This window comes from Chiloscyllium punctatum, chromosome 24 (genome assembly GCF_047496795.1).
Source record: "Chiloscyllium punctatum isolate Juve2018m chromosome 24, sChiPun1.3, whole genome shotgun sequence".
NCBI classification, from domain to species: Eukaryota; Metazoa; Chordata; class Chondrichthyes; order Orectolobiformes; family Hemiscylliidae; genus Chiloscyllium; species Chiloscyllium punctatum.
In genome coordinates this window covers 64394204-65547636 of record NC_092762.1, presented here as the reverse complement: position 1 = coordinate 65547636, position 1153433 = coordinate 64394204, and the positions used below count along the sequence as shown (strand labels likewise).

The 1153433-nt window shown below is 40.8% G+C and overlaps 5 protein-coding genes and 1 long non-coding RNA gene across 12 annotated transcripts; 3 read left to right on the top strand and 3 right to left on the bottom strand.

The window, feature by feature from the left end:
- Positions 1–39826: 39826 nt before the first annotated feature.
- Positions 39827–64922, bottom strand: mob3a (MOB kinase activator 3A). Of its 4 annotated transcripts, XM_072594052.1 has the most exons (5): positions 64847–64868; positions 53149–53256; positions 49962–50505; positions 48438–48640; positions 39827–40808 (listed from the first exon to the last, which is right to left on the bottom strand). In XM_072594052.1, the coding sequence occupies exons 3-5, from the start codon at positions 50377–50379 to the stop codon at positions 40779–40781; spliced, it is 651 nt and encodes a 216-aa protein (XP_072450153.1). In that variant the 5' UTR covers positions 50380–50505; positions 53149–53256; positions 64847–64868; the 3' UTR covers positions 39827–40778. The 4 variants fall into 4 exon arrangements, with proteins under 4 accessions (XP_072450153.1, XP_072450152.1, XP_072450154.1 ...); XM_072594051.1 differs by lacking the exon at positions 53149–53256 and having other exon boundaries at positions 64847–64922; XM_072594053.1 differs by lacking the exons at positions 53149–53256; positions 64847–64868 and adding an exon at positions 64786–64806.
- Positions 64923–74236: 9314 nt separating this feature from the next.
- fzr1a (fizzy/cell division cycle 20 related 1a) lies at positions 74237–114161 on the bottom strand. The gene is made up of 14 exons (XM_072594047.1): positions 113990–114161; positions 106035–106148; positions 100253–100378; positions 96254–96317; positions 93377–93504; positions 92901–92983; positions 92545–92728; positions 90086–90151; positions 88663–88765; positions 83646–83830; positions 82640–82873; positions 81333–81437; positions 79679–79771; positions 74237–75253 (listed from the first exon to the last, which is right to left on the bottom strand). The coding sequence occupies exons 2-14, from the start codon at positions 106101–106103 to the stop codon at positions 75212–75214; spliced, it is 1482 nt and encodes a 493-aa protein (XP_072450148.1). The 5' UTR covers positions 106104–106148; positions 113990–114161; the 3' UTR covers positions 74237–75211.
- Positions 114162–114421: 260 nt separating this feature from the next.
- Positions 114422–118164, top strand: LOC140494643 (uncharacterized). The gene is made up of 2 exons (XM_072594048.1): positions 114422–114637; positions 116897–118164. Exons 1-2 carry the CDS (start codon positions 114476–114478, stop codon positions 118010–118012), a joined length of 1278 nt encoding a protein of 425 aa, XP_072450149.1. The 5' UTR covers positions 114422–114475; the 3' UTR covers positions 118013–118164.
- Positions 118165–124338: 6174 nt separating this feature from the next.
- On the top strand, positions 124339–135366 carry dohh (deoxyhypusine hydroxylase/monooxygenase). The gene is made up of 4 exons (XM_072594049.1): positions 124339–124853; positions 125672–125748; positions 132117–132351; positions 134372–135366. The coding sequence occupies exons 1-4, from the start codon at positions 124580–124582 to the stop codon at positions 134707–134709; spliced, it is 924 nt and encodes a 307-aa protein (XP_072450150.1). The 5' UTR covers positions 124339–124579; the 3' UTR covers positions 134710–135366.
- Positions 135367–263637: 128271 nt separating this feature from the next.
- nfic (nuclear factor I/C) lies at positions 263638–1055703 on the bottom strand. 4 transcript variants are annotated; one of them, XM_072594043.1, is made up of 12 exons: positions 1055624–1055703; positions 700535–701066; positions 469429–469500; positions 449217–449291; positions 446120–446243; positions 441551–441675; positions 406289–406417; positions 402769–402956; positions 394855–395013; positions 372694–372868; positions 352306–352391; positions 263638–272193 (listed from the first exon to the last, which is right to left on the bottom strand). In XM_072594043.1, the coding sequence occupies exons 1-12, from the start codon at positions 1055696–1055698 to the stop codon at positions 272176–272178; spliced, it is 1758 nt and encodes a 585-aa protein (XP_072450144.1). In that variant the 5' UTR covers positions 1055699–1055703; the 3' UTR covers positions 263638–272175. The 4 variants fall into 4 exon arrangements, with proteins under 4 accessions (XP_072450144.1, XP_072450146.1, XP_072450145.1 ...); XM_072594045.1 differs by lacking the exon at positions 1055624–1055703 and adding an exon at positions 736338–736871; XM_072594044.1 differs by lacking the exon at positions 1055624–1055703 and adding an exon at positions 733658–734213.
- On the top strand, positions 589939–594469 carry LOC140494641 (uncharacterized). The gene is made up of 3 exons (XR_011964020.1): positions 589939–590021; positions 590254–590337; positions 594335–594469. It is a non-coding gene; the product is annotated as an uncharacterized lncRNA (long non-coding RNA).
- Positions 1055704–1153433: the final 97730 nt, after the last annotated feature.

Genomic DNA, 1153433 nt, shown 5'->3' with positions numbered 1-1153433 from the left:
GCATTTTCACTACTTGGAAGGAGTTTAAGAATTTGTTTCAATTTCTTTTGCTTAGATAATGAGCTTTTTAACATAGCCAGGAAGTAGTGTGGTCAACCTGAGAAGCCAGTGAGTAACTGCAACCAGTTAGTAAAAAGCCCCTTTTCACACAGTAAGATATACACAGCTGTGTACCCACCTTGGTTTTCACTCTGACAGGAAACGGTTTCATACAAACAAATGTGAAGCCAGCATTTGAAATCTTAACAATTCCAGGTCATTTAATTCAAGAATCTTTCTTCTGCCTATAAATCTCAAGGAGAATGTGGTGTGTATTGTTCAGTTATGTAGTCAAATTGTGCCCTTAAATCCCTGAGTGTTAAGATCAGCAGGCAGATCATCCACAAGTTACAAATTGGTGAGTCTCCTGTATTTTGCTTGTTTATTGTGATATTTTAATTTCCTTTCGCCTCCTGATAGAAAGGCCAACTTTCTTCTCTGGGTCCCTACTGTACTCCAACAGCTGCTGCATATCCATGTCCTGGCCCACATCTATTTCTTGACTGGAACTAGGGGGATATCAAAAAATAAAGCAAGGGCCTGAGGGACCTTCTGACTGTTACTGGAGAGACACAAAAATTATTGTCGGGGATGGAAACTAGGCCAGAATCTGCCAACAGCGTATTTGGAATGACTCAGGCCATTCCCATAACTGCTGCAGAGCTAGGAGTCAATGACAGATCCGGATGCACCAAGCTGTCTAGCATTGTGTCTTGGAAAGGCCACAGGAAAACAAACGGAAAATTCCGCATGAGACAAATAAAATAGAACATTCTGGAACATCTGCAAAGAGGACGAGAGTTAAGTACAGTCAGTTCTGCTATAACACAGTAGTTCCATTCTCGTGCAATCCCGTGTTATAAAAAAATCGTGTACGAGCAACATCATTTAAACTAATGCGACCAGAATCGCATTACAGCCAATACACGCTTTAAAACTTTGCACTTTAGAAGTAGTGTATCCAATTCGTCAATTGTGTTATAGTGAATTTGTGTTAACTAAACATGTGTTACAGCAGAATGGCCTGTACTTCAGTGCATGGTCTTCTGTCACAACCTGGAAAAGCTCAGGCTTGGAGGGCCGAAGGGCCTGTTCCTGGACTGTAAATTTTCTTTGTAATCATACCAGGTTTCACAGATGGAAGGGGGTGGGAAATGTGGGAGGAGAATAAAAAGAACGCAAGTGTGGGAGCTAACAGAATTAAATGACAAGAGAAATTATGGTGCAAGACAACCACGGATGGCAATGGGATAAGCAAAAAAGTGAAAGGTAGGTCAGATGAGAAGACACTTGAAACAGCAGAAACAGTTAAGTGGTGACAGTCTGAAATTATTGCACTCAACATTGAGTCCAAAGGATGTAAAGTCCCAATCAAAAGGTGAGATAAGGAGGCCATGTGACCCATCATATTTTTGTTAGCTCTCCAAATGAACAATTCACTTAGTGTTATTCTCCTGCCTTCAGATCTCAATAAGGTCAGCCACAGAGAGTATGAGTTCCTTGATTGGGGCTGTTAGCTTGTTCAATCAGGGAGGCCTGGCTGACAGCTATAAACAGGAGGGTTTACTCCGAGAGCTGGCTCTGAAGGAGTTGGATCAGTGTAAATGAAGGGTAATTTGGTGATGGGATATTGGCCTCTGTGGAGTTATTTCAGTGGCAGCAAGAGAAAAGCACACACCTGAATAAAGTTGCACGCAACAGTCACTTTTGAGTTAGAGTAAGAATTTCTAGTATCATGCCATTATTTGGGAAGTTTGACTCATTCAATCCTGCTGTCAAAGACTAGTATGTGGAAAGAATGCGTATTTTTTCTGGGCAAATGACATTGAGGTAGATGAAAAGCAATGAGTAATTCGCCTGACAGCTTGTGGACTCTGCAGCTTTTTCAGTTCTTAGGAGCCTAATTTTCCCTGAGGCACCAGATACCAAAACCTTCCAAGAGTTGACAGATTTAGTTAAGGAATAATACGTCCCGAAACCTCCTCTAATTCTGAGATGCTATAAGTTTTACACAGCAATTTGAGAACCAAGGGAATGTGTATCAGGATTTTTGACGAGGTTAAGATGACCAGCAGAGGCATGTGACTTTGGTTTAACCCTTTATGAGATGCTAGGAGAACTTTCGGTATGTGTGATTAATGATGCAACCATGCAAATCCATGCTAATAACTGAAGCCCAACTGGCTTTCAAGCAGGCACTACAACTGGCTTTATCCTTGGAAAATGCAGCAAGTGGAGCATCTGAATTGCACAGTATTCTGATGGAAGTGGACACCGTCACCAGTCTGACTGAACTTGGGGAACACTAATTACATAGCCTTACTCAGGACATATCCTGAATAAAAGGACTCTGGGTCAACCCACAGCAAAACCCCAAAACAAAGCCAAGCCTCAGTTAAATGGTCAAAATTTTCTTCAGGATCCGGGCCAGCGAGCCATTGTAGTTGCTGCCAGTACGTGGGTTCGAGACAGCAAGAGTCCCACTAGACCTAAATTGAGTAAGAGAACTCATAGGCCAGTATCCAGGAGAGTGCACACTCTGGAAAGCTCACCTACATCTGGTTTGGAACAGTTAAATTGCTTTGCAATATCCAAATCAGAACCAATCACAGATTGGACAGCATTGGTTGTACCGATTGTGAAGCCTGACTGGTCAGTTCACCTTCATGGGGATTTTAAAGAAACAGTAAACTGCTTCTCACAGCTGGATAAATATCTAATGCCTTGCACAGGGAATTTGTACGCAAAACTGGCAGGGGGATGTCCTTCACAAAGCTGGACATGAGCCATGTGGACTTGCATTTGCAGTTAGATGAGAATTCGCAGACGTATGCTAGAATTAATACCCACAAGGGTTTGTATCCACTGTTTACTAAGTTCCCAGATGTCCTATGGATCTGAAACATGGTTTCCTGGACATAAATAACCTCCATGTTCCTATATGCTTTGGAGACTTGGACAACCTACATAGACACTTCACAGCATAGGAGTGGCATGACCATTAGTGCATTCACAGGATCTTCTAACTGCAATGACAAGCAAGATGGTGCCACAGCAGCATCATCTCCCAAATCAAAATACCCAATTTCAAGGAGCTAATCACTAAACATCAGCAACACTGTCCTTTGTAAGTCTGTTGTGAATGAACCAAATGGAGAAGGTTGATTGCAGAGGGGAGTCAAGTACCTCAAGAGGCTTCATTAGGAGCATACTGAGTGAAACTGAGGTATCAAAAACAGGATACCAGCCTTCATCTATCCAACCCTCCAAGCAAAACTTGCTCCACATGACAGAGTCTACAGATTATGCATTTCAGCCACGTCAGAGAGATCAAACCAGAGTGGAAATGAGCCATCCTCAATTGAAGAATTGCCAAAGAAGAAGAAGACATCTCTTCTTGTCCCTGTAACCAGCTCAGAATTCCTGTTACTTTTTTAATTTCAATAGTGCAGAAAAAAACTTCTATCTAACCATGCAGACAGGTACATGGCAAAATATCCTGTTCCAGCAATTTCAGGTTGTTAACTTGTTTGAATGTTTTACTGTATTGGCTTGAGCTTTCAAATGAAAAATAGAGCTTATTGCATTTTACTTCCAGAATGACTAGTTTCTTCCTATCATTCTGATGTTGGGTGTTGTACAATGAGACTTGGACCAATATAAACAGACCACAGGGCAATCTACTTTTTTGTGCACCTTCATGAATTGCATGTTAGCTTGTGTGTTTGTTTTTGTTAGAGTTGCTCACTAAGCACAGTTAATTGTGCTGTGGGTGGGATAATGAACTGCATAAAATATACAGCGTAGCACAAAGATTAGAATAAAGCCCAACATTAAATCCACAACAGCGATGTCAGCAGGAAACAGTGCTATATGTACAATCGGTTCATGATAATGATCTCTCCAAAACAGGGTAAACGTTCATTATAATGCCATCGTTGGGAGCCAGACAGAACCCATATCATAATCACAAGGCACATTATTGACTGAAATGCACTCAATTGGGTGCATTTCAGGTTTCTAGGCCTGGATTGATGCCGACCCCCACTGTCTAGAGAAGTTTGAAACCAAAAAAATACTGTGCATTATTTCAAGTTATTGTCACCCCATTGATTTTGTTGGAAATGATTTTGGGTGTGCATCAGCAAAAACATTGCAGTACATTTTCAGATTCTGAGCATACCAACTCCCTAAGAAGACACTGCTTGTTTACATTTACAAACTGTGCAGCATAATGTGCAGCCTGAAATACTGGTAGATTATTCAGAACACTTATAGATTTCATATAGTGTGGAAGCAGGTCATTCAGCCCACTGAGTCCTCAGTAACCCTCCAAACTAACATTCCACTCAGATCCACCCTCTACCATATCCCTGTAACCCTGCATTCCCCAAAGTTAATCCTTCTAGCCTGCACATCCCTGGACACTATGGGCAATTTAGCATGGCCATACCACCACACCAGTACATCTTTGGACTGTGGGAGGATATTGAAGCACCCAGAGGAAACCCGCATAGACACAGGGAGAATGTGCAAACTCCACACAGAAGGAGTGCAGAGGGTGGAATCAAACCCTGGTCGCTGATGTTGTGAGGCAGCAGTGCTACCACTGAGCCCTTGTGCCACCCACGTTAAGACATCTTGTATAGACAGGTGAAGATTGACAGGTATGTCTCAAACCTTAGAGAATGTGGAACTCATTCTTTTACATTGGTGCTTTTCTAGTTTGCTTCAGGAAGGTGTTGTCATTGCAATGGCTCTCTGCTTTCTTAATGCTGAACCTGGCTCCCAAAGGCCCCACATAAAAATGAACAATGCAAGATCAAGGAGCCAAATGGCCTAGACTTGTTTCTTGCTTGTACATTTATATGAATTTTGATATGAAAATGTGTTGCTGGAAAAGCGCAGCAGGTCAGGCAGCATCCAAGGAGCAGGAGAATCGACGTTTCGGGCATGAGCCCTTCTTCAGGAATGAGGAAAGTGTGTCCAGCAGGCTAAGATAAAAGGTAGGGAGGAGTCCCTCCTCCCTACCTTTTATCTGAGCCTGCTGGACACACTTTCCTCATTCCTGAAGAAGGGCTCATGCCCAAAACGTCGATTCTCCTGCTCCTTGGATGCTGCCTGACCTGCTGCGCTTTTCCAGCAACACATTTTCAGCTCTGATCTCCAGCATCTGCAGTCCTCACTTTCTCCTATGAATTTTGATATAGTTTTCCTTGTTTTGGAAAAGTATTTCAGAAATTGAATTGGATTTCAATTTGAATTATTGTTAATTTAATCCTTACCATAAATGAAGTAACAGAAGTAACTACTGGATATATGCCTTTCACACACATCATTGCAGTGATGTAAGCTCACGACAGCAGTGCTGCCCATTGCTTGCCAAACTCTTCAGCAGTTTCAAAGTCAAATTTGCATGACAAACCAAATTGAAGAATGAGAGGGAGGATTTCCATTTAGATATACATGGGTCTGCAATTCCAATCTTTCCCACCTCAGAGCATGAATCTTGCAAGTTTGTTTATTAAACTTTGGAGAAATGATTCAGTTAATGTTGTTATTTTAGTGTGGATTTTACTTCTGGAGAAATTATGTTCACTTTTTCCAGTTGAGAGTTTTGATCAGAGTGATGGATGCATCTATTGGAAGTGCAAATAGAGCGAGATTTTAACTGATTCAGAACCATTCACTTGCACAAAATTAAAATCGGACCCATTATTGTTGAACTATATTACATTGGCCCTTCATCCAATCTACTGTTTCTTTTTAGAGATTCTGTGGATTATGTCATAAGCATGTGCAATCCATTTTGTGTCACTTGCATTTAACAGATCGCCAAGAGAGCATTGAGAATTAATGCCTAACTATAGTTAGCACTAACTGATCAGCAGATTGCTCGTCACAATTAAATATCTACTAATAGATTCTGTCAGTCTTTGTTTTCAATGGTTGATGTTAGAAATTAAAGGTCCTGGTGGTCCTCTGACTACCAACAATATTATGCATTGTCAGCAGCTGACAGGATTTGCATGATGCACAAACGAGACACAAATTGAAGGTTTCTGAGAGTAACCATGTAAAAGATTGAACAAATTCAATCAGCCAAGAAACATATGAAACAAATTGATAAACTGCAAGACATTCGTGTGGTTGGGGTTTAATAACCTGCCATCTTTTCAATTTTTGGTTAATTTTTCTTATTTTCTGCCTTGGGCATGTTTATCACCATCACTCATCCATTCTGATCACATGGTTGGGTGGGGGGGGGGTTGGAGTTGGTCATTATCAATGCTTATATAGAGTACACAGCCAGCTGTGACATTACTTTGTGGTTAGTCAGTAGAGCACATTATTATTCCACTGCCCACCTATTCCAAACACAATGCTGGCACATTACAAACTGCCGCAACAAAAAGACTTTGCTAAAAATTAACACTAATTCCAAGTCCTAGCAAGTCCCAAACTAACTGACCGGCTCCAACACCTTCACTGTGGCTATGAGTGAGGTTTTCAGTCATCATCTAAATCTATTTAGATTTATCCAGTTGATCCAAGTGCCTGATATATTTTTTGCACAACAAAGGTGAATATTTGGAATTTGCATAAGATATTAATGTTGGTGTCTTTATATTAGTGAAATATTTCAAGTATAAGCCTTTCAAGTAGGAATAAAGAGTTGCTTGCAGAGGTGCTTATTAATTACATTAACAAGAAATTGGAACCATGCAAATAAACTATCTATTCAAAAAAATTCTTTTGATCAGGTTTGCAAATATACAGATATAACTGGACGATGGTAGAAAAAGACTGTGAAGCTTGTTCTGCTCATTAGTTCACTCCTTTAATTTACATTTCAGAGAAGCAAACATCTGTGCAATTATGCAGCACTTCAATAGGATGTTAGTTTTGAGTATCGATATGAATGCAAATATTTTAAGTGAACAGGATAGAACTTACTAAAGGACTGGATTCAGCTACAGTTTCATATAAAATCTGCAAGGCGATTGGGTTAGGTGCCTCAGGTTTCCAGACATGATCAGTAAGGTGACACGAGTGACAGATGACACTGATCCATTCCACAAGCAGGCAGAGGATACAATTTCAGAGTGTCTGTTTGTGTTATGAAATGAGAGGATGAAGTGGAGTAAACTACACTGGCCCACATACTTTCACTTATGTCAGCAAATTAATGCATGAGAAACGTATTAGTATTTTGGTTTTGTTTATCACAAGAGCAATACCAAAAGCTTCTTGTATATGTACTACAGAGGCATGAGAAAGACATAAAGGAATAAATTCATAAGGTTAGCACTGCTACCTCACAGCACCAGGGACCCAGGTTCTATTCCAACCTTGGGTGACTGTCTGTGTGGAGTTTACACATTCTCCCAGTGTCTGCGTGGTTTCCTCCTACAGTCCAAAGATGTGCAGGTTAGGTGAATTGGCCATGGTAAATTGCCCAAAGTGTTCAGGGATGTATAGGCTACATGCATTAGTCAGATGTAAATATAAGGGGTCTGAGTGGGTTACTCTTCAGAGTGTCGGTGTGGACTTATTGGGCCGAAGGGCCTGTTTCCACACTGTAGGGATCCTATTCTAACTGATCCCAAAGGAAAGTTTGCAACTAGTCATACAAGGCCTCATCTGACAGATTATTACTCTCAGACATCCACTTTCTCTGACTTCCAATTGACATTGACCCAACAAGACTTTGATTTACAGAAACATTTTAGGCTGCCACCTGACTTAGTAATTGGCTCATACCCCAGAAAAATTAGGCAATTTAAAATTGCAATAGACTGGATCAAAATGGTTAGTTTATCTTCTCCATTTTAACTGCTCAGCCCCATTTTTAAAAATAATTCTTTTTGACTCACTATAAACAGAGTCGCTGAGCTTCTGCTGAATATTAATAGTCAAGGTGTTGAAGCAATAGGATAAGGTTTGTCAATACCGTTTCCTGTCACTGGACCCGAAACAGTAACTCTGCTTTCTCTCCACAGATGCTGCCAGACTGCTGAGTTATTCTGATTTCTGTTTTTGTTTCAGATTTCCAGCATCCGTAGTTTGTTGTTTTATTTCAAGGCTTGTCAATGATGTGTTTACATCAAGACTCTGCTGAGAAGAAAAAGTATCTGATATACAATATCCAACAAGGATGGAATTTTCCGACAAATAGTTATAAATTATTAATTCTGCACTCTGGATATGACTGTGCATCAACGATGTGTATACAGACAGTCAACATTTACAATGATAATTGCTGCAGCAAAAAGTTTATTCTCATCTACATAACATTGAAGCATAACCATATTTTTGAGAGAGAATGATTTAAGGGAACCAATTAATTTTGGAATTCAGAATTCAAACTTCTCAATAGAATAACTATCTGTGATCATAATTAAGAATCCATAATTCTCTATAAAATATGTCAGAATCCCTTAAAACTGAAAATAAAATCACCGTCCATTCCAAATTAAGCATGAAGTATTAATGTGAACAAGAAAGACTCCTTGAGATGTCTGAAAAGCAATTTTATTTTAATCACAAAAGACTTGTTTCACTCCAAAAGATAATTTGTTGCGGTTGTGTTGTAAAAAGCAGAATTCTTTCAGAATCCCCACAGTGTGGAAACACGCCATTCGGCTCAACAAGTCCACACCAACCCTCCAAAGAACATCCCACCCAGACCCATGCCCTACCCTCTCCCTGCAATCCTGCATTTCTCATGGTGTTGCAAATGCACTTAGCCGACACATCCTTGGACACAATGGGCAATTTAGCATGGCCAATTCACCTGACCTGCACACCTTTGGATTGTGGGAGGAAACCTGAGCACCAGGTAGAAACCCATGCAGACATGGGGAGAACATGCAACCCCTACACAGTCACCTGAGGTTGGAATCAAACTGGGTCCCTGGCACTGTGAGGCAGCAGTGCTAACCACTGAGCCACCATAAAGTCCCACATAGGAGGTTAGTGAGCAAAATTAGGGCGCATGTTATTGGGGGCAAAGTACTAGATTGGATTGAAAATTGGTTGGCTGATAGGAAACAAAGGGTAGTGATAAACGGCTCCATTTCGGAATGGCAGGCAGTGACCAGTGGGGTACCGCAGGGATCCGTACTGGGACCGCAGCTTTTTACAATATATGTAAATGATATAGAAGATGGTATCAGCAATAACATTAGCAAATTTGCTGATGATACAAAGCTGGGTGAAATGTGATGAGGATGTTAGGAGATTACAGGGTGACCTGGACAAGTTAGGTGAGTGGGCAGATGCATGGCAGATGCAGTTTAATGTGGATAAATGTATGGTTATCCACTTTGGTGGCAAGAACAGGAAGGCAGATTACTACCTCAATGGAATCAAGTTAGGTAAAGGGGCAGTACAGAGAGATCTGGGTGTACTTGTATACCAGTCAATGAAGGTAAGCATGCAGGTACAGCAGGTAGTGAAGAAGGCTAATAGCATGCTGGCCTTCATAACAAGTGGAATTGAGTATAGAAGCAAACAGGTGCTTCTGCAGCTGTACAGGGCCCTCGTGAGACCACACCTGGAGTACTGTGTGCAGTTCTGGTCTTCAAATTTGAGGAAAGACATTCTGGCTATTAAGGGAGTACAGCGTAGGTTCACAAGGTCAATTCCTGGAATGGTGGGATTACCCTACACTGAAAGACTGAAGCGACTGGGCTTGTATACCCTTGAGTTTAGAAGACTGAGAGGGGTTGAAAATGTGTTGCTGGAAAAGTGCAGCAGGTCAGGCAGCATCCAAGGAACAGGAGAATCGACGTTTCGGGCATCAACCCTTCTTCAGGGTCCTGAAGAAGGGCTGATGCCCGAAACGTCGATTCTCTTGTTCCTTGGATGCTGCCTGACCTGCTGCGCTTTTCCAGCAACACATTTTCAGCTCTGATCTCCAGCATCTGCAGTCCTCACTTTCTCCTCGAAGACTGAGGGGGGATCTGATTGAGACATATAAGATTATGAAAGGGTTGGACACTCTGGCAGCAGGAAACATGTTTCCGCTGATGGGTGAGTGCCGAACCAGAGGGGACACAGCTTAAAGATACGGGGTAGACCATTTAGGACAGAGATGAGGAGAAACTTCTTCACCCAGAGAGTGGTGGCTGTGTGGAATGCTCTGCCCCAGAGGGCAGTGGAGGCCCAGTCTCTGGATTCATTTAAGAAAGAGTTGGATAGAGCTCTCAAAGATAGTGGAATCAAGGGTTATGGAGATAAGGCAGGAAGAGGATACTGATTAGGAATGATCAGCCATGATCATATTGAATGGCAGTGCAGGCTCGAAGGGCAGAATGGCCTACTCCTGCACCTATTGTCTATTGTCTATTGTCATGCTTCCCAGCTCTAATACAAAGTGAAGGGATATCTATGAACACTGTAAACACCAGACATCCTGTTCACCACTAAGGGCTTTAACAAACTTCAAACATGAAATGCTGATATTTTCCTGACCTTATTGATAACAGTATAAATGAGCCACATTGTATCATCTCAATGATCAGCAATTTTCAATGTTCAAAGATGTGGTGCATCACCTTTCCTAACCCAACTTTATTATAGAGAAGGAGAAAGTGAGGGCTGCAGATGCTGTTTTGGACCTTCTATTATAGAGATGCCAGACCAATATTTTTTAAAATTCCAAAAACACTCAAAGTGATTCACTTTCATAAATTCTGTTAGACCACGATCAATGTTACATTTTTCTCATGCTGTTTGGTGGGGATTAGACATAAGTCCCAATATTCCAGTTGGACTAATATGAGATGGTATAGTCCCATGATACAACTTCATAGGGGCATGGATAGGATAAATAGACAAAGTCTTTTCCCCGGGGTGGAGGAGTCCAGAACTAGAGGGCGTAGGTTTAGCATGAGAGGGGAAAGATATAAAAGAAACCTAAGGAGCGACTTTTTCATTCAGAGGGTGGTACGTGTATGGAATGAGCTGCCAGTGGAAGTGGCGGAGGCTGGTACAATTGCAACATTTAAAAGGCATCTGGATGGGTATATGAATAGGAAGGGTTTGGAGGGATATGAACCAGGTGCTAGCCAGTGAGACTAGATTAGGTTGGGATATCTGATTGGACTGAAGGGTCTGTTTTCGTGCTGTATATCTCTATGACTCTTGACTCAAAATGGATCTTTGTCAGAATCAAATTTTGCAACAGGATTCCTTCCCTCTAGTTACAATCATAGGAAAGGCTTGGAAAAGGACCTTGCTCTGTACCCCTTAGTTGGAAAGTGTGAAATCTTATCAGGTAATGGCTCCTAAAGAGCTATGGTGCACCATAAATGCTATAAAGTGGAAACAATACAGTGTGTGAAAAATGACTAATTATTCACAGCGGATTCACGTGGTCATCAATGTTCCCTTTAATATCCTACAAATGCTGGAAATCAGATTTACGGTACAAAAAAGTTGCAAATTTCAGTTGTCGAATTGCAGTCAGTAATGAAAGTGTCTGTTGCTTTTGCATTACAAACCTTGGTGCAGCGATACTGCCACGAACTACTATCTGAAACATTTTCCAAAGCATTCTGAAGGCACTAGCTGGTGGTTTGTGCTTTAATCACATAGTGATTACAGTGCAAAAGGACGCCATTCAGCCCCTCATGTCTGCACTGGCTCCAGGCTTACAGGAGCATCACAGACAAGCCAAATCCTGTTCTTAACTGATGTCCAAACTATTTTCATAAGGGGGTATGTGATGATGATCAGCATTGTCAATCAGTCATAATTTTTTTTTCCTCATCTGATTTGTAGACGACAATGTGACTGTGACATTGCCTGAACTGAGACCAGTTAATTGATTCCAAAATAGGGATGAAAAATAGGAATTTTTTAAACAGTTCACTGTCACAATTAGCAACAAGACAGATGCAAACATTTTTCTTGCATGTAAGATTATTGTTCCAAGGTGAGATCTGAAATCATTGTTTGCTTTTGCAATTAACTTAAAACATTATATCATAGTTTACAACCTTGTGACAGAATCACATGTTAGCAATTTCAGACCTTTGTTTGTTGAAGGCTTTGGCTTGTAGTCTTGCCTTCCCCATTAGACGATCATACGAACCAAGAGCAGAAGTAGGCGATTAAACTCTTTGAGATTGCTCCACCACTTAATATGACAATCTCAGCCTTAACTCCACTTTCCTGCCTGCTCTACATAACCCTTCAACCCATTCTTAATTAAAGATCTGTCTATCTCCTCCTTAAAGTCATTCAGTGTCTTGACATCCACCACACTCTGGGATAAGGAATTCCACGACCCTTTGAAGGAAGTAATTTCTCCTCATTTTTGTTTTAAATCTAATACCCCTTGTCCTAAAACTATAACTTGAAACCTACAGTTATTTATTTTTCTGTTGAGGATACCTTTAGACGATGAGGAACAGTAAGGTATAAGCTAACCATAGTGCAGGATTGCTGCAAGAAGATCTTAAGATTTGTTTTGTATAACGTAAAGTTTCTGAAAGGGGTAATGTTGGATGCTGCATTAAGGTCCAGTCAAATTCATAATATCACAAGGAAAAGACAGAACAGCTTAGGATCTTGAAGAGAACTGTTCTGCCTCCCAGATCTCCTTATAATCTTAGTAACAATATATAACTTACAATGTAACTTGTACCTGATTGCTATCATGGAATTAACCAAATCTTGCTCAATACAAGAGCCTCTTCTTCAAAGTTTGGGAGAAGATTTGTAGCTCGGGTGCTCGTTGTTGTGGTTCTGTTCGCCGAGCTGGGAATTTGTCTAGCAAACGTTTCGTCCCCTGTCTAGGTGACATCCTCAGTGCTTGGGAGCCTCCTGTGAAGCGCTTCTGTGCTGTTTCCTCCGGCATTTATAGTGGCCTGTCTCTGCCGCTTCCGGTTGTCAGTTTGAGCTGTCCGCTGTAGTGGCCGGTATATTGGGTATATACCGGCCCAATATACCGGCCACTACAGCGGACAGCTCGAACTGACAACCGGAAGCGGTAGAGACAGGCCACTATAAATGCCGGAGGAAACAGCACAGAAGCGCTTCACAGGAGGCTCCCAAGCACTGAGGATGTCACCTAGACAGGGGACGAAACGTTTGCAAGACAAATTCCCAGCTCGGCGAACAGAATCACAACAGCCTCTTCTTGTTAACACTCACAGGTGGTTTTATCGTTCCACTATGAACCAAGTAGCCCTCAGACCTAGAGAAGGAAATAGGATGGTTACAGCAAACTAAGCAAACATGAGCCAGTAGGGATTGACATTACATACGACAACTAAAAATGAAATGCATTGTGGATACATTAGTGATATTTATCAGCCAACGTCCATATCATACTCTACAATTTTATGGGATTAGTGTAGGCTATAGCTCAGTGGTGAATTTCTTGCCTATAAAATGAGATCAGCCATGATTGTATTAAGTGGGGGAACGGCTGAATTGTCAACACCTGCTCTTGTTTCTTATCTTTCTCTTATAGAAGCCAGAACAACAAGTCAAAGCTTACATCAATCAAAAGTGTTAAATATACTTCATGTGTGATACTACAATTAGCTTATAAGGCATAAAATGTTGTGATCCCATTCCACAGATTTAAACACATAATCTAGATTAATAAAAAAAGCAAATTGAAGCAGAAAATACTAGAAAAACGGAAAAGGTCTGGCAACATCTGTGGAGAGAGAAACACTCAACAGAGTTGTTCCAAAGAAGCGTCAGATTGGTCTCAAAACATTAACTGTTTTGCTTTCTCCACAGATGCTGCCAGACCTGCTGAGTTTCTTCGGCTCCTTCTGGTTTTCATCGAGATTAGTGTTCCAGTGCAGTATCTGCTGTTCCACTGTATCTGCTGCCTTTTGGATGTAACATTAAACTGAGGCCCTACTATCCTTTCAGGTGAAAGTAAGAAAAGTGCCTGAGCACTATTTTAATAAGAGAATGAAGGTTCTCACTGAAGGTGGGAGAAAGCAGGATGTTCTGGCCAAAATTTATTCCTCAATCAACATCACATTTATATCAGGTTATCTAGTCATTTATACATTGCTGCTTGTGGGATCTCACTTTGCACAAATTGACATGCCTGTTTCTTACATTACAACAGTTCATGCATTTCACCGGCAGTAAAGCACTTTGAGATAGAGTCATAGAGTCATATAGCACGGAAACAGACCCTTTGGCCCAATCGGTCCATGCCAACCATAATCCCAAATTAAACTAGTCCTACCTGCCTGCACATAGCCCATATCTGTCTAAACCTTGCTTACTCATGTATTTATCCAAATACCTTTTAAACGTTGTAACTGTACCCACATCCACCATTTCTTCTGGATGTTCATTCTACACAAGGACCACTCTCCGTGGAAACAAGTTTGCCCCCATGTCCTTTCTAAACTTTTATCCTCTCACCCTAAAATCATGCCCCCTTCTCTTGAAATCTCCGACCCAAGGGAAAAGACACCTGATATTCACCTTATCTTATGATTTTATAAACTTCTATAATGTCACCCCTCAACCTCCTACACTCCAGTGAAAAAAGTCCCAGCCTATCCAGCCTCTCCCTATAACTCAAACCTTCTATTCCTGGCAACATCCAGGTAAATATTTTCTGAACCCTCTACAGCTTAATAATATCCTTCCTATAACAGGGCAGAACTGGACACATTACTCCAAAAGAGGCCTCACCAATGTCCTGTACAACCTAAATAGGCCTTTCCAACTCCTATACTCAAAGGTCTGAGCAATGAAAGCAAGGATACTAAACAGATACCCTGTGGTATTGAAAGATGCGATGTGAATGCAATTTTTTCTTACTTTCTTCAGTGCATACAATTTCATTTATAATCTTTCAATACAAACATATTTGTACTTTGAATGTATCACAGTAAGAATTCTAAAGCAGTTTATTTACTTTCTATGACAACTGGTGTATTAAATATATTTCAATGTGTTTGCTTATTTGATTGTTCTCTGTTAGAAGTGTTTTCACAAAGCTAGAACAACAAGCCAATGGAATACTTTACATAAGTAGTAATCAAGGCTGAACTATTACATGACTGAAAGGAAAAATAAAAAGAATAAAATGAAAGAGCAAGAAGATGGAATTAGTTTAGATAACTCTATTAAAATGTCACTGGTATGAGCATGATGACCTCCTATATATGGTAATTTCAAGAATAATGTTGATATAGGTTTTTGATCTGCTCCATTCTATTCTCGATTCTGAACTCTCAAGCCTAAGACCTTAGTCTTTTGCTCTTTTTCTCTCTCTCTCTCTCTTTCTCTCTCTCCCCCCACCAACTGCTCTGTATAGGATCCTGTCTCTCCTCCAATCTGTATCTCACCATCTCACTTTTGCTTTTTTTGTTCACTTGTACCAGTTCTAGGGAGCACTTGAAATGATATAAAGAACAATTCCTGATAGCTGAATGAGATTCTCCAATGAATATGTGATCCCCGCAGATGATAAGGTCCATCCAGTGGCATGCTGAGAAGACAATATAGTATCAACAATAACACAGATCCAACATTACCGGCAACATCATCTCAATGGGTAATGTTTTAGCAATTTTTGAGAATGTAATAGTTATGTTGCTACATTGATAATAGAAAGTGTTTCAATTCTGCCGTGAAAATTTTACTACAACTAAAAATTGAGGCTTTGACTTGTGTTTGTGAAACAACTGGGCTAATCTGTATCAGTCATGAACAATGAAGCAATAGACTTGTTGTAAGAATCAAAACTTTAGGGAAGTAATTATGTCGACCTTACCTAGGCTGACCTAGGTCCTCATGACTGCAGCTGCCTCATTGTCTGGCCTGGCAAGCTGCCCACTGGTTGTATCATCGATGCTGGAAGACTGGAGGTTGGCTAACATGGTACCATTATTTAAGAGAAGTGGTAAGGACAAGCCAGGGAACTATAGACTGGTGAGCCTGATGTTGGTGGTGGGCAAGTCATTGGAGGGAATCATAAGGGACAGGATTTACATGTATTTGGAAAGGCAAGGACTGATTAGGGATAGTCAACATGGCTTTGTGCGTGGGAAATCATGTCTCACAAACTTGATTGAGTTTTTTGAAGAAGTAACAAAGAGAATTGATGAGGGCAGAGCGGTGGACATGATCAATATGTACTTCAGTAAGGCATTCGACAAGGTTCCCCTTGGGTGACTGATTAGCAAGGTCAGATCTCGTGGAATACAGTGAGAACTAGCCATTTGGATACAGAACTTGCTCAAAGGTAGAATACAGAGGGCGGTAGTGGAGAGTCTCTTTGGGAGGTCATGTTGCGGCTGTACAGGATGTTGTTTAGACCACTTTTGGAATATTGCATGTAATTCTGGTCTCCTTTCTATTGGAAAGATGTTATGAAACTCGAAGGGGTTCAGATAAGATTAGCAATGATGTTGCCAGGGTTGGAAGATTTGAGCTATAGGGAGAGGTTGAATAGGCTGGGGCTGTTTTCCCTGGATGTTGAAGGCTGAGGGTGACCTCATAGAGATTTATAAAATCATGAAGGGCATGGATAGGATAAATAGATGAAGTCTTTTCCCTGGGGTGGGGGTGGGTGAGGGGTTTAGGGTGAAAGGGGAAAGAGGGTGGTGCTTGTATGGAATGAGCTGCCAGAGGAAATGGTGGAGGCTAGTACAATTGCAACATTTAAAAGGCATCTGAATGTGTATATGAATAGCAAGGGTTTAGAGGGATAAGGGCCAAATGCTGGCCAATGGGACTAGATTAGGTTTGGAAAACTGGTTGGCATGGATGAGTAGGAGCGAAGGGTCTGTTTCCTTGCTGTACATCTCTATGTCTGTATGACAATCAGGTCTCACCATTATTCTCCAAGGGCAACTGGGAAGAAGCAATAATTGTCAGATCTGGACACCATTATCTGACAGCAGACTGGGAAAATTGTCCTTCATTTGTCAAGACAACCACTAAAATTTACTTGGCTCTGCTATTGTAGGGTGATTGATAGAGAGATAAAGTGTGAGCACAAAGTTCAGCCAAACTTAATCAACCTACAGCTTTTGACACTAAATGTTTGTTACTGCAAGTGAGTCCATATCTAACTACTCTAACAGTTTAGCTATTGCATGACTTGCCTTTATGTCTGGAAAAAAGAATAGCAAGGTCATGCCAAGAAACATAAGTTCAAAGTCAGAAGACATGAAAACTTGATTAGTGGGAGACAGAGCTAAGCTAAAATTCTACGAAATCCAATCCTCACTGCTTTGAAAGTCTGATATCCCATGAAATTTAGGGCCATCTTTCATATTCGGGTTTTTTTGTGAAATTTTGAATAACCTACATTATGACCACAATAATGTTGTCATCTTAGTAGAAAGAGAAGTAGAAATTCCCCTTTTGTCAGATCTAGTTCTCAATCAGGCTTAACTACCACCTCTAGCAGTCTGAAAAAATCCTGAGTCATCACTGCTTCTGAACTTCGTTCTCAGGAAAAGCAGGGTACCTGGTTAGATTCCCAACAGTATGGATACAGGCACTTTGGCTCAACAAGTCTATACTGGCCCTCTGAAGAGTAATCAATCCAGACCCATTCCCCTGCATTTACCCCTGATTAATGCACCTAACACTATGGGCAATATAGCATGGCCAATCCACCTAACCTGCACATCTTTGGAGTGTGGGAGGAAACCGGAGCACCCAGAGGAAACCTATAAAGACACAAGGAGAATGTGCAAACTCCACGCAGATGGTCACCCGAGGCTGGAATCAAACCTGGGTTCCTGGTGCTGTGAGGCAGCAGTGCTAACCACTGAGCCCATGCTGTTCCTGGACAAAGAGGTTAGGAAAAAGGAACAAAAGAAATTTGATACCAGATCATTGCCTTGTTCCAGGACTGTCTAATGGGATAGATCGTGATCCATATTTGAAAATGGGCACAGATCAAAGTACTTAAAAGTAAGATGGGAGAAGACACTTCTGGACAACTTTCCATCTTTACTGTGCTTTACTGGCAGGATATTAATTTATGGCCTGCCTGAAATCACTGACAGTGAATCTTCCATTTGGGCTGCCCTCAGTTTGGAAGGTTTGAGGGGTCAGATAGCAAGGTAAAGGGAGGACGCTGATTTGCTGATGAATCTATATTGCAGTCATCAACTTCTTCCACCTCATCTATTGTCACTGGTCACAAATTCCAATCCTTAAATTGTGACTAGGTTGAATCACTACAATATTCTACCCCATGATCTTCAACAGAGACATTTATTTTAATTCTTCAGGAGAATCAAAACTGGACACTTCTTCTGTGATATTAATGACAGCTTACTATGGTTTTATAAAGATCCATCTTTTTAACTTTTAATGGTGTTATTGAACAATCTATTTTAAAGTAATAAATGCCTGGGTGAAATATTCCATCCAAGCATGTAAGAACATGTTAATCATTCATAACCGTCGTTAAAAATGTCATGTTTCTTCATGCATTTTAAGCGACATTCATCAAAAGCAAGTTCATATTGGACTTGAAACATTAACTCTGTTTTTCTCTCCACACATGCTTCCAAATCTGTGGAGTTTTTCCAGCATTACCTGTTTATAGTTAAGATTTCCAGCATTTGCAGTATACTTGCTTTTATATGCACCAACGCTTACCATCCGAAAACAGGTAACATTCTATAACTAAGCTGTATGACAATATCCAGGCCTACCAGCCACTACTATCTCTGTCAACCTTATTATGCTGCTTGTTGGACATCCAGTATCACAATGGCAGAAATTCCTTTCAATTAAACATTGGGAAGACCTTCTGGGCTTGCCACAAACACTGTTCTCTCGCCCCCACTCTAGCTCTCCTCCTTGACAACTGTCTGAGGATAAACAAGACTGTTCACAACCTCAGCAATCCATTTGATTTTGATTCTTCCAAATGTGCATCCTGCAGGATCTTCCTCTTTGATCCATGTGTCTACTTTGAGCCTCATTACAATCTCCTACTATAATTGCTTCAGTTTTACCGGATGATGGTGAGAACCCGGGCATATCTTGCAGGGGTCTGAACGAAGTGGGCAATGGCAAGATGTGTGATAGATTTCGGGCATAAAATCCAGCAAGGCACATCTTGCATTAAGATTGTCTCACCTCGTCTTTTATACTTTTCACAATCATTGTGGGGAGATTCTCGCCAAGTGGGCGGCACGGTGGCACAGTGGTTAGCACTGCTGCCTCACAGCGCTGGAGACCCGGGTTCAATTCCCGCCTCAGGCAACTGACTGTGTGGAGTTTGCACGTTCTCCCCGTGTCTGCGTGGGTTTCCTCCAGGTGCTCCGGTTTCCTCCCACAGTCCAAAGATGTGCAGGTCAGGTGAATTAGCCATACTAAATTGCCCGTAGTGTTAGGTAAAGGGTTGATGTAGATGTAGGGGTATGGGTGGGTACGCTTCAGCGGGGCGGTGTGGACTTGTTGGGCCGGAGGGCCTGTTTCCACACTGTAAGTAATCTAAGTAATCTAGCAGTGAGTTGCCAATTGATACCGATTAACACTTATAATGCTGCTTAATCATTATTTTCTGTTTAGCTTGCCTTCTCTTTAACTCTATGAAACTTGGTGTTGTCCTGCATTTTGGGTTTTGATTGCCTCTTTGCTTTCTCAATTTAAAAAAAAATTCATTGAGCTGGCTTTAGAACATGCAACAATTTTGAAAGGCATCAAAAGTATGACGATGTACAAAAATAACATTTCAAAACACCTCTTTACTGGAAAAACCTACAGGAATCTCAGCTCTCTTACAACACATCATTGGCAGTCGATAATGATTGCTCTGTTTTCATGTGCAAGCTTCAAATTCCTGACAATAGTTCAAAGTGAATTCTGCACAGCATTTATATATTTATAGTTTTAGCTTTACGTTGAATGTAATAAATCTGCCTGTTATTGGCTATCCCTTCATCCAAAACAAATGCTTTCAATCTGAATTGGTTGTGTAAAGGTTTCCAGTCAGTGCTTATGGTAAAGGCACCATAATATACAAGATGTTTTTAGCCGTCTGACCTGACGAAATGATATTATTTTCCAGCAATTTTGGACTATTGTGACATATGATGTAGCCAATAATTTGTAATAAGGAAGAGATATGTCATGAATTGTGAATTACTGCAAATTGTTGGATAATTTGCATTGCTCTGCCATTACACCTTGCAAAAACAAAAGTTCACTATCAATCTTCCCACTGGCAGTCATTAAGCATCAAGAAATCACCAATTTTCATCTTAAGTATGAATCAATCATTTTCCAGCTATTTAGAGCTTATAATTATGCTGTGACTGACATGATTTAAAAACTGCCTAACATTAGAGGTCTTGAAAAGTACAATCTGAAATTGTGTAGTCTGACTCCTGCAACTAGTAAATTGATTTTAGAGCGTCTTTACATTTCTATTTCAATTGTTGTCTTTCTCTTCCTGTCCCTTCATTGTGCTCTCTTATCCACTTCACTTCCTTTTTTCTTTTTATTGCTGTATTTAATTAGTTCCTCATTTATCCTATTCCCTTCTGTTTATTCTGTTTCCTTCTTCACTTTTTCTTTACTTGTTTAAAGAGATTGACCTGTGGACATGGTGTTCAGGACATCTCAGGTGATATTGGTGCTGCTGCCCCATTATTAAGTGGCAGAGCCAGCAACCTGCTGCATGAAAGCCATGGGAGCAGCAGGACAGGCTGAACCATCATTCATTGCGAGATGACCCATCTGAGTCATTTCTGGGTCAATATTTGGTTTGTTGTTCTAATTACAATTTTAGTCATGATTTGGAGCACCCACAACCATCTGATGAAGGAGCAGCGCTCCGAAAGTTAGTGCTTCCAATTAAACCTGTTGCATTATAACCTGGTGTTATGTGATTTTTTAACAATTTTAGTGGTTCATTTAGTTGCAAATTCATTTTTAATGAAGATTATCAAAATAAATTTAGAGAAGCAAAATATAAGTCAATAGTACACGAACAATGGCTGGGTTCCAAATCACAGCAACTACCTCATGATCATGAGTTGAGAATGGAAATGTTTACCTCAGTCCTTTTGCAGTCTTCTGGCAGAATTATTAAGATAGACAAGTCAGATGATGAAATATTGATTTAACATTTCTGTGCAAATACTGAATATGGCAAAGAACCTGATGATATTCATGAAAAGAGAAAATAAAAGTGACCTTGTCAGAGCAAATTCAACAAGACAAAATAAGTGCTGGCGAACTTGGAGGGGTTTAACAATTTAGGAATTAACTGAAAGGTGGTCCATACAGTTAAGCGTGCCTATTGATTTACGAGCTACTTCTGTATTCATGATAGTTAAGATATAAAAATTATGACAGTCCACTCCCAAAGACTCCCCACATTCACCTTTCATTCTTCAGACCTTCAGTTCTCTCTCCCTTCCAGAACCAGCCCTGCGGCAACTGCCCCACCCCCAAATTGATTGGTGCAGCTTTAAACAATTTTGAACTGGCCTACTTTATACAAGGAGTAATTCCTTGCTGAATATTCCTTTGTTAAACACTCCAAGCTAGGACCCTGGGGTCAGGGCCATTTGGAGCATTCTGAGAATATATAAGCACGCAAGAACCTGATAATAAATCTGAGGTGTCTGCCTCAGGCTAAGCATGGCGGACTGTTGCAAGGTCACCTTGGTATCGGAGGGATGCTATTAAACTGGAAAGGGTCCAGAAGAAATTTACAAGGATGTTGCCAGGACTCAAGGGTCTGAGTTACATGGAAAGGTTGGACAAACTAGGACTTTTTTCTTTAGAGCAAAGGAGACTGAGGGGGCATCTTATAGAAGTGTATAAGATCATGAGCGGCATGGATAGGCTGAATGCACTTTTTTCCCCCAGGTTGGGGAATCAAGGACCACAGGGCATCAGTTTAAGGTTAGAGGGGAAAGAATAAAAGGGAACCTGAGGGGCAAAGATTTTACACAGAGGGGGTATACATATGGAATAGCTGCTAGTGTAAGTGGTTGAGGTGGGTACATTAACGACATTTAAAACACATTTGGGCAAATACATGGATAGGAAAGGTTTAGAAGGTGGCTTGTGGACTGCACGGTGCCTCAGTGGTTAGCAATGTTGCCTCACAATTCCAGGGACCTGGGTTCGATTCCAGACCTGGGGTGACTGTCTGTGTGGAGTTTGTACAGTCTCCCCGTGTCTGCATGGGTTTCCTCTGGGTGCTTCAGTCTCTTCCTACAGTCCAAAGATGTGCAGGTAAGGTGAATTGGCCATGCTTAATTGCCCATAGTGTTCAGGGATGTAGGCTAGGTGCCAGTAGCGGAAGAAAAGGAGGGGAATGGTGCCAGTATAACTGCAGAAGTTGGACTGTTCCACATATCTGACAGTCCCCTTACTTGCATGAGAGGCTGAGTCATAGTTTGCTACTTCCAGTGGACCATGTATTATGTAGTATTATAAATTCTCCCCAATGCAGTGCCAAGCTATTCTGACTCTGCTGTAGTGAGTCAAGAAGTAAAAGTAGACAGAGCTGCTTATCAGAACAGTCACTCTGGTTGTGTCTGAAACCCATTTGTAGAAGATAACGCCAGCAATCCAGTCATTATTAAAAATGTCAGGGAGGGTGATCAATTTTCATCAGTCTGGGTAAGCCTTTGTTATATGACAGTGAACTGACAATTCCAAATGACATGTAATTTTCTAGAATAAGATAATTTTCATAATTATTCACTGGATGAAGAGTAGACTCGGATGGATATCAGTGCACATTTGGGAAGAGAAAATTGCATTTAAATAAAATTTAAAAACATGGGTGATTGATAGGGTGTAAGGCCAAAGAATGACAAAAATATTTCAAAGCTTTTGGAAGGAGTTAAACATATTCCTAATCATGAACAGTTTTTGTCAAATTTGAAACGGCAGGGAGAAAATAATGTAAGAAAAAAAAGTTTCAGCATTAAGTTTCAGAGAAATGCTGAAGTTCCCTAACTCCTGATGTTCATTAGGACGTTGAAGTATTGCTGCTGCTGCTGCTTCATGAGTTGGTTGTGACAACAGTATGGTGTGACCACCATTAATCAGTGTGTAACATGCCAGCAATTAGGGTAAAGCAAGTTTCAGAGCACAACTATATCTGCAACCGTCACAATGATCAAGATGTATGGCGACTGCAGGCATCTCTCCAGCATGAGGCATAACCTTATATCTAACCCTTCATCAACCTAGCCATTGTGTAGACTTAATTGTTGCCAAGTAAAAGCACCAGCACTTTCATTGACAGCACCTTGGCTGGTGCAGGCAGATTATGCCAGTTGTCACTTACTCCATATTGCTTCTTCCATGCAAAACACGTTATGATTAGATTTTCTCTGACATTGGTTAATGTTTCTGTAAATCCTCATTTTACTATTTGATATCACCACCCCAGCTTTAGCTAGTATGCAGAAGTGATTGGCCAAAGTTAAGTACACTTGCCTGTGCCTGCAAATGTAGCTGCGTGGGAAGTGGGCATAGTGTGGGCTTGTTCTGACTGAAGTTTCTTTGGTCACACCATGTATCTTCTTCCCATTAGCTCACAGGGGAATTCCCACTGGAAATCCATAAGTACCAGGAACAATGCTGGGTAGAAATAATAATGCAAATTGCCAGAAAGCCTCATAATGATGTAATTACTTGTAATAAAAGGTCAGTCCAAACTACCTTACAAATACATGCTTTTGTAATATTGTGCATTTTAAAGGTTCTGCTATGCCTAACAAACTGAATGCCTAAATATGAATTTCAACATTGATTCCGTGGAGTGTAAATTGGACACAGAGTGAAATAGGCCAAATGGAGTAGATTAAAATGAGGCTTGCACATTGTTTGCATCATGTTTCTTGCATACCCAAAGCTGTGTGCAACTGGTGTCTATACTCTAGATCTTTATTTTCAAATTTTAGACACAAACTACTACGTGTAAACTCAATTCTCAACAGCAATTTAAATTGTCACCAAAATAAGCAGAAAACATTGCTTCCATTATACTCTTTCTTGTACTCTGGAGCAAAAATAAGACCAAAATTAGCTCCTATATCTCTTCACACACAATACAATCTCGTGATTAGTATCTGAGAACCAAGATTAAGAAAGAAAGTGCACTTATGTCTCTCAATGTTTCAGACAGTTCACAACTTTTGCAGTATAGTCACTTCTATGAAAAATGGAACAACCTATTTGAATACAATCAAAAAGACCCAAATAGAAATAAAATAAACTGATGAATTACTCTGTTTTGGGGGCATTGTTTAAATAGCACAACATTAGTTTCATTATTCTTCCTAGAAAGGTAATTTTAGGCTTACACCCACCTGAACAGATAGATAGGACAACCAACAGTACTCTCTTGGCATTGTATATTTGGTATCAACATAGATTGTTTATCTAAATCCCTGGATGAGTTTGCATGAACCCACAATTTTCCGACCCTAAGGGAGAAGTGTTTCAACTAAATTACCGTAATCTTTAAAAGCACAGCAGAAATGTAACTACTTTCAGAGAAAATTTGTTTACTATAAGCATTATTAATAAATGCAAGCAGAATTTAATTGGTCCATTTAGATTGCATTCACACTATAATTGAAGCCTCAGAATGATTCTTACTTGAGTGCAAATGTGGAGGGCAATGGTAAACAATCTCCAAACTGAAACAAAACCACGTTGCACTTTAATTGTTGCAGCGTAATTGTGATGTCAAGTAGTTAATAATGTAGCATAAACTAAACATTGTTCAATGTACTCCTCCTTCCAGGCCTTATTTAATTTAGTTTATCCTGGAACACTGAGGAATACCTGGTTGATAATTTATTTTCACAAAGGAGAGTATAAATAACTATATAACTGATTGTAGATTAGCTGATTGTCAGTATCTCAACGTCAGGCAGGAGAGATCAGACTTAATCAAAATAAGGAGAAATGGATAATTGAAACAATCATGGAAGACTTATTATTTTTAATACTCTTAGCAAGTTCCAGAACAAGAGCTGGCTCATTACATCTCAGTGTTCACAGTCTGATCATTTGTGGTTCATTGTCTGTACTGCCTCCCTAACCACAATGCTTGTTCCAACTAAGGGAGGTTAAAACTCCCAAACATGTCAGTTGGAAACTGCAGTAACCAGATTTTTCTGCATCTGCTCAGGTTAAAAAATTCCCCAAGCACACGAACTGTCTGTCAATTGATCTCAGCCTAATGCAACCCCAGAGCAACATCGAAAAAAAACCTTATATTTTTAAAATAAATTTTGTAGATTGAACTGCACAAATCCAATTTAGTGAAGGTATTCAATGGCGTTTGATCATTTTAACACATATAAAAGATGAAATGGATGAACAGGTTTGGATGAATCTGTCTATATTGTCAACATGAGATGTGTCAGCTCCCTAAGCAAAGTAACAAAGAGCTTTAAGTTGCTGAAGTTCATCAGCACATGACAATAGGATCGTTTCCCATTGTTTTCAGTTGTCAGCTCATTTCCTTTTGGAGAAAACTGTAAAACCTGGAACCAGTCTGAACATGTCTCATATAGCTGAAAATGGCTCTGCAGTTCAAACCAAGACTGTCATTTTGAAGTTTTACTGGTTCTTCCCTCTGGCATGCCTGGACAGGATCAGTAAGGAGACATTGTTCTCAGGAGAATTTTGCAAGCAACCTGACTAACAACTTTCATTTTGTTGGCGAAGGAAATCTAGCAGCTCACCAACAGCCATAACATGCATGGATTCTTCAGTCACAACCCATGCACCCTACCCCTATAAGAACTAAGAACAGAATGGTGATCATCAAGGATAAAGAAACAGTCAGCATGTGTTGGAAGGAGCATTTTCATGAGCTCCTCATCTGAGCCTTCAGTCCTTGACATGAGTTCCCTTAACCTCAGCCCACAGAACACTACCCACCATCTTGTCAGCACAAACCCATCCCAACATGAGGTTGAAAAGGCCAACTGATTGACAGCTGAGAACAAACAGAATGGCCTGTGCAGACAGAGTCCCAGAAGAAATAGAAACAGTCTGAAGACCTTTTCCACATTTAACAAAGATCTATGCTGCTGATTGGACTTGTTTACTGCTGTATTTTATGTAATTCCATGTAATTTGAAGCAAATTTTGACAAAAAAAACAAACATTTCTGATGGTTACTGTCTCTGATATATGCTTTGGAAACCTAAACCTAGGCAGGGTATAAGTAATCCTTTTGAAACATACATTTGCTAAGTACTGGCAAAAAAAAACCTATTATAGAATCTCAGCTGAAGAACTGATTGTGTGGAAATATCTGCAGGTCAAAATCCTGGAATTCCCTACCTCACATCATTCTAGGTATACATTTACTGTAAGTCATAGAGGACTTCACTGTTTTTGGCAGCTCACTTTTCCTTCTTCCACTGATTTGAACATTCCAACAACACACCATTTCTCCTTTCTTATGAGTTAAAGCAGCATTGGAGACCAACCCTTGCCATTCCCTTGAATATTTGTTATTCCTCTGTAAGATCGCCTCACAGATACTTCCTTTCCAGGTTGAAAAAAAATCCAGCTTTAGCTTTTCCTCATAACTCAAAACCTGGGCTCGAAGAGAATCAAGTTTGAAAAGGAAAAAAAAAACTTGTATTTATGAAGCAGTTTTCATGACTTCAGGATGCTCCTAACTCCTTCACACCCAATGTAGTATCGAAAGAATCTCATAAATCGCAACATGACAAATGAATTAAAAAATAAATTTGCAGAGTTGGCTGTGAGATAAATGCTGACAAGCACACATGGAGTATCTGCCCCTTCTTTCAATAGTATCAAGGAATATTTTATATCCACCTGAAACAGCTGGCAGAACCTCATCTAATACTTCATTGGAGAGTCACTCCTTCTGGCAGTACATCATTTCCAAGCCACTAGTTTGAGCAGAACACTACAAAGGGATATTGATGGACTAGGTGAATGAGTAAAACTGAATGGGCTGATGAGGTTCAAAGTAAGCAAGTGTGAGGTTATTCATTTTGGACTGACAAAGGGTATTTTCTAGATGGTATTGTGTTAAATAAAATGGATGGTCAAAGAGACTTGGGTGTTCAGGCACATAGATCTTCAAAAAGCCACAAACAGGTATTGAAAATAATCAAAAAGGCTATTGAAATGCTGGTCTTTAGATCTCGAGGACTGGAGTAAAAGGATGCATGTTATTCCTGATAAAGAGTTTATGCCTGAAACATCAGCTTTCCTGCTCCCTGGAGGCTGCCTGACCTGTTGTGCTTTTCTGGTGCCACCCATTTTGGCTGCAGCTATAGAAAACCCTGGTTAGACCCCAGTTGGAGCAATGTGAGCAGATCTGGGCACTACATCTTAAGGAGGATATATTAGCCTTAGAGAGAGTAGAAGAATGATACCTGGACTTCAGGGGTTAAATTATACAATCAGATCTGTTCCTCTAGAATTTAGAATGTTAAAAGGTGATCTGATCAAAGTCTACAAGATATTAACAGGAAAGCGGTAGACCACTGGTTGGTGATTGTAGAACCAGGCAGGGGGATCTTAGTCTGAGAATTAAGGCTAGACCGTTCCAGAGAGATGCAAACAGTGATAGAAAAGAATTCTCTTCCATAAACAGCAGTTAATGCAAGGTTTGTTGTTTGTTTTCAGCCTGAGATAAATAAATGTTGTTAAGCAAAGGTATTAAAGGGAAATGGGCCAAAGGTGGACACTTGGAGTTAGGCCATCAGTCATGATTTTATTAAATGGTGGGAGGCTCAAAAGGCTGAATGGCCTAAAGTTCCTATATTCCTATTTCAAGAGTAGCAGCTAAGATAACGTGTTCAAGTCAATGGTTTAAGAAGGCAGCTCACCTGAACCTTCTTCAGGACAATTAAAGATGGACAAGAAATGCTGGCTTAGCCAGCAAGGCCCATAGCCAATGAACAAAGGAAAAATATAGTCCTCGAGTAGGATTCTCCCTCACCCAGCAGAACACCAGCCACCACTTCTGTAAGCCTCATTGTGAACATGTGTGTGTCAAGAAAATGGTGCAGGTTGTCAATTATTGTTTTAAATAGTTCATTGTAACATTGATAAATTTAGAAATATCAATAACCAGCTTCTATCTTAGGTTAAATCAGTACTCACAAATTAATTTACAAATATCAGCTAAATTAATCAGAATCATCCTCATGAGTTCCCGAGAGCCCAATGCTGTGCAGTGCAGTCACTGCTGTCAGCTGCTGCCTCCATGTTCGCTTTGGCTGTCATTAACCTACCCATACATTTCTTAAAAATCACATCCATGACAGAGACTGCTGGAAAAAAGCACCATCCTCAGATCCATGTTTTTGTACATAATATAACAATTTTATTAAAATCCATTCATGTACGAACACAGTTTAGATGGGGAAACTCCTGGTTATAACAGTTCAATTTCACTTCAAAAAGGTTGTCTGAGATTATTATCTGCAAGGAATGTCAGACACACTCAGAGGCAATGGTTCTGAGTCTGCATGTGGACAGATTTTCAATGTGCAGTCTTCTGCCTGTATATTGGAGAAGCTGCTGTGTGTGTATATGGCAGGTTTTCCTGTGACAAGCCAGGAGGCAGAGCTGGCCAATTTCTGAAAACTGTCCACCGCCAACAGTTCTTGCTTTTGAATGTTGGCGCATTTTATGTTAAATGCATTTATGCTGAAAGAGCAGCTTCAGAGCCAAGAGTGGTCCTGCAGAGCCAAGATCTACAAAGGCTCCTAAATCTCTCTTAACATTGTACAAGTGACATGAAAGTCATCTATTGAGCCTTTCTGTACACTTTCAAGTACCACTGTTCCCATGATGTGAACTCAGAGAAGTGTTTTGTGCAAATGAACCAGAGGGAATCCTTAATCAATTATTGCTATTTCAGAGGGCAGCCTTCATGTATCATTCTCACCTTCATATTTAATAATTGCACATCTCCAATTATGGCCCATAATGCCCAAGAATAAAGAAAAGACAAAGTTATCAGGATTGCAGAAGTGCACATTATTACCTTAAATCATTTACCTTGTTGCGAGGACTTTACAGATTCCTATTTCTGGTGCCAAACTCAAGAGATATCTAGAGAACTGCAAATCGAGTGCCAGTTGCAACAGCTCCAACATAGAAACACCATATGAAATTAAGGCTAAAGATGACAGCTTCCAGATCAGGATGGGAACTGAATTAGTAGAGTTCCATAGGAAACATAATATGCATTTAGAATTAAAAATCGCACAACACTAGGTTAAAGTCTAAGAGGTTTATTTGGGAGTACAAGCTTTCAGAGCGCTGGTCCTTCATTGGCAAATAAGCCTCTTGGATTATAATCTGGTGTTGTGTGATTTTTAACTTTGTCTACCCCAGTCCAACACCAGCACCTCCAAATCATGGCATTTAGAATTAGAGAACCATTTGAGTGGGAAGACATTTCTGTGTGTACAATTAAACAAAAGTTAGTTATCCATACATTGTGTATTTTAACAAATATGTTAGTGGTCGCTGTTGGGAAGATATTGAGAGACAGGATTTATTCATATTGGAAGTGAATGGACTTTTAGTAATAGGCAGCATGGGTGTGTGTGGAAGGTCATGTCTCAACAAATTGATTGAGTTTTTTGAGTGACAAGAATGATTGATGAGGATGTTGACTACATGGACTTTAGTAAGGCATTTGATAAGGTTTTTCATGGCAGGCTGGTACAGAGGGTAGAATCTCATGGGATCTGAGGTGAACTGGCTAGATGGATACAAAACTAGCTTGGTCATAGAAGACAGAGAGTAGTGGTAGAATAGTGCTTTTTGGAATGGAGATCTATAACTAGTAGTGTTCTGCAGGGATCTGTGCTGGGATCTTTATTGTTTGTAATATATGTATAAATGATTTGGATAGATGCAAGATTTTGGAAGATCAAATTCAGGTGTGAATTCAGGTGACAGAACCCTGAGAAGCATTAACATACAGATGGATCTGGGTGTACCAGATCAATGAAAGTGGAAGCACAGGTGGATAAGGTGGTCAAGAAGGCATATAGCAAGCTTGCCTTCATCGGCTGGGGCATCAAATATAAAAGTTGGCAGTTATGTTACAGCTGTATATAATGCTAGCTAGGCTACATTCAGAACATTGAGTGCCGTTCGGGTCGCACAGCAGATGTGGATGCTTTGGAGAGGATCAGAGATGGTTTGTCGGCATGGTGCCTGATCTGGAGGGTTTTAGTGATGAGAAGAGTTTGGATAAACTTGGATTGTTTTCACTGGAAAAACAAAGGTTGGGAGGCGACCTGATAGAGGTCAACAAAATTTTGAGAGACACAGGTGAATAGTAAGGCTTTTCCCCAGGGTAGAAAGGTCAACTACAAGAGGGCATAGATTCAAAGGTGAGAGGGGGCAAGTTAAAGGGAGAAGGGCAGGGAAATGTTTTCACACAGTGTGGTGGGTGCTTGGAATGCACTGTCATTGGAAGTAGTGGAAACAGGCATGTTAGCAATGTTTAAGGCATATCTTGATAGACACATGAACGTGAAGCAAACAAAGGGATAGACATTATGCATGGGCAATAAGTAGCAAGTCTGAATAGGGATTAGGAATCAGTGCAGGTTTAGTAGGCTGAGGGCATGTTCCTTTATTACTTTACTCCACTATTATTATTGTAGCTCTCCTAGAGAGTTGTTGGTATCTATAAGTTTGTTATCACATTTCAAGACAATGTACCTAAACATTCTAGTCTTTATTGCACCAAGATATCTCTGCAAATGTCCCTGTAATGGATATGACAGAGCTGAGTCAGTGCAGAAAGGTGCAAATTGATCACAATATTCCATAAGAAATAGGACCAGGTGTAGGCCTTCCAGTTCCTCAAGCCTGCTGTCATTTAGTATGATCACGGCTGACCTGATACTCATCAAGTCTATCGTCTTGTCCTTTCCCCATAAACCTTAATTGCCTTACTTGTCTTAAATTTGCAACCCTTAATTTTGAGTAGGAAAAAATGAGGACTGAAGATGCTGGAGATCAGAGCTGAAAATGTGTTGCCGGAAAAGCGCAGCAGGTCAGGCAGCATCCAAGGAGCAGGAGAATCGACGTTTCAGGCATAAGCCCTCCTTCAGAAATGAGGAAGGTGTGCCAAGCAGGCTAAGATAAAAGGTAGGGAGGAGGGACTTGGGGGAGAGGTGTTGGGAATGCGATAGGTGGAAGGAGGTTAAGGTGAGTGTGATAGGCCGGAGAAGGGGTGGGGGTGGAGAGGTCAGGAAGAAGATTGCAGGTCAAGAAGGCCGTGCTGAGTCTGAGGGTTGGGACTGAGATAAGGTGGGGGGAGGGGAAATGAGGAAACTGGAGAAATCTGCTTTCATCCCTTGTGGTTGGAGGTTTCCTAGGCAGAAGATGAGACGCTCTTCCTCCAGGCGTTGTGTTGCCATGGTCTGACGATGGAGGCAGCCAAGGACCTGCATGTCCTTGGCGGAGTGAGAGGGGGAGTTAAAGTTTTCAGCCACAGGGCGGTTGGGTTGGTGCAGGTGTCCCAGAGGTGTTCTCTGAAACGTTCCGCAAGTAGGCGGCCTGTCTCCCCCATGTAGAGGTGGCCACATCGGGTGCAGCGGATGCAGTAAATAATGTGTGTGGAGGTGCAGGTGAATTTGTGATGGGTATGGAAGGATCCCTTGGGGCATTGGAGGGAAGTGAGGGGGGAAGTGTGGGTGGAAGTTTTGCATTTCTTGCGGTTGCGGGGGAAGGTGCCGGGAGTGGAGGTTGGGTTGGTGGGGGTGTGGACCTGACGAGGGAGTCACGGAGGGAGTGGTCTTTCCGGAAAGCTGATAGGGGAGGGGGAGGGAAATATATCCTTGGTGGTGGGGTCTGTTTGGAGGTGGCGGAAATGACGAAGGATGATACAATGTATCTGGAGGTTGGTGGGGTGGTAGGTGAGGACCAGTGGGGTTCTGTCCTGGTGGCGATTGGAGGGGCGGGGGTTCAAGGGCGGAGGAGCGGGAAGTGGAGGAGATGCAGTGGAGAGCATCGTCAACCACATCTGAGGGGAAATTGTGGTCTTTGAAGAAGGAGGCCATCTGGATTGTTCAGTATTGGAATTGGAATCTGTCCTTGAACCACGCCCCTCCAATTGCCACCAGGACAGAACCCCACTGGTCCTCACCTACCACCCCAACCTCCAGATAAATCGTATCATCCTTCGTCACTTCCGCCACCTCCAAACAGACCCCACCCTTAATTTTGAGACTATGCCCTCTGGTCCTAGACTCTCCCATGAGGTGCAACATCCTTTCAGCATTTATTCTGTCAATGCTATATATGTTTCAGTGAGACCAATACACATTCTTCAAAACTCCAAAGAATAGAGAGCCAACGGGTTTAACCTTTACTCATAAGACAATCCCCCCTATACTAACTGCCTCCAATAAAATATCTTTCCTTAAATAAAGGGGCCAAAACTGCCGTCAGTACTCCAGATGTGGTCTCACCAGCTTCTTGTACATTTGCTGGTGATCTATCAGCAATAAAAACAAAATACTGCAAATGCTGAAAATCTGAAACAAACACAGAATACTGGAGAATATCAGCAGGTTTGGCAGCATCTGGGAAATAGAGTTAACATTTCAAGTCTGGTGTGACTGTTTTACAGAGTGATCTATCAATAGTCAGCCAGGAATGTATGGAGGTTGAAAAGCCAAATAATTCAACAGGATAATTTCACTTGTTAATACATACATTAATGCATTTTATCATACCTTTAAAATGCACTTCAGTAATACAGCAGTTAGTTCAGATCTTTGTATTAAATTTGCCCATTTTTCTCCTTGTTTACAAATTAATCATTAAGAGACCACAGAAGTTTGGCTGTGCGAGAATCAATGTCACCAATAAATATTTTACATTTAATTTCACAGTTATACAAGTGTACTTGAAATTAACAGGGCTGAACCGAAGAAAAAAATTGACAATGATCAAAACCAATTTTTGGAACACAAAAGTGAGTGAACTAATTAGAACAGTGATAACACCACTATATGTAACACATTAACTGTGCAGCCTCAAAATTGCTACAAAGTTTGAGAACACACATGACACCCTTAAACTTGCTTTGCTCACTTATGCATCTCATACAAGTTAGTGGATTGACTTCTGAGGCTTAGTGAAGGCAAGTTGCTCTCTAACTTGGGCAGAGTCATCTTCTTAACTCTCATTTCACTCAAAGAATTAAGGTAAATGCTACAATATTAACTGATAATTAAAACATTTTACTGTAACAATAATTGAAATATAAATCTAGATTCTATACTATTGAATGTTGTGATTGACTTTCCAGTTGACTTTAATTTAAATGTTTGGTTCTTCTATACCTTTTAGATTTTTCATTGTCTTAGTTTTTTGTATTGCATACTTGGAAGTCCAACTCTATACCCTCTGGTGGGAGAATGTATTACAGAAACATAGCCCAAATCCCCAAAAATTCCAGGTTATTAGAATGTGGCTTACACATTATAATACAAAAAGGCTTTCTGGAGGACAGAAATACACTCAGCTGGCACCTTTCATTTGGTGGAGACACAGAGCAATCCTTTACACACATGTAGCATCTTTAGGAATTATATTTCTTGAACTAAAGTTAAGGAATCATTCGAGAGGTACTCCTGATAAGGGTTCTCCCAAAATGGACTCAGATTAAAGTCCACCACAAACTTTCTAAATGCTGGCAGCAGGGAAACATAAATACGATCTAAAGTACTATTGTGTTTTGCATATGGAGCAAATAATGCATCATAAGCTGCTAGTCTGTAGTGTTTTCGGTTCCTGCTGGTTTGGAGTAGTGTAGTTCTGTTGTAGACCTAAGCATCATCAAGTGTTCCAGGTTGAAAGTGCAGTAAATTCATTGCTTGTTAAAAAATAACATAATCTGAAAATGAACCCTATGACCAATATGGAGTTTTATTTCGATAGCATTGTTCTATTAGCTGCATTTTACCAGAACTTTAGGCATGGGCTGGGAGGTGGAACAATGGTGCAGGAAGATGACAGGTGACCTGTGTATCATCATCATCCCATTGTTATGGCATTTTGTCAGTGGTCAGAAAAATCCCCTCCATTGGATGGTACCAGAGATTAAGTGGTTCAGAGTGGTTCATGGGGAGACTTAGTAAAGCCTGGCAGATTCCCAGTGGATAGCTGTGGTGGTGGGGAGGGGCTCGTTTTTTGATAATATGGGATTCCCCAATGGCATCAAGAATGATGTTACCTGCCTCTCTTAGGGACCTGCCCCTTCTCTCTCACAAAGACATTCCTACCTGAACCCACTTACTTGACTTTGAGGATGTACTATTATCAAGGTGTCTCCATTTTGCTGCTTCAGCCCCAACAGCAGCCACTTATTCAGCTGTCACCTAAGTGATCCTGGTGCCCACTTAAATGAGGTAAATCTTTCCACCCCACTTCAAGCACTGGTAGAATGTGAAACTTAATCCACAGATTTGAAATTTTCCGCTTCAGGTCAATGTTGAAGTCTTGTAAGATAGGCCCTCATCTAACTGAAGTGAAGTAATCATACTAAAACACATATTCCAAGTCTGTGAACATTGGATCTCATGACCAGTCAATAATGAGCATAAAACTATGCTTTCCAAATCTGAAGGAATGAGACTCCGTAGCTATAATATAGACAATTTTCAGTGTCAAAGAGGCTGTTCCCAGTAATGGACAATTATTACATCATTAAGAAGGTACTTACAATTTTGAATCACTGAAATTAAATATCTATGGCTTGTTTTTCCTGTATCGACTGTAGTTCAGCAACTTCATGATATTTAATGTTTAACAGTGGTAAGGTAGCTCATGAAATTTTATATCATGAAGCTGGTAAAGCTTCTTTGGCTCACTAAAGGCCTGTCAAGACAATGACTACCCCAATGATGCCTGCCTTCAGCTAGCAGAGCTGGAAATGTGTTGCTGGAAAAGCGCAGCAGGTCAGGCAGCATCCAAGGAACAGGAGAATCAACGTTTCGGGCATCAGCCCTTCTTCAGGAATGAGGAAAGTGTGTCCAGCAGGCTAAGATAAAAGGTAGGGAGGAGGGACTTGGGGGATGGGCGTTGGGAATGCGATAGGTGGAGGGAGGCCAAGGTGAGGGTGATAGGCTGGAGTGGGGTGGGGTCAGAGAGGTCAGGAAGAAGATTGCAGGTTAGGAAGGCGGTGCTGAGTTCGAGGGATTTGACTGAGACAAGGTGTGGGGAGGGGAAATGAGGAAACTGGAGAAATCTGAGTTCATCCCTTATGGTTGGAGGGTTCCCAGGCGGAAGATGAGGCGCTCTTCCTCCAACCGTCGTGTTGCCATGGTCTGGCGATGGAGGAGTCCAAGGACCTGCATGTCCTTGGTGGAGTGGGAGGGGGAGTTGAAGTGTTGGGCTACGGGGTGGTTGGGTTGGTTGGTCTAGGTGTCCCAGAGGTGTTCTCTGAAATATTCCGCAAGTAGGCAGCCTGTCTCCCCAATATAGAGGAGGCCACATCGGGTGCAGCGGATGCAATAGATGATGTGTGTGGAGGTGCAGGTGAATTTGTGACGGATATGGAAGTATCCCTTGGGGCCTAGGAGGGAGGTAAGGTGGGAGGTGTGGGCGCAAGTTTTGCATTTCTTGCGGTTGCAGGGGAAGGAAGGTGCTGGGAGTGGAGGTTGGGTTGGTGGGGGGTGTGCACCTGACGAGGGAGTCACGGAGGGTGTGGTCTTTTCGGAACGCTGATAGGGGAGGGGAGGGAAATATGTCCCTGGCGGTGGGGTCCATTTGGAGGTGGCGGAAATGACGGCGGATGATACATTGGACATGGAGGTTGGTGGGGTTGGAGGTGAGGACCAGTGGGGTTCTGTCCTGGTGGCGGTTGGAGGGGCGGGGCTCAAGGGCAGAAGCTCCCTTCAGCTACCAGACCCTACTTCCTTCACCAAGGTCAAGAAAATCAAACACAGATAACGTTTATCACTTATGGGATGTGGGAATATGCAAAAGGTATGCTTTAAACCTGCCTCTTTAAGTGTGAGACGTGCTGGAGAGAAGGGTAGTACTTGCAGTGAGATCAAGAGACAGACTGTGATCCATTCACCGGAGACTCAGTGACTGGTGAAAACTCCACTTTAACAGAAGGTCTTCTGAAAATTAACACACATTATAACTTATTTTCTAATTTTGATTCCCCCTTCTATTCTGTGGCAGGTTTTATAACTGCAAAAGAATTTCAAGGTACAAAATCTAGGAATGTAATTAATACTGAAGTTCACTGTTATTAATATTGAATGAATAGGTATATGGAATATATAGAATCACCATTGGCATGGTCTTGAACAGTGGCTTCCTCTCTCAGGTCTGGGGGAAACAGGGTGCTACTCTGCTGCATCACCCTGTCCACCAGGATCTCCAGGTCTCTGTTTGTAAACTGCAACACTAATTTCCATTTTCTGCCACAGTCAAGTTACTTGAAACAAAAAGGGCAGCCCCAGACTGAGTGCTTGATCAGGTGCATAATGCCTTTTTAAAGGTGCTGCTGGCTTTGGAAATCAAGCAGTGGCAAATACTTCCACCTATGGTCAGGCACCACTAGAGTTTAGGTGAGTTTGGAGCAATAACACAGGAAAATTGATGAGGCCTCATGAAAAGAAATCCTCCACAAAAGACGCTAAAAGAAATTACTTAGTTGATTTCTAGCAAGCTTTAGCCAACTCATATTCCACCATGTTCCATGCGCCATCTGCTGGAAAAATAAAAACTACAACAGAACGCTGGATTAATGTCAGTGGATTTGTTTTAAAAGGAAGAGGTGAAACTAGGATAGACGATAGAATCACAGAATGTGACAGCACTCATCAAGCCACTTGGCTCAACGAGCTGATACCTGCATTTCACGAGTCACTATATTTTTATTCATTGTTTTTCTCTCATTGTAACACTACAAGCGTTATACATATTCCAATATTAATAAGTTGGCCTTGGATTTCTCAACTGTGTTCCTCATTTGTGCATTAGTTGATCCAATAGGATTTCAGGCAGATAAGGAGGTCATGAGACTAAGCTTTATCTCGGGATTGGAATTATTGAACAATGAAAATTGCGGCATAGCATTTAACATCTCAATTTTACCACAAAACTGGTCATGAACATTTAGTGGAAGCCTTGAAATTAACAGCCCTCATTACTCCCATGAATAACTTCATTACGTCAATACAATTTTGTTGCATTTTTAAACTATCAATGGGAGGAGTATATGTCGCATAAGCTCTGCTGACTGGTACTTGATATTGAACGAGGTAAAAACAATGACTGCAGATGCTGGAAACCAGATTCTGGATTAGTGAACAGCCTAGTCAGTGATTCAAGAAGAGACCATTTGAGGCTATTCTGTGCCAAGTACAGTCGGAGTGTTCCTCGACATCTCATAAGAATCGAACTTCCCTTTCTATTGCCTGGAACTCTGATAGTATCCCTTCTCCTTCAATTCCTTTTTTACCCTCGAAATGCAGATGCTCCATGTTTCTGATTGGTGATGCACTTTCACTCAGCTTTTGCAGCTTATCCATTATATTTAGATAATGCCCGTATCAGAAAACAGACATCCAATCATGTCATAAGAGAAGCAGTGTATTTACTGTGTCCAAAGTGAGGAATTACATTAAAAAATTATTCCAAGAGATACTGAAAGAGCTGCAGATGCCACAGGTGCTGCCAGGCCTGCAGTGTAGTCGAACAGCTGAAGGGGCACAGCAGTGTGATAGTGAGAAAGGGATTGACTGAGTTAATGTCTGAGGGAGGCAAAGAACTTCTTCAAAGTCCTTTGAAGAGACTTTGCAGTGGTACAAACTTAGTTGGAGATTTTAAAAAACTGTAGATGTTGGAATCCAAATTAGACAAGCAGGAAACTAGAAGGACACAGATGATGTGACCAGTGGAGTGCCACAATGATCGGTGCTGGGCCCTTTACTTTTTGTCATTTACATAAATGATTTGGATGCGAGCATAAGAAGTACAGTTAGTAAGTTTGCAGAAGACACCAAAATTGGAGGTGCAATGGACAGCGAAGAGGGTTACCTCAGATTACAACAGGATCTGGACCAGATGGACTGAGAAGTGGCAGATGGAGTTTAATTCAGATAAATGCAAGGTGCTGCATTTTGGGAAAGCAAATCTTAGCAGGACTTAAACACTTAATGGTAAGGTCCTAGGGAGTGTTGCTGAAAAAAAAAAGAGACCTTGGAGTGCAAGTTCATAGCTCCTTGAAAGTGGAGTCGCAGGTAGATAGGATAGTGAAGGTGGTGTTTGGTATGCTTTCCTTTATTGGTCAGAGTATTGAGTACAGGAGTTGGGAGGTCATGTTGCGGCTGTACAGGACATTGGTTAGGCCACTGTTGAAATATTGCGTGCAATTCTGGTCTCCTTCCTATTGAAAAGATGTTGTGAAACTTGAAAGGGTTCAGAAAAGATTTACAAAGATGTTGCCAGGGTTGGAGGATTTGAGCTATAGGGAGAGGCTGAACAGGCTGAGGCTATTTTCCCTGGAGCGTTGGAGGCTGAGGGGAGACCTTATAGAGATTTACAAAATCATGAGGAGCATGGATAGGATAAATAGGCAAAGTATTTTCCCTGGGGTCAGGGAGTCCAGAACTAGAGGACATAGTTTTAGGGTGAAGGGGGAAAGATATAAAAGAGACCTAAGGGGCAACTTTTTCACGCAGAGGGTGGTACGTGTATGGAATGAGCTGCCAGAGGAAGTGGTGGATGCTGGTACAAGTGCAACATTTAAGATGTATTTGGTTGGGTATATGAATAGGAAGGGTTTGGAGGGATATGGGCCAGGTGCTGGCAGGTGGGACTAGATTGGATTGGGATATCTGGTCGGCATGGACGGGTTGGACCGAAGGATCTGTTTCCATGCTGCACATCCCTATGACTTGATGACTAGGCAGCATCAGGAGATGGAGAAGTCAATGTTTCAGGTGTAACACGTTTTCAGAGTTCACTTCCCTATTTCCTGGCTTGCTGTGTTCTCCAGCCTCCTGCTTGTTTACAACAGACCTGCTGAGCTTTTCCAGCTATTTCTGTTTTTGTTATCCCAAGAGACAGTTGGTTGCTGGAACCACATTGAGAATTGTTGTAAAGGTATAATAAAGCATAAATGTCTAGAATCACAGCACTTATTGCATTCCTTTGAATAAAGAAACATTTTCTTACAACTTGGTTTGGAATGAGGAATATTCATTGGAACGGATCCCTGGCAATTAACACAATGAACACTTAACATACTCCTGCCCCTAAATTCTATTTCCTACATATTTTACAAACAAAACAGCTGATGAAAGCCAGAGATTTTAACATAGTGCCACAGTCAAAGATGTGCAGGTTAATGTGAAGTGGCCATGCTAAATTGCCCATAGTGTTCAGAGATGTTCATTAGTTAGGTCCATTAGTTAGGGAAATGTAGAATAACAGAGGTAAGGGAATGGATCTGGGTGGGATACTCTTTGGAAGGTCGGTGTGGACTTGTTGGGCCAAATGGCCTGTTTCCACACTGTAGGGATTCTACAACTCTATGATAATCAAACCTATGTTATGGTTACTATTCTGTTGTGCACTCATTCTCACAAAAACAATGCATTCTTTTGAGTTCACTGTTAAAAAAACACCCTGGACAGAACACGCAACAGTTAGAATTGGAGGAAGAAAAAATTAAAATGCAAATGTTTTAACAACATGACATTAACCTAAAAAGAAACATCACTCAGAATTAAGAAGACTATTCAAATAATTCAGATAGTAAGAGATTTAATCACATCATGTAATGTATGAAGCCAAATAGATAAAATATAAGATATAAAATATAATAAATTTGACAAGAACTTCTTTACATCACAGGTGCCCCCAGGAACTATGGAAAACTATATTGTACTCTAGCATTATGAACAGTCAAACCTTAAACAAGCAATACTAGTTTAAAAAAGTATATCATTCATTTTTAAATAGCTTTTTAAAAAAAAATCCACTTTTTTGTTCAGTGATATTCTATGTACCATATCAGGACTACATTTACAGATGTTCTTGTTTGCAAGCCAGCATTATTGATTGATCTGTGATGGTACAATTCTTTTATAAAGAACTTTTGGGATTCCAACAATTGGGATTAAACCAATTGTTTAGGAAACTCACAGAAGTAAAATCTGCATGGAATATTACAAATAGCTTTTACAAAATTTTCTGGCACCAGCCAGAGCCTTTCATTACATCAGCAACATGAACTGTGCAAGTAAGTAAATTGAAATATTCATTTCTAAAAGGCATGGGAAAAAACTTGCATGATCTTGTTTCAATAGTGCCTGATCATACATTCAAATATGCTTTACTCAACTACAAAAAAACAATAAATCTTTATATCCTGCTGAATAATTAAAATAGAAAAGCTATAATTTTCTCCATTTTGTGCATTAATACAACTACAATATCATGCAACTCAGAGTAGTTGTAAAAGTTAAGCAATTAACTGCTCCAGGTAGGTGCTTCACCTTATAGAATTTTCCGCAAACATTATGGTTTTCTATATCAATAGAAAATTCCATGTTAGGAATTTGTATCGTTCACATTTCAACATCAGTAAATCATTATTTGAAACAGGAGAAAGTTTCTTTCAAGTGGTTTTTTTTGGTGTAAGAAAATCCATTTCAATAAGTGAACGAAACAGCTTCTTCTGGTCAGAAGGTCCTTTCTCAATGGCACATTTGCGTAGTCATCTCCTTCTGTTAAAGAAACAAATTTTTTTTTTAGTGGCAATGATAGCCTTGTAGCATTTACGCAAATCCTTTGGACCATGGAATATTTTCTAAAGACAGGAGTTGAATCACAGATTGTTTTTAGATATGTTGCCCTTAAAGGGCACAAAGGAAGAAACCATTACTATGGACAGAGAGTGAAACAATACAATTTGCTTTGGATTACTGTCATAAAGAGCTGGAACAGGCATAATGGGATAACTAACCATAAGACCAAAAGATAAAAAGAGCAGAATTAGACTATTCAGCCCATCATGTCTGCTCCACCATTCAATCATAACCGATATGTTTCTCAAGCTCATTCTCCTGACTTCTCCCCATAACCTTTGAAATCCTGTTACTAATCAAGAACCTATCTCTATTATAAATACACTAAATGACTTGACCACCACAGTCTTCTGTAGAAATGAGCTCTACAGATTAGCAACTATCTTGCTTAAGAAATTCCTCCTCCTCTCAGATGCACTGATTTGTCCCTTCACTGAGTCTATGCCTTCGGATCCTAGTCTCTCATACTAGTGGAAACATCCTCTCCATGTCCACTCTATTCAGGTCTCTCAGTATTGTATAAGTTTCATTCAGATCCTCCTCATCCTTCTAAACTGCATCAAGTACAGACGTAGAGTCCTCAATTGCTCATCCTCTGACAAGCACCTCATCCTCAAGATCATTCTTGTAAATATCCTCTGGACCCCTTTCATGACCAGCACATCCTTCCTTAGAGGAGAGGCCAAAAACTGCTCATAATATTCCAAATGCAGTCTGACCAGAGCCTGAGACAGTCTCAGCAGTACATTCCTACTCCTATAGTCTAGCCCTCTTGAAATGAATACTAATATTTCTTCTGCCTTCATAACTGACAACTTAACCTGTATGTTAACGTTAAGAGAATCCTGAACTAGGACTCAAATTTCTTCGTGCTTCAGATTTTCAAAGCCTTTTCCTATTTAGAAAAGAGTCTATGCCTTCAGTGTTCCCAGCAAAACGCATAACCTTATACTTTCTCACATTGTATTCCATGTGTCACATGTTTGCCCACTCTCCTAAGCTGCCCAAGTCCTTCTGCAGCCCAGTCCTTCCGCACCTCCTCAACACTACCTGTCCCTCCAACTATCTTTGTGTTAACTGCAAATTTAGCAACGATGCCCTCAGTTCCTTTGTCTAGTTCAGTAGTGTTTAACATGAATAGTTGCGGTTCCAATATTGACCCTTGTGGAACTCCACTAGTCACTGGCTGCTATCTTTAAAAAAACTCCTTTATGTCCACTGTTCGCCTTCTGCCAGTCAGCCAATCTTCTGTCCATGCCAGTACCTTGCCTCTAACATCATGGCATCTTATCAAAGGAAATCCAAATAGATGCCACTCACTTGCTCTCCTTTGACTATCTTGCTTATTACCTCCTCAAAGAATTCTAACAGATTTGTCAGGTATGATCTCCTTCTGATGAAGCCCTGCTGACTCAGCCCTATTTTACCATGCACTCCCAAGTATTCCACAATCTCATTCTTAATAATGGATTCTAAAATCTTACCAATGACCTATAATTTCCTGTCTATTGTCTCCCTCCCTTCTTAAATAGGGGTGCAACAAAAAACGTTTGAGTACTCTGGGACTCTCCCTGAAAGATCACCTCCCAATGCCATCATAATCTCCTCAGCCTTCTCCTTCAGAACCAGGTGGTGCAGTCCATCCAGTCTGGGTTATTTATCCACCTTCTGACCTTTTAGTTTCCCCAGCACTTTCTCCTTAATGATGGCCACTGAACTTAACCCTGCCCCTGACTTTCGAAGTTCTGGTATGTACTGGTGTCCTCCACCATGAAGACTGATGCAAAGAACCTATTCAGTTCCTCCGCCATTTTGTTGCTCCCCATTACTACTTCTTCAGTCTCATTTCTCAATGGGCCAATGTCTACTCCTGCCTCTCTCTTACCCTTTAGATATCTAAAAAACACCTCTTGCAATCTTCTTTTATACTACTTATCTGCATATTTAATCTTCTCCCCTCTATTGCTTTATTAGCTGTCCTAAGCTGGTTTTTAAAGGCTTCGCAATTCTCTGGCTTCCTATTAATCTTCACTATATTGTATGCCTTTTTATTTGCTTTTATGCTATATCTGATTTCCCTTGTTGTCCTCTCCTCAGTATTTTTCCTCTTTCCTTAGAATGAATTTCTGCTGTGCCTCCCAAATTACCTGCAGAAGCACCTGCTATTGCTGCTCCACGTCTTATCTGCTAGGCTCCACTTCTCAACAGCTCTGACCAGCTCCTCCCTGGTGTCTTTGTAGTTTCCTTTACTCAATCAGATTCAAGCTTGTCTCTCTCAAACTGCACTGTGAATTCTGTCATATTACGGTCACTGTCCCCTAGGAATTCTTTCACCTTAAACTCCCTAATCAGATCTACCTCATTACACAGCAATCACCAAATCCAGAATTACTTGTTCTCTCGTGGCTCCACCACATGTTGCTCCAAAAAAAATCTGACATTTCATGAATTCCTTTCCTTGGGATCCACCACCTATTGAAGTTTCTCATGATTATTGCAATAATGCCTTTCTTGCATATCTTTTCCTTCTCCCAATTTATTTTCTGCACTATATGAAGATTACAGCTAAGAGGCATGCACGTAATTTCCATTAGTGTCTTTTTTCCTTTGCAGTTCATCAACTCTACCCACACAGATCCCTTGCCTTCTGACTCTCTATCGCTTCTTACTATTAATTTAATCTCACTACTTATTAACAAGGCAACCTTGCCCTCTGCCCACCTGCCTGTCCTTTCAATTGGATGGGTATTTTTGGATATTTAGTTCCCAGGCCTGATCCCCTTGCATCCACAAATGGTCTAAAGGCAACTATGGTTCTTCAGTCAAAAAACAGAATTTAGATTTTCTCAATAATTTGTGAAATGCTCGTTCATATGATTTTGAACTTTGAAAATTAATCACAACAAAGAAAAATAATGTCGAAGCAGTAATTTCCAGAATTTTGTTTTGTTGATGTTAATAGAAAGTACAGAACCACATGCAGGAATTTTGGCTTTCCTTTTTGCTGCATGATTTAACCAATGAAATAAAATATAATAATTACAAGGTATGATTGCTGTGAAATTATCCACAGTACATCCTGGCTCATAGACTGTTATTAAAAGTTGTCAAATAAGACAAAAGGCACAGAATGACAGGCAGGAACACATGTGGACAGTTACAGACAACTTCAGTCAGCTGGCAAAAAGAAAACACCGTGTTACAGTTTTTACCTTAAGGTCAACTAATGTCAGTGGTGGGGGAAACTATCAGAAGCAAATCAGGGATAGAATTAATATGCATTAGGAGAGGCAGGGATTATGCTTATTACCTCCTCCAGGATACATGAACACCAACTAGCCACAAAAAGACATGACCCTCTCTCACTAGTATCCTCACATACGGATGAGGAAGGACACCACTTTGACTGGGACAACACATCCATCCTAGGACTAGCCAAACAAAGTCACACACAAGAATTCTGAGAAGCATGGCATTCCAACCAGAACTCTATCAACAAACACATCGAGTTAGACCCCATCTACCACCCCCTGAGAAAAGGAACAGGAAGTGACTTCACCACAGGAAATAACATCACTACAGGAAAAGACATCACCAACCCAAAGAAACCCAAACATATAAACAGGAAGCAGGAATTTTCAGCATGAGGTCAACTGAAGATGTTACCTAGTAAGGTAATGAAACGTCTGGAAATGAACCTTTCAGCTCAGCGAGCAAACCTACATCCAAAACCTCAACCTGAGCTACAAATCTTCTCAAAGCTCGCTAAGGCAGGGATTAATCAAGAACAGTCAACGTGGTTTTGTTAAAAGGCGGTCATATCGAACCAATGTGATTGACTTTTTCAAAGAGGTGACCAGGTGTTGATGAGGGCAATTCATTTGAATTTGATGTAGTCTACTTGGAATCCAGCAAGGCTTTTAATAAGGTCCCACATGGAAGAATTAGAGCAAGGATGAGAGCCCATGGGATCCAAGAATATTTTGATGCTGGATGGCAGGAGCCAAAGGGCGATGGTCAAGGGGTGTTTTTGTGCCTGGAAACCTATATCCACTAGAGTTCCACAGGGACCAATGTTGAGGTCCTTGCTGTTTGTGGCATCTCTCTTATAAACTCCTGTAAAAGTCAAACATTTTAGACTATTTTTAAGGTTAAATTTATGAGGTCAACTGTTACATGGATACTACTTTTGAAAGGCTGAAATTCACGCACAAGTTCCAACAGGTTTATTTGGAAGTACGAGCTTTCAGAGTGCTGCTCCTTCATCAGGTAACTAGTTGGACTATAACCTGGTGTTGTGTGATTTTTAACTTCGTCCACCCTAGTCCAACACTGCCACCTCCACGTCATTATAGAAGGATATAGACAAGTTGAACAGTGACAAATGGAATTCAATCTGAATAAATATGAGGTGATGCACTTTGGCAGAACAAATAAGGCATGATAAATAGTTGTACTCTAGGGAGAACCAAAGATCATAGGGACCTTAGTGCACACTTCTACCAATCTCTTAAGGTAACAGATCAGAAAAATAAAAATACTAAGAGGATAAATGGACATTTAAACTGAGGCATAGGATTTAAGAGCAGTGAGGACATGCGGGAATGTATAAACCGCTGGTTGGGCCACAGATACTGTATTCATTATAGGAGAGATGTGTTTCCATTGGAGAAGGTGCAAAGATTTACCAGGTTGTTTTCTGGGCTGGAGAGTTTTACTTACGAAGAGAAATTGAATAGACTGTAGTTGGCTTCCTTGGAATAGAAGACATGATTGAGAGGTATGAAATTATGTGGGGCATAGATAGGGTCAGCAGGAAGGAATCTTTCCCCTTGGTGAAGAGATCAATGACTAGAGTGCATTAGCTTAAGGTAAGGCACAGAAGGTTCAGAGGGAAATATATGTTAGGAAATATGTTTTCACTCGGAGGTTGTGGGAATCTAGAACTCACTGAATTTAAGACTGGTAAAGTCAGAAACCCTCATAACATTAAAGTAGTATTTAGCTGTGCACTTATGATGCCAAGGCATACAAAGCCTGGGCCAACCGTTAGAAAATGAGGCAGGAATAATTAGGTGGTTGCTTTTGATCAGCACAGAATTGATGGGGGAGGGGAGCTTTTTCTGTGATGTAGACCTCTAATACCCTTGATTTGGAACTGCATGCATTCATGTAGAACTCGGAGCTCAAAAACTGCATGAATTTATGTAAAACACCATTATCTCACTTTTTAAGATTAGAATCAATCTAAGCATCATGGCATAGACAGAGAACACAGGGGGCCAACACCTTCAACATATTGTCTAGCTATCACCATTGTTAACAGCTAACCCGAGAATGCAGCTTTTTAAAAAAAGTTTTGTGATTTACACATGAAAGAAGTGAAACTATCACTGTATTCTAACAGATGAAAGGCTTAACATAATTTTTCAATGTATAATTTCAGTTACATCACCCTGTAAATTTTTGCTATAAATTCTGTGTTAGGATTGAGCCCTCCACTATCACCTGATGAAGGAGCGTCGCTCTGAAAGCTAGTGTGCTTCTAATTAAACCTGTTCAACTATAACCTGGTGTTGTGAGATTTTTAACTCTAATACCATTATCAGCACCAAAGAAAGGAAATTGCAGAAGCAAGATGACGGTATTGTACAGCCATATATTACAGAAGAATTAACAAAACTTGAACAAGAAATATTTTAATCTACAGATTTTTGTGGCCATCTCACCATTGGGATTTTAATTAACATTTCTTTCATCATCTGCTACACAAAATATTCCCAGTAAAATAAATCTGAGAATAAGTCTTGGCCAGCAATTTACTGTTAACAAAACTTATAATTAGCTGATGAGATAAATGAGAAAATCTGTCATTTGGATCCGAACAACAAATTCTGAATTAAATATATACACTGATAATTTAAATCAATTCCATGGCTAATTCAGCTCCTGCAGAATCATTAATTTCTATATCACAATAGTAGAACTCCCGTGACAAAACACTAGCAGTAATCTGTGAAAAGGCATATCTTTAGCAGAAAGTATCATTTCTAAATTGAAATAATTAAAACTTCTTGCGCATTCCTTTTCTTTCAATGCTGAACTATCTATTGCTTATTCCCAGTATGTCCTTAATTTAAAATGTAATTATTGTGCTTGCGAATGTAATTCTGGAAAGCTTCCTATTTAATAAAAATACTTTGAAAATTATTAAAAAGCCCAATGAAACAATCCAAATCTCCAGTTAATCTGGTTTCATGCAGCATCATTTTATTGCTTCAAAATAATTATGGAAAGAGACTTGCAAGCCTATCATTTGATATATGGGGGTACTCACACATTATTTACAGCAAGTAACCCTCCTTAATATTTTATATCAACTTGCACCAATGTTTACTAACGGAACTGGCTTCAGTGACATTCAACAACTTAATCAGGAAAAATAACTTTAACAAATGTTAAGACATACTAGTTTTGCTTCTTCACGGGATTACAGAGAATCTGAAGTTCACAGAGACTATTCCACATAGTAAATCTATGTCAGTGTTTATCTTCTACATAAGTTTCTGCCCAATCTTATTTGAATTAACTCCATCAACATATATTCCTAATTCTATCTCTGTTGCATACATGTTTGGCTTCCCCTTAAATGTTTCCACCACAACAACTCATTATAGTAGCAAGTTTCACATTCTCCCAATCCTGGGGGTAAAGAAACTTCTCACAAATTCCCTCCTGGATTTACTAGTGACTCTTCAATGTTTATGGTTCCATGCATGTGATGAAATTCTGTTTAGTTGACAGTAATATGTTGTTGCACTGTGTTTTCAAAATGTTTTTAGAATGAATAAAATTCAGTGTTCCAGTCTTCCAGTATTTAGGAGTGAGTGCAATTGTAATTTGTCATGGAATTGAAAAGAGCCACTAAGCTACTTCAGAAACCTGGGTCTCCAACTGGTCGAACCAGTAACATACATTATGCACCAATGGTTTGGTTGGTGGTACCCTGTACATTTTATGCAAATATTTGCCGCTCACCATACATTTATAATGAGGTTCTAATTCTTGCCCTCTGACTCATTCAAACATGTCTAGTGATCAACACCAGTTTATAATTATGTAGTGCCCTCAACATAATATGTTCCAAGAGTGTTACCAAACAGAATTTGACACCAAGTCACATTTGGGGACATTAGGATAGATGGTTTCATGAAACCTAGATAAATGCAAACAAAAACCCCATCTGATAGATATTCAATAGTTCCAGCGCCTTTTTGACCAAAGGTTCAAATCTGTGCATGTTTAAAGATGAAAAAAAAAATTCCAAATTTGAAATCATTAATTTCTCAAAGTTAGTTAATCCAACCTTATCTTCCCACCAGCTTTAATGTTATAGTCTCATTTTTTTTACAGGAACCAAATTATTATATCCCATTATTAACCCCAATTAAAATTACAAAAAAAAGGCTAATAGAACAGAAAGCTCTACTCTCAAAAGAAATCTATCAAATAAACCTGATTGTTAAACTGAGCTGTAAAGCAACATACCAGTGGTAATAATTCTTTGTTGTCTATTAGATGGAACTCTGTAACAAAGTAGTAAAAATGCTTGTAACAAGTATTAACGTGCGCCTCTGCACCCATTAAGCTAATCCGGTCAAAGTGGTGGATGTAGACATGGACAAAAACACGGAAAAGGCGAGAGAGAATCTTCTTGCAAACTTGCAGGAAATTCCTAGGAAAGGGGGTACCTAAGAGAAAAAATATATATAATTTAACATTTTTGTTAGTGTTAAATGGTGTCAAAAGCTCAAAATTTCTTTGTGTAGACACGAACTTTACAGTATTTTTGAAGTTCATGATTATGAGTATTTAGTAAATAACAATTGGAAATAAAATGTTAAACCTGCACTTTTCAAAGTAAATTTGCTTGAACTACTCTGCATCAGATCAATCTCTCAGTATTACATAAAACAGAATATTTGTATTGCTGGATTCAAATCTTAAATCATAAGGAGGATTTTTTTAAAAATTAGTAATTTTTTAAAAAGTAATCAGTAACTGTACATATCCAATTTTGACTGTATGGAAATCTGGAACTGCAACCCCAAGTTGATAGTAAGTTTGTTGAAATTTTCAAAACAATTTTTTTTTGATAAGAATAAGGAAGATTGCAGAACCATGAGTTAAGAGGCAGATCAAATTGGACAATGGAATAGGCTTGAGGCTGAATGGTCTACTCTCGTCCCCTTGATTATGTTTTGCTACTATAGGTATTGTGCACTTCCAACATTTTATTTTGATTTGTCTCTATAGCTTACAGTCCACATACCATTTAGTATAGCAATAGATTAAACTCCAGTCTGACAAATGCAAAGTGATTTATCCCAAACGGTTTACAGGGCAGCCATCTTTTTTTAAAGTTACATTGGATTCAGCAGAGGAACCAAGCAATCAGAATCCCGAAAGTGCAGGAAGAGGCCATTTGGCCTGTGGAGTTTGCACCGATCCTTGGGACAGCATCCCACCCAGACCGACCCCTCCACATCCATTCTTGTAACCCTGCATGGGGTTTTTAACCATGGCTAATCTATCAAACCTGCATATCCCTAGACACTATGGGGCAACATTTAGCATGGTCAATCCACCTAAACTACATAACTTTGGACAGTGGGAGGAACCCGGAGTACACAGAGCGAATCATGCAGACACAGGGAGAACATGTAAACTCAGTATTGAAATGATGGCAAGTTGATCAACATTATTGAAATGTAAAACTTTCTTTCATCAGACATTGCTTCCTCAATTAACATGTAGCTTATAGCTGCCCCCTCTTTTGCCCTACTATCAATTCAGTTTTAAATGGAATCAACGACTTATGTGATGTAACGTGATTGAACCACTTGATTATCTAATCATTTACAAAATATATATCAAAAAAATGAAGCTTTTTCTAGCTTGTTGATAAAAGCTGTGGTTTAGTTAGTAGTTCAAAATGACATTTACTCAGAGAACACTGACAAGAACAAATGAAAAGCAAACTCAGTGGCAGTATTTGATGTTTCAGCTCACCAACATTGGTTGGAAAAATGCTTTCGTTGTTCACTTGGGTTTCAATCCAATCCATAAGGAGACTCATATATTGCGGTGCTGACAGTGCAGTAGGCTTTTTGTATTTATTCTCATCTTGCCATCTGTATTCATATCGAGGTCCTCCTGACATTATTGGGCATGTATCATTCGTACAGAATTCTGATACAGTTCCATAAATCAGATTAATACGGTTGAAAAAATCTACCACATGTACAGCTACCCAGTCATTGAGATCCTCGTTTGAAGGGAGCTGCACTGCCAATTTCAGATCTAATCCAGCATTCAGCGATGCTTGCGCCCTTTTGTGCAAATCAAACCTCTGCGTGCCTGGCTCAAATTTACGTTTTGGGCGAAAAGTCTTATCTTTATTGAACACCTGTTTCAAGGACACGGCCATAGTAAAGTATCTGTAAAAAGTATCAAGAACAAGTCTTCACAATAAGATTGGCACTCAAGATAATTGATGTTGCTTGCAAATCCAAAATTTGTTGTAAAGTTGTTTGCATTCAACAAGCCTTCAGTTCTGTGAAAAATATAGAAAACAAACTTAAGTCATCTTAGAATACTATAATTCTAATTTAATTTTATCCCAGTCAGTGACACGTTGAGAATTCAGATTGTAGTATTCTAATTTAGTCTTCATTTTTTAGCCCTTTCAGGACCTTCGAACAGAAGAACATACAAACCACACTAAAGAAATTATCGTCAGTGGACAAGTGTATATTACTTTTAAAAAATGATTTACTTGACAATATCACTGTAATAACATTAACGACAGAGCTGCTTCTAAATAAATCAAGGTACCCAGAGATTAGAACTTGTTTCATTACCAAGTTCTTAAACTGAACAAAAGCAAACAAGTAGACCACTGCACCTTCAAAATCAATTGGAGAGGACTTACCCTCACTGTTGGTACTTTGATGTGATTTCTCACTTGGAGCATAAAACTATACATAATGACAAAGGATTTAAAGATTACAGAATAACTGAGTTACTACAATGGAACTAGGCAATTTTCATGTCTTTTCTTCCATTTCATCTCATCTTTAGTGAATACTGGGTTCCAGTTCAGCAAATGATTTGAGTGGAAATTATACGAAGCATTAGTTAGACCACAATTTGAACACTGCCTCTGGTTTAGGGCATCGAATTTTCCTAACACTGTCATTTACAGCTTGGTTCTTGAAAATGTTGGATTAATCAGGCTTTTGAAACTTATTACAAATTATTTTAAAATATAAACAAAAAATGATTTACTGTATTCTTGAGGCGAGATGTTCATTTTACATATTATGGTACATTAGGTATTTAGTGATAACTACTGAAGAGTTAAATATGTAGAAGTAACAATTTTAAAGTTTTTTCTTCTGGCAGATTAATTTCTACTTTTACAAATATTATGTTACTTTTGATAACTTTGAGATATCTATTCCTTAAGCAGCAACTGGGTTCATTTTTGCACCTTTTATTTTCAGCCTATTGATTATGTAAAAAATCTTCACTAAATTACAAGCAAATCTTAAGAATATACATGTTTACTTAGCTTCAAAGCTTAATCCATTACAAAGTTCAACCCAGGATTTTTAAACTTGCCCTTATCTTGTAGTCAAACGAGAAATCACCCTTCCCCAGGCTATCAAGCTCTTTTTACTGGAAAAGCTAGGCTTTTGGTTAACAGCCAATAACAACTTTTTAGAGATGACAATAGTATTTCCACATTAGAAATGATGCAACAAGCACCTACCTTCTCATGCAAATAACTCACTTCCCCTATCACCAGCATTTTTACAACGAAATTTAAATGTGAAAACAGCATATTTATGTTTATCGTTTTTCTGAAGATTAACTTTATGTTCTGTTGTGTCCCTAAGTAGAAGTTCTAATAATAAAGGTCAATCAAAAGGATGGAGCAAATAGCTCATACACTATGCAACTGCTTTTGACAATAGTGTGTGGACTTCCTGGTTTCTCCATGCTTTATAACTCTGATTCTCTTACCTAATTATGAATGATGCAATATGGAGGCATGGAAAAACCCAGGTACCAGTTTAGCATATTAATCTGGGGAAGTTAGGGAAATTCCCAGTTGAATTGCTTCTGAGAAAATTTCAATTATTTTCTTAAGCAGGCTTAGAGTACACTCCCAACTGGTCTTTGTTGGCCGTATAAAATACTCAGCCCAATCACTAGGAGGAAACAGCACAAGTGTCTGACTACTTAGATTTACGGAATCATTTTTATATTGCGGACAGTTATAAAGAATACTTTAATCTAAATATTGTCTTAACAACCAATCATTTCATCTTGATCTACTTGCTAATGTATCAACAGCCTTGATATATTTAGACACTTGCTTGGTTACTGCCATGAGTGATTGGACAAGCTGAAGGAGCTATCAACTTAATGACTTCCCTCAGGGATCTGTTCTACCATCACTCCTTTTTAACCTATACATAAATGACCTAGCTGTGACCAGATTGTGGAGGCTACATCCAAGAAGTGACACTAATGACATAGAACTTACAGCGTAGTAATGCCCGAAATGGTGTCTTCAACCAAGTAGCACAAAGACTGTATACTGTACTATATTTTCCATTTGTGTAATGTTAGCGCTTCTCAAGTACTCAGTCTAAGTGGTCAAATTCTTCTGACCATCTACAAAAACAAACTGAAAACTGCAGAGAAAGCTAATCGTCAACCACAAAGTTCTCCTGAGAGCAAACGTCCCAACATTCACTTGTGCAGGTTGTTATTACGTTTTCACACTTTGATAGTGAACACAAAACTGTACATCCAGTGCATCTTGTGTCAGATATATCACGGTTGTCAGACTTTGCAGCAGCAAATATGAACCATGTTATTAGTCCAACCAACTGGTAACCAACACACTTTGCATTTGTGTTAACAAAATGTTTGAAGATGGCTGGAATGATATGCTAAGACCATATATGCTAAGCAAATCTTGGCAATAATCTAAGCAAGCGTATAGACACTAGAGTATAGGGATTTTCTTTAAATTACTGAGAATCTTTTCATGAATCATAAAAGAACTAGGATTCCCCACACTTCCTAAAAATATGAAATTGATACAAGTTTCACTTCACTGACAGGGCAACAAATTTCCGATCTCAGTAGAATCACACTTGCTGCAAACAGCACTACTTACATATCAGTGAAGGGAGACGAAAAAGGTGTAATCTCAACCAGATGGTTTTGTTTTATCTCTATTCTTATGAAGTAGGTCAAAGGTGAATCTGTAGCATTTGGTTGGCTACTGCAGTAAGAAAAACATAAAATCAATGGTATTGGAGAAAGGAATGAGTGTCAAGATATACAATTATTGTATATGTGCATGTAAAACAGAAATTTATATGCACGTGAGTGTGTATTTTTGGGGGGTGGTGGGGAGCGGGAGGGGCACACAGCGCAAAGCGCAACTTACACTTGGGTCATATCAGCATTCCAATAGAGCAACATCACTAAGTATGGTAAATCCAGCTCCTTGGTACTGCATTTTAACAGAAATTGCACCATTCCTCCAGTGCTGTGATAGTTAGTCCAAATGGTATAGTTAGCAAGTTTGCAGATGACGCCGAAATTGTGTAGTGGACAGCGAAGAAAATTACAACGGGATCTTGATTAGATGGGCTAATGGGCTGAGGAGTGGCACATGGAGTTTAATTCAGATAAATGTAAGGTGCTGCATTTTGGAAAAGAAAATCTTAGTAGGACTTATACGCTTAATGGTAAGGTCCGAAGGAGTGTTGCTAAACAAAGAGACCTTGGAGTGCAGGTTCATAGCTCCTTGAAAGTAGAGTCGCAGGTAGATAGGATAGTGCAGAGGCTTTTGGTATGCTTTCCTTTATTGATCAGAGTATTGAGTATAGGAGTTATGAGGTCATATTGCGGCTGTACAGGACACTGGTTAGGCCAATTTTGGAATATTGCATGCAATTCTGGTCTCCTTCCTATCGGAACGAAGTTGTGAAACTTGAAAGGGTTCAGAAAAGATTTACAAGAATGTTGCCAGGATTGGAGGATTTGCTCTATTAGGGGAGATTGAATAGGTTGGGGCTGTTTTCCCGGGAACATCAGAGGCTGAGGGGTGACCTTAAGGAGGTTTATAAAATGGACAGGGTAAATAGACAAAACCTTTTCCCTGGGATGGGGGAATCCAGAACTAGAGGGCATAGGTTTTGGGTGAAAGGGGAAAGATATAAAAGAGACCTAAGTGGTAGCTTTTTCATTCAGAGGGTGGTGCATGTGTGGAATGGGCTGCCAGAGGAAGTGGTAGAGACTAGTATAATTGCAACATTTAAAAAGGCATCTGGATGGGTATATGATTGGAAGGGTTTGGAGGGATACGGGCTGGGTGCCGGCAGGTGGGACTAGATTGTGTTGGGATATCCGGTTGGTATGGGCAAGTTGGACTGAAGAGTCTGTTTCTGTGCTGTACATCTCTATGACTCTAAATAATTACCGTTAGTTTAAACCAGGGATAGGCAATAGAAAGTAGAAACTTGCATTTATACTGTGCCTTTCAAAATCCCTGGATATGCTAAGCTGCTTTACATTCAATTAATTATTTTTAAGAATGCAGTCACTTTTGTAGTTTGATCAACAAGTAAGTGGACAGGCGATGTAAAATCAGCAGTGGTAGCAAGAACTGAAATCAGGAATAAAAGTTTCTATTTACCAACCAGATTAAGAATAACAAAGAAGATAAAAATGTGTTAAATGAATTAAAAACAGATTAAATTATTTATACACACTAACTGAACAAAAATGAGAACTTTAGTGGATAAAGGTTCTATAATACTGATCTTTATATAGTTGCTTTTGGGAAAATGGAAGGAAGTATCTTAAAAGTCGACAATGTAACATAGGAATATAAATGGTGTATAGGGGAATTCAGTTAATAATGAACTATAATAGCCATTATGCGCTTTATTAAACCAAGAATGATTGACAGACCAAGAGGTTGGGAAACAAAGATTAAAATGGAGTCCAAACAAGAAGTTCTGTTGCAGAGACCATCAACTAAAATGCAAAGGAGGATTGATCAAAACAGACAGCAAACATGGGTAATTAATTAAGAACTTTCTTCCAAAGTATAGATACTTTTAAATAAGACAGAATTATCTTATAAAGAAGTTAGAAGGAGTTGACAGCCCAAAGTTCTTTCTATGCCGGAAATACCAGTTAGTGGGAGGCAAACATTGTTTAAGAAAGGTGAAGGCTGAGTAAGATAGCAAGAGTAACAAAACTGAATTGCTACCCTTTGTGACATATGAACTGATTCTCTGTGCAAATAAAGCTTGCGCCTGACATTAAGCTATTGTGTGCTTAATTGACGTTTTTTTCTGTGAACCATAGATGGAAGGAGGTGTCCTGAATACAGGTAAAAATATTTTGTTTCAATTCTACCCAATTCCTCATTTGTCCTGTAGGTCATGGGTGAAAAGGACATGCTCACTCAAAGTCTAAACAAATCATTATTGTGAAAAAAATGAACTTAGGCACGCAACAGAACATAAAAACATTTTCTCCTGCAACTTGTTATGACTGCTGTTATAACGCAGTAAAGATGTCACAAAAGTGGTCAATAACCCCTTGTGACATCACAGCTCTAGGACACACTAGAAAACCTCCCAATGTAAATATCAGATAAAAGCATTTCCAAGTTTAACATAGTACAAACAACATTTCAATGAACCATAGTACAAAGTCAAGGATAGAACTTATCATTATTAAAACAAGGTCCTAAACTGAAAAAACCTGATCATCCCTTAAATCTGTTGAATGTCTGTACTCTTTTACAAAATTAGTATAATTGCCCAAGGAATGACAAAAGACCTCCCCCTGCAGTACAATCCAATTTTCTTATTTGCTCTCTGAAAGGCAGCCACGCATGCTGAGTTGTAGACAAATTAAGAATTCTCATAAAGGGACATTTATCAAGAAGGTCAATTATTATGGGGAAGGCAAAAATCTGTCTCCACCAAACATTCCATCATGAATGTTTCAGCTGAGGTTACTGGATTACAATCTGGATTGGAAACTGTAACTGATACGAACCTCTATAATAAAAAGTAAAACAGAATGGATGCTGGAAATTAAAGCTGAAAGTGCTAGAGGAACTTAGCAGGTCTGGCAGCATCTGTCGAAAAAGAAAGTGTCTCCAACACTTTCTGGCAGTATTATTATTCCCTTTCAAACCTGTGCAGCCAGAAATCAACTGGCGATTCCTAAGCACCCAAATGCTACAGCTTCATCATGAGTTCTGAACTGACAGCAATCTCTACAGTACACACAAGCATCAGGAGCAGTAGAAGACCATACAGCTCATGAAACCTGCTCTACCATTCAATATGAGCACAGCTGATGTTAGACTTCTACTTCACTTTCGTGCACACTTCCCATACATTGAACATTTTCTGAGACCAACATTCTGTATATCTCAGCCTTAAACATGTTCAATGATGAATCATCCACAACCTAAGGGTAGAGAATTCCAAAGATTCATTAGCTATTGAGTCAAGAAATTTATCATCTCAGCACGAAGTGATGCTAGCCCCCTGTGTTTTTGTCACCTAATAGAAACACCTCAACGTCTACCCTGCCAAGCTGTTTCAGAACCACGTATGTCTTTAAGTGCAGAAATCCGGAAATTTCTGTTAGTGAATCTACACCTTTCCAAAGGGTGCGTCGTTGACGTTCCCCGTCACATGGTAATCAATTATAAATTACTGAACCGAGAAGAATTTCCACTCGGGAGTCACAGTAAAAACCCTTGAAAAGTCACACTTCGTTTAACCATGTCTAATTGAGTTTTTAATGGGACGCTAAATTTATTATAACTGTTAAGTGGCCTCACTGGTCCTTTGCTGAAACACTAATTACTCCACAATTATTTGGAAATTCCACATAATTAAAAGTATTTGTTTGTGATATTTAGCTTCTATCTTTAGCTATGTATGACCTAATCATTTTTTCACTGTCTACAAAATTCAAAACTTTAAAGCAAAAGGGTCTAAAAGTGGTTTGCACTTCCTGGTTTGCCGTCCGGGAATATTTCAATCTGATTGGCTGCTCACCCAGCTTCATGATGTCATCGCTGACCATGAAAATCAGCCGTTATTTCTGCAACATTTCAGAAATTCTCTTTCATACCAAAACTCTGTACTAATCAAGGTATAAAACTGAGCCAAGTGACATAGAGATGTTCAGTGATAAGCAACTTAGATGCTATATTTTTGAATCTTTTCTCACAACCCTATACACAGAACTACATACAACCTGCAGACATGCAACAATATATTATTTCTCCATTGTCATTTATTAATCATAAAGAACGGAGTGGTAGCAGAGTAAGAGAGCTCACTGGTATGTTTTCCCTGCTGCATTGAAAATCTCTTTTAATTAAGTAGGTTTAATATTTAGGGTCAAAATTACTAAGAATCTGTTTGAATTTCCTCAATCTACATTTATGACACTTCCCTCTTACACACAGAACAATGGTCATATTCATCTATATTGCTAATTACCATATTTATTTCAAGAGGAAGTGAACAAGTAAGTAAGGGTGTCATGTTTCAGTTAAACAGGACATTGGTGAGATCACATCTCCAATAGTGTGTGGTGTATTCAGTCTCGTTATTTAAGAAAATTGGAGGCGGTTCAGAGGAGGTTTACGAGATTGATCCTTGGAATGAGCAGGTTCTCTTACAAGGAAAGGTTGTACAGACAGGACTCTTTCCATTGGAGTTTAAAAGAGCGAGGAGTGACTTGACTGTGGATTAGGCAGTCCCAAGATGTGAATGGGTTCTGTTCTTGAGTCCATTCATAAGTCAAATTTGTTTGCAAATTGAACACAATGTAGGTCAATGTAAAATAGCTGTTCGTAAGTATGGATCTTTAAAACTATACCCCTGTATGGGTTTGGAATTCATAAGTACGAGCCTTTATAAATTGGATGTTCGTTAAATCAAGGACCCCTGTACATAACATTGTGAATGACCTTGGTAAGGTTGAAGCGGAAGGAATGTCTTTTCTTGTGGAAAAGGCAAGAGCCGGAGACACTGTTTTAAAATCAGGTTAGCATTTTAGGACACAGATCAGGAGATTTCTTTTTTCTCTCAGCGAGTTGAGAGACTATGGAACTGTGCTTCAGAAGGTGGTGGAATCGATGTTATTGAATATTTTTAAGTAGGTAGGTAGGTTTGTTTTTTTGAATTGTACACGCCCAATACAACTAGATCAGCCATGATCCAATTGAATAGGGGCCAAATGGTTGTCTCCTGCTCCTAATTCATGTGTTAAAAGGTAGCCGCCCTATATAAGGAATTTTATTGTGTCGAAATCATTCAATTTATATCGTGATGCAGACTTGGCTGCATGGAACACACCATGTGCACAAAAGACCTAAAATAAGATAATGCATTGACAGCATGTCAGTTTTACTCATCTGCAATAAGCATCTGGACATAGTCATTTCTTAAAAATTAATATCAATATGTGTAAGATGCAAGTTAAATCACCAAAGACCCAGAGTATCATAGGGCTGCTCTCATTTAAAAAAAATCATTCATGGGATGTGGGTGTCACTGGCTAGGCCAGCATTTATTGTTCCATTTAATGCACAGAGAGCAGTTAAGAGCCAACTATAGGCCAGACCAGGAACAGACAACAGATTTCACAGAATTTCAACAGTGTGCAAGCAGGCTATTCTGCTCACCAAGTCCATACTTACCCTCCAAAATACACCCCACCCCTGTAACCCTGCATTTCCCATTGATAACCCTCCTTGCCTGCATATCCCTGGACACAATGGGCAATTCAGCATTGCCAATCCACATACTGTGCACACCTTTGGACTGTGAGAGGAAACCAGAGCACCTGGAGGGAACAAACACAGACAAAGAGAGAATGTGACAAACTCGCGCAGGCAGTCGCCCGAGGATGGAATCGAACCTTGTCCTTGCTGCTGAGAGGCAACAATGTTAACTGTTGCGCCACTGCCATCCTTTCCCTAAAGGACATTAGAGAACCAGATGGGTGTTTCCTGACAACTGGCAATGGTTATCATTAGACTCCTATTCCCAGATTATTCTTGAATTCAACTTCCACCTTTTGCTACAGCAGGATTTGAACCCAGGTCCCCACCATAGGACACACCAGATGGCCTCCTTCTTTAGAGACCACAATTTCCCTTCCCACGTGGTTAAAGATGCCCTCCAACGCATCTCGTCCACATCCCGCACCTCCGCCCTCAGACCCCACCCCTCCAACCGTAACAAGGACAGAACGCCCCTGGTGCTCACCTTCCACCCTACAAACCTTCGCATCAACCAAATCATCCACCGACATTTCCGCCACCTCCAAAAAGACCCCACCACCAGGGATATATTTCCCTCCCCACCCCTTTTCGCCTTCCGCAAACACCGTTCCCTCTCTGACTACCTGGTCAGGTCCACACCCCCCTACGACCCACCCTCCCATTCTGGCACTTTCCCCTGCCACCGCAGGAACTGTAAAACCTGTGCCCACACCTCCTCCCTCACCTCTATCCAAGGCCCTAAAGGAGCCTTCCACATCCATCAAAGTTTCACCTGCACATCCACCAATATCATTTATTGTATCCGTTGCTCCCGATGTGGTCTCCTCTACATTGGGGAGACTGGGCACCTCCTAGCAGAGCGCTTTAGGGAACATCTCCAAGACACCCGCACCAATCAACCAAACCGCCCCGTGGCCCAACATTTCAACTTCCCCTCCCACTCTGCCGAGGACATGGAGGTCCTGGGCCTCCTTCACCGCCGCTCCCTCACCACCAGACGCCTGGAGGAAGAACGCCTCATCTTCCACCTCGGAACACTTCAACCCCAGGGCATCAATGTGGACTTCAACAGCTTCCTCATTTCCCCTTCCCCCACCTCATCCTAGTTTCAAACTTCCAGCTCAGTTACTGTCTCCTTGACTTGTCCGACCTGCCTATCTTCTTTTCCACCTATCCACTCCACCCTCTCCTCCTTGACCTATCACCTTCATCTCCTCCCCCACTCACCCATTGTACTCTATGCTACTCTCTCCCCACCCCCACCCTCCTCTAGCTTATCTCTCCATGCTTCAGGCTCACTGCCTTTATTCCTGATGAAGGGCTTTTGCCCGAAACGTCGATTTCGCTGCTCGTTGGATGCTGCCTGAACTGCTGTGCTCTTCCAGCACCACTAATCCAGTATTTGGTTTTCAGTATCTGCAGTCATTGTTTTTACCTCTCTGGATTAATAGTCTAGTGATAATAACACAATGCTATCTTCTATCCTTAAAGAGAGATAACTGAAGGTCAAGGTGAGGGGAAAACTTGAGAAGGAAAGTCCTCATGGTAACATTAGCAAGTCTAGGATCTCAGCCCACATTGTTGACATCAGTCATCATTGCAAACCAGTTGTTCAGCCAACTGAGCTAACCAACCCAAGTAGAATACAAACAGGTGTATAACAAAGCAGGGTCTCTTGTGACAAAGTTGTAGAATCCCTCTTTCTTGGCCAGGAGGCCTGGCTTCAAGTCCCACCTGCTCAAGTGATGTGTCATATGTATAAACAAGTGATGAAAAATATCTATAACAAATGGGGCACAAAGAGGAAACTAACAGTCCTTAAGATCCAGTTTTAAAGCTCAACTGGTTATTGAATTACTTCCACACACAACCATTGTGCATGTTTCAACTTCTATAATCTGTTATGAGGTGAAATACAAAAGCGAGCACACAGTAAGATTAGATGGAACAGTAGGTTAGATAGTTACCTTTCGTTTAGAGTCACAGAGATGTACAGCATGGAAACAGACCCTTTGGTCCAACTCGTCCATGCCGACCCCAATATCTCAAACCAACGGTGGCACAGTGGTTAGCACTGCTGCCTCACAGCGCCAGGCACCCGGGTTCAATTCCCGCCTCAGGCGACTGACTGTGTGGAGTTTGCACGTTCTCCCCGTGTCTGCGTGGGTTTCCTCCGGGTGCTCCGGTTTCCTCCCACAATCCAAAGATGTGCAGGTCAGGTGAATTGGCCATCCTAAATTGTCCTTAGTGTAGGTAAGGGGTAGGGATATGGGTGGGTTGCGCTTCGGCGGGGCGGTGTGGACTTGTTGGGCCGAAGGGCCTGTTTCCACACTGTAAGTAATCTAATCTAATCAATCTAGTCCCACCTGCCAGCACCCAGCCCACATCCCTCCAAACCCTTCCTATTCATATACCCATCCAGATGCCTTTTAAATGTTGCAAGTGTACTAGCCTCCACCACTTCCTCTGGCAGCTCATTCCATACATGTACCACCCTCTGCATGAAAAAGTTGCCCCTTAGGTCTCTTTTACATCTTTCCCCTCTCACCCTAAACCTATGCCCTCTAGTTTGGATGCCCCACCCCAGGGAAAAGGCTTTGTCTATTTATCGTATCCACGCCCTTCATGATGTTATAAACCTCTATAAGGTCACCCCTCAGCCTCCAACACTCCCAGGAAAACAGCCTCAGCCTATTCAATCTCTCCCTATAGCTCAAATCCTCCACCGCTGGCAACATCCTTGTAAATCTTTTCTGAACTCTTTCCAGTTTCACAATATCCTTCTGATAGGAAGGAGACCAGAATTGCACACAATATTCCAAAAGTGGCCTATCCAATGTCCTGTAGAGCAACAACATGACCTCCCAACTCCTGCATTCAATACTCTGACCAATACAAGGAAAGTATACCAAATGCCTTCTTCACTGCAACTCTACTTTCAAGGAGCTATGAACTTGCACTCCAAGGTCTCTTTGTTCAGCAACACTCCCAAGGACTAACGAAACCAAATAAATAGAAGGAAAATATTCTCAACTGGTATCTAGCTACAATTTAGCACTAGCATAAGAAAGCAATGATCTTTATGTGATAAGCTATTTCATTACTGTTAATATTTTGTACTAACTTTATATTTAAAGCAATAAAGGGTAAATATTCAGCTAATTTAGATGGTATCATTACTGAAGTCCATGCAAAAGATCCAATTGATCAGTTATTATTCACTTCTGTCTAATCATCGGCTTGTGCTCGCTGCTTGTTTATTTTATCAGAAAACGTTTTTCAACAGTTCCATTGAATCCAGTGTATAAAAACTTCTATCCATTGGGATTTTGAAAATTTGAATCAGTCCTGATTCAGCCTTCTCAATTTGCATTTCACAGCAGAGCATTCAACTGGGTCCAATGATAATCATTTCATGTTTCTTCCAAACTCCTGCATTGCAAATTACTGTGGATTCCTATGGAGTGGCTCACAATCCATTAGAGATTAGTCCATCAACACACAACCTAATCTCTCCTGTCGCTTAAATCAAAGCCACAAGTCTAACTGGCAAATTAGTGAGGAGGTTATTCCTATGACAGACAGCCTCAGTTCAACCAAAATAGTTTACAGTATTTGCAAAGAGAAGTTGACTTATAATTAGGAGATGGTAGTAATTTAAAGTAAAAGTAGGGACTTTACATCCATAATTAAACATGTGACAGAGGTTGAGAAAACTCTGCAATGAGATTTTGATGCTGATGTCTACATGGCACTGCCACAGGTTGTACAAAGTCTCTGGCACTGTCCATGGGTTGAATATGCAGTCCCTGGAACTACCCACAGGTTAGTTATGGAGTAACAGGCACTGCCTACAAGGTTCATACACGATCCCTTGCACACATCACAGGTTTGTACGCCACTCCCTGACTGCCCACAGGGTTATACACACACACTGGCACTGCCACTGCCCATAGGTTTAACTACACACCCTGGCACTGTTCAGAGTTATACACAGACCCTGAGCCTGCCCACGGGGTTATACACGGCCCCTAGCACTGCCCATAGGGTTATACACAGCCCCTGGCACTGCCCCTATGGTTAGACACAGCCCCTGGCACTGCCTACAGGGTTATACACAGCCCCTGGCACTGCCTACAGGGTTATACACAGCCCCTGGCACTGCCTACAGGGTTATACACAAGCCCCTGGCACTGCCCACAGGGTTATACACAAGCCCCTGGCACTGCCCACAGGGTTATACACAGCCCCTGCGGTTATACACAGCCCCTGGCACTGCCCACAGGGTTATACACTGCCCCTGTGGTTATACACAAGCCCCTGGCACTGCCCACAGGGTTATATACAGCCCCTGCGGTTATACACAGCCCCTGTGGTTATAAACAGCCCCTGGCAATGCCCACAGGGTTATGCACAAGCCCCTGGCACTGCCCACAGGGTTATGCACAAGCCCCTGTGGTTATAAACAGCCCCTGGCACTGCCCACAGGGTTATGCACAAGCCCCTGGCACTGCCCACAGGGTTATGCACAAGCCCCTGTGGTTATAAACAGCCCCTGGCACTGCCCACAGGGTTATACACAAGCCCCTGGCACTGCCCACAGGGTTATGCACAAGCCCCTAGCACTGCCCACAGGGTTATGCACAAGCCCCTGTGGTTATAAACAGCCCCTGGCACTGCCCACAGGATTATACACAGCCCCTGGCACTGCCCACAGGGTTATACACAGCCCCTGGCACTGCCCACAGGGTTATACACAAGCCCCTGGCACTGCCCACAGGGTTATACACAAGCCCCTGGCACTGCCCACAGGGTTATACACAGCCCCTGGCACTGCCCACAGGGTTATACACAGCCCCTGGCACTGCCTACAGGGTTATACACAGCCCCTGTGGTTATAAACAGCCCCTGGCACTGCCCACAGGGTTATGCACAAGCCCCTGTGGTTATAAACAGCCCCTGGCACTGCCCACAGGGTTATGCACAAGCCCCTGGCACTGCCCACAGGGTTATACACAGCACCTGGCACTGCCCACAGAGTTATACACAAGCCCCTGGCACTGCCCACAGGGTTATACACAAGCCCCTGGCACTGCCCACAGGGTTATACACAAGCCCCTGGCACTGCCCACAGGGTTATACACAGCCCCTGGCACTGCCCCACAGGGTTATACACAGCCCCTGGCACTGCCCCACAGGGTTATACACAGCCCCTGGCACTGCCCACTGGGTTATACACAGCCCCTGTGGTTATACACAGCCCCTGGCACTGCCCACAGGGTTATACACAGCCCCTGGCACTGCCCACAGGGTTATACACAGCCCCTGGCACTGCCCACAGGGTTATACACTGCCCCTGTGGTTATACACAGCCCCTGGCACTGCCCACAGGGTTATACACAGCCCCTGGCACTGCCCACAGGGTTATACACAGCCCCTGTGGTTATACACAGCCCCTGGCACTGCCCACAGGGTTATACACAGCCCCTGTGGTTATACACAGCCCCTGTGGTTATACACAGCCCCTGGCACTGCCCACAGGGTTATACACTGCCCCTGTGGTTATACACAGCCCCTGGCACTGCCCACAGGGTTATACACAGCCCCTGTGGTTATACACAGGCCCTGGTCGTACCTGCAGGTTGATTGTTCAGTTTGACTAAGATGGAGGGAGGGAGGGACTGAGCGATGACAGGATGCACAACTTGTCTTAGTCACCTCAGGGTGGGGCAGCGCAGCTTGGATGGACGGAGCGAGATAGGAGGCGCCTGGTTACACCCTCCTCACCTGGAGCTTCTGCGAGCGTTAAGGAAAGCGGCCGGTTACCTGTGACCTGTCCCGGGGGGGCCGGGGGCCGGGGGCCGGTAACCGCCCTCCGAACTCCAGCCTTGACACTCCCGCCAGAAACCTCCCTCCCTCACTCCTCCTGTGATGTGGCGGAAAGCTGCTGCCACCACTTCTCACCTTCATGAATCCGACGCAACAAGTTGGAGTCACCCCCTTTAACCTTCTGTCCCTCACTCACCCTTCGTCCTGTTCCTCCTCATGGACACTCCAGCCGCACCGGGCTAGCCGCACTCGCTAATGCGCATGCGTCAGGCCCCGCTGAACGCAACGCCCCCTGGGACCTGTAGTCCTCTGGTGGGAGTCAACCAGTGATGAGCCCAGGGAAGGGTCAAGTATCCCAGAGTTAACCATCTGCAAGGGATAATTGAAGCACAGCATTATTCTCTCTACTTCTTTCCCCTAGGGTGAAGTTCCACTTCCTACAGAGATGCGTCATAATGTCTGAACAGATTGATGTAGAAATATCTGAAAGCAGAGCAACAACATGCTCAAGCCATCAGGTCTGCATCTTTTCCCCCTAACCAATTTTGCCTGGTTGCAGAAGAAGCTATGGAACATCTACCTAGCACAAGTAATTGAAACAATAAGACATTTTGAAGAAGTAATAGTATTTGAAAGAAAGGGGAATAAGACAATTAAGAAAAAAGTCTTCACAGTCTTTACAGATGAATAACTACGAGAAGTGTAGTCACTGTTATGTTGTAAGAAATGCAACAGCAAAATTTGTACACATCCACCAAAAAGCAGCAACATGTTTTTTTTTAAATTCTTTTTTTTTCTTTTTTTTTATGGTGTGTGTGTGTAGGTGTGAGACACAGTGAAAGACACAAGGTGCACAAATCTTTATTGAATTTCCACCACCAGGAAGATAGGAAAACACCCAAGTGGCCAGTGACAAGCACTGCCCTTCAAACCAAAGGGCAATGCTGTGTGATCAAAACAGTGATGGGGAGGGTAGGGATTAAATCAAAATAGAGTTGGACAGGGAAATAATGCACTCCACCCCCTGCGGCGCCCACCTCTCACTGAACAACTCCAGGGTGTTGGTGGACACCGCGTGCTCCTTCTCCAGAGACACCCGGGCTCTAACATAACCGCGGAAGAGGGGCAGGCAGTCGGCCCTAACGACCCCCTCCACGGCCCGCTGCCTGGACCTGTTGATGGCCAGTTTGGCCAGGCCCAGGAGCAGACCCACAAGGAGGTCCTCGGACCTGCCCTCCCTCCTTCGTACCGGGTGCCCGAAGATCAGGAGCGTGGGAGTGAAGTGCAACCAAAAGCAGAGGAGAAGGTTTTTAAGAAAATCAAAAAGGGAGTGCAAAAGCCCACACCCAATATATACATGGTCCACGGACTCCACAGCGCCACAGAACAAGCAGTTGGGCTGGGAGTCCGTGAACCACCGCAACCTGCGGTTGCAGGGGACTGCTGCGTGCAGCACCCTCCACCCCAGATCCCCGAGAGAAAGGGGGAGGACTCCCACGTAGAGAGACCTCCACTGGGGCTCTCCACCGCCCGGTGGCAAATGGGCACGCCAAGGCGTGCGACATGGTTTTATTTTTTTTTTTCTTATATATTTTATTTTTCCCTTAACCCCCACACTACCGCCTAAGTGTGGTAGTGCTTATTTTTTCCCCAGCACCCATGGTGTGTGTGCGCAGGTGTGAGACACAGTGAAAGGACACAAAGTGCACAAATCTTTATTCAATTTCCACCACCAGGAAGATATGAAAAACACCCGAGTGGCCAGTGACAAGCACTGCCCTTCAAACCACAGGGCAATGCTGTGTGAGCAAAACAGTGAAGGGGAGGGTAGGGACTAAATCAAAATAGAATTGGAGGGAGAAATGATGCACTCCACTCCCTGCGGCGCCCACCTCTCCCTGAACGACTCCAGGGTGTTGGTGGACACCGCGTGCTCCTTCTCCAAGGACACCCGGGCTCTAACGTAACCCCGGAAGAGGGGCAGGCAGTCGGCCCTAACGACCCCCTCCATGGCCCGCTGCCTGGACCTGTTGATGGCCAGTTTGGCCAGGCCCAGGAGCAGACCCACGAGGAGGTCCTCGGACCTGCCCTCCCTCCTCCGTACCGGGTGCCCGAAGATCAGGAGCGTGGGACTGAAGTGCAGCCAGAAACAGAGGAGAAGGTTTTTGAGGAAATCAAAAAGGGAGTGCAAACGCCCACACCCAATGTATACATGGTCCACGGACTCCACAGCACCACAGAACAAGCAGTTGGGCTGGGAGTCCGTGAACCACCGCAATCTGCGGTTGCAGGGGACTGCTGCGTGCAGCCCCCTCCACCCCAGATCCCCGAGAGAAAGGGGGAGGACTCCCGCGTAGAGAGACCTCCACTGGGGCTCTCCACCGCCCGGTGGCAAATGGGCACGCCAAGGCGTGCGACATGGTTTTATGCTGCTGACTAAAGGACTAATATTGGCTAAGATAATACCCCTGCTTTGATCCCCATTCATGGGAAATTAATGAAAAACTCAACATACTGAAAATTGGCAAATCCTGATGCTTTCATCCCAGAGCATCAGAAGAGATGGATGCATTGGTAATCATCTTCCAAAATTCTATAAATTCGGAAATGGAGTTTGGACGATAACAAATGTAACTCCATTCTTCACTAAAAGGAAAGCAAAAACAGGGATTTTCAGACTTATTGGCCTATTGTTAATAGTAGGGAAAATGCTGGAATCTATTATAAAGGATGTGATAACTGGAAAACAATGTAGGATTGGCACTCAGTATGGATTTCTGAAAAGGAAATCACATATGACAAACATGTTGGAGTTCTCTTAGGGGAATATAGGAGAAACTAGGAGAATATATGAGGAAAAACCAGTGGATGTGTTGTATTTCAATTTTTAGAAGGCTTTCAGTAAGGTCCCACACAAAGGTTGGTGAACAAAATGAGATCACAAATCAGGATTGGGATCATATACTGTATTGAGAATTGGTTAATAGACATAGAACAGAATAGGAACCAATGGGTGATTTCTAGATTGTCAGGTTGTGACAGAAAAATATTGCAAAGATCCCAGCTACTCAAAATCTATATCAGCATTTTGGATGTGAAAGACTAACATCTTTAATGTTTCCAAATTTGCTGATGACACAAAACTAGGTGGGAATGTCAATTTTGAAGATGAATGAGGCTACCAGGGGATTTACAGGCTGAGTAGGGAGGAAGATAACAAATGGAATACAATGTGTAAAAATGTGGTTATTAACTTGGTAGGGAATATGGAAATGAGAATTTTTTAAATGATTGAAGTTTACAAAATGTCGATGTCCAAAGGATAGTACTTGTTTACATAATAACTATCAAATTACAGAACATATAGAAATAGATTTTTTTAGATTCTAAAGGCATCAAGAGGTTTGGAAAGAATGTGGGAATATAGTATTGAAAAAAATGAATCAGCCATGTTCATACTGATTGGCAGATTAGACTCAAAGGACTGAAAGTTTCTCTGTTTCATGAGGCATTAAAAGTTAACATGCAAGACATTTCCTAGGCAAATACTATAGATATTATTTATTTCCATCTTCAACACCCAATCATGTCTGGTCCAAAAGCTTTTGAACTGCAGGAGCCTGAGTAGAATCCAGCTTTGGTTTCTTCATAATCCCTCCCACCTTGGTTATACTCTCTTCTGCCCTTTTCCATCAGGTAGAAGATATAAAAGTTTGAATATATGAACAAATAGATTCAAGAATAGCTTCTTCCCTGCTGTTGTCAGAGTTTTTAACAGACCTCTCACATTAATTCTGATATCTCACCCTCTGCACCTGTGATACTGTAGTCTGCATGCTGTTTAGCTATATTGATGCACTTTGTATCGTACAATCTGCCTGTATAGCATGCAAAGCAACACATTTCACTGTATCCCGGTATATGTGACAACAATAAATCAAATATTCATCGAAGGAAGGAAATGCTTGCCATATAGGGAGTGCAACAAAGGCTCATCGCGGGGATGGTAGGATGGTCCTATGAGGAGAGAAGGTCTGAGATTAGAAGAATGATATAATCGTATTGAAGAATATAAAATTCTTACAGGGTCGATATAGAAAGGATATTTCCTTGACTGGTGAAATATAGTTCAGTTCCATAGATTTTAGAGCACAGAAGGCTGAGGAAGGACCTGGTTGAGGTGTATTAGCAGCATGGACAGGATGACTAGGAAGCAGTTGTTCTCCTCAGTTGAAGGGTCAATAACAAGGGGTATTAGTTATAAGGTGAAAAGCAGGAAGTTCAGAGGGGATTTAAGGACAATTAAGGATTTCATCCAGAGTGGTGGTAGTAATCTGGAATGCCATCTGATCAATCAGAAGCTGCAGTTGGGATAGCCTGAAAAATCCATTAAGCAGGTCAGACACAGCACAATCATCTCCCCAACTTTGGTTACAATAATTTTGAGAAACGATGGACAAACATGTTGCATTGATATATTATTCATGTTAGTAATATTGCAAATTAAGTTGAAATTCACTAACTACTATTGTAAATTTATCTAACAGTATTTAAAACTCGATTGGATTCATAACTGATTTCACAGGTAGTAATTAGTGCATCTTTCAGTAAAACTCTCGTAGAACGTAGAATCCCTACAGTGTGGAAACAGACTAATAGGCCCAACAAGTCCACACTGACCCTCTGAGGAGTATCCCTACCCAATCGTACATTTAACCCTGACTAATGCACCAACACATCCTTGAACACTATGGGCAATTTAACATAGCCAATTCACCTAACCTGCACTTCTTTGGACCATGGGAGGGAACCTGTGTACGTGGAGGAATCCCCACGCAGACACGAGGAGTATATACAAACTCCACACAGTTCGTCACTCGAGGCTGGAATTGAACCTGGGTCCCTAGCTCTGTGAGGCAGCAGTGGTAAACACTAAGCCACCATGCCGCCCTCTCCAGAACATACTGCAAATTCAAAACTGTGAAGACTGGTGAATGCTGCTGGAATCTGGAACAAGACCTTCAACTGCAAGATTGTGACCTGTCACTGTAAAGAGAAAACATGAAACTTCCCAAAGCTGGTAACCTGCCTAGCTTCAGCTAGTTAAATGTTTGTTTGAGGAATTAAGTGTAATGATGGATTTCCTCTTGTGACAATGCTGTCACTTTAAAAAGCTTATTTTGTCCTTGGGATTTTTTTCAAGAGAGGTCATAAAGGCAGAAGTGCTGAAACATTTATTTTAACAATGGCAGGGGAGTGACCAGTTCTCCCAGTTCAGGATGTTTCTAGTTTGGTTCAGTTGTAACAGTGAAAAAGCTGCTGGGTTTAGCTAGAGCAGAGAAGCTCCTGCAGTCCAGAGAAGGGTTCCAAGCTTCAGCAGATGATTCTTGACTGCCTTTTCTCTCTGAAATCTCTCCTGCCTGTAAGAACCGGTGTTTGAATTTACCTTTAGCCCAGCGGTGTGTTTATTCGATGGTGCGGGATTGGAACAACTCCTTAGTTAAGTTGCTGTGTTGGATCAATTAAGTTTTCCAACAGTTGTTATTCGGTTTTCTTTTGTTTGTGTTTCAACTAGCATTTAAACAAACTCTGTTTTGCTTAAAGGTGAGTGGTTTGACCATCTACATCACACTTGGAATATCCACTTCACGTCTGCCTCTAAAATTTGCAAACGTTAGGGTCTGGGTTACATTCTTAAAATAGTTTGAGGGGGTCTGGCCTGGTCTAACACACTCTTGAATAGGAAATTAATAAATGACCACGTAAAATTTTTGGTTAAGGAGAGAATGGTCAGTCCACCAGAAGGCTATCCTTTTTATTGAATAGTGGATATGTTAAATTGATTGAAGTATATGGATGGTAAACGACTACACAATTCTTCTGAGAAATATAGTACCACCTCTTTACAAGATTTTAGAGTATGAGTACTGCTTGTGAAATGCAATTATTTTGAAAGTTCTGGTCTATTTTACTGATTTAACCAAGATCAACTTTCTTCATTCTCCATTACAGTTAAAGTTTGCATCAACTATCCCAGTCATTTCTCCTCATCTGTCCTCTGAAGTAGTCATCCTTTATGCCTGGTTATTGACCTCAAGTTGGTGCAAAAACTCATCCATCTTATATGTACAGAATTTCAGAAATCAGAAAACTTCACTGTTTTAAAGAAAAAGAGAGATTTAATTCAATGAGAAGGATGAAATACCCATGATTAACAAAGGTGGTACAGCATCCAATCAAAAACTAAAGCATATAAACAGGTGAAGCTAGTGACAGCCAGAGAACTGGGAATCTTGTAGGAAGAAGCAAGGTAAAGTTGTCATAGCCTTACCAGACAATAGGGTTGCTCGTTCATTAAAGAGATGACTAGCGGTGGTTTAACCTGAGAGTCACCATGCCTCAGGCGAGGGCAGAGGTTGAGAATGAGAATGAGAATGAGAATGAGAATCCTCATGGTAACCTTAGTGTGGAAACTGAACCCATGCTGTTGGCGTCACTCTACATTACAAACCAGTAGTTTAGCCAATTGAGCTAAACTAACCCCAGAAACATGTAGTGTATGGCAATAATGCAAATAAAAGAGGTTTAAAAAATAGTAGTAAATTGGTAGGAAATATAAAAACAAGAGCTGGAGTAGGGGGCAGAGTGTAATGTATCCAAATTTCCTGATGATCCAAAAAGAGTTGGGAGGACTTAAGAATTCTGAAAGGGGATATGGATTGAGTGAGTTGGCAAAAACTGGCAGATTAATGTAAGAAAATGTGAGGTTGTGCACTTTTAGCAAGAATCAAAATAATCAATTATTAAACAGAGACTTCATAAAAGTGCAGTACAGAGGAATTTGGTTGTTCTTGTGCATGAAACGAAAAGTTAGCACTTGAGTATAACAAATAACTAAAGTAAGTGGAATTCTGGCCATATTGCTAGTTGTTTAGAATTTAAAAATAGGGATGTCTTGTTAGAAATGTACACACCACAAGGCCTTGGAGCAGAAATAGGCAATTCGTCTAGCGTCTGCTCCATCATTTAATGAATTTCATGGCTGATGTGATAATCCTCAACTCCATTTTCCAGCCTTTTTCCCAAAACCCTTCAATCCCTTTGTGATTTAAAACATGACCAGCTAAACCTTGAATACACTTAACAACATAACCTCATCAGCCTTCTGCAGCAAAGAATTCCACAGATTCATGACACTCAGCAAAGAAGTTCCTTTCATCTCAGTTTTAAATGGATGATCCCTTACTTTGAGGTTATACTCTCTGATCCTACACTCTTCTACAAGGAGAAACAAGTGTTCTGCATCTACCTGGTCAAGCTCCTTTGGAATCTTATGTTTTAATAAAGATTTTGCTGAAGTTACACCTGGAGTAGTGTATACAGTTTTGGTCTCTGTGCTTAAAAATATACACTGGCATTAGCAGTCCAAAAATGATTTACAGGACTGATTCCTGGGATGAAAAAGTTGATTTATCAAGAACTACTAAATAGATAAGGCCTTTGTTCATTAAAGTTTAAAAGAATTAGTTGCTCAATTACTTTTGTGGATGGATGGCCCAAGTTAAATAATTTGTTTGCTTTCTGACCTTTGCTTATAAAACAAATCACCACAGGAGCATTATTCAACAGCCATGAAATGTGTCTGTACAGAACTTAGATTAAGATTTACTATGACAAATTCCTTCAGGACAGTCAATTAGAATTGCTCCTGGAATGCTCAACTTTTTCCTATTAAAAAATAAAAAAATACTCCAATTAATGAAGATCTGTGCTGATACCTAGATTAAAAAAGTGTTTTAGGAAAATGAAAATTGTTGACAGGATTAAATTTTGTCTTTCAAAACACAGCAGGCCAGGCAGCATCCGAGGAGCAGAAGAATCGACGTTTCAGGCATAAACCTTTCTTCTTATGCCCGAAACGTCGATTCTTCTGCTCCTCGGATGCTGCCTGGCCTGCTGTGTTTTTCCAGCACCACACTGTTCTTCTCACTGACTCATTTTTCATTCCCATATTTCCTTTATTGAACTATGAGATGCAACTTGAGTCTACAAAAAATGCACTAATCTCAGAATTGGTCAACCATTTGACTTTTTGAGAAAATATTCTTTCACATACTACATTACCATGATAATCTTTTAGTTTAAAATTAATCTTCAAGTGGTCCAGATAATCATGGAGGAGTGGCACATTGCTGTATCCCTGAAAAAATTAATAAAGCATTGCTTTTCACAGCTTTAGTCTTTCAAATAAAACACATCACTGAGAGGTCTTCTTTGTTTAATGCCTTTTAGGTTATGTTTTTAATAACTGTATAGCTTTTATAATAACCATATGCTAATATCCAATATATTAAACATCCTTTAATGATAGCTCACAAATTAATATATATTTTGATATTTGAATAAATAAACTTGTTATTAAGTCTTGGATATTTTGCACGGCAATTTATTTGGCAAATGGTAAACAGGCAGATATTGGAAGTTTAGTCAGCTAGGGTCGTACCACCACAGCTATGAAGCATTTACAATACATAAGCACATAAAACTTCCCAGTTCTCAGTAAGCACTATTTATTTGACTTTTGTAAATCTAACATGCCAGTTCTTTTCGGGGGGTGGAGGAAGGGTGCATTATGCTTTATGATAAGACAACTATGTATCATTGAAATCTTGTAATATTGTAATCAGGTATTCATCCATTGTTAAACAGTATATTTCATGTCTCTCTCAAAGAAGTCTTCTGTAATTCATAAAGTGGGAACAACACTTGAAAATGAAGTCTTTTACTGTCATGGTAACATCACTACACTATAACCTATACCAGGTAACATTGAAATTCACCATAGTTAAAAGGGAGAAATGACAATGAAAGAGAAGGGAACATTATTTAAGTTCATGTCCAACAACAGCTCTAAGGGTTCGGAAGACAGCTTAATGTAGTGTTCCTCTGACATTCATCAAATAGGTGAAAAGTCTAAACTGAAAATACTCAATCAATCGAATGCATTTCACTGTATATTCAGAAAAACTGCAAGTGTTTTCAAGACCTTTTTAAAATTATAAGCAAGTTTATTCTGCACAGCCATGATCACTGGAAAGAAAATCCATATTTGTATATTTAGATGGCTTGAATTAAAGGGGATCTATTCTATGTTGTCAAAGATAGATTTGAATGCAGGGGGGGAGATACATTACTTTCTACTGTCTGCTCTCAAACTTAGGCTTCATTTAGTGTAACCTGGTGTAAAGCAGGAAAATGATGAAAAACTTTAATCTCAGTATGAATTTTTAGTTAATAATTATGCAAAGATCCCAAATTTCTTTTCTTAAAATATGAATGAAGTCATTTATAAATATTGTGTAACTAATTTAGAACATGTGGTAAATATATTTGGACTTTTTCCTATTTTTAGTGAGAACACATATGACTTGCAAGATTACAGTGCAATTCCAGTATTCAAATATCCTTACATCAGCAAACTTGCAGATTTGTCATATTATATTTTGTTGTGTTATCCTGGCTGTTGTCTCAGTGCGTTGTACGAGGTGCAGATAATGAAGTTTCAAGTCACATTGTGCAACACCACTTTTACCATTTTAACAGCTTTACTCACTTCAATTGACCATCAGAATATTCATCCACATATACAAACAACTTCAAAAGGTACTCACTCACTATTACAGAACACAAAGCAGTTTTACAGCTCAACTGAAGATCACAGATGGTATTAAAAAAAGTGTACAAAAATTACAGTCTGAGTAATAATTGCCACTAATGGTTAAAAATTCAAGTGCTTTTGCCATCCATATTTGTACAGTTTGACAGAAAAGTATTTTCAACATTATAAGCAGCAAGACCTTTTAAACTCTGATACAATTGAAGTTCATGCCTCATTTGATATTTATATCTAGTATTAAGAATTTTTGCCAATCATAATTTTAAATAATATAACGATTGGTGCAGTTCAACATGATGTTAACCCATCAAAGGCAGTCATTTTAACTAAATACTTAAGGGAAGTAATCTTCCTGCTTAACAAATTTGAAAATCCTTGTAATACAGTTACAAAATATATATATATATATAATATAGGCACACAGGAAAGCCTATTATTCAGGGTTTCTTTTAAACATTACACTTATCTCCATAATCAAGTTTTCTTTAGCATTCTCACTGCATTTCTACAGAACTTTATATTCAATGTACATTTTTCAATACCAACAGAAAAATATTTACAGGTAGCACTGTGCATTTCATAGCTTGGCATTTCATTTCATCTGAAAGTTGCGGCTGGCATTTTATATAAACTGTACAAGCAAATTAGAATATCAGCACTTAACGAGACCTTAATTCAAAACCTTTGGCAGTCTTTTCAAACAGTTCTTTGTAAACAAACATAATTGAAAACATACTTTAAAAATTCAACCTGTTTGGAATGAGCAGCAAAATCTTTACAACATCCATCCAAATGAAAAAAATCAGTACCAGCATGATGCAAGTTTCTTGTATATTTATGGGACAGTTAGAATTTTCCCTATTTAACACAGTAATTTCTCAATCATCATCGTATTCTTGTGAAGAGATTCAGCACAGATATGGATTCCTGTAAATTAATTCAAAAGAAAACTTAAGTTTCTGCATTCATAAATGTTTTTACCCCAAGTTTTAATTAACTCCCTTTTATTAATATTCTATTGGTTTGATATTCAATGTGTCTTGGTAGAAAATGTAGTTCTTTGTAGACCAATTGTCAGTAGCATATTTGTTCAGTATAAACCATTACATTATTTTAGAATGATCATATTTTTCCTTTCTTCCTTTTCTCCTGCACACACATTCCATCTTATTATAAAGCATATCCCAATAATTTTGGAGAACTGTCATCACCAGTAAGCAGAGCGCCTGACTAACCAGATTTAATTGAAGACACGACTTAACAACATGAGAAGTTGGTAGCATGATGGCAATGTCACTGAACCAAAAACCCAGAGGCCAATACTCAGGTAACACACAGTTTAAATTTCACATAGGGGGATAGAGCAGATGAATGTATGGCTGAGGAGCTGGTGTATGGGAGAAGGATTCACATTTTTGGATCATTGGAATCTCTTTTGGGGTAAAAGTGACTTGTACAAGAAGGATGGATTGCACCTAAATTGGAAGGGGACTAATATACTGGCTGGGAAATTTGCTAGAACTGCTTGGGAGGACTTAAACTAGTAAGGTGGGGAGGTGGGACCCAGGGAGATAGTGAGGAAAGAGATCAATCTGAGACTGCTACAGTTGAGAACTGAAGTGAGTCAAACAGTCAGGGCAGGCAGGGACAATGTAGGACTAATAAATTAAACTGCATTTATTTCAATGCAAGGGGCCTAACAGGGAAGGCAGATGAACTCAGGGCATGGTTAGGAACATGGGACTGGGATATCTTGGCAATTACAGAAACATGGCTCAGGGATGAGCAGGACTGGCAGCTTAATGTTCCAGGATACAAATGCTATAGGAAGGATAGAAAGGCAGGCAAGACAGGAGGGGGAGCAGCATTTTTGATAAGGGATAGCATTACAGCTGTGCTGAGGGAGGATATTCCTGGCAATTATTCCAGGGAAGTTTATTTGGGTGGAACTGAGAATTAAGAAAGGGATGATAAACTTATTGGGATTGTATTATGGACCCCCCCAATAGTCAGAGGGAAATTGAGAAACAAACTTGTAAGGAGATTTCAGCTATCTGTAAGAATAATAGGGTTGTTATAGTAGGGGATTTTAACTTTCTAAACATCGACTGGGACTGTCATAGTATTAAAGGTTTAGATGGAGAGGAATTTCTTAAGTGTGTACAAGACAATTTTCTGATTCATTATGTGGATGTACCTACCAGAGAAGATGCAAAACTTGACCTACTCTTGGGAAATAAGGCAGGGCAGGTGACTGAGTTGTCAGTGGGGGAGCTCTTTGGGGCCAGCGACCATAATTCTATTCGTTTTAAAATAGTAATGGAAAAGGATAGACCAGATCTAAAAGTTGAAGTTCTAAATTGGAGAAAGGCCAATTTTGACGGTATTAGGCAAGAACTTTCGAAAGCTGATTGGAGGCAGATGCTCGCAGGAAAAGGGACAGCTGGAAAATGGGAAACCTTCAGAAATGAGATAACAAGAATCCAGAGAAAGTATATTCCTGTCAGGGTGAAAGGAAAGGCTGGTAGGTACAGGGAATACTGGATGACTAAAGAAATTGAGGGTTTGGTTAAGAAAATTAAGGAAGCATATGTCAGGTATAGACAAGATAGATCAAGTGAATCCTTAGAAGAGTATAAAGGAAGTAGGAGTATACTTAAGAGGGAAATCAGGAGGGCAAAAAGGGGACATGAAATATCTTTGGCAAATAGAATTAAGGAGAGTCCAAAGGGTTTTTACAAATATATTAAAGGACAAAAGGGTAACTAGAGAGATAATAGGGCCCCTCAAAGATCAGCAAGGTGGCCTTTGTGTGGAGCCACAGAAAATGGGGAAGATACTAAATGAATATTTTGCATCAGTATTTACTGTGGAAAAGGATATGGAAGATATAGACTGTAGGGAAATAGATGGTGACATCTTGCAAAATGTCCAGATTACAGAGGAGGAAGTGCTGGATGTCTTGAAACGGTTAAAGGTGGATAAATCCCCAGGACCTGATCAGGTGTACCCGAGAACTCTGTGGGGAAGCTAGAGAAGTGATTGCTGGGCCTCACACTGAGATATTTGTATCATCGATAGTCACAGGTGAGATGCCGGAAGACTGGAGGTTGGCAAATGTGGTGCCACTGTTTAAGAAGGGCGGTAAAGACAAGCCAGGGAACTATAGACCGGTGAGCCTGACCTTAGTAGTGGGCAAGTTGTTGGAGGGAATCCTGAGGGACAGGATGTACATGTATTTGGAAAGGCAAGGACTGATTCGGGATAGTCAACATGGCTTTGTGTGTGGGAAATCATGTCTCACAAACTTGATTGAGTTTTTTGAAGAAGTAACAAAGAGGATTGATGAGGGCAAAGCAGTAGATGTGATCTATATGGATGTCAGTAAGGTGTTTGACAAGGTTCCCCATGGGAGACTGATTAGCATGGAATAAAGGGAGAACTAGCCATTTGGATACAGAACTGGCTGAAAAGGTAGAAGACAGAGGGTAGTGGTGCAGGTTTGTTTTTCAGACTGGAGGCCTGTGACCAGTGGTGTGCCACAAGGATTGGTGCTGGGTCCTCTACTTTTCGTTATTTACATAAATGATTTGGACGCGAGCATAAGAGGTACATTTAGTAAGTTTGCAGATGACACCAAAATTGGAGGTGTAGTGCAGAGCGAAGAAGGTTACCTCAGATTACAACAGGATCTGGACCAGATGAGCCAATGGACTGAGAAGTGGCAGATGGAGTTTAATTCAGATAAATGTGAAGTGCTGCATTTTGGGAAAGCACAGCTTAGCAGGACTTGTACACTTAATGGTAAGGTCCTAGGGAATGTTGCTGAACTAAGAGACCTTGGAGTGCAGGCTCACAGCTCTTGAAAGTGGAGTCGCAGGTAGATAGGATAGTGAAGAAGGCGTTTGATATGCTTTCCTTTATCGGTCAGAGTATTGAGTACAGGAGTTGGGAGGTCATGTTGTGGCCATACAGGACATTCATTAGGCCACTGTTGGAATATTGCGGGCAATTTTGGTCTCCTTCCTGTCGGGAAAGATGTTGTGAAAGTTGAAAGGGTTCAGAAAAGATTTACAAGGATGTTGCCAGGGTTGGAGGATTTGAGTTATAGGGAGAGGCTGAACAGGCTGGGCCTGTTTTCCCTGGAGCGTCGGTGGCTGAGGGGAGACCTTATAGAGGTTTACAAAATTATAAGGGGCATGGATAGGATAATTAAACAAAGTCTTTTCCCTGGGGTCGGGGAGTCCAGAACTAGAGGGCATAGGTTTAGGGCGAAAGGGGAAAGATATAAGAGAGACCTAATGGGTAACCTTTTCACGCAGAGGGTGATACGTGTATGGAATGAACTGCCATAGGATGTGGTGGAGGCTGGTACAATTGTAACATTTAAAAGGCATTTGGATGGGTATATGAATAGGAAGGGTTTGGAGGGATAAGGGCCGGGTACTGGCAGGTGGGGCTAGATTGGGTTGGGATAGCTGGTCGGCATGGACAGGTTGGACCGAAGGGTCTGTTTCCATGCTGTACATCTCTATGACTCTAGTGGAATTCAAATTCAATTAATAAATCTGGAACATGAAGCAAGTCTCAGTATTGGTGCATAACCTTGAAAACATTGCTGATTGTCATAAAAAGCCAACTGCTTCATTAATGTTATTGAAGAAAATAATATTGTTGTTCTTACCTGGTTTGGTCTATATCTGACTCTAAATTCACAATAATGTTACTCTTAACTGCCCTCTGAAATGGCCTAGCATGCCACAAGGAGAACAAACACTAGTCTTGTCAGCAACCTTCATATTCCATGAAAGAACAAATCTACATGAGCCAAAAGTTTGTATTTATCCATTAGCCTATTAATTGTCATGAAGGTCCCAATGAGTAACTTCATCTTACATGGTGCATACTTTAAATCCCAATGTAGACAGGCTTCATGTTGTGGCTTATCGCAATGGAATCCACTTTGATATCACAATGACTAATAGATAAGAAGCAATTGCACCTAAAATGTCGCTCTGGACTCATGCACAAAGCAAAACAGATTATCTTCCCTTGCCTCTGAAAATGTTGCATTACATGGATTGATGGAGTTTTGACACATTGATGCAATACCGTGTTTTTTTTTCCAATTAATCACTCATCTAATTCTGTGGGAAACTCACAGGGAAACACAGTTGGAACAAATTATGTTTTATAATACCTTTAAGTGAAGGTGCAACAATCAACCAGATTGGTGACTCCTATACAGCATGATTTTATTATGAATCAAAAATACGATCTATTGATTCTTTAACAAAATCAAAGATTTCTGGTGCAGCTTTAATATCATTGCAGCTACCCAAGGTATCATACCTTAGTTGAACGAGTTTTACTAAACACATTCCAGAATCGGAGTGTTTCATCTCCAGCTCCAGTTACAATGGCTTCCCCATCTGGTGACATTGCCTGTAGATAAAAAAAAAATATGAGTTCTTTATAATGCTTGTGAAAGTAGTACATTTTTTTTGAAGCTTATAAAAAATATCTTGTTTCCACTATATCTGCATTTCCTTTTTTTGCCTTTTCTTCAATCTTCTCTTTCAGGCAAAAGGTAATGAGAGACTGATTTAATTGATATTACATAATAATGAGTTCAGTAAGGCAGAATACTTTCACCTACCTATTCAAATTCTACATTCACCTACATAACAGGTATGCATAAAAAAAGGTAAACACAGATACATCTTCTTTGAGGCTGTTATACTAATGATACCTATAAGAGAAATACATGTACACAAACTTTTTCAGTATGACTCTGACTATGTAATGACAGGCTGGTGCACTCCCACAACAGCTTCCTGTATATAGGTCAGCAAGCCTGGACAAATTGTTTGGTTTTATGTTGTGGTATTATTAGTAAACTACATGCTAGAGTTGAGCTAGGCTGCTCAATGCAGGCAACTCCCTAGTTCCCATATATAGACCCAGCATTCACCAAGTGTTAGTGTTTAGGACTGTAAAACAGAATTATGCACGTGGCAGTTCAAAACTGCATTTCAGAATGACCGGATACAGTGACATGAGCAATCACGTGTAGCAGTCTCTCTTGTTGGCCATTGTACACCCAGCAACATTCAGAAATGGAAAGATAAAATCTACCTGCAGACCGCCTCTTCCCCTAAAATCAGCCAAGATCTTCAGGCTTTGATGTTGATTTCTTGATTTTGCTGATATGCATAATGTATTCACAGCAAGGAAATACAAAATAGAGGAAAAGTTCCAGGGGAACTCTTCAGAATATTACAGAGTACTTGGAGATAGTTCTATAACTGACAATAGCTAAACAGTATTGATCTTGCTGGGAGAAATGAAATTTATTTGAGGCAATTTTTTTCTTAGTTCAAAAGTTGGTATACATTTTTCTTACATTCAAGTTCAATACTCTAGGATTAAAAATAATGCAGTACATTTGCATTGAAACGAGGGATCTGATTTCATGAGGGGTATCCAGCCTACACTGATCCTTGTAGAGTACATATGTTTTGAGGCTGCAGCTTTCATAGCAGACCGATATCATTATCAATGCCCACACATCATAGTTTAGATTAAGTAGATGGTAATAAATATGTAGGATTAGTTCATTGATTCGAGACACATCTAAACCCATTGTCTGGCATATCCTAAACTGCCCAGTCAAGGTCTTTGTCGAGCTGATGCCATTTCTATAATATTACGTGCAAACTAACTTACATTACCAAATAAAGTTGAAATTAATGGGATTAATTAATAAAGCTTTTGTCAACAATGGCTTAGAACAGATATCTTAACTAACAGTCAAAGGCTGCAAATACTTAATGTCAATATTAGCAAAGTCAAGAAAGCTTGTCCAAAATTATCCTGAGTCAATCAGCCTTGTAAGCTTTTTAGCACTGAATGCATACATAGTTGATTATAAAGTCAAAAACATTATTATTTTAATCTTTTGAGTTACACAATACAAATATGAAAACCATTATGACTAACTCACCAAATATAGCACTCTGTATGAATGCCCTGTCAGCTTGGCTACTTGTGTTAAAGATGGATATTTCCACACCAAGATTTGATTTTGTGAATAACCATGAGTACTCACCTACAAATAATAAACCTAATTTAGTGAAACTGATAAAAATGTACATAAAACCACTGTAGCACCACTTAAAAAAGTGCATTAATATTCCAATTGTACTCCAGTTATCATTGTAACATGTTACACAACAGCACCAATATTCATAACAATGTGTTACTCTTACATTTATTCTGGATTTCAACTGTTGCCCATTCCCAACAAGGTGCCTTTATCAACTGCCATAAAAATCTGCAAAATCTCTCAGTAATTATGTTCTCAATGAATGGAAAGTTTTCCCCAAGTACCAATTAAGTGAGATTGAGGAGAATATAATGATTTATTTGCTAAAACAATAGTCCAAATATTCTCATCATCATTGGTACAGACTTGACCAATAGTAATCCTCTTTAAAATTACTGCTCTCCTGTCGATAGCTTGTCTGGCCACAATTCCATCAAATAAAAACACTGAGAAATACACTGAGTGCGGGAGTAACATTATACATCAGTTTCTTACACAACTTACTCCCCAATTTCAGAAGTTAAAGGTCACCAAGACATTTTGAAAGTGACTGAAGAAAGCTGTGTGTGTACGATAAGGAGAATGGAGAGAAGGTGGCAGCAGTGAGGGAGGGAGTGTAGGAGCCAGGTAGATAGGGTAGATGGTTTTTGGCAGCAGCAGGGTCAATTGGGAGGCAGGTCAGTTCACCAACATTTTCTAGGTTAAGTTTGAGAGAGTCAGAACCCTCTGAATCCTCCAATGTTAAGGAGCTTTTTTATGTAGGGTTCTAGATGTAGAGGAATTGCTCATTGAAAGTTTAAATTTCCTAGGCTATTCTCGTGGAGGTAACTGTATCAGGAATTCTGCATGGTCCCAATGCGCATCTCCAGTCTACTCTACTCCATTGACCATATAACCATTGGAATAGCTAGACAATATTAAAACAATACTTGAAGAAAATGAAATAATCACTAAATCCAGATTAAAATATACTTTTATCAATTCTCAAATATGCCCATTATTGATATGACCAATATTAATTACCACCTGTTGGACTGACAACCAGAGTGGTTTATTAGCAAGCATTACCACCATTGGTTAAGCCAGAACAGATAAGGATTGCAAGTTCCATTCTCGAAAATAACAGTGGTGAACCTCTAGGGACTTTAAGACACTGCATTAGCTTTCCTTTAGAAATACTAAAAGCAAATAAACTTTTTACTTACTAGTTCATTTGCATGTTTGGACCAAGCAAGGTTGCACACCTGGGAACCTGTATCAATGCACTGCAAAGGCTGAGAGGTAAGAGTATTCCAGAACCGGATGCACCGATCAGCAGTTCCACCACCTGATGCAAGGAGACCATGCTGATGAGGGGACCAGGCAATAGCTTTCACTGCTGCAAGATGCTCTGTATACTGCTGTACTGGGCCTGAACTGGAATTGTTCCACACCAGTAGCTAAATAACAACAAGTTATATGTAAAATAATCAGATTTTGCAATATGAAGTACAAATATTTTGTCTTTAAATAATCTTTGATTCACTTAAATCTGAGGACTCAAAGAACAATAGAACAAAAAAAAGATAATTCAGTAAAACAAGTGACTACACAGTGAAGGCAGAAGTGATTCATTTTTAAAATCTTAAGTTCAAATGACTATTTTTTTTTAAAGTGAAGTGTAAAGACAAGGTGATACTAATTATGTACAAGAGTGAATATGTAGACAGTTGTTTAGCTTTCAGCAATGCTGCTCAAAAAAGCAGTTCCTGTAAGAAACTGTCTTACACTTGCTACTTCCTCACAGCAATGCAGTTGTGATCAGAGAAGAACTGACAAAGACAGAACACAAAATCAAATAAATATGCTGATAGTTTAATACCTAGCAACAAGTCAGATTACAGATGTTTTCCCAGTGCCCATTTTCTTCCTTATTCCTGTTCACTGTATTTCCCTAATGTTTCTAATTGAATTTCAGCATCTCATTCAAATGGCAGTTACTGATATACAAGCTGCAAAATATATCTCATTGGAAGAAACACAGCCAAGGATGTTCTTGTTCAAGAATTCCCTTTCTTACCGAAATTACTTTATAGGGATCAGGAATAGCGGCCCCATTTCCTCTTCTGGCACTAAACAGCACTGTACCCAACTGTAATGCCCTTACGGTTACTACAGCTTAGATCAGCTACTTAGTTTTCATCATGTTTTGGTCTTCATACATTTCATTACCTTGTTATCATTTCCTCCAGAGGCAAGAAGCTGGTGATCTGTCGACCATTTCAAACCACAAACTTCCTGTCTGTGACCCTGAAGTCGGCGCTCTGATTGCAAGGGTGGCGTACGGATATCTCTCTGAAGAATAAGACGGTCCCTACTTCCTGATGACAGTTGATCAGCATTCCATGCAAGGGCCCCTATAAGCACAAATCAACCTTAGACTGCGTATCAGGCCGAAAACATAAAAGAAAACTACTGACAACGTGTGTTTTGTTTTAAAGCTGCTTCAATTTGAATTGATTAGAAGACAATTTGCCTGCTGACAACAGATCAGCAAAAGTAAATACAAAGTTATTCTTTCATTTCCATCAAATATCAACCTTGCACTGAAAATATGGGATAGAACGTATAACAATAATGGCTTTAAAAACTGTGTTAAAAGAATTGCCACTTGGAAACATTTTATTTCAAGTTTGAAAATTTCTGACTTGTAGGTTTGGGTGCTATAAATACTTTGATAGGATAGGCTTTTTAAAAGGGTAAAGTTTTAAATAAAAAGGTAAAGATAGCAATTGTAATGGGACACCTAGCATTAGCATTCCTCTTTTCCGTTCTTGAATAAAAAGAAAATAAACCCTTTGTTCAACTTTGAGAAGGCAAGGTAGAAATGAAAGAAATACTATTTTGGTCTAAGGCCTGCAATTCACTCTAAATACTGTTAATTTATCAAAATGAAAAAGAGCTACTCTATAAAAACGTTTTCTGTTATAAACAGAGACATATAAATACTAGACTGTTGAACACTAATGAAAATTTTACCCATTGGTTTGCATTAAGCAGATGATTTTTCTGCCTATCACAATGGAATTTGCTCCTTGTCTTGTCAAATTATACTTCCTTTTGCCAATAATTATGAGAAATTTCTGTATTCAGTCTTCAGTAACTTAAGAAATCTGGTTTATCACCATGCTATATTTCATGGAGGTGGTCAACATTCAAATTTAGTGACAGATTATGCATTTATTTAAGCACTGACTGTCTGCAAATTAGGTTAAAGATTATTCTCTTTGTACTGATGGCATATGCAAGCTCACTGATGGGAACAGATAAATTCTCTCCAACTGATGTTTCACCAAGGAAAGCATTTGAGAGCAAGATATCAAATATCAGGTTGTAAGTTTGCTCACTAAGCTGGTAGATTTGTTCTCAGACGTTTTGTCACCATGCTAGGCATCATCATCAGTGAGCCTTCGATGAAGCGCTGGTGTTCTGTCATGTTCTATATTTGTGTGTCTTGGTCTGTTGTGGTGGATGATACCATTTCTGGTTCTTTTTCTGAGAGGTTGGTAAATGGGGTCCAAATTGATATGTTTGTTGATGGAGTTCTGCTTTGAATACCAGGCCTCTAGGAATTCCTGTGCATGTCTTTGTTTAGCCTGTCCCAGGATGGATGTATTGTCCCAGTCGAATGGTGTCCCTCTTCACCTGTGTCTTCTTGCAGACCAGCGTCTTCAGGAAAGCCACACACTGACCAGATACTCAACTTAAGGAGCAACTATCCCAGCACCCTCAAATGGAGCTGCATCAGGACATTATTTAAATGAGGCACAACACACTGCAGCACCTAGGAAGTAAGGGAACATAGAACATAGAACATGGAAGAATACAGCGCAGTACAGGCCCTTCGGCCCTCGATGTTGCGCCGATCAAAGCCCACCTAACCTACACTAACCCACTATCCTCCATATACCTATCCAATGCCCGCTTAAATACCCATAAAGAGGGAGAGTCCACTACTGCTACTGGCAGGGCATTCCATGAACTTACGACTCGCTGAGTGAAGAACCTACCCCTAACATCAGTCCTATATCTACCCCCCCTTAATTTAAAGCTATGCCCCCTTGTAATAGCTGACTCCATACGTGGAAAAAGGTTCTCACTGTCAACCCTATCTAACCCCCTAATCATCTTGTACACCTCTATCAAATCACCCCTAAACCTTCTTTTCTCCAAAGAAAACAACCCCAAGTGCCTCAGCCTTTCCTCATAGGATCTTCCTACCATACCAGGCAACATCCTGGTAAACTTCCTCTGCACCCGTTCCAGTGCCTCCACATCCTTCCTATAGTATGGCGACCAAAACTGCACACAATATTCCAGATGCGGCCGCACCAGAGTCTTATACAACTGCAGCATGACCTCAGGACTCCGGAACTCAATTCCTCTACCAATAAAAGCCAGTACGCCATATGCCTTCTTCACTGCACTATTTACCTGGGTGGCAACTTTTAGAGATCTGTGTACATGGACACCAAGATCCCTCTGCTCTTCCACACTACCAAGTAGTCTACCATTAGCCCAGTAATCCATCTTTTTATTACTCTTACCAAAGTGAATCACTTCACACTTAGCTACATTGAACTCCATTTGCCACCTTTCTGCCCAGCTCTGCAGCTTCTCTATATCCCGCTGTAACCTGCCATATCCTTCCTCACTGTCTACAACTCCTCCGACTTTCGTATCATCCGCAAACTTGCTCACCCAACCTTCTAACCCTTCCTCCAGGTCACTTATAAAAATGACAAACAGCAATGGTCCCAAAACAGATCCTTGCGGAACACCGCTAGTGACGGCACTCCAAGATGAACCTTTGCCATCAACTACTACCCTCTGTCTTCTTCCAGAGAGCCAATTCCTAATCCAAACCTCCAACTCACCCTCAATGCCATATCTCTGTATTTTCTGCAGTAGCCTACCATGGGGGACCTTATCAAACGCCTTACTAAAATCCATATATACCACATCTACCGCTTTCCCCTCATCTACCTCCTTCGTCACCTTCTCAAAGAATTCAATAAGGTTTGTGAGGCACGACCTGCCCTTCACAAAACCATGCTGACTATCCTTGATCACATCATTCTTATCCAGATGTGCATAAATCCTATCCCTTACAAAGCTAAGGAAAAACACCTATGCAATATATTCAGCAACAACAATAAGCGCAGTTAGTTAATTCCTATACCAGACCTAAACAAGAAGGCACAACACGCCCAGAAACTCTAGCCATACATTAAAGATATCTCAGATGATTATCAGACTATTCTGGCCCCTTGACATCACGGTAGTCCACAAACCTATGGCCACACAAACAGCTCCCGATAAATTTAAAGGACCCTGTACCAACAACCAGCAGAACGAACCTCATATGCAAAATAACCTGCATGGACTGCGCAAACATTACATCGCAGATTGGCAGGAAACTAGCCACCAGGATACATGAGCACCAACTAGGCACCAAAAGACATCATCAACTATCAGTAGTATCCATACACACAGACAAAAAGGGACACCAGTTCGACTGGGACAATACATCCATCCTGGGACAGGCTCAGCAAAGACATGCAGGGGAATTCCTAGAGGCCTGGCATTCAAACCGGAACATATTGAATTGGACCCCATATCCCAAACTCTCAGAAACAAAACCGGAAACGATATCACCCACCACAACGGACCAAGACACACAAATAGCAAGCAGGACAGAACACCAGCACTTTGTTGGAGGCTTACTGATGATGCTACCTAGCATGGTGACAAAACATCTGAGAACAAATCTACCAGCTGAGTGAGCAAACATACAACCTGATCCACAACCTGAGCTACAAATCTTCTCCAAAATCTCAAATATCTCAAGAAGTGAAGTATAAGTTTCTTCAACATAAGAAAGTATCTTAATTACTCAACATGAGTTCAGATTATTGCTAAAAATGTAGATTTTAGAGAAAGGTGGAGGAGTAGAGCAGTTTAGGAAGTGGTATACCCTAGCCAAAGATACAATTGCCAGAAGTAAGGTGAGAATATAGAAAAAGGCACAGCTACAAAAACAAATGACCGAAGTCAGTGAAAAAGAGAACTGGAAACTGGTAACTGGACTTGAAATGTTAACTCTTTGCTCTCCACAGATGCTGCGAGACTGAGTTTCTCCAGTAATTTCTGTTATTATGTGTTTCAGATCTTGAGTAGCTGCAGTTCTTTATTTTATTTTGTAACTTTGTTTAATGTTTAAATGCTGTTGTAATAAATAACAGTATCCCAGTCGCTTTCTTTATTGTCAGCTGTACCTGAATACTAATTTTTATGATTTACTAGAATACTTAAATCCCTCTGTACCTTGGATTTCCGCAGTTGTTATCCACTAAGACATTCTTCCTGCCTACTTCACATTTTCCCACATTAAACTCCATCTGCCAGATTTTTGCCCACTCATTCAACGTCTCTAAATCTTTCTGAAAACTTCTGATATTTTCTTCACGATATGCTTTTCCTATTATATTTATGCTGTTCCCAAATTCAGCTGCAATGCCTTTGCTCCTCATAACCACATTGGTGTAAATTGTAAAAAAGTTACCATCCTGGCATAGACCCCTGGAGGTCTCCACTCGTCACATCTGGCTAATTAGACAATGTCACATTGAGGCATACTACTTTCTGCCTTAAAGCCTAACGCTATCCATACTAATGTGTTATCCCTATGCCAATAGCTTTTACTTTCTGCAATAACCTTTGGTATGGTACCATACCTCATGTACTTTCTGGAACTCCAAATACAGTATGTCCACAATGTATGTTACTTCCCCAAAGAAGTTTAATAAATTGGTTATATCCAAGATTAAAAATGATTCCTGTCTGAGGAATCAAGGTTAAGTAGCATTCATTTTCAACAAAATTGGATATAATCCTTATCGGCCTTGTACATCCAATTTTAAAATAAATGCTCACCTTCATGTTTCTTATGTTGCAAAAGCTCTGAAGTATTGCATTATATATATGACAGTGAGGACATTATAAATATGGCAGTGAGATCATCATGGATTCTTAGGCAGAAAAGGGATGGAAGAAATCTTTTGGGGCATTAAAAAATGCCAATATCTGAAGAATATAAAACTGGCTGGAAAATATGATATTTTACTGAAAATGTGTGTTATCTTTGTGCTTCATATTATGAGGTTTAATTTGTTTTCCAACAACTTACCTACTCTAGCAGAGTGTCCTTCAAGTGTGGATAATTTTTTCCCTGCAGCTGTATCCCAGATCTGAACATATCCTTTGTGTGTTCCAACAGCTACCAGGTTTCCCTAGAAAACATTACATAACTATGATTTCTAACCTTTTTAATTTCTATCTGTACATGACAACTTTTATTGCCACCCATAATAGCTGAATAGTAAATCAAGACATTATAAAATTTATTTGTGCCTGACCTTTTCTAAAATTGTGGAGATAAAATTCCTATTTCTGAGCAATTTATGACCAAAGTGGCTTTGCTTTTACTATTCCCTAGCAAAGTTTAAGTATAATTTATAAAGAGAAGAATGTTATAGCTACCTTGATACCACATCACACTTGAAATTAAAACATACTTCTCATACCATCAAGTATAAATTATGGACACTTACCTACAATGGTATGGGAAACAGCAATATTGATATCAAAATATTTTGGTTTTTCATTATTTTCAGAAGAGAATGGTATACTCAGTGAATATCACAGGGTTTGTTAATAGCAAATCATCTCAATGTCCACATGCAACAATTTTTTATTAAGTTCCTTATTCTGTCCCTGAAGTTCAATATAATACTGAACAGAATTTATCCAGCGTGGATGTTCGGTTACCTGCTTAGGGTAATTCATAGCCCAAATAGTATCATTTAATATTTACTACTACATGTTCTGAAATGCTGAATGAAATAAAAGTCAGTACTACTTCCTAAATTTAGGCTCCTCTGAACTAATATTGCAAAACAAAATTGTTCTCTGAAGTGTCTAAAAGACAAACCATCATTCATTTATATGGTGTTGTTTATAACTTTAGAATGTCCCAATTATGCAGTCTTCAAGAGTGGCCAATGTTCAACAGAAAAACGTGGCAACTAATTTGTACAGAATAGTTCACACAAATGACTGTGGGATAAGTGAATAGTAAAATTTCCTTTCATTGCTTGAAGCACTAAGACCTAACACCAGGAGAAAAAACTCTGCTCTTTCTGAAGAGTGTTACTGGATCTTTTCCAAAAATAGTGAAAATACAGCTTTAATTATCTCAATCAATAATGACAACTTCAAAAGTGTAGCACTACTTTAGTGCAGCACTGAAATAACAGCTTCAATAACGTCTTCTATTAAGTGAATGGGTCTTAAACCTGTGACATTCACAATCAGAAGCATGTTACAATGGCTGATAAACCTTCCTTTCATATGTTACAAATTCACAACACATTTACAAGAATACGCAAAGTAACGGTGAAGTATACTGAATTTTGGAATTAAGATCATTTTTGCTTGTTGCAGTATTTCTTACACTGAACAAATTAATTAGGACTAAAACGGTTAAATGAAATAGGTGTACTTAAGACTTGAGCCTAGTTCTATTTTCACATCAAAAGAATGATATTTACTCTCTCTGACCAGCCAACTGATGTAACAGAATCTCCGTCAATAGAAAGGTCACACAACCTGATCACCTAAAAAAAAACACCACAGTTAGGATACACAATTTAAAAATATGTACACAACCAGAGCATTAAACTTTATTCTTAAAGCTGTGCTGAAAGCAAAAATCGCACAAAGGTACTTAAACAATTTATTCCAGACAATGATCTTTCTGATGCTGAGTTTTCAAATTACATATTTCATAATTAATATTAGATTAATACATTGAACTCTCTTTGTACATTTCAATATTCTAAGAGTGAGATCTCCCTTCTCTCAAAAGCACAGGCTTTGATTGATTTCCAGACTGTGAACACTGCACATATACAGAATTTAACAGTATTGTCAGCTACACAGAGCAAATATTTTTCCCTTTAGCATCTAGGAATTTCAGGGGGAAGTTTTAATTCAGTTACATTTTTATTGAGCTTTCTAATATGTAAAATATTCACATTTCATTTTAAAAGAAGCTTTTTCTTTACAGGAGCGTCAGACTGATTGAACACTTATTTTTACTATTTTGAAAGATAAAAACTTCAGTCATCATCTGGTTTCTCATTATAACTTGTTTCTTCAATAGAAGGCTACAGTACGTTGTTCTGACAATTAGCATGGCCTTTGATAATTCATGTTTAGTTAGAAAATGTGGGTTTGTAAATTTGAGAGGGTTCCCACATGCACAAATAATGGCTCAATCCAAAGTTACTCTTGGACTCTCTAAGGACAAATACCTTCCTCTTTACTTATTTAATGTTTATCAATGTATTTTCTTTGAAACGGTGTTGCAAATCAATTATGTGTACAACTGTGTATTGAAATTGACTGTTCTTAGAAGGTGCTGAGAACATTATGTAAAAAGACTAACAGTCTTCAGGTTCAGACGAAATTTATAAACTCAATTAAACTTAACATCTATCCTTTAGGATTGTGGTTAGTCGCGATTATACACCTTTGCAAATTTTAACTGTTAACCTACTTTTTGTTTGTCAGCTATATTTTCAAGGAAATAGCTGAAATGAATGAATGAAGAGGGCATATTCTTTCAGTCATTCTCATTTAAAAAATTCATTTAATGAAAAGCAATATCAATGAGATGATAGTTCATTAGTATTTGGAAGCTGAATATCCTTAAGACTGGAACACTGATGGACCAGAATACAATGGAATGACTTGCATAAGTGTGATGAGTATTATGTATTAAAAGGTAAGGTAAAGTCGACACAGTCTTATCAGACAGTAGGGCTGCTTTTTCATGATTAGTGATGGTTTAACCTCGGGCCACCATTCCTCAGTTGAGGGGAGAGGTTGAGGAGAATCCTTCATGGTAACCTCAGTTGGTGTGATACGCTGTTGGCATCACTCTGCATTGCAAACCAGTCAACCAGCCAACTGAGCTAAACTAACCCATGACGAATTATTTAGTGGGAACAGTCCAGAAAAGTCAAGAGATAGGCAAACTTCATAAAGACCTTTGCAACATGTTGCAAAATATAATTGGTGGAGCATGAAAATAATCATATGAACAAACAATTTCAAAAAATTGTGGACAATACATCCCAATCTAAGCAGTGACAGAATTTTGTTTTTAAAGTTTGAAACGAACTTTGCTACAATATTTACACAAGTAATAATGATGTAGAACTAATAATAAAATCAAGCCACCAAGAAAGTTTTCTACAAATAACAACAATGGAACAGAAATATGTGCTCTATTTTTCTAGAAAGATAAACTGGTATTCCAGTGCATGTGGAAGGCAGGTAAGCAGCATGAGAACCTCAAAGGTAATTGTTTTAATGCTTACTACAGCAATAACAAAAAAAAAATCACCATGACATACCATTCAGCACGTGATTTCTCAGAAATATTGATCAGGTTCAGCATCAGGGTTGTGAGGGAGCTGAATAAAAGCTTTTAAATTATAAAAACCCCATATGATTTGAACTAAAAATGTCTGTTATTTTAAATAACTGGTTTAGTCTTTCAATGATTAAATCATCATAGAAAACAGAAATCATAAAATCCCCACTGTGGAAGCAGGCCATTCGGCCATCGAGTGCACAATGACCGTCCAAAGAGCATCCCACCCAGACCAACCCCCTACCCTATAACCCTGCACATCCTACATTTCACCTACATATCCCTGGACACTGAGCAATTTAGCATTGACAATCCACCGAAATTGCACAAGTTTGGACTGTGGGAGGAAACCACAACACTCAGAGGAAATCCATGCAGAGATGGGAAGAATGTGCAGGCCCCACATAGACAGTTGCCAAAGGGTAGATTTCTGGCACTGTGAGGCAGCAGTGCTCACTATGGTCAACCAAATCGCCCAGTTATTAAAACATACATCTTGAGACAAACATGCAATAATTAGATTTTCATTAGATGTGGCCAGAAAGAGACTGGAATCCAAAGACTCACCTGGCTGGTACAAGCACTCCAAAGATAGACACACGTGCCAAGTCCAACACTTAATACATTTAGAGAAGACCAGTCCACTAAGTTTAAGTAAAAGTCATCCTGCAGTTCTGGTGCATCAAGAACTTTAAAGGGAATCTTTGAGATTTTTCTAGTTGGCTTTCTTGGTGACCGCAACAATTTTTGACTGTTTGAGATGGAAGAATACAAAATTAAATACCAACCCAAAATTGTTCTGCTCAGTTTTGGAAAAGGCAGAATTATTTAGCATATCACTGTTATAATTTTCTTGTGACCATTCATAAAAAAATTAGAAATATTAGAATTCTTATTACAAACAGCATGAGGTACAAGGCTACCTTTTATTACTAACAGGAGATAAGGAGTAAGGCGAAATGTCGTTTCCATCATCAGGACTTGCCCGTTTAGTGCTGAGCGAGTACTACAAAATAAAATCAACGATTAGATATGTTAAAAACATTTTTTAAAATTCCATCTGTGGAATCGGGGAACATAAAGTGTTTTCATGTATTCTTTAGCAAGAAAAAAATGACTCAAGATCTGAATTTACAATAAACCCAGATTTTCATTTCAGTGATGCGATCCAGTCAACTTTATTCTGTCAGTAGAATCATAAATGTAATTATGAACATAGACTTTATTCCCATTTATTTCCAGAACAAAAATAGCAGCAAATAATGTATATGAGAGTAAGGAGTGTAAAGTAAGCGTTAGTAAAGCACTGCACAAATTTATGGGACAAATTCCCTGCAGAACAGATTGTAAAACTTGTTATAAAAACAGATCAAATTGTTCAGTGATTAGAAATTCATACCTTAAATAAACTTTTCTTTTCAGGTGTTGATGGCTGCAATCTTCTGTCTTCAGTTTGAGGGTCTTGAACTTTTTCAATGCCTGCCCCAAGAAGCTCATTTTTAAGTAACGCAGAATAAGCAAGCCCATCTGTTAAAAAGGCCAAAGGGAAACACAGAAAAGCTTAAAATAAAACATAAGCTGAAGGAGGAACGCAGTTCTCACTTCAATCATTTAACCAGTCTTAATTAGTCAAAGTTTTATGATTCTACATTTTTCGATGCATGGTTAAATAACTTTAAAAGGCAGTGGGGTGATTTATCAACATTACTTATTAAGATTGACGTGCATAGTATCTTCCAGTACGGCAATATTTGTTAGTAGCAACTGATATATTAAATGATGTGACATCGAAGGCACAGTATTGCGGCAGTGAAGAACAGCAGTTTTTTTTTCTGATCAAATTAATTTACTTGAGATAGTATAAGCTTCATTTATCAAGTCTTGCATTTTGCCTACTGCTTTTATCCTTGTTCTAAAGACAGCTAAAATAAAAGCATAGGGCACTAAATGTGACCATTGATTAATCCACCAATAATTTAGGATGACAAAGTGCAACAGCTGTGCAATTGGATAGCAGATTGGGATATTACAAATGATATAATATTCTGAACTGTACCCAATCAGTCACATTATCATAGAGAAACCTATTTTGGCTCTGTGCTCTAATTTGCCTACAATTGTGTGAGAATTATCTTGAAAAAAGTTTAGTTTTGTACCTCCCTATCCTACACATTAGATTGTAAATTTTTTCATGGGATGTGGTCATTGCTGCCATTATTGCCCATCTCTTACAGTCCTCGACAGAATGGTGGTGAGGCAAATTATTCAACTGCTGCAGTCATTTGATACAAGCTTAGAACAATCGAGTGGGCAGTTAAGAATCAGACACCTTGCCTGTGAGTTATCTGCTGGTAATTCAGGTAATTATGGCAGAATCTTTTTTTCTATGAAGGACATTTGTAAACTAGTTGGGCGTTCAATGACAATTGAAGATAGTTCCATCCTCATGATTACTGAGGCGAATTTCATTAATTATTTGAATTAATTTATGAAATTTCAACTTCTACCCAGGATTTGAACCCTCGACTTCCAGCTTTATCCCTGTGATAGTTTTTATACAACAAAAGTCAAAAACTATTACATTAAAAAAGTGAATCTTCTGTGGTGTTTCTGCAATTAAATTAAGACAGCACACATCCATCAGATTGCATTAGTGATGCTGTTAAGAATGAAGATCAGAAGCTCCATCTAATGGTAGAAGTTTGCAGGTGAAAGTATGACTAGCCACTGGTCATACATGCACTAACATCCCACAGTCCAAAGCAGTAAGATGGTCTTGTATCCAAAGTCCCACAACCTGCAGAGAGTGTCACCATAGTCCACTTTGCTAGACCAACCAGAATGCAGCAACAGGTTGGTAAATGGCAGATCAATGCAGGAAGGCAACAGAGTTCTGTAACCCATGTTTTGAAGGTTTAGGCTATAGCCATACCTCAAGGGCAAAATTAGTGCATTGAAAGTAAAACAAAATTCAATCAAATAACAAAAGAAATGATTGGTGTTAGGTCTGCAGCTTTTACATTATGCACCTGTGTGCAATTATATACTAATAGCCAGGCTCCTCCGTGCCAAGATTCGGTCATTAAAGATACAAAGCTGTATCCTTGAAGTTCTGCATATCCAATCAGTGATATCTTCATTCTATTTGGGATGATGCAACCACATGGATCAGTCTCACACCTGGTATCTGCCTAGAAGGCTCAGTCAATGGTTTTGAATTGATTAACAACCAAATTTTGGATCTTATTGTAACGATTTCTATCCTGGCATAAATTCATCTTTCATAAAAACTCTAGTAAATGTAAGCTATATAATCCCTCCAGCCAACTTCACCATTCAATAGGATTGAGCTGATCTTTTTCTTCAACTCCTTCTTGCACTATTCCATCTCAAGTTTCAAATAAAATCGTATAATCTGGAATAGATATTGGCCAGGACACCGATGAATGTGCCTGCTCTTCTTCAGATAACCCCACTGGAACTTTTACGACAACTTTAGAGTACAGGCACACTGCAGTTTAATGCTTCTAACGACATTGCTAATAATCCAACCTTTTCAGTTCTACTTTGAAGCATCAGTCCAACTTATGAACCTGACTTAGTGTTCTACTCTACTGTCTTCATTCTTTTCAGGATGAAAAGCCTTTTTATGTTAATCTTAATTTTAAAGCATTACAATTTAATATTTTGCGCTTTTGGCTTTCAGACATTGAATGTTTTCCAAGAGCTGCGCTAGCAGAAATAAAGAAACTTTTAAAACACAAAGATTAGGAGTTATATACATGTGTTCTTTTTTCAAAATAATAAAGGACTGCAATGGACTACTTTATAAGCAGCGTGGTTCTTCAGAACTACCCATCCTGATGCCTGGGTATATGATTTCTTTTGTATTCCCCAATACCTTTGTGAACGTTGAGTGAAGGAGCAATGGCCACAATGTTGTGTCATTCATGCACCTATCTTAATTTGGACTATTCCAGTAGTTGGTCTCTGACTATTTCTCTAAAGTAGAGGGAGAAGGGTAGAGAATAGAGATGAACAAACAAAGCAACACCGGTTAACTCTGACCCCTGTAATTATTTTAAACTACATTACGTGCCCTAATTTTCAACTCAACAGTAAAGCAAATTAGTTCCCACACAATAATCGAATATTGTTTTGCATTTAGATTACTTTCATTTAGTTTGGACATATCTGAAAAACTGCCTCTTCATAAAATTTCAGTCTGCTTGACTTAAATAAGACATTGAGATAGCTAAAACTGTATGTACAGAACCTTTGCCACTGTCAGAGGTTGCATCTTTTGCTTTTCTGTTTTGGCTGGGTGACTTTTCATTCTCCTAGAACAGAGAAAGAATCAAAACGTTTATGTTCAGTTATATGCATTCAATGTTCAATTTATGCAGGTCATTTATGTAGCACCATCTGAGAATTGGTCAATAGATCTATTTATGAATATTTTCAGATAATTCTTTTTTGCCACAGACAAAATGCTCTTAATGCTAGTCCATTTTTCTCAAATGCAGATTATTAGTTTATGGATCTATGAACAAGATAGTTATTACTGTTAAATCATATATGCTGTACTTTTAAAATATTTTTGTATAGGATAGGAGTATTCCTGGTAAGGCCAGCATTTATTGCCCATCAACTGATTAACTGCCATCTACAATGGCATGGAGAGCCAAAGAGACATCCACGTTAAGGCGACATCTGGAATCACTTGTAGACTAGACAAAGTAACAATGACTGATTTCCTTCTCTCAAGATGATTAGTGAACCAGGTTAGCTTTTAATGACAATGGTCACTGTTAAACTAGCTTTTAATTAATCAGGCATGGTGGGACTGGAATCCATTCCTCCAGAACATTAGTCTGGGGCTCTGGATTACTCGTCCAATGACATCATCACAATGCCACTGCATCCTCTAATTTGAAAGAGTATAAAAGACTTGGGAAGATATGCTCATTTTCTTTTGAAAATAGCAACCATTTATTTCAACAGAAATAGAGATTCCCTTTTAAAAGTTCAGTGACAAGATTCAAGCCATATGTTTATTAGGTCAGTTAATTAATAGCTGACACTCCGCTAATGTCCAGGTTGTAGAACAGCTCTGTAAAAGTCTAGAAGTTTCAGCTTCAGACGGAGAAGAAATGACTTAGGAATGCAGCATTCCTCATCCCAAAACCCACAATTCAGGGAATAATACAATAGCTCCTAATAATTATTACTTGTAAATAGGTTGTCATTGTTCCAGAGGATAATAGGCTGCTTGAAAGAGAGAGAAATGAATGACAGTGAGTTTAATCTGATGCTCACTATGCCTGAGGGAAGGTGAAATTGAGAAGGGACCTTCTTGGTAACCTTAGCATGAACAGAAATTGGACTCATGATGGTGGCACATCACATTTAACAAAATAAACTATTACAAGACACTTTACAGAAGTATTAGTATATAAAAGTTGACAATGGATGCAAAGAGAAATTAAAGTCAAATGCTAAGTTAAAAAGGTAGATTTTAAATATTATTCCAAATAAGGAATGATGAAAACAGGTCTGCGAAATTCCAAATCTTTCCACTTTGAAGTCAGCGTCACCATGTTTAAGTGATTAAGGTTGGGGAAGCTCAGGAATCAGAATTGAAAGAATGCTGCTTGATGCAACAAAAATATTTTACTTGATGTGTTTGTTGACAGAATGTTAAACATACAGATCACAGATATAGCATCATTCTTCACTCTAATAGGACAGGATTTACTTGCAATGAGATTTGAGCTATTGAAAACCGGAAACATTTACTACTTAATAACTAGCAGCATGTTGACTAGTCAGATGATGGTTTATTGTTTATTATATAACTACATTAATATATAAACATAGTTTCTAACATATTTTATCAATCACGCTTTGCTACAAAGCTATCTTATGGAGAACACCAGTCAGTTAATGCCCACAGCTTACAAGCATTTTATAAATCATTGTATAAATAATAAACTTTGATTAAGCCAAAGACTACTTCTTTCACAGCAATTATATTTTGAAGCCTCAAAAGAGCAGAATATTATAACGTATGGTATACAAGATGTCTATCCTTAGTAATCTATTGCATTACATAAAATGTCAAATAAAAGTTCCACTAAGAACAAAAAGCTTCTGGAACACAAAAAAACTTGAGATAATGTAGCCCTCTATACAGGTTGTGGCACATTCTTACCTAGACAATCATGCATACAAACTACATTGAACATGGTCTTTTACCTTATTTATAAACATTTAAGGTTCAATACATGACTATGGAAGAAAAATGTTTCTTAGCAGAAGCAAATTTTGACAAAGAATAGTATTATTTAAATGGCTTGGAATTTATTCTGTTGAATGTTTCAGCCACATTTTTCTTAATCTGTCCTAATATTTCCATTTCTGCTCAGTGTTTACTCCAAACCAGTCCAAATAGAGAAGGGTGCTAACCTTTGATTCAGTGACAGCCACTCATTGGCAGATCTGCTGCAACTTTGGTTGAATGCTACTCTTTTTTGGATTAGTGGTGCTGGAAAAACACAGCAGTTCAGACAGCATCCGAGGAGCAGTAAAATCGACGTTTCAGGCAAAAGCCCTTCATCATGCTACTCTTTTGAGGCAAGGGATGAAGGACACAGTATCATCATTGGATTGCTAGAGGTCAGATGAGTCAGATGCAAGAGGACAGGGGTAGCTTGCACTCCTTCATGATGTTGGGTCTTACAACAGGTCACTGTTTTTAAACAAGGAATCCCACCTTTCCTCCACGAAGACCAAAAGCAAATCTGACAGGGATTGCTGGGCATCATTCAGCAACTATGGCAGACCGATGCAAGTCCTGTTAAATCCCTGAGCTATGAATAAATTCCAAGGATCACAGATAATTGGCTTTAATAAATAAACTTAATTGACATCCCTTCTTGCTTCTTACTCTATCTGAAACAATTTTGTTGGTGCTAGGAAACAACCTCAGGTACTACTGACAGAATCTACCTCACCCTGGCAACCAATACAGAGATATCTTTACATTCCATTCACTGCTTGGCAATTCCTAGTTAGTTTACTTCATTCACAAAGCAACTCTGGAAGAGCAAGCAGCACTATGTATCTCAAAAGCTTTTGTAAAAATCCAACACAAGCTATGGTAACCTGATATTCTATTTGAATATGTAGTAAGCTAACAACGAATTAGATTTTTTGATTTACAGTGTTTTGGTGGCACAATAAGGGCAAGTAATAAATGTAAACTTAATGTCAACTGAATATTGGCCCAGATCTTCCAGTCTCCAAATAGTTGGACAGCAGATGGTTATCCATGTTAAATTCCACCAGGCAAATTTTGGCCCATTCACTGAAGTAATTCATTTTCACTTGTAAAGTTGTTAATTCTTCATTGCAACTTACTATCCCACCTATTTTAGTGTCATCTGCAAATATGACTATAATACCTTCTGTCACTGCATCCAAGTTTTGAATATATATTTTAAATAGTTCAGGTCCAAGGAACTCTATGTTTCTCCACTAGTTACATCTTGCCAACCAGAAAAGACTTATCCCAACTCTCTGCTTTCTGACGAAATGTCTGACTCAGAATTAAAGTTGGAGACTTTGGAGTGTTCCGACTTGCTTACTTGGATAATTACCCAGATATTGTCAGACTGATCAGAACAACAAGTTTTAACTTGTTGATAATTAAACAACGGATTCTGGATCTCCATCTCAACCCCATCTCTGACACTCCAACTCAAGCTCACCATCCTACTCACTCAACCATCTCTCACTCTACCCCCATCTCAAATGAACCATCTTACTTGCTTATATACTTTCAACTACACATTGACTCATACATGTTCATTTTAATGAAATGGGAAGTTCTAGGTCATTTGAACTTTACTTCCCAGAATATGGCAATTATAGTCATGTAAGGGGTAGATCAGCATTGTTTCTGTGCAGATCCTCTGCAAGATTTCCTGTATAATGTGTCAGATGTGAAGAATTCTCCAATGGAAGAGTACTCATAAAATTTGGAGGAAAGTGAGTGGGTACTTTTGCTTGTTTGATCAGGGTCAATTAGGGTTTCTAATCCTAATTGGAAGATCTGGGACATTATATGGGCTACGTTGAATGAGGAACAATGGAAGAACATAAATCCACATATTAAAGCAACAATTCGATGCCATTCCAATCTAATTCTGAATGTCCAAATATTTTCTCAGCAACATGCTTGCATTATTGAATGTTTTCAACAATAACATACATTAATTCTGTGAAAGTTTATACTCCAATTTGCAGCTGCTCTTGAAGGGATAAACCGGTCTCCACTTTTACTTGGTGATGACACTGGTGAATTTGAAGGTGTTAATGTTCTTCTAACTTCTGATATCTGAACAAAATCCAGAAATAGAAAATGTTGTTAAATTAGTATTAAAAATAAAAAATCTGAAACAAAATTAGAGTACCCCCCAATTTATTTCACAGGAACTTCAGGACTCTCAGCATTAATTTCTTCTGTTTTAAAGTTGCTGGTGAACATAAAAATTAGATGTAGCAATTTGGCTCCTCAAACTTGCTCCTTCATTCAATATAATCATGGATGATTTGATTCTGGCTTCAATTTCACATTTGTACATGATTGCAATAGCCACTGACTTATAAATGATCATGGATTGAGTCAAAAGAGTCAGCATGGATCTATTGTTATGTAAACATTGTATATAATGAAGGGGTAACAGAGAGGGTTGATGAGGTGAAGGGAATTGATGTACCCAGTATACATGGACTACCAAAAAATGTTTGATACAGTGTCACACAACAGTGCTGTGAGGAATGTTATAGTTTACGAAATAAAAGGGGTAGTAACAAAATTGTTTGAGGGATAGGAAACAGAAGAATGGTTAGTGTTTTTCTTTGGGTGGTAAAGTTCGTAGTGGAGTTTCCCAGGTTCTGTATTAGAATATGTGTTTTTCCCAAAAATATAAATGATTTAGATCTTGACATGCAAGGGACAGTTTCAAAGTTTGTGGCAACATACAACTTGGCAATTGTACAAAGAGCACAAAGAGACAGCATTAAATAAAGGATACCAAACTAAAGTGTACAATAGAGCATAGACAGTGGGTGCATATGTACACAAGGAGAAAGCGAGGACTGCAGATACTAGAGATCAGAGTCGAGAGTGTGGTGCTGGAAAAGCACAGGCCAGGCAGCATCTGAGGAACAGGAGAATCAATGTCTCGGGCATAAGTCCGTGTTTCCAGCCACACACTCATTTATACACAAGTCATTAAAAGGTGACAGAATAGATAAACAAGACTGTTAACAAAAAATGCAAAATTCTAAGCTTCATAAACAGGAATGTATTTTACAGAAGAAGGGAGGCATGATGAACTTATAAAGCACGTTAGACCTCAGCTGTAGTAGTGTGTACAGTCTGGGTGCCCCACTATAGGAAGATTGTAAACGCAATAGAGTGCAGAAGAGGTTTACAAGAACAGTTCCTGGGATGACAATATTCAGTTTTGAGAGAAGACTGGTGAGGTTAGGACTGTTTTACTTGAAGAGGAAGAGGAGGTTAAGAGGAGATTTGATAAAAGTTTTCTAAAAACATGAGGGGTCTGGACAAAGTGGATAGGGAGAAACTATTCCCACTGAAATGGATCGATAACCAAAGGCCACCATTATAAAATGATTTGTGAAAAAAAGGTAGGTTAGCAAAACTTTCTACATAGAAAATAGTTAGAGCATGAACGTAGTGCCTGGAACTGTTGTAGTTTAATAATTAAATAGATCCAACGTGGAGGATTATGGGGGAAATGTTAAAATGATCAGGCAGTTGGCGCAGACATGATCGACTGAATGGTCTCTTTCAGGTCTGTAACAATGCTGTGACTCTGCTTTTTAAATATTTGTGCTGGTTTTTCATAAAGAGCTAACTGTAAGGTTATGTTTTCATGAGAGATTACTACTTACATTAAAAACCAATTAAGCTCTACGCCATTGTTTATTCCTTCTCCTAAGCACCTAGAATGCTAAAGGTCCTTAGCTTTTCACTAGCACCCAGAATGCTAAAGGTCCTCTTTTAAACAGCAAAGAGGGACAGGATAAATAATTTGTAAATATTGCCTGGTTGTTAAATACCACTTTATTACTTAACTCCTCAACGTGCTACATGGAAACTACTGTCATACAATGTTTTATCTCGTCAAGAATATCAAAGGAAGGTCCTATTACAAAGTAAGGTCCTATTGACCACATTGTTAAAGGTAGTCTTAAAAATAGGTCTACATATGTTAAGATAAACTAGGGATTCATTTTTTTTTATAAGTTGCCAGGAAAAAGTGCTTTGTACTCAAAAGATTCAAAACCCAATTTTTCAAATGCTGTTTGATGAGCCTTACCCCATATGTTAGCAAATATCAAACTGATTTTTAACAAAGGAACTTAGTAATAAGATCATCTTATCATAGGATAAATATTTAAGTACGAATGAGAATTATGGAAAATTGTTTACTACTTATTTAAATATATTCAATGGTACTTGGACTTGCAGGGTTTCTCTTCTGTTTTTATAATAGTACAGTGCACCTTTTATATATGACATGGAGTAGCTAACAGGCTGACTTGGAATGTGGTTCACTCCAGAAAAACATTTTGGAAAAGAATTTTGCTAGTGTGATACACCAGCAATCACCCTAGTTACAGTATTTTGGTTTTGTACAGCTCAAGGTATTCGAGTTGAAGTCACAATAGTTACCATTTTTGATTTACATTGGTACAGAGATTAGTGATAAGTGCTCATGTCTGCAGGAACGCAGTACATTGAGATGACTGCATACTTTTTGTCTTAAGAACTGTGGTCAAATTGTTAACCTAACTTCCAAATTATACAGTGAACTTCATTTACTGCACACCTACATGTATTGACTTTTATTGGCTGTAATAGATTGAATTTAATGCAATTTTATGAGAATCCCAGTTGCAACAATTAAATCTATTCCCAATTAATGATCAAAACCTAATTCTAAGTTGGACATCTAAGGTAAAGTCACTGTTCGTGTTCCTTTTTGTTTGCAGCTGTACTACTTCTCATTTTAGAATTCAATAATGCAGTCAGAAGATACTATAACCCAACAACACAGCGCAGAACTCCACATCACCTGCGCCATTTTGGTTACCTATTTTTCACTTTATAAATATACTAAAAGCCATAAGACTGACTCTCTACAATATTTCTCATGAAATATAAGGAACAGTCAAGAGAACTGGTTCACTTTTCAAACTTCTGGAAGAAGGTATTCACCCAGGAGAAGGATATAGACACTAGTGAGATTTGTTTGGAGCATGCTAATAGGCTAGGGTATTTTGAAAGCAAGAAAGAAGTGGCATTGGATCTCTTGGAGAGCATCAGGGTGGATTAGTTCCCAGGTTACTGGGAGAGGCAAGGGAGGAGGAGATTGCTGGGGCCTTGACCAAGAGTATCCTCATTAGCCACTGGAGAGTAGCTGATGTTATTCCTCTGTTCAAGAAGGAAACTAGGATAATCCAGGAAACTAAAGACTGATGAATCGCACATCGGTGGTTGGGAAGCTTCTGGGAGAGAATTCTTAGGGATAGAATTTATGCACATTCAGAAAAGCATGGCCTAATTAGGGATAGTCAGCATGGCTTTGTGCAGGAAAGGTCAAGTCTTACTAACTTGATTGAATTTGTCAAGGAGGTGACGAAGGTGATCGATGAGGTTAGAGCAGAAGATGTGTTTACATGGATTTCAGAAGGCCAGAAGATTAAGACGCATGGGATCCACGGCCACCTGACCGTGTAGATTCAGAATTGACTTGCCATAAAAAGCAGAGGGTAGTGGTGGAAGGGTGTTTTTCAGGTTGGAGGACCATGATTAGTGAGCCATGCAGGATCCGTCCTAGGACCTCTGCTGTTTGTGATATAAAACTTACTTATATGAAAATGTTTTTGGTTGGGTTGTAAGTTTGCAGACAATACAAAGATTCGTAGAATTGAGGATAGTGTAGAAGGTTTTCAAAGGTTATAGCAGGGTATAGACCAGTTGCAGATATGGACAGAGAAATGGCAGATCGAGCTTAATCCAGGTAGGTGTGAGGTGCTGCACTTTGAGATCAAATGTTAAGGAAAAAGTACAGTTAATGGCAGGACTCTGAACAGCATTGATGTACAGAAGGATTTTGGGGTTCAAGTCCATAGCTCCCTGAAAGAGGCCATGCAAGTAGATATGTGGTGAAATGCGGCACATGGCATGCCTGTCTTTCTTGGTTGGGGAATTGACGACAAGAGTCAGGATGCCATGCAGCTTTAGAAGACTGTATTCAGTTCTGGTCACCGTATTACAGGAAAGATGTAGAGGTTTTGAAGGTGCTGAAGAGGTTTACCAGGACACTGCCTGGATTAGAGGGCATGAGATATAAGGAGACGCTACAAAAACTCGGGTTGTTTTCTCTTGAACAACAGAAGCTAAGGAGAGACTTGACAGAAGTCTATAAAATTAGGATATGCGTAGACAGGGTTGACTGCCAGAATCCTTTTGCCCAGAGTTGAAATGTCCAATACTAGGGAGCATGCATTTAAGATGAGAGGGGGAAGTTCAAAGAAGATGTTTTAAGGGCAAATTTTATGACACAGATCGAGGTAGGAGTCTGGAACACAATGCCAGGGTGGTGGTTGAGGCAGATATAATAAGGACACTTAAGGGACTTTTAGATATCATATGAATATAAAAGAAATGGAGGGATATGGAACAAGGGTAGGTATAATGGAATAGTTTAATTTGGCATCATGTTTGACACCACATTGTGGGCTGAAGGCCCCATTCCCTGCTGCACTGTTTGATATTCTATGTTCTAAGTAGGCACAGTGGTTAGCACTGCTGCCTCACAGTGCAGGAGACCCGGGTTCAATTCCTGCCTTGGGCAACTGTCTGTGTGGAGTTTGCACATTCTCACTGTGTCTGCGTGGGTTTCCTCTCACAGTCCAAAGGTGTGCAGGTTAGGTGAATTGGCCATGCTAAATTGCTCGTAGTGTTAGGTGTAGGGGTCTGCATGGGTTGCTCTTCGGAGGGTCGGTATGGACTTGTTGGGTTGAAGGGCCTGCTTCCACGCTAAGTAATCTAATCTAGACAAACTGTCATTTATTTCCTAGTCACTTGGTCTTGAGAATTTGAACTCTTGCATCTTGCTTTACCGGCGATAAGTATTAAAGCCATTATAGATTAATGCCAAAAATGGATTGACTTATTTTTGTTCATATTATGCAGATGGGCATAAAGCAGTCTCTGTACTTTTCAAGAAAATAGTTTATCATTTATAAGCATCATTTACAGATAAGGCCAGCCTCACTTTAAACAAACGTATCTATAAAGTTGTTTGGGACAATACCATGTGGGTTTCACAGTGACATCAAACCAGTCAATTCAGATTGATAAGAAGATCTCTTATATAATATTGACCATTAATTCAATACTGTTGTCAGGAGTTTATTAAGTGCAATAAAAGACGTGTAAAATTATTACACTATATTTATCAAAAACAATCAGTAATATAATTGTAAATGTCATCATCCAAAATATGGGTTATATTTGGATTCAGTACTTGTATTGGAGCCAAATATGGAAGGAAGGAGTGATACTACGGGTGTGGGAAGCAGTGCGCATAGGTAAGGATGATGCCAACAATTTGCAATTCCTTGCTAAGCTTGATATGTTACTGTGAATGTACGTCAATGTGAGAGATTGAGGACTGAGAGCCCAGACATATGTGCATTTGCTGAGGTACAGGACAGCCAGAGTTCTCTTAACATTTTTCTGATGGAATTTTAGCATACCCAGTGAGAGGGGCAGTGATGAAGCTGAAAAATGTGTTGCTGGAAAAGCGCAGCAGGTCAGGCAGCATCCAAGGAGCAGGAGAATCAACGTTTCAGGCATAAGCCCTTCTTCAAGAGAGAGGCAGTGAGGCAAGAAAACAATAGTGAATCAAAGCACAATATGAAACCCAACAAGAAAAAGAAATACTCACACAAGGGACTTTGTTTTCATTCTGAACATTAATTTGTCGTAGAAGTCGTCGTTCATAATCCTGATCCATGGTAAGAGGAGTTGAATGTGATTAAGGCTTAAACAGGAGTCAGCACTGAAATCAGGCAAGAATCAACAATCAGTAAATGAAATCTACAATACTGTGCAATTTTTACACTAGTAGTCAGCGTGATAAATATACAAGACAGCAATTCACTGATTGTAATTCAAATAAATTTTGTTTGAATCAGAACTTTGACACACTAACTTTTTGGAAGTGTCAGCACAAAATGAGTGAGACTGCGTATTTTTTATTATCGCAGTGAGAAAGGAAGAGAGATCAGATAACATAACCAAAAGTCACTCTCCAAGGTCCATACTGGATTAAAAATGCTCCCAATGAAACTTGTCTTTGCTTTTTTTTTGGTGTTTTTGAAGAAAGACGTTATGATGCACTATCAAGCTGACCACTTATAACCACTGGCTTGCACTCGTAACATAACTTCGACGTGGAAAGCATTCAAAGGCATAGCGCAGGGGAGTGGTGGAAATCTAAATAGGAATTTAGAGAGAAACAAATATTGTGCTATGGAGAAGAGATTTGGGCACAACAATTGGTACAAGGAATCTATACCATTGCCCACTCAATGCCAGGAAAGGTTGGTATTGAGAAACCTTTTTCAAAAAACTGGGATTAAAGCACCTTGCAGGGATATTGGCTAGAGCTTAAAGCTTGATTTTCCATAAAGGTGTAAAATAAACTGTTAGCATTATTGGCATCACTAATTACGGTCACAGAGTGAGATATGGCAGCAAAAGAAAAATAATAATATTCAGACAAACCATTGTTCATAATTTGTTATTTTGTACTTCACAACAAAATTCCTGAATTTATCAGAAGAGCATTCAATGTACTTGTTAAGTGCAAAAGATAAAGCTGTACATTATGGTAGAACCCAGTTATTTTCAATTCACATATGAATCCAAGATTGAATACCAGAAGAATCTTCTTCATTGCTGCATTCCAGGCCACACACCAACCTAGCCTAAATAATTCAGTACAATACCAAGGAATTGTTGGACTTTCCAGTATTCTAATGAGATGTTAAATCTGAATGTTAAACTTTCTTCTGTTCAAGAGATCCCAGCACTGCGTAATTTAAGACCTACAGAGTTCTTCTGATATCCTAACTAAAATATATCCTTAATGCAGTAAGTTCAAGAAAAATTCAATGAAATGGTCTTTTTTTTTTGCAATTGTATCTACTTCATTAAAAGTGACAGTATTTTAAACAATAAATTTGATGGTTTTTGATGCTTTGGGAAACATGATGCTAAAAATTAGATCCTCTATATTGGAATCTTGTACAATTAAAATCAGTACCAATAAGTTTTAAAATCCAAAACTGCAGGCCTAGCCTGACCATGCTCCAGTCATTCTAAAACGCAAGAATGAACCATAAAATCTTCAAACACTGAACTCACCTCCCTATACCCTATAGTGAAAGCTCCTTTTCAACGTCTAACCTTTCTGCTCCATTCTGCTCTTCCAATTACTGCTTAACCATGTCTTTCATTGAAGACCATCACTTAACCTGCTTGAACTATCTTACCTTTCCTTCTGCTTTTGAAAGGCCAATTAAAGCACACTTCTGATTTATAATAACAAGCATTTTTAAATGTTTGAATTCCACAAAAGGCAATATATTATTTGATGAATTCAAATGGAATTCAAGGTTTGTCTCATTTGTGAGAAGACTATTCAACATGCAATGCAATAACAAACATCTATTCTGCAATGTAGTTGTTTCTCTGGAATAAATCCCCCACTATTCCTGTGCACAAATTATTTGAGAAAAAATATTTCTATTCCTAAAAATAACATACAACATTTTGTTCATACATTCCATAATGTGGATATTAGTGATACTGACGGAAAGCTGCATTAAACTCAGATAAAACATATAACAAGGAACAACTGGAAGGTAACAAATGAACTAGAACAGCAAATGTAATTCATAACTCCAGAAAAATAATTTCATTTTGAACTAACTGATAAAGCGGTTTCTATTTGATATTATATAATACAGCGTTTGAGTATCAAGCTTAAGCTTTTGGAAACATGAAGTGTCTCAACTAAAGATACATTACATGCTAATACACAACTGTGATATTGCTATTACAACTTGTAGAGCAACAACACTAACTGAAATTTGAGCTGCTTTGAAAGTTACTAAAGGTAATGCATCTGTATTACTGTTTAATCCACTCAGGGATGCAGTGTGTTTGTCTCCTACAGGGACAATAAGAAGTTGGTGGTAATTGATTGTTGATTAATCATAGCAATCTGTTATGATTCTAACATATAACCATTACAATAGAAGACAAATTAAATGGCCTTAGCAATTTCTATTTTCCTGCTTCATTGGAGTATAACAAGTGTAAAATGTTGATATTCTTAAAGATAGCTATTGGATAAAACAAGCTTGAGTTCTGAATTTACAAAACAAACTATGTCCTTTTAAATGGGAAATACATTAGGAGAGACCCTCTGAGTTGCATAACATTTAAGTGTTATTGAAAAATAGATGATATCAACCCGAACAAAGGAAAAGTTAGAATTAGGCATAGTTACACTGAATTGTTGGGAAGGCAATGGTACTATCATTGGACTATAAAGCTACAAACGCAAGCAATGACCCAGGTTCAAATGCCACCATTGCATGGAATTTGAATTCAATGAAAATCTGGAATGAAGAGCCTAATGATGATCATGAAATCATAGCTGATTGTGAGAAAAACCCATCTCATTCACTGATGACCTCCAGGGAAAACAAAAAAAATCTGCCTTTGTGACCGAAATGTAACTTCAAACCCATAATGTGGTTAACTCTTAACTGACCCTAGGCAATAAATGCTGGCCGAGCCAGTGACAGCCCATCCTGTAAATGAATAGGTGGTGTGCTTCACAGCAATGCAGTCCATGACAATCTTACTTCACCTTGTCCAAATTAGAAAAGTGCCTGCCTTTGAAAGGGCATTAATTTCAAATTTATCTGTAGAAGCAGTATATCTCAGATGAAGTTATTAATCTATCGAACAAGCTGCCTAGCATCACTTGGAAGACATTAGTATTATTTCATTACAAACAAATTAGGTAGGTTTACTTCAGTAAACAACTTTTTGGGATACAATGTGCACAAATTGTTTGAGATATAACATGTGACAAGTGTAGTCTATGGTTCTGAAATTACTGAGGTTTTTCCTCACAATTTGCAAACCAAGAGATTGATTATCAAAATTAATCAATTACTTAATCATAACACCATACAATTGCCCGGGTGATAGGAGTCAATCTGTATGAAAATGATCCTCCATCTCTAGCAATTCTTTTGTTTAAAAGTGATGGGCCAATGGTTGCAGCAATCGGTTGCTATGAGAGCAATCCACACTCTAAGGCACACTTTAGGCCTTCTACTTTCATCAACCTTTTTGATCATCATGTGGCTTGATGTCATATTTAGTTTCATAATTTTCTGCGAAGCACTCTTGGATGTTAACTTAAAGGCATGATATTTTAAAAAGTTCCTGTTGTTGTTACTAATTATTAAAATGCACTGGCTCTTTCCAAAGCACCTCTGATGGCAATACTACTTTCTCAAAATGATTGACTAGATTTTAAAATCAGGTTCCTACTGGTACAGAATATAATCATAAGAGATCTACAGCACATAAAAAGATCCGACAGCTCAGAGTCCACGCTGGTCACAAACAACCACCTAACTATCGATTCCCATTCTTCCAGCACTTAGCCCATAGTCATGTATACCTTGGCATCACAATTGCACGTTAAAATACTTAAATGTTTTGAGGATTTCTGTCTCCACCATCCTTAGAGGCAGTGAGTTTCAGATTCCCACCATCCTCCTCACATTCCCAGCCATGATCCTTTCATCAAGCAGAAACTTTTTTTCCTATCTATACTGTCTGAGCCCCTTCATAACTTTATACAATTCAATCATTTCCTTAGAAGGGACAACAACCCTAGTCTGTCCATAACAAAAACACTCAGCCCAGGATACATCCTAATAACTTTCCTAATAATGCAAGCTGAACAGCGCTACCATATATTTCCTTTAATATGTATTCCAAAATTGCATACAATAATCTAGCTGTGTCCTTAACAATGCTTTATACAGTGCCAGCATACTTTCCCTGCTCTTAAACTGTATGCCTCAACTAACAAAGACAAGTATCCCACTGGCCGCCTTGACCACTTTATCTGCCAGCCCTGATGCTTTAATGGACTGGAGTACAGAAGAACCTTGATTATCCGCATTTGGGACTACCTGAATAAGATTGCAAGACCCTGATGCTTGGCTAAACTGTGTTATCCAGCATTGAATTATCCAAACAAAATACTCCCCACCCATGATGTTCGGATAATTGAGGTTCCTCTGCACGTGCACACAAAAGGTCTCTCTGATCCTCAGTGCTTGCAGTTCATTCTGAATTCTCTGGTCTTGCTGGCCCTGCCCAAAATGCATCATGTCTCATTTACCTGCTTGGAATTCCATTTGCTACTGATCAGCCCATCTGACCAGCCTGTCTATGTTCTCCTGTAAACAGAGGCTGTTCTAGGTATTTACCACCCCACCAATTTTGGTATCATCTGCAAACTTACTGATCAATCATCTTGCATTCAAATCTAAAATTATTTATTTATGTAAACCACAGACAAAAGGGCCCCAATACTGACATATGTAGGACCCCACACGACACAGATCCTGTCAGTAAAACACTCCTGAATCATTAGCGTTTCCTGCCACTCAGCCAACTGTGGATCCAATTCACCAGATTTTCATCGATCCCATGGGCTCTTACCTTTGCTATGAGTCTCCCATGTGGGATCTTTATCAAAAGCCTGGCTGAGGTCCAAGTAGACTACATCAAAAGCATTGTCCTCATCTTCATGGTCACCTCTTCAAAGATGTCAATTAGGTTGTTAAGACATGACATTCTCTGAACAAAATAATGCTGATTAGATTAGATTACTTACAGTGTGGAAACAGGCCCTTCAGCCCAACAAGTCCACACCGATCCACTGACGCGCAACACACCCAAACCCATTCCTCTACATTTACCCCTTCACCTAACACTACGGGCAATTTAGCATGGCCAATTCACCTCACCTACACATTTTTGGATTGTGGGGGGAAACTGGAGCAACCGGAGGAAACCCACGCAGAATGTGCAAACTCCACACAGAGAGTCACCTGAGGCAGGAATTGAACCCGGGTCTCTGGCGCTGTGAGGCAAATCCCTTGTTCACCAAATCAAGATTAATTTTAACCCTTAGAATTGCTTCCAAGGGTTACCCCACCAACAAGGTTAAACTATCTAGCTTGTGGTTTTCAGGTTTATCCGCTCCTTCTTTCTTGAATAATGATATCACACCATCCTCAAGTCTTCTAGCACCTCCTGTGGGCAACAGGAATTGAAACTTTTTGAACATCTTAATATTTCCTCCCTTTCAGGTCGTAAATGTGCTCGCAGAGCCTGAAAATTTGTTCTCAGACATTTCGACACCAAGCTAGTAACATCATCAGTGAGCCTCCGTTGAAGCACTGGTATACTGTCCCATTTTCTATTTATGTGTCTTGGTCTGTTGTGGTCGATGGTCACTTCCATTCTTTTTCTGAGAGGTTGGCAAATTGGGTCCAAATTGATGTGTTCGTTGGTGGTGTTCCAGTTTGAATGCCAGTCCTCTAGGTGATCCCATGCATGTCTCTGGATGTGTTATACCTTCTTGTAAACATCTTGCAGATGATGACCAGACTACTCCAGCCCTTTGGCTTTGTGGTAGCCGCCAAACCTTCCAACACACAATCAACTCTTGATGGATCTAAAGTACTAACAGGGTAAAAACAATGACTGCAGATGCTGGAAACCAGATTCTGGATTAGTGGTGCTGGAAGAGCACAGCAGTTCAGGCAGCATCCGAGGAGCAATAAAATCGACCTCATGTACTAACAACCAACAGAACAAACGTCATATACAAAATATCCTGCAAGGACTGCAACAAACATTACACTGGATAGACTGGCAGGAAACTAGCCACCAGGAAGCACTAACACCAACTAGCTACCAAAAGACATGACCAACTATCACTAGCATCCTTACACACAGACAAAGAGGGACACCAGTTTGTCTGGGACAATACATCCATCCTGGGACAGGCTAAACAAAGACACACATGGGAATTCTGAGAGCCCTGGCATTCAAGCCAGAAGTCCATCAACAAACACATCTACTTGGACCCCATTTACCAAACTCTCAGAACCTCTCACAACCTGAACCATAACCTGAGCTACAAATCTTCACAAAAATCAATTTTCTCCTTTTCTTCGCTCAACAACCTGTAATTTCATCTGGGCCTGGATATTTGTCAAATTTATAAGGCTGCCAGACCACTCAGATCTTGCTGTGTCTCGATGTTAATTTGTTTAATTGTATCACAGATTTTCTCCTTCATTTCTATACTCATGTCGGCCCTCTCACTAGTCAACATCGACACAAACCATTCACTTACAATTCTACAAATATCCTCTGCTCCCAAGCACAAATTACCACAATGGTCTATAATGCACCCTATTTTTCCCCTTGTTACCCTTAAGGTACCTGCAAAAGAATTTAAGATTTACTTGGCAGTAGGTTTGCTCACTGAGCTTGAAGGTTTGTTTTCAGACACTTCGTCACCATACTAGGTAACATCATCAGTGAGAACCTCCGGTGAAGCACTGATGATATGTCCCACCTCTCTATGTACAGGTCTTGGTTTCTTAAGGTGAGTGCTGTAATTTCAGGTTCGTTTTTTTTCAAGGGAAGGTAGATAGGACCTAAATCAATGTGTCTATTGATGGAGTGCTGATTAGAATACCATGCCTCTAAGAATTCTCATGCATGAGAGAGAGAGGGGCAGGGAGATGGAACATAGCATCAGAAATCCTCACCTATTATGGTGACAAAACATCTGAAAACAAACCTTCGAACTCAGCGAGCAAACTTACAGACTTATCATCAACCGGAGTTACAAATCTTCTGAAAAATCATATACTTGACAGTATCCTTTCATGTCCACTTTTAGCTGTAATCTCCTTTTTATGTTCCATCTTGCTACTTCTATACTCCTCTAGGCCTTGTGCCATTTGAGCCCTTGATACCTGTCCCAACCCTCCCTTTTTCTCTTAACCCAATGCTATATATCCCTCAATATCTAGTGTCTGGCTTTCACCACCTGCAGTTTGCCTACTGCATGACGACTGACACAGTATTAACTTTCATTCATCGGTTCCAACATCTGCAGTTTAATTTTTCATCTTTAAAATAAGGCCTCATCTGCATATTAAGAAAGCAACACTACTAATGGCAGCACATTCCCTTGCCAATGATGATATCTTAATGCCACATAACTAAGTTCACTGATCAGTAGTCCCAATACTGGCGATGGGAAATCGAAAGGCACAAGCTGATTGTTGCATGTGTGTATAACAGTGGCACTGTAAGATTAGTTACTTTCATGCGGATGTGAAAAATGGTTGGGTCATCTTAAACATATGAATGAATCCAAGTTACGTCTGACATGTTTGAAAGAATTTAAAACATGAGAGACAGCGAGCACACAGAAGCATCGGCCAAGACACCAAAGCATAACACACCCTCATGTTTGCAGCGAAGCTACACTATTCTTCATCAAGGACAACCCCAAATCCAGCAAGAAGTGCCTTGCACAAGAGCTTAAAGAAAAAAAGGACTGAGATCAGCAGGATCTAGAAGAAACAAAGCCTCGAGCACTGACCATGAAGAAATGTGGCCATCGGGCACCTTCACGGAAAGGCAGCAACCGGCGTATTCCCCTCCACGCCCACAGTAACCCTCACTCCCCCTCTACCATACCTGCAATGGACGGTGGGAGAGGGCAACCTCCACAAAACGGCACGATGAAAACTCGCAGTCACATAACCATCCGTGTCACTGACTCCCGGTTGAAACATTCACCTCTCAGATCCCCCCCCCGCAGTCCCGACCGTGCACCCCTCTGCAGCCCGGACAATATGGCGACCGCACTTCCGGCGCCGGGCGACCGTTACCATTGTGACGTCACACGAATTCAAACCTCCACAGGAAGTGCGCTGTTGCCACGGCGACGCGGCGAGTCTCCATGGTTACGCGATCACAATAAACGATATTGGCAAAATAATATAACCAGCGCGCGGGTCCCGCGGCCCATATTTCTATATCCAGCTGTAATGAAGGGAATGTGGTTCCGATCCGGACTGGCCGAGGTGGGAGCGGGCTTTTCGTGTCCAGGTCCCGGGGCTAGCAGGAGGGGAGGGGGGGAGACATTCGGACGTGAACACTTCCCAGGTCAGTCAGTGAAACATGGCGGAGGAGACGGTGGTGCCCATGATGTTTTTATTCCTCTTTCTGTTAATGAAACGCCGCGCTGAGTTTGAGGGTGCGAGCATCGAGAGGAGGAACGACGCACAGAGGAGGCTGAGGCTGAGGCAGTATTTCCAACAGCGGCAGAGGAAGATGATTTTGGTACGGGGGAGGTTTGAAGTGGGGGGTGGGGTGGGTTGGGGGGAGGTGGTGGGATTGAAAACAACGACACAAAGGGCAACAGGGAAAAAGAACTTGGACTGGCGACCGCGCGTTTAATCCCAACGTTTAGAGCTTTTGTCCAGAGGACTCGAAAAATAAACAGAAGAGGAGCTATTTAAAGCGGCGATGTTTGTCCACACTCACTATCTTAACTCGTCCACAACTTGAATCCCGACAGGAGTTTGTAATCTCACTCAGACCTGCAATATCCGAACAAATGGTGTAAAGTGAATTTGGCGGGCAGATGAATTTTGCACTTTTGGATTCCGTTACTTAAGAGAGGAGAATCTCAACTGAAATTATTGATGAGATTAAAATAGTGTAAGGTATGAAACACATTTAGCCCTACTTTTGACATTCCGCAATACCCAATAAAATTGAGATTTAATCGTTGATTCCAGATCAGGAGGTATTTTTTTTGTTAAGACGGCGAGCTGTTTGGAGAACGTTAAGAGTACCTCTTCAGAAAGATATCATGGTAGCTTTTGAATAGGAATTCGATAATCATTCGAAATACAAACAGAAAATATGTGGGGTGAACAGAGGAGTGGGATTAGGGCTTCTTGAGCTGTAAAATTGCAGCATTCTTTCTCAAATGTCCATTTCTTGTTTGCGTTTATTCAGAAACTGCATGGACGGTGGCGAAAGAGTAGTTATATAAACCAACTAGCTATTCTCAATTACGATAGGATTTAAATTCATTCATTGCATGCTGACTGTAAGGGTCTTATTAAAATAATGCTTGTTTACTTGGGATGCTCTAAACTTCGGTTACTTTTGTTCCGTAAACTTGTTAAAACGTAGAGAATTTAGTGTTGCAGTTGGCTTTGATCTGATAACTAATTCTGACTTGTGAGTGCACTAATTTCCCTTCATCAGTGCAGACGTTCAGATGTAAAACCTAATCTGAATTTTAGCATTTATGGAAAGGAACTGAAAAGGAGTCTATTTTGCCAGACACAAAAATGTGATTTGAAACATGTCAAGTCATGAAGATGTACAGCACGGAAACAGACCCTTGGGTCCAACTCTTCCCTGCCAAGCAGCTATCCTAAATTACTCTAGTTCCATTTGCTAGCACTTGGCCATGTTCCTCCAAACCCTTTCTATTCATATACCCATTCAGCTGCCTTTTAAATGTTGTGATTTTCCCAGTATCCACAACTTCCTCTGGCAGCTCATACCTTTCACGCACCAGCTTCTACGTGAAAAAGTTGTCTCAGGTCCCTTTTAAATCTTTCCCCTCTCATCCTAAACCTATGCCCTCTAGTTCTGGACTTTCGCACCTTGAGGAAAATACCTTGTCTATTTAGCTTACCCCACGCCCCTCATGATTTTATAAACCTTTATAAGGTCACCCCTCAGCCTAAAAAAACAACTAATAGTTAAATTTTTTTTTGGATTGGAAAGTAATTGTGAATTTTGAAATAGTTAAACCCTAATATTTGTACCCTAAGCAAAATTTCAAAGGCCTATTTTGTATTTTTCCTTTAATCGTATTTGTGTTTTGATTGAGACACTTGAGATGGCGCCTGTGCCCGTATGAAATGACCATCCATACCTGATTGTAAATGTCTGAATGGAAGTTAATTAAATAGAATTCAGGTTAATTCTGTCAAAATTTGAGAAAAAACAAATTTACATTCAATTGCAAGCTTAAGACCTTACTGAAATTTATATACTTTGTGAGACACTGTTATGCTTCCTAAAGTGGTAAAATCTTATCATACTCCAATAGCCTCTTTCTTTCATTCCAACACACTTTGCTGTAATCAATACTTCTTTAAAAAACCCTACAAAATGTGGGTTCATCCATTCTGTGAATACACTCCTTGCTATGTAGTTTTATTATATGTTCTGGTGCATACAAGTTGTTTTAAATTAGCTTTGCTTGTTTCCCCTAGGTATAATAATTTAAAACCTCATTTCTAGTGACTTAAATAGGAAGTTAGTAAGATATTCATCCAAAAGAAATTTTTGGCAACAGTTGTGTTATCATTCCTGAAGTGTGTGTTTCTTTGTAAATGTCTGTCATGTTCGTACATATTACGATACCATCATATACCAGCAACCAGATGTTGGCTATAACAATGTATTTCCTTTATACTATAACTTTTAAATTAAGATATCTCAAGTTCAGCAGTTTCACTGGATAATTAAGCAGTGCAATTGTAATAATACTTTCTTTGATGTTTGCAGATGGTGATGGCACGCGGAGGTTGTAGGTGTAACTGTCGTACAAGAATCTGGTGTAAGCCAAGAACTTCAGACTGGTGGGAACGTGTGGTTATGAAGGACTTTCAGCCAAATGATTGGCTGGAAAATTTCAGAATGTCTAAGGAAACATTTTTTCATATTTGTAATAAGCTGAAACCCATGGTTTCTCGACGAAACACTCACCTTCGTCCTGCACTCCCCTTGGAAAAGAGAGTTGCAGTAGCATTTTGGCGACTTGCTACTAATGTAGAATATAGAATTATTAGTCATTTGTTTGGGATAGGTCGATCAACTGTCTGTAAATGCGTAAGAGAGGTTTGTCATGCTATTGTGTCTCTCTTAAAGCCTCTGTATCTCAAAATGCCCGCTAATCAAGAATATGAAACAATAGCTCAGATGTTTGGTCGAAAATGGGACTTTCCCCAATGTGTAGGTGCCATTGATAGTTGCCATATACCTATCATTGCCCCTCCACAGTATCACAAAGATTACCTAAACAAACAGGGGTGGCATTCAGTTGTGTTACAAGGTGTAGTTGATGACAGTGGGAAATTCTGGGATGTATGTACTGGATTTTCTGGGAGTTCTCTTGATACAAAAAATCTGAGGAATTCTGCTCTATGGAGAATGGCTACTGAAGGAAGGCTGTTCCCTGACTGCTCAAGAGATATTCTGAGAACGCCAGTGAAATACCTACTGATAGGCAGTTCTTCATATCCACTACAGGAGTGGCTCCTGAAGCCGTATTCTGAAACAGCAAAACTAACACAGCATCAACTTGTGTTTAACTACAGGTTAAGCCAAGCTCACACTGTGATAGACGAAGCATTTGGACGACTCAGAGCTCGTTGGCAATGTCTTCTCAAGAGGAATGACTGTAGCCTTGAACTTATTCCAACAATGATCACTGCCTGTTGCATTCTTCATAATATCTGTGAAAAGCATAATGATAGTTTTAATAATGACTGGAGGGGTGTTCTTGGGCAGGAGGAATTTCCTCAGCCAAAGCAAGTAATGTCAGATAATACAGTTGATAGGCAAGCCGAAGAAATTCGTCAGGTATTGTCTACATACTTTATAAGTCAAGGGGAGAGCTAAATGTTAGCTTGAGGTTGTCACAGTAGCAATTATGTAAATAATGTAAGATATATTTTAAATATGATTTTCATCATTGGTTAGGAATGTCTTGGTATTGTATACTGATATGCTGTAGCAATAAACCTGTAATGCTATTTCCTTTTTTATTGTAATCATGGTAAAATCAATTGTGATTTTTATAGTACTACTGTCAGCCTTCAGTAAGTTGGTTAAATGTAGAGCTGCTGAAGTCTGAATAGCTGTTGAGGTCTTGAAGAATATATTTTGTTTGTGTACTTGGTTCAAGGGTTTTCAGTCAAGCTCCGTTTAGCAAATATTTTCTGATACTTTAAACCAGTTTGTACAATTATTTGCAAAAGCCTTTAAACAGAAACTTAAAAATCAAAAGATAATGATCAACTTTTGTGCGGATAAAGTGAAAAATCAAAAATGCATAAGTAAATACCAAAGAAAAATATACTTAGCACAAAGGTTAGTTTAATACTTCAGATTAAAATCTTTAAAAGCCATCATTAAAGTACAGCAAAAAACCATATTAGAAAGACAAGACAGAAAAATTTGCAGAAAAGAATGAAAGACAAAAGTTTTCAGGAAGTAGTTTGTTGAAAGTAATCATCAAATTCCCAACTGTAACAAATATTTTTAATTTAAAAAGTATTTGCCAAGTTTGTGTATACTCATCTAATTACATGTGGATGATTTACCCTGACAGCATGTACTGAATTTAACAAGTAAGAGGTTAGTTTTATTGTGCAAAAATGCACCCAGGTAAAAATGTAAAAATATGTCCTGAATCTCATGACTTGCAAGAAAACGTATACACGTCAACCAAACATACAAAATAGAAAATACAGAACAAACGAGATTAAATTGGCTAAGTTAAAGATCAATAAGAATAAAATCGTAAGAATTCACTGGTTCTAAATGGCTATCTGCTCTGGCTGTAGCTGTCCAATGACTTTATTTCATGGCCAGCAGTTTCAGGTTGTGCATGATGTCTTTTTCTGAAAGTGCTGCTGGGGAAGGTGAAGTCTTCTTTTGAAAGTTCTCTGTCTGCTTGCAGGAAGACGGATGCAATCACACTCTGTAGATGGGGTTCAATGATTAAATGGAAGGTTCTAGCAGATGATGTGATGTCTGTCCAACTCCCAAATTCAGCAACCACAAAAAAGTTGTAATGTGACCTCTATCCGCATTTTATTTTTAGACATTCTAGTATACTGCCAAGATAATGTTTTTTGTCATTAGGGTGGCATGGTGACTCAGTGGTTAGCACTGCTGCCTCACAGCACCAAGGACCTGGGTTTGATTCGAGCCTCTGGCGACTGTGTGGAGTTTGCACATTGTCACCATGTTTACTCTGGGTGCTCTGGTTTCCTCCCATAATCCAAAGGTGTGCATGTTAGGTGAATTACCTGTGCTAAATTGCCCATAGCTTTGGGGATATGCAGGTTAAGTGCATTTGTCAGGGTAAATTTAGAGTAATAGGATAGGGGAATGGGTCTGGGTGGGTTACTCTTTGGGGGTTCGGTGTGGACTTGTTGGGCCAAATGGCCTGTTTCCACACTTCAGGGATTCTATGAAAAGAATTTCAGATGCTTGCCCCATGCTTTATTAACAGCAAGGCAATAAAGGCTCAGGTCTTCTGATTGCTGTGATGATGTTCAGTGTACATTGACATATCAAATATGGGATCTTGCAAAAGTGTGGGAGTACCATCTACTTGGGAATTTTGCAGGAAGCTTCAACTTCAAAATAAATAATTAATCTTTGAGAAATGTGAAAGACTCTGGCCCAAATTTTGACACTGCCCTTTTTCACTTACCATGTCCTAGAGTCCCAGGTTTCTGACTTGAATGTCTAGTTCTTGATAAACATGGTGCATACCATGGGAGCTTTCTGTGCCAGCACAGGATCATCTTTGGAAGACAAATCATACCCCCTTTTTACTGCAGTTACTGCCATACTTGAATGTGAAAGGTTCAAAGCCTATTTAAGAAGGTATGGAGAGAAGGTAAAAAAATGTGGTGCTGGAAAAACACAGCAGGCCAGGCAGCATCCGAGGAGCAGAGAATCGACGTTTCGGGCATAAGCCCTTCTTCAGGAATGCGGCTGGTGTGCCAAGTGGGCTGAGATAAAAGGTTGGAGGGGGTGAGGGGCGCTGGGAATACGATAGGTGGAAGGAGGTGAGGGTGATAGGCTGGAGAGAGGGTGGGGGCGGAGTGGTTGGGAAGAAGATTGTAGGTCAAGAGGGCGGTGCTGAATCCAGGGGTTGGGACTAAGTTAAGGTGGGGGGGAGGAAATGAAGCTGGAGAAATCTGCATTCATCCCGTGTGGTTGGAGGATTCCTAGGCGGAAGATGAGGCGCTCTTCCTCCAGGCGTCGTGTGGCCAGGGTCTGGCGATGAAGGAGGCCAAGGACCTGCATGTCTTTGGTGGAGCAGGAGGGGGAGTTAAAGTGTTCAGCCAAAGGGCAGTTGGGTTGGTTGGTCCAAATTCCCTCTGCCCTACTTTTTATCTCAGCCCGCTTGGCACACCAGCCTCATTCCTGAAGAAGGGCTTATGCCCGAAACGTCAATTCTCCTGCTCCTCGGATGCTGCCTGGCCTGCTGTGTTTTTCCAGCACCACATTTTTCAACTCTGGTCTCCAGCACTTTCTCCACGGAGAGAAGGTAAGTACTGTATATACTTGAGTAAAAGTTGATCTCATGTAAAAGTTGATCCCCTATTTTTGGCCAGAAAATCTGGAATTTTCCATATATCTTGTGTAAAAGTTGACCCTAGGTCTTCACAGATAACAGATCAACATTTGTAAAACAAGGTATTATCCTATACATAAATGTTACGAAGAGGAAATGAATTTTTTTCTCCTGCTATTATGTGTTTTGATGCATGATTCACACCAGATTCACGTGTGAATGTTTAAGACGCATCAGGTCAGAGTCAGGTGACAACCTCCCTTTGCGTGCAGCTCAGCTGAACTTAGTTCCTCTGTAGCATTTATGAAATACAGTCATATTACTGAAATTCGTTTTTTTATTTATTCATTTAGAAATCAGTTGGTTTAATTATATGGTATTTTGAACTGTAGCATGAATTTCAGCCCCTCAAAAGCAGTATCCATGTAATAGTCAACCACATAGATTTTAAACTTAAAAATTATTCTAAAAAATTAAACTATTACACGAATATATGTGGTATGTAAAAGGTTAGGATTAGTTAACTGGTTTAGGGGGTTGGCTGGAGTAAGTGGAGTAGGTTTATGATGGCGGTTAAGAGGGGGAAGACATAGGGAGGCGGTCAGGTGGGATTAGAGTGTCCAGTAAGTGGAAATGTGGGTGAAGGAATTGTGTAGCAAATGACAGTGAAAGGGTTGAGTTGGCCAGGGAGTGATGTAGGCGGTTTGGATTGGGAGATATAGATATGGCTGGGTGGGGAGCTTTGGGGGTGAAGTCAATTTAATAGTTAACCAGGAATTAGAGCTGGTTTTAATTCCACCCACATTTCCTAGGTAACTGTTAAGCTCCTGCACTTCCATGGAATGAAAGGTAGCTACATAAAGATACAAACTGATACCCAGTTTAATATTGTGTCAATGAGACTTTGTTTCTGTGACTTTTTTCAGTTTAAACTGCTTTTTAAAATCTGATACATGAGTACAACTAATGATATCAGTATTTGATATAGCACAACTTCAGGACACAGGATGTAAGATGTCAAGAAACTTTGCTCACGTCATACTAATTTTGAATTAAAATCAAAATAGGAGGCAGCTGAGAAGAGTGGCAGATGGTTCTTTGCAGAACATGTTTTAACTCCATGAGAATTTATTTTAAATGAGAATGTAACTACAGGATACTAATCTAGTTAAAAAGTAGAGGAGAGAAAATCAGATATATTAAGTTTGCAGAAGATAATGTGTTATAAAATGTAGTTAAATGATATACAAAAGTTTTTTTTAAAAAAAGCATTAGCTTGAAATTATGGTGATGGAATAACAAAAAGACCTATACATTTCAAAGACAGGAAGAGTACATGGGGAGAAACGTCATAAAACACAAATAGCATTCTAAAATTTATGTGGACTATTACATGTGAAAGCAAGAGAGTAATCTTAATTTAATTGGAAAACTCTCAAACCTGATACACAACTGCAAAAAAGCAGTCTTACAAGTTTGTGTGATTTAGACATAGACTATGTACAGCATACACTTCACATCCCTTGAGAAATATCACTAGCGATGTCTTTGTCAAATCCAGTAAATTAAATACACTAGCAGGGCAGGTCCTTTTAATATTAATATCCTCTTTCAGGCCAGCATACATATTATATGCCAATGGCTATCGTGGTCTGAAAACGTCTGCTTTAATCGGGTCATTTCATTGCTACGCCAGGGTTTGTAACAAAAAATACAGAAAATGCTTACAGACTTCTTGGAGAAAAAGCTGCATTTATCGTTGGCTGAGGATCTGAGTCTCCCACTTAGGAAGAGTTGTAGAAACTTTGTGCCTTCATATCTAAATAGCAACTATCCACCTCATATCCTGCATTGATACTGTTACATTGAAGCCCCTTGTTGATGATCTGCCCTGGTGATATAATTCTTACTGTCAATGCATGATCTCAGTCATGACCAACGGCTCTTCTATATCAACTGTTCAGGTCTCTGAAAAACTTGAAGGGAATTTCCTGACTTAAACCAGAACTTAATCCAGGTTGGGATATGGTCACCTCATGCTGGAACTCTCGCGTGTTAGGAGTAGCACCAGTTGCCGGGGAGCCAAGGTTTAAGAATTTGCCTCTGCACTGATATAGTTTTCAGGTTTTGGTGGTGGAGAGGGCTCACTCAGGCAACCAGGGTAATCAGATTCTGATGTGCAGGATGGTGGAAGAGGCTGGAGGATTCCACAACAACAATACATATATATTTTGATATTTATTTTAACATTTAGGTTTCTGGTTTTTGAGTCAAAATTGTTTTTTTCAGTTCAAAATTTATGATTAACTTGTAAGTATAGTATTTCTCTAGCCATTGTGATTTCTTTGAAAATAGCTTTTGAGGCCTAACTTCAGAATGACTGGGTTTCTGTCTAGAACTAATGGACTTTTATTCATTTTAGATTGCTTTACAACCTAGCAAGCTATGTAATTGAACCTCAAAGTTTGTTAGAGATTCCTGAAACTTTTTTTTAAACTTAAGGGGAACACCCATTATTTAGAGAGTGAAATTTATAAATACTTGGGAAGGTGGGGCGCAGTGGCAATGTCATTGGACGAACAGTTTCTACATATATTGTTATATTTATCCTCATTACAAAAAACAGTGGCTACATTTCAGAAATATTTATTGGCTGTGGACCATGTAGGGATGTCACAAAGATGAGGAAGACAGTATTTAGGTATTGTATGTGTCAAATTTCAATTTTTAAACTATGATGGTTTTCCTTTTTAATTTTTCAAAGCATGTGAGCGTCACTGACAAAGCCAGCATTTTTTGTACATCCCTAATTGCCCTCAAGGTGACGGTGAGCTGTCGCCTGAACAGTTGCTCCCCTCCTGATGTAAGTACGTTGTTGTGCTGTATGGGAGTCCCAGGATTTTGAACCAATGATCGTGAAGGAACAGTGTCATAGTTCCAAGTCATGATATTTACGTGCCTACCTCCCTTGTTCTTCTGGATGACTGGTAGACATATTTTGCAAAGACCAGTCTACTGATGACTGTACAGTAGTATAGTCCTCTAACCTATGTGACAACTATTACTCTAATCAATATGAAGGAAGCCTAATCTAGGGATCGTCCAAACTTTCGACGGACTGAATATTAGTCTGGAATGAAGAATAAGTGAGCAATAGTGTCCTGCCTTTTTCCACTATGCATGGAAGACTTAGACTGTATGTTAACATCACGCAAAGAAGCTTAACCAATTTTACTTGAGTTGCTTTGGAAGCTTATGAAGCTAAGCTGGGACAAAACACCAGTCATTGAGGGATATTTATGTGCCAGAGTGGAATCTCGTTCTACCCAGCCTTTAGGCTGCATTTTATAAATGAACACACTTCCACAAAATATTTTAATAAGCTTTTGTATGTACTGAATTTAAGATAATTTTCCCACGTGTCGGAGAACGTGCTTCAACGCCACACAAGGCACAGTAGTGATATAGCGCTAGTATCCCTGCTGTTAGACTAATACTGTTCACTGGAACAAGACCCACCCTCTGCAGAAGTGTGTAACAATGTATCTGAACAGGTTGATCAGAAAACGTAGGAAGAAATTACACCACGTCAGCTCGATGGAGTCATGTGAACTCGAAACGTTAGCTTGCTCTCTCTCCGTGGATGCTGCCTGACCCGCTGTGATTTGCAGCATATTTTCTCTTAAAAATCTTCAATTCTACCCACCAGTCCTGTACAATGGATTCACCCGGGGTCCCCCCGCCCATTCTACCCCCATGGGTTGGCCCAATGGGCCCCAGAGGATGATGGGTGATTTGGAGTCACGTGGTCGCCGGTGTCGGTCCTCCGGGTGTGAAAGGAGCTACAGTGGAGCCGCGGCCCGGTCACGATGCGGGACGACGAGGCGGTGGAGTCGATCGGGCGCATCTTGGTGGATGTGTCGAGGCCGCTGAAAGAGCGTTTCCGTGCGCTTTTCACCCTCCGGAACCTGGGCGGCCCGCTGGCTATCGAGTGGATCTCCAGGGGCTTCGGGGACGAGTCGGCGCTGCTGAAGCACGAGTTGGCCTACTGCCTGGGCCAGATGCAGGACCAGCGAGCTATCCCCATCCTGACCCGGGTGCTACAGGACCGCAGCGAGGAGCCTATGGTCAGACACGAAGCAGGTGATGCATCGGCCGCCAACCGACCTTAAAAGCGCCGAGAGGCTCGAAATAGACTATGCCAAAGCTGTGTCTACGATTCTGATATCAAGCCTAAATACTCGCAGTTGCAGGAAATGTGGAATTTTATTTTAAAAGGCGCTGGCAAAGATCTAGATGATGTTTATTAGAATTTAGAACAAGGCCAGCCAATAACTCACCTAATTTCCAGAGACAAGCTGTCATTTAAAAATATATTTTTATTGAGCTGTCATATTAAAGGGGCAGTAAACATGACGTTTTTCCCCAATTCTGTTCCAATTATTAAGCTTAGTTCAGGTATCATCTGTGAGAGAAACAGCATTGCTGTTAAGTAACTAATAAAATGGGAAATTCCAATATTTTTAATTAATATGTTATCTCTTTTGCTATTCACTTATGCTACCAGACCAGAGAGGTTCTGCAGTACTTTTTGTCTTTATTTCAATTCTGCAGCATCTGTAGTGTTTTGTTTTCTGTGCACAATATGATCTATTTTCTTAAACAGAATGTGTTAAGCTCAGGTCCTTTTTTTGGATATATAAATCCAGCTTTTAGTGGTTGAACATCTTTAAAGTCGCTTCACATTTGCACACATTTAACATTATGTAAGTTTGTGAATCATTTCCTAACAAAGACATCAATTTAAAAATGAACCCTGCAGGAAAATGCTGCAAATAGGGCTTCATGTAGATCTCTATCCCTTAGCTACGTTGATGTCTGCAGTTATTCAGCCAGTTCACAATCTGCTGCAATAGATAAATATCAGATCCATTTAATTGCATTTTATGCTGTTGTTTCAGGTGAAGCATTGGGAGCTATTGGAAAACCAGAGGTCCTTGAAACATTGAGGTATTACTCACATGATCCAGTAATAGAAGTAAGGATAATTTAATTTCATTTCTTAGAACTAATTAAAATGGTCTTGAGACACTATCATCTCTGTCTTATTTCTATCTCTGTATCATTACCCAACAGCATCCCTACCTCTTATCTGCCGCTGAAACTGCATCCTTGCTCCTCTTGGCTCCTGACTTGACTATTTCCACTCGCTTGTAGAGTCACAGAGACGTACAACACAGAAACAGACCCTTCTATCCAATTTGTCCATGCTGACTATATATTCTAAATTAATCTAGTTCTAGTTGCCAGCACTTGGCCCATATCCCTCCAAACCCTTCCTATTCATATACCCATCCAGATGTCTTTTAAATGGTGTCATTGTGCCAGCCTCCTCTACTTCCTCTGGCAACTCATTCCATGCACACAGTACCTGTTGCATAAAAAAGTTACCCCTGGTCCCTTTTTAAATCTTTCCTCTGTCACCCTAAACATACGCTCTTTAGTTCTGGCCTTCCCCAACCCAGGGAAAAGGCCTTGTCTATTTACCCTATCCAAACCCCTCATGATTTTTTAAACCTCTATAAGGTCACCCCTCCGTCTCCAATGTTCCAGGGAAAAAGAACCCCAGCCTAGTCAGCCTCTCCAACCCTGACACCATCCTTGTAAAACATTTCTGAACCCTCTCAAGTTTCACAACATCCTCACTATAGGAGGGGGACCAGAATTGCACGCAATATTCCAAAAGTGGTCGAACCAATGTCCTGTGCAGCCTCAACATGATCTTCCAACTCTGTACTCAACACTCTGACCAGTAAAGGAAAGCATAGCAAATGCCGCCTTCACTATCCTGTCTATCTGCGACTCTACTTTCAAGGAGCTATGATCCTGCACTTTGTTCAACAACACTCCCTAGGACCTTGCCATTAAGCGTATAAGTCCTGCCAAGATTTGCTTTCCCAAAATGCATCACTTCACATTTAAATAAATTAAACTCCATCTGGCACTACTCAGCCCATTGGCCCATCTGATCAAGATCCCATTGTAATTTGAGGTAACCTTCTTTGCTGTCCACTATACCTCCAATTTTGGTGTCATCTGCAAACTTACTAAGTTTGCCTCCTATGTTCATATCCAAATCATTTATATAAATGATGAAAAGTAGTGGCTCCAGCACTGATCCTTGTGGCACTCCACTGGTCACCCGCCTCCAGTCTGAAAAACAACTCTCCATCACTCTCTGTCTTCTGCCTTTGAGTCAGTTCTGTATCCAAATGGCTAGTTCTCCTTGTATTCCATGAGATCTAACCTTGCTAACCCGTCTCCCATGGGGGACCTTGTCGAACGCCTTACTGAAGTCCCTATAGATCACGTCTACCACTCTGCCCTTGTCAATCCTCTTTGTTACTTTTTAAAAAAATTCAAATCAAGTTTGTGAGAAATAATTTCTCATGCACAAAGCCATGTTGATTATCCCTAATCAGTCCTTGCTTTTCCAAATTCATGTAAATCCTGTCCCTCGGGATTCCCACCATCAACGTCCAGCTCATCTGGTGAGCCAGTGTTTTGATCTTTTTTTCTCCAGTTGTTGCATTGTCTTGGAACTTAAAAAACACAGTAATTACTGTTCCTGGAATTCGAAGAAATCACCTCCAACACCTCCTCACTATAGGATATAGTTTTACAAGATACCTCAAAATAAGAGAAGCTCTTGTAGCCACAATTTGTTCCTGTCCTCCATCTTCACTCCTGTTTACCTTTTTGCATTCTACTCTCCATAAGCTTGATGCTATCCAAAACTGACTGTGGCCTAACCTGCATAAAGTTCTGTATCCCCTTCACCCTATTTTTCATTTTAATAAAAGTGCAATGATCTAGCTGACGTTTATAACAATTTAGAACTAACTTGCCATTAACCCAGTTAATTTTGAGGGGCAAGCTGTCTTACTAAAGGGACAGAAGAGCTGGAATTTTTCCAATGATTTAAGCTTAGTTAAGGCATTATCTGTGAGAGAAACAGTCTGGCCATTAAATGGAAAAGTTGGCTCCCAATAAGTGAAGTAAAATCCTCTGTTCTCCCCTTTGGTCCCTTCAACCAACAAGGCATAAAACTTTAAACCTGTTCTCTTTCTACCTCTCATTTCTCCTTTAAAAGACTGTTTGCTTTTGCTCATCTATTCAGATGTCTCATTGTGCAACTTTCAAATTTATAGTGTTCGTGTACAGTATTTTGGAGTGTTTTATGTTTAAAGCACTATATAAATGCAAGTTGTTACACTCATTTTTCTCTCCTTTTTACTGGATTTCCAAAACTTGCTTCAAGATTATTTTAAATTATAAATTTCCCTCTAATATTTTTCCCTTTCGTGACATGTTTTTCTCTGCTCCTATTAGGCCTTTGTTCGTTTCTGGCAGAGGGTACATGGGGTAAAAATCTGATGTGAAATGGGTTTGAGGTAGGAGTATTCACTGGACATGAGACTCATTTGGTTCTCTACAAAAACTGCCAACCACTGTTCTAGATTACATCTATTGGAATTTAGAACAGGACCAGCCGGTAACCCAGTTAATTTCCTGTAGAAACTAGAAAAGAGGGGTAGAACGCTTCCGGTATTTCCCCAATGCATCTCCAGCTCTTAAGCTTTGAAAGATTGGCCACCTCTGATCTTGAAATGTCAGAAGATGCTAACAAAAGCAAACCAAGTCCAGGATTTATCAGAAAGGCAAATGGAAGCCTTTCAACAACAAAAGCAAAAAATTAGGAGATGAAAAATAATTAGATGAACATCTAATTTGTTAGAAGTTGGAAATCCAGAGTGGGAGAAACTAAGTGTAATATCAGTTTATATTAATCCATTGCTTTGGAGCCATTATAATGAAAAGGTTAAGTTGGAATTAAATAATCTTTATCATAATATCCTCCTGATTTCCCTATTTATCACTCCCCTTAAAAAGTATTACTTTGCTTAAATGATTCTACTTATAGGTGTACAACAGGCTTCCAAAGTGTGACAAAGATCTGCTAGTTTAACAGCTTTCTCCTTTGTTTGGGATTATGCTGAAAGTTATTGATTTCTGTCTCTATCTTCAGGTTACTGCAATGCATAATTTCCAAATAGATGTTCTACTGTGTTCAGGTTGGATGAGCCAAGGTAATGAAGGAACCTTCACAGTTGCCTTCAGATTGGAGTGAGAAATTCAAGTCTCCATTCTCTCTTCAGAATGCTATCTGACAACAGCAGTGTACAGATTTCAGTTTCCAGAAAAATCTTCATGATGAAATTCGATTTCAAATGTGTTTGTATCTGGTCTAAATGTGAAATGCAGTTACATCTCCAGAATTTGGGAAAGTTGTTACTTTACAAAATTATTTTTGTTGATCTATCCAAGGCAATGGTAGTAAGTTTCTTTAATAACAATGTGACTTTCAAAAATAAGTCTTAATTGGAAGATTTCCACAAGTTCTTTTGCAGTACTATCAGACAGTAAGAAATTGACATTTCTGTTCAACACCACAAGGTTTGGTGTATGACATTTTTAAGTATAAAAGCAAAGAGGTGCAGTTGTTTTATACAGCATTGGTTAGATTGGATTCCAAGTCTGCTTTGCTTTTCCAATTTTTTTATGGACAAGATCAAACCCCCTCAAAACATGTCAAGGACCCTAATTTTTTTTCTTATTTTAAAGACAAGTGCCAGTTGTTGCGTTCCAGATGCAATTTGATTGGTCATGCTACCAGGCTTGAAGCAAAACACATTTTATTCATATACTATAGTTAAAATGCAGACAAAATAAAAATATTGGCTTAACAGTTACCCTATTGAAATATTTTAAAGTAATAATCTACTTATTAACTGTTCTCATAAGCATACCCTTGGCAAAGGCAAATTCAATAAAATAGATGGTCTCGCATGTAATATTAGCAGCAGCAAGAGAACAAGAGGCTGTGCTGGCTTCCTGTCATAATCTAAAGATGTGCAGGATAGGTGGATTGTCCTTCTCAAATTGCCTGTAGTTTCAAGGGATGTGCAGGCTGGGTGGATTAGCCATGGGAAATGCAGGTTTATGGGAGTAAGGGGTGGGTTTGGATGGGATGCTATGTAGAGAGTCAATGTGGATTTGGCCAAATGGCCTGCTTCCACATGAAGGGGATTCTGTGATTCTAAGAGGTGTAGCAGTTGAGGTTGTGAAAGCTGCTACTGAAAGCTAAAACTAAAATCCTGTTTCTATGGGAGGTTGGCCCCACCCATTCAGGCTGCTTCTATTGTTCCAATGTTTATTAAAAGGTCCCTGTTTACTTTACTGGCTTGAAGCAAGAAGCAAACTGCTTGTCACCTCTGTCTCAACCTCTCTTTGCTTAAAAAAAAGGACAACCTGCATCTTTTAAAGCCATAGTATTGTCCCATATACTTAATGTTTATGGTGTTACGATCCATTTTGGAAAGTGTGCTGATTATCATTCCCTGTTACTCCTGAGGTCACCTCAAAAGTTTTAATCAAAGCAAGCAAAATACTTGATTTACGTGTTTGGAATCAAGTTAACAAGAACAGTTGCTTATTAAAAATAAGCAAATTCTAATTTCAGGTAAAGGTATGAAATATCAATGTATGGCTCTACTAGTTAAAACTTTTATCCCATTTACAACCCCGACACATTTATACAGACAGAAAAATCATTAATTTTGTGAATGGAGGGAAGCATTTCAATAACACCAGTTCATTGTTTGTTAAAATATACATTTTGGCATATCAGGACTTTCTATTCTTGGATTTCCTTTCTCCAGGTTCTTTCACTTCTTTATAGAAGACACAGGCTGATTGTAATACTAATTACAAAGTCTTTTACTGTTGGGGAAAATAAATCTTTTGCTGAATTGTTTAAAACAAAATAGGCAGGAGAGGAGACATTGAGCAATTAACTAGCTTTATCATGGCCATGGGGCATACGTCTTTGTTCGAAGAAGTCCCTGACACATTCTGATGAAGTGCAGGATATTAAAAGTTATATAGTATGTTCCAAATCCACTGCCCATTAATCACGCAACTTTGGGGCAGTTGTAAGATCTACCTACCTTGTCCAGACCTACATTTCTTAATGTCTACAAAACTGAATGTTATCTTATACCGCAGGTTTAGCTAGGCAGGATTATGAGCAAACTAAGACAACTTGCCCAGCATTAGCTCCAGTCGCATTATGTCTGGACAGTGTTGATGAGCAGATACAATAGCTCTTTGCAAAGAGAAGAATGGCTCCATGCAAAGAGAGGAATTTGTTTATCAGGTATCGGCACAACTGCAAGGTCAACCATCTCCTGCACGCATGGGGATAAAAGGCTTTTAGCAGGGCAGGCACTAAATGTAAAACAAAATGGTCTCCAGGCTTTATTATGTGACAAAAATGGCTGCCATGATTCTAATAATTCTCGCACACTTAATTACTGCCTACAGCAACCTCAGGTTTTTTTTTGAGAGATACACACCACCTGCCCTTCCAGTGGTCCAAAGACCTCTTGCTGTATCTTTCATACCCACAAGCTGTCCAAGAACCAATCTGATGTTGTCAAATTGACCTTTGGCATGCACAATTGGTCATGATCGAAGGAACCAATCAAACCAGTTGCTGGCTAAATGGTAGTCGTGTGTGCACACACTCTGATGCTAGTCTCTCAAACATCAATTTCCATTGCTTGAACAAAGCAGCAGTTTAAGCACAACACAATGAGTTTCAGTAACTTCTTAAATGTCAGCAATTTTTACCACAGACTTAAAAGTTTTTTTTCCATCTTAGTCCACAACTAAAAATACAAGAAATAAACTGACTGCCTTAACGATAGGAAAATTGTAGTTTAGATTCAGAAGGAGAAAATAGAATGAATGCAGACAATTAAGATGAGATTTGTGAAAACAAAGGCTGTGTTCACCACATAGAATGGGTTAGACCAGTTAACAGGTGTATTGTCATCAGCATTGAATTCAGTTGTTGAACCCATAGGATCTCAATCTTCAGATAATGTTGGAGGCTGAATGGAAAGTGAAAAAAATGAGTTTGTGTGTGAGCAAGGATACATAGCATGCAGAAATATACCTATGTAAATGTATATTCAATTTTCTGTCTAATTTTTAATTTTAAACAGTTTGTTTTTATTTTAGGAATGAGCAACTACAAAATCGTGGCCTCCAACATAATAGTTAAATATTGGGTTAACTGTTAACTACCCACTGCAGAAAATTATTGTCCTAACAGTAATATACCCAATCACTCATGAGGTTCTGGTGAAGCCAAGAAGACAGCGGTTTATGTTGGATTTTGGAGGCTCTGGTTTTGAATCCATTTTGGTAACTTCACAGTCTGGTTAGGTGGCTCTCCTATACTTTACTTTAATGGTTTATTTGTATTAAAATGTTTAGGTTTCTGAAACTTGCCAGCTGGCAGTTAAACGAATTGAATGGCTTCAGAACAACAAAGACCAGAATGAAAGCCAATACTGTTCAATTGATCCTGCTCCCCCAGCTCTGGAGAAAGATACGAAGAAATTAAGAGAAGCTCTCCTAGATGAATCCTTGCCCTTGTTCGACAGATACAGAGCAATGTTTGCCCTGCGGAATATTGGAAGTAAAGAAGCAGTCTTGGCATTAGGAGATGGTATGTATTTTATTGAGACTTTTACATTAGACAATTGATTACAGTAGAATTTGATTTCGGCACATCATAGTAAAATTATGAATTGTTTTTGAGCTTTTAAATCACAATGTTGTAAGTTCAACCCTCTTTCTTTATTAATACATGAGATGTAGCTGATGCTATTTAGGATAGAGAGCACATAGCCAGCCCTTTAACATGTGGGTGAACTACTATCTTGAACTACTGTAGACTTTGGTTTGTAGGTACGTCCACAATGCTTTTGAAAGGAAGTTCCAGTACTTTGAATCAGTGATCGTGAAGGAGCAGCAACATATGCTTTGGCAGACACCTTGGAGGTGATGGTATTCCCACCAATCTGTTCTTCTCCTTCCAGGTGATAATGGTTATGTATTAGGGCAGTGTCAAAGGAGTCTGGATTTGTTGCTCCAATGTATCTTTTAGAAGTACACAGTGCTCCCATTGTGCTTTGGCACTGGACGGAGTGAATGTTGAGGGTACTGAATAGAGTGCCATGCTGCTTGGTCCTGGGGTAGTGTTCAGCTGCTTCAGTGCTGTTCAAGTTGCTCTCCCCCAGATTAGGAAAGACAGTTCCATCGCACACAAGTTTCATGCCTTGTTGATAATAGACAGGCAGTGGTGTGAATTACCCAGAGGATTCCTTGCCCTTTACCCACTCTTGTAACCATAGCATTTATATCACAGACACAGTTCAATTTCTGGTAACTTTCCATGATGTTTGTGGATGATTCAATGACGGTAATACCATTGGAAGGACCCTTCCGGTTTCACTTGCATATACTAGGCGAAGCATATATTAATATTCCGTGTACTTAATTGCAGATAAGAGAAAAAGATGTGCACAATGCCTGTTCCATCTCAACAAAATAGATGACAGCCCTGACCAATGGGAGTCATCTCGCCTGGTTTAAAATTTAAACCAGCCCTGAATGTTAACTGATTCAGTATTAATGAGCGCATTCTCCATGGCAACAGCTCTACAGTCAGAGTTCACTTGCCAACCAATCAACAGTCTTCTCTCATGCAGTCTGTGTGTTGGTTTCTGGCTTGAATTTATATTCTTGTGAATTGTCGTGATGAATGTGAGATAAAAATCTTAAAACATGCTCAGGTTCTCTACTAACAAATAATTATTCAAAGTTTGTGAGAAGATTCGTAGCTCGGGTGCTCATTGTTGTAGTTGTGTTCGCCGAACTGGAAATTTGTGTTGCAGACGTTTTGTCCCCTGTCTAGGTGACATCCTCAGCGCTTGGGAGCCTCCTGTGAAGTGCTTCTGTGATCTTTCCTCCGGCATTTGTAGTGGTTTGAAGCTGCCACTTCCGGTTGTCAGTTCCAGCTGTCCGTTGCAGTGGTCGGTATATTGGGTCCAGATCAATGTGCTTATTGTTTGAATCTGTGGATGAGTGCCATGCCTCTAGGAATTCCCTGGCTGTTCTGTTTGGCTTGTCCTATAATAGTAATGTTGTCCCAGTCGAATTCATGTTGCTTGTCATCTGCATGTGTGGCTACTAAGGATAGCTGGTCATGTCGTTTCGTGGCTAGTTGGTGTTCATGGATGCGGATCGTTAGCTGTCTTCCTATTATAGGACAAGCTAAACCGAGAACAGCCAGGGAATTCCTAGAGGCATGGCACTCATCCACAGATTCAATCAATAAGCACATCGATCTGGACCCAATGCAACGGACAGCTGGAACTGACAACCGGAAGCGGCAGATTCAAACCACTACAAATACTGGAGGAAAGATCACAGAAGCGTTTCACAGGAGGCTCCCAAGCACTGAGGATGTCACCTAGACAAGGGACAAAACGTCTGCAACACAAATTCCCAGCTCGGCGAACAGAACCACAACAACAAATAATTATATTATCAGGAAATTGGCTTATAGCTTAATCAATAGATTTTCCAGTCTTAATTTTGCCAGATCTTTTCTAAGTATTTGTATTTGTTATTTTGATTTGCATTTGGGTGAAGATATCTCATTTTATGTATATTTCCCTCAGGTTTGCAGTGTGGAAGTGCCTTGTTTCGTCACGAAATTGGCTATGTCTTTGGCCAAATGCAGCATGATGCCAGTATTCCACAACTTATAACTGCATTGAAAAAACTGGATGAAAATCCCATGGTCCGTCACGAGTGCGCAGAAGCTTTAGGATCAATTGCCAAAGAACCATGTGTGGAAATATTGAAAGAATATCTACATGATGAAGAACGTGTTGTGAAGGAGAGTTGTGAGGTAGCACTGGACATGCTTGAATACGAAAATAGTCCAGAGTTTCAGTATGCAGATACGTTAATTAAATTGCAAAAAACGGAGTCTGGGAATGGGACATTGCCTTAATGGAGTTTCTTGAACTGTTGAAAGATTGTCAAAACTTGATGTTGAGTGCACTAATCACAGATGTTATAATTTTCTTCTGTGCTGAAGTACATTTTCTGATGCCACTTTCCCCTATGTTGTTTAATTCCAAGTAATGTAGAATATGTAATGAAATACATCATGTTTTATTTATTTTGTACATATGACAAGTTAATATTTAACAAAATGCTTGATTCAAGTTTAGTCTTCTAAAACATCACTTTGGATTTCATTTAATTATTATTACTTGCTAGCTTCAGGCTATTTAGGATGTCAAATCTTATCACACCAGTAATATTGTGTAAATTAGTAAGTGAACACCAGATTTGTCATGACTTGGTACGAGCATGATCCCTCCATCAGTTTAAAAATCTTTTTAAAAAGGATTTAACATCTTCAGTGCTGGAAATATTCAAGTTGGGATGGGCACTCACTGATTATTTTTTAAGATTTCTGCTTCTTTCAGATTTCAAACATTTATGGTATTTTTGTTTTGGTTTAAACTTAGTTAATCCAGTTGATTAGGGAACTACTATAAGTTACATGATTTTGACAATTAAATATTGTATGGCTGGGTTTGTTGAATATAAACTTGTCTTCCCTAAAGAAATTTAACAAAATAAACCAGTTGCTTTGTCATATGGTGTTTTATCTTGACTGTTTATAATTATTTTAAAATTGAATTTGCTTATATAGTGTATGCCCAGCTGACAGTCCACATGGTACAATGAAGTGCTAACATTTTAGAGCTGTGTTGCTGTTGTAGGAAGTTGGTATACAGGTCACGTCAATCACTTCCTCTGTGCTGGAACTATTCTATTGGCAGCCCTGGTTTCAGAAGAATAGCTTCCTGTGCCTTCAGTTGTTTTTGGCTTGCCCCATTATATTCAAATAATCACAGATGAGGGTATCTTTAATTAACCTCAGTCGTGTATATCGGCTAAACTGAGGAGCTGTTGTGATGCCTTGGATGTCTGAATTCAATCACATCTGTCTGTAATACCTTTTTTGAGATTATTTAGAAAGTATTCATATCTGTTAAACCCATATTTGATGGAAGTAGAATTTAGTGTGGCTTTTATGCATCAAATGTTTTTTGGGGTGAGTTAGTTGGTGGGCTTCAAAATATTCAGCAACCTTTCATTATGTGCTATAATTAAAAGCATTAAAGAGGCACTTTATATATGTAAAACACCTTAAATAAGGTGCTATTTTTGAAAAGGAAAATATAGCTGTTTTATTGTTTGAATAGTCATGTCATGATAATAAACTGGGCTGTTGATATTCAACTTCATCTGATTTCAATACCTGAAGCCTTCATAGACTAAAGTGCCTTAAAAAAGAGATTAATGCTGACCACAGATTGAAGCAACCTTTGTGAAATTGTAGGTATGAGACACCTCTCTGCATTAAATGTACCACTCCATCCAAAGATGGTGAATTCAGACAATCAAGTGAGCAAGAAGGTATTTATATCCTGTTTAATTCACACACATTCACATTGGGGAGATGAAAGCCTTGTTTTCCCCACCTTGGAAAACGGTGAGAAGTTTCAGGGATGTATAAATGGACTTGTACAAGCAGCTGCTTGGGGTAGCAGAGCAGTGACCAGAAAAAATGGATTCCAATTCCCCCCCCTCCCCCTACACCACCACCACCTACCCAATAGTTTATCTATCCTGACTTTTCAGTTAATATCTTGACTGATCAGATCACCCTTAACCTTTTTAAATTCTAGAGAAAACAGGCCTAATTTGTATAACCATTCCTCATGACTTGACGCCTGAAGGCCATCTATCATTCTTGTCAACCTATGTTGTACTTTCCTCCAAGATCAGTATATCTACCTGAAGATGCGGTGCACAGATCAGCTCACAGTACTCCCAAGTGGGGCCTAACCAAACAGGAGTTGAAAAGAGCGACCAATTTTCCCTCCTTACCTGATCATAACATCATTTAATAGTAAATATTTCTTTCAGCAATCATTTCAGTTTTCCTTCTTCCTCAGTCTTTTTTTCCCTTTCAGACACAAGCTTATTTTTTCATCAAAGCTATTGCAGAAACTACCTCCATCAGCAATTTTACCTCACTTATTTTGTCTAATAATATTGTAATAATATTGCCATAAAATAAAAAAATACTGTTGTAAAGAAACTTCTGACAACACAAGATTGTATTTCTTACCCACCCTTGACTAAGAGGAAATAAACTTGCTTTACTGGTTTTGGATTGTCACATGTAGCTAATGAGATTAACTGCAGTTATATTTACAGTAGCAATGCAGTGTTCTCCATAAAACACTAAACTTGTCAGCTCACCTCCCTGTACTCCATTTCAAAGTCCACTCGTGTTCCAGTTCTACACAACCTGCATTCTCCCTTGCAGGCCTACTGTGATCCTTCGGTTGGCTTCTGCTCCATTTCAAAGCAGTATATATGAGTTTTAAAATATGGCAAAGCAGCATTGTGGAAGATTTTCATTTAAAGCAGCAATAACAAAGTATGCACTATTTTTCTATCTGTACTGTAACATCTTTGACTTCAATGTTTTTATTATTTGCCCTTGTGTGTATTTATAATCATTATAAGTCATTAAGGTTTCAATCATACATCTGCATCTCAATTTTGATTAAGTTTGCTAATGTATGCATTGAACAATATTGGATGTAATTTTGCCTTTGATAGTCACTTCTGATCTCTCTGGATCAACTGCTTTTGACCACAATTCACTTGATGCAGTATTCAAAGTCTCAATTATTTTCAAAGTTTGTGAGAAGATTTGTAGCTCGGGTGCTCGTTGTGGTTCTGTTCGCTGAGCTGGGAATTTGTGTTGCAGACGTTTCATCCCCTGTATAGGTGTCATCCTCAGTGCTTGGGAGCCTCCCGTGAAGCGCTTCTGTGATCTTTCCCCCGGCATTTGTAGTGGCTTGAATCTGCCGCTTCTGGTTGTCAGTTCCAGCTGTCCATTGCAGTGGTCGGTATATTGGGTCCAGATCGATGTGATGATTGATTGAATCTGTGGATGAGTGCTATGCCTCTAGGAATTCCTAGAGGCATCGCACTCATCCACAGATTCATTCAATAAGCACAGCGATCTGGACCCAATATACCGACCACTGCAATGGACAGCTGGAACTGACAACCGGAAGCGGCAGATTCAAACCACTACAAATGCCGGAGGAAAGATCACAGAAGCGCTTCACGGGAGGCTCCCAAGCACTGAGGATGACACCTATACAGGGGACGAGATGTCTGCAACACAAATTCTCAATTATTTTATTCTAAACAACATAAAATTAACAATTATTCTGGGGTAATCAACTTTACTTTGAAATTTCCAAAGGGGTAATTTTTGTCCTTATTCAAAGTAACAGTTGTCTACAAAAATTGATACAATAACAGGAATACTGGTTTAAAAACTATTCTTTGTCAGTAAATTGTTCCAAAATCAGGCTGGTGTGTCAAATTACATAACAGCTGACCACATTCAATATTGTGAATTTTATGTGTGGCATTTAGGCTTCACAAGAGTCATTTCTCATTCCTTATCATCTCAATCTATCAACATATCCTTTTCTCCCTCATCTAGTTTTTAAAACACATTTAACTACTCTACTACCCAATGCCTCAACTACTCTTTAAAGAAACTCTTTGCAGCTGCTCAGCTCAGTCAGTAAAGGGTATATTTTTCTGTATTCCTTTTTGGTTAATTTATTGTATGTACCCAAGTAAGTTATATTGGACATGGCAAGCTCATGCTACCACAAAGTCCACCGCAGCACCTGCATTTCGCAGCTTTGAATTCCTAGAATCATGGAATCTCTACAGTGCAGAAAGAAGCCATTTGACCCATTGAGTCTGCACCGACCCTCTGTGCATTCCATCCGGTCCCCCATACTAGCCCTGTAACTCTGTACTTACCATGGCTAATACACAGAACATGCACATACCTGGACACTACAGGGCAATTTAGCACAGCCACTTTACCTAACTTGTGTATCTTCAGACTGTGGGAGGAAACTGGAGCACCCAATGGAAACCTACACAGAACGTGTCCATACACAGTCACCCAAGACTGGAATTATGCCTGGTACCTTGGTGCTATGAGACAGCAGTGCTAACCACTGTGTCACCAACAGCATCAATGAATAAATAGTGTTTTACTGAGCCACATAGATGAGCGTCTATATAATTCTTAACTACAAATGACCACCTTTCAGGTCAGAAGAAGATTAAAATTGAAAACCAAACCTTTTAGCACTAGTTGTCCATCATTTGGGAATTTAAGCAGCTGTACATGGTTATGGCATGCAATAACATAATGCAATTAGCATTGTAAAATTTAGTCTGACCATACTTATGTAAATGTAATCAAATATACAGTAAATGGGGAAAAATGAATGGACTTGTATTTGGATAATGAAGGACTTAATTAAATAAGGAAAGCTGCAAAATAAATTCATACATAAATAAATACATGATTTTGCCCCCCCCCAATTCTAGGTACACAGTGTCACTGTTCTATCTGCTTGTCATATGACTGCCATCAGGCTATATCACTTCCAGACAAAAAAAAGTGTACTGTTCTGCTATTTGGGCATTTTTCAACATGAAATGGCTATAATGTGATTGAAAAAATTAGACCATTATTTGTAGAATGCGAATGTTTGTTTACCTGTATTGGCTATAATCTGATTCCGGCCCCATTTGTTTAAATGGTGCTGCTATTATGTGATTTTCTTGTAACAGGGGATTGCAACAGATTGTACCTTGATTCCTTTGTGATACCTTTTTAACCTCTTAAGCTGTTAGGGAATATTCAATTAGATTTTAGATGGAGTTCGGACTTTGGCATTTATTAGCACAAGAATCCCTTAGAGATTTAAAGTTTGCACATTATCGGTTCAATTATTAGATGTGCCTTAAACTCAAAACCAACAATTTTAACTTTTGTATCCATTGATAGTTCATAGCCTACTTACAAAGATGAATACTTAACAGAATGGCATACACTATGTGCAGAATTTCTGTGAAGTATTTCTCTTACAGATCCTTCCAGAATTTGTCTTTAGTGTTTGCTACTGCTATAGATTTTGAGTTTCTGGGATTTCATATCCTTCTATTCAATGTATCAAAATTATATTTGCTAACCTTTGACTAAAATATTATAGTTAAAATGCAGATAGACTTCATTTCTGTGATTTCACACTATGGGTAAATTATGCAAACTAATTAGAGATGACTGGCAAATGAGTAGAAGTGTCTCATTAGTTTCTTTAAGAGCTTTCACCTATGAATCTATTTAATACCATTGTGGGAATGGAAACTGTGAAGGATTAAGAACAGCAGGGGATAAAGCACATGATTTATTAAAGCCTGAGAGAAGAATTGGCTGCAGCACAAGGTTTAATTTGCAGAATATGAATTTAACAATGCTACCTCTTTTGTAATTCACAAGACAGCTGGAAGGTGAAGTGATAGAAAATACATGAACATTTGTTCACACATAGATCACCAAAAATATGTCTAATATGCTAGATGCAGTAGAACACCCTTCGTCCACTGGAGAGGAGATTGTGTACAGGGATTATAAACCTCCTTCAAGAGATGCCATTCATCTTCCTAAACATGTTATATATTTATTCATGGCGGCTGTAATTGTTGTGGCCGTAGCATATGCTATTGTAGGACATCTTATCAAGGACTTGTTTCATGATTTTGCAGGTAAGTGTCATTTTAAGAATGCCTCTAATTGTAAACAATGAAATGAAGAGGCAGCTCAGGAATCTATGAGACGTTTTTCAAAATGTCATTTTAAATTTATCATGAGTAGAGCAGAGATGAAGAGCAGAAATCTGGAGAATTGTAAATGTCAGCCTACTGCCAATAGTGGGAAAACTTGCAGAGGTCATAACTGGGGACGAAATTAATTTTCATTTGGAAAACATGACAGTACAGATATGTTAAAGATAAATTGTGTCTAACAAATTTGATTGAGTTCTTTAATGAAATAACATAGCAAGTTGATGAAGGTAATAGCGAAACATTTCAGTTAATTTGAGAGGGGTGTAACAATAGGATTAAACATTAGGGAGGAAAGCAAGGTGCACAGATAGACAAAAAAAAAGTTCAGAAGTAGGAGGGATCAGAAGGGTTACACCCAAAACGTTGACTTCTCCATCTTTTGATGTTACCTGGCTTGCTGTGCTCTTCCAGCCTCCTGATTGTGTATCTTGGATTCCAGCATCTGCAGTTTTTTTGTTTCTAACCTGGAATCAGACAAGTGGCCAATGTGGGGCATTCTAAGGTTAGTTTGGAGAACGTTGGCATAAATGCATGTAATGTGATAAATAAATCTGGTGTGTTCCAGACAAAACTCACCATGTGAGGCTATAATATAGTGGCAACAGCAAAGATCAGGCTCAGAAGGAAGAATTGTGAATCTAATATTACAGGTTATAAGACATTTGTAAAAGAAACAAGGATGGAAAAAAAGAAAGTGACATTTTGATGCATAGATGGTGCAGGTGTGGGGGTAGGGGGTCAAGGACAACATTTAGTTGGTCCATATTAAGGAGCAATTGAAAGATTTATGTTTAGTATGGATGCTATGCACCACCACTTGAAGAAAGCAGAGGTGCAAATATATAGCCAAGGTACAGGAAAATGGGAGCACTACAGAATAATGTTTGTTGGGAATATTAATGATCCTAATATAGACTTGGAGGTGGTGGTGTCGTGATAACATCACTGGACTAGTAATCCAGAATTCCAGTCTAGTGTTCTGAGATCATGGGTTTGAATCCCAATCAAAGCAGTGTAATTTGAATAAATCTAGCCTAATGACAACCATATAACCACTGTCAATTGTCCTACAAACCCACTTTGTTCACTAATGTCCATTAGGGAAGGAAATCTGGCTGACATGTGACTCCAGCTCCACAACAGCATGCTTGACTCCTAACTGCCTTTTGGGAAATTAAGGATGGGTAACAAATGCTGGCCTGACTGACTAAAAGACAGTAGCAATGTAAAAGGTAAAGATGTAGAGATTTTCCTGAAATCATGTTTCTTGATCATTCCAATCCAATGATAGAGAAAGGAGTGCTGCATCTAGTTCTGGGAGAGTCAAGGGCCACAAGGTAGAATCCTAGAATAAAAGCTCCCACATTTAAAAAAGAGATTAAGTGGAATTTTTTTCTCTCAGAAGATAATGAATATGTGGATTTCTTTACTGTACAGGGTATCATGCTTGGGGTTGTTAAGTGTATTCAAGGCTAAGGTAGATATATTTTTAATCAGTGATGGAATCGAGGGTAGTGGGGAAAAGGCATGAAAGAGGTGCAAAGTGTTATTAGATCAGCCATGATCTTATTGAATGGTGGGACAGACTGGATGGGCTGAATGGCCCTATGTTCAATGGTCCAATCAAGGACAATCTATTGATTCAATAAATTTACTATAAAACAGTGATGGGGAAACCACTGTCATATTTAGACAACAACAGGATCAAATCAAGCAGTATTGTGATTGGCCTCTCCAGATTCTCGTCTAATTCTGTCATAAATCTTGCCATAGCCCATGTTGCCCAGACCTCTATTAGATGCCACCTTACATCATGAAGTAGAAAAAAGTCAGTTCTCAGTATATGGCTCATATTCTGCTAGACTGATGAATTGTTCAGGGTTTTGGTTCTTTGCTGATGTGGCATTCCTCTGGAGATATTACCTGTAGAAATTCAGAGGCTAGAATTGCTTACATAGATGGAAACACAGGTCAAGGCTCAACAAACTCAAAGCCTCGCTGTTGGATTTGGAGTGGACAGAAATAGAAAGAGACACTTTTCCATATTCCTTTTGTTTCATTCCGGTTAACAAGCAGTTTGCCCTGTTTTTACATACTTGCACTAAAGGTAGTTGCTGGCAGGTGACTGGCACTTAAAGTGCAAAGTCTTGGTCCCAAATAAGGCACCAGGGTAATTTGTGAAGTGGTTAGATTCACACACATCTGAACTGAAACATTTGTAACAAGATAGGTGTCAGTAGAATTAATTTATACAATGTCTAATAAACATTGAGTCAACATCAGAGAAGAATTCTCATTGTTTTTGAAGTTAATCCTTGATATTCATGAGTGTGAAAATCCACAGAGCCTTCAAAGTACAGGATATCTATTTGTAATTCACCTTGGGGCTTCCAGAAAGTTGCAAAATGCTCTGTTAGGCATGTTTGAAACCACAATGTCAACTTATAAAAGTTTAACAAATGAAACAAGCTGATGAACATTATTATTTGATATCGCACATTCTCATAACAATTGTTTATTGATAATACTATTGAGATGCACAGGCAATCGGCATTGTTAGATTAAGGACAACGATCACAGTGGCACTGTCCCTATCTCTGGGCCAGAAAATCAGTGAGTTTAATTCCCATCCGTCCTGGAGGTATGTCATATTACATCTGAAAAGGTTGATTTAAAATATATTTGAAGAGAATCATCTCGGACACCTGGGTAATACTTCGGAGGTAATAGTCAGGCTGCATCCTGTAAATAAACCTATTAAGAAAAATAATTGTGCATTTCACCATCTGGCTTGAATCCATGTAACAACAACTGTTCATCTTCTACCATAAAAATAAGTAACACCAAAGTATCTGATAAATTTTAAATCTACCTTTGTGTCAACAGATTGGATCCTTGGACCAAATCCTGATCAAGACGACTGGGATTATGAAATTACAGATGAAGAAATAGTTGACCGGGTTGAAGAAACAGAACTGGCTATAAAGGAAGACAAGATGGATGATATCAATGTGATGGTTGATGTGCCTAAAATCTGTGTGATATCAAGCCAAAGAAATTCCTTTGCCATCACATAATCACACAACGTATCTGAATACTTGGCAGGATAAGCAAAAAGATGTGTGACTTGCAACTTTAAGAAAAAAATGGAAACCATGGCTAAGAATGACAAAAATCTGTGAAAGGATTACTCCATTATTCATTCAATGTTGCTGTGGTTAAGTAGCATTTGTAGCCAGTGTGCCATTTTGGACAATTATTAAATCAAATGCTTTTGTGTTGGCTTATAAAATAAATGACCTTTTCTTAAAGTTCTTCTTTTCTTGATGACCTGCTGTTTTTGAAATGGAATGATTTAGAATATGGCCAATGATTATGACTTGACAAAATGGCAAGTTTTTTCTCTCCCTCCTGTTGAAGATTTTCAACAAACCCAGGTGGCACAGTGGTTAGCCCAGCTGCCTCAGTGCCAGGGATCCAGGTTTGATTCCAGCCTCGGGTGACTGTTTGTGAGGAGTTTGAATATTCTCCCTTTGCATGGGTTTCCCCACAATCCAAGTAAAAGTAGGTTACGTGTGTTGGCCATGCTAAATTGCCCACAGTGTCCAGCAATGTGCAGGCTGGGTGGATTAGTCAGGTGTAAATGTAGAGTAATAAGGTGAGGGAATGGGTCTGGCTATGTTACTCTTTGGAGGGTCAGTGTGGATTTATTGGGCCAAATGGCCTGTTTCCACATTGTAATTCCTGTAGGGATTCTATGAAATGCAGCTTTACAGGGTTAGAGTAGGTCTGGGTGGGATGCTCTTCAGAGGGTTGGTATGGAACTCAGTGGGCCGATTGGCCCTCTTCCACATTGTAATGATTCTATGAAACCCAAGGAGAAACAGATGCTACCTTTTCCCATAGATGTCTTTTTGCGCCTCCAAAGCACTAACTTGTTGATTCCCATTAATAGTCGAGTTTCAAATCTCCTGTCTAACAATGATTCCAGCTCAAGATGGTAAAATGTCTGGTTCAGATGCAAATAGAGGTTTATACAAAGGGCTTGATCTAGTTGGAGGCTTGTTCAAAGTTTTGCGATTTATTCCATCAGCAATGATTGTTAATTTTCTCAGGTGTAAAGCCTATCCAATCACTTTGCAGGAGCCAGTGACTGTCATTTTTGCCATCCAATTAATAATTCAGTGCTTTTTTTCAATGGCGACTCTTAAGGATGCTTCAGAACATGAGGACATCAGTACCAGAACTCCCACTGGGCTTCAATATCGAACAAATCCTCTTTTCTGATTTTTCAGTATGATAAGATTGGACTGTGTGAAATACTGCAAATGGCTATAAAATCATTCTGGAGAAATTAATTCTGCTATCATGCAGATCAATGACCTTTAAACCAGTTTCCTCTGCATTTTTATACAAATAATTACACATACATGTATATGTGCATGCAGCTCTTACATGTTTAGATGCAGTGCAGTCAGTACTTGTACCATCAGAATTGCCAATTTAGGTGCATTCATAAAACTCTGAGACATAGATGGAGGTTGTTTAATCTGTTGTGTCTATGCTATCTTTTAGAACATGCCATCCAATTAAAACTAAGAACTGCAGATGCTAGAAATCTGAAACAAAAACAGAAAATGCTGCAGAAGCTCAGGAGGTCTAGCAGCGTCAGTGGAGTAAGAATCAGAGTTAAAGTTTCTGGTCTAATATGACTCTTAAAGTCATAGAGTCGTAGAGACATACTGAATGGAAACAGATCCTTTGGTCCAACCAGTCCACGCCAACCATGTCCCCAAACTAAACTAGTCCCACCTGCCTGTGCTTGGCCTATATCCCTCCAAATCTTTTCTATTCATGTCTTTCAAACGTTGTAACTGTACATGCATTCTCCACATCCTCTTGCAATTCATTCCACACACAAACCACTGTGTAAAAAAATCGCTCCTCATGTCCTTTTTATATTTTTCTCCTCTCACCTTAATAATATGCCCCTAGTTTTCAACTCCCCCACCCTAGGAAAAGATCCTTGTCATTCACCTTATCTATGCCCTCCTGATCTCATAAACCTCAATAAGGTCACCCCTCAATCTCCTACGCTACAGTGAAAAATAGCCTTTCCAGTCTATTTTTATATCTCAAACCCTCCAGTATGGTAATTTTTTTATGAACCTTCTCCAGTTCAATAATATCGTTCCTATAACAGGGCAAACAGAGCTACACACAATACTCCGGAACAGGCCTTACCAATGTCGTGCACAACCTCAACATGACATCCTAACTCCTCTACTCAAAGGTCTGAGCAAGCATGCCAAATGCCTTCTTAACCACCCTATCTATCTGTGACATGAATTTCAAAGAATCTCTTACCTGACTCCTTAGGTCTCTCTGTTCTAAAATACTACCTAGGACCATACCATTGATAAGTCCTGTCCTTGTTTGTAATACCAAAATGCAATACCTCACATTTATCCAAATTAAACTCCATCTGCCACTCCTCGGCCCATTGATCCAATTGATCAAGATCTGTTTGTGATCTTTCATAACCTTCTTCACTGTCCACTATACCACCAGTTTTGTTGTCATCTTCAAACTTATGAACCATGCCCCTATATTCTCATCCAAATCATTTCTACAAATGACAAACAAAAGTGGATTCAGTACCAATCGTTGTGGAACACTACTGGTCACAGGCCTTCAATCTGAAAAACGAACCTTCACTACCACCCTTTGTTGCCTACTGTCAAGCCAATCTTCTATCCAACTGGCAAGCTCACCCTGAATACCAGGTGATCTAACATGTGGGACCTTGTTAAAGGCTTTACTGAAGTCCAAACAACAGTTTCCTCTGCTTTGCCTGCATCAATCTTTTTAGTTACTTTACTAAAAAGCCCAATCAAATTTGTGAACCATGATTTTCCTCACACAAAACCATGCTGACTATCCTTAATCAGTTTTTGCCTCTCCAAATGCATCTTTCAGAATTACCTCCAATAACTTACCTACCACTGATGTCAGATTCTCAAATGTACAGTTTCCAGACTTCTCCTTACAGCCTTTCTTAAACAATGGCACAACATTAGCTACCCTCCAGTCCTCCAGTACTGCATCCATATTTATAGATGATACAAATATTTCTGTTAGGGCCCCCCTCAATTTCCTCCCTAATTTCCCACAACATCCTGCAATACACTTGATCAAATCCTGGAGATTTATCTACACTTATGTTTTCTAAGACCTCCAGCACTTACTTTTCTATAATGTGAACTGTTCTCAAAATATCAGCCTTTATTTCCCTGTATTCTCTTGCCTCCATTTCTTTCTCAGCAGTAAAGTCTGATGCAAAATATTTATTTAATATCTCTCACATCTCCTGAGGTTCAACACAAAGATGACTTCATTGATTTTTACAGGGTCCTATTCTCTCTCTGGTTGTTCTCTTGCTCTTAATGTATTTGTAGAATCTTTTTGGATTATCTTTAACTTTACCTGCCAAGACTATCTCATATTCTCCACTTTGCCTTCCTGATTTCCTTCTTAAGAATGCCCCTAAACTCTTTATACTCTTCAGGAGATTCAGTTGATCTCAGTAGTCTATATCTAATATATGATTCTTTTTTCTTTTTGACTAGAGCCTCAATATCTTTATTCATCCATTGTTCCCTAATCTTACCAGCCTTGCCTTTCACTCCAGCAGGAACATAATGCCTCTGAACTTTTGTTATCACACTTTTCAAGGTCTTCCACTTGTCAGTCGCCCCTTTACTTGCAAATAGTTTATTCCAATCAACTTTTAAAAGTTCTTGTTTCATACTCTTAAAAGTTGCCTCACTCCAATTAAGAACTTTAAGTGTTATGAAAGACTTTTCCTTTTCCATAACTTTTAAAAACTAATAATATTATGATCACTAGTCCCAAAGTCTTCCCCTACTTACACTTATTTCCCAGACACCAATTTCCCAATTTCCATATTAATCAGAAGTCTCCAACATCTGAAGATATACCCCCATGGGCAGGGACCATCTGTATACCCCCATCCCCTGAGGTTGGCATCTGTCACATATTTGCCTCAGCACAACATCTCCAATTCATTATGGTAATGCACTTTTGAATGCACAGCACAACAGACTGAAGATGTCTCGGGACATGATCACAGAACTATGCCAACTGCTGGAGTGGAACCTGAAGGTGCAGGTGGCTTCCATTCCCCATCGTCATCAAGCAGACAGCTACACTACATTTTATGTAACTGGCTGCTTCAAAGAATTCGCATGAACTTATCATTCAATCTCATCTCTGTTTGAATGTTAGGTTTTCCAAACCTTGGAAAATTCAAATAGACAACATTAGGTTCAAATCATGATGGAAACTAATGAATTTTGCCTAATTTAGATAATTTAAACATCAAAAGCACTCTTTTCCTTTTGAGAGGTTGTTACTAACAAGCCTCCAAACCTATGGTCAAAAAGGAGTAACTGCTTTACTGTTTTAGAGTTTGTTACTTTAGCACCAATCTTCTCCCTGCAGCTGACATTCCACTACCCATCACGACCGGAAGTATGCGTATGTGTGTGTTTGAGGGAGTGGGTGTAAGGGAGTGGAAATACAAATTTCCCTACAATTTTATGATAATAAGAAGGCTCTCCTAGCCTGAAGACAGAACTATAGACTTATATTTCTGTGTTCCTACAAATTGGTTTGTTCACATTAAGCATCGTTCTGCCATAGCCCCACTCGGTTAAAATAGAGTCTTAAGTGACTGCATTCCTGTAATGAAGTCATATCTTATCTGGACTCTTTTCAATGTAAAATTACTGTGATCATAGATCACTTGTGGGATCATGCATCTTCAGAGCTGTAGATCTATTGTGATGGTACTCTGCCAGTATGGTCAAAGAAATCGCGACAAAAACACTCCTGAGGTTTTGGAACATGTCAAATTCAAATGAGATAACAGAAGAATTTAATTCCAGTTTGACAAGTTAACCACGTATTTCCACATAATAATAAAGAAAAATCTTCCTCCTCTCCTGCACTTTCAAAGCAAGTAAATCCTCGCTCAACAAAGGTTGGATGTAATCATCAATGCAACTCTCAATATTAACAATTCCAAACCATTAATATTAGAACCAGAGGTACAAGATACAATTGAAATTCTGAATCTATTCCCAATAAAACATGCATAGGTTATTCATTTGATGGTTATTTATATTGATTATGCAATGAAAAGTCTAAAGATTAATTATTCTAATCATTTTATTATTACTAATGATAATATTATAACTACCTGATTCAAGTTTGCAAATCAGAATTGACTTTCTACTGCAAAAAGACTATCAAAACCTCAGAATGTCACTTCATAATACGATTATTAGCAGTTCAAACTTCAAAGAAATAAACATCTCTCATCATGTACATTTAAATCCAAGTAAATTATCACTGTTCATTCATCAGGATTCAATAGTATTACCTTGCAAAATGTTTTATTAATGGCTATTTACTTTTGCATGATCATTTATGCTGGGAAAGGAAGATTCCCACTCAAAATATATGATACTTGTAGTTGACTCTTATGTATGAACTTCCAACATTATGATATGTTACATCAAAGGCAATAGTTACTCTTAAGCTGACATGTGGTACATACTAATGAATTTAAGGAGTCAATAGAAGGGGAGGCAGTGGTGTGGTGGCATTATCACTAGACTATTAACCTTGAAACTCAGTTCATTTTCTGTGGACCCAGGTTCCAACCCTGTCATGGCAGATGCTGGAATTTGAATTCAATAAAGAATCTGGAGTTAATGGTCTAGGGTTTTTATGTGGGTGTTTCACACTGGCCACCTAAAATAAATCTGAACATGAGTCCTCAGAGTAATCGTGGAGGTGTCTCCACAAAGCAATTTTTTATAATCCTGGTGAGTTCATTTTATGTTTGCTTCTAATGGGACTCTATATGAAAGCAAAACCAAGCCTGCCTGAAGAGACTGGCTTACCAGTTTCAATGTGAAGACAGGCCAGTGCACACATGCCTCTCTGCAGAAAGATGATGCAGGACCAAGGTAAATGTAAAATGCATCTCAAGGTGATCTGACAAATCCTTAGCGCATTATACAATGATGTTGATCTCACTTTATACCTTCATATCCTAAACATAAAGTTTCAGTCTCTACCATTAAAATTTCAAGCATTTTTTCAGAAGTCAATATCTTTTCAAATAACTGAGTAGTTGTAAACATTCATGAAATCTATTAGTGTAATGGCATATGACTAACTGAGGTATTGCCTACGTAACTCAGTACTTTGATCCTCCAGCTGCCATTAACTCAGATTATTGCAGTCAATTGTATTCATTTTCAAGCAGCTGAAGAAAATGGCTTTTCATTGCCGAGTCCTCATTGCTTTACTTTTAACTAATGTAGTAAATGCACAGGCTGGTAAGTGTTGTCTTATCATTTGTTTTTACACTCCACTTGAAAAAGAGGAAAAGATACAATATGAGATCTCAAACATCATGTTAGCTGCAATCCAACGTCTTTTAAAGTAAAACCAACTGTTGGCTTGGTCTAATCTGCTGCAGGCTGCTTTTCTCTAGTTTATTAAAATGAAAGATGGATTTGGGGATTGAATCTTGCTGAAACACTTCAGATGTCAGAACAATAAAAGGCTATTGTGTTGAACATTTGTACACTGGAGACGAACAAAGTTTACCCATTTCCACTCTATTTGCAGCGATACTGCTTGAAACTTTGTACCATCAATAATTGAGATAGCTTGCGGTACTTGTGTGTTTGTGTGTTATTAATGTCACAGTTTGTGTTTAGTCCGTTGATTGCTGCAAGGAAATAGGATCTTATCCTGATTGTGTTTGGTTATTATGGGTAGAATGTTTTTCATTTGCATTTAAAGTGTTTTGTCAAGTGAGATTCATGGCACTGGGTCCACTGCGCAACTTCTCTCATGCAAGCTTCCCCTCTTCACCTCATTAATTACATAACTGTGCTCTTGGGTGCCTTCTTTGGGCAAACAGTAGGAGAGGTGGAATCATTCACAACCGTTGGGATCTTTCACCTTTCTTGCCTCCGCTGCCATATTTAAAAATGAGTGTATACCATTTCGGATGTTGCGTGGTGAGAACTAATCCTCACACCGATGGCTATTACCTAACAAATACAAGAGGAAAGGAAAGGTTGCTCGCTGCTTTGTAAACAGGGACCTGGAAGTGTTAGTGAATAGGGTAATGGAGATAGGGCAGTCCTTTTTCTGGTTGAATACTGCAAGAGACCCTGCCAGCAGACCAGGCCAGGCTGGATACAGATTGTAGCCCAGGTTAATGTTGTGCCATGGGTGAAAGTGAATATCCAGCAGTGTCAAAGGAAGAGTAAAGATTGTCTGTGCTTCACAAAAGTAAGTGTTAACATAGTTTCTCTGCTGCCTCACACTCGCAGAGCCACCACTCACTCTACATCGACCCTTGTACACACATCTCACAAATACTCATGGATGACAACTTTGCATTCCATGTATGATATCTGTTCAATGGCTTTCATCCAACACATCTTTTCAAACTATTCGCTCTTCCTGCCCTCTGCACTTTCTCCTCACTCAGTGGGGACACCTCATCACATCTCCTGATTGGTTGTCACCACTAAGCCATCTTTCATTCACTTCCATTAAAATCCATCATTTGTTTTGTCTCTTTGCAGGAAATATTGTCCTCCCCCCCACCCAGACTGACAGCGCCTTGATTGACCCACCTGTAATCCCGAGACTACAGAACTGGCTGTGGCCCAATCCCTGAATTACAAGGGCATGGATCCTTAGGCTGTCGTAGGTACCTGAATGATAGTGACCAATCCCTTGTAGTGCAATTGGATGAGTCTCTTGACTGAACATGGAAGTGGCCCATTACTGACTGTAGTAACCATTTGCCCTATGGAACAATTCTCCTCTTCGACGTTCACAAATGGCATTTGCTTGAAGCACAAGCAAATTATTTGCCGCATGAATGGCTGGCACATGCTGTAGGGTCGGATGTTGTGATAGGTGACCGTGTAGCATACATAGAGTCATAGAGATGTACAGCATGGAAACAGACCCTTCAGTCCAACCTGTCCACGCCGACCAGATATCCCAATTCAATCTAATCCCACCTGCCAGCACCTGGCCCATATCCCTCCAAACCCTTCCTATTCATATACCCATCCAAATGCCTCTTAAATGTTGCAATTGTACCAGCCTCCACCACTTCCTCTGGCAGCTCATTCCATACACGTACCACCCTCTGCATGAAAGAGTTGCCCCTTAGGTCTCTTTTGCATCTTTCCCCTCTCACCCTAAACCTATGCCCTCTAGTTCTGGACTCCCCGATCCCAGGGAAAAGACTTTGTCTATTTATCCTATCCATGCCCCTCATAATTTTGTAAACCTCTATAAGGTCACCCCTCAGCCTCTGATGCTCCATGGAAAACAGCCCCAGCCTGTTCAGCCTCTCCCTGTAGCTCAAATCCTCCAACCCTGGCAACATCCTTGTAAATCTTTTCTGAACCCTTTCAAGTTTCACAACATCTTTCTGATAGGAAGGAGACCAGAATTGCACGTAATATTCCAACAGTGGCCTAACCAATGTCCTGTACAGCCGGAACATGACCTCCCAACTCCAGTACTCAATACTCTGACCAATAAAGGAAAGCATACGAAACGAGACATTGTTCTGAAGAAGCAGTTACATGGTGATTGCAAGCTGCTCTGATTTACATGTCAGAAATTTGTACCATCTGGTTTCTCAGTGAACGGGAAGAGAATTGGAAGGGGCATATGAATAAGTCTTTTGACGAAATGCAAATGCATGGAAATAAGATATTTACTGCTGGTTGACCAGATTCTGACATTGTCATTTATGGGTTGAGGGCAAGATCTGGAAAATGTTATCAATGCCAAGAATCCAATCTGTTCGTTCTCACCATATTTTCCCACATTTCCCATCATTATTTATGCTACACCAAGGTGGGGAAAATTCCATCCTTTGGGTATGCATATTTCATTATCTCTGTGTAGGTACAAAAATAATGGCTTATTGGAAAGGTATCCCCAGAAGAGAAGTTGTGATCCTGTGCTGAGTGGATCACATTATAGGTTAAGGGGACAATTGATATGAACGATCTGTTGTAAAGGTAATGGTTCTGAATAAGTTATTGTTCATGTTACACTCTGCTCTGATCTATTCAAATCATACAGTCTTTGTAGTAGCCATTTGAAGTATGCACATGTACCCAAAGGGAACAGATGCATCCTTTACAGCTCCTGAAATTCCTTTGTAATTATTCCTAGAAGGTTAATACAAACCATGCCTACCGCTATTATACAATAAAGTACCTTGTTATATATGCCTTACCACTCACAATTAGACACGTCCTAGATTCAGCAAGAGAAAGGAGGAACTACCCAAACCAGAATACCACATGGTGGCAGCACTGCAATCTGAAAAATTGATAGTGTTTGATTATACAAACACCTTCCTCTTACCTCACAAAGAGTGATCTTTAAAGCTATTGTCACTTTGCACTAGCTGTCAGTTTTCCCAAGGCTGGTTGGGCAAAACTATGGCTTGTTTTAGTCTTATTGCTTACTTTAGATTTAATCCTTCTCACCCAACTGTGGGACAATGGGCAGCAAATCTCTGCCACTGGGCCTGCTCTGTCACAATCTCTTCTGCTCCAGCCCAGGTGATGTCCTGTTCTTGAAGGACCTATTAAATGTACTTAGCAGGTCTTCTTTTCCTACATGGTGATACGCATTCAACTGTCATTCTGGTAGGGTGCTCATTTGGAAGTGAAGTCTGCGTCAATCACCTGATGAAGGAGCTCTGAAAGCTAGTGCTTCCAAATAAACCTGTTGGTCTATAACCTGGTGTTGTGTGATTTTTAACTTTGTACACCACAGTCCAACACTGGCGTCTCCAAAGCAATAAATGTTGGCTCTGGCAAGGTCAATTACAACCCATGAATAAAAAAAAGAGCAATTTGTAAAACTAATATTTATTATTTGGAATGTAACCCATCTGAACATAAAATTAACATGAAATTTGTTTCTTATTCCGGAGGTTGATCAATGTCAGCCATAATTGCATTTTATAAATATGCGTTGTAAATAGCAACAATTTTCTAATATCACAATCTTTCTCTTTCCATTTATGCTGATTAGCTATCCCAAATGGAAGAAGCTGGTAATGAACCAAAATAGAAAAATGCCATCTTTAAAGAAAACTTCTGAATGTTTTTTGGGAGCATACATAATTATGCTAATGATCCAATTATAATTTATCAACTACTATCGCTGGTAACTTAATGAAGCAAGAATAGATGAATGTTCTCGATTAAAATGGGCAAATTGGCTTACATCGATCGATGCTGATACCAATAGTGTTGCCTTCATAAAATCTGGAACCTAGAGGCCTCACTTTTAGTCTTGTAAATAATTTATGCGTGATGTTTTAGCCAAGGTAAAGTTGAATCATTCTATGTAATTAGTTTTATTTGGTTTATCACTGTATTTATTTTGTATTAATATTAACAGCTATATCTGTTCTGAGGCAAGAGGTAATATGAAGGAATAGTGCTGGTAAAGGGGTGTTAGTACAGGTTTCTCAATCTCAACAGTCTCTCAGCTCTCAGGCAATTCTAAAATGGAGTATAGAATTCCCGGTTACTTTCTCCATTGCAACATTGTGGCAAATTCAGAGTCAACTTGTCATACTTTTACCCCTTAATATAAAAGTTTGTAATTATTTGGAATTTGGCACTGCTGGGTTTGTCCTGATGCGCGCAAAGTGAAAAGTTTCAGCAACTTGTCTTCCTTTTAAGCAATTCTCTAGTTTACCACTACCTAGCTAAACCTAGCCAAATAACTTTGTTGTTTCCTCCATTATATACAAATCAATGGGCAAGGTCTGCATAAATAATAACCACCAGAAATACTTAACCTGCATACTGTATTTTTGGCCAATGACATGAACAAAGACAACACTTTTATCACTTGTACTTCTGTTCAGCAAGTGGTAGAAATGCAGTTAAACTACTATTTTTGTTCATAAGCAATAGCAACAAGAAGATTGAAATATTCAAATTAGTCAATGATCCATCTTGGCATCCTATTAAGATGTCCAAGTTCACAGATGCAAATGCCAGTCAGTTTGATTCTAACCATATGAGATAAAAAAAAATGGCTAAATGCATTGACCACAGCAAAAACTATGGGCCTGGCAATATTGCAGCTTTAGCACTGACAACCTGTGCTCCAATACTAGCCACACCTATAGCCACACTGTTTCAGTACAGCTAAAGCACACTTAGTATGTGATAATGTTGAATATTTATGTCCTGACAAGAAAATAAAGCAAGACAAAGCCAATCTGGTTGATATTGCTGCTTCATCAGTCTATTCTCAGAAAAGTGATAGAATGTATTACCAAAACTCAGCTTGGATTTCACCAAATACCCTCTCCTTCAGACACCATTTCAGCTTTGATCTAAACATGGACAAAAGAGCTGAATTCCAGAAGTGAGCTAAGAGTAACTGCCTTGTAATTAAAGCAGCATTTTACTGAGAGTGACATCAGAAAGTCCCAGCAAAATTGAAATCAATGGTAATACACCCTCACTGGCATCATACCTAGTACAAAGGAAGATGGTCATGGTTGTTGGAGGCCACTCATCACAACTGCAGACCTGGCAGCAGGAATTCCACATGGTAGATACTTTCCTAAACAACCTATTCAAAGCTGATATTACAGAAGTAGGGCTGGGACTTGAATCCATCTCTCCAAGACCAGAGGCAGGGACAGTATATTATGCCTTGAGAGCCCTAGCTCTTCAGGATAGCATCCCAGACCAAACCATCTTCAACTGCTTCTTCAATTATCTTCCATACATCCTAAGCTCAGCTGTAGGAATGCTTGCTAATGCCAGGCTGGTACACTCCAGAGCATTCACTCTCATTAGTCCACTCCAGTAAAGTTGAACTACACAGTGTCCAGGACATTCACAACTTCTCAAACACATCAGCAGTGTGTACCTTTCTACAGAAACATTGGAAAATGTTCAGGCACGGACCAATATGTGGCAAGTAATATTCCCTCCAAAATGGTTCCCGTCAATGAAATTCTCCAGCAAGAGAGAATATAAGCATCTCCCTTTTTTGTTCAATGGCATAAACATGGCTGAATTCCCCACTATCAACACCCTGGGTGATCAATATTAGTCAGAATTTTAGACGGAACAGTCGTTTAAATGTTATGGTTACATGAGCAGGTTGGAGAATTCTGTAGAATTCTAACACACTTCTTGACCCCACAAAAATCTGCCTCTGATCTCCAAAATCATGGTGTAAATGTCACTGGTACTAGTTATCTAGAGATTATTACCATCTGTATTCTGGGGATAAGAGCTTGAATCCCACTATGTCAGATAAATTTTAAAAAGCTCTCAAATGAGGAGCTAGTCTAATGGTGACCAGATAAAAGAAAATCTGCCATGTATTGCCTAAAGGTGTTAAAGCAACTTCCAACAAATTGGACTGTGATCACTTGTGACTACAAAGATAACCAAAGCCTGCTTAGTAACAACCTACTCTCTGCAGATTACATCTCAAACTGCAAACACATATTTTTGAAGCAGATAGGGCTAACGAGCTAGTTTCAATTTTATTGGAGTCGACTGATGAGAGTGAATACTCTGCAGTGCACCAACCTGGGTATGTGTTAGTATACAATGATACTCGTGGTCAAAGAACTATTCCCCCATTTATCCCTGTGTTACAGGTAAAAACCCTTCTGTAATGCCGAGTGCTGCATAATAGTTAAAAAAGAAATAGCATAACACCCTGAAAGCTGGAATTAAACCTGGGCCCAAAGGTATCAGAAATTCATTCAGTTTACAAAGCCAGGAATCTCAAACAGTGTCTGTTCAACTGTCAACTTCAACACTGCTGTTAACCATCCCTCATAAAGGCTACAACATTCAACTATCTGTTCTATCCAAACAATTCAGAGAATGATCCATATATATTTTAAAAGCCTTTTATCTTTTTGGACTTACCTGTTATTTCTAATCTGTGTGTATATTAGCATTACCATTTTTTTCTTATGTTTAGTAATTAAAAAAACTCACTTGCTTTGTTAAATCAAGAAAGCCTGATTAAACTGGCTAAAACATAAATTCTTTTGGGTCTGGGTGCAAAACATATAGAAGGCAAAGAAGTCTTTCTCAAGTAATTTTGTTGCAACCAGTTGAGGGGGTGGGTGAAGAAAGAAGGACAGCCAGTTCATCCTCCCTCCCCTGGGAGCTGAGCAGTTGGGCTATCCTTTTTGTTGCTGTAAGGAACTGGTAAACTTCTAGTCATCACAAAATCTGCAGTTAAATAGCTGAAATAAACAGAGAATGCTGAAAGGTACAGCAAGACTGCAGTCACCTTAAAGGAGAAAGAAAGTAGTTATCCTTTTGGGTGTAAATCTGAGCTTGAAAGCATCATGTGTCCTTTTTTCTTTCAAATCTGTTGCGCATTTCTCGTATTTTCAATTTTTATTTCAGATTTCCAAAATCTGTAGATATTTTCTTTTATCTTGAAACTCACACATAATCTCGCGCATATGGTTTGTCCTTATCTGCTTGAATTAGATCTGCACAGCTTGTATCATGTTACTTAACCAGGCAACATATACTCTATATGGTTTGAAGTATATAATGCACTAAAATGATATTCAACATAAGCTAAAACTATACGATTTCAAGTAGGAGTTGGATGTAGCACTTGGGGCTAAAAGGATCAAAAGATATGGGGGGCAGGCAGGAACAGGATATTGAGTAGGATGATCAACCATAGTCATAATAAATGATGGAGCAGACTTGAAGGGTTGAATGACTTACTCCTGCTCCTATTTTCTATGTATTGCCCAGATCCTTCATGAAGTGTTAATTGTTGTCTGATTGCCAAGCTTTCATCTGACTAACTGTTGCGTTGTTGGGTCCTTTGAGCCCAGTACTTGAAGAACTGTATTGTAGCACTGTAGTGTCTGGAGGAAGGCAAGACAGCCATCCCCCCTCTTACAGCACTAGCTGCTATTGTGCAACTTGAAAGATCCAAACAGAATTTTAAAGAATAGTAATTGGATGAATGAGTGAACGGGTAAGATGGTGGTACAGGGAGGTGGGTAAGTTAAGTGGGCAGGGTTTTAGATGGGTAAGGTGATGGGCAAGTAAGGTGACAATTGAGTGAAATGGGTAGTTGGGTCATCATATTGGGGCTAAAGGTCTGGTTGAGGGGAAAAGTTAAACAGAAAGCCTGGGGGTAATATCAACAAGGGAGAAATTAGTTTGGAACAGGGAGCTAAGAGGTCGGCAGTGATGTGTAGTTGAGGGGGTTTAGTCAGGGGATATACTCAAAGGTCAGGGAGGGCATAGTCATGGAGTCAAAGGGAAAATCGGGGGTCAGTGTAAGTGTTTTGGGGTCAGCTGTGTATTACTCAGGACTTAGACCAGGACATTTGTGTCTAACGCTAGCTGGTAACTGTTCAGGTAAGAATTGTCCTAAATCTCTGAGTCAGGAATGGAAACGTCTGGGATAGTTCCCATGGAGGCCAATGCATCAGAATTTCTCTGGCATCCCCAGACATATCTAGAGTCATGCGCCCAAGATTTAAGCTTTTGAGTGCAACAAGACAGAAAATGTAAAATTGAACATTTGTTTGTCAGGATATTTCTTACTCTATAAACAAGTATCTTAAACTATTTCTAACTTCTTCTTCTTTCAAAGGCGCAGCAAAAGCAACCACCAGCGGGGCCTGGCAGCCTTGGCTAATTGGACTCACTGCTGTCACTGTGTTCATTTTCATCGTCTTTGTCCTGTTGATAATGAACAGGATTTTTTGTACAAAGTAAGTCAGTGGAGCTATACCAAATATTTATGTCTTTTTATCAAATGTCAAAAATCAGTATGAATTGAAATGGAGATTTAGAGAGAGAAATTTACTGTCACATGTATTCAGTATAAAATATTGTGAAAACTGTGTACTGTCACTGTATATGAGTGCCATTTACGTTAACTTAGGGTAAAATAAAGAAAATATAACTTAAAAAGAGTTCAAACTTCCTTTGTGAGAAAAAAGGTAGTTATTTAAAAAGAACAGCTGACAAACTCTTGCTTCCTCAGCTTTTTGATGATGGAGATATTTTCAAAGCATGCTTTCAGCTGCTTGTTTTTAATTTTTACTAAGAGCTTTCTGCAATTTTACACATTCTGCATGCCCTTTCCTAATCTCAGTGATGTGTCCCATTTTTGTTTTCTCTTTGTTGCTCTTTCACAATACATTTGTTGCTTCCTAGCCTACATTTTATTCTTTCTAAATCTAATTTGACCATCTCTCCATTTAACTTATATGCCTGTGGCTCCCTTTTATGTAAGAGGTGCCTCTCAAAATTGAACCTGTGACATTTTGAATGACAGAATTCTACCTGTGACTCGTTATAAACAGAAACAATGAACTGTGGTAGGCAAATTGGGCAAATCATGTTTGCAAGAGAAGGTAAGGATAATGGCTGTGCTGTACCATTACTAGCACCTTAACCTCAATATATAAGAAGGTCATTGTGACAAAGAGAATCCAACCCACAACAGTTCATTTTTAAAAGCCACGATCATGAACTTGCACTGTTCATATCCTGCAGGTTGGGAAGGGTGACCCAAATCTAAGCATTGAATACATGTCCATGACAATAAAATATTTTCATGGATTCCAATATTGGTGGCTCAGTGGTTAGCACTGTTGCCTTATGGCAGTGGGGACCCGGGTTTGATTCTATCCTTGGGCAACTGTGTGTGGAGTTTGCACATTCTCCCCGTGTCTGCATGGATTTCTTCCCACAGTCTGAAAATGTGCAGATTAGGTGAATTGGCTGTGCAAAATTGTCCATAGTGTTCAGGGATGTGTAGGTTAGGTGCATTAAACAGAGGTAAGTATCAGGTAGGGGGAATGGGTTACTCTTTGGGGGGGGTCAGTGTGGACCTGTTGGGCTAAAGGGCCTGTTTCAACACTGAAAGATTAATCTTGTAGACGAACATCACTTTTTAAAATTCGGTTGATTAGGTCTGAATGGGCAATCTGCCTGAGATGCAAATGAAGATGTTCAATGTTAATACCTAAATGGACCTTCATTTCATAGAATCATAGAATCCCTACAGCATGGAAGCAGGTCATTTGGCCCATTGAGTTCACACCAACCTTCTGAAGAGCATTGCACCCAGATACAGCCCCCACTGTATCCCTGTAATCCTTCATTTCCCATAGATAGCCCATTTACTCTGCACATCTTTGCACTGTAGGAGGAAACCCATGCAGACACAGAGAGAATGTGCAAACGCCACACAGACAATTGCCCAAGACCTTGGTGCTGTGAGACAGCAGTGCTAACTACTGAGCCATCGTACATCCATTTAATAATAACAGCTTGGTTATAGTCTAGTAGTGGAAAAAATGATTATGAAAGCTGGTGGATTTTTGTAAAGATCCTACTGGATCAACAAGTCCTTCAGGAAAGAAATCTGCCCGGACCTCTTCTGACAAAAATGTGACTCCAATATCACAATGTTCCTTCATGCCTCCTAAAGTGTCCTGGTAAGTAAATCCATTGGAGAAAGAATTACAAGGTCAATGCGTCTTGGAGGCAAGCTGCTAATGCTGCTATATCCTGAGAGCAAAAGAAAATTAATGGTCGCAAGATCTGTGATACAGTCCTTAACAATGTATCCTAGACACTAGTAGAAGGACTGTTATGCTAGTATTGATCCAAGTGTTACTTTTTGTAGGAATAAGAATCAAGGGGACTCTGACAATAACCATTTTGGTGGTGATGAGTAAGTATTTCATTGTCATACAAACACTCATTTCTTTTCACAATTGTTATTTTGAGTGAACAATAATGATTTATTCAATTTCTACTATTTCTTGTAAAATCACAACAAAAATATAAATAAACTAAAGTTTTAGTTAAGCTATTGGTGTTTTATTGTGTTAAGAGACTTCTATATGCAATGCTAGACCAGTCAGAAATGCAATGTTTATACTCAGTATCATTCAAATGTGCTCTCACTCAAGAGGTGGTGCCATTTAATTTGCTCTCAAAGCCACGTTCCCCTTACTGAAGCTCACTAGATGGTGGCACAGGGTGGCAGAAGCAAATTAGTCACCCAAAGTTCAGGGCCCAATTCCATTCTCCACAACCATGCTGGAAATTAATAACAGTTTTTTCTGTAGTTTGGCAAATAATTGTCAAGGACTTGACTTTGGGCAGGATGTCAAGGGAAAGACATACAAACTAACCAACCATTTCTAGAAGGGATAGATAGCTCAAAAACTCCCGAAAACATATGAGATTGATCCTCAATAAATGATAGCCCCCAAACAGCAGGTCAATGATGATTAAATTGCTATCCACATCTACGGGGACAGGCTGATTGGAAGTGCATGAACGAAACTGATGGAAGAAAGGGTGCTGGTGAAGGACCGACAATGATGAGGTAATTCTGCAGTAACTCAGCTACCAGTGAAACTGATGATTAATCATCATAATCTGGATGGGTTAGGAGTCTTTATTGAGTACTGTAGGAATAACAAAAATCAGCTCACAGTCTGTAAGTGAGCAGGTTAGGTATTGTTAGTAAGTGTGCCTAGATGTAGCAAGACAGTGGAATGACGAGTTTTGTCATTTATTCTCCCCTAGAATTGTTACAAAATGGGACAAAATCTCAGTGTGGAATGGAGTCCTTCCCATTTCTATTCCCATAGTTAGCAATTCATACAACATAGGCCTTGACCTTGATTGAAATTTGGGATTAAAGTGTTCGATAGGAAGTTTAGTCTAATATCTGTTTCATTGTTTTTCGCTATTACCCAGGTAAATTGTATTAAATATTGGATGTAGGCTTGTTAATGCTGCCATATCCTGAGATTAAAAAAATCAATGGGTGTAAGATCTGCTGTATAATCCTTAATAATGTATTTAGACAGCATTGGAAGGACTGTTATGTTGTATTGACCCAAATGTTATTTTTTATAGGTGTGTGAAACAGGGCATTGAACTATTGCCTGAGGATAGGTAGGTGTTTCTTTATCATACAAGTAGATGTCTTTTTACAAATTGTTGCTATTTTGAGTGAACAATAATAATGTATGTAATTTCTAATACTCCTTTAAAATCACAGCAAAATATAAGTAAACTAAAATTTCAGTTGAGTTAATGTTATTTTATTGTATCAAAGAGACTTCTGGATGTAATGCTGGATCAGTCAGAAATGCAATGATTGCACTCAATACCCTTCAAATGTGCTCTCACTCAAGAGGTGGTGACATTTAATTTGCTCTTAAAGCCACGTTCTCCTTACTGAAGCTCACTGGATGTTGGCACAGGATGGCAGGAGCTAATTAGTCACCCAAATTTAAGGGCTCACCTTTATTCACCCACCCATACTAAAAAATAATAACATCTTTTCTGTAATCTGGAAAATCATTATCAATGTTTTGAATTTGCGTGGAAACTCAAAGGGAGGATATCCAAAAAAACTCAAGATTAACCAGCCATTTCTATGAAGGATTGATGGCTCAAAATCTCTAGAAAGCATAGGACATGTGAAATTGGTCCTCAATGTGTGATAGCCCAAGCAGCAGGTCAAATGTGCTCGCAATTGAGAAGGTTCTGGGGACAGGCTGATTTGAAGTTTGTGAACCAACCTGATGGAAGAAAGGATGTTGAAGAAGGGCCGACAAAGATGGGTTACTTGTGTTACAACTCAGCTACCAGTGAAGCCAATGATCAATCATCATTATCTGGCTGGGTTAGGAGCCTTTATTGAGTACTGTAATCATCAGCTCTCAGTCTGTAAGTGAGCAGGCGAGGTAATGTTAGTAAGTGTGCCTAGATGTAGTGAGAAAGCTGAGTGACAAGTTTTTCCATTTATCATTCCCTAGAATTGCTGCAAAATGGGACAAAATCTCAGTGCGGAATGGAGTCCTTCCCACTTCTATTCCCATAGTTAGCAATTCATATAACATAGGCCTTGATCTTGATCGAAACTTGGGATTAAAGTGTTCGATAGGAAATTTAGTCTAATATCTGCTTCATTGTGTTTAGCTATTCTCCAGGTAAATTGTATTTACTGTCGTTTGTAGGCTTGTTAATGCTGCCATATCCTGACAGCAAAAGAAATTTAATGGTCGCAAGATATGTGGTACAGTCCTTAACAAAGTACCCTAGACACTGAAGGATGGACTGTTATGTTAGTAATAAACCAAGTGTTACTTTTTGTAGGAATAAGAATCAAAAGGACTCTGACAGCAACCATTCTGGTGATGATGGGTAAGTGTTTCATTGTCATATAAGCATTTATGTCTTTTTGCAAATTGTTGTTATTTTGAGTGAACAATAAAGATTTTTTCAATTTCTACTATTTCTTCCAAAATCACAGCAAAAATGTAAGCAAACTAAAGTTTTAGTTGAGTTTATGTTGTTTTTTTGGATGACTGATACTGCTTCATGCAATGCTAGACCAGTCAGAAATGCAATGATTGCACTCAATCCCACTCAAAGGTGGTCTCACTCAAGAGGTGGTGACATTTAATTTGCTCTTAAGGCCACGTTCCCCTTACTGAAGCTCACTGGATGTTGGCACAGGATGGCAGAAGCTAATTAGTCACCCAAAATTCAGGGACTGCCTCTATTTCCCACACCATGCTGGTAATTAATTTTTCTTTCTCTGTAGTTTGGCAAATAATTGTCAAGGACTTGACTTTGGCAGGATGTCAAGGGGAGGACATACAAAAATAACTGAAGACTAACCAACCATTTCTAGAAGGGATAGATAGCTCAAAAACTCCAGAAAACATATGAAAATGAGATTGAACCTCAATATGTGATAGACCAAGCAGCAGGCCAATAGTGCTCCCAATTGGGATGATTCAATTCCTATCCACATCTATGGGGACTGGCTGATTTAAAGGTACGAACCAAAGTGATGGATGAAAGGATGTTAAAGAAGGGTCAATAATGATGAGGTATTTCTGCAGTAACTCAGCTACCAGTGAAACCAATGATTGATCATCATAATCTGAATGGGGTAGGAGCCTTTATTTAGTACTGTCAGACAAACAATCATCAGCTTGCTGTCTGTAAGTGAGCAGGCTAGGCAATATTACTAAGTCTGCCTAGATGTAGTGAGAGAATTGAGTGATGAGTTTTGTCATTTATCCTCCCCTAGAATTGCTGCAAAATGGGATAAAATCTCTTCGTGGAATGGAGTCCTTCCCACTTCTATTCCCATAGTTAGCAATTCATATAACATAGGCCTTGATCTTGATCGAAACTTGGGATTAATGTGTTCGATAGGAAATTTAGTCTAATATCTGCTTCATTGTGTTTAGCTATTCTCCAGGTAAATTGTATTTACTGTCGTTTGTAGGCTTGTTAATGCTGCCATATCCTGACAGCAAAAGAAATTTAATGGTCGCAAGATATGTGGTACAGTCCTTAACAAAGTACCCTAGACACTGAAGGATGGACTGTTATGTTAGTAATAAACCAAGTGTTACTTTTTATAGGAATAAGAATCAAAATGACTCTGACAGCAACCATTCTGGTGATGATGGGTAAGTGTTTCATTGTCATATAAGCATTTATGTCTTTTTACAAATTGTTGTTATTTTGAGTGAACAATAAAGATTTTTTCAATTTCTACTATTTCTTCCAAAATCACAGCAAAAATGTAAGCAAACTAAAGTTTTAGTTGAGTTTATGTTGTTTTTTTGGATGGCTGATACTGCTTCATGCAATGCTAGACCAGTCAGAAATGCAATGATTGCACTCAATCCCACTCAAAGGTGGTCTCACTCAAGAGGTGGTGACATTTAATTTGCTCTTAAGGCCATGTTCCCCTTACTGAAGCTCACTGGATGTTGGCACAGGATGGCAAAAGCTAATTAGTCACCCAAAATTCAGGGACTGCCTCTATTTCCCACACCATGCTGGTAATTAATTTTTCTTTCTCTGTAGTTTGGCAAATAATTGTCAAGGACTTGACTTTAGCAGGATGTCAAGGGGAGGACATACAAAAATAACTGAAGACTAACCAACCATTTCTAGAAGGGATAGATAGCTCAAAAACTCCAGAAAACATATGAAAATGAGATTGAACCTCAATATGTGATAGACCAAGCAGCAGGCCAATAGTGCTCCCAATTGGGATGATTCAATTCCTATCCACATCTATGGGGACTGGCTGATTTAAAGGTACGAACCAAAGTGATGGATGAAAGGATGTTAAAGAAGGGTCAACAATGATGAGGTATTTCTGCAGTAACTCAGCTACCAGTGAAACCAATGATTGATCATCATAATCTGGATGGGGTAGGAGCCTTTATTTAGTACTGTCAGACAAACAATCATCAGCTTGCAGTCTGTAGGTGAGCAAGCTAGGCAATATTACTAAGTCTGCCTAGATGTAGTGAGAGAATTGAGTGATGAGTTTTGTCATTTATCCTCCCCTAGAATTGCTGCAAAATGGGACGAAATCTCTTTGTGGAATGGAGTCCTTCCCACTTCTATTCCCATAGTTAGCAATTCATATAACATAGGCCTTGACCTTGATTGAAATTTGAGATCAAAGTGTTCAATAGGAAGTTTAGTCTGATATCAGTTCATTGTTTTTAGCTATTTTCCATATATATTGTATTCAATATTTCTTTTTTTTGGAATGTACAAAATAGTAGAAGTAGTAATAAGATAGAAATTACTGAACAGTTTGTGTGTACTGAAGGTGAAGCTAATTCTTTTCAATAAATACTCTAATCTCAGTGACGAAAACACTGAACTAAACCTGCTAATGCATTCACACCAGTACCTGTCTACATTCATGGGACACCACCAGCTGCAGGTTCTCCTCCAAGTCACACCAACAGCCACTTGACATTATATTGCTCTTCTTCACTGTCACTGGATCAAAGTCCTTTAGCTCCCTGCTCAGCAACATCATGGGTGGACCTACACCATGACAGCTGCAGCAATTCACCTTCTCAAGGACAATTAGGCTGGCAATTAGGAATCTGAGATTCAAAGTGTCTGTGACAACCTCCTTAATATCTTCTATTGCCTGCTGCAGCATTACACTGAATAAGGTGGTGAATTAGTTATGGATGAGCCCACATTTCTGCTTCATATTGGAGGTTTGGAAGGGATTCCAGAGGCTGACCTTGTGCTTGATTTGTCTGTACTAAGTTTTGTGAAACTATTTCAGTGTGGCAGGATGTAGGTGGGCAATTAAGTTTATTCAGGATTTTCCAAAGTCTGTTTATGCTCACAGTTTTGAATGCCTTGGTGTGGGCTGAGAAAGAGAGGTAAAACCCTTTTCTTGTATCTTTACATACCATGTCTGTGTTGCCTCTGCTTGCTCTGAAATTGCACTGGCTCTCTGGCAGATTTGTTTCTTCAATGGCAAGAACAGAAGTGTTCTAACCAGCAATTGAAGGGAGGGTGATTGTACGGTAGCAGATGCAATGTGACTTCCCCCTTTCCTTTTGTTCTGATGATAATAGCATCAGAAATACCCTGCGTAAATCTGTCCTGTTCCCAGCAGGCCTTAAAAAGTCACAGAAATGTCAAGTAGTGTTGGACATTCTTCAAGGTTTCAGGAAGAATTCCATCAAATTCGAGTGTTTTGTTGCTCTTTATCTGGTTGATAATGGTCACAGTTTCCTTGACCAATTTGGTTTGACTTGATATAGTTGATGATAGTATTATGCACTTGACACTGAAACATTCTGACCACTGATCCAGAACAGACTTCTTGTTGGTGTGTTTCAATTCTGTTGAAGGTGGTTTTGTTTTGATACTGTTATGACACACGGTACACCTTCCTGCTTAATGTAAACCAGAAACACTGAAAAGATTTATCCCCTGCAGTAATCTGTGAAAATTCAAGAGGCCAAGGGCTATGTAAAGTAAAAATTAACAACTTTATTTCTTAAGATATAACAGAGAATAATTAACTAACAACTATTTAAAACTCCTTCCTCTAACCTATCTTTTATCTTTCCCTTCTACAATGCTAATCTAATAAAACCTCCTCCTCCCCTGATTAAGATTTATCAAAAATTCAAAGTTTCAAAACCAGCTAACTGTTGAATCTTCTATTTGGATCTTTCTGTATCTTCTTTTCTTCTTCTTAGGGATTATGCTTCACAGGTCATAGATTGATAAAGGTACCTATAAGAGAGCTATTCTCTGAACAGTCTGCAGATGTCATTGGCTTGGCAGTTCTCCTCCAACTGTTCAGCTTTTCCCGTTCTTATACTCCCAAAACACCGATTGTATCATTGGCTTTTAAGGTTGTCAATATACTAAATTCAATCTTGATTGGAGTTTGGTATTTTTTGGGGTATAATTTAAACTGATTGGCCAAATTTGAATTTGTTTTTGTCATCTTCAGGCTACCCAGCTAATCTAGCTTTCGACCAAGTGTTATATTGTTACTTTATTCAGAACACTTGGTGCTGTCAGGTAGTTCTGCCAGCTTTAAACTCTCTTAAAGGTATAGTGCACCCACATCTTCATAACAATACACTAGTCTACATACAGATTTTAGTGTTTTCTTGAAGCTTTTTATGTCATCAGTATTAGTGTACAGATGAGGTTTTTCTCCAAGTGTGATCCACCAGTCATTTTGGATGTTCCTCAGTTTACATTAAAGTATGCTACACACCTGACAGTCAGCTATCTTTTTCTCTTGGCTAGTCAGCTGAACCTAGTGAATCTGATGAGTCGATTTCTTAACTGCCAGCACATTTTGGGCTTTATCATTTTCATCAAACCATGTCTTATTCTTCTTATTGCTGAGTCTATTGAACTTGTTGGACGTATTCCCAGAGTTCTTCTGGAGTGGAGTCAGCAGTGAGATCAGAGTGTTCCAGTCCATCGGTAAAGTTGTTTGATATCTATCTCATCAAAAGGAAGAAGGTAGCTTACATAAGGTGGAGGAAGCTAAGGTCAAGCTCATCTCTAGAGGATTACAGGCAGGCGAGGAAAGAGCTCAAAAATGGTCTGAGGAGAGCCAGGAGGGGTTACGAGAAAGGCTTGGCAGAACGGATTAGGGAGAACACAAAGGCATTTTACACTTATGTGAGGAATAAGAGAATGGTCAAAGAAAGAGTAGGGTCAATCAGGGATAGCATAGGGAACTTGTGGGTGGAGTCTGAGGAGGTAGGGGAAGCCCTAAATGAGTTTTTTGCTTCTGTCTTTATGAAAGAAACGAACTTTGTAGTGAATGAAGAGCAGGTGTGCATGCTGGAATGGATAGAGATAGAGAAAGCTGATGTGCTGAAAATTTTGTCAAACATTAGGTTTGACAAGTCACCAGGCCCAGATCAGATTTGTCCTCGGCTGCTTCGAGAAACGAGAAATGCAATTGTTTCGCCATTTGCAAAGATCTTTGCATCCTCGCTCTCCACTGGAGTCGTACCTGAGGACTGGAGAGAGGCAAATGTAATTCCTCTCTTCAAGAAAGGAAATAGGGAAATCCCCGGCAATTACAGACCAGTAAGTCTCACGTCTGTCGTCTGCAAGGTGTTATAAAGGATTCTGAGGGATAGGATTTATGACCATCTGGAAGAGCATGGCTTGATTAAATGCAGTCAACACAGCTTTGTGAGGGGCAGGTCATGCCTCACAAACCTTATCGAGTTCTTTGAGGATGTGACTAGAAAAGTTGATGAGAGTCAAGCTGTGGATGTGGTGTATATGAACTTCAGCAAGGCATTTGATAAGGTTCCCCATGGTTGTCTCATTCAGAAGGTCAGGAGGAATGGGATACAGGGGAACTTAGCTGTCTGAATACAGAGTTGGCTGTCCAACAGAAGACAGTGAGTGGTAGTAGAAGGAAAATATTCTGCCTGGAAGTCAATGGTGAGTGGTGTTCTACAGGGCTCTGTCCTTGGGCCTCTACTGTTTGTAATTTTTATGAATGACTTGGATGAGGGGATTGAAGGATGGGTTAGCAAGTTTGCAGATGACACAAAGGTTGGAGGTGTCGTTGACAGTGTAGAGGGCTGTTGGTTATGGTCAGCTTTTTTAACCATAGAATTGGATTTTCAGACCCTCTGCATTTGTTGCTCAGGTAAATACCAACAAAGTTCCAAGGTAACTATTGAATGAATCACATATATGTTATATTATTGTTAAAGTGAAAACATGAATAAAATTTGGTTTTCTAATTTTCATATATATTTTGATTATAGAACTGCAGCATCCAATGAATATTGCAACCCTGCAATCATTGAGAATGAGAAACGGGCAAACCTATAAAGTTCTCTGACTCGATGCTCAGGCATGACTTCAATTGTCTTCAACTGTCTTCAGTTTCCCACAAAATATAGAATTATTGCTTAGTTGCTGAAAGGTGTAATTCTCTGTAATAGAATGCTGATTATTCTTCTAATACAGAAGTGGAGACTAACAATAACCATGCCCTTCTCAATGGTAACTAGAGACGGACAATAAATACTGACCAGCCAGAAACATCCATGTTTGATGAGTGAATAAAACAAAAACATGATAAATAAATTGTAATCATTTTTGATGTTTTGCAACTTATGAAAATATAATTTGCTACACGTAAGGTATTAGTGCATTTTTCTTTGAGAATTGGTAAGTTCTTTATAAAAGATCACCAATAAATAATAATGGAAATCTTCTGATTTGTCATTTGAATCTGTATACTTCCAATGTGATGTCTGTTGAAATATTATACAGATGTGAATCTTTTATACATAACAATGAGTCCCAACGAGTTGGTGAATAAAACAGCTTACTTTCAAAAGGCTAACCTACTGGGAGCAGGATGACACAGTGATATAAATTTTCTGCTTCTGTTTTTAGGAAGGGTGATAACTCCACCTTTTAACATTATTATTGATAAAATCCTTCTACGTGGAACTGCCTATGTTTTTTATATTTGCCATTTTGGCATTATTGCTAATACAGAAATTTCACAGGTTGAGTTTTAAGTGCAGAATAATATAACATGAGAGAACAAAGCAATGTGACCCAGTCTTAACACAATCTCAAAATTGTGAAGGTGCTGAAGGGTGCCATTCTCCTGCCCTTTCCCTATAGCCCTGTATATTATTTCTATCTAAATAATCATCCAATATCCATTTGAATAACTCAGTTGAATCTGCCTTCATCATAGTTCCAGGCTGTGCATTCCAAACCCAAACCACTAGCTGTGTGCAGAGGTTATTTTCTCACATTGCATTTATTTCTTTTGCAAATCACTTTCAATCTGTGTTCTTTTATGAGCAAGAACAGTCTCTCCTTGTCTGCTCTGTCCAGAATTCTCATGAATTTGAAAACTTCAAACAAATCTTCTCCGCCTTTTCCTCTTCATGAAAGCAGCATGAAATTCTCCAATCGGCTTTTGTAATTAAAATTTCTCACCTATGGACTCATCTTGTAAACCTCTTCCACACTATTTTCAAAGCATTCACATCCTTCCTTTAGTGTGGTGCCAAAAGAACTGTGCAGAATACTTCAGCTGAGGTCTAACTACAGTCTTACATAGTTTCAGCATAATCTCTCTGCTCTTGTACTCTATGCTCCAATTAATAAAGTCCAGATATTGGATTCTTTATTTACCATGCTTGCCAGGTATCCTAAACAAATAAACCAGATCACTTTGCTGCTGTACAACTTTCAGAATAGTACCTATTATTTTATTTTGTCTTTTCAAGTTCTTTTGAGCAAAATATATCACCTCACATTTCTCCTCATTGAACTTTATCTACCACCTGTATGCCCACTCCAGCAACTTGTTAATATCCTTTTGCATTTCTATGCTGTTGTCTTCACAGTTTACAACTTTTCCAAAGTTTGTGTTGTCTACAAACTTTAGAATTATCCCCTGCAGTTCAAACCTAGATAATTTATTTATCAGGAGAAGCAAGAGTTTCAAATTCCTGTAGAGCCCCACTACAACTCTTCTTCCTGCCTGAAAACTATCCATTAACCATTACTCTCTGTTTCCTATTCATCCAATTCCATTACTACTGTCCTTTGTATTCCATAACCTATAATTTACTAATCCATTGTGTGGTACCTTTTACAAGTTCATATTTAACACATTAACAGCATTAATGCCTATTAAACATTTTTGTTATTTCTTCAAGGAACTCCAGCAAGTTAGCTCACACAATTTCAATCCATGTTGGCTCTCTCATTTGTCAATATGACTATTAGTCCTGAATTATTATTTCCAGAAATTCCATCATCACCGTTAAGCTGACAGCTCTGTAATTTATCCTTGCAAACTTGTTTTGAACAGGGGCATAATGTTTGCAATTTTCCAGTCCTCTGGCACCACCCCAATTACAGGGAGGACTGAAAGATTAAGGTCAATGCCTCCACATTTTCCATGATCACTTTCTTCAAAATCATTGGATGTATCTCATCTGATCCTGATGTCTTGTACAAAGTAGTACAACAGTTCTTCCTTATCAATGTTAAACCCTTCTGGAGACTGAGTTTCCTCTTCTGTCAACCTGACCTGGGTAACTGCTAATTCCTTGACAAAATATTAAATTGATACCTTAGTCATGCCTCTGTCTCCGTGTACAAATCTTAGTCCCTAATTGGCCGGACTCCTCCTGTCACCACCCCCCTACTATTATGTGCCTAAAGAAGAGTTTGGGATTCCCTTGCATGTCAGCTGACAGTCTCTTCCATGACCTTTCTTTGCTTCTGTTATTTGCTTAATCAACTCCCTATTGATTATTTTGTATTCAGATTGCTTCTTAATTGCATTTTCTATTTGCACCATTGTAAATACACCTCTTTACCTTAATTTCTAACTCCTTTTTCATCCAAGGAGTTCTGGATTTGTTTGTCTACCTTTCCCTTTGGAGAAATGTATTTGACTTTACCTGAAACAACTCTTGTTCAGCTATAGTTTTTCCCACCAACCTTTGGCAGCAAGTCTATCTAGTCCAGATCTGTTCTCCCCAGTTAGTTATTCTTAAGATGGATTGTCCAGCACCATTTTCCATTGGCTTCCTAAATCTTATTATAAATGATCATTATTCCCTACATGCTCATCTACTCCCCACTGACACTTGATCTGCGTAGCTCACCTTGTTCCAAGAACCAGATCTAGTGATGCCTCCTTTCCTGGTGTACTTGACACATACTGGTGTAGAAAATTCAATCTAAGGTTTTTTGTCGCTCACAAGCCGTAACACTACCACTGTCCCAGTCTAAACTCAGGTAATAAAGTTTCCCATTATAACGACTCAACAATTCTTACACCATTCTGTAATTTTCTTACAGGTCTGTTCCTTTATTTGTTTCCCACTAATTGTCTGTGGACTATACCAAACAATATAATGGCACCTGTCTTGTTCCTTAGCTATATTCAAACTGATTTTGCCCTTGAACCATCTGAGCCAATTGCTTTCTCCAGTACTATAATACTGTACTTAACTAAATCTGACAGTCCTCCTTATTTCTTCCTTTCCTATTTGTCTGAAAACCCTATAGCCCTACATTGAATATTAACACCTAGTGCCTTTTTTCATTGAATCAGGTCTCTGTCTTTGCCACAACATATCAACTATAATCCAAACATTCATACACATACAGTGTAGCCTTGATTTAGAATGTCTTAATTGCTCCCTTATTCTGACTTCACCTATTAACTTACCATTCCCTATGGTAGTGCTGTCTCTCAGTATTTTGTGCACCCTGGTATCACTCTCCAACATTCTCTCCTGGTTCCTGTGCTACTGCAGAATTTTTTAAAGCCACCCAAACAGCACAAGCATTTCCCTAACTAATGAGTTCTTTCTTTCTTTCTATTTCTCATCTATTCTTCTTCCTTCCTGGCTATTCAGCTGGTCCATCCATGGTGCAACTGATCTGAAGCTTTTTGCACTCCTCTAAGAATTTATATTTGTATTTGTACATCACCAGCGTTGGTAAAGAAAGTGAACTCTCAGGGGACTGCTTGAATCTCTTTGGCTGGTGGTCATCAGTTCCTTACCTGCCTGTATGCCTCTAACCTATGGCATGACCACTTTTCCAACTGTGCTATCTCCATAACTCTGGATAACTTGGTGGGTACACCATCATGAATCCAGCTGCTTCTCTTGTTGCAAGACCCAAAGCTCAAGCTTCTGCAGCTGGTGCGACTTCCTGCACTTGGCTTCATCAAGGTCAAGTGATGTGTGTACCATTTCCCTCATGGCCAAGCTGCCCTGCCGTGAATTAAGCTTAGTTTTGTAAACTTAAGTATAAGCTGAAGATCAATGATTAATGAACATGGTTATCCTGTGATATCGCTCTTTGGTTATGATTTTAAACTCAGCCCTGTGGTCAGCATTTCAACTTTTGGATGCTGATTAAATGTACCCAATCTCAATGATTTCCCTTACTCATTAAACTTGCAGTGATTCCACTCTGTACTTTGCACTTCTTTAATCTATACTATTCCGATTCAGGTGAGTCTACTATCTGGCAGTTACAAAAAATAGTTTAGAAAAGTTACTTCAAGTAGTTGATCTCACCTTCTCTCCAACAGAGAACTTGACTAGCTCCACGCAAGTCTTTAAGAAACTTAAAGCTTAAAAGCAGTGAATTTAAGATACCAGTTACAAGCAAGCAGTAGTAGGTTTATGACAGAGAAATTACCCCTCAAAAGTTAAAAATACAATTGGTTACCAAGTTTGAAGGAATTCCACTCTAAACCCACAGCACTGCAATAGAACCATGGCTGATTGCCTACTTCAAAACTTTTTAGCTATATCTCTATATCACCAATCCCCTAAATGTCTAAGGATTGCATGGAATGTGAATAATGTCTGGACATCCACAGCCCTCTGAAGTACCGAACTCTAAAGGTTCACAACTCTCAAGAAATTTCTCATCTCAGTTCTACCTTATTGAACCACTGTCAAAAGATTATGAATTGTAGTTCTCGACTTTCCAGCCAGGGGAATGGATGCTCAGCATTTACTCAATGAAGACCTCGACATATTTTACACTTTTCAAAGAGAACACCTCACTTTTTTAAACTCCAGAGAGTATAGATTGATCTTATTCAATCTGTCCTCATAGACCAACACTCTAACTCAAGATGATGTCATGAGGAACTTTGTTGTCTCTTCTCTAAGACAATTACATCCTTCCTTAGGGAAGTTATCCATAACTGTTCTCATTACTCTGGATGTGATCAGACAAAACTTCATACAACAACAGTATGATTTAATTACTTTTATATTTCAACCACCTCGCAATAAAGACTAACTTACCATTTATCTTCCTGGTTGCTTACTGTCGCTGCATGGTAACTTTCCCATAGTTAATGTACCAACCAGTCCCAGTGTTAACTACATTTTCACCTTTTTAAAAAATGCTACTTTTCCATTCTTCTCACCATATAAGAAAATGGTTGTGATTGTTGGAGGTCAGTCATTTCAGCTCCAGGACACCTCTGCAGGAGTTTCTCAGGGTGGTGTCCTAGGCCCAAACATCTTCAACAGCTTCATCAAAGATCTTCCCTCCATCATAAGGTCAGAAGTGGGAATGTTTGCCAATGATTGCACAATGTTCAGCACTATTCATGACTCCTCAGTTACTGAAGCAGTCCATGTTCAAATAAACAAGATTTCCTTCAAACTTGGTGACCAATTGTGTTTTTAAATTTTGAGGGGTAACTTCTCTTTCAGAAACAATATCCATGCTTGGGCTGACAAGTGGCAAGTAACATCTGTGCACACAAATACCAGGCAATATCCATTACCGAGAAGAGTCAATCTAACAATTACTTCTTTACATTCAGTGGTATCATCACTGCTGCATTCCTTTTTATTCAATCACGGGATGCAGGCTTCCTGTTGGCTAGGCCAACATTTATTGCCCACTCTAGTTGCCCAGAGAGCAGTTAGGCGTCAACCACATTGCACCCCAACTATCAACATCCTGGCAGTTACCATTGACCAGAAACTGAACTGGATGACCATATAAATACAGCAGCTACAAGAGCAGTTCAGAGGCTAAGAATACTTCTGTAAGTAATTCTTCTCCTGATTCTCCAAAGCTTGCCCACCATCTACAAGGCACAAGTCATAAGTGTAATGGAATGCTTCCCACTAACACAATAACACCAGCTTGACATCATCCAGGACAAAACAGCCCACTTGTTTGGCAAGACATACAGAAACACCCATTCCCTCCACCATCATTCCTCAGTACCAGCAGTGTGTACAATCTACAAGGTGCACAGCAGCACTTTGCGAAGACTCCTTAGACACACACCTTCCAAACCCATGACCACTTCCACCCAGAAGGACAAGGACAGCAGATACATGGAAACACCACCCCTTGCAGTTTCCCTTCCAAGCCAACCACCAACCTGACTTAGAAATATACTGCTGTTCCTTCACTGTCACTGGGTCAAAATCCTGGAATTCCTTCCCTAGGGACATTGTAGGTCAATCTACAGCATGTGGACTGCAGGACTTTAAGAAGGCAGCTCACCACCACCTTCTCAAGGGCAGCTAGGGATGGGCAATAAATGCTGACCCAGCATGCACTACCCATGTTGCATGAATGAATAAGAAAAGGATAATTTCACACTATTCTGCATTACACTCCATCTGTTGCTTTCTTGTCCAATTATATATGCTGGCTATTTTCCTTTGCATCTTTCTCATAGATTCTTTTACCATCTAACTTTGTATTTTTAATAAGTATGGTTACATTGCACTTTCATTAGAGTAGACAATTTAGCATCTCAAGCTAACTCTGCCATTTAATACGATCACAGCTGATCTCATCTCGGCCTCAACTCTACTTTCCTGCCTATTCCCCATAATCCTTGAACCATTATTAATTAAACATCAATCTCCTCCTTTAATTTGTTCTGTTCTGATCACTGGCATTTTGTTACCTTTTGGCTCCATTACTTTTTCAAGTACATCTTCCTTCCAAATATTAATCACATTCTAATGCTCCATCTGATTTGATTGTTGCTCTCCCAATATATGATTAATAACTTCTACTGAAAAGACAAACACTTGTTTAAAGTTCCTGCTGTTTCCTTAAGTCCCATATAACTAATCCTGTCTCTGCCTCTTAGAGTTCCATGTTCACGTTCACTGATCTCTCTCTCCCTTTATCTATAAGGACTTGTTGGGGGTCTGACAACATGTCTTTATATTTCTTCTCAGTTTACTCTCACTTTCTATTAAATCTCTTTTTTCCAATTTTTCCCCATTCTTTGCCAATTTCTAAAACCAACTTAATCCATTTTATTACGTTTTATTACATTTTTTGGTGACAGTGGAAACCCCATTTTCAGTTCAAGTACTATCTTTAACTTACGAGAAAAAGCAAAATACTGGAAATATTGCAAATATGAAATAAAAAACAGAAAATATGTAAAATATTTAGCAGATCTGGTAGTGTGCATGGAGAGAAAAACAGACTTCATATTTCAGGCCATTACCTCTTATTAGAACCTTCCCCGTTTCTAATTAAAGGTCATTGAACTCAAATGTTAACCCTATTTCTCTCTCTCTGTGGATACTACCAAACTTGTTGAGTATTTTCAGAATATTCTGTTTTGATTTCTATCTGAAATGTTTGTAGTTAGCCACTTCTGCTGGATATCTTTTCTTGTGGAGGTCATATTTTTCCCAGAAACATACTTGAGAATTTGAGAATGATTAATCATTTCTTTAAATGTTCACCATTGCTTATTTACTGTCACATCCTTCACTGTAATTTACTTTAGTCAACCCAAACTTCATACGACCTGTGGAATTGGCATTGTTTAAATTTAAGACCTCAGTTTTGAATTTAACAACATCAGTATTAAGTTCAATATGAAATTCTGTCATATCATGGTCAACCTTACCCAAGAGGATTTATTACTATAGATTACTAATTAATCCTGTATTATGTCATAACACAAGATTAAAACAATTAAACTGGTACCTTGACCTATTGTTCTAGAAATCTATTTCAGATCCATTCTCTGACTCATTATCCAAATTGTTTGTGCTAATTATTACAATATATATAAAGATTAAAGTCTCTCATGATAATTGTGGCCTTGTACAAGGGCCTTTAATTTCTGGGTTTATTTTCAGACAACATAACTTTGGTCTTGGGTACCTATGAATTTTTTCTACAAGCTGTTTTTGTTCTTTGTTTATCTCTACCCATATTCTTCTGGGTAAAGCATTTTGTTTTTCTCACTATTGCTACCCTTCCACCTTTTTCATTTTGCCTCTCTTTTCTAAATGGGGTTTGTCCTGGGATATCTGGTTTCGAACCTCAATCTCCCTGCAATCGTGCTATTAGACAAAACCCATTTATCTCTAGTTGTACCATTTTTCTTGTGGTGAATACATTTTTCATTCAAGTATAGCATCTTTGACTTTAACTTATTGCTATTTTTCCCTGATGTGACATTTATCAGTAATACCTTGTATCTTCATGAAGCTCTTTGTCTCTTCCTAACATGATGTAACAGCTATTCTCTTCCAGAAACTTGATTTTTTTCTTTACACTTCTCTTTACCCTTGCTTGGAACTTCCCCATTCCCCTTAGTTACCTGTGACTGTGCCAATTTGCCATTTCTCAATTGGATTAAAAATCATCTAACAAGATATAAGTGTCACCTATGTTTGTGACCCAGTAGCAGTGTAAATCCAAAGCTAACATGTTGCAATTGTGCAGACAAAATGATTATTGAACAGATGGTGTTCTGTCTGAGCTGATGCATGTGGTGCTGGAACACAGAGAGGCTCTTTTTAGATTGGCAGAGCCCAACATCACCAGGGCAAAGTGACAGCATGTCTGGCAGGAACTTACTAAATGTGTGAATGCTAAATCCCTGAAAGGAAAATACAGCTGCCCGAAGAAAGACGATCACTTACTAACTTAGCTACAGTATTCCTACTGGTTCCCAGACAAATTGACCTGGCAGGGCAGTCACAATGGGCACATCACTGAGGAGTGGATGAAAATGCCATCTGTATGTCATGGGACTCTAACTTGTATTTGATTAATAAGGCTCCTGCTAGAGTCCAACAGCAGGCACATTTGCTGCCAAAACTAGTGGTTTCCTGCCCCCAACGTTTCCTGAAAAACTCAGCAGCGTGATTAACCGTTTCTGTGTTTCAATGGATAGTAATACTGGCAACAAATCTCTTTAAAGGGGATGGTTGATCTCAAAGCTACCACCTTCACTGCCCCTGATTCCCACTTTACAAGAGTTAGCTAAAGGTCTTTCAAGATACTGTTCTCAACTCCACAATAAATATTTTGTGAAGTCCTCACTGCCTGGATGTTGTGAACACTTACCACAGGTATACAAAGCAGGCTCATGTGTATGCCATGTGCTGAGTACAGTATGCCTGTGGTAGTTATTTACAGCATCAAGGCAGCATAGATTTCAAATAACACACACACTGTCAAACTGATGAAACCTATTAATGCTTCCCGTTAGTCAAAAACAACTCACATTTCCAGCACTTGATTAACAGGAAAATGCCCCAGTAAACTTCAAAAGACCAAAAAAACCAAATGTACTATTAACTTAAAATGTGGATATTAGAAGAGGGTTTGAGAAGCTTGATTAAAGGAACGTCCTTTAATGGTGTTGGAACATTTTCCTATTTTAAATGAGTTCTGTAAATGCATGGTGTTGTTGCTGGGCAAGAGGGAGCTTTAACAGGACTGGTATCAAATTAGGTAAAGGGGCTGTTCAGAGAGATCTGGGTGTTCTTGTCCACCGGTCAATGAAGGCAAGCATGCAGGTACAGCAGGTCGTGAAGAAGGCTAATAGCATGCTGGCCTTCATAACAAGAGGAATTGAGTATAGAAGCAAAGAGGTGCTTCTGCAGCTGTACAGGGCCCTGGTGAGACCACACCTGGAGTACTGTGTACAGTTCTGGTCTCCAAATTTGAGGAAAGACATTCTAGCTATTGAGGGAGTGCAGCATAGGTTCACGAGGTCAATTCCTGGAATGGCAGGATTGCCTTACACGGAAAGACTGAAGCAACTGGGCTTGTATACCCTTGAGTTTAGAAGACTGAGAGGGGATCTGATTGAAATGTCTAGGATTATGAAAGGATTGGACACTCTGGCAGGAGGAAACATATTTCCGCTGATGGGGGAGTGCCGAATCAGAGGACACAACTTAAAAATACGGGGTAGACCATTTAGGACAGAGATGAGGAGAAACTACTTCACCCAGAGAGTGGTGGCTGTGTGGAATGCTCTGCCCCAGAGGGCAGTGGAGGCCCAGTCTCTGGATTCATTTAAGAAAGAAGTGGATAGAGCTCTTAAAGATAGTGGAGTCAAGGGTTATGGAGATAAGGCTGGAACAGGATACTGATTGGGAATGATCAGCCATGATCATATTGAATGGCGGTGCAGGCTCAAAGGGCTGAATGGCCTACTCCTGCATCTATTGTCTATTGTCTATTGTCTATTGACTGTTTGTTCATGACAGAAAGTGCTAGAAAATGCTTATTGCAGGCCAGGCGAAGTGGAAAGTGGAAACAGAGGTAACAATTCAGACTACTGTTCTAGAATGAGAAAACTTTAAGGGATGTAGCAGATTCTAAGCAAGCCGAGGGACAAAGAAAAGAGGGAGTTGGGGGAAGGAACGAAAGTTTTGTGTTAGGGTGAAAGGCAGGACAGTTTAAATGGATGGCAGCTTCATTATCACAATGCACTATTCCAAAAAAAGGGAGTAGTCATTAGGAACTGAAGTTGTTCAACTCAATGTTGAGTCCAGAATTCTGTAAAAGGCCTAAAAGGAAGATGAGGCACAGTTAGATGAACTTCCATTGAGCTTCATTCAAACAGTGTGGGAGGCTCCCTATCACTTTGCCCTACTTTTCTCATTTAATGTGAACCATTGTCATTAAGGTAAAAACAATAACTGCAGATGCTGGAAACCAAATTCTGGATTAGTGGTGCTGGAAGAGCACAGCAGTTCAGGCAGAATCCAACGAGCAGCGAAATCGACATTTCGGGCAAGAGCCCTTCATCCTGATGAAGGGCTCTTGCCCGAAACGTCGATTTCGCTACTCATTGGATGCTGCCTGAACCATTGTCATTTAGCCTTGTCTTTAATCTTTTTCTACTCTCCTCTACTTGACTTGCCTAAAATATGTATTTCTACTTTTCCCCGTTCTGACCCAGGAGGCTAACTGTTTTGAATTTAACAACATCAATATTAAATTCAATATGAAATTCTGTCATATTATGATCAACCTTACCCAGAAGGATCTATTACTAAATAATCCTGTATTATTTCATAACATCTGATTTAAAATAGGTAAACTGGTTATCTCTCTTCATAGATGCTGATTGACTTGTTATCGATTTTTAAAATTAGAAAAATAGAAATCTTGTGCTTTGCACTTTCACAAGACATCCCCCATGGTTCCCTAATGAGTTTGAAAACGCATGGTTTGATTCATTAAACAGCTACAGGTCGTTCTGCTACAACATGCGTTTCATTAACGCAAATTTGCTGTTATGCAGTTGACGAATTGGGGTCATTGTTTATAAAGCACGAACTTTTAAAATGTGTGTTGGATGTGATGTGATTGCATCGCCAACACTTTAAGCACTATTTCTAAAGCACAATTTTTCTATAATGCAGGATTGCACAAGAATGCGGCCATCTGTGTTGTAGAAGAACTACCTGTATATGCAACACAGATATCCTGACCTCTGACCTCCAGTGGGTGGGGCTTAAGCAGCTTCTTTGGAACCATTCCACAATCACAATTCAACATTTATAGGAACCACCAGCAGAGGTCAGCAAACATTTGTGTTTGGAGCAATAATTGCTCCGGTAGTGGTTCAAATATCAAGAATCAAACTTGCATAACCTAATATTATTAATGGAATTTTGAGATATCAATCCACTCAATATTACAGTCAGTATTTAACTCAATCCAGTTACAAGGTCAAGACAGTGACTTAAAAGGCCTTCCAACGATTTGAGAAACCCAATGAGATTATGCCAAGGTATTTCGAAACTGCAAAAAGCTTCTTCATCAGGAAATACCTCAATAGCTCTTAAAAATCTTGCAATTTCCTTACGCTACTTTTAACTATGACTGCTTTCATGCTAGGTGTGGACATGTTTTGTCAAGCTGAACTTTCATTCATGCATCCAGTCATCTTTCTGAGTCACATTTTCTGCCAACCATTTCTCCTTCTGAACTTGATACTCGAGGATGTTGATTGCCTCCTGTGATTCAATGAATACCAGTTGGCCAAGTCTAGATTTTCCCTTACACTGTGTGAACCCTTTCATTTTAAATAAATATACTGTTAAAGGATTACCTCTGGCATTAAATAAAAATCAATTGGCAAAAACAGAATAAGTGCTCTAAGCTACTAATAAACCAAATGCTTGACAGATCTCCCGAAGTCAGGCAATTTTCATAATGGCCTCATGACCCAAAAGGTTACCAAGCTGAGCAGCAGCTGACAGACCCGAATGAGGAATTAAATAAACATAAGATTTTGGCTGTTTTCAGGAAGGCCGTAAACCTTGAAGTAAAAGGCCTTCTTCTGAAAGTTTCAAATCTTTAAACTCAATCTGGAATGTTCTTTGGGTCTTGTAGGTTTAAAGGAAACAGGAAAAGGAATTTCAGATGCTGACACTGTCCTGTGCATTCAACCTCCATTTACGACATAGGGTTGTGACGAAATGGACAAGAGACAACTGTCTACCTGAGAGCTCATCTCCCATACAAGAAGTACTGCTTGAACAAGCTGGTGAAACAGAGGAAGTGGAATTCCCATTTATCAACAATATTCATAAATTCTTTGAACTTGCATTCATATTTTATAACTGTGTCCTCAAGAGTATTTTATATAAGGTTCTACTTTTGCCTGTTATCTTTTACATAGAGTAAAGTAAATCCTTTAATGACAGCATCTTTGTTCTATTTGTTAAATTACAATCGAGTTCATATTCAATATTATATAATATTAATTGTTTTTAATTATTCTTACATCTTCTTTGAACTACATAAAATATAATGTATAAGGATGCTCAAGTTTGCTATGACTCCTTACTGTTGATTTAACCTCCTTAGCTACAGGGAAACTAAATAAGCAGAGTACCATTCACCTGCATCACCTCCACAATTCACCCCACCCCAACCTGTAACCCTTGTGGAAGGACTTCTATCTGTGGGTCAAGCTGAAAAGGAAGTCAATCTACAATGCATACACAAAGATATTGGAGTTACTACACTTCATCAAATACTCTTACTAAAAAATTAATTAAAAGTTTCGAAAACGACACATATGTTCTTGAATGTTACAGCATTGAATGGACAAAAGCAAAGACTGCATGCTATTTTACTATGTTTACTGTTCATTGTACAGAGTCTCAAAGCTGTTTTTGGACTGCAGTAAAGGCGAATCACATTAGACGGTATAAATGGCTGATGTAAGCTTAGTGCTTGGATTAGACATGGAATCAGATGTCCACGAAATGGATGTACTGAATCAGGAAACCCTAATTACAGATTATAGATTGTACTTAGTTTGACTAACTAAATCTAATCTCCCGTTGGTCAAAAGTACAAAAATATCCATTATTTCAAACTATAATTCTGGAAAAGTCAAGGCGTGCTTTTCTCAGGCCAACACAGGTTTCATTAACAAGATGCTGCTTGTATCTTCACAGTCTATTGCAGTTTGCTGCATCACAGCAATTTGTACTTAAATAGCACCTTTAATTAAATTCTTTTCCCAAAGCATTTTATAGAAGCATACAATCTCCAAGATGTCCCAGAAGTTTATTTTTAAGTTTAGTTATACATTTTCTTTCATAGTAAAGCACATTTATTCTCCTGGTCCATTGTAATGGTTACACTGGTTTGTTGCCCAATCAAGAAAAAAACTTAATTGATACCTCATTTGGTAAAAATACTGCAGAGGCGTTTGAACAGCATAGACTAAGAAGGTCCCAACTTTACTTCAGGTTCCATGCTGAATTAGTTATTGTTATTTGGAACAGCTGTGAGGGCAGAAAATTAAGGATGTAAATGTCTCTCCCTGAACTGGGAAGGAAGGTATAAACTTCCAATATTCTTCACATTCTGTTAGTTATTCATCAATCTGGGTGAAAATTGTTGAATTACAAGCACTGAGTGAAGTCAGGTTTGAAGGGTGACAGTGGGCTACTGCTATTCATGAAACCACATTTTAACATCTATAAATGGAAAGCAAATATGAGAGGCACAAGCAAGTGAACACATTTAATACCTCTGCTCTCTAAATGTATAAGTAAACTTTGAAATTATAAATATTTAATGGAGTATCTCTAATAGATTTAGTCTCTCTCCTCAGAATTTGCCTTTATTGGGTGATTTAATCAAATGTAATTATTATTACAAATGCAAAAAACTGCAGATGCTGGAAAGCAGAAATATAACCAAACAATGCTGGAAGTGATGAACAGGTAAGGCAGCATCTGTAAGGCGGGAAAATGCACTTTTCCCACATCATAGATTTCAATTGTTAACTCAATTTCTTTCCCCACATACTCTGCCTGATATTGCATTTTTCCAGCAACTGCTCTATTTACTTGTAATTACAGTTAGTAATTTCAAAATGGTTGGCAATTTCAGGACTGTAAATCATTTCACAAGAACTTTTATTTCTGTAAAATAAACTTCTTTACTCTGGTAGGTGTGACGATACAGTGGCTTTAAGAGGTATATTTTTCCTGGTTTCATTTAGAGAGAGATTTGGGGTCAGGTAAAGAGCAGTCTATGAGAAGATAAACAACTTGTGAAGCATCGGTTTTGTTTTAAAAGCTGGAACAATAGAAGCAGCCTGAGTGGGTGTGTTCAAGCTCCCATCCACAGAACCAGGGATTTTAGTTTAGTTTCAGCAGTCGCTATTGGGGCTTTGAAGAAGTGCAAGTTACATTTTCCCTCTCTTAGTTACAGCCAAAAGCTGAGGGTTCTCTGTCTGCTATTGGAGTTGTATGTGAGATAATCTATTTTCTAAATTTGCCTTTTGTTCAAGAGTGTGTTTATGGGATGTTACTATATTGGAACAATTACTGTTTTGTGGTAAAATAATCTATTATTTTGTTAAACTGTCCAATAGTGTTAAGTTATTCCAAGTTCTTCTTTCTTTTGTTGTGTTTGAACTATACTGTTTGAATAAATTGTGTTTTGCTTAATGTAATTAGTTTGACCAATTGAGTTTCATCGGAATACAGTACCTCAATTTACTTTTAAAATAAGAAAATGTTAGGCCTAGGCTACCTTCTTAATATATGTTGAGGGGTTCTGGTCTGGTCTATAATATGGGGTATTTGAGAACTTGGTGCATTATTTCTGTCATAGACAAGCTTAATTTCATCCCAAGCTCACCAAAAATCAGTCATTAAACCATATGTATTTCTTAAGCATTGTTCTGGAGATATAGACATGAAAATTATCTGCCTCTGCTTCATTTCTTTGTTTACCACATTTTGCTCTTGATGAGTGAAGAGCTTTGAATTTGGTCGGGTATTAGTAGATGTTGAAAAAAGGCACAATGCATTCCCATTATTGAGGATAAAATTCCATGGTTCTCTAAGCACATTCCACTGAAGGTTAAATAAGGAATTCAAGAAAAATTTCCATTTTCTGCTCCTGGCTGTGTTGTTTTGTCTTAATTGAGACAGAACATTGAAACATCTTTCTTCTGGGAATTATATTTTACCACCTAATTTCTATGAATGCACTATAACCAGCAATGCTACAGGTCGAGTAATATAATACTCTCGATCATCCAATACACCCAGTAATCCAAAAGAACCAGTAATCCAATATATCCAGTAATCCAGTAGATTCTGCAATCCAATACACCCGTATTCTGCTAGACATTGTAACCCAATACACTCCGTAGGTCAATACATCCAGTAACGCAACTGTAATGTGCAGAGGCAGAAGATAGAGAGATCAAAATTGTTTTAAAAAAACTATATTATCTTGTTTTTTTTAAATGGACAACCAGACAAGATACCTGCTTCAGCTAGTTCGAACAAATGACACCATTAAAATCCATTATTGCTTGATTTAGTGCAGCTATCGGTCATAAAACACAATGGTTTCTGATGAATGTGCATCAAATCCAACTCTTAGCTGAGTGTCTCAACCTGAAGTCCAGTGACATTACTGAAAATGCTGGTTTGCTGAACCACTTTTAATTATACAGCTTTGACTTTTGTTAATTAGATTGCTTGTAACATAGAAGAGTAATCAGCTTAAGGCGAAGCCAATAATTCTTATCGCAATATCTCTCAAAATGCTGATTTCTGGCAAGAAACCTGTGTTAAACATGTATACTGAACTAATTCCCTGCTTACAACTATTGCATCTTCACCAACAGTTCAACTGTGTCTGACTTCCCACAAAAGAGACATCTATGCACAGCCAACTGGCCATTGAGTTACTGGACTCTAAGTCATGTGAACAAAATTTGCTATCTTGGTTTTAAATAATTTTTCGCTTTTAACCTCTTTCCTTTCTTGTTTCTTTCTTTCTTGATGCATGTGTGTATAAATATGCTTCACAAATCACTTCCACAGGTTTTGAATGCAGTAACAGCCCTATGTTCTGAATGAATGAATGAATGAATGATTTTTATGCCACATGTATTTGGGAAAATACAGTGAAGAATGTTTTGTTGCCACAATCCAGCGCCATTGTGGCTTACAAAATGAATAAAAAGAAATCACTTCAATTCAGCTTCACCTTCTGCTCAAGTTGACAGAAAAATAAACCAAAAAGAGAATACAAAGGCAGAAAAATAAAGAAATAGTATTCAACTTTACAGTCCTTTTAGTCAAGCACAGCTCTGGGTTTTCCCAAGGTTTCTGGGGTCTCTGCAAGGTCTTCGAGTCTCTGGGCTACAAAGAGTCCCCATTCTGTGTCAGTCAATCCCCCAGGAATCCCCTGTTCCTCTGCTGCTGCCTATGCCATGAACTCCACTCCAGCCTTTTCCACGATGCCACCTTTTTCACTACCAACAAGAAATTGAAGAAAAGAGAAAGAAAAAAAAAGATGAAAAGGAAAGAGAAAAAAAAAATGTGACTGACCAGGGGCAGGTGGATGAATGCACTTCATTTTAACCTAAATAATTTGCTGTGGGTCATCTTGAATTGGACTTTGTAAACGGTTTTTGGAGAAATTCATCATTACTTATGTTTCTAAAAATAAAAATGAATTGTAAAAAAAAATTAAATTTCCGTCATTATTTACAGGAGAGAAAAACATTAAAGTTTATTCAATTTACCTTTCCCGCACGATTGTGACATAGTCAACTCAGTATCCAATAGGCCTAGATGCAAGGACAGGAAGCGCTGTCTTATTATCCAATCCTGGTTATATTTTGCTTAACTCCTTTAAACTGTGAAATGCTGCACTGCTTGTACCCATGTACACAGCATGTTGGCAATAACTCAAGAAAGAAACATTTTTAAGAACAATGTCCTGAAATAACATTCCTGTCTTGTAGACTCAAGTTATAAGAAATTATGTTCAGTTGCAAGCATGGTAATTGGTTAAATCTGACGATTATGAACTGAGGCTAGTGATGGGATTGGAACTATGTATTATTGTTAGGACTCTCGCGGTTGCAGTGGTAGCATCCCTACCCTGGACCAGGAGGCCCAGGTTCAAGTCCCACCTGCTCCAGCTGTGTGTCATTGCATCTCTCTGAACAGGTATAAAAAATATAGATAGAGCTAATAGGTATCTCCAGATCCTTTCCTTCCCTAGCTGATTTAAAAAAGCGTGCCATTGTTACAGGTGCTTTTGTTGTTTAAAATTGCTTCCTGAAAACCAGAAAACATCTTTAATTTCTTTGAACAGTGTATTCTCATTTTGAGTGGGCAGAATTGAAACAAGTTGAATTGTGTTTGAGTTGTTAATTGTAGAATTACCACGGTCACATTTTCTATCAGAAATGTCTTAGAGATTGAAATGGGAGTGTGATGGGGAGATGTTCTACATTTTACTGAGCTGGAGGAAATGGAGAAGTGTTTGGGCACTGGAAAATGACGCAAGCAAAGTTACGAAGGAAAAAGAACCTATGGCATATCTTTGGGGAAGCTATGACTACAAGAGTGGGTCATAGGCTATGAATTCTGCAGAGACTGATTCACCTCTTTCTCCCCAATGGTTGTTCATCTTCCCAAAGGTACAAGTCAGGAATATGAACATGATGAATACCCTCCACTTGTCTGGATTGGAGCAGCTCCAACACTGAAAGAGTTCTGCCCATGACAACAGAGTCCACTTAATTCACAGGCATCCTTCACAGGCCATACAGCACCTTCAATGGTCACTTCATTCAGTCAGTGATGGCTGTGTCTATCACCTACAAGATGTACTGCAGCAGCTCACCAAGGCTCCTTCAATAGTACTTCCAAACACACAACATCTCCCACCCAGAAGGACAAGGGCAGTAGATGTTTGAGAACAGCACAACCTGCACGTTCCCTTTTGAGCCACACACCATTCTGAATTGTAAACATCCATCACTACTGCTGGGTCAAACTGCTGGAACTCCCTTTCTAATAGCACTATGGATGTACCTAGAGCACACAGACTGCAGTGGTTTGAGACGGCTGCTTACCACCACCTTCTCCAGGACAATTAGAAATCAGTAAGAAATGTTGACTGAGCCAGTGATGTCCACATCCCATGATCAAATATAAAAAACATAGTAAATGAAGAGACACAGAATAAGAAAGGATAAAAGGAACAGGGTAGCAAAAAAAGAGAGGTAAAAAGACTGAAGGGGAAAGAGAAGAGTTAAGTAAATGGAGTGAGGCAATTGTGGGAAGGTCAGAGAAACCTTTACAGACAAAAATAGAGAAGGAGATGGGACTAAAGTGATGGGGATAGGGAGCAGGATGGACAGTGGGAGCTACCGAGAACTGCAGGCTATCATTCCTCAACCCTCACCATTTTTTGTGTGGTCTGCTAATGGTCCCCTTTGCCATGATGCACATGTCACCTACCAATTCCCACTCAAACCAAAAAATATTTAAATCTATAGAGAAGCAAAAAAATGAAAAGGTGAAGTGGAATAAGATGTAATAAAAGACATATAATTTTTAAATATTTTTTTCAGTTTTGAAATTTGGATTCCAAAATAAAAGCAGATAGTTACCTCTGTGAAGGTTTTACTTTAAAGAAAACAGAGTGTCCTTCTGGTACAGTGATTAACTTCAGTATTTGTCAGAAAGCACTTCCTATGGTGTCACTGGCAAAATGCTTAGCCTGCCGGGCTTACAACAAATAGGGTAAACATTTATGATCATTAATTTTGTTTACAGTTCAGAAGAACCTAGGATTGAGCAAGTATGAAAATTATAATTTCAGAAGACACTAGGGTTGAGTTCAAAGAAAGTTTAGTTTCTCTCCTAAAAGGAGTTCAGGGAATCAATTACCTCAGCAAAATGTTAAAAATCACACAACACCAGGTTATAGTCCAACAGGTTTAATTGGAAGCACTAGCTTTCAGAGCGCTGTTCCTTCATCAGGTGATAGTGATATCACCTGATGCTGGAGCGTCGCTCCGAAAGCTAGTGTGCTTCCAATTAAACCTGTTGGACTATAACCTGGTGTTGTGTGATTTTTAACTTTGTACACCCCAGTCCAACACCGGCATCTCCAAATCATCTCAGCAAAATGGTTTAGTTGGTAAAGCTTCCAAACTAGAAATTTATAGATTATTAGAACTAAAGAAATATGAGTTTTCAAATTTATGAGAAGTTTATGTCAGCAGACTTAGAAAGGACTCATTCAATTGTCTCTACAATCTATGGCAACAAAACTGTGAGGAGTTAGTTAAGTAGAAACTTAAGAGTTGAGAGAGGTGAGTAATGTCTCTGGATTTGAACCTCTGTAAAGGATAATGTTGAGAAGCTGACAGAAACATTGTTTGCTGTGTGCTTTAAGATCATTCCAGTGATCTTCTATATTGAGGTAGCTGCTTTGTACTGATTTTGTTTGTTATTGAGAATCTGCTGTCTCATTTGAATACATTTCAACCACCAACCACAATGTTAACAAACTAAGCAAACAAATAAAAAAAGAAGGTTCATCAAGCTAGGTTTTATTCTGGGATCTGATTTCTCTAGTAGGACCATCAGGTGGGATTGTAACAAAAAGAGGATAGATGTCACAAAAGGAATTAGCACCAAGAAGATAAAAGGGTTAGACTAAAGAAAACACAAGTCCCTGACTTATTATAGTTAAACCTTTGGGTCACCTGCCTATTATTTTAAATATTTTAATAATTTCCAATTGATGATGATGTACATAGGACATTCTTGCTATTGAGGGAGTCCAACGAAGGTTCACCAGACTGATTCCCATGATGGCAGGACTGACATATGAGGAAAGATTGGACCGACTGGGCTTGAACTCACTGGAATTTAGAGGAACGAGGGGTATCTCATAGAAACATATAAAATCCTGATGGGACTGAACAAGCTAGATGCTGGAAAAGTGTCCCCAGTGTTGGGGAAGTCCAGACTACGGGTCACAGTCTAAAGGGTAAACCATTCAGGACTGAGATGAGGAAAAATTTCCTCAGTCAGAGATTCATGAACCTATGGAATTCTGTCCCACAGGAAGCTGTTGGGGGCCAGTTCATTAGATATATTCAAGAGGGAGCTAGATTTGGCCTTTGGACCTAAAGGGATCAAGGGGCATGGGAGAGGGCAGGAATGGGATATTGAGATCTGAATTAAAAACAGAACGTGCTGGAGAAACCTAGCAGGTCCTCCAGTATCTGTGAAGAGAGAAACAGGCTTAATGTTTCAAATCCAAATGAACTTTTCTTCAGAATTCCATTGGTTACTTTACAGCAGCTAACTTAGTTGATGATGTTTTGCAGCTTTCACCATTGCCTCTGAACATGTAAAAAAAGTTTACAAAGAAATGTAATGGATTTTTTATTGTTTTAATTAGGGTATTTTATGTCAATTGCATGTTTGAGTGAATCATTATGGTTTGCATAACAGTTGGAAGTGCACTAATTGTATGACCTAAAATTACATAGATTCGGAACACTTAATTTGTTGTTTGTTTTTTGTGAAAGGGCTTTTCAGCAATGTCTGTTTTATAAGATTTCAGAACCTTGGGAGATGAGAGACTCAGCAATCTTCTCGATGTTTTATACAGTTTGGAACAAGCTCCTTTTGATGGTTTTGTGTGGCGAAATTAACAACTCAGTGTGTTATGAAGGTATTGAGATCCAAAAGGTCACAACAATAACTTACATTTAAATATGCCAATAATTGCCTTAGGATGCTCCTAACCTCCTGCTATAATTTAGGCTGAACATTAACAGGAATTCTGGTGAAAGAACTGTTTACACCATGTCTCTCAGACCCTTACAATTGCCTGCTTTATAACAAGAGTAGGCATCATGGCTCAATGGCTAGCACTGCCGCCTCACAGTGCCTGAGCTCAACTCTATCCTTGGGTGACTGTCTGTGTGGAGTTTGCACATTCTCCTTGTGTCTGCGTGGGTTTCCTCTGCATGCTCTGGTTTCCTCCCACAGTGGAAAGGTGTGGAAGTTAGGTGGATTGGCTATGCTGAATTACTTATAGTGTCCAGAAATGTGCAGGCTAGGTGGATAAACCATGCAAATGTAGGGTTAAAGGATGGGGTGGGATGCTCTTTAGAAGGTTAGTGTGTACTCGATGGACTGAATGGCCTGCTTCACGCTGTAGGGACTTTATGCTTCTAGTGCATTGAACAGTCGGGATAAATTGAGTACAAAGTTTTGGGTGAAAAAATGAGGGTTCAAATGAAAGCTCTTGGATTACACTTTGGAAGGTGTGTAGAGGTGTGCATGAGAACCTGCCTCAACGTATGCAAGCGGGTGTTAAAGACTAAAGAATTTACAGAGCTAGGACCACCTGAAGCTCAGAAATGATTTGTATCAGTGGCAAGGACCCTGCAGAAACATACTGATCAAAACTCATGAAAACTCTCACCAGAAATGTGAAGCAAATATTTCTTCTACAGATGCTTAGGGCTCGATTGGGAATTTACAACACCTCATGAAATTTCTCATGAACATGCAGAATTGTTAACTCAGTTTCTCTGCACAGACACTGCCTGATATGTTAAATATCCCAACATTTTCACAATTTGTGCCAGAATTTTCTGTTGTTATTTTAAACCTTGAGCATTTGCATTTCTTGATTTTTCATTTCATGTTGACAATATGGAAATGATTCAGGGTTTTTAGGGATGTAGACTGATGATATTGTAACAGACTTCGCTTTTTTAAAAAAACTAGCTGTCAATGACATTTAAGCTTTTACATGATTATAATTGTTGCTGATGAAAGCAAATTTAGCTTAGAATTGTCAAACAGAAGTGGTTGAAATATGTCAGGGAAATATGATGGCTATAGTAGATGAGTTGATTGGGAAAATTACAGATAAAAAAAGCTGGAGAACATTGTATCATTTCATTGTAATAAAAGCAAAATACAGGGATGTAAAAATCTGAAATAAAAACAGAATGTGCTGGAGAAACTCAGCCGGTCTTGCAGCATCTGTGGAGAGAGAAACAGTTAATGTCTCAAATGCAAACTGACTTTTCTTCAGAATTCCAGTGTTTACTTTATAGCAGCTAACTTAGTTGTTGATGTTTTGCAGCTTTTACCATTGCCTCTGAACAAGTAAAAAAGCTGCAAAGTCAAATGTTTAATTACAAAATATAGTGGAATGAATGGAAAGCACAAATTTATAATTGACTACTTAATCAGTTATTCATAAGTAACAGGATATATCAAAGAACAATACTGTCAACATGTAAATAGTCATTTTCTGTTAAATAGACAATGTATTTGTTGCAAAATCATATTTAGCAATTATATTGCTATTTCTGTTCATTTACAATTTTTGTTCTCTGTCTTTGTTCTCTGCTCTTAGTGTGTTCCTGTCCTGCTGAAATAGTCTAGAAATTCACTCGCTGTTTCCGTAAGCTGCAAAGATTCATCCTTATGCAATTCCTGTGAGAATAGCATTTTTTCATTGTTAAAGGGTGTGTTAAGAAAAACAGAATAAGTTTTTGTACATTTAATGAACATGCATCAGCCATCATTGTGACTGTTGTGCTATGTGTGATTTGAACACTTGAGTGCCAGGGTGTCAGAAGACAGATATTTAAATTAATTCACAAGAAGTTAATGGACACTCAAACTAATATGTGCCTATGGCTCATTTTCACCAGTATCAGTTACAAGCCTTCAACAGAGGCCGTGTTTGGCCTGAACTACCAATCCCAGACCACAGAAAGCATGCCAAGTTTCTGTTATGAAGAGGAGATGAAAATCTTTTGCACAATTTCAGTTATTACAGCTGTTGGGGTGAAACCCAAAAGGCTAAGAACATTGAGTGGCAGAATGCCAGGAGAGAAGCGAATCATGACCTTTTACCCTGGTGTTATTGCAGCTGGTTTTGACTAACACAGGGATGATTCCTTTCTTAAATAAAGAACAAGAGACTTCTTTTTCCCACTGCCTCTGTTTATATACCGATTCAAGTCTGCTGTGTCTGAGAAAGGTAGCTAAATTATTATTTAAATAGTCAGAGTTTTTAACAAAGGAGTTAAAGGCATAGAATCTTTAGTTGCTCTGCTTTTGAGATTTTGTATCAATTGGATGCCATATTTCTGAAATGACAACAGTGACTACGTTACAGAAGCATTGAATTAGCTGCAAAGCCCTGCGGAACATTCAAAGGTCATTAAAGACACTCCATAAATAGACAATTTTCTCTTTGTAAATTTAAAATACAGGCAAGAATAACAGGATACCAAATTTTGAGGCATCAAACATTTTCAATCTATATCAATGAAGACACAGAATATGGTTGTTAAATTTGCTGATGACATAAAGATAGGTAGGAGAAAATGCTGTGAAGTGGACATAACGTGCCTCCAAAAAGCATATGTGAAATGAGTGAGAAGAAATTTTGCAGATGGAATATAATGCGGAATAAATTCTCTATTCTGTTAGGAAGAATAGAATAGCAGCATATTTTCTAAATAGCAAAAATTGCAGAACTCTTTGATATAGAAAGTTTCGGTGTCCTGGAATAGGGATTACGAAATGTTTGCATGCAAGTACAGCAAGAGATTTGGAAAGCAAATGGAAGGTTTCTGTTTATTGAAAGGAGAACGGAAAAGTTGGAAAGTTTTGCTATAGATGTATGGGGTGTTGGTGATACCACATCTGGTATCCAAAGAAATGTTTTCATTTCTTTACTTTAGAAAGGAAATAATTGCATTCAAAGCAGGACAGAGAAGGTTCATTTGACTGATGAAGGGGTAAATTCTTATGAGGAACGTTGCATAGATTGGAACTGTATCCACTGGTGTTTAGAAGAATGAAGCATATAATATCTGAAAGGGTCTTTGAGTTCCTGAGCAGATTTTTCCATTTCTTGGAGAAATAGAATAAAGTGACACAGTTTAAAAATAAGATGTCTCCCAGTTAAGGGAGGGGAAATTCTTTCGCTCAGAAGATGGTTAGTCAGTGGATTAAGTTGACCAAACAGCAGTGGAGGCAGAGTCATTGTCTATTTTAAAGGCACATCTACAGCTAATAATGTTAAAGATGAAGCATTGACCGTTGAAATACATACTTTTGTTTTATAAGGCAACATCTGGAAATATACTAGTGAGCTTTAGCTGCATCTTATTAGTTATTGGGTATTTCAAATCTAATGATTAGTGGCACAAGAAAGGAGATATTTTGTGTGGAACTATCTTAATACAATAGCATGAATTTTATGCCCCCAAGATAGCATGAATGAAGACAAAGAGATCAAAAAGGTGCAGAGCACAGGGATCTAGATATTCTTTTGCATGAAAGAGAAAACATTGGATGTAGGTGCAGCAATTAATTAAGAAGGAAAATGGAATTTTGACCTTTATTGCTAGAAGATTTGAGGTTAAAAGTAGCAGTTTTGTTCCAGTTGTTACAGGGTGTTTGTGAGGCCACAACTGGGGCAATGTACACAGTTTTGTCACCTTATTTTAGAAACGACATATTGGCTTTGGAGGCAATTCAAGACATTCACTAGATTGATGCCTGGAATGAAGGGGTTGACTTCCCAAGAACAGCTAAACCGATTAGGACTTTATTCATTACAGGGATGATCTTAATGAAACATACAATATTCTGAGAGAGGCTTGACAGGGTAGATGTTCAGGAGTGGTTTCCGCAAGTGGGGAATCTGGAACTACGGGATAGAGTAACAGGATAGAGAAACTCTTATTTAAAACTGAGATGTGAATGTATTACTTCTCGCAGAGGGCAGTGGGTTTCTGGAATTCTCTATCCCAGAGAGTTGTGGAGGCTAGATCACTGGAAAGATTTAAAGAGGAGGTAGATTATCTTTTAAAATATTGTGGAGTTGAGGGCAATAAGGATCTGGCAAAGAAGATGAGTTGAGGCCTGGAGTAGATCAACCATGAAATTGTTGAATGCCAGGCTAGCTTTGAGGAGCTGAACAGTCTACTTCTGTTCCTATTGCTTATATTATTGCTTATCGCTGAACTGTCAGGCTTGTGACTGTTTCAATGCAGTCAAACCTTCACTGTTTGATAGAAATCCCAGCCGTGGGAGTCAATAAGAAGCAGCATCTCCACTGCTGACCATGCCACTAGGAAGAGTGGCCACTGTTGGTTATGCACTGAGAATCTACTTTGGGATTAATGCTGGATTGCAGAACAAAGGTGAGAAGGGCAAGATGGGAGTTGCAGGAAGTGGGTCACTCGAAACAGGGTGACAGGATGCAGAGGCAAGAGGGGGAGGTTTGCAGGACCACTCACTCTCCTGATGTCAAGTACTGAGCAGCAAAGACCATTCCTACACTGTCTTCGGGTGGCCCAAGAAATTCACTGATCCTGCTAAATCCCTGAGCCACCACCAAATTCCAGTGGGCTCAGGGATAATTGACTTTGAGTCATTTATTAATGAAACAAATTTCCTTCCTGAGACTGCTAGATGGGATCCCCACGTCAGGCAATTCCCACTTCCAGATTAACTCAGAACAGTTTCATCATCACTGGGAATCTGATATGAGTACCCTCACCTGATTTTCCTGGCAGCCCCATTCTTTTTGACTCATGGGACATGGAATTTGCTAGCTGGCCAACAGTTTTAATGCCCTGCCCCTAGTTGCCCTGGAGAAGTGGTGTGAGCTGCCTTCTTAAACCACTGCAGTCCATGTGCTCAAGGCAAACCCACAATGTTGTTGAGGAGGGAATTCCAGGATTTTGAGCCACAAACACTGAAGGAATGGTAATATATTTCGAAGTCAGGATGGTGAGTGGTTTGAAGGGGAACTTACAGGTGATGGTGTTTCCATGTACTTGCTGTTCTTATCCTTCTAAATGGAAGTGAATATGAGTTTGAAATGTGCTGTTTGAGGAGCTTTGGTGAATTGAGTCCAATTCAGCAGCCTCCATTAAAGCTAGCCCATTCTCTTTTGTGTTTGTTATTAAAACATGAAATACTGATAAGGCTACACTTACTGTGCTGAAGTTCAAAATTATTAATCTGGTTGCATATACATTCTTTTTATTAAAACCATTGAAAATTCTATCATCATTCTCTTATTACCGAGGCTATAAAAAGTGTTAGTTATGGTCAAGCAAGCTATGTAATAAAAGCATACAATTTTATTTGCAGCCTAAGCTCTAAGTGATGTTGGAAAAGACCAAGATAGGAGTGTAACTCATAAATATTTGTTTTTGTTGAGAGTACAGGTAGATGATCCTTTATCCAAACTGTTCGGGACCAGCTGTTTTTCGGAATTCGGAATTTTTCGGTTTTCAGAATAAGTGACAGTTTAATGGTGAAATTTTTAAAAATCTTATCGGAGGAGCAGACTTCTAAGTAAGAATGTGCTTGGCTATGCCCTCTCATGTCGCATCTGAGTGACATGCATCGAGTGGGCATCGACTTGGGTTAACTGTTTGCTCACCGATCAACCTTGTTAATGAGAAAAGAACTTCACCAAAAAAACCTTCGGATTTCGGAGCTCTTTGGTTTTTGGATGTTCAGATAAAGGATCTTCCACCTGTATCTATTATTGTTGATTAAAATGGTAATTGATGGAAAATAAAGCCAGTGTTCTAAAGCTAAACCTGATAGGTAATGTTTCTATGTATTTATTGGCAGTAAATCACAATTTCGGAAGAACTAAACCAACAAGCTGTTAAAATGGTCACTGAGGGTCAGGTGCAGTTTGAGACTCTTAACTAAATTATCCAAGGTGGGTAACCCACTGTTATGAATGTTCACAATACATTGTTATTATTTTGAAACTTGAGTTTGAAAGTGGACAGAACCAAATATAGCTTTAAATTTGAAGGGCATAATTTTAATTTATTGTTGAGTTCTTAAGAAGTGCAAGCTACCTGGAAACGGGTTTACGTGTATTTAAGTAAGACATCTAAGAAACTCCTTGAGGTGAAATTATTTTACCGCTTTCGGAAGCAAAGAGTTAAAGAGACAAAAAAAATCATTGTCTAGGAACAGGGCGATAAGATGTAGGAAAACAGAAACAGAGGTTTTTTAGAAGAAGAAGAAGCACAGGAAATTAGAGACTGTACAGGTTTCTTTCAGGGGGTCAGTGAGAGAGAGGGGGACTGTATGAGCAGTATGTAGGTTATCAGCATGCAGGTTAGCAGTATGCAGGTTAGCAGTATGCAGAGCAGTAAGAACAGGAGAAACAAAGTCCTAAATGATTCAGTGTCACTAAGATGAAAACTCTAGAAGCAAAAAAGGCTGTCAAAGTTGATTTTAAGCTCCCCATAATAATAAAAAAACCAAATGAGTTGCGTAATCTTGCTTAAGAATTTTGGAAGATACATTGACTAAAGAAATCCAGCGAATTCAGAAGTTTGCTGGGAAAAACAAACCAAGACAGTCGTGCCCATGAAAAAGGACATCGATGTAAGCTGAGTGACCCTTCACTGAGATTTGAGCATCCGTAAAGTTGTTGTTGATGGCTGAATCTTCAGTTCCAATAATTTTACAAAGACTAGTATTTGTGAAGTATAATTAGTGTTTTAGTCCCTTTTCTGCACAATAAGCTCTTTTGATGTTCTTTTATTAAGAATACATGAGCAGCCATTTTTAAATATGTTCAGTGACTGATGCGCACAGTAAACAATTTGCAAAAATAAAAGTTACAGTCTACCAAAACAGGTTTCAAAACAAGCGAACTCATCCAGTATTACCATCATCAGCTGGGATCCTTATAAAGTGAACGTTCTTTTCAAGCTGCAAATTTGTGAATTTAAAAGAGATTTTTAGAAACAAGGATGGGGAGGTACTGAACATAAAAGCAGGAGAGTTGTAAAGTATACTTCAAAAGGCTTTGAATGTTGTGAAGGCTTTGCAGGAGTAGAAATATAACAGTAGATTCTTTGAAATATTTTATTAGAGCTAAACTGAGACATTTAATGATTAAATTGCAGGAAGAAATATAAATGGGATCTCATAAGGATGAGACATTTAAAGTGATTACACAGCATTTAGCATCAAATGTAGGAAAACCTGAAATTGATGTATCATCAATGAAAAGAAAATGAAACTTGATTTTGAAGAAAAGGAGAAATAAGCAAAATGGTTCGCATAGAAAATGAAAAGAAAATAAGACAGAAGCTGTACAGTGTGGAAAGAGACCATTTGTCCCATCGAGTCTGCACTGACCCTCTGAAAAGCATTCCACCAGCTTAAGTAAAAAGGACAAAGGGAAATAAAATAAGGCTAGATTAAGACAGTTAAACTAAGAGTTAAACAACCTGCTCAGAATTGAATTTGAACTAAAAACCAAGTGTTATTATTTAAAAGGTAAAGTGTAAATGAGGAAACTGAGACACCTCAAATATCAGCCAATAAGGAATGGTTAATAGCCCGTCAAGTTGTAGCTGTATCTGAGTATTGCAACAAACCTTTTATGAGTCACTTACAAAATTCCAAGGGTGAGTCATTTCAGTAATAGGGCATGGCATTTTTGTATTTTAATTGGCCTGGACTACACAGATATGGTTACATTTTGCCAGGCTTGCTGTACCTGTCAGGATTTGAAGGATCACAACCATCAATTAAACCTTTTCATTTCAATGCCAGCTTTCAAAAATTGCTTACCAATGTCTTAAAATATCATGGAGGACCCTTACCTAAAAGCAGTACTTTGACTCTATATCTTTTAACAAGCGTGGATACTGCAACAAGATTCTTTGAAGCAGTGTCATTGGGAAAAATTACAACAGAAATAGCAGTGTTGTTCATTCAATTTTATATGGAATATGGATTATCCTAGGGAATAAAATCAGATCAAGATCATAACTAAAACTTATTGCCAACAATGTTTTAGTGATTAGGATAAAGGAATTGCTTCTTATAGGTTAGATTAGATTAGATTAGCTACAGTGTAGAAACAGGCCATTCAGCCTAACAAGTCCACACCGACCCTCCGAAGAGTAACCACCCAGACCTATTTCCCCCTGACTAATGTAGCTAACACTATGGACAATTTATTTTCTCTTAAATTTTCTCACTGTATCTTAAACTTGCTACCTTAATTTCCCTCTGAGCCCTAGCAGCAAATATCAAAATTAATTTCCACTAAGCTGAGGCCAAAACACTGCAATGGTGACTAGAGGCCACTTTTCTACATGTGTTTCCTTTATGTCAACTGATGGATTCCAGACACAAGGCCACTTCATTCTCTTTGCCCTATACTCCAAGTCTTGTCATCTGCCACTGCACACCCAGGATCATCTTCAGCAAGGCCGATGCCCTCATCTGTGCCTTGGCACAGATGTCTGGCATAATGGAATCAGTTTTCAGCTTTTGACATTGTATAATGTTCTCTTCAGTATTGTTTGTTATTACTGGTGCCACTAATGAGTCCACAGATTCAGCCATTTTAAATAGATATTCAGGCATTAGATGGGAGGGTCGCTTTAACTCATTCATTTAAAGTTTATAAACCAGAATTCAGGGAATACGTTTTCCATCTGTGTGCCAAAATTCTGGAAAAACGAAATAAAGTGTGTTAAGTAAGCCAAAATTTAAAATGTCATCAAACAAGTAACATTAGAGCAAATAAAAGCTCAGCATTTTGTTGCTGGAGGGAAAGTGTCAGTGTTGATATCCGTACCTGAGCACTGATTAAAAACAAGACTCAATGGACCTTATTTAATTAGGAAACATTCAGTGATATGAATTATGTAGTGAATGTTTCAAACATGAGAAAAATCAGTGAACATGTCATATCAATATGCTGAATTGATGCTTTGACAGGGAGGATAGTTAGGAGAGAAATGTATTTACAGTGGAGAAAGAAGTAGGAAGTGTGAAATAAGAATATCAGAATGCTATAAGAATGCATAAGAAATTGAAAATTTTGAAGTTGATTCTATAGTAATCAGACTGGATAATGCAAAAATGTTTGGAAAGGTAGATGAAATGTAATGCTATTTCCCAGAAACTATCAAAGAGACTTATAAAGCTGTTACACACTCAAAAGTTGAGTTGTTTAAGTAATCCAGAAGAAATGTCTTTCACTATACATGATGCATTAACCACAAAAGCAACATCCTTACATACTCAATCCAGAGAGATTGGCTAAGTGACAGAGGATCAAAATCATGGCAGACAATCATTACATTGAATCATAATAGCTGGAGCTCATCCATTGCAATGTAACAAATACAGTCACATTGATTGTTTACAGATTATTGCAAAGTCAATACAGTAATGAAGGTGGATTCAGATCTGATTTCACAATTGGAGGATTGAGAGGAAAGGATAAGCATGGTTTATTACAAAATTTACTTTTTAATATTGGCAGGAATATTTCAGTGAAATAGCTGAATAAATATATGCTTTTGTAACATAGTTGGAATTCATCAATATAATGACATGTTGACAAGAATGAAATGACAGCAACTTTTCAACAATTAAATAACAAATTCACTGAAGGATTATGCAACTGCATTGTAAATGACTTGGTTGTGATCAGCCAAGAACGTTGACATCATTTGACTCAACTGTTCAATTAGTTACAAAGAGTCAATTTTATCCTAAATTTGTATACCAGCTGGGATTAGAACACCTCCCTTGGGTGGACAGGTTGAGCCAAAACTATCTGTGAAATTCACACTTTTTGTTGTCTATGAAATTACCAAAATGCAAAACCTATGTATTCCCAGACTGACTATCTCCAGACATGAAACTTACCAAAGAGAGCTGGTAAAGAAAAATACATATATGCGAATGACCTCTAACCATTCGCCTTGTGAAGTAATGGCCTCTAACTTTGAGTCAATTGTGTGGACAATAGAACTGCTGATTGTGTGGTCACATGACTGAAACTGACCTGAGATTACAAATCTTTATGAATCCAGGAAACAGAGAGAATCAAGTCAATCTGAAAATGAATAGAAGACCCGTGTATGAGCCTCTTTCTTTCCAGCTATTTTTACAAACTTAAACCTTGTCTGCTGCTCTTAACAATCCACATGAGACAGGCAAGGACATTCTTAAAGAACTCAATTGAGCAACTTATTTCCAGAATAGATAAATTATCCATCTATATCTTTAAACTGCTCCAATGTTGAAACAAGAAATACCAACAAACCCAGCATGGATTCACCCAATTCCTCAACCTACAGAGACTGTACTACTTCATTCATTCACTCTTCAGTGAACTTTAAAATGACGCTTCAATCCATTCTTTTACTTTGTAAATCACATTTTGTATATGTGAACCTAAGTCTGTACATATAAATGTTGGAACACTTATTATTTAACTTAGACCAGGTTAAGTACAATAAAAGGGATTGCAGGTTTCAGTTTATTAACATGTAAATCCCAGAACTGCCCAGGATTTACATATTAATGAACTGCAACCTGCAACCCATCCTAAAAAATGAAAGACTTAACAGCAATCTAGATTTGTTCAATATATTTTTTTAGTTGCATGATACTGTGATCTTTTGTTATAAATTCTGTGTCTGATGATCCTGCCTCACTAGTTACGTGATGATGGAGAAGCTCTCTGAAAGATGGTACTTCCAAATAAACCTGTTGGACTATAACCTGGTATTGTGTGATTTTTAACTTCGTCCAAATCAGTCCAACGTCGGCACTGCCACATCATATCTCAAACAACACCAGTAGGTGTCAGATTTACCTCAGTTGTAGAACTTAACTTTAACTTCAGAAGGTTGTGGTTTTCAGGCCTACTTCAAAACATGGAGCCTTCTATAGTATCAAGGGAGTGCTACACATTTGGATGGCTGTTTTGGATGAATTTTGGTACATCAAAATTCAGGTCAGAATGAAAGATCCCATAATAAATTCAAATGAGATAAAACATGGTGATCAGGTTAACAATATAAAGAATTTAATTAGTTTTTTGTCTTAATACTGTTTGGCAAATTGCTGTGTGTAAACTGACTACCTCATTACCCCAGAATACAACCATACCAGCAATTCTAAAAAGATTGATTAGATTTGGAAAGTGTTTGGAATGTCCTTACTTCATAAGTATGCTATATAAATGCATCATATATCATTGTATTGATTGGCATAAGTTGGGGGTTGTGAAAAGGTCAATGGTTATCATGCTTTTGGCTCTTTTATGGGAGTCCTTGGTAGATGAAGGATAAATTCAGTCATACCATAACCTCAACAGTCAGGGATCAACACAGAACTATGTCTAAAATTTATGGTAGAGAATTTTTTATTCTCACCGCCCACTTTCTTAATTCTTTTTTATCATTGTCTTAAACTTTGCCTCTTATTATTGTCTCTTTTGGTTCTAGACCTACATGGTTCTACCGCAACCTTAGTCTGAGGGCAACACTCCAGTCTCCTTCTTGGGGTTGACTGGAAAGCGGGAGAGTCCATTTAGTCAGATGGGAAGTTGTGAGGGGAAGGTCCTGTTGCCTTATTGAGTCTCCTCAGTGTAGTTCCATGGAGGCAAATTGAGACACTCAAATGCCACTTAAAGATCTCATTCCCATGCCATTGGTGTTTTAACAGCACTGGACAAAGGGACTGTCCAAGCTTGCTAACTGTACAACAGACCATTTTGGGGGTTGTTTCCAGTCTTGTAGGATCTCCCTTGTTCTCAGATACTTTGTCCCTGACTGAGGAACGGGCATCAGAAAGGGGCAGGGGCTGGAAGCCACACCTCTGCCCTTCTATCAAGCTGCTCTCTCACTTTCCTTGGGATATTCATCTTAGCCCAGTTACCTCTCTCGTAGGACTCTAGCAATGATCTCAGGTGTAGGCTCCAGAACCAGCAGTTGCTACTGTGTCAGGTGAAGCTGTTGGTACGAAAGATCTGCCATGTTTTAGTTGACCAGCAGCTCTCAGGGTTGGGATATCCTTCCAAAACTAGGTACATGGCAATTTAATATGATCAGTGGTGCCCAAGGCTCCCAGTACCCATTGGGCACTTGATTTCACTTGGGCTCCTGAATATCATGTCAGAAAGAGGGTCGTCAGTTTTTGTTGGCCACTATAATGCCTGCCCTCGATGGCAATGGGCAGATTATTGGTGAGTAGCTTGGTTTAATGACATGATCAATTACATGATTTTTGCAGTTGATTGAGGAGGAGTTAACAGCTGAGGGAAGGAATTGGCTGCATTAGACTTTGCTAAACTTGTGAATGAACATAACTTGGCCATTCTCCACACTGCCGGTTCTAGTTGAGCTGGAGGAACTTAGTTATGAAGTGGCTGGTTCAACTGTGGAGGTCTTCAGCATAACAGCAGGGACTTGGCAGGGACCATAGAATTCTTTGTGTGTTGTGAACTCAGTTACTTCTGAAGTGAAGGCGGGACATTTGAAAAAACGACTCGGTGAGCTCAATTGATTAAACAATTCAGGCTATAAATGTTTGGAAGCTTCTCAACTTTGTTCAGGTCCATTGGTCCACTAAAGTCAAGGATTAGGATGTTTATGATATTGCTTTCTGTTGGTGACTTGAATATTACCCAATGTCGTGGTAGAGCTACAGAACTTTGTTTTGATCCTTCTGATTTGAGACTGGATAGCCCAGTGCTGGTCCTTCATTATTGGTGCCTTATTCTAAGGTATATTAGGTCAGGTGCTCCTAACACCCACATGAAAACAAAGTTCATTGTCCAAATCTTCACAGGAGACTCTGAACAGATTTAAAAAGAAAACTTTGTTCTGTTGTCATTTTTAAGGATGCAAAGACTGGAAGTCAATGCCATTTCTGTTAATTCTCCATTGGATTAGAAGGAAAATTCAAATTTTAATTGATGTTGAAATAAAATTTTGTCCTGGGTGAACGACATTTGAAATTACAAAATATAAATTCTGGTAAGGGCATTTTGAGGAAACTTCAAAATATTTAAAACTGGATGTAAACCATATACAATCTGTACTTAAGTAAGATAGTGTGGCATATCAGAAAATATATTGGAAGGAGTTGGTATCAAATTAAAATTAAACAGAAGAGTGGGTTATATTAAGTTCTTGGAACTAAATAAAATGAAATGAAATGAAAATTCATATATTGTATTCAATTCATAAGAATCAATGTTTTTCAGAAAGTTAGCTATTGAAACCTTGTTCATGTGTTAAATGCTGTTAATGTCATGACTAAAGCAGGTTGAAAGATGAATATTCTGTAATGTGGTGGGAGAACTGCAAAACAATAGTCTTGGACACAGATCACTCGACTGTACTTCTGAATTTTCAGTGTTGGCTGTCACTCTGACCTCAGTTTAGTGAGGGAGTCATCTGGAATGCACAGTAATTTGTTATATGGCTTAGAATGAAAGGGCTCGTCACATAAAGATAATACTCTCTTTTGCAGATTTACATCAATGAAAATATCAAAGTACAATTAATCAGATTTTATGCAAACCCCAGCTTCTATTCACTGAACCTTTAAGGATCCACAAGCTTGACTATTCAAATGTTCAGTGAGGGGACTGTTTAAAATGCTTTTTATAATAAAATCCAGCATTACCAAAATAGTTTGCTGACGGTGGAGAATCAAGAACAAAGAGACTAAATGCCAAAATTAGAATTAGGCCATTCAGCTGTGGAATCAGTAAGCACTTTGCACTCAGGGTAGCAGAAATTGGGAACTGCCTCCACCGAAAGATTAAGGATGCATTTGGAGCTTCAATAGATTCTTATTGGGTAAATGTATCAAGATATGGAGGAAAGTCTGGTAAATGGACTATAGGATAGTCAATATCCTGTTCTGAACTGGACAGGCTCAAGGGGCACACTCCTGCTTTTTTTTAAAAATGTGTGCTGATGCAGTAAGTGCTATGTTTCTGAGTTTAAAGTTCAACCATATGTTGGCTGTGCTTTATCAGATTTAAGAATATGTGTAGCTGATGCTTGGTGCTTTAAATGGGAACAATTCTATTCCTTAACTCAGACCTCTTCCACCTACTGCTTCAGGTGTTATTTGGTTTCTTCTTGGAGTCCTTCTTGAGAACTCTCACTATGGCAAGCGACATGAGTACGACTGGCACAACACTACTATTATAGGACAAGCCAAACAGAGTACAGCCAGGGAATTCCTAGAGGCATTGCACTCATCCACAGATTCTATCAATAAGCACATCGACCTGGACCCAATATACCGGCCATTGCAGCGGACAGCTGGAACTGACAACCGGAAGCGGCAGGTACAAATCACTATAAATGCGTGAGGAAACATCACAGAAGCGCTTCACAGGAGGCTCCCAAGCACTGAGGATGTCACCTAGACAGGGGATGAAACGTCTGCAACACAAATTCCCAGCTCGGTGAACAGAACCACAACAACGAGTACCCGAGCTACACATCTTGTCCCAAACTTTGAATTATTCAACCTTTATTGAATGTAACAACAAAAATTACACTCCTCAAGTAAGCAAGTTAAGCCTCATAACCCAACTTAGTTATTACTAAATTAATGATGGAATTTAGCTACAACTTGAACTAATAGCATCTATCTCTGGTTATGTCTGATGTTCGATCCTTGTGTAGTATTGTTGCTCCGAGTTCTGTTGCTGAAGAATCTCCAGTTGAATTCTTACAGGATTTTCTGTTTTGTGAAGTTGTAATGTGACATTATTTATGAATCTATAACTTGTTTTCTTATTAAGAGTGAAAGCGAGCTTCTCTCAACCTAGCTTCTCTGTTTCTTGTTACATTTGGTGTTCGAAACACAGCCACAGTTCGAAACTCTTTAAATTTTTCTGCAGACAATCATTTGTTCATGTGGCAGAAGGCAGCCAGTTATTAAGCAGTTATTAAAACAGTTTGTTTATGTATCTTTGATTCTTTTTTCCCCAGGAATGGCCATGAACAGTTATTAAAGTTCTGAAGTTTACATTATCACAATTTTCTTTCATCAGGAGCTTTATAGTTTTATACATCCAACTTCCAACAAGATTTCTGTAAACCTGCGAAACTGAAACCCAAAAGCTATTTCAAAGTCCTGGAAAATCAATGTATAAGCTTCTAAACTGAAATTCTGATGCACATCTACTTATTTTCCTTCAAAACTCTCCTAATAAAAACAAAACCCCATAAAATCCCCATTGCAAAACAGGAACTTGCTCACTGTATTTTAAAAAAACAAACTGCAATGGCTTCAGAAATAGCTCGAAGTTAATCATTAAACCCCTTCACACACAGAAAAAGAAACATATGCCAATAGCTCTAATTCAAACTCTAAAATAAATTATATTACAATATATAGAAATCACACAGCTTACATCATACTTTCTTGTGAAGTGATTTGAAATGATTTGTTATGGTCAAGGTTAGTTGCAGTAGAACAAAGATTAATCTTGAAAGGAGTGTACAATAGAGCTGCAAAAATTCAAAATGGTAAAAATATTCATCTGTTACAACATATGTACAAAATAGGATCAGGGTAGATCATTCAGCCTATTGAAATTATTGGACCATTTGACAGAATGAAGGCTGACCTGATTGTAGCCTCATCTCTAGTTCTGTCTACTCCTTGTACTTTTAATTTTTCTACATCTGCTTTGAAAATATTCAATGTTGCTGCCCCCATTGATCCCAGTAAAAGAGAAATCTACAGATCCAAGATCCTCTAAGAGAAAAAAAACCTCCTCATTCCATCTTAAAAGCAATTCCCCCTATTTTTAAACCATATTCCTTTGTTCTCGACTCTCGCACAAATGGAAACACCTTTTCAGCATCAAACCTGTCAAGGCCACTCAGGATCTTGCATGTCTCATCACCTCTCATTTTTTCTAAACTCCAGTGATACAGGCCCAAGCTGTCTATTCATCCCTCATAAGATAACTCTTGTATTCCAGGGAAGAATAGAATAAATCTTCCCTGTACTTCTTCCAATGCATTTATATCCTTCCTTAAGTAAGGAGATCAAGATTTGACATGGAGTTTACTATTAGAAAAGAAATGTTATTGCTGTTCATGTCATAATAACAGTTCAGTACACTTTATGTTAATTAATTGCATTTTTAAGTAAAACAGAATTGATGGATGTTATGCAAAGACTGTGACGACTATCCCAGTTTGAATTACTCTCTGGTATCTGTGAAAATAACTGAAAATGCAGTGATTTCAGTGAGTAAGTTTCATGGAAACATAGTTTTATTCTACTGGATTTCAGAGCAAAGTAAGGTACATTGGATAGTTCTGCCATCAATGGTACCAGCCTCGTGAACCTCCAGTGCATTTCCTCTATGGCAAGTACATCGTTTCTTAGGTAGGGAGATCAAAACTGCATCAGTATTCTAGATATGGTCTCACCAAACCCTGTATAACTGCAGTAGGACAGCTTACTTCTAAACTCAAATCCTCTTGCAAGGAAAGCCAATAAATCATTTATCTTCCTAAGTGCTTGCTAGGAATGTCCACTCTCATTGACTTAAGTACAAGGACAACCAGATCCCTTTGTACATCCACATTTGCCAATAAATAACCATTTAAATAATAGTTACTGTTTTTCACACCAAAGTACGTAACTTCACATTTAGCCATGTTATACTCATCTGCCATGTACTTTACCACTCACTCGATTTGTCTAAATCACTTGCAAGCATCTTTGCGTCCTCCTCACAACTCACAATGGCACCCAGTTTTGGGTTGTCTTTAAACTTGAGAATGTTGCATTTGGTAACAGTTGGGAGTCAAACACTGATCCTTGCAATATCCCACTAGCAACTGGCCTCAAATTAGAAAAAGACTCATTTATTCCCACTCTCTGTTACCCATCTGTCAATGAATTTTCAATGCACGTCACTACATCACCCCCATTCCATGTGTTTTAACTTCATCCACTAAACTCTTTTAATAATTGTGCCCATTGTGATGGGAGTCTCTGCTTACAGCTCTGACTGCTTCCATACCAGCAGTGTAATTTTCTTTGAATATTGTAGTCAGAGATGTAAATATTTCAAGACTTATAGGGCAGCCAATCTAAAATGATGGATATCACACTTTAGATATCTACTGAATGTACAAACCTCACCTGTATCTAATTTGTACCGTATAAGCAAATGCAGTGCCATCAAATTTCTAGGCTACAAAGTTTAACATATACTACAGTTAAATGTCAGAGACCAAAGAGTACTTTAAGTGTGGGTACTCCAACTAAAGTGTATACTTTTGTTGCAAGATGTTATTTTTCTTAAGAACAAGAATCATAAAGGAATAAAAATACCTAGCAAACCATGAAAAGGATAGGCAGTTACACCTCAATAAATATTGATATATATGTTCCTACTCGTGTTTCATAATAGGCAAAACCATATGTACTGTGCAAATATAAAAGAAGTTGTAATCCCACCTAGTTGTTCTCACAATTCTTGTGCTCCAGCACTCATCAAGATTCTGCTTGTATTTACACATCTACTTTAAAGAAGAGAAGCTAAGTTATAACTAATTGTGCAATTCCTATAATATATCCCTAAGGGCAAAACTACTGGCCAATAGCCATGACTAATAACTCCCATCCACCCTTCACTCAAATCTGTGCCAAAGAAAATGCCATGTGAACTGTTTATAAAGCAATAATTCATCTAAATGCTTGATTTGCCTTGTTTTCAAATATTCAGCCTGACAAATGCTACCATTTTTCAAAATAAAATGAAATAATTGTCAAAGAAACCATGACTTTGTTCGTATATAATGAAAATACCTCTATAATGTATGTAGCCTCCAGTCAACTTACTTGATTTTAAAGCCAATTTGACTGTAGACCAATAATAATTAAAAATGTGCATTATTTGTATCTTAGTGCTTTTTCGTAAAAAATAATCATAAACTTAAATTACTGCACTTTTAGTTCAAATTCACTTTAAAGTCTGGAGCTAATTTCACATAATGTTTTCCATTTGACAGAACCATTTAGATTTGAAATGGTGGTTTAAGCTAATCTGTGTTTAGCTCATCTCAGCACTACTTTTCCCTAATGAAAAAGAAATGAAAGATTGCTACTCCTATTTTTGCATTGTACACAATTACTCATTTCTGCCAGTATCCATTTAATAAGAGCTTGGGCACTTTACGCCATGTTTTTAATATACATTTGTTACAATGGGCTCCATACAATTTTGTCCTTTAATTGAGATCATATTGCTGAAACATGTATGGGAAAGTCAGCTTATTTTTACATCTGGGATCCATTTGCATAACATTTTGTCCTCACCACCCACACAGCACACTGTAAATTATAGCACTGAGTTTATAAGTTTATTCCCGCTGCACAGGCAGCGTAAGGTTGCCATCTACTTTGATAGGAGGGAAAAGAGTATACGCAACCAGCAATGACTACATGACAATACCAGTCATATAGAACAGGAAAAGTGCTACACTGTTCTCAATTAGTAAGTTACCACCTTGATTGACATGTTTAGACTTTTTATGTGATCCACTGAGTGTGCAATACTCTTCACAGTTTTCAAACTATCGACCTTCTTTCTGTCTCATTGTATCTGTAAATACAGTTTTCAGTAAGTGTTCTGAAATTGTATTTTTGAATGCAAATAAGAATGTTGTTTATATCAAGCCTCTTAATTTTCAGGTATCTTGATTTTAATGAAAAATATTTGATAAAACATCTCAATAATGTTTTAAACATTGGACAACGTGGCAGTGGACAACAACAAGCTAACTCCAAGTGATGAGAATCATGTACACCCTTATGGTTTTGTAATGTGCACCTCTGTTGGTTGTAGGTTCAGTCCATGGGTTAGCATCATGCCTGGTTTAACTGGTCGGCCTGCCATAATACACACATGGAACATTAAGGAATCCAGCTCCTTCATGTATCATTGTTTTGCACAGAACATGTGAGATAATTCTGTCTGTGATGGACTGAGTGGCCACACCCATTAAAATGGCAGTGGCATGCATGATACTGGATGCTGTGATGACGATTCTAAAGATTTTCATGGCAATATGTCACTCAGATGACTGGCAATTTGGCTGCTGGGGCTATGCACCCCTGAGAAAGTAAGAGAGAGATGCTGCTGGGGAAGCATAAGGAAATGTTTCTTATGTTATCCTCAAGTGTTGGAAAATGGTTCTCTCTTTGAAGAAATGGAACTGTCGTGGTTTAAAGACCACGGAATAGTCAGAAGGTCTCTAAGTATTAGAAAAAAAAATGAATGGACTGCAGGTGCTGGAAATCTGATGCAAAAACAGAAATTGCTGGAAAATCTCAGCAGTCCTGGCAGTATCTGTGGACAGAAATCAGATTTAGCATTTCGGTCCCAGTGATCCTTCCTTAGACAATTTCTGTTTTTGTTATGTAAGCATTGGAAGTCAGTTTATCACAACTCAAGGGATTGACTGAAGCAACTTCGATAAGGGCACTGGAAGACTGACTTACACTGTGGCAGAGAAGGGAGCCCACTTAAAAAGCTGGATGGGGATTTGAACTTGATCTAAAAGGTGACATATAGAGCATAGTATAATGTACAACATCGGCAGATGGGGATTTTGCTTGAGCTAATCAGTCAATGGAGACAGAATCAGATTGTATTAATATTTTAAGAACTGGATGTGCTAATGAAACAAGATCAAGATGAAACCATATGCCCAACTGCCATTTACAGTCCAGCAGAAACATGCTCGAGTCTGGATACACAGTTATCTGTAAGTGTAAGTAATACTCAAACCTGTTAAGTAATGGAGAGGCAGAGGCCAAAGACTCAAGCTAATAGTCTGTGGACATGCATTCAAAACCTATCACAATAAATGGAGCTAAAACCTTATTTAGTGGCAACCACAAACTATTGTTGAATTAAATTATTGAATTTAATTGAATTAGCTTAAATGCCACATGTATTCAAACGAGTGCAGTGAGAAGCTTGCAAATTGTCACTTATGGCGTCTTATACCTTTACTTAGGTACAAAGATTCTTCAGTCCAAGTTCTAAGGAAAAGAAATTATAAAAATTAAAGAAATAAGAAGTCCAGCATTACAGATCATAAGAATAAATCAGAAAATAGAGAAATAAAATGTAAAAACTCATTGATGCATTAATGTTCTATTAGAAAGGAAAATCTGCCCTCTCAAATGGCCCAGCAAGCCACTCATAAGAACCTAAGAACTAGGAGCAGGAGTAGGCCATCTGACCCTTTGAGTCTGCTCCGCCATTCAATAAGATCGTGGCCTAAGCTCTACTTACCCGCTCGCTCACCATAACCTTAATTCCTTTCCTGTTCAATGAATTATCTACCTTAGCTTTAAAAATGTTTACTGAGGAAGTCTCAACCATTTAACTGGGTTGGGAATTCCATAGACTTACAACCCTATGGGTGAAGAAGTTCCTTCCCAATTCAGTCCTAAATCTATTCCCCCTCATGTTGAGGCTATGCCCTCTTGTTCTAGTTTTACCTGTCAGTGGATACATCCTCTTTGCTTCTATCTTATCTATTCCCTTCATAATTTTATATCTTTCTATAAGATCCCCCCTCATTCTTCTAAATTCTAATGAATATAATCCTAGTCTACTCTGTCTCTCCTTATAAGCCAACCCCTTCAACTCTGGAATCAATCTGGTGAACCTCCTCTACACTCCCTCAAGTGCCAGAACATCCTTTCCCAAGTAAGGAATCAAACCTGCATGGAGTACTCCAGGTTTGGCCTCACCAGCACCCTATACAGCTGCAATATAATCTCACTGCTTTTAAACTCAACCCCTTTAGCAATGAAGGACAAAATTCCATTTGCCTTCTTAATTACCTGCTGCACCTGCAGACCAACCTTCTGTGATTCATGCACAATAACACCCAGATCCCTCTGCACAGCAGCATTCTGCAATAGCTTACCATTCAAGTAACAGTTCTTTTTACTGTTGTTCCGACCAAAATGAATGACGTCACATCTATTAACATCGTACTTCATCTGTCAGACCTTTGCCCATTTTCATAAACTATGTCCCTTTGTAAAGTTTCACAGTCCTCTGTACACTTTGCTCTACCACTTGTCTTAGTATCATCCACAAACTTTGACACATTGCACATGATCCCCAACTCCAAATCATCCATGGAAATTGTGAATAATTGCAGTCCTAACACTGATCCCTGAGGCATACCACTACTTACTGATTGCCAACCAGAATAGCATTCATTTGTTTCCACTCTTTGCTTCCTGTTGATTAACCAATCCTCTATCCATGCTAATACATTGTCCATCATGTCTTGCACATTTATCTTATGCAACTTGTGTGGCACATTGTCGAATGCCTTTTGGAAATCCAGACACACCACATCTACTGGGTCCCCATTGTCCACTGTGTTCGTAATGTCTTCATAGAATTCCAAAGGATTAGTTAAGTATGACCTGCTCTTCATGAACCCATGTTGCATCTGCCCAATGGGACAATTTCTATCCAGATGCCTTGCTATTTCTTCCTTGATAATAGACTCAGCATTTTCCCCACTACAGAAGTTAAGCTAACTGGTCTACAATTCCACATCTTTTATCTACCTCCTTTTTTAAACAGTGGCATCACACTCAATTGTATCTAACTGCTACAAAGTTTGATAAAAGATCTGAAACCAGATAGACCATCTGGCACTGATCAAGGCACCAAAGGCAACAAGGGCAAATCCAACTCAGTTAACCTGGGAAAGCCCTCTTTTCTAACGTCAAGAGACTTGTAGCCAAATTGGGAGGGCTGTCTTGAAGACTAGTCAAGTAACAGCTTGACATAATCATTCTCACTGAATCATACCTCACAGACCATGTCTCAGATACCACCATCACCATCCATAGGTATGTTCTGTTCCACTGAGGACAGATCAAGTACATTGATGGCATATTGGTATACAGTTGGTAGGGAGTGACCCTGGGAGTCCTCAGTATTGGATCTGGACCAATAAATTCTCATGGTATCAGGGCAAACCGGGGTAAGGAAACCTTTTACTGATTATAATCTTTCCAATTAATGCATCAGTTCTCAGGTGGAACTTTAAAGTCCAGTACCAAGAATTTCTCAAAAGCACCATTACTAACTGAGCTGGCTGAGTCCTAAAGGACATAGCTGCCAGTTAGGGCATGTGGAGGTGTTGAGAGAACCAACAAGAGGGAGGAATATAGTTGACCTAGTGATCAAGAATTGACTGCAGTAGATGCATTTGTCCATGACAGTATCAATGAGAGTGCACAATCATTGTGGAGATGAAGTTCTTCCTTCACACTGAGGATATTTTCTATCACATTGTATGCGATCAACACCTTGTTGAATGGGATAGATTTCGAACAAATCTAGCAAATCAAGACTGGGTATTCATGAGGTACTATAGGCCATTAGAATGGTGCTGGAAAAGCACAGCAGGTCAGGCAGCATCCGAGGAGCAGGAAAATCAACATTTCGGGCAAAAGCCTTTCATCAGGAAGCCCTTCGGGCTTTTGCCCGAAATGTCGATTTTCCTGCTCCTCGGATGCTGCCTGACCTGCTGTGCTTTTCCAGCACCATTCTAATCTTGACTCTAATCTCCAGCATCTACAGTACCCACTTCCAACACTGTAGGCCATTAGCAGAATCAGAATTATATTCAGCCAGCATATCCCCAACTCAACCATTAATAGTGTCAAGAGGGGAGAAATGTTGCTATAAGGTGCCGTGCTACATCAATGTCACACCTACAGCATATTCCAACAGCTTTTACAGTAAATATTCCACATGTGTTTCAGCTAAATGGCCATGTCTTAATGTTGGGGAATCAGGGAGTCCTCTCACAATCACTCAAGGGCAGAATCCAATCTCAGTCCAGCAGTTTGGACACCTGGTCAGGTGCACACCCCCCCCAACGAACCACTTTTCCATTCTGGCACCCTCCCCTGTCACCGCAGGAATTGCAAAACCTTCACCCACACCTCCTCCCTCACCACCATCCAAGGCCCTTAAAGGAGGCTTCCACAACCATCAAAGTTTCACCTACACATCTACTAATGTCATTTATTGTATCCGTTGCTCCTGATGCGGTCTCCTTTACACTGGGGAGACTGGATGCCTCCTCACAGAGCGCTTCAGGGAACATCTCTGGTACACCCGCATCAATCAACCTCACTGTCCCAGTGCCCAACATTTCAACTCCCCCTCCCACTCTGCCGAGGACATGCTAGATTTGTTTGAAAACTATCCCATTCAACAAGGTGTTGATCGCATACAATGTGTTAGAAAATATCCTCAGTGTGAAGGAAGAACTTCATCTCCACAATGATTGTGCACTCTCATTGATACTTTCATGGACAAATGCATCTACTGCAGTCAATTCTTGATCACTAGGTCAACTATATTCCTCCCTCTTGTTGGTTCTTTCAATACCTCCACATGCCCTATCGGCCCTCCTCCACTGCCGCTCCCTCACCACCCGCCGCCTGGAGGAAGAACACCTCATCTTCCACTTCAGAACACTTCAACCCCAGGGCATCAATGTGGGTTTCACCAGTTTCCTCACTTCCCCTCTTCCCACCTTACTTCAGTTTCAACCTTCCAGCTCAGCACTGTCCTCACGACCTGTCCTACCTTCCAATCTCCCTTCCCACCTATCCGCTCTACCTTCACCTCTGACCTATCACCTCTATCCCCACCGCCATTCATCTATTATACTCTTTGCTACCTTCCCCCACTCTCCCCTCTGACCTATCACCTCCATTCCCATCCCCATTCACCTGTTGTACTCTTTGCTACCTTCTCCCCAGCTCCCCTCACCATTTACCTCTCCACCCTGGAGGCTTCCTGCCTCTATTCCTGGTGAAGGGCTTTTACCCGAAACGTCGATTTTCCTGCTCCTCGGATGCTGTCTGACCTGCTGTGCTTTTCCAGCACCACTTTGATCTAAACTCTGGCCATCTGAGGCAGTCTGGCTCAAGGGTTCTGTATCATTACAGTCTGCGCCACAGTCAGTCCTACAAGACCAGAGCAATCAATTGGCATTCATGCTAATCCAGGCATGGAGCTGAACAGTCAGGGGTCTGGTTATTCATCAATCAGGGCTGTCCATGTGAGTCAGTCAGGGGCTGGAGGTCCAATCAATTAAAGTCACTGGAGGTTATTAAGGTCACTGCTGTGGAAGAAAAGCTGAAGAAGTTATTTGAGGGGATTAGAGGCAGCATGCTGGACTGAAAAGGGGTCAATAATTGGGAAGCGGGGGGAAACTGAGCATATGCACTGTCATCTCCTACCCTTTATATGTTATTGTGCGAGGAAGGTGTTACTGGTGTCCCAACCATCCTGGCTTCAAAGGTGCCACAGCATAGCTCAATGGTTGACATAACTAAGCTGTAGGTACAGGGCTCAGGGGATAATATTGGTAGTTGAAGACTTAAATAAAAGTGTTAGGTGGGAGGATGTGGAAGTTCAGAACTGATGGGATTGACAGTGACTATAAGGAGAAATGGAACATGGAGGTCCAAGGATTAATGCACGTGGTGGGAGCGGGCATCCATGATTACCAGGCTGAGCCTGCAACTCACTCTGCCAAGTGCCACCATCCTCATCTGAATCGTAAGTGAAGATGAAAAGTGGCTTTGACTATAATTGGAGTGAGAGGAGTAAGTGTTCTTCAGTCAGAGTACACAATCTCTCCTCATGAATGATGTAAGGTTTTTCCAAGAGGCAATTACATTAATCAGGTATGAAAGCATCATATAATCACTGCAGATGACACTAAGATTAGTGGAGTAGCAGATAGTGAAGGGGACTGTCAGAGAATGCAGCAGAATATAGATAGATTGGAGAGTTGGGCAGAGAAAAGGCCGATGGAGTTCAATCCGGGCAAATGCGAGGTGATGCATTTTAGAAGATTCAATTCAAGACCGAACTATGTGATAAATGGAAGAGCCCTGGTGAAAATTGACGTGCAGAGATCTGGGTGTTCAGGTCCATTGTACCCTAAGGGTGACAACGCAGATTGATAGAGTGGTCAAGAATTCATGTGGCATGCTTTCCTTCATCAGACAGGGTATTGAGAACAAGAGTTGGCAGGTCATGTTACAGTTGTATAGGACTTTGGTTTGGCTGCATTGGAATACTGGGTACAGCTCTGGTCGCCACATTACCAAAAGGATGTGGATGCATTGGAGAGGGTGCATGGGAGGTTCACCAGGATGTTGCCTGGTATGGAGGATGTTAGCTATGAAGAGAGGTTGAGTAGATTAGGATTTTTATTTTCATTTGGAAGACGGAGGTTGGTGGGGGGGGGGGGGACCTGCTTGAGGTCTTCAAAATCATGAGAGGTATAGACAAGGTGGATAGCAAGAAATTTTTTTTCCAGAATGGGGGATTCAATTACTAGGGGTCACAAGTTCAAAGTGAGGGGGAAAAGTTTAATGGAGATATATGTGGAAAGTTCTTTACGCAGAGGGTGGTGGGTGCCTGGAACGCATTGCCAGCAGAGATGGTAGAGGCGGGCATGATGGTGTCATTTAAGAAGTAGCTAGACAGATACATGAATGGGCAGGGAGCAGAGGCATACAGATCTAGCTAGAGGACAGGTTTAGATAGAGGATCTGGATCAGCGCAGGCTTGGAAGGCTGAAGTGCCTGATCCTCTGCTGTACGTTTCTTTGTTCTTCATTATTCTTTGTACCCTGCATGTGAACTGTGGGGGACAGAAACCCTCTCACAAACATTTTTGATGATGTCATTGGTCATCACAAATTTATCACGGTAATCTCTGTGAAGCAGCATTAATCAAAGGCACCCTTCAAAGTGGCTCCTGTGGGCCACAACTTACAAAGACAATCCAAAGATTCGTAGAATGCACAAGGGCAGGGAGCTGAATTCCTCTCAACTTCTGCATATTTCCAAAATACTCATACACAATGTGGTTTTTTCTGATGTTGTGCAATGGGGAAAGTTTTCATTAATCCTACTGCAGTCACAATCTCCATTGTATTTACATGGCATGGCTTGTGTTGCATGCATCACTGTGTCAAAGACCCATGGAAAAGCGTCTTATAGCATGAAACTCACCTCTTGATCCTCAAAAGTTTGCCCACCATCTGCAAGGAATGTTAGGAATGTTCTGAAAAATACTCTCTACATCTGGATGTTTGAGGCTGCAATAACACTAAAAAAGCTCAACAACATCCACACATAGCTGCTTAGTTGATTGCAATATTCACTGCACTCACCCCTGATGCACATTGACAACAGAGCATACGATCTGCAAGATGAATTGCAACAATTCACCAAGAAAGCACCTTCTAAACCTACAATATCTATCATCTAGAAACAGAAGATCATCCAATAAATGGGAACACTACAAACTACACTTTTTGTTACCAAGCTTTACACCATCCTGTTTTGAAACAATATTACCTTCTCTTCATTGTTACTTGGTCAAAATCCTTGGACTCTCTTCCGAACAGCACAGGACTGTAGTAGTTCAAGAAGGTAGCTCACTAATACCTTCTTAGATAGAGGACCTGCGGTGGCATGGTGGCTCAGTGGCTAGCAATGCTACCTCACAGCACGAGGAACCCAGGTTCAATTCCTGCCTCAGGCAACTCTCTGTGTGGAGTTTGCACGTTCTCCCTGTGTCTGCATGGATTTTCTCTGGATGCTCCCACAATCCAAAGATGTGCAGTTCAGGTGAATATTCCATGCTAAATTGCCAATCGTATTAGGTGCATTAGTCAGGGATAAACGTAGGGGATGGGTTACTCTTTGGAGGGTCAGTGTAGACTTGTTGAACCGAAGGGCCTGTTTCCATACTGTAGGAAATCTAATCAATTCTCAAGGGCAGTACCTAGTCAGTGCCACATCAATCCCATAAATAATTTTTTTTAAATTTCAAAAATATACTTTATTCATAAAATTATTTTGATATCTATATAATTGGTCATGCCATTCTTATGCACACATTGCATTTCTTTACATACAGAGATTGGAATTAATCATTTATATATACAATTCTGTACATTGACCATCCAATATTTTGCTGGATGGCTTCAGCAGGACCCAATTTCTGAGTGGGTACCCTGTTAAGAAAGATGGGATTTTGTGTTACTTACCTATAAACAAGGAAAATGGCATGGCCGTTAACCTGGCAAACTTTTCTTCAACCACATGACAGTGATGCAAACTTGAAAACCACAGGAAAAGATCACAGACAGGATCAAAGCAGTGGAAAAGTTACATTTACACTGAGTTCTGGAAGAAAGACAATCAGAACGTTGGCAGCATCAGCCTATAAACAATTTTTAAAAGTGGGTGGCACGGTGGCACAGTGGTTAGCACTGGTGCCTCACAGTGCCAGTAGACTCGGGTTCAATTCCCGCCTCAGGCGACTGACTGCGTGGAGTTTGCACATTCTCCCCGTGTCTGCGTGAGTTTCCTCCGGGTGCTCCGGTTTCCTCCCACAGTCCAAAAATGTTAAGGTTAGGTGAATTGGCCATGTTAAATTGCCTGTAGTGTTAGGTGAAGGGGTAAATGTAGGGGAATGGGTCTGGGTGGGTTGTACTTCGGCGGGTTAGCGTGGACTCATTGGGCCGAAGGGCCTGTTTCCACACTGTAAGTAATCTTATCTAAGAACAGTAGCTGGTAAAAAATCAATCTTTTCGTACTTTTTGGTCCATATGTTAATCAGGATCTGTTCATGTAGCTAATGGAGAGAATTACAGAAATTATTGTGTGTGTGTGTGCGTGTGTGTGTGTGTGTTGAGGATGGTACTGTGACGGGCAAAGTTAAAGAAAAATCCAACTAAAGTATGCATTTGTTCAAGGTGGTAAACTACCAAGAAAGACTTGCCTTCAATAGCCCAGGAAGTACCAGGAGAACATAGGTCAGATCAAGACCTTTGGGTCCATCTAATCACATCATGGGATCCATCCTGATCCAGGCAAGGACGGAGATATATGATCAATTCCTACTCTGTAAGACAAAGAAGACCTACACAAATATTTTGTATCTGCTAACTTCTTAACATATCTGATGGTGAACCAATTGCATTTGGACCTGGCAGCACTTGCTGTCCAATTATTCCAAAATAAAACATGAAGCACAAAGCCAGTTAGGACTACAGTGCCAAACCATTTCTCAGAGTTTTCAGCGATTTACAATAAGCTTCTCGAGAAACAATGGAACATTTAGATGGTATGCGATCAACAATCAAATGCGAACTGTCTAACCTGCAGGTAGGATAGAAGGTCAGAGTCATACATCCTCACAAAGGGAACATTGTTACCGGTAAAGGTATCCAACATGAACAATTAGTGCCTGTTCCGATGAAGTTATAACACTGAATGAAGCATTGTGGAGGAACAGAAGAAAACTTTGGGAACTGTACAATACCAACCACATACTAAACACACAAATAAAAGATCAGATAATGAAGATGTGAAAGACTATGTGGACAATTATCAACACTATAAAAAAAACTGCAACTCTCCAACACACCAATGGGCCAAGAATAACCAAATGTGAAATCTGAATCCCCAGGTCACACCATCACAAGATTTGGAAGCATTGTGAAAAGACCTGTATGCTATACAGACTCTTTGATCTACTCAGAATGTTTTCAAATTTTCTTTCTCTGCATGTGTTTCCCCCGAGTGTATGTATTTTTAAATTGGAGAAAAGTGAGTACAATTGCTTTAAAAGCTGTGGATACACTAATAAACCAAGTAACCGCCTGACCAACTGCTATGTGCACTCCAGCAGAAACGAAATGGAGTCCAGCTACATACAGTTATGTGCAACTACAAGTTGTAGTCTGAGCTGTTAAATAAACCTCTAGGTGAGATTTTAGAGCAATCTGCAGTCACCCAACACTGCATGCCTGCCACCAAGTTATATTGGCACAGACTTAAAACCTACTCCATAGGATTTCAATCCAACAGTAAAAGGATATATTTTGACAGATATGGCTCTGTTTCAGATTTTGACCAACACAAAAATTTGAATTTCTTGGCTGGACACTCAAGCACTTCTTTCACAAGTGGACACTGATCTGAGCAGGATAAAGAATTTTACAACAGGATTTTGTGTTCCTGAGAGTTCTTGCATTGCAGCAGAATTTTAAACATAATTCTGATCCTATCACCTGCTGGATGTTTGTTCACTTTGAGTCCTAACACATCAAACAATTCGATCAACTCATGAAATCACTGGCATAACAGAGAGAAGCATGGCATGTCTCTTTTAAAAAATATTCAGCTGTTTCATAATATGCCTAGCTATTTGAGAATGTTCTGATTATGAGCCCATTCCTCAAATTTTTGAGATTTCCAACATAGCCAAGAGAGGACAATAACTATTGGATTCATGTTTCATCTTGAATTTTGTCAGTTCCACCCTCACAAATTTCCAGTGTGCTACCAAATCACCTTTATTAACCCAAGAATTTTTGCATATTATCAAATCATTTAAAATAATCATCTCAAACAGAAAAGAAAATACAAGAGTTTAGGCCTGCATAATTGCTGCCCTGTTTAATATTTTAACAAGTTGGCAGCACGGTGGCACAGTGGTTAGCACTGCTGCCTCACAGCGCCAGAGACCCGGGTTCAATTCCCACCTCAGGCGACTGACTGTGTGGAGTTTGCACATTCTCCCCGTGTCTGCGTGGGTTTCCTCCGGGTGCTCCGGTTTCCTCCCACAGTCCAAAGATGTGCAGGTCAGGTGGATTGGCCATGCTAAATTGCCCGTAGTGTTAGGTAAGGGGTAGATGTAGGGGTATGGGTGGGTTGCGCTTCGGTGGGGCGGTGTGGACTTGTTGGGCCGAAGGGCCTGTTTCCACACTGTAAGTAATCTAATCTAATCTTATAATAGTTATTACAGACTGGGAGATCATACCAATTGTAGGTGCTATTTCCTGAATTAGTCCTCAGAGAGAAAAGTATTCTTGAGGAATTTTCTCCATACATAAAGGGAAATACATGTCTGACATACTTGCTTCCTATTGTTTTCTTTTGTTATCACCAATGAACCAGAAAGACCATTAGCATAGGAATAGTGTGGAGTTTTGAAATTCCAGAGATTCACATGTCTGACCCTATCAGAATTCCCAAGATAGGGATTAACATTAGCTAACAGGCACTCACATCACTATCAGTTAAAGTAGTGGATCCACTATATGGAGGGGAGTATTGTCTGTTTGACTACAATTTCAACAATTTTCAAGAAGCATGACATTATTCAGAACAACTGATATCGACCACCCTCAACGTTCAGTCCCTTCATCACCAATGCACGGTAGCAGCACTGTGTACTATTTACTAGATACACTTCAGTAACTCACCAATACTTCTGTGGACGCACCTTCCAAACCTGCAATCATCTACCTTGTAGACCGCTAGAAGGACAAGAGAAGCCGATACATGAGAACACCACTAGCTATGAGTTCCCCTCCAAATCTCACATTATCCTGATTTGGAATAATGTTGCTGTTCCTTCTCTGTCACTGGTTCAAACTCCTAGACCTCTCTTCCTAATGGCATTGTGGTGTACCTAGACTTCAAGGACTGCGGCAATTCAGGTCAGCAGCTCACCACCATCTTTTCAAGTGCACTGAGAGATGGGAATAAACAACCAAAAAGAAAAGAATGTAAAGGAATAGACAGCAATAAGTTGTATAGCTGGTGAAAGAGGAGTTCTTCTAGGGAGATGTTTACAATCCAGCCAATGGTCTGTTAAGCTTATCACTCATAGAATTTTGAAAACAACTAGATACAATAATGTGGGTCTCTCCTCTTGTGGCTGATAAGATGTTGTGATAATCAGAGGTATGACTTACTTAGATTTCGTTAGGCATATATGACAGATGAAGCAAACTTTTTAACCTACTCAGTTGATAATTGTTTACTTGTTTATTTTTTCATTTATTTCCAAATATTTTTACATCAACTTAATAAATCACAGGAAGATTAACTGACAACTTCAGTTGTTACTCTGAAACAAAACTTGCTGTAAAATCTCAGCAGGTCTGGCAGCATCAATGGAGAGAAATCAGAGTTCACACATTGGGTCCAGTAACTCCTGTTGGTAGATAGGAAAAGGTTTTTTTTTGCAGAAGATAGGGTGGGAGGCGGGATGAGGGAGTAAACTATAGGTGGAGATAGAGCCCACAGAGAAAAGAATAGTTGGACAGACAAACGAGTGCATAATGGTCAGACTAGGAGAATGAATAGCTGCTAATGGGGACTATCAGTAGCTAACAATAGGTAGTGCGTAACCATGTGATAATATGGCCTGCTGTGTGGGTGATGGGGTAAAAACATGGAAGAAGGTGCCTCAAGCCCTAACATTGTTGAACTCGATATTGAGTCCAGAAGGCTGTAGAGTCCCCAAATAGAAAGTGAGATGCTGTTCTTCCAGCTTGTGCTGAGCTTTGCTGGAGAACTTCAGTAGGCCTAACACAGGGATGCTGGCCAGGGAACAGGGAGCTGTATTGAAGTAGAGGCCAACTGGAAGCTCAGGATCTTTTTTGTGAACAAAATGTAACTGGTCTGTGAAGTGATCACCCAGTCGATGTTTTGTCTCCCCAACATAGAGAAGACCAGACTGTGGGCAGCGAATGCAGTAGACTAGACTGAGTGAAGTTCAGGTAAAGTGCTGTTTCACCTAGAAGTTATGATTGGCCTTTGGACGCTGATTTCTGCCACCTTCAGCAGAGATATACCACCAGACACAAATCCCCCTTCCCTTCCCTCCCTTGTCAGCCTTCCACAAGGACTGTTCCCTCCAGGACACTGTGGTCCATTTCTCCTTCACTCCCAATCCCTACCTGCACCCACTTAGACCCCCAACCCCCACAGCCTCTGAGCACCTTTCCTTGCAAATGCAGATGGTGTAATACCTGACCGTTTACTTCTTCCCCCTTCAGTATCCAAGGGCCCAAACACACCTTCCAGGTCAGGCAGCACGATGGGGATTCTGAGAGTGCCCATGTTTAACTTCGACCTTTGCCAGCATAATGTCCCTGGCCAGTGAAAAATCTGCTCCGCAACATCTTGTGCCAAAAGCAAGCTTAATCTCATTTAGTTTGCATATAGAAATATGTGAATAAATCTTTGACAGAAAACTTTCATGTTACCAGATTTTTGTTCTGTTGTGCAATAAGATTGTTTGCTCTGAACAGATATTTTACTGAAAGAAAAATTCTAAATCGTTACTTTCCAAAGTCTCTGCACAGTAAGAGGTTTGTGGAGAGAACATGGTAAAACATGAAACCAAGTGGACTATTACAGATATAATTTGAAATGAAACTGCTTTGAGTGTGTATGAGAATAATATACTGTCTTTACTAACATCATTTTACTGAGCCACATGTGTTCATACTAAAGTCAATCCTAACATAAGTTTAATAGTAGATACACAGATAAAGCCTTTTCTAAGTATTCTGAAGGATATATTGTTTCAGTGCAGAAGAAGCTCTGACTGGTCTCTTTCTGTCAGCAATGTGTTCTAACTAAAATGATGTGGCAAGTTTTAATTCTTTCCAGAGCTGGCTTCAATCTTAAAAAAAACTTGAGAACTGAAACTCAAAATTAGGAAGCAGTGAATTACATGGCAAATTACAATGATTATTTCTGGGTAGAACAAAGATTTATGGGAATAGATTGGCAAAGCTGGGACTATTTTCCTTAGAAAAGACAAGTTTGAGAGCAAGTTTGACTAGGGTGTTCCAAATCGTTAGCTCTCGAGAGGGAGCAGAGGGGGTAAATGTTCTCATTAGAGTGAACGAGAGGACACTGGTTTCAGATAATTGGCAAAAGAAGCAAAGCAACATGAGAAAAAACTTTTTTTTTGCAGTGAGTGGTTAAGATTTGAATATACTGCATGCAATGCTGATCTCCGTCCTATTGGTAGGATGTTGTAAAACTTGAAAGGGTTCAGAAAAGATTTACAAGGATGTTGCCAATGTTGGAGGATTTGAGCTATAGGGAGAGGTTGACTAGGCTGGGGCTGTTTTCCCTGGAGCATCGGAGGCTGAGGTGTGACCTTGTGGAGATTTATAAAATCATGAGGTGCATGAATAGGATAGTTGGATAAGGTCTTTTCCCTGGAGTGGGCAAGTCCAGAGCTAGAGGGCATAGGTTTAGGGTGAGAGGGGAAAGATATAAAACAAACCTAAGGGGCAACTTTTTCACACAGAGGGTGGTGTGTGTATAGAGTGAGCTGCCAGAGGAAGTGGTGGAGGCTGGTACAATTACAGCATTTAAAAGGCACCTGAATGGGTATATGAATAGGAAGGGTTTTGAGGGATATGGGCCAAGTGCAGGCAAATGGGAGTAGATTCTGTTAGAATATCTGGTTGGCATGGGCAAGTTGACTCTGTGACTCACTGCCTGGTTGTGTGGCAGAGACAAATTCCATCATGGCTTTCAAAAGGGAATTTGGTAATTATCTGAAGAGAAAACAAACTGCAGGATGATATGGAAAAAACATGGGAGTGAATCTTTCTGAGTTGTGCTTGCAGAGAGTCAGCATAGAGGTGATGAGCCAAGTTGCTGCCTCTTGTGCTGTGATTATTACATAATTCCATACTAGCTCAATAATTGATAGAATAGACAATATTAGAAAGGTGAACATGAACTGAGGATAGTCTAAGAAATTATTCCTTGTTTCAATTATGTGACATCCAGGAGCTGCTAAAGAAGCATTTTTCTGTTGTCACCATCAACAAAACAAAAACATTTTACATTGTTATATTACTTTTCTCACATGGATAAATGTCTCTCAGTGCTTTACAGAATAATGGAAGCCTGGTCAGTGCTGGGCAGGAGTAATAAAAACATTTAGAGCTAACACCCATAGTGTTTTCTACTGCTACCAAATTACCATGCTCAATTATATTTTGATATTTATAACACTTAAACCTTTACTTCTCCAGCAGCACGATGGCTCAATGGTTAACACTGCTGCCTCACAATGCCAGGGACCTGGGTTTGATTCCAGCCTCAGGCAACTGTCTGTGTGGACTTTTCACATTCTCCCTACGTCTGCGTGGGTTTTCATCCACAGTCCAGCGATGTGCAGGTTAGGTGAATTGGCCATGCTAAATTGCCCATAGTGTTCAGGGATGTGTAGGTTAGGTACATTAATCAGGGTAAATATAGGGTAGGGGAATGGGTCTGGTGTGGGTTACTCTTTAGAGGGTCAGTGTGGACTTGTTGGGCAGGAGAGCCTGTTTTCACACTGTAGTGATTCTATAAAGTAGGATATTCAAATTAGATTTGTATCACATAATTACATTTGACCCTTTGGAAGTTATATGGTGATGCTCTTCACTTGGAGCATTGCTAATCCAAATGTATCAGTGAAATTATTATATTTTTGTTATATATTTGCAAATAACAACAAGCACATTTTCCATTCAATGAAGATGCAAGGGGTGACAAGTGATGACAAAAATATCATGTCCTTCAGATTATGATCACCATGGAACTAGGCAGAAGCATCAGCATGACAGTTTACCCAAAGCATTACCCGACGCATATTACCAATTAGGTTTCAAGTCTTCTCCAAATGATGAATGCTAACTTTCAAAACGTTTCATCTGTGCACAAAATACCGCTCTAATACAATTCAAGGATACTCACAATTCTGTCTTAAGATACTTGACTGCCTGTCAGATCTTGTAGAAGTTGTTAACAGGAACACGTGTTACGTCAGCTGATACATTGAAGAAAACCATCTGTCCTCTATACTTCATTTCTCCTCAGGTGCAATTATTTCTCATTTAAAGTAACAGCTCAGCGAAGAGCTTCCTTGTGGCAAATCCAACAAAACTGTTACTTGTCATCTAACAAACAATTGAAACAGTATGCGAAGCACTGCTGTTAATGATGCAGCATAATTAATTAATAATCTTTACAGTACCCACTAGTACAAGGAAGGGGCAGAGTTCATTATAAGATCCAAATTTTCAAGACAACACTTGTCTTTTAAAAATGAAGCATTTTTTAAGTTCCTGTGGAATAAATAGAACAACTGTATATACCTATTAAAGCCATGTTATGAACACAATGAAATAAATTTGAAGAAGTAACAAAGAGGATTGATGAGGGCAGAGCGGTAGACATGATCTATATGGACTTCAGTAAGGCATTTGACAAGGTTCCCTAAGGGAGACTGGTTAGCAAGGTTAAATCTCATGGAATACAGGGAGAACTAGCCATTTGGATACAGAACTGTCTCAAAGGTAGAAGACACAGGGTGGTGGTGGAGGGTTGTTTTCCAGACTGGAAGCCTGTGACCAGTGGAGTGTCACAAGGATCGGTGCTGGGTCCACTACTTTTTGTCATTTATATAATAGATTTGGATGTGAGCAAAAGAGGTACAGTTAGTAAGTTTGCAGATGACACCAAAATTGGAGGTGTAGTGGACAGCGAAGAAGGTTACCCAAGATTACAACGGGATCTTGATCAGATGGGCAAATGGACTGAGAAGTGGCAGATGGAGTTTAATTCAGATAAATCAGAGATGCTGCATTTTGGGAAAGCAAATCTTAGCAGGATTTATACACTTAATGGTAAGGTCCTCGGGAGTGTTGCTGAACAAAGAGACCTTGGGGTCCAGGTTCATAGCTCCTTGAAAGTAGAACCGGAGGTGGATAGGATAGTGAAGAAAGTGTATGGTATGCTTTCCTTTATTGGTCAGAGTATTGAGTACAGGAGTTAGGAGGTCATGTTGCGGCTGTACAGGACATTGGTTAGGCCACTGTTGGAATATTGCGTGTAATTCTGGTCTCCTTCCTCTCGGAAAGATGTTGTGAATCTTGAAAGAGTTCAGAAAAGATTAGCCAGGATGTTGCCATAGTTGGAGGATTTGAGCTGTAAGGAAAGGTTGAATAGGCTAGGACTGTTTTCCCTGGAACTTTGGAGGCTGAGGGGTGACCTTATAGAGGTTTATAAAATAATGAGGGGCATGATAGGGCAAATAGACAAAGTCTCTTCCCTAGGGTGGGGAAGTGCAGAACTAGAGGGCATAGGTTTAGATTGAGAGGGGAAAGATATAACAAGACCTAAGCGGTAATGTTTTCATGCAGAGGGTGGTATGTGTATAGAATGAGCTGCCAGAGGAAGTGGTGGAGGCTGGTACGATTGTAACATTTAAAAGGAATCTGGATGAGTATATGAATAGGAAGGGTTTGGAGGGATATGGGCCGGGTGCTGGCAGGTGGGACTAGATTGGGTTGGGATATCTGGTCGGCATGGACAGGTTGGACCGAAGGGTCTGTTTCCATGCTGTACATCTCTATGACTCTAAATTACTTTGGCTGTTCTTGTACAAATAAAATTAGAAGTTTAAAAATGGACATGATATTACAGGGAGTGCCCATTTGAACCAGTTTAGATGCAATTCCCATTGTTCTTTGCAAATAATATTTATTCTATACTCCTGCTGAAAAAAAATCATGCACTGGTCAAAATAGTGTAATCTATGGTTTGGCCTACGTGTGGGAATATAAGGCTTACCAAATTTATTTAATCTCTGCCTTTGGAATATGATTTGAACCACAGATGCATTCTTTGTTATTTTTCAATGCCACAGAGTATGGACATTTATTGAGGTCAATCTTGTGTATCAGTGTGCCTATAATTACTTCTCAATAATTGCACCATTCACCTCAACTTTTTGCCTTTTTCTCAATTCAATCTCAATGGCACAGTTAGCTTTCTGTTATTATGAAGACTGGAATAGAAAAAAAACTGCTAAGAGATTCACATTGTTTGTTAAACCATGCCATTTAAAACTGCATTCAAATATTTTGCATCAAAGAAGACAACAGGAATTTGGTTACTTACACGTTTGCACAGCATACAGAGCAAATCCTCTGCCACAGTCTCTCTGCTCATCTCCGAAACCTGAAAGGACACACATGGACATTCTCACTGGATAGCAATATTTCAATTCAGAAAAGGTTTTTTGAATTTAGAATAGAATAGAATCCCTACAGTGTGGAAACAGGCTATTTGTCCCAAAAAGTCCACATCGACCCTCAGAAGAGTAACCCACCAAAACCCAATCCCCTGTCCCTCTACATTTACCCCTGACTAATGCACCTAACCTACATATCCCTCAACATTCTGGGCAATTTCGCATGGCTGATTCACCTAAGCTGCACACCATTGGATTGTGGGAGGAAACCCATGCAGACACAGGGAGAACACTCAAACTCCACATAGATAGTTGCCTGAGGCACGAATTAAACCCAGGTCCTTGGTGCTCTGAGGCAGCAGTGTTAATCACTAAGCCACCATGTAATATGGAAAATAAAGAGCATGAAAGCAAGGGAAGGGTTAAAGCATGGAGACCATTACCAATCTGTTGCAAGGGGTCTGTGGAATGCAGAATGGGATAAGAATAGTGGAATGCTCTTACACCAATTAGCAGAGTAAGGTTGAGGCTGAAAGGTCACTATGGCGAGATGAGATAACAGAGTTAGTAAAGTTAGCCTCCCTTTTGAGTATCATTAATGACGAGATTGGGACTATAAATATTTGGGACATGGCATTAAGTATCTAATTCACAGTTAGTAGAATCAGCCTGCTTGAGACTATTGACATTAAATATCTAATCATGACATTAGGAAAATCTCAAGTAGGTTCTGGAATGAAAGACCATTGTTGCAAAAGCTGACACTACATATCTAACTGTGACATTACAATAACATTAAGTAGAATGTGGGAAAAACTATACTGGTACAACTAAAGAGATAATGGGGACTAACAACATTCATTTATTGTGTAGCTAGAGTGAGGTACTTTGATTAATATAGTTGGGCATGCTGAGAAGCTAACAGAAACATGATTAAAAATAGATTAAAAAAAACACGGATCCTGAGGTTTGTGGGCATTCAAGATTCTGCTTTCTGAGTGTCACGGGTTTTTTGTTTTTGCAAATAACAGACCTACTTCTTGAAGAACTCTGTGTCTCCTGGTGATTCTCTACATTTTCTCCAAACAGTAGCAATATTGCTAATGCTACCTTTATTATCCATCTCTAGTTCCTCTGATTATGTTTCACAGCTATTGTTTATACAGCAGAGTACTGCTTAGTATTGGGAGCTAAAGATATTCTTTAGGTCTAAACAAGGCATAGTGCCATGTTCTTTTTCATGAAAGGAAATAGTGAGCTTATTTGATTTGAAGTCACAAACCCTGAATTGTCAGCATTGTATTGTGGTCACTGCAAAATTGGACCCAATTGCCAGTTACTAGGCTCAGCATTAGACAGAGATACATACACAGAGCCAGAAGACTGTCATGGTTGTCAATACCAATCAGTATGAGAGGGGATGTGGAAGAAGTTGACATCTAACTGTGCAGTACATTGAGACATCAATTCCACACCTACAACATGTGCCAACTGCCTCAACTGCAAGCACAGTGCATGATTTTTCAACCAAATGGCCATGATTTATATTTTATAGGGAGCATTCCTCTGTCAGTCAAGGGAGACCTTCTGTCACTTAGGGAGTCCGGGTACTGTCTGTCAAGGGAAGGGTCCAACATGTTCCAGGGGTTGCGCCATTGTTAGTTAACTGCTTGGGACAATCATGGGAGTGAGCTATGGAGAGTCCTGTAGGGCCACTGCAAACATTCAGGTGAATCACTGATGCTTAGTCAGAGAGCCACAAGGGCAGCATTCCAGGTCCTGGCTACTTCTTTCCTTGGACTGTGTTTCAGGTTAAATTGGAGAGCAAACAATCCTGGGGTTCAGATGTTGAGCAGTGGAGAGGGCAATAGGGGTGCTGGGTCCATAGGGATGGTCTGCAACAATAAAGGGTGAGGGCACCAGGCCTGGGGAGAAGAGCAGAGACATGTAGAAGGTGAGGACAAGGATAGTGACAGTGAGAGGTTGAATGTCAAGGTATAACAGGAATAAGTAGTACAGATTGGGAGGACCTAGATGACTATGAGAGGGTGGCTATTGGCAGTGTCTACCACTGGTAGGGCACTCAGAAATATGGTGGATATCGTTACAACATAATGTGAACTCTCAGTAGTCAAAGAGGAAAACTGAAGGCAGCATTATGAGTTCTACCTATTCAGCTTACACACGGTGTGATATGGGTGGGGTGGGGGTGAGAGTCAAGAGTTTGGTGCCGGAAAAGCACAGCAGGTCAGGCAGCATCCATGGAGCAGAACAGTTGGCGTTTTGGGCAAAAGCCCTTCATCTTGAATGAGGCTGTGGGCTGAGGGGTGGTGAGATAAATTGGAGGGGGGTGGGGGTTGGGGGAAGATAGCTGAGACTGCGATAGGTAGATGGAGGTTGGGGTGATAGTGATAAGTCGGAGTGGAGGGTGGAGTGGATAGGTAGGAAGGAAGATGGACAGGTAGGACAGGTCATGAGGGTGGTGCTGAGTTGGAAGGTTGGATCTTGGATAAGGTGGTGGGGAGGGGAAATGAGGAAACTGGTGAAATTCCACATTGATGCCATGGGGTTGAAGGGACCCGAAGCGGAAGATGAGGCATTCTTCCTCCAGGTGTCGGGTGGTGAGGGAATGGCGATGGAGGAGGCCAGGACCTGCATGTCCTTGGTGGAGTGGGAGGGGAAGTTGAAATGTTCAGCTACGGGACAGTGGGGTTGGTTGGTTCGGGTGTCCCGGAGATGTTCTCTGAAACACTCTGCGAGTAGACGTCCTGTCTCCCCATTGTAGGGGAAACCGCATCGGGAGCAACGGATACAGTAAATGACATGTGTGGAAGTGCAGGTCAAATTTTGATTAATGTGGAAGGCTCCTTTCGGGCCTTGGACAGAGATGAGGGGGGAGGTGTGGGCGCAGGTTTTGCAATTCTTACGGCGACAGGAGAAGGTGCCTAGATGGGAGGGTGGGTTGATGGGGACCGTGGACCTAATGAGGGAGTTGTGAAGGCAATGATCTTTACAGAAATCAAATAGGAGTGGGGAGGTAAATATATCTCTGGTGGTAGAGTCCGTTTGTAGGTGATAGAAATGGCGGAGGATGATGTGATGTATCCGGAGGTTAGTGGGGTGGAAAGTGAGGACAGGACTGGGGGGGGGGTTCTGTCCTTGTTGTGGTTGGAGGGGTGGGATTCGAGGGCGAAGGTGCGGGAAGTGGGTGAGGTGCACTGGAGGGCATCATCAACCACGTGGAAAGGGCAATTGCGGTCTTTAAAGAAGGAGGCCATTTGGTGTGTTCAGTGGTAAAACTGGTTCTCCTGGGACCAGATGTGGCAGAGGTGGAGGAATTGAGAATAAGGGATAGTATTTTTACAGGAGGCAGGGTGGGAGGAGGTGCAGTCCAGGTAGCTGTGGGAGTTGGTGGGTTTGTAGAAGGGTAAGATAAAAGGGTATGTGCAGAGTCGGGGGATGGGATTAATCTGGTGACTTGGCCCAGACCAGCGCTCAGGGTGTCTGCCATAAGCTACATTCTCTGCTGTCACTTAGCTGATTACTCAAAGTGATCTGCAGCTGGAAAATATCTGGTACAATAAGCAGGTTGGGCAGAGTTAGAGTCAGTCTGATCCATATAGGCACAGACACCACTTCTACTGGACGGAGGACATTGAGAGGGCATAGGCATCAGTCACGTACTTCATTTATAACCATCTCATCAAGTATTTAACATGCATTTGGATCGAATGTATTTGGAGTTCAAATACAGATCACAGGGTGATGTTCACCAAGTAAGCCTTTGCAGCTTGCACACAGAGATCTCAATGAAGTGGAATTGATTGTCACTAATTTTCAAGGTGGGGTTATTTTGGCTGCAACCAACATAAAACCTGCGCCATTTCCAAAGGTGCAGTGGGACATGGAACCGATTCCCTCTCCACCTGCACTATGGGTGTAATGATAGATGCTGCTGCATGCAATGAGAACTTCCATGGCTGATTTGGGGTTGGGATGTGAAGGATTAAGAATACATGGAGCACTTACATAACATTGTTTACATTCCTGACTCTGCTCTAAGTAGGCATCTATTCCAAAGAGCCAGTGAACTCTGCACCAGGGTATAGCCTGTGTCATTGCTTGGAGTAGGGTGTGCTTCTAGGAGCTGCTGCTGTGCATGGACCCTGGAGGTCTATAGAACATAGAATGTTACAGTGCAGTACAGTCCCTTCAGCCCTCGATGTTGCATCAACTTGTGAAATCAATCTAAAGCCTCTAACCTACACTATTCCGTATGTTTATCCAATGACATTTAAATGCCCTTAATGTTGCCGATTGTTGCAGGCAGGACATTCCACGTCCTTACTACTCTCTGAGTAAAGAACCTACCTCTGACATCTGTCCTATATCTATCACCCCTCAATTTGAAGCTATGTCCCCTCGTGCTAGCCATCATCATCCCAGGAAAAAGGCTCTTACTGTCCACCCTATCTAATCCTCTGATCATCTTGTATGCCTCTATTAAGTCACCTCTCTAACGAAAACAGCCTCAAGTTCCTCAGCCTTTCCTCATAAGACCTTCCCTCCATACCAGGCAACATCCTGGTAAATCCCCTCTGAATCCTTTCCAATGCTTCCACATCCTTCTGATAATGCATTGACCAGAACTGTATGCAATACACCAAGTGCGGCCACACCAGAGTTTTGTACAGCTGCAACATGGCCTCGTGGCTTCGAAACTCAATCGCTCTACCAGTAAATGTTAACACACCATATACCTTTTTAACAACCCTATCAATCTGGATGACAACTTTCAGGAATCAATGCACATGGTCGCTGAGATCTCTCTGCTCATCCACACTATCAAGAATCTTACCATTAGCCCAGTATTCTGCATTGCTGTTGCTCCTTCCAAAATGAACTACCTCACACATTTTTGCGTTAAACTCCATTTGCCACCTCTCGGCCCAGCTCTGCAGCTTCTCTATGCTCATCTGTAACCTGCAACATCCTTCTGCATTGTCTACAATTCCACTGACTTTAGTGTCATCTGCAAATTTACTAACCCATCCTTTTATACCCTCATCCAAGTCATTTATAAAAATGACAAACAGCAGTTGCTTCAAAACAGATCCTTGTGGTACACTACTAGTAACTGAACTCCAGGATGAACATTCCTCATCAACCACCACCCTCCCTCTTCTTACAGCTAGTCTATTTCTGATCCGAACCATTAAATTACCCTCCATATTTTGTGCAGTCGCCTACTATGGGGAATTTTATCAAATGCTTTCCTGAAATCCATATACACCACATCAACGGCTTTACCCTCATCCACCTGTTTGGTCATCTTCTCAAAGAACTCAATAAGGTTTGTGAGGCACAATCTGCCATTCTCAAAACTGTGTGGACTCTCCCTAATCAACTTATTCCTTTCCAGATGATTATAAACCCTATCTCTTGTAACCCTTTCCAAAACTTCGCACACAACTGAAGTAAGGCTCACTGGTCAATAATTACCAGGGTTGTCTCTAGTCCCCTTCTTGAACAAGGGGACAACATTTGCTATCCTCCAGTCTTCTCACATTATTCCTGTAGACAATGACGACATAAAGATAAAAGTCAAAGACTCTTCAATCTACTCCTCACTTCCCAGAGAATCCTCAAAAAAATCCCATCTGGTCCAGGATACTTACCTATTTTCACACTTGCCAGAATTGCTATCACCTCCTCCTTATGAACTTCAAGCCTGTCTACTCTAATAGCCTGTATCTCACTATTCTTTTTCCTGTGTAGATACTGACAATAAATATTCATTTCGCACCTCTCTTATCTCTTCAAACTCCATGCACAACTGCCCACTACTATCCTTGACTGGTCCTAGTCTTATCCTGGTCATTCTTTTATTCCTGACATACCTATAGAAAGCTTTAGGGTTTTCCTTGATCCTACCTGCCAAAGACTACTTATGTCCCCTCCTGGCTCCTTTCACTCTCCCTTTAGATCCTTCCTGGCTAACTTGTCAAGCACCCTAAGTGAGCCTTCACATCTTATCTTTACATAAGCTTCCTTCTTTCTTTTGACAAGAGGTTCAACTTCTTTAGTAAACCACGGTTCCCTCACTCGACCACTACCTCCCTGCTCGACAGGTACATACATGTCATGGACATGCAGTAGCTGTTCCTTGAACAAGTTCCACATTCAATTGTGCCCATCTCCTGCAGTTTTCTTCCCCATCCTATGCATCCTAAATCTTGCCTTATTGCATCATAATTGCCTTTCTCCCAGCTATAACTCTTGACCTGCATTATATACCTATCCCTTTCCATCACTAAAGTAAATGGAACCGAATTGTGGTCACTATCACCAAAGTGTTCACCTACTTCCAAATGTAACACGTGGCCTGGTTCATTAGCCAGTATCAAATTCAACGTGGCCTTGCCTCTTGTTGGCCTGTCTACATACTGTGTCAGGAAACCCTCTTGCACACACTGGACAAAAACTGACCCATCTAAAGCACTTGATCCATAGCATTTCCAGTCAATATTTGGAAAGTTAAATCCTCCATAACAACTACCCTCTTGCTTTCTCTCCTATCCAGAACCATTTTTGCAAACCTTTCCTCTACATCTCTAGAACTATTCGGAGGCCTATAGAAAACTCCCAACAGGGTGACCTCTCTTTTCCTGTTTCTAACCTCAGCCCATGCTACCTCAGCAGACAAGTCCTCATCAAACGTCCTTTCTGCCATCGTAATACTGTCCTTGACCAACAATGTAACACTTCCCCCTCTTTTACCACCTTCCCTGATCTTACTGAAACATCTAAACCCCAGAAGCTGCAACAACCATTCCTGTCCCTGCTCTATCCATGTCTCCAAAATGGCCACAACATCGAAGTCCCAAGTACCAACCCATGCTTCAAGTTCACCCACCTTATTCCGGATACTCCTGGTGCTGAAGCAGACACATTTCAAACCACCTTCCTGCCTGCAGTTACACTCCTGTGACCTTGAAACTTTATTCATGACCTCACTACTTTCAACCTCCTGTACACTGGAGTGACAAATCAGGTTCCCATCCCTTTGCTGAATTAGTTAAAAAACCTCGTGAAGAGCGTTAGCAAATTTCCCCTGTGCAGAAGGAAGAAAAATGAGAGGTAATGTTCGTTAGCACCAACACTTCTCTGAGCTGAGAACCTGTGGGGAACAGGAGCAGTCTTTGGAGAAGGAAAATTATGACATTGGGAAGGAGTAAGCTGCTTCTGTGGATTACAGAGCTCAGCTCATCAGGTGCTGGAAGCCAGACAGAACTTCATTAACACCCAGCTCCAGCAGATGAGAGCTAGGTGCAGCAGACAATCATGGCAGACAAGTTGAGGGCACAAATGATCATATGGACTTGTTCTCATTGCTGTCACTGACACATGATTGAGAGAGGGGGAGGATTGACAGCTCAATGTTCTAGGATATAGAGTTTTCAAGCAAGGTTCGGAAAGAGGTAAAGGAGGAGAACATGTTGCAATATTGTTTAGGGAATCAATAACACCAATAAGGAGGGGTAGTATCTTTGAAAGCTCCTCAAATGAAGCCATATGAGCCAAATCTAAAAGCTAAACTGGAGGATTCATACTGCTGAGAGTGTACTGTCGGCCTCTACCGGTCTGGGAGAAATAGAAGAGCAGAGACACAGGCAAATTTCAGAGAAGTCCAAACATAATAGATCGAGATGGTGGGGGATTTCAACTTTCCCAACATTAACTGGGGTACTCATACTTTGAAAGTTTTGGAGGGTATGGAATTCTTAAAATGCATCATTCTAACTTTGACTATCAATGGGAAATGGCAGAGTGGCATGTTGAGAGGCTTAATGTGACTGGAAGCTTATGTCCAGAGGGGCTCTGCAGGGATCAGTGTTGGGTTGTTTGCTGTTTGTGATGTATATAAATGGTTTAAACCTGAAAGTATGGGGGGGGGGGGGCGGATTAATCAGTAAGTTTGTGGATGACACAAAAATTGCTGGGGTGGTGAAGAATGAGGAAGAAAGCCTTAGATTTCAAGAGGGTATAGACAAGCTGGTCAGATGAGCTGATCAGTGGCAAATGGAATTACATTCAAATAAGTTAGAGTTAGGGTTAGGGTAAAGGTTAGGGTTAGGGTTAGGGTTAGGGTTAGGGTAAGAGTTAAGGTATGATTAGGGTTAGGGTAGGGTTAGGATTAGGGCAAAGGTTAGGGTTAAGATTAGGGTAAGGGTTAGAGTATGATTAGGGTTAGGGTAAGGGTTAGGGTATGATTAGGGTCAGGGTATGATTAGGGTCAGGGTATGATTAGGGTTAGGGTATGATTAGGGTCAGGGTATGATTAGGGTAAGGGTATGATTAGGGTCAGGGTATGATTAGGGTCAGGGTATGATTAGGGTCAGAGTATGATTAGGGTTAGGGTATGATTAGGGTTAGAGTATGATTAGGGTTAGGGTATGATTAGGGTTAGGGTATGATTAGGGTCAGGGTATGATTAGGGTTAGGGTATGATTAGGGTCAGGGTATGATTAGGGTCAGGGTATGATTAGGGTTAGGGTATGATTAGGGTCAGGGTATGATTAGGGTTAGGGTATGATTAGGGTTAGGGTATGATTAGGGTCAGGGTATGATTAGGGTTAGGGTATGATTAGGGTTAGGGTATGATTAGGGTCAGGGTATGATTAGGGTTAGGGTATGATTAGGGTTAGGGTATGATTAGGGTCAGGGTATGATTAGGGTTAGGGTATGATTAGGGTTAGGGTATGATTAGGGTTAGGGTATGATTAGGGTCAGGGTATGATTAGGGTCAGGGTATGATTAGGGTCAGGGTATGATTAGGGTTAGGGTATGATTAGGGTCAGGGTATGATTAGGGTTAGGGTATGATTAGGGTTAGGGTAGGGTTAGCTTTAGGGTAAGGGTTAAGGTATGATTAGGGTTAGGGTAAGGGTTAAGGTATGATTAGGGTTAGGGTAGGGTTAGGATTAGGCTAATGGTAGGGTTAGAGGTGATGAATTTGGCAGGACAAACAAGGCAAGGGAATACATAACGGAAAGTATTGAGGATCAGAGGGATCTTGGTGTGGATGTGAACTGTGCCCTAAGGTAGCAGGACAGGTAGGAAGACATATGGGACATTTGCCTTCATTAGCTGGGCCATGGAGGTTAAGAACAGTGTGATTATGTTGGAATTGTATCAAGCGTTGGTTCGGTCACAGCTGGAGTATTGTGTGTGATTCTGGAATCTGCATTAACAGATGGATGTGATAGCATTGGGAATGTGCAAAGAAGACTTGCCAGGAAGCTGGCAGGTGGAAGAGTTTTAGTTACAAAGAGAAATTGAACAAACTGGGTGATTTTATTTGGAGCAGAGAAGACTGAAGGCAGACATGATGGAGCGATATCAAATTATGGTGGGTATAGATTGGGTAGACAGGATCACACTTTGGAGGGATCAACGACCAGAAGCATGGATTTAAGGGAAATGGCTGGAGGCTTAGAGGGGAGGTGAGGAAAGAATTCTCACCCAGAGGGTGGTGGGAATCTGGAGCTCACCCTGTAAGGGTGGTAGAGGGAGAAACCTTCAGAACATTTAGGAAGTCTGGATCGGCGGATCTGTTTCGTACTGTATGACTCAATGACACTATATGGTAAGACATACAATGGTATGGCCAAGTGCTGGGAAATGGCATTAAAATAGTAAGGTGATTGTTTTTGATTGGCACAGACTCAATGGGCTGAAGGGTCTTTTTCTGTGCTGTAGACTCTATGACTCTGTGATTCTTGTGGGAGACGAGATCAATTGGATTTATACACTGTGCTGCATGCTTTCAGGTTTTAAAATGTACCTTTTATTGTAGTTGTTGGGTTTAGAGTAACATTTCTTCTGGAAAATGAAATATCAGTGGTCTGTTAATACATGCTCAATTGTATGTTGACATTGTGTTTTTCCTGCTAAAGTAAAAGTCTTAAAAAGTGAAGTATTTGCCACTGATTTCTTTCACCAAGGGTTGGTTGTGGATTCCTTTATTTTCACATGCTTGGTATTCATAACAAAAAAAAGCAACAAAAAGAAATAAAAGCAACAAAATATTTTCTGAATTGGGTGATTCGGGGGGACAGTTGCTGGAGGTAGCAACTGAGGTGGTTTTGTTTTGTTCTAAATTTCCCCTGTAGGTGGTGGTGACTGAAAATCAGAAAGTAACCAGCCACATCACATGGAGGTGAGCGGTATTCTAATGCAATCTGCCCCCGTGGGCTTGGGCACATTGCTTTTGCCGTGTGCAAATTAGTTGTCACAATTTTTACTTGCCTACAAATGATTACGCTTCAAAAAATATACTTCATTAATTGTAAAATGCTTTGAGACAACCAGTGGCTGTAAAACAGGCCACATAAATGGAAGTCTTTCTTTTCATTTTTTTTTGGACAGAGCAATCATTGCATTTGAAAGAAAACATGCCAGGGAAATTCTTATCCAGTGCATTAAAGATATATACACAGTACAACATACTTATTGTGAGTTTCCTCAAAACTTTTTCACGTAATTACAATGCAATAATAACATATGCAATGAAGATAACAAGGAAGTTCATATGTTGGACAGTGCACATGGAGAGTTTGAATAGAAAAATCCCTTCATTATCAAGGCTTTGTGTTTAAAGCAGGATGCTTGAAGGTGCAGGTAACTGGATCATTCGAGTTCAGATCGGTCTAAATTGAACAGAGGGAAAAGTGAGTTGAGTATACATGTTTGACGATATACTTTCACATCTGAAGTTAGGGTTTGATTCCAATCCAAAGATACTGTAGAACTTTTCCCTCTCTGAGACATGTTAAAGACCAGAAGTGAAATTTATTTGAACAACTTTAAGGCACGGCCTGGTGGGATTAGAATTCACAGTATTAAGTGTTCTTAATATTTATGTTAATCAGCAGTGTAAAAAAACCCAGAACTGATGGAAAGTTATAAAACCATATTTTGGTGTTAAGCCTGTCAGAAACCATTACATCTACAGCATATTAGAGAAATCATAATATCTTCATGTAAGTGATGTACACTGTTAAATTATTCTGATAAAGTTAATAGCAGAATTAATCTAATAAAGCATAGCTCAAACTATGAAAATATAATGTGAAAATAAGTGTTAAACATCTGTGATTTAATTCCCTCTACGAATATATATGGGTTCAATTCGCTAAACACATAATTGCTCTAGGTTATTGAGCTGATAAAATCATACTGACGTGCCTACTTACCAAGATTGACACTCCTCCTTTCAATACTCTATAACTTTCATGTGAAAATTTGACAGAGAGTAATTTGCATTATTTTTCTATCAAACTATTATTCTCTCCCCCCACCCCCACCCCCCACCCCCACCACCCATGTAATGGAGCTGGTCTTATGCTGTTTTAACTCAGTGTCAACTTCATTGAGCTTCATGGATGATTTCTCTCCTTGAGGCCTATCAATATTTCTCACCATACCATCCCAAACTCATCTCATCAAACACCTACCATACACCTTTGGCTCCTCTCTCATTCAATGCCAGCCAGATTCTACCAGGTACCATAGGAGAAGAATGTGCCATTGCTGGGGTATCCTGGAATAGTCTGACATCTTTGAATCTCAGTTGAACACCCAGCCAAGCATTGGCAATGCACTGTTGCCCTTCACCAGTATGGTAATGGCACATCGTTGCCATGGCTGACATGCAGCTCCACTTTCTTGACCCTGTCACTGTTTAACCACTGGGTCACACAGCTTATCTATCATTAGCCACTTGCTACCCTCTCTAAGTCTCTGCTATTCTGTCTCTAGTGCCCCCTGTAAACCAACATCTTATCATTGTCCAGGGAGGGACCATAGCAGACAGGCAAGCACGTGGACAATTCCAAAGCTGAGCTTTTATTTCTAGTCAAAAATAAATAGAAACAAAACTAGTAGAGACATCCACAGTGCAAATGAAATGCTGGCATTGTGACTAATGTCTATTCTGCATTCTCCTGCACCATCTTTCCAGCCATACATTTATTTGAACTAACCTCTTATTTCTATACTCAGTAGCACATGGCACCAGACGTAATCTGGACATCATTTTCTTTTAGGTCCAATTTTTTAATCTACTTCCTACCTCCCAAATTCTGTTTGCAGGACCCTATCCCTTTTTTCTGCCCATCTTGCTGGTACCAATATTTCTATCTGTTGCCCTCCCCCTTTGGAATGCCCTGCAGTCGTTCAATAACAGACTTTTCCCTCCTATCAGTATAACTGTGCCATTCTTCTTCCTCTCCTCTTGTGCAGCAGATTCACCCATGGTGCCACGTAGTTGCCTCTCACTGCTTTCCCCTGAGTAGTCATCTTCCCCAAAAGTACCCAAACCAGGATGGCCATAGGGGATTCCTGCTCTACCTGCCTTCCTGTACTGTGCCTGGTGGTCAACCATGCACTTTCTGCCAGTTTGGTTTTTATCTGTGCTATTCATGACATACTCAGCATCATGGATTTCCACAGAGAACTCACCTATAACTCCAGCTTTGAAATGCTGTTCATCAGTAGCTGCAATGTGACACACATCCTGCATACGTGGCCACGACGGACAACTGAAGCTTCCATGCTTTGCCATATGGCACAGGAGGAGCATATCATGGCTGTGAACTCTGCTCCATGAACTCCCTTCAGTCCCTCAGTTGTACCCTTTTTATAAAAGAAAATTATGCTTCCAAATGCTTGCACAAGCGTATTTAATCTGAAAATGAATGAGAAAAAGTAAAAGAGAGAAATGCTCACCTATCAATTATTTACCCATGATGCCACACCGGTGTGTTCACTCAATATTGCAGGATGGTTATGATTATCTCCCAGGTCCTTTGCCTATAGTGGAGCAAGAACCAGTTCGTACAGGGCAAAATAGGTAGAAGGGCAGAAGAAAATGCAAACAAACAAACACCTCCTTCCGTACTTAGGTAATTCCCTACTGATCAAACTCAATCTTCAGCTGCATTAAAGTTCCCTCATTTAAACATTGCAGCTTCTACATAACTGGTTTAGTCCAGTCAGCCTGGTAACTATTGAGCTCATACAAAGAGAGTGAGGTCACCACACCTAAGCCTAAACTTCAATTAACAAAAGAAAATAAACTCACTCACTTGAACAGTACCTTCCAACTGCCTCTAATTACAAACCACATTAGAGTTAAATACAAAGTTAACACTTCACCTCCCCACTGACAAAACCCCAGAGGTTTGAGCTCAATCTTTGACTGCAATCATTTGTACATGTACAGTTTCAATGTTATCTAATCTGGCCTCCCATATGTCGGACCTCTAATTTTTCCCACTCAATTGATTTGGCCCTTGAGGTCCCTACTTCCTGATAGTGCAACTTTACAGATTGCCTTTTCAATTGAACGATCAACAACACTAAATTCATAGTTCTCTGAGATGACCTTAAGCTCTTCATCACACCTGAGCTGGTCATACTATTTTTGGAATTCAGTTCCTTTTAGGTTGCTCTTACATCAGTTCCCTAAATGCTTCCGGAGTTCTGTTTTCCTTCTTAGTATCAAAATAAAATGTCCATTTCAGCAAGAGTTTTGTCTGTTTATCCTCACATGAATTCTGTGTTCTGCAACAACCCTGCTGCAGTACAACAGGCAGAAACACGATGCTACTCCAATTAACTTTAATTCACTTTTTGTTTAGTTTTTGTCCTCAGCCAGGCTTTAATTTGTTCGAAGTGAGGTCATACCCATGAAATCCAATTATTGCTCATTTCCAAAGTTTCCTTTTGAGTTTCACGTTGGGTTTAAAGGGATATCTCACAAATACAAGTTCTTCAAAATATGCACAATTGAATATACTTTCCAAATAATTTTTCAACCTTCTCATCCAACAATTTTACTCTCTAGGTCTCTTGTTGATCTCACTAAGCCACACCCCAGCACTATAGAGACAAATGATTTGTTTGATTCCTTGGTTCTTCTCACATTGAATACTCTTGAAACTCTTCATGAGCAGAACTCTGCCATTTTATGAAGCAGGAGGAGGTACTCTAGCGAATAGAATAGGCCAGCAAGGTACAAAACTATCTGACTGTATCCTGCACAAGCAAGTCTGTAGCAGCACAGGTCAGTTAATGTATTTCAGAAAAGTGCTGAAGATGCAGGTTACCTTTACAAACAGTGTGATGTTCTTTGTGAAGACTGGTTGTCATTCCACTGGCAATAAAGCTCTGACTTTTGCTGTGACTTACCACAGCCCTTAATGTTTTGGGCATCAGATTCCTTCAAACCTCTACATTAGGGCTGCATAACATCAGCCACGAATCAGTCCCTTTTGCTGTCCACCTCTTGCAGGAGAGACTGCAGGTCTATGTGTGAATATTTCACAGCTCTTCTCTGAGATGCTACACTTTTACAGTGCCTGACTACTATCCAGTAAATGCTCATGGTCACTGTACCACAAGTGGCATTTCAGATGAGGTGGGAAATGCTCTGAATGAATCAAATGCAAACAAGTTGAGGAAAGAACCTCTGTTGTTCTTCCTTTATTGTCTCCAAGTGCTCTAACAAAGATGGCAGTCTTTACAGAGACTGAGTTAAAAATCACACAACACCAGGTTATAGTCCAACAGGTTTAATTGGAAGCACACTCGCTTTCGGAGCGTCGCTCCTTCACCAGGCGATAGTGGAGGGCTCAATCCTAACACACAGAATTTATAACAAAAATTTACAGTGTGATGTAACTGAAATTATACATTCAAAAATTGATTGTCTGTTAAGCCTTTCATCTGTTTGAATACCATGATAGTTTCACTTCTTTCATGTGTAAATCACAAAACCTTTTTTTAAAAAATTGTATTCTCAGGTTAGCTGTTAACAATGGTGATAGCTAGACAATATGTTGAAGGTGTTGGCCCCCTGTGTTCTCTGTCTATGCCGTGATGTTTAGATTGATTCTAATCTAAAAAATGAGATAATGGTGTTTTACATGAATTCATGCAGTTTTTGAGCTCAGAGTTCTACAAGAATGCATGTAGTTTTTGAGCTAAGTACAATGTAACCCTGCAAATACAAATTCACCCCACAAAATATATGTGTGCATGTGGGTCTTTGTCTGTCTGTGTGTGTGTGTCTGTGTGGATTGGGGGTTGTGAGTGTGAGAAAGTGTATGTGTGTGTGTAGTGAGTGTAGTGTCTTAAGTCTGTGAGGGGGTGCATGTGTGAGTGTGGGAGTGTGTGTGTCTGTAAGGGTGTGTGTGGGTGACTGTGTGTATATGTGTGTCCGCGTGTATGTGTGTATAGGAGTGCCTCTGTGTGTGTGTGTGTGTGTGTGTAAGAGTGTGTGTGTGTAGGAGTGTCTGTCTGTGTATATAGTGTAATTGTGGTCACCTGTAATGTGACATGAACCCAAGGTCCCAGTTGAGGCCCTCCCTACGGGTACCGAACTTAACTATCAGCCTCCGCTCGGCCACTTTTCGCTGCTGCCTGTCCCGAAGTCCGCCTTGGAGGATGGTCACCCGAAGGTCCGAGGTTGAGTCTCTCATTTACAGAGACTGTACTATATCTGCATTGAACTTTCCATGGATAATTACTGAAAATTCCATGAAGAATCACATTGTCTTATACAGATTGACTTATCCAGGAAACTGCAATGCACCTCCTTTTGCTGATGAACAGTGTCACTAATTGCATGGAAATTGATGGTTATGGAAGCGATGCAATAACATTTCGTGCCGTCACTTACAATGTTAGAATTTGCAAACGAGAGGTATCCACCATGCCCCTTCTTACAAAGTAAATTTGCCTTTAAAATTGTACACACAATAGGTTTTCATCTTCCATACGGCCTTGTTTACAGTATGAAAACTGTAAAAATTAAAATTACACTTGCTCTGATTTTGAATGCCCTCAATTTGAATGACCAGTGCTCCTGCAGACATAGGTGGAAGTTTAATTCTGATATAAAAAGAGGACAAACAATGCAGGTAAGATCCCAAAGCCACTTACATCTTCATTCAGGTTACTTCTATTCATTCTTATACACATCCAGAAATCTTGGACATCACAGGCCAAGATGTGGTATTCCATTAGTATTCCTTCAGAGTGTAATATGTCCCTAAATATCCCCCTGTGGAACATATCCTCTAGTTTATCATTAGAAGGGCACAGAGAGTAGCATTTCTAATTCTGTGGCAGGAGCTCTGAATCCAAGTCCACTCCGTGACTTGATAGCCACAGAAGATGCATTCCACAAGATGGATAAATAGGTTGATTTTCAAACATACAGACTCTTTCAATACACCTAGATAACAGCCAGTTAATAACGTGAAAGTCTCCTGATTGGGAAAAATCCCACATGTGGTAGCTACAATGCAACAATCTCCCTGCGTTAAAAGACTATTACCATGGGCTATACTCCTTGATAAGCATCCTCTGCATTTGGATGGACATAGGAACATGGGAAGTAAAGTAGGTCATTAAGCCCATCGAACTTGCCCTGCTATTCAATGTGATCATGGCCATTCAAAATTTTAATGCTGTTATCTATCCCATAATCCTTTACACCACTAGCAATCAGTAATATTTATATAAAACATTCTCAAACCTACAGCTCAACGAGCAAACCTACACCCTAAATTCTCAAAGACTAAGCTTTCACAGACATCTGTGGTAGAGAATTCCAAACATTCAGAAACCTCAGAGTAAAAAAAAAGTTCATTTTCTACCTAGGTGATCTCTCATTTTTAAGCTTTGCTGCTTGGTTCTAGACTCCAAAACCAGGGGAAACATCTTACTTGCATTTCCTGTATCTATCCCTTCAGATATTTTGTAAATTTCACCTTTCATTCTTGGAAACACGAGTGAATACAGGTCCAGTTTGTCCAATCTCTCTTAGAAAATCCCACCAAAACTACTAAAAGAAGAAGAATTGCCCTAATGTAGTATATCCTCCACTGTCCCCTTTGTGTGATATATCCTCCAGTATCCCTGTTGAATTGCATATCTTCTGATATTCCCCAACTGCGTTATATTTTCTACTATCCTCTTTGGTGTCATATATATTCTAAAATTCTCCTATCACAGTGTGGTATCCTCTAAAATCCTACCTATTTAACACATACTCTAAAATCCCCATAACCTCTAGAATCTTCCTTGTGTTGTACCTCCTGTAATACCTCCTGACTACACTTCAATATTTATTTATCCCTAGTGTATATATCCTCTAATATCCCCCTAGTACATTTCATTATCCCTCAAATGGTATTCAAAGTGGTTCTTGGCCACAGTAAGTAGAGGTTGGAAGTTGCAGCATTCTTATTTTCTGAAGTGCCTTTTCATTAAAGATTTCCATTATTTCTTGCTCTTACTGCTGTGAATACTACAAAAAACCTAATTGTTGGAGAAAACGACTGCTGTCTTTCACTCTCAATATTTCTGTTTCTCGCTAACACTCAGCCGACTTGCTAGATTTCCCACCAAATGGAATTGTGAGCTTTCACTAAACACTCCAGTTGTTTACCTCTCATGAGGCCTAGCTACATAGATTGACTGGGCTTCCTGCTGACCGATTTGTTTAAATGCTTTGTCCACTGCCTACCCAATCTCCACCACTAATTAAAAATCACCTCCATTCATTTACACCGCAATGCTTGAAGTTGACAAGTAATAAAACTGGAAATGATTATATTGCTAAAAAAGTTCAAAATCAGAATCAAGACACATTTCTTTACACCACTGGACCATCAAGCATTCAAGTGATTGCCTCATCACTGGACCATCAAAAATCTAACAATAATAGCACATCATTGAACAGGAAATGTATGTTCACTGAAATGTCATGGCCACAATGTTTGTAATCACCGGCAGCTCCGACTCTCTGCTTTCATGATAGTATTGTCGAGAAGAACATTAATCAGTGCAGTGCACTGCTGCTTTCTGAAGAGGTACAGGCACTACCAAATTCAAAATAATTTAACTGTGGCAAAAGATAAAAATGACAAAACAAATATTCAGTGACTTCTGTGACTTCAGACTATCATAATGCACTTCATAGAAGTGAAGTACTTTTGCAGGGTGGTCTTTGCCATAACGTAGGGAAAATCACATGTGCATGCAACAATGTTGTACAAATAGCAGTGAGATAGGCAATGAGCTAATCTGTTTTGGTGGAGTTTGTTGAGAGGTCGATATTGTCTATGTCTTCAAGTGGAGCTGTGGGTTCTTTTACATCTTCTGAATAGACATAGGAGCTTTGCTTAAGATGTCATTCAGAAGACTGCACCACCATCATTTCAGTTTCTCTCATTTCTGTGTGGCAGGGCCAGTTGAGGCTAAAGCCAAGAGGCTGCTTCTCTCTGTTCCCCCTGGGTGTAAACAGGCAGCAGTGGGTTTGTTCTCTCCCTTGCCTGACTTTCAATCCCTTCCTCACATTAATTTCCATTGAGACCATCCCTACAAGTCATGGGTTATGTGTGCTTCAGTTGTCAGAAAAACACAAAAAGTCCATTTGTGTTTTTGAAGCATTTCTCAAGCATACCAGTTTCATAACTCATTGAAAATCCGGTCATGGGAAATTAACTTTGGCTGAGGATACCTCAGCTGGACATTACCAGTGATCCAGGCACTGGCTTAATATTTCATTCATAATCTGGTTTGCAGTTGACTGATCAAATTCTCAGTGATGAAAAATAATCCTTAAAAAGCATGCAGTGACTAATGCTGCAGAGAGAAGCAAACCTTGGGAAAGGCAAGGATTAATTTTTTTTTCAAATATCAAGATAAATCATGTGCATAATTGCCCAAGAATTAAAAAAATACCAGAATTGGAATTGATATTGTTTATATAACTAACCCATGGAATGTGACAAATAAGTGTGGGAAATTGGCATCGTTGGTTAAAATAACAAATGTTGGACCATGTGCAATGGGACACCCTGAAATGATCAATCATTCCTGATGTTTATTATTCTGAGATTTTACTTGCTTAGTAATTTGGAATTATCACTTCCTATGGATGTGCTAACAAACTGCACTGGCAATTCTTATACAAGACTACAAGAAACAGAAAGGCTGCCAAAGGCTTTACAAGTCACTTGAGCAGAACAAGCTACTGTAAATGTCTGGAGCACCCTGCCTTCTAAGTGTCTTCACCCTTCATTTGCTTTGCTCTTTCAAATGCAGACAGAACATTAATAAATATTTAATTGCATTATGGTGAATGTTTAAACTGTGAATGAAAATGGGGGGAGGGGGTAACTTTGACCTGCTGATGAGAACTGGATGCAGTACACTTGTACGTACTGGTGCAGGTAGTCTGAAGGTTTGTATGAAATTGGGTCTTGGGCCTCACTAAAATCAGAATGGTGAGAAGCAGGCCCAATATGCATCCCCACGCACAGCAGATATGACTAGCATGAGCAGTCGTCAAGTCAACCTAGACCGGGGATTATGATGGCTGGCGAATTGGGAGAGCTCTCATGCTCCTCCTGGCTTCACAGAATACATGCCATTCAAAAATTGTTCCTTTCACAACTTGGCTTTCATTGGCAGTCTCTGGAGCAGCTATACAATCTTGCACCCAATGCCTGCATTGGGTGTTTGGTAGCTAACTTTGCAAAGGGAGCCTTCATCTATCATTAGTCTGCTCATTTATAAATTTGTTTAGGTATTTAATTGGTCATTAGTTTAGATATGGAAAAATTGCCTGTGTAGATTGGGGTACTGGCAGTCCCAAAATTAACGCTTGGTTCTTGTATTCTGCCTGGCTGCCCAATACATACCTGGCCACTATATAATACCACACTACCTTGCCTCCTGATATTCCTTTCCATCCCAGTCAAAGGAGAGAAAATTCAGGTCGATGCGTTACTGCCTTTTTTATGACCTCCCATTGCCACTGACCCATATTAAAGTTAACCTCAAATCTATCTCTTCATAATTTAAGATGAAAGGTACTTTCTTACTTGGTTGATTTTGTGGCTCTTTCACTTTTGAGTTAAAGATTTGCGCGTCCAAGCTCTACTCATTTGCTTGCCAAGATTTTACATGCAGTTAGGCTGACTGACCATTGCAATGCTGCAGATCAAGTGCTGGATTTTTAAAAAGTGTGTCCATTAGCTGAGGCATGAAACCAAATTCCTGTCTACTTGTCCCAGTGGCTCCGGTCAGCACTAAGGATCCCATTGTCATGGTTTGAAAGGAGATCTGTTCATATCCCTAAGGTGGTCTTGCTCAGTGAAAAAAAAACTTCGTGTTTGAATTCCTAGTAATGGATACTGAATTTTAAAATTATTCACTGTTGTGATTAGAATGTTTCTGAGCAACACAGTAAGGTGAGACAGAAATGTAAGCTTTTCTCTTTGGTTTTGTTTTCCATCAATAAGGCAGTTCACCCTTGCTTGCATGAAAGTAAGTTCTGCTCCTTAGTGCGATGACAGATCATACACAATTGATGCTGATTCACGTTCACTGTATCTCCCTAGATATATGTGACAATAAATCATTCATTCAAATCATTCAATATGCTGTACACTTCATTGCTGCACAAAACAGCAGGTCTATACAAGCAGACAAAATGCAGAACACTCAAATGCACACAATTTGCAGTCCAGCTTAAGAAAGGATTAAAATCAAAAGAGTCAGGAAAATGAAAACAATATCATTTCACCATCTCACTGTTGTATTAGGCAAGGACAGAACTGAAAATAGCGAGCACTGTTTCAGATAAATTTTTATTGATCAGAAGAGTACTTCAATGAAACAAAAAATACCAAATTGTTCCCCTTCATTGTGTACAATTTTACACATTTACAATATATTTACATTAAGGATTGGATCAATGACATCCATCTTTGTAACCTCTCTGAGAGAAAGTACATTTCTGGATGACCAAGTGTTCCTATCATTGTAAAGTTGAACAATTAACTAACTAAACTGTTACCTTATACATTATGAATGTAATTTAGTGGCTGTGCCATATCCATCCAAAACCGAAAATATTGTTGGATTGTCTGAAGAGTAATGTGTAGGGGACTCAATCAATGATAATGCTTAACAAGACCGAGTGTTACATTTGGATCAGTAGCATTGCTGGAGACAGCATTAGGGAGGTTGGTGGATCTACGAGTGGGACTCACGATGGCGATAGCCATTCTTTGCATGGCTATCTCAGTGCCCCATAGTGGGAAGGCAACTTGCAACAGGTTCCTCTACATGTTCCTGATGTGTCTGAACTGGTCCTATCATGATGTCACTCAGTCCCAGCAGTTGATTTAATGTTCTATTCGCAAATTTAAATCATCCAGTTTTATTCAAAGTTCTGTCACTCACTGATTACTCACCAAAATTAATGCTGAGAGGGGGTGCTCAGTATTAGTGTTCTGTAAACAGCCAGACAACAACTTACAATATCTGACTTAGTTCTGCTTTGGCTGAGCATCAAGTGCTGCATTTTGAGATCTCAGAGGATGCAGGAACTGCTGCCTAAGTGAGAGGGGCTGTAGTTGTCTCTTCATTTGCAGCATGGGGCTGTTTTGAGGGGGAAGCTCTGTAATGAGTTAGGAGTGTGAGGGTGCTACATTGAAGACTCTGCCCTCCAATGATTGGGTAGAAGCAGTTTTCATATTGCACCTGTCCCATGAGGTTCAACAGGGAATGGTCACAGACTGGTTCACCTTGTACAACCCGATCTGGAGCGTCATACCAGGGTGGGCTGAGTCCTGTGAGTGGCAATGAAGGTCCCTGGTGCTTTAACCACTTAAGTGCTCTGGTCCTTCCAGGTGGGAGCCTCTCGAACACATCTCACTAAACTGTTCATCAGTGTAATTGGGAAAGCTTACTATGATCATCAACCAGAACAGAACGACACCTTCTCTTTCAGGAAGGTCAAGGGAAGGATGAAAAAGATGAAAAGTTACATGGCTTTGTCAGAATGGTGGGATTCTGGAAGATACTTGGAGCTACTCATACAACTCGATTGTCGATTTTAGGAGCTGCAGGGATTACCATTCGATCCATGTGCAGTTGGTATGTGACATGCCAAGTATATCATATTGGCAAATGCTCAGTAACTAGCAGCTGCAATGATACTGATCCTGCACCAGTCAGCTCTACCCACCATCTTCTACTGAAGCCAGAAAATCGTTGTTTGGAGACAACCGTGACCCTTTCTACATGTGACAGATGACCATGCAGTTCTCCAGCTCACCACACAGGGAGAGTGTATGGAAGCCACAAATTAACTCAGAACATCATTGGGCAGCCAACTGGACAGCTGCTAGAAAATGCTCACGACTGTAACCACTCAGGGAGAGCCCTACTGGATATTCCAGAACACGATTCAAAGTTTTTGATGGTGTGCTGCAACCCCCATCACATTGTGATGACCTCAGTGCAGCCATTGCTTCAAGGGATCTGGAGGTCATCTTGAGAGGAGGACAGGGAGAAGGAGGATGAATGGGAAGCAAGGAAGAGATGCCCTGAACCCCTATGACTTGGCCAGGCTGTCAGAGAATGCAGCATCAGATTTTGTTTGCAGTGACTTAAAAATAGAGTGTTGAAAATTCTCAGCATGCCAGGCAGTAACTGGAAAGCAAAACACTATTATAGCTTTCAGGTCAGTGATGTTTTAATAGAATAGGCCCACCTGCGGATTTCACTTTGTGCCAGATGTCAGGCTGAGGGGGAGGATCACACAATTTCTAACTCATTAACTGAGGAGAATCAGAATCATTTAGAAGATTTGTAATTCCAAACCGATTGAGATGACCCACCACAGTGCCAACTACATCAAATTTGATATTTCATCGTTAAAATTCAAAGAGACAGGAACGGATGGGAGGGTGTTATGATATTAATGATTGCAGCATTTCCTTGGTTCATGGATAATCATTGCAAGATATTTTACTGTCGTGATGTTATGCCTTTAAGACGAGGAGTCCCAAAAATAGGTTCCCTGTGCTGTTATATTAGTCATCTGGAAACTACAATATAAAATGTCGAGATCACATTTCAAGCCTGATGCTGGTGTACAGCAGGAAAGTGATGTCATTTTTTTTCGCAACAAGATATTTTAATGAACTGAGGTCCAATGCTTTCATCCTGCTGACTTCAGCAAAATACAATCATTAGCCAAGTTCCACATGAACGTTAGTAAAATTGGCTCAAAGTTACGTTTAATTATTACTTTCATTGCAGACCTTTTAATTTATATTGATTCTGGTTTGAAAGGCCTAGCATAACTGAGTCCGACATGTCTTACACCATGTCTGCTTGCAGTATGATTATAAACACTGTCTTCAATTTATTTGATAAAAAATAAAATATTACATCCTTTTACAGTCCTGCAAATAACACTTTTTCTCAAGCAGATACATAATTATGCCTATAATTTTGTAATTCTTGTAAATGACAATATGGTTGCAATGTTTTGATCTGAAACATCTAATGTAAAATATATTGCTAGAAAATAAACTCTTAATACTGCCTTCTTCTTCTTTTTGGCTTTCCAGTGTGTACCAATCTCTGTAATGTGCTGGAGGGGTACAAAATCCACAACTGCCCTACCTAGGCACAGTGTACAATGTTTTAGAAGCAGTGCACGCCTCGTGATTGAGGTCAATGACAATGGCGAACAGATTACTCAATTTGTTCAATGTAGGTAACTGCCAATGAAAAGGATAGCCAATCCACACAGTGTGAGCTGTATATGCTGCTGTTTCACATATGACACCAATGTTATTTATTAACCCTAATCCTCACTTGCTTAGGCTGTAAACTTCCTAGCATCGGAAACTGAAAGATTATCAGGATTAAAGATATGAAGCCGGGTGATGGAAAACATTTTTGTTTATTATCCTGTAAAGGAAATTTAATGAAGGTGCACTGTTTAATCAGTCACTGTGGGTCAGGCAGAGATTGAGGTCAGGTTATATAAATTAACAATAAAACCTTCCAAGCTAAAATGTAAACATAAACACTTGTAAAATTTAACAGAGGCTGCACAAATATTGACAGTCTCCTGTCATGTTCAAAGTAAATTTAAGAACAGTTTAAATGGAAGAAGCTAACACAATTTGCATCAATACCTGGGCTTGACTAAACAATCAGAATTGTCAAGGGAATTCTTCAAGGGTTTGGTAAAGGTGTGGAGGCCTATCACCAACTATCACCAATATCCCCACCTTCACCCCCAAACATTAGCGCTTCCAGACAAAGAATCCTCTGGTGCATTCATTGTGGCACCAATCTCTTAAATCGAGATTTCACTTCGAATCTACTCAGAGATCCATTCCAAATACATGATTCTACTTGTATCCTGCTTCCTGACATCGATGCAACGTCACTAGTGTGAACTTGTATGTGCAGTTAACAGGTGGATATCTCCCAAACTCTGAGGGGAGGAGCATTTACAGAAATCCATGGAGGTGTCTATCAGACAAGGGAGTCCTGACATAGTAAGTCAATGCAGCCTCCCAGACCATTCTAAGGATTGGTCACAGTCAGAGGTCCAGTCAGGGTGATCTCAGTCAGTAATGTCTGTAGTGTGGGGAGCGTGTCACAGTCTGTGAGTACACAGCATCCAGTCCAGGTGATGGGGATAACATTGTTGGGGAGTTGTACAGCCCCCATTAAGGACACATTGCCAGGGGCTGTCTGGTTAGGGTCACACAAGGGGGTGGGAGGGTGTGGAAAAACAAAGAGGTGATTTGTTGCTATGGGAAACAGGCTTGGGGACCTATGCTTCGGGATGGGGTCTTCAAGTTGGGAGGAATTGAGAAACAGGCTACTAGACTACATGGGATTGAGGTTCTTAAGGAGGAGGTGTTAGAGATCCTGGAAAGTGTGAAAATAGATAAATCCCCTGTGCCAGATGTGATTTATCCTAGGATTCTCTGAGAAGCCATGGAGGAGATTGCTAAGCCTTTCGCTTTGACCATTATGTTGTCATTGTCTACAGAAATAGTACCAGAAGACTGAAGGATAGCAAATGTTTGTTCCCTTGTTCAAGAAGGGGAGTAGAGACAATCCTGGTAATTATAGACCAGTGAGCCTTATTTCAGTTGTGGGTAAAATGTTGGAAAAGGTTATAGGAGATACGATTTATAATTATCTGGAAAGGAATAAGTTATTTAGGGATAGTCTACACAGTTTTGTAGGTTGTGCCCCACAAATCCTATTGCGTTCTTTGAGAAGGTGACCAAACAGGTCGATGAGGGTAAAGCCATTGATGTGGTGTATATGGATTTCAGTAAGGCTTTTGATAAGGTTCCCCATGGTAGGCTACTGTACAAATACGGAGGCATGGGATTGAGGGCGATTTAGCTGTTTGGATCAGAAATTGGCTAGCTGAAAGAAGATGGAGGGTGGTGGTTGATGGGAAATGTTCATCCTGGAGTTCAGTTACTAGTGGTGCACTGCAAGGATCTGTTTTGGGGCCACTGCGGTTTGTCATTTTTATAAACGACCTAGATGACGGCGTAGAAGGGTGAAGAAATTTGTGGACGACACTAAGGTCGGTACAGTTGTGGATAGTGCCGAAGGATGTTGTAGATTACAGAGGGACATAGAGAAGCTGCAAAGCTGGGCTGAGAGGTGGTAAATGGAGTTTAATGCAGAAAAGTGTGAGGTGATTCACTTTGGAAGGAGTAACAGGAATAAAGAGTACTGGGCGAATGATAAGATTCTTGGTGGTGTAGATGAGCAGAGAGATCTCGTTGTCTATGTGCATAGATCCCTCAAAGTTGCCACCCAGGTTGATAGGGCTATTAAGACGGCATATTGTATGTTAGCTTTTATTAGTAGATGGATCGAGTTTCAGAACCAGGAGGTCATGTTGCGGCTGCGCAAAACTCTGATGTGGCCGCACTTGGAGTATTGCGTGCAGTTCTGGTCACCAAATTATAGGAAGGATGTGGAAGCTTTGGAAAGTGTTCAGAGGGGATTTACTCAGATGTTGCCTCATATGGAGGTAAGGTCTTAGAGGAAAGTTTGAGGGACTTGAAGCTGTTTTCATTAACAAGAGACAAGAAGGTTGAGAGGTGACTTAATTGAGACATATAATATAATCAGAAGGTTACATAAGGTGGGCAGTGAGAGCCTTTTTCCTCAGATGGTGATGGCTAGCAGAAGGGGGCATAGCTTCAAATTGAGGAGTGACAGATATAGTACAGATGTCAGAGGTTGTTTCTTTACTCAGAGAGTGGTAGGGGAGTGGAATGCACTACCTGCAACAGTTGTAGACTTGCCAACTTTATGGGCATTTAATTGGTCTTTGTATAGGCATATGGACAAGAATGGAGTAGTGCAGGATAGATGGGCTCCAGATTGGTTTCACAGGGCAGCGCAACATCCAGGGCTGAAGGGCCTGTACTGCGCTGTAATATTCTATGTTTCAATGAGGCTCTTCAGTCTCTCGAAATGTGGCACCATCTAACTCGTTTCTCTTGGTTCCCTCATGTTCTCTGAACCAACCTCAGTGGTACAGTCTAATTTATCTCAGTTTGTGAAGAAAAAAACTGATAGATGAGATGCAAGTGTGAGTCATCATTGGCCCCTATATTTGTGGGAGAGTAGGGTTGTTGTGAAATTGTTGTGAGCCCCACCACAGCTCACCATGCTGTAAAATCCATCAGATACATTTGCCACTACCAAATTTGCTCATCTATCAATTTGACAATAAGAAGAAATTGGTATAACAACTCTATTGGAAAACTGAACAGAATAATAGATTATTTAACTACAAAACAGTAACTAATCCAATGCAGTAATATCCCATAAGCACACCCTTAGCAAATGCATATTCAGTAAAATAGCATGTCTCACATCTAATTCTCCATTTCAGGAGGAAAAAATCAGGAGAAAACTCTGAGAGACAGAGTAGCACGGGAAGATAGACAATAGACAATAGGTGCAGGAGTAGGCCATTCTGTCCTTCGAGCCAGCACCACCATTCATTATGATCATGGCTGATCAGCCTCAATCAGTATCCTGTTCCTGCCTTATCCCTATAACCCTTGATTCCTCTATCCTTAAGAGCTCTATCCAACTCTTTCTGGACAGTATCCAGAGACTTGGCCTCCATAGCCTTCTGGGGCAGAGCATTCCATACACCCACCACTCTCTGGGTGAAGAAGTTTCTCCTCAACTCTGTTCTAAGTGGCCTACCCCTTATTTTTAAGCTGTGTCCTCTGGTTCAGGACTCACCCATCAGTGGAAACCTGCTTCCTGCCTCCAGAGTGTCCAATCCTTTAATAATCTTATACGTCTCAATCAGATCCCCTCTCAGCCTTCTAAACTTAAGGGTATACAAGCCCAGTCGCTCCAACCTTTCAGTGTAAGATAGTCTTGCCATTCCGGCAATTGACCTCGTGAACCTACGCTGCACTCCCTCAATAGCCAGAATGTCTTTCCTCAAATTTGGAGACCAAAACTGTGCACAATATTCCAGATGCGATCTCACCAGGGCCCTGTACAGCTGCAGAAGACATGCTTGCTTCTCTACTCAATTCCTCTTGTTATGAAGGCCAGCATGCTATTAGCTTTCTTCACTGCCTGCTGTACCTGCATGCTTACCTTCATTGACTGATGTACAAGAACACCTAGATCTCGTTGTACTGCCCCTTTACCTAACTTGATTCCATTTAGGTAGTAATCTGCCTTCCTGTTCTTGCCACCAAAGTGGATAACCACACATTCATCCACATTAAACTGTATCTGCCATTCATCCATCCACTCATCTAGCCTGTCCAGGTCACCCTGTATCCTGCTAACATCCTCCTCACATTTCACCCTGCCACCCAGCTTTGTGTCATCAGCAAATTTGCTAATATTACTTTTAATACCTTCATCTGTATCATTAATGTACATTGTAAAAAGCTGCGGTCCCATCACTGATCCCTGTGACACATCACTGGTTACTGCCTGCCATTCCGAAAGGGAGCCGTTTATCACTACTCTTTGTTTCCTGTCAGCCAATCAATTTTCAATTCATTTTGCCCCTAATACCATGTGCCCTGACTTTGCTCACTAACCTCCTATGTGGGACTTTATCAAAGGCTTTCTGAAAGTCCAGGTATGCTACATCCACTGGATCTCCCTTGTCCATCTTCAGAGTTACATCCTCAAAAAGTTTCAGAAGATTAGTCAAGCATAATTTCCCCTTCATAAATCCATGCTGACTCTGACCTATCCTGTTACTGCTATCCAGATGTGTTGTAATTTCGTCCTTTATAATAGACTCCAGCATTTTTCCCACCACTGAGGTCAGACTAACTGGCCTATAATTCTCTGTTTTCACTCTCCCTCCTTTCTTAAAAGGTGGGACAACATTAGCCACCCTCCAATCCGCAGGTACTGATCTTGAATCTATAGAATATTGGAAAATGATCAACAATGCATCCACAATTTCTAGAGCCACCTCCTTCAGTACCCTGGGATGCAGACCATCAGGTCCTGGGGACTTATCAGCCTTCAGACCTAACAGACTCTCCAACACCATTTCCTGGCTAATATAAATTCCCTGCAGTTCAGGTCCTTCAGCCACTATTTCATCTGGGAGATTGCTCGTGTCTTCCCCAGTGAAGACAGATCTAAAGTACCAATTCAACTCTTCTGCCATTTCTTTGTTCCCCGTAATAAATTCACCTGTTTCTGTCTACAAGGGCCCAATTTTAGTCTTAACCATTTTTTTTCTTTTCACATACCTAAAAAAGTCTTTACTATCCTCCCTTATACTTTTGGCCAGTTTACCTTCGTACCTTATTTTTTATTTGCGTATTTCCTTTTTAGTAATCCTCTGTTGTTCTTTAAAAGCTTCCCAGTCCTCCGATTTCCCACTTATCTTTGTTATGTTATACTTTTTCCCTTTTGTCTTTATATGGTCCTTAACTTCCCTTGTCAACCACGGCCATCCCGGCCTTCCTTTAGGATCTTTCTTCCTTTTTGGAATGAACTGATCCTGCATCTTCTGCATTACACCCAGAAATACCTACCATTGTTGCTCCACTGCCATCCCTGCTAGGGTATTGCACCATTGAACTTTGGCCAGCTCCTCCCTCATAGCTCCATAGTTCCCCTTATTCAACTGAAATATTCTCACTTCCGATTGTACCCTCTCCCTTTCAAACTGCAGATTAAAGCTTATTGTATTATGGTCACTACCTCCTCATGGCTCCTTTACTTCGAGGTCCCTGATCAAATCTGGTTCATTGCACAACACCAGATCCAGGATTGCCTTCTCCCTGGTTGGCTCCAGCACAAGCTGTTCTAAGAATCCATCTTGGAGGCACTCCACAAACCCCCTTTCTTGGCGTCCAGTACCATCCTGATTCTCCCGGTCTACCTGCATGTTGAAATCCCCCATAACAACTGTAGTAATATCTTTGCGACAGGCCAATTTCAGCTCCTTATTCAACTTACACACTACATCCAGGCTATTGTTTGGGGGCCTGTGGATAACTCCCATTAGGGTCTTTCTACCCTTAGAATTTCTCAGCTCTATCCATACTGACTCTACATCCCCTGATTCTAGGTCCCCCCGCGCAAGGGACTGAATATCATTCCTTACCAACAGGGCCACCCCACCCCCTCTGCCAGTCAGTCTGTCCTTACGATAGCACGTATAGCCTTGAATACTCATTTCCCAGGCCCTGTCCATTTGAAGCCATGTACAACAGCTTTGAAACCCAGCTTCAAGACCCCAGTAACTGCTACTGAAAAACTAAAATCCTGGTTCTGGGGGGAGCCTTGATTCCATCCATTCAGGCTCCTTCTGTTGTACCAACTTCAAAAAAATCCCAAGGCCGAACAATGATCAGCTCGGCACCTCTCCCTTAAAACCCTTCTTCAAAATGGGACAAAATGCACCTCTTAAAGCCATAGTATCATCACAAGGGTTCCCAGCTGACAAATGAGGTGCTCTTCTTTCAGTGCTGAGCTTTGCTGGAGCACTGCAACATGTTCATGACAGAGATATTGGTTAGGGATCATGATGGTGTGTTGAAGTGGCAGGCAACTGGAAGCTCAGGGTCTTGTTTTGGATAGATCAGAGGTGTTCTATGAAGCGGTCACCCAGTCTATGCCTTATTTCCCCAATGTAGAGGAGGCCACATTGTGAGGAGTGAATGCAGTAGACTAGATTGAGTGAAGTGCACATAAAGGTGTGTTTGTGCCCTTGGACACTGAGGAGGGAGGAAGTGAATGGGGCAGGTGCTGCAAGGTCCAAAGCTGTTCTCTTACCCAAGTCCATGTAACAGGAGGAGGGAGTGCATGGTAAACAATCCTGGAATTGTATGTAGGAACTCAGAGATAGGCTTCAGCCTGATCTCACCTTCCTCCACTATCATTTTCTTAGTCTTCCATGTCATTATTATTTATAGCTTCACCTCAATGCTGCTTGCATTCCTCACCAACCCCTTACTCTTGCATTCCTAATTCACTCACATGTCTCAGCAAAGGGGAAGAAGCTAGGAATGGGTGAATATTACCATTTAGGAGGAGTCTGGAGACAGGTTGCAGCCTTCTGCCTGTGTGGAATATCAGGCACATCTTCCCCTGCTACTCTGTCCCTTAGAGTTTTCGCCTGATGTTTTTCCTCCTGAACTAGAGAATTGGATGTGAACCATTCTACTTTACTGAATATGCCTTTGCCAAGCGTGTGTTATGGGATATTACTACATTGTATTAGTTACTGTTTAGTAGTTACATAACCTGTTATTCTGTTTAGTTTTCCAATAGAGTTGTTATTCCAATTTCTTCTTGTATTTGAACTGATAGTTGAGTAAATCTGGTAGTGGCAAATCTATCTGACGGATTTTACACCATGGTGATCTGTGGTGGGGATTAATTTCACAACAACCCCACTCTCCCAAAAATATAGGGGCCAATGATGACTCACACTTTCATCTCATCTATCAGCTTTTTTTTCACAAACTGAGATAAATTAGACTGTACCACTGAGGTTGGTTCAGAGAACATGAGGGAACCAAGAGAAATGAGTTAGAAGGTGCCACATTTCAAGAGACTGAAGAGCCTCATAGAAACATAGAATATTACAGGGTGGATGTGATCGGTACCTATGTAGCATGTCCTGAGATTTTGGCGCCTGGTGTTGGACATAGAGATATTTTGGAGCGAGCAGCAATCTCAAGCTGCCAGTAATCCACACTGACTTCCACGTCAACAATTCTAGCTTGCTCACAGTGGGTGATAGGACAGGAAGCTGCATATTAATTAACTAAGTGGTGCATTTAATAAGGTCGTTAACATGCAATAATTTTCCTCTTAATCAGCACCTCGCTGCTCCCTAGCAACCTAGGCAGTAATGTGACAGAGAGGATACCTTCTCTTTGGAGAATGTACAGCAAATAATTCCAGTGAGTTCATGGGACCTTTCAAAAGTTGTCACTGTGTTCTGTTCTGCCATATTGCTGCTCAGGCCATGAAGATAAAATCACCATTCAACCATTACACTATAACATCACCTGTCAGCTGATCCTGATCCTGGAGACATCCAGTCACAGTACAAAAGAAACTGTGTAAGCTCAAGGGAACCCAAACACAAGAAAACAACAGTACTTCAATTACCTCAAATGTAAAACTTGTCTTCTTCAAGATTCAGTGAAATGAATCAACCATTGGGTAAGGTCCAACTCCCTAAAGTCACAGCAGGCTGTTAATTCCTGAGCCACTTGTAAATCTGTAATAAATTTACTTGAAATTTGGCCACCACAGATTAAAAACAGAGTAATACACTACTTATTGCAACCAATTAGGGGCAGTAAAATCAGATCCACACTCAATTGAAAGTGAGAAGTTAAGGCCTCCACGTATATATAAGGCAGAGCATTTATGGAGATGCTGAATGAGGAACTCTGCAATGCCAGGGCAGCAGAGGTCCTGCTGTTGTATTTTATTTGTACATCACTGTTATCATCTTGTAAACTCCCACCTTGTCTTGTGGTAAAGTAACATCTCTACCTCTGAGGCAGAGGCTCTGGGTCAACATCCCACTTCAGGACTTGATAGTCAAGAAAGACGCGTCATAACTTGGCCAAGGGCAGGTGATAATGGAGGGAGCTATTCTCCACCAGCTCATGTGATAGAAAATGGTTGGAATCTCCAGCTTCAGGCTATAATATCCATGTACAGTAAAATGATTTTGGAGCAAACGCGTGTGTTGGTTTCAGTCAGGGGTTGGATGACTGGTGCCACAAACATAAAGTTTGATCCCTGTCCCCATCCTGAGATGGATTCAGGACCTGCTTCCTGACCCTATTCATGGGGAAGGTCACGGCACTATGGTACAGAGGCTACAAAAAAGATGGCCGCTGTCCCCCTTCTCTCCAGGTCATTAAATAAAGGGACAGTGACCTTACAAGGAGCGGCAAATGTGAATAAGTAGATACACATGCAAATACTCACTTCATCAATCCAACTCATTGGTACATTGGTCCAATATTGGGGTAGTCAGTGAGGTGGTGAACTCCACAATGAGAAGCAGCAGATAGTGGAGCAGGGACCTTTCTGTAATGTTGTTATGCAGTTAGATATGAGAACTACAGAAGCCCAGCAAGAAAAACTGCAGGTTCTAGTCTCTGCTTCCAGTCTCCAAGAGCCTGCTCTTGATAATGTGGCTGTGTCCTGCGACATTGCATCTGACCCTCATCGATTTGGGAGCAAGTTGGAGATTAAATGGCCAACCATACACACATGCAATCCAACTTGCACAAACTTATGGATCAAGTGGATTGAGGCTTTTTATCTTCTGTTGTCTGCGCTTCCTCAGACTAGTGCAATCAATGAGCAACAGCCACATGGGAGTGGAAAAGGCATGATGGGAGCAATACATGTCAACTGCTTTCAGGATGCCAGCACACTTACCTTCCGGCTAGTCTCACCCCATGTTACCCTGGTGCCAGCAATCAGCTGGACCAAGCATGCAGAGCACGAATTTCAGCAGTCTCCAGTCAGTCCCTCACAGGCACAAACCCCCAGGACAGAATAGTTATAACCATCTTAGAATCCTAAGGTAGGGAACAGCAGAATTCCAACTGCTTTGTTCAGTCCTCATAGGAATAAAGTAGTAAGCCTTCCTCAAAGAAGAAGAGTATTGATTGATCGTTAGGGTGAGAAATGATCGGCAGGTAATAGGTTTGGTATTAATCACCTTTATTACATTTTGGCTTTGATCCACAGTTTAATAGCAGTTTCAGGATCTGTATTGAAAGACTACCATTGATACACAAGCTGTTCAAATGGTTCTAAGGTTTTTAGATTAGATTAGATTAGATTAGATTAGATTAGATTAGATTACTTACAGTGTGGAAACAGGCCCTTCGGCCCAACAAGTCCACACCGCCCCGCCGAAGCGTAACCCACCCATACCCCTACATCTACATTTACATTTACCCCTTACCTAACACTATGGGCAATTTAGCCTGGCCAATTCACCTGGCCTGCACATCTTTGGACTGTGGGAGGAAACCGGAGCACCCGGAGGAAACCCACGCAGACACGGGGAGAACGTGCAAACTCCACACAGTCAGTCACCTGAGGCGGGAATTGAACCCGGGTCTCAGGCGCTGTGAGGCAGCAGTGCTAACCACTGTGCCACCGTGCCGCCCACGGTGGCACAGTGGGCGGCAAGGTTCTTTATTGCAGGAAGAAAAGGGTCAAACAGGGCTGTGTTTAAGTTCTCAGATTGGGTGCAATAAAATTAATGGAGTTGCTAATCCCTCATATTTAATGCTGCAAGTTGTTTATTCTTTGCTGCGGCTCATGGTCCTGATGTCATTCTCTGCAGGAGGGTGTCCGATGTTATTTTAATCAGTCCAGGAATTAAATGCCCCATGCCTCACACTGACTTTCCTTTTGAGGGGGTGCTTTCCTCAACCTGTAAATTGATGCCTATTCTGAATGTGCAGCTCAGTAGAAATCCATGTTGATGTATTCTTATCAAAATCCCCCATTTATTCATCTTAAGTGTTGTTCTGTCTGCTTCTTCTCATTGGCTGTTTGATCCAGCTGATAACTGATTTATGTGAACTCTGGCAAGAAGCATTCGCAACCAAAGCCATTCTACTCATGTTCCCTGGAAGGTGGAAAATATTCATATTATTCACATCTTAGTGCAAGAAAACTTTCTTAACATCTAAAGCCTGAGACATGTATTGGGTATCGCAGAGTAGAACATAGAACATAGAACATAGAACAATACAGCGCAGTACAGGCCCTTCGGCCCTCGATGTGGCGCCGATCAAAGCCCACCTAACCTACACTAACCCACTATCCTCCATATACCTATCCAATGCCCGCTTAAATACCCATAAAGAGGGAGAGTCCACTACTGCTACTGGCAGGGCATTCCATGATCCTACGACTCGCTGAGTGAAGAACCTACCCCTAACATCAGTCCTATATCTACCCCCCCTTAATTTAAAGCTATGCCCCCTTGTAATAGCTGACTCCATACGTGGAAAAAGGTTCTCACTGTCAACCCTATCTAACCCCCTAATCATCTTGTACACCTCTATCAAATCACCCCTAAACCTTCTTTTCTCCAAAGAAAACAACCCCAAGTGCCTCAGCCTTTCCTCATAGGATCTTCCTACCATACCAGGCAACATCCTGGTAAACTTCCTCTGCACCCGTTCCAGTGCCTCCACATCCTTCCTATAGTATGGCGACCAAAACTGCACACAATATTCCAGATGCGGCCGCACCAGAGTCTTATACAACTGCAGCATGACCTCAGGACTCCGGAACTCTATTCCTCTACCAATAAAAGCCAGTACGCTATAAGCCTTCTTCACTGCACTATTTACCTGGGTGGCAACTTTCAGAGATCTGTGTACATGGACACCAAGATCCCTCTGCTCTTCCACACTACCAAGTAGTCTACCATTAGCCCAGTAATCCATCTTTTTATTACTCTTACCAAAGTGAATCACTTCACACTTAGCTACATTGAACTCCATTTGCCACCTTTCTGCCCAGCTCTGCAGCTTCTCTATATCCCGCTGTAACCTGCCATATCCTTCCTCACTGTCTACAACTCCTCCGACTTTCGTATCATCCGCAAACTTGCTCACCCAACCTTCTAACCCTTCCTCCAGGTCATTTATAAAAATGACAAACAGCAATGGTCCCAAAACAGATCCTTGCGGAACACCACTAGTGACAGCACTCCAAGATGAACCTTTGCCATCAACTACTACCCTCTGTCTTCTTCCAGAGAGCCAATTCCTAATCCAAACCTCCAACTCACCCTCAATGCCATATCTCTGTATTTTCTGCAGTAGCCTACCATGGGGGACCTTATCAAACGCCTTACTAAAATCCATATATACCACATCTACCGCTTTCCCCTCATCTACCTCCTTCGTCACCTTCTCAAAGAATTCAATAAGGTTTGTGAGGCACGACCTGCCCTTCACAAAACCATGCTGACTATCCTTGATCACATCATTCTTATCCAGATGTGCATAAATCCTATCCCTTACAATTCTCTCTAAGACTTTGCCCACAACAGAAGTGAGACTCACTGGCCTATAGTTACTAGGATTATCCCTACTCCCCTTCTTGAACAAGGGAACCACGTTTGCTAGCCTCCAGTCCTCTGGCACTACTCCTGTAGACAAAGAGGACACAAAAATCAAGGCCAATGGCTCTGCAATCTCCTCCCTTGCTTCCCAGAGAATCCTAGGATAAATGCAATCAGGCCCAGGGGACTTATCTATTTTCACCCTTGCCAGAATTTCCAACACCTCTTCTCTACATATCTCAAAGCCATCCATTCTACTTATTCGTGCCTCAGTATTCATATCGACAACAATGTCCTGTTCCTGAGTACTGCCTCTGTATTTCAGTTGTCCAATTTTTGCTGCTTTGAGCTTTTTCTTCTCAGCTCTAAATATTCCTTACCCCAACCTTTGCAGGGTTTTAAAATTAAAATTAACTATATTGTTTCCTACTCTAGTTAATTTTATCCAAGATTCATGGAACTCCAACTCCTTCAGCTGTCTTTTTGTAAAATCCGCTTTGAGATTTTATGGGGGCACGGTGGCATAGTGGTTAGCACTGCTGCCTCACAGTGCCAGAGACCCGGGTTCAATTCCCACCTCAGGCGACTCTCTGTGTGGAGTTTGCACATTCTCCCCGTGTCTGTGTGGGTTTCCTCCCACAATCCAAAAGTGTGCAGGTTAGGTGAATTGGCTCTGCTAAATTGGCCGTAGTGTTAGGTAAAGGGGTATTCTGGGTGGGTTACGCTTCGGCGGGTCGGGTTGGGCTGAAGGGCCTGTTTCCAAACTGTAAGTAATCTAATCTAAAAAAACCTTCTCCTTCTTGTCACTTTTCAACCTGAGTGGTCCAATATTTCTCAAGAACCTATGAAAATAAGTTAAAGGTTTCACTGGTAGACTATTTCCTTACATAGTTGCTCAGCAAAGAAACACACCCTCTGCAAAAAATAAAGTTCTGAGAAATGCAGAGTGGTCACAACACTTCCCATGATGAAAAGCTTCAAAGAAAACACCAGAGTCAGAACTGTAGCATAGCTTGTTTATTTTTTTTTAACTTTTTTTGCATAGGGAAACATATTCACTTCCAGTAATTGTATGTAGTATGAGCAGCTGCTAACAGTAATGGCTGAATACAATTATAATCAAATGTCAAGCTGAGTTCACACCAGTTTAAAACGAGTGGTGATTTAGTTACGTATATACTGTACATCTGTGTACAAAAGCAGCAGGAAAGATGCTAGTCTTTGTACAAGTGTCCCTTTACATAATTAGCTAAAAATCAAAAGACAAGTACAATCAAAATAAATGATTATTTTTAGTTGTTGGAGTAGAACTGTGATCATGAAAGGTTTTATTTTGTCAGAAGTTTGCTTCAAGCAACTAAAGAGCCACAAGTTTGTCCTGGTGTGTAGTGTGTGTATGTCTGTGCAGCAAGCAAGCGGTTAACTACTGTGGTAACTACCGTAATATTCTAAAATATAATGAAAAACCCTCAGAAATAACACGGTGTCAACGTGTTCTCAGAGAAATATTCTCTTCTCAGAATATGTGCGATGTAATACATATGGAATTACAACAGTGATGTTCAAAGGACATTTGTCATAGAGCCTGTGCAACAAAGATTTTTAAAAAATGACAAACTGTGAAAACCAGGTCTTGCAAAGCAAAATTGAATCCAGCAGTCGATTATCAGGCACTGCATTTATTAAAAATGTTTTTGGTACTTTTCTGCTGGCTTGTTAAAATTGTTAGAAACAACTGCAGAGAATAATGCAACTGCTTATCAGATCATTGCCCTCTATACAACTATGATCAGCATCAAAGCTCAGATTTAGAAAAAAAGAGGAAGATGAATTTATTCCTCCTTCTTTGCTGCTGTCATGCTAATCAACAGATTACTCCCTATGGGCTATATGCAGAAAATATGCTGCATCGATGGATGTTTTGCCTATTTTCCTGCTATTTCATTCAGTAAAATTCAGTGCAGATGGATCAAAGCACGCGAAGCATAACCTTGCTTACATGGAGCTGCCTCATTTGGGTTCTGTAGATGGATTAAGGCTTTGAAACATATTTCCTTTGGTTACTGGCTTGCAATAAAATACAATAGTCATAGAGTCATACAGCATGGAAACAGACCCTTCGTTTCAACTAGGCCACGCTAACCATGTTCCTAAACTAAACCTGCCCCACCTGTCTGTGTTTGGCCCATATCCCTCCAAACCTGTCCTACACTTGTACTTAACCAAATGTCTTTTAAATGTTGTAGCTGTACCTTAGGTTTTTGATAGTGCACTGATTGAATTTTTATTTCTTCAAAATGAGCTTCACAATATTGAAATAATTAATATTTGTGTATATGCTTCTGTGCAGAAATAATCTTTTGAACATGCACCTCCACGAGATTGTATTGCAAGAACAAACAGATCTAGAATACTGGAAATACAATATACAATTTAAAGGAACAGTATTAATTATTAAATGTAATCAAAACTTTCTAATTTTTAAAAAGAAATCGCCTGACAAACTTGTGGTACAGAGTAAACAAATGTTACCCAGGAATTCAATAAGTATAAGATGATACGCTGTTTGTACAGGAGTCTCGAATTGTGCTGAGCAATTCCTATCATCAGTATTCTTCAATGTTTAACAAAATGATCTTCAAAGAAGGCCTGGGTGTGAAATTATCTTCAGTTCACAATGTTGTGAAAAAGAAGAATTAACCAATTTGCTTTGTATGAAATTTTTAATCATTGAATTCCGAGGACATTTGTTGCATTGCTGGGATATTTAACTGTTTCCATTAGTTTAATGGGATCAATGCTAGATCAATTATTTTTATTCCTGGCTGGCAGACTTCCCAATTTTTTTTTAACTGTACATTGTTGTATAGGAGCACAAGTGAACTACAGTGCTTCTTTTACTACCTAACTCTCTCGGCCTCCTCCTTTGCAGAGCTTAGTGCACACTAACAACAGTTAGTTTTGGGCTTTGGACTCTGAGAACTGAACTTTCCAATTAGAGAGATCTAGAATTTGGGACTGTATTCCTGACATTATGCGTACAGGGTTTGAATCAGTTAAGCACTGGAAAGTATTTGATTTTGTAAAATATAAAAGAATCTAACAATAGTTAATAATCTTCATGTCTAAAAAATGTAGATAGGGGTACAGTTAATAAAAGCAGGTTTTAGGAATAACATTATCTTGGTGGAGGTAATCTTAAAAGTTTAAAATGTACAGGGATGAATACTGGGCTCTGCAAAGTCCACATCACACAGAACCCAATTAACATTCACCTACCATGTAAACAAGGCTGAGGCCTTCTCAGCCTGATTGTCAGAGATGGAAAACTAAATTTCCAAACCAGCCTGAAAAATGCTTTGTGCATTAGCACATCAACAAGAACATTCACAAACTTTCTTGCAATTCAGAGTTTTGCACAGTCTGACTAAAATGCCTTTATAATGACAGTCAGTCAGGTGTCTCTTTAGCTGTCCTTGAGAACTCATGCGTTTCCTTTTCACTTACTGTCTTTCAAAGAGATTTCCAGAGACCCAGTTACAGATGTTTAGATGAGCTGTGTATGTGAAACAACAATACCAGTATATCTACTGCTTTCTACAAAATGTAATCTGGCTGCTTAACGTGTGTCATTGCGCATTGCTGCAAAGGAGCTGCACAACAGAAAAAAAATGGAAATTGTGATGGAATTTGCATATTCCCTTCAGGCTAACTGAAGCAACTGGCACATTTTGCAGGGGGTTAGATAAAACCTTAGAAAAAATATATCTGTGGTGTAGACCTAAGAATGGTGTTGGCTTTACTAACGCTGTGACTAATGGCAATGTCAATGGCAGCTTGTTCCGTTTCAGTCCCTGCCTCGAGTTATTGCAGAAACGGAAAAGGTGAAAGATGTGGAACAGTGCAAATTTGTCCAGGGTTTGAGAAGGGAAATAAATTTTGTCAGTTCCTGATTGGATGTCTTGACATCTAGTGCATGCTATCTTACAGCACAAGTTTTGCAGATCTTTACTGTGCAGACTGAATGGTGAGTTGAGCTGTTTGGATGCGTACACCCACTTTATCCTCGAGAGCATCACATCAGTGAAATCAAAACAGGAGTTGTTAGGGGACACCAATCACCTAGATCAGCAGTGCTCTTTGTTAGAGCAGGTGGTTTTAACACTCAGTGTTTGACAAAGCTCAGAATTTATTGGTATCTTCTGGAGGTTAAACTTTAAGAATCTTGGGGTTTCCCTTGATGAAAATTTTAGTTAGAAACTTCATTGAAAAAAATTTATTAATCACAGTGAACAAGACTGTATTTTGGACTTTAATTGAAAATTATATTATCTAGCAGTGCTTTATAGATCCACCAAAAATACATCAAGGGGATAATAAATTCAGTGAATTTCATTGAAAGTAAAAGTAATGTGCTTTTACACATTTCATTCAATTTTTACAAAAATGCTTTTCCAGCTGACAGGTAAATAAACCGAAACTTCAAAACTGGCAGGACTGAAAAATATCAATATCTGTCATTGTAAATTTTAGAAGTATGACTTGGAGAATGGAGACACATACTTCTTTCTGCTTAAGAGAAAGTGGAACGAGTTTTACGTGCATTGAATTAAGTGGCCTGTCAGTCAATTGTAAAATGGAATGTTACAGGAAAAGAAACACTGATGAGGTGACAGTAAAATTTAGAAGGTTCTATTAAATGCAGAAAGGTTGGATGGATCATGAAAATTCCTCAATTAAAGGGACAAAGATCTCCTCACTGTCTGCACTGCATATAACTGTGGCTGCAAAACTGCACTAGTGACAGTGTTCACCCTACATTTCCCAACAAAAGTTATCAGCCAACTCAGAACCCCTTTAGGAATAATAATAAGTCACATGTTTGACTGTGGCAGCATTCTATCCTGCTTGAGAGTCTGAACGATGGAAGAGAATTCACTAAAGGAATTCTTATACAAGGATTTCACGGAGCATGCAGTCAGCCATTGCCAAGGGTTGGAATACACATGTAAACAATGTTTTCTGTCCTGCCTTAAAAATAAACTAGCTACCAGCATTGCATTGTCCTTTGCACAAACAATACTGTACATTGCATACAACAATTTGTTGGGCTCCCTAGCCCTACAAAGAGTACACATAATCTGTTCTACTCCCACCAGTTTAGCACTTGAAAGTCTACAGACTTTTTTCTTTAAAACAGTCAAAGAGACTACAATGACAACACTCCTTCTCAAAATTCCAAGTGTTTCTTACAAGTTTGACATAATTACTCTTCATAAAATAAAGCATTTTTTCCATTTACAATGGCTCTTTTACACCAGAAGCCTATACTTTTAAAGTATAGGAATATGCAAAACCATAAAAATGAGGACATTACTGTATTTAAATACAATAAGGGTAACAGGAGAGTTTAACTCAAATCCAGTTCCCATGGAGGAAGAATACTCTACAAATGGTATATAATGCTGAACATTCTTAATAAGCCAGTGTAATGAAACTTTTTTTGTACTTTTCTCATTACAAAAGTCTTTGCCTTATAAAATAGGGTTGATTAAGTAAAACATACTTAATAAAACTATACAGCATACAAATTACACAGTCTGCAAAGAAGGCAGCTAATGTCCAAGACAAGGATGTGACAAGGATCAAACTTGCTGGCATTCCCCTATTTCTTGTACCCCTTGTGCAGCATCCCAGTTAGCATACCAAGTGTCAATTAAACACAAATTATTAAAGCTCGGAGACATTAGTAGGGTCTTAAAGCAGAGCTATATATGTCTTGGTTATCATTTTATCATTCCACCTTTGTGTAGATGGCAATTTTGTTGAACAATGTTACCATGCCAAATTGACACCCCACAACTATTGCTTTGTGTTATTCATTTGTTGATTCTTTATGTACAACTTTAATTCATGGTTTTTCATATTCGGACTAGAATAGAAGCTTCCCCTTAAAGTTCAGGCCAGTTGACAGTGTAGGCTGTGAAGCACTTAGGGCCTGGCTGAATAGTGCACATATCTATAGAAATGATGTGACCTATTTCCTTTTCGAACCAGATTCTGGTACAAAGGACAAAGAAGTTCTGCATACCAAGAGTTGTAATTGAGTCAACAATTTTTTTTTAAAAAGTAGCGCAAAGGAATCCTATCTTTAGTCAAAATTAGAGATTAATGCACTGTTGAAATCCAAATCTCTCGAAACAACATGCAAGAAAAACATTTACTTGATTGAAAACAGTTTGACAATTTACAACTTATAGAGGCTTGTACCACACTGGGTCAAAATGTTGGGCCCAGTGGATTTATTACATCAATTGCCTGATCAGCTGCCACTGTACTTTGCGAAATGGAGCCTGTCCAGTTTATTCTAATTAAGGAAATTATTATCTAGCATCCAATGCTTTAGCCACCAGGACACACAGGAAAATAAAACAAGACTAACCTTGTTTTTATAATGTGTTGCCAGTGTGGTGCTTCACAGCTGTACTGTAAATATACATTTCCCCCCTCCCCCCATTTTCAGCCTTCCCTAATCATGCATCAAGCATTACTTATAACAGGAGAAGGACCTATTTTTCTTTCTGTATAGAGAGCAGCACCAACTTTGGTCAATTAAAACAAAATTAATATTTAAAAAAAATAGAAAAGTATGATGTTGTAGTTATCAAGTGTGCTAACTCAAAATGATTAAACAAGCTAAATGCTCTATCACGATAGACAAGACTGGTATTGCATATTTTCCAAAGATTCAAAATAAAAGGAGCTGGAAGACGCAAGTAGGGAGAATTAAAAATGAAACACTTTCCATTAAAGTATTAGTGACAAATAACGTCCAAAAGCAATGTTCCTACATGACCGCAAGATGAATATATTCTATACGAAAGTCCACAGAATCACTGGAATACTGATAATTAGTGCTGTTACAATGTCCTATGAAGCAAAAATCATAAACCCTTACATTTTTACCAATGGCAACTTTTTTTTTTAATGACAAGCAACCATACATGCAGCCAAAAGATTGTGCAGTGATACCAAGGATTTTTTTAAACATTTTTTTCTCAAAGGCAAGGCACATAATGTGGTATAAAATTCCGTGCAAATTAGGAAAGGATTTTGTAGGGAAAAGAGTGAAGCCCGCACATAGTTGCCATGCACGTCAGAATTCAGCAATTCAGCTGATCTTTTTTTGCTGGATCACAAAGTTTACTATCAAAGCACCATGCATCACTCAGCACCTTTGATGAAAAATAACATGTCAATATAAATACGTTTAGAGTTTGCCTCACTGTTGCTGTTTACACTCTTGTGAGGTTTGGATGCCAGCATTTAGCTCAGGGAAGGCTGTACCTAACCAAGAAATATAAGCTTACATGGAGAGAAATTTGTTCAGATGCAGGCTACTTTTGTCAAAAGCATTCAGTTGTGAACAAAACTAAATTATGCCAAATATTGCTTTTGATATGTGTCAGTTTAACAAATGATATTATGTGCACAAGTGCTGTCTTTTTAATTTTATAAGAGTGCAGCTGGCTACCCTCTGGTTAAAAAAATAAAATAACAAGTAACATACTGACTAAGGCATTTGTGTTCACCTGTGAAAGGTGGGTGGGGGAGGGGGGGGGGAGGTTAGGGTGCACTTTTGTGCCACAGTCGCCTGGCGACAATTTTCCCCTGTTTACAGTCCTGGGGTACAAGGACAAGTTACAAAGAATCACTAAGATACAAATTTGCTTCCTTTCAATTGCACTTGCCTCTTAAATCTTTACAAAAGATTTTTTTTGTCTCTGCTTAAACAGGCAGTTAACCTGTTCCTTTAAAAACCACCACTATCTTTATTTCCCCAATTTAAAGTTGACTATTGATTGGACGTTACCTTCCCAAGAATCTTTTTGTAACCAAGTTAGACCTTGTTCAATTCTGCTGCTGTTCTTTTGTAAAATAAGCTACTGGCAGAAAGGTGTAATTACCTGGGGGGGTTGGGGGGGGGGTCTAAACACATTGTGTTTAACTTTACAATTAAAAAATACACAAAAATATTGATCTTGAAACAATTTTCTACCCTGCTCCCAAAATGTATTCCACTAAGCTAAAGATACTCTGAGTTTGCAGCTATTTGTATGTTTAATTGTGAAAATAAATGCAACCTGTAGCCAGGAGGGAAAGGTAAAGTATGTATGGTAGCGTGAGGCCTTGCACTTGCATTGCGTATGAAGAACTTCCCCACACTCAATCTGCAGCCACCCTTTGCCTCCCAACATTATCACCAAAAGCTAGGTATGTATTTTCTGGTCTATGTCATGCACTAGTGAAGAAGCGATAATAACTAAAACCAATAAATCTACTGCTCTGGTAGATGAGCATCTTCATCTGTGCTCTTAGCTACATGCAAAAACTAAGTAGGGTGGGAAAATTGTAATTGAGAAATAGTAAGCGATGTTACTGAATGGTTTGCTTTATGGTATGCTGTGGTTAAATAATTCTGAAAATGTGTTTAAAGTTTTAGGTAAATTAAATCATTTACTGACCAACCTGTGGTGCAGGATGTTTCTAACACCGAATATATTTAGTATCTTCTTTAGTTTATAAGCAATGGAAGAGAATTTGCTTCATGATGTTCCCAGTAATTGACAGGTTGAGACTAGGGAAATATCACCCTGATTAGTTTGAACTGCAATGTTGGTACCAAGGAACTGTCTAATTTTAAATATGCCAGTCCGAACAATTGTTTGATTTTTTTTTACCAATGCATTAAACACATTTATTTGTGTAGTAGAAAAATATTCTTTCTTATGTTTAGCTTGCCCAAATGTCTGAAACAGAAACAAGGAATATAACTTGACGCCAAGCTAATGAATTAGCCATATTGAAGTGATGGTCTCCAATGTGTAGGCTTCATTAGTGCATGTTTTTATGATGTTTAGAACTTTGCAATGAAGTTAGTAAACAAAAACTGTGCACATTGTTACAATCCAGAATGATTTCAATAAATGTGAAGAATTGTCCTAAACTGTGATAACTTTTAATTGACCTCAGGTATTCCAATGCACAGCTATACTCATTCTGTGCATTTCAGCACTTGAAGACTAGGTTTGGATGGCTTCTAAATGATTATGCACAATACTGCGCATCCATCCTTCGTGTAAGTAATGCTTCCTTTACTCTTTAAAAAGGAGAAATCAAAAGAAAACCATAATGTAACTTTAAATTATGTTCGACTAATGAAGATGAATTTTCCCACCCTTTCAAAAGCAGATTTAGTAAACTTTGTTCTGAAATTTTTTTTAAGAAGTATAAAGGCTTATTTGCATAAAACAGATGGGGAAACCTCAGGCTAAGCTTCAGCCAATGGAAGAAGTGAATTGCACCCATCTTCGGAACATGTTGGTAGGATGATAGTGTTTCTGACTTTTCATTTTCTTTTAAAGGCGAGTTGATAAATAGTCTTCTCCCTTGTTTCTCTCTGTTTTAAACTTGAAACCAAAGTTGACGCTCGACCATGTTTCTTGAAACATGATTAAATAGCTTCTGTAATACTTGAAAGGGAACTTCAACTATCCCAGATACCAGGACTGTGAAAAGAATAAAAATATAAACATTAGGAAGATCAATGACTGCTAAATAAAACTTAAAATACCAAAATAAATCATAAAGCACACACACACACCTCGAGGATGGAAAAAAAATTTCAACAATCAGGTCCTCAGTAAATGATCACTATGCCAATTTAATAACAGCTTGTAAGCAGCCTAATAATGGTTACCCTTCTCCAGCCAAAATATGTCACAAATTGCCAAAATTAGGCTGTGGACCTCATCTTAATAATTATGGCAAACTGTGGGTGCCTGGCATGGTTTGCAATTCTCCAGATGCATTGCTGGCAGAGGCCCCAAGATCGATCGTTCATCAGTGTGGGAGCAGGGAGGAGAATGGCGGCTGGCAGTAACAGATCAGCAGGGGTCCACAAGCATACTCTGTCCGAGTCCATATGAAGGTAAGTTTACAAACACTCCCTACTGCACAGACTATCTGCATCAGTATTTAGTATATAATACAGTCAGAAGCAGTGAGAACAATGGACAAACTGAAGGGTTAAGCCATCCTGCTGGCTTTAACTCTTGCACAATTCTAGCCCTTCAAGGGATCCTCTGTCCACCTATACCCTATAAATGAATTAAGAGAAACAGATACACTCCGGGTCCTAAGGACATATATGATCAATGTATCTCTTAGTTTCAGAGAAGGAAAATTAGCACGTAACAATGTTAAACTTGAACCAAGATTACTTGCTAGGTTCAGCAGAATACCACAAATTTGCTGTTTGTCTTTATTACTGCATTATTAAAAATTCTCTGTGAATAAATGTGTTTAACGACCCAACTTATAGTTTAAACCATAGCCTTTCAAATAAGGATGAGTGAAATATCTAGTGAGCAATTAAATTCCAAGGGTTTCTGTTAGTCATCTGATTCCTTGGCAAACCACAAATGCAACTATTCAGATATCCAAAACAGAAAAACCCAAGGAATTATGAATGCTGGAAATCAGGAAGAAAATCAGAAATTGCTGGAAAAAATGAGCATATCTGGCAGCAGAGTTAACATTCCAGATCCAGTTCTGAAGAAGGGTCACTGGATCTGAAACATTACCTCTGCTTTCTCTGCACAGATGCTGCCATACCTGCTGAGTTTTTCCAACAATTTCTGGTTTGTTATTCAGATATCTGCTGTGTGAAGGCACATCTGCTTAATAGGTAGTGAGGGTTTGCTGATAGAAATAGTCTATGCGTAAGAAAAATGAGGTAAAGATCGAAAAACATCACAAGCTTTACATGCTTGGGGGGAAGCTGACTAACCTAACTCACCATTTGGGACTGATTGATGGGGAGCTTTGAGATCTGAAATCATGTCGCTTTCGTTGGAAGTCAACCACTCATCAACTGGAACAACTATATCGCATTACACCTTGAGACACTCTCTTCAGTCTAATCATTTGGCAGGAACAGTATTTTTTCTCCTTTACTGTCATATTCATTTTTATATAAATATTAAAATAATTTGTATAATATAACCCTGGGAATTACTGTCAATGATGATATTGTGCAGATGTATGAAATGAAAGAAATAATTTGCATTTACATGTTCATATCAAATTCCTCTTTCTGTTGTTTTAGGGCATGCACTTTTGGGTCAATGCCATAGAAAGAGTGAAACGGAATATGTTATAAGTGCATTGCATCGTAAAATCACTAACAAACGTTTGCAGTAAATAAAAGCAGATTACTCAATATGCTGGAGATCTGGAATAAAAACAAAATTGCTGAAGAAACTCAGCAGGTCTGGCAGCATCTGCATTGAGAGAAACAGTTGATGCTTCAGAACAATTTGTACTTTATGGTTTCTATGTGAAATTCATTCTGAAATGCCAGCTTCCAATTTACAAGTTCCTTTGTGTAATGCTTAGTTGGCCTGTAGTAAGTATTGTTTTTATTGAAAAAAGAACCGAGTGAGAAGACTTTTACAATTTATTTTAAAATATGAAATATGCTGTTTCAAGTGATTTTTTTTCACTGCAGAAGCTGAATGTACTATGAATGGAATAAACAATGTAAACATTGTATGAAACACTCTCTAACAGTTGTATTTTTGCCTGTCCACTTCATCTTTCAACAGCTGCATGTTTGATTTCCAGGGAAATATTTTTCTTTGAATTTATGGATAGCTTCAAACTAATGATCTGAGCTTGTACAGTTCTCTGCATCACTGTTTATCTCCTTTTCAGAGTAAACCTAATGCATTTCAACACACTTGACAGATGGCACTGCCATCTGTCTGCCAATTGAGCAGCTTTGTTTCACTGCTGTAAGCAGGCAGCTGCACAGCAAGCAGTGCCAATTCCTGAATGTTTATTGTAGTGTGTCTAAACTCGGCAGCCCAAGGCCATTGGGAGGGAACACCATTAGCAGAATGCTGTCATCTAAGTGGCACACAGCATTCAACTACACAGAAGGCAATTAACATAGGTAAATCTGGAGATTACTTAACACGCATACAATAACCTTTGATCTCTAACTGAGTCTTCTGCACATATTATGGGCCAAGACAGAAAGCCTACAGCTCAAAGTTCATACCCTTGTTAAAATTAGCAATGTACAATATAGTGTTTCCATCGATTCATCTATTCCTTACCATTTATGTTCTTTATGTTACAGCAGTGACTCCAATTCAGATTGCTTCTATGGCTGCAAAGTGCTCTTTCAGGCTGGCATAGATTGACATGCTTACCCTCTTTACCTGAGAAATGCAACTAGAGTTTATCATGCACTCAGTCATGTGACCACAATGCCTGTCATTTGAAGGCCTGAAGAAAGTACAGAGAACTTACACTGGAATAGTACAGGTGACATGGAGGTGCCTGTGTTGGATTCGGGCAGACAAGGTCAGAAGTCACACGACACTAGGTTATAGTCCGACAGGTTTATTTGAAATCACAAACTTTCGGAGCACAATCATCAAAGGAATTGATGATTTCAAATATAACTTGATATCATGTTGACTTCTGACCTTGGAATAGTACAGGACTCAGAGATTTGAGTTAGGTGAAAGGACTAGAGAAACTGGCACTGTGCTGGGAACAGAGAAAATTAAGGTGAGATTTAACAGTGGTTTTCAAAATCATAGGAAGTCTTAAGTTTTGAGTAAGGAGAAAGTTTGGTTACAAGAGGACATAGATTTAAGATAATTGGCAAAAAAGACAGTGATGACATCAGCAAGAAAAAGATTTATGCGATGCATTGTTAAGAGCTGGAATGCACTGCTTGAAATGGTAATGGATGCAGAACTTTCAGAAGGGTGTTGGATAAAATACTTTAGAGAGGAAATATTTTCAGAGCTTTGGAAAAGAGCTGCCAGATCATATTAATGACCTAATCCCACCAGACTAGTATTCAACCGGTTATGGTGGGCTAATCACTATGTGGGCAGCGCAAAAGGCAAATCCTGGGCTTCTGGTGGGGGAATCCTTCATTCAGAGACACAAGATCTGACATTGGGAAATGGGTTGGGTGCTGTGACTCACCCCACTGTTGCTGTTCTGCCCACTGTCCCACTCTGTGACCTCCAACCCAACATCACCTACCTGAGGTTTGGAACCCCTCAGGTGAGTATAATACTGGCAGCTCCAAAGCTCTCCCACTGGCATTACTGAGCAAAGCATCATCTTCATTAGCTTCACAACACTCCCATCCTCCCCACCATGGTTGCTGTTTAATTTCTGGCTTTATTATGGAAAAGGTGGTTGACTCTTGAATGTCGTGTGGAAAATTCCTTGATGAGAGAGGGGTGGTAGGTTTGGATGAAGTTGGGAGGTCTTCAGAAGTTGGCACTGGGCATTATAAAGGATGCATTCTTCTGTATCATAGAGACATAGAGATGTACAGCATGGAAACAGACCCTTTGGTCCAACTCGTCCATGCTGACCAGATATCCCAACGCACTCTAGTCCCACCTGCCAGCACATGGCCCATATCCCTCCAAACCCTTCCTATTCATATACCCATCCAGATGCCTTTTACATGTTGCAATTGTACTAGCCTCTACCACTTCCTCTGGCAGCTCATTCCATACACATACCACCCTCTGCATGAAAAGGTTGCCCCTTAGCTGTCTTTTATATCTTTTCCCTCTCACCCTAAACCTATGCCCTATAGTTCTAGACTTGCCCACCCCAGGGAAAAGAACTTGTCTATTTATCCTATCCATGGCCCTCATGAGTTTATCCTTGCAAACCTTTTCTGAACCCTTTCAAGTTTCACAACATCCTTCCGACAGGAAGGAGACAAGAATAACACGCAATGTTCCAAAAGTGGTCTAACCAATGTACACTACAGCCGCAACACGGCCTGCCAACTCCTATATTCAATATTCTGAACAATAAAGGAAAGCATGCCAAATGCCTTCTTCACTATCCTATCTACCTGTGACTCTACTTTCAATTAGCAATGAATCTGCACTCCAAGGTCTCTTTGTTCAGCAACACTTGCTCACTTACGATTATAATCCTGCTAAATTTGCTTTCCTAAAATGCAGCACTTATCTGAATTAAATTCCATTTGCCATGCCTCAGCCCATTGGCCCACCTGATCAAGATCCCGTTGTAATCTGAGGGTTTGGATAATAATGTTACTTTCTCTCTGTTATAAGATGGTATTGCTGACCTTTCTTTGTATAGACATCAGCCAGGATCTGTGATCAGATTCTATTGCTGCACGAGTGTTTTTAACCTGTTTTTTGCTTCTGGCCTTGCATTCAGTGTAGAATTGTTTTCATGAAAATCTTATTAAATGATGACTATCAATAAATCTCCATGTTACCAAGGAAGCCAATATAATTTGGAATCACGGGTTCAGTTTGCCAACTCTGTGTTTCTTGGACATTTAAAATACAAAAGCATTTTGAAATAAGGTCTGCCTGTCTTTGGACTGTAGAATCCCTGTCTGAGTTAAGTTTTGTCAGCAAGTGAATTTGGCTCTGATTAGTTAACGTAATTGGACCAGAAAAATAATATACAGAATGTAAATCACAGGGAAACACTGTAATCACAATGCAGTAATCATCCTCATTCAAGTCACTGCCAGCCAATTATTTCTCCTACAGAATTTCCAAAGATTTTTTTTAATAGCATACACTGTTGTGGAAACGTGCTTGATGTGGATCATTGAATGTTATCATTTATTTTGACTGATTTGAACAAACACATTTGGCAGTCAAAAATAAACGCATCTCACGATTCTCTGCAAGAACTTTAACTCTATGTTTACTCGATTCACTCAATCAATTCATGAAGAAGCTGCCAAAAGAAACACAAGGTCAGTATGGGTAGGTTCAGCCTCTCATTCTTCCTATTACTCAGCCAAATTCAGAAAGTCGCTGGAGGAAATTCTGGTCACAAACCATTGTCTTATAAATTTGTAGAACATGTCCTCATAACGATCATTCTGTGACATAATGTCACAGGTTTGAAACGCAGTAATTTATTTTAAATGTCTAGATTAGAATGATGCTGGAAAAGCACAGCCAGTCAGGCAGCATCTGAGGAACAGGAAAATCGATGCTTTGGGCAAAAGCCCTTCATCAGGACTCCTGAAACGTCGATTTTCCTGCTCCTCAGATGCTGCCTGACCTGCTGTGCTTTTCCAGCACCACTCTAATCTAGAATCTGATTTCCAGCATCTGCAGTCCTCACTTTTGTCTAATTTATTTTAAATGGTCATCTAGGGCGCTGGGATCTTGAGGAAATGTATTTGACTTGGATTGGTCTCAAACGTCACATCTACACCTCGACATAACTTCTTCTGAAGGCTAAACTTTCCAATTGCCAAACTGGTGTCAAAATGAGATAGAAAGACAATATTTTGAAAAAAAAAGCACCAGATGGCATGGTGGTTCAGTGGTTAGCACTGCTGCCTCACAGTGCCAGGAACCCAGGTTCAATCCCAACCTTGGGTGACTGTGTGGAGTTGCACATTCTCCCCGTATCTGCATGGGTTTTTCTGCCGGTGCCTCTGTGTCCTCCCAAGGCCTAAAGATGTGCATGCCAGATTTATGGTAAATTGGTCATAGTGTCCAGGGATGTGTGGGCCCTGTGGCTTAGCCATCTGCAACAGTAGTAGATTTGCCAACTTTAAGGGCATTTAAATGGTCGTTGGATAGGCATATGGACGAGAATGGAATAGTGTAAGTTAGGTGGATTTCAGAATGGTTCCTCAGGTCGGTGCAACATCGAGGACCAAAGGGCCTATACTGCACTATAATGTTCTATGTTCTAAATGCAGAGTTATGGGGATTGTTCTGGGTAGGATGTTCTGATGTGCCAAAAAGCTTCTATCTGCAATGTAGGGACTCTATGTTTTCATAGTGCCTTATAGGACATTCCAAAGAACATTGCAACCAGCGAAATAATTGCTAAGTGCAGTCACTGCTGTAGATTACAGAGTTAAAAATCAGACAACACCAGGTTATAGTCCAACAGGTTTATTTGGAAGCACTAGCTTTTGGGGTGCTGCTCCTTCATCAGGTGGTTGACAACCACCTGATGAAGGAGCAGCGCTCCGAAAGTTAGTGCTTCCAAATAAACCTGTTGGACTATAACCTGGTGTTGTCTGATTTTTAACTTTGTACCCTCCAGTCCAACACTGGCACCTCCAAATCATGTAGATTACAGAGATCAAGTTCCCATAAAATGCAAGAAAGTAAATGTCACAATCAGGGAATGATACAGCTTAAAGGAGGCCATTCAACAAAACATGCTGCCTTTTGGCAATGCTTTATGATTAATCTCACATCCTGCTCTTTACCTGGAGGCCTGTAAATGACTTTTCTTCAAATAATTATCTAGTTCACATCTAAATACTCCTATTGAATTTGCTTCCTTCACTCTTTATGCTGTATATCCAAGCAGTTTGGCTCAGATCTCACCTGCCTGCATTAAAAAAAAAGTTTCTTCAAGTTACCTCTGACCCTTTCACTATTGGGCATTGTTTCTTTTTATCCTATCAAAAGCATTCATGATTTTGAACAGCTCCATCAAATCTCCTCTTAAAGTTCTCTGTTTCAAATGTCAGCATGGATTCATTGGAGGCAAATCATGCTTGGCTCACCTGATCAAGTTGCTTGATTTAGCAACAGAGGGAGTTGATTAGCCAATGTGGTTGATGATTTATATTTGGAATTTTAAAAGGCATTTGCCAAAATACCACAGAGTGAAAAGGTTGGCACCATTTAGCTTCATGGGATTGAAACATGGATTCAACATCAGCTGAGGGGCAGAAAGAAGGAATGAATTATGGCTTTTCAGACTACATAGAGGGATACAATGAGTTTCTTGGAGATTGGTACTAGGATTGTAGTGAGGTCAACCAGCTGGACAGGAGTGTCAAACATCCTGTTCATTTTGAGAACTGGCTCAGAGGGAGCTGGATCAGTGTCAAGGACTCTCCACATATAAGTAAATGATGACTTGGTGACGGGATATTGGCCTCTGTGGAGTTATTTCAAAGACTACTGCTCTTCGCTAAATATGTGACTAATAATTGCATATACGGAACATAATTTCAAAAGGATTCAAATGATACAAAACATTGAGATGTAATAGACAAAGAGGAGGACAATAACAAACTTCAGGAGAATAAATGCAAAAAAGCAGATGTCAGATAATACATAAAAGTCTATAATGTTACATTTTGGAATGAAGTGTGAGAACTGACAATATGAAGTAAATTGTACAATTTTCAAGGGTGTGCAGAAACATAAAGGTCTGGGATTAGATGTAATCATGACAAGACTTAACAGCAATCTAGGTTTGTTCAGTATATCATTTCAGCTGTATGACACTGTAATCTTTGCTATAAATTCTGTGTCTTGTGATCCTGCTCCATAGCTACCCGATGAAGGAGCAGTGCTCCGAAAGCTAGTGCCTCCAAATAAACCTCATGGAGTATTACCTGGTGTGTGTGATTTTTAACATTATATGAACATAAATGTTTGAAAGTGGGCTGACAAGTTAAGAGGACTGCTATAAAAAAAAGGATCCTCGGCTTTATTCATACAGGAAAATTCATACAGGAAAAGAATACAAAAGGAAATTATGCTAAATCTGTACGATACAGTGGGAAGGCATCAAATGGCATATTATGTTAAAAGTTGAGCACAGCTTCTTAAATCTCTCCACATAAGTGAAGTCCCTTGCCCCTAAAACCATTGGACTCTCTTCAAAAACTTGACATCTTTCCTAAAATGTGATGTTCAAAATTGAAAATCCTTCATGTAGGATCTAAGCACCATTTATAAATGTTTGGCATAACCTCCTGGCTTTTGTAATCTATCCTCTATCAATAAAATCAGGATCCCATTTATTGCTTTATGAACAGGCTTTTAAACCTTCACTGTCTGGTCGCACAATCAAAATGACAAATCTGTTGTCATTCTTCTTTTCTGAGTTTTGGTAATCAATTCTGTTCAATTTGTCTTCTAGTGCTTTGTGAGTAAACAAGGATTGCAACTGAGAGAGATCAAGAAAACTGACATCAGATTGGGTGGAAAATAGATGTGATTACTGACAGATGATGCAATCAGGACTGGTAGGGCCAAGTATGGCTCAGAGGAGGAGGAGGAGGAGGAGGAGGAGATAAATCAGAGGGAGATGACATCAAAGGTGAAGGGAAAGTAGGACTGAAGTCCGAATAAACTGAGTTAACGGTGAATGGAATTGACTGGCAACAATGTATAAAATACCAAACTACGAAATGAAATGCTAATGTTCATCAGCTCATATCTTCTACACCATTACCTGACGACAATATCAATAAATTGTCCCATTCTCCCTAAAAATGTCTCTAAGGGCAATTTTAACCTGCCTTTGTGGAAACCAGTCAGGTGGGAATTTAGAATGAACCAAGCACTTACCCATCAGTAACCCATTGTTTCCAATTCTATTTAGCTGGTGGCAAGGCTGGTGGCAAAAACAGAGTGCTTCTATGCATATGTACTTTAAGACCAGTTGGTGCCATTGAGACCTGCCTGCAGGTTGAACTGAAAGCCTGAGTTGGTAAAGTATCAGGAAATGACAGGAGGAGGAGAAGATAAAGTTGGAAAAGGTCCAAGGATGTTTTTCCTCAGTATTTCTCAAAAAAGGTTGTGTTCTGCAGCATTGTTAGAGACCTCAAATGACTGAAGAAACTAAAAATCTTAAAAATGTTGAAGCTTTGGCAGCGAAAGGGTGAATAACAGAGGACTCCACCAGTTAGCCTTCTTTGCAGGAGACTCTATGACTCTATATAGCACTTTCCCCGAAGATTTCTCTCACATACATGTTTTACTTAAGCCACCTCCCACTTAAATTTAGAGCAGCTTTATTATGGATTTTTACAGATCAATTATGGTCAGCCACAAGCCTGTAGCTTCTCCTGACTTTTAATTTTCTAGTTTTTGCTACATTATACTCCTCCTGAGAAGCACAAACACATTTTGAAGCTCTGGTAAAGTAAACCTGTTTCTATTCAGAAACGTAGCCACCATGATCAGAACCAGAGTTGGTGAATCTGAGAGCTCTTGCACATTTCCTGTCTACCTGAGACAACAGACATAAAATGGAAAAGAACATTTAAATTCAGGTTAAACCATAGTTTGATTTTAAAAAGGGTTTTGGATGGGAGCTGTGTTGGCTGTAAATTATACTGCTTCATCACAGAGGAAGTGGAACATGAGGAATGGAATGCTAGATTAAGGACTATAGATGTGGCAAGATAGTTCTTGGCTCAAGTTAAATATTAACCTCTGCTTCCCACCCCACTGAATGAGGAGGATTGAGCAACCTCAAAATGGTGAGGCCGCAGTTGATTGCCAAAAAACTTATGTGGCCTGAAACAACATGTGGCTCCGAAAGGAAACTTTAAAAGCTAACAAATATTTGGGAACAGGAGAATGCCTGAGGTGTCAGAGTTAAGTTATCAGAAGTCAAAAGTTTGCATAAGAAAAGGAACGATATGCTTAGCGATATAAAAAAACAACAGAAACAAAATGAAAGAACAGGACACAAAAGATATTTGTCTTTTGATGACGACAAGCCTGAAAAAGGAATTTACAGAATAAAAGTTGGCTGGAAACTAGTAACTCCAGTTAGAAAGTACATGAAAAAGTAAGTGATTTCCCCTTACAATATCCAAGAATATTATTTAATAAATGCATTTTTGTAAAAGAGCATATAAGTGCTCTATGCTACCTTGGGGGAGGGATACTACAACTATTTCTCTGAGTGTTACGTTTTTCAACTAAGGACTAATGAAATGTATCCAGTACACTTCAAGAACATCAGAATTCCTTGTGGTATGTCTGTGGGTGATATCAGGGAGATTAGGCGGTTGCAAGATACATTAAAGAAAAAAATCTAATCCCCTTCTACCAATCAGTATGTGGACGTACCTACAAGGGAAGGAGCAAAACTTGATGTAATTTTGGAAAATAAGGCAGGACAGGTGACTGAAGTGTCAGTGGGGGATCACTTTGGGGCCAGCGATCATACTTCTATTAGTTTTAAAATAGTGATGGAAAAAGATAGACCAGATCTAAAAGTTGAAGTTCTAAACTGGAGGAAGACTAATTTTGACGGTATTATACAAGAACTTTCAAAAGTATTGGGGGCAGATGTTCGCAGGTAAAGGGACGGCTGGAAAATGGGAAGCTTTCAGAAATGAGATAACAAGAGTCCAGAGACAGTGTTTTCCTGGGAGGGTGAAAGGAAAGGTTGGTAGGTATAGGGAAATCTCGTATGCTTTCCCCTATTGGTCAGAGCATTGACTATAGGAGTTGGGAGTTCATGTTGCGGCTGTACAGGACATTGGTTAGGCCATTTTTGGAATGTTGCGTGCAATTCTGGTCCCCTTTCTATTGGAAGGATGTTGTGAAACTTGAAAGGGTTCAGAAAAGATTTACAACAATGCTGCTGGGTTGGAGGATTTCAGCTATAGGGAGAGGCTGAAAAGGTTTGGACTGTTTTCCCTGGAGCGTCAGAGGCTGAAGGGTGATCATATGGAGATTTATAAAATCATGAGGGGCATGGATAAGATAAATAGACAAAATCTCTTCCCTGGAGTGGGGGCATCCAGAACTAGAGGGCATAGGTTTAGGATGAGAGCGGAAAGATATAAAAGAGACCTAAGGGGTAATTTCTTCACACAGAGGGTGGTGCGTGTATGGAATAAGCTGCCAAAGGAAGTGGTGGAGGCTGGTACAATCACAGCATTTAAAAGGCATCTGGATGGGTATATGAATAGGTAGGGTTTAGAGGGAAATCGGCTAAGTGATGGCAAATGGGACTAGTTAAGTAGGGATTTCTGGTCAGCATTGATGAGTTGGACCAAAGGTTCTGTTTCTGTGCTGTACGTCTCTATGACTCTAAAGAACGGATCCAACTCTGTCAACAATACCTAATGATATCAAAATGCATCAGTGAATTTTTGCTGAATTTAGTACTGTTGAAAGTCGAATGATTAGTCATACCTATAAAGTACACAAGGTGGCAGTGTTTTACATTTGTAAAATAAGTAACTATAAACATAGTTAAAGAGTGTTAATGCAAAACATTAAAGTGACATTTCAGACATTGGACCAATCAGAACAATTTGGAAAGCAAGCACTTTCTCCTAATGGAGTGTGCTGTTGAAGTGATGTTATATTTTATAGAAGAATAAACCTAGCTGTCTACATAATTGCTTCAGACGCTTTTATACAATTATACTCCAGTAAGGCAAAGTATTTTGATTCTGTAAATGCTGCATTTCACCATAGATTGAGACTATCCTCCTGAGAAATGCTGAGCATCACAAATAAAGGACTGTTATTCTTCAACTGACAGTGCTGATAATCTCAATGACAGAAAGTCATCACAGCTTCTTCAAATAAGGGCACTTAGGGTTTTTTTTTAACCTATGATGGATTATTAGATTGCTCCTGGCTGTTAACTTTGGCAGGGAATCTCAAGCCAACTAATACCGTATCTTATGCATATTTTATTCTTTAGTAAAACAGGATTATTTAGAACAACTGTTTGTCAGTCTTTAATGCTTTAGATCAATGCTAGAAGACTAAATAAGCAACAGTTCAATCAACCATTCCATATCTCACACCCAGGCAGTGGTGATGCACTGCTAAATTCCAAGTAGTCTACAATTGTGCTTTCCACTGCTTTTCGACTTTGTCTGATCACAGAGTTCACATTCACTACACAGACTGGCCTCTGCCATGTTGCAAACTTTCGATATGAAACCAATATAATTTTATTTTTCACACTCTTCCATCAAAGTATTACCTTCAAATATCCCATTACTGATACATCTGTCAGCACAAGCAGTGCAACTGGAGCAATGCAAATGATTCCCATCTGTGCTAAGGGGTTGGCAGCAATGGTAAATCTCGGTTAACTGTACAGAATAGCAGCAACTTCTGGGTCAGAACTCTCATTTATAACTTTTCAGTGTAGCTGGACAGCTGATGCACATAACTGAAAAGGTTGCCTTTTGGAACAGCACCTGTTTAACTACAATGATTGCTACACACAAAATAAATGGCAGTAAAGGTAATATCGGAGTACAATGTCTGTGGTTTCCTACTCAGTGCATTCTGAACCTTGGTCATGTCATCTGGCACCTTGTTGCACGGGGAGAGGAAGACGTGGATGGCCCGTCACCATAGCCCATGACAGCATAGCTGTCCAACATTCAACATGGAAAACTCAATGACAGCAAAAACTAAAGATCACTTTCCATTGGAGAAGTGGGAGGGCTGTATTAATGAACACATTAATAGACCATGTCTACTTTTGGTGTGGAAGGAGGCACTCAATGACAGGTACTAAAAGTGAACGAAGCTGCACAGTGTTTTATTCCTCTACCATTTTTTTGTGTAGTGATGAATCACTGGACCTATGATAGCAAGGCTGATTTCTAGTGGAATTCTGCATTGCATTTTGCTCAGTGTAGAATCAACTGTGGGTTTGCAGTCACATAGAGTCATAGAGATGTACAGCATAGAAACAGACCCTTTGGTCTAACCCGTCCATGCCGATCAGATGTCCCAACCCAATCTAGTCCCACCTGCCAGTACATGGCCCATATCCCTCCAAACCCTTCCTAGTCATATACCCATCCAACTGCTTCTTAAATGTGGCAATTGTACCAGCCTCCACCACTTCCTCTGGCAGCTCACTCCATACACGTACCACCCTCTGCATGAAAAGGTTGTCCCTTAGGTCTCTTTTATATCATTCCCCTCTCACCCTAAATCTATGCCCTCTAGTTCTGGACTCCCCAACCCCAGGGAAAAGACTTTTCCTATTTATCCTATCCATTCCCCCCATAATTTTGTGAACCTCTATAAGGTCACCCCTCAGCCTCTGATGCTCCAGGGAAAACAGCCCCAGCCTGTTCATCCTCTCCCTATAGCTCAAACCCTCCAACCCTGGCAACACCCTTGTAAATCTTTTCTGAACCCTTTCAAGTTTTACAACATCTTTCCGATAGGAAGGAGACCAGAATCGCACGCAATATTCCAACAATGGCCTAACCAATGTCCTGTACAGCTGCAACATGACCTCCCAACTCAGGGGACTCAATATTCTGACTAATAAAGAAAATCATACCAAACGCCTTCTTCACTATCCTATCTACCTGTGATTCCACTTTCAAGGAGTTATGAACCTGCACTCCAAGGTCTCTTTGTTCAGCAACACTCCTTAGGACCTTACCATTAAGTGTCTCAGACCTGCTAAGATTTGCTTTCCCAAAATGCAGCAGCTCGCATTTATCTGAATTAAACTCCATCTGCCACTTCTCAGCCCATTGGCCCATCTGGTCCAGATCCTGTTGTAATCTGACGTAACCCTCTTCACTGTCCACTACACCTCCAATTTTGGTGTCATCTGCAAACTTACTAACTGTACCTCTTATTTCGCATCCAAATCATTTATGTAAATGACAAAAAGTAGAGGACCCAGCATCGATCCTTGTGGCACTCCACTAGTCACAGGCCTCCAGTCTGAAAAACAATTCTCCACCACCACCCTCTGTCTTCTTCCTTTGAGCCAGTTCTGTATCCAAATGGCTAGTTCTCCCTTTATTCCATGAGATCTAACCTTGCTAATCAGTCTCCCGTGGGGAACCTTGTCGAACGCCTTACTGAAGTCCATATAGATCACATCTACTGCTTTGCCCTCATCAATCCTCTTTGTTACTTCTTCAAAAAACTCAATCAAGTTTGTGAGACATGATTTCCCATGCACAAAGCCATGTTGACTATCCTGAATCAGTCCTTGCCTTTCCAAATACATGTACATCCTGTCCCTCAGGATTCCCTCCAACAACTTGCCCACCACTGAGGTCAGGCTCACCGCTCTATAGTTCCCTGGCTTGTCTTTACCACCCTCCTTAAAGAGTAGCACCACGTTTGCCAACCTCCAGTCTTCTAGCACCTCACCTGTGACTATCGATGATATAAATATCTCAGCAAGAGGCCCAGCAATCACTTCTCTGGCTTCCCACAGAGTTCTAGGGTACACCTGATCAGGTCCTGGGGATTTATCCACCTTTACCCATTTCAAGACATCCAGCACTTCCTCCTCTGTAATCTGGACATTTTGCAAGATGTCACCATCTATTTCCCTACAGTCTATATCTTCTATATCCTTTTCTACAGTAAATACTGATGCAAAATATTCATTTAGTATCTCCCCCATTTGCTGTGGCTCCACACAAAGACCACCTTGCTGATCTTTGAGGGACCCTATTCTCTCCCTAGTTACCCTTTTGTCCTTAATATATTTGTAAAAACCCTTTGGATTCTCCTTAATTCTATTTGTCAACGCTATTTCATGTCCCCTTTTTGCCCTCCTGATTTCCTCTTAAGTATACTCCTACTTCCTTTATACTCCTCTAAGGATTCACTCGATCTATCCTGTCTATACCTGACATATGCTTCCCTCTTTTTCTTAACCAAACCCACAATTTCTTTAGTCATCCAGCATTCCCTATACTTACCAGCCTTTCCTTTCACCCTGACAGGAATATACTTTCTCTGGATTCTTGTTATCTAATTTCTGAAGGCTTCCCATTTTCCAACCATCCCTTTACCTGTGACATCTGCCTCCAATCTGCTTTCAAAAGTTCTTGCCTAATACTGTCAAAATTGGCCTTTTTCCAATTTAGAACTTCAACTTTTAGATCTGGTCTATCCTTTTCCATCATGATTTTAAAACAAATAGAATTATGGTCACTGGCCCCAAACTGCTCCCCCCACTGACACCTCAGACACCTACCCTGCCTTATTTCCCAAGAGTAGGTCAAGTTTTGCACCTTCTCTAGTAGGTACATCCACATACTGAATCAGAAAATTGTTTTGTACGATTTAAGAACTTCCTCTCCTTAACACTATGGCAGTCCCAGTCGATGTTTGGAAAGTTAAAATCCGCTACCATAACTACCTATGCAGGCCAGACTAGGTACAGTCAGCAGATTTTACAGAATTCCTATGATGTGGAAGCAGGCTATTTGGTCCTTTGAGTCCACATCGACCAAAGAGCATCCCAGTCTGACCCACCACTCTACCTTTTCCCTGGAATCCTGCATTTCCCATGGCTAATCCATTTAGCCTGGATACTATGGGCATTTTAGCATGGCTAATCTACCAACCTGCACATCTTTGCACTGTGAGAGGTAACCGGAGCAGCTGGAGGAAACTCATGCGGATAGGAAGAACGTGCAAATTCCATACAGACAGTCACCTGAGGTTGGAATTGAATCCAGGTCCCTCGTGCTGTGAGGTAACAGTGTTAACCACTGAGCCACTGTTCCACCCCATGTGATGGATATTGCAAGTTCTTAAATAATCACTGTTTGGAATATCCCACACATAAATACATAAAGGAAGTATAAATGCTAAAAGTTACTCAATTATCAGTAACTAATCCTGCAAAAATGAACATGGTCCCCTGAGATTTATCTTGCAAATTTACTACCCATTGTTGTAGGCAGTAAAATACCTAATCCAGAGAGAATATGCACTCAGTTAGGAAGGCAAATTCATTCTGCTATAAAGTATATTGAGGGCAGTCGTTGTTAATCTGTTAATGCATTGAAAAATTAAACATTAATAATATCTTTTATCCTGGCTCAATTCTACATCTGAGTTGGTGGACTGACTACTCCATATTCTCCTTGGTTCATTGTCAAATCTGATTCAAATCTGGGTGCTATTATTAAATCTTAATCCCAGATGAATGAGTTTGTGTCCCAGGCACTACATAGTTCCTTTGTACTCTAATCCTGTTGGCTAATTTAGACAACAGTGATGTAAATATAAATGAAACAGTGCGAATATTATTGGAAGGGATGTGCTGACATCCGCTTCACGTTGTGGTGTTTAGATGATTCCCTGGATAAAAATGTACAATATTTGGTGCCATTTTAAAATTTCTCTCAGTGGACTGTACACTCAGCCCATCATCTCCACAGTTGGCCTGTGTGAAACTACAGAAACATTAGCCAGCATAAAACAGTACTTCTGCTGCTGAATGTGGCTCTGCAAAATAAAATAGGTACCAAATTATTTTATAACTTCAAACAATGCAGAGACAATAGTAGTTTCCATTTGTGCAACAGGCTTTATCCACAGTGCTTCAAAGTGTCCGCTCCAAGCTTCAGGCTCTATTTGCTTTTCCCTGAGTCTGTTTCCAGGCTTAACCCATCAAGTATAGTGAGCATCAATAACAGACTCATTTAATCGAACAACTGAACAACACACCAATTTCCTCTTTAAATCTGGTGTTGGGTTAACAAATTCCACTAAGCAATCTCTAGAAAACCAATGAGCAAGGGTAGGGTTTACGTCCGAGCTATTAACAGAACACTCATATTTAATGGAACTGAATCCACATCGCTGATAATGAACGAAATGTGTAGACCAGAAAACAATGACACAAATGAAATTAACAAAATGAATTTGCCAACATGCCTCGGAAATATGCTGATAAAGGAACAATAAGTTTGAAAAGAAACAAATGGGTTGAATCCCTAATGGCAATTCCAAATTGTGAAAGTAAGCTCCATAGGCTGCAGCAGTATAAGGATGATATTAATTCTCGAGAGATTTTTAAAGGAATGGGAAGAAGTTTGGCTAAATTTATAAACAAAGTGCTGTATAAGGGGGTAAGGGTCTAAAGGGTTAATGTTAAGCAGTGCCTGAAGTATGACCTACGATGATTGTGTCATACACAGGCTAGTGTAAAGATCAGCATAGGACCTTGAATGGTCTTCTTCAGTTTCTGTAACAAAGTCTATAACATTAATGTAACTTATAGATACTTGCTATCATGGAATACACATCTTGTTTATGACAGGATCCTCTTGTCAGATGACTGAGTGGGTTTCCTCCAGCACACTTGTAAATCCCTACTTGGAAAGAGGATTTGCAGCAGATCTACCAGATAGCACAGACAACATGACGAGTCATGGTGAGGATTCATCTTACAACATGGTGACCAAGTGGCTGCCTCTGGCATTCAGGCAGCAGTGACAGTCTGAAGACTTCTTCAGAAACAACTTTAAGAAGGCTGCATGAGCAGGCAGTCAGCAGCTAGAAGGGTTGAACATCTGAGAACCTTAGAGTAGGGAATCTCATAGCGATATTCATCAAGGTACCCATGGTGAAAAGTATTTCATAGTTGGTAAGATGCACACAGCAGCAAGATTGGGCTTGGAGCTCAAAAGAGCTGGAACACTAGTCACACCAAGTCAGTTACAGATTGCATCGAGTGCCTATCATCTGTAGAAGTAATCCCAAAACAAAGCTCTGCTGGAGAGTGACTGGACATCAGAGGTTCTGTGAGTAAAGTATAAGTTCATACTGAGCAAAGACAAAAGCTTTAAGAATATGGCACAGCTTAGAGGTTGGGAAACCCTGAGCTCAGCTGGAGCATCACCATCACAGTGAACAGACACAATGAGGCATGGCCACAGTAGAGAAAGCAAGAGGTAGAGAAGCAATTCAGAACAAGATTGTCGACTCTGAAATGTTGTGAAGCCAGAGGCAACGCAATAAGAGGATCACTAAGAGCCTAAATAGACACAAAATACAAAGGAAAAATGAAGTTAGGAGACTTTTGAGACCACAGAAAAGGTAAGAAGTGTAACACTGATGAAAGCAGGAAGCATGAATTTAACCATGTCACAATCAGAACTCATCTAGGTGAAAACTCTGAAAGTATTGGGAATTATTATTTTGAGTTACAGGCAGCATGGATCATCCAAAAAAAGGACACTTAAAGATCAGGATTTATCTTTCAGAGTCACGGAGCGGGATTTATTTAGTAAAACTGCTAGGGAAATTGGAATAGTTTATTAACGCTGCAATTACCAGGATTCATCTGGAGAATCCCTGAAAAAAATGGGAATCATCCAATTTGATAGCAAAAACATTGGAAATGCTTCCAATACAGCAGTACACAGTAGCAGCATTGTGATACAGCAGAAGTAAAAGCTTTGAAGTAAGGAAAATAAACAATTACCTTAGAAAGAATTGCAGCATATATAATGCTGCCAGGTAGATTTCATTTCATAGATAGGCCTAATAGAACATAGAACTGGATATTTTGGAGAAAACCATTCTTAGAATGAGATACTCTATCAGAAGCTACATGAGTAAATTTATGAACAATTGGGCACAGAGCTGGTGACATTATAGCTCATGAAAATGTAAAAGGACAGATACTTTTGAATAAGTTTGAAAGCCTTTGACATTACTTTAACTTCAGAACAAAAAAAAACCTATTCCAAGATAATAATTAAAAGAAGAATTTGACATCCAGGGCAATCCAAAGATAATTTTATTAATGATCTGTACAAGTGGAAAATGTGATTATAAAGATTTAAAATCAGAATTCATAACAGACAAAATGATGAGTCTTTGTTGGATTTTATTGCAATCAAAGGAAGGCTGGCTATTGGGAAGTCATTCAGATGGTGAGTGAAGCAAAGTCTGGAAGCAGCACAGATCAATCGTAAGAATAGAAGGTCAACCCTATCACAGAAGATCAACAGAAACCATTCAGTTGTTATGGTATAAAACCCTTAACAACAGCCATAAGAAACTGGCACAGTGAATAGGATAGACACCAAATGTTAACAGTTGTGGAACAAGGAAACCTCACAGATTCACGGAGCAGGATTTATTCAATAAAACTGCAAAGTAAATTGGAATAGCTTATTAATGCTGCAATTACCAGGATTCATCCAGAGAATCCCTGAAAAAAAATGGCAGAAATAATGTCAGCTATAATAAGGAATGCTTTATCTGGAAATGAGTAGGTTTCTTTCAGGAAAATTGCCAATGTAGGACATAGTCAGAGAGCCACAAGAAGGCAAAAAGCTACTTGTGAAAAAAGGTTAATGAGGTAGAATAGGATATACTAGACAAAACAAAACAAAAGGTATACCAACGGGAAATAGGTGATTCAGACCTTTTTTTTTACGGGAAGTTATTTATGTCAATGGATTTTTCACAAATTTTAAACTTGATACAGAAGCATGTGTGACTGTTTTATGAGATACTGCACCATGGTTGAAGAAACATCATCGGGAACTAAAGTAGTGCAATTAAGGTGTAACACTTAAGATTAGAGGTATGCTACATGCAACTGAAAAAACAAAGGGTGTCAAACAGTAGTGATGTTATATATACTTCACAAAGAATTGTCATTCTTGAGCATGAAAGTGTGTTTTGACCTGAATCTTCTTCATATAGCTGAAAGAATCAAATTATTCAAGATCCCACCAGTTAAGGAACAGCTAGCCATGGAACAACAACTGAAGGAGCATTCAGTCAAGGACCAGCCAGTTGCAGAACAACCAGTCAAAGGGCAACTGGTAGAACATTTCATAGGGCTCTCAGACTCATGAATACCCAAACAGAAGACTGAACTAATTGTGTTAGTTATGTTGGCATTTGTTTCTTCTGCTAAGCAAGATGGAAACTTGTGACTAGAATGCTTTCCACTGCTTTCAATACTGAGAGTTTAAATTGAAAATATCTGCAAGTTCTGTAAGAAAACACAAGCAATCAGGTAGATAGGATAGTGAAGAAGGTGTTTGGTATACATTCCTTTATTGGTCAAAGTATTGAGTACAGGAGTTGAGAGGTCATGTTGCAGCTGTACAGGACATTGGTTAGGCCACTGTTGGAATATTGCATGCAATTCTGGTCTCCTTCCTATCGGAAAGATGTTGTGAAACTTGAAAGGGTTCAGAAAAGATTTACAAGGATGTTGCCAGGCTTGGAGAACTTGAGCTATAGGGAGAGGCTGAACAGGCTAGGGCTGTTTTCCCTGGAGCGTCGGAGGCTGAGGGGTGACCTTATAGAGGTTTATAAAATTATGAGGCGCATGGATAGGATAAATAGACAAAGTCTTTTCCCTGAGGGGGGGGGGGGGGGGGGGGGGGGGGGGGGGGGGCGCAGTACAGAACTAGAGGGCATGGGTTTAGGGTGAGAGGGGAAAGATATGAAAGAGACCTAAGGGGCAACTTCTTCACACAGAGGGTGGTACGTATATGGAATGAGCTGCCAGAGGAAGTGGTGGAGGCTAGTACAATTGCAACATTTAAAAGGCATCTCGATGGGTATATGAATAGGAAGGGTTTGGAGAGATATGCGCCAGGTGCTGGCAGGTGGGACTAGATTGGGTTGAGATATCTGGTCGGTATGGACAAGATGGATTGAAGGGCCTGTTTCTGTGCTGTACATCTCTATGACTATGAGATAGCCAATAAGTATTATCCAACTTGAGCCAAATGATGAATATAAAACTGATGTAATTCAGATCTCACCACAACCTAGTGAACAAATAGTTATAATAGATTTAAGACTGATGTCAGGCCTGACATGAGTAGAAAGATACAAGTCTAAACAGAGAATTTTCTCTCCTTAGTTTCCCGAGCACCAGTGACAGACATCATGCCACAAGCAAGAAGCACTACTCAATACTACAACTGAGGAAATAAGCATCAGCAGGGCTGAGGCTAAATTAAAACATCTAAAAAGAAATAAAGAGCGTATACATTTCAGCACAGATTTACCAATAGATGGAGAATAAAAATCTGACTTAGACTGAAGAGCATACAACACCATAGAAACTATGACTGAGACGGATGATCAATTCCACATATTCAGAACACAGTTGAGAAGATATTGTCTGGATATCCTGTTTATTGCAAGAATTGGAAGTGTCTGCTTCAACAGGGCAGCCATCCTCCATGAAGTAAATTCATGAGATTAATGCCCTCTAGATGTTACTTTGGAGCAAGTGGCTCTTTTAGCAGAAATGACATCCTCAGCAAAGGAAATCCAACAGATAAAACGTCCTCTAGTTTAATGCACTTTCACATTATCAGGAAAAGAACCAAAGCTAACAGGCTTCCACCCAGAGATCATCAATCTTCCAAGTCAGAAGAGAATGCACTTTGGGAGAATAGTGAAATCAGCAGATCTCTGTCACCAGGATCCAGGGAGGGCCTATGCTGGCTATTTAGGTGTCTGGCATTTAATACACTGAGATTTTTCCAAGAAGGAAACATAGGGGTCTTGCCAGCTTTCCAAATGACAGGTGAGGCCACCAGGATTAAATATTGTCCAATGTTTTCAGATATTCATCGGTTGATGAACTGAAGGACATTTTCAAATACTAAGTGGAAAATATAGGAATCTACCAAAAGTACGAAAAGGTGACAATGTTAAGAAGTGCACTGTGTGTGGCATTCCTCTGTAATATATTTCAAATGATGTCACTAAGGAATATAATACTTTTCTGTTAACATTATGCCACACTGTGCTGAAGTCATTCCAGAATATGTCAAAAGTCTTGGAACTTTCCCAAAAACTGCAAATAATCTCATAAAATTTCCTACATGAATATAGATAACTTAATAAAAATATTTTTAAAGAAAAGAATTCTGGACCATGGCCCAGAGTGCAAGACACCAAGGTTAAATGGATTAATGTGAAGATGAAGTAAGCTTAGAATGAAACCTGACCCAAGGTTCAAATAAACTTGAGATCTGCTGTTGTATGTTGTGACATTGACTGACCTTCTTAACCTGGCGACAGTCTCATAACTTAAATTTATACATATTCTAATTAGCTTTGCTTAAAATTACAAAGATATGAAATTTTCAATAATATGAAACATAAATGCTAAGAAATTCAGTAGGCCTAACAGGACTGTGGAAAGAGAAGCGGTGCTAATGTTTCAAAATGACTGCTCTTCATATCTGAAGGGTGCTGGAAAAGTAAAATATTTTGTATGATAGAAAAAGAAGGGGGCTGAGGAGCAGTAAAGAGAACAGAAGGTGTAGGCACCCGAGAGCAAAACAAAAAACATACTAATAATAGTTGAGAAGAAACATAGCTGAAGAGTGGGTGATACTGGGAGGTGTTAATAGAAGAAGATATATCAGCTCTCCTGATAGCAAAACCATGGAAACTATACAGTGGCGGGGTGGGGGGGGGGGGGGGGGGGGAGCTGAATTAAGATGGAGAACAGAGATCCTGATCTCATCCAGAATCTGAATAAATAAGTTTTCTTTTCAATTTCTATTCTTCTCTCACCTTTAGCTGATCAATCCCTGACTCCCTTTCCCTTCTTTGATTTCTTTCATTACGTTACTGCAACATTTCTCCATTTCTTGCGTAGGCAATGGCCTGTTAATCCAGAGACACAGGTAATCTCCTGGGATCTGGGTTTGAATCCTGCCACAGCAAATGGTGGAATTTGACTTCAATAATAATCTGGCAATAAAAGTTGAATGACAACAAATGCTGATTGTCATGAAACACCCATCTGCTCACTAAGTCCTTTAGGGAAATCCTTATCTGAGTCTGACCTATATGTGACTCCAGACCCAAATAATATTTTTGACTCTTAACTCCCCTCCAGGCAATTAGGGATGGGCAATAAAAGCACATCCCATGAATGAATAACAAAAAAGCTAGACTGTCCAATAATATCCATTTAAACCCACCAATTCCCACAACTATATTGACTACACTTCCACAAATCCTGCTTTCTGTTAGAACTCCACTAATTGTCCCTGTTTCTTATCCTCTGCTGCATCTGTTCCAATGATGCCACCTTCCACAGAGATGTTTCTGATGTCTCCCTTTTTCCTCATGGAATACCCCCTGCCATGACTGATGAAGCTCTCAGCTGTAACCAGCCCACTTCCCCTATTTCTGCCTTCACCATGCTCCTCTTCCTCCCATAATAATCGGAGGGTTTCCCTTATTCTCATTTCCCACCAGTTTCCGCATGCAAAGGATCAGTTTCCACCATTTCTGCCACATCTAGAAGTAAAGATATGTTCCCTTCCTCTCCCTGTCAGCAGTCGCAGGGAACTTTCCCTCTGTGTCACCCCAGTCTGCTCAGTTGTCGCTCACAACACAGCTTCATTTGCCCCGCCCTGCCCTCCACTCTACCCCAGTACCATGGCACCTTTCCATGCAGTCACAGAAGACGTAATATCTTGATCTCTTCCCTCCTCACTGTCTAAGGTCACAAACACAACTTCTGGGCAAAGCAACAATTTACTTGCACTTCTTTCAATCTAGTCTACTGTACTCTTTGCTCACAATGTGATGCTTTCTACATTGGCAAAAACAGCCGCAGACTGAACACTTTGCAGAATGTTTCCATTCTGTCTACAAGAAAAATCCTGCCTTCCAATCACTTACCATTTCAATAAGCCACTTAGCTCTCACACTATCATTTGTAACCCATGCGTACAGCTGTGTCCCAGTGAAACAAAACACAGGCTGGAGGAAAAGCACTGTTATTTCCAACTTAGACACTTCGCTGCCTTCAGGACTCAACTTTGAGTTCAACAACTTCAGACCATGAACTCTGTATTACATTTTGATTACTCTCCCACCTCACATAACCCAGCATATTGTCTGCATGGGTTTGCTCTCAATAGATTTGACCTATTTTCTGCTATTAACACCTGTTGTTCACAACCACTTTTCAACCATATCACCTCTCTACTATCATTAGCATTTCCATTGTGATTGGCTCTGAGGCACCTTCACCATCTATTCCACTTGCTTGTCCTCCTCCCTTTTTGTACTGCATAAACAAAACATTTTCTCTAGCCTCCTTCAGTTCTGTAAAAACCATACTGGACTCAAAATGTTAACTGTATGTTTCACCCCAGATGCTGCCAGACCTGCTGAGGTGTGCACTTTGTTTCTTTCGCAGTTTTTGTTTTTATTTCAAATTCCAGCATTCGCAGCACTTTGCTTTTATTTTAGTGGCAACGGTATTGACAATGCAACTCAAGATAATTTAGATTGTAGGTGTTGAAATGACCTCTTGCCTAGTTTGCAGGCAATTTATTAAACCAAGTGAGCTGTACGAAATAGCACTGTCACTTTCATGAGAAATGTATCAAATTTAAGCCATTTTGAGCCATGGCTATGTGGACCAATGAATTAGTGTTCATACATAGCTTTCACATCCTCAAATTACTTTTTCAAAGCAAAGTTCATTATTTTTGAAATTATAATGAAGGCAGATGCAATAATAAAATAAATTCCTTAATAATCAATTTTTGCTTATGTTCATTCAGGGATATTTATTGGCCAGGACACCAAGAGAACAACTCTGCTTCATTTTACTACCATGCGATCAGACAGATGGATCTTGGTGCAATATTTGTTGAATTAATGGCATCTTCAAAAGTGCTCCACTGGGAGGGAGTTGAGAGCTAATTTCTGTTGTAGGGTCTGGTTGGGAATCTTGGTGTCCACTTATGTGCAGGGGCATCTGCAACTTCGCAGAAGGCAGCTGATGCAGCTTCACTTGCTCCTGATCAGCGATCAAAGTCTCTGCCAGACCCATCGATGTTCCCTGTTAGATTCGGAACTTGCCTTGGGATAAGCTTGAAGAGAACAGGATGACACTGGAATGCAAGTTTTGTGAGATTTAACTCTAGACATACACCAAAGCCTCCACCTGACTGGGAAAATTCTGCCTGACATTTTAGATCTGTGATCTTTCATCAGAATTTGAAAATGTTACAGATGTATCAAGTTTTACCTCTACTTCCCCCAATGTTTAGGACTCCGAAGACTTCTTTCAAATTAAACTGCAATTTACTTGAATTTAAAAAAATTTAGTATACTGTGATCCTCCCTCACAATGTGGTCTACTCTACATCCAGGTGATAAATGTGGAATGATTGATCTCTTGGCTGGACAGCTTCATTCAAATTGCCTCCCTGTACAGTGCACGAGCACTGTCCTAAGCTTCAGGTTGCTTGTCACTTCAATACTCTTCCATTTGGATCTCTCTGTCCTTGGCCTCCTAAACTGTGCTAATGATGTTTAATGCAAGTTCGAGGAACAACACCTCAACTTTCAATCAGTCTTACAGCCATGTAGAGTCAATACTGAGTTCAACAAATTCAGATCATAACCAATGTTTTAAATTATTCTTTAGATAGCAGTTGCAATTGACTTAATTACTTAGAATTCCACACGATTTTCTTTATTTCTGTGTTTGTTACATTCTGCCACCTTTGGTGTTGAAATATTATCGCTCCTGGCATCCAATCAAACAGAAACCTTCCCTTTTCTTCTTTGCTTCCCCAAACCCCCACTCTCTCTGTCTCTGAGCTTGCTTAACACTTGTTCCATTCCTAAATTGTTACAGATTGGGCAGAGAGTCACTGACCTCAATCATTGACTCTTTTTTTCTCCATAGATGCTGCCTGACTGACTAAATACTGCCTAATGCTTTGTATTTTTGATTTCCAGCATTCACAGAAGTTTGTCCTTTAAATGAAGTAATAACATCAACTGCACATTACAGGATGTGGATTTATGTCCAGTTAACTAATGGTGTGAATCACCGTATCTTAACCTTTCCCCAGTTGGTGCTTTGGGCTTTTGCTGTTCGTATGGTAGGAGGTAAAATGTAGTTGATACTCTTGGCACATTATATGCTGAAAATTGATTTATTTTTAACACTCAATAGTTTAAAGCCTGCCAAGAGTTGAGAAAGTTGCTTTCTTTTAAACAATGACATTTATAATCTCTTCCTCCAACTGTAAAAAGAAACAGGGCCTCAATTATTCAAACATGTCCAAACCAAATTGCAGTAACTAGCATTTAACATATAAATAATAAATACAGATGGAAGAGCTTCTGAGGCCTTCACGTGCATTGCACATATGACTGAGACCATAAACCACAGCTGTCCTTTTTCATACATCCAGAGATATGTATGACTCAAACCATTAGGAAAACATAGTGCAGGCACCTCCTGCCTGTTACTGCTTAGCCTCTTATTTGTTGCTGCATTTGTTTGGTTTGGGTAAAGAGTGAACATGTCGATCCTGACAAATCTAACTGCCTCTGGTGGTTTACGTGATGAGATGAACTAGAGATCCTGGGCATGTAGTGGAGATTATTTTGCAACCCTACAACCGACTTTATAAAACAGAATTTTGGTTATATAAAGTTTAAACTGACTGGAATGCTCATACCATGATCCATGCCATACTGATTGTAATTTAGTTTGGATTTGGGTTACATTAACTGTATTTTAAATCATAAACGTGTAAAAATATACACCGTCACTTTTATCCTGTCTTAGAGGATGTTACCTCTCTTTCAGAAAAGAAATTACAGTAACATTTCAAATATGAAACACAAATAACTCAAATGTCTGTACATTTAAAAACAACTTAGAGCACATCTCTAGCCAGTCTCAACTGTGGCTCAGTTGATAGTATGCTCACCTGAGTTAGAAGGCTTAGGTTCAAGCCCCACTCAGAGACTTGTGCATCTGAATCTAGACTGTTACTTCAGTAAAGTGCTGAGGGAGTGCTGTGGTGTTGAAGGTGCCATCTTTCAGAGGAGACATTAAACATTGTTTCTGTTTGCTGTCTCAGGTGGATGTGAAGGATTCCTTGGAGCTATTTTTAAGCAGAGCTGACGAGTTCTCTCTGCTGTTCTGTATCCCTCAACCAATAGCACCAAAATAGATTATGTGGTCATTACTGCATTATTCTTTGTGGGAACTTGCTGTACATGAACTGATAAACTACCTGCTGCATTTCTTATTACAGTGCCTACACCTCAAAACAACTTCATCGACTGTATTATGTTTGGGATGTTCTAAGGTCATGAAGGGCACAAGTACTTCTTTCCTTTCAAGGTCAAACATTTCAATCATTGGGAGATGGCCTCTTGCTTTTGCACATTGCCAAACTACACACCATTGATTTTAGCCTGGAGCCTAAGCTTCCAGCATTTGAAGGACAGACTGAGTCTGTTGATCCTGTTGTACAAAGCTCTCTTGTGCAATGAATGTTTTCTCATCTGCCTCTCCAGTGTAATGCATGTTTTTCTTTGACTCTCTCCTGTGTACTAAATGTTTTTCTATAAAGTTCTCCTGTGTAAAGATGTTATTTTTCCAGAGTCCACGAAAAACTTTCTGAATCCATTCTAGCGTCAGGCAGTTATGTTCTGAGAACATGGGCTTATAGGGGCACCTTATAGGTAGCAAAAATTGATATTTATGTTTGAGGTTGCAACAGGTTGAATTGGACGTCTCGGGAATAATACCATGAGTGCATTTTCAGACACCCTCTACTCAAACTCTTCCCCTTAGCCAGATTTGGAAACTGTTGCAAGTTTCTGATGAGTTCCTTTGTTGAAGGTCATGAAAGATTCATTCATCTCAGTTTGATGACATCCTATCAATATCCTGCCAGTAGATTAGTCACATGAAAATATATTTTACACTCAATACAGAGCTTGCATTTCAAATCACAACAGCCCCACTGTAGCAGGACACCGAGGCTCCATGCAGCACCTTCCAAACCTGTGACCTGTACAACAAAGAAGGCAGCAGATACACAGGAGCATCTACGCCTGAAACTACACACCCGGTTTTTGAACTATTTTGCTATTGCTCTGTTGCTGGGTGAAAATCCTGGAACTCCCTTCTAACAGCACAGAGGATATGCCTGCTCTGACGACTGCAGCATTTCAAGAAGGCAGCTCACCATGACCTTTCTCAAGGGCAGTTCAAGATGGACAACAATTACTGGTCTAGCCAGTCACTCCTACATTCTGTGAAATAATTTAAAAAAGGCTTATTCTAAGCCATATTTTTGTACCATTCAATCAGCTGAAGTGATTTAAATATACAAGTTATTACTTACAGTGCTTGTGACAGCCTACTGTTAATTAAAGTGATTGGAACTTATGGCATGAAGTAAAATACAACAAATTGAGGGGATGACAGTCAATTATATTGAACAATCCTGCTCAACTCACCATCTAATCCCAAACTAGGGATTTTTAGGTGGTCAAAGTACATAAACCCCCCTAAAGACTCCTTTCCCAAACCACATCTGTGGGGTGGCATGGTGGCTCAGTGGTTAGCAATGTTGCCGCACAGCGCCCGGGATTCTGGTTCAATTCCCACTTTGGGCACCTGTCTGTGTGGAGTTTACACATTCTCCCTGTGTCTGCGTAGGTTTCCTCCGGGTGCTCCGGTTTCCTCCCACAATCCAAAGATGTGCAGGTCAGGTGAATTGGCCATGCTAAATTGCCCATAGTGTTAGGTGCATTAGCCAGGGGTCAGTATAGGGTAGGAGACTGGGTCTGGATGGGTTACTCTTCGGAGGGTCGGTGTGGACTTGTTGGGCTGAAGGGTCTGTTTCCATACTGTAGGGAATCTAATCTAATCTAACCGCATCCATGACAATCAGCTCCTTCAATTCTTTCAGCAAATAGGAAACATCATCCTAGAGAGTGGCAACCTCTTCATTGGCACTGCCACACTGGGAAATATTCTGTCTCAAGTGATATCTGTGAAATGAATGGACTTAATTGACCTAGCTGTGATCCTCCTGGTGGTGACAATAACAGATAGATCTTGCCTTGTTAAACAAATGCTATTTATGGATGCTGTTACATAAGATGTGCAAGGCTTGTACATGTTTGAGTTGTGGTCAGGTAGAGTGAACCTGAACTCTCCTTCCACTCAGCTAATGTTCCGTTGCTGTGGAAACCATTGCTAGCAGAACCCGGTTGGATTGGATGGTGCAACAATTTTCACATAACCTACACTGGCACTCAGCTAATACAGAAAGTAAATTCAGGTACTGTCAGACTTCCTAAATGAGCATGTCATAATATAGAGAAGTCTTTGAGTACATTAATCTTCATCTGTTTGAAATGACTTCCATCTAGGGTTTCATTCAGCTAGGGTATAATGCATTGAGAACAGCTCATTGAAATACAGAATTATACCAATGCAATTGCCATGGTGCACATTCAACATTGCAAATGAGACAATGTTTTAACAGGATTAATGATGAGTCAACTTCTGTACATCAAATACAAATGTTGCGCTTGTATCCTGATAAGGAGGCAGGGGGATATAAGGTCTCTGAAGCACTGGTGATATTGCATCACAGACTTCTACTAAAATGCTTACCACCTAGGCAATAGCCTTCAGGAAAAAGTACTAGCATGCAGCTGAGACAACATCAACCTGACAACGAATCGTGAATATAATAAAATACTGCATGTAGGAAATTACACCAAATTTTCCTTCATTTCAGTCAGCAACACAAGCTAACAGAGAGGAAAGGTTAAAATATGGAGACCTTGGAATTGCCTATAAATGAGTTAGAGACAGACAATTCCCTTAAACCCCTTTCTGCTGCCTCCTCCATTGGAGTCAAAATTAAGAGATTATTTGCTTTTTGCTTCTTTGAAATCAGATCGAGATCATCCGTCTGGTTTCTACTAGATCACAAATTTGCTTTTTCCAACAAGCCAAGTTTCTACAGTGCACTTCTCTGCCCGAAACCTGAGCTCAGATCATTTTCTACTTTCTTTTTCATCTCTTTTAATCTCATATCAGAGCTCAACTTGTTCATGGAACTCAGCTGTTGCATTTTTGTTCCTATTCCCACCAGCCTGCTGACCACCCATTTTCCCTTCTTGTCCCCTGTGCTGGCTGATATTGTAAATTGTCTCTATCCTTGTATGGCGCCCAATCTGCCATCATGAAGTCTTTTCAAAAACACACACTTGACCTCTCTGTCACTGCAAGGTACTCAACATTGGGTTGGTAGTTTATCCTCCTTTTTACTTCAAAATTATTTTTTGTTTTTTGCTTCCCAAATCTGTAGCCAGTTTTCTGACAACTCTACAACAAATGTCTGCAATCAGGTTTATGATCCCCATAGTACTAAAATTATCAAAAGTCACAAATGATATTTGCTGTGATTATGAATGCAGTAAACGAGTTCTTCTTGTCCCTTTGGTACTAGATATATCTTGCAAATTGGTTATTTGCACCTTTCTTCCAGTGTCCAGCTGCTATTGTCTGGTTCCACTCTTACCTAACTATCTCTTCTCTATGGTCAGAAAATTTCCTGCAATAACTCACCTCCTGTTGCAGTTCCCCAAGAACCATAGGTCTCCTCCTAACCCTTATCTAAAAACTGTCTCGTCCATTATTTCTTTCTGTAATACATGAATTACGTCACTATAATACATGTAAGAGTATAGTCACAGTTGAAATTACATTTCTACTGTGTTATATGGTTTACGATTTTCCCATCTGTGGTAAGAGTTCCCAGTTCTGTTTGGACACACTCCTAGAGACTTTAGAAACTTTGGAACAGGAGTCAGCTATTCAACCTAACAAGGTGGCTACATGTTTGATGTGACTGTGGTTGAACAAACAGTTCAACGCCTTTTACCCATGCAATACCCATAATCCTTTAAGGTATTGATCTAACAAACGTTACTTCAAATATACTCAAAGACAGAGCACAGTCCTCAGGCACACAGAAAGATTCACCACCTTCTGAGTAAACAAATGCTCATAATGGTCCTTCATTTTATTTTTAAATTGTGTCCTCTGGCTCTAGACTCCCCAGCCAAGGGAAACATCTTACTTGCAAATACACTTTTTATCTCTTTATATATTTCGTATATTTTGTTTTGTGTTGGCCCAATTTCAACACCCAACCCAGTCAAACAGCTATATTCTCACTATATCCAACATGTTTATATAGAATAAACATACAGTGGAAAGAACAAGTATACACACTGCACCTATTTCAACAAAATAGGTGACAGCCTTGTTCTAATTAATTTCACAGGACAATGCCTTGACTAATCAGAGTTGATCTGCCTGATTTAAGATTTAAACAAAGCTTGGCAGTTAATTGTCAATTTTTAATGGATACATTAATAGATGCACCATCTGTCCAACCAGAATCCATTCACCATCAAATTGGCACTGTCGTCTCAAACAGCATAGATGTTGTTTTCCCTTCACATTGGTGTTTCTTGTGAATTGTCCTGGTGAGTTCAAGATGAAAAGCTTTGACAGCAATACTCAAGGATGAATTGAAAAAAGGTGAGAAAACTATGAGAATAAGCTAGCTAGAAATATTTTTAAAAGTTGCTACAGGTATTTAAACAAGAGACGAGTCAGTAAAGCAAGCGAATGTGTTCTAGAGAGTGAATCTGGTGAATTATTGATGGGAAATAAGGAAATGAAATAAAATTGAACAGATATTGTACATCAGTCTTCATTGTACAGGATAAAATAACACCCCAGTAAGGATTGTAAATCTAGAGACAAAAGAGAGGTAGTAACTTAAATCAACTACAAAGAGGAAGGGGCACTGAAGAAATGAAATATCAATGAAAATGTAAAGGGATGCTTTGCTACATTTGTACAGGGCATTAACTGATACCATATCTAGAGTGATGTGAACAGTTTTGGTCTCCTTACTTAAAAGGCATAACTGCATTCAAAACAATTATTAGATAAGGTTTAACTGACCTTCCTGGGATGAGGAAAAATGAGACAGATTGGGCCTGCATCCATTAGAATGTAGAAGAATGAGATGTGAGTTTACTGAACCATAAGATCCTGAGGGGACTTGACAGGGCGCATGCTGGAAAGATGTTTCCCTTTTGGGAGAGATTAGTACTAGAGACAATTTACAAATAAGGAATCCCCCACTGAAAATGTGATGAGGAATTTTTTTTCTCTCTCTCTGAAGTTTGCAATTCTGTGGAACTCTGTTCCCAGAGCACATTAAAGATTGGTCATTGAATATTTTCAAGGCAGTGACAGATAGATTTTTCGCTAACAGGGGAGACAAGATGTGTGGCAAATAGGCAGGAGGGTAGAGATATGGCCACGATGGTTTTGTTACTGACGCAGGCGTGGTGGGCCAAATGGGCCATAATAATTCCGTGACTGTAGAACAAGCCTGAGGTACCACAAGGTCTACTCCTGCTCCAAATTCATGTGTTTGTATCATTCTGTGCAACTAAGTCACTAATTCTCGACAGTTCATGTGCGAAAATGGAACGATGCATCACCTGACTCACCTGCCTCTAACCAGACCACACACCCAGGCTTCATTGCTGCATGTATCATAAGGTCGAAAGAGAGTTCTTTACAAAATACTCAGAGATCATTTGTAAGATCTCCCATTCCGCCAATAAACCAACTCTTAGAACAATGAGCTACAATTTCCTTTAATTACTAACATGAATTTAAAAAAGTCTAAAGTGATATTATTTTTGAATATGACACTAAAATTCTAGGAACTGACTCTAAGCAACATTTTCCCATTGATGTTAGGATCCAGGATTTTTCTCAACATAACACTCCATTTGTTAGTTCATGTTTGCTCCCAGTTGCTGATATTCTTGACATTCTGTACATCATATTTCCAGAATTTACCCAGGCATATTTATACCAAAACGTTCATTGTCAGAGTTCTGAGAAATGTGCATAAATAAAACATTCCTTTACTTGGAAAAATACATTGGCTTCAAAGGTTTGAAAGGAACAAATGTTTACAGTCAAGCGTTATTACATTTGACTTAAAGAAAATATACATGGCTCCAACGAACGTAGGGAGGGTAATCTTTCTGTTGACATAAATTTCTATCAGTATGAAAAAATATCCCAAGGACAGGGCTGTATTTGCCTTTGCACAGTTATCTTTTCTTGTGCAATTAAGAAAACTTCCTGTTCGTGTGAGATTACTTGAATAAAGCACATTTCAAAGTGCTGCAATTCAATCAGGGCTTTAAATAGGGAGTGCACTTCAAACAGAACTTTACAGTAGCCAGAACTCAGAGCTGGCACTTTTCAGTAAAGTGATATAGTGAGGCAGACCACTTAAGTTCCTATACGTGGTGTCACACAGTGATAGGATGTGACCAGTATTGTGAGATCCTCAACTCTCCCATGTTTCCTATGTCATTTGGGGGGAGGGGGGAAGCAATGAATACATTAGACACTTTCTCATATAGGGAGAAGTAAACTTAGGCTGTTCTGGTTCTCTTAACTGCAGCTTGATCAAGTGCAGCGTCAACAAAGATTCAAAGGTATAGTATGTGGGGCCAAAAGGAGCAAAGAAAAATATGATTTAAAAGTGAGGGAAAAGGAAATCTTTTAACCATGGAACTAGATATCGAAAGAGTTAAAAATGCAGCATCTGTGTTTTTGGAGTTTTGAAAAGAAATAAGATGACTATGATTATTAAAAATAAATGATCTGACAGTACAGTAAAATTCCCTCTTCTTGAGAAAGCAGAGTTAATCAAGATTTAAAATGTAAATTTAATCTAGCATATATTCCCAGTTCAACAGGAGAGACTTTTAAATCTTAAAACCCTGGCTGTAGCAGGAAATAGAGATCAAAGTTTTAACTACAAATCAGGGTGCAGGAGATTATTTTGGAACGCCTCCACTGTTCACTGTTGCTAGGGCCCAGGCTCTCGCGAGTTAAGAGCAGGCTAAGCAGTCCATGCATCGATCCTCTCTTGAATCATTCAAATTAGGGTGGGAATGTTTCTACTACAAAAGGTATTACTAAGCATTAAAGATTTCATCTAAAAACACAAGGCAGACAGAATTGATACGAGGGTGTACGTGCGTATGGAGTTAGCAGAGTCATTTATCTTGAGAAGAAGCAGACTGTATTGATTGCTTTGGTCTATTGTTCCATTTTGAAATCCCTGAAGTTCAAGTTCATCCTGCAATTACATCATGTCTGGTTTCCCATGGCAACCAGACAGCTCCAGACATGATTTTACTCTGCAGGGCACAACACACTTCTAACGCACTTTAAGATCACAATTCAAAATGCAGTCAGTTACTTAAGGAACACAGTTAACTATCTGTCTACATTTTAAAACATGAGAAATAAAATACAGAAAAAAAATAAATTTCAACTGCAAATGGACATTTTTAAATTTGTCACAAAAATCAATCCATGGTGAGCAAATATTTGTTAAAAGGAATTGCAAACATCAAAATCAATATACAACATTGCTCTCTGATACAGAGGCAGGAATCCATCACCTCTTACCCTGTATTAAATATTTAAATTTTAAGGTATAAATACATGAAAAAAGAAACATAATCCAATGAAGGGATTGAGGTGATGTCAGCTGGATGGAGTAGTTTGTGGATGCTACTTAAACCATAAGTGTTGTTTTAGCTTCCATTGTACCAGCTTTATTATTTACCAATTTATTTTATTAATTATTTACTAATATTCTTATATTCTCTCGTGAAAATTATGATATAATCTGAAGAAAAGCCACAGGTGCCTGCAATCATTTAGAGACTTATCCAACTGATGAATATTAGTGCGGGGCTTTAGTGGGAATTGCTGGCAAACTCATGATTGGGGCAGGGGACGGGGTGCGCAGTAATGGCAATGTGTGTGGTGGAGGGCACAGAGGGAAGTTACAGCTGAACCATGTCTTATTTTCTTCCATCAGTCACATATATGCACTTCCAATATGACCAACAAAATGGCGGTCCAGGCCAATGATCATAGCTGTTAAGTGGATCCAAAGCTACTGGAGATTAGGAACCAAGCTGCATAGCTTTTCCTTCACAGCAACTTTATTCACAGTCTTACACATCTCCTAATTACAAAAACCAGTATCCAAGCCAAACTCTTTTAAAGATATTTTTCAAACAACCTGTTTAGAAATATTATGACAAGCTTCAGTGCCCAATGGGACTTGAACCTGAACCTCCAGGCTCAAATGTAGGAGACACTACCACTGCATCAAAAGATATTAACTTCAATCAACCTGTTTTGACTTGTTATGACACTCCTACATGACCATCACATTCTGCGTAGGACTCAAATCCAGACCTTCTGACCCAAAATTGAGGACTCTACTGCTTCACAACTCCTGCCTCATTTTTGTTTGTGCTTATTTATTTTAATCAACCTGCCATTACTTTGGAGAAGGTGGGACTTGAACCTAGGCCTCCTGGTCCACAGAGAGGAACAATACTGCCATGATACAAAAGGTACTGACCACTTTTTAATGTGTGCTTTGATATTTTTAATCAACCTGTTCAGCCATGTTATTACACACCTCTGAAGAAGCTGATACTTGAACCCAAGCCTCTTAGTTCAGACATAGAAACATTACCACAAGATCTTCTGTGTCCTTTTTATCTGTGCTTTCTTTCTAGATCTGGAAGTGATATCACACACAACCGAGCTTTCTCATCACCAAATCACCATGATTTTATTTGTCCTTAAAGGCAATCAATGAACACCCCATCAGCTGTAAACCCTTAACCATGAAAGTGACTTGTAATGATATTAGGTCTTTTTTTCTCTTTTGGTCCCCCCCCCCACAAATGGCTGAGTAGAGCTAGTTCAGAAGAGACATGAAATGAACCTGAATATCATTGCTTTTCATACAAAGATATGCAACGAGCCAGTCAGGGATCATACAAAGTAGTTCACAGTTTGAGTTATTCTGAAGACCTCAACATCGTTGAACAAGGTATCATGCAAAAATTGGGCAACTCATGCAAACACTGGAGCCAGAAAAAAAAGCCATTTCAATCCTATCTACCTGGTCTACATTCAGATCCAAGTTTCGGTCATGAAGGATAGCATTCCAGAGTCAGAATATCTAGCTATTTAAACAAATGACTCAAATGAGATACTTGTTACCTTGAATATAGTTACAGCATTGTCATCTCCAATCTAAAGATATATCTCAGGATTTTTTTTAAAGTGAATTACACAAAATATTAGCTTGCATTCACTCAATCTTTTATTCAAACGTTGACACAAATAGCCAGATTTCAGTTTGGGAAGGCTGTAGATCCCAAAAGGTACCTGTTAAAAACACTGATGGTTTTATCTTCAATGTGATGTCAGTGGGCTGGTCAAATATCAATAAATGGAAAAACACCCCCCAGTCCCTTTATGCATAACATGTAAAAACTGCACACAGCTTAAAAACAAACTGAAAAAATATGTTTTTAACTCAATGGATCAAGTAATTGGAGAAACACTTGAATTCTGCTCCTATACATGAAAATAAGGAAACACTATAATAGTGCAGGATAGGGAATATTTTTGGTTACCAATTCTTAAATAGAGAAATTCCCAAAATTAATATCTTAAACTGGATTAATTATAAGAGGATTAGAAGTATATTGGAGGGATAGTGTAATTATTGTGTGATTATATAAATTACCAGTGGAAAACAGAGAATTGACAGCTGATATGGGGCAGGATCTTCCCAGACCCTGAACAACATGGGCATTGGAAACAAAGTTGGGAAAACAGTGTGAGAAATCACAGTAATGCGATTCTCACCACTGAAAGCAAAATATCTGATTCTCTATCCAAGTGTTGAACGGCAAGACGAAAATCTCGTTAGACAGCAACAAGAGGGCTATTTGAATCAATTTGCATGAATTATCATGTCATTACTACCTAATCTCACATCATTAATATGCAGTTCCATATTCTTCCAAGTCAGATAGAAACAAGACAGTCACAATTCCCAACATCTAATGACTGCAGATCACTGCTTGTTCCTCTTGCCTCCACCTTCAGCAGCAATCACTGGCATCTCAGGGCATGTTCTATGGGCAGTGGCAACCCATACCCCTCACAATGGATGTTAGCATAGGAGAGATATCAGCCTCTCTGCACAGATCTGGCATAGTTCTGACCCACTTACATATAGCTTTTCATTTTAATGCTGAACTTTGGCATGAACTATCACCTTTCATTGTAATATTGCTACATTAAAAATGGTGCTTGTGCCGTTAAGTCACAGGAGGTACTGGTCCTGGCGAGTACTCCTGATGAGAGGAAAGACAGGATAGTAGTGTGCCATTGGATGCATGGCAGATAGCTAATGAGGTGAGTTTTGGAGAATAATATGAGAAATCTTACTAGGGCTTATGAGGGAAACCCTCCACAAAACTTGTCAAAATTGTCATGTAAAAAGTTTCTGCTAAAATTCAGCCAATAGTCGCTGTTTTTAGGATTTGAAAGGGGATATAATCTTTGCTGGAATCCGAGGGTAAAGAGGATGCTTAGGGCAGGGCGGTGGGAGCTGATTCAAACTTAACCACAAAACCCATACATTTGCTGATGACATGAAGTTGGACAGGAAAGTGAGTCTCAAAAGCTGGTTAAAATGTCTACAGATGGCTACAGAAAAGATAGGGAAAATGACAGTTGGGAGTATAATGTGTGGAAATGCAAACTTGTCACTTGGGCAGGAAAAATAAGAAAGGATATTATTTAAATGGAGAGAAGTTGTAGAACATCGTGATGTAGACGGATTTGGGTGGCTTGGTTCATGAATCACCAAAGATTAGCAGGTAGAGCAAATGAGTGAGAAAGCAAGAGATATGGAATAGTTAATTGCAAGGAGAGTGGAAATATATAAGTTACGAGTTTTACTGTAGGGCCTATGGGAGACCAAATCTGAAGAACTGTTTATGAAAACATAGGTGAAATGGATACAACTGCACTGGAAGCAGTTCAAAGAAAATTCACATAATGTATTCCTGAAATAAATAATTTAGCTATGGGAAATGGTTGAACAAGTGGGGCGTTTACCCATTGCAGTCCAGAGAATGAGAGGTGATCTGCATGAAAAATATACAATCCTTCGGGCACTGATAGGACCAACATCAGAAAGATATTTCCTCTTGTGTGGGAGGCTAAAAGAAGGGGACATAGTTTATAAAAAAAAGAAGTCATTTTAGTCATTTTCTGCTGTTCTTCCTATTCTGACCAATCATAATAACATAAAAACATAAGAACTTAAGAACTAGGGAGCAGGAGTAGGCTGTCTGGCCCTTCGAGCTTGCTCCACCATTCAATAAGATCATGGCTGATCTTTTTGTGGCCTCAGCTCCATTTACCCGCCCTCTCACCATAACCCTTAACTAAGAACTGTTCAAAAAGTTATCTATCTTAGCTTTAAAAACATTCAATGAGGAAGCCTCAACTTCTTCACTGGGCAAGGAATTCCACAAATTCACAACCCTCTGGTTGAAGAAGTTCCTCCTCAATTCAGTCCTAAATCTGCTCCCCCCTCTTGTCCTGGTTTCATCCGCCAATGGAAACATCGTCCCGGTTTCTATCTTATCTATTCCCTTCATAATTTAATATGTTTTTATAAGTACCCCCTCATTCTTCTAAATTCCAATACATATAATCCAGTCGACTCAGTCTCTCCTCATAAGCCAACGTCCCTCAACTGGGCAGCACGGTGGCTCAGTGGTTAGCACTGCTGCCTCACAGCGCCAGGGACCCGGATTCGATTCACGCCTCGGGCAACTGTCTGTGTGGAGTTTGCACGTTCTCCCTGTGTCTGCATGGGTTTTCTCCGGGTGCTCCGGTTTCCTCCCACAGTCCAAAGATGTGCAGGTTAGGTGAATTGGCCATGCTAAATTGCCCATAATGTTAGGTGGATTAGTCATGGGTAAATTTAGGGGAATGGGTGGGTTGCTCTTCGGAGGGTTGGTGTGGACTGGTTGGGCCGAAGCTCTGTTTCCATACTGTAGGGAATCTAATCTAATCTAAAAAAAAACTAAAACTCTAGAATCAACCTAGTGAACCTCCTCTGCGCCTTCTGTAATGCCAGTATATCCTTTCTCGAGTAAGGAGACCAAAACTGCATGCAGTACCCCTGGTGTGGCTTCACCAGCATTCTAGACACCTGCACCATAACCTCCCTGCTTTTAAACTCAATCCCTTTCACAATGAAGGGCAAAATTCCATTAGCCTTCTTTATTACCTGTTGCACCTGCAGACCAACCTTCTGTGATCCATGCACAAGGACACCCAGGTCTCTTTGCCCAGCAGCATGCTGCAATTTTATCCTGTTCATGTAATAGTCCTTTCTATAGTTATTCCTACCAAAATGGATGCCTTCACATTTATCAATATCGTACTCCATCTGCCAGACCTTTGCCCATTCACTTAAATTATCTATATCACTTTGCAAACGTTTAGTCCTCTGCACACTTTGCTCTATCACTCATCTTAGTGTCATCTGCAAATTTTGACACACTACATCGGTCCCCAAATCATCCCAAATCATCTATGTAAATGATAAATAATTGTTGTCCCAACACTGATCCCTGAGACACACCACTAATCACTAATTGCCAACCAAAAAGCATTCATTTATCCTCACTCTTTGCTTCCTGTTAGTTAACCAATCTTCTATTCATGCTAATAGGCTGCCTGTAAGGCCATATGCACTTTTTTGTTTTATTTTCTGGAATATTCATTTCCCAGCTTTGATCCTCCTGTAACCATGTCTCCATAATGGCTTTAAGATCATACCTGTTAAACTTCATGAGTTCATTCACCTGTTCTCAATACTACATGCATTTAAGCATTAATTTTGCCTTTAATGAATATTCCCCTCTTTGAACCTATTTGATGCATTTTTTTAAGGCTTGCACATTCTATCCCTTCCTATTGCCTTCTGAGCATCATTACTAAAACTACCCTGAGGAGCCACATCCTTTGCTGCATATAACCCCCTTCCAAACACTCTCCACCTTTTTTAAAATATTGAATAAACTTAATCACCCAGCTTTCACAGCCCTTTGTGGTAAAGCATTCCATCAACCTTTGAAAAAGAAATTCCGCCTCATCACTGTTTTAAATGAGTGACTCCTTACTCAGAAATTATGCCCTCTGGTTCGAGACTCTCCCACAGAGGAAATGACCTTTCTACATCTACCCTGTCTGGACTCCTAAGAATCTCATATGTTTCAATAAGGCCCCACTCAATTTTTTAGACTACAATGAGTAGAAGTCCAATCTGCCCAACCTCTTCTCTTAAGTTAACCCTCCATACCTGGAATTAAACTAGTGAACCTACTCTGGAATGCCTCTAATGCCAGTAGACCATTCAATAAATAATGACATTAAAATAATCACAGTATTCCAATTGTAGTCTAACCAGGGCTCCACACAGTTTGAGGGAGACTTCCCTATTTTCATTCCCTTTGAAATAAATGTTAACATTCCATTTGCCTTCCCTATTACCTGCTGAACTTGTATTCAAGATTTTTACGAGTCATGTACACTAAATTCCTTCGTGCTGAGCTTTCTGCAATCTTTCACCATTTAAATGATATTCAACTGCTCTATTCTTCCTGTCAAAGTGCCTAACCTCATATTTTCCCACATTATGTTCCACCTCCCAAGTTTTTGCTCACTCACGTAACCCGCTTATATCTATGTCATCCTCACCACTTGTCTTGTCATCCACAAATCTGACTATAGTACATTCACTTTCATCATCCAATTCATTATTATATATTATGGCAGCACTGATCCATGTGGCACTCCATGAGCTAAAATGTTTTCATCCTGAAAATGCCCAAATCCCAACTTTCTCTCTATTAGTTAGTGGATCCTCTATTCATACTACTCCAAAAGGGTGGCACAGTGACTCGTGGTTAGCAGTGCTGCCTCAATGTACCAGGGATCTGGGTTCAATTCCCACCTCAGGTGACTGTCTGTGTGGAGCTTGCACGTTCTCCCGGGTCTGCATGGGTTTCCTGTGGGTGCTCCGGTTCCCCCCACAGTCCAAAGGTAGCATGACCATGTTAAATTACCCATAGTGTTAGGTGCATTAGTCAGGGGTAAATGTAGGGGAATGGGTCTGGGTGGGTTGCTCTTTGGAGGGTTGGTGTGGACTTGTTGGGCCTAAGGGCCTGTTTCCATACTGTAGGGAATCTAATCTAAAACATCATGGGCTCATCTCTTATTAAGTAGCCTTCATGCTAATATATTACACCTACTGCTTCCCCTTGACCTCTTCAAATAACAGTAATAAAATCGTCATACGTGATTTCCCCTACATGAAGCCATGTGGACTTTACTTGATTGTATTATGTGTTTCTAAATGCTCTGCTATTATATGCTTTATAACAGACCCCAACAATTTTGCCAATTACAGGATTAGCTGACTGGCCTTTTCATTTTTTTTGTCTCCCTATTTGAATAAGTGTGCGACATTGTCAGTTTTCCAGTCCTCTGGGCCTTTTCCAGAATCTAAGAATTCTTGGAAGATTGCTACCAGTGGTCTACTGTCTTTGCAGCTATTTTCCTTAAAACTCTAAAATTCAGCCAATCAAGGCCCGGTGACTTAATGATCTTTAGCCCTATTAGTTTTCCTGGTATCTTTTCTTGAGTGATAGTTACTGTGTTTATTCTCTCTCAAACTTTAGCCCCTTGATTATTTAGTCATTTTGGACAGGTATTATTGTACTCTTGACAATTTTAAAAATAATTAAAAGTCAATACATTTTACAATCACCTTTCCTCCTGCTTCATATTGTCTCTGTTGAGTATTTCTTCTTTACTTTTATTTAAAAATATGCCTTTAATCACTAGCAATTTTAGGGCGTGGGTTTGGAATTCTCACTAAAATTTGCCTCAGATTTATAGAAAGAGCCATTTATATATATATAGAAACCAAACACCAAAGTTACCCAAAAGTTTGCTTACTTTTTCAGAGAAAACAGAACAAAATTATTAAAAGCTCCTTAATACTGGCTCAGTATTCCTGCTGAGTATCATCTGGTGAAATGCATGGCATAAAAGGGGATGAAAGATCTTCTCTCTAAGTGACTGTAATCTGGTGTATGCTTTTTCTCTTGCTCCTTTCCCCATGAGTGCATTGTACTAAATTACTGACTTTAAGACAGATTCACTGAAACCCTTGTGTCTTTTAGGATTGCAATGTAAAAAACGGGAAGTTGTTGTGTGGGTAGGGACTAATCAATTTTTATCCAGTACTATTAGCAAATACAACACCTCCAGATTCGTATATCGATATTCATCAGTTTTATCTGGAACTCCAAATCAAGCACTTGCCAATATACCAGGCAAGGAGAGAAGAAGTATAATCATCTTGTGCTGATGGTTTTGGGTGGAATCCATAATATGTGAATGCAAGCGGTGGGTTAAAGGGGAAAGGCCTTTAACATTGAATTGTGAATCCAGACAAGTCTGCATGTTCTTGAAGATTGTCACTTGTCACACCAAGACGCTGAATGTAAAACCTGGATGGTCCTGGCTATATCAGCATACCTGGTCATGTTAGAATGGCAACATTGTCTTGAATGTTTTTAAGGGCATGTGCTTTGGCTCTGAAAGTAGTGCCAGAGTTCTGCAATGTTGGTAGTGCTGTGACTGATACCAGGTATCTTTTGCAAATTTGTCTCCAGGGCATGGATGTTGTGGGCTTAGCCAGCATTTATTGTCTTTTCTTAATTTCCCTTGAAAATGTGGTGGTAATCTGCCTTTTGAATTGCTGCAGTCCATGTGGTGTAGTTGCACCCCCAGTGCCACTAGGGAAGCAAGTCTAGTTTCAGACCCAGCAACGAGATGAAGGAATGGCACTATCGTTCCAAGTCGAGAAGATGTGTGATTTGGAGGGGGAGTTGCAGATGAAGGTATTCTTCTATATCTGCTGCTTTTATCCTAGGTGGTAGAGCTCAAGTGTTTGGAATATGTGGTTAAGGAGCTTTGCTGAGTTGTCGCAGTGCATCTTAAAGAAGATACACACTACTGTCGCTGTCATTTGGTGTTTAAGGAAGTGAATGCAGAAGTTGTCAGATGGAATTCCAATCAAGCAAGCACCTTTGTCCTAGATGGTTTTGAGCTTGAGGATTATAGGAGTTGCACCCATCTGGACAAGTAAAGAGTGTTCCATCACACTCCTGACATGCCTTGCAGATTGCAGAAAGGCTTTGAGGAATCAAGAGGTGAAGCACTCACTACAGAATTATCAGCCTATGACCTGCTCTTATAGCCCCAGTATGTATGTGACAGATCCAGGTTCTAGTCAATGGCAACCCCCAGGATGTTAAAAGTGGGGGAATTCTGAGATGGTATTGTCATTGAATATTTAGGCGAGATGGTTGAATTCTCTCTTGTTGGAGATGGTCATTGCCTAGAACTTGTGAGGTGTGAATGTAACTTGCCACTTATCAGCCAACATCAGAATGTTGTCCAGGTTTTCCTGTATTGAACATGACTGCTTCACTATCTCGTAAGTCAAGAATGGCGCTGAACATTATGCGATCATCAGTGCGCATTCCCACCACTGACTTTATGATAGAGAGAAAGTCACTTTGGAAGCAGCTGAAGGTGGTTGGGCCCAGGGAAACTTCAGAAACTGATGCAGTGATGTCATGTAGCTGAGATGTTAGAGACAATTGACTTCCAACAACACAATGATTTTCCTTTGTGTTAGGTATGATACCAACAAGCAGAGAGTTAACCTCACCTGCTCCCAGTTCCCTGGATTCTATTTTTGGTAGGCTCCTGAATGTCTAATGGTCTAGTGATGCCTTGATGTCAAGGCAGCCATCCTTACTTATTCACTTCAGCTCAATGATTTCAGGAGTGTCAGTTAGCAGCTTCTTGTTGAATAACAGCCACCTGGTAACATTTCCAATGACACTTTCCATCACTTTGCTAATTATTGAGAATAGACTGATAAGTCAGTAATTGGCTAGGTTGGATTTGTCCTGCTTTACTTAGACAAGGTATACCTGGGCTATACTCTACATTGCCAGGCAGATGCCAGTATTGTAACTGTACTGTTTCATTCTTTCTATACACTTCAGTGTGGAAACCATTCCCTGCACCGATTAGCTGGTCTTGTACTGGTGATCCCTTCTGTAATATTATACCTGAACTGATTCTGTTTCTTTATTCCTGCATACACCTATATTAATTTGACATCATAATATTCAATATTAGTTCTTTATTGAAATAAAATCAATAAATTCCATAGTTATCAAAGTATATGGTTGTCTCTAGAAACAGTTTAGCATTTTTAAATTACATAAATTTCCTGTTACATGTGAATTACTTTGAGTGGATCTGGCCTCTTTTATTATATCCATGGATGAAATACCATAGTAAACAGCTAAGTTATACTTGGGCTAAATGTCAAATTTTTTCAGAAGCAGAAATGAAATAACAGCAGTCAATTCTATGAATAAATTCTGCTTATAGTGCAGAAATACTTTATTACTATCTTATCTGGTTACTCGACCTGAATAATAGCATTGGAGAGTAATTTTGCTATGAAATGAGCTGAATTAATGTAAAGTTCGAAATAACATTCGTTTATGCAGAACATGTTCGACTTTCAATATAGGAAGCATTTTATGTGTTGCAAGATGAATAATACTCTGCTGATCAGCTGTGAAAGCTACTGTTTGTGTATTGCAGCTAGTGTAACATTTTAGTGACTGAAAACCTGCACGACAGGGTTGGAGGTACAATGAGTTTAAATTTACTGGGATATATTAAGTCCTGCTGGCAGGGTTGAAAGTAAGAGGAAACCTGCTTCGGCCATCTGTGAGATCTGGGGAATAACTTACCTGGTAATGGCCAAATGAATGACTACCTGCCACTGTCTAATCACAGGATCAGCTACACCATTGGAATCACAGCGCTGGCCATTACTAAGGATGAGACTGCTGAAGTCAGGATGCCTCTGTGATCAAGTGTCCCACTCTCAAAGAGGGATAAGGAGGATTGACAGCACTGGCATCTTGCAGACCATTCCCAGCTTTGGGAGTTAAGGGGGAAGTTTGTTGTGGAATGCAGCGCCAATTCCGCAGAGGTGGTGGGGAGTCAAGTGCAGACAGTGGGAAATGGGGAGTATGGGGGACAAAAGTTTGCATGGGGGTGTGTGGGGAAGTCAGGATCGTGTCCAGGGGCAGGTGAAGGAGGAGTTGGGTGCAGAACTTGGGAAGAAGGTGTTGAATGAAAGTCCAGGGTCCAAGGGGCATAATTGTTCTGGAAGTGTTGTAATTGGGAATATGGGTTGAGTAGTCACACAAAAATTAGACCACATGTTAATAGCCCAAATGTTTTTGGAAGGTTCCAGGTGTAGAAAAAGTGCCCATCTAATTGCTGGGTCTGAATTCCTGTAGAATTCCTTCAGACTCTTATGTTCTTCGGGCTCCCATGCACAATGCCCATTTATGCTTGAATAATGACTATCTGGTCATTCAGAAAATCTGGATCCATGTACTGTATACACTCAAATAGACCAGTTCTATTTATATCAGAATGTAGGCTCTCACTGTTAATGCATCTTCTTTAAATCTTTTGAGGAATACAGGAACATTTCTATAAAGTTGGGCTGCTGCAGGGCACACTGAGCCTTCATGGATCCAAATGCTCCTTTTGCATCTCATTCATTGATAGAATCAATGAACTTATAGGAGGCCATCTGACTTATCATGTCTGTACTGGCTCTTGAGAGAGCTACCCAGCCAGTCATATTCTGCAGTCCTATTTCTGTAACTCTCTAAAGTCATAACTTCAAATATATATCCAGCTCTATTTTGAAATCTCAGATGGAAATTCCCTCCATCATTCTCCCAGGCAGCGCACTCCAAATCCTAACAACCCTCTGATTAAAGACGTTTGTCCTCATCTCACTCCTGGCTCTCTTGCTGACAATCTTGAAATTGTGATCCCTAGTTACTGACAAATGAAATAGTGGAAACAGAATATCCTTCTTTACTCTGTCAAATTTGTTCAGCATTTTGAATACCTTAATAAGGCAACCTCTTAATTTTTTCTGCTCCAGGGAGAATAAGCACAATTTCTCTCATCTTTTCTTAGAGCTTAGATCTGTCATTCTTGGGATCATTTTAGTAACTCTCCTTTGCACTCTCTCCAGGGTTTTAACACCCATCCTTAAATAAGGTGTCCAGAACAGAATACAATACTCCAAATGTCTGACCAATGATTTGTAGAGGTGCATGGATGACCTCCTTGCTTTTATATTCTATGCCTCAATTTATAAACGCAATGATCCAATAAGACCATAATTTTATTAGTTTTAAAATAGTGATGGAAAACGGTAGACCAGATCTAACAGCTGAATTTCTAAATTGGAGGAAGGCTAATCTTAAGGGCATTAGGCAAGGACTTGCAAAAGTTGATTGGGGCAGATGTTTGCAGGTAAAGGGATGGCTGGAAAATGAGAAGCCTTCAGAAATTAGATAATGAGAGGCCAGAGAAAGTATATTCCTGTCAGGGTGAAAGGGAATGCTGGTAGGAGTAGGAAATGCTGGATGACTAAAGAAATTGAGGGTTTGGTTAAGAAAAAGAAGGAAGCATATGTCAGCGTATGTATGCGTATTAGGAAACTGAAAGGAGGGTAGCATCACCAGGTCCATACAGGTCGTTCTGCTATAACCCATGTTTCGTTAATGCAAATTCACTATCACATGATTGACAAATTGGGCGCACAGTTTCTGTGCGAACTTTTAAAGCATTTATTGGTTGTAACACGATTATATGGTGGTACTATAACGTGATTTTCTTATGACACGTGACTGCATGAGAACAGAACCACCGTCTTATAGAAGAACCGATTGTACTGGATTCTTCCTCTGTTTGATCCTTTTTACCATTAGATATCAATTAGCCAATTTCCAATTGAATTAACAGTCCACCAGTGATTCAGACACATCGGTATTATTTGGCATGAATATTCCAATGGTCAAAAAGGTCATAGCTTGCTCAGATACCCATGATCTTAGATACATAGTAGATAACATCAGCACGGTGGCTCAGTGGTTAGCACTGTCGCCTCACAGTACCAGGGGCCCCGGTTTGATTCCAGCCTCGGGTAACCGTCTTGTGGAGTTTGCATTTTCTCCCTATGTCCCCATGGGTTTTCTCCCATGTTCCAAAAGGACGTGCAGGTCAGGTGAATTGGCTATGCTAAATTGTCCATATTGTTCGGTGCATTAATCGGGATAAATGTAGGGACATGAGTCTGGGTGGCTTACTCTTGTTGATTTTCCACACTGTAGGGAATCTAATCTTTTGGTGCAGCACGGTGGATCAGTGGTTACCTGCTGCCTCACAGCGTCAGGGACCCAGGTTCGATTCCAGCCTTGGGCGACTGTCTGTGTGGAGTTTGCACATTCTCCTCATGTCTGCGTGGTTTCCTCTGGGGGCTCTGGTTTCCTCCCACAGTCCAAAGGTGTGCAGGTGAGGTGAATTGGCCGTGCTAAGTTGCCCATAGTGTTAGGTTCATTAGATTAGATCAGATTCCCTACAGTGTGGAAACACTCCCATCGGCCCAACCAGTCCACACTGACCCTCGGAAGAGTAACCCATCCAGACCCATTTCTCTCTGACTAATGCACCTAACACTATGGGCAATTTAGCATAGCCAATTCACCTGGCCTGCACATCTTTGTTCTGTGAGAGGAAACCAGAGCACCCGGAGGAAACACAAGCAGACACGGGGGAGAATGTGCAAACTCCACACAGACAGTCGCCCAAGGCTGGAATTGAACTTGGGACCCTGGTGCTGTGAGGCAGCAGTGCTAACCACTGAACCACCATGCTGCCCCATAATTAGAGGGAAATGGGTCTGGATGGGTTACTCTTTGGAGGATCGGTGTGGACTTGTTGGGCCGAAGGGCCTGTTTGCACATTATAGGGAGTCTAATCTAATCTAAGTTTGAGTTCATAGAAAGTGTGGACTTGCGTGTGAAAGCATTAGGCATGTCATAACTATAGACAGCCTGAATTACACTTTAATTGAGAAAGGCAGACAGGACTCAAGTAGGTTATTCAGGGCCTATCAATTATGCATGAAGAAGACAGCAAACAAACACCACAAATCAATCAGCTTAAGCATCCTGGGTGAGAAACTGGGGTCATTTTCATCGATTTGGGCGAATTGCACTGGGTTCATATTGGTGAGGACATTAGGACTTGTAATAACTTTCTGCCAAAATTACAGAGATCATGCAAATCATGACATGAGTCAGCATACAATGCTGATTTTTTGCCGGGGTGTCAATTTGGATTTTAGCACTGCAATTAACATTTTCTTGTAATATCACACTGCTAAACATGCATTTTGTGGCAGGAAGGAACCACTTAAAGGAATCATAAATTACCTAGAGGTTAGTTGCTAATTGAGTTTTTTCCTGCCTATTGCTGCAATTCTATGAGTGGTGCTTTCTATCTTTGTTTGCACAATAAAAGGTGGATAGTTGACTTCAGTATATACTGAAACATTGGCATCACTGCCACCGTGAGAGCCTTTGGCAAGTAGGACCTTGCCCTGCTCTAAGTTTGCAGTCATGGCTGAAACAGGTGCAGAAATTCAGTAAGGGTGTCCTTTTTAAGTGGTCTCACACATTGTGCCTCATTGAGGTTGAGTTAGGAGAATTTCTCTCTGAACAATGAGCACAATTGGCCTGGCAGCTCCCTTTCCCCTTTTTTATTCAACATGTCTTCTGGTTATTCAAATTATGGCATTTTCCAAGAGAAATGCTTACTAGTGCACCCATATCTGGTAATGGCTGGTTTGTGGAGAAACTTTGAAGTCATCAAATATTTTCTCTGTGCCTGTTACCCATTTCCTGTTAAAGATTGGAGAGCAGCAAGTGGAGACGTTTCAGTGGTATCCTAAAAGCATACTGTAAGAAGACTGGGTTTGAACCCACTAGCTTAGAAGAGAGTGCATTGGACCGTCCAATATGGAGAGTCTTGCTTCACTTGCTTCACAGCTGGCCCTGAAGAAAGGAGAATGCAAAGACCAAAGACACATGAGCAAGAGGAAAGCTCAAAGAATGCATGACTCGAACCAACCTAATTGACAAATGATGTGATATGTATTTTCTGCCTGTCTTTAACGCTGCTTATCTCTTAGACTTTTACCTTACTGTTTATACCTCGTCTAAGTTACACAAACCTATTTATTACGGTCTCAATGCCTTCCTTTCACCCTCTTTTCCATTCTCCCCCTCTCTCCATTTTAGGTCACCATGGCATTCTTGCTTTGAGACACATGCCAATGAGAATATGGCATTTGAAGACATACTGGAGGCCTGTGACCAGTGGATTACCACAAGGATTGGTGCTGGGTCCTCTACTTTTTGTTATTTACATAAATGATTTGGATGTGAGCATAAGACATTACAGTTAGTCAGTTTGAAGATGACACCAAAATTGGAGATGTCATATACAGCGAAAAGGGTTACCTCAGATTACAACAGGATCTTGACCAGATGAGCCAATGGGCTGTGAAGTGGCAGATGGAGTTTAATTCAGATAAATGAGAGGTGGTGCATTTTGGGAAAGCAAATTTTAGCAGGACTTAAACACTTAATGGTAAGGTCCTAGGGAGTGTTGCTGAAAAAAAGAGACCTTGGAGTGCAAGTTCATAGTTCCTTGAAAGTGGAGTCGCAGGTAGATAGGATAGTGAAGAAGGTATTTGGTATGCTTTCCTTTATTGGTCAGAGTATTGAGTACAGGAGTTGGGAGGTCATGTTGCACCTGTACAGGACATTGGTTAGACCACTGTTGGAATATTGCATGCAACTCTGGTCTCCTTCCTATCGGAAAGATGTTGTGAAACTTGAAAGGGTTCAGAAAAGATTTACAAGGATGTTGCCAGGGTTGGAGGGTTTGAGCTATAGAGAGGGGCTGAACAGGCTGGGGCTGTTTTCTCTGGAGCGTCGGAGGCTGAGGGGTGACCTTATAGAGGTTTACAAAATTATGAGGGGCATGGATAGGGTAAATAGGCAAAGTCTTTTCCCTGGAGTCGGGGAATCCAGAACTAGAGGGCATAGGTTTAGGGTGAGAGGGACAAGATATAAAAGAGACCTCTGGGGCAATGTTTTCACGCAGAGGGTGGTACGTGTATGGAATGAGCTGCCAGAGGAAATGGTGGAGGCTGGTACAATTACAACATTTAAGAGGCAGTTGGATGGGTAGATGAATAGGAAGGGTTTGGAGGGATATGGGCCGGGTGCTGGCAGGTGGGACTAGATTGGGTTGGGATATCTGGTCAGCATGGACGAGTTGGACTGAAGGGTCTGTTCCATGCTGTACATCACTATTACTCTATACTGATTGACTTTGATGACTTTTATGATGCCAACAAACTTTTTTGTGGGACCTTATTCAAGTCTTTAGAGTTTGATGCCTGGATTGTCTTTATTAGCCAGCTGCTCCCACTGCTTGCTGAGCACATGTCTGGAGAGCCACCTGGTCTTCTGCAGACACATTTCTCCTCCTTTCCATCTTCTCCTCCATCAGTAGCTACGACACAACTTCTGAAAACAGAAGTGACCCCTCTCTCCTATGTTGTGGCATACTTCAAAACTTCCCACGTTACAGTCACTTCCGACAGGATTGTCAGCATGTTTCAGTCACAACACCCCGCCCATATAAGAGGAGCAAGCTATTTTAAATGGTTAACCACTCGTGGTATTAAGTGCTACAGATGCACTCAGCCCAGCTAACATGATCTGGGTGCAAAAATCATTTAGCTCAGGAATCAGCAAGAAGCCTGCACTGCATTGATCACAGTCACAGAGATGTACGGCATGGAAACTGACTTTTCGGTCCAACCCGTCCATGCCGACCAGATAGCCCAACCCAACCCGTCCATGCCGACCAGATAGCCCAACCCAATCTAGTCCCACCTGCCAGCACCCGCTCATATCCCTCCCAACCCTTCCTATTCATATACCCATCCAAATGCCTTTTAACTATTGCAATTGTACTATCCTCCACCACTTCCTCTGGCAGCTCATTCCATACACGTACCATCCTCTGCGTGAAAAAGTTTCCTATTAGGTCTCTTTTATATCTTTCCCCTCTCACTCTAAACCAATGCTCTCTAGTTCTGGACTCTCTGACCCCAGGGAAAAGACTTTGTCTATTTATCCTCATGATTTTGTAAACCTCTATAAGGTCACCCCTCAGCCTCCGACGCTCCAGGGAAAACAGCCCCAGCCTATTCAACCTCTCCCTAAAGCTCAAATCCTCCAACCCTGGCAACATTCTTGTAAATCTTTTCTGAACCCTTTCAAGTTTCACAATATCTTTCTGATAGGAAGGAGACCAGAATTGCATGCAATATTTCAACAGTGGTCTAACCAATGTCCTGTACAGTGCAACATGACCTCCCAACTCCTGTACTCAATACTCTGACCAATAAAAGGAAAAAGTGAGGACTGCAGATGCTGAAGATCAGAGCTGAAAATGTGTTGCTGGAAAAGCGCAGGTCAGGCAGCATCCAAGGAACAGGAGAATCGACGTTTTGGGCATCAGCCCTTCTGCAGGAATGAGGAATGTGTGTCCAGCAGGCTAAGATAAAAGGAAAGCATACCAAATGCCTTCTCCACTATCCTATCTACCTGCGACTCCACTTTCAAGGAGCTATGAACCTGCACTCCAAGGTCTCTTTGTTCAGCAACACTCTCTAGGACTTTACCATTAAGTGTATAAGTCCTGCTAAGATTTGCTTTCCCAAAATGCAGCACCTCACATTTATCTGAATTAAACTCCATCTGCCACTTCTCAGCCCATTAGCCCATTTGATCAAGATCCCACTATAATCTGAGGTAACCTTCTTCGCTGTCCACTACATGTCCAATTTTGGTGTCATCTGCAAACTGACTAAGTATACCTTTTATGCACACATCCAAGGGGGATAACAGTGCAATGTACTCCTCATGTTTGTTAAGAGAGATGAGATCTATCCAATTTAGCTTTGCTGCAATTTTGATCAAATGTTTTTCAGAATTATTCACATTTTATTTCTAGTTATTTAATCATTCAATAAACTTGAAGATTACATGCAATCTGCACACCACTATTCTGATTTCACTTACTACTGTGAACAGTGACTCTGCACAGCTGCAATCACTATGCCACCTGGCATCTTTCTGGATTAAGGGCTATAGTAGGAACGATGCCAAATATCATCTTTGGTAGTTAACAAGACATATTAAAAATTGTGAACATACTGCCTACATAAGTAAAGGCCACACAAAAGCATTTCTCTTGGTTAAAAAGTGAGTTAAAAAGTTATTAATGCTAACAGAATGGGAAAGACTTTAACTGCATATCACAAACGCAAGATAGAATGACCTTCGAGTGTTGAAATGATCAGATGTTTCACTCTATTTCTGTTGCCCTTCATAGTCCTTTAACTTTCACTGTCATATGCCATTCCAATTTCCTGTCGCAGTGCAATGAATCTACCACTCTGAAGGAGGAAATACATGAAAATTCTCGAAATTATGGACCAAGGTTATGTTACTCAGTGAATTATGAATGAATTATTTTCTTTTATACAAATCTAAAGTAGGTAATTAAACTGGGAACATTTCATCAGCCACATAATTTTAATAAACACATGATTTCAAATTAGACATTAAAAGAGATGGAGTTAAACAGAGTGTGTTTGAGCATGTATATGTGCTTTGGATGGGAATGGGGATGGAGCATTGGTTTAGGGTGAGGTGTGAGAGACTTCAGGTGTTTTGGGTCCAGATTCATAATAATCATGAATGACCATTTGTGAGTTCAACAATTGCTTTCACATTCAGAGCTAAGCCCAAGAAAACAAATTGGAAATAGATGAATAGTCTTTAAAGTTCAAAATCCTAAATGGACTGCATATAATTTCAACCAGAAACTCCGATCTGCTGAACTCAAGTAAGACTCATATTAGAATGTTTGACCTTTCAGCTTAGCCACAATTATATTATGTAGCAGTTGTCCTTCAGAGGAGCCCCACTGTACTAACAAACTATTAACATCTAACCTCAGAATAAATCACCCTTAGATGCTTTTCACCGCAAGTAACAAAAATACAAGTTTCTGGAAAAACACCAACCCTGAAGCTTTCTAGTATGATTATTAATTAAATGTCTGCAAGCTGTTAATTTGCTAACTAAAGGAGAGATAAATTACAAGGGGAAACAATGACTAAGTAGATCATTAGTATCCACATGGAGAAAACCACTGATGTGTGTTTTAGGAGACCAGTGTTTGTATCTAATTAGTCCGATTAATATAACACTGACAGAACTATACTCAACAGGAGCACTCAGTTGAAAATATATGGTTAAGATCACAGAGAATGATTTGGTGAGTACAGAAAATGGATTGAATTTTTATGTTGTGCAGTATTAATGAAATATATCTGTTATGTTTGCTGCATTCTCAGCTGTTTCAAGGCTGCTGGAAGAGAGGTTAATGAATTTTATTCTCATGCAGAATGTAGCCCTTGATCAAAGACAAGACTATATTTTATGTCAAACTCCTTCCTGACTGCAAATTGTCTCCTGCCATGACATGTCCGTGTCAGGAAAAAATCCATACATGCAATCAGGAATAAGTCGTAAAGCCGGAAGCAGTGTTTGAGCTCAAAATACAGTCAACAGAAAGGACTTGGTTTAACCCTTTGAGGCTTACAATATATTTTCTATTCCAATATAAAACATTTAACCAGTTAAAGTTCTAGTGTTATAATGAGAAGCATCTCACTAATAATTACATTTAAATGCTTTGAGGAGAAGTAATCAAATAAGCAAGGAGATTCAAATAGAATATTTGTGACTGCATTGTGCATATATTCTATTAATCATAATTCAGTCACAGTTAATTCAATTTTTTAAATTTGCATGAAAATAATAGAAAAAGTCTCTCCTGGTGCTTTGTGCTGTTTAATTTTAGGAACAAAACAAACTTTATTAAATGACGTTGATAGTAACGTAATTTATACAAAGTTTTGATGAAAGACTAGTAGCATAAGCATGAATAGCAGAAAATATATGTCTAGTGGCTGAATTCCATTCATTATACAAACAAACAAACAAATAAAACATGATAAGTGAGGGAAGTACTCTTCACATGGCACATTGAATAACATTTGAAAGCCGTGTCCTTCTTTCCCTCAATTCCATGTTTGAACCTTTTCAGACAGGTTTTCACCATTACCACTGTGGCAAAATGGCTCTAATCAGTCACAAATGAATTTGTATGAGGATAGTACAATTGACTGTGTGAATGGCTGCAGGAAAGATGAGGACAGATGTAACTCTGACCATAATACATCTCTCCCCAGTAACATATCCTTGGCTGCTTCTCTTCCCATCAACATACAACCCGTCTGTGACATCCTCCAAAAACAAGAGATCAGGTTTTACAAATAAGCTGACAGCATCAGCTATAAGTCCCCAAAACGTCACTCAACTTTTCGACTGCCTATGTTGTTACACTACTTGTGTGAAACTCAATTTTTAATGAGTAGATCTTCAGACAATGTAGCAGATTGTGACTAAATTTAATTATCTAAAAGGTTTATAGTCACAATACTGGAACTTCTACAAATCTGCTGCAGCCATACACAATATTCCAACAGATGAGCTGCATCGTCATGGGCATTCATAAATACGAATTTATTCTCTATAGTCCATATCTTAGTCCTTGATCATTTGTATTTCTTCAGCAGGTTACGCTCAATGCCACTAGCCTTTTGAGTCGTCCTACCATCAGTCAGTAAAGGAAAGATGGAGCCAAGAAAAGCAGGAATTCTTTTTTAGATGACATAAAGACACTATAACTCATTGCTACCCATTCAGTACCTCCCCACTTTCATTGTCATCGTTTTTTTTCTGGCTCAGGTGTACCAATAAGAACATAAGACAAAGAAGCAGAAGTAGGCACTTTAGCTGATCGAATCTGCTTCACCATTCCATGAGGTCAGGGCTGATCGGAATCTTCAATTTAACTTTCCTACCTTTTCCCCATATCCACTTGATTCCTTTATCAATTAAAAATTGGTTCATCTCAGCCTTGTATATAATAAACAACTCATCCTCCACAGCTATCTGAATTCCACAAGTTCACCACCCTCTGAGCAAAAAAAGTGCCTATTCCTCTCTGTCTAAGCAGGCTGGGTGACTCCTTCCACTGAAATATGTCTTATGGTCTTAGACTCTCCCTCAAGTAGGAACAATTCCACGACACTTATCTTGTTAAACCACCTAAGAACCTTGTATATTTCAATAAGGCCCTCTCAATCTTTGAACTTCCAATGAGTAAAAGGTCAACCTACTGAATCTCTTTTCAAAAGATAATTCCCATTCCTGGGATTGAACTATTGAACCTGTTGGACTACCTAGTATATCCAATGCTAGTATATCTTTCCTTTAATAAGGAGATCAAAACTGTTCATAGTATTCGCGTTGTGGTTTACTGCAAGCCTTGCATAGTTTAAAAAAGACTGTCCTATTTAAATGCAGATCAATATTCCATTTGCCCTTCCTATTATCTGCCAAACATGAATTCTAGATTTTTATGATTATGCCCAAGGACTCCCAAATACCTCTGTGCTATAGCTTTCTGCAGTCTTTCTCTATTTTAGTAATAATCAGCTCCTCTATTCTTGCTGCCTAAGTGTGTAACTTCACATTTTCTCACATTATAGTCCATCTGCCAAGCTTTTGTCCTCTTCCTCAATTTGTCAGTCTGCAGATGCTTTGTGTCATCCTTAACATTTGCCTTCCCACTTATTTTTGTGTCATCTGCAAACTTGGCTACAGTACATTCACTTCACTCAGTCAATTCATTAATTAATATTGTAAGTAATTATGGCCCCAGAACTGATCCCTGTTTCACTCCGATAATTACAGGTTGCCATCCCATGAATGATCCTCTTATTCCAAATTCCTCTCTGCTATTAGTTTGTCAAATTCTATATACATGCTAATATTCTACCTCTAACCTCATGGGCTCCTATCGTATTAAATACTTCATCAAACATGTTCTGGAAATTCAAATGTATTATATCTGCTGGTTCCTCTTTATTGAGCTTGCTTTTTGCCTACTCAAATAATATTTGTCAGGAAAGACTTCCGCTTCATGAAACCATACTGATTGTATCATGTGTTTCTAAATATTCTGCTATCATATCTTTTATAACAGACTACAATATTTTCCCAATGACACATGTTCATGGCATACAGTAACCTGTTTCTTGTTTTATTCCCTTTTTGAATAAATGTGCTGCATTGGCAGTTTTCCAATTCTCTGGAACTCTTCCATAATCTATGGTTACTTGGAAGATTACTACCAGTACATTCAGTATCTCTGTAATTATGTATTTTAATATCCTAGAACACAACGTATTAGGCCCAAGGGACATATCGGTCTTTGGCCCTGTTAATTTCCACTGCCCTTTATTTTCCAGTGATAGTTATTGGACGCATTTCCTCTCCCCTTTTGCCCCTTGATTATTTGATATTTTTGGAGTATTTTACCATGAGCATTTAAGCAAATCAATTATTCAAATCAAACAGAAATAGCTGGAAAATCCCTGCTGGTTTGGCATCATCTTTGGAGAGAAAGTGGAGTTAAGATTTCAGGCCCAATGACCCTTTCTCAGAACTGATGGTATCTAGGAAAAGGATGGTTTTGTACAGCAGATGGGGTGGGTATAGCGTGTTGGCAGGAAGAAGACATATATCGACCTCTTCTTCTGTTGCCTTTGCCTCAATGCCCATTTCTTTGGACAAGAGTCTTTTCTCATCCACAGACCTCTTCATCCATCTCCAACGCTCTCCCTCCACCTGAACCCTTCCCTCTGGCCTTTTACCTGCACTCGACCTTTTCAATGAAAACTGTCAACGTGACATTGGTCACCTCAACTTCTCTGCCACCCCCTTACCCATTCCAACCTATCTCCCTCTGAACTGAATGCACTCCATACTGTCAGATCAAACCCTGACTTTGTAATTAAGCCTGCCGACAAGGGTGGTGCTGTTGTTTGGCATGCCGACCTCTACACTGCAGAGACTGACACCAGCTCTCAAATACTTCCTCCTATCTCCCCAGACCATCACTCTGCCATGGAACATCAGGCCATTGTGTCTACAATGGTCATTAGCCTTATTTCATCTGGTGATATACGTCAAGTTCATTCACTGTCATTAAGCAAAAAACCTGGTACTCACTTTCTAATGGCATTCTTGAACATGCATCTCCTGAACTGCAGCTGTTCAAGATGGCTCTCAAAGGAATTAGGAATGAGAAAAGATTGTTGAAATTGCCAGCAACTCTGATAACCCATTAAATTTTTTTTTAAAAAAACCTCCAAGCCCTCTGAACAATTACTTTATTAATTTCAGGCACCTGCTGTAAGCAAGAGGTGCTTATGATGTGGGATGGGTCTGTTCATGAATGTCTTCCAGTTTTGGACTTTTATAAATACCAATCCACATCAGTAGCAGTCGCCATCACTGGCTTCATACTTGCATTCTAGAACATTACTCTGAATTGGCTCTATCCTGCCATATCATTGTACATCTAAAAGGCTTCCACAATACCTAGGGATATGGGCCAAGTGTTGACAAATGGGACCAGATTTGTTTTGGATATCTGGGCAGTATGGAGAAGTTGGGACTGAAGGGTCTGTTTCCGTACTGTACATCTCTATGACTCTAATAACTTCTCCTCATTTCCTCCTCAGTGTTCACCACTCTTATGAAATGCTTCTTTCCATCTCTTAATTTCTGTAATGTTTTCTCTGTCATTTGACAGTATCAATTCTCATCCCTCTTTTCATACAATTACTTGCTCTTGAGTTTTTTTTTCAGCTATCTTCCTGTTCCTCTCAGCCAGTCTTCTCTCTGCTCATCCTGCAAATGCCTCCTTGTTACAACTTACCTTTGAACCTGCTGTCACTTAGTCTGTATCTTCTTTGTTAGCAGCACCTTCCCTCTTCTGTGTGAACCACAAAACCGATCTCAGCATCTAAAAATCCAGTGCAGTTTGACTCCATATTATGGTCAACAGGCATTTAATCTTTACAATAATTTGCATTTCTACAGTCTGGTTGTACAATTTTCTGATTAATTTGGTGAATACACTTCTTTCAGATGACTAAATTATTATTGATTCCTGACAAGCATCAATCATAATTTCCATTATTGCAATTAAGCAGCTGCTATGCGATACATCTGATCAAACCGAGATTGTGAAGTACAAAAGACACTACCACAGCAGTGATTAAGATGGCGACAGCGACAGGGTAGGAAGGATCCAGGCTCCTGCTCCCACTCATCTGGCTGATCGCTTTTTTTTTGTTTCTTCTTTTTGTTTCATTTCTCCACTTCTTCATTTCTCCTTTGTATCAAAGTTCACCTTTTCTTCTTTTCTGTGGCTGTGGTGGAGAAGGGTGATTGTGAGGGCCTGTTACAGCACTGGCAGTGTGGTGGATCCAGATGTCCATCCCTTGTGGCCATAGCAGCTGCAGCTTTATCATCAGTGGGCCTGGTCTGTTCCTCCTGGCGGCAGTGCAGCAATTTCAATGGTGGTTATAGTGGTGGCAACATGGTGGTTCTGCTCCGTTCCTCGTGGTTATGGCGGCAATATGGCAGCTTCGGGCGGCAACTGAAGTGGCAATGGCTTGACCATCAGAAACTTGGTGGGTCCGATCTGTCCCTCCTGGCTATGGCGGTGATGCAGTGGCTTCATGTTGGCTTTGGTAGTGAAAGGGTGGTGGCTCCATTCCGGAAATCCTTACTCTGATGGCCTCTGGGACGGCTTTAGCAGCAGCATCCCATAGCCACCCCATAAACCGAGATTGCCGTGAAGGGAACAAAAGATGCATGTTGACCTAATTTTGTCTTAATTATTTCTTTTCATAATTTTCTGTAATGAAAACGGAGCAAATTGTAGGAACGTAGACACACTGTATTTTCATTTTTTTATTCCCATGTTTCCCAAATCCCAATTCAGACTTCAGTTAAACTGAGTTGGTTAATTATTGAGTATTGAATAAGTGCTGACAGAAAGTTCACCAAACCAATGGCTCCATGGCAAACTATTTACCTATCCTTAACACTGACTTTAATCTTCACATAGAATGAGCAAATCAGATTGTCAGAGGTAGCTATGAGGAATAATTTATATAGTATATTCAGGACTGTTTTCTATAACAATATATTGTGAATCCAAAAGCGGATCATTCTGTTTTAGACCTGGTGATATATCAAAGGGCAGGAATAAATTACCTAAGAGTAAAATATCCCCCAGAGACAACAGTGACAATAACATTGGCATTTAGTTCGAAATTTGGGTCAGAAACATGTGCTAAATTTAAATAAGAGTAATTACAAAGGAATGAGAGCAAAGATCACTGGAGTAGACTGGAAGATGAGTTTAGCAGCAAAGATGGGTGAGGTTCAATTGCAGACATTTAAGAAAATAGTTGCTAGCTCACAATAAAGATATATCCCAGTGAGAAAGAAGGGCTCTAGGAAGGAGATAAGCCAACAGTAGCTAACAATCAAACTTGAGGAAGATGTCAAGTTGAAAGAAAAAACATAAACGGTGGCAAAAATAAACAAAATAAATAATAAAGGGGGAACATAAACTTTGAAGATAAACTTGCAAGTAGTATCAACACAAACAGCAAGAGCTTCTTTAAATATACAGTATACAAGAAAGAAAGAGGCTAAAGTGAACAAAGGCCTCTGCGACAATCAGACTTGGGAAATAATAATAGGGAAGTAGGAAATGGCATACGAGTTGAATAACTAAAACCGAAAGAACTGCAGCTGCTGGAAATCTGAAACATAAATAGAAATAGCTGGAATATCTCAACAGATCTGGCAGCATCTATGGAAGGAAATCAGAGTCCAGTGACCTTTCCTCAGAACTGATTGCAGGGGAAAGGATGGTTTTTATACAGAAGATGGGGTGGAGGGAGGGAGATAAAATAAACAATAGGGAGAGAGAGAGCCCAAAGGGAGGGAAAAAGAGTTGGACAGGCAAAGGAGTGGTTAACAATCAGCCTTTGGGAACAAATAGCTGCTAATGGGGACTACTAATGGCTGACAATAGGTTGTGTATATTTGCAACCCAGGTGATGCCAAGGCCTGGTGTGTGGGGGTGGGCAAAGCATGGTAAAAGGTGCTTAAATACTAAAATTGTTGAACTTGATGTTAAGTCTCGAAGGTTTCAGGATTCCCAGGCAGAAAATGAGATGCTATTCTACCAGCTTGTGCTGAACTCTGCTGCAGCACTGCAGCAGGCCTGAGACACAGATGTTGGCCAGAGAACATGGTGGTGTGTTGAAGTGGATTGGCAACTGGAAACTCAGGGGTTTTTTTTGCAGACAGAATGTTGACTGTGCTTCGTTTCCCCAGTGCAGAGGTGACAACATTGTGAAGAGTGAATGCAGTAGACTGTATTGAGTTGAGTGCAGGTAAAGTGTGAATGTAAATGAGAGGTACATTTGGGCCCTTAGATACTGAGGAAGGAGAAAGTAAATAGGCAGGTGTCACCTCCTCTGTGATTGCAGGAGAAGGTGCCATGGGCTTGGAGGGGCTGGTTTAGGGAGTGAAGGAGGAAGAACCAGGGTGTTGCAGAGGGAACAATGCTTGCAGATGGTTGACAAGGGAGGGAAGAGTAACTATGATTATTTGGCAATTGATTAGCTACTATGCTCACTGCTGATTGCTTGGTTTGGGCAAATGTTGAAACTTATCTCTGTTCTGAATGGAGGTAGGTTTTTCTCCCCCCAAACTATGATGGAAATCAGATGTCTATTGTTTGAATTCAGGGGAAAACATAAGACAGTAAGGGCTTGTAAAGTCATTGGCCATCACTTGGAAGCCTTCACATTTGCAAGGTTTGATAGGCACACAGCACTGCAAACAGGTCATAGGCCTTTGTGTTACAAAGTTAAACTTTCTGGTGTGTAGTCTCATTAATTATTTGTCAGTAGCTGATATGTTGTGTGCAGCAATGATACAATCTTGTGGCAGATAGTTAAAATGCAGACATCTGTACAATGCCCACATTTCTGTCAGGCCCAAAAGTCGTGTAACCCCCAGATTCCTTATTAACATGCAGATGACTGTACAGTACCTACTTTACTACCATGCATAAACTATGAATGCCTCATAAAAAATTACTGAGTCCTTGCGTAAGGCTATGCAAGAGTATTGGAGAAGACACAGATGGTTAGCCTCAGTATTATCAGTCCAATGCTGTTGGCTGCAGCTGGTGCCTGAAGGTTTATTCCCTACTGATCCACAAAATACGTTGTGCAACTAGCATGATGAATTCCACAGATCTATTTGTGATTTTTCCAAGCTTGTGATAAATAACTGTCTAATGGATTTTAAATTCAACAAAATTAACCTTTCAATTTCTCTGGCTTCTTCCCACGATTATTGTATTTTATTGTGCTTCCTTTATTTGCAAAGAACTTTTGAGGAAAGGTAATTTTATCAATTGGTCATCCTATGGAAATAGTGACGTCAAGTAACATCACTTCTCTCATTTTATTCCTGACTTCCCTCCCAGCTCCTCATGTAAGACAATTACTAGTTTGAAGCTTCTTTTACCTGGGAGGTTTTTAGAAATCGGTTTCAAACTTACCATCCACGTTGCTGTGGAATGAAAAAAACAGGCATGCAAAAGCATGACGGTTGTATCCTTTGGTTTAAAGGCTGAAAACCTGTCTATTCACAGTATCATAAACTGTTAACACTCACTTCCAAATGTGAAAAGACACTTTAACAGACAACCTCAACAGGCAGATAGCTGTACTGCCCTCTGTACAATATTCAATAGACCAAACTTTATTATGGAGATAGAAACATTTTTCACTGCTTGTATAAAACAATAGCCCAAAGATATTAGTATTCTTTTTAAGTGACTGACTATTCTCATTAAGTTCACAATATTTCAGTATTCTGAAGCTAATGTAAAACAAGGTTGACTGAAGATTTTGGAATTGAAACTGTTAAGTCAGCTATCTTGGTACATTAAAATAGCTTTAGCAGCTACTGGTAGGTCATTTGGTGACACAAATGTTTGCTCCCCATTAGATGTATCTGGCTTTGTGTCCCTGGCCCAGTGATTCAGCTGGGTTACAGAGCTACTATTGATGTGCTTCATTAAGGTAAAATGCTGCAATTGTGAGTAGTGGAAGTAAAAAAATCATTCCACTCAAACACACCTTTGTATCAGCAGGTTATATGATCTACAATAACCTTTTGTTCTAGCTGAGAAATCTCCATCTGATTGGCTTTTACAGTTAGAGCAAAAAGGATTTGAAAGATCAAAATAGCACTTGAGTAGGTCAGATGTGTCATAATGCCAAACTCAACAAGGTGATTATGCATTTTAATTCATGGGGATTTTCTCTAATCACTTATATTTATTAAACTGAAAAATCCTCTGCTGCCACTGTGCATTATATTTCTGTGCTACTTCTAAATGGAATTTGTACATTGGGATTGTATGGAGCTTTTTCATATGCAGAGTGGATGCTACAACTAAGCTCTTAGCTTCCATCATTGTCAAATCTTGAGATTAAAGGAAGTCCAGGTATCAGGACGCTTAATTCTAAGATCTCACAGTCATTCAGATTTTCAGTCTGTATCTCAGAACAAAATAACCCAACAATATTGATAATAGCAATCATACTCAGCACAGACACCAAATTGATAAAGACATAAATAAATTGTGTCCATGAGTATGTCAAAGTGTAACAAATTCAGCCTACCCTATTTAGGTTTTGCATTCAAGGGGCTGAATACTGCATTTTCTGATTAAATTCTGTCCTTGGCTCTCAGTACTTGGTGTGCTTAGTGTACTAAGTATGGATATTCCGATTTACTATTTATATGAAAGACCTCATGACCTAAACTTTTAATACTTAAACTCAGCTGACTCTTAAAGGTTGAGACAGAATAGTGGTAAGCAAGGGCTGGGTGAGCAAGCAAACCTAAACCATGACACTGACGAAGCGCCAAAAAAGTTTGAATTCCTGGGTGTTATTTCATGCCAGATACCCACACAGTCACTGGCAGACAGCACTACATGGCCAGCAAGAGGCAGCAGAAATTAGAATGACTGGAATATCGCTGGAGAAGGAGTGAACAGTCCCTGGCATTCAGGTAGTTAGTCACAGGAGGATAATGGAGAGGACATTGGTCATGGGTGACTACGTGAGATTCCCAAGATTTCCTTATAGGGAACAAAGACAAGTAATATTAGGTAGGCAAAACAACTTACCTGTAGAAAAACATAGAAGGCAGTGTTTAAGAACTCCACCACAGCATATTCATAAGGTTTAATGTTATAACACCATGCTTTTTTTTGACAATATTTTGGATGGTGGATGTGAAGATTGGCAATTCTGGGAATGAAAAGCAAGCACAATGCTGCTATGGCACAGAACTTTAAACTGCAAAGCACGTTTGCTTCATTCTGACAAACAATAAGAATCTCAAGAGTGACTGTATGCTATTTACCTCTACTTAAAAACAACTGTTATTCTGGCTTCTCAGACAAATTATCAATTTTGTGCCACTTAAAAATATTTTTCTGCTGGATTGAAAATGTCCCAACTTATCTGACATGGGGTATTAAGGTTCATAACAATGATTTTTACCTCATCTTTGAGAGCTGGATTTTAGTCCTAGCTTTTGAACTGAAAGGGCAATGTGCATTTCTATAAAGATGGTCATAATTTTTTTAAGGTTTCATATTTAAGGACTGTGGACTACTATTTGTGTTTAATGACACCAATCTGTGTGTGCCAAGCAATCTTGAACATTTCAGACTTTATTTTTTCTTCCATCGAAAACAAGTAATTATTGGGTAATCTTTTTTTATACAATGTTGATCTCTGCAGAGGTTCTTCTGTTACTTAACATATGTGTGTTCTTGTATGTATGTGGTTGTTTCAAAGGGAAAATACTTATATTTAAATATTTCCAACAGTGTGACAATCAGATTTACAATTTTACCAAAACACAAGTCCTGTTTTCTCAGTAAATCATTAATTTAGTTGTTTATTAAAGAAATTTGGCTGATTAGCCTTTTTATTCTGAAACTAATATATATATAAACTACATAGGACATTGGTTAGGCCACTTTTGGAATATTGCGGGCAATTCTGGTCTCCTTCCTATTGGAAGGACATTGTGAAACTTGAAAGGGTTCAGAAAAGATTTACAAGGATGTTGCCAGGGTTAGAGGATTTGAGCTATAGGGAAAGGTTGAATAGGCTGGGGCTGTTTTCCCTGGAGGGTCAAAGGCTTAGGGGTGACCATATAGAGATCATATATAAAATCATGAAGGACATGGATAGAGTAAATAAACCAGGTCTTTTCTCTGAGGTGGGGAGTCCAGAGCTAGAGGGCATAAGTTTAGGATGAGAGGGGAAGATATCAAAGAGACCCAAGGGGCAATTTTTTCAAACAGAGGGGGGTACATGTATGGAATGAGCTGCCAGAGGAAGTGGTGGAGGCTGGTAAAATTGCAACATTTAAAAGACATCTGGATAGGAAGGGTTTGGAGGGATTTGGGCCAGGGGCTGGCAAGTGGGGCTAGATCAGGTTGGGATATTTGGTCGGCATGGACGAGTTGGACTGAAGAGTCTACTTCTGTGCTGTATATCTCTATGACTCGAAATTAGTAACAGCCCTACACTTGTAATTTTATGCTGTGACTATGGAGCAGTAGGATTAGAGATAATCTTCTTCAGACACAGTCATAACATCAAACTGTGGGCTCATTGCTGGGTAACTCAAAGCTACAAGCATGTAATTAGAAGTAAAGTGATAATAATTGAAAAGGATAAAAGGTCTAGTCTTTGGCAAGTTTGGATATTGCCAGATCCAGTGGCATCAAACTTGGGGGGGTGGGGGTGGAGGGTGGGGTTGTGTGTGGGAGGGGTAGAGTATGGGGCTGGCAATGAGTCTGGGATTTGCTTTAATCATTATTCTGGAGTTAGAGAGGACTTAAGGCCGTAAGACATAGGAGTGGAAGTAAGGCCATTTGGCCCATTGAGTCCACTCCGCCATTCAATCATGGCTGACGGGCATTTCAACTCCACTTACCCGCATTCTCCCCGTAGCCCTTAATTCCTTGTGACATCAAGACTTTGTCACTCTCTGCCTTGAAGACATTTAGCATCCCGGCCTCCACTGCACTCTGCGGCAATGATTCCACAGGCCAACCACTCTCTGGCTGAAGAAATGTCTCCGCATTTCTGTTCTGAATTTTCCCCCTCTAATTCTAAGGATGTGTCCACGGGTCCTAGTCTCCTCGCCTAACGGAAACAACTTCTAACCCTCTGGCTTTTCCTGGGTAACTATCATACTTAAAAAAAAAAGGTCAGAAACCTCTACATTTCCCGATTTTGAGGCCTTTATTGGAGAGTTCCAAACTTTCATTGGAATTTTCAATTTCCTGAGTAATTCCCTCAGAGTAGGCGGTGTCAGGATATCACACAGTCCTGAGGCACAACTGCAATCTATACTGCTGCCATGAGTCTCTGGCTATTAGAAGATCTAGGCCATTGTTCATAGTTTATTGAAAACCCCTTACAATTCAAATGGAGATGCAAACCTATGAAAATTCTTACAGATATATTAATCATTTATAGTGAAGCATACATCCAGGCATTAGTATTCCTGAGCTATTCATTAAATTTGCTGATCTGCGAGATAACATTTATAGAGATTTCAATTACCAGAGCTTCAATCTTCTGTTACTGACCACAAGCAATGCAAGTTCTGGATGGCACTGCTATTGATTACAGCCTTTATGATATAGCTCTAATGGGGAAGAAAGCAAACAGTGGGGACAACTCAGCAGAAAATATTTCAGCTCTGATTAATTTTTCAAAATCACTTTTAGGTCTTAATCATCCAAAAGGCTGGGATCAATTGCTGTGTAATGATATAACTCTGACATGAACTCAGAGGAAATCCAGAGTTCACCACTATTAGAAATTGTGCTCTAATTATCCTTTTTGTTAATTTTGGGTGGGTAATTTTCCAACCCAGGCCCCTGAATGTAAACAGTATGTTTTAACTTTTCCTGTGTGCTTTGTTTTCAGGTCATTGTGTCTTTGGATAATGTCCATGATACTTGCCTTTCCTCATATGCTTTCATTTTTGATTTGATTTGATTCATTATTGTCACCTGTACTGAGATATAGTGAAAAGTATGGTTTTGTGTGCTAGCTAGATAAATCATACCTTGCTTAAGTATATCATGGTAATTGAACAGAATGCAGAATATTGCGTTACATCTACAAATAAGATGCAGAGAACGATCAACTCCAATATGTGAGAGGTCTGTCTGATAACAGCTTCATAAATATTGCCACGGGATAACTTGAGGTGTGCATAGTGAAGGAGATGTTCTGATGCCTGACTATCTCAGAAATGTATATATTTCTTGCTTTATGAATGTACATTGTCATTTCATGGTTGTAAAATTAAACACTAAGACTGTATTATTATGGAATTGTGTTTCCCACCATTCTCATCATTTGTGGAATACTTGCATGATTTGTCAGAGGCAATTCTTATGGATAGAAGTGCAAAGTTACAAAATGTTAAAAAGATCATTCACCTTCTTGGTAGTGGCATGATACCCCAGTGATGGATTTGTTTACTAATTGTGGTAACTGATCATTCACCATCCACTTATTTGCAAGATACCATGAGCAAGGGAACCCCCAGTGGTGGGTCAGTCTGGAAACCATGGTTCAAGTCTCCTGTTCCTCCCAAATAGGCAAATTTTGTACTTAACATATAACAAATCTACTATGTCTAAAATATTATCTCCTGAAGGAAATCTATCTAATTAGTTTTTGAATGGATCAACTAACTGACTCCCGCCAACTATCAAGGGAGCACAATCCATAGATCAATCACTTGCTCACTGAAATATTTTTACTGTCTGTAAGTTTTGAATTTAACCCGATTCAAGTGGTTCTGTTCTTCAGTTCTATTGATCTGTTCAAGGTGAGATACCTTGTTATAATTTTGGATTATTTAGTCTGTTTAGGTTTCTTAAGACAGCAACAATAATGACTTAAAATCTTTTTTCACTGAAGGAAACATGTTTAATTTACATAAATTTCATCATTTAATATCTCAATCCATTCTTTTCTATCCTTTTAATGGCTGCAGTATTCATTATTACTGCAACAACCAGATCTGTACATTCTTCAAAACGGGGAGTTCCATTAGTGATTTATCACATAACAGGAATACCTCAGTATTCTGGTTTGATATTGACTTCTGAATATATCAAATATATAATTAGTTCTTTGCTTGCTGTTTAAAGGCACCTTTAACTTGAGGAATTTCCCAACAGCAGAGCCATTCCTAAATGTAAATAACCCCTCCAGGCAACTGAAGACAATGTGCATCCCAAACATTGTGATATTGCAAGCTGCCATTGAAATATATCTTTTTCAAATGATCTCAGAAACCATTTGAATTGGGTTGGAATTTATTAACAAGCTGGGAATAATTTAAGGATGTAGCTTAACAACTAAAATTTTACAACCAATTTCAGAACTAGGCAAGGTTGACTTGTATAGCAGTGTGTGCTTGGCAATCCAACTATTTGTAGACTGAAAATCAAATTATTTACTTTGTCATGGAGTGACAAAGTCTGCTGACAGCTGTCCACTTAAGAAAGGATCTGCAAGTTAATCTAATTGGCCATTAAACATTACACTACTGAACCAACCTATCAGATCTGGATTTTATGAAAAGCTACCAGCTCTGTATTTAAAGGCATGCCATTAATTGTAATCATTCATGGGATGTAGGCATTGCTGATAAGGCTACCATTTATTGCCCATCCCTAATTGCCCTTGAGGAGGAGGGGGATAGCAGTCTTCTTGAACCGCTGAAGTCTGTGTGATGAAGCTACTCCCACACTGCTGAAATGTAGCGAGTTTTAGCAATTACTGTATCTTTTTTAGGTAAAAACAATGACTGCAGATGCTGGAAACCAGATTCTGGGTTAGTGATGTTGGAAGAGCACAGCAGTTCAGGCAGCATCCGAGGAGCAGCAAAATCGATGTTTCGGGCAAGAGCCCTTCATCAGGAATAAAGGTAGAGCGCCTGAAGGGCGGAGAGATAAGCTAGAAGAGGGTGGGTGTGGGGAGAAAGTAGCATAGAGTACAATAGGTGAGTGGGGGAGGGGACAAAGGTGACAGGTCAGGGAGGAGGGTAGAGTGGATAGGTGGAAAAGAAGTTAGGCAAATAGGACAAGTCATGGGGACAGTGCTGAGCTGGAAGTATGGGTGAGGTGGGGGAAGAAGAAGTGAGGAAACTGTTGAAGTCCACATTGATGCCCTGGGGTTGAAGTGTTCCGAGGCGGAAGATGAGGCATTCTTCCTCCAGGCGTCTGGTGGTGAGGAAGCGGTGGTGAAGGAGGCCCAGGACCTCCATGTCCTCGGCAGAGTGGGAGGGGGAGATGAAATGTTGGGCCACAGGGCGGTGTGGTTGATTTTTTGCGGGTGTCCCGAAGATGTTCCCTAAAGTGCTCTGCTAGAAGGCATCCAATCTCCCCAATGTAGAGGAGACCGCATCGGGAGCAACGGATACAATAAATGATATTGGTGGATGTGGAGGTAGAACTTTGATGGATGTGGAAGGCTCCTTTAGGGCCTTGGATGGAGGTGAGGGAGGAGGTGTGGGCGCAGGTTTTGCAATTCCTGCGGTGGCAGGGGAAAGTGCCAGGATGGGAGGGTGGGTTGTAGGGGGGCGTGGACCTGACCGGGTAGTCACAGAGGGATCTTAGTCAGAGTGATGTATAAATTAGAGGTTACTTGAAAGTGATTGTGTTCCCAAGAGCTTGTGTCTTTGTGCATCCAGGTGGTTCAGGGTGTTGGCTTGGGAGGTGTGATCAAAGAATATAATATCATATAGTTTTATTGGGCAATATCAATAATTATTATGATAACTGACTGGGATTTTATTTGAGATTAAAAATCTTTGTTTAAAAAGGAGTTTGCACTAATATTAACTGTGTATATATATTCATGACATTCCGAAGTCTATATGACTAAGGCAATAACCAGCTATAACTTTGTTATAAGAGCATCAACTCCAGGATCCCTATTATAATAACTTATAAAGAGCTCTGTTGTTCTTGTGAATAAATGCACGATTGTTGCAGGGATGAATCTGGATACATGCATAGGAAATTGCCTCCTTGTATCAGTGTGAATAGGAATAAAATAAATTTGATAACATGGTTCAGAACAATCATCCCTGCTTGATGTAGTAGATGTATTTGGTCAGACACTGATTGCATTGGTGGACATTGTTGTGTAATAAAGTGAGAAGTTGCATAGCCACTTCACTCACATTGAGGGTCCTGGCATTGGAACATGGATGTCATCATTCTGAGAACTTGATAAGCTCATTGGATTCTGGAAGAATGTGAGGTGATCTCCCTGAAACATAAAAGATCCTGAGGTGGCTTGACAGGGTAGATGTTGAGAGAATGTTTCCGCTCATGAGGAAGTTTGGAATTGGGGACACAATTTAAAAATAAGGAATCCTTCTTTTATGATGAGGAGGGTTTTCTTCTCTCAGAGGACTATTAGTCTTTGGAAATTCTCTTTCACAGTGAGAAATGGAAGCTGGATCCTTGAATATGGTGACGTCTAAGGTTGACTATTTTTCATTTACAAGTGAATTAAGGGTTATGAAGGCAAGCAGGAAAGTACATACAAGGACACACTTAGATCAGCCATGACCTGACAAAATGATGAACAGGCACAAGAGGCCAGGTGGCTCCGTCAGACTCTTATTTCTTATGATTTTTCCCAACAAGGATCACAGAAATGTTACAATACAGAAGGAAACAATTCAGCTCATCATGTCTGCACCAGCTCTCTCATTGAGTATTATGACTCATTGTCACTCACCTGCGTTTTCCTTGTACTCTCCATAGTGTTTCTGTTTCCATTATTGTGTAACGTCCTCTTCAATGCCTCAATTGAACCTATCTCTAATAAATTTCCAGGCAACACATTCCACAGTCTATTTGCTGTGATTAAAAAAAAATTCTCACATTACATGAGCTTCTTTTGCAAATTACATCAAATCTGTGTCCTCTTGTTCTTGATTGTTTTATGAGCAGATGGAATTTCTCCCTATCTACTCTGTTCAGGTCCCTCAAGATTTTGAAAACATTTCTAAAATTTTTCTTAGCCATTTATAAGTTTTTTTGTATCATCATAGCTAAAGTTTCTCAGTTCTGAACTATGGTCATAACCCTCTACTGTACTCTCTTCAATGCACTGACATCTTTCTTGAAGTGTGGTGCCTGGAACAGTGCACAATACTCCAGCCAATGTCCAACTAATATCAGGTACAAATTCAGCATAACCTGTTTTTTCTTGTACTCTATGTCCCCATTAATAAAGTCTAGGACATAGAATGCTTTATAACTGCTCCGTCTGTCCTGCTATCTGTAATGAATTATACATATAGACATGCAGATCTCTCTTCTCCTGTACGCCCTTTAGAGTAGTACATTTTATTTTATGCTGTTCTCTCATATTCTTTTGACTAAATTGCACCACCTCGCACACCTGCTTTGAACTTCATCTGCCACCTTCTAGCTCAATCCACAAAGCTGTCCATGTCCTTTTGAAGTTCTACACCATCCTCATCACAGATCACAATGTTTCCAAGTCCTGTATCATCCAAAAGCTCTGAAACTTTTCCCTGTGCACCAAGGTCTAGATCTTTAATATATCAGGAAAAGCAAGGGGCACCTGGGGAACTCCACATGAGTCTGTTTGCTATCACTCAGCCAATTTTCTGTTCATGTTGCTACTGTTCCTCTTATTCCATGAGCTCTAACTTTGCTCACAATTCCATTGTACACTACATCAATAATATTATCTTTATCAACCCTCTCTGATATTTTGAGTCAGAGTCACAGAGTCATGCAGCACAGAAACAGACCTTTCAGTCCAGCCCATCCCTGCCAATCAGACATGCCAGGTAAAAACAATGACTGCAGATGCTGGATACCAGAGTCTAGATTAGAGTGGTGCTGGAAAAGCACAGTAGTTCAGGCAGTATCCGAGGAGCAATAAAATCGACGTTTCGGGCAAAAGCCCTTCAGGTTGAGTCTGTGATTAAGAAAGCGAATGCAATGTTGTCTCTTATCTCAAGAGGGTTGGAATATAAAAGCAGAAATGTACTACTAAGACTTTATAAAGCTCTGGTTAGGCCCCATTTGGAGTATTGTGTCCAGTTTTGGTGCCCACACCTCAGGAAGGACATACTGGCACTGGAACGTGTCCAGCGGAGATTCACACGAATGATCCCTGGAATGACAGGTCTAGCATATGAGGAACGGCTGAGGATACTGGGATTGTATTCGTTGGAGTTTAGAAGATTAAGGGGAGACTTAATAGAGACGTACAAAATAATACATGGCTTGGAAAAGGTGGATGCTAGGAAATTGTTTCTGTTAGGTGAGGAGACTAGGACCCGTGGACACAGCCTTAGAATTAGAGGGGGTCATTTCAGAACAGAAATGCGGAGACATTTCTTCAGCCAGAGAGTGGTGGGCCTGTGGAGTTCATTGCCACGGAGTGCAGTGGAAGCCAGGACGCTAAATGTCTTCAAGGCCGAGATTGATAGGTTCTTGTTGTCTAGAGGAATTAAGGGCTACGGGGAGAACGCTGGTAAGTGGAGCTGAAATGCGCATCAGCCATGATTGAATGGCGGAGTGGACTCGATGGGCCGAATGGCCTTACTTCCACTCCTATGTCTTAAGGTCTTATCAGGAATACAGGCAGAGAGTCTGAAGGGTGGAGAGATAAGTGAGAGGAGGGCCTCCTCTCACTTATCTCTCCACCCTACAGGCTCTCTGCCTGTATTCCTGATGAAGGGCTTTTGCCCGAAACGTCGATTTTACTGCTCCTCGGATGCTGCTGAACTGCTGTGCTTTTCCAGCACCACTCAAATCAGACATGCCAATCTGACGTAGTCCCATTTGCCAGCATTTGGCCTTTATCCCTCTAAACCCTTCCCATTCATATACTTCTTCAAAAAACTCCAGCTATCAGTTGTACATTATTTTCCCTGAAGAAGTCCATGCGGTATCATAGAACATAGATAAGTACAGCACAGAACAGGCCCTTAGGCCCACGATGTTGTGCAGAGACTTAATCTAAATGTAAGATATAGTCACTTAACCTATGCACCCCTCAACTCACTGCTATCCATGTGCATGTTCAGCAGTTGCTTAAATGTCCCCAATGACTCTGCTTCCACCACCTCAGCTGGCAATTCATTCCATGCATTCACAACTCTCTGCGTAAAGAACCTACTTCTGATGTCTCTTTTATACCTTCCTCCTAATATCTTCAAACTATAACTTTCCGTACCAGGCAATCCTGCGCTAGGGAAACGTCTCTGGCTATTGACTCTATCTATTCCTCTCATTATTTTGTTCACCTCGATCAGATCTCCTCTCTTCCTCCTTCTCTCCAGAGAGAAAAGTCTGAGCTTATTCAACCTTTCTTCGTAAGGCAAGCCCTCCAGTCCGGGCAGCATCCTGGTAAACCTTCTTTGTACCCTCTCCAAAGCCTCTGTATCTTTCCTATAGTAGGGTGACCAGAACTGGACACAATATTCCAAGTGTGGTCTCATCAGGGACTTGTAGAGCTGCAGCAAAACCTCGCGGCTCTTAAATTCGATCCCCCTGTTCATGAAAGCCAAAACACCATACGCTTTCTTAACAACCCTATACTTGGGTGGCAAGTTTGAGGGATCTATGTACTTGCACACCCAGATCCCTCTGTTCCTCCACACTGCCAAGAATCCTGTCTTTAATCCTATATTCAGCATTCGAGTTCGACCTTCCAAAAATGCATCACTTCGCATTTATCGAGGTTGAACTCCATCTGCCATTTCTCAGCCCAGCTCTGCATCCTGTCTATGTCATGCTGCAGCCTGCAGTAGCCCTGTATACTATCAATGACACCGCCAACCTTTGTGTCATCTGCAAATTTACTAACCCACCCCTCAACCTCCTCATCCAAGTCATTTATAAAAACTACAAAGAGCAGAGGCCCAAGAACAGAGCCCTGCGGGACCCACTCAACACTGTCTTCCAGGCAGAATACTTTCCATCTACAACCACTCTCTGCCTTCTGTCAGCCAGCCAATTCTGAATCCAGATGGCCAAATCTCCCTGTATCCTATACTTCCTGACTTGATGAATGAGCCTACCATGGGGAACCCTATGAAATGCCTTGCTGAAATTCATATACACCACATCCACTGCTCGACCGACATCGACCTGTCTTAACACCTCCTCAAAGAACTCAATAAGATTTGTGAGGCATGATCTGCCCCTCACAATTTAATTAATTAATCCACATTTGTTCATGTGACTATCAATTTTATCCCAAATTATTGTTTCTAGATGTTTCCCCACCACCTAAGTTAAACTGAAACATACTCTTGCATAATTGCTGGGTTTATTCTTGTATTCCTTTTTTGATCAAGGGATTAATATTTTCAATCCTGCAGTCCTCTGGCACAACCTCTGAGTCTAAGGAAGACTGAAAAATTATGGTCAGACCCTCTGCAATTTCCACTGTCACTTCCTTCAGTATTGTTGGATGCATCTGATACAGTTCCAGTGATCTGTCAAATTTAATTGTTGACAGTTAATTGAATACATCCTCCACATAAATTTTGAATCCTTCTAGTGACTAAATTTCCTCCTGTCACCATGGCCTGGGTAGTATCTGTTTTTCTTGAAAAAGACAGATGCAAAGTGTTCATTTAATGCCATAGCAATGGCCTCTAGTTCCATATCCTGCTCTTCTTTTTACCATACTTTTACGATTTATGTGCCTCCAGAAGAATTTGAGTTTTCTTTTTATGCTAGCTACTAGTTAATCTTCAATAGCCCTCTTTGCTTCTTTTAATTGCTTTTTTTACTTCTTTTCTGAATTGTCTACATTCAGCTTGATTCCCAATTATATTTTCTACCCGGCACCCGTCATCAGAACACTTTCCTATTTACCTTAATTTCTCTTTCCTTTTTCATTCAGCAAGCTCAGGATTTCTTTGTATAATTTTTCCCTTTGAGTGAATATACATTGACTGTACCCAAACCTTTTCTTTAAAGGTAGCCCACTGTTTAGCTCCAGCTTTTCCTGCCAACCTTATGCTCCAGTCTATTTGACTCAGCCATGTTATTGCCCTATTGAAGTTCGCTCGCCCCTGGTTAGTTATTCGTACTCTGGATTGCTCATTGTTCTTTTTCACTGTCACCCTAAACCTTTTTGATACAATGAAGACATCAGAAAAATAGACAGCAAGGCAACCTGAGCACTTCTTAAGTGGTGACCAAAATGCAGATTGTTCTTCTCCATCTCTGGCATGTTGCATTTACAACAGACTAAGACATTTATCACATTTCAGAAAAGCTTCTTCTGATTTGATTGGGTATCTTTCACTTGAATATTTACAAAAAAAACACATTCAATGGTGGCGCAGTGCCAGCATCACCTCATTTGCAAGTTCACTTGAACTTTGAAAAGTTACAACAAAAACTGAGGAAAACTTAACTTATGGCTGATGACATTTAGATTTAAATAGGCAATGCTTTCAAATCAAAACAATAAATTATTTGGACCAGAAAGAGAATGTAAATAAAAATGAAATTATTTGATAAATTCGTTGAAATGATTGAGAAGGGAATTTGCTGCAAGTGTTTGAAATGCTAGTGACACAATAATGCTTAAGATATTTTATTCTTACTGATATTTTGAGATTTAAAATTCAAAATGATGTTGCCTTCAGTCTAATAAATGCTGCCATCTTTCAATGTAAACCATACTGAAATCACGCACCTTTCTGACAAAAGTAAGGAGATAAACAAATGAAGAATTCTTTAATTGCTAATTTGAACAATGAAATAATCTGGGTAATTATACAATACTCACTGGAAGTTTTTGATTATTCCTTTATTTAATTAATTTTGTGCCAAATTGCTTGCCATTTTAATTGTGAGTCATAAAAATTAACGGAATAAAGGACTTCAATCTTCAGCACAAGTCCCACTCACATCTCCCTGTCTTTCAGCTGTAGTTATTAGTGCCTGATTTGCACTACTCCTCTTTTTATCGTCTATGCCTTCCTATTGTTTTACATTTACGGCAAACTAATACAAGTTTTCAATCATATCTATTAATATTGTAAAGCCCCTAACAATCATCTTACTCCTCCGACCTTTTCATTGGTCAAAAGACTAAAACACCGCTTTAGCATAAAAAATATCTGCTGAGTGAAGGTCATTTTTCACCCACAAGCACAGTTGTGACTAATCTCTACTTAAGTTGGGGGCATGTTTAAATATGCTCTCAGCTTTGCTTGCACTTCATAGCCCACATGTTCAAGAAATGAGCCATCTATCTTCCCTTCTTCAAAGAATTGTGTCATGTCTGATTGCCAAGAATGAATGCATGATACGTAGTCCCTGAGAAGTCTAATATACAACCATAATTAGGTATATCCTGTCACACATCTAATTATGAAAGGCTATTATTCAATTCATTTGTAAATGATATGTGACTACACCACAAATAGAGCACAACAGTTTATGTTTCTTGTGTCTTGACTCTTTATTCATATTTCATCAGATCCTTGTGAAATTTCTTACAATGTTAAATTCCAGTCTGGGGAACAAAGTCTGAATAAGAAATTCTTCTGGCTAATATTTTTGAGTGCTCATATATCATTGGAGCAAGACTGAGAATAGCAGCAATAATTGATGAAAAGCCACCGACTCCTACCTACTAGTTTTGTTGCGCTGCACATGAGTCTTATTTTAAGGTAAACATAGCACATTGTCTCATTATTTCCAGCCACCCTATACTCTGGCACAATCTCTGTGAGCCCCACCACTAAGAGAAGGAAAGCTTTGTCTCTACCACCAGATGGTAGCATGGTGTGATATTAATTTCCATTTCCATCATCAATCAGCAATTTGGAGTGCCTGAGGGCTGTGTTGTGAGACAATGTGACAACAACTACAAACAACAACTTGCATTTATATACTGCCTTTAATATAATCAAACAGGAAAAGACTCCTCAGAAGAATTCAATAACTAAATTCAACACTGAGTTACAGTAAGAAATCCCTTGGTGCCTCTCAGACATTTGTTGTATTTACCTCAGGAGATTGAAAGGCTCATGTTCCCACCACAAAGTTCAATCAATTATTTACTCATATCTATTCCTAAATGTGAAAGTCCATGTTCTTAATGATACAATAATTTTTCAATACTTTTTGACAGTTAAATTCTGATTTGTTTATTTAATGCTAGTTTTCTCTCTCCTCACATTCTGCATGACTTTTTTTTTAAAGGTGTCCATTTGTCTTCCATAATTTCTACTTGAGGTTTGTAGGATTATGAAAGGTTTTGAATAAATACCTTTTTTTTAAATCCACAGAATTGATGGGATATTTTCAGGATAATTAATCATCAAAGAAGGAGGTTGGAAGAAATCTTTTTGGAAACAGTGTTTGACATGAGGGATTTGGGTAAGAAATTGAAAAGGACAAACTAAAAGGACGTAAAGAAAAGGCAGTGAGATGGAATTACAGGTGGAAACTCCAATCGAAAGATCTTGCACCTGGACATCCTCACTTGGCTGAATGTAATTTCTGTGATTCTCTCAATCTTTCCTCCAGTTTTTGTTTCTTCTTTCATTCCATTTTGTCAGGTTAACTATTCTTTGACTCATCCACTCAAAGACACAGTCTGAGAGATACCCAATTGGTGACAGACAAGGCCGAAATGTCTTTTAGTATTTACCAATACCTACAGTTGCTTAGTTAACTCTCGACCCCAACTCCCTCCACAACAGCGTGGGCTTCATCTTCTCAACTATGTGAATAAAATCAAGTTCCTTGGCAATACTGACTAATCAACAGAAAACTTTACTAGTAATAATTAGGAGAAAACGTTCATTCCAGAGAATTAGAAAGATTTAGGTAAACTAGCTATAATGGAGAATCACTCACATTTTAAAAACAGAACAGGAAAACTATTGCCAGAGATCATCATTTGGTCTGTGTTTGCAGACCTTTGGTTAAAAAGAAAGCAGTGAACATGATAAACATGTGAAGAAATCACTTTCTTTTGTTAAGAAATCAATGTGCAAATATGTAGCTATTGCTGTTATTCCTTTGCTAAGTAATTCCCCTGCTTGGGTACAATTGTATAAACAATATTCAGCTTCATGTATGAGCCTTCATAACAAACATTCACAGGCTACTTGGCAGCAGAAGTCATCACAACTAAGTGGGATACCAGTCTCAACACTTCCGACTGGGTCCTTTTCATTTTTTTAAGATGATGGTTGGACCATTTCATGAAAATTTCTACTTCTGGGCATGGACTTATGTGCACAACTTGTTTAGTTCAGTGGGTGACATTTATTTTGATTTCCTGGAAGACGTTAAGGGTGGCATCACATTGGGGTCAGTGTGGGCTATTGCAAGATGTATCCACGTCGAGGACTGGACCAGGCTGCATCTCTGAATTCTTCACTTGCTCTTATAGTGCGCACACTCTCTGAGCTTATCCAGAGTCTCACAGCAATCTGCCTTCCGTTCCCTTATCTTTCTACACACTCTCCCCTCAGTCAGAGAAACCAGGTTTGTATTACTTCGGTCTTGGCATCCCTTTCAGCATAGGCAGAAAGCCAGTAAACTTGTCAACAGGCTTCCATCAAGTCAAGGGGGAATTGCTGTAGTTCCGGGATTCCCAGCTCTGCGAGTTACAGGCAGCCCTCAATACCAGTCCAGGCCCTGCTTGAGTGGTCAGAGTCAGAGTACTCTCAACATAACGGATGAGAAGATGAGTGATGGACAGAACATCACCAACCTTGACTCCTTCTGTTCTTTTGTGGGCTGTTTTCCTCATGGAATTAGAGAGAGGTTGGTATTATGGGAGATTAAACTGGGTGGCACTGCTAATAGCATTGAAGCATCTGGGGTGGTGACCTGGAAGTGGAGCATGAAGGGTTATAAAGTCAGGGGTTGGGAGTTGGTTAAGGTGACTGAGGGAGATGTTGCAGGCAATAGTGTTGGTGGTAGAGCATGAGACTTGGTGGCTAGGGTGGGGTGGACAGCAACGGGGAATAGAATGAGTATGAGGGATTGAAGAGAAGGTGGTGGAATTTACCCTGCATTGCAGACAAGGTTAGATCTTTAGCCTTGATTTCAATTCTCTGCTTGGCTGTGCTGAGGCAGGAGAATTCCCATGCTGCAAATGTGACCCCCACAAATAGCCAGCCACTGCATTCCATTTTTTCAGTGTAAAGGTGCAGCTGGGCTGAATTCGGAGTCAGTTTGCACAGCTTAGCAAGAGTAGAAGAGGTTAGGGAGAAAGCTGCCTCAGCATTTCAGCATTGTGGCTAAAATTTTAAATAAAACATCAAACATTCCTCCAGCCCTCATCACTCCCTTACTTGCCCTCACACCCACATGCTCCCCATGACCCATGAATGCCAACTCATGCCACTGAAAGACCTCTATCTATACATCCCCTATTATCCATCATAGGCAAGTGGAACCCCATGACCCTCTTTATATTCCCATGGCGGTTATATTCCCATACCAAGACATTGCCCACTTCCACCCATCACCTTTAACTCTTCCCTATGAAGTGAGTTCATCCAGTATCCACAAGAACCCATGCTCAAAGGAGAACAAATGATGTTTTATTATTTAAAATCCTACATTTCAGATTACACTCAGTTGACAAGAGCACTTTAATTCATAGAAACATATTTGGATGGTGTTGACAGTTCTTAGCAGATTGACACTTCTTGTCAAGTTGGGCAGTTTCTTCTGTTTTTATGTTCAATTTTCTCCAAACCTAACAATCCTTGGGGACACCATATACCGTAGGAGCCACAAAGATCTCTGACTTCTACCCTCAAGGTATCCCGGGACCAGATCCAGAGGGATATCTCAATTCTCAAAAAAGGGTTTTCTGGATGTCTTGGAGTAACACACTGAGGACAGACCTACTCTTACCTGGTTAACCGCCACTTTCCAGGTTCCAGACACCAAGGATTCCAAAACGCAACTTGAGTGGAGGTAGCTCATCATTTAAATGACCAGATGCTTCTACAATCTGAGTGTGCATGACCCACCTGTCCTCAAGAAAATGGGAAAAGCAAGGTTCCGAGAAACAACTTAGGAATTTGGTTGTCTTTTGGCATTTTTGTCATAGTTGACAGCGTCTTCATTGTGGCAAAATTATGGGACTTTGCGTTTGTTGTAAGGTATTGTTTGACTAGCATTGGTCAATATCTGATACAACATCAAAAGGCCATTTCTGTAACCCAAGTCTTAAATAGGAAAGAACTATGCTGGAAGTGAATTTCAGTCACATTACCCCTAAACACATGCTATCAAGGTTGTTTCTACTTTAATACTATTTTAATTAATGCTTGGAGAACGTTTGCTGTAGCCAAAAATAAATTCTAGATTCTGAGGATGAGAAAACATATTCAAAGGGCTACAAATAAATGGCTGTCTTCAAAAAGTATATAACTTTCAAATAAATCATTCAGATAAATTGTGATGTAAATTTTTCAAAGGAGCAATACCCTTTTGCTTATAAACACAAAGTTACATTTTCTTGTAGAATGTCTGCAGTGACCCGTGCCACTGTAATCTATTATGCACACAGTACATTGAATGAACACTCTCAAGATGTTTCTTATAAAAGTAAATAGATAATAAATTGGCTTGAAGTATAGTCAGCCAAGAAAAATGAGTCTATTCTCTAAAGACCTGCATGGACAGATTAGGGGATAGTTCTTGGAACAGTGCATTTTCTTGATATAAACAGTTTATCAAACTTTCGTGATGTTTTCAATGCTGAGATGGGCCACACTTGCAAGGAAGACAAACTAATTACATACAAACCATCAATTAAATTAGAACTGCAACATTACCTGTGGCTGATAAAGGCTGCCAGGATCTCTTGGTCCTATTCCCACAAAGGAACGATTAGCTGGGGGTGTGCCAGGTGTCGTGTAGGCTGAAATGAAATTAAAAAATGTTTGTAGTAATGGATAGACCCACAACAAAGAATTGCAATATGGACCTTTGTGTTTTTTTGACATTGTTTTGATGAAAATATTTGAATGTAAAGGAATAAGTGAAATGCTTTTATATGCATACTTATAAAGATACACAAAGAAACTATCTAAATTGCAAAAATGTAAAGAGCTCAGCTTCAAATTCCCTGCCCTAGCCATCATAAATATTACATATGTCCATCACCACTTGTGTCTCTATCATAATCCATCTGCTGCTGAAACCATTATCAATGCTGTTTGCCACCTCCAGACTTTACTATTTTTTGGTCTTCCTGTTTGCCTACTATCCACGCTCTGAAAGAGTCAACTTATCCAAAGCTTTGCTGCTCATATCCTATACCACATTACCTCTACCCACTATCTCTATATTCCTTGCTGGGCCATATTGGCTCCTAATCCCTAAAATCATCTTTCCTGTTGTTTAATTCATTCATGGGCTCAGCGTCCTGTTTTTGTTGTCTCCTCCAGCCTGACAATTCTGTGCTCTAAACTTTCCATTTCTCCAATTCAGGCCTATTTTATATCTGCTTCTTTGGTCCACTACTTGGTTTTCAGATTGGTTTCCAACTTTAGAAGCTCTTTAACCAAGAGTTCCGATTCCAAACCCTTGAATTTCTCCACCTCCACTTCATCCTTTAAGACTGTAAAACACAACTCATTGACTTAGCTTTTTGGCTATTTCTTTTTATATCTCTTTTGGCTTGGCATCTTTTTCTAAGTGCACCTGTATGAATCTGTGTGAAGCATTTGTGACATTTTCTAATCTAAACAATATTCGGGAATGACTGCCAAGTTACAACAGGGAAACTGGGAGAAATCTTATAGAACTTCAGTGCAAAGAAATTTACTATAAATTATTGAAGTGAAATGTTTAATGAACAAGATAGCTGTGGGGTAAAAAGTAATTTCCTGATTTAGTTCTATTTCAGGTAACAAAAGTAGAATTTGTTCTCAGCTGTAAATATAAAATTGAAAGCAGGTGCAGGCAGACTGGGGGTAAAGGGCAAATCAATTAAAATTTACCGACAATTAAGGCAGATGTTTAAAGAGTTAACTTCTGCAGTTTTGTCAGCTGAAATATTACTTCCTGTATTGTCATACCTCCAAATCAACCAGGCATTAGCAACGAGAAAGCCATTAGTTATAATTTGTATACCACTGTCAACAAAACTAAAAGTGATTAACATTGCTTGCTTGAAAATTTTAAAAGCAAATGGCTTAATTCAAGTATACTGCGTAACTCAGTGCAGTTACACTTAGCAATTACAGAAACAAAAAGCCACTGCCAAAATGAAAATTTCTAGTCAATATATGGGATGTCCACTGTGTCTAGCGTGAACTTACAATAATGAAAAACATCACATCACTAGATTATATGGGCTAACCTGCAAAGAATTGCAAGAATAAATGGTGATAATGTGAACATTTCAAGGTATTTCACTCAGGATGTTAATAACTGCAAAAGGAAGAATCTTCATTTATGTTATTTGGCTTTATCTTACTTCATGTCTTAGAAAGAGCCCTGAACTATATTGCCAAGTCGCTGCACATAAAAACATGCTTGCTCTGTTTTATTACATTGACATAATATTTAATGCAAGTCGGTAGACGGACTTTCATAAGATATGTGTGCCAAGAGTCCTACCTGCCTAATCTCCTAACTCGCAGTCCTTTTATACTTTGACCACCCTCCCATGCCAGGTCTGCAAAAGAAATTCATGGTGATGGCAAGCTGATATAAGAAACTGATCTGAAATTTCATTGGTGAGCCTCTCTGTTTCCAACAACACTCAATAACCCCATTTGCCCACTTTAAAAAAAAAGGCTGAATTTTCCCAGTCAACTAAAAAACACAGGGAATAGCAAGCCAGATAGGAAAATATACCACATTTGTAATATTAGATTCTTCACATTGAAAATAAGTTAGATTTTACATCCTAGTTTGAATGGCAAGATGAGATTCTCACCAGCGAGCAGCAAGAGGCCTATTTGCAAGCATTTAGATGTTGTTAGTACTAATCTCTTCTATATGCAGTTCTCTTATCTCCCATGTACATGGATAGAGTGAGAATGGATACCTGACCAGTACACTCCATCCTCCACATTGGAGTGCAGTCCTCACAATTTCATGGTACACACCATGGGCAGTGAGCACATACAACCCTGTCCATGGAGGTTGGCATCAGCCACCTAGCAGCCTCTTCAATGTCATGAAATATCTCTGACTCCCTTAGACTACAGTTCTTCATTTCAATACTGCACTTTGGAGCACACCAAAACTTTTCATTGGAATGCTGTTGCCAAGAGATTTTGTGTGCACGGACAGGCACCCAACTCATATATCAATGCAGGGTGCTCCTCAGGCATCCTAACATCTTTGTTAAGTGATAACTCAGTTTGCATCTAAAGTCAGGCTCTCTTCTAAAGATCCACTGGGGTCCTGTGTAGCATTCAACAATCTTTATATGTATCAAGGCTGTTACTGACACAAGTTTTGATAGAAGACACAGTTTCATCTTGTTTTCCTGTGCCTGGACTTTGCCAAAAGAGATGCATTCTCAAGGTGACTGCACACACACTGCTTTGAGAGTGCAGTATCATAGTGTAACACACTTCATTAACAGAACAATGTTCCATTTCATCAACATCCAATTTAACTGTGACAGTTAGTATCTCATCTTAGAAATCTGCACCAAGTACCTTCAGAGCTGCCATGATGTAAATATCCTTGAGAACTCTCATGTTTCTGTTTCAAGGGCTGGATACCTTACAAGGATGGTTACTGGATAACTAATGAGTCACCATTACAGGTCAGAACCTTTCAGCAGTCCTTACTATCTCCAAGTTACTAGGTAACAAGGGTCTGCAACCATAGTTAATGAGTTTGTTTTGCAACCCTTGACTGAGGGCTGTCAATCAGGGATACAATACAGCTCATTGTTTAACCAGATTCATAATGGAGTAGATGTTAGGCGTGGTGGAGATGAGGTTCTAATGCTTGGATCAGTCTTGCAGTACAGTTCAACAGAGCCACCTAACTCTAGCATGGTGTACCCTGCACAACTGGAACAGGCAAAGAGGGGATATGATGGACAGTGAAGAGCTGGGAGAGCAATAGCAGTCTTTTGAGCAGGAGGAATATAACCTTCAGCCTGGCAGAGCAGTGCAGTGTTGGTGCAACAAGCCAAACAGGACTTCATTGACACATGGTTGAAATGAATCAAAGTTGAATGTAGTAATCATTCATTAGCTGTAAGTTTGTTGGTGTTCAAAAGCAAAGCAGTCTCCGTCTGTTTTGAGAAGCAAATGGAGATCTTTTTCATTTGTTTTATCTTTTGTTACAGTTGAATAAAAGGGAACATTTTCAACTGTTTGAAAGTTTTCTAACATGCAATGTTCTCACATTAACAATGAGATGATGTTATGCCACGTTGAGCATTCGGGCAATTGTAGTACTCCCTTGGGGAGAGTTCCAGGACAGGTTCATGCTAAGTCTGGGTAGTCTTTGCAGCTTGATTCTTCTGGATGCAGTTATAATGACAGTCAATCAGGCAGGTGATGATATTAAACAGCAATACTTTTCGGAATGTGAGCTTGTGTTTGCTGTTCAGTGTCATCTGCGCCACCTCAAATGTTTTTCTTTTTGATTCCTCTCTCACTACATGCTACAGTGAAGGACAGCTCCCAGTGAGCACAGCTTGAGCTGATTCTCAGCTGGGTTTTAAATATGGTGCCGGTGCTGGGAGCCCTGGGTAGTCTTAGCAGCAGCAAGTACTTCTGCCATTGTTGAGTGCATGATAATGCTCAAGGTGTGGCATATACATAATGAGATGAGCTGCAGAGAATTGTGTGAGATAACTCATTAGAGCTAATGGGATGAAACGCTCCACAAAACTCCTCAATGTTGACATTTAGTTGATTTTTGTTAAAAATCAGCCTGAGGTTTCTGCTACATCTCTGAGGAACATATAATGGCTGTGCTTTAGTGATTCCCTAGAAATTCCTATCACTACTTTGTCTTCTGCAGGTACTGAGGCTCCACCTGTTCAGCTTTGTCTTCATCTCCTAAAAGAGTGGTTCAAGCCAATCCAGCAGCCTACAGAAGGTGACCAAGCTTCTCAGCATTTACCTGTGTTTCAGAGACACTGTTGCTGATTTGTCACTGCTGCATTTACCTCAGGGCTAATGGGATCAGAGTGTTCGGAGGGCCAGAATTAACTACAGCTTGAAATCTTTCAGAATTTGCTAACATAGGCTCAATAATCACTGAGGAGTTACTGGAAAATCACCACTCTTCACAGCACTTTTTAAGCAGTATGAGCCTGAGCACCAATGCATGCAGGAATTGGAGAAGAAACTCACCCCTGCTGTCCTTTATTCTTTGCCTGCTCTATCCTCATGATCATCCACTAATATCCACTACCATGGGCAAATAATCCGAGAAAAAAGCATCTTATACATATTTAAGAAGATAAACATTGTGGGCAGCTGTCCTGTTTCATAGAATCCCCACAGTGTGGAAGCAGGCCATTCGGCCTATTGAGTCCACAATGACCTCTGAAGAGCATTCCACCTCGACTCACATCTCTTCCTTATCGCTGTAACCCTGCATTTCCCGTGGCTAATCCACCTAGCCTGCACATTCCTGGACACTGTGAGCAATTTAGCATGGTCAATCCACCTAACCTGCACATCTTTGGACTGTGGGAGGAAACTGGAGTACCTGGAGGAAACCCACGCACACAGCAGAAGAACATGCAATCTCCACACAGATAGTCACCCAAGGCTGGAATCGAATCCGGGTCTCTGGTACTTTGAGGCAGCAGTGTTAATCACTGAGCCACCGCGTTGTCGGTCAGTCAGAACTCTTGTGACGAACTGAATGACTGACTTCTTTTGTTAAGTTTCTACTTTTGTACCAATGCTATCTCCCTTCCTGAAAACAAATTGGCTATTTCAAATAGGAAGAGAAAGTTGAGAAGAGTGTTCCTGCTCTTAGACTAACTCTTCTTTTAACCCTTATGAGTTTACATACATAGGAATGGGTGCTTGCAATATATAATGTATCATAAATAAACCATTACTTACAATAAATGATTCAAAACTATCACCATCTTGGTAAATATTACCCTTTTCAGATGATTACCATGCCCATTTATGAAATTTGTAATGTAAATTATTCAGTATGTTCATGGTGAGTCTTTAAGCAAACACTGTTGACCCAGAATTGCAGCCAAATTGTAACTGCTTAAATTTTTAACCACACACTAAGGGCATTTTAAATTTAAATCATTTTTGTTCTGCCTGTTTTAATATTGTCATTCAAAGGCATGTTTCTCAGATGTTCTCAGTCACAGAAATTTATTGTTTTAAAATGTGTTTGGTATTAATTATTTACAAAACTTACAAGGTGAAAAGTTCCAGCTTTTCTAAATGGGTACATATTCATTATGGTCTCCTAACATTTGACTTTACTGCTTTTGTCTCAGAAAGTCCCCCAAAAGGCCACAGAAAGAACAGAAGAATAAAGGTATATGATGTCTTAACACTGGGAAGTTCTAAAGCAAATTTACAGGTACAACTGAAGTGCAGCCAGTGTTGTAATGTAGGGAACTCAGGCAGCCAATGTGTGCATAGTGAGATCCCACAAATAGCAATGAGCTATCGGCCGGTTAATCAGTTGCAGTGGCATAGACTGAGAAATATATATTCATCAAAGAAAAAATCAAGGGGACTCCCTGAATCTTCTTTAAATAGAATGTGGCTATCTGTTAAGTTGGCCAGAGAAAACAGAAAGTCATAAATTTAACTGTTCATCTTAAAGATGGCACCTCCACAGCACATCTCTCCCTCAGTCCAAATGCATCCTCACAACTGAGTGGGGCTCAAACTACTGATCTTTTGACTCAAGCTCATTCATACTCCACTGTTCCAAGGCTGACACTTTATTAGATTGGATAAGCTGATTAGATTTTGGAAGATTTGTGCAGTATTGAGGTTCAGCAATTTATGCGTGAAATTTGAATACTTCAATTCAGAATACAATCAAATAAGGATCTGAAACAGGGCAATACATACACTAACTACAGAACCCAATCATCTCAATGAAAGTGAGATGACAATCTTAAAGCCAATTTGCTGCATGGAATCCAATGTGGCAATTTTTCTTCTTCTTAAGCATGTTCAATCTGCAAAGCTATGAATTTAAATGAAAAGTCCAATATTTTTATGGACTTAAAGGAGAAATCTATTTTACCAAACTGTCACAAAATCCTATATATTAGATACAAGCTCTCTATATATTTATCACTACCTGTCACTTGTTTCTCGTTACTGCAAATTGTGCTTTAAAATTGCATGCTAAAAACAGCCTGGAAGCATTTTGCTCCTGATCGTCTTTAGTCCCACATAGTCAATTCTCTGGCTACTATCTGAACCAAATTGTTCACAACCTAACTGCCCTTTTAGCCTAAGATAAGGTTCTATTCATGTATTCTGTTCGTGTCAATTTGCATCCCCATAATGTTCTCAGTCTCCATCCTTGTGTTAATTCGTCTGTTGCTGCAACCCTCATTATTTTCAAACCTGGCTATTCAAATGTTCCTGTGGCTGGCCTCCCATCCTGCATCTCTACAAATGTGCAACACTCTGCAGCCCAAATTGTAACTTGCACCAAGTGCTGTTCACTTCTCAATTAGTCATAGAGTCATAGAGTTCTACAGCATGGAAACAGACTCTTTGGTCCAACTCGTCCATGCAACCAAATATCCTTACCTAATCTAGTCCCATTTGGCATCATATCCTTCTAAACACTTCCTATTCATATACCTATCCCGATGCCATTGAAATATTGTGATTGTACCAGTCTCTACCACTTCCTCTGGCAGCTCATTCTACACACACCATGCTTTGAGTGAAAAAGTTGCCCTTTTGGACGCTTTTATATTTTTCCCCTCTCACCCTAAACCTATGCCCTCCAGTTTTAGACTCCCCCACCCCAGGGAAAAGGCCTTGTCTATTTATTCTATCCATGCCTCTGATGATTTTATAAACCTCTACAAGGCCACTCTTCAGTCTCCGACGCTCCGGGGAAAACAGCCCCAGCCTATTCAGCCTCTCCCTGTCGCTCAAATCCTCGAACCCTGACAACATCCTTGTACATCTTTTCTGAACCCTTTCAAGTTTCACAACATCTTTCTGATATGAAGGAGACCAGAACTGCATGCAATATTCCAAAAATGGCCGAACCAATGTCCTGTACAGCCGCAACATGACCTCCCAACTCCTGTACTCAATGCTCTGACCAATAAATGAAAACATACCAAACATTGCTATCCTATCTACCTGCAACTCCACTTTCAAGGAACTATGAACCTGTACTCCAAGGTCTCTTTGTTCAGCATCATACCCCAGGAACTTACCATTAAGTGTATAAGTCCTGCTAAGATTTGCTTCTCCAAAATGCAGCACCTCGCATTTATCTAAATTAAACTCCATCTGCCACTCCTCATCCCACTGACCCATCTGATCAAGATCCTGTTGTACTCTGAGGTAACGTGTCCACTACAGCTCCAATTTTGGTGTCATCTGCAAACTTACTAACTATACCTCCTACTTTCACATCCAAACCATTTATATAAACGATGAAAAGTAGTGGACCCAGCACCGATCCTTGTGGCACATCACTGATCACAGGCCTCCAGTCTGAAAAGTAACCCTCCACTGCCACCCTGTCATCTACCTTCAAGCCAGTTCTATATCCAATAGGCTAGTTCTCCCTGTATTCCATGAGATATAACCTTGCTAACCAGTATCCCTCGAGGAACATTGTCGAACGCATTATTGAAGTCCATTTAGATTACATCCACCACTCCACCATCATCAATGTTCTTTGTTACTTCAAAAAACTCAATCAAGTTTGTGAAACATGAGTTCCCACGCATGAAGCCATGCTGACTATCCCTAATCAGTTCTTGCCTTTCCAAGGCAAGTAGATAGGTATAAATCCTGTCCCTCAGGATTTCCTCCAACAACTTGCCCTCCACCAATGTAAGGCTCACTGGTCTATAGTTCCCTGGCTTGTCCTTACAATGTTTCTTAACTAGGGGCGCCACATTAACCAAACTCCAGTCTTATTTCACCTCACCTGTGACTATCGATGATACAAATATCTCAATAAGGGGCCCAGCAATCACTTCCCTAGCTTCCCTAAGAGTTCTAGAGTACACCTGATCAGGTCCTGGGGATTTATCCACTTTTATGCTTTTCAAGACATCCAGCACCTCCTACTCTGTAATGTGGACAGTATTTGAGATGTCACCATCTATTTCTCCACATTCTAAATCCTCTATGTCCGCCACAGTAAACACTGATGTAAAATACTTGTTTAGTATCCCCCATCTCCTGCCGCTCCACACATAGGCTGCCTTGCTGATCTTTGAGGGGCCCTATTCTCTCTCTAGTTATCCTCTTGTCCTCAATGTATTGGATTCTCCTTAACCATATTTGCCAAAGCTACCCTTATCCCCTTTTTGCCCTCCTGATTTCCCTCTTAAGTATACTCCCACTGCCTTTATACTCCAACGATTCACTCAATCTCTCTTGTCTATACCTGACATGCTTCCTTCTGTTTCTTAACCACCCTCAATTTCTTTAGACAGCCAGCATTCCCTACACATACCGGCCTTTCATTTCACCCTAACAGGAACATACTGTCTCTGGTCTTTTGTTATATAATTTTTGAAGCCTTCCTATTTTTCAGCCGTCCCCTTTACCTGCGAACATCTGCCCCCATTCAGTTTTTGAAAGGTCTTGTCTAATACTCTCAAAATGAGCCTTCCTCCAATTTAGAATTTCAATTTTTAGATCCAGTCTATCTTTTTCCATCATTACTTTAAAATGAATGGAATTATGGTCACTGGCCCCAAAGTTGTCCCCCACTTACATCTCAGTCACCTGCCCTGCCTTATTCCCCAAGAGTAGGTCATGTTTTGCACCTTCTCTAGTTCGTACGTCCACATACTGAATCAGAAAATTTTCTTGTACACACTTAACAAATTCCTCTCTATCTAAACCATTAACTCTATGGCAGTCCCAGTCCACGTTTGGAAAGTTAAAATCTCCTACCATAACCACCCTATTATTCTTCCTGTGATCTCCTTACAAATTTGTTTCTCAATTTCCTGCTGACTGTTACGAGGTCTGTGATACAATCCCAATAAGGTGATCATCCCTTTTTTATTTCTCAGTTCCACCCAAATAACTTCCCTGGATGCATTCCCAGGAATATCCTCCTTAAGAACAGCAGTAATGCTATCCCTTATCAAAAACATCACTCCCCCTCCTCTCTTGCCCCTCTTACTATCTTTCCTATAGGATTTCTATCATGGAACATTAAGCTACCAGTCCTGTCCATCCCTGAGCATCTTTCTGTAATTGCTATGATATCCTAGTAACATATTCCTAACCATGCTTTGAGTTCATCTACCTTCTCTGTTAGGCCTCTTGCATTGAAGGAAATGCAGTTTAATTTATCAGTCCTATCTTGTTCTCTGCTTTGTCCCTGCCTGCGCTAACTGTTTGACTCGCTCCTTTTTCCAATTGTACCGTTCTCAGATTGATCTCTTTCCCCACTAATTCCCAGGGTCCCACCTCCCCCACCACCCCCATCCCATTCTACTAGTTTAAATCCTCCCGAACTGCTCTAGCAAATCTCCCTGCTCCACATGGTCATCAGTAACATGGAAACTCTCCCCAAACTACCACATCCAACAACAACAGCATATCACTCTTCTATAGACCATCTTTACTCCTTCACAATCAACAGACTCAGAAAATAGCACCATCTTTTGTGCTCTTAAAAAAAAAGTGCTTCAGACTAAGTTATACACTTATCTGTTCCTGTGCTGTGAGCTCTCCCACACAGGTTCCTCCAAGGTCAGCTGTGAATTTTGCGGTTTGTTAGTTTTTCCTAGATTCACTCCAATGATCAGAGATACATGGACTCAAACAGCAAAGGCAGTAACTGTGTGGATTCACTGCTGAATCAGTAAGCAGTGTAGGTTTCTTTCTCTCTCTCCCTCACTGACCATGTGCTCGCTGCCTTTTGCTTGTCTTTCTCCCTTTTAAAAGTGCTGTTGTTTTGACTTTTCTCCCCCAAAGTGCCAAAATAATGCAACAGCACATAAAACAGTAATTGCTGCTCCTGGAATTTGAGGAAATCACTGCCAAGACCTAAAATACTCAAAAAGGAGCAGCTCTTACAGCCACAATTTTTTCCTGTCCTCCCTCTTGGAATACCCAGAATATTATACTAGCTTTAAGTTTGGCAAATGCTGAAATTAGAAGTTCTCATTTATGTTCTCAAATAAATACATCTGATCCCTGTCTACAGCTGTACTAGCCACACAACCTTCCCATACAAGACCCCTTCCAGTTCAGGTGCAATCCATCCTTCTTGTCCAGAAGAGATTCCAATGATCCAAAATGTGAACCCTTCTCCCATGCACCAACTCCTCAGCCATGCATTCATCTGCTCTATCCTTCTATTCCTACCCTCACTCACTCGTAACACTGGGAGTAATCCAGATATTACTACCCTTCAGGACCTTCTTGTTAAATTCATGCCTAATTTTCTATATTCTCCCTTCAGAATCTCCTCCTCTTCCCTTCCTATCTCATTGGTTCCAATGTGTACAATGACCTCCTGCTGGTCCTTCTCCCCTTTGAGAACATTCTACACCCTCTCTGAGACATCCTTGATCCTGGCACCAGGGAGGCAACACACCATACTGATTTTTCACTGCTGGCTGCAGAAACGTCAGACTGTGCCTCTAACTAGAGAGTCCCCTATCACAATCCTTCGCTTAGAACCTGATGTACCCCTCATTACATTAGAGCCTGTCTCGATACCAGAAACGTGGCTGTTCATGCTACATTCCTCTGACAGTCCATCGCCCTTTACATTTTCCAAAACAACATACTTTTGGAAATGGGGGTAGCCATAGAAGACTCCTGCACCACCTGCCTACTTGTCCTACCCTTCCTGGAGTTACCCCATCTACCTGACTGTATCTGTGGCTTTTCTCAATTCTTATAACTGCCATTCATCAAACCCCTAGCTCTGTAAATTCCTCATTGCCTCTAATTTTCACTCCATGTGATCTGATAGGATTCATAACCAAAGACAATTCCTGCAGACATGATCATCAGTAACATAGAGACTGTCCCTAACACCCACATCTGACTAGAAGAGCATATCACTCTACTAAAGGCCATCATTACTCCTTTACAATCTACAGACTCAGAAAATACCCCTGCCTTTTTGTTCTTAAAAGTGCTCCAGTCTAACTTATGGTTTATATTTGCAAAACTTAATCAAGAAACAGATTTCAGTGAAACATATAATCAAGAAAGAATCCACTCTACTCACTACTGCAGACTTACAGCAAGGTTACATGTTAAAAACTATGCAACTTTTTTTATGTTCAACAGCATTTTGTGATTGCAAGTTAACACCATTATGTCACATTAAGGTGCCATAAAAATCCCTGTTTGAGGATGTAATCTAATAGGCAACTGCAAACCATTAAGCATAATTAACATGAGGCCAAGAGATAGTTTCTGCTTACTCAGGTGGGTGTATAACAACATATGAACGAAGGAGTTCACTCTTCGTTGTGACCAATTATAATCCAACAATCAATGCCAAAGAAATAAAGTAACTTTGTTCCTATTAGTGAGATCTTGCTGTGTATCAATCAGCAATTGCATTTGCCTAAAATAGAAACTATTGTAAAAGTAATTGACTGAATTGATAACATGTCTTGAGAATGTGAAATGTGGTACAATGTTGAAAGCTCAGTCTAGTTAAATTCTTGGAACTCTTTCATTATCTATCTATTCGTCTACTTAGAGTTTATAATTTAGTCCAGTGAAAACAAAACCATGCTTGCTGTAGTCTAAGTAAAAGAAATGAATATTACTTCATAAAGGCATAGCTTTCTTATTTATTTTGTTCAACATTTAATATGACCATCTTGACACCCACAATTAATTGATGCCCTGGGAAGATTTTGTTTTTATCAACTACTGATACAAATATTGGACTTCAACCAAAAGGTTGTGTGTGAAATTCCCAGATCAGGTTACAGTATAATTCTGGTCAAGATGCTGTCATTTTGCATCAATTTCAGTCACTGGGGAATGAGTGGGATTTTATAAGTCATGCTTACAGCCAAATGAAATTCACTCTTGTTTTTAACAATGGAATCAAAATTATTAAGCTGGTTTCTCAATTTGATAAGAAAACAATCAAAGCACTAAGTCACTCGAATTCTGCAATTATCTCAGTGAGACCTAGAATTACTCAAATGCACTGTTTAATTACAAATTACCCACTCCCTTGGTACTCTTAAACTATTCACCTCTATCATAATTTTTATCCAATAAAATGCGTGTTTATGCCAAAACTACATGCAGCATTGAGGAAATAAAAGACTTACTAAATTTCACAATGCCTATTAAATGTTATTACTACAATGTCTCCATGAGGATTTTTCCTGATTTTATAACTTTACAATTAAATTACCCCCACCCTGTGATATCTTTTAAGTTAAATGCCAGCAGCTTTAGTCCCATTGATGAACTGTTGAGTTATAATGCATCAGATTTCACAGATGACAAGACTGGAATTAACCACTCTAAATATTTTTGCTTTTCTTGTTAACAATCATCAAATTAAAGTATCACAGTCAAAAGTGTAAATTACAGACAGTAATTTACAAAATTGGATGATTTAATTTAGTTGTTGTCACACTGCTGTCAATAAAGATTTTACTTATTGGAAAGGACAGGAAACTCTTCTGTTAGTTACATCACTGGATGGGGTTCAATGCCAACTTTTTATTCAATTTTTACAAGATGTCCATATTTTTTCTGTTGTGATCTATGGTAATTAAGGTGCACAAAAGTGATGTAAAAGATGAGCTAAGGTAAACATCCTTTTGCTTTCTTCTTCTTCTCACAGAGAACTACCTGCCAGGTCATGACTAAGATTGGAATCCCGACATGCAGAACAATATAGCTTCAAGCCTGTATCGTAGCAGTCCAACAAATGATGTGCTGCAAGCAGTGTTAACAGCAATTTAGGATTTATTCATAGAATCCCTGCAGTGTGGAAACAGGCCATTTGGCCCAACAAGTCCACACCAACCCTCCAAAGAATATCCCACCCAGACCCTTTCCCCTATCCTATTACTTTACATTTCCCTTGACTAAAGCACATAACCTATGCTTGAGGCTGGAATTGAACCCGTGTCCATGGCACTGTGAGGCATCAGTGCTAATCAGTGAACCACCGTGCCGCCCCTTTAATTTATATACTGCTTTCGCCATGCCAGATAATCTGAGGTTCTTCACAGAGGAACAGTAACACAAACAGAAACACAGCCCAGAAAAGGTATCCGGAGAGGTGACTCAAGATTAGATCAAAACTTGTAAGACTTCTAAAGACGATAAGAAATACAGATAAGAGTCTTTTCTATCACTGATGGTGCAGTGAAGGGCAAGAGGTATATACTGAGGAGGAGAAAACATAGCATCACTGGAGATGCAGCAGAAGTCAGGAGGAACAAAGCGTAAAGGCACTTCAAGATAAGCACAAGATCTGTAAACAGGATATGCTAAAGGTTAAGGAAGCTGTTCAGTTTAACAAGGACAGGAGTGATGGGGAATAGATGTCAAAGCATGAAGGAATATGGAATACATCAAAGCATGAAGAATGACGTTGATGATGGGAGGAATATTCTCAAGTTTCAGGTAGCCACTGTTGGAGTGGTATTGTTTTGGAACTCTGTTCCACAAACAGCAGTTGATAGTAGATAAGTTTTTAATCTGAGATAGATAATGGTTTGTTAAGCAGAGGTACTGAGGGATGTGGACCAAAGACAGTATATGGAGCTGGCCACAGATCAGCCATGATCTCATTGAATGGAAAGATCTTGAAAGGCTACTTGGCCTACTCCTGCACCTATTGATGGCCATGGCAATTAATGAGGTTGTGAAGCATCAGGTCCAGCTTCGATCAAGCACATTGGTAAGGTTGTTGTTCATAGTTTATTTATTCTAAATTAAAGGCTAGGGAAAGGGAACCCATCAATACTGAAGAACTGGAACTAACATTGAGCATCAAAAATGTGGCTGTGACTCGGCAAGGTGGCAGCAATTCTGCCATGGATGGCTCTGCATAACAGCCAAATCATATTGGTAGTTTTTGTCATCCCTGGCCAAGTTATGTGGAGGAACTATTAGTTTAAAACCTTACAGAACATATACTTGTTAATATTTGGGAGCGGGAAGGATGCCAAAAGGAAAAGGAGTGAGCAAAAAACAGCAGGGAGGACATTCTCCTGCAGCACCGCCACACCAGAGACTGCAGCAGCCGCCTCTTCCAAACCCCCTGGGGACCTGACAGACTCACGGGAATTGGCAGCGGCGATGGAAATACTTACCTCGAAGGTTGGGGCTGTGATTAAGGAGATCTGTGAGGTGATCCGTGCCCAGGTCCAACCCATCGTGCCCATGCTGCAGAAGCATGAACAGGAGCTCCAGGACCTCGGGGAGCGGATGGAGGAGGTGGAGGATTGAACCATGGCCTCAGAAGTGGCATTCGAGTCCTCGTCCAGTCTGACCCAGGTACTGGAGTGGGAAGTGCAGGCCTCATGAGACCAGGTTGATGACCTCGAAAATCGAGGTCGGAGGACAAATCTTCGGATTGCCGGGTTTCCGGAAGGTGAAGAAGGTGGGAAGCCAGTCAGCTTCTTTGAACACTGGCTGCCGCATTCCTGGGCGTTCAAATCGAGTCCAGCAGGCTGCAGATTTAAAGGGCCTATCGGGTAGCAATGCGCAGGTCTGGGCCGGTACAGCGTCCCTGCCAAGTCCTAGTGCATTCCCACACATACAGGGACAAGCAAAGGATTGGCTGCCTTGACCATCCTGGATTCGATTATGGGTTGTAAAATTGAGAATACAGCTATCTCTTATCACGTGGCGGTATATTTGGAGGTTAAGGCCAAGAGTGAGGAGCTAGGTTTGCAGGAGTGGCATCTGAATCCTTTTCTCCTCAAGGATTCCAAATTTGTGGAATATGTTTTGAAGGAGTTTCAGGAGTTCTTGACTATCAACTCAGGCACGGCTGGTAGTCCATATATGCTATGGGAGACCACTAAGGTCTTTGCTAGGGGATTAGCTATTTCCTATTTGGCTAGCCGGAAATTACAGAAGAGGGAACAGCAACGTCTACTTGAGACAAGGTTGAAGGCTACTGAGGCAGCACATTTTGTGCAGCCTTCAGTGACTAAGCTACAGTGGATCACAGCCCTCCAGGCTGCCTTGAATTCAATACTTACACAAACCGCAAAAAAAAAATTTGCTTTTGCTACACAAAGGCTGTTCGAGTACGGGGATAGGCCAGGGAAGTATTTAGTGTATCTGACAAGGAAAACACATGCTCCCCAATCCAGTATTGCAATTCGAGACAGTGCCGGGGTCCTCACATACAATGCCAAAGGATTAATGAGGCTTTTCAGAGTTTTTACTCTGGATTGTATCGGTCTGGAGGTTGTGAGGACAGGAGGGCTAAAATGGAAGCTTTTGTTAAGAACCTGGACCTCCCAGGGGTAACCTTGGAACAGGCTTCTCTCCTTAATGCCCCCTTGACAGTTCAGGAAATACAGGAGGTAGCTAGGCAACTTCAGAGTAGGAAAGCGCTTGACCCTGATGGTCTCCCGAGTGAGTTTTATAAGGAGTTTATAGGGATTCTGTCAGGGCTGATATTGGAAATGTACCATCACTCCTATATGCATGAATGCTTACCACCATCTTTGAGAGAAGCTAATATTTCCCTCATTCATCATACAGGCCCATCTCTCTATTAAATTCAGATTTCAAGATTCTGTCTGAGATCCTGGCGCTGATATTGGAAATGGTGTTGCCCTGTATTGTCAAAGAGGACCAGACAGATATTATAAGGGGCTGTAGGTCTTCTAATAATATTAGAAGGTTGCTGAATTTGGTTCAAGTATGTCAGCAATGATCAATCCAGGGGTTGGTGATTTCCTTAGATACAGAAAAAAACATTTGACCAGGTGGAGTGGCTGTATCGCTTTTATGTCTTAGAGTGGTTTGGGTTGGGCGGGGTCTTTGCAAGGTGGGTCGAGGTTTTATATCGCCACTGTCTGGCCTTGGTCATCACCGACCGGGTGAAATCTGGGAACTTTAGGATTGGCAGGGGTAGTCATTAAGGCTGGCCCCTCTCACCATTGTTGTTTACATTGGTGATAGGACCGCTGGTAGAGGCTATTCATCAGAAAGTGCACATAACCACTCTTGAAATAGGATCGAGGGTACACAAGATTACACTATATGAGGACGATGTCCTTCTGTTTTTATTGGACCCGATGACCTCCGTACCTCATCTGATTCAAAGTATTAATTAATGTGGGGGTATTGCAAGACATACGATCAACTTTGCAAAGTCGTAGGCTATGCCTTTGGGGAACCTCAAGGAAGTGCCAGAGGTTGAAGGTGGCCCTGAGTTCCCTCTTAAGTGGTGACGGGCAGGTTTCCAATACCTAGGCAGTTTTATTAACCCCATGTTTGATCTGTTATTTTGGACTAACTTTGCTCACCTGCTTGACAATATTAGGTGAGATCTCCAGAGATGGGAGGCTCTTCCAATTTCATGGTTGGGCTGAATAGCTCTCATTAAGATGAATGTCCTTCCTCATTTGCTTTATCCCATGCATATGCTCCCTATAATGTTTCCCAGGTCAACACTGCGGAGACTTTTAGGTTGGTTTAGTTCCTTTGTCTGGCATAGTGGTCGGCCCCTCATCAAACTTACTAAATTACAGTTGCCTCAAAGATGGGTGGAGTTGATTTCCCAGACATCAGGAGGCATCAATTGAGTTCCCTGCTGTCCTTTGTATGCGATTTGGCAGGTAAGTATCCAGGCTCAATATGGCTGGATATCGAGCCTTATTAACCTATTGTTCATGGATAACATGAGGACAGTTATGGACCACTGCCAGAACCCCATTGTTATTAGTACAGTCAAGGCATGGAGGATGATGCGTCAGAGTGAGGGCTGCGTAGCCAAGACTTCGCAACTCATCCCTATTGTTGGTATGCCGGGGTTCTGACCAGGGATGATGGACTCAGGGTTCAAACTATGGGCAGCGAGAGAAGTTCCAGTCTGGGAGACTTGTTTGAGGTGGGGAGGGGTTATGATGTTTTTCGAGCAACTGAGCTGCAAACACGGGCTGCCCAGCAGAGACCTTTTCCGTTTTTTTCAGGTTTAGGATTTCACCCTGAAGAAGACAACGCTTCTCACTAAGCCCTTTAAGCTGATACAGAGAGGTTGTTGCTACGTTCCACAAGCCTTTGGATGGGTATATGAATAGGAAGGGTTTGGAGGGAAATGGGCCGGGTGCTGGCAGATGGGACTAGATTGGGTTGGGATATCTGGTCAGCGTAGGCAGGTTGGACCGAAGGGTCTGTTTCCATGGTGTACATCTCTATGACTCTGTGATACCCTCTCGGTTAGTGCCCTCTATCGCCTGCTGGGTGGTATGGCCTGGCAGGTTATTAACTAGTTATGTGAAGTCTGGGACCAAGAGATGGGAGTGGATATCTCTTCTGAAATGTAGGAGGACATATGGGAGAATGTGTGAAAGATCTCAATCTGTAATACGACATGCACTATGCAGTTAAAGGTTCTGCACAGAGTTCATGTGGCACTGGATTGTCTGGTGAAGTTTAGAAAAGAGGCATCTTCAATGTGCCCCAAATGTAAAGTAAGTGTAGGTACTCTTATTCATTGCTTCTGGACATGCCACAGGCTCCGTGTTTATTGGTGCGCTGTAGCCGGAGAGAGAGGGAGGGTATTGAGGACTGAAGTTAAAGTAGACCTGATATCTCTCCTCCTAGGTCTACTAAATTTATCATCTTTAGACAGGCATGGGAAGAAACTATTTAATATTCTTGCATACTGTGCACAGAAGAATATTCTGATGAATTGGGTGTCTGTGAACCTGCTGGGCTTGCTGGGATGGCGGAAATTATTTATGGAGCACATTCCCTTGGGTTTCTTTTACAAACATGAAGCACCACATAACAGACCTGTTTTATAAGACATGACAGCCCTTTTTAAGTTGTTTGGATACAGATTTGTCCTCTATCTTAACTAGGGTGTTTGTTTAACCGGGATGGTGAGGTTTGCTGAGCCCAGGGGCCTGGAGGGGGACTTGTGAGTTAATGCAGGTATATATACAACACTCCAGTTCTTTAGTTTGGGAACTTTGTGCTTGTGTGTTCTTTCATTTTTTTTTGTTTTATTAGTCACTTACTTATTTATTGGTGCTGTTTTGCACAGTGTTAGGTTTTGTTTTGTATTATAGAGTAGGTTAGTAGTTAGTAGCCAGTAGCTGCATTGTAATTTGAGTTTTTCTTTATTATACTGGTGTTTGTTACTTGTTATATTTTCAATAACTTTATATTTTGGTGAAGTCAAATAAATCTTTTTCTTGCTAACAGATATATTTACAAAAAACAAGTGGCTGTGCTTTTTTCCAATGTTTAACCAAATGAAATTGTGATTAAACCAAAGTCAGCCTTGACAGGATACAATTGATTATGAGGCGCAGAGAAGTGGTGAAGTGATAAAGAGATAAAGTTGAATATCTTCAGCATGCATTTGGAAACAATCCACACTTGCAATCTTTTCAATCTGGTCATTGATATGACCAAGTTTGGGCAATACCTGATTGCAGATGTAATGTTAAATGACAGCAATTCAAAGCAATAATGATTAAAATCAAACACATAATGAAGTCTTGCTGCAGTGCACTGTAGGTTGACAAAGCATACACAAAGAGAAATAAATGCAAATACTGCAGATGCTTGGAATTTGAAATGAAAACTGAAAACACTGGAGAAATTCAGCATCTAGCAGCATTTGTGGAGAAACATTTAACATTTCGAATCCAACCAATTCTGAATAAGTCTTTGGACTTGAAACATTAACTCTGTTGCTCTCTCCACAAATGCTGCCAGACCTGCTGAGTTTCTGCACCAATTTCAGTTTTTATTTGATATTATATATTACAGCAACATCAGCATGTAGAAACCAGGTATAACAGCTCAGAGAAACTAGGCTGGAGAAGGGTAGTGAATGAATTGGTCCAGAGTCAAATCTGGATTTCAACTTCAGATTCACTAGATGGAAAGAAGCCTATTTTGTAAGCAGGTGATATGGGAAAATGTATAAGGAAATTCAAGATTTAACTTTAGAGTTTACCCAAAAAAAATGATGCTGTTGACTGACAAGAAGAATCACTGATTTGGATTACTGAAAAATTGGTACATGGGCACAGTGGCTCAGTGGTTAGCACTGCTGCCTCACAGCACCAGGATCCTGGGTTCAATTCTCGCCTGTCTGTGTAAAGTTTGCACATTCTCCCTGTGTCTGCGTGGGTTTCCTCCAGGTGCTCTAGTTTCCTCCCACAGTCCAAAGGTATGCAGGTCAGGTGAACTGGCCATGCCCACAGTGTTAGGTGTGTTAGTCAGGGATAAATATAGGGGAGGGGAATGGATTTGGTTGGGTTTCTCTTCGGAGGGGCGGTGTGGACTTGTTGGGCCGAAGGGCCTGTTTCCACACTGTGGAGAATCTAATACAGATACAGAGCTTTGTTAAAAAGCAATATACTTGAACTTAGTAACTTGAACTCCTTGCTATTGAACTAAAAGAAAATGTTTAAACTGGCAATCTTAATTACTACAAGTAATGTATTCAAGTTTTTAAAATACTTTTTGTGAAGTACAATGCCATAGGATACATTCCATGATGCAGCTAAGTAATGATTGTTTCCATATGCGTGTCTCACAAAAACATAATGGATATATTTTCATTTCTACACATTAAATCATAATATAGTTGACAAATCCAAAAGTCTTATATGAATGTATGGGCTTCAAGAACGTCTCAAGACATCAAATACTGAAGAACCCTGAAAGTTATGTCTCGTCAGTGGCGTGATTAAACTGAACAATAAAGTCTAATTACAAATAAGCACCTTGCCTTTTTGGAGGCATTCTCTGAATCTTAAGAAAGTCATTTTTCTACAGTCTGAGGAAAGTTACAAATCTCTGCAAACTGTACTTATGCAAACAGAAAATGCTTACTGGGTGATGTTGGCGATGTTGCTCCACCCTCTGTGGTTGTTGTGGTTGTTTTGGTGTCTGGTGGCATTGCCAATGTTACTGATCTGGCCATGGATGGGGGAGGTGGCGGCGCCAGCATCTGTGTAGAAATGTAGTGGCTTGGGACTTTGCTTACCACTTGACCACTGCCATTCAGCTGTAAAGAAAACACCATACTTAATGATTATAATAAAAGAGATTCATGAAAGATACTTTGGAATTCTTACTATGGCAGACTGTATGTTACTGTAATTCAGATCAGATTGGTAAGACTGCTGTTTACACGGGGAATCAAACCTAATTTAGATCACTTTTAAGTTGAATAAGTAAATATGCTGCATTCAACAGTTCTTCTGTTAAGGGGCAGGAGGCCACTGTTTTCTTGAGTGAAAACATGAGTGCAATTGCTCCAGCAGTCAAATATATCTTCATAAGTGGAGGATGCAGAATGGACTTTCTGAATCAAACCTACCTTCAACTAGGCCTTTTGATCAGTATTGAATATAAATTAACGACGACATTCGAGTGAAAAAGAAATTAATGCGGAGTACTTTCAAAACCAACTGTGTTAAAGGTGCAGGCAGCACAATTTGAATCCAGCTTAATAACTGATCTAACTCCATTGAATACAGTGTCAAATTGGCTGGACCAATACCAATGTAAGATAGTATTTAATGGAGGTGATTGTAGCAATTGGGCAGTCTTGTTTGCTGGTTAAAAGTCCATGTCATCTCCTTTGAGGAAGACTTGCAGAATGAAGTCCCAATTTGGCACTTACTGGACAGAACTTGATCTTCCCTGGAGATCGATTCCTCTGAGGACTGCCAACCTGAAGCAAGCAGTGCCTTGCTGAGGTGGTAGCTGCCACTGGTAACGCAGCCCAACTGACGCCCAGGCCCTGAGGAGTCTTGGCCACAGATGAACGAAGGGAGGACGGCTGGGGAAGATCGCAGGTGGGGTGGAAATGGTGAAGGAAGTGTGGAGTGCAGCAAGGGAAGGTCACCCCCATGCTGGGTCACTTGGTCAGGCCCTCAAGGAGGGACCTGCCCCTTGGGAGTGGCTTGCAATCCGAAAGGATTTGTTTTTTAAGCTTCCAGCATAGTGAGTGCTTGGGCACCACGTGGTGACTACAAGCAGTGGTAAGGCGAGAACTTTAAGTGTGCATTAATTATCCACACAAGGTCCTCAAATGGGAGCAGAGTGGAAGGCCAGCCAGGAACTTCCTGATTCCAGACTTAATTGGGGCAGAAAAGGAAAGGTGCCATAGTCCCCAAATATCATCCTCCTTCCTGGTTAAGTGACCCTTACCTACCAGCAAATTTACCTGTGGGGGCGGGCATTAAATTCCACCCATTCAGTCAATACCTTTTTTAAAAAAAAAAGACATGTTCTTGGATTGTTGGAATGTCTAGTTCCCTTCCCCATAAAATAATGGTTTAAAAAGGGTTTTTGCAATGATTTGACTGCTTCCACTGCCATACTAGATTTGTTGAGCTTGATATGTTAATTTTGTTTTTGTAGAATCTTAATTCCAACCTTTAAACTGTGGGTTTAATGTCACTAGCATGGCCACACCTAGTTACCCAGATCAATCTGTGTATGAAAAAATAATTTAAAAATCACAATTTTTCTGAAAAAAGTTATTCTTTAATCAATATGAAATCTATTAGTAACCTAGACTGAGTGTTTTTGGACTGTAACTATAGATTCCTATTGAGGGGAGTAAACATAACATTCATACTCAAAAACAAATACTTCACAAGTGCAAACTACGAGATGTTGGATGTTTAATTAATCTGTCCTTCATGTATTATCAATTGGATGGTTAAGATTGAAAGTTTCTTCCAAAGAAATGCAAACATGACAAAGGCAGAATATAAGTTCATCCTTTTGAGAAATTTTAGCAGTGTTTGGTCTTAAATATTTTAGTATTTTTCCTTAAAGTTTTTTGCATCATTTTTGCTCACTGTAACAATTGTCAATGCATCCAATTAAAGGATAACTAACCCACTGACCTATACATGAAGAAAATCTGGTCCAATTGTAAGTCAAGTATATAGAAAACATTTGTAAAATATATAATATTCATTATTCTTTTGATTTGGAACTATTCCCCACCTTCTTTTGCTACGTAACAGCTGCCTTCAACTTTCTGGGTGCAGTCTTCAATTCTGGTTAGGGAGCATAGCCACTGGCTCATTTTAACTCCTGATCATACATGGTCTACTATATTTCACTTTTCAAATATAAGCATCATAAACATGTCAATAAACTCAGCGCAGAAATTGTTGGTGTGAAACTTTAGACCAGCAGCAATTGTGTGATAAGGCCCAAAACTGTGATGACTGCTCACATCCTATGCGCTACCCAAAATTTCTTCGCGGTTTTTCTGTGGATGGCGAACTTTAGTATGCAGATTTAGCTTCAAGTTACTCAATATTCAAGTTGAGATTTTATACTTTGATGAATGGGGAGTCTGCAATGATGTTGAGCTAAAGCACAGAAACATTGTTTGATGGCAGTGCCTGAAGCCAACATCAACTAACCTGGCTGTAACTTATTCTGGAGGTAAAAATCCTGTTAAAAAGTACTTGGAGAACATTATCATCTGCTTCAAGCAGCCTGCCAAACAATCTGGAAGTTACGAATAGCAGTTTTAACAATTACAAAGCTCCTTAATTTTTAAGCTTTTGGTTACTTTTCCAGAGGAGATCAGCCAACTTTTGTTGACCTTCTTTGCACAAAGTAATACTTTGCTCATTGGGCCGACACCACATATCTTCTCCCAAATGATCAAAAGGGGTATGCAACAGGTGCTATTTTCATTGGACTTGTTACGCTTCTGAGCAAAAGCTGATGACTACCAGCACAAGCAGTGCAATATCTGAGGAAACTGAGGTGGTACATTGCGCTGGACACGTCTTCTTAGCATCTAGATCCAAATCCACAGACACTGTTAAATGAAAATCTTATGTTGTTGAACATTTGAAGCTCTCACTTTAACAAGAGCAAAGATGAATTTCTCTTGCATTGTTACAAAGCTAGTCAATGACTAGTAAGACTGTAAGATTCAGAAAGCAGCCAGGATGATTATATTATGGAAAGTCGACCATGCTCATCAGTCTTGAAAATGAGAAGATACTTGAAAAATGCCTTTTCAGGATTAAAGCTACCTTCTTGTAATCCTGCCAATTGGTATCCTTTCAGCTCTCAATGACACGGTGCAGACAAAATAAAACAAAGTTCTTGCAGCACCAGGATCATTGCCGAGGGCATTAGTGTCACCTTGAAGTAATGCCTTAGCTATCTGGAGAGATTGGGAGTTGCTTAGAGTACACTTTCCACACCTTCCTCCAAGATTGCCTTATTCACTCTGTATTCAGAACTTTGACAGAGAGAGGTGTCAAACAATAGAATTATAGAGATAGAAAATGACGGCAAGAATTGAGAATCAAAGTCAGAGAATAGAAGATATACATTGTATATCTGAAAACAGCTGAACAAGTGTCTGGGCAGTCAGAAAATCAGTGCGCATGGCACTCACCCTGGATGTATATGTTCAATATCTCAGTTTTTTTCTTGTTAGCAACAAGTTGCTCAAAGCACCACTTGCATCACTGCCTTCAATCTTCTAAACTGCAAAAGTGCCCTTTGATTTGCTGCTATTTCTTTCTTAACAATCAAAAAAGAAAATCTGATCAAAACTCAAAGAAAACACAACCAACTTACTACCTTAGCTTTTCTAATGTGTGTGAGATACCATTGAGCTTTACTATTGAACACCCCCTTGGTTGTATGTTGTATGCTACACTTGCAAAGAGTAAGTATCCTTGGCTGCAGGGTTTCAGCAAGAGGCTTTAGGTGGCCCTTCAGTTGCCCTGAATTTGAGTATAACATCTGATTCACACAGTAGCCTTCTGGTGTTATCCACTTTCTGATCTAAGGACACTTGCTCTGAAGTACTGGAAGGTGCGCATGTTGCATTGCTCCAGAGAAATACAGTAGCAACCTACTCCAGTCATACAATTGTTGCCAGGTGCTTCTTCAGCAGATTGACTAACTTGCAAGGGAGTTCATGAGAAACTTACCACATTACCATGTCTTCGATGCTTTCATTTACCAGCACATAGCAACCTTTAGTGCTGCTGGTTCCTGCAAATGTGCAACATTTTTAATATACTGCTGAACATTTCTATGTTGTTTATAATTCTAACCTATTGAGGCAAAAGATCATCAAAAATATTTTCTGAACTTTGAGTTTGTGGTCATCATGAGGACTCAGGGCGCAGCAAACCAGTTAGAGACTGCAGAATAATTGACAATGCACAAATACGTACTCAACAGCAGTGTGGTGTAACTGGCAGAAAAAGTAACTGTCAAATGGCCAGGCTTGATCTGCCAGATAGTTTCTGGAAGGAAGTTGTACAGGTGCATTAAATTCCCACTTGTTCATAATGGAACATGGCTTGGTCAATGATAATGTAGCCTAAAGTTAAAACTCATTTGTTGACTTCGCAGATGAAACAAGTTAGAAGTTGGTGTGACGTGGCCGGCAATCATGTGCTCTCGAGTCTGTGATAAGACAAGCAGAGTAGTTGGTATCTACTTCCCATGAAGTCTTGCAGTGGAAGGGTGGAATAATGGGGGAGTCCAGGGTGGAGAATAAGCTTTTCTTGCAACGTTACTCTTGGCCCCATAAAGGCAAGAAAATTATTTACATTTGCTGACCGCTTCTGCTTTGGGTTTCCCCAGTGGGAAAGCCATGGGCTAGAGTTAAAACTCATTAGGGCTCCAATAAGGTGCAGATGTAAAGAAGGGTCTGTTAGCTTTTGGAATAGCTCCTTTCATTTTTTGAATGGCAGATGCTGAATTGCAAACAATGGGTGTCTCAATGTTCCAGCGTGGTTAAATAACTTGGAACATTTTGACTGCCAACTTGCCTGTTTTTTCCAGTCAACGATGGTTCAATGTATTCTCTCAAATATGGAAGTTTTCTAAAATTGATCTTCTCAAGATTGTTCTTAAGTGTCAGTAACTGCTTCTCATGATGATTTGGTGCAATTATAAACAAATCCATGACCATGTAACATTATATTCATTTGTCAGTGGTCTGATGTACACCTTCATTTAAAAGCTAGATAAAAAATTAAGGAATGCCATCATCATTTTAAAAATTCTTATACTCATCGCTGGTGAGACCAACATTTGTTGACCATCCCTTGAGTTGAATGGCTTGCTAGACTATTTCAGAGGAAGCTAAGAGTCAACCTCTGGTGGGCCTGAAAACACATGTTGACCATATAAGGTAAGGTCATATAATCATAGAGAGGTACAGCATGGAAACAGACCCTTTAGTCCAACCCGTTCATGCCAACCAGATATCCCAACCCAATCTAGTCCCACCTGCCAGCACCTGGCCCCTATCCCTGCAAACCCTTCCTAGTCATATACCCATCCAAATGCCTCTTAAATGTTGCAATTGTACCAGCCTCCACCACATCCTCTGGCAGCTCATTCCATACATGTACCACCCTCTGCGTGAAAACGTTGCCCCTTAGGTCTCTTTTATATCTTTCCCCTCTCACCCTAAACCTATGCCCTCTAGTTCTGGACTCCCCAACCCCAGGGAAAAGACTTTGTCTATTTATCCTATCTATGCCCCTCATAATTTTGTAAACCTCTATAAGGTCACCCCTCAGCCTCCGACGCTCCAGGGAAAACAGCCCCAGCCTGTTCAGCCTCTCCCTGTAGCTCAGATCCTCCAACCATGGCAACATCCTTGTAAATCTTTTCTGAACGCTTTCAAGTTTCACAACATCTTTCTGATAGGAAGGAGACCAGAATTGCATGCAATATTCCAACAGTGGCCTAACCAATGTCCTGCAACATGACCTCCCAACTCCTGTACTCAATACTCTGACCAATAAAGGAAAGCATACCAAATGCCCTCTTCACTGTCCTATCTACCTGCAACTCCACTTTCAAGGAGCTATAAACCTGCACTCCAAGGTCTCTTTGTTCAGCAAAACTCCCTAGGACCTTACCATTAAGTGTATAAGTCCTGCTAAGATTTGCTTTCCCAAAATGCAGCACCTTGCATTTATCTGAATTAAACTCCATCTGCCACTTCTCAGCCCATTGGCCCATCTGGTCCAGATCCTGTTGTAATCTGAGGTAACCCTCTTCGCTGTCCACTATACCTCCAATTTTGGTGTCATCTGCAAACTTACTAACTGTACCTCTTATGCTTGCATCCAAATCATTTATGTAAATGACAAAAAGTAGAGGACCCAGCACCGATCCTTGTGGCACTCCACTGGTCACAGGCCTCCAGTCTGAAAAACCACCATCACCTTCTGCCTTTGAGCCAGTTCTGTATCCAAATGGCTAGTTCTCCCTGTGTTCCATGAGAATGTTAAATATTCTTTCCAGAGGACATTAGTGAACCAAATGGGTTCTTGCACCAATCAATTATAGCTGTCATGGCAATATTACTTGAGATTGGCTTTATAGTCCAGATTAATTAATTGAATATAAATCTGGGCAGCAGCTAATGGTAAGATTTGAATCCATGTTTCCAAAGTATTAACCTGGTTCTCTGAATTACTAGTTCTGTGACAATCTGATGCTCTCCTCTTTTATTACATTAATAGTTATACATTCACACATCCTAATGTGAAATGCTAACAATTCCTTAAGACATAAGGGGTGAAAAATCCTTAATTTCCTAGTTTATTTATTTTTTATTAATTCGTGGGTTGTTGATGCCACTGGCTGGGCCAGCATTTATTAGCTATCCCTAGATGCTCTTGAAATGGCAGTGGTCAGCCGCCTTCATGAACTGTGGTAGTCCATTTGGTGTTAGCAGAGTCACAGTACTGTTAGGGAAGGAGTTCCAGGATTTTGACCCAGTGACACTTAAGGAATAACATTAATTTGTAAGTGAAAATGGTGAGTGGCTAGCAAGGGAACGTGTAGGTGATGGTGTTCCCATGCATCTGCTGTCTTAGTCCTTCCAGATTGTAACAGGTAAGAGTTGGGAGGACGTCTAAAGAGTGTTGGTGAATTTCTGCAGTGCATATAGTAGATAATACATACTACTGTTAATGAACACCGGTGGGGAAGGGAGTGAATATTTGCAGTTGAGGCACCAGTCAAACGGGCTGCTTTGTCCTGAATGGTGTCGAGTTTCTTGAATGTTGTTGGAGCTGTACTTAGCTGAAAATGTGTTGCTGGAAAAGTGCAGCAGGTCAGGCAGCATCCAAGGAGCAGGAGAATCAACGTTTCGGGCATGAGCCTGAAGAAGGGCTCATATCCGAAACGTCGATTCTCCTGCTCCTTGGGTGCTGCCTGACCTGCTGCATTTTTCCAGCAACACATTTTCAGCTCTGATCTCCAGCATCTGCAGTCCTCACTTTCTCCTGGAGCTGTACTTATTCAGGCAAGTGGGCAGTAATCCATCAAACCCCTGACTTGAGCCCTGTAGATGGGAGTCAGACTTTGGGAGGTGAGTTTCTTGCTGCAGGAATTTTAATCTGTGACCTGTGTTTGTAGTCACATTACCAATATAGCTAGTCCAGTTTAATTGATGGTCAATGGTAACACCCAGGATGTTGATAGTGGGGAGTTCAGGGATAGTAAGGCAATTCAATTTCAAAGGGCAATGGGTAGATTCTCTCTTGTTGCAGATGGTCATAGCTTGGTACTTGTGTGGTGTGAATATTACTTGGCAATTGTCAGTCCAAACCTGAACATTGTCTAGGTCTTGCTGCATTTGTTTTTGGATTGTTTCAGTATTTTAGGGGTTGTGAATGGTGCTGAACATTATACAATTATCAGCAAATATCCTCACTTCTGATTTAATGATGGAGAGAAGATCATTGATGAAGCAGTTGAAGATGTTGGACTTAGGACCCAATCCTGACAAACTTCTGTTGAGATATCATGAAGTCAGATGACTAACCTCAATCAACCACAACCATCTTAGTCTGTACCAGGTATGATTCATACCAGCAGAGAATTTTCTCCTGATTTCCATTTCCATGCTTGCTTGGCTCCTTGATGTCACATTCAGTTCAAAGTTTCCTGAATGTTATGGACAGTAACTTACATGTATGACTAATGGAAACCCTGCAGAAATAGTACAACTAATCAGGGCTAGTATGAAATGCAGGAAATAAAATGCCTTTGCCATGAGCTGGAAGGCAGACTGCCTCTCGGAGCCTGGGCAACTGAAGTTTTTGCAGACAATGCAATAATAATATTTGTACTTTGGTGATGATCTTCATCTGGTTCAAAACACAATGAAACACAGCAAACAGAGCTTGCTCATCTGTGTTCACTTTAGTTCGTTAATGGAAAAAGAGCAAGGCAAAGAGGAATAAGCTTGTGGAGTAGGATTAGCAAACTTGCCAAAGTATTATGGAGGATTTGTGCTGAGTAAAGCAGATACAGATACTTCAGTGTTTTTGATGCCACACAGGGTGAATCAATGGAGAGTGAATCATTGATCTCACTTAAGGAATAGAGAGAGATAGTCAATAAGAAAACCAAATTATTACTCTGTCCAATTCTTAACTACTCGGAAAAATAACAACCGCTATGTCACATGACCTCATCTTTTTCATGTCCTTACCAATATAAATTCAAACAATGAATCACGCAAATTTCACCATATGTCTCACGCTATTGTGCTAGTTCTAGCTTCTCTCAAGATTCTCAAATATTCATTTCCTTCTTCCTGCCTGATCCCTTAAACATTTTTTTTTCAGTTGTGTTTAATGCCCCCTTTAATGCCACTGTTACCTCAGCTTTAACATTTTCTTTGCCTAAATGGCACTAAAATCTGTTGGAAAATGTCTTATCCCTCTTCTCAAAGCTTTTCAACAATTTGAAACAAACTGAGCTTCTCTTGCTTAACTTTGCCAACTCTCATGAATATGAATCTCGTTTATTAAACCAGTTTTTATTGCAACAGTTACCTTTCACTGGTGGTATCATGGAACAGAAACTACTTTGCACTTTGGTTATGGGTCCACTACCTGGCAACAATGAATTATTCAAAACTAGACATAATAGTGCAACATATACTACAAAAAACTTAAACCATGCTACAGCTAATGGAAATGCCAAAATAATGTAAGTTGTGAGCCTGAATTAATTTTCTGATCCAAAGAGTCCCTTGACTGAGTCTACTATGTATGTTAAAATAGAAATGCATTTTCTCTGCATTTTCCATTGCAAATGAGGTCAGCCTTGGTGCAAATTTACAACCCTATTCTGCACTCTAATTTTACAAAGAGCTTATAATGCTAATGTAATGCTTGGAACAATGCCATTTGTATTTTATTCTGTTCCAGGCTGTAAAATGATTGTCACGACTGTACTTCAAAATGCACTGTCAGGGAGCACTGCAATGAAATCATATAGCGATCGCTTTGAAATATCCAACGAATGTACATCCTCGTGTGGCACTCTGTTGCCAAAATAAATTAGATAAGCACCAACGATGCGCCAGCAGAAAACTAATGCAGACCCTGTTAGTTTTTACAAATAGCCTTTTCATTAACATCTGCAATTACAATTTACATCCAATCAATCAAACATTTGTTAACGATGAAAATATAATTCTTTGTGAAAGTTTATGTGCCCAATTTTAACACCAAATGATTCGGTTTTGAGTGACTTATATTTCACACGGAACAAACAAGTGCACAGAAACCTGAATGGTCATTAAAACCAAAAAGGCTCCATGCCTTAGCTGAAATGGCATCACAGCCCTGATTCTGGAAGCACCACCCACAGACTCAGTAATCACTTTCTTGCTGGGAGAAGGTGCGAGATATGGGTGGGCTTTTGGCACTTCATGCATCTACTGTTCACTGAAGCAGCAGCACACTCAAAATTACATATGCTTTCAAACAGAGAGAGTTTCATTACTAGGTTTTCCAAGACAACTTGTGGATGTTTGAAGAAATGGACAAAATCCAGTGGAGTTCTCTGTGAGGGTAAGGTCTTCTTTTTGGAGAAATCAGGTATTCAAATACAGTTGAATGTGCATACAAAGCTGATGAGCTCTGTCAAGCTGTTGAACTACTTAAATGTCCAAGCACTTTTATATTTTAAAAAATCATTTGGCCTAAAATTGAAGAAAAAAAGTGACATTAACATTTATGCTTCTTGAATGCTTTCACAACCTAACATTATCATAGTATTGGGAGGGGTGGTAGGGGGAGGACAGCTATAAAATCACTGCTTCATTTTTTCACATCTCCAAATGATTATAAAGGGATGAGCAGACTTTGACGTGGTGCTTTGATGTGGGGCTATGAATACGAACTTTATGCGGGATTAAGTACTTCAAACAATTATTTGTTTTTACAAAGGACTAAATCTTTCAAAGGATTTACATATATTGAATGAGATGTTATCAATTACTTATTAATTTTCTTTTCTTTTATATTCTTCTCAATCATGGTTTATTTTAAAAATAGTTTTATATTTAATAAATAAAAATGTATTTAATCTCACCATGGTTTCTGAGGTCTGCTCACAGTGAACACTGGGTGAGTTGGCATGGAGAGTTAAGGTAAAAGTAAATGGTGGGTGGAAGCATGGGTTGGCATAATTTGGTAATACGTTAGTGTAAAGGCTTTAAATGACTATGGCAATGGATGAGATAGTTACAGATTGCTTGACTTGGCACTATGTTGGGATGAAGCATATGAAGGCCATGGGGATTATGATGCAGCATGCATTGGTATTGATGGGGCATGGAAATCAAGTGCATGATGAGGGGGAATGTGGTGTAATGGCAAATGGGCTGTGTTTGGTTTTATAATTTTTTTTCCAGTTGGGGAAAACCAATCCCAAGGCAGAGACAGACATTTAAACAGCTTGCCTTCTCACATGGAAGCCTCTGTCATCACCACCAAACTCTTTAGGGGGCAGCAAACACAACTCCAATTGGTATCCATCTGCCAGAACAAAAATCCAACTGTTTGGAGCCCTTTCTCCCAAGTTGGATTTGTAGAGCTGGAAAGTTTTCCAACCCGGCCAAAGGTTTCAGGAATGAAAATTTGGTCCAGATATTCAAAAGGCATTTCTTTGAACAGGAGGTGCAAGGAAATGTGACTGGAGCCAGAGGAGAAAAGCAAACTGCTCAGAACACTGGACCCTTGAGGCTGAGGAGATTTTAAATCCTGAGTGTCAAATGCATTGACTCTTTTCACTCCGCCCAAATCTTGTTTCAGCCCATAGATCCATTTGCTACTAGATTAGTGCAATAGGAAACACATAGCATGTTCCACATGCAACTCACTGTTTATGGTGAAAGCTGGACCTGCAGGCACCATTGTAATCTAATCTGCAGCTTCACAGAAGGATCCTGCTGCGCAGAAGAGCAGGTTAAGAAAGGAACCTAGGTGGATGCAATTGGATAGGTATGGGCATGACCGAAATGTCATTTCACTGCTTGTACTCCTTGCAGAATCTGATGGGCAGCTTCAAAATTGGTGGTTAGCTTCAAAATTGGTGATTAAAGGCCAATGATCCTATTAGAAAATAGAAAGAGACCATTGGGTCTCTTAGACTCTGGAGTAATTAGATGTCTCCATCCCTGTTAAAGTAAGGCTATTTATAAAGTTAGCAGAGTTTTGGAGCTACAGGAGACTGATCAGCAGAGAAAGCAAAATGGGTTGTTAATAATTCCATTACCATTAGTAGTGTCACCAGACAATAACACACAGCACAGGTAGCTGAAGTGGAAATATTAGTGGCAGTAAAAGAGAAAATTGAGGCTGTAGTTAATTGACCTGTTCAAGTTCTCATTTTATAGTGTACCTTTTAGACTAACGTTAAAACCCAAGCTATGTAAAAAAATCAATTATCACATGCTGTTGGTGTTCAATAAATGGTCCTTCACTCGTGTGGAGGATTGATCAAAAGATCACATATTGTAACTTATATGGTATTTTCATGAAGTTCAGTGAGTGACTTTTTGTATCTAAAATTTTAATTGACTAGCTATATATTAGATTTATAATTAGTACACTTCAAAAATAAATTAAACAACTTCAAGAAGAAAAAGTTAAATATTTTTATACAGAATCTGAAAGCCATGAAAAAATCCCTTTTGGTGAACCATCTAACAGATAAGACAATAAAGTATAATCTACACTTCAAAGGAGGCCGAGTTGTCTCTTGTGGACCGAAACTGACTCAGCAATGCAAAGAAGCTTCTGTCAGAACAAAGAAACTGAAGTGGAGGCGACAGCAAGTGATACTGTTTCAACGTCTCACAGTGATTATTTGAAGCATATAAACTTTACTGAGTTATACTACAGAAGTGACCTGTGGTAAAATGTTTCCGACAAAACAGTTCTTACTATAAAAACTGAGCCTGAAATGTGCATTATCTCTTTGATCTCAACTTCTAAGATTCCCACTTTTTGAGCTTGATGCTCAGACACAGCACACTATATGAATGTTTCCAGAACTTTGTGCATTCACTATATAAAGATTTCTCCTTATAGGCACAGCTCAGATGTCATGGCTGAAGACATTTTTATGCAACATCAAAGATGCAGACACATCTTTTGAACAGAGGCTGCTGGGAGACCTGGGATTTCTGAACACTGGGCACAGCAGGAGATTGATTCAACCAGCACAAAAATAAAAAGATGGTTTCATTAAAGAGCTGTTAATCCCTGTCAGTGAACAGAAAGAATGTACAGCAGGTATGACAGCTGAAAAACAGATTGTTTTATATTTCTGTACTTGATGACAGTATTGAGTGTTCCGAAATTAGTTTCAGACACTCAAATGGGATTTTCATTCAACAGTGTTTAAAAAGAATATACCCTAAGGTAAAATGTTCTGTTGCAATGTACCGTACCATATGTGCAGAAAAAGTTGGAATACATAAACTCAAATGTCATTTAAAATAAGACTTAGTATTTATGGAAACAGTATTTGAATAACTTCAGAACAGTTACTACTGTGTTCATACTATAGCTTCCTATCTTCTTGACACAGCCATTCATTGGACACAAATTGTAAAGACAATATTTTTGCAGAGTACAATATATGACGTCAGTCTCAAACTAAGAGCAACACTGCCCTTCAAGGTAAAAGTGTGTCACTTAACATTCCACTGGTGAATACTGTTGAATAGTTGAGATCAGGACCAGGACAGAGCAGGAGAGAAGTTGTGCTTGACACAAGGTCATACTGACATCAAGTAGTAATTATAAATAAAAATCTTAGTCTAATTCAACATCAAAGGATTGAAGACAAAGGCTGTTAGACTTCCTGACAGATACGATGTTCGCAGCAAAAGTCATTCAGGAAACCAGAAGCTATAACAGTTAGAAGTGGAAAAACTCTTTTTTGATAGTTGTTTCAATCTGTGGGACATGCATTACCAGAAGAGAACAAATTGAAATTGCTGAGTGAAGTGTTTGAAGAAAAAAATAAAATGTTTAGTCACGTTGGGGTTGTGGGCAGAAGTGAGTGAGAGGATCATAAAGAAAGCTCACTAAATAATAAAACACAACTTTTCAGCTTTTTCCACTTGAGTAATTTCAAAATGATAATTCTACATTAATATAATAATGATACACATGAAGAAAAGACTGCATTTATTGCTTACCAGAGCTACAAGGTTATTGAACACCTCCCTGACCATAATTAGAACCCGATGGCAGTAATTCTGAGGGATAAATCCTTTAGTTTCTGGTAAAAGTATAAATACTATATTAGAACATTTTGCCACTACATTTAAAATTACAAATGGGGAAAACTTTTCCATGTTTACCATGTTGCCAAAACATCCCAATCAAAGGAAATGTTTCTTATTGACATCTTTTTATGTCAGGCTTTTAAATCATTTTCTCTCTAAAAGGAGTTGGAAGTGGGTTACATTATGTGATGTGCTCTCACAGGTGTAAGATTTCATTTACAGTTATAAAAGAAAAGATTTTCATTTATATAGCAACTTTTTCAGTCTCAGCATGTTCCAAAGCACCGTACACAATTATTTTTGAAGTGCAGCCACTGCAATAATGTAAGAAACAAAACCAACTGTGCACAGCAAAATTCACAAACAGCAATTTGCTAATTACTAGGTAGTGTGTTTTAGTGACATTGGTCTTATGGTCTTATGGTTAAACAACATGTTTTGGCCAGAAGGCTGGGAGGACTGGCAGGATCTTTCTCAAAACCACACATGGGATCCTTTACATTTGACTCACCATGGAGATGTCAAGCCAAATTATGCAAATAGTTTTTATTTCTGAGAACATCTGAAGGGTCAGACGGTACCTCAGTTTAATATCTCATCTGTTTGACAGCACCCAACAGTGCATGACATTGTCGGTATTACACTGATTTGTCAGTCCAAACTGGGCAGTCATGTGTTTGGAGCTAGTCTTGAATCCACAGCTGTCTGATTCAGAAGTGAGAGGGCTACAACTTTGCCAAGGTTAACATCTACTGCAGCTATCTGCTAAGACAAGTAGTTTAATTATTAACGGGCCAGGCATTGAAGATGTATTGAAAGACAATGTGGAATGTCATTGATCCTCGATTGCTTCAAATTCAGACAGTATGGAGATGGAATTGATCTATATGACTGTGGTGCAAAATGGTCGATTGCAGTTCTTGCTGCTGGTGCTTTTTAGAATCTGGATGAAGTCAATTTGGCCAATTGCCAAACAGAAAGCAAACAAAAAGAAAATGAGGAAAAGGTCATCGCTGACATTGGCAGTATTTCTGCATTCCTGGATTTGCCTGATTCTTTGGCTGCCTGCATCATGTAAATATTGGTATTAAGAGGGTCCACATTCACTTTGAGGAGTGATGGCAGGAGTTGTTTCTATGCATTTATGACCTGAGGAAGTTGGAAAGCTGATTTTATTGATCAACCTATTGTTGAATCATGGAACAAAAAATAAGTCAGTCGGCTTATTTCTTATGGTCAAAAATAACAAGAGAAGTGGAGAATAAAACAAAAAGTGAAGGTTAGTTGGACGTGGCAGGTCTGGGAGAGATTCTTGGCCCAGTGAATGAAAAAGCTCAATGATCTCACGTTTCATGGGCAGCACAGTGGCTCACTGGTTAGCACTGCTGCCTCACAGCACCAGCGTCCCTTGTTCAATTCCAGTCTCGGGCAACTGTCGGTGTGGAGTTTGCTCATTTTCCCCGTGTCTGCGTGGGTTTCTTCTGGGTGCTCTGGTTTCCTCTCACAATCCAAAGATGTGCAGCTCAAATGAATTAGCCATGCTAAATTGCCCATGGTTTTAGGTGCATTAGTCAGAGGGAAATGGGACTGCGTGGGTTACTCTTTGGAGGGTTGGTGTGGAAGAGTTGGGCCGAAGGACTTGTTTCCACATTGTAGGGAATCTAATTTCCAGAATATTATAACTTAGGGGTTCACTCAAAAATTTAGTCAAATTAGCTCATTAATATAGGTGAAATGGCTTGGTTATCATAGTTCCGACAAATGGACAGCTTAATAAGTTAAATTAGGTGTTAACTCAATTAAGTCTGCTACAAAATGTTACAATGTAGACACATCCAAAAGTCAAAATATTCACAGAGAAAACCTGTTGTTAACCTCAATGTTGAGCTCTCTGTGATTGCATTTTGTGCAGTTTATGTGCATTCCTGCTTCCAGTAGCGACTGTTATTATTAACTCAGGCAAAATATCGAAACTAAATGAAAGGTCTGTGCTGTCATTTCACAAAAATCCACGACTGTACAAGAATACTGTGGTCTACATACTCAGCTTTACTCTTACTAGTTTTATATCAGTCAATTCAAGTGATTCAGAAAATTAGCCCAGGAAAATGGAATTTTACTTTGGGATCGAGCCGAAAGTCAAGTGCAGGGAGTGCTAAGAATGGGATGCTTGTGCATTCCATATTATTGATTTTTATAAAAGAAATCCATATCTTGAATGTGAGGACTGACTTTCTCTAGTGACTAACATTACAAAGATGTTTAAACTTATGGTGATTTCTTACTTGATAAATTCACCAGTCGGGAGTGCGCTGTCATGAAATGCAACTCAAACAGTGTTGCATTTTTATGTCACTTGATGATTCATCTTACCAAAGAGTTAAAATAACTTTTTAAATGCAAAGGTGAAAGACATAAGATGTGAAGGGAGTCATGGAGGGAATACTGACTGAAGTTCAAGCCTACAGCAGTTTACAATGAATCTTTAACTTTTTTCTTCCAATTTTACATTCTAGTATTGCATGATTCCTGTACCATACATCATACTCAAATTCCGAGTCTGTCTTTCAGTCCTCCTCAGCCCATTGTGCTAAACTGGTGAGAAAAGATATTAATTTGACAGAAGGTAGAGTGGAGGATATGGGTAGGTCTTGATTTGCCAAAAGCATCTCCATAATAGGCTGATGAATAAGGTCAGGAGACAAGTGCTAGAATAGACTGCTGATTGGATGAAGGTAGAAAGCAGAGAGTGGTATTATAGTGTAGCTATTCAGTGTGGCGGAAGAAGTGATGTTCCATAAGATTAATGCTGGAACCATTGCTTTTCATAATTTATGTCAGCAACACAGAATTTGGAATCAAAAATACAAGTTCTAAATTTGTGAATGAACCAAAATGAAAGGATACAGTAAATATTGAGGACTACTGCAACAAATTGAAGAGCGTTAATAAAGTTACATAAAGGAAAAATAGGTTAAGGCAAATAATTAAGTTCAACATAGGTAAATGTGCATAGTACGCTTCAGTAGTCATGATTTGGAGGTGCTGGTGTTGGACTGAGGTGAACAAAGTTAAAAATCACACAACACCAGGTTCTAGTCCAACAGGTTTATTTGGAAGCACTAGCTCCTTCATCAGGTGGCCGTGGAGTATATGATCGTAAGACACAGAATTTAAAGCAAAAGTTTACAGTGTGTTGCAACTGAAATGATATATGGAAAAATACCTGTATTGTTTGTTAAGACTCTCATCTTTTAAAATGACCATATTGGCTTCAGTTCCTTCATATGTAAATCCCACAGATTTTTTTAAAGTTACATTCTCAAGTAAACTTTAACAATAGGTGCCATGTCAGCTCACATAATGCATTGAAAGTGTGAGGTGCCCTGTGTGTGGCTGTCTGTGCCCCAATGTTCAGACTGAATCTATTTCTGAAAAAGTGATTTACAGAATCTTACAGGGATTGATACAGCTTTTGAGCAAAATATAATTCTGCAAGTACAAATTCACCCCACAAACTTATATGTGCGCGCATTTATGTGGATGTGCGTGTTAAGGGGGGGGGGGGGGGGGGGAGGGTGTGTCTATGAGAAAGTGTGTTTATGTGTATGTGTGAGTGTAAAAGGGTATAAGTCTGTGAGAGGGTGTGTGGGGGGTGTGTATGTGTGAGCATATGAGAGAGAGCTTGTATATGAGTGAGGGTCTGCATGAGTGTATGGGTCTGTAGGCGTGTGTGTGTGTGTGTGTGAGCGTGTGCTTGTGTACGTGTGTGTGAGAGAGTGTATAGTGCAGTGGGTCACCTGTAGTGTGACATGAACCCAAGGTCCTGGCTAGTTCGATACCCATGGGGATGGCCTCAATCAGGACCTTGGGTTCATATCACACTACAGGTGACCCCACTGCACTATACACTCTCTCACACCTCTCTCACACGCATGTACATAAGTGCATGCATGCACACACTCCTACAGACCAATACACTCACGCAGACCCTCTCTCGTACGGTCACACATACACACCTCCCACACGCACCCTCTCACAGACTTATACCCCTTTACACTCACATACATACACACACTCTCTCACAGACACTCAAATGCCCATACCCCTCCCCCCCAAACACAAACACGTTTGCGGGGTGAATTTGTGCTGACAGAATCATATTTTATTTTGCTCAAAAGCTGCATGAATCCATGTCAGATTCTGTCAATCTCTCTTTTTGAAACTAGAATCAGTATGAACATTGGGGCACAGACAGACAGATTTTAACCTTACACCTTCAATGCATTATCTGAACTGACATGACACCTATTGTTAAAGCTCACTTGAGAACGTAACTGTAAAAAATCTCTGGGATTTACATATAAAGGAACTGAAGCCAACATGGTCATTTTAAAAGGTGAGAGACTTAACAAACAATCCAGGAATTTTTCAATATATCATTTCAGTTGCATCACACTGTAAACTTTTCCTATAAATTCTGTGTCTTACGATCTTATATTCCACAGCCATCTGATAAAGGGGCAGTGCTCCGAAAGCTAATGCTTCTAATAAACCTGTTGGACTATAACCTAGCTTGTGTGATTTTTAACTTTATACATTTCGATAGGTAGAATTCAAGGCCACTCACTATCTAGAAGGTGGAAGTCTTGGTGGAGCAGAGGATCCATGAGATATCAAAGTACAAATCACCTTAAAAGTAAAAGTTTCATAATGGGGTTTGCATAACAATGTTTTAAAAATGGAAGCTTTAAGTTTAGAGGGACAGAATTGAAATGTAGGGAAGTTATTCTAAACTTTGTTAAACTAGATACTGCAATACTGTGTTCAGTTTTGGTTGTCAAATTATTGAAGGGATGCACAGGCACCAGAAGGGTTGCAGATAAAATTTACAGGAATGATACAATAAACGTTTGGGTATACACATCAGGAAAGGAGGAACAGGCTAGGTGTTCTATCCTTTTGAAAAAGAATGAGGCACGATCCAACATAAGTCTTTAAAATTACTTATTGTTTTGACATTTGTGTTTCTTTTTATGGGAATAGCATAACTAGAGGCGATCAATAAGATGTCGTCACCAAAATATCCAGTGGGGAATTCAAAACAAACATCTTCAACCAAACAGTAGTAAGAATGGTGATTAAATTTATTATTCACTTTAAATAGAAGCTTGACAAAGATTTCCCAGAGCTGGATGTCAATGGTTATAATAGAAGGTTCAAATAGAGCATGAACACTGGCCTGAACTGGTGAAACAAATTGGTCTGTTTCCTTCGAGACAAAAAAAAGTTGCAGATCTAGAATACAAAGTAGACAAACAGGAGGCTGGATGAACACAACAAGCCAGGCATCATCAGAAGGTGGAGAAGTTGACATTTTGGGTCAAGAGCCTTCATCAGGATCTCAATGAAAGACCTCGATCCAAAAAGTCGACTTCTCTACCTTCTGATGCTGCCTGGCTTGTTATCGTCAATTGTTTTGTTCATCATCACAAATAATCCATTCAACTGGGCTTTTCCAGGACAACATACATCCTCAATATAAACTGATTAGTGAAGTCCACATCATGGAACATTTATTTCAACAACAGCTTTCCAAATTCTTCAAAGGAACTGGATCACAATTACCAGCCAACTGAACATTCTTGAGCTGGATTTACATGGATGAGTGATTGCAGTATTGACTTCAGCACTACAGGGATCCTTTGACTGAACAAAGTAACATTTTGCCATGACCTGTTGAATAGTCAGCCAACAGCACAGCTCATTTATGGATTGAGCCCAAACAAAGAATGTCACTGTACATGCAGAATTGTTCAGACCTTCATGATTCAGCAATCCACACTGCGACTTACGAAGTATACTCAGATGAAGAAAAAGAAATATTTCTCTTGGGGAGTAGCATTGGCCAAGATTCAGTTGCATTGAGGGGAGGTTTGCACCCATTAGTCAAAAAACCAAAGGAGAACCCCTGTCAGTTCCACAGGAGAGGACTGATTGAATTGAGTGCTGACTTAAATGCTCACCATCAGGCCTTTGATATAATTGAGGTCCCAATTCCAGAAATCGTAGCTGCCAAGAAATCTATAGCACCTCCTTGTGCCAACAATGCTCGCAGGAGTGGTGGCAGCTGCCAGCAATGCACCCAGCAGTGGGCCAAGATCATCATGGGGGATGAGTCAAGACAGGATGGGAATGGGGGAGGGTCATGGTGAAAGGGACTGGGGGAAGGGCAGTAAGGTAACTTTCAGGAGCCACCTCCCCTGCCACTGTCTGTTGCAGGATCCCTAAATCTGGAAGACAGTAACATAAAAGCAAGGAACTCCATCCCCTTGGAACTTCTGTCAACCCCAACAGGATATGTGGGTACCCATCAGAGGATGCAGGAGAGCTGAGGGGCCTTCATTTAATCCTGAATCTGCCATTGAATAGTGTGTTTTCAAGCGTAATGAATGCCAATTGGTTCATTAATGAGCCTGACTGCCAGTCACTGGTGATGTCTTTAAATCCTGCATCAGTCCTTTCCGCCTTAAACCAGAAGAGGCTTTGTTACCATGATAAGCTACATTAAATTCAACCCATTCTAAGATAAAGCATTATTCATGTGATTCTCTCTGTTCTTCCTCTGCACCTTTTTCCTTGATGGTGTAAGCTTTGATTCCCTATGAGTTTACTCTTCTCTCATCTCCAATTCAGTTCAAATAGATGAAGTGAGATTGAACATTATTTTAGACAGTTCAGGAGTAAAAAGACTGGTTACTAGACTTTAAGCGTCCTCAAAATCATAGAATATGTGAGCATTTTCTTAAAATACAGCCCTATTTTTGGATTACAGATCTGGTTTCTTGTCTTTATTTCTATTAGGTGGTATCTTCTGTCCCTTGGGCCAGAACTTGTCTTCAACAGCCAAGGAAGCCAGATTGACTTGTTTCTTGTAATAATGTATATGTACCTGCAGCAATATAACTGAACTGCTGAGAATTGCATACATAGTTCTCTTGTCTAGCATTGCTTGGCAACGGTTTTTTTAATGCACCAAGCATAATATTTAACAGCATATGTCTCAATGTGGGTGTGAACCAACTGGAGTGACCACCAGGCAATTAAAAAGGATGAAGATGGTTCCATACTAAATTTGTCCACTGGCATGTCTAAGTTAGTGGTTTCAGTTGGGAGTTGATGAGAACACTACGAAAGGACTAAGCATCCTTGGACTGGGGTAGAAAGAAACAGCTATGATGATGTGTGACATAGACATAAAGAAAAATTCCTCAGACTGATATTTGTAGCAATACCACAGAAAACTATAAAAAGCTAACAGTAAGGCTGGCTAAGGACAGGACCAGGCTCAGCTGTGTTGCTTTCTATGCTCTGATAGCTTGTATTGTCTAACTTCAGACATGAAGGATGGTCCTTTCCAATACTGGCAGTATTCCTGCATGCCTCATTGCCTTCACAGGAGAGGGTTAAAGGGGGAAACTGGGGAATGGGGAAAATGATGGATGTGGAAACATTAATGTTAGCGAAGTGACTTTCCTGCATACTTCTACAGCACAACAGCAAAATACTCATTACACTTTGGCTACTACATATAAGCTGTTTACCAAAGAAAAATAATTCGCAACTAAAAGATTTTTTTTTAAAAGACAGCAATTAAATGAACACATTGCTATTGATTTTAATTAGTTTAGCACAGCATCTTCTAAATTAAATTAAATTAAATTGGAAGGTCTTTTTATGTTAGAAGACTTGGAAAAACAATTATACAATTTAATGCACACCATGAGCACTTTTTCTTACATTAAGCCCTTTTTTTTAACATTAAGCAGAGTACCAAGACCTCTAATTACGCCCAAATAATTTACTAAATGACGCAGTGCCAACTGTGACATGAGAATGATAATAAGCCACTAATATCTTCATGGCTCAGTGAGTAAGATCTACCTCCAGGGTATTTCCTTAAATTGTAGGCCTTGACTGCTAAATGCAACCAATAAAAAAAGGTTTGTTTAATTACTGTCTGGAGAAGACTTAAGACTGCTATCCTACATAAAGCACTCTTAAAGCTATTTGTTCTAATTATTGTTGCAAGAGCAATTGGAATGCATTATGGGGTTATAACTTTACCTTCCTGCAGTGCCCTCTTTTATAATAAGGCAGTTAGACTTTTGGGACATCGACTCTTATTTCTTACTGCTGTAAGTCCCTGGGATCTTACTATTGGCCAATGTTATTTTGTTTAATTAGTTCCAAATAAAATGTCGTAAATAGATATCAATTTTCATACAATTAATAACTTCCATATTGGAAGGGACCATAATTCCTACTTAAAAAGATACTAATGTAAATAAAAACACAGTAAGTAGTCACTTTCACTATAGGGTTTATAAGTACAATGTCACCTTCACATGAGGATAACACTCCCCAGGGCCTGGGGAGTAGAACAACTGACACAGGGTGTCTCGCTCCGCAGGAAGCATGCGTCCTCTCATTTGAGCACGAAGTGGCATTGTCACTGAAGTCATGGAGAAGTCCGTGGCTCGCTCGCCCTCCCTCCCAGGCTGTGTGGAGGCAAAGGGCCCATGAATGGGAAAAAAATGGGGATAAATTGGGAAAAAAAGTAAATGAAAAATGGAAACATTTTGCAACACAATGCCTAGATAGATAATGTACACTTTACAAACTACAGTTAACTACTGAACAGATTTTCTAATTACTCACTTGTTTATATTTCCAACTCTATCATTGCTGGTTGCAAATACATATCACTACAAGCTGCCCAATTATAGTCTGACAATTTGAACCAATAAATTGCAAACTAAATGTAAATATTTATTCAAAACGGCCAACTAAATTAATGCAATTCAAGTGAAGGTCACTTGTGTCTGCAATGCAATGCATGTAATTATAATATGTTTAAACATGGGACAAATGCATGACCTGGAGGGAATTTATACATTTTCAACTTTACTTACTATATAAGTTAAGCAAGGAGACTCAATAACTCATATGTTTAAAATTAAAATACTACATTTGTGTTCAAAACATGCATTACTTTTTTTTAAATTGGAAGCTTCGATGAGGTGCTGGTGCATGCAAGACAAACCACTCAATAATGGAAAAGGGTGGGAAAGAACATATGAGGTAAATTAGGTAGTTGAGATTAGGTGACATTAAACTTTGGTTTTAAAAATTTGGCTGACAACAGGAAGACTGAGGGAGATAAGGAAGTCTACTGGTTTGAGATCCTAGAAAACATAAAACTGTAGTTGGCAGTACGATGAATGATGTACAAGCAAGGAATGGATTGAATGAGCTGCAACAAAATGAAGATTTGAATGCTATAACACAAGATCTGCAAAGCTTAAGATAACATTTCAGCAGAATTTGCTACTGTTGATTCGAATTAAATTACTGTGTAAGTTTCCAAATGTCATTTAATACTCCAAAAAAAAAATCAGCTCGCAACTGAACCCCATTCTCACACTGTCCTTTCCAGCAGGGTTCACGGAATAATAATCAGAAACTGGATCCCTGGTCATTTCTTCACCACCATCACCTTTCTGCTCTTTCTATTTAGGGACACTGAGACCAAGTGTAGCCCCTAAATGCTGAACAGACTAAACTCACTTCAACGCAGATACTGTACTGAGAATACTCTTGGTCCACATGCCCCAGCATCACCTCTGTGGCACATGTATCTGAGAGCCGGTATTATACTTAAAATAAATGATGAATACACAATGCATGAATTGCATGTCTTTGCTACTTAATGCTTACAGCACCTGGTTAAAACTGTAGTCTGGATCTGATGATGCCATTGGGACTTAACATGTATATGCTAAAGATTATGCTATTGGCACTGGACAGTTGTCCTTACTCTTGATCAACTGAGCAACTTAAAATGACAAAAGTTAATTAAGCGACCTGGATGTTTTTATGTTATCATTTGCCCAGCTTCTGCTGACTGGGTAGCATTAAAACTGTCACCTATATTTCACTCTACTCTGAAAATAGTTACAAAACTGAATATTTAAAAGGAGAAGTGCATCATTAAATTTGAAAAGTCCTGGTACTGTTTTGTATTAATAATCATTTTGATCCTCTGGATATTCACGTTAATCTTTTAACCAATCTACAGAGAAATGCAGCACAATAATTTCCATTTTGAGCACTACTGTTTCCTGTGCCTGTTCAAATTAACACCTGATTTCCATACATAAAGGTTGACAAATGAATTTCTGGGAACTGAACTTTCTACAGTAATTGAAGATATTTACACACCGACAATTTGTGAATGCAGAAAAGCTACTGCAGTCTGCATATAGCTGGCGAACTTGTTAATCAAACCCTGTGAAGTAGTGTTTGCACAGCTAATACTGTTTTAAGCAGCAAGCTTCTCTTGAAGTAACAGTGACACTAGGGATTCATTCATTTTTTTCTTGGTTACCTGCTGACTGATGAGGCAATTAGTCTGCAGCTTTTTGACTAGTCACAATTCTGTATCAATGACTGACACTTTTAATGTGCCATATCATGATATAACAATAAGTGATCGGACGAAGTCCTTATTTCTTTAATACATTCACACCTACAGATTGAAAACCCTGTTCATGGCCAATATTTATGTCAAGTTGACTTCTGTGACAGTGTTTGGAATTAAACTGGACACCTTTACAGGGATAAAAGAAAGTCATTATTCGACTCATCCCATGGCAAGTATCTCTGTCCCACTGCACTACATGGTTTAAATCTCACAGGAGTTTGCATGCCTTCTTGGTCTCTCAGTTGATGCTTGATATGCAAAGGAGAAAAATACTCTAGTGGGTCAAAATTAATAAAGAGTTGTGTGCAAATCGAGAAGGTGAACCCAAGATAAAGGCATGCAATATCAAATGATACATGCTGATACCATGTCATGCTTCAGTTCTCCATATATTGATATTTTACATAAAGTTGTTGGGAATGAGTTTTGCAATAGCAACAAAAAGTACTTTTGCAACATTATATTAGGGCAGAAGAGCAAATGATGTGAAAGTTATATATCTCAGTACTATTTCAAACTTTGACATAAATAAATCGTGCAGAAATGGAGTTAAACACAGGAGACCTCCATAGATATTAAATTGCAGTATGATAATCCTAATCTTATTGAAGCGCTTATTTCAATTGCAGACACCAGCTTTTAAAACAGATTTCTGCCAGCAGTTAGCTTATGACATTTTTTTTATAATGACAGTAAATTATATACATTCACTCTATTAGTTTAATGCATGACTAGACTAAATGTATATGTAGAATAAGAATAACAAATTTTCTAAAAAACTGATTGTTCTCAGGTAGTGACAGCAACTTTGCACAGCTGTAAGCAATTAATGGATTTAAAAAGATTAGTGGAATTCTTATTCAAAGAACAGTTATTGCAATAGTAAAGTACTTGGCTTAAAGCTGAATTACAATGGCCCACAATATAATGATGCACTAAACAGTTACTTTGCCAACTTACCAGCGGCACATAGAATCAGAACAAAATATTGAGAAACATGGGAAAAATTAGAACAGTGCAAGTCTCGTGCTGTGGATTTCTGCCAGTCAGTTGCGTGTAGCTAATATGACTACAATTTTTCAGTGGCCAGTAAGTCGCATGAAGATTACATAGCAATACTGTGACCCCTGGGAGCAACCTCTTCCTTCTCAACAAATGGGTTAGGTGAGCAACTGGATTCTTGCAGTATTTTTTGGTAAATCTGACAACAAATCTGAGATCACAAGCCAGTCACGGGATTGTTCCTGGTGCCACATAATGATTCGTAGTAGGAAAGAAAATGCTTCCATTTATAAAGCATTTTTCATAACATGAGGATGCCACAAAGCGCTCTGAAGAAAGTGAAGTACTTTTGAAGTCCAGTTACCATGGCAATGTATGCAAATTCAACAGGAAAAATAGGCATTGCAAGATCCAACAAACAGCAATAAAAGAAATGACTGGTTAACTTTGATGCAGTTTGTCATAGGTTACGGACTAGCCAGTACTCCAGGAGAACTCCCCTGCTCTTCCTTAAACAGTATCACAGGACGTTAAAAATTCACCTGAATAAGCCTGAGTTCACCAATTCATTCAAAAGATGACACCTGTGGCCCTGCAGTGTTCTATCAGTGCCATATTGTAGGGTCAGCCTAGATTAGTTACTCAATTCTTGAGAGGGGCTTGATGGGGCAACCTCCTGATGCTAGAAGTGAGTGTCATCACTAATTCAAGTTGATATTTAAAGACAACTGAAGTGAGTGAGAAGAACTATAAGGAGAATCAAATTTACTTTAATCGAATTGCTTGGTCACTTGAAAGTGAAAGGGGTATATAGAAGATTGGAAGCCACAACTAACAAATACATCATTTCTACCTTGTTAATGCAGAACAACAAGTTCAATGAATGGAAAAATTGATGACCAAGTTTCCTTCAAACCTGCATTAGTAAATCTATTGTGTACATCAGTTTTGAAAATACACATCACATTACTATCCTTTGAAAACTCAGCCAACCTACAAACTGCAGTCTCTCTAGATAAATAATTATTGCATCCAAATATATTGTGTTGTTTGACAACTTTGATGCTCTGTACAGAACAGCAAAACAGATGTAAGTTCACGTAACAATAGTGCGCTCAATTTGTGGTTATAAAACTTAACTTGTGTAGTTTGCTCAGCATCCATAGCAATGTTACGAAACTAAGTTTTAACTTAAATTCACGTACAAGTCTGGACTTAAAATAAAGTTCAAGTCCAAATATATTGTAAGAGGGAGACCTTATGGATTTGCAGACTGACTAAACTCCATCAGTCAGTTTTGGCAAGAAATATTAATGATGGGGAAGGTTTTGCACTGCATAAACACAGGACTCCCAATGGCTCATTTGATGAGGTCACTCAAACTCCAAGTCACACTATTTCAAGTTTCTGCCTCTGAATTACAACTTAATTGATCATGTTAGTAATTTTAAGTATTATTCTTGTCTTTTTTTGTTTGACAGTGATAGAAGAGAATACTATGAGTGGTGAGCTTTCCACTGTCCAGAGTATAAGTGGCAGGGAGGATGGCGGACAAACCAAATATCTGAGAGAAAAAGATGAAGTTCACTTAGCTCTGAAAAGGAGGCAGTATCTCTTCTGGTGACATGGTACAACAATGCGAAAATGATATTTTCACTGCTAGTTTATATAGTTATTAGGCTGAAGAAGATACTGGATGATACATAGTATACAGGTGTTTTACAGAGCACTATTTTGACTTCCCACTATCAGTTATAGTGATAGTTATTGATAGAAAACAGTTGAAAAGAGTTAGCTTTTTTCAGTCATTAATGTTTGAATGCTATTACAACAGGCATTATAGTTTATTTTAACAGTATCAACTTCTCTCTTTTTGGTGGGACTTTGTACCAGTTTGCTTCCATACTACATCATACATACATCCTTGCTGATGTGAGCACGATTTGGAGATGCCGGTGTTGGACTGGGGTGTACAAAGTTAAAAATCACACAACACCAGGTTATAGTCCAACAGGTTTAATTGGAAGCATTAGCTTTCGGAGTGTCGCTCCTTTCAGAGTGTCGCACTGCCACCTGATGAAGGAGCGATGCTCCAAAAGCTAGTGTGCTTCCAATTAAACCTGTTGGACTATAACCTGGTGTTGTGTGATTTTTAACAATGTGAGCACAGTATTCCTAGATAGCAGGTGATTGGCTCAAAGTGTTTCTTCCTTCAGAAAACAACACAGTTGCTTCATTTAAGACAAGTGTGACTACATAAGTAGCTAGAGTAACAGTAAGAGGATGTCAACTGGGGCTCTTAAAATAGAAACATATCATCATTATTAATAAGAAAAGTAACAAATCAAATGTTGAAAATGTGAAATAAATCACTGAATTCTGTAAATAAACCTGAAAAGTTAAAGTTCCTTCTCACATGATAAATTGTGCCAGATTCATTATGCGTTTCAAATGGTTCTGGTTGCTGTTTTTGTCTCTATTTATATTTTCATTTTCATGACACCAGAAATATGTGACTACCATTCAACTGTCAACTTCACACCTGGAATTTACTCGTTGACAGCTCTGGTCAAACATGCCTCTATGCAGTCTGATTGATAACTGGCATTGAAAGATTTGTAGAGATGTCTCTGGGTTGGATCGTTCCGTTCTCCAGTCCCAGGTGGATGGAAGGAGTGAACAACAAAGACATGCCTTTAGTTTGCATTAATATATGTAACATGATAGCACACTATAAACCACAGAGACATGCTTCGGAACAAGTAGACTCAATGGTAATCAATAATTGTACTTGTACTTACAATGCACTCTTGATTCTAATGAGTAAACATACAGACCAACTTCTGTATGACCACAATACCTTCACACATCTACAGCTGAACAACTACCACTGCTTCCTACAACAGTATAGCAAGAATATGATAATAAATTGTCCATTTAGCAATTACCTATGGCAGACAGAAATACTCTTCAACCTATCTGGTAAATTCAGTCCAGACCTTGGTGTCAGTGAAGAGTACATTTCCTTCAGTACACTGAACGGCCTAAAACAGTTCTGAATACGGGCACCCCAGACTCTAGTTTACGACAATAGTACTACAATAGGCAAGGAATTTCCCATGGCATTTTTTAATATTAACATATTTTACTCAATTGCCAGTTTATTTTGGCAATTGTACACTGCTGACTCAGAACACTGTAACTTTTGAGGTACATTGTTTCAGAATGCAATCTTAGATTATAGACTGGCAGGACTGAGGGCATGCTACATTGTTTTATTTCACATCGTATGGATGAGATATTAACCCAGAGGACCCATGTAACTGTTCAGGTGGGCATGAATGATTCCATGGCACCACTTCAAGAAGAGCAGGGAATTCTCTTGGAATTTTGGTCCAATATTTCTCCCTCCATATCATCATTGAAACATAATTCAACCGGTAAGTCACTTAATTTGCCATACTTGGAACCATGCTGTCTGCAGATTGATTGCCGCATTTGCCTACACGACAATGGCGACTAAACTTTTGAAAGTAGTTCATTAGAGATGCTTTGGGGCATGACAAGATGCTATATAAATGCAAGATTTTTCTTCTTAATCATGTATCCACTGATGTACTTAGCCACACAAATTCAACAGACAGTTGAACAGCAAACTGAATCAGATCAAGATAGACACAAAAATGCGGTACATCCTTTACACTTGATTCAACCATGTCATAGTTGTAAAGGAAAGATGCAAAGCTCAGATTCCCCCTTCATTATTTGAGGATGTTGGGACCCTATGCATTGATACTAGTGAAGATCCACACCACCTCAGTTGCAAATGCCATCTCAGAACTAGAAAGTCAAAAGATAATTGGGAAGAGCTACAGCAAGAAAATGATACTGCATAGACTAAGAAGTGATGGTTAAGGCACCCTCTAATAATATTAAAGTGTGTAGCCTCTTTTGAATTATTTTGCTTAGTCCCTAACTTAAAGGGGTTGATTTGTTTGCAGCCATTTCCAGGTTGCTGCACAGATGCAGTTTTGAGGGGTTATTAGTGATGGCACTTTATGAACCAGGAAGAGTTGAAACTACATTGTATTTTTTTCTAAGAGGGAGCATCTGAGCAAAATTAAATTTATGCAACAAATATTCTACAACAGGATTTTACATTACCTGTCATGCCAGCACTTGGCAGATTCCACAGTTGACTCCATGAGCCCATAGCAAGCACATCTCTTTAAACTCAAGTGCAGCCACTAGTGATGTAAATGTTGCAACTGTTCAGTCTATTTACTTGACATCACTAAATTTCACTGTCTAAGATCTTGGCAAAGGATTTGAGTTATGCACTCCTACTGTGAAATTTTGCATTAATAAATTGACTAAAACGTAGGTTACAAACTTAAATACGAACAGGATGTTGTCAAGATACATGAAGACTGCTAAAACAAAAATGCATTCCTGTACAGAGTTAAATTGACCAGAAAATGAATAGCACAATATTTTAAACTCCAATATGAAATGCTGGCAACCACTATATAATATCTTTATCTGAGAATATGGGACTTCTTTCGTATATATTCAGTCATATTCTCTGATACCATGGAGGAAGTGGAAAATTTTAACAATCAACTTGGAAGGATGTTTCAAAAACAGGCTATTTTATTTTACAAACTTTAATTTATTCCTTACATCCTTTTAAATCACAGAACTAGGTTTACTTTTACTTTTTTCACCACAGTGCATTCGGGAAATTTGTAAGTAAGTTTACTCTTACCGGGCCTGGTTGCTGATTGGATGAGTCACAGGCAAGTGAGACCAGATCCTTCAGAGGGTCTGGTGGATTGAGATGTGGTGGGAACCGAATCGTTGTGTGAGGGAAGTAACCTGAAGCACTCTGGGGAAGGATGGAGGTTGTTGGAAAATGCAAAGATGAAGAGGCATGCGGACTTCGTGATGTAAGACCTGTAAATGCATAACAGAACAGATAATGTGCTTCAAACTACATTATACTGTGAAGAGAATTTTTAAAAAATCAAAACTTCCATTTATTTATATTCTGAGTATTGAAGATACAAGTGGTTTACTTTTTCTGCTCACACATCTTTGCTTGTGACAAAAGTTTGCCACAGTTTATGTTTTGCTGTGACAAACATTTACTCTTATCATCAACACAAGTCAATATTTTAAATGAGATTATCATCAAGTTTAAAATATTTTTAAAAACATTTTCTCATTATGAGAGCGAGGCAAAGTAAACAGATTTTCACTCGATACTTGTACTAAGTTCCATTTTTGAGAATATTGTACGGTAGCTGTACCTGAAAGATTGCCTCAAGAGAAAATGGGAACCTTCACAAAAACATAGGTAATTTAAAAAAAAAATAATGTTTTAAAATCTAACTTTCAATACAGGCCAGCCCCATTGCAAACTTGGGAGCTTACTGTGGCAGCAGTTCTAATAAAAGATCATAGTCTTGGAATGTCTCTCTCCAACGATGTTGCCAACCTCCTGATTATTTCCAGCGCTTGCTGTTTTCTTTCATGTAAAAGTAAGTGGTTGTTACAAGATAAAGTGCACTCTCACTGACAATATCCAATGTATCAGTGAGGATGTTGGCAGTACATCTCCCCATCAATGAGGAAAATATATGATGGGGCCACAGGCAATTTAGCATTAGTCTAAAATAACATTTATTTCTGTTCAATTCAAGATTGCATGCTCATAATGCACTTCAGTTCAGTACTTCAACACCAACTCATATGTAGCACCTTTAAGAAAAGGAAAAGCCCAAATGTACTTCATAGGAATGATATTGAACAATGTTTGACTCTAAGGACAGATGAATGAAAGCTCATCTAAGGAGTTGCTGAATAAAGAGACCTTGGAGTGCAGGTTCATAGCTTCTTGAAAGTAGAGTCACAGGTAGATAGGATAGTGAAGAAGGCATTTGGTATGCTTTCCTTTATTGGTCAGAGTATTGAGTACAGGAGTTGGGAGGTCAAGTTGCGGCTGTACAGGACATTGGTTAGGCCACTGTTGGATTATTGCATACAATTCTGGTCTCTTTCCTATCGGAAAGATATTGTGAAACTTGAAAGGGTTCAGAAAAGATTTACAAGGATGTTGCCAGGGTTGGAGGATTTGAGCTATAGGGAGAGGCTGAACAGGCTAGGGCTGTTTTCCCAGGAGTGTTGGAGACTAAGGGGTGACCTTATAGAGGTTTACAAAGTTATGAGGAGCATGGATAGGATAAATAGACAAAGTCTCTTCCCTGGGGTGGGGCGTCCAGAACTAGAGGGCATAGGTTTAGGGTGAGAAGGGAAAGATATAAAAGAGACCTAAGGGGCAACGTTTTCACACAGAGGGTGGTACATGTTTGGAATGAGCTGCCAGAGGATGTGGTGGAGGCTGGTACAATTGCAACATTTAAGAGGCATTTGGATGGGTAGAGGAATAGGAAGGATTTGGAGGGATATGAGCTGGGTGCTGGCAGATGGGACTAGATTGGGTTGGGATATCTGGTCGGCATGGATGGGTTGGACCGAAGGGTCTGTTTCCATGCTGTACATCGCTATGACTCTAAGAGTAGGTTTCAAGGAATGCCTTAAAGGAGATGAAAGAGGTAGAAAGGCAGAGAGATCCTTGAAGGAGGTTCCAAAATCTAGGACTTTAACAAGGCCACTTTTGGGACGCTTAAGAGAGAGTCAAAAAAAGTGGCACTGCAAAAGCACAGCAGGTCAGGCAGCATCCAAGAAGCAGGAGAGTCAACATTTTGGCAAAAGCCCTTCATCAGGAATGTGGAGGCAGGAGGAGAACTTCTTCAAGGTGGGCAGCCTTGGAAGAGGCTTCACAGCAAGGTTTTCAACAACCAGGAGAGAATAAGGGTTGGAAAAGTACCCGTGTCTTGGAGGGTTTTGGAGCACAACCAGACTTACCAGAGACACAGGGGTGAGAAAGATAGAGATTAGAAAGCAAAGATGTGAATTTTAAATATCGAGGCTTTGCTTAACTGAGAGCCAATGTAGATCAGAGAGCATAAAGGTAATTGATGAAAATGACTTCATGCAAATTAAAACCCCATCAGTGGAGGTTTGGATGACCCTGTACATAGTGAGGGCAGAATGAAGGAGGTTAGCCAGGAGTGCACTTAAATAGCCAAGTGTAGGGTTAACAAGGACATAGAAGAGAGTTTCAGCAGCAAATGAACTGAGGCAAAAGAACATTGCAATGATGGCAAGAAGTGTTTTTAGTATCTAAAGCAACAAGATCACTTGGAGCCATCTGTATAGAAAAGGATAAATACTGAAGGGAAAAATCCTTTCAGTAACAACATGCATGAAGCAGAATGTTTAAGCAATAAAATTTTATCTGAATTGTGTTAAATTGCTCAACAGACTGTATCCACATAAAAATGCACTTTATGTTAAATACTTACAACTAGAAAGATACTTCAAGACCACACCAATCGTTTTTGAATATTCACACATTTATTTTATTTTTTCTCAAAATTGAAATCTAAATAATAATTGAAGGGTAAGTACATGTGCCCAATACCGTGGCCAAACATCAGTCAATAGAATGGAAAGTTGGATGGGGTATAAATCAGGCTGTACATAACCACTGTCTAATTCAAACTTCTTCCCAAAACAGATTTTACCCAGAGTACTGCAGTGTTACTGGAAAATGTTTGAAGTTGTGATTATTTGATATATTGCAAGAAGTTTAGAACAATGACTGTTGGCAATTACACTAGAATGTTATTCTGTTTCTGGCTCATTTCAAATAATTCCCATAAATGTTTGATTTTCCTAAAGGTTTTTACATATATGCTAAAATAAAGAACTGAAAACATTAGGACAAAGACTAATTAGATTTGAGAAACAATCTTTGTTATTTACAAACAGGATGATTAAGATATTTCAAACTGTCTAACTTGCTGCTGTTTGTCAATTCTAAACATGTTAAATCAACCCATTTGTATGAACAGTGAATCAGTATTCACAAGGCATAATCAGTTTTATATTATTGCTTGTTTCAATTTGCCTCCAACAGGCAAGCATTATGGGTCAGCCTCCCCAAAGAAGGCAATCTGTTTACCCTGCAAAATCTTTCCAATAATTTAATAGATTTATTCCCCTATAGACATTTCATGAAAGTAGACTAGGTATTGATTAGCTTAATTGAAAATGTTTGTTGTTACACAAAATGATGGCACTCAAAAAAATAACAAATAATATGATCGGGCTTTTTTGCGACTCTTTATTTCAGAAAGTAACTTTAACTGTTTGCTTACCGCTGTGGACAGCAATCACAGGACGGTGGTGCTGTGTGAAGCTACTCAATCGTGAAGAGGAGTCTTGTGGAGATGGGCTATTAAATGGAGATTTATCCATCTCAGTCTTCTTCACTGTAGGGGAGATACCTAACAGAAAATACAAACAGCACAGTGTCAATACTTCACATTCACTCAATTCTTTCTTTATCAGTGTTCCCCTCTGCTGATAAAGCAGGAAAAGAAATCTCAAAACACGACATGAGTATCAACAGCAACAGATGCAAAATAGAAGTTTAGGTTGCAAATACTTGCGACAGATAATGCAGTCCATGAACAGGAGCGGGGACGGGTGGGGTGGGGGAGGTGGGGCTCTCCTTGGCAAAGTCTATGAACATTGAAACTTGAACAAAGCAATCAGAAAGTTATTGCTGAATTACCCTTCATTTTGCCAAATATGAGAGGGTTTTGTTCACAAGATTAAAAACTCATTCATTTGTAATATTGAATATGCTGAAGTACAATTAAAGGATTACTTGAAGTGTTTCATTTCAACAATTCTTTAGTTGTAGACTTTTATCTATTACATTTTGCTCTGAAAAGTAATTGGAAGTCTTCAACACCAATTAATACTGAAATTGCTTCCCTAGTGTCAGAGTAACTTAATCTTAAGATGCCATTCCTGCGTCCCTGTCCGTGCCCTGAAGATAGATTAAAAAACCTTTCTACAAAAATTCCACAAAATCCTTTCTTCTCTATCTTTCAGGCCTTTCCTTTAGTGACTATCTTTGTCAATGATTTAAGGACAGGTCTGGCAGCATATGTGGGAACAATAGACCAGTGAGCCTGACATCAGTGGTGTGCAAGTTGTTGGAGGGAATCCTAAGGGACAGGATGTACACGTTTTTGGAAAGGCAAGGACTGATTAGGGATAGTCAATATGGCTTTATGCATGGGAAATCATGTCTCACAAACTTGATTGAGTTTTTTGAAGAAATAACAAAGAGGATTGATGAGAGCAAAGCGGCAAATGTGATCTATATGGACTTCACTAAGGCGTTCGACAAGGTTCCCTATGGGAGACTGGTTAGCAAGGTTAGATCTCACAGAATACAGGGAGAACTAGCCATTTGGATACAGAACTGGCTCAAAGGTAGAAGACAGAGGGTGATAGTGGACTGTTGTTTTTCAGACTGGAGGTCTGTGACCAATGGAGTGCCACAAGGATCAGTGCTGGGTCTACAACTTTTCATCATTTACATAAATGATTTGGATGTAAGCATAAGAGGGTACAGTTAGTAAGTTTGCAGATGACACCAAAATTGGAGGTGTAGTGGACAGCAAAGAAGGTTACCTCAGATTACAACAGGATCTTGATCAGATGGGGCCTTGGGCTGAGAGGTTTAATTTAGATAAATATGAGATGCTGCATTTTGGGAAAGCAAATCTTAGTAGGACTTATATACTTAATGGTAAGGTCCTTGGGAGTGTTGCTGAACAAAGAGACCTTGGAGTGTAGGTTCATAACTCCTTGAAAGTGGAGTTGCAGGTAGATAGAATAGCGAAGAAGGCTTTTGGTATGCTTTCCTTTATTAGTCAGAGTATTGAGTACGTAGAACATAGAACATAGAAAAATACAGCACAGTACAGGCCCTTCGGCCCTCGATGTTGCACCGACTGAAGCCTACCTAACCTACACTAGCCCAATAACCTCCATATGCTTATCCAATGCCCACCTGAATGACCATAAAGAGGGAGAGTCCACCACTGATACTGGCAGGGCATTCCATGAACTCACAACCCGCTGAAAAAAGAATCTACCCCTAACATCTGTCCTATACCAACCTCCCCTAGTAACAGCTGACTCCATATGTGGAAAAAGGTTCTCACTGTCAACCCTATCTAAACCCCTAATCATCTTGTACACCTCTATCAAATCTCCCCTAAACCTTCTTTTCTCCAATGAGAACAGCCCCAAGTGCCTCAGCCTTTCCTCATACGATCTTCCTACCATACCAGGCAACATCCTGGTAAACCTCCTCTGCACACGTTCGAGTGCCTCCACATCCTTCCTATAGTATGGCGACCAAAACTGTACACAATACTCCAGATAAGGCCGCACCAGAGTCTTATACAACTGCAACATGACCTCAGGACTCTGGAACTCAATTCCTCTACCAATAAAGCCGAGTACGCCATATGCCTTCTTCACAGCACTATTTACCCGGGTGGCAACTTTCAGAGATCTGTGTACATGGACACCAAGATCCCTCTGCTCATCCACACTACCAAGTAGCCTACCATTAGCCCAGTAATCCATCTTCTTGTTACTCCTACCAAAGTGAATGACTTCACACTTAGCTACATTGAACTCCATTTGCCACCTTTCTGCCCAGCTCTGCAACTTATCTATATCGCGCTGTAACCTGCCACATCCTTCTTCGCTGTCCACAACTCCACCGACTCTCGTATCATCCGCAAACTTGCTCACCTAGCCTTCAAGCCCCTCCTCCAGGTCATTTATAAAAATGACAAACAGCAATGGTCCCAAAACAGATCCTTGTGGAACACCGCTAGTAACTGCGCTCCAAGATGAACCTATACCATCAACTACTACCCTCTGTCTCCTTCCAGCCAGCCAATTCCTAATCCAAACCTCTAATGCACCCTCAATGCCATACCTCCGTAATTTTTGCAGTAGCCTACCATGGGGTACCTTATCGAATGCCTTGCTAAAATCCATATACACCACATCTACTGCTTTACCCTCGTCCACTTCCTTAGTCACCTTCTCAAAGAACTCAATAAGGTTTGTGAGGCACGACCTGCCCTTCACAAAACCATGCTGACTATCCTTGATCACATTATTCCTATCCAGATGTTCATAAATCCTATCCCTTACAATTCTCTCTAAGACTTTGCCCAGAACAGAAGTGAGACTCACTGGCCTACAGTTACTAGAGCTGTCCCTACTCCCCTTCTTGAACAAGGGGACCACATTCGCTATCCTCCAGTCTTCTGGCACTATTCCTGTAGACAACGACGACATAAAAATCAAGGCCAATGGCCCCGCTATCTCCTCCCTAGCTTCCCAGAGGATCCTAGGATAAATGCCATCAGGCCCAGGGGACTTATCTATTTTCACCCTTTCCAGTATTCCCCGGACCTCTTCCCTACATACCTCAAAGCCATCCATTTTAATCACTTGTTACTCAATATTCACATCAGCAACAACATCCTGTTCCTGAGTGAATACTGATGAAAAGTATTGATTTAGTGTCTCTCCAATCTCCTCTGCCTCCACGCACAACTTCCCACTACTATCCTTGACTGGACCGATACCCACCCTAGTCATCCTTTTATTCCTGACATACCTATAGAAAGCCTTAGGGTTTTCCCTAATCCTACCAACCAAGGACTTTTCATGTCCCCTTCTTGCTGCTCTTAGCTCTCTCTTTAGATCCTTCCTGGCTACCTTATAACTCTCAATCGCCCCAACTGAACCTTCACGCCTCATCTTTACATAGGCCGCCCTCTTCCCTTTTACAAGGGATTCCAATTCCTTATTAAACCACGGCTCCCTCACAAGACCCTTTCCTCCCTGCCTGACTGGTACATACTTATCAAGGACACCCAATAGCCGCTCCTTGAACAAGCTCCACATATCATTTGTGACCTTCCCTTGAAGCCTATTTTTCCAATCCACACATCCTAAGTCATGCCTCACCGCATCATAATTTCCCTGCCCCCAGCTATAACTCCTGCCCTGCAGTGCACACTTATCCCTCTCCATCACTAGAGTAAAAGTCACCGAGTTGTGGTCACTGTCCCCGAAGTGCTCACCTACCTCCAAGTCTAAAACCTGGCCTGGTTCATTACCGAGAACCAAATCCAGTCTGGCCTCACCTCTCGTTGGCCTGTCTACATATTGTGTCAGGAAACCCTCCTGCACACATTGGGCAAACACCGACCCATCTAACGAACTCGAGCTATAGCTTTCCCAGTCAATATCTGGGAAGTTAAAGTCCCTCATAACAACCACCCTATTACTTTCACTCTTCTCCTGAATCATCCTTGCAATACTTTCCTCTACGTTTCTCGGACTATTAGGAGGCCTGTATAAAACTCCTAACAGGGTGACCTCACCTTTCCTATTTCTAACCTCAGCCCAAACTACCTCAGATGGCAAGTCTTCCTCCATCGTCCTTTCCACCGCTGTAATAATATCCTTGACAAGCAATACCACACCTCCCCCTCTTTTACCCCCACCTCTGACCCTACTAAAACATTTAAACCCTGGAACCTGCAATAGCCATTCCTGTCCCTGTTCTACCCACGTCTCTGTAATGGCCACAACATTGAAGTCCCAGGTACCAACCCATGCTGCAAGTTCACCTACCTTATTTCTTATACTTCTGGCATTGAAGTATACACACTTCAAGCCACCTTCCTGTTTACCGGCACCCTCCTTTGAGATCGATGCCTTGTTCCTAACCTCCCTACACTCAAGGTCCTGTACCCTAAAGCTATAGTCCAGGTTCCCATGCCCCTGCAGAGTTAGTTTAAACCGTCCCAAAGAGCACTAGCAAACCTCCCCCCAAGGATACTGGTGCCCCTCAGGTTCAGGTGTAGACATCCTGTTTATAGAGGTCCCACCTTCCCCAGAAAGAACCCCAGTTGTCCAGAAACCGGAATCCCTCCCTCCTGCACCATCCCTGTAGCCGCGCATTTAACTCTTCTCTCTCCCTATTCCTCGACTCTCTATCACGTGGCATGGGTAACAGACCAGAGACAACAACTCTGTTCATTCTAGCTTTGAGCTTCCAACCTAGCTCCCTGAAAGCCTGCCTAACATCCTCACTCCTCTTCCTACCTATGTCATTGGTGCCAACGTGGACCACGACCTGGGGCTGCTCCCCCTCCCCCTTAAGGACCCGGAAAACACGATCAGAGACATCACGTACCCTTGCACCTGGGAGGCAACATACCAAACGTGAGTCTCTGTCGCACCTGCAAAACCGCCTATCTGCGCCCCTCACTATTCAGTCCCCAACAACTATCGCTCTAACTTTCTCCGGAGTTGGGAGGTCATGTTGCGGCTGTACAGGACATTGGTTAGACCACTGTTAGAATATTGCATGCAGTTCTGGTCTCCTTCCTATCAGAAACCTGAAAGGGTTTTGAAACTTGAACGGGTTCAGAAAAGATTTTCAAGAATGTTGCCAGGGTTGGAGAATCTGAGCTATAGGAAGAGGTTGAATAGGCTAGGGCTGTTTTCTCTGGAGCATCGGAGGCTGAGGGCTGACCATTATAGAGGTTTATAAAATCATGAGGGGCATGGATAGGATAAATAGACAAAGTCTTTTCCCTGAGGTTGGGGAGTCCAGAACTAGAGGACATAGGTTTAGGGTGAGAGGGAAGAGATATAAAAGAGACCTAAGGGAAAGTTTTTTCTCACAGAGGGTGGTACATGTATGGAATGAGCTGCCAGAGGATGTGGTGGAGGCTGGTACAATTACAACATTTAAAAGGCATCTGGATGGGTATATGAATATGAAGGGTTTGGAGGAATATGGAATGGGTGCTGGCAGGTGGGACTAGATTGAGTTGGGATATCTGGTCGGCATGGATGAGTTGGACCAAAGGGTCTGTTTCCGTGCTGTACATCTTTATGACTCTATGACAGCTGGTGAGGTAGTTCCCATTCAAAATAAATGGGTGTGTGGTGCATCCATTTTCACTGGCAAGTTTTGGGTCTCAATCAGGACATTCAGTGGGAACATCTGAGGTATACAGCCTCATTAAAATATTTAAATGTGAGATCTTTCTCTTAAGAGCAAGTTGGTTGCCCCAGGACCCCCCCCCATTCCCCAATTCTCTCCTCACAAATTAATCTGGAAGTGAGAGGGTGCAAAATTGTGTTGGCTTTCAGATATTTTTCCATTTTAACACACTACCTCATTCAAGCCTATATATTCTTGAGATTACATTCCCCCAGTAAAAGATAAACTCATGTACAGGGCTGCTCTCTCATTAGAGAGATAGTTGGTGATGGTTTAAGCTGAGGAAAACCACATCTCAGGAGAGGGGAGAATTGAAAATGAAGTCCTACCATGAATGGTGTGGTAACTGAACTGATGTAGCTACCCAATCCCGTAAGTAGAAGAGTTGGAGTGTGAGGAATTACTGAGTAGGATATCTTTGGGCTTGTTTTTGTGATCATAACTATTTCAAATTTATCGAAATAGTCTGGATTCACAAACTCAACAGAAACTAGTAAATTTGCAGGTAATACTAAGCTAGGAAGATTAGATTAGATTAGTTACAGTGTGGAAACAGGCCCTTCAGCCCAACAAGTCCACATCGACCCTCCGAAGAGCAACCCTACATTTACCCCTTCACCTAACACTAAGGTCAATTTAGCATGGCCAATTCACCTAACCTGCACATTTTTTGGACTGTGGGAGGAAACCGGAGCACCGGAAGGAAATCCACACAGACACGGGAGAGTGTGCAAACTCCACACAGACCGTTGCCTGAGGCGGGAATTGAACCCGGGTCTCTGGCGCTGTGAGGCAGCAGTGCTAACGACTGTGCCACCATGTCACCCGAAAAAGAAACTGGAATTGTAATTGACTGCTTAGAAGTATATAATGAGCTGGGGAAATTGGTAAATCGGAAGAAAAAGGACAGATAAAATTTAGTGCAGACCTGTAGACTCAGGAATGCAAACAGATGATTCCATGAATTGTCTTGAAACAGTTAGGAATGAAAATTCAAGAGACTTAGGTGTCTAAGCAGACTAATTGCTTAGCAATCAAAACAATGAATAGAATGTTAAATTATTTTAGGCATGCAGTTCATGATAAATAAAAGAATATAATGATGCTGCAATATTTCTGTGGTCAACCAAATAAAAGCAAAAGATTCCAAATGCCAAAAACTGCACTGAAAACTGAAAAGTCTGGAGAAACCCAGCAGGTTTGGCAGCTTCTGTGGAGAGACAGAGTTAACAATTCGAGTGCAATATAGTTCTTCTTCAGAGCTGGTCAGACTGTATTGCAAATTCTGCTTCCAGTTCTTGAGTCAAGCATCAAATAAGGCATTCAAGTGCAGTTAAGTGTAATGAAACTTATCCTGAATATCAGGGATCTGTGTCATTAGGTAAAACTGGAGAACTGTGGAGCAGAGGAAGCACTTCTCTATCTATGCAATAATTTAACAGAGAAGATCACACCCCAATTATAGGACCTGGATAATTTCCATGCCACTGACATCAAAGAGACAAAAATTAAGTTGGTTTTACAATGGCTGAGCACTTTGGGCCAGATTGTGGCCCAGACATTAAAGGTGAAAATAACTCCCATGGAATTTTCAGCCCCCTACAATTGCTCAGGTATACACAATTAAAATAGGATAAAGCAGAGAACAAGTAACAGAGACAGGATGGAGTTTTATGGGTTGCAGTGAGCCAGTATCAGAAGCTTCATACATAACTTGGACTACTGTTTGAATTCCCATGTGTTAAATAATGTAATGCTTCTATCATTATAAAAATGTCTAGCTCCCAAATGACTGCGAACATTGCAATCAGAGGTCTGACAACAGAGTTAAAATCTCATCTGTTTAAAATTGATCATAAGGAACCAACACCTGGTACCTCACCAGAACTGACATTGTGAACGTAACATTCAACTTTACAATTGGTTTTCCTTGTCAAGCAACAAATCTTACAAGGACGAAAATTAAGGCTCACTAGCATCTTTACCAATTCATGCTAGAATCAGGATATAAATTTCAAAGAGCAGCCTAACTGTGTTTAAAGGGCACTGAAGCAATTATTTATTTGCAAATGAGAAATAAGTAACAAATAATTTTGCAGAATATTTTCCAGAAGAAGCCTGTCACAATCTCAATTTAAAAGCATTCAGCTTTCTTAAGGCTGTCAGATGGCCGAAGGAATCTTAGTACAGTAATCAAAAACAAATATCAGAACCCTCTAAGTCTACATCTTTGAAAGTTTATTTATCCTACCTCTATTAGATAACATATAAAAACCAAACATTTACTCATGTTGATCCTGTCAACACAGATTTATGTAACAAAGGAGATTCTTAGCATACAGTAATGATGATTGACCTCAATCCTCACACAGCAATGGACTACCCAAATCTTAATGCATCAACAACTACAGAACACTGAATACCATTTGAGGCGTGCAGATCACAAATAGTACTTAATCCACAATTTTGGGCTTTAACCATATATAAAGCAAGACATTTGACTATCTTCCAGCTCTATGTTAAAATTTTCATATGAAGGGGGTGCTGTGTCCCAACCTCGAAACTTGATTACTAATCTGTGTGCTCTCTGTATGATCTAAACAACAAATATAGGTAGGTTTCTTTTAGATAGATATCCGGGAATATTTATTAAAAAACCTGTAACATGGCTGGTAGAAGTGAGGACACCTTAGGGTGACAGGCAGAAAATAAATCTTTAGAAATACAAATTGTTGATGGGACTAAAAGCATTTCTAGTGAGCATTGGCTGATCTGTATTGTTTCTGCAGCATGGCCTGATTCATTCTTAAATGGACGAACATTTACAACACTGTCAGAGGTTGCAGAAAGAAAAGACTCAAGGGAATAAGAGCCATCCTAACTAAGTCAAAATTTGCTTTACTTTGTTTCAAATATGGCTTTGTTGGAAGTGATGTAACTGTTAAGTTTACATATTTGCATTTTGGTATTTTTTGCTGTGAGTTTGGGTTCTTGGAATCAGAGTTGGGTATGTGGGTTTTTCTATGCGTTTGGAATTGACAATTGACCTTTGAGAGCAAAGAAAAATTACAGTATTCATAATTCTGAGAGAGGTTACCCAGAGTACATAGGGAACTATCCAGAGAACTTTCCAAATGGATTCAGTTTGTGCTGGGAAGTCAATCCAGAGAGAAGCATATATCAAGCTCAGTCATGCTGAGAAATCTTTTGATACAGCAGAATTCCAAAGAAAAAGAGTTTAAAGAAATAAAATGATCTTAGAGTAACAAATTATTGCAAGTCATTTATCAAAGTGTTGGAGACACAGCTACTTGAAAAGAAGTGAAGTTTTTGAAGTTTAAAAGAGAAGCAGCAGGGTTAAGTACAGTGTGGCACTCAATGGAAACACATCAGGAGCATAATAATAAAGAAGTTATCTACAGTCCAGCAAATGTCTTGAAACCTTAATAATTTCAAGCCCATTAAAACAAACAGAAAATCTCATTCTGGGAAATTAACTGGGCTGAGTCTTGCTGGAAGTTCTTGGAATTACAACAATGTTTGTAAGCTATATCATGCTATGATACTTTCCATTGTATGCTAAAATCTTTGTTTATGTATTACAAAAGTAGTATATTCCCTTGATTATCTTCATTTCTTTTGTTCTTAAACTTTTGTTTTACAGTTACAACAAAGATTGTGAAGTATCTCCACAGAGGCCGGTCTCCCGTCACCAAGTCACCCACCCTTTGCTTACATGTGGACAGTCCTTGATACTGATCCAGCTCCTTCAGAGCCAACTCGCAGAGTGACCAGGATGTCTGACACTCCTGTCCTTATCTGTCAGCCAGGGCTCCCTAACTGGACCAGATTAACAGCCTCAATCAGGGAACACTTATTCTATGAGGTCCACCTGGCTGACCACGTTACAATCACTACAGAATGCAACATTTGTGTGCTTATGATTCAGTAAAAGATCACCTTGATAAAAAAAGAAATGATCTAGCCAGCCAGGTTCCTGTCAGGAATCTGACTTTTCTCGTACTTTCATTAGCTGCATGTTCCCCCATAACACTTGGGGCCATATGATCATTAATAATTGGGCTTCATCATCTGCAGTCTTTAAATCGACGATTATGAACTTGTGCTGAGACATAAGTCAGTTGTGTTGTGGGGGTGGTTTACTGCATGCCAATTGAAAATGGTTTTAAGTGATGTTTGCCAAAGTGAAGGATATAAAACTGGATTATTTAAAATCTTTGACTAAAGTTAACCTGAGGGACTTACCAAATAAACTGAAGTCAGAGCAGGATCTCATACAGGTGAGATACTCCAAATGATTATACAATGTTCAGAACAGGGAGAAAAAAAAACCTGGAATTAGCTAAAATATAGTTAGAAATGAAAAGACTAGCATTAGAGGAAAAAGGCAAAAAGCAGGAGATGGAATTAAGCAGGCTTGAACTCCAAAGATAGAAGGAAATTAGAGAATGTGAATTAGTAAGAAAAACTGAGAAATTGAGGGAAAGGAAGAGGTTGTAAAGCAGTTTACTCAAATTCTAATAAGGGATTTGATTTAACTAAGAATATATGATTAGTCCTCAAATTTAAAAAGATGGAGTCAAAATGTATTTTACCTTATTTGAGAGATAGCCAGACAAATGAAATGCTGAAAAAGTTTAGATCTTAATGTTAGATCTTAACATTGACATGTACGGCAATGACAGTAGTTTTTTTTGAGTTAGAAGACACAAAAGTTTATAAAATAATGAGTGTTTTAGATAGAGTTAATGGTAGAAGCATTTTTCCCAGGATGAGGGATTTCAACACTAGGGGGCACATCTTTCAGGTGAAAGAGAGACTTAAAAAAGACACGAGGAGCAACATTTTACAGAGAGGGTGGTTCACGTGTGGAATGAATTTCCTGAGGAAATGGTGGATGTGGGAACAATTATAGCATTTTAAAAGATATTTGGATAGGTACATGAATAGGAAAGGTTTGGAAGGATATGGGCCAGGAGCAGGCAGGTGGGACTAGTTTAGTTTGGGATTATGTTCACCATGGACTGGTTGGACTGAAGGGTCTGTTTCCCTGCTGTATGAATCCATGACTATTTTGATGATTACGTAAAAACAAGGCCAAACAAAATAAATTGGATTATGTTATCCTTATTAAAAAGTTCCACAAGTGAAGCGCTCATGTACTGGGAAAAAAACTCAGACAGCAAGAAAGTTTTAAACCAGAACAGCTGTTGAAGAGCTATGAATAATGACTATAGTTTGTGGTGGCTTACAAGAGGTGTCCATCATGCAACACCAGGTTGAACAGACTCTGAGGTTATAAGCTGTCAAACCTGATGCCACTTAGTATGATACTTACTTATAAATTGTTATTTAAAGCCTTTTTTTCATTATTTAACATTAAACCAACAACAAAAAGGACACAAAGTTGAAATATTTGCATTTTGTATATTCACAACATCTGGGTCTCTCTGTGTTCAAATAAAATATCAGATGGTTTGGCATTATAACATATAGCCAGAAAACTCTACCCAGACTAAGGCTCTTAGGTTGCAAGCTCAAACTACAGAAAATTGGAATGCCACCTGAATGGCAGGGTGGCTCAGTGGTTAGCACTGCTGCCTCACAGCACCAGGATCCCAGGTTTGATTCCAGCCTCGGGTGACTGTCTGTGTGGAGTTATTCACATTCTCCCCGTATCTGCCCGGGTTTCCTCCTGGTGCTCTGGTTTCCTCCCACAGTCCAAATATATGCAGGTCAGGTGAATTGGCCATGCTCAATTTCCCATAGTGTTAGGTGCATTAGTCAGAGGGAAATGAGTCTGGGTGGGTAACTCTTCGAAGGGTCGGTATGGACTGGTTGGGCCAAAGGGTCCGTTTCCACACTGCAGGGAATTGAATCGAATCGAATTAATTAGGGACATAATTTTTGTACTAAGTTGCTATCAAAGGCCAGGGACAAGAACTTAATCTGATGCCAGCTCTCTGGTCCCTGGAGGTGGAAACTAAATAATTTTATCCTGGAGAGAAACTCACTCATGGACGTCAATGGTAATTTCAGCTTGTCCCACCTGCCAACTAGAAATTTCAATTGATAAATACACTGTGTCTCTTGTTATCTCATCAGCTAAAGAACAACATGCTTCTTGACCCTATAAGCTTCCCTTCATCAAGCCACAAGTTAACTTCATTAACTTCTGGGTGAGAAGATCCATGCATGACCTTCTCAAATTGCTGGCAATTAAGTGCTCATTCAGTAGCTAATTAAGGGCTGAAATGTTGTCTCTCTGATTATTCACATTATCAGTGGGCGGGAAAGGTGGATGGGATTGTGAAATCATGATGACCTGCTTGCCAAGCTGCTGGGCTGGGGGAGTTTTATTGTCCTGCTTTTATGTGCTTGTGGGACATGGACATGGTTGGCTGGTCAGCATTTATTGCCCATCTTTCAGTGCCTTTGAGAAGGTGGTGGTGAGTAGCCTTTTTAAACCACTACAGTCCACATGCTGTCGGTTGACCATTAGGGAATGTGTTCCAGGATTTTGGCCCAATGACAGTGAGGAACAATATTTCCATGCTAGGATAGCAATTGATGTGGAGAAGAAATTGCAGGTGGTGGTATTCCCATGTATCTGTTGCCCTCTTCCTTCTAGATGTAAGTGGTCATGGGTTTGGAAGATGCTGTCTAAGGATCTTTGGTGAATTTCTTCAGTGCATTTTGTAGATTGTACACACTACTGCTAATGAGCATTAGTGATGAAGGGACTGGATACTTGTGAATGTAATGTCAATCAAGTGGACTGCTTTGTTCTCGCTGACAGCAAGCTTTCTGAGTGCTGTTGGAGCTGAACCCATCTAGGCAAGTGGGGAGTATTTCAACACACTCCTGACCTATGCCTTGTAAATGCTGGACAGGCTTTGGGAAGTCAGGGGATGAGTTACTTGTCACTGCATTCCTCGTCTCTGACCTGATCTTGTAGCCACTATATTTGTACAGTGAGTCAAGTTGAGTTTCTGGTCAATGATAACTCCAAGGATGTTGATAGTGGACAATTCAGTGATGGTCTAATTTTCCTTTCCCTGTGGACCCCACCTTGCAACAAGAAGAAGATGACTGAATTCCTTGAGAAGTAGTCCTTAACTGACAGAGTTTAAGACCATGAAGCTTCTGCTCTCTGACTGACTATCAGCTTCTAGCAACTTGCCCTTTGCTCACCTGTCTATTGAATACACTACAGGATAAGATAGCATAAGTATAACCTTTCAAAGCCACTTCACAGTGAAGCTACACCGTGGTATTGTTAAATCTTCTGCAAGCCAGTTTCCGATATTTATTAAATAAAATGTTACTACCACAACAATCAGGGTAAAGTAATAGAATGCAGTTTCAATCCTGCGATGGGAGATATTGAGTGGTAAAGTATATGAATCACACACAATAGTCTCATTGAGAAATTTTACATCTTTTTGAAGGCTTAACATGTATGCTTATTACATAGCAGGTCACACTGTTCAGGACCAATGCATACATGTAACATTTGTCATATTTGCTCATATGTGCTAATATCTCGATGTGGTCAATTGCCAAATTTTGTTTGGTAATGTATTGATGAAATGTTTTAGGACATTTTACTATCTTAAAGGTACTAAGTAGATGCAAGTTGCTGTTAATGCCTGTGAGTAGCACAGATGGAATGTGTATTAGAAACAAAATTTATGTTCACAGCTAATTGGAACAAATAATACAGGCACACAGCCAAACCAGAAGATATTAATACACAAATGTCCAATCCTCTCTTGTAGAAGTAAATAATAACTAATTTCACCAACATTTGACTAGGCAGAAACAGTACCTTTAAATTTGCAAGATTTTCAGGAGTGTCTTGAATGATAAAGATGAATTTGTTGGCAATTATAGCTTGCTCCTATCTGCCAATTAGAAATGTAAGTGATTGATTACTTTCTGTCTCTAATGATCTCATCACTTAATTAATAACTTCTTCCTTGAAGTTGTGAGCTTTCCTTTGTCAAATCACAAACCTTACCAAATGATTTTTAACTGTCATGATATATAATATTAATGCCATTACCAAATCACTGACTCTACTAAATCCACGAAGATTGCCAACAAAGTATTCAGGCATTGTTTCAGAACTTCACCTTGGATACATAGCAATCCATTACTTTAGAAAGTAATTGCCTCTTTCATTTTCCCTTGCATTAAAATAATGTTCTTTAATTCATTTAAGAGTAGTAACCTGTTTTACTTCTTTGGGTAAAAATAGATTTAATCACATAACCCAATAATTTTTCATAACAGTATCCCGTCCACCCTCTGAGGGTAATGCAATTTCCAATATATGCAAATAACTTTAAAAATTACAAAGCAACATTTACTTAGAGTCGTAGAGTCAGACAGCATGGAAACATACCCTTTGGTTCAACCAGTCCGTGCCGACCATGTTCCCAAAATAGTACCACCTGCCTGCGCTTGGCCCATATCTCTCCAAATCTTTCCTGTTCATGAACTTATCCAAATGTCTTTTTAATGTTGAACTGTACCTGCATCCACCACTTCCTCTGGCAGTTCATTCTACACATGGATCACTCTCTGTAAAAATGTTGCCCCTCATGTCCTTTGTAAATCTTTCTCCTCTCGCCTAAAAAAATAGGTCCCCTAGTTTTGGACTCCTCCACCCTAGGGAAAAAGATCTTTGTTATTCATCTTAGCTATGCCCCTCCTGTTTTTATAAACCTCAATAAGGTAATCTCTCAACCTCCTACACTCCAGTGAAAAAAGTCCCAGTCTTTCCAGTCTGTTTTTATAACTCAAACTCTTCATTCCCAGCAACATCCTGATAAATCTTTTCTGAACCCTCTCCAGTTAAATAATATTATTCCTATAACAGGTGACCAGAGCTGTACACAGTACTCGAGAAGGGGCCTCACCAACATCCTGTACAACCTCAACTCCTGTATTCAAAGGTCTGAGCAATGAAGGCAAATGTGCTAAAGCCTTGTTAACTATACTGTCCAACTGTGATATAGATTTCAAAGAATAGTGCACCTGAACCCCAGGGTCTCTCTGTTCTACAATACTACCCAGGAGCATACCATTAATTGTACAAGTCTACATGTTTGCTTAATTCTGAGCAGTCACTGCTCCCATTGCAATCGTTCCCTTTTAATTGTTCAACATTGGAGATTGTTAGTGGATATGTTCACTTTATATGTTATTCTCCTTTTTAAAATTATTTGCAATTTGACTGCTCTTTTTGACAAAAGGTGAGTTTACACTTACATAAAAGTCAAAAGCATTGTGCTGGTAGTACATAAGGCATAAAAGTCAGAAGTCAAAGGACACCAGGTTAAAATCCAACAGGTTTATATGAAATCTCAAGCTTTCAGAGCGCTGTGCTCCGTGTGTGTTGTGTGAATTCTGACCATGTCCACCACAGTCCAACATTGGCACCTCCACATCAAAGCACAAAAGCAACTGAGCTAAGAGAACACAAGTGAGCTTCAATCTGGATCTGACTGCCTGGCCTAACTTAATGACTGATTTACTTTCAAGATACAGTCCTGATGAAAGGTTCTGTCCTGAAAAGTCAACTACCCTGCTCCTCAGATGCTGCTTGACCTGCTGTACTTATTCCTGCTCCACACTTTTTATCAATTCTTTCAAGGTACAATGTCAAGCTAAATTGTGTAGGTCCTGTCCTTGTTTGCATTACCAAAATGCAATACCTCACACTTATCCAAATTAAACTCCATCTGCCACTCCTTAGCCCACTAACCTAAATGACCAAGATCTCTTTATAATCGTACATAACCTTCTTGACTGCCTAGTATACCAATCTACACACTTACTAACCATACCTCCTATATTCTCATCCAAATCAGTCATATAAATGACAAATAAAAGTGGACCCAATGTGAATCCCTATGGAACACCACTGGTCACAGGCCTCCAGTCTGAAAAATAACCCTCCAACACGAGGGTTTCGTACCATAAAACCAATTTTGGATCCAATTGGCAAGCTCACCCTGGATCCCATGTGATCTAACTTTACTAATTAGACTGCCATCCGCAATCCTGTCAAAGACTTAATTAAACTCAAAGTAAACTACTAATACCACTTTGCCCTCATCAATCTTTTCGATTACTTCATTAAAAAACTCAAGTCAAGTTTGTGAGACACAATTTTCCTTCACAAAACCATGCTGACTATCCCTATTCAAGCCTTGCCTCTCCAAATGCATGTAAATCCTATCTTTCAGAATCACCTTCAACAACTTACCTATCACTGATGTCAAACTCACAGGTCTATAGTTTCCAGGCTTCTCCTTAGTTTTTCTTAAACAATGGCACAATATTATCTACCCTCCAGTCCTCATTGGCATACAGTAGTCAATTCTGCAGTAAAATAAGCGTGTTCTAACACTTTCTAAAATTAAAGATAGTTGTTTGTACACCTTCACCAAAATAGTTTTTTTTCTCCCAAATGTCCACAAATGCCACAATTAGAATATACTTTGCATAGTGTTCTTTGCACTGAATGTAACATGTGCTTCAGGTCCTGCAACCTTTATGCACTGAAAATGTTATGCATGTAAGAAAGCTATAGACCATACCATGGAAAAGTATGTCAATAAATATTTAATATAAAGTAGGATTTCATGTTAATTACCCTCTTGCTGTATCAATAGCTAACAGTGGAATGCATATGTCTACTATTGTACTTGGCATTATCTATCCCAGTAACTTCCATGCTTTTCTGTTTCGATGGAATCCTTAGTAATTCAAGTTTTGCAGCTTTCGCCTAGTCAGTTATGATGCTGGTTTACTGGATATTTTTCAAGGCCTAGAAAATCTGTCTGGCCATGACAAAGCAGATTAAATCAGTGGTTACCAGACTCATTAAAATATTTTATTAGTCATACTGCTCTTTAGGAAAGGGTTGGCTGTTTGTCCCTTGTCCTGCCTCAGTCAAATCCCATAAGTAGACAGACAAGTATTAGGCTCAAAGTTTATATTGCTTTAACAACTTGACCCAAAGATGCATTTCAGGTGTTAAGTTTAAGTCCCTAAGTCCTATCTGCCCAATAGGAAATGCAACAAGGCTTGACATTCAATGCCGAATGGGAAATTGTGATAGGCATATCAGAGCTGTTCAGTCTTGAAAAAGATACATTATGAAGAGACAGCTGAATCCAGATTGTTAGTATATTGAATCAATAATGTTTATAGATGTGGAGCAAAGAGTTAACTGCACATTTACTTTGGGAATCATTGTGTCATTATTTCCCTCAGGACGTCTGGAAATTCAACTTCAGTAGAATTTTGCGTTGACAGGTTCCCCCATCAGAAGTCATCCTGACTGACAGGCTTGACTTCGGGTGGGATATGATCCTTTTTTTGTGTAAAAACCTTTTTACTTTTAGCTTTTTTTCCCAACTGGAAAGTCAATGGCTAATAGTAGAAAATCATTCCCCATGAGTTTCTTTTTCACATAAGCCAAAAATAGCAAACCAGATGTCTGAGTATTTGATGTTCTGATTGCTAAAACTGTGTATATTGTGCTGTAGCCAAAGAGATACAGTAAATAGTTTTTGCTTTACTGTGGATCAAAATACTTTACTTTTGCGTTTTTCCCATTGCAACTAACATAGAATTCCAAAAGTGTGAAAACAGGCCCTTTGGCCCAACAAGTCCACACCAACCCTCCAAAAAATGTCCCACTCATTCCCCAATTCTATTACTCTACGTTTTCCCTGACTAATACGCTAACCTACAAATCTCTGAACACTATGGGCAATTTAGCTTGGCCAATTCACTCAACCCTCACATCTTTGGATTGTGGGAGGAAACTGGAGCACCCAGAGGAACCCCACCGGGATGGGGAAGAATGTGCAAACTCCACAGTCACCCGAGGCTGGAATCAAACCTGGGTCCCCGGCACTGTGAGGCAGCAGTACTAACCACTGAACCACCGTGCCACCCATATCAGATGAGAAACTGAATTAGAATCATAGAGCACAGTAGGAGACCATTCAGCCCATCATAACTGCATCAACTGCTTGAAAGAACTTTCCTATTAGTTCACAAAAATAAAACCAAAAACTGCAGATGCTGGAAATCTGAAACAGAAACTGAAATTGCTGGAGAAACACAGCAGGCAGCAGAGAGAGAGAAAGCAGAGTCAACATTTTGGTCCTTCTTCAGGGTCACTGCTTTCTCTGCACAAATTCTACCAGACCTACTGAGTTTCTCCAGCAATTTACATTTTTGTATCCAATTAGTTCTATGTTCTTGCTCTCTCACCAAAGTCTTGTAATATTTTACATTCTTGTGCATTTCTAATTCCCCATTAAAAATTACTGTTGAATTCACCTTTTCAGATAGTCCATTCTAGATCAAACAATTTGCTGTATGAATAAGAATCTTGTCTCCTCTTTCATTTTGCCAATTATCTTAAATCCATAAAGTTTAGGTACTGTTCCTACTGCCAGTGGAATTTTTGTCTTACTTATCAAAATCACCCACAATTCTGAACTCCTCCAATAATCTCCCTTTACTTGTTTTAAGAGGAACAAGTCCCCATTTCTCAAGGGTTTCTATGGCCCTATAAGTGCATATTTGCCTTTATTTATATTTCAGCTCCTCCAATGGCAGTATATTATATGAAGGGCAGATGATGGGGTCGTGGGGAGGGGAATTACAAGAAAGCCAGTAGCATTTCTTTGCTCATTTGCAGGTAATGACATTCCCCCTCCTCCAGTAAGATAGCTGTTTGACCTAGCAACTTGCAACTCCTCCCTATCTGTCACTTCCACTTTCTGCTTCCAGTGAAATGCCTTTGAACCTAACCAGCTAAGCACTTGTTAATGAAAGGCTAATTGGGTCTGTCTAGACAGGAAAACAAAACCCCTCAATAATCCCAACCACCTGCTGGGCCAATCACTTCAGGGCTAAAGTTACAACCTTCTCCTGGCCTTGAGGTCAAAGGGATTTACCACAGTATATAAAATCTCAGCACTTGTTACATTTCCGCATTGATTCCTGACCCTTCAGTATCTCAGTATTAAAGAGAAGTTATTTCAAAATGGCTTTATTCTAGTCCGCTGAAACTCCATTTAACGTAAAGATGGCTAATTTACAATCTTCTAGCTGTCAGAGATAACCAAGTGTGAATCACAAGCTAAAGTATACATATATCAATTTACACCAATTCTACTAATACTGGTTTTTTGTTTCTCTGACAAATTTTTCCAATTCAAACTTTTCTTGAAACATGAACTTTTGACAAAAGATTATTTAAGAGTGCCTAAATGTTAGTAACCTAATTCAATCATTCAAAATCTGGTTAAATATTGGAAGTTAAGGTTGTTTTATGGGTATTTTTGTGGAATGACTGTAGATTTAATCAGCTCCTATCAACTACACACCCATTGCCAACAAGCCAACCTCCTTATCCCAACTCCCACCCAAAATCGCAGCAGATATCAATCTATGGTTCTGCTACCAGTGTTACTGATTTGATGTTCATGTAGTTCTGTATAAAAGTCTAATCCAGTGCACCTGATGAAATGCACCAATCAAACAATACACATTGTAAGCATAAAAATAACAGTACCTATTATAAAGAAAGGCTTGCATTTACATAGCGAGTTTCACATCCTCAGGATATCCCAATCTCTAAACAAATGAATACTTTTTAAAGCACAGTAACTGTCACGTAATAAACACAGCAACTAAACTGCACACAAAGCTCAAACAAACAGCAATGGAATACAGTTATAGAGTAAGACATCATGGAAACAGGCCCTTCAGCCCAAACTAGTCCATGCTGACCACAGTGCCCACTCAGCTAGTTTCAATTGTCCACAATTGTTCCATATCCTCTAAACCCTTCCCACCCAGGTATCTATCCAAACGTTTTTTTAAATGTTGCTATTTTACCTGCCCCAACCACTTTTTCTGGCAGCCCATATCATAAATGCACCACTCTCTACATGAAGCAGTTGCCCCTCAGGTCCTTCCTAAATCTTTCTCCTCTCACCTTTTAACCCATGCCTTCTAGCTTCCAATTCCCCATCCTTGGAAAAGGACTATATGCATTCATGCTATCTATGCCCCTCATAATTTTAGACATCTCAATAATGTCACCCCTCATTCTCCTATGTTCCAAGGAATAAAGTCCTAATCTGGCCAACCTCTCCCTATAACTTAGGTCTACTAGTGCTGGAAACATCCTTGTAAATCATCTTTGCACTCTTTTCAGTTTAACCATGTCTTTTGTATAATATGGTGACCAAAAATGTATATAAGTACTCCATAAATGGTAATGCTGATTGAGAGATAAAGTTGGCCAGGATAGTGAGGGAATCTTCTTGTCCTTCAAAATCATACTGTAGTATCTTTTACATCCATCTGAGAGTACCTCAGTTTAACATCCAATCTGCAAATGTTGGCCAGTGCACAGGGGAGAACTCCCCAGCATTTCTTACATCCACCTGAAAATGCAGACAGGACCTTGGTTTTGCATTTCTGCCAAAAAGTGGCACTTGCATAGTATTACGCTGGGAATGTCAACCTGGCCATGTTGTGATGGTACGTACCTTTTAAGAGGGACTTATTCTGTCTTGTTTCTCTTGAAGAGAGGTGTTGTGAACCTTGTACAGAGGTGTCTGCTTCATGGAAAACAAGAGTAAATAGCTTTGTTTTTAAAAAAAAATTTAGATAGAAAAATCATGAGTAGGAGTACTTAGGCTCATATAGATGCAGCGTTTTAGTTGTTACTTCCAGTTGTTGAAGTTGGGATTTTGGAGGTGAAGCTACTAGATACCACATTGTCTCTCTGCTGCTGCAGACCTTATGTTCTCTCTCTCTGCTGCTAGATTCATTCTATTGGCGTTCCTTCTCCTGGACTGGAGGAAACAGCAAGTAATGGAAATCTGTTTTGCTGAATTTGCCTTTGCCAAGGGTGTGCTGATGGGGTGATGCTATTTTTGAACAGTTGATGAGTTGTAGTTAAAATATATATTATTTGTCAAGTATTTCTATAGAGTGAAAACATGTCAATTCTTCTTGTTTGTATTTTAACTGTGGTGTAAGGATAAAGTGTTTTGCTTCAAACCATATAGTTTGACCAACTGAATCACATCTGGAATGCAGCGCCTTACACTTGCCTTTAAATAAGATAAAAGTTGGGGTTGAGGCTATCTCCTTGGTATGTTTTGAGTAGCTTTAGTCTGATCTATAACAATGTGTTCAAGTTTCTTGAGTGAGACGCAAGACTAAAACCTTCCAACTTTGAGGTGATCACTGAACTGTAACAGGAATGATGAGCTTAACCAATTGATCTCTTTGATCCAATGTTTAGATCTTGAGAACGAGAACAAGAAGTTGTGACAAGGTGCTACAATTAAAGATCAACAAAAACATTGAAAGGTTAAGAAAAAAATCAGTGGTCATCTAAGTATTAGAGTATGAACTGTACAATTGGGCAATCACTGGATGTTTTAGCATATTTCACATTATGAATGAATCTATACTTTGTCAGATGCGAACTGGGAAGATAAAAGCTAATTATAGCACCAGCATTTACTGATACAAAGCCTTTTAACTTGTGTAAACATTTCAAGTTATTTCAACAGCTGTGCAACTGTCTGTGTGGAGTTTGCACATTCTCCCAGTGTCTGCGTGGGTTTCCTCCGGGTGTTCTGGTTTCCTCCCACTGTCTAAACATGTGCAGGTTAGGTGAATTGGCCATGTTAAATTGCCAGATAGTGTTAGGTGAAGGGGTAAATGTAGGGGAATGGGTTTGGGTGGGTTGCTCTTCGGCGGGTCCGTTTGGACTTGTTGGGCCGAAAGGCCTGTTTCCACACTGTAAGTAATCTAAAAATATTGAATCGGAATTGAGGGAGGAATTGGTGAGATAAACAAAGGCATGACTTAAGGGTTAAGTTTTTAAGTAGCACTTAAGTGAACTGGGACATAATTGATGCTAATGTAAATGCTATCAACAGGCAGCTGGTGGTTCTTTCAAGGAAACACCTTCCGGCACTTCCTGCAATGGACTATGCCTCAGACGTATAAACTTGCTTCTTTCTTCTGGATATTTACCACAAGGTCAAAAGGAGTGTTCCAATGCCCTTCATGTCTGGACCTCCTCAAATCATCATAATGACAACATTGGAAGGCACACAATTTTGTTTTAAATGGCAAGCTTTGCAAAGTCTTCTATATTGGTCAAATTTAAAGTCTACCTTTTAAAAACAGAAGTTCTCAGTTGATAATTTTGTTTTTAATGAAGTGGTTTTAAAGATGTACACTTGATCAAATTGAGCTGACTAATGAAATCTGGATTGTGTCGCTGCCTTAAACTACCAAGACAAGAAGAAGGATTTAGTATTTGCCTTTCAATCACCAATCACTTTCGTTATGTTCTTGGTTAAAATCAGGAATAAAATGTTTAATATCCTTTAGGTCAAGGGAGGCTCAGATCAGAGACAGAAAGGAGTGTAACTTCATCAGCCGTGGCAAACAATTGCCAAACTGATTTATAAGACTATACCTGCAACAAAAATCCAATGAATGACAGATGCACACATTAGTATTAATCACTCATTTTCCTGATCTGCAGCGTAATATTTTGTAGAGCATTGAATTACAGGAACCTTAGATCCTATCAATCCAGAAACACTGTACTTCTTAAAAAAATGCAACTCTTTATTTGGTGTGCACTTGACAGCAAACAGCATGACCCAGACATCAGTGTCTCAGGTGTCTGAATCTCTATCACAGCTTTGCTGAAGGAGGGCACTACGGAGGTCTCGAGCAGTGAGGCAATATGGGCAGAGCTCAGAAACAGGAAGGGTACAGTAACAATGTTGGGGCTGTACTACAGGTCTCCCAATAGCGATAGAGGTACAATATGTGAACAGATTGTGGAAAGATGTAGGAGCAACAGGGTGGTAGTGATAGGAGATTTTAATTTTCTCAACAATGACTGGGAATCATGGATTCTTTGAGTTTAGAGGTCTAGATGGAGCAGAATTTGTAAGGAGCATCCAGGAGGGTTTTCTGGAGCAGAATGCAAATAGCCCAACACAGGAGGGGGCCATACTGGACCTGGTGTTGGGGAATGAGCCAGGCCAGGTGGCTGAAGTTTCAATAAGTGATTACTTTGGGAATAGTGATCACAATTCTGTAAGTTTTAGAATACTCCTGAACAAAGACGAGTGTGGTCCAAAAGGAAGAGTGTAAAACTGGGGAAGGATAACTATAGGGAAATTTGGCAGGAGCTGGGAATGGGGATTGGGAGCAGATGTTTGAAAATAAATCTGCATTTGATATGTGGGAGACTTTTAAAGAGAGGTTGATTAAAGTGCAGGACAGGCATGTCCTTGTGAAAATGAGGATAGAAATGGCAAGATTAGGGAACCATGGATGACAGGATAAATTGTGAAACCAACCAAGAGGAAAAAGGAAGCATACATAATGTCTAGGTGACTGAAAACAGACAAAGCTTTGGAAGAATATCAGGAAAGTAGGGCAATCTGAAACAAGGAATTAAGAGGACTAAAAGGGTCGTGAAATATATTTAGCAAACAGGGTTGAGGAAAATCCCAAAGCCTTTTATTTGTATATAAGTAGCAAGAAGGCAATGAGGGACATGGTTGGGTAATGAGGGAAAGGGTTGGCCCACTCAAGGACAAAGGAGGAAAATTATGCATAAGTCAGAGAAAATGGATGAGATTCTTAATGAGTACTTTGCATCAGTATTCACCGCGGAGAGGGCCATGACGAATGTTAAGGTTAGGGATAGATATTTGATTACTCTAGGTCAAGTTGGTATTAAGAGAGAGGAAGTGTTGATTATTCTAAAAGGTACTAGGGTGGATGGGTCCCCAGGTCCAGATGGAATCTATCCAAGGTTGCTGAGGGAAGCAAGAGAGGAAATAGCTGAGGTGTGAACACATAAATTTGCAGTATCCTTGAACATGGGTGAGGTCCCTGAGGATGGGAGAATTGCTAATGTTGTCCCCTTGTTTAAGGAGGGTCACAGGGATAATCCAGGTAATTATAGACTAGTGAGCCTGATGTCAGTGGTAGGGAAGCTGCTAGAGAAGATACTGAGGGATAGGATCTATTTACATTTTGAAGAAATTGAGCTATCAATGATACGCAACATGGTTTTGTGAAGGAAAGGTCATGTCTTACTAACTTATTAGAATTCTTTTGAGGAAGTGACAAAGTTGATTGATGAGGGAAGGGCTGTAGATGTCATAACATGGACTTTAGTAAGGCATTTGATAAGCTTCTCCATGGTAGGCTGATGGAGAAAGTGAAGTCGCATGGGGTCCAGGGTGTACAAGCTAGATAGATAGAAAACTAGCTGGGCAGCGGAAGACAGAGTAGTAGTGGAAGGAAGCTTTTCAAAATGGAGAACTGTGACCAGCCATGTTCCAGAGATCCATGTTGGAACCATTGTTGTTTGTGATATACATAAATGATCTGGAGGACGGTGTAGGTGGTCTGATTAGCAAGTTTGCAGATGACACTTAGATTGGTGGAGTAGCAAATGGTGAAGGGGACTGTTAGAGAATGCAGCAGAATGTAGATAGATTGGAGAGTTGGGCAGAGAAATGGCAGATGGACTTCAGTCCGGGCAAATGCAAGGTGATGCATTTTGGTAGAACCAATTCAAGAGTAAATCATATGGTAAATGGAAAAACCCTGGGGAAAACTGATGTACAGAGATCTGGGTGTTCAGGTTCATTGTACCTTGAAGGTGGCAACACTGGTCGATAGAGTGGTCAAGAAGGCATATGGCATGCTTTCCTTCATTGGATAGGGTACAAGTACAAGATTTGGCAGGTCATACAGGATGGTCCTATAGTTGTAGAAGACTTTGGTTCTGCCACATTTGGAATACTTTGGAATATTACCAAAAGGATGTGAATGCTTTGGAGAGGGTGCAGAGGAGGTTCACCAGGATGTTGCCTGGTATGGAGGGCACTAGCTATGAAGAAAAGTTGAGTAGATTAGGATTATTTTCATTGGAAAGACTGAGGTAGTGGGGGGACCTGATTGAGGTCTGCAAATCAGGAGAGATATAGACGGGGTGGATAGTAAGAAGCTTTTTCCCAGAGTGGAGGACTGAATTACTGGGGGTCATGAGTTCTTGGTGAGAGGGGAAAAGCTTAAGGGAGATATATGCTGAAATTCTTTACGCAGAAGGTGGTGGGTGCCTGGAACATGTTTCCAGTGGAGGTGGTAGAGGAGAGCATGATAGCATCACTTAAGATGCATCTAGACAGATACATGAATGAGCAGGGACCGGAGGGATACAGATCCTTAGAAAATAGGCGACAGGTTTAGATTGAGGATCTGGATCAGTGCAGGTTTAGAGCGCTGAAGGGCCAGTTCCTGTGCTGTAATTTTCTTTGTTCTTGTCAATGTTCCTTACCAGCTAGTTTCCTGAATTAATGTGAGGGCATGTCAAACACAAATTACAACAAAACATTGGCTCGTGTCTTGTCAATGGTACATATCTTGTTGACGAAAGAAAGCTGAATACTCTGTCTCTCCAGATTTATTATTCTAGTGCTCTCCAAGCCAGGTTTCTGTCCTTCTCATTCAGCTTATCCAAAACTCTGCTGCTGCATCCTTACCTACACCAAGTCCTACTGCCCTATTTCCTGCTAACTGAGATGGGCTCCTGGCCCCCATATGCATCCACTTTAACATTGTCATCCTTTTCTGTATAATAATTCGTGGTCATCCATTTCCTTATCTGTAACTGCATCTCTCTCCCTATACCCCATCAAGAACTCTGTATTCTTCCAAATTGCCCTAAACCTGGTTTCTTGTGCCCCATCTACTCACATCAGATCATATTTAGCCACTGTGGCTTCAATATCTAAGCTGCAAGGTTAGAAACTTTCTCCCTGAATATTTCCGTCTCTCCAGTACCTTCTGTTTCTCACAGACTCCATCTAAAATGCCACCTAAATGACCGAGCTGTTGGTGATCTTTCTTCGTACTTTATTCTTTAGTTCAGTGTTGACTGGGGTCTGTTATTACTTGGTTGAAGCAAGTTGGAATATTTTTAGTACGTTAAAGATATTATTTACATGAAAGATGTTGTCAGTCCAAAAAACTCAGTCAAGCCTAAGCAAATAACTCATACCATCATGATCTTCAGCCTCCATTTGAGTTCCAGGAAATATTGTGTTTTTTGGCTCAATCACTCCTCAACAGATGCTCACTTCCCACAATTTTTAAAAAAAATTCTCTTCTAAGTTAACTGAATTTTACTTCAACATCCAACAAGACCTTAGAATGGATCTGTGTACTTCCTTTAAAACAATCTACATGGGACAATTAGGAGTGAGAGCTGCCGAAAAGCTTATCTGAATAGTGGCAGACTCAGAAATAGGTGTTCATAAAAGCAATCATATCTAGACCTCTGAGTATAAAATCACTTTACACCAAACATTCCCGTTCAGTCTCATTCACAATTCTTTTCACCCAACATTACTTTTAAGGCCATTATCCAGCCATTGAATTCACCAAGAACATTAGAGTGGATTTTCCTCATTTACTAGTCTTGAAAGTAGCACCAATCAGTCACAGCGCACCTAAAAATGTATGCCATCAAATATTAGCTGAAATTGCCTTCACTCACAGCCTTGACCATTTACTCATGCCTGCTTCTGGGTTATCCACCCCTAGTTCTGGTAGGCTGAACTCATAGAATCATACAGCAAAGCGACCATTTGTCCCATCAAGTCTGTACTACTAAGTTACATGAAATCTACACGAGTATCTTGCACTAACTTCCAGTATTGGGCCCATAGCCTTGAACGGTATCACATTTCAAGTGCTCAATGAAGCATTTTTTAAAATTTGTATGGTTCAACTAACCTCCCAGGCAGTGTATTCCAGACTCCCAGCCCCCTCTGGGTGAAAACCTTTTCCTCAAATCCAATCTAAACTTCCTGTCTTTCATGCTAAAATTATGTCCCCTTATATTTGATGCTTTGACTAAGGGAAACAGTTAATTACTATTCACCCTGTCATGTCTCTCATAATCTTATACACCTTCCACACATCCCCACAAAACCTTCTCTGCTCCTGAGGGAACAACCCAAACTTACCCAGCTTCGCTACAAAGCTGAAGAGTTGCATTCCAAGCAACATCCTGGTGAATTTCCTCTGTATCTCCTCCAGTGCAATCATAACTCATGGAACTGGTGAGGAAAAACTTTATACCTGAAAGCAGGCAGAACTTTTCTGCACCTTCTCTCTGATTTCATAAAATCTTAAAAAAGCTTGTCACAAAAAAAGGCTACTGAGCAGCTCTTTCAAAAAGCAAACTATTAAGTTCCTCTTTCCATATAGCATGAACATATTTTCTCCTTCAAATATTAATCCAATTCTGTTAGAGTCATACAGCATGGAAATAGGCCCTTCAGCCCAACTCACCAATACTGAAAAGATTTCCTAAACTGAACTAGTCCCATTTGCCTGCATTTAGCCCATATCCTTCTAAACCTTTTCTATCCATGTAGCTGTCTAAATGTGATTTTTACCTGCCTCTATTACTACTTCTGGGAGCTCGATTCAGATATGCTTCACCCTCTGTGTGAAAAGGTTGTCCGTCAGGTCCCTTTTATATTTTTTCCTTTCTCACCTTAAACCTATATCCTCTAGTTTTAGACTCTCCTACGTTGGGGAAAAGACCTTGGCTACTCACCTTTAATCTCTGCCCTTCATGATTTTTTAAACTTCTATAAGGTCACCCTCAATCTCGTCCCCACAGCTTGTCCAGCCTCTCTCTTTAATTCAAACCTTCGAGTCTTGGTAACGTCCTTGTCAATATTGTTTTGCACCCTTCTGGTTTAATAACATCCTTCTTATAGCAAGGCAACAGGAATTGTACACAGTACTCCAAATGTGGACTCACCAGTCACAAACAAAAACAGAAACTGCTGTAAAATCGCAGCATTTGGGGAGAGAGATCAGAGTGAATGTTTTCGTCCAGGGACTCTTCTTCAGAACGGATGGCTAAGAAAAAGTTGTTTTCATGCAGAAGATAGACTGGGGGGAGGGCTTAAGGAGTAAACAGTACATGGAGGTAGACCCCAAAAATAGAGAAATACCATCAGTCATACAAAGGAGTGAATAATGCTCAGCCTAGGACAATGAATAGCTGGTAATGGAGACTATTAGAAACTAACAATAGTATGTAATAGCAAACCATGTGATAACAAGGCCTGATGTGTGGGGATTGGGGTAAGGACAGGGGAGGAAGTGTCTCAAGCCCCAAAATGATTGAACTTGCTATTGAGTCCAGAAGGGTGTAGAGTTCCCAAGCAGAAAATGAGGTATTCTTCCAGCTTGCGCTGAGCTTTGCTGGAGCACTGTCGCAAGCCTGAGACACAGATGTTGGCCAGGAAACAACGTGGTGTGTTGAAATGGCAGGCAACTGGAAGGTCAGAGTCTTCACAGCTATGTGTTCTGTGATGTGCTCACCCAGTCTACCCCTTGGTTCCTCAACGTTGAAGAGACCACAGAGTGAGCAGGGATTACAGTAAACTAGATTGAGTCAAGTGAAGGTAAAGCACTGCTTCGTCTGGAAAGTTTGTTTGGAGTCTTAGATACTGAGGAAGGACTTACATCTTCTGCGGTTGCAAGGGAAGATGCCATGGGATTATGGGGTTTGTTTTGGAGTGAAGGAGGAGTGGACCAGGGTATCCCAGAGAGAACGGTCCTTGTGGATGGCTAACAAGCAGGGGGATAAAGTGCCTTGTGATGACATCTGCTGGAAATGGTGGCTAATGATCCTCTGGATGTGGATGGCCTTACTTGTACAACTGTAATGGCTTATCCAAACTCAGTGCTCAGACCAATGAAGACAAGCATGCCAAACGTCCTCTTCACCAAACTGTCTACCTGCAAAGCCACTTTTAAGGAACCATGTATCTGCAATCCTAGGTCTCTCTGTTCAACAATACTCCCCACAGGCCTACCATTAACTGTGTAGGTCCTGCCCTGGCTTGTCTTACCAAAATGTAGCATCTCACAATTATCTGAATTAAACTTCACTTGCCATTCCTCAATCCACTTCTGACTTGCCTTGCCTTTTAGTGCCGATACAAAGCCAGGCAGTTTGACATGGTGTCTGCAGGCCAAGGGCTTTTCTATGGCACCTTGTTAAATCAATGAAGAACACACAGCATGCTCCAGCGGGCAGATTGAATGTGCTTCAACCAATGGTCTTGTTTTATAGTCGGAGGGAAGGAATCCTCAGTCATGTCAGGGGGAACTGTTAACAGTCAGGAGGACACACCACAATTGAAAACACTTCATAATCCTTGCAAGTGAGTCGGCAAAGAAGGGATGCAATGGATGCTGAAGAGCTGGGAGAGTGGTAGCTGTCACCTGAGGATGAAGATGAGGAGATTAAGCAACATGACCCACATCATGATAGAGTTGTACAACTGTGGGCACAACAGGCTGGACAGGACTTGATTCCACTAAATCTGAGTTAGCTAAAGGAACAATTCACTGACTGCAAATGTGTTGCTGCTTGAAAGGTAAGCAGTTTATTGCCTGAAACAAATGCAGCCTTTTTGTTTGCTCTTCATGTTGCACAGCAAAAGTTAACATTTTCAACTTTTTGAAGGTTTTACAATGTGTGATGCTCCCACGTGTAATAGTAAGAGGATGTTATATTGCACTTGGTGTTACAGAAAGGGTTGCACTCCCCTGAAAAGGGTTCTAACATGGTGTGGCATTAAGGCTAGGTAGCCTGCGCAGCTTGATTTCTATAACTGCTGTTACAATGACAGTCAGTCTGACAGATGATGATCTAAAGTAGCAATACATTTATGATGTGGGTTTCTACTTCCAATGAAGTGTCCTCCTGCCTACCTGTGTGCCCTCAGAAGCTGTTCATTTTACTTCTCCTCCCTCTGTGTGTTCAATGAAAGACTATTCATAGTCAGCTGTAACCGACCTGACATACAGCTTTGCTTTAAATATGGCACTGCTAATGGAAATCCCAGAGATTACTGACAGTAGTGAGTGCCTCCTCCACAGGTGAGTGCAATATAGTGTGAGCACACTGCCAGAGACATGGCAAATACATAATGAAGTGAGCAACAGGAAACTGTGTGAAATAACAAACCAGAGCTCACAAAGAGAAACGCTCCAGGAAACTCTCCCCAAAATTAATACCTGGTAGATATTTGGTAAAATTCAGTCTGAGGTTTCTCTCTTTTTACACTTCCTTTACTTGATATTAAGTTAAAAATCATACAACACCAGGTTATGGTCCAACAGGTTTAATTGGACCTGGTGTTGTGTGATTTTTAACTTTGTACACTCCAGTCCAACACCGGCATCTCCAAATCATGATTACTTGATATGCATTTCATTCTCTCACCAAAATGCATCAGCCGTGCTGAACCCTTCTGAACTGCTATGAGCCTGCCCAGTTCACTAGTCTAATCCCTCCTGAAGTTTATTACAATCTTCCTAATGGTTAGAAGAATCATAAAATCCCTACAGAACGGAAGTAGGCCATTTGGCCAATAGAGTCCACTTCGAGGAGGAAGACAGAGCACCTGGAGGAAACCCATGCAGACACGGGAAGAATGTGTAAACTCCACACACAGTTGCCAGAGGAATCGAACCTGGGTCCCTGGCACAGCAGTCCTAACTATGGAGTCACTGTATTTCGTCAATTACACAGGAATTGGGCAGCATGGTGGCACAGTGGTTAGCACTGCTGCCTCACAGCGTCAGAGACCCGGGTTCAGTTCCCGCCTCAGGCGACTGACTGTGTGGAGTTTGCACGTTCTCCCCGTGTCTGCGTGGGTTTCCTCTGGGTGGTCCGGTTTCCTCCCACAGTCCAAAGATGTGCAGGGTTAGGTGAATTGGCCATGCTAAATTGCCCGTAGTGTTGGGGAATGGGTGGGCTGCGCTTCGGCAGGTCGGTGTGGACTTGTTGGGCCAAAGGGCCTGTTTCCACACTGTAAGTCTAATCTAAAATCTAATCTAATTCCACCTCAACGTTTTGGGTCGTCTGCAAATTTCAAAATGAGCAATGTCTCAACAAAGAACAAAACAACACAGGAACAGGTCCTTCAACTGTCTAAGTCTGTGCCGGCACATTTTGCCCTTCCATACTAAAATAATCTTCACTTCTAGGATCTGTATCCCTCTCCTCCCTTCCTATACATAAACTCATCCAGGTGCTTCTTGAATTCTGCTATTGTGTCTGCTTCTACCACTTCCTCTGGAAGTGTGATCAAGGCACTCACCACCATTTGTGTGGAAAAACTTGCCTCACACATCTCTTTTAAACATCACCCCTCTTCCCAACTCAGAAACCTAACCCCAGTAATTGACCCCTCCACCCTGGGAAAAAGCCTCATACTTTACACTCTGTCCATGCCACTCTCAATCTTTTAAACTTCTATCAGGTCGTCCCCTCAACCTCCTGTGTTCCAGTAAAAACAAACCCAATCTCTCCAACCTTTCCTCATAGCTAAAATACCACATTCCAGACAACATCCATAAAACATTCATATCCTTCTGGTAGTGTGGTGATCAGAACTGTACATAATGTTCAAAGTGTGGCCTAACTAAAGTTCTGTAAAGCTGCAGCATAACTTGCCTCTGCTTATACTCAATGCCCCTTCCTGTGAAGGCAAGCATGCCATAGGCCTTTTTTTACTACGTTATCTACCTGTACTACCACCTTCAGTGATCTGTGGACCTGCACATCCAGATCTCCCTCTATATCAATACTCCTAAGAGTTCTACCATTCACTGAATAATTTCCACCTGGACTTGACCTTCCAAAATGTATACCCCCATATTTGTCCAGATTAAACCCCATCTGCCATTTTTCTGCTCGCGCCTCCAACTGATCAATATCCTGCTATACCCTTTGATAACCCTCTTCACTATCTGCAACTCCAACAATCTTTGTCCGCAAATGTACTAATTAGATCAGCCATGTTTCCTCCAAATTATTTATGCAGACCACGAACAGCAGAGGTCCCAGCACTGATCCGTGTAGAACACCACTAGTCACAACTCTCCATTCCAAAAAACATCCTTCCACTGCTACCCTCTGTCTCCTATGACTAAGTAAGTTTTGTATCCATCTTGCCAGCTCACCCCTGATACTATGTGACATCACCTTTTATACCAATCTGCCTTGAAGGACTTTGTCAAAGAGTTTATTGATGTCCATGTAGACAACATATCGACTGCTTTTCCCTCATGAACCATCTTTGTCATCTCTTCAAAAAACCTGATCGAGTTAGTGAGGGGCATGACCTCCCCTGCACAAAACCATACTGCCTATTGTTAATAAGCCCACTTGCCCCTAAATGTGTATATATCTTGTCCCTGAGAATCCTTTCCAATAACTTTCCTACCACTGTCATGAGGCTCACAGGCCTGTAATTTCCTGGATTATCCCTGCTACCCTTCTCAAACAATGGGACAACATTGGCTGTTTTCCTGTCCTCTGGGACCTCACATGTAACCAAAGAGGATAAAAAGGGATCTGGACATAGGGATCTCAATATATTTCTCCCTACAATTTGAAAGACTTATATTTGCCACATCTGTTTCATTTTCCTTCACCAATTTTACATCCATGTTGTTGTATTGAACCTTTTTGTTCTATTGACTTCAATTTTGCCAACTGGTCCAATATATGGTAATTTATCAATACCTTCTGAAATTCATATACACAACACTACTGCACTGCCCTCAATCACCTATTTGTTAAAAATTTTAAGGCTAATCGCTTCCTACCCCTTTCATTTGTATTCATAGAATCCCTACAATGTGGAAACAGGCTATTTCACCCAATAAGTCCACAGTGACCCTCCAAAAAGTAACCCACCCAGACCCATTCCCCTAACTAATGCATCTAACCTACAGATCCCTGACCACTATGGGCTAATTCATCTAACCTACACATCTTTGGACTGTGGGAGGAAACTACAGCAACTGGAGGAAAGCCACACAGACACAGGAAGAATATGCAAACTCCACACAGATCGTCGCACAAGGCTGGAATCAAACCTGAGTCCCTGGCACTGTGAGGCAGCAGTGCTATCCACTGAGCCAACATGCCACCCCCTTAGAAGCCTTTAAAATCTTCTGTTCCTTTTCCTTTGGTTTGGAATTGGGAACTGAATAAAAACTGTTCTTTTACACTGAGTAAATCTAGCACATTTGTTTGTAGCCATCAACACGATTTGGAAATAGAATCATGTGCTAAATCTTTTGCTTCTTTAGTTTTGAATTTACATGCAATTAATTACAGAATAACAATGGTGTAATACAAATATTTGCAAAGCATATAATTTTTCTGCATTTTAAGAAAATCACATATCTTGGTAAGCAAGTTCTATATTTATCTGACCCTTTGTGCTTCTATACAAGAGCATTGCATTTCACATGCTGTTAGTTCTTGCAGAGAAAATCATGGTATTATATAGAGAACCACACATGAAAATGAAGACATAGAACCACAGAAGAAAATTGAAGCTTCCATCACCAGAATTTGCAGCAGCAGCTGGAGTAAATCAACTGAGGTCAATGAAGCAAAGGCACAATGAAGTTCAACATTTTCATGGACCACCCTACTTGCATTTTACAGTTTCTTTCAGATTTTCCTTTTGCAGCAACCTGAACACCGTTCAATAATCTACTCAGAAACACCGCCTCATATGAGCAGAGAACCACCTGAATGTTAACAGGACAGAGACCACAGATATTTATGGTCTAAACTATGCACCTGTGATATGCAATTTGTTACATGTATTGCAAATTATTGATTATGACTCTTGATAAAGTTGCAGATTGGATACACAATAGGAATTGAGCAGGGTGACAAATATCAGTACAATTTTATTATCCCATTTAGCTGCATGAAGCAGATGTTTAGCTTCTCACATAATTAATAATGATCAGAATGCCAATTAACGTACTCCTTCCACAGACTGAGCTGCCCTGAGCAGATCAGTTTTTGGCCCTGCACCACTTTTTGATTGTTGATTCTAAGCTGAATTTCAAATCCTGTATCCTTGAAGTCACACAAACCACCAATGCCAACATGTATGGAATCTCAAACAACCTTTGCTACCTTCAGACTCAACTATCCCAACAGTCCTGTCACCAGATTTTCATCTTGCATAGACTTCAATTTATTTAATTGGCTGCAGTAGCCTTTCACCCATCAAATCCTACTTACCCATCCTTACCCTAAGTGTTCAAACTTACAACAGTCTCAATGCTGTTTAAAACCCTTCTGGCCTCACTCTGCACTATTTGCTATATGTTGCCAACCTCTCCTGACTGCCAGTGACTCTTACTTGCCCATTCTACCTTCCTCATCACATCATTCGTGCCAGAGCTGCCTTGGTCCCACATTCTGGAATTCCTTCACTAAACTCTCTTGCTGCTGTTTCTTCATAACTCTTCTTAAAGCCCACTCATTGACCAAGCTTACAGTACTTCATCAGCAACTTTATTTTCTTTATATTTGTAGAATTACACATTATATAAAATCATACACAGTACTAAAGAGGCCCTTTGGCCTATTGAGTCTATTTGAAGGACTTTGAGGTGTGGAGAATGCTGATGATTGTTTGGGAATGGTAATAGTTGCATATATATTGTAGAAAAGAGAAAAGTCAGTACTATTGCAATGTCTCAAAGTTGCAGACACTAAGATAACTCAACAGCTTTTCTTTATTCTTCACTCCTGTACACTTATTCTACCTCCTACCTTTCATTTGCTCTGTCTCACTACATTATTCCCCATGAGGTTTTGATCTGGGAGGACCAATGAAGGAAGGGCTTAGCAAAAAAATAGTCAGTAATCTTTCGCAAGCTCTCCCAGTCCCCACCTGCAACATTACTTGGAGTTCAACAAGAAAGAACGGCCATTTATAGCCTTTCGATGAGATTTCCACTGAATCTACAAAATCTTACAGCAGGACATTGGCAAACCCTTTACCAAAACTTTGTCCTGAAGTGTTTCTGTCAGCGAAGGGATTTCAGATAGTTCCTTCTCGACTCTTTGAGCTCAGTCTGACAGCAGTTTTTACATCAATCCTTTGGGCAAAGAACAGTGCACAGCAAAATGGGAATTAAAACTGATGGAGGAAATAGCTTGCAAAGTGAAAAGGAGAGGTACATTTAAAGGGTATTTATTCAAAAGTTTCACTAATTATATAAATAAAAATAAATGCCCTCATGGTGCAAGACATGTCTCCAAGAAGACATATTTACCTAAACAAAACATTCATGTTCAAATTATAATCTGCTATTGGAACCAGTGAATTCACTTTAACAACAGAACATTTTGAATGGTATCAAAGGACAATGCATTGTCAGCACAGTCTCCCTGGAGGAGAAATCTTAAACAATCGATTTCTGTACTCACCTCCTTCCATTTCCTCCTGCCAGTTCCTACTGCTGCTTGCAGGTGAGCTTGGTGAAGGGTAAAACTCCCCACCTGGACTAGTGTCAATATCATCTTCCATTGAACCAGATTTGTGTCTTTTACTTCTGTTGAGGAAGAAAGATTCTCTTACATGTTGAAAATAAAAAAATCATGCCATACCTTTTACATTTGCCTTTTTTAAACCCCAATTGAAGTTGTCTGAAAATTCTGAAGAGGCTTGACAAGGGTAGATGACAAGAAGTCATTTTGCCTGTCTGACAAACACAAGGTGGGGCACAATTGCAGGGGACAGAGTTGATCATTCAGGACTGTGATTCAGAGAGTTTTACACTCAGTGGATTGTGGACCTTTCTCTATCACAGAGCACAAGGGAAGCACCATCACTGAATATACTCAAAGCTGAGACATATAGATTTTTGACCTCACGTAAAATCAAGTATTATTGGGAGCTGATGGCACAATGAAATTGAGGAAGATAGTCAGCTCTGACCATACTGAATAGCAGAACAGTTTCAAGAGTTCACATGGTCTACTCCTGCTCCCATTTTTTGCATTCTTAGTCACACAACAATCTCCTTCAGCAGCAAGAAAATACATTAAAGGACCCAACAATTCATCACATGCTACAAGAGATATGTTGATACATTATCTTATGATAAGACAAGAATTCTAACAATGAACATCACATTCCATTTATCCAATCTCACCAATTTGGCATGCATTACTTCAAGCAAGTTCAATATTCCTGTTTGTCACAGTTTGGCACGCAAGTGTTTAAGGCCTACCCTGTCTTCAGTAGATTTACAGTGATATGAGGATGTAATTGTAATTTCTCTCTTTCTCCCTCAAAGGTAACTCAATGACCATGAGGGGTTTAACCTATTTTTCTAATCAACCTGTACAGAGATGTTATTACACACCTCTGGAGCAAGTGGGACTTGAACCCTGGCCTCCCAATCCAAGGATAGAGACACTACTACTGTGCCATAAGAGGACCACAATTTTCCAATTAACCTGAACACAGATGTTGTGACATATAACTGGAACAGGTGGGATTTGAATCTGGGTCACCTAGCTCAGAGGTGTAGACTGTACCACTGAACCAAAGAGCTCAGGGGTTTAATTCCTTCAGAAAATGGAAGAAAATTAAATAAATAGTGGAATTGGGGTAAATCATTGAGCAATATTTAATGGAGGTGATGGGGGTCTTACCAGAGAGCTTACTTTTGGGGAAAATCAATTTAATTAAGTTCCGTCAAGCATTTAACTGGACAGTGGCTGGCCTTGCCTAGGTTCAAGGACTCTAAGGATGGAATTCCCATCTTTCACGTGCTGCCACCTAGTAGTAGGCTAGTAGCTGTACGTTGCTAGGTAGTTCCAGTGGGAGTGGTGGCTGCTTCTGTGGATACAAGGCTCACCAGGACTGGCCCAGGATTGCCAAAAGACTCTGGGCACAGATTGGTGATGAGGGTACAGCAGACAGCATGGCAGAAGGTTCAGCAGTAATGGCAGGAGATTTGGCTCTCAGCAGGCACCCTCATTCCTGAGGTCTCTTAATCAGGCACTGAGTGCCTTTGAACTCCTGGGAGGTGGCCTCATTGCTCAACGCAAAATACTGGGCAAATGTCCAGCAGACAATCAGCAAAAATCATTCAGAATGGAAGAGCAGGTTTGAGAGGCCATATGTTCCATTCCTGCTCCATGACTGCAATTTCCTGCAACACATAAATAAATAATTCTTTTTAAAAAGTGGATAGAAGTCCAGCAAATGCAAGACAAGAGTGGCACTAAGCTATTATTCTGTGGAAATCGCAGACGACTGATTATTAGATTAGATTATTTACAGTGTGGAAACAGGCCCTTCGGCCCAACAAGTCCACATCACCCCGCCGAAGCGCAACCCACCCATACCCCTACATCTACCTCTTACCTAATACTGCGGGCAATTTAGCATGGCCAATTCACCTGACCTGCACATGTTTGGAGTGTGGGAGGAAACCGGAGCACCCGGAGGAAACCCACGCAGACATGGGGAGAATGTGCAAACTCCACACAGAGAATCGCCTGAGGCGGGAATTGAACCCGGGTCTCTGGCACTGTGAGGCAGCAGTGCTAACCACTGTGCCACCATACCGGTTTCATGCTATAAACATGCTGCAACCTTGCTATACCAGAATTGCTAGCAGCACTTTTACAGCTTCCGTGATGCCACTGTGAAAATGCTCCACCAGTCATCAGAGAACAGCACTTCTCACAAAAAACAGCTCAAATAGGTTTCGTGAATTTACACGATACATATCTGGTGTTGATTTCTATCCAACAGTATAGTGGACCAAAGCCGCTTGGTAAAGCATTTCTAGATTACTTACAGTGTGGAAACAGGCCCTTCGGCCCAACAAGTCCACACCAACCCTCCGAAGCAACCCATCCAGACCCATTCCCCTACATTTACCCCTTCACCTAACACTACGGCCAATTCAAGTAACCTGCACATTTTTGGACTGTGGGAGGAAACTGGAGTACCCGTAGGAACCCCACGCATACACAGGGAGAATGAGCACACTCCACACAAACAGTTGTCTGAGGTCGTAATTGAACCCGGGTCTCTGGCTGTGAGGCACTGTGCCACCATGCTGCCCATGACTGAAGTTTTCAGATTTTGATGGAAATGATGAAACATAGTTCCTACTGAGGACTGAAATCTTCCTGTGATGTCATGTTTGGGCTCTAACTAACCTGGCACTCTGCCAGTCCACATCTTCAGAAGAGCTAAGCACTCTGCATAGCTGAACATAATCTCGTGACACCTAATACTGGAAGAGGATGAGAAGTAAGAGTTGCAGAAGGTACTTTGAGAATGAGGTGCTAAGGCACATGATAAAAACCTTTAAACCTTCAATGCCCAGGGTACATCTATTCTTGTTTTATGTCATCTTTTACACTGTTGTAGCTATTCCAGGGAAATATCCACTTGCAAGATCAGTGCAAAGACCGGCAATTTTTGCATAGGTGCAATTCAGTAAATTCAGAACAAATGGAAGCCTGAGATGGGACTGATTTCCAGATCGCAAAATCAGATATGTGTGTGGCCATTTTTCCCAGTTCCCACCCAAGGTGCAAACAAAGTTCCCACCAATATCTCAGCTATGTTTTTAAAATTAAATCAAATGTTAGACAGCTAGTGATAAAGTGCAGAATACTGAATTCTAGCACTGCAACATTGAACAGCTGGTTGGTGTTGAGTTACAATGCCGCATTCAATCGAGTGATTCCGATCGCTCGAGTAGTTTCTGATTACAAGCAGAAATGAAAGGTCCAATTAATGTCTCAAATTTGCTGATAACTAGGTACAACATTTTTGAGTTTTGCTTTAGCTTCTCTTGCCATCATACAGCATTCCCGATAAAAGTGTAGAATTCATGAGAGAGATGAAAAATAATACTGTTCCATGACTTACAGGTGCATAGCACCATGAGATTTTTTGAGATTTGTTTTTGATTCAGACCACAATAAAGTATTGCAGCAAAAATATTTATGATTAAATTCAACACAGCACTGAGAGAACGTAAACACACGGGGGTGGAAATCTGGATCCAGCATTGGGAACACCTTCAGAGTAAGTGCGGAGGAGGGACCGCAGAATAGAGTGGAAATTAGTTCCACTGAGATTCTGGACTGTTCAGAATAGGTTGGGAAATTCTAATGGGGGTTCCCACTAGTGCAACCTCCACCTGCTCCCCCATAAGTAGGGGATGTAGCTTGGGGAGTTCCCAGGGCTCACAAATAAATTCCACTCAGCTGCCCTTTTTTGCATAATAGTATTCAGAAAAGACAACTGTACAGTGGAGGTCCATTATAATGTGTTTGATGCAAATTTGTCTGTAGTGCAGGGGTCTCTGAAGCTTGCTAATTTCAAGTGGCAGAACACTGATGGTTTGCACATCCAATCTAACAGCAGATGGAGCTGGTGTGATTGAGGGAGGGTGGCTGTGGATCCCAGGGTCAGCAAGAATGACTGCTGATTAGGTGATTTGATGTCTGGTACCACTGGCAATGGCAAGCTTATTTGTAAGTTGAAATTGCAAATGAGGCCCTCCGAATTGTATTATTAAACAACCTCATGACTGTTTTGTATATTTGAAGGCGTGAATGAAAATTGAATCAGATGGCCAAATGTGTATCCAAGAAGCCCTTCTATCAGGTAAAAATCTGGCAGCCAGCACCTGAAAATCCAGCTCCTGATATCTCAAGGAAACCAGTGATCCCAATGGTCTGATGATAACAATGGCATAATAGATATTTCATTTAGGCAAAAGAAGCAGCTGTGTCCATTCAACAACTACTCTGAATTCTATATCTTATTGTATTCCATCACTGGAATTTACGTAATGACTGGAAGCTCTAAAAAAAAGTAAAATTAAAAGCAAAGCATTGGAAATGTGTATATTTTTAACTTTTCTGAGAAAGTCATGGCCCCATTTATTAGAAAGGTCCTGTAGAGTGTTCTATTTATAGTCCCTTGTGGGTTATACAGTTTCAGTCACATACCCGCTCGATGAGCTACTTGGCAAAGTTCTCCTCATCCCTGCACTTGGTGGATTCAAATCATAGGCCAAGTGACCTTGTAATTCTCCAAGAGAGAAGTTCGGCCCTGTTCCTGTCACAATGGGAGCTAAAAATTAAAGAAATCAAAATGCATTGTTAAATTTGTAATCAATCTTAGATTTAACTCTCTTTACAGTTCTGTTTGCATCACTACTTTGAAAACTCAGTTTCTGTAGGTGTAACTTTATATCCTAGTTACTAAGCTGCTCTTACAACCACTAAATACAAATAAGTTGGGTGATTTGAATTCAAAAGTTCATAATTCTTTTAAAACATTTACAAAAATATGTTTATAAAATTATGCTTAGCAGTAGCATCTATTAAGAGACAATTGATAATGTTCTCTTGTGAGAATTCTCACAAATTAAATCTCTCCAAACTTTTTAACTTTGTCCTTCTAACATCCCTTCTTAAACTTGCTTTATTTGTTATGCTATAACCTCCATATATAGCAATGGCATCTGATGGGTCCCACTGTCCTTGTGAGGGTGATAGGTCCTAAATCTCCATCAACAGAAAGAGATGTATGATGGAAATTTGGTGGTAGCATTCTTCCAACATTCCCCTCTCCTCGGTATAGGCAGTTGTTGAACCAGCACCTCTGTCAAGAACTCAATCAAATTCCACTGAATATACATCCTCATACTAAGGTAACATTCATTAGAACTGTCTCCGTATTCCATCCTAATGCCAGATACTAAATTTTTGTGACATTTTAAATATATAATGAATTTGGATTAGTACATCCAAAGGACTGCTAAGGGCAAATGATGCATAATGATGTTAAAAATCAGTAACATAACTGCTTGTTTCTTTATTTCCCGAACAAGACAAAGTAGACCTTTAAAATACACTATTTCCATATCAACACATTATGGAACATAAACAAACTCTGCTATGGGATGTAGACTTCACTGGAATCTATCAGCTTTGATAGATTAAAAAAAGAGATGTTGCAATATTGATGCAAATACTGCAAACTCTCAGCTATGGTATAACCTATAGGTTCTGGTAAAATTTGCAAGTAAAATAAAAGGAAGTTGAAGAGGTAAGAAGGAGATGACCAAATAAAAGACTGTAAAAGAAGCATCATTGGTTGGAGTAACTTTATTATAATGGGAACATCTCAGCAAAATCAAAACCAAAGGGGACAGTAGAAAGCAAAGAAGAACAAGGGGAGCATTGATTATATGAGGAATATTTGACAGATAAGGAAATAAATGGAAACAACTGAGATTCAAATAATGTCAAATTAGAAGCGAAGAACAGAAATGTGGCAAGAACAAGGGAAGTAACTGGCTGAAGTACATTTAAGATGAAGATCATGATTTGCAATTGTTACATTGTCCCTGAGTGCAATAGTCAGTTCTTTATGTCGAAAAGTGGATTGCTAAGTGTGGCATTTGACAATACCTATAGGATATTAAAAATTGGAGTTAAAGCAGTACAAATGAAATAAAAGTTAGTAGAAGTATTAATGTAAATTAGAGGTAACATGCTACTATGAGATAAATTTCAAAAAGAAATAAGTGCGTAGCAACCTTAGAACCAACCTATTTTGGGATTGGCACGAATTCTGAGATAGAGGATACAAATTATTGATTCATGCATTGGTCCAGTGCTTGGAAAAGGAGGGGTATTGTTAAAAAAAGATGAAACACAGTAGTGGATAGCAGCATTTTGTAAGAATGCTACCTTCATAAATAACTTGGAAACCTTGTTGGAAATAAAAGGATTAGTACAGGAAAAACTGGCTCCACATAAACCAAACAGAAACAGAGTGAAGGTCAAGGAGCAAGAAAAACTAATTTAAGCAGGATAGCTGAGGGTGCAAACTGGGAGGACGGAGTCAATAGGTTCCTAATTGAGGCAGGCATCAGAGTGGATGGAGGTTAACAGGTGTATAGAATTTAAATCCCGAGGACAGGCACACAGGAGCATGAGTCCAGGAACAGACAGACACTGGGGAACATAAGAAGAAGCAAATCCATAATAAAATATATACATACAAGCAGTATGAGCAGTAGACATAAGATGCAGGAATGGATACAGTTATGGCTATTGGGAGCTAACAGTGTGAACGCAATAAACCAAGACAACGAAATCCTGGGGATGGAAATGAGTGTTATGTTCAAGAACAGAAAGCAAAGACAATGCCGAGAAAAGGGATGGGATAACCCAAAAATCAGGGACAACTTGAAGATAAAAGAGGTAAAAACAATGACTGCAGATGCTGAAAACCAAATACTGGATTAGTGGTGCTGGAAGAGCACAGCAGTTCAGGCAGCATCCAACGATGAAGGGCTTTTGCCCGAAACGTCGATTTCGCTGCTCGTTGGATGCTACCTGAACTGCTGTGCCCTTCCAGCACCACTAATCCTGTATTCGAAGATAAAAGAATCTAGTTTACAACTATTTTCAATCTTGAGGACTGTGGGAAAATGGCACTGCAGAAAAGACAACAGAGACATGGATTTTTCATACTAGAAAGGAGGCATGTGACATACTTTTAAAGAGATATGTAAGATTGTTAAGGATACAAAATCCTAGCTACAAAATTACTTTAAGTTGCAGGAGAAGAACAAGGGAACACAAGTTCAAGCTAATTAGGCCTGATATTAGTAAATCTTTATTTGACAAGTGGATTTGAAAATCTAGTTCTGGTAATGAGGTTAAAAACACAGACTTCATTCTTTTAGAAATTTGTTGCCACAACAGGGAGTTGTTGGAGCATTCTATCGATAAAATTAGGTTAGATTACTAGCCTTGCTCGTCTGGAATTATCTTACAATCTGGCCCTAAAATTTGAGTTAAATTCTTCCATTCAAGCATAAATTCTTTTACCATATTAGAGTAACCAGTTACTATATTCATTATAGATAAAACAGTGTCTCAGGTATAAATAATAAAAGCAGTGAAATGTTTAAATTCAACTATAAATGGCCACTACTTTAAATAATAAAGCTGAAGAAATTAAAGAACTGTAGTAAATACAGACCCTTTGTTATTAAAGGGACTCACATTAAAAAAAAGCACTTACTTCTGGATACCTGCACTAGCTCATTTACATTGAAGACACCAGAAGTCACAAAGCTGTCCTGAAATTCTGTGTGTTCTGCAAAAGATAAGTCAAATCAATTCAATGAAACATTTATGAAAGTAATATTTCCTTTCACTGATAGGAGATGTGAGCATTATTTTCAAGTGCTGGCAGATCAAAAGGTTAAACATTCATATCTTAGCAGGTAACAGCACATTTAGAAACAAGAATGATATGGTCATAACAATAATTTCAGTAGTGGTGTCAGAGTTCTGTTATTTTGTATATTTCAAGCACAGTTGCACGTACTAGCATCATAGATTTGTGTAAGGTAAAAACAATGACTGCAGATGCTGAAAACCAAATACTGGATTTGTGGTGCTGGAAGAGCACAGCAGTTCAGGCAGCATCCAACGAGCAGCTGCTCGTTGGATGCTGCCTGAACTGCTGTGCTCTTCCAGCACCACTAGTCATAGATTTGTGTAGCACAGTTCTTTTCCATGGCTCTGTGAATGAACTTTCTTCATATAATTATCTAATAGTCTTTTGAAAGCTGTGGTTGAATTTGTCTTCATCACACTCTCAAACAATGCAGCCCAGATCCTAAACACTGGTGGTTAGGAAAGATCTTCCTTATAACAATGTTTCTCCCTTTTCAATCACCTCAAAATAGTGTCTACTAGTTCCCTGATCCTTCTACCACCAATTTCTCCTTATTTCCCCTATCCAGAACCCTCATAATTTTGAAGACTTCCACCAATTTCCTCCCAAACTTATCACTATGTTATTATTGATTGCTAGCTACTTTTCACATCCTATCATAACCTCTGCAGGGGCTCCTAAATTCACAGTTTGATTGACAGCTCAAATAGGTTCTTAAAGGATTGAATGTCTTTGATGTGGGATTATATTTACATTGCTGTTTGCTTTTGTAAAGAAATAAATGCTTGAGATGATTTTAATATTTGAATGGGCATTAAGGAAGCAAGAGTTTTTTTAATATAGTGAAGGCAGTAATAGACATTTATAATTTTATTTTAATTTCATTGCAACATGGTTGCTGAAATCTGACCAGTGGATAATGCGTAAATTGGAATGGAGGGTGTAAGCTGAACAGGTCATTAAAATCAGCTTGATTTGTCATCATTCAGCATTTGGGGACTACAAGTGATCATGGGAGTAGATGGGGGTAAACATCAGTTAGCATGCACTATGCAAGGGGTCATTGCAGATGAGCGTGTTGACATGGTTGGGGTAGAGGGATTGGGTCTCTCTCAATTCGGACACTGCATCCAAATCCGGGCATTGCTACTTCAACAGTCTTTAGAGAGGATGCAGAAATGATACCTGAGGGATTCAAGGTTCCAAGGATGAGGGATTTCTGTAATGAGGACAGATAGAGATACTGGGTTGATCCTCTTACAGAAAGTTGAGAGAAGGTTTGATAGAGTTGTTTAAATGCATCAGAGGGCAGGGCAGATCACACAGGGAGAAACTGTTTCCTTTGGCAGAGGGATCAAGAACCAGAGGGCACCATTTAAGGTGACTACAAAAGACAGCATAAGGGAATTATTTTTAGGTGAATGATTAAGATTAGAAATGGACTGCCTCAGATGGTGGTGGAGGTTGACTCGATTTTGCTTTTCAAAATGATATTGTGCAAGTACTTCAAGATGAGAAAATAAACTGCAAGTTCTGATTACAGGTTATGGTATGGAATTACCTGCCCTTGGAGAGCCAGTGCAGATTCAATGGGCCAAATGATTCACCCTCAGTGCTGTAACCATTCTGTCATTTTAAGACAGTGATTACATAATAGCTGGTCATTAATTGAACCCTGCAAAGGGCGTCTTTCTCTACTAGACCCCATACGGCCATTAAGCACAGCCTGTGCACTGAAAACCAATGAGGCAGTCAAAGCCAAAGCCATATGTTAGCTGCTCCTCAGCATTGGTGGCAAACATGATGCATTGATTAGTTCTGACAAGCAAAGCTATTAGACGTTCTTGTGTGTTTAAAATACAATCACATTGTCTGCAGATGATGTCCTGATGTCCCCACGTGGTGCTTCATTATGGGCAGAGACATTCATAATGTCACAACGGTAACAAGCTCCAGCATTGCTGAATGTATTATTGCTTTCTGTAAACAGGTTCAGAATTCAGTAAATCCCAGTTTCTGACCATTTAATATACCACACAATGAATCTGTGGAGCTGCATAGTCGATCCAGTTTTATTTCTATGTCAATACACAGTGGACGTAAATGGATTAATACATTTGATTGCAAAGTAAGTTTAATGTAAGCATGTTAAGAATATGGATAATACAGTCAATGGTCATTTCTGGTGCTGGATTGAATTAATTAGAGCAAATTAGTGAGTACATGGGAATCCTGCCACACTGCCGACTGTAATAGAAATGGTACTAATAACAGTATGACCACAACACTCAATGGATATGACAGTGCAGTGATTATGACACTGGATTGACAACCTAAAGGTTTTAACATCAAATCACGTTGTACTTCTAACAGTGAAATATCTGAAGTTATACAAAGGGAAAGGAGACCACAACTAATCTTTTCCTACATCAAGCATTGTAGTGGGCTTGTAACTACAGGTGTAATACTTCAGGAACAACCACCAGCCTTTTGTTGCTTCCTGGAAATTGGACAGCTTTCTGAGGTCTGTCTCCTAAGCAGTATTTACATATGGCAAGTAGTGAAAGGGCAGCTGGGACGGGCAGCATCAAAGTTAAGAAATGGCAAAGGGGTCTTGCTACCCATTTTGTTAGGGCTAGGTCATGAAAGAGAATCAGCCAAAGAACATTCATTTTACAAAACAAGATAAAAGTTTGGATACCAGATCAGCAGCTCGTGATTCTTCATCTCTCTAGCATGCTGTACCACTTTCCATTTTGATGGAATTCCTCATGTCATCCTGTCCACAAGCCATTGCCTAGGCAATATGGCAGGCACTAAATCTGTTCCTGGACTTGTACTAATGCTGTTCTTGATCAATTTGATATTATACCATCAAATGGGAAATACATGTGCCTCACTTATAAATTTTTTGATCACAGCAGAGTGGTCTGAACAAGTTGCTGTCTTGTGCAACAAAACATTTGTACCTCAGGAGACAGTAGCAAAACTTCCTGGCTAGGGCGGAGATTATGACATACAAAAGATAGGTGGAACATGAAGTAATGTAAAAACATAGCCAATATGGTATGTTGAAACACTTTTATTCTGTAAAGAAACTGGACAGAGATTTTTGAAAAGTGTTCTCCCTAAATTGACCATTTTCATTTTACATTTTGCTTCTCTCAGGTTAGGTGACTGCTGTTGGTTGAATGAGGTATAATGAATCATGATGGCTTAGATTAATGGGGTAAGCTCGACGTACAAGTGATCTTTTCTCATCTTCCATTTTAGCACACTCCTCTGAGTGGGGATACTGTGACAAATACGGTTCGACCCTGAATTATACTGTATAATATTTCTGTGTTATAGTCTGTTTAACAAAACAGAAGCGAGGCTAATGTTTAATGACTTTAAAACAGAGTTCTGTTACCAATACTGAATGGAATTATTTTGCTTTTGTTTCAGGACATAACACACATGCTTTCTGGAGTTAAGAAATAGTTACAAGTAATGATGCCTTTACTTTTTGCCAAGGTTCTTCCTGAGCAACTTTGTGATGCTGGAGTCTGTGCTCCACTGACTGTTCCTAGAGGTGCACACCAAGATAAACATCAGTTGTGCCTGATAAACCATTAATCTGGTAAAATACAGTCTGTACTCTGAATGTGGCTGGTCTTCCAGTAAAAGATTTGTCCTCAACTGAGTGTTGCAAACTGGCACATTCCAAGATCCAGGAATACATGTTGAGTGGCAAAATTAAGCTTGGGGCAGCTGCTGCAGAGGTTCAATGGGATTTACGTGTAAGGACTTTCAGCCTTAGTACAGTGAAGGGAGGATGGAATCTACAAAACACTTCAAGCTATGTGCTTTACATAGAACATATGTTATGAAGGTAAAGAGTATTGAAATTGTACTGAGACAACTCAGAATGGAACAAGGCATAGAGAAAAAAATATAATTTTATTGCACTTCTGGCAATTTTCAATTTGAAATGTTTTGTAATATAGTTTTACAAATTTTATGAATAAAGTATACTTTTTGGAAAATAAAATAGTGACAGAGATGACGGCCCAATGCACCACCACATGTTTGTTTTTTACATGTACGTAGTGTTTTTCATGTCCTTATTAGATTCCATGTACTTTACAGTCAATTAAGTAGCTCTGAAGTATCATCACAGTTGTATTGCAAAGAAACAGCAAGCTCCACAACAAGTTATAACTTAATTCTAGGTGTTGACTGAGACATAAATTTAGATCAAGATAAATGGATGGTTTCTGAATAAAACAATGACATCTTCATCATCCACCTGAGAAGGCAGATGGAATCTCAGTTCAGCATTTCAGGTTAGATTAGGTGGTCAGTTCTCTGGAGCGGAACACGCAACTTTCTGATTTGGAACAAAAGCTGGTAACACTGAGCTGAGAATGTAACCAGTGAGCCATGTTTGACTGTTATTGCCTCCAGATTAAACCTAATAATGTCAAGAATAGACTACGCATGCAAATTTGGTACTGTGAGAGGAAATGGAACTCAGTGTCAGTGATTTCACAGCCTTCTAAGAGAGTTTCCTTACAAAAGCAGATATTGAAATGCTTCATTTCATAATAAATGTCTCTTGAGACTATGGTGGGGCTTCTAGTCATGAACCCACTTATTTCAAAAAGCAGAAACTGTCCTCCACATCAAAGGAGCAGCGGGGAATTTCTAGACAGCTGTCCTAGACATAGAACATAGAACAGCACAGCACAGGAATGGGCCTTTCACCTCATGCTGTTGTGCTGAACATGACACCAAATTAAATGAATCCCTTCTGCCTATCCTTGGTCCATATCCCTCCATTCCTTGTACATTCATGTCCTTACCTGAAAGTCTCTTAAATGCCCCTATTGTATCTTGCTCCACCACCTCTGGTAGACGCCTACCAATCTCCACATAAAAAATCTTGCCCCTCCTATCTCCTTGGATCTTTTCTCCTCTCACCTTAATTGCATACCCCCTTGTTTTAGACATTTCAACTTTGGGAAAAAGATTCTGATTGTCAACCCTCTCTATGTATCTCCGAATATTATAGACTTTCATGAAGTCTCCTCTCAGCCTTCGCCACTCCAGAGAAAACAACCTGAGTTTTTCTAGCCTCTCTTTATAGCTCATACCCTCTAATCCAGGCAGCATCCTGGTAAACCTCTGTTGCACCCCCTCCAGAGCCTCCACATCCTTCCTGTAATGTGGTGACCAGAAATGAATGCAACACTAGAAGTGTGGCCTAACAAAAGACTTATAAAGGTGCATTACATTAATTTACTTAATTCAGCAGTGTCCATGATATCAAAGTGTGACATAACTTCATAGGCAAAAAAAATGCAACAATGTAAATTATTTAACAAGTTCTTAACTTTAACAAGTTAATAAATGTAGCATTTACTTTTTGAATTGTAGTAATTATATTTCTTGCGATAAATTTGCTTGTAGTTTAGCCTGAGCCAAATTATCTGATGGGGGATGTATCTCTCCATATTAATGCAATGTGCATTGGAACTTTTGATATTTTCAGTGTCATGTTAATAGGGAGATTATTAACACTATAGCAGAACCACTTAATTTCACATAGACATTCAGATGCTTCCGGGACTGGCATCTACCTTCCTAAAGGAGCTGCTTTAATGGTGAATGTGTAATTGCATTGTCAATAAAGATCATGATGTGGAAAGGGGGTGACCAGGGAAGCCAAACACCATCACTTGAATGGAGTATCCAGAAAGTGACTAACAGAGCAAATAGTTCTCAAGTAGTACACTCCCTTGCTCTCCCTCTCCCATGTGGAATCTTCTAATCAATTGAATGGAGCTGTGAACCTATGAATCCGAAAAAAAATTGCATTATACTATACTTCTTGAAGCAGAATATATCATTCAAGATATCGTAAATATTACATTAATAATCGCACAACACCAGCTTATAGTCCAACAGGTTTAATTGGAAGCACACTAGCTTTCAGAGTGCCGCTCCTTCATCAGGTGATAATGGAGGGCTCAATCCTAACACAGACTTTATAGCAAGAATTTACAGTGTATAATTTCAGTTACATCACATTGAAAAATTGATTGCCTGTTAAGCCTTTCATCTGTTAGAATACAGTGATAGTTTCACTTCTTTCATGTGTAAATCACAAAACCTTTTTTTTAAAAAAAGGTGCCCATTCATCTGTTGTCGTAGCCTTTGATCAGTTTCCCCAATGTACCATGCCTCCTCACAGACTTAAGACACTCTGCACTCACTACACACACACTTTCTCACACTCACAACCCCTAACCCAGACAGACAGGCAGACACACAGACAGACAAAGACCCACATGCACACATATTTTGTGGGGTGAATTTGTATTTGCAAGGTTACATTGTACTTTGCTCAAAAACTGCATGCATTCCTGTAGAACTTGGAGCTCAAAAACTGCATGAATTTATGTAAAACTCCGTTATCTCACTTTTTAGATTAAAATCAATCTAAACATCATGGCATAGATGGAGAACACAGGGGGCCAACACCTTCAACATATTGTCTAGCTATCACCATTGTTAACAGCTAACCTGAAAATGCAACATTTTAAAAAAAAGTTAAAAATCACACAACACCAGGTTATAGTCCAACAGGTTTAATTGGAAGCACACTAGCTTTCGCAGCGACGCTCCTTCATCAGGTGGACTATAACCTGGTGTTGTGATTTTTAACTTTGTACATCCCAGTCCAACACCGACATCTCCAAATCATTTTAAAAAAAGGTTTTGTGATTTACACATGAAAGAAGTGAAAGAAACTATCACTGTATTCTAACAGATGAAAGGCTTAACAGGCAATCAATTTTTCAATGTATAATTTCAGTTACATCACACTGTAAATTCTTGCTATAAATTCTGTGCGTTAGGATTGAGCCCTTCACTATCACCTGATGAAGGAGCGTCGCTCCGAAAGCCAGTGTGCTTCCAATCAAACCTGTTGGACTATAACCTGGTGTTGTGTGATTTTTAACTTTGTACACCCCAGTCCAACACCGGCATCTCCAAATCGTAAATATTATGCACACAGTTATGTTACTAATAAATTATTCCTTCAGGTAGATCACTAATTTAGAGCGTACTAGTGAATTTTTCAACAAGCTCAAGTTTTAAGACAGAAGATTCTGTAAGGTCTACAGATAAAAAGTCTGATAAAAAATTGCAAACATACTAACTGTGGTGCCTGTGACAATGAATTACAGTTGCTCAACCCACAAATTGCAACATGCATTGCTGTCAGCGTTGCTGGAAAATAGTACATTGCCTTGCAAAGCAAAAACTAACAAATTTTGTCACTTACATTAAAGAATGATGGATGATAAATGACGACTAGTGCTCAAAAATAATGATGGTGGTGTAAATACAGGTGGGGGTATATACATCTCGTATGTGGCAACAAGAGTTGAGGATCCTGAAGCTAAGTAACTCATCTACAGGGAAAGCTTTCAAAATGGCTTAGTTGTAACTCAACATAAAGTTGAAACAAGGTCAACTTAAAATTATGTCAGTCCTGAAAGAAATATGTTATCATGCTAACTGTAATGCAAGTCTGGTTTGTGGTGGTATTTTGGCATCCAGAAGCAACATGGGTTATGGCAGATAACACACAGTATCACCCACACTGAGTTTCACACCAACAGTTCTGCCCACAAGAAAGGAATAGCTACTTCCCGTCCTTCATCTTCCCGTCATCAGTCAGATACTGAGGGTTCCAGTTTAAACACAGGTACATCCTCTTCTCTGTGACCTTTCCCCTCCCACAGATTTATGTCTGGCTGCCTTGTACAGTGCATCTCTGCCTGCTGTCTCAGCAGCACAGATTATTGTGTTATCATGTAACTGCAAAACAGTTACTATGATTATGCTTTGCAAAGCTTTCCAATGTCTTATTTTTGCAAACAGCTAACCACATCAAAAGTGGAGTATTCTGGGGAATTTAATTGTAACAGCTGTAATATTAGAATAACTAGAAAGTCACCAACAGTTTTAACTCAATGTGAAATTCTGTGGAGACTCATAACTCGAAGGGCTAGATAATTGTTCAGCAGAGTAAAGAAATTTGAATGGAAATTCTGCCTCATTTAATCACATTCAATTGGTGGCATAGAACTTTAGTACTGTTGAAAAATTCACTAGTAAACTTGAAGTCAGTGATCTACCCGAAAGAATAATTTATTAGCAACATAACTGCGTGCATAATATTTAAGCTATCTTGAGTATTATATTCAGCTTGAAATATCGTATAATGCAGTCTTTTATTCAGTTTCATAGGTTCACAGCTCCGTTACTCTGTTTGCTTGCTTCTTTAGACTAATGCCAGGCTAACGCTCTGGTGCAGGGTTCAAACCCAAACACAGTAGCAGGTGGAATTTAATTCAATTCATGTAAAGTAAGGAATATAAATGTGGCCTGAATTATGGGGTCATAAAGCTACCATCGATTGTGGTTAAAAAAAAAATCTATCTGGCTCAGTGATGACCTTTAGAAATCTGCCATCCTTACCTGGTTTGGCCTATGTGTGACTCCAGATCTACAGCAGCATAATGGATTCTTAACTTATTCCTCTGAAATGGCCCATCAAGCCACATCATTCAAGAGTAATTATAGATAGCCTTGATGGTGATGTCCACATCCCGTAAGTGAATAAAAAATGTGGAGATAGGATAAGATTCCACTGAAACAAATCTATAAAGGGTGAGCAAAGGGTTAAAGATAAATCTAAAAGTGTTGATGTTTGCCTGTATGTTGGGGGTGAGGGGGTGGCAGTCTTGCTGCTCCGCAACTAGTGTATTTTAAGTGGGGTTAAGAAGGAGTGGCTTGTGCTGAGTTATCCACCCTAGTACATGGGCAGAAAAGACAGCAGCCTTTTGAATAGCCAGTTGTTAGGGGCATGTTCCAATCTCTGATGCACTAATGCAGACAGGTGAAGCCAAGGAGACCAGCACACTACTTTACCACCTCAGATATATATGCAGATAAAAAATGGGGGGGGGGGGGAAAGAGAGAGGAGGGGTGATTATCTCCCTTTGGTGGCGCTCTGTGCCCATTAAACCGTCCCCCCAATATTATCCTACTTTGTGACCTGTCTCCATCCCTGGGCTTCTAGAATTGTTCACCCTACAGAGTTTTCAATCTCTCTACCTCCAAAAACCTTGGACATAACTTTGAACCAGCACATGTCTTTCTTCTACTCAAGACTTGTCACATTCCCAGCAGCAGTCACTACTGAGGTAGTACTCAGCTGCCAGCCACTAAGATTGACAGGGCAAAGGCAAGGGTATAATTTCTTTGAGGTGCAGAAGGCTAACAATTGCTTTGTTAAGGCCACCCCCAGTGTGTTACCACCTCAAGGCAGACATGTTCAAGTCTAAAGTTCTGCCTGCTTTGTAGCTAAGGCACAAGTGTCAGAAAACAGGTGGATTCATAAAAGATGCAAATAGACCTGAAATTAAGAGGAAGACAAAAAAATTAATAATTGCTTCAGGTATTACAAGGAACAATTTCAGAAACATTCCCCCTTGAAGACAAATGGTGCCAGTATCAGTTCAGGTTAACTGCAAGACTATTGTCTAACTATGAGTTACCTAGTGAGGCAATGATAGGAAACTTGGACATTCAATTGGAAAATGGATGGTGGTTTGCTCGCTGAGCTAGAAGGTTTGTTTTCAGATGTTTCATCACCATACTAGGTAACATTATCAGTGAGCCTCTGGATGAAGCTCCTTCTCAAAACTCACTAACTGCGCTAGATGTTTTGCAGGAATCTTTAGTCAAGATATTAACAATATCGTAGCATATATCTACAATCAAAGCCCCAAATTTAATACAAATTTTACCAATGTTTCCAGGCATGATGGCCACGATCAGCCTTAAGAGACCTATCTTTACAGTTTGCTCCACTTGGCTGGTAATGAGTACCTAGAGGCTAATGTTACTGCTATGTTTAACGTAATTTATATGTTTGACTTTATTGTAGTAATTGCTTAACTTATGGCTGAATACTGATTGTAAGTAATATCAAATGACTAATCATGAACATGTAAAAGTCATGGGATTTCATTGGAGAGCAAAGATGCTAAAGGAAAATAAATGTGAATTTTGATCTATAACCATGGATGCTCTGAAACAAAAACACAGGCACTACTTTGGTGAGTAATGTGTTCAGATTGACTTTTTTTATTCCAGTTTACTGCAATATGTCAAGTTCATTTACTTTGAAAAGTGCAAATTAGAACCAGATATTGAAGAATGACCCTGTATTTTCCACAGATCAGACAGGTGCTTGTGTTACTCAATTGGTCATTCCACAAAAGCCCTGTGTAATTTTCGGGTAGGTACACAGTAAACGGTACACAACAATGAGCTCTGCAGTGATCTGATGATTCATGAGAACAAAAAAGCCTGAACACAAGATTTTGACCTTAAATTCCATGGCAGTCTTTAGAACATAACAAATAGGAAAAGGCTAGGTCATATTGTCCTTTGAGCCTTTTCCATCATTTAACATCTACTCCACTTTGCAATTCTTTTGCCACATTTCTTGATTCCTTTTGTGACCAAAGATCAATACTTGCCCCATCTCTATTTCTTAGTATAATCGATCTAACTTCACTTCTTCCCTGGCTTACTATCAACCATCTCAGCATCTATCTATCTATTTCCATCTCGGATTCATCTCCAACAGTCTGCTCACACCTTTTCAGCTCCCCCTAACTCTCATCTTCAGCATTAATACCATTGTTTTTTAGTTGCTTCTAGTTCTGAAGAAGGGTCACTGGACTTGACATATTAATTCTGTTTGTTCTCCACAGATGCTACCAAACCTGTCAAATGTCTTCAGCAATTTCAGTTTTTGTTTGTTTCTTTAAATCCCTATCATGATTATAATCGATCAATTAAACACCTACAGTCCTCTGATGTATAATACTGAGTAAAGAAACTCTTGTCATCTCTGTCAATGAAACTGTAAGAATATAACAGTAGCAGGAGCGAGCCATTCAGTACTTTAAGATTACTCTGCCAATGAATATATTAATGGCTGATCTTCTACCTTAATTCACCTATCTGCATTTTCCCCATATCTTAAGTTCCTTGGAAATCAAAAATCTATTGATCTCTTTCTTGAACAGATCTTACTTCTCAGTATAATCTAACTCCTGTCCTCTAAGAACTTATACATTCCCGTGAGATCACCTCTTTTTTTTCTGATCTTCAGATAACAGGTTTATTAGACTGAAAAGCAGAAAATACAAGTTCATTCCACTCAAATCGCTTTCCTCGAAGTTAATCAGTGAATCTTTTGTTATACTCTTTGAAGGCCATTCTTCTGGAAGGAGACTAAAACTGTACAGGTGTTGTTTCACCGAAGCTCTACATAATTTCAACAAGACTTATTTACTTTTATGTTCCAAATATCGTGTATTGAAAGGTAAATCACAGAATCAAAGTGGTACAGAAGGAGATCATTTGACCAAAATCCCATTTGCCTTTGGATTTTCTGTGATTTGTATGCATGGACAAAAATTCTCTTCCATTACTGCATAAAACAACTTACAGATTCTCTGCATTTCAACATTTCAAGAGCACAAAGTAAACTCAAGGTAGCTCCTGTTTATTTTCCATGTATAGAAACTTTAACATAACAAAATCTCCCAACGCTTTTCACAGCAGTGTTGATTTGACAATGAGGCTCATAAGACAATGATACAGCAGTTGGGTTAGATGTTAAATGGATGAATGAAGTAAGCAAGGTTCAGGTGAAAAGTTTGGGAGGAAATTTCAGAAGGCACCATTAACGTAGCACGTAAAATCAGGAAGTTTAAAATCTCAAGAGTCTAGAATAGCACAAATATTGTCGAGGGTTGTTGATCTGAAGGAGGTTCCGGAAAAAGGGAGGGGTGGAGCCTTAGAGTGGCTTAAAAACAAAGATTAAAAATTTTAAAAAACAAGTTGATACCAGACCAGAAACTATTATAGATCAGTGAGCACAAGGGCAATAGGTGAATTGACAATGTTCTTTAATAAGAAAGAACCATATTTTGGGTGATCACAAATTTACAGATAGTCGAATTTGGGAGGTTGGCTACAAATTTGTTGAAACAGTTATGTCAAGTCTAGGGCTAACAAAGGTATAGTTAAAGGTTTTGGCAGCAAATGAGTTCGGGCAGGGGTGGAATCGGGTGGTGTTACTGAAATGGAAGTAAGCTGGATTAATGATAGCATGTATAAATAATTAGAAGTGTGTCTTGGGGTGAAATATAACATCAGGATTGCAAACAGATTGCATCAGCCTCAAGGAGTTCCCAGAAAGAGGGATAGAGTTGGTAGCTAGAATATGGACTTTGTGGCATTGAGCAAGGCCTTTATCCTTGGTCTTCCCAATATATTTTGGAAGTAAATTTCTGATCATCCAGCACTGGATATCAGACAAATGTCTTTGGTGTCGAGCGAGAGATGTTTGGGCTGTGGTGTACATGTGAAAGCTAATGCTTTGATTTCAGATTATGAGACTGATACACAGCATACAGATGATAAATAGGAGGGAGCCAAGGATAGACCCTGAGGGAACACAAGAGGTAACAGGAACATGAAGAGAAGTCACTGCAAATAATACTTTGGCTATGATTACATAGATGAATAGATCTGGGGATTTGCAGCACCAATCAGCTGAGTGACAGTGGAGAGGTGTTGGAGGAGCACCTTTTGGTCAACCATGTCAAAGGGTGCACAGGCTAGTCAAGCAACAGCCTGACATAGTCATACTCACAGAATCATACCATACTGATAATGTCCCAGACACTACCATCACCAGCCCTTTATCTGTCCTGTCCCACCAGGAGAGACCCAACAGAGAAAGTGGTACAGTGCTAAATAGTCAGGAGGAAGTTGCCTTGGGAGTCCTCAAAATTGACTGTGGATGGTTTCAGGTTAAACATGGGCAAGAAACCTGCTGATTACCATGTACCACCCTCTGTCAGCTGATGAATGAGCACTCCTCCATGTTGAACAACACTTGGAAGAAGCACTGAGGATGGCAAGGGCACAAAATGTACTCTGATTGGGGATTTCAATTCCCACCACACAAGTGGCTCAGCAGAGCCAGTTGGGTTCTACAGGGGGTCATAGTTGGTAGATGGGATCTGCTACAGGTGATGAGGGAACCAACAAGAGGGAAAAACATATTCTTCATTCTTACCAATCTGCTGACTGCAGATTCATATGTCTATGACAGTATAAGTATCAGTGACCACGGTACAGACTGGGTTTTTCAGTCAACAGGAAGTAATGAATCTGCTAGACATTCACTGCAGTTCCACAAACAATACTATACATACCATACCTATAGCTTTTACAATTTGTCTTCTAGGTTTGCTTCTATGGAGACACACAATTTTAGATGTACTGAAGAGAGGATATGGGTTATAATGATTCTTTCAGCAATCCTTGGCTTTAGTAGCTCAGTAGGAGTTTGGCTTCAGTTACATCCTCTACTCGTTCCTCTTGCTAAATTGTTTTCTGCATGAATATCATCCTCATCTGTTTTGCCCTTCCACATTAGCAGATCCTGGTTGGTTTTATTCTTTACCCATCACACATTGCTCCCTAGCTTCCTCTCTCTGCTGGAAACATTCAACTGGAAATTACTTCAAGCAACTTTAGTCCAATTATAATGGGTGTGAGTTCAAGGAACAAACACATAAAACAACATTAAATAATCTGTTTGGTTCAAGGAGACCGCAAAAAAAAATTGGAGTCAACAAAAGAAATAACTGACTCAATTAAAAGTTCTTCTGAAGCCTCAGTTTCAAACATGCAGCAGAATAAGTGGAGTTTTGTTATACAATGCCATGCTAAACAACTAAACTTATATTTTTACATATGACCGGGAAGTGGACGTTCTTGTTGGATATTGGTCTGATTACTGAGACTATTTTCAACACTGAAATTGGTATTGTAGCATTTTAAATATTAAGCAAGGCAGGCAGATAGCAAAAGCTTTAAACTTTCAGTAGCATATGTCCAAAGCAAGGTGCCCAACAAATAATAAGCTTAAGGATAAAATACAATTTTATGTCTCTGGCTAAAGTTTTAACTTAGTTCTGCTGGCTCTGACTTACAGGATAAAACGCTACACTGATTTTAAAACAGTAATAATCAACATGAAAACAGCAAGGCCAGTCAGAGCTATTATGTTTTAACTGGTGACATGCATATCTTAATTAAATGCTTTTAATTTAGAATTGATCACCTGTCTTCAAACAGTACGCATAGCATGTGAGATGAACAGATAGCAAGAAATGGGAATTTCCTCTGGGCTACTGTTATTGAAATTATACACTCATTCTTTATAAATGTGGTATGGCTTTGTCAGAAAAGAACACAGAGGGTATCTCCCTGTGGTTCACTGCTGCGTGACAATCTTAAATAATCAGTTGAAACTACAATAAAATGCTAGAAAACAACTAGCCTGAGTGTAATTTTGCTGCTTAGACTTTGTAAACCAAACTAGCAAATTTTTGACAAAGCTTCAGTAACAACTTTAACTGCATGTAATTGTAAAAACCGAAAAAAAACTGCAGTTCCTGTAAATCAGAAACAAAAACAGAAATTGCTTGGAAAAGCTCAGCAGTTCTGGCAGCATCTAAGCAGAGAAATCCAAGTTAATTTGAGGTTCTGAGGAAGGGTCACCAAACCTGAAACGTTGACTTTGATTTCTCTTCACAGATGCTGCCAGACCTGCTGAGGTTTTCCATGATATGGAGATGCCAGTGTTGGACTGGGGTGAATAAAGTTAAAATCACACAACACCAAGTTATAGTCCAAAAGATTTATTTCAAAGTGCAAGCTTTCTGAGCACTGCTCCTTTGTCAGCTAGCTATAGCAAGTGAGACTTGCTGTTGAACTAGGGACCCAATGGTTAGCACTGCTGCCTCACAGTGCCAGGGATCCAGGTTCGATTCCACTTTTGGGTGACTGTCTGTGTGGAGTTTGCACATTCTGCCTGTGTCTGTGTCGGTTTCCTCCCACAATCCAAGAGGTGTGCAGGTTAGGTGAATGGCCATGCTAAATTGCCCATAATGTCAGGTGCGTTAGTCAGGGGTAAATTTAGGGAAATGAGTCAAGGTGGGTTACTCTTCGGAGGGTCGGTGTGGACTTGTTGGGCTGAAGGGCCCATTTCCACACTGTAGGGAATCTAATCTAACCTGATGTTGTGTGATTTTGAGGTGGCACTGTTAAACACATCTTCGTTCATGGATCACTAATATGCTATGCACTTCCTTGACAATAAATATGACCAAAAAATATGATTCTATTTAATCCTTTTCAATTTTAAGTAAAGGAACACAGTGGCTTCAGAGGAAAGGGAGATTAGTAAATGTTTGTTACTTTAGACTGAATTACGTTAAGATTTCTCCAGAACAGCTTACATGTTACATAATGTTAGATGCCACCTTGAGGGACAGAATTAGAACCAGCACAGGAGGTGGCCAATCAGCCAGCATGTGCTTGGCTTTTGAAAGAACTATCTCGTTACTGTAGATCACAGTGTAAAAGTCTACCTTTGAATCCTACAAAACTCTTTTCAAACTCAAGGGTCAGCTTATATATCAAGTATAATATATGTATTGCCGTGTGGGTGGTGGCTAATTTGAAAAAGAAAGAAAAGTAACACTGGTAATTCAAACTAAATTAACGTGACACAGTTCTTTGAATGAATACTACAGAGTTCATGGTAACTAATTGAAACCAGTTAGAAAGTTAGTAATGGTCCTGTAAATTACCATGTTCCTATTTTTCATCTGGTTGTGCAATGTCAATAAGTCCTACTTTTAGACATCAGGCTAAGATTTCAGCAGTCTCTTCTTCCAGTGTGGTATAATGTATCTCATGAGCTGTTATTAAATTTTGGCTGTGTAACTTTTTTTGATCTTCCAACCATGACTTTTCACTCTATGCTGCCCTGGTATGGCTTTATGTCTATTAATCTGAATGAGCAGGAAGTTCTAAGCTGGCAAGCACCCTTGTGGGATATCCAGGCCCCACGTTTTTGACTTCCGGCAAAAGGTCAGCATCTGAAACATTAACTTGGCTGCTGCCCTGTACAATTTGACGGACTTGTGGCATATTTCCAACATTTTCTATTTTTGGTTCAAATCTCTGACATCTGTATTTTCTTTGACAAATATTTAGTGTTGTGCACAGCAAATTGTAATATTAGAGCAAATTCAGAGACAATTGCATAGAACAAGTATGACTGGCAATCTACTAGTATAACAGATTGTCAATGACATTCATTTAAGTGACTTGATCAATCTATTATTGTTTTAACATCTTAACTATGATCTAACTGCTAAGATGCATGATTGGAAATGTGTTACAGGAAAGCACCATGCTGTGAATAGGTCAGATAATCCCTAAAAGAACTGTGGATTCTGTAAATCAGAGACAAAAATAGAAATGGCTGGAAAAGCTCAGCAGTTCTGGCAGCTTCTGTGAAGTGAAATCAGAGTTAACATTTCAGGTCAAGTGAACCTGCCTCAGAACTGATGCTGCCAGACCTTCTGAACTTATGCAGCAATTTCTATTTTTGTCTCAGCTAATCTTGATGCGTTTTAACAATCAGGTCACAGGGATTAAAAAACTAAAACAGACTAATGTTTCATGCTTACTTTAGGACCCAAGTGGTTCTTGGTCAAGTACAACACTGGATGTATACTACGAAATTGATGGGATACGAACTGAATGGAGTACTTCACACATTATCTCTTGACATCATTAACTTTCCAATGACAATGTTAACATTTATGCAAAACTAAATAATTTAATGATCACATGTGGAAAGGTTTTTCACCAGTAAGTGGATAATTCAAAACAAAAGTTGTGTGAGACTGCTACTGAAACTTTACCACCAACATCAATGCGACAGTCAAAATGAAAGATCTAGGCCATAAAAATTAATCTCCATCTTCAAACCCATAAGAGGTTTACACACTCAGGTCTCAGAACGTCAAGGTTTTTAGCAGGCTGGAGCACTCCTGAAAAAGGCCAGCAAATTCACCTGAAAAACTCTTGACTAGGTGTTGTTGGATAACTTACCACACCTGAGGCCTTACCTCCATACCAACCACCCTGAAGCAAGCTGGACAAATCTCTCAAAAGCCTCCTTACAAAGGGAAATGCCTTCATTTCTTTTTAAAAGGTAGTCAGCTCTCCAAAGTCCAGGCTTCACCCTAGACTAAATTTGAAGTTTTGCCTTGTAATTACTGATGGGCAGTCTGGTGCACCTAATCGGATTGTTTATACCTGTGCTGTCCCTCCATCAGTTCCCAAAAGAGGATTCTAATGTCGGAAAATAGACTGTTTAACATGATGGAGGAAAGAGAGAGAGTGCACAGTTACATTGCGCCTTTTACTCTGTCAAAATATTCAAAATTTCCACTCCAGCAAAGGCTGGACCTAGCATAGGTTTATTCCTGTGTTGTTTGTGCTTGCCTCCCTCAGACGTGCACTCAGTGAAACCCTTTTCACTGCCACAACACCGTGACCTCCTCAGCTCTCCAGCTCTTTGATCATATGATGAACCTCCCACTGACCAACCAGATTGCACCCTCTACCTGTCTTCACCTATCCCCACTTCACCACCCTGCCCCCACCATCCTCTTGACCTCCAGTCCACCCTACACCCAACCCCAGTCCTGAAGAAGGGTTACACATGTAACATCTACTTCTCCTCCTCCTGATGCTGCCTGGCCTGCTGTGTTCTTCTAGCACCCTGCCTGTCAATTTTGGATTCCAGCATCTGCAGTTTTTTTTGTCTCTAATCTTGTTTGACTTATCTGGCAGACTCTCACAAAAATTATATTATGAATCTGCTTCAATCCTCAAAATAAATACTACCCTCAAAGAAAATGAAAGCATCTTTAAGCATAAAAATATTAAAGATTCTCTAACTTTATCTATGTTAATTTTCAGCAGATTCAAGTTCACATATTCCAGTTATTCTCCAAGTATCTTTTATATTCATCCTTTTAGTTTATATTCTAGGAGATTGGCATCCATTAGCCTTGATTAATGCTACAAAATCCGGATTTCTTCTCCTGACAACGTAACAGCATACCCAATTTTTATTGGTCAGCCTTCAGTTCAGTTACTGGGATAAATGCTGGATTTAGCATTATTAATACAATGGCAATGCTAATAAATCAGAGCAAAAACAGTGTGCTGTAAAAGCTGTTGTGGATTATCAACTTTGAGCCTGTTAAATTGAGCTTGAGAAAGAGATTTCTCCTGCCCACTTGACCTAGCTGTGAATGGGTGAAAGTACAGCATAGTTAAGGGAATATCTCTACATGGCAATTGCTGTACAATCGGCAAACCTCAGCTAATCTATTATCCTGTGGGACTGATAGATGCTTAAGTAGCGTTTAAAGATTAACTAGTATATAACTAATAACTTTTAAATGAATGATCAATGACTTCAAACTTTAATTTTGTATTCCTCTCTCTGCAGAGGTTGCCTGCTGTGGAGAACATTTCTAGCATTCACTGTCTTTTTTCCAACTGCTCACATTCACAGTATTTTGCTTTTGTACCTAGTGTTTTGAAATGAAATGGTGTCAACTGACACCAGTGTTCTAATTCCCTTGTTCTCTAATTTGTTTATCCTTACACATTTCACACCTCTGACCATTTACCTATAAACTGAACTCCAATGTTGCAAAACCAGCTGATGGATGAGATTAGAGGTGATACATAACACCAGTGATTTTCACAGCAGGTCACTTGTTTCAGGTGTGAAATGCTCAGATATTTGATAGCTGCATATAAATGGAAACAAGAAGATTGCTGTCACCTGACATTATTTGGAATTTCAACATTAAATATTATTATAAGCAGCAATACAACACCTATAATAATTATATGCATATTCACTGTGCAAATCTAGAGAAGAAAAATCAGGAGAAGCTGATGGGAAAAATATTCCTTCGTGGATGGGGGTAATAGCCATAATTGCAGAATTATAGATCCTTAGGGCCCTTAACTACAAACTGTTGTAATGGGTTCAGATAGCTCTCAGTACAGGTTTGTGTTAACCCAGACTGGAAAAGGGCTTCTGCTTTTTTTTCAAAAATAGTAGGTAGCAGCAATCTTGTTGTTTTAGGCTTCATAAATAAAAGTGCCAAGACATTTCCTTTAGCCACTGACTTCCTTAACAGTCAATTATGCTTACCTTTCCTTCAGACTGTTATACGTTGTTAGAGTCCAAAGTGCTGCTTGAGCTGTTTTGGTGCACTAGTTTTAATTGAAGGTAAGCTACCCTGAAGGTATCACCTCCATGTGACTGAAACTGTTAAAATAATATTGTGTACTCATTGCTGAATATCCACAATGAGTGGGAAAATAAACAATGGAAATTTCATTTAAAAGTTTACAGAGTTGATTAAAATAGTGGTGAAGACCAATTTCTTATCTACTATTTCATCACAGTGATAACTTATCTGGCATTCTGATGGTAGACAGCACAGAAGTATGCAAAAATTATCCTACACACTTGCAATATTGCTTCTTCTCCATTTTATATGTAGATGAATGAAGTTTGAAATTTGCCTGAATGGTACACTGGTTGAGAACAAAACAAAATCTGAGTTCAGCAGAACTGACTGGTGAGCACAAATGGAAAAATTAACAGTGAAAGAGAAGGACATTCTATTGAATGTTTAGATACATTGAGTGGGAAGGAAGTATAAACATCTGTAATATAGAGTGGGAAGAATCACTAAATACATCAATAACACTGCAAAGCTGTGAAATACCACTATACATCAATAACTATGAGAGAATAAAGGAAGTACTATAATCATAAATGTAGATATTTTCTAATCAGAGAAGTTCTTACACACCTCTGGCATAGCATAAATTTGAATCCAGACCTCTTGGTCCAGAGGAATGGACTACCATTGCATCACAAACACCCTTACAACCATGCACAAATGTTACCAAGCTCAATACTCACCAATTGTTCCTGTCTTGCTATCATCAGCTTCAGAGCCAATAGCAGGCCTTGGGCTGCCAGTCTGCTCTGGTTCTGCAAGAAAAAGGTTTGGATGAGTGAAGAAAACTTAAAAATGACACATTGAAAAGCTACAATAATAGTTCACTTATAAAAGTAAGATAAAGTTCATGCTCCCCAAATTCCCAGCAGGATACTGTGTTATACAGCAACCCCCAGGATGCATGTACAATGTCTGGATAACTTATATAGTAATTTCACTTCAATATCCAGGTGCTATTTAGCAGAAAGTCACCTACTTGATCAATCTAATTAGATGCAGAAAGATTGTTTTCCAGGAGCTGGACAGTCTGGAATGAGGGTTTATAATTTCAGGATAAGGGGTCAACCATTTAGGATAGGGATAAGGTGAAATTCTTTCATACAGAAAATTTGAAATCTTTGGAATCCCATATCTCAGAGGCTGTTGATACTCAGTTATCAAACATATTCAATACTGGGGTCAATGGAATTTTTTGGGAGCAAAGGGAAACAAAGTATGTGGGAATATGATGGAAAATGGAGTTGATGTAAACATTCAGCATGATTTTAATGAGTAATGTAGCAGGCACAATAGATATATGGTCTATTTCTGTAACAATGTCTTATTTTCTAAATGCCTCCAGAATTAATTTGATTATGGATTCAGTAAATATTGCTCAAAGCTGCATATTTAAAGAAAAGTGACAGAAGAATGGATTGTAGATAAATATATAATCAACTCCACTGATTTATTTAAAAATTCTGGGAGATCAGAATTTGACTTGATGTAACATGGGTAGCAAATTATTAAATCTTGCATCAATTTTATTTCCACTGTCTTCAATCAACAACATTGATCTAAAACATTTTTTTTAACAGTGCATGAGTGTTTTATATTGGAGGCGACAAATTCACAATATCTTAATGTAGCCAACTTCATGCAGCCTATTTGAGAAATTTTAGTTTGCTACACTGTTCTGTGCTTGCACACCTTACAGGAAATTACTTGGGACATTACAAACATAACATTCTTAACAAAATCTTTACATTGATCAGTTAATAAAACAGCATCCAACAATACAAAGAAGGTTCTTAGCCAAAAGGTCCAGTCTCACCTGCACAGGAAACAATGTTTGAACACATTGATTAAAATAACTCCAACAATATATAAAGGGAAGTTCTGATAGGCGCTTTGTTTTGCAACTTAGATGCATTGCTCCTCTTCAGACTAATTTTTTCTGTGTATCAGACCAAAAAGAAGCGAGGCCTCCTGGAAAAGGGAATTTCTCTCCATTTTAGAGGCAGTTTGAGCTACCAACCTTGAGTCCTATTTCAGTTTCAGTTTTTCCCTGGTACTAAACTTGTGGAACATGAATACCCTATTCAATATTGTATGGCAACCCTGCAGAGAACATGTAAATGCCACGTTCCTACAATGGTTGATGGTTTTGATTATACAGTCAAGGAGTCAGAACCATATATTTCCAGTCATGCAATGTGACATAACATAATTTGATAATTATATGATTAAGCAACTCATTTTATGACTGGAACAGGCTGGAAATTGGAACCACGATGAAACACTTCGTGTAAATGGTGTTGCAGATAACCCAACAAAACAGTATCATCTTTAGCACACAGCTAAGTTAATTTCCAATTTTATAATTTCTTGACTAAAATATTTGTTCTCTCCACATTCTTTCACTCAGGTTTTTCATGGCACGGATTGCAAAAAGGAACTTAATTTTTGTCACTTTTTGAACAATAGCTATAAAAAAGAAATAACCAGACTGATTTCAAATGATACAGGATACCAAAACCTAAAGTCTGTCACTTTCTTTTCTACTTTTTATTTCAAGTCTGTTAGGAAATAGCTCAATCAGGTACGGAATAAGAAAGGAACATCAAGTATTGTTGACTTGGACAATTTGTAAAAAACAACTTGCAGTCAGGAGAAACAATATAACCTAGCTATTTAAAAGAAATGAGTTGAATTTATTCACAGCTTTCTATAACATATATTACTACTCAAAAAGCTCAGTCCATGCAGCAATCACAAGACAATGAGAATGTTGACTACAAAGTCAACTGTTGTTCTTTGGATTATGCTAGTTTTAGAGAGTGCTGAGGCTTTGTTGATTGATTGGACATGAAATCAAATACCCTAAAAGACAAATGGAACAGTATGCAATAAATTCATTTGTTTTACTTGACGGATCATAACCGATCTTATAATCGCCAGAATGATGACTGCAACCAGGATACTGGACTAATACAAGATGGCTACATGTTCTAGGGTTGGTAAGTCAAATTCAAGTTGAACAGCCTCTTTATCTAAACATGTCTCATGATCTTGTGTGAAATTTTTAATCTTTTTAAGACTTCTGGTGTAATGAAAAAGACACACATTGTTATGAAAATATCTATTTTTTTTAAGATCTGGCTGTTGAATTAAATTGTTGGCAACAATGTATTTTCTCACCAACAGTGGTTTCTCTTCCAATAATACCATTTGGTGGGAGTATAAAATAGAATGCAAAATCTCAAAACTATAACTCAATTTGAAATTAATATTGAGTTTGATAATGAATTTTATTAATGATCTATAAGTGTGATGGCATATATTAACTTATATTTGGATCCACATTGCTGTATGTAACATCGACAGTTAAGCTTAAGTTAAACAACTGACAGATAACTTGAGTTTATATTTGTTTTCACCACAGTACAGTTGGATGCAATTATTTAGCAAAATAAAGCTCTGAATTACCAAGTACACTAAATACTGTATAATTGCCAGTGTTGAGATGTGTTAGATTTCTATTGCACAATCTCAAAGCGAAAAGATAGCATTTGTAATTCTTGATTGCACTGATATATGAGTTCAGCAGTACCAGATAGGAGACAACTGAGACACTTACATAGAGTGGGAGCTTGGGGAAATTTTTATTTCATTGATTATCGTAATAGAAACTGATTGTCTTTAAGAGGGAGAAAAGCAAACTATAGAAAGACTTGAAATAGGGGAAGGTGTAAACTTACAGGAGAAAATGTCTGTATAGCTCTAAAGTGGAACAATCAGTGGCAGACCTGATGACAAAGACAGAGTGGAGATGTGCTAGTCAACAAATCATCCAATTATCACCGAGATTCAATTATTTCAATGCAACAAAGGCTTGGGTGAGACAACACATTACCTAATAATTACCTTTGTGCAGTTCTATTGCATTGTGTTATACAACATGAGAGCAGGGTACAGATGGAATGCAGTAACATTTGGTGTGGCAATGACAAGCGTTGAAAATGTTGACAAGTGGCTATAGTTAAGAAGAGATTACTTTTTCATGGTAAATACAATAACTTATGATAGTGTTCTTTAAATCATGTGTTTAGTCCAGAATGCCAGTTGATAAGCTCGATAAAAGGGTGTGAACCTTTACAAGTAGCATTCTTAATGTTGAGTATATCACTTGCTCAAGGAAAGTGGTATCGTGACAATTTCAGAAAGATGAAGCAAGACTCATTTAAGATGTGTCTGGACAGATGCATGAGTAAGACCATAAGACCATAAGAATGAAAGTAAGGCCATTCGGCCCATCAAGTCCACTCACTATTCAATCATGGCTGATGGGCATTTCAATTCCACTGACCCGCATTCTTCCCGTAGCCCTTAATTCCTTGTGACATCAAGAATTTATCAATCTCTGCCTTAAAGACATTTAGCGTCCCGGCCTCCACTGCACTCCACGGCAATGAATTCCACAGGCCCACAACTCTCTGGCTGAAGAAATGTCTCCGCATGTCTGTTCTGAATTTACCCCCTCTAATTCTAAGGCTGTGTCCATGGGTCCGAGTCTCCTCGCCTAACGGAAACAATTTCTCAGCGTCCACTCTTTCCAAGCCATATATTATCTTGTAAGTTTCTATTAGATTTCCCCTTAATCTTCTAAACTCCAATGAATACAATCCCAGGATCCTCAGCCGTTCCTCATATGTTAGACCGACCATTCCAGGGATCATCCGTGTGAATCTCCACTGGACATGCTCCAGTGCCGGTATGTCCTTCCTGAGGTGTGGGGACCAAAACTGGACACAGTACTCCAAATGGGGCCTAACCAGAGCTTTATAAAGTCTCAGTAGCACAATGGTGTTTTTATATTCCAAACCTCTTGAGATAAATGACAACATTGCATTCGCTTTCTTAATCATGGACTCAACCTGCATGTTTACCTTTAGAGAATCCTCGACTAGCACTCCCAGATCCCTTTGTACTTTGGCTTTATGAATTTTCTCACCGTTTAGAAAGTAGTACATGCTTGTATTCTTTTACCAAAGTGCAAGACCTCGCATTTGCTCACATTGAATTCCATCAGCCATTTCCTGGACCACTCTCCCAAACTGTCTAGATCCTTCTGTAGCCTCTCCACTTCCTCAGTACTACCTGCCTGTCCACCTAACTTCGTATCATCGGCAAACTTTGCTAGAATGTCCCCAGTCCCTTCATCCAGATCATTAATATATAACGTGAACAGCTGCGGCCCCAACACTGAACCCTGCGGGACACCGCTTGTCATCAGCTGCCATTCCGAAAAAGAACCTTTTATCCCAACTCTCTGCCTTCTGTCAGACAGCCAATCCTCAATCCATACCAGTAGCTCACCTTGAACACCATTGGCCCTCACCTTACTCAGCAGCCTCCCGTGTGGCACCTTATCAAAGGCCTTTTGGAAGTCTAGATGGACCACATCCACTGGGTTTCCCTGGGTCTAACCTACTTGTCACCGCTTCAAAGAATTCCAACAGGTTTGTCAGGCACGACCTCCCCTTACTAAATCCATGTTGACTTGTTCTAATCTGACCCTGCTCTTCCAAGAATTTAGAAACCTCATCCTTAATGATGGATTCTAGAATTTTACCAACAACCGAGGTTAGGCTAATTGGCCTCTAATTTTCCATCTTTTGTCTTGATCCTTTCTTGAACAAGAGCGTTACAACAGCGTTATTCCAATTATCCGGGACTTTCCCTGACTCCAGTGACTTTTGAAAGATCTCAACCAATGCCTCCGCTATTTCCTCAGCCACCTCCCTCAGAACTCTAGGATGTAGCCCATCGGGGCCAGGAGTTTTATCAATTTTAAGACCTTTTAGCTTTTCTAGCACTTTCTCTTTTGTAATGGCAACCATACTCAACTCAGCCCCCTGACTCCCTTTAATTGTTGGGATATTACTCATGTCTTCCACTGTGAAGACTGACGCAAAGTACTTATTAAGTTCTCCAGCTATTTCCTTATTTCCCATCACTAGGCTTCCAGCATCAGTTTGAAGTGGCCGAATGTCTACTTTTGCCTGTCATTTGTTTCTTATGTATTGAAAGAAACTTTTACTATCATTTCTAATATTACTGGCTAGCCTACCTTCATATTTGATCCTCTCCTTCCTTATTTCTCTCTTTGTTATCCTCTGTTTGTTTTTGTAGCCTTCCCAATCTTCTGATTTCCCAGTGCTCTTGGCCACTTTATAGGATCTCTCTTTTTCTTTAATATATTTCCTGACTTCCTTTGTCAGCCATGGCTGTCTAATCCCTCCCCAGATAATCTTTCTTTTCTTGGGGATGAACCTCTGTACAGTGTCCTCAAGTATACCCACAAACCCCTGCCATTTTTGCTCTACTGTCTTCCCTGCCAGGCTCTGCTTCCAGTCTATTTTCATCAGTTCCTCTCTCATGCCCACATAATTACCTTTATTTAACTGTAACACCATTACATCCGATTTTGCCTTCTCAGAGAAAATTCATAAAGCCAAAGTAGGTGGGAAGCAAAGGGATACAGATGCTTAGGAATTGGGCGACAGGTTTAGTTAGACAGTTGATTTGGATCGGCTCAAGCTGAGGGGGTCGAAGGGCCTGCTCCTGGGCTGTAAATTTTCTTTGTTCTTTGTTCTAAGGTAGTTCTGCCTTCACAGATCCCTCAAGGGGAGCAACTCCTCTGACCCCTCTCTGTGTAGTACTACTGGAATCTCATGGAATAATCTCATGGAATATGTCTCTGTTTTTTCTTATGTAACAACAAAACATAACTTCATCAAATATTCCTCTCGAGTGTACTTGGACAACCAAATAAGACATGGTCTTGAGAGGTATATTCAGCCATACAATTACAGTGTTGCCGCACTAAGCAAGCAGAAAATCTCTGTCTCCATTGTTAGAAAAATGTGAAGTAATATAAACAGCAGTGTGTGTGATAAAGGGAAATATAAACAAAAATTCCAAAATACGTAAACAGCCTTTTTGGGCAATAATCCCCCAATTTTTTTCTGACTGAATTGATTTTGCTTGTTCAATATGACATGTCTTGTCTCTGCAGAGTTGGCGTTTATTAGAGCTTGCATAAGATGTCCACATGCAGATTAAAAAATAATGGATGCTAAATTTGATAGTACCCTGAAATAGGCACATAGAACACCCTTCACGAATATCTCTGGTAACTGCAAAAGCACCACCCCGGGAGAATTCATACTCAAGATCTTCCTCAAAGGACTGAGATGAGCTGTCCAGTTTGAAAGTCTACTGAAGATGGCTGATATAGAGTCACAGAGATATACAGCACAGAAACAGACCCTTAGGTTTGATAAAATGCCTGAAGCATTGGAAAGCCTGGAAGAAAACTTAAGTTCACCATCAAGGTGTACAGAAATGGCTGATACTAACTTGACACGGGCTTTGCAACAGTCATTCTTATCAACATGAATGTGGAGGCCAATTCCATTAACATACTTATGCACACAACCATGACAAAGCTAATGTTATAGCTCTCTTTGCAGAACAAGCAGAATACACCCAAAATTTCAGTCTTCCAATGGAAGCTGTGATTACTGTCATATGCAGAGTCAACCTTTGGCCATGTAAGCAGAGATGGTTAACATCATGACTGAGGATGAAAGTATGCGATGGGATGTGACAGTAGACCAGAATTCTGTCCTCCAATAAACCATTAGATTGCTGTAATGCTATTCCGAAGGTACAAACCTGTTCATAGAGAAGATTCCAATCTCTTCCTAAACTTCCCCACTCTAAAGAATCTTTGTACATGACTGAAGTTTCCCCTCCCTGAAATTATTTTCATGAATCATTTCAGTATTCACTCTGTTGTCTTTGAATCATTCGTAAAGCATGATACCCAGAACCAGATGTAATGCTCCACTTGAGCCCAAACCATTATTCTATACATGTCTGAGATAACTTCCTTGCTTTTGCCCTTCCCCTGTTTGCAAAAACCACAATAAACAATTTATATTCAAAAACCTATGGTCTTTCAAGACAGATTTTACTCTGGGATCTGAGTTGTACAGTATGATCATCAGTTTGGATTGTAAAATATGGCTTTTATTGCAGGCAACTTAACACTAGAGTCACCTGCCATGTCTTGTGAGGATAGCCTTGTCATGCAGTAGTCACACTTTGATATGCTGTGGTGATTCAAATGAAGATGAACAATGAAATCATTGAAGAATTAAGCATCATAGCTGCTGTCAGGATATCAAACATTCACTGCCCATAGCAATAAACTAGCTAGACTTTGAAGGAATGGAATCCCTTTCATCTTTGCACCAGTCAAAGTTGACATGATATGCCCACAAAGTGATGGGCATCCAGCACTGGCACCCTGAGGAACAGTTCGAAAAAGCTTCCTGCTCACTTTGATTCTCTCTGATGAGAGAGAATGAAATATACTTAAGTCTTATTTAAACACTGAGCCTCAGTGACCACCCTTATGCAACAGAGAATGATACAATGTGAGAGACTGGTCCAGGATGGAAGGAGCCCTGGCAAAGTAGGCCTCACGTTGCTCTGTAGTTTAATTTGGGACTGCAGCAAGAGGCGGATTTCAGTAAGAACATCCTTATTGAAGTGCTGATATTTCCTAGACTTTTCCATCCTGATATTCAAATAGGGGAATCACTCCTCAAAACACTTGCAGGTATATATCCTCTTCCTCCAGCATCCCCTCCCTCTTCCAGCAGCCTACCCTGATGTGCTTGGTCTTGTTGCATTTTATGGGGAATGGCTACCCCCTGGTGCACTCATGTCTGAAGACAAATAGTTTGGAGCAGAAATCTTGAAGTCAGTATGAAATCCTTCACCTGCCTCACCATTCCATGTAGATATTTACGACTTTAAGCAAGAAGCACTTCCAGAACTGAAGCAACAGCCAAAAGAAATGATCAGTAACTGATCGTTGATTAGTTGATAATCAGTTTTCTTGTATTGGTGTGATATGTTTTCTGCTGCTTAAAGCATGATCAGCTGTGTGCAGCTAAGTGGAGGCATTAGCTTAGGTATTAAACTCCAAAGTGGTTCTGATGACATCAAATTTACGCTTGATGTAACAATCTACCTGTTCATGCAGTCTCTGTTCAAATTCCCTCAACAAAGCCAGCCAAGGCAAATCATCTCAAAGTGCAAGCGTGCATCACAGGTGACATCATGTTTACAAAAGAAGTGCAAATGAACCCAACATGACCATTGCTTTGAGGTTTAAGCCAGTGTAATTCCAATATGTCAATGTTAAAGTTTTTATTCAATGAAAATTATGCATCCACTGAAATTTAAAACTGGATCCTCTTAAACAATTAAACAATATACTGGATAACGGACAAGGTGTTGTTTGTTATGCTATTTATTACATTATTGAAGCAGATCATTTAGTTTGTATGTTCAGCTGCTCCCATTATTTAAGAGCAAAGACGTTAACCTGGGGAGCATTTAGTGACTCAAGTAGGCAATCAAGGGTCAGTGCGACTAATTTGGTAACAATTCTGGACCCACCCAAACATATTGCTCTAACACCTCCTGGATAAGTACTCAGGTGGAGTTATAGGAACTATGTGAAGTTCTGATTCTTACTTAAGTTGGAGACTTCTGCAGAGGTTCCCAGGGAGTAGGGGAATTGCATAGTTGAATCTTCCCATGTAATTCCCACATAGGTCGATGCATCATAACCTCCATGGGATCCCAGTGTGGCAACTCTGAAATTCAGTCTCCAGTGAACTGGAGACCGGAAAATTAACATTCATTGCATATCACCATTCCTGAACAATATGCTATACAGTACATGCCTTACAATTTAATTTAAAATATTAGATTCAATTTGCCTTTAGTGCAACCTTGGTCTGGTATGATTGTCTTTGTTCCATTGAACAAGTGCAGCATGACGTGGCAATGCCGTAGTCTCCATGGTAACAGGATGGACAGGATGCTCACAGAGCTTCACTTGAATGTTATGTCAGCTGTGTAGTGTCGGCATGCTTTGTTCTCCATGTCTTTGGCACCACACCGAGCACAGCGGCAGTTATCAGACATCAGTTGCTATGGTTAAGCTGTGCGGTCACTACTGGCGAGTGTCTGTGTGCAGCTGTTTGAATTTTTCTTTACGTTGTTGATGGCTTTTACAAATGCAATTCTGCTCAGATTGTTATCTTGTGTGCAGAATGGATTGTTACATTACTAGCCTTGCTGGATTTATAAACCTTGAGGTGTGTATGAGAGAATTCCTTGACTTCAAAGCAGTTTTACACGACATGGTTTATGTCTCTGAGGTGGTTTTGACTTTGGACCTGTCAAAGTGCGTAGTGTAATTTGATGTGTGAATTGAATTCAATTGAACGGTGTTAAACAATATGCATAGCATGTACTTAAGCTTCAAGTTAGCTACGGTAGGGCTGCAAAAACTCTGAAGTACTTTTCTTTTAAAAAGGAATTTGAAACATAAAGTGCAAAATGTAACCAATAAAGCAGTGGGCAAGGTAACATTATCTTATGTGGGCCGTTTAGTGTAATTACAACTATTGACCTAAATAATAGGATATAAATAAACCTTATTATGCAGTTTGGTACCAAATCATTGACTCATCTGAAAGCAGTCACACAATTAATTACTAATCAGGTATAATGACTTTAATGTGGAGACTACCTTGACAGCCACTCTATATCCATAACATCCTATCAATAGAGATAAAGTAAACATTCAGTTAATCTGTTTCCTTTCTCCATGGAGTTTTCAGGGAGAAATTTCACCAAGACCTCCAAAGGCATTTCTGCTCTTCCCCGAATGATACCCTTGCATTGAAATTTTGATTTTCACTAATATAGATAATAGGTACTGGAGTAGGCCATTCGGTCCTTCGAGCCTGCACCACCATTCATTATGATCATGACTGATCATCCACAATAAGTATCCTGTTCCTGCCTTAGACTCATAACCCTCGATTCCTCTATCTTTAATGTGTTGAAATACCATAAAATGCTTCAATAAAACAATTATAAACTAACTATGAGAAATGGTTGGAGGCTTAATCTGATTTTTAAAAAAAACTAAGTTTGATGGGGTTTACAAAGAATTCGAAGATAGTGGGGCAGAAGAGTTTAGAATGTGGGGTCAAGGGGATTGAGAACAGTGTGACCAAAGATGGAACAGAAGTTTCTCAACTGTTGTTGGATCAAAATTCTGGAATTTGCTGCATAAAACTCTTCAAAACCTGTATGCAATATTTTGAGAAGGCTTACCTCTACTTCCTGAAGAGCAAGTATAATAAATGGTTATTAGATCTTGCTAGGCACACCCATATCCTGATTTAACAAAAAAACATTTAAAGTAGGAAGAAGACAGACCATGGAGCTGATGGAGATTTAAGAGATAGAGACAAACAAGATGGAAGGACCTGTTGACAACAGTAAGAATTTTCAAATTCCTTTTTGGGGTTAGGGAGTTGACAAATATTAGTGAGAATAGGGGTGATATATTGAAAAGACCTACTGCACTGTTGGATGAGACTAGTGGGGCTTTGGACCAGTTGTGATTTGTAGAACACATAAGAATAACTAAAAATACCAATGGAATAATCAAGTCTGACTGTAACAAAGATTTCGGTAACAGTGGGGATGAGTTGGAACAGAAGCAAAAAATGAAAGTAGAAAAATGTGGTCTTCGTGGTGGTGAGAATATGTAGTTTGAAGCACAGTTCAGGGTGAAACAGGAAACTGAGGTTTTACACCAATGGACTCATTCTGGGAAAGTTATGTAAAATACTTGCAGATTAAACAGGCAGGTGGCAAATGTTTAATTATTGAACAAATACTTATGTACATGGGTGTAATTTTTCAGGGCCCATGGTGCTGACCTTGGAGGTGGGTGGCCTGAAACTTGTGAGGAGGCGCACTACAGCTCGTCAATGTACTGCCACCATTGTGAGTTCTAAGCAAGTGGGTTGGATGTCTCCTAAACTTTGCCTTGATAAGCCAATTTGCCAATGCTAGAGCACCTCATATTTACAGCTCATATTGAGGCCAACAGATCAATGCCATCCTGTGGCAAGCTAGATGGCCACCAAGAAGTGACAACACTTATAAAAGGGCAGAGTTGAAGCCATAACCAATCCAATGTAGGAGATTCCTCTTTTAAGTGCTTGACTGAACAGTCGATAAGGCAGAGTACAGCAGATGCACCTTCATTATGTGGTTGCCGAGACTCTAAAGTTGCTGTGCCTCTGATTGGGTAAGAAGCACCGAGAACCCACTCGCCATCATAAGTAGGCTGGTACCACCTTCAGGAGGACTGCCCTTCTGGTATTGATTCTGACGTGTGGATTTGGGAACCATATGTGGCAGCATAGTTGTTCAATGGTTAGCATTGCTGCCTCAAGCTCCAGGTGACCTGGGTTTGATTCTTCTCAGGTGAATATCTGTGTGGAGTTTTCACAATCTCCCCTGTCTGTGTGGATTTCCGCTGAGTGCTCCGGTTTCCTCCCACAGTTCAAAGATGTGCAGGTTAGGTGGATTGGCTATGCTAAATTGCCCATAGCGTCCAGCGACGTGCAGACTAGGTGGATTAGTCATGGGGAATGCTGGGTTGTGGGGATAGGTTAGGAGGTAGGTCTGGGTAGGATCATCTTTGGAGGGTCAGTGTGAACACAATGGGCCAAAAGGTCTGGTTCCACACTGTAGGAATTCTAATGATACATAGTCACAAAACCTACAATAGAAATCCACGCAATGGAGTAGTACCTAGAAACAGCCATGTATACTAAGTGAAACACGCTAAAGAATATGGGTGAGAGGGAACCCTAGAAAATTAGAATCCACCTGGGAAGTGATCCAAAGTAAATTGTTAGAGGTGTGAGCTGCCAAGTCCCCAGGTCTAAAAGGTTTTCATTCTAGGTTCTCAAAAGAAATGAGGGAAGAGCGGTGGAAGTAATCCACATGGACTTCAACAAGACATTCGACAAGGTTCCCCATGGGAGAATGGTTAGCAAGGTTAGATCTCATGGAATACAGAGAGAACTTGCCATTTGGATACAGAATTGGCTTGAAGGTAGAAGACAGAGGGTGGCAGTGGACAGTTGCTTTTCAGACTGGAGGCTTGTGACCAGCAGAGTGCCACAAGGATTAGTGCTGGGTCCACTACATTTCATTATTTATATAAATGATCTGGATGTAAGCTTAAGGGGTATAGTTAGTCAGTTTGCAGATGACAACAATATTGAAGGTGCAGTGGACAGCGAAGAAGGTTTCCTCAGATTACAACAGGATCTTGATCAGATGGGCCAATGGGCTAAGGAGTGGCAGATGGAGTTTAATTTAGATGAATGCGAGGTACTGCGTTTTGGGAAAGCAAATCTTAGCAGGACCTATTCACTTAATGGTGAAGTCCTAGGGAGTGTTGCTGAACAAAGAGAGCTTGTAGTGCAGGTTAATAGCTTCTTGAAAATAGAGTTGCAGATAGATAAGATAGTGAAGAAGGTTTGGTATCTTTTCATTATTGGTCAGAATACTGAGTACAGGAGTTGGGAGGTCATGTTGCGGCTTGAAAGTGGAGTCGCAGGTAGATAGAATAGTGAAGAAGGCGTTTGGTATGCTTTCTTTTATTGGTCAGAGTATTGAGTACAGGACATTGGTTAGGCCACTGTTGGAATATTGCGTGCAATTCTGGTCTCCTTCCTATTGGAAAGATGTTGTGAAACTTGAAAGGGTTCAGAAAAAATTTACAAAGATGTTGCCAGGGATAGGATGTTTGAGTTATAGGGAGAGACTGAATAGGCTGGGGCTATTTTCCCTGGAGTGTTGGAGACTAAGGGGTGACCTTATAGAGGTTTATAAAATCATGAGGGGCATGGATAGGGTGAATAGTCAAGGTCTTTTCCTCAGGGTAGGGGAGTCCAAAACTAGAGGGCATAGGTTTATGATGAAATGGGCAAGATTTAAAAGAGACCTAAGGGGCAACGTTTTCACACAGAGGGTGGTGTGTGTTCAGGATGAGCTGCCAGAGGAAGTGGTGGAGGCTAGTAAAATTGCAACATTTAAAAGGCATCTGGATGGGTGTATGAATAGGAAGGGTTTGGAGGGATATGGGGCAGGTGCTGGCAAGTGGGACTAGATTAAGTTGGGATATTTGGTTGGTATGGATGAGTTAGACTGAAGGGTCTGTTTCCATGCTGTACATCTCTACGACTCATAAGATAGCTGCTGTGTTGGTCTTAATTTTAAAATTCCTTAGATCCAGGGAAAGTTGTATTAGATTGGAAACAGACAGAAAGCAGGAAACTTTATGCCAGATAGTTTAACATGTCACAGGGAAAATATTAGAAGGTATTATTCAAGACATTACCTCAATTTTTGTCTAAGTGCACTGCAATAATTGAGTGAAACGAAAATCTTGTTTAACCAATATTTTGGAATTCATTTATTTATTAATGGATTGTGGGCATTTCTGGATCCAGCCAGTACCTATTGTGCATCCTGACTTACTCTTGGGAAGTTCCAAATGAACTATCTTCCTGAATTACTTCAGCAGTGCTGTTAGAGATGGAATTCCAGGCTTCTAATTCAGTGGCCCTGATGCAATGTAGATATTTTTCCAAGCTAGGATTGTCTGTGGCTTGGAGGGTTAACTTGCAAAACAGTGCTGTTCCTATATATCTGCTGCCATAGAGGGTGTGGCTTTAGAAGTGGTTGTCCAAAAGTCTTTGGCAAGTTGTTTAAGTGTATTTTGAAATTGGTACACATTGCTGTCACTGTGCATCGTTGGCTGAGGGAGAGACTGTTGAAAGTGTGTGATGGCATGCTAATCAAATGGGTTTTTTAAAGTCCTGGATGGTGTCAAGCTTCATAAGTGTTAGAAAACTAAGGTTTCTGGGAAAGGAAAACTGATCTTGCAGTGAGTCAGCACGCAACTGTAACATTGTTAGGATCCTGCATTTGTTTTCTTCTTGCGAACACAGACTCGGGATTTCCACATTACTACTGGATACATTTGTGTTTACATTGGACTGTATTGTTGGACAGAATAAATAAGGAGATGAGAAACAATTTTCCAAAGTCTGAAGTGTCATCAATAAACTGGTTAATTTTTACTGGCAATCAACTTTTAGTTTCTGTCAGAGATTACTTGGTTTTGTTATATTACAAAAATTCACCAATTTTCTTGGGAGACATTCATGTTCTATGAAGCCTCATTATTTATACTGCCTTCACATAAGGTGGCAGGCTGCTGATGGGCTGCATCTCATTTTCCACCAAGCAGCACCAATACATCTGTTATAGTCCAATTAATTTTACTACATTGAAATATGTAAAATGCATCCCTTGCCATGAGAATTTAGCAAATATTTAATGTTAGAATAATAGATTGGGGCTGAGACTTGATTTCTGCAGCACTGAAATGTTGATAAACCTCCAGAGCTATTGAGAGCCTCGTGCTATCTACTAGTCAGGGCACTGGGAACACAGCCTGCTGAGTTGACAGCTATGAACTCTTGAAATGTTGAACCAGCCATCTGACTTCCAGATGTTGTATCAAGTGGATCAGGCACAAGAACTTCATGTTTGGGCTGTGACCTTGGTAAGCTGGCTGCTTATAAGCATACAGCGTTAAAAAGCTGAATTTCACTGAATCCAATACAGCTGGTAAAGCAGCAGTAAAGTCTAAGGTCACAGTTCACCATTTGGATTACTTGGCTTTACTTGCCCACATTCCCAGAACAGAAGCCTGCTATTTAGCATAAAGGGAATTGTGGGGAAAAAAAAGCAATTTGTGTTAACACAAAAAATAATGAAATGAATGATGGCTCAAACTTTAATGCTCTCAGTTCTTAACATATGGGGAAGACCATATCGATTTATTCTCCATTAATCTCCTCACTCATTCTCCAAGCAACCAGACTACAAATACTCCCGCTTAAAGAGGATAGAAATGCTTCATGCTGCTGCATTATTTTAACACTCTAGAGTATTACAGTAATGGCAGAAGACAGGATATTGCCAATTAGACAAAGTGCATTGTGCAAAACTGAGTTACTATAACATAACAAAGTTGCAAAGGCTTGTCCTGGATTTTCTTAAAACACGATGACAGAAATCAGTTTTCCTAAAAGAAAGTGTTCATCCTTATCAATATGTCTGTTCCCGTTAGATTTTTCTATGATAAAAATCATTGTATACAAGCTATTTTTGGTTGTTGATATGTGTATACTTTTAAAATAAAATTTAATGTGCAGAAAAAGTCGGGAGCACAGTCACTTGGGAAGAGTCCAATCTTCTTCCAGGCCTGGAAATTGCTTAAACAGCAACCAATGGTGAAGCACACAGGGGTTTAATTTTTTTTGCAGGGGGTGTGGGGAGTGGAAATGAAGGAAAGCTGTTTATTTGCTTTTAAGTTCTTGGCCACCTGCCCAGCAGAGTCTATTGTTGCTTAAACATCCTTTACTGTAGCAAGTTTTCAAATTCCTGCTTTGAGAACAGTTTGGTTTATCACTTAAGTCTTCAGAAATAAATCAAAATCAAAACCCTGCAAATCAAAACACAGCCCCTAAAATCAAAAAGAACCTCCTGAATAAATCTTAGAAACAGCCTTTGGAAATAAAACCAGAAAATGACCCTGGATTATTAGCAAGTTGCACAACAACTTTCAGTTTACTACTCATCTCCTGCAGAATACATCTCCATCATGGCCATTACTCTAGTACAAGGAAGGCAACAAACTATTCAGGAATGATAGATGACTGGGACTAAATATGTATTAGGTTACAGGCAGCAAAAAAAACTGAAGAAACCTGATTATGGAGGGTAGAAAATGGGACATTAGCCAGTCGAAAATTGCAATAATCAAGTCCTGATATGATAAAACCAATAGTGACACTTTCAACAACAGGATGAGTTAAGGCCAGGTGGAGATGGGCAATATTACAGAGGTGGAAGAAAACAGTTTTATGAAGTTGAATTTAACCTTGGGATCAAATTGGATAAGAAAATATTCTATTTCATTCGTAAGCAGTAGTCCGGAAGTAGGATAATACTGAAAGCTACAAAAGATTTTGAGGCAGAGTTTGAAGAGAAAGAACAACCATCATGACAAATCTGAGGCAGTGGAGGGGTTGATTGACATGGTGGTGACACAGATCTGGGTATTGTCAGCGTATATGTATTACTTGATGCACTTTTGGATGATGCCACTGAGAGACAGTCCCTCCAAGTACTTTGAGTGGCTTGTAACAAAAATTAATTCCAGTTATTTGCTTGATTTTTGATAACTTGCTAATTTCTCCCAATTTGTTTTTCAATGGTGTCCACCTATCACCACATATTTTAATGCGTGGTGAAGCGACAAGTGTGAAGTGGTAATCCAGAGTGCACTTCTGGCAGTGACATGATATCAGGAAAATGCCTTGGTCTGATTTAGCTGCTTAAGGTTTCCTATTCCTTGGCTGCGCCCTGACTGCAGGAACAGGATATTATAATGCAGAGTGGAGACACAACATGAACTACCATAGCATCTCAGTGCTGCACTGCATTCTCTGATCTGTTGCTCAGATGGTCAAGCTCAAGTACAAACATCAAAATCCACCACACAACACTAGCGTAATGGGAATTAAATACCTGTGGTCTTTCCAGCATATCCCTTGCATAACTTCAGCATATGCCTGGCAGATAGGCTGGACACAAATCCATCAAATTTGTCAATGTGTTTTACACCAAAAGGTTTAGAAATTCCTTGCTAATAGTTCATGGAGGAAGCCTACCCTTGACATTTTGTGTTTCAAAACATATGCAGAAGTACATCCCAGGACATCACAGACACGGCTCTGGGCTTAAGCATTTGGGATTCAACCACGATACGTCCAAAAATAACAAAGATTCCACAAAGTCAGCAGCCCACATGTTTTCTCTGTTGGTGCCTGCATTAAGTTCTATTTTAAATTCTACAATTGCAACATGAAACCCGATTTCATTCTCCCTTAGTACCTTCCCAATTCAACTCATCATTGCTCCAAGGTTCTCTTGTATTTTAATTGCTGCTCTCCTTGGCATCACATACTCACCTTATTATTATATTCACTAATGTTGTAAAATTCTGGATACTTTCCAGCCAAACTCCACTGCCCTGAGTTTTTACTATGGGTTTTGCAACTATATATAGTTCCTAAACTCTCACTAACCAGGATCAAGATAAGCAATGCAGTCCTCTTGGAGGTGGTACCATCATCCTATGATGGTGGATTGATTCTTGGTGCTCCCATTCTATCTTCCCAATACTCTATTCCCAATATCTACTATCTCTGCAGAATTTGGGAATTTGGTTACCACCCAACTCTATGGTCACCTTTTCCTATTTCTACAGCATTAGAACCATGACCATCTTGGTTTTACTTGTTTATGACATTTTATATAAATTTCTCATCTCTATGTTGAACCATCGATATCTTCCTTAATTATAAGGTGAAGTTTCAGTATAGTTGCTGTCAAGTTGTCATTAAATAGAATCTTTCCCAGCTTGACATTAGCAAAATTGAGGGATCACAGAGGTTAAACCAGACAGTCTACACCTGAAATATTGTGGGCCTACCCTGCCATTTTTCCACAGTTACAGTGTCCCCCATAAGAACAGAGCTCACGCACAGGCCACCAGTCTCAAAAGCACCTAGCTGTCCTTGTGTGGTTGCTGAGACTCCAGAGTTGCTAACCCTCTGACTGTGCAAAAATTACCAAGAACCAACCCACATAGTAAAAATCTCCATGGCAAGGGCGTTTGGGTGGAATGTATCCAGACACAACTGTGCATAGTCAATTAAAAGACATCAAAGGATATGAATGAAAGCAAACCATGGAACTCAAATACAAACTGATAAGAATGTGACATTACAGTACTAATCATAGTATTAGCACATTGCATAGGGATGGTCTAAGTTCAGGTAACCAGCATGTAGAAGCCATTTGAGTAGATTAAACTGACAAAAGTGAGAAGTTACATGTGGCAGTAGTGTACAATTCACTTAATAGTCACCATGCAGTAGGGTGCAGTATAAAGGAAGAAATTTGGGGAGTTCATTAGAAAGGTAGAGAGATAATTGTAATGCAGCATAATCTGAATTATCAGATGGGGCAAAGATAGCCTAGATGAGGAGTTCAAAGAGGTTTTGGGATACATTAGAAAGCAGGTGATACTAGACCTGTTGTCCAATGAAATAGTATTAATTAATGATGTCTTAAAGAAGGTATTCTAGGTTGCAGCAATCTTAATATTATTGAATTTGCATTTAGTTTGATGAAGAGGACAGTGTGTCCAAGACTAGTATTTTAAAAGTTAATGACAATTAAGAAAGGAGTGCGAGCTAAACTGAACTTGCAATTTAAATTAAGGGTTAGGTCAAGAGAAATGTAATGACTGGCATCTGAAGGGGTATTTCAGAAGAGAAATAATGGATCCATTTCAATCCAAAAGAAAAATTCCAAAGAGAGAATTCACTATCCATAGTTTACTGTAAGTTTAAAATTGTATCAAACTTGAAGAAAAAAGCATGTAATTATTCAAAGATCTGAAGAATGAACATTTTAAAATGTAAAGAGTCCTGCTGATTGGAGCTTAGACTCAGTCCTTGACTCCATCTAAATGAAAACATCTTACTGCTATATTCATATCATCAATCTTAGAATCACTACTGTTAAAGTCTTTACTCTGACTTTTCTCCTTTTTCAAGACATTAACTCAGAAACTAACTTCAACCAAAACTTCAGAGCCTACTTACTATCGTGCTTAAAAATCCATTTAGCCATCATCCTTAGCCTTTCCAATTTCCACTGACTTCTCACACCTCAATCTGTCTACTTCCTCATTTTGCCATACTCTTCCACCTCCTCCACTCCTACTTCACATTTCCCATCATTCCTTTTCCAGCAATAATCAACTGAATATTTTCAGCTTTCTCTCCTTTATCATTTGTGACAAGAGTTTCCCTTTTGTTTGGGACTCTTCTGCAATTCCCTCTGCCTTGCCTTGTCAAGCACTCATAAAATTCTCCTGATTTGGAGATGCCGGTGTTGGACTGGGGTGTACAAAGTTAAAACTCACACAACACCAGGTTATAGTCCAACATGTTTAATTGGAAGCACACTAGCCTTCGGAGCGATGCTCCTTCATCAGGTGGTAGTCAACCTGATGAAGGAGCGTCGCTCCGAAAACTAGTGTGCTTCCAATTAAACCTGTTGGACTATAATCTGGTGTTGTGTGATTAATAAAATCCTCCTTAATTCTTCCTGAAATCTGAGACCACGTGCTCTGATTCCTCATTAAGCTTGCTCAGCTCTGAGCTCGAACTGTGAATGGCTTGGATCATTTTGCTAAATTTGAATCACTAAAAAGGTTATCTGAACACAACAACATGAAACCAGTACAAGAAGATGCATATTCCCCATGATTCACAGACTGCAACGGTATGCAATTAAATTTTAAAAACATGTGATGATTTTTAAAAAGATTAACAAATGAAAAAAAGCAACTGAAAAGCTCAACAATCTGGTTGAACTTTGTCCTTCAAACCTCAGCTTAAGCTTCCTCATACTGACAGGAAACAGTTGGGATTTTCTACTAGACAAACAGCCTTGAACTTGAGTGCTGCACCCATGACCCTGCTAGAATCCAAAAATACGAACACTTACTGGCACATGGTGTTTCTAGCACAGGCTTTCATTTTAACTATATGTGTCCCAGATTAATCTCAGCCATTGTCTGACTCTGTGACAGAGCAGGAATATTAGTATCATTTGTTAGATTTCCTAAAGTTTTCATGCAGCACAGAGAATTGCAGTCTCGGTGATTTAAGATGTGCAATGGGAAATTGGTCTTATTGATTACTCCATTGCAGAAAGCACAGAAAATTGAGTAACTCGGAGCTGATTAGCTAAAAGACTCCAACAACTAAATATTGATCTTTTCCCAGAGATCCAACTGCAAAAAATTAAAGTTGGAAATTATTTGGGCAGCAGAGTTGATACATTACAGTGTTCAGAGTTTCAGCCATTTCACAAGATAAAAGAACGTTTCCTCATAAAAGTATTTTCTCTCATCCTTTTTTACTTTCAGCAACAGTGATCATGAAGTGCTGAGATGCTACTCCATTAAGATTCCAACTGCAAGTATCCACTTACTTCACCAGGATTCTTGCAAGATTCCCTAGAGTTTAGAGTACTTCCTACAGCAGGAATATCCCTCCTCGGATAAGGAGATTAAAACTGCACTCAGCATTCCAGGTGTGGTCACCCTGTATAATTGCAACAAAGTCATCCTTGCTCTTGTAATCAACTTCCCTCACTATGAAGGTCAGCGTACCAGTTCCTTTCTTTACCACCAGCTGACCTGTACGCTTACCTTCAGAAACTGGTGTACAAGGATACCCAGGTCTCTTTGCACATTCCACTCCCTCGATTTATAACCAGACAAAAACGTGTCTTCCTGTTTTTGATACCAGAGTGAATAATTTCACATTTATCAATGTTAACTGCATCTGCTATGCATTTACTCATTTTCTTTTTTCCAAATCACACTGAAACATCTCTGCATCTTCACAGTGCAGTGAAGGCTTAGCTGACTGATTCTGGGATGGCAGGACTCTTGCATGAGGAGAGGTTCAATTGGTTAGGATCATAGTAAGAATTATATTTGCAGGACTTCAGAAGAATGTGTTCGGGAGATCTCATAGAAACCCATCAGATTCTAACAGGACTAGACAGAGTAGATGCAGCAAATGGCAGGAGAATCCGGAACTGTGTGTGCCACAGTAAGGATATGGGATATACCATTCAGCACTGAGATGAGGAGAAATTTCTTTACCCAGAGAATAGTAAGCCTGTGGAACCCAGTACCACAAAAGTTAGCAATTGAGGTTATAACCTTGTATGATTTCAAGAATAGGTTGAATATCGTACTTGAGGCTAAAGAGTTCATAGTATATGCAGAAAAGCAGGGAAAACTATTGCATTGGATGATCCTGATGAAGGGCTTTTGCCCGAAACGTCGATTTCGAAGCTCCTTGGATGCTGCCTGAACTGCTGTGCTCTTCCAGCACCACTAATCCAGCATTGGATGATCAGCCATGATCACAATGAATGGAAGACCACATTCAAAGGGCTGAATAACGTACTTCTGTTCTCTAGGTTTTTTTTTGTTTTCTAGGTTTCTACAAAGAAGGCCACTTCCTACTCACCATAGGTGTTCCAGTAGCAACAGCAACAGAACTGGCAGAATGGGGAAAATCTTTTATTTCTTTGTTATTGTTGCCAGTTTGCTCTAATTGGCAAAGCCAAGCTGACACAATCAGCCCAATGCCCAACCACTATCATTTGGAATATCTTTGTTCCATGTATTTGAAAGTTATATGGTTTATACCGGAGTGTCCTCAGAGCAGAGTGTAATCTTTCAAACCCATAACAGATTTCTACATTGTAGAACAGAGTGATTCAATATCACAGTGATTCAGTTTTGTACATAAGGGTTATGGTGTTATGAAAACCTACATCAATTTAATGTCAGGGTTCCTTGGAAAGATCTAATCCAAAACTGGAGAAACAATTATTCTAATCGAGCAAACTGCAATCTCTTCTAACACACTGTTATCTCTTCACTGCTGCTTCCTGCTCAAAAACAGAGATTGCTTCCCTGTGAGGCTCCCAGTACCTGCAGTTGCACACCCATATACATAAAATCATTATCACATACAAATAATCAGTCGTGCTGTTGATATGTCTGAGGTGGATGCATAAGACAGCTGACAAAGGAAATTTAAGTATTCTTTTAATAGTTTTCTCAAAAACTGAAGGAAATACACTGTTCCAAAGGGGGAATAGTACAAAACTGGATTGGTAATGCTTGCTGTTGCATGTAACGGGTGCTGTTTTGTGTTGAAAATGCAATGTCCCCAAAGGGTACAGTGTATACAGCATGATCAAAATTAGCTCACAACGGTTACCTGATGCCAGAGTTGCCATCTTGAAGTTCTGCAATCCAGCTTATGCTCTCATTTTGCTCAGTTAACATGAATTAAATAGTAGACAAAACACCGCATCAACAGCATTGAAAGGGATCATCCACTACATGCAGATTAGTTATTGGTTAACTTACTCTGGTTGCCTCTTTGGTTCAACAAGTGTTTGATGCTTTCTTTATTTGTTAAAAGATGAAAAGGGAGCAGTGTAGGAAATGCTCATGATTTTTCCATTTTCAATGCTTCTGCACAAATTAATTGCTCCAAGTCATGGGAGCATTAGGAGCTGTTCTTTTGGAAATTGAACAGACGCGACAGAAACCAGGACAAGCAGTTCCCTGAAAGACCGAGGAGGATGACAGAGAAGGAATTTCAGCAAAATTTGAGCCATATTTGCCCTTCTCATATGAACAATTCTCATATCTGAAATGAGGTGAGGAACAATTTATCAGACATCTTTACTATTCCTTGTTCTTTCATGGAATCAATGCAAAATCAGCATTTGCTGCCTGTCCCGAATTGCCCTTGAACTATGTGGGCAATTCAGAGGATGTTCAAAAATCAACCACATTGCTATGGTTCTGGAATTACATTTATCAGATCAGGTAAGGACAGCAGATTTTGTTCCCTAAAGGGCATTAGTCAAACAGGTGGGTATTGTTACAAAATCACATTTATTAACTTAATGTAAATTCCACCAGCGGCCATGGTGGGAAGAACACTGGTCTCAGCCTCTGGATTGCTGTTCCTAGGACATAATCCATACACCATCCCCTCCCTAAATTGCAGTAGATGAAGGCTGGCAACCTCAGAGCAGGGAAAGGACCACATCAGCAGTGACTGTGAGATGTTCTTTTATGCATCTGTCTCCTTTGAGGCAGGAACTGGAGATACTTACAACCATTTCACAAGGTGATGTTCCCTGTTGCACGATGGAGATTATTGATGCTTTTATTCATCGAGAGCTAACTCTGAAATGCAACCCATGCAATAAAACTATTCTGTCACACAAAAGGCAAGTCTGCAGAGCAGTGACTTGCTGAGAAAAGTACTTCCTGCACTAGTAACGTATACACTGAAGAATGATCTTGTTGTCCATATTTGTTTACACTGCTCAAAGTGATTTGACTTTGTGTTACCTACTATGATCAGACACTTGTTTGTTAGCGTCAGGCAGAAAGATTGGTGTAGTCTTGGAGGGAACATTACCACCTGCTACTCTCTGTCCAGTATATAGCAGCTGGAAAGGAAATTGAGGGAGAGAATAATGGAAGAGTAAAGCAATTCGTGTATTCACATGGGATTGTTAAAATCCAAAATATTTTGATAATCAAACACAGCATGACCGCCAGATGCTTGTTATTGGATCTCCATACTCTGTGTGGATAAGGATTAACAGTAATCTCAATCTTTAGAAAAGAAAGTCTACGAACTGGATGATTTCTATGCTGATACTTCAACCGATGCTACCTTTCAGTGAGGGTCTGTTTGACAGGTTAGTCTCACAAAATGGGCTATACAATATGCATTTGCTTTAATTGATTATGTTTAGGGATATAATCTTGCATGGAAGTCCTGAGATGAAAATAAGATATACTGGCTGTTTACTGAAATGTACTGTATTCCTTTGAGTATTCACATTAAGCCAGAAATGCTTGAAAATAACAATTAATCAACCTGTTCAGAAAGTTACAACACACCTCAATGCCAAGGGGATTTGAACCCATACCTTCTGACCCTAATTAGCACCCACTGTAGTTGAGTGGGTAGCTACAGGCACACAACCCAAACTCTGACAATGATGACACTGAACTGATAACCAGCATTTTCAGATAAAATGGAATCCAGAATGAAATTTTTTTTGGCTCAGCAGCCATTTTGATAAATAGTAGAGAGGCAAAGATGATTATGATTTTGGAGAAAATTTATAGCTCAAGTCGTGGAACAGGTTATATGTTTGCTCTCTGAGCTGGTAGATTTATTCTCAGACGTTTTGTCCCCATGCTAGGTAACATCATCAGTGAGCTGGTGTTCTGTCCTGGTTGCTATTTATGTGTCTTGGTCTGTTGTGGTGGGTGATATCACTGTAGGCAGAATATGAGACATTCCTCCTCCAGGCATCGGGTGGTAATGGTTTGGCGGTGAAGATGCCCAGGACCTGCATGTCCTTAATGGATTGGGAGGGGGAGTTAAAGAGTTCAGCCACGGGTGGTGGAGTTGGTGGGTGCGCGTGTCCGAGAGATGTTCTCTGAAATGATCCGCAAGAAGGCGTCCTGTCTCCCTGATGTAGAGGAGACCACACCTGGTGCAACGGATGCAGTAGATGACATTGGTAGAGGTGTAGGTGAATTTCGGACGGATGTGGAAGGATCCCTTGGGGCCTTGGATGGAGGTGAGGGGAGTGGTATGGGCGTAGGTTATGCATTTCCTGAAGTGGCAGGGAAAGGTGCTAAGAGTGGAGTGTGGGCTGGTGTGGGGTGTGGATTTGACAAGGGAGTTGCAGGAGGAATGGTCTTATCAGAATCTCCCGCAGATTCTCCTGCTCTTCAGATGTTGCCTGACTGGCTGTGCTTTTCCAGCACCACAATCTTGACCCAACTTTGGTAATACTTGAGTATAGATGTCATGAGTCTTTCTTAAGGCTCCACACCATAAAGGATGTAGCAATTCTGATCTAGGTATGGAGTTATTAATAAATTAAAAATCTGTTTTTAAATTAAAAACTATTTCTTCCATATTCTTCTAAGGCTTTACATTTTTTGCTAATCTCCATTCTCTTTTCAAGATCCATAGAGAGGTCAGCTTGCAACATTTGCGAGCTGCGAAAGGTGAGACTGAAAATGCACAGAAAATGCCACTTTAGTTGTTTCACCCAAAGAGGAATGTTCTCTGATTTAATTTGCTTTTCAAGATAAGAAAAATATTCCACACACTTAGTTCTGTCTAGTTATGAGCAACAGAGGAGGGAAATCTATTTTTAAGTGGGGTTCAGATCACCCGCCAGAGAATATGGTGGAAGCAGTTTCAATTGTAGCTTTCAAAGAGGAATTGGATAATTATCTGAAGAGGAAAATATTGTAGCACAATGAGAAGTGTCACTCACTGTTTTGTTCTTGTCAAGAGCCAGATCAAATATGAAAGACCACATGATGTTCTGTTCTGCAACTATTCTATGATTGCCATTAAGAATTAATTATCTTATCTTTGGTATTCTGCTTCTTCAAATTTTGAATCTTGCTAAACATTAATACAATGCAGATTAGAAGTAACAATAATAATAAAGATTAGTCCTGCTAGTATAATGCACTAGGTTTTGCAACATTCCACAGAATCTAAGAAAGGCAGTCAGATAAATGTTAATGAAGCTTTCTATTATTAATTTACAAAGCAAGCTGATCTTTCTCATTTCAAGATCCAAGTCTTCCACAATAACCATATCTATATGTTAGAAATTTAGATTAGATTACTTACAGTGTGGAAACAGGCCCTTCGGCCCAACAAGTCCACACCGCCCCACCCATACCCCGACATCTACCCCTTACCTAACGCTACTGGCAATTTAGCATGGCCAATTCACCTGACCTGCACATCTTTGGACTGTGGGAGGAAACCGGAGCACCCGGAGGAAACCCATGCAGACACGGGGAGAACGTGCAAACTCCACACAGTCAGTCGCCTGAGGCGGGAGTTGAACCCAGGTCTCTGGCGCTGTGAGGCAGCAGTGCTAACCACTGTGCCACCGTGCCACCCAAATTTCTCACCAATGGAATTCCATTATATAACACTTTTTATATACAGAACTTTGAGTAGTTGATATCTCTTTGCAACACTTTAAAATTTCATCATTGATTTGCAAAAACTAAAACTACCTGGAAGATCTTGCAACATCAACAATTCAACCTATAAGTATTAGCTCTGAAACATTAGTAAGACCAAGTAATCATACCACCTTAATGGGAATCAGCAGTATATTATTACATGTGAAAGAATACTATTTAATAAGGTGAGAGAATTCCCAGTGGCCTTTTGATGCTCAGAATTGTTCTGCATTCTGAATGGTGCAGTATTACACATTTGCTACCTTGACTCAGACAGTCTAGGAAAAGACATTTATGAACTGTGAGCCTTCATTCCGAGGAAGCATTCTTGTCTCTCACGTCAGAAAGTTGGTAGTTCAAGTCCAGAAATTCAAACAAGGTGATAAACCCGGCACAATAGTGAGGATGCATTGTATTTTTGGAAATGCTAGTTTTCAGAAGAGATGTTAAATCAACGTCCTACCGGTCTTCACCATTAGATTTAAAAGGTTCCTTGGTAGTACTTTAAAGAAGAGCAAATGGGTTCTCACCTGTGTCCTGGATAACTTTCCAAAATTAACTAAAATCATGAAAACATAATTATTATTTTAAAATATTTGTGAGAGCATGCTGTGCACATAACTGGTTCCCATGTTTTCCACATGATAACAATGACGACACTTCAAACACACTTCATTGGCTATAAACCACTTTGGAGCACTGTATGATCATGAAAGCTATCACTTCAATGCAATTCTTTTTTAGCAGAGCGCCAAGAACCCAAAATAATTTTACTAACTGTGTTTGAAATGTTACTTATGACACTGAAATGTTACTTATGACACTAAATCAAAACATTTCTAAGTACTGGATGAAGGTCTTGCAGAACCTGATATGGATAAACTATCTATCAAGAGCAAATAAAAAATCTGATAGTCACCTGGAAAAGACAAATGAACTCTTAGCTACAGTATTTTTCTGCCAATCATTCATTGAGCGGCAACTGATTAGTCCATGCTCTAAACCATTCTTTACAGCTGGCTGAAGGAGGAGACATAGAACAAGAGACAAACAGGAGTAATTGGCAAGTTATTGCAGACAACTGGAAACAAGCATATTCAAAAATACTTACTAAAAGAGATATGAAATACCAAACACAACAATACTAAGATGCCTTACAGATGTGGAAAACACTAATCATTTTCTTGGAAACCCATGAGGTTGATCATTTCAATCTGGTGAGTCATGCCCGAACAGTTTCATTCTGGATAAAGCTCCTTTCAGCTTTCACACAATGAAAATTTCATCATAAACCACATTATTGCTATTAACCATATTTGCATAGGTTGTACCACTGAATTACTTCACTTTTCAATTTTGGTCAGCCTAAATGCTTTAGGATGGTGAGATGTGTATTAACATTTTGAGTAATTTTTTTCAGTCCTTGAAAACAAACAATTGTTGCAATTGCAATAATTTTGCTTCTCCATTGCTGAGGAGAAAGTAAAGAAGTTGGATTGCTACATCACAGTTGGGGAAGTAGAGGCTAAAGGTTTGCAAAGCTGCATGTCACTTCAGTCTGCCACTCTCATGTGCAGTTAATGTGACATTGCTGTTGATTGACTGGGGTTATCAAACATCTGTTTTTGTGGGGGGTGGGGGGGGGGGAGAACAGATGCAATGCAGGCACCCAAAGCTAACAGGCCTCTTTCTGGTACAGAAAAAAGTGGCATTGTACCCACTGGATTGCAGACATTTGGTTTGCCCTGCCTCCACAGCTGAAGGAGACTGTGTGAAACTTGGAGCCCCAGAAGGAAATGCTGTGGGAAATGGGTAAACAAATATGGAAGCATTAAAGTTAAAAGCCAATTTCAGGAAACCGGTGAGTGCAGTTGGTAAGCATATGCTTTTCATCAAAAGAAGGGTATAAAACTCTCCTTTAATGAGAGGCCAGCCCATAAGAATTGAAACAAATATATCACAGTTAAGAGTGTAAGGTTCAGAAATGGAAATTTAATCTGCAATGATGAAAATGTACCACAAACTGTAATTTTTCATGTTTTTTCTTCATTTCATTTAGTGTTTAATCAAATAAGGCATACGTAGAGAGTCTTGAGGACAAAAAGGGGGCTGATGTAATGTGGATAGGTGTCTGGTACATAAATGTACACTTTTTCTTTTTATTAATTCATGTGATATATGCATCACTGACTAAGCCAGCATCTATCACCCTTCTCTACATCTGCATTAACTAGAACTAAATGATTCATCTTTCTTAGAGACTACCAGTGAAATACAGAATTGATACAAATTATGAAGACACATTGGGCCAAATGGCCTCCTACTGCACCACAAAGATTCTGTGAAGCAGACTTCAAAATTCACAGGGCGTGTGGCAATTTCACTTCAAAAAGCCACTAAAGCTCCTGGAAAAATTCAATCCAAAGGATGGCCAATCAGAGAAAAGTTGCCCCTGAAATTAGAACTGTTAGGATTTCAGAGCAGATATTCCTCCAGGCAGATTCTGGTTCTATCTCATGTTTGTGGCTGAAAGATTCATATGGATCATCAAAGGATTGAATACAGGAGAGAAGCAGCATATCATTGGAGCAGCAGAGAGAAAATGATGGTAGCAGACTGCAAAACTGGAAATCACAAGGGTTGGAGGAAAAGAAAGAGAGACTGCCAAAGCAAGGGACTGATGCCATAGACCCAGATGGGAGGAAGGTAATGTTGCAAAGAGAGGGAAGAGGCTCTGCAAAATCCAGAAGGAAAATCTAATAAAACTTGCAAATGACACACACTGGCCCAATCTGTCTTGGATGCATCAAATTGAAGCTTCAGCACAAGCAGTATGTTCATTTTCAAGTTTTCAGATTTCTTTCATTGGCCTTTCCCCAGAGAAGGAGGAAAGAGAATTTTTTAAAGGGGAGAGAGGACAGCAAAGGAGGTGAAACTTATCAACAGCGACAGACTCCACTAACTGGGCACCAGGAGAACTGAGGTAATTAATTCCTTGCAAATGAACGTAGAGTCTTTAGCTTAAGGCTGCAATGGTTCAGGAGGAACATTAACTCGAGAAAATATAGTGGCTGGTATTGTACAAACAACTGCATGAATTAGATAATTTAGTATTCTAAAGCATCTCATACTCTGAATTGCTTAAAGTGCAACGACTGTGTTACAAACAACGTGCAACCATTTAATTGTGATGCCATTTGTTTAGAGGGCATGATTAGGGTGACGGTACTTTATATGTGGAAGTGTGTATCAGATGTTTGAAAAAAGGTTGTTGCTAACCTAAGTTATCTTGTGCCCATTTAAACACACCAATGTCTTGGGTATTAGTGATTTATTTGTATGTTGTGGCTTCTCATTTAATTCAGGAATGGTGACTACTGAGGACATTGATATATACTTTTAATTCAGCTTCTGTGTGAATCCAACCCTTGACATGTCAGAGGCATTGTTACTACATGACTCCCATTACTTGTTGCAGGAATTAGTGAGAATGAAAAAGGATATACTAAAAATTAATAAATAGTCACAACAAAACCTCAAGAAGAGCCTTTTGGGGTAAAGAAACGTTATTGTGACCCTGATCTAAAGCTGGAATCTGTACACATTCATGGGAATAATATAAGGTGCCATACTATTTTCAAGTCAGGTCGCACCCGACTATTACAGTCATTGACCAAAACTGACCACCTGAAAAAGGAATGTCTTGATTCTTGTTGCCATTATCTTTCAACCAAATTAAAGAAAATCAAGAGTGTTCAATGTTTATAAAGTGTTTATGATCGTAATGAAAAAGGGACTATCAATCTTTAACTTTCATCAGTTAATGTTAATGCCTGAGACTTGAATGGTCTTAAGTAGGTCATCACTGACCTAAAATGGCTTCTGCGATCAAGCAAAGATTATGAAACTGATGACACTGGATTTACTATTTTAATCAAGGCCCTGTAATTCTGTGAAACAAAAAAATTGAATCACTTGCCTTTTTAAAAAAAACTAATTCACAGATGGGAACTGAAAATTCATTTGTGAAGTGTTCATTTTTAAATAAGACATGGAAAAGGACTTGAAATAAACAAATGAACCATATTTCAGTAGCAAAGATAAATGAATGGTATGGACTGATAACAGGAATATTGCAAGTTCTTCCCTTAGTGAAATTGGGTCCTTCACTTTGACTCAGTTAATTCTGTTTTATAGCTGCATTCTGTTTGATAGCTGCATTCCAAAAAACAAATAAATATTTTCTTGCCAGTGACCAATAAATGGGAGTTAAAAAGATAGGAGTCGATCACCCCTCCTCAACTTGTAGTAACTTGGGCTGAAGTGACTTTGTATATTAGACTGACCATTATTAAACATATCACTGTTTTCTTAGTAAATGAAGGATTTGATTTGATTTAAGCTTTATTGTCACATGTACTCAAGTACAGGAGTACAGTGATAAGTGTATAATGTCGCCATTTATTCTACAAGAATCACTTAACACAAAAAAACTTTATTTTGTCGTTAATACTCACTATAGCCACTAATAACCAATATATCCTAAATTTCGCCACACAGGTCGTTCTTTTATAACGTGTGTTTCATCACTGCAAATTGATGCAATTGACAAATTGGGGACGCTGCTTCTACAGCATGAACTTTTAAAACGTGAGTTGGCTGTAACACGATTACATCGCCAACACTTTAAGCGCTGTTTCTAAAGCACGAATTTTCTATGACCTGGTATTACACACGAATGCAACCATTGCGTGAGAGTGGAACTGACTGTATATAACAATGAAAAGATGCAAATAGATGCACATCTACTCTAAATCTCTAACTGTATAATAAGATCAGTCAGTAAGACACTATTATAGTTTCATCCACAAAAGGAGAGCATGCATTTTTATTAAAATCTGCAAAAATGAATTCCTAGAATGTGCTGAAAATAGAGAAGTTATAAGTTAACATCAGCAAACCGCAAGAGTGTAGCGTGGACTATTCACTAATTTGAAAAGAAAAATCAAGTGTAATGATATTTCAGCAACTACTCTCACTCACTCAATTACTATAGTAATGAGGCAAGCCTTGGTACTGATTGGACATAATTATGTTGTAAATCATATTCAACTCTCAAACAATAATGGAGATATATGTTTATTGTATATGAGTAATAATGGATGAGATCAAATCTTCAGATTAAACATTAAGAACTGGTTATCAACTACTATCTAGTTACAGAATTATTATGTTTTGCTGTTGCATAATCTGAGATTTTTTTCGATTGTTGAATCTGAGTTAAGGCTTAGAAGGAGCAGCATAGTATTACTGACAACTGATAGCAAATTATTTTAACAGGTTACTACGTCCATGTGACTGAAGAGGAAATGATTCTGCATTACTAAGCATATTTGCAAAATCCTAATAAACTACACTGATAGGACACTTGTTAGTATGCTTGGCTTGATGTTATAGGTTCAGACAACATGACCCACCCATTTCCCACATATACACTCATAGAAACAGGAGGATATGCATTAAAAATATAGCTAACAAATAAAACTGAGGCAGATATTGAAGCTCAGGTTTTAACTCTGGATGGGATTCAGGGATTGAAGTTTTTAGACCTAGATCACATGTGGCGTGGGACATTTTAACGCAAGGATGCAAAGTTGGGGATGCAGAAGACGAAGCAGGCAATGAATCATCCAACCCCCCCATCCGAGAATATCTGGCCTCATTTAAAATGCCAGCTTTCTGCTCAAAGCCAGCTGGGATTACTGGAAGGCTGGTCGAGTAGGGGCGGCAAATCAGTCACCGGCAGGGCTTTTGCCAGACAACCGAAGCAAATGGGTACTCTCACCTGCAGGAGACAGAGGAGCTGCACTTAGAAGTTGGAGTAGTCAATATCTATTTATTGTTCCACAAGGAACCTCTCAAGATATTCTTACCTGGGCCACCTCTCACCAGCTATTGTTATACCTTCAAAGCTGCGAGGAATTCACACATGTGTGAGTTAGACTGCCATCAGGGTCAGATTGAGGATTTTAGGCTGTGCCCATCTGTGAAGGTAGCTTTCATATTCCAAAAAACTATTTTTTTTTAATCCAGTTAATCCCCCCCACCCGAAAGAGTACTCGTCGAATGGATGGTACAGGGATTTCTTTTCTGGGTGGTGATGTCCAATAGAGCAAAAGGTGGTCAGGGCCCCCCAACAGACAGCACAAAGTCCTTTGAGGTAACATTCACAGTATTACCATGACAGCTATTTGCCACCCATCTTGCTGTAGGGGGATGAAGCGCATTTCCGGCCTCATTAATGAGGATATCAGTGGTGTCCTGAAAATATTGTAAGCAAACTTTTAATCTCAGAATAGTTTTGTTTATTAAATGCTCCTCATGCCGTTTGAATAATCTGAATGGCGATGGTCATGTGGCACAGTCAGTGGTGCCCTGCTTTAGAGCATTCCATTGTCATACTTAATTTTTGTCATTATTCTTGGAGCAAATCTCAAACAATAATATCCTTCACTTTTAAACAGATGCAATAATATACTTGTCAACTAAAGCATGTATGATGAGGTTTTTAGTCTCATAATAGCACCTGCTAATTTACCTGCACGACAATGACAATCCTACTGAACATTTATGCCTGAATTCTCAGAAGGATGGAGAAGATTGTCCCAACCTTGCTAAAGTCCCACCGGTACGGTGTTATTTCATACATCCATCATTCACAAAGGCTACTGTATATATTAATGTTCAGCTACCTTCAGCAAGATCCAATTCTCACTTGTGGAACACCCGAAACAAATCTTGTGTACTTCAAGTAGAGAAAATGTCTAAAGCTGAAGGTCTTTGTCGAGGTAGGTACTCTTTTGGTTAGGTACAAAGACGGCTTTGGGATTGTTAAAAGTAGTTACAGATGTGCACAAAAAGTGGACAAATGATTGGTGCTTTGAAGGGAACTCTCAAACTGCTTAGACATTAAATCCCCTGTTCTTTAAATTTCAGAGAAAAATAACTGCACTATTAAAAAAAAGTGATTGCTTTTTCACTCTTTTTGACACAGACTCAAGGTTTCTCCTTTTATTATTGGTGCTGCGTGACTGATTTTACATCCTATTATTTTCAGAGTCTGTCAGTATATAGTTTATTTCTAGATCCAAGTCTTTTTTAAAATATTTGAAGTGGCCCGATGAATATAAATCTAATTTATATAAGCAATTAAATTGGCAAATGACTCCAGATGCTGGAAACCAGATGCGAGATTAGTGGTGCTGGAAGAGCACAGCAGTTCAGGCAGCATCCAAGTAGCTTCGAAATCGACGTTTCAGGCAAAAGCCCTTCATCAGGAATAAAGGCAGTGAGCCTGAAGCGTGGAGAGATAAGCTAGAGGAGGGTGGGGGTTGGGAGAAAGTAGCATAGAGTACAATGGGTGAGTGGGGGAGGGGATGAAGGTGATAGGTCAAGGAGGAGAGGGTGGAGTGGATAGGTGGAAAAGGAGATAGGCAGGTAGGACAAGTCCGGACAAGTCATGGGGACAGCGCTGAGCTGGAAGTTTAGAACTAGGGTGAGGTGGGGGAAGGGGAAATGAGGAAACTGTTGAAGTCCACATTGATGTCCTGGGGTTGAAGTGTTCCGAGGCTGAAGATGAGGCGTTCTTCCTCCAGGCGTCTGGTTGTGAGGGAGCGGCGGTGAAGGAGGCCCAGGACCTCCATGTCCTTGGCAGAGTGGGAGGAGGAGTTGAAATGTTGGGCCACGGGGCGGTGTGGTTGATTGGTGCGGGTGTCCCGGAGATGTTCCCTAAGGCGCTCTGCTAGGAGGCGCCCAGTCTCCCCAATGTAGAGGAGACCGCATCGGGAGCAACGTATACAATAAATGATATTAGTGGATATGCAAGTAAAACTTTGATGGATGTGGAAGGCTCCTTTAGGGCCTTGGATAGAGGTGAGGGAGGAGGTGTGGGCGCAGGTTTTACAGTTCCTGCGGTGGCAGGGGAAAGTGCCAGGATGGGAGGGTGGGTTGTAGGGGGGGGCATGGACCTGACCAGTCACGGAGGGAACGGTCTTACACCTCTTCCCACCCTACCTCTTGCAAAAATGCCATCCCGTATTCCCAATTCCTCTGCCTCCGCCGGATCTGCTCCCAGGAGGACCAGTTCCACCACAGAACACACCAGATGGCCTCCTTCTTTAGAGACTGCAATTTCCCTTCCCACATGGTTAAAGATGCCCTCCAATACATCTCATCTACATCCCACACCTCCGCCCTCAGACTCCACCCCTCCAATCATAACAAGGACAGAACGCCCCTGATGCTCACCTTCCACCCTACCAATCTTCGCATAAACCAAATCATCCACCGACATTTCCACCACCTCGAAACTGACCCCACCACCAGGGATATATTTCCCTCTCCACCCCTTTCCGCAAAGACCGTTCCCTCCGTGACTACCTGGTCAGGTCCATGCCCCCCCTACAACCCACCCTCCCATCCTGGCACTTTCCCCTGCCACCGCAGGAACTGTAAAAGCTGCGCCCACACCTCCTCCCTCATCTCTATCCAAGGCCCTAAAGGAGCCTTCCACATCCATCAAAGTTTTACTTGCATATCCACTAATATCATTTATTGTATACGTTGCTCCCGATGCGGTCTCCTCTACATTGGGGAGACTGGGCGCCTCCTCGCAGAGCGCCTTAGGGAACATCTCCGGGACACCCGCACCAATCAACCACACCGCCCCGTGGCCCAACATTTCAACTCCTCCTCCCACTCTGCCAAGGACATGGAGGTCCTGGGCCTCCTTCACCGCCGCTCCCTCACCACCAGACTCCTGGAGGAAGAACGCCTCATCTTCAGCCTCGGAACACTTCAACCCCAGGGCATCAATGTGGACTTCAACAGTTTCCTCATTTCCCCTTCCCCCACTTCACCCTAGTTCTAAACTTCCAGCTCAGCGCTGTCCCCATGACTTGTCCGGACTTGTCCTACCTGCCTATCTCCTTTTCCACCTATCCACTCCACCCTCTCCTCCCTGACCTATCACCTTCATCCCCTCCCCCACTCACCCATTGTACTCTATGCTACTTTCTCCCCACCCCCACCCTCCTCTAGTTTATCTCTCCACGCTTCAGGCTCACTGCTTTTATTCCTGATGAAGGGCTTTTGTCCGAAACGTCGATTTCGAAGCTCCTTGGAAGCTGCCTGAACTGCTGTGCTCTTCCAGCACCACTAATCCAGAATAAGCAATTAAATAGTTGATGGAAGGGGGAGGCAGTGAATAGGTTTAGACCTTTTTCTTGAAATAGCAGATTTTTATCTATGGAAAATGAGACTTTACCATATTTCATCTTAGGATGAGTCCAGAAATCTCGGACATGGCAGTAGGAGTGGATTAAGGAGTATGGGCTAATATGGATGCGGTATGGAGTATGTGAGAATGCGTTGGGAGGTATGGTGGGGTAATGGCAGGAATGATCTCGTTGCTTTTTCTTAAGTGGAGTCCTTAATGATTGAGGCAAATTTTCCCCCTATAGTTCTCCTACGCATCCAAAAGGCCTTGTGATTACTTTGGTATTCTGTACCTACCTGTAGCTAATGGCTGCCATCACCATCACCGCAAATTCCCCTCAGCACGAAACCTGAGGCATTTCTATTTTAAAATATATGGTTTCCATTATTGCTGTTGAAGAATTTATAGAATATGGAATTTCAAAAAATGGGGGGGGGGGCAAAATCTTACAGGAACATATGAAATTATGAAGAGAATTGATAAGATAGAAGCGAGGAGGTTGTTTCCACTGGCTAGATAAACTAGAAGCAGGGGCAGTAGCCTCAAAGCAAGGGGGAAAAGATTTAGGACTATGTTGAAGAGGAACTTCACCCAAAGGATTGTGTATCTGTGGAATTCCCTGTTCAGTAAAGCAGTTGATGCTATCTCATTGAAAATTTTTAAAGACGAAGATAGATTTTTGAACAGTAAAGGAATTAAGGGTTATAATGATTGGTGGGTGAGTGAAGTTGAGCCCAGAAGAAGATCAGCCACTATCTTATTGATTGGCAGAGCAGGCTTGACGGGTCAGATGGCCTACTCCTGCTTCTAGGCGAGAGTGTGGTGCCGGAAAAGCACAGCCGGTCAGGCAGCATTCGAGGAGCAGTAGAATTGACATATCGGGCATAAGCCCTTCATCAGGAATGAGGCTTGTGGGTCAGTGTTGAGAGATTAATGGGAGGGGGTGGGGTTAGGGGGGAGGTAGCTGGAAAGCGATAGGTGGATGAAGTTGACGGAGAAGGTGATAGGTCAGAGGGGGCGGTGATGGACGGGTCTGGAGGGTGGTGCCGAGTTGGAGGCTTGCGACTGGGATAATATGGGGGGAGGGTGAAATAAGGAAGCTGTTGTTGGTCTACTCCTGCTTCTAGTTCTTAGGCGTCATTTGATTCTGAAGTCCTTTGCAGAATTAGAACTGAATAATGCCTGATTTTGGATTTTCAGGAAATTTCCTTTTTCTGCAAATGTTGAGCAGGTATTATTTAAACAAGAGTTCTTTTCTACAATTGCTCCTCTGTTGGAATTTTTCGAATAGTGTCTTATTTTGAAGCTACACTTAATGTATGTGGCAGAAAATTTGCCCTCCAACAGGTGCACTTAATATGGAAACCTTAAAGATATTAAAGATTTGTGTACCCAAAATGGGGTTTTCATACACTTATGAGGAATAACCTTCTAGAAAAGAAAATGTGTAAGAAAATAACATATTTTTGAAATGTAAGAAAAACACATAAAAAAACCGATTCAAAACCTGCCAGTTTGGAAACCTTCAGATTTATCTGAATTTGTTGATGATGCATTATTTTAGACTATAAAGGACACAGGGGATTGGGTGGTGTGGTAGGTTTGGACATTATCATTTCCGCTTTTGATCTGGCTTTAAACACTGATGGAATGAATGCCTCTTCTAAATGCTAGCTGTCAGACTCCTAAGGGAATAGTGGCAGAGATCCCTCCCTTCTGTGAAAGCTTCTCATATGTATTAAGAGGAAATCTCTCTATAGTACTGTTTGTACTGCAGGGATCAAGCTATAAATTACAAGCCTCCAAACTGAACTTAAATGTTCTCACATATGCTGCAAATGACAGTTAACACCATATCTATCTAAAAATCAGCCGGCAATCTCACTCATGTAAACCACAAGGATGGGCTGTTGTTGCAAATTGAAACATCATATTGATGCAGAAAAAGGGCTCTTCTGTGATTAGGATTACAGCACATTGCTGCTATAAAATACGATGGACCTATTTTAATATTTAACTCAGGATACTATTAATTTGGAACCGTTTGATTTTCAAACAGTATAAAAAAGTTTGAATCAAATCCAATCCAATCCAATCCTCAGGCATGATGTTCCTTTAAGTTCAAAGAAAGAACTGCAACACCATAGTTTCAATTCTTTGAACTCAGGGGTTACAGCATGTTAATTATGAATTGTGAAACAAACATAACATGCCAGATTCAGATTCACAAATTTGAATGCAAATTACTGTTGCTTCATAAAGTGGAAATACACTTATGTCCGTTTCAAATTCAAGTTCAGGCTTCATAAATAGTGGATAGGACCTAGACGCAGAAGTTCCAGCTCCATTTCTGGCAGATCCAATTTTTGCCAGCAGGTGCAGGGCATGGATCACAGCAGGAAGAAACTAAAAGTCAGCTAGAGTCCTTGTTCTGGGAACGCGGTGATGTACGATGCGGTTAGAATTGAACAAGAAGGATGCTATTGGGGAGGGTAAGTCGCTCATGAGGTGAGTTTAGTTAGATACTATGAGAAAGTGTACTAGGGCTCACGGTGGACAACCCTCTAAAAATCTCGATCCAACTCGCACTTATCCAAAACAAACGCAAGATTCAGCTCTTTAAGATTCCCTCTCTTTCTTCTACACTTCAAGGAATAAGGCACAGTCCCACCACCCCAGGAATTAGTCTGCTGGCTTCCTCTGCACGCCCTCTATGGCAACTGTATCCTTCCTTTAGCAAGGGGGCCAGAACTGCACACAATATTCTAACTGCAGGCTAACTAGTGCTCTATATCATTGAAGCAAGGCATCTACGCTCCTGTACTCAAATCCTCTTACAATGAAGGTAAGCACAATGTTTGCCTTCCAAATTTATATAAATGACTTAACACACACTTCAGGGTAATACAAGTCTATACAGGTAAAAGGTTTTGGCTTGTGGTATTCCAGGTGAATCAATTGAATAGAATTTACTAAAATACATCCTTCAAAAGGTTTGCCAGGTGTTGTGGTATACTGTATGCTCAATAACAACTATTCAGCCAAGTCAACCTTCCAGGAACAAATGAATGCTTACAGTCAACAAATAGTGGTGATAAACTTTTTTGTTTGTGGTAGGTTCAGCTCCTTCAATAGTATGTACGACAGCTGATTTGATTTAGCAGCACCCTGTTTTAATTTGTGCCTTCAAGCACTGTCATTGTTCATATTCATTTATAACATTACTAAGCAGTAGGTGACTGCATCATCAATGCAATTTGAAACAAATATCTAATGATCCAAAATATTTAATATTACAATTAATGGATGAAATTGGAAAGTTACTTCTAAGTAATTGTTCCACTAATTTTAGCAATCGTCAGATTCTTAATGTTCTCTTGATGATTAATTTGAACACTCCAGGCTCTTTAATAACCATCGATCCATACTTCCATGTGTTTCTTCCAGTGTGCTCTATTTTATAATTTTCTGAGTAAAATATTCTCTTACAAGTATTGGAAATATCAAAAGAAGACATGCCAAAACTCTCAGCTATTATACCAAATTGTTCAGCAGTCATTTACACACTCAAACTCTATTAAATCTTCATCTTTGCATTATATAAAACTAAAATAATATCCTTTTTTATTATGGATCTTTTTCCTATGGCATTGTAAGCTACCTCAATCCCTGTCCAATAGCTATGAATTAAACACGTTTGCTGGAAATAAGCATGTCGGAAGAGTCAATCCTATTAACTGTGTAAAAATTCCAGCACCAGGAAGCATCACATAGTGTGGATCACAAAGATTTTCAGCTCTTGGTTCCTACCATCTTGAATGATGCACTTCAAGAAAAAAATGAATAATTGTGGTACCTTCAGGATCTGTAAAAAACTCTTAATTCTGTTTTCAATTGGAAGTTACTCTTGGGTGAAAAAAATTCATTTTTATTTCTCCTAGTTTAGTTATAAATTGGGCCAGTTTAAAGGATATTTACATGAATGTTTTCACTATATTTTCAATAGCTGACAGTATGTAACTTCCATGGTGTCTATATCCATATTTATTGATTCTCTATTGATTTGTGAATCTCAAACTAATTTTAGAATCTCCAATTAACACTTTCAGATTACAAATTAGTTAACATTGACTTGTGTTTACTTAGTATAGGTGTTATCATTTTAGCTATTATTATGAGTCAACCAGTTATATTTAGCTTTCAGTATTTGAAAGGAAGTTAAGTGTAGGATCAGTGTCAAGTACAATGCACATGTAAAGCAAGGGTGACCTGATGATGGGATACCCCTCTCTGAGGAGTTATATCTTTGGCCTTTATAAAATTTACACTCAGTTTGATATATCTATAATTTGGCAGTTACAGTATATAAAAATACAACAAGTGTCCACCTGGACAGGAACATTACAGCACTCCCAAAGAGGCAGCAAGGTACGGCCTGAAATTTTGCTTGAAAGACAGAGTTAGTCACATTAAATTCCCCTTCATATTTGGAAAGTAATAAGCAACTATCTTTAAATTGCATACTACAAAGGGAGGCATAATCGTAAAGTAGCCGTGTATGCTACTGCACTCTTCTCTCCACCCCCACCCCATCGTTACTGTAATAGCACATTTCACACAGTGGTTAGAGCTAGAGCATTGTTTGTGACTTTATAAAGCAGGCCTGCATTAGCAATCTTGCTTTAAAACTAGAAAGTATTGGGATTGTATCATTTATTTTACCAAAGACTTCATGGTGCTTCATCAGACGTTAGTGACCTAAGAACTTCGATTCAAGTATTCTTAATAATTCTCTGGTGACTCAAACCACAGCATTTTCGAGATGTGAGGCAGCATGATAAGGGATTTCCACTCGCCAGATTATTTCTCATTTTCTTATTTATTCAGAAAATTGTCAAATGCCTCTCTGCAGAGGTATAAAAATTTCAGAATAAGGGTCAAAATGTTGACTAAACAGTGTTCAGGCTATGGTGCTACAGCTCATGCATAGAATACGCATTATTAAGTACAATACAGCACTTCATGTCTTGCTAGAGGCTTTTTAATAACTCTGCGCATAGGACATAGTGTTCTTTTATTGCAGTTTTTTGTGCCCCTCCTTCCCAGGGTAGTTTTGCCAAACATTTCCTTGTGTGAAAGTACAGTCAGACTTTTGCAAATAACTTTCAATATGATCATATCTGAGGCTAAAACTATGGCTCGCAGCGCGATGTTCGCACAATGCTAAGGTCAATCTTCTAAACAGATCGTACTGTGGAACGTTCCAATTGGTGCCCTGCCAATAAGCTTAGTAGCAATTCCAATTCTTCCCCCACCCGCAACAACCCAACCCCCAACCTTCAGATTTAAAATTCTGGATGAACTCACAGCAATCGAAGAGAGTCCAAATGCTAACAGAACTAAAGACGTGTGGAAATTATATGCGAAACATATAATTTTTCTTGTTGGGGGTGTTTGTTTAAAAAAGATTAAATTAGTAAGTATGAAATTATATACGAAACATATAATTTCATACTTACTGATTTAATCTTTTTTAAACAAACACCCCCCAACAAGAAAAATGACAGCAATAAGGAAAGACTAATGGACGTGGTACAGTATATTTTTAAGAGCTGTTGTGATTCTGACATCCAAGTTATTAAGGTGAGGGCACATATAGCAGTTCGCTTCAGCCATTTTCTGCCAGCGCTCATGTGGCAGCCATTTCATGTTGTCAGTTTGTTCAGCTTTATAAACAATAAAATCAGAACTCGGTTTTCCCACACAATCTGCAGCTTTTAAAAGCTTTTTCTTTGAAGTATAAATTGAAGTTTGATTCAGAGTTTATTCTTCAGTTGGTGTCTTTTCATTATAAAAGGAACATGCAGCATTAAATATCTGCTTGCCTTCTCATCGGCAATCACGTTTTTTTCCATTTTTTATTAGAATGTCATAAATATTTAAATCCGACTAAGTAGCTGGAGCCAAATTTCTTCCTTTGTTAGCCTAACTATTCCCTCGACTTTAAATAATTCAAGTTTGCTTTTTAATCAAATCTTGGCCGCAGTTCCCTGCCACAATGTTCTTGGCTGCCATTTCAAGTACAAAAAAGCTTTTGGCAGCCATTTTAGATCGCTTCTTGAGCACTGTGTACATAGCCTTTAGCTGAGTGCCAGCATGAGCAAATGCCAAAATAGAAGTCCCAAACATTGTTCTGGCACTGCAACTTGTATGGAGATGACATAAGACATAAAGTAATTACATAATAATATCAAATACCAAAGTAATAATAAGAGATTTACTTAGTGTTTGAAAATTATGAATCCCTGTATCTTCCTTCTTGATAAATACATGTAATGTTATAAATAAGAGAAGTACTTAAATGAATAAGCAGACAGAGTAACTACAAAAACCTTTTGATTGCATGATGTTACTTTATTAACTTCTCTTCTGCCTTTATTGTACAATTTGTTTTCAAATCTACGGCTTTTTCAAGCAAGCATCATCGGCAAATAGTTTTTAATTGATTGCTCTGATTTGACTCCTAATTATTTACAGTTTTCTTGCCAATCATTGCTGGAATGGATTTTACATTAACATTTAAATTCCAACTGCACTGTACCATACGCTGCGTCTGTTAGCTATTTTTGGCAAAGTTATTGCTTACTTGGCTACAATCCTATCTGTGTTATGACAAATACAGTTCCAACTTATAATCTTTATATTTTGCAAAAGGTAAATTAAAAAAAAACTTTTCCTTTAAATTAAGTCCATTCTGTAACAAGGAAGGTCAGCTACTCCCTGCTAGATCAAGTCTCAACAGACAAGAGAATTTCTCTTCACAATAAGGATTGCTGTCTACAGTTGGAAGGGAGTAGATTAAGTTCCAGCTTCAAAGGAGTAAAAGGGATTGGGAATTCTAAAACAATAACTGTACTGCAAAAATAGCACAGAAGGGAGCAAATGGTTTTGTCTCACTGGTACAAGTCATGTAAATGGTATTTCTACTTTTAACACAGTTTACATATTTTTCATGACAGACATGATCAGAAAATACTGCCAAACTATTAGGGTAGACAGGAAGAAACATTTCCCCTTGATGCTGTGATCAGGGACAAGGGGGCATAGAATTGAGGTAGAGACAGGATGTTTATAGGGGATATGAGGAAAAGTCCTTTTACCCAGAGGATGGCAGGAATCTGGAAGTCACTGCCTGTAAGGATAGTAGAGGCAGAAACTCTCCTCACATTTAAGAAAAATTTCGTTGTGCACTTGCAATGCCAAGATGGACACGGCTATAGGCTAAGTGCTGGAAAATTGGATTAAAATAGTTAGGTGCTTGTTTATGACAGGTGCAGACTCGATGGGCCAAAGGACTTTCTTCTGTACCGTAGACCTCTATGACTTCATTGCATCGAAATTACTAGCTCACAGACTCTCAACAATGGCAGAAAGGGTAAAGAGGCGCTTTTAACAATCCTTGTACATATTTAAGTCAAGTCACACATGACATTATTATTAGTATCTGACCATGATGCATCGTCTCCACAAGCAAAATACCACATATAAATAATTGTACAAAATTAAATATTGCTAAAAGGAGACACAAAGTTGAACCTTTTGTCTTGTACTCATAAGGACTAGGAAGTATCATAGGAAGAGTCCTACTCCTGATTATTGCAAGATCAAAAGCTTTGGCATTGTGTCTCCTTTTAGCAATCTGTAAATGCTACATATGTTCAGTCTTAATCAAAACTGGCTACACCCTATGTAAAAAATGCATTCATTTAAAGATACAGAAACCTTGTTTGCAAGACTGCACTAGTTGGCAAATTCACAGTCAAACCATCTATTTCTGTGATGCAACTTGACCAAAGCTTGAACTCTTGTGTTAACAGTTGAGGGAAGAAGGATCTAGTCTCAGTGTTTAAGTTTGAGGTTTAGCATGGCTGCAGGTAGAACAAAATAAAAAAAGGTTTGCTTTCTATAAAGTTTAACAACACTTCGCCCCAGATGGTTACCATGAAGGACCATTGTGGTGAAAATGGCAGACAAGCCAGGAAATGGCAAGACCTGACCCCAAACATGGAACCTGCCATTTTGTGAATGGAGATAGCTGGCGATCTAAATCAGCTGCCTGAACTGAAGTGCAATTTTAGTAACCCAGGAGTATGAAACCTGAAGTTTGCAGCATAGACCTGAAAAGAGGAAGTCTGATCTCTGTGCATTTCTTTGGATATGGCCTTTGCGGAGATAAAATACCCCTCCGGACAATGTCCTGAGACATCTTTGGGGCACTGCTCACTACTTCCAGCGTCACTCACCCAGGCATCTAATACAGTCCACCCCTTCCAACCAAAAATCTGAAATGACTTAAAAATCAGGTTTGTGGTGCCAATAATTTCCCCATCTCAGTGCACCCAACTCGCAGTCAAAAATCCAGGCCTTAGATATAATGGGTAAAAAAAATTAAATCATGAATTAATCTTCTGTACATTTTATTTGCATTACAAATAATTAATTTTAAAAAGTAATCCTTTGGCGACAAAAAACACACGGGTGTCTTATATTACAAAACGATTAAAAAAGTTACTTCCTTATTTAGAAGGTTCAAGCTCATCAGAATATCTGCAGAACTTGTCATAATTCCAACTATTCTACTTTTAAAATTAACCCAATTATAGTAAAGCTGATGAAATTCTATAGACATTATCAGCAATATCAGAACAGAAATAAATGATTCAGATTTTCTCTTGAATATTGCAGTGCGTTTATTTTTAAGTTTTATTTTATTACCAGAGATTGAGGTGTAAATGTTGTCACAGCAGATAAGATGACCCTATATTTTCAGTGTTAAAATGCTTCTTTAGGACTATAGTCACCGTTCGGGGCACACGTACAGCCCCAGAACTAATCTGCACTTGCAGAATCAGGGAATAATCAAAAACAGCAGCATGGTCATATATGACCAACTTGACTCGTTTTTTCAAAGGGGTGACCAGTTTTGTAAATGTAGTTTACTTGGACTTCAGCAAGGCTGTTGATATGGTCTCACATGAGAGACTGATAGCAAATGTAAGAGTCCATGGGTTCCAAGGAAATTGGAAATTTGGATCCAGAATTGGCTGAGTGGCAGGAAGCAGGAGGTGATGATTGAGGGGTATTTTCATGACTGGAAGCCTATGTCCAGAGGGGTTCTGCAAGGATCTGTGTTGGGCTCTTGCTGTTTGTGGTATATAAATATATAAACAATTTAGATTTGAATGTAAGAGGGTTAATCAGTAAGACTGCAGATGATACCAAAATTGTTGGTGTATTAAATAGTAAGATGGAAAGCCTGAGATTACAGGAGGATATTGATTGGCTGGTCAGAGGCAAATGGAATTCTACCTAGTTAAGTGTGAGGTGGTACACTTGGGCAGGACAAATTAGGCCAGGGAATACATGATGAATAGTAAGAGCCTGGGAAGCACTGCTTATCAGAGGGATCTTGATATCCACTTGTCCCGAAACAGGTTAACAGGGAGATTAAGAAGGCACATTGGATTCTGACCTTTCTTAGCTGAGGCACAGTTTTTGACATGGATTCTGACCTTTCTTAGCTGAGGCACAGTTTTTGACAGCAGAGAGGTTATGCTGAAACTGTATAAAATGCTGGAGTAGGTCACAGCTACAATATTGCGTACAGTTTTGGAATCCACATTATAGGAGGACTCCCAGCCTATTCTCAATTGCTCAGCTAACAAATGCATGTTAAGAACTGTATATGTATTAGGAGATGACTTCGATTTTAGAGGTCAGAGAAAATCTAGGGTACAGACATCTTATAGCACATGGGATCAAGCAGGTGATACTGGCCATATTGCCAAGAAGATGCATGGGACTTGAATACACATCGACACAGCGCAGACCAGAGATGGCAAATGATGAATGGAAATGGCTCTTCCTACATTAATACTGGCAGTTCACATTTTGTACTGTATGTTTAAAGCAACTCCCATTTTGGAAGATTTTTGTGAAGCTTCAAAGGTCAATTTACATGCCACATTCTATGACAGTTGTTAGAATGAATCACCTATTTAGCCACATCTACATGGAAACCAGAAGAGCACAACCCTTGTGGAAATACAAGCCTGACAAATTTACCCACAAATAGAAAAGTAATCAGATTTCAATGCAAAATATAATGAAGAATAAAAATGTCGGGTACAGCCAATTGTCTTATACTAAAATCTATCTTTGAAATGCATCGGTTTGAGTCAAATTACTTTCAAACATTTACAAACACAGATGATAAAAATCTCCTTTAAATGGATGTAGAAGATTAGATTACAGTGTGGAAACAGGCCCTTCGGCCCAACAAGTCCACACCGACCCGCAACCCACCCATACCCCTACATTTAACCCTTCACTTAACACTCTGGGTAATTTAGCATGGTCAATTCACCTGACCTGCACATCTTTGTGACTGGGAGGAAACCGGAGCAAACCCATGCAGACACGGGGAGAACGTGCAAACTCCACACAGTCAGTCGCCTGAGGCAGGAATTGAACCCAGGTCTCTGGCGCTGTGAGGCAACAGTGCTAACCATTGTGCCACCGTGCCACCCAAGATCTCAGCACACAAGGTTCTTGGAATATTCTTTTTGTTAAGATGATGCTAAATTCCTTTTGTGCTTAAAAAAAACTAAGACACAATTGGTTTAATGCACCACAGTGCATCATTAAAACAGTGGATAAATGATTTTCATAAAAATGTGTCAAACATTTCTATATTTTTATTTGAGCAGCCTGTTTCCTCAGCTTTAGACTATGAACTCTGTTTATTATTTGTGCCTCAGGTTGAACTAAATTAGTCACATACTCAAATAAAAGGATTTGATTTCCTTCTGACAGAATTATCTGATGTAATATGTAAAATCACTTAAATTTCATCATAAGCTTATTTATAGGTAATGGGGTTCAGGGAAGGGATGTGGAAATACAGTCCAAAGTCAAAAGTGAAAAAAGACAAAAAAGCTTCAAACAAAAACAGAAATTGCTGGTGAAAGTCAGCAGGAGTTCTGATGAAGACTCACCGGACTCAAAACATTAACTCTGTTTTCTTCACACCGATGCTGCCAGACCTGCTGAGTTTTGCCAGCAATTTCTGTTTTGGTTTCAGATCTCCACCATCCACAGTTCCTTGTTTTATCATAAAAACGCTTTACCAGGCAACACAAAACAGCCCACATGTTGGCCAAAAATTGCAAACCTCATTTGGGGATGTTTAAAGATACTTGATGTGCACAATAGGTGCCATGGTGGCTCAGTGATTAGCACTGCTACCTCACAGCGCCGGGGATCTGGGTTCAAATCCAACCTCGGGCAACTGTGTGGAGTTTGCACATTCTCTCCACGTCTGTGTAGGTTCCCTTTGGGTGCACTGGTTTCCTCCCACAATCCAAAGATGTGCAGGTTAGGTGTATTAGTCGAGGGTAAATAAAGGATAGTAGGGGAATGGGTCTGGATGGGTTACTCTTTGGAGGGTTGGTATGGACTTGCTGGGCCGAAGGGCCTGTTTCCACACCGTAGGGATTCTAATGGGACCAGGGGTTGTAGACCACTGAAACTTCCGTGTATCTGATAACATGGATTTCTTCATTATATAACAGTGCTGACATCCCTCACCATAAACAGATGAGTGCATAATAATTGTTCAGGTGAAATATCACATTTCTGATCAAAGTGTGAACTTTTTAAAAAAAATCACACATAATTTTGTTTAAATATTGAATTTACCAACCTAAGCATATGCAGTGGGAGCATTAAAAAAAGATTTGAGAAAAAGCCAATGGCACCTCAATAGGTCAACAATGTCTGCTTGAAGAACTGCATCTTTTCGTTTACACAATTTATAATGACTTATTTATTGGAACGCAATGCATTCTGCACAGCACAGAGTATAAAGTCAATGCAGTATTTTTCATAAGATACAAATCAAAGACTTGGGAGTGACATTGGCTTAGTTCTTATTGAGTCCTACTAAAGTGCCAAGTTCCATGTGTCCAAAGAACTAATAATTGTCAGAAAACATCCTGAAGTAATTGGCCAAGTATTATGATAATTTATTAAGCATTTGCCAAGTGTGACAGCTTAACAAGGCAAAAATGTTGCCAAATATTTTTCAATAAATATACACCCATTTTGATGTCCAGCAAAAGTGAAGACCAATTATGATACTGTCATAGGCAACTATCAGTATTTTTCTAAACAACTAACTAGCTATGCACCTCCATTGCACTCCAACTGATTCCTCTGCTGCCAGCAACAACATTGCCTTCTGCAGCATACATGAGATTTAAGCAATGAATTAATCTTTTGTATTTATTGATTTCATTTGTCTTCTGCTAGCCGGGAAGTCTCATCATAATATAGCCTTTTTCCAGGTAATTATATAATTGAAACATGTCCGACCAATGCAGTACAATCAGCGCAGTAAACATTCTCAACGACATCATCAGAACAATAGATGATAAGGCTGAAGCTGGAACTGTCCAAACTCTGGTCAAAGCTCAGTTTCAATACATGTCCAGCTTAGTCACCAAGAGACACTCAATTGCTGAAGACTGCAAAGAAAAGTTACAATACTCATCATTAGTGACAACACTCTGAGCTATGAAGAAAGATTGGATAGATGCAATGTTTCAGCCTAGAGAGGAGGTCATAAATTAAATTGCAGAAGTAGAACAAAAAAAAATTAAGACAAATATCATGATATTCTTCACTCTGAGTGAAATGCATTTCAAGAATAGAAGAAGTAAATGCCCTCAAATTAATTAAACAAACAATCGGATGCTACAAGGGGGGAAATGTCGAATCATTCTGGATGAATGAATTAAGATGAACTAAATGGCTTTCACTATGTGCATTTATTTTATGACACTGTGAAAATAAAGTGAATATCTAAAATGCAGAATGGCAAATGCTTCCAAATGCTCGAAGATGTTTCTTCTGTTAACCCTCCCGTGTCAGTCTGCTTCAAGTAACAACACTGAGACGGATGTGGAGTACTTTCTGCTTTTTTTCTACAAATTTCTAACTGGTAAAGGAATGAACTTTAGAAATCCACACCTGAAACAGTCAGAAACATGTAAATAAAAGGATACTGACATGAAAATGATGCCTTCTGCATACTGGAGCAACATTCTTGCTTAATACATGTCACTTTTAATTGCCACCTATACAAATTGACAATCAAAACTGCTTGATGCTTTGTGATATATGTAAAGAAAATGTGTCCAAAGATTTTAAGTCACCTCTGCTTTGATTTATTTTTCTGCTAGTAATTAGGTTTACCCAAGTCTCTGGATGAGTTGTTCTAATTTGAATTTGTTTGCAGCCTCTTTACTATACTTAAGTGTTCTACAATGGGAATTATCCTATTTAATGTTATCAAAATAGAACGAATCATTGAAGGGTTGCCAAGCAAGTTAGGCTGCCCATGGGCCAACATCTACACCCACATATTTGCAGACAGGGTGTACAAACTTCACTTTGGCAGACTATTAGCGCAAACTGAGGCACCATCTTTAAAGGTCGGCTTTTGGAATTTTTCTCAGCTCATCGGATATTTTCATTTCATTGTTCCCCTACATTTAAGTTTCACTTCTGTCCAACAATCATTTTCCATCATTAGTGCACTTCATACAATTCTCTTAAAAAATGAAACATTGCTATCAGAATCGCCATAAATTTTGAACTGCCCTTCCGAACAGATCAACATGAAACATTAACTGTCCCTCATTATTTCTGATGTCTTTATCAATCAAAAATCTACTTCTGCCTTAAATACATTCAATCATCCAGCCTCCACTACTTCCTGAAGAAAAGGATTCCAGACACCGACTACACCGTGAAAAAATTCTTCCTCATCCCCTTCATAAATGGAGTACCCCTTATTTTGAAACTGTGCTCCCTAGTTCTAGACTCTCTCAAGAGAGAAAAATCCTCTCAGCATGATCCACGTCAAACGCTCTTGCAATCATACATTTTTCAATAAGATCACCTCTCATATTTCTAAGCTATGATTAGGTCAGACCAAAACAACCTTTCCTCATAAGGCAACCACTTCATATGGGAATCAGCTTCGTGAACCTCCTCTTAATTGCTTTCAATTAAGCATGTTCCTCAATAAGCAAGGCAACCAAAACAGTGCACAATCTTTCAGGAGGTCTCACCAACGCCCTATGGAATTGTAGCAAGGCCTGCCTAGTTTGATATACCATTCCACTTGCAATTCCCCTAACCCTGACCCAACATTCAATTTGCCTTCCTTCCTTGCCAACCTTCATTTTGTGATTCAGGTACAAGAACCCCAGATCTCTCTGCATTCTGCAGTCTCTCTCTCTAAATAATAATCTTCTTTTCATTCTTCCTGTCAAAGTGAAACCTCAATTTTTCACAAAACCTTACAATTTTCTACCCACTCACTTATCTTGCCTATATCCCTCTGTATCTTCCTCACAACTTGCATTCCAACTATCTTTCTACAGAATACAAGAAGTTGAGGTCTCAACACCGGCACTCCACTAGCTAGTTTGCCAACCTGAAAATGACCCATTTAATCCTGACTTGTTTCCTGTTGGTTAATCAATCTTGTTTATGCCAATTTTTCACCCTGCCCATCTCTAACAATGACTACTTCCAAAAATATTTGTTCTACAGTGTCCAGGTTAAGAGACACCTGGACAAATGTCTTTTTGCAATCCATCCTGCTTGTTCTATCCACAAATAACTTCAATAAATTTGTCAATTTCCTTTCCCAAAACTATGGTGACTGTTTATGATTATATTATGATTTTCAAAATGTCTTGTGACTACCCCTAAAGTAATAGGTTACAGCTTTTTCCAAAAGACAGTTGTTATGCTAACGTGTTTATAGGTTCCTGCTTTCTGTCTCTCTCCTTTCTTGCAGAATGGTGTCACATTTACAGCTTTCCAATCTACTGGGATCTTTCCAGAATCTAGGGATTTTTGGAACTTTTGGATCCACACAAATGCACCCACACGCTACAATGGTCAAAACTGAGATTTCTGCCCATCAATTTGGATGTTCTTCAAACTGCAGACACGTACTGCTTGTATGTTTGGATACATTACTTTTTACTTTGATAAATAAATAAGTATTGCTGATTTAAATTCAATTCAAACAGCAATCCAGGACAATCAAAGTTGAATGAAAGAAATCCAGCAACTAAGACTGGATTCACTCCATATCATCAGTGGGACTGATCTGTGCAAGGCAAATGCAAGTACATTATTCAAATTGGCTTCAGACAACAGTTCAAAATGGGTCATATTGTTTGTAAAAGTTTGTTCAAGAAAAATAAAACTAGATATGGCCAATTTAGGGACTGAATTGGAATGAGATCTTTCTCTTCCAGCTGGATAAACAGGAATTCAAAATAGTCATGCTGTTTTTGACTTTACAGAAATTAAGTGTAGAACAATGGTGCTAAGTGACTCCAATTTAAATTAACAGATGGCTCTCCATTAGGAAACTTTCTTTTCCTCTGTTATTTGTATGATGGAGAAAGGCACACATTAAGGGTAACAAGGTAAAGAACTGCAATAAATCCAATGTAGCTATAAAAGATTTATTTGTTGAGACACATTAGCTGAGGGTTAAGAACAGATTAGGAAACTTGTTTCTTCCCAAAATATTTTGGCATGTGATCTCCCTTCCCAGGAGTCCTCAATCCATCCAATCACAGAATTGTCCTAAAACTCTTTAACAGCAACTGCCTTGGAGAGTATTGCTCTATTTTAATTTATTTATGAATGTAATCAGTTGTAATTTCTCAAGTGACTTTATAGAATAGTCTGATTGTAATCTTGGTTAAACTGGAATGCTACCATGGGCAGCATGGTGGCTCAGTGGTTAGCACTGCTACCGCACAGCACCAGGGACTTTGCCTTGATTCCAGCCTTGGGTGACTGTCTGTGTGGAGTTTGCATGTTCTCCCCATGTCTGCGTGGGTTTCTGCCAAGTGCTCTGGTTTCCTCCCACAGTCCAAAGATGTACAGTTTAGGTGGATTGGCAATGCTAAATTGCCCTGCGTTAGGTGGTTTAGTCATGTTAAATACAGGGGTAGTGTTGGGGACTGGTTCTAGGTAGGATGCTTTTTAGAGGGTCAATGTGGACTCGATAGGCTGAATGGCCTCTTGCCACACTGTAGGGATTATATAGATTACTGGTAGAGCAAATGCAAGTGATTACAACGTCACTCTTCCCATTTCTTTTAAAGTGGCATTATAGGCAGTGCCTGCAAAAAATCCTTGGTCCTGTTCTGACAATAGTCTCCAATAGAAGAGGGACTGGTAGTCCTTGCTGCTGACCATGCCTCAATACCCAAGTCAGTTCGTTCCTGTGTACTAGTAAATGCTCAATTGATCCCAGTTATTGCTGCATAACTGGCTAATTGCTGCATACCTGCCTAATTGTTGCATACCTGGCTAAAAGTTACCAGGGTGGGAAAAGGAAAGATGTCAGTCTTGGGAGTCAAGAAACATTTTGTGCTGGTTCTGGATGAATTGAATTCTACATAAGGGACAGGAGACTTGCAAAGTGAGATTTTCATTGTGTTAAAAGCCTTGAGGAAGGATTTGTGTGAAGTGATTTCAATAAACCAGATCTGCCTTAAAAAGCCTTTGGTTTCTGAATGAATTGCATCACCTGATGTTCAAAGCCATCATCTTTGTGTAAGTATAAGAGGAATCCTTTTTTTTTGCCAAAACATTCAAAACATAATAATGCAAAATGTGTCAAAGCAGATTTGTTGCAAAGAGGACTGTGTCACTTGCATATAAGGTCACGTTAAATGTAATGACATATTGCTGCTCTTGTTCCCAGGCAGAAAGCCAGTGCTGCTTCACCAAGCTGGCTACAAAACAGTTGGGGAAATGACATGAAACAGAACATTTGTCTGGCTTCAACAAGTTCAAGTTGACAATCAATGTGTCCATTGTGTTTGCTGTGCTTTCTCCTAAATCAGATTATATCTGAATTTCCTGCCACTTCAAACAAAATGCAAAGAGTAATCCTCTGCTCACTTACATTAGCACTCCCATTTTAATGGGGATACTTTACTTTTTACATCGACCTCTTGTAGGCCTATAGATGTTCTGTGGATAAGTTATTCTGGCACTTATACCCCTGTTGTAATTTCTAACTAGTTTATAAACAAGCCTGAAGAAGAGTCCTGATTTGATGAAAAACAGCTCCCTCTGCCATTTCACATCATAAGCTCTTCCTTTAAATCCGGTCAGTGACTGAAACATTTTTAATCCCTAAATATATAATGCCTCCATCTATTCTCCATTGATCGCTTAACTGAAAATATGATAACAAGTGGCCTGCATTTGAGTTTGGATTGAATGGGAGGATGTTTTCTCTCTCTTTTTTTGTATGTACATTTGAATCATTCCTGATACTTCATACATGGACCAGCATAGCCAGTAACACAGAACCAAGTTAAACATTAATGCAAGTACTGTGCACAGGTTTCTGAAATTACATGATTCGAAAACTTTCTAATGCATATTGCAATAATCTATTCCTAAAGGTTACAATCCTCACAGAGGTGAATAACTTCCTAAAAGAAAGGTAAACTTCATGTTTAGAACTGAAAACATGACATGATAATATTTCACTTTTTCAGACTTTTATTATGACAAGAAACTTAGGTGCAACAAACTTCTATTTGTGAAGGCAACATACATTTTAAAATCACCAATCAGAACTTCCTTTTACTTTTAACACAATGAAAATCTCACTTCACAAGTCTCCTGTCCCTTATTCAATTCATCCAGAACCCGTACAAAATGTTTCTTGGTTCCCAAGATTGACATCTTTCCTTTTCCCAACCTGGTAACTTTTAACCCCAGAACTGTCTTTCATGGTGAGTTCTTTTTTCTTGAAGATTTTTACCCTCCTGCATGAGCTAGGCAAGTCTTCCAGACTCCATTCAAATATTCATGAATTACATCTTTTCAATTTGAGAATGAGACGCCTAAGTTCCTGCACGGTGATCCATAGAAACTTCCAACCTCCAACTGGTCCCTCTCTCCTCGTTCCTGGTTGACTGCTTGTCTCTGACAGCTTTCAGAGATATTTTATCTGTCCACCCCCTCGGCTCACAAGCATTATTCCTGACGCACGGCTCTTGCCCGAAACGTCAATTCTCCTGCTCCTCAGATGCTGCCTGACCTCCTGTGCTTTTCCAGCTGCACACTCTCGACCCCTTCCCATTTTAATGTCTACCTCCACAGCAAAAAGAATCACAAAGATTTTGTATCCAGCTAGAAAAACTGATTAGTCACCCCTGAGATTACCACTTCCTTTTGTCTTGTCAGTAAATGAATTGTTTAAAGTTGAACTATTTTTATCTTGAGAATTGCAATATATCCCAGGGACTTTGGAGACCAGCAATATTAACACTAATGCTATTGCTATTGTTTCCAGGTGGAATATCCTACACCTTCTTTCCAACAAACAAACTGGATCTCCCTCAAATCTTTACCAATCACTTCACCCAAGCCTGTTGTTAGGCAGACTTCAGATCACATCCTTCAGTTTATCCTAACTTAAAGACAAAGATCCTACCAAAAAATTATAAAGAACATATTAATTCCACATGAAAGCTCCAACATTGCTATTTCATTTTAAATGGAAATTTGATAATTTCCAGCAGGAATAGAGGATCTTGGGCCTTAATCAATTCAAAATGCCCTCTCCCAACATAAAAGCAGCTGGGTTATTCATTAGAACTTGTTTTCCAGAAAGCATTTCTACACAGAGCATTTACAGCTGATGTCAAATCATCTCAAAAATTAAATTATATGAAGTAATTTTGAAATAATTCAGTAGGAAAGGTGCTATGTAAGTTCAATTACTACCTATATATTTAACAGAATAAATATACAGACTAAAATTAAATACCACCAACTAACTGAAACACTTATCTAAGTTTTAACACTTCATTTCCAGTCTTTAATATTAATTTCACTGCACACCTTGCTAGATTTCATTTGCTTTTAGAAGTTATTAAGCTTGAAACTAATCACATGTTTAGGTTTGATTTAGAATTTGCTTTGAGACAGATCGCTGCTGATTGTGTGATTACAATATTGTGATTACAATGGTGGGAACAGAGAAGTAGTTCTGATCTGACAGTATTGTTCAGTTAAAAAAGATGTAAAGTGGTACAAAATCACAAAGACAATTCTAGCTGCTGAGTCAGGGTATTTCATATTGCTAAGGAGAGTAGGGGAGATAAAATTGAATGATTTACAATCCTACAAAGCAATCAACGAATAAGCTAAGGTGATTCAAGAGAGAATTATAAAGCAAACAAGTAACCCAACACATGGGAACTCATATACAATACAATTTTGGACTATCTTTCATCAGATGGGAAATATAAAGCTCCCACAGTTCCAGACATTCCTCCTACTCTGAATTCAGAACTATGGACAAATTCTAATCAATTGAACACCAGACAGCCTTTTCTATGCACTGGCTGTCTCACACAGACCATGAAAAAAAATGACAAAACAAATCAATATTTTTTTAAATAGAATTCAGTGTCCTTGCAATCTGCAAAGTGCTGGAGGGTTCAATCAACAGTATTGATCTCTTTTATTGATCTGGAGGGTTCTCTATATTCCAATTAGCATTTATATACAAGACCAAGACAGAAATGGAGGACTTTCCAAGATATATCCTTGACGGAAATTTATTAGGAATTTTGACCTCCCACAATGGACAGGAACTGTTGGGGGGGAAGCTAAATTGGTACATATGTGATACCCTCCCCCTTCTCCCATTACTAATGCAGTTTAGGCATCTGAGTAACTCATTCTGGAGAAGTTGGAGGATAATATGTCTCTAATTTTGGAAGCACATTGAACTTAACAGTTACAGACTGGATTTCCCAGGGCTTGGGAAATTCAGCAATGAAAACCAGCTGCAGCTGGTCAGTGCTTTGTGAGTTTCTTTGGTCTGGAGGGGCAACAATGGTTCCCCCAGCCACACAAATAAATATTCCTCTGAAAACCACCCCCCCCCATGTCACCTAATGACTGACTCCCATCATGGTCAGTCTTTCCCTCTCTCAATCCTTACTGCCATGATCTGAGGGCCCTACCAGCTCCCAAGTGTTCCAATTACTGGGATAAACCCCACCCCAGAGATCTCTAGCTGTGGTCCTCTATTGCTGGTTTTCCCATAGGCATTTCGACAAAAAGCATCACATTGGGCATAACTATATCTGACCTATGCTGACTTACGACCAAACCTCTGCAAGTCGATTACATACAAAATCTACAGCAATTAAATGAAGAGATTTGGATGAGGAGACCAAATGTATGGTAGCTTAAGTCGGCATTTGTGACTTACAATTGTGTATTCCTCAACCACCTGATGAAGGAGCAGCGCTCCAAAAGCTAGTGCTTCAAATTAAACCTGTTGGACTATAACCTGGTATTGTGTGATTTTTAACCACAGTAGCTAAGTTGGCCAATGATACCAAGATACGTAGGTAAGTAAGTTATCAAAGGAGGTAGAGTCTATAAAGGGATAGACAGGTTTAATGAATGGGCAAATTCTGGTAGATGAAGTATAACATGGCAGAAAGAATAGAAAAGCAGTATACTATTTAAATGGAAAGGGATTGCAGGTGTCACTGGCCCAGAGGAATTTGGGAGATCATAGTATATGAACCAGAGTAGATTAATACAACAAGTGATTAGGAAGGCAAATGGAATGTCATAATTTATCACAATAGGAATTGAATGAAAAGTAAGGAAGTTTTGGTACAGGGCACTGGTGAAACATCTGGAGTACTGAATTCAGTTTTGGTATTCTTATTTGAAAGAAGATATAATTGCTTTGAAAGCAGTACAGGGAAGCTTTACTCGATTTATTTATGGGATAAAGGACTTATCAAGAAAAGCTTAACAGCTTAGGGTTATATCCATTGAAGTTTAGAAAAATGAAGGCAATGTTACTGACATTTCAAGAAAACTGGCTAGGGTGGATGCCTGCACAACATTTTCTCTTGTGAGCATGATTGAAGCAAGGGGACATAGTTTAAGATTAATAGGTCTCCCTTTTAAGACAGAATAGAGGAGAATATTTTTCTCTGAACGTCGTAAGGGTATGAAATTGTCTTTCCCAGAAGGTCGAGTCAACTGGATTGGTAAATTTATTCAAAGATGATTTGGATAGAGTTTTGAGAGGCATGGCAGTGAAGGATTATGGGATACAGAAAAAAAAAACTGAAGCTGAAACCATAAACAGTCATAAGCTTACTGAATGGTGGAGCTGGCTCAGAAGGACAAATGGCCTATTCCAGCACTAATCTTATGCAACAACCACTCTGTGGCATATCCATGACTGTGTTGGGGATAGAATTTGACAATACCGAGGTATGTGTGCAAACAAGCTTGCTCCAACCCTCAAATCTTTCCACAAAGTAATAATTCATACTGAAGCATGATTTGACAGGCCCTAGAAACAGGAGTTTGGCCATATTTTATTTGAAAACTAAAGTGTAACGTCCATCATAATGCATACTTAAAAATCTCTCATTGACACCAGAATCCCTAGACAGAATTAAAGCACTAATTACTATTGGATTGATGAAAGAGAAATCTGATTTTACTTCTGATTTCCCTGTAGTCAGGTTATATTTTCTCCATGATAAACTAAACTAGGTACTGAAATCCAAACATGAAGTGTACCTCAGGCAACAGCTTTTGAGCCGATTAACTCTTGATCGGGCCAGTATCATTGGAACCCACTCACTGTCCTTAATTGGCTCAGAGCAGACTGATTAGGAAATTTCCTGAGCCAGTCTCATTGCCAGAAACTGGAAGCTTGGGACCTCCATATGATGCTGTCATTGTAGTCCTAAGTGCTCTGGAAAATTCACCCAAAGGGTCTAAAATACTCCACATCATAAAGCAAAGGGACTCCATCTTTTGGGGAGGCAATGGCTGAGTGGTACTATCCCCAGACCATTAACCTAGGGAACTTAGCTAATGTTTGGGAATCCAGGTTCAAATTCTGCTTTGGCAGATTGTAGAATATGAACTCAATAGAAACAATTGGGAATCTACTGATGACCATGAAATCATTGTTGATTGTTGGAAAAACCCAATTTGCTCACTAGTGTCCTTCAGGGAAAGAAATCTGCTATCCTCATCTGGATTGGCCTACATGTGACTCCAGACCCATAATGGTTAACTCTCAACTGCCTTATGAAATAACCCAGCAAGTCAGTCAGTTGCATCAATCACCATAAAGTCTCAACAAAGAAATGAAACTGATGGACCACCTGGCATTGATCAAGGTACCTGAAAAGACAACAGCAGAAAACAGCCTTGTTGATCTTACAAGGGTCTCCTTACTAACACCTGGGTCTAGTGCCAAAATTGGGAGAGCTTTCTCACACAGACTATTCAAGCAACAGCCTGACATAGTTTATACTCACAGAAACAGATCTGGCAGACAATGTCCCAGATACCACATCATCATCTCTGTCTAGCTCCTGTCCCACTGGCAGGACAGACCCAGCAGAGATAGTGGCACAGAGGGTGAAGAACTCCGGGAGTCCTCAACATTGGCTTCTGACCCCATGAAATCTCAGGTCTTCAGACTAAAAATGGAAAAGAAACTTCCTGCCGTTTGTCACAAACTGCTCTCCATCAGCTGATGAATGAGCACTCCTCCATATTGAACAATACTTGGGTGAAGTACTGAGGGTGGCAAGGGCACAAAATGTACTCTGATTGGGGGATTTCAATGTCCATCACCAAGAGTGGCTTGGCAGCAACACTACTAATTGAGCTGGTCACACCTTAAAGGACACAGCTGCTTTACTGGGCCAATGGCAGATGGTGAGGGAACCACCAAGAGGGAGAAACATAGGCGACCTCGTCCTTACCAATCTGCTGGCTGCAGATGTATCTGTCCATGACAGTATTGGTGAGAGTGACTACCGTACAATCTTTATGGAGACAAAGTCCTGCCTTCAATTTAAGAATACCCTGTATTGTGTGTGGCACTATCAGCAGGCTAAGTGGGCAGACTTCAAACAGATGTAACAACTAGGCATCCATGAGGAGCTGTAGACTACCAACAGCAGCAGAACTATACTCCAGCATAATCTACAATCTCATGGCCAGGCAATCATTACTATCAAGCCAGGGGATCAACCCTGGTTCAATGGAGGGTGCAAGAAGGCATACCAGAAGTAGCACCAGGTATATCCAAAAATGAAGTGTCAACCAGGTGAAGCTCCTAAAAAGGACTACTTGTGTGCCAAATAGCATAGACAGCTTATGATAGACAGAACTAAATGAACCCATCACCAACAGATCAGGTCTAAGCTCTGCAGTCCTGACACATTTAGTTGTGAGTACAGTAGACAATTAAGAAGCTCACTGCACGCAAAGGCTCCATAAATACCCCCATCCTTAATAATGGAAGCGCTCAGCACATCAGGGCAAAAGATAATTCTGAAGCGTTCGCAGCAATCCTCAGCCAGAAATCCCAAGTTGATGATCCATCTTAGCCTCGTCCAGTGGTCCCTATCATCACAAATACCAGTGTCAGCCAGTTTTATTCACTCCATATGATATCAAAAAATGGTTGGAAGTATTGGATATTGCAAAGGGTATGAGTCCTGACAACATTCCCACAACAGTACTGAAGATTTTCACTCCAGAACTTGCTGCTCTCCTCGTCAAGCTCTTCCAGTACAGTTAAAACACTAGCATCTACTCAACAATATGAAATATTGCCCAGGTCTGCCTGTACACAAAAAGCAGGACAAATCTAACCTGACCAATTACTGCCCCATCAGTCTACTCTCAATCATCAGTAAAATGGTGGAAGGTGTCATCAACAGTGCTATGAAGCTGCATCTGCTCAGCAATAACCTGTTCAGCAACACGCAGTTTGGGTTCTGCCAGGACCACTCAGCTCCTGTCCTCATTACAGCCTTGGTTCAAACATGGACAAAAGAGCTGAATCCCAGAGTGAGGTGAGAGTGACAGCCATAGAGCTATAGACTGATACGTTATGGGAAACTGATCCTTCAGTCCAACCAGTCCATGCTGACCATAATCCCAAACTAAACGAGTCCTACCTGCCTGCACTTGGACCATATCCCTCCAAATATTTTGTATTCATATACTTATCTAAATGTCTTTTAAACATTGTAACTATACCTGCATCCACCACTTCCTTTGGAAGTTCATTCCATGCATGAACGAACACATATCTGTGTAAAAAAAACTGCCCTTCATGTCTTTTTTAAATCTTTCTCTTCTCACCTTAAAAATATGCCCCCTTGTCTCGAAATCCCACACGTCAGAGAAACCTGCCATTCAGCTTATCTATACCCCTAATCACTTTACAAACCTCTATAAGATCATCCTTCAATCTTTTATGCTTCAGAGGGGAAAAAAAAAAGCCCTTGGCATCAAGGCTGCGTTCGATCCAGTGTGGCATCAAACAGCCCTGGCAAAATTGGAATCAACGGGTATCAGAGGGCAAATTCTGCTGGTTGGACTTAGACCTAGCAGATAGGAAGGTGGTTGTGATTGTTGGAGGTCAGTCATCTCAGCTCAGGAAACCTCTGCAGGAGTTCCTCATCTCCAGCTGCTTCATCAATGATCTTCCCTCCATCATAATGTCAGAGTGGGCATGTTTGCTGATGACTGCACAATTTTTAGTACCATTCATAACTCCTCAGATACTGAAGCAGTCCATGTTCAAATACAACAAAATATGGACAATATCCAGGCTTGGGTTGACAACTGGCAAGTAACATTCAAGGCACACAAATATCAGGCAATGACCATTTCCAAACAGAGATCATTTTGGGCGGCACGGTGGCACAGTGGTTAGCACTGCTGCCTCACAGCGCCTGAGACCTGGGTTCAATTCCCGCCTCAGGCGACTGACTGTGTGGAGTTTGCACGTTCTCCCTGTGTCTGCGTGGGTTTCCTCCAGGTGCTCCGGCTTCCTCCCACCGTCCAAAGATGTGCAGGTCAGGTGAATTGGCCATGCTAAATTGCCCGTAGTGTTAGGTAAGGGGTAAATGTAGGGGTATGGGTGGGTTGCGCTTCGGCGGGTCAGTGTAGACTTGTTGGGCCGAAGGGCCTGTTTCCACACTGTAATGTAATGTAATCTAATCTAATCTAAGCACCACCGCTTGACATTCAATGGGGTTACTGTCACTGAATCCCCAACTGTCAACATTCTTGGGGTTACCATTGACCAGAAAACATCCAAACTCGCCATATAAATATAGTGGCTACAACAGCAGGACAGAGGCTATTAACACTTGGCAAGTAACTCAGCCCCTGACTCCCCAACATCCTGTCCATCATTTACAGGGCACAAGTCACGAATGTAATGGAATACTCTCCATTTGCCTGGTTGGGCACAACTCCAATAACACCAAAGAAGCTTGACACCTTCCAGGACAAAGAAGCCCACTTGATTTGACACCACATCCACAAACATCTATTCCCTCTACCATCAATGCTCAGTGGCAGCAGTGTGTACGATCTAAAAGGTGTACTACAGAAATTCACAAAACATCCTTATACAGTACCTTCTGAATCTATGACCACTTCCATTCAGAAGGACAAGGGCAGCAGATACATGGGAATATACCATCTTCAAGTTCCCCTTCAAGCCACTCACCATCCTGACTTGGAAATATATCATCATTCCTTCACTGTCATTGGATCAAAATCCTGGAATGCCTTCCCTAACAGTGGGTTAACCTACAACACATGGACTGTAAGTAGTTCAAGATGGCAGCTCACCATCACCTTCTTGAGGGCAACTAGTGATGGGCAATAAATATTGGCCAGCCAGTGCTACTTACTTCCCACAAATAAGTAACAAGTCACACCCACAACAAGAAAAAAAATCAGACTTTATGTTGATTTTAGTTACTTTGCGGTAATGTGAATTTCAAATTCTGATTAAACTGCTTAACACGTAAATGGAAATTGTCATAAACTGGGAAACAAGCTTACTCCATTACAGAGCAAGAATTTGTTAGGGAGACATGCTTCAAGAGTTTTGTTTTTATTGGTAGATGTTATTTTTTAACCAAATATTGGAAGATGACTATAAACTTCTTCTGTGCTTTTAAGTTGAAATCATGTACTTTCTTCACAACATCTTTGCACTGGCAGTGTAGCTGAAAGAAAATATTACTTTGTTTTGCAAGTGCATTGCAACTTCATCTCCTAGACTCCAAGGGTAACTTAGTGTTAGTTCTCTGGCTTAAACCCAGCAGCTTTGCAGCAATTAGCCATCTCTCACTTACACCCACCAGCAAAACTGCACACTAATGAAAAAAGGTCCAGTAACAAAGCATTTCTATACCAAGGGCCGTCTTGTTTCAGAAAAAGCAACCCTTTTGGAACAGATTACCAAGCAATTAACTATCTTCTTCACACAAGTGTCCCTTGTCTAATTTCACTGACTCTGACAGTTCAAACCATTTCATAAAATAGTTTTGATCTCCTTTAAGTTTGCTTGGAAAAATGAAACTGTGCCAGGCATGTACAATATTTCGATGTTTACCGATTCACTTTAAATGCTCCAAAATTATTGTTCATGCACTAACTTAAAAACGGTGTGTATGCTTCATAGTGTGTACAACATACTAAATTCATAAAATTATTTCCTAATACCTTAAATCATCTATAAAATTAAAAGAAAACTGTATGCGTGGGAGGTCTAACCCTGTTTAAACTTAACTGAATAAATCAGAAAACTCAAGACTTTTTATGGCAAGAGTAATAACTAACATAGTGTCCTATCATGCTTTCTTAAAGATACAAGGACAAACTGAAAACCATTCAGTTTTTCCAGAACATTGCAAAATGCTTTCCTTTGATTTAAATTCATCTTCAAATTAAAGCTGGAATCATTCAAGATTTTTCTCGATACATCAAAAATAGAAATTATAAAGAAAACAAAGTGTTGTATAAATAAAAAAAAACCTCAGCCTCACTTCTACTAAAAGGCCAGTTGAAAATTATAATTATGCTGACATTTCTAATTCTTACAATACACATTTACAGTGGTTTCAGGAAACCTCCAATGTTTTAATTTCTCATCATTAATATTTCTTCAGAGATAGTGAGGACTGCAGCTGCTGGAGAGTCAGAATTAATAAAGTGTGGTGCTGGAAAAAGAACAGCAGGTCAGCAGCAGCCGAGGAGCAGAAGAATCAATGTTTCGGGCAGGACCATTCATCAGGACAGAAAACTAAAGGCACCTTCTAAATATTATCTACAAGTGCACAACTTATCTTCGCAGTTTGATATCCCACACAATTTTAACAATAATTGGAAACAAATTTACTTCTGAGGCACCTCCACAAGATGTCTATTTACAATTCACTTTGTGGTCTACTTTTACAACAACTAATCTATGTTTTACATTGCCTGCACTTGCATTTCCTTTTAATTTGTTATAATTCTCAGATGAGCAACATGACTGAATAGTGCTGGAACTTCAATTAAACTTGCTGCATCTCCATGCCCACAGCTATAACATGTTCGCAGAGTTTGAGAAGGTCTTCAAGCATGATATATCACTGTTAAATCCATGCCAAGTATCTTATCCATTTAATCATCCTGAATTGTGGGGAAAACAAAGGATGTCTGTGCTGCTAATTTTGTGTAATTCATACCAACATCTCCATAATAGTTTTTCATGCTCTTCTTTGCAAGATGGTAATTCAAATGGACAATCAGATGTCTCTTATTTCTCCAACAAAACCTTGCCAAAATATACTGCTTCATTTTTGTAACTCATTTATTTGTGGAAGATGACAGAAACATTTTCACTAAAATTCATGCCTGACGTTCCTTTTCAAGAGGCTCACTTAAAATACTGCACATCTCTTAATTTTTCCCAACATCTTCTCCTACATTTCCACACATTACCTAATTAACTGTTAATATTAACATTCCAAAATCTATTTGGTAACATTGTAGAAATGTAACATGGCCTAATCTAAACGACTTGCAATTGAGAGGGCTGCTTTCTATCGGGCTGGAAACTAAAAGATTGTGGAAAGTTCTAGCTGCTTTGAGCGGCCAACGCATGGATCACAATTATTGTTGAAACTATGAATTGTCAAAAGCTAAATCTCTGACGTTACTCTGTGGGAGCCCACAGCAATAGAAACTTAACTTTGTGTAAACTTTGCTGTAGATTTGAGTGTTTTCCACATTTAAGCACTGTGATACAACATGGCAGTTGATCATAATTATTTCCTGGAAACATAATGTTTTCCAAATGAAATGTTTTTACTCATTTTCCAATGGTGTGTCATGTCATGACCGTTAGTTAAGATCACGGATAGGATAATTTACTTCTTTACTTTGTTAATCAGTTGGGTTACTCACATTGGGTGACCTGCCAAAATATGTTTGAAGCACAAGTCAAACTCATTACTGCTTGTAGCATAAACAACCCCATGCAGATCTTCTTCCATATGATGGACAGAAAGTTACAACCTTAAAACTGTGTCGTGGCTCAGCAACTTAAAAAATATGAAAATCTGTGCTAAAAGCAAGACATGGATCAACACTTTTTAACTGCATGGAGATCTTGTTGGCATCACAGTACAAAAGCACTAGGTACAAGACCAATTTTAAATATATGACCATCTGTCACCAGAATAAGATTCCACCAAGTGATGTATAAACATATAGTCAATATCTGAGCTTAATTATATTGTAACCATAGGTTCACAGAATAACTGCTAGTTTTCACTTCTGGCTTAAATCCATTATGATCCTAGAGTAGTACAAGGCATAATTAATGTGGTTTTACAAATCACAACACAAAAATGTTCTTAATGGAACCTTCCCTGTAGGGTGCAATATTTTCTACTCTTAAGCAAGCATTGTTAAAAGCGCTTGAAATAGCACTTGAGTCGTGACAGTGAACTAAATGTGCCGGGTTCCAGCATTTGGCTTTGAAAGACATGGCTGGCCTTTATGTAAAGTGGCTGAAATAGTACAATCTACAAGTCAGCAAGTGCACAGACTGACTTTAGCGGTTTGTGTAATGTTGTTATGAGGGTTTAGCATGATATCACCAGTGCACACTGCCATTGCCAGAGCCGCATATTTACTGTCTCAGGAAGACTGGCAGGAGTCAGATTGATCCAGTAAAGAAAGAGCCAACAACCAAAGATCAATATAAAAATAGCTTCAGTTGGCAGTAAACAGCCTAAGATATAGGCTGGTAGCCTAGCTGCCTAACACAGCAGGGTTACAACTGTGTTAACTTACAACTCAAAACTTCTTTACTTACTCCTTTCAGATTTGATTCACCAGTTTATAAACATAGAGCTTATGCAAAATCTGCACTAACTATACTTCATCTGTTTATGATAAAATAAATCAAGCAGCACAAAGACTCAGGTTGATCCATAAATACAGGTGAAAAACGTGGTTATTCCTTTTGTTTGAAGTGTTTGCCTATCAGCAAGGCAACAATTACAGCATTATCCACAAGTAGAGAAAAAAATACATGACAGATAGGATTTCAATATGTGTCAATGGTTACTGAATATTTGAGTCTTTTAAATGGACCCTAAGTTAAAGGTTTCTGTATTTCTGTCTTCCCATTGAAAGAAATCCTGTCCAATGGAATGTTATACCATGACCAAAGAGATCAAAACCATGCTATGAAAAGTGACAAACTCAAGTTGCTCCCATTGTTCCATATACTTGTTGACATGCCCTTTGCATCTGGCATGGTCAGCACTTGAACATACTAACGGTCAATTAGTCATGTATTTTCTTTGATCTTTTGTGAAAAGTACTCAAAAGCTCCTTACTTTGTTTGATTTTCCTTTGTGTGCATTGAGACTCTGTGCTTAGCCACTTTATTAGCCTTTTCACTCAGGTTAGAGTATAAAATTGCACATTAACCCTACACAAGGTACCTTTGCTTCTAGAGAGTGCCATCAAGGCAAAGACGCAAAATTCCTGCTGCTGAAGTATTCCTCAAATAGACAATGCTGCCCACCATCTGATGGCATTGTAGGTATAAGCATAGTGGGTCATTGATTTGAATAGTTAATCAAATGCCTCCTCCAGGTTACCTGTTGAAGACATTAACTTAGTTCACACGTTGGTGTGTTTGTCATTAGGAGGAACAACATATTAGTATGCTTGCTTATCAGATCAGTTCAACATCAAATTCCCAGGCATGACTGCAGAAGAGGTTTCTTTTAAATCTTTCCATAGGTGTGTTATGAGTGACTGCTAGATAACCATGGGGCTAAAATTCTGCTTCTGTATTCTTTGCACACAGCAGGAATACATATCATGAACTTAAGTATTCTCAGTTAATAATCTTCAATGGGTAGAAGCTAACTTTATATCCCCCACCATCCACAGATACCAGGTCTCAGCAGGTGGTCTCTCTGCTATACAATTTTACAGTTGGAACAGGGAGGAATTTAGCTGACAGAATTTAAGTGGGCTCCTGGAAACTGAAATGGCCTGACTTTATTTATAAAACACTAAAATAAAAACAAACAACTGCGGATGCTGGAAATCTGAAGCAAAAATAGAAAGTGCTGGAGAAACTCAGCAGATCTGGCAGCATCTGTAGAGAGATAACAGAATTGATACAGTTAAGAGTCAACTGTACTGCTGTGGTCTGGAATCACATATAGGTTGGGTAAGGCAAGCAGTTTCCTCCCCTAAAGAACATGAATAAGCCCAACAATTGTTTCTCCCCAACAATTGACAGTGGTCTCACGATCATCATTACACTCTCAATTTCAGAATTTTTTTTTAAGAATTGAATTCAATTTCAACCATCTGCCATGGTGGGATGTAAACCAGGTCCCCAGAACATTACCAGAATGTCTAGATTAATAGTTCAGTGATAGCACCACTAGGCCATAGCCTCCCCTGTCATGTTCAAGTTTGATGAGTAAATGCAATTGCCATGCTCTGACTTTTTACAATTAATTTGAAATAACAGCAAAGGAACAGAGCACAACTGAGTCTAATTATTGCACCTCCTTGCAGCTTGTATGAAGAAAGAACATTTGCCATTGTTCTTGCATAGCCTGAACCTCCAGAGCTGGCAAAATCAAAATGCAAACTGTCAATAATAAGTTGTTCTGTATTACTGCACAAGCTACTTCCTAAAAGTGTAATAAAATGATAGTGATTCCAGCAGAAATATGAGAATTGTGCCCACAAAGTGTCCTTCACTGACCCTGCTGAAATTTGCATGCCTAGCATCCACCTGCTCCTTGTGGTCCAAAAATGTTATCCTTTTCTTTTTTAGTCCAGATTGCTGCCACAGTGGGGCCAAACTTTCATCCATGTGGAAGCTAGAATACCTCAAATCCGTCTATTTACCACTTAAGTTGTGTCCTGATCAGCCAGACTGGCAGGGACTCCTGATCTGGATAATTCCTGCTCATAGCTGTATCCTTGACAACATTTGTCTTGTCATGAGTAGGCAGAGTTTTTAACGTTTACAAAGCATCTTTGAAACTTGTGGAAATGTTCAATGCTTTACACAATAAGGTCTGCACTATTTTTTCTGAGTTGTAGGAAATCGTCAATATTCCGATACAGTCTAATATTAAATGCATGCCAATGTTATCCTTTAGTTTTTCCACCACACAAATCAGCTTCAACAATAAATAAGGTTAAGAATCAAGGTGCATAGTGGAGAGCATGTGATCTTTCTGGACAATTTTGAATTCTGATGAGTTTTAACAGACTCAATGATTGGGGATGACTTGACATCATTGTAGACAGGATCATGAGACATAAAATCCCTATAGTGAGGAAACAGGCCATTTGGCCCAACAAGTCCACACCAACCCTCCGAAGAGTGACACACCCAGACTCATTCCCCTACCCTATTATTCGACAGATACCCCTAACTAAAGCACCTAACCTACACATCCCTGAACACTATGGCCAACTTACCATGGCCAATTCACCTGACCTGAACATCTTTGGATTGTGGGAGGAAACCAGGGCACCCAGAGGAAACCCATGCAGACACGGGGAGAATGTGCAAACTCCACACAGACAGTTGCCCAAGGCTGGAATTGAACTCGGGTCCCTGGTGCTGAAACAAAGCAGTGCTTACCACTGAGCCACTGTGTCACCAGATTTGCTGTATTTTTCTCAACTGAAATCTGAGTTGACAGCAACTCCATTTTCACAAGTGGCCAATGATTCAGTGCAACAAACAAACACTAATGAAACAGGAGCAACACAGAGCTTTGACATGTGCTATTGCAAAAATTATTTTACTATTGACAATAAAAAAAAATTTCAAACAGGATTCCTGGTGGTGTGGTATGATGGGGTAGCGTGAGGATGAGTGCGTTACATTCTCCGCAGTTCACTGGATTATTTCAGTTTGTGTTTTATTCCACATTCTTGAATTTTTCGTTTTTCTCCCTCTCACTCTGTACATCTTGATGTGCGTCTGCCCTGAGTAAAGCACTTCATCATAACCATGCTTCAAAACAGCTGAAAAGCCACTTTATGGTTACAGGATTAACTATTATTGAATCCAAAATGGATCACACTGGTTTTGTAGCAAAAGGAGAAACAGTGCACAAAAGTCTCATGGTTTAATGCCATGAATTTCTAAATGCTACTAACTAGTGATATGGAGTCTGCAAGCGTTGTTTTGGTATGATGGGAAGATGCTATAAATGCCACATCCATGTCAAGCAAGTCAACATGTCATGCCAGAGTGAAGTCTATTCCTCTTTGTGGGGAGCTGGGTGTGCACTCAGGAAAAGTTGACTTAAAAAGCAACAAAAGTGTCATGAGCACTTTAATTTTAGATCGTAGCACATGGCCTACTTGGGCATGAAGGAAAGCAGCAGTTTCTTAAAATATATACTAATCACACTGCACAGACTTAAAGCAGCAATAGCAAGGATTAAAAGTTAGCAGGGTTAAACAAATGGTATTACACATACCACGTTGGGAATGTAGTACTGCAAGAAGGAATTTTGATTGCTCCAATAACATACATTAATGTACCTATATACAATCACTATATCTAAGGGGTTTGCAATATGTGTAATTAACATATTAGATAGCTAGTTATATTCATAAAGAGCTATTGTCTCCACAAAGCAAAGAGAACCAAATGGGACCACCTGCCATAACCAAAGAGAATTATGCATCTGAACACCAACGATCACATACAACATGGAGCAGGCGCAGCATAGCAAAGAGCCTGAGGGTAGGAAATTACACTTTCTTTGGGTGGTGTCTGATACAGAAGCACATAGGACAACTGAACAGCACCCCCCCACCCCCCTCCCCCGGCCCAACACGGTGAAGAAGAACAACCACTGGAACGTGTCTATCCGGCACCTGGTCAACTGGTGGACTTCTTGCCGAATCACTTCCTGGGAAAGCAATGTCCTGCCCTGTATGAAGCTGCCAGACAATCAGAAAGTCATTACATCACTTTAGAAGTCTAAGCACCAGGCAGCACAACAATATTCTGTTACCTTGAATAGCAGGCAAGGTAGGTAATGTTATGGGGGAATCATGGTTTGGTTCTCATCGGTGAGGGGCTTGGTGGGTGATGAAAGAATGGGCAAGAGATAGTTTTCAGTGGTCACCTTCATTTTCCCCTTTGTGTCATGATCGTCGTCAGTTTGGGATCGATTGAGCCCTGCCTCATCACCTAGCAATCAGACTACTGTGGGCAGACAGGCAGCCACTTTTTCATCTGCTGGGAGTGGTGGTGGTGAGAAAAGCCCCTTATGTGGCCATTAATTGACTATTTAAGGGTCTCAATTATTGGTGAGGCAACTGAACTTAATTCATGTGGTGGTAACAAGGTAGCAGATATCTTCCTGATGCTAACATAACAGATTAGCATGTCTCCATCACCTTATCCTCCTTGAGGAAACATGAATTAAAACACAAAACACTGATAGGTAAAAATGGCAATGAAAGTACTGGCAGAAACTTGATGCTAAGTGGAATAAAAGCAAAATACTTTGGATGTTGGAACTCTTAAATAAAAACAGGAAGTGCTGAAAAACTCAGCAGGTCTGACATCATCTGTAGGAAGCGAAACAAAGTGAAATGTGGATCTCTAAAGAAGCATCATAATCTGGCTCTAAACATGAACTTGGTTTCTCCAAATTAGATGTTAAATGTTACAGGTTAACATGCTATGTTCCCCACTAATAAATACACATGCTTTACTAAGTTTGTTTTCCAACTGCTAGGGCAGTATGGGATACTGTGGAACATTTGCCTCCATTCATATTGGATTAAAGAGTAACTTGGGCAGTTAGTGGGAGGATTCAATGCCTATTTAAGTGCTGGCATCTCTCATGAATGATGTCACAGAGTACCAGTCATACACACGTACCATTTTGATAACATTAGCAGTATCAGCAGTGGAGAGTTCAGTTACAGAGATCATTTGCACGGCAAAAACATTTATCCTGAATGCTCCTACTGCTGCTATGGAGACGATAGATTGAAAACATGAGATGCAGTCATGTTACAGTGCACACTCTGTGAGAAGGAGTAAGTGCTTTGAGGCATGCAACCCCTAGACTCTCTATGCTCTGATTTCTTTCGTCCTTTTATAAGGTCCCGAATAACTTGGGCTATAGACAGAAATAACATTGAGAAAAAAATAATTGTTTGGGGTATCCTGTGTGGAACTGTAACAAATTGGGGCACCTCGTCTGGCTTCTGGTCATAATAGTAATGCAGGTTAAGTGTCAAAGTCCCAGCGAAGCATAGGGCTGCTGGTGACTTTAACCTGAGGATTACCAGGCCTCAGGCCAAAGTTTAGAAGGGGAGTAACCTCAGCTGATGCAGGAATTAAACCTGCATTGTTGGCATCATTCAGCACTGCAAACCAGTCATCCAGCCAACACAGTGTTAAAGTATGAACTGCCTGCAAAACAAAATACAGCAAGTCTTCTTCCTCAGTGAATAATACTTTGCTACACTATTGAGCCAGTGCATCGCTTGACTTCACATTCAGAATTGTTCTATGGGTGAGAAACAAAATCTATCATGTTATGTATTTGCAGTTGTCTACAAGTGTTGCTTCCTAGCAATCCCAGGAATCAGTACCTGTCCCATTGTTTCTCACTGTTATCACACAAAAAAGCTAGAATCAGATTTATCTTGATCACTTTGGCAAAGGTGCAAAGTGTTTATATTTGCCAAATGTTTTCCCTAATAGCATGTTTTCCTGTAACATTTAACATCTAATTTGGAGAAACCAAGTTCATGTTCAGAGCTTCTGAAAAATGTCACAGGATTGTCACAGCACAGTCGGAGACAATTCAGCCCATCTTTTCAGCACCAGCTCTTCAAATAAGCATGTCATCCAATCAGGGGTTAGGAATACAATGGCGAGTAATTCACCTCCTGACACCCCACAGCCCATCCATCATCTACAAGGAGTGTGATGGGATACTCTCCACTTGCATGGAAAGTTCCAGCTCCTACAACATTCAAGAAACTTGACACCATCCAGGAAAAAAAACAGCTCCCTTGATTGGCACCACATCCACAAGCATCCACTCCCTCCAATATTGACATGCAGTAGCAGAAGTGTATACTTTCTACAAGATGCACTGCATAAAGTCACTAAAGATCCTCAGACAGCAAAATAACTTCACAGAGATGGTACCCTTTATTTATATGTGGAAAGTCGTTGACACTGGTCTGGCTTCCTCACAACCAGCTCTCAGAGTGAACAGGATGTCTGCCACTCCTTTTTTTTAAATCTCTCAGCCGGAGCTCCCTGAATGAACTAGATTAACAGCCCAAATCAGGGAACTCATATTCTATGAGGTGCACCTGGCTGATCTCATTACAACCACTTCTAATGGAATACCCTGCAACTCATATGCTCCATTTTCCAAATTTTCCAATGATACAGCCAGTTACAGTGCCTGTTTGAAGTACAGTTGAGTTTCAGCTAGTTACATTATTAATCCCACAAAGCAAATAGCTTCTCATCATCTCATGAAGCATTAAACAAAAGTCACATGCCTCTGCTAGTCATCTTAATTTGGTTAAAAATCCCAAAGTGGATTCCCCTGGTTCTTAAATTGCGGAGTAAAAACAATAGTGTCTCACAATTAGAGGAGGCTTGGGGTCATAATATTCCTTAATTAAATCTGTCAACTCTTGAAACGTTTTAGCATATGGTGCCTCAGGGAATGTTAGGCTCCTTATAACCAAAAAAAGCTGTGGATCTACAAGCTATCAGTGAATTACTTGTTGCTTTCATCTGCTCCAATGTCATTTGCCCAGAAACAAATAACACACTCTTTCCACATACTGGACCCAGTCTTCAATGGCATGGTCAAATGAGTCAAGCTTCCCAAATAACAGCATGATGCCAGAAATGTTTATCCCGACTCAAAGACAACTGTCGCGAGTGAGTTTCTTCAGGAATGTGAAATAACTCCACAGAGGCTAGCATCCTGACACCAAGTCACTCTTTATTTACAGGAGAAAAGTCCTTGACACTGGTCCGGCTCCCTCAGAGCAGATTAACAGCCCCAATCAGGTCCATCTGGCTAATCTTGTTACAATCACTAGAGACAGCACCTTCCAAGCATCTTCTAGAAGGACAAGAGCACCAGATGCATGGGAAAACCACCAAATGCAGTTTCCCCTCCAAGCCACTCACTGTCCTGACTTGGAAATATATAATCATTCCTTCACTGTCACTCAGTCAAAATCTTGGAATTCCCTCCCTAATGGCATGGTGGGTCACTCAGAGCACATAGATTAAAGAAGTTCAAGAAATCAGCTCACCACCACCTTCTCACAGGCAACTATGTATGGGCAATAAGTGCTGGACAGCCAGCGACAGCTTTGTCCCTTGAATTATTAAAAAAAATTCAACTTGCCTCCACCACATTCTCAGGCAGTGCATTCCAGACCCAATTCACTCACTGTGTGAGAATGTTTCTCTTCATAATAGTTCCTGAAATAGCGTGAAGGTTACTGGGAGCTTCTCTGTTGACCATATTGGTATGAAATTGTCATTCATTTACTAAACATTTCCAACCTGCACCAAAATTATAATCTCACATATTGAAAAGATTGCAATTAAAGAAACAGAAAACCACAAGTGAGACTGAATAACAGATTGGCCATTTACAGTGCCTCCAGTAAACAAGTGAAATTAATGACCATACAGAATAATGTTCTATTACTTTCTATTATTCAGAGAAACATCAAAAAACATCAACTTATATCAAATAAACTACAATGTGACAAAGCAATATTTTAGCACACAACTATTGTCTAAAGTTCAAGATTTGATCACGCTACTTTTAGGGCAAATTTCATTCTGCATTTTTGCTTTGTAGAAGCTACCACAACTTACACACTACCCTGACTTGGAAGTATATGACCATTCCTTCACTGTCACTATGTCAGAATCCTGGAATTACCTCTCTAACAGAATTGTGGGTATACCTAAACAATGGAGAAAGTGAGGACTGCAGATGCTGGAGATCGGAACTGAAAATGTGTTGCTGGAAAAGTGCAGCAGGTCAGGCAGCATCCAAGGAGCAGGAGAATCGACGTTTCAGGCCTGAGCCTCCTGCTCCTTGGATGCTGCCTGACCTGCTGCGCTTTTCCAGCAACACATTTTCAGCTCATACCTAAACAATGGACTGCATTTGCTCAAAAGGTGACTCACTACCTTCACAAGGGAAACCAAGGATAAGCAATAAACAGTGACCTGCCAGCAACGTCCACAATCTGTGAAAAAGTAAATTTTAAAACATGTGGTTCACACAACATTTTAGTTATAGCTTTCTTAAATTTCTATTCTATCTCAGTATATTATGCTGCATAACAAAAAGCAATTTTTATAACAAGTCTAAATTGACAGGCTCTGAGGGAAAACATTTACTTAGCACACAAAAAAATATTATGGCATTGCAGACAGGTAGTGCCGCATTTGATTTCATACCGACAGATTAATTAATCACCATGCCTATATTTTTGTACAACCTGGACAATGTGTGCAGACAGCACACATGAAATGGTTCCAATAATTTAGATAGTCAACCTTTTTCTCTTCATTTCCCTTGTCTGAATTTGGTGCTAGCACACTATGTTATATTGATTAGAGATGGTTCCAAAAACAGACTGACAATGGTCTAATAGAAGGACTTTAGTTGAAATTAAATTTCAATTGTATGCAGTTACTTCTGTCAGCAGTAACACCAGAACATTTCTTGTTGGTTGTGCACTTGTTTTCTCAGAGGCCAATTAGACAGACTGCTGGCATTCAAATGCCTCTTTTCGATGTTATACTATGTGACCCTCTGATCCATACTGCTTGCCTATTTAAGTACAAGCAGGCTCACTTGCTAACACACAATTCCATATAACACACAAACAGATCTTCAGTCACCTGTTCACACATGTTGTTAAATACATCAACTCTACAAGAATGTACCTGTTAGTTGTTGAAACATTTGGTACGTGCTTGTCTTTTGCATGGTAAGTTATGCACACATGGTAAGCAGTCTATAAATATAATTCACATTGCAGCAAAGATATCTACAAGTCAAATCTTGCTTGCAGTTTTGTGAATTTACACTTAAATATCTACAAATCCAAAATGAAGGTTTCTAGTGCGTTTAATAGAGAATTAGGCTACATTCAAAGGAAAAAGTGATGAAGATACAGAAAAATTTGGGGATGAGGAGGCCATTTTAGAGTTTAACACTTGGTTCTGAAAACATGTCCACACATTGAGAGGCTAGAGTTACAGAGTTTGGGAGACCTTGTTGCAGGGACAGAGTGACATTGAATCCCTACAGTGTGGAAACAGGCCTTCAGCCCACCAAGTCCACACCAACCCTTTGAAGAGTATCCCACCCAGACCCATTCCACTACATTTACCCCTGACTAATACAAATAACCTACACACCCCTGAATACTATGAGCAATTTAGCATGGCCAATTCACCTAACCTGCACATCTTTGGATTGTGGGAGGAAACCGGAGCAAATTCTAAATTTGGAATCGAACCCGGGATCGTAGTGCTGTGAGGCAGTAACGCTAACCACTGAGACACCATGCCACTCCATGGGGGTCAATGTTTTGAGTGTACAAGGCAGCAGTTTGTTAATATGAGGACTTTATTGAGTTGAACTCAAGATGTCTAACACCTTCATCAGCTTATTTGTTTGATTCCAGCTGAACACTTTTAAGGAAAATACCTTAGTTTCTTGCAATTAAAATTTGTTTTTCCGATACTGGAAATGCATTCTTTTGTTTTAATTGATGACCTTCACAATATTTGCAACTTGTCTTTTGAGCTTGATTTTTACATTGGCTGTTCTGTGGATAGTTGTTGGTCTTCTCCACATTGTTGTATGGTGAAGGCTGATTTTCAATAGAGTGGACAGGTCTGAGTGACTTATCAACTTAGCTATTTCTCCACATTCTGTTCAACTATTGCCTGTACTCCTACATCTGCACTGTGACTGCTAATTTACAAGCTCAGAGCTTTTCCACATGTTTATAACTACTTTGAGAGTCAACTTCTCATCACTTAGTCACAATGTCATAGTAGGACCTCTTTTGCCTAAGATTATTTTAATTAGCCCTTCTTTCAGTTACTCAGGTTTACAAGTTCCACCAAGTTGAGTGAATGATGTTACAAATTGATCAATGGACTCTTATTCTCCGTTGTTGCCTAATATTGAACATGTACCATTGATAATGTACATTCACTTGGGGCTGAACATATGCCTGCAAAGCTTTAAAATTTCTGCCCATGTGTTTTTATGCTTTTTAAGAGATTTGGGGGTAATCTACTTTGAAACAGTTTCTTCCTAACAGTGATAAAAGTGCAGTAACTTGTCATTGTTCTGGTTTGTTCAATAAATTCATAGTTATTTGCATAATTCTCCCACCGTACATGTAGAATTCCTAATTCTGCCTCGCACTCCTAGTAACATGAAAAGGAGTTAGAATAGGAAAAGTTGCAACCATTTGCTCTGAAGCAGTGTTTTACCTGTGACTTGCTTTGTTGATCCTCATTTTTGTTTCACTGACATATTACAGCTCTGCATGGACCTGTGTCTCCCTATGAGCAGCTGTGCTTTCTTACACCTCTACAACACTCATTTTAGTGCCTCTTCTGACACCATGTTTTGAGTGTACAACACAGCAGTGTGTTAACAGTCAGCAAGGTCAGTAGTGATGGGATGGCTTGATGCTAGTTATACCATATTAAGCCATGTTTAGATTCTGGATCCAACAAATGTAGCAATGCATTACATTAAATCAATGTGGTCTCAACTATTCAGTGAACTGCTGAAATGTCCAGCATCTCTCAGCCAGTATGTCTCAAACCCTGGAGCACTATACAAGGCACAAGTTAGATCAAGGAGGTTAGACAGTGTTGATTATACAATTCTTGCTTAATAGTAAACCAATCTGGCAGTCTCTCTCTGTTAGAAGTCTCACATTTGTAGCCAGAGTTATTTTTATTATGCAACATTCTATAAACATTTACAGGCTTATAGATAACTTTCTGGCAGCCTTTTCAGTTTGGCTCTGTACTGATAAACACTATAGATTTTTCTGGTTAAGTGAATAAATAGATGATTCCATTCACTAAGCAAATGACAGGTAGCTTTAATGCATACTGTGTGCGGATGGTGCCATGACTAAAAATTCACCGGATTTATTTTCAGCCCTGGAAGCAGAGAGATCAGGCAATTCTGGGCCCTGGTCTTCAGCTAAATACTGTCTGGGTGAAATATAATTGCTATCATGCTCCAAAGGCAGCTCACCCACTGGGAGGATTGAAACTTCAGTGATCTGTCTTTATTGCACCAGCCACACGTAATCCCAGGACAACAGGTACAGGCATCTTCAATAGGGACATCAACTGAATCCAACACTAACCTCCGGGAAGGCTATGCAGCTGGGAGCAACACTCCTGCTCCCTTTGGATCTGATTTACAGGTTTCAAGAAAGTAACTTTTGGAGGTGACCACCTGCTAGACCTGATCAATCTCCCTGAGAAATACTAAAAGAGACATTGGGATCCCCATTAGCAATAGGCCAAATACCTGGCTAAAGTGGATGCTTAGAATGGAAGCTATTTGAGGCCAAATATGATGGATGTTTTTCAGGCATTGATGAGGCTCTGAAAATTTGTCTCAAAACCTAGCACACTAACCTTTACCAGCATTATTCATAGCTCTGAGTGAGACATTAGCTTGCTCATGAAGCTGAATGTGTGGAACACTACTTGGATTGGGAGACATTTTTCTTGCTAATATATGAAGAGGACAGATCAGGAGCCAAAAGCAACATAATGTTCACTAAGACCACCGCATTTTAATCTGACGGTGTTCTATTAAATATGAGAAAATAAATTCATGAAACACCTTTTGCTCACTGTTTAACTAGCATTATTACTCAGATTTTACAGGGATTCAACTTAACATCACTTGTAGTTTGATTATCCTATACGTATTCACATTTAATTACACATTTCAAAATGTTTTGGAAATTTTGAGGCTTGTTCACTATTTATCTCTACATCAGGTAAAATAATTCCAAAATCTGTTTACACATTATATTTCCCAAACCTGCTGGATCAGATGTCGTTAGCCAGATGTAACAAAATGCCTCGAGTAGACTGGCCTGACTCCCAAATCAAATTAATGTGACCTGGCAGAATTAAGACCAGCAAAAAAAATCGTCTTTTGCAGAATGAAGGTCTATTTAGCAATAAATATTGAATTTCTAATCAGTTCATCCAGTGGTTTCAAATAATCAATGAGAGGGGCAATTCTAATGCCCTCCACCCAATTCTTGTTGGTCAGAACTGGAGTTCTGAAAGTTCCTGGCCAGCAGCAGACTTAGCTTCATTAGTATACGCTAGTTAGGGCCAATGCTTCACAGAGAACCCCAAAGTAATATTTTAATACATCACAGGTTCTCCTCTTAGCTATTTCACAGAAGCGGGTTTGATCAAGGAGGCCCAGGTTCAAGTCCCACTTGCTCCAGAACAGACGTTATTATACATTTACACTGGGGAAATGAAGTGTAGACTGGGTGATTGCTTAGCAAAACACCTACATTCTGCCTGTAAAAATTACCCTAAGCTTCCAGTTGCCTGCCACTTTAACACACCACCCTGTTCCCTGGCGAACATCTCTGTCTCAGGCTTGCTGCAATGTTCCAGTGAAGCTCAGCGAAAGCTGGAAGAACAGCACCTCATTTTCAGCCTTTCGGACTCATACCAAGTTCAATAACTTTGGGGCTTAAGCTCTCCCATCTCCTTATCCCAATCCCAGCTTTCTTATCACATAGTCTGCTATTACACACAGCACATTGTTAGCCACTAACAGTCCCCATTAATAGCTAGTCAACCTCCTAGCCAGATCGTTATCCACTCCTTTGTCTATCTAACTGTTTTCTCTCTTTGAGCTTTATCCCCACCTGTCATTTACTCCTTATCCCTTGTCCCCCTACCTGATCTTATGCATATAAACTGACATTTTCCGAGATATCATCAGTTCTGAAGAAGGGTCATGTGACTCGAAATGTTAACTCTAATTTCTCTCCACAGATGCCAGCTTTTCCAGCAATTTTTGTTTTTGTTTCTAACATTTGCAAACAGGTTGGTTTGGAAAATATATGTTCAACTATCATTCACAAGTATTCTATCTAATAAGCTTCAAGATCTAATCATATGTAAATTGGGTAAGATAGCGTTACAGCTTATCCTAAGTAACAAAATGTTCCATTCAAATACTCCTTCATATAGCCACTTCGTAATCACTCCAAAGTCAGAATTACATGAAACTTCATTACTCTGTATCGAAGTCAAAGGTTTTAGCGGGGTATGGCTGATAGGGCAGTTGCATGTTCCTCCTGCAGAATGTAGCTGGTGAGAGACACGACACATGTCTACGCTGGCCATGTCTGCAGGAAGTGCACCTAACTCCAGCTCTTCGAAAACCAAATTAGGGAACTGGAATTGGAGTTGGATGAACTGCGGATCATCCGGGAGGCTGAGGATGAAATTGAGAGGAGGTGGGCACTCCTCAGACACAGGATAAGGGCAGGTGGTTACAGTCAGGGGGAGGAAAGGAACCAATAGACAGAGCAGGGATCCCCTGTGTTTAGATCAGAGTGGTGCTGAAAAAGCACAATAGGTTAGGCAGCATCTGAGGAGCAGGAAAATCGACGTTTCGAGCAAAAACCCTTCATCAGGAATAGGTTCTTGAAGAAGGGCTCATGACCAAAATGTCGATTCTCCTGCTCCTTGGATGCTGCCTGACCTGCTGCGCTTTTCCAGCAACACATTTTCAGCACCAATGACATAGCCAGGAGGAGGATTCAGGATCTGAAAAGTGACTACACAGAGCTGGTTGGAAGCTGAAGAGCAGGACGAGTAGAGTAGTGATCTCAGGTTTGCTACAGTGCCATGAGATAGTGAGGTGAGGCTTGCTAGAAAGGAGCTCAAAAATGGACTGAGGAGAGCCAGAAGGGGGCCTGAAAAAAGCTTGGTGGGAAGGATTAGTGAGAACCCAAAGGCATTTTACTCATTCGCGAGGAATAAGAGAATGATCAGGGAGAAGGTAGGGCCAGTCAGGGATAGTGTAGGGAACTTGTGCATGGAGTCTGCAGATAGGGGAAACCCTAAATGAGCTTTTTGCTTCAGTTTTCACTAAGGAAAGGGACCTTGTTGCTAATGAGAATTGGGAACTTGGCTTGAACAGATCAAGATTGATGAAGCTGATGTGCTGGAAACTTTGCCAAACATTAAGGTTGATAAGTACCCAGGGCTAGACCAGATTTATCCCAGATTGGTCCAAGAAGTGAGAAAGGAGGTTGCTAAGCCACTGTTGAAGATCTTTGTTTCCTCACTCCCCACGGGAGTCGTACTGGAGGAATTGACGGAGGCGAATGTTGTTCCTCTTTTCAAGAAGGGTAATAGGGAAATCCCTGGTAATTACAGACCAGTCATTTTTATGTCTGTGGTCAGCAAGGTTTAGGAAATAATTCTGATTTATGACTATTTGGAAAGCATAGCGTGATTAAAAGCAGTCAACATAGCTTTGTGAGGGGCAGGTCAAGCCTCACAAACCTTATTGAGTTCTTTGAGGCAGTGACGAGACAGGTTGATGACAGTTGAGCAGTCAATGTGGTGCATATGGACTTGAGCAAGGCATTTGATAAGATTCTCCATGGTAAGAGGAGAGGTACGGGATACAGGGAGATTTGGCTGTCTGGATTCAGAATTGGGTTGGCTGACAGAAGGTAGATGGAAAGTATTCTGCCTGGAGGTCAGTGGTGAGTGGTGTCTCACAGCGCTCTGTTCTTGGGCCTCTGCTCTTTGTAGTTTTTATAAATTACTTGGATGAGGAGATTGAGGGGTGGTAGGGTTAGTAAATTTGCTGATGACACAAAAGTTTGAAGGAACTGTTGATAGTATCAAGGGCTGTTGCAGGTTGCAGCGCGATACTGACAGGATGCAGAGCTGGGCTGAGAAATGGCAGATGGAGTTCAACCTGGATAAATGCGAAGTGATGCATTTTGGAAGGTCAAACTTGACGGCTGAATATAGGATTAAAGACAGGATTCTTGGCAGTGTGGAGGAACAGGGGGATCTTGGTGTTCAAGTGCACAGAAGTGGATAGGGTTGTTCAGAAAGCATATGGTATTTTGCCTTTCATTAATGGGGAACCGAGTTTAAGAGTCGTGAGGTTTTGCTGCAGCTCTATAAAACCCTGGTGAGACCACACTTGGAATATTGTGTCCAGTTCTAGTCACCCTATTATAGGAAAGATGTAGAGGCTTTGGAGAGGGTGCAAGAAGGTTTACCAGGATGCTGCCTGGACTGGATGACTTGTCTTACGAAGAGAGGTTGACTAAGCTTGGACATTTCTCTCTGGAGAGAAGGAGGAAGAGAGGTCACCTGATCGAGGTGTACAAGGTAATAAGAGCCATGGATAGAGTCAATAGCCAGAGACTTTTCCCCAGGGCAGGATTGACTGGCACGAGGGGTCATAGTTTTAAGGTGTTAGGGGGAAGGTATAGACGAGATATCAGAGGTAAGATCTTCACGCAGAGAGTTGTGAATGCATGAAATGTGTTGCTAGCGGCGGTGGAAGCAGAGTCACTAGGGACATTGAAGCAACTGCTGGACATGCATATGGACAGCAGTAAATTGAGGGGTGGGTAAGTTAGATTATTTTATTTTAGATTAGGCTTAATCCTTGGCATAACATCATGGGCTGAAGGGCCTGTTCTGTGCTGTACCTTTCTATGTTCTATGTTTCCTTCTTCAGGTTTTGAGGTTGGCATTCATTCTGTCTGAAGGTAAAAGGATTTATATATAGGATTATGTTAAATGAGTCATTGTGCATAATGCAATGCTTTGCAGAGTTCAGCCTTTTACAATGAGAACACACACTCATCAGAACACGAACAACAAATGACGGCAGCTTAAATATAAAAGGGCTTTATATTGATTGACGCATAACTCACAGGTCGCACTGCACTGTACAGTAGACCCCTGGACCCATGGGGGATATGTTCCAAGCCCCACCGTGGAAGCCTGAAACTGCGGGTAGGTGCAAACCCATTCATTTAAATGGGAAACGTACCTTTCCAGCAGCCTCCTGGCCCCTGGTTCTGCAATGTTCCCAATAATATGTTCGAGCTGCAGTAAACTGCGGATAACTGAAACCACAGAAACCTTCCGTGGATACGGGGATCGCCCTATAATTTCAAAGAGCTCTCCATAACACAGCATGCAGTTTTTTTTTCATATTAGATTTATTGGCTTTGCAAGAATGATTCTCATCTGGATAACTGATATCACTGCAGGACATGAAGCATTTTTTAATCATCCATTTTTACTGATGAATATTCCCTGATCACCCAGGACAAAATCAGGTACACAGTAAATGTCTTGGATTGCAGTTTTGATATTTGCCTGAGGCCTGTTTTGAAATAACCAGGTAGTGTACTAGGAGCAGGTGCCTCACTGTACATGTGGTGAACTTCTCTCTAACGCCTCTCCATTTCTATGAATAAACTCTCCTTGATATTTTTTCTAATCAACCTATTGAGGGATGTGATTACATATCTCTGGAGCAGGAGGGGGCTGGAACCAGGTCCTGATAATGTAGCAAGTTTTTGAAGTATAACCTTTTTTCTATTTCCCAACAGAAATCAACAGGTTTGGTAAATTAAACAGGTCATTCTCAATTCATTTCAATGACAGCTACAAGCTAGTGAGGGCAGGAATAGGAGGATAGAACAGATGAATGCATGGCTGAGGAGCTGGTGTATGGGAGAAGGATTCACATTTTTGGATCAATGGAATCTCTTTTGTGGTAGAAGTGACCTGAACAAGAAGGACGGTTTGCACCTAAACTGGAAGGGGACGAATATACTGGCAGGGAAATTTGCTAGAGCTGCTCGGGAGGATTTAAACTAGTCAGATGAGGGGGCGGGGGGCCAGGGAGACAGTGAGGAAAGAGATCAATCTGAGACTGGTACAGTAGAGAACAGAAGCCAGTCAAACAATCAGGGCAGGCAGGGACAAGATTGGACTAATAAATTAAACTGCATTTATTTCAAGGCAAGGGGCCTAACAGGGAAGGCAGATGAACTCAGGCATAGTTAGGAACATGGGACTGGGATATCATAGCAACTACAGAAACATGGTTCAGGGATGGGCAGGACTGGCAGCTTAATGTTCCAGGATACAAATGCTACAGGAAGGATAGAAAGGGAGGCAAGAGAGGAGGGAGGAGTGGCATTTTTGATAACGGAAAGCATTACAGCTGTGCAGAGGAAGGATATCCCTGGAAATACATCCAGGGAAGTTACTTGGGTGGAACTGAGAAATAAGAAAGGGATGATCACCTAATTGGGATTGTATTACAGATCCCCTAACTGAGAAACAAATTTGTAAGGAGATCTCAGCTATCTGTAAGAATAATGGGGTGGTTGTAGTAGGGGATTTTAACTTTCCAAACATAGACTGGGACTGCCATAGTGTTAAGGGTTTAGATGGAGTGGAACTTGTTAAGTGTGCACAAGAAAATTTTCTGATTTAGTATGTGGATGTACCTACTGGAGAAGGTGCAAAACTTGACCTACTCTTGGGAAATAAGGCAAGGCAGGTGACTGAGGTGTCAGTGGGGGAGCACTTTGAGACCAGCGACCATAATTTTATTAGATTTAAAATAGTGATGGAAAAGGATAGACCAGATCTAAAAGTTGAAGTTCTAAATTGGAGAAAGGCCAATTTTGATGCTATGAGGCAAGAACTTGCAAAAGCTGACTGGGGGCAGATGTTCGTAGGTAAAGGGACAGCTGGAAAATGGGAAGCCTTCAGAAATTAGGTAACGAGAATCCAGAGAAAGTATATTCCTGTTAGGGTGAAAGGAAAGGCTGGTAGGGAATGCTGGATGACGAAAGAAATTGAAGGTTTGGTGAAGAAAAAGAAGGAAGCATATGTATGGTATAGACAGGGGAGATCGAGTGAATCCTTAGAAGAGTATAAAGGCAGTAGGAGTATACTTAAGAGGGAAATTAGGAGGGCAAAAAGGGGACATGAGATAGCTTTGGCAAATAGAGTTAAGGAAATTCCAAAGGGTTTTTACAAATACATTAAGAACAAAAGGATAACTAGGGAGAGAATAGAGCCCCTCAAAGATCAGCAAGGTGGCCTTTGTGTGGAACTGGAGAAAATGGGAGAGATACTAAACAAGTATCTTGCATCAGTATTTACTGTGGAAAAGGATATGGAAGATATAGAAAGTAGTGAAATAGATGGTGACACCTTGCAAAATGTCCATTTTACAGAGGAGGAAGTGCTGGATGTCTTGAAAAAGGTGGATAAATCCCCAGGGCCTGATCAGGTGAACCCTAGAACTCTGTGGGAAGCTAGAGAAGTAATTGCTAGGCCCCTTGCTGAGATATTTGTATCATCGATAGTCATAGGTGAGGTGCCGGAAGACTGGAGGTTGGCTAACGTGGTGCCACTGTTTAAGAAGGGCGGTAAAGACAAGCCAGGGAACTATAGACCAGTGAGCCTCACGTCGGTGGTGGGCAAGTTGTTGGAGGGAATCCTGAGGGACAGGATGTACATGTATTTGGAAAGGCAAGGACTGATTAGGAATAGTCAACATGGTTTTGTGCATGGAAGATCATGTCTCACAAACTTGATTGAGTTTTTTGAAGAAGTAACAAAGAGGATTGATGAGAGTGGAGCGGTAGATGTGATCTATATGGACTTCAGTAAGACGTTCGGCAGGGTTCCCCATGGGAGACTGGTTAGCAAGGTTAGATCTCATGAAATACAGGGAGAACTAGCCATTTGGATCCAGAACTGGCTCAAAGGTAGAAGACAGAGGGTGTTGGTGGAGGGTCATTTTCAAACTGGAGGCCTGTGACCAGTGGAGTGCCACAAGGATCGGTACTGGGTCCACTACTTTTTGTCATTTACATAAATGATTTGGATGTGAGCATAAAAGGTACAGTTAGTAAGTTTGCAGATGACACCAAAATTGGAAGTGTAGTGGACAGCGAAGAAGGTTACCTCAGATTACAACAGGATCTTGACCAGATGGGCCAATGGGCCTAGAAGTGGCAGATGGAGTTTAATTCAGATAAATGCGAGGTACTGCATTTTGGGAAAGCAAATCTTAGCAGGACTTTTACACTTAATGGTAAGGTTCTGGGGAGTGTTGCTGAACAAAGAGACCTTAGAGTGCAGGTTCATAACTCCTTGAAAGTGGAGTTGCAGGTAGATAGGATAGTGAAGAAGGAATTGGTATGCTTTCCTTTATTGGTCAGAGTATTGAGTACAGGAGTTGGGAGGTCATGTTGCGGCTGTACAGGACATTGGTTAGGCCACTGTTGGAATACTGCATGCAATTCTTGTCTCCTTCCTATCGGAAAGATGTTGTGAAACTTGAAAGGGTTCAGAAAAGATTTACAAGGATGTTGCCAGGGTTGGAGGATCTGAGCTGTATGGAGAGGCTGAACACACTGGGGCTGTTTTCCCTGGAGCGTCGGAGACTGAGGGGTGACCTTATAGAGGTTCAGAAAATTATGAGGGGCATGGAGAGGACAAATAGACAAAGTCTTTTCCCTGGGGTTGGGGAGTCCAGAACTAGAGGGCATAGGTTTAGGGTGAGAGGGGAAAGATATAAAAGGGACCTAAGGGGCAACTTTTTCACGCAGAGGGTGGTACGTATATGGAATGAGCTGCCAGAGGATGTGGTGGAGGCTAGTACAATTGCAACATTTAAAAGGCATTTGGATGGGTATATGAATAGGAAGGGTTTGGAGGGATATGGGCCGGGTGCTGTCAGGTGGAACTAGATTGGGTTGGGATATCTGTTCGGCATGGATGAGTTGGACCAAAGGGTCGGTTTCCATGCTGTACATCTCTATGACTCTATGACAGGATGCCTGAAAGTTTGGACTGGGTTATTTCGACCTTATTGGAGCTTTTGTTTTAAAGAAGAGAAACAACCTTTAAGACAGATCAGTGGAAGTTCTCAAGATGAGTGACATAAGGTGACACAAAATTGAGACTGAATGTGAATGTCAGTACACGATTTTTATTCGCTTCAATTGTGCAAAATTTCAATGATCAAACACATCTTTGCTCACTCCTATGTAACAGAATCCCAATTGAAAAGCCCTTTACTATAATTGTCAAAGCAAGCGTATAACCCAGCTGGATGATGGAGGAAAGACATTCAAGGAGAACAATCAGGTTGAAGTTTTTAATAGTTGCAATGATACAGAGAAGGACAAAAAGGATAATGCACCACAGCCACAGTCACAGAGAATGGTTCTTGTAACCTTGATTAATGCCATTTGATGTTGTGATTCGGTTTGCAGCTAATTAAATTACTTTTGAAATCTGTTACTGCTGTTTTGTAGGAAAGCACAGCACAAATTACACACAACGGGATGACACAGTCAATAATGAGGTGAACAATCAATAAATCTATGTGAAACCACACTGCCCCCCCCCCTCCCCCTCCCCCCCAGTCCTTCTTTGTAAAATACCACAATATCTTTTTGCCGATCTGAACTTGAAGATGGGACATCAAACTAATATGTCCTTGTAGGTTACTTGACCAGAAATATGGCCACAGTGGGTTCAAGACTATACAGCCCTTAAAAATGAACACAGGGACTTAGGAGAGACAATTACTTTGTCCTCTTCAATGTAATGAAGGCAGCACACCAACTTCATGCTGCCTGTCAATTACTATAACTGCATAGTACAGCTAAAATTAACTGAGCTGTTAAGCAGCTGCACGCCTCAACACCAGGCCCAAAAGCGTGAGAGATTTCCATGAGTTAAAACTAGCCTGCACTACTTTAAAAAACACAGCTGTACCTCTGAAACAGGAAGTGGTTTCAGCAGATGAGGAAAATCCATGTGCAAGTTAATCTGACATGGAGAAAGGAGAAATATAGGCAGCAGCCCACTCCAAGCTTCTCAGATATTGCACTGAAGGCTTAATCAAACAAATGCAAAGAAGAGGTGAGTGTATCAGTAGGGGTGCAGGAGGCCCTTCAGATAGAAACGGGTAATGCTGTGGGATTAGATAGCTGTGGCAGTCAGTGTCTGGATCAAATCCCGAGGATGCGGATGCAGTGTTATGAAAAATGCTTAAGGTCAATTAATTCATCACCAAATGTCATGACTACCAACTGTATCCTAGCTTAACGCATGCTTCATGCTACAGTTACCATCAATCTCTATTAATTTGGACCCATGCCTAAAATTCACTGCTACATTTCACCTTCACTCAAGTTGTGCTGCTGCAATTCTCACATCCACATCTTTCACTGCTTGCATACTATTCCAATCTATTTAAAAATGACAGTCACGCTAACCTTTAGCATTTAGACAGACTCATGTCCAGGCAGGGAATAGAGGGATTCAGACCAAACACAGGCAGATGGGATTAGATTAGACTGGCAACATGGTCAGCACAGACATGGTGGGCTGACGGCCATTCCTCTCCCCTACTGTTCTATGTTCAACTAAACAAATTGCTCCACACTCCTGACACACTTGTCCCTCTCTTGCAGGATCAAATGAGACACAACAATAGACGACAGAATGTAATGAGTTGTGAAAAGGTATTTAAAATAACCATGACATCAACAGAAGCAGAACCAAGATCAACAGGATTAGAAGTAGATTCTTACTTGCATTTTTTTCGGAATTTTTATCCAAGAACTGAAGCCTGTCTCAAGTTATAATAAGTGCTATGATTGCTTTCAACAGTCCAGAATGTAATGTGCATTTAATGTGTTATCAACCATAAAGTCAAGTTGCCCTCAAATCCTAAAAGCTTAATCACTGACATCAGTAACAGGGCAATTTATGGATAATAGTGCTCTTAGGATTTAGATGATCGTCAGATGATAATTATGACAGAGTATGACTGATACCATCTGTTAATTCAAATGTGATCTCGATCCCACCAGACGAGAACTCATCCAAGATCTAAACACTGATCCACCAATGGGATACCAAGATCCTGTTTTATTTGGACATCTCTTTCCTTTACCAAGTATTGGGGAAGCAGAACACTGTGTTCTGTGGGTGCTCTGAAACTGCGTACTAATATCGACTCAGAAGTCAAATATTTATACAGTCAGCATTCATTCAGAGTCCAATAAGTACACAGGGATATGTTAATAGTTCTCCATTGTACCATGCTGTACAATTAATTAACTATTCTGTTAATAATCTCTCATTTCAATCAATAATTCTAAAGCTTTCAATGATTTCTGGTTTTTGCATCCAGAAAGGTTACAGTGAAACAGTTCTGAATATTATGTGAAGCTACCCTCAATCAAATTACAGTATTACTTCAAAATCACAGCTATTGGGTTGTATGTAGGACTACACATGGATGCACAATATTTACCGATATAGTGTGGTGCTGATTTTCAATATTAGTGTAAATCAAGTTTAAATGGTTAAGAATTGGCACTAATCCTGTCAAACTGGTAATGTGCTAAAATATTATTTTCTTTTGGTTCAACCCATTCATAAATTCAGTACGACATGGACAAGTAACAGAATTAAAAGTACAAATAGAAATTGTTTGGAAGTTGACAATGAATAGATGGGCAAAACTTAAGGAAAAGGAAACTCTAATGTGTATGCTTCATGCTGTAGTTGACAACTTGTTGGTCAAAGACCTCAAAGTTGATGCCAAGCCCATGATCTACAGGGCAGTAATGTTACTAGCTCTCCTATATGTGTCACAGACATGGACAATGAACAGCAGACACCCCAAATCCCTGGAGAAATATCAACAGCCACACCTCCACAGAATCCTGCAAATCCAATGGTAGGCAAGGCACTCCAGTATCAGTGGACTCTCTTAAGTCAACAAAGTAGTACAGGTTGTGGTCAATCGCTTGCACTGGTGAACCACACTGTCCACATGCATGACTCAAAACTTCCAAATAAGTTAATTACACTGAGATTCAACATGGCAGGTGGTTACCAGGATGGTAGAGGAAATCCTTTAGGAAGTCCTCAAAGCCAGCTGAAAAATTATGTAATATCCTCAACTGATTCATTAGAATCTCTAACCACTAATCTCCCATTTTGGAGAAGAAGCATTGACGAAGGAGTCAACCATTTCTAACAGTTCTATCTGGCTCAGATGGAAGCCAACAGAGGAAGGAGCGGGCAGTAACCTGCGCATGAGGCTGGCCAACCACACCTAGCCAGGCAGATCAAGAAGTGGAGAAGTCAATGTTTTGGATGCAACCCCTCTTCAGTCGTGAAGAAGAGTTACACCTGAAAACGTTGACTTCTACACCTCCTGATGCTGCCTGAATTGTTGTGTTCTTCCATCCTCCTCCTTGTCTACCTTGGATTCTAGCACCTGCAGTTTTTTTTTGTCAGTAACTTGAGCATCCCATTTCACGAGTTTTAGAAATACTACCTGCTCTATCTGTGCAGGGTGTGCAGATCCTGAGCTACCTTAGGACCCATAACAGTGGAGTGGAAGAAAGTAATCCTTGATCCCAAGGAACTACCTTTGGACAAACTGACCATTAACATCATTGGCCATCTACAAAAGTATGGCAATGATGTGACCCTGAAGAACTATCCTACACTGATTGTCCTATGCATGATCTTTTCCACAAAATAATGTGTCTGATGAAAAGGAGTCATTCATGAAGGTTGGATAAAATCTGAATTTGATAGGTAAATGCTGATAGATCCATTCATATTCCTTCACACATTTACATCTCATCGAGATTTGCTGTCTCAAAATATCTTACAAGCTAAAAACCTGCCTGTACCATTTATGATTAGAGAAAACTGTTGGGTCTGGTTCATTATTTTTGTCATTCATTTCCCCCACTCCAATTTCTCTGTCCTTCTTTTGAGAGTGGTAGGTTGCAAGCCTATGGATATTCACAAGCACAATGGTCATACTGAATCCTGAATTCGAAACAATGATTATCAGTAGTATATTATATGGGTCATATAGAGTCACAGAGTCATCGAGATGTACAGCATGGAAATAGACCCTTTAGTCCAACTTGTCCAAGCCAACCAGATATTCAAAATAAATCTAGTCCTATGTGCCAGCACCTGGTCCATATCCCTCTAAAACCTTCCTATGCATATATCCATCCAGATGCTTGTTAAATGTTATATTTGTACCAGCCTCCACCAATTCCTCTGGCAGCTCATTCCATACATGCACCACCCACTGCGTGAAAAAGTTGCCTGTGGATTCCTTTTAAATCTTTCATCTCTCGCCCAAAACATATGCCCTCTAGCTTTAGACTCCTCCACCCCAGGGAAAAGACCTTGTCTATTAACCTTATCCATGCCCCTCATGATTTTATAAACCTCTATAAGGTCACCCCTCAGCCTCCAACGATCCAAGGGAAATAGTCCAGCCTGTTCAGCCTCTCCCTATAGTTCAAACACTCCACCCTGGCAACATCCTTGTAAACCTTTTCTGAACTCTTTCAAGTTTCACAACATTCGTCCGACAGCAGGGAGACAAGAATTGCACACAGTATTCCAAATGTGGCCTAACCACATTCCTGTACAGCTGTAAATTGATCTCCCAAACTCCTATACTCAATGCACAGACCAATAAAGGAAAGCATACCAAATGCTGCCTTCACTATTCTATTTACCTGTGACTCTACTTTCAAGGAACTATGATCCTGCACTCCAAGGTCTCGTTGTTCAGCAACGCTCTCCAGGACCTTACCATTAAGTGTATAAGTCCTGTCCTGACTTGTCTTTCCAAAATGCAGCACCTCACATTTATCTAAATTAAACTCCATCTGCCACTTTTCAGCTCATTGGCCCATCTGATCAAGATCCCATTGTACACTGGATAACCTTCTTCAAAGTCCACTACACCTCCAATTTTGGTGTCTTCTGCAAACTTAGAAACCATACATCCTATGCTCACATCCAAATAATTTATATAAATGACAAAAAACAGTGGACCCAGCACCAATCCTTGTGGCACACCACTGGTCCCAGACCTCCGGTCTGAAAAGCAGCTCTCCACCATCAACCTGACTTCTACCTTTGAGCCAGTTCTGTATCCAAATGGCTAGTTCTCCCTGTATTCCATGTGATCTAATCTTGCTAACCAGTCGAATGCCTTACTGCTGTCCATATAGATCAAGTCCACTGCTCTGCCCTCACCAATTCAATTAAGTTAGTGAGACACTATTTCCCACGCACAAAGCCATGTTGACTATTTCTAATCAGTCAAATCAGTCCTTGCCTTTCCAAATATATGTACATCCTGTCCCTCAGGGTCACCCAGGCTTTTCCTTACCACCTTTTTTAAATAGTGGCATCACATTAGCCAACCTCCAGTCTTCTGGCACTTCACCTATGGCTATCAATAATACAAATATTTTAGCATGGGGCTCAGCAATCACTTCCCTAGCTTCCCACAGAGTTCTAGTGTACAGCTGATCAGATACCAAGAATTTATGCAACTTTATGCATTTTAAGCTGTTCAGAACCTCCTCCTCTGTAATATGGACATTTTTCAAGATGTCGCTATTTATTTCCCCATGTTCTATATCTTCCATTTCCTTCTCCACAGTAAACACTGATGCAAAACAATTATTTAAGATCTTCCCCATCTCCCGCTGTTCCACACATAGGCTGCCTTGCTAATCTTTAAAGGGCCTATTCTCTCCCTAGTTACCTTTTTAACCTTAATGTATTTGTAGAATCTCTTTGGATTCTGCTTAACCGTATTTGCCAGAATTATCTCATGCCCCCATTTTGCCCTCCTGATTTCCCTCTTAAGTATACTCCTACTGCCTTTATACACTCCTAAGGATTCACTCGATCTCTGCTGTCTACATTTGACATATACTTTCTTCTCTTTCATGATGAAAACCTCAAATTCTCTCATCATCAGCATTCCCTCCCAGCCTCGCCCTTCATCCTTTCTGGAACATATTGTCCCTGGACTTTCATTATCTCATTTTTGAAGGCTTCACATTTTCCAGCTGTTCCTTCACCTGCAAACATCCGCCCCCCAATTAACTTTTGAAAGTTCCCAGCTAATACCATCAATATTGGTCTTCCTCCAATTTAGAACTCACACTTTTTCATCTGGTCTATCCTTTTCTATCACTATTTTAAATAATTATAGAATTATGGTCATATCACACCTTAGTCACCTACCCCGCGTTACTTCCCAAGAGTTTGTCAAGTTTTGGAAGTTCTCTTGTACTGCATAAGAAAAGTTTCTTGTACACACTTAACAAATTCCTCTCCATTCAAGTCCTTAACACATTGGCAGTTCCAGGCTATTTTTCGAAAGTTAAAATCCCCTATCATAACCACCCTATTATTCTTACAGATAACTGAGACCTCCTTACAAATTTGTTCCTCAATTTCCTGCTGAATATTGGGGGGTCTGTAGAAACATAACACCATAAGGCATAGGAGCAGAAGTTAGGCCATTCAGCCCACTGAATCCGCTCTGCCATTCAACAATGGCTGATGAGTTTCTCAACCCCATTCTCCCGATTTCTACCCATAACCCTTGATACTCAAGAACCCATCTAACTCAGTCTTAAATACACTCAATGACCTGGCCTCCACAACCTTCTGTGGCAATCAATTCACTAGATTTCCCACTCTCTGGCTGAAGACATTTCTCCTTATCTCTGTTCTAAAAGGTCTTCCCTTTACTTTAAGGCTGTGCCCTCAAGTCTAGTCTCTCCTATCAATGGAAACATTTTCCCAACATTCACTCTGTCCAGGCCATTTAGTGTTCTATAAGTTTCAATTAGATCCCCCCTCATCCTTCTAAACTCCATCGAGTATAGACCCAGAATCCTCAAATGTTCCTCATAAGTCAAGATTTCATTCCTGGCGCCATTCTCGTAAACCTCTACTGAACGTGCTCCAGGGTCAATACATCCTTCCTGAGATATGGGGCCCAAAACTGCGCACAATACTCCAAATGTGGTCTGACCAGACCCTTCTTGAGCCTCAGAATTACATCAGTGTTTTTATATTCAAGTCCTCTCAAAATAAATGCCATCATTGCATTTGTCTTCCTAACAACTGAAGGAATCCTGGACTAGAACTCCCAAGTCTCTTTGCACTTCACACTTCTGAATTTTCTCCCCATTTAGAAAATAGGCATGAATCTCATAAGGTGATCGTCCCTTTCTTATTTCTCTGTTCTACCCAAATAGTTTCCCTGGAATATCCTGCCTAAGTACAGTCATAATCAAATATATCACTGCCCCTCCTCTCTTGTTCCCCTCCTCTTTTGCCCTCCTTTTTAGCCTTCCTATAGTATCTATGTACTGGAACATTAAGCTGCCAGTCCTGTCCATCCCTGAGCCACGTTTCTGTAATTGCTATGATAGCTCAGTCCCATGTTCCCAACCATGCCCTGAGCTCATCTACTTACTAGTTAGGCCTCTTACTTTAAAATAAATGCAGTTTATTTGAAATAAATCCAGTCCTACCTCATTCTCTGCCATGTTCCTGCCTGCCCAGACTGTTCGACTTGGTCCTTTTCCTAACCTGTCTCAGACTTATCTCTTTTCTCACTATCTCCCTGGGTCACCCCCATCGTTCCCAGCTTAAGTCATCTCAAGCAACTCTAGCAAATCCCCCTGTCAGTATATTAGTCTCCTTCCACTTCAGGTGCAATCCGTCCTTCTTGTACACGTCACTTCCAACCCAGAAGAGATTCCAATAATCCAAAAATGCAAATCCTTCTCCCCTGCACCAGCTCCTCAGCCACACATTCATCTGCACTATCCTCCTCTTCCTAGCTTTGGTACCATAAGTAATCTAGATATTACCACCCTCGAGGACCTCCTTTTTACATTCCTGACTAACTTCCTGTATTCTGTCCTCATAATCTCATCCTTTACTCTTCCTATGTGGTTAGTTCCAATGTGTACAAAGACCTCCTGCAGGTCCCTCTCCCCTTTGTGAATATTTGCACCCTCTCTGAGATATCTTTGATCCTGTCACCAGGGAGGCAACACACCATTCAGATGTCTCGCTGTTGGCTGCAGAAACATCTGTCTGTGCTCTGAATGGACAGTCCCATATCACAATCAATTACATGGAACCTGACGTACCCCTTGTGACATTAGAGCCAGTCCCAGTACCAGAAACATGGCTGTTAATGCTACATTCCCCTGAGAATCCATCACTCCCTACATTTTCCAAAACAGCATACCAGTTTGAGATGCAGACAGCCACAGGAGACTCCTGCATGACCTGTCTCTCTCTCTCTCTCTCTCTCTCTCCTACCTTTTCTGGAGTCAATTCATCTACCTGAATGGATCTTCAGTTTTTCTATCTTCCTGCAACTGCCATCCTTGCTCTTGTAAATTCCTCATTGCCTCGAGCTGTCACTCCAACCGATCCACATGATCTGATAGGATTGGCAACCAAACACATTTCCTGCAGCATAATCATCAGTATCATGGAAACTCTCTCTACTCTCCCACATATTACATTCATCGTCATCATAGTTGTGCCAAATCCCCAGTTTACAAGTATTCACAACTAAAATGATTAGATTCAGAAATGGAAACTTATCATCAACATAAAAATGTGAACTGTTTCTCTGCCCACAAATGCAGCCTGACTTTGAGTGTTTCTAGCATTTCCTGTTTTTAATTTAGATTTATAGCATCTGCAGTATTTTATCATTTGAGGTTCATTATCATTTTGTTTCTCTCCTAAACTTTAATTTAGAACCTTTGCACTCACATCACTGACTTGGATAAGGGTTTAACTTGACTTGGCAATGTGCAATAAATTTACACATACTACAATACAAAAAACAATGTGTGGTCAGATGGATACAACTCAATTAGACCAATTTGTTTTGTTGCAAGTAAGTTTGGCCTATTTAATGTTAAGCATTTGTACAATGGCACACAGTTTCCTAATGACTTCAAAAGTTGTACAGTATTCCATAATAGAGTGACCATTAGAAAATCATGTAATGCATTCAGAGTTATTTATTTTTATGCACTAAAGGATCTACAGCGCCCAGAACTCACAATTAAAAACATAAAACTTGCCATAGTCAATGTTCTCATTAAGTAGACACAATGTTAAGTTTTCTAAGCATTCTGCATGAAAGTTACAGAAATCTCCTCTCAGTACAGGTTATCCCAGCATTACACTTCAATCACCATCCATTTAACAAAAGTTTTATTAGCGATTTTTGAGAAGATTTGTAGCTCAGGTTGAGTTTCAGGTTGTAAATTTGCTCACTGAGCTGGTCAGTTTGATCTCAGACGTTTCATCATCAGGCTAGGTAACATCATTAGTGAGCCTCCATTGAAGCGTTGGCGTTCCGTCCCATTTTTTATTTACGTGTCTCGGTCTATTAAGGTGGGCGATATCATTTCCAGTTCTTTTTCTCAGAAGTTGGTAAATGGGGTCCGAATCAGTGTTGATTGATGGAGTTCCGGTTTGAAACCAGTTCAAACTGGAACTCCATCAATAAACACATCAATTTGGACCCCATTTACCAACCTCTGAGAAAAAGAACCTGAAATGATATCGCCCACCTTAATAGACCGAGACACGTAAATAGAAATTGGGACAGAACACCAACGCTTCAATGGAGGCTCACTGATGATGTTACCTAGCCTGATGATGAAACGTCTGAGATCAAACCGACCAGCTCAGTGAGCAAATTTACAACCTGAACAAGCTTTATTTCAATGAAACATAGTTCTTAGGTAATGACCTCAAATGCACTGATCTTGCTGAAACGTGTCATGCTAAAGAGCAGTCACAGTCAGTTCGCACAGGGGAAATTCCCAATATTGTAAGTTGCTGGTCTGTGTTATCACAGTAGTGACACAAACAGAAAGCATACAATGCTAAACTGATTTACAAGCTAATCTGGTGCTATTATTCCTTCAAATGTATTCCTAGCTCTTCTTCAAATGGGTGAGCTATTAGAGGCTATATCTTACCTTGAAAGCAAGAGAGAAGATTTCCCTTGAACCAGTTAACCATTAGCTAATAATATTCCAATTTTTCTTTTTAATAGATTCAGATTGAAGAAGATATTTGGAGCTTCAAGGCTTTGAGCAAATTTATCAATTGAAGTTTGGAAAAAAAGTGAGGATAAATTCCCCTATGCATTATATTCTCTGCAAAACAAAGTATCTGATGAAAAGGACTCATTCACGAAGTTTGGATAAAATCTGAGGTTGATAAGTAAATGCTGATGGATCTGTTCACAAACAAACTTCTATATGCGGATGACTCTCAGCATGCTCGCTTGTGAAAGGAACTCTGTTTGATCAAATGAAAGCAGTGATGGTACTTGGTTGAATTCAAATGAAGCGTGTAAAAGATATCAAGTTTCATCAGTGCTCAACTATGCACACGTTTATATTCATTCTGGGATGCTGACTTTTGCATCTGACTAAAACTTGTCTGGCGGGAAAGAGTTGGACTGGCCACAGATTTTGACACCATATCCAATCACACCTCCCTTCAAAGTCAATGGACAACAAAACCAGGCATCTCAGTCCATCAATTTCATACCAGTTCAAATGCTCTCATACTTCTTATGATTAAATGGGGAAAAGGAGTTGATAAAGATGATACTCCTTTTTCAGTTAATTCAGACCCTCCTTATCAGCAGAAACAAATTTCGGCCATCCTTGAATCGTCTTTTATTCCAAGCACATATTATCCTGCATCTAAAATAACCAATTTTTTTGGAGCCATTTTTCAATGAGTTTTGTCCTGATTAGTCTTAGTCATCTCTTCATAATTTTGAAAATTTCTACTTGTGTTACCTTGAAGTGTCTTCTATTCTGATAAATCAAGGCTAATTTATTTCAGATTTCCTCATAACTGGGATTCCTGAAACCTTTGCTATCTCTGTTCCTTACCCTCAAGGACAATATTATTATTCTTTTGCTATTGAATACAATACTCTAGACAGGCTCTGCCACAAATTGTAATTGTATCTTCTTCTGATTTGCATTCTGTCCCTATCACTATTACATTTGTCGTTTGACTGAATTGTAATGAATTATTTGAAATTTACTGCATTGACAAATGAATGTTCAAAAGTGGTCACATTAAAGATAAAGGATTTATAATGTTTATATTAAAATGATACATGCAAAATATTTATATATATATATATGTCTCACAGAGCTGTTGCCATATTGTTTGTAGGATGAATTGGTAGGATATCTACTCAAGACTTGAGCTTCCCAAATAGAAAAGGAAGAAAAAATGTATTTATGTAATGAATTATTATGATTTAGAGTGAATAGCCTTCACGGATGGTAGAAGTAGATTGAATTTCAAAGGGGAACAGAATAAATATTTGAAAAAGCAACATTTTCAGGACTACATGTAAAAAGTGGGGTAGTGCAGGTCAGCAAATTCAATGCCCTGAATGGCATCCTTTTGTGTTGCAAGATCTTATGACTTTAACACACTGTGACTGTCTATAGTATCTGATTGGAATCTTTCTTTGTGAGGTACTGCACATTGAGTTAACTGATCAGCCTCTGCACTGATATGTTTGTAGCTCATCAAATTTTCTGCTGTAATTCTTATATCTGGGACAGCACAGAAAGGTCAGCTGGCATGCCAAACAATGTTAATTCTAGAAATTCGAGGTGAAATGTGAATGGACACAATAATCTAAGTTAGAAGTGAACAAGAACAAAAATGATTTTAATTTGTCAAGTTTTGCTTAGTGACTATTACTTTAAACAATTACACTACCCAAGTGTAAAACACAGCTGCAGCTAGAATCTTGTCACTATCTTAAAACATTGCAAATGTTTCAAATTTCATTTCAATGTCTCTAAATCTTGAGAGGAGAGCCAAGCTACTTTTGAACAATCACATTTTGCCTGATTTGTTGAAGTAAATGTGTTACAGCCAAATATTTTTGAATGTTGTTGACAGCTGATATTAAGATTAGTAAATGCTTTCTTAAAGGCAAAGAAAGATGGAACATAATTATGACAATGAACTGCAAAACTAAGAAATAAAAGTCAAAGGCATGGTTAGTTATGTAATTAATTGGATAATTTTTAAACATTTCCATTAAAAAAATTAGTTTTTTCTTATTTCCATTTCACATCACCTAAACCACCGCTGCTCTTAGTAAAAACTGATCAAAAAGCACTTTTTGTACCTTTAACTTGTTCAAGATTTATGGTATCAATATAGAGAAAGTTAAATTGCTTCCACTTATTGCAAGTGCCAAATTTCACTTTTCAATACAGTGTAAATAAAGGCAATACAGTAATATCGCTTCTTCATTTTATTCTCCAAATTGCCTTGATTGGTTTTAGAAGCTTGTTAAAATCCTTTCATTTACTAACGTGAATCATGGACCACCTGCCAGTAGAATTAATGACGGAACTCAATTGTACGTGACATAAATAAATGTCCAAATCAAAACAAAAGTGCAATCCGGCATTTCTATTTATGGCATTTTTTTAAAGTGGAATAAAGAAAATGCTAGAAAGATGTCATGCTGCAATGTTTGTTTATAAATGCTATCTCAAATGAATAACTTTGACACTGTTTTTGCGTTAAATAAAAAAAGTGTAAAGTGCCAATGGGATTACAAGTTGGCACTATGATCATAACAAATATTTTAGCAGCAAACCAACAGAATGAAATTACTACTTAAAAGTGTAGCAAAGAAATGCCTGCATCTGAAAATGCAGAGTGATGCAGAAGATGAGCAGAAAACCGTAATAACTAACACAGCCTTCTATTAAATACATTCGTTTTAACACCAACATATGACTTGACACTACCATCTAATTTATACTATCTAAGAATGGCAAAAGGAAGTAATTGACCCTGTAGAAATTAGTAGGGTAACCCCATTAATTGCCAACAGTCAACTTATAACTTCTGCAAAATTCACATCTGATTTTCATATCTGCAAAGAAACAAGCAAGACATTTGAGTTTTATAGAACAACTAACTTTTTTTCCAAATGATATGTGCCTTCTTTAAAGGTATGCAGTCTCTTTATTACACAATTTCTTTTTCTTCAGTAGTTCCCCCAACCCACAGATAGCCTGCAAAGTGTTGGCCTGTGTGTTGACTGATACTCACCAGAGTAAGATATATAATGACTACACTATCAGTGTGTAAACCAGCCTCTGCTTAAAATACTTGTCACAGAAATGCCTTTTTAATAAGATCATTAGTCACATTTTGATCTTTAAAAAAAGGTTAAACAGAGAATATTCACAGCATTCAAAATGTAGAAAACATAATTTCCAAGTTCTCACATCTAGAAAGTTACACAGGTGTGATTGGTAAACATATTTTTATTGTAGCCAGTTTCTGAAGTTGGTGCAATGCTTCCCATTTGTATGATTCTGCCTTAAGAAATTGTAAGCCTTTGATATGGGCCATTTCACCCTGTGAGGCCTGTAGTCCACTAAAAGGTCATCAATCTGGCATTTGACCGATTGAAAGCCTTGGCAGACTGCTTCAAAGCAAGTGCGGGTTTTGGCACCTGAAACAAATGGCATTCGACTGAAACTTCACATTGTTTATAGATTAGCAGCAGTGTCCAAAATAGAATGATTCACATATCTTTAAAAATTTGCTCAATATATGCCCATATATTTTGTGAGCTCAACTTCAAACAAATTGAAACAATTGAAAAGCTATGCACTATCTCTGACAGTTCCACTTAATACAAGGTTATTTATAGCAAAAGAAAAGTTCAAAACCTTACGTCTTGGCAAAATAAGCACCTTTGGCCCATAGCCTGGGAGTCTACAAGCATCAGCTGTTGTGTGGACTCATCCATAGGCTTCCTCAACTATTTCTAACAGAAAATGTGGAGAAAGTGTCTCCTCACTGCTCAGTCTGGCTCTTGACCATTTTGTCATAAGGGAAATGCCAACGTGGCACAGCCCTGATTTGGAAACACCACACGTTAGAAGATGATTAATTCAGCCACAGTGTTATGGCTTCTAAGGTAGCTTGCTGTTCTTTGCTGGGTCCAGTTCAAGAATGTCTGCTTAGTTACAAAAATAAAACACATGGTGTGGGTTTCAGTGTAGGCATTTATTCAAAATTAAAATTCTTAATTTCTACACTGACATTTCAAGGATAACAGAATGTTTGCAGTTCAGCAAATCATTTAGAATTATCATATTGTCTGAGTTAAATAAATGTTCAACGCAATGGAGTAAATAATCTCTTTGATGTCCACAAATGCTAAATAATTCATGCTCATTAGAAATTAGCATCACTATTTCATTTTGGCAAAATCCGTGCAACTCTTTAGCTCGCTCAATGTTTCCATCTTCATATAATTTTAAACTAAAAAATATCATACTTGTTTTACCTGTCCAGTCTTCTTACATGCTACAGCATTTTAGCTTTCATTCGATGTATTTTTAATCACCACTTCCTGGTTTACCTCATGTGCTCATTTATAGCTAAGCATTTGTGACATAACATCATTTCAAAGTAGAATTTGGACCAAATCCATTTTCAGGAGGCAGGCAGACAGTGCCACTGGCCATTAGCTGTGTTGCCTGTGATGGTTTCTTCAATTGGATCAACAAGGCATGTTACCCGGGTTACACAGTTGTCCTGCTACACTGCCAGTATGAACTGGATGGCAGTTAACATCATCTACACGGGAATGGATAGGTTTCAGCCTGTCGGAGCCTCAGGCTTCATTGACACACATCAACAAGCTCCACCTGGCATCCACTGGCCACTTGCCACACACTGTGGTGTGTGTGTGTGTGTGTGTGTGTGTGTGTGTGTGTGTGTGTGTGTGTGTGTGTGTGTGTGTGTGTGTGTGTGTGTGTATACTTTATCTGCCATTACCATGATGACAAGTGGTGTACATCCAGCAAATAATGAACAGGCAGCCCTTCCCTGCACCCCTGACCCATCATATGGATAATTACATGCCCTATTTGTTTCTGAGATACAGGTGTAGACTTCTTGCATTTCAAAGTCTACTTCTTTTAATAATGTCCTCTTTCTTACTATATTGAACTCAGTGAATTAGTATTTTGGAAAGCCAATGAAAATTAATCAGGCTGATATCCTGCTACATTGGCTTCTCTGATGAAATAGTTTATTACAACATTTACTGGAATCAACGAAAAGTGGCCGAGCAGAGGCTGATAGCCAAGTTCGATACCCATGGGGATGGCCTCAACCGGGACCTTGGGTTCATGTCACACTACAAGTGACCCCAGCGCACTACACACACAGACAGACCACACACACACACACACACACACACACACACACACACACACACACACACACACACACGCCCCCTCTCTCATATGTTCACACATACACTCCCACACACTCACACATGCACCCCCACACAGACTTATATATACATACACATATACATTTGTGGGATGAATTTGTATTCACAAAATCATATTTTACTTTGCTCAAAAACAAAGTAGTTTTACAGCCCAACAGGTTTATTTGGAATCAGTAGCTTTCGGAGCACTGCTCCACCATGGACACCTCCCACCGTGTACATGGCAAGTACTCATGCGACTCAGCCATGGTTGTCTATCTCATACGCTGCAGGCAAGGATGCCCTGAGGCATGATACATTGATGAGACCAAGTAGAGGCTATGGCAACAGATGAGTGGTCACCACACAACAATCAACAGACAGGAGTGTTCCCTCCCAGTTGGGGATCACTTCAGTGGTCCAGGACATTCGACCTCAGACCTTCGGGTGACCATCGCTCCAAGGCGGACTTCGGGACAGGCAACAACGAAAAGTGGGGTTTAGATCAGAGTGGTGCTGGAAAAGCACAGCAGGTCAGGCAACTTCCAAGGAGCAGGAAAATCGGCGTTTCTGGCAAAAGCCCTTCATCAGGAATAGCAGCAGGAAGCCTCCAGGGTGGAGAGATAAATGATGGGCGGGGGGGGGGGGGGGCGCAGGGAAGAAGGTAGCAAAGAGTACAAAAGGTGAATGGGGGTGGGGATGGAAGTGATAAGTCAGAGGGGAGGGTGGAGTAGATAGGTGGGAAGGGAGATTGGCAGGTAGGACAGGTCATGAGGGCAGTGCTGAGCTGGAAGGTTGGAACTGGGGTAAGGTGTGGGGAGGGGAAATGAGGAAACTGGTGAAGTCCACATCAATGCCCTGGGGTTGAAGTGTTCCAAGGCGGAAGATGAGGCGTTCTTCCTCCAGGCGTCGGGTGGTGAGGGAGCAGTGGTAGAGGTGGCCCAGGACCTGCATGTCCTCGGCAGAGTGAGAGGGGGAGTTGAAATGTTGGGCCACGGGGCAGTGTGGTTGATTGATGCGGGTGTCCCAGAGATGTTCCCTGAAGCGCTCTGCGAGGAGGTGTCCAGTCTCCCCAATGTAGAGGAGACCGCATCGGGAGCAACGGATACAATAAGTGACAATGTTGGATGTGCAGGTGAAACTTTGATGGATGTGGAAGGCTCCTATGGGGCCTTGGATGGAGGTGAGGGAGGAGGTGTGGGCGCAGGTTCTGCAATCCTTGCATGGGCAGGGGAGGGTGCCAGAATAGGAGGGTGGTTTGCTGGGGGGCATGGACCTGACCAGGTAGTCACGGAGGGAATGGTCTTTGTGGAAAAAGGAAAGGGGTGGGGAGGAAAATATATCCCTGATGGTGGGGTCCATTTGGAGGTGGCAGAAATGTTGGCGGATGATGCGGTTAATGTGAAGGTTGGTCGGGTGGACCAGGGAGGTTCTGTCCTCGTTATGGTTGGAGAAATGGGGTCTGAGGGTGGAGGGGTGGGATGTGGATGAGGTGCATTGGAGGGTAACTTCAACCATGTGAGAAGGGAAACTGTGATCTCTAAAGGAGGCCATCTGGTGTGTTCTGTGGTGGAACTGGTCCTCCTGGGAGTGGAGGCAGAGGAATTGGGAATTCGGGGTGGCATTTTTGCAGGAAGTAGGGTGAGAAGAGGTATAATCCAGAGTTGATGGGTTTGTAAAATATGTCAGTGTCACGTCAGTCGTCATTAATGAAGATGGAGAGGTCCAGGAAGGGGAGGGAGGTGTCAGAGATGGTCCAGGTGAATTTAAGGTTGGGGTGGAATGTGTTGGTGAAATTGATGAACTGCTCAAACTCCTCGCGGGAGCACGAGGTGGCGCCAATGCAGTCATCGATGTAGTGGAGGAAGAGGTGGGGAGTGGTGCAGGTGTAACTACGGAAGATGGACTGTTCTACGTAACCGACAAAGAGAGAGGCATAGCGGGGCCCATACGGGTGCCCATGGCTACCCCTTTGGTCTGGAGGAAGTGGGAGGATTCGAAAGAGAACTTGTTAAGGGTGAGGATCAGTTCAGCCAAACGAATGAGTGTCAGTGGAAGGGTACTGTTGGGATGTCGGGATAGGAAGAAACGGAGGGCTTGGAGGCCCTGGTCATGGCGGATGGAGGTGTAAAGGGATTGGATGTCCATGATGAAGATGAGGCGTTGGGGACCGGGGAAGCAGACGTCTTGGAGGAGGTGGAGGGCGTGGGTGGTGTCTTGAACATATGTGAGGATTTCCTGGACTGGGGGAGATAGGACAGTATCGAGGTAGGTGGAGAGGAGTTTGGTGGGGCAGGAGCAGGCTGAGACAGTGGGTCAAAATGAAGGGCTTTTGCCCGAAACGTCGATTTTGCTGCTCGTTGGATGCTGCCTGAACTGCTGTGCTCTTCCAGCACCACTAATCCAGTATGAGACAATGGGTCAACCAGGGTAGTCAGGCAACAACGAAAAGTGGCTAAGCAGAGGCTGATAGCCAAGTACGATACCCATGGGGATGGCCTCAGCCGTGACCTTGGGTTCATATCACACTACAGGTGACCCCATTGCACTATACACACACAGACAGACGGACACAGACACTCCACACACATGTACAGACACACACACACTCCTACAGACCCATACACTCACGTAGATCCTCTCTCACACACTCCCACATTCACATGCACCTTCTCACAGACTTATATCCCTTTACACTCACACTCCTACATACATACACACTCTCTCACAGATACTCGTAACCAATCCCCCTACCCAACCAATCCCCCTACCCACCCCCCCGCTCCCCCCCCCCCCCCCCCCCCTCCCACCACCACCACCCCCCACCAATACACCCACATGCACACATATACATATAAGTTTGTGGGATGAATCTGTACTTGCAAAATTACATTTTACTTTGCTCAAGAACTTTGCTGAATTCATGTAAGATTCGGTAAATCCATTTTTTAGATTAGAATCAGTCCGACCATTGTGGCACAGACAGTCTCACACATGGCAGCTCACACCTTAAATATATTATCTGGGCCGACACGACACCAATTGTTAAAGTTCACTTGAGAATGTAACTCATAAATGTTCTGCGATTTACATATGAAAGAACTGAAACCAACATGTTCATTCTAAAAGATGAGCGACTTTACAAACAACCCAGGTCTTTTTCAATATATAATTTCAGTTACATTACACTGTAAACTTTTGCTATAAATTCTGTGTCTTACGACCTTATACTTCACAACCACCTGATGAAGGAGCAGTGCTCCAAAAGCCAATGCTTCCAAATAAACCTGTTGGACTATGACCTAGTGTTGTGTGATTTTTAGCTTACTGGAAACAGAACTGCCTCACTACCTTTTTGACAATTATATCCAGTGCTTTCAAAGTGGAATTATATCAGTACAAATAAGGAGGTCAATATGCATGTTGACTGACAAAGTTGACAACAGACAATTTAAGGGAACAGAAAACTACAAAAGCCAATTTTCTCAACAAGTTCAATCTTTGTGTAAAGCTCATGTGCTTTTCTCTATCCCCTAGCCTGAAGCTAATTATACTCTCAAGTGTAGGTTGAGGTACATATTCATGACATTGAAAAGTAATCATGCAAAAGATCTATCTTCCCCAGCTTGATGACCTCCATTGGTGACATCACTTCAATACTGACAGGAAACAACACACACTTTCAGTCAAACTCAAACAAAAATTACCCAGCTCTTCTTGCTTTAAAACCAAGTTCACTGATAGAGCAACAAAGGCTTTTCCTGAAGTCTGCCCCAGAACGCTCATATTTAAAAAAACACAGGCATCTAATATTTGAGAATAGAACCACATAAGGAATAAATACAGCTCTTCAAAAATTACACAAGGAAACAAGCTCCCTGTAGGTTTAGTCCAGACATATGGTTTTCTTTATGTGTTATTTTTGTTGGCAACTTATGATAATTACTATGATTTAGATTACTTAGTAAACTACAAACTAATGTGCTTCTCAGATCGATCTGACTTCGACATAACAGAAGTCCTTTGCACCCATATTGCTCTACACTGAATGCATTTGGTTTCTATCCAACCGTTACATCTTAGGTCCACGAACCATGATTGTTGTGGGATCAGGCTGGGTGGCAGGCTTCATGCAACCTTGGGACTAATCCAAAGGAAAAAAGCATCTTGTGATTTGAAATTTGCTTCACCCTTTAGTCTATGTTTCTTTTCCTGAAATAACTAATGGAAGACTTCCAAACAGAGGATACATGCATTTTTAAATAAAATCAGTCCCACGCATTCCTACTCGTGAGTGCAGCGCAGCTACGTTAATACACAATGCAAAGATATATATTCAGTAGCATTGATATAGTTAGGGTAAAAAAAATTGTCCAAATCTGCTCTTGAAAATTTAATTATGTGTGGAAAACACAAATCATTAAAGCACAGAACAATGGAAAGTTCATTACTTGAACAGTGACCCTGCAGTCCTTGACCTGAAACAATCTTATCAGGAATTTGAAAGGGGAGACAAGATTCAACAATAATAAGTGAAATTTTACACTCCATTATGAGTCAAGTGGAAGGCTGCAGGGGAGGGTGAAATTGGATGGCATAACGAATTGCCTCTGCTGGTATTTTATCAGTGGTGGATAAGGCCATGACACCTGCCAAGGACATGAGGCAAACTCAAGCAACCTTTAAGGGTGTTTCTCCCTACTGTGCTAAACAGAGCCTCTCACTGCTGTACCGTATACGTGATTGCCCTACATGATTTTTCACCACCCACTCCATCCACCCTTAGCCCAACTCTCCTTTCACCATCCTGCCCCATAGCTTGAACCCAGAGTAAATCCCCTCACTCAGCTTATTATCCAGTTCCAGTGACACTTGTGGCAGCCACAATGGCCACTAGTGCCTGTGGCATTGCTAGTACTACACAGTTGCTGACCATCTGAAAGGTCTAACTTCCTCCCATATGGACATAGAAACCCTGCCCTGGGAACATAAGAAGTAGGCTTTGTACCCTCTACACCAGGAGAAAGTGAGGACTGCAGATGCTGGAGATCAGAGCTGAAAATGTGTTGCTGGAAAAGCGCAGCAGGTCAAGCAGCATCCAAGGAACAGGAGAATCGACGTTTCGGGCATTAGCCCTTCTTCACCATTCAATGACCATTTTCCTGCCCTATCCCTGTATTCCTTGCAGAAATCTAATCTATCTTAGTCCTGAACATATTCAATAACTGAGCCACCACAGCTCTCTGAGCCAGAGAATTCCAATCATTTCAGGAAAGAAATTGTTCCTCAGTCCTAAAGGGCTTGCTTCTCATTTTGAGACAGTGTTCCCTGGTTCTAAGCTTACCAACTGGGAGAAACATTCTTGCATCTACCCTGTCAATAGATGTAAGAATATGACAAGTTTGATTAGACATCCTCTTATTCTTCTTAATTCCATAGAATATACGATCAATCTGTTTAATTTTTCCTCACTGAATACTTCTTTCATCCCAGGAATTAGTATGTATTCTCTCAATGGTAAATACCTTTCCTTAGGTAAGGAAACCAAAATGGCACACAATTCACCCAAGTTGGTCTCACCAAGGCTCCTCATAATTGCAGAAAAAACATCCATCCACCTACATTCAAATCCCCTTGTAATAAAGGCCAACCTATCTTTGATTTCTCAATTGCTTTGCTCTACCTGCTTGTTAACTTCCAATGACTTATGAACAAGGACAGCCAAGCCATAGATCAAGTACTTGAACAGTGCAAGTTGAAATCATTTGCAATTATATCATTGTGCAGGCAGTGTACAAGTACATGGGTTGCAAATGCTAGTCAAAAGTAATCTTGACCATGTCACTGGTCCTTGCAAATTGAAGACAGACATCTCTGGGAAGCAGAAGTAATCACCATCAACCTTCAAAAGAGGCACCTATGAGCCAAAGTGCACTCAGCTAATTGAAGACTACCTGGGGTCGACAGGGCATGGAAATAATTATCTCTCAACCCAAACTGTGAGTAGAATGCAAGACTCTCTTATGTGCAATGATACCTCATGGATGACATGGGGTTGGGAGGAGAAGAGATCAGTTACCATTTGGCACTTAATCTCTCTAACTATCTCTTTACCACATGACTGGCGGTGCACTCATCTAAATAAGATCCGGTGTCAAGGTGAGTCATTGCATGGCCCTCCTTGTCTGAATGGCCATGATTCACTGTGTGGAGGAGTATACAAAGCCATTTGTATGTGATGCGAATTCCAACTACTCACATTGATAAGGAACCGGTTCTGTTTCTTCTGCTCCATATGCAGGAACCAGCTAACACAGGAATTATTATTGCTGTTGCTGAGATGTAACAAAGGTGCAAAGAGAAGGAGGAACAGATGTACAATGGATGCCAAACAGCCTCACACATGAAGATGTCACCTCAGGATGCATAAAAGATACAGGGGAGCTAGTTTCAATCATCATCGATGTCAATTCCTTCAGATGAGTGAGGCATTATTGACATGGACTAGGATGTCCCAGAACACTGTCACTGAACTATGTCAAGTGAGACCTGCAATCTGAAAGTGGGTAGCCATCAAGGTGATAGCTGAACTTTTATGTGACTGACTTCTTTCAAGAAGCCACCGGTGATCTGTATGGGTCATCTCACTTGTCCACTCACAAATGCATCAAGACTATGACTGATACCATTTGTACCAGATCGCACCATTTTGTCTTGTTTCCCATGATGAGATTTGTAGTGCAGCCGAAGCGGTATAGCATTTGGCAAAATAGGTGACTTTCCCCAGGTGAGAGACAAAACAAACTGCAGGTATTGGCCCAGAGCACCTACAACACAGCCTCTTCTTTGACCAAGGCAATGCTGCAGCAGATGATAGGCCTACTGATAGGCTTCTGGTGTTTGGATCAGTCTGGCAGGACACAACAAGAACATGCAAAGAGGGGATATGACGAACACTTGAATTAGGAGAGTGAAGCTATGCTCAAAGGAGGAATATGAGGATATTTAGCAGGAGGATGATCACTTGATATATAAGAACCCAGCTGCATTGGGTGCTACAAACCAGTCAGGACTTTACTGACACCCAGTTTCAGTAGATGAGATCTGGGTACAGTAATCATTCATTGAATTTATAACGATTGGTGCTCGACATGCAGGCAGTTCATTTATATTCAAAGAGCAAATGAAGCTTCTATTTGTTAGATTTCTGTTCACTTTTGGTGTTTGTAAATAAAAGTAAAATAAATATGAGACAACTAAAGGCTTACCTGTTTGTAATGTCCCCAGATTAAACAATGATAAAATGCTGAGCTACAGTGGGCAATGGAGAAAGAACTGTAGTGACACTGAGATGTGAAATATAGTGACTGAAAAGGAGAGATATGTGGCCTGGTGCTTATCAGTGACAAGTGTAGGAATTTGCAGCTGTATGTGTAAGCCTCGGCTGTGCTATAAGAAATGTTGGTTTGTGGCTGTTGTACCATTACATTGACAGTGAAGGCCAGCTCTGGACTGCCAATACTTCCAAATCCCTGATAAAAACTGTGAACTGCTGGAACCCAAACACTGACCCCTCCACCACCCTACTAATCATAGGCAGGCACCTGAAAAAGCACCACTTATTCTTATTCTCGATTCTCAGGGACCACGTATTTTCCCTCTAGGACACTGAACTAGAGGGAAGTCAAACATTACAAAAATACCAGGAAGATTTTGTAACTTGAAACTCAAGTAGAATTCTGTGGTGTATATTTTAAGTTGCATATTGCTTTAGCGCAGTGTGGTTGTTACAATATGGAATTTTGTGGTACCTGGAGACTTTGAATAAAGGATAAACCGCCTGATGAGATGGTCCAGCAGCTGTTTGTATATAGATCTGCACATGCAGTGCAGGCAGAACCATCCAGAGTGAGCAAAGAAAAAACATCTCTCTCTCTCTCTCTCCCTTCTTTCTGTGTGAGCAAAATTAAAGGGAACCTAAAGCACTAATGAAAGAGCTCTAATACAATAAAAAAAGTCAGGTCCACCCACTTGATCAGCTATCAAATAAAGGAATGATCATTGCTCTGCAGACAACATTACGTCAAGTTGATCAAATGAACAGAACTGTGCAAAATAACTCTCCATATTGTGGACTGAACTTTGTCCACATTTTTCCATTTACAATATTTGTGTCAAACCATCTGGTTTTTGTCTGTTTTCTTCATGAATAAACATCTGTGTATTTGGGCATTCGATAAGTGGTACAGTTTGAGTTGCATCATAGTGAATTGATAACTTACTTTTTGCCATTTGCTAAAGAATATGTTTGTTTATAATAAATAGTTATGTTCCTGTTAATGTCAAAACTTGGTTTGAATTGCTTATGTCCCAAATAGCAGTCCGTCAGGCAAATCGATCATCTTGTTTAATTAGGTACTTACACATTTGTGATGGTGTGTGAAATAGTGGAGCTTGTTTGTTGGTGCACTTTTCCCAATCAAGTTGTAACACTAACCAGTTCTCAATCCATTCTGTTGTATTCCCTCTAATCTTTTCTGATTTGCTTTCCATCCTCATGCGATTAAAGTCTTCTAAAAATCTAATGATACCACACTCACTAGTTCTCCCTTGTTGGGTGCATGTGCATTAATATCCAACAGGTTTTCGAACATGATGTCCCTATTATAAATCCATGTTGATTCGGTTTCTTACCATTACTTTCTATGGGTTGTTATGGCATCCTTTATTATAGATTCTAGAATTCTTGTTGAGGTTGATGCAAGGTTTTTGGTCCGCAGTGCATCGCTTTCTCTCTCTACCCTTTCTTATATAGTTACACTTTCTATCTTTAAACCTACTAAGACCTTCCTCGAGTCTACAGAAGTTTGACAGGTGACCACCAACACATCTACTAACTCTACTGCCACCTCTTTAAATGCTTTGGGAGGTCGGTCAAAAGGCTCAGGTGATTAATCAACCTAAAGTTCAATTAGTTTCTCTGGTACTACATTTTTTTTCATTGATGTTAATATCTCACAGTTTCTCATTTACAGTAGTCCCTGTATTCTCCAATATTTTCAGCAGGTTTTTAGAAATTTCCTCTCTGAAGAGGAACAAAAAGGACAATAAGGTCCTGAATGACATGGGTCATGGTAAGAAAGTTGGGAAAACCCCAAGATGGTCAGGAAGGAAATTTGTGACATCGAGGGCAAAAAGGTCCCATTTTTCAACCGAGTGTTCAATGGTTAAATGCAATTCTTGCTAGTGAGCAGCAGGAGGCCTGTTTGAATGCATCATTATTCTCAGTATTATTTAATTTTGCCTCATTAATGTGCAGTTTCCTATTTTCCCAAATACTAGATAGAAACCAGACAATAACAATTCCTGCCATGAAAGGCAGAGTGGGTACTTTGCTATTCCGGCTCACTGATTACCCCTCCAGACCTCCATCCTAGGCACTAGCACCAACGGTTCATAGGATATTGCTGGCAAGGCCAGTGTGCATTACCCATTCTGAATTGCCTCTGCGAAGATGGTGATGAACTGTCTTCTTGATAATTTCCAGTCTGCATCATGTAAGTATTCCCATAGTTCGGTTAGGTAGGGAGTTCTAAAATTGTGCCTCAGCTGTTGTGCGAAGAAATGGTTATACATTTCCAAACAATGACTGTATGTGATTGGGGCGGGGGGGGGGGGGGGGGGAGTACAGGAGTTAGTGCCCCTATGATATATAGCTGTACATACTGATGCATATTTATGTTCATAAGAATTTAATTTGCATCTGGAAATTGCGATAAGGGCTTGACTATGCATAAAGGCTTTGGACCAAACAAGCAATAAAGTGTGGTGGATCTTTGAGAGAAGGAGGATTAACTTGGCCTAACTGTGCATTTTCATTCTAAAATGCTTATATGTGATACAGTAAATTGCAATTGGCTATTTGTCCAATACATCTTACTAGAGTGTTTCATTGTCCCATTGCCTTTTTAACCTTCAAACTGCATTCCATAAGATGCACTATCTACTTGGACCAGTGCACTATTTATCACTATGACAGTCATGCTGTTGCTGTGCAACTGCAGTATTAAGTTAGAGCAATCTTAAAGTTACTGAGGGACAACCTTTTGCAAAAGACTGCACCACATTTTATCTGGGTGATAATATGTTGACATTAAGCAGATGCTACACTGACAGGATAAACTAAGTGTCATTATTTTGCAAGTCCATGTCAGTCTTCAGAGTGATTTAAAACCAGCAGAGCAAAACGTATTGTTCTTGGCACCTCAATTAAGACAGCAATGAATGGTTTGTGTGAAAGCACTCGCGTTCAATCTTTGCTTTTCATAGGTAAAATAATACTTTTCTTTAGAAGTCGCGCTTTTAATAAAATGTACAAGATGGAGAGGAGGTCCCAAATCTGTATATTAGTAGTGAGACATACTTCAGCCATGTGTACAGGAAAAAAGTTTTTGCTTGGACAGATATATATACAGTAATGTCTTTGGCAGTTCAATGATGTGTACTATTAAACAAGACATCTGTATGTGTACCAGTGTACGTTATTAAATAGTTCATGGTTCCACAATACTATTTTGCTGATTTTGTTTTTTTTTTGAAGCCTCTTGTTGAAAAACTAACACTGCTATCATCTAATGTAATGCCTGATCTGAACCGTAGACTAAAATGTTTGATATCTCCATACCCTGCCTTTATCTTGCATCATTGGCGTGTGTAACAATCAACAATGAAGCTATGAATAAAATGACAAATCCAATATTTGAAGGAACAATTTTGTTTTTAATTACTATATTCTTTATAAGAGTGAACAAACGTAGCATACGATCTTTAGCTATTTTGTGTGGAATTTAATATACACGGCAGGTATTTCATCTGCCAGCTGGACAGCCAGCAAATGACCCACAATTCCTCTTTGTGGGAAGGCCAAAAAAGCTAGGGGCAACAATCCTTCCTGGGGATCAAGGACTCCTGAATAGAAGTCCTGCTCAGTAAGAGCTGCTGCCTTCTCCCCATGCCACTCAGGAGATGGTGGCTGTAGCTAGTAATTCACCCAACTCAGGCCAAGGAACATTGAGGGACACAAGCTAGAGATATGTCAGTGATGGTGGTAAAGGGATCACAGAGTGGATACATGGGTGCAAGGAATGAGAGGGCTCTGCACCAAGGGTCTTTCAGTTGGCAACCTCTTCCTGATGTAGGGTGCCTCAAACAGGCACAGACTTGAAAATCCCGCACAAAGCCTGCATTGGAATCCCCACATGGTGACTACTCTGCCCACCACTGGATGTCTACCAGTGGCTATGGGAGAAGGCTTTTAAATGTATTAGTTGCCCTTTTAAAAGCCTCAGTTGAAATTTTTAACCTTTATTCTTGATATAGTTATCGTCAAAGGATCTATGTCATAGTGAAGTCAGAACACATGGAACTGGAGCTCAAGTCTGTGGTGCTCAAAGTAAACTGACTTCTTTTACTATCTCTGTGCTTAGTTATGTTCAATAAAGTTTATTCCAAGACAGCAGATCTCACATTACTCCACTGGTACCAAACTTGCCACAGTGGAGGACTTTAAATTCCACTTTTAGTTATACCATCACCATTGTTGAGCATGAGAAGTAAATACAGCAAGGCAAGTTTATAATATAATAGAAAAAGAAGAATAAGGACTGAATATACAATTTTAAAATAGTTTTTAAATTCATCATATGTTCACATCCATCGATCTCAGTCTCTAACATTGGATCACTTGGAAATTATACTTGGTCTTGGTTCCCCCTTTGCAACACAACTATTAGCACTTCCTATTTATTTCAACCATATGATATTCCTGCTCAAATACTGATGTGTGAAACCGTCCATTGCTGTTCATTATCAAGTCTTATCTCTACATTAAGTCAGCCATCACTTCTCATTGTGCAACAGTGACTGGCTGGTTCTAATGTTTTCTAGCTAGGACCAAAGTGTCAAAGTGAGTGTTCAGTTTCAGTACTTAAAAGCAGTGACTAGTTTTGCACAAATGCTATGGATTCTAGTTCCATTCTGGAACTTAAATATAGAATCTTGGAAGACACTGAAGAAGTGCTATTTTGTTGGAGATGCAATCTTTTAGATGAATTACTGAATACAGGCTTTCCAGTTAGGCAGAGTCAATATTAGTCCCTCAATCAACAGCACCACAATAGATTAATTAGGCATTTATCTCATTTTCTATTCATGAGACCTTGCTGTGTATATTATAGCTTTAACATTTCTCTAAATAACATTGACTATGTCTTAAAAGTGATTAATTGGCTGTAAAGCACATTGGGACATCCTTGGGCCGTGGAAGGCATCAAATAGGTTTGTAGCTTCTTTTGCAATGGAGCCTTTAATGTCTACAACTGGTGACAGCTGAGTACCTCTCTTAGTTTGAAGACACAATACGCTAAGTATATACTCTATGGGTATCAGTAATACGATGACAACAGCACAAATCACTATTTTTTTTCTGGTTCTGATTTTTTTAAGCAGGGGATATTATGGCATGTTGAAAGAAATCTCTGGACATTCCAAGAAAGCTTAGTGTTTTTAGGCATTACCAACTGTGTTACTGGACTGTCCAGAGATCAGACATTACCCATTGCTTACATTTACTGAGCTGAGCAACTGGGTATAAGTGGATATAATTGGCCTTACTGGCCTGAGAAAAGGATGAAGAAAAATAGTGGACAGTGATCTTTATTCCAAGTACCTTAGCTGTAAAGTTTGTGTGACTGAGCCTTGGATAAAGACAAGAATAGATTCCCTGCAGTGTAGAAACAGGCTCTTCAACCCAACAGGTCCACATTAACCCTCCAAAGAGTAACCCACCCAGACTCATTTCCCTACGTTTTACCCCTGACCAATGTACCTAATACTATGGCAATTTAGCATGGCCAATTCACCTAACCTGGAGAAAGTGAGGACTGCAGATGCTGGAGATCAGAGCCGAAAATGTGTTGCTGGAAAAGCGCAACAGGTCAGGTAGCATCCAAGGAGCAGGAGAATCGATGTTTCGGGCATGAGCCCTTCTTCAGGAATGAGCCCTGAATTCCTGAAGAAGGGCTCATGCCCGAAACGTCGATTTCTCCTGCTCCTTGGATGCTGCCTGACCTGCTGCGCTTTTCCAGCAACACATTTTCAGCAATTCACCTAACCTGCATACCTTTGGACTGTAGGATGAAACCGGAGCACCTGGATGAAACCCAAGAAGGCATGGGTGGAGTCTAGTACAATTATAACTTTTAAAAGATATCTGGATGGGTACATGAATAGGAAGGGTTTGGAGGGATATGGGCCAGGTGCTGGCAGGAGGGACTAGGTTGGGTTGGGAATATCTGGTCAGCATGACAAGTTGGACCAAAGGGTCTGTTTCTGTGTTGTACATCTCTATGGGGAAAGTGTGCAAACTCCACACAGACAGACAGCCGAGGCAGGGATCGAACCCAGGCCTTGCACTGTGAGGCAGCAGTGCTAACCACTGAGCCACCTTACTGCCCCAAGTTTGAGTTTAAATGAAATGTCACCCATGGTTAAATATCTTGCAAACATTTATTATCTAAACTTAAGCCCAAGAGGGGCAAAAGTTCCAGAAAATATTAGTACTATGCACACTTACTTTAAAAGGAAAACAACATCATATGACCACTTTGAACAATAATGTGTTTCTTTCAGATTTCACATCTCTATGTTGTAAAATCCTTCATGAAAAAAGACTTCTTTGACATAGCTTTTAGTCACCGCTCTTGATTTTTTTTTATTCCATCAACATCTAATTATTTTCTGTTTATGTCTCTGTAAAGTACCTTGTGATGTATTTTTTTCTCTCCATGAAAGTGCTTTATAAATGCAAGGTCTTACTGTGGCCTCATTGGAGTTTGATTGACACGACAGATTTATCAAGTTATAGAACACTCCTCAGCCGGGCTTCCCAAACTGATTGTGGTGCCCCACAGACAAGATTTTGCTGTAAGTATTGCTGTGGGGCTTGGACTGAACTTTGTGGTCTTTTAACATGCTCACATTTGTTCTGCTGGAGGGCATGATGCGAATGACTGCACAGCAAAGCCTGATTCCTACTGTCAAGAGTGTGGTACTGAAAAAGCACAGCAGGTCAGGCTGCATCTGAGGAGCAGGAGATTTGACGTTTTGGGCATAAGCCCATCATCAGGAATGAGGCTTTTGTGCTGGGGGGGGGGGGGGGGGAGAGAAGAGTTGAGAGATAAATGGGAGGGGTGTGTGGCTGAGGGGGTGGTAGCTGAGAAAACGATAGGTAGATGAAGGTGAGGGAGAAGGTGATAGGTTGCGGGGGGGGGGGGGGGGGTTTGTTGGAGCAGCCCTTCATCAGGAAAGGTGATGGACAGTGGCAAGTTGGAGGCTTGGGACTGGGATAATGTGGGGGGAAGGCAAATGAGGAAACTGCTGAAATCCACATTTATCCCGTGTGGTTGAAGGGTCCCAAGGTGGAATACGAGGTGTTCTTCCTCCAGGCGTCAGGTAGTAATGGTTTGACAGTGGTTGGGGCCTAGGACCTGTATGTGCTTGACGGAGTGGGAGCGGGAGTCGAAATGTTCAGCCACAGTGCAGTGGGATTGGTGGGTGTGGGTGTCCCAGAGATATTCTCTGAAACAATCTGCAAGAAAGTGCCCTGTCTCCCCGATGTACAGGGGACCACATTGACTGCAACGGATATGGTAGATGACATTAATAGAGGTACAGGTAAATTTCTGTTGGATATGGAAGGATCCTTTGGAGCCTTGGGTGGAGTGAGGGGAGTGGTGTGGGTGCAGCTTTTGCACTTTCTGAGATGGCAGGGAAAAAGTGCTAGGAGTGGGGTGTGGGCTGGTGAGGGGCGTGGACCTGACAAGGGCATCGCAGAGAGAATGGTCTTTCCTCTATGCTGGTAGGGGTGGGGAGTGAAATATATCTCTGGTGGTAGGTTCTGTTTGGAGGTGGTGGAAGATGATGCGATGTATGCAGAGGTTGATGGGATGGAAGGTGAGGACTGGGGGTGGGCGGGGGGGGGGGGTTCTGTCCTTGTTGCATTGGGAGGGGTGGAGTTCGAGGGCGGTGGTGCAGGAAGTGAAAGGGATATGTTGGAGGGCATCATCAACCACTTGGCAAGGGAAATTGCGATCTTGGAAGGTCATCTGGGAATATTCTAAGGTGGAATTGGTCATCCTGGTTATCAGACGTGGTGTAGGCGGAGAAATTGGGAATAAGGGATGGTGTTTTACAGGATGTAGGGTGGGAGGAGGTGTAATCTAGGTAGTTGTGGGAGTCAGTGGGCTAGTAGTAGATGACTGTGGTTAGTAATCGCTGGAGACAATGATGGAGAGGTCCAGGAAGGGGAGGGAGGTGTCTGAGATGGTCTATGTGAATTTGAAGGGGTGGAAGGTGTTGGTAAAGTTGATGAACTGTTCAACCACTTCGAGGGAGCATGAGGTGGTCCCGATACAGTAATTGATATATGGAGGAACAGGTGCCGGTGTAACTGCGGAAGATGGACTGTTCTACATACCTGACAAAGAGGCAGGCATAGCTGGGTCCCACGTGGGCTACCCCTTTGGTTTAGAGGAGGTGGGAGGATGGGAAGGAGAATTTGTTGAGGGTGAGGACCAGTTCAGCCAAGCAGATGAGGGTGTCGGTGGAAGGGTACTGGTTGGGACAGCATGAGAGGAAGAAACAGAGGGTTTGGAGGCCTTCGTCATGGCAGATCAATGTGTACAGGGACTGGAGGTCCATGGTGAAGATAAGGTGCAGGGGGCCAGGGAAACAATTCCTACTGTGAGGAAAGTTACGTGTCTGTTTTGTCATCAAGGAGTTGAAGGAATGGTAGAGGATGGGGGAGTGAGGGTGTGGGGGGTGCCTGGTGAAGGAAGAGAGATGTGGGGTGTGGTGAAGCAAGGGAGAGATGTAGAAATAGATTGTGGCACCTTATATTTTTAGCTGGGGTCACATGAACTGGGCATCTAAATTGGATCATACCAGAAAAACATTTGGAAAGCACTGCCCTAGAGTAATCTCAACCTTTTCAAACTGTTTATGCACAAAAATTTTTGAATGTAAGATTTTGTTCCTTTAGACAATGTGGCTTATCATATGAATTTCAATCAATGAGAAGATACAACAAGACTGTAGTAAATGCTATTCTCTGCACTATGCATTGGATGGTACAGATGTAACAATCTTAAAATGCTCCCAATCAATGTTCATGATGGTGAAAATGGCCATACTAACTTTGCAGTCTGTGTTACTGCAGAACCAGCGTGACCTGACCTGATTTTATTGGACTTGACCTGACTTGGTTCACTCAAAGCAAAAACATCATCTACTTCTGCCAAGAAAGAGAATAAAACATCCATTTTAAAGAAGCTTTTCAAATGATTACCCCAATAAACAAGAATTACACAGCCTGTCGCAAAACTTGAATTTTATTATTTCCGAATATCAGGGTAATGGAGATAAACTACATACGTCATAACAGTGGTCATTTTTTTGTGATCAGTGTAATGCAGCCCAAATCTCCTTCAGTCTTTTGTAAAATGTGCCATTAATGCAATGATATTAGAGAAGCTGTACTTTATAAAGGATGCTTCCCAAACTTTATCCTGCTGCAATTTTGTGACTTGAACCTCTCAGGGGATATCATTTGGAGGGCGGGAAGGGGGTACTGGGGGGAAAAGAGAGCATACTGAGGGAGTTAGCCACTGCTGCCTTGAAGCTCACAGCTCTAACATTTCATCGTACAACTCCACTGGGCTCCTGAAGCCCCACTTTAGGAAGCTCTGGTTTATGTTCATTTCAATATGATACAGTGCTTGCCTCAGATGGAACAGATAAGAGGAGGAGACGTGCTTCTGGAGTTCACACTGCCCAACTGGACTTATCCAACCCTGGGTGCCCATATTTTATACCTCATCAAGTCTTGTCTACTCTTCACTTTGTTCTTCTTGAAATTTACTGGTTCTTGTTGCCTAATATCGCAAATTAAAATTCTCAACCTCATGTTTCATTCCTTTCATAGCTCCTTCCTCTCTAACTCCAAATGTCAGCAGTCCTAGAACCTCCCTTTTGCTAATGGGTTGATATTGATGTACAGGTTGTGTTACTGGATGACCAATGCAGAATTTTAAATTAATGTTCTGGGGATATGTATTTGAATCTGAAATCAATCTAAAAATCTGGAATAAAAAGGTGGCCTCATGGTGATTATGTAATTGTTGTCAAATATCATAAATAAAAACACATCTGGTTCATTAGGGAGTAAATCTGTCTATCTTAGCTGGTCTGGCCTATCTCTAGAACCACAGCAATGTAGCTGACTCTTAACTGTCTGCTGGACAATTAGGGATGAGCAATAAATGCTGGCCAAAGCAGCGATACCCACATCCCATGGATGAAAAAAAACCTCTCCATTGTTCTGACTCTGGTCGTCTGTGCATTCCCCTTGTAAATGCCTCTTTGGTAAAACATTTGGTCACCTCACCTGATATTTCTACCTTAGATTCAGCATCCAGTTATTTTCTATTCCATAAGACACCTTGTTTTTTTTTCTCAATTGAAGTGCATTTGTTGCTTTTGTTCAATATGTCTTGGGGTCTACAGATTTTATCAAACCACACAGTGCTCTTTGTGTCTTCAAAGCCTCTTGCCAAAACCATTTTTGCCTAAACTTTCTCAATGCTTGGCATTGTCTCCATCAAAGAAAGCTTATTTTCTTGCAAACTCCATTCAATCAGAAGCTGCAGAAGGACATTAATAAATCACAATCTCTGCACAATGCATTGGAATGTATACATGTCATAGACCTAGCAATCTTTAATTCTTGGACTTTGGCAGTGTGAATGGCTTTGATAAATTTATCAGTCTATGGGTGCTATTTAATGTCCACCGCTATGATGGGGCTGGTAGCTGGAACAAGGCAGGTGAGGAGTTCGTTTGCGGGCTTGTAGGAGCTCTCATGGACCTGGTATGTGGAAGAACGGGTCAGTCCACTGAAAACCAGTCCATACCCTTGCTGTCAAACCTTTTTCCCTGTGCTATACGCCTGATACTCTCCCACATTAACTCCAAAGTGTCTTGGTCTATGGAAATTTTAGAACTTGGGTGTAAAAATACAGCAGCCACCACCCTCAGTAATAGTGCACACACCACCCAAAATTCTGTTGCTGCAGCTGAACAACTCACCAAGGATCCTTCAACCGTGCCTGCCAAATCACGACCACTACCATCCTGAAGGGCAAGGCAACAGATACATGGGAACACAACCACCTGCAAGTTTTCATCCAAGCCACTCATCAACTGCAAATGAAATACGTTTAGGGTAGTGTAGCGGTAATATCCCCAGACTAGTACTCGAAAGCCTTAGGATAATGTTCCAAGATGGGTTCGAATCTCACCATGGTAGGTGGTGCAACTTAAATTAATTTAAGTATCGGGATTAAAAAGCTAGTCTACTGGCAACCTAATACTGTCAAACACCTTGAAACTTAGGTTCACTAGTGCCCTTTAGGGAAGTAAATCTGCTGGCCATACCTGGTCCAGCCTACATGAGAATCCAGACCCACAGAAGGTAGTTGACTCCAAACATTCCTCTGAGCAATTGGGATGAGCAACAAATGCTGGACTAGCCAGCAATGACTCCTTTTCTCTTTCTTTTTCTTTCTCATGATGGCTCAGTGGTTAGCATTGCTGCTCACAGCACCAGGGACCTGGGTTCAATTCCCATCTTGGGTGACTGTCCACGTGAAGGTTGCACATTCTCCCCATGTTTTTGTGGGTTTACTTCCACAATCCAAAGATGTGCAGGTCAGGTGAATTTGCCATGCTAAATTGCCCATAGTGTTAGCTGCATTAGTTAGGGTTAAATGTAGGGGAATGGGTCTGGGTGGGTTGTTCTTCAGAGGATTGGTGGACTTGTTGGGCTGAAGGGCCTACTTCCATGCTGTAGGGAAGCTAATCTAAATATCCCACAATTAAAAAAAATCTTAACAGTCACTGGATCAAAATATTGGAACTCCCAACCAAAACTGTGTACCTACCTCCCTCATGGACGACAACAATTGCAAAGGATTGCTCATCATCACCTCCTTGAGTGCAATGAAGGATGGGCAACAATGCTAGCTAAGCCAGTGACACTCAGACTTTGTGAATGAATCAAAAAACTGGTGATGAAGAGATGTCAACCACTGACTGGACAGCAGTTCTTGGCTGATGAGACATTTGTCTCCAAGGCCCTTGATCCTGGGAAGACCCACCATAGTCCAATAAAGTTCCTGGTTGGCATTTAATTCAACAGACCTTCCAAAAGAAAGGTCAAAGCAGGGATCTTACTGGCTGACCAGATGGTATCCTGTCATCTCAATTAAAAATCATTCAATATTTGCAACAGAATACAAACCAAGCTACTAACACACTGACAAGCTCAGTATAATGAAGCTCTTAGACTATATTGAATATGAACTCAATTTCGAAAATGTGTTGCTGGAAAAGCGCAGCAGGTCAGGCAGCATCCAAGGAGCAGGAGAATCGACGTTTCGGGCATGAGCCCTTCTTCAGGAAGGGCTCATGCCCGAAACGTCGATTCTCCTGTTCCTTGAATAGTGCCTGACCTGCTGCGCTTTTCCAGCAACACATTTTCGGCTCTGATCTCCAGCATCTGCAGTCCTCACTTTCTCCTATGAAATCAATTTGTATGTTTTTAAGAGGACTGGACAACATAGTTGCTGACAAGCTGTTTCCTGTATCTACAGAAGATGAATGAGGGGTTACACTCAGTATAAAGGGGGTCAGCCATGTAAGACAGTGAGGAAAGATTTCTTCACTTAGAGGCCGTAAATCTGTGGAACTCTCTCCACAGTGTTTTGGACACTGAGATGTAGAGTATATTGAGATTGATAGATATTTTTAGACACCAAAGGAATCAATACATCACTGAACTGGGGAGGAAAATGCATTTGAGGAGGAGGATCAGCCATGTCCTTAGTGAGTGGTGGGAGCAGACTTGAAGGCTGATGTGGCTGACTTGTGCTCTACTTCCTCTGCTCTTACACTCTACTCTTCAGTCACATAATACAGTCCCACGCAGCATAGCACATCAGTCTGCTTTTAGGTGCCTGCCAAAAATAATCTGCAACTGACCAAAGAAGGAAAGTAAGAAATTAGATTCCATCCTTTCTGAGGAAACAAGTGCCCTGAAAGGGGCATTTGTAATGTCCTAGCTTTTGCTTTTCAAGATGAGATTGAGTGCAAGATTTGTTTTTGAAACATGTAGTGATGTGGTTCAAGAATGCAAATGTGCAAAAGCATATTTAATGACATTTACTGAGCCATCAGAAACTGCATTCATATTTCAAACTCTGATTAATTGTGCATTCTCCTGCAGTTCCTATTGAAGAATGAAGCTGGCTTCTCAGCCAAAACCTGGATCTATTACCAGCCAGTAATGAGAAGAAATCACATCATATTCGTAAGTCACAGGAACTTGGTGTTCTAATTGTAAATGGAAAAACTGAGAACAATAGAACTTGCTGGAAAAGGGCGAGTACAATTTGCAAGTTCACATACTTTGGAAAAACCTAATGGGCTTCAGTATGAAAAATTGTGTGTGCAAAATTCACACATGATACAATCTGCAGATTTCAATTATGCATCACTACTTTCAATTTTACACATTAGCCTTCAACTTCAAATAATTTAGGTATTAGCTGTTGCTTTACAATAAATTAATCAATTGAAGGAAAGGACTTTAACAGATGTTCCATCCAGTGACTGGCATTCATTCTTAATCGGCTTTTCGCTTTTCACGAGTAATCATGGGCTGGATTTGCAAGGAGTGGCAGTCTCATGCAGGTTGCCACTTTATGTAAGAAGGCAGCTCTGCATTTCTGAGAGGAGAATCTGCTCAGGGTTCTGCCGATAATGCAGGGCTGACAGTTCCATTCTGAAGTTTGTTAGTTGCGCAGAATGTTTGGGGGAACACAAACCACACCCCTTTTTACTGTGGGAGAAAGTGAGGAATGCAGTTGCTGGAGATCAGAGTTGAGAAGATCAAAGCGCAGAAGGTCAGGCTGCATCCGAGGAGGAGATCGACATTTTGGGCATAAGCTCATTCCTGATGAAGGGCGTATGCCTGGAATGTCAATTCTCCTGCTCCTCGGATGCTGCCTGACCTGCTGTGCCAGACAAGTAAGGTGCCAGGTGAATAGGGTGCCAGCAGGGAAGTAGAAAGGATGCTGGGTAGAATGCTAGTTGACTTGGGTTCCGGCTAAGTAGGGTGCCAGCTGAGGACAGGATTGGTAGGGTGTCAGTGTAGGATGTCAGATGGGTTGGGTTGAGAGTGTGGTGCTGGAAAAGCACGGCAGGTCAGGCAGCATCCAAGGAGCAGGAGAATTGATATTTTGGAATGAAGGGCTTATGCCCAAAATGTCAATTTTCCTGCTCCTCAGATTCTGCCTGACCTGCCGTGCCTATCCAGCAGTACACTCTTGACTCTGACACTCTGCATCTGCAGTCCTCACTTTCTCCTCCAGATGAGTTGGGTGCCAGGTTTATGATGGGAAGTGGGTGAGTGGACAGATGGCAAAGTAGTGATGCATTGATTATACATGATGGGTGGGTAAGAGAAACTGGGTTTGAGCAGGGTGGGGAGGTTCAGCTTAAGTCCATTTTTGGGAGGGGGTGGGGAATCAGGTCAGGTCTGGCGGTGAGACAGATGTGTTAAGTCAAGTTTCTGTAGTGGTGGTCAGTATCTGGAAGAAGTGTAATTGGTTGTGTTTGAGTTAAGGATGAAGTTAGACTATGTGTTACACTGTAAGTTTTTCTGTGAAACTATTTTACTTAATTTCATTGGAACTTTCCAAAGTCTTCAATTTAATTGAAGATTTTGGGGGATTCTAGGCATAGTGGAATTGCTCAGCAGAAAACTCAATGTACCAGGCAATTCTTTTGGAGTTTGTTACAGGGTACCCATGCACAACTCCCATTGATGACTGTCTAACCAGTGGAAAATCTGGGCATAGATGCTTCTAAACAGGTAGGGAGTGCAGAACAGTGGGTCTTCATCTATCCATCATTTGCATGTGCTTATATGTCTTGCTTTTGTTCTTTAGGAAAGCTTGTTGAATTCGGTCTCAATCAGGCATTTAACATGGTAGCAGCATTTTCCCTGGGATCAAGGACAGATCAAGCCCCACCAGCCAAGAGCAGCCATCCAATCAGAGATTGCCTGCTCTTGACTTAATTTATTTACAGAATGTAGGTGTCGCTGGCAAGGCCAGAATTTCTTGTCCATCCCTAATTACCCTTGAAAAGGAGGAGGCAAGCCACTTTCTTGAAACACTGCAATTCCCATGTGGGTCTACCCAGAGTACTGTTAGCAAGGGAAAAACTAGGAGTTTGGCACAGTAACAGTGAAGGAACAGCAATATTGAGTGACGATGCCAACTAAGTCTGGATGCTGTGTGGCTTTGAGGTGAACTCTAAGGTGGTGACATTTCAATACATTTGCCTATTTTGTCCTTCCAAATGGTAAAGGTTGCAGATTTGGAAGGGTCTGTTTAAAACGCTTTGGTGGATTGCTGTCGTGCATTTGTAGATGGTAAACTATGCTGCTACTGTGAGTGAAGTGGAGAGGGCGAATGTTGAAGTTGTTAGATGGGGTAACAATTATGTGGGCTGCTTTGTCCTTGATGGTGCTAAGCTTCTTGAGTGTTGTTGGAACTATGTTCATCCTGTGAATGAAGAGTATCCCATTGCTTTCCTCAGTTGTGTCTTGCAGACAATGGGCAAGATCTGAGGGGTCAGAAGGTGAGTTACTCATGGCATAATTCCAAGTGTCTTATCTGGTCTTGTAGCACAATATTTGAATGGCTGGTCCGTAATTAACACAATGTTGCTTATATTGTGTCTCTGAAACTGGAATCATCAAACCACTTACTCAGGCATACACACTGCTAGCCACAGACTTCAGCATTTTATTTACATTCTTCACTACTGTGTACACAGAACTAAAAATTTTAGTGACTGATGCACAAGCATATAAACCGCTTAATATAGGATATGAAAGCTACAGAGTTAAATCAACCTCCTCTTTTCCAATCTGGATTTATACAAACATATAAAACAGGAGTAGAAGTAAGCCATTAGAGCCTGTTGCACCATTCGCTGAGATCAGGGTTGATCTATTTTTGTTTCAAATTCCATATTCTCTTATACTCTTGACAACCTTTGATCACTTGTCTAACAAGAATCTACCTACCCCTACCTTTAAAAGGTATTCACTAACCCTGCCTCCATTGCAATTTGTAGCAGAGTTGCAAAGGTTGCTACAATCATCTAGGAAAATGAAAGAAAATTTCTCATTTCTGTTCTGAAAGGGCAACACCTTCTGGACTCACTCACAAGAGAATACATCCTTTCGACGCCCACCTTGTCAGGATCATTCAAAGCCAAGTCACCAGTCACACCTTTAAACTCAAGTGGAAACAAGCCCAGCCTGTCCAATCTATCATTATAAGATAGCACACTCATTTCTGGTACCAATTTAATTAACCTTGCTGAATTGCCTCCAAAGCATTTACATCTTTTCTTAAACAAGGGACAAAAATTGCATACAGTTACTTCATCCACCAGAGATTGAAAGTAATAATCTGGTGCCTGTCTCAAATTTGGCCAAATTTAGCATTGCAAAAGGAAACTAGAATGAAAATTAAAAGGTTTGTTTTCAATTTTAGGTCCTATCATTGTGAGATTAAGAGTAGCTGGAGTGTTCCTTTTTTTCAGGTCAGAGGAATACTTAGGTTTCCCTTTCTCTCCATTACTGAACCATTTACCTCTTCATTCAGGACCCTGGAGATTGCTGCCTCCCTGTGTTACACTACTCCCAGTTGATGAATACCTGATATTAAAAACCTTCTGGGATTCACATTGTCAATATCATGGCTATTTGTTGTTTGTCTCTCTCCACCCATCCATTCAATTCTCACCCCCATGTTGAAAATTTGGGCTCTAATATTTTTCTATTTCTCATCATCAGACTTCGATAACATCAAACACTGAAACTCTGTTGAGTTTCCAGTTAAAATCAGCCCCCTGAAGATAAAATCTCTATTCTGAAATATCTTCCGTATATTACACTTTACCATCAAGCACATTAAATTTCGTGAATAATTTAATTCAAGGTGCAATCTGTTGCTACAATAAGTACCTAAAATTTTGCAGTAATTATGTTATGTATCTCAAATGCTATTCATAGCAACAGAGCACCTTTTACAACCATCTGTTCCTGAACAGATGCTTGGGCTTCAGTTGCCAAAACAGATTCCTTATTGTTTATTGTTCATAGATAAAATCTGTCACACACTGTTAATAGTGAATTCCAAAGAATGCAAATATTCCCACACTGGCTATACATTACCCCATATACTTCGGTACAGTGTTTACATACTGGTATTCTTATGTTCCAGGGAATTTCTGATTTTCAGGGTGAAATAGCCCCATGGCAGTTATGCTGGATAATGAAGAAAGAAGACAAATATGGGACTATGTAAAGACTAAAACAACTGAACTGAAACTGAGCATTGGAACACATGGTTGGAAAAAGTAACATAACCTCTTTTATGTAGAGCTAAACATCTAGATGTCAATGTACTATTCTTTTATATGAAATAATAAATGATAATTACTTTGCATTTTTGCATTTATTTGTCACAATTTACATTCCACTAAATCTCTAATAACCTTCATTACAAAGCAAGGTTTGGAAAAATGCCCATTGTTAGGCTGGCATGGAGCATTATGATTCCACAATGGAGCAATGTGTTTAGTTGAGTACAAATGTCACTTATAGATTTCACTGATTTCAATGCTAAATATGTACCAAATGAAGGTTAGAAGTGAAACCGGCATGTGATTCATGACATGTGTCATTCAACAGTAAAGGAGAACGGGGCTCTGTTACATTGAACCAATTATGTTACACAGTCCAGTCAAACTATCAGGTGCTCATTAAAACAGGATGAAAATCATTTAAAGAGTTTGTGGACAAGGTGAAAGGAGACCACAACCAGGATTGACAAGATTGCTTACCTACAGATACCAGAGGCCAGATTTGTATGTTCATTCAGGAAAACAAGGAAATTTGATCTCAATGCTTTAAAAGTCTGTTGCTGTTATGAAAATTTGCAAATGAACATGGTTTAAGTCTGTTGTTTAAGTGTGAAAGAAGCCAGAAACTATTTTGATTAATGACTTTGAGATTTGTTGACTTACAATCAGCACTTCTTCATCCACTAGGCTGCCTGATTTCAAAAGTTTATGTTACATCTGAGTGGTATTTCCAGAATTATCCTACTGTAAGAAGACAGATTCCATAGATGCAATGAAATTTAATGGGGTATGAGACAATATAGGATATTAAATCATAGGATGCATACAGTGTAGAAACAGGCTCTTTGGCCCAACAAGTCCACACTGATTCTCTGAAGAGCAACCCACCCAGACCCATTCCCTCTACCTTATATTTACCCCCAACTAATGCACCTAACCTACACATCCCTGAACACTGGGCAATTTAACATATCTAATTCACCTAACCTGCACATTTTTTGACTGTGCCAAACCTATAATTTTTTTTCACCAGCGTTTTTTATACTTTCCATTCTACCTAGGACTTACTGAGATTGTTGCAAAGCAATTCAATTGACACTCATTCATGATGAAAAATAGGAATCTGAGAAAGGGATACAGACGACATTTTGAAGGGCTGTGGGCAACTCCCCAAAACAATACACTAATGAATAATAAGACTGACATGATGCAGCAGTCTACCTTAAAATCCTAAGAATGTTAAATGAATGATTAAAACAATAAATCGTAATATTTTGTTATTTGTAAACTACCTTAAGCATAGGCATGTGATGTAGACTTAGCATCACCAAACAATGCCCCTAATCAAGAAAACAATTTGGGGCAAATTCTACCTTTATGATAGCAAAAGCTGAAACGTTTTGATGTTTTCATATTTTTTTGGTAAATGCTACAACATATTAAAGAGGTCACACTTCCATTTTTAATTTTTTTACATATAAAGTATTGCAGGAACATATTTTTCCACCGTCAAGTCATGGCATTCTAAAACTGAATAACAATATTGGAATAGGTACCATTTTAAAAAACGTGAGCATCCATAAAATATCCAAAGTAAAATAAAATTGGCCCATTATTTCTTGCTGTAACACTTTCTGTAGCCCTTTCCATAACTGCACTGAAAATAAAGTTGTAGTGTTCCTGTTTATGAAATCCTCAAATACATTTCCAAAAGATATTTTACTGTTCCAATTTAATAGTGGCTTTTGGACTGAAACCAAATGCCTTCCAGCCGGGCGGGGGAGGGGTTACATACATTCACCGTCCCATGCATGTAGCTGGAATGAAGAGCACAGAAGCATTATTCTTAATCAGTAACTTTAAACAATGCTTGTGAAATTTGTACTTTTGTCTCCTCGTCCTTGACTCATTGTTTCAGGTAAATAGCTTATTTAATGCAATCTCATTTCTAGCTATAGGTATTTTGAGAACCTGGGTCATGTCTCCCCTCAGTCATTTCTCCAATAAAAGTGATTCTCACTCATGCTTGAATGTTTATCACTTGTGTGATAGGGCTCAAAATAATCTCAGTAATTTTTGCCCAACTCCTTTCTAAAGCAATCATGTGAAATGTAGTGCTAAACATGCATAACATAACACAGAATTGGTCACACAACTGAACTGTATAGCATCAGTTTAACTTGGCCTCGAGACATCCACTATGTATGTTTTATTCATTTACTGCCATTAAATCAGTATCCTGAAGCTTCCTCTTTAAAACCTCTTTGGAAGTACTGTGCCAGCAAGGCTTCTGGTCAAAGAGCAAGGCAACTAGAAATCAGCAATTAAAAACCATCCTTTTCAGCATCATTCTCATTCTATGAAGAATAATAAAAGTCACGACATCCATTGACATTAAATCCACCTTTCACATCATATGTTATCCACAATTGATGGCTGCTACAATTACAACTTTTGAAAGGCATCTGGATGGGTATATGATTAGGAAGGGTTTAGAGGGATATGGGCTAAATGCTGACATATGGGACTAGATTTATGTAGAATATCTGGTGGGCATGGATGAGTTGGATCGAAGGGTCTGTTTCCGTGCTGTACGACTCTGTGACTCTATGATACAATGGTCCAAGTCTCTCTGAAGATAAACAATCTTCTCTCAGTTTATCATCTGACCCAACAGCTTTTTATGCCATCTGTGCACTTTGTAAGAACACTACAGGCAATGGCACTAAAAATGTGGTTCTGTCTGAGCCATGAAAGAAATGCACTCCAAGGCAACTCTAACAAACAGTATGAAAACTGCACCTGTAGAAAGGTAAGACAACCTAACAGTTCATGTACCTGGTTGATGGCATGAATGAAAACCACAAATGTTTCCAACTTGCCCCATATGTAGCACTTGTCTGTTTAAAGCTCTCGTACAATTTTACAGCATTTACATCTTAAGCATGATTATATAACAGCAAGCTACAAACTGAAGCTGATAGTTACAACAGAAGCTTGTCCTATTAACACTTCAGTTTCACATATTAAACCACTGTGATACAAACTGAATCACTTAATAATAACCAGGATTGGCTACAATATACACCAGTCACCAGGAATTTCCCACATTTGGGAAAGTGCAACAGTACTGGACAATTGTGCCATGCAGAAGAGGTTATGAAAGTGTAGGTCATCCTGAAAGAAGCATTGGGCACCAGCTTGTTTTGTGGACAATATATTACCAGACTTTGCAGTGTTTGCCACCAATTTACCAAAAGCTTAACACTTAATGCTAGAAAAGTATTTGACAGTTGCGTGTCCGGAATCCTGCTTCTCTAATGTAAGTCAATCCTTAACCAAGACACATTTTACCTTTATTTTGCACAATATCCAAGAACTGCTTGTATTTTATGAGGCCATTTTTTCATAATCTATTAAATGACATATTTAACATTCCTTAAAAACAATCATTGCTTTTCTTACTAATATACATTAAAATTCTAATATGATAAAAAAAAGAGCAAAATTGCACAAAGAAATGTTTTTCCATTGCATGAACTTTTTTCTCTCACTAATATTTCTTTTTCTTTAATTAGTTATTAAACCAGCTACAAATATTATTTTACGGTAAATAAACAGAAACTGCTGGAGGAACGTAGGTCTAAAAGCTTCAATGGAGAGAAACAAACAGCAAATGTTTCAAGTCCGTTGCACTCATTTTGGAACTATTATGGAGTTACAAATAATTCTGAAAGTGAGCTGAGGTATTAAGTTTTGATTATGACATGTGCAAAATCCTGAACAATACTGATACTACCTCTCCATAGTGGGTTTGGGAAGCACAAACTAATGGCTTGGATTTTGCAGTCATTTGGAAAGAACTTGCTGTTGACTCAAATAAGGCCATCCATGAAGATTTGGCAAGTTCTTTTGTCATGATTTCACATTTCCTTTATTTAATTTCATTCTGATCGTTGTTAGAAACAAATTTTGCAAGAGTACATCATTCAACCCTTTGAACCTGCTCTACCATTCAATACGATCATAAGAATCTCAAGCATTCAAGGACAGATGCCAACAAGAAAACGGAATAGCCAGGAATTGGAGAACTTACACAGATAGAAAGCAGAAATTTTTTCACTCATTCATGGAGAGTGGGTGCCATTGGCTCAACTAATATTTATTGGCCATCCCTAATTGCCCAGAAGACAATTACAAGTCAACCACGTTGCTGATCAAGAGTCACATTTAGGCCAGACCAAGTAGGAATGATAGATTTCCTTTCCTAAAGGATACTAGATGGGACTTTCACATCAGTTGACAATGGGACTTTCATGCTTGCTATTAGGCTAACAGCTTTGTTTAAATTCCAATTTTTAATTGAAATCAAATTTACCATTTTCCATGGGGGATTTGAACACAGGCCCCAGCACGTTAGCCTGATATCCTTGATTGTTAGTCAAGTGGCATTACCACAAAGCCACTGCCTCCCCCACTCCAACTTATCATAAGTTTTATCATTAATTTTTTTTTATAACTTTAGAGAAGGCAAACAAAGATTGGAGAATAGACAAGGGACGAAGGTAAAAGCTCAAAATCAGAAAATTTGATGATCCATGGAATTTGTTAACATAGAATACAGAAATTTGGCATCCTACAAACATAAAAAGGATTAGAGCCAAAGAGGTTGTTCAGTAATAATTCGGACTTAGTACCCCATTAAAATCTCAATTATAACTTGCTCAAAAGGGCATCATTTTCTTCAGAGCTTTTTCTGGTGAGTTTCCTGTATTAACATGGATAGTACATATGCATATTATACATAAACTAGTATCTATGCCAGTGTCACATCAATTCGGCAATTTTGAATTGATTTCCATTTGTGAGAGCAAGTCGAGAAGTGGGCAATTACCGACAAAAGCTTCTGGTTTTTCACATTTAACTCCTGGATGTTGAAATGGATATTGCTGTCTGTTATACAGAATCATGATGGTGAATATCATTGACATTCATTGATCCTTAATGTAACTGAACTGGTTATCTGGCTAACCATTTTTCTTGTTATGGTTTTCGAAGTGATCGGAAGTTGAGATTACATTTCTTTACATTGAATTCTCACACACTTCCCAGTATTTATAGTTCATAGGAACAAACAAAAATATTACAAACATTTTGCTATGATCCCTTGAAAAATTCCACTTGGCCTAAAACCTCTGTGGAATTTTAATCATTCCGATTTCTATATAGCACATGATTCACGAACTCTTCTATACTGTACTTATCTAAATTTGTTTATAGCCTCCTTTGCAAAAATAAATATTGCTGAAAGTATCGTACTCTCTTTTTTGACAAACATATGCAGACAGTAGACACACTAATCTGACTCAAGAAACAGGTATGCTCAGAGTAACCTGATTAATGAAGCTAGCTTATTAATGGATCTTGAAAGGATAAACAACTAGGAGGAGCTGTGATTCTTCTGATTTAACTCTAAATATACTGCAGAAACTAATTTTTTAAGGGGTAAAGTGTTCCTAAGTGGATAAGTATATGAAACTTGCCTGTTTTCTATTCTGGTGAGCTACATACTTCAGCGGTCAAACACCAGTCTCTCTGCACAAAGTTGGAGGTTCCTATATATTGGCTCTGCCAAATTGCAACCTAAGTCCTTCAACTTGAGTAAGCATGGTGTTTTGTACTGGGCAAACAGAAATGTTACAACCTCAGTAGCTTGGTTTGGAGATGCTAAATTATGGTGGTGGGTTTGAGAGTTCGCCAAACAGTTGATCAAAACAAAAAAAAACCTAGAGCAGGGAAATTCCTCACATAAGCTACTGCTTTTATTTGGTTAGCACTGAGGCAAAAGCTCTATTTATCTGAATAAACAGGATATCTGCCACAGTTTTAGCTAAGTAATAGAGGCGGTATGGGGCCAGTTCCGAGGCATTTCCCTACCTCAAATGTAAGGGCTGTAGATACCTTTTATATGCATGGACGACACAGGTCTCGTCTCATCCATATCTATCTTATGATTTTATCGAATGCATAAAATTGAAGTAAGAACTGAAACAGGAATTTTCTGAGCCATTGCAAAGAACAGCAGGGTTGGAATACACAATACTAGATACATACCTCCATTCCAAAATCCAAAAATTGAACAAATCTCCTTTCTAGTTTTGAGATATTTGGAGAATCATTCAAACTTCTCCAGTGTTTATGGAGTTCTAAAAAAGACCAACATTTTGTTCATTTTTCCTTCTTTACAATTCAAAAATATTTTGTTATGGGAGTGGTTAGTTAATTTAGAGTAGCATCACCATTTCTGACTTCTTCCTTGGACTGAGGATTGCAAGTCTCAGCCTTTACATCCTACAACATCAAAATGATTTTTTTTTCCCCATTTGTCACATCTGACATCCTTGTGACCTGAGTGGGATTACGGACAGCACAAATTTCAGGCAGAGTTTATAGAGAGAAATTCGACCCATTACCCATCTGTATCAGTTAAATATGAATCCAGATTTTCAGAGTGCAAGGCCGATCTATAATAAAAACAAAAAGGTGCTGGGGAAACTCAGCAGGTCTGGCAACATCTGTGGAGAGAGAAACAGAGCTAACAATTTGCCTTTGAAATTTAACTTTATCAGTTTTTTTTAGAAAAGAGCTCAAAAAAGAAAGAGGAAAGACAGAGTTTCTGTATTTCAAAGGTATTAGTAACTAGATTCAACAAAATAGGGTAATCGTCAGTTTGCTTGCTCTCAAAACTCAACTTTTTTTTTAAAACACACTTGTGGTGAGGACATATTTTACTCTTCTCTCTTGTTCTGTGTTCATTACTTTAGAATTTATAAAAAAGTAAGAATCCAAGTAGCGTGCAATCATTACATTATTTCTGTCATATTTCCTAAATATAATAAACATACAGAGTGTGTCCTTAAAAACATGTCATGGCTTCTGAAATTCACCCCACAGCTTTATTCAAATAATCCTGAATAACAATCTAATATATTTTCTTGAAGACTGGGTGATCATTTGGCTAACCAGGTGCCAAGGCAAAATGTGCAATTTGCCTTCAACTTTCAAGAGTAATGACGTTAGGCAAACAAATTAAACATAAGCCAGACTTCTAGGAGAGGAAGAAGTCTTTCAATGACAACATTATCAAAGGAAACAGAGTACTGAATGAATGTATTGTAAATGCAAAACTGTTTGATCTTTTTTAAAAAAAGGTTAAAACCTAAATTTACAGAGTAAAAATTTCAATTACTGAAGAAACAAAATGAAGCACGTGACTTTTCCAAAATGCATTTTGCATGGTTCAACAGGTTTATTAACAAGCTGTGACAGCAATATGTTTACATACATTCTTTCCATTATAATTGCCACCATGTTTAGCTAGTGTTTTCCGTTACTAATGACAGCATATGTAGTTTCCATTGAATCATTTAATATACAGGATTTTTCATGATATATAGTTTTTTATGAAGGAGAATATAGGAGAGTTAATTAAGACTAGAGAGATTTGAAACCTCTTCTTATCATGTGCATAAATACCCAGTACACGATTTGGAAGTAGTATGGGAATCATAGACCAAGACAGTGAACCTTGGCAGTTTAAAAAATGCTATTTGACCCAAGGTTATCTACTCCATTTCTGGACACTGCTTTCCAATACATACAGTATTTAATGTTGGGATAGAAATATTTAATTGCTAACTGCATGATGTGCCTTAACTGGTGCTCTCTTGAGGTGGAAACTCAGTGACTGAAGTCCGATTTGTTTTGTAACGTCAGTGAGAACAAAACCCAAGTCCTGTTACCTGAGCAAACATACAATCATATGACTCCCAGAGCACAACACCAAGGTTATTTCTTAATGTGAAACTCTAGGTTATTCACCATGTGATTTTGCTGAAAATACAAATGTGTCTTATGGTGTTCTGTTTTTAAAATTATCAGCCATATGCAGATGGTACTCTGTCTCTGACAATATGATGCTTTCAAGAGCACTTCTCCTCAATACAAACTGAAAACTAGAGCAAGGAAGCCTTTGAGAGGGAAATGTGCATGCAACCAAAATACTCTGTATGATTTCCCCTTCCTTCTGATGTTAGCTGATTTAAAATATGCACACAATATAAAGTGAACTCCAGAAGAAAATACTTTCCAGCTGCTCTAAACCATAGGAATTAATACTGATCAAAAATGAGATGTTGTCAAATATGCCTCAGTGACAAGCAGCTATTTTATGCAACTTCAGTGGGGAAAAAGTAACAGCAAAACAGATTTAATCAGTGTTTCAGGTTTGCCCTCAACTATCTCTTGATCAGATAATACCTACACTTTGGCTGGTAGAAAGAAAATATCTCCAGTAATATCGAGCTATTGGGATTGACATCTGCCTGAGTTTTGATCTGATATGTGACTGCACTTTTCTTGCTATCTTTTGTCACTCATTGTTATTTCCTACCTCAATCCTACAGCAGTATTAGAATCTTTGTTTTTCTCCTAATTTGAACTGCACCTCCTACATGTCTGAAATGCCTTGCGATTTCTTTGCTGTTACATATAAGCAAATCATGTTTTCATTGGTACAACATTGCTAAAGTGTTTGTTCATTTGCAAACAACTACTTCGACATTGTTCTCCATTATCTCACTCCTTGTCTCATCAATGCTTCTTAAGTGACGTCTATTTACTGGTGCTTCCATTTATGAAGAGGGAGAATAGCAGAGAATAAAGTAAAGAAGGTAGGGAAAATACAAAGAGCAAAAAAATGGAAAAAAAGGAAATAGCTAAAAAGGAACAAGAAAAATGAGAAACAATATAACAGAAAAAAAAGTTAAGTAATTTTAAGAACAGAACAAATTTAACCCAAATAATGGAAACAAATGCTCAAACATTTAACTGAAATGGAAAAGAAAATCTACACCAAAACAAAGCAAATTTATTGTATATATACTTTCAACAAGTGTTAATCTTTAAACCATAATGTTCAGCCAAATTAGATAGCATAGTGTGAACTACAGAGGTATGACAATCTGTAAAATCTCTCACATTCTTGTCATTTTTTGCGATCCATCTGTAGACTGAGTCTTACTTGTTTCCTTGCAGCCTTTGATCAGACTACGTAACCAGTAGTTGACATCTTTCAACACATGAGCCAAAAGGACTAATGTAGGCTTACTTAATGAAAAATAATATCAGAGGGTAGTTTCATCAGAGTTTAAGTTACTACTCATTGGTCCATCTAACAGAAACAAATAAGCAGAAACTAGATTTTACACACATTCATTGAATTTTCTCCAATAATCTATCACACCTTAACTGCTTGATATGGAGTGGAATTTTACTCCCACTGAGACTCAGGGACAGCGGAAGGCAAGTGTTCATATTATCTTGAGATTTCATTATATCTCATAATTCAATGTGAAGTGTAAGGTGGGAAACCAGGATGAGCCCTGATAATGGTATGCATACTAAAGCCCTGTTAATACTGAGATGGAGTATGGAAATAAACTCAGGATTCTAAACTGAACATATATCTCAAGATTACTATGACACAATCATATTCACAATGTTCTTATACAGTGGTTCTGTAATGGATCTCAGTTCTAATTTCTTTCAAGTATTTGCACATGTAATGCACAAGTGCCCATGTCAGGCACCCTGTGGGGTTGGATTAGCACCTCTTGTTACACTTTCTTGCTTGTGGAATGTTTTCAACACTTGTTTCTAAACCATTAAATTCCTAGTAAACCAATCACTTTAGCTAAACCTATATCTTCATTCCCTCCAGCTCCAGTGTGTTCAAGGTAGTTGACCCTAGCTCTTGTCATGTGGTCTAGCTTATTAATCATCCACTAATCGCTCAAGCAGAAATTAAAAGAAACAAGAACATGTTAACAGACTGCTTGTAAAAAAATAAAATTAAGTCAATATCTCGCTGCATCAAGACACTTTCTAAAATATTGTTCAGATGATACAATTTACTGTTAAAAATATGCATAGTACCCTGTTATAACGTCTCTGCAAATAGAAGTAAGTGGTTCAGCAGATGCAGAACACACTCAATTTGCCAATTTGCAAGCTGGAGAAACAACTCATACCACCAGGGGGAGTAACAGAGCAGAAACTGTGTACTTTTCTCCTTGAATGGATAAGGAGTATGAGAGAAGCAATTCCTCATGTTCATCCCATGGTTGTTAATTACAGAATACTATTGGTAAAAACCCAGAAATAGGAGGCCTCAACTGGGGTGTATCATGCAGAGATAATAACAGAAAATCTATAAAATAGTCGCACTGAATTTGCAAAGTAAATGGTTAAAGGACATCATGCACAGTTTCTTTCTGTTCTGAGTGAATATTACATTGACAAAATTCAAGTTCCTCTGACAACGAATTGAATGTAGCTAAATGTTCTAAGTTATGAATGAATTACCACTTAATAAAATATTGCATTTTACTCTTGTCCAGTGCTTCACAATATACCATGTAAGGATCCAAGAAAATTCAGATTTATTTTATTGCTTTATTCTCATAAAATTCCTTCATTAAATCACTTTCCCATTTAATGAATGATGAGCTAGTGAAGTCCTTCATTCTCCAGTATCAATTTAGCATAATTCATGCTGCAGTACAGCACTGTGCTTTCGAACCATTCACTGTGCACCACGAAAACCTAATGCTTGGTTTAAAACAAAATTGCATGCAATGTTAGCTTCTTAATACATAGTGAATTCATATAAAATATTCTCTCCACCATTTTAACAGACCTTAACTCAATTATTTTTACAATGTTATTTGCTTGGTAGACAGCCGTTAGAGAAATAATTCCACACAAGTGTGTTCACCAATGGTTTGATGATGCAAAGACAAAGTGCTGAGACGCTCAGCAGGTCCAGCAGTATCTGTGGAGAGAAAAATGACTAACGTTTCAAATCCAGTGTCTCTTCATTGGAACATTCTGACAAAGTCTCTCTAGACACAACACATTAACTCTATTTTTCTCTCTACAGATGCTGCCAGACCTGTTGAGTTTCTCCAGAACGTCTGTCTTTATGGGAAGATGGTGCTGAACTGCCTTCTTGAGCTGATGCAGTCCATGCAGTGTGGGTACACCAACAATGCTGTTCAGCAGTTCCAGGACTTTGACCCAGTGACAATGAGGGAATGGCGGTATAGTCCCAATTTAAGATAGTGCATTGTTTGGAGGGGAACTTGCAGGTTGTGTGTTTCTGTGTGCCTGCTGTTCTTGTTCTTCTTGATAGTCATGGTTATTATTTGGAAGACGCTGTCTAAGGAGCACGGTGAGTTGTTGCAGTGTATTTTACAAAAGGTAGATGCTGGAGATAGTGAACATTGAAGGTGTTAGGTGAAGTGCCAAAAAGGTGGGCTGTTTCTCCTGGATAGTGCCAAGCTTCATCAGTGTTGTTGGATCTGCACTCATCCAGGCTTCCAAGTGCAGAGTATTCCATCACAATCCTAACTTGCGCTTTATAGACAGTGGACAAGCTTTCAGGATTCAGAAGGTGAGTTACTCACAACAGAGTTGCCAGCCTCTGACTTCCTTTGTAGCCAAAACCTTTATATGGTTGACATGTTTGACCTCCAGCAACCCCATCTTTTTGTATGCATGATAGAACTCCAACCAGCAGTCCTTAGTCCCCAATGTCCACTGACCCCACTTTTACTAGGGCTGCACCTTGTCACACACAGTCAAATGCAAGCTCATTCTTTCCTGATAACTGCAGTCTTTAGATTTTGGGAACATTCTTGTAATTTTTTTCTTACATTTTCTCCAGTGCTTCGATGTCTTACTTATGAAGACCAGATCTCTCTTGCTTTCTGACCACAATATAAATTTAAAAGTACCTCCCTACTTTTGTTTATTCCTTTCAAAATCAACTTCAGTGTCTTCAGTCCATATCAACACGCTACTTTTAATGCTATACATACCAGTACTCCAAAATCCCTTTTCTTCTTTATCCATTTACCTCTTGCCCTTTTTCCAAAAATGAATTACTCATATTTGGCTACATTCAATTTTATTTGGCATTATTTTTGCTACAAGTTTGTTTATGCATTCCACGTTATTAGATATACTTCAAATTCAGTTAACACCTGCCACTTTTGGCACCATAATTCCAACTTCTACTTAATTTTTGCATATGGCAATTTGCAGTGGTTCCTCTGGGTCATGATTTCCCACTTTGTCAGTTTGAGAAGCTCATTTGACTCCTGTCACATTTTCTGTCTGCAGCCACCCTCAAAATCATGTTGTTTTCTGGTTCTGAATTTACACAGCCTGATCCTGAGGGAGGTGATGGCTTAGTGATATTATTGCTAGACTATTAATCCAGAGACCTAGGTAATGTTCTGGGGAACTGGGTTTAAATCCCACCACAACAGATGGAGGAATGTGAATTCAATTAAAAAACATCTGGAATTAAGAGTTTAATGATGATTGTGAATCCATTGTTTATTTTTGGTAAAACCCATCTGGTTCACTAATGCACTTTAGGGAAGGAAGCTGCCACTCATACTAGTCTGGCCTACATGTGACTTCAGATGAACAGAAATATGGTTAACTCTTAACTGCCCTCTGGGCAATTAGGGATGGGCAACAAATGCTGCCTTGGCAGTGATGCCTTTATCCCGTGAATGAATAAAGAAAAAAAGTGCCATCTTATTGAAGGTCACCAAAAATCCATGTACATTATATTCACTGCCTTGTTCTTGCATAATGTTTGATATTTCTTCAAACAATTCAGTGAGGTTCCTTCAAATTGATAATTCTTATAGAATTCAATTATTACTCTGATCTATTGTCTTCAATTCTAAATATTTTAATCTGATCTTTTGGCACATTTTAACATCTTTTCTATAATTGGCGTAACACTTATTGACCCTCAATTTCCTGGCCCTTGTAGCCAAAACCTTTGTATGGAAGTCATGTGTTACTAGGAGTAAGTGAGGACTGCAGATGCTGGAGATCAGAGTCGAGAGTGGGGTATTCGAAAAGCACAGCAGGTCAGGCAGCAGCTGAGGAACAGGAAAATCGATGTTTCGGGCATAAGCCCTTCATCGGGAATGTTGTGACCACTAGCAACCACGTCTTTCTTTACGCTCAGTAGAAGTCCAACCAGCAGACAGCTTGGTCCCCAATGTCCACTGTTCCCAGTTTAATACTCAGTCTTATTTCCCTTTAGAAGTTGGGGATTTTGCTTGCCAGAACAATACTAGTCCTTTCTGTACTGATTTTTAAAATATGAATATTAAATCAATGTTGTCATTCTCATTAATCACTAGTTACGTGTGACTAATTATAAATCCAAGTAGCTAATTGAATTTTTGATAAGTACAAATGGAATAGTTATCACTATTGAATATCTGATCAATGATCTGATTTACAGGATTTATTCATATGCACTTTAATCAGTTTCAATGTTTGTTGGTGAAATAGTACGGTGAAAAGTAATGTTTTTTTGACTGCTGTGTATACGTGATGCTTGATTATTGAGAAGTGGTAGATGTTGATTGAATGGATGTACACAGGTAAGGTATGTTTATTTATATTTTGTGGGTGTGTAGAAGGCATTTTTGCATGTGGCTAACACAGTCTCATTGTAGCGACATCTGTGGTTAGTCAGGAATTTCTATTGGCAAGCACTGTACTGATATCTCTACTGCATCCTAGTTTTTTTGGTTATTCATCCATACGATTCATCTTGATCTTGTATCTTCTTTAAGTTCAGCAAGTTTGTTTTACATTTCTTTACTTTCTAGCTTAGATATTGTAACATGTCTTTTGAAAACTTCCATTTTTGTTGCCTTTTCAGAGAAAAAGAAACAAAAGGCTTAATCAAACCAGAAATCAGCTGTGACATTTCCAGTTGTATCTTATAATGCATTTCTCCTTGCAATGCTTACTGAGTTTTCTCAAACTATATTCCCAAATCCATCTCATTAACTACTTACCTGACTGTATGGCTCCAGACTCATTCAATACTAGCACAATTGTCCTGTTCGCCACTGCTGGCTCATCCTGGGATCCCTTGTGCCAGTGTCATATGTAAAAAATCATTGTGCACTGGATCAAGTACTGTCGGTCCACAACTGCCTCACATGGTTCATGACCGTTGCCCCAAACATGGCAGGTAAGGGGAATTGTCACACTGCTTTGCAGGCAGGCATATGGACATTCTGGTAGATGGGATGGTCCAGGACCTAGGAAACAGGCCTATGCTAGCATTGTCCAGATTCGCCACCCAAGTCAGTGCAGTGTCAACCATCTAGCAGTGGAGGAAGAAGAACCTTCTCCACTCCACCAGGGTAAGTGCTATCTTCTCTTTGATAGCTCACACAACTTCTGCTACTGTACCTATTTCCCATCAATATTCAGGCTCTATCATGCTCACTGTTGTATGCAACGTCTTCCCTCACTTGCACTCAACCACTCAATGATCCAAGACTAATTAACCTGCATGCCTCTGTGCCTCCTTTGCATTCATTTGGGGCACCTCACTACCTTTTACCTTTCCCCGACCTGCATCAGAACTAATAGCTGTGCCAGCCACTTTCACTCACTCAATCTCACCATTTGCCTGAATGAGTGGTAAGAGGTGCTTGTCCATGCACACAGTGTCCTTGCAGCAGGAGGTACCCGTGCATTCCAAAGTGCAACACTGAAGTGAGAAATCATATTGTAATTGAATGGACTTGTGCTCTGAAGGTGGGAGGAGACACAGGGTACATGTGGTTGCTTCCCACAAAGAGTGTGCCCTGCAATCCTGGTGCTAGGTGTCCAAAATAAAGGGTTTGAGAGGATAAGCGGTATACTGGAGTCACCAGGTAACCACTCTGGCTTTCATAAGAAATTCTCAGCATTTGTTTCTATATGATGTGTGGTAGAATGGGAACCTAGATATCAATGAGGTGAGATTAGCATTAATGAGAGTTGCAATGAGTGACAGAAAATGCAACCAGGCCCCTCACTGGTCATTGGCAGGAACCTCATCTTACCATTCAAAATTTGATTGGAAATTAGACATTTTGCTCTTGATGTCAAGGAAGTCCCTGCTGGGTATTTTACCTGATTTTCCAACTTACCTGTCATGGGCCACATTATTCAGGGGCTGGGAAGATTGCCCCTAAACTATCGATTAAGTATGCCAGTCATTTTTGCACCATTTCCTGTGAGGCTACCTTACTTGTCCTTGGTGTCCCTGTCTTGATCTTAATTCTGTTTGTTACCACCTATGACAGCTTCCTGTGTTGCAGAATTTACTATTCCGTGCTCCCCTGGTCAAACCGAGTCAAAAATATACAGACAGCCATTTTCTGCGCTTTGCTGTTTACTCATACTCACTCCTTTCCAAAATGCCTGATCTCTTCTGCCATTGCCAGTTATGCAGATATTATTTTGCTCTTTTTCAGTTCATGCAGAGGTCACACTCAAAATGGTTTGTGCTAAGATGCATTTCTTTTTCTTTATTCGTTCACAGAATGAGCATTATTATCCATCTCAAATTGCATTTGAACTGAGCGGTTTGCAAAGTGATTGCAGAGGGCAGGTAGGCATCACTCACAATTTTGTGGGCCTGGAGTCACATATCGGCCACACCAAGTGAGTTTGTCAGATTTCCTTCCCTAAAGGATATGAGTGAACTAGGTGAGTATTTACAACAAATCAGTGATGGTTTCATAGCATTCAATGCCAAATTTAATTTACTGAATTTCAATTCCATCAACTGCTGTGATGGGATATGAACCAGTGTCCATCACAACATTAGCTTGGGCCTCAAGTTTAATTAGTCAGTCAGAGTCAGAGATATACAGCATGGAAATTTCACACAGAGGGTGGTACGTGTATGGAATGAGCTGCCAGAGGAAGTGGTGGAGGCTGGTACAATTGCAACATTTCAAGAAGCATTTGGATGAGCATATGAATCGGAAGGGTTTGGAGGGATATGGGCTGGGTGCTGGCAGGTGGGACTAGATTGGGTTGGGATATCTGGTTGGCATGGACAGATTAGACCGAAGGGTCTGTTTCTAGTCCTGTGATGTAATCACTAAACTGGCATCTCCCAACTGAATTTACATGTTTTTAAATATATATTTATCTACTTACATTTAAAATGTTCATTCGATCATGTTCTTGCATACACCAATACATTGATGTGAATGGATGCATCTGCATTGCGGCATCAGATTATACCTGCTGTAATGTATCATGCATTGCTAATATTGCTCTACACTTAATAACCTCAGGGAAGTCCTGAATTCCTCCTACTTCTTTAAAGGTAAAAGCAACAGATTTGCAGATTCATAAATGAGGCAGGAATTGGGAACTCACCACAGGCAACATCAAGGGAATTTGTATTACAGATTTTTTGATCTCTTGTGACACTGCACACAGAATCAATAACAAGTGAAGTCTTCAAGTGGTGGAGTTAGAGCATGGAGGGCAATGTATTATAATACGATTATGTGATTCAGACCCTATTTTAGCCAGAATTTGAGTTTGTATTTTTATCTTCTATTATAAATTCCTACTTTCACATTTATAAGGGAGCTACCTACTTAAATAGATAATATTGGATGTGTGAGCACCTGCCTTGGAACTGCAACATGACAAGATGACATTTGTAGTTCCTAATATAAATGTATTGCCAATTATTATGGAAAAGTTGACAAAGTGCACCTCCGATGAAAGATGTCATGCTTTACACATTGCATTTTAAAGAGTTGAAAGTATTTTATAAAAGACAAAGAAAGACACAATTATCATTTCACTCGGCCTCATTTAATACTGAACTGCTGCTGCCAAACTCCTGAAATTTGCAAATATCTCTCACTTTTTCATATTTCCAAGTAGAATATTTAAACTTTGTGGTCTTACAGGGATTTACAATGTCCTATCATACAAGGAGAAAGTTAGGACTGCAGATGCTGGAGATCAGGGTCGAGAGTATGGTGCTGCAAAAGCACAGTAGGTCAGGCAGCATCTGAGGAGCAGGAGAGTTGACATTTCGGGGACTGGGGCGGGGGGGGGGGGGAGGGGGGGGGGTGGTCGTAGGGGATAGATGGGAAAACAAAGGAAAGAACAAGAGGGTGGTGCCGAGTTTGAGGCTTGGGACTAGGATAAGTTGGGGGGAGGGGAATTGAGAAAACTGGTGAAAATCTATCCACTCCACCGTCCTCTCCGATCTATTACCTTCTCACCACCTTCACCTAGCTATCACATTCTCAGCTCCCTTCCCCCCAGCCCCACCCCCTTGCATTTATCTCTCAGCCCCCCCACCTACCAGCCTCATTCCTGATAAAGGACTTATGCCTGAAACGTCAATTCTCCTGCTCCTCGGATGCTGCCTGACCGCCTGTGCTTTTCCAGCACCACCCTCTCGACCCCTATCATACATGGTACTGTGAACACACTACTGTGACAGGTACACTGTTAAATTTAAATAAGCAGATATTCAGAGCCTTCTTCTCACCCTAAACCTACAAACTTGTCTGTCCACCAATGAAGAGAGAACAGTAACCACTTAGGAGCTAAAAGGACAGTTTCAAAATAGAATTATAACAGCTAAAATGTTATATGAAGACTTCATGAACACCTGCAGTTAATAATATTTTCGGTTCACTTTCATCCAGAATTTTAAAAACAATTTCCACAAAATTAAAGCATTATCTCTGAAAAAGACTCGAGACCAGATGGAGTCCAGATCTGTATTAATACTGTTTTTATTCAACTATATTCTTAATTAATCATGATCTGTGGAATAGCTACAATTGTAAATGTATTTTAGCTACAGCTAAACACCAGATGTGGAACACTGTGCCTGCATTCCTGGCCCCTGTGGAGGAGACAATGTTGATCATTATTGGAATGCCATTACAGAGACTGTGGCCAACAGCAGGACTAAAAGTACTAAAGATTATGGTATCCTAACATCTAATCCTCCTTTGCACATCTCAGTTTCCCCTCATCCCACACTCTCTTCTTGTAACAGGCTGCATATGCTGTCAGCATGCAGCTTTTAGCTTCCATCACTTCCCTGCACCGCAACCGTACCCTTCTGCCTTTCTCCTGTCAGATCCTGGAGCAATCCAACCTGACAAGTCAGTGGAAGAATAATTAGAGAATGGGGATGAAGACAGAGCACCAGCAGCAGATTACATATTTCCAGCAACCAGATGAGGCAATGGCATTGAGCATGATTTAGAAGATATCATATGGGAGGAATCTGTACACGGTGAGGCAAAGAACAGGGAACAAGTTCAGCACAGGTTCCAATTACTCAGAGGGTAAGATCAAATAGATTTGACTCCAGAGGACTTGGATTTAAAGAGGTTCTACAGAAAAATGTAAAAGATGTGTGCTGACAATGATGGAAGGTGTCATCAACAGTGCTATTGAGCAGCACGTGCTTAGCAATAACCTACTCAGTGACGCCCCGTTTGGGTTCTGCCAGGGCTACACAGCTCCTGACCACATTACAGGCTTGGGACAAACATGGACAAAAGAGCTGAATTCCAGAGATGAGGTGAGAGTTGTACAGCAGGAAGGCTGCTCACCAAGGCAGCATTTGACTGAGTGTGGCATCAAGGAGCCCTAGCAAAACTGCAGTCAATGAAAATCAAAGGGAAAACTCTCCTCTGGTTGGAGTCATACCTGGCATAAAGGAAGATGGTTGTAGTTGGTGGCAGTCTGTCATCCTAGCTCTAGGCCATCTCTGTAAGAGTTCCTCAGGGTGGTATCCTAGGTCTAATCATCTTTAGTTACGTCATCAATGACCTTCCCTCCATAATAAGGTCAGAAGTGGGGATGTTCGCTGATGATTGCACAATGTTCAGCACCATTCGCAACTCCTCGGATACTGAAACAAGACAATCTCCTGGTTTGGGCTGACAAGTGGCAAGTAATATTCATGCCACACAAATGCCAGGCTATGAACATCTTCAATGAGAGACAATCTAACCACCGCCCTTTGAAATGCAATGGTGCTACCATCACTGAATTTCACACTATCAACATTCTGGGAGTTACTATTGACCAGAAACTCAACCAGACTTACCATATAAATGCAGTGGCTGCAAGAGCAGGTCAGAGGCTAGGAATACTGTGGCAAGTAATGCACTTCCTGACTTCTCAAAGCCTATTCACCATCTACAAGTCACAATTCAGGAGTATGATGGAATATTCTCCACTCTACCGAATGAGTGCAACTCCGATAACAAAGGAGTTTGACACCTTCCAGGACAAATCAGCCTGCTTTATTGGCACCATATCCACAAACTTCCACTCCGTCCACCACTGATACTCAGTAGCAGCAGCGGGTACTATCTACAAAATGCACTGCAGAAATTTTCAAAGATCCTTAAATAGTACTTTCCACACCCATGACCATTTCCATCTTGAAGGAAAAGGGAAGCAAATACATGAGAACACTTTCACCTGCAAGTTCCCTTCCATGCTGTTCACCATTTTAACGTAGAAATATATCCCTGTTCCTTCACTGCCGCTGAGTTAAAATCCTGGAATTCCCTCCATAATGGCATTGTGGGTTAATGCATAGCATGTGGACTGCAGCAGTTAAAGAAGGCAGCTTATCATTGCCTTCTCAAAGAAAACTAGAGACACGCAATAAATACTGGCTAAGCCAACAACACCCACATTCCACAAATGAATAAAACAAATTTTAAAAATACAGACAGGGAACTAGCTGGTGTATTGGGAAACCTGTTGGAAAGCCTATATTGAATACAAAGGAGCATGGAACAGGATTGTACTGATTAAAAGACTCAGACCTGAAATGTTAACTCTGTTTTGCTCTGATGGTGTCTTGCCTGCTGAGTATTTCCAGTATTACCCACTTTATTTCAGCACCAACCCGATAAAGGTGGGGATAATCTTTGCTAGCTTACAAGCAGTATTCAACTCCATTTAAATACTTATGAACCAATATTCTGTCCAAGCTCTGCAGCCACATCCTGGAAGCTCCCACACAAACCAGGAACAAGTTAACTCCTTTAAATTATTATTCATGCACTATCAAGTTCTGCACATCCTCCACATCAATGCAGAACTGAAGCATTATTTCAAGTTACTAATAGCGTGCTGTATTATAACTCGTGGTGACATTGCTTTTATTGTATGCATGTTATGTACTTATATAAGGACTTTGCACCAGAGTCAATAGTCATACCATCAGATAGCCTTGGTTGCCCAGTAGCCTCCCTATGCTTTGCCATGAAGGTTCCAATGTAGCTGGCTTAGGTTACCGCTGCAAAATTAAAGCATCATGATCCTGCAAGGAAACTACATATTGACCTGCATAAACTGATACCCACAGCCACACATCAGCTGAGAGTGTGGAAAATCTTTTCCAATGCAGTGATGACATAGGCCACCGACAAAGTGAGCAACATGCCATTAGTGGAACCCCTGTATGAAAGGGAAACCTGCACTCTGCTTGAAATCAGACACTCACTTCCTTCTGCTTGTCTGTCAAGAGAAATTGTATTCTGCTATCTTTGAATGGAGATTCTCTGGGAGCTCTCTCACATAATCATGGATAGCAAACCATATGATGTAGCAAATAACATCAGCTCCACACCAGGCCTATTAAAGTTCACTCATTCACACACTGGCAATATGGTCCTTGCCCTACCCCGTGGTGGCAGTCATAGCTGCAGTAGGAGACTGGTTTCAGGGAAGACTTCCTTACTGAAGTGCAGGTGCATAGACATTGCTGCTTACTGAGGTTTACATAGGAGAAATATTGCCTTGAGTCCCTGGACAGATTATGGCCTCCTGTTGAGTACCATCTTCCCCCATCTGCCTTTTCCAGCAACTTCCTGCTCTGCGTTACTTCTGCACATTTGTCTAGTCATGCTGAATTGCAAGGAGAATGCATATTAGTATAGTCACCTCTTGAAACAAGTAGTTTGTGAAGAAACCTTGAAGTCACCAATAAGTTCATCAGTCCTGGCATACAATCCTTCTAAACATTTGCATCTTGAAACAACGATGAAAAACACAGCAACAAGAAAACAACCAGCGCTTAACCTGTAGTTAAGGATGCCTTTTAGTAGTACTGGCGCAAGATCCTTCCTGCTGCTCAACACCTGTTCAGTTGTGCAAGGTTCAGAAAGGGCATTGGTTGCTGTTAAGTTCCAAAATAGCATGGTATGCTTATTGGTTCATAGCTCTGGCAGATGTCCACCACACACGTGTGCACTAATGCTTACACCAATATGCATCTGGTGCGATTCACCCCACAAGTGTGCACACATGTGCCACAGGGATTAGTTTCGAGTTCTATGGGCACTCCTAAATCTGGTATTAATGAATCCAAATTCTTGTCTACTACGTGCAGCCACACCTCATTGTAAACTGGAGTATGGCCATTCTATCCTAAACAAACTAACAGTAGTTATTATGCTTTCTGACATTCATTGACCACTGGAGGAAAGTTATAACTACTAGTTACTTTAGAGTAAACTTAGATTGATAAGATGGTAGGCATAGCACTTTTCAGAACAATTTAACCTTTCCATAAACTTGTACAAGCTCTCAGAATCTGATCGTCAGAATGGCTGAACCATTTCCAATCCTGTTGTAGTTTGCACTTGTCCAAAATGCTAAAGTAAAAGGAAATAAGAAAACGATGTGTGACATCTTGAATATCACTTTCAGCTGCAGTGAAGAGGTGAAATTCTTATTAATGTGTGACACCATGCAGATGACGAGTATAACTGTAGCCTCCTGTCAGAAGAACTGAAGGAAATGGTTACATCCTGTGCAACTGCAAATAAAATTATTTTACTGCCAATGTTCAGACCTGTACCAGAGCCCTAATGCCACATTCAATAATATTTTGTTGTAACTTTTAAATTTTTTTTTAAGTTTACCTTAAAGAGTCACCTGTAATACCACTTCAGTGTTGTGACTTAAGTTCGGCATTAGAAAAATAGTATTAACAGCATGGATGTGTGCTTCTATAATTTCACCTGTGAGGTGACCACAACTATGCATATTTTCTCCTAACTAAAATATTTTACAGTATTAGCTGTTCTTTCAGCGGCTACGGAAGCAGTTACATTGTTCAGCCACGGCAGTTGACGGAGTTGCTTTTAATATATTTGAACGCTGCGGCTGGAAGCACCACAAGAAATATTTTCTGGCTGGTATCTGGCCAGGCATTCTTTCCCTTGAGTACCATCTTCTAATTGCAACAGTCACCAGCTGTCTATGCTGGCACAAAAACCAGACGCGATCTGTTTGCCTGTTGTCCAAGTTCAATTATGCAGTACTAAGCCAAGACACTAAATGTGTACAGGAGATCTTTTGGGCCTTACCTACAGCCCAGTGTTGAGGAAAAGAGGAGAGGAGTTTCCTATCTCACATTAATTGGTTTGTTCTTTGAAGCTTTTAACAATAACAAAAATGGCTGTCTGCCTGAATGTTTTTAACTCATTCGATGACTTGCTTATGGTACTCAGCTGAATATCCAGATGCATTTAAAAGCTGTTTTTCCTCATATGATTTATAACTTTTTTGAGTACGTATGTCAGACTCCCTGACTTGAAGTTTTTTTGGTGTATCTTTGTCGACTGCGTCATTGTTGTGATCCATATAGTAATAAAATATTTCACCTGAAAGAAAGCCTCTGAATATTGCATAATTTCAATTGTTTGATCGATATAGCAGGTTTTTAAAATCAAAATTGCCTACCTAATGAAATATAAAGCAGACAAGTTACAAAAATGTTCAGTTTTCTGGTGGATCCCTAGGTTCATATAATCACACAGTACAGAAAGGGGCCATTTGGCCCATTAAGTTTGTACCGGTTCTTTGAAAGACCTGTCCAATTAATCCCAATTCTCTGCTCTTTTCTCAGAGCTTTGCAATATTTTTCTGTCACTTCCCATTTAGATGTTATTATCAAATCTACTTCCACCACCCTTTCAGGCAACATATTCCAGATCGCAACTCACTGTAATTTTCATTCTCCTTATCTCCCCTCAAGTTCTTAGCTACCAATTATCTTAAGTCTGCATCCTGTGATTACTGATCCCCTCAATCTCCTGCTAGAAATAGGATCTTCTATGTAAATGATAGGCTGCTGGAAACAGTCAAACATTTCCATTGTTTCCACAATGCTTTCAAGGGTGATAACCCAAAGAGCAAAGGAAAATTATGATTTAAAGGTCAGAATTACAGGGAAGTTATTTAGCCTGGTGAATCATACACATATGAGGTACACCAGCAAAAGAAAAACCAACCTATATTTTAGGGCAGTTAGCTTATGCATGTAGCAGGTGCTCTACTTGTAAATCACTATGGAATGTTTATTGATATTTCAACCATCCCTTTTTGGCTTCAAACATACTTTGAATAGTAATCTTTGGCTTTCATTTTGGAAAATTTTGTAAATTCATAGGTCTTCCAAAATTTCCATGTACTGTATCAGGAATATCTTCCTATGCAAGAAGCTTAGAAGTCAAGTTCAGTGTCGCTGACTACACAATTCGGGTTGAGGCAGTAAAAGATGTGTAAATCATATGAGAAGCCACCCAGAAGTTGGCACTCACTGCTGACACGTGGCACCATAAGTAGGTGAATGCAGTGCCATCTTGGTTTTGTTTGTCAACAGCATTAATTCTGAATTAATGGATTTAGGAACAAGAAACATCAACAAATTGTGAGTTTATTCCTTTCAGCCCAGTATCTCCATATTGATTTATATTGTCTCATGCAAGAGAAATGGGCTTAATTGCAAAATTATTAAATGTCCATATGTATTTTCATTATTACAAACAAGGAAGGATTTAAAATTGAATCTATTAAATGAAGAAGCTCTCTGTCTCACACTGTCCAACATATTGTGACGTGGGGACACACAAAGTATGAGTAGATCCAGTTATAAAAATAAGTTGATGATTTGGATGGACCAGACCATCAACAACATAGATCAAAGAATTCCTGAGAGTTTAAAAGTATGCTTGATGTGCCCACAGTACATTAAGTGACTTGTTGTGCAGAGATTACAGAAGATGCTGTGGGCTAACCTAATACAAAGACAGAAATGATGACTCAAGACAAAAATTGACTTTGCCCAGTTTCAACAAAAGCATGAATATGCTTTCCTGTAGTTCTATGTACAATGAGTCATTTTCTGATATTGCATACTCAGCTGGGATTTCATTCATTTGTAACACGTAGAAAATTTGGGTGCAAAGAGCAAATAATTTTCGAACTAGTAATTCAAATCAGAAAACTACCTCTTACCTCAATTCATCTTGCATAAGAATGTAAGTTTAATTCTAAGATATGTTGTGATCAAATATAGTGAATACTTTCTTGATGACTGTTTTTTGAACAAAAATTTAACTTGGCCAGTACTCAAAAGGTATAACAAAATGCAGCATAGATGGATAACATGATCGGAATTCACAACAAATCACATGCCTGTCACATGTCGTGACATGACAACATGTCACCAATGTTTTTCATCATATCCAGTATTTCCTTTGAACCAAACTGACCTGACCTAAGGCTGCCTTATTGTCAATGGACATGGAAAGAAAAACAAACCTTCTTATCTATTAGAGCAAACACCCTGCTGCAAAGAGCTGCCTTTCCTATTTCACTGCATATGTTAGTGGATTATAATAAAACCTCGGTAAGATGTACCATTTATCTGCTCCCCATGAGTTCTTAATGAAGTTTGACTGTGGCAGGGCTGGACTAGGGGACTGAAAGCAACTGTCAGGTCAGCTTTCTTTCACTAATATTTAATGAGATAAGGCACAATGCCAGTCCAGCCGCCATAGTAGATCCATTCGAACACAGTGTCTCTGCCAAAACTGTATAAGACTAAACATGGTGTCTTTAAGAAATAAGGTCACATTACGTGCATCACAGCTAAACATGTTTTAGTCATGCTAAAGGAGAAATAATTCACTCGCATGTTGCCTTTCTTTTCGTTGCTACAATAGCATAATGTGATAACTTTATTCACTTTGCTTTAGGCTTGAAGAGAACTATGTCAAGGGTAGGTAAGAGAAACCTAATAAGTGTCTTAAAGAGACAGTGATCTTTTTTTTCATTCTCCATACATTAGTCCTGAAATGGCTGACTTTGCAATTCACCAATCTGAAATGCGGCCCTGGTGACTCTTTAGTATTTCTAATGCTCTTTCCTGTTTGTTTGTTGATCCTTCAATCAAAATCAAATGCAGCATATTTGCCATTTTTACAAAACCTTTTCCCAGCTGTACAATAAATGCCATTAATTGGTTTTAAAACAAATTAAGAACATAACTTATGTTGTGTATTTCATAAAAGGACTGCAGAAAAATGACTTTGATTATTCAATGGTTCTGAATGGCAGATTTGGGGGGTGAATGTCATCAGTCATGTTATGTAGGAAGATAGTGCCCACTGTGGGGTAGAAAATCAGCAGAAAAGGAAATTTCCCACACATCGCATATGGGACACTGGGCCACTCATATATGCATTTCATCCTGTATCATCATCATCTCTTCCTTTTATTTCAATGAATGGAGACCAAACGTCAAATTAGTCCTACAGGTAATGAAGGTAACAGGTCTAAGAATTTGTTTAACTGTCACAACACAAATTGTCTAGCATTTAAAGATGTCCTGACAGCAAGTGACTGGACACTGAGCCACTGCAAAATTCAAAAATGAGTCCTCAAATGTCATTTGTCCATTACACTTATTACCAGATCTGATGTTTTGCCTGGTATTGTCTGTGATTTAATACCTCAGGCTGTTAATAACCACAATATTCCACACATACTTTTACTGTTGTACTAAAACCCACAACAGTTTGGGGTAAATACATGCAGCACTTCAACTTGCATCATGTCAACAAACAAACAGGCAATTCACACATATGTCAGCATTCAACATTGCTACTGAACCCTACTAAAACAATTGTAGTAAATACAGGCCCACAATTTTGTTATAACAATATTAAATTATTTTAAACCGTGAAATGTGGACAATTAGATGTGAAAACCCAGAAATGGTATTGTCTGATCTTTGCATATAAAATTTATTGCTTTTCACTATATAAATGTAAAATTGTGCATACCAAATTAGTCATGATAAAAGATTATTTGAAATTACATTAATTGTATTAACTCTTGAGGCACCCTGACTGAACAAGAGTGTATCTGTTTCTCTCCTGCTCAATTATAATTCACAGCAAATATACTTCAGATATTCACAATATATAAACAGTATGACCAGCTTAACAGGAGCCTTGAAGTGTGTATCATGTAGACAACTCAAAACAATTGTTGAATGTTAAAGCTCTTTGAAATAGTCCATTTCAAGGACTCTTCGCATCATCTTAAAGTGCATACAAAAATTGTGAAAGTCTACTCAAGATATAAATTAAACTGTAAAGAATGTACGCATGTTCTGTGAAATGCAGGGTGTCAATTTTGACTCTGACCATTGAAAAGCAAACAGTTAAAATGCTAATTTTGCCCTTCTAATCATGTTGCCTTCTCAAGGATTGTAGCTTAACTTGTTTTTGGAAGGGAATAGGTATAGCCATCAGAATGAATGAAATATCCACTGTGTTGACGTTACTCTCGAGAACCGATGATAATTTTAATGCAAAGGCTATGCAGGGAAACCATTATACTTGGCCCACCAAACCATCCTGATGGCAAAAGGAGCTGAGTAAAAGAAAACTTTATTAGTCTTTATGTTCTCAGTGTCAGAGGAGCAAGAATAAATACAGTGGGTCTTTCTCCTGCTTTGGTGGCGTTTGCTTATAGTTAATGGGAGAAATAACATGTTGTTATTCAAAGAAAAATTCAATGTATAAAAGCACAAGTGTCTTGCTGTACTTTAATTGCTCTGTTTTTGGGACCTCCATGTATATGGACGTGTTCACTCAAACATTACTTAAGGTAAGTAACCTCTACCTGTCAAATCTCAAGCTCTTGGTTGCAAGTCCTTACAAAGGTGACAAGCCAATCCTTAACATGAATAGTCTGCTTATTTCAAAAACATAGTTTGGTTTTTTAATCTCCAGTCGTACTGACAGAATCAACAGATATAGCCAGAAACTTTTTGACATATTAGACACTGGAATCAAACACTCAAGCTCTTTGAAAATAAGGCCAGTTAAGTGTGGCACCTCCAATGTAAACTGATGAATTCAGAGATATTGACAATCTGAATGGCAATAAAACTGTGGCTTGAAATATACAGATGGATCAGAAGCATACACACATTACCATTCACTCCAATTGTCTATTTAAACTAGAAAATATCTTTAAATATTTTAAAACTATCCCCCATATTTTTCTCTAGCATCTCCTTCTTCATTCCTCATTTCTTAAGTTACAATAGAATCTAGAAATCCCATTTGTCATTAATCTATGAAGGGTAAGAAGCTCTTATATTTTTTCAAAAGGACCACAGGTAACTAATTATCCACATTTTGCTGACATCCGTTTTAGTGTCTGCTAGTAAGGAAGGTCTGTGATGCTGAAGTTCAAACTGCAAAAGCAGTGGAGAAAATGTTCCAAGGCAAGGGAAGAAAGGGTTGTGTAATTGTTAGGATTAAAATGATCTGAAATTAATAGAGTCAAGATCCTGATGTCCTCCCACCTACTTAAAAGTTTTTGCATGGCAAGATTAAAGATTGCAAAGGAACTCTAATGGATATGCTGAATAGATTATTATGGTAATAGAAATACTAATTTCAAAACTTGTTAACCTTATTCCTGGATTTCCTAACCAGCGGTAGGTTTTCCAACCTGTCAGCAGCTCAGCATTCACTCAGGTGAGTGCACTACAGCAATAGCTTGTTCAGTAATATTGAGAAGCTGGAAAGGTTTTGATCACTTACATTGATGAGCTCCAACCATGGAGACTGAGATATTGCTGTTAAAAGCATTGCTTCTCTCAGAGAGCTTGTACACTACTTGAAAAGTGATTGCCATATTGTTGGAAAGCACTTCACCTCGCTTTCTATTGTTCATCCCAGTTGTCACTGCTCCCTGCTAGTGCATGGAGTCACTAATGCAGATCTACTTATCATGCCTGTTAAAAGGAAAGATCAGAGGACATACCGCCACCAACAGCATTGACAGCTGCTTTCTCTTCAGCTGCATAAATGCACCCGAAGATCCAGATGGAGGCAAGTGAGACCCCCAAGAACAGGCAATACAGATAAAGGGCCAGCTCTCCCTTCATTTCTGAATACTGATGTCACTGGAGGTTTACTCTGTCATGGCAGATTCCAGTTGAGATATCCTGGAATAAAAACTCCTTTTGTTGAACAGGTGGACATTGCATTCCCTGTGGTGAAAGTGAGGAAGCACATGCTGGAGATCAGAGTCTAGAGTGTGGTGCTGGAAATGCACATCAGGTCAGGCAGCACCCGAGGAGCAGGAGAATCAACGTTTCGGGCACAAGCCCTTCATCAGGAATCCTGCTCCTTAGATGTTGCCTGACCTGCTGTGCTTTTCCAGCACCACACTGCATTCCCTATGGCTGAAAAATTACCTCCCATTCTAGGGCCACCAACTCCACACATACCCACCATGGATTTCTGTCTCTTCCCAAGTTGTGTGTTACCTTTTCCTGAAAATGGACAAACCAGAGAAGCATGTGCGTTTGTAGAGGTTTGTGTCAAAAGGAGGGAAGGGCAACATTTGTGAAAGGAGACTATGAGGCATGAGTGTGAATAAATATGCATTTCCTGCTCAGAAAGGATTATGAAGTGCTTGCAGAGGAAGGAATGTGTCCAAGCAGAAGGGTTCTTGTCCCGAGAGATACGATGAAGGAGACTGATGGAGAAGCCAGAGTACTGGGTTTGATAGCTGAAAGTTTTATGCCATCACCTTTTCTAGCTTCTTTATGTCCTAGATCCTCTTGATATGCATTTTTCCAGGTTACAGGGACAACACTTCGACTGTTGAAATTCTCAGGCCACCTTCTTAACACATGGAAAAGTTGTCCTCTTCCACTCGTCCTTAGGAAAGTTCAGCTCACTGCAGATACAGCATGAGATGCCACAACAGCACCAACAGTGAGTTCCTTGGTTTCCTCTTCACTCCTGGCTGCTGTGGCCTCAAAAATCCAAGTTTATCAACTCACTTGTAACCCATTCACATTCCCTTGATGGATAAGCTTTGTCATCTGACTGCCTTTCCTAATTAACTGGCCAACCCAGAATTGAATGCTAATATCTTGTTAAAAAGTCATAGCTAAATCCATCCATGAAGAAACCTGATCAAAAGTGGTTCTGCTGTTCATTGATAAATCCACTGATAGTTTTTTTCCAGAGGTCATAAAAACTAAAAACACTATAGTAGTCAATATTAGATTTGGATCACAAAGAATAGGACAAAACGATGCATGTGCCAATACAAGGTTCATTCATTCATCCAACCCAGATGAGATAAGGTGGACTTAACCTGTTTTGCTTTAGGCATATTATCCTATACACAAGTTGCTCAGTTCTTCCCTCACAGTCCCAGAACAACCTTTCTATGTCCAACATTCCATTGGCATTCCTGATTACCTGCTGCACTCGTGTGCGAGCTACGTTTCATGCACAAGTACACTCAAGTACTTTTGTGTTGCAGCTTTCTGCAGTTTTTCTCCATTTAAATAATATTCTGCTCTTTTGTTCTCCCTTCCAAGATGAATATTCATTTCATGCTGGCCCAACTAACCTAATGCATGGGAAACAGATGCACTAATTAAACTGTTGGGAGAAGAAATGGAAACTGTTTTTAAAAATTCATTAAAAATAAAAAATATGCAGTTACTTATTCAGTCGCCATGCTTTCTCTAAACAATTCAAATTGTCACGTTCATGTCAACTTTCAAAAGATTCCTGAAAACCTAAATTGTTGACAGCGTTTTCACCACAAGCCCCACCACAACCTTTTGGTTTCTCTTTTCACTCCTGCTGAGTGCCTAATTTTGTTTTCTGTTTGTTTGAAAACTATAAAATTGCATTTTTAGACTTGTTGTTACCAGACATAATTTTTTTGGTAATCTTAGAGAATCCTTCTTGAAATAATTATTTCCAGAAGATTTTAACGTAAATGCCCAAAGTATCAACAAAGTAGCTTTTTTTTATTATAGCAAAGTATAACATACTAAAAGGAGAGTGTAGTATTTTTCTGTCACCATAGCAAAACCATGTCAAGAATTTTGAAACAGTGCATTATCATCTTGGCAGCTAATCAACAACAGATTGCAGAAGACTAGAATTGTGTTTCTCCTTCCACTACAAGAACAATTCTATAATGGTCACATTGGGAAGCATTCCCAGAAAGCAGATGTGCAGCCAGGTCAATGTTTTAGCTATATAGCAATCCCTAATTTACAGCCAGATGGGCCATATGGCGAGGGTTCAGCTCATAAGCTTCATACAGACCGCTAGACATGTATTTTAAAACATTCACAATGTGTGGTTTCTTGATAAATAATCCCATGTAGGATTACGTGAAGATAGGATACGTGCAAAAGGGTTTCAGCTGGAAAAGGTTGGTTAAAATTAATTTCAAAAAGTAGATTCTTTGTCAAGTATATTTGTGATTACAAATAACTAATTTGTTCAGAAACACTGGATGGTGTTTAATCAAGGTGACTCATGTCGTGCCCATTCGTTCTCCATATGGCAGTAATGCACGATGCCTCCTTAAGAGAAAATCCATCAAATTATGTGCTGAACTGACATATATGGGGCCATTGGCAGACTTTCTCAAGATATGAGGGACTTGGATCCTGAAGTAAATCCCAATCTGAAGAGTTGCCACCATTGGCTATCCATTTCCAGCAGCAACAGTAGGAGTGGTGGCAGTTGTCATCAGTGCATCCAGTGAGAATCATAGAGATGTACTCTTCGTCCAACCTGTCCATGCCAACCAGATATCCCAAATCAATCTAGTCCCACCTGCCAGCACCCAGCCCATATCCATCCAAATCCTTCCTATTCATATACCCATCCAAATGCCTTTTAAATGTTGCAATTGTACTAGCCTCCACCACATCCTCTGGTAGCTCATTCCATACACATACGACCCTCTGTGTGAAAAAGTTGCCCCTTAGGTCTCTTTTATATCTTTCCCCTCTCACCCTAAACCTATGCCCTCTAGTTCTGGACTCCCCGACCCAGGGAAAAGACTTTGTCTATGTATCCTCACCATACCCCTCATAACTTTGTAAACCTCTATAAGGTCACCCCTCAGCCTCCGACGCTTCGGGGAAAACAGCCCCAGCCTGTTCAGCCTCTCCCTATAGCTCAAATCCTCCAACCCTGGCAACATCCTTGCAAATATTTTCTGAACCCTTTCAAGTTTCACAACATCTTTCCGATAGGAAGGAGACCAGAATTGCATGCAATATTCCAACAGTGGCCTAACCAATGTCCTGTACAGCCGCAACATGACCTCCCAACTCCTGTACTCAATACTCTGACCAATAAAGGAAAGCACACCAAATGCCTTCTTCACTATCTACCTGTGACTCCCCTTACAAGGTGCTATCATCGATATAAATGACGAAAAGTAGTGGACCCAGCACCGATCCTTGCGGCACTCCATTGGTCACAGTCCTCCAGTCTGAAAAACAACCCTCCACCACCACCCTCTGTCTTCTACCTTTGAGTCAGTTCTGTATCCAAATGGCTAGTTCTTCTCATATTCCATGAGATCTAACCTTGCTAACCAGTCTCCCATGGGGAACCTTGTCGAACACCTTATTGAAGTCCACATAGTTCACGTCTACTGCTCTGCACTCATCAATCCTCTTTGTTACTTCTTCAAAAAACTCAATCAAGTTTCTGAGACATGATTTCCTGCGCACAAAGCCATGCTGACTGTCCCTAATCACTTCTTGCCTTTCCAAATACATGTCCATCCTGTCCCTCAGGATTCCCTCCAACAACTTGCCCACCACTAAAGTCAGGCTCACCAGTCTATAGTTCCCTGGCTTGTCCTTACCACCCTTCATAAATAGTGGCACCACGTTAGCCAACCTCCAGTCTTCCGGCGTCTCACCTGTGACTGTTGATGATACAAATATCTCAGCAAGAGGCCCAGCAACCACTTCTCTAGCTTCCCACAGAGTTCTAGGGTAGAACTGATCTGGTCCTGGGGATTTATCCACCTTAATGCGTTTCAAGATATCCAGCACTTCCTCCTCTGTAATATGGACATTTTTCAAGATGTCACCATCATGAAGCAATTCAGTTCACAGGTGAGTAAAAGCAAGAGATTTTTAAAATTCCTTCATGAGAGAGGGGGATCATTGGCTGGGCAGCATTTATTGGTCATCCCTAGTTGCCCTTGAGAAGATGGTGGTGAGTACCTTCTTTAACCACTGCACTCTACGTGCTGCAGATTGACCCAGAGTGTCTTTCGGGAGGGAATTCCAGGATGTTGACCCCGTGACAACGAAGGAATGGTATATTTCCAAGTCAGAATGGTGAGTGGCTTGGAGGGAAACTTGATTGTGGTGGCACCTCATGTATCCACTGCCCTTCGTCTTCTAGATGGGAGTGCTCATGGGTTTGGAAGGTGCCATCTAAGGATTTTTGGTGAATTTCTGCAGTGAATCTTGTAGATAGTACACACTGCTGTTACTGCTGTGGTGAAGGGAGTGGGTGTTTGCAGATGCGGTGCCAATCAAGCTGGCTGCTCTTTCCTGGATAGTGTCAAGCAGCTTGAGTGTTGCCCCAGCAGCAACCATCTTTGGTGTATTCCATAATACTTCTAACTTGTGCCTTACAGATGGTGGACCGGCTTTGGAGAGTCCGGAGGTGAGTTACTCACCATAGTATCCCTCACCCGTGACCTGCCCTTGTTGCCACTCTCTTTCTATGGCAAATCCAGGTGAGCTTTTAACCCAGAGAATGTTAATAATGGGGGAGTTAGTGATAGTAACACCACTAAATATCAAGGAGCACTGGTTACATTATCTTTTACTGGTGACGGTCATTACCTGGCACATTGTGGTGCAAACATTACTTACCATTCGTCAGTCCAACCCTAGATATTGTTCAAATCTTGCTGCATTTAGACATGTGATAGGGTTAGGGTTAGTATCTAAGGAATCGTTAATGATGTTAACATAGCACAATCAGTGAACATTACTATATCTGACCTTATGATGGAGGGAAGGTCATTCATAAAGCAGCTGAGGATGGCTGAGCCTAGGACACAACCCTGGCAGACTTCTACAGAGACGTCCTGGAGCTGAGGTGACTGACTTCCAATGACCACAACCATCTTCCTATGTGTCAGGTATGACTTCAAATTAGCAGAGAGTTTGCCCTCTATGATACTCATTGATTCTAGATTTGACAGGGTTCCTTGATGCCACACTCAGTTGAATGGTGCCTTGAATCAAAGCTGTCACTCTCACTTCACTTTTGGAATTCAGCACTTTTGTCTATGTTTGAACTAAGGCTGCAATAGAGTCAGGAACTGGATTTTGGTGAGCAAGTGTTGCTTGATAGCTCTATTAAAGACAGCTCCCATCACTTTACTAATGATTGAGAAGAGTCTGATGGGGCAGTAATTGGCCAGGTTGGATTACTCCTGCTTTTTGTTTACAAGGCATACCGGAGTAATTTTCAACATCCTCGGGTGGATGCCAGTAACGTAACTATACTGGAGCAGCTCGGCTAGAGGAGTGGCAAGTTCTGAAGCACAAGTTTTCACCACCATTAGTGGAACACTGCTAGAACTTACAGCCCCTGCAGCATCCAGTGCCACCAACTGAAAGATATTTGTAATCACAGAATTCACATGCAGTGATCTACTATTTTGAAGATTAATCCTGACCATATGTAAAAGTGACTGTTTCACTGGTCATTACAAAATGAATATAGCCATCTCTGTGAAGTAAAAATAGTCACAAGTCACTTAAAAGTATCACTAGAGGGCCACAGTTCAGAAATGCAATCCAAAGTCTCTACAGAGGTGATTTACTCTCATTATGAACTGTAAGTCTTTGACAGCATACATTCTTTGTGTATGGTGGGGTAGTTCCTGGGCTGGGACAATGTTTTCGTAATGAAACTGGGTCAGGACTTAGACAGTAAATGGTAGGTCCCTGGGGAGTGTTATTGAACGTAGAGACCTAGGGTTTCAGGTACATAGTTCTTTGGAAGTGACCTCACAGGTAGACAGGCTGGTGTTAAAAGCATTTGACACACTTGCCTTCATTCGTCAGAACATTGAGTATAGGAGTTGGGATATCATGTTCTGATTGTACAAGACATTGGTGAAGTCAGTTTTGGAGTACTGTGTACAGTTCTGGTCACCTTGCTACAGGAAGGATGTTATTAAACTGGAAAGGGTGCAAAAAAGATTTACAAGAATGTTACTGAGACTGGTGGGTTTGATTTATAAGGAAAGGCTGAATAGGCTGGAAGTTTCTTCTCTGGAACATAGAAGGCTGACGGGTGACCTTATAGAGGTTTATAAGACCATGAGAGGCACAATAAGATGAAAAGCCAAGGTCTTTTCCCCAGAGTAGGGGAGCCCAAAACTAGAGGGCATGGATTTAAGTTGAGAGGGGAGAAGATTTAAAAGGGATCTAAGGGGCAACTTTTTAACACAGAGGGTGGCTCATATATGGAAAGAACTGTCAGAGGAAGTGGTAGAGGTGGGTAAAATTACAACACTTCATAGATGTTTGGACATGGTTAGAGGGATATGGGCCAAACATAGACAAATAGGGCTAGTTCAGTTTAGGAAACTTGATCAGCATGGACAAGTCTGACTGAAGCGTCTTGTTTTTGTGCTCTATGACTCTATGAGCACAGTCTAGCAGAATCTGCAATCTCATGCCCAGCATATCCACTACTCAAGCATTACCATCAAGCCAGGTGATCAACCCTGATTCAATGGTGAGTGCAGAAGGGCATGTCAGGAGCGGCACCAGGCATACCTAAAGATGAGGTGTCAACTTGGTGAAGTTGCTGAACATGACTACTTGCATGTCAAGCAGTGTGGGTAGCAAGTGGTGGATGGAACTGAGCGGTCACGCCACCAATGGGTCAGATCTGGACTCACGGTCATTGGATAGTGGTTCTCTGGAGAATAAAGGGGGCTGTTAGTGGGCCCTCCTCCTTCCCAATATTGGCTTGGTCAGTCAGGCAATGAGAGTACTTTATGAACTTTACTGGGAGCACAAACTCAACCTTAACAGGGCTTATCTTTTGGGTTTCTCACTTGACCTCTGCCCCACCTGTTGCTGGTTGAATACCAGCAGCCAACAGGATAAAGCCCTTAAGTCAGTGATAACTGTCTGGTTAAAAGTCTCAACTGGCAGCAGGATGGCCAATCCAGTCACAGGCTTTCTCATTCCAGACTTAATCAGAGCAGAGGCAGGAAGACAGATAGAATGCTCTTGTCTGATTAAATGGAGACCTGGGACAAAATTGCTTTGGGAGAGGGCATTACATTCTGTATTTTGGATTATTAGGATCAGAATCAATAACCTCTCTGCTTTCGAGCCCTGATTTTAACTTGGAATAAAGGGGCAACATGGATCTCGCAAATGGTAAACATGGCTTGCCTCATCTTCCCACTGAGATGATTGATGACCTGGTCTGATTACCATATGTTAAGCCCAACTTCCATCAAAAATAAAAATGTGCGCTTAATCTCTTTAGTAGGATAAGCAGAGTATTTCCTAAATGCTAAGAGGTTAGAAGATGTAGATGGGTATAAAGACCTTGGTGCCTTTGTCAATAAGTCAGTGAAAACTAACATCACCCCCCGCACTTCCATCCTTGTCTCCAAACAGTCCTTCCAGGTGAGACAGAGGTTCACCTGCCTCTCCTCCAACCGAGCTCACTGTATCCGGTGCTCCCAATGTGCTCTTCTCCACATCAGGGAGATCAAACATAAACTCAGGGCACGTTCCGCCGAGCATCTCAGCCAGGCCAACAGGGGCCAACCTGACCTCCCAGTCACCGCCCATTTTAATTCCCCTTCCCACCCTTTCCAACATGACCATCCTTGGCCTCCTCCATCGCCACAGCAAAACAAACCGCAAATTAGAGGAATAACACCTCATCTTGCATCCTGGCAGCCTATAAGCCGGAGGACTCAGCACTGAGTCCTCCAATTTCAAATAGCCTCCCTTCCCATCCCCCAAATTCCTTCCTGCTCCCTCCCCTTCCTTCCAGGTACCAACTGAATTAATTCCTCCCATCGACTAACTACGTTCCACCCTCTACCTGTGTTCACCTATTCCTACTTACCACCCCACACGCCACACCTCCAACCCCCTTTATCTGCAGCTCGCCCCACACCCATCCACAGTCCTAGAGAAGGACTACACCCAAAACATTGACTTCTTCACCTCCTGATGCTGATTGGCTTGCTGTGTTCTTCCAGCCTCCTGCTTGTCTACCTTGGATTCCAGCATCTGCAGTTTTGTTTGTCTCTATGCAGGTGCAGCAAGCCACTGGAAAGACTAATGGATTGGTAGACAAAAACAGAAATTGCTGGAAAAACCCACCAGGTCTGGCAGCACCTGTGGAGAGAAAGCAAAGTTATGTTTCAAGTCCAGTGACCCTTTTTCAAAATACAATATTATTGCAAAACATCTTGAGTACAGGAGCAACAAAATCTTGCTTCAATTGTTTAGTAGCTTGCTTAGGTTGTACCTGGAGTACTGTGTGTAGTTTTGGTTTTGTTATCTCAGGAAAGATATTATTGTCATTGAGGGAGTGCAATGAAGATTCCCAAGTCTTGTTCCTAGATAGCAAGACTGTCCTATGAAGAGAAATTGGATAAACCGAGCCTGTATTCTCGACTGTTTCAAAGAATGAGAGGGGACTTCATTGAAACTTACAAACTAATTAAGGTGATAGACAGGATAGATGCTGGTATGATGTCACCCCTTGTTGAGGAGTCTCAGCTTGGGGACACTGTTTAAAAATAATTGGGATGCCACTTAGGTCTGAGATGAGAAAAAAGTTTTTTTTGACTCAGAGGATCATGATGCTTTGGAATTCCCTATTACAGAGAGCCACAGAAACTCAATCTTTGAGTATGTTTAAGGTAGAGATTGTGACAGACACGGGGTGGAGTGGGTAAAAGGTATTGAAGTGTTTAATCGGCCATAAATCATAAAGAATGGCAGGGTAAAAATGGTGAGCTGAATGACCTCCGCATGTTCCGATGCTCCGAGACACTTGGTGCAAAGGCAGTGAACAAAACACCCGGTTAAAACATCTACAGCAACTCCTTTTAACTCCCTCAAAAGTCATTCCAATAAAATTCAAGCCATTTAAAGTGGAAGATTAAACATTATTTAAGTTTGAAACATTCTATTGAATGCCTTCAAATCAATTAGAAATGTCTTTTCAATCCTTCACTGAACTTTATATTCAAAAATATTTTGAACTATTGCAGTACTTTCAGATATTTATAATTGTTCATATCATTGAAGCCAAGAAGCATAGGTCAGAAAGATCACAGACTCAATCCCTGATCTGAACTGCAAAGATCCTTTTAGCTAGAATAAGAATACATGCTATTCAATTGGCCCAGTGTAACAGAAAGTGAAAGCATGATCTATTTTGATGACCATCCAGCAGCTCCTACCAGAAGTGTGTGGACATAATAGAAGGACAGATATGGATGCAGCTGCAATGCCCTAGTGATTTGACTGTTTGTAAATGCTTATTGTCCAGGCCTAAGAATAAAGAATTCCTGCTTGGGCAAGATACAAAGCACGCTTGGATCTTGTGGTCCTGTATTGCATGAAGAAGCCAATAGCTACAGGAAATGATGAAAAGGACAGAGAGAAACTGGCTGCTGAAAAAAAAGAAAAACATCAAAGAAGGAACTTAAGGCATTGAGAAAATCTAGTTTGATGCCACAAGCCATGTAATGTGCCCAATTCCCCCAAGGACCTAATCATAGAATAGAATCATAGAATCCCTACAATACGGAAAGAGGCTATTAATGTTTACAGTTCACTATAGTTGTTGTTCAGCTTAATATTTCCATCTTGGAACTTTTGGTTTTAAAGCCCAGTTTGTTTAGATTAAAGGCCAGATGGACAATAATCCAAAAATAACAAGATAATAATCTGAAGTAACACATTTGAAGTCATGTTGAAACAAACACTAAAGAGCAGGGGAACAAGATGCAAATAATGGCTCTGCTGGGATTTCAAGCCACTTGGAGCACCTGCTTTATTAGATTTGTCTAAGCTTTAGTGCTGCTGGTAAGATCAAGAAAAGATATCTATAAAAATAGATGAAGGTTTTCATCTCATTATATAAAATAAGCATCTTCTGAGTTCACCGATAACAATTATGTTTTACAAAATAGACATAGAGATAACAAAAAGACAAAGTAGAAGACAGCAGGAGATGTTTCAATAATATAACATTTACCAAAATACTGAAACTATGTCACAAGCAATGAAAATATCAAGGGCTTTGACCATCACGTGGTAGGTACCTCTGCTCTAACAAATACCCCAATAAAACAAAACAGGCTCTCTCTAAAAATCAGTGCCAGATATCAGAAACAAAAGCAAGATACTGGAAACCTGAAATTAAGCTTTAGCTGAGTTCCATTCCTAATGAACCAGAACTCTAGAACCTGGCATTGCATTTCAACAAGCTTTCATGAGGCCATGGAGCAACAGTATATTGTGAACAAATTGGCAACTCATGATTTCTGAGGTATGGACATGGACCTGGCAGAAGGTGCAATTGCTAAGGATCTCAGCAGGAAGCTCATGCCTGTCCAAGAAAATGGGACAGCTGTATTTGATGGCATGTTCTTCATGTCAGGGAAAGGTTACAATGCTTATGCCATTGCCTTGCTGAAAGGAAGCTGATGACTGTGTATGGGAAAGTGCACAAACATGTTTACAATTTTTGATAAGGAGGTATCTTCTGATGCCACATAGAATGTACGTCACAATGATCAACATGCTGGTTAGGAAGGGGTTTAGGAAGGAAATTTGAGAGGTGAAGTGCCTAGCAGTAGTATCTTGGAGCAGATTGCAGGTGAAACCTCAAAGCAAATGTTGATTGCATGCATCAAAGCACTGTATTCACAGGTATTCTGAAAGCAAATGGGCATTCATCTGGTCATTGTGCAGCTGAGGAGGAACTAGCACATAAGGAGCGAGGAGCAGCAACAGCAGGTTCAGGTTGTAGACCAGTGGTGTGTGACATCCAGCAACTAGGGGCCACAGCTAGAAACTAAACCGACAGACACTGCTGCCACTATCTCCAACTGACAGAGGCAATACAGAAGGCAACTCAGGATGTCACAGGAGGATATGTCCTACATATGCCAGCTGTTGGATGAGGCTCAGTCCCCACAATGATTGAGAGAGTCCCATGCAAGTTACCTTGACAGTTAACAGCAGTTCTGAAATTCTTTGCAATGATGCATTCCAGCGGTCCTCTGATGATCCCCGCAGAATTTGCCAGTAAGCCAATCACAAGTGCATGCAAGAGTCCACTGACCCTCTATTCTGAAAAGCTCAGAACTTTATTAGGTTCTCACTGAATGCAAAAAGGCATGTAGTCAAGACAGTAGAATATGCTGTTTCTTAAAGGTTCAAGGAGCTACAGATTAAACACATATTGCTTTCACCATAGTAAGTGCCATCTGTTTTTTTGTGTGAGCAGGATAGTGTGCTACTCAATAAGTGACCACAACTGCCAAATATTCCTGGTTTGAGCTCAAAGTCCAGGGAGCTTTCAACTCCTATCTTTTGAAGTACTTAAAATTGACTAAAGTTTTTAATGCCCCTCGTTGGTTAAAGGGTTGGCTGCTAGGTGACAGTTGCTACCTCCCAAACATCCAGCTGGTTTTGTCAGTGAGAAATCTTCACACCTTCAATGAGGAGAGATATTATGCTGCACATATTTTCACAAGGGCCATGCCGCATTCTTTTCCTCACCCTCCTGGAGTGGTGACTCCTGGCTCATAGGTCCAATGCATGGACTCATGGAATTGTGGCAGGGTGTCAGCTGCAGCAATGATGGAGCAGGGAGTCCTGGCTTCACAGGCCCAATGAATGGACTTCTGGAATAGCGTGAGCCTTCGGCAGAGTGGGGACACCTGGATGCAGTCAGCTTGGAGCAGGGACCTTGCAAAAGCCCTGCAGCTGTGTTTGGGACCTCAGCCAATGAAGATGAACCCTATTTATATACATTATTTTTATTCCTTTATACCTAAAAATGGTGCTGGATTGTGGCAACATAACACTTTTCATGTATATCTGTGGATATACATAACAATAAATCATTCATTCATTAAGCAGATGAAAGAGCTGCTAAAATCAAATGCCTGGACCACTTGACAGGCATTCTCTGGGGGCATTTTGCCTGGAGAACATGAGCATGCTCAGGGCCTCTTGCACATGTACAGTTGACCCCTCATCAGCCTGACCTACTGGAGACAATGAGATCATTGGCTGAGATGTGGTGGAAAACCAGATTGTCCTGAGATAAATGCCCCGGGTCCCTGCGTAGTGCTCCTTCTCCTTGTGGGTGCACAATGCACTCTTTAAAAAGGGGTATCTCATGGGAGATAGAGGTGTCTTGTTCCCCTCTCACCTTGCCATTGACCTGCAATGAAGCAGTCCAAGTCCAAGTGTGAATCCGGCACTCGATCTGTGTTCTGATGGATACTGGTCTTCAAGGCAGCTGCCACCCTTTCTACAGAGCCAAGCAAGTACTTGAATGGTGAAACCTCACAAACTCTTCAGGCCTACTTTCTAGTCTACTGAAGGTTTCTATCAGCTTTGTCTGATGTTTCCATGTCTTTCTCTGCATCTCCAACATGCTTTTTATGGTCAAGTACAGAGATTTATCTTGTGCATGGGGATGACCTTGTCTTCAGCAGTTTTCTGAGCATTTCTCTGCTATCTGTGTACCCACATGTATGGTGTGCTCACCAGATTCTGAACCCAAGCTTTATCAAGATAATACATTGATGAAGATGACTGGCTGTTTAGTGGTGAAGGGTGCAAGTGATGTGATGCATAATATTCCAAGATTTTGGAGATTTCATCCTCAGAGTTGCTGCGGTTGGGCTAGAGGCTGAGGAGGAGGTGGAGGGGGCAGACTGTCTTCTCTTCTTTTTGATCTTCTGACCACTAGCACCTGGAGTGGAGAAGTGAAGGAATAAGCTGCTGAACATGTCACAACCCCTTCTCCAAACAGTCACTCACACTGGCAACAGCAGACAGAAATTTCCTCACTGGCTTCCTGTGGGAACACTGCATCCACATCTGAACAGGCACAGGCAAAATGCTCCCATGTCAGCCCTGCAGCCCCCTCTTCAAAAGGGGCAAAGATGTCAATATCTGATGTCCTCCCACAGATCTGGGAGCACTCCTAATTGCTGTGGATATTCCTATCCTACAGACAAATGTAGGGGTTACTTCTTGCCATGATGGGCACATGAACATGCTTGGCTTTGTCAGGTCTTGGACCTTCCCCAGTCAATGATTACGAAGGACATTGTCCGGAAACTAGTAAAACATTGACAGCATGATTTGGCTGATTTGGCTATCACCCGTTAAATTCCCATCCCATGTGGAGCTGAGGCTTGCATGTGATTGTGCTAACAGTTGGCATAGTTAGACTAAGTGATTCTTCTGTAAATGTCAGTTTGCAGAATATCTGATGGCGCTTTGTATCTTTGCACAGTGCAGAAGATCATTAATTGTTTTCCTGCACTGGATCCAGGTTCTTACAAGAAGCGCACAGAATCAACTTGGTTCAGGCTGTCTTACTCAGCTAATGAGCAATACAAGTGACACCATTTCCAGACCCCATTGCAAACTTCAATGCTATAATTGAAGATTCCACCATATTTCATGCCAATGAATGTTTAATCTTGGTTGGAATGCAGATATCAGCTCTGGTAAATAACCCATCAATGACTCAAAACATAGTAGGACTAAACATTTTAAAACTGTGACTGGATCAGCAGTTAGATTAAAAATAACAGGGTGGGTAGGGCATGGTGATTCAGTAACTGCCATGCACTGCAGATATGTAATAGTTAGAAATACTGATGAATAGAAAGTAATGTACACTGGGAAAGATGAGAATCACAGTTATACAACAAAGACTGTGGAACCAACTAAAGGAGCTTTTTAACATGAGCCCGGAGGAGTACGTAGTGTTGAGACAATGTGGAATAGCAATATAAAAAAAACTCAAGTAAATACTGCAATATGCAGAGAGAACACCAGAAGTTAAATCAATAATCACCATGTTGAGACCTCATAATGAAGGAAGTGGCCTCACTTGAAGTATTATGTGCAGTTTTCAACAAGGTGCAAACAACAACAAGAATCACCCTGAGGGGAACTGAATGAGCTATGAGAAAATATTGGCTGAATCTTTACAGTCTGGAGAAAACAAGGCACAGGTAAAGTTAAATGGCATGAATAGGATAGAACTAGATATTACTCTAAGAGAAGGCATGTCAGTAGAGCAAGGGGGCACAAGGCCAAAATTTAGCATCCAAGTTTAGAGCAATGGACTGTTGGCCTTTATTTCAAAGGGAATAAAGTACAAAATTAGGGAAATCTTGCTAACACTATATAAGGTACAAACTAAACCACACCAACAATGCTGTAAACAGTTTTAATCCCCTTATCTAAGAAAGGATATACTGGCATTTGGAAGCAGTCCACAGAGATAAGTCAATAGGTTCATTCTAGACATGGAGAGATTTTCTTAGGACAGGTTGAGTAGGTTGAGGTTGTGCTTATTGGAGTTCAAAAGTATGAGGAGGTTTTATTGAAATGTCCAAGCTTCTTAGGGGACTTGATAGGATAGATGCAAAAAATATTAGAGGACATAATCTCAGAATGACAGGTCATAGATTTATTACAAATGAAGAGGTTGTTTATCTCTCAGAGGATAGTGAATCTATGGAATTCTTTCAGTGCTGGGTCATTCAGGAAATTCAAGGCTGAGACGAGACAAATTCTTGATCAGTAGGGAAAATCAAGGGTTATCGGGAAAAGTCAGGGAAGTGAAGTTGATGCTTTTCAAATCAGCCATGATCTCAATGAGTGCTTGAGAAGACCCAGTTGGCTAAATGGCTCAGTTCTGCACCTTTATCGCATGGTCTTAGGGATTTATCAATTTAAGTTAGTGAACTATAAGGTTAAAACAAGTACATTGAAAAATGTAAAAGTCACCGGCCATTGTAACAATGGCGGCTAATATGGAACTCTATCCCCAAGTGCTCTCCTCACTGGTATCTTTACCTCCTCATTCACAAACACGTGCAAAGCCTCTTCACTTTTCTCACAACCTTTAAAACTCTCAGAAAAGCTCAGCCTCACTACTAGTCTGCTTGTCCATTCTTCCCCTTCCTGTTCAATGATCATCTCTTGCTTTCTTAAATGTCACAGTAGTCTTTTCTGTGAGGCATTAAGTAAAAGCAAGTTAGCTCTTTTCAGATTAAATGCTCAATTGCAGAATCAGAAATGCAAACCTTGGGCTATAGCTATAGCATTGTTACTAAATTTATTTTTCCAATTTTGGTTAAGGCTTCAGAGGACAATGTGAAATGCAATAAGGTGAAAGCTTCATTAAAAGTGTAAACTAATCATCAAACAAGAACATCCTAATTATTCTCCTAGTTTTTATAATAATATACCCCAAATGTGCAAAAGCTGAAATGAACAATCAATTCAACCTGAAGTCAGCAACAAAGACCATTTCGGACTAAATCACGAGCTGCCTTTGTTTTGTTATAAGGAGGTCAGGAACATTTTGTAACTTACTATACAAGAAACCAATAGTGCATTGACCACTGACTAATTTTAACAATATCCTGTGTGGGGCAGATTTTCCCAGATTGGTGCCAAGCGAATCATGTCAGTGCAGCAAATAAACCAGGCAGGTTGGAGTTCCTGCCTGCAGTAAAACTGCTTGAGTTTCTTCAGCAATTTAAATGGAGAAAATCTGGCTAAGATTCTTTACAAGCACATGCTCCCAACCCACCCGATTGTGTGATTTTTCTCGAGTCCAGGCAACCAGAAAAGCCTCCTTCTGTATCTCCAGGGTTTCATTGTCTTGGAAGTCAAATTGGCAACACTGCTGGTGGTGTCAGTGTGCAGACTAAATATTGCATCACCATTAATCTCATCAACACTCTCCCTGGGCCTTATCCTCTCTGTTTGCCAAGAGTGACTAAGCCAAGGATCCCCGAAATGGATTTCTTGCAGCTTTTGCCAGAGGTCTTTATCAATAGAAGATATGTTTCTTTTACATCTCAGTTTGCTTTTTCAAACTAAATGAAACCGCTTTAACATAGTCGATGAGAAAGACAAGCGCAATGCCCGACGGATCTGCCACGTCCCACCTATGTCTCAACACAACAAAGAACTTTGGATGCAGCAAATTAGTTGCAAACTGGAGACAGTGTGTTCCAATTTATTTTGGCTCTCGTTCTGCAAACTTGGAATCCAAATCACGCAGCTGTTATGTGTGCAGGCTGGGAATTAACAAGGACAGGACAGGACAGATATCAACTCCTCGCTGAAAGGACAAGCTTAAAAATAAAATAAGGATCTTATGGCACAGTGGTATTCTCCCTACCTCTGGACCAGAAGGCTGGTTCAAGTCCCGTCTGTTCCAGAGGTGTGTCATAACATGTCTGAACAGGTTGAATAAAAAAGATCTAAAAATAAAAAAACTTGTCAAAATGAACAAGTTTAAACCAGACACAGAGCAATGAATATTGATTGTAGAATTAACCGATGCATTAGAAAATCCTTCGCATTACTAACAATTGAAGTAAGCTGATCACAGGGCATTTATCAAAAAACACTGTTTTTAAAGGCTTCTCAAAACGTTGCTGTAAAGAAACCTCAGAGTCAAGTAATTGCCTTACTTTTATTGGGTCCAACTTTGCAAATTCCGAATTTTTCTGGAGCCTGAATTGTCTCAAACTGATGCTGATCATGATGCAAATACACAGGCACCAGAAAAATCAGGCTGACCTTGACGAAAGCTGCTTCTACCACGTGTATAAACTCTGAACATGCAGTGGGTCAGAACATTTTGGTCAGTAGTTGCGTTAAAAAAAATCACAGCTCTGGCAGCATGCCTCTGAATTGAAAATCTGAAAGCCTCAAGCCTCTTATTGTGCTTTTATAACAGAAAATAGTTTCCCTTACTGCTTTGCAGACATCGATAATATCCTATCAATACAATTAAATTTAGGTATCAATGTTAAAATGCAACATTGTAAAAGATACACCATTTTATCTGAGTTATATACACCAAATGACCTCAGCCATGGCTGGTCAGACATTTTTTTCTTTTCTACAGATTATTGTTTGAAGCAGGTTATTTAAATTTGTTCCCTCACAACCTAGCTCTATGTTTCTTTAGAGTCATAGAGTCGTACAGATGTACAGCACGTGTATATACTGTTCGGTCCAACTCGTCCATGTCAACCAGTTATCCTAACCTGATTGAGTTCCATTTGCCAGTACCTGGCCCATATCCCTCTAAACCCTTCCTATTCATATGCCCATCTAGATGCCTTTTAAATGTTGTAATTGTACCAGCCTCCATCTGTTCCTCTGGCAGCTCATTCCACACACACACCACCCTCTGTATGAAAAAGTTGCCCCTTAGATCCCTTTTAATTTTTTTCCCGTCTCACCCTAAACCTATGCTCTCCAGTTCTGGACTCCCCCCACCCCAGGGAAAAGACCATTTCTACTTAGCCTATCCATGCCCCTCATGATTTTATAAACCTCGAGAAGGTCACCCCTCAGCCTCTAATGCTCCAGGGAAAACAGCCCCAGCCTATTCAGCCTCTCCCTATAGTTCAAGTACTCCAACTTTGGCAACATCCTTGTAAATCTTTTCTGGAGCCTTTAAAGTTTCACAATATCTTTCCAATAGGAGGGAGACTAGAATTGCACCCAATATTCCAAAAGTGGCCTAACCAATGTCCTGTGCAGCTGCAACATGACCTCCCAACTCCTATACTCAAGGCTGTGACCAATAAAGGAAAGCATAGCAAATATCTTCTTCACTATCCTAACTACCTGCGGCTCTACTTTCAAGGACCCATAAAGAAAAACTCAGTGTAGCAAACGTTATTAACAGCCTGTGCATAGTGTCAGTCATGTCCTGACAATATTACAAAGTAAATAAACTTTGTACTCCTGTTTTATTAAAGCCAACCAAAGCGTATTTTCATGCAAAAATACTCTAGACACAAAGAGCTGCCACCGAATACATATATAAGCAAAGCAGTTTTTGTATAAAGAACAATTTACAAATAGTCCATGTCTTTGCATAGACTGTTGGTATATTCTTCAAAACAATGATACCCAAAGCTGTATTGTCATTTAAATCTATCATACAACAGTTTTGTCCTTAATATTTGGCCTTATTAAGCAAAAATGTGCAAAATGAAAAAAAAGTCTATTTCCAGTAGGTCCTGAATAAACTAACAGAAATTGCATTTTGCTAAATGACAATGATGAATGGTAATCTAGGAAGGTGGAACATAATTGAAGGCCTCAGATTAAGCCATAAATGGCAAGAATGGAGCCATTGAGATCTATGTGCTTCATTTAAAGCTACAGTTAGATTACAACCTCAAACACTCTTTTGCATGTTATTGGAATAAATTATAAGGTTTAATTTGTTTGGTGTATATGTTTTTAGATAATTATTACATTTGAGGGCCTTGTTGAAAGGCTCCATATATTTAATGCATTATGGTATTCTCGTAAGCGTATGACAAGTTTTGACAGTATCAGAGTTTCTTAGGACTTCACTTATTTTTAATAAGCACAGGAAGGATTGCAAAAGCCTCTTGCGATATCTTCCTATGAATACATTTAGACAAATACCTGTTCAATAACTGAAGAGTCTAGCAAAATGCAACAGTGGAAGTGGTCAAAGTGGTCAAATACTTTCTAAAGCATGGATGCATGATTCTTTGAGATATTGGGCTTTCCACTGATGCAAATAAGTTTGTACAGACAGCAGATAGTCTGCAATCAATAATGTAAATTATGAAATTGAATATTCTGGAATTAATGGATTTTATTCATACATATTTTCTGTTTTAAAAATTGTTCTGTCATTTACAAGAGTAAATCTTCAATTTGAGCTCCATTGAGTGCCAGCTGTAGTACTCCATCAGGTCTAAGTGTATCAGTGACTGCGTGCCATGATGTTTCCATAACCAAAACATTTAGTATTCTAGCTCACCTCAATCATTTCCAATGTACCAAAAAATAAAATTAAACCACTATTCACAGGAGGAGACCACATTTAGAAAAATTTAATCATGCTAGTCATTTTGCTACCTTTCTGAGCTAACAGTGTCAAGTTAGCTCAGTTACATGCTGCACCTCCTCAGTGTTAACATTTGTAAATTCAAACTGGGGTGGCACAGTGGCAAGCACTGCTGCCTCACAATGCCAGAGACCAGGGTTTGATTCCAGCCTTGGGTGACTGTCTGTGTGGAGCTTGCACTTTCTCCGTGTCTGGGTGGGTTTCCTCTGGGTGCCCTGGTTTCCTCCACAATCCAAAGATGTGCAGCTTAGGCAGATTGGCTGTGCTCAATTACCCATACTGTCCAGGATGTGCAGGCTAGGTGAATTAGCCAGGAGAAATACAGAGTAGGGGGTGGGTCTATCCTTGGTGGGCCAAATGGCCTACCTCCACACTGTAGGGATTCTATGAAACCTCATACCAGATTTGAATGCAGTAGAATTTGTAAATGAACATCCCAACATAAATGTGTATTGACAGAAAGGATTGGAAAGCATGCAGAAAGTTTGGCTTCCATGCCTCAGTTCCCTCATATTCTGCCACACAATGTTCCCCAATTAAACAATCACCCATTAAATCTACCTTTTGCTGGGCTGACACTTTTTAAAGGCATGGAAGCAGCAATGCAGTGTTAAAAAACTGGGGAGCTCTGTCATCTAGTTAGTGATTCAGATGGATTTTAGGGTTAGAAGCATTGTAGAAAAATTAGAGTTTCTCTCTAATCTGGCCAACAGCATTCCCTTAGTTGAAACAAAGACTCATTCATATCATTAGCGTTTATGGGACCTTACCATATTGATCTACACCCATGGTTACCAATATGTCTATTGTGATCGTCGGGTCGATTACAGAGTCTCTCACAGTTGATCTCATCGATTGTTTATCATTATGCCATTTCATGACCTCTGTTTCCAGAAGCCATGCAATTGCAGAAGAGTATGTACTGTTGACAGACTTTGCCAAATTTGTTGCGCCGTGTGTCAGTTTGGTCCAGATCATTGCAGGGTAAAGTACATTTTCTGGTGGCAATGCAAACAAATAAGTAAGAAATGCATTAGGAGCACTGCCTTAAGCATTATTTTTAAATTCATAAAGATTTTACTCTCATTCACAGTAACAACATCAGAATGTGTGCTAAGGTTTCCATGACTAAGGACTAGCTTCATCTGTTGTATGAATCAGATTTCCATCTTCAGTTCCCCCTCCCCACTTTGAATAGGTTCCTTTAATGAATCAAATAAAATTATACTTCCAGAACACCAAACCCTTACTGTTTCACCAAATTGTAATTGCTACATGATGAATTTTACACAAAATATTCAAAGTCCTAAAATATACAACTTGGACATCAATTTGCATGCACTGAATTAATCTGTTGTGATTTTCAATCCATGCAACTGTAAAAATGCAGGAATAATCAATGGTTAGAATGCAACAAACTTGCTTAATAACATCTTTGTATACTATACAAATAGAATTGCTATTAGAACTCCTATGATCTAGTTTATTTTTGTTTTAACTGATCTGAATTCAGTAATCAGTAATGATGAACATGTATTTGCAGAGTCCTTATCATACCCTCAAACATCCCAATGTGCTTTGTAGCCAATAAATTAATTCTGAAATGTAGTCACTGTCGTTTGGTAGGTAAATGCAGCAATTAATGAGAACAGAAGATCTCATGATCAGCAATGAGATGAATGGTGTTTGTTTGCTTCTGATAATATTGGTGAGGGATAAGAGTTGGGCAGGATGCCATGAGAATATCATTGCTCTTACTCAAATAGTGCTATGATTTACAAAGAAATCCAGACATTAAATGAAGTCTCGATTTTCTCGTAAACCAATACTGCAATGGGCCATCAGAACTGCATTATCATAGCAAATTATCTGCTTACATCAAGGGGTTCAGTTTGACATCTTAACCTTCTGATTTGGAGGTGTGTCCACAACCACTGAGCCTAGGCTGATGCGCTATATGAAATGTATTGTCTAATTGTAAACAGAATTTAGTAATAACAACTGTTAGGTATTATACAATAGGCAAAGACATTAAAAACAAGGAAAGGAAATTAACACAGGATGACTTAGAGGAGGAACAGAGATAAATCGTAGACCTGTTAATGTCAATATCAATGAGTGGGGAAGCAATTAACAAACAAAGGGTTCTAATACAAAGCAGGAATGATTAAATGCATAGATCTAGTACCAAGGTCGATAAAAGACTTGGTCAGAACACAATCATAACCATGAGCTATTCATAAAAACAGAAAAGCCACTGACTACATCCCTCTCCCTCATCACTTTGAAGCTGAAAGCAATCATTTGTTACATGGTTATCAAATTTGACCTGGAGGTGAGCTTCTGACTATTTTTAGGCAGATTTGTAAGAGCATAAGGCGAAAGTAGGTACTGCAGATGCTGGAGATTAGAGTAGTGCTGGAAAAGCACAGCAGGTCAGGCAGCTGCTGAGGAACAGGAAAATCGACATTTCAGGCAAAAGCCCTTCATCAGGTATGAGGCTGGGATCCTCGGGGGTGGAGAGGTAAATGGGAGGGGGTGGGGCTGGAGTGAAAGTAGCTGAGTGTACAATAGGTGGATGGAGGTAAGAGTGAAGGTGATAGGTCAGAGAGGAGGCTGCAGCAGATGGATGGGAAGGAAGATTGACAGGTGGGACAGGTCATGAGGATAGTACTGAGCTGGAAAGTTGGAACTGGGGTAAGGTGGGGGGAGGGGAAATGAGGAAACTGGCGAAGTCCACATTGATGCAATTGGGTTGAAGGGTTCTGAGGCAGAAGATGAGGCATTCTCCCTCCAGGCGTCGGGTGGTAAGGGAGTGGCAATGGACGAGAGCCCAGGATCTGCGTGTCCTCGGCAGAGTGGGAAGGGGAGTTGAAATGTTCAGCCATGGGGTGGTGGGGTTGATTGGTTCGGTGTCCTGGAGATGTTCCTCACTACAAACTTCAGCCTTGCACCTTGACTAGTTCAAGTTGTCCCATTTGGCTTCTCATCTTCTACCTTCAATGAACTTGAGCTTTTTCAGATCTTTCATATTTATATCAAATCCAGCATAGCCATCACCTGTGTTCAATGAACTACAGTGGCCCCAGATCGCTGCAAAGCCTTGATTTTAAAATTCTCATCATTATGTTCAAATCGTTTCTTGGTTTCACCCTTCCTTATTTTGGTAAACTCCTTCAGTCCCACAACCCTCTGAGATATCAGGACTCTTCTAATTCTGGCCTCTTGCATATCCCTTAGTCCAACCACTTTGCCACCGGTAACTGTGTCTTGAGCTAAATGCACCTAAAGGTCTGGAACTCCCTCTATAACCCCTCCATTTCCCTAGCTTTCTCTCTCCTCCTTTAAGATGCTCCTTAAATCATACTTTCTTACAAAGAAAATAGAACAGCACAATATTAGGCCCTTCAGCCTATCATATCTGTGCCTACCCTGATGCCATTCTAAATTAATACCTGATATAGCTGGGAATCACACTGCTTTCATAGCTCACCTGTCTTGCAAGTTTTTTGTTGTTCAGAGGAGCAAAGGGAGTGCTATTCAGTGTTAAAAAGCATAAGGTAGGTAGTCATATATTGTGAGGCCTATAAGGAAAAATTAACAGAGCACTTTCGTGAAGTAAATAAAGCTTTAAAGGCTTAATAACATGAATCCAGAATTTGACCAAATATATAAAAAGAGGCTACAAATTTAAATGAGTGAAAAGTAAATTTAAAATAAATGTATGGTAAAATCCAATAACAGGCTGATAAACATTCAGAATGAGACAGATGAAGTAACATAATCAAAGGATAGTACAGGGATTTAAAATGTAGTTTAAAAGTGTGAGGGCTGACTGACTGGAATATGCAACTTTTAATGGCCTTTTCTGGTAGTTGACTTTCTTATGTATTTTCATGCTCTTGAAGTCATTTTGCATATTTGTTGGGAAGCCCCAGTTTCATACAATGCCATAATTTAGTCCCTTCAACTTTCATCTTACAACAAAAAATTGTAGTCAAATTCTTTAATTACTAACTGCTGGGCACCAGCAACATGTTCATATCAATGTTTCAGAATTGTTGCATTTATAATCAAAATCTCACTAGGCTAGGACAAAATCTTTTGCATTGAAATAGAGGCCTATATTAAAAATAAACTCAACATTAAAAGATTATATTGCATGTAAAATATGAATATGATTGTCTGTTAGTACCTGCTAAAGGAACAGAGACACACGCTGACTTACTTATATCAGCTGGATAAAGCGTTACTGTACTAGCCTTAAAAGGTTAACACTTTACTTCATGTCTGGCTAGTCTCTGTCTGATCTACAGGAAATGTCAGAGGAAGTGTTTCTGGAAGGAAGAGTCCTGCCTTCATTCTACAGCATCAACACGGCTAAGATAGCAAGCACACTACTTTACATTAAAGAAAGCACAATGAGTTAGTGCAGTTCTACAGACTCAACATTAATTTCAAAAACAAAACACTTTCATTTAAACAGCATTCTTTTCTGTTTGCACTGGACACTTAAAACCTAATGTATAATAACTCCCAAACATTCTCTGAAGCTGGCTATCAAATGGCATCTTTCAGACTAGTTGGCAAAGACCTTGATGCAGACTTTCACTTTATTTGCAGTTGGAAATGCCTTTACTATATCACTACTGACAGGGTAGCATCAATGGAATAATGCTCCTCTAATAGAATTACTGCATATACCGGTGTAAATATCGAATTTTTAAAGACGTTTTTCAAGGTTAGGTTTATGGGGTCAACTATTATATGGATATTACTTTTGAGGGGCTGAAATTCATACTACAATCCGAAATATCGTATCATTAGCAGAAGCCCAATTTGTCTCTAAACAAATGAAAGAAAAAACAATGAATTACTGTAAGCTGAGCTGCACATAAAGGGAGGTTGCCACCTGACTCTGACCTGATGCACCTTAAGGCTTTGCGCCAAATTGGTGCGAATTGTACATTAAACCACATAATAGCACGAAAACATTTATGTAGAGGACAATAACTTGACTCACAAATGCTGATCTGTTTTACACAAGATATATGGAAAATTCCAGATTTTTTGCCAAAAGTAACAGGTTGACTTTTACACGAGATCGACCTTTACTCGAGTATACACAGTCAATGAAATTTATTTCCATGCTTCCTTATGTACATCAAAGATGAAAATTCAACTATTTCATGTTAATCTGCACTGATCATTACACACTGATCAATAACTAGTTGGTCGTTTCATAAAGGCCAAGAAGCAAAGAACTAATTGTCAATGAATTTGTTTCAGATAATGACCATAACAGAAGAATACTCAAATAAGTGGTTAGTTTAGTCAATGGGAATTTGAATCTTTCTTTGAGATAAATATAACTTGTTTGATAGTTTACCCCTTTACCCCTTTCAGAGCTCCACATTACTTTTTAGTTTCCTTCGGTCTCTACATATCTCCACTGTTTTGCCTCCTTGCCAATCCTAAGTGGTACATTTCAGTCGCGCTTCCACCAGGAGATTCATCTCCTTCTGCCAGGTTAGGTTGGCAGACTTTTAAAAATCATCCTTTGGGGATAATGGTAGTCTAAGTAATTGGAATGTGAACTCAGTTTCCTTGTCTGAAATCCAACCCTGGAACTGATGTTCGGAAACTTAAAAATAAGTCAAGATGTCAGAGTGGCCTGGTGTTATGGGTGTTTTAGGCTGCAACTTGTCACATAATGAATTCTGAATTGTAGTTGTGACACCATCAAAGGCTTTGCGTGAAGGCCAAGGATTTCTTCATGGGAAGGACAAAGTAGCTATGGCCTGACAGCAGGCATCTTGCCTTGGCTGGGAATGACACAAGGCATGTGAAGGAGGAAATAACCTTAAAAACAGAAACTAATTATTAGCAAAGTAGATGAAAATAATGCAAAAATATCTTCAAACAGATGTTCTTGCTATGAGTAAGAGAGCTCAAGGCTCAGGCTTGAGGTTGACAAGCAGCTTGTGATGCATTTCCAATATGTTCCTATAACAAAGCTCTATTTCATAAACTAAAACCGGCTCCAGGTCACATAGCCACTCCCATGAATAATTACGTTACTGAGCAAAATAAAAGAGATGAAACCTTTCACCTGCTAAATACTTGGAGAATTTGTAGTACAGTTTTTTTTTAAATTTGGTGGATCCTAATAAGATGCACATTATTAAGAAAGTTGAAGTACAATATGTAGGCTCTTCTGCATGGATCCCAAATTCATTAGATTAGATTAGATTCCCTACAGTGTGAAAATAGGCCCTCCGACCCAACAGATCCACACCAACCCTCCAAAGAGCAACCCAACCAGATCCATTTCCCTACATTTACCCCTGACTAATGCACCTAACACTACGGGCAATTTAGCATGGCCAGTTCACCTAATGTGCACATCTTTGGATTATGGGAGGAAACCAGAGCACCCAGAGGAAACCCACGCAGATACGGGAAGAATATGCAAACTCCACACAGACAGTCACCTGAGGCTGGAATTGAACCCAGGTTCCTGGTGCTGTGAGGCAGCAGTGCTAACCACTGAGCCGCCGCGCCACCCACTAAATTACAAAACGGGAATAAAGCTGCCCTCACCTACAAACATAACCTGGTCTGAACAGTTAACCTAAAGCCTAATATATAAAACAAAACCAAATATTGCTAGAGAAAGTCTACAGGTCGAGCAGCATGTGACAGAGAGGCAGAGTTAACATTTCAAGTCCAGTGACCCTTCTTCACAACACATATATGGATACTGATCACTAAATGGACCAAAACTAGAATTTACTATTTCTATATTTCTTTGACAAAGGTGGATCTGATCAAAGAATAGAAGAATAAAGTAAAACTATAATAGTATAAAAGGAGACCAGCTAATGAATAGAAAATATGGAATTGTGCTCATAAAATCAATTATGGAATCCCTACAGTGTGGAAAGAGGCCATTTGTCCCATTGAATCTGCACTGACCTTCCAAGGATGACCTTACCCAGACCTAGCCCTCGATCCTTCCCCGTAACCTCACATTTCCCATGGCTAATCCACCTAGCCTGCACAGCCCTGGGCAATTTAGCATGGGCAATCCACCTAACCTGCATATCTTTGGACTGTGGGAGGAAATCAGAGCACCCAGCAGAAACCCACACAGACTCAGGGAGAACATACAAACTCCACACAGACAGTTTCCCAAAGCTGGAATTGAACTCTGGTTCCTACCGCTTATGGGAGTAGTGCTAACCACTAAGCCACCCTGCCACCCCATGGGCAGCACCATTCTACCTGTCCGGTGCAGTGTAAAGCCATGGATTATAATTCCTCATAATTCACTCTAACATGTATTTCTGAAATAAATATTTCTAGTGCTTAGTCATTTTTCAGGTATTAATCTCTAATTTAAAGGCCATCAAGTTCAGGGTCAATGAAGACAGGCCGTGTGAAGTGCATGATATGGACTGTCTCATCAGTTTAACTTCAGCCAAGTGTGAAAAGGCAGCTTTCACCCTGAAAACCACAGAGACAGGAATACAATGAAACACACATCTCCTATAGATCTGTGAAGGATAAACAATTTTTTATAAAAATGTTTTACATTTACTTGCAAGCAGAATGAAATGTTTACACAGATTCCAACTGTCGCTGACCAAGGAGTGAAATAATGTGAGAAAGTCTGACTGGACAAATATCAATTTCTGCTTATTGTGCATAACTTGCTCAAATGACCACAGAGTACTCTCGGTGAAAGTGTTTGGTATGGAAGAGTTGGTGGGAGCATAGCGGTGCCTGGTTTTTCTCTGCTGCCAATTTGATGACAATACAAAGTATATGCTCTGCTTACTTAAAGTGTGTGCAGTATTCTGATCAGGTAAAACTTGAAAAAGTGAAAATCAGGTTTGATGGCAAGATTTTGGTTCATCTATCCTGCAATGAGTTAAGCAACTTACAAACACAGAGAAACTGAATTTTGCCATTTCACTTTACTGGTTTCAATAACAAAACATTTTAGCTAAGTTTGCAATCTCACAACTATTGAGCTCCTGTTAATCCTGATTTTCCACTCCAACAGATGTCTTGAACATGTCAGCTAATTGAAGTCACATGAACTTATCCAAAGCCCATTTCTCTCCACAATCAGGTGACTCAAGTGAGGCCCATTGCCAGGCAAGACAGACAATGGCACCTACCACCTACTTGGAGCTGAAGGTTAGCATGTACAAAACAAATTGACCCAAGCAGGAGCATGCTGATTCAAATAACTTACTGTTTTGAATATATGCTGCATATGGCTCAAAATCATGTAAACATACCATCACTCAAACAAAACAAAACTCTGTGAATGCTAGGTATCTGAAATGAAAACAGAAAATGCTGGAGAAATTCAGCAGGTGTGGCAGCATCCATGGATAGAGAAACACAGTTAAAATTTCATGTCTGATATGACTTTTCCTCTTCAGAAAACTCATTTTAGACTCAAAATATTTTTACTGTTTCTCTCTCCATAGATGCTGCCAGACCTGCTGAGGTTTTCAAGCATTCTGTTTTTCCTTCAAAATATCACAAACATTTACTTTCAAAGATCTGCTGCAATGAACTTTTCTAAATGTAGTTGGAGCCAGACTGAATAAACTCATAGCTTCAAATAAGTGTATTGGAACCATGGTCTCTCAACACTTCTCAAATACTTTTTGTCTGTCCTCAGTGTTTTGTTGGCATAATCTTGATTTTTTTTTTCTGACTTTTTCTAATTTTTGATTTTAACAGTTTGTTCCAAGCCCAGATGAAGAGGAAACAGCTCATCACAATCTAATTCATAGATGACTTTCTTTGTTAAAGTAGCTTGTTTAAATCAATGCTTCAATTTTATGTACAGCATCCATAAACAGATACCAATATGGAACCAGATTTGAAATATATATAAGACGTATTAAAAACTAACATATTGTATTTGAATAGGATGTGTCATTTTGAAACACTATTCATAACATCTGCTAGACATTGGAAAATACTATCTAATATCAGAATTTAGAGATAATATAACTTATTGCACAATTGACTTGGTTTGCTGCAAGATTAAAATAGGAAAGGTTTTCAGCTTATGTGTGAACTAGTATTGGATTTATGTTGAATCGAACGTCCATTGATTGCACCCAAAGTTACTTTTATCAAATAATACAATGGCATTTTCTGTCTATTTTTAGGCAGATTTGTAAGAGCACATGGCAGAGACCTCCTATGACCCATCTTTTCACCAATCATGACGTACAATGATATTTGGTTCAAGGTTTTAAAGCCAAGAGCTTCTTCAGATTACCATTCATAGTAACAGTCAAAGTGAAAAAATGCTGTTGTCAACGATGAAAATCCCACAAAGGTCACAGAGATTAATGAAGATGAGGGAATCCATTTAGCTCACCCTTTATAAAGTCATAGAATCATAGAGCTGTACAGCATGGAAACAGACCCTTCAGTCCAACTCGTCCATGCTGACCAGATATCCTAATTTAAGCTAGTCCTCTTTGCCAAAATTTGGACAATATCCCTCTAAACACTTCCTTTTCATATACCCATGCAGATACCAGACTCGACCGCTTCCTCAGGCAGCTCATTCCATTCACGCAATATGTTCTGCATGAAAAAGTTGCCCCTTAGGTCCCTTTTAAATCTTTCCCTTCTCACCTTAAACCTGTGCCCTCTAGCTTTGAACTTCCACACCCTGGGGAAAAGACCTTGGCTATTCACTCTATCCATGCCCCTCCTGATTTTATAAAGCTGCACAAGGTCACCTCGAAGCCTCCAACACTGCTGGAAAAATAGCCCCAGCCTATTCAGCATCTCCCTATAGTTCAACATCTTTTCTGAACCTTTTCAAGTTTCACAACACCCTTCCTGCAGCAGGGAGACCAGAATTGAATGCAGTATTCCAAAAGCAGCCTAACCAATGTCCTGTTAAGCCACAACATGACCTCCCAACTCCTGTACTCAATGTTCTGACCAAACGCCACCTTCACTGTCCTATCTACCTACGAATCCACTTTCAAGGAACTATGAACTAAGGTTTCTTTGTTCAGCAACACTCCCCAGCACCTCACATTTATCTAAATTAAACTCCATCTGCCACTCCTTGGCCCATTGGCCCAATGTCCCGTTGTACCTGAGGTAACCTTATTCGCTGTCCAATACACATCCAATTTTGGTGTCATCTGCAAACTTACTAATTACACCTCCTGTGTTCACATCCAGTTCAGTTATACAAATGATGCAAAACAGTGCACTGATTCTTGTGGCACTCTGCTGATCACAGGCGTTCCATTTGAAAAGCAACCCACTACCACCACCCTCTGTCTTCTACCTTCAAGCCAGTTCTGTGTCCAAATGGCTAGTTCTCCCTGTATTCCATGTAGTCTAACCTTGCTAACCAGTTTACCATGAGGAATCTTGTCAAACATCTTACTGAAGTCCATGTAGGTCACATACACCGCTCTGAGGAGAAAGTGAGGACTGCAGATGCTGGAGATCAGAGCTGAAAATGTGTTGCTGGAAAAGCGCAGCAAGTCAGGCAGCATCCAAGGAACAGGAGAATCGACGTTTTGGGCATCAGCCCTTCCTCAGGAATGAGGAATACACCGCTCTGCCTTCCTCAATCCTCATTGTTACTTCTTCAAAAAACTCAATCAAGTTAGTGAGACACAAGCATGGCATTCCAACCGAAGCTCTATCAACAAACATATTGACTTGGATCCCACTTACTACCTCATAAGAAAAAGGAAAGGAATTGATGTCACCATAGGAAATAACATCACCACAGGAAATGGCATCACCAACCCAAGGAAATCTAAACACATAAACAGAAAGCGGGCCATACCACCAGTGCCTCATCCGGAGGCTCACTGATGATGTTACCTAGTATGGTGATAAAACGTCTGAAAATGAACCTTCCAGCTCAGCAAGCAAACCTACATCCAGAACCTCAACCTGAGCTACAAATCTTCTCAAAATCACCATAATGGGGAGTCCCCAAAACCTTCTTCATGGCAAAGAATATACTATTTTAGAACAACACCAGCATATTATGATGAACGGCAAAACTATTAATTAGAGAAACACATCTTTATCTCTTTCCTATGAGGTACTATTCTAAGGAAAGCTGTCTACTGCCCACAGTCACATGACTAGTCTAATCTTTCCCTTAGTCCATTACAGGTACAGTATTTTGTGGTTTATTTGACACAAGATGAAAGAAGGCTAGTGAAATTATCATTCCTACTAATGTACCAAACTAGCCATGCGCTCTTTTATAAAAACTTGGAACTAACAGCCAGATTTCTCCGACCACTCGGATTTATGACAGCCCATAAACCAAAGCCATGCTCAGACAACAATTCACCAGAACAAAGTATCCTATACCCATCATGTGCAAGACTAACATAATTTATGTGATTGCATGCAAAGAGTGCACAAAACACTTTACAAGACAAACAGGTAGACAACTAGCAATCCGTATCCACCAGCACCAACTAGCCACTAAACTCCATGACCAGCTATCCTTAGTTTCCATATGCACAGATGGCAAAGACCACAAATTTGACTGGGCCAACACCCCCAATGACCATAGGACAAGCTAAACCAAGGACAACCAGAGAATTTCTAGAAGTTGGCACTCATCCATGGACTCCATCAACAAACACACCGACCTTGACACAATATACCGACCATTACGATATACAACTAGAATCTGTAACCAGAAGCAGCAGGAATGGAACCAAATAAATTCCAGAAAACTCAGTACGGCAGTGCTTCACAGGAGGCTCCAAAGCATTGACAATGTCACCTAAACAGGAACAAAACACGAGCAAATCAACTTCCCAGCTTGACGAATATACCCACGTCCATGGCAATATACCACTAATTTATCTAGGCCTTGGCATGACTATGTGGCAATGATGGTGAAAAATAGGTATGAATCAGCAGTAAGATTGTTACAAATCTGTTCCAACAAGACCTCCTTTTCCACAGCCCTAGTGGACCAAGTAGAATGGCCTGCCTAGTTAATTGCTCAGGATTTTTAATTTTTAAGTTTCCTCTCCAATGCAGCCTCCTTATCGTTGTGTGCTCTTGATCTCAAAGGTGCGTCAGCAGGACCCATCTCTACTGGCACGGTTGCCAAGGCTCCACAGTTAATGGCTGACTGATTGGCCAGCAGCATTGTGAGTTCACTCCCCATCCTTAGCTGGATTATGAGCCTGGAGACTGCCAACATATGAAGCCAACACTGGAAAAACTGCTGTCATGATCCTGCTGCTGGCAAGGGCAGTTTGGGATTTCATTTGTTCTGACATTCTGTCCCAAAGCCCACTGTAACTTCCTACCCAGTGTTTGTTTAATGCAGATTTTCTATCATTCTCTCCCTGCAATCACAATGTTCCAGCCTCAAATCATAACCCAGGGCCTGAGCATTAAAATGGATTAATACAGCACTAATACCATGTAACATTTTTAGAGTTGTTTTCTTTTGAATAAGATGTCAAATTAAGGTTCGTCTGCCAGTTATGAGAAACCATTCCTTGCTCAATAACTGCACCAAAATCAAATCAATCATCATTTATCTCAATTGATGTGTGTGGGATCTTATATGTGCAAAGAGGTTGCCAGTTTTTAACCTATCTACAAAAGGGTGACATTGCATCAATATTATCATGTATGAAATAGTCTGTGATCCTGCAGATATAAATGGAAACTCTTTATTCTTCTTTGATTCAAAGCCGGAGTGATCATCATTTTCATCTCCTCTCTCCCATGTGAAATTGCAGCAGGATTAAGCCTTTTGGCCCCTCAAGCCTGCCTTGCCATTCAGGATTCAGTTCATGCCCATAATTCCCCATCAGTTATTCACTGATTCCATTATCGGCCTGCAAGATTATATTTCAGTCACTAGTCTTTACCATCTACTTCACTTGCCCAACTCTTAGTTGCTGGGAATTTCTCATGAGTACTCCATTAGGGCTAAATTCTCATATCCACAGGATGCTAACAAATATTATTCCTTGGTCTTTAGTGACTGAATCAGAAAAATGATCATCATATGATATAATGCAGTCAAAAAGCTCTGGTAAATTTCCAAGTGGCTGAAGATGGATGTGAAAAGATAAAGCAGTGGGAATTCAAAACGAAACCTTGAATGTGATGATCAACTGGCAAAAGCAAAGAACATAGTTACTGTTTGTTTGGAGAATAATCTCAGGGGGAGGTGCAGAGTTGAGTGTCCCAAGGATCAGTGTTGTAGCTTGTACTATTTCTAATCTATGTCTGTTACTTGAATTCAGAAGTTCAGCAAAATTGCTAATCGTGTTAAACTGGGGGAAGGGTGAAAAAGCTGAGGCAAAGTCAGAAACATGCAAACGTATGCAAAGGGGCAAATGACATTTAATACAGATAACATAAGGAATACTGCAAGGAAAAATTAGTTCTAAAAGTTCACTGTGGGTGGTGGAGAACTTACTGGAAGTAAGAATGAAACAAAGCTGGTGTTAATAATAGATATGGAACTTAACAAGCCAAATAACTCTGAGCAGAAAACTGTCTGTGTGGAGTTTGCACATTCCCCCCGTGTCTGCGTGGGTTTCCTCCAGGTGCTCCGGTTTCCTCCCACAGTTCAAAGATGTGCAGCTCAGGTGAATTGGCCATGCTAAATTGCCCATAGTGCTAGGTGCATTAGTCTTCGGAGGGTCAGTGTGGACTTGTTGGGCTGAAGGACCTGTTTCCACACTGTAGGGAATCTAATCAAATGCTAAGTTGTTTTTTTAGTGACATTTGGTGGCCTAGTTAAAATGTCTTTGAGTCTGTCTCAACTTCCAGTCAATAAGACAGAATAAAGATATTCAACTCCTTATGGTAGACAGCAAAGCGCTATCGAGCAATCCAGAGCAATAAAGAATCAGTAATAAACACAGAACATAGGAACTTGAGATCCTCATCTTCAAATAGTGATTTCAAGACAGAAAATATTAATTGGTATAAAAGAAAACTGGAACATAGTTTTAAGGTATTCATTTACAGCACAGCAAGTGACATGGATGAACACTGGTAGCAGGTCAATTTAGAACCTTATTTTTCCAGTTAAAAGCAGGCATGTAGTGGATTTTTGACATGGGGTGAAGAAATAAAACTTTAAAAAACAAATTATGAAATTCACACAAAATATTTTTCTGAATGCCATAATAGTGGAGTTATCAGATTTGCTTCCATGAGCTGAATGGTTTTGTCTTACATTGAGCTCTAAATAAAATACCCCTATGATAGGAGTGTTACTAAAACACAGTTTTCACAAAAATTAATGAATAATGGAGAAACAGGATGCTTAGAAGGTAGTATGTTAGTAAAATCAGAAGGTTGTGGCAAGATTTGTTTATCATTTGCAAAGATTGTCTTATGAATCCCACTGAAGTAATCTATTGATTCCTGTATTCGCTGTGTTCTAATTAGCAAATCGCTCATCCAGATTGCATAACCAACAAATCTTGCAAGTATATTCTGAGTCGGGGTGTACGCTCATTTCCACATTCATAGAGCATGTTATGTGAATGGATGTATATATATGGATTAGTCAGTTCACCAACTCTCAAATAAATGCTGTTATTTTCCTTGGACTCTGACTATATTAAGGAGGATTGTCATGCTTTCAGAGTTGACTTTAACAATGGAATCTGTGAAGAGCATTCTATTGCTATAGATATAGTGAAGGAAGGTCTCCATTTGTGGAATTAGGAGGAATCTTCTATTCATGCAATGAAGGAGGTATTCCATAAAGTACTTAGTTATTCATGTCTATTGGTCATGGCAGAGTTGGTGAGGAAGCTCTATAGCATCAGGAAGAGTGCCAAGATAAAATGTGCCAACTCAAATTAATATATTCTGCTTGCACCAAGTACCAAGTGCACATGGTGCCACATCAGCAGTGCAACTTTGCAAGCACTGCTTCAAATACTCAAATCTTGAATCCCTGAAACAATCACACCTACAAAGCTTTGGCATCAATGTGGGGTCTGCAAAAGGGAATGGATTATATTTGTCTCGTATACAGTATTCATATGACAATCTTCTGTCAGCCAGTTAAAGCATTCAGCCATTAACTTAAAGTAGTCAATGGGAAGGCAAATTAAATGCCATACTCTAATACTGGAAACTAATTTCTAGGAAGAATCTTATTAGGTCTGAAAATATCAAGCATTGGGACAATTTGCATGTCCCAAATCTTTGCATATGCCAAAGATGCACCCTGTTTTGACATCTTTCAAGAGGCTGCCTCCATGTTCACAATTAAGGATGTTAGGTGGGACACCAATGTGACCAACAGTTCCATATTTTCACAAATTTTCTTTATTTTGATTGCTTAAGGGATGTTTCTTTTCCTTGTTTCCGAGATAGCCTGTGCAGATGAGCTTCTGTGTGTCCACTATCTCTCTTCGGTTTTGTCTGCAAGCATGTCTACTGGGTGATTGGCATCTATTATGGGTGCCATCACCCTTCCCCCCTCCTTAACTGAAGGTCATTAGCAGTGCACCACATTCCCCCGACACCCTATCCTCTTCCCTTGTCCCGTAACTGAATTATTCCCACCTCATATAAAGACACAGATACAGGAGGATGGATGGGTGAGTCCACAGGTCTGGACAGCTCGCAGCATCACCAGCATTGGCAGATGCAGAGGAAAAATGCAGGCACTGCTCAAAGGTTGCTATGGCTTGATTAAAAATGAAGGCTCCAAAGCTGTCATAGTCATCACTGTGGATGGTCTGCCTTAATCAGAGAGTGCTTTTGGTTGCGGCTGTGCTCATTTCAGCTTTGTTGCTCCATGATTGCTGCATGGACAGCAACTTCTGAGGTTTCTCTGTCCGCCCACAATCTGGCCACTTCTTATTCCTTACTGTACTCCTGACACAGTGCAGATCCTGTGTGCCTTCTCCTAGAGGCAGCAGTCAGTCAGGAAGCTGACCCCGTGCACCACATTCCAAATTTTAGTATCACCTCCATCCCAACTCACATCCATGGTACTGGGAAAATGCTATCTTTTGGTTTTCTAACATGAAGAGTAATCATGTTTAAAGTATAGGAATGAATCCATCAAGACAGAGTCAAATTCCAACCTGTTTCATTTTAGATATTCTTGAAGAGGCAGCAACTTCTGTGATATCTTAGCTAAAGATGACCAAAATGAGAATTACAAATGTGTAAAAGGGTCGTATAGAGTCATTGAATCACACAATACAGAAACAGACCCTTCTGTCCAATTAGTCCACATCGACGATGTTCGCAAACTAAACTAGTTTCACTTGCCGGTGTTTGGCCCATTTCCTTCTAAATCTTTCCTATTAATGTATTTATCCAAAATGTCTTTTAAATGTTGTAACCTACACTTGCATCCACCACGTCCTCTGGCACTTCATTCCACACATGAACCACTGTGTAAAAACGTTGTCTCTCATGTCCTTTTTAAAACTTGCTCCTCTCAAATTAAAAATATTCCCCAAGTTTTGAACTCCTCTACCCTAGGGAAAAGACCCACTTATCTATATCCCTCATGATTTTATAAATCTGTGTAAGGTCACCCCTCAACTTCCTGTGCTCCAGTGAACAAGTCCTAGCCTATCCAGCCCAGTTTTAGAACTCAAACCCTCTGTTCCCAGCAACATCCTGGTAAGTATTTTCTGAATGCTCTCCAATTTAATAATATCCTTCCGATAGATATTGTTACAAATGCATTTACAAAGTTTATGACTATAATAAAAACAACACACTGACTAATATATAAACTGTTCAAACTTTCTTCAAAAACCTAATGTTAGTGCCTCTTCACCCCACAATGCCATCTCACTACTGCAATATGGCAAATATCTGCCACATCAAAATTCAGAACTATCGATCTCAGAAAGCCCACTACAATAACACATCCCTATGCAGGAATTCAACAGTCAAAATTAAAGATGGTCATACTGATGAAACATGTGACTATGCATGATATCAATTTTACTTTCTCAGGAAATTGCAAGCATGAACATGAACTGCACATTTCTGATATTTGGAATGGATTCTTTTATCTCCTAAAGTGACTTATGTGTGAAATTTCTTTGTGTCAAGAATACCTCCTAATATGGATCTTAACTTTTTGATTTCTGGAGACAAATTCCTGTTGCTGTTGTTACAATGGATATCCTGTTATCAATTTCATCAAGTGATCTTAATACTGGAGAGTTTTATGGGCTAAAAATGGATTAAAAAACAATAACTACTGGCTTAAAATGGCTGCTGTGATCACCTGATAAGTCCATTAACTAGTGAGGAATATACAAAACTGGCTGCATCAGAATTACCATTTTAATTAAGAGTTACTGAATGTCAGTGAGGTGTCAAGAAATTCATGTCTACTATTTTACTCACACTTGCAAGATACATTCACATATTGAGAGATGAAAGGTTGCGTACACCTATCCAGCTGGGAATGAAACAATGACACAGACACCAGAATCTGGAAAGAAACTGACAATCAAAAGCAGCCTTTGAGCAACAAAGGAGAGAGGAAACAACATGGACAAGGAAATGAAAGGCCACTGAAAAATTTTCACACCCTCCCTTTCTCAATCTCTCTCAAACTCAAAAGCTAGCCAATAAGAAAGCAACTTTGAAAACCACTGTTCACCAATAACTCAAAGTTATCTATTCGATTAGATTCCCTACAGTGTAGAAACAAACCCGTCAGACCAACAAGTCCACACCAACCCTCTGAAGAGTAATCCACCCAGACCCATTTCCCTCTGACTAATGCACCTAACACTATGGGCAATTTAGCGTGGTCAATTCACCTAACCTGCACATCTTTGGACTGTGGGAGGAAACCCACACAGACACAGGGAGAATGTGCAACCTCCACACAGACAGTCATCCAAGGCTGGAATCAAACCTGGGTTCCTGACACTGTGAGGCAGCAGTGCTAACCACTGAGCCACTGTGCCACCCAAGCGCTGATAGCTTTGTCACTCCTGAAGAAACAGCTCAGCAGCAGCATAGCTGGGACTAAGGTTACACATTTCTAACTCAAGGACTCTGAAAGCTTTGCCCTAAAAATGGCTCTACCTTCCCGCCTGTACCAGATAGCTCTCTTCCCTTTGCACAAAAGTTTATTACCCAGGTTTGTATATGCATGCTCAATGTCAGGTTAATTTTATTTTTCTCAGATTTAAAAGGTAACAAAACACTCTCGCATTCAAGACTGCCTTGGAGTTGGCTCTTCATTTTTGATCTGGTTATCTAAGTTTAATTGATATATGTATACTATAAGACATAGGAGCAGAAATCAGGCCAATTGGCCCATCGAGTCTACTCCTCCATTCAATCATGGCTGATAGGTTTCTCAACAACATTTTTTCGCTTTCACCCCATAACCTTAGATCTCCTTGGCAATCAAGAACTTAACTATCTCTGTTTTAAATACACTCAATGACCTGCCCTCCACAGCATTCTGTGGCAATGAATTCCGCAGATTCACCACTCTCTGCCTAAAGAAGTTTCTCCTTATCTCCATTCTAAAGAGTCTTCCCTTTACTCTAAGGCTGGGCCCTTGGGTCCTCGTCTCTCCTGCCAATGGAAACATCTTCCCAATGTCCACTCTTCCAGGCCATTGAGTATTCTGAAAGTTTCAATCAGAAGACCCCCTCATCCTTCTGAACTCCATCAAGTAATGTCCCACAGTTCTCAAACATTCCTCATATGTTAAGTCTTTCATTCCTGGGATAGAATTCCAGTATGGAAATAGGCTATTTGGCCCAACAAGTCCACACCGACCCTCTGAACAGCCTCCCATGCAGAATCATTCCCCTACCCTATTACTCGACATTTACCCCTGATTAATGCAAATAACCTACACATCCCTGAATACTATGGGTAATTTAGCATAGCCAATTCACCTAACCTGCACATCTTTGGATTGTGGGAGGAGACTCAGAGGAAACCCACACAGACACAGGGAGACTGTGCAAACTCCACACAGACAGTCGCCTGAGGCGGGAATTGAACCCAGGTCCCTGAGACTGTGAGGCAGCAGTGCTAACCGCTGAGCTACTGTACCATTCCCATGAACCTCCTCTGGACCCTCTCCAAGGCCAATACATCTTTCCTGAGATATGAGGCCTAAGATTACTCACAATACTCTAAATGTGGTCTGACCAGAGCCTCATAAAGCCTCAGAGGTACATCCCTGCTTTTAAGGTCTAGTTATCTCAAGATGAATGACAACATTGTACTTGCTTTCCTAGCTACTGACTCAATCTGCAAGTTTACCTTAACAGAAATTAGGTGATAAAAAAGCTTTTTTAAAAAAAACTGTTGTAATTGACAGAGATGAAGTTTAGAAAGGGAGCTGATCACACCTCTTCACCTGGTCATAACACAATTCAGAAATGACCTATTTTGAGGAAAAGGATATATGTGGCAATTTTCTTTTGTGATGGCAGTGGAGATCTAGTGATAGTGAACCAATTGCCTGGTACACATACTGTTCTATTTTCCTTTCCAGCTGAGTCAATGAGTAATACATAAAATGAGAGGTCAGTCAGCAACCTGCAAGTTATCACTCATGCTGAAAGTGAAAATGGCCCCCATATGTCTGGACAGAACTGTTAAAATCACTGGTCTGAGCTCAAAGATGAGAAAGCCCTCACAGAAAGGAGATAAGAGTTACAGTCAAAAGTCTGTCTTGACTAAAATGCAATGCAAAAGAGATTTTTAAAAATCTTAAGGTTTAAGACAAAACTTAACCCTCCTTGCCACCTTGATGGCTGCTATGATCTGGTGAATTTTAATTAAAATTATCACAATAGTGATTACTTCTTTGATAATCATGTTAACTTTGACTGGGCAGAGTTACGAAAATAATCTCAGATAAATGTTACTGTTCATTTCTTGCTCTCAGGTGGAGTTAGAGTTAAATGGTTTCCATCAACAATTATAATCTATTTGGGTTGCACAAATATAAAGTTTTTAGCATGTGTTATGAATGATTCTACATCATCACACCAAGTTAAAATTAACCCAATGTACAGTCTAAATAATGCAAACCTGTGCTCTGACTTTATGAATCACCTCTATTTTATGTTATGCTGAGATAGGCAGGGAAAAAAAATATTGACTTTGCCCATTTTCTGTTGCTCAGATCTTTTTGTTTGTATTTTTTAATCTGCTTGCATTTCTTCATAGGATCCTTATGGCTTAAATGTTCACATATTAACAAATTTCTAGATGTTTAAGTAGTTTTTTTCTAATTCCGCACATTGCACATCTGTTGCCAGCTTCATATATGAAGGGCATTCCCTCAAAAGAAAAGCAGTTAATTTTCTTTTTCTCTAGTATTTTCACTTTTGTTTGATGAAATGATTGGGTGGCCCTGCCAGACAGATTTAAGGTCCGTTAGTCCCAAGCAATATTCTTCCTTCAGATTCTGCAGTCAGCAAACCTCCTTTCTGCTTTGCTGGTCACAGCAAACCAATTCAGAAGATTGATTACCTTAATACCGCTGTGGCTTTGACTTTGAACCATGACCTTTCTACATAATCCAAGGTTAGGAGCTACCAACCACGACAAGCATGAGGGAGCAGCAACACTCATCAAAGGAACATAATGATCATTAATTAACGCAGGCCCATATTTTTCCACAGAAAGGGCTCTCTAACTAGGACACAGGTAGCAGGGAAATGTCAGAGGGACCTTCAGCATATTTATTAATTGATTCTAAAGGCTTTCCAGTTTTCAGCATTGTTCACACTCACTCCATTGCATTTCACAGTGCATTGTGCTGGAATCCCTTTCAGGAATCACAGAGCTCAGCATGCTTGGCTTTCTTAGCTATTCTTTTATTGGAATTGCAGAGATAATTTTCTTTCAGACATCACAGACAGGGGACAGTGATCCTATTGTCTGAAACTGTGTCTACATGAAGGATATACCATTAACCCTTAGCATTCACAGAACGACCTGGCCGTAAACATGTGCTTAATCAGCCTGCTTCCATGTCGAAGTTTGAACAATGTTCACAACTGAGCAGTGCTCTGTATCCACCTTATTTTAGTTCCCTTGTCTTCTACAAAGCTCATAATTTCACAGCAAGGATAATGGGAATTTGCAATCATTCTCAGCTTGGGCATGCAATTCTGTGCTGTCAGGACTACTGAAAGCTTCTCATCCTTTCATAACACCCATTTCTATTCTGAAATAGCCACCATATGAAGAGTATTTTTCATTGACAACAATAAATTACAAAAGAATTTATTTATGGTAACTAGCCTGTAAACCTCACCTTGGTAAGATGATACCAGAAACATTTACTTTGGAACAAATGTGGCATTGTATGTTTAAGTCATAAGACTTAAATCATAAATTCAAATTCAATAAAATGTGAAACTGTTGGAAAAATATGATACCAGTATATTATAAGTTCTGAAACTCACCATCATTGCTGAAACTGTCGAGCAGATGCTCAGCCTCAGTTTAAAGATGCACATTATCTTGCTTGCTTGGGCTGTTTTCTATATCAAGGTGATACAAGGTAGATCAAAGTGGTTGACATCATAGCGGTAATGATAATAGATTTATAATCTTATGGATCTGGCTTTTTGTTCCACTGCAATGAATGGATTCCACCTGAAAGGCCAGTTCTCAATTTCAGGGTTTTGACAAACAGTGGGAATCCCCAGGGGAAAAAAAAAGAACAGGTATCACAGGGAGTCACAGCATGGTAGAGGCAAGTAACCTGTTATAATCTGAATATAAAATAATCCTGTGAGGAAAATTTTAAAAACTCCTTGCTATTACTCACGTGCTTACCTCAACAAGACTTCAAGGAAGTAAGGGCCTTTGAAGAAAATGAAAAGGGCCAGGGCTAATTGAAAAGGACTGAGGAAAGACAGATCCACCTGGAATTCCTTCCCCTTTTTCCATGTGAACAAAGTTTTGCACTCTAAAAACTTCTATTTTGATGTAATTGATGGTTTGTGTTAAATTGGCTCTCAAATGCTCAGAGCTCTTGATTTTCACCTCTGGGTGGCCTTTAAAGTACAATCCATTTCCAGGCAAACCTTCATTCTGAAAAAGCCCATGTCCTGTTTATCAACAGGCTGGACTCCTGCAAGATTTCACTAGATTCCTTTAAATGCTGGCATGTCTTATGAGACTGTGAACAAAATATTTGAACCTCTTTTACATTTTTTGGCTAAAAAAGCTTGGTTTCCATTATCAATGGTTCAACCTATTTTCTGACCATGACGGCAGTTTAGTCACCATTTGATGCTACTTGTGTACTTTGATGTGAGCAATTCACATTAGCATTACTCCTGCATGTAAAATATTGCCTTGGACTCAGACACATTATAATATTCTTGTTATATTTATCAATGTTGCAGGAAATATATGAATATATATTTCCAGTTGATTTGGATTATTTAATAATTCCATTGAAAGTAATACTTTGCTCCAAAATAGTTGATTCTGTCCTTAACACCCCATCAAATTTACAATATGCAGCTCCAATGGAAAATCAGCAAGTGAATGAGTGGATGTGGAACAAAAGAATGTATATCACAATCAGAGCAGCAAGTAGAAAGAGGGGTGGAATCTAATCCAGCTAATTAGCCATACATGTTCAGAGATAAAAGGATAGACAGCAGAGCACTGCCATCAAAATACGGGAGAGCCAAAAAATACTTGTGGACATATCTCAAGCTCTCTGTATATAAATACAGAGTACAAGGACAATATGAGTAAATGGGAAGCAATAGTGAGTAAGAAATAAAGAGATTTTGTGACTGAAGTGATGCATGAAATTTATTAACTGTGGTAGATGTTGTAGGAGTAACAAACATGATCAGAAGAAAGGTGAGTAAAAAATAAACTTGCAGAGTTAAAGATATTCAAAGGAGGGATGGCAAGAGCAAGGAGTGATGGTTTGTCAAGGAATGGCGATGGTATTTGCAAAGAAAAATGTTGGAAATTACAACCAAGTATTTTCCCTGTAGGCTTCTGAACCCAGCCACGATCAGGTTAAGTGTGGGGCAAAAATCTGCACAGTGTGGAAGTCAGTCATGTATCGTGACTCTTTCCAGGACAGCGAATGAATGACCAGAGGGCAGGCTCACATCTAATTAAGGATGATGTGTGGGCTCTTGAAGCTGAAGAACGAATTAGAGATCTTCCAGCTTGAAAGGTGCAACAGGCTACAATGAAATGTTGTTAAAGTTACTTCAGATTTAAAACATTGTTTTTGGGATCAAGCCACCATTTTATGGGGTGCAAGCCCTACTGCAGGATGGATAATGACTGCAGCAGCACCCAGACAAGCACTGTAGTCCTGGAATACTGCAGCTCTTTCCCCTCACCCTGTTTTGCTATCAGAAAGACATCACTGGGCACCCTAACAGATCCCCTACTGCCAGCCCAGTTGGTCATTTTTAACTTGGCTGAAGGGACCTTTAATAAGCACTTTGCCAACACTAACCACCTACCCCTCAACATGACTCTCAACCTCATCTCCACAAATTTGGCCCAGTGCAGGCTGAAGCCAGGGAACAACACATTAGGCCAGCAGGACTATTTTCAGCACACACCAGCCTTAGACCCAGCTCAAGCAGAATCTTAAATTTGGATTCCTGGTCTTTTTGGTTGGACTATGGAAGCCAGAAAGGAGAGCAACTTAACAATTGGAATATAGTTAAAATTACTGCTCTAGATAGTCACAAAACCTACGAATGTGAGCACAGATAATTTCAGTCATCTTGAAATTGATTGTTATACATTATAGTGGCAACATAAATGCAAATAAAAAATGCTGAAATTATCGTGAATTAGGTATTTATTAAGGATGTATGGTTGTTAAGACAAGTCTTAGTAGGTAAATATCTAAGATCTGGTTGCTATGCTTTTTTTTCGGGTAGAGGCAAGGATGGAAAACTAAAAGAATCTTATTATGAACTTACATTTTGGGTGAACAAAATTTGAGGATGGGAGAAAATTGATATAAACATTATGACTGGGAAAAGTACTCAGGGAAAAAGATGTAGAGGAAAATGCAAAATTTAACTGGAAATCATGTAAAATGAAAAAGCAATTTAATCTACAAACATCAAGAATTAAGGTAAGGTAACTTAGGAAGTGAGGGAATGCATTAGGCAAAGGAGGATAAGTACAAAATTTTAAATGTTTTGGAAAAGGAAATCTAACAACAAACTATGAAATAATTTTAAATGTCAGTAAATATCACCAACACAGCATAAACATGAAGAATAGCAAATTCCTTGAAACACTTCAGAAACAAATAAAGGCCGTAGTGACAATAGGGAGGTGGTAACTGACGATTGGAAAATTGTTGAAATACCAGACAAATTGTTTGCGGTGTTAACAAAAGAAATCAGTGAAAGAATGCCAGATATAGCATAATGATGAAATTGTCGAATAGGATTTGCTTCTTACACTTCAAAAATGTTTAAAATCGCAAGGAATCACAAGTTGCTGAATTTCAGATGGATGAAATTGTGGGCTCTGACAATGGCTATCCAAAGAACCTGAAGTGGGCTGGCTAAGGAGCTTGCAAATTTATTTACTGCTATTCTTGAAGACTTGATACAACTAACTAGATCCTAATGAGACATCACTTGCTGCTTTCTGCCAGTCTGAGAAACTCCCAACATGTTTTGCCACCATGTTTCAATCCATCCTGTTTCCATTATCCCTACAATTTACTAAACGAAAAAAAAACAAAGAACTGTGGATGCTGGAAATCGGAAACAAAAACAGAAACTGCTGGAAAAACCTCTGGAATTCTGAACAAAGGTCACTGGACCCAAAACATTAATTCTGCTTTCCCTCCACAGATGCTGCCAGACCTGCTGAGTTTTTCCAGCAATTTGTTTTTGTCTCTAATATTTACCGCTAGTCTCTTACATGATATCTCATCAATGGTCTTTTGAAAGTCCCTGAAAAGCATCTTTTCTGCTTGTCTGCTCTATTATTTCTTCAAATAAATCATTAAGTTTGGTTTGAGATGTCCTTCCTTACTAATCCTCTATTTCCAAACATTTTGTTAGATAATTATTTAGCAAAAGATCTGGCACCTTTCCTGCCCCTGATATTAAGTTATCTGGGCTATAGTTCCCTGGGTGAGTTTGATCTAACTTTTTGAAAACAGGAATTGCATTTGCTGTTCGCCAGCATATCTAAAATGCAGAGAGATGCAAACTAAGCAAAATGGAAAATATAAAGAAGCTGAGCAAAGCCTTTTTTTCTGCATGTCAGTAAAAAACTAAGGCTGTACTAGTATGCTTGAACAAAAATGGTCATGGATTTGTGGCAGTTGGTAAAGGGTAGGAATACTGTTGAAATACCACATGAATTTATACAAATTGTAACAAATAAAATTGATCAAAAACTGCTAAATTCAGTTAAGGTTAAATATTTGGGTAGTTGCAGAAGATCAGATATTTAAATATTTTCTATTCAACTAGCTCAGAGATGCTATTACACACACCTGGTGCAGGTGGGACTTGAATCCAGGATTCTGAGACCCAGGACAGTACCAGTGCATCACCACAGCCTCACAGAAGAGTGGTTACTTCGTTCTTTTTCTTTTTTTTCTCTCTCTTTTCACTTTTTTAATAAATTCCCAAGTGCTATCACATATGACCGCACAGCTTTTCCCACCACCAAATCACCCATGGCAACAGAAGTGTGTTTATAGAACATACAACAATACAGCACAGAACGGGCCCTTCGGCCCACGATGTTGTGCCGAACATTTGTCCTAGCTTAAGCACCTATCCATGTACCTATCCAATTGCCGCTTAAAGGTCACCAATGATTCCGACTCTGCCACTCCCACAGGCAGCGCATTTTCATGCCCCCACCACTCTCTGGGTAAAGAACCTACCCCTGACATCCCCCCTATACCTTCCACCCTTCACCTTAAATTTATGTCCCCTTGTAACACTCTGTTGCACCCGGGGAAAAAGTCTCTGACTGTCTACTCCACCTATTCCCCGATCATCTTATAAACCTCTATCAAGTCACCCCTCATCCTTCGCCGTTCCAATGAGAAAAAGTCTAGCACTCTCAACCTATCCTCGTACGACCTATTCTCCATTCCAGGCAACATCCTGTTAAATCTCCTCTGCACCCTCTCCAAAGCTTCCACATCTTTCCTAAAATGAGGTGACCAGAACTGCACACAGTACTCCAAATGTGGCCTTACCAAGGTCCTATACAGCTGCAACATCACCTCACGAATCTTGAATTCAATCCCTCTGCTAATGAACGCTAATACACTTAAAATCTCTATCACCTGAGTGGCAACTTTCAAAGATCTATGTACATAGACCCCAAGATCCCTCTGCTCCTCCACCTTACTAAGAACCCTAGCGTTAACCCTGTATTCCGCATTCTTATTTGTCCTTCCAAAATGGACAACCTCACACTTGACAGGGTTGAACTCCATCTGCACTCCACAGCCCAGCTCTGCATCATATCTAAGTCCTTTTGCAGCCGACAACAGCCCTCTTCACTATCCACAACTCCACCAATCTTTGTATCGTCTGCAAATTTACTGACCCACCCTTCGACTTCCTCTTCCAAGTCATTAATAAAAATTACAAACAGCAGAGGACCCAGAACTGATCCCTGCGGAACTCCATTTGTAACTGGGCTCCAGGCTGAATATTTACCATCTACCACCACTCTCTGACTTCGACCGGTTAGCCAGTTTTCTATCCGACTGGCCAAACTTCCCACTATCCCATGCCTCCTGACTTTCCTCATAAGCCTACCATGGGGAACTTTATCAAATGCCTTACTAAAATCCACGTACACTACATCCACTGCTCTACCCTCATCCACATGCTTGGTCACCTCCTCAAAGAATTCAATAAGACTTGTAAGGCAAGACCTACCCCTCACAAATCCGTGCTGGCTGTCCCTAATCAAGCTGTGTCTTTCCAGATACTCATAAATTCTATCCCTCAGTACCCTTTCCATTACTTTGCCTACCACTGAAGTAAGACTAACTGGCCTGTAATTCCCGCGGTTATCCCCATTCCATTTTTGAACAGGGGCACAACATTCACCACTCTCCAGTCCCCTAGCACCACCCCCATTGACAGTGAAGACGAAAAGATCATTGCCAATGGTTCTGCAATTTCCTCTCTTGTTTCCCACATAATCCGAGGATATATTCCGTCAGGCCCGGGGGACTTGTCTATCCTCAAGTTTTTCAAAATGCCCAACACATCTTCCTTCCTAACAAGGATCTCCTCTAGCTTACCAGTCCGTTTCATACTCTCCTCTTCAACAATACGGTCCCTCTCATTTGTAAATACTGAAGAAAAATACTCATTCAAGACCTCTCCTATCTCTTCCGACTCAATACACAGTCTCCCACTACTGTCCTTGATTGGACCTACCCTCGTTCTCGTCACTCTCATGTTTCTCGCATACGCATAAAAGGCCTTGGGGTTATCCTTGATCCTACCCGCCAAAGATTTTTCATGCCCTCTCTTAGCTCTCCTAATCCCTTTCTTCAGCTCCCTCCTGGCTATCCTGTATCCCTCCAATGCTCTGTCTGAACCTTGTTTCCTCAACCTTATGTAAGCCTCCTTCCTCCTTACAAGACATTCAACCTCCCTCGTCAACCAAGGTTCCCTCACATGACCATCTCTTTCCTGCCTGACAGGTACATACATATCAAGGATACGTCGTATCTGTTCCTTGAAAAAGTTCCACATTTCAACGACATCCTTCCCTGACAGCCTGTGCTCCCAATTTATGCTCCTCAGATCCTGTCTTGCAGCATCATATTTACCCTTCACCCAATTGTAAAACCTGCCCTGTTGCACGCACCTATCTCTCTCCATAACCAAGGTGAAAGTCACAGAATTGTGGTCACCATCACCAAAATGCTCACCCACTAACAAGCCCATCACTTGTCCCGGTTTGTTACCAAGTAGCAAATCCAATATGGCCTCCCCTCTGGTCGGACAATCTACATACTGAGTTAGAAAAGCTTCCTGGACACACTGCGTAAACACCGCCCCGTCCAATCTACTTGATCTAAAGAGCTTCCAATTAATATTTGGGAAGTTGAAATCGCCCATGACTACTACCCTGTGGCTTCTGCACCTTTCCAAAATCTGTTTCCCAATCTGTTTCTCCACATCTCTGCTGCTACTGGGGGGCCTATGGTAAACACCCAACAAGGTGACTGCACCTTTCCTATTTCTGACTACCTCCAAAGGCAGAGCCCCCTCAAACTGCCTTTCTGCAGCCATTATACCATTTCTAATTAGCAACGCCACCCCCCCTCCTTTTTTGCCACCCCCCCTAATCTTACTGAAACATCTGTAACCAGGAACCTCCAATAACCATTCCTGTCCCTCTTCTATCCACGTTTCCGTGATGGCCACAACATCGTAGTCCCAAGTACCAATCCACACCTTAAGTTCACCCACCTTATTTCTGATACTCCTTGCGTTGAAGTATACACACTTGAACCCATCTCTGTGTCCGCAAGTATTCCCTGTCAGTGCTACCTTCTCCATAGCCTCCCTACATTCTTGGACATCCTGAAAAACAGCTAACCTACTTGCTGGACTGCAAGTCCGGATCCCATCCCCCTGCCAAATTAGTCTAAACCCTCCTGAAGAGTGCTAGAAAACCTACCTCCCAGGATATTGGTGCCCTTCTGGTTCAGGTGCAACCCATCCTGCTTGTACAGGTCTCACCTTCCCCAGAATGCAATCCAATTGTCCAAATACCTGAAGCCCTCCCTCCTACACCATCCTTGCAGCCGCGTGTTCAACTGCACTCTCTCCCTATTCCTTGCCTCACTGTCACGTGGCATCGGCAACAACCCAGAGATGACGACTCTGTCCGTCCTAGCTTTTAGTTTCCAGCCTAACTCCCTGAGCTCTTGAATGACCTCCCCACCCCTCTTCCTACCTATGTCGTTGGTGCCAATGTGCACCACGACTTCTGGCGGCACAGCCTCCCCCTTAAGGATTCTGAAGACACGGTCCGAGACATCTCGGACCCTGGTACCCGGGAGGCAACAAACCATCCGGGAGTCTTGCCCATGTCCACAGAACCGCCTGTCTGTCCCTCTAACTATACAGTCTCCTTTAACTAGCGCTTTCCACCTCTCCCCCTTTCCCTTCTGGGCCTCAGAGCCGGACCTTGTGTCAGAAACCCGGTCACTGCAGCTTACCCCTGCTAGGCCGTCCCCCCCCAACAATATCCAAAGCGGTATACTTATTGTTGAGGGGAACGACCACATGGGATCCCTGCACTGCCTGCTTCCTCCCCTTCCCACCTCTAACTGTTACCCAGCTACCTCTGTTCTCTGGCATTACTATGTCCCTGTAGCTTCTAGTTTATCCCTCAGTTATATCAATTGCGCCTTACCGGATTTAGGTCATGGTCACGTCGCAGAGATTCAAAGAGGAGAAATTTGACTCTTGTTTTAAAAGGATAAATGGCTAAATTACAACTTGAACACTTTACCTTAGTTGTGAGGAAATTGTTTGAAACTACAATGAGGAAAGAATGAGGGGCTTTCTTGAGATTCAATGAATAATGAAAGAGATATCCAGCAAAGTTTCAGTGGCATCAGGTCAAACTTGGCTTATTAGATTTCTCTAAAATATGACTTACATCCTTTATCTCCAATGTGAGAATCACAGGCCATTTTATATTTTAAAAAATTGGGGCTGAATATCTCTGGTTTCTACCAATCATTCATAGCAGCATTGGTAGGAGGTTTGCAGACCCTCCAAGCAAATAGCATAAAACTGAATATCCAATTCAAGTCACAGTTGATAATGAGGAGAACATCTGCAAAAAATTCAACCTGATGATCATCATGATTATTTTGATAAATCTGTAGAATGGTATAACAATAATTTCACAAGCAGAAAAAGAAAATTATATTTTCAGAAAAGGAATTCCATGAGTATTTAACTACAGCACTATGATTACTAATATGTGATTCTTTCATTTAAAATTAATTATTGGAATAAGGCTCAAAGTTTGTGAGAGGATTTGTAGCTCGGGTGCTCGTTGTTGTGGTTCTGTTCGCCGAGCTGGGAATTTGTGTTGCAGACATTTCGTCCCCTGTCTAGGTGACATCCTCAGTGCTTGGGAGCCTCCTGTGAAACGCTTCTGTGATCTTTCCTGTGGCATTTATAGTGGTTTGTCTCTGCCACTTCCGGTTGTCAGTTCCAGCTGTCCACTGCAGTGGCCGGTATATTGGGTCCAGGTCGATGTGTTTGTTGATAGAATAGCCTTAAAATAAGGCTATAAAACATTAATCAGTTGATTTGGATTAAAGCTAACATAAGAATATTAAGTGCTTAATGCAAGAGTCCAGTCAAGTTTTATTTTTCCTCTACTCTTCTTCAAACCTTGATCAGATGCACTTTGACTTGGTTCTACTTCACTGCAAGTGTGTTCCACAGTTCTATAATCTGTGCATTGGGATTTCCCATCTTTCGTCAAGGCCCACTTTCAACCTTGCCCCTACAGATGCGACAAATGTCACACCCAAAAAGTAAAACACTGCTGAAGTGGAAGATACAAAATATGTTTTACAGTTTGCCTGTACTCACTTACTATGTGACCTGCCACTTTCTTATTCGAAAGATGCTTTTATGAACCACTGTGACCTAGTTTGAACAATGTGATTACCAGTAGTGTTATTCATTCAAAGAGGCAGAGATGAATCATCCAACAAGAACTTCAGAAGGTAACTGGTAATATGTGTTTTGTTTCCTTTTTTGAAAAAAGCTGTCAAATATGCCAGTAATACGCTGTTTACCTGTTTTCAGCTAAGTTTGAAAAATCAGAGGTAGAGAATGAACAATGGAATAATTATAGGTATTTATACTCCTTTCACAGAGAATAATACATATTAACAGTGCACTTGTCGGTAAGTTCCATGACACAATCTTGCTTAATTTGAATTTGCTAAATTGACTACCTAAACAGAATTCTTAAAATATACACACAGAAATAAAAATTGAGCCAGCAGTTTTGAACTGACTGCATCTCTGAAGTGACTCCATTTCATTGACAAGAGGATAGGTATTTGAGGGGGAAGTCCAGTTCAGTGAAAAAATATTTGGAACAAATAAAAAAAAGTTGGAATTCAGGATCTTTTTGCAGCATGGGAAAAGGAGAACGCTCTCTCTGTCTATCTTCTGCCACCGTTGACCACAAATATATCGAAGATATCTATAAATCTCAAATCCTTGTTGACTAGACATCTCAAATCAGAGCAGAAGTTAGCTGATCAATCTTTTTATTTATTTGTTCCCAAGAAACAGGAGCGGCACTGTGGCACAGATGGGCGGCACACTGGCACAGTGGTGAGCACCGTTGCCTCACAGTGCCAGAGACCCGGGTTCAATTTCTGCCTCAGGCAAATGTCTGTGTGGAATTTGCACATTCTCCCCATGTCTGCGTGGGTTTCCTCTGGGTACTCCGGTTTCCTCCCACGGTCCAAAAATGTGCAGGTTAGGTGAATTGGCCATGCTAAATTGCCCATAAATGTTAGGTGAAGGGGTAAGTGTAGGGGAATGGGTCTGGGTGGGTTGCTCTTCGGAGGGTCGGTGTGGACTTGTTGGGCCGAAGGGCCTGTTTCCACACTGTAAGTAGCCTAATCTAATCTAATCTAATGTGGGCATCACTGACAAGGTCGGCATTTGTCACCCATTCCTAATTATCCTTGAGAACGTGATAGAAAGGCAACTTCTTAAATGACTACAGGCCATTTGGTGTAGATGAGTTGAGCTTTGATAGTGAGGGAACTGAGATATAATCCAAATCAGGATGGTTAGATTCGATTAGATTTCCTACAGTGTGGAAACAGGCCCTTCGGCCCAACCATGCCACACCGACCCTCCAAAGAGTAACCCACCTAGAACCATTTCCCTCTGACTAATGCACCTAACACTATGGGCAATTTAGCATGGCCAATTCACCTGAGCTGCACATCTTTGGACTGTGGGAGGAAACCGGAGCATCCAGAGGAAACCCACGCAGACACGGGGAGAATGTGCAAACTCTACACAAACAGTCACCCGAGGCTAGAATATGGTATATGGATTGGAGAAGAATTTACAGCTGGTGGTGTTCGTATGCATCTGCTGCCATTGCCCTTCTACATGGTAGAATTGTAGGTTTGAAAAATGCTGTTGAAGGAGAATTCCTGAAGTGAATCTTGTAAATGCCACACATGCTGTTACTGTTTTTATGATTGCAGAGGGAGTGAATATTTAAACTATATGATGGGTTGCCAGGGCAGATGGGCTGTTTTGTCCTGGATGCTTTTGGGGTCCTTGAGTATTGTTGGAGCAAAGGTCAAAGCAAATCTATGCAATGCAAATTAAGATATGCTTTTTCTTGCTGTACTTGTTTAAATAAGGCACTCAGCTAGTATATGGATTTGTTCAATAGGCCTGATCACCTCATTTAGTTATACAACTAGCACATGAATATTTTTAATGTAAGCAACAAGTGAGTTGCTCCCCATTCTGGTGGAGCTGTCCTAGGGCCTATCATCTTGCTCTAAAAACAAGGTTAACAAAAAAAAATCACGGCATCCAGACATAGTTCATCAAATAATCACCAAAGATGTACCTTTTGGCAAAGAATTCAAGAAGATTTTTTAAATTTTATTACCAGAATTACCAACTGGAAGTGGAAGCAATATGTTTTGTCAATTTGGTACTTCAGAAATGCAATTTTCAAATTAGACTCAATAAACAAAATACACAGTTGCCTCCAGAAATATATGTCTACTCTCATTTTCTCACAAGTTATTTTACCACCATGGTTAACATGGACTACCAAAATTCAATTTTCACCATTTGATTGTTGTACCAGAGATCCTTCATGGCCTAAATGTTTTTATATAAAGAAAGTAGCATGGACCTAAAATGGCTGCAGTGATCACCTGATCACAGATTAAAGCAAGCTTCAGCAGACCCATGTGGAATAATCAAGCTCATTGGCATTGAGATTGCAACTTTATTTAAAGGCAATGAAACCAGACAATTGAGTCAGCATCATGAAACTCACATCTCCTGTTTAACTCACACATGAGCTATACTTTCAGTGCTGGGAGATGAATGGCTCACCTGCCAGTTGACCAGTTTACAGAGACAATAGACTTAAAACTCCAGAATAGGAAAAAGAATGGATAGAGGAGAAAGCGACAGGTTCATTACAGTTCAATAGCTCTTTTTCTGCAGCACAGCAGGGAGAATGAGAAAAGAACTTGTGACAACAACAGCTAGAACTCTCTGATTCTCCCTGCCTATTTCTCTCATGATCTCATAATTAGTGCCTGATGAGAAAGAAATTAGGGAAAACAATCATTTATTTAGAACCTCAAAGATATACAGCTTCTACCACTGCTAATGAGATAAGACAGCCATTAAACAACAGCAGTCTCAGGTTAAAAATCTGTTGTAAGGAAGGGCCACTGAAACCAAAACGCTAACTCTGATTTCTCCCCACAGATGTTGCCAAACCTGCAGAGCCTTTCCAGCAATTTCTGTTTTTGTTTAAGAATCTAACACCTCAAAGACTCTAAGGACCACTTAAATGTGCAAATGCTTTTATTACTTCTCTGAACTAAGTTAAAAATCACACAACACCAGGTTATAGTCCAACAGGTTTAATTGGAAGCACTCTAGTTCTGTGAACTAGACACTCTCCCATTTAAACTTACCACCTGTGCTTGTGTGTGTGTGTGTGTGTGAGTGTGTCTGATGTCGTGTTTTCATTTTTATTCCTCAGGGTTAGCTGGTAATAAAATTCCTCTTTCTTCCACTAAAGAAAACCTTTGATAAATAGCTCCTTCACTTTCTAGGGAACTACATTTGGATTGAATTGATAATTTATATATATAAAAAACTGATGGCCTTGACCTTGGAAGAATTGAAATGGGTAGTTTGGCACTGAGATGTGTAGTTCTGCCTAAAAGCCAGGGAAACAGAAATTCCGAACTGGAAATATATCTAGAAGTGGAACCTGAGGATAATGAAACAGTTAAATTAAAATTGGATCAGCTAGGATTTGACTGGATCAAAGAGTGGAGAGGGGAAACAGAGAGCAGGAGACAGGGGTAGGAGAAAGAATGGAAAGAGGAAAAAAGAGACATGTTGATAAACTCAGGAAAGCTGACGTCTGGGAACTGTCACAGATCAGAGACGGTAAAAGGTGAAGTAAGCCAGGGAACTATAGACCAGTGAGCCTGACGTCGGTGGTGGGCAAGTTGTTGGAGGGAATCGTGAGAGACAGGATGTACACGTATTTGGAAAGGCAAGGACTGATTAGGGATAGTCAACATGGCTTTGTGCATGGAAAATCATGTCTCACAAACTTGATTGAGTTTTTTGAAGTAACAAAGAGGATTAAAGAGGGAAGAGTGGTAGATGTGATCTATATGGACTTCAGTAAGGTGTTCGACAAAGTTCCCCATCGGAGACTGGTTAGCAAGGTTACAGTTCATGGCATACATTTGGATGTGAGTATAAGAGGTACAGTTAGTAAGTTTGCAGATGACACCAAAATTGGAAGTGTAGTGGACAGTGAAGAGGGTTACCTCAGATTACAACAGGATCTTGACCAGATGGGCCAATTGGCTGAGAAGTGGCAGGTGGAGTTTAATTCAGATAAATGCAAGGTGCTGCATTTTGGGAAAGCAAATTTAGCAGGACTTATACACATAATGGTAAGGTCCTTGGGAGTGCTGCTGAACAAAAACACCTTGGAGTGCAGGTTCATAACTCCTTGAAAGTGAAGTCACAGGTAGATAAGATAGTGAAGAAGGCGTTTGGTATGCTTTCTTTTATTGGTCAGAGTATTGAGTACAGGAGTTGGGACGTCATGTTGCGGCTGTACAGGACATTGGTTAGGCCACTGTTGGAATATTGCATGCAATTCTGGTTTCCTTCCTATCGGAAAGATGTTGTGAAACTTGAAAGTGTTCAAAAATGATTAACAAGGATGTTGCCAGAGTTGGAAGATTTGAGCTATGGGGAGAGGCTGAACAGGTTGGGGCTGTTTTCCATGGAGCGTCGGAAGTTGAGGGGTGACCTTATAGAGGTTTACAAAATCATGAGGGGCATGGATAGGATAAATAGACAAAGTCTCTTCCCTGGGGTGGGGAGTCCAGAACGAGAGGGAATAGATTTAGGGTGAGAGGGGAAAGATATAAAAGAGACCTGCAGGGCCACTTTTTCATGCAGAGGGTGGTACGTGTATGGAATGAGCTGCCAGAGGAAGAGGTGGAGGCTGGTATAATTGCAACATTTAAAAGGCATTTGGATGGGTATATGAATAGGAAGGGTTTGGAAGAGTGCTGGCAGATGGGACTAGATTGGTATGGGATATCTGGTCGGCATGGACGGATTGAACCGAAGGGTCTGTTTCCATGCTGTACATCTCTATGACTCTGTGACTCTAAATACCCCGGAGAAGAACTCAGGAGTCAAGGGAATCCAGGTAGAAAAAGAACAGAACTATCCCTATCCAATGAAATGAAAGATACAGATGGGAGACAGGTGGGAAACTGCCCAAAGATCTTCCATTGCAGTAAACCAGGCAGTGGTTGGTTCCAGTGTTCCCTAAAAATTCAAGCCACTAGACCAGTCCCTGCAGTATTAAAGATAGCTCAGTGTCTGTTTAGACATGACCGCTAATCTGGATAGCTGAAAGGTGTTTGTGTCCAAAAGAGCGGTAACCACTGACTGTTTTAAACTTCAGAAGGAGCAATCAGCATTATCCAAAACAGTGACTGCTTACAAAGAGAGTGGAGAAAATAAAAGATGTTGCCCTGGAAGCAAATTAAAGTTCAGTGGGCTGATAAATGAGCTCAAGAGAAACAGCATAGCAATGCCACTGGCTTAAAGTTTACTTAGACAGTTAACTTGTTATAAGTTTGGTAACAGCGGATGGGTAGTCCCAAATTTGTAAACATGAGTGCATCCAATACTGGAACTATAGAATTCGGCAGTGAAGCGTGGAAGCTAAGAATGACAGCGCATCCCAGAAAGCAAGTGGGGCTAGTAGTTTCAAAAACAAGTGCTGATCCCAGATTAGGAGAGTGAATGAAGAATATGTTGTGCATTATCGTCCAAGTCTTTGTACTGTCATTGCATTTGACCTTGTAATGGAATATTCACCATAAAGAAAAAGAGAAATATTGTTCACATTTGTTCTTCATAGTGGGGAAATGTTATGACAGTTGTAAATATGGACAACTGAATTTTAACTTTATCATCTGATGGTTATATCCTGAACCTTTAATGACTAAAATGGGTTTTAAAAACCAAGAAACTAAAATGATGCTGTGCTCCCCTGACCACAGATTGAAGCAAGCTGCATTAAACTTACGTGGATTAAACAAGGCCCTTAGCATTGAGGTTATCATTTTATCTATAAAATATCAAAACTAGGCAACTGGGTCAGAGCCAAAAAATGCATATCTCCTATTTACATATTTTATAATTTCACAGATTAGAAATTGAAAGGTTTGCCTGACAGTTAATAAAATAATGAGGCCAGACTCCAGAATACACACTAAACTATACTTCAACAGCTGTTTTTGAATTGTAGAACAAAGAAAAGAAAAAATAAACTTGTGAGAACAACAGCTAACCTCCCTCACTCTCCCTGTCTGTTTCTCTCAACTTCACAATCTCAACAACCAGTTCCTGGTTAAAAAGTAAATTGGGAAAGCAACCATTCACTGAGAACTCAAAGATCCACTATGGCTCAGGTTAAGAATCTAATACCTCAATGACTCTAGAACTGCTTGATGGTGTAACATTCATTTCCCCTGATTGTACCAAGTAAAATTCTCTTTTACAATTGTCATCTGTGTGTGTGTATGGTTGATGCTACATTTTTCTCTTGGGGTTATTAGATAATAAAATTCCTCTTTCAGTTAGTCAAGAAAACCTTGGCAATTGTCTCGTTCATTTTCTAAGGAACTATGTTTAAATGAAATATGATAGCTGCATTCTAAAAAACATTATTTTTAAAATTGTGACCAACCAAGAAGGTTAAAAAGAGGGCAGCTGATCCTCCCTCCTCAGTTACTTGTAGCAGTTAACTTCCAAATCTTGTGACAACTGTATACATTCCATAAATTCCTTGGTGACCTATCCTCAATGTACTTCTAATCTTCAGAGAACTGAATAATTCTGGTTTGCCTTATTGTCCTTGGTGGATTGGGAAACCTCATAGCTGAAGGGTTACAACTGTCCTTTGGACACCAGGAATTGGATACATCAACCAGGTTTTTTTAATTCCGGACTCTCCCAGGAAGCGTTCACCTGTGCATGCCTGTGTATTGGCAAGGTAATTGGTTTCAGTGGTGATTTCTGAAATGATTGAATAGTTTCACAAATACTCACTTGTGAAGAATAAACACTTGGCCACAGTAATTTAGATCTTCAGACATCTTCTGACTGTTACCCCAGTACAGAACCAATGTCTTCAAGTGAAGAGTGAGATAATTAACAAGGTAAACAGCCAATGTTTGAACATCCCAGATATATAATAACATGCCTATTCTAACACAAAATTGCATTTTGAACAATCACAGATGTTTCTCACATGACACTACTGTTCAAAAGCTCAGCAACACACAACTATCACCACTGTCTAAATATAAATCTATTATTAAAATATGTTATACTTTCCAGATTAAAGAAATGGCACTATGCTCCACATTCATTAACCAAAAGTAAACTACTTTGAATCCCAGACAGAAGCCTCGTTGACTTGTTTGAGGAGGCAACACCCCATGTAGACAGTAATGTACTTAGTCTTCTAATTCATCTTTGATGAAGTTCTACACAGAAGGTGCAGTGGAAAAAGTGGTTCAGATTCAAAGAAAAAAACTGAAAATGAAGCTGTTATAATTTAAAGAGTTGAACAGAGCAGGTAAATGTTAGTAAAATGACATTGAGGTGGGGAAACCCCTTGACAAAGTGCCCCAGGGACGGTAGGTAATGGTAAGATATTTACTGCTGCAACCAAAATTAAGAAGTTCAGTAGCCTCTGGTCACATTCACAAATATTACCAAATTGATATAGGGGTTCAGAGGGACAAGTTACACAAGCAGTTAAATCTAAAGGCTATAAGGAAATATCATTATATGAACATAAACTTCCTCAAATTCTGCCAGATCCCTGGAAGAAGAGCCACAGAATCAATATAAATGACCTGTGCCCCCAGACCAGCACAGTAGAGCAGTGGTGATGAGGGTCTTGGAGAGATCGGGCATGATTCCTGCTTTCAAATATTATTCAGTAATGTTGGGGAAAAGATTGGAGGAAAGAACACTAAATGAGGACAGGATCAAGTTTAGGTTATTGACCTCCTGTCGAATAGGGTAACTAAAAACATTATCCTCCACTTGAGGTATCAAGGACTGTCAGCTCATATTGCCATTATGGCCTGAAGGAGGGGGAAGGAAATAATGGAGGGAACGCAGGAGTTGAAACACTGGAAATTGGAAAGATGCAGGGAAAGGAAGTTTAATTACAATTCATTAAGCTAATATTAAATTTAAGTTATGAAAATATATGCAACTTTGTAGAAGAACTAAAACAATACTTAAAATATTGAACTCTCCTGATGTACTAAACTTTGAGCATATTATCAGTACTATTCAAGTCTCCCAAGGTTTACTGCTTTATCCATCAAGTAGTGTCCTTACAACTTGTACCAAAAACATTGAGTTATCCACCATGTCGTGTTTTTACGATCTGTACCAAAAACATTGAGTGGCACTGTAGCTGAAGAGGGAAGATTCAAGACTTTACTGCAAATGGTGAGGTTTGAGCTTCAGAGGTATAGCATCACATGGCAACTGATAAGAGGCTCTTGTGTATGTAGCCATTTACTAGATTAACCTGTATAATATTATACAATTATACACCATCTTGTGTGCTTTTAGCCAGAGAGCTTTATATTTATTATCTTGAGGTCCAAGGCAAAGGAATTTTCAAATTGAATACAGGAGAATACTAAGTTAGACCAACAGACTCTCATTTAGAGCTGAGTTGCAGCCTCAAAAATTAATCCTGAAAAGGGAAATGGATTGGATGCTATGCAACAGCTGGTTCAATCTTTTTATGATTAAGGGCCTGTCTGCTGAAGTCAAGGTAAAACAAAGTGGGACCACATTGTTCGTTATGTAACTCAGACTATCTTAAAAGCGTTGCCATAGTGACAACAATAGCTCAGTAATATCAAAGATGATGTTGGTGATGCAAGTTGGAATCTAATCTGACTTTATGAGTGAAGACTGCTCTTCTAAAACGTAACAGTCAGTCGAGTTTATCATGCCATGTTTTCTCTTCAAGCAGGTTGTTTTGCTGTAACGTTCATTATTCAGCAGTTCAGCCTTCTTATACAAGTGTAACCAATTCGGTTCTGGCATCCAGTTGGCCTCTGAAGTATCTTGTTCTTTTGTAGAAGTGCCAAAGAAGCACCACACTAAAGGTGTGAGGCACAGAACTGAGGCACCAGATGTCATTCCACCAACTGAATAATCTATTAAACTCAATCAATCATCCCTGAAATGGAAAGCATATTAAACCACAATGGGGTACATTCCTATTCAGTTAAGCATTTGCTTGCAAGACAAATAGACTTGTTGAGTGAATAAATGACTGATCAAGACACCAAACTGTGAGTTTACATGCTTGCAATGCAAACCTAAAGAAGCAGTGCAAGAAGATTCATGAAAGAAGCTATTATTTTGCCAACATAAATCCTCCTTACATATGTTTCATCTAGTTTAGTATGATAATATTTCAGTAATTATGATATTTACAATTGAATCCTTGAATCTGTTTATAGAACATTTATTCATCTTATGCATGCTCTTCAATAAAGTGGCCAGTCTTTCTGGACCAGAGCAGAGAGAAAAAGAGAGTGGTTGTTTAAGGCAAAAGTGAGGACTGCAGATGCTGGAGATTAGAGTCAAGAGTGTGGTGCTACAAAGGCACAGCAGGTCAGGCAGCATCCAAGGAGCAGGAAAATGGATGTTTCGGGCAAAAGCCCTTCATCAGGAATCAGGTATTTCAGGTAAGGGGAAGAAGTGGTGAAGGAATGTCCTGCATGGTCATGTTAGCTGGTGTGGGAATTGAATCAATGCTGCTTGCATCACTCTGCATCACAAATTAGCTGTCGAGCTAACTGAGCTAACCAACCCTTCCATCCTTCACTAGTGACTGCTGGATTTACAAATAATATGGTTACTGCTGTTATAAATTTGTAGAAGAAATATAATGGTAATGTCTTATTTCTTATTACTTCCAATTTTCACATTGTTGTACATTGGCATGATTTTACAAATCCAAGGTTGCAATGATCTTTTAGTTCAGTAATGAACAGTGTCAGGAAACAGGTATTTGTGCTGCAGCTCAAATCATTCCCGATAGAAAGTAAGCATGGTGAACAATTATCCAAATGTAATGAGTGGGTAGTGCATTTTTAGATTTTTTTGTGCAATGTATTATATTGACTTAGTAAGACAGGCCTAATGAAGGGAATTATTTAAAGGCATTACTTGAAAAAAAGATTTAAGCCTCCAGGGTCAAAATAAATTTCAAGAAGAGGAAAAAAGGATTGTGTTTTGAGTGAGTTTGTTTGGATTGACTGCCAACTACATTTGGGTGGCCTTTCAATTTGTCTACTTAAGCCAAGCCATTAACAAACAAAAGCAACAATGAAAAGGCACCACTATCTAACCACACCAAATAACTGAGAGGCCGCCTCCAGCTAGCTTAGCCAAAGGGTGGCCCTGTGACAGTTTGTTCAGCTGAGGCTGCCAATGCTTCAGCAGGAAAAGCAAAAACTACAACTTCCTTGCCTCTGGTGCAGTGACTGGGCAGACTGCTGCAGACGTCAGGTCAAGAACCAAGTCCCAATGTTTTTACTCAGACAGCTGGGGTCAAGAGCAGTGAACTGTTCATTGGTCTCACAATGTAAAAAGACTGCTTAATAGATTTGTTTCTTCCGTGACCAGCTGGTCTATCACCCTTCTTAAAGGGGATTTAATCACCAGAACATAAAGCTTAGCCACTTCATCATAATATTCATAACATGTAACAAATAATATGCCCTTTTAGATCTCAATTGACACTTCTTAATTTCCATCTTAAACAATAGTTTGTCAACACTAATGCTACTGCACCTTTCAGATTAAATGTGTAAAATGTAAAAATGAAAAATTTAAAATTATAAAATTTTAAAACATTTGCAACCATACCACCAATCCACATCAGCTGTACAAAGCCCCTTGATTACATTTTATTTTTATTGTTTGGATTCATTCCCTGCCATGCTTCTGTGTTCATTGCAAAGTTATAAAAGAGAAATCTGTTACTTTAAAAAGGGATATTACAACTTCAGCAAATCATAATTGGTATTTGATGTGAAAATGAAACACCTGCAGGACTGAATTTAATTTCTAACTGCTTATCGCACCCCCTCCCCATCCACCCAGAGGGAGTCAGATTTTGGGTTGGTTGCAGAATCAAGAGGGAAGGCAGTACACTGTGTTCTCATTTCTTTCTTAACTGTTCAAATCAAGTCAGGGACTAGCAAAGCTGAGGATTCCCTTCGCACTTGGAGGCCAGTGAGGGCCTTAACTCAATTCATTCCTGGTGGTATGTTTTTGGTGGCTTGGGAGGGGGGGGGGGCTTTGCCAAATGGGGAGGCTATCCCACTGCAGGGTTTTGGAGTTGCTTCAGTACCAGCAGTACACTCTTTCTCCAGTGCATTGCTGGGACAGATGAGCAGCTGGCCCTCTAACTGGCCTTTAGCTCTTGAGGTTAAATCTTCTCCCTTAAAAGGCACAGATGTCCCACCAACAATGACACTTAATCCCATTAGGGTTTCCATGTTTAAAAAAGTCACACTGAACTGAAAACGCTGACCCTGTTTTCCTCTCCCCACAGATACTGTCAGACCTGCTGTGTTTCTCCAGCACTTTCAGTTTTTATTTCAGATTTTCAACATTTGCTGTATTTTGTTTTTAATCGGTGGGCGGTTCAGAGAACAGCTGCAGTAAGGTTGCTTCCTACTTTCTGCCCGGAGGACCAGGCCACCATGGTAGCTATTAAATTCAGCCAAGGATTTGCACAGAATCTCTTCAACTTAAGAGCAAATGTAGATGTTGGAAGTCATTCATCCCTACCCAAACTAAACTTAATTCCTCTCATCACTGCATCTAACTACATTTTGAGTGAGTCCAAACTTTTTGGTTTTACAATCCAGCATATTTATCTAGGTTTGATACAGTTCTTGCACAAACTACATTATTACATGAGTCCTGAGCTTCTCTTTTACTAGTTTGCCTGTAGAGGGTAAATTTCTCTTTTGGGCAACATTAATCAGTGCACATCAGGGCATTGTCTTGACATTACACATTGTTAATGCTGCTTCCTGTCTGGGTAATCAATTTCACAATGTGGCTGTTTTTTTTTCAACCCTATGCATCTGATTGGAGTTCCTGAGCATGACAACAGTGATTTAGGGAGAAGTATTGTAGTTCTGGGGAAACTATTTTGGGAGAAAACTCCAACTTTAATTGGTTTTGGAAAGTTCAAGCACAAGAATGGATGCAACCAAGAAGGTGCTATTTCATGAGATAGATGGAAGAAGGACCTTCGCTACTACCAAGGAGTATTCTTTCCAGGAGGAAGAACTGCCAAAGTAAATCTCACCACTAAAACAGATGCATAAAAAAAAAGCAGACTCAAGGAGAAGGTGCTAGAATTTCCTTCTTAGGGTCAAGATTTAGTTACTCTTTTAAATGATCTAATAGTCTCACGTTTACAGCAACAGACTCACATCACCCCACATCCACTTGTACAAAGGTCATTCATGCAATAATTAATTCGCCCTTGTGACCTGGATCAGATTTGCATGCTTTTTTTGCGCTGAGAATCTGAGTTGACATTAGATAGAGCAAGATCTGATTTGAATCATTAAGCTGCCTTTATAAACAATAAAGTGAAAGCACAAAGCAGTACGTACGATCGGATTCACTTTGTTCAAAGAGTAGAACTAACCTCCACATAATAACAGAAATATAATGAGCATGCTTTGTTGTGCTATATCAGTCATCTTGCGTGACTCAAACAGAGAATTCCTTGCAATCTAATTTTTAAGCCTGCCTTTTTCCAGGGTCTTTCTGCTTCACCAACTTCTCTATTGACAAGGCTCAACTGGTGTTTAGGTTTCTGACATTCTGCTTTCTTCCTGGCTGTTCAGTCAGAAAAAGTTCAGAAACACTCTGAAACAATGGATGCGAGGTGTTTTGCTTAATATTTGCAGTCTATAATAAACTTCAAAGCTAGTATCCAAGGTGCCACCTAATGCATCGTTTCTTTAAATACTAACCATGCTTTTGAAACACATTTCTAATGTGATTCTGTGATAAAATGATCAAAGGATTTCAAACTTTGACAATAAATAAACAACAAAGAGGTATTGATCATGGACTGAACTCTTAAGCTCCCCTTGAATTGGAGTCCAATTGTTAGAGCTGGAGTCCAATTGTAAGAATTGAAAATACATGTCAAAACGAACTCCATGTATTGAATAAATGAGCTTATTTTCAGTTTGTTCACTGCTGTGTTTTCCTGTGTAGGCAAACATGGGAACTGGACTACTCAACATTGTATGCGGTCAGTTTGATGTCACAGGTAGATTACAATGATTAATTGATCTAATTGGCCAAGAAAGTGGCATTAATATGTGATAAAGGAGTATATTGTTAAAATAGGCTTAATAGATCCAAATTGTGCTCTTAAATGATCTTTAATGGTTGGCAGCAGCAAATGTCCTGCCAATCCAGTAATCATTACTGTATATTAAATGTTGAGTACATTTTATGCTTGATTAGGACCTTGCCTCTTCAATTTCTACTTCAAATGACGCTCTAGCATGGTAATATATTATTTGTGTCCTGCCTTTCATGACAGCAAATCCAGAAATGTTTGGCATTCTGACGACCTTCCTTATTGCTGGTCCCAATGCAACTCTAATTAAAATTTAAGTATAGGCCGCAGGCATAGGAAACACTTGCAGCCATATGGTGAAAAACATTTTCTTTGTGGCATCTTCTATTAGTTGACAATGCAATGGACAGGCCGTGAAAGAGTGTCCTGGACAAACAGGGAGGTCTGTACCATGCCCACAATTTCACTGCAAGTGTTAGTACCCAGCTTTTACAATGGCTGCCTCCTGACTAGCTGCCTCTCTGGTGCTGCCTACCGCTGGCATTATAACCTCCAATTGTTTGTTTCATTTCACTGTCTCCCATGATGTAGGAATATTGGGTACATGAGACACCTATGTATCCCATCAATAACAACAAGTGAAATGAGAACATGCATATCCATGGGTTTTACACATAGAACATTTTATGGACCACATCAAACTCACCCTCAAGATATATTAAGAAGTTCGTCTAGACCAGAGATGGGGAACTTTTCATGTTGGAAGGCCGCATTATATTAGTTGTAATCTAATAAGGCCACATCCAAGAAACTTCAATTATATAAATGTTGATACGGTTAGACTGTGTAACTATTCTCAAATTTCACTTCAAGTGGAAAGCCACGTGCACAGTTGTCATAAATTGATAAATACTGGCGTACTGAATACCCACAGGCTCTCGCCAACCAGCCTCGGGCGGTAGCGGTGCCAGTCAGGCGGGGAAGATAACGTACATTCTAGAGTTGCATTATAACTAAATCATGAGCATAGTAGGTGTCGAAATAGCCCTTATGACTTACCAATTTTTAATTGTGGCAGTCAGTCTGTGAAGATTATTACGGTGAATTTTCTTTTACTCTCGGGCATTTTAAATACATTCATTTTAAGATTAAAATAAAAATAATAAAAGGACAAAAAAAACATATTAATAAAAAATAAAAGATTTGTTCTGCAAAATTTGGATTCATTCAAAAGGCCACACACAATGGCCTAAAAGGCCGCTGGCTCCCCACCTCTGGTCTAGACCATAGCATTTTCTTATTTTAAAGGTAAGTGTAAAGTGCTGCATTCCAAATGCAATTTAATTGATCAAACTATTTGACTTTAAACAAAACATACTTTAGTTTTACAGTACAGTTAAAATACAGACAAAATAAAAATAAAAGAACTGGTTTAACTGTTACACCATTGAAATGCTTAACAAAGTAATATATACATATTAATTAACTGTTCCAATATAGTAATATCCCATAAACACACCCTTGGCAAAGGCAAATTCAGCAAAATAGATTGTTTCACACGTAATTCTAGCAGCAGGAAGAGAACCTCAGCTTTTAGTTGTCACAGAGAGAGGAATAAGAACTTTCACATCCAGCTTCATGACCCAAGAAAGTTAGAACAAAAAACCCTGTATCTGTGGGAGCTTGATCCCGCCATGCAGACTGCTTCTATTGTTCCATCTTAAAAAAAACAAAGCCTCACAAGTTGTTTGCTTTATTGGCTTTGGAGGAGACTGCTCGGTACCTCTGTCTCAACCGTTCTTCATAAAAACGAGGACAAATACCACCTCTTAAAGCCATAGTATTGTCACAGAACTGATGAGCAGCAGTGAGACTTTCATCTTCTTTCATTGTGCACAACCAACCTACACTAGATTTCTTCTACTTCAAACATGCATATGTGCTTTTAGTGTCTTTACAAAACATATTTCCTATGTGTGCGATAAGAGCAGTCATCTTCCACCCTCCTCTTTTTACCATCGTGTCCCCTTGATCTGCCCAGCATCTCTTTACACTTCTATTTGTAATCCTTCAATCTCCCACTGCAATCCACAACCCTCCAACCCCATCACAACCATGATGCTAGGCCTCTCCCATTTCATTCCTCCATGCCCCAACCACATCTTCAATGCATCTTCCACTGCTCAAATGGCCCCAACCATGCCTCCATCTTATCCCTGCCTTATCCTTGCTGGTTCTGCTCTTCTTTGCAAACTGCTATCCTCTTGCTCCCCTCTTTTGCGCTGCAGAGTCTAACAAAGAGAACTACTGACTTCAGACAAAACTGCACTAAGTTAATTGCTAGATTCCATTCTTTAAAGAAATTTGAATGTGATGCCATGTGATTCTTGTGTACCATTGACCTAATTTCAGGTGTCGAAAACCTGCTTCATTAACTACCACTATGGCACACCTCAATCCAATGCTGGGCTGATTCACCAACTCACCATGCCCAAAAGAACTTGACATTGCAACAGGCATCCCAGAATACTCTACACCATTTTAGTGCATCTGGACTAGCAATGTCTGGAGTTGCCCTGCTAGGCTCCTGGCAGATATGGGGCAATAGGTGCCCCATTCTGCAGACATGTACCAAGGGCTATATGTGGATGGGTTGGTGCAGAGAAGGGATGATGTCTTCCCCCAAGACCACTAAAAGGGTAAACACTATCAGAACCTACCAACCTTATCCAAGGTTGCCAGGCATCATTGCAGTCATTGTCGAGCAGAATTCCTATCAAAGAAGGAAGAAAATCAATAACCTTCATTGCTCTGCCTGGGTAAATATCACCATCTTTTCCCTCTCCTGCCTGACACTCATGCCATTTGGCTACTTTACCCACCTTGCACCAAGTCTCATTATCTACCCTGCTCACCACAACATGCAACATCTTCCCTCACTTGCTCTCATTCCCTCTCCAACCTCCTAGTCTTGAATGGCCCTCTGTGCTGCCCATTCACTCACTTAGGACACCTCAACTTCTTGCTGAGCATCCAAGTAGGCTCAAGGTGCATGAATGCTAACAGAGCAAGTGAGCAGGACTAAGATGCAGCCTGGTCCAATCTGTGAGTTGTGCGCAGGAAGAGTCTTTTGCAGTAAAACTTCCAAGGTAGTTGCTGGTCTGTTCCAAAGTGCAGCTTTAAAGTGCAGGAGACTCCTGTATGTAGATCGAAGAGGTGCCAGGAGGGTCATGAGAGGTTGGCAGGTGGATAGAGAGTAAGTATGGCAGGTGCTCTGGGATGTGCAATGACACCTTGCTGCCAGTGTTCAAGAGGGCAATCTGGAAGACCAAGCAGTGAACTGATCCACTGGGGACCTGCTAAGACTTTCGTGTCAGGAATTCTTGGCATCTACTTTCCTCACAGGGTATGACTGGATAGAAAGATGCATTTTAGTGAGGCAAGATCTGCAATTAATGAGGCCGGCAATTTACAATAATCCCCTTAATAAGGCTTTTGCCCGTATCTTGCAAAGATCTCACCTTAATGTCTGGAGCTTATTTGCAAAAGGCAGCTAGTTGCTCCTGGCATTGAGATAAGCCTCACTGAACTTCTGACGTGACACCCTCATATTTCTCACCATTACCCACATTTGTGAAGGCCCTATAAGATTCCGGTCTTAATCTTTGCATTTTAACCCACGATTGGGAAACTGAAATTTTGGCTTCCGCTTAATTAAGCTGGATTACTTGCATTTGCAGGCTTCATAGAAGTCCCCTGTCCTCACTATCTTCTGCCAAATAAGCTCCGAACATCAAGGTACTATATATTCTGTGTCTTAGGATCCTGCCCCACTAGCTACCTGACAAAGGAGCAGTGTTCCGAAAGCTAATACTTCCGAATAAACCTGTTGGAATATAACCTGGTGTTGTGTGACTTTTAACTTCTACCATTAAGGTCTCCCATTACATTTACTGGAGCATAATTGTATACAATATTGCTTTTGTCTCAGCAAACTAATCATAGATGATGTTAATGGCAGCTGGCTAGGTCAATATTAGATACAAAGACTGAATAGCATGTAGGTGTTTAAAACACTAGGTCAATGGCATGCAAAACAACAACAGCTACATGCCACTATGAGATGGGATAGGTACTCAATCATGAAGGTTCAGATGCATGCTTCTCTGTGAGTCCCTGGGGACAGGCAACAGATACTACCAATTTCAAAACAGGGTCAAAGCGACCAAATAAAAAGTAATAACCTGCGGGATATACGTATCAAATTTGTCACCTAGAAAGGGCAATCCCAAATTATTTACTTCAACTGGGTGCTAATATTAGGGTTCAAAGCCAGCTGAATGGATCAAACTGCATATATGCACTGCTGTTTGGTTAACTGATACATCAACACCTGTTGCTACCCAAGTTAACTCTGAGGCATTCTAGTTCAGGGTTACTTAATTTATTCACAGTACATTACACAATCAGGATCTTGCATCAAATAGAACACTGGCTGCAGGTACTTTTATGTCACAATACTATTAGAGTCTAAAAGCAGTTATCAGACTTAATATTTAATTAATACTGACCCCTATACTCAACCTGCTCCATACTCCTTTATCCACTGGCACCACAAACTATAATTATATGTTCAAATATTACCACAGTCCAATAAAACCTTCAGGAATCTACTGAAAAACATTAAGATCCTGCATATTTTGAAATACTACAAGCAGTATTTCTAACGAAGTGTATATGTTTGACAAATCAGTTTCACAAATACAAGACTAATCTCTCAAATTTAAAATCATCTTGGAAGAGAAATATTTCAAATACATCTATATTAAGTCTTTCTTTTTCTCATCCCAGCCCTATTCAATTACAAGGAAAATAATGAGATTGCCTTGGCCCTCAAGTGAGTTTACACTACTCAAATACTAACCCTGTTCTGTTCCAAATCTCCTGTCTGATTGGATGAGATTTTAATGGTGAAATTCCAGTCTATACTCTATTCTAAGCTATCCAGTCATAGCCAAGGAATAACTGTATTGACTTCTCTTTCAATCCTGCACAGCCCACAGAGTGACTTCTGATAGCCTTTGAAGGTCTGTCCTTTGCTACAGCTTGACCTAAAAATATGTGAGGTCCCAGATGTATACTGATGACACCCAGCTCTATCTCATAACCACCTCTCTTGGTCCCTTCACTGGCTTAAGTTCTCACTCTGCTTCTCCAAAACCAAGTACTGGATGTGCAAAACTTTCCTTCAACTGAATACTGAGGAGGCCAAAGACATTGACTCTGGTCCCAACCACAAAATCTGATTTCCAGCAATCGATCCCAACCCCCATCCAGGCAACTGTCCGTTCCTGAACCAGATGGTTTTCAACTTTGCTGTTATATTTAACGCTGAACTGAGCTTTCAACCACCATAGTCAAGGCTGCCTCAGTTCATGAGCTGCTCAAACCCTCATCCATGACACTGTTATCTCTCAATGTGACCATTTTATTGCACTCTGACAACCTTCCATCTTCCACAAACTGAAGATCATCCAAAACTCTATAATCCACGTCCAAACTCATATAATATTCCTTTTTCCTATTTGTCCTCTAATGGTACTCAGTTAAGCCACTCCGCAATTTTAAAAGTCTCATCTTCTCTCTCGAGTCTTTCCATGTCCTCACCCTGCCAACCTCTGTAACTTCCTCCAACTCTATATTCATTCAGATATTTGCATTCCTCCAATTCTTGCCTCCTGAGCATTTCCAATTTGAACTGCTCTACCACAGATAGCTGTGCCTTCAGTTACTGGCTCCCTAAGCTCTGGAAATCCCTCCCTAAACATCGCCACCTTTCTACTTGTTTTTCCTCCTTTAAATCAAACATTTTAGTCACTTGCTGTAATAGTTCCTTAACTTGCTGATATCATATTTTGATTAAATTTCCACATGGCAAACTTTCCGACATTAAAGTGTTTAAATGCAAAAAGCTGCTGTTCACAAAACCAAAGACGCAAGTGCAACATTTTATAATGATGGTTTAATTGTTAAAATAAGGAATGATAAGAATACTCTCCATTCTCCCTTCTCCTAAACGTTTCTAAAGTCTACTAGTATGAATTTAATAAAGCAAACGAGTAGGAATCAGAATTGCATGGTATTCCACATTTTTTATTAAATCCGTTAAAAAAGTTGCAAATTAAAATACGATTTACAGGTAATTGGTATCTTATTTTATTTTCTACTGGCACGAACTGCTTCTGAGGCCAAACGGGTTCTTACAATCCCACAGTTCCCTGTTCTCAGGATCTGAAAGTTACTTCTGACTAGACACATCAATACGTCTGAAACATGATCGATATGTTCTGAATCAGTAACCTGATCTAGTACATGCAGTACCTGATGCAAAGCCAGCAGCTGCTCCTGCCATTTAACTGTCGCAAAGCCATGTGATTTTGTGTTTAACAATCTTCAGTACTTGTCAATTTTATAAATCCAAAATAAGCTGAGTGGACTCCTAGATGAAGAGCCCTCAAAATGAATGGCTGCATGGAGCTTAAGTAACTTAAAACATTGTCGAGCATCAACCCAGTGCAGAAACTTAAACAAATGACAGGAATTCATTTCAACTGTTACTGTCTCTTGAGTACAGTTCAAGTGAAAGCCATTAAATGTGAGAATATTCTGTCAATGCATTAAGCGACATAATCAAATATCACAAATAAACAACTTGACTAACACCTCTTTGTATCCAACATACCATTGGATATCCAATGTATCCAGTACTTGGATTTTCTTTTAGCTTCTACATCAATGACATCATTCAAGCAACTCTCTGTTAAGTAAGTTATAATTTACCTTGATTTGTCTAAAAAGAAATCAATGGTCCAGAATTTACTGCCAGAATACCATTAAAGCTAATGGTGCTCATCATTATTTATGGTCAAATGTGACAACAAATTCAGCCAAAGGGCAGATGCATGGGTAAACTTGAATACACAAAAATTGCTGCCCAAGTTACACTGCTACATGGAAACAACACTTTACTGTCGACCTCATTACTGATGTGCACTATGATGTTTGAGTAGTCGATGGGAACTGAACTCATGCCACAAAGTTACATTGCATCCATCTCACTTGAAGTACACTTTTAATGATGTAATAACTTTTAGTTACTGCCAGTCAAACACTGGCAAAAAAAACATTTACAGATGTGGAGTGTCATTCTCTCAGGTTTTAATTTTTGTTTGAGATTTTTATCATCTTTGTTTTTCCTTTTGCTTTTCTCCCAACCAAATTTTTTATTTTCTCTTTTTTATCACATTTAGCATTGAATTCACCAACTTTAATTTACAAATTATTTCCCAGTCTTACACTGTTTATTTCTTACTTCTTCAATTCAATTGGTTAAGGAGATGTACAACCCTTTATCTTGTGCGCTCTGAGCTGAGTTAGCCCTGTTTTTTCATGATAGCTCACACTTGCAGCAACTTGCCATACGAAATATTTAAAAACCAAAACATTCACGGATAAGACAAACTATCAGCAGAACATTAAATGCTCTGCTACAGCAAAAAAAATGAGCCAACATGTATTTAAACTAAATACTTCTTTTAAAAAAGTGATCGAGTTCTCCAGATTTGCGCCTCTGGTCTCAGGTTGTGAAAACTGAATACGTTCAAGATTTGCATTCTGCTGAAAAATTGTCTCTTCAACTTTCCCAGATGGTTTCCAAAGCTCAAAATTCCTATGTTTTAGAAATCTTATGCTGACACTTACCTTAACAATGTATGTTGTACTTGACATAAAAATAGCAAATATAATTTAACTCATTTGAAATCAAGTCCATAAGTGTGAACACTTAACTTTAAAGCTAACTCCAAAGTTTTTTTTAAACAGGCACCACATTTGTAACATTTCAGCTTTTGGAGTGTTGCTCAGTCCTTGGTGCCAATTAAATATATATGTTTTGTAAACGTATTCTTGCCTCAACATTATATCTCTGCCAACACATTCATGTTCTGTTTTTAAACTGAACACTGATTAGACTTTCCTATCCCAGCTCACCCTAGCAACTTAGAAGCTCCATGTTAAGTCTGAACCATCTACACAAATCTTATATTTGTCTGTTTGAATATTTTATTGAATTGCCTCAATTTGCCAAGTGCAATCATTTACTTGCACAAATTTCACACATCAACTATCAAGTATAGTATTTAGGAACTTTGTGATGTCATTTGGAAGGAAGAGATAAGGGTCAGCTCTGTTACCCCACAAAGAAAACCTCTGCTTAGCAAAAGGGGGCAACAGCAACGCAGATCTGACAACTAAGCCTTCCTATCCAACATCGGTTGCTTAATAGCAAGGAGCATGATGGCTAAAATTAGATCTAAGGTGCCTGGCAAGCTTTTGGTTGATTCCAGCAGTTCAGCGGTATCTATCTACAGCTGCAGGATCAAGTCCCAGGATAGTCTGTCACTCAAATCCATTGTGTGAGTTGTGAATGAGTTGTGTCAGCTCTCACCAAATCTAGTAGAGTGAAAGCTTATGGCAGGATCTTATAGTGGAGAAGTTAAAACTGACATAGTTGGCTGGCCACTCTGCAAGCACTGTGGATTCCAGAGACAAGGCTATCCTCATTTCCAAGCTGTGGGAGGTTGCAGGAAAATTAGCTGATCCTGCAAACAAAGTATTAAAAAGGAAAGAGTGAGGGAATTCAAGATTAGAATAAAACTGAAATGTATGCTCAACTCCAGAACCTGCCAGATAATACATATTTGCCCAAGTCAAAATATTTTACTTGCTTTGAGGAACTGCAGGTGCAGATTAACACTTCTTTTTCTAGGATTGTATCCAATCATTTGCTCCAGCAAAAAGAAAGTTTAATTTGCCAATGCAATTTAACTCCTCTTGAAGCATTCCTCAGTCTAGAGATTAACTATCATCCTGTACATGGCATGTTGGAACGTGCCGGTAATATTTGCAATTTCATTTCAATGGAGACCCAGTCACACACAAAAGGAAATTTACAAAATTAACTATGGCTTTGAAATTATTGAAAAGAAGTTTCAAAATTACAACTATTGCCATAAAAGTACCCCTCCGAACTGGGACAGCCATATTTCCCCCATTTTGACTATTGTATAAAATAAAAGTTTCTCTGAAGGTGATTTTTTATTCTGTAGAGTTAAGAGAAATACATTAATTCACAATAATGAATTTATTTTAGACTGTTTTAAATGAAAGTGAGAAATATTTCTTTGCAAACAAATATCAGAAAAATCAATGTATTTTCTTTTGTGTCTCATCAAACTACTAAAAAGGATCTCAATAATCAAAATATTTGCTGGGTGAAGACATGATATTGTCTTTAGAATTTTGTAGTTGAAACTGAAGACTGTATGTCAAGTTCTGTGGGGTCAGACATCTAAAGAGGATAAAATTAATCCCTTGTGTCCTTACTCTTGTAAATTGTATATTACAAATAAGTATTTTAGTTGTTTCATGACGTCAAATTGGAAAGCCATGCTTTCATATTCCACCTGCCAAGATGGGTCTAAACATTGTGTTAGTGCATGTAAAGTCCAGTGTGGAGATGACTACAACTAGATAACTGCTAATGTGGATTGTACATCATCTGCAAGGTCAGGCTATTTAAAACAATTAAACTTTTAATTGTGAGGAATAAACTCACCTGATTTTAAAAGTTTTGCCATCACTGAATCACCTGGCTAACGTAGACAAGAGTCAGACAACAAAAACTGACCCTAACAATATAAACTTAGTGTGAAGGTATAGCCACCTTAATGTCAAGATAACTGATATCCAGGTTGTAAATTTGCTCGCTGAGCTGGTAGATTTGTTCTCAGATGTTTCATCACTATGCTAGTTAACATCATCAGTGAGCCTTCAATGAAGCGTTAGTGTTCTCACCTGCTTGCTATTTATCTGTTTGCAATTTTTGGCGAAGATTTGTAGCTCAGATTGTGGATCAGGTTGTAAGTTTGCTTGCTGAACTAGTAGATTTGTTCCCAGATCTTTCGTCACCATGCAAGGTAATATCATCAGTGAGCCTCCGAGGAAGCATTAGTGTTCTGACCCGCTTGCTACTTATCTGTGGTGGTGGGTGATATCACTTCCAGTTCTGCTTCTGCAAGGTTGGTAAATGGGATCCAAATCAAGATGTTTGTTAATGGAGTTGCAGTTTGAATATCAGGCCTCTAGGAATTCCCATGTGTGTCTTTGTTTAGCCTGTACCAGGATGGATGTATTGTCTCAGCCGAACTGGTATCCCTCTTCATCTGTGCGTATGGATACCAGTGATATCTGGTCATGTCTTTTGGTGGCTAGTTGGTGTTCATGTACCCTGGTGGCTAGTTTCCTGCCTGTCTGTCCAATGTAATGTTTGTTGCAGTCCTTGCTGGGTTTTTTGTATATGTTTATTGGTATGAGGTCTTTAAATTTAAGGGAACATCAGATACAAAATACTCTGCAAAGACTGAAACAAACACTACATTGGACAAACAGGCAGGAAACTAGCCACTGGGATACATGAGCACCAACTAGCCACCAAAAGATATGACCAACTATCACTAGTATCCATACACACAGACAAAGAGGGACACCAGTTTTACTGAGACAACACATCCATCCTGGGACAGGCTAAACAAAAGGAATTCCTAGAGATCTGGCATTCAAACCGGAACTCCATTAACAAACATATTGATTTGGACCCCATTTACTAACCTCTCAGAAACAAAACTGGAAACTATATCACCCAACACAACAAACTGAGACAGATAAATAGCAAGCGGGTCAGAACACGAACACTTCATCGGATGTTCACTGATGATGTTACCTAGCATGGTGCCAAAATGAGAACAAATCTACCAGTTCAGTGAGCAAATTTACAACCTGATCCACCACCTCAGCTACAAATTTTCTCCAAAAATCGCAAATAACTGATGTTTTTGAAACATAAATACTGTCTTGACATTAAAGGTTTTTCAAAGATATATATTTTATTGTAAGTTTTTTAGAAAACTGTGTCTCAAATCAAGCTGTATATCATTTGTTAACATTCTGCTTATTTCCTTCCTACCTCTGTGTAGCATATGGGATAAAGCATGCCAATAACAAGACTCACTACCTTGTTTTGAACATATCATTTTAAACTCTGAATGACATCCCTTAGCGTCAATTTAATTGATTTTTGTTTTCTTGAAACTAATCTACAAACAAATACAACAACAAGATTTCTGGTTTGGGGTTGTTATCCTTAATGGACACTTAAGATTCAGGTTGAATAATGTATTGATCTTAATATATTTGAAAATGCAAGTTCTGGTACTTTGACAGTATCATAAATTCTGCAGCCATCATAATTTGATCTGATGCAACAGCAGTGGTAGCAGTGTGAAAAAAATGGCTGAGTTACAGAAGACGCGATGAGTATAGAACAGCTTGTGTCAATCATTCATTAGTGGGCAGAAAGAAGGCCTGTCTATACAGGTCAGCATGATGAAAAACTAGAAAATGTTTAACATAAATGACTAATCCAAACTAAGCCTAACACTGATGTGTATCTTTTAGTTAGTTTACTCATCGTTTCACAGTAAAACTGAAATAGAGGGCGGTAAAAAAACTGTCCAAGGAAAGACTTCTGATTTTCATTTAGATAAAGATGCTGAGGGCAGGATGCTCAGTAACAGAGCACCTAACACTTTAACTCTGCTGCTCTTCTTGTGGCTTTGCACACTGCAAATTGGTCACTAATTTTGAGCATGAAGCCAGAGGACTGTCGATAAAGACATTCTGAAACCTTTGACAAAACACCAGTAAAGTTGCACAATGACAGCTAAAGCATATTGATGGTGAAGTATTGTCAGTGGCAATCCGTTGAAGGGAAACTCCAGTAATGTTATTAAAATATATATTGATTGATTGCCACTTACTAGCCAATGTTACAATATCATTACAATAGTACTGAAAGGAGAAAATGTTGCTGACCTTGCTTTAAAATCAAATATTTTCCAAAATGCCACAGAAATTGATGAAATATATCAGCATTTCTACTGTACCCTGTATGTGCTGAAGGGACTAAGAGAACTGATTTCCTGAAACACGGTGTAGGAGTACAGACTCCTCTTTGATCCAGTTCAATGACATCATCACTATTGAAATGACCTTTTAATCACACACCAAGAACTAACCTCTTCAATTATGAAGACTTAAAAATAGATCAATTCTCCTTGTATAGTTTGTTTTGTGCTGTTTTAAATTCAAGGTAACAGAAATTAGTAATAAGATTTTGCAAAACAACTTTTGGAGTCCAGGAGCTTCCCCAATTATGATTCACAGTTGACGTATTATGCAAATTATCATTCAAAATGGTTTCTAGTTTCTGCTCCTATAAAGTTTTGTCATAACAATTGTTTTTAATATTAATTCACCCATAAGTGTTATGTTCAGAAATGAGCAGTGGTTTAGTGGTCACATCCCTGTCACTGGAAACATTGGGTTTGTGCCCAACTCCAGACAGCATTAGCAAATGGAGATGAGAGTTTTGATTGCTGAATACCGAACTGACATTCTGAGCAAAAGGGACTGAAGCATCGACTCCCTTTCCCGACTCCAGCAGGCGGGAGACCAATGCTTCAGCCTCTAAATACGTGGCGGACCTCTCGTGAGTACTTGTGACAGAAAGGGCATGGAGTCACAGTATTCTCATCATAACACAAGCTGTTTCCTCCATCAAGCTATTAACATCTTGTCAAAGGGTGTCATTACAAAAATATCCCAGAATCTGAGCTGCTGGATTCAAAAACAGTGGATTCAATAGACTACCATGTGCCATTAGGTGCTTAAAAGATGGAAGGAAATAATACTTCTGTCATTTCCTGGACCATTACAATGCCTTCCCATTTTGAAATGTCTCCATCTCCTTTCTTTTTTTATCCAAACTGATAAAAAATGGATTGGCCTGAGTACACATGCCCTCTGCCCATCGCTGTAATAATACCTTTTCCATCTTGTCAATCTACAAATCTCTTTTTAAAAAAGTGGAGTGTTATTTCGCCCTTATAACAGATACTTAAACTACTATTTTAGACCTCTAAAATTTTCACACACGAGTAAATAATTACTTAAAATGTAAAATTATCAAGGTTATACAGCATATGTTACAACTATAACAAATTATGCCAAGCATCTTATAAAAGAATAAACTATCTTGCTACTGAATTGCAAAACTCATTCACCTATACGGAGGTCCATTTATAATCAACATGTGTATTTTTTGTTACACTGTTGTCTACTGTTTATGGATCTTTAAACAATCCAGAAGCAAATACAGACAAATCCTTGCACAAGATAGGCTGAGGGAACAGCTTGTTGCGAGTAAATGACCTGAAATGTGAGCCATTGCTAGTGAGACTTGCGAATTTCTACTGGTGCCACACCTCAACTTAAAAATTCTTTAAGAACAATTGATAATACTTTTTAATCCCTTACAATATGAAATCACAGTATCCATTTTCTTTCCAATGAAGAGGCGTAAAATAATACTGTGCTGGGATAGGCACAGGAATATTACGATCTTTCCTATTTTATATGGTGATCCAGCACAGAATTCATGCACTGCAATCTGAGTAAGAATACTCTTATTCAAGTCTTGCTAGACTTAGTGTCCTCAGTATTGCTATAGAAAATATATTGGACTAGCAGTATGATAGCAACAGTGTATGATTTTGATTCGTCCAAAAGCATATGCAAGCAAGGAGGTGTCCTTTCCAACTCAGATCAGAATGGAAAGTAACCTCGCAGTGTAAATGGGGCTTTTGATAAGCTCATACATGAACAAAATGAATATTGTCTCTTTAACCTCTGAACTAGAAATGTACTTCACTTGCAGAACTGAGAAGCTTTTATTTACATCCAGTTAAGTCAGTCCCGCAGGAATCGAGGGGGCTGATTGCACAGGAACATGAAGTTCCAGGAAAGCAAATCTTAACTTACACATTAAGAAAATCAAACTTTATGTTTCAATACTAGATAAAGCCATTAAAATCATCATGCTGTGAATTATCGCCGTCAATATTAGAAAATTTAATAAATCTCTACCATAGTAGACATTGACCAACTATTTTAAATTGGTTAACACTTTGGCTAAAATAGTGAAGAGATACATGTTAACCTGTATGTTACATCTTAGTTTACTTATATCGGTAAAACTTTTATATTAGAGTGTAATTATGTAGCACATGTATTATGTAGCATTATGTATTAATTATGTAGCACATATGGTTTCATAGAGCATTTGGAATCTAGTAGACTATTTTGACAGCATACCTAGTTTAATGACTGTATAATTCTTCAAGTTATAAGAATCTGTTAAGTATGATCTTCATTTGTTCTCATAATATTGTTTGTTAATCAGATTTTGAAAAATTACTCAAACAACTTCGACAGATTGAAGATATATTGCTGAGCTTGGATTAAAATAGTTTTAATTAACTGACTTGTAGAATTGAAAATGTAATACCCAAGATAATATTTTGTTATTAAAATTAAGCATTTCTCCATCAGGCTCTTCACAGATTCAGATAATGCGCTTCCAGATGAATGACATCACTAAAACTTGGCAATGTATCCTTGTCAGTTTCAGTTTGCCTATTATTTATGCCTTTGCAGTCCCACAGGCTGAGAACAATATCATGTTGGTAATCAACTTTTGAAAAAGCATAACTTTTACAGAAAGAAACATTGCAAACATTCACAGGTACAGTGGTGCGATAGAGGGTAAAAGGCACAAGTTAAACAGGTGACCATGATGTCACTTACCTCTTTCTTGCACAAAGTATGCCAAGTATAAATCAAGTTCCTTAACTGAAACACTTATGTGATGGGGCTGCACACACAGCATGGGGTTATTACACTGTTGGGACTTCACCAGACGTTCTCCATCAGTACTTTCCAAAGGTATCCCTTTAAACAGGATCACCATCACTAGATCCAACCTCCAAACTTTATCTGCTTGCCGTAAACAATCGATGCGTCTTATTTTGCCTTTCTGGTCCGGATTGGAGAGAACACAACATGGAGGCTTCTTCCCTGTGATGGTCAGCACGAAATCCTCACGATACTCAGGACGGATGTCCTTGCGCAGTTTGGCAAGCAGTCTCGATGCCCACTTCTGTTTTACCTCTGCTTTCTCACTCAGTAACTCATCTTTCACTGCTCTCTCTTCGTCCTTTGTCATCCGCTTTTCATGCTTCTTAAAGTACTTTCGTTTCCGGGCTTGTAGGTTGAACCACGTGTAAGCAAACGCACGAACATGTGGAAGAAGCGCCTCGATGAATGGATGAAATTCATCCTGATAAGAGATAACACAGTATCAGAAGTAGTGATTAATACATCTGGGCCTCTTTCTCATATTTTATGAACTTACATTATAACAATAACGTTCCCAGGTCTCCCAGATATTTGTCAGTTATAACAGCAATAGGCTGTTACACGTTACACATATTTTACAAGTATATTTTCAGGCAATATTTCAATTTTAAGTAAGAGACTTTCTGACGCATTCTTTTGTAATGATTCCAGTTATAAAGACATCATGTTTTCTTATTAAACAAATCTTTAGCCAACTTTACATCTGAATGTAAAAGCAATATGTAGGATGAACTTTAATCAGCTTTGATCTCTTTCAGAAATAGAAATTCTAATTTATAGGGACATCTGACCATTTTCCTAATGTCTAGTTTCTGTCACTTTCAAAATTGTTGATTAATAGAATAGATAGAACACACCAGATTTGGAAACACATTCCCACATTCTCCTGCACCACTGTAACAGCGTGTGTTCCATTTACAAAATTTCATCAACACTTTTTCAACAACATCTTCGAAACCCATGAACTCTACCATGTAGAAGGACAAGGGCAGTAGAAATGTGGGAACACTACCATTTACACATTCCTCTCCAAGCCACACACCATCCTAACTTGGAAATATATCATTGTTCCTTCACTGTCACTGGGTCAAAATCCTGGAACTGCCACACCAACAGCAAATGGATTGCAGTAGTTCATTAGGCAGCAGATCACCACCACTGTTGCGAGGACAATTATGGTTGAGAATTAAACAATGTCACAGCCAGCAAGGCCTACATTCCCTGAATGAATTTTCAAAAACTGCTGACTCTACAGTCCTCTTATAATAAAAGAATTTTACCTATAAAATAAGAGTCTTGTTACTTAAGACACAGACTGTAAATGCATATTAAACAATACAGATATTTCATTAGTATGATTCAGTTATATTTTTAACAGGTTGAATGATCTGGAGTGATGCAAATAAACTACAATCTTCACGCAGTGTTTTAATAAGAAAGTACAGTTTGGTGCACATGCGGATAACTAAGCACTGTGCAGTTTTTCAGTATTAGTGAAAGGGGGAGTCGGACAACTCGGGAAGAATTTAACATAGGCAAGGGAGTTTTGACCTCTGACTTCAGAGCCAACAAGAGCTCTGTACATCACATTTGCCACGTTAATTGTTAATTGCTCTTAAGTGAGCAGCAGAGGATCTGTTCAAGATGTAAAAATCCCTGGAGACAGACAGCCCCCTCGATGAGATATTCCGATCAATCGTATGCCAACAGCTCTTCATTGCTTTGCAGAAACATTTGAAGGCAATAGTCGCTACCTGTAATACACAGGATCACTGCAGGAGCAAGGTAAAGGTGGGTCATAACAGGAGGAGATGAAAACATGGCGAGATCGGGAAGGCTACGCATGAGGGTTAGCAGCATGGGTTACCCTGCCTTTCTGATGCCAGGTTTCTCAAACAGAAATTAAGTGCCCCTTGATTGTGAAAATCTACTGTATCCTCACTCCCCCAACCACCATTCTCCCCCAAAGCAGGCTAGCAACTTCAAAAGAATTTTCTTTACAGACATCCACACAGTGGCTCACCCACCCGAATTGCAATTATGTTGTTAAGTGGACAGTGATTGTTAATTTAAGGGCATCATTGGGCAATGGGCAGGAAGCATGCCCATGAGCCTTCCCACTCCAGGTCTAACTGGGGGAGAGGCAGGAAAGTAGTAGGGGCCACGCACTCTCCCAAATATATTCCTAGCACCTGACTTGCCAAAGGAAATGGAATTAAATTCTGCCTTAGTACTTTGAAAAAGACTAAAATTGACTGAGAAGTTTAAAACTGATATGCAATAAATTTCTTGGTCACTGAGAGGCCAAAGGTGTCATGTCAACATTTATTCAAACCACTTCTTAAAATGCAATGCACCATCAGCCCTGTGCGATGACTTCTCAACTAAACTACAGTATTTCCCAGCATACAAAAATCTGAGAGTAATTTTACTCATAATGAACAAAAAAACAGAAGTTCTACTGATGTATACATTTTCAGAATTCAGATGGCAGTGAAGATATGGTCCTATTGCATTACCCAACTGTAACCTTTTAGACAGTTAACATCCATGAAGACCTTTTTTAAGGTCTTTGGACCTAGATTGCTGAATGCATCGCCACCAACAGTGGGGGAGATGAAGGACTGGAGTTACACCAAGTCTCTAGAGCAATACAGGTTTCTGGAGAGTTGTACAATTGAAGAAGTTTACAAACTTGCCAAAGGACTGGGGAACCATTGAAGAAAGACTGCGAGGCATAATTCAACAATGTATAGAGATATGTACAATTTTAGTCAATCCAAACTACACCCACATGACAGGGATACTAGATTATCTATGAAAACACACAAAAAACACTGCTTTATATAATTATTCTCTTGACCATCAGGCCTCTCAAACCAATTTACTGCCAATTAGGCAACTCTGGATATTGTCATTGTCAGAATGTCAGAAACATATGCCATTCACCCTTTTTAATTCTCAATTAGAAAATTCCTCTGGCCAATGTTTAAACACTGGCTATATTTGTTGATGATAGAAGGTAAATTATAGTAAAATCCAATATTTTACACAGCATTTTATGCTCCAAACAGTTCTGGATTATGCATTTTTGTCAATAACAATGACCAGATTTACAAATTATGATCAACACTTAAAGGTACACTATTGATATAAAATAGGGGCACTGTAACAGTCTTATCGTTTCTCATATTAATAGCTTAAACATTGTGCCTGCACGGTAGTAGTTAAATTTAATAATATTAATTATATAATAAAGGGGAAAATGTAAGACTCTGCTTCTGAATGTATGTAGCATTCATAAACAAAATAAATGAACCAATACCACAAACAGAAATTAATAATACAATATGGCCAGGATGGAGGTCTACATAATTATATAGATTTGGACCTGAATATTGAAAGGTAGGGATGTGTAGGAAGGACAGAAAGCTAGGAAAAGGTAAAAATGTGGTTATGTTAATTAATTATGATATTGGTACAATAGAGAAAGGTGATGCAAGTTCAGGAAATCAGGACATAGAAGTAGATTGGGTGGGGTTGAGACATGATAAAGGCAAGAAGTAATTTGCAGAAGTGATGTTAGGGTCACCAAAAAGTAGCATGTGGCTGGATGGAGTAACTGAAGAAATAACGGGAAATAAAAACATTAAGTGCTGGAGCAACTCAGCAGGTCCAACAGCAACTGTAGCGAGAGGAACAGGTCTGAAGAAGAGCCATACTGGTCGTGAAACATTAACTCTGTTTCTCTCCCTACAGATACTACCATTATTCAAAAAGGGACGCAGGCAAAAAGCTGAAAACTAGAGTCCATTTAATTTAACATTTGCTGTAGGGAAGCATTTGAAAGCTTTTTTAAACACTTTATTGGAGGGCATTTAGAGAATCAACATGATTTTGTGAAGTAATATATGATGTGGATAAAAGAGAACCAGTGGATGTACCATACTGAGATTTCCAGAAGGCATTCCATAAAGTGCCATTTCAAAGGTCATATCAGAAAATAAGAGTTCATGATACAAGGGGAAACATATTGACATGGATAAAACATTAGTTAACTAATGGGAAAGGGGTCACCCATTTAGAAAATTCTTTGGAACTCGTTTCCCCCCAAAAATGGTGGAAGCAGAGTATTTACATTTTTTAAGATAGAAGTAAATAGGTTCTTGATAAGCAAATGGATGAACGATAATCATTGATTGGCAAAGTTGTGGAGAAATCAGGTCAGCCATGATCTTACTGCATGGCTGAGGAGGCCTAAAAGATCAAGTGGCCTACTCTTGCTCCTAATTCACGTGTTCCTAATGAAGATGCAGCTAAACTGTTCATTAGTGTCAATGAGAAACATGTTTCATAACATGAAAGTGGAAATAAAACTGACAATTTGGCTCTGTGATCTGAACCTAGTTTCCACTAAAGCAGGGGTCAGAAACTACCTCGAAAAGATTATTTCACACAGCCTCTGCTGTAAACCATGCAAAGGTAGATTTTGAGAAGTATGCACTACAAATGCATTTTTCAATCTTTTGATATTTTGAATCAATGGTACTTTGGTCCATTCTCTTCTCGTATTAAAAATGAGTAATCTGAGGAGCAGGACTATTTAGGTTTACACACACTAAGCTCCAATGTTGATGAGTTCATAACAAAGGGCAGGAAGCAAATGTAAGATGGGACCACAGCCTTGACAGTTGCATTCCAGAGCTACTATTCTGATCAGCAGCAATACTATAATCTTGACCTAAATAATCACAAAAATGCTGTTGCTGCTGCTGTTTCTTTCTTAACTCTTCACAATGTGAGCCAGCCAAAATTACAGCGTGGAATTTCCCTGATTTTCTGTGCCACAGATCGAAATCCAATACTCACAGGAGCTGGTGCTTGAAGAAGTTCAGCATCTTCGCCAGCTCGATTTCAAAATTCTAAGGCAATTTCAGAATGCTGAGTTCACAGTGAGTCTACGCAACAATGTATGTCACATTTACTGTGGTGCAAACTTCTACTGCGTCCTCCTACGTGCATTAATGTCATTGCCCCTTTCATGTACAAAATATACATTTAGCATCTTGCAAAATAACACTGATATCAAAGGCTCTACACAATTGGATTGCATCTTACAGCTGCCATGGCTTAACTGTTTCCTGTGAAGGCTGAAAATACATATCTATATCTGTTAGAATTGTGATCATCTGTACAATAGGTGAAGAAATCAAAACTGCATTCAGCACTCATGATGGTGAACACAGAATATAAGATCAACAAAGGAATTTTTCCCAACTGAATAGCGGACCAAACCCACATTCTCTTTGAGGCTATCTTTCTCTCAAGGCTATTAGTTTGGTGATCTGCTTCCTTGTTTTGAAACTACAATGTTGTTGGATCTTTTTATTTTAATCCACATTGTTTTCAGCTCCTTCCCTTTACAACAGGAGTTGGAGTTGGGGAGTGGCGTTCTAGCCTCCTTTGTTTCCAATTACTCCCATCAAGCTGACCTCAATTACAAGGTGCACTACACAAAGACTGAGTGTGGAAATTGCCACCTCACACCAACTCCTCTAAGTCTCTTTCAGACAGCTCGGAATTCAATACTAATACAGAAGAATGACTGTCAGTCAGTCACTGTCATCATGTAACTATCACACAATTAAAAGGACCTTTAGTAAGTGTTTTCCACCTAAACTGGTTACAGTTAAATGAATTAATGATGGGATGATTATCAAACAGGACACCAATAAAAGCAGGATGGGTTCTCCATGAAAAAAGTCTAAGAGTCTATTTCAGTGTAACCATGTATTGAATATACAGTATATAAATACATGCACATTCCTATATTCGTATCTTGTTGAACAGCAATGAGGCCTCTCTACACTGTAGCCACAATTATCAGCACAGTGTGGGTGGAGCTTCAGTACATAAAACTGCATTGTCAACTTGTAATCTGCTGATTTGAGCTCTTCCCACAGAACAGCAACCATAGTCAAAGATAATGTTTCTCAGCATTCCTGGTGTCATTCCTTTGTTTAAATTGGATGGCAAGTTTCCCAACCTGAAAGTTTAACATTGTCCTAAAGTTTACCCAGGACCTAATTGTTTTCACACACCATCATGGTTAATTACAGAGCAGTAATGAATGAGGAGCAATGCTGTCATGATGAGTTTGTACAGGTCTCACTAAAAATAGAATCTGATACAAAAAAAAGTCATTTGGGCAATAGAAAGATCGAGTCCTATAATCAGACTCACACCAAACATCTGAGCTAATTATAGTCTGTGGAGGTCTGTAGAATTGTCCAGGCAGATAGACTGTTCCCACCTACATGCACTCCAATAACAGATTAAAAAAACAAGCTTGCCACTCAGTTTCTTAATGTATTGATAGTTGAATAAATGATCCATAATTTAGTAAAGTGCTGAAGATTGCTTATTCTCAAGCATTTCTAGTACTATACAAAACACAATCGCTGGAGAGGAGGTAGTGTAGTGGTAATATCACTGGGATAGTAATCCTGAACCCTAAGCCAATGCTCTGGGGACATGAATTTGAATTGCACCATGGCAGATAGTAAAACGTACATTCAATAAAATCTGGAAATAAAGAAGCTGGCCTAATGGTGATCCTGTTACTAATTGTTGACTATCATAAAAACCCATCTGGTTCACTTATGTCATTTAGGGAAGGAAATCTACCATTCTTTATCTAGTCTGGACTATATACAATGACAGCAGACTTACAACAATGTATTTGACTCAACTGTCTCTGATGTGCCTAAAAAGCCACTCAGTTGTATCAAACTGCTACAAAATACGAATGAAAGAAATAAACTGGTTAGCTCATCTGACACTGACTTAAGCACTGAAATAGACAATGACACACACACAAGCCTGTTGACCCTGTAAAGTCTTCCTTACCAACATTTAGGGAGTGTTTCCAAAATTGGGAGAGCAGTCATACAAACACATAAAGCATCAGCATGACACTTATCATACATTACACACAATGTAGCAAACATTACAATCAGCATCCCTGGGTATACCATATCCCACCAGAAGCACAGCACCTGAGGTGACAATACAGTGGTTTACACTCAGGAAGACGATGCCCAGGGAGTCCTCAACATTGACTCTGGACCACATGACATCAGGTCAAACATAGGCAAGGAAACCTCCAGCTGATCACCACCATACCCCCCACACCTAAGATTCCTCCAAGCTGAACACAACTTGGATCAGGGTGGAGACAGTATGTACTCTGAGTAAGAAACATCAATATCTGTCACCAAGAATGGCTCAGTGCACCACTAATGACTGACCTGGCTCAGTCCTAAAGGACACAGCTCCTGGATTGGGTTTGCTGCCAGAATTAAAGGAGTGGAGGGGAAAAAAAGAACTGCTTGACTTTGCTTTTACCAATCTATGATAGATGTTTCCATCTGGGGTACCATGGTAAGAATGACTCCTGCACAGTCTTTGTGGAACAAAGTCCTATCTTCCCAGTCAGGGTAGCCTTCTTCATTTGGCTTTGCACGATCTCTGTGTTAAATGGGTCAGACTGCAAACAGATCTAGCAACTCAAAACTGGGCATCCAGAAGATGCTGTAGGCCATCAACAACCACAGAATTGTATTCAATCACAATCTGCGACTACACAGCCTCACATATCCCTCACTATACCATTACCATCAAGCCGAGAGATCAACTATGTTATGGACCAGGCCAGATTCCCTCAAAACATTTCAAAACGCCAGCCCAGACCCTAACTTTTCTACTTGATGTAAGCAGGTGTACAGTGGATATTCCAGGAGTGATGCAGCTGGCCCATCCACTCAGTTTTAAACAAGACAGAATTCATTTACAGACTATTGAATGAAACATGAACAAAAGAAAACTGAATTTAGAATAACTTAACCTATCTGAAAACCCAATTGACTCTATTGCAAATTTATGATGCTGTTCCAAATACTTGCTACATCCCCATAGACATCCTGTTGGCAAAGAAAAGATAAATTCAAACACAGATTGTTACAGGAGAGCTGTCAGAGAGAGAGAGAGAGAGAGAGAGAGAGAGAGAGAGAGAGAGAGAGAGAGAGAGAGAGAGAGAGAGAGAGAGAAAAGATCCCAGGTTAGACTTGACCAGAAGCTGCAAACAAAACAGCTTGCTAAAACCAAACTAAACCCTGAATTGGGAGAACTGGCTGCTCCCCTTTCATTGTACAAGTGTTTTAAAAAAAACACTTAAAAGCTTTTTCCATATTGGAACTTCTGCCTTTATGACCCCTCTGAAAAAACGGACAACATAACCTTGTTAAAGGAGCAGCATGATCACAGTTGGCTCAATGGTGAGTGCAGGGGGGGGATGCCATGAACAGCACCAGGCATACCTACAAATGAAGTGTCCACCTAATGAAGCTACAAGACAGGAATACTTGCATGCAGAAAGGGCTAAGCAATTCCATAACCAACAGGTCAGATCTAAACTCTTGCTGACTTGCCACATCCAATCATGAATGGTGGTCGACAATTATACAAGAGCTAGAGGCTCCACAAATAACACAAAAGACAAGGCTGAAGCATTTGCAGCATCTTCAACCAAGGGTGCAAAGTGGATGCTTGATTTCCTCTTGAGATCCTCAGCATCAAAGATGCCAGTTTTCAACCAATTTTATTTACTCCACCTGAGAGCAAGTAATAGCAAAAAGCAATAGACACTGCAAAGGATGTGGGCCCTGATAATATTCTAGCAATAGTACTGTTTACTTGATTCCAGAACTAGCCATGTCCCAAGCCAAGTTGGTACAGCCTCAACATTGGCATCTACCTGACAAATGTAGAAAACAGCAAGAACTGTAACAAACACCACATCAGACAAACAGGCAGAAAACTAGCCACCAGAATATACGAACATCAACTAGCCACAAAACAACATGACCCACTCTCATTAGTATCCTTATATACAGATGAGAAAGGACATCACATTGACTGGAAGAACATATCCATCCTAAGACAAGCCAAACAGAGACATACACAAGAATTCCTAGAAGCACGGCATTCCAACTGGAACTCTATCAACAAACATTGACTTGGATCCCATTTACCATTCCCTGAGAAAAAGAACAGGAAATAACATCACCAAACCAAGGTAACTCAAACATATAAATAGAAAGGAGGCTACACCACTAGTGCTTCATTTGGAGGCTCACTGAAGATGTTACCTAGTATGGTGACGAAACATCTGTAAACAAGCAAACCTGCATTCAGAACCTCAACCTGACCTACAAACCTTATCAAAACTCGCTAATGTAGAAAATTGTCCAGGTATGTCTTGTGCGCAAAAACCAGGACAAATCCAACCTAGCCAATTATCATCCTAACAGTCTGCTCATAATCACCAGCAAAGTAAATGAAACAGTCAGTCAGTCAGTGACAAAGCTATTAAGTGGCACATCTAAAGGAATAACTTGATCATTGATGTTCAGTTTGGGTTCCACCAGAGCCACTCAGCCCCTGACTTCATTGCAGCATTGGTTTGAACATGGAGAAAAGAGCTGAATTTGAAGTGTGTGCCCAGAGTGACTGAACTTGATAGCAAGGCAGCATTTAATATAGTAATGGAATCAAGATGCCTCAACAAAACTAGAGTCAATGGGAATATGCAGAAAAGACTCATCACTGATCGGAGTCATTGCTGGCACAAAGGGAGACGTCAGTAGCTGTTGGATGTCAGTCAGCTCAACTCTAGGACACCTCTGCAAGTGTTCCTCGGAGTACTGCCCTGGGCCCAATCATCATCAGCTGCTTCATCATGACCTTCCCTCCAACATAAAGTCAGAAGTGGCAATGCTCGCTCATGACTAAACAATGTTCAGCACTATTCATAACTCCTCAGATATTGCAAGCAATCTCTGTTGAAATATACAAAGACCTAGACAACATCCAAGTTTGATTAGAGTGGTGCTGGAAATGCACAGCAGGTCAGGCAGCATCCAAGGAGCAGGAAAATCGATGAAGGACTCCTGCCTGAAACACCGATTTTCCTGCTCCTTGGATGCTGCCTGACCTGCTGTGCATTTCCAGTACCACTCTAATCTTGATTCTAATCTCCAGCATCAGCAGTCCTCACTTTCGCCTAACATCCAGGTTTGGGCTGGCAAGTGGTGAGTAACGTTTACCCTACTTAACTACCAGGCAATGACCATCTCCAATAAAAGACCATCTATATATTGTCCCTTGACATTCATACCATCATTGAATTTCCCATTAGCAATGTTCTGGAGGTTACCCTTGACCAGAAACTGAAATAGACTAGCCACATAAATACATTGGTTACAAGAGGAAGGCAGAAGCTTGGAATCCTGTTGCAAATAGTTCACCTTCTGACTCCTCAAAGCCTGTCCATCATGGCACGTGTCAGGAGTGTGATGGAATGCTCTCCACTTGCTTGAATGAGTGCATCTCAACAACATTTAAGAAACTTGATACTCCACTTCCACACCAATGCTCACTAGCAGCAGTAAGTACTATTTAAAAGATGCATTGCAGAAATTCATAAAATCTCTTTATCCCAAATCTACGATCACTAATAGCTCAAAGAACAAGGGCAGAATTCCCAAGGTACGTGGAAACACCACCGAGTTCCCCTCCAATCAACTTACCATCCTAACTTGCAATTATATTGCTGTTACTGGGTCAAAACTCTCCCTAACAACACTGTGGTTACCTACACCAAATGGACTGCAGCCATGTTGCATAATGGGAGGCCAAGCCAAGTACAGCCATTAGGTGATAAGGGCAGAGATAATCGTAGCAGAGTTCACAGTTGTAAGTTATTCACTATTTTTAAATCAGGTATTCACTTATTATATGATACTATGATTTTACTTATAGGTAATTGGCAAAACGTAGGAAAATTTGAGAAGTAAATTTGGTTGGAGACAGTCCAAGAAGTTGGCATAAGAAAGTGGCATTAAAGGACCAATGCTGATAAGAGGGCCAAAGTACAGTTCAACAAGTTTACGTATGCAGTTTTCATTACTGCGGACACAGGAATTTATAAATTGAGGAAAAAATTGGCACAAATATATGATAAAAATCTAACAGGAAGTAACATTTTGTAGACGGGAAATATACACAGATGCAAGATTATGAATATATTGAAGCTATGCAAATCACATTGTAGAATTTGTCACTGCAAGAGAATTAAATATCAATGAATAAACTAAATCTTACAGTACCAATACATTGGCATTTACTTTCTAACTTGGAAAAACTGTTACCTGCAATGTGGAACTCCTACCATATGATTTATTAAACATTTGCACTGAATTGCTTTCTTTTAAAAAAGGAAATTTGGTAAAGGTAATAAAGGCTGTCAAGTTGAATTCCTGCAGATGCCAAGACAGTCAATGACTGTCCGTGAAGAAATTTCTTAACACTAAAATCACTATGCAGCGCAACATTAAAACACCTTCTGAATTTTCTTGCATCTAAAATCCAAGACCTAATCTAGAAGGTTTTGAGAAGAATGGCTACTCCAATTCTTGGAATTCTGTAAGGCATGAGTATAGAAGCATTTTCTGCTTTCCTATCTCTTGTCACTTTGACATAACACTTCAGTTAATAAATATTTTATCAGTGCTGTTAATTTTTGAACCATTACTGTGTCCGGTAAAATAATTGACTGAGGCTTATGCTCAGCTGATGCAATGCTATTTCAGCCTAACTGGACCTTGCACTATGAATAAATAATTGAAATGAATAAAGAAACTTCCCTACTTTAAAAAATATAATATATTGAAAAATAATTGCCTTGTTATGTTTTTTGACTCCTTTCCTGATCTCAAATTGTCTTCAGTTCAGAAATCGTTCTTCCGGTACTGCTATGAAAAGATCTGTAAAATGTTTTCTAATAAGTATCTTGATGTTTTTTTTTCTCTTGAAGAAAACAGGTAGCATGCGGCAAAGAACCCCTGAATAATATCTGCACACAAGTGGTTCAAAGATGTTAAGTCAAAGTATTACAGATAGTCACCACAGTTGTATGGTGTCTTTATTTTCCACAAAGAACAAGGCAGCTGCAATTTGGAACGGATAAATGTAAGTATTTGTTCCTAAGTATTTCAAGTGATGTAGTACTTAGCTCATGGTTTTAAAAAAATCTACAATGGAGTAAAATCATTGCAGGACAATGGAACAGGAGGAAACTCGTGGGTGAACTTTGAAAATTGAACACTTATGCATTTATCTTTTCTACTAGATGAATAGTTCTCATTCCAGCTGGATAACAAGGACCCATGCGAGTACTGCAGAATTGTTAGCAACATTGAAGACTGAGGATATATCAACAACTCACTAAGAATTTAAACAACTGTTAATGAAGTGAAGATTCCTGGATAGCAATAGTTGCCTCTTGGAGGTTATAAGCAATAATTTAATCATACACTAAAACTTAAACATAAAAGTTATCAATTCTCCCTGCACCCAAATATTAATCCCTCTCAAATGCTTCAGTTCTTTCAGCTGGACTGATCTGAAGAAAAAGCACATGATCTAAATGGTCAGAGGTTGCAGAGCTCTGAGATGCAGAGAGATATGGATGCCATCATGCATGAATTGCAGAAGGTTAGTATCCGGGTACAGCAAGTAATTGAGACAGTTAACAGAATGTTATATTTTGTTGTGAGGAAATTAAATATAAGAGTAGTTAGGTCATGCATTAGTTATATAGGGCATTCATAAGATTTATCTGAATGCGGTGTACAGTACAGGTAACTGTACTTACGGAAGAATGTTAATGCATTGGAAAGGGTTCACAGAATGCTTCCAAAACTAATACCTGGAACGAGCGGATTGCCTTATTAGAAAAGGCCCTGGAATTTCCAAGAGTCAGAGGTGACTTAATTGAAACACGTAAGATCCTGAGGGATCTTGACTGGGTGGATGTAGAAAAGATGTTTTCTCTTGTGGGAGAATCTAGAACTAGGAGTCATAGTTTAAAAACAAAGGGTTTCCCATTTGAAACAGAGACATGGATTTTACTTTTATCTCAGCGGGTTGTAAATCTTTAGAATTTCCTTCCTTAAAAAGCAGTGGATGTAAAATCTTTAAATATTTTAAGGCAGTGAAAGCTAATTATTGATTCCCAAGGGGACTGAAGATTATCGCGTGATGTGCATAAATGTAAAGGCGAGGTTAAAATTAGATCAGCCATGATCTTACTGAATAGAGGTAAAAGCTCAAAGGACTGAATGGCCCACTCTTGCTCCTTGTTTGTACATTTGTAACACTGTAAAAAAGAATCCTAAGAAAGTATCACATTCTTTCTGAGCTCCAGAGAAAGTTTCCTTACCCTTCTACAGTTCCTTACAACTTGGTTGCTTCAATGTCACAGGAGCTTTGTTATAATGGAAAGAGACTTTGAGAACTAAATCTCTCTTAATCCCAATTCCATCCAATAATTTTACAACTCCATTAAATTCCTCAACAGCCCAAAGTAGCTAAAGAATCCTAAAGCATGTTTAGGGATCATGGTTGGCACAAAGTATGCCACTAAGACCTGACACGTGACAAGATCAGAACAGAAAAAGCTCAAAATGTACCAAGCTCAAGAAAAGAAAATATATTCCCACCCTGCTACATGAAATCTGCAATCTCTTAATATTAAGAATGTATTTTCAGGCCTCTGCTCTGGTTTTGCTTTCACACTACCCATTTTCCTCTTTTGTCTAGTCCAATTTGCCAGGTGTCTTTTACACTAAATATTATTAAAAGACACTGGGTATTCATACTCATAAATCTTTGATTAACTCACTTATTCTCAAACTGAAAACAATGGACCATTACAGTACTCTGAATATGTTTCACCCAACAGTACACAACTTCTTTACACCTGAATCTGTTAAACTAACAATGAGAAAAATTTTGTTTTCTTATTTTACTCTGAATTAACATTATTAGGGCTATCCAAAACTCTCCAAGTCAAAGTAAACTCTTTTTCATGTTAACAATCTATATTTTAATGTGGCTTGTTTGTTGCCTTAATTACAACATGGAGAGTAAGTGGATGGTGCCATTCTTGCTGAGTTTCTCCAGCATTTTCTCTTCTTCTTTTAGATTTCCAGCTAATCCATACTACTTTGCTTTTTACTATTTGATTTTTATTAGCCTCTGTCCCATTGAATTTTGCATTTCTATCAATGCATTTATCACTATTTTACTGCCGGAACACACAAAGAACTCAAGGATATTATGCTTTCTAGTAAATCCCTATTGTTAGTATATGGTTAAAGTCATTTGGCGATCATAATCTGTGAATGACAGTATGAATACTAGATCAGCCACAGAGACTTTTGTATGTTCCCTCCTGCTCAGACAAAAAAAAGTGTGGCATGTAAGGAAAATCAGATGAGAGAAGTAACAAAGCATACATATTTATATTCCACACAGAAACATATCTTTTGTTCCACTGAATTGTTAATATTGTACAAAGAAGGGAGTGCCACAGTTTGGAAACATATCAGTGGAGTTGCTTGTGGATAATCCAAGAGTTAGGAAAAGAAATAGTATTTATAAGACCATAAGACCATTTATGAGAGGTATGGGACATAGTGTTGAAGGTGATAGCCTGCTGAAGTATGGAAAACCCCTCAGACTCAAATATTTGGTGGGAGTCTGCGCAACATAATCTTGACATCAAACAAACACCTACAGAGTGAAATCTGTGGCCTACAGGCCAGAAACTTCCACCTTCAATTCAGATAGTGTGGGCAAAATCCCATTCTCTCACTAATTTTTCTCTGTCTCTCTCCACGCTACTCTCCAATGGAATGAAAACTATTTTTGGCTCAATCACTAATTATATTATGACTGCATGCCAGGATTCAGATCATAGATACATGTGATATCACCAGGAAACTCAGTAAAGTCTTAGGTATCATTACTTCAAAATAATGGCGAGAACTTCAAGATAATTCCAATATTCAAAAGTGGAACATTACATGCATCAAACGCATAATTACAATTACAGCCTAACATGCAAACTGGGGAAATGCTTGAGACCATTCTACAAAGTTCTAGAAATGATTGTGTAAATAAAAAAAGGTATCATTTGGAGCTATCAACATGGATTTGCCAACAGTAGATGACGCCCTACAAATTTACGCCACTTTTTTGATAACATTGAATGAGGGTAACCCAGTATTTTACCTGGATTTCAAAAAATGATATTTCTCAAGATTCATTACGTGAGGTTAGAGAAAGGTCATAACCAATAAATTGCTTAAAACAGACTAAGACTGATTAGGAAACAAGAATGAAAAATAATTGCAGAACTCCCCCAACTCTTATTGTTAACATATTTTTGAATGAACCAGAATGGGGTCTCTGTAATTATGACAAGGTCTCCTCTAGTACAGGCAGGAAAACTGTTTTATTATATCAGAATGGGTTACATTGATATGACACAAATCAACTTGAAATTATTTCTGGTATATGGCACACAGTTTTGATTGCCCTACCTCAAAGATATTGACACACTAGAAAAGGTTCAAAGAACAGTGACAAGAATGATCTTAAGAGGATTAAGTTATAAGAAATGCAGATATGGTTCTATTGAACTTTGCAGGAAAGTAAGATCAAACAATGGATGTTGCAGATAAAATGGGAGCAAACATATATTGAACAACAAACACAAGACTGAGAGAGAAATGCAAAATCTCCAAGAAGTTGCTGATTCAGGATCATGCAGTACCTACAAAAAAATCTGGCTTCCATCACTTTGTCTCATATATGTCCTAATAAACCTCTAAAAAGAACACCCACTGCCACCCTTCATTCTTCTGGTGATGTTCTTAAATTTGTGGCCTCGGGTTTCTGACTCACCTTAGAAATATTTAACCACATTGATGGATTTTTTTTCCAGGGAATTTCTGAGAGGAACAAAATGTCCCAGAAGCAGGGGATTAATAGGTGATGCTGAAGGAAGAATAGTTAGAACAGATGGAATAGTTAGATGTGGCGTTTAGATGAGAAGGCTACAGTGCTCTGATGAGATTTTAAAATAAACATTGTGTGTGTTTATTCAAAAAACATCTTTTAAACACAATTTCTACCCATAATTTTGCAGAACTTTGGCAAACAGTGGAAAGTGCTGCACTGTTGTAACAAATGTAGCAGTCTAGTGGCAAAGAAGCAGTTGGCAGCCATTTTTCTTGGCTGTAGACTTTTACATTTCTGTTGCTGAATGTGACCCATATTATACACTGGGTACTTTTCTTAGCAGTGGAATAGATCCATGAATAAATACACAGAACCACTATAAGAACAGCTCTGTTCACCAAATTAGGAACCATAACCAGTTACAGCATGGCATCAGCTGAGCTCACTGAACAAGTCACTGACTTCTTTTCTGGTGAGACCATAATGTGGAGAGATATAACAGGAAGGAGGGAAATGAAGGAAGGTAATATTGCTGTGATCACAACTTCTACAGCAGTGTATATATCAGCTTGGAGCCAACAGCATAAGCATTATTCATCTCATGTGTCTAATTCAAAAACATGTTTAATTTTTTAAAATTCAAAATGTATGTCAAAGGAACACGTAAGAAAGAGCAGTTGTTTACATTATAGGAAATCCCACTCATGATGCCAAGCTCATCACCCACTCATACCTGTGGTGGCTGTGGGTTGTGAGGTTTGATCTCACTCAGTGGAGTAGTTCTCATAAACCACTGCTCATTATTAAATTGCATGAAGTTTTTTTTCTTGCTAATGACAGAGTAAACACATTGAAAGGAAATATAATTAAAATGCAGAAATGATTTGAAGTGAAATGAAATTACATTTTAACCATACCTGGATAGTGAAGACAGTAGTGATCAAACATGCATAATTATGAGAAATGTGCAAAGAATGTACTGACAAATTCTGATCCTGATCTTTTTCAGCAGCGGTGCAGAATTTCTTAACAATTCCACAGAAGAAGACTGTTAAAACAAACTGACCTGCTTCATTAAAATGCGAGGCTTGTAACATTAGGCAAACAATTAAAGAATGATGAATAGGATAACACATTCTAGAATCAATTAAACTGAAACAAAATCAGGTTGGAATTAATTTTTCTCTGCTCAGAAGCAACAGCTTTTATAGCTCTATTTTAAGCTAAGAATTAATTGTTTCTCACATACAAAAATACCTGATACTCCTTTCTACAGAACCTGAATCCCGATTATTCAGATTAAGTTCCATATAAAATTGCCAAAATCAGAGCTACTTTGTAAACTGATCTGTTTTCCCTTCGACATTTTATGTAACAATACATTGCATATCATTTTTATTGTTGCCTGACTGTGAAATATACCTAGGACAAGCATATGGCAGAGACATTAGCTCAATGTCATACATGTACAGTGCCAAATATTAGCAACATCTAATATGCCCCATCAGCTTTTTTCTCATGGTGGCGAATGAACTATATTTAGCATAATTCTTTTATTGCTAATAAAACTGCCACTAAAAAGTGAATTTATTGAATGGGCAATGTGCAGGCAATACGTTACATGTGTTAATGGAGTTCTATAGTTTTAGCTTACATTAATACAGGATGATGAGATTGCTTGTTAACTAACATATTTATCATGTGTTTTTTTTCCCAGAATTTAGCATCATAATGATTTTGTTTTACTCCCAGGAACAGTATTCTCATGCTGGAAATGCACTTCTTTCTGTTTGAGCATACTGTCAAGGAAATACCAATTCAGTCTATGTTCAATTGGAACAATCTAACGTCAGGACATTGGGTTCTTGGAACTTTGACTCAAGATTATTTGATCTATTTTCAATCAAGTTTGGTCAGTTTTACAAGCTTTAATTAACCATAGAGTCCAATAGGACTAGGAGACGGAAGGCATGCAACTAATAATTTTGAGAGGCTTAAAATATGTCAGTATTCTAGTCTGTTTCAAACAATTATTTTTCACTTCAGGGTCAGCCAGATCAGATTTGAGCTGGCCTTCATCCTATAATAATTCATTAAGATATCTGCTGTAGTTGCAAAGAGAAAATGTCTTGCATATTTATTCATACCAAGATAACTGGCTGATCAGAGCTTCTTTCTGGTAATAAATTCAATAATAAATAGCACTACGTCAAATAAAGCAAGAGCTTCACCCTGTATCAAAGACAATATTTCTCGCACAAATATTACTATCATAAAATAGAAAATGCTGGAATACCCAGCAGGTCTTGGAGTATTTGTGGAGGGAGAAACAAAGTTAATATTTCAAGTTGTCTTCTGTTAGAATTGAAAATAATTAGAGATGCAACATGCTCTCAGAAAGTAGAAAGCCAGAGAAATGAAAAAAGGGAAGATATGTTAAGGGGAAGGTTTGAGCTACATCTTAATCCTTTTCTGGTTCAGATAAGAGGTGGTAGTCCCGAAACATCAATTCTGCTTCTTTCTCTATATGCTGAATATTTTCAGCATTTTTTAGATTTCCAGTACTTACTGCTGTTTGTTGGACATTACTATCTGCAAATTGGCAGCCATGCTTGTCTGCATAACAACAGTGATTGAGGGTTTAAAATAATCCAGTAGTTATAAAGCAATTCAGGACATGTCATGATTTGGGTTGTACATAAGTGTAATTTCCTGCATGAAATGGAAATATTTAATTCTAGCATGCCATCTAAATATGGCAAAACCACATTTAGGAAGATCTTAATGGATTGGGGGACATTTAGAAAAATAAACCAGGAATGATTCTCAAATTAAAAACTTTGAAATTAAAATAAAAGACTTACATGAGCAAGCTTGTTTTTGAAAGAAGAAAGAATAAGTTTGTACTGTGAGGAAGCTTTTATGTTCACTATTAACAGCATAACAATGTCTAATGGATACATTGTTATTTATAGCGAAATAATTAAACAGCAGAAATTTTGCCCACAGCATTTAACAATACTGACAAAGAAAGATACTATTAATTTGACACACCTTATTCGATCAATCTTTTCTCCCTTTCTTCCTGTCTTGTCTTTAACGGAAGGGAGTTAACTCATGAAATGTTGCATTTCATCCACAAATTTTTTCTTTGTGTATAAGCTTAAAGAACAAGTACTGCGAGAAGGGTTTGAGGATGGGAGTTGAGGAGCATTGGAAGAGATACTATAGTTTGATCAATCCCTATGCATGCATGGTGTTGACATGGCTATTTTACAACAGATGTCGTTAAATAGAGACCAAGTGTAAAATCCCTTACTCAATTTTCTTCGCCCTATACCAGACATGTCTAAGTAAAACCTAATTCATTCAATACCTGAAATAAACTAACTCAACAAGGATCAGGCATTTCTTTATCAAAAGAGCTCAACTTACATAGTGTAACCTGCTGAAAAAGGTGGAAGCCCCATACAAGAAATATAATTGAAATTTTGTTCATGTGAATAGAAGACATAAGTAAAAAGCCTCAACTAAAGTTTGAGATTTTGATTCTCAAATGGGTGGAAAAGATACCTATTAAAGCAGCTGTTGGCAAAATTGGTTAACCCTTTCGGAAAGAAAAAATGTACAGCAAAAAATTTATTGGAAGGTACTGACAAATTTATGAAATATAATCATTCCAGTGCTCATATCATGATTGCTCATGACTCTGAAAATCCATAGAATGCCATTTCAATCTCTTAATTTAAATAATGACAGAAGAAATCTGAATCACTAGGGGTACATTACAGGTACCATTTAACAAATGAGGTCAGAACGTACACCATACTTAACCTGTAGACCAAAAGATTTTCACAATGCTGTATTAGACTAATCCATTAAACTATTTCTTCTGAATGGACATTCCATTCTCTGACATCATATCCGATGTTCCCTACTGTTTGGATTTTAAGTTTGAATTTTTCCACTAACCAGAACATCCAAATGTTAATATTTCTTTTCGGGTATGGATATCTGGAACAGGATGGTCTGCCTATCGACAGGGTGGGACATTTCCAGTGTACATTTCCTTCTCTATCATTGATCCCAGCAAAGTTTTGTTAATTCAACCTCAAGGCTGAAACTGGGAGTGTCCTTTATGTGTTGCTAGTTTTTTTTTGCAGATGATTTTGTTGAGGCCTCCTCAAAAACATCTCCCCTTCGAATTGAAAAAGAAAATTCTGATCTCTTGCTTTCATGTAATGATTGGTCATAAATTGTTACAAATGGTGTCTGAACACATGAACGTGTACTTGATTAATTTTTAAGAGTTTGGTAAGTATAAGAAATGAATTTAGCAAACTGTTCTTCAGCATAACAATAACACATGTACTCTAGTATCAACAAAACAAGCTATCAACAAGATAGTAACACTTTATGGGAAGATGTAACAGGAATTTAAGATGAATGAAAACAGTTGCATCAATTAATTATTTGCTAGAAATATTCATTAAGGAGGATAACACCAACTTCCTAACTAATTGAACTGTAGTATAATGAAAATCCAAAAAGATTTTCAAAATTAATGTGGAGGAATAACTTAGTGGTTTAAAGAAACTGAAAATTAACTAATTCACTGAGTCAAGGGAATTGCACTTAGAATAAAAATTAGCAAAGAAGCTAGTGGGTACTGGCTAGGGTCATCCAAGCAAGATTGCATGCTGCTGCCATCCTGGAGGAATCAAAGTTAGCAAATACACATCTATTCATAAAAGGAGAATAAAGCTAAACCTGTCAACGATCAAAGCATTAGTCCAACATCAATACTATATTCATGAAGGCATTCAACAAGGTTCCCCATGGGAGACTGGTTTGCAAGAATAGATCTCATGGAAAACAGGGAGAACTGGCTCAAAAGCAGAAGTCAGAGGGTGGTGGTGAACGATTGCTTTTCAGACTGGAGGGCTGTGACCAGTGGAGTGCCACAAGGTTCAGTGCTGGTTCTACTGCTTTTCATCATTTATATAAGTGATTTGGATGTGAGCATAAGAGGCGTGGTTAGTAAATTTGCAGATGACACCAAAATTGGAGGTGTAGTGGATAGCAAAGATGATTACCTCAGATTACAATGGGACCTTGATCAGATGGGCCAATGAGCTGAGGAGAAGCAGATGAAGTTTGATTTAGATAAATGTGAGGTGCTGCATTTTGGGAAAGCGAATCTTAGTAGGATTTATACACTTAATGGTAAGGTCCTGGGAGTGTTGCTGAACAAAGAGACCTTGCAAAGCAGGTTCATAGCTCCTTGAAAGTAGAGTCACAGGTAGATATGATCGTGAAGAAGGTGTTTGGTGTGCATTCCTTTATTGGTCAGAGTATTGAATACAGGAGGTGGGAGGTCATGTTGCAGCTGTACAGGACATTGGTTAGGTCATTTTTGGAATATTGCGTGCAATTCTTGTCTCCTTCCTTTCGGAAGGATGTTTTGAAACTTGAAAGGGTCCAGAAAAGATTTACAAGGATGCTGCCAGGGTTGGAGGAGTTGAGCTTTAGGGAGAGGCTGAACAGGCTGGGGCTGTTTTCCCTGGAGCATCGGAGGCTGAGGGGTGACCTTATAGAGGTTTATAAAATCATAGATAGGGTAAAGAGACAAAGCCTTTTCCCTGGAGTGGGGGAGCCCAGAACTAGAGTGCATAGGTTTAGGGTGAGAAGGCAAAGATATAAAAGAGATTTAAGAGGCAACCTTTTTTTCATGCAGAGGGTGGTACAGAATGAGCTGTCAAAGGAAGTGGTGAAGGCAAGTGCAATTACAATGTTTAAAGGGCATCTGGATGGATTTATGTATAGGAAGGGTTTAGAGGGATATGGGCTGGGTGCTGGCAAGTGGGACTAGATTAAGTTGGAATATCTGGTCAGCATGAACGAGTTGGACTGAAGGAATTAGACTGAGTTGGATTAAAGTCATAGAATTATAGAGATGTACATCACTGAAACAGATCCTTTGGTCCAACTCATCCATGCTGAACAGATATTCTGAATTAATCTAGTCCCGTTTGCCAGCATTGGGCCCATATCCCTCTAAACCCTTCCTACTCATATACCCATCCAGATGCATTTTCAATGTTGTAATTATAACAGCCTTCACCATTTCCTCTGGTGGCTCATTCCATACACGCACCACCCTTTGCATGAAAAAGTGGCCCTTAGGTCCCCTTTAAATCTTTCCCCTCTCACCCTAAACCTATGCCTTCAAATTTTGGACTCTGGGGAAAAGACCTTGACTAGTTACCATATCCATGCCCCTCATAAATTTATAAACCTCTATAAAGGTCTCCCCTCAACTTCCGATGCTCCAGCGAATAAAGCCCCAGCCTACTCAGCCTCTCCTGATAACTCAAATCCTCCAACCATGGCAAAATCTTTGTAAATCTCTTCTGAACTCTTTCAAGTTTCACAATATCCTTCCTACAGCAGGGAGACAAGAATTGCACACAGTATTCCAAACGTGGCCGAACCACAGTGGTGTACAGCTACAAAATGACCTCCCAACTCCTTTACTCACCAATAAAGAAAATCATACCAAATGCCTTCTTCACTAACCTATCTACCTGTGACTCCATTTTCAAGGAACTGTGAACCTTCACTCCAAGGTTTCTTTGTTCAGCAACACTTCCTTTTACACTATCATGTGTAAAAGTCCTGCCCTGACTTGCCTTTCCAAAATGTAGCACCTCACATTTATCTAAATTAAACTCCATCAACCACTCCTCAGCCCACTGGCTCACCTGATGAAGATCCCATTGCAATCTGAGGTAACTTTCTTCAGAGTCCACTACACCTCCAATTTTAGGATCATGTGCAAACTGACTAACCATACTCCTATTTTAACACCCAAATCATTTATATAAATGTTGAAAAGCAGTGAACCCAGCACCGATCCTTGTGGCACACTACTAGTGACAGTACTAAAGATATAAAGTACTGAAAATTATTCTAAGAAATGAGTTGTACAAATTCCTAGGTACTAATAACTTATGAAGACACTGCCAATGTGGATTTAGAAAAGGTAAATCCTACATGATGAACTTTTTCAACCTGCTTGAGAACATTACCAATATGGTTGAATTCCACCAAATTTGTCTAGACATTGTCCCTTATTAACATCATCCACAGAGCAAGTTTCATTATAAAAACACAAATGATATCTACCCATGATACTTTAAACCATTGTATCTTTCAGTATGACCACTCATGTCTACCTTCTCAACATTACCTACTCCATCATTGACTAATACCATTGGCTCAATTACTCCAAAGCCTTCTTCACTTTTGAAAATGCTACTTCCTACTCCAAAGCTCTCCATAATTTTACTCCCTTCATAAAAGAACTTCTCTAAAACTCTGCCACATATGTATTGTCCTGCATCAAGACACACATGTGCTCTATTCTCTTTCTTCATACATTTCACTCTTCCCCAAAATCTTACAGTTCTTATCTGGAGGTTGCTCCATGGCTCTGCCTCACATTACCTTTGTGAACTTCTTCAGTATTGCCACTCGTCTCTTGTGCTATGGCACAGTTACTCTAGAATTCTGTTCCCTTTGCCCAGCCCTTCCTCATTCTCATCTTCTTACCCATTATCCTTAGTCATGATCTGCTGAATTCCTTCCTCTATTCCTCTACACCACCTTTAAAGACCCTCTCGAAATCCAGTTCTTTAACAAGGCTTTGAACTAACCCTCCTCTCAATTTCAGTTCAGCATCCATTTTATGGAAACAGTTTTATGATGTTTAATTCATTTAAAAGGTAAAGCAAATTCAGGCTGTTGTTCTTGTTGCTTTTTTCTCCTGATGATGTTTGACAAATTGTCACAGTTGGGAGGTCATGAAAATCCAGGGATAACAAGTATATAAGTGGTATTAAAAAGGGAAACAGCATTTTTGAGAGATACAATGGCAGATAGGGGAAGGTATGTGCATTAAAGAAGATACTGAGCCACAGAAGCCCCCAACAAATTGATTTAAGTATTAAATGTTATATATAAAGTGAACACAGAATATGTTTCATCGTAAGGCAAATATGACAAGAGAATACAGTGCAATAAAGCAAATGTAAATCTTAGACAGGTATTAGAAAACATTGATTCATTCATTGGATAATCTCCAAAGTAAATGAAAATTATATATTCCCATTGTTTTCTATACTTAGCCACTTAATAAGAATTCTTTTGACTTTTAGAACAGAAGTATTAAAGAAAAAAAAAACCTAATGGAGAAAGATCATATAACTTTTAATAAGGTTGTACAAACTCACATTAGACCACAGACAAATTAAACTTTGGTACATTTCAAAATGACTTTTGTTAAAAGTCAAAAGGAAATACAATGGATATAGTGCTTTATACTCTTCGTACCTATTTCCATACTATTCATTTGAGTTGCTGCAGAAATCACATTCCTTCAGAATCAGCAAACAAGTTGATCTAAAAAGTGTCATCAAAAAAACAACGGTACAGTAATAACTGTTTGTTGCAGGTTTACAATTAGACTGTACTCCACCCATCAGACTAGATTTTGTATCAAATGTTCTCACTTCTCACAGCCAGTTTTAAATGTTTCTCCATGAAAAATCTGAAATTACTGACTATTAGCCTGTTTCACACACAGCATTGATCAACATTATCCACATGTGCTCACAAAAATACTACCATACCACATAATCTTTAAAGGTATACTTCATGAATATCTGTCTTGGAAATGTAGTGAAAACGGTAACAGAGATATGTCTATGGTATTTTTGACTATAAAATTAAAATGTGGTTTTACAACAAAGAATGAACAGAAATATCACAGATATAACATTTTCTCCATAATTCCTGTATTAATTATTTGCATATCTGCTGCCATCTTTCATTGTGAGGGATGACAGATTAAACTGTTTGACAGAGTTACAGTCCCAAAACTCTGCTTTCTGCCCAGCATCCTTAATGATTTAGTGTCATTAAGAATATATTAATCCACAAAATAATTTGAATGCCCATATTTCTGGTGACTCATCCAACATGCTCTTTGAAAACCCATGTCTTATCTTTCTGATGGTTATGTTTCTTTTGGTTGTGATTATTGTTTGGATTGTAATTCCTGGTTAGTTATTCTTATGACACACATATTGAATGCCTTCTGTGCCATACAGCTACTATGAAAACTCCCTGCATCTTAGTCATTAATAAAGTTAAACTGGTAGACTGTTAACAGTAGTTATTATAATGTGAAGTGAGATTTGGACTTAAGATAGGATTCCCACCTCCAAGTCACATGGTGAAATGTTTGAGCCTCGGTGCAGACATCCCTAAGAAGTGGGGGCTGGAATAAAGACTCTAAATGTAGACATCCAGTGGGGTACATGCATCCAGACTGAGTGGGCACTGCTCCAGCTGCTGAGAGGTAGGTGTGCATCCCACCTCTTCCCCCATCATCATAAAAAGGGTGGTAGGGTTCTCTAGTCTTGACTGCAAACAACTTAAGGGGGTATTCTGAATATGAAATGTTAAATAAAGTAATAGAATCCATCTCAGCTCTCTTCCTTTGTAAATGGTTCAAGAATCTCATAAGAGTCTCACATTTGGACATACTCCTGCGACATGGTCAAATCAGTGGTGAAATACTTAAATTTTGTTATTATATAGAAATTATTAAACACTCAGAAATAAATAGACACTGAATAAAATGCAATGTGACTGCCTGCCTATTTGAACTCTTCCCTTATTGGATTTCAGCTTTCTCTTCAATACTGGGTCTAATACAGCAGAATTCCACTGACTCCAGTTCTTGGGCTGATTCTGAATGACATCACTACACCATTCACAGTCTCACTGCTACCTGCCTACCATTAAAACCATTGGCCAAATGCCACAGACCAGAAGCAACATTGCAGGTGATCCACCAACAATAAAAATATTGTCCAAGCATTGTGCATTTCTAGAAATATAGTAACATTCTGGAATATAATAGTGGTCTGTGTAGTACAATTAGGATTCGCTACTATATATTTAAGTCAAAACGTTACATATCATTTAATATGCTGACTCAAAGGAGATTTTGATTGATTCCTGTATTGATTTCTCTGTGGATATTTAGAGTTCCCAGCAATTGGTGGGTGAGTAGAATATTAAAATCAAGGTCAGTGCATGACAAAGAGCAAAAAATATTGCAACTTCATAAAATTGAGTGTGTAACCCAAGTACCAAAAGTAAGGCCTTAATTTGTTAATAAAACAAAAATTTAGCACTGTTGCCATATCTTTCCTTTGTGCTGTTCTGCCCATAAAGTCAGAAAGATTCAGTTGCAAGAAGATTTATTTTCTCTGATGGAAGAATATGCAGCAGTTTCATAGAAACAAATATACTTGAGAAAGAACCACCTTTTAACCAACCTCTGTCTACTTAGATGACAGGGCAACCCTTTGGAATATACTGAGGCAATGCTAAAATCATAATTTCCAAACAGTACAATAAATCCTTATTCAGATTCCCTTAGAGAAATGTCTTCTGCACCCTGCATTTGCTTTGATACATTTCTGTTTGTCAAAGTGGAAGATATCACTCCTGGGCAACAGAATAGCTTTCACATTTCACATTTTAGTCACATGGTGTCAACATTTAAGTACTTTCAGTCAGCTATGGCACAACGAGAAACTCCACTGCTGTTCCAGCATGTACCTTGTTTCTATTTAGGGGTAACACTCACAATATCATGAATGCAACTTTACCAATTCCATCGACAGCATCCTTCAGCCTCCCTGATCATGTGTCTCAACAACTGCTGACTTAGGGACATATTGTGCTTTGGATCGTACTGTCTAAATTAATTCTAAATTGGATCTTTATAGCCAACAGCAGGCCCATCAATCTAGAATAAATCCAAACAACTTGCAAAAATGAAAATCCAGCTTGCAACCTAGCCCTCTAGCACAAAACATATCACTAGTAAATTATCCCATTTTCCCTCTTGAAAGCAAGAACTAAGGAAATTAAGCAGGCTAAATAATGTTTCCAATACATAATAAACTCTCAGTCGGCTTGAGCAATATTTAATCATCTTTCCAATCAATAATAAAATATTAGTTTGAAATTTATTACACATGCTAACTTTGTTTTTGTGTCAGTACTTATTTAAAATATAGCTCAAACTATACATTCTACAATCAAATTGCATCATAAAAAGCAGTGAAGGTGAGAAAATATCATTGAGGCCTACCTTTCCAAAGGTCAGATAAAATCGATTAAAACATGGGTCCTATCCATTCTACTTAATATCATCAGAAGAAATTCCACAAAAAAAGCAGAGTGTCCACCATAGAAAATAAAGCCAAATGTTAAAATGTTTCACTACCTCCACTGTTATTCTTTTAATGGGATGTGGAGGTTGCTGACAAGGCTTGTGGTCCTTTGAACTGAGTGGTTTGCTAAACCATTTCAGGGACAGTTCAGAGTCAACCACATTGGAGGACACATATGATAAGAAGGCCAATTTTCCTACAGAAAGGACATTGTGAACCAGATGGTTTTTACAATAATCATAGCGACCATTCCTGAGATAGCTCCATACTCCAGATTCTGTACAACTGAATTTCGATCAGCTATCGTGGTGAAACTCAAATCTACAAAGTGCTATCCTGGGCTCAGGATTACTAGTCCATTACCATTAAGTCACCATCTCTCTTACTCTTCTTACCCATCCCCTGACACAATATACTTCATTCAGTCTAGGATGCAAACAATTCATCATATCCCATGATGCATTTGTTAATCCAAGTCTATATCCATCTGGATACTTCCAAAACCTTTTCTAACCATATGGTATATCTATTTCTAGTATACTAACCTAATGTGAGGGAAATGTTTTTTGAAGCTCCAAGCAGACTGACTGTATTTTACTTGGGGTTTAAATTCATTAATGTCCTGAACTATGTGCAATCAATACAGTTTATAGGAGTTCCTTGAAAAACTCTTAGTTCATTTACTCAAGCATGAGAAAATAATTGTGGCTGGGCACTTTAAGTTCTGTCTAAACAAATTTTGCAAAAGAATCCATCTAAAAAGTAAGGCCCTGACAAATTTAGCAGTGGCCTTGGTACATGTACAAAATTGGGACGGGAACTTTTAAATTTCCACTTTTAAATTTGTCATGGTTGCACTTGTTTTACACCTGCAAAATGAAGTAGTTATTTGGAATATAAGCCCCATTCATTTTACAGCCATAATCCTCAAGTTACACATTTAGATATTAAGTCATAGAAATGTATCATAGAATTTTCTAACACAAAAGATGACCATTCAGTCCATTAAAACCTACATCAACACTTTGGTAATGCGGTCCAATGAGTCCTTTTCTCTCTCTCCCACTCATTGCTGACAACCAGGCAATTTTCCCTCTTTCAAATATTTACCTGAATCCTTATTGAAACACTGTCATTTGAAACCTCTTCTATTATCCTTTCAGGTCATGAATTCCAGATAATAATAATGTAAAAATCTTTTCTACAGGTCAGCCCTGGCCCTCGTGCTAATTAATTTAAATCTATGCCCTCTGATTACCCATCTATCTGCCCTATATTTACTGCATCAAAATTGCTCAGGATTTTGAACACCTCAATCAAAATCCGGCTCTTAATCCTCTCTGCTCTATGAAGAACAACTTCAGGTTCTCCAGGCTTTCCACATGACTGTAGTCCCTCATCCATAGTAGCATTCGAGTAAATCACATCTGTGCTAACTCTCAGGTCTTGAAAGTATTACTAAAGTATGGTGCCCAGAAGTTAGCACAAAATGCAGCTGAGATCAATTACTACATTAAGAAGTAGAGAGATGAAATGCAGATTCCATGATGCCTTTGTGGGAACACCTGCATTGAGTCTGCAAGCTTGACCCTGAGCTTCCAGTTGCCTGTCATTATAATTCTCTGCTCCATTCTCATTCTGTACTCAGCCTCCTACACTGTTCCAATCAGCCCAACATAAACTGATGGAACATTACTTCATTGCCAAGAGGCACTTTACAGTCTTCCTCACTCAATACTAAGTTCATAATCTCTGCCTTCATGTTTTTTTTAATTTGTGTGTGTGTTTCAAATTTTGTTTCGATGGTATTGACAATGAGTCTGCTTTTCCCATTTACACCTTCTCTGGACACATTTTTTGATCCTTGACTTAATCCGTGACCATGCAACATCATCCCTTTATCACTTCATCACTCTTGCCTTGCATCCTCCCACAAAACTTCACTGTTGTTGAATGGGCCCTTTGCCTACCACCGTTCTTGCTTAAAACCTGTTACAGTCAAGCTGAGGTGCTCAACTCAGTCAGAATTTACAGCTGTCCATTTTTCAGGTGCAAAATGGGATGGCTGAGAGTTGAAACCAGTTGCCCCAAGGACATAAAAGAACTCTAGCAATTCTCCTGCTCGTTTGGTTAAAACAATCCATTGAAACTAGCTTTTCAGAAGATGACAAACACAGTAAATATATCCAAGGCATATGCGTAAAGCTATTAAACTATTAACATGCATTATGGTATTAATTGTAACTGCTTTAATTGCTTAGAGTTACTTGACTAACTGTCTTTTTACTTTTTTGAATTGTTATGGAAGGAATGGACTTTCTTTCACTTTGATCTCTACTGTCAGCATCAAGCATTAGTAGTTTAAGATATAGTGCCTCTAAAAGCAAAATGTTCTCTCTGGTTTGGTCTGATATTTGTCTGGATGGTACAACCTAAAAAGTTATGGCTGCACCATATCAAACTCTTTCTCTGTGAAAGCTGTGTCTGCGGAATTTAAAGGCACTTTAAGGAAATTCACATCTTATCAAAAACATGCGTGTATTTATATTACGGCCTTAAATCCACTAATAACTGCTTTGAGACTGCAGACACACAGTAGAGATAATGAGAGTCAATGTAAGTTCATTTCTACAAATTACTGGTCTGACTTTCAACAAAATCAGTGAATTCAAGTTTCCAATGCTCCAGATAACTGCTGGAAAGCGGAACTTTATGGCTGTGCATATAATTTAAACATCTTTAAGAAGCCAAACTGATACTGAGAAACAAGCCTGCCTCAAGTGACTAAAGGAAGTTGTTTCAGAGATAACTGTATTTGCCTTGCTGATTGGGCTGACAGTTGGGACTTGACAGCTGCTTGTTTGATTGGTACTAGTTTCTTAAACAGTAGATTGAACTTTTTCACCCTCCAGGAATATACCCCATTATTTCTGGAGCACATAACTTAAATCGGTTTAGTTTAATGCTGATACATTTTTGTAACCACCTCTCCCCTCCACCTGACTCACAGGCACACACAATGTGCCTCAGATCTGTTTTCTCCAGTGGTTTGTATAGAATGGCAACCATAGTAGTCTACTTATATTCCACACTGAATGCCCACGATCAGTAGATAAAAGAAATGAATCAATCTAAGCAAACTCATAATTAGGTTTCCAAGTTGAAAATATAATAAATGAAGCTGTTCCGCTATTTAATTAAAAATTCTTAATTATAAACAAATAAACTAATGTTTTCTCTCTGAACTAATCAATGTATGCATAACACAATCTTCTACACTGTACTGAATGAATATGTCACTCGGTAATTTACATTCCATGCTACATTATTGATATAGCAAGATGTCAGAAACTGTAGCCAGACAACATCTGGATTAATTTTGTTTCTTTGCTTTTAAGAACTGTTGAAATAACATTGAAGATAACACATACTTTAACATAAACACCATGTGCACAAAAATGAGAAAGTAATATTGAAAGAATATGTCAATCCACATTAAAATTACATTATTAAACTCTCACCTCCTCCAAAAAAAATTAGCAATAGTAAAGAAATGTACAAAAACCCAGGATATTTGTGAATCCTAATTTTTTTTTAATCTATCAGCCAGTATTGGCCTCCCTAAATTATAGCACTCAAACACCCACAAGCCACAGGCCTCAATTTCACAGTTTCACAGTTTTTTGCATGCCTTCACACTACAGCTGTAATTAATACTACAGACCTGACTAAAGATAGTTTCCAAGATCAATATGTTTTGAAAATATATACATATGAACACTGTTTTCTATTTCATGTTCGTGAATTTTCTAAGGCTTGGTGATCCACTGGCTGTCAGTTAATTTAAAGTTACCAAATGAAATATGGGCATTAGCAATAATATACATTTATAAGGTCTCCCAATTTTCTGGTAAAATAACAGAATTTTATAGAAATTGAAATAGGAGTAATAATATACCAGAGAAGAGGAAGGAGCAAGTCAAAGGCGAATGAATAGAACAAGAACAAAAACGCAAAGCAAGGAATAAAAAGGAAAGAAGATTTTGACATAAAGAAGGAAATTCTATTAAGTGATGGTACTCTAAACGAAAGACTATAAATGTGATAAAGGAAATACTGCAATACTGTAAGACTAAGAACATAATGTATAAAGTCAAATGAGCATTCAAGTTCCGAACTATAATGTATACATTATGCCAAACCCTTTCACTTTCGTTTTTCTTAAGACACATATGAAATGTCTTTTTGTTCTATTTGGGAAGTTCCCTTTGTCTGTTATTATTAAAGAATGTTTATTATGCTTCTAGACCATGAAACTATTTAAATAATTAATAGGACAATAATGCAGCTTTGTTATCCAATACAGACTGTCTGGACTGATTAGCTACACTTGAACTGCTTTCAGATTACTGCAAGCTGCTCTCCTTCTTCAAAATAGATTTCACATTCTTGGTCCTTAGAAAATAAAACATAGATAAACAAATTATATGTATGACATTTTTAGAGATCACTTTATTCACATCTTCTATTCCTGCCGTAACTGAAGATTTTATTTACCAACCATTCTTTCTGTTTCCTTCTAAGTCAATTGCTCTGAGATATAAATTTGCATAGCTGAAGTAAAGAAAAAGGAAACTGTATCGGCAAAGTTTTCTTTTCAGGTGAAATTTACAACCCTGCAGAATTTATTAAACAACTCTTCAAGAATAAACGAACTAAAATTTCTAGTCAGGAGCTGGTGAAATTACAGTACTCTTATGGATTAAATCACCACCATATCTTGTCTCTATTAAGTACAACAGCTTCAGAATACAACCTTTCCGAACAGGTATACATTCTAACCAGAACAAAAACTTAAACAGCGCCACTTTATGAATAAGCACATTGGGAGAAGGGCTCCCTTCTTAAACTACATTGAGAAAACATATCTGAAACATTTAAACAATCAATATTATGCTTCCACTAAGAAAATAAATAAAGAGATTAAACAACCTGCATGAAATCAAACCAATTTCAGTGGACACAGAGTTTAAGGAGCACCCAAGAACTTTAACTTGTAGGATTTCCAAAAATGCACTAAATGTGCTCATTTGACACCTGCTAAAATATCAAACGTCTTGCTCAAATCACCCCTCACTACCCACCATCCCAAATTCCCATACCTATCACACCTCAGTATCTGGGCTTAACGAAAAGATTTGAAAGTTCACAGCAATAAATATGTGCACCTTTCAATAATATCAACTTGGGGGGGGGGGAGGAGGAGGGAGGTGGAGAGGGACAGAGAGAGGGGGAGGGAAATAAAAGCCCTCCGCGCTCTGCAGAAGTTCTTCTTATTTCTAATAACCACAGAAACATTTTTGTCAAACTTCGTAGCGGCGGGTGGAACAGTCGTGCATGGAACTGGGCGAAGTTGGAAGGAGCCAAAGCTGCGTTTTCCATTGGATTTTCTCACACACACACACACATACACAAAAACAAACTTGAGCGTCGGGCTTGGATTTGTTTTCTGGTGTGTGTCAACACGGATTGCGTTGGCAGGAGCTGCCTGGGGAGAGCCAGAGGAGGAAAGGACTAACCCGGGGAGCTCCGGGCACTGAAAGCATGCTGCAGAAATTATCCCGCCATTTTTAACAGTAACCGCGTCCTGAGGAAAATACAATGCGGTGAATGTGGCCAAGTGGCGGGGGCGTGGGGAGCGGAAAGCGTCCACTGGCAGCAGCAACCGAACTGATAACTAAATTACCTCAGAGATGGACATTACCTGAGTCAGGCAGAGCGGGGAATACATCATGACGACCTGGAGTTAAAGTCGCAGATCATCCAAAAGTTACTGGATCATCGTGACATCTCGCCTCACAGCGACTAAATCCCACCCCCAAACACAATTAATAATTATATAGAGAGAGAGAGGAGGGAGAGAAGTGGCACTTAGCACGGAGTATCTGAAAGAAAGCAGCCCTGGAAACTGGGCTTCATCTGTCAAACGGTGGGAGAGGGAGAGGAATAAAGGAGAGCGGACCAGGAATGACGCGACTGTCCTGACCAAGCCCCAAAAAACGTCTGACTTCAGGGAATTTCTGCCATTAGACCCAAATTTCAGCACCACTCGCAGCCCCGCTGTCAGCCAATGGACCGAGGCCACTGGGAGATCGCCAGCAATGTAAATAAGCCCAGCTACTTCCCTCCTCCCCTCTCCTTTAACTCTTCATTGCTCACGACCGTTCGTCAAAACGCACTGGGCAATTAAAAAAAACAACACGCGAAAAAAAAGTTAGCGCCGCTTTAAGAGCCGCGCTTTAAAGGCAGACTTGCCCCAGACACGACGCAGCCGCTGCGTTTAAACACACACAACGGGTGCCTATCCTGGATTAAAAAAAAAGACTGGGCTGCAATCTAGCTGCCTACTGGCCTCCCCTCTTTTCCACCCTCTGATGATATTTTAAAGAAATCACAATAAAGCTCAGGGACAGCATGACAAAGCAGGCATTCCTATACAGGAGCCTCCAATATATCATCACCCTTTGTGACAGACTGCAATGTTGCGATTACCCCGTACAATTCTGCTGAAAGAAACGTTGCTCGAATCCAATCTCAATTCTCCACCCCAGCCGCCACTCCAACCACCAGCACCACCCTCCATCCCAAATCATTGCATCAGAAAGTAAAATGAAATCTAGGAACACAGACAGATACTGCCGCGGCCCCTCAACTTTTATGATGAAGTTCAAATATTGAATTAAGTCAAATGAAAGGTTCCAGTCGGCGTGCGCAAAACTGCAGAAGTCAAAGTCAATGGTAAAGTCATGACAATGCACAGGACTTTGTTGAAAGCTGGTGTACGTGACATGAGGAAATAGTTTCCAAAGTAGGCCAAGACAATGATTGTTTCCCAGCAGAATGTAGGAGAATAAATCGTGAGACTTTGGTATGGATAATTGAAGAGTGATTGTAGTACTGTCGTGATTTGTATATTTATTAATACTAGAAGCCATTGGGGAAGCATTGACCACAGTACATTATCAAATTGACCATTTACTCTGCCAGACACTGTATTGCTTTTTACTAACTGACGTTAGCAGAACAACCCATTCTATGCACCAATGGCCCGGCGCAATGTGTCCGAGTTAATCGGTCATACTCTTTTCTCCTCAATGCATGAGGGCAAGTCATTCTGACTGCATAAAGGGCCAACAGCAAACGGAAGGCAAAAAGTACGTTTTACGTCTGCAGTATATTCAAATAGAATTTGGTCTCTTAAATATGAAATGTCTTTTCTATCAAGCTGGACCATCGAAATTTGCCAGATGCCACCGTGATGCCAAGCGCATTCCGCTTTCGGTCAGGACAGCATTTTTGTCTCCACAATATTCCCCAGCTCAACAATAGGAGTGAAGTTTGCATGATTCCGCAGGTAGATACATTTCAGAACACTGCAAGCTATTTCATAAAATGTTTTGCAGATTGCTTCATACAATCTCTAAAATACAAGAGAACTGGTATTCTGTCAAACAAACTTTATAGATCAAGCCATCTTTCACTTTTGCATATTTGCACAAACATTCCACTATACAACAATCTGCTGCAGAAACGCTGCAAGTGTTAAATTCAGTGAAATTTTGGAGAAAGAAGGCTTCCTATGCCTTAGGTATGCAATCAATATTTGTAATCAATACATTTTTTATTTCTGAATGGTTACAGCGAATTTAAAGAGCTTATCCATTTACTGGGCCTATATATATATAGAAAGAGAGAACGGTAAAGACAAAACTGGAACTGCACTGCTTCATTCTCTGAACTTTCCGAATGTGGGCTGGGAAATGTATTTCAGAACGGCGAACGAAAACCAACAAATCTACGGGCCGCAAAGCTCTTCTTGCTTGCGCTTTCTTAAAGTATAGCGGACTTTTCAAATTGTGTGTTTAAAATAAGCTGCAGAATGACCTGTGGCGAGAACCCCGCAATCTCTTGCATAAGGGGATGGTGCGCATTTTAACAGGCCGAGAAAGTGTAATGTCCCTTTAAAAGGGAGGTGGATTAGCAACATGTCCCAGCCTTGGTCGCAGCGTCGCGGTTCATGAGTCAAGTTCAAGCCGGCGGCTCTCCCGAGCTGCTCGGCCATTACCGCTACGATCACACACACTTGGCTCCCCGCTTGAACTTGGGCTCGAAATGTACGTCGCCAATGCACACGTATACAGATCACGCATAAATTTATTTCAGCTGGCAGGCAAACTGCTCACAGATGGGAAATCTGCCAAGCTCAGCGCTTTTGCTTTCTGTCTCTCTCTTCCCCCCTCCCTCCCCATCCCCTCCCCTTTAAACACCACAAAATCTTGGCACAAACCCGATCGCATAAGCAACACAAGAGAGTGAGGCACAGACAGACAGACACCGGAACCAACACACGGCTCGAGCAAGACGGTGCAATAAAATATACGTACCATTGCCATGTGAAAGTACGTAATCAACTTGCAGTCGAATTAGAAGCTTGTCTCGCGCCTCATTTGTATTCCTTTGCAATTTTCCTACTTCATCCGGAGGAATATCTGCCTTCGGTCTCTGTGTGGTGTTGTGTGTGTGTGTGTGCGGGTTATTTTTCCTCCCCCTCTCTGTCTCTCCCTCTCGCTGCTTTCTAACACATCCGATGGAAAAGTGAAGGCAACCGGCGGATCCTGATTGCCCAGGAGAAAGATGGGGGAGGGTTGCCTTGGCCGCTTTAGTGATGAATTGATGGCGTAGTATAAAAATATTACAGAAGTAAAGGGAGCGAGCGAGGCGTACTGTTTATTTCCGCAATGGCTTATTTGCATAAGGAAATCACATCATTACCATAAGGTCTGAGCTTTCTGCACACATCCATCGCTATAAAGAGAAGACTATGTGCCTGGATTTTGCCATGGTTATCCAGCCATCTCTGTGCACCATCGCAATCCTTTGCTAAATTAGAGGTTCGAACGGCATTTGCACAAATGCTGCCAATAATCTTAAAGCGATGAACACGTGGTGCTGGACGGGAGCGATGTGGCGATTCTATAAACCTTTTGGAGCAAGAGAGTTTGTCAGCACAAAATAAATCAAGGTCACTCAAATAAATAGTTCCGATTTCCTAATGACTTCAGGATAAATATGTTGAAATATATATAGACATTTCTCAACTCAGTTAACTTTTTTTTTGGAATGTTAAACGATTAGATTTTGCTTCCCAAAAGCATCAAGATGATCTGTGGAAATCAAAAATTGCCAACATCAGGACATTGTTTATTTTAAAACAGGAAAAAAAAATAAACCTTAACTTGTAATCCAACCTATTTGTCTGGCCTCAAGAACGTCTCTATTATTTATCAGGAAATCCGCTTTTGACATTGAAATCGCCACCGTACCGGAAAATAAGTCGGATCAAATGGGAATGAACTTTCCATTACTTATTGCTCAGCAGTCTCGTTTGGAATTGTTTGGGTCTGGGAGAGGGTGGAGGCTGCTTTGAAGTCCTTTTAAAGCATGAATCCCTCTCGAATTGCAGAAGAGAACATTAACTTAAAATAGTTTTATCACAGAAACACTTCAATGTTTAACTCCAACTCCATATCTTTCCATAACAGTAGGCCATTCAGCCCCTTTCAGTCTGGATGGCGGCTAAAATGTATCTCAACTCCATTTACCTGCCTCTATGTCATATCCATTAATATCCTGACACGATAATCTATTGTTTTCAGACAATAGACATCTTTCACTGACCCGATAATTTTTGGTGGAAAAATATCTCAGATTTACTGATATTCAGACCCATACGTGCAATAGTGCTTCCTGATTTCGCCCCTCTAATTTTAAGATACTTTTAAGGAATCCCCTACCAAAGGGTATTGTTTCTCTGCATCCATGTACACATTTTGTTCATCCTTTGTGAAATGCAGCGGTTAGATCACTGCTTAACCATACACGGCACCTGGCAAACTTTGGAGCAAGTTTGTCCTGAGTAGCTTCCCATGATCATGCAACAACACAATTCATTTCACTGCAAAATAAGTTATTGATAAAACATTAAGACACAAATGTCACACTTAAAAATGCATGGACTGGCAAATGTAACAGAAAAGAATCGATGAGACGGAAATCGCGGAGAGCATATGTGTAATCAATTGAAGTCCAGAAAGTAGAGAGTAATAGAAAATAATTTACTCTGCTTAATGTCATCGATTGACATAACATTGCAATCTTTTATATGCATTTCAGGAAACGTACCCAGTACGTAGAGTGAATCTGAAGCCGAGTTCAAGCATCAAAAGCGGCATTTTTGGTGGAACAGATGGCAGCTTATTCCAGACAAAGTTAAACCAATTGAAAAAAACACTGGCTGCACCTGTTCCTAGCGGAGGTGATATCTTTTGTAACGCCTCGATTATTGGACTATCATCAGACACCGACGACCTTTAAATGATAGTAATTATCATTGACATACAGGGATAAACCAGTAACTGTTCTGTTACTGCTGTAACGCTGAAACTAGATTGATGAGAGGAGCTGTAACTTGGCCTTCAATTTTAAATTAAAAACGCAAATCTATTCTGGATTTGTACTTTTCAATAAAAATAAATCTGGCGAAAGTCAGATCCTTGCACTGCTTTCAGTGCAGAACAGGCAAGAAATAAGAGTTAGGATTAATAGTCCACACCTAAAATGTTAACTTGACTGTTGTCATCACAATTGGACTTTCGAAGTTGTTCCAGTGTCTTTAAGTTAGGGAAATGCCAAATATACATTTCTGCTTTTTTTTAACTTTTATAAGTGATATCCAATTAGTATGTTGATTTTGTTCCCCCATTCAAGTGATGTTTATTTATAATTCAATGTTTGCGCAAAATATCAACTGATTCCAGTGAATAGAATTCAACAAACGTAACGAAATTTTGAAACCCCAAAGCAATCCTTCATTTCAGCTTCTGTTTCTTGGGTAAATTGGATGATGTTCACTTTCCGTGTGCGATAGCCAAAATCAAAACTCATTTCGAGGATAGTGAAGCAAAACATAATCCTCACTTTCTAATTGCGAACAGAATAACACTTAAGACTTGAGCAATAACTGACTGAGGGGGAGGTACAGCATCAAACAAAAATATCACTGCACCTGCAATAATAAAATTTGTACAAAGGCTTGGAGGAGGGAATGACAATGTATTGATTTTTCTGGATCCTTCGTTTATAGAACTGCGCTTTCCCCTGATACTGAACTATAAACAGTACAGATAAAAAGTTGTGACAACTTTTGCAAGGCTTTAATTTAAAAGACAACAAAAAAAAACACCCAGGTGAGTTAGTAACTGTTGGTTTCACCGCGCACACCCAGCCTTCTATCAACGGATAACAAGCATCAGGCATTTCCACAGCCTTGGGGTGGATTTTCTGGCATCTTGTCCTCCATCAGTCTGTATGTTGCAACGTAGTTAGTCCAGATTCCGGGCAATGTCTTTATTGCTGCCGTCTTTTAAAAAAAAGTTAAAAATCACACAACACCAGGTTATAGTCCAACAGGTTATTTGGAGACACTAGCTTTCGGAGCCCTGGACAACCACCTGATGAAGAAGCAGCGCTCTGAAAGCGAGTGCTTCCAAATAAACCTGTTGGACTATAACCTGGTGTTGTGTGATTTTTAACTTTGTACATCCCAGTCCAACGCCGGCATCTCCAACTCATGTCTTTTATAAAAATAAACCTGCAGGTATCCTTTATCGCAGCATTAATACAAGTCGCGATTCTGTGCAAACAGATGAATAGTTGCGACCAGTTTCACAAACCCATCAAAGTTGAGGTGATGCGCTTCAGTGTGTAATTTTGAAACAAAAATAACGTTGTGGGAATGTTTATGTTTCATTTCTTCCTACGTCCACAGATACGACGTGAACTTGAAGAATAATTGGCACTTTACATTTGTAATCTCTCACCTCGGCGAGGAACTGCGAATGATAGGTGTCTCATGCTAGGCATCAGTTATTGTTACGAGGTCGAGATGCTAATTACTCAACCACATTGTTTCTGAATGGGAGTCGCTGCAGTTCATTTCATTTAGCGCATCTGGCACCCAGACTAACCAAAAACATTGGAAACAATGCTTGTATTTTCGCGATATTCCTTCAATCATTTATGCAGGTCGAGATTCGACTTTTTTGCATTATATAATAAATCAGTGGAGTTCTTAAAAGCAGAGTAACTAATATTCAAAACTATGCAAATAAGACAATCGTTGCTTACCACTACCTTTAATAAACCATTCTACTAGATCATAAGATTTCAATACAACAGAAAGAGATATTCAGGTTTAAAATAAGACATTGAGAAATGGGGTCAGCAAAGTGCCCAGGCTGCATGCTTTCGTATAGGCTCATGGAGGGATCAAGTATTGGCATTCAAAGAGAAAACTTAAGATTAACTTCGAAGTTCCGCAAATGCCACTAGATTTATAAGTCTGTTAGAGAAGATGCGCACATTTCCGATTGTTTAACTCAGAAATGCTTTAATAAATGTTTGTAACTAACATGATCTAAAAAAAAATCGGGGTGTGTTGGGGTGGAGATGGAGAGGGTGCAGTGTGGCCCAGGTTTCCAGACAATGATTGTATAAATAACCGGGACTCCCTGGGGTCACGCCAGCATTGGGAAGCGGTAACGGGTATAGGGAGGGACGAGTAAGTTTTGACAGTGTGCAGGATCCGGAAACACAATCCAAGTACTGTAAGTGCTACCAAATATTTCCAGTAAAACCTCAATAAATATTTAAACAGAGCAGCTCGAAAGAAAATAACTGAGGCTCGCTACTTGGTTAGCATTCGCGAATGGAATGCACTTTATTAAAGTTCGTATTCTCCATCTATTTTAGAACCAGAGTCGATAAAGAATCTTTGGCACGTCACAGGAAAGCTGCTGGTTATGAATATTTAATAAAACTATGCTTGCTATATGAGCACGATTACACTTTACATTATTGATAACTGTAAATTAGAGAACAGGAATCAGAAACTGCCGTTTCAAGAATAGGTGAGAGCTGCAGAGCTGCAGATTTGAGGCTGCACTTCTCATGCAACTTTGAGGAAAGATCCGGATTTTAATTTTAATTTTTTCAAACAGGCAAATGATGCATTCTTCCATCGAAGATTAATTGGGGAACACATGCCTTTTATATTGAACTGCAGAACCATAATTATTGATAATTCACTGGTTTTTGTTTGGACTCTAAGAGAATCGGACGAGGACAAGGAATGGAAGTTAAATGCCAGCCATGATCTCACTGAAAGGCACTGTGTTTGAGGGGCTCTATGAGATGCTCAGAGTTCTTATTTTTACAACTACAGAAAGAGTAAAACAAAAACAAAATTTTCATGGTGAAATGGACCTCTATGATTTTGCCGTGTTTAGCATCAGTGCACTTATCAGAGTCCACCACAGACACCAGTCCACCCCTTTGGGAGACGTCAGGTACACGATCGACCAACACCTGCTGCATGTTCGTCATCATTGAGGAGAGGGAAGTCTTATTCAGGACAACGCGACACGGTAGCACGCAATGTTGTTGTGCATTGCTATGTGCAGTGCAATATTAGTGAATATCACTTCAGTACTAAATATGGGTACCATTGCAAAACTACCTTCATCTGCACAAGCCTGGGTTATGATGCAGTTGAAGAGATTTTCTCGCAAGGAGAATAAAGTTAATACAAAGCAGCAGTTATTGAATTTGAATCCACATTTAATCTCTACAAAATACCCCTGCAATCTTTAAAAGGTAATAGCGTTTGCTTTTAAATGACTGTCTTATTGATAACGACTGCAAAACATTTCCTTTCAGAATTAAGGCAAAATACTGTGGATGCTTGAAATCTGAAATGCAAACGGAATGCTGGAGAACCTCAATGAGTCTGGCAGCATCTGTGGAGAGAGAGAGAGTTGATGTTTTGGGTGGAGAATCACTTCGATTTCCAGTGGCCAGATTAGACTCAAAGTTGACTCTGTTTCTCCATCCATAGATGCTGATGGACCTGCTGAGTTGCTTCAAGATTTTGATTCCTTCTAGGTGTTTATACAATATTGAGAGACATTGAGTGTTTAATCCACTTTTGACAACAGTATCAACTTAGAGCTGTAAAAAGACTTTCCACTTGAACAGCACTTTATCACAAACACAAGCAAGTGGGACTAGTTTAGTGTGGGAAATCTGGTTGGCATGGACGAGTTGGATCAAAGGGTTTATTTCCGTTTTCTATGACTCTATGATATTTATAGTGGGCTGGTACGACTCCATGTTTTGAAAAGGTGTTAAAATTGAGTTTGCGGAAAGATCACCATAGAAAGAGGAAAAAAGTACTAAAGGCAATGGAAACAAACACCCTCCCTGACATAAAACAAAACTGAAGGGAAAAATCACTTTAAGCCTTACTTTCCAATCTCGGAATCTTATTCCAGCTGACACTGATGCCGAGGGATACAATGGTAACAAGTTAATAAGTCCAACCGTGAAATGAAACGAGTTCAAAAGGAATCGTTACATAATCATCTCACGGTGAGTTACCAAAGTGAACACCCTAAGAAACAATTCAATGTAAATTTGATACAGTCTCTGACTGAAATTCAACTAGGATCAGTAGTTGGCACCCGCAGGTGAGATGAGGAGTGGACGAATCACCGAGAAGTTTAGATTCAGAGAGCTCTATAATTGGCACTAGCTGAATCTTTCTCACTCCAAATTAATCTTTTGATTTGAAATATATTCTCGGTGTCTGTCTCTACTATAATCCGAGTTGACAGTGAAGTTATGTCAAGCCAATATGATTCAAGTGCATAATTAATAAAATGCATTAACAGCTATCTCGTCCCTTCCTTTCACATTATAGTCGTGTGGTGACGTACTGCAGCATTCATGAGGCGCAGCACGTGCCATTATATAGATTAATATGTCCACAGCCTAGGCTATTTTCACCTTGTAGTGAAGAGCAATCTGACGTAATAATAGCTACCTGGCCATTTTTGAAACTGTATCAACTGCAAGTAAGTATGGGGATAACTTTAGATAGTAATCGACCTAATAGGAAACCCTGCTCGGCACCAGGTAACTTTAATTTTCCTGTCTTCAACCGCTTCCTTTCAGAACCAAAACTTTGTAATGATAAATCTTAGTAGCAACACATGATGCCATAGCTGAGACAGAGAGCACACATCATGTAATTACGTTGCAAAATCTGCTGGCTTTCTGATATATTCCAAAATACAAATTTTTTTTTACAATTTCACCACAAAAATTACACTGGATGCCATTACTTTTATTTTCTTATCAGGAGAGTAGCTGCAAACCCATGATTCAAATACATCAATGTAATGCTCTGTACTACATTGAAATAACGTGCTCACATCCTGGAGGGCTGGCAATGAATTAAAAGTCTATGGTTTTGAACACACCAAGTTTGATTGAGATTGAGTCGTTCTCTACCCTCACCAGGGTCTCCATGGATTCTGAAAATAATGTCTATGAAAGAAATGAAGAAATCCTTGCAGAAACCTCATTTCCCTCCCCCATCCCCTTCATTTGTTAACACAGGCAAAAACCTGTGCAAGTAGGAAGCATAAATGGGTTGATGAATATGTGTTGTACTTTTTTCTGACCTAAAATATACAATTTATACAAAAGGTCTGGCTACTGACACCTTTGCAATGCACATCAATACATTAACAAATGATGAGGTAAAGTGACTGTGAGCCACCTTCCACAATTAACCTCCCCTCTTCCTGATGAGTCTCTGATACACTTTTCACAATAATGGATGCTAACTCTGGATTACTAATAGACATGTCAAAATTTTAATTACACCTTGTGTTTTTTTAAAAAAGAGAACATATAACTAAAAGGTATCTATGGGTCTACATTCAATAGCTATCTGGCAAAGTCATGGCTGGACCCATGGTAAGTCACACTTGTAAAATGTCAGGGAAGTTTCAAACGTAGTGAATTAAAAGGAAGGGGTAGTGAGGAGCTGTTCATCCCTGTAAGTAGAAAGCTATCTACTGGAGATTATGTTCCAAACATGACTTTTTAAAATCCTTCCTGCAATATACAAAAAGAAGGATTGAAATCAAACTACAGATCTTAATCTGTATGTGTTCTTGGGCTGAGATGCTAGTATGAATTAGTGTGCCATAGAGGTCACAGGTTGAGGAAAGCAATTACATAACCCTACATTGCAGGTAAAGGAAAGACAATTTATCAGTTTGAGAAGGAAACAGGACAAAAGCCTACAGTTACCTACAGAGGAAAGAACCTTGAAATCAATTATTACTCACTCAGAAATCAATCAGTAATATCATCATTACTGGTATCATTCAAATTAACAGTTGCACCATTCCACCATCTGCTCTTCATGAAACCCAAAGAGTGATTTGTATATCTTTTTAACAGTTATTGCTTTAATCAATTCAAATTTCCAATTTATGTTTACATGTCAATTTTATTATCTTTTCTGGATTTAATAATTAATAAATGCAAGCTTTCTTTAACTTAAGAAAGCCAATTTAATTTGCTTTCTTTTAAAACATAAATGCATTTCAATTGCGAAAAGAGGGAAAAACTCCTTTTTAAAATTAACCTTGTTGTGACCAACCAAGAGTAGGATTGAATTAAGAAGAGAAAAGATAATGAATTGGGGACCCTTGCTCTGCATTGATCATAATAGATTGGCTCATATTTGAAGTTATTACCCACAGAGGAAACAAAAATTAAAGTGGGAAGAGTGAATTGTTTCTTCAAAATCAATTATTAAGGCTGCAAATAGGCTTTTTTGAGTTTTTACTGCTAATAAATAGAAATATCTGCATTTTCTGCCAATGCTTTTCGACGAAAATGAAGGAAAATTAGTTCTGAGTATTTAAAATGCTGTCCCTTGAACAGTTAAAAGTGTGAGGAAGGCACTCATGGATTAGAATTCTGCCTGAAAGCCAGTAAACCCCAAATTTTAAAAGAGTTGGCCAAAGTAGGCAAAGTCTTTTCCCTGAGGTGGGGGAATCTAGAACTAGAGGGCATAGGTTTAGGGTAAGAGGGGAGAGATATAAAAGAGACCTAAGGGGCAACTCTTTCATGCAGATGGTGGTACGTGTATGGAATGAGCTGCCAGAGGAAGTGGTGGAGGCTGGTACAATTGCAACATATAAGAGGCATTTGGATGGGTAAATGAATAGGAAGGGTTTGGCGGGATATGGGCCAGGTGCTGGCAGGTGGGACTAGGTTGGGTTGGGATACCTGTCGGCATACATGGGTTGGACCGAAGGGTCTGTTTCCATGCTGTACATCTCTATGACTCTATGACTCTATGAGGACAATGAAATGAATGGAGTAATGCTGGAAAAATTGAAACTGGAGCAGTGGAAGTTAGAATTTCTAACAAAGGAAAGAAAAAGGCAGAGGAAGGTGAAGGGAGGATGGGAAAGTGAGAAAGAAGAAAGAACATTGCCAAGAGGGAGAGTTTCAGGACAGAAAGAGGGATGGAGAGTTTAAAATAAAAGTGGTCAAGCTGAGGGACAGAAATCCTACTGTATTCCTTGAGGACACTACTAACTCTAGTTTATAGGCATAGGAAACTTGATTTGCTCATTTAATCCACTGGTTGGATGAAGTAGAAGTGGAAACCTTCTTTATTACTTTTGAGCAGTTGTATGGCAGTTAAAGCAGTCAATCCAATGTTACTGTAGAGTAAATATTCAAGGAAATCTGACAAGCTTTACTCCTACTTAGGTGAGTACAATACCATTAACTGTGATGTAACATAAAGGGCTACATTAAGTATGTACTAATTAGTGCTGGAGGTGGACAATTAGAAATTCAATTTTCTTGGGAAATAGCCTAAATTGGAATTTGAAGGCCTGAGCAGCTTGCATTTGACCAGTTGGTATCGTTGCTTAAAATGGAAGCCACTATCAAAGATCTCTGTAAAATACCTCTCCTTCAGGCATTTAAAAACTTCATGTGCTTTCCAATAGCACACACCTAGAGGAACAGAGCAGATCAGAGTCTAAGCAGTCACGCTATGAGCTAATTCACAAAGCCTTGTGCTGGAAAAGACCTTTCGTTAGTCATTTCCAACCAACAGGAAAGGAGAGACTTAGAGAGTCCAATTAGAAATTAAGCACCCATGGGGAGAGTTGAAACACGTGGAACTGGACAGGCACAGCAGGTCAGTCAGCATCCGAGGAGGACAGTTGACGGTTTGCACATTAGCCCGTCATCAGATATTCCTGATGAAGCGCTAATGCCTGAAACATTGACAGTCCTGCTCCTCGGATGCTGCCTGACCAGCTGTGCTTTTCTAGTGCCACACGTTTTGACTCTGACCTTCTAGCAGCTGCAGTCATCACATTTTAATGTGATAAGAGGAAATGCTGGCACACATTCTCAGTGTAGAAAGATGGTGCTGAGTTGAAAAGTGAGGCTAAGAAACCAAGGTTTCTAACTGCTAAAAAGTAGGACATTTCCAGTGGGATATTTCAGAGCCCATATGTGCTGTGCAAAGAATAGGAGCTATTCAGAGACCCTAACAAACCATGCTAGGACACTAATGTTTGGATACAAATGCCCTGCAAAGATATTCCTCTGAGTATGGATGAAGGTAAGCAAATCCCGGACAGTTACGGCTGTTAGTATCTAAAAGAAGGGTGGCCACATTCTTTAGGGTGAAACAAGCAAGCCTATATTAATACTGAAGAATATGAAGGCCAGTCAATGCCTACTGCTGTGAAAAAGCATGACTTTCTTATCAAATAATGCAGTGAAAGTGCTCATCATCAGCGTAGTCTCAGAACCTAGCTCGACATCTGGCAGGTTCAATGAGTATTCAGATGACTTTGAAACTCAATTTTGGATTAACAAAATTTTAAACAGTGGGGTGCATATTGTTGCATGGGGAAATGGAATTCACAACCTCAGCTCGGTTTCCTCTTTCTTCTCTCGCGGATGAGTCACTAAGCCTCAAGGTAGCATGTTCTTAGGACGATCAGGAGGTGCCATGTCGAGTGGATGGCAAATTTCTCCTTCCAATTAGTGGTGTCAAAGCCTCTGTGCTTTAGGTAAACTTACACCTTTTCCTTTGACTGTCTTTTGACTTTTGGGAGAAGTGAACTGCCAAAGGGAGTGATTTTCAGGCATCCAGACACATTGGACTGTCCAACAGAATAGATTCTTTAGGAACAGGGCTTCAATGTTGATGGACAAAACTTCATTATTCTTGTTTAGCAAAGGGGCGAAAGGTTATCAGGGGTAGGTGGGAATGTGGATTTGAAGTTGCTATCACATTAGCCACGATTCTATTGAATGGTGGAAAATGTTTGAGGGCCTGAATGGCCAAGTTCCGCTCCATGTTCCTATTTTTTTATGTCCATGGAGTATGGCCATCTAGTCTGGCAGATCCCCCCAATTTACGCCCAGGATTTGACATAAGCATCACTGGTGCTAGCTCTTGAGGATTTTAATGTGATGTTCATGCTTTGCTGCAGTGAAGCTGTGTGGTCAATGAAGCAACCATTTAAACCAAGACCTCAGTTAACTTCTGGAACTCCCTGTTGTCAAAGACATGTTATTGAAGTACATGCTAGCAAGCTAGTAATGAGGAGGAACAATGGGAAAAGCCCATTACTCTGTATCAGATGTACGAGGGGTGTGACCTTGTCTCAGGACTAATAATTGTGGGAGCAGTCCTTAGGTTGCTTGTGGACTAAGTTAACCTGCATGCTAACAATGAGTTGTCAGGATCCAGGTTAATAGCATCTCCAGTGGTTTCCTAGAAGCTCAGTGAGGTCTGAGAGACAAAACAGCTGCAGGAGAGGATGCTTGGCATTTCCTCTGATCATGTGATTACAAAATGTACGGTCGGAAATTCTCCATCAGCAGCGGCTTAGATGGCACAGTGAATAGAATTTGGTTTGAATTAGTTGCATAATTGTAAGGAGCTAGTATGAGTTTTATGGAGTATGGCTAACTGAAATAAGGCCCTCACAACTGAAACACATTGTCTTGGTGAACTGCAAAGGAGTGCTGCTTCTCACAGAGTCACAGAGTCATAGAGATGTACAGCGTGGAAACAGACCCTTTGGTTCAACCAGTCCATGCCAACCAGATATCCCAACCCAATCTAGTCCCACCTGCCAGCACCTGGCCCATGTCCCTCCAAACCCTTCCTATTCACATACTCATCCAAATCACTCTTAAATGTTGCAATTGTACCAGCCTCCACCACTGCCTCTGGCAGCTCATCCATACACGTACCAACCTCTGCATGAAAACGTTGCCCCTTAGGTCTCTTTTATATCTTTCCCCTGTCACCCTAAACCTATGCCCTCTAGTTCTGAACTCCCCGACCCCAGGGAAAAGACTTTGCCTATTTACCCTATCCATACAAGACAGTGGCAAAAATAAAACTCTCTGGGTTATCTACACAGCATCAATGATTCCAAGTTTCAGGTTGCATGCCACTTCAACACACCTCAATGTTCCTTGACAACCTTTTCTGTCTTGGGCAGAATGCAGCTTAGAATCAGCTGGAAAAACAGCATCTTATTTTCTGCTGGAGGACCATGCAGCCTCCAGGACTCAATCTTGAGTACAATAATTTTAAAACCTGAACACCTTCTTCCATGCCCTTTACTCACCCCACAAGCAAGGCCCTATCATATCATGGGCTGCTTTCAGCACAACCAGCCCATTTTAACTATTTATGGACTCCATTGCTAGAATTCTTTTCTCCTGATCATCTCAGTATCCATCCCTTTTTTGTTACTTGTTGTTCTCTCTCCAGGCTCTACCTCTGACTATCTTCCCACTGCTTTCCACCCCAACTCCTGTCTTTAGCATAAATATGTCTTTTATCGAACCACCATCAGTTCTGAGGAAGGTCATTTGACTCGAAATGGATACTGCCAAACCTGCTGAGTTTCTACAACGATGTTTCAATTAAAATTGCAGACTTAGAAAAGGCATCTGGGTACTAAGTATTTATACATTCATGCATTAAAATAATTTCCAGACCATCTTTTATGATTAAATGATTTGATTGAGGTTGGTTGGTGCTGGAGATGTGGTATTGCAAATATTTATAACTAAAAGCCTGTAGATGTATGAGATAATTTCATTGGCAGTGGAAATGGTTGACAATGGAATGTAAGAAATACAATATGCAGTGTAATTTATTTTAATCACTCATGGGATATGGGCATTGCTGTTGGCCAGGAATTTTATTCCCCATCCCTCGTGCCCTTGAGAAGGTGATGGTGAGCTGCCTTCTTGAACCACTGCAGTCCATCTGCTTTAGATATACCTACAATGTTGTTAGGGAGAGAATTCCATTATTTTGACACAGCAACACTGAAGGAACAATGATATATTTCCAAGTCAGGATGGTGAGTGGCTTGGAGGGCAACTCGCAGGTGTTGGTGTTCCTATGTATCTGTTTTCCCTGTCCTTCTAGATGAGTGATCCATGAGTTTGAAAGCTACTATCCAGGCACCTTTTGTGAAATTGATATTTGTTTGTCTGACATTATTCTTAACATAAAAAAAGTCAGATTAGTACTTTAGGAAGAAAGATCCAGTCAGTTGTGGCTATACTAACATCCCAAGGACTGGAGTGTTTCAAGATAACAGCTCACAACCATCTTATGGAGGGCAATTATGGATAGGCAAAATCTGTTGGCCTAGTCAATGGCACCCACAGAACATGAACAAATTGAAGAAATGCAATTGAAATGTTTGTTTCATTTTCAGACTTATTTTATGTAAAATGAAGTAACGTATCACACAGTTTTGAAATAAAACAATCAACATCCAGATTCAATAATGATGTCAACAGCAGAAAAAAAATGGGAGAGATAGAGAAAGGGACATTTGGGAAAGTAGATAGACATCGCTTGTGACAGAGAGAGAGAAAGGCAATGAATTGTGTGCAAAGTTATGTGAGTGAAAGTGAGACCAGTAAAGCTGAGAAGGAGATTCAAAGGAGCAGATTGTGTGATAAAGGATTACAAATGAAAATGGGAGGACAGTGTGATTTAAAGCTGGTGTAGATATTAAAAAGGCTGGTGCTTGGGCAAAAACCAACTTAGTATTTTGCAAACGATAGAAGTTCACTATGTGATCGTGAAAAACTCATATTTGTGACAAAAATAGTCACACAGAATGAGTGAACATTTCTCAGACAGCAGAAACATCTATTTATACCACACTTAGTTAGGCATAAAGTGGAATGAATGCTTTGTTTCATAAAGTGACTGAAACTACACCTGCAATGGCTCCAACAATTCAAATACACAGCTGTGCGTGGTCAGTCTGTAATCTGCATCAAAGTCCAAACCAACGCACATTTTGTTCTCGCACACAGAAATCAAAACTTTACTTTTTCCACCCAATGATACACACAAAAATATAAAATAAAGAAGTCAAACATAACAAACACATTAAATAGTGCCTTGTAAGTATGTTTGCTTTAGAAAAGAAATGTTTTTATTCATCATGTCGCTAATAACCTCAAAACCAACTCATTTACTAATGACCCCATCCACACTGCATGAACTACATTAGTATTGTCTTGAACAGGCCATATATCAACTCGAGACAAACTTTATCTTTTCATTTATTGATGGAATGTGGGTATAACTGGAAAAGAATGAGTTATACCCCATTTCTAGTTGCCTTTGCAAAGAGGTGATAAGTTGCCTTTTTGAACAGCTGCAGTCTATGTGAAGGCACTCTGGCAGGGTTGTTAAATAAGAACATGCAGGATTTTCATCCTGAGACAGTGAAGCAACAGGGATTTACTTCAAAGTGATGATGCTATGCAACTTGAAGGGAACCATGTGTATGTTGGCATTCTCATTTGTTTGCTTCCCTAGTCCTTCTGGGTAGCAAGGGATTCAACTTGCCCAGTCAATAGTAATGCTGTTGAGTCACACTTAGTGAATTGCTGCAGTACATCTTAATTGTGGTAAACTCTGAAGCTACAGTATATTGGTGATGGCAGAGGTAAATGTTTAAGGTGGTGCATGGGGTACCACAAAGGGGTCTATCTTTTTCTGATTGATGCCAAGATTCTAGTGGAGTTGCACTCATTTAGGCAAGGGGAGAGTATTTAATCATATTTACAATTTGTACCTCATAGATGGTGAGCTTTGGCAAGTCAAAAAGTCAGTAACTCACAACAGAATACTCAAATACTGACCTGCTCTTATCACGAAAGTAATTACATGGATGGGCCAGTTCAGTCTCCTGTCATTAATAGCCACCAGGATATTGTCAAATTTTGAGCTGTTAAATAATGAATTTATTCTACTTAGGACCATTGTAATGTTGTACAATGGAGGGTATCTTAATTTTGAAGATGGAAACTTGGCTCCACAGGATTATGCAGTGGCAACCCCTGCCAATGCTGTCGTAGCTAGATGCATCTCTAATTGTTAGATTGACAATCCAGGCTGGTTCAGCCAGTGAAGCCCACATTCCCTGAATGAACAAAAAGGAAGATTGACGTGAATAAGCTCAAATTGATTTCTCCTGTGTGTTGATTCTCTCAGAATCTGCTACAGGCCCAGTCTTGCAGCTATGTTCTGAGAGACTCAGCTAGCTCAGTTAATAGTAGTGTTATCAAATCATTCTTAGTCTTTGAATTTCCCCATTCAGTGTACATTCAATTTTTTTTCAAGTGATGATCAGCATGGAAGGATGCCAATTTATCAATTGAGGGAGGTTGGTACATTACAGTCTGTATAATGTGATCATGCCTGTGATTGATCTGAGAGCAAAAGACCTCCTGGAGTCCAGTCAATGTTGAGGAGTCTCAGGGTTATTCCCTTCCAACTGTGTACCTGTAAGATGCCACCTCTGGTGGGTTTGTTCTGTGAGTCTGATAGAACACACACAGAAATTGTGACAGATATTGGCTAAAATGTACAATTCTCCAATAGGTCTATGTTAGGTTGTTGCTTAACTGGTCTAATTCTTTCAATTTTGGCACAGATCATTAAATGTTTCAGCATATTCCCTATTATTTTATATCCAAAAGTGTTATCACACACAACCAAATGGTCTTTATCCTCACCACCAAATTATCCAAGGCATTTTTCCTCAATTATCTACTATGTATGTCCCCTTCATAATCTCTTCTGGGTTTGGAGCTAGCTGTGTGGGAGATACCAGCAAATTCCGCATCCTTCCACTCCATATGACACCTCATTGGTATTATTTAGCTGCATCTTGCCACTCTATTGCACAACATGGTGAGATCATTGATTATATCCAACCCCTCAATGTCATCTCACAGTGGTATCACCAAGCTGTAACCTAGCAATCTGTAGAAAAGTACACACTGGCATCATTGACAGATAGCTTTCTATTTATTTTCAAAATGAGATATAGTGTTGACCTTCATTGTGCCCCTTGAATTTGTCTGCTGCCTGTTACTCTTTATACGTCTCCAGCCCAGTTTTGATTTTCACTTTCTGAAGTTATTTCACATTAATGCAATACCAGATGTACTGTTACAAAACTTCAGACACTTTTACATCTTAATTATTAACATTCTTAGATAAACTAGGAGCCAGGAGAAGTAACTTTCATCTCTGTGGGTGTGTTCATCAGAATATTATATAACTTGAGTGAAAAACACATGATGTGATTGGTTGAAAACTTGCCATCTGTTGGGAAATAGTTTCCACTACAGATCACAAATGACATCACTGGCAAATGTCTATTGCATTCACATAAATCATTAATAAAAATAAACAACATTCTCAATTCAAATGTATTTAATGTACTCAGATGGCCCTCCGCCAGTCATTTCCAGCTTAGTTCTGCTCACGGTGTGATTCCATGTTTTAGTCACACTTCTGCAATTGGGCAGTTTGTGCCATATTTTAATGAATTGCATCTGACAAGATGTTATACTGGCAGCATTGATGGCATGGTTAGGCACCGGTGAGTTATTTTTAAACACAATAATAATGCAATGAAGCCCTACTAATTATGCAGAAACCATTTAGTAAACATTAAGCTGATCAAGAAATGGAGGCAAATTATCTTACTTTGGTAGTGAATGACCCAAGAAAATCGAATTAGGGTTTCAGGAATCAGAAGGTAGTGTTACATTCTACCATTCCAACTATTTCTTACTTGCTGTGTTATCACTGTATCTTGTCATCTGAGTATTTTGCTACAACTCCGTATTACACTACCAAGACAGTATTTTATTTATTTCTTAAGTCAAGCATGGCTGTGCCCTTGATATACTCTAAGATCTCTAGCTATATCTTTGCAGGTTGAAATCACTGACAGCAGAACTCCCAGTCAGCATTCACTGCTCTTATAGTGGCTTGAACTTAAAACTAGAGATTGGCAGATTCTGGTAAATAGAAACATATGCTATAAAGGGACCAAGTATTAACCAGTGGAGTTCAAATAAATAGTCTCATCATCAGAAAAATTAAAAAAAAAGTTCAAGCTGTTGAGAGGCAATGTTGTAGAGACCAGGAGGGTCCCAGTTATTTTGAGACTGTAACCCTGGCTGGACTTATTTGTTCATGCATCCTCCAGGTAAAGGAAAGATCAGCCTCACCACCCCCCCCACCCCGGAGACAATTGGGTGGAAAATACTCAGTCTTCAAAACCTACATGTGAATATTGGGCATATGAATTAATTTGCAGTTGTTGTGGGTACATTCGCCGAGCTGGGTATTTGTTTTGCAAACGTTTGATCCCCTTTCTCAGTGAAATCCTCAGTGCTGTGGAGCCTCCTGTGAAGCGCTGCTGTATTGTATCAGTTGGAATTTACTTGGTTTCATTTCTGCTGCTTCTGGTTGTGGATTATCGACACCATGCTCACAGGGATCAAACTTACGAGACACGAGGAAATTAACAACCAACTCCCATTCCTGGGTGCAATGGTAGAAAGAACACAGAGGGGTGAATGCACAACAAAAATATACAGAAAAAGCCACACACACAGGCCAGACCCTGAATTATAACAGCACCATCCAAACACACACAAGAGAAACTGCAGTAGGACCCTGTTCAAAAGGGGGACAACACACTGCAGCACTCCCGACCTGCAAAGAGAAGAACACCTCTACAAAGTCTTTGCCAAGAATACATATCCCTGCAATTTCATCCACAGTTGTCTGGAAGACAAACAATGCGATAAGGACATGCCACGACCCAACACATGAACGACTGTACTCTATATTAAAAAAAAATCTTGGAACTTCAGCAAGGCATTTGATAAGGTTCCCCGTGGTATGCTCATTCATAAAGTCAGGAAGTATGGGATACAGGGAGATTTGGCTATCTGGATTCAGAATTGGTTGGCTGACAGAAGGCAGAGAGTGGTTGTAGATGGAAAGTATTCTGCCTGGAAGACAGTGTTGAGTGGGTCCCGCAGGGCTCTGTTCTTGGGCCTCTGCTCTTTGTAGTTTTTATAAATGACTTGGATGAGGAGATTGAGGGGTGGGTTAGTAAATTTGCAGATGACACAAAGGTTGAAGGTGCCATTGATAGTAATGAGGGCTATTGCAGGCTGCAGCATGTCATAGACAGGATGCAGAGCTGGGCTGAGAAATGACAGGTGGAGTTCAACGTGAATAAATGTGAAGTGATGCATTTTGGAAGGTCGAACTTGAATGCTGAATATAGGATTAAAGACAGGATTCTTGGCAGTGTGGAGGAACAGAGGGATCTGGGTGTGCAAGTACATAGATCCCTCAAAGTTGCCACCCAAGTGGTTAGGATTATTAAGAAAGCTTATGGTGTTTTGGCTTTCATTAACAGGGGGATTGAGTTTAAGAGCCACGAGGTTTTGCTGCAGCTCTACAAGTCCCTGGTGAGACCACACTTGGAATATTGTGTCCAGTTCTGGTCGCCCTACTATAGGAAAGATACAGAGGCTTTGGAGAGGGTGCAAAGAAGGTTTACCAGGATGCGGCCTGGTCTGGAGGGCTTGCCTTATGAAGAAAGGTTGACTAAGCCCGGACATTTCTGTCTGGAGAAAAGGAGGAAGACCGGTGACCTGATTGAGGTTTACAAGATAATGAGAGGCATGGATAGAGCCAGAGACTTTTCCCTAGGGTAGGATTGACTGGTACAAGGGGTCATAGTTTTAAGATATTAGGAGAAAGGTATAGAGGAGACATCAGTGGAAGGTTCTTTACGCAGAGAGTTGTGAATGCATGGAATGCATTGCCAACGATGGTGATGGAAGCAGAGTCATTAGGGACATTTAAGCGACTGCTGGACATGCACAGGGATAGCTGTGAATTGAGGTAGGTTACGTTATTTTATTTTACATTAGGATTAATCATTGGCACAACATCATGGGCCAAAGTGTCTGTTCTGTGCTGTACTTTTCTATATTCTATGTTCTAACTGACAGCCAGATTCCTCCGTCCATTCAGATTTATGATAGCACACCAACCGACAACCACGCTCAGACAACAACTCACTAGAACAAAAGACCAATACCCATCATGTGCAAGATAAACACAGTGTACAAGATTCCATGCAGAGACTGCACAAAACACTATATAGGACAAACAGGTAGACAACGAATTATCCACATTCATGAACATCAACTAGCTACGAAATGCCACGACCAACTATCCTTAGTATCTATACACACAGACAGCAGGGACTATACATTTGACTAAGGCAACAAAACAATAATAGGACAAGCAAAACAGAGGACAGCCAGAGAGTCCCTAGAAGCTTGGTATCCAACCACAAACTCCATCAATATACACAGACGCTAGACCTAATATACCGTCCAGGAACAACCCGAACTGGCAACTGGATGCAGTGGAAATGAAACCAAATAAATTCACAGGAGGCTCCACAGCACTGAGGATGTCACCAAGAAAGGGGACAAAGCGTTTGCAAATTCCCAGATCGGTGAACATAACCACAACAACTGCAACTGGCACACAAGCTACAAATCTACACAAACCTTGAATGGGAATGAAGCATCTATGGCACATTACTGAGATGAGTCAATGCTTTCTGGAGGAAAAGAGGATAAAGAAATGGATAATTATAAAAAAATACATTTTTATGTTCTGATTTTTGTGTTTTTTTAACAGATTTTATTTAAATTGCAAAACTTGGCAACAAAACTGTGGAATTAGATTGGAGAAATCATTATGCACTATGTGAGGGAGCCTCATGTTTACATATTTGAAGACAGTTACATTTAATTTTGTTTCCGAAGTTGTCAAGCTGAGGAGTAGTAATGGGGACAAGCTCCCATTGCCTAAAACATGCACCTCACGGCTTGTGTCTCAAATAACCTCTGACAACCAAGTCCAACTCCTGGCCTTCTTGTGTGGCTTACCCTCTGAGCCCGACAGAACTGTTTTGACTGATAGGAAAAAGGGCGAAGGCAGGTCCTGGTGCCTTAAAACCATTGCTTCAGGTAGATGGAACTCGTCAGCCTGGGAAGATAGTCCATCTAGAAGAGGGAAAACTCTGATTCCAAACCTCCACTAGCTTGCGGCCGTACCCACTCATAGGAAAGGCTGCGGCGGTAAACCCTGAGGGAAAATATAGAGCTGGAGTCCTTAAGGCAGTCCAACTTTATCTTCAACCTCATTCTTGCAACTCCTGCAATGACACTGGTGCCAAACTGTATCAGCCCTTGCCCTTCCCTAGGACAACATCATGGAGAGGGGAGACCTGGGGCATGGGCAACTACTGGCCTTCCATATAATCTTGCCCAGGCCTGAGCCCTGGAGAGGACACTTCAGCGTCGCCTTACCGTGATGGCACCACACGGAAGCAGCAATCTATCTGTTAAAAGCCTGTGCTCGATTGGTGTAGAGCAAGGTGCCAGGGGTTGCTTTTGATGAAGGGAGAGGCCATCGCACCTCACTGGACAGTTACCGCCCACCTCAAGCTAGGCAGCCCAGCCAATTAGATGCTGTCCCTCCACAGTCCGCCTGCTCCACTGGGTGCGTGGGGCTCAGGGATACCTGTAGCCTGAATTGTGGACTGTGACCACTGCACCAAGCACAGCAAGAAGACAAAGAAAGAAGCCAGCACTCAGACTAGGATGCTTGAACATACGGACCATGACCACTGGTATATGACAAAAGACAGGTTCTACAACCAGCTCTCAATGGCTAATACAAGGGATCCCAAGTTAGGAACAGTTGCTGCTACTTGACGACTTCAACGCCAGAGTGGACACCGACCACAACCCCTGGCCAAGCTACCTGGGGTGATATGGAATTGGCAGTATGAATGACAATGGGCAACAACTGCTCTAGCTCTGCATGCTCCATGAATTGTGTGTCACCGGCACCTACTTCCAAACCAAAGCTCAGCACAAACTGTCTTGGCGACATTCACACTCCAAATATTGGCATCAGATAGACCTGATAATCACCAAACACTGCCAAATGAGAAACGTGCTCATGACTCACACCTTTCAGCTTGACCATCAGCTTGAAGAAGACCAACATGTTGGATCAAGGCGCTAAGCACCCCCCTAACATTACCATCAACAACTATCGAGGTAGTCCACGAGTTTACATACCTTGACTCTACCATCACGGACAGTCTTTCCCTAGACTCTGAGATCAACAGACGGATCAGAAGAGCAGCCTCAGCATTCGTCAGGCAGATAAATAGAGTCTGGGAGAATAGGAAACCAGGGTTGTAGTCTACAAGGCCTGCATCCTCAGCACATTGCTTTACAGCAACAAGACCTGGAGCCTTTCCTTCAGACAAGAGCAGTGTCTCAATGACTTCTACCTTAGCAGCCTGGGATGCATCCAGGACATCAAGTGGACTGACCGAGTCACCAACAATGAGGTCCTGGCCTATGCCCAGACACCCACATTTTCACCCTGCTCCAAGAACGCCATCTCCGCTGGCTGGGCCATGTACACTGCATGTGAGATGGGAGGATCCCAAAAAAGCTGCTGTACGGGAAACTGGCCTACAACAAGAGAGCACAAGGGTGGCCCCATCTTCATTTCAAAGATGTCTGCAAGAGAGACATGAAGTCACTGAACATGAACGTCGAGAAGTGGGAGGACATTGCAAGCAATCGTTCTCGCTGGAGGCTGGAAGTACACGGAGGTCTAAAAACAGAAGACAAGATTGCTGCTGAAAAAAAGTGTACCCAGTGAAAAAACAGCACCAAGAGAACACTGGAGGACAGCGCCTTCAAGTGCAATCGTGGCAACTGAGACTGCCACTTCTGTGTGGACCTCTACAGCCACAACAGATGCTGCTCTCCCAACAAAGACTGAAGCAAAACTTCCCAGGCACATACCCATGGTCTCGCGAAACTAATGGATGCCACCACCACCACCACATTTACAGATTGAGCCTAAAACCATAGTTTTAAGCTTGATAATTTGAGGCTGTGCTGCAGACAAAGTGAATAGATGTTTGCACGTGATCTTAATGCTCTGTCCTTCTATTTTGTGATTTATTCCATTTACTATCTTGGTGCTGTCTTGGACTGACAGCTTAAAATGAGAACTGAGAGAGTGTGGTTGACTGATCATTTTATATTGACAGTAGCTTGCATGACATTGATTGACCAGAGGACAGGAGATATATGTTGGAAATGGAGAACTTGGATTTTTCCTGTTCAAAACTCTTCGAGACTTGTAAATGCATCTAGCTATTTTTTTTTTGTTCAACTTTCAGTTCATTTCTACTTATCTCCTTTTTGCAAGCAGTTTGAAAGGTCCTCCAAAACTGATAAGACAATATTGAAAAAACATTCTTCAGAAGTACACAAACATTAATCTTAATATTTCTTACACGTTCCAATTCTAGAAAGTTAAAAATCACACAACACCAGGTAAAAGTCCAACAGGTTTAATTGGAAGCACTACCTTCCTGATGAAGGAGCAGTGTTCCGAAAGCGAGTGTGCTTCCAATTAAACCTGTAGGACTATATCCTGGTGTTGTGTGATTTTTAACTTTGTACACCCCAGTCCAACACCGACATCTCCAAACCATTTCTAGAATGGCTGACAGCATTTACTCCATAAAGAAGACTTTGAGCTTCTTTTAAAGAATCAGATAATCTTACCTGTAGAAGTGTGTGAATAAATTCCACTCCTGAGGATATGCATGAAATACAACTAGCACAAAACGAAACATAGCTTACTGAAGCAGTCAGCGTATCTGCTAGTGTTTATATAGAGTTGCACTGCCTCTGTCTGCAGACTGAGTGGATTGTCTGGACCTGCTCTGTTTTCACTGCCTACTGTCAATTAGATAGCTGCAGAGCATCAGTAACTAAAGAAATCAGTTTAGAGAAGCTATGAGGGGGACAGTAGGGATAAATGGGGGAAGAGTACCTTTTAATTGATCCCAGCTAGAAACTTGACTCAGAGCTGTTTCTTGAAGCCAGAACCAACTCAAGTACATAAGGCACAATTTTCCCTCCTTGGTGTGACATGGGCAATGACGAGAACGCTGGGAAAATATGGCGAGAATGAAAACATCAGAATTTTGATGTTAAGATTTTTTTCCTGATTTTTGTCCGAAGCTTTAAAAGGCAACTTCAGAACCTCTCTGCTGAGTGACAACTATTTTATTTCCATTAGTTGCACCTCATTATCAGTTCGAATCACCTTATTTATATAGCACTTTCAATTCTTCTCTCCATCCTGAGAAAATTCCCAAAATCTGAGTCAGAACAGGTACCTAGTGACTGGAGCTCACTGATTGCTTGTTCTGGATATCATCAAACAACATCTTCACCACCATGTCCCTATGTGGCCCATGAGCATTGCAAAGGAACATAGATACATTGAGTGAGTGGGCAAAGGTCTGGCAAATGGAAGAAGATGTTAATAAATGTGAAGTCATACGTTTTGGTAGGAGTAATAGTAAAAAGGATTATTACTTGAACGGCAAAATATTGCAGCATGCTGCTATGCAGAGGGACCTGGGTGTCCTTGTGCATGAATCACAGAAGATTGGTCTGCAGGTACAACAAATAATTAGGAAGGCAAATGGAATTTTGTCTTTCATTGCTAAAAGGGTTGAGTTTAAAAGCAGGGAGGTTATGTTGCAGTTGTGTAGGGTGCTAGTGAGGCCACATCTGGAGTACTGTGTGCAGTTTTGGTCTCCTTAACTTGAGAAAGGATGTACTGACACTGGAGGGAGTGCAGAGGAGGTTCCGGAGTTGAGGGGATTGCCTTATGAGGACAGACTGAATAGATTGGGATCATATTGATTGGAATTCAGAAGATTGAGGGGGGATCTTATAGAAACATATAAAATTAGGAAGGTAATAGATAATAGATAAGATAGAAGTAGAAAGGATGTTTCCACTTGCAGATGAAACTAGGACAAGAGGGCACAGCCTCAAGATTAGAGGAAGCAGATTTAGGATTGAATTGAGAAGGAACTTCTTCACCCAGAGGTTTGTGAATCTATGGAATTCCCTGCCCAGTGGAGTAGTTGATGCTACTTCAGTAAATGTTTTGAAAGCTAAGGTAGATATTTTGTGAACAATAAAGGGGTTAAGGGACACTGTGAGAGGGTGGGTAAGTGGATCTGAGTCCATGAAAAGATCAGCCATGATCTTATTGATGGTGGAGCAGGCTCGAAGGGCCAGATGGCCTAGTCCTACTCCTAGTTCTTATGTTGAACACCATCCTCCCTCAGTCTTTGTCCATACAAGTCTGCAGTGACAAACCACCAACCTCACCACACTTTCAGGCTTGGCCTTGGACTAACCCGCACACCACTTCAGCCCTTCAATAATTTATTTTGGAGCTCACAGACACAGATCATTTGACATGCATGCTTCTGTCAGGTTTGTGTTTTTTTTAGTGCTCACTCACTTTGTCCTTACTTGGAGGCTGCCAGCCCCTGTTGCTTTTTATTTATAGGAAGATGCAGGCAACTCGTCATGGTTGAAAGTGCTCAACATTTAAAGTGTTCAGTGTGTCCCTGTGTGGACCAGTCCACACATCATTATACCTGCAGCATATGCTAGAAACCTACATACTATCTGGTGTTTCAAGTAAATGGCTATGTCTGAAACTCAAAGAAGAGCAGTCCTTAGGGAGGTCAAGGTGGCTATAGTCATTCATCAGGTAATCACCATGGTCTGAGAAGGGGCTCATCCAATTAAAGTCCAGGAGGTTTGCCACAGCCAGTCAAGCACTTGGTCTGTTACCAAAGTTCAGGGATTGCACCATGGTCAGTCCTGACCAAGTACAAACAGCCTGGGGATTCCAAGTTAGTCTGCTGTGAGGACTTCAGTCCCGGTTGGTGAGTGGAGTGCTTTTTTTGCTGAAATGAAATAAGGAGACAGAATGAGTATGGTCAAAGTGGCTGGATGAGAACTTAATGGTGGTGCAGAAGCAGGACTTGGATGAGATGTCCCCAGTGAGTGAGTAGGAAACACAGAAGGTAGGAAAATGAATAGTTTGGGAGGATGAGTTGGTGACAGCTGTTAAGCAGACATGATGCATGCAGTAGTGAGAGTTGTCTTAGTCTGCAGTACAATAATGGTGTGAGTTGTGGCCTTATGAATGTGAGGTAGTAGAGAAATATGGTGGCACTTACTCTTGCAGAGTGCAGAAGCTCATTAAATTCTTCCTGGAATTCAGGGCTTTCCTTTTAGCCTTTCCTTTTTTCCTTTCTGTGACATAGGACTGACCTGGCTGCCAGCTGGACGGATGGGTCTGATTGTGAGCCTCCTTTAGTGGTCAGCAGGAAAAAGGTTCCTATTCTCCAGCTCCCTATCCACCAGCACTTCACAGTCTCAGTCCAAAAAATTCAAGTTTTGCTTTCTTTTCCAAGTTTTCACTGATAATGATCAAGTACCATAGAGGCAGTTCCTGGCTTGCAGCATCTGAAGTGATGTGCAGCTGAACGTGAAATATGGTGTCAGATGTGTGAATGCTGTAAGATCCCAGCAATGTTGAACACTTTCACCTTTCCTACTGCATGCTTCCACAACAAGGGCCCAAACAGCCTCGTTGCATAATTAAGGAGGTGAAGAGCCAAAGATTGTGTGCAAAAAGTCACTGCAAGCCATGATGAATGGGGACCTATGAATCTCACTCCACAAAAGACATTAACTGGGAAAATTCAGTAGTAATTCAGATTGGCAATTGCAGGCGAACTGTGGCAGTTTTGGATTTAACTTGACTTACGATTGACAGAATAACTGGGACTTTATTCTTTCCTAAATCCCAGTTTTTGCAATTCTTTATAGTTCCTGTACTGATTCAGCAATTCAAGTAGCTCAAACTTGAAAACGTATCGGGATTTTCATGGATTTTCATTTGGTTTTTAATGTTCAAAGTAATAACAAAATCAAAACAGTTTGATTCTCTTGTTGGACAGTGGCAGCTTTGTGCTGAATACAGGAGCTGTAATCAAAGCTCCAGACTGAAAAACTGCCAGGCAGAAAGCTGCAAGAAAGGAATATTCAGGAAGGGAAAGCCTTCCCATCTGTTTTTACTGACACAAATATTCCTATCTCCAAACTGCAATAATATTTATTTGGTACAGAAATGACTACATTGGTGACCACACTGAGGGGAATGGCAACAGTAATGTATGTAAAGTAGTTGTGGTAAAACAGAAATTAATGCAATGAACCATGCTGTTGTTTTCTGTGATCTTGCCTATGGGTACCTGGAAGGCTTCCTGTGACACTAAGTTAGGGATAGTGATGGCATTCACTGACATTGGTAGCACACTCTGAGTGATTGCTTAAACAGTGACATTTCTTTTTTTTAACATACATTTTATTGAAAAAGAGTTTTTTTAATATTACAACAAATCAAAAACAATACAAATTCAAAACAGGACAAAGAAAAATAACAAAACTACACTCATGTACAAGTACGTTTTTTTTTAGAAAAATACAGCGCAGTACAGGCCCTCCGGCCCTCGATGTTGCGCCGACCGAAGCCTACCTAACCTACACTAGTCCAATAACCTCCATATGTTTGTCCAATGCCCGCTTAAATTACCATAAAGAGGGAGAGTCTACCACTGCTACTGACAGGGCATTCCATGAACTCACAACCCGCTGAGTAAAAAATCTACCCCTAACATCTGTCCTATACCTACCACCCCTTAATTTAAAGCTGTGTCCCCTAGTAACAGCTGACTCCATACGCGGAAAAAGGTTCTCACTGTCAACCCTATCTAAACCCTTAATCATCTTGTACACCTCTATCAAATCTCCCCTAAACCTTCTTTTCTCCAATGAGAAAAGTCCCAAGTGCCTCAGCCTTTCCTCATACGATCTTCCTACCATGCCAGGCAACATCCTGGTAAACCTCCTCTGCACACGTTCCAATACCTCCACATCCTTCCTATAGTATGGCGACTAAAACTGCACACAATACTCCAGATGAGGCCGCACCAGAGTCTTATACAACTGCAACATGACCTCAGGACTCCGGAACTCAATTCCTCTACCAATAAAGCCCAGTACGCCATATGCCTTCTTCACAGCACTATTTACCTGGGTGGCAACTTTCAGAGATCTGTGTACATGGACACCAAGATCCCTCTGCTCATCCACACTATCAAGTAGCCTACCATTAGCCCAGTAATCCATCTTCTTGTTACTCCTACCAAAGTGAATGACTTCACACTTAGCTACATTGAATTCCATTTGCCACCTTACTGCCCAGCTCTGCAACTTATCTATATCGCGCTGTAACCTGCCACATCCTTCTTCGCTGTCCACAACTCCACCGACTTTTGTGTCATCCACAAACTTGCTCACCCAGCCTTCAAGCCCCTCCTCCAGGTCATTTATAAAAATGACAAACAGCAATGGTCCCAAAACAGATCCTTGTGGAACACCGCTAGTAACTGCACTCCAAGATGAACCTATACCATCAACTACTACCCTTTGTCTCCTTCCAGCCAGCCAATTCCTAATCCAAACCTCTAATGCACCCTCAATGCCATACCTCCATAGTTTTTGCATTAGCCTGCCATGGGGTAGCTTATCGAACACCTTGCTAAAATCCATATACACCACATTTACTGCTTTACCCTCGTCCACTTCCTTGGTCACCTTCTCAAAGAATTCAATAAGGTTTGTGGGGCACGACCTGCCCTTCACAAAACCATGCTGACTATCCTTGATCACACTATTCCGTTCCAGATGTTCATAAAGCCTATCCCTTACAATTGTCTCTAAGACTTTGCCCACAACAGAAGTGAGACTCACTGGCCTATAGTTACTCGGGCTATCCCTGCTCCCCTTCTTGAACAAGGGGACCACATTCGCTATCCTCCAGTCTTCTGGCACTATTCCTGTAGACAACGACGACATACAAATCAAGGCCAATGGCTCCGCTATCTCCTCCCTAGCTTCCCAGAGGATCCTAGGATAAATGCCATCAGGCCCAGGGGACTTATCTATTTTCATCCTTTCCAGTATTCCCCAGACCTCTTCCCTACGTATAATATAAATATATATATATATGAAAAAAGGACCAACTAAATAAATAATAACGAATAACTAACAACTAACTAATAAATAATAATACGGCTCAGTGAGACAAAACAATAGCTCTCGACCATCGAGAGTATTAATTTATAAATATTCATATGTTTGTAATTCTTCCCCTCTGGGTGTTAGATTCATTAAACACAATCGTTATGTCTATATCAAAGCCCTTATTAGTGTGGCAGACAAATCTGAGTCCAGTTAATCCAAAAAATGCCGTAACATTTTATAGAAATTCTCAGTTTTATGGTGCACCATACTTGTAAGAAAATCCAAAGGGCTATGTCATAGAGCCATAGAGATGTGCAGCATGGAAACAGACCCTTCAGTCCAACCCGTCCATGCCAACCAGATATCCCAACCCAATCTAGTCCCACCTGCCAGCACCTGGCCCATATCCCTCCAAACCCTTCCTATTCATATACCCGTCCAAATGCCTCTTAAATGTTGCAATTGTACCAGCCTCCACCACATCCTCTGGCAGTTCATTCCATAGACGTACCACCGTCTGCGTGAAAATGTTGCCCCTTAGATCTCTTTTATATCTTTCTCCTCTCACCCTAAACCTTTGCCCTCTAGTTCTGGACTCCCCAACCCCAGGGAAAAGACTTTGTCTATTTATCCTATCCATGCCCCTCATAATTTTGTAAACCTCTATAAGGTTACCCCTCAACCTCTGACGCTCCAGGGAAAACAGCCCCAGCCTGTTCAGTGTCTCCCAACAGCTCAGATCCTCCAACCCTGGCAACATCCTTGTAAATCTTTTTTGAACCCTTTCAAGTTTCACAACATCTTTCCGATAGGAAGGAGACCAGAATTGTACACAATATTCCAACAGTGGCCTAACCAATGTCCTGTAAAGCCACAACATGACCTCCCAACTCCTGTACTCAATACTCTGACCACTAAAAGAAAGCATACCAAATACCTTCTTCACTATCCTATCTACCTGCAACTCCACTTTCAAGGAGCTATGAACCTGCACTCCAAGGTCTCTTTGTTCAGCAACACTCCCTAGGACCTTACCATTAAGTGTATAATACTGGATTAGTGATGCTGTAAGAGCACAGCAGTTCAGGCAGAATCCAATGAGCAGCGAAATCGACGTTTCGGGCAAAAGCCCTTCATGAAGCCTGATGAAGGGCTTTTGACCGAAACGTCGATTTTGCTGCTCGTTGGATGCTGCCTGAACTGCTGTGCTCTTCCAGCATCACTAATTCAGTATTTGCTTTCCAGCATCTGCAGTCATTGTTTTTACCTCATTAAGTGTATAAGTCCTGCTAAAATTTGCTTTCCCAAAATGCAGCACCTCACATTTATCTGAATTAAACTCCATCTGCCACTTCTCAGCCCATTGGCCTACCTGGTCCAGATCCTGTTGTAATCTGAGGTAACCCTCTTCACTGTCCATTACACCTCCAATTTTGGTGTCATCTGCAAACTTACTAACTGTACCTCTTATGCTTGCATCCAAATCATTTATGTAAATGACAAAACGTAGAGGACCCAGCACCAATCCTTGTGGCACTCCACTGGTTACAGGCCTCCAGTCTGAAAAACTACCCTCCACCACCACCCTCTGTCTTCTACCTTTGAGCCAGTTCTGTATCCAAATGGCTAGTTCTCCCTGTATTCCATGAGATCTAACCTTGCTAATCAGTCTCCCATGGGGAACTTTGTCGAACACCTTACTGAAGTCCAGATAGATCACATCTACTGCTCTGTCCTCATCAATCTTCTTTGTTACTTCTTCAAAAAACTCAATCAAGTTTGTGAGACATGATTTCCCACGCACAAAGCCATGTTGACTATCCCGAATCAGTCCTTTCTCCATGACTAGCTGACATCAGCCCGACAAACCTGGGGATTGTCAGATACCCAGCTTAGCAGACTGTGTTTTTCTTGCGCAGAATTTAATGATATTGAAACTTTTTTTTAATGAGCATCTAAAAGAAGTATATTAGCCAGTCCAAGAAGAAGAGAGACCAGGTCCATCTGCACTTCTGTTTCCAAGATCCTCTCTATTGGACCTACTATGGTGCTCCAGTATGTCCGGAGACTGTGGCAGGACCAGAGACAATGAGTGAGAGTGCTTGTACTCATTTTTGCAGTTGAAAGATGTTGAGGATACTCCCAGTTTAAATTTTGAGAAACACAGTCCCCTGGGGCCGTCCCTTTTTTTAAGAAAAAGAGAGAAATTGGCCTCTCTTAAGGATGGCAGGAAGCTCTCATAACTGTAAGAATCATTGAACATGCTAAGCATCCGTCCTGACAGTGTTTTTATAAATTCTTTATAAAATTCACTGGGATGTCCATCAGGACCAGGCACCTTTCCACTTTGAAGCTGCTTCACAGCCTCCTGCACCACTTGCATTGATTAGGGGGCATTAAGTAAAGACTCTTGTTCGTGGTGTTATACCCGGGAGATCCAGATTCTTGAAAAAAGGCTCCATTGTAACCCACCCATCCTCACAACTTTCAGACTGATATAATTCGGAGTAAAACCTCCGAAATGCCATGATAATCCTTTTAGAATCATGGGTTAGGTTTCCAGCACCTTCCCTGATTGAGGTGATAATTTGAGGGGCACTCTTTTTCCTGGCAAGTTACGCTAAGTACTTGCCCAGTTTATCATCATGCTCAAACAACCTTTGTTTTGCAAAAGTAAGCTCCTGCTTAGCTGTCTGTGTGAGCAGGGAGTTCAGTGTGGACCAAAGTGCTGTGATCCTATGTAGCTTAGCCAACGAGGGCCTATCAAAGTATGCCTTCTCGGCTGCCTTCAACTGTATTTTGAGCAAAAGTTGCTGCACACCCTTCTGCCGCTACTTACTGGCAGAATAGGAAATCACCAACTCCCTGGCATAGGCTTTAGTAATTTCCCAGAGAATGGATAGGTTACTGGCCAAGCCTGAATTAAGGTTGAGGAAAGCCCTGAAATCATTGGAGAAATACTAAACAAACTTACTATCCTTAAGGATGAAGGGATCCATTCGCCAGTGTCCTGGACCTGCTATAGTGATCTTAGTCTTAATCAATAAATACACTGGAATGTGATCAGAGATGGTAATATTACCAATTGTACAGGACACCGCCGAGTCCAAGTGCTGTGGGAGTCAAGAAGAGATCAATCCTAGTGTGGCACTTGTGTGGTTTGGAGAAAAATGTAAAAGCGCTGCCGGTAAGGTGGAGACACCACCAGATGTCCACCAACCCTAGTTCAATACACAAATCCCTGATCGTTAAGATTGTAAAGAAGGAATCAGGGGTGGCTTTTGGGCAATCCATCTATCGTGGGATCCATAAGACAATTAAATTCTCCCCCTGTGATAAGATGCTGAGATGCAAGACGAATCAATTTAGAGAATGCATCTACCAGGAATTTGAGGGGGTGGGCCAGGAGAGTAACATTTATAATATCGTTTCTTCTCCATTTATCAAGGCTTTAAGGATTTCGACCCCCTCCCCCCCCCCCCCCCGCCAACCATGTGTCTTTAACACACTCTAGTAACTTAAATAGGAGATTTCTCCTAACAAGTATGGCCACTCCCTTACTCCTAGCATTAAAAAATGAGAAATAAACCTGATCAAACCCATTCTGCTGCAACTTCAAGTGTTCCCTATCATCCAGGTGTGTCTCCTGCAATAAGATGAAATCCACCCTTTCTTTTTTAAGACTGGTGAGTACCTTTCCCTCTTGACTGGCGAGTGGCGCCCCTTCATGTTCCAGGTACACCATTTAAGCACGTCATTAGCCATAACATTCTGTAGCAACATTTAGACTTCAGAGAGGAAGAACTTGAATCACAAATCATTGAGCCACAGAACATCAAAACTATACAAATTTAAAAAACTACAATTAACACACCTGCAATACTTTCAAATCAAAAACAAACTACGTATAAAGTGCCAATGGCATGGAGTAAGGTAATTTACCACCCGCCTAAAGGGGATACCTACACACCCCAAAACCCTATTTCCCGCCCTATGCTGATATGGCAACCAGGGTAATTAAATACCAAAACCAGGCTTAAACTGCCTGTATGTAGGTGTCTAGCCTTATCCCAGCCACCTTCTTAACTACTCCTGGCTAGAACTGCACCCCAAACATAAGCTGAAAAAGAGAAAAGAAAACAGAATAGCAATGTGAACAAAGGCGTTAAAAGTAAATACCCCACACATCCCCTAGTATAGCTTAACTTAGAAGCTAAAAGTGAATACTCTGTCCATCCCCAAGTATAATTTAACACAGATTGTTATCAAAAAAAAGGACACCCCAATAAGACTTCCGTAAAGAAAGATAAACTTGAACAATGCCATTATCTGTACCCATTAAATCGTCCGGTCTAAGTTAATGTGTCCACAAAGTTTCTTGCTTTTTCTGATGAGTCATGTAAGTGTATGGACCATTAAAGGTAAGCCGAAGCACTGCTGGGTGCCTGAGAGAGAACTGGATCCTGAGTTCCCTCAATCTTTTCTTGATGCCATCATAGGATTTCCTTTTCCAGAATACCGCTGCTGAGAAGTCCTGAAAAAACATGATCCTGGAACCCTTGAAAACTAAAGCCTTTGGATCTTTCCCCTGGGTTCTGGAAGCTTCCATGATTCTTTGTTTGTCTCTATAATTGTGGAACCACACAGAATAGGGCAAGGGTGTTGGTCCAGACCTGGCCTCTGTGCCATGAGCCGGGGAGCTCTTTCTATCTTCATTCTTTCCATTTCAGCCTCCAACGTAAGGAATTCCGGCAGCCATTTCTTGAAAAATTCCACTGGCTGCTCACCTTCCTTTTTCTCCGGCTGACCGACAATACAAAGATTTTTCCTCCTGCCCCTGTTCTCAAGATCATCAACCTGATCAAGTAAACTATGACGCATAGCAGAGATTGGGGCCAGCTTAGCCTCCATCTGCTTTCCCAGTACCTTGCGAGGCTTTGTGAGTTCCACTACCAAAGCTTGGTGAGTAATCAGGTCCACTGCTCCAGTTGGTTGGGCCACAGCCCTGGCCTTGGGGGAGCTTGCTCCTTTTCTAGGCATTTCCCTCATGATGAAAACGAAGGCAAGAAAAATTCTGGGAGTCTACAATTTTTTTTCAGAATCTTAATATATAAAACTAATTTGACTGGGGTGGGTTACAACTCTGCCTTGCCTGTATTGTGGTGCAGAGCCCAGCAAAGTGATCCGTCTAGATCACCACCATCTTGGATCCCTCCAAAGGATGATCTTTCTAAACGTACATAATTCTTTCGGGACTTTATGGGGTAGGTGTGGAAAGACTGGTACCCCTTGTGGAAGAGTCTAGGACCAGAAGGCATAATCTCAGAAAAATGGCCACTCGTTTATGATGAGGAGGAATTTCCTTTCTCAGAATGTGGTGAATCCATGGAATTCTTTTCCAAAGATGGCTGTCAAGGCCAGGTCATTAAGTATATTCAAGGTTGGGGTGGACAGATATTTAATCATTAAGGGAACCAAGGGTTATAAAGAAAAGGCAGGAAAATGGAGTTGAGGATTACAAATCAGCCGTGCTCTAGTTAAATAGCAGACCAAATTCGCCGCATCTATTCCCAGGATGACCAATTCCACCTTAGAAAATCCCAGATGGCCTCCTTCTTCCAAGATCGCAATTTCCCTTCCCATGTGAAGCTACAGAAGAGGTTGAATAGTCTGGGGCTGTTTTCCCTGGAACGTCGAAGGCTGAGGTGTGACCTTATGGAGGTTTATAAAATCATGAGGGGCATGGATAGGATAAATAGACAAAGTCTTTTCCCTGTGGTGGGGGGAGTCCAGACCTAGAGGGCATAGGTTTAGGGTGAGTAGGAAAAGATATAAAAGAGACCTAAGGGGCAACGCTTGCACACAGAGGGTGGTACGTGTACGGAATGAGCTGCCAGAGGAAGTAGTGGTGGCTAGTTCAGTTGTAACATTTAAAAGGCATCTGGATGGATATATGCATAGGAAGGGTTTGGAGGGATATGGGCTGGGTGCAGGTAGGTGGGACTAGATTGGGTTGGGATATCTGGTCGGCATGGACAAGTTGGACCGAAGGGTCTGTGTCCATGCTGTACATCTCTATGACTCTATGACTCTATGTGATCAACGATGCCCTCCAGCACATTTCCTCCACTTCCAGCACCACTGCACTTGAAACCTACCCCTCCCAATGCAATAAGGACAGCACCCCACTGGTCCTCACCGTCCACCCCACCTACCTCCGCATACATCGCATCACCTCCACCACTTCCACCACCTAGAAACAGACTCCCACCACCAGAGGTATATTTTCCTCCCCATCCCCATCAACATTCTGGACAGCATTCCCTCCGTGACTCCCTTGTCAGGTCCACGCCCCTCACCGGTCCATGCCCCTCACCAGCCCACATCCGACTTCTGGCACCTTTCCCTGCCACCGCAGGAAGTGTAAAACCTGCACCCACACCACTTCCCTTGCCTCCATCCAAGGCTCCAAAGGATCCTTTCAAATAGAACAGAAACTTACCTGTACCTCCACCAATTTTTCTTTTAGATGAGATTACTGACAGTGTGGAAACAGGCCCTTCGGCCCAACAAGTCCACACCGCCCCGCCGAAGCGCAACCCACCCATACCCCTACATCTACCCCTTACCTAACACTACGGGCAATTTAGCATGGCCAATCCACCTGACCTGCACATCTTTGAACTGTGGGAGGAAACCGGAGCACCCAGAGGAAACCCATGCAGACACGGGGAGAATGTGCAAACTCCACACAGTCAGTCGCCTGAGGTGGGAATTGAACCCAGGTCTCTGGCGCTGTGAGGCAGCAGTGCTAACCACTGTGCCACCGTGCCGCCCAATGTCATCTACTGTACCTGTTACACCTGATGTGGTCTCCACTACATCGAGGTGACAGGATGCCTACTTGCAGATCATTTCAGAGAACAACTCTGGGACACCTACACCTGACCCCACTGCACTGTGGCTGAATACTTCAACTCCCCCTCCTACTCTGTCAAGAACATGCAGGTCCTGGGAATCCTCCATCGCTAAACTGTTACCATCTGATGCCTGGAGAAAGATCGCCTCATATTTCGCCTTGGGACACTGCAAACACGTGGGATCGATGTGGATTTCAATAGTTTCCTCATTCCCTGTCCCCGCACATTATCACTGTCCCAAGCCTCCAACTCAGCACCACCCTCCTGAGCTGTCCATCACCTTTCCCATGTATCTGCTCCACCACCCCTGACCAATCACCTTCTCCCTCACCATAATCTACCTATCACTTTCTCAGTTACCTTCCCCCCAGCCTCACCCTCCTCCCATTCATCTGTCAGTACCCCGGCCCACAAGCCTCATTCCTATGAAGGGCTTATGCCTGAAATGTTGATTCTCTTGCTCCTTGGAAGCTGCCTGACCTGCTGTGCTTTTCCAGCACCACACTCTCGACCTTGATGAGCTCGATGGCCTACTTATGCTGTTATGTTTTATGGCCTAATGGATTTTGTGGGTCAGGTGGCACCTCCTCTGCCCTCTCTTACGCAGTGCATGAATACAACCTCCTCATGCAGCTCTCTTTGTCTTGACTTGATGTTTATGTAGCTGAAGATCAATACTCAGAAATAGTTTGTTCTGTAACAGATGAAACTACTACTGTATTCACCTGCATCAATGCTGTGGTAGTTCCTGAATGCAACTGTATTTACAAAAGTTAAACTTAAACTTCATCAGTTCAAGTGCATAATCCAACTTGATGCTCATTTCGAGAATTTGTATTGATATTTTGTAAGTTTTAGTGATATTGAAAATATGGGTTACTTACTATTTCAGGCTATATTTAGGAACATGGAAACAGGAGTAGGCCATTCAGTCCATCAAGTTTGCTCCACCAAAGCTGATCAAACATTTCAATGCCATTTCCCCACACTATCCTCATAACTCCTCATGCTATTGATAGAGTGTTGGTTGGAAAAATTCAAAATATATCATTTACATCCCTGATGAGATTCACATTACATGCAGACTCAACCCTATTGCTGTGACTATTTTTAAATTCAGCACATTAACTTCTGCAACAAGTAACAAAGAATGCAAAAGGCTTGCATCCGTAGGAGATAGGGCACATCAAGTGCAAACTTGTACAATGACATATTAAACAGACTAGAACAATCTGGGCTACTATATTGTACCACAGGGCAGGATACCCAAATCAATAATGGAGGTCTGTTCATACGGTCACATCGCGTCAGGTTGTCACATATTGTCACATCAAACTAGATGTAGGTTTCTCCAAATTCCAACCTGCCAGTCTTAATCAAATTACTGGCATCAAATGGCAAGCAGAGACTACTAGTGAGTTACTAAAAATGTTTGCAGTTGGCTAGATTCTCTTTAACGTTTGACCATCATGTAGCATCTGGCACAGCCTGAGAATATACAGTTGATCATCAGTCTTATCAAGGAACCTCGGAAGGTTAAAGAGTGGAGAAGTTAGAAATAAATTGAAATGGCAAAGGGAAAAATAAATCTTGTTCTGTAGAAAATGCCTGAAACTATACTGAGATAGTTTTCTCTACAGAATGAATTCCCATCAACAGCTTTGTAAGGTTTATGTAAATTTCTTTAATTCCATGGTAAGTACTACTCTGAATTAACAGTATTCAGGAATGTTTTTGAAACAAGGCACCATAAAATATTTTCACAGACACAGGAAAATATCCTTGCATTTATACATTTCTACTGTAATCTCCAAGTTATGCTGAGCAATGATCTCTCTTGTGATTCATAGAACATAGAACATAGAACATAGAACATAGAACAATACAGCACAGAACAGGCCCTTCGGCCCACGATGTTGTGCCGAACTTCTATCCTAGATTAAGCACCCATCCATGTACCTATCCAAATGCCGCTTAAAGGTCGCCAATGAATCTGACTCTACCACTCCCTCGGGCAGCGCATTCCATGCCCCCACCACTCTCTGGGTAAAGAACCCACCCCTGACATCTCCCCTATACCTTCCACCCTTCACCTTAAATTTATGTCCCCTTGTAACACTCTGTTGTACCCGGGGAAAAAGTTTCTGACTGTCTACTCTATCTATTCCTCTGATCATCTTATAAATCCTACCAGCATTCTTAATTTCATGCTAACCAAGGTATTATTTCCCATATTATTAACTTTGTAAAGAAAAGTGTTAATACTATCTACAAGAAAACATGAAAAAAAAACAAAATCAAAATAGAATACAAAAATACAGTCCTCATTAACTTAATGCTACAGGTATGAAAATATTGTGGCACAGAACTTGTAAAAGCGTAATAAAAATTAAATTTCTGTATTAAAATGGTAATGTAGGTTCAAGAGTGTGCCAAATTTTAGGGAGTGTTTGACTGGAAGGAAGGAGGAGACACTATTAAGTCCATTGCTTTCAAGGAAAACCAGAATAATCAATTGAGTTATATTCTTAAGCATTTAGAGTAAAACATTATACTGTAGTGCAAAGTCTATGTGATGCAACCCACAGATAGATGTTAATTTCAGTTAAAATAAAATGTACAGCCATTCAAAAAATGATTAGAGCTAATAACTGACTGAAGTTATCTTGCCTGTGAGTGTTCATAATATTTTAATTAGTTGAATCATAGAATCCCTATACTGCAGATAGAGGACACATGGCCCATCGAATCTGCACTGACCCTCCAAAGAGTATCCTACCTGAATCCATCACCCACCCTATCCCCAGGACCTCACATTTATCATGCCTAATCCACCCAAACTGCATATCCCTGGACACCAGGGGCAATTTAGCATTGCCAATCCACCTAATCTGGGCTGTGGAAAGAAACCAGAGCAGCCAGCAGAAACCCACACAGGCACAGGGAAAAAATGCAGACTAATTGCGTTAAATGATCCATAGTCTAGCTGAAGTACTGGCCAGTACTGAAGTTTTAGCAAGTTTTGACAATATTTGTAGCTCAGGTTGAGGTTCTGGATATAGGTTTGCTCACTGAACTGGAAAGTTCATTTCAGACATTTCGTCACCTTACTAGGTAACATCTTCAGTGGGCCTCCAGGCAAAGCGCTTTTGATAATTCCTGCTTTCTATTTAAATGTTTGGGTTTCTTTGGGTTGTTGATGTCATTTCCTGCGGTGACACAATTTCCTGTGGTGATGTCATTTCCTGTACTTTTTCTCAGGGAGTGATAGATGGGGTCTAACTCAATGTGTTTGTTGATAGATTTCCAATTGGAATGCCATGCTTCTAGGAATTCTCGTATGTGTCTCTGTTTGGCTTGTCCTAGGATGGATGTGTTGTCCCAGTCGAAGTGGTGTTCTTCCTTATCTGGATGTAAGGATACTAGTGAAAGAGGTTCATGTCATTTTGAGGCTAGTTGATGTTCATGTATCCTGGTGGCTAGTGTTCTGCCTGTTTGTCCAATTTAGTGTTTGTTACAGTCCTTGCATGATATTTTGTAAATAATATTAGTTTTGCTTGTTAACTAGAACACTACATCTAGTACTGAAGTTTTTAGTTACCCTAGATCAGCCTCTGTGATCAGGACCAATGGTCTCCATGCTCATCACAACAGTTGGTTGAGGACATCTACTATCTTAGGGTGAAGTACCTTTTGTTGCACAATGGTAAGTTTCCATTTAAAAATAATATACAACTTTGCATCAAATTTGGACACAACTGTAATAATGTTGCTCAGCAAGTTAGATAGTCACTTAGTTATCTACAACAGTATATCATGCTACAATGCAGCAGAAAGAAATTCCAGCGAGAAATGAAAAAAGGATTGAAGATGCTTGAAGCAATATGGGATTTAGAAACAAAAGGTAGAAGCTTGTGCTGCGGCTATGAATGAGGGAACATAATTGGGCAAGAGGCAAGAAATCAGATTCTGGGGATAGGATGAAAGTTTGCAATTAAGTTCTATTTGAAGCTAGAGTTTAATTTCTGAAGGCACTTGTCAGGAAGCCCTTTTTTATCTCATCCATGCTTATTTAAAGGTCATCTCACTGGAATTAAGTTTCCCTTCCCAATTAAGTTCTACATGAGCAGTAATTATGTGGATGGCATGCAGTCATAAAGCAGGCGGATAACATGCAAGAATGGAAGTGACTAGCTGCTGCTTTGTCCTGTTTGGGGAGCATTCTTCCATGACAGGCCATTATTGAGATTGGGCAGTGGTAGTGGCATGAAGCATGGAGGATGACAGAGGGGCAGAGACTGCAGCTTAATGAACACTGGTTAAGGAGACTGCTCAGGAGAGAAAGTCTGGCTAAGGTGGAGGATTGTCTGGGCAAGAGAGACATACTAACTGGGGATGAGTGGATGGGCAAGAATGTTCAACTACATTCAGTTGAGAGTCTGATTGATAATCCTGGCTATCAAGGAATGAATGGGTGACCTTTAATTATACCTCTAAGACATTCCATCCCATAAGTTAATGACACAGGCATTGACTTTCTATCCATGCCACAACAAGATTTGTTGTGCTCCTTGCATTTTCAAACATAACAGCAGACAACTGCACGATTGTGCAAGCAAAGCTGACCAGTTCCTGAACAGGCGTAATGCTGTATTCCATTCCCTCCATTGAACTCATACCTCAGACCAGAGAATTTTGTCCAAAGATTAATGACTTGATGATGTGGAAGTAGAGTGAACTAATCTCTTTAGTGAAGAGAAACATTCTATTAATAAATTGAAGGTGAAACAGCCATTGGAGACCATTGTATTAGCCACGAATGTGTCTGCACTTCAAAGAACCTCTATCCAAAAGATAATGGAGGAAATACTAAACTGAATCATCGAATCTTAAAGCACAGATGGAAGCTTTTTGGATTTGTTCACAAGATGTGAGTGTCTTTGGCAGTGCTAGCATTTATTGGCCACCTCAATTTATTGTTCAATTTTCTATTCATTTTTCTTCATGAGAGGTGGGCATCATTGTTTGGCAAACATTTAGTGCCCATCCTTAGTTGTCCATGAGGAGGTTGTAATGAGCTGTCTTGACCAACTGCAGTCCATTTGGTATTGCTAGACCCACAATGGTGTATTAAGGGAGTTCCAGGATTTTGAACCAACAACAATGAAGGAATAGCAATATATTTCCAAGTCAGGATGGTGAGTGGCTTGGAGAAGACCATGTAGGTTGACATGTTCTCGTGGATCTCCTGCTTCTGTCCTTCTAGATGGTGGGGGTTGTGGAATTGGAAGTTGTCGAGGATGCCTTGGTGAACTTTAAAGCGTTCACACTGCTGCTACTGAGCATTAGTAGTGAAAGAAGCAATGTTTATGGATGTCAAATTGTACTTTTAAAGGTAGTAGTGAGATACCTTCTAAAACACTGCAGTGCATGTTGTGTGCACCCATTGGGTTGTTAGAGAGATTGTTCCAGGGTTTTGACCAGCAACAGTGAAAGAACAGTGATATAGTTTTATATCAGGATAGTTTTGACAGAACCAACATGGTGATGCTCCTGTGTGCATCCTGGCAATTGTGCTCTTAACTGATACAATTTGCAGGTATTGGATATGCTGTTTTTGGCAGCTTAATATTTGGTGCAGTGCATTTGTAGATGGCACACACTGCTGCCTAATGTGCATCAGTATTGAAGCAGTGCATGTTTAAATTGTGGATGGAATACTGATCAAATAGACTGATTTGTCTTGATTGTCTCAAGCTTCTTGAGAGTTGTTGGAACTATACTCATCCAGGCAAGTGGAGAGTATTCCATCACACTTCTGACTAGTGCACACTTCTGACTAGATGGTAACCACATTTTGCAGAGCTAGGAAATAAATTAGTTACCACAGGATAACAGACATCCAACCTGCTTTTCTAACCACACTATTTACATGACTGATACAGCTAGTCTTCTGGATAATGACAACTCCCAACATGTTGATGCTGGGGAGTTCAGTGATGTTTATGTTATTGAATATCAAAGAGAAATGGTCAGATCCTCTCTTATTGGTATTAGATTTGTCCTGCTTTTCCCTCGATTGGACATAGATGACTATGTTAAGGGTGCAGTTAATTCTAGGGCACATGTTCAGTATCACAGCTGCACTGATGTGAGAATCCATTGTCTTTGCATTATCAAATACCCAGCCACTTCTTGATGCCAGATAGAATGAGTCAAATTGTCAGAAGACCATCACTTTTGATGAGGAAAACTTAAGAAGAACATGGGGTGGATTATTCCCACAGCACTTTTGGCTGAAGATGGTTTAAAATGGTTCAGCCTTGTTTTTTGCACTGATGTGATGGGGTCTGTTATTATTCGGATTGGGGATGTTTTTAGGTTGTTTAATTGTTCACAACTGGATGTAAACGGACTGCAGAACAATACTCTGATCCATTGGGCATTAGATTACTTAGCTCAGTGTTTGGCATGCTGCTTGCACTATTTACCATACCACCTGGGCTGTAACTTCACGAGATTTGCATATCCTTTCGAGGAATGCCTGGTGCTGCTACAATCCTCATTGAACCAGAGTTGGCCCCCTGGCTTGACAACAATAGTAATGTAAGGAAGATGCTGGGCCATGGGATTAAAGATTGTGATTGATTATAGTTCTGCTGCTGATGATTTACAGCACATCACTGTTGTCTGGTTCTGAGCCATTAGGTCTGTTCTGAGTATATTCCATTTAGCATGGTGTAGAGACACACATCATGTTGGATGATATCGTTAGTTTGCTGACAGAGCTATGTTTTCTCAAACTTTGTGTCGTACTCAATTCTTCCAATACTAACATGCAGAAATGCAGCTGTGACATGTAGATTAGTGAGGATGAGTATGGTCAGCTCAATCAGCAGCAGTGCTTTTATGAATTTATTCATAGGATGTGTGCAACATTGCCTTGGTCAGAGTTTATTACCCCTCCCTAATTGCTCAGGAGAAGGTGGTGACAAGCTGTCTTGAACAAATATCTTGAACTACAGGAACGTCTACAGAGCTGTTAGGGAGAGAGTTTCAGGATTTTGACTCAGTGACAGTGAAACAATTCCAAGTCAGGATGCCGTGCTTCTTGGAGAGGGAACTTGCAGGTGGTGGTCTTCCTATGCGTCGCTTGTCCTTCTAGATGATGAAGGTTGTGGATTTGGATGATGCAGTCAAAGGGAGCTTTGGTGAATTACTGCAGTGCATCTTGTAGTTGGTATGTATTTCTGTCATTGTTTGTTGATGGTGAAGGGAATGAATGTTGAAGCTGGTGGGAGGGTGCCAGTCAAGCAAGTTGCTTTGGCTTGAATAGTATCAAGGTTCTTGAATATTGTTGGAAGCTGCACCATCCAGGCAAGTGGAGAGTATTTGATTATAGTTATAGATGGAATTGTAGATGGTGGACAGACTTTGGGGAGACAGGGGGTGAGCTACTCAGTGCGGAATTCCTAGGCTTTGACCTATTCTTGTAGCCACAGTATCTATATGTCTGGTCCAATACAATTTCTGGTCATCGATATCCCTCAGTACTTTGAGACTGTTAAGACAAAACTTTATTGATTTGACCCTAAGATGTTTGCAACAGGATGCGTGCCTTGCAGTAAATGACATAACGACAGTAGACTAGCACAGATATTTGTAATGGATCCAGTTTATTCTAAACAGGCCCCCTTTGGTACAAAAAAGGGGGAGAAAAGCATGCACATGTAGATTTTTAGTTACTCCAGTTACCAAATATATACACTAGTGTTTTCATGCATGAGCAACCGTTTGTTATTTCCGCTAGTCCTACTTATGTCTATTTACTTACGCTTATGGCCCACATGATTTTAAAAATATTTGGACCTTGTGATCACACATATGTGGGTTTTTAGCTTTATCTCACCTTCTGGTTGAAATGATCAAAATCACCTCGAGGTGCATTAGTTGCATCTGGCATACAAAATCTTTTCATTTTCGTGACTTGAGCTTTGAGATGGTTTTTCTGCAGTTGGACTCTCTCTGTATTGTGCAGTTTGTTTGTCTATTTGTCAGTCAATGTGGCCTGTTAAACACTATATATCTCTTCTGGAGCATTTAGGTTTAATAATCTGAGCTGTCTTTTGTTTTGTGTAGTGATCTCCACAATATTTGCAAACTATCCTTTGAGATGGATTTTCACACTGGCTCTTCTGTGGATACTGCCGTTTATTCCAGGTGTAAGGTGCAGGCTGTGTTTCAACAGAGTGAACAGGTCTGAGCAACTTATCAACATAGTTCTTAGGTCTGAGCTGTTCCTCCACATTGTGGTCAAACATCGCCTACTGTCACTACTGGATTACAAGCTCAGAACGTCTATACATGTTCATAACTTCTTCAAGAATCAGTTTCTCCTCTCTTAGCAGTCACACTGTTATAATAGGTTCTATTTTGCCTAAGATGATCCAACCTTTAATTAGCTCAGGTTTCAGTTTCACTGGTTACAGGTTTTGCTGAGCTGAGTTAAAGACACTACATACTTATCAACCTTTATTCCCTTTGGTTTCCAGTATTGAACCTTGTACATTCAACATAGCATTCATGTGGGGCTGAAAGTGTGCCATCAGAGCTTTCAAATTTCTAACTTTTTCTTTTAGACTTTTAGGGTATAACATATTTAGAAACTTTCTCTTCCCAACAGTGATAGAAGTGTGGTGACTTATACTTGGTCTATTTGCTCAACAAATCTGTAGCTATTGCTTAATTCTGATATTGTGCATGGAAGAACTTTCAATTTTGCTTCATATTCCTTATCATTTGAACAGGAATTGGTATGAGGGAGGCTGCAACCATTTTCTTGTAACCAGTGTTATAATTGTGGCTTGCTTTATCGACCTGCATTGTTTTCTCTTGACTGGCAGCTTACAGCTCAGCATGTACTGATGTCTCCCTGTCAGTAGCTATACTTTCTTCCTGACAGCAACACTCATCTCAGTGCCTGTTCTGACACACGAGTTTAAAATGTACAACAAAGCAGTGTGTTAACACAAGGCCTTTATTGATGTGAACTCACGATGTTTGCCTACAGATTGTGTACCTCATGGCAGAGGACACATGACTATGGCACACTAAGACAGTTAATTGTACATGATTGTAGTACAATCCAAACATCCAGGATGTTGATAGTGAGTGATTCGGCGATGATGATACCATTGAACAACAAGAGGCAATGGTTGGATTCTCCCTTGATGGAGATGGTCATTGCCTGATATTTGTGTGGCACAAATGTTACTCACCATTTATTAATGTAAGCCTGGATGCTGTCTAGATCTTTCTGCATATGGTCAAGACCTGCTTCAGTGTCTGAGGAATTATAAATGATACTGAATATTGTGCAATCATCAGTAATCATCTCCACCTCTGATGTTATGAGGGAGGAAACATCATTGGTAACACAACTGAAGGTCCAGAACACTATCCTGCGCAAGTTTTGCAGGGATGCCCTGGTGCTGAGATGATCAACTTTCACTACAGTCATCTTTATTTGTGTTAGGTGTGACTTCAGTAGCAGAGAGTTTGCTCCTCATTCTCATTGATTCCTTGATGCCATACTTGGTTGAAGGCTACATTGATCTCAAGGGCTGTCACTCTCACCTCACCTCTGGAATTCAGCTCTTTTGTCTGTATTTGAACCAAGACTGCAATGAGCTGAGTGATCTTGGCAGAATCCAACCAAGTCATTGAGTAGGCTATTGATAAATAACTGTTGCTTGATAGCACTGTTGATGACATCTTCCATCACTTTACTATTGATCTAGAGTCGACTGTTGGACCCTATAATTAGCTTGGCTGGATTTGTCCACCTTTCTGTTTATAGGACACAGAAAATGTTCCACATTTCAGGGTCGATGCCAGTGTTGTAGCTGCTATAAAACAGCTGGACCAGAGGTGCAGCTGGTTTTGGAGTATTATTGCCAGAATGGTGTCAGGGCCCAAAGCCTTTGCAGTTTTCACTGTTTTCAGTAATTTCTTGAAATCACGTGGAGTGAATCAAATTGTTTGAAGACTGGCACCTGTGATGTTGGGGACCTCTAGTGGAGCTGAGATTGAGCGTCCACTTGGAACTTACGGCTGAAGGTGCATGCAAATACTTCAGCATTGTCTTTCACCTTTACATCCATGCTTCTGCATCATAGAGAATGGGAATATTTGTGAAACCTTCACCTCCTGTTAATTATCCAGCACCACCAATGTTTAGGTACGACAGGACTGCAGACCTTTGATCAGTCCATTTGATGTCGGAATGCAGTAAGTGGTGATAGCAGAACCATTTTACTTGATGCCATGAAAGGTCAGAGTAAATGTTGAGGGCTCCCAGGCTACTCTGTCGTGTCTGTAAACTACCGTGTTGCTACTTCTGGTGGTCTTTCCTACTTTGGGACAAGGTATAGCAGGGAATGGAGATGGACGTGTTTGGGAGAAAGGCTTCAAGGTGTGATTTGGTGAATATGATTATGTTAGCCCAATGCCTAACTTGTCTGTGGAACATCTCTCCTATTAGTGGTGTTTATGTTCAACAAGAACAAACTCCTATTCCTCTTCAGCTAACTCACTATCAATGTAATGGTTTATCCCTTCACATCTGTTTATACAATTTCTCCTTCAATCTATCAATCTTATATTTTTCTCCATTGATCTTGATGCTGGTGAGTTTCACATTCTAAACATTTCTTGAGTAAGGAATTCTCATTTGGATTTATTAGCCACTATTTTGAACTTATGGCCCCTAATTTCTGCAAGTGGAAAAATCAATTCCTTGTCTACCACGTCAAACCCTTTCATAATTTTAAAGTCCAGTCCTAGGAGTGAGCGGTCACAATGGTCTCTGGATTACTAATCCAGTAACAAATCTATTGTCTCTAAAGTGATCCAGGAGAGACAGAGATAATGGGATCAATTCAAGAGCCACAGGGAGAGATGAATTTTAATTTTGAAAAGGAGAATGATTCCAAGAAAACAACAGGGTGTGGAGCAACAGGGAGGGAAATCTGTGGTTGCAAAACATACACATGGGAGGGCAGAATTTGGATTAACAAAATTTTAGACTTACTGACTGCATCTGAAACATTTTTACCAAAAATGCCTTTTAAGTTCCCATTATTTTGTTTTCCATTACAAACTACAATTATATAAATGATGCAGATGTCATTAATTAAAATGCTTATTATAATTTTCTAACCATAAACAAAAAAACACAAGCGACTGATTAAAGTCTTCAACCCCAATTCCAACTCAAGGCAGGAGCTGAGGGAATGTGAGGTACATGACTTGTTCTGACCTCAGTTGGACAAGACCAAGGAATGTTTCACTCACAGGCTTTATCTGCATAGAGCCCACCTGATTCATGCTGAAACTAGCAACTAGCTCCCATTGGCTAATGCAAAGGAGTGGAATGCAGAGCAGGAGTAAAACCAGCCTTTTGTGCTTACCTGAAAACTTATAAATAATTGAACTTATTTTTGCAAAGAGAGGAACGCACATGCCATTTAGATGCCATGAGGAAGTAAACTGATGAAACTACATAAAATTTGATACCATTAAGTCTACATCCCATGAATAAGTCTATTTCACTGTCTATCCTTCTCAATGCGTTGTTTTTAACTGAACTTATGATTAAGAATTGTCACCAAATGAAATTTGACTTGAAAAAGTCATTCCTACAGCTATTTCAAATTACTTAGAAAACATAGAAATCTTTTTACACTGTAAAGAGACACAATCACGAGACACTTGCACTAAGACATGCCAGGAATTCTGTATGTGCTCACATTGTAGTGTCTGTCTTTAGTTAACAGAGTAATGGTTCAGGGAAAATTCCCAGGGTGAAGCCAAGTTTTAAGTCCACAAACAGAAACACTAGTGATGCTCTTCAAAGTCAAAACTGATAATTATGTTGGTACTTTAATCATGCTTTAATCATGATATACATATTTAATTTGATACATGTCATTCTGGATATTAAACATTGCAGTTTATAAGAAGCAATAGACTGATATTTCTTCTGAGCAATTTATTTGATTGATTTTAAAATTGGTAGGTTTTCTTGTTAGTCTGCATAGAACACATGGTGGTCAGAACAGTTAGACTTGTACTTTACCATCTTTACTGCAGCTAATCAAAAGTGTGAAAACAGATTATGAAAGCAAGGAAGTGTATGCTGTTACATTTGGTAGGTATTTGGCCATGATCTTTAAAGGAACATAGACATTGCTTTCCATTTGTGAGAAACAAAAGGTTATATGCAGTTTAAGGGGCACCATTCCAAAAGTGCGAGACAAGGCAAGGAGGTGAGCCTCTGTAAACCATCACAGCCAGTATAAGGTTTGAACCATGAGATTGGCCTCATTCTGTATCACACACTAGCCATCTGGATTTTTCATAAATATTAGTTTGACATAAATATAGACTTTGATATATACACTGCTTCTCACCGCTTTATCACAATCACTTATTTAATATTTCAGGATTGCAATTAAACAAATTAAAAGAAAGAAACATAATTCCCAGTTCTATCACAAGTAGTTTTAATTTTAGTAATAAATGCCTATTTTACTCTTTTGTGGAATGTGGCTGAAGCTAGTGCAGTTAGCATTTATTGCCCAACCCTAAATGTCCTTGAACTGAGTGGTCCATTTCAGTGGGCAATTAAGAATAAATCACATTGCTGGCTGGAGTCTGGAATCAATTAGCAGCCAGATCAGGTAAGGTTGGCAAACTCCCTTTACTAAAGGACTTCGTGAATATGTTATATTTTTACTGAAATTGGTGATAGTTCTCATGGTCACCATTACTGAGATGAAGGAGAAAGTGAGCACTGCAGATACTGGAGATCAGAGTCAAAGAGTGTGGTGCTGGAAATTCATCAGGAATCATTGAAGAGCTTAAGCTCGAAATGTTGATTCTCCTGCTCCTCGGATGCTGCCTGATTGGCTGTGCTTTTCCAGCACCACACTCTTCGGCTACTGAGACTAACTCGATATTCCAGGTTTTATTATTTGAATTTAAATTCCACCAGTTGAAACAGTATTAGCTTGAATTTTGAGATTACTAGTCCAGTAACATTTCACCAGGAAATCATCTCCCCATAACTTCAGATGTAACTTCAATAAAGATGAATACAGACTTATAATACATTTTTCAGTATGTAGCATTTTATATATAGGAATGTAGATGCCATACTATTGTTTTGCCAGAACCTGGACAATGTTCCCTGGTTTACTCTTGTTCTAAACTGAATAACCCAAAGTTAATCTCTCAGATATGGAAAGTTAAACTTTATTCACCAACTCCCCCTCCCGCAAGTTGGGAGCCATAAGGTTAATGTGAAAACAGATCCCTTCCCTTGTGGATACTTTTTTCCCAGATCCAAATGAACTTACGTTTTAAAAGAGGTCAATTCAACCAGAATTAACAAAGTGTAAGTTTACTAACTACTACACATGAGATGAATTAGTAATGCAACACACATACGTGCAGAGTAGAAATAAGAGAAGAGTCCAAAAAGGTGAAAGTTAAAACAAATTTACAGATCAATCAGAATTGTTGACTTGGAGAAATATGGATAGCTGAACATTGTAGCCATTGAAGTGGAGATTACTGTTGATAGTTGGACAGGAAACTAGTTGGACAGTTGGTTTCATGTTCCTTGGTTTGACAGATTGGTTGAGATTCTGTGGTACTGGTTTCTTTCGACATGATCAAATTCTAGTTTTCAGGGTGAGTCAGAATCTTTTTATCCCATTATCTTTTGTTTGGTTTGCAGCACTTGGAGTGAGACAGCATATTCCTTTACTGGCAACAAAGGGGTGACAAGGGGATAATTCTTCAACTATGACCTTGAGAGGATGCTAACGCTCAAACCCAGATTAGCACACACAAGAATTTTCAGTCCCACAAGCACATTCCAGTGAGGTTGAAACTGGCTTTTAAAGCAGTGTCTTTGTGTATTCTTCATTAGGAAAAACCTTATATGTGTCTGCAGTTTGGGACCTAAGTCACAGGAGTAACTTGCTGTTCAGTAGGTGGTTCATCAGCTCCTTGTTAGCTTTGTAATCACATGAGATCACAATCCAGTCTGTTTTGATTTGCTTTTTGTAGGGCTGTTTTTTGAAGTTTACTTCAGATCAGTAAGTGTGACATTCCATGATTTCTTTCCAGACAGCCACCTAATTTACTGAAGGAAGTGGACGAGGGTAAAGCAGTAGATGTGGTGTATATAGATTTTAGCAAGGCGTTCAATAAGGTACCCCATGGTAGGCTACTGCAAAAATTACGGAGGTATGGCATTGAGGGTGCATTAGAGGTTTGGATTAGGAATTGGCTGGCTGGAAGGAGACAGAGGATAGTGGTTGATGGTAAAGGTTCATCTTGGAGTGCAGTTACTAGCGGTGTTCCACAAGGATCTGTTTTGGGACCATTGCTGTTTGTCATTTTTATAAATGACCTGGAGGAGGGGCTTGAAGGCTGGGTGAGCAAGTTTGCGGATGATACGAAAGTCGGTGGAGTGGTGGACAGCGAAGAAGAATGTCACAGGTTACAGCAGGATATAGATAAGTTGCAGAGCTGGGCAGAAAGGTGGCAAATGGAGTTCAATGTAGCTAAGTGTGAAGTCATTCACTTTGGTAGGAGTAACAAGAAGATGGATTACTGGGCTAATGGTAGACTACTTGATAGTGTGGATGAGAAGAGGGATCTTGGTGTCCATGTACACAGATCTCTGAAAGTTGCCACCCAGGTAAATAGTGCTGTGAAGAAGGCATATGGCGTACTGGGCTTTATTGGTAGAGGAATTGAGTTCCGGAGTCCTGAGGTCATGTTGCAGTTGTATAAGACTCTGGTGCGGCCTTATCTGGAGTATTGTGTACAGTTTTGGTCGCCATACTATAGGAAGGATGTGGAGGCACTGGAAGGGGTGCAGAGGAGGTTTACCAGGATGTTGCCTGGCATGGTAGGAAGATCATATGAGGAGAGGCTGAGGCACTTGGGGCTGTTCTCATTGGAGAAAAGAAGATTTAGGGATGATTTGATAGAGGTGTACAAGATGATTAGGGGTTTAGATAGGGTTGACAGTGAGAACCTTTTTCCGCGTATGGAGTCAGCTGTTACTAGGGGACACAGCTTTATATTAAGGGGTGGTAGGTATAGGACAGATGTTAGGGGTAGATTCTTTACTCAGCGGGTTGTGAGTTCATGGAATGCCCTGCCAGTAGCAGTGGTGGACTCTCCCTCTTTATGGTCATTCAAGCGGGCATTGGATAAGCATATGGAGGTTATTGGGCTAGTGTAGGTTAGGTTGTCTTCGGTCGGCGCGACATCGAGGGCTGAAGCGCCTGTACTGCTCTGTATTTTTCTATGTTCTATGTTCTATGTTCTATAATTTACAGCCTCTGTCATTTTTGGCTGCATAAGTCCATTTTTTTTAACAAAACAAGAATTACGACTTAAAAATGTCCTTAGTACTTTGGGATTCTGAACTTTGGTTATGATACCTTACATTGTTAGTTTTGGATGATGCCTTTTCACTGATGCAATTATAGCCCAAATTCACATTTATGCAAATGTAAGATTTATTCATCCATTTGTAGTAACCATACAACAAAAAAAGTAAATGTTGAAATTGATTGGAACTGCATAGGACACCGATTCTATGCCAAAAGAGAATTATTGGGCAGAATTTTCCAACCCTTAGTGATGGGTGAGGAGACAGGAATGCTAGGGAAAAGTTCTGCCAGGAGCTGAAAAGCTGATAGATAGGTCACCCACTTAGATCACGACTCAAGAGGTTAGGTGGCATTTAAAGGTCTTTCCCCCTCCCCACCTTTACTGGAATTTGTCAGTGGGAATGACTGCCCAATGACTGCATGGGGAGACTATCCACTGAAACCTGATGGCTTTGGGGTACCTCCTTTTTGGACACCCTCTGGTCCACAAGCAGGTAACTCAAGATGCAATGCTGCCCCTGAATCTCAATGACTCCTCCCCACCTCAACTCCTTCCTCCCAAATGAGCATCTGATTATCTGGCAATTGCATCCCACTCAGCTCTGAGAGTTTCAGCCACTGATAGACCACCACCTTATTGTGGTATTGCTGAAGTTGCTAAGCTAGTGGCACTCAGATTGGAAATGCAGCTTTTGAACACTGGCTGCCATTTTTAATAGGGATGATACCAACATGGATTTGCTTTGTCAGTTCCTGCTGCTGGCTGAAATGGATTTGCTTCCTGTTGTTGACTTCAGCCTCATAAAATTCAGCCCACCTTTTTCAAGTTCACTACGCACAATAAGTGCACCTACAATATAAAGATAGTGCTTTATATAAACAAAGGCAGTCTTTGTATGGAGCCCCAGGAGATGGGGGAGATATTAAACGAGTATTTTGCATCAGTGCTTACTGTGGAAAAGGACACGGAAGATATAGAATGTAGGTAAATAGATGGTGACGTCGTGAAAAATGTCCAAATTAACAGAGGTGGAAGTGGTGGATGTCTTGAAACACATAAAATTGGATAAATCCCCAGGAGAAAGTGAGGACTGCAGATGCTGGAGATCGGAGCTGAAAATGTGTTGCTGGAAAAGCGCAGCAGGTCAGGCAGCATCCAAGGAGCAGGAGAATCGACGTTTCGGGCATGAGCCTGAAGAAGGGCTCATGCCCAAAACGTCGATTCTCCTGCTCCTTGGATGCTGCCTGACCTGCTGCGCTTTTCCAACAACACATTTTCAGCTCTAAATCCCCAGGACCTGATCAGGTGTACCCTCGAACTCTGTGGGAAGCTCGAGAAGGGATTGCTGGGCCTTTTACTGAGATACTTGTATCATCGATAGTCAAAGGTGAGGTGCTGGAAGACTGGAGGTTGGCTAACGTGGTGCCACTATTTAAGAAAGGTGGTAAGGACAAGCCAGGGAACTATAGACCAATGAGCCCTGATGTCGGTGGTGGGCAAGTTGTTGGAGGGAATCCTGAGGGACAGGATGTACATGTATTTGGAAAGGCAAGGACTGATTAAGGATAGTCAATATGGCTTTGTGCATGGGAAATCATGTCTCACAAACCTGATTGAGTTTTTTGAAGAAGTAACAAAGAGGATTGATGAGGGCAGAGCAGTAGATGTGATCTATCTGGACTTCAGTAAGGTGTTCAACAAGGTTCCCCATAGAAGATTGATTAGCAAGGTTAGATCTCATGGAATACAGGGAGAACTAGCCATTTGGATATAGAACTGGCTCAAAGGTAGAAGACAGAGGGTGGTTGTGGAGGGTTGTTTTTCAGACTGGTGACCTGTGACCAGTGGAATGCCACAAGGACCGGTGCTGGGTTCATTACTTTTTGTCATTTATATAAATGATTTGGATGTGAGCTTAAGAGGTACAGTCAGTAAGTTTGCAGATGACACCAAGATTGGAGGTGTATTGGACAGTGAAGAAAGTTACCTCGGATTACAATGGGATCTTGATTCAGGTGAGCTAAAGGCTGAGGAGTGGCAGATGGAGTTTAATTTAGATAAATGTGAGGTGCTGCATTTTGGGAAAGCAAATCTTAGCAGGATTTATACACTTAATGGTAAGGTCCTAGTTGCTCTTTGTTGCTGAACAAAGAGACCTTGGAGTGCAGGTTCATAGCTCCTTGCCCATAGTGATAGGTGCATGAGTAGGGGATTGAGTCTGGGTGGGTTACTCTTCAGAGGGTCGGTATGAACTTGTTGGGCGAAAGGGCCTGTTTCTGCACTGTAGGGAATCTAATCTAATCTAAAAAAAGTAGTCGCAGGTAGATAGGATAGTGAAGAAGGTGATTGGTATGCTTTCCTTTAATGGTCAGAGTGTTGAGTATAGAAGTTGGGAGATCATGTTGTGGTTGTACAGGATATTGGTTCGGCCACTGTTGGAATATTGTGTGCAATTCTGGTCTCCTTCCTATCAGAAGGATGTTGTGAAACTTGAAAGGGTTCAGGAAAGATTTACAAGGATGTTGCCAGGATTGGAGGATTTGAGCTATAGGGAGAGGTTGAATAGGCTGGGGCTGTTTTCCCTGGAGTGCTGGAGGCTGAGGGGTGACCTTATAGAGATTTATAAACTCATGAGGGCCATGGATAGGGGAAATAGACAAGGTCTCTTCCCTGAGGTGGGGTGTCCAGAACTAGAGGGCATAGGTTTAGGGTGAGAGGGGAAAGGTATAAAAGAGACCTAAGAGGCAACTTTTTCATGCAGAGGGTGGTGTGTGAAATGGGCTGCCAGAGGATGTGATGAAGGCTAGTGCAATTGCTACATTTAAAAGGCACCTGGATGGATATATGCATAGGAAGGGTTTGGAGGGATATGGCTGGGTGCTGGCAGGTGGGACTACATTGGGTTGGGATACCTGGTCAACATGGACGAGATAGAATGAAAAGTCTGTTTCCGTGCTGTACATCTCTATGACTTTGTGACTCTATGCTGGAAACTCACATGGTCTTCACGATGACTGATCCTATTACAGAAGATGCTAACTTCAGTCTTTTGCGATTATTCTCCATCCTCACCTCAGGAAAGTAAACTGTTATTTTGGAACATTAAATTGTTACATCTTACCATCACTCTTTAAGTAATTTTATCACTAATAAAATGCACTTGCTATGGACCAATAAATAGATTTCAAATAATGCACTGAGGTTTGTATCCCCAGCTGTGAGTGAGAAAATCTACATTCAAGACCCACTTGATCCAAAGGTGTGTCAAAACACATTGGAGCGGGTTGGTTAATAACATCAACAACAGGTTTCAGTAAATATGTACTGTCTCACCCAGCATCATGTCATGTTATGAATTTTTAGTCACTACTTTAGAAACTGTACACAAACATGATGCAAGATGATTGCCCAAATCAGATGATCTTTACTATTTAATCTATAAGTAGTATTGGGTCTCAAACAAATACCTAATTAACTATGGACATTTACAACCATCTAGAGAATTCACACATTATTTAAGGATCAACAAACACAAAAGACTATGGAGTTTCTAGACTGTCTCCCTTCATGCTTCATACTGGAATGAGGGAAGACTTAAACTCAATTTGTGGTATGGAAGTGAATGACTCCTAAAAACTTCTCATTGTATCGAGGGTAAACCCCAGCATTGTTATCCAACTACTTGGGATATGGAATCAACTTATTTGTAAATTGTATATGCCAGTGGAGATAGCCATGTTTTCTTTTTTCTGTTTAAGAGGTCAACTAAGAGCTATTCGTAAGCAGATCCCCAACAGCCAACAGAACCATCAGAACGGTCGTCTGTGAGCCAGACTTGGATATAAGGTGCTAGACATCAGGCACCAAATTACATAACCTGTTCCAAACAACACATCCTAGATATTAGACTACGAGAAAACTTGTAACCTGCTGTTAACCTTTTTTTTTTCAAAAGGCCCTTACTTCAATTCAAAATCATTGAACTGATTTCAGAAACTGAAAACATGTCACATGGGAGATTGGATATTATGAATTGGAGATTGAGTTAACTATAATCTATAAAGATGTAGTAGCTTTATCAGTATTCAATCTTTATGGGGCATGAGTATATGTTTGTGAGGGCAACTGTGTGTAAGAAATGTTAATTGAAGATAAATGTGAGAGAATAAATATCATTCTTTCATTCTAAACTTACACAAGCTTGCTGCTCAACCTTTTAACTAGAACACACACACTCCAAGCATAGGGAAAGACAAACCTATTTCCATACAAAATATACAGATTGTGTGAGGTAAGAGAGAACATAAATTCGATCTGTAACAGTTTGTTTATCTGTCATCACTTGCAGATATTCATTTTCTGCTTCAGAGTTAATTTAAGTGAGAAGTACATTGTAATTAAAATTTGTCTACTATGTGAGCTATTATGTGACATAGTAGTTCATCTTTTGTTTCTATTTGATAATTCTATTGAATTTTCTGATGATTGATTCGCAAAGCCGTAATAAGCACATTTGACATGCACACATTTAACATGGTGAAAGAATTGGTCACAGTAACAATTAATATGAAAGAAAGTCATTCGAACTTTCTAAATAACTTGCTCATGAGTTTACTCATTTGCTTTTTGTATAAAGCTAATGTTACTGAACTGGTATAAACCTACCTGAAGTTCTAGTTTTGAGGGGCAGTATTTCATTATTATAAATTCAAATACCATTATTAATTCATCCCAGGATTCTTTCCTATGTACCTTTGATCATTACTTGTATTTGATCGTGATCTGTTTGCCAGTAAATGTATAATTTAGAATATGTTACCAAAAAAAACTACAAAAACTTGGAATTCTGTTTATACTATAATTATCTAATTACAAGGTGCTTTGTAAAATCCCCCCCGCTAACTGATCAACACAGACACTGGCTCAAATGTTCTGTGATAGTTTAGGGTAACAATTGTCTAGCAGAAATGGTCCGATTTAAATTTAAGGAAGTGTCAGTAATAGCAATCCAGAGTCTGTCTTTTCCTGTACAATTATTCTTCATCAGAAACAACTCTCCCGACAGTTAGGACAATTCAAAATTATGTTGACATCAATTCCGAAAATCTGGCACATAGTTACCAATTTAACACACTTTCAGGATGGATTAAATCTGTGTTAAGTGAACGGTCGTACGTCTGAGACGTTAACTTTTTTCTCTCTCTTTTCAAAGACGTTGCTTGAGTAGCTGCGCACTTCCAGTATTTTCTCGTTTTATTTCAAGATTTCCAGCATCGGCAGCATTTTACTTTGGCATTACTGTTTCAAGTGATAACATTCACTCTTGGTATTTACAATGTTGGACGGTTATTTGACTATGTTAATACTTAATATACACAAGCTCCATTTTATTTTCAGTCTTAACCGCCAATTAAATATTAAGTGAATGGTTTAGAATTGAAGCAGACGATTATTTCAGGACAATATCCTAAAGTCTCTATTGGATGCAAACAATTGGCATGACTCGCCTGCGTAGGATTTTGCATCTTAATTTTCTCCCACACCTGAATTGACTGTGTTCCATATAGTGTTCAATATAGTGTTCCATAGGCTTTTGTAAAAGGGACAATTGGAGCAAGTTTCAGTGGTAAGTTGGAGCTGGCATTACAGTGTTGTAACGCGAAGTAGGCTTTCTTAACACTTCAACGCTGGCAACTTTTCATTAATACTGTATTGTCTCTCTGACTGAAATTATTCAAATAGTTATACGATCAAGTACAAATGAACACATGCAGGCAAGACTTTTACAGATTGCACACTGCTATGTTACAATTTACAGGCGTGTGTTTATTTGTACTTGATCGTATAACTATTTGTTTTTCCCAATAGCAATTCGCTGTGCAGATGGGGCTGTGGAGTAAATATGCAACATGACTTCTTTTTAAATGTAACTGCGTGGCTTTGCAACACATGCTGAATGTGTGGGAGCAGAGATGACCGACAGTATTTACAGGCATGTCACCGAAACAAAGGCAACACAACCTTAAACACAAACTCTCCTCACGCCAGCCTTGTGCACACTTTTGTCTAAGGGCTGGCGCGATTAACCTGCCAGTGATAAAACTTCAACAAAACTAGACAGCACGTCTGCGCTCGGCTGCAGACCTCAGGGGTAAGGGGAGATTGCCAGCAGACAGGAATAAATTATTCACCGAGATATCTGCCGCTTCGAAACTGTGCGAGCGAGATGGAAGTTTCACCAGCTTTGCAAGAGCAAAAAAAAGTTTTCTCCCTGTACAGATTTTCCCCAAACTCTTCTCACAGCCGCTGAAACACGACCTTTCATGTCGTTTAGACGCCAACCAAAGGGAATAAATCATCCGTTTATGCTTAAAAAACCCGCTAAGAACATATTTCTTTAGTAAGTGTTAAGTGTCTTGTTTTATTTTGCTATTTAACACTATATGTAGCAGCTGTGTGAATGTGTTGCTGAAGTATATGTTATTAAAACAGACCTGAGGTTATGATCAAAAGTTTAATTTATGCCTTCTTTTGAGTTGTTCATTTGTGCTTCAAGCCCTTTACGTTCAAATTTGTAACCTAAGAAATTTGTAATTTTGACTGTATTTAGCCCTCACAACATCATACTCAGGAACTCAAGGAACAGGCTTCTTGAACCGAGTGTTTCACATTCGGTGCAAAACAAGTGCTTTCCAAACACCTGCAATTAATAAAATAATGTTGAAACAAAAGCAGTAAATAGAAAACTGGGTGTGATGGGGGAGGGTGCTTATGGGTTGTGGTCCCTAAGAGGTTTGTGGTGTCTTTGCAGAGACAACAGCAACCTGTTTCCTCAAGATACATGCGTTATTGATGCCACTGTAACAGCCACTGATGCCCCATCTCCAACTTATCTACACTCTCCAAATAATCCATTCTGACAAACTTTTACCTAGGGTACATCGACTTGGTATGCCACCTTTTCAATCTACTCATTTCATTCCCGTCCTATGCTGAAATAGGACAGGAGCATGCAATTTGGGGCAAATATGCTAATTATTGTTTAACTACTGGTTTATATAGTTTTAGTAGTAAATCTTTGCTTATACCAAGGTATTTTTAAAAACAGTTTTATCAACATGTCCCCTCACATCTAATGATTCATGTTTGAACTTAGCCATACGGCATCTCTGCTCACTTTAAAGTTTATTACTTACTGTATACATTCTCATCACACTCTTCCACTCAAAATGCATCATCTCACATTTCACTTCATTAAACTTCAACTAGCATCTGTTCCACTTATTAACTTGCCTATGTCCATTCTTCATTATTTATACTTTCTGACAGCAAACCATGTTATCTATTCCTGTACCATTTGCAAACTTTGATATTGTACTTTTAAAATCACATAAAGCCATTTCTTCCATTATACATTTATTAAGAAGAATAATGGTGCTAACACTGAACACTTTAAATTTCTTTGATATGAAAAACATCAGTTAGTTCTCTCTGAACCTTAAACAATTTTCTAACCATGACACCACACACCCTTTCGCATTCGCCTAAGTTGACCAACAAGCTTTCCACATTTTACATTATCAAATGCTTTTTGACAGTCATATATACATCATTTGTTGCATTTCATTCATTAATGAACTCCACTAATTCACCAAATAACTTAATAACTGTATTAAGCATGCCTTACCTTTTCTAAATCCATACTAAGATATTCATTGTCCATAACTGATCATTTGGTTAAGTCTCAATTTTATCCTGTATGATAGCTGTTTGAAGCTCATCAACTACAGTTTTTAAACTATTTAGTTGGTAGTTAACTGATAATTGCTTTTTGAATAGTAGGATGGAATGACAAAGCTACATATTACATTTACATCCTTAAAATGTTACAAAATGCAAGCAGCCAATTCAACATTTTGAAACACGGCCTCTGTTTTAATGTAGAGAAACACGACAGCCAGTTTGCAGATAAAAATTCCCCACAAGCAGAAATGAGAGAAACTGTTTTAGTAATGTTGGTTGAAGGACGGATGTTAATCCAGACACAATGAGAGTTCCCCTTTTCTTGCAAACTGCATAGAACTTATGAAGTCTACCTGAACAAGGAAGATGGGAAATTATTATAGTGACAACCCTGCAGTCTTTTGACAATTTCAATATCTGAGGCTGTTTGAAAGATTGCAGCAGATCCTCTGCTATTTGCTTTCCAACTCTTTCTTCTTTTGCAAATGCATGGCATTGGGATCCACTGTTTTTAACAAAATATTCTTTTCACTACAACTTTCTTTTCTATATCAAGTGCTCCAATTTTATGTCTTGTCTTTTTCATTTCCTTACCACACACTTCAATGTACTGTTGCAAAGTACTCCTTTCGTATATCTGCTATTCTTTCCTTGCCCAATGATCTTTCAGCTTTGATTGGCTCTACCCTTTAATTTATTTTTATACATTATACGACCTTTACTATTTTTCATTTAGGTTATCTGTCATCTTTGTTCATATCTTCCTTAAATTGTTCTAATCTTTTGCTTATTCAGTATATTTTCTTTGTTTGAATTAATTTTCTTTTCATATTCTAAACCCTAGATTTGTCAGATATTATTTGTCTTCTAGAATCTCATTTTAATATTAATTTCTCTAGTCATCCAAGGAAGTCTTTATCCTAATCATCATCTTTTTGATAATTTACAATTTGTCAGTGTTTCTTCCCTATTTAATGGTGCTAGTTTCCTTCTTATTTGATTGGTTTTGGCTTTTGTTTTCGAGTAAACAAATTTTATCCATGATTGCTCTCTTTCCTTTTCAACTTTTTTAACAAACCTACACTACATGAAAGTCATTGTTTATCAGATACTCCCCTACTCTTAAAATACCCATTTATGCTAATACATTTCATAGAACTAGATCCAATTCAGACTATTTCATCTTTAGACTAAAAATATATCAATTTAGAAAGCACTACTCAATACATTACCGAAAGTGCCCTCTTTCTCAATCATTTACATGAGGGGTAAGCCAACTACCTTTGGATTATTAATGTCATCTATTATTTTGTGCCTACTGCTGCAACATTTGTCTCCAGCCTATCTAGATGCATCTTATTCCAATACCTTTATACTGTTTAACAGTCTATTATATACATGCAACAAATTTACAATTTTCTTTGTATTTTTCAACTGTAGCCAAATAAATTCATCTTTGACTCTATCCTCGAAATCACCCCACATTACAATGTAATCTTGATTAACAAGTCTTTCTCCCTCTGTTTTTCTAGTCCATCTGTGCTGAACATTTTATAATCTGTTCAGTTCCGAATCTTGTTCGTCACTAAGTAATCTCTATTGTGACTATTATATGGCACACTCAATAGCATTTTTGAGCTTCTAGTGTACTAATTTGATTTGGAATACTTTCTGCATTTACACACGTAAGTCATATACTTCCCTTTAGAAATCTTGTTTTATCTTTCCCTTGTGTTTTTTAAAATTTCTGATCTTCCCCCTGCACTCTGCTCATTGTATTTCCTTCCACTTTCTTTTTCTAATTTTTAAAATTTATATTTAACTTCTTCACTTCTTATTCTGTTTGGGTCAGTAAGTGCAAACCTTAATTTAGCTGATTGCATTTTTCTGTTTCCTACCTATTATTTAAATTTTCCCCTAGAGCATTAATAACACAGCTAACAAGGACTTCTGCTCCAGGGTTTGTTTAGGTGAAACCTATTCACCATGGTCAATCATTCTCAGCTTAGAACTGGTCCCAATATCCCAACAGGAATATGATCCCTTTCCATCTTACCATCTCTACAGACATTCACTATATTGCTGTAACTGTAATTTTTTAAATTCATTCATACATTCATCCATTGCATATGATCCAATGAGTAATTCTATAATTATTATTGTTGTTGAGTTGTGAATAACTTTCGGACTGATATGCCTTAATCACACCAGTAGATCTTCAATACTCATGTTGCTTCAATCCATGTGAGCAACTTGCTCTGACCACTCTTTCAACCTGCTGATATACCTTCTGCCTCAATGCACTTACTTCCATGTTGTACCTTTTGCCCACAGACAGATAAACATATGAAACTGGGACAGGTGCAGGCCATTTGGCCCTTCAAGCCTTTTCTGCCATTCAATATGATCACGACTAATCTCACAATAGTCTTAACTTCTCTTTCTTGGCTGACCCCCATAAACCATAACTCCTTTGTTGACCGAAAATCTATGTAGCTCAGCTTGGAATATATTCAATCATCCAACCTCCAGGGTTTGCGGAGGAAGAGAATCCAAAGCACTAATGGCTCCCTGAAAGAGGAAACTCCTCCTCACCTCCATCTTAAATGGGAAATGCCGTATTTTGAAACTGTGTGCCCTGTTCTAATTTCCCCTCGGAGAGTTCAGCAGCTACTCTGTAGGCCACCCCTAGACATTCTGAACGACATATACAGCTTCACCTTCATACACTTGAACCAGAATATTCACACATATTGTATAAGTATGTATAGCCAAAACTGCACCAAAATAACTTCACTCACACTCTCTTGCCCCACCCCCATTGAGAAAACTTCATTGTGAAATGCCGTCCCACCGTTGCCATGGTTAGGAGGTTATTGCCATCTGGTGGTAGAAATTGATAAGATTTTAGTCAAGGGAGGAAGGACTGTTTTATCAAAAGAGGGAATTGACCTTGGCAGGAAAGCTCATACAATAATGAAAACATTTCCTTGTGGTTCAGAATCATTTAGACAATTGTAATAGAGAAAACTATTTTTAACTCAGGTACACCATGACATTGAAAAAGGGACATGGCTTGGTTGACGTAAAAGCCCATTTTGAGCAGTTGAACAGTACAAGTGGGTGAATTTGTGCATTTTGTAAAGATATTTCTGCTCAGACATGTTATGACACACCTCTAGTGCAGGTCAGAATTGAACTCAGGCCTCCTAGTCCAGAGGCAGGAACATTAACCTGGCACCAAAATAGCTCTAATAATATCAGTAGGCATATCAATAGATATTTGTAATTAACCTCTTCACAGGTCTGGGGCAAGTGGGACTCAAACCCTGACCTCCTGACCAAGAGGTAGGAACTCTACGACTGCATTTCTATACTCAGCTATTCAGCAGTTCAGGGTGCAGCCAATATGGTCTTGACCATTTTGGTTTCCTGCCCAAGAGACATTTCTCCCTCATCACTTACAGGTGATTAGGCACCAGTGAAATATCACGTAGCTGTAAGATTGCAGAATGTATTGAAGGTAAAGAAGATTTTGGAACAATCAAAACAAGAGATCACTAACAAGGAGAAGGAAGTTAATGTTTTCTTCTTGGTGATTTGTTAACAAGTCATAAGCCTAAGAACTATAAGTTTGTCTCTGAGGAATCAAACAAAACACTCTGTCAAACTGTTGAGAAAATGGCTGATTATTGTGAAGAAACCATGACATGAGGGAAACACTGTACCTGTGGTATTAAGACTTTTTAAAAAAATTCATAAGCCCTTGTGATAGAAGCTCGAGAAGTGAGTATTGTTTTGTTTCACAAATGTTAACCAGTATTGAATAAAAACTTGTGGTGTAAAGAAAGCTTTTAAAGTTTGCAATAATCACCCAAAACCTATATTCAGTCAAAAATTAATTTTACTAGCCTTCACAGAGCATTAATGGTTAGTTTAGAATCAAAGTTATCCTTGGGCTACTTCTTAAGACTCATGGCTTATTTCAGTATAACCAAAGATGGCCAATTTTATGAAAAAAGCATAATTGATGGGATTTTGTTAGGCAGGTAGTGGTCTTGGCTAACATTTGGAAAACTGGTAGGAATTTCTGTTTCATAAGGTGGTCTGACTGAAATAAGTATCCTTCAGGTAATTAACTGACTGCTGTCAGAAGTCACCCATGATTGAAATTCTAGGTGTCAGACATCACCTGCTTTGAGCTGCTGAATAATCAGCTCATGATTTCCACCAGGGCCAGAGGCTGTACTGGCTGCAGGCCAGGATTGTGGAGGGTCGCTGGGCCACAGATGGAGGGCTGGGGATTACAGGTGGAAGTCACAGGAAACGGTGAAGGATGGTGAGAGGCAAGGGCAAGTGAATGGCTTTCGGTGGTCAACATCCGTGATGCTTGGAAATCAGGCACTTCCCCACTCCCCGAGAAAGCTGCTGACAAACTCAACAGGCTTTGTTGGAGATCTGCCGAGTATGGAGGAATCCCAGGTGGTCTCCATTTAACCTCTGAACCACTTACGTGCAATGGGCTCAGGACCAAGTGTATCAATTGGCTCATTAATGAGCCTAATCAATGACTCACCAGTACTGGCAAGGCTGCCTGTACCAGTTTCTTCTTCCCTTTGACACAATCCCTGGGATGTTTTCCTACCTCGAGCAGACTGATTTGTGCCCTCTCTGACAATTAAGTGGACCCACCCTTAATGGTCCTTGCTGTAATGGGCTGACTAAATCCAGCGGATTGTTTCTGATTGACCCAACCTTGGATCACTTGGAAAAACTGAAATGGGAATAATATGTTCCATCAAGTAGGTGCTCGTAATGTTTTAAAAGGATAAACAGAGATAAAGCTATTTTCTAAGAAAGTCACAAACAAACTTTTTTTTAATTACAAAAATATACTTTATTCATAAAATACTTTAATGGTCTGTACAGTTGGACATGCCATACATATGTAAACATTCTATTTGTTTGCATACCGAAACAGAGTAATCATTCCTATTTACAGGTCTTTATGATTACACCTTTAGCTGAGGCGTCAGCCGAGCCCAAATGACTGCGTGGGCCCCCTGTTCTTCTTAGGCAGGCAGATGTTACACGGTGGTCTTTCCCCATCGCGCCTTGGCGGCAGCTGCCCCAAGCTTCAGCGCGTCCCTCAACCCGTAGTCCTGGACCTTGGAATGTGCCAGTCTGCAACACTCAGTCGGGGTCAACTCCTTCAGCTGGAAGATCAACAGGTTTCGGACCGCCCAGAGAGCGTCCTTCACCGAGTTGATGATCCTCCAGGCACAGTTGATGTTCATCTCAGTGTGCGTCCCGGGGAACAGACTGTAGAGCACGGAGTCCCGCATCACGGCGCTGCTCGGGACGAACCTCGACAAACACCACTGCATTCCTCTCCAGACTTCTTCTGCATAGGCACATTCCAGAAGGAGGTGTGTGACAGTCTCGTACCCCCCACAGCCGCTTCGAGGGCAGCGTGCGGTGCGGCTGAGAGTCCGGGCGTGCATAAAGGATCTCACAGGCGGCAGAGCCCTTCTCACCACCAGCCAAGCCATGTCTTGGTGCTTGTTGGAAAGTTCTGGCGATGAGGCATTCTGCCAAATGGCTTTGACAGTCTGCTCAGGGAACCGCTCGATAGGATCCGCCCTCTCCTTTTCCCAAAGGGTCTCAAGGACACTACGTGCTGACCACTTCCTGATGGACTTGTGGTCAAAGGTGTTTTTCTTCATAAATTTCTCCACGAAGGACAGGTGATACGGAATGGTCCAACTAGTCAGAGCATTCCGCGGCAACGAGGCCAGGCCCATCCTTCGCAACACCGGGGACAGGTAGAATCTCAGTACGTAGTGACACTTGGTGTTTGCGTACCGGGGATCCACGCACAGCTTGATGCAGCGACACACAAAGGTGGCCATCAGGGTGAGGGTGGCATTGGGTGTATTTTGTCACCTGTTTCCCAGATCTTTGTACAGCGAGTCCCTTCGGACCTGGTCCATCTTTGACCTCCATAAAAACTGGAAGATGGCCCGGGTGACTGCAGTGGTACAGGTTCTGGGAATAGGCCAGACCTGTGCCACGTATAATAGCAATGACAGTGCCTCACACCTGATGACCAGGTTTTTACCCGCAATGGAGAGCGACCATAGCTTCCATCTGCCCAGTTTCTGCCTCATTTTGCTGATACGCTCCTCCCAAGACTTGGCGCACGGCCCAGCCCCCCGGACCAAATACCCAGCACCTTCAGGTGACCGGTCCTGATGGTGAAGGGGATCGAGGATTGGTCCGCCCAGTTCCTGAAGAGCATGGTCTCGCTCTTGCCTCGGTTTACCTTGGCCCCTGAGGCCCGTTCGAACTGGTCACAGATGTACATGAGTCTGCACACAGACAGCAGATCAGAGCAGAAAACGGCGACGTCATCCATGTACAGGGAGGCCTCAACCTGTAGGCCCCCGCTGCCAGGAATATTCACCCCTCTCAGACTCACATCCTTCCTGATGGACTTGGCAAATGGCTCTATGCAGCACACAAACAAGGCAGGAGAGAGAGGGCAGCCCTGCCTGACTCCAGATCTGACTGGGAAGCTATCTGATTCCCACCCATTGATTGAGACTGCACTGACAATGTTGGTGTAGAGCAGTCTGATCCAATTGCAGATTCCCTCCCCAAAGCCCTTTTGGAGAGAATATCTCTCATATACCTGTGTGATATCCTGTCAAAGGCTTTCTCCTGGTCCAGGCTGATCAGGCAGGTGTCCAACCCTCTGTCCTGCATGTAGGCGATCATATCCCTGAGGAGCGTGAGACTCTCAGCGATCTTCCTGCCCGGTACAGAACAGGTTTGGTCAGGGTGAATCACTGACCCCAGAGCAGACCTGGCCTGGTTGGCAATTACCTTTGACAGAATTTTGTAATCCACATTTAACAGTGAGATTGGTCTCCAATTTTTAGTTCCTCCCACTCCCCCTTCTGCTTGTAGATGAGGGTGATGATGCCTTTCCTCATGGATTCACTCATGGTACCTGCCCGAAGCATACTGACATACACCTCCAGCAGGTCCTGGCCAATCAAGTCCCACAGAGCGGAATAGAGCTCGACCGGTAAGCCGTCGCTTCCGGGAGTTTTATTCTTTTCGAAGGACTCAAGGGACTTGGTCAGCTCGTCCAGAGATAGTGGCTGGTCCAGCCTCTCGCGTGTTCTGTCATCTAAGACCTCTGTGATAGAGGACAGGAATGTCTGGGAGGCCGCGCTGTCAGTTGGCTTCGTGTCATACAGACTGGCATTGAAGGATTTGCTGATCCTCATGACGTCAGCCTGAGATGACATTAGCAAGCTATCTTCTTTCTTCAGGCTGCTGAGCACGGAGCTCTCTTTGTGCACCTTCTGGAAGAAGAAACATGAGCACGTCTCGTCTTGTTCCACTGAGCGGACCCTGGACTAGAAGATTACCTTGGAGGCCTCTGAGGCAAAGAGCGAGGCTTGCTGGCCCTTCACCTCCTTGAGGTCCTCCGTGACATCCACCCCCATCGTCTGCAGCAGGAGCAGGTTCTGCATACTTTCCTGGAGCTGGGACAGTTTTCCCCGGCTCTCTCTCGCCTCCTGAACATCTTTGAGGATGAAGAACCTCTTGATGTTCCTTTTTACTGTTTCCCACCAGTCCGCTGGGGACTCAAAGAGGGGCTTCACGGTTCTCCAACCTGCATAGTCCCTCTTGAGCTCCTCAATGTTTCCCGGGGTCAACAGCTTTGTGTTCAGCTTCCACGTTCCCTTACGAGCCCACTGCTCAACAGATAGACCCGTCTGCCCGTGACCAGGTGTATCTACGCTGCGCTCCGTCTGCAGGGGTGCTGAAAATGTCGTGCAGCTTGGCATCTTTTACCGTGTCCATCAGGGCTCTGGATGTGGCGTCCAGTTTACTGTTCCCCCCCCCCGCCCCCCCGCCGGATCGTCCATCTGCATCAATGATACAGTTGAAGTCTCCGAACAGAATGACCGGCCTGGACATAGCCAGCAACAGTGGAAGCTGCTGCAGGACGGCCAACCGTTCACTCTTACCCACTGGGGCGTACACATTAATCAGTCTCAGGGACCATTCCTGTACATGACGTCAGTGACGAGGAGGCGCCCGCCCACCACCTCCTTAACCTCGGAGATTGTGAAGTTGCCTCCTCGCAACAGGATACCCAGGCCGGAGGCGCGGCTATCATTGCCCCCCCGACCAAACTGATGGCCCATGGGCCCACAAGCTCGACCATCTCCTGTAGCTGCTGAGGTGCAGTATCCCACACTCCTGCGGAAACAGGACGTTGACTTTAATGTTGGCCAGGAAGGCCATCGTAGAAACACATCGCGTAGCTGATTTGATGCTACGCACATTGATGCTGGCAACTTTTAACCCCATTTTAACAGTTTACAAGGTTGACACTGTCCATTTGCTGCTGGTCTTGCCTCTCTGGGGTAGCTGTGTGCATCCCTGTGGTGACGGCAAACTGCGGGACCCTCCCAGGGCTAAGGTAGCTGTCCGGCTCCACGCTAAAGCCATTTTCCCACTCTGGTGTCTTCAGATCGGGCCCAGGGTCCGCACAGTCCAGTTCTCCATCTGACAGCGGGGCTGTCACAGGACCGCTGCTCCCAGTTACCTGGAGCTGTGGGATGGTGGGTACCTCTTGGTTCTCACCGGGTGGGGGAAGGCCTTTACCCATCCCCTCAGAGGGATCGTCTTTTCCTGTTTGGGCGGTGTTGCCCTCCTTTTTCCCCACGACGCTCTGTCTCTTCCTCTGGTGACGACCCTCCTTGCGCCCGTCCTCACCGTCGGAAGAGCTGCCTGTATCCTCGTCGTGTAGGTGTCGCTGCGTCCTTCGCTGGGTGGCTTTGGGAGGTTTCCTCCTCCTGCTTTTGACAGTAATCCAATCCTCTGCCTCCTTTGATCCCTCCTCTTCCATTTCCTCCATCTGTCTTGAAGGAGCTTGGATCGGCTGCTGCATCTCCCTGCTGTCTGCCGTCTGCTCCGCTACAGCCTTCCCTTCCTTCTGGGTGCCCCTTCCTGCTTGCAGTTTTGGCAGACAGTCACCTTACAATCCGCCGCCATGTGGCCTGACCTCCCGCAGGTTCGGTACACTTTTGACTGCCCTGCGTATGTCAGGTAACCTCTGCTTCCTCCAATGGCAAAGCTAGAGGGTGGGTAGAGGATGTTCCCACTGGCATTGACCCTCAGGGTTACCCTGACCTGTCGTTTGCTGGTCCAGATCCTGAAAGGATCGACCACATCGGTATTCTCTCCCTCGACCTGGACGTATCTTCTCAAGAAGGTCAGGACATCTGCTGCTGGGATGTGAGGGTTGTACATCTGGATTGTTACAACCCGACTCCTTTGCACAGGAAGCACACACAACAGGACCGCCGACAAGATGGAAAACAGAGGTTCCCCTTCCTTGTCCTTGAAGACCTTCAGGAGCTGCTCGCAATTCTTCATACTCCTGAAGGTCGCAGGGAAATCCTGCAGGCAGTACACATCCGCTGCTTCGAACCCGCAGCACTCCAGCAAAATCTTCTTCACGAACACCGTCCGATCCACTGGTGTGTGCTCCTCCACCTTCCTCACAGTCACCCTGACTGTGTTGCGAATGCCCTGGCCTGGGCTGCGAGCGGCTGCTGAGGCCATAGATCTGAGGTTGGCTGGTACCTAAATTGGCGTTAGGCCGAAGCCAGCATAAAGATCCACCAAGAGCAGGTCAGCACAACCAAACGATCCTCCAAAGTCCAACCACATATTCTGAGCCAAAAGACCAAGAAGCGATCACAAATAAACCTTTTTTTTTCAAAATATACTTTATTCATAGAAATAAATCTTTGGTACTTGTTCAATTTGCCATGTCGTTCATAGATATATACATTGCATGTCTTAACATTACAAAGAACAGATTGGAATAGTATGTGCAGTTTTGGGCCCCATATCTCAGGAAGGATGTCCAAAGAGCTCTGTGCTCAGGAGCCTGAAGGAAGAAGATGGCTCGCTAATGTCATCTCCTGGAGCATGTTCAAAGGAGGTTCACAAGAATGGTCCCAGGAATGAAAAGCTTAACCAATGAGAAACCGTTGAGGATCCTCGAGCTATACTTAATGGGTTTAGAAGGAAGAGGGGCATCCATTGAAATTTACAAAATACTGAATGGCCTGGATAGAGTGGATGTTGGGAAAATGTTTCCATTGGTAATAGAGATTAGGACCCGAGGGCACAGCCTTAGAGTAAAGGGAAGACCTTTTAAAATGGAGAGAAGGAGAACGTCTTCACCCAGAGAGTGGTGAATCTAATGAACTCAATGCCACAGAAGGCTGTGGAGGCCTGTTCATTGAGTGTATTTAAGGCTGAGATTGATAGGTTTTTCATTGTCAAGAGAATCAAGGGTGACAGGGAGAAAGCAGAAGATTGGGGTTGAGAAGCATATTAGCTATGATTGAATGGTGGAGCAGACTTGATGGGCTGAATGGCCTAACTTCTGCTCTGATGTCTTATGATCTTATCATGCAGTGTGAAAACTCCTAGACTGAACCATACTCAACTGTTTTGTCAATAACCTTCTCTCCATCATAAAGTTAGAAGTGGGGATGTTTGCTGATGAATGCCCATTTTCAGCACTATTTGCAACTCTTCAGATACTGAAGCAGTCCATATCCAATTGCAGCAAAATCTGTATAATATCCAGGCATGGACTGAAAAGTGACAAGTAACATTCGTGCCACACACCATCCTGAGTTGGAAATATTTGCTGTTCCTTCAGCATCATTGGGTCAGGATCCTGAATTCCCTTCCTAATGACATTGTAGCTTTATTTAAAGCATGTGGGCTGCAGCGGTTCAAGCAGACAGCTCACCACCACCTTCTCAGGGGCAACTAGGGACTGACAATAAATGCTGACCCAGTCAGCAATATCCATGCCCACAAGTGAATAAATAAAATTATGAAATTCTTTCAAATGAGAGGACAGCATAGTGGCTCAGTGGTTAGCTCTACTGCCTCATAGCTCCAGGGACCTGGGTTCAATTCCACCCCTCGGGCAACTGTCTGTGTGAAGTTTGCATATTCTCCTTATGTCTGTGGGTTCCTGTTGGGTGCTCCAGTTTCCTCCCACAGCCCAAAGATGTTCAGGTTTGGTGGATTGACCATACTAAATTGCCCATAGTATCCAGGGATGTGTAGACTAGGTGGATTAGCCATGGGAAATGCAGGGTTACAGGGATAGGACAGGGGATGAGTCTGGATGGGATACTCTTCAGAGGGTTGTTGAGGACTCAATGGGCCAAATGGCCTGCTTGCACTCACTAGGGACTCTATGAAAATACTTATGATATTTAATTGGTATATCATAGAGTTGTACAGCATGGAAACAGACCCTTCGGTCCAACTTGTCCATGCTGACCAGATACCCTACATTAATCCAGCCCCATTTCCCAACATTAGACTCATATCCCTCTAAACCCTTCTTATTCAAATCATATATATCAATGACAAAAAGTGGTAAACCCAGCGCTGATTTTTGTGGTACACTACTCGTCACAAGCCTCCAGTCTGAAAAACAATGCTCCACCAGCACTCTCTGTCTCCTATCTTCAATCTAATTTCTTTTATCCAAATGGCTAGCTCTCCCTGGATTCCATATGATCAAACTTTGCTACCCAGGTCTCCAAGTGGAATCTTTTCTACTGCTTTGCTGAAGTCCATATAGATAATGTCCATTGCTCTGCCATCATCAATCTTTTTTGCCACTTCTTCAAAAAACTTAATCAAGTTAGTGAGACATAATTTCCCACACACAAAACCACGATGACTATCTCTAATCAGTCACAAAAACGTTTGATCTACAATGGCACAAGAACAATTAGAACACAAGAAGGCCAGCACTTATTAAATGGAAGCAGCATTACAACATGCATGGAATTTAAAACATTTCCTTTCCTGATTTTTGGACAGTGAAGTCACTGATAATTTCCTGTGATAAGCTGTGAGGTTTATCATGATCTCTGCACATATTGGTTAGCATGGACAGCTGTTGCTGAGTGTCTGAGTGTCATTCTTGATGTTTTTCAGTAATGAAAGTGACTGCTCTCCTGAGCTGCTTGTGACTGTCAGACTCTAAAAGAGATGCAATTCCACTTCTACTGTAAGTAGTGCCATACTGCAAAGCCAACTGAAGGATAATAATTTCACCCAGGTTTTGGTAGCAGAAGTGCCCTTTATCTGAATGATTTTCCTTGATATAATCTTGGAAGTGTTTTGTTTCTCCTTTGAGAACAGCATTAGCATCATCACAATAACTTTTCATCATAAGATTTATACTTTCACATGGTTGCTTTCCAAGACACCTAGATTTACCAATAATGAAAAATTTCCCAAATACGATTGCTCCTTTCTTTAAGTTGGTTTCAAGTGCATCCATCATAGGAATACATTTGACACCTATTTTTTTAGAAAGCATTTCATCAGCATTACGCGTATCACCTTTGCTAATTTTCTTTCTCATTCTTTTCCTTTTATTCACACACTTGTAGACTTCATCAGGCAGGTTTTCTTTTGCTTCGAGTTCAATTTCACCAATTTTTTCAAGGTGGGGTTTATTTCAAGAAGTTAGAGAGTGACATGTAAAACATTGCACATGAACTAAGGGCTATCTATGCATTGTCTAGAGTGTTACTGGTTTTGAAGAACTGATCAACTGAATAATTCAATATTTAAACACATATACAGGTCAGGTGAATTGGCCATGCTAAATTGCCCATCACATTAAGTGCATTAGTCAGGGGTAAATGTAAGGTAGGGGAATGGGTCTGTATGGGATACTCTTCGGAGGGTTGGTGTGGACTAGTTCAGCCAAATGGCCTGTCTCTACACTGTAGGGAATCTAATCTAATCTAATCTAATACAGACTCGAATTCCTTCATTGTTGGCTGCATGTTCTGCTTCACTTCTTCAGTCAGTTTTATCACTGTCATCAATAAGGAGTCATGAATTAGAGATGCTGGTGTTGGACTGGGGTGTACAAAGTTAAAAATGTCTGATTTTTAAAATCAATAAGGAGATAATTAACAGCTAACTGACAAACTGTTCTCACTTTAATCCAAAGTAGATCTTCTTACATTTTTAGTCATAAGCTGGATGAATTCATCACAAATTATTTTGGACAAATATGTAAGCTTTCAAAATCCATTGCTTCCACAACATTCTTTTTATACTTGACAAGAGGTTGATCAAACTAAGCAATGAGATCTATCTAGACAAGCAAGTTCATATTATATAGCAAGCCAAACTTGTTATTGCCTCCCCTAAAAGCTAGTTCACTATCTGCTGATGAGTACACATTTGCAGTAACATGCTTACGAAAATGCCTTCTGTCCTTTTTTATTTGTTCCTTCAGATATTAAATCAAAGTTAATCCATTTTGCCTCATCAAATATGTAAGTAAAGCATTTCTATGATCCTCAGAGTGCTCGTGATTTTAAATTCCAACAGTCATTTAACTTATCACTTGTCAGTGCTGTCAGCGATGTTCAGAAGAGTTTGCATACAAAACAGTAAACACAACTGGATCTTGACAAGTACACTAGCAACTCCTAATTGTATTTTTCACCATAACTTTTGTTGAATGAAATAAACTCTTCAAACAATATCTCTTTTCCTTTGAATAACTGCTCTGAATTCTTAAATGGACCATTCCAACATTGAAATTCTAGGGGAAACTTCTGCATCCAGAATTAAGTAGCATCCTCAGTCAATACACTCCAAAGACCAAAGTCATTGGACATCAAGCATTTATTTTCTTCACTGAGTTTTCTGGCTCTGTAATTTTGTCAGAAGTAATAATCATATTCACATCTCTGTCAGGTTTCATACTGAAAGAGGAGGAGTATTTGGTTGCTGAGGGCATAGCTGACTCTCTGCTTTATTACAATGAAATAGCTGTCAACTTTCCATAATTGTTTTAGCCATCCTCCAAACTGCTGGTTTACTTCCTCTTCTGACAGCCACTTTCAAAATTTCTCTTTAGTTTTCACGGGCCATGCTATAATAATGAAAATAGTGAGTTTTGAGAAGATTTGCCCCTCAGGTTGAGGTTTTGGATGTAGGTTTGTTCGCTGAGCTGGAAGGTTAATTTCCAGACGTTTCATTACCCTACTAGGTAACATCTTCAGAAGGCCTCCGGGCGAAACACTGCTGAATATTCCTGCTTTCTATTTATATGTTTGGGTTTCTTTGAGTTGGTGATGTCATTTCCTGTGGTGATGTTATTTTCTGTGGTGAAGTCACTTCCTGTTCGTTGTCTTCGGGGTAGTAGATGGGGTCTAACTCGATGTGTTTGTTGATCGAGTTCTGGTTGGAATGCCATGCTTCTAGGAATTCTCGTGCGTGCCTATGTTTGGCAAATCCTAGGATGGATGTGCTGTCCCAGTCGAAGTGGTGTCCTTCCTCATCTGTATATGAGGATACTAGTGAGAGAGGACCACATCTTTTTGTGGCTAGTTGGTGTTCATGTATCCTGGTGGCTAGTTTTCTGCCTGTTTGTCCAATGTAGTGTTTGTTATAGTCCTTGCATGGTATTTTGTAAGTGACATTAGTTTTGCTAATTTACACCACCCCCTGAGAAAAGGAACATAAGCGACTTCACCACAGAAAATAACATCACCACAGAAATTGACATCCCCAACCTAAAGAAACCCAAACATATAAATAGAAAGCAGGAATTTTCAGCATTGCTTCGCCTGAGGCCCACTGAAGATGTTACCTAGTAGGGTAATGAAACATTTGGAAATGGACCTTCCAGCTCAACGAGCAAACCTACATCCAAAATGAAAATAGTCCTCTGAAAAATGCTTTGAGCTCAATCCTTTATATTTCCAAGTAGAAGTACAAAAGCATACATTTTGTAATCTATGTATTTAATTTTCAAGTATTTATTACATTTCCTTTCAAAAGTTATTATTAAATATGTTTTGTCTGTGCTCTAAGGCAGATCATAACAACTTATTTTGTGAAAAATGTCTTTCTTTGTCAGTCTTCTTGAATTTATGTCCCAAAGTACTGACCGTTCTTCCAAATGGAAACATTTTCTCTTCATTTTCTCCATCAACACCCTCTTTCTCAATTTTGAATAACTTCACCAAATCTTCTCTTGACCTCCCTCACTGCAAAAACTAACCAACTGCCTATTGTTTCTCTGTACAATTATACCCTGTATCACTGGTATCACTCTAGCAAGCATTCCAAATGCCTTTCTAACAGCTTGTAGAAGTAAAATCAATTTAGAGTCAATTCTTATAAACAAATTAAATGTATTTGGATGAGTTTGTTGGCAAAATCTTTTGTAATTGCATTTGCTGCATCTCTAACAGGTGCGGATATGTGCACCATTAATAACACTACACGTTGACCTTTTATTGCTGAAGTGAGTGGTACAGATAGATCTAGCCAACGTTGCTGTTCCAGTAATGATTTGCAGATCACCTATTCTCTCAGATGTATTACTTTTGGGCTGTGGCACTGTGAATCCCATCAAACAACAAATAAATCTCTTGGGTAAAACAATGGATTTTCAGGAGAACTAATGTTCCCACCAGATCTATTCAAGCTATGAGCAGCACCTTTACATTAATCACCATTACTTGTGGCTAATCTGTGGCATTATGCTCTTTGACATTAATATTAGGCAGTGGAATGTAAACTGAATTCTTATTGCTAATCTATACAACAAACTACTTTCCTTAATACTTATAACCAGATTTGAGTATGTTTTTCTTCGTTCTTGTGAATTGTGCCACTGAAATGCACCATGCACATTGTTTCAATACACCCTGATTAACAATCTATCCCCATGCATAGTTTATACCTGTATCTATACAGTTTTTTGCAAGTTCACTGAAGAAAACTGGAGAAGCAATTTGTACACCTGGAATCCTTTAGAGTCAAAAAGTGTGGCGCAAGAAAAGCACAGCCGGTCAGGCAGCATCCGAGGAGCAGGAGAGTCGATGTTTCGAGCATCCTGATGAAGAGCTTATGCTCGAAACATTGACTCTCCTGCTCCTCAGATGCTGCCTGACCAGCTGTGCTTTTCCAGTGCCACACTTTTTGTCTCTGACTCTCCAGCATCTACAGTCCTTACTTTATCCATCCTGGAATCCTTTAGAGTCTGTTTCTTTCGTTGGAAGAACCAACAGGACCAGAATGGATTTCAAGGAAAAGAAAAACAATGATTTATAAAGGAAAAAAAAAGCAGCTTATTCAGCAGATGTGTGTTGTTAGATCTCAATAGAATGCAAATACTCTCTACACCATGAAATAATGGCACTGAAAAAACACTGAAGTTTGTGTCTTTCAATATCTCATTTCATAATTGTTGATTTTTGTCTCCCATAACATAACAAACGTATATGGAAGGGAATATGAAATCCAAACAAATAATCCAAGATGTCAGTACAGACAAATACCAGCTGGTGGATGAAAAGGTGAGGTGTCCCATGAAAGAGATGATAAGTAAATGGTTATCCGTCTTTTACCTCAACATTCTGAATTCAGTAATCTGGTTGTAAACAGATTCTATATTTCACCATTGCACTGTAAAGTATCAGGTACAGAGAGGTTCACTGTAGAGAAAGTTATCTGCAGCCAAATTTAAAGGATCTTTTAGAATTCCAGCATTGGATGTTCTGAGGAGTGGTGCAGCTTGCTCTTCCAGCCCTTCCCTTTTACAGAAATAGGCAGCTCTGCATTTCTGAGAAGAGATTCCGTTCAGGTCACCCTCAGAAATGAAAAACTAAACTGCCATTCTGATAGCTGCTTTGTAAAAGAAAACTGTCACAGGAAGGCAAATCACACTCCCTTTTCACAGCACTCAGCTGTCCCATTTTGAAATTTAAAGGTCCTCACAGTCACTTTGACAGCTCCTGTCAAACTGTACGTAAGGTAAGTGTGATGTTTGGATACTAAATGTGTAGGGTGCCAGGTAGGTAGAGTGCCAGCTGAGAACTGGTACCAACTGGGTAAGAGTAGGGTGCTGGGGTAGCATCCCAGTAGGGAAAAGAGTGCCACTTAAGTAAGGTGTCAGCTGAGCAGGGTGCTGAAGTGCCAGGTAAATAGGGTTGGCAGGTAAACTGGTTGGCAGGTAGTGTGCCAGTGAAGGATGCCACATGAATAGGTAAGTAGAGTACCAACTGGGCAGAAGGTAGGTCCGCAAGTGGGTTGGGTGGCCAAGGTGCAAAGTTGCAAGGAAAGTCATATGCTATTTAGGGAAAGTCAGGCTGCGGGGGATATCTGGATCTTTTAGGGTTGGTAGACTTTAGGCCAGGTCGTGGAGTGGGGGGAGTGCTGTCCGGTCAGATCCTGTGGCAGTCTGGGGAAGAGGTGGTGGTGGTGGGTTGTGGTCAGGTCCAGAGATGGTGGTGGGAGGATGGAGTTTGCCATGTGTAGGCAATTGGTTGGATCGAGGCCAGAAGGGTGGTGGGGGTCCTGGAGCCTTGTTAGTTCAGGGTTTGGAGGGTGTAAAGGATCTAGGGGAGATTATAGTCTGTATGAGGTCAGTATGGGGATCAGTTTGATTGTTACTCAAGAGTGAGACTAAGTAATGAATAGTCTAACCTTTCTGGAGTAACTACCTTCCTCAGGACTGTCTGAAGTCTCCGATTGAAATGGAGACTTTCAGAGGGCTCCAGGAGTGGAGGAACTGCCCCACAGATGTCTGAAGAAATTCCTGTGGAGTGTTTTGCAATGTGGATTCTGTAAGGTCCCCATGAGCAATTTCCATCATTGCTGGAATAATGACTGGTGGTAGCAAATCGTGGTCATTGGAGTTTGTTGCCTTTAATACTAACTTGTCCAAGAGCTAAATGCTAGGGGGTATTGCATGCTATAAAGTAATTAAAAATGACCTGGTCATACCTCAGGTACTTACATTCCATGGTTCATGACAATCCTTAGGACCAAAATCTAATGAATGAAATATGTGTTCTAATGAATGAACACATGCTCCCCAAACCTCCGTAAACTAGCTGCTGCAAGGGAATCCATTGTCATTCAGGTACTTCCTTCCTCTTGAAAGTACATTACTGTTCATGGCATCTGCCAACAATTCAAGTGGGTGAGATTAATCTTGATTTATGTTATCAAGTACTTGATAGTGAATTGGCATCTCAATGTACACCACATTCAATTTCCTTTTCATTGATTTCCAAAGAAAAGGAATTCAGGCATTTTTCACAACCTGCAAAATGGCTCAATATAATGCAATGCCTCCTCTATTATTTGCCTCATATAAGAGGAACTCTGCATATTTCAACATGAGGTAACCCAACATTGATGCAAATCTATTTACTTCTTGTGTAAAGTGCACCAAAAGGGGTGTTATGCCTGAACATGGCTTTGGTGAGAGGGAACGCCATAGCAGATACAGGTAGTTCTTCTATAGCGTGATGGTTTTGTTCTTGTGCAACCCTGCATTATCGAAAATCGTGCTTTAGAAACAGCGCTTCTAAAGAGTGTTTGCGATGTAATCATGTTACATCAGATGGTTGTACTCCACAACCACCTGATGAAAGAACGACACCCTGAAAGCTAGTGCTTCAATTAAACCTGTTGGACTATAACTTGGTGTTGTGTGGTTTTTAACTTCGTACACCCCAGTCCAACACTGGCATTTCCAAATGATGTTACAGCCAATACACGTTTTAAAAGTTCATGCTTTAGAAACAGGGTCCCCAGTTCGTCAATCAGGTTACAGCAATTTTGTGTTAACGAAACACGTGTTGTAGCCGAATGACCTGTAATTGTGGATGTTGACTGCGTTTGTTGTGAACGTCACCACCAGGTGGAGCAACAAACTGCGTGTGCAGGAACACAGTGTTACACTGCGATGTTACCACCCAGTAATGGGACAGCAACAGCAGTCCCGTCACAAATATAGCTCTTGAACAGGGTAGCACCAATACAGCATATTAGAAATGTGCCTGTAACCCAGTGCATATGGTGTAAGGTAGTAGTGACAAAATACATAGGCTGGAAAATCAGTTATGGTTACGTTATTGTATAACACAAACTGCTGGACCTCTATATTCTAAGTATAATGTACACCTGAACTAGCACCAATTTGCTGTTGACATGAAGCAACATATACTCCATTCTTATATGTAAACTAAGGAAACAGGAGAAATAGAAACATGGTGAAATACATAATTAAAAACTCAAATCTAAAACAAGGGTGTAGCAGTGTGTGCATGTGCTGGCACTGATATCTCCTGAAACCTATAGTACTCAGTTGATGTCATTGACATTGTTTGCAAATGTGGCAACAGCCATTCTGACATTTGCAATAATTACCCTGGGGGTAATTATTCTCCAAAGCAGTCTGTATTTTGGTCAGATGATCCTGGAGCATTATAAACATTCCTGCATAAAGCAAGCACAATTAGCACCCAACAATTAAAACATTCTCTTTTGTACACTGCATACCTTTACCAAAATGAGCATCAAATGTCATGATGTTATACATTTGTGAATTAAAAAATAAAATTAAAACATTAAGAAAATTATTAGAGTGAATAAATGGCTGACTTTAGCACTGACTTGAAAGTGCTAGCTACCTTTCCATTGGATTAATGTTGATTTGATATGTTCAATGTTACCCTTACTTCAGTTCAATAAACAAAAGCACCTTTTGAATTTATGGACTTTATGGCTTTACAATGTTGTTAATTCAAGCAATAAAAAGCTAAACTATGGCCTTTAAAAACAGGTTAGGTCATGTTGTCCAAAACGGAGGAGTTGAAATGCTTGTAATATAATGTTCTACTCATGGCAGTCAATGGATTATCTTAGCTATTTGCATTTTAACCATTGTTCCTAAAACATTCCTTTCCTGCAGAAAGTTAAACCTTTTATCCTTTGATGTTGCTTTAATATAATAGGTGATTCATTTACCTGAAATCAGTCAGCATGTTGTGGAATGCAGGGTATATTTACATCTAACAATAATTGCCAATGTTTCTTTGCATCAATTTCATGTATTTAATATTGACTGCAAAATAAATTTCGCAGACCATGTTATAACTAGAAAAGAAAAATTTCTCATATGATTTACGCTTTATAGCGTATGAAAAACCTGGCGTGTTATTAACATTACTAAGAACTTGTGTCATAAGGAACGTTCCTCATGTTCTGTCACAGCAAATACTTACAAAATACAATATCTATGTTATTTCAATTTGTCAGAATCAACTGAATTTGGAAATTCAGCCAACATAATAAACAAACAAGTTGCATGATGAGCATATAAATGCATGGAGTGATGAACCACTGAGTATTACACAAGTTGGTTTTAAATTGGTGAACATATTTAGGGCATTGTGGTAATGTCACTGGGCTAGATCCCCAGGGCAATATTCTGAGAGAGATGGGTTTGAATCCCACTATTGAAGATGGTTAAAAAAGTAAAAAATCTGGAATTTAATGGCGACCATGTAACCATTGTTGGTGATCTTTAAAAATGCATCTGATTCACAAACAAAATCTGTTGTTTTTATCAGTTTTGGCCTACATGTGACTTCAGACTCACAGAATGGCCCCTGAAATTGGCCTTAGCAAGCTACTTAAATCAAGGGACAATTAGGGATGAGCAATTAAGAATAAAGAACAAAGAAAATTACAGCACAGGAACAAGCCCTTTGATCCTCCAATCCTGCATTGATCCAGATCCTCTATCTGAACCTGTCACCTATTTTCTAAAGGTCTGTATTCCTTTGCTCCCTGCCCAATCATGTATCTGTCGAGATGCATCTTAAATGATTCTATCAAGCTCGCCTCCACCGCCTCCGCTGGCAACGCATTCCAGACACACACCACCCTTTGCATAAAGAACTTTCCACGCATATTTTCCCTAAACTTTTCCCCTTTCACTTTGAACTCATGGCCCCAAGTGAATGAATCCCCCCCTCTGGGAAAAAAAATTTCTTGCTATCCACCCTGTCTATACCTCTCATGATTTTGTAGACCTTAATCAGGTACACTCCTCCCCCCGACCCAACCTCAGTCTTTCTGATGAAAATAATCCTAATCTACTCAACCTCTCTTCATAGCTAACATCCTCCATACCAGGCAATATCCTGGTGAACCTCCTATGCACCCTCTCCAATGCATCCACATCCTTTTGGAATGTGGTGACCAGAACTATGCACAGATATCCAAATGTGGCTGAACCAAAATCTTGTACAACAGCAATATGACCTGCCAACTCTTGTACTCAATACCTTATCCAATGAAGGAAAGCATGCTGTCTGCCTTCTATCGACCTGCGTTGCCACCTTCAGGGAACAATGGATCTAAACACCCAGATCTCTCTGTTCATCAATTTTCCTCAGGACATTTCCATTTACTGTATAGTTCACTGTATAGTTGAATTGGATCTTCCAAACTGCATCACCTCGTATTGAACTCCATCTATCGTTTCTTTGCCCAACTCTCAAATCTATCTATATTCTACTGTATTCTCTAACAGTCTCCTTCGCTATCTGCTACTCCACCAATTTTAATGTGATCTGCAAACTTGCTAACCAGACCACTTATACTTTCCTCCAAATCATTTGCGTATATCACAAACAACAGTGCTCCCAGCACAGATCCCTGTGGAACACCATTGTTCACAGTTCTCCACTACTAATCCCTCTCTCCTGTTGCCCAGCTAGTTCTTTATCCATTTTGCTAGTACAGTCTGGAACCCATGCAACTTCACTTCCTCCATTAGTCTATCATGGTAGCCTTATCAAAAACCTTGCTGAAGTCCATGTATATGACATCTACAGTCCTTCCCTCATCAATCAACTTTGTCACTTGCTCAAAGAAGTCTGTGAAGTTGATAAGACATGACCTTCCCTGCACAAAACCATGTTGCCTATCACTGATAAGCCCATTTTCTTCCAAATCTAAATAGATCCTATCCCTCAGTATCTTCTCCAGCTGCTTCCCTACCACTAACATCAGGCTCACCAGTCTATAATTACCTGGATTATCCTTGCTACCTTTCTTAAAGAAGGGGACAACATGAACAATTCTCCATCCTTCCAGGACCTTACCTGTCTTCAAGGATGCTGCAATTTCCTCTCTTGCTTCCCTCAGTAACCTGGGATAGATTACATCCGGACCTGGGGACTTGTCCACCTTAATGTCTTTTAGAATACCCAATACTTCCTCCCTCCTTATGCTGCCTTGACCCATAGTAACCAAACATCTTTCTCTAACCTCAATATCCGTCATGTCTTTCTCCTCAGTGAATACTGATGCAAAGTATTTGTTAAGAGTTCACCTGTTTCATCTGACTCCGTGCATAACTTTCCTCCTTCGTCCTTAAATGGGCCAACCTTTTCTCTAGTTACTCTCTTGCTCCTTATATATGAATAAAATGCATTGGGATTTTCTTTAACCCTGTTTGCTAAAGATGTCTCATGACCTCTTTTAGCCCTTTTAATCCCTCGTTTCAGATTGGTCCTACATTTTCAATGCTTTGTCTCTCTTCAGGCACCTAGACCTTATGTATGCTTCCTTTTTCCTCTTAGCTAGTCTCACAATTTCACCTGTCATCTATGGTTCGCTAATCTTGCCATTTCTATCCCTCATTTTCACAGGAACATGTCTCTCATACACTTTAATCAAACTCTCTTTAAAAGCTTCTCATGTATCAAATGTGGATTTACCTTCAAACAACTACTCCCAATCTACATTTCACAGCTCCTGGCGAATTTTAATATAGTTGGCCTTCCCCCAGTTTCGCACTTTTCCTTTAGGGCCACTCTTGTCTTTGTCCATGAGTATTCTAAAACTTACGGAATTGTGATCACTATTCCCAAAGTAATCCTTTACTGAAACTTCAACCATCTGGCCGGGCTCATTCCTCAACGTCAGGTTCAGTATGGCCCCTTCCCAAGTTGGACTATTCACATACTGCTCCAGAAAACCCTCCTGGATGCTTCTTACAAATTCTGCTCCATGTATACCTCTAACACTAAGTGTTAACATTGGATGCAGGCATTACTGGCTGAACCAATGAACAAATAAAAACAAGATTCATGTCAAATGATTCTGTCATTGCTCCTGTATCAATTATTACAATGTCAATAGTACTCAGTAGAAGATTGTTTAAATAGAATAATCTTTCATACCAGTGCAATACTCCTGCTTCTTTTTAATTTCAAAAATACGTCTACCTTAAGTTTAGAAAATGAAAATGTCAACTCACATTGATAACATTAGAAATCTTTTGTGTAATACTATGTCTAATTGTGCATGGACACTAGTTCTATGGTGCCGCAACAATTCAATCAGAAGAAGTCTTTTAGTTAAATCATCTTTCACATGAGAACAAGAATTCAGCCTCTTTGGGCCACTTAACATTGATTAGTTCATGGTCAATGTGTAGTTCAATTCCATTTACCCATTCATAGGTACCATCACAAAACTTGTAGTTTTGAAAACTTCAATTGATTCAGAATTGTACGAGTTTTCAGGGGAGACAGTTCCAAATTTACTTTACACTCTATGTAAAAAGGTTTCTTCATGTTGTTTCTGAATGATCCAACTTAAATTTTCAGATTTTATCCTCTTTTTCTGGATTCCTGCTCTAATGGAAATAGTTTATCTGTTTGTTATCTAGTAAATGTTGCTGTTTTAAACATATTTATTAGATTGCACACCAACTTGCTATACTGAAGGAAATACAGGCCAGGTAACAAGATCAAAATTCATGAATATTTACAGTAAAGAACAATGGAAGCAGGGTAGATGATCTGAAATCTCTTGCAGCCCAACAGGTCAACCTGTCCTTAGATCACAATTAATGTAATCACAAAGGACACCAATATTGTTATTGACCTCAAACTCGCATTGACAATAAAACAAATATGTTCATCAATCATTGACATGAAAGCTCCACTTTTAACTTGGACTGGTAATCACATAATGGGAGCTAAAGGCGGCCACAAATTCTATTGACCTCTGCATTGTAAGGTGCCAACAGCTAATCTGGATGAACTCACCCAATTCCTCCCTTCACTCCTGAATATGGCTACTACCGACAAAGCACTGGAGGGAACTAGTGGGAAGCCAAAAAGGGATGATTGAACAGTGGCGAGAGGAGGCAGCCAGCTGTAAGACCTTCACAAAGGTAAGTTGTAGGAACAAACTCAATTCTACAGCCAGAGAAATCTAAACTTTCCTTGTGCCAATCAAGAAAGCACACACTCCTTCAGGTTTCACAGCAAAGTTAGTTAAAAAAAAATTACTTCTTTGCTATCTTTGTTCTTGCTAACTTCAACGAGCAATCACCTGGCAATCATTTCCCCACACAGGGCCCCCATTAAAATAGCAGTCAGGCCCTGATGACAAGTCTTTCTTTGTCACTGTAACAATTTAATTCTGATATGATCATACTTTTTTTGGTTTTTCTATCAAATGTACAACAGGGTGCTCAAAGACATTGGCATTCCTCCAATTGTGACATGAATTCTTTGAGAAGTTCTATGTTATATCCTTGTGTTTGTAATATATGCTTCTTGGTACAAACAGAGAAATCTCACTTGTTCTCTATCGTCTTATTGGTTTGCATCACCAACTTTAATGATCTATTGGTCCTCCATTCCTTCAATTCATTTAAAATCACAATATTTAAGGAGCATTTTCTTTCTTTACTCTTATGTCTAAAATGTAAAGGTTCATATCGTCCACGCATCAATGAATTTAATACACAACGTGACATCGAACAATTCTTCCGTCGCCTCCGCCTCCGAGCTTACTTTCACAATCAGGACTCCCGCCCACCTTCCGAGGACCCCTTCGCCCACCTCCAACACACTGCATCCACCTGGACACCCCGCGCTGGCCTATTACCTGCCCTCGACCTCTTCATTTCCAATTGCCACCGGGACATTAACCGCCTCAACCTGTCGTCCCCCCTCCCCCACTCCAACCTCTCACCCTCACAACGCGCAGCCCTCCAATTCCTCTGCTCCAATCCCAACCTCACCATCAAGCCAGCGGATAAAGGGGGCGCAGTGGTAGTCTGGCGCACTGACCTCTACACCGCTGAAGCCAAACGCCAACTCGAGGACACCTCTTCCTACTGCTCCCTCGACCATGACCCCACCCCCCATCACCAAACCATCATCTCCCAGACCATACAGAACCTCATCACCTCAGGACATCTCCCACCCACAGCTTCCAACCTCATAGTCCGGGAACCCTGCACTGCCCGGTTCTACCTCCTTCCCAAGATCCACAAGCCTGACCACCCTGGCCGACCCATTGTCTCAGCATGCTCCTGCCCCACTGAACCCATCTCTACCTACCTTGACACTGTCCTATCCCCCCTAGTCCAGGAACTCCCCACATACGTTCGAGACACCACCCACGCCCTCCACCTCCTCCAAGACTTCCATTTCCCCGGCCCCCAACGCCTTATCTTCACCATGGATATCCAATCCCTCTACACCTCCATTTGCCATGACCAGGGCCTCCAAGCCCTCCGTTTTTTCCTCTCCAGACGTCCCCAACAGTACCCTTCCACTGACACTCTCATTCGTTTGGCCGAACTGGTCCTCACCTTAACTATTTCTCCTTTGAATCCTCCCACTTCCTCCAGACCAAAGGCGTAGCCATGGGCACACGTATGGGCCCCAGCTATGCTTGTCTCTTTGTTGGCTATGTAGAACAGTTGATCTTCCGTAATTACACCGGCACCACTCCCCACCTCTTCCTCCGCTACATTGATGACTGCATTGGCGCCACCTCGTGCTCCCGCGAGGAGGTTGAGCAATTCATCAACTTCACCAACACATTCCACCCTGACCTTAAATTTACCTGGACTATCTCTGACACCTCGATCCCCTTCCTGGACCTCTCCATCTCCATTAGTGACGACCGACTTGACACCGACATTTTTTACAAACCCACTGACTCCCATAGCTACCTGGATTACACCTCTTCCCACCCTATCTCTTGCAAAAATGCCATCCCGTATTCCCAATTTCTCCACCTCCGCCGTATCTGCTCCCAGGAGGACCAGTTCCACCATAGGACACACCAGATGGCCTCCTTCTTTAGAGACCGCAATTTCCCTTCCCACGTGGTTAAAGATGCCCTCCAACGCATCTCGTCCACATCCCGCACCTCCGCCCTCAGACCCCACCCCTCCAACCGTAACAAGGACAGAACGCCCCTGGTGCTCACCTTCCACCCTACAAACCTTCGCATCAACCAAATCGTCCACCGACATTTCCGCCACCTCCAAAAAGACCCCACCACCAGGGATATATTTCCCTCCCCACCCTTTCCGCCTTCCGCAAAGACCGTTCCCTCCATGACTACCTGGTCAGGTCCACAACCCCCTACGACCCACCCTCCCTTTCTGGCACTTTCCCCTGCCACCGCAGGAACTGTAAAACTTGTGCCCACACCTCCTCCCTCATCTCTATCCAAGGCCCTAAAGGAGCCTTCCACATCCATCAAAGTTTCACCTGCACATCCACCAATATCATTTATTGTATCCGCTGCTCCCGATGTGGTCTCCTCTACATTGGGGAGACTGGGCGCCTCCTAGCAGAGCGCTTTAGGGAACATCTCCGAGACACCCGCACCAATCAACCAAACCGCCCCGTGGCCCAACATTTCAACTCCCCCTCCCACTCTGCCGAGGACATGGAGGTCCTGGGCCTCCTTCACCGCCGCTCCCTCACCACCAGACACCTGGAGGAAGAACGCCTCATCTTCCGCCTCGGAACACTTCAACCCCAGGGCATCAATGTGGACTTCAACAGCTTCCTCATTTCCCCTTCCCCCACCTCATCCTAGTTTCAAACTTCCAGCTCAGTTACTGTCTCCTTGACTTGTCCGACCTGCCTATCTTCTTTTCCACCTATCCACTCCACCCTCTCCTCCTTGACCTATCACCTTCATCCCCTCCCCCACTCACCCATTGTACTCTATGCTACTCTCTCCCCACCCCCACCCTCCTCTAGCTTATCTCTCCATGCTTCAGGCTCACTGCCTTTATTCCTGATGAAGGGCTTTTGCCCGAAACGTCGATTTCGCTGCTCGTTGGATGCTGCTTGAACTGCTGTGCTCTTCCAGCACCACTAATCCTATATCTGAAAACAGTCATGTTGATAAGTGAGAGGGCTGTGGAAATAACTGCGCAGAGGCCAGTATCCTGTTACCAAGTCACCCTTTATTTACATATGCACAGTATATGGACTCTGACCAGCCAGCTCAGAGCCAGACCCTAGAATGAGGTACTCTCTGAATCTCCTATTTACATCTGTCAGCCAGGGCTCCTTGATTGGCCCAGGTTAACAACCCCAATCAAAGTTCTCACAATCAATGAGATCCACCTAGCCCTTGTTCCAATCACTACAGTTGTGAAGCAGATATCAAAGGTCATGCAGTAAAGAAGGAGATAAAACAGTCACAGTGATTCTTCTAGACAAATTCTTAAGTAGAACTAACTTAAATATTGAAATATTGGAATGCAGAGACCTTTTTTTGGTAAAATAATCATTGAAGGTGGAAGTATCAATGCCATGTTTACAGTCGTGATCATGCTGAAGTGAAATGCTTCATCAGTCGTTTACTAACATTTTACCGGAAGGGGAGAAAATGGGATTAAAGACAAAGGTTAGGAACAGGACAAACAGATGATTCATGTGAAGGCCTACATGGGAAGCATGTACAGAGGTGGACTTGGACTGGCTAACCTGTAGTTGTGTGATTCATTCTTGCTTTTTCTCCTGCACATGTTGTGAAGCTTCCACTACTTTGCCACAGCATCACAATTCCAATTTAAGAACAGCAAATATTGCTGAATTAATGAAGCATTTTTTGATTCCACCCCCCATTAATCCTCAACAGCATGTCTGAATGACATTGTTAGTTAAGCCTAAGTTAATGTCAGCTTTGTGCTGTGAGCAAGGACCCACTTTGAGTTGGGTTTAATAGATTCAAAATCCGATTATGTAGGCAATATTTGCTACATAACAATGAGATTGTGAATATTGTCAATTATTATCATCAATTTAGGACTGTCAGTTGGGTTCACAGTTTGGCACAAATGAGTGTACAAGAAGCTGTACATACATGAATGCACAAGCCCTGTTCTTTGAAGACATAAGGAACATATAGTCACATTGCATTTGTCTCTACACAACAAAATAGGTGACAGCCACTATCTAGTTTAATTATTGGGGCTTTCACCAATCAGAATGATTAATATTTAAACATTTGAGCTGAAAATTCTACACAATGAAATTTAAAAGAGCTAGATACTAAAAACAGCGAAGCTTTAATATAAATTTGTACAATCAGTAAATCCTGAAGCAATTTCTAAGGTTGGGCAGTGATTGAAGCAACTCCATACAGAATGATAACATGATGACAATCCAGAAGGAGGCCATTTGATCTGTCATGTCTGTGTCTGCTCTCTGTGAGAGCAATTCATTTCATTATGTTATCTCCCACAGCCATTCTCTAGTCCTTGCTCTTCAGCAATTTATCCAAATCCATTTGAAAGCCATGATCGGACCTACCTTCTGCAGGCCATCAGGCAATATATTCTAGATCCTGACCACTCACTGCATAAAATGATTTTCCTCACTTCTCTGTTGATTATTTTGTCAATCACATTAAATTATTGTCATCAGGTTTTACACCGCTCTACTAATGGGAAGTGTCTATTTCTATCTCCTCTGATTAGACCTCTTCCAACTTTGAAAGTTTATATATCAACCTCCTTTCTATCTTCTAAAAAGCAAAGTACTACAAATGCTGAGTAGATCTGGCAACACCGATGGAAATAAAACAAAGTTAAAGCAAAAAGATTCTAAAGGGTTCCTAAGCAGGGTCACTGGATTTGAAATGTGAAATAACTGCCCTGAGGATGGTGTCCACCACCAAATCATTCTGTATTGACTAGTGCCCAGAACACTGGCTGTGGCCAGCCAGCTTGAAGCCAGTCCTCTAATGAAGAGATTCTAATCTTCTGGTTATATTGGACAGACAAGTCGTTTCTGATTGGCGTTATTAACCTGGGCCAAGCAAGAATCTCATAATGAACCATATCCCCTGGTTCCAACCATTCCATTTCCCACCCGCCATCCCATCCCAGTCTGGGGATGTAGGCCTGATCTTTCACTTGTAATTTCTCTTGCAATGCTTTTGCCCCAGGTCTGGTTCCTCTGACTCGGACTCAGACACAGATGGCAGGTACCAGACCACGACCCATCTTTTGCATCCGGAAAGTCTTGGAAGGGTGTCCTCTTTTTATTCTGGTGGCAATGGTACTGAGGCTGCATCCATTTTGGACTTGGGTGTTTCCTTGACACTAAACAGAGAGGAGAAAGTGAGGACTGCAGATGCTGGAGATCAGAGCTTAAAAATGTGTTGCTGGAAAAGCACAGAAGGTCAGGCAGCATCAAAGGAACAGGAGAATCGATGTTTCAGGCATAAGCCCTTCTTCAGGAATGAGAAGCAGGTCATTCCTGAAGAAGGGCTTATGCCCGAAACTTCGATTCTCCTGTTCCTTTGATGCTGCCTGACCTGCTGCGCTTTTCCAGCAACACATTTTTAAGCACTAAACAGAGAGGAAGCACCTATGGGTTTTGCTGGGCCTTCGGGCTGTTCTGAGGGGCCTGGTATGTTTTGCTCCTGCCTTGTTTGTGAGGTAACAGCTTTCAGGCGATCCATGTGTTTTTGTTCAGGACTACCCGATCTTTGTCAGTGACGGGACCTGACCTCGCGTCAACCTCGCCTCTTACTAATACAGGGCCATTCTCGTGGTTCCAGCACCAAACTTCATCCTCTGAATTAAATTGCCTCTCTCATTTAGAGGAAAAGAACCGGGACAGTTGGTTTCAATTGACGCTGTAGGCTGCTTCTTTAAGCCTGCCTTCAATGTTTGGGCCACTGTTTCTTCTAGACATTGGACAATGGATATTATGTGTTGAATGCCATTGGACTTTAGGAAATATTCAAATTCCTTGCTGGTAAATGATGTCCCATTGTCCATGACCAACACTTCCAGGAGTCCATATATCATGAATGATGCTCGCAGCTTCTCAATCATCGTCCCCGTGTTTGCTGAATGAACCTTATGTACGTCCAATCACTTTGAATAGGTGCTCACCGTGACCAGGAACATTGGGCCCATGACAGGGCTGGCATAGTTGACACGTCACCAAGTCCGGCCATTCCCACGAATGTGAAGGTGCTGCTGGTGGCAATTTTTGTCCTCATTGGCACTCTGGGATCTGCCCTGCCAAAGCAGCTATGTCATCATCCAACCCTGGCACCAGACATTGCTTCTTCCCCAGAAGACCCTGGTGGAGTTTGGCAACTATCTGGGGGTGACCTTTACTCAGGACAATCACCCTTGCTCCCCACAGTAGTGTGCTGACTTCTACAGGGATCTGGTCTCACCAGGCACAGACCTTTCCTAATTGCAATGGCCCTTCTGTTTCCCACATTACCACCAGCTGTCTCAGTTTCGCTAGGGCGGGATCCTTGTGTTGGATATTGTCCGTGGTGACTGGAAGGGTGTTCAGGAAGTTTGAAACAAAAGCAGACACTTCCAGGGGAGGCATCAGTGGTGGAGTATCTGCCAGTGGGAGGCTGCTCAGGGCATCAGCTTTAGCCACTTGGCTTCCTGGAAGGTGTTCTAACTTGTAAGTGCTGCAAATAAGGGCCCAGCGCTGAATTCTACCAGAAACTAAGGGCAGCATTGCTTTGTCTTCCTTCAGAAGCCTTAGCAGGGGTTTGTGATCTGTTACTATGACAAATTCCTGTCCGTAAATCTACTGGTGGTATTTCTTCACCCCAAAGATGACCACCAAGCCGTCCTTCTCTGTCTGGGCATACTTGCATTTGGCATTAGTCAAAGTCTGGGCAGCACATGCTATCAGGCATTCCTCTAAGTTGGGCCACTGGTGAGCCAACACTACTCAGATACTCTCCAGGAAGACATCACGTTTCAGCACTACTTCTCGCTTCAGATCGTAGTGGGCCAACACCTTAGAGGAAGATAGCTTTTTCACTTCCCTAAAAGCTGCTTCTTAGCTACTCGACCATTTTCAAGGCTGACCCTTTTATCAACAGCAGGTGTAAGGGTGCCAAGATGGAGACCAGGTTATGTATGAATTTTCCGTAGTAATTCATTAACCCATGAAAAGACCTAAGCTCCGATACAGACATGGGAGCCAGGGCACGTTTGATCATCCTCACGTTTTCTTCCAACGGGTGTAAGCTGGTTTTGTTGACTCTGTAACCCATGTAGGTCACTTGGGGTGCCTGGAACACACATTTTTCCATTCTGAGGCATGCCCCCACCTTGGAGAAACGTTTAAACACCATGTCCAATTCTCAAAGCGCTCTTTATTGGTCTTCCCTGTTAGTAGTTTGTCATTTAGATAAATGGTAACCTGGAGTATCCCTTGTAAAATGTTCTACATAGTCCACTGGAAAAGAGCGTTGGCTAATCATACCCCAAATGGCAGTACTGTATATCGATATAAATCTTTACTGGTATTAAGTGTGGCATATCTCTGGGACTCCTCATCCAGTCGCAATTGCAGGTAGGTGTGGCTTATATCCAGCTACATAAAGGACATCGCCCCCCCACACCCCCCCATCAACTTTTCATGTCCTCAATGCAAGGGATTGGGTATTTATCCAGCTGTGAGAAGTGTTTTATCATTTGCTGAAAAAACCCCACAAAGGCGAACTGAGCCATCAGGCTTCACAATCAGTATGACCAGTGTTGACCATTCAGCAGACTGCACTGATTTGATGATCCCTTCATTCTGCAGCCTTCTGATTTCCACCTCTAACTTTGCCCATAATGCAAATTGCCTAGGACCGGCCTTGCAAAATCTCAGAATTGCGTCCTGGTCTACATATAAAACTGGCTTTAGCCCCTTTGATAGTCCCAAGACCTTCTTGAAGAACTCCTGGATATTTCACCGGGACTACACTGATGCAGCCATTTTCTAATCAAAAAATGCTGAGCCAGTCAAGGTGAATCTTTTTCAACCAATTCTAGCCCAGTAGGCTTGGCCTAACCCTTTTACTTCCATCAGTGGTAACTACACCAAATGCTCCTTATGGGAGATCAGAATCAAAGTCATACCCTTAATTAGTATGTTCTCAGTTGTGGCTGAGGTCTTGCACAAACTTAAAGGTTGGAGACCCAAGCAAGTATTTTTAAAGACAGATTGTATAACGACAGATACAGCTGCGCTGGTATTGACCTCCATGGGAACTGGGTGACCATTTAACAAAACATTAATTTTACTTGGCTCTGATTTGGGTGCCACTAAGCAAATTAATTGTTTCAACACCTTTCCAGGGCATGCACTTTCCTGAATACCAGCTTCTGAGTTTCCAACTCAAGTCAGGCCTCAAAGGACTCCTTTGCTGTCTTGAATCCATATACTGGCAACAACTCGCCAGCCCAGATTCAGAAGAAATATTTAGCCCTTGGCTGAGGCTTGGCATGTTGTGGGGTTCTGCTGTGGATCGACCTAGGGTCCCTTCCTCAGACCATGCCATGCATGAAGCTCTATGATTGCCTATACTAAGTGGATTTCTCCAAGCGCAGCTGGACAGATCAGGGTGTCCACTTCCATTGGGATCCCCTGTAGTTCCCATGCTCCATTTTCTGCATTTTCTAATGACAAGGCCAGCTGCAGTACCTGCTTGAAGTCCAAGTCGGACTTGAGTTAGTAGGCATTTCTGCATGGTTACATCATTGATGTCACATAATCAGACAAACAGTCTCTCACTATGTCATTCATGGTTAACCCAAACTCCCATGCCTCTGCCAGTCATTGTGACCTTGATATGGAATCCTCTGCTTTTCATACAGCTGAATAAAACTAACAGCGTCTCAGGATTTGAGGAGGTTTGGGGTTGTAATATTCCTTAACTAACTCTGTCAACTCTTCAAAGATTTTAGTGTCCGGTGCCTCTATAAGCCCTTATTACTGAAAATGCTACGGGTCCCCACACACATTCAAAACGATTACTTGTTGCTTTTCATTTGCCACAATGTCATTTACCTGGAAAAAATATTGCATTATTTTGACATACTGGGCTCAGTCTTCTACAGCAGGGTCAAATGAGTCATGCTTCCCAAATAGAGACATGATATCAAAAATGCATATCCCAATTCCAAGATGACTGTTGTCAGGGAACTTTCTTCAGGCACATTTTGTTTTCTCCCATCTCAACTGAAATAACTGCACAAAGGCTGGTGTCGTGTCACCAAGTCACTCTTTATTTACTAAATCACAATATATTGGCTGTGGCCAGTCAGCTCAGAGTCAGTCCTCAACTGAGGAGATTCTAATCTCCTGGCTATATTCATCAGCCCAGGCTTTCCTGATTGGCACAGGTTAACAACCCCAATCAAAATCCTCATAGTTAATGAGGTTCACCAGGTTCCAATCACTACACATGTTAACTTTGTTTTCTTTTCACAGATGCTGCCGGACTTGCTGAGTTTCTCCAGGAAATTCTGTTTTTGTTTCAGATTTCCAGCATCCACAGTCCTTTGATAAACAATATTATGCACACCTTTAATGTTGTAAGGTTGTTTGGAAATGCTTCCCAACACATACTTCCAGTAAAAGTCACTAAATTGTAAACATTTAGTGACATTGAGATGGGCAATTATAAATGACTTAAAACTCTCACGTGGTAGGTAGCCTACCAAACCATTTAAAAGTCTATTACGGCATGTTGGCTGAAGCTGTCTGGAAATTTCCAATCAGATCTAGGGCCCTGTATGTGACTTATGCCAGTTAAGTACCACAGGTGGCTGCTTCCACCAATAGTCATTTTTAAAATTAAAGATTCAAAGAAGTTGGAAGCTGTATCCATGCTCAAGGTCTCTCTCTCTCTCTCTCTCTCTCTCACTTACCTCATTACAGCTTGTAACTACTTTCAAATAGGATGGGCCCTGATTGGCCATCCAACTTTGAGACCATGTCACCACTGCTACTTAGATACTGATCTGCCCTGTGGTCTTTAATCACTGCCTGGAGATAAAATAATAACTTTCCCTCCAATCAGCCCCAAACCCAGGATCAGGTGGTTCACCTCTTTTTCCTGCCTCAGGAAGGATGATCTAGTCTGTAATATTCCTTAAACTTTGTGTAAGCCTCCTAAATATTCTACACAGCCCAATGCATTGATACATTGTGAGTTGAGAAAAAGCCAAACAGTTAACACACAAGAAAATACTAAGTCTAAAATATCAAGATTGAAATTTTCTTCTCTAAATGTTGAGAAGTAGTCAAGTTGGAGTTTCTTTGATTGGAATCAAGTCTTTCTTCTTGCAATGTTTGTTGAAGTCTCACGAGATTTCCATGCTCACTTTCAGTTCTCAATTAAACCTAGCTGATGAAAGTTATGGGGCTTGGAATGAGTAAACTAATCACAACCAGCAATGGCTGAGATGGTTAGGTTTTGTGGCAATACAATTAATAAATACATCATAGTGTACATTCTTTGGATGCACATGTGAATTTGTAAAAGAATGTTGGTGTCCCTTGGACTTCAAAGAGACACACTTCGGGCATATGTGGCTTGAGGGATTGTGGTTAGAAAGCAGAAAGGACTTTTATTTAAATAACAGTTCCACAACCTCAAGACAACTCAAACCATTACATCCAATTAAATATTTTACAAGTATAGTCATTGCCATAATGCAAGGACAAATGGCAGAGAATTTGCATTCAACAAGATCCTTCAAGCAGCAGAGGTAATTGTCCAATTAAATTGCTTTTTAAACATAATGTTTGCTGAGCGATATGTATTAGTGAGTGTGTGCGGAAATTTCTCCAAGTATTATAGGATTATTTTATATTCATTGAGCAGATACGTCCATGCTTATATGAAAGATAGCAACTCTAATGATGCAACCCTTCCTCAGGACTCCATGAGAATGTTAACCTAAATTTTCTGGTTCGAGAGAATGAAGCAGGGAAGTTCAGTGTATTACAAAGGGAGATCACTTCACTCACACATTACTTAGTTTAATGAAGTTATGGAAAGAGAATGGAAAATATCAGAAATGAAAATGACAATTGGGGAAGAGTTAATTGCACTGACTTAAAAAAATACTTAGCAGAGGTAGAATGCAATGGAGCAATACTGGACATTCATGTAAGGAGTGGTTCAGTACAACTTAGGTCCATTCCTTTGAAGGAACACTATAGAATCCCTATAGCTAATGTATACTGGATGACAAAAGAAGAACATAGTTAAACAACAGCAACAAATGTCTGGGACAAGATTAATTTATAATCAGAAATATTATGTAACATACAGAAGAGAATTGTAAAAGCTCACCCGGGAGACAAAGAATGATTATTAAAACTCATGAGCAGGCAGTATTAAAATGGGCCTGAAAACATTTTATAAACATGTAAAGTCTACGCAATTAGCAAGGGAAAATGTCAAGCCTATTATGGAGCCAAAAAACCCTTCATTTAGAGGAGAAAGATGTAATTATATGAATACTCTGTCCAAACAATCTAAAAGAGAAGGTTAATCTGAAAGAGAAGACAGAAGTCATGAAGTGGTGAGTCATGATGGAGAAGACATACTAACAAGATTAGGATTGCTAGATGTTAGTATGCCAATTGGCAAAAGAAGCAAAAGTAGAGGCATTAGCCAAACTTGAATTTAAGAGTGTTGGCGGACTGAGGAGCTACTCATTTTTAAGACTTTCAGAAATTATAAGAGCAAACCCAAGAAACCACAGACCACCCAATCTAATGTCAGTGATGGTGAATTTATTGGAAACCATTTTTGGGGCTAAAATAAACTTTCATTGGAAAGGCAAGGGCTCATCAAGTGTGAATTTGTTAAAGGCAAATTGGGTCAAATCAACGGTTACATTCTTTGTTGAGGTAACAAAGGAAGTTACCTAAGCCAGTGTAGGAAATGCTGTATATGTGGATTTTCAGAAGACATCTGACAATATTTGTCACTGGAGAACTACTAAGCAGATGGAACTAAGGAGAAAATGATGCTATGTATGTAAAATTGGCTCAGTGACAAGAAACAAAGGGAAGGGTTGGGTTTTTTTAGATTAGTAGGTCTTTTGCAGTGTTGCTCCCCAAAGATCAGTTTTTATGTATTTTATAAGTGGTCTAGACTGAGGTGTAAGGAGCAGGATCATAACATTTATAGATAAGAACAAAACTTGGCAAAGTAGAAGGGAGCAAGAGGAATGTTATAGGCTTCATGAAGATAGGGACAGGATGGCGGAACAAGCAAAAACATTGTAAATAGATAGCACATAGGTGGATAAATATGTGTGGAAAATTATGATATGGAACACTAGGAAAGACTAGTATAGAAGGAGAGTATGCTTATAATTGTTACTATTTTGAAAAGTATAAAAGAGCACAAAGATGTCAGTATTCATTTACATAGGTTTGAAGGATTACATTAAAATTTCGTGAAGTAACTAACAAATTAGATTAGTTCTAGTTATCAATAGAGGAATAGAAAATAAACCAAAGAAATTATGTTACAATTCCATAAATCACTGATTCAACTTCATGATGATGAGAGGCTTTGATAGGGCAGATAAAAACAAAATCTTTTCCCTTTCATGAGTGGGTTTAATAACCAAAGGTAATAGATTTAAACTGTCTTTAAAGTCTACTTATGATTTACTCCTAAGTAGCTCAGTTCCCTTCCACAAAAATTAGCACTTAAACAAGGCAACCACTTTGAACTGATCAACAGATAACTGATACTATCAGGGCAGAAGTGGGTACTGCAGATGCTGGAGATTAAGAGTCAAGATTAGAGTGGTGCTGGAAAAGCACAGCAGGTCAGGCAGCATCTGAGGAGCAGGCAAATCAACGTTTTGGGCAAAAGCCCTTCATCAGGAATGTGGCAAACTGATACTATCAATCAGCTCCTGTTTAACTAGACTACTTAACTAGTTTCCAGTTATGCTAAAGTCTGACTCTTTATCTGAATTTAAATTTAAATATGAGAAAAACATACTAGAATTTCCCTTGTGAACAAAATTCATGACTTCCCATTAGTGTACATTGTGTACTCAGACACCATCAGTTCCCCATACAACTACTCACTCTATGCAGTTCGCTGGTCTGCTTGCAGAAATTCCCATGTGAGCTCGGTTCCTGATCTTGCTGTCAGGTATTGTCACTTCTCTGTCTGTCTGTCTGTTTATTTATGGAGATAGGGACAAGAAGCTTAGGTAAGGGCTAAGCATTACTTTCTGAGAGCCAATCTTTTGGTGTGAGATCTTAATCCATGACCTTTTCATCAGGAACAAAGGTTCTTATACTGAGTAAGGTTGATACTTTAGTCATCTCAGGATTTTCTATGAAACTGTTGGCACAGTTTGTACCACCAAAGGAATAGAAAACAAATTAGAAAGGTTTGTACTACTGCTGTTGAGGATTTTGGTCAGACTTTGTCTGGAGTAATATATGTGATATTAGTCAACTAATCATAGGAAGGATATTATTCAGCTTAAATGTGTAAACAGTGGAGCAGGTATGATAATTCACAATTAAATTAATTTTGAACAGTTGAGCATTTCTCTTTGGAAAAGAGAAACCCTCAAAGTGAAATAATTAAAGTCTTTGGAATTATTCAGTAGTTTGATAAATCATTCTCTCTGGTGAAGAGTTCAACTGCCAAGGTTCACAGGTTACATCTTGTAAAGTTAGAACTAGGAGGGAGCTCATATTTGTGAAACTAGACACCAGAACTGGCTGCTGAAACAGATATACAAACAGATTCAAATATCTTTTTTTTGAAGAAATAACAGTGGTTGCTTTAGTAAAAAGATGGGGGCATGCCATCAAGTATAGTCAAAAAGACAATTTAATGGCTTTTCAATTCTCTTAAAAATGTTTGTTTTTCTCCAAAGGAAATGGCTAGTATGGAGATCATGGCAGATATCAGCAGGCTAAGGGTTAATGGTCAATGTTTAAAATGCACAAACATTCCTTTTACAATGGCACAAAGCAGTTTCTTCCTACTTGGGAATTTCATGAGTACAAAATGTCTCGATGAAAGAAAGAAGTTGACTGTGTGCCCACCTTGCACCTCAGTTTTCTGCTGCAGAGCTGGAAACAAAGAGCTATTGCTCCCTTCACTATTTTCCCATAGGGTGGAAAATAAAGAGGTAACTGAACAAAGTTAACGCAGGCAAAGGAAGCAAGCATTTGGTGATGATCTGAGATACTAAAGAAAACAAACGCAACAATAAAACAAAATTAGAAAGACGAAGGATCGAATTTATGATGTGTTTGATAATTATTTCATTAAGATATGAAAATACATTAGTATACAAGGAAACACAGCAGTATATCACAGACAGGAAAATCAATTGCATTCCAGTGTATGTTTTGTAATAATTTGGCTTATATCAATATATCCCATCTCTGCAGGGGAGTACTTTACAAATCAAGCAGAATGATGAATGATGTACTGAAGTTTCTGTAGCATACATGCAGCCCACGCATGCACAGACATAGCCGGTGACATCATTTGACCGTGTTGGGAAATGTGACAGGAAGCCTCAACGCATGTGCCGATCATGTCACCACATTCTGTGCAGTGATGTCAGGGTCAGCGCATGCACTGCTGACAAAGGGATTTGGGGGTTTAAGGTGACAAGCCAGCAGCTGAAGCTTCACTGGGAGCAGAGACAAAGACTGTAGCCAGGAGCTGGAGAAGGGGTAGGTTTGCTTTCAAAATGAGCTGAGGCCTTCAGGGAGGAGTGGAGATGAAGCTGTGGCCTCCACCAGTGGCAGGCATGGGTGGAAGACTTCCACCAGGGCCATTACTTCACACCAAACTATGAAAGTAGGGCAAGGTGGCTTATGTAGGGATTAGAAAAAGGCAAGTTTGGTATTTCTGTCAAGAAATTCTGTTTTACGCAAAGAATAACCAAAGAATGGAACTGTAAATAGCATCTTGGTGGTAAACTGCAAATTATTTAAGAACCAATTGGATTCCGCAATGGCAGACTTGAAGATTTTTCTTGTATGAGCCTAGTTGTTTTCCTCATTGCAAAATATGTCTGCTCTTCCTGGCAGAGAATTTCATCCCAATCTGCTCCAACTGTGACAATAATTTATTCACCGATTGTTGCAATAGTCCAAATTGCCTTAAGTACAATATTACCACATGGTTACATCTGTGATATAGAGAGATATACTTGAAATTCTATTTACTTAACATTTTACTGAATTAATTTAAGATTCACGTAACTTTTTTGGTCCTTCATGAAACATGTTCAGTTTACTTGCTTACATTATAAAGTACTTTCTATGGTGGGATTGCTGCACGTAAACATTTTCTCTTTCCGCTATGGACCCAGATTTTTTTTTAAAACTAGCTATTTACATGATTATAAAATACATCTTCTCCCTCCTCCTGCCCACTTTCCATATTGAATTTTTGGTTTTTATTGAAGCAACTGGGGAAGAATTGCAACAGTCATTTCTCTAGTGATCAACACATAACCTATGATTGTTTGCCAAAGCTCCAGCCTGTCTCTGGCTGACATATCCAAAGTCAACACTGAGGCACTTCATAAATCCCAGAATCCAGCAAAAACATTGCTCATTTTCAGCAACTACACAAATACCTTACACAACAACACAATTTAAATGCAGACTCTAAATAAATAGCAGCAATAAATTAAATTTATCATTGCTCCTCACAATTATTAATTCTCATGTTTTGCCTCTGCGTGGGTATGCTCTGGGTATTGTATGTGACATGAACTGAATTAATAATTTGTTTCCTTTTTTTTAGTGCTTGATGCTTTCATGAAGATTGTGATGTACTATTTGGAAGCTTGAGCTCTCAATTGAGCATAGGAATTGATCACCCTATTTAAGGAAGGATGTAAGAATGGTGGAATGAGTTCAGAGAAGGTTTACTTCACCATTACCTGGAATGGGTGGATTGTCTTATTGTCTGTGACTGCTGGAGGTTAGAAGAATTACGAAAAATACAAGATCCTGAGGGAATTTGACAGGGTGGGTATGAAAGGATGTTTCCTGTGTTGGGAGAATCTAGAATGAGGTGTCATTGTTTAAAGAAAAGGGGTTGCCCATTTAAGACAAAGATGTGGAGATTTTTAATTCTCACTGAGGTGTGAGAATTTTTGGAACTCTTCCTCTAATGGTGGCAGAGATAGAATATTTTAATATTTTTAAGGCAGAAGTAGAGAGATTCTTGATGAGCAAAGTGTGCAAGATTGTGGAATTGAAGTTAAATCAGATCATCCATGATTCTATTGAATGGCAGAGCAGGCTTGAAAGGCCTAGTGACCTACTTCTGGCCCTAATACACATGTTTGTATGTTCTAATATAATTAATAAACAATGCATTGCTTTAACCTTGATATTTACTTCTATATTGTATGAACAGGAGACATGGCTTTATCTTCATATTGAGTTCTGTGAATGGTATCAAGTTATCTGGAAAGTTGTTTACAAGCATTTAGATGAGCATTTGAAGTGAATAGCACAGTGCTTAGAAAGTAGGGTGGGGAGGAGGGAAAAAGACCTTTCGCCTAGCAACAAGGTGTCCAATGACACAAGGAGACAGGGATATAAATTCATTTAGAGAGAGACAGTACCATCCAGAAGAGTAGAAAGTACTCAGGTTACTTTTAAAGGGAGAAGCAGGTCATTCAGAAACAGAAGGCCTACAATGTCAACTGTTTCACAGTCTTGAAAACAAGAAGTCCAGAAGAAAAAATGCTCTGAGTGGAGAGCTTGCAGAGCTCTGCTTGCAGACCAACCATCCAATCAACTGAACTAACCAAACTCCATACATCAGCTATATAATGCTTGTGCGTTGTTCAGCTGGTCAGTTACCTAACCTTCCTTAAAATATTCAAGTGTTTAGTTTTAACATGCTAATAAATGCTACTTCTTCTGACATTTACGTAGGTATATATACATTATATACAAGGGTTCAGTGAAGGTGTAAACAGGCTTTTCGACTGGGCAGAGAAATTACAAATTATATTCAATGTATAGACATGTGAGTGATTCATTTTGTAGAAGGTATGAAGAGGTTTTGTATACCTTAGAAAGTAAAAGAAATGAGATTGTGGGATAAAGGGAGATGGGAATACTAACACATAAATCATTCAAAGTAGCAACTATATTGACACCATAATGAAAGTATTCAAATAAAACAGTTGGTTTCATGCCTAGAAGTATAGAATACAGAATTTGAGGGATTGGAGGGAGGTGGGGAAATATGGTAATTTTAAATTTATATGGAACTTTAATTGAAGAAAGAAACAGCTGGGCACTGGAGAAATAAATAGAGTGAATTAGAGTCAAATTGGATATAAAAGTAGAAATAAAGAGAGAGAAATAAATATTATAATATGAGAGATAAGGAAGGAGCAGGAAGTTACATTTTGAAAACTTCTAGAAACAATTTATTATCTGCAGTGATGGGACACCACACTTTCAGTTGGGATTTGATGCAATGTTTCATTGTTAGAATTTGTTGTTAATTCCTGCAAAATTTTACACCAATGTTTCAGGTTAATTTCTTTATCTTAGAACTGGAATATAACTTCAGAAGAATAGCTTGTAAGTAAGGACAGTGTAAAGGAAAATGTGACGGGAATAATTCAAAAAGGAGAGTTCTGAATGCTTGAGTACTCATTGTCCAAAAGAAAATGTTTGCTGAAATCTAATATGTTTCTTATACTTTAAAGATCTTTATTTCTACTCCTTATTTCTACTTTTGTATCCAACTTGACTCTAATTCAGTCTATTTCTTTCTCCAATGCTCATTTTTTCCTTGATTAAAGTTCCATATAAATTTAAAATTACCATCTTTCCTCTCCATCCCCCAATCAAGATAGCCTTGGCTGAGAAGATGAGGGTGAATCCAAAGAGGTACTTTAAGTATATTGAAGGTAAAAGAATAACTGGAGAGAGTATAGGGCCCCTCCAGGACCAAAGTCGACATGAATGTGTAGATGGGCAAGGTTCTCAATTAATATTTCTCCTCTGTGTTTACTATGTCGAAAGACCTGAAGACTTGGGAACTTGGGGAAGTTAGTGGTGATATCTTGGGGACAGTAGAGGAGGTGTTGGATGTATTAGAATGGATGAGGGTAGATGAATCTCCTGGCGCTGATCAGGTATATCTAAGAACATTGCAAGGGGCTAGAGAAGAGATGGCAGGGGCTCTGGCCAATATTTTTACATCAATGTTAGCCACGGGTGAGGTCCTGGAAGACTGGAGGGTAGTGAGTGTTGTGCCATTATTTAAGAAGAGCTGCAAAGAAAAGCCTGGGAACTATAGACCAGTAAGCTTAACATCTGCGGTCACTAAGTTACTTGAGAAGATTCTGAGGGCCAAGATATACATGTATTTGGAAAGACAGAGTTTGATTAGGAGTAATCAACTTGGCTTTGTGAGTGGGAGATCATGCCTCACAAATTTGTTAGAATTCTTTGATGAAGTGACCAGAAAGGTTGATGAGGCAGGGCGGTAGATTTGGTCTATATGGATTTCAGTAAGGCCTTTGATAAGGTTCCACATAGTAGGCCAGTCTGGAAGGTTAGATCACGTGGAATCCAGGGTGAGCTGATAAATTGGATACAAAGTTGGCTTGATGGTAATAGTAGAAGGATGCTTGTCACACTGGAGGGCTCAGGGGTCAGTGCTGGGCCCATTGATGTTTGTTATCTATCTCAATGATTTGGATGAGAATGTACAAGGCATGATTAGTAAGTTTGCTGATGACTCTAAAATAGGCAGTATCGTGGAGAGTGAGGAAGGTTATCAGAAATTGCAGCAGGACCTTGATCAGCTGGAGAAGTGGGCTGAGAAATAACAAATGGAGTTTAATATAGAGAAGTGTGAGGTCTTGCATTTTGGAAAGTCAAATCAAGATAGGAATTTCATTGTGAATGCTAGGGCCTAAAGTAATGTAGTGGAACAGAGGGATCTTAGAATTCATGTTCACAGTTCCTTGAAAGAGGAGTCACAGGTAGACAGGGCAGTGAAGAAGCCTTTTGGCATATTGACCTTCATAAGTTAGGGTATTGAGTATAGAAGTTGGGAAGTTATGTTGCAGTTATAAAAGACATTGGTGAGGCTGCACTCAGAGTTTTGTATTCAGTTTTCATCATCTTGCTATAAGAAAGATGTTATTAAACTGGAAAGAGTACAAAAGAAATTTGCAAGAATGTTGCCTAGACTCAACAGTCTGAGTTATGGGGAGAGGTTTGACAAGATAGGACTTTTTTCTTTAGAGCATACGGGACTGTGGGGGGACCTTATAGAGGAATATAAGATCATGAGAAGCATGCACTCAGTCTTTTTCCCAGAGTTGGAGAATTGAAGAGTATAGTATTAGTTTAAGGTTAGAGAGGAAAGAATAAAAGGGAATGTGAGGGTCAACCTTTTTACACAGAGGGCAGTACACATAAGGAATGAACTGCCAGTAGAAGTGGTTGAGGTGGGTACATTAACAACATTTAATAGGCATTTGGACAAATACATGGATTAGAAAGGATTACAAGGATACAGGCCAAATACAGGGAAATGGAGTTAGCGTGGATGGACATTTCGGTCAGCATGGACAAGTTTGGACCAAAGGGCCTGTCTCCATGCTATAGGACTCCATGACTATATCTGATCAACCATGTTCTTTATTTTCCTCTAATGTCAACAGCTCAGATCTGCAACTGTCTTCCTACAACTTGGAAATAGTGAATGTTAAGGTCATTTCTAGTGGCCTTTTATTTTAACTTGTTCTTAACACAAAAATCACACTATGTGGTCAGTGTAACACATTTAAATCTAAAATCAGATTGTTTTTACATACAACAACAACAAAAATGCCTCTTCTTCCTCAGAAGGCTAAGGAAATTCAATATGTCCATACGCACTCTCACTAACTTTTGTAGATGCACCATAGAAAACATTCTATTTGAGTGCATCATGCCTTGGTACAACAACTGTTCTGGCAAGACCACAAAAAACCACAGAGAATGATGAACAAAGCCCAGTCCATCATACAAGCCAACCTTCTGTCCAATGACTCCATCTACACTTCTCACTGCCTCGGAAAGGCAGCCACCATCATCAAAGATCTCTCCCACGCCAGTTATTATCTCTTCTAACCTCTTCAGTCAGAAGGCACAAAAGCTTAAAGAGATGCATCAATAGGTTCAAGAACAGCTTCTTCCCTGTTATCACCCTACGTTCTTTATTTGGCATGATCTGCATGTACTGCACGCAAAACAAAACTTTTTACTGTACCTAAAGATGTTGTGAAACTTGAAAGGGTTCAGAAAAGATTTATAAGGATGTTGCCAGGGTTGGAGGATTTGAGCTATAGGGAGAGGCTGAACAGGCTGGGGCTGATTTCCCTGGAGTGTCGGAGGCTGAGGGGTGACCTTATAGAGGTTTACAAAATTATGACGGGCATAGATAGGGTAAATAGGCAAAGTCTTTTCCCTGGGGTGGGGGAGTCCAGAACTAGAGGGCATAGGTTTATGGTGAGAGAGGAAAGATATAAAAGAGACCTAAGGGGCAACCTTTTCACGCAGAGGGTGGTACGGGTATGGAATGAGCTGCCAGAGGATGTGGTGGAGGCTGGTACAATTGCAACATTTAAGAGGCATTTGGATGGGTATATGAATAGGAAGGGTTTGGAGGGATATAGGCCGGGCGCTGGCAGGTGGGACTAGATTGGGTTGGGATATCTGGTCGGCATGGACGGATTGGACCGAAGGGTCTGTTTCCATGCTGTACATCTCTATGACTGTATAAACAGTAGTAAATCAGTCAATTCAGCGTATATTTGTTTATGACTGCTTCAGAGTGACTGAAAAACTGATCAATTATCAATTACGAATTTTTTTCCTTTTCTAATTTTACCAATTAATCAATTAACAGACCTCATTCCAGGGAAAAACCTTTGTGATCATATACTCACCTACTGTGAAGACAGAGGACTGGCATCTTCATGAGATACCTATGTGGCATGTACAAAATTACCTCATTAGAACAGTACATAAACAACCTTAAAACGTGTGCAAATCCATATTTACCAGCAAAATTGCTTAAGTGTAGCTAGAAGTACAAGTCATTGCAATGTAATGATTAGAGCAACTTTCCATAAAGCTTAATCTCCATGCTGTCTAAAACACTTAAGGAAAATCTGTTGCACTTCTTTGATGAGACCATCAACTGCGCTCGTTATGTATTTCCTGTGAAAACTCCCAAGAGAAAGACTACAGAGGGAAATATAATGTTAAATCATGGAAGATATAATTAGCATTGTCTATTAACTATGACATTTCATCTATGTAGCGTTAGTCATTCTGTGAAATGCCAGTTTGACCTCTTATTATCAACTAATGTAAACTGCAGTATCTTGACTCATTTATGGCTTCTAGGTACTGACAGGACATTTAACAAGCCAAGTCTTGTGCTATTGGGTGGGCGATGGAAGAGGGTTTGTGGCATTTACTGAAGTTCTCATGCTGTAATTGTTCAACTGTTTTTGGAAAGAAAACACATCACAGATATTTGCCTACTCTATGCAACTAATGCCCTGACAATTGTTTTTCTTTAAAATACTTTCTCCTAATTCATGAAGGAACCAGTTGTAATGTTGGCTCTAACTCATCGCCTATAAAATGACCACAGTCTGAGCTGTTATAATACATCAGGTTTTCCACTGTAACGTATGGGAAGTGAATCGTCAAGTTGTTGTTAAAGGACTGATGCCTTTAACTGACAAGTACAATGCTACGGTCAACATCAATTGTGAAAGGGTCAGCTTAACTTTAATGAGAAAACAATTAGTTTTAAGAAGACAATAATCTTATGAAACAGGAGGGAGGAAACAATGAGTCTACTGTAAAGTAATCTGACTTTCATACAGAGTGGTTTTATTGTGTGGTTGTACCATTTTCAATGGGATTGCATTTCTGATGAGATCAACTGGTTTATTGCAGAACACAGTTGATGTCATTACTGTTCAACCATACTCAAGACTGCAAATAAAGGGGAAGACGCTGTTCTCAGAATAGAATAACGTATGATCTTATTAAGGTTTCTTATAATAATAGATTAAACATACTTTCTATCCCAATTGCCTTTGCGGGCAATATTTGGGTGGAGGGGGAAACATTAACCACATTAAAACAAACTCTTTACATTTATACAAACAATGAGTTTATATGGAAATATGCCTGTGGCTTCTAAAAATAAGGGAGGGTCACTGAAGAAAGAAAAATACTGTTATTAAAAGCAAAATCCTCTCCTCCAGCAAAAGCTGTGTGGTGTCTCAGTACAAGTAACTTGGTCAAAGGGATTTATGTGCTTAGAAATTTGTAACAACAAAAATGAAAATCGTACACAGTACATTAAAAAGCGATATAATGTTTTGAACCAAACATTCTCACTAAACAGTGGTTTTGTTGCGCAAAACACTAATTAAGCTCCCACATGCTGTGGGTTGTAAGTAATAAAAGGCCAGCAAGGAACTGCTTTATCTGTTGTTGTGTATGTTAGTTGGTACATCCAGTGGGAGGCTTACTTCAGCACGATTGTGGCAATGTGTTATGTGTACTGGATTGTAGGCTCCATCCGAGAAAACATGATCTATTTATATCAGTATTCAACAACCTGGAGGGAACGTTCCACATAACCATGTGAAAATGGAACGGAAGTCCTGCAAACCTAGAAAGTGTTAACATCTTTAATCCTTATCAAAGGCACACTGGTAATTGACTCCAATTCTTGTTACACCCAAGAGGAGTTCTTAAAAAAAATCTTGTGCAGGCAGATTGCACCTTCACTGCCTCTATCTTCTGGTATCTGTTTTCCTAATATTGGATATTGTAATAAACTGTACACATACTCAGGCATGATGTTTGTTTTCACCAGCACTTTTGTTTCTCCTTTTTGCTTTATTTTCATGTTTAACAGTCAGAGAATTACTGAATTCCTCACTTGTTTTACGATTAACTTTAGTATCCTTAGGAAAACCAGCACAACACAAGTCTGGGGTTTTTCTGGGAAAGCATCCTGGTTATAGGGCTATGGCCTGAGTAGAGCAGGTACAGGCCAGAGGAAAATGAAGTTTAGCACACACAGTAGAAATGCAAGATTTGATTACTTGCTTCATATGAATGTTTATCCATACTGTGTAATTGGTTGGTTACAACCTGATGAAAACTGGACTGTTATTCTGGGACGAACAATATTCAACATACAAGAATCATCTTTCAGCTGTAATTGCTAAATTGCCCAAACATACACCACCGTCTCCATCTATTATTTAATGCAATCTGTTCTGGGCCTTCATTTCCACAGAAGTTCAGGTTTTCCTGGCTCAGTCATTTCTAGCTAAATCAGATATGATCCAATGATTTGCAGCTAATATATGATCTAACCTTTAAAAGATGAAATTCCCTTGGGCAGTGATCACGACCACAGGGTAGGATTGTGTTGAGTAGAAAGCAGTTCATAAAAGTTCATCCTTATTCATTTCACAGAGATTATTGAGTAGCACTTGAACTGGAGGAATAGACAGAAGCAATGTAGTTTTGATGTGTGTGGAAGGGGTTTTTGTAGAGGTTTGTTACAAATATGGCTTTTACTATGATTGATTAGATCATAGTTCAATGAATTGATGAGTATTTAGTACAGTTCTTTCACTGATGTCAGACTTGTATTACTTTATGGCATCTCCATTCAGGATGTCTGCTCCCGATGTCTGAGCCTCTTTCCATCCATAAACTTAGTATTTAACAGAAACCTTTCTCCTTAATGTAACCTCCTCACCTGGCCATATCTTCCACTACTTGCTGTGTCATGACCATCATGGTGGTGGTCTGGTTGCTTATGTCCAAATCCTGACTTAGCTTGATGCTCAACTTCTTTAACTTTCCCTCTTTTCAACCTCTCATGTTGTTCTCCCCATCTCACCTTTCATCCATCATTCGCTACTGCCTTCCTGAATGTGATAAAAATGTTCTCACTCAGTTATCTTTACTGCTTTCCTCCCTTAACACGAAACAAATTTTCATCCGCATCTCAGCTCATCATGCTTCCTCTCCTCTGAGTTTACTGACCCCTTCTTCACTCTAGATGTTTCTCTTTATGAAGGGCCCTCAACACATATTCACAGCCATCTATTGGCATTATAGCCTTGTGTGATCTTGGTAGTTTTCTTTTATTAATCAGTGATAAATCATCTTTGATCACATTTTTGTACGATTCTCCATTCAATTTCTTTCACATCCCAACTCTACTTCCTTCCAGATTTACTTCCAGAAAAGAACTATTGCCAAATTTACTTACACTGCACTTTCAAAATGTCAACTATCGAACATTTTACCTGCCTGCAATCACTGATATTCCTCAACTTCACACTTACCTCTGTGTCTGAGCTCCAATTCCCAATAGAATTATTGTTCCATCTAAGTCTATTATTTCCCTGATAGAAGGTCAGGTATCCTTCCTTAAGTCCAAGCGTTACAGATGTGAAGCGGTGTATTGTACAACTGATATAATAATTCACTGCTAGATCTGGATGAACCACAAAGTACCATTTCAGCTGCTAACCCTGGTAACTATTCCAGGATCATTCTAGAATGTAGTGAGAATGCTTATCTGCTTCTTCTCGTTATTGCAAATTGTCTTCTAAACCCTGTCGCCTGCAGAGTTACCTCCAATAATAATATCAAGGAGTTCACAAATCTTTTTGTCATTATGACTGAGTCTATCTGACAGGTGCTTTGGCTACCCCCATACCTGAGCAGACCACGCTTCCACAAAAAAGATCCCTTGTCCTATCCCTGAAATTTCATCATTCTCTAATTTCTCTCCTCCCTTGCCCATGCCTCCTCTGAGCTCAGCTTATAATTGAGACCAAAACCCCTGTTCTGTGGCTCGTGTTTCCACTAAACTGCTGATGACCAACTTGACCTCTCCATCTCCGCCTTAGACAAGATTGTTAATGGCTTGCTTTCTTCAAGAGTTGTCCTTCTCTCCTTTAAATTATCCTTCTCGAAATTAACCCTTGACTCCACTGTTTTTTGCAAAATATTGCCCCATTTCCAAAAGTCCTATTCTTTCCAAAATCATTCAACATATTGTCATGTTGCAAACCAAACCAATCTTTCCACGCTTGAATGTCTCCATGGTAAAAACAATGACTGCAGATGCTGAAAACCAAATACTGGATTAGTGGTGCTGGAAGAGCACAGCAGTTCAGGCAGCATCCAACGAGCAGCGAAATCAACGTTTCGGGCAAAAGCCCTTTATTCCTGATGAAGGGCTTTTGCCCGAAACGTTGATTTCCCGCTGCTCGTTGGATGCTGCCTGAACTGCTGTGCTCTTCCAGCACCACTAATCCAGTATTGAATGTCTCCAGTCAGCCTTCCTCTCCTAGCTGCCACAGTTTATCAATGTCATAAAGGATATCCAATCTGATTGTCTTTCCTTGTGTCTTTCAGCCCTTGCATCTTTTGACAGAGTTAACCAGGCCAACCTCCTCCAATGTGGTTGCATTATCATCTTGCTGATTGGGAGTATTCCCACCCAGTTCCATTTATATCGATCCAACTGCAGCCAGAGTATTATTTGCAATGTCTACTGTCCCCAGCCATCATTGCTCTATCTTTAGCTCTGCTGTCTCCCAACGATTGATTCATATAAGACACTTGTTAAGACCTCAGCTGGACAGATGTGCAGTGGTGTAGGTGCTACATTATAGGAAAGATACGGATGCATTGGTGAGAGTGCAAAAGTGATTTACTAAAATGGATGCAAGAATGAGAAACTTCAGTTCTGAGGATGGATTGAAGACGTTGGAGCTGTTCTTCTTAGAGAGGCAAAGGTGGAGAGGAAATTTAATAGAGGTTTGCAAGATCATGAACCGGCTGGATAGAGGAGATAGGGAGAAGCTGTGCCTCTTTGTGAAAGGATTGAGAATGAGAGGGTGTAGATTTAAAGTGATATGCAAATGAAGCAAGGATGATGCAAGAAAAAGCTTTTTTCACATAGTGAATAGTTAGGGCATGGAATTCCCTGTCTGGAAATGGGGAGGAAGCAGATTCAATTGAGGCATTCAATGAGACATTGGATATTTGTTTGGATATAAATAGTGTACAAAGGCATTGGAAGAAGTTACGAGGCTGGTATGAAGGAGTGGCGTAGGCACTATGGGCTGAATGGCCTTTTTCTGTACTGTAAGAATTCTGTGATTCTTGGCCGGCTCCCACTTCCTTCTCCTGTCCCCGAGTAACATCATTGAAAAGGATAACATTAGTTTTCACAGATACACTAATGAACCAAGCTAAACCCCACCACAATTCTTTCAACTCCTCCACTGTTGCTAGGTTATCAGACTGATTATGGAGCATCTAGGATTAGACATTTCCTCCAAGCAATTCTTTCTGAGTCTTGCTTTAAACTCTGTTGCCTAGCTAAGAACTCTGTCTTTGCAACAGTCTGCCATGTAAGCAGACTTCTCACAACATTGTTAAAATACTTGATCCCAAGATAAGCTTTTGACCACATATCATCATTAAGACTGTCTATTTCCATAGAGTCATAGAATCATAGAGATGTACAGCATGGAAACAGACCCTTTGATCCAACCCGTCCATGCCGACCAGATATCCCAATGCAATCTAGTCCCACCTGCCAGCACCCGGCCCATATCCCTTCAAACCCTTCCTATACATATACCCATCCAAATGCCTTTTAAATGTTGCAATTGTATCAGTCTCCACCACTTCCTCTTGCAGCTCATTCCATACATGTACTACCCTCTGCGTGAAAAAGTTGCCCCTTAGGTCCCTTTTATACCTTTCCCCTCTCACCCTAAACCTATGCCCTCTAGTTCTGGACTCACCCACCCCAGGGAAAAGACTTTGTCTATTTATCCTATCCATGCCCTCATGATTTTGTAAACTATTACACAGCTTCACCCTTGTCTCAGCTCAACTGCTGCTGAATCTCTCATCTGTACCTTTTAAGAATGAGCAATTAAGAACAAAGAACAAAACAACAAAAGAACATTACAGCACAAGAACAGGCCCTTTGGCCCTCCAAACCTGCGCTGATCCAGATCCACTATCTAAACCTGTCGCCTATTTTTTAAGAATCTGTATCCCTCTGCTCCCTGCCCATTCATGTACCTGCTTAGATACATCTTATATTATGTTATCATGCCTATCTCTACCACCTCCGCTGGCAACGCGTTCCAGGCCCCTACCATCCTCTGCGTAAAGAACTTTCCACGCCTGTCTCCCCTAAACCTTTCACCTCTCACTTTGAATTTGTGACCTCTACTAATTGAGTCCCCCACTCTGGGGAAAAGACTTCTTGCTATCCACTCTGTCTATTCCTCTCATGCTTTTGTAGACCTCAATCACGTCCCCTCTTCAGCCTCCATCATTACCTCTCGACTTGACGTTTCCAACGCACTCCTAGTGGTCTCCCAATTCTACACTGCATCAACATGAAGATAGCCAAGTTTTTGCAGTCTGCATCTGAACTTATTCCACGTCTTATTCATCTAGTACCCCATATCAAGCAGGGAAATAACTCCATTGAGGCTGATATCCCGTCACCAAGTCACCCTTTATTCAAAATGTGGAGAGTTATTGACATTGATCCAGCTCCCTCAGAGCCAGCTCTCAGAGTGAACAGGATGTGTGACATGCCTGTTCTTATCTGATCAGCCAGAGCTCCCTGGTTGGACCAGATCAACATCCTCAAACAGGGTACTCATATTACATGAGGACCACCAGACTGACCTCGTTACAATCAATACAAGCACCATCCTGATTTAACAATTCTCATCTTTGTTTTTAAGCTTCTCTATGACCTTGATCTTCCCTATGTCTGGAATGTCCTTCAATTACACAAGTCCTAGATATTTCACTCATCTATTTATTTGATGTCTTGACCCAAGATTTTAATCGTTCCATCTGTAATGACTGCTGCCTCAGCCTTAGGCTCTGACATGTCTTTCTCTCCATCTCTACTCGTTCGCTTCTCTTTTACTCTTTAAACCTGAACTCATTGACCAAGCTTTTGGTCATCACACCTAATATTTCCTTCTGTGGCTCATTGTCATGTACATTTTGTATCATAGGCACCAGGAAAACACTTTAGAACTATTTTATTAAAGATGCCATATCAGTATATAGTTAAAAATCACACAACACCAGGTTATAGTCCAACAGGTTTAATTGGAAGCACACTAGCTTTCGGAGCGTCGCTCCTTCATCAGATGATTGTGGAGGGCTCAATCCTAACACACAGAATTAATAGTAAAAATTTACAGTGTAATGTAACTGAAATTATACATTGAAAAATTGATTATCTGTTAAGCCTTTCATCTGTTAGAATACCGTGATAGTTTCACTTCTTTCATGTGTAAATCACAAAACCTTTTTTTAAAACGTTGCATTCTCAGTTTAGCTGTTAACAATGGTGATAGCTAGACAATATGTTGAAGGTGTTGGCCCCCTGTGTTCTCTGTCTATGCCATGATGTTTAGATTGATTCTAATCTAAAAAGTGAGATAACGGAGTTCAACATGAATTCATGCAGTTTTTGAGCTCAGAGTTCTACATGAATGCATGCAGTTTTTAAGCAGAGTACAATGTAACCCTGCAAATACAAATTCACCCCACAAAATATATGTGTGCATGTGGGTCTTTGTGTGTGTGTGTGTGAGAGTGTGTGTGTGTAGGAGTATCTGTGTGTGTGTGTATAGTGCAATGATGATCACCTGTAATGTGACATGAACCCAAGGTCCCAGTTGAGGCCCTCCCTACGGGTACCGAACTTAGCTATCAGCCTCTGCTTGGCCACATTTCTCTGCTGCCTGTCCCGAAGTCCACCTTGGAGGATGGTCACCCAAAGGTCCGAGGTCGAATGTCATGGACCACTGAAGTGTTCCCCAACTGGGAGGGAAAAGTGGCCGAGCAGAGGCTGATAGCTAAGCTCAGTACCCATAGGGAGGGCCTCAACGGGACCTTGGGTGACCACCACTGCACTATATACAGACACACAGACACTACTACACACACACACTCTTACACACACACACACACACAGGCACTCCTATACACACATGCACACGGACACACATACACACAGACGCGCACACAGACACCCACACACCCTTACAGACACACACACTCCCACACTCACACATGCACCCCCTCACAGACTTAAGACACTACACTCACTACACACACACACACACATACACTTTCTCACACTCACAACCCCCAACCCAGACAGACACACACACACACGGACAGATAAAGACCCACATGCACACATATATTTTGTGGGGTGAATTTGTACTTGCAGGGTTACATTGTACTCTGCTCAAAAACTGCATGCATTCATGTTGAACTCCATTATCTCACTTTTTAGATTAGAATCAATCTAAACATCATGGCATAGACAGAGAACACAGGGGGCCAACACCTTCAACATATTGTCTAGCTATCACCATTGTTAACAGTTAACCCGAGAATGCAACTTTTTAAAAAAAGGTTTTGTGATTTACACATGAAAGAAGTGAAACTATCACTGTATCCTAACAGATGAAAGGCTTAACAATCAATTTTTCAATGTATAATTTCAGTTACATCACCCTGTAAATTTTTGCTATAAACTCTGTGTGTTAGGATTGAGCCCTCCACTGTCACCTGATGAAGGAGCGTCACTCCGAAAGCTAGGGTGCTTCCAATTAAACCTGTTGGACTATAACCTGGTGTTGTGTGATTTTTAACTTTGTACACCCCAGTCCAACTCCAGCATCTCCAAATCATATCAGTATATATTGTTGTTGAGATAACTAGTTCATTGGTGACAGCCAAGAATTTGCTCATATGTTAAAGGTGAACATTTTTGGCAATGTTTTACTGGCTTTGTTAAAATAGAACACACTGAGATTTGATGTGAAGGCATAGAAAGAAATTCACACGACTGAATACTCAGACATGTCAGTTATGTGGATTTGCTGCAAGTTACAGTAGGTTACATAAACTCATTTTAGTGTGTAACCTTATGCATAATTACAAGAAAAGTTAATCGTTAAAGATGCAGTCATAGAGTCATTGAGTCAAAGAGATGCACAGCATGGAAATAGACACTTCTGTCCAACTTGTCCATGCCGACCAGATATCCCAACCCAATCTCGTCCCACCTGCCAGCACCCAGCCCATATCCCTTCAAAGCCTTCCTATTCATAAACCCATCCAGATGCCTTTTAAATGTTGCAATTGTACCAGCCTCCACCACTTCCTCTGGCAGCTCATTCCACACATGCAAGACCATCTGAAAATGTTGCCCCTTAGGTCTCTTTTATATCTTTCCCCTCTCACCCTAAACCTATGCCCTCTAGTTCTGGACTCCCCCACCCCAGGGAAAAGACCTTGTCTATTTACCCTACTCATGCCCCTCATGATCTTATAAACCTCTATAAGGTCACTCCTCAGCCTCCAATGCTCCAGGGAAATCAGCCCTATCCTATTCAACCTCTCCCAATAGCTCAAATCCTCCAACCCTGGTAGCATTCTTGTAAATCTTTTCTGCCTTTGGAAAAGGTCTCAGGTTAGCACTGAAATCATCTACGTTATGGTATAAGTGACCAATAAGTGACATGCACTGATTCTGTATCCCTTAGGCACCAAATTAACTTTTGCATGTTTATTATTTTCATCAAACTGAGGTAGAAATTATACCTACACAGCCAATTATTCATACATGTCATGCCTAATCCAGTTAGCCCCTGCTCTCCGTCTCTATGAGCTGAAGATTGGAGACTTGTGTGATCACAGATCATCTAAGACATGGATTTTCCATCTGGGGTCAGTACTGCAGTGTGCTTTCCAAAGATAAAGCTCTTACCTGGCCAGAAGGTGAGTTCTGTGACCAAATAGGTTCATTGGGCACAGAGGGGAGGTAGGAACTAGGTCTGGAGACTGATTTTTAAAGCAAATAGCAGCTAGTACTGGGCTTGCTGTTGGCCAGAGGAATGGGTTAGGTAGGAGAACAGACAGTCTCGGGGACAATGCAATTGGCCAAATCCCCACCCTCAGATACTCAATTCAAACTAGTAAAGTAAGAGCAGCTTTGTGCTACTGCGTGATCATCAAAGTCTGTCTGTTCATTTCGTATAAAATTTTCCATCATTGACCATTATCAATAATAATTCCCATGATGCTCCCAACAATGTGCACTAACAATGTCCCAGACCTTCACTGTTCCCTTTTCCTTGCAGCAATAAACCTGCTCAGACACGTTGTGCAATACCTCTGGGCAGGTGGGACTGCAACTGTGTCACTGAAGCCTCCCGCTCTTCCTATTATTGAAAATGCAATTCTGTCCCTCTCCAGCCTTTAACAAGCTCTTTAATGAGCACAACAGGAAATTAATTAGCTCCCACCCTCCCTTTCAAACATTTCAGTGCTTTATACAGGTGCCGGAAGATTGACACCTCGTTTAAGTGTGCTATTTTCAGAGCACACCCCGTCCTGACTTCATCCCAATGGATAATTGAAAATCTTGCCCCAAAGTCAAATGCATGCATCTGTTGTAATTCCACTCTCTGGTACTCCCCTTTTGCCAGAGCGAAACACTGAAAAAGCTGGAAACATGAACAGTATTAAAGGGCAATTTTAATTCACACATAAATTGAGTAAACCTATTTAACACTAATGCAGTGAAGGATGGATTCCTGAACGGTGTACAAGATGGGTTTCTGAACATTATGTTGAAGAACAGAATAGACAAAGGATAGTTTAGATTTGGCATTATGTAACAAGAAAGGGCTCCTTAATAACTTTGCTTTAAAGGTGCATTTAAGAAATAGCGAGCTTAATATGATAGAATTCAATTTGAAAGTGATAGAGTTCATTCTAAACATAGGGTCTTAAACCTTAACAAAGGCAAGTATAAATGGGTGGCATAGTGACTCAGTGGTTAGCACTGCTGCCTCACAGAGCCAGGGACCTGGGTTCAAATCCCCCCTTGGCTGACTGTCCATGTGGACTTTGCACATTCTCCCTGTGTCTGTGCGGGTTCCCTCTGGATGCTCTGGCTTTTTCCCATGCTCCAAAGATGTACAGGTCAGGTGAATTGGCCATGCTAAATTGCCCAAAGTGTTAGGTGTATTAATCAGGTAAATATAGAGTAAAGGACTGGGTCTGGGTGGGTTACTCTTTGGAGGGTCAGTGTGGGCTTATTAGGCCAAAGGGCCTGTTTCCACACTGTATGGAATCTAATCTAAAATTTTGAGGATTATGTTGGATTTACACAGTAAGACTTGATGGAAGACAGGCAATGGCCAAGATTGAACAAAGTATTACATGATCTGCAACAAATATACATTCCTGAGGTGCATAAATCCAACAGGAATGTTGGATCAAACATGGCTAACAAGACAAGTTAATGATCAAAAGACGAGGATTAAAAGGTAGACTGGAGGTTTGCGGGTGGGTTAGAATCCAGCAAAGGATGATCAGGAAGCTGATAACGAAAGGGAAAACAGAGTATTCGTGAAGCTAGTGTTAAACATGAAGGTTGACTGTAAACAGCTTCTTTAAGCAAGTGAAGAGGAAAAGATTTTAAAAATTCTATAGATCCTCAGACTGGGAAGGAGCATTCGTAATCCCACTATTGAGGAAGTGAATGGAAAACTGTAGTCATGTTTGTTTGGCATTGGTATTAGGGAGAATATTACTGTCTAATATATAGGATGTGATAGCATGACTCTTAGAAAATAATGGTAAAATTGGGCAGAGTCATGTTTTGGGCATATTATGTCTGACAAACCTGTTGGAGGTTTTCTGAGGATGTAACTTGGAGCATACGTAAAGTGGATCCAGTGGGCAGGGTGTATTTGGATTTTCAGAAGGCATTTAATAAGGTCCTATACAGGAGATGCATAACCCAAATTAGAACAAAATATTGTAATGGATTGGAATTGGTTATCCAGCAGTAAACAGAGAGTAGGAATAAACAGGTCATTCTCAGGATGGCCGGCTGTTCCTCACGTGGATCAGCGCTGGCACCAAAACTGTTCACAATCTGCATCACTGGTTTGGATATCGGGACCAAATGTAACATTTCCAAATCTGATGAGCACACAAAACAAAAAGAATGTGAGGAAAATGCCAAGACAAAGAAGACATGATGGAATAAGTGACTGGGCAAGAATATGAGAGATGGAATACAATATCAATGGGTATGAAGTTAAAGAAATTCAAAGAAAAATAAACAGAAAAAAGCAGGAATTTAAAAACATAAGGAATAGAAGCAGAAGTAGACCATGAGCTTGCTCCACCATTCAATAAGACTATGAGTGATCTATTTGTGTTTTGAATTCCACATTCCCTCCAACACCTTTGATTCCTTTTTCCAACAAGAATCAATCCATCACTGAATTAAAAATACTCCATGACCCCATTTCCAATACTCACTGAAGGAAAGAGTTACAAAGTTGCACAATCCTGAACAAACTCCTCCTTTTCAGCTTGAACGGTCCATCCATAATTTTAAAACAGTGTCGCTGTGCCCAGATCATCAAAACTCGACAGAATGCAGAATCAGGTTCCTCACTCTCTCCTGAGCAGATCGTATACTATCACAGGGATTAGTCTGGTAAACCTTTCCTGCAAGCTCTCTATGGCGAATATATTCTCACTTAGAGAGAAGACCAAAACTGGACACAACACTCTCGATGCAATCTCAACAAGGCTGCATACAACTGCAGAAAGACAGTTTAAATTCTGTACTCAGAGCTCTTTGTGATGAAACCCAAATGGCCACTAACACTGTTCCAATCTCTGGCCATTCAAAAATAGATTGAGTGTGTCAACAAACTATCTGGCAGATTGAATATTCCTGATGAAGGGCTTTTGCCCGAAACGTTGATTTCGCTGCTCGTTGGATGCTGCCTGAACTGCTGTGCTCTTCCAGCACCACTAATCCAGTATTTGATTTTCAGCATCTGCAGTTATTGTTTTTACCATGAAAAAACGTGAGGTTGCCAATTTGGCAGAAAGAATGAAAAAATTGAGTATTTCCTAAATGGAGAATGACTGTGGAAATCCAAGGTACAGAGGGATTTAGGAGTGTTTCCAGTACCTGAATTAAGAAAAAGCATTCATGTTCAGGTACAGGATATAGTCAAGAAGGTTAATAGAATCCTATCTTTACAATGAGAGGAATTAAGTATAAAACTAAGGTCGTTATGCCTCAGTTATACAGGATATTATAAAGAACAAGTCTTGAATATTATGTACATTTTTGGCCTCCTTAAGGAATGATGTAAATTCATTGCACACACTTCAGAGGAGGTTTGATACCTGGAATAAGTGAGCTGTTTTATGAGGATAGGTTGGACAGATTAGGCTTACGTCCACTGGAGCTTAGAAGAGAGGGAGCGATTTGATTGAAGTGTATAAGATCCAGAATGGTCTTGACAAAGTGAACATGGGAAGGATGGTTCCTCTTATGGGTGGATCCACACTGAACATGTTCAAGGTAGAAATCAATAGGTTTTTAGATCCGAGTGATATCAAAGGTCTTGGAAGTAGAATGGGAAGTGGATGATCAATCATGGTGTATCTAAATGGTGGAGCAGGCGCGATGGGCTGAATGGCCTGCAGCTGCTCTATGCTCCTGACATAATTCCAACATGATGAAGGAATTGGGTTTTCTGGAATCTGCTGAATCTAACACATACAATGCTGCGAAGGTTAAACCAAACGATTGAGAAACTCTCAAAAAAGGAAGAAAGAAAAAGGAGAAATTGACATATGACAGAAAACAGGCAAGAAATACATTGATAGAAAACGGCACGGTGGATCAGCGGTTAGCACCAGGGACCCGGGTTCGATTCCATCCTTGGGTGACTGTCTGTGTGGGTTTCCTCCCACAATCCAAAAATATGCAGATTAGGTGAACTGGCCATGCTAAATTGTCTGCAGTGTTCAGGGATGTGTAGATTAGATGCATCAGTCAGTGGTAAATGGATGTGAATAGGTCTGGGTGGGATTCTCTTCAGAGAGTCAGTGTAGACTTGTTGGGCTGAAGGGCCTGTTTCCACACTGTAGGGATTCTAATTCCAAAACAAAAGCTTCGACAAGTAACAAAAAATGGAAAAGAGTAGCCGAAGAGAACATAAATTCCTTAAAAGGCGAGACCAGGGAATTAATAATGGAAAATGAGGAAATGACAGATGCTTTGAACAATGGTTTTGCATCCATCCTCATACTAGAAGATGCAGAATCCCAGGAATATTAGATAGGCAAGAGGCAAAAGTAAGCGAAGAACTTAACTATCTCTAGAGAAAAGACATTGCAGAAACAAATGGAACCTAAAGCTGACAAGATTCCTGATGGTTCACTTCAATCTTAAAAGAAATGGCATGTTTCCACACTGTAGGGATTCTATGATTCTGTGAAATGACTGCAGAACAAATGAATGTATAGATAGTAATCTTCTAAGATTCCCAAAATTCTGGAAAGATCCCATCAGATTGGTAAACTATTCAGTGCAATTCTGAAAACAGGAAACTACTGGCTAGGCAGCCTAATACCTGTAATTGGGCAAATGCTTGAGTCTATTATTAAACAGATAGCAGGAGGGCAATCAGAAATTCATGCTACTATCAGGCAGCATCAACATAGCTTTATTAAGCAAAAGCTATATTGGATAAATGTATTAGAATTCTTTCAAGATGTAAGAAGCAAGGTGGATGGAGGGGGAATGAGTAGATGTTGTGCATTTGGATTTTAAAAAGTTACTTGATAGGTGTCAAAAGATAAAGGATTTTGGTGTTATGTATGATAAATCTGCATGTATATAGGAGGAAGTAATGTCAGCAATTGCAAGGTCAAGGAACAATTCCATATCCTGCAAAATGGGTGGTTGGCAATGTGGCTCTCAAATCAGGCTCATCAATCACACAAGAATCTGTAGAACTCATGACAAATGCCACAAGATATCACGGGTGGATTATAACACTCATTAGTGAGTGACTGTTACTGGACATACTGGTTTAAAACCATAGCTCTGAGAAGACTAACCTCGTTAATTATTAAACACCCCACAAACAATTCAGCTGAAACCATATGCCAGAAGTTTAAAAACCAAACTCCAGGAGTTTTAAGATATGTATGCTTTTCATAGCTGTCAAAAACTTCCCACCACTTTTGGGGCAAAAGAAAAGGTTTGTGGGAAAGAACAATGGTTTCACTCTCAAGCTGCTCAACTAACTCCCCCTGATGGCCCAACCATCAGCAGCCCCTCTCACTCCCCCTCCAGCACCAACAGCTGACTCTCACTCCCTGTCCCTGGTGGCCTGACTCTTACTCTGCCCACACTCTCCACTGGCTGGTTTTGCAATCCCCTCACCTTCAGGCCAGAATCCCCTGAAAACCTGGTATGCCCACTCCACAGACTCGTCACCAAATTAATAACAATAATAGTGCCCTGTTTACCGTGCCTCCAATCAAAGACGACTTTATGCCACTAATGAACTAATCAACAGCAGCCGTGGGAGAGAATTGGCCTCTGATTGGACCACCAGCTTCTCGCAAAACCTTACAGTCACACTTGCATGCATTTTGAATAATGGACTCACAGTGGCCCTTGTGGGGCCACAGTGTGATTGATTCAAAGTCACATCCTGCAATGCTTTATACAACCAATTTGAGTCATGATACAATGGTACAATGTTGAACCTCAATGAGGTGCCTTTCATTAGTGTAAAGATTGTTTCAACCCATGCAAGTCTTTTGTGCTTTGGGAAAACAGCTTGCGGAATGTATGATTTTCATAGGGAGATCCTGAGGCACATGTGAAAGCAGAGAGATTTCATGCAGGTTTCCTGTCCAGTTATGACTGAAAGTTTGTAATGTTTCTGAGGTGTAATTCATGAGACATACAGAACAAACAGCCTGCTACACAAAAGGCAAATTGTTGCAGGTCAGGGTGGGAATTTGATAAAGTAATATGATGCTGATTTAAACATATTGAGCACAGACACTCTTCCTGACGCGAGTTCATTTTCATCTGTTGGCAGAAAATTCCAACCTACATCATTGAAGAGGCAGTGCTCATGACTGTTACATATCAAGGTAGGTAACTAAAGGTTCAGCATTACCTACAGAGTAGAATCATCCTTTGCATTTGATGGGGACAATGTCAAGGGAACTTTACGTTCAGTTTTAAAGAGTCGAGGAAGATTTACATTCTATTTAATTTAAAGGAGTACAAAGAACCTAAGAGAACAGCAAGGATTGTAATAACTAGACCCCCCACAGGTGGCGCAGTTGGATTGTGTACAGGCTGTTACTTAGTGGGCAACATTACCATCTGGTGGTGAGAATATGACATTACATCAATAAATACCATTTGCATTGAAAATATTTCAGACGATCAGAATCACTTAGATTACTTAGTCCATTCTTAGCTCAATTATAAGCTTCACAGCCTAATCTTAAAAAGGCCCAGTAGAGTTTTTTGTTCTCTCCAAAAAGGCACATGGTGAAAAAACAAGGAAAATATGTTTGACCCAATGTACAACTCCTACTCTGACTGAACGACACTCCAGGAACTTTGAAATATCTGAATCTCACTTTCAGCAAGCTTAGTGACAGCTCTTATGCTGATGTAACACCTAGTGTACCTACTGTATGTTTCCTTGGCATTGTCGGCAGAAATCCTGATGGGTGTCAATACGTTGTTGTGGTTCTGTTCGCCGAGCTGGGAATTTGTGTTGCAGACGTTTCGTCCCCTGTCTAGGTGACATCCTCGGTGCTTGGGAGCCTCCTGTGAAGCGCTTCTGTGATCTTTCCTCCGGCATTCCTCCGACACCAGGGTGTCAACACCCTGCTCCTCAGAGGTATATCGTCAAGCAGCTCAATCTGCTCAGCATTTGTGACAGACTTGACTGGTACAGATCATGTTAACTTCGAGGGAGGTGGTACAGAAGTGGTAAGGTCAGTGGACTGTTAATCCCGAGACTTAGGCTAAAATTCTGGGGAAATGGATTCAAATCCTATCCCAACAGATGGTGAAATTTAAATTTAATGAATCTAGTTCAAGGATTGAAAGCTGGTTAGAGTAATAGTGACCACAAAGCTATCATCGATTGTTCTAAAAACCTATGTGGCTCAATGAGAAGGAAATTTGCTATCCTTACCTGGTCTGACCTACATGTGACTCCAATATGGTTGGCACTAGACTGCTCTCTGAAAATCGGCTAGCAAGCCACTCCAAAGGCAATTCGGGGTGGGTAATAAGTACCAGCCTTGTCATTGATCACCCAGAACTCTATTTGGCTGGAGGCTGGAAGAGGATCCTGCCTCTGACAATGTTCCCTTCCTGCCTGAGGCACGGAAGATTCGTACATTCAGAACCCCACCTGAGATGGAGTGGGAACACTAATGGGTGATGGATTCTTTTTCTTGAAGCCTTTATTGAGGTTCGAATCATCCCCTGTGACACTCTCCCAAAAGCAGCTTTGTTGACAGTTCACACAGGAAATGGGCAGGACCCTGACCCTGATGTGGCTAATAAGAGGGGCCTCGTACACATCCTGTGGACCAGTTGTCCCCCGTCTGAGTGAACCTGAGGAACCAGTTCTATCCCATTGGTGCTGCATTTGGCACATCAGTTTTGTTATTGCATCTTCTTCCAAACTTAAATCCTTAATACAGCAGCTTAGGTATTGATCATAATCTCAGTTGGTTCCTCAAGATTGTTAGGGCAATTTGTACCATTCTGCACAAACGTTGATTATTTTGAAAGTAAGCACCTGTAATTTGCAGATTTCACTGTATCAATTTAATCTCATGAAGATAGTTCCTCTTGTGACCTATCTTTTGTTTCAATTTGAGCTCATTTCCATTCATACTGAACAGAGAGTCTGTGAATTTACCTGAGGCTCAGTTGGATTTTTGTGACCCTTAATTTTGTTGGTGAGCTGGCAGTCAGAGAGCACCCCATTACACAGGGGTCCTGGAAAGATTACAAAAATGTTGCATCATGGCCACCTTTATTTAGTCCAGGTATTTTCTTGACTTTTCTACACAGATGCCAATCTTCAACCAATTTGATTCACTCCATGGGATGCCAGAACATGTTGGAGACAATGGATGCCAAAAAGGCTGAGGGCCCTGACTTCATTCTGGTGATTGTGCTAAAAACTTATGCGTCAGAACTAGATGTGCCGCTAGGAAGTTGTTCCAGTCCAGTTCTCATACTTCCATCTATTTGACAATGCGGGAAATAGCCCAGGTATACCCCAGGTAAAACTGACCCAGCCAATTACAACCACATCAGTCTACTCTCAATCATCAGTAAAGTCTCGGAAGGTGTCATCAATAGTACAATTAAGCAGCTTAGAATCACTGATACTGATTCATACCCAGTTTGGATTCCTCCAGTATCACCTAGCTCCTGATGTCATTACATCTTTGGTTCAGCTATGGACAGCATTTGACTGAATATGGCATCAAGGAGGTCTCGAAAAACTGGAGTCAGTGAGAATTGGGGGCAAAACTCTGTACTTATTGGTTGTTGTTGTTGGAGGTAAGTCATTGCGGTTCCAGGACATCTCTGCAGGAGTTCATCAGGATAGTGTCCTAGGTCCAACCATCTTCAGCTGCTTCATCAGTAAGCTTCCCTTCAACATAAGATCAGAAATGGGGATGTTCGCTGATGAATGCACAATGTTCAGCACCATTTGTGACTCCTCAGATACAGAAACAGTCCATGTCAACTGCAACAAGATTGGGACAATATCCAGGCTTGGGCTGACAAGTTGTAAATAACATTCCTGCCACAGAAATGCCAGGCAATGACCATCTCCAACACAACAGAATCTAAATATTACCCTTTGGCATTCAATGACATTATCATCACCAAATCCCCATCTATCTCTGCCCTGAGGTTAAAGTTGACCAGAAGCTGAACTGGATGAGCCACACAAATGAAGTGGCAACAACATCAGCTCACAGGCTGGGAATCCTGTAGCAAGGACTTTACCTCCTGACTCCCCAAATTCTGTCCATTATCCCATAAGGCACAAGTCAGGTGTGTGATGGAATACTCATCATTTGCCTGGATGGGTGCAGCTCCGACAGTGCTCAAGAAGTTTGGTACCATCCAGGACAAAGCAGCTTATTGAATTGACACCACATCCACAAGCATCCACTCCATCCATCACCAACACTCAGTAGCAGCAGTGCATACTATCTATAGAAATTCACCAACGATCCTCAAATAGCACTTTCCAAACCCATAACCACTTCCACCTGGAAAGACAAAGCAGCAGATGATGGGAGCATCGTGACCTGTAAGTTTCCCTCGCAGCCACTCTGTCCTGACTTGGAATTATATCGCTGTCCCTTCACTGTCACCGAGTCAAAATCCTGGAATCCCCTCCCTCACACCACGGGGCATCTACCTGTACCAAATGGAATATGGCTCACTCCCACCTTGTCAGGGGAAACAAGGGACAGGCGATCAATGCTGGCTCAGCCAGAGGCACCCATATGAATGAAGGGAAATGAAATAAAGATCCTCATGGCTCCAGCGGGTGCGTACAACAGATGCAGGACCGAGGCAGACTTGGTAATGAAGGAGAAGGACAGGTACACTCCATGTGGCATTGTTCTCCAGCCCTTTCAGATCAGAAGATTGAAGGGAACAGGCGTTAAGGAAAGGAAATTTTAAAAGGAAGTGGCTCCATTCCTTTGAAGCTGTCCAGAAAGTTATTCCTGGGCTGATGTTAGATGGAGCAGTGGCTCAGTGGTTAGCACTGATGCCTCACAGTGCCAGGGACCCAGGTTCGATTCCAACCTCGGGTGACTGGCTGTGTGGAGTTTGCACATTCTCCCCGCATTTGGGTGAATTTTCTCTGGGTACTCCAGTTTCCTCCCACAATCCAAAGCTGTGCAGACTAGGTGAACTGGCCGTGCTAAATTGCCCATTTGGTCAGGGATGTGTAGGTTCAGTGAATTAGTCAAGGGTAAATGTAGAGAAATGGGGAATTTGGGTGGGATATTCTTTGGAGGGTCGGTGTGGACTTGTTGGGCTGAAGGGCCTGTTTCCCCACTGTAAGGATTCTAATTCTAATTTGAAGAACATTATAATCAGTTAGAGGCTGGTACGCAGTCTCACAGTGCCAGGTCTCCCTGGCTTGTGAAAGTGACTTGTTCCTGCCCATTCTGAGTTCTGAGGAAGGGTCACCAGACCTGAAACGTTAACTCTGATTTCTCTTCACAGATGCTACCAGACTTACTGAGCTTCTCCAGAAGCTTCTATTTATGTTTCTGATGTACAGCATCTGAAGTTATTTCAGTTTTCATTTCTGCCCAATCCCGGATACAGAGCTCCCCAAGGGACTGTGCCCAATCCCAGATACAGAGCTCCCCAAGGGACTGTGCCCAATCCCAGATACAGAGCTCCCCAAGGGACTGTGCCCAATCCCAGATACAGAGCTCCTCAAGGGACTGTGCCCAATCCTGGATACAGAGCTCCCCAAGGGACTGTGCCCAATCCCAGATACAGAGCTCCCCAAGGGACTGTGCCCAATCCCGGATTCAGAGCTCCTCAAGGGACTGTGCCCAATCCCGGATACAGAACTCCTCAAGGGACTGTGCCCAATCCCGGATACAGAACTCCCCAAGGGACTGTGCCCAATCCCGGATACAGAGCTCCCCAAGGGACTGTGCCCAATCCCGGATACAGAGCTCCCCTTGAGGGCTGTGCTCATTCCCAGATACAGAGCTCCCTTTGAGGGCAGTGCCCATTCCCGGATACAGAACTCCGTAGGGGGCTGTGAAATGTTAAGGTTGTGACTGGCCTATGCTGCATTCACACTTACCTCTTGAACCCTACTCATCGGGGACCCATTTCCTTTTTCCATCAAATTTGGCTGAACCCACAATACCATGATGAAAATGGTTGTAAGTCACTGTGTGAGCAGCAAAGCAAATTCATTCCAGTCACGTTATGGAGGAGCCCCACCAATTTCAAAATTCGCTTCTCATCAAGAAATACTGAATTTTTCTCTCAGATTGTCAGAAAGCCCGGGATGGAATTGATGAGGAGAAAACAGTCCAGAAGTAGGAAGGAGTTTTGTTAATTAAAACCCCATATAGTTCATCAAATGAACTTGACTGCAATTTCCCAGAGGAGGAAATGTTTGAAAGTGTAGGGTAATAACATTTACATACAAGTGTTCCAAGGTATTGGGCAGAATATTCAACTCTGACTGGGTGTAAAACAGTTGTTAGCAAATTGTCAGCCAATTATATGGGTGAACATATGCATTAGAAACAGGTAGAGGTCATGTGGTCCCTCCTCTGCTCTGTCTATGGACTCAGCATCACTTACCCACTGATCTGGATACCCTTTGACTCCCTCGTTGGGGAGAATATATCAACCCCTGCTTTAAAAATACAAAATGTTCATCCTTTCCACCCCACAGATACACAGCTCTGAGAGAGAAAAGAACTCTCTCCATCTCAGCATTGACTGGAATCCATCTTAGTTTTAAAGTGTGTCCAATTTCCAGTCTCTTCCGTGGATAAAATGTCCACACTGTGAAGTTTTCTTAGGATTTTGCGAGTTTCCCTCCCATTGCCATAAACTCTAGTGGAGTTTTCTTGCACGAGCTCCTTTCAGACTGATAATAATGGGAAGGAAGTTCGTACAGGGTGTAAGAAGGAAGCCAGACCCAAATGTAATTGTGGCTGTAACAAAACACACGTGCACACAAACAAGGGAACGCAGTGTCAGTGCTCAGCTCGATACAACACCATAAATCAGGCAGAAAACTAAAGGTTTGGGTTTAAGAGAGATATTTGAATCATTTCCCCTGTTTCTATTTTCACTGAATAAGATTTAAAGACCTGTTCTTCTGAAATACAACTTGCATTTCTATCATGCAGGATGTAATCTGTGAGTAAGCTGTGTGTGAACAATTTGAAACAACGGGAGCGCAGAGCTATGTGGATTGCAGTTCTTTACAGTGACAAAAGGTGGCAGTAGATTACAATGAAACATTGGTCACAATTCAAGAAATAACACTCAAAAATGAAAATTAATGATTTGTGTGTGGTGGGGCTGGAGGGGAGGAGGGGTTGCAATTTTTGTTTGGGGCTTGTGACCTTCAGGATTGGGAAATCTTGACAACTGGGTCATTCTCGGCCTTGGGATTCCTGGCTTCATCACAGACCCAGTATGGTGGTCTGTCAGCCCAGTGTGGAGTCCTGTAGGCCTGGTGTGATGATCTCTCAGTGCCCTGGGTGGAGTCCTCTTGGCCTGGCGTGGTGATTTCCAAGTCCCCAGTATGAGTCCTGTAGGCCTGGTGTGGTGATCTCCCAGTGCCCCGGTGTGGAGTCCTCTAGGCCTGGCGTGGTGATTTCCCAGTGCTCCAGTGTGAGTCGTGTAGGCCTGGTGTGGTGATCTCCCAGTGCCCCAGTGTGGAGTTTCCTTGGCCTGGCGTGGTAATTTCCCAGTGTCTCAGTGTGGAGTCCTCTAGGCCTGGTGTGGTGAGGTGCCAGAAGACTGGAGGTTGGCTAATATGGCGCCACTGTTTAAGAAAGGTGGTAAGGACAAGCCAGGGAATATAGACCAGTGAGCCTGACATCGGTGGTGGGCAAGTTGTTGGAGGAAGTCCTGAGGGACAGGATATACATGCATTTGGAAAGGCAAGGACTGATTAGAGATAGTCAACATGGCTTTGTGCATGGGAAATCATGTCTCACAAACTTGATTGCGTGTTTTGAAGAAGTAACAAAGAGGATTGATAAGGGCAGAGCGGTAGATGTAATCTGTATGGACTTCAGTAAGGCATTTGACAAGGATCCCCATGGGGCAACGTTTTCACACAGAGGGTGGTACGTGTATGGAATGAGCTGCCAGAGGAAGTGGTGGAGGCTGGTACAATTGCAACATTTAAAAGGCATCTGGATGGATATATGAATAGGAAGGGTTTGGAAGCATATGGGCCAGGTGCTGGTAGGTGAGACTAGATTGAGTTGGGACATCTGGTCAGCACGGACAAGTTGAACTGAATGGTCTGTTTCCATGACAGCCCCAGCCTGTTCAGCCTCTCCCTTTAGCTCAAATCCTCCAACCCTGGCAACATCGTTGTAATTCTTTTCTGAACCCTTTCAAGTTTCACAGCATCCCCAATAATCAGAAAAGAGTTGCAGTTGCAGCAAATCTCTGAAATATAGTTCCTTATAGGGTCACCTATAATGTTCATATGTAAAGATCAAGTCAGAAGCCCTCACAATCAACAAAAATTCAAAATTGAATAATGGCTTTGACATAAGTAAAACAGGTTAAAAGGGATCAAGCTGATGAATGTCATTATTTGGTGTCCACTGGTGGGTTTGATTAAATTGGAAATAAATGAATAAGTATAATATTGTAACTATTTGATCAGATAGATCCAGGCAATTGCATCTGTGACAAATCTGACCACATTATCCACTTTCATTGCCTCCTGTCTGTTGGCTGACTTTCTTTGGTGCTATTCCTGTCATCAGTCATAGCCACACATCCTCCTGTAATGACTTCTCCTCCTGCTCCTGCACCCTCCCCTGCCTTTGGAATCCCCATTGGATTTAGCCTTGACTCAATTCAATGTCTAGCCTACATACTGTGGCGGGATTTGAGAACAGTGAAAGAAAGAAGTCCTATCTTACGACCATTTCTTCAACCTCTCCAATATTGCTGCAATGACACCATGCCTTTGCACTATCTCATCCTGGATGAGTGGTAATTATGTCACACGATATTCACCAAGGCTCCTCAGACAGCTTCTTTCAAATTTATGACCACTACCATCTGGAAGGACTAAGGGCAGCAGATACATGGGGACACCATCACTGATAAATTCACTTGCATGCCATTTATTACCCTCATTTGGAAATATTTCACTCCTCATTCACTGCTCTGAGAAATGGGGTAATGTGAACCAATTGGAAACTGGAAGTAATTGTGCACTCTTTGCTAGAATGGATGTAATTTCCTGGAGATACCAAATATGTCATAAGTATGAAATGGAGTTTTCCTTTCAGTGGTTTAAAGTGTTAGATGTCTTCAAAGATACTGCTTAGTTATAGTGCTTTTAGTCATTTGTTAAAGTAAAAATCTTAAAACAGGACAGTTTTATGTCTTTTTTTAGCTATTAATTACAAGTTAGAATGTCTTTTCAAATATTGCTGGTCTCTAAAAGGATTGTCTTCTTCCATTCTCTGCTAGAACCCATGGTGTAACACCATGATTTCTTTACAATGAGTCAGCAAGAGGTATTCCCTGAGTCTATGTTAACTGGTAATAGAGATTGAATTCAATGCTGTTACTGTTAACAGGGAGTGTAATAACTGGAAATTATTTTTCATGTAGATGTGTGATTACATCTACTGGAGGACCACATCTACTGGAGTCATAGTTGTCCTGGTGAACTTAGTCCACTCTCGTATTTACTGGAACCTGAACCAGGCCTAATTCTACCACTGAATGCAAAGGGAGATCTATAACATAAATGAAACAATGTTGAGGGATAACTGGACAAAGATTCTGCCTAGTTGCTCTTCTAGGCACTAAAGAGGAGGAGGCTCCAGAAATGAAAATAAAATATAATTCTGTAGCAAATGAGGTTTACACTGCTGTGAGTGAGCAGCAACATCAGGCTTTACTCAAATGTAACTATATACAAGGGATTGAGAGAGAGGTTAGCCTCTGGAACCCTACTTCCTCAGGAGGTGAAGGAAATTCAGCTTGTCTGTAAGGACTCTTACCACCATTTCTAGATGCACCATAGAGAGTATTCTATCTGAATGCATCATGGCTTGGTACGACTCTGCCCAGGACCGCAAGAAACTACAGAGAGTTGTGAACACAGCCCAGTCCATCCGGCAAGCCAACCTTCCACTCATTTACTTCATCTACATTTCTCACTGCCTCAGAAAGGCAGCCAACATCATAAAGACCCTCCCCACCATGGACATAATCTCCTTCAACCTCTTCCCTCATGCAGGAGATACAAAAGCTTAAATAAATATACTAACAGGTTCAAGAACAGCTTCTTCCCCGCTATTATTAGATTGCTGAGTGGACCTCTCGAATTTCAAATCTAGTGTTGATCTTGCACCCTTTTCTGCAGCTGGAACATAATATGCCTCACTGTGTTCTATCACCCTATGAACTTTGTATGGCATGATCTTCCATGCAAAACAAAACTTTTCACTGTACCTAAGTACATGTAACAATAACAAACCAAATCAAGTCAAAGAGGCTCCAGTTCCATGAGATCTGACATCACTATGATACAGCTTCCTTCATCCACACTTAGCAGCTATTCTTGAAGAAATAATGAATACGTTTCTCCACATCTGTCCAAGATCCTTACAGTATCCTCTCTAACCATGAATATTTAACCTTCAACATTTAACTCATTGCTCGTATCCCCCCTGTCCACAGGTCCCTGTCGCTAGGTATTAATCTCCAACAATGTTCTCAACTCTTAACCAATATAAGTATTCACTTCTTGTTGTCTGTGAGAGTGAGTGCAAGGGTAGAGATGGTTGGAAGCTCCTTTACAAACAGGAACATCTGAAAGTATTGCATCAATAGGGAAATAGAGTTCCAAGCAAAGATGTTGAAGAAGATCCTGCGTGGTACTGTGGTCTGCAGGCTGAATGCAGGTTGGCTTGCTTCCCATAAATTTCTAAACCTTTCTTCAGAAGTTAACCCTCATTCTGCAGGCGATCTCTGTCATTAGCACATGAGAGTCCTCCAAGAGGGTTTGCTCCTTCATGAGAGTGTACTGTGAACATAAGAATTTTGTTTTTTCTTTCAAATATCTTTTCTCAAACATAAGATCATAGCTCATTATTTGTGGCAGGAAATTTTCCTCAGTGATTAGTTTCCTCTGAGCTCTAAATATTTTTGTGAAAGAGTAACTTTTTCCTCCATTAGCATATTTCCTTCAGCTCTATGTCAAATGAGTGACAATATTGGCCATTTCTACACAGGAGTTTTGGAAATCTTCTGGAAGCTTCCATTTCTCAGGCTTGAAGGCTTGACTGCATTGGGTAATAGCGAATGACTAGACTTTTAGGTCAGCAGTGAGTGAGTTAGATAGCTCTGATTCTTCTTCAGCTTTGATCTGTTTGAGTCTCTTTTTATACTTTAAGCTTTGCCAAAGCATCTCTTGAAGCCCTTCAGCTTGTCTTCTTTTTCAGTTTGTGCTGATAGAACGTTAAACTTTTTGCAGAAACTGCAAACATTAGTTAGCTTTTTGTAGATTGATAATTTTTGAACATTGAATATTGGAATGATTCGGAATGCGGAGTGTATACTTGTCTCTGCCTTTCTTTTCATTAGTTACTTGCCATTGTTGACTCACCACTTCTTCCAAGAACAATATCTCTTGGCCCACTGAAGCATTGACTTCTTGAACAGTTACAGTCTGAAGTGGTTTGCAAATTGGTCTCTTGAGGTTGAAGTCTTTTATAGTTGCTTTGGCAAACCAGCTGAGCACAGCTGATCATACGACACATGCAGTATTCAGCAGTAATGGGTGGGCGGTTTTGGAGATTTCTCGCTCCAAGATGGAGAAGAAGAAACGGCAGGAGTGCTTCCCTCTTCTCCCCCGTGGCTACCCTCCTGACACTGATAGCCCACTGATGAACAAAGTCGACGAAGCCAGATTCAATGGGCTGAGCTCAGGAAAATTCTCCATCCCCTTGGTAAGACATTTGCTTGCAAAGTCCAGCCTGAATGACAACTGTTTGGCTGTGGTGGCTTAAGCTCTTCATAAGTAAATGTTCTAATACGGTTTCATCCTGTACTCCTACTGGAAGTCAGTCCTATTTGAACTGTTCTTTTCGGGGTCTGTATTTGCAACTGTCCACAAGGCAATATAAATCATTTATCAAAAAGTGCATAGTTTCGACAGGCTCTTGGTTGCACCATGTAAACTTTGCTCAGACTATAATGTTTTCTTTTGCAACTGAAATAGGAGTTGAAGTTTCAACTATATTATTGTATGTTGTAATTTCTAATGCTATTATTTATGCTACTACTACTTCTACATGAAAATGGCGTCAGCGCTGTCACTGATCATGTAGAACATTACATTGTCCTGCCTAGGGCTTTGCACTGAGGCCGGAAGCAGCACGGTATTTGCTAAAGTGTATGTACCATTGCATTCACATAATGCCCAACCCTCGGAATGAACCAGGGTCTCCAACCAGCAGGATTGGCTGATCAACCTGCATATCCCACTCAGGCCAGTAAGCTTGTATATCAGTTAGCTAAGTTATAATCCATCCAACCATTCAACAAAGAAGCGAAGGAGCACATAGGTAGACTGTAGACTCCGACTGCATGAACCTAAGTGTTGCTTTTAGTATCTATTTTGAGATTCAACAATACACAGTAGAACTGTTTAAAATGTTATAAATCAGTGCTGGGCAGGGAGGTGAGGTTTATTCCTGGGGTGTCTCACAGAAACCAATCTCAGCTCATTCAAAAAATCAAGAAATGACTGAGTATACTGGTCAAATTCAAGACTATATCACGACTGCAGTGTTAAACTCTTGTTCCTCAAAAATGTCTACTCTTCTAGTCAAGCTGGTTTAGTACAATTATTAGACAGAAATCATTGTGTCAAAGTGAATTTGTTCTGGATTTTTGACAAACCTGAGCAATTTTTCAATCTGACCAATTCATGTCCCGAAAACACACTTTCAATTATCATCAAAATGATCGAAGGGTCATTGACAATTCTGTCCAACCACCTTCAGCTGCTTCAATGACCTTCCCTCTATCTTAAGATCTGAACTGAGATATTTGTGGATGATTGCATGGTATTCAGTTTCATTCAGAATTCTCCACGTTTCTGAAAATTTAGGCCTGAACTGATAATGGGTAAAATAATAATCGGGGCGCACAAATGGGGCGCATTAATCATCTCCAACAATGAGAATCTAACAACCTTCCCTTGATGTTCAAAAATATTGCCATTATTAAATCAATCGCCATTAACACGCTGGGATTGCCACTGAATGCAAACTGAATTGAATCAGCCATATAAATGTTATGGATCTTTTGGAGCAGGTCTGAAGCTGGGAATTTTGAAAAGTGGTTCACTTCCTGATTTCCTAAAGCTTTTCACCTTCTATACAGCCCCAGTCAGAAACCAAATGGAATTCTCCTCACTTTTCTAAATGTAACTCCAGTTATACTTGTGAAGCTGGTCACCCTAGAGGACCATCCACCACCTTAACACTTTTTCCTTATACCGCCTGTGTATGTGGCTGCAGTATCACATCTAGAAGCGCAATGCAACAACTCACTGAAGTTTCTTCAAAAGCACCTTGCAAGCCAGCAACCATTACCATCAAGAAGGACATGGACCCATGTGTAGGACCTCCAAGTTTCTCTCTAATTCACACCTACATGCAATACTACTACCCTTCTTTAACATTCACTGGGTCAAAATCCTGGAATTCACATGCTAACACCATGGTAGGTGTACTTTCCCTGCATTGACTTTTAAAAAAACTCATTCGTAGGATGAGTGGCCAGACCAGCATTCATTGCCCATAGGGCAGCTAAGAGTCAACCGCAATGCTGTAGGTCTGGAGTCACACATCGTCCAGATGATGTAAGAATAACTCCTTCCCTCAAGGACCTGTGTGAACAAGAGGGGATTTTCTGACAATTAACAATGGTTTTGTGGTCATCATTAGACTCTTAAATGCAATTCCATCATCAGCCATGGTGGGACTTGAACCCAGGTCCCTGGAACATTCCTAAATCTCTGGATTAACAGTCCAGTGATAATATCACTTGGCAATCACCTCCTGCTATATGGACTGAGTCCGTTTAAATAGTGCCACATCACCACACTTTCAAGGTCAATTTGCAACTGGAATAAATAACTGCTGGTGTCATTAGCCACACCATAAATTAACTTTAAATCAAATTGCTTAGAAGCCAGCCCAGACTCTCTGGATGAACATTTCTTTGCACTGATTACCGAATACATTCGAACTAATGAGGTTACCCTCTGCCAAGTCCAAGTCCCACAGCACAAATGCGCTCATGATTTGTGACTGATTGGCAATTTCAATCAATAGCAAGAGAAATGTGTGTCTTTGACTAGTGCAGTGGGGACATTCTCCTGTGGCTGCTGTTGAGACAATATAAAGGAACCTCACCCAATAAGTAACTTGTTCTATTCTCTATTAGCATGCTTAGACCTAACATGGGAAAACCAGTTTACAATTTGTGCCTTTGTGCAAAAATTCCTTTCTGAAATTGTTCCAATATGTCTGCTTCCTTTCTTAAGAAAAACAAAGGCTTTTTAAGTCCACAAATAAAAAAAATATTTAAGAGGAACAAACTGTGCCCATTTCTCTCACATGAATGCATGAAGTGAATGGAAAGAATAATACAATCACATTGAGACTTATGTCCTGGCATTGCCAGTGGTCCTTGCTGTGTTGTAATTTTACCACTGAGCGATTAGGACATTGTGGGTAAAGTGAATTCTCTATTGAAAAATTCACTAATGACCGCAGGATGATCAATAAAAAAATACATACTGTGAAAATATCAGAAGAAAATGTTTAAAAAAGATGCATTGAGGAGAAGAAAAGACTTGAGCCATTAACGGGTTGTAAAGCTTCGCTTTCTTGTATTTAACTAATGCCAGTGTTTCACTTTGTCACTTACTTTACAAAAAAAAAGAATGGTATGTTGAGATTTTCTGATAGTGATACAGCTTTGACTGAAATAGTAACTGGCAAGTTCAAATCGACATGTGTTAACTGCATTCAACTTTTTAATGGTTATCCAAGTTGTATAATTTGAAGTTCGAATCTGGGACAGTTCAGGGAGCAAATAAATAACGAGAACAGAATACCTTTTAAAATACATTTGAAGATAAAAGGAACAATTGGAGCAGAATGTGGACAGAGTCTAAATGCTTTGAAAAGAGTCAGAAAGCCCCTCAAACCATCAACAATGCTTCTGAAGGTGAAAGGTGTCAAAAGTGCCAAGTGAAAATTAAGATAAAAGAATCCTAGGTTATAGACAAAAGGCTGCAGGTCAATGATGAAGCAGCCTAACAACTCTTGCAGTAGAGTCAATGGTCTCTAACTGCACCACTTATCACAGCATATCTGCAAGCCAGGCTTAAGACCATAGTTAGTCATTAGGTCATTATTATGAATGGATGCGTCAACTCTATGCTGTCATGTTGATCCAATTAATAAAGAGAAATGACGTACAATGGCAGATTAATCAGAGAACATACATTTCAGGTGATTGACACAATTAGAATTAGAATTACATTTTATTGTCATGTGTACTCAAGTATTGGATTACAAGAGCATGGTGAAAAGTGTACAAAGCCGTCATTTTCTGGTGCCATCTTGGTTACAAAAGCAGAATTAAAAAAAAAACAACAAGATAAATGAAAGGAACAGAACCAAAAGGAAAGAAAAATATCCAAGTCTTCTTAAAGTCCCATCTCAAAGAAGGTGTATGGAATGCTCAGCCAGCCTGCAAGTCTCGCAATGATTGCAGGGAGTTGTCACTGCCAATTCAGGGCCAGGAGATGTCTTACTGTCACTGCTGCTGATCAACAGAAGGAGCTTTGTCTTCACTACTGCCACCAACCCCAATTGCTGGTGGGGTTGCGACCTCATACTGCTGGGAGGCCATTGCCATTCCACACATGGCCTGCTCTTGCTGCTGTGCCAATGCCGATGACCCCGGCTAAAAAGGCTCAAATTAAAAAAAAAAGAAAAGATGAGGAAAAAGGAAAAAAAGAGAAAAAGAGCAAAAAGCAAAAAGAAAACAAGAGAAGCAGCCGGGAGCGGACAGGCCCTGGGCACAGGAGTCCAGTTGCAGCCTTGCTACATGCGTTTATTATGTGTCTGGACTGGTGCTTTCTCAGTCACATTGATGGTCAAAATGCTGTATCCAGGACAGCAAAATATTTGCATTCAAAGAAAATAATATTTGGGTGCCAAGTTTCCTCTCTGAAGTACCTGGAAAAGATGTTCACAAAACAGTTCACTAAGAGCATAAGTTTGGAATTCAAAACTGAGCGTTCTAGTTTCTACGGAGCAATACTTGTTCTTGGCCCACCTTCACCCCCAAGTGTAAGTACACATGCCACAAACAATTTCTCATCCCTGTGCTGAACTCCAAATCCAATAATTTCAAACAAAAATACTGCGGATTCTCGAAACCCAAAATAAAAACAGAAAGTTACTTTGTTTCTCTCCCTCTCCCAACGGGTGCTGCCAGACTATTTCTTTTTCAAATAACAACTAAAATGATGACCATGAAGATAATTGTGCTCCTGGGGAGAAGCCTCAGGGTTGTAAATGCAGGATCTGCAGCTTGGTCTTGTAGGAAGTAGTTGGTTTCAAAAGAGAATTGGACAGATACTCGAAGATGAAAAAGAAATGGCAGGGATGAAAGGGAAGTGTAGGTAAATAGAATGAACCGGCCTGTTCATTGAAAGAACTGGCTCAGGCCCAATGGGTGAAGAGGCTTCCTTCTTCGCTGCATGATTGTATGACTCTTTAGTAAAGATGTTGAACGTCTTGTGACACAGCTCTGCAGTCGAGATTAGTTGATACTCAGTTTTACTGTTCTCCTGATGGTGGGTCAGGCTACTTGCTGCTTCCATTAAATACTGCCCAGCGTGTGTTGAACCCCATAACTGGGGCTGCTAAAACAACAAAACATGGATCTCCAGTTTAGTAATCCTTTATCAGCCGCATCCACAAAAGAAATTACTGAACAAAATTGGACAAATGTACCAACTCACCAGATATAAGAAAGCGATTTCAGAGTGACAATCTATTCTTGAAATTCAGAGGCAGTTGTAAATCATGGAAGCTGCTCTATCATGTTTTATAGTGACAGCTAAAGCCCTTAATTAGGTTTCAATGCTATAATTATTCTGAGGGATGCATTATTTATTTCCTGTTTTCATTTAAATAAAGATGACTTTCATGAACTTTTAGCATGATCACAATTAAAGGAGAGATCGCAGAGAAGAAATGAGAAAGGAACACAGGAAGAGTGAGGTATTGCCAAACTAAAAAAAAAACAACAAATGAATATAAAAATGGGTTTTAAAGGGGATTAAAATGTTTGAAATGACAACCAAACAAAGTGCTTCAGAGAATTACAACATGAATACACTGTAAAGTGATATACCAATAAATAGATTCAAAAAGATTATGCAGATTGCACGCAAAGTCTTGTACTTAGGGATGTTGCAAGGATTATAATTGAAAAATATAACAAATTGGAATAACATTGTGTTGAGATATGTTTTTTATGTCATGTTCATAACTCTTGTACTTATATAAAATTCTCCAATTAGTGCACAAATGACACTGTTGTCTCACTATGTTACAAAGTTAAACTTTTGAATGATGATATCGGGATAGCAGTTATTCAACTCTTCAACTGGGGTGTTGCTTCAGTACCAATTTTGACTATCACATCAGTAGGAAAATAGCTGACGAACTATTTAATTTACATAATTATTTAACTTAATTTTACTTTAAACTTTGCTTTGTTAATAAAATTAATTGGCATAAATATGTAGCACATATTTTGCGATTCCATATCTTCTTCATCACAAAGGCTATCTACTGCCAACATGCAACTTTAATGATTTCTAACTTTATCTCAGCATATTTGCTATTAGAACATCATAAACATCTCTGTCACATAGAGACTTAAATATTCAAATCATCTGATTGCTGGACACCCATCATCCATTCTCAGTGCTCAGAAACTGTTCATATTTTCGCCCATTCCCCATTCCATTCAATCTCACAGCCACAATAATCTCCCCAGTGATTTACATTGACTTCTGGTCCCACAGCACTCAAAATGTATTTTTTAAATCTATATTTAAAAGTTTTCAGAGATCTGCCCTTCCCACTTCTACAACTTTTTCCGTCCATTCAATGTCACAAATTCTCCACATCTCTGCCTCTAGCCTTTCATTCATTCCACCTCACAATTGCGCCCAAAACAAATTAAATGCACATTTTGAAAATGTCTCTTTTAACTACTCAGCTTCTCATATCCTTTCGTTTCTTTCGAACAATTCTTACGACATGTCTAAATGACCAAATGTTGTCATCATGCTGTTTTAGGAGGTGGTCACAGGAGACAGGCATAGGTAAATATAAAGTGTTTCCACTGGTTCAGGATTCTAGAACTTGGGCTGTAATCTAAGAGTTAGGGCCCAACTGTTCAGGAGAAACGTTAAGAAGTACTTCCACACAATAAAGACTGGTCTGGGATTTGAATTCTCTTCCACAAATGGCAGTGGATGCTGGAGCAGTTGTTAATTTTGAATCTGAGATAAATAGGTAGATTTTAAGGGACATGGGCCAAGGCAGGTATATGGAGTGAGGCCACAGATCAGTCAAGATCTCATTAAATGGTGGAACAGGCTTGAGCAGCTGAATGGCCTGCTGTTCCTATGTTCTTATCGCTTAGGATAGGTTAATCTGATCTGGTTACAGACTGGACAGTGATTGTAAGTGCTGTAGGTAAAATGATCAAAAAGGCAGGAGTGAAGGAGCCTCATATCTTGCAATTGGCCAAAAGGTTTGATACTTTTGCAGATAGCCTGGATGAGAGCTGTTACTGCAGGGCGTATGAGTGAAACGACTCTGGGACTATAGTATAGGAAGCTGCATAAGTGGGAGCAGTAAATTGCAATGTAATGGAAACAGTATGTGCAGGGAAGACACACAGTTGTCTGCAATCCAGGGGGTTGAGTTACTTGTCCAGAGTTCCCTTTCACTAACAAATTTTGCTTTGCCTGATTATGACATGGTTCTCTCAGCATTCTGCTACAACCTCCTTAGTAATAGACTCTAACAATTTCCCTATGACAGGTGTTAGGCTAGGTGGCCTGTAGTTCCTCCTCTCCTGAATAAAGATATTACAGTTGTACACTGAAGAAGTGGGTTCTGGTCCATGAGATACTGGTACCATACTGGGGCTAATACAATTGACACAATCTACAACTAAACATTACTGGGACCAATGTTCTGCCAATCTGACTAACTAGGAAAGTAGAGAGGGTCTCAAACTAAACAGTGGGAGCAATTGATTAAATTTGGGCAGATGTGGTAAATCAACGCAAGGGAAGAAGGTATTTATATTGGAAACCGTAACAAGCTTTTACAGGTATAGATAAAGAATGGAAGTCTAACAGTAAACTGATAAGGATAGAGGTAATAAAAGGATAAAACTAAAGAGATGTATCTGAATGCAAGTAGCATTCTAAATAAAACAAATAAACTGGTTGCTCTAACAGAAATTTGTTAGTACAATCTGATAGCCATCACAGAGACATGGCTGCAGATTGACATACATTGAACCTGAATACTGTAAGATGCTGACAGGAAGGACAGGTTGCTTGGGAAGAGGCAATGGGGTATTTCTGTTAATCAATTATGGCCTGAACATAATAGAGAGAGAGATGACTAAAAGCATTAAGTCTGGAAATACTCAGAAAATCTAGCAACATCTGTGGGGAGAGAAATAAAGATAACAAGAATTCTGAAGAAGTGTCAGATTGAATTCAAAACACTAAATTCGGACAAAACATTTTGGATAAGTATGAGCTGTATCGTGTGTTTTGAAATGACTTTCAAAACTGGTGCGGCAAGTGATTACAAAGGCAAATAGTTTCATTGTAAGGGGAACTAAATATAAGAGTGGAGATCTAGTATGTGGATGTGCAGTATCTTACTGAACCACAGCTGGAGTACCATGTACAGTTTGGTCACCTTATTTGGAAACAAACATAATTACATTAACTGTTCAGAGAAGCTTCATTCAACTCACTTCTGGGATGAGCAGCTTATCACATAAAGAAAGGTTGAACAGGGTTGGCCATGTATCCATTGGAGTTTAGAAAAATGAAAGGTGATCTCCTTGAAACATGTAAGATCCTGAGGGTACTTGATAGAATGGATGCCAGGAGGGTATTTGCTGGTGGGTGGAAGACCATAATTAGGGGAATAAGAGGCTTGCCTTTTAATATTGAGAATATGGGGCCTTTTCTCTCAGAGATAGTTAGATGATGGAGTTTTCTCCCACACTAAAGCAATGCAGGCTGGGTCACTGAATGTATCAGATAGTTAGATAGTTTTTTTTAGATTAGATTACTTACAGTGTGGAAACAGGCCCTTCGGCCCAACAAGTCCACACCGCCCCGCTGAAGCGCAACCCACCCATACCCCTACATATACCCCTTACCTAACACTATGGGCAATTTAGCATGGCCAATTCACCTGACCTGCACATCTTTGGAGTGTGGGAGGAAACCGAAGCACCCGGAGGAAACCCACGCAGACACGGGGAGAACGTGCAAACTCCACACAGAGAGTCGCCTGAGGCGGGAATTGAACCTGGGTCTCTGGCGCTGTGAGGCAGCAGTGCTAACCACTGTGCCACCGTGCCACCCATAGTTATTTGATTGAGAAGGGATTCAAAGGTTATGGGGCGGGGGGGGGGGGGGGGGTGGTTGTTGCTGGAGATGGAGGGAGGGTACTGTTGGTGAGGTAGGAAAGTGGAGTTGAGATGATCATAGCCAGATCAGTCATGAGCTTATTGAATGGTGAAGCAGGCTCATTGGGCTGAATGGCCTACTCTAGACTGAATTTATATGTTTCTATCCCTTATTAGCTACCTTTACATGGCTTTTTCTTCATAGGTCTTTGTGAGCACTTTGGGGCATTCTATACATCAAAGGTACAATTGTAAATGTAAACAACTGGGCTCTTTCAATTATCTCCATATTCTTCCTAGTTCACAGCCAAATAAACTGAGCATGATCATGTTATTTTCTAATTTTCTGTTCCGTAGAATTGGGGCCTATTAAAGGAGAGTTGCTTTTCATTAGATAACAAATTGGTAACATTTCTTCTTGCTTGCATCCCAGTTCTTTGGAGTGTGGCTTGACTTTTTTCTTGACAGGAGAATTATTTTCATCAACTGAAGTTGAAAAGCGGCTTCTTATCTTTCTATATATGGTTCCAGCAACAGCTATTATCTTTAATCATTGTCCTTGAAAGATTCACACAATTTTCTTTTCTTAAGCACCTCAACCTGTATTGGAAGCACTAAGTAGCTCCAACTGAGGACAGTCCAAGGCTGTTATATTCTGAGTCACTGCCTGTAATCAGCCAAGTTATATTCGAGAATCACTGGGATTAATATCTGAGGGAGCATTAGAAAACATCCAATCCAAGAGAGTGTCCTCGGAGGTTGCGAGTGGGAAGTATAGTTCCTGTCCCATGGCCAAAGAATATACCACACACCCACCAGCCCCAATGATTTCTAAAACCCACTATAGAGATTCCCTAATCAGAATCATTCCTACCACAAATCCAGCAAGATGGACATAATTGGTGCAATTTTACTCAAACAAAAAAAAACATACACAAATACAATCAAAGAAAACGTATTAGCTGCAACTGCCCATGTACAGCTGGTTGCCAGTTTTAAAAATAACTTTGAAGGTCTCCAGGCCAACTCGTACTATCATTCTCTGCTTGAGATGAGTCTTTCTTCCCCATCACCCTCTGACTCCTGCTTTAAACTCACCACCTCTAGAGGTTGTTTCAGTAGGACTGACTCCACTTGCTTGGTAGGGACAGTAAGCCACTGAATCATTTTCCTCTCCTGTGTTTGTACTCAGAATGGAATGCACTGTCACCTTTACCTTTTGTGCAGCCAGCTCATATTCCGCTGTTTTTGAACTGAGCTTCCTAGCAATGTTCCACTATGGTTCAGTGGTAGGAGGTGAGTAAACTAGCAGAACTTATCAGCAGGTAACCACTTGGAGAGAAACAATTAAATTCAATTCCAATCAAAAATAATTACAATCACAATTTATCTATGGGGAGAGAAAAAGATAAGGACGAGTGATGAATCAGATAAAAATAAACAGGCACCACAGTCTGCCTCTTGTCTGGCAATGCTGGTACTTCAGTGTTTTTTGGTATTTAATAGGAGAAATCAAGGTAGAAAATAACTGAAAGTTTAGAGAAAGAAAGAACATAAGAACCACGATTAGGAGTAGGCAATTCAGCCCCTTGAGCTTGCTCCATGGACTTGATATGATGATGGCTGATTTCATATCAGACTCAGTTCCATATTCCTGCTGCACCTATAACTCTTTGATCCATTACTAATTCAAAACGTGTCTCCCTCAACTTAATCAGTGTCCCAGCATCCCCCACACACTGCAGTCATCTATTTGACAGATTCACCATCCTTTGGGAGCAGTAGTTCCTCCTTATCTCCTCAAATCTGCCACCCTTTTGCTTCGATCTATGGCCTTATGTTCTTGACTACCCCACAAGGGGAGTCTGCTTTACATCTACTTTATCCCCTTTAGCACCTTATAAACCTCAATTATATCTCCTCAATTTCTTCTAAATTCTAGTGAATGTAGTCCGAAACTGCACAATATCGCTTTTAAGAATTCACAGGATGGGGGGTCGCAGCTAGGCCAGCATTTATTGCCCATTCCTAATTGTGCAGAGCGCAGTTAAGAGTCAACCGCCTTGCTATGGGTCTGGAGCCACAAATAAGCCAGACAGATAAATTTCCTTCCCGAAAGGATGTTAGTGAACCAGATGGGTTTTTCCCCAACCATCGACAATGGATTCATGGTCAGCATTAGACTCTAAATTCAGATTTTTAAAAATTGAATTCAAATTCCATCATCTGCAATGATGGGGTTAAAAGGCAGGACCCCAGAACATTACCTTGGTCTCTGGATTAACAGTCTAGTGATAATACCACTAGGCTATCACCTTCATAGGACAAACCCTTCATGTGGGGAATTAATCAAGTGAACCTTCGCCGAAATGTGAAGAACTGGTATTTATGAAGCAACTTTCATGATCTTAGGATTTCTGAAAATACTTTAGAGCCAGTGAATTGCTATTTTGATGTGGCGATATCATGTTGAAAATGTAACAGCTAATTTGCACAAAGCAAATAGCAACCTGGTAAGACCAGAAATGTTTTTTTCCCCGAGTGACTAGGGGGTAATTATTGTCCATGTCAAGAAGGTCTGCTCTGCTGTTTTTCAACATGGCACCTTGAGATCTTTTATGTCCACAGAACTGGACAAGCTTGTGTTCAATGTTTCATTCAGTGTGGCACTGCCTCAGTCTTGCTTTGAAATGTCAGTGTGTATTGACTGCTCAGATCTCTGGAGTGAAACTAAAATCATTTGACTTAGAGAGTAGAATCACCTCCCATCTTTAACAGAATGAAACTCTGGGTGGGAAGGCTCACAGTCAAACTTCACGCCTCGTTGCCAAGGAAGGCCCTTAACTGACAATTAATCCTTCATTAAAGGGACTCAGAGCATCGCTGCGGCCAGTGGGACTGTCACCATGCAACTTGCACACTATGGGCTGTTTGTCACATGGGGAGGGAGGGGTGGGGATGTTTTGTGGGGTCACTCAGTCAAAGGCAATCCATGGCCAAGAATCAAGCCCTCCTGTTGCTTCTGAATTGTCTACAACTTCTTTCCCTGTGGTCCCTCAATCCAACAAACCCCGCTCCCTTGCATCATTTACCTTTGTTCTGAGTCCTCTTCGATCATGGGCCTCCAGTTTCTTGAAGTAGCAATCATAGCCTCCTTTTTAGTGCTGCTGGGCACAAAAGTTGCCAGTGTCTAATTGATCACCCACCCAGAGGACTGGCGGCTTCACCCTGTCGGACTGGCATGTAGTTTGGGGGAGGGTCTTTGCTGGGATTGGCAGGGTGGGTCTATCTCCAACTCTCTAGCTAACAGATGAGATGCTCAACATCTCAACAAGATTCTGCTGTCAGACTGCCACCATTTAATCGATGGCTTCCAACACCACACTGTGCACTCATGGATATATTTTCAACTTTGCTGAATGTTTGTTCGACAGAGCGTATTGCTATCCAAATGTATGCTTTTCATCTTGCTGAAGACAGACATTCAGCCTTTATTGGAGACAGAATGATCTGGTGCAGGAAAATAATAGTTGAGGAAAAGAAGATTTAGAGATATTCCATTCCTTCACTCATTTCATTATTTCTGGGCATTTTTTTTATCGGCCTTGAAAGAAAGGCAATGCTGGAGAGCATGACATTAAAGAATATTTGCACAGATGAAGAGGCTCTCCATTTTAGCAACAACGGTTCTGGATACATGACTCTGGAAGTCCTGACTCAGAATGTGCTCCTGACTTTCTCACTGAGGAATGAGTGGGGTGGCAGAAAATAGAGATGGGGTATATTTTGCATAATCGTGACTCACAGAGACAGCTGCACATGGTAAAGCCCTTCATTCAGATTAGATTTTTGACAGTGGGTGCTAGGGTCTCCTTCCAATCAACTCTGGTCAGCTCCTTCCTCATGTCTTTGTAGTTATTTTTACTCGATTGTAATACCGTTACTTCTGATTCCAGCTTCACCCTACTCACCTCTCACCAAGACTCATGCTCTACCACTTTACAAATGCTTGAAACATCTTCTCTCACTCACTCTCACCAACCTGAAATCCCCAATTCCATCAACCTTGCATTCCTCCTGCCTACTCATTTGCTTGGGGCAGCTCCCTGCCTGCACCCTACTGAACAATTGTGTCACCTCCTTTCATCTCCCTTAATACCTGTCTCTCACTTATTCCAGGTGGAAAGCAACCTTCAGGTGACCTGCCTGACAATCAGCTCCTCACCCTTTATGTGGAGAGCATTCTGAGTCTTAGCTGGCCCTGAGTGACTGTTGGACCTTTCCCAAGCCCTTGCTGGATGCTGTCTTGACCTATTGTGCCCCAACCACCTGAGGAAAGATTATCCCCTGTACTTGCCTGAGGTCTGTTGACAATTATAACAAGGTTCCTTCCTTCCATTGGGTCAGCTCTAAACAGCAATCCTGATGAAGGGCTTTTGCCCGAAACGTCGATTTTACTGCTCCTCGGATGCTGCCTGAACTGCTGTGCTTTTCCACTCTAATCTAGACTCTGGTTTCCAGCATCTGTAGTCATTGTTTTTACCTCTAAATAGCAAGACAAGATTGAAGTAATGTAAGTCTCATATTTCTGGCTGAGTGGGTAAAGCACAAAAAGGCATGGCAAGACAGGAATGTGGTGAGCATCCAGGTAGGTTCAGGGTGAGTGAGCCGGAGATGCAACTTGTTCCAGTCAGTGAGTTGGGTGTGTGTGTGTCCCAAAGTGCACCATGCAGCATTATAATCATTGTTGCTGGTGCAGTCCGAGTCGTAGCATTGAAGTGTCGGAGAAATGGATTGGAAATGTTCGAGGAGGGTTGTTACAAGCTGGTACATGTCAGAAGCCAGTGTCTAAGGATATGGGGTGTTATTGAACAGTGCCTTCAAAGCAGAGATGTAGGTGCCCAATGTCCAACATGGAGATCATCTGGAGTAACTGGCAAGATAAATTCGCCAGGTGCCTACTCTGGTCCCATGTCGAGTTTCCCGATATCCAGCTTGCTTGGTGAGTTTGATAAGATTGAAAGCTAAATATTAACGTGACAAGTTGTGCTGCCAACAAAGGTATTTAACAAGCAAAAACCTTCCTTTATTGGCAACTTGAGAAATGCACCTTGCTGCTTGTGAAAAGCACATAATATGAGATGAGTTGCTGTTGACATTGAGATGGGTCTCCCCAGATCTCTCATCTGATTCTGCCATACGTCTCACCATAGCCTACATCGCTTCGGCCCCTTTAAGATTCTACCCAGTGAATAGATTATTGTCAATGAGAATGCCACTTCCTTAATCATGAATCCATCAATAGATACTGCATCTCAACAGGGGTCCTGATGTCTGCCCAGAGTGGCTATTAGGTGAGTTGTCGTACAGAGTGTAAGGGCAATTGCTGATGCTTGCGACCTGGGTTGGCACTGTTAGCGTAGAGGGTAAAAAAGGCAATGTGTGGTTAGTACAAGAGCATAAGTTAACATGGAGGCAATGAGGTGCTATGAGGGTAGATTTGGGACAAGAGGTATAACATGTTTTGCATGAATAGGGCATGAGAAATAACTGAAGATGTGATGGGCTGAGGTTGCAATTTTTTGCTTTGATCCATGTTTCCAGCTGTAACTAGGTGCCTCCCACCAAGCCGATGTGGCTGCCACTGAACTCTTACCTCTCATTTTCAACTGCAATCCCTCAGAATCAAAACCTGAACATCTGGTGCTCTTTCTCCTGGTTTGGGATTGTGAAGCCGGGAGTTATCTTGACTGTGCTCCCGACCAGAGAGTGAAAATTCAGACCAGTATGCTCTTCATTTGATCAGAATCGACACTCCTTCAAGGCATTCAACAGGAACAAATATCAATGATTCATCAAGGATTAATATGGTCATGGTAAATGATGAAGACTGCAGTCAACAGGGGACTGATAAGAGCAGTGAAGTAATATTATGGTTGGTGAAGACTGTAGAATGGAATCTAAGAATGAGATTATCATTTTTTTATTATTTAATAAAGCTTGCAAGCAGTTTGACTTCCATTAGACTCTTCCTACAGAACCACCGCTTACGTAATTACAGAAATAAAACAAAACAACGTTGAAGAATAAACCGAAGATCAGATGCACAATCTAAGCCTTTACAATTTTATCTGACTGGCACATATTAAATGAAACAGTAGCTGTAGTCCACCAATTAACTTGGCCTTTGCCCTTTAAGGAGTCTCTTGTCTGAGAGTTCTATATTCCCAATCTTGCTGCTGACTACACTTTGTGGTAGTTTTGGGAAGCTGAATGATGTTATTAACCCCAATAGCTGTGTAAGAGTTGAGTTGTTTGAGACCAGTTATTTTGTTAGGCAAAAATGTAAGGGTTGACTTTTACGCAAATAGTTCCCACACAACATGAAATAAAGACCAGAAAAAAATCTTGAGTGAAATCCAAAACAGACTATTGCTCCATCAACTAAAATGTACAGTCGTAAATTTAACCTCCAACTCTTGCAAGTGATCATTTCTCCTGTGTGTTATCCAGACTTCAACAGTGTTATACATCGTTTACATAATAAATGGAATAAAGTAAAATCCAACAAGTTCCACTAGAAATTATAAACATTATTATCATTATAAACATCTCCGAAATTATAATTTATTTCTGAAGTTTTTGGGCTTTGATCCCTGAACAGGTTGATATTTACATGCATTTTATGATAAGGATTAAATATTAAGCCAAAAATCTTGGGTTGACTTTAATGTGAGATAAACGCTTACATGCCATATATGGTATTTAATTGTTGATTCTGGCAAAGTCACTGACTTATTGATTAGAAAATCTCAGGTGAATGAAATAAAGCAGTCACCCCTCTGTGTTTCTCTAACTACTGCCCAGTTTCAAAATGATTGAACTGGTAGTGAGGTCAAATCCAGGGCTGGGGTGCCAGGCTATAAAGTTCTACTGTTTGCAGGGGCTGTTTCCTTGAAAAACTTCATAATCAGTGATTTTCCTAAATATGGCAGATGTGCTGCTCCAGGAAATAGATCTTTAAAACAGTAGGTAGATTCATAGATGGTGAAAAAAAAGTACCTTGTTAGGATAATGTGGATACACGAATTCACCAAGAGCCGGTAAAAAAAAGACGGAACATTTGCTGTTTGTCCATTTAAGCTTAATCTCCAAGTTGGTTTCCATTCTGTTAACAAGGGCTCCAGTGCAAGACAAAGGTCAGCTCATGCAGTCAGAAGCCCAACACAATTTTGTATCTGAATTCCTGTTCCCATCAAGCACCAACTGGATACAGGAGGGAAGGGAAACATTTCCAATAATAACTGAAAAGGATATCTGCAGTCAAGCTGAATACAGCTTTGAGACATTTTGTTTTGTGTCTGGGAATTGCTGTTTTGCACCTTAAAGGCTTTCAGTTTTGATGTATTTACCTTTATAGATTCCACACATGTTTTGCCTGCTGCTCAAAGTCCTGTTTGCATCCGTAAAGGCAATTCCCTTCCCATTTAAGGTAGTAAGGCTGGAGGCCCTTTACTATCAGTCACCCCAACCAGTTTCTAATCTGCATATTGGCAAGCTACCTAAACAGGAGCTCATATTATGTTCACTGGCTCACTAAGTGCAAGCTGGATTCCTGAACAAAGTAGGAAGAGCAGAGGTTAAGTCAAGATCGGGCTAAGTTGCAATGTTCTCAAGAGTTGAACAATCTTCCAACACTCGGAATTTTGGGTGCATAAATAAAAAAGGTCAAGGGGATGAGATGACAAAAAGACTTCTGGTACTATCCCTTTCATTAACACAGCTGTCTGTCTCAGAATTAATTATTGTTCAGAAGCATCTGTGTCCAGCTGCACTTACCTCCAGTGACAATTTGTAAAACCTATTTTTAAAGTTCTTTCTTCCCCTGAATAAAGCTGATTGTCCCATTCAATCTCACTGTAAAAGGAGGGGAATGGCTTCAAAATCAGGGAAAATTTAAAAAGAATTGACTGAATAGATGTGGTAAAATGAACGTGGTTGATTAGATAAGGCATTAAACCAAGGCATTTCCTGCTTCTCGGATCAGTGCAAAAAATCTATACTAAAACCAGAAAAAGAGCAGGCAGCTCTCTTGATGTACTAGCCAACTTTTGTCTCCCAACAAACATCATTAAAATAAATCAGACCATAAGACGTAGGAATAGAGATAGGCCATTGCTCCCATTGAGTCTGCACTGCCAGTTTATGAGATTGTGGTTGATTACTTAGCCAGTGTAGAAGTGTTGTTTATGAGGGTCTTGCCACATGGATTCCACACCAACAATTCTACACTTCAGTATTGTTTAATTGGCTGGAATATGCATTGGGGCATCCTGAGGTCATGAAGGGCACTATATAAATACAAGGTTTGCTTTATTAAACTGCTGTCTTTTGTTTGATGCATCAGGATATGTTCATGTACGGTGTACAACTGATGGAGGAAAAAAAACTAAACTGTACCAACATGATCTTTTCCATTATAATGAGTAAAAATAAAGATATTCCAAGTGGTCAAGATTTAACAGTTGTAGCTAGTGATATTTTATTTCAACAGATATGTTACGTTCATTGCTATTGTTGAATAAAAGTTCTGAAGACAGGAGTGGAAACAAAAAACCTTTGTAGAAAGAAGTCAGAATTAACAAATAAATAACAACTTCAACTGGACTTTACTGAAGTCAGTTGTACACATTTAGCAAGTCAATGACTGAACATTGCCATTTCTCTGAATAAATGTGAGCTGATGCGCTTGGATAAACAAGGTAAGGGAATACATGATGATCGGTAGGACCTTGGGAAATGCTGAGGATCAGAGAGATTTATGTGTCCTTGTACACCAGTCACTTAAGTTATCAGTACAGGAGCATAAAATGGTTAAGAAGGCACATGGTATAATTGCCTTTATTAACTGAGGCATAGAATTTGAGAACAGGGAGGTTTATGCTGGAACTGTATAAAACATTGGCTAGATCACAGCTGGAGTATTGTGTGCAATTCTGGAAATCACATTATAGGAGGGGTGTGACTGCACTGGAGAGGGTGCAGAGAAGATTAGATTAGATTACTCCAGGGTGTTGCATGGGTTAGAGAATTTCAGTCATGAAGAGATATTGGACAGGCTGAGGTTGTTTTCCTTAGAGCAGAGGAGATTGAGAGGGGATATGGTTGAGATGTATATAGGTAGATCGGAAGAACCTTTTCCACTCGATGGAGGGACGAGAGACTAGTGGTATAGATTTAAGGTGCGAGGAGATGTTGGGAAGAACATTTTCACCCAGAGGATGGTGGGAATCTGATACTTACTGCCTGTAGGGCGGTAGGGGCAGAAACCCTCATCACGTTTAAGAAGATTTTACATTTGCACTTCCTTTGTCAAGGCATACAAGTCTATGGGCCAGAGATAGAAAATGGGATTAGAATAGTTAAGTGCTGGTTTTGACTGGCATGGATATGATGGGCCAAAGGGCATCTTACTGTGCTCTAGATCTCCATGAATCTATGAGTCTATGAGTCTACTCCTACTCATGGAGTGAAGGCTTGTGAAGAAAATGAGGCTTTATCCTGTTGGCTGAGGAGCTGGTGAGGACACTAGGCACCTTGTTTCAGTTAAATCTACCAAAACTTATTCCTCTCCGGTAGGAAGTACCCTGGGATTCAGGAGCTCCAGGGTCAGAAATCCCTGGAATGGAAGGAGGAGGGAGCAAAAGGGAAAGACAGGAATACAGGGAATGGAGGAGAGGAGAAGAAGGAAGGAAGAAGAGGAGGAGGAAAAGGGGAAGATGAGCAAACGAGGATGGGGAGAGGAAGGTTGTGGCCAGTGACAAGGAGAGAATTGGAGTTGGCCAGGGTGAACATTTCTACTTACACAGCAAGTGATTACTGCAATTGGAATTGGAAGGGTTCATGTCTGGGACTGAATAAATATATGTTAACGCTAGAGAATACATGACTGAGAGACTTGGATTGAAAGTGACATGGTGGATTAACTGTAAAATCAAGTCATATAGAGCTGTTTATTGTTCCCTGATATTGAATGATGTTGTTGTTTGGACATACCAATGACACAATAGTCTCTCCAAAGCTAGACTAAACAATATACAATGTGATGGCATTAATGATGAATCCAGAAACATTGACAATTTAACCTTAAACAAGATGAACAGTCAGACCTGTGAGTATGGGGTGAAAACAGCAACATTCAGTAAGAGACAGTTGAAGAACACCAACACTACTCCAGTGATAAAGAGGAGGCAATGACAGTCAGAAAATCACTCTTCAGTCATTCAAGGCCGCTCTCCAGCAGCATGGAGGGCAATGAAGAAAATTCTGGTCTAGCAATTGCATGTTTTGATTCAAAGAACCAAGCAAAGACTAGATCTGGACAGCAATCGTTAAGAAGGGTCAAAATGTATTTTAATGGTGGATTAGAATTGATGAGATTCCTAACAAGGGCAGCTGAAAATTATACCTGGCAACTACAGGTTAACAAAACAAAATAAAAAATGGCTGTGAACACTTGAGGCTCTAAGGCTAGGAAGTGAAGAGATTATTGAAATATCTTAAAACAAAATAATTGCCAACTGCTTTGAATCTTTCGAGAAATAAATTCCAAGTGAAGCTGAAGAATTCCCCAATGAGAGACAGTGAGTGATCACAGTCACTAAGAGGCAGAGTCTAGATTAGAGTGGTGCAACCACACCGCCCTGTGGCCCAACATTTCAACTCCCCCTCCCACTCTGCCGAGGACATGGACGTCCTGGGCCTCCTTCACTGCCGCTCCCTCACCACCAGACACCTGGAGGAAGAACACCTCATTTTCCGCCTTGGAACACTTCAACCCCAGGGCATCAAGTGGACTTCAACAGTTTCCTCATTTTCCCCTTCCCCCACCTCACCCCAATTCCAAACTTCCAGCTCAGTACTGTCCCCATGACTTGTCCTACCTGCCTATCTTTTTTTCCACCTATCCATTCCATCCTCCCCCCCGATCTATCACCTTCATCCCCTCCCCCACTCACCTATTGTACTCTATGCTACTTTCTCCCCACCCCCACCCTGCTCTCATTTATCTCTCCACCCTTTCAGGCTCTCTGCCTGTATTCCTGGTGAAGGGCTTTTGCCCGAAATGTCGATTTTACTGCTCCTCGGATGCTGCCTGAACTGCTGTGCTTTTTCAGCACCACTCTAATCTAGACTCTGGTTTCCAGCATCTGCAGTCATTGTTTTTACTAAGAGGCAGGGTAAATCAGGAAAACCTTCAATACTGGAAAGAAAATGCAAAACTTCATGCAAACCACCAAAATGCTTAGAAGCCATGAATCCTAAATTTATACTTCCTGAGAGGTTTAGACACAGGAAAGGACTAAATGAAACTCAAAAGTTGGAGAGAAAGATTTTTCTGAATTGCTTCAAGATTGGACAGAAAGTCTGAAGCTGAAAAGGTCAGCTCATTGCTTTAATCCATAGGTATGGAAACAGATAATGTTATTGGAAGACAGGACATCAGTGAGACTAAATGTGAAGAAGTTTATAAGCTTCAACCAATGTTTCAACTCTGGGAGCAAATAGAGTTTGAAAAAGGATAAATTCAACAGAAGGGTCCAGAAACCAGGTGAACTGGTAGATATTTTAGTTCATGGACTTTTATAGGCTATGGGTGGATACAGAAAAGTGAAATGAACATGAGACCACATTGCAGTCAATGAAACCCTGTTGGAATTACGGCGACCTGAGGAGGACCCTAAAACAATACGATTGCTGGGACAAAGAGAGGTCTATAAATAGAACAGTGCAATGCAAAAAAGTGAAGGGAAATCTTGGCTCAGGAACCATCCATATAGTCCATTAAGCACAGTGATGTAATCACAAAAAAGAAAAGAGGGTACACTTAAGAGGTAATGTGCAAGCACCATAAAACCATGCCAGCGTTGTGATGCTGAAAGACCTGCAGGTGCAGTGTCCTGCAAATATTACAGATATTTTCTCCAGAAAAAAGTGGCTATTTTTGGAACATGTGTTGAAGTTAAATCTATACTTTCACAGATTCCAAACACAAATTCTTTATACATAAATGTAAAAAATGACATTTAAGAATATCTATTGGAAAAGGAACAAAAATATTTCCTTTGTGCGTTCAGTGACCCCAATTATACATTTTGAAACAGGTATATTGTGTTAATAGAAAGGTACTGAAGCAAGTGTAACTGCTTTATCAGATAATGAACTGTTTGTATCAATGCATTGTCTACAAGAAAGTGGATAATGAGAATGTAGTGTATTTTGCAGCATGAGAAATAACTTATTTTAATTAGAAGACCTTGCAAAGTCAAGAAAGTGGAAGCGATTAATCAAGAAGGATTCAAGTGGAATTTCAGGAAAGAATTTCCAGAAACTACTCACTAATCTGGGAAGACTAAAGTCCAAATATAGCATCACTTTGCAATGCAACGTTAAAGCTATGTGGTTTCTTGTTCCCCCTTGTTGCTAAGTTAACAGCATGGCACTCTGGTATGGCTCTATTTCTGAAACTTAACAGAACTCTCCACATTTGTTTCAATTTAATAAGTCCATAGCAAAAGAAATATATTCTGTTGTCCTTGGTGTTTGAAAGCCTGGTGAAGTTGTCCAAAGGTGCGCTGGTCAGAACATTGCTGGTGTCTTGGACAAGAAGTCAACATTAGTAACTCACTTCATTACTCCTTTCAGGAAATTTTGTTTTAATTGTTTAACATAATAACTATAATATCAGCACTGGAAATTTTCCAAAGCACTTTCTATAGGGCCTTGAAGCAGTAAATGTCACATGATGACACTTTAGTTAATTGTGAATTGAAGAACTTGACCTGAGGGTTAAAACAGTTTTGAACAATAAACGAGGAGAAAGTCTGGCACTTCCTGAGAAGTGTGAAATTCTGAAATGTTTAGACATTGCCAAGGGTGCATTGTTAACATCAATGGCATGATGGCAGACCTGTGAAAGATAAGAGTCAAGAATGTGGTGCTGGAAACACACAGCAGGTCAGGCAGCATCCGAGGAGCAGGAAAATTGACATTTCGGGCAAAAACCCTTCATCAGGCTCATTCCTGTTCCTCGGATGCTGCCTGATCCGCTGTGCTTTTCCAGCACCATACTCTCGACTCTAATCTGCAGTCCTCACTCTCACCTGCAAAAGACAAGAACCAATAGTGAATTCACAACCCAATTTCTATCTCAGATCCTTGATAATTCCTTGAAGCTGAAGGAGGCATTGGAACCAGCAAAGCATATTGAAAAGGAACAGAGATTTTCCAAAAACCCAAAGAATTTGGACAGGTACATGGATAGGAAAGATTTAGAGGGATATAGGCCAAATACAGGCAAATGAGACTCGGTCAGTTTCAGAAACCTGTTTGGCATGGATGTGTTGGGCCGAAGGGCCTGCTTCCATGCCATATAACTTTATGACTCCATTTAGCTGCAGATGCTGGAAATCAGAATCAAAGCAGAAACTGTTGGAAAAACACAGCAGGTCTGGCAACATGTGTGGAGAGGAAGCAAAATTCTTGAGAGATGGAATAGCTGCTAATTGTGACCATTAGTAGCTAACAATGGGTTGTAAGTGGTAGCAACCCATATGCCTGAAAGAAAAATTAATCTTTTCTTGTCAGAATGTCAAATGTGCCTGAGGATGAAGTGGAACTGGGAAATGGGGTGTTCTGAGTGAGCATGACAGGGTGTTGGGATGGATAGAGAGGTCAAGAGTGTGCATATGGTGATGTAAGAGATTGAATGTCGATTTTAGGATGAACTCCAATCATATTCCCAAATTACAGTCTCTTGCAGTGTGGATTGATGTCTTCAGAGTTGCTGATGGACAGAAAATGCTGAATGCAGATTCCTATCCTATCAAAAGATACCAGCCAGAGCTAACATCCCAGGATTGTCAAAAAGAGTTAAAGAATGAGAACACTCCCCCTGAAAAGGACAAGCTTTACACTGTACTATAGTAGGAAACTCCCAGGTTGATGGAGGAGAAAAGGTATGGGTAAGAGACCAAGAGAGAGAAGGAGTCATATTTCAGAGAGATGAAAATTAAAATGGACCCTATTAAATATAATGCAGGAGGTACAATACTTAGAAAGAAGAAAAATTTTATTTCCATTCATCACAGATAACAATCAATCATACAATTAGATGAAACAGAAAGTAACCCAGATATCGTTAAAGAACACAAGAATTTGAATCTCGATGAAGGCTATGCAGTCAAGATACAGACGTTCAAAATGACACTATCAATTTTTAAATTCTGACCTCATCACATTCAAGGAGAGTTGTAAAGCCTGCTGACAGACTGAATCTTTGATGTCAGAGACTTGGGTGGATGGACAGTATGTAAAAATGAATGTACAAACATGGACATAGACTTGAGGAATAATAAGGTTTGTAAGGGTAAATACCTGGGACTGTGTAATAGCACCTCCCAATATAATGTAAGATAATGCAAGATCCATGACTGAGAGATTTGGAGGGAAAATAATCATGACTATTGCCCTTTAAGATCTAGTCATGTAGGGCTATATATAATTCCTTATAAAATAAACCCAGTCGTTACTTGAACACACTGATGACTCAGTAATTTTTCTGAAGCTAGAGTAACCAACATACAATTAGGGACAGGGGTGCACTCCCTGAAAGCTTGGTGGAGGGGGTCTTTGAAGAAGCATTCGACAATTATCTGAAGTAAAAAAAACTCCAAAGCCTTAAGAGAAACGTGAAAGTGGGATGAGGTGAGTTGCACTTGCGGAGAGCAGGAATGAACATGACTGGTTGAAAGGCTTCCTTCTGTGCTGTAATCATTCTATGATTCCATATGTCTAGGCACAGACCAAAGCAGATGCATTGAGTAATGTAAACACTGGTATATTTTCTTACTGATGGTTTTACTGGTATTTGTCCTGAGTGACTCTGGTATTGGTCTGTTTTATTCTTCCATGGGATGTGACTAATGCTGGTAAGGACAGCATTTATTACTAATCTTTAATTGAACTTGAGGACGTAGGAATGAATCACCTCTTTGAAACATTACAGTTCATTTAGCATAGTTGGACTGATGGGAGAGTGTTACCGAGTTTAACCCAGCAACAGTGAAAGAACAGCATTATAGTTCTCAGCCAGGTTGAGTCACACTGACTTGGTATATTCACTAAATGATGGTGATTGTGATATATTCATTGAATTAAGCTAATATTGGTATATAGAAGAATTGAATCATAAAGATGTACAGTGCAGAAACAGACCCTTTGGTCCAACTTGTTCATGCCATACAGATATCCTAAATTAATCTAGTCCCACTTGCCAACATCTCACCCATATAGCTCTAAAGCCATATACCCATTCAGATGCCTTTTAAATGTTGTAATTGTACCAGTCTTCACCACTTCCTCTGGCAGTTCACTTCATAAACGTATCACCTTCTGCATGGAAAGGTTACCCCTTAGGTCCCTCTTAAATCTTTCCCCTCTCACCATAAACCTATGCCTTCTAGTCTTGGACTCCTCTTCCCTGGGGAAAGATCTTGACTATTCACCCTATGCATGCTCCTCATGATTTTATAAACCTCTAGAAGATCACTCCTTAGCCTCCGAAGTTCTGGGGAAAACAGCCCCAGTGTATTCAGCTTCTCCTTACAGCTCAAGCCCTCCAGCCCTGGCAACATCCTTGTAAATCTTTTCTGAACCTTTTCAAGTTTAACACCATCTTTTATGTAGCAGGGAGACAAGAATTGAACACAATATTCCAAAAGGGGCCTAACCAATGCCTTGTATAGCTGCAACATGAACGCCCAACTCCTATATTAGCACACCGGCCAATAAAGGCAAGTGTACAAACTGCCTTCTTCTATCCTGTCTACCTGCGACTCTACTTTCAAGAAATTATGAACCTGCACCCCAAGGTCTCTTTGTTCGGCAACACTCCTCAGGACCTTACCATTAAGGTAATCCTGCCCTGATTTGCCCTAAACAAAATGTAGCACCTCACGTCATTCTAGATTAAATTCCATATGCTACTCCTCGGCCCATCAGCCTGCCTGATGAAGGTCCCATTGTACTCTGAGCTAACCTTCTTCACTGTTCAGTGCACTACCAATTGTTCCTGTAAAGCTCTGTCAGCAGACGTGAGTTGCACTGTTAACTGTTTGATGCACAGTACCGAGATATAATGGAGACCTGTGCTTAGGTAGGAATAAAAATTACTAACTGTTGATAATTCCTTTAGGTACTGTAACCAATACAGAAACTTAGTTGAGAGAAGTGCTGGACTGGCAGCTGAATGTTCCAGGATTTTGATGTTTCGGGGTGACAGAGAGGAATGTTAACGGGGTGGGGGAGTTGAGCTACTGATTAAGGAGAATGACCCAGCTGCACTAAGACAGGACATCTTGGAGGGTTCATCCAGTGAGACTGTAGAACTCAGGAATAAGAAAGGTACTATTATTATGATGACGTTAAACTACAGGCTTCTCAATAGCTTGTAGGAGATAAACAAACAGATATGTAGTTAGATCATGGAAATGTGTGATAAAAACAGGATTGTTGTGAGTCATTTTAACTTCCCCAATATTGACTGGAACTCAGTGCTTAGATGGGGCAGAATTTATAATATTGAGTTACATGTGTGGCTTGTAGAAACAATAGAGTAACAAAACATGAGATATGACTCTTTACACATCCCAAGAGAGGCCCAACCTACAAAAATTGAAAGATTAAGCATAACAGAATGTATGAAGTATGGCTGATTCTCAATTGATTTTTTAGTTTTACAAACTCAGTCTAAACTTAAATGTCTACGATGATATAGGAATAAACTTCCGACATGATATGAATTAATAATTTCTCTTACGTCAAGTTCAATAAATTCCAATAAACTGGTACTCATAATGGCATTTACAAAATATTCTTTTGTTTGTTCATTGTATAAATCTACAAAAGAAGAATCTGTCCTCAACAAGGTTTAATAGAGCAGATTTGCCTGTCTCATTACCAGATTTCATTTACAATCTGCTTATTGCAAGGTAATGCTTTTGTGTTTCTATTTAGGCCATTTTCTGCAAAATCTGAAAACTCTGACTTGAAGGAATGTGTAGCCATGATGTGAAGGAGCCAGTGTTGGACTCGGGTGGACAAAGTTGAAAATCTGATGAAGGAGCAGCGCTTTGAAAGCCAGTGCTTCCAAATAAACCTGTTGGACTATAACCTGGTGTTGTGTGATTTTTAACTTTGAAGGAATGTGCCAAGACAAAGAGTGATAATGACTGCCTTTCATTGCTGCAGTAAACCACAACTACATTTGCTTCAATTGAAATAACTGCAGTAGTAGTTAAGATTAAAACCGTGCTTAAAACTGATAGCAGGGCTAAACTCAACTGCATTTACACGAGAGTATCATAAGAATGAAGTAGATTGTGGGACTGAGGAAGGGATGCAGCACCAAAATATGGTACTCCTGATGCAAAATTAACCACCCTCTAAGGATCAGCTCAATGTTCTAATATTTGCTGCATGTCAGTGATTTGTGGATTTGACCAATGACCCAGTAAAATTCCCACATTTCCCAATTTAAATGTGAACACGGGAGAGCAAATGTGGTCTGTCTAGTAATCTTTATACATAAACTAGTGGAAGTCTGGGGCCCAGTTTGTGACACCATTTGACACCATTTGTAATTTCAGATAATGTCACCCTGTAACCATATCTGTAAGTAATTTCTGAAAATCACCTTGCACTAGACTACTACAGTATCACATTTCCAATGTGAAACACTATGAGTTTTCTTCAGGTATGGTTTCTGAATTAAGCATGGACAAAGTTGAAAATCACACAACATTAGGATATAGTCCAACAGGTTTATTTGGAGCACTGCACCTTTGTCAGGTAGCTAGTGGGGCAGGATTATAGGACACAGAATTTATAGTAAAAGATCAAAGTGTGATACAACTGATGTGATGTATTGAACAAACCTAGGTTGCTGTTAAGTCTTTAATCGCTTAGAATGGGGATGCAGGTTTCAATCATTAATATGTAAATTCCAGAACTTCTTTCAAGTCACATTCCTGAAATAACTTAAGGTCTTTTTTTTAAAAAAGTGACATCTCAGCTCAGACAATGTGTTAAAGATGTGAGGTTAGAGTCTATCTGTATCCCAACCTTCATTCAGATTAGTTCTACTTCCAAAGTAGGAATTGATAAAATGTCACATGGACTGACTGCCTACAGATTGTGTGCTACAGATTAGGTAAGCATCAGGGGATGAACATCTCGTGTTATATCCCACAAGTTGGACTCTTTCCTTCACCTTTTAATTCAAAATTTCTTTTGCTATAACATTTTGGAAATGTGAGTTTGTAACAACATGTGGAGTACAAGACTTGATCTGGCATCTTCAAAGGTACAGGACCTCTAAATTTTCCCCTTAGGAGATAAGCCTATTTCTTTAATCAAACAAATGTAAGGATTGCAAAATAAACAGAAGAATGAAGATTAAGGAATGTGAATTAGATTGCAATCAGGTTTTGGAAGAGAAATAAAGAACGGCAAAGAAAGAGTAGCTCAAGAGAGACGGATAAAAAAAGGGAGACAAAAGAAAATATTCAACTTCTAAACTTTAGGAACAATTCACGCTGGAGAAGTGAAACTGAACAATTCAAATTGTTAACTTTCTTAGCCAAGGCGGTTAAATTGAATTGAATTGAATTGAATTTATTGTCACGTGTGCCGAGGCACAGTGAAAAGTTTTGTCTTGCTAACAATACAGGCAGATCATAGCGGTAAATAGCATAGATAAGTAAATAATAGGTAAACAGTGGCAAAAACAAAAATGCAGGTGCAGGTGAATGTTAAGAGTTTGTGAGTCCATTCAGTATTCTAACAACAGTAGGGTAGAAACTGTTACGAAGCCGACTGTTGCGTGTGTTCAGGTTTCTGTACCTTCTCCCCGATAGAGGTCGTAGAAAAACATTGCCAGGTGGGATGGATCTTTGAGAATGCTGGTGGCCTTTCCTTGCAGCGGGCCAAGTAGATGGTTTCTATAGATGGGAGGTTAGACTTTGTGATTGTCCGGGCCAAGTTCACCACTCTCTGTAACCCTCTCCAATCTTGACTGGTACAGTTGCCCTAGCAGGTAGTGATATATCCAGGCAGAATGGTCTTGATGGTGCACCTATAAAAGTTGGCAAGGGTATTTGCCATCATGCCAAATTTCCTCAGCTACCTGAGGAAGAAGAGACGTTGTTGGGTCTTTGTAATCAGTGCATCCACATGAAGAGTCCAAGAAAGCTTGTTGTGGATGACCACTCTCTGGAGTTTGACACTGTCCACTCGTTCTGAGCTGTTAATGTGTAGGGGGGGGCATCCAGCCGAAAGTCAATAATGAGTTCCTTGGTTTTGCTGGCATTGAGAGCTTGGTTGTTCTCAGTGCATCATTTTTCCAAGTCTTCTACCTCCTGTCTGTAATCTGTTTCGTCGCCATCTGAGATTTGACCAACTATGGTGGTGTCATCAGCGAACATGTAAATAGCATTAATGTGGTATTTGGTGACGCAGTCATGGGTATACAGTGAGTACAGTAGCTGGCTGAGTACGCACCCCTGGGGGGGCTCCAGTGTTGATCAATGTTAATAAGGTAGTTATCTTAATTAGGCCTCTTGCATGCAGTGCTAGTGTCAGAAGATTTGGATTCAAGACCCAGGTACCTTGGAGGTATGTCTGACCAGGATGATTAAAATAATTACTTTCTTTAATTATTAGTTATAACTTCCTCTAGTGAGTAATTAATGTGGTAATCTATCAATATAAGCAGTGGAGTGGTCTAAGTTGAACAGCAATTTCAAAACTTTCAATTCTGGCTGTAACTCTAAACTCTTAAAGATGTTGCTAAGTTGGTGTTTAAATGGTAGTTTAACACATTGCTCTAGCAAGGTATACCTCAAATTTGTACACAAGTCTGTTTTAAAACTTGGTAATTAAAATGTGTCTGCATTGCATTGGAACCAGTTCCCATAAGTGAACCAAGTTGTCATGTAATTTTCATCATTAACACTTTATTCTTTTAGTTTGTTGATGTTTAAAATAAATTTGTTAGAAAATTTGCTATTGAACAATTTTGAAAAGAGACATTTATATTGGTTACATTAATGGTTAAAAAAGAGAACATGGTTGCTGGTTTCTTTACAGCCATTCTTCATGTAGTTTATACTAATTCTGTGTCAATACTGTCTAAACACTCCACTCGAGCTTTTCACACTTAGCTTATTAAAGTGCGATTTATTAATTTTGCCAATGCTATCAGGAATCTTATAAGGATTTTTTCTTGAAGAATTGTGAAGAATACCTGCTTATTTTATCATTTAAATGGTTGATAATGTAGCATTTTCTGACTGATAAGGGTAGTTTTCTCCATACTTCCAAATCCCCTGGAACTATGTTCATTATTTACAAGAACCCTTTTGAAGAGTTTAATTTTTTTTAAAATGGAGGATGCCCTATCCTACACAATATTTGGAAAAGAGTGGACAGAGCCTTCTTAGCCCTTGAATGAAATGTACAATGATGAGTCAACTGGGAAATGTGACAAAATTGGCCAAATGAGGTTCCTAATGACAACTACTTCACATACTGATGAGTCTGCGACAGTGTGGCGAGAGAATGAGAAGTGTAGTGCAAAATTACAGGGGATAATTAATGGCTGACTCCACCAGGGCAGCCTTCATCTCTCCTTGTTGACCAAAGACTTTCACCTAACATGATTGTACTCGGTACCACCCAAAGGCAACCCTTTCATTCTCTCCTTTTTCTAAACAATAAGCTAGCAATAAACGGCCACTGCATCACGGGAACATTGTCAGAAAGTCACTTGCATGTACCAGTCTGTCACTTGCCCCAGCAGTAGGAATCTTGTATAAATAATTCACTACTCTCTGTCCAGAGTAAAATCAGACTCACCATGACAACATACAAAGGACCACTGTGGTTGATAGTAAGTGAAGATAACAAATAGACATTATTAGCTTCAAACAGTTTATTTCCTTACCGTAACAATTACTTTCTGTCGCAATTAGACTTGGTGTAATCTTATCTTGTAATTGAAAGCTGGAAAACTAGGTTATATGTAGGCCAAAAGAACCATTCTCTACCCATCTAATTACTGTTATTGCTACTTTCCAAAATTTAAGAATGCCATTCTTCACCGGATTAGCAATTAGTGTCATAAAATCATAGAAATGTACAGCACGGAAACAGATCCTTTGGTCCAACTCATCCATGCCAACCAGATATCCCAACCTAATCCAGTGCTATTTGCCAGCACTTGCCCCATATCCCTCCACAACCTTCTTATTCATATACCCATCCAGATCCCTTTTAAAAGGTGCAATTGTACCACCTCCACCACATCCTCTGGCAGCTCATTCCATACACACACCACCCTCAGTGTGAAAAAGTTGCCCCTTATGGTCCCTTTTATATCTTTCCCCTCTCACCCTAAACCTATGCCCTCTCATTCTGGACTCCCACACCCCAGGAAAAATACCTTGTCTATTTACCCTATTCATGCCCCTCATAATTTTATAAATCTCTATAAGGTCACCCCTCAGCCTCCGACGCTCCAGGGAAAACAGCCCCAGCCTATTCAACCTCTCCCTATAGCTCAAATCCTCCAATCCTGGCAACGTCCTTGTAAACTTTTTCTGAACCCTTTCAAGTTTCACAACGTCTTTGCGATGGGAAGGAGACCAGAATTGCATGCAATATTTCAACAGTAGAGGTAAAAACAATGACTGCAGATGCTGGAAACCAGATTCTGGATTAGTGGTGCTGGAAAAGCACAGCAGTTCAGGCAGCATCCAAGTAGCTTCGAAATCGACCTTTCGGGCAAAAGCCCTTCATCAGGAATAAAGGCAGTGAGCCTGAAGCGTGGAGAGATAAGCTAGAGGTGGGAAGAAAATAGCATAGAGTACAATGGGTGAGTGGGGGAGGGGATGAAAGTGATAGATCAAGGAGGAGAGGGTGGAGTGGATAGGTGGAAAAGAAGATCGGCAGGTAGGACAAGTCCGGACAAGTTATGGGGACAGTTACTGAGCTGGAAGTTTAGAACTAGGGTGAGGTGGGGGAAAGGGAAATGAGGAAACTGTTGAAGTCCACATTGATGCCCTGGGGTTGAAGTGTTCCGAGGCGGAAGATGAGGCGTTCTTCCTCCAGGCGTCTGGTGGTGAGGGAGCGGAGCTGAAGGAGATCCAGGACCTCCATGTCCTTGGCAGAGTGGGAGGGGGAGTTGAAATGTTGGGCCACGGGGCGTTGTGGTTGATTGGTGTGGGTGTCCCGGAGATGTTCCCTAAAGCGCTCTGCTAGGAGGCGCCCAGTCTCCCCAATGTAGAGGAGACCGCATCGGGAGCAACGGATACAATAAATGATATTAGTGGATGTGCAAGTAAAACTTTGATGGATGTGGAAGGCTCCTTTAGGGCCTTGGATAGAGGTGAGGGAGGTTTTACAGTTCCTGCGGTGGCAGGTGAAAGTGCCAGGATTGGAGGGTGGGTCGTAGGGGGGCGTGGACCTGACCAGGTAGTCGCGGAGGGAACGGTCTTTGCGGAAGGCAGAAAGGGGTGGGGAGGGAAATATATCCCTGGTAGTGGGGTCTGTTTGGAGGTGGCGGAAATGTCAGCGGATGATTTGGTTTATGTGAAGGTTGGTAGGGTGGAAGGTGAGCACCAGGGGCGTTCTGTCCTTGTTACGGTTGGAGTGGTGGGGTCTGAGGGCGGAGGTGCGGGATGTAGACGAGATGCGTTGGAGGGCATCTTTAACCACGTGGGAAGGGAAATTGCGGTCTCTAAAGAAGGAGGCCATCTGGTGTGTTCTGTGGTGGAACTGGTCCTCCTGGGAGCAGATCCGGCGGAGGCGGTGGAATTGGGAATCTGTGGTGGAACTGGTCCTCCTGGGAGCAGATCCGGCGGAGGCGGAGTAATTGGGAATCTGTGGTGGAACTGGTCCTCCTGGGAGCAGATCCGGCAGAGGCGGAGTAATTGGGAATCTGTGGTGGAACTGGTCCTCCTGGGAGCAGCTGTGGTGGAACTGGTCCTAACCAACGTCCTGTAAGCTGCAACATGACCTCCTAACTCCTGTACTGAATACTCTGACTAACAAAGTAAAGCATACCAAATGCCTTCTTCAATAGTTTATCTATCTATGACTCCACTTTCAAGGAGCTATGAACCTGCACTCCAAGGTCTCTTTGTTCAGCAACGTTCCCTAGGAGCTTACCATTAAGTGTATAGGTCCTGCTCTGATTTACTTTCCCTAAATGCACCACCTCACATTTATCTAAATTAAACTCCAACTGCCATGCCTCAGCTCATCAGCCCATCAGCCCATCTGATCAAGACCCCATTGTAATCTTAGGTAACCTACTTTGCTGTCCTCTACACCTCTAATTTTGGTGTCATCTGCAAACTTATTAACTATACCTCTTATGTTCACATCCAAACCATTTACAAAAATGACAAAAATGATCCTTGTGGAACTCCACTGGTCACAGTTCTTTCACTTTGTGAAATTAATCTCACGTGCTGTGACATATTCACCTATAGGGAACATTGTTGATCATTCCACGTATCAAATTGACATTTATGATTCAGTTCTCATGAGACAAAAACAATTTATTTTGACAACAAGTTTGTTCTTGGCCCAGAATATGTTCAATTCGCATTGTGATGGATTCCACATAACTCTTTCCTGTCCATAAGTGAGTTCTATCAGGTTTCAAAGGTATTGTGAGATATGGGGAAACAGTGGGTGTACAGAGTAGATTGGGACGCAGCCATGCCCTGACTGACTAGCAGGACGGGCTTGAGAGTTAAATGCCCTGTTCCTCTCCAATGCTCTCAAATGTGAAGATAAATCTCAAATACTCCACACCAGTTGACTTTAAGCAATTTTCTAGAATGAAGTTGCCACTTTCTAACTGGATTCCAAAATAGGTCTGAATGTGGAGGCATTTACTCAGCTGAGAAATTAATGACTTTCAGCTTTGGTTTTCTATTGAAAATAGGAGCTATGAAATTATCATCAAAAAGTTTGTTAGTTAGCATCATGCATTTTTAACTCTGTTCCTTCACAATTTCTTTCAATAAAATCTCAAAGCACAGCTGAATTTAATACTATGGGGAAGCATTGCTTTGAAACTTGCGGTTTCTGAGAATTCAGTTCCGTGATTAGTGTTCTCCCAGTTTCTTTTGTTAGAACAGTCCCTCTGACCCTGTCACAACCATACACGTCTCTTGTCATATTGCAGGATTTATTAGATCAATTTTGTTGCAGTATACCTGTGCTTGACATTATATTTCAGAAGGACCATATGCTGTACAAGACATTGCTGCCACTCCTGAGAACAGCAGCATCAGGGTTGATCTATGTGAGAAGACCAAAGCAATGACTTGATGGCAACAAGGAGCCTCATCACCATTGGGAAATAGAAAATAAAGGGTGCTGTTTGCTTCCTCTGCCTAGGAAGCTGTTACTCTACATGTCCATTGTAGTACTGATTGCAACCTGTGCCAGTGAGAGATGGAAGAGCAGACCAATGATATCATGTAAATTGGAAATCATTCACCAACATCACCCACATAAGATCTTGGGTGTCACATGCTCAGCCAACATTGGTGATGGAGAAATATTACTGAGGACTGATCAGAGGCATTTGTGAGACACTGATGGAGAGCTGGCTGAAAGTGACAGGAATGTATTTCACCTTCTGACATATATCTTGCCAGTCAATGGAAAGCACCAAATGGAAAACAAAAGCTAAAGAAGATGTTACAACATACATTTGAGGAAGGTCTTCCAGAGCAGGACACTATCTGGGCTGGAGGGAAGGGGATTCTGATAAATATATGTCACTGGCAGGGTCTTGCTGCTTATTGTCCCATATGGGATCAGAGGAGCTAAATATAAATAAGAATTTCATGAAGGATAAAGACCTTTATCTAAAGGATTTCATGATAACAACATATCTTAAAGCTGTTTTAGTCAATTAAGTACTTTGAAGTGTAACCGTTGTTGTAATTGAAGTGGCATGGCAGCCAATTTGCACATAGCAAATTGCCATTAACAGCAATACCATTATCAATAGATAATGTGTTTTTGTGTGATTTTGACTGAGGGATAAATATTGACAGGACACCAGACTAGGACTCTACTTTAAATAATGTTATGGTATCCTTTATGGCCTTTTGGGAGTGCAATTGGGCCCCATTTAACATTTCAGAAAATTGACATCTCTTAAGATTCTGGATTAGTGGTGCTGAAAGAGCACAGCAGTTCAGGCATAACTGCTGTGTTCTTCCAGCACTACTAATCCAGAATCTGGTTTCCAGCATCTGCAGTCATTGTTTTTATCTCTTAAGATTGGAACTACCCAAATGCTCTGACATGTCTGTTTAGATTTTTTTGCTTTAGTTCTAGAGTGAGACTTAATCCCCGGTCTTCTGTTAACTGAGCCATAGTTGACAATGGATGGAAAATATTGTGGGATCTATTGCCTTCCATGCTGATGTACTGGAACATTAGGCTCAAGGAAAGGTCAGCAATTTGTAAAACCAAACCAAATACATGACCGAAAACTATTGGCATAAACTGATCCATGCTCTCAATATGAATAATGCATATGCAGTACGTTGTTACCTATACAACAATGTACAAGGAATATTTAATTCAAATATAAAGACATGGTTCAAGAATATATGCCTGTAATAATCTATAAAGATGATGGTGGAGGGTTGCTTTTCAGACTGGAGGCCTGTGATCAGCGGTGTGCCACAAAGATTGATGCTGGGTCCACTGATTTTCGTCATTTGTATAAATTATCTGGATGTGAATATAGGAAGTATGGTTAGTAAGTTTGCAGATGACACCAAAATTAGAGGTGTAACATACAATAAAAAATATTACCTCAGAGTACAATGGGATCTTGATCAGATGGGCTAATGGGCTGAAAGGCAAATCAGGGTAGGACTTATACACTTAATGGTAAGGTCCGGGGGAGTGTTGCTGAACATAGAGATCTTGGAGTGCAGATTCATGGCTCCTTGGAAGTGAAGTCACAGGTAGATAGGATAGTAAAGAAGGCATTTGGTATGCTTGCCTTTATTGGTCAGTGCATTGAGTATAGAATTTGGGAGGTCATATTGCTGCTGTACAGGACATTGGTTCGGCCACTTTTGGAATACCATGTGTAATTCTTGTCTCCCTGCTGTAGGAATGATGTTGTGGAACGTGAAAGGGTTCAGAAGACATTGACAGGGATGTTCCAGGGTTGGAGGGTTTGAGCTAAAAGGGGAAGCTGAGTAGGCTAGGGCTAATTTCCCTGGAGTGTCAGAGGCTGAGAGGTGACCTTACAGACGCTTATAAAATCATGAAGGAGATGAATAGGGTAAATAGACAAAATCTTTCCCCCAGGGTAGAGGAATCCAAAACTGGAGGGCGTAGGTTTAAGGTGAGAGGGGAAAATTTTAAAAGGAACCTAAGGGGTAACTTTTACATGTAGAGGGCAGTGCGTATATGGAATGAGCTGCCAGAGGAAGTGGTGGAGGCTGGTACAATTATAACATTTAACAAGCATCTGAATGAGTATATGAACAGGAAAGGTTTAGATGGAGATGTCCAAATGGGACTAGATTCATTTAGGATATCTGATTGGTATGGACGAATTGGACCGAAGGATCTGTTTGTGTGCTGTACATCTCTATGACTGTTATCTGTTAGGACTCTACAGCCTAGTGAGTGATAATTAATGTCAGAAATTTCAGGTTGGTGGGAACTTTTGCCCATGGTGGTGAGTAACTGATATCAGATACTTTCCACTGCACTCCTCATCAGCATTACTATATTCCTGGGGTGAATACTCTGATATGTAAATCACAGCAACAGAACCTTAAAATGAAGTTTCAATAGTCAATTGAACCCAACACAGATGTTTTCTTTTTTAACAAAATATTTTGCTTCCCCATTTAAAAAATATTCTAAATACATATTTCGAATATAGCTTGTGGCTTCAATAATTTGTAACTTAGCATTTCCTAGTTACAACTTGGTGCCATTCTGGTCATCAAAAACTGGGTGGTCCATGGACAAGTTACTAATATCAGCAGTACTCCCCAGTCAGACACAGACAGAACTTGGCTAGAACAGTGACATGCGGTTGAGCTCACCCACTAGTTTAATTAAATGCTAATTAAAGAGTTTCCCTCAAATTTTGGACGTTAGCCAAAATGTATTTGCCACAACAGCTACGTAAGATATAATGTGCAATGTGATAATGGGTAATCTGGGCTGTAAGCATGTCTTAAAATGTAATGTGGGCTGAAAGAAAATCACATAACAGAAATCTAACACTAGAAGTTAACAGGAAGGAAAATATTTAACATGTTCCAAGTTGTTTCTGGTAATTGTTTTCCTGCCTGCTATTCAACTGATAGAAATCAGTTGACACATACCTTTATCACAGAAGAAATCGTTATGAAAGACATTTTTAAATGTTTTTCTTCATTGATGGTTTGTCTTTATCCTTTTAATGCTTTAATAAAAGATTTGTTAAATCAATCTTTAAAAATCAGCAGATAATATTTTACACATCTGCTGTACTAAATTTATTATGAGGGGTTATAAATGCTTCCAAAGCATTTGAAATAATTCATTTTCCTAGAGGTTATAATAAACTTAGCTCCAGAGTAATTTTGAAATAACACATAATTGTTTCCAGAATCTTGAAAGGATGAACAAAGGAACTGTCTGTCCACACATCTTATGATACACTGCATGAATGACTGAAACCAGCATTCTGAAAAATCATATTTCTGCCAATCTGAAGCAAAAGCAGAATACAGGTGATTTTATAGAAATTAGTCCAGGTTATGCCGATATACAAAACTCAGTGTGTCATATTTTGAAAGTAACAACCTTGTACATGTAGACAAATGACTGCATGTTTTATGGCATTCAGTAGTGAGCAAGGTTAGGGAATCTGGTCTGATATATTGATATAAGAAAAAAGGCAAACTGTACAGAATGTTTCAAAAACACTCAATTTGTAGTACTTAATAAACATGCCTCTCTCTTCATGTAGCTTCTTTGTTTTCCAAAGGTTGCTAATTGTGGCTTACTAATTTGTTTTTATTCATTCATGGGATATGGGCATCACTGGCTAGGCCATATTTATTGCCCATCTCAAATAGTCCAGAGAGTCAACCATATTTCTAAAGATCTGTCACATGCAGGCCAGACCAGGTAAGGATGGCAGTTTCCTTCTGTAAAGGGCATTAGTGAACCAGATGGTCTTTTTCTGTCAATCAGCAATTGTTTCATGGTCATCAATAGACTGTTAATTCCAGATTTTGTTTTAAAAATATCAAACATCTGCCATGGTGGGATTTGATTCTGGTTCCCCAGAACATTACCTGGGTTTCTGGATTAATAGTCCAGGGATGATATCACTAGGCCAACACATCCACCATAAATATATCGCAGGAAGAAATCACTAGCAATCCTTGTAATTCAATGAACATTTCCAAGGGAAAGTGGCAACTCTCCTAGAAGTGTAAATAACTTGTCCCACGCATCACAACTTGTCAATGAGAACCATTCAAACTTATGGATGAGACAATTAAAAGTTAATTATTTTGATTAAAAGACAATGGTGGAGTTATGTTCCAGACCTGGGATAGCCCAACATGGAAGAGTGATGCAACAGTGCGGGATAGCAATCATTTTAATTTTGATCTGTGTGACGTTTTGTGAGACAACATTTTAAAACAGAATTGCCCAAGTAGAAGAGGCAACATCTTCAAAGAAGAGAATTTTCTGTTCAAGAGAAAGGTTTGCTTCAGGGACCAACCATATGCCAGCTGAATGAGTCCAGACATTGCGCAAGTGCCATAATCACATAACAAGTGAGAAATAAGAGACCTCTCTCTCTCTGTCTCTGTTTCAAAGCCTGTTCAACTCACTGAGTGTAACCTTACAACAAAGTTAATACAACTACAAAATTATCACAGCTGCTGGATTTAATTTCAAGGATTAACCTCATTACAACATCAAGGAAATATAGCAATGGACCTAAACAATACATCATAGATACTTATCATGATTTTTCTCAGTTTTTTTCTAATTTATCTGTACTGTTTTAATTTTGGTATCTATATTTGTTTAGAAAACGTTATTGCTTTATACTTATGGGACTTTTAAGTAATAACTGGCAATAAACTAACCTTTAATCTGTTCAAACATTGATGGCTGCCTTATTTTAGCTTGACTTATTCTAAATTTAACAGATAGCTAATCCAACTATATGAAATCAGTTCACTGACAATGTTATGGAAGTGCCTGGTGCTCTGACATGTAATTTCCTTTGATCTGCTTGGAAGACAGACTGAAATACACATTTTGAGTTAGTAGAGTTAGGTATTGCAAATTATTGGAACGAATAAAGAAAATCAATGAAATCCCTATCATTCCTGGCATTGTAACCCAATAAAAGATTGTATTCCTGAGCCAATTGTGTCCTAATCTTATTCATAAATTAACAGACCCTGAACTAAAATTTATCTTATCGGCATTTTGTGTTTACAGTGCAGCTTGAGGCCTCACAGCCTTCTTTTTGCGGACTCAGCAGTGAGATTGCCCTGTTCATCCTTGAAATGACTTCCAAAGAGAGGGTGTTAGGAAGAGGTGAGGAATTGTGACTCATCTTCATCATCTTAATTCTCTCTTGGTTGGTCGTATGGATATATTATGACTTCTTAGCAGCTCTGCCACAAATCATTAAAATACAGTTGACTGGATCAAAAAAAGAACTGGTTACGACTTTTTCTTTACTGAAAGAAAGAGGAATTTTGTTACCTACTTCTGCCAAGAAAAATTGATGAATAGCAACATCAAACAAACACAAATAAAGGTAATAAGATTTACAAAGGATAGGGCATCTGGTATAGAAAGAAAAAGTAAAAGTTATGCTGTTTAAAAGTTCATAGAGTTCTTGAGACACTAGGGTTTTAATCTGAGACCATGGTTGCTTAATTGTTGACTCACATCCTCAGTAGTGGTGAAGTTGATAGTTATCTTTGAATTTTCAGTGAATGGCTGCTTCTTCAATTTACTTTTTTACTTGACACTGTTTTCAAAATAATGAAAAGGAAACCGAGAGAGAGAGAGAGAGAGAAAGAGAGAATGACTTTCAGCTTTGTTGTTGCAAATTTATTTTTCCTTCCCTTTGTTTTGCTGTTCAGTGACATGGTTTCTTCATATATTTCCAAAGTTGACAAAATTGTCTTTCCAAGTCAGACAGTTGCAGGCAATCTTGAATGCAATTTCATGCATTTAACATGAAACTGTGCAATATAAAAGATTTCACGAATTTCATACAATGACTCAGTTCCCTGGCTTCAATATTTTTATATTAAATAGTAATTTCAGTGCAAATGCTTTTATTTATTTAACACTGGGCTCCTAGAGTTGCTACAAGGGGAAGACCCCAAGATTGATCAGACCAATCTCCTAGTTCTGGACACTGAAGAGTTTCCCAACAAGCTACCAATCAAAGTTACTGATATATTTGAAAATCTTCTCCTTGAAATGGGCACCTGAATTTATGATTACTTATGTATCCTATCTAGTGAACTGAATAAAAACCATCATTGTATAAGGTTATACCTGCTACAGAATATGCTCATTGATTCCATGCTGTTTCAAAGAAGTTGCTGTCTGTTCCATCAAATTACACCAACCAAGGCTCTAGATAGCTTTGTTGTTATGGACCAGACCGAACTCCCTCAAAACATGTCAAGGAGACCCTAACTTTGTCTTATTGGTCAAATTATCAGACTTGAAGCAAAACACACTGTAGTTGAAATACAGACAAAATGAAAATAAAAGAATTGACTTAAGTATAACTCTATCAAAATACTTAACAAAGTAATAAATTACTCATTAACTGTCCCAATATAGTAACATCCCATAAGCACACCTATGGCAAAGGAAATTTCAGTGACATAGATTGTCTCAAATACAATTCTAGCAGCAGGAAGAGAACCAAAGCAAATATGAAGCATATAGTCACAAAATCATGCTTTATATTAAAAATTCTTTATGCATTTAATTAGACTGAAAACACTGGTTGTGCTTTGAAAGACTGAAAACAGCAGTTAAATAACTTAAAACAGCAGATTCTAAAATGGCTGAACATTAATATTGCTATACCCTGTAAATTACAAAGCCACAATAGAGCCAGATTGTCCAGAAGAACCAATCAACTGCCTTAGAAGAATTTACATGCTCCATCTCCTGACCCATTCCCAGACTATCCAGACAACTACGTACTCACTTGGATGTCAACTAATCCATCAGATGCAAGCACTTTCAACTACTGCCTCTGATAGTGAAGGGAATTCTTCCAGCCATAATCTAATTGTGTCTCAATTATTGAACTGGAATTAACTTATGACAACCATGTTTGGGCAACTGGTCAGTTGCTGAGAGAGGACCATATGATGAGTAATCTAACTCTCTCCAGTGTTTTAAGAAACTTCATTCTTCAAAACAAAAGAAGGCGCTGACTGGATACTCTCTCTCTCTCTCTCTGCTCCCAACACTTCAACCTGCAAGCTCAAGTACCACCTGTTGTTTGACCAGCCACATACCACACACAGTATTTTCAGAATCAATCAGCAGCAACTGCCTTGAAAAGAAGAGGTATAAATCGCTGTCAACTTCTGTACACCACTGACTTTTATTGGCTTTTTAAACCCATTAATCTATCCTCCCCACTGTGAAACTGATTTATGATTGCTGATGTATATGTGTGAAAAATGAAGTGATTTTAATATTTGTTTAAGATCTGGTGTTAAGTTCAGTAAATATAGTTCTCTTTTCAAAATTTACAGATAAACCCATTTGTATGCATCTTTTGCAGGTTCCGCAACTACACAGTAATTTGGTAAGCAAATCCTTTAAATAAAAGTTCTCAGAGTCAAAGAAGGAATGGAAAAAAAGAGAGCTATACTACTCTTTCTCACCTGGGTGTAATAATATCATACTTTCATTCATCTTCTTATCTTCCTTGTTTTGTGTTCAGAACATGGTATAAAATCACAACTCAACAACTTACATTAAGCATTTATCAACTGTTCTGTTCAAGCCTGATATAGATTTATCAGAAGGCAAGCATGGTCTAAATTAAAATAAAATACTGCAGATACAGAAAATCTGAAACAAAAACAGAAAAAGCTGGATAAACTCAGCAGGTGTGCAACATCACTTAAGTAAGAAACAGAATGAACATTTTGACTCATATGACTCATATATATTAATATATATATAATTTACACAATCTTTATGCAATATTTATATAATCTACACATACAAGTATATAAATATTCTTATATGAACTAGGATAAGTATTACTGGTCTCAAAACGTTAACTCTATTCCTGTTTCCATAAATGCTGCCCGACCTGCTGAGTTTCCCCAGCTTTTTCTGTTTTTATTAAGCATTTACTAAAGATGTTTTCACACAGCACAATGATTGTTTACAGTCTAGAGTCAGAGAAAAATATCTGATAATATATCGCATCACTCTTTTTCAATTTCTTGCACCAGTCTCAGCAAAGTATCTGAATGAGGTTGCAGAAAGAAATCATAACTTGTTGCAAAGAGTAGATGGATTTATGCTGTGTTATCACACTCACTGTTGTTGCATTGTTATTTTTAATGTTGCATCATTATTTACTGCATGGATCACTGTTGTTGTCTTTCTTCATGTCAGGGCATGGATTTAACCCACATCCAGGATCAAAATAGGAGCTGTGCTAACCCGTTATATTCCATGCCTAAAGTCAAAGAATTACATTTTTTGTGAACCATTTTCATCATTAATTTTAACTTGTTCAATTGCTACCAATTGTTTAATTCAAATGCAGTTACTTTAAATCATCCAATCAGTTAAACACTTCTTCAACACCGAATTCCCACTTTGTGTTATTACTTATATTACTCCAGTCAATATCACGGAGAATGCATCTTTGTTTTATAATGACTATGACTTTGTTATATCAGAAGGACATCATTCAACCTTTTTTCTGCTGATTAAGAATTGAGGCTTCACATTGAAGTTAAAGGCATTCCAGTGAATATGAAGTGATCAAAATCTCGACCATGTGAATACTGTTTTGAATTGGCAAAGCTCTGCTTCAACAGCTGTTGAGTTCTCACTAAAAACTTTAACAGCCAGAAGGCACAGGAGGTCAGTACATGGAACTCATTGTTGGTTGATGTGTTTTGAAATGTTTGTTGTCAGATGGGAGTTTGAGATGAAGGAATTGAACATATTTCATTCCGAGTAAATTAAAGACATTTGATTAGAAATCTCGTTGAAATTCACACAGGCCAAATTCACACTGATATGAATGATGGAAGATTGGTTGCATTAGTTGCCTCAAACACATCAATTGATCTGGAGTTCCAGTCTGTCATCTAGTTTGGGAGGATTGACAGAATAGCCTAATTTTAACAAGCTGCTTGATGAAATATTAAATACTTATTTTACACTTCACGTTACTTTACTGTCCATAGTGGTCAGACAGGATATAGAACAGGTCTGTATGTCTTGAACTAACTTCATTCCTGCAGTGTGTGTTGCATAAGGGATTATGGGTCTGAAGGGATTAATGCTGAATAGTGCCTTAAGAACCATCGTTTATGAGGATCGCTTTTGGATTTGTTGGGAGGACAGCTTAGGATCTTGAAGGACTTGGAGGGGCTGGTGTTCGACTTGGATGGACAAAGTAAAAATCAGACAACACCAGGTTACAGTCTAATAAGTTTAATTGGAAGCACTAGCTTTCAGAGCGCTGCTCCTTCATCTCAGGTGGTTGTGGAGGTTAAGATCATGCTCACAGAATTAATAGCCACATGAGTCCAGTTTAATGGAGATGCGATACTGTAAAGAATCTTAGATTAAAACTTCATTTTTAGAACGTAGAACATAGAACATAGAACATAGAACAAAACAGCTCAGGACAGGCCCTTCGGCCCTCGATGTTACGCCAACCTGTGAACTAAATTCAGCTCATCCCCCTACACTATCCCATCATCATCTGTGTGCTTACTTAAGGATTATTTAAATCTCCCTAATATGGCTGAGTTGACTACATTAGCAGGTAGGGCATTTCACACCCCTACCACTCTCTGCGTAAAGAACTTGTCTCTGACATCTGTCTTAAATCTATCACCCCTCAGTTTGTAGTTATGCCCCCTTGTACAAGCTGACATCATCATCCTAGGAAAAAGACTTTCACTGTCTACCCTATCTAATCCTCTGATCATCTTGTATGTCTCTATCAAATCCCTTCTTAGCCTTCTTCTTTCCAATGAGAAAAGATCCACGTGTCTCAGCCTTTCCTCATCAGACCTACCCTCCAGACCAGGCAACATCCTGGTAAATCTCCTCTGCACCTTTTCCAATGCTTCCATATCTTTCACAAAATATAGTGACCAGAACTGTACACAATATTCCAAGTGTGGCCGCACTAGCATTTGTATAGTTGCAGCATGATATTGCCGCTCCAGAACTCAATCCCTCAACCAATGAAACCTAACACACCATATGCCTTCTTAACAGCACTATCCACCTGGGTGGCAACTTTCAGGGATCTATGTACATGGACTCCAAGATCCCTCTGCACATCCACTATCCACTTTTATAATGGGATATGCTGGTTTCTGTTCTTTGATATGTAAATACCAGAACTTCTTTTAAATTACATTCTCAAGTTAGCTCAGTTTATTAAACAACAGGTTCTGAAGTCTGTCTGTGTCGCAATGTTATGTAAGACTGACTAATCCTCTGTAGAGCTTTACAGAGATTTACATGGATTCATGCAGTTTTTTGGGCAAATTAAAATGTAATTCTGCAAAAACAAGTTCACCCGATAAGCTTAATGTGTGCGCATGTAGGAGCGACGGATTGAGTGTGCATGTGAGTATGTGCATGTGGGGGTAAGTGCATGAGGATAAGCACCTTGCCAAGACCTTCCCCCCACCTTCACTTCTCACCTTTAAACAACCACAAACCTTAAACAGACCATCATTCATAGGAAACTGCCCAGCCTTCAGGACAACAACACCGTACAACCCTGCCACAGCAGCCGCTGCAAGACGTGTCAGAATATCAACACGGGTAACACCTATACAAGTGGGGTGGCGTGTACGTGGCGTGTACCCTTGTGACTCGGCCAATTTTGTCTGTCTCATATGCTGCTGGCAAGTATGCCCTGAGGCATGGGACATTGGCAAGACCGAGCAGACGCTGCGACAACAGATGAATGGACACAGCACAAGAACCACCAAGCAGGAGTGTCCCCTCCCAGTTGGGGAACACTTCAGCTGTCCGGGACATTCGGCCTTGGACCTTCGGGTGACCATCCTCTTAGGCGGACCTCAGGACAAGTAACAATGTGGAATGGCTGAGCAGAAGGTGATAGCAAAGTTCGGTACCCATTGAAATGCCCTCAACTGGGACCTTGGAATCATGTGACACTACAGGTGGCTCCTCTGCACAACACACACACACACACGCACTTATATGTACACACATACACTGCACTCACACCAACACACGCACATCACACTCACAAACACACTTAACCAAGCTTACACACACACTCTATCATGTACATTCACAACAATATGCACACTCAATCTGTCGCTCCTACCTTCGCGCACACATATAAGCTTATGGGGTGAATCTGTTTTTGCAGAATTACATTTATTTTGCTTAAAACCTGCATGAATCCATGTAAAACTCTGCAAAGCTATACAGAGGGTTTGTCAGCCTGACATAGCATTGGGACACAGACAGACTTCACACCTATTGCTAAAAAGCTGAGCTATCTTGAGAATATAATTTAAAAGAAGTTCTGGGATTTACATACTACAGAACAGAAACTAGCATATCCCATTATAAAAAATGAAAGTTTTAATCTAAGATTGTTTACTGCATCACATCTCCATGACACTGGACTCCCTTGGCTGTAAATTCTATGAGCATGATCTTAACCTCCTCAACCACCTGATAAAGGAACAGTGCTCTAAAAGCTAGTGCTTCCAAATAAATCTGTTGGACTGTAACCTGGTGTTGTGTGATTCTTAACTTGATCTTGAAGGAGTATTAAATCTGTGTTTCCTCATGGACTCTATATTGTTTTTATTACGTAATATATCCTGTTAAAGACAAGAGTTTTTCTTGTTAGACAACCAAGTGGTTTTCCTTTACCACAATAGACCAAACAGTCCCTGTAGATTCTGACCCTGAGAGGGGGTGGGGGGAGTAATTTACCTGAAAGTGAATAATAGAACAGAGGTCTCATACATTAAAATGAGCAGTGATACACATTGCACTTAAAATGGGATGGGTTGGTTGAAAATCGAGTTTAGGAATTTGACTTGTGATTAATGTGCTTGATTCAAGATGGTCTGGAACACAGCCAAATTGTAACATCCATTTTATTGGATGCACATGATTTAAAGGAATTTTAAATGTTGCTTGATATAGTGATCAGAGTGGAGAAGGCACTTTGAACCTGTAAAACTAAAAACATTACAAGGTACAAATAACAACCAATTGAGACCCAAGAGCTGATGAATAGTTTTAGTATTTTATATGCTCAGAAAGTAAAGTTTAAATATTTCTATGTTGATCTGAAGTTGCTAAGGCCTGAAAAATCCAGTTGGCCAGCTGAACAGTTGGTGAAATCAGAGACAATGAGTGGAATTCTATAAGGGCCTGAATGACAAGGGTGATGGTGTGATTTGTGACAGAACTGCATGAGAAGTCCAGTGAGTCCCATCTCAACATTGGAACTAACTCACTGCATCATTTATGCATCTGCCAGGCGTCAAGCTGAATCTTTTGCCAGGCAACTGCCAAGTGCCAATAAAGAGGGAAACTTGATTGTTAGCTGCCATATTTACTGCACCTTTTATGTCATTAATATGCAGCTTCCTATCTTAGAGTCATAGAGATGTACAGCATGGAAACAGACCCTTCGGTCCAACCCATCCATGCTGGCCAGATATCCCAACCCAATCTAGTCCCACCTGCCAGCACCCGGCCCATATCCCTCCAAACCCTTCCTATTCATATACCCATCCAAATGTCTCTTGAATGTGTCAATTGTACCAGCCTCCACCACATCCTCTGGCAGCTCATTCCATACACCTACCACCCTCTGCGTGAAAAAGTTGCCCCTTAGGTCTCTTTTATATCTTTCCCCTCTCACCCTAAACCTATGCCCTCTAGTTTTGGACTCCCCGACCCCAGGGAAAAGACTTAGTCTATTTATCCTATCCATGCTCCTCATAATTTTGATCATATTTAAGTTAAAAATCATACAACACCAGCATATAGTCCAATTAGTTTATTTCGTTGCAGGTAGCAGCTTCGAAGGAGCAGCACTCCGAAAGTTTATACTTTGAAATAAACCTGTTGGACTATAACCTGGTGATGTTTGACTTTTAACTTTGTCCACCCCAGTCCAACATCGGCACTCCCATTTCATATTTTATTAAATGCACCGAGTAAACAAGATGCTGTGAATTTTTGACCTGGAAGTCAGAGTGGATTTATTGTGTCTTTAGCTCGCCACAGGCTACAAAGAACCTCCATGTTGCTCAGCATCAATTGGCATCTCAGGGCCACTAGTCCTTTGTCCAAACACATTGGCACCCAAGATTTGCTAAGCCCTCACTATTTTCTTGACTGTAAGACACACTGAGATATCATTCAAACACCTCTTGCCTGTGCTGCAAAAACACTTTACATTTATTCAAACAAATGGCCATGTTGGAACATATTCAGTCATCTGCTGTCGGTCAGGGGGTTCCGCTACCATCAATCGCAGGTACAGTCTGCACAGAGTTCAGGGGCTTCCCATGGTCAGTCCACTTGGTTGAGTTTGGTCATGTGGTATGTTCAACTATAATCTGGGGAGTGGGTAGTGGTCATTACATAGGATAATCACAAGCAGTCAGGAAAAGTCCATATTGTCAGGTGGGGAGTTGCAAAGACAGCAGTCACGTGTTTGGTCAGTCATGTCTCGGGCCTGCTCGTCATTGGCATTCAGAAATCTGGGGCAAATACAATCCTGGGAGGTCGGTGCATAGATTGTTGAGGAGGGAGGAAGGGTGATAAAAGGAGGCTACTGGAGGGCAGCAGGGGGTTCACTGCCAAAAGGATGGGCAAAATCAAGGCTAGCGGAGGGGAAAGCAGAGTCACATGTTGAGACGTGGACAAGGGTAGTGACAGGGAAAATTCAAGGTATTGGGGTGATATGCAGAACAACATCATATAGGCACGATAGTCGACAGGCTGGGGTTTATTGGTAGTGACCACTGCCATGGCACCCACAAGATGAACATAGTGAACTAAGGTGGGCATTATTAAGATGGAATGTTGGGGCTAAGAGAGCTGAGGGGACAGTTGGAAGCTCAGTTCAATGTGGTGAAGGAGGTTCTGGGTGGAAATAAGCTGTCAGTGTAGTGTGGTCTAAAAGGGGATATGGAAGCTGTCGATCAGTAATGAGTGACCAGGCAAGGCCTTGTGCTCCTAGTGCTCACTGTGAGTTGTGATCCATGTCATCACTGGTGTCTCTCAATTCAAAATGTAACTGGAAAATGGCTCAGATAACACCTAGGGTGGATGAAGTCAGTGCCAGTTTGATGGACGAAAATGAAGGCCCCATGTTGGCTGAATACTCAGCCATTGAAACAGCAATTACATATAGCACCCATTTGCACACTTCAGCTAGATCTTCAGTTACAACGGACACACCATGGTGTGCAGTCAATCACCTCTCCACCCAGGACTCCAGCGAGAATTAACCAAGAGTTATTTGTACTTCTTGTTGACCAGGAGGTACATTTTATGCTAACTGGAACAGCAATCAAAATTGGATTAGTGGTGCTGGAAGAGCACAGCAGTTCAGGCAGCATCCAACGAGCAGTGCAGCGAGATTTCGCTGCTCGTTGGATGCTGCCTGAACTGCTGTGCTCTTCCAGCACCACTAATCCAGTATTTGGTTTTCAGCATCTGCAGTCATTGTTTTTACCAGCAATCAAAATTACCCAATAAGAGTATTTCTTAAAACTAATACTGAAGTAGTTCCTCTGCATTACAATTTCCAATGGCCTGATTTTCCTGGCTTCAACCAGATCAGAATGGATGTGGAACCAAAACAAAAATGGCTGCTAATCTGCAAGGGCAAATGTCGTGTCTCCATCTTTAATATCTCCCATTTTGTAAGGGTGGGAGAGAGAATCAGTCCACTACTACTAAAGACCTCATTTACATCCTTGTGGGTTTGTAAGAGGTCTGTCTTGCTAAGTTTTATTTTAAAATTCAGCTTTGCAGTCAGAGTTCAACAGTTGCTTTATGGAGGAGAGATTCATAAGATGGGAGTAATTATAAAAGCTTACCTCGCAGAATATAACAGATTTAATTAGTAATATTCCCTGTATTTTATTTAGTAGGTGCAGCAAGAAGGCAAGGGGTATGTTTGTCCCCACAGCAAAAGGATTCAAGTACAGGAGCAGAGATGCCTTGCTGCAGTTGTATAGGGCTGTGGTAAGACCACAGCTGGAGTATTGTGTGCCCTTTTGGTCTCTTTATCTGAGGAAGGATATTCAGGTTATTGCAGGAATGCAAGGAAGGTTTACTAGATTGATTCCTGGGATGGAAAAGCACAGCAGGTCAGGCAGCATCCGAGGAGCAGGAGAACCGATGTTTCGGGCATAAGCCCTTCATCAGGAATGAAACTTGAGGGCTGTGAGCTGAAAGATTAATGAGAGAGGTGTGGGGCTGGGGGTAAAGTACTGAGAATGCATTAGGTAGATGAAGGTGGGGAGAAGGTGATAGGTCGGAGAGGAGCGTGGTGTAACTAGAATGGAATGATGATGGATAGGTCAAAAGGGCAATGCTGAGTGGGAGGCTTGGGACTGGAACAAGGTGGGGGGAGAGGAAATGAGGAATGGAACTGATGTCCTTAAGCAATGCTTAAAGGTAACAAATTAGGGATTAAATTCTTTGATAATCCATATTCTGACACAGATTGAGTTTCATGAGGAGATGTCCTTTAATCATGATGAAAATTGAGAAGCTGCCTGAATACCTGAATGGTTTTGACCCATTTTGTAACTGTAGTTTTCACTGCTGAAAAAATCCTTTCAATGCAATTGGAACATTCTACAGTGCAAAGTATTTCCACACTAGTTACTCTAATGAGGATCTGGAGTTAAAATGACCCATGCCTTTTTTTGGTGATCAAGCATATGGTTTTCATTAGGCCTCACAAGGAACACTCACACTCAGAGTATTTTAATGGTGCATGAATAGTGTTACTAAAATAAATCCATTAAGTCAAAGACTTGCTCTCGATCTACTCATAAAACTATATTGGTATTCCATGATTCTTGCACTTCACAATTAGACCCAGAGACTTCTGCTTGTGGTCAACTAGTAACTAAATTCCACTGAAACCTTGTGGATGTGGGAAGGTGGTTTATTTGCAAATCTAGTAAAAATAGTTTGAATTAGAAATTCTACTGTGTGGAAACAGGCCCTTCAGCCCAACAAGTCCACACCGACCCTCTGAACAGTATCCCACCCAAGCCAATACCCTACATTTAACCCTAACACATACACCTAACCAGCACATCCCTGAACACTATGGGCAATTTAGCACAGCCAATTCACCTAACCTGCACATCTTTCGATTGTGGGAGGAAACCAGAGCAAACCCATGCAGACACAGGGGGAATATACAAACTCCACACAGACAACTACCCAAGGCTGGAATCAAACCTGGGTCCCTGGTGCTGTGAGACAACAGTGCTAACCATTGAGCCACTGTGCCACACCGTATACCAGATGTTGTTGTATATGCAGTTAAACTGAGCCTGCATCCTTTTATGTGGTAAGTTTGCTGTCACTATCCTCTAAGTCTGCAGATCTACAGGGCCTGTACTTACTCCTTACTCCTCCTAGATCCTAAATTGTTTGGCTCACAAGTCCTTAAGACATCATCATAGCAGGTGATGCTTATTGCATTCCTCGGTGTTAACACTTTCAGACCCATGTACAATTGCTATTACAACCTATGTTTAGAAGAGAAACAAGGCCAGTATATTTTCATCTGCAGAGACTCCTTTTCTCTCTTAATTTCTACTTTGCAGTGAACATTCCAAACTCCTCTGAATGATGTAGGCAATGCAAGACAGGTGGGAACATGTGGCGATTTCGGAAAATGAGATTCTTGACATCAAGAAAAAGAAGTTGATTTTCCCAACCAAGGTTTAAAGCGTGAGGTGAGAATCTTGCAAATGTGTGGCAATTTGCGTGCACTTATCTCTCATTATTACACCCACCTTATTTATATGCAGTTTCCTATTTTCACAATGTAGCTGAGAGAAATTAGACAGCAACAATTCCCGATGTATCTGGCCACTCCAACTAGCTGCTTTCTCGTCTGGCTTCCATTGTTCAGCAGTTTCCATTATCTCACTCAGAGCTACATCATAAAGCCCATTCAGATGTGGGAAAAGGAATCATTTCAAAGATAACCTCAATACCTCCTCTGAAAGACAGATGTATAGAGTGGGAAAGTGCTTGAGCCAATAGACACCACCACCTCTCCTGATCTCCTGACTGTGAGGCTCAGATCGGACTCACAAGTCATCTGCAGATCCATAGTCAACACTGATATCTTATTTACACCAAGGAAGAATCAATCTCAACCTACAGCATTGCTAATAGTGCGATTTGTTACTGGCATTAGCAGATCGTCATACTTTGTTTTATGGTTTATCTATCTGGGGGAGAAAGTATTCAGAATACTTCTTTGCAAATCTCCAGTTTGATGAAATACAAACACGATAATCCATAAAATGGTCAGAAGCAATGAGGCACCATATTTGGTCTGTGCAAACCTCTTACTTTTGGAAATACTTGTTTTGTTTAATTTTTGAGAGACTTACATAATGGCTACTTAATTAAAACTCAGAAATTCTCGTCCTCTTGCTGCTGGGTCGAATCACAATGACAAACTCAATTGCCTTTTATCTTCAAGCTGAGACAAGCCCAACTTATCTGATCCAAACTGTGCTGTATTGTGTCCTGCCATTATCTGAATCATCTCTGTCTCTGTTTCCAATCACATTTCTAATCTTTCACTTTCTAATTTCCTTCGCTCTCTGATCTTTATGTTTCGATGATGTGGAGCTTAAATGTAATTTCCTCTTCATGAAACTTTTTTGGTGGATGGATTAAACACTGATCTGAACTTTCCTTAGGAAATAGGGCCTGACAATCGACACTTGCTTCAAAGTCCATAGGGTTGAACAAATAACCCAGAGTTGTGTAACTGCCTTACTACCCTCATTGTAATTGAATGTGCTTAATTATTTCCACGCAAATGGCTGGATTTGACCAAAATGTGGGTAAGAGTCAATTTGAGGTAGTTTTATGAAGGGTTTCTGTCCATGTGTCCTAGAGTGTTGTCTCATGTAGTTCTCCACTGCTTGCTTTACTACATATGTACAACGTTCACTATATCAGCACTCACTGTGGAGGACGTATGCACTATTGCCAGGACCTTCCAGGATTCTTACCATTGCTGCTAGGTATAAAGCCTTGCTCTGCACCACATCAACAACTACCGTCATGAATGGCCATTCACAGCACAGACAGTGGGAGGGAAACTAAAAAGAAAAGTTTCCTTGGAGCACATAGATGGTGACATTTCATTGCAGATAGGATTTTATATTCATAAAGAAGAACACAAGAAACGGAAGCAGGAGTAGGCTATTCAGACCCTCAAACCTGCCCCACCATTCTATGAGATCAATTCCCCGATACTTCAAAAATCTCTCTAGCTCGTCATTAAATACTTTCAGTGATCTAATCTGCACAGCTCTCTGGGGATAGAGAATTTAGGAGACTCATTACCCTCTGGGAGAAGAAATTGCTTCACATCTTAGTTTTAAATGAACGTCCCCTTATTTTGTAGCTATGTTTCCTATTGCACAATACGCCCCACGAGTGGGAACACCTCCTCATCATTTGTCCTGTCAAACTTCCTCAGAATCTTGTATGCTTCAATGAGATCCACCTTCTGTGCTCTGAAGTCTAATGAATAAAGGCCTAACCTGTTCAACCATTCTTGATAAGTCAACCCCTGCTCATCCAAATGAATCTCTCCAATACCAACACATTTTTTAAATATGAGGACCAATGTGCAATGTACTCAAGATGATTCACAATGCTGTTAGGGAGGGAATTCCAGGATTTTGACCCAGTTAGGGGCAGGTGTCATTCCTTCATAGGCCCTGGAGAATTTATCAATTATCTGCTGTAGCTTCTTCAGAGTCAGCTCTTTTTGGTGCACTATCAGTATCCTGTATGTCTATGACAGAACTGGTTGTTGGCTTTAGCCAGTTGAGGTTGAAGCATTCATCAGTTGGGTGAAAAGGAACCTTTGCATCACATTGTTATTCACACACTTTAATTTAGAAGATGAATAATCATTATGAACTTAGCTGGACATGTATTTCTCTGGATTCACCAGGTCAAAAGCTGTTATAAAATCAAAGGAGATTATATACAAAGACGCTGCTCACTGCACTTTTCCTGAAGTTGATGTGCAATAAAATCAATGGTAGTTGCTCTTCTGGTGGGTCAGAGATCACACTGGATGGAGACCTTACCCAGACCCCACCTCGATTGCAATCGGCAGGGGGTGATTAATAGGTAACCTACCTTATACGTTGCCAACACTTGAGAACAATGTATTGCCAAGTAGTTGCTGTAATTTAACTAATCTTCCCTCTTGAAAGTTGTGATTATCATGTTGTAAGCAAGCTCTTTTGGAATTCCTTCTTTCTGCCAGCTCAGCTTCGTAAGTAGGGCATATATTCAAGAGTTCAGGATGTCTTCTCTATGTTCCACAAGGATACTGTCAGGACATTTGTTGTTTTTCATCTGGTTGACAGCCGGTATCATTTTGTTGAGCATTTGATTATCTTTGAGCTTGTTTCCTATTGTATGTTCTGATCATATGTTTTCTGACAGATGCATATTTACTGTGGAATTTCTGTCTGAGTAGTTCAACAAAATGCTTTTTCTAACATGTATTGATGCTATCTGTGCAATTAATGGAAGGTCTTGCCTTTAGATCTTAAGAAAACAAATAATATACAAATTATTGGGAAGGTAGATTTAAATTTGTGGAGCTGATTTTCCTCGTCTGTCCTTGCAGAGGCATTGGAGAGGCAGAGCAGTTCAAATTTCAGAGCATTGTGAGTTTCTAAACCCTTTTACCAGATGTGTGCCTCTAGAATGTAGACATGCTTTTGGCAGCAATATTCATCTCTCGAGAATTCAGGCAGCCCGTTAAGCCAAAAGACTTGGGTATACCTGTTTCATATGCAAGCAGTAATATTGCAGGCTTAAAATGATTATGGTCAGAGTCTAACCAGCCCTGGAATGTGCCAGCAATGCTGAATAATTTGGCAAAATATGGTAAGATTGACAGAAATGATCTTTTTGGAAATGAAAAGTTCTCTAAACAATTTTTGAGAATCTTGTGACTGAGCAGCAGGAGGCCTATTTACGCACATTAACAAAGAATGAAAGAGAAGTACAGTGCAGGATCAGGCCATTCGGCCCTCCAAGCCTGTTCCAAACATCATACCCTAACTAAACTAAAAAATAAATTCTCTGTCCTTATTTGGTCCATATCCCTCTATGCCCTCCCTATTCATGTATCTCTCTGGATGCCTCCTAAATATCGCCATGCTTCCAAAACCTCTTTTGGCAGTGTGTTCCAGACTCGTACCACTCTCTGTGTGAAAGACTTCTCTCACACATCTCCCTTAACCTTCCCTCTCTCACCTTGAAGCTGTGCCCTCATGTAATTGAAACTTCTACCCTGGGAAAAAATGTCTGACTATCTACCTTATCTATGCCTCTCATAAGCTGGTAGACCTCTATCAGGTCCTTTCTCAGCCGCTCTTTCCAGTGAAAAAAATCCTAATCTTTTAGATTACTTACAGTTTAGAAACAGTCCACACCGACTCACAACCCACCCATACCCCTAACCTAACACTATAGGCAATTTAGTATGGCCACTTTACCTGACCTGCACATCTTTGGACTGTGGGAGGAAACTGGAGCACCCAGAGGAAACCCACGCAGACACGGGGAGAATGTGCAAACTCCACACAGTCAGTTGCCTGAGGTGGGAATTGAACCTGGGTCTCTGGCACTGTAAGGCAGCAGTGCTAACCACTGTGCCACCCTGCCACCCACCTTTCCTTTCCTCATAGCCAATAACCTTGAGATTAGGCAACGTCCTGGTGAACCTTCTCTGTACTCTCTCCAAAGCTTCCACTTCCTTCTGGTACTGTGGTGACCAAAACTGCACATACGTTCCTTCCCACCTGCTCCACCGTCCCTCTGACCTATCACCCTCACCCCACACCTGAATCTACCTATCGCTTTCCCAGCTACCTCACCCCCATCCCCACCCTCCTATTTGTCTCAGTCCCCCTTTTCCCTTTTTCACCCCTTCAACTTTCCCAATGAAGGGCTTATGCCTGAAATGTCGATTCTCCTGCTTCTTGGACGCTGCCTGACCAACTGTGCTTTTCCAGCACCATACTTCTCAACAGTACTCCAAATGTGGCCTAACAAGGGTTTTATATTGCTGCCAACCTAAACATGGTTTGCCAACCTTTGTACTCCACACCCCGGCTGACAAAGGCAAGCATGCTTTATGCCGTTTTCATCACCTTAACCACCTGTGATGCAACTTCTAGGGCCTGGGCAAGGTTTACTGCTCAGTTCCATCTAATGTCCAATTAATTCCTAATCTCACCTCATTGATATGCATTTTCACATTCTGCCGGGAATCAGAAAGAAACTAGATGGTAATAGTTCCAGACATGAATGCCAGAGAGGGTACCTGGAGACTCCACCTTACTGCTTGCTCTTCTGGTCCACAATCATGGATACCAGTCTCTAACATCTCGGGCATGCCTCATGGCACATCTCTGGCCCACTTACAGCACTGTTCCACACTGCAAAGCTGCACTCCAGTGCACAACAGTGCCTTTCATTGTAATGCTGCTGCCAGAGGCATAAGTACCGATCTGATGGATTGAAACAGGCTGCATATCAAAGCTATTCTCTTAGTGCTCACTCACTTTGTGCTCACACCATCTCTGCCTTGTCTTGCCTTTCTGCACAGACACATAGCCAGGCAGGTTAAACTGGCTAGGCAAAAGTGAGGACTGCAGATGCTGGAAACCAGAGTTTAGATCAGAGTGGTGCTAGAAAAGCACAGCAAGTCAGGCAGCATCCGAGGAGCAGGAAAATCGATGTTTTGGGCAAAAGCCCTTCATCAGGAATAAATTCCTGATCTATTCCTGATGAAGGGCTTTTGGCCGAAACGTTGATTTTCCTGCTCCTCGGATGCTGCCTGACCTGTTGTGCCTTTCCAGCACCACTCTGAGGTTAAATCAGCAAGGATCAAGGAAGTGTGTCGACATGTTGCTTTACAAATACTGCATGTGCTTCAACCAAATAGTTACGTCTTGATGCTTAAGGAGAGTATGATTCTAGTCCTCAGACAAGCCAAGGGAGACTGTCTTCAGTCAGGTTCAGGGATTCCATATCTTTACAGTCTGAGTAGGGGCGTAGAGTCCCTCCTGTTAATTGCAACCAGTCCAGAGATTTGCAATAAGATAATTGGAGAGCCGCACAGAGATCAGTGAGGACCCAGAGTCATTTATCAGTCAGAGTCAACCATTTGGGTCATTTAGAGTCATAGAGACAAGCCCTTCGGCCCAACTGATCCATGCCGACCAAAAATGTCTATTCTCACTAACCGCATTTCCCGGCATTTGGCCATAACTTTCTAAATCTTTCCTATCCATGTATTTGTCCAAACACCTTTTAAATGTTATTAATATACCCTCTTCAACCACTTCTGATGGCAGCTCATTCCATATGCATACCATCTTCTGTGTAAAAACGTTGCCCCTCAAGTTCCCTTTTATTCTTACCCCTCTAACCTTAAACTGATGCCCTCTTGTCCTTGATTCCCCAACCCTGGGAAAGAGACCGAGAGCATTCACTCTATCTGTGCCTCTCATGATCTCATGCTCTTCTATAAACTTGTCCAACTTCTCCCTGCAACTCAGACCTTTGAGTCCAGGCAACATCCTATGTAAATTTCTTCTGCACTCCTTACAGTTTAATAACATCCTTCGTATAATAATGGGACCAAAACTGAACATAATACTCCATGTGCAGCCTCACCAACATCCTGTACAACTGCAGCATTACTTCTCAAGTTCTATACTCAATGATTGATAGAGGCCAGTGTGCCAAAGCCTTCTTCACTGCCCTGTCTACTTGCGACTCCACTTTCAGAGAACCATACACCTGAAAGCCAAGATTCCATTACACACTTTAAGATCTTACCATTCACCATGAAGCTCCTACCTTGATTTCACTTTCCAAAACACAAGACCTCACACTTATCTATATTAAACTCCATTTGCCATTTCTCAGCCCAGTTCCCCAGCTGATCAATGTCCTGCTGCAATTTCTGACAACCTTCCTCACTATCCACCTATTTTAGTGTCATCTGCAAACTTACTAATCATGCCTTGCATATTCTCATCCAATTCATTGATATAGATAACAACCAGCAGTGGGCCCAGCACTGATCCTTGAGGCACTCCACTTGTCACAGGCTTCCAGTCTGACAAGCATCCCTCCACTATTACCCTCTGCTTCCTACCACCAAGCCAATTGTGCCTCCAATTTGCCAGCTTGCCTTGGATTCCATGTGATCTAACTTTGCAGAACAATCTACCATGTAGAACTTTATCTAAGACCTTACTGAAATCCATATAGACTACCGCTGTGCCTTCATCAACATTCCTGGTCACATCATCAAAGAACTCTAACAAATTTGGTTTGGGGTTGGGCCATGGTCACTTCTGGGGGAGTGGGAGGTCAGCTGAAAAAAATCAAAAGGGGTTTCATCCAGGGTCACTGCTATGTAGGGAATTGGGAAAGTCAGTTCTGGGGATTGGAGGCAGAATGCTACCGTGCAGAGAAGACAATACTTGTGAAAGATGGAAATTCAGTATATAAGTGGGGCAGATGATAATGCATTGGAGGACAGGGTTTGCTGTAGTGGTCACAATCACCCTGGGTTCAAATAGAGGGTAGCGCAGCATGATGGTTGGATTAGCTGGGGCTTGGGAGTTGGGGGGATGGGGGTGTTTGTGGGGCTGGTGGGATTCCTTCACCTTCACGGGCTCTCTCTGCTCAGTTATGGGCTGTCTTCTCTTGTAATGAGAGAAAGAAGATGAATAGATATGCACATGCACCAGCACTGAAAGCTGTACTGCCATGTCCATTCATCTCCTTTCTCTCATTTCAACAGAAGACAGCCCATTACTGGGCAGAGAAAGATCCCATGAAGGTGGGATAATGTTGAGCGATGAAGGTGTAACTCAACGTGTGTGGGAAACATGAAGAAGCTCGGTACTGATGGCTGACAGGGAATGTACAGAAGAAATGAATGTAGAAGTTCAGGGGAGCCCCTAATTACCAGATTGATGCTGTGACATGCTGTAGCTAGTGCAACCTTTGTAATCTTCCATTCTTATGTGTGTTGTAAAAGCATAGCAGAGGTGGGCAAATGGCTGAAAATTGAAAATCCTCAGTCTTTTGGTGCACCTTAACACCTTTCCCCCCGCCAGTGCACCAGCACTGAGAGCTGTGCCATCCCTGTTTATTTACCCCCTTTCTCTCATTACAAGAGAAGACAGCCCATAACTGGGCAGAGAGTGCCTGTGAAGGTGGAGGAAGCCTAATATTCACCTCCTCACCCCCTCTGAGGACAGAATCCTGGCTTTTGCAGGATAAGATTGGGACTGCTCCTGTGGGGTAAGTGGGTAAGTCCTGCCAAATGAGCAACTACCATTCTTCATTCCACAACAAGTCTCTCAGTAATCCTGCTGTCAGTCTTAATTATTACACGCATCTTCTAAACATTGGCCGCAAAACCTGTCTTCCACTAGCCTGCCCATTATCTCTGCAGAGAAAGGCTCGACTCCCTCAGAGAATACCCTCCTCAACCTTTGAGAATGAGTGCATGGAAGCTTCAAAGGAAGCACTAGTAAGGCTGTCTTCAGGAATGCCCCACCCCTCACCCTCTTTGTGGCTGTGTAGCCAATGGGGAGGTCCGTGAGTGTCAAACAGTGCATCAGCACATGGAGTCTGATACCAGAACTTGCTGCTGCACATAAACCTCTAAGATCCACTCAGTGGCAAGGTAAATTAGAGGGAATGTTGCTGCTATTGACTTTCAGGTTCTTGTTGATGAGCTTCCCAAATCCCTTTCTCAGTGGCCTACCTTATCCCACAGCCTTTATTTTTTCTCAAATCTCCAGCCAACTCGCTTGTATGTGCCTTCATCTGCCAACCCAAATGATGCAAATACATAGCCCCGTCCAACAGCAATCCCCAACACCACCCTGTGCCCCTACCTCCCAAAACAGTCAGGTTGCTATGACACCAAAGCATTGACCAAAGATGTCTGTGAAGGATTGGCAGGTGTCAATATCCAGAGATGAGGAGAGCTTTCACTTAGTGACCATTGATCATGCCCTGAACTACAGTTTGGTCACAGGCATCATTGATATCATTCAGAACAAGCAGTGAGCTGAATCTGCCAGATATCCTGTCTGGTTTCATTGTTGAGTTTTGCCGGTGTTGTCTGGCATGATTAGAGGCTGATCATTACAGAGGCAAGTTGTGACATTAACAAGGCGTGAATAAACGTTAATCCTTGTCAGTTTGCATTTTGCTGCTGCCGAGTGAGAACCTTGCCATGCCAACTGTGGAAAGCACAAAATATAGTGTGTGATGATCAGGACATCAGGATGGTCCTTATCTGAACATTGGCCGCAAAACCTGTCTTCCACTAGCCTGCCCATGATCTCTGCAGAGAAAGCTCGACCCCCTCAGAGAATACCCTCCTCAACCTTTGAGAATGAGTGCATGGAAGCTTCAAAGGAAGCACTAGTAAGGCTGTCTTCAGGAATGCCCCACCCCTCACCCTCTGATTCTGCCATATATATCCCCTGAGCTCTCATCGCACAGACCCTGTAAGTTGTTCCCATTGAGTCGATTCTAAATGAAAGTTGAAAAATCATGTCAAAGATGTTATTCCTTTAAAAAAATCTGTGCAAATGTTCTGGGGTTATTTCTACTGGATAAACTGTATGTATTGCTGTTTGGTGATTGGATTTATTCACACTTCTATTTCAAAATTGCATTTCAATCAGAGGTAGGATTTTCCAATGTGGAGTTGTGATATTTTGGAAGGAAATCCCATTGCACAGATTCAAGAACAGCTTCTTCCCCTCTGTTATTATACTATTGAATGGATTTCTCAAATTTCAAACCTAATGTTGATCTCGCTTTTTGTGCACCTTCTTTGCAGCTGTAACTTTGTATTCCTCACCCTATCCAATCACCCTATGATCTTTGTATGTTACAATCTATCTGCATTTTCACTGTGACAACAATAAATCAAATTAAATCAAAAAAGCATTGATTATATCATTTGGAAACATATTGGCAGGACAGGTAAATTTATCAATATAACACACGGTGAAGGAGCAGTTGCCATCTTCAGACACTGGTCTCATCAACACCACACTGGAGAAATATGAGACACTAATCAAGTGAGCCAATGAAGGTCCCAATATCAGGACGTGGTGGAAAAGAGACATGACGGCGAGTATTCTTGTGTAGCAGAGGTTGCAGGGATGTGAAAGAGAGATCCTGTGCTTCTGGGTTGCACAGAAATAATTCAAGACTTTCATCATTTTTTTCTTTAGCTGCATCCCATGTGGAACTGATCAGTGTGTGCACGAGCCCACTTCAACCAGTTAGGAACAAGGATGACAATTATTGACCGTGACTTCTGATTTTGCACAGTAAAAGCAACCTTCTGACTGATCTAGCTGACCACTTGCACTAGCCCAATCTCAGCATATTAGAATGACCCTCACTCACTGACAGAAATTGTAAGGAAGTGAAAGTAGTTCAGCTCACTGCACATGCCATTTAAAGCACAAATGAATTACACATTTCTAAAGTATATGGTCCAAGAATAGCAGAACTGGGAAATCATAAGAAAATTATAGTATCATTGACAGAAGAAAGCACCATGTCGTGATAATGAAATGTATTTAGTAGATAAAAAGTTGACTGAATTTTATGGTTCTTATTCGAGACAATTAGGGCTTTGTGGCTGTTCAATATTTATGTAGGTCTTTGACCAAATAGTGCTTTTATTCTGGAAATATAATAGTATAAAACAATGATGCTGGGTGTTTTTCTGCTAATGAAAGCAGTAAACTGGTGGAAGGATTGGTTTATATTTACATGTGAATATGATTATTGTGCCCTATAATTCATATTTTGCCTCAAGAGGAAACCAATTAAATAACTTTAAAATATCACAATGGTGCGCCCTGTAGTCATCGTTAGGAATAATACATGTAACTTTATGTCTAACATTCCAAATGCTTTCTGGCTGTTACAGAAGTACAATTTTAGACCACACAGCTTCATTAAAAGCCTGCCAAGATTACTGCATTGGCAATACAGAAGCAGTAGGAATCTGAACATTACCACTTTCAGAAACATTGAAATTCTGGGGAGAACTGTGATCTACAAAATACTGGAATGAAAACTGTGCTAACGTTTCTTAAAATGTTTTGTATCCAATACTGATAAAGACGGAAGATGAGCATCAAGAGATATCAAATTTATTCATGGCAATTCAGGCCGGGCTACTCTTACGTTACAATTTTCATAGAATCCCTCCAGTGCAGATGGAGGCCATTTGGCCCATCATGTCTGCACTGACCCTCCAAAGAATTTCCCATCCAGACTCCCACCCTATTCCCGTAATCCTGCATTTCTATTGGCTAATCCACCTAACCTGCACATCTTTAGGAGAAAATCAAAGCACCTGGAGGAAACTTACAGACACACGGGGAATATGCAAATTCCATTCAGACAATCACCCAAGGTTGGAATCAAACCCAGAGCTGTTAGGCTACAGTGCTAACCACTGAGCCACCATGTCACCCTCTTTTTAATCTAAATGTGGTGAGATTCTGGTATTCAGGGTTCCCATGGTCTAGTTTCAATCACTTTCAGATTTATTTTGTCATGAGATAGCTGTGCGAATCCCTTTGCAGTCTAACATGGTCAAACATTGATGTAAATAACAATTTTTGCATTTATAAATGCCTTTTAGGGTGAAACATCACTATCGCTTTCATACGGTGAATCACTTTTGAACTACAGTGACAGTTACAATACACGCAGCACTGTGATCTTCATTGATATGGCAATTTTAATACACAAAATATCTATATAAAATGAAAAAATGTTCACAAAACCACCAATAGCTTAAGGACTTAACTGATTTGAGCATAATGTAGCACTGTTCGCTAGGTCTTTAAAGATTTAGCAAAATTATGAAAATGACACCACATAATACTTAATGTTGAATACACATAATTTAGGTAAGGATAATGGTTACAATGGGGAGGTGATAGCTGAGTGGTATTATCATTAGAGTGTTAAACCAGAGATCTGATAATGTTCTGGAGACTATGGTTCAAATTCTGCCATGGCAGATGGTGGAATTTGAATTCAACAAAATATTAGGATTTAGGAGTCTAATGATGACCATGAATCAATTGTTGGAAAAAGCTATCTATTAACTAATGTCCCTTAGAGAAGGAAACTGCTATCCTTATCTACTCTGGCCTACATGTGACTTCAGACCCATAGCAACATGATTGCCATTCAACTGACCTTTTGGCAATTAGATATGCTGGCCTGGCCAGTGACACCCAGGTCCCATGGATGAATTTAAAAAGGTCAACTTCTTTCTCAAATGTAGGCATCCTCAATCCTTTTTTACTGGATCAGTTAGATATTAAGTCAACCAAACAAGCCAAACAGCCAAACAAATTGCGACTGAGCAGAAGTAATGCAAACCCCAATAATGGTACTGAATAAAGTTATTACTATGAAGTACTTTTCAAAAGATGATCACTTCATGAACAACTTTGCAAGTGAACTTCAAGGTCGTAGAACAACCAGAAAATGAAATAGGTCTGTGAGTCTTGTAATGTTATGGCAAATTTTGAGGCATGGAACTGGAGGTTACATTGAACAGCATGAGGATTGCAATATAGCAGCCATAACACGGTAAGAAACAGAAACAGGAATAGGCCATTCAGCACCTCAAGCCTGCTCCACATTTAATAGGATCATGGCTGATCTGACACTCGTCACATCTATTTTCCTGCTCTTCCATACTTTCATTGCAGTAACACACTAAGTTAGTGCCAGCTAATAAATAACTACGATCGTACTGTGCAGTCAGCATTAACTGGGCTTATCATTGGCTGTATAACCCATTAATGAGCATAGAATTGTGAGAAAATAGAAACTATCACCCTTATCAAAGACAGTTCACTCCTTTTACTGGGAAAATACACTGTGTTTGAACAGATTGTGGAGGTTATTCTGGAATATATTTTGACAGGAAAATGACGCAATAATGGCACATTGCATGAGAGTTCAGTCTCCAAGATTTCCTGATTCAGCCCTGAGAGTCTGGGTTGAAGAGATGCAGAGGGGAAGACATGGGATTTGCCAGCAATGCCATGAATGCAAAAAATAACAAAACAAAAATCTTGCGGAAACTGGATATCGGGCTTTGCGAAGAAGTTGGTGTCTATCCTTTCCAGTATGGAGGTGATGAGCAATTCCATCAGCATGATTCAGATCTGACCACAATTTCTGATGGCTAATGTCTTCGCATTCATTTCAATACAAATGGAAACAACTGAATGTGTGGGTGTTGCAGTTGAAACCCAGACTAAAGCCATGCAGGTTGAACTTGTTGAAAGCTGTTGTCATGGTTGGAATACCAAAGGGACTTTCAGGGTGTCTCAGCAGTGAAGCAGCTGACCTCCAACAGATTACCAGCATTGGTGAAGTACTACTAATTAGGGATGGCATGAGTTGTGTGGAAGATGAAGCTGTTGTCCAATCAGGATGACAGAATTCATACTTCAATTGTTGCCACTCCTTTAGGACCCATGCTGTTTTCTGTCAGCTGAGATAGGTGTAAGAGTAGGTAATTTGGGCTAGGTTTAATTTTCTGCATTTTTCCTAATTAAGGTTCTGAAATATCTGCTTAGGGGCCAGTGTCTTGTCAGCAAGTCAACCTTTATTCACATTTAGATTATATATGGGCTCTGACCAGTCAGCTCTGAACCAGTCCCTAGAATAAGGAGTTTCCCTGAATCTCTTTTTTATATCTGTCAGCCAGGGCTCCCTGATTAGCCCAGGTTAACAGCCACTAATCAAGGATCTCATAATCAATGACATTCCACCTGGCCCTGGTTCCAATCACTACAGGTTCAGAGGAAGACTTTCTCTTTGAACATCCTAGCAGATGCAGCTTCCAGCTGATTCTTCTGCTCCTCTCTCTGCTAACAGCTTAATCTGCTCAATTACAGTTCTGCTCATTCTGTAGTCAAGGGAGAATGTATACTTTGCAGCCCTGTCTGAGACCTACAGGTGTATGAAAAAGTTTTGAAATCAGGACCAAAGTCCAACAGCATTTACACCAATTGCTGTATGTCGGTATTTTCAGATCAACCTGTTCAGAGATGTTATTTCACACTCCTGGAGCAAATAGAACTCGAAGCTGGGCCTTCTGGCTCAGTGTTAGGGTCACTACCTCTCCACCACAAGAACTCTAGTCTCTGCACATGGACTTTAGCAAATTCAAAATATGTGAGAAAGCGCTGAATGCTTGTATAAGTAGTCAGTTGAAACCAATCAACAATTGATCTGAAGATTCATAGAAACATAGACACGAGGTGTAGGAGTAGGCCCTTTGAGCCTGCACCACCATTTTATATGATGACAGCTGATCATGCTATCTCTGTATCCCATTCCCTCCCTCTCCCAATACTCCTTGATTCCTTTAGCTGCAAGGGCCAGGTCCAGCTCCTGCTTGAGTATATCTAATTAACTGGCTCCAACAGCTTCCTGTGAGACAGAATTCCACAAGTCCACAACTCTCTGAGTGAAGAGATTCTTCTTCATCTCACTGCTGAATGGTTTATCCCTTATCTTTGGACTGTGACCCCTAATTCTGGACTACTCCAACATTAGGAACATTCTTCCCACCCGTGGGCGGCACGGTGGCACAGTGGTTAGCACTGCTGCCTCACAGCGCCGGAGACCCGGGTTCAATTCCCGCCTCAGGCGACTAACTGTGTGGAGTTTGCACATTCTCCCCGTGTCTGCGTGGGTTTCCTCCGGGTGCTCCGGTTTCCTCCCACAGTCCAAAGATGTGCAGGTCAGGTGAATTGGCCATGCTAAATTGCCTGTAGTGTTAGGTATGGGGTTGATGTAGATGTATGGGTGGGTACGCTTCGGCGGGGCGGTGTGGACTTGTTGGGCCGAAGGGCCTGTTTCCACACTGTAAGTAATCTAATCTAATCTAAAAGTAATCTAATCTAATCTAATAACGCATAAAGATGGATAAATCCCCAGAACCTGATCAGGTGTACCCTAGAACTCTGTGGAAAGCTGGAGAAGTGATTGCTGGGCCTCTTGCTGAGATGTTTGTATCATTGATAGTCACAGGTGAGGTGCTGGAAGACTGGCGGTTGGCTAACATGGTGCCACTGTTTAAGAAAGGTGGTAAGGACAAGCCAGGGAACTATAGACCAGTGAGCCTGACACGGGTGGTGGGCAAGTTGTTAGAGGGAATCCTGAGGTACAGGATATACATGTATTTGGAAAGTCAAGGACTTATTAGGGATATTCAACATGACTTTGTGCGTGGAAAATCATGTCTCACAAAGTTGATTGAGTTTTTTGAAGAAGCAACAAAGAGGATTGATAAGGGCAAAGAGGTAGATGTGATCTATATGGACTTCAGTAAGGGGTTCGACAAGGTTTCCCATGGGAGACTGGTTAGCAAGATTAGATCTCATGGAAAAAAATATAAAAGAGAACTAAGGGGCAACTTTTTCACATAGAGGGTGGTACAGGTTTGCAATAAGCTACCAGAGGAAGTGGTGGAGGCTGGTACAATTGCAACATTTAAAAGGCATTTGGATGCATATATGAATAGGAAGGGTTTGGAGGGATATGGGCCAGGTGCTGGCAGGTGGGACCAGATTGCGTTGGGATATCTGGTCAGCATGAAGGGGTTGGACCAAAGGGTCTGTTTCCATGCTGTACATCACTATGACTCTATGACACTATTTAGCCTGCCCAGGCTCATTGTTTCTATGAGATCCCTCCTCATTCTTCTAAATTCCAGCAAATACAAACCCAGTCGACCCAGTCTTTCCTCATATGTCAGTCCCACCATCCTGGGAACCAGTCTGGTGAACCTTCATTGGAATCCCTCAATAGCAAGCATGTCTTTCCTCAGAATAGGAGACCAAAACTGCACACAGTACTCAAGGTGTGCCCTCACCAAGGCCTTGTACAACTGTAGATGGACATTTTTACTCCGATACCCAAATCCTCTCACTATTAAGGCCAGCATGCCATTAGCTTTCCTCACTGTCTGCTGCACCTGTATGCCAACCTTCAGCTAGGAAAACGTGAGGACTGCAGATACAGGGCAGCTTCCTGATGAAGGGCTTATACCCAAAACATCGATTCTCCTGCTCCTCGGATGCTGCCTGATCTGATGCGCTTTTCCAGCACCACACTCTCGACTGCGAACCTACAGCAACTGTTCCACCATGACACCCAAGTCTCGTTGCACTTCACTTTCTCCTAAACTGCCACCATTCAGATAAAAATCTCCCTTCTTGTTTTTGCGACCAAAGTGGATAACCACACATTTATCAGCATGATATTGCGTTTGCCAAGTATTTGCCCACTCAGCCAATCTGTCAAAGTCACCCTGCAGCCTCTCAGCATCCTCCTCATAGCACACAGTACCACCTAACTTAGTGTCACCTGCAAATTTGGAGATATCGCACTTAATCGCTTTGTCCAAATTGTTAATATATATTGTGAATTTCTTTATCTAAAATTAGTTGCGGTAGGTGGAGAGGGATCCTTCCTGCTGCTGAAAACATTTAGTGCTTCCAAATAAATCTGTTTGAACTGTAATCTGGAGTTGTGTGATTGCTAACTTTGTCCACCCCAGTCTGACACCGGTACCTCCACATCATGGAAAACATTTTCAGCCTATGTAGGAAGGACGAAGAGGGTGCCAGCTGGACTACTGAAATACAAAATGGCACAGTTGGCATTGATTTAGCAAGACACACTGATCAACATCATGATCTGCCTCCTCTGTATATTTCTGTTAAATACTCACTACCATATGCATCAATGTCTTCATGTGTATGGCATTTGATGTGACATTCAGCTGCAGTGTGTGTGCACATCCCAAGTGGCATTTTGGGTCTCGAAGGCTGTTTTATATAATACCCAAAAATGGGCACCATACATTTAAATATAGATGACACAAAATTAAATGATATTACCAGAAAGAATAAAAGCAGCACGTGTGTTTGATGTTTTTACAATGGAGGTTGATAGGAGTTTTTGTGTTCAGTGATATTAAAACACATTTTAAGAAAGGTTCACTCAGAGGGTAACGTAAAATAAAAGCATAGTCAAAATTAAAGGGAGTGTGAATGATGATTGTCCAAATAAACTAAAGGATATGAAATCCAGCTAAAATAAGATAAAATCTATCAAAATACAGAGACTTACTACCCGTAATCTAATTGCCTCAAGTCTTCAAAACATTTTGAATCACAGCACTGATCTTTCTCGACAATTTACATATGTACTGGTTATAAAAATGTCTTTTTGTCAGCTCAGTTTTACCTGGAGAAGCATTTCATGTCATCGTGGAACTTCATGAGCAATGGTAACTTGCTCATGCCTCTCCAGACTGTCCATTCTCGAACTGAATTTAGATAGTGAATATCATTTATTCAGGAACATCATGTTCAATCTTAATCCTGCTCTGGTTCAGAAAAGGTTTACAAGAATGTTGCCAGGCTTGGAGGGCTTGAGCTATAGGAAGAGGCTGAATAAACTGGGGATATTTTCCCTGGAGCGTCAGAGGCTGTGGGGTGACCTTATAGAGGTTTATAAAATCATGAGGGGTATGGACAGGATAAATAGACAAGACCTTTTCCCTAGGGTAGGGGAGCTCAGAACTAGAGGCCATAGGTTTAGGATGAGGGAGGAAAGATATAAAAGGGTCCTATGGGGCAATTTGTTCACACAGAGGGTGGTACGTGTATGGAATGAGCTGCCAGAGGAAGTAGTGGAGGCTGGTACAGTTAAAACATTTTAATGGGAATATGAATGGGAAGGGTTTAGAGCACTATGTACCAAATGCTGACAAATGGGACTGGATTTGATTAGGATATCTTGTTAGCATGGACGAGTTGTTTCTGTGCTGTATATCTCTATGACTCAATAATACGGTTCTGACTGATTGCAATGTAGCTCCCAAATTGACAAGCTGCCTGGCTTTGCAACCAGGCTAAATGATATGGTAAGGATGTATTTCCATGCTGTACACCTCTATGATTCTCTGACTCTATGAGAAGTAAATATAAAAGATCCGATAAACTTAATATGTCAACATTAAAACAAAGCAGGTATGTGTCCTTAGCTGTGGAGAGAACTATCATATAGTTTTTGTTTTGACAAACCTTAAAGAATGAAACCAGTTTATAGTCCAACAGGTTTAATTGAAGCACTAGCTTTCAGAGTGCCGCTCCTTCATCAGGTGGGTGTGGAGTATACAATTATAAAACACAGAATTTATAGCAAAAGTTTACAGTGTGATGTAACTGAAATTATACATTGAAAAATACCTTGACTGTTTGTTAAGTCTCTCATCTGTTAGAATGACCGTGATTGTTTCATTTCTTTAACATGTAAATGACAAAACTTTTTTAAAAAAGTTACATTCTCAGGTTAACTGCAACAATTGGTGTCAGCTCACATAAGATGTTAAGACATTGAAGGTGTTAGCTCCCCCCACCTCCCCCCGAAAGTGTGTTCCCTGTCTGTGCCATAATGTTTAGACTGATTCTAATCTAAAAGGTGTGTTAACAAACATATGTGTGCATGTGGGTATTTGTGTGTATGTGTTTGAGAGAGTGTATATATGTTTGTGTGTATATGTAAAGTGGTCTAAGTTTGTGAGGGGGTGCATATGTGAGTGTGGAAGTGTGTGTTTGTAGAAGTGTGTGTGTGATTGGTGTGGTGGGTTGTGAGTGTCCATGAGAGAGAGTATATATGTATATGTGAGTGTAAAGTGTCTAAGCCTGTGAGGGGATGCATGTGTGAGTGTAGGAGTATGGGAGTATGCGTCTGTGTGTGCGTGTCTGTCTGGGGTGGGGGGTTGTGAGTGTCTGTGAGAGAGTTATATGCGTGTGTGTGTGAGTGTAAAGTAGTCTAAGTCTGTGAGAGGGTGCAAGAAAACGCAGTGACGTCCGCAGGTGACAGACACATGCTGCAACCGACAGGGTACCCTTCGTTGTCTAGTACTTCCCAGGAGCCGAAAAACTATGCCATGTTCTTCGTGACCTGCAACACGTTGTCAATGAGGATGCGCACCTTGTCTAGACCTTCCCCACACCTCCACTGCTCACCTTTAAACAACCGCTGAACCTCAAACAGATCATTTTCGTAGCAAGCTGCCCAGCTTTCAGAACAACTCCATACAACCCTGTCATGGTAGGCGCTGCAAGACGTGTCAGAGTGTGGACATAGATACCATAATTACTCGTGGGGTCACCTCCCACCGTGTACATAGCAAGTACTCATGCGATTCAGCCAACGTTGTCTATCTCATATGCTGCAGGCAAGGATGCCGTGAGGCATGGTACGTTGGTGAGACCAAGCAGAGGCTATGGCAATGGATGAATGGGCACCGCACAACAATCTATATTTATTTTAGGGCGGCACGGTGGCACAGTGGTTAGCACTGCTGCCTCACAGCACCAGAGACCTGGGTTCAATTCCCGCCTCAGGCGACTGACTGTGTGGAGTTTGCACGTTCTCCCAGTGTCTGCGTGGGTTTCCTCCGGGTGCTCCGGTTTCCTCCCACTGTCCAAAGATGTGCAGGTCAGGTGAACTGGCCATGCTAAATTGCCCATAGTGTTAGATAAGGGATAAATGAAGGGGTATGGGTGGGTTGCGCTTTGGCGGGGCGGTGTGGACTTGTTGGGCCGAAGGGCCTGTTTCCACACTGTAAGTAATCTAATCTAATCTAATCTAATCTAATCAACAGACAGGAGGGTTCCCTCCCAGTTGGGGAACACTTCAGCAGTCCAGGACATTCAACCTCGGACCTTCGAGACAGACAGCAGCGAAAAGTGGCCGAGCAGAGTTCGGTACCCATAGGGAGGGCCTCAATTGGACCCTTGGGTTCATGTCACACTACAGGTGACCACTATTGCACTATACACACACACATTCACTCCTACGTGCGCGCATGCATGTACAAACACACACACACTCCCACATGCATCCTCTCACAGACTTAGACACTTTACACTCACATACACATATACACTCTCTCACAGACACTCACAACCCCCCGCCCCAGACACACACACACAATCCTACACACACACACTCCCACACACACATATTCACTCTCTCACAGACACTCACAACCCCCCGCCCCAGACACACACACACAATCCTATAGACAAACACACTTCCACGCTTACACATGCACCATCTCACAGACCTAGACACTTTTCTCTCACACACACGTATACACTCTTTCTCAGAGACACTCACAAAAGTCCACTCCAGACACAGACACACATACTCCCACACTCACACATGCATCCTCTCACAGACTTAGACACTTTACACTCACACACATATACACTCTCTCTCTCAGACACTCACAACCCCCCATCCCAGACACACACACACACACTCCTACAGACACACTCCCACACTCACACAGGCATCCTCTCACAGACCTAGACCACTTTACATTCACATATACACAAACCCACATGCACACATGCACATTTACGTTTGTGGGGTGAATTTGTACTTGCAGAGTTACAATGTACTTTGCTCAAAAACTGCATAAATCCATGTAAGACTCTGTGTTAACTCACCTTGTACTTGCAGAGTTACAATGTACTTTGTTCAAAAACTGCATAAGTCCATGTAAGACTCTGTGTTAACTCACCTTTTAGATTAGAATCAGTCTAAACATTATGGCACAGGCAGGGAACACGGTGGAGGGGGGGGGGAGGTGTGGTGGGGGGTGGGTGGGGAGGGCTAACACCTTCAACGTCTTTACATCTTATGTGAGCTTACACCAATTGTTACAGTTACCTTGAGAATGTAACTTTTTTTAAAAAAGTTTTGTGATCTACTTATGAAAGAAGTGAAACAATCACGGTCATTCTAACAGATGAGAGACTTAATAAACAGTCAAGATATTTTTTAATGTATAAATTCAGTTACATCACACTGTAAACTTTTGCTATAAATTCTGTGTCTTACAATTGTATACTCCACAACCACCTGATGAAGTAGCATTGCTCCGAAAGCTAGTGCTTCCAATTAAACCTGTTGGACCATAACCTGGTGTAGTGTGATTTTTAACTTTGTACACTCCAGTCCAACACCGGCATCTCCAAATTATGTCTTAAAGAACGAGGCAGGTTACTCAATCCCTGAAGCCTCTACAGTACCATTCCTATCTATCATAGCTCATCAGCACTTCTGAATTTACCTGTCTTTACTTCATATTATTCAATACTCTTCCCTAATTGAAATCTGTATCTCAGTTTTGAAATCAGATACATACACTGAATTTTGTAACTCCAAAATAAAGTTAAGTAAGAAGTTGTGTGTCATTGTCTAATTCAAGAGATGACATTTGAAATTATGCTGGGTATATTTTATTCTCTCACTGCAAAAATGTTGAAAAGGGGAAATGGAGAACTGAGATTTATCCACAATTATAGTTTCAATACAATAAGAGAATGGAAGAAAATTATCCACTTCTGATTTTCATGAACTAACTGAAATGTGCACCTTAAAAACAGGCTGTGGGGTAATAGCAACCACAGTTATATAGAGGCCAAACAGGACAATGTCCTCAGCCACCTCATGGGTAGGTATATTGAAGTACTAACCAAAGTGGAAAACTTCATACTTAACCATGTCACACTATCCTATATTTATCTACTCATTCAACTTGTCTAAATCATCTTGAAACCTTTTTAAATCCTCCCCACTGCTCCCCAATCCTTCCGACCTTTGTTTTGTCAGCAAAATTGGAAATATTAATTTGATACCCTCATCCATATCGTTAATGTATATTGTGAGAAGCTGAGGTCCAAGCATTCGTACACAGTTGCCAATCACCATAAACTTTCACTCTGTAAAAGAACCATTTATACCTATTGGTTGGGCAGAAACTTATAGGGGCCTTGGCATGCAGGTTCATAGCTCCTTGAAAGTGGAGTCGCAGGTAGATAGGATAGTGAAGAAGGCGTTTGGTATGCTTTCTTTTATTGGTCAGAGTATTAAGTACAGGAGTTGGGAGGTCATGTTGTGGCTGTACAGGACATAGTGAAATGTGAGGCGGAATAGGGTGACTAGTGCAATGAGACCCATTTTGATGTCAAAATGATCTTGCTCCACCTTTTATGCTTTCCACAAACAACATTGCAAAATTCTGCCCAGAATTAATGCTTACTTGTTTAAAGCCATAACTCATCACATTAATATCAGGTGGCCATCTTACAAAACTCGGTCAGACAAGCTACACTTCGGCAATACTTGACAAAGAAACTATACATGAGTAAGAATCATAGAATCATAGAGATGTACAGCATGGAAACAGACCCTTCGGTCCAACTCGTCCATGCCGACCAGATATCCCAACCCAATTTAGCCCCACCTGCCAGCACCCGTGCCATATCCCTCCAAACCCTTCCTATTCATATACCCATCCAAATGCCTTTTAAATGTTGCAATTGTACCAGCCTCCACCACTTCCTCTGGCAGCTCATTCCATACACACACCACCTTCTGTGTGAAAAAGTTGCCCTGTAGGTGTCTTTTATATCTTTCCCCTCTCACCCTAAACCTATGCCCTCTCATTCTGGACTCCCCGACCCCAGGGAAAAGACTTTGTCTGTTTATCCTATCCATGCCCCTCATAATTTTGTAAACCTCTATAAGGCCTCCCCTCAGCCTCTGACGCTCCAGGGAAAACAGCCCCAGCCTGTTCAGCCTCTCCCTATAGCTCAAATCCTTCAACCCTGGCAACATCCTGGTAGATCTTTTCTGAACCCTTTCAAGTTTCACAACATCTTTCCAATAGGAAGGAGACCAAAATTGCACGCAATATTCCAACAGTGGCCTAACCAATGACCTGTACAGCCACAACATGACCTCCCAACTCCTGTACTCAATACTCCGACCAATAAAAGAAGCTTACCAAACCCCTTCCTCACTATCCTATCTACCTGTGACTCCACTTTCAAGGAGCTATGAACCTGCACTCCAAGGTCTCTTTGTTCAGCAACACTCCCTAGGACCTTACCATTAAGTGTATAAGTCCTGCTAAGATTTGCTTTCCCAAATTGCAGCACCTCACATTTATCTGAATTAAACTCCCATCTGCCAATTCTCAGCCCATTGGCCCATCTGGTCAAGATCCTGTTGTAATCTGAGGTAACCCTCTTCGCTGTCCACTACACCTCCAATTTTGGTGTCATCTGCAAACTTACTAATTGTACCTCTTATGCTCGCATTCAAATCATTTATGTAAATGGCAAAAAATAGAGGACCCAGCACCGATCCTTGCGGCACTCCACTGGTCACAGGCCTCCAGTCTGAAAAACAACCCTTCACCACCACCCTCTGTCTTCTACCTTTGAGCCAGTCCTGCATCCAAATGGCTAGTTCTCCCTGTATTCCATGAGATCTAACCTTGCTAATCAGTCTCCCATGGGGAACCTTGTCGAACGCCTTACTGAAGTCCATATAGATCACAACTACCGCTCTGATCTCATCAATCCTCTTTGTTACTTCTCCAAAAAACTCAAATAAAGTTTGTGAGACATGATTTCCCACGCATAAATCCATGTTGACTATCCCTAATAAGTCCTTGCCTTTCCAAATACATGTACATCTTGTCCCTCAGGATTTCCTCTAACAACGTGCCCACCAGCGACATCAGGCTCACTGGTCTATAGTTCCCTGGCTTGTCCTTACCACCTTTCTTAAACAGTGGCACCACGTTTGCCAACCTCCAGTCTTCCAGCACCTCACCTGTGACTATCGATGATACAAATATCTCAGCAAGAGGCCCAGCAATCACTTCTCTAGCTTCCCACAGAGTTCTAGGGTACACCTGATCAGGTCCTGGGGATTTATCCACCTTTATGCGTTCCTAGACATCCAGCACTTCCTCTTCTGTAATATGGACATTTTGCAAGGTGTCACCATCTACTTCCCTACATTCTATATATTCCATATCCTTTTCCACAGTAAATACTCGTTTACTATCTGCCCCATTTCCTGCAGCTCCACACAAAGGCCGCCTTTCTGATCTTTGAGGGGTCCTATTCTCTCCCTAGTTACCCTTTTGTCCTTAACGTATTTGTAAAAACCGTTTGAATTCTCCTTAATTCTATTTGCCAAAGCTATCTCATGTCCTCGTTTTGCCCTCCTGATTTCCCTCTTAAGTATACTCCTACTTCCTTTATATTTTTCTAAGGATTCACCCGATCTATCCTGTCTATACCTTACATATGCTTCCTTCTTTTTCTTCACCAAACCCTCAATTTCTTTCGTCATCCAGCATTCCCTATACCTACCAGCCTTTCCTTTTACCCTGACAGGAATATACTTTCTCTGGATTCTCATTATCTCATTTCTGAAAGCTTCCCATTTTCCAGCCATTCCTTTACCTACAAACATCTGCCCCCAATCAGCTTTTGAAAGTTCTTGCCTAATACTGTCAAAATTAGTCTTCCTCCAATTTAGAATTTCAACTTTTCCATCTGGTCTATCCTTTTCCATCACTATTTTAAATCTAATAGAATTATGGTTGCTGGCCCCAAAGTGCTCCCCCACTGTCACCTCAGTCACCTGCCCTGCCTTTTTTCCCAAGTGTAGGTCAAGTTTTGCACCTTCTCTAGTAGGTACATCCACATACTGAATCAGAAAATTTTCTTGTACACACTTAAATTCCTCTCCATTTAAACCTTTAACACTATGGCAGCCCCAGTCTATGTTTGGAATGTTAAAATCCCCTACCATAACCACCCTATTATTCATACAGATAGCTGAGGTCTCCTTGCAATTTTGTTTCTCAATTTCCCTTTGACTATTAGAGGGTCTATAATACAATCACAATAAAGTTATCATCCCTTTCTTATTTCTCAGTTCCACCCAAATAACTTCCCTGGATGTATTTCCAGGAATATCCTCTCTCAGCACATCTGTAATGCTGTCCCTTATCAAAAATGCCACTCCCCGTCCTCTCTTGCCTCCCTTTCTATCTTTCCTGTAGCATTTGTATCCTGGAACATTAAGTTGCCAGTCCTGTCCATCCCTGAACCATGTTTCCGAAATTGCTACGATATCCCAGTCCCATGTTCCTAACCATGCCCTGAGTTCATCTGCCTTCCCCGTGAGGCCCTTGCATTGAAATAAATGCAAGTTAATTTATTAGTCCTACCTTGTCCCTGCCTGCCCTGACTGTTTGACTCACTTCTGTTCTCAACTGTACCAGTCTCAGATTGATCTTTTTCCTCACTATCTCCCTGGGTCCCACCCCCCCACCTTATTTGTTTAAATCCTCCCAAGCAGCTCTCACAAATTTCCCTGCCAGTATATTCGTCCCCTTCCAATTTAGGTGCAATCCGTCCTTCTTGTACAGGTCACTTCTACCCCAAAAGAGATTCCAGTGATCCAAAAATGTGAAACTTTGTCCCATACACCAGCTCCTCAGCCATGCATTCACCTGCTCTATCCTCCTATTCCTGCCCTCAATAGCTCATAGCACCAGGAGTAATCCAGATATTACTACACTCAAGGACCTCTTTTTTAAAATTCCTGCCAAACTCTCTGTAATCACTCTTCAGAATCTCAACCTTTTCCCTTCCTATGTCGTTGGTTCCTCTTGCTGGCCCCTCTCCCCCTTGAGAACATTCTGCACCCTCTCTGAGACATCCTTGATCCTGGCACCCGGGAAGCAACACACCATTCTGATTTTTTGCTGCTGGCCACAGAAACGTCTGTCTGTACCTCGGACTAGAGAATCCCCAAACACAATTGATCGCTTGGAACCCGACGTACCCCTTGTTGCACTTGAGCAAGTCTCAATACCAGAAACTTGGCTGTTCATGCTATGTTCCCCTGTGAATTGTTCACATTTTCCAAAACAGCATACTTGTTTGAAATGGGTATAGCCACAAAAGTATCCTGCACTAGGAGCCTACCTCTCTTACCTTTCCTGGAGCTAACCCATCTATGTGACTGTATCTGAGACTTTGCCCCCTTCCTATAACTGCCATCCATCAAATACCATTGCTGTAGCAAATTCCTCATCGCTTCTAACCGTCTCTCCAACCGATCCATTCGATCTGATGAGATTCGCAACCAACAGCATTTATTGCAGATATAATCCACAGTAAGTGGCAGATTCAGCCTGCCATTTACTGTTGTGGTTCTGTTCGCCGAGCTGGGAATTTGTCTTGCAAACGTTTCGTCCCCTGTCTAGGTGACATCCTCAGTGCTTGGGAGCCTCCTGTGAAGCGCTTCTGTGCTGTTTTCTCCGGTACTTATAGTGGCCTGTCTCTACCGCTTCCGGTTGTCAGTTCGAGCTGTCCGCTGTAGTGGCCGGTATATTGGGTCCAGGTCGATGTGTTTGTTGATAGAGTCTGTGGATGAGTGCCATGCCTCTAGGAATTCCCTGGCTGTTCTCTGATCCACAGACTCACTCAGGCAGCATCCATGGAGAGAGAACAGGCTAATGTTTCGATACTAGATGACTCTTCATCAGAGCTGATGCAAAGTTTGGAGGGGGCAACATTTATGCAATAGTGGGATGGTGGGGTGCTGGAGTGGGGGAGTGAAAGGATGTTGATAGTGCAGATTAAATGATTGGAATTTGAGAGTGGCTGAACAACAGTGTGTCTAACTGCCAGACAGGGAACAATAGACAGTCTCGGTGGGGAGGAGACAGAGGACATGGTGACAGAGAATGTAAAAAGTAAAGCTAAAAGAAAGGGAAGGAATGGGAGTGGGTTCACAATCTGAAGGTGTTGAACTCAATATTGAGTCTAGAAGGTTGTGAAGTGCCAGTTTAAAGATGTGATGTTGTTCCTCCAGTTTGCACTGTGATTTGCTGGACCGTTGCAGCTTGTCAAAGAGAGACAAGTGGGCGTGTGATCAGGAGTGACAGGACGGGATGGGCTTCAGGTGTCAAGGCATGCAAGCTCCTGCAACTTAAGAACTCCAACACATGCCCTGTGTTGCTCTCCCCTTTCCATCTCTTGGACTTCATCCCCTCCGGTCACTCAGAGCCTTACTGTCCCTCCCCAGCCCTCAGATGTCACTCCTTTCTATCTCTTTGTCCAGACCCTACATCTGCGATTCCTCTGATGCCCTCCACTGTATTGACAATTTCCAGTTCCCCGGGCCCTAACTGCCTCCTGTTCACCATGGATGTCCAACGCCTCTAAACCTCCAGACCAGGATAGTTTGAGAGCTCTCAGCTTCTTCCTCAACCAGAGGCCTGAACAATCCTCATCTACCACCACTCTCTCATAGCTACCTTCACTCCAGCTTTTCGCACCCCACATCCTCAAAGGATTCCATCTCATTCTCCCAGTTCCTTCATCTTACATTTTATCTGTTTGGATGATGCTATCTTCCAAATGAGCGCTACTGACATGGCTTCCTTCTTCCATAACCATGGTTTTCCACCCACTGCATCGATAGGGCCCTCAACTACCTCCAACCAATCACCCATGCCTTCACACTTGTCCCTTGCTATCACTCATAACAGTGTGATCGTGTCCCCTTCATCCTCACTTTTCATCCCACCAGTGTCTGCATTCAAAGGATCATTCTCCACAATTTCAGACAACTCCAAGAGAATGCCACTCCCAAACACATCTTCCTCTCTTGGACACTACTATTCACTATAAACCTGCTGACTCCCACAGCTAAGTGTACTATACATCATTTCCTATAATCACTCAGAGCTTTCCTCCTGGTCCAGTCCCTGCCGACTTACATCCGCGATTCTTCTGATGCTTTATGCCAGTTGTGGAATTTCCAGTTTGCAGGCTCCAACCACCTTCTCTTTACCACGGACATGCCATCCCTCTCCACATCCAACCCCCACCAGGATGGTCTCAGGACTCTGTGTTTCTTCCTGGAACAAATGCCTGAATCGTCCCCATCCATCCACCACCCTCCTCTGCTTGGCCGAGCTCGTCCTCACCCTCAACAACTTTTCTTTTAATTCCTCTCATTTTCTTCAGGACAGCGGGGTAGCTATGGGTATCCACATGGGCCCCAGTTATGCCTGTGGGGTATGTGGAGCATTCCTTATTCCAGTTCTATTCTGATCCCCACCCACAATTCTTTCTCTGATATATTGATGATATCATTGGTGCTGCTTTCCCCTCTCATCAGGAATTGGAAAATCTCATCGATTTCACGTCCAGTTTCCACCTCACTCTCACTTTCAGTGGGTCTATCTCTGAATTGTCCCTTCCCTTCCTCAACATCTCGGTTTCCATGTTTGGGGATAAACTGGCCACTATTATTCACTATAAACCCACCGACTCCCATAGCTACCTGCACTATATATTCTCGCACCCCGCTTCTATAAAGACTCCATTCCATTCTCTCAGCTCCTCTGTCTCCATCATATATGTTCTGATGAGGCCAGCTTCAACAAGGGACCCTCTACAATGTCCACCTTCTTCCGCTTTCGAGGATTCCCGAGCATCGTTGTTGACAGGCCCCTCAACTGGGTCGGACCCACCTCCCTCACTTCTACCCTCTCTTCCCTTTTGCAACAGCGATAGGTTTCCCCATGTCCTTACCCACCATCCCACCAGCATCCACATCCAGAATACTGTCAGCTGCTATTTCCGCCACCTCCAGTGAGATGCTACCACCGGGCACACATTCCCCTCCCCTCCCTTGACAACCTTCCATAGGCACTGTTCCCTCCAGAACACACTGGTCCACTCTTCCTTCACTCTAAATACCCCCCCCCCCCCAAAAAGCCCTGCAGCAGCTTTCCCTGCACTCGCTGAAGGTGTAACACCTGCCCAGTTACCTCCTCCCTCCTCCCTCAGTATCCAAGGGCCTAAATGGATCTTCCAGGTGAAGCAGCACTTATCACAATCTAGTCCACTGCATTTGCTGCTCACAATGTGGTCTCTTGTACACTGGGGGAAATGAAGCGTAGACTGGGCGACCAATTCACAGAACACCTACATTCTGCCCACAAAAAAATACATTGAGCTTTCAGTTGCCTGCCACTTTAAAACACCACCATATTCCCTTGTATCTCAGGCTTGTGTAGTGTTCCAATGAAGCTTAGTGCGAGGGACCCTGCAGCCCTCTGGACTCAATATCGAGTACAATCATTTTAGAAGCTGAACACCCCCATGTCCTTGCCCCCTACCACACACACCAGGGCTTGTTATTACAGAGTCTGCCATTACACACGACCTATTGTTAGCCACTAACAGTCTCCATTAATAGCTAATCATCGTCCAGCTCCCTTTCATTATCCAATCCTTTGTCCAGCCAACTGTTATTCTCTCTCTTTGGGCTCTATCCCCACTGATCAATAACTCCTTACCCCCTCCACCCATCCTATCTTCTGCATATAAACTGACATTTTCGTAACTACCGTCAGTTCTGGGAAAGGATCACTAGACCTGAAATGTTAATTTTGATTTCTCTTCACAGATGCTGCCAGACCTGCTGAGCTTTTCCAGCAACTTCTGTTTTGTGACATGTTCTCTTCACTCCCCCGTCTGCATTTTGCAGGGATGATTCTCTCCAGGACAACCTAGTCTACCCCTTCACCAGTAACATCACCCTCCCCTCCCACGACACCTTCCCATGTAACCACAGAAGGGGCAACACCTCCCCCCTCACCTCCTCCCTGCTCAACACCCAAGGGCCTGAACAGTCTGTCCACGTGAAGCAGCATTTCACCTGCACCTCCTCCAATCTGGTCTATTGAATTCACTGCACCTAAGGTGATCTACTCTACATTGGAGAAACCAAATGCAGACTGGGGGATCACTTTGCAGAACATCTCCCGTCTGTGCGCAGGCATGACCCCTGACCTTCCTGTAGCCGGTCTTTTTAACATAGCATCTTGCTTGCATGCCCACGTGTCTGTCCTCGGTATGCTGCCATGCTCCAGCAAATCACAGTGTAAACTGGAGAAACAACATCTCATCATCAGACTAGGCACCTTACAACCTTCTGGACTTAATATTGAGTTCCAACACCTTCAGATTATGAACCCACTCCTATTCCTTCCCTTTCTTTTAGTTTACTTGTTATATTCTCTGTTACCATATCCTCCCCCACCACCACCTCCCACCCCCTTACCCCCCACAGCTCCAGTGGGACTGGCTGTTGTTTCCAGCCTGAGAGTTGGACAGACCACTGTTCTTCTATTCTCACGTTCCAATCTCTTAATCTGCACTATCAGCACCTTTTCTTCCCCAACACTCTACTTCCCCACTATTGCATAAATTCTGTCTCCTCCACACTTTACATCAGCTCTGACGAAGAGTTATCTCGACTCAAAATGTTAGCTCGCTTTCCCTCAAGGACAGCTGCCTGAACTGCTTTACTTTCCAGCACTTTTTTGTTTGCAGAGTGGATAGCAGAGACACAAGTTCAATGGGCAGAATTCAGAACTGCATCAGAGGGCATGATTGGCGATGGGAGTTGGGGAGGGCAGAAACGTGATTATTGACTGTAACCACCAATGGTATCTCCACACTGAGAGCGATCATTGTATTGTCCTTTACGTACACATTCGGATTGAAGGTGCTTCGGGGTTAGATGCTGGACAAAGGCGATTTGCTACATGTCATTGATGCTTGTAAATTGGACGAGCAGCTCAGTAATATTAAATTAAGCAGCAACGATAATATAAAAAGTCAATGCTTGCCATGGGGGAACCAGGTCCTGTGTGAGCCATAGAAATCTGATTCCTCATCTACCCTATGATATCTACCGATGCTGAATGCAGTGTGAAACTCAGCACTTGCTGAGGGTTCTGAATGCAACATGAAGCTCAGTACTTCACACTGCATTCAGCCCCCTCAGCAAGTACTGAGCTTCACCCTGCATTCAGCACCCTCAGTAAGTGCTGAGCTTCACACTGCACTCAGCACCCTCAGCAAGTGCTGAGCTTCACACTGCATTCAGCACCCTCAGCAAGTGCTGAGCTTCACACTGCATTCAGCAACGGTAGTTATCACAGGATAGATGAGGACTCAGATTTCTGTGACTCATACAGGACCTGGTTAAGGAACAGATATTGCGTGTCCTTGATAGGTATGTCCCTGTCAGGCAGGGAGGAAGTGGTAAGGTAAGGGAACCATGGTTTACTACAGAAATTGCAACTCTTGTTAAGAAGAAGAAAGAGGCTTCTATGTTGATGAGGCAAGATGGTACAGTTGAGGCGATGGAGAGTTACAGATCAGCTAGGAAGGATTTAAGGAGAGAGTTAAGAAGAGCAAAGAGAGTACACGAGCAGTCTTTAGTAAATAGAATAAAGGAGAACCCTAAAGCTTTCTATAGCTATGTGAGGAATAAAAGTTTGATTAGGATAGGAATAGGGCCAGTCAAAGACAGAAGTGGGAAGTTGAGTGTGGACCCTGTAGAGATTGGAGAGGTGCTAAATGAACATTTATCATCGGTGTTCACTCAGGAAAAGGAGGCATTGTAGAGGAGAAGAATGAGGTACGAGATATTAGACTAGAAAGGATTGAGGTTAGTTATGCACAGGTGTTATCAATTCGAGAAGGAGTGAAAGTAGACAAGTCCCCTGGGCCGGATGGGATTTAACCGAGGATTCTCTGGGAAGCTAGGGAGGAGATAGCAGAGCCTTTGGCTTTAATGTTTGAGTCGTCATTGTTGATAGGTTTAGTACCTGAGGAATGGAAGATTGCAAATGTTGTGCCCTTGTTCAAGAAGGGCAGCAGAGATGACCCAGGTAATTGTAGACCAATGAGCTGTACTTCTCTTGTAAGAAAGGTTTTGGAAAGGATTTTGAGAGATAAGATTTATAATCATCTAGCAAGCAACAGTTTGATTTCAGATAGTCAACATGGCTTCGTCAAGGGCAGGTCATGTCTCACAAACCTCAATGAATTTTTTGAGAAGGTGACCAAGCATGTAAATGAGGGTCGGGCAGTTGACGTGGTATACTTGGACTTCAGTAAAGCCTTTGATAATGTTCCACACGGCAGGCTGATGGAGAAAATGCAGACGCATGGAATTGAGGGTGATTTAGAAGTTTGGATTAGAAACTGGCTGTCTGGAAGAAGGCAGCGAGTGGTGGTTAATGGAAAATATTCAGCCTGGAGTCCACTTACTAATGGTGTGCCACAGGGATCTGTTTGGGACCACTGCTGTTTGTCATTTTTATAAACGACTTAGACGCAGGCATAGGTGGATGGATTAGGAAATTTGCAGACAACACTAAAGTCGGTGGAATAGCGGACAGTTTGGAAGAATGTTACAGGTTGTAGGGGGACTTGGATAAACTGCAGAATTGGACTGAGAGGTGGCAAATGGAGTTCAATGCAGCTAAATGTGAGGTGATGCACTTTGGGAAGAATAACAGGATGGCAGAGTACTGGGTCAATGGAAAGATTCTTGGTAGTGTGGATGTGCAGGTGGATCTTGGAGTCCATGTGCATGGATCCCTGAAAGTTGCCACCCAGGTGAATAGTGCTGTTAAGAAGGCATATGGTATGTTAGGTTTCATTGGTAGAGGGATTGAGTTCCAGAACCGCAATAGCATGCTGCACCTATACAAAACGCTGGTGCGGCCACACTTGGAATATTGTGTACAGTTCTGGTCACCCGATTACAGAAAGGGTGTGGAAGCATTGGAAAAGGTGCAGAGGAGATTTACCAGGACGTTGCCTGGTCAGGAGGGTAGGTCCTATGAGGAAAGGCTGAGAGACTTGGGTCTGTTCTCATTGGAAAGAAGAAGGCTAAGGAGGGATTTGATAGAGACATACAAGATGATCAGAGGATTAGATAGGGTAGACAGAGAAAGACTTTTTCCTAGGATGATGATGTCAGCTTGTACAAGAGGGCACAACTACAAATCGAGGGGTGATAGTTTGAAGATAGATGTCAGAGACAAGTTCTTTACGCTGAGAGATGTAAGGGCGTGGAAAGCCCTACCTGCGAAGGGGGTCAACTCAGCTACATGAGGGAGATTCAACCATCCTGAGACAAGCACATGGATGATTATGGGTTAGTGTAGGGGGATGAGCTGAGAACAGTTCACAGATTGGTGCAACATTGAGGGCCGAAAGGCCTGTCCTGCGCAATATTGTTCTATGCTCTATGTTCTAAGCTCAGTGCTTGCTGAGGGGGCTGAATGCAGCGTGAAACTTAGCACTTCCTGACGGGACTGAATGCAGTGTGAAGCTCAGCACTTGCTGAGGTGACTGAATAAAGGGTGAAGCTCAGCACTTGCTGAGGGGACTGAATGCAGTGTGAAGCTCAGCACTTGCTGAGTGGACTGAATAAAGGGTGAAGCTCAGCATTTGCAGAGGGGACTGACTGCAGTCTGAAGCTCAGCACTTGCTGAAGTGACTGAATGCAGCGTGAAGCTCAGCACTTGCAGAGGGGACTGAATGCACTGTGAAGCTTAGCACTTGCTGAGGGGACTGAATGCAGAGTGAAGCTTAGCACTTGCTGAGGGGACTGAATGCAGAGTGAAGCTCAGTACTTCCGGAGGGTGCTGAATTCAGCATGAAGCTCAGCACTTGCTGAGGGGACTGAATACAGGGTGATGCTCAGTACTTGCTGACGGTGCTGAATGCTGTGTGAAGCTCAGTACTTGCTGAGGGGAGTCAATGCAGGGTGAATTTAGTACTTGCTGAGGGTGCTGAATGCAGTATGAAGCTCAATAATTTCTGAGGTGACTGCAGTGTGAAACTCAGTAGTTGCTGAGGGCGCTGAATGCAGTGTGAAGCTCATTACTTGCTGAGGGTGCTGAATGCAGGGTGAAGCTCAGTGCTTGCTGAGGGGACTGAATACAGTGTGAAGCTCATTACTTGCTGAGGGGACTGAATACAGTGTGAAGCTCAATACTTGCTGAGGGGACTGAATGCAATGTGAAGCTTAGCACTTGCTGAGGGGACTGAATGCAGAGTGAAGCTCAGTACTTCCTGAGGGTGCTGAATGCAGCGTGAAGCTCAGCACTTGATAAGGGGACTGAATGCAGTGATAAACTCAGTACTAGCTGAGGTTGTTGAATGCAAGGTGAAGATCAGCACTTGTTGAGAGGGCTGAATGCAGCGTGATGCTCAGTACTTGCTGAGTGGACTGAATGCAGAGTGATGCTCAGTATTTGCTGAGGGGGCTGAATGCAGCGTGAAGCTCAGCACTTGCTGAGGGTGCTGAATGCAGGGTGAAGCTCAGCACTTGCTGAGGGTGCTGAATGCAACATGAAGTTCGACTTGCTGAGGGGACTGAATGCTGTGTAAAACTCAGTACTTGCTGAGGGGACTGAATGCAGTGATAAACTCAGTACTAGCTGAGGGTGTTGAATGCAAGGTGAAGATCAGCACTTGCTGAGAGTGCTGAAAGCAGCGTGATGCTCAGTACTTGCTGAGGGGACTGAATGCAGAGTGATGCTCAGCATTTGCTGAGGGGACTGAATGCAGAGTGATGCTCAGTATTTGCAGAGGGTGCTGAATGCAGCGTGAAGCTCAGCACTTGCTGAGGGTGCTGAATGCAACATGAAGTTCGACTTTCTGAGGGGCCTGAATGCAGTGTGAAACTCAGTACTTGCTGAGTGGACTGAATGCAGTGTTAAACTCAGTACTTGCTGAGGAAACTGAATGCAGTGTGAAACTCAGTACTTGCTGAGTGGACTGAATGCACTGTGAAACTCAGTACTTGCTGAGGGGACTGAATGCAGTGTGAAACTCAGTACTTGCTGAGTGGACTGAATGCACTGTGAAACTCAGTACTTGCTGAGGGGACTGAATGCAGTGATAAACTCAGTACTAGCTGAGGGTGTTGAATGCACGGTGAACCTCAGTACTTGCTGAGGGGACTGAATGCAGAGTGATGCTCAGCACTTGCTGAGGGTGCTGAAGGCAGTGTGAAGCTCAGCACTTGCTGGGAGTGCTGAATGCAGTGTGAAGCTCATCGTCTGTTGGGTTGACTGAATGCAGAGTGAAGCTCAATACTTGCTGAGGGCACTGAATGCAGAGTGTAGCTCAACACATGCTGAGGGTGCTGAATGCAGAGTGGAGCTCATCGCCTGTTGAGTTGACTGAATGCAGAGTGAAGCTCATTACTTGCTGAGGGGACTGAATGCAGTGTGAAGCTCATTACTTGCTGAGGGGACTGAATGCAGTGTGAAACTCAGAACTTGGTGAGGGGGCTTAATGCAGTGTGAAGCTCAGGACTTGCTGAGGGTGCTGAATGCAGTGTGAAGCTCAACACTTGCTGGGAGTGCTGAATGCAGAGTGAAGCTCATCGCCTGTTGAGTTGACTGAATGCAGAGTGAGGGGGCTGAATAAAGGGTGGAGCTCAGCACTTGCTGAGGGGACTGAATGCAGCATGAAGCTTAGCACTTGCTGAGGGGACTGAATAAAGGGTGGAGCTTATTACTTGCTGAGGTGACTGAATACAGCATGAAGCTTAGCACTTGCTGAGGGGACTGAATAAAGGGTGGAGCTCAGCACTTGCTGAGGGGACTGAATGCAGGGTGAAGCTCAGCACTTGCTGACGGTGCTGAATGCAGTGTGAAGCTCATGACTTGCTGAGTGGACTGAATGCAGAGTGAAGCTCAATACTTGCTGAGGGTGCTGAATGCGAAGTGAAACTCAGTACTTGCTCAGGGGATGAATGCAGCGTGTCGCTAAGCACTTGCGGAGGGGACTGAATGCAGTGTGAAGCTCAGCACTTGCTGAGGGGACTGAATGCAGTGTGAAGCTCAGTACTTGCTGAGGGGACTGATTGCAGCGTAAAGTTCAGCACTTGCTGAGACACTGAATGCAGACTGACACTCAGTACTAGCTGAGGGGAATGAATGCAGTGGTAAGCTCAGTACTTGCTGAGGGGACTGAATGCAGAGTGAAACTCAGAACTTGCTGAGGGGGCTTAATGCAGGGTGAAGCTCATTTTATACTGAGGGTGCCGAATGCAGTGTGAAGCTCAATACTTGCTGAGGGGACTGAATGCAGTGTGAAGCTCAGTACTTGCTAAGGGGGCTGAATGCAGTGTGAAGCTCAGCACTTGCTGAGGGCACTGAATGCAGTGTTAAGAACAGCACGTGCTGAGGGGACTGAATGCAGTGTGAAACTAAGTACTTGCTGAGGGGACTGAATGCAGTGTTATGAGCAGCACATGCTGAGGGGACTGAATGCAGTGTGAAACTCAGTACTTGCTGAGGGGTCTGATTGCCGCGTGAAAGCCAACACTTGCTGAGGGTGCGAAATGCAGCATGAAGCTCAGCACTTGCTTCGGGTGCTGATTGCCGTGTGAAGCACAGCACTTGCTGAGGATGCTGAATGCAAGGTTAAGCTCAGTACTTGCTGAGGGTGCTGAATGCAGTGTGAAACTCAGTACTAGCTGAGGGTGTTGAATGCAAGGTGAAGCTCAGCACTTGCTGAGAGTGCTGAATGCAGCGTGATGCTCAGTACTTGCTGAGGGGACTGAATGCAGAGTGATGCTCAGTATTTGCAGAGGGGGCTGAATGCAGCGTGAAGCTCAGCACTTGATGAGGGTGCTGAATGCAACATGAAATTCGACTTGCTGAGGGGACTGAATGCAGTGTGAAACTCAGTACTTGCTGAGTGGATTGAATGCAGTGTTAAACTCAGTACTTGCTGAGGGGACTGAATGCAGTGATAAACTCAGCACTAGCTGAGGCTGTTGAATGCACGGTGAACCTCAGTACTTGCTGAGGGGACTGAATGCAGAGTGATGCTCAGCACTTGCTGAGGGTGCTGAAGGCAGTGTCAAGCTCAGCACTTGCTGGGAGTGCTGAATGCAGCGTGAAGCTCATCGCCTGTTGAGTTGACTGAATGCAGAGTGAAGCTCAATACTTGCTGAGGGGACTGAATGCAGAGTGAAGCTCATCGCCTGTTGAGTTGACTGAATGCAGAGTGAAGCTCAATACTTGCTGAGGGGACTGAATGCAGAGTGAAGCTCATCGCCTGTTGAGTTGACTGAATGCAGAGTGAAGCTCAGGACTTGCTGAGGGTGCTGAATGCAGTGTGAAGCTCAGCACTTGCTGGGAGTGCTGAATGCAGAGTGAAGCTCATCGCCTGTTGAGTTGACTGAATGCAATGTGAAGCTCAATACTTGCTGAGGGGACTGAATGCAGTGTGAAGCTCAGTACTTCCTGAGGGGACTGAATGCAGTGTGAAGCTCATTACTTGCTGAGGGGACTGGATGCAGCGTGAAGCTCATTACTTGCTGAGGCGACTGAATGCAGTGTGAAGCTCAGTACTTGCTGAGGGGACTGAATGCAGTGTGAAACTCAGTACTTGCTGAGTGCACTGAATGCAGTGTTAAACTCAGTACTTGCTGAGGGGACTGAGTGCAGTGTGAAGCTCAGTACTGGCTCTGGGTCTGAATGCAGTGTGAAGCTCAGCACTTGCTGAGGGGACTGAATGCATTGTGAAGCTCAGTACTTGCTGAGGGGACTGAATGCAGTGTGAAGCTCAGCACTTGCTGAGGGGACTGAGTGCAGTGTGAAGCTCAGTACTGGCTCTGGGTCTGAATGCAGTGTGAAGCTCAGCACTTGCTGAGGAGACTGAATGCAGCGTGAAGCTCAGCACTTGCTGGGAGTGCTGAATGCAGAGTGAAGCTCATCGCCTGTTGAGTTGACTGAATGCAGAGTGAAGCTCAATACTTGCTGAGGGTGCTGAATGCAGTGTGAAGCTCAGCACTTGCTGGGAGTGCTGATTGCAGAGTGAAGCTCATCGCCTGTTGAGTTGACTGAATGCAGTGTGAAGCTCAATACTTGCTGAGGGGACTGAATGCAGTGTGAAACTCATTACTTGCTAAGGGAACTGAATGCAGCGTGAAGCTCATTACTTGCTGAGTGGACTGAATGCAGCGTGAAGCACTGTACTTGCTGAGGGGACTGAATGCAGCGTGAAGCTCAGTACTTGCTGAGGGGACTGAATGCAGTGTGAAGCTCAGTACTTGCTGAGGGGACTGAATGCAGTGTGAAGCTCAGTACTTGCTGAGGGGACTGAATGCAGTATGAAGCTCAGTACTTGCTGAGGGGACTGAATGCAGTGTGAAGCTCAGCACTTGCTGAGGGGACTGAGTGCAGTGTGAAGCTCAGTACTGGCTCAGGGTCTGAATGCAGTGTGAAGCTCAGCACTTGTTGAGGGGACTGAATGCAGCGTGAAGCTCATAACTTGCTGAGGGGACTGAATGCAGCGTGAAGCTCATTACTTGCTGAGGCGACTGAATGCAGTGTGAAGCTCAGTACTTGCTGAGTGGACTGAATGCAGTGTTAAACTCAGTACTTGCTGAGTCGACTGAATGCAGCATGAAGCTCATTACTTGCTGGGGGGACTGAATGCAGTGTGAAGCTCAGCACTTGCTGAGGGGACTGAGTGCAGTATGAAGCTCAGTACTTGCTGAGGGAACTGAATGCAGTGTGAAGCTCAGCACTTGCTGAGTGGACAGAATGCAGCGTGAAGCTTAACACTTGCTGAGGGGACTGAATAAAGGGTGGAGCTCAGCTCTTGCTGTGGGTACTGAATGTAGGGTAAAGCTCAGCACTTGCTGAGGGCACTGAATGCAGAGTGAAGCTCAATACTTGCTGAGGGTGCTGAATGCAGTGTGAACCTCAGTACTTGCTGAGGGTGCTGAATGCAGTGTGAAGCTCAGTACTTGCTGAAGGTGCTGAATGCAGTGTGAAGCTCAGTACTTGGTGAGGGGACTGAATGCAGTGTGAAGCTCAGCACTTGATGAGGGGACTGAATGCAGTGATAAACTCAGTACTTGCTGAGGGGACTGAATGCAGTGTGAAGCTCAGTACTTGCTGAGGGGACAAAATGCAGTGTGAAGCTCAGCACTTGATGAGGGGACTGAATGCAGCGTGAAGCTCATTACTTGCTGAGGGGACTGAATGCAGCGTGAAGCTCATTACTTGCTGAGGCGACTGAATGAAGTGTGAAGCTCAGTACTTGCTGAGGGGACTGAATGCAGCGTGAAGCTCATTACTTGCTGAGGGGACTGAATGCAGTGTGAAGCTCAGTACTTGCTGAGGGGACTGAATGCATTGTGAAGCTCAGTACTTGCTGAGGGGACTGACTGCAGTGTGAAGCTCAGTACTTGCTGAGGGGACTGACTGCAGTATGAAGCTCAGTACTTGCTGAGGGGACTGAATGCAGTGTGAAGCTCAGCACTTGCTGAGGGGACAGAATGCAGCGTGAAGCTTAACACTTGCTGAGGGGACTGAATAAAGGGTGGAGCTCAGCTCTTGCTGTGGGTACTGAATGTCGGGTAAAGCTCAGCACTTGCTGAGGGCACTGAATGCAGAGTGAAGCTCAATACTTGCTGAGGGTGCTGAATGCAGTGTGAACCTCAGTACTTGCTGAGGGTGCTGAATGCAGTGTGAAGCTCAGTACTTGCTGAGGGTGCTGAATGCAGTGTGAAGCTCAGTACTTGGTGAGGGGACTGGAAACAGTGTGAAACACAGTACTTGCTGAGGAGACTGAATGCAGTGTGAAGGTCAGTACTGGCTGAGTGGACTGAGCGCAGCGTGAGACTCAGCACTAGCTGAGGGTGCTAAATGCAGCATGAAGGTCAGCACTTGCTTCGGTTTCTGGTTGCCCCGTGTGAAGCTCAGCACTTGCTGAGGATGCTGAGTGCAGTGTTCAGCTCAGTACTTGCTGAAGGGGCTGAATGCAGTGTGAAATTCGGTACTTGATGAGGGGACTGAATGCAGTGGAAAGCTCAGTACTTGCTGAGGGGACAAAATGCAGTGTGAAGCTCAGCACTTGATGAGGGGACTGAATGCAGTGATAAACTCAGTAATTGGTGAGGGTACTTAATGCAGTGATAAACTCAGTACTTGCTGAGGGGACTGAATGCAGTGTGAAGCTCAGCACTTGATGAGGGGACTGAATGCAGTGATAAACTCAGTACTAGCTGAGGGTGCTGAATGCAGTGTGAACCTCAGTACTTGCTGAGGGTGCTGAATGCAGTATGAAGCTCAGCACTTGATGAGGGTACTGAATGCAGTGATAAACTCAGTACTTGCTGAGGGTACTGAATGCAAGGTGAAGCTCAGCACTTGATGAGGGGACTGAATGCAGTGATAAACTCAGTACTAGCTGAGGGTGTTGAATGCAAGGTGAAGCTCAGCACTTGCTGAGAGTGCTGAATGCAGCGTGATACTCATTACTTGCTGAGGGGACTGAATGCAGAGTGATTTTCAGCACTGGCTGAGGGGACTGAATGCAGAGTGATGCTCAGTATTTGCAGAGGGGGCTGAATGCAGTGTGAAGCTCAGCACTTGCTGAGGGTGCTGAATGCAACATGAAATTCGAATTGCTGAGTGGACTGAATGCAGTGTGAAACTCAGTACTTGCTGAGTGGACGGAATGCAGTGTTAAACTCAGTACTTGCTGAGGGGACTGAATGCAGTGATAAACTCAGCACGAGCTGAGGCTGTTGAATGCACGGCGAACCTCAGTACTTGCTGAGGGGACTGAATGCAGAGTGATGCTCAGCACTTGCTGAGCGTGCTGAAGGCAATGTGAAGCTCAGCACTTGCTGGGAGTGCTGAATGCAGCGTGAAGCTCATCGCCTGTTGAGTTGACTGAATGCAGAGTGAAGCTCAATACTTGCTGAGGGGACTGAATGCAGAGTGAAGCTCATCGCCTGTTGAGTTGACTGAATGCAGAGTGAAGCTCAGGACTTGCTGAGGGTGCTGAATGCAGTGTGAAGCTCAGCACTTGCTGGGAGTGCTGAATGCAGAGTGAAGCTCATCGCCTGTTGAGTTGACTGAATGCAGTGTGAAGCTCAATACTTGCTGAGGGGACTTAATGCAGTGTGAAGCTCAGTACTTGCTGAGGGGACTGAATGCAGTGTGAAGCTCATTACTTGCTGAGGGGACTGGATGCAGCGTGAAGCTCATTACTTGCTGAGGCGACTGAATGCAGTGTGAAGCTCAGTAGTTGCTGAGGGGACTGAATGCAGTGTGAAGCTCAGTACTTGCTGAGGGGACTGAATGCAGTGTGAAGCTCAGCACTTGCTGAGCGGACTGAGTGCAGTGTGAAGCTCAGTACTGGCTCTGGGTCTGAATGCAGTGTGAAGCTCAGCACTTGCTGAGGGGACTGAATGCAATGTGAAACTCAGTACTTGCTGAGGGGACTGAATGCAGTGTGAAACTCAGCACTTGCTGAGCGGACTGAGTGCAGTGTGAAGCTCAGTACTGGCTCTGGGTCTGAATGCAGTGTGAAGCTCAGCACTTGCTGAGGGGACTGAATGCAGCGTGAAGCTCAGCACTTGCTGGGAGTGCTGAATGCAGACTGAAGCTCATCGCCTGTTGAGTTGACTGAATGCAGAGTGAAGCTCAATACTTGCTGAGGGGACTGAATGCAGAGTGAAGCTCATCGCCTGTTGAGTTGACTGAATGCAGAGTGAAGCTCAGGACTTGCTGAGGGTGCTGAATGCAGTGTGAAGCTCAGCACTTGCTGGGAGTGCTGATTGCAGAGTGAAGCTCATCGCCTGTTGAGTTGACTGAATGCAGTGTGAAGCTCATTACTTGCTAAGGGAACTGAATGCAGCGTGAAGCTCATTACTTGCTGAGGGGACTGAATGCAGCGTGAAGCTCATTACTTGCTGAGGGGACTGAATGCAGTGTGAAGCTCAGTACTTGCTGAGGGGACTGAATGCAGCGTGAAGCTCAGCACTTCATGAGGGGACTGAATGCAGTGATAAACTCAGTACTTGCTGAGGATACTGAATGCAGGGTGAAGCTCAGCACTTGATGAGGGGACTGAATGCAGTGATAAACTCAGTACTAGCTGAGGGTGTTGAATGCAAGGTGAAGCTCAGCACTTGCTGAGAGTGCTGAATGCAGCGTGATGCTCAGTACTTGCTGAGGGGACCGAATGCAGAGTGATTTTCAGCACTGGCTGAGGGGACTGAATGCAGAGTGATGCTCAGTATTTGCAGAGGGGGCTGAATGCAGCGTGAAGCTCAGCACTTGCTGAGGGTGCTGAATGCAACATGAAATTCGACTTGCTGAGTGGACTGAATGCAGTGTGAAACTCAGTACTTGCTGAGTGGACTGAATGCAGTGTTAAACTCAGTACTTGCTGAGGGGACTGAATGCAGTGATAAACTCAGCACTAGCTGAGGCTGTTGAATGCATGGTGAACCTCAGTACTTGCTGAGGGGACTGAATGCAGAGTGATGCTCAGCACTTGCTGAGGGTGCTGAAGGCAGTGTGAAGCTCAGCACTTGCTGGGAGTGCTGAATGCAGAGTGAAGCTCATCGCCTGTTGAGTTGACTGAATGCAGAGTGAAGAACAGCACTTGCTGGGAGTGCTGAATGCAGAGTGAAGCTCATCGCCTGTTGAGTTGACTGAATGCAGTGTGAAGCTCAATACTTGCTGAGGGGACTGAATGCAGTGTGAAGCTCAGCACTTGCTGAGGGGACTGAATGCAGTGTGAAGCTCAGTACTTGCTGAGGGGGCTGAATGCAGTGTGAAGCTCAGCACTTGCTGAGCGGACTGAGTGCAGTGTGAAGCTCAGTACTGGCTCTGGGTCTGAATGCAGTGTGAAGCTCAGCACTTGCTGAGGGGACTGAATGCAGCGTGAAGCTCAGCACTTGCTGGGAGTGCTGAATGCAGAGTGAAGCTCATCGCCTGTTGAGTTGACTGAATGCAGAGTGAAGCTCAATACTTGCTGAGGGGACTGAATGCAGAGTGAAGCTCATCGCCTGTTGAGTTGCCTGAATGCAGAGTGAAGCTCTGGACTTGCTGAGGGTGCTGAATGCAGTGTGAAGCTCAGCACTTGCTGGGAGTGCTGATTGCAGAGTGAAGCTCATCGCCTGTTGAGTTGACTGAATGCAGTGTGAAGCTCATTACTTGCTAAGGGAACTGAATGCAGCATGAAGCTCATTACTTGCTGAGGGGACTGAATGCAGCGTGAAGCTCATTACTTGCTGAGGGGACTGAATGCAGCGTGAAGCTCAGTACTTGCTGAGGGGACTGAATGCAGTATGAAGCTCAGTACTTGCTGAGGGGACTGAATGCAGTGTGAAGCTCAGCACTTGCTGAGGGGACTGAGTGCAGGGTGAAGCTCAGTACTGGCTCTGGGTCTGAATGCAGTGTGAAGCTAAGCACTTGCTGAGGGGACTGAATGCAGCGTGAAGCTCAGCACTTGCTGGGAGTGCTGAATGCAGAGTGAAGCTCATCGCCTGTTGTGTTGACTGAATGCAGAGTGAAGCTCAATACTTGCTGAGGGGACTGAATGCAGAGTGAAGCTCATCGCCTGTTGAGTTGCCTGAATGCAGAGTGAAGCTCTGGACTTGCTGAGGGTGCTGAATGCAGTGTGAAGCTCAGCACTTGCTGGGAGTGCTGATTGCAGAGTGAAGCTCATCGCCTGTTGAGTTGACTGAATGCAGTGTGAAGCTCATTACTTGCTAAGGGAACTGAATGCAGCATGAAGCTCATTACTTGCTGAGGGGACTGAATGCAGCGTGAAGCTCATTACTTGCTGAGGGGACTGAATGCAGTGTGAAGCTCAGTACTTGCTGAGGGGACTGAATGCAGTATGAAGCTCAGTACTTGCTGAGGGGACTGAATGCAGTGTGAAGCTCAGCACTTGCTGAGGGGACTGAGTGCAGTGTGAAGCTCAGTACTGGCTCTGGGTCTGAATGCAGTGTGAAGCTCAGCACTTGCTGAGGGGACTGAGTGCAGCGTGAAGCTCATTACTTGCTGAGGGGACTGAATGCAGCGTGAAGCTCATTACTTGCTGAGGCGACTGAATGCAGTGTGAAGCTCAGTACTTGCTGAGTGGACTGAATGCAGTGTTAAACTCAGTACTTGCTGAGGGGACTGAATGCAGTGTGAAGCTCAGTACTTGCTGAGGGGACTGACTGCAGTGTGAAGCTCAGCACTTGCTGAGGGGACTGAGTGCAGTATGAAGCTCATTACTTGCTGAGGGGACTGAATGCAGTGTGAAGCTCAGCACTTGCTGAGGGGACAGAATGCAGCGTGAAGCTTAACACTTGCTGAGGGGACTGAATAAAGGGTGGAGCTCAGCTCTTGCTGTGGGTACTGAATGTAGGGTAAAGCTCAGCACTTGCTGAGGGCACTGAATGCAGAGTGAAGCTCAATACTTGCTGAGGGTGCTGAATGCAGTGTGAACCTCAGTACTTGCTGAGGGTGCTGAATGCAGTGTGAAGCTCAGTACTTGCTGAGGGTGCTGAATGCAGTGTGAAGCTCAGTACTTGGTGAGGGGACTGGAAACAGTGTGAAACACAGTACTTGCTGAGGAGACTGAATGCAGTGTGAAGCTCAGTACTGGCTGAGTGGACTGAGCGCAGCGTGAGACTCAGCACTAGCTGAGGGTGCTAAATGCAGCATGAAGGTCAGCACTTGCTTCGGTTTCTGGTTGCCCCGTGTGAAGCTCAGCACTTGCTGAGGATGCTGAGTGCAGTGTTCAGCTCAGTACTTGCTGAAGGGGCTGAATGCAGTGTGAAACTCGGTACTTGCTGAGGGGACTGAATGCAGTGTGAAGCTTAGCACTTGCTGAGGGGACTGAATGCAGTCTGAAGCTCAGCACTTGCTGAGGTGACTGAATGCAGCGTGAAGCTTCGCACTTGCTGAGGGGACTGAATGCAGTGTGAAGCTCATTACTTGCTGAGGGTGCTGAATGCAGTGTGATGCTCATTACTTGCTGAGGGGACTGAATGCAGAGTGATGCTCATTACTTGCTGAGGGTGCTGAATGCAGTGTGAAACTCAATACTTGCTCAGGGGACTGAATGCAGCGTGAAGCAAAGCACTTGCTGAGGGGACAGAATGCAGTGTGGAGCTCATTACTTGCTGAGGGTGTTGAATGCAAGGTGAAGCTCAGGACTTGCTGAGGGGACTGAATGCAGAGTTAAGCTCAATACTTGCTGAGGGTGCTGAATGCAGTGTGAACCTCAGTACTTGCTGAGGGTGCTGAATGCAGTGTGATGCTCATTACTTGCTGAGGGGACTGAATGCAGAGTGATTTTAAGCACTGGCTGAGGGGACTGAATGCAGAGTGATGCTCAGTATTTGCAGAGGGGGCTGAATGCAGTGTGAAGCTCAGCACTTGCTGAGGGTGCTGAATGCAACATGAAATTCGAATTGCTGAGTGGACTGAATGCAGTGTGAAACTCAGTACTTGCTGAGTGGACGGAATGCAGTGTTAAACTCAGTACTTGCTGAGGGGACTGAATGCAGTGATAAACTCAGCACGAGCTGAGGCTGTTGAATGCACGGCGAACCTCAGTACTTGCTGAGGGGACTGAATGCAGAGTGATGCTCAGCACTTGCTGAGCGTGCTGAAGGCAATGTGAAGCTCAGCACTTGCTGGGAGTGCTGAATGCAGCGTGAAGCTCATCGCCTGTTGAGTTGACTGAATGCAGAGTGAAGCTCAATACTTGCTGAGGGGACTGAATGCAGAGTGAAGCTCATCGCCTGTTGAGTTGACTGAATGCAGAGTGAAGCTCAGGACTTGCTGAGGGTGCTGAATGCAGTGTGAAGCTCAGCACTTGCTGGGAGTGCTGAATGCAGAGTGAAGCTCATCGCCTGTTGAGTTGACTGAATGCAGTGTGAAGCTCAATACTTGCTGAGGGGACTGAATGCAGTGTGAAGCTCAGTACTTGCTGAGGGGACTGAATGCAGTGTGAAGCTCATTACTTGCTGAGGGGACTGGATGCAGCGTGAAGCTCATTACTTGCTGAGGCGACTGAATGCAGTGTGAAGCTCAGTACTTGCTGAGGGGACTGAATGCAGTGTGAAGCTCAGTACTTGCTGAGGGGACTGAATGCAGTGTGAAGCTCAGCACTTGCTGAGGGGACTGAGTGCAGTGTGAAGCTCAGTACTGGCTCTGGGTCTGAATGCAGTGTGAAGCTCAGCACTTGCTGAGGGGACTGAATGCAATGTGAAACTCAGTACTTGCTGAGGGGACTGAATGCAGTGTGAAACTCAGCACTTGCTGAGCGGACTGAGTGCAGTGTGAAGCTCAGTACTGGCTCTGGGTCTGAATGCAGTGTGAAGCTCAGCACTTGCTGAGGGGACTGAATGCAGCGTGAAGCTCAGCACTTGCTGGGAGTGCTGAATGCAGACTGAAGCTCATCGCCTGTTGAGTTGACTGAATGCAGAGTGAAGCTCAATACTTGCTGAGGGGACTGAATGCAGAGTGAAGCTCATCGCCTGTTGAGTTGACTGAATGCAGAGTGAAGCTCAGGACTTGCTGAGGGTGCTGAATGCAGTGTGAAGCTCAGCACTTGCTGGGAGTGCTGATTGCAGAGTGAAGCTCATCGCCTGTTGAGTTGACTGAATGCAGTGTGAAGCTCATTACTTGCTAAGGGAACTGAATGCAGCGTGAAGCTCATTACTTGCTGAGGGGACTGAATGCAGCGTGAAGCTCATTACTTGCTGAGGGGACTGAATGCAGTGTGAAGCTCAGTACTTGCTGAGGGGACTGAATGCAGCGTGAAGCTCAGCACTTCATGAGGGGACTGAATGCAGTGATAAACTCAGTACTTGCTGAGGATACTGAATGCAGGGTGAAGCTCAGCACTTGATGAGGGGACTGAATGCAGTGATAAACTCAGTACTAGCTGAGGGTGTTGAATGCAAGGTGAAGCTCAGCACTTGCTGAGAGTGCTGAATGCAGCGTGATGCTCAGTACTTGCTGAGGGGACCGAATGCAGAGTGATTTTCAGCACTGGCTGAGGGGACTGAATGCAGAGTGATGCTCAGTATTTGCAGAGGGGGCTGAATGCAGCGTGAAGCTCAGCACTTGCTGAGGGTGCTGAATGCAACATGAAATTCGACTTGCTGAGTGGACTGAATGCAGTGTGAAACTCAGTACTTGCTGAGTGGACTGAATGCAGTGTTAAACTCAGTACTTGCTGAGGGGACTGAATGCAGTGATAAACTCAGCACTAGCTGAGGCTGTTGAATGCATGGTGAACCTCAGTACTTGCTGAGGGGACTGAATGCAGAGTGATGCTCAGCACTTGCTGAGGGTGCTGAAGGCAGTGTGAAGCTCAGCACTTGCTGGGAGTGCTGAATGCAGAGTGAAGCTCATCGCCTGTTGAGTTGACTGAATGCAGAGTGAAGCTCAGCACTTGCTGGGAGTGCTGAATGCAGAGTGAAGCTCATCGCCTGTTGAGTTGACTGAATGCAGTGTGAAGCTCAAGACTTGCTGAGGGGACTGAATGCAGTGTGAAGGTCAGTACTTCCTGAGGGGACTGAATGCAGTGTGAAGCTCATTACTTGCTGAGGGGACTGAATGCAGTGTGAAGCTCAGTACTTGCTGAGGGGACTGAATGCAGTGTGAAGCTCATTACCTGCTGAGGGGACTGGATGCAGTGTGAAGCTCAGCACTTGCTGAGGGGACTGAGTGCAGTGTGAAGCTCAGTACTGGCTCTGGGTCTGAATGCAGTGTGAAGCTCAGCACTTGCTGAGGGGACTGAATGCAGTGTGAAGCTCAGTACTTGCTGAGGGGGCTGAATGCAGTGTGAAGCTCAGCAGTTGCTGAGCGGACTGAGTGCAGTGTGAAGCTCAGTACTGGCTCTGGGTCTGAATGCAGTGTGAAGCTCAGCACTTGCTGAGGGGACTGAATGCAGCGTGAAGCTCAGCACTTGCTGGGAGTGCTGAATGCAGAGTGAAGCTCATCGCCTGTTGAGTTGACTGAATGCAGAGTGAAGCTCAATACTTGCTGAGGGGACTGAATGCAGAGTGAAGCTCATCGCCTGTTGAGTTGCCTGAATGCAGAGTGAAGCTCTGGACTTGCTGAGGGTGCTGAATGCAGTGTGAAGCTCAGCACTTGCTGGGAGTGCTGATTGCAGAGTGAAGCTCATCGCCTGTTGAGTTGACTGAATGCAGTGTGAAGCTCATTACTTGCTAAGGGAACTGAATGCAGCATGAAGCTCATTACTTGCTGAGGGGACTGAATGCAGCGTGAAGCTCATTACTTGCTGAGGGGACTGAATGCAGTGTGAAGCTCAGTACTTGCTGAGGGGACTGAATGCAGCGTGAAGCTCAGTACTTGCTGAGGGGACTGAATGCAGTATGAAGCTCAGTACTTGCTGAGGGGACTGAATGCAGTGTGAAGCTCAGCACTTGCTGAGGGGACTGAGTGCAGTGTGAAGCTCAGTACTGGCTCTGGGTCTGAATGCAGTGTGAAGCTCAGCACTTGCTGAGGGGACTGAGTGCAGCGTGAAGCTCATTACTTGCTGAGGGGACTGAATGCAGCGTGAAGCTCATTACTTGCTGAGGCGACTGAATGCAGTGTGAAGCTCAGTACTTGCTGAGTGGATTGAATGCAGTGTTAAACTCAGTACTTGCTGAGGGGACTGAATGCAGTGTGAAGCTCAGTACTTGCTGAGGGGACTGACTGCAGTGTGAAGCTCAGCACTTGCTGAGGGGACTGAGTGCAGTATGAAGCTCATTACTTGCTGAGGGGACTGAATGCAGTGTGAAGCTCAGCACTTGCTGAGGGGACAGAATGCAGCGTGAAGCTTAACACTTGCTGAGGGGACTGAATAAAGGGTGGAGCTCAGCTCTTGCTGTGGGTACTGAATGTAGGGTAAAGCTCAGCACTTGCTGAGGGCACTGAATGCAGAGTGAAGCTCAATACTTGCTGAGGGTGCTGAATGCAGTGTGAACCTCAGTACTTGCTGAGGGTGCTGAATGCAGTGTGAAGCTCAGTACTTGCTGAGGGGACTGAATGCAGTGTGAAGCTCAGTACTTGCTGAGGGGACTTAATGCAGTGTGAAGATCATTACTTGCTGAGGGGACTGGATGCAGCGTGAAGCTCATTACTTGCTGAGGCGACTGAATGCAGTGTGAAGCTCAGTACTTGCTGAGGGGACTGAATGCAGTGTGAAGCTCAGTACTTGCTGAGGGGACTGAATGCAGTGTGAAGCTCAGCACTTGCTGAGGGGACTGAGTGCAGTGTGAAGCTCAGTACTGGCTCTGGGTCTGAATGCAGTGTGAAGCTCAGCACTTGCTGAGGGGACTGAATGCAATGTGAAACTCAGTACTTGCTGAGGGGACTGAATGCAGTGTGAAACTCAGCACTTGCTGAGCGGACTGAGTGCAGTGTGAAGCTCAGTACTGGCTCTGGGTCTGAATGCAGTGTGAAGCTCAGCACTTGCTGAGGGGACTGAATGCAGCGTGAAGCTCAGCACTTGCTGGGAGTGCTGAATGCAGACTGAAGCTCATCGCCTGTTGAGTTGACTGAATGCAGAGTGAAGCTCAATACTTGCTGAGGGGACTGAATGCAGAGTGAAGCTCATCGCCTGTTGAGTTGACTGAATGCAGAGTGAAGCTCAGGACTTGCTGAGGGTGCTGAATGCAGTGTGAAGCTCAGCACTTGCTGGGAGTGCTGATTGCAGAGTGAAGCTCATCGCCTGTTGAGTTGACTGAATGCAGTGTGAAGCTCATTACTTGCTAAGGGAACTGAATGCAGCGTGAAGCTCATTACTTGCTGAGGGGACTGAATGCAGCGTGAAGCTCATTACTTGCTGAGGGGACTGAATGCAGTGTGAAGCTCAGTACTTGCTGAGGGGACTGAATGCAGCGTGAAGCTCAGCACTTCATGAGGGGACTGAATGCAGTGATAAACTCAGTACTTGCTGAGGATACTGAATGCAGGGTGAAGCTCAGCACTTGATGAGGGGACTGAATGCAGTGATAAACTCAGTACTAGCTGAGGGTGTTGAATGCAAGGTGAAGCTCAGCACTTGCTGAGAGTGCTGAATGCAGCGTGATGCTCAGTACTTGCTGAGGGGACCGAATGCAGAGTGATTTTCAGCACTGGCTGAGGGGACTGAATGCAGAGTGATGCTCAGTATTTGCAGAGGGGGCTGAATGCAGCGTGAAGCTCAGCACTTGCTGAGGGTGCTGAATGCAACATGAAATTCGACTTGCTGAGTGGACTGAATGCAGTGTGAAACTCAGTACTTGCTGAGTGGACTGAATGCAGTGTTAAACTCAGTACTTGCTGAGGGGACTGAATGCAGTGATAAACTCAGCACTAGCTGAGGCTGTTGAATGCATGGTGAACCTCAGTACTTGCTGAGGGGACTGAATGCAGAGTGATGCTCAGCACTTGCTGAGGGTGCTGAAGGCAGTGTGAAGCTCAGCACTTGCTGGGAGTGCTGAATGCAGAGTGAAGCTCATCGCCTGTTGAGTTGACTGAATGCAGAGTGAAGAACAGCACTTGCTGGGAGTGCTGAATGCAGAGTGAAGCTCATCGCCTGTTGAGTTGACTGAATGCAGTGTGAAGCTCAATACTTGCTGAGGGGACTGAATGCAGTGTGAAGCTCAGTACTTCCTGAGGGGACTGAATGCAGTGTGAAGCTCATTACTTGCTGAGGGGACTGGATGCAGTGTGAAGCTCAGCACTTGCTGAGGGGACTGAGTGCAGTGTGAAGCTCAGTACTGGCTCTGGGTCTGAATGCAGTGTGAAGCTCAGCACTTGCTGAGGGGACTGAATGCAGTGTGAAGCTCAGTACTTGCTGAGGGGGCTGAATGCAGTGTGAAGCTCAGCACTTGCTGAGCGGACTGAGTGCAGTGTGAAGCTCAGTACTGGCTCTGGGTCTGAATGCAGTGTGAAGCTCAGCACTTGCTGAGGGGACTGACTGCAGCGTGAAGCTCAGCACTTGCTGGGAGTGCTGAATGCAGAGTGAAGCTCATCGCCTGTTGTGTTGACTGAATGCAGAGTGAAGCTCAATACTTGCTGAGGGGACTGAATGCAGAGTGAAGCTCATCGCCTGTTGAGTTGCCTGAATGCAGAGTGAAGCTCTGGACTTGCTGAGGGTGCTGAATGCAGTGTGAAGCTCAGCACTTGCTGGGAGTGCTGATTGCAGAGTGAAGCTCATCGCCTGTTGAGTTGACTGAATGCAGTGTGAAGCTCATTACTTGCTAAGGGAACTGAATGCAGCATGAAGCTCATTACTTGCTGAGGGGACTGAATGCAGCGTGAAGCTCATTACTTGCTGAGGGGACTGAATGCAGTGTGAAGCTCAGTACTTGCTGAGGGGACTGAATGCAGTCTGAAGCTCAGCACTTGCTGAGGTGACTGAATGCAGCGTGAAGCAAAGCACTTGCTGAGGGGACAGAATGCAGTGTGGAGCTCATTACTTGCTGAGGGTGTTGAATGCAAGGTGAAGCTCAGGACTTGCTGAGGGGACTGAATGCAGAGTTAAGCTCAATACTTGCTGAGGGTGCTGAATGCAGTGTGAACCACAGTACTTGCTGAGGGTGCTGAATGCAGTGTGATGCTCATTACTTGCTGAGGGGACTGAATGCAGAGTGATTTTCAGCACTGGCTGAGGGGACTGAATGCAGTCTGAAGCTCAGTATTTGCAGAGGGGGCTGAATGCAGTGTGAAGCTCAGCACTTGCTGAGGGTGCTGAATGCAACATGAAATTCGAATTGCTGAGTGGACTGAATGCAGTGTGAAACTCAGTACTTGCTGAGTGGACGGAATGCAGTGTTAAACTCAGTACTTGCTGAGGGGACTGAATGCAGTGATAAACTCAGCACGAGCTGAGGCTGTTGAATGCACGGCGAACCTCAGTACTTGCTGAGGGGACTGAATGCAGAGTGATGCTCAGCACTTGCTGAGCGTGCTGAAGGCAATGTGAAGCTCAGCACTTGCTGGGAGTGCTGAATGCAGCGTGAAGCTCATCGCCTGTTGAGTTGACTGAATGCAGAGTGAAGCTCAATACTTGCTGAGGGGACTGAATGCAGAGTGAAGCTCATCGCCTGTTGAGTTGACTGAATGCAGAGTGAAGCTCAGGACTTGCTGAGGGTGCTGAATGCAGTGTGAAGCTCAGCACTTGCTGGGAGTGCTGAATGCAGAGTGAAGCTCATCGCCTGTTGAGTTGACTGAATGCAGTGTGAAGCTCAATACTTGCTGAGGGGACTGAATGCAGTGTGAAGCTCAGTACTTGCTGAGGGGACTGAATGCAGTGTGAAGCTCATTACTTGCTGAGGGGACTGGATGCAGCGTGAAGCTCATTACTTGCTGAGGCGACTGAATGCAGTGTAAAGCTCAGTACTTGCTGAGGGGACTGAATGCAGTGTGAAGCTCAGTACTTGCTGAGGGGACTGAATGCAGTGTGAAGCTCAGCACTTGCTGAGGGGACTGAATGCAATGTGAAACTCAGTACTTGCTGAGGGGACTGAATGCAGTGTGAAACTCAGCACTTGCTGAGCGGACTGAGTGCAGTGTGAAGCTCAGTACTGGCTCTGGGTCTGAATGCAGTGTGAAGCTCAGCACTTGCTGAGGGGACTGAATGCAGCGTGAAGCTCAGCACTTGCTGGGAGTGCTGAATGCAGACTGAAGCTCATCGCCTGTTGAGTTGACTGAATGCAGAGTGAAGCTCAATACTTGCTGAGGGGACTGAATGCAGAGTGAAGCTCATCGCCTGTTGAGTTGACTGAATGCAGAGTGAAGCTCAGGACTTGCTGAGGGTGCTGAATGCAGTGTGAAGCTCAGCACTTGCTGGGAGTGCTGATTGCAGAGTGAAGCTCATCGCCTGTTGAGTTGACTGAATGCAGTGTGAAGCTCATTACTTGCTAAGGGAACTGAATGCAGCGTGAAGCTCATTACTTGCTGAGGGGACTGAATGCAGCGTGAAGCTCATTACTTGCTGAGGGGACTGAATGCAGTGTGAAGCTCAGTACTTGCTGAGGGGACTGAATGCAGCGTGAAGCTCAGCACTTCATGAGGGGACTGAATGCAGTGATAAACTCAGTACTTGCTGAGGATACTGAATGCAGGGTGAAGCTCAGCACTTGATGAGGGGACTGAATGCAGTGATAAACTCAGTACTAGCTGAGGGTGTTGAATGCAAGGTGAAGCTCAGCACTTGCTGAGAGTGCTGAATGCAGCGTGATGCTCAGTACTTGCTGAGGGGACCGAATGCAGAGTGATTTTCAGCACTGGCTGAGGGGACTGAATGCAGAGTGATGCTCAGTATTTGCAGAGGGGGCTGAATGCAGCGTGAAGCTCAGCACTTGCTGAGGGTGCTGAATGCAACATGAAATTCGACTTGCTGAGTGGACTGAATGCAGTGTGAAACTCAGTACTTGCTGAGTGGACTGAATGCAGTGTTAAACTCAGTACTTGCTGAGGGGACTGAATGCAGTGATAAACTCAGCACTAGCTGAGGCTGTTGAATGCATGGTGAACCTCAGTACTTGCTGAGGGGACTGAATGCAGAGTGATGCTCAGCACTTGCTGAGGGTGCTGAAGGCAGTGTGAAGCTCAGCACTTGCTGGGAGTGCTGAATGCAGAGTGAAGCTCATCGCCTGTTGAGTTGACTGAATGCAGAGTGAAGCTCAGCACTTGCTGGGAGTGCTGAATGCAGAGTGAAGCTCATCGCCTGTTGAGTTGACTGAATGCAGTGTGAAGCTCAAGACTTGCTGAGGGGACTGAATGCAGTGTGAAGGTCAGTACTTCCTGAGGGGACTGAATGCAGTGTGAAGCTCATTACTTGCTGAGGGGACTGAATGCAGTGTGAAGCTCAGTACTTGCTGAGGGGACTGAATGCAGTGTGAAGCTCATTACCTGCTGAGGGGACTGGATGCAGTGTGAAGCTCAGCACTTGCTGAGGGGACTGAGTGCAGTGTGAAGCTCAGTACTGGCTCTGGGTCTGAATGCAGTGTGAAGCTCAGCACTTGCTGAGGGGACTGAATGCAGTGTGAAGCTCAGTACTTGCTGAGGGGGCTGAATGCAGTGTGAAGCTCAGCACTTGCTGAGCGGACTGAGTGCAGTGTGAAGCTCAGTACTGGCTCTGGGTCTGAATGCAGTGTGAAGCTCAGCACTTGCTGAGGGGACTGAATGCAGCGTGAAGCTCAGCACTTGCTGGGAGTGCTGAATGCAGAGTGAAGCTCATCGCCTGTTGAGTTGACTGAATGCAGAGTGAAGCTCAATACTTGCTGAGGGGACTGAATGCAGAGTGAAGCTCATCGCCTGTTGAGTTGCCTGAATGCAGAGTGAAGCTCTGGACTTGCTGAGGGTGCTGAATGCAGTGTGAAGCTCAGCACTTGCTGGGAGTGCTGATTGCAGAGTGAAGCTCATCGCCTGTTGAGTTGACTGAATGCAGTGTGAAGCTCATTACTTGCTAAGGGAACTGAATGCTGCATGAAGCTCATTACTTGCTGAGGGGACTGAATGCAGCGTGAAGCTCATTACTTGCTGAGGGGACTGAATGCAGTGTGAAGCTCAGTACTTGCTGAGGGGACTGAATGCAGCGTGAAGCTCAGTACTTGCTGAGGGGACTGAATGCAGTATGAAGCTCAGTACTTGCTGAGGGGACTGAATGCAGTGTGAAGCTCAGCACTTGCTGAGGGGACTGAGTGCAGTGTGAAGCTCAGTACTGGCTCTGGGTCTGAATGCAGTGTGAAGCTCAGCACTTGCTGAGGGGACTGAGTGCAGCGTGAAGCTCATTACTTGCTGAGGGGACTGAATGCAGCGTGAAGCTCATTATTTGCTGAGGCGACTGAATGCAGTGTGAAGCTCAGTACTTGCTGAGTGGACTGAATGCAGTGTTAAACTCAGTACTTGCTGAGGGGACTGAATGCAGTGTGAAGCTCAGTACTTGCTGAGGGGACTGACTGCAGTGTGAAGCTCAGCACTTGCTGAGGGGACTGAGTGCAGTATGAAGCTCATTACTTGCTGAGGGGACTGAATGCAGTGTGAAGCTCAGCACTTGCTGAGGGGACAGAATGCAGCGTGAAGCTTAACACTTGCTGAGGGGACTGAATAAAGGGTGGAGCTCAGCTCTTGCTGTGGGTACTGAATGTAGGGTAAAGCTCAGCACTTGCTGAGGGCACTGAATGCAGAGTGAAGCTCAATACTTGCTGAGGGTGCTGAATGCAGTGTGAACCTCAGTACTTGCTGAGGGTGCTGAATGCAGTGTGAAGCTCAGTACTTGCTGAGGGTGCTGAATGCAGTGTGAAGCTCAGTACTTGGTGAGGGGACTGGAAACAGTGTGAAACACAGTACTTGCTGAGGAGACTGAATGCAGTGTGAAGCTCAGTACTGGCTGAGTGGACTGAGCGCAGCGTGAGACTCAGCACTAGCTGAGGGTGCTAAATGCAGCATGAAGGTCAGCACTTGCTTCGGTTTCTGGTTGCCCCGTGTGAAGCTCAGCACTTGCTGAGGATGCTGAGTGCAGTGTTCAGCTCAGTACTTGCTGAAGGGGCTGAATGCAGTGTGAAACTCGGTACTTGCTGAGGGGACTGAATGCAGTGTGAAGCTTAGCACTTGCTGAGGGGACTGAATGCAGTCTGAAGCTCAGCACTTGCTGAGGTGACTGAATGCAGCGTGAAGCTTCGCACTTGCTGAGGGGACTGAATGCAGTGTGAAGCTCATTACTTGCTGAGGGTGCTGAATGCAGTGTGAAACTCAGTACTTGCTGAGGGTGCTGAATGCAGTGTGAAGCTCAGTACTTGCTGAGGTTGCTGAATGCAGTGTGAACCTCAGTACTTGCTGAGGGTGCTGAATGCAGTGTGAAGCTCAGTACTTGCTGAGGGGATTGGAAACAGTGTGAAACACAGTACTTGCTGAGGAGACTGAATGCAGTGTGAAGCTCAGTACTGGCTGAGCAGACTGAAAGCAGTGCGAAGCTCAGCACCTGCTGAGGGGACTGAATAAAGGGTGGAGCTCAGCCCTTGCTGTGGGGACTGAATGTAGGGTAAAGCTCAGCACTTGCTGAGGGCACTGAATGCAGCGTGAAGCTTAGCACTTGCTGAGGGGACTGAATGCAGTGTGAACCTCAGTACTTGCTGAGGGTGCTGAATGCAGTGTGAAACTCAGAACTTGCTGAGGGTGTTGAATGCAGCGTGAAGCTAAGCACTTGCTGAGGGGACTGAATGCAGTGTGAAGCTCAGTACTTCCTGAGGGGACTGAATGCAGTGTGAAGCTCAGTACTTCCTGATGGGACTGAATGCAGTGTGAAGCTCAGTACTTGCTGAGGGTGCTGAATGAAGAGTGATGCTCAGTATTTGCTGAGGGGACTGAATGCAGGGTGAAGGTCAGTACTGGCTAAAGGGTGCTGAATGCAGTATGAAGTTCGACTTGCTGAGGGGACTGAATGCAGTGTGAAACTCAGTATTTGCTGAGTGGACTGAATGCTGTGTGAAACTCAGTACTTGCTGAGGGCACTGAATGCAGTGTGAAGCTCAGTACTTGCTGAGCATATTGACTGCAGTGTGAAGCTCAGCACTTGCTGATGGGACTGAATGCAGGGATTAAAGCAGTACTACCTGAGGGTGTTGAATGCAAGGTGAAGCTCAGTTCTTGCTGAGAGTGCTGAATGCAGCGTGATGCTCAGCCCTTGCTGAGGGGACTGAATGCAGAGTGAAGCTCAATACTTGCTGAGGGTGCTGAATGCAGTGTGAAGCTCAACACATGCTGAGGGGACTGAATGCAGTATGAACCTCATCGCCTGTTGAGTGGACTGAATGCAGAGTGAAGCTCAATACTTGCTGAAGGGACTGAATGCAGAGTGAAGCTCAATACTTGCTGAGGGTGCTGAATGCTGTGTGAAACTCAGTACTTGCTCGGGATGAATGCAGCCTGACGATAAGCACTTGCTGAGGGGACTTAATAAAGGGTGGAGCTCAGCACTTGCTGAGGGGACTGAATGCAGCATGAAGCTTAGCACTTGCTGAGGGGACTGAATAAAGGGTGGAGCTCATTACTTGCTGAGGTGACTGAATGCAGCATGAAGCTTAGCACTTGCTGAGGGGACTGAATAAAGTGTGGAGCTCAGCACTTGCTGAGGGGACTGAATGCAGTGTGAACCTCAGGACATGCTGAGGGTGCTGAATGCAGTGTGAAGCTCATGACTTGCTGAGTGGACTGAATGCAGAGTGAAGCTCAATACTTGCTGAGGGTGCTGAATGCGAAGTGAAACTCAGTACTTGCTCAGGGGATGAATGCAGCGTGTCGCTAAGCACTTGCGGAGGGGACTGAATCCAGTGTGAAACTCAGCAGTTGCTGAGGGGACTGAATGCAGTGTGAATCTCAGTACTTGCTGAGGGGACTGAATGCAGTGTCAAGCTCAGCACATGCTGAGGGGGCTGAATGCAGTCTGAAAGTCAGAACTTATTGAGGGGGCTTAATGCAGGGAGAAGCTCATTTTATACTGAGGGTGCCGAATGCAGTGTGAAACTCAGCACTTGCTGAGGGTGCTCAATGCAGCGTGAAGCTCAGCACTTGCTGAGGGGACTGAATAAAGTGTGAAGCTGAGCACTTGCTGAGGATGCTGTATGCAAGGTTAAGTTCAGTACTTGCTGAGGGTGCTGAATGCAGTGTGAAGCTCAGTACTTGCTGAGGGGATTGATTGCAGCATAAAGTTCAGCACTTGCTGAGACACTGAATGCAGACTGACACTCAGTACTAGCTGAGGGGAATGAATGCAGTGGTAATCTCAGTACTTGCTGAGGGGACTGAATGCAGAGTGAAACTCAGAACTTGCTGAGGGGGCTTAATGCAGGGTGAAGCTCATTTTATACTAAGGGTGCCGAATGCAGTGTGAAGCTCAATACTTGCTGAGGGGACTGAATGCAGTGTGAAACTCAGTACTTGCTAAGGGGGCTGAATGCAGTGTGAAGCTCAGTACTTGCTAAGGGGGCTGAATGCAGTGTGAAGCTCAGTACTTGCTGAGGGGACTGATTGCCGTGTGAAGCTCAGTACTTGCTGAGGGGACTGAATGCAGAGTGATTTTCAGCACTGGCTGAGGGGACTGAATGCAGAGTGATTTTCAGCACTGGCTGAGGGGACTGAATGCAGAGTGATGCTCAGTATTTGCAGAGGGGGCTGAATGCAGCGTGAAGCTCAGCACTTGCTGAGGCGACTGAATGCAGTGTGAAACTCAGTACTTGCTGAGGGGACTGAATTCAGTGTGAAGCTCAGCACTTGCTGAGGGCACTGAATGCAGTGTTAAGAACAGCACGTGCTGAGGGGACTGAATGCAGTGTGAAACTAAGTACTTGCTGAGGGGACTGAATGCAGTGTTATGAACAGCACATGCTGAGGGGACTGAATGCAGTGTGAAACTCAGTACTTGCTGAGGGGTCTGATTGCAGCGTGAAAGCCAGCACTTGCTGAGGGTGCGAAATGCAGCATGAAGCTCAGCATTTGCTTCGGGTGCTGATTGCCGTGTGAAGCACAGCACTTGCTGAGGATGCTGAATGCAAGGTTAAGCTCAGTACTTGCTGAGGGTGCTGAATGCAGTGTGAAACTCAGTACTTGCTGAGGGGACTGAATGCAGTGTGAAACTCAGTACTTGCTGAGTGGACTGAATGCAGTGTGAAACTCAGTACTTGCTGAGGGCACTGAATGCAGTGTGAAACTCAGTACTTGCTGAGTGGACCAAATGCAGTGTGAAACTCATTACTTGCTGAGGGGACTGAGTGCAGTGAGAAGCTCAGTACTTGCTGAGGGGACAGAATGCAGTGTGAAGCTCAGCACTTGATGAGGGGACAGAAAGCAGTGATAAACTCAGTACTTGCTGAGGGGACTGAATGCAGTGTGAAGCTCAGCACTTGATGAGGGGACAGAATGCAGTGATAAACTCAGTACTAGCTGAGGGTGTTGAATGCAAGGTGAAGCTCAGCACTTGCTGAGAGTGCTGAATGCAGCGTGATGCTCAGTACTTGCTGAGGGGACTGAATGCAGAGTGATTTTCAGCACTGGCTGAGGGGACTGAATGCAGAGTGATGCTCAGTATTTGCAGAGGGGGCTGAATGCAGCGTGAAGCTCAGCACTTGCTGAGGCGACTGAATGCAACATGAAGTTCGACTTGCTGAGGGGACTGAATGCAGTGTGAAACTCAGTACTTGCTGAGGGGACTGAATGCAGTGTTAAACTCAGTACTTGCTGCGGGGACTGAATGCAGTGTGAAACTCAGTACTTGCTGAGTGGACTGAATGCACTGTGAAACTCAGTACTTGTTGAGGGGACTGAATGCAGTGATAAACTCAGTACTAGCTGAGGGTGTTGAAAGCACGGTGAACCTCAGTACTTGCTGAGGGGACTGAATGCAGAGTGATGCTCAGCACTTGCTGAGGGTGCTGAAGGCAGTGTGAAGCTCAGCACTTGCTGGGAGTGCTGAATGCAGCGTGAAGCTCATCGCCTGTTGAGTTGACTGAATGCAGAGTGAAGCTCAATACTTGCTGAGGGGACTGAATGCAGAGTGAAGCTCATCGCCTGTTGAGTTGACTGAATGCAGAGTGAAGCTCAGGACTTGCTGAGGGTGCTGAATGCAGAGTGTAGCTCAACACATGCTGAGGGGACTGAATGCAGTGTGAAACTCAGTACTTGCTCGGGATGAATGCAGCCTGACGATAAGCACTTGCTGAGGGGACTGAATGCAGCATGAAGCTTAGCACTTGCTGAGGGGACTGAATGCAGTGTGAAGCTCAGTACTTGCTGAGGGGACTGAATGCAGAGTGATGCTCAGCACTTGCTGAGGGGACTGAATGCAGCATGAAGCTTAGCACTTGCTGAGGGGACTGAATAAAGGGTGGAGCTCAGCACTTGCTGAGGGGACTGAATGCAGCATGAAGCTTAGCACTTGCTGAGGGGACTGAATAAAGGGTGGAGCTCATTACTTGCTGAGGTGACTGAATGCAGCATGAAGCTTAGCACTTGCTGAGGGGACTGAATAAAGTGTGGAGCTCAGCACTTGCTGAGGGGACTGAATGCAGTGTGAACCTCAGGACATGCTGAGGGTGCTGAATGCAGTGTGAAGCTCATGACTTGCTGAGTGGACTGAATGCAGAGTGAAGCTCAATACTTGCTGAGGGTGCTGAATGCGAAGTGAAACTCAGTACTTGCTCAGGGGATGAATGCAGCGTGAAGCTCAGTACTTGCTAAGGGGGCTGAATGCCGTGTGAAGCTCAGTACTTGCTAAGGGGGCTGAATGCAGTGTGAAGCTCAGTACTTGCTGAGGGGACTGAATGCAGTGTGAAGCTCAGTACTTGCTGAGGGGACTGAATGCAGTGTGAAACTCAGTACTTGCTAAGGGGGCTGAATGCCGTGTGAAGCTCAGTACTTGCTAAGGGGGCTGAATGCAGTGTGAAGCTCAATACTTGCTGAGGGGACTGATTGCCGTGTGAAGCTCAGCACTTGCTGAGGGTGCTGAATGCAGTGTTAAGCTCAGCATTTGCTGAGGGGACTGAATGCAGTGTGAAACTCAGTACTTGCTGAGGGGACTGAATTCAGTGTGAAGCTCAGCACTTGCTGAGGGCACTGAATGCAGTGTTAAGAACAGCACGTGCTGAGGGGACTGAATGCAGTGTGAAACTAAGTACTTGCTGAGGGGACTGAATGCAGTGTTATGAACAGCACATGCTGAGGGGACTGAATGCAGTGTGAAACTCAGTACTTGCTGAGGGGTCTGATTGCAGCGTGAAAGCCAGCACTTGCTGAGGGTGCGAAATGCAGCATGAAGCTCAGCACTTGCTTCGGGTGCTGATTGCCGTGTGAAGCACAGCACTTGCTGAGGATGCTGAATGCAAGGTTAAGCTCAGTACTTGCTAAGGGTGCTGAATGCAGTGTGAAACTCAGTACTTGCTGAGGGGACTGAATGCAGTGTGAAACTCAGTACTTGCTGAGTGGACTGAATGCAGTGTGAAACTCAGTACTTGCTGAGGGCACTGAATGCAGTGTGAAACTCAGTACTTGCTGAGTGGACCAAATGCAGTGTGAAACTCATTACTTGCTGAGGGGACTGAGTGCAGTGAGAAGCTCAGTACTTGCTGGGGGGACAGAATGCAGTGTGAAGCTCAGCACTAGATGAGGGGACAGAATGCAGTGATAAACTCAGTACTTGCTGAGGGGACTGAATGCAGTGTGAAGCTCAGCACTTGATGAGGGGACAGAATGCAGTGATAAACTCAGTACTAGCTGAGGGTGTTGAATGCAAGGTGAAGCTCAGCACTTGCTGAGAGTGCTGAATGCAGCGTGATGCTCAGTACTTGCTGAGGGGACTGAATGCAGAGTGATTTTCAGCACTGGCTGAGGGGACTGAATGCAGAGTGATGCTCAGTATTTGCAGAGGGGGCTGAATGCAGCGTGAAGCTCAGCACTTGCTGAGGCGACTGAATGCAACATGAAGTTCGACTTGCTGAGGGGACTGAATGCAGTGTGAAACTCAGTACTTGCTGAGTGGACTGAATGCAGTGTTAAACTCAGTACTTGCTGAGGGGACTGAATGCAGTGTGAAACTCAGTACTTGCTGAGTGGACTGAATGCACTGTGAAACTCAGTACTTGCTGAGGGGACTGAATGCAGTGATAAACTCAGTACTAGCTGAGGGTGTTGAATGCACGGTGAACCTCAGTACTTGCTGAGGGGACTGAATGCAGAGTGATGCTCACCACTTGCTCAGGGTGCTGAAGGCAGTGTGAAGCTCAGCACTTGCTGGGAGTGCTGAATGCAGCGTGAAGCTCATCGCCTGTTGAGTTGACTGAATGCAGAGTGAAGCTCAATGCTTCCTGAGGGGACTGAATGCAGAGTGAAGCTCATCGCCTGTTGAGTTGACTAAATGCAGAGTGAAGCTCAGGACTTGCTGAGGGTGCTGAATGCAGTGTGAAGCTCAGCAATTGCTGGGAGTGCTGAATGCAGAGTGAAGCTCATCGCCTGTTGAGTTCACTGAATGCAGAGTGAAGCTCAATACTTGCTGAGGGGACTGAATGCAGAGTGAAGCTCATCGCCTGTTGAGTTGACTGAATGCAGAGTGAAGCTCAGGACTTGCTGAGGGTGCTGAATGCAGTGTGAAGCTCAGCACTTGCTGGGAGTGCTGATTGCAGAGTGAAGCGCATCGCCTGTTGAGTTGACTGAATGCAGTGTGAAGCTCAATACTTGCTGAGGGGACTGAATGCAGTGTGAAGCTCATTACTTGCTGAGAGGACTGAATGCAGTGTGAAGCTCATGACTTGCTGAGGGGACTGAATGCAGCGTGAAGCTGAGTACTTGCTGAGGGGACTGAATGCAGCGTGAAGCACTGTACTTGCTGAGGGGACTGAATGCAGCGTGAAGCTCAGTACTTGCTGAGGGGACTGAATGCAGTGTGAAGCTCAGTAGTTGCTGAGGGGACTGAATGCAGTGTGAAGCTCATTACTTGCTGAGGGGACTGAATGCAGTGTGAAGCTCAGTACTTGCTGAGGGGACTGAATGCAGTGTGAAGCTCAGCACTTGCTGAGGGGACTGAGTGCAATGTGAAGCTCAGTACTGGCTCTGGGTCTGAATGCAGTGTGAAGCTCAGCACTTGCTGAGGGGACTGAATGCAGCGTGAAGCTCATTACTTGCTGAGGCGACTGAATGCAGTGTGAAGCTCAGTACTTGCTGAGGGGACTGAATGCAGTGTGAAGCTCATTTCTTGCTGAGGGGACTGAATGCAGTGTGAAGCTCAGTACTTGCTGAGGGGACTGAATGCAGTGTGAAGCTCATTACTTGCTGAGGGGACTGAATGCAGTGTGAAGCTCAGTACTTGCTGAGGGGACAGAATGCAGTGTGAAGCTCAGCACTTGCTGAGGGGACTGAATGCAGTGATAAACTCAGTACTAGCTGAGGGTGTTGAATGCACGGTGAACCTCAGTACTTGCTGAGGGGACTGAATGCAGAGTGATGCTCAGCACTTGCTGAGGGTGCTGAAGGCAGTGTGAAGCTCAGCACTTGCTGGGAGTGCTGAATGCAGCGTGAAGCTCAGTACTTGCTGAGGGGACTGAATGCAGCGTGAAGCTCAGTACTTGCTGAGGGGATTGAATGCAGTGTGAAGCTCATTAGTTGCTGAGGGGACTGAATGCAGTGTGAAACTCAGTACTTGCTGAGGGCACTGAATGCAGTGTGAAGCTCAGTACTTGCTGAGGGGACTGAATGCAGTGTGAAGCTCAGTACTTGCTGAGGGGACTGAATGCAGTGTGAAGCTCAGCACTTGCTGAGGGGACTGAGTGCAATGTGAAGCTCAGTACTGGCTCTGGGTCTGAATGCAGTGTGAAGCTCAGCAATTGCTGAGGGGACTGAATGCAGCGTGAAGCTCATTACTTGCTGAGGCGACTGAATGCAGTGTGAAGCTCAGTACTTGCTGAGGGGACAGAATGCAGCGTGAAGCTCATGACTTGCTGAGGGGACTGAATGCAGTGTGAAGCTCAATACTTGCTGAGGGGACTTAATGCAGCGTGAAGCTCATTACTTGCTGAGGGGACTGAATGCAGTGTGAAACTCAGTACTTGCTGAGGGGACTGAATGCAGTGTTAAACTCAGTACTTGCTGAGGGGACTGAATGCAGTGTGAAACTCAGTACTTGCTGAGTGGACTGAATGCACTGTGAAACTCAGTACTTGCTGAGGGGACTGAATGCAGTGATAAACTCAGTACTAGCTGAGGGTGTTGAATGCACGGTGAACCTCAGTACTTGCTGAGGGGACTGAATGCAGAGTGATGCTCAGCACTTGCTGAGGGTGCTGAAGGCAGTGTGAAGCTCAGCACTTGCTGGGAGTGCTGAATGCAGCGTTAAGCTCATCGCCTGTTGAGTTGACTGAATGCAGAGTGAAGCTCAATACTTGCTGAGGGGACCGAATGCAGAGTGAAGCTCATTGCCTGTTGAGTTGACTGAATGCAGAGTGAAGCTCAGGACTTGCTGAGGGTTCTGAATGCAGTGTGAAGCTCAGCACTTGCTGGGAGTGCTGAATGCAGAGTGAAGCTCAATACTTGCTGAGGGGACTGAATGCAGTGTGAAGCTCAGTACTTGCTGAGGGGACTGAATGCAGCGTGAAGCTCAGTACTTGCTGAGGGGACTGAATGCAGCGTGAAGCTCAGTACTTGCTGAGGGGACTGAATGCAGTGTGAAGCTCAGTAGTTGCTGAGGGGACTGAATGCAGTGTGAAGCTCATTACTTGCTGAGTGGACTGAATGCACTGTGAAACTCAGTACTTGCTGAGGGGACTGAATGCAGTGATAAACTCAGTACTAGCTGAGGGTGTTGAATGCACGGTGAACCTCAGTACTTGCTGAGGGGACTGAATGCAGAGTGATGCTCAGCACTTGCTGAGGGTGCTGAAGGCAGTGTGAAGCTCAGCACTTGCTGGGAGTGCTGAATGCAGCGTTAAGCTCATCGCCTGTTGAGTTGACTGAATGCAGAGTGAAGCTCAATACTTGCTGAGGGGACCGAATGCAGAGTGAAGCTCATTGCCTGTTGAGTTGACTGAATGCAGAGTGAAGCTCAGGACTTGCTGAGGGTTCTGAATGCAGTGTGAAGCTCAGCACTTGCTGGGAGTGCTGAATGCAGAGTGAAGCTCAATACTTGCTGAGGGGACTGAATGCAGTGTGAAGCTCAGTACTTGCTGAGGGGACTGAATGCAGCGTGAAGCTCAGTACTTGCTGAGGGGACTGAATGCAGCGTGAAGCTCAGTACTTGCTGAGGGGACTGAATGCAGTGTGAAGCTCAGTAGTTGCTGAGGGGACTGAATGCAGTGTGAAGCTCATTACTTGCTGAGGGGACTGAATGCAGTGTGAAGCTCAGTACTTGCTGAGGGGACTGAATGCAGTGTGAAGCTCAGCACTTGCTGAGGGGACTGAGTGCAATGTGAAGCTCAGTACTGGCTCTGGGTCTGAATGCAGTGTGAAGCTCAGCACTTGCTGAGGGGACCGAATGCAGTGTGAAGCTCATTACTTGCTGAGGCGACTGAATGCAGTGTGAAGCTCATTACTTGCTGAGGGGACTGAATGCAATGTGAAGCTCATGACTTGCTGAGGGGACTGAATGCAGTGTGAAGCTCAGTACTTGCTGAGGGGACTGAATGCAGTGTGAATCTCAGCACTTGCTGAGGGGACTGAATGCAGTGTGAAGCTCAGTACTTGCTGAGGGGACAGAATGCAGTGTGAAGCTCAGCACTTGATGAGGGGACTGAATGCAGTGTGAAGCTCATTACTTGCTGAGGGGACTGAATGCAGTGTGAAGCTCAGTACTTGCTGAGGGGACTGAATGCAGTGTGAAGCTCATTACTTGCTGAGGGGACTGAATGCAGTGTGAAGCTCAGTACTTGCTGAGGGGACAGAATGCAGTGTGAATCTCAGCACTTGATGAGGGGACTGAATGCAGTGTGAAGCTCATTACTTGCTGAGGGTGTTGAATGCAAGGTGAAGCTCAGCACTTGCTGAGAGTGCTGAATGCAGCATGATGCTCAGTACTTGCTGAGGGGACTGAATGCAGAGTGATTTTCAGTACTGGCTGAGGGGACTGAATGCAGAGTGATGGTCAGTATTTGCAGAGGCTGAATGCAGCGTGAAGTTCAGCACTTGCTGAAGGTGCTGAATGCAACATGAAGTTCGACTTGCTGAGTGGACTGAATGCAGTTTGAAACTCAGTACTTGCTGAGTGGACTGAATGCAGTGTTAAACTCAGTACTTGCTGAGGGGACTGAATGCAGTGTGAAACTCAGTACTTGCTGAGTGGACTGAATGCACTGTGAAACTCAGTACTTGCTGAGGGGACTGAATGCAGTGATAAACTCAGTACTAGCTGAGGGTGTTGAATGCACGGTGAACCTCAGTACTTGCTGAGGGGACTGAATGCAGAGTGATGCTCAGCACTTGCTGAGGGTGCTGAAGGCAGTGTGAAGCTCAGCACTTGCTGGGAGTGCTGAATGCAGCGTGAAGCTCAGTACTTGCTGAGGGGACTGAATGCCGCGTGAAGCTCAGTACTTGCTGAGGGGATTGAATGCAGTGTGAAGCTCAGTAGTTGCTGAGGGGACTGAATGCAGTGTGAAGCTCAGTACTTGCTGAGGGGACTGAATGCAGTGTGAAGCTCAGTACTTGCTGAGGGGACTGAATGCAGTGTGAAGCTCAGCACTTGCTGAGGGGACTGAGTGCAATGTGAAGCTCAGTACTGGCTCTGGGTCTGAATGCAGTGTGAAGCTCAGCACTTGCTGAGGGGACTGAATACAGCGTGAAGCTCATTACTTGCTGAGGCGACTGAATGCAGTGTGAAGCTCAGTACTTGCTGAGGGGACTGAATGCAGTGTGAAGCTCATTACTTGCTGAGGGGACTGAATGCAGCGTGAAGCTCATTACTTGCTGAGGCGACTGAATGCAGTGTGAAGCTCAGTACTTGCTGAGGGGACAGAATGCAGCGTGAAGCTCATGACTTGCTGAGGGGACTGAATGCAGTGTGAAGCTCAGTACTTGCTGAGGGGACTGAATGCAGCGTGAAGCTCATTACTTGCTGAGGGGACTGAATGCAGTGTGAAGCTCAGTACTTGCTGAGGGGACTGAATGCAGTGTGAAGCTCATTACTTGCTGAGGGGACTGAATGCGGTGTGAAGCTCAGTACTTGCTGAGGGGACTGAATGCAGTGTGAAGCTCAGTAGTTGCTGAGGGGACTGAATGCAGTGTGAAGCTCATTACTTGCTGAGGGGACTGAATGCAGTGTGAAGCTCAGTACTTGCTGAGGGGACTGAATGCAGTGTGAAGCTCAGCACTTGCTGAGGGGACTGAGTGCAATGTGAAGCTCAGTACTGGCTCTGGGTCTGAATGCAGTGTGAAGCTCAGCACTTGCTGAGGGGACTGAATGCAGCGTGAAGCTCATTACTTGCTGAGGCGACTGAATGCAGTGTGAAGCTCAGTACTTGCTGAGGGGACTGAATGCAGTGTGAAGCTCAGTACTTGCTGAGGGGACAGAATGCAGTGTGAATCTCAGCACTTGATGAGGGGACTGAATGCAGTGTGAAGCTCATTACTTGCTGAGGGTGTTGAATGCAAGGTGAAGCTCAGCACTTGCTGAGAGTGCTGAATGCAGCATGATGCTCAGTACTTGCTGAGGGGACTGAATGCAGAGTGATTTTCAGTACTGGCTGAGGGGACTGAATGCAGAGTGATGGTCAATATTTGCAGAAGCTGAATGCAGCGTGAAGTTCAGCACTTGCTGAAGGTGCTGAATGCAACATGAAGTTCGACTTGCTGAGTGGACTGAATGCAGTTTGAAACTCAGTACTTGCTGAGTGGACTGAATGCAGTGTTAAACTCAGTACTTGCTGAGGGGACTGAATGCAGTGTGAAACTCAGTACTTGCTGAGTGGACTGAATGCACTGTGAAACTCAGTACTTGCTGAGGGGACTGAATGCAGTGATAAACTCAGTACTAGCTGAGGGTGTTGAATGCACGGTGAACCTCAGTACTTGCTGAGGGGACTGAATGCAGAGTGATGCTCAGCACTTGCTGAGGGTGCTGAAGGCAGTGTGAAGCTCAGCACTTGCTGGGAGTGCTGAATGCAGCGTTAAGCTCATCGCCTGTTGAGTTGACTGAATGCAGAGTGAAGCTCAATACTTGCTGAGGGGACCGAATGCAGAGTGAAGCTCATTGCCTGTTGAGTTGACTGAATGCAGAGTGAAGCTCAGGACTTGCTGAGGGTTCTGAATGCAGTGTGAAGCTCAGCACTTGCTGGGAGTGCTGAATGCAGAGTGAAGCTCAATACTTGCTGAGGGGACTGAATGCAGTGTGAAGCTCAGTACTTGCTGAGGGGACTGAATGCAGCGTGAAGCTCAGTACTTGCTGAGGGGACTGAATGCAGCGTGAAGCTCAGTACTTGCTGAGGGGACTGAATGCAGTGTGAAGCTCAGTAGTTGCTGAGGGGACTGAATGCAGTGTGAAGCTCATTACTTGCTGAGTGGACTGAATGCACTGTGAAACTCAGTACTTGCTGAGGGGACTGAATGCAGTGATAAACTCAGTACTAGCTGAGGGTGTTGAATGCACGGTGAACCTCAGTACTTGCTGAGGGGACTGAATGCAGAGTGATGCTCAGCACTTGCTGAGGGTGCTGAAGGCAGTGTGAAGCTCAGCACTTGCTGGGAGTGCTGAATGCAGCGTTAAGCTCATCGCCTGTTGAGTTGACTGAATGCAGAGTGAAGCTCAATACTTGCTGAGGGGACCGAATGCAGAGTGAAGCTCATTGCCTGTTGAGTTGACTGAATGCAGAGTGAAGCTCAGGACTTGCTGAGGGTTCTGAATGCAGTGTGAAGCTCAGCACTTGCTGGGAGTGCTGAATGCAGAGTGAAGCTCAATACTTGCTGAGGGGACTGAATGCAGTGTGAAGCTCAGTACTTGCTGAGGGGACTGAATGCAGCGTGAAGCTCAGTACTTGCTGAGGGGACTGAATGCAGCGTGAAGCTCAGTACTTGCTGAGGGGACTGAATGCAGTGTGAAGCTCAGTAGTTGCTGAGGGGACTGAATGCAGTGTGAAGCTCATTACTTGCTGAGGGGACTGAATGCAGTGTGAAGCTCAGTACTTGCTGAGGGGACTGAATGCAGTGTGAAGCTCAGCACTTGCTGAGGGGACTGAGTGCAATGTGAAGCTCAGTACTGGCTCTGGGTCTGAATGCAGTGTGAAGCTCAGCACTTGCTGAGGGGACCGAATGCAGTGTGAAGCTCATTACTTGCTGAGGCGACTGAATGCAGTGTGAAGCTCATTACTTGCTGAGGGGACTGAATGCAATGTGAAGCTCATGACTTGCTGAGGGGACTGAATGCAGTGTGAAGCTCAGTACTTGCTGAGGGGACTGAATGCAGTGTGAAGCTCATTACTTGCTGAGGGGACTGAATGCAGTGTGAAGCTCAGTACTTGCTGAGGGGACAGAATGCAGTGTGAAGCTCAGCACTTGATGAGGGGACTGAATGCAGTGTGAAGCTCATTACTTGCTGAGGGGACTGAATGCAGTGTGAAGCTCAGTACTTGCTGAGGGGACTGAATGCAGTGTGAAGCTCATTACTTGCTGAGGGGACTGAATGCAGTGTGAAGCTCAGTACTTGCTGAGGGGACAGAATGCAGTGTGAATCTCAGCACTTGATGAGGGGACTGAATGCAGTGTGAAGCTCATTACTTGCTGAGGGTGTTGAATGCAAGGTGAAGCTCAGCACTTGCTGAGAGTGCTGAATGCAGCATGATGCTCAGTACTTGCTGAGGGGACTGAATGCAGAGTGATTTTCAGTACTGGCTGAGGGGACTGAATGCAGAGTGATGGTCAGTATTTGCAGAGGCTGAATGCAGCGTGAAGTTCAGCACTTGCTGAAGGTGCTGAATGCAACATGAAGTTCGACTTGCTGAGTGGACTGAATGCAGTTTGAAACTCAGTACTTGCTGAGTGGACTGAATGCAGTGTTAAACTCAGTACTTGCTGAGGGGACTGAATGCAGTGTGAAACTCAGTACTTGCTGAGTGGACTGAATGCACTGTGAAACTCAGTACTTGCTGAGGGGACTGAATGCAGTGATAAACTCAGTACTAGCTGAGGGTGTTGAATGCACGGTGAACCTCAGTACTTGCTGAGGGGACTGAATGCAGAGTGATGCTCAGCACTTGCTGAGGGTGCTGAAGGCAGTGTGAAGCTCAGCACTTGCTGGGAGTGCTGAATGCAGCGTGAAGCTCAGTACTTGCTGAGGGGACTGAATGCCGCGTGAAGCTCAGTACTTGCTGAGGGGATTGAATGCAGTGTGAAGCTCAGTAGTTGCTGAGGGGACTGAATGCAGTGTGAAGCTCAGTACTTGCTGAGGGGACTGAATGCAGTGTGAAGCTCAGTACTTGCTGAGGGGACTGAATGCAGTGTGAAGCTCAGCACTTGCTGAGGGGACTGAGTGCAATGTGAAGCTCAGTACTGGCTCTGGGTCTGAATGCAGTGTGAAGCTCAGCACTTGCTGAGGGGACTGAATACAGCGTGAAGCTCATTACTTGCTGAGGCGACTGAATGCAGTGTGAAGCTCAGTACTTGCTGAGGGGACTGAATGCAGTGTGAAGCTCATTACTTGCTGAGGGGACTGAATGCAGCGTGAAGCTCATTACTTGCTGAGGCGACTGAATGCAGTGTGAAGCTCAGTACTTGCTGAGGGGACAGAATGCAGCGTGAAGCTCATGACTTGCTGAGGGGACTGAATGCAGTGTGAAGCTCAGTACTTGCTGAGGGGACTGAATGCAGCGTGAAGCTCATTACTTGCTGAGGGGACTGAATGCAGTGTGAAGCTCAGTACTTGCTGAGGGGACTGAATGCAGTGTGAAGCTCATTACTTGCTGAGGGGACTGAATGCGGTGTGAAGCTCAGTACTTGCTGAGGGGACTGAATGCAGTGTGAAGCTCAGTAGTTGCTGAGGGGACTGAATGCAGTGTGAAGCTCATTACTTGCTGAGGGGACTGAATGCAGTGTGAAGCTCAGTACTTGCTGAGGGGACTGAATGCAGTGTGAAGCTCAGCACTTGCTGAGGGGACTGAGTGCAATGTGAAGCTCAGTACTGGCTCTGGGTCTGAATGCAGTGTGAAGCTCAGCACTTGCTGAGGGGACTGAATGCAGCGTGAAGCTCATTACTTGCTGAGGCGACTGAATGCAGTGTGAAGCTCAGTACTTGCTGAGGGGACTGAATGCAGTGTGAAGCTCATTTCTTGCTGAGGGGACTGAATGCAGTGTGAAGCTCAGTACTTGCTGAGGGGACTGAATGCAGTGTGAAGCTCATTACTTGCTGAGGGGACTGAATGCAGTGTGAAGCTCAGTACTTGCTGAGGGGACAGAATGCAGTGTGAAGCTCAGCACTTGCTGAGGGGACTGAATGCAGTGATAAACTCAGTACTAGCTGAGGGTGTTGAATGCACGGTGAACCTCAGTACTTGCTGAGGGGACTGAATGCAGAGTGATGCTCAGCACTTGCTGAGGGTGCTGAAGGCAGTGTGAAGCTCAGCACTTGCTGGGAGTGCTGAATGCAGCGTGAAGCTCAGTACTTGCTGAGGGGACTGAATGCAGCGTGAAGCTCAGTACTTGCTGAGGGGATTGAATGCAGTGTGAAGCTCATTAGTTGCTGAGGGGACTGAATGCAGTGTGAAGCTCAGTACTTGCTGAGGGCACTGAATGCAGTGTGAAGCTCAGTACTTGCTGAGGGGACTGAATGCAGTGTGAAGCTCAGCACTTGCTGAGGGGACTGAGTGCAATGTGAAGCTCAGTACTGGCTCTGGGTCTGAATGCAGTGTGAAGCTCAGCAATTGCTGAGGGGACTGAATGCAGCGTGAAGCTCATTACTTGCTGAGGCGACTGAATGCAGTGTGAAGCTCAGTACTTGCTGAGGGGACAGAATGCAGCGTGAAGCTCATGACTTGCTGAGGGGACTGAATGCAGTGTGAAGCTCAGTACTTGCTGAGGGGACTTAATGCAGCGTGAAGCTCATTACTTGCTGAGGGGACTGAATGCAGCGTGAAGCTCAGTACTTGCTGAGGGGACTGAATGCAGTGTGAAGCTCAGTAGTTGCTGAGGGGACTGAATGCAGTGTGAAGCTCATTACTTGCTGAGGGGACTGAATGCAGTGTGAAGCTCAGTACTTGCTGAGGGGACTGAATGCAGTGTGAAGCTCAGCACTTGCTGAGGGGACTGAGTGCAATGTGAAGCTCAGTACTGGCTCTGGGTCTGAATGCAGTGTGAAGCTCAGCACTTGCTGAGGGGACCGAATGCAGTGTGAAGCTCATTACTTGCTGAGGCGACTGAATGCAGTGTGAAGCTCATTACTTGCTGAGGGGACTGAATGCAATGTGAAGCTCATGACTTGCTGAGGGGACTGAATGCAGTGTGAAGCTCAGTACTTGCTGAGGGGACTGAATGCAGTGTGAAGCTCATTACTTGCTGAGGGGACTGAATGCAGTGTGAAGCTCAGTACTTGCTGAGGGGACAGAATGCAGTGTGAAGCTCAGCACTTGATGAGGGGACTGAATGCAGTGTGAAGCTCATTACTTGCTGAGGGGACTGAATGCAGTGTGAAGCTCAGTACTTGCTGAGGGGACTGAATGCAGTGTGAAGCTCATTACTTGCTGAGGGGACTGAATGCAGTGTGAAGCTCAGTACTTGCTGAGGGGACAGAATGCAGTGTGAATCTCAGCACTTGATGAGGGGACTGAATGCAGTGTGAAGCTCATTACTTGCTGAGGGTGTTGAATGCAAGGTGAAGCTCAGCACTTGCTGAGAGTGCTGAATGCAGCATGATGCTCAGTACTTGCTGAGGGGACTGAATGCAGAGTGATTTTCAGTACTGGCTGAGGGGACTGAATGCAGAGTGATGGTCAGTATTTGCAGAGGCTGAATGCAGCGTGAAGTTCAGCACTTGCTGAAGGTGCTGAATGCAACATGAAGTTCGACTTGCTGAGTGGACTGAATGCAGTTTGAAACTCAGTACTTGCTGAGTGGACTGAATGCAGTGTTAAACTCAGTACTTGCTGAGGGGACTGAATGCAGTGTGAAACTCAGTACTTGCTGAGTGGACTGAATGCACTGTGAAACTCAGTACTTGCTGAGGGGACTGAATGCAGTGATAAACTCAGTACTAGCTGAGGGTGTTGAATGCACGGTGAACCTCAGTACTTGCTGAGGGGACTGAATGCAGAGTGATGCTCAGCACTTGCTGAGGGTGCTGAAGGCAGTGTGAAGCTCAGCACTTGCTGGGAGTGCTGAATGCAGCGTGAAGCTCAGTACTTGCTGAGGGGACTGAATGCCGCGTGAAGCTCAGTACTTGCTGAGGGGATTGAATGCAGTGTGAAGCTCAGTAGTTGCTGAGGGGACTGAATGCAGTGTGAAGCTCAGTACTTGCTGAGGGGACTGAATGCAGTGTGAAGCTCAGTACTTGCTGAGGGGACTGAATGCAGTGTGAAGCTCAGCACTTGCTGAGGGGACTGAGTGCAATGTGAAGCTCAGTACTGGCTCTGGGTCTGAATGCAGTGTGAAGCTCAGCACTTGCTGAGGGGACTGAATACAGCGTGAAGCTCATTACTTGCTGAGGCGACTGAATGCAGTGTGAAGCTCAGTACTTGCTGAGGGGACTGAATGCAGTGTGAAGCTCATTACTTGCTGAGGGGACTGAATGCAGCGTGAAGCTCATTACTTGCTGAGGCGACTGAATGCAGTGTGAAGCTCAGTACTTGCTGAGGGGACAGAATGCAGCGTGAAGCTCATGACTTGCTGAGGGGACTGAATGCAGTGTGAAGCTCAGTACTTGCTGAGGGGACTGAATGCAGCGTGAAGCTCATTACTTGCTGAGGGGACTGAATGCAGTGTGAAGCTCAGTACTTGCTGAGGGGACTGAATGCAGTGTGAAGCTCATTACTTGCTGAGGGGACTGAATGCGGTGTGAAGCTCAGTACTTGCTGAGGGGACTGAATGCAGTGTGAAGCTCAGTAGTTGCTGAGGGGACTGAATGCAGTGTGAAGCTCATTACTTGCTGAGGGGACTGAATGCAGTGTGAAGCTCAGTACTTGCTGAGGGGACTGAATGCAGTGTGAAGCTCAGCACTTGCTGAGGGGACTGAGTGCAATGTGAAGCTCAGTACTGGCTCTGGGTCTGAATGCAGTGTGAAGCTCAGCACTTGCTGAGGGGACTGAATGCAGCGTGAAGCTCATTACTTGCTGAGGCGACTGAATGCAGTGTGAAGCTCAGTACTTGCTGAGGGGACTGAATGCAGTGTGAAGCTCATTTCTTGCTGAGGGGACTGAATGCAGTGTGAAGCTCAGTACTTGCTGAGGGGACTGAATGCAGTGTGAAGCTCATTACTTGCTGAGGGGACTGAATGCAGTGTGAAGCTCAGTACTTGCTGAGGGGACAGAATGCAGTGTGAAGCTCAGCACTTGCTGAGGGGACTGAATGCAGTGATAAACTCAGTACTAGCTGAGGGTGTTGAATGCACGGTGAACCTCAGTACTTGCTGAGGGGACTGAATGCAGAGTGATGCTCAGCACTTGCTGAGGGTGCTGAAGGCAGTGTGAAGCTCAGCACTTGCTGGGAGTGCTGAATGCAGCGTGAAGCTCAGTACTTGCTGAGGGGACTGAATGCAGCGTGAAGCTCAGTACTTGCTGAGGGGATTGAATGCAGTGTGAAGCTCATTAGTTGCTGAGGGGACTGAATGCAGTGTGAAGCTCAGTACTTGCTGAGGGCACTGAATGCAGTGTGAAGCTCAGTACTTGCTGAGGGGACTGAATGCAGTGTGAAGCTCAGCACTTGCTGAGGGGACTGAGTGCAATGTGAAGCTCAGTACTGGCTCTGGGTCTGAATGCAGTGTGAAGCTCAGCAATTGCTGAGGGGACTGAATGCAGCGTGAAGCTCATTACTTGCTGAGGCGACTGAATGCAGTGTGAAGCTCAGTACTTGCTGAGGGGACAGAATGCAGCGTGAAGCTCATGACTTGCTGAGGGGACTGAATGCAGTGTGAAGCTCAGTACTTGCTGAGGGGACTTAATGCAGCGTGAAGCTCATTACTTGCTGAGGGGACTGAATGCAGTGTGAAACTCAGTACTTGCTGAGGGGACTGAATGCAGTGTTATACTCAGTACTTGCTGAGGGGACTGAATGCAGTGTGAAACTCAGTACTTGCTGAGTGGACTGAATGCACTGTCAAACTCAGTACTTGCTGAGGGGACTGAATGCAGTGATAAACTCAGTACTAGCTGAGGGTGTTGAATGCACGGTGAACCTCAGTACTTGCTGAGGGGACTGAATGCAGAGTGATGCTCAGCACTTGCTGAGGGTGCTGAAGGCAGTGTGAAGCTCAGCACTTGCTGGGAGTGCTGAATGCAGCGTGAAGCTCATCGCCTGTTGAGTTGACTGAATGCAGAGTGAAGCTCAATACTTGCTGAGGGGACCGAATGCAGAGTGAAGCTCATTGCCTGTTGAGTTGACTGAATGCAGAGTGAAGCTCAGGACTTGCTGAGGGTTCTGAATGCAGTGTGAAGCTCAGCACTTGCTGGGAGTGCTGAATGCAGAGTGAAGCTCAATACTTGCTGAGGGGACTGAATGCAGTGTTAAACTCAGTACTTGCTGAGGGGACTGAATGCAGTGTGAAGCTCAGTACTTGCTGAGGGGACAGAATGCAGTGTGAATCTCAGCACTTGATGAGGGGACTGAATGCAGTGTGAAGCTCATTACTTGCTGAGGGTGTTGAATGCAAGGTGAAGCTCAGCACTTGCTGAGAGTGCTGAATGCAGCATGATGCTCAGTACTTGCTGAGGGGACTGAATGCAGAGTGATTTTCAGTACTGGCTGAGGGGACTGAATGCAGAGTGATGGTCAATATTTGCAGAAGCTGAATGCAGCGTGAAGTTCAGCACTTGCTGAAGGTGCTGAATGCAACATGAAGTTCGACTTGCTGAGTGGACTGAATGCAGTTTGAAACTCAGTACTTGCTGAGTGGACTGAATGCAGTGTTAAACTCAGTACTTGCTGAGGGGACTGAATGCAGTGTGAAACTCAGTACTTGCTGAGTGGACTGAATGCACTGTGAAACTCAGTACTTGCTGAGGGGACTGAATGCAGTGATAAACTCAGTACTAGCTGAGGGTGTTGAATGCACGGTGAACCTCAGTACTTGCTGAGGGGACTGAATGCAGAGTGATGCTCAGCACTTGCTGAGGGTGCTGAAGGCAGTGTGAAGCTCAGCACTTGCTGGGAGTGCTGAATGCAGCGTGAAGCTCAGTACTTGCTGAGGGGACTGAATGCCGCGTGAAGCTCAGTACTTGCTGAGGGGATTGAATGCAGTGTGAAGCTCAGTAGTTGCTGAGGGGACTGAATGCAGTGTGAAGCTCAGTACTTGCTGAGGGGACTGAATGCAGTGTGAAGCTCAGTACTTGCTGAGGGGACTGAATGCAGTGTGAAGCTCAGCACTTGCTGAGGGGACTGAATGCAGTGTGAAACTCAGTACTTGCTGAGGGGTCTGATTGCAGTGTGAAGCTCAGCACTTGCTGAGGGGACTGAATACAGCGTGAAGCTCATTACTTGCTGAGGCGACTGAATGCAGTGTGAAGCTCAGTACTTGCTGAGGGGACTGAATGCAGTGTGAAGCTCATTACTTGCTGAGGGGACTGAATGCAGCGTGAAGCTCATTACTTGCTGAGGCGACTGAATGCAGTGTGAAGCTCAGTACTTGCTGAGGGGACAGAATGCAGCGTGAAGCTCATGACTTGCTGAGGGGACTGAATGCAGTGTGAAGCTCAGTACTTGCTGAGGGGACTGAATGCAGCGTGAAGCTCATTACTTGCTGAGGGGACTGAATGCAGTGTGAAGCTCAGTACTTGCTGAGGGGACTGAATGCAGTGTGAAGCTCATTACTTGCTGAGGGGACTGAATGCGGTGTGAAGCTCAGTACTTGCTGAGGGGACTGAATGCAGTGTGAAGCTCAGTAGTTGCTGAGGGGACTGAATGCAGTGTGAAGCTCATTACTTGCTGAGGGGACTGAATGCAGTGTGAAGCTCAGTACTTGCTGAGGGGACTGAATGCAGAGTGAAGCTCAGCACTTGCTGAGGGGACTGAATGCAGTGTGAAGCTCAGCACTTGCTGAGGGGACTGAGTGCAATGTGAAGCTCAGTACTGGCTCTGGGTCTGAATGCAGTGTGAAGCTCAGCACTTGCTGAGGGGACTGAATGCAGCGTGAAGCTCATTACTTGCTGAGGGGACTGAATGCAGTGTGAAGCTCAGTACTTGCTGAGGGCACTGAATGCAGTGTGAAGCTCAGTACTTGCTGAGGGGACTGAATGCAGTGTGAAGCTCAGCACTTGCTGAGGGGACTGAGTGCAATGTGAAGCTCAGTACTGGCTCTGGGTCTGAATGCAGTGTGAAGCTCAGCAATTGCTGAGGGGACTGAATGCAGCGTGAAGCTCATTACTTGCTGAGGCGACTGAATGCAGTGTGAAGCTCAGTACTTGCTGAGGGGACAGAATGCAGCGTGAAGCTCATGACTTGCTGAGGGGACTGAATGCAGTGTGAAGCTCAGTACTTGCTGAGGGGACTTAATGCAGCGTGAAGCTCATTACTTGCTGAGGGGACTGAATGCAGTGTGAAACTCAGTACTTGCTGAGGGGACTGAATGCAGTGTTAAACTCAGTACTTGCTGAGGGGACTGAATGCAGTGTGAAACTCAGTACTTGCTGAGTGGACTGAATGCACTGTCAAACTCAGTACTTGCTGAGGGGACTGAATGCAGTGATAAACTCAGTACTAGCTGAGGGTGTTGAATGCACGGTGAACCTCAGTACTTGCTGAGGGGACTGAATGCAGAGTGATGCTCAGCACTTGCTGAGGGTGCTGAAGGCAGTGTGAAGCTCAGCACTTGCTGGGAGTGCTGAATGCAGCGTGAAGCTCATCGCCTGTTGAGTTGACTGAATGCAGAGTGAAGCTCAATACTTGCTGAGGGGACCGAATGCAGAGTGAAGCTCATTGCCTGTTGAGTTGACTGAATGCAGAGTGAAGCTCAGGACTTGCTGAGGGTTCTGAATGCAGTGTGAAGCTCAGCACTTGCTGGGAGTGCTGAATGCAGAGTGAAGCTCAATACTTGCTGAGGGGACTGAATGCAGTGTTAAACTCAGTACTTGCTGAGGGGACTGAATGCAGTGTGAAGCTCAGTACTTGCTGAGGGGACAGAATGCAGTGTGAATCTCAGCACTTGATGAGGGGACTGAATGCAGTGTGAAGCTCATTACTTGCTGAGGGTGTTGAATGCAAGGTGAAGCTCAGCACTTGCTGAGAGTGCTGAATGCAGCATGATGCTCAGTACTTGCTGAGGGGACTGAATGCAGAGTGATTTTCAGTACTGGCTGAGGGGACTGAATGCAGAGTGATGGTCAATATTTGCAGAAGCTGAATGCAGCGTGAAGTTCAGCACTTGCTGAAGGTGCTGAATGCAACATGAAGTTCGACTTGCTGAGTGGACTGAATGCAGTTTGAAACTCAGTACTTGCTGAGTGGACTGAATGCAGTGTTAAACTCAGTACTTGCTGAGGGGACTGAATGCAGTGTGAAACTCAGTACTTGCTGAGTGGACTGAATGCACTGTGAAACTCAGTACTTGCTGAGGGGACTGAATGCAGTGATAAACTCAGTACTAGCTGAGGGTGTTGAATGCACGGTGAACCTCAGTACTTGCTGAGGGGACTGAATGCAGAGTGATGCTCAGCACTTGCTGAGGGTGCTGAAGGCAGTGTGAAGCTCAGCACTTGCTGGGAGTGCTGAATGCAGCGTGAAGCTCAGTACTTGCTGAGGGGACTGAATGCCGCGTGAAGCTCAGTACTTGCTGAGGGGATTGAATGCAGTGTGAAGCTCAGTAGTTGCTGAGGGGACTGAATGCAGTGTGAAGCTCAGTACTTGCTGAGGGGACTGAATGCAGTGTGAAGCTCAGTACTTGCTGAGGGGACTGAATGCAGTGTGAAGCTCAGCACTTGCTGAGGGGACTGAATGCAGTGTGAAACTCAGTACTTGCTGAGGGGTCTGATTGCAGTGTGAAGCTCAGCACTTGCTGAGGGGACTGAATACAGCGTGAAGCTCATTACTTGCTGAGGCGACTGAATGCAGTGTGAAGCTCAGTACTTGCTGAGGGGACTGAATGCAGTGTGAAGCTCATTACTTGCTGAGGGGACTGAATGCAGCGTGAAGCTCATTACTTGCTGAGGCGACTGAATGCAGTGTGAAGCTCAGTACTTGCTGAGGGGACAGAATGCAGCGTGAAGCTCATGACTTGCTGAGGGGACTGAATGCAGTGTGAAGCTCAGTACTTGCTGAGGGGACTGAATGCAGCGTGAAGCTCATTACTTGCTGAGGGGACTGAATGCAGTGTGAAGCTCAGTACTTGCTGAGGGGACTGAATGCAGTGTGAAGCTCATTACTTGCTGAGGGGACTGAATGCGGTGTGAAGCTCAGTACTTGCTGAGGGGACTGAATGCAGTGTGAAGCTCAGTAGTTGCTGAGGGGACTGAATGCAGTGTGAAGCTCATTACTTGCTGAGGGGACTGAATGCAGTGTGAAGCTCAGTACTTGCTGAGGGGACTGAATGCAGTGTGAAGCTCAGCACTTGCTGAGGGGACTGAATGCAGTGTGAAGCTCAGCACTTGCTGAGGGGACTGAGTGCAATGTGAAGCTCAGTACTGGCTCTGGGTCTGAATGCAGTGTGAAGCTCAGCACTTGCTGAGGGGACTGAATGCAGCGTGAAGCTCATTACTTGCTGAGGCGACTGAATGCAGTGTGAAGCTCAGTACTTGCTGAGGGGACTGAATGCAGTGTGAAGCTCATTTCTTGCTGAGGGAACTGAATGCAGTGTGAAGCTCAGTACTTGCTGAGGGGACTGAATGCAGTGTGAAGCTCATTACTTGCTGAGGGGACTGAATGCAGTGTGAAGCTCAGTACTTGCTGAGGGGACAGAATGCAGTGTGAAGCTCAGCACTTGCTGAGGGGACTGAATGCAGTGATAAACTCAGTACTAGCTGAGGGTGTTGAATGCACGGTGAACCTCAGTACTTGCTGAGGGGACTGAATGCAGAGTGATGCTCAGCACTTGCTGAGGGTGCTGAAGGCAGTGTGAAGCTCAGCACTTGCTGGGAGTGCTGAATGCAGCGTGAAGCTCAGTACTTGCTGAGGGGACTGAATGCAGCGTGAAGCTCAGTACTTGCTGAGGGGATTGAATGCAGTGTGAAGCTCATTAGTTGCTGAGGGGACTGAATGCAGTGTGAAGCTCAGTACTTGCTGAGGGCACTGAATGCAGTGTGAAGCTCAGTACTTGCTGAGGGGACTGAATGCAGTGTGAAGCTCAGCACTTGCTGAGGGGACTGAGTGCAATGTGAAGCTCAGTACTGGCTCTGGGTCTGACTGCAGTGTGAAGCTCAGCAATTGCTGAGGGGACTGAATGCAGCGTGAAGCTCATTACTTGCTGAGGCGACTGAATGCAGTGTGAAGCTCAGTACTTGCTGAGGGGACAGAATGCAGCGTGAAGCTCATGACTTGCTGAGGGGACTGAATGCAGTGTGAAGCTCAGTACTTGCTGAGGGGACTTAATGCAGCGTGAAGCTCATTACTTGCTGAGGGGACTGAATGCAGTGTGAAACTCAGTACTTGCTGAGGGGACTGAATGCAGTGTGAAACTCAGTACTTGCTGAGTGGACTGAATGCACTGTGAAACTCAGTACTTGCTGAGGGGACTGAATGCAGTGATAAACTCAGTACTAGCTGAGGGTGTTGAATGCACGGTGAACCTCAGTACTTGCTGAGGGGACTGAATGCAGAGTGATGCTCAGCACTTGCTGAGGGTGCTGAAGGCAGTGTGAAGCTCAGCACTTGCTGGGAGTGCTGAATGCAGCGTGAAGCTCATCGCCTGTTGAGTTGACTGAATGCAGAGTGAAGCTCAATACTTGCTGAGGGGACCGAATGCAGAGTGAAGCTCATTGCCTGTTGAGTTGACTGAATGCAGAGTGAAGCTCAGGACTTGCTGAGGGTTCTGAATGCAGTGTGAAGCTCAGCACTTGCTGGGAGTGCTGAATGCAGAGTGAAGCTCAATACTTGCTGAGGGGACTGAATGCAGTGTGAAGCTCAGTACTTGCTGAGGGGACTGAATGCAGCGTGAAGCTCAGTACTTGCTGAGGGGACTGAATGCAGCGTGAAGCTCAGTACTTGCTGAGGGGACTGAATGCAGTGTGAAGCTCAGTAGTTGCTGAGGGGACTGAATGCAGTGTGAAGCTCATTACTTGCTGAGGGGACTGAATGCAGTGTGAAGCTCAGTACTTGCTGAGGGGACTGAATGCAGTGTGAAGCTCAGCACTTGCTGAGGGGACTGAGTGCAATGTGAAGCTCAGTACTGGCTCTGGGTCTGAATGCAGTGTGAAGCTCAGCACTTGCTGAGGGGACCGAATGCAGTGTGAAGCTCATTACTTGCTGAGGCGACTGAATGCAGTGTGAAGCTCATTACTTGCTGAGGGGACTGAATGCAATGTGAAGCTCATTACTTGCTGAGGGGACTGAATGCAGTGTGAAGCTCAGTACTTGCTGAGGGGACTGAATGCAGTGTGAAGCTCAGCACTTGATGAGGGGACTGAATGCAGTGTGAAGCTCATTACTTGCTGAGGGTGTTGAATGCAAGGTGAAGCTCAGCACTTGCTGAGAGTGCTGAATGCAGCATGATGCTCAGTACTTGCTGAGGGGACTGAATGCAGAGTGATTTTCAGTACTGGCTGAGGGGACTGAATGCAGAGTGATGGTCAATATTTGCAGAAGCTGAATGCAGCGTGAAGTTCAGCACTTGCTGAAGGTGCTGAATGCAACATGAAGTTCGACTTGCTGAGTGGACTGAATGCAGTTTGAAACTCAGTACTTGCTGAGTGGACTGAATGCAGTGTTAAACTCAGTACTTGCTGAGGGGACTGAATGCAGTGTGAAACTCAGTACTTGCTGAGTGGACTGAATGCACTGTGAAACTCAGTACTTGCTGAGGGGACTGAATGCAGTGATAAACTCAGTACTAGCTGAGGGTGTTGAATGCACGGTGAACCTCAGTACTTGCTGAGGGGACTGAATGCAGAGTGATGCTCAGCACTTGCTGAGGGTGCTGAAGGCAGTGTGAAGCTCAGCACTTGCTGGGAGTGCTGAATGCAGCGTGAAGCTCAGTACTTGCTGAGGGGACTGAATGCCGCGTGAAGCTCAGTACTTGCTGAGGGGATTGAATGCAGTGTGAAGCTCAGTAGTTGCTGAGGGGACTGAATGCAGTGTGAAGCTCAGTACTTGCTGAGGGGACTGAATGCAGTGTGAAGCTCAGTACTTGCTGAGGGGACTGAATGCAGTGTGAAGCTCAGCACTTGCTGAGGGGACTGAGTGCAATGTGAAGCTCAGTACTGGCTCTGGGTCTGAATGCAGTGTGAAGCTCAGCACTTGCTGAGGGGACTGAATACAGCGTGAAGCTCATTACTTGCTGAGGCGACTGAATGCAGTGTGAAGCTCAGTACTTGCTGAGGGGACTGAATGCAGTGTGAAGCTCATTACTTGCTGAGGGGACTGAATGCAGCGTGAAGCTCATTACTTGCTGAGGCGACTGAATGCAGTGTGAAGCTCAGTACTTGCTGAGGGGACAGAATGCAGCGTGAAGCTCATGACTTGCTGAGGGGACTGAATGCAGTGTGAAGCTCAGTACTTGCTGAGGGGACTGAATGCAGCGTGAAGCTCATTACTTGCTGAGGGGACTGAATGCAGTGTGAAGCTCAGTACTTGCTGAGGGGACTGAATGCAGTGTGAAGCTCATTACTTGCTGAGGGGACTGAATGCGGTGTGAAGCTCAGTACTTGCTGAGGGGACTGAATGCAGTGTGAAGCTCAGTAGTTGCTGAGGGGACTGAATGCAGTGTGAAGCTCATTACTTGCTGAGGGGACTGAATGCAGTGTGAAGCTCAGTACTTGCTGAGGGGACTGAATGCAGTGTGAAGCTCAGCACTTGCTGAGGGGACTGAATGCAGTGTGAAGCTCAGCACTTGCTGAGGGGACTGAGTGCAATTTGAAGCTCAGTACTGGCTCTGGGTCTGAATGCAGTGTGAAGCTCAGCACTTGCTGAGGGGACTGAATGCAGCGTGAAGCTCATTACTTGCTGAGGCGACTGAATGCAGTGTGAAGCTCAGTACTTGCTGAGGGGACTGAATGCAGTGTGAAGCTCATTTCTTGCTGAGGGAACTGAATGCAGTGTGAAGCTCAGTACTTGCTGAGGGGACTGAATGCAGTGTGAAGCTCATTACTTGCTGAGGGGACTGAATGCAGTGTGAAGCTCAGTACTTGCTGAGGGGACAGAATGCAGTGTGAAGCTCAGCACTTGCTGAGGGGACTGAATGCAGTGATAAACTCAGTACTAGCTGAGGGTGTTGAATGCACGGTGAACCTCAGTACTTGCTGAGGGGACTGAATGCAGAGTGATGCTCAGCACTTGCTGAGGGTGCTGAAGGCAGTGTGAAGCTCAGCACTTGCTGGGAGTGCTGAATGCAGCGTGAAGCTCAGTACTTGCTGAGGGGACTGAATGCAGCGTGAAGCTCAGTACTTGCTGAGGGGATTGAATGCAGTGTGAAGCTCATTAGTTGCTGAGGGGACTGAATGCAGTGTGAAGCTCAGTACTTGCTGAGGGCACTGAATGCAGTGTGAAGCTCAGTACTTGCTGAGGGGACTGAATGCAGTGTGAAGCTCAGCACTTGCTGAGGGGACTGAGTGCAATGTGAAGCTCAGTACTGGCTCTGGGTCTGACTGCAGTGTGAAGCTCACCAATTGCTGAGGGGACTGAATGCAGCGTGAAGCTCATTACTTGCTGAGGCGACTGAATGCAGTGTGAAGCTCAGTACTTGCTGAGGGGACAGAATGCAGCGTGAAGCTCATGACTTGCTGAGGGGACTGAATGCAGTGTGAAGCTCAGTACTTGCTGAGGGGACTTAATGCAGCGTGAAGCTCATTACTTGCTGAGGGGACTGAATGCAGTGTGAAACTCAGTACTTGCTGAGGGGACTGAATGCAGTGTGAAACTCAGTACTTGCTGAGTGGACTGAATGCACTGTGAAACTCAGTACTTGCTGAGGGGACTGAATGCAGTGATAAACTCAGTACTAGCTGAGGGTGTTGAATGCACGGTGAACCTCAGTACTTGCTGAGGGGACTGAATGCAGAGTGATGCTCAGCACTTGCTGAGGGTGCTGAAGGCAGTGTGAAGCTCAGCACTTGCTGGGAGTGCTGAATGCAGCGTGAAGCTCATCGCCTGTTGAGTTGACTGAATGCAGAGTGAAGCTCAATACTTGCTGAGGGGACCGAATGCAGAGTGAAGCTCATTGCCTGTTGAGTTGACTGAATGCAGAGTGAAGCTCAGGACTTGCTGAGGATTTTGAATGCAGTGTGAAGCTCAGCACTTGCTGGGAGTGCTGAATGCAGAGTGAAGCTCAATACTTGCTGAGGGGACTGAATGCAGTGTGAAGCTCAGTACTTGCTGAGGGGACTGAATGCAGCGTGAAGCTCAGTACTTGCTGAGGGGACTGAATGCAGCGTGAAGCTCAGTACTTGCTGAGGGGACTGAATGCAGTGTGAAGCTCAGTAGTTGCTGAGGGGACTGAATGCAGTGTGAAGCTCATTACTTGCTGAGGGGACTGAATGCAGTGTGAAGCTCAGTACTTGCTGAGGGGACTGAATGCAGTGTGAAGCTCAGCACTTGCTGAGGGGACTGAGTGCAATGTGAAGCTCAGTACTGGCTCTGGGTCTGAATGCAGTGTGAAGCTCAGCACTTGCTGAGGGGACCGAATGCAGTGTGAAGCTCATTACTTGCTGAGGCGACTGAATGCAGTGTGAAGCTCATTACTTGCTGAGGGGACTGAATGCAATGTGAAGCTCATTACTTGCTGAGGGGACTGAATGCAGTGTGAAGCTCAGTACTTGCTGAGGGGACTGAATGCAGTGTGAAGCTCAGTACTTGCTGAGGGGACAGAATGCAGTGTGAATCTCAGCACTTGATGAGGGGACTGAATGCAGTGTGAAGCTCATTACTTGCTGAGGGTGTTGAATGCAAGGTGAAGCTCAGCACTTGCTGAGAGTGCTGAATGCAGCATGATGCTCAGTACTTGCTGAGGGGACTGAATGCAGAGTGATTTTCAGTACTGGCTGAGGGGACTGAATGCAGAGTGATGGTCAATATTTGCAGAGGCTGAATGCAGCGTGAAGTTCAGCACTTGCTGAAGGTGCTGAATGCAACATGAAGTTCGACTTGCTGAGTGGACTGAATGCAGTTTGAAACTCAGTACTTGCTGAGTGGACTGAATGCACTGTTAAACTCAGTACTTGCTGAGGGGACTGAATGCAGTGTGAAACTCAGTACTTGCTGAGTGGACTGAATGCACTGTGAAACTCAGTACTTGCTGAGGGGACTGAATGCAGTGATAAACTCAGTACTAGCTGAGGGTGTTGAATGCACGGTGAACCTCAGTACTTGCTGAGGGGACTGAATGCAGAGTGATGCTCAGCACTTGCTGAGGGTGCTGAAGGCAGTGTGAAGCTCAGCACTTGCTGGGAGTGCTGAATGCAGCGTGAAGCTCAGTACTTGCTGAGGGGACTGAATGCCGCGTGAAGCTCAGTACTTGCTGAGGGGATTGAATGCAGTGTGAAGCTCAGTAGTTGCTGAGGGGACTGAATGCAGTGTGAAGCTCAGTACTTGCTGAGGGGACTGAATGCAGTGTGAAGCTCAGTACTTGCTGAGGGGACTGAATGCAGTGTGAAGCTCAGCACTTGCTGAGGGGACTGAGTGCAATGTGAAGCTCAGTACTGGCTCTGGGTCTGAATGCAGTGTGAAGCTCAGCACTTGCTGAGGGGACTGAATACAGCGTGAAGCTCATTACTTGCTGAGGCGACTGAATGCAGTGTGAAGCTCAGTACTTGGTGAGGGGACTGAATGCAGTGTGAAGCTCATTACTTGCTGACGGGACTGAATGCAGCGTGAAGCTCATTACTTGCTGAGGCGACTGAATGCAGTGTGAAGCTCAGTACTTGCTGAGGGGACAGAATGCAGCGTGAAGCTCATGACTTGCTGAGGGGACTGAATGCAGTGTGAAGCTCAGTACTTGCTGAGGGGACTGAATGCAGCGTGAAGCTCATTACTTGCTGAGGGGACTGAATGCAGTGTGAAGCTCAGTACTTGCTGAGGGGACTGAATGCAGTGTGAAGCTCATTACTTGCTGAGGGGACTGAATGCGGTGTGAAGCTCAGTACTTGCTGAGGGGACTGAATGCAGTGTGAAGCTCAGTAGTTGCTGAGGGGACTGAATGCAGTGTGAAGCTCATTACTTGCTGAGGGGACTGAATGCAGTGTGAAGCTCAGTACTTGCTGAGGGGACTGAATGCAGTGTGAAGCTCAGCACTTGCTGAGGGGACTGAATGCAGTGTGAAGCTCAGCACTTGCTGAGGGGACTGAGTGCAATTTGAAGCTCAGTACTGGCTCTGGGTCTGAATGCAGTGTGAAGCTCAGCACTTGCTGAGGGGACTGAATGCAGCGTGAAGCTCATTACTTGCTGAGGCGACTGAATGCAGTGTGAAGCTCAGTACTTGCTGAGGGGACTGAATGCAGTGTGAAGCTCATTTCTTGCTGAGGGAACTGAATGCAGTGTGAAGCTCAGTACTTGCTGAGGGGACTGAATGCAGTGTGAAGCTCATTACTTGCTGAGGGGACTGAATGCAGTGTGAAGCTCAGTACTTGCTGAGGGGACAGAATGCAGTGTGAAGCTCAGCACTTGCTGAGGGGACTGAATGCAGTGATAAACTCAGTACTAGCTGAGGGTGTTGAATGCACGGTGAACCTCAGTACTTGCTGAGGGGACTGAATGCAGAGTGATGCTCAGCACTTGCTGAGGGTGCTGAAGGCAGTGTGAAGCTCAGCACTTGCTGGGAGTGCTGAATGCAGCGTGAAGCTCAGTACTTGCTGAGGGGACTGAATGCAGCGTGAAGCTCAGTACTTGCTGAGGGGATTGAATGCAGTGTGAAGCTCATTAGTTGCTGAGGGGACTGAATGCAGTGTGAAGCTCAGTACTTGCTGAGGGCACTGAATGCAGTGTGAAGCTCAGTACTTGCTGAGGGGACTGAATGCAGTGTGAAGCTCAGCACTTGCTGAGGGGACTGAGTGCAATGTGAAGCTCAGTACTGGCTCTGGGTCTGACTGCAGTGTGAAGCTCAGCAATTGCTGAGGGGACTGAATGCAGCGTGAAGCTCATTACTTGCTGAGGCGACTGAATGCAGTGTGAAGCTCAGTACTTGCTGAGGGGACAGAATGCAGCGTGAAGCTCATGACTTGCTGAGGGGACTGAATGCAGTGTGAAGCTCAGTACTTGCTGAGGGGACTTAATGCAGCGTGAAGCTCATTACTTGCTGAGGGGACTGAATGCAGTGTGAAACTCAGTACTTGCTGAGGGGACTGAATGCAGTGTGAAACTCAGTACTTGCTGAGTGGACTGAATGCACTGTGAAACTCAGTACTTGCTGAGGGGACTGAATGCAGTGATAAACTCAGTACTAGCTGAGGGTGTTGAATGCACGGTGAACCTCAGTACTTGCTGAGGGGACTGAATGCAGAGTGATGCTCAGCACTTGCTGAGGGTGCTGAAGGCAGTGTGAAGCTCAGCACTTGCTGGGAGTGCTGAATGCAGCGTGAAGCTCATCGCCTGTTGAGTTGACTGAATGCAGAGTGAAGCTCAATACTTGCTGAGGGGACCGAATGCAGAGTGAAGCTCATTGCCTGTTGAGTTGACTGAATGCAGAGTGAAGCTCAGGACTTGCTGAGGGTTCTGAATGCAGTGTGAAGCTCAGCACTTGCTGGGAGTGCTGAATGCAGAGTGAAGCTCAATACTTGCTGAGGGGACTGAATGCAGTGTGAAGCTCAGTACTTGCTGAGGGGACTGAATGCAGCGTGAAGCTCAGTACTTGCTGAGGGGACTGAATGCAGCGTGAAGCTCAGTACTTGCTGAGGGGACTGAATGCAGTGTGAAGCTCAGTAGTTGCTGAGGGGACTGAATGCAGTGTGAAGCTCATTACTTGCTGAGGGGACTGAATGCAGTGTGAAGCTCAGTACTTGCTGAGGGGACTGAATGCAGTGTGAAGCTCAGCACTTGCTGAGGGGACTGAGTGCAATGTGAAGCTCAGTACTGGCTCTGGGTCTGAATGCAGTGTGAAGCTCAGCACTTGCTGAGGGGACCGAATGCAGTGTGAAGCTCATTACTTGCTGAGGCGACTGAATGCAGTGTGAAGCTCATTACTTGCTGAGGGGACTGAATGCAATGTGAAGCTCATTACTTGCTGAGGGGACTGAATGCAGTGTGAAGCTCAGTACTTGCTGAGGGGACTGAATGCAGTGCGAAGCTCATTACTTGCTGAGGGGACTGAATGCAGTGTGAAGCTCAGTACTTGCTGAGGGGACAGAATGCAGTGTGAAGCTTAGCACTTGATGAGGGGACTGAATGCAGTGTGATGCTCATTACTTGCTGAGGGGACAGAATGCAGTGTGAATCTCAGCACTTGATGAGGGGACTGAATGCAGTGTGAAGCTCATTACTTGCTGAGGGTGTTGAATGCAAGGTGAAGCTCAGCACTTGCTGAGAGTGCTGAATGCAGCATGATGCTCAGTACTTGCTGAGGGGACTGAATGCAGAGTGATTTTCAGTACTGGCTGAGGGGACTGAATGCAGAGCGATGGTCAGTATTTGCAGAGGCTGAATGCAGCGTGAAGTTCAGCACTTGCTGAAGGTGCTGAATGCAACATGAATTTCGACTTGCTGAGTGGACTGAATGCAGTTTGAAACTCAGTACTTGCTGAGTGGACTGAATGCAGTGTTAAACTCAGTACTTGCTGAGGGGACTGAATGCAGTGTGAAACTCAGTACTTGCTGAGTGGACTGAATGCACTGTGAAACTCAGTACTTGCTGAGGGGACTGAATGCAGTGATAAACTCAGTACTAGCTGAGGGTGTTGAATGCACGGTGAACCTCAGTACTTGCTGAGGGGACTGAATGCAGAGTGATGCTCAGCACTTGCTGAGGGTGCTGAAGGCAGTGTGAAGCTCAGCACTTGCTGGGAGTGCTGAATGCAGCGTGAAGCTCAGTACTTGCTGAGGGGACTGAATGCCGCGTGAAGCTCAGTACTTGCTGAGGGGATTGAATGCAGTGTGAAGCTCAGTAGTTGCTGAGGGGACTGAATGCAGTGTGAAGCTCAGTACTTGCTGAGGGGACTGAATGCAGTGTGAAGCTCAGTACTTGCTGAGGGGACTGAATGCAGTGTGAAGCTCAGCACTTGCTGAGGGGACTGAGTGCAATGTGAAGCTCAGTACTGGCTCTGGGTCTGAATGCAGTGTGAAGCTCAGCACTTGCTGAGGGGACTGAATACAGCGTGAAGCTCATTACTTGCTGAGGCGACTGAATGCAGTGTGAAGCTCAGTACTTGCTGAGGGGACTGAATGCAGTGTGAAGCTCATTACTTGCTGAGGGGACTGAATGCAGCGTGAAGCTCATTACTTGCTGAGGCGACTGAATGCAGTGTGAAGCTCAGTACTTGCTGAGGGGACAGAATGCAGCGTGAAGCTCATGACTTGCTGAGGGGACTGAATGCAGTGTGAAGCTCAGTACTTGCTGAGGGGACTGAATGCAGCGTGAAGCTCATTACTTGCTGAGGGGACTGAATGCAGTGTGAAGCTCAGTACTTGCTGAGGGGACTGAATGCAGTGTGAAGCTCATTACTTGCTGAGGGGACTGAATGCGGTGTGAAGCTCAGTACTTGCTGAGGGGACAGAATGCAGTCTGAAGCTCAGCACTTGATGAGGGGACTGAATGCAGTGATAAACTCAGTACTAGCTGAGGGTGTTGAATGCAAGGTGAAGCTCAGCACTTGCTGAGAGTGCTGAATGCAGCGTGATGCTCAGTACTTGCTGAGGGGACTGAATGCAGAGTGATTTTCAGCACTGGCTGAGGGGGCTGAATGCAGCGTGAAGCTCAGCACTTGCTGAAGGTGCTGAATGCAACATGAAGTTCGACTTGCTGAGGGGACTGAATGCAGTGTGAAACTCAGTACTTGCTGAGTGGACTGAATGCACTGTGAAACTCAGTACTTGCTGAGGGGACTGAATGCAGTGTGAAACTCAGTACTTGCTGAGTGGACTGAATGCAGTGTTATACTCAGTACTTGCTGAGGGGACTGAATGCAGTGTGAAACTCAGTACTTGCTGAGGGGACTGAATGCAGTGGTAAACTCAGTACTAGCTGAGGGTGTTGAATGCACGGTGAACCTCAGTACTTGCTGAGGGGACTGAATGCAGAGTGATGCTCAGCACTTGCTGAGGGTGCTGAAGGCAGTGTGAAGCTCAGCACTTGCTGGGAGTGCTGAATGCAGCGTGAAGCTCATCGCCTGTTGAGTTGACTGAATGCAGAGTGAAGCTCAATACTTGCTGAGGGGACCGAATGCAGAGTGAAGCTCATTGCCTGTTGAGTTGACTGAATGCAGAGTGAAGCTCAGGACTTGCTGAGGGTTCTGAATGCAGTGTGAAGCTCAATACTTGCTGAGGGGACTGAATGCAGTGTGAAGCTCAGTACTTGCTGAGGGGACTGATTGCCGTGTGAAGCTCAGCACTTGCTGAGGGAGCTGAATGCAGTGTGAAGCTCAGCATTTGCTGAGAGGACTGAATGCAGTGTGAAACTCAGTACTTGCTGAGGGGACTGAATTCAGTGTGAAGCTCAGCACTTGCTGAGGGTACTGAATGCAGTGTTAAGAAGAGCACGTGCTGAGGGGACTGAATGCAGTGTGAAAATAAGTACTTGCTGAGGGGACTGAATGCAGTGTTATGAACAGCACATGCTGAGGGGACTGAATGCAGTGTTAAACTCAGTACTTGCTGAGGGGTCTGATTGCAGCGTGAAAGTCAGCACTTGCTGAGGGTGCGAAATGCAGCATGAAGCTCAGCACTTGCTTCGGGTGCTGATTGCCGTGTGAAGCACAGCACTTGCTGAGGATGCTGAATGCAAGGTTATGCTCAGTACTTGCTGAGGGTGCTGAATGCAGTGTGAAGCACAGCACTTGCTGAGAGGTCTGAATGCAGTGTGAAACTCAGTACTTGCTGAGGGGACTGAATGCAGTGTTAAGAACAGCACGTGCTGAGGGGACTGAATGCCGTGTGAAACTAAGTACTTTCTGAGGGGACTGAATGCAGTGTGAAAGTCAGCACTTGTTGAGGGGACTGAATGCAGTGTGAAGCTCAGCACTTGCTGAGGGGACTGAATCCAGTGTGAAGCTCAGTACTTGATGAGGGGACTGATTGCAGGCTGAAGCTTATTTCATACTAAGGGTGCCGAATGCAGTGTGAAGCTCAGGACTTGCTGAGGGGGCTGAATGCAGTGTGAAACTCAGTCATTGCTGAGGTGACTGAATGCGGTATGAAGCTCAGCACTTGCTGAGGGTGCTGATTTTTTGTGGGAAGCTCAGCAATTGCTGAGGGGACTGAATGCAGCGTGAAGCTCAGCACTTGCTGAGGGTGCGAAATGCAGCATGAAGCTCAGTACTTGCTTCGGGTGGTGATTGCCGTGTGGAGCTCAGCACTTGCTGAGGGTGCTGAATGCAGTGTGAAACTCAGCACTTGCTGAGGGGACTGGATGCAGGGTGAAGATCAGTACTTGCTGAGGGGACTGAATGCAGGGTGAAGATCAGTACTTGCTGAGGAGACTGAATGCAGGCTGAAACTCAGTACTTGCTGAGGGGAATAAATGCAGTCTGAAACTCAGTACTTGTTAAGGGGACTGAATGCAGTGTAAAGCTCAGTACTTGCTGAGGGGACTTAATGCAGGGTGAAGCTCAGTACTTGCTGAGGCAACTGAATGCAGTGTGAATCTCAGTACTTGCTGCGGGGACTGAATGCAGTGTGAATCTCAGTACTTACTGAGGCAACTGAATGCATTGTGAATCTCAGTACTTGTTGAGGGGACTGAATGCAGTGTGAAACTCAGTACTTGCTGAGGGGAATGAATGCAGTGTGAAACTCAGTACGTGCTGAGGGGAATGAATGCAGTGTGAAACTCAGTACGTGCTGAGGGGAATGAATGCAGTGTGAAACTCAATAGTTGCTGAGCACGCTGAAGCAGTGTGAAGCTCAGTACTTGCTGAGGGGACTGAATGCAGGCTGAAGCTCATTTCATTCTGCGGGTGCCGAATGCAGTGTGAAGCTCAGGACTTGCTGAGGGTGCTGAATGAAGTGTGAACCTCAGTACTTGCTGAGGGGACTGAATGCAGTGTGAAGTTCAGTACTTGCTGAGGGGACTGAATGCAGCGTGAAGTTCAGTACTTGCTGAGGGTGCTGATTTTTTGTGGGATGCTCAGCACTTGCTGAGGGTGCTGAATGCAGTGTTAAGCTCAGCACTTGCTGAGGGGACTGAATGCAGGGTGAAGCTCAGTACTTGCAGAATGCAATGTGAAGCGCAATACTTGATGTGTGTGCTGAATGCAGCCTGAATCTCAGCACTTGCTGAGGGTGGATTAGTGGTGCTGGAAGAGCACAGCAGTTCAGGCAGCATCCAACGAGCAGCGAAATCGACGTTTTGGGCAAAAGCCCTTCATCAGGAATAAAGGCAGTGAGCATGGAGAGATAAAGTGATCAGCTCAGCACTTGCTGAGGGCACTGAATGCAGTGTGAAGCTCAGCACTTGCTGAGGGGGCTGAATGATGCGTGAAGCTTAGCACTTGCTGAGGGTGCAGAATGCAGTGTGAAACACAGTACTTGCTGAGGGGACTGAAATGCAGCATGAAGCTCAGTACTAGCTGAGGGGACTGATTGCAGTGTGAAGCTCAGTACTTGCTGAAGGGACTGAATGCAGTGTGAAGCTCAGGACTTGCTGAGGGGGCTGAATGCAGTGTGAAGCTCAGTACTTGCTGAGGGGACTGAATGCAGTGTGAAGCTCAGTACTTGCTGAGGGTGCTGATTTCTTGTGGGAAGCTCAGCACTTGCTGAGGGGACTGAATGCAGCGTGAAGCTCATTACTTGATGTGGGTGTTGAATGCAGCGTGAAGCTCAGTACTTGCTGAGGGGACTGAATGCAGGATGAAGATCAGTACTTGCTGAGGGGACTGAATGCAGTGTGAAACTCAGTACTTGCTGGCTGTGCTGAATGCAGTGTGAAACTCAGTACCTGCTGAGCGGAATGAATGCAGTGTGAAACTCAGTACGTGCTGAGGGGAATGAATGCAGTGTGAAACTCAATAGTTGCTGAGGGCGCTGAAGCAGTGTGAAGCTCAGTACTTGCTGAGGGGACTGAATGCAGTGTGAAGGTCAGCACTTGCTGAGGGTGCTGAATGCAGGGTAAAGCTCATTTCATACTGAGGGTGCTGAATGCAGTGTGAAGCTCTGTACTTGCTGAGGGTGCTGATTTTTTGTGGGAAGCTCAGCACTTGCTGAGGGGACTGAATGCACTGTGAAGCTGAGCACTTGCTGAGGATGCTGAATGCAAGGTTAAGCTCACCCCTGCCACCGCAGGAACTGTAAAACCTGCGCCCACACCTCCTCCCTCACCTCTATCCAAGGCCCTAAAGGAGCCTTCCACATCCATCAAAGTTTTACTTGCACATCCACTAATATCATTTATTGTATCAGTTGCTCCCGATGCGGTCTCCTCTACATTGGGGAGACTGGGCGCCTCCTAGCAGAGCGCTTTATGGAACATCTCCGGGACACCCGCACCAATCAACCAAACCACCCCGTGGCCCAACATTTCAACTCCCCCTCCCACTCTGCCGAGGACATGGAGTTCCTGGGCCTCCTTCACCGCCGCTCCCTCACCACCAGACGCCTGGAGGAAGAACGCCTCATCTTCCGCCTCGGAACACTTCAACCCCAGGGCATCAATGTGGACTTCAACAGTTTCCTCATTTCCCCTTCCCCCACCTCACCCTAGTTCTAAACTTCCAGCTCAGTAACTGTCTCTTTGACTTGTCCGGACTTGTCCGACCTGCCTATCTCCTTTTCCACCTATCCACTCCACCCTCTCCTCCTTGACCTATCACCTTCATCCCCTCCCCCACTCACCCATTGTACTCAATGCTGCTTTCTCCCCACCCCCACCCTCCTCTAGATTATCTCTCCACGCTTCAGGCTCACTGCCTTTATTCCTGATGAAGGGCTTTTGCCCGAAATGTCGATTTCGATGCTATTTGGATGCTGCCTGAACTGCTGTGCTCTTCCAGCACCACTAATCCAGAATCTGGTTTCCAGCATCTGCAGTAATTGTTTTTATCTACTTGCTGAGGGTGCTGAATGCAGTGTGAAGCTCAGTACTTGCTGAGGCGACTGAATGCAGGGTGAAGCTCAGCACATGCTCAGAGGACAGAATGCAGAGTCAAAATCAGTACTTGCCGAGCTTGCTGAACTCAGTGTGAATCTCGGTAATTGCTGAGGGGAGTGATTGCAGCTTATAGCTCAGCACATGCTGAGTGGCTGAATGCATTGTGAAGCTCAGTACTTGCTGAGGGGACTGAATGCAGTGTGAATCTCAGTAATGGCTGAGGGGATTGATGCAGTCTGAAACTCAGAACTTGCTGAGGGAGCTTAATGCAGGGAGAAGCTCATTTTATACTGAGGGTGCCGAATGCAGTGTGAAACTCAGCACTTGCTGAGGGGGCTGAATGCAGTGTGAAACTAAGTACTTGCTGAGGGGACTGAATGCAGTGTTATGAACAGCACATGCTGAGGGGACTGAATGCAGTGTGAAACTCAGTACTTGCTGAGGGGTCTGATTGCAGCGTGAAAGCCAGCACTTGCTGAGGGTGCGAAATGCAGCATGAAGCTCAGCACTTGCTTCGGGTGCTGATTGCCGTGTGAAGCACAGCACTTGCTGAGGATGCTGAATGCAAGGTTAAGCTCAGTACTTGCTGAGGGTGCTGAATGCAGTGTGAAACTCAGTACTTGCTGAGGGGACTGAATGCAGTGTGAAGCTCAGCACTTGCTGAGGGGACTGAATGCAGTGTGAAGCTGAGGACTTTCTGAGGGTGCTGAATGCAAGGTTAAGCTCAGTACTTGCTGAAGGTGCTGAATGCAGTGTGAAGATCAGTACTTGCTGAGGGGAATGAATGCAGTCTGAAACTCAGTACTTGCGAAGGGGGCTTAATGCAGGGTGAAGTTCATTTCATACTGAGGGTGCCGAATGCAGTGTGAAGCTCAGGACTTGCTGAGGGTGCTGAATGCAAGGTGAAGCTCAGTACTTGCTGAGGCAACTGAATGCAGTGTGAATCTCAGTACTTGCTGAGGGGACTGAATGCAGCGTAAAGCTCAGCACTTGCTGAGTGTGCTGCATGCAGTGTGAAGCTCAGTACTTGCTGAGGGTGCCGAATGCAGTGTGAAGCTCAGGACTTGCTGAGGGGACTGAATGCAGCGTGAAGCTCAGCCCTTGCTGAGGGGGCTTAATGCAGGGTGAAGCTCATTTCATACTGAGGGTGCCGAATGCAGTGTGAAGCTCAGTACTTGCTGAGGGTGCTGAATGCAGTGTGAAAGTCAGCACTTGCTGAGGGTGCTGATTTCTTGTGTGAATCTCAGCACTTGCTGAGGGGACTGAATGCAGCGTGAAGCTCATTACTTGATGTGGGTGTTGAATGCAGCGTGAAGCTAAGCAGTTGCTTGTTGGAGTTAATGCAGCGTGAAGCTCAGAACTTGCTGAGGGGACTGAATGCAGTGTGAAGGGCAGTACTTGCTGAGGGGACTGAATGCAGGTTTAAACTCAGTACTTGCCGAGCGTGCTGAATGCAGTGTGAAGCTCAGTACTTGCTGAGGGGACTGAATGCAGTGTGAAGCTCAGTACTTGCTGACCATGCTGAATGCAGTGTGAAACTCAATAATTGCTGAGGGCGCTGAAGCAGTATGAAGCTCAGTACTTGCTGAAGGGACTGAATGCAGTGTGAAGCTCAGTACTTGCTGAAGGGACTGAATGCAGTGTGAAGTTCAGCACTTGCTGAGGGTGCTGAATGCAGCGTGAAGCTCAGTACTTGCTGAGGGGACTGAATGCAGGGTGAAGCTCAGCACTTTCTGTGGGCACTGAATGCACTGTGAAGCTCAGCACTTGCTGAGGAGGCCGAATGCAGCGTGAAGCTCAGCACTTGCTGAGGGTGCTGAGTAAAGTGATGAGCTCAGCACTTGCTGAGGGCACTGAATGCAGCGTGAAGCTCAGCACTTGCTGAGGGTGCTGAGTGAAGTGATGAGCTCAGTACTTGCTGAGGGCACTGAATGCAGCGTGAAGCTCAGCACTTGCTGAGGAGGCCGAATGCAGCGTGAAGCTCAGCACTTGCTGAGGGTGCTGAATGCAGTATGAAGCTCAGTTCTTGCTGAGGGTGCAGAATGCAGGGTGAAGCTCAGTAGTTGCTGAGGGTGCTGAATGCAGTGTGAAGCTCAGCACTTGCTGAGGGGCCTGAAAACAGTGTGAAGCTCAGTTCTTGCTGAGAGTGCTGAATGCAGGGTGATGCTCAGCACTTGCTGAGGGGACTGAATGCAGCGTGAAATTCAGCACTTGCTGAGGGTGCTGAATGCAGTGTAAAGAACAGCACTTGCTGAGGGTGCTGAATGCAGTGTGAAGCTCAGCACTTTCTGAGGTGACTGAATAAAGGGTGAAGCTCAGCACTTGCTGAGGGGACTGAATGCAGTGTGAAACACAGTACTTGCTGAGGGTGCTGAATGCACTGTGAAGCTCAGTACTTGCTGAGGGTGCTGAATGCAGTGTGAAGCTCAGCACTTGCTGAGGGGACTGAATGCAGTGTGAAGCTCAGTACTTGCTGAGGGGACTGAATGCAGTGTGAAGCTCATTACTTGCTGAGGGGACTGAATGCAGTGTGAAGCTCAGTACTTGCTGAGGGGACAGAATGCAGTGTGAAGCTCAGCACTTGATGAGGGGACTGAATGCAGTGTGAAGCTCATTACTTGCTGAGGGTGCCGAATGCAGTGTGAAGCTCAGTACTTGCTGAGGGTGCTGAGTAAAGTGATCAGCTCAGCACTTGCTGAGGGCACTGAATGCAGTGTGAAGCTCAGTACTTTCTGTGGGCGCTGAATGCAGCGTGAAGCTCAGCACTTCTCTGAGGGGCTGAATGCAGTGTGAAGCTCACCACTTGCTGAGGAGGCTGAATGCATTGTGAAGCTCAGCACTTGCTGAGGGGGGCTTAATGCAGGGTGAAGCTCATTTCATACTGAGGGTGCCGAATGCAGTGTGAAGCTCAGTACTTGCTGAGGGGACAGAATTCAGTGTGAAAATCAGTACTTGCCGAGCGTGCTGAATGCAGTGTGAATCTCAGTACTTGCTGAGGGGACTGAATGCAGTGTGAAGATCAGTACTTGCTGAGGGGACTGAATGCAGGGTGAAGCTCAGTACTTGCTGAATGCAATGTGAAGCGCAATACTTGCTGTGTGTGCTGAATGCAGCTAGAATCTCAGCACTTGCTGAGGGTGCTGAGTAAAGTGATCAGCTCAGGACTTGCTGAGGGCATGTGAATGCAGCGTGAAGCTCAGTACTTTCTGTGTGCGCTGAATGCAGCGTGAAGCTCAGCACTTGCTGAGGAGTCTGAATGCAGTGCGAAGTTCAGCACTTGCTGAGGGGACTGAATGCAGTGCGAAGTTCAGCACTTGCTGAGGGGACTGAATGCAGTGTGAAGCTCAGTTCTTGCTGAGGGTGCTGAATGCAGGGTGAAATTCAGTACTTGCTGAGGGGACTGAAAACAGTGTGAAGCTCAGCACTTGCTGAGGGGACTGAATGCAGTGTGAAGCTCAGCACTTGCTGAGGGGACTGAAAACAGTGTGAAGCTCAGCACTTGCTGAGGGGCTGAATGCAATGTGAAGCTCAGCACTTGCGGAGGGGACTGAATGCACTGTGAAGCTCAGTACTTGCTGAGGGGACTGAATGCGGTGTGAAGCTGAACACTTGCTGAGCGTGCTGTATGCAGTGTGAGTCTCAGTACTTGCTGATGGTGCTGAATGCAGTGTGAATCTCAGTAATTGCTGAGGGGACTGATTGCAGCGTAAAGCTCAGCACATACTGAGTGTGCTGAATGCAGTGTGAAGCTCAGTACTTGCTGAGGGTGCTGATTTCTTGTGGGAAGCTCAGCACTTGCTGAGGGGACTGAATGCAGCGTGAAGCTCATTACTTGATGTGGGTGTTGAATGCAGCGTGAAGCTAAGCAGTTGCTTGTTGGAGTTAATGCAGCGTGAAGCTCAGAACTTGCTGAGGGGACTGAATGCAGTGTGAAGGGCAGTACTTGCTGAGGGGACTGAATGCAGGTTTAAACTCAGCACTTGCCGAGCGTGCTGAATGCAGTGTGAAGCTCAGTACTTGCTGAAGGGACTGAATGCAGTGTGAAGCTCAGCACTTGCTGAGGGTGCTGAATGCAGCGTGAAGCTCAGTACTTGCAGAGGGGACTGAATGCAGGGTGAAGATCAGTACTTGCTGAATGCAATGTGAAGCGCAATACCTGCTGTGTGTGCTGAATGCAGCCTGAATCTCAGCACTTGCTGAGGGTGCTGAGTAAAGTGATGAGCTCAGCACTTGCTGAGGGCACTGAATGCAGCGTGAAGCTCAGTACTTTCTGTGGGCACTGAATGCACTGTGAAGCTCAGCACTTGCTGAGGAGGCCGAATGCAGCGTGAAGCTCAGCACTTGCTGAGGGTGCTGAATGCAGGGTGAAGCTCAGTAGTTGCTGTGGGGACTGAAAACAGTGTGAAGCTCAGCACTTGCTGAGGGTGCTGAATGCAGGGTGAAGCTCAGTACTTGCTGAGGGGACTGAAAACAGTGTGAAGCTCAGCACTTGCTGAGGTTGCTGAATGCAGTGTGAAGCTCAGCACTTGCTGAGGGGCCTGAAAACAGTGTGAAGCTCAGCACTTGCTGTGGGTGCTGAATGCAGTGTGAAGCTCAGCACTTGCTGAGGGGCCTGAAAACAGTGTGAATCTCAGCATTTGCTGAGAGGACTGAATGCAGTGTGAAGCTCAGTTCTAGCTGAGAGTGCTAAATGCAGGATGATGCTCAGCACTTGCTGAGGGGACTGAATGCAGTGTGAAATTCAGCACTTGCTGAGGGTGCTGAATGCAGTGTAAAGAACAGCACTTGCTGAGGGTGCTGAATGCTTGTGAAGCTCAGCACTTTCTGAGGTGACTGAATAAAGGGTGAAGCTCAGCACTTGCTGAGGGGACTGAATGCAGTGTGAAACACAGTACTTGCTGAGGGTGCTGAATGCAGCGTGAAGCTCAGCACTTGCTAAAGGTGCTGAATGCAGTGTGAAGCTGAGCACTTGCTCAGGGGGCTGAATGCTTGTGAAGCTCAGTACTTGCTGAGGGGACTGAATGCAGTGTTAAGCTCAATACTTTCTGAGGAGACTGATTGCAGCGTAAAGCCTCAGCAATTGCTGAGGGGACTGAATGCAGTGTCAAGCTCAGTACTTGCTGAGGGGACTGAATGCAGTCTGAAACTCAGTACTTGCTGAGGGGGCTTAATGCAGGGTGAAGCTCATTTCATTCTGCGGGTGCCGAATGCAGTGTGAAGCTCAGCACTTGCTGAGAGGGCTGAATGCAGCGTGAAAGTCAGCACTTGCTGAGGGTGCGAAATGCAGCATGAAGCTCAGCACTTGCTTCGGGTGCTGAATGCAGGGTGAAGCTCAGCACTTGCTGAGGGTACTGAATGCAGTGTGAAACTCAGCACTTGCTGAGGGGACTGAATGCAATGTGAAGCGCAATACTTGCTGTGTGTGCTAAATGCAGCCTGAATCTCAGCACTTGCTGAGGGTGCTGAGTAAAGTGATCAGCTCAGCACTTGCTGAGGGGACTGAATGCAGCATGAAGCTCATTTCATTCTGCGGGTGCCGTATGCAGTGTGAAGCTCAGCACTTGCTGAGAGGGCTGAATGCAGCGTGAAAGTCAGTACTTGCTGAGGGGACTGAATGCAGGGTGGACCTCAGCACTTGCTGAATGCAATGTGAAGCGCAATAGCTACTGTGTGTGCTGAATGCAGCCTGAATCTCAGCACTTGCTGAGGGTGCTGAGTAAAGTGATGAGCTCAGCACTTGCTGAGGAGGCCGAATGCAGCGTGAAGCTCAGCACTTGCTCAGGGGACTGAAACCAGTGTGAAGCTCAGCACTTGCTGAGAGGACTGAAAACAGTGTGAAGCTCAGCACTTGCTGTGGGTGCTGAATGCAGTGTGAAGCTCAGCACTTGCTGAGGGGCCTGAAAACAGTGTGAAGCTCAGCACTTGCTGAGAGGACTGAATGCAGTGTGAAGCTCAGTTCTTGCTGAGAGTGCTGAATGCAGGGTGAGGCTCAGCACTTGCTGAGGGGACTGAATGCAGCGTGAAACACAGTACTTGCTGAGGGTGCTGAATGCAGTGTAAAGAACAGCACTTGCTGAGGGTGCTGAATGCAGTGTGAAGCTCAGCACTTTCTGAGGTGACTGAATAAAGGGTGAAGCTCAGCACTTGCTGAGGGAACTGAATGCAGTGTGAAACACAGTACTTGCTGAGGGTGCTGAATACACTGTGAAGCTCAGTACTTGCTGAGGGTGCTGAATGCAGTATTAAGCTCAGCACTTACTGAGGGGACTGAATGCAGTGTGAAGCTCAGCACTTGCTGAGGGTTCTGAATGCACTGTGAAACTCAGTACTTGCTGAGGGGATTGAATGCACTGTGAAGCTCAGCACTTGCTGAGGAGGCCGAATGCAGCGTGAAGCTCAGCACTTGCTGAGGGTGCTGAGTAAAGTGATGAGCTCAGCACTTGCTGAGGGCACTGAATGCAGCGTGAAGCTCAGCACTTGCTGAGGGTGCTGAGTAAAGTGATGAGCTCAGTACTTGCTGAGGGCACTGAATGCAGCGTGAAGCTCAGCACTTGCTGAGGAGGCCGAATGCAGCGTGAAGCTCAGCACTTGCTGAGGGTGCTGAATGCAGTATGAAGCTCAGTTCTTGCTGAGGGTGCAGAATGCAGGGTGAAGCTCAGTAGTTGCTGAGGGTGCTGAATGCAGTGTGAAGCTCAGCACTTGCTGAGGGGCCTGAAAACAGTGTGAAGCTCAGTTCTTGCTGAGAGTGCTGAATGCAGGGTGATGCTCAGCACTTGCTGAGGGGACTGAATGCAGCGTGAAATTCAGCACTTGCTGAGGGTGCTGAATGCAGTGTAAAGAACAGCACTTGCTGAGGGTGCTGAATGCAGTGTGAAGCTCAGCACTTTCTGAGGTGACTGAATAAAGGGTGAAGCTCAGCACTTGCTGAGGGGACTGAATGCAGTGTGAAACACAGTACTTGCTGAGGGTGCTGAATGCACTGTGAAGCTCAGTACTTGCTGAGGGTGCTGAATGCAGTGTGAAGCTCAGCACTTGCTGAGGGGACTGAATGCAGTGTGAAGCTCAGTACTTGCTGAGGGGACTGAATGCAGTGTGAAGCTCATTACTTGCTGAGGGGACTGAATGCAGTGTGAAGCTCAGTACTTGCTGAGGGGACAGAATGCAGTGTGAAGCTCAGCACTTGATGAGGGGACTGAATGCAGTGTGAAGCTCATTACTTGCTGAGGGTGCCGAATGCAGTGTGAAGCTCAGTACTTGCTGAGGGTGCTGAGTAAAGTGATCAGCTCAGCACTTGCTGAGGGCACTGAATGCAGTGTGAAGCTCAGTACTTTCTGTGGGCGCTGAATGCAGCGTGAAGCTCAGCACTTCTCTGAGGGGCTGAATGCAGTGTGAAGCTCACCACTTGCTGAGGAGGCTGAATGCATTGTGAAGCTCAGCACTTGCTGAGGGGGGCTTAATGCAGGGTGAAGCTCATTTCATACTGAGGGTGCCGAATGCAGTGTGAAGCTCAGTACTTGCTGAGGGGACAGAATTCAGTGTGAAAATCAGTACTTGCCGAGCGTGCTGAATGCAGTGTGAATCTCAGTACTTGCTGAGGGGACTGAATGCAGTGTGAAGATCAGTACTTGCTGAGGGGACTGAATGCAGGGTGAAGCTCAGTACTTGCTGAATGCAATGTGAAGCGCAATACTTGCTGTGTGTGCTGAATGCAGCTAGAATCTCAGCACTTGCTGAGGGTGCTGAGTAAAGTGATCAGCTCAGGACTTGCTGAGGGCATGTGAATGCAGCGTGAAGCTCAGTACTTTCTGTGTGCGCTGAATGCAGCGTGAAGCTCAGCACTTGCTGAGGAGTCTGAATGCAGTGCGAAGTTCAGCACTTGCTGAGGGGACTGAATGCAGTGCGAAGTTCAGCACTTGCTGAGGGGACTGAATGCAGTGTGAAGCTCAGTTCTTGCTGAGGGTGCTGAATGCAGGGTGAAATTCAGTACTTGCTGAGGGGACTGAAAACAGTGTGAAGCTCAGCACTTGCTGAGGGGACTGAATGCAGTGTGAAGCTCAGCACTTGCTGAGGGGACTGAAAACAGTGTGAAGCTCAGCACTTGCTGAGGGGCTGAATGCAATGTGAAGCTCAGCACTTGCGGAGGGGACTGAATGCACTGTGAAGCTCAGTACTTGCTGAGGGGACTGAATGCGGTGTGAAGCTGAACACTTGCTGAGCGTGCTGTATGCAGTGTGAGTCTCAGTACTTGCTGATGGTGCTGAATGCAGTGTGAATCTCAGTAATTGCTGAGGGGACTGATTGCAGCGTAAAGCTCAGCACATACTGAGTGTGCTGAATGCAGTGTGAAGCTCAGTACTTGCTGAGGGTGCTGATTTCTTGTGGGAAGCTCAGCACTTGCTGAGGGGACTGAATGCAGCGTGAAGCTCATTACTTGATGTGGGTGTTGAATGCAGCGTGAAGCTAAGCAGTTGCTTGTTGGAGTTAATGCAGCGTGAAGCTCAGAACTTGCTGAGGGGACTGAATGCAGTGTGAAGGGCAGTACTTGCTGAGGGGACTGAATGCAGGTTTAAACTCAGCACTTGCCGAGCGTGCTGAATGCAGTGTGAAGCTCAGTACTTGCTGAAGGGACTGAATGCAGTGTGAAGCTCAGCACTTGCTGAGGGTGCTGAATGCAGCGTGAAGCTCAGTACTTGCAGAGGGGACTGAATGCAGGGTGAAGATCAGTACTTGCTGAATGCAATGTGAAGCGCAATACCTGCTGTGTGTGCTGAATGCAGCCTGAATCTCAGCACTTGCTGAGGGTGCTGAGTAAAGTGATGAGCTCAGCACTTGCTGAGGGCACTGAATGCAGCGTGAAGCTCAGTACTTTCTGTGGGCACTGAATGCACTGTGAAGCTCAGCACTTGCTGAGGAGGCCGAATGCAGCGTGAAGCTCAGCACTTGCTGAGGGTGCTGAATGCAGGGTGAAGCTCAGTAGTTGCTGTGGGGACTGAAAACAGTGTGAAGCTCAGCACTTGCTGAGGGTGCTGAATGCAGGGTGAAGCTCAGTACTTGCTGAGGGGACTGAAAACAGTGTGAAGCTCAGCACTTGCTGAGGTTGCTGAATGCAGTGTGAAGCTCAGCACTTGCTGAGGGGCCTGAAAACAGTGTGAAGCTCAGCACTTGCTGTGGGTGCTGAATGCAGTGTGAAGCTCAGCACTTGCTGAGGGGCCTGAAAACAGTGTGAATCTCAGCATTTGCTGAGAGGACTGAATGCAGTGTGAAGCTCAGTTCTAGCTGAGAGTGCTAAATGCAGGATGATGCTCAGCACTTGCTGAGGGGACTGAATGCAGTGTGAAATTCAGCACTTGCTGAGGGTGCTGAATGCAGTGTAAAGAACAGCACTTGCTGAGGGTGCTGAATGCTTGTGAAGCTCAGCACTTTCTGAGGTGACTGAATAAAGGGTGAAGCTCAGCACTTGCTGAGGGGACTGAATGCAGTGTGAAACACAGTACTTGCTGAGGGTGCTGAATGCAGCGTGAAGCTCAGCACTTGCTAAAGGTGCTGAATGCAGTGTGAAGCTGAGCACTTGCTCAGGGGGCTGAATGCTTGTGAAGCTCAGTACTTGCTGAGGGGACTGAATGCAGTGTTAAGCTCAATACTTTCTGAGGAGACTGATTGCAGCGTAAAGCCTCAGCAATTGCTGAGGGGACTGAATGCAGTGTCAAGCTCAGTACTTGCTGAGGGGACTGAATGCAGTCTGAAACTCAGTACTTGCTGAGGGGGCTTAATGCAGGGTGAAGCTCATTTCATTCTGCGGGTGCCGAATGCAGTGTGAAGCTCAGCACTTGCTGAGAGGGCTGAATGCAGCGTGAAAGTCAGCACTTGCTGAGGGTGCGAAATGCAGCATGAAGCTCAGCACTTGCTTCGGGTGCTGAATGCAGGGTGAAGCTCAGCACTTGCTGAGGGTACTGAATGCAGTGTGAAACTCAGCACTTGCTGAGGGGACTGAATGCAATGTGAAGCGCAATACTTGCTGTGTGTGCTAAATGCAGCCTGAATCTCAGCACTTGCTGAGGGTGCTGAGTAAAGTGATCAGCTCAGCACTTGCTGAGGGGACTGAATGCAGCATGAAGCTCATTTCATTCTGCGGGTGCCGTATGCAGTGTGAAGCTCAGCACTTGCTGAGAGGGCTGAATGCAGCGTGAAAGTCAGTACTTGCTGAGGGGACTGAATGCAGGGTGGACCTCAGCACTTGCTGAATGCAATGTGAAGCGCAATAGCTACTGTGTGTGCTGAATGCAGCCTGAATCTCAGCACTTGCTGAGGGTGCTGAGTAAAGTGATGAGCTCAGCACTTGCTGAGGAGGCCGAATGCAGCGTGAAGCTCAGCACTTGCTCAGGGGACTGAAACCAGTGTGAAGCTCAGCACTTGCTGAGAGGACTGAAAACAGTGTGAAGCTCAGCACTTGCTGTGGGTGCTGAATGCAGTGTGAAGCTCAGCACTTGCTGAGGGGCCTGAAAACAGTGTGAAGCTCAGCACTTGCTGAGAGGACTGAATGCAGTGTGAAGCTCAGTTCTTGCTGAGAGTGCTGAATGCAGGGTGAGGCTCAGCACTTGCTGAGGGGACTGAATGCAGCGTGAAACACAGTACTTGCTGAGGGTGCTGAATGCAGTGTAAAGAACAGCACTTGCTGAGGGTGCTGAATGCAGTGTGAAGCTCAGCACTTTCTGAGGTGACTGAATAAAGGGTGAAGCTCAGCACTTGCTGAGGGAACTGAATGCAGTGTGAAACACAGTACTTGCTGAGGGTGCTGAATACACTGTGAAGCTCAGTACTTGCTGAGGGTGCTGAATGCAGTATTAAGCTCAGCACTTACTGAGGGGACTGAATGCAGTGTGAAGCTCAGCACTTGCTGAGGGTTCTGAATGCACTGTGAAACTCAGTACTTGCTGAGGGGATTGAATGCACTGTGAAGCTCAGCACTTGCTGAGGAGGCCGAATGCAGCGTGAAGCTCAGCACTTGCTGAGGGTGCTGAGTAAAGTGATGAGCTCAGCACTTGCTGAGGGCACTGAATGCAGCGTGAAGCTCAGCACTTGCTGAGGGTGCTGAGTAAAGTGATGAGCTCAGTACTTGCTGAGGGCACTGAATGCAGCGTGAAGCTCAGCACTTGCTGAGGAGGCCGAATGCAGCGTGAAGCTCAGCACTTGCTGAGGGTGCTGAATGCAGTATGAAGCTCAGTTCTTGCTGAGGGTGCAGAATGCAGGGTGAAGCTCAGTAGTTGCTGAGGGTGCTGAATGCAGTGTGAAGCTCAGCACTTGCTGAGGGGCCTGAAAACAGTGTGAAGCTCAGTTCTTGCTGAGAGTGCTGAATGCAGGGTGATGCTCAGCACTTGCTGAGGGGACTGAATGCAGCGTGAAATTCAGCACTTGCTGAGGGTGCTGAATGCAGTGTAAAGAACAGCACTTGCTGAGGGTGCTGAATGCAGTGTGAAGCTCAGCACTTTCTGAGGTGACTGAATAAAGGGTGAAGCTCAGCACTTGCTGAGGGGACTGAATGCAGTGTGAAACACAGTACTTGCTGAGGGTGCTGAATGCACTGTGAAGCTCAGTACTTGCTGAGGGTGCTGAATGCAGTGTGAAGCTCAGCACTTGCTGAGGGGACTGAATGCAGTGTGAAGCTCAGTACTTGCTGAGGGGACTGAATGCAGTGTGAAGCTCATTACTTGCTGAGGGGACTGAATGCAGTGTGAAGCTCAGTACTTGCTGAGGGGACAGAATGCAGTGTGAAGCTCAGCACTTGATGAGGGGACTGAATGCAGTGTGAAGCTCATTACTTGCTGAGGGTGCCGAATGCAGTGTGAAGCTCAGTACTTGCTGAGGGTGCTGAGTAAAGTGATCAGCTCAGCACTTGCTGAGGGCACTGAATGCAGTGTGAAGCTCAGTACTTTCTGTGGGCGCTGAATGCAGCGTGAAGCTCAGCACTTCTCTGAGGGGCTGAATGCAGTGTGAAGCTCACCACTTGCTGAGGAGGCTGAATGCATTGTGAAGCTCAGCACTTGCTGAGGGGGGCTTAATGCAGGGTGAAGCTCATTTCATACTGAGGGTGCCGAATGCAGTGTGAAGCTCAGTACTTGCTGAGGGGACAGAATTCAGTGTGAAAATCAGTACTTGCCGAGCGTGCTGAATGCAGTGTGAATCTCAGTACTTGCTGAGGGGACTGAATGCAGTGTGAAGATCAGTACTTGCTGAGGGGACTGAATGCAGGGTGAAGCTCAGTACTTGCTGAATGCAATGTGAAGCGCAATACTTGCTGTGTGTGCTGAATGCAGCTAGAATCTCAGCACTTGCTGAGGGTGCTGAGTAAAGTGATCAGCTCAGGACTTGCTGAGGGCATGTGAATGCAGCGTGAAGCTCAGTACTTTCTGTGTGCGCTGAATGCAGCGTGAAGCTCAGCACTTGCTGAGGAGTCTGAATGCAGTGCGAAGTTCAGCACTTGCTGAGGGGACTGAATGCAGTGCGAAGTTCAGCACTTGCTGAGGGGACTGAATGCAGTGTGAAGCTCAGTTCTTGCTGAGGGTGCTGAATGCAGGGTGAAATTCAGTACTTGCTGAGGGGACTGAAAACAGTGTGAAGCTCAGCACTTGCTGAGGGGACTGAATGCAGTGTGAAGCTCAGCACTTGCTGAGGGGACTGAAAACAGTGTGAAGCTCAGCACTTGCTGAGGGGCTGAATGCAATGTGAAGCTCAGCACTTGCGGAGGGGACTGAATGCACTGTGAAGCTCAGTACTTGCTGAGGGGACTGAATGCGGTGTGAAGCTGAACACTTGCTGAGCGTGCTGTATGCAGTGTGAGTCTCAGTACTTGCTGATGGTGCTGAATGCAGTGTGAATCTCAGTAATTGCTGAGGGGACTGATTGCAGCGTAAAGCTCAGCACATACTGAGTGTGCTGAATGCAGTGTGAAGCTCAGTACTTGCTGAGGGTGCTGATTTCTTGTGGGAAGCTCAGCACTTGCTGAGGGGACTGAATGCAGCGTGAAGCTCATTACTTGATGTGGGTGTTGAATGCAGCGTGAAGCTAAGCAGTTGCTTGTTGGAGTTAATGCAGCGTGAAGCTCAGAACTTGCTGAGGGGACTGAATGCAGTGTGAAGGGCAGTACTTGCTGAGGGGACTGAATGCAGGTTTAAACTCAGCACTTGCCGAGCGTGCTGAATGCAGTGTGAAGCTCAGTACTTGCTGAAGGGACTGAATGCAGTGTGAAGCTCAGCACTTGCTGAGGGTGCTGAATGCAGCGTGAAGCTCAGTACTTGCAGAGGGGACTGAATGCAGGGTGAAGATCAGTACTTGCTGAATGCAATGTGAAGCGCAATACCTGCTGTGTGTGCTGAATGCAGCCTGAATCTCAGCACTTGCTGAGGGTGCTGAGTAAAGTGATGAGCTCAGCACTTGCTGAGGGCACTGAATGCAGCGTGAAGCTCAGTACTTTCTGTGGGCACTGAATGCACTGTGAAGCTCAGCACTTGCTGAGGAGGCCGAATGCAGCGTGAAGCTCAGCACTTGCTGAGGGTGCTGAATGCAGGGTGAAGCTCAGTAGTTGCTGTGGGGACTGAAAACAGTGTGAAGCTCAGCACTTGCTGAGGGTGCTGAATGCAGGGTGAAGCTCAGTACTTGCTGAGGGGACTGAAAACAGTGTGAAGCTCAGCACTTGCTGAGGTTGCTGAATGCAGTGTGAAGCTCAGCACTTGCTGAGGGGCCTGAAAACAGTGTGAAGCTCAGCACTTGCTGTGGGTGCTGAATGCAGTGTGAAGCTCAGCACTTGCTGAGGGGCCTGAAAACAGTGTGAATCTCAGCATTTGCTGAGAGGACTGAATGCAGTGTGAAGCTCAGTTCTAGCTGAGAGTGCTAAATGCAGGATGATGCTCAGCACTTGCTGAGGGGACTGAATGCAGTGTGAAATTCAGCACTTGCTGAGGGTGCTGAATGCAGTGTAAAGAACAGCACTTGCTGAGGGTGCTGAATGCTTGTGAAGCTCAGCACTTTCTGAGGTGACTGAATAAAGGGTGAAGCTCAGCACTTGCTGAGGGGACTGAATGCAGTGTGAAACACAGTACTTGCTGAGGGTGCTGAATGCAGCGTGAAGCTCAGCACTTGCTAAAGGTGCTGAATGCAGTGTGAAGCTGAGCACTTGCTCAGGGGGCTGAATGCTTGTGAAGCTCAGTACTTGCTGAGGGGACTGAATGCAGTGTTAAGCTCAATACTTTCTGAGGAGACTGATTGCAGCGTAAAGCCTCAGCAATTGCTGAGGGGACTGAATGCAGTGTCAAGCTCAGTACTTGCTGAGGGGACTGAATGCAGTCTGAAACTCAGTACTTGCTGAGGGGGCTTAATGCAGGGTGAAGCTCATTTCATTCTGCGGGTGCCGAATGCAGTGTGAAGCTCAGCACTTGCTGAGAGGGCTGAATGCAGCGTGAAAGTCAGCACTTGCTGAGGGTGCGAAATGCAGCATGAAGCTCAGCACTTGCTTCGGGTGCTGAATGCAGGGTGAAGCTCAGCACTTGCTGAGGGTACTGAATGCAGTGTGAAACTCAGCACTTGCTGAGGGGACTGAATGCAATGTGAAGCGCAATACTTGCTGTGTGTGCTAAATGCAGCCTGAATCTCAGCACTTGCTGAGGGTGCTGAGTAAAGTGATCAGCTCAGCACTTGCTGAGGGGACTGAATGCAGCATGAAGCTCATTTCATTCTGCGGGTGCCGTATGCAGTGTGAAGCTCAGCACTTGCTGAGAGGGCTGAATGCAGCGTGAAAGTCAGTACTTGCTGAGGGGACTGAATGCAGGGTGGACCTCAGCACTTGCTGAATGCAATGTGAAGCGCAATAGCTACTGTGTGTGCTGAATGCAGCCTGAATCTCAGCACTTGCTGAGGGTGCTGAGTAAAGTGATGAGCTCAGCACTTGCTGAGGAGGCCGAATGCAGCGTGAAGCTCAGCACTTGCTCAGGGGACTGAAACCAGTGTGAAGCTCAGCACTTGCTGAGAGGACTGAAAACAGTGTGAAGCTCAGCACTTGCTGTGGGTGCTGAATGCAGTGTGAAGCTCAGCACTTGCTGAGGGGCCTGAAAACAGTGTGAAGCTCAGCACTTGCTGAGAGGACTGAATGCAGTGTGAAGCTCAGTTCTTGCTGAGAGTGCTGAATGCAGGGTGAGGCTCAGCACTTGCTGAGGGGACTGAATGCAGCGTGAAACACAGTACTTGCTGAGGGTGCTGAATGCAGTGTAAAGAACAGCACTTGCTGAGGGTGCTGAATGCAGTGTGAAGCTCAGCACTTTCTGAGGTGACTGAATAAAGGGTGAAGCTCAGCACTTGCTGAGGGAACTGAATGCAGTGTGAAACACAGTACTTGCTGAGGGTGCTGAATACACTGTGAAGCTCAGTACTTGCTGAGGGTGCTGAATGCAGTATTAAGCTCAGCACTTACTGAGGGGACTGAATGCAGTGTGAAGCTCAGCACTTGCTGAGGGTTCTGAATGCACTGTGAAACTCAGTACTTGCTGAGGGGATTGAATGCACTGTGAAACTCAGTACTTGCTGAGGGTGCTGAATGCAGCGTGAAGCTGAGCACTTGCTAAAGGTGCTGAATGCAGTGTGAAGCTGAGCACTTGCTCATGGGGCTGATTGCAGTGTTAAGCTCAATACTTTCTGAGGAGACTGATTGCAGCGTAAAGCTCAGCAATTGCTGAGGGGACTGAATGCAGTGTCAAGCTCAGTACTTGCTGAGGGGACTGAATGCAGTCTGAAACTCAGTACTTGCTGAGGGGGCTCAATGCAGGGTGAAGCTCATTTCATTCTGCGGGTGCCGAATGCAGTGTGAAGCTCAGCACTTGCTGAGAGGGCTGAATGCAGTCTGAAACTCAGTACTTGCTGAGGGGACTGAATGCAGTGTCAAGCTCAGTACTTGCTGAGGGGAATGAATGCAGTGTGAAGCTCAGTACTTGCTGAGGGGGCTCAATGCAGGGTGAAGCTCATTTCATTCTGTGGGTGCCGAATGCAGTGTGAAGCTCAGCACTTGCTGAGAGGGCTGAATGCAGCGTGAAAGTCAGCACTTGCTGAGGGTGCGAAATGCAGCATGAAGCTCAGCACTTGCTTCGGGTGCTGAATGCAGGGTGAAGCTCAGCACTTGCTGAGGGTGCTGAATGCAGTGTGAAACTCAGCACTTGCTGAGGGGACTGAATGCAATGTGAAGCGCAATACTTGCTGTGTGTGCTAAATGCAGCCTGAATCTCAGCACTTGCTGAGGGTGCTGAGTAAAGTGATCAGCTCAGTACATGCTGAGGGGATTGAATGCAGCGTGAAGCTCAGTACTAGCTGAGGGGACTGAATGCAGGGTTAAGCTCAACACTTGCTGAGTGTGTTGAGTAAAGTGATCAGCTCAGCACGTGCTGAGGGGACTGAATGCAGTGTGAAACTCAGTACTTTCTGAGGGTGCTGAATGCAGCGTGAAGCTCAGCACTTGCTGAGGATGATGAATGCAGGGTGAAACACAGTATTTGCTGAGGGTGCTGAATGCAGTGTGAAGCTCAGTACATGCTGAGGGGACTGAATCCAGCGTGAAGCTCAGCACTTGCTGAGGATGCTGAATGCAGGGTGAAACACAGTATTTGCTGAGGGTGCTGAATGCAGTGTGAAGCTCAGTACATGCTGAGGGGACTGAATGCAGCGTGAAGCTCAGTACTAGCTGAGGGTGCTGAGTAAAGTGATCAGCTCACCACGTGCTGAGGGGACTGAATGCAGTGTGAAGCTCAGCACCTGCTGAGGGGGCTTAATGCAGGGTGAAGCTCATTTCATACTGAGGGAGCCGAATGCAGTGTGAAGCTCAGTACTTGCTGAGGGGACTGAATGCAGTGTGAAGCTCAGTACTTGCTGAGGGGACTGAATGCAGGGTGAAGCTCAGTACTTGCTGAGGGGACTGAATGCAGTGTCAAGCTCAGTACTTTCTGAGCGGACTGATTGCAGTGTAAAGCTCAGCAATTGCTGATTGTGCTGAATGCAGTGTGAAGCTCAGTACTTGCTGTGGGGACTGAATGCAGTGTCAAGCTCAGTACTTGCTGAGGGGGCTTAATGCAGGGTGAAGCTCATTTCATACTGAGGGTACCAAATGCAGTGTGAAGCTCAGTACTGACTGTGGGTGTTGAATGCAGCGTGAGGTTAAGCACTTGCTCGTTGGAGTGAATGCAGCCTGAAGCTCAGTACTTGCTGAGGGGACAGAATGCAGTGTGAAACTCAGTACTTGCTGAGGGGACTGAATGCAGCGTGAAGCTCAGCACTTGCTGAGGGGCTGAATGCAGTGTGAAGCTCAGCACTTGCTGAGGGGACTGAATGCAGCGTGAAAATCTGTACTTGCCGAGCGTGCTGAATGCAGTGTGAAGCTCAGTACTTGCTGAGGGGACTGAATGCAGCGTAAAGCTCAGCATTTGCTGAGGAGTCTGAATGCAGTGTGAAACTCAGCACTTGCTGAGGGTGCCGAATGCAGTGTGAAGCTCAGGACTTGCTGAGGGGGCTGAATTTTTGTGGGAAGCTCAGCACTTGCTGAGAGGACTGAATGCAGCGTGAAGCTCAGTACTGGCTGAGGGGACTGAATGCAGCGTGAAGCTCAGTACTGGCTGAGTGTGCTAACTGCAGCATGAAGCTCAGCACTTGCTTCGGGTGCTGATTGCCGTGTGAAGCTCAGCACTTGCTGAGGGGACTGAATGCAGTGTGAAAATCAGTTCTTGCTGAGGGGACTGAATGCAGTGTGAAGCTCAGCACTTGCTGAGGGGACTGAATGCAGTGTGAAGCTCTGCACTTGCTGAGGGGGCTTAATGCAAGGTGAAGCTCAGTATTTACTGGGGGGCCTGAATGGAGTGTGAAGCTCAGCAGTTGCTGTGGGGACTGATGGCAGTGTGAAAGGCAGTACTTGCTGAAGGGACTGAATGCTGTGTGAAGCTCAGTACTTGCTGAGGGTGCTGAATGCAGTGTGAAACTCAGTTGTTTCTGAGCGGACTGAGTGCAGCGTGATGCTCAGTACTTGCTGAGGGGACTAAATGCAGTGTGAAGCTCAGTACTTGCTGAGTGGACTGAATGCAGCGTGAAGCTCAGCACTTGCTGAGGGTGAACGGTTTGCAAGATGTCATCGTGCTGCAGGCAGACTCCTCCTGCTGATAGGCGCTGGTCTCTTCACCAACCTACTGCACGGCTGAGGCTGCATGAGTATGTCTAATACAGACATGTCCCCTGCTACCTACATCCAGCATGTCTCGCTGCCTGGGGTATCATGCTCAGCTCTCATCTGAAGGGTATGCCATCCATTACTGCTCTGAGATCAAAGAAACCCTTTTGCTTCCTGAGCCCAGTTTCTAGCCTCGCCTACTGAGAATGATGAGCCTCGCTGTTGGTTATATGTTCGTCAGGAGCAGGGTCAACAGCAATGCCTGGAGAAGCACCAGCCTATTTCAGAGAACAAGTTGCACCCAACTCAGGTAGAGTGCACTGCTGCAGGGCCCTTCAGGTTGTGTGGAATGCGCAGGAGGCCCAGAGTTTTCTGGCTTTGACTCCATTTCCAGGGCATGAATAAGGTGCAGTATCAAACAAGCTCTGTATGTTCCCAGACAAAGTGCTGAACTGAGCTGGAGGCTGAGGAAGGATATTAGGGGTACTGGACTGGGAAGCCATCCTGTTTTTCTGGCAGTCACTGTGATGCTGAATGCCTGTGGAACTGGCTCCTCCCAGGAAGTAATGGGAGACCTGTGTGGGATCTCTCAGTTATGCACTTACAAATGCCTCTGGATAGTGACCAGTGTCTACCACATCTAATAGTTGTGGCTTCAAACCAAACTTCAATAGATTTGTAAGTTTTAGGAATCCATGTTGCCTCTCTCTCCTTCTCTCTCTCACTTAATCTTTGTATCAATCCTCAATCCCTGTCACCCTCAAGGTCTCAACATCTTATCATCTTGCCTTAACTCCTTGCATCCCTTTTTTTCCCACACACTTTGTTCAAACGTGAAGTAAAGTCACTGCCTTGTACACATGTTTGATTTCTCTTTTTCTTGCTTCCCTCTCTCTACTGCTTAGCCCAGCCCTGTATGAACACAGAAAGGCCCTGGTTCTTAATCACTCCCATTAACCTGCATCCCTTGATTGACATCTTGGCCCCACTTTTCCTGGTTCCCATTCTATTGATTTATTTTCAGGCCACTCTTTTCTTTTACTTCTCTGGTTATTTTTGGCAGAACCTTTGAAAGCTTCTCACCAACTCCTGGTTGAGAAACCCTGTTGTATACCAGCATCCAAACCTGTTTTTAATATAATGCTCATCCCCATTTGTTTCACAATTGTCTACTTCCGAAGACTGCACAGCAACCCTTGTGGCACAATATTTAGTTTTCATTTCCTGACTTGAACTTTGAAATCAAAGTAATAGTTTACCATTCATTTTGCTTAATTTTATAATGCTTAACCACAGAAAAAAAAAAGTGCTCCTTCTACATATGGACAAAATTTCATCCAGCTGGGGTAAAGGCAGAGAGGTCATTAATAACTGAGAAGCTCGTAAGCTATCATGCTTAGTATATCAAGCAACCCAAACAAATCTTCCCTTCTGGATTCACTGCTCTAAATTTGATGAGGATGGATAATGTCAAAGAACACATAGCTAGCTGCCACCTGTAGTCTCAAATCTCAGTTCATCAGTGATTTGACTTCATTAGGAGTAAAGCACAATGAGTGATTTTGAACTTTTGCCCAAAATTGGATGTGAAGTTGATGCAGCCAGTTTTGATAGGCCTAAATTTTCCTTTGGTTTTAGCCTAAACTGAAGCTCTATGATTGAGCTTTTGATTGCATTTTGGCAGAAAGATCACCACGAGGGCAGGTTGTCTCATGGCTAAGATGAAAGATTGCAATAAAAGGGAGAGGTATGCTCAGGAGTTGTGGTGACATGGGACATACCTAGCAGCTGGCAATGGTCTTATTGTATGTGCTCAAGAGAACATCCCAGCTCCCTCTGGTCTTACAAAGACTTCTCATCAAAAAGAAAAATCCCAGGCTGTTTTTGAAGAGACCTCCAGTAGTTTTAAGCTGCTCACTGCTTGGCGTAAATAGGTGGAGCAAGTGCTGTGCACAAACCATTCAATTGTTCCTGAAAATTATAAACAGAGTCTGATTTCCATCTGTTTTTGGGTGGGTGTGACAATTGCATCAAACGGGTCTTTGACATCCAAAGAGTGCTCAAGATGAGCCACACCCCCTCCCTGCACCCACCACCCCCTCTCCTACTTCCCCTAGAATCCCCAACCAGTTTTTCACTTCCAGATATCTTGTATTGAGTAAGTATTAGGCAGGTGTCTGTTAGAAATCGTCCCCTCTTGATTTTTACGTGCGTTTACATGAAAGAAATGTTATAATTTTTATTAAGTAGCTTAGGATATGGAACTACACATGTAACAGTCTGGGAGACTTCCTGAGGATTCTTTAGAAAATGCACAAAGATACACCACCAACTAACATCTCAAGCTGTAATTACAAGGGACCTAAATACAGCACACTTCAGAAAATGTGTTATTTTCACTGTTCTCTTCCACTTCCTGAACTCATTCCTTTCAAATAGAGCTAAAAGTGAAATAATTGAGTTTGAAAATTCTGTTGTATATTTGGAGTTGTGATTAGTTCATCATTTTCATTATCAGAGCTATTGCACTGTTTTCGGTGGGATGTTGCACTGCAACTGATTTGTTCAATGGTGCATCTGTAAAGCACCTTGGGATTTTTTCATTACATTGAAGACCTGCTATAAGTGAAAGTTGTTGTTCTTTGGGTGATAATGCAAAATGATAGTTTGCACTTAATATTGATAATGCATTAGCAGTTTGTCTTACTGCTCACTTGTGCTTATGATTGCAGAAAAAACATTGTGTGATATGGTGAACATCCTGCTTAATCACTCTTGTCCATTTTATCTTCCTGCCCAAGATGGTTATCACCCCATTGCTTTATACATGTGAGTTGAAACATAACATTCTGTTGCTATGATGTAGCTATTTATGAGCCTGTACTGGACCACAGATTTGTTTCATTTGCAGACAGATTATTATTAGGAATGATGACTTTGTTTTCCTATTATTTTCAGGAATGTTCAACTAAAGACATGATATATATTATTTTAAATTTGCTAACAGTTATTTTCTCATACTCGAGAAGCACGTTAGAAACGAAAATGGATCCACACACGAACGTGTATACTAGGAACAAGAGAAGGTCATCTAGTCCCTTAAACCTACTCAGCCATTTAATAAGGTCATGGCCAATCAGCTTGTGTCCTCAACTCCACTTTCCAGCCTTCCACTTTATATCTTTTGACTCTCTCATTAGCTAAGTATCTACCTAACTCTGCCTTGAAAATATTCAATGACTCAAATGCCTACATTTTCTGGGACTTAGAATTCCACAGTTTCGTGATCCTCCAAGCGAAAACAATCTCCTCTTGCCATCTTAAATGGCAGACTCATTTAAAAACATTATCTCTTAGTTGTCATCATTGTGCATATTTTACAAGAGGCAATCTTGGGGACAAACATCTCATAATCAGAGGATGAATGAAAGATGTTAGATCCAATATTGGTTCAGGTCACTTTTCAGAAGTCTCTGACAGTTGCCTTAAACTGGTGGAAGTTTTGGCCTGATTTTCATTCTTCAGTAGGTGATGCATGCTTCCACTTTGCCAATCAGCTACTAACATTAAATAAGCCCTGATCTTCAACTTGATGGGGATCTCTTTGCTGATGGAGTGTGTTGCTAATCAATATGTTCTGCTGCCCAGCAATCCCACTGTGACAAGTTTAAATAGATAGTTCCCATTGTAAACATGGAAATAAGGACTTACAATGGATATAAGATCACAGACCATAAAAAAAATAGGAACAGGAGTAGGTCATTCAACCTTTTGACTCCACTCCACTCCAATCAATAGGATTATGGCTGATCCGACATTTCTGTTGTCCTCTTTCATGCATTTTTCCCAAAATCCTTGATTCCCCCACTGATCAAGAATCTATCTCAGCCTTAAATATACACAACGGCTCTGCCCTCACAGTTCTTTATGGCAGGAGTTCCAAAGACTCACAACCCTCTGAGAGAAGAAATTCCTCATCTCAGTTTTAAATTGGTGCCCCTTCATTCTGAAACAATGCCCTTTAGAATCCTAAAAGTCTCAATAAGATCACCTCTCAGCCATCTAAACTCCAATGATTACAGTCCCAACATGTTTAACCTTTACTTATAAGATAATCCCCTCTCCCCCACCCCATACTGAGGATCATTCTAGTGAAACTTCTTTGAACTGCCTCCAATAAAATGATATCTTTCCCTAAATAAGGAGAGCAAAGCGGCTAGCAGTACACTCCAGAGTTGCAGTAAGACTTCCCCTCTCTTATACTGAAGCCCCCTTTAAATAAGGCCCAACATCCCATTAGCCTTCCTGATTATCTGCTGTACCCAAGTGCAAGCTTGTTTTCATGAATATGTTTCCCAAGTTCCTTTGTATTGCAGCTTTCCACAGCTTTTCTCTATTTAAATAATACTCTGTTCTTTTGCTCTCCCTTCCAAAATGAACAACTTTGCATTTTCCCACATTATTCTTCATTTGCCAACATTTTGCTCACTTACTGTATCTATCAATACCTCTCTGTGAACTGTGTGGCTTCCCTCTTGTAACGTGCCTTCCCATCTACTTTTGTGTCATCTGCAAAATTGGCTACAGTTCATTAATTTCCTTCCTCCAAGTCATTAATATATAATGTAAATTGTTTTGGTCTCAGCACTGATGCCTGTGGAATCCGGCTGGTTATGAGTTATCAATCTGAAAAAGAACTCCTATCCCTACTTGCTGTTTCCTATCCATGAGCCAATTTTCTATCCATGGCCAATATACTACCTCCAACACCAGGGGCTCTTATCTTATGACTTAACCTTTTGTGACAATTAGATTAGATTCCCTACAGTGTGGAAATAGACCCAACAAGTCCGCACCAACCCTCCGAAGAGTAATCCACCCAGAACCATTCCCTTACCCAATATTTACCTCTGCCTAATGCACCTAACATTATGGGCAATTCAGCATGGCCAATTCACCTGACCTGCACATCTTTGGATTGTAGGAGAAAACTGGAGCACCTGGAGGAAATCCACTCAAATGCAGGGCGAATGTGCAAACTTCACACAGATGGTTGCCCGAGCAGGAATCAAACCTGTGTCCCTGGCGCTGTGAGGCAGCAGTGCTAACCACTCAGCCATTGTGCTACCCATTTTTGATGGTATCATGTCAAATGCTTTCTGGAAGGCCAAATACAACACATCTGCTGGTTCCCCTCTAACCACTCTGGATAGAAGATGACAGTGTAGTATGACAACATTCACAGATCTGTGATTGCCATGTCATAGTGAAAGAATGGTTTGAATTTTTATTCTAGTTTTCATAACATAAAGTCATTCCAAAACATTTTATAGCCTTTGGAGTGTAATCATTGTTGTTATACAGGAAGATAAATAATATAGATATACGTTGATTTTAATTTTGTAGCAAAATAAACTCTCTTGACTTTGTTCAAGCAATGGACAATGGATATCATACAAACAAACTTCAAGCTTTAAGATGGGACTTTCTCAGAGGTAGGGCAATCCCTTGCAGCCTCAGTCTGTGTTTGTCATCCTTTTAGCTTCGGGAAAGCTCGCTACACTTTAGATTAGATTCCCTACAGTGTGGAAACAGACCCTTCAGCCAAACAAGTCCACACCAACCCTCCAAAGAGTACCGATCCAGACTCATTTCCCTACATTTACCCCTGACTAAAGCACCTAACATAATGGGCAATTTAGCATGGCCAATTCGCCTGACCTCCACATCTTTGGACTGTAGGAGGAAACCAGAGCACCCAGAGAAAACCCACGCAGACATGGGGGGAATGTGCAAACTCCACACAGACAGTCACCCGAGGCTGGAATCGAACCCAGGTCCATGGCGCTGTGAGGCAGTAGTGTTAATCACTGTGCCACTCCTGTGTTAGCAAGTCAAAAAAATGAGTGAAAATAGGGATGCACTTATGTGTTTCTGTCAGTTTAATTACAATCAGGAGAAGCTACAGTAATCACTTAAATAGAATGCAACATTATATTTTAGGGTCATTTTGAGTGTCATTAGGGTTACCACATTCCATTTTATTCCAGCTATCCAAGGTAGGATTTTATTTAAATCCAGAATACTATGCCAATCAGTGAAATGGTGCTGTGAAATACACAATCCCTCCAGGATGGCTTCACTGCCTCCTCCTCTACACAGCATGACTTTTAAATTTTAACATAGCCTTTTATGTAAACACATTAACCGAAAACAGAATGAAGTGTAGTCATGTGATAAGGCTTCTCTTCTGTTCTAAAAGTGCAGCTCCTAAGAGCTATAGCTCAACTGACCAGATTAATGAGGACAAGAATCATTGCAAGGTTTGATTCTAGGCTTTACGATGAAGGTTCCAAGATGACACATGATTATCAAGCACACTTAGAGTTATGCTGGGCGGCTTTCTATTTAATGAATAGACTTGTACTTTGCCACTGAAATTCTATGACCCTCTTATGACTTAAAATCCTCTCATTTGTGACAAGTCAGCTGAGATCCAAAAAACTTTATTATTGTCATTACAACCCAATGTAACAAAACCAGAATTTGCACGAATGCATTAGTAATTGTCCTCTAATTGTTTTGACTGTAGAACACACAAAATCTTTTTTTTATGAATCGGCATTCATCTTGTCATGTTTGAGTGGATTTCATATTCTGCGTGTGGAAGTCCCAGCTAAGAGCATGAATTTCACTCTGTTGTTAAAAACAATTTATGTGATATCCCACTGTCCGTTGTTTCAAAAAAGACATTAATCAGTTTATTTTATAACGCTAGTTAAATGCCAAATGCCAAATTTGCTGTAACAAAAACATTGAAAAATTAAGAGTTGTTTAAAAGGAAGTTGGGCTAACCAGTTATCCAGAAGTGATGGTTTTACCTTCATGTGTATTTCCCTTAGCCACTCAGCCACTAACTGATTATTCAGCCAAATGGTAACAAAGGAGCATTTTTTTTTGTTACTACCTTCACAGGAGCGGGGACTGAATCCCAGGTATTTTCTAACCAACTTGTACAGAGATTTTATTTCATAACTCTCGACCAGGTGGGGCATGAACATAGGCTCAGAGATAGGGACACTACCACTGTACCACAAGAGCACTTGGGGACTGAATCCCATGCTATTGATGTTAGTCTGGTCCATGTGTTAGCCATCCTACAAACTGAGCTCTCTACAAAATGTTTTACAATAGAAGTGATTTAACAAGTATTGCATTGTACAACCAGCCCATATTGTATACACCATTTAAATGGATTAATCCCCAGCTTTGGAAACTGTGTGTGAATATTATTTTCTGATTAGTTGGATTGTATGCTTTATCACATTTAAATGCCAAACTAAAATGACATGCAAAACTTTTAAATCTATACAGAAGTTCTGAGTTATATACATTTTTGGATTTGTAAGATAATGAATTCAAATAAATATTGTGTAATTGACCATACAAGAAGGCAGCTAAATATTGTATCTGAAGAAGTTCAAAGCTTAGCTATTGCAATATGGAATCATTAAGCACGACAGAGGTTTTACAACATGAGTAGAAATAAAAATTATAATGACATTCGGAAAGGCTGATAAATTTGATACAGATAAATGAATTTAACATCAATAACAAATCAAAATAATGTGCACTGTTAAGGTAGAGTAACTACATCAAATTCCTTAATATGAAACAGCCAATATTGATATGAGAGAAAGAATGTTTGCCTGACAAATCATATCAATATATTTAAAGAAGTTGAACTTGCTATGAGAACCGTCAGAAAGCTTTGATAAAGTTCTACATGAAAGATTTCTGTTACATGAAAATCTTTGGGAATCTAATGCAAAACTTGCAATTGATTATGAAGTTATTTAAAAATAGGAAGAAGAGACCTAAACAAGATATTAAATGTAGAATGGCATCAATAGAGCTAAGAACTTAAATTTTCATCATGTACAATCTATATCAATGATTTAGATACTGATGTCAGAAATAAGCCTGTCAAATCTGCAGACTGCACCAAAATGGGACCCCTAATTGTAAGGGAATATGGCCACAAATTTCTAGAAGGATTTTAGTCGGTCAAGCAATTGGAATGATAATTGAAATAGATAAAGTTAAACAGGATTAGAACATTTGCAATGTAAGTATGAAATAAATGCCAAATAATAGGAATAATAGGGAGGAATAATACTTTTCAGCACCAAAAATTAGACAACATTGTGAGCGTAAAGTTACATTGTCCAAACTGTAAAGCTTAAATTCATGGAAGTTATGCTAATGATTTACATCAGATGGTATTTTGAGTACTAGATGCTGTTGATGTCTGATTACTATGCAGCAAGATTGATTTCAAATGTGAAATAAGTGAGCTGTAAACACGTTAGAGAAATTCTCACTCTTTTATCCAGAGAAGCAATTAAAGACCTGCTTGATCAAGGTATGTGAAATTTTAAATAGGGATACATAAAGTAAACTGGAAACATTAAGACTAGAGGATATTAGTTTGTCTCACTAAAGACTGAACATGAATCAATGAATTCAATACTGTGATTTATGGGCTAATGGACATTATGAAAATATTGTGGACGTAACATGCAATGGATTAAATGATAGCCAACATTAAGGAACAAAGTAAGATCAGCTCCCAAGATATTTTGCCTTAACAAAATACCTTTACAGATTGGTATGTGCTGATCATTAAAAAATAAACAAAAAATTCAAACACTGTTAGCTGTACTGGTAGGAACGTATTAACATAGAGATATTTATATGAAGCATAAATGAGAAACCAACTCTTCTTTACCAGTGTATTATGAAATCATTAGTCAATAAAGTCAGTTTAAATATTGTTGATTTTGATTTTCCCTTTTTATTTTCAGGTGATTGTAATGAATGTTAGGAATAAAACATTAGATAATACTGTATTGATACATTTAAAGATGAGCTAATTGAGTACCTGCTTTAGATGCAGTTATGGGCTAGAAGAATAAGTGAGTTGGGGACATTCAATACTTTACGAAGCATGATGGTTCAACCATGACTAGTGTGATGGCAAATTCATGGCATGGAAGATTGTAAATTTATTAGAATAACATTCCTCGATAATAACAGAAATGTGGTTGACTCTTAATTGTTCTTTAAAAATATCTAGCCAATCAAGCCAATGAGTTGTACCAAACTGCTACAAAGTCCAAAAAAAGAATGGCATTGACCTCTGTGTGGCAGAAAATCCCACAGACTCACAAGATGAGGATAAATTTATCCTCATCTTGGTCCTAAATGTTCTGTATCTAAGGATACTGTGATCTGCTGGTTCCTGTCATTGGGAACATCCTTACTGCATTTAGTTGATCTAATCTTGTTAGAATTTTACAGGTTTTTATGAAATCCCCTCTCATTCATCTAAACTCCTGTGAATATAGTCCTACCATCCCAAGAATCAGTCTCATAAACTTTTATTTAATCTGTCCATAGCCAGAACATCTTTCCTCCAATAAAGAGACAAAAACTGCACACGGTACTCTCGGTATGGTCTCACCCAGGCTCTTTAGAGTTGTAGCAAGACATTCATGCTCCTGAACTCAAATCCTCTCAACATACCATTTATCTTCTTCACTGCTTGCTGCACCAGGATGTTTATTTTTAGTGACTGCAGCACAAGGACATCCAGGTCTCAGTGCACATCTCCCCCCCGCCTTTCCAAATCCAACCCAATTCATGAATAAGTGGCGGACAATTAAACGAGAAATAAGAGGTTGAGGCTCCCCAAATATCCCCATCAGTCTACAGTCAATCAAGAGCAAAGTGATAGAAAGGATTAATGAGGGTCTGTCAAGCAGCACTTGCAAAGGAATAACCTGTTCACTGATGCTCCCATTGGGTCCGCTAGGGTCAGTCAGTCATTACAACCTTGGTTCAAACATAGATAAAAGAGTTGAACTCCAGAGTTGAAGTAAGAACAATTGCCCTTGAGCTCGAGGCTGCATTTCACTGAGTTTGGCTTTGAGGAACCCTGTCAAAACTGGAGTCAATGAGAATAAGGAGAAAGCTCTCCACTGGTTTGGATTCAAACCTTACACGAAGGTAGATGTTTGTAGCTGTTAGAGGTCAATCAACTCAGCTCAAAGAAATCATTGTTTGATGTGTTCCTTAGGGTAGTGTCCTAGTCTTAACCATCTTCAGCTGCTTCATCAATGACCTTTCCTCCATTCCCAGAAGTAGGGATGTTGCCATATAATCGCACAATGTTCAGCACCGTTTGCAACTCCTCTATTACTGAAGTAGTCCGTGTCCACATGAGGCAAGACCTGGACAGCATCAAGACTTGGATTAATAAATGACAACAAACATTCTTGTTGTACAAGTGCCAGGCAATGACCATTTCTAACGAGAGAAAATCTAAACATTCTCTCTTGATGTTCAAAGGCATTGCCAATTGCTGAATCACCCAATATCAACAGTCTAGAGATATGATTGGCCAGAAGCAGAACTGAACCAGTCATATAAGTACTTTGGCTGAAAGAGCTAGGAATTCTGTGGTGAGCAACTCAACTCTTATGTCCTCAGTATCTATCCATCATCTATAGGCACAAGTCAGGAATGTAATGAAATTTGCATCACTTGTCTGGATGGAAGCAGCTCCAATAAAACTTAAAAAGACAAAGTAGCCCCCTTGATTGGCATCTTAGATATTCACTCCCTCCACCACTGATGCGCAGTGGCAGTAGTGTGTACCATCTACAAGTTGCATTGCAGTAACTCAGCAAGGCTCCTCTGATAGTACTTTACAAACCCACATCTTTACTACCTAGTAGGACACGTGCTGCAACTGTATAGGAATTCAACCATTTGCAGTTCTCCTCCAAGCCTCACATCATCCTGATTTGGAACTGTGTCACTGTTCTTTCTCTATTCATGGGTCAAAACCCTGGAACCCATTCCCTTAGCACATTCTGACTGCAGCAATTGGAAAAGGCAACTTACTCATGACAGGTAAGGATGGGCAATAAACCTTGGTCTTTTCGGCAATGCCACAGATCATGAACAAAGAATTTTAAAAAATCTGGAGCTTTCTCTCCTCAACTTTTCTGGGATGCAGGAATAAAGCCAAATTCAGAGAATCACATAAGCTTAAAGGATGGAGACTGTTTAGCTGAATGGAGTATGGTGCAGCATAGGTGCCAAAGCCACAGATTCTAACCCTTGTCTAGCTGTGGTAATTCATTTACATCTACTTCATTGTTTTGCCCCATGATTGGCAATGAGTAGTGTCTGTCAAGTTTTACTTGTCTCTCTATCTCTCCAACAGAGGGAAATACCTGTGGTCCCTCATAAACTGTGGCTAATTATTTTTCCATATAATTAAGGAGAATATCAGCCCATTATACCTGTACCAGATCTTTGAAATAATTTGCCCCATTAGTTTTACTAATTCTTTTCCTTTGAGCCCAGCAAATTATTTATCTTCAACTATAAGTCTGCAACTTCCTTTTCAAAGTTACCTTGAATCTGTTTCTAACACACAGTTTAAGCAAATTTAAAAATCACACAACACCAGATTATAGTCCAACAGGTTTAATTGGAAACACTAGCTTTCAGAGCGGTGCTCTGAAAGCTAGTGCTTCCAATTAAACCTGTTGGACTATAACCTGGTGTTGTGTGATTTTTAACTTTGTACACTCCAGTTCAACACCGGCATCGCCAAATCATGACATTTTAAGTAAGGAATTGTAGATCCGAACAGCTTGTTGTGCAAAAGAACAGCTCTGCTCCCCTCTGATACATTTGCCAATTGCCTTAAATCTGTGTCTTTGCTTATCAACCCTTCTACCAGTGCAACCAGTTTCTTGTTTCTTACACTCTAACAAAATTCTGAATGTCAAAAATACTTCATGGAATTTGATGACAAAATTATAATGAAAGTAACAATTCAGTTCATTCATTTATCACTTGTGTTTTCAGGATCTTTGTAATAGAAAAAAAAGGTTAATCTCTTTGGGGATCTTGACTTTATATCTCCTTCAAGCAGCACCAGAAACAGATGATTAGATTATTAATCAGCTTGTCAGGACAAAAGTGGAATGCACCCTAATTGCCTGTGACTACTGCTCTGAAAACTCTTAAGAACCTGAACACTATCCAGGGTAAATTAGCCCATTTAACTGGCACCCCATATACCCACCTTGAACAATCACTTCCTTTCCCAGTGCACAGTGGCAGCAGTGTATACCACCTACAACATGCTCTTTAGCAACTTCTTCAACAGGATCTTCTAAGCTCACATCATGACCTTAGACCTTGGACTGCACCAGTTCTAAAAGACGATTTTCCACCACCTTCCTAAATGCAACTAGAGATAATCTCGAGTTAACAGTAATGTCATTCCATGAATAATGAAAAGAATAAACTGTTGTTTGTGGAATTTATTGTGCATAAATTGGCTACCTTGTTTGCCTTCCAACTTACAGTGACTGCACTTTAATAGTAAGCCAGTGGTTATAAGCATCACGGGACATGCCAAGGACAGAACACTGTAACAATTTCAAAGCAAATTCTTTTTTCTTGTAGTGTATTCACCAATTATTATAATTCAAGTAGTCTTCTTCAGTTACAACCTAAGAATCTATGGATGCAAAAATATATAAAAGTTCTACATTTTAGTACAGTACAGTTATAGTGAGCAATAAACATTAGAAGTTAGAGGATTTCCCTCGTTAGCGTTTCACTTGTGACAACTGTTAGATGAATCTTTGGTCAATACGACAATCTGTGAAACAGGGTTTGGATGTAAATTTTGAGCTTAATTAATAAATTTGTAATGACAAGGAATAATTCTATTTACTATAGGTTTGCACAAGTTGCGATACAGATATTTCCTCACTATACCATATTGTTCGGGATTCTATTATAACAAAGGTGGAATAGACTAATACAACCTTAACAAAAACTCTTCATTAAACCCCATTAATTAAACCAACATATAACGTGTTTCAGATGTTGCCATTCTGAAACATCACTTTTCAACTCAAGTATGTATTACACATTTTTCCCTATATTTAACTTCAAGCTCACACAAAAACTTTCCTAAAAACCACAGAATAAAATCATCCAACATGCTGGTGATAAGATAGGTTTAGTTGCCAAGAATGATTCTTATGTTCTCATAAACAAGTCAAATGATGGTCTCTTTCTTTATTCAGCACACAGCAGTCTTTTATTGCCTTGTAAAAGCTGCATCGCTGAAGCACATAGCCTAGTTTTATTGCAGTGAAAATAGAATACATCGAACACACTCACAAGCTCAACATGAAAAGCTTTCTGAAACAACAAAAGTCACATGGGATTATCAGAAATTTAAATCTGAAGTACAGAATTATTTTATATATTTATATGACACTTCTAAAATAACTCCTTGCACAATAATCTTCAGTATTAATTTGTACATAAAAAAATTAGAGTACTATTTGCAGTTCACTTTGTGATAGTGTTGTGTTGCACATTCATAGCTAGAGCTACAGTTAATATTTAGGTACACAGCAAGCAATTGCTTGGGCCACCATAGTTAAACCAGAATGGCATCTCTGTTACCTATTAAACATTGGATTTAACTTTCTGCCAGAATTATCCCAACATTCGTTAATTTAACTCCATTCAGTTGCTTGTAAAATTGAAATGAACGCAGTGTACTAGTTACTATGTTAGGTTAATAATGAAGAGGACAGTATGAATAACCAAAAAAAAGGATAAGTTCAAATATCACAATAAAAGCTTTAGAGCTTGGATTGTTGAAAAACATTAACTTGAAAACTAAAAGAAAGTGTCAATAAGATCGGTCCCAAAGTTATTTGATGAGAAACACACAAATTAGTCCACTTTAAAGAAGGAAACATGCTTTTCATTTTCAATCTTGGCTGCCCTCTCAAATAGCCCAACAAACCTCTCAAACTGCTACAGACTAGAAGACCCATTATAATCTTTTCTTGGGAATCATGGGTGGGCAGTAAGTGCCATTGTTGTCAGGAACATTCACAGCCCAAGAATGAATTTAAGGAACCCACTGTAAGAAGGAAGTAAATTATTGCTGATGTTGCAATGATTGATGGTAAGGCCACAATATGAAATCACCCGTTAAAATTCATCACATCATGGATACCTGAAGGAGTGTTTGCTTTTGTATAATTAGGGCCAAAGTGATCAGGCTAAATCTTTTTTTTTGGTTGAGTCCAAACTGCTTTGAATTCTTCAGAGGGATTTTCATTGTGAGGCTGTACTGAGTTTTCTTACCAAACTCACTGCATTAATTACTTCTAACATTCAATTTCAGTGCCAACCTACCACACACTGTTCCCAGACCAACTTGGCACTCAGCAGAGATCCACCCAAAACAATGGGGAGGTGATGGCTTTGTGCTATGATCGCTAGTCTGTTAATCCAGAGATCCAAGAATGATCTGGGGACCTGGGTTGAAATCCCAGCAGGGCAGATGGTGGAATTTGAATTCAATGCAACAGAAAACCTGAAATTAAGAATCTAATGGTAACCATGAATCAATTGTTGATTGTCAGGAAAAATCCACCTAGCTCATGAATCCTTATCTAGTCAGACCCACAACAATGCTGTTGACTCTCAACTGCCCTCTGGGCAACTAAAGATGGGAAATAAATGCTGGCCAAATCAGTTATGCCCTAAAGTCATGAATGAATTTAAAAAGAAAGTTGACATCTCTTGAACATGTGCCATCTTTAAAAGGCCACAATGCACCTGGATGAGCACTGGCATTCTGAAGCTACTCAGCTCATTGCTGGATACCGTAGTCTTCTTACAGGAACCTGGAGTTCTGAAGGAAGGGCCGATGCAAAGGAGACACTTCAAAGTGGTAGTAAAATGGCGACCATCAGATGGAGAGAGGAAATGACATAATTGAAAAAAAAACCTGGCAAAGTGGTTTTAGAGAGGGCCTTCAAGAGTAGGACACAACCTATGCTGAGCAAGAACAGTTGAAATGGACTAGGGCCAATGGAAGGGTCTTGTTGTTTATTGCTCTGCACAGGTCTTGAGTAATTAAATCAAAGTAAATTTCATGTCACCTCATATTACTCATATACTTCCAGTGCAGTTACAAGACTGGCATCTGCCTGAAAATGTAGAAAATTTCCCAGGTATATCCCAGGGCCGACATAGTGGCTTGGTGGTTAGCACTGCTGCCTCACAGCACCAGGGACCCAGGTTTGATTCCAGTCTGGGGGACTGTGTGTAGTTTGCACATCCTCCCCATGTCTGTGTGGGTTTCCTCTAGGTGCTCCCGTTTCCTCCCACAAGTCAAAGATGTGCAGGTTAAGTGAATTGACTTAATTGCTAAATTGCTAAAATGCCCATAGTGTTCAGGGATATGTAAGTTAGGCAGGGATAAATATAGGGGACTGGGTCTGGGTGGGATACTCTGAGGGTTGGTGTGGACTTATTGGGTTGAAGGGCCTGTTTCCGCACTGTAGGGATTTTAGATTTTAGATTTTAAAAACCCAGGACAAATCCAACCCAGCCAATTATTGCCCCATTAGTTTACTTTCAATCATTAGTAAAATGATGGAAGGTGTCATCAACAATGCTACAAGCATTAGTAGTACCTGCTCAGCAATAACCTGCTCAGTGATGCCCAGTTTGTGTTCTGCCAGGACCATACATCTCCTGACCTCATTACAGCCTTAGTTCAAACATGGATGAAAGAGTTGAATATAGAGTGGAGGTCAGAGTGACAGCTCTTGACATCAAGGTTGCATTTGACTGAGTGAGGCATCAACGAGCCCTCGCAAAACTGGAATCAATGTGTATCAGGAGGCTGACTGGAGCCATAGCTGGCACATAGGAAGATGATTGTGGTTGTTGGAGTTCAGTCATCTCAGCTTCAGGACATCTCTGCAGGACTTCCTCAGGGTAGTGTCCTAGGCACTTCAAATTCACTTGGTCTATTTCAGATACCTCCCTTCCCTTTCTTGACCTCTCTGTTTCCATCTCCAGAGACAGTCTACGGACTGACATTTATTATAAACCCACAGATTCCCACAACTACCTGGACTACACTTTCTCCAACCCTATGTCCAACAAAAACTCCATCCCCTTTTCCCAATTCTTCCGCCTCCATCACATCTGCACTCACAAAGAGACATGCCACTCCCAAGCATCCAAGATGTCCATCAATTTTAAACAACATGCTTTCCCTCCTCTGTCATCTAGACAGTCGTCCACCACACCTCCTCAATTCCATGCTCCATTCTCTAAACCCAACTCCCCCAAAAGTAATAAAGGCAAGGTCCCCCTTGTCCCCACCTATCACCCCACCAATCTCTGCATCCAATGTATCATTCTTAAATACTTCCATCAACTCCAGTTAGACCCCGCCATTCAGAATGTCTTCCCCTCCCCACCCCTCTCTGCCTTCCGCAAAGACTGTTCCTTCGCCAATCCTTGGTTCATGGCACTCTCCCCAACAAACCCTCCAAACCCCCTTGGTACCTTCCCCTGCAACAATAAAAGATACAAAGCTTGCTGGCATGCCACCACCTCCTTACCTCCATACAGGGTCCCAAACAGTACTTCAGTTGAGACAGAGGTTCGCCTGCCTCTCCTCCAACCTAGTTTACTGTATCTGGTGCCCCCGATATGGTTTCCTCTACATCAGGGAGACCAAATATAAACTAAGGGAATGTTTCACTGAGAATCTCAGCCAGGTCCGAAGGGGCCAACCTGATCTCCCCATCACCACCTGTTTTAATTCACCTTCCCACTCCCTTTCCAACGTGTCCATCCTCGGTGTCCTCCACTGCCACAGCAAATCAGACCGCAAATTGGAGGAACAGCACCTCGTCTTCCACCTGGGCAGGCTACAGCCCAGAGGATTCAGCATTGAGTTCTCCAATTTCAGATAACCTTCCCACCCATCCCTCAGCTCCCTTTCCAGTCCCACCTCCTCCCTTCCATTCCTCTGACCGACCCTTCCTTCCAGCTACCAACACAATTCATCCCGCCGTTGACCAACCAGGTCATACCCTCTACTTAGAGTCATAGAGTCATAGAGATGTACAGCATGCAAACAGACCCTTTGGTCCAATCCGTCCATGCCGACCAGATATCCCAACCCAATCTAGTCCCACCTGCCAGCACTTGGCCCATATCCCTCCAAACCCTTCCTATTCATATACCCATCCAAATGCCTTTTAAATGTTGCAATTGTACCAGCCTCCACCACATACTCTGGCAGCTCATTCCATACACACTTGTGTTCACTTATCCCTACTTCACCACCCTGCCCCTCTTCCCAACCAAAACCCTTCCCTCCCTTTATCTGTAGCTCCCCCTACCTCCACCTCCATTCCTGAAGAAGAGTTACACCCGAAATATCGACTTCTCCATCTCCTGAGACTGCCTGGCATACTGTGTCCTTCCAGCCTCCTGCTTGTCTACTATGGACAGTAGCCCTTTGAATGAGCAGGAAAATGGATTTGAGGCTGAGATGCAATCAGATTCATAGTTCTTATGTTGTTGTGACGAGGACAATATGTTTTGACAATATACTGGTTGCAAAATTTGCTAACAAACAAAACAGTGTGCAAAGTTTGGGGTTGGAACTTCCCTCCAATTGTTTCCAGCCACAGGCCGATGCACTTACAGTAAAGAAAAATGTATTGACAACACAATATTAGTAGCACCAATATGAATTGAGTGCCATCACTTTATGTTATAGAATAACATGCTGGGACCAATTCCGTTGATATAATGTTCTTTAAAATGCTTTAAAGCACCTGTGATACTCAAGGCCCGTGTAATTGCATTTGCTTGACTCAGCATAGACCTGGATTTAATCTCTAATAGGGGTTGGCCAGGTGTACATTGGAAGTACTTTACGTGTGCTTCAAATGTTCAGGCCCATTTGAAACAGGGGGCTTGTGCTCCCAAGAAGAATTTTAAAAAAATTAATGTCCTACTCCTTCCAATACAGCCATCCTTTATTTCTCAAACTTCTTTCCTCGGTGATCAAAGGTAATCTTATGGCAGCATCACCTGAGGAGTGGTTTCTCTGTGACAATGTGTCAGGACTACATTGTCTCATGTTCTATTCTGCTTGAGTTCTCCAACTGAAAGCAAGTCTGATCCATGACTAGACCAATCCAGTTCCTTCCCAGCTTCCCAAGCCCCATGCTGTTGGTATAAATCCGATATGTCCAAACCAACAGGTATCCAAAGGAGTCCATGTTGTTGTGACAATGCACACTTTCACATGTTCTTGAGAAGGTGGTCTAGTGGTATTATCACTAGACTATTAGCCTAGAGACTCACCTAATATTCTGGGGACCTAGGTTCAGTTCGCACCATAGCAGGTGGTAGAATTTGAATTCAATAAAGAATGTAGAATTAAGAGTCTGATGATAACCATGAATATATTGCCATGAGAAAGCCACCTGGTTCATTAATGTCCTCTAAGGAAGGAAACCTGTCATCCTTACCTGGTCTGGTCCACAGTGACTCCAGATCATTCTGTTGATTCTTAATAGCCCTTTAGGCATTAAGGGGTGGTAGGTATAGGACAGATGTTAGAGGTAGATTTTTTACTCAGCGGGTTGTGAGTTCATGGAATGCCCTGCCAGTAGCAGTGGTGGACTCTCCCTCTTTATCATCATTTAAGCGGGCATTGGACAAGCATATGGAGGTTATTGGGCTAGTGTAGGTTAGGTAGGCTTTGGTCGGCGCAACATCGAGGGCTGAAGGGCCTGTACTGCGCTGTATTTTTCTATGTTCTATGTTCTATGATGGGTAATAAATGTTGGCCTCACCATATCCTTTAAGTGAACAAAAAAAATGCCTGGAACAATTTCTTTCCTTTATACGACTGATCAGGAATCTTTCTTACTGTTATTCTTGCAGTTAATGTCGACTAGAAGCATTTATAAATTAATGCACAACGTCTTTGGCTCCATTATGAATCCACTTTCCATATCTATCAAGTCCTGGATTGGGACTTGAAACCAATGTTTCCAACTGAAAGATAAAGATGCCATTCATTGCACAACAATAAGTGACCTGCAAAAGAAGCAAAGGTGACTTGAGGAAAACAAGTTTTCACACAGTGAGTAGTTAAGGTGTGGAATGCACTGTACTGGGGCGAGTTCAAGAGGGCAGAGATGATTACGTCGACAAAAGTCATGTGCAAGGATATGGAATGAAAAGCAGGAGATTGGCATTAGATAAAGATGCTCATTTAATGAGCTAATATAGTCATGGTGGATTGAATGACCTCTTTCTGCACATAAGACTTCTATTATTCAGTGAAGACCTGCCAATATTTGAATATTATATTATTTCATGACTTGCTATGAAATTGTTGAATACCATTTAACTTGTTGATTGACTGTACACAAGCACATAAAGTCAATACATTGATATTAAAAGGTGTGGGCATACTCAAGGTGAACTATTTGATTTTTCCACAGGTCAAGATACAACCAGAGATTCATCTTTTACAGACAAGTAGCATCTAAAGTCTTGAACCAAGGACCAGCATTGATGCACACAACACCGGAAAGCTAAATCCTTCAGAATCAAAGAGTACAACACTGAGCTCTCATGAAGTGGAGATTCTAGGTTGATAGTTAATGAAAGGCCATCTGGTCCAAGGAAAAAGCCTAGCACACTGAATGCTTCTAATCTGAGTATAGATATAAATTTGTTTTCAGCACATATGCATCTTTCTGCTTTTTCAGTTAGATCAATCCTACATATTAAAGCATTAGTCTGCAGGGTTAGCTGGGGCTGAGTGGGAAGAGTGCCAGCCCACAGAGACAGGTCCCATTAATTAGTCAGACAGGCAGCTCACTCATCAATAGTATCCTGGAGTTTTGCAAAGTTGCTTATAGTTGCTATGTTCCATTGTCAGGTTTGTGAGTTTGGAAGCAGCTTGATTTCAAATAGGCTTTTTTTTCCTTCTTTCACATTCAGAAGAATGTGTGCTATTTCCAATCACATTGTTTGCATGGGAATACATAATAAATGCGAGGATGCTGAGAAGCACCAAGAATTAGAGGGACCACTGGTCCCTTAAAGTTGTGGGACTGGCTCAAAAGGAATACAGTAGTGCCTCGACATACGAATGACCCCGTTCACGAACAAATCGGTTTACGAACAGGATCGTATGTAAAATTTTGCTTCAATGTATGTATGAAATTCACAGTACGAGCGAAGGTATGAATGCAAAAAGCCCGTGTACGACCACGTGGTTTCATTGTTCTGCTTTGCTACGCGCTTGTTGAACGCAAAAGCTGTTGGGCCCCCCGAGATCTCATTCAGTTCGTCTTTGGCGTGTGCGCTGTGAACAGCGTTTGTTGCTATGTTCAAGCATTCTTACACTATCCGAACAATGGGAAAAATTGATTCAGTTCGCTAACTTTTCGATTCACAAACCAGGTCCCAGAACGGATTAAGTTCGTAAGTTGAGGTGCTACTGCATGTGATAATTGCCTTTATTAGCCAAGGTATAGAGTTTAAGAGTAGGGAATGGTATAAAAAGTTTATTTGGTCATAACTAGTGGCCTAGTATTATTATCTCTGGACTGTTAACCCGAAGACCCAGATAATGTTCTGGGGACCCAATTTTCAATCTTGTAATGTCAGATGGTGGAATTTGATTTCAATTAGTATCTGGAATTGAGTCTTATGATGACCCCAAATCTATAGTCAATTGTTGGAAAAGCCCAACTAGTTCACTAATGTCCTTTAGGGAAGGAAACTACCATCCTTACCTGGTCTGGCCTACATGTGACTCCAGAATCAGTGGTTGACTCTTAACTGCCCTCTGGGCAATTAGAGATAGACAATGAATGCTGCCTAGCCAACAACTGTGAATGAATGAAGAAAAAAACACAAGAGTATTGTAGTCAGGAGGGATGTGATAGCACTGGAGAGAATATACAGGTGATTTACCAGAATGTTGCCTGAACTGGAGAGTTTTAGTCATGAAGAGAGATTGATAGACTGGGGTTGTTTTCATCGTGGAGAGGAGACTGGGGGGAGGGAGCACATGATGGAGGGATTATGAGGGATATCAGCAAAATAGATAGGAAAATTATTTCCCCTTCTTGGAGGGATCATTGATGAGGGGTATTAATGAGAGGTGAGGGGTATTAATGAGAGGCAAGAGGTAGGAGATTTCGAGGGGATGTTGGGAAAAACCTTTTCACCCAGAGGGTAGTGGAGATCTGGAACTCACCATCTTTATGTGTAGTAGAGGTAGAACCCCTCACAACATTTAGGAAGTATTTTGATATACATTTGCAATGTCAAGGCACACAAGGCTATGGGCAAAGTGCTGGAAAATGATTAGATGGTTGATTTTGACTGGTGCAGACCCAATGCCTTTTACTGTGTTGGAGACATCAATGACTCCATAAACTCTGCAGTTTTTTGATTAGCTCCAGACAATTAACATTCAGTTTGATTCAAGAAGCTATGTAGGACATCTTACAATGTAGCATTCACTTCTGTATGCTACAAATACAAACGCAGCCCTCATAGGCCTTCTTACCACACTTGATTTGCATTGACTCAAAGTTATGCAGTTGTCATAAGGATGATTATCCTCCAAGTTGCTAAGTGTTAGGCCATATGGACTCAAAGCAACCTTTCTGCAATCAGTCCCTCGTCTCGATACCAGTCCACCGTTTTAGCTGAAGGAAACCCTTTCATGCTTATGCTTGTTTCCTCAGTGAGTTTGCCCATGCACAGTATTATTACTGATGAAAACATTGAATCAGATAAGTTACACATAACATTATGCAGCCATTGTCTAAAGCTTAATGCAGTTATCTCCTGAGATGGTCCCTATGAGACTCTGATGGGTAATGTCATAAACCTGAGGGAGTGGCGATTGTCACTGCTACTTGTAGTATATTGCAGATGATTGACTATTCCTGTGTGATTGTGTGGATCAAAAAAGATATCACAATCATAAGAAGATACGAAGTATCAGCTTGAGTAGGTCATTTGGTCCTTCAAGTCTGCAACGTCATTCAACAAGGTCTTGGCCAGTTCACAGTCAGTGTTTACTTGAGCTGCTCCTCTGTTATGCCCAGGTTACCTGACTTTGTTGTGCAATCCCAAATGCCTGCAAATGTTTCTGCTGTGAATTAAGCTTTTCACGGTCTGTCTACACTGATGGTTTATCTTCTCCTCTTGCTAGTGCAAAGCAAGACTGTATATTTGTCAATCACAGTTTGATCCATACTTATGGACAGAAACTTCTGGAAGGTTCATATCTCTCACTACTGTGACAATAATTCCAAATCTCTGTGGAAACCAGGACACATTGTCGGTAGTTTCGTTAATATTCCATTGCTCTTAACTATCAGTGGTTTGTTTTTGGCAGGATTAGTGAGGATAGAAAACCTGGTGTTAGGTTACTCAATGCACTGTATTTCTGTTGTATAAAAAGAATGAACTCTGTTGTCATAGGAATTTGAAAGGGGTGATGATTTGGTTATTAGCTCTGATCTGGTTCATTAACAGAAGCTTTTTGAATTTCTCAGACTACAATTTAAATCATTTGGATAAAAGCAGAATGATTAAGCACAAACGTTAATCTTTCTTATCTCACTCACTTGGACTGATTTCATTGAGTTCTTTGAGGCCAGCTTATTATTTCATCTGTCAGGTAACTACTGGAGGAACAAAATCATTTCCTCCTGGTCAGACATAACAGTTTTCCAAATCATGTATATTAGACTCTTGCATCACTTCGTTTAATTTTTTTCAATTCACCACTGAAAGCGCTGCTGAACATTGCAAATAAAGTATAAACTTGTTCTATGTGATCTTGATATAGTGAAAAAATACATATTTCAACTATTGCTAACTTAAAAGAATATATTTCTCTGATATTTTGTGTCATTTCCTTATGAATAATCTCAGCCTTATTTAAAAGTGCTTACATTCCAGCAGTGCTACAATCTCATTAAACAAAATTACTTTAAGTCAATGCCAAGTACAAACTGTGATTGTGAGTGAATGTGACAGGAATATAATTTATTTCTAAAATGTCTATCAGATACAGTGGGGTAATGTGCACGCTAAATATTTTCAAAATAAGAATCTCTGTTTATGAAATTCTGTACTTCTAATGAGTGACGAAAGTTCTATTTTGTAATTTTATTCCTTTCTTTTATTTTAATGTATGGTTTATCCCAGACTGCACATTTTACCACAAATACAAATAAAACGCAGCAAAGGTATCCTGAATTAGATTCCACATCATTTAACACATCTAGTTTTAAACTTCAGCAGCCACAAACTAGTCTATGGAGAACTCTATAAAATAATTCAAATGTATTTGCATTTTTCAAAAGATATTTTGGTACCACAGTCAAAATATTTATGAGGTAAACAGTCCATCAAAATCATGTGCACAAAACTGATTTGTATTCACCTAACAGGAACTGACTTTTACACTTCTGTCCCTTTAATGAATTGTTATCATAGATTCTTTAGATTTGGGAAACAGTAATTGTCTGAGTATCAAGTACCTCACTACTAGCTACGACATTGTTTTACCAACATAGCATTTAACTATTTCACGTTAATCGAAATGCTTGCTCAGTTGTTCCAGGAGTAAATGAAAAAAGTTAACATTGGCTTCAAAAGTAATTCATTTTCTTTGAAGAAAACTTATTGAGTACTCAGATTATTCACAACTCACAATGCAACACAAGTTAATTATCAAATCTACACTTTGAATTGAAAATTGATCATTATTTTAAATAAATGATACACTTGTATTAAAAGTTCAAAATCAGTTTAGAGTTGCAAGAGTTTCAGCTTATATCAATATCTATATACGTCCCTGTTGTTTTGCCAGTCTTTCTCAATTTTTAGTCGACTATTCATCAATTCCATTCATAGTTTAGCAGAAATCAATAACAACATTTCAAGATATTTTCTGCGCACATTGGAAATCAAGAAATTATTGAAGTGGAAAATGCAAGAAAAATATGTTGACATATTTTCATTATATTATATGGAGCATGACGGCTACCTTGGCTGGATCACAACAAAGGACACTAAATTGAAAGTTCTCATGACATCATAAACTGCGAGAACAAAGTACAAACCATTTATAGCCAGCATCTAAACCCTCAGATTAGATTATACCCTTGAAATTGCTCTTTAGTATTTGTTATTATTGAGAATATATATATATAACTTTTAAATTTTATGTGGTATTTTATTCTCATTATATTTCAGCAGATTTTAGTCTGGCAGTAGCCAATAGTGTGGGTGTTCACATATATTACATGTTTCAAATATTGTTTTTGACTGTAACAACTAAAATGTTTAAGATACGTCAATCATATAGATCAAGAGCCAAAGGAATGATTATATTCAATTTAGACTGCAGGTATTAGTATTGGACTAAAGTATATTTAGCTACTTAGATTTTTTACAAACACAGCACTGTGTTTAGAAAGCTACATCTTTCTATGAAAGTAAGTTCCAAAAAAAGAACATTTTAAATGAAAAGCTTTAGTAGAGTTACCAACTGAAACCTACATGTTGTCAAGACTCTGCTCTTTTCCTTTTGACAAAAAGTATTTCTTGAATTAATTGTCATTTATTTCAGAAGTCTGACAGGTAGTTCTGAAAACTGCAAAATCTTAACTTGGCTGTGTTTATTTCTGTCAATCTTGAATAGATTTGATGATATGTCCAGAAAACTAGACAGAGTTTTCACTTTGGGTGCAATTATCAATCCAGGTGGAAATTGCATTTGCTTTTCAAAGTGCAATAATGAAGCAAATTTCTATTCAGGTACACAACATCACAAAGTAAAAGCTTCCATTAATTTTGTAGGATTTTAGAACATAGTTACTTATCTCTTCCCTTCACATTAAAGTAAATTCCCCATCTATTTGTGATTAGGACTAGAATACATTATATGAATACAGTTGAAAATAGTTAAAAGGTAGCATTTTTAAGAACAGCATCTAATCCGATACCAGTGAGTAATGGAATTTTCAATGCAATTTTAGAAAAGATATGCTGAACCATTTACTATTTTATGGTGTCACTAATCCGCTCCTTAATAAAGTGAATTTTTAAAAAAATTACAAATCTGTTCCCATTAATGCTGTTATACTTTAAGAAAGCTTAATTTTAAGACCCTTTTTAAAGACCTGCAAATGTGCACAATTAGAGAACATTTGTTATGGTGATTAAATTGATCTGGGAAAATGAACTGTTTTGTGGGCGGAACTGTCTTTCATAAGTAGTTTATAAAACTGGTGTAAAAGATTGTGGAAACTCAATTTGTGCTGGACGTAATTTGTGCTTGAAATTTCTTGATCTGTGCATTGGTTTCAGGTAATTTCCTTTGCAGAATTTCTTTCCCATGCAGTATGGGGACTCTGACAATCTAATCATGTACAAAGTTGCATTGGCTTTAGTAAATTTCTTCAAGATATCACTAACAAGTTTATCATTTTCTACATTATATTGGCTATATTTTGAAATGCTAAACAACATTAATATTATTTTCACAGATCATCACAATATAAATCAAACATCACTAAAAGCTACAGACGACACCCATGACCACGTTAACATTAATTCTCTGCTACACTCTATATTTTTCTTTCAAAATTGAGCTGATTAAAATCAAAATTGATTGCGTTGTGTTTTCTGATATAATTACTGATGAAAATACTTCTCAACTTTACAAGCATTTTTGACATGAAACATGGAGCAAACATACAGAATTTGCCTTATTTTCAAATCTGAAAACAATTTCTTGCAGTACTATTCAAACGATAATTAACTGGAAGGCCAAACAAACCAATCTTTCAGATGATGCACTGTATAGAGTAGGAATCATTGACTCCATTTCTAGAAGTTGTTTATTTTTGCATCTTAACTACACACATAACTGATTGCCAAACAGCAATGAGAAATTACTGGATACTAACAACTGTATAAACAACATTTTAATCTATTAAAATATACAAATACATCAGGGCATCATCAGAAACAGGGCCTGCTTCAAAATTCATCGAATCTTCCATTCTTATTTAACAGTTTATAGTCATTTAGATAAATCCCTTTTCAGATAAATCATTTTGATTCAACATGAATCCTTTTCTATTTCAATTAATCAGTTGAAACAGAACATTGCAATTTATTCTAAAATGATAGCAATTTCCTTGAAACAACTTGGCAAAATTGAATGCAATTTAGACTATTCATTCATGATATTAACAGAACACAATTGTTAGATTAAAATGATCTCAGACTAAAAATAAAATAAATTAAATAATGAAATATCTTTTCAACAATGAGGCAGTAATAAGAACCAGTGAATTTGGGAATAGTATTCTGTGTGCCATTCAGTGATTGTATAAGATAAATAACTGCTGGTCTTCTCAGAGAAATTAAGCAATTCTACCAGCCCAAATGAATCTGATATGCACAATCTGAATTCTCAACACTTAATAAATAGCTTAATACAAATTTACTAAAAAGACTCTTGATTATACTCTACTTTAAACAGGATGAATAGTGAAAAAGCTTTTCTAAAAAGTGCAATTTTCAAAATGTTTACATAATAACTTTAGTTTGTACGCGCTCACAATTCATATATGATATCGAAAGACTGCTCAAGATATACCCTTGTCTTAAGAGGCTTAAAACAGTTTTCATAACCTGACAAAAAGCATTGCAGAGACAATCACACATAACAAACAATCACACAACTGCTAATCACTGGAAGATCTGAACATGATAAAGACAAATAACCGAATAACTGTAAAACATCAAATGCTGAACAGACTTCACCAATAAAGCCACCCGTGTTACTGATTGCTATAGCACTACTCTCTGTAAGAATCACAGCTTACAACTAAATTGAATGGGGACTACACAAAAATATTTTGAGACAGTCTGAAGAATGATGAAATATCTCAAATATCAATAGCTAAAACTAATTGTACATCAGATCTTTATACGAGCCAGTGGATACAGACGACAGTTTACTAGATAGGGAGTACTTTTGAAGCACTTTAATGGGCAACCTAATGAATTATTTCATACAATAGAGATTTTTCCTCATCAATCACAATCACTACAACAATAATGGAAGACGGAATAAGTGTACAAGTTCATTATACGATTTAATTAATGCTAAGCAATATGTATCTTTAATATGCATTCAATAAATGGAGGAAATTTTAGAAGTCATGTTTTCATATCAAATTCTTCAACTGACTTAAAGCCATGCATCTTCTCCTTCAATACAATACTAACACTTTCTCATCCACAGCTGCACTGCACAGACAGCAGTAAAATATTTTCATCTTGTTTTCATCTACACAGACAATCCAGTGGAATAAAACACATGGGTTCATTTGAAATGTTGCCTTCCTATTAACAGAAATGGCATTACACTTCAGAGTCCTCTTGAACTAAAAGTCATGCCTACATCGATCTCGTTTGCCAAGCAGCATTTCAGAGATTCCCAAAACGGAAGAAACATATCCCTGCAATATCCACTTCTCAGTTAAAAGAAAGAACAGAGCCAAGGGATGCATGCGCTAAATTCTGAACACATTTCTTGTTATCTAACAATCAACTTTGTACACCAGCCATGAAACAGGGGACAGTTAAGAAAAAGACACTTGTTGCCAACTCACCATCCACCACGTCTTGGCTGACATGTCATAGCACAGCTGCCATTTGATGGAGCTGTCAGATGCCTTCCCAGCCATTATGTTGCCAGCAACCTTCATGTGATGCAGCTTGCAAAAGATAAGAAACCTAATCGAGAAAACATATGCAGCGGCATGTTAAGGCCAATGTAAGACAATCCTTATTATGCTGCATCATGGGTAGAGACGCTTTGCCCCCTAATAACCCAATCTTGCAGCTGTATTAACAAGCATATTAGGTTTTCTTAGGCTGCAATTTCTAGAAAGTGGGAGCTCCCACTATGATCTAGTGGGTGGTTACATGGGCTAAGAGGCAGTCCAGTTTTATTTGCATATTCTCGGTTCCACGCATTCCACTCGAGAATGGTTACCCCAATTGCACTTAGCGTTTATCATCAAAAGATATTTTATGACTGATCTAGATTTCAGTGGTTTGCTCAACTTGTGACTGGGACAGCCCTGTTTCTGTGCTCTGCACATGGGCCAGAACACACAGGTTGTGCAGACTGCTGGGAGGGAGCCGAACTTGCCACAGGCTATGACTTCTCACCCCATAACACCAGATGGAACTGGTTAAGGCTTCATTCCACATTTTGTTTTCACTATCTTGCTGGAAAAAAGAGAAAAAGGAACTCATTATCCCTGTAGTGAATTTATTCTGCACGTGTTTTACTGTGCAGAAATTGAACAGACCCTTTCACATCCGGCAGCAGCCTACATTACAAGTGCAACTGAACCTTAAGGCTTGCTTTCAAACTCTCATATGTTTTGGGTTTTCTTTATTGCCTCTGACGGGACAGTTATCTATAGTGAGGCTTGACTATGCCAACAGTGATATAAACTGTTAAAAAATGTGTGAGGCTGCCAAATTTCCACATTTTATATCTGTTAATCTGTGCAAATATAAAAGTTGGCATGGATATTAACACTGAAGCCACTTATTCCCCCTTGTCTGATGGAATGTTTGTTTTGTTTTTATGAGAAGATCCCTCATATATTTGGAACTGGAGTTGAGTTTCATGATTTATTAATTAGAGGTCTTTGTCTTCCAGGATACAACACAATCTGCAGTGATTTATGTTATAATGCAATTACTATCTTTTTAAAAAAAGCTAACAATAAAATTAGTGGTAAACCATTTGTCTTCAATGAAAGCTGTTAGCGATCTTAACAGTTCCTTTGAATCCCAGGACGATTCAAATACAGTCCTTCCCAGATATTGTTCACTCATCAGGAATGCAGTCTTTTAGCTCACTTTCTTGAAATAATATTTTAAAAAAACATTCAATCCTGTCATAGCAATGTGGAGCATCATTTCATAAACAGGACCTGAGTAGGTATTCATGAGTGGGTATTGAGCTTTTATAATGAATGGAATCAGTTCCAATCCCCACTGAATGCCTGTTTGTACAGGTGTGTTTTTTTTAAAAATATATACTTCATTTGTATACTGACAGTGATGCCTACTATAATGAGGGCCTCTCTTCAGAAATAGGCATTACACTTAAAATACTCAGTTATTTTTATGTTTTGATTATCTTCTTGTGATATTATGCCTCTGAGGGAAGTTGGTGGAGTTAATAGTTAGCCTGTTTGACTAGCAGCTAGTGTGTAAATCAAACCAACAACATAAACAGAACAGGTCTCATGCCCCTACTGAGGATGAATAGGGGTATCTCTCTATGTGCTGTCATGGTGAAACTTTGGCATTTTGTTGTGGCAAGTAATTACCAATTGCTAGCCTTCAAGCAGAAAACTCCAGAGAAAGAGACAGATTGTATCTGCACTTGTGGTTTGATGGTTTTGAATAGTGGGGTTCTCGGTGAAGATGTATGATGTTGTAGGTATCAGGCTCAGTTCTGTAGTCTCCATTATTCAATGTAAACTCTTCCTTTCTTTAAACAGGCTACTTAGATAATGCACTGGACACTTATCTCAATAGCACAGCACATTTTCAGAAAGGAAAAGAGAAATTGAAAGCTGAAAATATAACTTTCTGATATATTTGCCTCATTAAACATTTTATTAAATAATTCAGTTATTGCCATTTAATGATAATGGTTTGGTAAACAAGTGTGCATCAGGGATTGATTAAGTCTGGACTAACTTATTTGAAACAGTAAAACATATTTTAAGCTATGAAGCAGACATTAGAGCAAACCAACTGATTTCTGAGTGTACAACTTATAGACATAAAACAAGAAGACTTGCAACGTTGTACACTCATAGCACAAGTGGTGTGTGACAGAGCCATAAAGCTAAGGTACAGTGACAACATTCCCCACCTTTCCAAAAGGAAGTTTAATTAATAGCAAGAACAAATATGTTTCTCCATCTCTTGTTTTATCTGTCTTTCATTCATGGGATATGGGCATTGCTAAGACTGTATCATCTCAGAGATGGCATTGTCAAATATAGATTTGTCCTGAATTAGTTGTTTAGCCTTTTTCTCTTCAACTTATATTTTTTCTCTTTACAGAAGAGAACTGAAATTTTAGCTCCACTAAATCAGAAAAAAATGGTAGATCTTTGTCTAAGTGGCATGAATTTGAGGTAACGAGCACAGAGGTATAATCTAACATTTATTTGTTCTTCTCATGTGGTTCATACTTCTTGGGAGAAAGAGAGGACTGCAGGTGCTGGAGATCAGAGTCGAAAAGTGTGGCGCTGGAATAGCACAGCAGGTCAGGCAGCATCTGAGGAGCAGAAGAATTGAAGTTTCAGGCATAGGCCCTTCATCAGGAATGGTGGTGGGGGGGGAGGGGGAGAAAGGAACTGACAGATAAATACGAAGGTGGGGCTGGGGGTGAGGTAGCTGGGAAAGTGGTGGGGTGAGGGTGATAGGTCAGAGAGGAGGGTGGAGTGGATAGATGGGAAGGAAGATAGACAGGTAGGACAGTTCAAGAGGGTGGCGGTGAGTTGGAGGGTTGGATCTTGGATGAGGTGTGGGGAGGGGAGATGAAGGAACTGGTGAAATTGGCATTGATGCCATGTGGTTGGAGGGTCCCAAGGTGGAAGATGAGATGGTCTTCCTCCAGGTGTCGGGTGGCTAGAATTTGACGATGGAGGAGGCCCAGGACTTGCATGTCCTTGGCGGAGTAGGAGGGGGAGTTGAAGTGGTCGGTCAGATGGCAGTGGGGTTGTTTGGTGCGTGTGTCACAGAGAGGTTCACTGAAATATTCCGTGAGTTTGGCGCCCCTCTCACTGATGAAGACGGGACCACATCATATCTTCTAGGGATTTTTAACAGATTTTTAGTCATTAATCTTGATGTGTTAAATCTGTTTAGGCCTTGGTTCCCAATATTAAGAAAATCTTAATGGTTTGTTTTACTGCATCATAAACAACCAAACAGCAGCCAGATCACTTGCCTTTCTTAAGTGAGTTAAACTGCCTCACAGCAGGGATTTGTCTGCTTATCAATAGACAATAGACAATAGGTGCAGGGGTAGGCCATTCTGCCTTTCGAGCCTGTACCACCATTCAATATGACCATGGCTGATCATCCTTAATCAGTATCCTGTTCCTGCCTTATCTCCATAACGCTTGATTCCACTATCCTTGAGAGCTCTATCCAACTCTTTCTTAAATGAATCCAGAGACTGGGCCTCCACTGCCCTCTGGGGCAGAGCATTCCACATAGCCACCATTCTCTGGGTGAAGAAGTTTCTCCTCATCTCTGTCCTAAATGGTCTACCCCGTATTTTTAAGCTGTGTCCTCTGGTTCGGCACTCACCCATCAGTGGAAACATGTTTCCTGCCGCCAAAGTGTCCAAACCTTTAATAACCTTATATGTCTCAATCAGATCCCCTCTCAGTCTTCTAAACTCAAGGGTATACAAGCCCAGTCGCTCCAGTCTTTCAGTGTAAGGTAATCCCACCATTCCAGGAATTGACCTCATGAACCTACGCTGCACTCCCTCAATAGCCAGAATGTCTTTCCTCAAATTTGGAGACCAGAACTGCACACAGTACTCCAGGTGTGGTCTCACCAGGGCCCTGTACAGCTGCAGAAGAACCTCTTTGCTTCTATACTCAATCCCTCTTGTTATGAAGGCTAGTATGCTATTAGCCTTCTTCACTACCTGCAGTACCTGCATGCTTACCTTCATTGACTGGTGTACAAGAACACCCAGATCTCTCTATACTGCCCCTTTACCTAAATTGATTCCATTTAGGTAGTAATCTGCCTTTCTGTTCTTGCCACCAAAGTGAATAACCATACATTTATCCACATTAAACTGCATCTGCCATGCATCTGACCACTCACCTAACTTGTCCAGGTCACCTGTAATCTCCTAACATCCTCATCACATTTCACCCTGCCACCCAGTTGAGTATCATCAGCAAATTTGCTAATGTTATTGCTAATACCATCTTCTATATCATTAATATATATTGTAAAAAGCTGCGGTCCTAGTACTGATCCCCGCGGTACCCCACTGGTCACTGCCTGTTTAAAAGCTGTTTTAAACACTGTCCGACACTGTAATGAGCAAACATATCAAGGGCTGTCTCACACAATTTAGCATATTTAAACCAGTCAACTATGTGTTCCACCTGCAGCTTAATATGGTACATTAACTCATAGCACTCTGTGAGAGAAAAACATCTCCTACTCTCTGCTTTAAAAGCTCTTTATTTTTATACAGTGACGAGATTTAGATTCTACCACAAAACAAGACAATATTTTGATATCTATTCTGGAAGGAACCCTAGGACTTTTACACAAACAACAAAAGGCAAATAGATATAAGACTGTAATATAAGAAATAGGAATAGGAGCAGGGTGTTTGTCTATTCAATATGATTATGTTAGATCTGACACTTTTCACATCCACTTTCCTGCCCTTTCCTCACAACCCTTAAATCCTCCGCCCATCAAGATTTTATCTTAGTCTTAAATATACAAAAAGATGCTGCCCTACTGTGCCCTGTGGCAAGGAGTTCCAAAGTCTCCTAAACCTTTGAGAGGTGAAATTCCTCCTAATCTCTGTCATAAATTGATGCCCCTTAATTCTGAGAATATGCCCATTGGTCCTAGGCTCCCTCATGAGGAGAAACATTCTCTCAACATTTACCTTGTCAAGTCCCTAAAAAAAATCCAATATGTTTCAATAAGATCACCTCTCATTCTTCTAAACTCCAGTGAATAGAGTCCCATCCTGTTTGATCTTTGATCTTAAAAGTCAATCCCTCCAAACTGAGAATCATCCTTGTGAACCTTCTCTGATCTGCCTCCAATGAAATAATATCTTTCCTTAAACAAGGGGACCAACACTGCTTACAGCACTCAAGATGTGGTCTCACCAGCACCTTGTACAGTTGCAGTAAGATTCCCTCCCCTAACTCCTTGAAATAAGGGCCAGCATTCCATTGGCCTTCCTGATTACCTGCTGTGCCCATGTGCTAGCTATCTGGATTTTGTGCAAAAGTACCCTTTTGAGTTGCAACTTTCTGTATTTTTTTCTTCATTTGAATAATGTTCTGTTCTTTTCTTCTCCCTTCCAAAATAAATAAATTCCCATTTTCCAACATTATATGCCATTTGCTGACCTTTTGCCCATTTACCTTACCTTTCAAAATCTCTCTGTAAGCCACTCGTATCCCTCTTGAAACTTGCTTTTCCATATATCTTTGTGTCACCTGCAAATTTTGCTTCAGCACATTCACTTTCTTCCTCCAAGTGATGAATATAAATTATAAATTTTGCACAAGAGATTTTCTCAATGTCACCACGGCTAAAATACTTTTGTTGACTAAGCTACCACAAAAAAAAATCTATGAATGGCGTTCAAAAGAATTCTTCAAGTTCTTTGGGTGGTCTTCCTAGTTCACCGCACATTTCCCCAAACAACACTTACTTATATAAAGTTAACCACTGTCTGTTGCATTTGATTTAAGAGATTCCCCTGCAGAGCCCTGCCTCGTCCTTGAAGGATTTGAGAGAGGTGGCTGCGGGTTTGAGTTCTGCCCCTTCACCTGGAACAGGAAACACATAGCTAATCAGTGCCTTGCTCATGGACATTGGCATCCAACATGTGCCAGTCTCTAGGAACCCTCATGGCACATTTACAAAGCACTTACAGGACACTTCTGTATTCGAATGCTGCCCCTCAGAGGCACAAAAGCAACTATCATTAATTACAATGCTGCGGTAAGGATACTTTGTACTCATGGACACCCACCCAGTTCATTGATTAGAACCACAATGCATTCCTGAGGCTGTTCAGTTGTCCTTTCAGAACAGCCTACTTGGATGCTCACAGCATCATTGCCTTGCCCTTTTGTGCCTTGTCCCTTCGCCAATGATACAAGGCTGACAGAACTGCAGTATTGCCTTGCCATTTATTGCAGATACAAAGCCAGGAAATTTGTCAATAGTCTTCTGTCAATTCAAAGGAAATACCTTTCAGTCAGGGACCCAGTATGTTAAGAGCAGCTTCTGATAACAGTCCAGGATAGATAGTCAGTAATTTGTCAGGCCAATAAAGGTATTGTTGGAACATTCTGACTCCAAATATGACTGCCAAATCTTCCTTCTTATACTCTGCATTAGTCAAAGTCCAGGATGCATACCGTATTGGGTGTTTCTCTCTGTTGGGCCACCAATGAGTAAATAATACTCTGATGCCATATGGGGAGGCATCACATGTCAAGACAAGTCTTGCTTAGAATCATAGTATGCTCACACGTTAGAGGTTGATAGCTGTTTCTTCACTTCCCTGAAAGCTATGGCTTGGCTACATGACAATTTCCAAAGCTGACCTTTTTTCTCAGAGTTGACGCAAAGCTGCCAGGATGGAGGCCATTAAGTATGAACTTGCTGTAACAATTCACCAGCTTAAGGAAAGACCTAAGCACTGATACAGACGTGGGAGCTGGGTCACCTTTGATTGTCCTCACTTTATTTTCCTGGTCTTGTCAACTCTGTAGCCCAAGTGGGTCACACAGGGTACATACATTTTTCCCTTCGTAAGCATATGCCTGCCTAGGAGAAACATCTAAGGATCTTGTCCAAGTTCTCTAAGTGCTCCTCATTGGTCTTCCCTGTTATTAGCATGTCATCTAGATAAATGGCAACCTGTGATCGACCTTGCAAAATATTCTCAATTGTCCACTGAAAAATTGCATAGACTGACAATACCCCAAATGGCAGTCTTGTACATTGGTACAAACCCTTATGGGTATTAATTGTAGCATACATCTGGGAATTCTCATCTAACCGCAATTGCAAGTATGTATGGCTCGTATCCAGCTTCGTGAGTTACAGTCCTCTACCAGCTTTGCGTACAATTCCTCTATGCGAGAGATTGATATTTATCCAGCTGCAAAAAGCGGTTTACTGTTTGATTAAAGTTTGTACAAAGATGAATGGACCATTTGGGCTTCAGAATTGGTCCAACCAGTGCTGCCCATTCCACAAACTGGACTAGTTTGATGACTCCTTCGCTTTCCAGCCTGCTGATTTCTGCCTCTACTTTGGCCCTTAAGGCAAATGGCACTGGATGGGTCTTGAAAATTGTGGATTTGCTTCCTGGTCAACATGCAAGGTGGCCTTGGCTCCTTTGATAGTTCCTAAAACTCCCTGAAAGACATGTGGATATTTAATTAGGACTTCATTCAGGCAGCATTTTCTAATCAAAAAATGTTAAGTCAATCTAGGTGAATCTCTCTCAATCAATTTCACCCCTTCAAGTTTGGGCCCAAGGCTTTTCCTGCAAACTCTGTTAACTGAACTAGCTGGTTCTCATAAGAAATCAGAAACGAAGTTATACCCTTAATCTGGAAAGGTTCCTAGTGTATATTCTTAGTCTAGCTAAGATCTTGTACAAACTTAAAGGCTGGAGTCCAAGGCACTTAAATTTGTCAACTCTTGAAAGGTTTTAGTATCTGGTGCCTCAGGGAAAATTAGGCTCCTAATAACCAAAAAAGCTGTGGGTCCACCAGCTGTCAGGAGAATTACTCGTTGCTTTTCATCTACCCCAATATCATTTGCCTAGAAAAAATAACACACTTTTTCCACATACTAGGCCCAGTCTTTGATGGCAAGGTCAGATGAGTCAAGCTTCCCAAATAATGGGATAACGCCAGAAATGTTTACCCCAATTCAAAGATGACTGTTGTGAGTGAGTTTCTTCAGGAATGTGCTTAACTCTCATCACTACTGACATAACTCCATAGAGGCTAGTGTCCTGGTATCAAGTCATCCTTTATTTATATGTGAAACATCCTTGACACTGGTCTAGCTTCCTCAGAGCTAGGTCTCAGAGTATCAGAATATCTAACATTCCTCTTTTTATCTGTCAGGCACGGCTTCCTGACTGGACCAAATTAACAGCCCGAATCAGAGAACTCTGTTCTATGGGGTCCACCACCCGTTGACTTCATTACAATCCGTGCACCTCACCCTGTGAGTGAATAAAAAAAAGATCCAGTAAGCCACTCAGTTCAGGGGTAATTAGAGATGGGCATTAAATTCTGGCCTCACCATCGATAGCCTAAAAAAAGTAAGAGAAATGAAAGGGTGGAAGAATTTGTCTTTTGGGGAGATGTCCCAGGCGCGTGAGAGGAAACGCAGAGAGTTAGTTGTATCAGGAATTCGGGTGGGTGACAGCAAGTGAGGGCAAATGTTGCAGGCAATAGTGAAAGTGGTAAAGCAAGCCTTATTGGGAGGTGACTACAACAGCAGAAATAGAGCGAGGTGTCTGAGAGAAGGTAATGGCAGTCACAATGGCAGAGTGGAGATGGACATTGGCCTTCTTCCTGCATTGCTCCAGATGGCTGAGGGTGCACCAAGTTGGCATGGCAATATTGGACAAGGCTGGCATGGACTGGTTTTGTGGTCTTTACTGTCATTAATGGATATCATGCCTCTGCACATCCTGTCCAGCAGGATCTGCAGGTCCCGAACCACAAAGTAAGGTGCTAATGATTTCTAGTCTGCCATTTCTGGGGCAAATGTTAGGCACAGTGCAGGGTGACTCCAGACTAATAACACTTGTCCAGATGAACAACATGCTTTTAAAGATGGCAACAGGACTAGAATCCTGATCTATTCTGAGATATTCCAGCGGTGACCTGTTGTTTTGGGAACAGTGAGTAGTAGGATGGAGCTAGAATTAGGTGTGAGAGGTGTCATTGGAGTGGGGCAGGGAGTTAATGAGGTAAATTCAATTAGATATGGCAAGAGTTCTCACTCTGCCTCGCGACATGAAACTCTCCATGCAACTCAATGTAAGCCAAAAAAACCCCATTAGGTTTAACCCAAAGTCTTTGAAGAAGGGTTCTTGACCACAACCTGTGACTTAGATGCGAAAGCAATATTTGCTGTCACGTAATTGTTGACAGGCGGGGAAAGTTCTGGCACCCATATATAAGAGCCACCTGTTCCCAGAGAGATACACACAACCCACCAAAAACTGAAGATCCTTACACACAATCTAAATAATTTGTCTCAATTCCAGATTCAGAAGACCACAGCCCACTGCACCAGATTGCCTCTACTTCCATTTCCCACACAAACATCTTTAGGTATGTATGCGTAAGATTTCCAAAGAGTACTGCATTGGAATAGATTTGTCCTGTAAGGCTGATGCAGTAAAGATAGCAGTAAAGTGCAAATACCGGAAAAAAATTAAGTAAAATAAAAAATCAATTCAGTTTCTTCAGGGCCTGTATATATAACATATGTATAATATGTATTTTCCAACTTTAAAGAAGCAGATCCTGGACTTTGGTAAAGAAAACTATGACATTCCTTTTAGCATTCATTTATTTTATCTAACTGGGGCAAACAAGCAGGTATCCCAACTTCGTACTTTTGTATACAGTTGAATTCCAAGAAAAGTTTTTGGAGGAGTTGGAATACTCAGATTGCAACTTGCTGCCTTTAACATTTTAATGGCGTGAATGTTAGTTGGCGTTGTTCAATTTAACCCTTAATAACATGGAGCACTGAGTCTCTGTCATTTCTTGTCCTGTTCGATTATCTTCTAGGAAACGCAAACCTTAAAGGTTAAACTGCTGATTGTCTTTTTCTAATACAGAGCACAGTGCCACCTGAGGAACATGCAATTAAAAGAAATAGGTCCCAATGTAAGCTTGGGTGGCAAAGATATTCCAGCCGTTTTGACTATACTGCTTCCTCTGACCAACTTTCAAGATGGCAAGCTAAACACATCATACTATGGGTGCTAGAAAACTGAACAATTAACAGAATATGCTGAAAACAGTCAGCAGGCTAAGCAGCACCTGTAGAGAGGGCAATACCTTTCTTAAGCACTGGAAATGGTTAGAGAAATGACAGGTTTTAAGAATGAACAGAGGCAGGGAATGGCGCAATAAAAGGTGAGGCCTGTCATGGGATGGAAGGCAGAACAGTGTAAATAACTTTTGATCACATTCGGCCTAAATGGGACAAGTCGCAACAGATAGAAAAACATGGGTCCAGTCAAGTTGTAAATAGTGCCAGCAGAAATTTTATCGGCAGTTGCTGTCTAATTTAATGGGAGCAGTGGTTAAGATCTGGAATTATTGAGGAGGTGTTGTTCCTCAAGTTCCTGTTTATCGTCCTTGGAGATGTTTTGGAGGCTAAAGCCAGACAAGTTAGAGTGGGAGTGGATGGAAAATTAAAATGGTAAGCGAGCAGAAACTCAAGGTCACGCTTTTAGACTAAACGGACATGTGCTCCATCTGTACTTGGTCTCTTTCATGTAAGACCATAAGACCATAAGATATAAGAGTGGAAGTAAGGCCATTCGGTCCATTGAGTCCACTCCGCCATTCAATCATGGCTAATGGGCATTTCAACTCCACTTACCCACATTCACCCCGTAGCCCTTAATTCCTTATGACATCAAGAATTTATCAATCTCTGCCTTGAAGACATTTAGCGTCCCAGCCTCCACTGTACTCTACGGCAATGAATTCCACAGGCCCACCACTGTCTGGCTGAAGAAATGTCTCCGCATGTCTGTTCTGAATTTCCCCCTCTAATTCTAAGGCTGTGTCCACGGGTCCTAGTCTCCTCGCCTAACGGAAACAATTTCCTAGCATCCACCCTTTCCAAGCCATATATTATCTTGTAAGTTTCTATTAGATCTCCCCTTAATCTTCTAAACTTCTAAACTTAATCCCAGGATTCTCAGCCGTTCCTCGTATGGTAGACCTACCATTCCAGGATCATTCGTGTGAATCTCCTCTGGACACGTTCCAGTGCCAGTATGTCCTTCCTGAGGTGTGGCGACCAAAACTGGACACAGTACTCCAAAGGGGGCCTAACCAGAGCTTTATAAAGTCTTAGTAGCACAATGGTGCTTTTATATTCCAACCCTCTTGAGATAAATGACAACATTGCATTCTCTTTCTTAATCACGGATTCAACCTGTATGTTACCTTTAGAGAATCCTCGACTAGCACTCCCAGATCCCTTTGTACTTTGGCTTTATGAATTATCTCACTGTTTAGAAAGTAGTTTAGAAAGTAGTCCATGCTTGTATTCTTTTTTCCAAAGTGCAAGACCTTGCATTTGCTCACGTTGAATACCACCAGCCATTTCCTGGACCACTCTCCCAAACTGTCTAGATCCTTCTGCAGCCTCCCCACTTCCTCAGTACTACCTGCCTAACCACCTATCTTCGTATCATGCCCAAACTTCGCTAGAATGCCCCAGTCCCTTCATCCAGATCATTAATATATAACGTGAACAGCTGCTGCCCCAACACTGAACCCTGCGGGACACCGCTTGTCATCAGCTGCCATTCCGAAAAATAACCTTTTATCCCCACTCTCTGCCTTCTGTCAGACAGCCAATCCTCAATCCATACCAGTAGCTCACCTCGAACACCATGGGCCCTCACTTTACTCAGCAGCCTCCCATGTGGCACCTTATCAAAGGCCTTTTGGAAGATAGACCACATCCACTGGGTTTCCCTGGTCTAACCTACTTGTCACCGCTTCAAAGAATTCCGACAGGTTTGTCAGGCACGACCTCCCCTTACTAAATCCATGTTACTTGTTCTAATCCGACCCTGCTCTTCCAAGAATTTAGAACCCTCATCCTTAATGATGGATTCTAGAATTTTACCAACAACAGAGGTTAGGCTAATTGGCCTATAATTTTCCATCTTTTGTCTTGATCCTTTCTTGAACAAGTGCATTACAACAGTGCTATTCCAATCATCCGGGACTTTCCCTGACTCCAGTGACTTTTGAAAGATCTCAACCAACGCCTCCGCTATTTCCTCAGCCACCTCCCTCAGAACTCTAGGATGTAGCCCATCGGGGCAAGGAGATTTATCAATTTTAAGACATTTTAGCTTTCCTAACACTTTCTCTTTTGTAATGGCAACCATACTCAACTCAGCCCCCTGACTCCCTTTAATTGTTGGGATATTACTCATGTCTTCCACTGTGAAGACTGACGCAAAGTACTTATTAAGTTCTCCAGCTATTTCCTTATCTCCCATCACTAGGCTTCCAGCATCAGTTTGAAGTGGTCCAATGTCTACTTTTGCCTGTCGTTTGCTTCTTATGTATTGAAAAAAACTTTTACTATCATTTCTAATATTACTGGCTAGCCTACCTTCATATTTGATCCTCTCCTTCCTTATTTCTCTCTTTGTTATCCTCTGTTTGCTCTTGTAGCCTTCCCAACCTTCTGATTTCCCAGTGCTCTTGGCCACTTTATAGGACCTCTCTTTTTCTTTGATACATTTCCTGACTTCCTTTGTCAGCCATGGCTGTCTAATCCTTCCCCGGATAATCTTTCTTTTCTTGGGGATGAACTTCTGTACAGTGTCCTCAATTATACCCACAAACTCCTGCCATTTTTGCTCTACTGTCTTCCCCGCTAGGCTCTGCTTCCAGTCTATTTTCGTCAGTTCCTCTCTCATGCCCTCATAATTACCTTTATTTAACTGTCACACCATTACATCCAATTTTGCCTTCTCTCTTTCAAACTGCAGACTGAACTCTACCATATTATGATCGCTGCTTCCTAAGTGTTCCCTTACTTTAAGACTTTTTATAAAGTCTGGTTCATTACATAGCACTAGGTCCAGAATAGCCTGCTCCCTTGTGGGCTCCATGACAAGCTGTTCCAAAAAGCCATCCTGTAAGCATTCCATGAATTCCCTTTCTGTGGATCCACTGGCAATATTATTTACCCAGTCCACCTGCATATTGAAGTCTCCCATGATCACCTGACCTTGCCTTTCTGACATGCCTTCTCTATTTCCCGGTACATGTTGCGCCCCTGGTCCTGACCACTGTTAGGAGGTCTGTACATAACTCCCATTATGGTTTTTTTGTCTTTGTGGTTCCTCAATTCCACCCACACAGACTCCACATCATCCGACCCTATGTCATTCAGTGCCATAGATTTAATTTTGTTCTTAACTAACAAAGCAACCCCGCCCCCTCTGCCCGCCTCCCTGTCTTTTCGATAAGTTGAAAATCCTTGGATGTTTAACTGCCAGTCCTGACCCCTCTGCAACCACGTCTCTGTGATGCCCACCACATCATAATCATTCACGATGATCTGTGCCATTAGTTCATCAGCTTTGTTACGAATGCTACGAGCATTCAGGTAAAGTGCCTTAATGTTAACTTTCTTATCATTAGAGATATTGGAAGTCATAAGATGTCCTAAGTTATCCTTCCTTTTTGCTGCATTCCCAGTCTGCCTCAAGCTTAAATCCGCCTGCACATGTGCTATCCTCCTGCTTATCTTTCCATTTAACTCCATACTCTCTGTTGCTTTCACTTTCCCTTCCCCCCACCTCAAGTTTAAAGTCCTACCGACCACCCTATTTATCCTCTTCGCTAGAGCATTGGTATCTGATCGTTTCAGGTGGAGACCGTCCCAACGGTACAGATCCCCCCCGGTTCCAAAACTGATGCCAATGCCCCATGAAGTGAAATCCCTCTTTCCCACACCAATCCCTTAGCCACGTGTTTACTTCCCTAATTTTCTTATCCCTATGCCAATTGGCAAGTGGCTCAGGCAGTAATCTGGAGATTATGACCCTTGAGGACCTGTACTTCAATTTCATTCCTAGTGCTTGATAATCCCCAAACAGGTCCTCCACCCTAGCTTTGCCTATGTTGTTAGTCCCAACGTGGACCACAACAACTGGATTCTCCGTCTCCCACTCCAATATCCTTTCAAGCCGATTGGAGATGTCCCATACTCTGGCACCGGGCAGGCAACACACCATGCGAGACTCCCGATCCGGCTTGCAAAGGATACTATCTGTCCCCCTAATTATAGAATCCCCTATAATAGCTACTTGTCTTTTTGCTCCCCCCTCTTGAATGGCCTTCTGCACCATGGTGCTGTGTAAAGGAGCTGACATTGTGAATAGCAAATAAAAATTGAGAAGGTCACAAGGAAATGGGCGGCACGGTGGCACAGTGGTTAGCACTGCTGCCTCACAGTGCCAGAGACCCGGGTTCAATTCCCGCCTCAGTCGACTGACTGTGTGGAGTTTGCACGTTCTCCCTGTGTCTGCGTGGGTTTCCTCCGGGTGCTCCGGTTTCCTCCCACAGTCCAAAGATGTGCAGGCCAGGTGAATTGGCCATGCTAAATTGTCTGTAGTGTTAGGTAAGGGGTAAATGTAGGGGTATGGGTGGGTTGCGCTTCGGCGGGTCAGTGTGGACTTGTTGGGCCGAAGGGCCTGTTTCCACACTGTAATGTAATCTAATCTGAAATTGCAGTTGCTCTTGGAAGAAGGTATGGGGCCTTGGATAATGGGCTCTCTCACTTCCAAACACATCTCTATGAGGTTTCTTTATTCATTCACAAAATTTAAGGGTTGCTGGCAAGGCATTTATTACCCATATTTAATTGTTCAGAGGGCAGTTAGAAGTCAACCACATTACTGTTGGTTTGGAGTCATATCTAGGACAGACCAGATAAGGATGGCAGATTTCCTTCACTGAAGATATAGCAAAAAGTAAATTTTGAAAGAGAATGAGATTGTGAAGTAGGATTGAGAGTATATTGGTGGCTGCCAAAGGCGTAGAGGTTGAGAATGTGTGTGTGTGTGGTAGTGTATAGCATTGAGTGTGAGTCTCAGGAATCAGTGAGAGCAGTGGTCTGAGGAATGCTGAATGTCATGGAGAAGTCTATAATCATGTGTGGATTGAAAATATGAAGGGTGGAATTTCAATTGGAATCCATGGAGAATAACTCGCAGCTGGAAGCAGTTGCAGAGGAAGGAGTTGTGGCTGTGAAGACAAGTTTCAGTCGATATCTTTCAAAAGTGAGAGAACAAGATCATATAAGCAAACAGAAATCTCTGAAGAGCAGAGTTCCTTGTTTTGTTCGAACGCTATATTCATAACATCCAGCAAGACTATAAGCCTGTGAAATATCTGCACTTCATCGACCCTGGCCTTTGGTGCATCCCTGACTACCATTGCTCCACTGTGCCATTTGTGCTTGCAGCTCTGTAGGCCCTTAAACATCATTATTTTTCTGTCTCTTTCTCCTCCTTTGAATGTTATTTTTAGACCAACTCACTGACCAAATGTTTGATTATCTGTCTTAATATATCCTCGTGTTCTTGAGAAGTTTTGCATAAGGACATGTAAGCAGACAAATCAACACCACACCAATGGGGTCCTCAATATAAGGACTGATAGCAGAAGCAGTAATGCAACACTTAGAATGGACTGCCCTCCCCACCATCCAACCCAAACTCTGGATCCAGTACATAGATGATATCTTTCTCATTATTAAGTATACACAACTGGAAGAAACTCACCACCACATCAATGACATCCTCACTGGAATAAGGTTTACTAATGAAGAGGGAAACAACAGCAGACTCCCCTACCTGGATGTATTAGTGGAATACTGGGGAACTCCAGAACAGTGTGTATAGGAAGAACACCCATACTGACCAGATACTCAACTATAGAAGCAACCACCCCAGCACCCACAAACAGAGCTGCAATAAGACATCATTGAAATGGGCAAGTACACACTGCAGCAACCCAGAACTCTAGAAGGCAGAACAGGAGCACCTATTCAAAGGTTTTAAACAAAATGGACACCCCAAGAGCACTATCCACTGGTACTTATGGGACAAACCTAAAGAAGAAAACAGTACATGACCAGACACAATAGTGACCATACTATACATTAAAGAATATCAGAGATAACTACCCAACTACTCAGACCCCTGGGAATCTTAGTGATCCACAAACCAATGAACACCTTCCACTAACTCCTCACAAAGTTTAAAGACGCAACACCCACATTCAACAGGACAAATGTTATCTCCAGGATACCCTGCAAGGACTGTGAAAAACATTACATAGGACAAACAGGAAGAAAACTGACCATACAAGTGCACGAACATCAACTCACCACTGCCAGATACAACTAGCACTCTCTCATTTCTAAACACACAGACAATGAAGGACACAAATTCAACTGGGATGATCTAACCATCTTAGCACAGGCAAAAGAGACAGATGAGAGAACTTCTTGAAGCCTGGCACTCCAACTGGAACTCAATCAATAAACACGTTGAACTGGATCCCACATACAAATCACTCAGATACAGAACCGGAAGAACGAACAAACAGAAACTTATAAGTACCAGGCTGGACAGACCACTAATACCTTATCAAAGGCACATGGATGATGTCACCTAACGAGGTGACTAAACATTTGTAGAAAAACACACCAGCTCAGCGAACAAGTCCACGACTATATCCTCATGTGCTATATGTTAGGCAATACCTCTCTGAACTGACTTAGGATACTTTGTGATTTTAACAGCCCTATATAAATGCAAGTTGTTGTTGCACATAAAACCAATTCTGAGACCAGTCATTCTGTATATAATTCAGCTTTTTGGCATTGTAAAGTACTTCTATTTTGCTTTTAATAAGCACAGAACTGCCCACAAACTAACATTGGCACTCAAAATGTCACATCATGGAAAATTCTACATTTTACCCTGCTCCACTATCTCTAAACGATAAAGCATTGTTAAAAGGGTCAAACAGAAGCTATAACCTTTACAGCAGATTAGATTAAGCAGTAACTAGATGAAACACATTTACCTTTAATCTGAGCAGCTGAATAATAAAATCACTGAGAAATATGAAAACTTGTTGTATGCATTAGTAGGGCTTAGAAGACAAAATCACCATGGACATTGAGGTCTATCAAAATTGAAACATGTAGATTTTATTCTGTATTTAAGGATTAATGCAGTGTATCTTGTCAAATGTCAGCTGCCTGGATACTCTAGATTCAAACATATGCTCATCACCAACTGTTTAAAATCAGTTCCTCCTACAAAGATTTCAGGCGAACAAATATGTCCATTTTGTGACTGAGTCCCACAGGTTTGCAAAATGAAGCTGGCATTTTGCCTCTGGAGTTTTGTGTATGAAAGGAAGCCCTTCACTCGTGATGCCTACAAAGTCGAAACAGTAGAGTGGAAACATTTGGATATCTTTTTGAGAGTTAAACTGCAGTGGAGACTCTCATACGTTTCGGTATAGCTGCCAGCATTATATCTCCAGGTAACCAGTTACTGGTGGCTGTGGTTGGTTAGTTTGCTGACACCAATCTATTCTACTACGCTTTTAAACAAAACATTAATCAGATTAATGTGGCATTGTAATGAGAAAAGTAAATCAAATTATCAACAGAAATCTACAAACTAGGATGGAAACTTATCAAAATCAAATCAAAATAGCATTCTCTGGGGTGATCTTGTACCCCAGCCCCCCGGTGCCCACTGGTCTCCAAAGCCCTCTACTATGCTGGTGAACACCATTAACCCCTTCTCAAAGGACACCCCAGAGTGGACTTAACCACAGAAGCGAGGAAGACAGTCAACCCACCTTTCTATACAGAGGCAAAGACCCTGTTTAATTATTAGGGTAGACCCGTGTAGAGCCTTAATAAAAAGAGGCACTTATTTTACATAACAAGACAGATGACACCAAAATTGGAGGTGTAGTGGACAGCAAAGAGGGTTACCTCAGATTACAACAGGATCTGGACCAGATGGGTCAATGGGCTGAGAAGTGGCAGATGGAGTTTAATTCAGATAAATGCAAGGTGCTGCATTTTGGGAAAGCAAATCTAAGCAGGACTTATACACTTAATGGTAAGGTCCTCGGGAGTGTTGCTGAACAAAGTGACCTTGGAGTGCAGGCTCATAGCTCCTTGAAAGTGGAGTCGCAGGTAGATAGGATAGTGAAGAAGGCGTTTGGTAAGCTTTCTTTTATTGGTCAGAGTACTGAATATAGGAGTTGGGTGGTCATGTTGCAGCTGTACAGGACAGTGGTTAGGCCACTGTTGGAATATTGCATGCAATGCTGGTCTCCTTCCTATCGGAAAGATGTTGTGAAACTTGAAAGGGTTCAGAAAAGATTTACATGGATGTTGCCAGGGTTTCAGGATTTGAGCTATAGGGAGAGGCTGAACAGGCTGGGGCTGTTTTCCCTGGAGCGTTGGAGGCTGAGGGGTGACCTTGTAGAGGTTTACAAAATTATGAGGGGCATGGATAGGATAAATAGACAAAGTATTTTCCCTGGGGTCAGGGAGTCCAGAACTAGAGGGCATAGGTTTAGGGTGAGAGGGGAAAGATATAAAAGAGACTTAAGGGGCAACTTTTTCATGCAGAGGGTGGTACGTGTATGGAATGAGCTGCCAGAGGATGTGGTGGATCCTGTACAATTGCAACATTTAAGAGGCATTTGGATAGGTATATGAATAGGAAGTGTTTGGAGGGCTAAGGGCCGGGTGCTGGCAGGTGAGACTAGATTGCATTGGGATATCTGGTCGGCATGGACAGGTTGGACCGAAGAGTCTGTTTCCATGCTGTACATCTCTATGACTCTATGACTCGATGTAGTTTATTGCAGGATAACAATTGGTACCATGAACGTTAACTAGTCAGGCATAACTGCAACTATCAGGGAGTAGGCGTGTCACGTCTGTCTCCATCAGCACCTTATGCAAGACTAACCATTTCTACATCCAAAGACTTACACATTACCTTCAGGCATTACCTTTTTCTGAATCACTAATTATATAACAGAAACTTGCTTTTGATAAGGAAAGAAACAAGAATTACCCAACTCTCCTTCATACTAAAGCTGGCACATACCAGAAATCATAAGTACCTATGAATAAAGAAATAGGACAGATTGTGTCTGATACAATGTATTGCATCTTCCGGTCAGTACCTTTCATATCCGGTCCTGAGCTTTGTGTATAAATTTCAACACTGGAGACAAGAGCAACTATGAACAATTTGTCACAAAGGTTATCATACCCCCACTGCCTTCTGGCTGGATCATTATATCTTGTAAAAGAACTAAATTTGCAGCATTTCAAAATATAAATTTATAAATTACGTTCAAGAGAAAGCATGGTATAGGCAAATATCTGAACCATTTTATTTAAACATTGTGGCACCTCCAGCTGGAAGTGAATAAAAAGAAATAAATTCAAGTATGGGATACATTTTGGGACAATATGCAGAATATTACATACATTGGGTGAAATAGTGGTTCTTTCAGATTTGTTTCACCTGAACCTTCTCTTCAGAGTACACACAGAAAGGTGACAGTACTTTCAAAGGCTAGATTTAAACCCAAATGGGACAACTGCTGGAATATATAATATGCATTTTATATCAAGAACAAGTGGCTAGCAGACTAAAATAACCATTTATATTTTTTCCATGACTTTTCAGCACCCAAAATTTGGCAACAAATTAATTTGTGAAGTACATTTCAAGGTTTGCCTCTTCAAAAAGGAACCTTTACCTTTTCATCTGGCATGGGTTTTGATATTACCAATTAAATATTCCCAATTGGACATGAAAAGCAAGAGTTTCTTCACCACATCTGTTATAACGTTAAGATGTTCAATTATTAAACCTTGGAAAAGCAATGTAAGGACCTTTAATGCAGTTGGTGCAGGATTTCTGTGGCTCCTCCACTGAAGTGGATGAGTGAACAAATACCAATAGAAATAATGCCCAGCAATGGAGTGGGACAGCTTTTGTGGGAAATGTGGCAAACCATTTAAGAACTGTTGATTAGACAGCTCAATGACAATAGTAGAGATGACAAGTGTCAAAAGTGTACTATTGTTCAGTCAAATAAATAATTAAATAACTGTGCTCAGCATTTGACTGTCTACTCAATACCTCTCAAAAGGACTGCTGTGCACCCCACCAAAATTGCCCGAACCAATGCCAATCTCTTCTCAAATCCCATCTTTCTCATGAGAACAGGTCCTTGTCCTTAGACTGCACTCTGTGATTGTCTTTCAAGGTTCACGTCGGCAGTTTATTAATTGACAGACAATGATGTTTGACCATAGAATCTCTTGTTGGTCACATCAGGTGGAGGGTGAATGAGTTCTGTTCACTGCCTGCCAGATGTCTGCCGCCAGTCAGACTGTTGACTCCCAATGTTCAGTTGGTTGTTATGTAGCTAGTAAATATTTGAGGGCCCAAGTGCTGGTCAGGGATTGCTGACTGCACAAAGAAACCTCTTCTGTTCATTTTTGCATATTCGGTTGCAGCTGTTGTTTGTGATGCATGAAGAATTCAGTTATGTTTCATTTGTTGTTTTTAAATCATTCTTATCACGATGCTAATGCACAAACAGTAGATACATTGTATGCAGCTGTAATGACCTCCATGCACAGACATACTGTGCATGTTACATTTCTAAGTCTCTGTCTCATCGGATTTCCTCTATTATCTACCTGCTCCATCCCTTCAGGCAATGCGGGTGCTCATAATTAATATCAGGCAGAAGCAATCATCGAGGGAAGAAGCAAACACTAGAGTAAACTTGGCAAATGTAATAATGGAAGAATGCACTCAGTAAAACATAAACAGCAAGGACATGAGGTAAAGAAAATAAAAGAAAAACTTCTCAAATGTTTCTTGGGCGTGTCTTCCCACTTGCTGTGGAAAATAAGATGTTGCAAAGCAGGCAAGCTGACTAAGAGCAGGCAGCACGTACATACACAGAGTAAAGACTACTACCCCTAGACTATAATGTATATTTCTCCTTGCATAATGGCATAATAATATTCAACTGCAAATATGAAATCTAATGTTAGGGTGACCAGGCAGTGGGTGGATGATAGAAACTGAATACTTATTATTACTGACATACCCATTTGAACATAACCATAATTTAGACAAATTAGCATCTCAGACTAATTGTCCTTAGTCATTGATACATTAATGCTATGATTGATTTTAGTTCCCTACCCACACACATGGCATGAGGGATTTCATGACTATCAGATCAGGACTATCTAACAAAATTTAAATCCTTGTCTCAAAGCTTCAAAAATATTGAGAAAGATTAATGTTTTCACTCCCTGTATCCTGTACTTGCATTTTTTGACAACTTACAAGAATATATTGTCGTCAATGAGAAATATATTCCCAGAAGAGCAACCTGTGTTGAACATAGCACTAGCCTTATATATTAGAAGGGTGGTGTACAAAGGAGCGTAATGTTTTCTTCACTCCTGCGTGATTCTCATGACTTCTTCATTCCCACTAAGATTTGGCATCATGTTAGAAAAGTGCTGCTGAATCACTGAAAAGACAGAAGGTGATCTTCTTGGCTAATGTTAAGGCAGATCAAGGCTGCACACAGTGACTTCATATACAAGACGCTAACAGAAGCTGCCAAAGCAGGAACACATTTTATTCTCCAACACTGTTAATTTTCACCTTTGAAATCAGTCAAAAAATGTTCTCAACATCGCATCTGTAGATTACTCTGAAAATCCTTTAAGAGATCTGTTAAGTGAAGGAATGAGACAGTTTGCATTAACATTTCACATTACCAGATGTCAAAAGAATCCCACATTGAAAATACTCCATTCAATATTTATCTTTAGTTGAGAAGTTGAGAGTGTTTTATGGTCTGGGATATTACTCTTTGCTTTAGGGATTTCTGCTCCTGCACATAAGCCCAGTAGTTTGTAATTGACCAAGGGAAGCGATGCTGTCATGGCTGCATCTTGGCTTAGCCGTTACAATAGAGAATCCCACAGCAAGACCTGGACAGCATTCAGGCTGTGCTGATACCTTTGTGCCACACCAATCAGAGGCTGTGATCTCCTCCAATAAATGAAAGCCTGTCTACGTACACTTTTTGCATTTAAGAGGTTATAGAGATTATTATATTTTGGAAATGTAGCTTTACATTTAAGGAAAACCAAGGGCTCTAAGTGGCATGTTCTGCAGTCTGCTTGACAATAAGCCTAGTAGTATGATTGGTGGAGATCAAAGAAAGGTTCAGGTAACTTCACCAAAAAAGAGTAAGGTATTCATGGAGACAATGACAGCAGTGAAGTTACACTGAGGAGACTTGGAGACTCCCAAAATTCCACAAAAGCAAAAAAAAAATAAACAGTTGTGCTGGAAACTATAAGATGAATGTGTGTTGGTATCAACGATAACTAATTAGTAATTCCACATGAATGCAAGGTGAGTATGTTTCATGACATCATAGAGAAGAAAGAGCGCAAGAGAAGCTATTTCGAGACCAGATTACAGGTTTCTCTACGAGTGAATGCATATTGTAGTCAGACACTTCATTTTTGTGTGGTCTGCACAGAGAAACTGCTGCTTGGGTTTTGCAAGCCACCAGAGCTATGGCAGTGGGAGATGGCTTTCTGCTGAAGATTTGTCCTTACGTGGCTGAGGAAAGAAGAAACATTGCAACAGTCTTGGTGGATCTAAAAGATTCTCCAAAAGCTGAAGAAAGCAACTGGAGCCTGTCACTTCCAGTTATGACTCAGCAGAAGGCGATACAAAAACTTGTTGGAAATTGGTATGCCATACATCAAGGTGCCCCATCCCAGACTGATTCCTACTATCAAGCATCACATAATATCGTTAATGAGAAATATATTCCCATAAGAGCAACCTGTGTTGAATTTAGCACCAACCTTATATATAAGGGTGGTGTACAAAGGAGTGTGATGTCTTCTTTACTCCTGCGTGATTCTCATGACCTCTTCATTCCCACTATGATTAGGAACGTGCTGCTGAGTTGCTGAAAAGACAGAAGATCTTCTTGGCTAATGTTAAGGCAGATCAAGGCTGCACACAGTGTACACTATTCTGCATCCTACTGACATCATACACAAGACAGTAAAAGAAGCTGCCAAAGCAGGAACACATTTTATTCTCCAACGCTGTTAATTTTCACCTTTGAAAGCAGTCAAAAAATGTTCTAAACATCGTATCTGTAGCTTACTCGGAAAATCCTCTCAGAGATCTGTTAAGTGAAGGAGTGAGGCAGGTGGCCTCTCTGTGTGTTTGCACTAAACTGCACCTCAGTATGGCGGTAATGAGAGCCTTTGGATCTGGCTGCAGTACAAATGCACTAACAGTCATGGCATGGTCAGACAATGCAAGGTATGGATGCTGTGACCATTCAGGTAGGTGTTAATTTGGTGAGATCTAAGAGAGTGAAAAGGACTGCAATTCTGCAGTGAATGAGATGAGTGCTCAGTTTAGAAGGGAATATCATTTTATGTAATTTAAAGTGTAAGTTGCTTCCAAAAGGCTGAATCTTACTTTTTCTGGCTAAGTCCAAGTTGCAGCAAGTCTCTTGCATGGATTTTCACCACAAGGCCCAATGAGTATCTCACCCCATCAGATATTATCTTCCTTGTGACTGCACAATCTTGACAAGGCCTCACAGCCATTGACAATCTGGCATTGTCCTTCACTGGCAGCATCATGGCACAGCAGCCACAAAACCTAGCTGCCCTGCTGGCACTCCTTGACACAAACCACTTTATTTTCTCATCCTAGTCACTGTTTAACAATCTCACCTGGTAAAGGTAACACATACTTATTACCACCTATTACTTGCTACATCTCATTTAAACCACCTCGAAGTCAGGGATTCCCAATGCCACTGTAGACCTGCAACTCGTCATTGTTCAGGAGGGGAACATCACATGTGTACAAGCCAATTAGGCAAATCCAACCATGAGCTTTTATTTATATTAGCAAAGGGGAACAGAAACAAACTGTATAGAAGCTGAGGTTCATCCAACAATGCAAACTAGATTTTGGCATCATGTCCAAGGAATATTATACACTCTGTGATAGCCTGCTGCACTCTGCTCTCATTTGTTGGAAGTGGGTGCCAATAGGGCTCTGGCTGGATTATAGCACTCACTGCAGACATGCTCTCTCATGGACAAGGGCAGCTCCCTCCTCCCCTTGTGTTCTCATCCTCTTCCACAGAAGGCTGCTCCCATTCTCCCAATCCCTCCACACATTGCTCCGTTGCCTGCTCCAATCGATTGTCACAAAAGAAGCTGGCACATGGGATAGGTGGAAGATTGATGCCTCTGTGTGCCATACTTCAAGATGCCCTGTCCTGTACAGATCCCTCCTGTTAAGCATGACAGACAGCCTCTTCACATGTCTGCACTAAATTGCACCTCAATGATAGCCTTTGGATCTAGTAGAATTACCAACACTCCAACAGGCACAGCATGGTCAGGCAATGTCAGGCATGGACACCATGAATATTCAGGAAGATGTTAAGTTAGTGAGTTCTAAGAGAGCGAATGAATGACCTTGAAATGCAGTCTGGTTTAAACTTTGAACTGGGTGCCTTTCCATCCATGTCTCTGCTGTAACCTTGCTATGCGGAAGTGGGTACTGCAGATGCTGGAAGATTAGAGTCAAGATTAGAGTGGTGTTGGGAAAGCACAGCAGGTCAGGCAGCATCTGAGGAGCAGGAAAATCGAAGGTATTTTGCCCAAAACATCGATTTTCCTGCTCCTTAGATACTGCCTGACCTGCTGTGCTTTTCCTGTAACCTTGCTATGCTAACTGCCTGTATGCCAAGCAATGCCAGTTTGTACTTCCTGAGTGGCCCACAAGTGGATCAGAGAGGTTGCATGATGATTGTGAGGTGTTGGCAAATGCCAGATGTCAACTTCCTTGAACAATGTGTGCATTTAGCTGGTGCCTAAGGATTGTGCCCTGTGATGCTATTTGTTCATTCACAGCATGGAGACCCTTTAGACCAAGTGGATAGCTAAATTTGCCAGGTACCCATAGGCTCTGATTTCCACATTGAGGTTTCTCAGCATGTTTGATAAAATTGTAAATTGAATCTTCTTGAAACATGTTAGTCCACCTTCAAGGATTTTAAGAAGCAATAATCCCCTTAGTTAGCAATTCAACACGGCCTGACAAGAAACTTACTACATTGCTTGTCAAAAACATCAAAGATTGAATGAGATGCTTCCAATGTTGAGATGGACCTCGTCAGACTTCCTGTTTGGTTCTATCTGTGTTAAAACACAATGATGCAGTAAATATATGAAAAATTATCCTTATGTTTCAAATTATTCACACCTTACAAGGCCTGACCTTGTACAGTAAAAGACATTTAAAATTGTTCAGAATTACCTTTGTAAAACCTCAGTAATGTTTCTCTCCGTCAAATTATGTTTTTAACAAATGCGATTCAGTCCATCATGCCATCAATGCGGTCAATCATCTTTTCTCTATTTTTGTGTTGCTCTGCAAAATCCCAGGGAAGCTTTGTGGCTTTTGTGGCTTCAGCTAAGGCAACAGGCTGGTGAGCATCAATAACTGAGTCTAAAGGCTGATTGACCTCACTTAGTTCCTGGATTGAATAAGTCACTGCATCTGTGCAGGGTACAGTATACTGTAGTCCACTTCAGCGTACGACTCCATGGCTATCTCTGTTGGGATTTTGATTTGGAACTACTGCAGGCAAGATAAAGGACCTTGTCATCAGGTGGGCTGCCCTTACCCAGGACACCCCTTATTCTGGGAGGTCTTATCCTAATTTTTACTTCCATCACCATTCTCCTTGCATTTTCCATTATGAACATGATGCCTTGACAATGTGAGAGATCAGCTGCTGTCAGTCATTGTTATTTTAGATTCCTCATCAGTCTCAGATCCACTGGCTGGACATTGACTCTGGTGTTGGGAAACAGGAATGTCAGCTTGCTGCTTGTGGCCAGTAATGTCAGAGTGTATAGGGCAATTGTCTGAAATGTTCATAATGTTCATTTTGATACATTTAGTTCACTCTTGGAGGTCATCCAGATGGTTTTACTTTCCTCAGACTGTGGGGGGTAATGTCTTGTCATTTGCAAAACAGTGTGGCTTCTTCCATCTTCCCAACACATGAAGTACCAGCTTTTCAATGTCCTCTATATTCTATAGCAGTGACAAATACTTTCATTTTCTTTCTGCCATTGTATTTCATTTTTTAACATTAAAGAGTGATCTAATAAGAATGACAAAACAGTTCAGTTGTATTTGCATTTCAAAAGCTCGTTGGTGCATATTCAGTCAGGATGTGGGTGAGATTGTTTTGCAGTCAATCATTAATCATCCCTGCCAGAACTGCCATACCCTCATTACTGACCACATGGAAGACAATGCTGTGTCTTGTCTTGAATCGATCCAGCCATCCATTGCTGCAGATCAATTTCATGAGCCTATCCGCTAGGGTGACCCCACTTTCTTGAGGAGTGGCCAGGAGATGGGAAAGTTCTCTGCTTGGGCTGCCTTAACACAGCATTTCTGAGATGAGATAACTAGCCATTCTCTTTATCTTCCTTGCTGGAAAGAATTTCTACTAGTAAAATGACTCCAATGTTTTTGCCTTTGTTTCAGAATAGTTGACAAGCTGGATAGTGGAAACTCCCACTCCTTAGTGCTGCTGGATTTTCACTTCACATTGTGGCTTTCCTCTTGCTGTACCAACTTCATGTTGTCTTCAATCAACAGAACTCTTTAACAATCACATGTAAGACTATAAGATATAGAAGCAGAGTTAGGTCATTGGGCCCATTGCATCTACTCCATCATTCAATCATGGCTGATATGCTTCTCATTCTCCTGCCTTTTCCCTGTAACCCTTGATCCCCTTACCAATCTATTTCTGTCTTAAATACACTCAATGACCTGGCCTCCATAGCTTTCTGTGGCAATGAGTTTCACAGGTTAGCCACTCTCCAACTGAATAAATTCTTCTTCATCTCAATTATAAAGGATTTTCCCTTCACTCTGAGGCTGTGCCATCCAGTCCTAATCTTTCCTATTGTAGAAACATCTTCTTCACATCCACTCTATCCTGGCCTCTCATTATTCTGTAAGTTTCAATCAGATCCCCCCTTATCCTTACAAACTCCACTAAGTACAGACCCAGTCCTGAATCGCTCCTCATATGACAAGATCTTCATCCCCATGATCATTCTTGTAAACCTCCTCTGGAACCTGTCCAACACCAGCACGCCCTTCCTTAGATACAGGGCCTATAACTCCTCATGATATTCTAAATGTGGATTTTTAGTCACACATTGGAAGGAACATTTGGAGTATCGATTGATATTTTTCTATTGACTTTGGGAGGCAGGCTTGGTGATAAACCTGTCTAAGAGTGAATTTGCAAAAGCCCAAGTCCCATTCCTGGGCCATGTCATTGGACAAATGACCTCACAGGATATGAAAATAAAAGTTATTGGGTGTTTCCCATACCACCGATAAAGACAGAAGCACTACAAGTCCTGGGATTGAATGGTTTTTATTACAAGTTCATACTGAATTTTAGCAATGTGGCTGCTCTACTGACTGAATTGTTGAAGAAGTGCAGAAAGTTTTAGTGGACTGAGGAATGTCAGAAAGCATTTGACAGCCTGAAATCTGTGTTAACTATTGCCCTGGTATTAGCCACACCTAATTACACTAAGCCACTCAAGGTGACTATTGACGCGAGTGGTGTGGGTGTCAGTGCTGTAATTTTACAAAATGACGACAAAAAGATGAAAAGACCTATTGAGTATTCTTCCAGAAAATTGAATAATCAATGGAAATATTCCACAATTGAGAAGGAGACCTTGAGTTTTGTGTTGGTGTTGCAATATTTCAAAATTTATTTGCTAATAATGTGTCTGAAACCATAGAAAGGATCTTAACCCTTTAAAGATTTTAGAAAAATTAAAGATAAAAATTCCAGACTTTCTACATGATGCAAAAATGGGCGCAGGGACAGATAGTGTTGAGGAAGCAGGGAGGCTGCAAAAGGACCAGGGTAGTGTTGCAGCCATTCAATTTGAAATTTATAAATGGGACAGGAAGAGAGAACATAATTGCCAATGCGCTGTTGTGACTTTGATGAAGGAAGATGGAGGCATTTGTAGGTGGGGAAAAACATATTGAAAGGGACATTAGTAGTGAATGTTTGTATGCTTAGAGTCAACTATGGTTATTGTATTAGTTCCTTTCTTAAATGGCCTTTCTATCTCCTGAGTTATTTTCTTCCCCACATGAGGGAGGACTCAGCAATAATGAATGTTGACAGCGTTACAGTGTTACACAGCCATACTACTGCTAGGAGGCCTGTACATAACTCTCATTGTGACAATGCTGCTTCTTTAACAAGGGCATGTTGTCCTTGGTTTTTTTCAAAAGGGGTTGTAATAGGCAGAGGTGCCAACATGGCTACCAGAGACTGCCTTAGTCAACAATCAGGGGAGGTGTTTAGATTTTTTTAAAAACAGTTGTACAGTGAAAGGGGAGTGGCCAGTTCTCCCAGTTCAGGGATTTTTCTAGTTTGGTTTAATTTTAGCAATTAGACACTGCTGGGGATAGAGAAGCAGCTACAGTGAGAAGAGGTTCCATGCTTCAGCAAATGATCCCTGGCTGATCCTCTCTCTCTAACATCTCTCCTGTAAGAACCTGGGTTTAACTTTTTTGCCAAGAGGTGTGTTTATGGGGATGGTGCAGGAAGTTGGAACAGTATCATTAAGTTGTGATTGAGTCGGTTGGGTTTTCAGATAGGTTGGAGAAAGTGAGGACTGCAGATGCTGATAGGTTAAGTTATTCTTTATTCAGTTCTTTTATTTCATGTTTCATTCAGTAGTCTGTAAATAAATTCTGTTTTGTTTAAAACTGAGTGCTTTGACCAGCTGCATCCCTCCTGAAATATCCATCTTCCATCTACCTAAAACAACTAAAAATGTTAGGGTCTGGGCTACCTTCTTAAAACATTGTGAGGGGGTCTGGCCTGATAGCACCATTAAAGTATTTTTTCCTTTGCAGTTTCTCAAATCTCCCCACAAAACTCTACACCTTCTGACTCTATATCATTTCTTGCCATCAATTTAGTTTTATTTCTTACTAACAAGGCAACCCTGCCGTCTCTGCCCATCGGCCTGTCATTTTGGTAGGACATGTATCTTCGGATATTTAGTTCAGTCCTGATTCCCTTGTAACCACATCTGTGATACCCATAACATTACTCTTGCGAATGTCAATCTGCATGACAAGCTTATTTACCTTGTTTTATATGCTGCATGCTTTAAAGTACAGCACCCTCAGTTCTGCATTGACTGGCCCCCTTCTCATAGTTGTCCACTTATCTGTTGCACCTGAAGTTAAATTCCTGATCCTTTCCATACTCTCTGACCTATTGCTTTGGAAATTTCAGTAACCTCTGGTGAGCCCTTCCCCCTTTTAACTCTGTCTGTAATTGCAATACTTGAAGGGTTTCACAGAGACATCATGATTGTGTGCTTTATTGTGGCCTAACTATTTTCTCTTGGGGATACAGTCACGTGACAAGCTTGTGTCACTGCACCTAACCCAGAGTTATCCTTCTGGAATATTGACTTATCAAGGACATCCTTCTATTGGAGTTCACATACTGCTGTCTGGTTTCCAAGTTCACTGTTGTAATGGGTAGTTTGAATCTCATTTCAAGTGTCCATGGAGATTGTAACACCGTCAACATTCATTATTGCTGAGTTCTCCACCATCAACATCCAAGGACCACCATTGACTGCAAGGTCAAACAGCCATATAAAATACCACAGTTCCCAGGGCAAGACAGTACAGGAAACAGACCTTCAATGTGTGAGTACTAACTATTTATTCATATGTGAACAACAGCAATCCTAACATCAATTCCTGAGGGATATTTTTTCACTTCTATCTTCTGTCTTTTTGACTTGTAGCCATCTTCAAAACCTGGTCTCTGTCTCCACACATGCTGGCCTTTTTCATCAGTTTCTTATTGATATTGGCACGAATCATGAGACAACTTGGAGTCAAGCTATTTAATCATGACGTGGAATAGACTGAGAGGAAGGTATAATGTCTATCGGAGTCCAATTCTGTGTGCTCCAGCCATATCATTTCAAGAGACTCATGAATGCTGAGGTACCACATAAATGAAATCTTTAACTTTACTTACTGCCGCTCCCTTCATTGATTATATCAGGGCTCTCATTTTCAATGTTTATGTTTGACAAGATTTAGGCACTGGCAATTTTTTATTACTTATTTTGCTGCTGTCTGAATAACAAATTCAGGTAATTGTGAAAGAATGAATTTGGAGATATAAATCATGCATGAATCCTGAGAAATAAAATATCCTGTCTCTGGAATTTACATAAACATTGCAATGTTGAACTAATTCAGCTTATTATGCTGTTAGGAACTGTTTGGGATTACAACATTGCACAGTTAACAAAGAGAAAGAGATACCTTCGATACTGAACTCAGCAGAAATTTGATTGCTGCTGCATAGGGGATACAACATTTTCCACCAACTGGAGTTGAAATATTTAGAATGATTTATTTTTTATTTTGGCAGTGTAGGCAAATTAAGTCCTATTGATACTTCAATCCATTTCCCAGACACAATGAACACAGTCCTGAGCATTTCTACCCAGAGACTTCCAATGTTCTGTACGTGAATTTCATAGATACCAGCTGCACCTCTTGGAACAGTGAATACAATGCTGACAAAGTTATAGAGTCATAGAGATGTACAGCATGGAAATAGACCTTTCGGTCCAACCTGTCCATGCCGACCAGATATCCCAACGCAATCTAGTCCCACCTGCCAACACCCGGCCCATATCCCTCCAAACCCTTCCTATTCATAGACTCATCCAAATGCCTCTTAAATGTTGCAATTGTACCAGCCTCCACCACTTCCTCTGGCAGCTCATTCCATACCCATACCACCCTCTGTGTAAAAAAGTTGCCCCTTAGGTCTCTTTTATATCTTTTCCCTCTCACTCTAAACTTCTGCCCTCTAGTTCTGGACTCCCCGACCCCAGGGAAAAGACTTTGTCTATTTGTCCTATCCATGCCCCTCATGATTTTATAAACCTCTATAAGGTCACCCCTCAGCCTCTGACGCTCCAGGGAAAACAGCCCCAGCCTGTTCAGCCTCTCCCTATAGCTCAAATCCTCCAACCCTGGCAACAACCTTGTAAATCTTTTCTGAACCCTTTCAAGTTTCACAACATCTTTCCGATAGGAAGGAGACCAGAGTTGCATGCAATATTCCAACAGTGGCCTAACCAACTCATGGTCCAAAAGCTAGTGCTTCCAAATAAACCTGTTGGACTATAACCTGGTGTTGTGTGATTTTTAACATTGTATCCCTCAGTTCAACACTGGCATCTCTAAATCACTTTGTGATATTAGATTACATTACAGTGTGGAAACAGGCCCTTCGGCCCAACAAGTCCACACCAAAGCGCAACCTACCCATACCCCTACATTTACCCCTTGCCTAACACTACGGGCAATTTAGTATGGCCAATTCACCTGACCTGCACATCTTTGGACTGTGGGAGGAAACCGGAGCACCCGGAGGAAACCCACACAGACACAGGGAGAACGTGCAAACTCCACACAGTCAGTCGCCTGAGGCGGGAATTAAACCCGAGTCTCTGGCGCTGTGAGGCAGAAGTGCTAACCACTGTGCCACCGTGTCACCCACAGACAAATTGTGATAAAATTGGTCACCAGACCAAATGACAAGATTATTATGCAAAGTATCATATTTTCCACATGCACAGTCACACTGACTCCATCAGGCTACACCATGCCCAAGATAAACAAGAAAGGGTCTCAGTCAATGTACAGATAATGTGGAGCGACACTTTTGCTGGGCATTCAACATCATGCAGCAACAAAGAAAGATTGAACTGAAATGTTAACTCTTCCATTTGATAACTCTCATTATGAAAGTCAAAAAACTGAGGAGAACTAAAATAAAGCCCAAGCCAGAAAGAGTGTATATAGATTGAACAATAGCTCCGTTACCTGATAAGCAAGATTCAGGAATGAAGGAGTGCAGAGAATTTCATGCATAGTAGAATTGAATTAGACTACAGAGATGAAGGGAAATGGGCGCACCCATGAAGGAATTTGTAAACAAAGATGAGAACTGTTGAGATGTTTGCTGGACTGAGAGCTGATGTAAATCAGAACGCAGGGGTGAAGGATGAATGAGCTAGGATACAAGGATAGAAGGAGTTCTGCGTGAGCTTAAGTTAATGTAGCGTGTAAAATAGGTAATGTATGCCCAATATAAATAAGGTATTGACTCAAAAAGTGGAATTTTCACATTTGGGCTATATGATTATAGATTCAAACTCCATATCCTATAATGTATGCTGAAATTCCAATGCAAGATTGACGGAATGTATTGCCCTTCATATGACAATAGTCATCCAAAGCTGTGCATTTTTTACATGTCAGATATAAGCTATAATAAATTTTTAGCAATTATTTCAAATGACAGGGTAACAGTTTTGATGCATGCACTTTTTGATTTAACTAATGGAAGTATTACTGATCTTTTAGCATTTTCCAAGCAGCTAAGGAACTGCTGATCAAAAACAAAAAACAAAGAAATCTTGTTATGTAACTGTGGAAACACATTGTTCCTTGACATGTTTTCATGTCACCTTCAGAAAGATGTTTTGAGTATGATCTGTGTCTTACAATTGTGTACTACACAACCACCTGATGAAGGAGCAACGCTCCAAAAGCTAGTGCTTCCAATTAAACCTGTTGGACTATAACCTGGTGTTGTGTGATTTTTAATCTTTTGAGTATGAGACTTCTGTTCCTGCTGCAGATTTGCATGGAAGCGATAAACAGGGTTATAGAAATTAATTTTAAACTACAGAAATTAATTTTAAAATACTTCATTTACATTTTTGTTCAGATAATATCATATTTGTTCCTTTGACTGATGTGTTGGATGTTTTCATGTACATTAGAAGAGATGGGAGTAACACCATCAAAAACAGTCACTGCTACAGTAAAAATCCTCATCAGCACTTTTCCAATGAATCCTACTGACTTCAACAATAGGGCCTGAAAACTCAATGAAAATATGTGATATCAAAGCATCTGGACAGAGTGTTGCAGACTGGCACGTCCCATGATTCCAGGACTAAGAGCTGAGGGACACACTAAAGCTTGGAGCAGCTGCTGCCAAGGCACAGTGGGGAAAGACTACAGTCTGAGGTTTTCAGCGGAAGTTAAATGGGAGTCCATTCTGTTATTTGGCCCTCCTCGTGCCTCAAATGTATGTAAATATAGTCTTGTCAAGTAACAAATGCCTTGGGTTTGTTTGCTGGATAGAGTCAAATTCCAATTTGTTTTGTTTCTCCAATACAGTTTGTTTCTGTACAGAACCGAACTGCTTTAGTGACTATGTATTTATGTAAACATAATTTTAGGAATAAATATATTTTTGAAATAAATAAAATAAAACCTTTTACAAATCTGGATGAAAAAGATTTAATTGAAATATAAGCTTAAAAATGTTAAATGATTTTTGTTAACTTCCAAAGATATTTCTCCAACAAATTAGATTTGCATACTTTTACAAATGCTTGATTAGATTCCCTACAGTGTGGAAACAGGCCCTTCAGCCCAACACCAACCTTTCAAAGAGTAACCCACCCAGACCCAATTCCCTCTGACCAATGCACCTAACACTATGGGCAACTTAGCAAGGCCAATTCACCTGACCTGCACATCTTCGGACTGTGGGAGGAAATCGGAGCACACCCACACAGACAGACACAGGGAGAATATGCAAACTCCACACAGACAGTCACTGGAGGGTGGAATCAAACCTGGGAGCCTGGTGCTGTGAGGCAGCAGTGCTAACCACTGAGCCACTGTGTCACCCTCTCTTAAATGCTCTTTGTTTTGTCATGTAATTTGAACAAAAGTGTTTAACTGAAGAAAAACACCCTAATGCTTTTGTGGCATGGATTGATATATTTACAAGTTCATTTTGTAAAATGTTCCTGTGAATTTATGTTTGATTTGCCCAGGGAATGTCCAGGTGAGAATGCTTTCCAGGTTTACTCTGACTAAGTTGCCATTTGCGAAAAATCACAGAGTATGTCATTCTTTCCATTTGTTCAAAAGCTAATTCTAAGTCTACCAGAGAATAACATACTTTTCCATTCAATTTTACTTCTGTGGGTGTATGAGTTTCTCATCAGAATGACACATTAAACAAAAGAGCTCATCTTTTATTCACTTATTGATGTTTCTCGTTAATGAATTTACTGGATAAAAACTAATTACTCAGATCAGAGCTATTGCAGATGACCAGTATTCAACATTTTCAACCCACCACTCACCTATTATTCATTTTTTTTTAAAGCAGATTGAATGGGCTTTCATTTTACATAGCTTGTGGCTGCCACACAATCCTTACAAAGACACAACAGAGGTAGATGCCAAACCTATCAGCTCATTAATTGTCATTGCACGTCACTACACGCCCTCCTTTGCGAAAAAGAATTACATGCACAATCACTTCTGCAAGCTATCCAAAATAAATGGTCACTAAGAAAATTATCATTCATTAACAAAACAGTGTGCTAATTCTACAGTTGCACTTTCATCAGTCTCTGCACCTACGTTACATATATTATCTTTAAATTGTGCAGGTCTCTTAATGGTGTGTCCATGCTATCTTGGCTATCCATATTATATCTGCTCCTTCACTAAGGAACTAAGGAATATCATTCGTGTGGCAAATGCTTTTGCCACGTAACTTGCTAATGATCCATTTTCATAGGTGGTAAATGGTGGATCTCTGGGAATCAACGGTTGTGCTCTGCTCAATGCAAATGATAACATCATATCTTCCTGACCAACTGTTGACAGTGAAACCAGAGTTTCTTACAGTTGTATGTACATGTGTTGAAAATATATTTGGATAAGTTCATGAGTAGGAAAGATTTGGAGGGAGATGGGCCAAGCTCAGGTAGGTGGTACAAGTTTAGTTTGGGAACATGGTTGACATGGACTGATTGGACTGGAGGGTCTGTTTCCACACTGTATGAGAGTATGACTGTGTTACAATGATAACTCTGGTCATTTGTATTCACCACATATGATCAAGGTGACAACTGTTCAAGACAGGTGCTAAGTCGCAGCTTCAGCTGACTATTGTTAAAATAGTTTATTCCCCATAGCTCAGTTCTGGCAGTGACTAGGCAGTTTAATCAAAGTGAAATATGGCTTTCTGTCATTTCAACTTGAAGTTGTCCCTTACATCTGTTACTATATCTGATTTCAATAGTTATTTTTACAACTGGAGGAGTTGCTTGGGTATGACATGATATTAATATTTGGAGCGGACAACTTTCTGTGTCTTCAGTAGATATGCTGGATTTTCTGCTTTATTACCTTTATTGATTTGCACCACCACTTCAACCTTTCCAATTAACCAGGGTTAGTGAGGAGATGATGCATGTTGTTGAATTTTCAAATGTTTTATGGAGTAACTAAATTCTTTCATGGCGATACCTGGAATGTTGTGATATTTGAAATGTGCTTTCAGGCATCTTACAATTTCCATGGCAGTCATTGATATCAATTGGTCTAACTCCCAATATCAGAATAATAGTTAATGGTTAGAAGGTAGTCCATTTTTGTGAGAGTGAAGCAATCTACTCCAAGCTGTATCTATGGTTGTCATGATATGAACAGCTTTTCAGCTTGCTTAGCTTGATGTTTGTTACAAGCACTGCACTAGCTAAAATGAACTTTAATTTCATTGGTCATTTTGGCCAGTAGAGCACTACTCTTGTCATAGAATCAGAGTTGTACAGTATGGAAACAGATCCTTTGGCCCAACTTGTCCATACCGATCAGATAGCCTAAATTAATGTAGATCCATTTGCTGACATTTGGTCTATATCCCTCCAAAACCTTCCTATTCATATACCCATCCAGATGCCTTTTAAATGTTGTAAATATATCAGCTTCCACCACTTTCTCTGGCAGCTCATTCTATACACGCACCACACTCTGCATGAAAAAGTTGCCGTTTAGGTCCCTTTTAAATCTTTTCTCTCTCATCTGAAACCCATGTCCTCTAGTTTTGGACTTCCCTACCCTGGAAAAAGACCTTGAATATTCACCCTAAGCATGCCTATCATGATTTTATAAATCTATAAGGTTACTCATCAGCCTTCAATGCTGTAGCTTCTTCTGATAGCTCAAACCTTCCAATCCCGGCAACAACCTTATTAATCTTTTCTGACCCTTTCAAGTTTCATAACATTTTTCCAATATCACAGAGACCAGAATTGAACACAGTGTCCCAAAAGTGGCTTAACCAATGTCCTGTAAGCCATAAAATGACCACCCAGTTCTTATGCTCAATTCACCGATCAATAAAAGCAAGCATACCAAATGCCTTCTTTAATATCTTGTCTTCCTGGGACTCCACTTTCAAGGAATTATGAACCCGCACCTCAAGGTCGCTTTGTTTGACAACACTCCCCAGGACCCTCCCTTTAAGTGCATACATCCTGTCCTGATTTGCCACACCAAAATGTAACACCTCACATTTATCTAAATTAAACTGCATCTCCCATTCCTCGGCCTATCAGCCCATCTGATCAGGGTCCCATCGATAATATTCTTCTCTGGCTACTATACCATCAATTTTGGTTTCATTTGCAAACTTACCAACCATACCTCCTATATTCATATCCAAATTATTTATATAAATGATAAAAAGCACCAATCCTTGCAGCACACCATTGGTCACAGGCCTCCACTCCTTCTTGACTGGACTCAGTTCCTTGACAGTTTGCATGGTTGTGCTTTAACATCTCTTTTCTCATCTCTTCAGGGAAAATAACTCCATTTTCTTTGTAAAAGATATCACCTTGGGCTATCTCTTCATCTCTGTATGCCAAATACTCTCATATAATGACGGATATATCATTTTGCTTTCACACCATCCCTTCATCAGTACTCCAGCAGCATTTACAAAGTTACAACTTTTTAAGGAATTTTGCTTGATTTGAACAAGACATTTGCCTTTCAAATGTAATTTTCTTTTACGTTTATGATCTCTGAAGCATGTTGAGCTGATGCTTCTCATTGAATCTGAAAGCAAATGCAATGGCTTGTCCTGGCTTCGTAAGGGTTGATCTATGTCCTGTCCCACTGGCATCACACTGCAAGGTTAATTCATCATAGACATTGCAGTACCTTAGCTCTGGCATTACCATTTCTAATTGTTTGATTCTAGTGAAAGCTATTTCTTCATCCATGTCAAAGTATCACTGGATGTCCTCAACAATGAGCAATCTCATGACAAGTTAGGCAAAAACTTTGCTCAGTAGTTTACAAATCTATCAAGTCACTGCATTGTTTCCACATCTGCTGGTCACTGCATCTCTGATACAGCTCTTACTTTGTCAGAATCCAGGAGATGTTCTTTTGGTGTCGGTTCATGAGCTATGTGCTCAACCTTAGGTAACTTTGTATCTTTCTCTTGTTCAGCTTCAGGTGCGTCTGGCAAGGCCTCGCAGGCAGTCAGACTAGATTCTGATCATGGTCTGCAATGACCTCTTCCATTGTGTCTCCATATCCATAGACCAGCAGATCATCCACAATAGCTTTTACTCCAGGAATATCACTGACTATTTTGTGCTGTCAGTATTGGGACTGTTTGGAGCAGTGGGAATGCCAGGCTACATTGCCCAAACAGCATACAGAATATAGTTATTGTAGATTATCGTTGTTTTCATCCAGTTTCACTTGCCAATATCTTAGCATTGAGGGTAGTAAAAATCTTTGCTTGGGCAAGATGTGGCAACATTTCTTTGTTTATTCTCCTGGGGTCTCTTTTGAGATCCTTTCAATCCATTAGCACTGTCAGTTTTACAGGTTTTTTTTCACTGCGGGCATGCTGCTAATCCAACCTGTAGGAGTTGTTACTATGCAGACAGAACCTCAGTTTGGCATTCCCTTTTCTGAACGAGGATGTCAGCCTACAAATTTGTGTTCTATGGGTCTTGATTTTCCTGTCTCAGAATGCATTCAATTTTTTTCCCACTTTAGTCAATGATGTTTAGTCAGGCTCATAACAATAAAAGGGTTTCAAAAATTGCATTTCAAGACTGATATTTTAAAATGCAAATTAACAGTTTTATTGCAGATAGTCACTAATGGGAACTATAACAATCTGGAGAAAAAGTGTAATGTTTTACAATGTTTTTATTGGAAAGAAATTCAAATCAAATTCTTCGGACTGCAATTTATTTTCCACCGCCCTTCCTTAAATGACCAGTGTTAATTTCACATTGCCCATCTCAAACAAAAGTTTATGAAGAGGTTAACACCTTAACATAAGAGCTTAATATGAGCTTAACACCTTCCTTCCTGCATGAACTTCCCCAATATAGTGTATAATTTAACCCTTGACCGAAACTCCTTACCAATAAATGCCCTGTATTCGTCGCAAAGCATGTTTACTTGCAGGAGGAGCATGTTGTTAAGAAAGAATTGGCCGCAAATAGGACAAAATTATTGTTCTCAGGCTTAAAATATCATTCTGTAGCAGTGACAAAGTATCGGGTGGCATTGTCTCTCATTCCACATTTGAAATCAGAAAATTGCCTCTGACAGATATGCTACAGACAGGGGAGATCATTGTCAAATTAGAGACCTTGGAACCAGAGATGTTTTCAGATTATGTCACCCTGGGGCAGCATGTTGATGAGAAACAGAAGGGGGACAGAATTGATCTTTGAAGATTGGCAGAGGTAACAGTGCAGGAGTAGGAAAAGAATGCATTGTAGGTGTTTGCCTTTTTATTGTTAATTAATTACTCAATCTGCTGAACAGAAATCAGCAAGAAGGAGTTTTGATTATGACCACTTCAATTAGCTTCACTATCCCTTACTTCAAGCCTCTCTCTGCTTTGTGTCTGCAATGCTACACCCTCTAAAGTAGTAAGGAGGGCAGAAGTTGGGTTCTTTATCTGACTCCGCTTCTTTATCTTTTGTTATAAACAATCTACCCGAGGGTCCAGTAGGTGACAAGTAATTATTGACATGTACAAGAAGAGATACATGATGTCCATGCATCGGTGATAACAGGGTCATAAGTTTGTGAAAGGAATTAAATTTGTTACAATAGTACAGGCTACTGTTAAAGTAGCTGTCAGTGGTAAAGAAGGCTAATGCAATGTGTAATTATCAATCATGGGAAGAAGTTATTATTGTATTGTAAGATTGTGTGGGTAAGAGATCCTGAATTGCTACACAGTTACAGTGAAGTTTCCTCCTTTGACACTCATCCATTTGTGCCGCTATAACAATGTGTGCATTGTTCAAAGTTACATGCTCAAACACCTCCTCCTACTACACAGTTTCTTCTAGACTCCTTGTCACCCTTCTTTCTTTGCTTATGGTATAGCAAAGGTTCTACTGAAACCCACCTGAGTGTTAGACTATAATGCAGCTCCACCAGAGCTGGTGCTGGTCACAGTCGGGTTTTGTGTTATCTTTCATCATGATAATCAATCTGCCTTGAAACTGCCGGCATAGGAACATGTGATATTCAGCCTGGAACAAAGAAACAGATACATTTAACAGGCATTGTATTTACCAATTTGATTTTACCTCGAACAGGGTGTTTCTACCTGATGTGGGAATACTTATGTTGCCTCCTGTAACAAAAGAAACGGGGCATAGATATCATGGAGTATAACAGCCATTTATTATAGCTAACTGTTATATGTCTGAAAATACAATGTGTATACACCAGTGTCTAGGCTATCATTAAACTATGGGATTACAAAGAGAAGCTTGCTTCTAGTGGAGTGCCATGCTTTGAGTGATCAGAGGTAAAATGGAGTATGAATCCTTTAAACTCTCCGGTTATATACTCTGATACAATCATTATGTTATGGGCATGTCTCTTAAGGGTGCACTGACTCATTGCGAGACATAACACAACAGACCCCTTTTTGCAAAGATAAAAAAAAATTCCAAATACATATACATGGTTGTACATAGGCAACATATGTTGTTAATCCAAATATTATACAAACAGCTAAAACAGAATTTAAATGACTAACATTCAAACTTCAATGTAATGCTCTGGGGGATTTGGAAACTCATCCTGATGTGATGATTATATACCCATCTGGAGAAGTGCATGTTATTTTCTATTGAACTTGTTTGACAACTTGGTTGCCTTGCTGTCATTCATGTAATAGCTGTCTGATGTGTTCAATACCCGGTGTCCCTGCTGTAACATGCTCATGATATCTTGATGTTATGCATTTGGTATTATAGTTTGTTTGCTCATGAAAATGACCAATGTTATTTGTCTCTCCATAGCCAATCCAAAATAATCCTCTCAGGTCCTCCTTTAATATTGTCAGGCTATCCCTGTATAATATTCTTTTATAACTCTTGTAGTTACTCACCTTCAGTAGTTGCCAATTGCCATTGTTCACACAAGCGATGGACAAAGTGCAACAGATCAACCTAAAGAACATCTACAAATTTGTATTCTAGAGCATCAAAAGGATCAAGAGCAATATCAGGGTCTTTTTTTTTGTGCGTTGGGTAATTTGTTCAATGTGTCTGTCTTATATTTAACATCAAAGTCATATCCTTGCACCTTGACAAGTCAATGCTGCAAACATGGCAGTGCATTTGTTAACAGTTTACAGTATGTAATTTTTAATGACTTCTAATCTATTTCAATCATGAATTTCTTGTTAAATATATATGTGTGAAATTACATTGTGCCAAGCACCAGAACTAATGTTTCATACTCCATATTGGAATATTTGGTTTGCGCATATGATGGAATTTTTATATCAAAGACAATTTTTTGTCTTGCAAAGGACATAAGCCCAGGACTATTTGTGATATGGGAACTTTGAGAATTCTGACTTTCTTGGGGTTGCTGTATTGCAGCAAGCAAGATTTTGCCAACAGTCGCTGCTTGAGAACATCAACTATATATTGATGGTCATCTTGCTGCAAATAGGAGACATGCTTCTTGAGAAAATCTCTCAGCAGAGATACCTTGTCCATGAAGTTATGAATGTAAGATAAGAGGAAATTTAAAAATCCAAGGCAACATTTCAGATCCCCTTTATTTTGTGGGGTCAGGAATTGTTTAACATCCCTGATCCTACCTGGATCAGGACAGACTTCACGTGTGGACTAAATAGATCGAATGTAGTTTATCTGATTCAAGCTAACCTGACAATTCATGCTGTTAAATACCAGTCTTCATTGCTGTGCTTGTGTCATCAGTAGATGGAGGTTATGCTTTGCCTTTGTCTTACCCATGACTGCAACATTGCAAATGCAACCAGATACATTCCCAATCAGTCAATCCATGTACTGTTGGATTATGTCCTGGCAAATGGAAACCCCAAATGATAACTGCTGAAAACAGTACCATCCAAACGTTGTCCTAAACATCAAAAGATATTAGGATTCTTCTGATAAATAGACAGTCCAGAATCTATGCTTCACATTTAGGTTTGAAAGCAGTCTTACTTCGGGAGCTTTTGGATTTAATTATTTTAGCGTTCGTTTCTTGTGTAGCCACATTTTAAGTGTTTCAATCTGGGCACAGTCTTATGAAGCCATCTTTCTTTAAAACGCATAATTGTCCCTTTCTGAGGTACACGTCTTTCAGGATACATAGTGTTATTGTGTTAGCAATAGCTCCTATATCAATATCAGCTTTCAGTTGAGGCTAATAATATGGAAAGCTTTGTTGTCTTCTGAAATTTGCCTTTTTGTTGGTTAACTCTGAACTTCATTGACATGTTTATGCTTGTGCACCTTCTTAAAAAAAATCCCTTCTTAAAAATAAACTACCCAGTTTGTGGTGGTTGTAGTGCCTTGTTGGTACATGTGTTGTGTTCTGGCATATGGCTTGGCCTTTGAAACCAGATTTCCTGTATGTGTGCCCAATGTCGCTTTGTGTTAAATGTTTCACAGATATCAAGAAAACCAGAAGGCACGACAAACCTCATCTATGACATATTTTGTTGGTTTTGTGCACTTTGCTGATCATAGTAATAATGTCTGCACCTAAAATATGTAATTGTTGGCATGGTGTTTGGCTACATACATCATTGATGTATTTCTTAAAGATAGACACAAGTGTTTTTCTTGCTTAAAAGATCCTTCCAAAAAGCTTTAAATGGTGTCAGGACAATGATAAACTCAATGAACCTCCGATAGTTCCTCTTCAAAAAAGTCACACTCATACGCCTTGTTGTGGTATCTTCAGATGAGTTGGTCAATAGGTTCTTAGGTTGCTGTCTGTACAACTTGAATTGGAACCTGTTAACCCTAAAGTTAATTTTTACCTTTTGCTGGTTTTCAAGATCCTTCCACATCTTTTCCAGACCTTTCTGATCATCCATTGAAAGACCAGATGAATCAATTCTTGTAATGCCCTCTTTGTCTGTACCAGGCAAGATTTTTACAGCTCTTTTCTTAGGATCATCTATCACTTGTCCTATTAAATAGATCTGTATATGTTGTTTACAGTATTGCAATTTCTTACGGGTGTCATTGGATTCCTAATCAATGCATTAACCCATATGGTATCCTTTATTCCTGCCTAAAACATTGTATCGACTGTCTTAAACCATGTGTCCTCACTTTGTGGCCCTACAGACTGCTACCCATTGGGCTCTCTAAAACTGCCCCTTTTCTAACAAAGGCTTTAAGGTTTGTTGGTAGCATTTATGCAGAAATGATAATACTGATCTAGAGAATAAAATGGGACAATCATCCGTTTTTATATTACCAGTTAGCTTTTGCTCAAATTCTACTTTCTCTCTATGTAATTTTGTCATCCTTTACCTTTTCATAAAACCTGAGCAACCTTTTGCACTACTGCTATTCTTTGCAGATTTGTGGAGTGTTTAATTTGGTGCAATTCTTAACTCTTTTACGTAGCTATGAGTAATGAATCCTGAAAAGGTCTGCCTTCCTCTCTGGGTAAAATCTTTGCTGAGAGTTATTAAACATAGCTGTAGAAATTTGCTGCTAGACCTCTCCTGTCCTATCTTTTAACTTGAGTTTCCTAGTTCACTTTAGCTAATTATGCCTTCATACTTTTATAGTAACTTTTTTAGCTTTAAAATGCTGGTTGTAGAGCCTTATTTCTCCCCTTTAAACTAACATGAAATACTGTTCTGTTGTGATTACTGTCATCTCCTTTATAGTGAGGTGATTGACTAATCCTGATTCATTGTAGGTTACCATGTCTTGAATACCCCGCTCCCTGGTTGGCTCCAGAATTGGCTTCAGAATCTTGAATAAGTTCTATGAACTCATTTTTCAGGTTAACTTTACAAATCCAATTTTCCCAATCGACTTGTAGATTATAATTACCCCATAATTGCAGTGTCTTTCGACATGCTAAATTTATTTCTCCCTATTTATTCTACTCTTCAGTGTAACTACCGTTAAGGAGCCAATGAACCCACTAATGACATATCACCTTTCCAACTTTATCTTTTTTCATCCTGATCTGATTCTACATCTTGCTCTTTTGAGCTAAGTTGATCTCCCATTGATGATATAATTAATTAGCAGTGCTACCTCACGATCATTTTATGACTTCTTATCTTTTTATAAATTAAGTACCTTTCATATTTGTGTCCCAGTTTGATCACTTTGCAACTTTGACTCTATAATGGCCAACAAGTCATATGTGCAAATTTATTGCAAACAATATATTCACTTTGTTACAAATACTGTGTTCAGGTTCGTAGTTTTTAACCATGTCTTTTATCAGTTTTCAAATAATGTATCTTATATGACGATGCTTTTTAATTTTGTAAGTCCTGTTCTTTTTACCAAATTGTTACCCTGTTCTATTACATAACTGTTTCACTTTGATTTAACACATCTCTTCCTACATGATCCCTTCCCTGCACTATTTAATTTGTAGCCCAGTCTGCTATGTTAGGGTTTATGACTCATCAGAAGATTGGCCCCAGCATGGTTCAGGCGAAACCTGGCTGAATTGTACAGCTTCCGCTTTCTCCAGTACTACTGTCAGTAACTAAAAGTCATTTTTGCCAAACCTGTCTTTGAGTCATGTATTGACTTCCTTAATCTTATTTATACTGCATCAATTTGCTCAGGTAACAATCCAGAGGATTTTCTCTCCGAACTCCTTGTTACTGTATGGGATGTCATTGTCTCCAAACTCCATCCTGCTTCATTCTATCTCTCTCTCTCTCTCTCTCTCTCTCTCGCTCTCCCCAAACTCTTTGCTGCTTTATGGGCTGCCTCTGTTTCCAAATTCCACCCTGTTTTATGGGTTGCATAATTCTGTATTGGGATAAGTGGGCCTGTCTAAACTTCAAACTGTCTGACATGTGATTTACTGTATGACTACCAAGAAAATCAACAACTTCACTTTTACTGTTTCATATTGGTTGTTTCTTCCTCTTGATACAACACTATAAGACATTTTTATCTCTAATCACATTTCATCAATTTAAACTTAGCCCATCACAATCCACCAGAAAAAAACTCCAGCAATCATAAATTTTAGAGTTACAGTTACCAGACTGTTCCTCACCCTCATTTCATCCACTACAGAGCCTCAAAAATAACATTCATGATTATAATAGACATAAAAAAGTGATTAAAATTCTGATAAAAGCACATAAAACTTCTCTGCTGTAACCTAACACAAGCCATTGAGCTCTGTGAACATACTGTTCCTCAGAAAGTTGCACAACCAACTCTTGCTCACCCTGCCCAAATGAGACTTGACCTAAATGGTATTCCCATCATAAAAAAAGACATTCCCACCTCTTCCTTTTTTTTCCCTACTATTTTTTCAAATCAGAACCATCTCCAACCTTAGCAATTATTGAAGGCAGTTTGCTGCCCAGTAATTTTCTTCCTGCACTTAATGGGATTTCATTCAAGAAAAATAAGATAAGGCTGGGAGCACTTTGCAGATTCAGCTGAATTCTCATCCGACAATGTTTTGGAAAAGAAAACGAGTAGAATATGGAACAGACAAGCACCAACCCTATAATTGTGAATTAAAGCAATAACTTTGGACAAAGAGAAAATGTAAAACAAGGAATCAGCTCACAGAGGCAAAAGAAAGATATTAAGGCAATGGGAACTAACTGTGATTGAGCAAGATTACCATTTTCAGTCATAAGGCACTGATCAACTCTCATTAGTAGTCCAGTCCACATGAGTGTTGATACATTAGAGAGATAGATTGTTCCCTCCAGAATTAGTACACTGTGCCAACATTTTGATGGATCTCCTTTCAGGACCAATATTATCAGCAAAGTTTATGTATTTCCACACATGGATTTTACATTTGAATTGCTGAAGACTATTCTTGCATCTAGATATTTTAGAGCACCAATGGATGATCTAACTTTGAAAAACATTTAATGATTTTAAAGGGATTAGAACAGTTAGATGGTTATTTTTGACCAGCGTGGACATAGTGAAACAAAGAGCCTTTTACTGTGCTATACATCTCTATGATTTTAAAATGAAAGCAAATTTATTTATTTATTTCTGTGCAGTATAATTCCAACATATCTGTAAAATGGGTCACAGTAAGTTTAGCATTGACAAAAGATAACGCAAATGGCATTCTTGATGAAGAGACATCTATCAGGGAAAACTATCTTCTTGTCATTAAATTTGATTGAAACTGACAAGACAAGCACAGAAATAATTTGAAACAAAACTGTATTGGAACGGCACTTTGGAGTTGAATGCCAGTGGCAGTCCCAAAAAGAACAGGAAGAGTGGAATTTTCTGGCAATTGAGTCTGTAATCTTGACAGCTGGCCTCAATTTCCTCACTGTTTCTTGAGGCAGTGTAACTAGCACACTGCACTGCATATTAGTCCATTACCACAAGTTCTATGTAACCTGCCAAACTGTCCCTTTTCATAAATAGCTTTAACACAATAGTACTCAAACCAAGTCCAAATCATTTTAGCCTTTTTATTCAGGCAAATGCACAGCGAGGTTGGAAATGTATGCATTTTTGTTAGCTCTTTAACATCCTTCATTGGACACTTTCATTCTATAATCCACTAAATGCAGTAAAAAGATATTCCAGCACATTACTAGATGCATATGGTATTATTTATTGACACATGTTATTAATGTTATTATTTGGTCTAGCTGAAGGGACAGATTTAAAGACATGATTATTCTTTTGGTACAGAAGTCCTGTATTGTGTCTGTAAAATGTCCATTTTAATAATGTAAAATGAAGATTTATTCTGTGCCCACATTAAAGATGCTGACTGATTTCTGTGGTACAAAGTTGAGCTCTTTTTAAACTACTGTATCCTGCTCATTTGATTAGAACCTGCAGTTTTGTTGGAGAAAGTGCCTTTAAAATTATTGCAACCTTACAATACATGTTGCTGTGTTTCAGTAACTCTCCTGAAGGAGACAAACAGAACCAAATGGAAAAAGAAAATTTACTCTGATAATACATTTAAATTTTACCAAGCATCTTACCGTTATGTATTACTTCATAGATTCTGTATTTTTGAAGTGATTCCCATTATTGATTTAAATCCCGAAAGTAGTGTAACTCATTTTCTTTGGAGATGCGGCTCTGAGAACCTCAGTTATATGTGGAATTTTAACTTGCAGGCATGATACCTCCTGGGAGCTGAAATTGGAAAGATGGTCCGTTTCAACAGCAGACCTTAATTTTACGTTTCACCAAATAACTGCCTGCTCATGATGTGTGTTCGGAGGCAGCTAACTATCTTTGAGTCCCTGAAGAATTAGCAGCCCAGCAGAGTCATAGAGTCATACAGCATGGAAACAGACCCTTCAGTCCAACAACATCATGTCGCAAACTAAACTAAACTAAACTAAACTAAACAAGTCCTACTCACCTGCCGATGGCTCACATCCCTCCAAACCTTTCCTATGCATGTACTTATCCAAATGTCTTTTAAATGTTGTAACTGTACCTGCATCCACCATTTCCTCTGGCAGTTTATTCCACACATGAAATGCTCTATGTGTAAATAAGTTGCCCCTCATGTCCTTTTTAAATCTTTCTTCTTTCACCTTAAAAATATGCCTCCTCATTTTCAACTCCTCCACCTTCAGGAAAAGTCACCTGTTATTCACCTTACCTATGCCCCTCATAGTTTTATAACTTCCTAAAAGGTCATCTCTCAACTTCCTATGCTTAGGTGAAAAAAGTCCCAGCCTATCCAGCCTACTTTTATAACTCAAGTCCTCCATTCCTGCAACATCCTGGTAAATCTTTTTGGAACCCTCTGCAATTTGATAATACCCTTCCTTTAACAGGGCGACCAGAATTGCACACAGTCCCCCAGAAGAAGCCTCACCAACGTCCTGTACAACTTCAACATGATCTCCCAACTCCAAACTCTAAGGTCTGAGCAATGAAGGTAAGTGTGCTAAACGTCTTTTTAACCACCTTGTCTACCTGTGAGGCAAATTTTAAAGAATTATATACTTGAACCCCTCAGGCTCTCTGTTCTACAACACTACCCAGGACCCTAATATTAATTGCACAAGTCCTGCCCTTGTTTGTTTTACCAAAGTGCAATACTTCTCATTTACCTCAACTAAAATCCATCTGCCATTCCTCAGCCCAATGACCCAATTGACCAAGATCTCTTTGTAATCTTAGAAAACTTTCTTCGCTGTCTACTAAGCCACCTACTAAACATGCCTCCTGTATTCTTAACCAAATTGTTTTTGTACATGACAAACAAAAGTGGATCCAGTACAATCCAGATGGAAAGTCACTGGTCGTAGGTCTCCAGTCTGAGAAACCAACCCTCCACCATCACCCGGTTGGCAGGTGGGCCAAGGGGGTGGAATTCAGGAGGCTTTCATGTGAGAGAAGTTTGTGAGCCCAGGGACCAACAAGCCAAATTTACTTTATAGGGTGAGAGGATCACTCCTTCTATTCCAGGCCCTGCAGAGTTCAGTTTTGTAGTTTACTGACAGAGCCTCTGCCAGTTGGTTTAATAAATATATCTGTGATGGGTGCCTTGCTCAATCAGCAGCTAAAATACATCCACAATAAAGGAGTACTGGTTGTTTCTCATTCTGATCCAGGCAGAAGCCTCAGATACTCAAGAAAGTAATGGAATTAAACTAGCTGAGAGTACAGAAACTGAGCAGGGAGAGCGTGGCTTGGATTCAAATTCCACTGCCACCTTGTTTCCAACAGACAGAGAGAGTTAATGTGTTTAAGAAACTGTGCATTGCACTAGTCACTCACTTACAGGCAACTCAATAACTGAAATGTGATTGAAGCCATATATATAAAAGCACATATATAACCATACTTCCTGTAAAGCAAATGGTTAATACTCAAACACAAAAGTCAGTTGTGATTTAAGAAATGACATGATGGAGGAACCCTGATAAAGATGCGACTGTCTAAATTTTGTGTTCTGCAAAACAGTGTAAATGGTTTATAGATTGTTGAATAAAAAGTAATCTTAAAAGGACTTTGGATTCCAGCAACTGCTCTCAAGTGATGTAGAGCACCAAAACTCTTCGAACACCCATTATTACAGCAAGTGATTTTAATCTGCTCCAGAGTATGTACCAATTGATATGAAATTTCACCTTTAATTCATACTTTTCTCTGTTTGAGGATGTTGTGGTTATCTCCACAAAACGGCATTGACCCCTGTTTGCCCTGTCACCCTATCTTGTTTGTTAGCTGGCCAGGATCAGACTGCACTGCAAGGCCTGTTTGTCACTCACGGATCGCCATGTTCATTTCCACAAAGCGTAATGCCAGTTTTGGCTTGGACTACAGGCTGTTATATACCAACATTCAGCCCAAATTTGCTGCCTGCTACTCCCACCAGTTTTTGTTTGACTGTGTTCTGTCATTTGCCAAACAGTAAGAACAGGATTAGAACAAAATGATGCAAAAATTCTTTGAGGGTCAACAAAAATGAAATATGCTCGAAATAGTCAACCGATAAAAACAATTGTTAGAAGGATAAGGGTGACATGACCACATGCAGAAGAAAATATTTAATAAGTCGAATGATGGCAAATAGGTGTGGTTAAAAGGCAAAAATGATCGGCGCAAGATAGAAGGAAATGATGAGAGGCATTAGAAAAATTCATTTAAAAAGTGTTAAACAAGAAAATGGGAATAGTCAGAAAGTTAACTCTCTAAGCTAGCCAATATGCTCCAACAAGAAGTTTATTTATGAGACAGACTTGGAAAACCAAACATGGGCAGATTATGCTGCAAGTCTGTCCAGCAGAACTTTAGCAGCTTGAATGAGTATGACACCTACCTTATATCAAGAAGCATGTATTAACAGGAATTATAGCTGAATTGCCTTGATCAATCAATTGTATCTATTGAACAAAACATTTATATTTTACAGTATTTCCTATTGTTCTATTGGAAACATTTTTCCTAAATAAGCTGCATTCCTGGGAATGTTAGGTGAATGGCTTTACAGTAGCTGACATTATTAATAAGAGGATGTAAAACATTGTGAAACTTCTCTAAATGAAAGAATGTGTCATTTGCTCACACAATGAATTGTTGCTTCCTAGAGCCTGTGGATAAAGAATGACAATTTATTTTACCTATGTTGCTCTAGTTCGAGATAGAGTGACACCTTATGACTCTCACCTTAAGCCAGTGTAAAAGGTTAACTTGAACAAATTCCCAAAAAGGATTAAGAGACTCTCAAATTTAAGAATAAGAGTTGGGGACTGTGAGCTGAATCCTACATTACTTGGGCTAAGTGCAAGTTGTGCCAGGTTTTTTAGAAGATTAATCACTGCAACAACTCATGAGAAATCTCACCATATCCTACAAAACCCACCTCAATAAAACCTATCCCACCCTCATAGCATCTCTCACATCTGATTCTACCCCTATCTTACCATATGTTATTTGCAGAACAACTTGCCACTGATTGCATCTCTGACAAATGACCAATATGACCAGTGCCTGCACGATATTTAAATGGCCTCTGAGCTCTTTATGGTCAAATGACCATCTGAAACAATTGTATTGTAAGTCCAGAAGCCTATAATGAATTAAGGTGGTCGTATGACCCTGTTTTCTGGGACAATATCCAGATGAGTTACTATGTCCCTAGGCAAATAACAATTCCTGCTCATAAGACTCATCCTCAAACGAATACTCTAACCATTGATGACTGCACAGTTTCAAATTAGGAGCCACGAGATCTCAAATTTCCTGATCACGGGATCAGTCAGTAAAATATAAAGATAAAAATATGGCAGACGCTGGAAATTTGAAGCAAACAGAGAATGCTGGATAAACTCAACACTTCCAGCAGCATCTGTAGAGGGAGAAACAGTTAGTAATTCAAGTCTGGTATGAATCTTCTTCAGAAATGAAAGGTGTTGGAATTTTTTTTTCACAGAGATTCGGCAGAGATAGGGAAGATCAAGAGGGCAGATGGTAAACAGGCTCAATGAGAAAGGACAAATGGGTAGCTAATAATGAAGAAATCCAAAAAGAAATGTAAAAAGGGTGTTAATTAACATGTAAAAGTGACAGAATTAGTTCTTGCTGCCAAGTGCAAAGTAGACAAAATGCAAACATGACAGCTGTGGGGGAAAAGGGATGGTAAAGAGAATGTAGGAAAGATGGAAGGCAGACAGAAAGCAATCAATTCCTGAAGTTATTAAATTTAAGGTTGCAACCTTGAGGCTATAGACTGCCTAACTGGAAACTGTGGTGTTCAAAGAATCACAGAAACCCTACAGTGTGACAAAAGGCCATTCAGCCCATTGACTCTATATTGATCTTCCAAAGAAAATGCCACCCATCCCTACCCTATTCCTATAACTCACCATTTCCCTTGGATAATCCATCCAGACTGCACACTATGGACAATTTAACACAGCTAATCCACCAAACCTGCACATCTTTGGACGGAAGACGGTTAACCCACACAGACACAGGTAGAAACATGCAAACTCCACACAGTTGCCCAAGGGTGGAATCAAACCCATGTCCTTGTTGCTGTGAAGCAACAGTGCCCATCACTGAGCCACCATCTGCTCCATGTTGTTCCTTGAGTTTGTGCTATGCTTAATTGGAACATTTCAGCAGATTCAAGACAATGTGAGCAGTAGACTAGATTGAAAGAAGACATGTAAAGTGCTTCTTCACTGGAAGGTGTGCTTGGGGCCTTGGACAGTGTGGAGTGAGGACTTGAATGAGCAAGTGTTAAATCTTCTATAATTAGTTGGGAAGGTGCCACAGGGGAGTGAGGAAGCATTAGCAGTGATGGAAGAGTGGACTAAGGTGTCACGGGGGATGGTCCCTTAGGAATGCTTACACTTGAACTAATTGTAAGAAGAAATTAAAACCAATTACCTCTAATTTAGCACAAAATCTTTAGCAAGAATTCGACCAGATCACAAGATGTATGGATAGCTGTTATCTGATTGACAGATGTAGCTGAGAATAAGATACTAAGTAGGAAGCTAAACAGATTTTAAGTGCACTAATTTAACAGATATTCATCATTAACCACAGCAATCATCAGCAAGTTAATCTTACATTCTCCATCAGAGGCAAACTAACCTGCAGTGTTCATCCATACCTTTTGGGATTTATGAAATGCTCATAAATTTATTTTGCTTATTAAATCAACAGACATGTATTATGTTGGTATGGTGGCTCTGTGGTTAGCACTACCACCTCACAGCGTCAGGGACCTGGGTTCAATTCCAGCCTCAGGTGACTGTCAGTGTGGAGTTTGTATATTTCCATCCTTGTGTCTGCACACAATTGTCTCTGGATGCTCTGGTTTTCTCCCACAGTCCAAAAGGTGTACATTTAGGTGGATTGGCTAAATTGTGCAGGATCTGCAGGCTGGGTGGGTTAGCCATGGGAAATATAGGGTTACAGGGTTGGGTCTGAGTGATATGCTCTTTGGAGGGTCAATGAACTGAATGGCCTGCTTCCACACTGTTGGGATTCTAAATATTTAACTTTCGTAGTTCAGCACTATTTTCAGACGTAGTAGATTTCAGGTGTGTGATTCCAAATGTGCTTAACTTGATAAATTTCCAAGATTTAAACAAACACCTCTTTATTTGAAGTGATCTTACCATGGGTTTGATTCTTTTGATGGTCTATTGGATTGCTAACCTTTCTCTGTGTTGGCAGCATCCATTTCCTGGACAACGTCAATAGAACAAAAAGTGGCAGAAGAGAGTACTTCTTGTGGTTCAGTAATGAGCAACCACTGCTCAGCATAAAGACAGCTGTGAGGTCACACTAGGTCACACTTATAGAAACTTGCTCTGTGAAAATTGACCAGAAATCAGGATTTCATAAGAATCACTTTCTCACTGTCATTTTTTAAAAAAGTAGCCTATTTTCCTAATCAACCTGTTCAGAGATGTTATTATATACCTCTGGAGCAAGTGGAACTTGAACCTAGGCCTCCAGTCAAGTGGCAGGGACACTACCACTACATCACAAGAGGGACCCCGAACCTACTGCACTTAGTATTCCCAGGCAGTCTCCCTTCCAAGTATTCACACAACCTCAGTCTATTTAGCTTCTGAGATCAGGCATTTTCAGACTAGCATAGCCATCGGCTAAAACTTTAGTCTCAGATTTGAGAATACTAGTCCATGCACATTACCATCAGGCTACAGCCTCCCATTTCTCAGTGTCATTCTTCAAGGTGAGAATTGTAAGCACCTGGGACTAACTGCCAACCAACTAAAAGATCATTTCTGTGGCCCCCTCCTCCTGTCTCTCACCTTTGATAGTCTGTGTTGCCCTTAACAAGTCTTTCATATAAATTAATCATTTGGAAAAAATGAGCAATTTATTGACGGTGGTTCATAGGTCAAAAATACCATGGATGGAAGAAAAAGGTAAGTTGTGTGCCAGAGCAGTATGCGATATAAAAAGAACAAAAGTCTGTGCATGCAAGTCAATCAGTTAAAATATCAACCCATTCCCCCCATACAGTTATCAGCATCTTTCAGTTTGTTCTACTATTACCAACATTGTAATTCACCATTCTCTGATAAAAAAAAACTGTTAAAAGGGTAGCAATCGTCAATGCTTTCAGCGAATCCCCATCTCTTCTTCCCCTTCCCTCCTCACAGAGAAGAACAGAGCAGCATTGCAATATTACTGAATTAAAAATCTTTTAAGTGAAGCAATTAAATAATCACCATTAGAATTCCTACAGTGTGGAAACTTTAAGCCCAACAAGTCCACACCGACCCTCCGAAGAGTAACCCACTCAAACCCATTCCCCTACCCTACATTTGCCCCTGATTAATGCACCTAACCTGCACACCACAGGCAATTTAGCATGGCCAATTCACCTAACCTACACATCTTTGGATTGTGGGAGGAAACCCCCACAGACACAGGGAGAATGTGCAAACTCCACACAGACAGTCACCTGAGGCTGGAATTGAACCTGGATCCCAGGTGCTGTGAGGTAGCAATGCTGACCACTGAGCTACTGTGCCTTTAGAAGGAGGTAGCAAAATTGGTGCCAAAAAGATTTACTTTCACGGTAGTGTTAAACAGAATATAGCATTTGAAGCCTTGGAGAAAAAGGCTCTCAGGTCACAGAATTATTTCAAAATTAGACATGAAGTCAGACGTTGATTGAATCAATAAACTTTTGTCTTCAATTGAGTCTATAACAAGACCAAACATGATGTGGAGGTACTGGTGTTGGACTGGGGTGGACAAAGTTAAAAATCACAGACAATCCAACAGGTTTATTTGGAAGTACAAGCTTTCGGAGTGCTGCTCCTTCGTCAAGTAGCTAGCGGGGCAGGATCATAGGGTTTTTGTGTAATTTTTAACCTAGACTAAACAGACAGTGTAGATCCCAACTGAAAAGGAGACGGTGATGATAGATCTACCTTATTGTGACCAATAGTTTTAGATAGATTGTACAATGTGATTAACATCACATAACATAGTCCCAGCTGTGGGTATCACTTCATCTTACAACAATAACCTTCACCAGGTTCCCAAAATCTATTTCCACTGGGAATGGACCCCTTCACCAAAGTTAGTAGCCCCTGCCTGTTTACTGTAAGTGAATGCCGCATAATTCTATGCACTTTAACTAAATTTCCTCTTAACTTTTCTGTTCCAAATAAAGCAATCATAGCCTATCAAATTTTCCTCATAACTAAAGTTCTATTGTCCAAATAACTACAAACCATGACAAGAACAACTTGTCTTTAAACAGCACTGTAAATGTAACGACATGCCTCAAGTACTTCACAAGAATTTGAAAAACAAAATAGGATGATATTCCACAACAGAGAAGTTAGATCTGACAACATTACAAAATTTGGTCAAGAAATAGGTTTCAAAGAGTGTGTTAAAGGTGAAAAGTGGAGTAGAAAAGATCAGCCATGATCTTATTGATTGGCGGAGCAGACTCGAAGGGCCAGATGGCCTACTCCTGCTCCTCATTCTTATGTTCTTATGTAGAAAGGTACAGCAGAAATTTCACAGTTTGAAGGTCACCAATGGTGCAGCAATTAAAATTTGCAATCCATAAGAGGCCAGAATTAGAGGAGCATGGATATAGAACATAGAACATAGAACAATTCAACACAGAACAGGCCCTTCGGCCCAAGATGTTGTGCCGAACATTTGTCCCAGCTTAAGCACCTATTCATATACCCATCCAACTGCCGCTTAAAGGTCACCAATGATTCTGACTCTGCCGCTCCCACAGGCAGTGCATTCCATGCCCCCACCACTCTCTGGGTAAAGAACCTACCCCTGACATTCCCCCATACCTTCCACCCTTCACCTTAAATTTATGTCCCCTTGTAACACTCTGTTGTACCCAGGGGAAAAGTCTCTGACTGTCTACTCTATCTATTCCCCTGATCATCTTATAAACCTTTATCAAGTCACCCCTCATCCTTCGCCGTTCCAATGACTAAAGGCCTAGCACTCTCAACCTATCCTCGTATGACTTATTCTCCATTCCAGGCAACATCCTGGTAAATCTCCTCTGCACCCTCTCCAAAGCTTCCACATCTTTCCTAAAGTAAGGCAACCAGAACTGCACACATTACTCCAAATGTGGCCTTACCAAGGTCCTGTACAGCTGCAACATCACCTCACGACTCTTGAATTCAATCCCTCTGCTAATGAACGCTAATACATTTAAAAGCTCTATCACCTGAGTGGCAACTTTCAAAGAGCTGGAACATAGACCCCAAGATCCCTCTGCTCCTCCACCTTACTAAGAACCCTACCATTAACCCTGCATTCCGCATTTTTATTTGTCCTTCCAAAATGGACAACCTCACACTTGACAGGGTTGAACTCCATCTGCCACTCCTCAGCCCAGCTCTGCATCATACCTAAGTCCCTTTGCAGCCGACAACAGCCCTCCTCACTATCCACAACTCCACCAATCTTCATATCGTCTGCAAATTTACTGATGCACCCTTTGACTCCCTCTTCCAAGTCATTAATAAAATTACAAACAGCAGAGGACCCAGAACTGATCCCTGCGGAACTCCACTTGTAACTGGGCTCTACGCTGAATATTTACCATCTACCACCACTCTCTGACTTCGACCGGTTAGCCAGTTCTCTATCCGACTGGCCAAATTTCCCACTATCCCATGCCTCCTGACTTTCTGCATAAGCCTACCATGGGCTACCTTATCAAATGCCTTACTAAAATCCATGTACACTACATCTATTGCTCTATCCTCATCCACGTGCTTGGTCACCTCCTCAAAGAATTCAATAAGACTTGTAAGGCAAGACCTACCCCTCACAAATCCGTGCTGGCTGTCCCTAATCAAGCAGTGTCTTTCCAGATACTCGTAAATCCTATCCCTCAGTACCCTTTCCATTACTTTGCCTACCACCGAGTAAGACTAAAACTGGCCTGTAATTCCCGGGGTTATCCCTATTCCCTTTTTTGAACAACATTCACCACTCTCCAGACCCCTAGTACCACCCCCATTGACAGGTAAGACGAAAAGATCATTGCCAACGGCTCTGCAATTTCCTCTCTTGCTTCCCACATAATCCTAGGATATATCCCGTCAGGCCCGGGGGACTTGTCTATCCTCAAGTTTTTCAAAATGCCCAACGCATCTTCCTTCCTAACAAGTATCTCCTCTAGCTTATCAGTCCGTTTCAAACTCTCCTCTTCAACAATACGGTCCTTCTCATTTGTAAATACTGAAAAAAAGTACTCATTCAAGACCTCTCCTATCTCTTCTGACTCAATACACAGTCTCCCACTACTGTCCTTGATCGGACCTACCCTTGTTCTCGTCATTCTCATGTTTCTCACATTCTCACATCTCACATATGGGGTTATTCTTGATCCAACCTGCCAAAGATTTTTCATGCCCTCTCTTAGCTCTCCTAATCCCTTTCTTCAACTCCCTCCTGGCTATCCTGTATCCCTCCAACGCTCTGTCTGAACCTTGTTTCCTCAGCCTAATGTAAGCCTCCTTCTTCCTCTTTACTAGATATTCAACCTCCCTTGTCAACCAAGGTTCCTTCACACGACCATCTCTTTCCTGCCTGACAGGTACATACATATCAAGGACACGTCATATCTGTTCCTTGAAAAAGTTCCACATTTCAATGACATCCTTCCCTGACAGCCTATGCTCCCAACTTATGCTCCTCAGATCCTGTCTTGCAGCATCGTATTTACTCTTCCCCCAATTGTAAAACCTACCCTGTTGCATGCACCTATCTCTCTCCATAACCAAGGTGAAAGTCACAGAATTGTGGTCACCATCACCAAAATGCTCACCCACTAACAAGCCCATCACTTGTCCTGGTTCGTTACCGAGTACCAAATCCAATATGGCCTCCCCTCTGGTCGGACAATCTACATACTGGTTAGAAAAGCTTCCTGGAGACACTGCACAAACACTGCCCCATCTAATCTAGTTGATCTAAAGAGCTTCCAATGAATATTTGGGAAGTTGAAATCGCCCATGCCTACTACCCTGTGGCTTCTGCACCTTTCCAAAATCTGTTTCCCAATCTGTTTGTGGCACGGCGGCACAGTGGTTAGCACTGCTGCCTCACAGCACCAGAGACCTGGGTTCAATTCCTGCCTCAGGCGACTGACTGTGTGGAGTTTGCACATTCTCCCCATGTCTGCGTGGGTTTCCTCCGGGTGCTCCGGTTTCCTCCCACAGTCCAAAGATGTGCAGGTCAGGTGAATTGGCCATGCTAAATTGCCCATGTGTGTTCGGTAAGGGGTAGATGTAGGGGTGTGGGTGGGTTGCGCTTCGGCGGGGCGGTGTGGACTTGTTGGGCCGAAAGGCCTGTTTCCCCACTGTAAGCAATCTAATCTAATCTCTGCTGCTATTGGCGGGCCTATGGTAAACACCCAACAAGGTGACTGCTCCTTTCCTATTTCTAACTTCAGCCCATACCATCTCCAAAGGCAGATCCCCCTCGAACTGCCTTTCTGCAGCCATTATACCATTTCTAATTAGCAACGCCACACCCCCTCCTTTTTTACCACCCTCCCTAATCTTACTAAAACATCTGTAACCAGGAACCTTCAACAACCATTCTTGTCCCTCTTCTATCCACGTTTCCGTGATGGCCACAGCATCGTAGTCCCAAGTACCAATCCACACCTTAAGTTCACCCACCTTATTTCTGATACTCCTTGCGTTGAAGTATACACACTTGAACCCATCTCTGTGTCTGCATGTATTCTTTGTCAGTGCTACCTTCTCCACAGCCTCCCTACATTCTTGGACATCCTGAAAAACAGCTAACCTACTTGCTGGACTACAGGTCTGGATCCCATCCCCCTGCTTTATTGAAAGAGCAAATCAAGGTCTTGAATTTACTTTAGTGACTGATTATTTCTTTCCTGGATGCCATTTTTCCCTAGCTCTGTTCTGGGAAAAATTAAGGATCTCCACTACTATGCCAGGACTGGAGGGCTCTCAATGGAAGGTTATCCGTGGCACATTAAACTGATATGAGCATCTTCTGTGTTAGTAATTGAAGATTTAATGCCTGCACAAGCAGCTCTGCTTAATAACAAATCATAATGACTAAGGCTGGCATACTAAGACTGGCATATCTCAGAAGGTCATGAGTTTGGAGCAAATTACAGACATAAAAAGAGAGGGGTTTGAAACAAGGATGAGAATTGTTAAATCAAGATATTGCTTGACTATGAATGAATATAGATTAGTGAGCATGGAGAGGAGAGGGTAATGGGACTTGCTGTACTAGGTCATAGCCAGCAGAGATTTGGATGCCCTGAAGTATACAGAGAGTAAAATGTGGGAGAGCAGCCAGGTCTGCTTTTGAAAAGACCCTAATATCATAAGATATATGAGCAAAATTAGACCAATGGGCCCATTCAGTCTGCTCTGCTATTTGATCATGTTTGCTATGTTTTTCAACCTCATTCTCCTGCCTTTTCTATGTAACATTTGATCCCCTTAGTCAAGGTAACAAAAGTTATGTAAGTCTCCTCAAACCTTTGCTAATGCATTCACAACTTTCCAATTGTGCGATGATCAGAGCTACCTGCAGAGCTGTGACCTATATTGTTCAATCATAGCCCAGCTTTTTGTTTGATATCATCTACTTGCTGTAAATGTGCCTCTTTCCTGTTGCCACGTTTCCCTTTCATATCATTGGCAATGAACAACTGTTCCTCTGTTCCCAAGTAATAATGTTTGTTTACCTTGACAAAAATGACACTGCAATGATTCGATAAACAAGCAATTACATTTTCTGCATTTAGCAAGGTAGAGAATATATTAGCTTTTCCAACATGTCTGTCTGGCATTTAAATACATTATCCTAAATTGAACTCCCTACTTTATTTTATGGGTCTTTTCTGGGAGAAAACAAAGAAATAACGCTGAGGAAAATCATTGCTTAAATGAAATCATGCATGAACAATGAATACCAAGCAGTAGACAGGCACCAAACTAATTTAGCTTTAAGACAGGATAGTAATTTCAGGCACTTAAAACACTATCAATTATACACACAGGAAGACTGCAGTTTGCTGAGACCAAAGAAGGACAGGATATTATATAATGTTTTAACTGAAGCTAGTATCTATGATTTCTTTGATATTTCTCTATATCTATGTACTTTTGGTTAACCCATGAGGTTAGACAGCACGATTCCAGGTCTGGACCTCAAGACGTCACTTTTTGACTGTTGTGGGGTACTGATTTATGTTAATTCTTGATGACTTCTACCATTAAAGGTATACTCTATCCTACAAAACATGTTTCCATAACTCAAGTAACTGTTGCTTCATGCACATTATTCTGAGTCAACTGAATAATTGTCTGGGTCAATTGGCATTCTTAATGTGGAATCTCTTTTTTTGCCTGATCATAGATAATGGCAGCATGGCAGGATAATCGTTATGTGACTGGATGAGTAATTCAGAAGCATGAAGTAATGATGTGGAGGTAAGTGTTCCAATCCCACCATGGGAGCTGGAGGTTTAAGTTAAATAAATCTGAAAAGAAAAGCTAGAATCAGTGACTGTGGAATGACTGGATTTTTGTAAATACCCATCTGGTTCAACTAATGCCTTTTCAGGAGGGAAACCAAATCTCTACCCAGTCTGGGTATATGTGATTTCAGACTCACAGTTATCTGCTTGAACTTTGACTGCCAATTATTCAAAACTGCCTTCAAAATCAATAGGAACAAAACTGGATGAATCAACAGGCATTAACCTCGGAAGCAGGCATGAGAAAAGGTAACCAAATTTAACTTTGATATACTCATGTAAAGCTTAATGTGGTTTATGCAGTCTGGTCTCTTACTAACATCTGTGGACCATTGGGTGAAATGGTGGCTCAGTGGTTTACACTGCTGTCTCCCAGCACCAAGGTCCTTGGTTCAATCCCAGCCTTGGAGTTTGCATGCTTTCCCTGCATCTCTGCATTTCCTCTGGATACTCCAGTCTCCTTCCACACTCCAAGGATGAGCAGGTTAGATTGATTGGCTATGCTCAATTGCCCATAGTATCCAGGGATGTGCAGTCTAGGTGGATTACCCCTGGTAAACGTGCAATTATGGAGATTGGGTGTGGGTGGAATGCTCTTTGGAGGATCAGTGCAGACCTGATGAGCTGAATGGCCTCGATGTGCATTGTTGTGATTCTATGAAAATTAGGAGAGCTGTCTACAGATGAGTTATGTAACAACTAGGCATACTCCCAGAACCATACCTTTCAGTAGATATCCTCACTATCTCCAGTATGTTCCATCCCTTCATACTGAACACTACTTCAGAGAAGCACTGCAAGTTGGCAACAACACAGAGTGCGAATAAGTCCCAGGCAATGAATGTCTCCACAAAATGAAGTCTAAACATCTCCTCTTGACACTCAAAATGGCTTCATCCTACTGCCACTACTGTCTGTAAGGGTGCTGAAGGAAGAAACCGTCATAACATTGAAGAAGTATTTCGATGTTTACTTGCAATGCTAAGACATACAAGGCTATGGGTCAAGTGCTGGAAAACGGGATTAAAATACTTAACGGGATCATAAAATTCCTACAGTGTGTAAGCAGTATTTGGCCCACTGAGTCCACCATGACCCTCTGAAAAACATCCAACCCAAACCTACCCGCAGACCCTATCCCTGTAACTCTGCATTTCCCATGGCTATTCCACATAGCCTGCATATCCCTAGACACTATGGGCAATTTAGCATGGCCAGTCCACCTAAATTACACACCTTTGGAGCATGGGAAGAAACCAGAGCACCCAGGGGAAACCTGTATGGTCACAGGGAGAACGTGCAAATTCCACACAGACTGTCACCTGAGACTGGAATCAAACGCAGGTCCCTGGTGCTGTGAGGCGGCGGAACTAACCACAGCACTTAGTTAGGTGAGTGCTCTTGACCAGTGAAGGTATAATGGGCTGAAAGGCCTTTTTCCATGTTGTAGATCTCTATGACTATTCTCAAAGATCAGTATCAATCGGAAAAATAATTGGACCAACCACATAACTACTGTGGCTACAGGAGCAAATCAGAGGTTGGTTATTCTGCAATGATAACTCATCCTGATTCTCCAAAAGTTTTCCAACTCTTAAAAGACACAGGAATGTTGTGTAATACTCTGCCATTTTCTGGAGGGGTGTGGCTCCAAAAAAAAACTAAAGAAGCCTGACACCATTTGTGATAAAGCACCCCTCAATTGACACTCCTTCCACATCTTCAACAGTAACTCCATTCACCACTGAAGCACAGTGTATCATTTATAAGTTGCACTATATAGCAACTTGCAAAAGTTTCTTAATAGCACCTTCCAAATCTATGACCCCTACCATGTACAAAACCAAAGACAGCAAGTGGATAGACACTCAACAACCTGCAAGTTCCCTTCTAGGTAATTCATCAACAGACTTGCTCCTTTGTTGCTGGAAAAAAACTTTAACAGCTAATCACTCTGAATATATCTACAACATATGGATTGTATCAATTCAAAAATACGCTTTCACCATAACATTTTGAGTGCAATTAATGATGGACAATGAATACTGGCCTAGCTAGTGACACCTATAACTCATGAGCATTTATGTTTGCTTACTTTGCAGTTAATGGATTGAGAACAAAAGGAGAAAGACAGGTCAAATGATCCTGCATATTATGTCTATGGAAGACAGAGGGTAATGAGTGGAAGGGTATTTTTCAGGCTGGAGATCCGTAACTAATGGTGTTCTGCAGGATCCGTACTGGGACCTCTGCTGTTTGTGATATATATATATATATATATATATATATATATATAAATGACTTAGATGAAAATATAGATGGGTGAGTTATTAAGTTTGCAGACAATACAATGATCGGTGGAGTTGTGGATAATGTAGAAGGTTGTTGAAGGATACAATGGGATATAGATCGGTTGCAGATATAGATGGAGAAATGGCAGATGGAGTTTAATCCGGGTAAATGTGAGGTGCTGCACTTTGGGAGATCAAATGTTAAGGTAAATCATATAGTTAATGACAGGACTCTAAACTGCAGTGATGCACAGAAGGATCTTGGGGTTCAAGTCCATAGCTCCCTGAAATTGGCCATGCAAGTAGAGAGGAGAAAGTGAGGACTGCAGATGCTGGAGACCAGACTTGAAAAGTGTGGTGCTGGAAAAGCGCAGCAGGTCAGACAGCATCCGAGGAGCAGGGGAATCGACGTTTCGGGCATAAGCCCTTCTTCAGGAATGAGGCCGGTGTGCCAAGCGGGCTGAGATAAAAGTTGGGGGGTGGAATTTGGGGAAGGGGCGCTAGGAATACGATAGGTGGAAGGAGGTGAGGGTGAGGGTGATAGGGTAGATAGGGTAGTCAACAAGGCAAAGCATGTTTGCCTTTATTGGTCAGGGAATTGAGTACAAGAATCAGGATGTCATGGTGCAGCTTTAGAAAACGTTGGTAAGGCCACACTTAGAGTATTGCTTTCAATTCATGTCGGAGGTTTAACAGGATCCTGCCTGGGTTAGGGGTATGAGCTATAAGGAGAGGCTAGAAAAACTCAGTTTGTTTTTTCTGGAGCGGCGGAGGCTGAGGGGAGGTTTGATAAAGGTTTATAAAATTGTGAGATGCATAGATTGGAAAAAAAGGGTGTAACCATCAACCCTGAGTTCAAAACTCTAATAGTAGGGGGCATGTATTTAAAGTGAAAGGGGAAAATTCAAAGGAGAGGTGAAGGGCAAGTTTTTTACACAGAGTAGTCGGAGTCTGAAATACACTGCAAAGGGTACTCATGGAGGCAGATACAATAAGGACATTTGAGAGACTTGTATATAAACACATTTATATGCAAGGAATGGAGGGAAATGACCAAGGGCGGGCAGAAGGGATTAGTTTCATGTTTGGCCTAACATTGTGGGCCAAAGGGCCTGTTCCTTTGTTGTACTGTCCTATGTTCTATGTTCTATTACTGAGCTTTCTGTACTAAAGGTTTCAATTTACCAAGTTCCGACAAATTCAGGAAAAGCATCTGGATCTGCCTTGTTCAAATGTACCTCAGAATTTGTTCCAACTTAGAAGGAAACAAAGATATCCCCTGTCAGAATGCCAATGGCACTTAGTATGAATATGAGTGATCATAAATACGATCATGAAGTCTTTGTGAATATTTGAGGCTCAAAAAGCATATATTTTTATTGTGTGAATATTTAATAATACTGATAAAAGAAACCATAATGGTAACTGGATATATATGAGGGGAGGTGGTCATGTAGTAATATTGCCACAGGACTAGCAATCCAGAGCTCCAGGCTAATGTCCTGAGGACATGGATTTGAATCCCACAATGATAGATGGTGAAATTTGAATTCAGTTTAAAAATCTGGCATTGAAAAGCTAGCTTAATGGCAATCATGCATCCACAGTCAACTGTTATAAAAACCCAAATGTTCACTAATGCACTTTAGGGAAGGAAACCTGCCATTCTAATCTGGTATGTGACTCTATATCCATAGCAAAGTGTTTGGCTGTTAACTGCCCTCCAAGCAATTAGAGGCCAGCAATAAATCCTGGACTAGCCAGCAATGCCCACATGCTCCAAACAAATTAAAAAGAAAAGACAAAAATCAAAAGCAAAGATGGAACTAAATAATTTTAACTAAATGAAAGCTAGACGATTTCTGGATTCACCATTTTGCAAAGAGACCCATAATTGAGACAACTCACTGGGGTAGTGTACTGGAAAGCAAGCCCCAGTATTCTTGGAGCTATCACCAATGTGAAAATTTAATTAAACCACTGTCATACAATCCCTACAGTGTAGAAACAGGACCTTCAGCCCAACAAGTCCACACTGACCATCCGAGGAGCAATCCACTCAGACCCATTTCCCTACCCTAGTGCTCTACTTTTACTCCTGACAAATGCACCTAACTTACACATCCCTGAACAGTATGGTCAATTTACCATGGTCAATTCACCCAACCTGCACATCTTTGGATTATGGGGGGAAACCCACGCAAACACAGGGAGAATGTACAACTACACATAGATAGTTTCCAGAGGTTGAATTCAAACATGGGTCTCTGGCGCTGTGAGACAGCAGTGCTAACCACTGAGCCACCATGCTGCCCTGTATTCCCCAATTTTACCAAATTGTCAGGTTAAAATAATATGCACACCAAGTATTTCATTAATAAGAAAGTAACTACTTATTGAATTTTGCTGTATTGTCTTTAATGGACTGCAAAAAAATAAACTTCTGTCCTTTTTCAAATTCCCTCACACATACAAACACACGCAAATATGGGCGGCACGGTGACACAGTGGTTAGCACTGCTGCCTCACAGCGCCAGAGACCCGGGTTCAATTCCCGCCTCAGGCGACTGACTGTGTGGAGTTTGCATGTTCTCCCCGTGTCTGCGTGGGTTTCCTCCGGGTGCCCCGGTTTCCTCCCACAGTCCAGGTGAATTGGCCATGCTAAATTGCCCCTAGTGTTAGGTAAGGATCTAGATGTAGATGTAGGGGTATGGGTGGGTTACGCTTCGGCGGGGCGGTGTGGACTTGTTGGGCCGAAGGGCCTGTTTCCACACTGTAAGTAATCTAATCTAAAAAAAAGAGCAAGACAAAGATATTACGTGTGGAAAAGGTTTGGTGGGGTTTTAATCCAGGGATAATAGCACCAATCCAGATCACAAGAATTGATGATTGTTTTGTTTTGGTTCCTCCTGCTTCCTTTCAGTTCCTTGCTGATGAGGTGAAATTCTCAGCATTGGTGTGCAATCAGTTACCTTCCCTCAAGGATACTCGTAAAGCGATGGGTTTTTCCTAACAATGGTCTCAAGGTCATCATTAAGACTCTTAATTCCAGATTTTTATTGAATTCAAATTCCACCAGTATGCATTTCAAACCTGGGTACCCAAAACATTACTCAGGGTCACTGGATTAATAGTGGAGAGATAATACCACTGGAAACTTGACTTACCTTGTTTTTCCCCATTTTCCTGTCAACAGGCAACTTGCAAAGAGCAGGTTACAGGACAATTATGAAAAGAATAGGTACTGGGAGACTTTTTGGTCCTTCTCCACACTGATAGGAGATAGAGATATTTATGTGCTTTCCCCTTAGATGCTGGATGTTTCTGCTGTATTGTCCACACTGAAGGAGCTGACCACTGCCTAGGATCTGATCAAATGGTTGTTACAGCATTGTGTTCCCTGGTCAATTGAAAAAAAAACTCACTTTCTGTCTCTCTTTCTGTGCTACATTCACTCCCAATGCTTGAATATGATAACATCCAGTTACCAGTTTTTAAGCTGCAACATCTTCCTCCACAAATGATTTTTACCAAATTAAGGAAATTATCTGAGTTGCTCATGATTTTTAAGGAAAATGGAATAAAGAACATACAGTTCCTCTATTAAACACATGCATATAGCATTTAAGAGCAATTATTTGATCGGAGTTATGAAATTCAATCTGTTAGCACAAGCCTAGAAGCTTGGAGTAAATATCGGAGACTTACTGATGTGCTAGTTTACAATAGTTAGTAGCTCAGACAGAAGGAAAAATATACTTCAGATGGTTGTTAAAGCCATATATTGATGTGAGTTATGTTAATCACAATCCAGATCAAAAGTGGACACAACTCTACTGAAAAAAAATGACCACAAAATTGAAACTAATTACTCCTTAGAAAATGTTGTCTCCTTTCACAGACCTATTTTTAACTGATCATTGATAGAAAACTGTACTTCAAAATCATTGACAATACAGATGTGAGTTCATGACATTCGGGTCTCCAGCATGGAGCGTAGATACAGGTAAGAAAGAAAATATCAAGCGGTATTTATGTGTAAGTAGTTTTGGAAATATCCAGCTCAGGGCATACAATCCATTAGAGCAAGTTAAGTGTAGCTAGTTTAATGATGACAGTCATTCTTGGAGTTCTTCATAGATTCAAAAGTTCTGAAGTTCAAATACAAATTAATATTTTTCAGTGTTCAAAATGGTAATTCCATTCCTCTCAAAGATGTATAGAAATCTTACGACTTGAACTCTTACATTTAAATATAACATTTAAATAGATCTATCAAATGTGTTGTTTTTGTGATGTGGATGTCACTGGAAAGTTATTGTTGCTCATTCCAGGCCATTCAGAGGACCACCACAACATGAGGTGACAACAGCAGATTTCCTCCCCTCAAAGACATTTGTGAAAACTAGATGGGTTTAAACAATATCCAATGCCAGTTTCATGGTCCCTGTTACTGAGTGTAACTTTCCATTCCAGATTTAGTAACATTGAATTTAAGTTCCAACAGTGACTATGGTGGGATTTGAACCCATGTACCTGGACCCTTACCCTGCACCCTTCGGATTAGACATTGAATGACATTACAGCAACATTATCAACTTCCCTTCATTGTTGAACAGGGTGTAGTATGGGTTCAGATTATAGCCAACAAGATTTTGGATGCTGGGCGTTGAATAGAAGCTCAATACAGAAATCATTGGAATAATGTCTGTAGGTGACAAAGGTATGGATGACGATTTCAGCAATTGTTTGGCTGAGGTAGTGGCACAATACTACAGTGATAGAAGTAGGCAGCCCTGGTGATTGAGAAGATATGAAATTTCAATTTGGCGTCAAATCATTCACCAAGAAATCAAGGAGACTTTTCAAGAATTCTCATCTGTTTAGTTAAATGAGGCCTAGGAATTAAAATAGCTCTGGCCTGAAGCAAAGCTTCTGATGAGAATGTTGTTCTTACTGCATCAACCGTATATACCCAGAACGTGCCCAATTTCAAGTAATCCCAGTGACTAGGGTGAGGGATGGAATTAGAGGTAACTGGGATTGAACCTGAAGATGGTTTAAGGCTTCCAAATTTAGTGCAGTTAATGTTGTTTAATTTTGTCACTGGTAAAAGGAAAACAAAACAATCCGAACTTACAATTCAGGGGTGAATGGTATAATGCAGTAACGGTTTTTGTTATGTCTTAAATGCAGTTTGAATGAAATGTTATCTTCAACTTAGTTACAGTTGGAATACTTTCCACAATACTTTCTAGCTTTCCTCAAATTAGTTAATTAGAGTCTTTTTAAAAGCAAACCAAAATCTACATTTTAATGGGTCTACAAGATAAAATGTGTATGACTGATTAGAATAATACAACACAGCTCTAAATTAATCTAATATTATTAACGTCTTGGAAAACCATCCTTAAGATTATTATTCTGGTTAAATTCATTGCACCCTTTATCTTGGAAGAATAATTTGGTTTGGAACAATGTGACGTTTTCTATTTTCATTTTAAATTCAAAATGGAACAAATTCATTTACTTAGTTCCTGGTTTCAACAGTTATATTTAGTATTAAAGATGGAGAGACTCATTCAATCATCCTTGGAGAACATTTGGAGCTATTGGCATTTATCTGAAATGTCAGGTTGAAAATAAGAACCTAGGAAACATGGAGCAACATTTTGCCCAGTAAGCCGACTCCATCATTCAACAAAATCATGGCTGATATTTTATATCAATGCTATTTTCCCTGCATTACCTTAATACCCCTCGTCATCTTTACTCTCTAGAAATCCATTGATCTTTGTTTTGAACATCCTCATGCAAAGACTGTGCCTCCACAGCTGTCTGGGTAGAAAAAACGATTCCCCAATTTTGTGTGAAGGAATTCCTCCTGTTATTCTGAGATTGTACTCCCAGATTCTAGACCTCCCAATCACAGGAAACATCCTTCCCGCATCTATTCTGTCAACTCCTTTAAAAAGTTTGTGAGATAACTCTTTGGTAAGATAACTGTTCTTTCTTCTAAAATCTAAAGAAAGTAGATCCAGTCTCCTCATTTTTTCCTCCATAGACAATCCTGCCATTCTAAGGATCAGTCTAGTGAACTTTGTTGCACTTTCAATCTGGCAATTGCATCCTTCCATTGATAGACAGGCCAAAACTGTGGACAATATTCCAGGAATGGTCTTCCAATTGCAATTTTAGGCCAACATAACATTTTCCTTCTTAATTGCTTATTGCATCTATTAACTTTCAATAATTTATGAAGGACACCAAAGTACCTTCAATGCTTATCAATCTCTCACCATTTAAGGAATACTTTTTGCTTTTGCCACCAAAATGTGTGAAGGTGAAGGCATGTACTGAGAAGAGAGAATGCAGAGAGAATGAATGCTGTTTTGTACTGAAAGCTTACAAGCACCTGTCATATGACTAACTAGCATTCTCAGAGTATATTGGAAAATTGAAAATATGTAACATTTGGCTGTAAAATGGATACCTGATTTGGTTGCTGTTTTGACAACAATTTGAATTTAGCCAATCATTTTAAATTATGTCCCAGGATACTAAAACCCAATTGAGCTTGAATTTATTATTTTTACCAAACTTAGACCAGTGGGATGATCTGATATTTGGGTATAAAAAAGCAGGCATTTTGAAATGTTAAACGGAGACCAACTACCCTCAACAGAGTAACTCCCAGCAAAACACTCTCTATTAAAGGCATCTTTTCATATGAAACATCATCACAGTAAAAAGAAAGAAGATAACTCAGGGAAATCTTCAGCCAAAAGAAGAAAGACACTGACGATTACAGCCACTGTGTTGTTTTGAAATTAAGTTGATGTAATTTTAATACAGGTTTTTATTGGAACAGTATATTGTTATAGGGTTGGAGGCAGATAACAAGCAGTTAAGAGAAAGAGGGGCTTAGAGTTGTGAATAGTTATTGTTTAATGTTCACTTTTAGAATTAAGGAATAAATTGATATTCTTTTTCTTTAAATAGTGGAATCTGGGAGTTCTCTGTCATTCATTCTTTAACAGATTATGAGGCAAGGTGAGCTTTTCTGCGTTTAATTAACAGAAGGGTTCACTGCCATGTTGTAACAATAAGCTCACATCCTTTTCACATTATATTCCTTCTGATATGTTTTCTTATATCCTTAAAATCTCATGCATCCTCCTGATACCTTGCATTTCCAACTAATTTTGTATCAGCAGCAAATTTGGAAATTCCTGTCCATTAGCCAATTCTACATCCATGCTAATATATTACCCTCACTCCTATGTGCTCTAATTTTGCTTACTCATCTACTGTGTGTGACTTTATTAAAATCCTTCTAAAACTCTAGATATTTAACATCCACCAGTCCATCCTGTCTATTCTACTTCCTAAGTCCTCAAAAACACTATCATATGTTTCAAATATGCTTCCTGTTTCATAAATCTATATTAACACTGTCTAATTCTACTGTTTTATTGGTGCCCAATTATCACATATTTTATAATAGATTTTATCATTTTCCCTACGACTGATTCAAGCTGACAGGTTATCTCTTTCTTTAAATTGTTGATTTACACTTGCTACCTTCCAAACTACAGCTATGGTTCCAGAATCTACTAAATTGCAGAAAATGACTCCCAGTATATCCACTAAAGAAAGAAAGAATAAAGCAGAGTGTGATCCAGGATAGGAAAACTGTCAGTCAGGCAAGTAATTATACCAGCCATAGAAATACTGCGACTACAAGAGGTTCAGAGAATGGGAATTCTGTGGCAATTAACTCACCTTTGGACACCACAAAGCCTGACCACTATCTTCAGTGAAAGTCAGGAGTCAATATTCTTCCCTTGTTTGAATGATTGTAATTCAAACAACACTCAAGAAGTTCAGCACAATCCAGAACAAAGTAACTGTTTGACTGGCATCTCCTCCAACACTTTAAATATTCACTGCTCCATCAGTTGTGCACAATAGCAGAGTGTATACATGTGCATTAACTCACTAAAGCTCCATCCAAAGGGACTTCCTACAACCTATAGCTTCTCAAAGGACAAGTGAAGTCTTTGAACACCATTGTGAATTGGAGTCATATCCCTGCCCCTTCAATGTTGGTGGGTCAAGATCCTGGAACTTCCTTCCGAACAGAACTGTGGGTGTATCTCAACACCAGCATCTCAAGGGCAATTAGAAGTGGGCAGCAAAAGCATTAAATAAAATAATTTTTAAAAAAGAAAAAAAACAGGAATGTAAAAATTAAGTGCAATCAATTGCCATCCAAAAGAATTAATACTTCAAATGATTCAACTGGATGATGTTAATAAGGTCAACATGAGCTCAAGGATCAGGAATAAAGAGGTGGCAGTCAGATTTATTTTCATCATAGAAAGAGCCACTGTGTCCCAAACAAGAGGAGCAATATTGGAACTTTGTTTTCGTTCTGATAATACAAGCATCTCTTGTTCCTTCTTATCGCTTGATGTACACAGAAATGGTGAAGCTCAGTCAGAATATAAACACAATGTAGAATTATTGATCATGGTGAGAACTTTGTTCACGTTTGCTACGTATTAGCCTCTGAAGAAATTTCTGTATATCTCAAAGTAATGAAAAAAAGTCAAGAGAAAATCAAACATGGCTGTTTCTGACTCAAGCCAGATAGGTTTTCTGCACTTCTGTTGCAACTTTTGCTTTCATTGAAAGTAGAGTAGAACACAAATACAGAATTAAAAATTTCAGCAGGCAGGATGCAAGTAACAACAACATATGTAATTAAAGGAAGGGAGAAAGAAAGATGACCTAAAGGCAGCACTGAAAACCTCAAGAATTCTTTATTCCATTTTTTTGTCCACAGATGATGAAGAACAGCATTTCCCACCACCCACTAATGCCTCTGTCCCAGAAACCTTTTAAAAACGCAGAAGTAGGTTAATTTTGTTCAGTAAGAAATAACTGCAATAAAGATTATTGTAAACTGAGGATAGTGAAGCAATAGATGTAATATTTTGAGAATGGATCTGTATAGCATCATGTAAAACTAACATCAGCAGTTACACATTATTGCGACTCTCAGAGAGGTGGAATAAGCTCTACAACAGAGCTGTATTACAGAGATCCATATTGTGCAGAACAGTGTGTAGATTAAAGAGGCTGTTGGAACTTCCAAGAGTCAGACAATAGTGACTCTTAAGTAAGCCACAGACCTAGTTGCAGCAGTCGGGAAGTCTAAGGGAGAAGTTACTTAGCAAGGCAAGACAGAATGCAGAATCCCAAACCTCACGACAGCTTAACCCTTGAGGACTTAAGGGTTGTTTTAGTAAAGACAAATTAAACTTAAACATCTTTAGCAATTTGAAAGGATTAAAAGTTGCAAAAGGAATCTGAAATTTGTTGAGATAGTTTCAAATTCATCATCCACACCATGCACTGTTTATTGAGTCTTGAGAAGATTTGTAGCTCAGGTTGAGGTATTGGATGTAGGTTTGCTCGCTGAGCTGGAAGGTTCATTTTCAGACGTTTTGTCACCCTACTAGATAACATCTTCAATGAGCCTCTGGTGGTGTAGCCTGCTCTCTATTTGTATATTTGAGTTTTCATGGGTTGGTGATGTCATTTCTTGCAGTGACATCATTTCCTGTGGTAAGACAATTTCCTGTTCTTTATCTCAGGTGGTGGTAAGTGGGATCCAAATCAATGTGTTTATTGATAGAGTTCCAGTTGGAATGCCATGTTTCTAGGAATTCTCATGTGTGTCTCTATTTGGCTTGTCCTAGGATGGATGTGTTGTCCCAGTTGAAGTGGTGTCCTTCATCATCCATATGTAAGGATACTAGTGAGAGTGGGTCATGTCGTTTTGTGGCTAGTTGATGTTCATGTATCCTGGTGGCTAGTGTTCTGCCTGTTTGTCCAATGTAGTGTTTGTTTCAGTTCTTGCAAGATATTTTGTTAATTACGTTAGTTTTGCTTGTTGTCTGTAGAGGGTCTTTCAAGTTCATTAGCTGCTGTTTTAGTGTGTTGGTGGGTTTGTGGGCTACCATGATGGCAAGGGGTCTGAGTAGTCTGGCAGTCATTTCCGAGATGTCTTTGATGTAGCGGAGAGTGGCTAGGATTTCTGGACATGTTTTGTATGCTTATTTGGGTTTGTTGCTGAGAAGTCGATGGACTGTGTTCATTGGGTACCCGTTCTTTTTGAATACACTGTATAGGTGATTTTCCTCTGCTCTGCATAGTTCCTCTGTGCTGCAGTGTGTGGTGGCTAGTTGAAATAATGTTCTGTTGCAGGTCCGTTTGTGGGGGTTAGGATGATTGCTTCTGTAGTTCACTATTTGGTCCATTTGTGTTGTTTTCCTGTAGATCCTGGTTTGAAGTTCCCCATTGGCTGTTTGTTCTACTGTAACATCGAGGAATGGCAGTTTGTTGTTACTTTCCTCCTCTTTTGTGAATTCTGTCCCAGTGAGGGTATTATTGATAGTCTTGAAGGTTTCCTCTAATTTGTTTCATTTAGTGATGGCAAAGATTTCATCCATGTAGCAGACCCAAAGTTTGGGTTGGATGGTTGGCAGAGCTGGTTGTTTGAGTCCCTGCATTACTGCCTTTGCTAAGAACCCTGATATCGGAGATCCCATGGGTGTTCCACTGATTTGTTTGTAGGTTTGTTGTTGAAGGTGAAGTGGGTGGTAAGGCATAGGTCCACTAGCTTGACGATACTATTCCTGTTGATGAAGTTGGTGGTGTTTGATGTATGTGTCTTTGGTTCTTCTAATAATGAAGTCAGTGTTTCCTTGGCCAGTGATGTTGATGGATGCGAACAGGGCTGTTATGTCAAAGGAGACCATTATTTCATCCTCTTATACCTTGGTGTCTTTGATGGTCTTTAGGAATTCTTAGATGGAGTGGTGTGAGTCTTCTACTCAGTGTTTTAGTCTTTAGTGTAGCTCCTTGTCCAATCTGTGAGTTGGAGTTCCAGGTAGTGAGACTATGGGTCTGAGGCGGTGCTCCTGGTTTGTGAAGTTTGGGTAATACGTAGAAGCGTGATGCTTTGGATCCATCTGGTTTCATTTTTTGGAAGTCGGTCTTATTTATTTCTCCAGATTTCTGAAGTTTTATTGAGTAGAGCTGTCATTTGGTTCTCTAGTTGTGGGGTCGGGTCTATTGCCACTTGTTGTCAAGTGTTGGCATCTGTAAGTAGTGCATTTGCTCTTTGACTTAAGATGACTGTCAAGCGTTCCTTGTCTGCAGGTAGGATAACAATGTCCTTTTTAGTCTTTTTAGTGCTTTCCTTTCTTGTGTATTGAATGTGTTTCCTTCTTTATCCTGCTTAATATTGGTATGACTGCCTGTTTGATGGTTTGCTGAGTTTCTTCTGTGAGTTGATTGTCTTTCATTGTTGTTTCTAATGCTTCTAAGAAATCTTTCTTGTCCATATCCTGGAAGTTCACACCGACCCAAGAAAACTCAAACATATAAATAGAGAGTGGGCTACACTACCGGTGCTTCATTCGGAGGGTCACTGAAGACGTTACCTACTATAGTGACGAAACATCTGAAAAAGAACCTTCCAGCTCAGTGAGAAACCTACATCCATGCACTGTTTATGCGCAGCCATTAGTTGCCTACATTCTTCTTGGCAATTGAAATATGCCAAAATCTTTGAATTTTTAGAATATGTTTTGCCAGTTTTCTTCTCTCTCAAATTCTTGCTCCACACAGAATTGTATCCCAGAAAGAATTCATTTGGGGAAAAACACAGAAGTAGTATAGATTCTGGAAATCAGAAATGAAAACAGAAATTGTTGGAAAAACTCAGCAGGTTTGGCAACATCTGTGGAGAGGAATCAGAGTTAATGTTTTGACTCCAGTGTTCCTTCTTCAGAACTGATTCATTCGGGGTTGTTTTCTCCCTGGCCTCTGTAGTAATTGTATTGAGGTCAGCCAGCCAAACATTATAGAATATAAGTTTCCTGATTGGACATGATTAACAGCCCCAGTCAGGGAGCCCTAGATGATATAAAAAGGGTGAATGTCAGAGATACTGATACTCTGAGGAATAAAGGCACATGAGGCAGTACTATAGTCAAGGATTGTTCATGTGTCAATAAAGGGTGACTGGATTATGGGATATCAGCCTTCGTGGATTTATTTGGCCTCCACGCAGGCCTGAGGACTTGGAATGAATGTGAATCGGTTGTTTGATCAAAGACTGAACACAGCAGCTATGTATAATCTTCTCCTCACCCAATATGTACACCCAGTATAGATTGCTAAGTAGGGCTCAGTACTTGTTGAGATCTAACAAATGGTTTATACTGTGCTAGTGCATACCCACAATTATATTTTATGTCTCTGCTTATAAAAGGAAATATCCCATCTACTTTCTTAATTGCTTTCTCCACCCTGTCCTTTCAGTTTCAGGGATGAATGTTGGTCATTGGTCTGTATCTGAGAGTTGTGAAGCTAGGTTTGATTAAGATATCGAGGAGGGAATTGAACTAGTATTTGCATCGGAGAAACATGCAGTGTTACCAGGAGAAAGTGGAGGAATGGTACTAGGTACATGGTTCATTTAAAGGACTGGTGAAGAGACAATGACTGACTAGCTCCCTTCGGTGCGGTAACAATTTTAAAATTGTTTTAGCCTGCCTAGTGGCAGCCACGTGAGAGTTAATTATTACTACGCCTGTTATAAGTGTACAGAAACACCAGACTCCTCAATTTTTTTGTGCTTTTTAATTTAATTTTATTATTTCAAAAATATACTTTATTCATAAAATATCATTTATAGTCATTCGAGCAGTTCAATTCTGTAACAGTCGATTCTGGTAAGATGGCTTCTGAGCCTGGAGCTTGTCCACTCCATCCGCTTTATGTTTCATTTCTTGTCTTCTATTTTCTCTTTTCTCATTTTTTTCTTGAGATTTCTTTTTTATTTTATTTCCCTCCTCTTGAAGAGCTCAGTTGCAGCAATGGTATTGACGCGGACCAGTGACCCTAGCACAGAATCGAGCTGAATCGTGGTGGTTGGCGAGTAGGCCCAGCAGTGGGCCAACTGCAGACTTATGGCAGCAACTTTGGAAGTGAGTTCGGGTTCCTGGTGGCTTCTGTGTCCAGTGCACATTCACTGAGGCAGCAGCCGTGGCGGGTCAGTGTCCAGTACAAGACCCAGTGGCATCGACAGTAGCTGCATTGGCCAAGTGGGCCTGAAGCCGACGGCAAGTTAAGCTTGGGCCAGTGCAGTACCTGGCTATATCAGTGGCATCTGCATTGGCGAGGTCCAGCATACTGGTGAGGCCGTTGGTGGAGGCAAGTTGACGTAAAGACTGGTGATTTTCATTCAAGCGGTGGTGTGATGAAGCGTGTTTGTGCCTGGCCTCCAGGCCCATGGCCTTTGGTGGAGCACTTAACAAGAAAGACTATAGAGTTGAACACTTTCTTTATTTCTTTATTCTTCTGCCTTTATATTCTATGTTTTGGTTTATTTTTTCATGCTTTAAGATGGCACTGGAGACTGGCGACAGTATACAACATGTTTTGCTGTAATTTTGTGAAAGAAAGAGAGATACAATGGAGCGAAAGGAAGGGAGAGAGAAAGGAAGTTTTTGCAAATGGAGAAACAAACAAACGTTGAAGTTTGACTTTCCTGAAAATTCTGACAAATACAAGGCATTTCTTACTTATTCAAGATACTACTTACACATAGTTGAATCACCAGGACGGTCCAATAACTGAATGGATCCCGATTTAACTTTGGCTGAAAGACCTCAGACAGTGGTCTTTCCCCACTGCACCTTGGTAGCAGTTGCCCTCAGCTTTAGTGCGTCCCTCAGCATGTAGTCCTGGACCTTGGAATGTGCCAGTCTGCAACACTCAATCGAGATCAACTCCTTACACTGGAAGACCAACAAGCTTCCAGCAGAAAAGAGCGTCTTTTACCGAGTTAATGGCCCTCCAGGCACAGTTGCTGTTTGACTTGGTGTGTGTCCTAGGGAACAGCCCGCATCAGAGTGTTATATTCATTTGTTATTGTACCATGGAAACTTTTGCATTAGGCAGAACTTGGAAAAGTCTTTATTTCATCCTGCAGCTTTTGGACCCTCTGAAATTTAGCTTTTTGTTACACTAATGACAACCGATGAATCTTATTTTCAGTAAAGTAAGAGTTGCATTTCCATTCTAAGTGTCAAAGTTAAGACATTTTATTTTAGCCTATAAAATCTTCTTACAGTTCCGAATAGAAAGCTCCAACATAGGATTGCACATTCTAAATTGCCTATAACATCATATGACAACAAAGGTAGGAAGCAACGTTAAAGATGAAATTATTATAAGTATAGCCTGTTCTTTGTAGCCTGAATATCAAAGCCTCAGCAATTTGCCAGAATCTACTGTAGGTTCAATGTTTTAGTTATTGTTGATGTGTTTATGTGAGTGATCACAAGGTAGAACATGATAGGAATAATACCAGAAGGCTGTTCTAATTGTTTTTACAAAAATGGAACCGAGTAAGAGGCAATGCACCTTCAACTCTACAAGTTCACTTTAACGCTTGGAAGTAAAACTTGCTTTTTGATCACAATCTAAAGTAAACATGAATCACTGTGATATATGATACACAAGTCCAATTATTAATAAGGCATTAAAGATGCATTATAATGAATAAATGTATATAAATTGTCAAATGTATGTCAATGGGTAGAAGACAGAACTGTTCCTCTGGAACCTACGAAGCAGTCTTTAGTTTTAAAAAAGTGATTGAACTAGTTGTTAAGAAGTAAATTATCAAAACTAAAATGGCACCACGACTCTAGATAGTGACTGGGTCTGAAAGCAACTGTTATTCCATTGTAAAGCAGATATTCTTTGAACAATGAGTCATATGAGTTAAATATTTGATTGTGCGTGTTCTCAACATCTTGTAATCAGTGTAAGCTTCTTTTGCAGAGCCTGTCACGGGTAATCTGAAGTCAGCCACAAATAATTATCATTTGGCAATTTCCCTCCAGCTGTAAGGGTTTTGTCACGCATTTCCCCAACATGGCAGAGATCAGAGATGTGAACTGCAACATGGCATGCTCCAAAAGTGGGCAAAGCTAAACGGTAAAAGAAAATGGCCTATGAAAAATGTGTTCTCGCACTGATTAAAAAAAATTGTGAAAAAAGATCTGCATTTCCAGAGACCTGAAAATGAATCCTGCTCGAATGAACTTGATAGCCAGCAGCGCATTGTTCTGTGAAACATCTTTTTCTTTTATAAATATTTACTGATAACTTGGAACTCAAGTGAAACTTTCAGTCCACAAACCAAATGTTGTTTCTTTGAAGCTTAAAATGTAACAAAGTTCTGTCACACATGGTAAGAAATTGCTCAGCAACGACAATCAAATGAGTGCACCTTTCACCCCTAGAGAGATGCTAGCTGCATAGCTCCTATGAGGAAAGGAAGCAAATATGATGGGCAATTAGCCTGGTGGTACTCACCTGCCCCATCCATTATGAAAGCAAATGAAATAATTACCTTATGGTTGACCTTCTTAGGCATGGATGAAGCAACAGTGGTTACCTTTAACAAAGTTAAAAATCATACAACACCAGGTTTTAGTCCAACAGGTTTATTTGGAAGCACTAGCTTTCGGAGTGCTGCTCCTTCATCAGGTAGTTGTGAAATATAAAATCATAAAACTCAGACTTTATAGCAAAAGATTATAGTGTCATGAAACTGAAATGATATATTGAATAAACCTGGATTGTTAAGCTTTTCAGGAGCATGGATAGGATAAATAGGCAAAGTCTTTTCCCTGGTGTCGGGGAGTCCAGAACGAGAGGGCATAGGTTTAGGGTGAGAGGGAAAAGATATAAAATTGACCTCAGGGGCAACTCTTTCATGCAGAAGGTGGTACATGTATGGAATGAACTGCCGGAGGAAGTGGTAGAGGCTGGTATAATTGCAACATTTAAGAGGCATTTGGATGGGTATATGAATAGGAAAGGTTTGGAGGGATATGGGCCGGGTGCTGACTAGATTGGGTTGGGATATCTGGTTGGCTTGGACGGGTTGGACCGAAGGGTCTGTTTCCATGCTGTACATCTCCAAGATTCTATGACTCTCTGATTCGATTCATTAATATGTAAATCCAAGAACTTCTTTTAAGCCACCTTCTCGAGATAACTTAAGGTTTTATAAAAAAAGGTGACATTTCAGCTCAGACAATGCATTAAAAGTGTGAGGAGTGAGTCTGTCTGTATCCCAATCTTGAGTCAGACTGGTTCTAGACCAGACACCACAACCACTTGATGAAGGAGCAGCGCTCTGAAAGATAGTGCTTCCAAATAAACCTGTTGGAACTATAACCTGGTGTTGTGTGATTTTTGACTTCATCCACCCCAGTCCAACACCGGCTTCTCCACATCATGGTTATCTTTAACAAAGCTGTTCGCAAAGATTTCACAATTTCTGTGGTGCAGCCCTTCCCTATCCCGATGGCAGTTTGAACCTGGTACCAAGTCTGTTGGTAGCAGTTGTGAATTTAACATGCTGTTAAAAACTGAACTGCATTCAACAAGGTGTCATTAATATTGCGACTAAGAATGACCGAAAATTCTCAACAATTTAATGAATTCTAACTGGTTGCACTCTGGGGTGGCCTCAACAATGCATCCTCTGACGAATCACAGATCCCAACTTCTGGATTTCCATGTTTAACTATACATGGGCAAACTCCAGCTGCTGTCAGTCCCGAAGAAGCCATAAAAGCTAACACTGACAGTTCTGCCATCATTATGCCACAGAATCCATGTGCTGTCATTAGCAACCTCCATCAGTCTGTTGTCATAGAGTGATAAAAGCAAATCAAAACTGTCACGAATAAAGCTGATTGATATTTTAAAAAGTGCAATTTGAATCTATAGGCTGTAAAACCCTAATTTCTTTTCTTCAAAAAAAAAGAAAGTAAAGCTGAATTCCAGTGATTTGAACTCACAGGAAATGATGTCTACATAATTTGCATCGCTATGCCTTCCACGTTCCAATGTCATTGAGATGGAGGCTGTCTGAAAAAAACCCACCACAAAGACAATGACATGTTGAGAATGAGAAAGAACTACATCCCTATTCCATTCACACAATGTCCAGATCATCTGAGTGCTCAGTTTGGATAGAGACAAATTATTAGACTGATTGAAGTCATATGCATTTCTGTAACCATGATGATTTGTTTTAAAACAGTTTGAGTGCTAATTTGGCAACTATATTGGGTATTTGTTTACCTTCTGCTGTTTTAGGACTTATCAAGGTAAACTTTTTGATTTTAGGTCTGTTAGAAATTTCTAGACTTCAGGTTTGTTATAAGCTTTGGGACAACACCCACAGCCTAAAGGGAAATAAGTTGTTTTAGTTTACTTTGTTTTGGTCAGTACCGTGAAGTCCTTGGAGATAGCATTAGAGAATTGCACTCCTGACAGGATGAGAATATTTTAAAATTAGATTACTTTGGAGTAGGGAGTTACTAATAGTCCAAAACCAGAAATGTTGGGATAAATCCCTGGAGAGGTTACTTGAAGTTGAGTACGTTTAGGGTCAGGCCTATGACAGCTCCAGGAAGAAGCTATCAGTGATTCCAATCTAGGAATTAAAGTCTCTGTTGCCTTAAGCTTATCGAGGTCTTAGATAAAGTATTTTTCTCGTGTGAGTAATTCAATTTTTTAAAAAAATCTTAATGTAGTATTCTGGGATTATATCTTTCCTATATGTTTAAAAGTTTTTCAATTTGTTTTATAAGCAAATAATTTGGTTCATTCTACTTTATCTTCATTTTTTTGGTTTATAAACTTGTTTTATTGTTAAACTTTATGGTTAAATGTTTCATTGAGAGATAACTTTGTTAAAACGAAACCAAAACAAAGTATGCGCTATCAAACCAGGTGTCAGCCTAGTACCTGACTTGTCTAATAATTACATCAGCCAGGATCATAAGAATCTATTCAAGTTACAATTGGAATATGCTGGCAATGGTTTATTTGGATCCCTGGGCAGTTGGAGAGAACATCATGTCAAAAAGCAGTCTTTTGTGTGTTTTGAGCATCTGCTTTTCCTGCAGAGTTGAACAAGCAAGCTGAGGCACTGAAATAACATGAAATCAAATGATTTCTTCCTCTCTCCATTTCTTTCTCTCTCTCTACATGATTCATAAGTTTTTAAAAGCTATCTGCTGATTGCGACCACTCCAATTTCCACAGGCAGAAAAATTTCAAAGAAATCAATCCAATTGTGTCCAGTAAAACAGACAAGTCATAAAGTTTTTTTAATTGAAACTGGTTAATATACAATAACATATTCTCTATGTTGTCTTGTGATCATAACACAAACAGTTAAGTATCTCTTTGTTTTAACGGTAAAACCTGTTTTGGTCAAATGAGAAGAGGGTTAAGAGAGGAGACAATTGCTTTCTCTTCACCTTATCATATCAAAATCTTAACACAATTTAGTCTCTACTTAACTTGAGAAATGCAAAACACATCCCTTAGTAATGGTTAGGCTCTAGTTGGGTTAATAGTTATTTGCAGTGGCTAGGAAGAACAGTCAAAAATTGCCTGAACCAATATGGCAAATAAGGGAATCTACATCTAAGAAAATTGTGTTCATGCTACCTGATTGTGTCTGGCAAGAGAAATAACATTAAATAGTGTCTCTGTGTATAGGGAGTTACACCCTTTGTGCAGCTTTATATTATAAATTGCAAAATATTTATATCTCCAGCTGTAGTCTGGAAGGTGTCAAACACATTGAAGTTTACAGACAGTATCCTGGGCAGTCACAGGCAATGTAGTCCCTGGCCTGCCATAAAATTGTTATTGTTTGTCCCCGGCAGTTGACAGCTTTCAGCAATTGCCAAGAGGCATAACCCTATAAGGTATCTATACATCGTTTCTCCCTGATGTTGAGGTAAGAAAATTGCTTCCCAAAGATATTGTGGTGAAAACTCTATTTTCTCCAGCAATTTGTCTTGCTCTATATCAGATGCTTTCACTCCTCCACTCATGTTCATCTCAGTATACCAGTGTTGACAGGCAATGTGTGAGAATATGTCAGATCTCATTTTTGATTATGTGATGATGCTGTCACTTTAAAAAGGTTATTTTGTCCTTTTTTTAAAAAAAGAGAGGTCATAAAGACAGAGGTGCTAAAGTGTCTGGTTTACAATGACAGGGGAGTGGCCAGTTCTCCCAGTTCAGGTTTTTTTCCAGTTGGTTCAGCTGTGGCAATCACAAGATGCTGAAATCTGGGAAAGGTTGTCAACTTCAGCAGATTATTCCTGACTGACTTTCTGTCTGAAATCTCTTTGGATGTTGTTTCCTCTTGACTGTAAGAATCTGTTTAAATTTACCTTTTTGCCAAGGGGTGTGTTGATGGGATGTTAAGTTGCTGTATCTGGTCAGTTAAGTTTTCCAATAGTTAAGTTATTCTAGATTCTGTCTTACTTTGTTGGTGTTTCAGCTGTAGTCATAGAGTCATAGAGATTTTGCTTAAAGCTGGGTCGTTTGAGCAGCTGCATCACACCTGGATCATCCACTTCACATCTGCCTTTAAAATAGGAAAAACTTAGAGTCTGGGCTCCTTAAAATATTTTGAGGGGGTCAGGCCTGGTCCATAACAATTGAGAGTTGGCAATGTAGCACCTTAAAATAGGGACTACTCAGTCCAATTTAGCCCATTGGCACTTTAATTCCATATAAGAGATATAGAAAGCAATTTTTTTTGGTCATTATCCTCTAACATGATCAGTAGTCAGATTGAAATTACTGTTTGCAGTTTTGGCATTGAAATGCAGGAGACATTCTTATGCCATTTGTCTGTCCCATAGTGAATCACTATTTTAAGGGAATCCTGCACTCTTGAAATACAGACAGAAGGATGTAATTTGAATAAGTTAACCCCAGGCAATACCTGCCTTCACTGATTCATATAAAATATTTAATGGTATTGCTTAAAGAAGAGCATGAGAATGTTCCTCTGTCTTGGCCCTAAGTCAGCAGCACTAAAACAGATTATCTGACCATCTTATTGCTGTTTGTGGGACACAGCTGTATACAAAACTGGCTGCTGTGCTTGCTTGCGTAACAACAGTGACTACACTTCAAAACAAAAGTACTTCATTGGCTACAAGGCACTTTTGAACTTGCTGATGATTTGAGGAAGGCTATATAAATACACATTCATTCACTCGTTCATTAAGCCTTCAGAATGAATGTTGCTAACAGTAAATTCTAGGTCATTAGTTCATGACTCCTTTAAATAGCACGAGTGGGGTGACTTTCATTCCATTTAACGTTGTTCCTGTTCTGGGAAAATTGGTCAATAAAGTCAAGTTTATTCTTCCTTCGACATCTATTTCTCAACTGTTCTCAGCCGGATTATTTTCCAATTCCTTTGTGTTTTATCAAATCTTTTACAATGAGCAATCTTTATGTACATTTTATTTAGTTACCAGCACTTTATCCTAAAACATTATAATACATTGATTATAAAAATGCAAGGAAGGGATTTGATAAGTTTTAATTTTGAATATATGAGATAGGCTGAGTAACAAATTTGAGTGGGGACCTAACAGTATCTTAACAAAATGTGTGAACTTAGTGAGTTAGTAAGGTATTCACATAATAGAGATGCATTCTGTTAATGAATGCAAATAGCAGCATATAATTTGTTGATCAGCAAGTAAACTCTATTATGCTCCCTCCACTAGTGACCATTCTTCATGTGTAAGATTAGATATTGAGGGTTGGCAGAGGTTTAACCCCACAAGGTCAGCTCAATCGCATCTTCACCTATCTTCTACATACACCAACTCTATAGCAAGAGGCAAAACCTCTGATTAATTCTCCTATTATTAACACGGGGAAGCTAAGGTGAGAAATAGCTTTGAGGTTTTAGTTAGTGAATCCAAGACCATAAAAACTAGGTTTATGAGGAGGCAATTCAGCCACACAAGCCTGCTCTGCCATTTAATATAATCATTGCTAATATCATCTCAGCTTCAACTCCACTTTCCTGCTTGCTCCATGTAACCACTTAACCCTTTACAAATTAAAAATCTGCCTGCCACCGATCAAACTAGATCTGTATGTTTTGGCATCATAGTCATATCATACATTATTTCCTACATATTAAGTCAAACTAAAGTAAAATATTATGTTAAGCAATTGTCTCAAAAAGAGAAATATAATGGCATTTCAGGTCCTCCTGAGGCATAGAATAGGTGATTCATAATCAGAAACAAAATTTACCAAATTATCTTTCTGTCGAAAGTACAAATTGCATGATATCTAAGATAATGAGATTCAGAAAGAGAATATTACACGCATTTCTGAGTCATGTAATTCCTTCGTATTTTAATGCTTTCCTTTCTCCAACTCAAAAAAGTTATCTTCATGCTGACTGTTAGCTTCTTAAGTAAGTTTGGGGAGGCAATGGCCTAGTGGTATTATTGCTGGGCTGTTAATCCAGAGACCCAGATATCATTTTGGGGATCTTGGTTCAAATCTCTTTATGGACAGCACGATGGTTCAGTGGTTAGCACTACTGCCTTACAGCACCTGGGATCCAGGTTTGGTTCTCATCTCGGGCAACTGTTTCTGTGGAGTTTGCACATTCTCCCAGTTTCTGCATTGGTTTCCTCCCACAATCCAAAGATGTGCAGGTCGGGTAAATTGGCCATGCTAAATTGCCCATAGTGTTAGGTGCATTATTTAGGGGTAGGGTAGGGGAATAGGTCTGGCTGGGTGACTGTTCAGAGGGTCGGTGTGGACTTAGAGTCATAGAGATGTACAGCACTGAAACAGACCCTTCGGTCCAACCCATCCATGCCGACCAGATATCCCAACCCAATCTAGTCCCACCTGCCAGCACCCAGCCCATATCCCTCCAAACCCTTCCTATTCATATACCCATCCAAATGCCTCTTAAATTTTGCAATTGTACCAGCCTCCACCACATCCTCTGTCGCTCATTCCATACATGTACCACCCTCTGCATGAAAAAGTTGCCCTTTAGGTCTCTTTTATATCTGTCCCCTCTCACCCTAAACCTATGCCCTCTCGTTCTGGACTCCTGTTGGAATGAAGGCCTGTTTCCATACTGTAGGGAATCTAATCTAATCGAAGTTCTTCAAATGGGATCATCCATTTTCCTAATCTCCTAAACCACAGAACATTGCACTGCCACAGAAGCCATTAGAATTGTTTATTGGTTTAATTGATTTTGAAAAATGGGGTCCGTATTAAACCAGTGCCATTCTTGTGCATCCTAGATTGAAGAGTTATCATTAAGAATTTCTGGATCCCTTAAAATTACATAGAGATAATGTTTAAAAAGCAAAGCCCTTTCTTTTCTTTCTAACCGTCTTCAACTGCTTGCTTTAAAAACACATACGTTTACCAGCTGATAAACTGAAGAATAATGTGCCATGAATTACATTGAAATTACAACACAGAAACAGCCCGTTCAGCCTAATTAGTCTGTGTTGGTGTTTAGCCTCCAGATGAGCAGTAGCACTAATTCAACGTGCGTGGTCTACTCCCATATCCCTTTATTCTCATTTCCTTCAAGTCTCTTTCTAATCTACTTTTAAATGTTGACATGATCTCCACTTCAATCATTAATTCTGGTAATGCATTCCACAGCTTCACAATGATCTCTGTTAAAAAAAAGTCCCTTTGTTCTGGACCCCATAATCACAGAAAACATCCCTTTTCTAATTCATCCCATAATCTCCTCTGGTCTAATAAATACAGTCCCAACTTTTCAAGCTTTGCTCCCTGTTTGCACACACTAAGCAATATATTACCCTTTCCAGCTTTTCTTTTAATGTGAAGTCCAAAAGTGCACCCCAATAGTGATTATACTGAAGTTCTATACAGGCTCACCATAACACATCAATATTTATATTCTATAGATTTCTTAAAAGAAACAGTAAAACAAAAACTCCAGCTCTATTGAAGGGTGCTTAAGTCATGCATGTACACAAATTTATGAAGCTGGCAATAGCAGCCAAGAAGGTTCTTTGTAAAAAAAAATCAAACTTTTTATTTCATTGAAACTTAGAATACAAAATAAAGGAAGTTTGACTAAACTTTATGAAATACTGGGAAAGACTTCATTTAGAGCACTGTGTTCAACTTAAATCAGTCTTTAGAGATCTGATGGGAAAAAAAACTCCATAAAATGTTGTGAAGGCAGGACCAAGAGTGGTTGCAACCAATCTGAATCATTCCCCTCTTGAACATCTCTTGAATTTACCTGTGGGCTTTGCTATCAGCAAAAAATCATTAATTCCTGAATGGCAGGCTGGCTCGAGATGTTGACAGACAGCTGCAGGTCCCCAGAAATATGAGAATCAACTGTGAGGACCATGTCAGGGCAATTGTCCCTGTCCATTCTGTAGCTCATTCACTTCCTGGCACCAGAACGATCCAGCAAATTGCTTTGTGTGCTGTCTAATATTTCAGTATTCCATTTATTGTTTCATGGCTTTATCCACAGATTTTGCATTTAATGACTTGCACATCTGAATGAGAATATTTTCTGCATCACCCAGCTTGTTCCCCAAACTATTTACTGGCTTGAAATTCCCTGGACTGAAGTGTCAGTTTAGATTATGTGTTCCCACACAATTCTTACTCTGAGGTGTGAATATTGTCAGTCAGCCAGGCTGACACATGGTGAAGCTGCAACACTTGGGAAAAAAATGATTCTTGGATTGTGGATGTTGCTGGTTAGGCTGTTGCCTAGAGGGCAGTTAAGAGTCAAACATATTGCTGTGGGTCTGGAGTCACATGTAGAGAATTGGATTGTATAAGGATAGAGAATTTCCTTCACAATAGGATATTAGTGAACCAGATAGACTTTGATGATAATCAATATTTAATTTCAGAATATTTTCTTCCCCCTTCAACTCAAATCTAATCACTTATAAAATGGGACGGGAACCCGTATCCCAGACATTAGCCTGGGACTGTGTGTTACGAGTCTAATGACACTACCATTGTGCCACTGCCACACACTGTTCTAAAACCATCGGCTTGGTAATTGGTTCAAATTAAATACACAAAACGTCAGATGCCAGTACTGTGCACGGCCAAAAATCTGTCCCGTACAAAATTACTTACATTTGTTACTTTCTACTTTTATTTTAATCATTGTGCTTTTAATATTTTTTAGTTTTTTTTCCATTTTGGATATATCGAAACACATTTATGTTCAGATATGAAAATCTAACTTAACCCCTAAACTGTGAAAACTCCACAGTCAAGGGTTTTGGTAGCTTCATGTGGTCATATAAACATCCTATACTACACAGTGAATACACTTTCAAATCCATTCATTGATTTTTAAGTGCTTTGGGATGCCGAGTTTCTGAAGGATGCTACATAAATACAAATCTTTCTTACAACTTTTCTGCTTGTTCAGTTCTGAAGACCACCTTGATTTTATAGGCTTTTTATAGGCACTGGGTCTTCAAAGCCTTTTTAAATGCTTCCTTTGAAAAAGGCTGAAACCCAGGCTGAAATGCCAGGGAGTCTGGCTCTCTGGAGTATTATTATGATTATATGGTGTGATATTGCATATCTGTGTGCAGCACAAGTTGTGTTTTTAAAGTTCAGGGTTTTCAAGTAGGACAAAATTGTACTTAAACCACATGTAGCTTCCCAAAAGAAAACCTTATTCATAAACATAATTAATACAACATGGCTTTTTTTTAAAATATGACTTTAGCACTCGTAGATGTGTAAAGAGTTTTACTGCAGCTTGATGTCAAGAGTCCTGTGGGTAATCTTACTGCCATAAATCTTTTCCTTAAAAGAAGAAGCTATCTATAACTTTAGTTAGTAGTACTGCCACACAAAACAAAATCCTTTGGCTTTAAAAGGCATTCCTTTAAAGTTCTATATAATGCTGGAAGATGGACACATTTTCTACAAATCGGCATTCAATGCCATACAAATCTATTGTAACAGAATAAATAGTAGATTATTAGAACCTTTTAGTTGCTGGGGAATTTAATAGTTTTACCAATTTGGCTTCTCGTATTTAAGAAAACATGCTGACATGAATTTTTCAGTATTAATGATGGTAAAACTGTTAGTGTTCACTAGCACTACATCTATGAAACTGGCAGCAAATGTGCAATTCATTGCAGAAATCCAGTGCTACAGATTATAACAGTGTTCAGTTCTATTCAAAACTCCTCAGATAACAAAGTAGTCTGCGCCTGTGTGGAGGAAAACCTAGACAACATCGAGGCTTGGGCTGCAAACAGACAAGTCATACATTGAGGTAAAAACAATGACTGCAGATGCTGGAAAGCAAATACTGGATTAGTGGTGCTGGAAGAGCACAGCAGTTCAGGCAGCAGTTCGCTGCTCGTTGGATGCTGCCTGAACTGCTGTGCTCTTCCAGCACCACTAATCCAGTATAAGTCATACATTGGTCATACAGTGCCAAGTAATAATGATCTTCAACAAAGATAGGCGAATATCTTCCAACAGATATTCAATGACATTTTATCACTATGAACTAGAATTATTACCAGCCAAGAGCAGGACATAATCTGGATATTGTGCAGTGAGTGACTTCCCTCCTAATTTCTCCAAGCCTTTTCACCACCAATAATGCAAGTCAGAGAATTATGCCATATTTCCACCAGTCTGAATGAATATAGCGCCAACAATATTGAAGAGGTTTAATACCAAACACATAACAAACAAACTTGCTTGAGCAGAGTCCATATCTCATCAAGTTTGCGCTTGTTCTATTAGGATAATGTCTACATAAGATCAATTACTTTTCTCTCAATCCTTTCATCGGACAAGAGTATCGCTAATGAGACCTACATTTATTGCCCTAGAACTGAATGGTTTGCTGGACCAATTAAGGGAGCATATAAGTGTCAACTACATTTCAGTGAGTCTGGATCATAAGTAGGCCAGACTGGGTAAGGATGGAAATAGAAAACAAAAGGAGTTTTCCAACAATTGATGTTATGGTCATCATTACCGTTAAGAATAAATTTATAAATTAAATTCCACCAGCTGCAGTGGTAGGATTATGAACTTGAATCTCCAGAGAACTAACTTGGGTCATTGGGTTATGGGTTCAGTAACTTTACCAGAGTGCCCATCACCGCTTGAAGCCATTTGCCAAGTTTAATGCACAATCTTTATTTCCAAAGACTTGGCCTATTGTCCTTAGTATTTGGCTTAAACTTAGTCTGGCCTGACGTACAAGTATATTTTAAGTATTTCCCACTCTTGAGGATGGAATGTAGGATGTAATGCAGTTACTGTGATATATGTCAGAAATCTATTTGCTTGAGACTTTTCTTCACTTGTTGTTTGTCCAAGCAATATAAAACTCTTGTTTTCTTAAAACAGACAGATCTGATAAAACGTATAGTCACATCATAAAATGAATCATGATGAACTTTCTGTTGCATTCTGCATGCCAGAATTCAATGCCATTAACAATAATGGAATGCACAACTTCACCTAAGTTTTGAATGATTTTGTACTGTAAAATCATTATGACAAAATTGAAAATAAATAACTTATTTTTCAAATTCCTGGTGGAGTCATCTAAGCCAGACAGACCTAAGGACAAAATGTAAAATAAAAAAAGTTTTCTGCTCCTCTTGACAAAGGATTATGAGCCAGCAGACTGATCTGTCCACAATTCTATTTATTGTTGGAAAAACACCGCAGATACCAGGAGGGTCTGTTACAGACCAACCATTCATAGGTGTCTGTACAGCAAAATGATAAATGTAATATCCTGTCCTGGACCAACAACAGTGGAAGAAGTGGTTAGTATGTTCCAGCATTAACACAACAGGAAATAACTATTCAAGCACAATGACTCTTTGCTCGAATTTATGCACATGTAAATTGAGGTACAGGATGCAAGTGATATTTTCAGGCTACAGAAGAGATTGAAGCGAGGCTTAGTTAATAGAGTTATGGAGTCATCGAGTCATTCAGCATGGAAACAGGCCCTTCAGCCCAACTCGTCCATGCCGACCAGGTTTCCTAAACTGAACTAGTCCCATTTGCCTGTGTTTGGTCCATATAATCTTTCCTATACACATACCTGTCCAAATGTTTTTTAAAATGTTGTAATTTTACCCACCTTCACCACTTCCTCTGGCAGCTTGTTCCATTATGCACTTGCTGCTGCAGTACCCACCACAATTGACATCAGCAGACTCTATTGCTGCATTCACATAATTGGACTGATGACCATAATGAAGGAGAAGGCTCGATTACAAGAAATGGCTCCAAGAAGCGATGGGATGTGAGTTTGTACTGAGAGTCTCTAGACAGTAAAATCGTAATCTTCACTGGGCTGGTCATGGAAGGAAAGAGTCAAATCATAAGGTGGACAGATCCCACCCTGAAAGTGAAACTGAAAGCGGAGGTGCCAGGATCAATTTGGAATGATTCTACCAGGCACCTGATATCCCACCTTTCCTCCTATTTAGAGGATAGTCTTGATTTTATACATGGGTGTACTGTCTAAAACAAAATTAAAGTTCAGCTGCAATAAACAAATGTAATCAATAAAATCAAATTAATTTCCTTAAAGTGATATTTTAGTTAGTTCGTGATGATGATTAGAGTATAAATATACTGAACACAGAAATTGTTAATCAAAATCTGCATTCAGACAGCACCTCTAACACTGTAAAGTCTTTCAAGGTGTTTCACAGGAGATTTACCAGATAAAATTTGTTAATAAGGAAATATTAGGAGTGATGATTAATTGCTTGGTCAAACAGACAGACTTTAACATATGTCTTAAAAGAGAAGAGACTCATAATGAGGCATAAAGACTAACAGAGGCAATTCCAAAGTAAAGGGACCAGTCAGCACAGTCAACAAAGAAATTGAAGATGCACAATGTTTAGCTCCAGAGTTTAAAAAGTTGGCCAGACAGAGTCCAAGCTCAGAGTTTTACTTCAACTCAGACAGCTTGAAAACTCCAGCACATGTAATACTTGTTCCCCATTTATACACCCAGTTTTCCTCTAATTATCCCTTCATTAACATATAACCAGAGCCTGGGCATTTGGTCCTGGGAATCCTTGCTAGACCTTACAAGATGAAAAAATATTTAAAAATCCTGAATTGGATACAGGCACAGTTCTTTGACAGCAAAAAGGTTGTAAGAGATTACAGAGGTAGGGAGGGATGGGGCTATGGAGTGATTTGTACACAAGGGATGAGAATCTTAATTTAAGATGTTGCTGAACATCAATGTAGGTTAACCAGTTTTGTGAGGATCGATGAACAAGCCGGTGTAAATTGAGATAGAGACAGCAAAGTTTTGAATGATTTATAGAGGAGCATGGAAGATGAAATAATCTCTTCACTGATCTGAAGAACAACTTGAAACAATGCGTTTCATGTACTGCATTTGGGAAAACGTAAACATATTAGCTCTTATTACCTCATACATTGTGAAGAAGGGAATGCAGCTTTTATGAAGAAGGTAATCACATTGGACAAATCTTTCCTGATGTGCTTTGAGATATTGTTGAAAATATTTTCCAAAATCTAATATTAGATTACTTACACTGTGGGAACAGGCCCTTCGGCCCAACAAGTCCACACTGACCCTCCAAAGAGCAACCCACCCAGACCCATTTCTCTATATCTAACACTACGGGCAAGGCCAATTCACCTGACCTGCACATTTTTGGACTGAGGGAGGAAACTGGATCAAACCCATGTAGAATGTGCAAACTCCACACAGACACTTGTCTGAGGCAGGAATTGAACCCGCGTCTCTGGCGCTGTGAGGCAGCAGTGCTAACCACTGTGCCCAATATGTTTCATGTTAGCTTGGCAAATATATCAGGTATTATTAGAGCCATCAAGTTCAGCATTAATTCATAGACCTGCGATTACCACACTGAGATTCAACATCATGTTGATACAGGTTGAATAGGTATGCTCCTAATTATTTGGATGAGTTGCATATTTCCATCTATAATTAGCTTTACAACTACATTAAATGTTACAGCTCGCCTTAGTCATGCAAATTTTCAGTGAGAAGGCGAATTGCAAATGTTACCTTTGTAAGAATGAAGTTTGCAGAATTTTGTTTTAGCTGATCCAGGATCTCAAGACTGTTTCAAATGTAATGTTCCACTGTATCCTGCTACAGACAAGAAGACTGAAGCCAAACAAAATCCCAGGGAATCCTGGCCAGAAACGTCGCCTGAAGAGTAGCTGAAGGTTTAGCTGCATTTCTCAGTCAAAATAAGGTATCATTTCATAAAGAACAGGCTGAGTTGCTGCATGTCACATTATTCTCTGGTAGTTAAACAGATGACAGGAAAAAATAGGAGCTGGAGCAGACACCATTTCTTTTTAGCATCATATTTTGATAATGGGATTATGGGCTTCACTGACGAGGCCAGCATTTATTGTCCATCCTCAGTGCCCTCGAGAAAGTGTGACAATCTGTCCTCTTGAATTGCTGCAGTCCTTGTGAGGGTTGACACTGTGTGGCGAACAGTCTGTTAGGAAGGGAGTTTCAGGTTTTTGACCCACTGGCAGTGAACATAAGAAGATATAATTCAAAGTCAGGATGAGGAGGAATAGGTGGTGGCATTATCATACATCTGTTGCACTTGTGGTAGAGGTGGTGGGTTTGAAAAGTGCTGTGAAGGAGTCTTGGTCAATTTGTGCAGTTCGTTTGGCAGATTAGTACACACTGCCCCAGGTTCTGGAATTCACTGTGGCACACAGGCCTCAGAAGCACATGCAGCTGATAAGAAAACTAGAGGGAATGCTGCTGTGGAGTGGTCACTCACACTGATACTGTCACAGACTGATACACCTGCAGTGCTGTCTATTCCTTTAAGCACCTGCTGCGGACTGAATCTCTCAGCTATGTCCTTCAGGACTTTGCCAGTTCAGTCAGTAGTGGTGCTATTGAGTACTTTTGGTGGTGGACATTGAAGTCCCATTCATTCAGTGCTCCTGCTACTCTCAGTGCTTTTTCCAAGGGGTATTCAACATAGAGGAGTGTGGATCCATGAACTAGGGTGATAGGGAGGGGGTGGATGTTGGATATGTGGAAATTACAATCACGGCATGGAAACATTACAACTCTTTTACTCTCATAAATGGCTGTCAATAATTTTAAACATAGGGAAGGGACAAAATCAATGTCTGGGAATTTTCTTGATGAAGCTGAAGTAACTTTTCTGGATCAGCAGGAAGTGTGGCACCTCCAGACAAATCCTCAGTTTATTTCAAATTTTGCTATATTGGTGGGTGGTAACAGATTATGAATCGCACGGAGTCTGAATTGTTATGGCTGCATGTGTCTTCTCACACATATTGCAGATTAGGTTTTGGATAGTGACAATAGAGGCTCCAACTTTCTTTCTTTCACATAGCTTACCAAAAGTATTTCCTTCATTTATCACCAGCCATGGTGTGCATTGGAATGAACTGATCGTCATTATGTCTGGCTGTGTAACAAACAAAATTCTAGAATACACCTTGAACCCTAAGCTTCTGACTCTGAGACAGTGTTGCCTTATAACTGCTCCACAACTGCTCCTTTTGCCGCAGTAACATTCTGTGACATGTCAAAAGATGAAAAAGGCTATCTTTCATATGTTTATACCTAATCTACATCATCAGCTGTTTAAAGTCAGGAAATCATTAAAAATTTTATGATATTTTCAGCCACGACTTAATTCAATGTTAATTTAAAGATTTCATATTGGAAACATTTTGATTTTCTCTGAGAACCTGCAACAGACATTTCAAACAACGATAACTTGATGAAGAGTTAGATCTGAGAGATCTCATGACAAAAATAGTATTTCATTACAAAAGTTAGTAAAATGATGATCATAGAGAAAATGCTATAACATTTTATGCATCATTACATGCATAAATTGTTACCACTCCCCAGAAATTTGTTTTCTGCTTGGTACAATTTGCAAGAATAGCTATTTCATCCCAAGTTCTTGATGGTTGAAGGGCATTATGAATAAAGTATCAAACAGCGGACAAATAATCATGATCTATAATTATTTATGATAATCATATTGCTTCATCAGAAAAGGCCTTTTCTTGTTTTCCAAATTACAGACTTTATATGTTGATATATTTGAAAGTGGGATTTATTTAATTTGGTGTTTGAGATGTAAGTAATTTTTTTGCTTCATTTTTTTTGGGTATCAAGAAGAGACATATGGAACTGACCAGTTATTATTTTTTATATGCAAAATATAAGCGGAATAGATAATAGATATAACTGTATATGAATAGTTTCTTCTACACCTTCCAAACACTGCATCATTCCTGCTGCACAGAGATGGCCACAGCTCTAAGCAGTATTCTATCTCTTATTGCACCAATGATCTCTGAAGTGACAGGATTATCTCACGACTTTGGCTCAACGTTGACCTTTTAAACCATCCTAACATCTGGTTTGTTTTACTTACTGCCAGCGAATGTTATTACAGCAGTTTAATTGTATTTTCAGTTAGAATCCCAGATCGCTTATCTTTCCCATGAAGATTATTTTATTCACTGTCTTTGTCCCTTTCTAGATTTTTTTAAAGTGTCCTAAGTAGGGTATTTTTCATTTCTCTCAACATTGAATTTAATTTGTTCCCCATTTACTGAATGTTCAAAACTATTTAAATCTTCCTGTGTCTTATCCTGTTCAGTTTTGGAGTTTACAAACTTCATTAGACTTGTATCTTCCTCAAATCTAACCTGTGACGTGACCCCCTAGCCCTAGTTCATAATAGCGTTAGCAAAATATATACCTCTGGCATCAATACATTAAGCTGAGGATATCATCCCTGGATTACATATCCATTAAAACATGATATACTGACTCCAACTTCCTCTATTTTTCATATCAGATTTCCAGAGGAACCAAATAAGAGGCCTTACTGAAATCCAAGTACACCACATGCTTCACTTCTACTAAGCTCCATCATCACCAGCTCAAAATAAAGGCAGTTAAACTAACAACAGTTCAGATGCATGTCAATCTGTGATGACTTTACTTCCATCCTAATCCTCCATGATCTAATCCAAGACAAGCATTTCCATAGTTTCACTTACAATAAATGTCAAACTCACAGCTTGTTGCATCAGGTTTATAAGTCCTCTTAGAATCTTGCATGTTTAAATAAGACGCCTCTCACTCTTGTATATTCCAACAAGTACTGGACCAATAAAACCAAACTCTCCTCATAAGACAGTCTCTCCAAGACTTGTATCAGCTTACTGAATATTCTTTGCACTGCCTCAATAGCAGGTGTATGTTTTCTTAGATGAGGGCCCAAAACAGTTCACAGTATTCCAGCTGTGGTCTGATTACTGCCTTGTACAGTTTTAGCAAAATTCCATTTCCCATGAAATAAAGGCCAACATTTTATTAACTTTCCCTGTTATCTGCTGAAGTTGGGTGCAACTATTTATAATTCATGGATGAGGGCTTTACAAATTCTCATATTCTGTGGTGTTCTGCAGTCTTTCTCCATTGTTCTTCCTGCCAAAAGGCATAACCTCACATTTTCCCACATTATATTCCATCTGCTGAGATTTTGCCAATTGACTTAACCTTAAATCTAAACTTATCTGAACATGAAAGCAGCAATGTTAGCTTTTATCTCAATACTTGTCTCTTTAAATAGGGTAAAAGCTGCATTTCCCCCTTATTTATTTTATACTACCCTACCAGTGCTGCTATACAAGATCAGGTTTAGTCATTGAATATTTCTTCGGGCAATTGCACTTTTTTGCAATCTATCTCTTCAATGAAGATTGAACAAAAATGTCAGTCAAAAATGGGACTTGAACTCTCAGTTAAGAGTCCAAGCCTTTTGTAGCCACAGGCTGTCTTACGTCTGTACTTACTTCTGATGAAGAGCAGGCAAAGATTTCATAGAGTGATTTTACAACAGAAGTTGTGTAAAAAAAAAGTTTCTTGGAAAGAATAATTTAGTTATTCAAAGGTGGTTATAACTCTACAAAAATAAATACCACTTGAACCAATTGAGTTTATTCTGAAGATCAAGTACTGAAGACATACACACACACACACACTTTAAAAGCAGATTGAAGTGGGCAAGGCAATCGGTGCCCTTTATTTTCCTTATGTTCTCTGTGTAAGTGAAGAGGCTAAAGATTGTTACATGCACATTACTCAAAAGCTCAGAAAGAGCAAGTCTCAGTGATTGAATTTAAATTTGATGGAATTGAAATCTTTCTTTGCACTGACAGTCCACCAGGAGACATGAATAGAAGGGAACACGAGGATAGGAGGAGGAAAGGGGCACTCACTCCTTTGAGTGGGCTTGTCCATTCAATAAAATCGTAACAATCTGATTGTGGCCTTACCTCCAGTTTCCTGTCTGCCCCATTATCCATCACTCTCTTGACAATCAAAAATCTATTATCTTTCAACACTAGTCTCCAAAAATTAACAACTCTGTGAGAGACCTTCTATCCTTAAATTGTATCATCTAATCAAACAGCGTGCTCCTCTGGTTATCCATGATGAAAAAACTCAAAACAAACTGTTACTGATGTAATTTTGTAATTGGTCAACACTTGCGAAACAAATCTGAGCGTGCCTTAGCTACAATAATCAAACAAACTCATAATTTGGCTCACTTACACTTGATGGAAATGAAAAAAATGTCAGAGATGGGGAGCCATTCTTTGCCAACAAAACAAATATGTTCAAGCTTTATTTTGACCGTTTTTGAATTATTTGGTGACCTGAAGTAGTTTATAATCCCTCGTTATTTTCTTCACGGCAATATCACAGCCAATCAAAGCTTGCTAACCAATTACCATCCCCTTTTTTCATATAGAATAAACTGTTATGATCATTTGAAATTTTGCATTCCTGCATTTGTCCTGATGTGTGAAAGACTAAAACCTTTCGCAACATGTCCCTCTTCTGAGCAATACATAAAATAGTCTCACTACTCAATCCTCTATGCAATTACAACACAGATTACTGCTATTAAAATTGTACTGCCTCAAATATTAAAAAGCAGAAAGCTAAAACCATAAGGCAATTCATCTAGCATCTGAAGGGGGTCAGTTTATGATTCATGTTCATACCCTGTGATGGAAATTTTAAAAAAAGAATACACTACAACAACAGAATCAACTAAAAACAGAAAAATGAGGCCCCCAAATGTTTATTGAAACAAAAAAATTTAAATTCTATAACCAAATACACCGGTTCACAGTTTGTACAACATTTTTACTTCAGATAAGCAGCTTGTCATTGACCTTTTCAAAACTATATAAGTGTGGGATTTAGCAGCAGTTACCGTTGTGATTTTAAGAAACTGTTCTCTTGTCTCTCACTGTAAATCTGCAGGAGATTTGTGAACCTCTTAATCTCCATAAAGAAATAGGCGTTATCTTGTTACATTGGGTTCCCAATTTAAAGAAACATAGAATGCCCCTATAGTGTGGAAGCAGGCCATTCAGCCCATCATGTCCACACCAACACTCTGAAGAGCATCCCAAACTCCCACCCTGCCCCTGTACCCTGGCATTTCCCAGGACTAACCCACTTAGCTTGAACATCCCTGGACATTAGCACAGCCAGTCCATCTAACCTTCACATCTCTGGACTGTGGGAGGAAATCGGAGCACCCGAAGGAAACCCATGCAGACATGAGGAAATGTGCAAACTTCACACAGTCACCTGAGGGTGGAACCAAACCCAGGTTCCTGAAGCTGTGAAGCAGCAGTGAGTCACCATGCCATGACAATTTTTATCCATACACCGTTACAAGACAAATTATGAATGAGTGATTCTGGGGATTGGGTCAGAGTTGGGGGATAGGGAGGCATGGTGTGGAATCTATAAGTCTCTATTGTTAAACCATATGTTCCAGTGGTGGCCTTAAGATAAGAGAGATAAAGCATAGCAACCCCCACAAGGGGTTACCCGTCTGACACAGGCATCAATCAGTCACATGAACTGGAGAACTCTGTGTCCCCCCCCATACCAAGGGTTTACTTAATTTCCCCTCTTTAAGAATGGCTGTCATCAGTATTGACATAAATGATTAACTTAGACTGCTCACTATCTTTCACAAATAAAACAAAATTAAAGGTATTAGCAGTTCTTTCCTGGTAAGCATATCAAATTAAAATAATATTTTTGATTTTACCCACTTCTTGTCACAATAGCTTCAACAGCAACTTCCTTTTGTGCATCTGTGACATGGATATGTAAAAATCACATAACTCCCTTATACTGGCAACATTCAGCACAATTTTAGACTAGAACACAAAGTTATGTTTTTATATTAACTGACTGAAATTTAAATGGCCTTTTATTATCAATGGAAGAGAAGGAAATAAACCACAATATAGATGATACACATGTCCTTAATGTTTATGCACAGTATGAGACCACAGCAGCATCATTTGGTTTATTTTATCTGGCAACAGTTCAGGTTATTTCACTCTTATTAAAAGGGAAGTAAATATGGTTTGAGTTCTGTGGGATTTGATTCTTTATCCTGAAATGTTCAGATTTGAGAAAAAAGGCTGAAAAACTCTAGCCTGTAAATTCACTCAAAGCAACAAATTTCTGCTTAAGTTAAACAGCAATTGTATTGTAGCATCATCGGGGTGCTGTATTAGAAAGTGACCAAATTTAATTTCATTTAA

Bases quoted from the DNA above. Each gene is read 5' to 3' on its own strand.
- mob3a (XM_072594051.1), bottom strand. From the start codon at position 50,379: ATGGCCGTGTCCTTGAAACAGGTGTTCAATAAAGATAAGACTTTTCGC. The intron at 48,641-49,961 runs GTGAGCTGAAAC...TTTTTCTCTTAG, and splicing joins CATTTTTCCAACCAATGTTG to GTACCCCCTTTCCTAGGAAT. The intron at 40,809-48,437 runs GTATGTTGCTTT...TTTCTTTAACAG, and splicing joins ACAAAGAATTATTACCACTG to AAGGAGATGACTACGCAAAT.
- fzr1a (XM_072594047.1), bottom strand. From the start codon at position 106,103: ATGGATCAGGATTATGAACGACGACTTCTACGACAAATTAATGTTCAG. The intron at 93,505-96,253 runs GTTCTGTACATA...CCTTTTTAACAG, and splicing joins AACCTCTGACAGTGGCAAAG to ATGGGCTTGCTTATTCTGCG. The intron at 92,984-93,376 runs GTATGAATTTCT...TTTATTTTGTAG, and splicing joins AAAAGAAAAGTTTATTTAAG to TACTCGCTCAGCACTAAACG.
- LOC140494643 (XM_072594048.1), top strand. From the start codon at position 114,476: ATGGCGGAGGAGACGGTGGTGCCCATGATGTTTTTATTCCTCTTTCTG. The intron at 114,638-116,896 runs GTACGGGGGAGG...TGATGTTTGCAG, and splicing joins GGCAGAGGAAGATGATTTTG to ATGGTGATGGCACGCGGAGG.
- dohh (XM_072594049.1), top strand. From the start codon at position 124,580: ATGCGGGACGACGAGGCGGTGGAGTCGATCGGGCGCATCTTGGTGGAT. The intron at 124,854-125,671 runs GTGATGCATCGG...CTGTTGTTTCAG, and splicing joins TATGGTCAGACACGAAGCAG to GTGAAGCATTGGGAGCTATT. The intron at 132,352-134,371 runs GTATGTATTTTA...TATTTCCCTCAG, and splicing joins AGTCTTGGCATTAGGAGATG to GTTTGCAGTGTGGAAGTGCC.
- nfic (XM_072594043.1), bottom strand. From the start codon at position 1,055,698: ATGGCTGGGAAGGCATCTGACAGCTCCATCAAATGGCAGCTGTGCTAT. The intron at 449,292-469,428 runs GTGAGTATTGAG...TATCTTTTGCAG, and splicing joins TAGCAAGACAGGAACAATTG to AACACACAGAATTTCAGGAC. The intron at 402,957-406,288 runs GTAAGCAAACAG...ATGCATTTACAG, and splicing joins TGTGATTGCTGTCCACAGCG to GTCTTACATCACGAAGTCCG.